This window comes from Eublepharis macularius, chromosome 7, assembly GCF_028583425.1.
Source record: "Eublepharis macularius isolate TG4126 chromosome 7, MPM_Emac_v1.0, whole genome shotgun sequence".
Lineage (NCBI taxonomy): Eukaryota > Metazoa > Chordata > Lepidosauria > Squamata > Eublepharidae > Eublepharis > Eublepharis macularius.
The window spans coordinates 111,215,539-112,299,615 of record NC_072796.1 but is presented as its reverse complement, the minus strand read 5'-3'; the positions used below and the strand labels follow the sequence as shown (position 1 = coordinate 112,299,615).

Genomic DNA, 1,084,077 nt, shown 5'->3' with positions numbered 1-1,084,077 from the left:
ATAGCCCCACCACGTATCGCTTTCAATTAAGAGAAGGCTTTCAGAATTTTGAAAAGTAGATATACTATGCAAAATTTATAATGCGATTACAGTGCAATCCTAAACTTTTCTGACATGTTCTAAACAAGATGCTTTTACAGACTCCTTTAGGGCTTCAAATCAGATGAGAATGGGAATTTATTTAACCATTTATAAACCGCGTTGTTTATCCTTAAACAGAAAAACTAATCCAGAAACAGAAAAACTAATATAGAAAAACTAATCTAAAAACCTCCCAAATCAATTAACAAAACATTATTAGCGTTAAGAAATGTTATTTAACGGGTTTTACTGTCAAGAAAGCGTCTTTAGGATTATAGCCTAATGGTGAGAATAGCACGTTTTCAGTGCAGGACCTGTCAGCTCAGGCGCTGAGTGGTTTACTCCGGTTCAGTTTTGCCATATACAAATTCCCCAATTTAGGGTTGCAGTTTTACATACATTTACTTGTGAGTTAATTGGACAAGGCAGGACTAGAAGCAAGAGTGCAATTTAAACTGAAGTTTCGACTCCATGCATTAGACTTTTAAAAAATCATGTGTAGGGTTTGATGTATCCTGTGAATTCCCTCACCAGTGAATACTGGTTATTTCGGATCACCTAAAATAGCTTGTAGTTAAAAGTTACTAGAATCTCGGATTCTGTTCCCTCCACTGACTGACTTTGGGCTATTTGCACTCTCAACCTAATCCATCTCACAGGACTTGAGATAGCTCACAGGATAAAACGAGGAACCTGAGCGCCTTATAGGAAGGGGGTGGGGTAACAATGTACTAGTTTGGTAGCGATTCTTTAGACTGTGATCCTACCCATACTTACCTGAGAATAAGGCCTTTTTTACACGAACGATTTTTGTCGCTTTCGGCTGATACCTCTTCGGGTTTTCTTCTGAATTCCGGATGCTTAACTCTCCCTTCAGATTTCAATACTGCGTTTCAAGGTTTCTCTTCCAAATGTTCCCATTAAATGGGATTCACATCCGAATAGACATACATAGATTCCCGAAGCAGAAGCCTTTAATCTGCCTTTAAACTGCCACTACTGATTAACTAACAGTGCATCCCTAATGTCCCACCTTACTTCCTCCTTGAATCCATTGAAATCGATGAGTTTAGACTGAAGTAACTCTGCATAGGATTGTACCGTTAGCGCTCCAAGCTCTTTTCTTTACCTATATCATTTGCAACAATATTATAGGCAAACCCAATTCCATCAGATCTTGCAAGCTAAGTAGAGTCAGCCTTGGTTAGTAATTGGATGAGAGACCTACAAAGCCAACCAGGTTCTCTTTGCAGAGGCAGGCAGTGGCAAACCACCTCTGTTAAGTCTCTTGCCTTGAAAAACCCACCAGCTGTCGCCATAAATCGGCTATGACTTGACGGTTCTCTTCACTATCATTTTAGGATTGATTAGTACTATTATCCCCAGATTACAGATAGAATGAAGATACGGAACAAGCTAACTCATCGACAAGGCGAAATCTGCACTAATGACTTCCAAGCTCCGACTCTTACAGCGCAATCCTAAACACTGTAATTTCAATGGGTTTAGACTGGAGTAACTCTGTTTAGGATTGCACCATTAAACAAGTTGTCTCTGCTGTGGAAGAACCTGCACTTTCTTCCATTTTACTCAGAGCTGGGTGGAGTGGGAATTTTGCTCCTCCACAATGATGGAGAGTTATGGAATCAGGGTGGGTGTCGCTCTTTTGGATTAACTACTACGGACTGTCAGGCGCGCTTTTGTATAAAAGAATAGGGGAAAGAAAGAAATGTGGTAGTTCTGTAAGGCAACTTAGAAGAAACCAGCGGAGATGATCAGAAGCAAACTAGACACAACAGGCTAAAGTGAGGTGGGGTAAGAGGAGGCTGAGAGTGATGGTAGGAAGCGTGCGTTTGGAAAGGACCGGGGGGGGAGCTTTTATTTTAGTTAAATAAAAATACCAAAGGACAACAAACACCCAGAATGCCTTGGGACTGAGCCCCTCAGGAGAGGCTCCTTGAAATAGCTCCTTGTTCAGCCCGCCTGAACGTGTTTCCCCTGTCAGCGCAGGACCGCAGCTTCTCCTCCCGCCTCCTCGGTTATGCTCTGCCGCTTGGTGTTGCGCTGGGCTCCTCTCCTAGAAAGCTGCGCCGAAGGGGGAGGAGGCGAAGCGACAGCAGTTGGGAAAGGCGGGTAGTTCAAAACCGAGCGAGGGAAACCTTCAAGCCAGGCGCACGCGGGCAGCCGCTGCTTGGTCAGGGAGAGGCGGCTCTTTCCTCCTCGCTAGGGCAACGCTTTGGCGCTGAAGCGAGAAGGGAAGCCCGGAGCTGCAGTTGCTGCTGCCCTTTCCTTTTTCTTTCGCTAGGCAAAGAGCAGGACCCATCATTCTCAGGGCTTGCCTCCAGTTCCCGTCAGCTTTTGGGATGGGCTCGAATTCATTCCCCCTTTTCACCTGGCTTTATTTGCTTCTCTGAAGCAAATTTACTTCCCATCCCACTTTGGGGGGCCTTAAGCGTTCATTCGTTCCTCTCCTCCCCGGCTCGCAGGAGGATTTGAGTGTGTGTGAAGCTGTTCCTGTAACTCAGGCAAGGTGACTGAAGCCTTCCAGGGCTGATTCAGTTCATTCTGCTAAGAATGGGATTTAGTTGATGAATTAAGAGACTGATTTATTTGAACATACTTTTGACCATGTTCTCTAAGCTTACTGAATAGTACTCTAATGTATGTTATTGGGTTTCTGAAATCTTGGAAGTCTTAAAAAAACCTGGATTTTACCCTCAGGTTAAAAGGGCATTTTGATTTTAAACTTGGAAATCTTCTGGTGAAGCTATCCTGGCCTTCAGATTAAACAGGTAAGTAGGGTTATGCCTGTCTTCCAGATGGAAGAAATTCACCCATAGTCAGTTTTCAGTGTATCATCAGTTCAGGCAACACTAATTGGATGGGAGCAATTTATTTCAGGAATATCTGCCCTGAAAGCAGTTAAGGGTGAGGGGACATTATCCATGTTTGCTCTAGGGATGACTGGCTTCCTCTTAGCTCTAAACAAATACAGGCAAATACATTGGATTCCTAACCTACAGGTAACATCTCCTAGTATTACAACTAGGGGTGTGCAAGCCAAAAATTTTCGGCTATAGCCGAAAGTAGAAAGCCGAAAGAAAATTCTCTATCGTTAAAGCTGAAAGCCGAAACAAGAATCTCTTTCGGGATTCGGGATTCGGGATTCTTTCGGCATTATTTCGGCATTCTTTCGGCTTTTTTCTATGGGAAAATGCCTCCGTCTTCCAGGACGCCTGGAGGAGGCATTTTCCCACCGAATAAGCCCAAAATTGGTGGGGACCTTCCTCTAACCCTTCTCTAACAACCACCCAAGTTTCAGACAGATTGGACTTTGGGGGGCCATGTTATGGCCCCCCAAAGCAGGTCCCCCCATCCTCCCATAAAGGAGCATCTTCTTCATTATTTCCTATGGGGAAAAAATGAAGAAGCAGGCTTCCTTTGCCAGGGGTGGCATTTTGCATGCAAAATGCCCCCTTACCCTCAGGGGCCCTTCTCCCACCCCTCCTCCCACCCCCCACCAAGGCTCAGCCTGCTCCCACTTGGGGGGGCCATTTCATGGCCTCCCCAAGTAGGTGCTCTAATCTCTACCACTGACAGCTGGGGGAGGCTTGTGTTGCCAGGGGTGGCATTTTGCATGCAAAATGCCCCCCAACCCTCTGGGGCCCTTCTCCCACCCCTCCTCCCACCCCCCACCAAGGCTCAGCCTGCTCCCACTTGGGGGGGCCATTTCATGGCCTCCCCAAGTAGGTGCTCTAATCTCTACCACTGACAGCTGGGGGAGGCTTGTGTTGCCAGGGGTGGCATTTTGCATGCAAAATGCCCCCCAACCCTCTGGGGCCCTTCTCCCACCCCTCCTCCCACCCCCCACCAAGGCTCAGCCTGCTCCCACTTGGGGGGGCCATTTCATGGCCTCCCCAAGTAGGTGCTCTAATCTCTACCACTGACAGCTGGGGGAGGCTTGTGTTGCCAGGGGTGGCATTTTGCATGCAAAATGCCCCCCAGCCCTCTGGGGCCCTTCTCCCACCCTTCCTCCCACCCCACACCAAGGCTCAGACTGCTCCCACTTGGGGGGGCCATTTCATGGCCTCCCCAAGTAGGTCCTCTCAGCCCCTAAAGTCCACCCCTTACAGCCCCACACAAACCCAATTCCCCCCCAGCTGCCGCACACAGACCCAAATCCCCACATTAGCCCCTCACAGACCCAAATCCACCCCCACCTGCCCCACACCCATAACCCCAGGAACAGGCTGGCAAAGGCCAGCCCTCTCCCTTTGTTCCCTATGCTGGGAACTTCTAAACTCTCTTTCCCTGGGCAATTCTGCACAGCCCAGGGGTGCCACAATGGTGGGCACACTTCTGAGTGCCAGCTGGTCCCTGTGAAAGAGCACCTGAACCACAGACACCCTCCCTCAAATTCCCCCACCACCTACAGAGATAGCTGGCCAGCCAGCCCCATTGTTCCCTATGATGGGAACCAACTGCACAACAAAGAATAAAACAAGAACAACACAAAATAAAGTTTTTAAAAAATTATTTTCTCCCTTCCAAAGTACAAGTAGGCAAAGCATTATGACACATTACACCAGCAGTCCCCCACACAGAAAAATAACACAACTCACTTAACATCAGAGAATCACAAAGCACGATTCCTGTCAAAAACACTTTATTTCTTGAACAGCTTTAGGTTACACAGCAGGGGGGAACACCAAAGGGCTTGGCAGCAGTATCTTACACAAAAATAACACAACTCACTTAACATCAGAGAATCACAAAAGCACAATTCCTGTCAAAAACACTTTATTTCTTGAACAGCTTTAGGCTACACAGCAGGGGGGGGACACCAAAGGGCATGGAAGCAGTATCTTACACAAAAATAACACAACTCACTTCACATTAAAGAATCACCCCAAAAAATTGCTGTCAAAAGCACTTTATTTCTGTAACTGCTTTAGGTTACACAGTAGGAAGGCACCACAGAGCAGGAAAGCAGTGTACTACACAAAAATAACACAACTCAATTCACATCAGAGAATCACACAAACACAATTGCTGTCAAAAACGGTGAAGTGGGTTGTATTATTTTTTGTAGTACATTGCTATCATGCCCTTTTGTGCCCTCCTACTGTGTAACCTAAAGCTGTTCAAGAAATAAAGTGTTTTTGCCAGGAATTGTGTTTTTGTGATTCTCTGATGTTAAGTGAGTTGTGTTATTTTTGTGTAAGATACTGCTTCCATGCCCTTTGGTGTTCCCCCCCTGCTGTGTAGCCTAAAGCTGTTCAAGAAATAAAGTGTTTTTGCCAGGAATTGTGTTTTTGTGATTCTCTGATGTTAAGTGAGTTGTGTTATTTTTGTGTAAGATACTGCTGCCATGCCCTTTGGTGTTCCCCCCCTGCTGTGTAGCCTAAAGCTGTTCAAGAAATAAAGTGTTTTTGACAGGAATCGTGCTTTGTGATTCTCTGATGTTAAGTGAGTTGTGTTATTTTTCTGTGTGGGGGACTGCTGGTGTTATGTGTCATAATGCTTTGCCTACTTGTACTTTGGAAGGGAGAAAATAATTTTTAAAAAACTTTATTTTGTGTTGTTCTTGTTTTATTCTTTGTTGTGCAGTTGGTTCCCATCATAGGGAACACTGTGGCTGGCTGGCCAGCCATCTCTGTAGGTGGTGGGGGAATTTGAGGGAGGGTGTCTGTGGTTCAGGTGCTCTTTCACAGGGACCAGCTGGCACTCAGAAGTGTGCCCACCATTGTGGCACCCCTGGGCTGTGCAGAATTGCCCAGGGAAAGAGAGTTTAGAAGTTCCCAGCATAGGGAACAAAGGGAGAGGGCTGGCCTTTGCCAGCCTGTTCCTGGGGTTATGGGTGTGGGGCAGGTGGGGGTGGATTTGGGTCTGTGAGGGGCTAATGTGGGGATTTGGGTCTGTGTGTGGCAGCTGGGGGGAATTGGGTTTGTGTGGAGCTGTAAGGGGTGGAATTTAGGGGCTGAGAGGACCTACTTGGGGAGGCCATGAAATGCCCCCCCCAAGTGGGAGCAGGCTGAGCCTTGGTGGGGGGTGGGAGGAGGGGTGGGAGAAGGGCCCCAGAGGGTTGGGGGGCATTTTGCATGCAAAATGCCACCCCTGGCAACACAAGCCTCCCCCAGCTGTCAGTGGTAGAGATTAGAGCACCTACTTGAGGAGGCCATGAAATGGCCCCCCCAAGTGGGAGCAGGCTGAGCCTTGGTGGGGGGTGGGAGGAGGGGTGGGAGAAGGGCCCCTGAGGGTAAGGGGGCATTTTGCATGCAAAATGCCACCCCTGGCAAAGGAAGCCTGCTTCTTCATTTTTTCCCCATAGGAAATAATGAAGAAGATGCTCCTTTATGGGAGGATGGGGGGACCTGCTTTGGGGGGCCATAACATGGCCCCCCAAAGTCCAATCTGTCTGAAACTTGGGTGGTTGTTAGAGAAGGGTTAGAGGAAGGTCCCCACCAATTTTGGGCTTATTCGGTGGGAAGATGCCTCCCCCAGACGTCCGGGAAGACGGAGGCATTTTCCCATTGAAAAGCCGAATGAAAGACGAAAGAATCCCGAAACGTTTCGGCTTTTTTCTTTCGGCTACCCGAAACGTTTCGGGATTCCCCGAAACGTTTCGGCATTCCCTGAAAGAAGCCGAAACACTTTTGTTTCGGCATTCTTTCGGCATTCTGAATGCCGAAACGCACATCCCTAATTACAACTGATCTCCAGACAACAGAGATCCGTTCCCCTGCAGAGAATAGCTGCTTTGGAAGGTGGACATCGTGGCATATTCTGAGGGCCTTCATGTCCCCAAACCCCACCATCCTCAGACTCCACCTCCCAAATCTCCAGGTATTTTTCAACCCTCAGTTGGCACCCTATAATTGCACTTAATTTGAAAGGGAGATGGCAGAGTTAAAACTAAGGTTTCAGAGCAAGCAGTTTTGGTAGGCGCATCCATGTACTTTGTTGGCTGTCTAAACAGTATCTCAAAGACCATCTTTAAAAGTCATGTTCCCAAACCAATTAAGTTGTTTTGCAAAATGCAGTCAGTGACCTATAGTTTTCTATTAGTGTAACAATTAAACTCTAATATACACATTTATTTAGACAATGAAGAAAAGTAGAGTATTTGTAAATTCTGTTTTCCAAGAAATTGTTGATAATGAAACTTGGTACAGTTATAGCTCATATAGAAGTGATAGTCCTTTCCTGTTGCTTATTCTTGATAGTATCATATGTTTTTTCTGTTTCAACACAGAGGTTCCATTTTTAACTCCGAGTAATAACTATTCATCTTTATTAAAAAATCCATGAAGTTTCATAGAATCATAGGGTTGGAAGGGACCTCTTAGGATCATCGAGTCCAACCCCTGTACAATGCAGGACATTCACAACTATCTCCCCTCCCCATACCCTCAGTGACCCCTGCTCCATGCCCAGAAGATGGTAAAAATCCCTAGAGATTCTCCCAGTACTTTAAAACAATTGCTAACCTGAGTATCCAGGTAGCTGTGATTCTCCCACTAACTCCTGATCCTTTTTTTCATCCACTCTGCCATGCTGTTCAGCTCAGCTGGTGTCCAGCTCAATACAGTGGGGTGGAGGGAGTCAGGCAAAAAGTTAAGAGAGGGGAAAACTGGTAAGAGAAGCCAAGGCCACCTAGTGATTTCATTCAATGATGGTTTTCAGCGTATAAGGGGACTCTCCAGGTTGCAGCCTAATGCCATAAAGTCATTTGTGAGTGTGGCCACTGCAACATAATTGTAGCAGTTACTGTATGCATTGTGCGCAGTTCTTCAGTTTTATTCCTGAATTTTCTGCTAATCTTTTTCAATTTATGATCTTGAGCTCATACCCTGAAAATCTAGTTGGTCTGTAATGTTCTACTGGACTCGAATCTTGCCACCTGCCTGAAATTGTTTTCAGAATAACTTTTCTTTTGGCACTTCAGTATAATTCACAGCTATATAATACTCCTTTCAGTCACATTTATTTTTAAATTATAAAGATTCTCTAGATTTTATTCAGAAAGAGGACTGATAATTTCAGTTTTTGCTGTACTTTAAGAAATTAGAATTTCCAGCAGAAATATGAATAGGAACTTGACAGAGATTGAGGGTAAAGGCAAATATTACCCTTCCCTTTTAACTCCCAGTACCATCTGTTAGTCATATTAATATATTTTGATAGGAATGTCTCTCCCTGTTACTTTGTTATTGGAAAAATATAGTGTACAGGTGGTTTAACAAACATGATGGACTCTTTCCTTGTAAAATAGAAAAGAGTCCAGTAGCACCTTTAAGACTAACCAACTTTACTGTAGCATAAGCTTTTGAAAACCATAGTTCTCTTCGTCAGATGCATCAGAAGAAGCGAACTGTGGTTCTCGAAAGCTTATGCTACAGTAAAGTTGGTTAGTCTTAAAGGTGCTACTGGACTTTTCTATTTTGCTACTACAGACTAACAGGGCTAACTCCTCTGGATCTTTCCTTGTAGAACATGATAGGGCAGAGGTGAGACGAAACTCCCTTACCTATGTAGTGCCAGAGATTGTGCTTTCTACCATTGATGGTACTTGGCCTTCAATGACTGTTAAATGCTTGGGAGTCTTGCTAAATTCAGATCTCCTGGTGGAGAGGTATCTATGACTGCAAAAAATACTTTTTCTCAGCTACATCTAATTAGCAAGCGGACTTCTTGTTTGCAGATGCCTCACCTGGCCATGCTGACCCATGCTTCAGTACTCTCAGGCTAGATTACTGTAACAAGTTCTGCCTGGGGCTTCTCTTGAAGACAATCCAGAAGCTGCAAATGATGTAAAATGTGACAGCTCGTTTGTTATCTAGGGCTAGTTGTATTCTGAGATTCTTTGACTAGGTGCCATAGTCCACAGATCCAATTTAAGATACTGGAGCTCACCTTTAAAGCCCTTCATGACCTGGAGCCCACATACTTGAAGTATTGTCTTTTCCATCACATTTTCATGCAGCAGCTCCATTCTACGCCCTCCCCCAGTCTATTATCAGTTCCTCCTTTGTGTAGGGCACATATTCCCATGGTCCAGACTTAGACTTTTTCAACGACTTCCCCATACTGCTGGAATAGCCTCCTGGAAAAGGTCAGGGCAGCTCCTCCCCACCTCGATTTTGCGTGAGGATACAAAACAGAGCAGTTCCAGAGGGCTTTGAGGGCAGCTTGATCCTGGGTAAGGGGGAAATACTCTACATGTTGGGGCCTACGTTGTTTTTAATCTTATTTTTAATGTCTGTTTTATTAAGATGTTTTGTGTGTATGTTTGTTTTTGTTTTTAACACTGATGTTATCCACCTGGGGTCCTTCAATGCCTGGTAGAAATATGGGTATGTAACTAGATTGACTGAATGAATTATTGCCAACTGGTCCCCATTCTGTGGTTGGCAGTATGCTTCTGCATTCTGCAGCTGTGACCAGACAAGAAGATCCCCATATAAGGTTCATCACTGAAGACTCAAGGTTTCAAAGTAACGAATATAACTTTCCTTGCTTAACTTTTAAATGTTTTAATGTAATATCAGCTGTTTCTGTCCTCAGCATCTTGGGTAATGCCTACGCAGTTGTGGAATGCTTCTTATTTAACTGCAGTCTCCTTGTAAATCCATCAGGGTAAGTATAAAACATTACTGTTTAAAAAGACCCACTGCAAAAACTGGCTAGGGTTCAAAGTAATTATGATATCATATGACCATTTTTTTCTCAAACACCTCTACTACTACTGTCGCTACCCATTCTCCAATGCTGAATGGCAAACTGCTTTTGAAATAACAACAACAACAAAATTCAACTTATATACTGCCCTTCAGGATGACTTAACACCCACTCAGAGTGATTTACAACGTATGTCATTATTATCCCTACAACAAAACACCCTGTGAGGTGGGTGGGGCTGAGAGAGCTCCTAGAAGCTATGACTGATCCAAGGTCACCCAGCTGGCTTCAAGTGGAGGAATGAGGAATCAAACCTGGTTCTCCAGATTAGAGTCCTGTGCTCTTAACCAGTACACCAAACTGGTGTGTAGAGTGGAAGTTTCAAAAACAATATGTGATATGGCACTATTCAATTTTTTTTTACGGTAAAAACTTCCTTTGGCTAGCAAGCTCAAAGGAAGATGATTTAAATGAGGATTGATTTAAAGCACCTAGGAAAAAAAAGATCAACTTTAGACAGATTTAAATCAAGTTTTCTGTTTTGAAATTCATATGAAAGATGGGGAAATGCTGAAGTAGCTGCTTTGGGTCCCCTCTGAAGAGAAACAATTGTTATAAATACCTTAAATTCATAAGCGCTCTGAACAAATATGCTTTTGCTATTAAATAGATCCTTCATCCAATCTAGGGGCATAAAGCAAAAATTTTCATTATGTGTCTTGTGTGCTATTTGTAGTACAGAATTCTGTCTGCTTAGGAATGAAATGTTGCTTATATATGGCTACTAAGCAAATATGCTTATTTGAAGGCTAAGTCTGCAATCCTATGTGTAATGGTTTGCATGAAATATATTTAATTTGGATTTTATTTCTGCTTGCTAATGTGGAGTTTTTCATTGTTAATGTGAGTTTAAATGCATGCCTCTAAAGAAAGGAGGGGGTGGGTGATGGAAGAGTGATTTGATTGGATAGTAGCTGTATCCTAGTGTCAGTCAGTCATTGTTTATTGTATTGTATTGACCATAGGTTGAAACAATGTAAAACAACACATACTATTCCACATACTAAAATTCCAAAATTAACAAAAAATTAAGAAAATTACAGTACAATATAATACAGAACAAAATGTCATAGCGTCGAGACCAAATTAAAATATATTTAGAACTGTTTTAACCATTATACTGTTTCATATAATTCAATCTAATCCTTGTAGCTGCTAATGCAAACAAAGCAACTCTGTTGGAAACAAAATGATCCTCATCGGCAAGCAGAAATATTACTTTATCCAAATCTGAAAGTCCTTCCCACAAAGATACAATATTAATAAGGAATTTATTTTGAGGATCCAATAAGAGAGGACATCTCAGAATATAATGGATCAAATCATCTACTTCTCCCACAGCACACACACAGAGTCGTAGAGGGGCAGGGACACTTAGAAAGAAGCCCATATGGACTGCAGAGGGCATAGCTTGAAATCTTAAGCTAGTAAAGGCCATCCTTAATTTCATTGTGGTTAAGGTCCTTAGATAGGATGATCTAATATGATCTTTCTTTATAAATATAAAAAAGGAGCCACTTTAGATTGAACAATTGCATGACTGTCTGCTTTCCCATCCATTTTGAAGACCTGTTGGACACAACTGGTGTCCCGAATGTCCCTTTAGCCAATCATAATAAGAGACAGATGCGGAGTCCTGCAGATGAAGCAATCTATAACCGTTTATTAAACGATGGAGAAATGAAGGTTACACAAAGAGCAAGAGGTCCCCTCGTGTCCTACGCTCATCAAAGCTACAATAGCAGTACAAAACAATTAATATCTTTTGGTTAATTATAATATTTGTTATTCTATTGGCTCAGAGAATACAGTGTCCCCCATTGGCTCAAGTGGGCGACCACCTTTTATGATACAAGTGTCTAAGGGTATTCTGATTGGAAGAAACAACTTAGGTCAACAGCATAGTTACAGCATTACCCGATTGCAATTTCTTATCTTATCGGTCCTTGGTTTTATCTCTGGAAGGAACATCTTCCTTCCTTTCTCACATATCTCTTTCATGGGCTTCTCATTCATGCCCATTTCTTTGGTCTATGTAACATTTAATAGCGGCGCCCCAGTGCAGCTTCTTGCAACCTTGAGGGCTTCAAGCGGAGAATATTCTTCTGGGTTCCGTGGGAGAGAAACGTCCTCCTCCCCTGGAATGTGCTTATAATTACATTTAGTCCCCCTTCTCTGCGTTGTGGTTTTCTTTCTCAGCCTTGAGAGATGTTGCTAATCTAGCTAGCTCTCATTGCAACATTTTGCATGGGCAGTTTCACAAAGGGGTTTCTATATTAAGTAAGAAAGGTGTCAGAAATCAAACAGGTGTTACTTAAACTTATTAAGCGCAATCTACCTGATAGCAAGCTTCACAGTACTTTGATCTTACATTTCACAGTGATTTACATGTGTAACATACATTCTGCTTTGGTCTTTTGTTTCAAGTTTCATTTTCTTGCAAGTTGCATTACAAATACTGCATTAGCTCCTGAGAATAGTAAAAGTGCATAACAGTGATAGAAGGCACATAAGGTACATAAAATCTCTTTCATTAAATCCATTTCCCACAGACCCAATCCCTAAACTCCCATCCTGATCTGTTAGGTCTAATTAGGTCATCTGGGATTACATACTTGGACTGTATATAGCCCAAATATTCCTTATAGGTCTTAACATGTGTCAAGAGAAAGCAAAAACTTTGATCGCACAGCAAGTCCTGAGGATAATCTAGGTTTTTCATCCAATCAGACAGGACTCTACAATTAGCTCTAGCTTTCAGAGAAGAGATACCAAGCTTAGCTCTCATTAGTGCCACTGAGAGCCCTTTGGCAACACAAGAAACCATGTCATAAAATTTTGAATTGTTTCCAATATGTCCAGGATCTGCTCTCCCCAGCCCCAAATTTCAATCCCATAGAGGAGACTGGAGATCACCTTACTCTCATACAGCTTGATGACAGGATTGACCATTCCACCACCCTTGGAAAAGAAAAATTTCACTATCGCCCCCACAGTCTTCATGGAGGAGGACTTTAACAGTGTTAAGTGAGGTTGCCATGAGAGAGTTTCTGAGAACGTTATTCCCAAATATTTATATGTGCTACACTGTTCAATCTGTATACATAAGATCCTCCAAACTGACTTTCTTGGTCATTTCCTGAAAACCATTACCTTGGACTTAGAATAGTTTATATGAAGACCTTCTTCGTTTCAGTATTGGCCCAATTTATACAATTGCCTTCTCAAACCAATTTTAGTTAGTGACAATAAAACCATGTCATCTGCATACAACATTATAGGTACCTTGGTTCAATCTATTGCCAGGGCCATGAATTCTATACCCTCAAATCTGTTAACTATATTGTTTATATACAGATTAAAGGTAGGAGCCAAAAAACAGCCTTGCTTTACCCCCTTCAGTACTGGTATATCATCCATTAACACACCTTCCTTTCCAACTTTGACCTTAACCATGGTGTTTCTATGCAGTTGACTTCTTAGACCAACTTGGGATCAATATTAAAGGCCGAGGCCAGATCTATAAAGGCCACATATAAAACTTTTGTTGGGCCTCTAATTGCATTGGTAGCCAAAGAATATAGTGTTTGACAGTGTTCAATTGTAGAGTGACCTTTTTTTAACCCTATCTGCAGGGGATGAATTAAATTATTCTCAATGATGCAATCCTCTAATTTATTTTTTAGATATTTACTATAGAGTTTAGAAGCGATGGACAATAGATTAATTGGCCTGTAATTATGGGGGTCCTTCCTGTTGCCCTTCTTATAATAATCGGAATCACGATGCTTGTGGTCCAACCTTTAGGGAGTCTACCCGTATCATTAATTTGGCAAAAAAGTTTTGTCAATAGGGGACCCACCAGTCAATATGTGTTTAAAAGCATTCCGCTAAGATCAAGTCCTCTTCCGGGGATTTATCATTTGGCAGAGATTCCACCAAAAGTCTCACTTCAGATTCTGACACTGGAGGCCAATTTGGCACGCTTAATAATGGTACACATGACAACATATTCTTGTGCTCACATCTAAAAATCGTAAGAAAATGATTATACCAAGAATCAGCCTGAATATGGGAGTCTAAGCCCATAGATCCAGTCTCAAAACCAACAGTAACCAGGGCTGAAAATCTGCTTTCATTTTTATTGTTCACTGCTTATTGTTCACTGCTAGCAAATTTCTGTTTCTTTTCCTTTAATAACTTTTTATATTGGCTTTTAGCACTTCTTAGAGACCTTAGGGATCTCAAATCCCATTTCCTTCTAGTAACCCTCACATATTTCAGTAAATATCTTTTCAACTGTATACACTCCCCATCAAACCAAGCATTTCCAGAAAAACATGAGGACTTAACTGGTTCCTTACAAATTAACAAAGATTTTAAATGTTGGACAAGTTTTTCATAATAATCAATTGCATCAAAATCTTTATGCCTGGAACCCATAGTTTCCAGTACATCCTCCTCATTGTTCAGGACTTCAGCAATTGAATTTTGGGTATAGGCAGACCAATTAGGTCTCTTGTGGATTAATACATCACTGTTGAATTTACCAGATAGCATAGGTGATTCCTCCCTGCAGCCAAGGGTAATTCTCAATGGATTATGGTCACTGTAAGTTGTGTCTAACACCTCAAAAATATAAGTTTTTTTTTACAAGTTCCATAGAGACTGCTATATAGTCGATCAGACTAGCCCGATCGGCAGAAATATACGTAAAAGCTCCTCCTGAAGTATCGAGACCTGAGCCTTCAGCAAGAATAAATTAAACAACGACAATAACCCCAAAAACTTCCTACCAGCTTTATTAATAACAGGATCCTGTCGCACCCTCTCTTCCATTATAAAACCTTCGTTCCTGTCCTCTCCATCGATCAATTCATTGTTTCCTAGGCCAATTCTAGCATTAAAGTCCCCTCCCAAAATAACTTGAGCTTTTGGGAATTGTACCATTAGCCTTTCCAATAATTCAGATAGTTTATCCCAACGTAAGTCATTATTTATCCTACCATTTCCTTTAGATGGAAGATATACATTAATACACAACAAAGATCCCAAGGGAGGGCCTTTCAAAAACAAAACCAGTGCAAAATGTTCACACTCATGGGATAACAACACCTCCAGGTGCAGGTTCCTCTTAATGGCAATGGAAAGACCCCCACAGCTCTTCCCTTATTATGGAACTTTATGGTGGGGGAATTATAAATGATAAAACCATCCATCACAGGGGAGGGGGGCTGACTCCAGAGCTCAGGTCTCTTGGAGAAAGAAGATCTCCGAATGGACCAGAAGCCCTGTGAATTTGGGGTCTAATTGTTTATTCCACCCCTCCCCCCGCATGTTCCATGACAGAATCCTTAGGCATCAGAACTCTCTGTTGATCATTTCTAGCACCCCCTCAGAATCAAAACATCCTAGTGGGTGGGGTGAACTGTTTTAAGTCAGAGAGCTGAGAGGAAAGGTTGTCAGTCATTTGGTGTCTCATTGAAAGGATTCTGGCTAAATCAAACTGTGTAGAAGCCTGAGATCCTAATTCTGTCTAAGTCAGGCAAACTGTGTATGTGCTTGTGGGTGTATATCTGAAAGATAAATTAATCTATTTAGGTCAGGCAAGCTGTGTGGAAAGGCCTGAGTCAATATATGTCTGTGTGGATGAGATGAAAGTTTATTCTGTTACTAAAGATCTGTGTGGAAAATTACTCTGTGTGACTAGGCCTCTGAATATACTTTAAGAAGAGATAATTATTTGTGGAACCACTAAGCTTAAGAACCAGGGGTCATTTCATAGAAAAAGAGCTGGAGGAACTCATTAGCATAACTCATCAGCATAACTCATCAGCATATGCCATGCCCCTTGCCATCACTGGAAGTGTGTCATTAGCATAACTGATTTGCATATGCCACACTCCTGACATCACCTATCCTGGCTCTTTTGGACCCAATCCTGGCCATTTAATGAAATTGGGCCCAAAATGGCAAAAGGGGGCTGAAAAGGGGCCCAAAATGGTCAGGATTGAGCTGCTGCTGAGTGGAAGAGTGATCCGCCACCCGTCAGAGGCCCGATCTGGGCCATTTGTGCCCCAATCCAGGCTTAAACGGGCCCAAAATGGCGGATAGTCAGGTGGGCAGGGCTACCTGACATGCGACCTCTTTGGGGAACTGCTGGAACTGTGTTCCAGCATGTTCCCCCTCGAAATGAGCCCTGTTAAGAACTATTCTGAAACCAATACTCTTCAAAACTCAACCATCACACTTATGTTCTTAAAAATAAATTCTACATTTGGTTAAGAAAAAAGGATCCATTTTTTATTTAACACCCACCCACCAGTGCTGACCTTTCTGCCAAACTACCATCTATAGCAAGCCTTCCTATATTACCAGTTAAACTGAGGAGGTCTAAGATGAAAGTGAAAACCTTTTGAGGGAGTCAGGGAGGCAGCAATATATAGGTCACACAAACACACAAGGGAAGATGTTCTTGACATAAAAGTTTGGGTAAAGTAGAGAACACCTGAAGCTCTATGTGAGTTGAAATAAAAAGAGTGTTTGGTTGACAGAGTTCTCCTGAGATGCAAGTTTAAGATAATGTAAGGAGGAGCTGAACTAAATGCAAAGGTTTAAAAAGAAAATAAGAAAATCATTATACTATGCACCTTTATTTCAAAGCAAATCCTAAAATAGAGTTATTTCTGGTCAAACATGTGTACTATTGATCTGTAAATACGCAGAAATGTTTAGAAGCAAAGGTTGGTAGCTACAAAGAGCTCTCCACTGCACCTGCTCTGAGGTGGAGCTAACCACAAAATGTCAGGGAGTGAGGTTATACATAACTCTAATAATAACTCCTCAACATTTCAGGCGCAAGCTCTGTTTAATAGGATGCTTTTTCAAATGAACATATAGTTTAAAAATATTTTATTATATACATGTAGCATATCTTCAGTCACACTGTGAAGGATGTTACATTGTGGTGGCAGCTGATACTACTTTTTAAAAAACCTGCACAGTCAATAAGATCTCCAGTGGCCAGTCAAAGACATGGCTGGGCAAAAGCTTCACCTGGTCCTGCCCACTTTCTAAAAACTCTCAGTGGGCACCAGGAAAGGTGTCAGTGGGCACCATAGAGCCCATGGGCACCATGTTGGGGACCCCTCTTTTGACTTGTCTGCATTCAGTTTTCATTTAAAATCAGGTTGCTAAAATTTGAAAAAAATGGAACTTTAATTATTCTAGTCCGTCCACTCCAGGTTATGTGTCAGAGAAAATGGTCTTATAGGGTGTGGTGCCTCAACATTATGTATTGCTTTTCTTTAAATATGTGGAATTAGTGCAGGAGACATATTGTACTGAACAATTGCTACAAAAGTGCGGAACATTTGCTATTAATAATGTTTACTTATATTGTGTAAGCTCATATGACTGCAGTACAAATGGAGGAGACCCCCTCGGATTTTAAGTCCCTCAACTTTCTATCTCGACATGCCTTTTCTACCAAAAATCTCACTAACAGTGCAGTCCTAAACAGAATTGCATCTTTCCAAGGCCACTAAAGTCAATCAGCTTTTAGAAGGGTATAACTGTTTAGGATTGCCCTGTAACAGTATTGTGTGACAGTGTGATATTTTTATAGGGAGGTAACTGTGGTAAAGCGTAGTCTGAGTGGCTTCTTGCAAGGAACATGTTTTAGCATTTATCTTGCAACTTTATACAATGCATATAATTTTAGTTTAAGAACTATGGTAACTGAAGGGGGCTTTATTTTGTATGTTTGAATTTTGATTTGTAAACCATCGTGAGCCATGAGGAAAGGTAGGATATAAATTTTTTTTAAAAAAGCTCTGAAAGAAAGAACCTTTCTATAAACGTAGTGTTAGTTAACAAAAGTAGCAAGCTCCTAAAGTAAATAAAATGTTAGGATTAATTTCTAACATAAAACACTATCTTTATTTTACAGAACATAACAAGCTCCACTCACAAGATGTCAGAAAGTCACTCAGTTCTATCGAATATTCTTAAAAGAGGCAGGCTGACCTTTCCTGGTAACAGTACAAGATATTGCAGCTTTAAAGATTCTTGCTCTCCTTCCATATTTCATGACAGTGGATACAATGAATCATTAAAAGACCCCAGCTTTGATTATACTGATGCAGAACGTAAGGGAGTTCAGAATGAAAGAAGTCTGCCTGAGTATTCTAAATATTCACATTCTGGTTTATGCACTTCAGTATCATCTCCTACTGAACATGAAAATGTTAGTTTTTTATCAGAAAGAAGGGATGCCAGTCTGCATTCAGACTTTTCTGAAACGCCCAAAGTTGCTAAAAAAGACTTGTCACTCCGCAGAAGACTGCTTGTGTCCAAAGCAGCTTCTGTCGGAGCTGTGGGATGCTCTGAAAGACAAGCTTGTTTGGGGAGCAGCCAGAAAAAAATATCTGCATCTCACTTCTTAAGTTTTGATGAAAGAGTTTCAAGATGTGTCGTGGATTCTCCAAGACTGACAAATTATAAGCCTTTGGCAACCAGTACTTTAAAAATGGAAGACCCTTCTCCTAATTGTCAGAAACTAAGGCATGTGTTTTCACAGCAGAGGACTTCTACAATAGATGACTCAAAACCTCAGAGCAGCCGGTTGTCAGAGACAGCTTGTTTATCTCCAATCCAGCCTAAATCTTCTTCAAACTCTTTTGTTGTGAACACACCTAATAGCTTTGTTGACAGCGCCCTTACTAGTTTTAGCACTCAAAGCACTTACTCAGAGTTAGTTAGGACTCCTCAATGTATGTTGTCTGAGACCAGTGTGGATGGATTTGTCACACCTATCAATAGGCTTATAGAAGGCTTTCACTTTAATACATCTGAGATAAACCGTTCTCCAATTAAAGCAGCAAGTGACTTGGAACTCTTAACTTCTGATAGTAGCAGCTGTAATTCATTTAGTTTAGATAAATCTGAAGATTCCTTGACAGATCAGGAGGGATCTTTCCAAGAATTACTTCAAAAACATAACGAATCATCTGTTTTTATGAATGCTAAAAAAAAGGTAAGAATAAGAAAGCTGCAGCGTTCCAGAAGACTATCCACTCTTTCAGAATGTGGCTCACAATCGGAAAAAGAGGAAGACTGTGCTATTACTTTTTCTCATTCAAAATGCCAGCAGAAAACAGTGGATGGCTCTATCAGTGAAGACAGTAAACAATTTTTTAATGAGGATGATAAACACATGGTTTTGAATTTTGGAGATCTATCAAGAACCCCTGCTTTGCAAATGATTCATGCGGTCTTTATGCAAAACAGTACAAAGCAAAATGACCTATCTAGGAACATAGATGGAACTGACATGTCTTTTCTGAAGTGTATTGTTGCTAGGCTCATTGGCAAGAAAATGGGCCTTGAAAAACTAGACATATTAACAGAATTAAGAGAGAGAGACTTAAAACATGTTCTTGGTATGATTTTAGGTATCATGACTGTGGAAAGCCTATGCAGGTAAGAGAAAAAAACTGAATAAAAGTATTCCCTAGATTCTACCATTCTCCTTACTCACCCACCTCATATTGTTGTAAACAGATTGAAATCCAATACATTGTTTGTCTGACAACTTTTTAAAACTGACACGTTTGAAACACTTATAAGGTTAGGACATTTGGCAAACAATTATAACAACAATAATAATATTCGGCTCTTCAGGACAACTTAATGCCCACTCAGCGGTTTACAATGTATGTTGTTATTATCCCCACAACAAAACACCTTGTGAGGTGGGTGGGGCTGAGAGAGCTCCAGAGAGCCACCCATGACTAGCCCAAGGTCACCCTGCTGGCTTCAAGTGGAGGAGTGGGGAATCAAACCCGGGTCTCCAGATTAGAGTCCCACGCTCTTAACCACTACACCAAACTGGCTCCCAGTATTGGCTCATTTGTCTCATAAATTGAAAAACAAAGTATGTCAAAGTTTTTATTAGAAACTGCTACTATTGGCACGTGAAAAACTTATAAATATTGGTGTCTGTCCTGGTAGTTGGTGGGCATCATTCAAAAGTGACTAGGTTAAGCATGTGTAGATTCCCATATTTTGCTGTTTAGCAGCATCAAAGCATGGGTTCAGGTATGACAGAAACATTTCCCCCCTCTGGTCCAGTATTTCAGCCATCATTGGGGTGGCCAATGTGGGCTTGCAAGTGGGGCCAAAGCAGTCCAATCCCGTGAACTTATGTTTAAATGGTGGCTGACAGTAGTTCTTTATTTCAGTATGTGGAAAGTAAGCAAAAACTGGCGAGAAATTGTTGTACAAGATAAGCATGCAAATCGGCGAAGGAAGCTATACATAAAACAGTTGAGAACAGAAGCTAAGGTAACAAACCCCTGCATGAGCATTGCTGAACGGTGTTCTGAGGAGAGAGAACAAAACTCCAGATTTACAATAGAAAATGCCCATCAGAGAATGAATGTGATGTTGCATACATGTGGTTACTGGCTAAAACATATCCTCTTGAGAGTCCAGCAACACTCAAACGTATGTTAAAATTGCTAATATGGTTGTGCAATCTAACCATCTGGCAAATCAAATTTAGAAGTAACCTTTTCCCTTCAGTTTTTTATTTGTCACATTACCACATATGTTTGTTTCATTTCTCTACTGTAGAATTCTGCAGCTTGTCTTCCTGAGAGTCCTGCTCACTGACGAATTCCTTATAATATGCTAAAGATCAGTAACAGCAGGCAAGCTTACCAGAAATGACCAGTACTGAATTTCTCCTGTAATATGCAGCCTTATAGGAGTATTAGTCTGAGCACCATTGATACAGAGCATTATGAAGCCCTCAAAGTCCTAAGTGTTCTGCTTCAGCTTCAGGCCACCTCTCCCACTATACCCCACCATGGCACCTTCACTTATCTCAACAGGGCCTTCTGCAGATACCACCCTGCAGCTGGGCAAAAGCAACAGCTGACTGACATGTGCATTCTCTGTGGTAGCCCCTACCTTATGGAATGGGTTGCCTGAGGAAATCAGGAAAGCTTCCACTTTCCTGGCTTTCCACAAACTATGCAAAACTTAATTATTCAGGAGGGCTTTTTACTCGCATAATAGGGTTGTTCTGTAAGAAGTGGTTCAGAGATGCTTTGGTAAAGGGCTGGGATCGTCAACTGTACTACTGGGTACTTTCTGTTGATGTAGATATGCTCCTATTGGGTAGTTTTCTTGTTAAAGATGTCACATTTAATTACTCATCCTTTGTTTCAGCATTGTTTCTTCTCTGTATTCAGATTTATGCTTGTTTTCAAATTTTTGCAACCCATTCCTTATTGTATTTGTTTGTTGAATGTCCTAGCTGTTAATTGTATTGACTTGCACTGTGTAATCCATCTTGAGGCTCAGTGAGAAAGGTGAACTATAAATAGCATAAATGAACAAATAAAAACAATAGGATATTCAGCCACAGATCTGCAACTCCTAAACGTTTCTGTTAATAACAGCTATGGTGGGGGAAGAATTGGATTGGGATTAAGTTTTTTGTTTTAAAAAAATCCCCTTACACCATTTTCCTGAGGTGTGTTACTCTCCTTCCCTGTGGTGCTATATGCCCCAATGGGGAAAGCACATGGATACCCTCAGTGTGCAAGGTAAAATCTCCACCCGCCTCAAAAATCTTCCATCTTTTGCTGTGGTTCCATGGTAGATGTACACATTCTTTTTGTTACTGCTTATGTGGTTTGTATTATAGTTTCTGGATGAGAGGAAGATTTGTATAGATAGCTGAAAGAACATGGCTGACATAAAATGGTAAAATGAATCTAAACCAGATTTTTGAAATAAAGTAACTTGTGATGTTGGTAATTTAACAGGGACGCATGCCTGATGCTGAAGATGCTGCCACAAGGCTTATGATGGCTAGATTTGCACTAAGACCGGTCCAGGCTCAAGCAAAACCAGCATTTTTACAGATGGCGTCCTCTTGGTTAGAAGTTTTGACGCCTGTGGGATGCAGCCCTCTTCATCAATCAGCTAGTAAGCAGGAAGCATATATAAAGGTAGGAAACCGCAACTAGCAACTTTAAAAAAGCGCTGTAGAAAATTGCAGACAAATGTTAGCAGTTTTAGTGGGATATAAATGTGGGCAGTAGCATCAAGTAGCATTCTTCATGTTAGGGGAAAGTGATGGACCTTTACCACTGACCAACAGTTGCCACTTGGTTTTATTTTTTCTGTAAATTGCTGATTTATTTGAGATTCAATCTACTGATTTTTTAATTGCAAAAATCTGTCGTCTTAATTCCAGTGTAAATCTCTAGAAAGTATAATATGGGACTGAGGAAATCAACCTATACATTACTAGCAACAAAGCCCGTTGTGGGAAAAAATACAATAGGCTCTTGAAAAGGGAGAGCAGACAGGAGGGCATTCCCTCCTCCTCCGTCCAGGGCTGGTGCCAGAGTTTCTGCTGCCTGAGGCCCAGGGCAGCTTCAGGGCTGTTGCTGCCTCCATGTGTGCATGCGCTCGTACTCAGACAGCGTGTGATGTCATCATGCAGCATGCCGCTGCGAGCCAGCCCCATTGGCACAGCAGGCAGCTGGGACGGCTCAGGTGGCCTCCCAACCCTCCCACTCAGTTGCCCCGTGCTGCCCCGCTGCCTGCTGTGCCTGGCCCGCAGCTGTGTGCAGGCAGCGGCAGGGGCAGCACGGGGCAACTGAGTGGAAGGGCTGGGAGGCTGCCTGCTCAGACTGCCCTGCGCTGCCGCCGCCAGCACACACTCCTGGCCGGGCACAGCAACTGTGGGCCAGGTGTGGCAGGTGGCCGGGGCGGTGCACGGGTGGCTTCCCAGCCCTTCCACTCAGCCGCCAGTGCTGCCACTGCCAGCTCTGCGGCGCGCACCCCCTGTGCCCCCTCCGGTGCCTCAGCGCTCGAGGCAGCTGCCAGACCCACCTCTATGGACATGCCAGCCCTGTCTCCATCACTGATCATGGGTGGATGAAGGCAGGGTGGGTGGGCATGGCCACCTCTGCACTTGATCCTGGCCGAGTGAAGGGGGGGGCAGGCATTGCCTCATGCTCTGTGACTGATCCCGGCCACACAAATGGTGGGCAGACATTGCCTCCTGCTCTGCACCTGATCCCGGCTGGGGGAAAGGGGCAGGCATTTTCTCCTGCTCTGCTCCTGATCCTGGCCATGCGAATGGAAAGGGGCAGGCATTTTCTCCTGCTCCGCTCCTGATCCCGGCCACACGAATGGTGGGCAGGCATTGCCTCCTGCTCCGTACCTGAACCCAGCTGGTGGAAAGGAGCAGGCATTTTCTTCTGCTCCACTCCTGATCCTGGCTGGGTGAAGGGGGCAGGCATTGCCACCTTCTCCTTGCCTGATCCTGGTTGGGTGAAGGGGGGTGGGCATTACCACCTGCTCCACTCCTGATCCCTGCTGGGTGAAGTTGGGGACAGGCATTACCTCCTGCTCTGCACCTGATTCAGGCTGGGAGAAGGGGGTGGGCATTATCACCTGCTCCACTCCTGATCCCAGCTGGGTGAAGGCTGGGGGTGGGCATTGCCGCCTTCTTTGCGCCTGATCCCAGCTGGGTGAAGGTCAGGCGGGCATTACCTCATATTCTGCTCCTGATCCCAGCCAGGTGAAGGGGGCGGGCATTGCCACCTTCTCGCCTCATCTCAGCTGGGTGAAGGGGGGTGGGCATTGCCACCTGCTCCACTTCTGATCCCTGCTGGGTGAAGTTGTGAACAAGCGTTACCTCCTGCTCTGCGTCTGATCCAGGCTGGGAGAAGGGGGCGGGCATTATCACCTGCTCCACTCCTGATCCCAGCTGGGTGAAGGCTGGGAGTGGGCATTGCCTCCTGCTTTGCGCCTGATCCCAGCTGGGTGAAGGTCAGGCGGGCATTACCTCATATTCTGCTCCTGATCCCAGCCAGGTGAAGGGGGCGGGCATTGCCACCTTCTCGCCTCATCTCAGCTGGGTGAAGGGGGGGTGGGCATTGCCACCTGCTCCACTTCTGATCCCTGCTGGGTGAAGTTGTGAACAAGCATTACCTCCTGCTCTGCGTCTGATCCAGGCTGGGAGAAGGGGGCGGGCATTATCACCTGCTCCACTCCTGATCCCAGCTGGGTGAAGGCTGGGAGTGGGCATTGCCACCTGCTTTGCACCTGATCCCAGCTGGGTGAAGGTCAGGCGGGCATTACCTCATGTTCTGCTCCTGATCCCAGCTGGGTGAAGGGGGCGGGCATTGCCACCTCCTCGCCTCATCTCAGCTGGGTGAAGGGGGGGGTGGGCATTGCCACCTGCTCCACTCCTGATCCTTGCTGGGTGAAGTTGTGAACAAGCATTACCTCCTGCTCTGCGTCTGATCCTGGCTGGGTGAACAACGTGGGTATTGTCACCTACTCCTCTCCTGATCTCGGTCGGGTGAAGGAGGGATTGGGCATTGCCACCTGCCTTGCTTCTGATCTGAGCTGGGTGAAGAGGGGATGGGCATTGCCAACTAATCCACTCCTGATCCCAGCTGGGTGAAGGTGGAGGGTGGGTATTCCCCCCTGCTCTGCGTCTGATCCCAGCTGGGTAAAGGGTAAGCGGGAATTGCCACCTGTTCTGTGCCTGATTCCAGCTGGGTGGGGGCAGCGGGTGGGCATTGCCTCCTGTTCTGCTTCTGATCCCATCCCTGCCGTGGCACGCTCTCTGGAGGTCTGGATTCCTCATCTGGGTTCCCCTCTGCAGCAGCGCCCTCTGGTGGCACATCAGGGTAGGAAGTGAGTTGTCTTGAATATGCTTAGCCTTTTATATAGTAGGATATGTGTGACCAGTTCCTAAATATTGTCTGTTCTCCTGCTGTAGGTTGCCAAAACTCTCTTGAGTGATGAAGCTTTAAAATCCTGCCCTAGGTGTCAGTGCCCTGCTAAATATCAGCCCTTAAAGAAACGTGGACTTTGTAGCCGAGAAGACTGTGCATTTGACTTCTGCATTTCATGCCTATGTGCTTTCCATGGATCAAAAGATTGTTACAGTTCATCTGCTAAATGGAAAAACAGAAAAAATGCTCTGCCAGGAAGTGCCAAAAGCAAAAGAAATTTAAAACGTCTTTAAACATATAGGAATCAATTGAACATATTCCCCTACCCCTTTTCCCAAAACTGTATGATAGTATTTTAATAATTATGCATTTTTGAAATTATTAAATTATTGTGACCATAAATCAAGTAGATAATTTCCCATATAGATATCTTACATAACTTTTGAATTTTTTTTGAAAAAAGTGAAAAAATTTTAAACTTTGCCTTCTGCTTGTCACTTTGCTAGATGCACTCAGTGATATTTCAATAAAGTACTTTCCATATACTTTTCTATACGTCTTATGGTCTTGTTTGGTCATTTTAAATGCAAGTCTTGTCTCACTGGTGAAGAAGCTGTGGTACCTTTTAATATTTTGAAGAATATTAAAAACTTAATATTTAAGCATATTGCATGATTCATCAAACTGCTGGAACGCTAGATCATCACAAATACTTCCCCATCACTGCCTCAATAGATCAAATACAGCAATCTGGAACATCAGGATTTGAGTCCAGTGGCTCCTTAGAGACCAACAAGATTTTTCAGGGTATGAGCTTTTGCGAGTCAAAGCTCCCTTCTTCAGATACAGGGAGGAGTGAAGATCTCTGAACCTTTATACCCCAGTCAGAAGTGGGGGGAGGGGTTGAAGCTAAGAACGGAGCCAGGATGCAAAGGTACAATGGAGCTTGATTAGGTGGGGGAGTGCAGCAAAGAAGGATGCCAGGATGTAAAGGTACAATGCAGCTTGGTTAGAGCAGAAATTAGCATCTTTAGTGAGATAAGAATCCTATGTTCATCGTCGTCATCCTGTGCAGCCCCACATTGGGACTGTGCATGCGCAGGCCGGCCGCAGAGAGATTTTTCTAGCTTAGAATCTGTTACTAGAATCTACAGGAAGTAGGCCATCTTGTTTAAGGGAAAGGGCAAAGACTTCAGTGTTTTTACCATAGAGTAACAGCGCCTGACATTTTGGATTGGACTTTTATTTAATCTATGGATTTCGGTCGAGTTTGATCGAAAATTGACGGCAGACTATCGTGAGGGTGATAAGAAAGAGCTGGAAATAACAGGTGTAACCTAATTTAAATAGAGAGGTCAAAGATGGAGCTCCGGAGAAAAGCGGACACTTGGGGGGTTTCAAAACCTAGCCCAGGATCAAGACAAAGCCCAGCCATGGCGAAGAAAGTGGATAAAGAATGGCAAACGAATATGGAAGCAGCTATGGAAACACTAGAAAAGAAAGTAATTGAAGGAAACAAAGAATTAAATGATGCGATACAAAAATCTCAGAAAGCCCTCCTTAAAGAGATAAAGGAGTCTATAGGCTCAGAAATAGCAGAAATGGCCAAGAATATTGAGACAATTAAGACAGAGCTTCAGACAACAAATAAAAAAGTAGAGGAGATGAAAAAGAAAAATGAGGATTTAGCATCGAATTTAAATCTGGAAAATCTGGATTTAAAGGCAAGAGTGACGAAGATGGAATGCAAAAGTACAGATAAACAATTAAGAATGAGAGGGATCCCGGAATCGGAAGGTCAAACACCCCAAGAGCAAGTAACAGAAATATTAGCGGAATTTCTGAATAAACAGCCAGAGGAAATTGCAAATAATTTGGATTTAGTTTATAGAGTCAATTCAAGTTATGCTCAACAGAAAGGCTTACCGAGAGATGTAATAGTGCAACTGGTAACTAAAAGGCTGAAAGAGGAGATACTCAAAAGTCACTACGAGAAACCTCTGTCAGTGAGTGGAAACAAAGTCAGAATCATGAAAGAAATCCCAAAGAGAGTACTGCAAGAGAGAAAGAAATACCAAGAGCTAGCCCAAAAACTTAGAGTGATTAATATAAGATACAGATGGGAATTACCAGAAGGGCTGAGCTTTGAATTCAAGACTAAGAGGATTGTTATTAGAATGAGACATGATATGGATGTGTTCCTGTTTGACAATGATAAGGACTTACCAAAATAAAGCAGAAAATGAACATGGAGTGCAAGCTGATTTCATGGAATGTAAATGGACTAAATTCACCACAGAATTTTATTGGCTGAAAAAAAAAATTGTAATATAATTTGTCTTCAAGAAACTCACATTAAAGGCCAAGATATTAAATATCTTCAGAATGGGAAATTGGGGCTAGAATTTATCACTGCAGCCAAACAAAAGAAGAGAGGTGTAGTGATGTATATTAAAGAACAGTTACAACCAAAACTAATTTTTAAAGATGTCAGTGGGAGATATTTGGCTGTAGAATTTATGATGAACATGAAAAAGACACTGCTCTTGGGAATATATGCACCAAATGGCGCGAAAGAAGAATTTTTTAAAGAAATTATAGCCCAATTAGATCAATGTATGTATATATGACCAAATAGTATTGGTAGGGGATTTTAATGGAGTGGCAGACTTAAAAATGGACAAGAAATCAGACTTGATTAAATCTAAAACAGGGAAGTTACCAAAATCTTTTTTTGAAATGATTAAACAAGAAGAATTAGAAGATATCTGGAGAACAAAGAATCTAAAGGTGAAAGATTATACATATTTTTCACCAAGACATCAATCATTTTCTCGAATTGACATGATTTGGGTATCTAAGGAAATAGCTGTATGGACTAAGCAAATAGAAATTATGCCACGAATAAGATCAGATCACAGCCCCATGTTATTGAAACTCTCGATGGGAAAGAAAAAATGGAAATGGAGAATAAATGAAGATCATTTGCAAAAACAAGAAAAAGAAACAAAATGTTTTATCCAGTCCAATTCAAATCAGGATGTTCAGTTTAAGAATGTTTGGGATGCTTATAAAGCAGTTGTGAGAGGCCTACTTATGGATTTAAATGCGAGAGAGAGAAGACATAAAGAGACCAAAATTAAAGAAATATCAGAGAAACTGGCAGAGAAGGAACAAGCCTTAAAGAAGAAACCTGGGGAAAAGAAATTACAACAAGAAATAAGATTGTTACAAGAACAAATAAAAGTGTTGGAGAACAAAGAATTGGAGTGGAAATTAAAGTTATTAAAACAGAAAGTGATTGAAGGAGCTAACAAGCCAGGGAAGTATTTGGCCTGGCAATTGAAGAAGAAGAGAGAAAAGAGAATTATTAATAGGATAATAGATGAAGGAAAAGAATTAATACAACAACAACAGATAGAGAGAGCCTTTTATAAGTACTTTGCAAAGTTATATCAAAAGAAGGAGCATGACTCGGCAGAAATTGATAATTATCTGCAATCCATTAACCTACCTATGGTTCCGATAGAAATTAAAAAGAAGCTTAATGCAGAGATAACGGAAGAAGAAATTATCAGAGCCATTGAAACAACGAAGTTAGGGAAAGCACCAGGTCCAGATGGGATAACGGCCAAATTTTATAAAGTGCTTAAATATGACCTGGTGAAGACCTTACAAAAATTAATGAATGGAATATTAAAGGGAGAAGAAATGCCGGACACTTGGAGAGACGCTTGTATTTCATTGATACCTAAAGATCATCAAGATTTGACAGATGTCAATATAGGACATTGCTATTTTACATGACAGCAGCGGCTAGACTTTTGTACGCGCAAAAGTGGAAAGTGCAAGAAGTGCCAACTATTGAGGACTGGATATATAAATTGCTGTACATGGCGGAAATGGACAAAATGACAAGGAAACTGAGAGACCTTGATCCAGGACAGTTCAACACGGATTGGGAGAAGCTGAAACAATATTTAGTGAAGAAGTGGGAGGTGGGAGGAGAACTGTGGCAGTTTGAAAATTACTGAAATACAATAAAAATAGAGGGAGGTGACTTTACCGGGGGGTGGAGAGGTAAATGAAAATTTCTAAGCAACTACTTTATTAGACTATTATATATAGCATTAAGTATTATAGGTGTTATTACAAGAATTATAATGATAGAAATTAACTAATTGTAAGGATAGAAACTAATTAATTTCATTTCTGGCAATAATTGTATAATGGAGATAACTTTATAATTGCAATGAAGGAATTTAAGTAAGGTGGGAAAATATATATTAATGTATTAAACTGATTGAATTGGTTTGGAGGTATATATGGGTCAAATTGGTTGATTATTTTTGGTGGATAGTTGCATAATGAAAGAATAATATAATTATATAATTAAACAGTATGAAGACAAGATATGTAGAAAAAGTAATATAGAGAGTATAAGTTAAATTGGTTGACTTATATTGAATGTACTGTTTATAGAAGTATCTAAAATTATGCTAAATGAGGGATAAATTGATGTATTGTCGAAGGCTTTCACAGCCGGAGAACGATGGTTGTTGTGGGTTTTCCGGGCTGTATTGCCGTGGTCTTGGCATTGTAGTTCCTGACGTTTCGCCAGCAGCTGTGGCTGGCATCTTCAGAGGTGTAGCACCAAAAGACAGAGATCTCTCAGTGTCACAGTGTGGAAAAGATGTAGGTCATTTGTATCTACTCAGGAGGGGTGGGGTTGAGCTGAGTCATCCTGTAAGAGTTTCCCAGGGTGTGGAATGCTAATGGTGGGAATGCTAATGGCGGGAGGCAGGATACAGTGAAGCCTCCCGCCATTAGCATTCCACACCCTGGGAAACTCTTACAGGATGACTCAGCTCAACCCCACCCCTCCTGAGTAGATACAAATGACCTACATCTTTTCCACACTGTGACACTGAGAGATCTCTGTCTTTTGGTGCTACACCTCTGAAGATGCCAGCCACAGCTGCTGGCGAAACGTCAGGAACTACAATGCCAAGACCACGGCAATACAGCCCGGAAAACCCACAACAACCATCGAGGGATAAATTGTTTGTCCCATATTGAAGATGAGATTATAAAATGGAGTATAGAGTACCAAAATTAGCTAAATGATTATTATCAAAAGAAAATATGCCAAGAATGTATTATTTAGTTATGTATTATTTAGTTGTTAAAGTAAGTAGGAAGACAGAAGGAGCACTGTGTTATATAGATAAGCTTAGAAGAAAGTGAAAGTCTACGTTTGACAGATAGAATAAATTTAAAATGAGTAAGGGAAAAGGGACAAGGGGTTGGAAAACTGTTGGAAGTCAACAAAAGGGGGGAAAGGGAGGGGGTTAGAATTGGAAAAATTAAAGGAAACTGATTGTAATGTACAATTTAATGACATCTAATCCAATAAAAAATTTTATATAAAAAAAAAAGATTTGACAGATGTAAAAAGTTACAGACCAATCTCTCTTTTAAACAATGACTATAAAATTTTTGCTAAGATTTTGGCAGAGAGACTCAAAATATGGTTGATGGAGTTTATAGACGAAGAACAAGTAGGTTTTCTACCAGAGAGACAAATTAAAGACAATTTAAGAGTAGTATTGAACGCAATAGAATACTATGACAAACATCCAGAAAAAGAAGTGGCCTTCTTCTTTGCGGATGCGGAGAAGGCCTTTGACAACTTAAATTGGCAATTTATTCTTGCAATGATGGAGAAAATGGACATGGAACAAGAATTTATACAAGCTGTAGCGGCAATATATAAAGTGCGATAATATGTATTAATGATGGAACAACGGAAAGATTCAAGATAAGGAAAGGCACAAGACAAGGATGCCCCCTTTCACCATTATTGTTTGTTATGGTCCTGGAAGTACTACTAAGGCAAGTAAGGCAAGACTAGGATATTAGAGGACTAAAAGGAAAAGGATTTTCATATAAATTAAGAGCATTTGCAGACGACGTGATGTTCATAGCAGAAGATCCGATTCAAACTATGCCAAAGTTACTGCATAAAGTTAAACAATTTGGAGACCGAGAAGGTTTTTACTTAAATAAAAAGAAATCTAAATTAATATGTAAAAATATGATAAAGAAGAAACAGCAGCAGTTATTTGAAATAACAGAGTGTGAAGTAGTTCAAAAAACAAGATATTTGGGAATAGAAATAACAGCAAAGAATATTGATCTGTTTAAGAACAACTATGAAAAACTGTGGACAGAAATAGAGAAAGATATGATAAAATGGAATAAGTTAAATTTGTCATGGTTAGGGAGGATTGCAGTAATTAAAATGAACGTGTTGGCACGAATGATATTTTTATTACAAACAATTCCAATAGTTAAGGACCAAAAGCAATTCCAGAAATGGCAGAGGAAGATATCGGAATTTGTATGGGCAGGCAAGAAGCCCAGGGTTAAGATGAAAGTGTTATATGATGCGAAAGAAAGAGGGGGCATGCAGTTACCAAATTTACAATTATACCATGATGCAGTGTGCTGTACGTGGTTAAGGGATTGGATAATATTGAAAAATCATAACTATTAATGTTAGAGGGACATAACAAACTGTTTGGATGGCATGCTTATTTATGGTACGACAAGGCTAAAGCTGATGCAATGTTTCAACATCATTTTGTGAGACAAAGCCTCTTTAAGACGTGGACAAAATACAAGAAATACCTGAGTGAAGAAACACCACCGTGGATCATACCAGCAGAAGTTGTAAATCCAGAGCTGGTATATAAAGGCGAGGAGTGGATAACCTACAAAGATATTTTAAAAATAAACCAGGCTGGAAGACATTTGATCAAACTAAAGGAAGAATTGCCCTTTCAATATGGTTGGTTTCAATATATGCAAATTAAAGATTTGTATGAGATGGACCGTAGAAAGACAGGCTTTAGAAATAAAAACTCTGAGATTGAAGAAATACTGTTAGAAGGAGAAAAGAAAATGATTGCAAGAATTTACAAACTTCTTCTAAAATGGTTCACTGAAGATGAAACAGTGACGGTTCAGATGGTCAAATGGGCAATAAATTGTAACCGAGATATTGAGATTGAGGCATGGGAACATTTGTGGAAACATAGTCTGAAAATATCAACTTGTATTACAATAAGAGAAAACGTGTTTAAAATGATGTATAGATAGTACTTGACTCCTAAGAAATTGGCGATTAACAATAGTCAAATGTCTGATAAATGCTGGAAATGTAAGCAACACGAAGGTTCCTTCTATCATATGTGGTGGACTTGTGATAAAGCTAAGGCTTTTTGGTCAAAAATAGAGTTAATGTCAGAAATTTTACAAAAGAAAATTAATTTAAATCCAGAGGTATTATTATTATGTTTGAACCTAGAAAAGTATGACTGTAAAGATAGAGTGTTGATTTTTTACATGGCGACAGCAGCAAGAATATTGTATGCACAGTACTGGAAAAAGGAAGAAATACCTGAAGTAGAAGAGTGGATTCAGAAAATTATGAGTGTGGCAGAAATGGACAAAATGACACGCAAATTGAAAGAAGAAGACCCTGAAGAATTTGTAAAGACTTGGGGGAAAGTTAAAAATTATTTAGAGGAAAAAATGGGACCTAAGGGGAAAGCTATGGTCTTTGGAGAATTATTAAAATGGGAAGTTACAAATATATTTACGTGTTGATAAGGTGGAGTATAAAGATAGTTAGCGATAGTTTTTAGATATGTAAACTAAGAAGTAAGGGATACAAGTAAACAAAGAGTAGCCGGGGGGGTTACAAAGCTGTTGGAAGTCTAATATGGAAAGGGGGGTTGGGGGGTGGGTATAGAAGATAGGCGAACGGGATAACGAGCAAATAATTATGTATTGGACAATTAATGATAACACAAAGTAGTGTGAAATTGTATAAGATGTTTTACCCACCAATAAAAATTTTATTGAAAAAAAAAGGGAACGCTCGCTTGTACTGCACCTGTGCAGCAGCATTCCCGCCAAAACGCAGTTGCTAGGGCGAGCATCCCCGACATTCCCTCAGTTCTTTTGCCGCCGTCGAGAGAGGTTCCTTTCTAGTGATTGTTCTTTTTATGCTCCACGTTCATATTGTGACTACCTACCTTGTGAAGATGTCTCAGTCATCGCTTTTTAAAAAGTGTCAGCGCTGTGCCACGAAGATGACCCAGTGGGACAGCTATGATCTTTGTCTGTTTTGCCTTGGTAAGGGCCATAATGTTCCTCATTGCTCAATCGGCCAGGGGTTTATACCAGGGGATGCCCGCTTAAAGGTGTTCTTGTGGGAGGCGAACCTTCTACCCCCCAAACAACAGGCTGGAAATCAGCCCATGGAGAAAGGCAGCTCTTCAGACGGCCAAATCTTTGGGTGTCATTGCGCCACCACAATCTTATGCTCCCAGGCCTCGTTTCCAACGGTCTCAGCTGTATTTGTCCTCCTACCAGCAATCCTACCATCAACGGCAAGGAAGTTATCCATAGGCCCGGAAGCATTCCAGTCTGCTGGTTTTTTTCTGGACAGTCTTCGTCCTTGCTTATCCCTTTGGGAGTCTATCACTAACAACTGGGTTCTTTCCATTGTTGCTAATGGTTACAAGTCCACTACTTTGTCAGACTGCACAGGGAAGCCATTGAAATTCACAAGCATAAGCAAAACTTCAACAGGAAAGAAGAAACCTTAAGAATGAACAGAGCATGGTTTCCAGTTCTGAAAAACACCAGGCAAACAAAACACTCTATACTCGACAATAGCCCTGCAGAGAAGATTAGCACATCAAGCACCAATCCATATGCAAAAGAACCTCCTCAGGATACAGTGAAGCCTCCCGCCATTAGCATTCCACACCCTGGGAAACTCTTACAGGATGACTCAGCTCAACCCCACCCCTCCTGAGTAGATACAAATGACCTGCCAACATCTTTTCCACACTGTGACACTGAGAGATCTCGGTCTTTTGGTGCTGCACCTCTGAAGATGCCAGCCACAGCTGCTGGCGAAACGTCAGGAACTACAATGCCAAGACCACGGCAATACAGCCCGGAAAACCCACAACAACCATCGTTACAAGTTGTTGTTTGTTAATGTTCCCCTGCTTTCTTTGCCTCCTTGTTCGTTTACTTGCTATTCTGATGTTCTTAAATTTAATGTTATTGACTTACTTAACGAAGGTGCTATTCGCAAAGCTGACCTGCATGCATCTCCTTATGGTTATTACTCAAGATATTTTCTGGTTGACAAGAAAGATGGGGGTACCAGACCTATTTTGGACCTGAGAGTTCTTAACAAATTCATTAAGACAGAGGTTCCGTATGCTGACCCTAGCTAAGTTTGTAGAGCTTCTGGATGTCAATATTTGGTTCGCCATCATCGATTTAAAGGATGCCTACTTCCACATTTCTGTCCATGAGGATCATAGAAGATACCTCTATTTCATGTGTGGGGACACAGCTTTTTAATATACAGTGTTACCATTTGGTCTAACTTCCGCCCCTCATGTGTTCACGAAGTGTATGTCAGTTGTGGTGGCCTTCCTATGATCTAAAGGTAGCACGATTTACCCATACTTAGATGATTGGCTCTTGGTGTGTCCCACAGTAGATTTACTTCGTGACCACATTGGCCTGGTGGTATCCACGTTGTTCCAACTTGGTCTCCTGATCAATTGGGAAAAGTCCACTCTTGTGGCCCTAATAATTCAGACCTTGCTAGGACTCATGGCCTCAACCACCGCTGTGGTGTTTTTTGCCCGGCTTCGCATGAGACCTTTGCAGAACTGGTTTGTTCGTAAATACAATCCGCTGACAATGAGTCAACAGTGGCGATTCTTTGTCCCTAGGGTGATTGCCAAGTCCCTTTTTTGGTGGACCATTTGGGATAACTTGGCTGGGGGTTCTACATTTGGCTCATTCGTGACAGAAGTGACAATCTCTACTGATGCCTCTACTTTGGGATGGGGTGGATACTGTGGTGCAATGATGGTTCAAGATAAATGGTCCCCTGCAGAAACTAACCTGCATATCAATGTCCTTGAACTTTGAGCGATCCGTTACTCCCTTGCTTCTTTTGCAGGTGTCCTTCGCAACTGACGCGTTCAGGTGCTCTCAGATAACACAACAGCCTGTTATTATGTCAGCAAGCAAGGGGGAACAGCATCGCTGAAGCTCTGTGCCAAGGCCACAACTTTATGGGAGTAGGCAACAACATCTATCCCCAGGCCAGACGCATAGCCAGGATAGTAAACACCACAGCCGATCTACTCAGCAGAGTGTTCCTAGAGCAACACGAATGGTTGTTGCAGAGAAAATACATCACCCAGGTCTTCCTACAATGGGCTTCCCGTTGGTGGACCTTTTTGCCACCAGATTCAACAAGAAAGCCCACAAGTTCTGCTCCAGGGCGGGAGTGGACCCACTTTCCCTGGGAGATGCATTTCAGATCCCCTGGTTCCCGGGCTTTTTCTACGCTTTCCCTCCCATCCCCCTCCTGCACAGGGTCCTCTGCAGGGTTCGAGCCTTCAAGACCCATTGTATTTTGGTGGCCCCTTACTGGCCTCGTCAGGACTGGTTCCCCCTCCTCCTCTCCCTATCCAAGGGTTGTTTCCTACAGTTTCTGTTGGTCCCGGACCTGTTGGTCAGGGACAATGTCTGGCACCACAATCTTGCCACCCTAAAGCTGGCAGCTTGGCTACTCCACCCCACCAATTTAACTCTGTCTACAGAGGTTACCCGCATTATTCTGAACACAAGAAAATTGCCTACCAAGGTCTCCTATTGGAGGAAATAGTCCCATTTTTCTGAGTGGTTAGGTCCTACTGGGATTTCTCCCTTTTCCTGCCCGTTGCCTTTACTGCTGGATTTCCTGTTAAGTCTACACAGCGGTGGGCTCTCTTTCAGCAGTGTTAAAGTCCATATGGCAGCTATCTCTGCTTTTCATGAGCATATTGATGGCAAGACTGTCTTTGCTCATTATCTTTCTAAACAGTTGCTTAAGGGGTTGATTAAAACCTATCCCCCTAGGAATCCACCAGTTCCCCAATGGAGTTTACCCTTGGTGCTCTCCCAGCTCATGCTCCCACCCTTCGAGTCATTAGCGTCTTCTCCCTTGTCACTACTGTCAATGAAGGTGGCTTTCTTGGTTGCCATTATGTCATCCAGGTGGGTAGGTGAACTCACTGCTCTACACACTGACCCTCGATTTTTGCAATTCCCCCCCCCCCGAAGGTAATATTGCACACTAGTATTGAGTTCCAACCCAAAGTGGTGTCAAAATTTCACTTACAACAGAAGGTGGTTCTCCCAGTTTTCTTTCCAAACCCCACTTTGCCTGCAGAAAAAGCACTACACACCTTGGCTCTCAAACAAGCTTTATTGTATTATTTACACAGAACAAAGGGCATTAGGAAATCATCTTCCCTGTTTGTCTGTTATGCTGGCTCGCGCAAGGGGTTAGCGGTGTCCCCTCAATCTCTGTCTAGATGGATTGTTTCTGCAATTAAACTGTGTTATCGACAGACTGGTACCCAGTGTCCCTTTTTGGTGAGAGCCCGTTCCACTCGAGCCCAGGCTGCTTCAACTGCTTTTCTGAGGGGGATTCCTCTTCGGGACGTCTGCCAAGCTGCAACCTGGTCTTCCGATACCTTTATCAAGCAGTACTCTGTGGATGTGAATGTGAGACGAGAATCGGTGGTTGGAACAGCTGTCCTCCAGTCTTTGTTCAATTGATCACTCACACCTGCCCCTGTTGGTGAGTAGCTCGCTATACTCCCAATGTGGGGCTGCACAGAAGGATGACGACGAAAACCAGCATTTCCTTACCTGTAACTGTTGTTCGTCGAGTATCTTCTGTGCAGACACACGTTCCCTCCCGCCTGCCCCACTGTGAGTGTTATTTAATTATCTTGGCTTGCTCTCCGGCGGCTCAGGTGAACTGAGGGAATGTCGGGGAGGCTTGCCCTAGCAACTGCGTTTTGGCGGGAACGCTGCTGCGCAGGTTCAGTATGGGCAAGCGTCCCCTTTAACAGATCCGAAGCTAGAAAAATCTGTGGCTGGCCTGCGTGTGCGTAGTCCCAATGTGTGTCTGCACAGAAGACACTCGATGAACAACAGTTACAGGTAAGGAAACACTGCTTTTTCTATTCATTCCCCGAGGGTTTCGTTGTTCTGAACTTGTAAAAGTATTCAAAAGTACTCTCACGTTGTAATCTGCCCTTGAAGCTTCTTTGAGGACAGCTACTTTAGGGCACCAATGGAATTTCGTGGAAGATTCAAATGTTCTCCCACTGGTTTGAGTATGGCAATTTTTGACATAGTTGTTAATGATATGTTGAACTGGTTTGAGCTCAGAGCTGTATGTGACCACCAGTCGTGTTCTGTGATTTCTTTTGTGCCTATCTCTAGCAGGTTATTCTTGGGTATTATTCTGGCTTTGTCGCTTGTTTCCTTACTACATCAGGTGGCTTCTGTAATTCCAAAAATGTCTGTTGTAAATCCTGCAGGTGAGAATCTTTGTCAGTGGGACTGGAACAGATGGAGCTGTAACATAGAGTTTGGCTGTAGACAATGGATTGTTTGGTGCAATGGTGACTGGAGGTGTGTAAATATGTTTGCCAATCAGTAGATATCCTGTATAAGGTGGTTCTTAAAGCTTCCATCATGTATTTGTACAGCAGTGTCTAGAAATATACTTCCTTTGTGGTTTATTCATGGTCAGGTTTATGGTTGAGTGGAAGTTGCTGAAGGCCTGGTGAAATTTCTCCAGCGCTTCTTTCTCATGTGTCCAAATGATAAAAATCTCATCACTAATTTGGAAGTCACCTTACAATAAACAATGCAGAATAAACACAATATAATTGTTCATTGCTTTTCAAGTAGCCTCACAAATCGTTTCCATAACAAAGAACTGAATTTGATTATACATACAAAACTACCTTGTGACGAGTCAGATCACCAAATCAGTTTTTTTCCCTTTGACAATGGATCTCTGACATCTTGGGCAGAGAAGCGTTTCTTCCAGACCTCCTACTAAAGATTCTTTAACTGGAAATGCTAAGGATTAAACCTGGGATGGTCTGCAGGCGCAATGTATGTGTCCTATTACTGAACCCTGGCTCCTAATCTTATAGGCTGTTAATGCACAAAGTGCAATTATTTACATGACAAGCTTTTCACATTAAAAAAGTAACAATTTATTATCAGACCTGTTTGACTCCATTGCGAAAATCGTAACAAACTTTTTTCCTGCAATATTTATACATAGGCACAGCAGTATAGTTTATAATGGATGATATCATTGACAGTCCACTGTCCCCCAAAACAAGGATTAAAGTGTATTGGTATATTTATCTACCATCTAGGTGCACTGACTAAAAACGGAAAAATATTCTTTCCTTAATGGGCAAAAAGTTAAGCATTAAAAGGAATTTTGCAAGGTGTTCAGCACCATTTTGTGTTATTTCCTTATCTAGCTGGCCTTTTATATACATTTTTTCTTTTATTAGTTCTTACATTATGGGCAGCTGATGGAGTAACTAAGATTAAAATGGTATCTGCCATAACAAACTCACAGAGTTACCCAAGCCATGTGCTGTTGCAGCAGACGTTTTATGATACAATATCATTTATATAAAAACAGAGCTTCCATGCAGATGGCAAAATCGGCTCTTATCTACAACTTGGCAGGCAGGAACCCTGGGATGAGGACTACAGTATTTGAGAATATCATCCCAATTGGATGGGAGGGGAAAAGATGCAAAAACATCATACTTTTCTTTAATTCTTTAATGAAATAATACATTTATTATGGGGGAATCTTTTACCCATTGAAATTACAAAATTGAAACACATAACATTAATATTACAGTACCTAAAATTTTTTTTACCAAACAAAAAACCTGAAATCAAATAAGATTTGATTTTCACATGCCTGGGGGTGCTAGGAAACAATATCCAATATCCCATTGTAATAGTATTCTTTCTGCTGGGTCCCTTTTTGCCTTTAAACTTTGCTTTAAAATTTACTAAAAGTTATCTCTTTGGGCTTCAGGTTCTTTCAGTGTCACTAGGATTCTTCAGAATCCTTTGCAATGTTGCTTTTCTACAGCTGTAGTTATATTGATATTTCACATTGGCTATTTTTGGCACAAAAGCTCTGTATAGAATGCTGTTCCAGCGTGCATTTCAAGAATCTACATTTTTGATTATTTCTAAAAAATACAACATGATATTTGCACAATTTACAACTTGTAAAAAATGTAACAGTAAATCAATACAACATTTTTAAAAAGCTTTTATGTTCTACCTTTCTTCTATTATGAAATTCTAGGCAGCATACATGGGACTCTCAAAAGGTTTCCCATCCAAGCATTGACCAGATCTCAAATTGCTCAGCTAGGTTGTTGTACCATATTCCTTCCACCAGGGCTCATTTTGAGGGGGAATGCACAGGAACGCAGTTCTGGCAGTTCCCCAAAGAGGTCACATGTCAGGTGGCCCCGCCCACCCGACTCTCAGCCATTTTGGGCCCGTTTCAGCCTGGATTGGGGCTGAAAAGGCCAGGATCGGGCCTCTGACGGGTGGTGGATCACTCTCCTGCTCATCAGCAGCCCGATCCTGACCATTTTGGGCCCCTTTTCAGCCATTTTCAGCCCCTTTTTGCCATTTTGGGCCCAATTTCGGCCCTGAATGGCCAGGATTGGGTCCAAAACAGCCAGAACAGGTGATGTCAGGGGTTGTGGCATATGCAAATCAGTTATACTAATGACACACTTCCGGTGATGGCAAGAGGCATGGCATATGCTAATGAGTTATGCTAATGAGTTCCTTCAGCTCTTTTTCTACGAAATGACCCCTGCCTTCCACTGAAAGTAAAATCCTGTAAAATGCATAAAGGGTTTTACCTCTCCTTTTTTACCAGAGCTTTCTTTTTGTTTTATGTGCAGCTAACGATTCTCCACAGAATTTGATTCTCAGTTCTTGCAACCTAGCTGTGTGTAGACATCCAGACTATTTCATACTTTTCGGTTTTATCAAATTTCCCTTGTCGAACAGCTGTCATCATCCTTGATTTGTTTAAGGTGCAGGAAGCTGAAGGGCTCAAGACTTTCTAATCTCTTCTTAGCTGAAAGGAACAGAAGGGCTCACAGAAAACTGTCCAAGAACTAAACTACATTGGCCTCTAGTATGAAACTCCATGGGGATGCTTGTAACTCTAAATCACAAAATAAATAACATTATTGAAAAATATTTTGTTAAGTTGTATTCACACCAGCAGTGTGCTAGTTAGGCTTCTGGGTGCTAGATGGTTCAATGAATGTATATAAGGTATTTGTGTGAGATAGGGGTGGGGAAATGAGAGGAAATTAAATGAGAAAGCGCAACCAATGATTTTTTTATTCCTTTACAGCCCATCTTTCTTTTTAATTTTTTTAAATTATTATTAAGAAACATAACTACAACTACAGAAGAAACAATAATAAGTTGAACAATAACAGTAAAATCATGGAGTAACAACAGCAAAGATAAGATACACTCAGAACAGTCTTAACTATATATATACTAACAGATGGCGTGATATCAAGAATTGTCTGGTATAAGTCATGTCCGGGGTCTGAGCCACAGCCCCCGGACTTGCTGGGAGGGAGCAGCGTGAGACAGCAGCCCTGCCGCCCCAGCCAGCAACCAGGGTCAGAACCCACCTACACCCAGGGAAAGGGGCAAAGGGCCAAGGCCTCAGAGGGCTAGAGGAGGCAGAGGGGCACCAGCTAGGCCCACCCTCTAGGGGGGCGATAGGGGGCTCAACAGAGCAGAGGGAGAAGGCAAAAGCAGGGGGAATAGGGACCCAGCAGCTGCCCAAACAGAGCTCTTACCTGACAGAGAGGAGAAGCAGCCCCAACAGCTCAGAGCCACGCCCAAGCCTATGCACCAGCTGGAAGGCAACAACCTGGCTCAGGAAAGGCCAGGAGCAAAGCAGCCCCAGGTGGAGTTGCCACAGGCATTCTGGGGGAGGAGCTGGGCAGCCAGCCAAGGGGCCACAGCTGGGCCTGCCTTCAGCAATCAGCTTAGCCAGGGAGGTTGGGCAACCAGACAACCAGGCACAGCTGTTACTGGCCAACACAGCCAGATCAGCTACCCCAGCTGCAACGGCTTAAGGCAGCCCAGGGTACTGCTGGAAGGAGGGCGGGGCGGAGAGAGGAGGCCCTATAAAGGATGGCTTGGAAGAGCATTGGGGTGGTGGGTGTCAGGTCCAGGCTGCTTTTTGTATGCTTTTGCTTAACTGACTCCATTTTAATCCTTTCAGTGTGTAAGTGCTCTCTTCCAGGTGCCAAGGTTCCCAGGCAGCTATCTCGCAGAAAAGGATTGTTTTGGCTACCGACGTTCCACCAAGAACCGGCCTTGGGAGCTTCTCGCTCTTCCGACTTCAAAGGGGTTGTTTTGAGAACTGTGGGGGGAGGTTGGGCCTGCTGTGATCTGTTACTCTGTACCTCATGCTTTGCCTGTCATTGGTAACAATGCATATGTACCATCCAGAATTTTGTATTCAGGCTCGTGGACTATAATGAACTAATTCTTCAGTAAAAGCCTTTTGCAGCGCAATGTCCTTATAGGCCTGTGCAAAGACCTCTGCTCCAACTCAGACGCCCAGCCCCCGCTGCCTACCCGGCGCCACAGTGCCCTACCCCAGCCCCCAGAACGGCAAGAGGTAGGGGAGCGCCGAGAAGAAATCCCCCTGAGAGGGGGCTAGAACTGGAAGAAGTTATGGAATATGATCCAACGGCGATGGCGGGAGGGGAAAATCCAGAAAGCCCCTCCTCGGGAAACGAAATGGATCTGTCGTAAAAGGACCCAAACGGCAGATCAAACCTCAGTCAGTTCCGGTTCCGAACCGACCGTATGGGTCCATACTCTTCATACCAGTAACTTTAGTGAATTCTGACAGAAAGATGCACATCCGGGTACAAGCCCTCATTGATTCGGGCTGCTCTAGAGACATTATTGCACCAGCCTTGGTAAACGGACTAGTACTCCCTGTCAAAGAATTAGACATACCGGTCATTTTCGAGCAAATGGATGGCACTAACATGAATCCAGTGACTACAGAAACCATGCCAATCATCACAGGCATGGGGCAACATTGGGAAAAAAGATCTTTCGTTATTAGTGCCACAGCAAAGTACCCCTTGATCCTGGGGAGCCGGTGGTTATGCGATCATAACCCCTACATCAACTGGGCAGAGGGAAGCATCACATTCACCCATGAGTCATGCAAAAGCCATCGGTGGGATCAAAATTGGGGAAAAGATCCGACCACAACCAAACCGGCTCTCCTCTCCCAGGAAGAAATCAACCTAATACCCAAACAATACAGGGCGTACACCCAAGCCTTCACAGAAGAAGAAGCCAACTCGTTACCTCCTCATAGGAGGACAGACTGTGCTGTGGAAATTTTACCTGGCGCCTCGATGCCCAAAGGCCGCCTATACCCTATGAGTCCCAACGAAAGAGAGGAGCTCCGCAAATTCATCGACCTCAACCTTCAAAGAGGATTTATTCGACCAGCTAACAGTCCCCATGCAGCGCCAGTACTTTTTGTAAAAAAGAAAGATGGGGGCTTGAGATTATGCACGGACTTTCGAGGTCTTAATGCGGTCTCTTCCAGCAATGCCTACCCTATTCCGCTCATAAGAGATCTACTCAACGTCGTGGCTCAAGGTAAGATCTTTACGAAATTAGATTTGAAAGATGCTTACTTTCACGTTCGTATTCGGGAAGGGGATGAATGGAAAACGGCCTTCAACACATCACTCGGCCAATTTGAATATTTAGTTATGCCTTTCGGCCTGGCCGGAGCCCCCTCAGTTTTCATGTCCATGATTAATGAGGTACTGCATGAATTCCTCTATAAAGGTGTAGTGGTGTATCTGGATGATGTGTTAATTTACTCAGAAACTGAAGAGGAACATGTAGAACTGGTAAAGAGAGTCTTAACCACCCTCATGAATAACCAGTTACCTATTAAACTCTCCAAATGTGAATTTCACAAAACGGAACTCACCTACTTGGGCTATTGTATTTCTAGAGAGGGTTTGAAAATGGATCCAAGTAAAATACAGGCAGTGCTAAATTGGCAAACCCCCACAACCCGCAAAGAATTACAATCCTTCTTGGGCTTTGCCAACTTCTATAGAGAGTTCATTGCAAATTTCGCCCAAATCACACTCCCCCTAACTGAACTGTTGAAAACCAAAGATAAGGGGGACCAAGCCAAAAAGCCAAGTGCAAAACTGGCTTGGACGGCGGAATGCCAAACGGCGTTCGATCACCTTAAAACGCAGTTTGTATCAGAACCCGTTCTACAACACCCCGACGAAAGTCGCCCGTTCATAGTACAGGTTGATGCCAGCGACACGGCAATTGGGGGTGTACTGCTACAATGGGGGGCGGATGAAAAGCTCAAACCCTGCGCCTTCCTTTCCAGGAAATTTTCAGAATCGGAAAGGAATTGGAATGTATGGGAGAAAGAAGCCTTTGCTGTAAAAGCGGCTCTCACCACCTGGAGACATTGGTTAGAAGGAGCCCGCCATCCGTTCGAAGTCTGGACGGATCATAAAAATTTAGAAGCCCTGCGCAGCCCTCGCAGGCTAAACGCCAAACAACTAAGATGGGCGGAATTTTTCTCTAAATTTGATTTCACATTGAACTTCCTCCCTGGGAAAACCAACTTCTTAGCGGACGCTCTATCATGCATGCCCCAGCACAAAAGCAAAAGGGAGGAGACAATAGACACAGTCTTCTCACCTACGCAATTAGGGGGCGTGGTGACAACACGCAGCCGCACCACCCGCTTTCCCCAACCTGACCAGGGATGGAGAGAAAAATTAAAAGCTGAAGTGGAAAAGGAGGGGGAAGATGTGCCCAAAGACAAACTGCAACAATCCAATCAGGGGGAATGGCTCTGGGGAGATCGCTTTTATGTACCCAAAAGCTTAAGGAAAGAAGTGTTACAACGCTGTCACGATGCTCCCACAGCGGGACATTATGGGTACTTAAAAACACTTCATTTGGTACAGCGCCAATTTTGGTGGCCGGGCATGCGCAAAGACATTTCACAATATGTAGCGTCTTGCCCCATCTGCCTCAGCGCCAAATCCCGAAAAGGAAAACCTCCGGGACTCCTACAACCCCTAGAAACGCCAAGCCGACCGTGGGAAATAATTTCCATGGACTTTATCACAGACTTGCCCCCCTCCAAGGGGCACAATTGTATCTTAGTCGTGGTCGATTTATTCTCCAAGCAAGCCCACTTTATACCCTGTACTACTATTCCTTCGGCTAGGAAGCTAGCCGACATCTTTATAAAAAACATTGTAAAAATACATTCTTTTCCATCCAAGGTGATCTCGGATCGCGGCGGACAGTTCGTTGCCAACTTCTGGCGGGAGCTTTTACAACTATTGGGTATTGAACAAGGTCTGAGTTCAAGCCACCACCCAGAAACAGACGGACAGTCAGAAAAAACAAATCAGATATTAGAACAATTCCTGCGCTGTTATATTAATTTCCAACAGGACAATTGGTTTGATTTGCTCCCCTTGGCAGAATTCTCGTATAATAACAGCGTGCACGCCTCTACGGGAGAAACTCCCTTCAAAATCGTCTATGGCTTCCACTTCAAGCCCTTCCCATTCGAGGCGCTTCTTCCCCCTACTACAGTCTCCAACGACGTCACTGAATGGTGGGGGGAAGCAGCCCAACAATGGACGCAGATTAAGAAACATCTCATCAAAGCCAAACAGGATTACAAAAAATACGCTGACCGCCACCGCGCGGCAGAATGGGAATTACAGCCGGGTGATCTGGTCTACCTTTCCACGAAGAATTTGAAAACAACCCAAACCAGCCGCAAGCTAGCGTTGAAATTTTTAGGTCCGTTTCCTGTTCGCAAAGTAATCAACAAAGTGACTGTTGCTCTAAATCTGCCAAAGAATCTTCGTCATGTACATGATACCTTCCATGTAAGTTTGTTGAAAAAAGCCCCTCCTGCTAATCAATGGCACACCCGTGCACCTCCAATCCCCACTCTCATCGATGATCAAACCCACTATGAAGTACAACAAATACTGGACTCTAAATTACAAAGAAATCAGTTATTTTATCTCATTAGGTGGAAGGACTTTGACTCTGGGTTTGATGAATGGGTGAACTCTGTACATGTTCATGCCCCTAGATTAGTTAAGGCGTTCCACTCCCGCTACCCACAGAAACCTGGAGGGGGAGCATCTTAGAGGGGGCAGAATGTTAGGTCCAGGCTGCTTTTTGTATGCTTTTGCTTAACTGACTCCATTTTAATCCTTTCAGTGTGTAAGTGCTCTCTTCCAGGTGCCAAGGTTCCCAGGCAGCTATCTCGCAGAAAAGGATTGTTTTGGCTACCGACGTTCCACCAAGAACCGGCCTTGGGAGCTTCTCGCTCTTCCGACTTCAAAGGGGTTGTTTTGAGAACTGTGGGGGGAGGTTGGGCCTGCTGTGATCTGTTACTCTGTACCTCATGCTTTGCCTGTCATTGGTAACAATGCATATGTACCATCCTGAATTTTGTATTCAGGCTCGTGGACTATAATGAACTAATTCTTCAGTAAAAGCCTTTTGGAAACAATGGACTGTTGTCTAATTGCAGGAGGTAGTCTGGAGTAAGAACGTTATCTAGCCACAAGTCTGACAGTGGGTGTGAGTAAGGAGCGATGGTGTGGAGCAATGCGAGAGTGGAGGATCGAAGGAGAATTCTTGGAGGAGAGGAGGACGGAGGTTGCAGAGGGTGAGCCGACCAGGTTGAGCAGGCCAGCGAGTGGACTGAGAGGGAGTCTGGGTGCTGTAAACCGCCTCTCCTTCCACAGAGCAGGGTCCTGCAGCATCCCTGGCACCCCTCTGACATCAGGGCTGGCCCAGCCAGCACCCCGCCTAGCTGCAGCGGCGGCAACCCCTGACAAGTCATTCAGAGGAGACATATCTTTACTAGTAATAAATTCAAAGAAGGGCCACTACTTTTCAAAGAAAGATGACTTGAGAGAGAGATTCTCGTTTTTGCATACAACATACATTAACTTCTAATATGAACTGATCCCAGACTTTAATATACCGTTGATCTACATTTGGGATACTTCTCTGATTCCATCTTGCTGCTATTAGTGTTTTAGCCACCACCAGTAAGCAATCAATTAATTCACGCCTGATTGCTGGAACATTTATATTTTGCCAGAAGTCAAGGAAGATAATTTGGGGATTAAATTGAAGGTCATAACCTGTAATCTCTTTTATTTGGGCGAGAACTTCATTCCAAAATGTCATGACTGATGGACATTGCCACCAACAATGCGCAAATGTGCCCACAGCTCTGCAACCTTTCCAACAGGAGCATGAGCAATTTGGGTGTACTTTGGATACTTTTTGAGGTGTAAGATACCAATGTGTTAAGATTTTGAAGGTTTGTGATCTGGTAGTGATTATTTGGGAATTCATATTTGGAGATGCCCATATTCGTTGCCATTGTTCCAGAGTGATAACATTACAATCTTGTTGCCAGCTCTTTTGGTACAGCCTATCTTTCTTGATGAGGCTCAAGGCAGATTACAGAATATAAAACAAAACAGCAGAGACATCCTATTAACTGTGCAGTAGGACTATGATTACAGAACTACACAATGCAAACAAACAGTTTAAGGCATGGTGTACCAAAATACAGAAACTGGGTAGCAAAGGAAGAAGACAGCGCAGTAAATGGAAAGTTACATACTAAAATATTGCAAATAGACTATAAACTTGTCCCTTGTAATACAATCTCCTGTACTGTTCATTATTCTATAGTTATAATACCATTACCTGAATACTTCAATTTTGAACATTTGGGGGGATTAGAAGCCTTGGGGGCTTTTTTGACCTTTAACAGGCTGTTACACAAAGTGGGAACCGCAGCAGAGAATATACATGTATGGGCCATTGCCATTCTTACCCATTTGCAGTTAACATAATCAGAAGGCTTCATTCACATGAGCGGGAGCGGAGAATGTGGGTTTTTAAAAAAAAATAACTTCATTTTTAGCCTGCTTTCCCCCCTCAATGGGGATCCAAAATGGTTTACATCACTCTCATCTCTATTTTTCCTCACAACAACCCTCTGAGGTAGGTTAGGCTGAGAATATGTGACTGGCCCAAGGTTACCCAGCAAGCTTCCATGGTAGAGCGGGGAATTGAACCTGGTTGCCCAGATCCTAGTCCATCACTCTAGTCACTACACCACACACTCTCCTGCAGGTATGTGGATCCATGGCCATTAAAGCCTTAATAGGTGATTACTGGAATCATGAACTTAACCTGGTAACTGATGAAGAGCCTACAGTGTATCTTTTTATATTACTTGCTGGGAAGTATGGGTGGCAGGATGCTGTTGCAGTCATCTTGCTTGTGGGCTTCCCAGTGACAGGTGAACAGCCACTGTGTGAACAGAATACTGGACTGGATGGGCCTTTGTCTCATCCAACATAGCTCTTCATATGCTCTTATGTCTGCAGAATGGGTACAGTGTGCATGTTCTGCCTGGTGACTGACAGTAACTGAGCTGCAGCATTCTGTACCCACTGAGTTTCTGAGCTACCCTTAAGGGCAAACCTGCTGTGTTGCAGTAGTCTAGCCTTAGAACCATATTATGGATCCACATGGCCAGATCAGACGAGTCAAGATCTTCTGGGCTAAATGAAGCTGAAAGAATTTCTTTCTTGCAGCTATGTTAACCTGCTTATCCAACAATAAGGTGGAGTCTAGTATAACTCCTAGGATCTTAGCCATGTCAGCGTCAGCTGGACCCCTTCAAAAGTGAGAAGCGCAATGTCCTTCAAAGCTTTGGCCTTCCCAACTAACATTACCTCTGTCTTGTCAAGATTCACTTTCAACTTGTTCACCCTGTAGCCATTTAACCACAATAGAAAAGCACTAGTTCAGGATCTCTATGGCATTACCAGGTCATTGGGGTAGATCTAAAGCTAGTCAAGAATGATGAGCATGTGTACACACATTATAAAACTGTTAAAGGATTTTAAGGCCCCATTTCATAAAATCTTGTTCTGAGCATACATTCAAAGGTGACAGCACACAAAACATGTAAACATCTAAGAGATTTTATTTATTTATTTATTTATTTATTTATTTATTTATTTATTTATTTATTTATTTATTTATTTATTTATTTATTTATTTTTATTCCGCCCTCCCCGCAAGCGGGCTCAGGGCGGATAACAACCTTAAAATAATTTAAAAACGTTTCATATAAAACATATTAAAATAGCAGCACTCTTTTGCCTGGTGGCAACAATACAGCTAATAACTAATGATACAGCAGTACAACTGGATATAGCAGCACAGTAACAGCAGCTGAAAAACAAACAGTGGTGGGCAACTTTCACAGGGAGGGGGGTAGATGTTGCCAGCGTAGGCCCAACCTCAGCCATGAGCCTGGCGGAACAACTCTGTCTTACAGGCCCGGGTGGAAAGATAGTAAATCCTGCTGGCCCTGGTCTCAGTAGACAGAGCATTCCACCAGGTAGGAGCCAGGACTGAAAAAGCCCTGGCTCTAGTCGAGGCGAGGCAGGCCTCCTTGGGGCCAGGGACTAACAGTTGTTTTCCTCCCAATCGGAGGGTCCTCCAGGGAATATACAGGGAGAGACAGTTCCTCAAGTATGCTGGCCCCAGGCCGCACAAGGCCTTATAGGTCAATACCAGAACCTTGAACCTGATCCAATACTCCACCAACAACCAATGCAGCTTGCGTAGTATTGGTGTAATATGCGCCCTATTTGGTGTTTTCATAATGATGTGCGCCGCTGCATTTTGCACCAGCTGCAATCTCCGGGTCAGGCTCAAGGGTAGGCCCGCATAGAGTGAGTTACAGTAGTCTAACCTAGCGATGACCATTGCCTGGATCACTGTAGTTAAGTCACAGGTAGAATGGTAGGGGACAAGTTGCCTGGTCTGCCACAGATGGAAAAAAGACCTGACAACCACTGTGACCTGTGCCTCCATTTTCAGGGAGGCATCCAGGATCACCCCCAGACTGACCCTCGGAACTGGCACAAACTCTGCCCCATCAAGGGCCGGGAGCCGGAGTCCCAAACCCAGTCCCCCATGGCTCAAGTACAGGACCTCCATCTTTGTTGGGTTCAGTTTCAGTCGACTCTGTTTCAACCAATCAGTCACGGCTGTAAACGCATGTTCCAGGACATCTGGGGCTGAGTCGGGCCAGCTGTCCATCATCAGATACAGCTGTGTGTCATCTGCACACTGATGACACCCAAGCCTGAAACTTTGCACCAACTGGGCAAGGGGGCGCATGTAGATGTTAAACAATAAAGGGGAGAGTATTGCCCCCTGTGGGACCCTGCAAACCAATGGGGGATGGGGTGACAATTTCTCCCCAAGCATCACCCTCTGTCCCCGACCATGGAGAAAAAAGACAAGCCACTGTAAGGCAGTCCCTCGTATCCCCACATTGGCGAGGCAGTGGGTCAGAAGATCGTAATTGACTGTGTCAAACGTTGCTGACAAATCTAATATCAGCAGCGCCGAACCGCCTCGATCCAGGTGTCTGCAAAGGTCATCCAAGAGGGCGACCAGCAGCGTATTCATCCCATGTCCTTGCTGGAACCCGGACTGAAAAGGATCTAGGGCCAAGACATCCTTCAGGAAACCCTGTATCTGTTCCACTGCTGTCTGCTCAATCACCTTTCCCAGAAATGGGAGGTTCGAAACTGGGTGATAATTGACCAGGTCAGTAGAGTCCAGTGATGGTTTCTTCAAGTGAGGTCTTACCATGGCTTACCACGGCTAACTCCTCTGCATCTATAAGCAGAGTATGAACATTTTCCTTGTTTTGGTTATTCTAATTAGATAAGTAAGACTTCAACCTTGAATTCATTCTTTCCCCAAGAGACTATCAGATATATGGCTTCAGCTTCTCAAATGTTTGAGAAGTGTCTTGAATTCTGGTGTCTTGATTCTTTGTGAAATTATTGGCTGAAAGGGGTATGAACTGAAACACAGAGTAGTTTAAAATAAATCCTCTTTCAAAAACGTGCCATTTGGTAATTTTTAAAAATAAAACTGCCCGTGAAAAGTTCTAGAAAATCAATAGGGGAAATTTGTTTTCTTTCCTGCAGAAAATATGTAATGCTAGCTCCTTTTGCTTGTAGGCACTTACTGGCCCTCCTTCTGAATAAGTCATATACTATTCAGTTGGGACCAGTCCGTCTGACCACACCAGGGCCGTTTCCAGATGCGATATTTTGCGTTTTCCCTGCAAGATGGTGCGACGTTCCGGAGGCAGATATCTGGAAACGGCCCAGATATCATATGTTTTCATGCATTTGCTTTATAGGGGAATACATGTCAGTGTAGAGAATTAGTCATAGTTTCCAGTAGATCACATACTTTGAGGTAAACCTGGGTTCTTTTATCATATAATATCTTCAAGTCCAATGACACTTTAAAGACCGACATTTATTCCAGTGTGAGTTTAGTGAGTCAGAGCTCACTTCCTGAGATTCAATGAAAACAAAATCAAGTGGCATGCCATTTGAATATTGAAGGGTTACTTTCCAGGAACTCCGTCATTCATTAGTGTAGTGGTTAGACTTATTGAACTAGGATCTGGGAGACCCAGGTTCAAATCCCCACTCTGCCATGTAAGTTTACTGGCCAGTCACACACACTCAGCCCAATGGACCTTCTTAAATGGTTGTTGTGAGGATAAAATGAAAGAACTATATAAGCTGTTCTGGATCCCCATTGGGGATAAAGGTGGGGTATAAATGAAGTGAAATAAGTCCGAAAGTGACATAAGTGGCAGCCTTGAGAACTCTGCTTGTTGAACTCTGATGCTGTCATGGAAAGAGCAACTTCCTATACTCTCCTTCTGGACTTTGAACGGCTACAGCCTGCTCTGCTTCAAAAATGACTTTAGACAGGCTGATATTTTCACTGCTTAATGAGGAAAGGCAAAGAGAGTTTAAGGCTGTACACAGGCTCTTTGCTAGGAATTGCATATATTCAGAAACGAAGCAGTGGATCCTGTTTTCCCCAAGCAGGCCAGAACAGGCATAGCAATATATGGTACACAAGTTGCCTCTGTCTCACTGCTTCTTTCCCCCACTGTGCAGCCCTCTGCTGCTGCTCAGTTTGTGACAACTTTCCCACTAGCTGGTTGGGAGGAGGGAACTGGATTGCTTAAGGAATCATATTTTGCCTGCTTCTGATTTACAGTGAAAGTTGACATGGGAGTCAGCCTAAACCCCTTCTCTCATACAAACAGAAAATTTGGAATGTCATCGATGTTTATTCAGGATGACAGTATGTGTTATGTATGAAGTCGGCTTCAAGTGTTTACAAAATGCATACAAAAGAAGACTTGTTACCTTAGTACTAGGCATGTTAAAATACATGATGATAAAATGAACTGTGGATGCCAGAGTTTGGGATGCACGAGGGACGTGCCAGAGAGAAATCCTCTCCAAAAATACTTTATCACAGCATGGAAACGTCTTGGTTTCAATTGCTTGTGCTTTTCCATGACTAGAATGAAATTAATTGCACTAGAATCTATGCCATACAGACCAAAGTGATAGAAACCAGACAACTAAACGCCCACTCTCTCCCTCCGAGTACTTTAAGCTGCTGCCAGAAGATCTGGTGAGAAACTGAGGGCATTCTTTCATTGTTGTATTTGGATCTTCAGGGAAGCTCTGCGCAGAGAGGCATGTAGGAGGGTTTGGAGCAGAGGTCCAAACATTGTCTGTTCCTGGGGTGGTTGACATCCGCGACTTTACTGTTTGCATTGTTCACTGGTGTGTCCTGGTTTCACCACTAGGGGACACTTAAGATCCATTTTCAGAAAGTATTTTGAAAAATGCATTTTATTTTTATGTGCTGCTTGCAAGCTCTGCAGGACGTTTGGAAATGAACTTAACGGTTCATGCTTCAATCTTACCTGCCAACTATAGCCAAAGTATATTTAATATTGAAAACGTGTTTCATTTGACTAACAATAGCAGTTGATGGCCTTGAGATGTTTGGGATTATTTCTTTGAGAACGATTTGGTTCTGCCACAGAACAGTAAATGACCTTTCGATCATCAATACTGTCATGGTTGGGTATATATTCCATTGTTGGGGCACTGGGAATTTTTTTGCTGCTGCTGGTAGCCAAGCCACGTGGTCAATGGGAGATTGCTCTGTTCTTGTTGAACTCTGATTCTGATGAACTAGAATCTTACCGGTACTGTGCATTCTTAAAACATCTTCAACTCTTTACAAGGGGGAAAAGGAGAGAAAGATAAACAAAGTTTGCAGATTTAAAAAATACCTTGTATTTGGCTTCTTTTTAAATCGTTGGACTGATTTAAATGGAGCCAGAGACCAAGATGTTGGGATATTTAAACATTTTGATCAATTTCTATTGATCTCATCCATAGAGAAAATGTTGATGAGCTTTTGAGTGGGGGCCTGGCTGGGGTGGTTAGCATTTTTTTTTTTGCAAAGATAGGATGCCGATAGCCTCCATTAAAAAAAAAAAATCAAACCTCCAACCACTTCTGAACATAAGTTCCCTGGAACCATTAACTAGCTATTTTAACATCCTTGCTCCGAAATAGAATGCAAAGGGACACACCCTCTCACTCTGGGCCAGTAAATCTGGAGCGATGACCACTTGCTAGTTGTGTCCTTGGAGCAGAAAAAATAAAACTGTTACCACCACACTATCCCTGTTTACACAGAATACTAGCAACTCCACGTTAAGAAAATGCCAAAAGGTTCATCTAAACTGATGGGGGGGGGGGTGTCTACATTTATGTCAGACAAGCCTTTCGCCCAACGTACTCGTCATCACGGCAGCACTATGTGTTATTACTTCTTGTGGCGCATCACAATAGGGCCAGCGTGTGTTGAAGAAATAACTGTCTCGCCCCCTGTTCAGCCATCAAGCCAGCCTCCTTGCACGTGGGAAGAACTGCAACAAGTGAACAAAGCCCCCACGGAAAGTCGGGTCACCAAAGCAGACGTCTTTGCAGCCCAAACTACAGCCGCCTAACCCAAGCTGTGAAGCTTGCAAAGACGATTCTCGCAGTTTCCACCTTTCCGCAGTAGAGACCCGAGGAAGGCTGCAGAGGGCGCCGCCGCCTTCGCAAAGGAGGAGGGCGGTCTTGCGCCCCCCGGAGGCGCAACCACCTTACATCGCCAGCCGCAACATTTCAAGGGGATTCTTCTCTGATTAACTCTCTGTTGTTTTTTTGTGTCCAGAACATAAGCCAAGCCCGGAGCACCCCCAGCAGGCAAGAAGACGACGCATGGTGGCACATGGAGTCAGGAAAGGTCGTGCTCGTGCATTGTCTGCAGCAGCTCCATAGCAACCCAGCTTCGCTGTGAGACCACACAAAACTGACCCACAGCCAAGTTCGCTGCAAGTCGTGCGCGTCAAAGCCCGTTTTTTTTACTTGCAGCCTCTGCCCGACGAAGGAAGCTGCTGGGGGAAATGCGCCTGTAAATCGCGCTCTGGGGTTGAGCGCGTGTTGTAAACCCCGGGCGACCACGGACTCCACAGAAGCAGAGCGCGCAGCCTCACCATGCGAGAGAAGAGGCTGACCACCGGTACGTACCGAGGCGGCAGGTTACTGGAGAGGCTCGGATGCCCTCAAGAGAGGGAAGGAAACTGCCCGGCTGAAAAATCTCCGGGCAAAATCCCACTTCCTCATTAAGCACGTGTCTGCTTGAAAACAGGCCCTTTCTGCTTTCACACACACCGAATAATGCGCTTTCAGTGCACTTTACAACTGATTTTACTGTGCGGAACTGTAAACGATCACTAAAAGTGCATTGGAAGTGGATTGTGTCAGGTAGGTAACTGTCTTGGTTTGTAGTCGAACTGGATTTGAGTCTAGGGCAGCGCGGAATCCAGGGTTGGCCACGCCCGGGCCAACCCTTGGCTCACTTTGGTGACGTCATCACGCAGGATGGATGGAGGCAGCGTGTGGGGCTGAGAAGCTGCCCGCCCCATTCGCCTCCCCACAGGCGTATTGCACGGGCGGCCTCGCAGCCCCCCCCCCGCGCTGCTTTTGCCTGTTCCGCAGGACGGGGCAGCCGGCTTGCCGCGCACCCCCTGCCCTTGAGGGCAGGCGAAAGCAGCGCGGGGAGCTGCGAGGCTGCCCGCGGCATTCGCCTCCCCACAGGACAGGAGGTGGCAGGCTTCCCAAATCTCCAGGAATTTCCCAACCTCAGGTAGGGTTCCTGGGTGCCTGCCAGTGGTAGGCAAACTCCCAGGGGTTTGCCCTGTTGCCCACCAATCTGCCAGCAATTGGTGGGAGGTGGCAAGCCCCCCGGAGGTTGCTCACCACCAGCAGGCATCCTGGGGACATGCATAGTGCATACCCTCCCGGGGGGGGGGCACAACAGTGTCATTTCCAGAAGTGATGTCATCACACAAGCACTGGAGCACTCGTGCTCAAGGTAAATACTATGCCCCCACCCCCCCAGGCAGGAGGGTATAGGGATCTGGCAACCTTGAGGGGAGCCACATTCAATTACCCTAAACATAGTTCATTTAATTAAACCTCAGTTTCATATACAAGCCATTATCTTTCCAACTTAGTTTTATGTTTATAATGTCAGGAGCTATGTACCTGATGTCTGTTGCAAAGGAGAGCAAAATGAACGCTGTAAATCATTTTGTACTCTTCAGTATCAGTGATAAACAGTAGCAAACATTGTGTATCATGGTCCAGCACAGAATAAAGGATGCTGATTGGACTGGACTTTGACATACGTGCCCATTGATCTATGAAGTGGGAGGGGCTGTGGCCCTGTGGCCGAACAACTGCTTTGCATGCGGAAGGTCCCAGGTTAAAACCCCAGGATTTCCAATCAGAAGTATCAAGTAGTAGGTAATGAGAAAGATCTATACCTGATACCCTGCCAGTCAAAGCAAACAATGGTCTGACTCAGTATAAAGCAGAACTTCATGTGTTTATAGCATGCTGTTTCTCTTATCAAACACCAGGCCCATTTATAAGTTATCCTCTTAATGAGATAGTATCTCCCAGTCACCTTCTGTTGCCGGTTCCAAGAAAGAAAGGCTCCACTCTTTCACCATCCAGGACGTGAAGGCACTCTTCCTAGGATTGTCTTTAAAGCAGCTGCTTGGGATTCTGACTCTATAGATTGTGCTTAATTATCAAAATGAGAGATGGTTGGCCTGAAATCTACCTGGAATTCAGGCCCAGCCCATAAACTCTTACCCTTAATCGAATAAATGTGGGAATTGCTTGTAATTATTTGATAAGCTCACTGTTCTGTCCAAATTCCCTTCATTACTCCACATGTTCCAAGCCTGGTTCCCAGTTCAAACTGGCCTAGTCTGTGAATCAGGCAAGCCAAATCTCTTTGACTTAAGATACTGCTACACATAGTAAGTACATATTTAATTGCCAAAGATGAAAACACAGCTTAAGTGCTGTAGGCAACAAGCAAATGCTGTTTTTACAAGGAATGTTTAAATCTATATTTAGCATTTCTGCATATCTGTAATGGCAAAAGGAAAAAGCACAGGCTAAAATTCATTTTCAAGTAAAGGGTGTTTTGACATGTGATATTACCCAAGTACTTTTTAGCCTCTTGCATTATTTGTGCACACATGCAAACTTTGTTAATGAGGCACAGACAGGAGGAAAGTGCCAATCTAAACTCAAACATATATTCTAACCAATGTGTGTTTTATATTCAAAAATACAGATGAGGAAAAGGCAGAAATTGGTATAATCGGAGCTTGTGGAAATGACCTTACAATGAAAGCGTTCTCTCTCTTGCTTTTTTTATTCTGCATTATCATCAGGCAAATTCATTCCAGCTTAGAAAACACTTCTTAGCATCACTTACAGATATATAAAGTAGCCTTTTACCTAGTCAAACCAGTGACATATGGCTGCTGATTGATGAGGCCTGGTTCACACATGCAGGAGAATGAGGTGGCCGTGGGAGAGAACTGAGGTGGTAGAATGAGCTGAATGAAATCAAGCTCTACATACTGAAATCTGATATTGAATAGTCCTTTAATGTATGAAATTGTTAAGAGTGTTGGACTAGGACCTGGAAGATGCGCCCCCCCCCGACTATAAGTAAGTTAGGGTACACCAAACCATAATCTAAAACCCTGATTTGAAATTGATTTATATTTTTAACTATGGTTATGTGTGATGTACAAATATGGGCATCCTGGCTTGTTGTCCAGTGCTTCCCTCAACCCAGGCCAGGATGCCATTTGGGTCTCTGAGGAGAAGAACAGAGGTAATGAAACCAGCCTTTGTCAAGGTAAACCAGGATTTGAATGTGTGAACTGAATCTTGGATTCCTAAACTAACAGTAGTGAAAATCATGGTTCTGTTGTGTGGGAACTGAACCATCAACATTACTCAAAGCTAGTCAGTGTGGCAGAAAGTGTTGCTAGTTCTGGGTTGGGAAATTCCTGGAGGGTCACAGGGAGGAGCCTGAGGAGGGCGGGCTTTGGAGAGGGGAAGGACCTCAGTAGGGTATAATACCACGAAGCCCACCCTCCAAAGCTTATTTTCTCTAAGGGAACTGATCTCTATAGTCTGGAAAGCCAGTGTAATATCATGAGATCTCCAGGCCCCATCTGGAGGTTGGCAGCCCTGCTAGAATCAGAGGAAGGCCTTGTTCCAAGTCCAACTTTTTATCTATTGGATTGCATTGACTTTCAAGAGCATTTCCGTGACAGGTTTTCCTGGGGCTGATTGTACTGGGACTAATAACTGGGACTTTTGCAGGACGAGAAATAGATTAGGAAGATAGATCCAGAGGAGTTAGCCGTGTTAGTCTGTAGTAGCAAAATCAAAAAGAGTCCAGTAGCACCTTTAAGACTAACCAATTTTATTGTAGCATAAGCTTTCGAGAATCAAGTTCTCTGACGAAGAGAACTTGTTTCTCGAAAACTTATGCTGCAATAAAATTGGTTAGTCTTAAAGGTGCTACTGGACTCTTTTAGATTAGGAAGAAAGGGCTAAAAACATATATGTGCTGTAGCCCTGACCCAAATCCCTCTGTCAGGCGTGTACGCCGTGACCAGATCCAAATCACATCCTTGTGGCTGCTTTTTAAGGTTAAAGTAAATGCCAGGAGATCCAGTCATGAATCCCCAAGACGTTGAGCTGTTTCATTTCATTTCATTTATTTAAAACATTTTAATGGTGCCTGCCACCTAACCCCTAAACTAGGGTCCATAAGGTGACAATCAAAACAGCTTTTAAAAATACATGTTATAAAACCAATTAAACAAAACACATGAACAAAAGACAGAAACAGTTATGTTTGGCCCTGATAAGTTAAGTAGGAAATTAATGTAGGGGGGGGGGGAACATCCTGAGAAGAGCTTCTTCGGTGGTGGTACTTTTACCTTTGAATATCTTCCCAATAGAATTCTGCTTATTTTACTCTCATTTAGCAAACCAATAAAATAGGCATTCTGTGGTATATATTTTTTACTGTTTTGCTGTTGCTCTATTATGCATCTGTGAATGGGCTCTTTTTAGAATGTTTGTATCGTTCTCAGCATTTATGATATACCTGTTGATCCTAGTGATTAATGTTTTAATACTCTTATTGCTATACATTACTTTGAAATGTATAATGCTACTGATAAAATAAATGGGAAATACTTAAGCTGAATAACTTTTCATGGTTTCTTTTTTGTTTTTGTTTTAGTGCCTCCCAGTATCAGAGAAAATGAGTTTGTAAGTAACTTATTGTTCCGTCATGAGAGGAAGCAGGTAGTTGTTAAAAACTTAAACAGTAAACTATGTGATTGACAGTTGTGTGCCTGCCATTTAATATCTTTTTTTAACCTTTTTGCTGTTTTTCATTTTCCACTAACAAATGTACTTTTTAAATAAAAGCTTGTTTCACAAGAAGATATAAACTAGGCAGGCATAGAAATCAAATGGGACTGTTTTTATCTACACATTGTTTACATGTTACAAGAATCTGTATCTTTGCAGGGCATAGGTCTCAAGGGACCAAGTGTGGACAATCACCACACAAAAATTGCTATATCCAACCTTTGCTCTGCTATCCAAGAACAACAGCACAGAACGCTTTACAAAAATGTTGCTTTGCTCAGATGCACTTCAAGGCTCAGAAAGAATACACTGAATGATTTATGAACCTAAGGTTCACCCACTTTGTTGATAAATTACCTCCGTTGCAAAGAGTCAAGAGGAGCTCCCTGTAGCACTGCTAAAGCTAATCCAGAATATACTACATGGTGTACCTACAAAAGGGCCAAATCACTTAATCATAAAACTTCTGGTACATATTTCCCAAGGAGAAAAAAAGAAAGATGAATAAAAAAAGCTTGAGGCAATAGGGAAGAGAAGTGATCTCAGCTGCTGCCAAGGTCACGAGGTAACATATATCCTAAACAGAGATGCCTAGAACTGCCTCCTTCGCTGCAGTTCAAGATTCCTCCTCCTCTGGCTTCAGCTTGTTGTCCCAGTAGTTTGCTTTCTAGTCTGGGGTGTTCTGGATCTTTTAAATCTCCAGAGCAGTCCAGGATCTTCAGATGTTTAAACACAAAAGAAATGAAAGCTCAGTCAGCCTCTCTCATAGAGAAATTTAGTTATTCCAGGTTGATTACTGATTAAAAAGGGCCGTTTTCACACTGTCTATAAATCACAAGAGACTCACGGAAGGCTGCCGGCTTTCTTGTGTGATTTTTGACGTCATCTGTTTACAAAACGCCACAAACAGTGATTTACGGCGTTTTGTAATCGGATGGTGTTAAAAATTGCAGGAGGAAGCCGGCAGCCTTCCGTGAGTCTCGCGCGATTTATAGACAGTGTGAAAACGGCCATTGTTTAGGCTGATTTTTTGCCTCCCTTTCACTTCATGTTTAATACTCCTGATTTTTGTTTTTTACCTCTATGTTGCTTTCACATTGTTTTATTGAACCATGCCCAATTACTTAGTCTCTATGGCTGTCCCTTCTCTTCTGCCAGGGCTTCCTCCTGCACCTTAATGGCTGCAAAACAGACAGAAGTTCAACATGTGTTCAACCAGCAGTGCACCTACAAGCTATGGAAAGACTTCTCTTGTTCTATCATACAGTTGTTTAAAACAGACCTTTCCACTTGCACAAGACCTTCTTCTATAAGAACGTTCAGGAAGCCCCCCTCCCATTGATCTTCATTCAAAAAAAGATGTTAATTTTTAGCAATATCTAGAGACTAAAGCTAAATACATTTTAAAGTAGAGTTTTCAGTAAGACTTCATTACTAAACACGTAATTACTTGGATATAAATTTTAGTGAATCATATAACTTCTGACTAAATATGTTTAGAATTAAGGGAAATATGGAGATGACATTTCTTGGTTGGTATAGCGGAATAGCTAAAAGATAATGATCTGTGATTCATGATCACAGTTTAAATGTTGCCTTTGCCACAGACTTGAACAATGGCCTTAAGCAAGCTGCTTTTTCTGAGTACCTCATATAATAATAATAATAACAACAACAACAGCAACAACAATAACAATAATAATATTGGATTTATATACCGCCCTTCAGGACAACAACATCCATTCAAAGCAGTTTACAAAGTACGTTATTCTTACCCCCATGACAATCACCCTGTGAGGCAGGTGGGACTGAGAGAGCTCTGAGAGAGCTCTGACTGCAAGGTGACATCAGGGGCAGCTATACCAAGATTCTGTACCTGCTTAAATGTAGTAAGAATAATACTTACTTCCATATCTTTGTAAGGCATAGGTAGCATTACAGAAGACGCTCTAAAGAAGGGGTTTGTAGTATAGAGCTGTAGAGGCAAGTTTGGCTCCGTATGGAACTAAATGTGGCTCTTTAAAAGTCAAATGTGTAAGTTAAGTTGGAGGAATGGTTCCAGTTCTAGAATAACCAGATATAAACTGAATGGCAGGCAAAGATCTTTATAGAGCTAACGGGATTCTTAGAGATGCTTTACAAAAAGGGAAATGATAGTATTGAACAGTTGCAACTTGCCAATAATCCAAGGGCAAACCATGCACAGACTTATTCCTATGCACTAAAACAATCATGCACAGTCTCCTTATGTATATGATTACTTATTGGGAGAGCTTGTGTATTCCACTTCCTAATAAAGCATTTTCAACAACCAGTGTTGGGGCTGCAGAAATGTTGTGGATTACTAATAAATATGTCACTTATCAGTAACAATTGAGGGACCCACAAGGACTCGTGGGGGGCATTTCCCCCACCCCTACTATTTCCTCTTTCTTTTCTCTGAAAGCCCACATAGGCATAGCCTATCATTTTCCCTGCCCCTTCTTTCCTTCCCACCAACCAGCCAACCTACAAATGTTGTTAGTCTTATAGGTGCTACTGGACTGTTGCTTTTTTCAACAGCTAGCCTACATTCTCTCTCTCTCTCTCTCTCTCTCTCTCTCTCTCCCTCTCTCTCCCCAGTTTTTCCTCCTTCCGTACCCCTGGCATCATTTTCTTGGACAGTGCTGCACTGCCAGGCTAGGCTCAGTTGCATGGTAAGGAGCCCAGTAGGTCTTGTGAGAACCACCTCAATTCCCCTTTATCCATTTCCACATACTATTTCCTCTTTCTGTCTTCCTGGCAGCCCCATATCATCACCTTTTTCTGCTTCCTGCTCTCCTTCACCCACCCATCAACCTTTTATCTGACCCCACTTCAGCTATATTTATTATTTATTTAACTATATATCCTGCCTTTCTCCCCAATGTGGACTCAAAGCAGCTTATGTCATTATCTTCCATTTTATCATCACAACAATGCTGTGAGATGGGTTAGGTTGAGAGTATGTGACTGGCCCAAGGGCACCCAGCAAGCTTCTATGGCAGATTGGGGATTTGGACTTGGGTCTCCCAGAGGCTAGTCTGAAACTCCAACCACTATACACGCCAGCTTTTATAGGATGGCGGCTGTTGAATAGTAGCAAGCAACCAGTCCTGGATGAGTCATGAAAGTTGCATGGTATCAAGTCACTGGTTGCTACCAGGTCTGGCCCTGATGAGTCTTCCTTCAAAGACCAAAACAAACCTGTAAATGGCCCTGCCCCTGCCCCTGTCTTTTACTGACTGAAACCAGGATTGGAAGCTAGCAATATTGTTCTGGTTGCCTAGCAACAGCCACTGATGGCACTTATTTCTTAAAGCTACATTTTGCTATCATTTTGGAGGGTTTTAACCCCCTCATAAGTATTTTTTTTTAAAGATTTCATATTTTTCTGTAAGCCTGGGGCTTTTCTTAGGTTTGTAGAAAGTTGTCTAATTTCCATGGTACCAGTCTCTGGATTTAGGTACCTACAGATGTGGCCATATTGAGGCTTAGGTATATTGCTGATAATTTTAAGCTGTATGTTTTTCAGTTATGCAAATTGGCTTTCTTGTATTGCCCCTTTCTTGATCTCTTGCTCTGAATTTTGTTGTAGTTAAGAACAACCAGTGGTACATCTAGTCCAGCATCTTGTCTCACACAGTGGCCAACTTTGGAGGGCCAACAACAGGGCATAGAGGCTGAGGTCTCCTGGCACTAGTATTCAGAGGTTCATTGCCTCTAAATGTGGAGGTTCCCTTTAGTCACCAAACTATTGATAAGACCTATCTTCAATGACTCTGTCTAATCCCCTTTGAAAGCTGTCTGTGCCCATGGCCTTCGCTACATCCTCTGGCAGTGGATTGCAAACTGTAAAGTCCTAGACTCTTCAGCCTTGCCTCATAGGAAAGAAGTTCCATCCCTCAGCCATTTCTGTTGATCTCTTCTGCCCTTTATCCAGGTCTGCAGTGTCCCTTTGGAGATAAAGTGACCAGAATTGCACACAGTATTCCAAATGAGGTCACACCATAGATTTATACAGGGGTATTATAATATTGTCTGTTTTATTTTCAGTTCATTCCCTAATAATCCTGAGCACAGAGTTCGCTGTTTTCACTGCTGTGGCACACTGAGTTGACATGTTCATTGAGTTAGTATCCTTAATTACAAAGGATTGCTAACCTCATCCAAAAGAATATTCTTTCTTTCTTTGAAGATTTGAGTTAGGCCATTTCTCTGAATGGGCTAAATGGGAGAATCTGCCATGCCCATTATTAGCAGCAACATTGCCTATGTTGCACAGTATGGTGGCATCTGGTTGCCAAAATGGGGAGAGCTGCAAAAGGTGCCATTTTGTGGGTCATGTTTCGAAGCTCTATTCTATTGGATGAGGGTTCAAGATACAATAGAAGATTTAAAAAATAGGTATGCAGCAAATTGGCCGCCCTTACTATGAAAAAGCAGTATTCCTATTCAACCACATGACACAGCTTTGTGTGTTTTTGACTCCCAGGAAGATTACCTAGCAACCGATGACATCCTTGTAGACTTCTTTAATGAATTCTTGAGCCTTCCAGTAAGTATTTTGGCCCAAACTTTTCAAATGCTTATTCTGCATTTTAAGAAAACAGTGATTTGCGACATTGTATAGGATAGATGTTAACAACTGTGTCCTTAAAAAGTAGAATAGGTTATTTGTGCAACCGCTCCAGCTTGCCTCCGTGTCACTGTGGATACAAAGCCACACATCTGAGGCATTTGCCCTTGAAACTCACGGAAAACAAAATCTGGTGTTAACTGTGTGAGACAAATTATCTCATACAGAAGACCCCAGAGGTTTTTTAGGCTGAGAGAATAATGCGGCACTCCATGCCAAAGCACCAAAATGAAGTGTCTGTTGAGAAATCCTGATCTCATCATAATTTGATTTTCTCAGGAGAATTTTCTCTCCTCGGCACAATTACAATGTGAACATTTTCTATTTCCACTTTGACTCTGCTGCTACTCATTCAGTATTCAGTTATTCAGTAAGAATGTGACACCCCTGTTAAAAACACTATTATGATTTTGGCCTTTTATTTTTTGTTTGTGACTGTGCTGCTGTTGCCTAGAAACGGGACCCAGGTGTATGTAGGCAAGAGGTTAAATTAAAGAGTAGCATATGACTTGGTGTTACCAACTGCAGGAAACATGGATGAAGGATTGTTTCTCTTTTGATTTATAGAACTTAATTCAGCTAATGTACATTGACACTGGAATGAGATGTCATGGAAGTCTCAAGGATGCCGCCAAAAACAACAGCCCCGCATCTCCCCCTTTTCTCTTCCCCACTGATGTTTAATAATACCAAACATCTGATATTACGTTACTGCCTTGCACATATGCTTGCCCCACAAAACAAGAGTTTGCTTTGGAACCCATCTTGAATTATTTTTTATATTTTTAACCCCTCCCCCCACTTCCTCAAAGGTATTCACACTGGTAGACATATTTTCCCTCCCTCCTTTTCTCCCTCAGAACAGTTGCGTGAGGTAGATTAAACAGAAATAGTAAGTGGTCTTTCAGTGAGCTTCATGGCTAAGGTGGTTTTTGGACAGAAGTTTCATTTAGTCCAACATGCTAACCATACTGCCTTACACATGTCTTATGATATGGGATAATTCTAGGAAATATTAAAAAGAGGGTGCCTGAGCATGTGTATAATTTCTTTCAATCACCACTAAATGCAAGCAGCCCGTACACATCTTGGGTTAGAGACAGCAGATTTTCCAAAAGTATGTGATCTCCAAACAGATTTGATCTCCAGCATCATTCTCATTTAGAAATTAATCACGGACCCCTCAGAAATGGGCTTCTGAGTGAAGGCCTCAGCACATTTGTATGTCAGGGGCAAATGTAGGATGCTGGTTGAAACTCCCCCCACCCCAGAAGTAAGACTAATGTCTACAAAACTTTATTCCAGTATATATCAGGTCATCTTTAAGGTGCTACAAGATAAATCAGATCTGTTTTCCCTGAATGTTAAATGTTCTTATAGTATTCATAATTAATGGAAATTCCATTTAGAGATTCCCATATCCAGCAATAGACTTTTACATTGTTGCCCGTAAAGATTTATCCCCTCATGAGTGACACTTTCTTCTTTGAATGCTCAATTCACCTCTTGGTGGAGAAGACAGAGACTTGAAGTGCAATTTTAAGAACCTTTTCTTGGAATTAAGTCCCCTTGAGTAAGATTCTGAGTGGACCTGCTTAGGATTGCTCTGTTGGACTCAGTCCCTGCCCCCACCTCTCAAACCTGTGATCTACTGTTACTGTTACTGTGTATTGTTGAAGGCTTTCACAGCCGGAGAACGATGGTTGTTGTGGGTTTTCCGGGCTGTATTGCCGTATTGTGGCTGTGGCTGCCATCTTCATGCCAGCCACAGCTGCTGGCGAAACGTCAGGAACTACAATGCCAAGACCACGGCAATACAGCCCGGAAAATCCACAACAACCATTGTTACTGTTACTGTTACTACAATCATTTTCAGTAGTCTGTGTGCAGTGCTGTAGGATGTGACCTTTCCCCTACTGCCCCACTATGCCCTATTTGTATGTGTGAGGCCCAATTTAGATGGGTGAGCTACACACAGAAGCCAGTTGGACTGCGGCATGTGCCTTTGATTAACGTGACTAATCACACTGGAGAAGTCATTGGTTTCCATTCCATTCCTATATATATACCTTGTAATGACTGGTGGTCAAACATTCAAAATGACAATACAATTTATATTTAAAACATTGTTATTGGCATCAGTTTTACTGCATTAAAGGGTCCAGATGTTTTCAATTTATCTAATTGGAATACCTATTGGAAAACGGGTCCTAGAGCTCCATTGCTAGGGGCTGAATTAAAAATAGATACAAGTGATTAATTAATGTTATCCTTGGTTAGTTTTCTATGTAAATATTACAGAACTGAAATTTTCTGGTGTCTGTTCAAATAGTTCCAGATTTTGGAATTTATGTGCTTCATTTGCATGCTCATATTCGCTAACAAGGGTTCAGTGATTTGGAATTAGAAGTTCATTCTATCCACATTTAAATCTGTACATATTGCGAAAGCTGCAGGGTTTTTTCAAAGTCAAGAAATGTTTGTGAACCCTTCCATAACATCTCATTCCTGTGTCAGCATATGTTACACTCAAGTATCTCACCTCAGTATGTTATGTTCGGAATGGATCAGAAACAATTTTGTATGTCTTAAATACAGAAATTTTACAAATAGTCAACAGAGTTTCAAGAAGTATGGATAATAATAACATAATAATAACATTTGATTTATATACCGCTCTTGAGGACAACTTAACACCCACTCAGAGTGGTTTACAAAGTTTGTTATTATTATCCTCACCACAATCACCCTGTGAGGTGGGTGGGGGTTGAGATAGCTCCTTTAACCAGTACACCAAACTGGGATATTGTTATTATTAAAAAAGAAGAAGATAATCAGATCTTCACTGTTCTGAGATTCTTTACATGATGAAGCTCATTGGGTGACTAGTCAATCCCTTTCAGCCTAACCCACCTCACAGGATGGTTGTGTGAGGATAAAACGGGAGAACCATAGCTTGGATCCTCTGGAGCTTTTCTGTGGAAAGAAGGATTTCTGCCGGAAGTGGGCAACTTTCCCCCCTCCCTGTCCCTGCTGCTGCTTAAAATGCCCCCTCAAATGCTGCATCTGGACATTTAGGGATATTATTTCTCAGGGAATGTTGGCTGTAGTTGGAAGCGAGAAGCAGCTCTGTGGGCAAAAATCCTACACAGAGAAAAGCTCTGGTGGATCTAAGCTGATGTAAGCCTCCCTGAGCATCTTGGTGGAAAGGTGGATAAATGCGAGACGGCTCTGATGGAAATTAATTGGGAAGAGACAAGAAGGCATGAATAGGTATAAATGTTTTGTGCATGAGTGCATAGGAGCTTAGAGGACAACTTAAACGTATGAAGTTGCCTTATACTAAATCAGACCAGAGCTTTTTTTCTGGGAAAAGAGGTGGTGGAACTCAGTGGGTTGCCAGCACAGGGAGCAACTCTTGGCGGGAGGTGGTGCCCCTGGTACCACATGTGCATGCGCAAAGTGCACGCATGTTCCCAGGGCCAATAATGTCACTTTGGGTCAGCTGGAACAAGGGGGGAGTTTTTAAAAGTTTAAATCACCCTCAGCGAAAATGGTCACATGGTTGGTGGCCCCGCCCCCTGATCTCCAGACAGAGGAGAGTTTAGATTGCCCTCTTCTCCAGCAGCGCAGAGGGTAATCTAAACTCCCCTCTGTCTGGAGATCAGGGGGTGGGGCCACCAGCCATGTGACCATTTTCAAGAGGTTCCGGAATTCCGTTCCACCGTGTTCCAGCTGAAAAAAGCCCTGAATCAGACCATCCGTCTATCAAAGTCCGTATGGTCTGCTTGGACTGGAAGTGGCTCCCCTGGGTCTCCGGCAGAGGTCTTCTACTGCTTCCTTAATCATTTTAACTAGTGCCAGAGATTGAACCTGGGACCTGAGCCAAGTCCCTTTCCCAAGTTTGTAGTTTGAGATACATACTGAAGATTTATCAAGCTCAAAAAAAAGGTGTGCAATTTTGGAAAATTAGGAAAAATAATGCAGCCTTCCGCTGAATTTGGAGAGTGAAAGTAAAATTAAGAATTATAAACCAATCCCTAAAATAGATAATTTTACTCAAACAATACAGTACTGTAACTGTTGTTGATCTTGCTCTTTTAAACTTTTTAATAGGCTTTTTCAGAACCAATAAAATTTAATCCTAATTACGGAGTTTTTGAAGTTGTTAATGATGATCCTCAGCATTTGGAAGATCAGCTGAAAAAGATGTTAAGAGAACAGAAACCACGGAATCCCATTTATGATGTTACAAGACCAAAGTCAGATGCTCCAGTTTTTAAAGACACTTGCCCTCCCCCTCAAGACTTAAATTTTGACCCAAATTATGTAGCTAAGGTAAGAATTTGTTTTGTAACTGTCTTCTTCTGTTGTTATTCCATACTTAAGTAGCATTTTTATGATGTGGAGTGTTGTATACACCAGCACTACCAGAGCTGGATCTAATTTTAAGTAGGACTGCAATGTTTATTTGATTAATTGGTTACAAACTTATGATGAAGGATAAAGATGGCTTCAGTTGTGGGTAGGCGATTTTTATCTATATCTTTTATCTATGGATAGATTAATAGATAGGTGGGTAGCTGACCTAGTCTTAAAAAAATAGCATTGCTCCAGTCTCACACTAAAAAGAATACTTTTTATCAGAATGATCATTTTATTCATATGCATATGGAAGCAAAACACTCAGGGATCAGGAGGAATCCCTTCATCCCAGGTTGAGGAGCTGCCACCATTTTTGTCTAGCTTACCCTAAACTCAGTGACTGTGAAAATAAAGTCTCAAGTCGTATTGGATGCTAACTTGGAAGTCAGCCCTGCAAGGTAAAGCACTTGTTTGCTGATTTTCAGCAAAACAGTTATATGATAGCCTGGTCAATTGGACAAGGTGCTGGTTTCACATTGAAGCCCATGCCAATGTAACACCACTGGAGTTGCCAGGTCCCCTTACCCTCCTGCTTGTGAGGGTGGGGGACCCTGCCCTTACCTTTTCAATTCCCTTGCACATGCACATAGAGTGTGCTGGCTGCTGGTGCGATGACATTAGTTTCAGGAGTGACGTTATAGCACAGAGCATGGGAACCCTCCTATGGCTTGCACAATGATGTCACTCCCATTCAGGATTAAAGAATATTTTGTTTATTACAGTTTTGCATAAAAGATTAGCTGGTCAAAAAGTGTGCAAGACATGGTTGCCGGTCCCTCAGTGGAGGCAGAGGATTCCCTGCTCCCAGCCTCCTCCTCCTGCTATCACTCACCTGGCCAGTGGAGGAAAAGGCGTGGGAATGGAACTTCTGGGGCATCACTCCTGGGAGTGACATCATTGCACGGGCCCTGGGAGTGCTCCTGGGCTTCGTGCTGGGCAGATTCAGCCCATTTGGGGGCCCAAATTGGCCCGGCACAAAATCTGGGAGCACTCCTGGGGCCTGTGCATTGATTTCACTCCTGGAAGTGACATCATCGTGCTGTGTAGGGAGCACGTCCTGGGAGGCCTGTTCCTTTGCCTTTGCCCCCCTGCAGGCCAGGTGAGTGGTGGTGGGGGGAGGGGCTGAGAGTGAAGAATTCCCTGCCCCCACTGGGGAACCCGCAACCTTAAACACCACTCAGGATTAAAGAATATTTTGTTTATTACAGTTTTGCATAAAGATTAACTAGTCAAAAAGTGTGCAAAACATAGGGTTGCTGGTCCCCTGATGGGGGTGGAGGATCGCCCACTCGCAGCCTCCTCCCTCCGCAACCACTCACCTGGCTGGCAGAGGAAAAGATGCAGGAATGGGGTTCCTGGGGTGCGCTTCTGGCGCGGTATGACGTCACTCCTGTGAGTGAATATCTTCTCAAAGACCTAGGGAGTGCTCCCAGGCTTTGTGCTGGGCTGATTTGGCTTGGGCCCGAATTGGCCTGGCACAAAGCCTGGGAGCATTCCGAGGCCCGTAGGAAGACTCCAAAGGTAAGTGCCGAGTCCCCCTTCCTCCCGCTGGGAGGGTAAGGGGATCTGGCAACCCTATCAGGACAGGATGAATAAATTAATAAAGGCTGATTAAACCCAAGTTACTAAATATACCTGGCACAGTTCTTTGCCAACTATACAAAATGTTACCTTGCAAAGTTTATGCTGTAGCAAGCAACAAAGTTCCAACCAGAATACAGTGGTCCTGGGGCCAACTCTCTGTTGGAATGATGGTCCGAGAACAAAGATCCATAATGAAACTTCATTTTTATCCCATGTTGGGCAGCTACATGGGCATACTTTAAGAACCAATTAAGGCCTTGCTAGGACACATGGTCATGGCTCTGTGCAGTTGAGTCATGCTACACATCAGAGCAATTACCCTGAGCTGAGTTCTGATAAGGTTAACAACATGAAATGCAGGGGAGAAATCTTCCTCTGACCATTGGACCTTGGTGCCTGTATGACCTCACTTGCACCTGTATTCCACAAAACATGGCTGGTTATCCCTCTCTGAGTACTGCTTTGCTTTAGTTTCACTGAGTTACCTAGAATCTTTCCTTGGGCCCAGCCAGGCAGACTTGCCTTAGCATATACTTTCACCAAGAAGTAGGCCTGGTTCTTAACATCCTGCAACCTGAAATTTGGTTCAGATGAACATACAGATATTTTTGCACATTCCCCAACATTTGACATACTAAGGAAACAGATTTTAGCCTTTCCCACTATCGTGATCCAAAAGCCATAAGAAGCCTATTGCAACAGAATGGTCCTTCGTGTCTGTGAACTGCATTATGCAATCCATGGCCAATGTAATTTTTTTTTTTTGATGCACTGAGGCCTTGTTTAGAAAGATGCTTGCCTCTTCTCCTCTGCAGAAGTTCATGGGCCCTAAAAAAAAAACATTTCCCATGCCATGCTATAGGAAAGAATGAAGATTACTGAATAAGGGTACTTTTTGGATTTCACTCAGACTTTTGGGAACAATTTCATGCCGCTTAAAGTGGACTCAGACAAATCCTGTTGTCTTTGCTGTTTTCTCTATTGTTGCTGCCTCTGCTTAGGAGCCAAAACAAATCCAGTTTGTTTCTTTGCAAGTAATCTGTAATGGCAAACAAGCTTTCTTGAGTAACAGCTTCCGCACCCCTTCCAGTTCTCTCTGATGGTATGTAGCCACCAGAGAATATTGGTTGTGCGTCAGTTGGAGTAGGTAATTCCTCTTACCTCTTTTCTCCACCAGGCCTCTTCCACACCCGTGCAACAAGGTCTGCATGCCTAATGATGATGCTGTGCTCTCAAGTCACAGCTGACTTATGGCGACCCCTCCTGGGGTTTTTAAGGCAACAAATGAGCAGAGATGGTTTGCCATTGCCTTCCTCTGCATAACCATCCTGTTCTTCCTTGGTGGTCTCTTATGCAAGTACTAACCATGGCGCTTACCCTGCTTTGTTTCCAAGCCCTAATGAGCTCAGGCTAGCCTGGGCTATTCAGGCAGCTGCATGCCCCTTCAGGCTTTCCAAAGTCTTGCAAGATTGCCAGGGCAACCAAAAAATAGCCAAACATTTGCAAGGGGAAGGAATATCACAAGAGTTTGGAAAGCCCTGTAGGGCATGAGTGGCTTGGTGTGCTGGCTTTAAGGAAGCACAGGAGAACAAGGAGGTTGCTCCTGTTCTTAGGGAGGAGAAGAGAGGTGAGGTGGAGCAGAGACGAGGATGAGGAAGAAAAAACAGTAGCCTTAAATACTGGTTTTAGGAGACAAAATGCCTTGAGCTGCCACTGGCCTCAGCCAATCTGATTAGACTAATGTTTATTATTGTTCCAAGAAAGGGGAAGCTATTTTTCTAGACTGTCTCTCTACACAAGACATTTTACACTGGGATGCTCAAGTGTAGGGAGACGCAATGTTAGCTTAGGAAGTGTAGGGGAGGTGAAATTGACAGAGCCTTCAGGGAGGCAAATATGAAATTAACAAACCGTCTGAGGAGCAATCTCCCCCAGCTCTGTCCTTTTTAAACTACACTTCCTGGCTACGTTGCATCTCCCTACACTTGAGCATCCCTGGCCGTTTCCAGACGGCTCCCCGCCTCGCGAAACGTCGCGCGTCGTCGCGCGTCGTTGCGCAGAAAACGCGAAATATCGCGTTTTCTCGCGCGAGTTTTGCGCGACGTCGCGCAAAACTCACGCGAGAAAACGCGATATTTCGCGTTTTCTGCGCAACGACGCGCGACGACGCGCGACGTTTCGCGAGGCAGGGGGCCGTCTGGAAACGGCCCCTGTGTAAGATGTCTCATGTAGAGAGACTCTAAAACTAGTGTTTTTTAAACCAGCATTTTTCAAGGAGCTGTTTTCAGAGTGGCTTATTTGAAGAACCTCATGCCTGTCTGCTATAGAATCCCAGAATGTTACAGTGGATTCTGGGGCATGTTCTAGAGCGTACCATTGGTTCGTTCAGGACATAGATCACTGTTACCCACATAAATTTATTTCATTATAAAAACTTTAGACTGTTTTATTCCAGAAAGTATGCTGAGTGGTATATGGCAGAACTGTTAAAATTCACAGTGCTAAGAATAGCACATGGGAAAATAAAAAAAGTATAAAACACTATAATTGAAACAACAGAATGAATAATTATAAAGCACAGATAATACAATCAGATGACAAAAAAAACCCCCAGCACTGGAAGTGTGACCTAGAATACCCCTTCTGCTTCCTTTCGTGAGAAAGACGATTGGGAAGGATTGAGATGGGAAACAGTAATAAATTCTGTGCCGTTTCTGATCCCTGAAAAATTTCCAGGAGTCTTGGAAACACATAGAGAAAACTTCTAGCTCAAACTTCAAGCAAATATATTTGTTAATTTATGTGATAAATAGAAGTTAAGGAGGATTAATTTTAGGTTTTCTTTTCATAGTATCTGAATCGAGAGCAGGCCATTAACTGGGTTAAAAAAGAAAGATTTCCAGCGTTTCTAGAAAGTGATTGTTACTTTGAATACAGGTAACTACAACTTTTAATCAGAAAGTAGGTTTTAAAATGGTAAATGCTAAAAAAAACTTGATTTCAGACTTTTTCTTTTTGCCTCACTCACATAATTTTAATGACTTCTGCAAGTAATCATAATGAAACTAATGCTATTTTTATAGCTTCTCACTCTGTAATTTTTAAAGGCGGTAATAATTTATTGCCTGTACATGATGTTCCATACTTAATTATTACCAAACTTTACTGGTATGTATGTGTTTAATCAAATAATCTCTCCCACAGCATTCCCATATTTTACCAAAGCTATCTGCATATCTATATGCCTTTCTTAAAACCGGGGCTGCAATGAGTTGATTTGATTACAATATTTTGATCTGTTGAAAAAGTGTCCCTAATTAATCAAGCAGTAGATTTAAAAAAAAATTACTTTAATGTTAATTGTTAGTTTAGAAGAGGTATTTCCCTTCTAAGGAATGCTTCTTGCAAGATGATGCCTGCTGTGACACATCAGTGCATCTAAAAACAAAGGAATAATTTTCTTTCCAAACTATTTTATTAGTATGCAGATTTAATCAGTGGGCTGTATCTAGCCAGCCTTTTTGCTTCCAAATAAAGAATGAAGGGTTCTCTTTCACTTTCAAACTGTGCTACTGGGGATCTCCGAACCTGCATGGACAAAAGATGTGTGGGATGGGAAATGCGGTAAGGAAGGGACTTGGGCAAGATTGAATGAAAAGGCTGGCTGGGTCTAATCCAGACCAATCTATTCAAACATCAGTTTCAAGTCTTGGTTAAGAGTAAACTCTGTGGAACAAGAGTGGGGGGGGGGGACTTTGTGGAAGAGAAGGATGGGGGAGCCCCGGTCCCTCATCAAAGGGAATATGGGCTCCCTTCTCAGTCCTCAGGGGGCAGGCTGTAGCTCAATGGAAGAGCCTCTACTTTGTGGCAGAAGCTCCCAGATACAATCCTTAGCATTTCTTGTTAAAAAGACTTGGCAATAGGTGATGCGAAAGACCTTTTTCTACCTGAGGCCCTGGAAAGCAGCTGCTAGTCTGAGTAGACAGTACGGATCTTGATGGGCCAGCGTTCTGAGTCCATATAAGGCAGCTTCATGTGTGACCATCATGCAGGGCTTTTTTTCAGCTGGAACGCGGTGGAACGGAGTTCCGGAACCTCTTGAAAATGGTCATATGGCTGGTGGCCCCGCCCCCTGATCTCCAGACAGAGGGGAGTTTAGATTGCCCTCCGTGTCAAGCGGAGCGGAGGGCAATCTAAACTCCCCTCTGTCTGGAGATCAGGGGGCGGGGCCACCAGCCATGTGACCATTTTCTCCAAGAGCAACCCACTGAGTTCCATCACCTCTTTTCCCAGAAAAAAGGCCCTGCCATCATGTATATGTGACCTTAGATAAGGGATCTGGGAGTGTTACTTCGAGACCAACTCTAGGTGTTTTTTGCACATGAAGCTTGAGTTAGCTTTGGTTTAAATCTAGCAGTAATACTATTGTAAAATCTGTATTTGCTACAATGCAGATTTAAGTTCTGTTTTGCATTCTACCCTACGTTAATCGTATTAACATGGATTTTAAAAAACCCAATTAAGGTCACTTCTTTGTCACCCATCTGTAGGTTAGCTAAACTTATATCGCAAGTGGAATGGAGCAAAACTGGCATCAATTTTATTATAGATAAAAAATATTATCCTTGGTTCAAAAAAAGCCCACCACCATCTGAGGGCCCTGAAGAAGACGAAGATGACTTAATTATGAAAAAATTCTACGTCTCTCTTGGTCAGGTAAAACAAGCTCAGCTCAGTTGTTTGAGAATAGATGTATACTCATGGAATGGGATCTCCTTCTGTTATCTTCTTGTGCTTTGAAACAGTTGCAGGATAGGCCCCAAAATGTTGGGTATAGCTTTTCCCACTATCACGATAGAGTTAGGTGAAAAGCTTCATCTGTTGAGCTTTTTCTTGACAAGCAGATATTAAAGGAAAGAGAGCAACCCCCCCCCCCCGATGGTGTCATCCTCCTTATGGATTAGGGACATGGGTGTGGAAACATTTCTCACTGTTGGTCATGGTATATGAGCAGGGCTTTTTTTCTGGGGAAAGAGGTGATGGAACTCAGTTGGTTGTCCTCAGAGAAAATGGTCACATGGCTGGTGGCCCCGCCCCCGATCTCCAGACAGAAGAGAGTTTAGATTGCCCTCGGCGGTGTGGAGGGAAATCTAAATTCCCCTCTGTCTGAAGATCAGGGGGCGGGGCCACCAGCCATGTGACCATTTTCAAGAGGTTCCAGAACTCCGTTCCACTGTGTTCCAGCTGAAAAAAAGCCCTGTATATGAGTATGCAAGAACAAAGTTGAATATGAATATTCATGACACCTACAAAATATGGAATTGCATACAGAATATTGAAGGGCCTTTTCAGATCATCTTCACTCAGTGGAACTTTGACATACTGCCAGAGGAGGAGCAAGTTACAGGTTTGCACCGCTCTTCTTTCATCCCTTTACCGTGCATAAAATATAACACCTGAATCAGAAGAAGTTTCCGTGTAGGTGTAGAACAGCCAGTGCCTGAAGACAGCTCTGCCTCCTCTGATGAAGAGCGGCTGGATTCCATGCCTGTCAGTGACCAGCCAGCTGCAGCTGATCAATCAGATGAGGAATCTCAGCCAGAAGGCCAGGAGGTTTCCTCTCCCCACCCAGAATCGACCGTTCAGGATCAGCCAGCTGCCCTATCCCCTCCCAGATCCCCGGACCCATGAGAGCGAGGGGACTTACAGGCCTGATGCAAGTCAGCACGCCTTAGAGCTCAGCACTGGCCCAGCCGTTGCAGGGGAAGGAGGGACTTCATTGGAGGAGACTTGAAGCAGCTGTGTAAGCTTGACACACGACTCGCAGTGCATAAGAGCATGAAGGAGGGGCCCTTCAGCGTGGTTTCAACTCATTCCCTGAGATATTGACTTACTGCTTGCTCTTATCAGACTGCTCCTCCGACTACTGACCTTGGCCTGCCTTCGACAACTCTTGTGTATTACGGACACTGGTTACCCATCTCTGGCACCCTGCCCTGACAGCCGGCTTCCATTATCTGCCAGCATTAACCTTGCAGATGCTGGCACCTGCCTGAAGCATAATAGTAGGATCTACCTTACCTCATGAGGTAGACCTTGTGTGAAAGCAGGTTTTTGACTGCAGGCTCAAGTACATCCTGCTTTCAAATAAACATATTGGGTTGGATCCAACCAGTTTTGCACTTATGAAAAAGGGAAAGAAGGTCCTCTTGGACCATTCAAATAGGCTATACTGAGGATCGTGAGACCAATGTGCACAGAGGCCATGTAGGGAATTGAGCACTGAGTGAAAAAAATTGGCTGGATCCAGCCTAGTATCTCCCAATTCATGCATTCCACTTTATATATGGTGACTGGGTATGGGTTGAAGTAGATAAACCAGAAACCTTATTGGTTGTTCCTATTGTCTCTGGAAGTTAGCATCACTGGAACAAGAGGTGCTGCTTTATCCTACATATTGGCTCAGCTTTTCTTTCTTGAGCATTTACGGAAGCAAGTTAGCTGGAGCAGTTGGGATAATTTCCAGTGTACCTATGCAAAAGCCAGTAGCTCCAGAATGGAAAATGTGAGAGCAGCAAATGCAAACTACAAACATAGTAAGTTCTTAGAGTGAAAGTGCCCATATTTCACAAGACATTTTTCCCTAAGTAGAGAATTTCCTAGTAGAACATAGGACGCATAGAAAGACATATTTATTTGTATTTGTTTTACATCTTTGAGGTTAAAGTTACTCTAAATGCCTGCTAGGCAGCAGTGTGGAACATGCTGTCAAGTGGCAGTCAAGTTATGGCAACACCCCGTAGGGTTTTCACAAACAAACAGAGGTGATTTGCCGTTATGTGCCTCCATGTAACAATCCTAGACGTCATTAGTGGTCTATCCAAGTACTACCCGGGGCCAACCCTGCTTAGCTTCTGAGAATGGCTAGTCTGGGCTATTCAGGTCAGTGCAGTAGCCTTATACATTCAGAGGAACCAAAGCAAACCCAGTGGTAGATGATAATGAATTGTTCAGTGTGAAAATTCTGCACAATGCTGCTGAAATGACTGGTATTAAAGCAGATTAATTAATTTATACTAATTAAGACTTAATTAGTACATCCCAGAGATTGAGACAGGCCAGAATGGAAGGCTGCTGCAGAAAACAGCAGCCCTGTGTCTCGCTCACTTACAGGTGACATCTAGTAACATAAACGATGTCATCTTGTGAGTTTCTCTTTCCCGAGAGGAAGCAGCCAATGAAGTGGAATATTGGACATGCACATTATGCCACATTATACATTTTGTTATTAGACATTTCTGTAGAGAGGAGAAGGAAGGAAGGTGGGGCTGCTGCATTTGTTGAAGACTACGCATGTTCTGTAATATTTAGTTGTAGCCACATTCTTATACAATACCAGAAATGTTTGTGTGAAATATTTACTTACTTATTTAGAAGATTTTTATGCCACCTAGTCAGAGTCCTGCTCAAGATGGCATACAATTAAAATAATAAATTATCAATATAAAAACAAACGCGCCATTAAAATGAGACAAATAGTAAAAACCAATGCATCGTACTGCTTTTTTAAAAGCACATTGATTCAGATTAATTCTGCCTGATGTAACTAGCAGCAGTAGCATTGATATTTGATTTTTGTAGAGCTTAGGAGCAATGTAGTGAATTTATACAACTTCACATACTTACACATACAAATATTGTGCTATTGGATTCTGGGCCGGCGCGTCCATGGAGGCAGGTCCGGCAGCTGCCTCGAGCGCTGAGGTGCCAGAGGGGGCGCCAGGAGTGGGGGCGCTTGCTACACTGGCAGCTGAGCAGGAGGGCTGGGAAGCCACCCATGTGCCACCCCCGCCGCCTGCCGCACCTGGCCTTCAGCTGCTGCACCCGGCTGGGAGCGTGTGCTGGTGGCGCGGCAGCGCAGGGCAGTCTGAGCGGGCAGCCTCCCAGCCCTCTCGCTCAGTTGCCCCGTGCTGTTGCCATTGCCGCTGCCATTGCCTGCACACAGCTATGGGCCAGGCACAGCAGGCGGCCGGGGCGACACGGGGCAACTGAGTGGGAGGGCTGGAAGGCCACCTGCATGCTGTCCCAAGTGCCTGCTGTGCCAATGAGGCCGGCTTGCAGTGGCATGCTGCGTGATGACATCACAGGCAGTGATGTCATCTTGCAGTCTGGGTGTGCACGCATGGGGACAGCAACAGCCCTGAAGTTGCCCCCAGCCTCAGGTGCCAGAAACTCCGGCACCGGCCCTGATTGGATTCCACGTTGTGGCCCCTCTGTTCTACAGAGTCTCCATTAAGATCTTCCACAAAGTTCCAAAGGAATGAAGTGTGAAGGCCTCTCCTCTCAAATCTAGAGCACCAACAAGAACATGACCAAAAGCTTAAAGTATAAGAAACTTAAATCACTGAATGTTTCTTTTAATAGGCTACCATCACACAAACAAAGGACTGGTTTACGCTAGCCAGGCAAAGTCAACACTTGATTACTACAGATTCCATTACTGAGCCTGTGTCATCTTCCCACGTTCATTTTGCTTCTGAGCTGCCAAAGTCTTTTTCGTATCTAGGTAATCTGAACAACATGATTTAAGTGTCAAATAACATATGCTGCCATGCTCTTAACTGTCTCTCCCATACCCCAAGAGGCTGATGTGAATACATACTGGGGTGTGGCTCTGTCCTTGTATGTCTGTGGTGAGAACCAGATGTGCCTAGCATGGGTAGTTAGAAGGGCCACCAGTTCAGTTTCATACCAGAAGTGTATTGCAAAGGAAGTTACACATGGTTGGAGCAAATTTTGCAAGATCTGAAATGTCTGCATATTAGTATGAAATTACTCTCTATAAGAGAGGTTATACGATTGTTGTTTTGTGCTCTGTGCCTTGGGATATGGATGAGCTATAAATATGTAAGCATATAATATATTGTTGAAGGCCTGCTAACATCATCTCCACACATTGACACTGAGAGATCTCTGTCTTTCGGTGCTACACCTCTGAAGATGCCAGTCACAGCTGCTGGCGAAACGTCAGGAACTACAATGACAAGACCACAGCCATACAGCCCAGAAAATCTACAACAAAAAACTAAGCATATAATGTTAGCCATGCTAGCAGGTGGATAACCTGCTGTTTGGGGCTGTTTGCATTCTTTTTGATTGTTTTAATATGTATGACATTATGTAAAGTGTGCTACTTCTGTTAAAAGACTGAACACCAAAGTAAGCATGACACTGGGTTCATGATCAGATTCCTAGATGTGTAATTTAACTTTAAAAAGTAGCTGTGGACCCCACCAGTGGAGATTGGGGTCATGGCATTGGGAAAAGGGGAATTAATTCTTTGCTCTCCTGCCATTCTCTTGATTGGAATGGCCCTCTGGGCTATTTTTAGATCTGATATGGAAAAAAAGATAGAGACGGTATGGTTGCTTGTCTTTATCTCCCTCCCCCCCATCATGGCTTAACGAAGCCAAGGGAAACCATTGCCAGCCATGGAAATGACATGCAGAAAAGCATTAACACCGTTTCTCCCATTGCTATAGCCCTGATCCCATCTCCACTTGCAGTGGTTCCATTTTGCAGTTAAATTACATGTCTAAGGAATCTAACGTGACTGATAGGAGTACTTTGGCATGGGGCGAGGGGAGGCAACCCAAGATGGTTGCTAATAGTAAGCGTACCTTTATTTCTTACATTTTTAACATTAAGTCTGATTAAATCTAGATTTCAGGTATGTTCCAAAAGAACATAGCCTTTCTTCTACAGTTCTTACTGGACGTCTTCATACCATTTATGGTGGTCATTTAGGTAAGTAGTATTTGTAGTAGAGAGCTTTTCTTTGACATTTTGTGTAGGGAGAAATGGAGAGAGAATGGAGTAAAGAAAAGGTTTCATACTCTCTACTCAAGTTGCTGGGAGTTTCAGTGGCAGCCAATTACAGTATAAGTTCCCTGTTTCTTTGTAAATATATAGGATGAGATGAAGAATAGGCACACAGAGTGATGTTACTAGTAGCATTCCAAAATAGTGTCTAGCACTGCCATATTTTAGTAAGCTGTTTCAGATTGCCAGAAACTTCTTAACAGTTTTTTAAAAACTGCTCTGAATAAAATCTCCTCCTTCTCCTCCTCCGTCTCCCTGTCTGTCTCTCCATGTAAATAGAGCAAAACCTTTTGGTTTGAACTCTGACCTGGACAGGTGGGGTGGTACCTGAATTCCAGTGTCTTGGAGCAGGCACCCGCTATATAAGGCCATTTTTAAATGCTTAGTTGTAGACATTTTGCATAACTAGACAGCACGCTCATGCCAGTATCCTGCAGGACTTTGAATCTTGTTCAGTTTTCATGCAGAACTATATTTTTCTAAGGTTAAGCCACACCGTTCTTCTACAGCACTTCTTCAAGCCAGGAACAGCATCGATGAAGGCAATTCCGTGTCACTTCCGGAGACTCCTTCGCACACTGTGCTAAGAGCATACCTGGGGCAGGATTGGAGCACTGGTTCTCAGGAGGGAGACGATGCAGAATTGCATAGTGGAGAAGAACTTGCTTTTCGGACAGTGTATGACTTTACATTAGCCTATGTTCATTATATACTGAGAAACTCTTTTGAGGTGGTCAGTGGAGAGCAGCCTGTTACCAGCTCATTTGATACAGATTTCCAGAATGTGACCAGAGTGTTTATACAGGAGATAGCAGACAGTCAACCTTGCAGGGAACCACCACTGGAGAAACCTCTGGAGAAGCCTGAGCTCGTCGGAAGTAATTTAGAAGATGAGGAAAGCAAAATGAGCATCAGTTTAAAATCTGAGAAAGATAACTCAGAAGCCAGGGCTTCCTGGTGCCTCAGTCACAAGACCTATGATATTGGCAGCAGAAATGAGTTCGAAAGGTTCAAAAGGTTCATCAAAGGATCGTTGGGAGAAAGGTATTGGTGGCTCTGGATAGACATTGAAAGGCTGAAAGTTCTGAAGGATCACAAGAGGCAGAAAAGGTATTTCTTGTTTCTAATACTTACAAACAAGCAGGTCTGTTAACAAATGAAGCTGCAGGCTCAGTTAAGCGGTGAGTTATAATTTTAATGAAGTGTTTATCAAGGACTTACTTGTAGGTTCAAGGCAGTTTACAATGATTAAAGAATAACAATTTATTTGTACATTAATATAATAATACACAGCAGAGGCAAATTTTACTATTACTTTCTGAGCATCTTTATAATACCATATTATGAGGTGATATAGGTAAGGTCAGGAAGGTTCCCACTCTCCTGGCATCACAAAAATATGCAAAGCTGAATGGTTCAGGAGGGTACTAACAGAACTGATTCACTTGAAGAAAGGGCTATACTACTGTATATAGTACATACTGTCTGTTGCTGTATGTATTATCCTATTATGTAATTGTTTAATATGGCATGTTAATACTTGCATGTTTTGTTTCAACTTTGTTCCAGGTTTTTAACTCTGTTTTAAATTTCCTCATCCTAATCCTATTACCTTGCTTATTGGATACCCCATCCTTTTGACTTATATTATGTAATCCACCTTGAGTCTTAGAAAAGGTGGACTGTAAATAACGTAATAATAAATATTTTGCTAAAGGCCCAGTAGTTTTGGCAGATAGTGGAGAGAGTGGTGTGTATGTGTGGAGATGTCCAGGATTGTATAGTTCCACTTCCCTTTTGCACCATCTACCCATCAGTGAGCTGTTGCCTCCAGTGGAGCAAATCTAGCCTTACCCCTCCTTCCCTCCAATCCAACATGGCCTCTACACTCTGAGGTAAGTTCCTGTATGGGTAAGGAAAGGAGCAGCAATTCATCAAGGAACTGACCTTTCCCCCTCAAAGAAATTCAGAGGTGGATTTAGTTAGACAGAATCACTAACCCTCATAGTAATTAAGAAGTCTACTTAACAGGACCATCCCAAGCAGAGTTTTGCTCTTCTAAGTTCACTGAAGTCAATGTGCTTAGAAATGTGTAACTCTGCTTTAAGATGGCACTCTAGAGGCCCTTGCAGAATTAACAAATATGTTAACAAGAATTGGACCTTTCTCAAAATTAGATTTTTTAAGGCATGTTTTCACCGAAGTACTATTTTTTCATGACCCACCATTTCTCAGAAGATTGCTCTGCTACTCTTTGTTGTTCAGCACCCAAGGAGCAGCAGCCGCTTTACTAGTAAGTAACCACCTTATCTGGATGCATAGTGAGGTGTGGTTTTTCTCAAATATACACCTTATGTCATGACTTCTATTTTGGGAAAAGAATACTTCTGTCTTCTGTTGTAAGGAGTTTAATTTGAAAATGTTATTTGCCCATGACCGTTTCTTGATTTGTTGGGATTAAGTATTTTGAATTATTAACATATGGGCGTATGTGCATATTGTGTGTGTGTTTTCCTTCATTCAAGACAGCTTGACCGAATGAAAAAAATCTACTTTGTGAGCAATGGAGATTATTACCTTACCTCTGAGGTTTTGTTTAAACTAAATCTGCTGGATGGAGATAACTGGCACATGCATCACTTAAGACATATCCAGTCTGATGTAGTGAAACCCTTGCTTCTCTACTGGTAAGAGGAGGAAATAGGAATTTGATCCAGTTCTGGTCCCTTCCCCGTTGTAAAAGAAACTGCAATTGGGGTGGAGGTGGGGGAGAAAAAAGAGATTTATGGTACTATCTTAAGACTTTCTTGATAACCGACTAAATATTTAAGTTAGTTTTTCAATTGATAGGCTAATGCACCATTACTAATGCACCATTTCAAATGATGTGCTAATGCACCTTATTACTACTACTACTACTACTACTACTACTACTACTACTACATGCAGGGTCATTTTCCTTTTGGGTAAATAAGGTAAATCAATCATATGTTAAACAGAAACATTGGTAGATGGGGAGGGACTGTGGCTGAGTGGAAAAGCATCTGCTTTGCAGAAAGTCCCAGGTTTTATCCCTGGCATCTTCACTTAAAAGGACTACATTGTAGGTGATATGAAAGAACTCTGCCTGAGACCCTGGGAACTGTTGCCAGTATAAGTAGGCAATATTGACCTTGATGGACTGATTCAGTATATGGCAGCATGAGCATGTGTATCATGTGTGATAGCTTCCTCAAGACAATAGCCCCAATACTGGATTGGAGCCAGTTACCGTCTTTTGTTAAGACTCCATGGAATAGCATCACTGGATTCAACCCATTGTCTCAGCTTTAAACAAGAGGAAAAAAGAATTTCACTGATGGGAGGAAATATTCCACCAGGCAAAGCCAATAGAGAGCAATTGTCTTTATGTTTTAGTGTTAGTAGTAAATTTGTGAATTGCTAAGCCAAAAGGAAGAACACACATTCAGTAACAAATAGAAATTGTGAATAATTCCCACTTGTCTTCTGTAAAAATAATTTGGGCTTTAAAATACTGGCTCGCACAAGGCTTGCATTCAATAAGCATTTTGGCTCAGTGTGGATTTGAACCTAGGTCTTCCACGTCTAAGTCTAGCACTCTGTTCCCAGCACTACATATTCTCTGCCACTCTGAAAACGAATAATGCATTTCTTGGAGACAGTAAATGCCACTACACAAGACTGACCTTGCCACAGGATCATGTGACAATCCACATTCTTGTAGAGATTCCATTTTCCTGCCTCTAAGCGCCATCTGTCTTTTTTTAAAGTTAGCAAAAAGTAAAACAAAGGCCTGGCTGTTTTTGTTTTTGGCCAGTAGTAGGACTGAAATAAAGTTGAGTGTGTGTCCCCTACCCCTACCTCAAAATTCTTCTTTTTTTAAAAAAAAGACAAATCAAAATTCTACATCTGACTCTGCTAACTTCCATGATTTACCACTGGACATGTCCAAATCTGCTGGGCTCTGTCCCTTGACCCACTAAAATCTGCCTCTGGCTCCATTACTGGGCTTACCTAGACTCTGCCTCCAAGTCCTGCCCAGGTAACAGATTCCCCCCCCCCTAAGAATTGGCAACCCTATGCAAAAGTCTCATTTGACACACCTACATTCTAAATAAAACTATTGATCTCCAGAAAGCACAAACGTTTTGAACAGATTAATCTTACAATGTTAGCTTTAAAGTCCTGCAGCAGGCAGAAAGTCTTTAATGAGTTGTTTCCTGTTACACTTCCCCCCACCCCCACTCGTACCTCTACCAATCAGAGAAATGTGTAGAAGTGCCCTAAGGTTAACACCGTCAGACACAAAATACAGGATTTTTATATTGTTAACTTGCAGACATCCATTTATGACTTCTCTTTCTTGTATATCCTCCCTCCAGGGGTCCCAGATTTTGTGTCACTCATACAGCTGCCATAGAAGCTGCCAGCACTAAGCTAAAACTCTGGCATTCTCGGCAACAGAAACCACGGCTGGATGTAGATCCTTTCCCACAGATGGTCTCACTGCTGCCCCTGCGAGCTAAATCGTGCATGCCAAGGCTATTCCATCAACAGGTATTGCTGTTGCCACCGTTGTTATGGTTTGTTGCAATGTCATTGATGTATGAGGTGATTTACGGAGTAAGACGCAGCACTGGGCTATGTAAACTGAGCCCTAAGAAACTCTGACAGCGGAAAGGCAGGTCAAGTGAGCACATGGGGAACATAAGATTTAAGAGCTGGGACGTGAACTAGAGGAGAACAGAATGAAATGTTGAGGTAAGAATAGCAAGGGCATGTTAGGATCAAATTTTGAATATAGTACAGTGGTCAGCCACAGGCATGTCCAGCAGGCCAGTGTGGGACGGATCACAGCGGTGAGGTACAAAGATCCTTTTTCTCTCTTTATAGGCCATTTTCAATGCACTTAACAGGTGGCTCTCTGGAGTCCTGCTAGATCAGACCAAAGGCCCATCTAGGACAGCATCATGTTTCCAGCAGTAGCCAGCCAGATTTTTCTGGGATGCACCCAAAGCAGAGCATGACGACCATATTTATGCCCCTTTTGTTTCCCTTTCCTCTTCCAGCAATGGGTCTTCAGAAAGAAACAAGCGTTTCTGAAATGGAAATTACGTTTATCTACTAAATCGAATAGCTCCCAGCATTTTTTTTCCAAACTTAATAATCAGCCACATGGGGCCCTGTTTCGTATCAGGACAGCCGCATAAGAGAGTAGGACTTTTAAGCCCCTGCTTGCACTGTTTTGTTAAGCTAAAACAGTTCTGGGAAGCCATTATTTGCCCACTGGAAAAACTGACCATGCTGATAGGGGGGATACACAAAAGCTTCCCTAACAGGGCAAATATCCTCTGATTTTAATTAAGATATACTCTGTTAATGAATTAAAGTTAGATCTTGTTAATCCAAAATTGACATAGCTCAGTATCATTGTTAACAATGTTTATATTAATGTCTGACAACTAATTTACAGTTATTTGGCTTTGTTCCACCCTGTTTAGCTACCTTTCCATGTACGCAGATGTTTAATAGGGTGGGGTGGAAACATTCAAACATGCAACATCCCTTAGGGTTTTGAAATCAAGCGATCCAGAGAGGACTGTAGCACATGCCTTTTTTCTGTATTTGAATTGGTCATTAGATGGAGCTCCTGTTCTTGCAAGTAATTACTTTGGCAGAACTGTGTGTTTTGGCAGGTGCCGTTGTTGTCAAATGCAACAAAGCAGTGTTGCTCAAAGTTGTTGCATAGCACAGAATTAAGCAGATGTTATGGCAATGCTAGGAGTGACTCATTTATGTACCACCTACCAGTTTGTGGTTTCCCACAAAGTTTGCTACATTGGCACAAACTACAGTCCTAGTAATTGGAAATTGCCTTTTTATAAATGGATTGCATTATAAGGCAAAAGTAATAGCAATGCGAGAGCAACATGTAATGTGTGTGTAAAGTAACGGCAACTTGCAGCTGCTTTATGGCAACCCTTCATGGGGTTTTCAAGGCAGAGGTGGTTTGCCATTGCCTGCCTCTGCGTAGCAACCATGGATTTACTTGGTAGTCTCCCATCCAAGTACTAACCAGGTCTGACCTTGCTTAGCTTCCAAGATCAGGCTAGCCTGGGCCAAAACATCAACCCATTTATACTTAGACAGACAGTTTGTTTAAAGTATGACGTGTGAATATTTGTAAAATACTCATTGGTAGTCAGATGTTTGGTAGAACATCAGATCAGTTTTCAGAGATTAAATACTTTTCAGTTGAGACAGTTCTAGATGATCAGCGAGCCTTGCAGTGATGAATCTTTGGAAGATGAGTGACTATCAGAAATGTGCTTTCTTATGAGAATTGGTTTGTAGAGTTGTTGACTGTTGTCTCAACTAAGAATAACAACAGCCGTAAGCAATGACCAAGGAGACTATGTGCTAGAACGTTTCTCAGAGTTCTCAAGAGCTATCCTTACAGCTCTTGATAGATCTTGTCCTGAATTGGAAACAATTTTTGAGTTTGGTACAAAGCTGGTCTTTAATTTTGAATAGATACGAAGGAAAAGTATTGACCGTTCAGTGTATTTTGTTGTGTTAATAAAGAGATATATATACGAAATGGCAGAACAAAAAAAAAATTCTGAGATGTTCTCTGCTCCTGTAATTTTTATTAGAGAGGGGAAACCAGCTCTCCAAAATCTCTGTCAACAGCTGTTATGCCTGATACATTTTATCATAGACCTACCAAGTTATTATCAGCAGTCTTGCCACGGAGTCAAAGTGCTGTCAGAGAGGATCCTGACACATGGGTCCGTTTCGCAGATATTAGCACAAAACGGTAAGCACTGAAATCTTTACATAGAAAATACTTTTTACTTATGAAGGGCCATTTTTACTGCTCTCCGCATCCATCTCATAGATACCGTTTAGAGAGAAAAGTGTGTGGGGAGGGTCTACACAATAAAACCAAGGTTTGGTTCTTTGGTTTTAAAATTTGAGTTGTGTTATTTAATATAGGAATCAAATATCATTGTTATATTAAGAAATTAATCTGAATTATAAGTCATTTCTGTTTTCAACGTGAAACATTTCTGAGTGTAATTGCTCTTCTACAACTGGGATGAAATTCAATACTTTCACTCATTATACATTTCCAACTCTTTTTGTTGTCTTCTAGTTTTGTAAATTGGCTGTTTTTATTACTCAGATAAATTCCTCATACCCTTATGGGTCAATTCACATGTCCAGTTTGGGGACTATCTAAATTACTGCAATGGAGTTATGTTATCCTAACCCCCCCTCCCTCTGAATCCATACTTTGGAGTCCCCCTAGATCCCCTGGCCTTGCTCAGCCAGAGGTACAGAGTCAAACGAGAATTGTGATCAGAAATTTTGGGCAATAGCAGGAGGAAGTTGCCAGTTTTCCATGGGCATGCCCTACTCAAGACCCTTTTCTGTGACTTTCCAAAGCTTCTTATCCAGGCCGTAATTAATGACCCATGTTTCCTGACTGCACCCTGGCCTTTCACATACTCAAAATTATCCCTGATCTAATAGTAGGAGAACCTTATCTCCTGCCTCACCAGCATTCCCTTGAGCCAAACATGAGCCAACCCATTAACTCACCAGAGCTTCAGCCCACTCTGTTGTTGATCATTTGCCCCACCCTATGAGACATTAGGCTTGCAGTACCCCATGCACATCCTCACAGACACACCCACCTTCTACAAGTCAGGTGTAAAAGAGCATAAAAGGGCTGTTTGCACACATCTCAGCACAGCATTAAACTCATGGAATGAGGGTGTCTTCATGGTGCGATTTCTGACGTCATCGTTCCATGAGTTTAGTGCTATGCCGAGACGTGTGAAAATGGCCAGTCTCCTCAAGCCATTTTGATCTGATCTAGTCCCCCAGACTTTCTTCTGTTGCTCCCCCACTGACACAGAAAAAATAGGCTCCCTTCTCCAGGACAAACAAATGACCTAGTTTCTCCCTTTCTGCTGTTCTTCTTTGTACCATCCCTCCATATCCATTAGCCTAAATCTTACCTGATTCTCATTCTGACGTAGTCTTCGCCAACCTTCTCGCCTCAGCTAGGGACTCCCTCCTTCTGTCTGAATCTCCTGCCTCACCTGCCATCCATATCTTTGCATCCCATTGGGACAACCCAACACTTTTCTCTGCTCCTGGGTGGTTGTTTTCTTGGACTAGCCAAGTGAGACGAACACATGGACAGGGTGGATTTGATTTAAATCAAACTGATTTAAATCACGATTTAAATCACTAGTCAGTAAGGCTTGATTTAAATCATAGTTTTCTACATAAAGACTAATTCTTGCTGGTATAACTTTAATATGCAAGTAGATGAAGATTTTTAGAATAACAACTTTTCATATTAGTTTTACAGTTGTATAAAATATTGATTTTAATACTATTAGAAACACATTATAGTTAATTTATTGTGAGATGAATTATCCCCAGTTTAGGTTTATCATTCATATTTGGACAACTTTTCTGTTGTACTTTATTGGAAGGAGAAAAATAATCATTACCTTAATAATAACAATTTAAATAGTTTTATTTATTCAACTGAAATTATAACATTACAGCATATGTTATTTGCTTAAACAAACATCCATGTTTGTTAACTAATTTGGCTAAACAAAATATATATATTTTAAGAAACTTAGAATGTCAGCCCAGCCTACACATGAAAAACTTAAAATACTGTCCTCTGTAGCTCACTCGTCATCTTCATCTTCTTCTTTGTTCATAATCTGGAAAATAAAAACAAGCTTTCCTGCTTTATCGGGTCCCAAACGATTTCTCAATTTAGAATGAATGAGTCCAAAGGAAGAGAATATTCTTTCAACGCCTGCAGAAGAAGCTACTGCTGTTAAAAGTGAAATCATTACTTGAACAGTCTCTAAATCCAAGTACTTAAGTGACATCCACCAGTTCACTGGTGTGACTTTCTTTAAAATATCTTCAGCAAACATATATTTCTTGAATGGTTCCCCCTTAGCTCTGAAGTTTATTATAGTTGGCATTACAGATGGATGATTGCTGGATACCCATGTCATAGCTAACTCCTCTTCCTCAGCACTTAAGTTTTGACCCTGGTACTGGATATTGACAATATTTGCCAAAAAATGAGCTGGAGACAGTGCTTGTCCCATTCGTTTTTTTAATGCTTGTAATTTAATTCTGTCCCTGTGTAGTTCTGTTTTTACGTGTTCACTCAGTTCCTTCCAAATTTCAACAGCATCAGCAATAAAACAGCAATTTTTCTGTATTTTGTTTAAAGCTTCAGAGATGGGTTTCAGGATGCTCAGCATATGATCAACATTTCTCTTAAGCCCAATGTTGAGGATTTTGGCCGTGACAGTGCCATCTATTTTATCTCGATTTTGTTCACAAACTGTCATCAGAATAGGCCAGTTCTTGATATACTGCTCAAAACAGTCCACCACAGAGTTCCATCTAACATCTTGTGGGAGCGTTAGCTTGGTTCCACCCATCCTTTTCAGAGCTGCTGTAGCAAAATGATTGTTACGGAAGTATTTAGCAATTTCAACATCATTAGTCTTTATTTCTGGAACACTTAAGTCTTTGGCTAAGAGGTGCAGCAAATGAGCACTGCAACCATATGTTATTAGCTTTGTATTCCCTTCCTGCTCTTCTAAATTTCTTCTCATCTTGGATACATTTGCAGCATTGTCTGTGACCAAACTGCGTACTAGACATTTGAATTTTTGTTCACATGTTATTATAGCTTTTACTGCCACTTCTTGTAAGTATTCTGCTGTGTGTGCATTTCCTGACATATCAATTGTTTGTGCAAGGAAGACTTTCCCTTCTTCTGTTTTTATACAAGCACATACAACAGGATCATTGTGGACATTACTCCACCCATTACTCCATTACTCCACCCATTAGGTTAACAATTCTACCCTCCAGAGCTGTTGCACATTGCTCCATTTCTCTGTCATACACTTTATCCAGCAGTTTCCCTGCAACATCTGCTCTGCAGGGTGGACTGTATCCTGGTCTCAGTGACTGAACCGTATTAATGAAATGTGGGTTCTCAGTCAGACGGAGTTCGTTGCATAAACAAACTGGGCAATTTTTTCATCAATTAACTCTTTTTCTAATCCGCTAATTTTTATCACAAACTTATCTATGGTGGTTCCAGGAGGGAAGGGTTTTTTCTTTCTTTTAGGTGATATACTGTGGGTGTCTGATGATGATGCAAATGAAGTACTATCCGGGATGGATAACTCTGAAACTGAAGAACAGGAGGATGGTGATCTTGAAGGTGGATAGTTTCCAGAATCCTTAATGTTGACAATGAATTGCCCTAAACAAAAAACTCAATGCTGTTATTTTATTGTTTATACAATTTCTGCTTATTGTACAGCACTGCCTCAAAAGGAATATTTGCTTTTCTTCATAACTGTACCAAATGACAGTAACATGCAGTAATAATAAGAAATATAATTTTGCTCAAACATGACAGTTCAAGGCAGTCTTTAGAAATAAGATTCAATAAAAATGTTCACCAACCTGAAGATCCTGCCTGTTCAAATGTGTTTCTTTGGTCATCTTCATCACAGCACTTCTCATGATGTTGCCTCATTCAGGCCACCAGGCCTCGCATTTCTTTGTTGCAGTGTTTGCATTTTGCACGCATGCCTGCCTTAACGACAGGTAAAGGAACTTCATTAAAGTATTCCCAAACTGGGTCTCTTTTACGGCCTGCTGCCATTATAGGTTTTTTCCTCCAAGGAAAGAATGTGATAAACCTCAGGTCATACACACAAAAGATCCAAAGACTTGTGCAGTATTGTGCTCAAAAAGTTTCACTTTCACTTTGTACTGCTTGCCCCTCCCTCCTCACACTTAGTTTCTTCTTGTGCAGATCTATTCCACTCCAAACAGTCAGAAAAATATTGTTCCTATTCACTGAACTTCTTGAAACTTAGCACTGAAGGGGTTGATTCTGTCTTCATAGGTTTGTAGAACAATAGGATTAAGGTCTTTTTCTCAACTCTGTTCATGTTATAACATTTTTGCTGTGAAGAAGAGGCATGTGATCTCTGCTGAGCTGACACAAATTCAGTTTTGAGAACTGCAAAACCAAGCATCTGTGATAATATCTTGTAGGCAGAGAAACTGCCCAATAATCTTACAAAAACCGCTGGAAGAGCATGACATTGTGAATGGATTAATGGAATTTATTTACCAAAAAAATTAAACATATACAGCCTTATTCTACATAATTAAAAACTAATCTTTTTTCATGATGGAATAACCTTTGAATGGTAATATATTTTCCTCAAAAAGCATTTTATTTAAAAAAATCCAATTTAAATTTAAAAAATCCGATTTAAATCAAAAAAATCCGATTTAAATTAAAAAAATCCAATTTAAATTTAAAAAATCTGATTTTTTAAATTTTTTTTTAAAAATCATTGATTTTTATCCACCCTGCACATGGAACACACATGAAGCTGCCTTATACTGAATGAGACTATCAGTCCATCAAGGTCAATATTGTTTTCTCTGACTGCTAGTGGCTCTCCAGGGTCTCAGGTGGAGGTCTTTCACATCACCTACTGCCCGGTCCTTTTTACTGGCGATGCTGGGGATTGAACTTGGGACCTTTTGTGTGCCAAGCAGATGCTCTTCTTCTTCCTCTCCCTTAACTTCAGGTTAAAAGTAATACTATTTTAACATTAGGATTATGTAAAGTAAATAGTTTTATTGGATGGTTGCAAATGAATTGTTAATCATTGAAGTGCTTAAAATTGCCACCTTTTTGCTAATGCTATTGTACTGCTTTTTTCACTCATTTTTTGGGTTAAAACAATAAAGTTAAATGTTTAAGTCTCTGTTTTTCTCCCCTTTCCCCCCTTTGATGGTATATCAAGCCTTGCCATGTCTGTGTATACAAATACTTAAAAGAGACCATGGAAACCAGTGTCTCAGTCTTTCCATATGGGGACAATTATCTGTTCATATGTGTATACCTTAACACAGGTCTCCTTTGTGGCAGTTTGAATATTGTGTCTTTAAGTCCAGCTCCTATTCTAGTGTATCACCACAAATGGTCAAAGCAACCATTACATAATATACAAAAAAGGGTTTCTTTCTTCTGTGTATTTATAATATATTCTGCTGCCTTTTAGTTCCATTTGTTGCCTGCTGCTTCTTCTCTTCACAACTTCTTCACATATTATTTTATGCACATCTGTCCTAAGGAAAGCTGCCAGGTTCTAATCTGGTGTTTTAAATACTGTCAGTTGGTTTCTGTCCTGTTGTTCCACCAGTTCCATTGCCTACTTTCTATCTTCTTCTCCTGCTAGTGGGACACTAATTGTGACCACAGTAGGTAAGTGGAATTTGTTGGACGTACTACAGTGGCTACACCATCTCTCAATGTTTTGGAACAGTTAAAGGTAAAGACACCAACTCTGGGTGCAGATGTAACAACACTAGTTATGAGCCCTTTTATTTTGGTTAGAGCAATAACATTATCTTCTGTGCACATTTGTAGTATGTTGCATAGTCTCTAGCTCTTCTCCAGCATCTTTTGAATATATTATCTGTGGATCCAGGCCAGCAACGGTGAGGAGCAGCATGACACGTGTGACCACAGTTCCTGACAAAACTGATTATTTGAAGCCACAGTTAGATAGAAAATTCACCTATGCAGAAATGATCCCAGTGAGTACTATTTGAAGTTTGGATGAATATTTGTCAGAGATGCTTTAGGCTGATCCTGCACTTGGCAAGGGGTTGGACTAGATGGTCTGTATGGCCCCTTCCAACTCTGTGATTCTATAATTCTATGAAGTTCCTGGATCTGCTGAAAATGGCTGAATGGCCAAGTGTCTGTGACTCTGTGCTGTGCCTCTGCATAGAGGCAGGCTTGTCTCTTTCATGGTCTTGTCTCGGATGGCCGTTTCTGAGTCCATCCTGTTTATGAAATTAAATCTGGCCATTCTAGGGGCTGAATGGCCAACTTCAGTATTCTTGGTGGCCATTCTGTTCTCCTGACAATATTTGGGGACTGGAAATATAATGCACTCTCCACTCCTTAAGCAGCAAGAAGTTTCAGGGGCAGCATTTCCTGGATTTTGTTTCTTTTAGTTGAACAAGGCTTAGTGGTGCTTTTGTAGTATTTGTTTTTTTATAAATATTCTAGTAGAGTACAGATGGAAGTAAAGAGGCAGATCAATCTCCCTCATGCTAGATTATCAGAGGAAGGGGGGATATTGTACTCCAAGGTGCTTCTGCCAAAACAGCTGTCTGGCTGCTTCTCTTTCTGTATCAAACTCACTCTTCTAGTTATATAGATGTATAATTAAAGTAAAAGGAAATTAATAATATAATTAAATATAACTAAAGTAGAATGAAGATAAGATATGCAGAAAAAGTAACATATAGAGTATAAGTTAAATTGGTTGACTTATATGAATGTATGGATTATATGGTTTATGGTTTATAGAAATATTTGAAATTATGAAAAATGGGACAAATTGTTTGCCTAATATGGAAGAAGGGACTTAAAGATAGGGTACAGAGTATTAAAAATAGTTAAAGAATTATTGCTTAGATTAAAGGGAAAGTATATGTTTGTTAGATAGATGAATTTAAAATGAGTAAGGGAAAAGGGACAAAGGGTTGGAAAACTGTATTGTCGAAGGCTTTCACGGCCGGAGAACGATGGTTGTTGGGGGTTTTCCGGGCTGTCTTGCCGTGGTCTTGGCATTGTAGTTCCTGACGTTTCGCCAGCAGCTGTGGCTGGCATCTTCAGAGGTGTAGCACCAAAAGACAGAGATCTCTCAGTGTCACAGTGTGGAAAAGATGTAGGTCATTTGTATTAAGAATGAACAGAGCATGGGCTCCAGTTCTGAAAAACACCAGGCCAACAAAACACTCCACACCCGACAATAGCCCTGCAGAGAAGATTAGCACATCAAGCACCAATCCATATGCAAAAGAACCGCCTCAGGATACAGTGAAGCCTCCCACCATTAGCATTCCACACCCTGGGAAACTCTTACAGAATGACTCAGCTCAACCCCACCCCTCCTGAGTAGATACAAATGACCTACATCTTTTCCACACTGTGACACTGAGAGATCTCTGTCTTTTGGTGCTACACCTCTGAAGATGCCAGCCACAGCTGCTGGCGAAACGTCAGGAACTACAATGCCAAGACCACGGCAAGACAGCCCGGAAAACCCCCAACAACCATGGTTGGAAAACTGTTGGAAGTCTACAAAAAGGGGGGGAAAGGGAGGGGGTTAGAAATTGGGAAATGGGGGAATTGATTGTAATGTGAAATCAAATGATTCTAATCCAATAAAAATTTTATTTAAAAAAAACTCACTCTTCCTTCACACACACCCTACCCCCAGGGCTGGGTCCAAGGATTTTTGGCAGCTTAAGCAAACTATGTCTTTGTTCGTGCATATGTGTGCACTTGCCCTGCCCACCTCCTTCCTCTCACCTGGAGGGGCTCCTTCTGTGAGCTTTTGTGGCTACTTTAGAGGACCATCTTGTAATAATGACTGCTTGTTCAGAAACATTAACATTCTTCTGTCATTCGTCCTGGCTTCCACCAAATATACGACATTTGTCCATATCATGCAGTAATCTGACATAGGGGCCCCATCTAGCCAGTAACCTGTGAGTTGGCCATCTGTGTGGTAGGCCAAAACCAGGGTTCCAGAAAGCCTCATCCTATATTTAAGGCATGTCTCAACACGAGTGATTCTCAACCTTGTTGAGCCTGTGGGTATTTTTTGAATTTGAGAAGGGATAGTGGGTGCCATCAGAAAACAGCTGTCATGAGGGAGAGTGTAACCAACCTCAAAATGGCTGCCATAGGGCCAAAGACTGTTGGAAAGGTCCAAGCCAAATGTTTTCCTGTGATGAAGATAGCTGGGCTGTTCCCACATGTTCCCCCCACCTCCCGAAAAATGGCGCAAAACTTACGGAACGGCATGCCTTCATAGCGCGATTTTCTGACATCATCGCACCACGAAGCAAAGTCATGTTGGGAAATCACGCCATGAAGGTGCATCATTCCGTAAGTTTTGCGCCATTTTTCGGGAGGGGGAGAAGACGTGGGGAAATGGCCCTGTTTATGAATGGGTGCTTCTTACAGACATAAAGTCTCTAGGGATCTTTTGAAGTACTTCCTGTTCCAATGATAAGTAAAGCTAGGATAGCTCTTTGCTTTGATAGCTCTTTGCTTTGGGAAAGAAGGAAATGGGCACCAAATGGAAACATATGGGCGGGCACCATGTTGTGGATCACTGCTCTATACTATACATGGAAATCAATTTAAGTTTACTTAAGAGGATAGACACAATTTTTTGTAAAAGCCTCAGCAGTTTTTTTTTTAAATTAAAGCAGGCTTGGGAAACTACAAGGCAGAAAGAACTGAGGGAAGGGGAGGTCAGAGATGTGTAACTCTTGTATCTCCATCTGTGTTTCAGTGCCCCTGTTCCCTGCTGCTTTTCACCTCACAGAGTTCCAGATGTATAGTTGTAATTATAAATAAACATCTGGAATGCTAAAGCAGCTGGGTGGGAGAACAATTCTAGCAAAACAGTATGCAAGACCAGCAAGTTTGGGGGCCTGTAGATACCCTTAGTAGCCTTTTTAGAGGTATAAAGCAGCAAAAATATATTTATGAATTAGCATCAAATAAGGGCAACAAATAAACGAAGACCCACCAGTTCCCTGCACCAAGGAGCATAAAATCATTTTACAGTGAGAAGAGTCCAGGGAGAGAGGATAGTAACGCAAGTGCCAACATACTAAATTGGAGATAAAAACCCCATAGATCCAAACTAATGTTTCATGGGCACGAGGACTTCCATCTGTGAACTGTGGTTTTTATACCTCCTGTAGCCAAAATGCCTCAGGAGTTTTGGGCGGCCATCAGAGAGAAAGGCAGGAAGACCACAGTCCACTGGCAGAAGTTTTTGTTTCTGCAGAAATGTTAGTCTAAATCCAACCCCACATCTAACTATCTCGCAATAAGAAATCAGATGACAGCCAGTGTTGGGAATGGTTAGAATGGCAGACTAGGATCTGGGAACCCCCAGGTTCAACCACTTGGCCATGAAGCTCCTTGGATGATAGTGGGCCAGTAGCTCTCTTTCAGACTAACCTACCTCACAGGGTTGCTGTGAGGATAATACAGGGAAGAACCATGCATGTTGCCCTGTTTGGAGGATAGGTGGGATAAAAATGTGCTAGATTGATACGGTATTTATGTATGACCTCTGTGCTGTTTATTTTATATGAGAAGTAACAGCCATTTTAAAACAGGTTAAGGTCCAATGGAATGACTGTTTCACAGAACTGTGCTTTTCATTATGCAGGGCAAAATATCTCCAGATATTTGTGAACTGGGGAGTTCTAAAATGGAAAGAATGCTACAATGTCTTAACACAGAAAATCGAGCTGGCTTTGTCTTCACTGAGTTCTGTGAAAAATCTGGGAATAAGGTATGAGGTTTTTCTTATCAATTGATGTTTTGTTTACATCGGTACTTTCCTTTTGTCATAGGAGTTTGGCACATTTTTTTAACCTCACTCTTTTAGTCATGTTAGGAAAGGCAAATTAGATAAGGGCTTTCTGAAGAGGCATCCATGGACAGTATGATGCCTGCTACTACTTCCCCTGGCACCCACCAAGTTTTTTCAGAAAGTGCAAAAGGCCATTGTTATTGGCTGCCCTCATTCAAATGAAAGAGTTTTCCATGGCTGCAGTATCAGCCATTTTAGGTTTGGCTTTGCCTGCTGTGGCAGCTGTTTTAGGGTGGTGTTCATACTCCATCTTAAAATCCCAAAGGTTGCCCACATGCTCAAAAAGGTTGGTGACCCCTGAGGTAGATTTTATCTTACCTGAGGCCATCTGGTGAATTTCACAGCTGTTTATGGATTGAACCTCAGTTCAAGTAAACACTATACAATTGTTTAAAAATCAAGTATTGTTATGAGCAGGCAGTGTTGCCAAGGCCAATTCAAACTTCTGCCACATGAGGATGACTCAAATTCCTGTGGTAATTCTGCAGGGCTCAGGCCCAAACTACATATTACATGTGATTGCCACAGGGACTTGCATCTATATGGCAGCTGTGAGTTCTCTGTGGCAACTCAATTGAGAAGCACCTCAGGGACTTGGTTCAGATTGGAGAATTATGTTTTGTGCCATGAAAATGGTTGGTAGGGGGAAAGGCAAGAACCACTTCTCTTCCCCACACCTCAGTCCCAACAGAATAGGGCCCCTGTGGTGCTGCTAAATTGAGTTGCCATGAGGAACTCACACCTGGAGTCTTGCTGTTAGCTCCATATGTTAAACATAAGATGTACGTTGATCTTCAGTTTAAACCTAGTAAGTGGCAACACAGATTCCTTTCACTTGTGCACCATCAATGGCCGTCAGAAAGTCGAGCTCCTGTGGTGCATCAACATTTTCCCAGTTGTGATTCGCTGAGCAATCACTTGGGTGGCTTGGCTGGAAAACAGGATCTGAATGTTGCTGGGAAAGAACTGATTGGAAAAGGAAGGTTTAATGAGTAGGACTTGAGTATCTTGACAAAAATAGATCTTTACAAGAAGCACCATTTACTGGCAACAAATAAGAATCAGTGGTCCCTTCCATCCATCAAATGTGTTGTTGTTGCCTCTCATTGCTTCCATATTTCATCAATGAAGTCTTTCTGCTTTCTGGTAGCGTTCAAACAACTGGCTGTTGTTAGAAAGATGCGATTCTCCCAAAAACTAGCAAAGCCCTTAGAAATGATAGTGCTATGTGAAATATGATTGCACAAGTTTCACTGGCATCTGTTGGATAGTGCCTGTGACATCTCTGATGATGTCACCACGGTTTCCAGTTCTATGTATGTGCCGTGTAATGACTTGTATCAGTGCTTTCAAAGAAATAAAAACTGATTAATTGCAAGGTGTTGTGTAGAAGCCTTTGTCAGTCTTCCCCCGCCCTCACATGGTTCAGATTTGAGCTGAACTTGCTGCCAAGAAAATTCTACCGTGTGAAGTGAGATAAGTGGGTGGGGTGCATTTTCATAGGCAATAACTACCTCTGCCCTTGTCCGAATAAAAATATGAAGAAACCACCAGCATTAAATAAGGTTCATTTTTCAAAAGGATCTCTTTGGGTTTTTGAGAAACACAACCACATTCCTTCTCTGAAATCAACCAGGATGAGTGTCACAGTGGGATGCATATGCCAAAAACAGGGTGAAGTGATTAATCACTTGGAGTCTTTGTTCAGAACTATTGCAGAAGGTTCTGTTTTGGGGATGGGCCGAGTGTGAAAAAAGATGACTTGCCTTCCTGGCTTTTCAATTATGAAGTTGGAAGTACGTCTCATGGATTTCAATGGATTTTGCATGGGGCCAGTTCACCACCTGAGCAGCCACTTGGAGTGCAGTATTGGCAGAGGGCAGCAAGTAGGAGAAAGCAACAGCCACAGCTTGCTCCTGTTCTCACCTTCCCAACCTGTGCTGCTGCCACCAGGTCCAAGATGGGTTGCGGAATGCAGCTCGCCTGGGAGCCAGTAGGAGCACCATGAGAGAAGGCACTTGGGTGGCAATATGCAGAACAGTCATGCTAAACATTACTTGGGAACTCCATGACTAGGATTTACCTCTTGTTTTTACACTTCAAAGCAGCCATGTGAGTCTTATTGTGGAATTGGCTGATTTGATTGTAAAAGCAGCATCAGGGTGTTTAACCTTTCCTCACCTCACTGTTTTCTGATATAAATCACAAACCCGCATCCTGAGACCCCCTATTAGGTCTATTACGGACAAAAGACCGATACTGTATATCTGTATTTTGTTTTGTCTCTTGTGGAGTTCAAAGCAGCTTCAGGGGGCAATCTAGGTCATTCCATTGATTTCACTGGATCACATCTAGTATGTTAGGACTGAAAAATAAGAATTCCTCCAGCTAATATGCAGAATTGTTGAAGAATCTCCCCAGAATTCCACATGCTGTACAGTCTTAATGGTAAACATTAACATTTGCCTCACCTTTGACTGGCTGAAATGTTCAGCACTGAGTGCCTAACCACAGGCCCTGGTGCTTGTTTAAAATTTCAAAATAAAATCATTTGATTTCTGTAGAAAAGCCTCTGAACTAGCAGGGGTCAGGAAGTGCTGTATCCCTCTGGAAGTATTTAGTTCTGTGCAACACCACCAAGCTGTAGTAAGGGGTGGTTGAGAGATGGATAATAAAAAAGAAACGATAGTCAGAATGAAAACATTTAATGATCTCAGCGATGGCTGAAAATAATGCTGTCCCAACACAGCATAAATTTTAAGTTGTGCATTATGAATTACTGGCTTAATTCCATCCAAACGTGGTTAATCTTCACATGTTAACAATTTTAATAGCCAATTATGTGCAAAAGGGATACCGTAAAAGATGCAGCATGTATTACAGTGGCAGCATCTTTACACATGCTGTCTTCCTGCCAGTATAGAACACCCGATTCAAGCATTTTTAAATGAAGTGTGGTTTGTGGTGACCCCCCAAGGAGCACTAAGCAATTACTCACACTGGAAATTCAAATGTTAAAAAAAATAATCTGAAAATTGGGTAGCTGTAACTTTTCTTCTCCCTCCCCATCTGCAGATCTGGAAGAACAGCACGTACTTTTGGTTTGACCTGCAAGATTATCATCAGCTTTTCTACCAAGAAACCCTTCATCCTTACAAATTATGCAAACAAGCTCAAGTAAGTCATAAATAAGTCCTATTACAAGATTCTTTAATTCCAATGAAAATTACTTGAGGGGACATGATCAACAAAAGAAACTTTAAATGGGTTCCGTGGAGTAAGAGAAATTATTTAAGTTTTTACCAGGCATGTTTTTTGCTTGGATCTTTCCCCCATTTTATGTCGTTTTATCTCCCCCCCCCCCCTCTATTTTAAATCGTTCCTACATGGTTGCTTTGTTGCCTGTGCTCCTTGTTATCTGGAAATAGTATTATCTTATTTGTCATATCAATAATGTTTTTATTTAAATAACCAGAGTGGTAGTATCATCATTTCTAGTTGTTATTTTTCTCATCCTGTAACACAAATCTTGTACAATCAATAAAAAACTACGTGGCACTGTATGCATCTAGAGGGCTATTCATATCAAAAACAGGAACTGAATAGATTCTCACTTCTAAGGTGAAATTTGCCCATGCTTATGTTCTGTAATAGAACCAAGAACTTGGCAGACGCCCAAGTAAAATATCAGTCGATAGACTGAAAAGCAGAAACAGAATTCCTTTAGTGTGAGATGCCATGAATCATTTACACAAAAATATTTAAAGATAAGAATTAAAATGCTGAATGCTTGAGATCGTCTAAGGTGTGATTTATACATTACGAAGGCCTTATATCCCCCACATGTCTGCCCTGGTCCTTTCAGTCAGATATGCACTGGGAATTCTATGCTGCAGACATAATTCCCAGTGGGGAAAGACCTGACTCATATTGAGACCACAGTGTACTATGAGGGGATCTTAAGCTTTTCCCGTCAGCAATGTTTTCCTGACCTGCAGTGACCCTGAGAGGCTGCTTTTTTGTCCATTGGAGAAATTTATATAGAGCCATATAAGTTTCCCAAACAGGGCAAATAGTGGGTCCCTGGGGTAGTTTCAGGTCAGGAAAACTGTATGGGGGGCTTAAGCCCTCTCTGCCCTGTGTAGCATAGTTCTAATTGAAATTGGGCCCATGCATGATTAGGAATTTAGTTCTGAACATGAAACTCCCAGTACTTGTCTAATAGACAGGAATTGGGTAGACATGTGGAGGCTACAAGGACTTGGTAATGTGCAAATCAGGTCTTAGCAGATCTGCATTAGCCCCTTCTGCACTCCAAATTTACTCCTCATTTTTCAAGGTCAAGCCAAAACCAATGCAATTGGCTTGGTTGTGTTCCATCTGCACTTCTTCCATGTAATGGGTGGTGTTGCTTTATTTATTCTGCTCCATACTCAAATTGGAATTGAATAGTGCTAGTGCTGTTGCCACCAGTGGCGACACAGTGCTGGCCAGTGGTGTAGCATGGGTTGCCACTGCCTGGGGCAAGGCAAGTATTGTACCCCCTGACCCGTGGACCGTTAGCACTCCCTGAATCCCTTCCACCAGTCCAGTATTGAACCCCTTCCCCCGCCAAGCACATGCATTGTATTTTAAGAAAATGCTGATGTAATTAAAGTAAAATGAATTTAATGCTAGAAATCAGAGGTGAAAGATTAACAAGAGCTACAGAATTATTATATTGGCGGAAAGAACAACCTTATGCTGAATTCGAAAAGAAAACGAACTAGTGAGGAGAGAGCTGCCAACTGGTCTGGAGAAGGACATCCTGTCCCTTCAACAGAGGTTTGGTATGAGGTAGCTTTTCATGGCAGGCAGGTAAATGATAGCTGCCCATCTGTGGACATGAGGCCTCTATTACAATGGGGCAGACCAGCTGGCAACGGCAGCAAGGAGGGCTGAGAGGCTGGGCTAGGAAGTGAGAGAGCTGGCGCGGTCTTGGTGAGCCTCTCCGGCCCCCCGAGCAGTTTCCAGCTGCTGACTCTGCAGAGAGCAGAGTGGCCCTGCTCCCACCCCCTTCCTCACCCCTCGAGGGGCTGCAAACCCCAGACAGGACTGGGGGAGGTGAGATATTTCCCCAGCGATATTTCTTCAGTGAAGCGGGGACTCCAGCCAGTCTGAGGCGGCTTTCACGGGCAGCTCCAGCACCACCGCCGCCTGCCTACCTGGGTGTGCAGCCACAGCTAGAGGTGCCTCCCTGGCCGGTTCCTTCGGGTGGCTGCTGGCACATGTTCCCCTCTGGCAGGTCCTCCTGCCACCTGCATGCTGTTCCTGCTTGCAGTGCCCCTTTTCCTCCAGGCCCTTGGCTGGGAGAGAAGGCGGGAAGGTGGCTGCCTCGTCTCTTCGTCTCCTCCCCAGCACATGCTAATTAGCACATGCTAAATTGATACATCTCTGGAACGCTGAAGGGGTCACTATTCCTGGAATTTCTCCCTCTCAGACCCCTCTTTGTTTATCTGGTTGGCTGATTTGGACTTTGTTCTTCCCCCTATAGCTCCTCCTCTCCGAAGGCAGGGTCAGTCAGCTGATTTTGATCCCGGAGGGGAGGGGCTTGTCCCTCGAATCACCAGTCTGTTCCCAAGCCCTGACTCCCCATCATGATACCAAGAGGGAAAATAATAACTCCCCTCAATTTTTTAAAAAATAAGTAGAAAGGCCCCTCCCTTGAATCCACTGGGAGGAAGACTATCGTCCTAACTCTTCATCCAATCCTAGAAGCCGCCCTGCAAGAAACTTGGGTGAGCAGGACTGCTCCACTCCTGGTCCACCGAGAAAGGAAGCTTCATGGTAAATGAATACAAATCTTCCATTCTTCGGTGGTCTTAGGAGTGGGGCAGTCCTTACTTTTGGGACATATAATTGCAGTGTGCCCCAGAGTGGGTAGTCCAGCTTCCAGGCCTAGAGGGTGGTGTTGTAGTACCCTCCTGCTGAAGGTTGTCTCTGGGGAGGACAACTTATCTATCCTATATTTCTTGATGAGAGAATATACTGATTTCCATGTGACCACCTTATCAATCATTTCTAACGACTAAAGGATTTATAGGCTGCCTGTGTGGCTGTTTCCCTTACTGAGTGCACCCTGATGTCTATGGGCATCCCCAGACCTCTGGCTTGACATGCCAGAATTATGTACCCTCTGCTTTACCTACTTAGCCAAGAAAAGGACACTCCCAAGGAGGACTTCCTGCAAACACACAACTAGCGTCCCAGACTTGTGAAAAACTGTTTAGTCCTGCCCAAGTGGAATCTCACATCTCTACTTATATCGAGGTAGTGAGGTTTTTTTTCCTTTCCACGCTTTGGATTAGGTTAGAAGGAGGGAAGTACTAGCTCTCCTGTCCTATGAAAACATGGAGTTCATGTTTGGAAGAAAGTTATTTTTGTTCATAACTTGCTGTACCATCTTGGAGGAAAGGGCATGGATCTCTATCTACTGCTAGTGCCTGCCATTCTGACACTTGTCTAGCTGATTTTATTCTCATCTGAAAGATGGCTTTAAAGGTCAGTTCCTTTAGGGGACATGAGGTCATAGGCTCAAGGCATCTTTTGTAAATAATGCTCTCAATACTTGATTAAGATTTCATGTGGGGAAAAACCAGCGAATCCTTGGAAGATTCGACAATGAGGTCCCCTTTTAGAATCCATTGCCATGAAGGTGATATATAAGGGAATGTCCATTCCTAGAACCCCTAATTGTTGGGATGGTCACTGCCTGTTGTCTAAGGGTGCTGGTATTCTTTTCTTCAACCCCTCTTGAAAGATAGTAACTAGACCCAAAAGGTTACCTGACTCTATCCATGCATTCTTCTGTGAACTTGGCAGGAATTTTTTATATACTCTGTGGAATTCTTCCTGGAGGTTAGCATAGTACCAATCATGCCTTCTGCTTAGTCCAGCCCTATTAGTTGTTTGTGTTTGACCTCCACACTGTGAGGCTTGTCAGAGCTGATCCAGGGTGTCGTATTGATCCCTGCATCAATGGGCCCTTCTTCAGTAGAGGTGCCAGGGATCCATGCTTGAAAGATTCTTCAGGTTTCTTGATAGCATCCATTTTGCTTGGTTCATTACTCTCTGGCTTAGCCAGTCGGCCTCGGAGTTGTCCTTTGTATAAACATATAGTGACCTGTGGGAAGATTCTGAGATTCCACCATACTTCATCTGATGGCTCCGAGTTCCAAAAGGTTTACCCTGTTGATCATTTGTCCTTCAGCCAGATGCCCTATGCCATTCTTCCTTGGGTGTGGGATCCCCATCCCCAAAGACGTGTCCATGGTCATCACTGTTCTCTCTGGTTCCCTGAGTGGGACACCCTCATGGGACTGAATGAGGTACAGCCACTGGTTGTTTTCCTGTTTGAGGATCTCTGGCAATTCAACTATCTTGGACTCTTGTGATCTAACACCCCATGGTATGGCAACAAGCATCTCTGAAGTGTACAGTTCAAGATGTCGTTTGGATATGGGAAAGGAGCCACTCCCTGTGGCCTACCCATGCTATCAGTGCTACTAGGATTCTGATGAACATCATAGGTGGCGTTTTCAGCTCAAGGGAAAGGGCCCAATGTTGGAAGTGCCTCTGAGAGATCGATGGAAGCCAATCTCCCTTCTGAATGGCAGTCATGACAAATTTTAGCCTTTCCATTCCGACTTTCTTGTTCCTAGGTGTCTATTTTATTTGACCAAATTCCTTTGGATCCAGAGGAAAAGGAACCAGGTGGCACAGAATTGAATTCCACTGATCATAGTGTCCAACACCCGCCTGTTTCTTATTATTGGCTGCCAAGGGTTTGCCAAGTATTGTAAGCATCCCCCAAATACCCTTGCGCCTGCTGCCTTGGTGTAGACTCATTGAGTTCCCTTCTTTGGCCATTTAGTATTCTGACTGGATTTGTTGAGGGAGAAGGTACTACCTTCCTCTCGATGTTTGGTCTGCTTTCAACCCCTACAAACACGCAAAAATGAAAGTAATTAAAGCAATTAATGCTATGAGAACTCCTGCACCTCTTGAATGCTGGCAAACCATTGGTGTATTAGTCCAACGCTGGATTTAGGAAAAAAGAGAAGGGAAGAGAGAGAAGAGGGAAAGGGGATGGATGGAAATGAGGGAAGAGGGAGAGTGACCAATCACAAAGAAATGGCCTGGCAAAGGGCGGGAGAGGGTTAGACGAGGGCTGAACACTAAAAGCCAGGGAAAAAGTGCTCCCAGAAAACCTGGGGGAAAGCTGCAAAAAACCCAGATCCACTACTAATGGCACAAAATAGTGTGTGGAGGGTTGCAAATAAATGGATGCAAAATTAACTGGTGAGGAAAGGGTTTGTTGTATTTGCCTGTCCTAGATCACCAATTGCACTGTACAAGGTGCCTCTGCAAAAAGTGCAAATAGAAAGCATTATTAAAAGCAAGAAATGAGAAAAAGCACCATGATAAAGGAACTTTCCTGAGACCAGGTGCAAAGAATTTGGCAATGTGCTTCTTCCTCTTCAGTTTACACAGAAGATTTAGGAACAAATAAAATAAAAAACTTGTGGTGAGGTTAGGGTTGCCAGCTCCAAGTTGGGAAATTCCTGGAGATCTGGAGGGTAAAACCTGGAGAAACCTGGAGAAAGTTGGGTTTGGGGAAGAAAAGGACCTTGGCATGGCATAATTCCATAGAGCGCCCCCCAAGTAGCCATTTTCTCCAGGTGAACTGATCTCTGGCCTGGAGACCAGTTGTAATTCTGGGAGATCTCCAGCCGCTACCTGGAGGCTGGCAACCCTAGGTGAGGTCTTTATTTCAATTATCTTAGCCAGTTGTAAGCTATTTCCCTTAGTAATGCTGATTCAGAAATCCTGCCAGCAGTTTTGGTTGGAAGATGGCAAGCTGTGATTTCCACCTCCACCCTAATCCACAACCATCAAGTTGTTTTCCCTGTACTGATGAACTATCTGTGTACTGATGGACTACATATACATTTCTCCAGTGAGAAAAATAGTAACTCCCTGGGACCATTTCAGGGTGCAAAATGGCATGGCTGGGGAGGCTTAAACTACCTCTTCCTACTCATTGCTTTCCTAATCTGAATCAGCTTTCATACTCCCAGCACATGTCTGCTTGATGGGACCCAGGGATAGAACCAGGAACAACAGTGTGTTGTGTCTGGTTAGGCCCTCACTGAGTGAAGATTTGAGTCTGGGCCTCTAGAGTCCTTGTTTGACACTCTAACCACTGTACTGCACTAGCACTACTTTACCTAAATGACTTACTTTTATAGTTAAACAAAAGGACATTATCAGCATTCAACCACACACATTCTTCATTATCCTTGTGCATCAAATTGATGTGAATTGAGCATGCACAGACTTGAACCAGAGAAACTTCTAGAGTTAAGCTTAAGAAGTTTTTTTCCTGCCAGCTCCACATACTGGGAGCACCCAGTGGCAACATACATGCTTGGGGCAGGTGGAGCTATGCTTCCCACTTTGTTCTTCAACCACCGCAGTGGAGACACCATGAGGAACTCTCCACACCCTCTCACACTATAGTTTGTTTCTTTTCTTTTTTCTCCCAAGTCCTTTCTTTTCCTTTGGAACTCAGGTGACCTCCAGGGTTCCCCCCTCCTCATTCCCCCTTCTCTCCTTTTTCTTTCTTACATTTTTTTCTACCCTGATTTATGGTGCAGAAGACGACATGTGCTGAATCTCTCACGGAGGCAAGCTGCCTACTACTGATGGTCACACTGAGTTTCTGTTTTGTTTGAGAGAAGAACATTGGGTCAATTATTGTCCTCCTTGTTTGAAATTAATTAAACAAACTTGTTGCAATCGACTATCCCATCTTTATCTTCTCATGAAACTTTCCCTCTTGGCCCCTACCCCACATCAATTGCCTCTTCAAAACTGAGTGATAAGTCACATTTGGTTCTGGCTTTGGAAATGACAGTCCCCTCTTCATCAGGAAATAATCTGTTTAGCTCCAAACGTCACTCTAAGTTTAAGCCTTCCTCTTCTACGATTAATGTTAAGAAGATGAAGAGGGATAAGGACCATAGAAAGCAGACTTCCTCTGATTCAGTATCCAAACCAGGCTCCCTGCCCATGCCCCCACCTCTAATCTAAGCCCTTCTACTGCTACAACCGCTATCAATCAGTCTGTGCACACCTCGACTGTGCCCATACTGGAGAGGTTTCAGACTGCTCTTCCAACACCAGCATCCATTTCAACTGTGATGGACTCCCCTGAAGTATATGTTGATTCAATTTCTGAGATCCAAACTGAAGATGTTGTCTCCTCGCCAACACACCAACATCTGCAGGGAATAGTCTATGGAGGGTTTCTATTGCAACTCTCCTCCTATATCCTGAGAACCAATCCTATTATTGCAATCCCAAGAGTCCACAACTAGAGACAGATGCAGCATTCTCTACATCTCTTGGGACTCATGCTTCTGGAGTTGTCACTGTTCACCTTGGTACTGGTCAGGGCTTTTTTTCAGTGGAAATGTGGTGGAACGGAGTTCCAGCACCTCTTAAAATGGTCACATGGCTGGTGGCCCTGCCCCCTGATCTCCAGACAGAGGGGAGTTTAGATTGCCCTCTGCGCTGCTGAATGACACAGAGGGCAATCTAAACTACCCTCTGTCTGGAGATCAGGGGGCGGGGCCACCGGCCATGTTACCATTTTCGCCGAGGGCAATTTAAACTTTTAAAAACAACCCCCTTGTTCCAGCTGACCCAGAGGGACGTCATTGTGCTGTCTTGAGTTCCTCCACTGAGTTCTACCACTGCTTTTCCAAGAAAAAAAAGCTTTTCCCAGAAAAAAAGCCCTGGTACTGGTCAAGGTCCCCTCATTCTCAAACTCCTCGAGATGAGTACTACTTGCCATCTAAAGAATGACTCCTATTGGGATTAGTTGTCAACTTGCTCAGTGTAACCTCCATCCTTGTTCTACTGCATGCCTCAGAACATATGCTTGCCCTTTGAAGAACACTTTTTTGGGGACTGACTTTGACTGACGCCCTCCAGTTTCCTCGTTTATTTTTGCAGTTTATTGCAAACAATACTGTTTTTTTTAAAGTGCTACTGCTATCTTTGAGTTCATGTGGCTGCTTTATTTAATGCATTGTTCTTAATTTGTTTTTAATTATGAGACACTGTATTTTCTTACTGAGAATCAAGGCAGATTACAAGTAGGATAGAAGTATTCAGTGAAACAGAAAGCCAGTTACAAAATACAATAACATTTGAATGATAACAACAAAGATTCCTAGTAAAACAAAGCTATTCAGTCCATCAGTAAACAGATTACAAATTACGGTAACATATGAATCTAGCAGCAAAGATTCCTAGTAAAACAACATAATGCAGCAGGGCTGGGATAGAAGAGCTGGCAGAATGGAATGCCCAGTGGGGTAAAATGGCAGCAGCAGGCTAGTTAGCTGCTCCATCTCCTGGGTGAGGGGTAGATGGTGGGGGGGGCTATCCCACAACCCAGGACGCTGGCTTGAGGTGGCACATCTTGTTTATCTGACACTGGACTGCACACAAATTTCTAAAATAATACATAAATGCAAAACAAGGCAAAGAATATACCATGGTTACAATAGGTGAGAAAACCATGTTTTCTATATTTTGTAATATGCCTTGAGTCTCTGCAAGAAAAGCTGTCTATAAATGAAGTAAATAAATAAATAGCTAGAAGCTGAACTTCTTTCTATCTCTCTAGCAATTAGTTATGCCTTAATTGTAAAGAGATCCATATGAACTTTTGCATCGTAAGTTTCGGTATACCATAGAGGTCCTAGTTTTTCTTTACTTTATTTAATAGACCGAGTCAGTGCATTCCTTCCTTCAAATAAGTAACGCCTAGTAACCAATATCTGGAGATCTCTCAGCTCTTAAATTCAGTTTTCCAGGTGTGACTTTTTTCGTATATGAAAAGATTAATTAAAAACAATCCCTTCCCATATATAGGAAATCCTGTGAGAACAGATGTATATGAGCAAGTTGATTTACATAAATAAGCTTGTTTCAAGACCAAATGTTCAATTTTATGTCTTATGATGATGAAAAATTCCCTAGAAGGACACATAAGTGACTGGAGGTCTGGGATTTCCCTCTCTACTGAAAATCTACTTTGTCTTTAGCGCAGACCTTGGGAACCTTGGCCTGTTCCCATGAAGAAAGAAACATTCAATTGATTATTTAGAGTCTGTGGAACCCCCAGTCCATTACTCAAAGGTAACACAGAATATGCTTAGGATAGTTTACTGAATGTTCCAGGCTTCAGAAAAGCAAATCAGGATTGAGGAAGCATTTGTACTACCAAGTTAAATTGATTTAATACCAGTTTAACTGCTGTGGGTTACCTAAAATAGGAACTGTGCCTTGAGAGAGATGCTGAGAATTAGAGATTTCTAGCTCTCCTGAGAGCTACAACTCCATGAATTCTGTGGAACTAGGAAATAGCTGATAATAAGTTTGTCATATAAATACTCCCTGAGTTACTAATTAAAATCCATATTTTAATACCAACTACATTGATATATGGGGTTGGATCCTATAGAGGATTTTCCATGGACAGAAGCTATTTCTGTCCATATCTCATGACTTTCTCTCCTCAAGACCCATCTAGTCTAGCATGATGTTTCCAACAACAGATAGACATTTGTCTGTGGGTACTTATAAGGAAAACATTAAGAGAAGATGGATTTTTCTTGGTGTTTTCTTTTAGCAGCTGGTATGCAGAGATATACTACGTCTGTACATGGAGGTTCCATTTAACTATAATTGCTGTCGCCCTACATTTGTTTGTGTAGACTTTTAAAAAGTCATATAAATTAGATCTGTCATAAATAGTACAAGCAGTGTTAGTACAATTTCAATATTAATTAAAATTTACCCTGCTGGGGCCTGTTCCCAAAAAACAAACCCTGCTTGCCTACAGCTTGTGTTGTGACATTCAGTGGGGACCATAGGGTGAGGGGTATTCGGCCTCAGTTACTGTGGAGTAGTCCTACCAAGATCAATGCAACTCCCTAAGTATAAGTAGGCTGTGACTTTTCTCTGGTCTTTTCTCCCTTTTAAATCTTATTTCCAGGCTAGACCTGGTGGTGACAGCAGAGCATTGCCCAAGGAGTGTAAGTAGGAAATTGCAAAAAGCGATATCCGTGCAATCATTAAAAGCAAATACATCAAAATGCAATATGTGAAATTGTTCCATTAGCATAACTTAACAGCCGAAAATGTAACATAACAAATCAACACATGTGGGATCATTCTTGAAGTTTTTTTTTTAAATAGCCACAGAGATTTTTTTAAAAAACTCATTGGAACAGAAGAGACTCAAGCTGCATCTAATAAAGGGGAAGGGGGCATTATGTCCATTGTGCTTTTCCAGATTTTACATTTACCTTTGGCATAAAAAGTAACAGGCATAGTCTGATTACAGGACAGACAAGGAGATTCTAGCAGCTTATGGTTGTTTCTACATTAAAACGTTAACTGTTTATATGCAACACTGTGAGCTTGTTGCAGTTTTCTGATTCCACCACAGAACAAGTAGTATTGGATGCAGAATTCAGTAATCTGGTATGTTCTATTTTTATTTCTTAAACAAGTTTACAGTCACTGACTATTATGAAAGCACACGTGAAAGTATATGGGACAATGTCTTGAGTGAAATCTCAGAAGCCAGAGGAGTGGATGAGTCAGTTTTCAATATATAATTGTAGATCTCTGTGCATTTGGCATGCTGCTTCATCAGGGGAGCTAATTAAAAGCGAAACACAAGAATATGATAATATAGATAATACATTTCATATGATCATATTCTTGTATTTTATTTTTAATTGGATCCCCTGACAAAGCAGCATGCGAAACACATAGGGATCTACAATTATAAATTCAATATAATTTCCCTCAGCACCTTTTCCCCCTTCTCTTCCTAAACTATATATTAATGCAACCTCATTCTTCTGTTTTACAGTTTTAAATGGTCAGACGACGGAGCCTTATAGTGTGCATAACCTCATATTCTGCTCCTGTCTTCCCCTATAACTGTAAGAACTTAAATAATGAGCATATCTGTGTAAATTTCCTGAAACAGTCTAAATCATTCAAGTCACAGAATTTAGCTAATATTGATGCAGACTTCAGGTTTCTTCAGTGCAGACTTTTTTTAGCTGAGAGAATTGGCAACCTTAACGTCGGCTGTGTTCTCTATGCAATGAATTTCAGGGGTAGCACTACTGGGTTTTTATTTCTCTTTAGTGTTTGAGAAAACACTGGTATCCTATGGTGTCTTTGTAATATTTGCTTTATTTATGAATATACGAGCAGAGTCTAATTGGAAGAAAATAAGCACTTCTTCAAGGCCCCAACTCCCTTACATCTTGGACAGATGTCCAAAGTAGAAACTCTTATCTCTCTTACTATCTCTCTTCTCCTTCTCCCCCTTTCCTGCAGCCAATCCATACCTGCAGTCAATGCTATTTCTACTCTCTCTCTGCTCCTTTCTTTCCCCTTCATGGGACAGATGTCATTTTCCATTGGGTATCGTGTAATTTTAAAAGAGAGATGTTCCCAGTTATCAGAAGACTATCCCCCTAAACCAGTCACTGTCCCTGATGAAATATCAACCAACCATCCTGGACTGTTAACCAGCTCTCTGGCTAACAAAAGAATCGTTGGGTAACAGTAACTATATGCTACTGTTTATGTTGGAAACTTTCAAATAGAAACCTTGAACCCTGGATATCTTAGAACCTGGCTCCTCCTCTTTTCTCTTTGATGTAATTACTGTAAGAGCCCTGTGCAGTCATTTTATTTTTGAGACTGAACTGCATGCAGGTGAAGATTTTGCTATGCATGGCGACCTTGACATATGTTTGCCCACTTGTGTGAATAGGGCAAAGCATATATTTTCCAGCTTTGGTATGTCAGAAACTCAAGTCTTTTAAGCGTATGTGTTTGAATGTACCAATTCTGGAAAATATGCACCGTTCCCTATTCATATAAAATGGTGACTGCACATATTGGGAAAATGATGGGTAGCACACTCACCTGTTATACAAAGTCAGAGGACCAAAATTGTAACTGCTGAATAGGACAAAAGTGACCGTAGTTGTGGGTCTTTTAAACATTACCCAAGCCACATAAACCCAACTTTTTGATGAGCAACTTACATACAGTGGGAGCAGGGCTTTTTTTTCAGCTGGAAAGCGGTGGAACGGAGTTCTGGCATCTCTTGAAAATGGTCACATAGCTGGTGGCCCTGCGCTGTGATCTCCAGATAGAGGGGAGTTTAGATTGAATGGCGCGGAGGGCAATCTAAACTCCCCTCTGGAGATCAGGGGATGGGGCCACCAGTCATGTGACCATTTTCACCGAGGGCAATTTAAACTTGAAAAAACTGCCCCCTTGTTCCAGATAACCCGAAGTGACATCATTGTGTGGTCCTGTGCTGGCAACCCACTGAGTTCCACCACCTCTTTTCCCAGCAAAAAATCCCTGAGTTGGAGTAACATCAAACTGACCTGACCATTTGGGTGGAGGCCAATCATGAATCCTGATCACGGAATCAGCACCCCGTCAAAGAGGGGTGGGTGGGTGTTGATTCTATGGGAAAGACTCCAGACCTTGGCTTGGCGAATGCAGTTGTGTTACTTAAAAGTTAATCTAGCTACGCAGAAATTGTATACCGAAAGCAGCTCCTGCATGACTTGGATAATGTTTAAAGGGTTTCTGTGTCAGTTTCACTTGGGCAGTATTTCATCTGAATGTGCTGTCAAGTGTTGAGTTCTGGTATTTACCATGCCTTTCAATGAGTTTCCCTTGTTCAGCATTTCACATGGTAAAGTTCTGATGAAATATTCAGATTGTGGTACTCTCGTGGTACGTTCCCTCATCAATGGCAATCGCATTTAAAAAAGTATATGTGTAAATCAGACCCTAAGATCTGATTAATCAACACTGTATTAATAGCTGCAACCATGTGCCAGATTCAGAAATATAATGCAGTAGACCCCTGAGTATATCTCCACAGGTACTGTTCTGGTCTGGTTAAAGCTGCCAGTGCCGGAATACAGGACACTTTGGCTGATATCATCGACTTGTCCTTGAGTTCTAGGATTTTCCCGAGATCATTGAAAGAGGCAGAGGTGCAGCCCGTATTGAAGAAGCCATCTCTGGATCCTGCTGATCCAGCCAATTACCTCCCCGTATCGAACCTTTTGTTTCTGGGCAAGGTAATTGAGAGGGTGGTGGCTGAACAGCTCCAGGTGTTTCTGGGTGGGTCCTGGACCCATTTCAGTCTCGCTTCTGCCCTGGCCATGGAATGAAGACAACGCTGGTCACCCTCAAAGATGATCTTCGGCGGCACCTGGATTGGGTCAGGTCAGTGCTGCTGTTATTACTGGATTTTACAGCGGCATTTGACACGGTCGATTAGGACCTTTTGGTCCAATGCCTCACTAATGTGGGGATACATGGGATGGCTTTGCTGTGATTAGTTTCCTTCCTTCACGGTCAGAGACAGAGGATAGCATCAAGGGAGCAGATGTCGTCACGCTACCCCTCGGTGATGTTGTTTAACATCTATATGTGCACCTTTGCCCAGGTGATCCATAGTTTGGGGCTGGATTGTCACCAGTACACTGATGACACCCAGCTATATCTATTGATGGACAACCAACTGGACACTGCATGGGACGCCCTGGCCATGAGTTTGAACGCCATGGCAATATGGCTGAGACAGAGTTGCTTGAAATTGAATCCTCTGAAGATGGAGGTTCTGTATCTGGGGCCGGGGACAACAGGTATGAGGATCCGGCTCCTGCTTTTTGATGGAGTGCAGTTGAAGCCTGCATTGATGATGAGGAGCCTGGGTGTGATCCTGGATGCCTCCTTTTCTGTGGAGGCCCAGGAAGCAGCAGTTGCCAAGCAGCTTTCCCCCTATATCTGTCCTCCAGGTTGGACTACAATAACTCGCTCTACACAAGGCTGACCTTGGGCATGACCCGGAAATTGCAGCTGGTCCAGAATGCAGTGGGAGGTCTCCTTACGGGGACACCACTTAGGGCACATATTCATCCTGTGCTGTGCCAGCTGCACTGGCTTCGAGAAGTTCTGGATCTGGTTCAAAGCCCTTTATGGACTGGGACCAGCATACCTGCAGGACCACCTCTCCCCATACGTCCCTCAGAAGGTTCTGTGTTCTGCAGACAAGTAGTTGCTGGGGGTCCCCAATCCGAGGGAGGTTTGCCTGGCCTCAACCAAGGCCAGAGCTTTCTCAGCCCTGGCGAGGACGAGTGGAACGCTCTTCTGGTTGAGATCCGGGCCCTGCGAGATCTGCTGCAGTTTCACAGGGCCTGTAAAACGGAGCTGTTCAGTCGTGTTCTGTCACCCCTTCCCTGGATATGAATTTTAATCTGCCAGCTGTTCTATGGCATACTCAACCTTAACCTGAATCTGATAGCAGATGTCTTTTTCTATTCTGTATTTGTAACTGTTGTTATTGGTGGTTTTAAATATTGGCTTAATGTAAATTGTTTTAATGTATACATATCTATATGTTTTAGTGTTGTTGTGACCCGCCCAGACCCTCCTTGCAGGGAGGGTGAGATATAAATCTAGTAAATAAAATGAAATGATTCCAAAGCCCCCAGGCACCTTGAACAGTTGCTTGAAGCCAGCTGTTACCCACATTAGTTGTTTGGTTGCTGTATGACTTTGCTCTAATCATCTGGTGCTGACCTGGAGTGGTACTGCAGACTTACCAACCAATCTCCTAGTAAAGAAAGAGGACCAATAACATAGACATTCTCTCTCTGGTCAATGCGTCTACTTTCTATGTGCCTGCTGTCTACACCGGCAGCTCTGTTTCTTCTTCTCTGATTCCTCGTTCAGACCTTTATATGGAAGGAGCACTCTTGGTATGTGTGGAGTGCTTCATAGTCCATGCATCAACAGCCCACCATATAGTGATAATTGCCACATGGAAAGATTTAAAGCAGCTTTTTGGTGGCCGCCATATTGTATCCTAAGTCAGTCCAGTGCCTGCTTCCCTTTCACTTGGAGATTAACAGCCCAGCTGTGAGTTCTTGAAAAGAGCTTTCTATCTGGAATGGTGTTTGGCAGCCAGGGTTAAGCTTTTCGTCCATTTTAGCATGTTCTTTATTTACCCAAATATAATATGGATGTGTTATATGTGTATTTATGCTGAGGGTTTCCTAGGAAAGTGCTTTGTTTGTAATCCAAATAATTGGATATTAACTACCATGAAAACAAAATTTTCTGGGAACTTTAATTTTTATTTCAATTTATGCTGTTTGTTTACATTGCTTTTCTCCCCAATGGAGATCCAAAGTAGCTAAACATAATTCAAATTAACAACAATTTAAACAAACAAGATATAATTTAAATAAACAAAGAAAATAAACAAAAAAATTCAGGCCAGGGACAATTCACACAATGGCTAAGAGTCAAGAACCCTTTGTGTGTCTAAAGTGCTATCAAGTCGCAGCTGGCTTCTGGCAACCCCTCATGGGGTTTTCAAGGGAAGAGATGAGTAGAGGTGGTTTGCCATTGCTGGCCACTGTGCAGCAATCCTAGACTTCCCATCCAAGTACTAACTAGGGCCATCCCTTCTTAGCTTCCATGGTCTGATGAGATCAGGCTAGACGGCCATTCGGGTCAGGACCGAGAGCCCTTTGGCTCTTCCAAAAGGCTCATGCCTCTGGCGCTGCCAAGTCTTTTATACCTATAGAAAGGAAGGAGACAGAAGCTTATGTAGATGTTAGGCAGTGGCACGATGTCCCCAAAACTTCCTTCCCTTTGCCCAAGTTCTCTTGCGCAAGTACCATAGACATGAATATACGTCTCCAGAGTCCTGTTGTCAAGCTCCAGTGTGGAGTTTACACAGGATAACGTCATGGTGAATTGTATCCAGCATCTTTTATGCACCCTTTTTGCTCATTGTACCACTGAAAAGAAGAACTCAGTGTGATTACTCTTAAATCTTTCTCATTTCTTAGGTATTTCTACCATAGCTTTATGAAACAACAGCACATTCCAGGGGGTGTGTCAGTGTGTGTATTGTGAAAGGAATGCATGTGGGGTTTTTTTGCTCTGAGTACATATGCGAAAGTGCAAAATGAATTGGAAAAGGAAAACGACAAACACATGTAGCAACTGGCTATAGGGGGAAAATCCTAGCTATGGGGTGGGGGTGGAAGAATGTTATGAGAAAAATACTGGTGTTATAACAGAGACAGTTTAGATAAAAGGAACGACCTTGTTTCTGCATGCATAAATTAAATTGCTCAAGAACAATACCAGCAACCTAAGTAGTGAGTTGTGAGTATAGCATATATAATTTAACTTTTTGTTGGCTAATTGTGTTTTTACTCTTTCCCACTGAATTTGGTAACATGCTCAACAATACTTTCTGCCCAACAATACTTAATGCTCAACAATACTTTCAGCTGTTTTGGAGTTAGAAAGTATAGGACCAATTCTGTTTTTACTGAGCGAGGAAAGGTCGATTTATCCAACTAGGTTCAGGATTTAATGCCAACATACTAAACTGGTTTTGGGAGAGGGGGGGAGTTGCATTTACTATCTCCAGATTTTGCCTTTATAAATTATATAAAGAAGCAGATCCTGAGCAGAGTCCACATCTGGAGTTTGCTTTAGGCCCATCTCTAACTTTAATACATTTTATATTATAGCAAAATATATAGAGGGTAATATAGGGAAGTGCATTATTTTACTGAAGGAAAGAAATTGCTGAATAAATGAAAGTCTGATACACTTGAGCTATAACATGTACCGTGACTTTTGTTTGAACTTTCCAGCAATTTATAGATACTCTGTTGAAAGTTTCTTTTTCATGTAATGGACAGTATTATATTTTAATTTTTTGGAGCACTGTCGTATACAAGGGTCGTTTGGGAGCTTTGCTTCTCCATCAGGCATCTGGAGTATACAAATAGGGCAGGAAGCAAAATTTAATACAGAAAGTGGATAACTTTCCCATGAAAAACTGCTCTGGGAAGTTCTATCATTGCATGTTTTAAACTTGTCTTTGTGACTGTGAAGGTAACAGGATTTTTTTTAGAGAGCTGGAAATGGTATGATTGTGGTTCTTCGTGTGTATGTTCATCCCATTTCCATCTCTGTTCACAAGTTTTGCAACTGTTTGTAGAGTTGTAAACCCCTTGGGTGAAAGGTGACAGTGAGAATTGGTTTCCAAATCCACAATAAAAGGAAAGTTATAAAGGGATTTTCTGGATCAAACAGTGGATTTAAACTCAACTCCTTTGGTACTTCCATGCATCTGTACTGAATGAGTGAGATAGTGGGTAGGTGTGGCTATGCATGTGCATGGTTTGTGCTACTGGGCCCTCACTGCAGCTGCATTGAAATGGAGAAGAAAGAGTTTGAATTCAGTAGCTTTTCAAGCAGCTCCCATATGGCTCCATATGGGAGCTGCTCGAAGAGAAAATGTAGTGATCTGCAAAGAGCCTTGAAGCCAGGGGCTGTTCCATAGCATGCCTAAGCTCAGTGGACATGCAGTGCTTGCTGCTTTTCCATTGTGTAAAACAAGAAGATGATATCTGAGCCACTAAAAACATAGTTTGGTGAGAGAACGTTTCCAGCAAGGAAAACTTTTTTTTCTTCCTTTCATCCTTTCCTATTCTCAGTGCTTATGTGTTGGTTTATGAGTCATTGGAGGGCAATCAGTTAAGCTTTGAAGCTGCCTTGCTCAGCCTGAATAAAATGGCTAATCCTTTTCTAAGAAAAGCAGTTGTTACAGAAGTTGTATTGATTAATGTCTGGCCTGTTCTGAGCTTCTTGCATGTGAAAAACATGGATTGTATTAAAATGTGATGTAACTGTAGCCTTATTATTATTTAGGACCACTCCATATAAATTCCAAGATTTGGTACCATTCTGTGCTTAATTAGAGCCGTATCTGCTCGATTTCAGTTCATTTTACAATCTGTTAAGGCAGCTAGGAGATGTTGTACATTCGATCCAGCATAGTTCCTTTTAGCTCTAAATTGCTTTAATTCACGATCACTTCTGTACAAAGTTTACATGCACATAGGCTCGCTGTCAACAGATCAGATGAATGTATAGAGGCTGAGACAGTGAGTGTGATCTCATTGACCCTTCCCTTCCCAAGTGTCCTTTAAAAAAGCTGTTTTGATCATCCTTTGAAACCAAGCGTGATTCCCTTTTACAGATAGAGCATTTGAAAACTGTGGTCAATACACATAGCAGAATGCTATAGCGAGTTCAGGTTGCAAAGTAGGCTGTACCACTTCAAATTGCAGGAAGGGGGAGGGCACTTTTAATTCTTCAGTATATTTTAAAAAAAGCTTGGCAAGTAAAAAAACTAGCACAGCAGGGGGATTCTAACTGTGCCTGCTCTTTGTCATGCTAGTGTTTGCCTTCTGGCAGTCTAAAGTAGTATGGTCTATTCTGTCACCATCATACTTTGCCACTTCATTCCAACTTCATTCTGCTGCATACGTTCATCAGGCTTCTTGTGTTGATAGACTCCATTAAAAATAATTGTTTTTACATGATAAGAACCTATGGCATGGTTCATTCATTCATGCACAACAACACTTGTAGCTGCATTCCTCAAGATATGTATTCATGAGTGAACCAGCCCTAAGGATTATTTGAGGAGGAAAGCAAACACTTTAATAAGTAAAATGTGAGCGAGCAAAGTATCCATGGCAGATATTGTACTTTGGAATAATTAAGAATAGAAAACTAGAGCTGATATGGCACAAAATGCATTTCCCCCCCTTTCTTCAATGTATATATATTAACTGTGGGACAGATCAATAGTTAAATAACTGTTTGCTTCTCTTCCACTTACCCAGTTCCTATATGCCACTTACATTGCTCCTTCTGCAAGTATGGATATTGGACTACATCAGATTAAGAAAGATGAGATTTACCAGAAAATTGAGCCACCTTTTGAGGATCTTTTTGATCCAGCAGAAGAATATATTCTCAGCCTTCTTTTGGTTCCATGGATGGAGATGGTAGAACAAGACAGAATTACATATGAAAAGGTAATTATAGAGTAGGTGGTGCCAGGTAAGAAGAGCATAAGCTGTACTGAATGGGCCTGGAAGATGTAGTTTTGCTTATGATTGCACTGTCAAATATTGAATCATACAAGGAAGATATCCACAGGTGCCAGTTTTTCACTTGTTACTAAATACTCAACAACATTTAATTTCTTGTTTAGCTGTTTTCCATTCAGAATTTATTGTTGAGCCTATAAATCATAATGAATTTAAAAAACCCTTCCATACTTACAGTTTCAGGTAGGTAGCTGTGTTGATCTGCAGTAGAAGAGCAAGATTCAAGTCCATTTGCACCTTAGAGACCAAATAGATATCCAGGGTATGAACTTTCGAGAGTCAGAGCTCCCGTTGTTTGATTCCCTTCATTTGATTCTCAACAGCTCATACCCCAGAAATCTAGTTGGTCTCTAAGGTGCAACGGGACTCCATACTTGTAATCATTCTATAAAATAAGAATGTCATTAATCACCATTATACCAGTCAACCACATTTCTGTTAAACTATTTGGATGCATTTGTGCAGCAACTTAGCAGTTACATCTTTGTCTCTGCCAGCAAGTAAATGCAAGACTAATTATTTGTTCTAGTAAGCAACTAGGCCGATTTTGGTCCTGAACATTATATGGAACATACAAGCAAGCAGGAGGAAATATGTTTTACTACACTGCCCCCACAAAAAGATATTTTCCAAAACAAGCCTTTTGGTAATGTCAGCTGTTTTCCGACTCCTCCGTTTTGTAAGGGTAAGACCAACTAGTTTGTATGGCCTCAGATATGAGGGTGGAATGATGTGGTTGGTGCATATGTGAACACTTGGCCTTCACCTATGCAGTGTAGCATATTATTGATTGTTGGGGGAAGAGGAGACAACAACCATCCAGTGAATGATTAAAGACATTGGTGCAGAGTATGCAGCTGCTTACAAGCCAACCTGTAGCCTCCAGTTATGTTGTCTACTGCCAAGAACTCTGGCCAGACCAGAGCCAGCAGGAGCACTATAAGTCCAGGTCTGATCCTTCCTGGATCTCCACAATCTCCAAATTATTTTTTTTAAAAAGATGATTCGGAAGGGGATCTTGTGTCAGGCTGGAGGAAAATGACTCCATTAGTGGAACAAATCAGAAGAATCAAACACTTTGTTTAACTGGCTCATATAACATGAAAGATAGACAGAGGCTGTATGTGTGTATGTTTTGGCAAAGACTAAAGAAGCCAAGGACAGGATGAGGATGTTTGGTTGCCTTTATAAAGCTAATAGGGCTTAGGTCAAGAAGAGAGGAACGGAGACAGAGGAAGGGAAAGGTGGAAAGATGCTTGCCAGAAGTCCAAGAAGAGGAAAAGTTGGAATCCAACTCCATATGTGAATACTTTATCTGAGGTATTTCTTCTTTTTAACCCAAAACAGCTGTGGAAGGTTACAGTCTAGATAGGAAGTTGATGCAGGTTTGGAGGGAGGAGCTAATCTCTTTCCCTATAGGTCTTTTTTTTTAAGCAAGTCACTACAGAAGGCTTCAGGTACTCGTATTTTTTCCTTTATGGGGCAAAGAGCTGCTGGAGGAGGAGGGTGATTTTGGTAAGAAAGAGATCTGCATGATAAAAATCTAACCCCTTCCTACCCATCTCTTGAACTTTCAATACATATTGCAGCTTCTGAAAGAGAGTGCACAGTGCAAAGTCATCAGCTTTTTATTACCTAGTGATAACCATGTTCTTTTCACTGATGTTAGAGTCAGGAGAACTCCCCATCTAATTTCTTTAATCTCAAACTTAAAACATTTCACTGGGTGAGTTTATATTAAATTAATAGAAGTTCATTGTCTGTCTTCTTGTGCAGTCCCACATGGGACTGCACATATGCAGGCCTGCTGATCAGCAAGGTTCTTTTAAGCTAAAGTTCGTTAGGGGGCGCATGTCTCTTCAGGGTGCATGTGCGGCGTTTCCCGCCGAGCATGCCACCAGGAGGCAGTGCCCCCTTACCCTCAGTTCCTTCTTCACCGCTGGCCACGAAGGTTCTTTGCGACTGCTTCACTTCTACCTGAATAAAGAAATAAAGAGAAAGAGAAATGAAATATGGCAGAGAGAGTACTTTTTAAACGTTGCCCCACGTGAGCAACAAAAATGACTAAAATGGATGGACACTCTGTTTGTCTGGAATGCTTGGGGGAAGGGCACAACATTCAGGCTTATGAACATTGCTGCAAGTTTACCTCTAAAGTATGAGCCAAGAGAGCTACAAGGCTGAAAGCGCTCCTCTGGGAGAGGGCCATGAAAGTCTCTGACATAGCTAAGATCACATTCCCCTCAGTGGGAAGTGGGGACCAAGTGACCATGCCAGCTCAGACATCGACTTCCCTGTCATTGAAGATTTCGTAGAACTTATCAACTCCATCTGTGAGAAACCGACATCAATTCATGCCACAGCCAAGAAGTCTGAGGGGCTGTACGAAAAGAGGGAGGATGTCTGTTAGTTTCTATTTAGTCACCCACCTCCATAATTTTTGGTGACTGAAGAAATGCAGAAAAGACAATGACAGGTCTCCCACTCGGCACCTACCAATAAGGAAAGTAGAAAACTGGATACCCTTGGCAGGAAGCTGTGTTCTTCATCAGCCCTCAACATTAAAATCGCAAATTATACTGCTATCATGGGGGCCTACCAGGTCTTCCTATGGAACCGTATGTCCGCCTTTGTTGAGAAGCTGCCCAAAGACCAAAAGGTGTTAGGCTAGGTGATACTGGAAGAAGCCCTAAAGCTCTCTAAACAGCAGGTTAATGCAGGGCAGAATACAGTGGGCATGTCTACCAGGGCCCTTGCATCATCTATAGTACTTGGGAGGCATGCTTGGCTACGAACTACTGTGCTACCACTCGAGATGAGGGCTGAGTTAGAAGATCTACCATTTGTGGGGCAAACATTATTCTCCTCCAAAACATTATTCTCTCACAGAACATTATTCTCCGTGAGAGGATCACTACTTCTCACAGAAGACTACCTCCCACCGAAACAACAACCTTCTCAACATTATCCTTATCACTCTCAACAACTGTACAAGGGCAAGTAGTACCGTTATCAACCATATCCTCATTGCTCTCAATACAGACAACCCCAACGTCAGCAGGAGCAATATCAGCGCAGATGAATGATTAACAGATCTCGCCAAGCGCAACATGTTTCACCAAGTAAAGAGCCTCAGGGTCAACAGAAGCAGTTCTGACTAGGCGTAGAACAGCCAGTAGTGTTTGGAAACAGGCTAGCCAAATATTAAGCATCTTGGGCAGAAATTACCTCTGATGTATGATTGAAAATTATTGAGAATGGATATAAAGTTGAGTTTTCCAGTTACCCTCTTCAGAGTCTTCCTGATTTTTCTCAAAATGCTTCCTCTGATAGATTACAAACAGAGCTGATAGAGTTATAAAGAAAAGGGGCTATACAGGTAGTTACGACTTGCGAGCCCCAGAATGTTCCTTGTGGACAAAATGGGGGAGTCAGGCCCCTATTGGATCTCAGAGGTCTAAATAAGTTCATACATACTCAAAAGTTTAGAATGGTAACACTCAATATGGTGTTACAATTACTCCCCTTTAATACCTGGTTCGCAGTCCTAGACTTAAAGAATGCGCATTTTATCCATCCAACACGCAGAAAATTTCTGAGGTTCATCTGTAATGGTAAAATTTTCCAATACCAGGTTTTACCCTTTGGCCTTTCCACAGCCCTTGGGGTCTTTACAAAATGCATGGCAGTAGTAGTGGCTTACCTGAGAAAACAGGGAAGTTCTATTTACCTCATTTAGATGATTGGCTGATCTTAGCCCTGTCTAGTGAAACTTTAGAACTACATGTAAGACTAGTGAATAACAGCTGTAAAAAGTTAGGCTTAGTTATTAATTTTTAAAAATCTGCACTTATACCCTCTTGAAGGGCACAGTTCATAGGTGCTGTTCTGGACAGCGTTGTTAATAAAAGCTTCCTACCTCATGAAAGGGCGAACAGAATTAAAAATCTGGTAAGACAGATCACCTGTTGCAGATTTCAGTCAGCAATGACCATTCAGACCCTACTGAGACTTAATGGCTGCCACCACAGCAGTGACACCTGTGCACAAATTACAGTTGTGGTTCTTATCTTTTCATGACTTTGAAACTCGAAGGATAAAAGATATATAATCCTTATGGCAGTACGTAAGTCACTGGAATGATTGGGTAATGACAACCACCTACTAGCAGGAAGAGAATTTGGATCACACAAATGGAGGTGACTCTATCCACAGATGATTCTACATCCAGTTGCGGGGACCATTGTTGTTCACTTAACACTCATGGGAAATGACTGAGACATGAACAGGAGTTACATATTAACGTTATCGAATTGAGAGCCATTCGTAATGCTTTACCGCTCTCGCAGATATCGCGAAACAGAAGAGAGTACAGGTGCTGACGGACAACTGTACCACTATGTTTTATTTAAACAAGCAGAGAGGAACCACTTCCAGAATTTTGTGCAAAGAAGCAATACTTACCTGGGAATGGGCTTTAGAATGAGAAACAACCCTTCAGGATGTACACATACCAGGCACTACAAATGTAGCAGCAGACAAATTGAGCAGGCTCAACACGGAGAACCACGAGTGGTCCCTAAAGGACACATATTTAGAACAAGTGTTCCAGGAGTGGGGACACCCGGATATAGACCTGTTTGTGAAGGAAGGAAACCAGAAAGCACTAAGGTTTTGCTCAAGGGGAGGCATAGGCCAGACTTCCCTATGGAACACATTCCAACTATGTTGGAAGGGACACCTATGTCTTTCTCCCTATTCCCCTGATTGCCAGGACAATCAGAAAAAAATGCAGAAGGACAAGTCAAACATAATCTTAGCAACACCCTACTGGCCCAGACAACCTTGATTCCAACACGTGATCTACCTCTCCGAGGGCTCATTGTTTCACTTCGAATTAGAACCAGACCTTCTCAGCGACAAAGGGGTATGGTATCACGAATTACCCAGATTGAAACAGATAGCTTGGCAAATAACAGGACAGGTGGACTCTCAGACATAGTAGCAGAGATAGTCCTTAATTTTAGAAGAGAAAATACCAGAAAATCTTATTGCTTTAAGTGGGACATGTTTAGCATATGGGCTAAACAAAAGGGGTTAGAGCCCTCTGACTGTCCATTATCACAAGTGTTAGAATTTTTACTAACTCTCAAGGACAAAGGCCTGTCTAACTCATCAATTAAGGTTTATTTAGCTGCTATATCAGCCTTTTACCCTAGCATTGATGGGGAAACAGTCTTTTCACATCACATTTCTAAGTCATTCATCAGAGGTTTACAGAGCCTGTTTCCACCAGTCAAAGAAATTGTACCACAGTGGTCCTTATAATTGGTACTGGTCAGACTTATGTTACCTCCTTTTGAGCCAATGGCTAGTTATACCTTGAAATGCTTATTGTTGAAAGTATCTTTTCTAGTGGCCATCACATCCACAAGATGGGTGAGTGAATTGGCAGCTATCAGGTCCGACTCTCCTTTTCTTAAGATAAATCAAAGTAAAGTGGTACTATGACCCTGTTCCAAATTTAGACCCAAGGTTGCAAGTCAGTTTCATTTATCTCAAGACATAGTACTTCCGGTGGTTTTTCACACACCTGCCACAAATTCATAGAGAGCCTTACACACACTCGATGTGCATAGAGGGATTTTATTCTTCTTAGATCGCACAACACCATAAAAGACAAACAACTTTTTGTTTTCTATGCTGGCCCGAGAAACGGTAAAGCTGCCACAGCACAACCCATAGCAAGATGGGTAACGCTAGCCATCAAAACATGCTACACAACAGCACACTTACCTTGTCCTTTGGAGGTGAAGGCACACTTGACGAGATCCTAGGCCTTGTCAGCAGCTTGGATGATGGGAGAGCTCATCCGTGACATCTGTAATGCAACAACTTGGTCCTCTTCAGACACGTTCACGAAGCACTACGCCCTGGATAAGATGGATAGGACAAGCTGTGTTCTATACACTCTTCCAATAAAGAGCACACCCACTTCCAAGATAAGAAGCTTGTTAGTCTCCCATATGGGACTGCACAAGAAGATGGACAATGAAAACAAAATTGCACTTACTATAACTGTTGTTCATTTGACGTCTTCTGTGCAGACACACATCTCCTCCCTCCTGACCCGCTATGCCTGTTGAATACTTTACCTTGGGCCGGTGACTCAGGAGAACTGAGAGCAAGGAGGCGCCGCCTCCTGGTAGCATGCCCGGCGGGATACATTGTGCATGCGCACTGAGGAGACATGCACCCCCAGCGGACTTTAGCTTAAAAGAACCTTGCCAATCACAGGCCTGCCCTTGCATAGTCCCATGTGTGCCTGCACAGAAGACGTCAATGAACAACAGTTACATTAAGTGCAACTCTGTTTTCCTTCTGAATACAAATGTTGCATCTGTTCTTCAGTTTGCACTAAGTGTTAGTGTCTTTGCAACATTTCCTTTTTGTATTGTGCATGACCCCCCCCCTTCCCTTGAAATGAAGAGTCTGTTCCACTCCGAGAGGAAATTTTGGTTCAGCCACTTCAGCGAATCTTCTACTTGAATCATCTACTCCAGGGATGCAACTTCCAGTGATATGCCTTCTAAACATCTGTCTTGTTATTGGCAAACGTGTTTCTTTTCTACCCACTGTCACTGGCAAGCTGCCGCTCCTACCCCCTTCATCTTTCTTTCTATAATGTGTGCTGTGTGGATGACATAAGATATTATTTTTATTAGGTGGAGCTGGTGGAAGAAACTCGACAGCTGGACTCAGTGTACTTTAGAAAGCTGCAGGCTTTGCATGAAGAGAGCATTTCCAAGAAGGATGAGGTAAGACAAGCACCTATTAACAAAAACAAACTCTTTTCTTTCTCTCCTTCCCCCCCCCCCGACCCCTGCTTAGCCCACCAGGAGGTTAACACTTTTTGCATCTTTAATGATGACCAAATTTTGAGGAACTTGGAGAACTTTACAGACCACTGCGCAGCATTGCTGGTTTTTAATAGACATTCCCTAAATGAAGACTCAGTTCAAACAAACTACAGTATATAGAGGGGGGGACATAATCTGCCCAGTATTTAAGAGATTCACTAGCTACCATTTTGTTTTCAGGCATAAAAACCCAAGAAGATCCCTGCTGGATCAGACCAGTAATCCACCTATAGTCCACCATCTTCTTTCCCTCAGTGGCCAACCAGATTTTCCTAGACAGGTTTTCAAGTAGCACATGGAGGCCAAAGCCTCCATTGTTTCCCACTGCAGTAATTGGTATTCTGAAGCACATTGCCTTTGAACATGGAGGTTCCATTTAGTCATCATAGCTAATAGCAAATTCTAGTGGCCCAGTTCTCCATGTATTTGTCTGATCCCGTTTTAAAGCCTTCTGTGCCAGTGGCCATCACAACATCATAGTGTTATGTGTGGAAGCACTTTTGTTCAGAATCTTCTGCCCTCCCATTTCATTGGATAATCCCAATATGATAGGAGAGAAAGTAAAAGGAATATTATAAATAATTTTGTCCCCTTTTGTCATCTTCTAAACTGAAAAACGCCAAACTCTTTAGCAACAGCAGCGGTGCCCTGCTGGATCAGGCCAGTGGTCCATCTAGTCTGACATCCTGTTTCACACAATGGCCAGACAGTTGCCTTGGAGGGTCAAAAAAAAAACCAGGGCAGAGAGGCTGAAGCCTGACTTTCCTCATAGTTTTTGTGCTTCAGCCATTTGATTTGTTGTTCTTATTTGGCTGTGCTTTTTTCCAGCTTTACAATTTTCCTTTTGATGGGAAGAAGAGAATTATACAAAGCTCTGTAAAGAAGCACAATTCAAAGCCTTGGTTTTGACCTATAAAACCCAAAATAAATGGTCTGAAACTAGGGTTCCTGAAGGACTGCATGCTCCCCTATGGACCTGCTTGGCCATTAAGATTTTTGCTGAGGAGCCAAATCTGTTACCTTCTGATCTTCATGGATAGCAGGTGCTCTACCAGAGAACTACTTTCTAATAGTAGTCTGAACTCCAAGCTGCAGTGTTCTTAGAAAAGGGATTGAAGCAGACCTAACACTTTTTTTGCAGTTCACCATTTAGAAATCCCTCATTTTCTCTGTGCTTGGTTATTTTATTAATTTATGATATTTACATCCTGCTTTTCAGATGGTTGTCTTCCAAAATGGCTCCCCATTATACTTTTGTTATGTCTTTGACTTGTCTTTATGTGAAGAATGTAGGTTTTGTATGATGTCACTTTTGAAGAAAACTGTAAGTGACATCATGCCATGTATGAAGCAATCCTAGCAATCCTACATGAACGGTAGGGTATCTGTGGCCTTCAGAAAGACATGTACATGCCTTAAAAATCCAGTTGATCTTTATGGTGTTGTTCCAAAGTATGAGGATACAAATAAGTACCTAATTTGATTGTCTGTCTGTCTCTGTCTGTCTATCTCTATGTTGGGAATAAATCTAAAGACCTTTTTGTAGTCATTGTCTCATCTCAGGAACCAGAATGCTTTGATTTCAACACATTTTTTTCTCTCCTGTTCATCATTCATTTGATTCCCACACAAGCCATCTTGCAACATCAGGGAGTTGTATAGCAGGAGCTCTTGTGGAATGTTCCCTGTCCCCAATCTTTGTACTTGTGATCTCTCCTTTTAAGTTTGGCCCTGGAAAACAGTTCTCTGAAAGATTAGAAGGTGCCAGCAATCTGTAGGAAGAAGAGGTATCAACAGGGATTATGAAGAGGGTTACTCACTTTATCTACATTGCCTCACACAATTCTTTCATTAGGAATTGGCTGTTGAAGGGAGGGCCCCGATGCATTTCGACTCTGCTAAAAGCACACCACTTCCAAGTGAAGCCCCTGAAGAAGTGCGGTCATACACCCTTACTGATTTGACATGCAACAGCTTGGATTTGGAACGGTTCCGGTTCTTCCTCAAACATCACTCTGCAAGGTATTTCCTCTGCGCTAGTCTGTCACATTTTGCTGAGAAGTTTGTGTTACTGATATTCCTATTTCACCATACATTATTGTTTCAGAATGAGATACATGCTGTGAAGCAGGGATTTCTTTCTTTTTCCAGTGTGCATCCACTTGCCGTGCATATCAGGTTACTTTCACGACCCCATCACATGCTGTCCTAAGGCTTGATGCAAGGGTGTGGTGAAAACCACCTGGCCTATATGACGGATGTACACTACAGCTCTCCGAGTGGTAATGGGTGTTTGTTTTGGTTAAAACCTTAATTTGTTCAAAATGGCAACACAAAATTTCTCTTTGGCTTGTTTGCAGCACTGACCTCATGTGCTGGATTGAAATTGAACAGTTCAGGCGGATGCTCCACAAGGATAAAAAACAAAGAGAAGAAAAATCTAAGGAGATTAAAAATAAATATCTCAATAAAACATATTTTTTTGGACCCAATAGTCCAGCTACGAAAGAGGAGCAAGAACAGGTCAGTGGTTACTTTTAACGTCTTCACAAATAGTAATGGCGGGTGTGTTCATTTTTGCATTGCATTAATGCTCACTGAGAGATTTAGGTTAGCCATACTCTTGCTGGAGGACAATATGTACTATGTTTTCCAAAGGAGCTCTTTTTGCTGAGTCATATTATTGGTCCATCTAGCTCAGTTCTGCTCACTCCAACCTGATGGGGGCTCTTTAGGATCCCAGGCAGAGAAAGGTGTTTCCCAACATCTGTTCTGATGTGCCATGTTACAAAGACAGGTTCTGGAGCTCTGTGCCTTCCAAGCGACCCACAGACCCAATTCAGATCAGGACTGTAGCGCACAGAGAGAAGGTACTTAACCCCCTCCCCCATTCTTAAGCCTTCCCAAAACCTGTACTTTAAATGGAAGTCATCAGAAGTCTTCGTTCAGTGTAGTTTCTCCAGAGCTGGTTAGACTGATCCTTTAGTTGGAGCAGTCTGTTCTTCCCCAGCCAAAGCAACATTTCACACTTGGTAAATGGGGAGGATTGGCTGTGTCCCCTATCCCTGGAGTTCTGGAAAATTCTTTGATATATAACTGGCCTCATCTGGTGACTCATGTTTAAAATTCCAGTGGGATGATTAATTATCAAGCTTTATCTCTGATGTGGATAATATCACCTGCCACTATATGGGGGAGACCTTGGTAAGAAATATCCACAAGGTGAAATTGCAGTGGTGAAATACTCATGCAATGACTTTACCACATCCAAAATAAATTAGGAAATTGGGCTTTATGTTTATGGCTTTGAGTTAGGGGACCTTAAGAAAATCGCTGCCAAAATATTGTGCGAAAACTGCCAAGACATTCCCTGTTGCCTAATGAGTTTACATCTCTTAGCCAAGATGTACAATCAATGTGATTATTTTTTTTAAAACCCATATAAAGTATAGCCCATAAAGAAACCAAAACTTCTTTCTATTATGTAGAACACTGTAGGGAAAAATGACCAACAAAAGTGTTTCTCCATTGTATCTTCACCACAGTGGCCATTGCTATAACTGGTATGAGATATTATTTTAAGATATTTTCAAGAACGTGAACTGTTGCAGGGTAATGTGAAACTCGCTTCATTTCTCACAGAGAGTACGCATGGGGTAGAAGCAGAGGAGCATTGAGTCTGTGCATGATATTTTTTGGCACATAATTTTCTCTTGTCCACTGATGTGTTTGAATTTAGGTAATGAAATTAGGCGGTGGCTGGGGAAACATACTTCATGAGCAAGTTCCCCCTTTGATCCTGCTAGAGATTCAAAAGTATATCCGGATGAGACTGGAGAAAAAGTGGTTGCCATTATTTCTGACAAGTGAAAAATTTGGGCCACAGAAAAAAATGAAGGTAACATTTTAACATACGGTGGGTTGGTTTGGGGACCAGAAACTCCCATGATAGAATGGACAAATAGCTCATATGTGCAAAGTGTCAGAGAGAAGTGACGACTTTGGCATTTGAGGGTCTAATTCTCCCTCAACCCCTCATCTTGCTGGTATTCCTGTTAGCCACTGAAGACTTAAGCGGCAATAGAAATCTTATTTCACATCTGGCAAGTTTCCTGGAGTGGGAGGCTGGGGTATGGAGAGCTTGATTGTAGCTGTAGAATTCCACCCCCCATACACAATCACTCCCTCTACAGCGCACACAAATGAAATCCAGCCCCACGTAGAAGTTGGAAGTTGGTGAGAAGTAGAGAAGAAAATGAGGCTAAAAGAAAACGAGCCGGCTTCCCAAACCTCTATCTCGTCTGTTTCTCACACTGCCCACTCCAATTTCTCCCATCTGGGGCTGCCTATTTTGTTAGGAACAGTTCTGAGTTCTTCTTCATCTGCACAATAGTTAAGCAGGCAAAGTTAGGGTCTGGCTATCAGCCAGGCCCTTGCCTGGCTATATGGAAGAATTATTATTTGCTATGTTGCATGATGAGTATTCTGGGTGGGAAGAGCTTTGAGACTGGTGCCACATCAGAGAGGAAAAACTGGTGAGTTTGCAGTCTTCGGTTCATTGGTTTTTATGGCAGTGGAGCTTGGAGAATGGGCTGTTCACAGGCTGCCAAAGGAAGGAACAATAAAATCCTGTTTTTGTTTTTTCAAGATTTAAGATTTTCTTTAGTGTGCCTTTTTTTTTTGCCCCTGAAGGCACCTGTATATTTTCCAAGCTTGAAACGGCATTGAAATAAAGCATCAGCACAGGAGGAAAATCAGCCCCCCCCCCAGCTCTCAGCACCATAATAACACCCCCATGACTGTTTTTATTTTTTTTAAAAAAAAACCAACGGGAATTCCTGACTCTGGATTTCCTGTATATTCTCTAGTAGGGTTATGAAAGTGACCCGTCCCAGATATTTCAGGAAGCAAGCCACGCTCCTCCTTATTTTAAAGGTCACTGGTGCTGGCAGTCTGATCATCCAGACCTTATGCTTCTTGAACTTTGGTGGAAATAGTTATATCCTTTCCTAGGGATAATGCAGTCAATACGAACTTTGTAAAATACATCCGACTAAAGAGCAGAACAATCCACTCCTGTACGTAAAAGTGCTTAGCATTCAAAAGCAGAGATTTAGGTCTCGCTTTGAACGTATTAAGAATAACCGTGCAACCTTTTCCCTCTCATTCAGCCACACTTGCAAGATGCTGCAGAAGATATTTTAATTCAGAAACATGAGAAGAAAATAGAAGCATGGAAGGCAAGCTGCATTTGTTATTTTCTGTCGTTTCCCTTCTGGGCTTGCACATTGCTAGAACAGCGGTCCACAATCTTTTTAAGCATGCAGGCACCTTTGGAGTTTTGACCCAGGGTAGTGGTCACACAACTACAAAATGGCTGCAACAGAAGGCAGAGTCAAGCAGAAAAAGGCTGCCACAAGAGGTGGATCCAACCACAAAATGTCAGGGAGTGTGATCATGCATAACTCTAATAATAATTCTTTGACAAGTCAGGCAGAAGCTGTGCTTAACAGGATGCCTTTTAAAAATAACATTTTTATTTTTTTGCACATGCACAGCTTATCTTCAGTCACACTGTGAAGATCTTTGTGCTGTGGTGGCAACTGCTGCTGAAGCAACTTTTAAAAAATCTGCATAGCCAGTCAGATCCCCAATGGCCGATCTGGTAAAAGTCCGAGCCACTTTCTAAAAACACTTGGCGACTACCAGGAAAGGTGTTGGCGGGTGCTATGGTGCCCACGGACAGCATGTGGGCTACTCTGCTCTAGCTGATACAACTATTTTGCAAACACTTAAATCTTAAGAATGCTCTTCATCAGTGCCAAGCAAGCAAAGGCAAACATTGTTATGTACACAATCCCTTAAACCAGTGAATCAGATTGTTACTGGTATTAAAACCAGTTTAAAGCCCCCACTCTGGGTTTTTCCACCCAGGTCAATTCTTTTTGGGTTTTATGCATGGAAGCTAGTGCTTTGTGGATTTTGTGTAAGTACAGAAACGAATCTCTTAAGATTAGTCCTTTTAGGTATGATGGTGGGAGGGGAGGCAGCATGGTATAGCCCAATCTCATCAGATCTTGGAAGTTAAGCAGGGTCGGTATTTGGATGCTGTCCTGAATGCAGGACAGCAAGCAGGTCAGGTTTGGACCCAGGCCTCCGTTCTATATTTCCTACACTGCCAACCAAGCTGCGGCATATGCACCTGAGAGTTCTTCCATGGGCAAGAAGTCTTCATACCCCCAAAGCTCTCACAGCTTCAGCCTCTACTTTTATAGCAGAAGTGAGCAATTACATTTCATGGAATTTAATTGCTTACTTCTATTATAAGAGTAGAGATGAATGCGGTATCCATATTGCACTTTTAGCTGTACTTTGCCTGCAGTAGACTTGTTGGGACAAGCTGTTCGCTCCAGCATCTGGAAGATAATTTATTACGGAGCACGATTAAACTCAGTCACCAAACAAGAATCTGTAGTATGCAGCAAAGTGGGCAGGCTTCATCATATCTCACAGTATCTGTTTCATGTAGAGTTGCATTTGAATGTGAAGATTGTATCAGTTGCTGAACATCTTTAAAGCACTGTAGCATGACATTGTGAAAGGGGGGGGGGGGTTTGGTCTATCTTGTTCCTTTCTCAAAGAACAACACACTCTTTATAACACACATTGTATACATTTATGCCAGGGGTGGGGAATACTGGGAGTGGTGGTGTCTGGGCTCCATATTCCTGTGTTGTCAGTGCCAGGAGCCAGCTGAGATGAGTGTTATTTATCAGATGAGGACTGGAGAGAGGTAGGCGAGGGCAGGCAAAGATACAACTACAGTAGAAGCAGAAATGGAAAAGGATGAAAGGAAGCACAGCCAGAAGAGAGGACAGGCAAGAAAGGCCAGAAGAGTGGACAGACAAGGAAGGCCTGAGGTGTAAAGCAAAGTCAGAATGGACAGCAGCTCTTTCTGTTTTCTCTTGCAGAGGCTGAGAGCCAAGCTACAAGTGACAAATTACACTTGCCAGGCAAGTGAATGGACTCAAGTGTATTCCTCCCTGTTCACTTGCCATTCACTTGTGCTCCACTTGATCAAGTGGAGAGCAAGCGAATGGCAAGTGAACAGGGAGGAATACATGTGAGCCTGTTCACTTGCCAGGGAAGTGTAATTCGTCACTTGTAGCTTGGCTCTGAGATGGCTGAATAATTCCTTGAAGTCGGTGGGCTGCACTCCATAAGATGCAGACACTCTCTCATACACATGCAGTCTGTGCGTTCCTGACACACAGTTTGGGGGGCAAATGAGACCAGATGCTGAGAGTTCCATGATTGGAGCCCCCAGGGTAGTATCTGCAAAAAGTCCTGTTTAGATGAGTGAAACTGTTGTGGAAAGAGCATAGGGGGAGAGGCGGTCCTGAAGATAAGGCGAGCCAAGCTTGGCCAGTGATCTGGTCAGCCTCCACAAAGCAGGAAGGAAGAGAAGAGGAAGAGGTGGCCTACATCACCATCGCTTGCCCACCTGGGTCTCTGTCTGGGGTGCAGTGGCTCACCCAACCTGCCTTCCTCCACCCTACCCCTATGAGGGAGGGAGGGAGGGAGAGCAGCTCGGAAGAATGCATGGACCCAGATGAGCAAGAAGCTGCCAACCCTGAGCTCCACACCCACTCGGATGACAGCAGCCAGCTGCTCTTCCTCCCTCCCTACTTCAAAGGAATGGGAGAAGGTACTCACCTGGGCTGCTGTGAGGGAGCAGTGCTAGACTGGGTTTTTTGGGAGACAGGCTACGGGTCTAGGGCACCAATAGCCCTTTGGTTAAAAGGTTTATTAAAGAACAGTGCTGTGAAGAACAGAGAGTTGAGGAATGAAATCCATTTTGTTCAAGATAGCACACCAGACTCAAATCTTTTAGCATTCTCAAGCAAGGATGCCTTAACAGAATGTGCTCTAATTTTTTTTTTCATTTTCATCTATTTCTTTCAGTTCATCTTCGTTCTTCTGTGCCTCCACACATGGGGACTGCGCAGGCGCAGGCCAGCCGCCGGAGAATTTTCTAGAGCTTCCATGGCTCCGAAGGGGCCGTTTGTCGCGCGCCTCAGCGACCGTCTTCCCGCCCAAACGGTCACGTGATCCTCCAGCGACCAACGGCCCCTTCCCTCAGTTCTCTTCTTGCCGCCGCTTGGAGAGAACGTGAGCTTCGTTGCTCTGTGCTTTTGTGCTTCGTGCTTTCTCTAACTGATTGCTTGGCTTTTGACTTCGGACTTCGTGACCTCGACTATTCTTTGGATCTCGCTTTGGACTTTGACGTGGACTCGGTAATTTGACTCGGACTGTTTTTTGACCCTCCTTTCGCGTGCCCCTGAAGATGGCCTCTACGGCTCTCTTCAAGCATTGCCTGCAATGCCACACTAAGATGGCCAAATCCGATGGCCATGATCTGTGCCTTTTTTGCTTGGGGGAGACCCACAATGTCTCGGCCTGTAGGATCTGCCAGGGTTTAACCAGCAAGGCCCGGCAGGATCGCAAGGCCCGGCTAAATTCCTCGCTGTGGCAGAAGGTCATGTCGGAGGGAACCCCGTTACGTCCGTCCAAGGCCGGCCCTAGCCCCTCTGCCGAACGGCAATCAAGAGCTGGCTCAGTGGCCTCCGTGAGGTCGGGGTCGAAACCGCGTCCCCCGAGTGCCTCGGCGTCGAGAGCGGCCTCTCCAGCGCAGGGACCGGTGCGGCCGCCCCGTAGCGCGTCATCCACCAGGTCGGATCCGAGACCGACATCGGAACCGAGGATCCTGGTACCGAGTCCCCGATCGGAACCGACGACCGGATCGATTCCGATAAAGTCTAAGAGGTCGAAGCCGAGGTCCCCTTCGAAGGCGAGGAGCGCGTCGGTTCCGAGGTCTTCTTCGGAACCGGCAAAGAAGAAAAAGAAGACCAGACATCATCGGTCGCCGCATCCCGCTCCTCAGGAGGAGGTCATCGTGCTTCCTCACACGCCTTCCCCTCATCTGGGTTCCCCCGAACCAGAGGACATCTCCGTGCCGGCGCCGGATCCGATGGCCTTCGAGACGGTGCTCGCAGAGTTCTCGTCGGGACCAGAGCCGAGCCCACACCGTCGGAGCCGACCATCACCTGCCCTTCGGTCGCCGAGGCTGGAACCGAGCCCGTCTCCTCATCGGAGCCGTCCATCTCCTGTCCGTCCGTCTCCAGTTCCTGCAGTCGGTCGTGAGCGGCGCCGTTCCGGGGACAGCATTCGATCGGCCCGATCCACTGCATCCCGGCAATCGTCAAGCCTCCTATCTCCCCTCGCCATACCATTGCCAGTGGGAAGGGGCACCTGCTGGGTTCACCGAGTCGGAACCGGGGCCATCGACGTCGAGGCGGACGTGGTTCCCCCCTCCAGTCCAGGGTGAGGACTCCCAGCTCGGATCCGAGGAGGGAGAGGTTGAGAGCCTGGCCGGCTACCAGTCGGAATCCTGGTCTGAACCATCGCCGGCGGAGGATCTGGTGCCATCTGCAGGCTCCCCGTTTGAGGACCTCCGCATCTACGCCGACCAGATGGCTAGGATGGCCCAGGCCCTCGAGATGGATATCTCTTCGGCAGTCCCCCAGACCAAGGACAAGCTCCTCAAGCGGATCTACGGGGATAATCCGGCGTCCCTTGGCTTCCCCATGCTCGAGGGTATTGAGGAGATCGTGGAGAAGGTGTGGAAGGTGCCCTGTGATCAACCTCCAACATCTAAGAGGATTGAACAGCTCTACAAGATCAAGCAGGGCACCTGGCCGGCGTTGGTGAAGCACCCTCCACCTTCCTCCTTGGTCACGGAGGAATTCAACCCCCGACGGTCGGGTCACTCCTCGGTGCCTGCCGATAAAGAGGGCAAGAAGCTGGATGCCATGGGCAGGCGCCAGTACATTGTCTCTTCGCTGGGTCTGAGGATCGCCAACTACCAGACCATCATGGCAGGGTACCAGCTGTACCTCTGGGAGAAGTTGGCGTCCTATACCCGGGACCTCCCACCTGAGCAGAAGGCTGTGGTGTCCCTGCTGCAAACAGAGGCTGTCCGGCTGTCTAAACAGCAAATGAATGCTGGGAGCCACGCTGCTGACACTGCTGCTAGAGGGATGGCTTCGGCGGTGGTCCTCAGGCGCCATTCCTGGTTGCGGTCGACCGCCCTGTCTCAGGAGGTGCGTTCCAGGGTGGAGAGCATGCCCTTTGAAGGGGACTCGCTGTTCTCCAAGTCCACCGACGAGACCCTGAAAAAGAAAAAGGAGGACAGACAGACGGCACGGTCCTTGGGTCTGGCTCCTTCGGACAAACCCGCCTCTAGGCCACGGTACGCTCCCCGGTCCGGCCCTTACCACTTCCAGGGCAGGTACCAGCAACAGCGGCCGGGTTTCCACCAGTATCCTGCCTACCAGCAACGGCCCTACCCTCCCACACAACAGCAGAGGAGGTGTAGGCCCTTCAAGCCTCGTCCGGCACAATAACCGGCCCAGCAGAGAGATCAGCAGGGCGCCGGGAGGCAGTATTGACGGGTCACGCCAGCCGTATCCCCGAACTTTTCGGACAGACTGAGTCCACTCCTCTCTGAGTGGGAGTCAATAACATCTGACTCATGGGTCTTAACAATTGTTGAACTGGGATACGGGCTGGAGTTCGTTGAGCTGCCTAGATGCAGTTCACCCCTGACGGCTGTCAATAACACTATGGCCGAGCTGGATGCGGAGATCGTGTCGCTCTTGGCCAAGGGTGCTGTGGAAGAATTGCCCTATGAGGACTCTGTAAAGGGTTTCTTCTCTAGGTTCTTCTTGGTCCCCAAGAAGGATGGGGGCTTACGTCCCATTTTAGATCTGAGGGGCCTTAATGCCTTCCTCAAGGTGACCAAATTCAAAATGGTTACGTTGGCGACTGTGATCGCCTTGCTGAAACAGGGGGATTGGTTTGTGGTTCTTGACTTAAAGGACGCATATTTTCACGTGGGGATACGGGAGGAAATACCTGAGCTTTGTGTACCGGCAAAGGGTTTTCCGGTATAAGGTGCTCCCCTTTGGCCTGTCCACTGCCCCACGAGTGTTCACTAAATGTGTGGCCCCTGTGGTTTCCTTCCTACGGGAAGAAGGCTGTACCATCTTTCCGTACCTCGATGACTGGCTCATCGTGGCTGAATCGGAGTCTAGGCTGGTGCAGGACTGGCTTGGTACTTAGCACTTGCCAACGCCTGGGGCTCCTGGTGAACTTGGAGAAATCCAAATTGGTGCCCAGCTGCAAAGTGTCCTACATTGGCGCACTGTTAGACTCTGTGGAGGGTAAGGCCCTGCTCCCCTTGGAGAGGGCCCGGTCCCTAAGGGGTCTAGTGTCCATGTTTAAAAGGAACCGGTTCCAGTCTGTGCGCACTATCCAGTGCTTACTAGGGCATATGGCAGCGGCCACCTCTGTGGTGCCCTTTGCTAGGCTGCGTATGCATCCGCTCCAGAACTGGTTTGTGCGGAGTTACGATGCTCTGCTGCACCCTCCGTCCCTCAAATTCTCTGTCCCAAGGGTCATCCTCTCCTCCTTGGACTGGTGGCTGTCTGATGACAACTTGTTTAGAGGGACCCCCTTTGGGTATCAGCACCATGACGTCACGGTTACCACTGATGCCTCTCTGTTGGGATGGGGGGCTTACTGTGGTGATGTGTCTGTGCAGGATGTCTGGTCTGAGAGGGAAAAGACCCTCCATATCAATGTGCTTGAACTAAGGGCCATTCGTTTCACACTTGTGTCTCTTACAGCACTGCTGAGAAATTGTCAGGTGTTGGTGCAGACGGACAACACGACTGCCATGTACTACGTGAATCAGCAGGGGGGCACAGTGTCCATGGCCCTGTGCCGGGAAGCCACGCTCACTTGGCAGTGGGCTATCAGGAACGGCGTGTCGCTCCGTGCTATACACGTGGCTGGGTCAGACAATGCCCGGGCAGATGCCCTCAGCAGGGTCCCTTTGCTGGACCACGAGTGGGAACTGAACGTAGAGTGCGTTGGGCCGATCTTCCAGATGTGGGGTCATCCAGTGATAGACGTGTTCGCCACTGCGGCAACCACCAAGGCCCACACGTTCTGTTCCAGGGCAGGGAGCGACCCCCTCTCTATTGGGGATGCCTTCCAGTTTACGTGGACGCAGGGCTTGCACTACATGTTTCCTCCATTCCCCTTGATTCCCAGGGTCCTGTGCAAGATAGAGGAGGACGGGACGGACTGCATCCTGGTGGCCCCCTTCTGGCCACGGCAGGTTTGGTTCCCGAAGCTCCTGCGGATGTCCCAACGGACATATGTGAGTCTGCCCCCTCGGCAAGACCTTCTCCTAAACGGGAGCCTGGTCCACCACGATCCCAGGAAGCTGCACCTAACGGCTTGGCGGATCGTTCCTCCCCGATAGGCTTTACTGACGAGGTACAGAGGGTCCTCCTGAATGCTCGTCGGCCATCCACTAGGCGCGCTTATGCGGCCAAGTGGCGCAGGTTTGAGCTCTGGGCACTTGCCAGAGGAGTAATGCCTGACAGCAGTCCCTTGGGGGTTGTGTTCGAGTATTTGTGCCACTTGCGTGGCCTGGGCTTGAAGGTGTCCTCCCTCAAGGTCCACCTGGCAGCGATATCAGCTGCTCACACCCGAGTTGAGGGTGCTACGGTGTTTTCTCACCCACAATCCCGCCAGTTCCTTAAGGGCATGTACAATCTTTACCCACCTGTGTCTGCGCCAGTGCCTCAGTGGTCACTGTCCTTGGTGCTCTCACGTCTCATGTTGCCTCCATTTGAACCAATGGCTACGTGCCTCTTGGATATGCTATCCTACAAGGTAGCGTTCTTGGTGGCCATCACATCGGCCAGAAGGGTCAGTGAGCTGTCTGCACTGCGGTCTGACCCTCCCTTTCTTGTGTTTCATCCCAACAAGGTGGTCCTGCGTCCCTGCCTCGGGTTCCTGCCCAAGGTGGTGTCCGCCTTCCACCTCTCGCAGGATATCTCACTGCCTGCATTCTTTCCTCAACCTTCCTCTAAGGGGGAAAAGGCCCTCCATTCCCTAGACTTGAAGAGGGCCCTAGCCTATTACCTGGATAGGACGAAGGGATTCCGTTCCAGTCCTCACCTGTTTGTATGTTTTGGGGCCAAGGACAAGGGTAACAGGGCTTCCTCACAGACCCTGTCTAGGTGGATTGTGACGGCCATTAGCAAGGCCTATTCCCTGGCAGGGGTGGCTTGCCCGCTTCATGTCAGAGCCCACTCCACGCGGTCCCAAGCATCCTCTTCGGCACTCCTCAGGGGGGTGCCCCTGGTCAACATTTGTAAAGCAGCCACGTGGTCCTCTGCAGACACCTTTGTCAGGCATTACGCCATTGATGTCAATGCGGAGCAGGATGTATCTGTGGCCAGGGCTGTCCTACACTCCCTTTTTTCCTAAGGGAGTCTTGGGTAGACTTTCTTGGCGTACCTGCTGGGTACCCTTGAGTGAAAGAGTGTATATATGTACCTGGGGGTGTGTATATATGTAAATATTGAGTATTTATGTGTCCTTACACAGTTTTTTTACATAGATGTATATATGCATATCTATTTATTGTTGTTCTTGTTTGTTCAATAAAATTGTGTTGGACTTCACCCCACCTTCCTTATTGTGTGAAGCTTGGTACACTCCCATGTGTGGAGGCACAGAAGAACGAAGATGAAAACAGAGTTAACATACCTGTAACTTATGTTCATCGAGTTCTTCTGTGCTGACACACAACCCTCCCTCCTACCCCGCTGTGAATTCCAATGCACAATGATGTGGTGGCTGTAACTGAATCTGATGTGTTTTAAGGTGTTACGGCTAAGTGTGTTGGTCAAGCGGCGGCAAAGGAGAACTGAGGGAAGGGGCCGTTGGTCGCTGGAGGATCACGTGACCGTTTGGGTGGGAAGATGGTCGCTGAGGCGCGCGACAAACGGCCCCTTCGGAGCCATGGAAGCTCTAGAAAATTCTCCGGCGGCTGGCCTGCGCCTGCGCAGTCCCCATGTGTGTCAGCACAGAAGAACTTGATGAACATAAGTTACAGGTATGTTAACCCTGTTTTTCCTTTTGCTCCTGCTACTCGTGTACACCTGCCTTCCCTGGTCCAATTTTCTCAGTGTAAAGATCTCCTAAATGTCTTGATGGCATTAAATCACTTTCTACTATTGGCAAAACTTTGTTCCAGAAACAACAAAACTTTTCAGCTTCTGTTGATGATCATGGCAATGGATTTCAAAGTGGCCTTTGTTAGCAAGATTGCTCTCAAAGGCAGTTCTAGATTTGTAAGCTGGACTGTTCCTTCCTATCCGTTTGCTTCTACAAAATCTCAAGCTGATCTTCTTCCCCTACTATTCCAATCACCCCCACCCCCACCCCAAGAATTCTCTTGCCATAATCAACAGAAATGGCTGTTTCCATATTCATTCTAAGAAGTCATATGTTCTAAATCATTGTTAGTCACTTCCTTTTCCCCTTTGTCCCTTCCAACGGAATGTTGCCCAAATCAAACAAGAGAGTGGGAGAGAGAAAATGGTTGCCAAGTTCTATTGTGTCCATGTAATAAACTACTGAAAGTTGGGGTCACTGCAAAGATAAGCATCAGACAGTTCAGCCTAACAAATGCTTTGTTATTGCTTTTGGAAACAGAATTTACTCAGCGTGCTTTCTTCTTCCTCCCCTCTTTTTGACAGCATGTGGACAATAAGTGGGTTTCTTCATCTAGGGAAGTAATTATTTTCCGCAAAGCCTTGTTGAATCCTATCACAGCCTTTCAGTTCAGACGCTTTGTGTCTCTGAAAGGAGATTTACTGGAGAATGGAGTGCTCTTCTGGCAGGAGGTGCAGAAATATAAGGTACCACAACAATTCGAAACTAGAAATTAAGTGACTTCTTTCATACTGTGACACTTTTATCTAGAATGACTGCAGTCCTTTGGGATCCCTGAGGAAGGAAAAGTGAGGGGATGGGGGGGGGTGTTCCCCCCTTAAGTTAGGGGCTTGTTGGTGTAACCAGATTCCCTCATTAGGATGAAGTATGAGATGTCAGAGGGCCTCTATTCTGGACCTAGCAATCAGAAAACACACTGTAAGATTGCCAGATTGGATGTTGTATTTGGGACAGGGCTACCTGCTGTATCTTTAATACCACACTGAGAAAAGACACTTAACAAGATGCAGGAATCCTGGCCCTGGGCAATACTCCTAATCTTCTAACCATGGTTAGGAGAAGGGTGTGTGGTCGCTTTTCGTCTTGCATGAATGCCTCCTCCTGTAGCATTATAATTACATTGGTGCTAGCCATGATTAAGCACTAAACAGGATTACGCTCATAGAATTTGAACACAGTTCAAACCCTGGTTTCAGACTCTAGTTATGAGGACAATCCTGGTTACCATTAACCAGAGCTAATGGTAACATGATGTGGTTGTATGATGTGCCGATGTAAATACAATAGAACATCATGGTTAAAACGAACAAGGAAGAGGAAGGGGACTGTATACCCATCCTATGCTCATAATCATGGTTAGGGTGTCAGGCACATTACATCCGCTTTCAACCACTGAAACGAATAACCTATCACATTGCTGATGTGGCATGTGATGTACATTTTAGTCAGATAACTCACTCCACGTGTCCTGAGCCTAGCCTGCAGCAGGGATGGGAGAAAAGGTTCTGTGACGGCAGTATCTATTTGTGCCATTTGAAAAAGGACAGTTAGCCAACACTGAGCCTTGTTTTGTTATCTGAACATGTATACAGCCCAGCAGGGTACAGTGGTTAGTGTGTCAACCTAGGATCTGGGAGACCCAAGTTTGAATCCCCATTGTGCTATGGAAGCTTGCTGGGTAAGTTGGGTAACTTTACACACTCTCAGCACAACCTACCTCACAGAGTTATGAGAATAAAATGAAGGAGAGTAAGAGCTTTCTTCTTTATATGTGACTATGACTTTGCATAAATTCCCTTTGTATTGTGCTTTCCCCTTTTCAGGACATGTGCCATTCCCACTGTGATGACGCCACGATCCAAAATAAGATCACAGCCATCATCAACTGCTTCATTAATTCCTCTATTCCACCAGCTCTGCAGGTTGATATTCCTAAAGAACTAGCCCAGAAGATTATTGAGCAAAGGAGCGAGTTGGGTCCCTACGTGTTCAGAGAAGCACAGGTACAAGAATGCACACACTGGGTTTGGGTAGGAGGTGTTGATCCTGAGTATTAGAACAGATCGCTGGAGTTTCAGGCTTAGATTTGTACCTATGAATTCATGCACATACAAGTTGCACCCAGAAATTAGGTTTTGGCTTGAGCAAGAACAGATTCTAAATGGTTAGTTAAAAAATGAAGAGTGGGATCCAAATGAACGATGTTCAGATTTCCCACCTGTGCATCAGAGCTTCTGCCTATACTCTGGGATTTCAGACTCTCCCCTTCTCACTCCCGTGACCCTGAAAAAGATGTTCCAGAAAGTTAGGAGACCCTTTAGAGAAAAGCTGCACTTGGAATGGGCAATCCAGCATCCTTAGGCCATTCTATGGTCCTGCAAGATTTAATAGTATTAGCAATATGATTTTGGGTTCGTCGGCTTGTCCATCTTCCAAAGTGCTATATGCTATCATGTCACCAACGCCATTCCACTCTCTACATAGGACAAAAAAGTCAGTCCCTATGCAAAAGAGTAAATGGGCACAAATCTGACATTAAATTTGTGTTATCCGGAAACTAATGAAAGAACATCTTCAAGGACTTCTGTTGCTAATCCAAGCTACATTTCTGCTCTCAAAGAACTTCAGAGGGAGAAGCTAGCATAGAAGTGCTGAAGTAGAATTCATATAGAGGTTTTATACTCTTTCCCAGACTCCAGTGTTGAATTCGGTCACTGTAGGTGACCCCTTTACACAGGTTCACTTATTTCTTAAAACAGAGAATGGAGCTGACAGCAAACAGAGCCATTTCCCCCTAGCTCCTATAGACTCTGTTGTGGTCTGTATGGTTTTTATGAGAACACTGGAGTTCACACTTTGTTATTTTTTTATAGGAAAAGCACCCAAACCCTGCCTGTTTAAACAATACTCAACAGTCCCTACTGGACCCCCTGCCTATTCAAGAGACCTCCTGTCCCCTCTCCCTCGAGAATTTACCAGCCCCTCTTCTCTCTTTTTCCTTCTTCACTTGGTTGTTGATGTTAAACTGCCTCCAGTAGTTGTCTTTATTTTTCCTCCAACATTCCATTTAGCGTTTTAAATCTGAATGGGGAAGAAAAGGAGAAAGAATCTTTTCCTGTTCATCAACGCCGTATGGAGAAGCGAATTCTGCATAGAATAAATATTTCTTTCACAGGGCCAGCATGGACAGTGGGAAGAATCTTGGCCTTGGGTCCAGGAGATTTGAATAAAAAATCTCTCCTCAATTATAAATTCACACACACCTCTGAGCATAATCACAAGCATTTCCCCTCAGTAGTCTATCTTTAAATGACCTAAATCATTATTGTGAAGATAAACTACAGACTACTTGCTTCTCCATTAGCCCATGAAATAGCTTTTCTCTCCCCCGTCCTGTTTTTCCAATTTTTTCTGAACATCCCGCTTGTATGAAGGATTCTGTGGAAATTTCACTGCCTGCTATTTTGTGACATTTGTGTCCTACAAGGTGCTATATGTTTCTGTTATTTTGGTTTTTTTTCTAATGAACCAACGCAGCTGCCTATAATCTTTTAATATAAACTAGTACATTGACCATGAAATATTTGCTACTTTACTGGAAAGGTCTAATGGACCTAAATTTGTGGCCTAACAGTTGCTGGAGATGTTCAAGAAAACATGACACTCACCCATCCATTGGATCTCCTGGTTACTCTATTTGATATGAATTGGTTATGCAATTTGAGAAGCATCCAGCTGATTCTTTGCACCAGAACTCGTGCCATTCTGCCACCTGACTCAATGGACACATGGAATTCCCATACACTGAATCAGACCATTGGTCCATCAGGGTCAGTTTTGTCTACCCACACTCTGGGTGTGCATTGGGATATAACTGAGCCAAAATTAAACCCAAAATTAGCAGTTTCAGGTCAACTCAGGGATATCCAAAACAACCCAAACACTTCTGAAATAGCAAAAGTAACAATAATTTATCTCCTGGAATTTCTGGAGTGTTTTGGGTTTGGGGAGGGCCAGGATTGCACAGAGAAAGAAAGAAAGAGAGAGAGAGAGGTGGTGCCCTGGCAAACTGGTTAACCGCAGAAACCTTGGCCTAACTCTACAAACACAGATAATGTGAATACTGATATGGCTACACTTGCCTCATAATAATTGTCAGAACTGTAAAGTGGAGATTGGCTCTAAATACGTCTTTAGAAATTTGCATCATACTGGATTTTTGGCCTAACGCAAGATCCATCACCAGCATCCTCTGAATTGCTGCCTTTGCTTGAGAAATGGTTGTTCTTCAGCCAGTTAAAAGCAGGCCGCACAAGAGATTGTCAGTGCAATCCTAAACAGATTACTTCAGTCTAACCCCATTGATTTACTGGAGTAAATCTATTCAGGGATTGTCCTGTGTATCACTTAAAAGCTATCCTCACCCAACTAATATTATTTAGAAGTTTGTTCAAAGGTAAAAATCTCGCAAATTTCAAAACAAATCCCATTGCTTTTGTAAATGGAATGCACTGGATAATGATGAGGTAGGAAGGAAAAAAACACATGGGCCGAATCCACACTTCCCAACCTTCCACATTTCATACGCAATAATCGCGCTGGATTCTATCCTGCACTGTCCCAGTCTGTGTTCACATCCCCTCTCTTACTGTGGCAGCATTGCACTCTACGTTGTCCACATCCCTTGGAAAATCACGCATTAGGGGGCAGGTTTAGATCCGCCATAGCCAATGACATCGTGTTTGTTTGTTTTTTATACTAGATTTCCGCTATAGTGATTTTTTGCTAAATTGCTATGGTGAGGCCAAATACCCCTTTCAGTGATAAACCACACAATGAAGCATTGCACACTCAGGCCAAGAGAAGCAGTGTTTTCTGATAGTCATAGAGCCCCAGGAGAGAACAATGGGTCACTGGGAAAGATTGCGGGAGGTTGGTGCTGGCCACTTAGCACAGACTACTTATTTAACGCTTAAATATTATTGTAGAATAGCGAATTTTCGCTATAACGGTAATTTCAACATTTCTTTAAAAAAAAGGCAAGTCAACTTTGGCAGCCACAGATATTACGTAAGCAGTCCTTCGGCAGTAAAAAATTACACAAATGAAAATGACGCTCCCCCCCCCCCCCAATGTCTCCACGAGCATTTTTGAGCTCCAGGGTGATATTGATGGATGGGATTGCGCAACAGCGCTAGGAATGCCCACTTTTTTAAAAAAAAGGAACGGGGGGGGGGCCATGCCGCGGACAGAGTTAGAAACCATAATAATTGCACAGCAAAGAGGGATGGTATTCCAGAAAAACTATAAACAAGGAAGTGGGGGTGGATAAAAGGGGGCGGTTTCTTTGTGAACCGTTTCTATTTGTTCACATCCATGGTGAGAACTGTGCAAGAGAAACATTAGAAAGTGCACCAAACTCATCTGAGGCACAACGCAACAGATGCGAAAGAATGGCGGGATTGAGGTAAGAGTATGTGAACAGCCCTCTGAGAAGCGCATAAATGGCGGGGGGGAAGTGGCAAACTTGAGACGTGTGGATTCAGCCATGAACATGCCTTGTGTTGAATTGGAGCACTGGTCCATCAGGGTCAGTCTTGTCTATTGAGACTGGCAGCAGCTTCCCCTGAGGTTTTCACATCGCCTCCTGCTTGGTCCTTTTAACTGGAGGGGCCATGGACTGAACCTGGCACCTTCTAAATGCCAAGTAGATGCTGTACTGCTGCTGAGCCACAGACCCTCCCCAAAATTCTGGTGCATATTTTACTTAAGAAGAAAAGGTTTTTTTAAAAGGCCAAATCTATATTTTTATTAATGCAAGCAATTACTTAGGAAAATGTTTTGGTTTTGTTATTGTTTTGCTTTTTTAAAGAGGAGGAAGGGATTTTAAAGTATGGTTTGGGCAGATTTCTCATCAGCAATAAACACGTGCTGATGAGAAGCATGTGCAGTTCTGGACTAAACTGTTAGAAGACAATGCAGGGGATGGCTGGTGCTATGCATGAGAAAGGAAACATTTGCTTCATTATGACGGCAAAATACCCTGATTGTCGCCAGTCCTGTCTTTACAGTGTGAGACTTACTTCTTCTTCCTTCTGCTCCAGATGACTATTTTCGCTCTTCTGTTTAAATTTTGGCCACAATTTTGCGAGTTCCGAAGTAATTTGACGGATGAAGACATTCTGGCTCTTCTGGAAAGCCAAAGAGGAATGAAACTAAAGCAGAAGAAAGCAAGATTAGAAGAGAAGGTGAGCAGAGGAAGGCAGCCAACAATCAACTGTAGGCAAGCTGGACAATAACAGAAATCTCTGATATAGGTTTGATCCGAATTCCTCAATGCCTGCTGAAAACAGCCATGATTAATAGCTTATTTTCATCAACCCTGTTCTGTTTCATTTGTTACATTTGATTTCAACCCCCTTAGGAGTTTGCAGCAGATAACAATGCTTTAATATAAAACAAACATGGAAATTTTGCTGAAATCTAACATGCAGGCTAAAGCCTCTGCAAGGAACCCAAAGGAGAACATCTTCCAGCTATGTCAGAATTGCTTTGATGAGTCTCCAGAGAAAAAGGAATTCTGTACTTACGGAGAGTTGCTTCCATATGTATATGGGTCCAGTTATTTATCTGTCTGCTAATGAAGAGGGTGCCCCTGTGGGCTGGGAGCTCACCTTTGGAAGGGGGGTGGGAGCAGAATAGAGCATCTATAGTGTAGTGATTGGAGGGCCGGACTAGTACTGGAGAGACCCAGGTCCTAATTCTCTTGAAGCTCCCTGAATGGCCTTGGGCCACTCACTCTTCAAGCCTAGCCCCCTTCACTGAGTTGCTTTGAGCAGATGAGGCCCTTGTATGCCACCCTGAACTCCTCCCTGGAGGATGCGAGGATAATAAAAAGGTAATGACTATGATAGCTAACTGAAGAGACCCCTTAGACTGGCAGGAGAGTATGGGGTGGGGGAGCAGAAGTGACCCCCCCATCTCACCCTCCCACTTGGAAAACTTGCTCTGGCATTGAGCAGCCAGGGAACGCACTGCCACTGGGGGATATCCCTGCTAGCAGAGAGCTGTTGCTATCCTAAGTAGAATGATGACATTAATGGTGATTGCTAATCCAATCTAATCTTTATTATAAATGGTCTTTGACAAGCATAAAATGTAACGGCATTCATATACTTGGAGCTTCTAGAACTCTAGGTTTTAGCTCCTAAAAATACAATTTTAACATTACTTCCAATAAAACTAGTATACCTTCATTAGCTGACGGATTCTATAAACTGCCACAAAAAACTTTGCACTGTAACCAGTGTGTTTTCGTTTATTCACAGCATTCTGGTAGAAACTGATTCTGAATGGCCAGGGCATCTATTAAGTAAAGGGATGACGAACTTAGTGCAAATTTCTTGATAGAAGGGGCAATGAAATAAAACGTGTTCTGTGATTTCAATCTCCCCAGTATGGCAGGGGCATAACCTATTTTCCATCTATTTTTATATCAACCCTCTAAAACTGCAGAGAAGAGGGCTTGGTTTCTTGCAAGTGAAAATGCCCTCCTATGACTGGGTATCTCTAATCGAGAAAGGTAGGCGGCCAGAGAGACTACATGTCTGGAACTGTCTGCAGCCAAAAAAGTCGGTGACTTCTCTAAATCTATCTGCCGCTCAATATGCAGCCTCCTCTGCTTCAGAGTTTGTTTTGCCTGTTGCTTCCCCAGCTCCAGGACAGAAAGAGGAGACCCCAACTCCCCGACTTATTTTTGTCTGCCTTTAACCTTACAGACTCATAACTATCCAAGAATCAAAAGAAATAAGCCCTGAGGATTTAAATTTAATTTTAACCAGAGGTTGAATGAAGCAAGGCACACCCTGGCCTCCGGTTGTGCTTGCTGAGGGATGCTGGCACAGCTCACTTTCCGCAGCCATTCCAAGTAGCAAATCCCTCTCCCCATCTTCCCACCCCCAGCTCCATAGGTGTTTCTAGGGCAAATGGAGGCTAACTCCTCTTTTCTCTTCTAAAGCAACTGCAGGCAGAGTGGGAACAGGACTGAAGATCCGCAGGTGGTCTGTGAGGCCTGTTCACCTTGTCTAGATGTAATTTTCAGTCTCTCCCCAAACATAGGCACAATCGGTCCCAATATTGTCGTGTAGCTTTTTAGAGAAATGACACAAGCCTCACGCTTAGATTTTGGCCGTTCTCTAGGCCAAGCGTTCCGTAGCTGAGGGGCAGCTGCCTCTGTAACCACCCTAGCTGCCCATCAGTGCCTCAGATGGTGTTACTGAGGCATTGTCCTTGACTGATCTTTGATGAAAGAAGGAAGTATTAAGTGACGTAATACAGATAATCAAAAACGTGTGGCATCACATTTTCTTTATCTTCAAGTCACCTTTAGCAGTACTTAATCAAAATTTTATTTTTTACTTTAGATAAAAAGGAAGAAATCTGCCTCGTCTGTGAAAACTGCTTCCACTTTTGATGGTAAAACTAAAAGTGACCTTTCATCTCTACCAAGCTTTACGGGATACGGCCGACAGGTGAATAATTGAGCGCTGACTGTATATAGATGATTGGTTCTGTAGCAAGGGAGAGACCTTCTTCCTTGATGCTGCTGTGAGACTATCCCTCAAGCCAGCACTGATACTCTTGGATGCATGCATGCTAGTTAATTCAGCGTTTTACCATAGTCCTACATAAATTAGTGAAGTGATACAGATTATGGATCAAGTCTCATGCAGTCAGTTTCATTCCTTCTGTGCAGGTAATGGAAATGAAGCCTAAAAGTGCAATCCTGAACAGTGTTACACTCTTCTAGGATAGTGTAAATGCGCGTGCACTTTTTCCTGCTTCATGGTGCATACATGCACCTCCTGGGGTTTCCTGGGGTTTCCCCAGTCTTTCTCAAACTCACTTTACTGCAAAGTTCTAGGAAAGATTTCAGTAAAGCCTGGATGGCTTCTGTGTGGGTGGGAAAGTTTGGATTTGCTGGGCAGTCATTTTCCCTGACCCTCTGCCCGCAGTAGCCATTTCTTTTCCCACTGTTTTTTTTTTCTTTTGTTTTAAATTCAGCAGTGAATATTGTTCTATTGATGCACCATTATAACAATGCATGTAACCAGTTCTTTGACTTCCAAGCTTTCATTTAAAAAAAAAAAAAGTAAGTCTCTATCCCCTTCTGTTGCAGAAGTGTAAGGGGAAAAGCTGTACCTCTGCAATGGAAGAGGCTAGAAACTTTTTGAAAAAAATAGAACCTTGAAAATCAAAGAACTTGTTACATGTAACGGTATATCGACATAATGGTTTTAATTGCCTTTTTTAAAAGAACAGTCGAAAAGTCCCAGTCAGTGGGGCTGGGCTAGAGAAACTGCAGAGGAACTTTCCATGTGGAAGCCTTTCGCTGCTGTGCTGTATCACCACAGCAGCAACGCAAAAAACCTCAAAAGCGTTTTCCCTGCCTGGAAAACACCACCATCTTCTTCTCCTTTGCAATTTCAAACTTTCAAAAGTCAAGTCCTTTATTTTCAGGAACTGCTTCCATTGTGAAAATGTTGACTGTGTTTATTAGTAAAGCTATTCCCCAGCAAACAAACTGACACAGTGACTAACCTTTTTGCTTTTTATTTTTTAGCAGCTTTCCTGGTCGTATTCAAAGTATTTGGAAGCACTCCAGCAGGAAAGAGTACTCCTGAAGATTCAAGAGGATCTGGAGAAAAAATCATTAGCATCATCAGCTTTTACAGGCAAGTTTTTTATCAGGTCCTGTGGCTGGAGAGAGATGGTTATGGCTCCAGTTACAGCCCCTTTTCTTGAAAATGCACAAAGTACTGTTAGATATTCCATATTTTTTCTTCACTTTTATCCAATCTCTGTTACATAATATGAGTACAGACAAATATTATTTCAGCAATAAGTTCACTGTGAAAGATTATTCGCTATATATCAGACACACATAAAGCCTGTCTCGGAGGATTAAGCTTAAGAGAATCTTCTGTCTTAAAGCAGAAACCAGATATGCACAGTGCCAATTGGTGTGGCCAGTCTTGTGTCAATCATAAAGAATTCCCATTCTCCCTGCTAACCCCTCCCTTTCATGTCACAGCAGATTTCAAAATTTTAAAAACTATGGTGGGGGGCTTTTAAAAATCAATACAACAATGAAAAATGGTGGAACAGTTAAACAAGCCAAGTACTTCAAAAAAACAAACAAAAACAATACGTTAGAGGGGATGCAATTCAGAGGCAACACATATATCAGGTGATGGGAAGAAGAGCTTGTACTATGCCTGAAAATGTTCCCACATGTGTCTCTCTCGTAGTATTTCTGTATGCATCCTTAGGTGCCTATGTACCATCACTTGAGTCGATTAGATCAGACGTACATGTTATGGGGTATCGGCTAGAGGAGATCTCCTAGGAAAACATGAGTGATCTTTACACACCTGATTCTACCAGTTCCATACTCATATTGGTTACATACATAGCTCTTTGCAGACCCAAGCCTTGGAGAAGACAGGACTGGAAGGGTGGGGCTGCTACAGTGATCTGCATAGGCCTCAGTCCCCGATACCCTGCCCTGGGAGCAGTGTGGTTGTCGCCAGCTGCTTCCTGGCTCCTTCTCATGTGGAGCTCTGTTCTTGCAGGAGAGGTTTTGATTGGTAATGTGACATAGTTTAAAAACGTACATGTTTAAAAAACTAGAGTGGAGGGATCCATAATAGCTTCACAAAAATCAGAGTGCTCAGAGAATTCCTTACAGTTGTTTAGTTTGTTTCTCATTTAGCCTTGGCTTCTGCCATGTTTTTTGTCCTCCAGGGTAACTGACTGGCCACTGTGTGAAACAGTATCCTGGACTAGTGGGACCACTGGTCTGATCCAGCAGCGCTCTTCTTACGTTCCCATGTTCGTAGTTCCTCCTGAGCCATGTCCCCGGCTCTGCCGCCCGCTGGTGAACCGGTCTCAAAAGGATGGCAGTTGCACCCCCTCAGGGCTTTGGACTGTATCTACTTGTCTCTTTATACTAGTAGACTGATTGGATTTTTCTCATTGCCCTTCATAAGCTGCTTACTATTCAACTCACTCAGCTGCCTGTTACCGGCCAGTCACCACCTATCCTCCGATATTGTATCTTTCACATTACAGTGCTTGCACCTTTTGCATTTATTTATTAGATTTTTATTCCATCCTCATTGCAAGGGGTTGAGGGTGATGTACCGGTTCTCTCCATCTTATCCTCTCAAGAGGCATTTTAGGCTGCAAAATATTGGACCAAGCTTCATGAAGCCAGGTGTCACTATATATGGTCAGAAGATATGTGTGCCTTAGGTATGTGTCAGTGTAAATACAGCCTACTATCCAATTTGAGCCCAAATCTACACCAAAGTAGCTTGGTGACCTGATTTACTGGCTTGATGTGTATGTGAGGCTGGTCATCATGACACTAAGATGGGGAGTCGGTGGGGTTACAAAAGCAGCTTTGTAACAAAAGGCTCCCCTTTTCCAGACTAACCCTTAGACTTACTGCCTCTTGTATATCATTATGGTGCTGCTTCCTGTCCTACAGATCTTACTACCAGTTATAGTTCATATACTTTGTTGGACCGACCTTTCAGATTAGCAGGATCTCCAAAAGTACACCCTGCAAAGCTTTGGGCTTTTCTATAGTTCTCAGATTTGTGTTTTGTTTTGAAATCCAGGTGTATCGTCCCTGTTCACTTTGAAGAGTAATCATTTAGAAAAAACAAGTGGCTCAGCAACCTTCACTTCTGCTTTCGTGAAACAGCGGGCCTTTCACTGAGACCCTGAAGGTATGTCACAAAATTTTCTGTGTGGTGTTTTTGCATTTTGTCACCCATTTCTTATTAATCTGGGTTTTCCTATTGCTGATATTTCATTGGAGTGTTGTTGATATTGTTATTCAATATTCAACTCAGAACAGAAACAGAACTGGGGCTGCTTCCACGTGGATGCAGTGCTTTGCTGTGCCTTGGATTACTTACTGCAGCATCATTTTCAGGAGAATCTATATGACATCATCCTCTATTCATTCTCTTTCCTATATTCCCCCCTCCCTTTGCAGCAATCTTTTTGGAAAGATTGCAGTCAAAGCATCTTTGGATGCTATACGCATGGGATGGTATGTATTTTTATGAGTCCGACCCACAACAGTGCCATTTTTATTATGTCAACCCATCTGAAGGGCTGAGTGGGGGCATTTTAAAAATCAGTAATTGACAGATTGCTATTGCATTATAAAATTATATCAACCTGCTAGTTCTCAGCTTTCATTTTTTACAAAAGTATGTCTCTAGCCCTTTTTGTCATGGAGTTATAAGGTGAAAGGTAAGCAGCAGGATTTGAGTCTGGTGGCATCTTAGAGACTGACAAGATTTTCAGGGTACAAACTTTCAAGAGTCAGAGCTTCTTCAAAGGTGAAAAGTGCAGGCATATTTCCTCTTATAACTTTGCAATAAAAGGGCTAGAGACTTGCTGTTTTTTAAAAAAATAAAATTTGGGAACTTGTAGATCAGGGTAATAAAATCATTATAATGCTATAGCTATCTAACAATTTCCAATTCCATAAAAAGTCTGTTGGAGGAGGGTGGGAAAGGGTGGCTGCAGGAGGCAAAGGAAACTCTTGTGTGGATGCTCCATTGTTCTTGCGAGAGCTACATGGGGAAGCAGCCTGTGTATGAAATAAATACATAATATCTTAATGTACGTTTTCCACTGGCTTGATAGCTTTTCATGCCTTTGTCACATTCTCCTTCTCTTCTTGTATGTAAATTGGCCTGATGGGTTTGCTGGCTGGCAGTGGCAAGCCCGTTCTGCTGCAGCCTGGCCTCTCTACACACTTTGTGTTCCCGTCTGCTTATCTCTGGCTTCATTTGCTTCTGCTTCTGCTTTTAGTGCTTGGTCATACAAGCTTCTTGGTTCAGTATTAATTGTGTTCACACTTTCATCCAAAGGGAAGCACTTGTAAGCCCACTGGGATTCACTTAAGCATTGTACCACTGATGCTCCTAATGTTTTCAGATTTTGGCTTTTAGTCTTGTAATATCGTGCACATTTGCCTGGAAGTATTCAGTCAAATGGAACTTATTGTACGTAAGCATATATAGGATCACACTATTTTCCATTACTGAGCGTTTGCGTCCATTCATTCTTTTGCGTAGAGGTTGGCTGGTTTGTCCAATGTACAGAGCAGATGGACATTGTTGGCACATGAGGGCATATATCACATTGGAGGATGAGCAGTTGTAAGAGCCAGAGACAGTGTAGTTGATGCCATTGGGTCCTGTAATTGTATTCCCTGGGTAGATATAAGGGCAGAGCTGGCATCTGGGTCTGTTGCAGGGCCTGGTACCTGTGCTGGTGACTCTGCTAGCCGATTCATGATTGTAAGTGAGAAGTCGTTTCAGGTTGGGGGGCTGTCTGTGGGCAAGGAGAGGTCTTCCACCCAGGGCTTCACTTGCTGACCCAGTGGTCAGCAAGTGATTCTATCACCAAGCATCAGATGTCTGTGCAAAAAAAAGTAAATGTGATAATCCTCCAGCTCCTTTCCGTTTGAATGAAACATTTATGAGAACTATCATTCAAATGAAATACCCATTTGATGGTTGTTGTGGGTTTTCCGGGCTGTATTGCCGTGGTCTTGGCATTGTAGTTCCTGACGTTTCGCCAGCAGCTGTGGCTGGCATCTTCAGAGGTGTAGCACCAAAAGACAGAGATCTCTCAGTGTGAGAGATCTCTGTCTTTTGGTGCTACACCTCTGAAGATGCCAGCCACAGCTGCTGGCGAAACGTCAGGAACTACAATGCCAAGACCACGGCAATACAGCCCGGAAAACCCACAACAACCATTGTTCTCCGGCCGTGAAAGCCTTCGACAATTACCCATTTGATATTTCATGATAGAGTGTTCTATAGTACTGTGAAACATGCATGCTTTAACATTTCAAAATTAACACACAGTATTATGGTAGGATGATGAACTTGAAAACCAAGGCCAGCAGACAAAGAAGTGCATACTCCTCCTTGAAGGACAGCCTCTTCCCATTCTGTCCAGCCTGTCCAGTCAAGCTCCTTTCCCCAAGCCCTGCTCTCTGTGCCCCCACCTGAAGAAGCGAGGTAGGGGACCACCGGATACAGGGCTTTTTTGGTGGAATGCCCTTCTCTGGAGGCTCAACGGGCACTTACTTTGCTGACCTTCGGGCACTGGCCAGACCATTTCTTTTTACCCAGGCTTTTTATGGAGGAGTTCCATCTTCTTTTAGCTGTTTTCATGCTCTGCCTGTAGCCTGAGGACTGTTTCATTCATAGTTTTAGCTTTATACTGCTTTTATGCCCATAGCTTGTTTTTATTGCTCGGTTTATTATTGATAATTTTTTATGATTGCATTGTATTTTATATTTTATGAGCCACCTTGAGCAGGGCTCTCGAGAGGCATGTAAAGTCAGAAATAGCCTTTTGAAAGTTATAAAAGCAGTAACTTTCAAAAGGCTATTTCTGACTTTACATGCCTCATTTATTTACATTATTTATAGTCCGCCTTTCTCACTGAGATTCAAGGTGGATTACTACACAGTGTAAGTCAATACGATCAACAGCTGGGACATTCAATAAACAATGCAATAGGGTATACAAATACAAATTTACAGAGATCTGAAAACAAGCAGAAGCACAAACCAGAGCATAAGCAATTAAACCTGACATGTCAAACAATGCAAAAACTACCCAGTAGGAACATACTTTCAACCACAGATAGTATGCAGTAGTATAGTCTACACTCCCTACCCCTTTACTAATGCATCTCTTTGAATCATTTCCTCCTATCGGTGAAGAAAAGTCTTCCTGAGTAATTCAGTTTTGGATAGTTTGCAGAAAGCCAGGAGAGAGTGGGAGCCATCCGGGCCCAACCTCATCAGGCAGGCCATTCCCTAAGACGGGGGGCCCATTATATGTTCCATTAATTAGGAAACATATTAGATGTTTTAAAAGGCATTACATAAGAAAGGGACAAAAATGTAAATAGTTTTATTACCTGCCTTTTTAAAAACACAGCAACAGAAAGCTTGAACTTCTTTCTCCCTTGATTGTCACACCGTATCATGTTAAACTGTATTATTTTTTCTTTGATGCTATATTCAAATGTTATCGTATCTTATAATCTTTTTACTCATGTTATCGTATCCTGTTATTATTTGTAAGCTGCTTACTGATCAACTTAAACGTTTTTATCATACTTGTAATCCACCTTCAATCCCAGTGAGGTGGAGGGTTGTAAAGGAAAATAAGAATAACTTAATTTTTTTCTCCAGGTCTTAACAACATGAAGAAACCGTGGATTTGCAGCCACTCGTAGGAGCAGTCTACAGCAGAAATAAACAAATGTAGGCATTGGGCTTGCTCTGTTTTTCACAGTGCATTGAGAGCCATCTTCTAGCAGAGACATCAGTGGAGATGCCACCTAATCCAGTTCATCGGTGGTAGTTGGGATCGTTTTGTTTAGCTGAAAAGTTTGCAAATCCAAATGGTTACCTTTCCTCTGGGAACGAGGGGCTATTCATCAACAGCATGCAGATATGTAGCCCACCCCGCACACGCACGTACACACACACATAGAGTGAAGGGGTGGTGGTAGTCCACATGGCAGATGGAGGTGTTCGCTGGTGTGATTGTGCTGCTGGGTATCTCCCATTGGTTGGGAACATTGTGGACAAAGGGTGCCTGGGCAACAGTCTGTGCTTGCTTTCCAAGACACAAAACACCTCCTCTTGCTTTCTGGCATATTGAAGGAGGATTGTCAAAGCATCATGAAGACAGATTAGAGGTAGAGGCCATCATGAGGCTAAAGTGGTAGAGGATTCCGTCATTCATTCCTTGTTTTTAAAAGATCTTGGGTACAAGGCTGGGAGAGATTTTTGCTTGAGCCCTACGGCTGTCATTCAAGCCATACTAGGACACACGAACCATCAATCTGATTCTGCTCGTGTGGACTTCATCTGTGGTTCTCATTCATTGCATCCAGTCTTCACATCTTCCCTCTGTACTTGTGAGGTGGGGATATTGCATTTTCCTTTTCTGCAATAATTGTTTTTTTAACACAGGAAAATATGATGCTTCTTGGAAAGAACCTGTTTGTTGCTGTTATGACTGCTGTGTGGAATGTGGTTGTGTGAGTGTCATAGGCTCAAGTGTCATTGAATATTCCTTAGGGCATCGATGTTTTTATCTGCCTCACTGCTTTTTAGGTCCAACTGAGAAGGGTTCAGAAGTGATTTTAAACAGTGTGGTAAAGCAGTGGTTCTCAACCTGGGGCCATATTCCCCCCCAGCGGGCCCCAGGACATTCCAAGGGGGCCACAGGTAAAAATTGCATAAATGGGGGGTCACAGCACGAGACTAGGGGGCCACAGAGGGAAGTGAGAAGTGAATAAAGCAGAGAAGTGACCAAGAAAAGAAAACAGAAAAGACAGTGTGTGGGGTGCTGTTTCTTCATGCAAGTGTAACCCTGAGTCCACTAGGGGGAGCTAAAGAGCAGGGGTATTCTGTGTAAGGAAGAAAAAGCGCAATTTCCCCAGAGTTATTGGGAGGCCTGAAGGACTCCAGATTTTGTTATAAACCTACATATTTGATATTCTAGGTATGAGAATTCCTATACTTACGTTGATTGGCTATCAGTTTGTATTTTGATTGTTGTTGTGAATGTTTATAATGGATGTTATATGGCATATAAAATAGCTACCTTTATACTGGTAGGACAGGAGGGCCACAGGAAGGAAACAAGGTCGGAAGGGAGCCACGGTCGGAAAAAGGTTGAGAAACACTGTTGTAAAGCACAACCCTGTCACTTTGTGAGCCTTTGGGGTTTCTTACCTCTTCATTTACCAGCAAAAGATTTGTCATTACGCTGTTATGTGTAGAGGTCAGGCTTGTGATGTGTAAGGACACAGGGGGTGGAGGGGATGCCGTCCTGTGCCTGATCCATATCGGTGTGGACTGAGCCACCCTCTGTCCTGTGCGGAGGGAGAAGTTTATCCTCACACAGTATTGTAGGGCTTTCCCTGTCCACCTCCAGAAGTGAATGACAACTGTATACTCTTATATGGGCAGATGTGAAAAGGATGCACTCTTAATGCTGGGGATTAAACTTGCTTTCTCTCCTGTTGACTGCATCCATTGAGAATCGAGCCTGTTCATCTCTGCATAGCTTGATTCTGGACTGTGGGAGTTTGTGATGGCCTTAGGGAACTGAACACATGAATATGCCTCCTACTGAATCAGACCATTGGTCCATCCAGGTTGGCGTCGTCTACTCAGACTGGCCGCAGATGTCCCTGGGTCTCAGCCAGAGGTCTTCCACCTCACCTGTTGTCTGCTCCTCTTAACTGGAGCGTGAACCTGGGACTTCCTGCATATCAAGCAGATGTTCTGCCACTGAGCCACAGCCCCTTTCAAACGGATTTGACATAGAGAGATGATTTTATTTATTTCTGTATGCTTTTCAGTCTGCAGCATGTATCTATCCAAGGTTTTTAAAGGAATATTTTAAGGGAAGGGTACAAACAGCAACAAAACTATTTCACCTCTTTCCCGAATTCAAAAGGAATATTGCTGTTTTGTTCATTGAGAAGAGATTGTACAAATACTAGATACAGAATAAAATACGTGCCATGTTTTCATTTATTGATTGATTATTTATAGAAAGTTCCTTAGTCGTATCCAGGATCAAGCCATGGCCAAATGCAGCTTCTGCCCTAAGGAGCTTGTTGGGCAGCAGGACCCCACCAGACCTTACCAACAGTGCAACTATGCAAGCCACTCCTTGGCAAAGGACGGGGCTGCAGGCAGGCTGCAGAGATGGCTCTTGAGTAAAGAAGCAACCTAGCTGGCATCTGTTAGTGGTGGGGTGTAAGCAACGGGCAGGCGGGCCTCTGAAGAAAGAGGCAGCCCTGCAGACAAGCGGTGGGGAAAGGCATCTGGCATAATGCCAGAAGGATGGGGACGAGACGAACTCCAATCCCCGGTACTTCCAGTTCACACGGGTAATGTAGAAATGGCCCAGAGGGAATGGGATCCCACTGTGTATTTAAAGAGGGCCTGTAGCTGATCCTGCTCAAAGGGGTGGGGGACAGAGGTCAGTGGAGAGGAGGAAGAAGCTCCCAGTGTTGCACCCCTCCCCCTTCTCACGGAGGCCTAGCGGGTCCTCTAGCACTAGAAGCCATTGTGACCAAGAGGCAAGCGGTGGACCAGGGGCAGGAGCCCCACAGAGCTTCAGGATTAAGATGCCGCTTTGCTTTTTAGTACTGACTGTTGTTGGCACGGTGGGGCTGGGGGATGCTGCAGGATTTGAGTGCATTAGATCTTCCATCCCTTTTTCACCTTCCCAATTGAGTGATGAAGTAGAGTAGTGGCAATCCGTTCCAAATTTCTTCATTGCCATACCATTTGCCGTGTGACAAACATTTGCAGTCCAAATGGTTCCCTAGTTTCTTTATTAGCAGAAATTAGCATAGTTGTGAATCAGCAACATCTATACGGGTAGCTTCCTTTTTTCTCCTGCCAAATCTAATCAGGAAGTACACTGTAAAGTCAAAGTATATCCATTTTTTACCTTTGGGTTACCCCCACTGCCATCATGTGTGTCAGCTTGTTCTTCCTTGCCCCCTACTATATTCTCAAGCAGCTAATAATTAACGTCTCTGTTTATCTTATTTGGTGGCTCTGCTTTGCTTCATCCTTGTTGTACTTGTTCTAGGAAGGATGTTGTCCAGATATCTGTCAGAGAGGATAAAACTTCACATGAATGCTCTCCAGCCTTGCAGAGTTATATCTGCCCATGCAGTAAAACTACTGTTTCCCTTGTGGCTCTGATGGAGGTGGTGTCAGTGAATGTCTTATTTGCCTGTCATAAAAGTTGCTTTGGTATATCTGCTTTGCGGTGTGGGTCAAATTTTGCATGACTGGCCATAATTCATTCATTGCTTTTTATCAGGGATGACTTCCAGAGTTCAGATTAATGTTGATGTTCCTAAGGATGTCAAGTTTGCAGGCTAAGCAGGTCTCCGTTGAGCTCAGTATGGCTTGCTCCTGGGTAAGTGTGTATAGGATTTTGGCCTAAGCTTGCATTCCTAAACACACTTGCAAGGGACTAAATCCCACTGTGAGACTTGTTTCTGAGAAAGTTTTCTTAGGACTGTGCTACAGATTTAGGAGAAAGGTACATATGATCGTGTGGCCATTTAAAAAAATATAAATTTAACACTGTCCTTTTTAAAGAAGTCTCATAGCTAGGCAATTTGCATGGGAAAATAAATAGTTATTTAATTCAACACGTTTAAGTTCATTAATTTCAATTGGACTGTTTAAGTGCTTAAGTCTTCAATTTGAAATCAGTGGGGCTATGCTGTATCATGCCCTTCTGTTTTTACCACTAAGAGTTCTTTTATGCTGATAATGTCATTTGGTTGTGCTTTAGATGTGCTTTGGCACATTGGTTTTAAGCAAGAATGCACAAATAAGAGAAACAATCAGAGGTGGATGGTTAGATGTAGCTAACCTTCAGTCTTTTGGTCACTGGTTTTTATTCCATAGCGATAGAAAGTTCTTAATGGAGGGCAGGGTACTTCACTGAGTTCCTCTAATAATACTTGATTCCAGTCTAATCTGTTAATCAAAGTGATCGGACAGGTGGTCCTCAAATTGATTTGAGCCAGTTTGGTTTAGTGGTTAAGAGCGTGGGACTCTAATCTGGAGACCCGGGTTTGATTCCCCACTCCTCCACTTGAAGCCAGCTGGGTGACCTTGGGTCAGTCATAGCTTCTAGGAGCTCTCTCAGCCCCACCCACCTCACAGGGTGTTTGTTGTTGTGGGGATAATAATAACATACTTTGTAAACTGCTCTGAATGGGTGTTAAGTTGTCCTGAAGGGCGGTATATAAATCAAATGTTGTTATTATTATTCATTTTTTTCACCTGCACTTGAAATTCAAAATTTACATTGGCTAGAATGTATAGTTGATTTAAAAATGACTCTCCTTTGCATTAAATTTAGTATTAATTGCATTTACTTTCTCAATTAAAGAGTTTCTTCAGGTAACTTATCAAAATACCTTTACATATCTTGGCGTGGGGTTAGGATTACAGATACACAATACATTTTGATAAGTAATAGAGCAATCCTAAACAGGTCGAGTGGGGCTTCTTCCCAGAAAAGCCTTCTTGGAACTGTACTATAAGCATTTTCATAATGATCTGCCCTTTTGACAGAGGTTACTTCAGCAAGTACTGAGGAAGATGCTTGCTTGCATGGCTTGTTGTTTAATATATTTTGTATATAGCCCTCCCTCTTTATTCCTGGTACATAAATTATTAAGTGTCCATTTAAAATAGAGTTTTTTACACTGTGCTTTTTTTATCTTGTAGCTAGAATCTCATAGTCATTTAAAACACTCAATTATTTAAATAAACTAAACTGTTTTTAGAAAAAACTCCAGGCATTACAGTCCTAATTTTTAAAAAATATCTAGAATCATATAAATTAAGCATTTGTTCAAAACAGAACATTCACATATACTCTGTCCCAGGTTTTTTTTCCCTGGGTGTGGGAATGGCTTGCTATGTCTGATGAATTTGGTTTTAACTAGAGAAGGGAGACAACTTTACAGTCATTCTTTGCAGATCTGGATTGTGTTTATTGTTTATTAAAATGACATTTAATGGCAATGAAAATACATAATGTTGCATTCTTAAAAATAATGCTGGTTTATAGTAAAATATAAAGTAAAAACAAAATTTCACAATTTATTCTAAGTATTTTTGTACTTACTACAAAACACAGAAGGTTTACAAAACATTGCACTTCCACTGTCAGATCTTATTCCCAGTTCTTAAAAAAAAAAAGGCAATTCAGCTTCCTATTTGACAAATGTGGAAATGTGACAGTTAAGCATGCTCAAGGTCATTGAAATCAGTAAGCTAAAGTACACTAACAGTGTTTTGGACTGTGGTCACAATTGCTTGTAAGGATATTTAGTAGCATTCTGATAGGAACTGCAGAATTCTGTTCTTTAAAATTTACTTAGAAAGGGTGAAATACCCTGGTTGCCAGCAGAAAATCAAACAAGTGATCCACTGCGAAGCAAACATATGACACAAGTACATTTTTTTTGCAAGTGCAGTCCTAAGCAGTGCTATACTCTTTGAAATCCATGGAAGCCAGTGGGCTTAGAAGTGTGTTATTCTGTTAGGAATAAACTTTAAATCCCAAGTTAAAGACAAAATCAAGATAATCTGTATTGGACTGGGTTGTGGGGATTAACTATTGCTGCACGTTCATTTGAAATATTGGGGAAGAAATAAAGAGGCAGTTTTAAAGCTCCTCCATCCTTAGTTCCTCACTCCTCTTAAACTCTATCATGATAAGACCTCTGTGCTATGCTGGCAAGATTGCAGAACACAAAGCTCCTTTTATCACGTGTGGATTTGTGAGATAATCTGTAATTCTGCTATCAGATGTATCAAGAAATCAACAAAAGAAGGGGGCCAAACCATTAACTCAGGTCCTGGGACATCTCTGCTAGTCAACTTCCCAGAAGAATTAAAAGTTCTCTCATCTGGGAACATTGCTTAGACCTGCTGTATGTATGGAAATTGCTAGGCAATGGGAAAGCAGAAGTCCTACACTTTATATGTGCATTAGGACTAGAGATGGGCACGAACAGGAAAAAAACCAAACACATTGTTCGTTGCCATCAACGAACAGGGATTCACGAACATCGACGGACATGACATGTTCACGAACATGTTCATAGTTGGAGGTTCATGGGAGTGAGAACGGCCCCCTTAGGACTTAGCTGAACTTGAGTTGAGGAAAAGAGAGTCCATGAGTCTCCCCCTTTCATGTCATTTTCTCTTCACAGTGGCAAAAACTGGACTGTCTGCTGGAAGCTAATTGAGGAGTTACAAACAGACCTTCCCAATGTCCAATACCCACCAAATTTGCAGGGGAAATAGTCCTCACTGTCCTCTGAAGATCTCCCCCAAGTTTCAGAGAGATTGGACCCTGGGAAAGCCATGATCCATAGGTCCCTCCCTTTCCTGTCATTTTCTTTTCACAGTGGAAAAACCTGGACTGTCTGCTGGAAGCTACTTTGAGGGGTTACAAGCCAGAAGGAAAGCCAGAAGGAGTTCAGACAGAGTTCAGACAGTCCATGCCTATGTTGCCAGGCGCCAGACTGTCTGGCTTTACGAATGGCTGACGAACGCCACAAATAGGGCTTGGAACGAACACATGTTCGCCGGGAACGGGGTCTCACGAACAGCTTGCTCGCAAACAGCAGATTGGGCTGTTCGTATTGCTGTTCGTGCCCATCTCTAATTAGGACACATGGGATCTTACTTTAATAGCAAAATTGACTCACCAGATACACAGGTTCTGCTTATTTATTACAAAAAATTGTATTTGTATCTGTACTTAATTGGAGGCTTGGCCAAACTAGATAGCTTATATGAAAAATGGAACCCCTTTTTTCTTTTTGGCTGTCTTTATTATTGTGCAGACAGGTATTTTTGAAGACACGCTGAAATAGTACACCATGAAGGTTATACTTGGCAGTCTTCACATTCTAATCATCAACCACTTTTTAGTTGCTGCCCTCTTTTTGTGTAATTTTGTCAAAATGAAACATTTGTTATTAAAATATTTTAATATGGAAATTACTGGGGCGGGGGCACAGCCTTCAAAGAAAAAAATTCAGTAGATGAAAAACTTCATTAGTTGGTAGGGTACTGGCTGCCCGAGTGTGGGTGTAGAATATTAACGGATCCCTGTTAATGCTTGCTTTTTAAAAATATAGCTGAGCATCCCTGTGCCACAAAGGTTAGATGCTGAATAGAGATATTGGGGAGTGCAGACATTTGTATGAATGCTCAACGTAACCTCTAGCACAAAAGTGGAAATAATGTCATTGCTTTGGGGCGATGCTCTAGAGTTTGTGGTGCATCCTAAATCATTGCCCCAGAGCAATGACATCACTTCCAGTTTTGTGCTGGTGAGCTCCCCCCCACTCTCCCCTTCCTTTGGCCTGTGAAGTGGTGGCAGGTTTTCTAATGGAAAGATTGGGAAATTCGGAGGAGAACTGGCAGAAAATCTCTTATTTTTTCCCTTTTGGAATGAATAAAATGCTTTTAAAAATAAGGTTTTACTTACTCAGAATGAGTAGCATGAATATTTTGTGTAAGGCAATCACTAGCATTAGATAATTAATTCCTATAGGGTTTAGCAGCCGTAATAGCCCAGACTAGCTTGATTTCATCAGCACTTAGAAGATAAACAAGGTAGGCACCTATATGGGAAACCACAAAAGAAGTCCAGAATTGCTATGCAGACCATCTTGCTCATCGCTTGCCTTGAAAATCCCATGAGGTGGAACTTTATGGGGTCACCATGGGTTGGTTATGACTCAACAGCATACTCTAGACATTTATTTAAATGTAAACAATTATAATAACAATATGCTATAATGTGTTTAATGATAATATATTATTAAAGAGTGCAGAGTTTCAAAGTTAAAAAGTTTAACTTGATATCCAAATATTTTGGTAGATCTACATACTGTGACTGGACTTTCTGTCCAAATAATATACTTTCTTTTGTTTCCCACAGAATTTGCTTTCTTCAGGTTTTATTTGTACCTTTCAGGTGGCAAAAGTTAAGATACATGTGCTAAGATAACATAGGATTCAGCAGTTTGCAGCTCTCTCTGAAGTACTGGGTATATTTGCAGTTTGCGTACAGAAAACTAACTTTGCAATGGGCTTACAAGGGTGTAACACTGTGTTTAGGATTGCATTGTAATCATTTATAATTCTAAATTTCAGAAATACGTCAAATAGTACAATTTTATATGCGAACTCTGTGATAAATGATGTGTTTTATATTAAAGCAGTAATAAAAGTTAAGGATTTTTAGAAAAATAATATTTTTCTCCGAATTTCTGATATATTTCTCTGACAGGACAGAAAAAAGTTTTTTCCCCATGGGTTCAGAATTCCCAGAAATTCTACATTTCTACACAAAGGTGCCTATTGTTTAACAGACAAACTACAGGTTATATTAAGGATCTATATTTGTATCCTCTAATACATAATTTGACCTTTAAAAGCAGATTTGGGTCAAAGTCATGGCTTTGGAGAAGGGGATTTAAAACTTTTTATCCCCACAATGGTTCCCTGGACAAAATTGGAACTCCTTGGGGAGCTGCTTTAAAACCACCTGCAATACCCTGGGCCAGCCATCCCACCTACCCATCCTTGCCCACACCTTCCTTGCATGGCTGAACAGCTCATTATAAGATCCAGTACTAGATCCCTCACGTTTCATGTAGCTTGGCCGTACGACGTTAATAAAACCTTTAAAAGTCACAACACTGTGCAGATATTGGTGGTAAGATTGCCAGCTCTTGAGATGAAAAATTCTGGTACCTGTGTGGAGCTGGAGGCAGACTTCTTTGCATCGGGGAATGGAGCCCACTTTCGGATGAAGACAGAGGGTGGAATCAAGCAGCGTTGGGCATCTTTATAATTAGCCAGAGATTACAAACATGCATTTTTATGTCTTAAAGTTTGCTTTTACTTTCATCCACGCTCTCAATGTTATTTCACACATGAGGTTTTTCACGAAGTTGTATGAAATCGTATTTCCCCACTCATGTCATTTAAGTACATCACCAGCCCATCCAGGCCTCTAGGTAAATTTATCTTACCAGATGTTACCCCCTCCCAGCCAGAAAATGAAACTCAGTCACCACAATTACTACACAGTTGTTTGACAACCATTCAAGGCAGATAGCAAACGGAGCAGTGGTGTCGATGGCTGCTGAACGTGCTATGTTAGCCTGTTGAATGTTTACCACAATGCCTGCATCATCCCTAGAGGCATTGTTCAAAGCCATTCAAGGCCCCACTGAATGGTCTGAGGACACCAAATACTGCTCCGCTACTAAAGTAGGTAATGGACCTGAGCAATATGAATGGAAAACCACTGGAAACCCCATATAAGGATAGGGATGTCAACTATAGGTTGGGAAATTTCTGAAGATCTCAGGGTGGAGCCTAGGGAAGGCAGGGTTTGAGGAGGGGAGGGACCTCAGCCATAGAGTCCACCCTCTGAAGCAGCCATTTTCTTGAAGAAACTGATCTCTAGTCTGGCAATCAGTAGTAATTCCAGGAGATATCCAGACCCCGCTTGGAAGTTGGAAACCCTATATAAGGATGGGTTATACACATAAATATTTTTTAACAAAGGTTATCAGAAAGTCACTCGAGTGGCCAGTCCAAGCAAATTAAAATAGCTTTTCACCTCTGCTCCTCTGTCGCTGTAATTAGTTTCTTATCCTTCCCTTTAACGCTTCCCCCTTTCTCTTTGTATGAAGAAGGCCCGCGCACCTTTGCTCTCGATGGGAAAAGTGACCCCTCCCTTCCTCCTCAGTGCACATGCTCGCTCCGTTGTTCTGGTGCAGAAGCCCTGTCACGGTAACAAAAGGATCAAGTTCTATACGATCCAAACTAGACCCATCAGGACGAAACCGCTGTGTAAACATCTGATATGAAGAAATTCAGGTTTATTATTGTTTTCCGAACTAAAACCATCTGGTTTATTTGGGATTCTATTAATCTTACTGCATAAACCCCATAAAAAAGTGTTGGCAGTGGAAACTTGTGTTCCTTCCACACTCACAAATCTTGTTCAAACTGATGATTAAAAATCTAGCTTAATAACAACTAATGCATTCAATGGCTGTGGTAATCACTGGTAACCATCAACAAGTTGATTCATCTCCAGTTGGTCCAAAAATTACAAAAGCTGTTTCTGCATTTCTTGTTTCTATCTATCGTCATATGATTACCCCCAAATTAAAGCATGCAGTGCTTGAAACAACTTCAAAGGCCAAGCTTGCACTTCTTCTAGTTCAGCCTTTTTATTGGTTCATGTTTTCCATTTGGCTTCAACATCTTGGTCTTGCTGATGCCTTTCTAAAGTTTCATTTATATATATTACAGCTCTGGTTGGTGAGACAAGCTAATTAATACCGGGATGGAGGCTATGGATTGTAGTAATGCCTCATGCTTGGGGTGGGGGAATGCTGCAATTTTTTCCATTCTGTATACATCTCATACTATTCTGAATGTGCCCAAGTGTGCCTTGCAAAAAATGTACACCAATTTTCATTTAATCAAAATACATTTTAGTGGGATTGTTTACACTGTTATCTATTGCCAGTTCTGTTAATCACAAAGCTTAAACATGTCAACACAGAGGAAACATGAGATCCACTATTTCTTAATTAGATTCTTTTCTAACAAAACAATAAAGTAGAAACAGGCCTTTTTACAATGAAAAAAATGTTGCCAAGTATAGCCTAAGCCTTAAAAAGCGTGATGCATTGGAGGTTTGTGAATGGTGTTGACTGGAACCCCTGGATTCTAGGCCCAGAGGTCACTGAGGTCTGGTTCCCATTAATTTCCAGAATACCTCCCCACCCAATCTCTCCCAGTTGTTATAGGTCAAGAATCAGACAGGATGAAGGGATAAGCAGTTTGCCACAATAAAAATGAACGGACACATCATTCAAATTATCTGAGCACAACATACAAAGAAATTTCAGGCAAAGACATTCAAGAAATAGGCTTAACCTGATGAAACACTGAACCAAAAATGGCAAGTTCAATGTATTGTAAATACAGTAAATATTGGTTGCAAAGGTTAAAATTCTGTTTTTATTAACGATGGGAATGTAACCCGTGTCAACAGGATGTTTGATTCCCATTTACTACAGAATAATAAACATTGAAATACCTGAAAGTGTTTGAAAGGACTATTAAGAATGTGAATTTCAATTTGCAGTTCCTTAATTTCCCTACCTGGTAACAAACTTGGTTTGTAACATTACTAAAGGTCTGTCCTAATGATACTATGGCAAATGTTAAAAGGTTTATGCCTATACTAAGGCTGTATGCATGGGTGAAATTTAAAGATGAGCTTAAATACATCTAAGGCTACAAACTACATTCACGTATTTGGAAATAAGCCTTGTTGGACACAGTGGAGCTTATTTCTGAGTAAACATGCATAGGATGAGGTTTTAACTGTGGTAAACAATCATACAAAAAACCAGCTTTTGCATGTTAGCTCCCTCTGAAGTATTAAGTTTCTCCATGTTCTGGCCAGATTGGGTGTTTTTTACAGGTTCTCAAAATGGCTGTATTCTAATTTGTATTCCAGTAAGGGAAACCTCCTCCCCCTCTTTTTCCATTACCGTGATGTCATGACAAAACTATGCGTTGTATTCTAACAATATGATCAGCTACCAGTGATGCCTTCTTCCAGCAGAGTCTGAAGGAATTGACTGAGTGGAATGGTAGGATACAACCAAGAGCCCTAAAAGGCACAGATGTCATCAAGATATGGCAGAGAACCTTGTGTGCAAGTTTAGTAAAGGCAATGAACTTACGATGTAATTGGAAGATGAATAATTTTACAAGAGTACATCTCACAGGTATACAGTGGCAATCCTAAGTATTGGTTTCATTTTACTTTTCTGCTTTCTTTTGTACTTTCTTCTTGGAGGCTGAGTGTGTCAATGAAGTTGGGAGCAAAATATTGTCATAAAATTTGCACTAGGATCATGAAATGAAACAAGAGAGGGAATCAGAATTTTGTGAAGCCAGCAGTTTGTTCATTAAAACACATGCATCAGGCAACTTATAGATGATTGTATACACTGATGTTACCTTATGGCTAATACAGACATCAAATAATTACATAATTCCAAGTAGAAGATGGAGAACTCTATTTTCTCAACTAAAACAAGACCAGGAGCTGATTGTGGTACAGAGCACAAATTGTTAATATCAAAAATTAGAACAAAGCCAAAGAGAAATACTAAAAGAATCATAGTGCCAAAATATAATCTAAATAACGTTCCTGAAGCATTTAAAGGCTATGTAAAGAACAGATGTGCACTACTACATTCAATTGAACAAGAACTGTGGGCTGAAACCAGAGACATGATCAAGGAAGAATGTGCAAAGACTATTCCTGTAGCCAAAAGAAATGAGAAGCCTCGTTGGATGACTGAGGAAACTCTTAAAATTGCTAATGATAGACGAGCACAAGTAAAAGGTGACCGAAGTAGAAGTAAAAGGTAACAGAAATAGAATCAGAATTCTGAATGCAGCTTTTCAGTGACTTACATGCAGAGACAAAGAGAACTACTACAGTAACCAGTGAAAAGAAACAGAACAGAAAAGGAAAAACAGAACTCTTTCACAGGTCCAGAAATTCAATGGGAAATTCAAACCTTGGCAAGGGATGCTGAAAGATCAACATGGAAATAAATAATCAGATCAGGATAAAATAAAGATGGAAACATTACTCTGAAGAACTATACAGAAGAGATGAAAGGATGACATTCCTTCAAAGAAAACTCTCTTGATGAAGAACCTACAATTTTAGAAAGTGAAGTGACAGCTGCACTCTAAGTATTTGGGAGAAACAAAGCACTGGTGTAGATGGGATATCAATAGAGCTATTTCAAGCTACAGAAACAGAGTCCATCAAAATCTTAACAAAATTTGGTTTTGTTAGACTGGAAATGTTCCATCTACATTCCAAAGAAGACATCAAAGATTGCAGCAACTATCAGACCATAGCATTAATTTGCCACATAAGCAAAGTGAGGCTCAAAATTTTACAATGAAGACTCTTACCATATATGCAACAGGAAATGTCAGACATTCAAGCTGCATTCAGTAAAGGAAGAGGCATTAGAGATCATATTGCAAATTTACAACAGTTACTGGAGCATACCAGATAATTTCAGAAAAACGTCAGTTTGTAGTTTACAGATTACTTTAAAGGCTTTGAATGTGTGGATCATGAAAAGAAATGTGTGCACTGCAACATCTGGGTTTTTTTTGATGCACAACTTTTATTCTGGACCAGAGGCTGCTGATAGGACAGACTATGGGAAAACAGAATTGTCAGACAAGGATGTATATTATTTCCCTATCTGTTTAACCTATATAGAAAGCATACAATAAGGAATGCTGTTTCTTTAAAATTTTACTTTATTTCTACTCTACCTTTCTTCCCAATGGGGTCCCAAAGCAGCTTTCATCATTCTTCTCCATTTTTTTCACTCACAACAACTTTGAGAGGTAGGTTAGTCTGAGAGTGTGTGACAGGTCCAAGGTCACCCAGCAAGCTTCTGTGGCAAAGTGGGGAATCGAACCTGGGTTGCCCAGATCCTAGTCAGCCCCTCTAGCTGCTACAGCATGCTGGAGGTGGAGTGAAAATTGGTGAAGGGAACATTAACAATTTGAGGCATGCAGATGACACCGCATGGCAGAAAATAGGGAAGACTTGAAATGACTGCTGATGAAAATTAAAGGAGAAAGTGCCAAAGCAGGATTACAGCTGATCATCAAGCAGACAAAAGTAATGACTACTGGGGAATTAAATAATTTTAAGGTTAACAATGAAGCAATTGAAATTGTTAAAGATTTTCTATTTTTTTTTGGCTCAATCATCAACCAGATAGGAGACTGCAACCAAGAAATCAGAAGGAGATTGAGACTTGGAAGAGCAGCCATGAAGAAACGAGAAAAGATCCTTAAGGATAATGATGTGACATTAGAGACCAAGATCAAGGTAAGTCATACTATGGTATTCCTCATTACTATGTATATACGTGAAAGTTAGACAATAAAGAAAACGGACTGGAAGAAAACTGACTAATTTGAAATGAGGTGATGGAAGAGAGTTTTATGGAAACCATGGACTACCAAAAAGACACATAAATGTGTCCCAGATCAAATTAAGACTGAATTCTCCCTAGAAGCTAAAATGACTAAACTGAAGTTATCATACTTTGGTCACATGATGAGAAGACAAGAGTCACTGGAAAATACAATAATGCTAGGGAAGGTGGAAGACAGTAGGAAAAGAGAAAGATCCAACGTGAGATGGATTGATTCAAAGAAAGAAGCCACAACCTTCAGTTAGCAAGACTTGAGCAAGGTTGTAAATACTAGGATATTTTGGAGGTTGTTAATTTCTAGGGTCAGCATACATTGGAACATAACATGCACACGTTATGTTATTAACTAATTTTATGCATATGTATGGCCTAAGTGAGCAAAGCACAATACTTGTGGTGTGCATAATCCATTTTACACATCTGCCTTTACAGATACCAGACCAGTGATGTAAATCTTGTACTTCCTTTCTCTACAACTAATGACCGTCATTGCTTTGCCCTGTTCCCAGAAAGCTGTAGTCACTTCAACAGGAGAAGACTGTATGCCTTTCAGGCCTCCAGAAAACACCATAGGTGGCAGTGGTGCCCTCACTGCACACCAAGGCAGTTTTTGTGTGTGTGTGTGTGTGTGTGTGTGTGTGTGGGTGGGTGGGTGGGTGGGGGGGATCTTCTCCATATGAAATAGTAAGATCTAGGCACCTATCCAAGGCAGATAGGTCAGGGCAAGGCCCATTGTAATGAATGAAACAGGCGAGTCATGGGTCATGTTTTTCTCCACTGGAACTTTAGTCATGACTAACTTTAGCTGGGACCCTAAATACAAACAGGGCTTTTTTTCTGGGAAAAGAGGTGGTGGAACTCAATGGGTTGCCCTTGAAGAAAATGGTCACATGGCTGGTGGCCCCGCCCTCTGATCTCCAGACAGAGGGGAGTTTAGATTGCCCAGGGCAATCTAAACTCCCCTCTGTCTGGAGATCAGGGGGCGGGGCCACCAGCCATGTGACCATTTTCAAGAGGTTCTGGAACTCCGTTCCCCCGCGTTCCCCCTGAAAAAAAGCCCTGAATACAAATAATGTTTAAATATATTGTCATTTTAATAAGATGCCTTATTAGCCAATTAGTCAAAATTGTAGGCACAATTAGACAATGAAGAAAACTGACTGGAAGAAAACTGACTAATTTGAGTCATGGTTGTTGTGGGTTTTCCGGGCTGTATTGCCGTGGTCTTGGCATTGTAGTTCCTGACGTTTCGCCAGCAGCTGTGGCTGGCATCTTCAGAGGTGTAGCACCAAAAGACAGAGATCTCTCAGTGTCACCTTTCACGGCCGGAGAACGATGGTTGTTGTGGGTTTTTCCGGGCTGTATTGCCGTGGTCTTGGCATTGTAGTTCCTGACTACAAGCCTTCGACAATACATTAATTTGAGTCAGTTTTCTTCTAGTCAGTTTTCGTCAGTCTGTGGGCACAATTTTGAATTACTTGACCACAAGTGTAAATAAATAAATGATCCTGCAAACAAGTAAAACTGTCTCCGCTTCCTAAGTAATTCCAATTTCATGCCTCACAGGCTAGCTCTGTGCTGGCGTAAATAAAGGTGCCACTAAGCAGGTGCAAAGTACCGCCCCTTCATCCCAGCGGAAATCATGACTTAGAAGGAAGCGCTTCCAGAGGCTTGCTCTCCCGCCTCCGTTTCTTTACGCGATTAGCAAATACACAACTATGACGGGCCGTCCACACGACCCAGATGATTATTTTGTGTGTTGAAAAAGCACGCGCCGCCTCCGATCAAGAGGACCTGCGGGTCGCTTTCCATTTTTTCGCTCAGCAGTACGCCAGAACCAGCCTGGCCTTCGCTCTTCAATAGACAACGACCCGATGCTTTGACGGCTGAGGCCGGTCTCTCTGAGCATGCGCCAACTCTCTTAAGAGGCCCGTTTCGCTTTACGCCCGATGCCGCGCTCAATCTGATATGAGCCGAGCGCCTCGCCGTAGCTGAGTGGATGCCTTGCTGAGCGATCGCGCATGCGCAGCCCTGAAAGGTGAAAAGGGAGGAAGGACAACGCCAGCTTCTGTTGAGTGTCTCGGCGTTTGCCTCTGTGAGGTGAGTTCCCGCGAACTTGTCGCGTCCTCCCGCGCATTCTCCCTTTGCTGCGTTCCAAGAAGGTCGCGCGCGGGCGCGCTGCCTTGTGACCTGCGAGTGACCGTTATTCGCCCCTGGGAGGGAGGGAGGGAAGGAAGGAAGGAGAGAGGTGAGCAGTGGTGGGTACCGAGCTGGTAGGTGCCGGAGAGAGTGGCTGGCCTAGGGGCTGAGCGAAGTCTGGGCCTCCGGATGATTGGTCCCAAGGTCACTCGAGGCGGGTGAGATAGGGCTAGAGCTTAGCCGGGTTCTCTCTGTGCCTACAGAGTGGCTGTGGACTCTCTCTCCATGGCAGCTCTATGGTGAAAGTCCTCCATGCCGCATGATGCCGGAAGTGCCCAGCGAGCGGGCGCCCGGGCCTGTTACCTGCTTGTTAGGTAGTGGGAGGAAGTCCAGCGACCCCTTAAAAACGAACGCCGTTTTCTCCCGTATGAGCTTCCGCGGGCGGCGCTTGCCTCTGAAGCCCGCTGCTTCCTGCGAAAGCCCGTACCGGAATACGTGTTACTCGTCCTTCAGGTGCCGCCGGGCTTCTGCTTTATTTTGTTGCGGGCAGACAAACGCGACTACCCCAGTCAGCCTGAAAGGGTTCTTGTCCGGCCTCCTGGCCCCCCTCTGTCAGGCCTGCCTTCCCAGGACTTTTTATTGAAGGGCTCTGTGGCATAAGTGAGCACAATTTTTTGTGGTGTTGATGTGCTTGTGAAACAGCCTGGCTCTTTTGAAGTGTACATGAAGGCTGTCCATTTGACTGGGGTGGTGGCGGCGGCATATGCCATCCAAATATTTGACTTATAATAAAAAATACTATGCTTGTACGGTAGATGTGGAAGCCTTCCTTACAGTATGTATGCCCATTGCTCTGTCTAGCTCAGCACTATCTGTTATTACTTGAAGGGACTCTCCAGGGTTTCAGGCAGAGTTCGTTTTCAAGACTTGTGGCCTGAATCCTTTCACTGATATCCTGCTTTTTGTTCATTGTGGTGCTGTTTGGAAGAACAGAAAGGGGGCAGATGTATAAATGTTGCTGTTCTATGAAGTGAGTGTAGCTTGATAGGAGCTTAGTGAATTGAATAATATCAAATTTTATGTATTGTCGAAGGCTTTCACGGCCGGAGAACGATGGTTGTTGTGGGTTTTCCAGTTTGTATTGCCGTGGTCTTGGCATTGTAGTTCCTGACGTTTCACCAGCAGCTGTGGCTGGCATCTTCAGAGGTGTAGCTACACCTCTGAAGATGCCAGCCACAGCTGCTGGTGAAACGTCAGGAACTACAATGCCAAGACCACGGCAATACAGCCCGGAAAACCCACAACAACCATCAATATCAAATTTTGTTATTGTAGCTTTTCTTAATTCATGAGGCTGCTGTTATAGTAAGGTTTGTTTGTCTTTCCTTTGCTCTTTTAGGGGAAGTCATCAACCATGTCATCTGCTTTGTTGGTCAAACCACAGATGCGAGGCCTCTTGGCCAGCCGTCTGAGAAAACACATGATTATAGCGTTTATTATTTCCTTCGGATGTGCATCTTTGTACAAGGTCAGATTTTGGTGACAGGCTTGTTTCAAACAATGCTGTATTCTGTAAGCAAAAACACAAAAAACAAAACTAAGATAGTCCTCCAGCCACTATCTAGTTTAGATTATACATATTTGTGTAATATTTCTTTGCTGAAATTAGCCTAAAGAACCTTTTTTAAAAATCTTCATTTCACCAGTGTTAACTTTTAAATTGTTTCTCCTTCAGTGCCTTCAGTCATCTCTTTTATTTCAGTTTGGTGTGACTGAACCCAGGAAGCGAGCATATGCAGAGTTCTATAAGAACTATGATGCCATGAAGCAGTTTGAGGCCATGAGAGATGCAGGTGTGTTTGAAAGTGTACCACCCAAAGGATCATAAGCCAGCATCTCCAGGTAGGTTTTGAAGCCTGACTTCACAGGGAATATAGGTTAGCTGCATAGTGTTCTTAAGGACACCATGACAGCTGTTTTTCAAATATTCTTTCTTGTCTAGCAGAATTCTAAATGACTGGTAATATTTGAGGATGCAGCAGAGTATAAAATACTGTGGTTCTGAAGCCATACTTAATGTGCTGCTGGTTCCGTACAGTACTGCACTTGCACTGGAGAACTGTGCGAAGAAATAGTTCAAGTAATAAAGGGAGTTAGTGTGCTGCACTGAAGTAAGGGGAATAGCAAGGCTGTAGCTCAGAAGTCACAATAACAACCAACTGTGAAGGCAATCATTTTTGAAACTGTGCCGCTAGTAACCAATGTGGGTTATCTGTTTGGCTATGTGCATATATCTAACAACCTTACTGTCATATTGTCCTGTGGCTTTTACACCTACGTTTTATTTTTGAATACATCTTGCCAAAGGCTTTTACTTTTGAGGGCATATTACTCTCTGGCCATCTCTCCTTTCTTCCTGACCACTTCCTTTTACCAATCTTGGCTGCTTTTCTTTGGCTGCTTTAATAGTCAGAACATGTATGCTTTGCTTGCTGTTTTCGATTCATTTCAAAGGTCCAAAGTGTGAGGTCTACTCCTTTTTTGACCTTTATGGTACTGTGTTTATTGTGCATGCAGTGGCATTCATGTTCATCTCTTCTGTTTGTTCATCTGTAGTATGTAGGCTCCTAGGAAAAGGTCTTTGTGCATTGCGTAAATTACTCGCTTATCTTGGAGAAGCATCCTCTTGCTTGGTTTAAATGCAAACATTTGTGTGTTCGGAGTATGCAAGATTTCTGGTTTTATAATTCCTATTTTTCTTTTCAGATCCTCTTCTTTAGCAACCTGAAACTGAACATTGCTGTTTCTATGAACTAAACCTTTGGGCCACTTCAGTGCTGTTCGTACTACAGTCTTGTTCATTAAATGAAGTACTTATGTCAGATGATGCTTTGACTGTTTTTATTGGTGACAGAGCAGTGTTTTAGGAGTACATGGGGAAGGAGTAGCACTTATGCTATAATGCTGTTGTGCCAGGTCTTGCAGGTACCAGAGATGGAGATCCCTCAGCTTGTCTGTCCTTTCTAAGCTTTATTTTTTTAAAAAAAACTTGGGGAATGAACTATTGGAACTTGACAAGAGAGAGAAGGAATACTCTGAGTACAATTTCTTCAAGATTTGTTTTCCTCCAGTAAGGCTAGGCAGGCAGGTTGAGAACAAAATTCTTCTCTTGAGTCAGCCTGATTTGTCTCACATCTGACCGTTATAAAAGCCAGGCAAGAAGTGAGCAAAGCTGTGCTGAGAGGTGATTGTGAGGGCTAATTTTAGAAATTCTAGGAGCTGGACAAATAGCTTCTTCACAAGATGGAGCTTCTAAAAGTGTTAACTTTGTTTTAACCATGTAAGTGGGGTCTGCAACAAAGACCAAGTTGGAGTTTGCCTCTGGGTTGGGAGAAGGATCTCATGGTAAACCTAATCCTCATCATAGCCTTGATATTCTGTAAAGTCCATAAGCAGAGGAAAGCCATACTAAAGTCCACTGATGTTGAGGCTGAAGTTAATTATGACTAGGGATGTGTGAAACCTGTCCCTTTATTTCTGCTGAAGTTATTAGTTTGCCTCCCCATGGTCTTGAATCGCCATAGAGATTCCATTGAGTATCAGATGGCCTTTCAGTACAGCTTCAATATGACGAGTCCTTAATTTTCCCTGTTGTGCAAACTGTTATGCCTATATCAGTTCCACTGCTATAATGCATGCTGATAATTTATAAAGTTCAAATGCGTACTTGCCAGGACAACCTTCACAGTTCAATAGGTCTCATTACAGATTTTAAATAAGAGCTTTAAAAAGCAACAATTGTATGCTGTATTGATGGGAAAAACACTCCTTTTCTTCCAACACATACTTGAATGGGTACCTTCAATGGCCCCTGCATAATAACTATATAGCTAAAGACTAACACAATCACCTACTAAGCAACGATGGCTTGTAATTCTCATAGTGAGGTAGCTATAAAGTCTTCACATAAAGCAGGATGCCAAAATAAGCCATCTGCATTGTATTTTCAAATCCTGATAGCCAAACATCTTCAAATGCACCATTAACAGATCACCACTTGGTATCCATATACACACACCATCTAAAACCAGAGTTGTGAAGCTTCCTAGTAACCTCTTGACTGAAAACACACAGATACAGTAAGAAGAGATCTTCAGACTTTCCAGGCAAAAAGTTCTTCCCTTAAGTTTGAGGATACGTTTTTATTAGCCTTTTTAAAACATCAGTAGTGGAAAAGCCTTTTAACAGCCAAACTCGCGCACATGCTGCTCCATTAGACACCAGCTGGAGTGCTGTGAACAGCTGGAGACAACAGGAACATCGTAAGGTAGATTCTAATGGTGGCATTCAAAGGCTGTGCATCAGTGACAAAGCACAATTGAAGAAAAGTTGGATGTTAAGGCACCAGGTAAAGCAAGAGAAAGACTATCAGGGAATATTCTAGCTATTGTAGCATGATCTCTTGGGGTTATATTTAATTACACATTCAAATACACAGGTTATATTTCTGTGGCAAATCTTAATTGTTTGACACATCTTCCTTCTGCACATATAAAATCTGGTGAATTCTCTGTAATACAAAGAACTCTGTCATGTTTTCTGGAAAAATACAGTAGTCTCCTGTAGGATTACCATCTTCTTTTTATTGTGAAATTTTTATGCTGCACCTAGAACCACCAATGGGTGAAATCAAGAGTTTAGGATTTACGGACTTCCTTTCAGTTTTGAGGCAGTATCTAAAGCAGTGTACAAAATTACTGCAGCAGTGACTGATACTAGAAGTGCCCAGCTTTAATATTTCCATGAACCAGAATCCTAACTGGTCCAAATTCAGCTCAATTTTCCATAAAGAAGACTGGGCTTTTACATCCTGTAGTGTGCTTATTTTTTCCAAGCAATTTTTAGTATGCGACAGCAGATCATATTGGAAAGATCCTTAATATTTAAATTACAAACTAAAAAACTAGTCAAAAGAAAGGAACCCAAAGCATCCAAGCTGAATTGGTTAAGAAACAGGACCTCAGAGTGTGTAGGTTCTTAGAAATATCTCCAAAATAACTAGGGGAAGGGCACATTTATCACTTGCCTCTTCTTGTGATCTCAGCTCTCCTGTGACTTCAGCTGTTGTTCTAAGCCCCCTCCCCATGGTCTTGAATCGCCATAGAGATTCCATTGAGTATCAGATGGCCTTTCAGTACAGCTTCAATATGACGAGTCCTTAATTTTCCCTGTTGTGCAAACTGTTATGCCTATATCAGTTCCACTGCTATAATGCATGCTGATAATTTATAAAGTTCAAATGCGTACTTGCCAGTTACATCACTATTTCATCCTTATATGCTGAAGAAGGAAAGAAGAGCAAGTCTGGATCTACAAGTACATGTGCTTGGACCATCCCGGAAAGCGCCTAATAAAACATTAGACATTGATTATACATATCCGTATATCCTGAACTCTGCCTGCAAATAGGTCTGCACGACTAGTTGGAAGTGTACATCCTGTTGCAACTATTGCAAGTTCTGCCTGCCATCTGGGTTTTTTTGATGAATATTCAACTTCAGCTTCTCTGCCCCCGCCCCCAAGTTTCTCCAAGAGTTTGTGGCTCTAATTGCCAATTTCACACTCAGCTGAAACTTTCAACCTAAGGAAGACTTTGGAAAATGATGTGCACTAGTAGAATAACGTTCAAATCTGCCAGATTATGTGGCATCCTTAGTCATGACTTCTACTATAAATTGCAGTGTTTGGGGGGGGGGGGCTAGGTATTGCAAATAAATGAACTTGAGCAAAATCCAGGGTTGAGCTACTTAAACTATTAAAAGGTAGTTCCCTGTGCAAGCAACGAGTTATTACTGACCCATGGGGGACATCGCATCACGATGTTTTCTTGGCAGACTTTTAATGGGCTGGTTTGCCATTGCTTTCCCCAGTCATCTACACTTTACCCAGGAAACTGGGTACTCATTTTACCGACCTTGGAAGGATGGAAGCCTGAGTCAACCTTGAGCCAGCTACCTGAACCCGGCTTCCTCCAGGATCTAACTCAGGTCGTGAGCAGAGCTTGGGCTGCAGTACTGCAGCTTACCACTCTGCGCCACGGGGCTCTTACTTAAACTATTAGTCCAGGAATAACACATGCAAATCAAAACCTGTTGTGAGCCTGGCTGCAGCAAGTGTGCAAAGTTTTCTTTAAACAGACAAAACTGTTCTAGCATTAGCAAAAGTAGGTTAAGCCTGGACACTTTGAATATACATTTTTGATAGCATCAAGGAAGACATAGTTCATCTTCGTTCTTCTGTGCCTCCACACATGGGGGACTACGCAGGCGCAGGCCAGCCGCCGGAGAATTTTCTAGAGCTTCCATGGCTCCGAAGGGGCCGTTTGTCGCGCGCCTCAGCGACCTTTTTCCCGCCCAAACGGTCACGTGATCCTCCAGCGACCAACGGCCCCTTCCCTCAGTTCTCTTCTTGCCGCCGCTTGGAGAGAACGTGAGCTTCGTTGCTCTGTGTTTTTTGTGCTTCGTGCCTTTCTCTAACTGATTGCTTGGCTTTTGACTTCGGACTTCGTGACCTCGACTATTCTTCGGATCTCGCTTTGGACTTTGACGTGGACTTGGTAATTTGACTCGGACTGTCTTTGACCCTTCTTTCGCGTGCCTCTGGAGATGGCCTCTACGGCTCTCTTCAAGCATTGCCTGCACTGCCACACTAAAATGGCCAAATCCGATGGCCATGATTTGTGCCTTTTTTGCTTGGGGGAGACCCACAATGTCTCGGCCTGTAGGATCTGCCAGGGTTTAACCAGCAAGGCCCGGCAGGATCGCAAAGCCCGGCTAAATTCTTCGCTGTGGCAGAAGGTCATGTCAGAGGGAACCCCGTTACCTCCGTCCAAGGCCAGCCCTAGCCCCTCTGCCGAACGGCAATCAAGAGCTGGCTCAGTGGCCTCCGCGAGGTCGGGGTCGAAACCGCGTCCCCCGAGTGCCTTGGCGTCGAGAGCGGCCTCTCCAGCGCAGGGACCGGTGCGGCCGCCCCGTAGCGCGTCATCCACCAGGTCGGATCTGAGACCGACGTCGGAACCGAGGATCCTGGTACCGAGTCCCCGATCGGAACCGACAACCGGCTCGATTCCGATAAAGTCTAAGAGGTCGAAGCCGAGGTCCCCTTCGAAGGCGAGGAGCGCGTCGGTTCCGAGGTCTTCTTCGGAACCGGCAAAGAAGAAGAAGAAGACCAAACATCATCGGTCGCCGCATCCCGCTCCCCAGGAGGAGGTCATCGTGCTTCCTCACACGCCTTCCCCTCATCTGGGTTCCCCCGAACCAGAGGAACTCTCCGTGCCGGTGCCGGATCCGATGGCCTTCGAGACGGTGCCCGCAGAGTTCTCGTCGGGGCTGGAGCCGAGCCCGCGCCGTCGGAGCCGACCATCTCCTGCCCTTCGGTCGCCGAGATTGGAACCGAGCCCGTCTCCTCGTCGGGTCCGTCCATCTCCTGCCCGTCCATCTCCACCTGCTGCCGGTCGTGAGCGACGTCGGTCCGGGGACAGTGTCCGGTCTGTCCGGTCCGCTGCGTCTCGACATTGTCAAGCCTCCTTCCTTCCCTCGCCATACCATTGCCAGTGGGAAGGGGCACCTGCCGGTTTCTCTGTGTCTGAACCGAGGCCTTCAACGTCGGAACCGAGGCCTTCGACGTCGAAGCAAGCGTGGTTTCCCCCTCCGACCCAGGGTGAGGAATCCCAGCTCGGTTCCGAGGAGGGCGATGTGGAGAGCCTCGGCGACTACCAATCGGAGTCCTGGTCCGAGCCATCGCCGGCTGACGATCTGGTACCATCTGCGGGCTTCCCATTCGAGGACCTCCGCATCTACTCCGACCAGATGGCAAGGATGGCTCAGGCCCTCGAGATGGACATCTCTTCGGCAGTCCCCCAGACCAAGGACAAGCTCCTCAAGCGGATCTACGGGGATAATCCGGCGTCTATTGGCTTCCCCATGCTCGAGGGTATTGAGGAGATCGTGGAGAAGGTGTGGAAGGTGCCCTGTGACCAGCCTCTAACATCTAAGAGGATTGAGCAGCTTTACAAGATCAAGCAGGGCACCTGGCCGGCACTGGTGAAGCACCCTCCACCTTCCTCCTTGGTCACGGAGGAATTCAACCCCCGACGGTCGGGTCACTCCTCGGTGCCTGCCGATAAAGAGGGCAAGAAGCTGGATGCCATGGGCAGGCGCCAGTACATCGTCGCTTCGCTGGGTCTGAGGATCGCCAACTACCAGACCATCATGGCAGGGTACCAACTGTACTTCTGGGAGAAGTTGGCATCCTACACTCGAGACCTCCCACCTGAGCAGAAGGCTGTCGTCTCCCTGTTGCAGACAGAGGCTGTCCGGCTGTCTAAACAGCAAATGAATGCTGGGAGCCACGCTGCCGACACTGCTGCTCGGGGAATGGCTTCGGCGGTGGTCCTCAGGCGCCACTCCTGGTTGCGGTCTACGGCCCTGTCCCAGGAGGTGCGTTCCAGGGTGGAGAGCATGCCCTTTGAAGGGGACTCGCTGTTCTCCAAATCGACCGACGAGACCCTGAAAAAGAAAAAAGAGGACAGGCAGACGGCGCGGTCCTTGGGGCTGGCTCCTGCGGACAAGCCCTCCTCCAGGCCACGGTACGCTCCCCGGTCCAGCCCTTACCACTACCAGGGCAGATACCAACAGCAGCGGCCGGGCTACCAACAGTATCCTGCCTACCAGCAGCGGCCTTACCCTCCCGCACAACAGCAGAGGAGGCGTCGGACCTTCAAGCCTCGTCCGGCACAGCAACCGGCCCAGCAGAGAGATCAGCAGGGCGCCGGGAGGCAGTACTGACGGGTCACGCCAGCCGTATCCCCGAACTTTTCGGACAGACTGAGTCCACTGCTCTCTGAGTGGGAGTCAATAACATCTGACTCATGGGTCTTAACAATTGTTGAACTGGGATACGGGCTGGAGTTCGTTGAGCTGCCTAGATGCAGTTCACCCCTGACGGCTGTCAATAACACTATGGCCGAGCTGGATGCGGAGATCGTGTCGCTCTTGGCCAAGGGTGCTGTGGAAGAATTGCCCTATGAGGACTCTGTAAAGGGTTTCTTCTCTAGGTTCTTCCTGGTCCCTAAGAAGGATGGGGGCTTACGTCCCATTTTAGATCTGAGGGACCTTAATGCCTTCCTCAAGGTGACCAAATTCAAAATGGTTACGTTGGCGGCTGTGATCGCCTTGCTGAAACAGGGGGATTGGTTTGCGGTTCTTGACTTAAAGGACGCATATTTTCACGTGGGGATACGGGAGGAGCACAGGAAATACCTGAGCTTCGTTTACCGGCAAAGGGTTTTCCGGTATAAGGTGCTCCCCTTTGGCCTGTCCACTGCCCCACGAGTGTTCACGAAATGTGTGGCCCCTGTGGTTTCCTTCCTGCGGGAAGAAGGCTGTACCATCTTTCCGTACCTCGATGACTGGCTCATTGTGGCTGACTCAGAGTCTAGGCTGGTGCAGGACATTGACTTGGTACTTAGCACTTGCCAACGCCTGGGGCTCCTGGTGAACTTTGAGAAATCCAAACTGGTGCCCAACTGCAAAGTGTCCTACATTGGTGCACTTTTAGACTCTGTGGAGGGTAAGGCTCTGCTCCCTTTGGAGAGGGCTCAGTCCCTAAGGGGTCTAGTGTCCATGTTTAAAAGGAACCGATTCCAGTCTGTGCGCACTATCCAGTGCTTACTAGGGCATATGGCAGCGGCCACCTCTGTGGTGCCTTTTGCTAGGCTGCGTATGCGCCCGCTCCAGAACTGGTTTGTGCGGAGGTACGATGCTCTGCTGCACCCTCCGTCCCTCAAATTCTCTGTCCCAAGGGTCATCCTCTCCTCCTTGGACTGGTGGCTGTCTGATGTCAACTTGTTTAGAGGGACCCCCTTTGGGTATCAGCACCATGACGTCACGGTTACCACTGATGCCTCTCTGTTGGGATGGGGGGCTTACTGTGGTGATGTGTCTGTGCAAGATGTCTGGTCTGAGAGGGAAAAGACCCTCCATATCAATGTGCTTGAACTAAGGGCCATTCGTTTCGCACTTGTATCTCTTACAGCACTGCTGAGAAATCGTCAGGTGTTGGTGCAGACGGACAACACGACTGCCATGTACTACGTGAATCAGCAGGGGGGTACAGTGTCCATGGCCCTGTGCCGGGAAGCCACGCTCACTTGGCAGTGGGCTATCAGGAACGGTGTGTCGCTCCGTGCTATACACGTGGCTGGGTCAGACAATGCCCGGGCAGATGCCCTCAGCAGGGTCCCTTTGCTGGACCACAAGTGGGAACTGAACGTAGAGTGCGTTGGGCCGATCTTCCAGATGTGGGGTCATCCAGTGATAGACGTGTTCGCCACTGCGGCAACCACCAAGGCCCACACGTTCTGTTCCAGGGCAGGGAGCGACCCCCTCTCTATTGGGGATGCCTTCCTGTTTATGTGGACGCAGGGCTTGCACTACATGTTTCCTCCATTCCCCTTGATTCCCAGGGTCCTGTGCAAGATAGAGGAGGACGGGACGGACTGCATCCTGGTGGCCCCCTTCTGGCCACGGCAGGTTTGGTTCCCGAAGCTCCTGCGGATGTCCCAACGGACATATGTGAGTCTGCCCCCTCGGCAAGACCTTCTCCTAAACGGGAGCCTAGTCCACCACGATCCCAGGAAGCTGCACCTAACGGCTTGGCGGATCGTTCCTCCCCGATAGGCTTTACTGACGAGGTACAGAGGGTCCTCCTGAATGCTCGTCGGCCATCCACTAGGCGCGCTTATGCGGCCAAGTGGTGCAGGTTTGAGCTCTGGGCACTGGCCAGAGGAGTGGTTCCTGACAGCAGTCCCTTGGGGGTTGTGTTCGAGTATTTGTGCCACTTGCGTGGCCTGGGCTTGAAGGTGTCCTCCCTCAAGGTCCACCTGGCAGCGATATCAGCTGCCCACACCCGAGTTGAGGGTGCTACGGTGTTTTCTCACCCACAATCCTGCCAGTTCCTTAAGGGCATGTACAATCTTTACCCACCTGTGTCGGCGCCAGTGCCTCAGTGGTCACTGTCCTTGGTGCTCTCACGTCTCATGTTGCCTCCTTTTGAACCTATGGCTACATGCCCCTTGGATATGCTATCCTACAAGGTAGCATTCTTGGTGGCCGTCACATCGGCCAGAAGGGTCAGTGAGCTGTCTGCACTGCGGTCTGACCCTCCCTTTCTTGTGTTTCATCCCAACAAGGTGGTCCTGCGTCCCTGCCTCGGGTTCCTGCCCAAGGTGGTGTCCGCCTTCCACCTCTCGCAGGATATCTCACTACCTGCATTCTTTCCTCAACCTTCCATTAAGGGGGAAAAGGCCCTTCATTCCCTAGACTTGAAGAGGGCCCTAGCCTTTTACCTGGATAGGACGAAGGAATTCCGCTCCTGTCCTCACCTGTTTGTATGTTTTGGGGCCAAGGACAAGGGTAACAGGGCTTCCTCACAGACCCTGTCTAGGTGGATTGTGACGGCCATTAGCAAGGCCTATTCCCTGGCAGGGGTGGCTTGCCCGCTTCATGTCAGAGCCCACTCCACGCGGTCCCAAGCATCCTCTTCGGCACTCCTCAGGGGGGTGCCCCTGGTTAACATTTGTAAAGCGGCCACATGGTCCTCTGCAGACACCTTTGTCAGGCATTACGCCGTTGATGTCAATGCGGAGCAAGATGTATCTGTGGCCAAGGCTGTCTTACACTCCCTTTTTTCCTGAGGGAGTTTTGGTATGACTTTCTGGGCGTACCTGCTGGGTACCCTTGAGTGGAGGAGTGTATATATGTACCTTGGGGTGTATATATGTAAATATTGAGTATTTATGTGTCCTTACACAGTTTTTTACATGGATTTATATATGCATATCTATTTGTTGTTGTTCTTGTTTGTTCAATAAAATTGTGTTGGACTTCACCCCCGCCTTCCTTATTGTGTGAAGCTTGGTACACTCCCATGTGTGGAGGCACAGAAGAACGAAGATGAAAACAGGGTTAACATACCTGTAACTTATGTTCATCGAGTTCTTCTGTGCTGACACACAACCCTCCCTCCTACCCCGCTGTGAACTCCAATGCACGATGATGTGATGGCTGTAACGGAAATTGGTGTTTTTAAGGTGTTATGGCTGAAGTGTGTTGGTCAAGCGGCGGCAAGGGAGAACTGAGGGAAGGGGCCGTTGGTCGCTGGAGGATCACGTGACCGTTTGGGCGGGAAAACGGTCGCTGAGGCGCGCGACAAACGGCCCCTTCGGAGCCATGGAAGCTCTAGAAAATTCTCCGGCGGCTGGCCTGCGCCTGCGCAGTCCCCCATGTGTGTCAGCACAGAAAAACTCGATGAACATAAGTTACAGGTATGTTAACCCTGTTTTACTATGGACTAAAACCTGGATCCTATGATGCTTTTTATGCAGTGTAGTCCTGTTCATCACGAAAGAGGGGAAAGTGGCTCGTTCTAGAGGAACACACCCTACAACAGCAGGCCTTGCAGTTAAAGGGAAAGAACAGGATCTAAGTAAGTTCACTGGTTCTTGAACAGCCTGCTTTGCACTATCTGTACTGAAATGGACCTGTAGCTGTGGAAATAATATCAGAAATGGTTAAGTGGATTCAATAGCTGGAGATTTTAAAAGCCTCCACTAAGACATCTGCACTGATTGTGGGTGAGTGTAGCTTCTACCTAAGCTGGTCAGCTCTCTGCTAGTGACATTTTAGTATGGTGGAAACTTGTCCTTCATTAACTTTAGAGACTGATAGACAACCATAATGATCACCAGCCGAGCAGGACTCCAATCTATTGATTTTAGATTCATTTTTGTAAACCATTATTCTGCTGTGTGAGAGTACTTTTTATCATGATTATGCCCAAAATGTGAGTGGGTTAGGGATGTGTTAGGCCAGCATGCCTGGAACAGCAGAGTCATGGTGTTTTCTTGGTGTGCTTGAATATGTCACAGAAACAGCAACAAGCAGAAGGCTTATGCTCAATTGTCCAAGCCATCAAACTGGTGAGCATTTTCATTTTCTGCAGCCATTAGATTACTGGCCAAAACCTTCTGTGGGGAGTAAAGCTTACCTGGCTTTTTTTCAGGGCATCTGACATGAGCACAGGGTCAGACATACCTGTGAATGTGTTTGAGCTATTGCAGCCAATTGTGATGAAATGATAGTTTCTACTACAGTTTTCTCAGCCCTGTATGAGCCACAAAGTTCTCTAGCCTACATATTTCTTCCCAGGATTCAATTTTCTTCAACTAAACTCCTTTTCTAGAGAAAGGTACATAAGGAGGGCATGCCAATCTTGTTAGCTGCTCTGGCCCTTGTATCGTGCATCTTACAACATTTTAAAGTTTCTTTTACCTCACATATAGCTGGCAAAATTCCTTAATTCTGTCCCCATGTGCCCTTGAGTGCTTGGCCCCACCTCTCTGGTAAAGTTATGTACAATATCATGTAGAAGGAAACCATTCTGACACAGAAAAGGGAGTGGCTTTCCTCAGTGGACTCCAGCTGACTCCACTACTGTGTTATCCCAGAGTAATCAATCATATTTTAACTGTTAGAAAAACAAACAAAGTTTTTTCAAAAATCCCTTGAACAAGGAACAAACAGAAAGATGGATTGGGCGTTGTGACCCTTCCAGTCTCTCTGAATAGCATGAGAACAGGTATTTTTCAAAAGTAGAAGCTGAACAGCCTTTGTCACGTTCCAAAGCAAGCTGTAAAATCACAGATCCCAAATGGCTGCATACGGGAACGGCAGAATTGCATCTGGCACAAAGGACAGTAACTACATTCTGCTGCTCAAGTTCTCAACATAAGGCTTCAGAATTGCCTTGCAGGAGCAAAGCAAAGTCTGTTTAATCCTCAAAACACTTTCTAACTGGCTGTCTGGGTAGCTGTGGAATGTAAAAAAAAGGACTCAAAGGACATAGGTATCCCTTGTAACTCTGAGCAGGTATTTAGTGGTATACTGCCTCTATCCATGGCTATTATAGCTATTCCACTGCTATATTTCTTCATAATATTCTAAGAACCACTCATGTTCCAGAAAAGAGAATTTAAAAAATGTTGGGTGGCAAACCACTTTGGAATGCCTATGCATTCTGTTTAGGGTCTCTTAAGTGTGTCTTCTAGTTACTCTTTTGACCCTACATCTAATTGCAGTTTGTGTATGTTAGGAAATACAGCTTGATGCCTGCAAGCTGACAAGCAACAACTCAAAATTGTCTGTACATGGATTGTTGCTGTAGATAGCCCAGTCCAAGTATAGGATTAATACTGGACAATCTGGTATCTTCCTCTTTGAGGTACATAGTGCTATGGCATTATATGTGAGCACATGACTTAAGAGTCATGGAAGAAGTTCCCAGCTGGGTGCCTATCTTGCCTTTCTCAAACACCTTTCTCCATTAAATTCATTTTAAAGCAATTTGGAACACACACTTCGAAGCACCATTACATTCTATGTATAGTTTAGCTGGTTAAACAGGTTCATAATTAATTCATTGTTGAAGAGGAGCAAATAAAAGTATAAGAAGTTTTGCAAAGATGTGTTGATTTAATTATATAGGTATTAAACAGTTGCTTTAAGTTGCATAAAACAATGAGCAATAAAATGGTTCCAGGAGCAGATATGCCCTTGCTTCTGCAGTTACTTGAAAATGTACATAATGAAATATAGAAATCTTATTTTCCTTGAACAGAATTATTAATAATATATGCAACCAATATGTAAAACTAGCAATATAACTCTGTATTTACCATAAAATATTTAGGAATTAATTATTTTTAAATAGTGCTTTTTCAAAATAAACAATGACCAGTAGACAGATCAATGTATGAAATGTTAACTATGGGTCATGCTTAACTCAATTTACACAAGAAACTTAGCTTCCAGAGGTAACTTTTTAAAAAAAGGAATACATAAGAAGCATACCAAAATCAATACATTCTTCATTTCTTGTACTTGACAGTGTGCCAATTAGGCATAGGAGATGTCTAAGAAAATTAGGCAGCAAAAGGTAACAGCTTGAGTAATTTCAATTCCTGACTTAGTATACTTTGAGTATAGCTTGCACAGGACTCCACAGAGCCCTATGCAAACAAAGGCTGCTTTCTGCTATTATAAGTCATGTCACACCCAGAAAAGAGCTTTTCTTGCAGATCTTCCCCCTCCTGCTGCAGCCCACTTATTTCTCTAAAATCATGCTGAATGACAGAAACTCAGGACTAATGTGGAAGGTGAAGTGAGAGTCTGCAGTGAGATAGGGGAACTGGAAAAAATTATTCCTTTACCACCCCTTTAATAACCTTTTGGTTGTCTGCCATTGATCTCTTTCCCTGGAACCTGAGCATGAAGAACTGTTTAGACCATGAGTTGTCATGCAGAAGCAGGCAATAACCAAGAACCCACAAGTGCTGTTTCCCAAACTGACACCTGCTGAGTCCATTTCCATCACAAGTAAATCTAATAGCTGTTATGGCAACAGGAATTGAGTCCAGACTGCAAAACAGAATTTGAAGTCCGTGTACTAAAATCACATTCATCTTGAAAACACCCAGTATAGTCTAAAATTTTAAGTGCACAGGCACCAATGCAGAGTACCAAAGTGTGAGAAGCCACTGGATTAGGCTGATAACTGATCCACTGCATATCTGTTTGGAAAAAAGGTAGGAGTGAGCCTCTGAGCCATTATAATTGGATTTTGTTCTGTGGCGTCTTAAATGGGTCTAGTAGGAGTTGTTGTGAAGAAGTCAAGGATTCATCCCCCCTTTTCTGTCCTCAGTAACACTTTTTTGGTGACTTTACAAAGTATGGGTTTTCATTCATTAGAGGGAGAAAAAACTTCTTTTTAAAAAAGTCTCAGTCATCTCAAAATTGGTGGTGAACAAACAGCATCAGGGCAGAACCCCAAACTTGCTGAACTTTAGTAGGTTTAGTAGGGCCTTCCTAAGTAAAAAAAAGTCCAGAGTGTACTGATGGTGGTGAACAACATGTTGAAAGGGAGTGGTGTACTGCGTTCTTCCTGGGATGCTCAGTGAAGTACAGGGCGGACCTGCTTTCAGATCAGCACGGATTTAGCAAAACTTCCTTTTATTTAGCTCTCCATTGAGTATATTCCCATAGAGGATTCACAGATAATGCAGGCTGCAGAAGTTAATGAAGACAGTTGGAAGGAGCTGCGAAACCAACACTCCTAAGCACAATAGATGGAAATCCTACTTCCATGGGGACTGGCTTCCAAGTAACACACCTCAGATCAAAGGCTGCATTTCATCTAGTTTTAGTGCACTGGAGTGAGAACACTGCTCCTAAAGCTTTTAAAAAGGAATATTATTGGTCCCCAAATAAAACTTATTACATTTCTTGCATAATTATGTATCACCAAAAAGCCCAAAACAGCATATACATTTGACAATTGTAAGAAAAATTTGACAGGGAAGCAAGATTACTATAGGCAGGAAGTTTCAAAAATAAATTAATGCTGTAGTTACCGTTCTGCTCTCCAAACTACACAAAGGCACTAGTTTATATTAAGGACTAAAGTCCTGCAAAATTTCAGTCAAATAAAGAAAGCTCTTATAAGATTCGAGCAGTGCTAAAACCCAGCTGTCACTAGTAACTTAAAACAGTCACTTCAATGCTTTCAGAGTGAGTGGGAGGAAATGTTTTGCTATAGGATGGAGCGCTTGGAGTAAAAGTTTCAGCCCTGAGCAAGTTTTTACAGCTGAGTTATAAACCTTGCTTATAACAGAAACTGGCAGACCTTAAAATAGGATACAGCAAACAGGGATATTCTTTGTGAGGCAAGAACACCTCATTGCGCACTGTTTCTCTTATCTCCGTATGTCTGATTTTCCTAGTCAAAAGGACAAAGAATTCTCACAATCATCTCACAGAGCTCTACATTTCCCTTTACTTGACAGCTTAGCTTATTAGAAGATTTGACACAACACTTTAATATTTCTTGCAGATCTGCCTGGGAAGTGGATGAGATCAGGAACCACCACATGCCAGATAGGCTATACAGAAAATCTAATCTTGAGTTACAAAAAAATTGTGCTACTCCACTATACCAGCCCACAAAATTTAAATATGTTGTTGTGTGGGATGTGGAATTAAAAATTCACATTAAGCAACTGCATAGAAGACATTACACTTTTAAAGTGGAAACAGAATTCCTGCTACAGGCTTTTTTCAGTGAAACCCCCTTCTTAAAGCTTTATTTTTTACTGTAGTAAATTTACTTAGAAATACTTGGACAAAAACAGGATCCACAAGGTACTGATAAGTCTTAACCGTAGTAGGAATGGGCTCTGCAGCGACAACATGTGTCGGGGTCTGCAGAGATACAGGGCTGGGTACAAAATGGAAGGAAGCTTTCGTGACGTAGTCCACGAGTCTGTTGTACTGCTGTTCAGACAGCCTCTCTCTGCCTCCGTCAGCCTGAAATTAAACACAGATTTACTAAAATTAACTGTCTTCACTCTGTCAACTCAAGGAGAAAAATTAAAGCTTTTCCGGTATTTGCCAAGGGCTAGAAATCAGCATTTAATTTGCTTTACCTCCAAGTCACAAGGGACTCTCTGCTGCCTGAGCTGCACCTTCAGCAAGTTGTTTTGTTGACTATCTTGTAGACACTCAATTTCGGTCACTGGAAATGCTTGCTGCTGCGTGTCTTCGCTGACACTAACCACAAACAGCACCTCTGAAGTAAGCAGCAAGCATCCTTCATGTTCCTGGCCTGATCCACTCACAATTACCACATCCAAGGCCATGTGAGCCTCTGGTCTCCCTAGAGACTGAAGCATTTTCCTGTTCAAAGAATAAATTGAGATTAGGAACTTGGAACTATAAAAAGGATATTGTCAATTTTACCACGTTTCTCAGGAAAGCTGCTGTAAAAAAAAAAAGCAAGCTGGAACGGTTTCTGCAAATCCCATTTCAGTTTTAAATAAAAAATTATGCCTCTTTTGTAATAATATCAAAACGCTTTAATCATCTGCAGCAAAGCTGACCTAATCAATGGTCACAATCACATTCTCTTTGTCCAACTCACTTATCCCAATGGAGAATCCACCCCAAGAAGCTGGAACCAAATGCAGAAAAGAAACTAGCAGTTATTTCTGGAGAGATGCAGTATGTGGGCTCAGTGCAAAAGCAACCAAGGAAGACCTTTGGTGAACCACCAAAAACTAGCACCAGAGTCCCAAAGCCAGAAGGAGCTCATCACTGCAGACTGGGCCTCAGTGCGGCAACTTTGCATTCAGCATTACTAAACAAGCTTGCAACTCAGCCTTTCTTTAGGCAACAGCCTGTGAACTTGACCTCAGGCCAAAACCTATTAATAAACAGTGTGGGTATAAAAAACGAGCAAGTGTCTCAATAACTTTACCAGATGTATTTGACGTGGCTGTTTGGAGCCTGCTCTGCATGTTGATCGCTTGGAGGATAGCGCTGTTTGGGATGCTGAGAAAGTCCAGCTCCATGCAAAATACCTGTGGTAAGAGAAGTTAGGATTTTTAATAGTTGCTCTTCTGGAAAACAATAACATGTTGCAGTGATGTCATCTTCTTAGAGCAGTCCATAAAACAGTGCAGATCCAAAGTGATGTCACATCTTTGGATAGATGGAGCAGAGATAATTCATTCAACATTACAATGCAATAATCGTGCACTTAACCCTAGAGGAGCTTAGCATTAGTCAGAAATAAACAAAAGACAGAATGTCAGTCACATACTAGCAATTAGGGGAAACATAATGCTCTCGAGAGTCATCATTCCACAATGGGATTGAAGACGTCATTTAACAATGAATGCATAAAAATTCAAGACCACTGCTTAACTTTCTTGCTTCGTATTCAAATACTTTTATGTCTGTGTCATGATTAGTAAACATTAGAAGGCAAGCGTGCCCTGGATACTGCATTTCAATATAAGTTACTTAGTCCAGCTGTTAAACATGGATCCCAAATGTTTATGAGATCTCCTGGGGCACCCAAAATATGAGGAGTGCTTCTTGGTGCCAAGCTAGAGCTCTGCTTAGCTGCTTCTTTTCCTGTTTGTTCAAAGTGGGCTTGCCAGAGCTGAAGGGTGACCTGGCATGTGTGCTTTCTGATGGCTTGTAAATTTTTATAAATGAAGGCATGGTCATTAGACTGAGAATTAGCAGGGTGTAAAAACTTCACAGATATAATAAAAAATTTACAAGACTGATCGAAACTAGGTTAAGCCTGATGCTGTGGAGTTACAGGGCACAGAGCTGGAGAACTACTATGTAAGTGGAGGGGGTGGGGAGGGAGAATGACTTTTCCAAATTGCACACTCCAATGACACGTTTCTACATCAGGGTGTCAGCAATTCAGAAGTCTTTTTTAATACAATGAATACCAAACTAAATAATGCATTGGTTTTGTGGGAAAAATACAACTTAATATTTAGCACACAGGCTGATGGTAATGCTTAAGAAAATGCATTCCAATTGTAACAATTAGCTTACTGAGGTTTTTTGACGTTATGTGAATGAAAATGTCATTTGCAGATGGAGAAAAAGAGAACATGTGTTGACTTCTGTGTGGTCTCCCACCCTCTAAATCCCACCCTTGGGCATAATCCGCAGTCTAGATGGAGTTAAATTACTCACCCATGAGCTGTCATATATTATTGACATAGCTTGTGCATCTTTTCCTAGCTCTCTCATCCAATGGACATAGAAACCAAATGTGTTTGTATGCATTTGCCAGGATCCAAAGAACCAAGCAGCCATTTGGTGAGCCCAAGGCAGCTTTGGGCAAGTTTTCTAAACTGCAGCCCCCGTGCTGCATTGCACACTCCTTCTCAAAGTCAGAGGAGTCTCAGAAGCAGTTAGAGCCATCAAAAATCTGATGGCGTCCTGTACCCTACTGGCTTGCCTAAAATAGTTCCCTTGTTCCGAGTCACTGCTTGCACTGAAGATATCCCTGAGTGATGAACTGCTTATCATCTGCTAATTAATTTTTTAAAAGTTAGTCTTAATCAAATGGAAAGCCTGCACTGTTCAGAATCTTCCTGCTTTGTGCGGCTTTCTTGTAAGTTGCAGAGGGATTGGTTCACCCCATTCTAGCCTTGAAGGCTCAGTTGTCACTACAGTGAAACTGAAAAATAATCTATATACTGGGTTTTCTAATCACCCAACAGACAGAATATTATCACGCACACACATATACACAAATGTTATTTTTCCAAATATACTCCGCGGAAATTTTTAGGGAATGCACAGACATTGTGCTGCCTCTACAGTGCTTAAAAAGGCATAGATAGTGTGGTTAGTCTTTGTACCACATTTTGGGTGCAAATGATGTCCAAAGATTTAGTTAATGGAAATCTAAAAGCTTAACTGGGACCATGCCAGTGTAAGTGGTCAGTGAGTCACGTTTTAAGGAGGGAAATCTTCTTGACCCCATTAAATGTAATGGAACTCTCACATGCAAGTAGAACTTAAAGTATCTGCAAGTCCTTGGATTCTTTGTTTTAATGATTCTCTGTTAAATCATTATTGGAACAATTATGTCTATAGGACAACAACAGGGTCAGTAGTTAGGATGGTACACTATGAATCAGCTCTCTATCATCCCCACTCATTCTTTGGAGCAAAATAAATAGTTTGCATTTTGGCACAGCTTGACAACTACGGAAACTCTGAACAATTCAGGTAAGGAGGGCCTGCTTGGCAGTCCTTATATTAGCAGCTGTCCCTCCCTAAATGAACGGTTCACAGTTTAGATGCCCAGTGCATCAATTATATTTATCATTTCCAATTCGTGTTGATATGGCAGCATTAAATGAAAAGATTTTTTTTTTTTGCTGCTTCAGAGTTACAGAACCATCTCATAACTGCTGGAGAACTGCTTATGTCTGACCACCTTCTAGGTATGTTGAATTCCCTCTTTAGATTAGCTTTAAGTGGCTAGCAGCAAGGAGGTATTAAATGGTTTATTATTAGATTTTTACGTTTTAACAATAATTCATTAGAGCTGTGAGAAATTCCCAACAAACAGCATGGTAAGGAATCTGTTCATTTTGTGATGCACTGGTTTTTGCAAAACATTTGTCTTGCCCATTAGATTCTCTTGGTTCCCTCTTATACAACAGTTGATGGTTTCGTCATACTTCTTTTATGTACTCTGACTTGTTTTGCATGTGCATGCTTTGCTCAGTCATGCAGCATCATGTGCTTTGCAGTATTTATTTACTGCATACATAAGGCAACATAAAAGAGTCTGATGAGAATACTAAATCCCCACAGTTGTGGAAACAAATTTGCCAAGATGCACACCTCATTTTGCCCATGACTCTATTTCATATAAAACCCACCAACAGCCCTAGCTTTACTGTATGTAGAACACCTTTTAGAAGTGTTTAAAGTACTGTTACTCAAACCGTCCTTGTAATAAATAAGGCTAAAACCCTTAAGTAAGTAAGTCTATGGATTGGATGGAGGGAATTTGCAAAGTGGATCTGGCCTTCCTTGTGGCAGTGGCTCCTTTCCCCCTCTTTCCGTAAAGGTGCTGCAGAGGACTAGGGAATCCTCACCAACAATATGGCACGTGGCAGGCTGCAGCAAGAAGAAATCATACAAAATTCCCCTCCCACTCTTGTGTTTGCTTTTGCTCTATTTGTTGAGCTGGCTCCACTTGTACAAGAGATGTGCACATGATTTTGAAAAACTGCTCACTTTCCCATGCTGAGTGGTATTTTGAAGAGTCCTTTGATGATCAGCAGTGATTTACAAGTGTGTGTAGGGAGACCTACTGCCCTCTCCTGTCTCTGTCCACTGCCACACAGATGGGTGGCTGGGAAGAAATGCTAGGGAAAATGGGGTGTGGCAGGGATCAGCATCATGCCAACACCATGATGTAACTCCTGGTGCAACCTAGAAATGATGTCGTTATGTTGAGCAACAATCTAGCATTTGCCCCATACTTTATGGTTAAAAATAAGAGGCTGGGTGAATGCTAGAGGGTCACGCTATGTTATTTTTCGGTCGCTCTGGAAGTGACATCATGGCATCATCCTTCCTGGCTAAATGTCCTACCCAATTCTATGTGTCGGAGACAGAATGCTATTGGGAAATGGAGAAGATAGGAAGGATGTACTTCTGAAAAATCCTTCCATTTGTGGGATCAACTCACTGATCCCACTTAAAGAGAATATGGTGACAGGAAGAAAGACATTATTTTAAACCATTTTGAAAATACAGAACAATTAATTTTTAAAGAAGTAGCAATGATTGCTGAATCCAATTAAAATGGCATTGCAGAGTCACTAAAACCTACCATAGCCAGTCTGTGATACTAGCTCAGCTGCCCCTCCAATGGGCTTCACCAGAACTCCCATGATTCCTTTTCCTACACCAGAGATGACACCTTTGGCCTTGTGTCCAGCTGAAGCCTGGGCCTCTGATGTTTTCTGGAAGTTCTGCATTGGCTGATCTACAATACCAGCAATCGCACCTGTAATGAGAATTTCCAAGTATTACAGAAGTTAAAAAACTTAGAACAAGAAGAAAACTTAGCTTTGAAACAGAGAGTTTCATTTGGAGTAAAAGCTGAATAGTATCAGCCCAGTACAGCCATAGAGAATAACTCAGAGCGAGGTCTTATCTTCTGCTTATCCTGCTTTATGTTTCTCAGTCATATAAATGTTTAAACTTCATAATGCAGTTTTTTCTCTCAGGTGCTTGCTCACTAAGAACGTTTGTTGACTTGGTAGAAATGTATATTTTAGACTCAAACGAATGTCTGCTAGCAGAGAGAGACTTTGGGCTGTTATGAAAATGAGATTTTCATGTAAGCCTAAGACTGACTTCATAAGAAAAAAAATAGTCTGCATTCCATATATCATTTTAATATCCCCTTCCATTGCCAGAAATGCTCATAAACTAATGCGACCTCTGATATATTACTAAGCTTAGTAGAATTAGACTTTGGAACTTTTTGTTACTGTCTTTGTGAACACAACCATATTTTACTTTAATACGCATGGGTCAAACTTTTACAAGTGCCTTAATGACCCCTCCGGCTTTTAGTATCAACACAGGACTGCGGTTTAAATCTTCCTGAATGTAAACAGGTATGTAAGGTGGGATCTCTCTTTGATCTTAAGTTTACTCAAGCCACTTACCACAGATGTGTCTCTAGTTGTTGTAACTTTGATGAATAAGCTATTTGGAACTCACTAAAAGGACAATGATTGAACAAAGTGACAAGGTGTTATGTGACAGCAATTGGAATCTGAACTGCCTGGGCTCAAGGCCGTCATTCAGCACAGAGGAAATCACTGGGTAAAGTCTGCAGACCTCACCAATTCGCAGGGTCTTTAACACAAACACTGAGATCAAATAACTTGTCTGGAAGGGACATTTATTTGGTCCTGACCTAAGGGGACCAGAAAATGGGCACTTTGCATGACTGTCATTCAGCACATACGCACAAAACCAAATGTGATTTTGATTTCAACTTTGGTAGGATACAACAGAGTTACTATTGAGAAATGCTGGCTGTCCCTGGATGTAATGAACAGCATTCCAGGGGATAGCCAGGTTTAAAAAACAAGCAACTCTGCTCAGCCATGACGCTCATGGGATAGTCCTTGGGCATGCTTAATAATTTCTTTCACTTATGTGTTGTGACTATGGAATAAAAATAGAGATGTATTGGATTTGTAACCCACTCCCACCCTAAGCCCTTGGGATCATGTGGGAAAAATACATTCTAGTAGCACGGTGGTGGCTACAGTAACTAAAATATTTCCTTAACTGGTCAGTTTTCAAAAGAGAAACAGCCTGTGAACTAATACAAGAACTGTATACCCGAACTCCAGTGACACGTGTGAAATGCTAACAGGGGCAGAAGGGCGCAGCTGACATTTATGCCATTCCTAACCCTACTGAGAAAACTTCTTCCCTGATGGTTACCTTTTAGAATGCCGCATTTGATGATTTTCTTATTCAGACATCAGGCCTACACAGAAAACTTTGCATACAGCACATATGTAAGCTAAGTGTTTTGTAGCATGTATGTGTCACGCAACAGACATGAATCCATCATACACATGATTGTATACATATTAGGCAAATGCACTTCATACTGGAAATGGCGAAACAGTTAGAAAATCTGGAACTAACTCCCCATAATTGCGTTTATCCTTCACTTATCCTCAGCGTGCCAGATTAATGTTTAGCTCACAAACACAGATCTGGACCCCATGAAAGATACTGGAATGGGAATTTCAGTGGCAATGCTATGGCCAAGGAATTTTTCTCCTCAGATACACTCTAGTTGCTGAGACTTCTAACTGTCCTGGGGCAGTGAATCAGGGGCACAGAGAGTTAAGGGGGCAGTTAGCACTGCTGAGAGCCACCATGGGCCCCTGGATAAAAATCCCACCCCCTTCCATGTGACCCTGATCCCCAAAAAATATAATGACAAAACAAATCACCTGCTTTCTATTACTGTGAACAGAATAAAAATTGTTCATTAGGGAAGAAACATTAAAGGGAAAGGGGCAAGATTATTAAGGAATAGATTTTTACTTAATTTATGATTTATACAGTGCACAGTGCAATGGGATACAGTCCAAAACAAAACAAAGTATGCACGATAAGAAAGACTCCCCAGCCAAGGGACCTTACCAGAACACTGACGTGCATTTCAGTTCAATACAGATGAGACTCAAATTACCTGAGAATATGCCCCACTGAATTAAATAAGAGATCAGTCTTTATCAAAAAGTACAAAACTGCAAAAATATTTAAAAATATTTCTACTAACCCGTAACAAAAAAAGAAAAAAGAAAAATGACAATGTGGAACTAGGAGAAGGAAAATTGGAGATAAGTGAAAAGTCGTTTTTATTGTCCAGGGAAAGGATGCAGGTGAGCCAAGTCTCCTGATGGTGTAGTTTTTGTTCATCTGCACTAACTTTAGAAAGTGATTCTAGTCCTCGATGTTGAAATTCAACCAGCTGCAGCTCTCTCTTTCCATCCCATCCCACTGCAACCTCTCCAGCTGCTGCTGCCTCTTTAAAGAGGGAAAAAAGCAAGCAGGGGAGGCAGTACACCGGGCAGAAATTTCCCTGGAAATAATTTCCAGAGCGGCCCAATCCAGGCTCCTGCTCAGGTTGAAGGTACAGACTCTTAGTAGATCCAAGTGTTCATAACTGACTATATCTTTTGGGAGCAATCCTAAACTGGCATCCTTAGAAGTAAGTCCCATTTTATTCAATGGGGATTACTTACACTAGTCTTCTGTTTCCCTTGCAAATGAGCTTTTAGAAATATAACAGATAATATTAATTATAAACTCATTATCAAGATAATTATCATAGCTCCACAGCATGCATTTAATGGGAATTTAAAACTGCTTTTCTTCCTTATTAACAAACATTTTTCCATGTGTGTAGCAATAGCTGCAGACTAAGGATTTACTTCATGCATCTGATGAAATAAATAAATGCAACGTCCACCCCAAACAGTTGCCCTCCCGAGTGGCATGCAAGAGCATACTGCCCTTGAACATGGAGGTTTTAGTTGGTCATCATAGCTAATGGTCACTCATGGCCCTTTCCACCTCCATGAATCTCTCAAATACTGTTTGCTTCAATATAAACTGGAACGAAGGTGTGCACCATTCCAAATAACCGTTCAAACAGATTAATACAGACGACAACCTATCACAACTATAATAGGTTCCCGAGAAATTCTAACTTAACACACACAAACCCCTTTCTGCTCACAATATGAACAAAGGTTTTCTGTTCTACAATTAAGTATGAACTCCCCAGCTAGCCAGGGTAGGGAAAATGAGACTGAAAAATGGGGGAAGGGGAGGAGAAAAACACAGAAGATTTAGAAGTGGGAGGGGGGGGGGGAAGAAGAATGAAAGCATACCAGGTTAGTCGGTGGGCTTAGGCACATCCCATGTTTGCCTCAGTCCTGTTAATGGGTGGTTGTATTGTAGCCACAGATAGCTTTCTAAAAGAAATTGCTGCTAAAAAGAGTGGCAAAACAGTATGAGGAAGTCAGAGCTTCCCTGCGCCCCTAGTGGCTGCAGGGTAGAGCAGCCAGAAAAGTCAAACTCTGAAATGCATTCTCTGAATGCAGGATGATTCTAGCTTCACTGGGCCTTCAAGCTGATGTTGGGCCCTGGGACTTTTGTGCCCATAGTCCCCCTGTCTCCGTGGCTCTGTTTCTACCAAAACAACAGAGGAGCCGAAGGGATGGGGCAACATGCATAAAGCCTCTTTAGAGGCACGCACTCAACAGAGGCCTGCACTTCTTTCCATGGCTTTTATAGGGTTCATGCCTTTCTTTGTGAGGTAAACATTACTCTGGAACACGTAAGGCAGGGATAAAAACAATGGTGGGAGTTGGTTTTAGGGGGAAATCTTCATATAAATTCCCTACATCTCTGCAGAAGGCAGTGTGCAAAGGAGATGTGGCTGCAGAGTAAGAGAGAAGAGGCTGACAGGTTTTCATTACATGGCTCCAGACATTATTTTGTCGGGGGGGGGGGGACTACTTTTCACTGAAATTCTACCTTCCATGTGCTTAATTGTTCCTACTGTCTGCTAGTTTAAATTGATAAGTAAATCACCTCCTCTTTGCAAAACAAAACATCATCTTACAGTTGGCTTTGCTACCACTGCAATCCATCTGAGGACCAAGACAGCCCATTCTGTGTTTTTCCCTATGGCAAAATTATGTTCTTCTTTCACCCTATCAGCCACAGAGACTGCACAGACTTTATTACCTTATTAAATATATTTTAAACATCTTTAATGTTGGAAAGCAACAATGTTGAATTATGTTATTGTGTACTAATAAATGCCTTCTGTTGATTTCAGGCTCTTCTATTAGTAAGCCTGGAGGGAAAAGGCTAGAGAAGGCTTGTGCGACAGACAGTGGTACAGAGTTCATTTATATTTTTATATGTTGCCTCCAGTTAGCTAGCAGTTCTACAATGTGTTGTCCCCTCCCTAATACACTGTCACCATGTGAACAGAGAATTGCTACTTGTATGTCATCTAAAGGACTTCTTTCTTCAAAGTAGTAAAGAGTCCAGTAGCACCCTTAAGACTAACCAACTTTACTGTAGCATAAGCTTTTGAGAACCACAGTTCTCTTCGTCAGATGTGGTTCTCGAAAGCTTATGCTACAGTAAAGTTGGTTAGTCTTAAAGGTGCTACCGGACTCTTTACTATATTGCTACTACAGACTAACATGGCTAATTCCTCTGGATCTTCCTTCAAAGGTGTCACACGTGCTGCTTTGATGATGCCCCTAAGAAACTGTAGTATTGGACTGTCAGTCACATAAGCTAAAACAAAATGGGACAAGGAAGAAAAACCCAATTCAAGCCGTATATGCACTATAAATTAATTTTTAAAAACTTTGGGTTGGATCCCATGGATCTATTCCAGTAGTAAAGATGATTTCCTTGGTTGCAGGGAACTTTTTCCCTAATGAAAGAAGAGCCTTCGTTATCGGAGTGGATCTGTGGGATTCAACCCAATGACATGTGATGTACGTGTTGCTCCTTTCCTTAAGTAATCCTATAGAATTTAGGTCCTGAGAAAGGCTTTGGGGGTGAATTCGATTTAGGAATCCCTAGCACTCTCACAAAACTATAATCCCCAGGGCTCTATGCTGAGAAACCCTGGCAGTTAATCCATTTAGAATCAATTTAAGGTTGCAGCAATCTACAGGGCATATTGCCCCCCCACCCCCACCTTTTGTTCCTGCAGAAAAAAATGTCTTCCTGGAGTTTGTCCAGCCTTTTGTTTGGAAGGGGCAAAGAACAGTAATAGATATTCCGTTTTCCTTCCAGGATCACAAGATGGAGCCTATTCTCAAACAAGATAAACATATTCTGTTTCCCCCATATAAAGCAACCTCGGTTCAGCACATAGATCTTGATTTCTCCCCCCATCCCCAGGTGCTCCTCTTGCTTTCTCAGCTCCATGCCATCTAACTTCATGTCAAGACTCTTTTGTTTGGGAGGGTGCTGGGGAATGGAGACACCTTGAATATTTCTGATTCTGCTATTTTGGTTGTTCTGCTATTTTTCAACAATATAGAAGTTTATTGTGACTGGTTTTATTCTGCAGCACATTTTTTTAAACGTTCTGCTCAGGGCTTTTTTTCTGGGAAAAGAGGTGGTGGAACTCAGTGGGTTGCCCTCGGAGAAAATGGTTACATGGCTGGTGGCCCCGCCCCCTGATCTCTGCACTCGGCGGCATAGAGGGCAATCTAAACTCCCCTCTGTCTGGAGATCAGGGGGTGGGGCCACCAGCCATGTGACCATTTTCAAGAGGTTCCAGAACTCCATTCCACTGCGTTCCCCCTGAAAAAAAGCCCTGGTTCTGCTAGTCACTTTGGTTCTGTTTTCTATACTAGAAGGGGCAGGATAAAAATGTTCTAAAATAAATAACAAACAAATATGGCCAGGCCGTAGGTAAAGGTAAAGGTAGTCCCCTGTGCAAGTACCAAGTAATTACTGACCCATGGGGGATGTCGCATCATGACATTTTCTTGGCAGACTTTTTACGGGGTAGGTTTGCCATTGCCTTCCCCAGTCATCTACACTTTACCCCCAGGAAACTGGGTACTCATTTTACCAACCTCGGAAGGATGGAAGGCTGAGTCAACCTTGAGCCAGCTACCTGAACTCGGCTTCTGCCAGAATTGAACTCAGGTAATGAGCAGAGCTTGGGCTGCAGTACTGCAGCTTACCACTCTACGCCATGGGGCTCTTTGGCCAGGCCGTATCTGTAGTATAATTTACCGCAGATGCCCAGACATTCTTGATTTGCACCCAAATACTCCAGAATCATCTTTAGTTCCTTGCAAAGAATCCTTGGCAGTGATCAGTGTAGGTAAGTGAATGGCAGGCTAGATGATTTGTGACAAATTTGCATGCTCAGCATCACTGTAATATTAGAATGCATTAGCTATAAGAAAGGCAGAGTCTGGGACAGATATGGCAAGAGCATATGGGGAGTTTTCAAGGCCTCTTGTGCTAATGGCCAACTATTTACTTAACTTTATAAGCATGCAGGGTTTGTGCTAGAATGAGATGCTCCAATTGTTTTTATATTATCAAGTGTTAATAAAGATTGATGTCTACAATGAACTGTGACTGCAAGTCGCTCCCTTGTAATATACAAGCTGGGCACTTGCTCATTCGCATTACATTGAAGTCGCAGATATTTATTTAGGTGGTTAATTTTTTTTCTATGACTCAGAACAGTGGGCATTATTTCAGCAAAAAAGAATTTGTAAACAGAACCAGAGAGACAGGGGATAAGTTCCTCATTCTGTTTAAGTAAAACAGTGCAGGCAACTACAGTCCAAGCCAACTTGTAAACTAATGTTCTTCTGTATCTTGAGCAAAGGCAGCAACTAAGAACAAGAAGCAATCTGGTATGTTTAAATATCATAGCAATAACTTCAGATTCCCAGTGCAACATCTGACCTTCTGAAGAATGGAGGAGGCTCCAGTGTTCTATTTCATGTCACTTTCACAAGCCAAAGTCAAGAGTGCTCAAATAATGAGAAGCTTTGAGGAAATCTCCAGAGCAAGATAAATTAAGCAGCTCTTATTTGTGCTGGTGCTAAAATGAGGAGCACTTGGGCCTTAATGTTGGCACCACTCCTACCATACAGAGGATATGGAAAAAAGTAGTTTCAGTTGGGAACTCTGGAACTGTGGTGTGCATTCTGGTGGCGCTAGGGTGTTTGCATGAATATACACATTGTTCCTCCCTTCTGCTCCCTTTTATTGTTTCTTAAACAGAAATCATTGATGTTTTAAATGCCAATGTCATTTCTTACAGTCTTCATAGTTGCATATACACCCAGGCGACCATGTAACAGGGCAAGAAAAGTGTTCTTAATTCTACTGCTTCCATTTGTTTCAGTAAGGCTTACACAGAAGAACTTCCCAGAGTACAGCACTCTTTAGACATTTCAGGTCATAATTTATGACTGTGAGCATTTTCTTTTATATACTCAGAACTTCTTCCAGGGTGTCTGCTTCCTAGTATATGGGCATTTTTCAAGTGACAGCACCCTGAGTTATGTCATGAAATATCTTCCAAAAAGAGTAACCCAGTTTCTAATGTCATCAATTCTTGCTGGATCGAACTGTGTGTTAAGACAAATTTGGGATTGCTGTTGAGGGTGCATTCCTTTGTAAGTAAGTGTAAGAAATAGATGCATTTCTCAAACACGTGGCTTCTCGGGTAGCTTAGTGTGAAATCCTACTTTTCTTTCAGGAATTCTTTCAATCTGGTTAATTCTAAACCTTGACTGATAAATATCAGTGGTTAAGTGGTTCAGCTGCGAATAAGCACTCTACTGGTTCAAATTCTACTACTGCCATGAGCTCAGTTTGGGTGGCCTTGGGTAAGCCACTCCTCTCAGCCCCAGCTCCCCAACTGTATTGTGAGGATAATAATAACACTAACTTGTTCACTGCTCTGGGTGGGGCACTAATCTGTCTAGAAGAGCAGTATATAAGCGCAGTTGTTTTAGTTGCTGTTGTTGTTACACTTCCTCTCTTAGCCAAACCTCTTGGCTGTTGTTTTAACATCATTGTACAAGATCAGCTTGCTGTGACTGTTTTAATTTTTAATTCAAATTTCCATGTCCACTTCTCTCTAAACACTAGAGACAGTACTAACTATTTCAGAGAACTGTTACCTAGAAGGCTGATGCCTAATCGAGAGAGACCCTGTCTCAGTCCTTCTCCCAGATTCTCAGGGAGCTGTCTTCTCCATTCTTCTTGCCTGTTATAGTGCTCCTCGTCCAGTGACAGCCTGTCCATATTCCGAGCAAGGCTTGTTGCCAGGTTGGTAATTGATGTCAACGTGCCTAAATACAAATAGTTGGGAAATTCAAATCAACCATTTGTTTAAGAATGTGCATGATTAAATTTATTTGAAAACTTATTTGAAACAACATTTTAGTAATTCATCTGTACAAGCTAGTCCGGTGAAACAGAAATGTATCATCATTTCAAGACACAACTGTATGTTAATGGTACATGGTGTGGCTTTTACACGGCCATCTAGCCTTTTATCTTACAGGACAGCCAGTGTGGTGTCAGACTAGGATCTTGAAGACCTAGGTTTGAATCCCCACTCTGCCATGGAAGCTTGCCGGTTGACCTCGGACTGGTCACATATTCTCAAGCCTAACCTGCTGCAGAAGGTTATTATGAGGATAAAAAGGAAGAGCGGAGAACAATGTATGCCACTTTGGATCCTCAATGGGGTGAAAGACAGGGTGTAAATGAAGTCAACAAATACATCAGTAAGGCCAACAGAACTGTGACCCAACAGTCTTTTCATCGGTAAGGTTTTATCATTTGTCTAGCATTTGACACTAGATAGACAGATAAGCCAACTGTGGAAATACAGAACAACAATGCAACTTCACAAAATGTTTCCACGCTGAGATCTCTTTCTTTGCTCTAAAATGTTGGCTAAATATCATTTTGTCCTGTTTCGACATTCAGCATCTTGTAGTAGGACTCTGATGCCACAAGATGGCACTGTGTGTGTATCTACTATCTATGTCCAAGAAAATCCAGCTGTATACTTGCTCCAAAAACATGTTCTGGTAATTCTTGCAAACAGTGCCTACTTTTTTTAAAAAAAAGACTACATATGAAGAGACAGGGTGGTGTAGGCTTGTCAAGGTACAGCACAAGGACTGAACTTCTTTAACATTTCTGTTCAGTTATTGCAGGGAAAAATGGGTATGCAGAAAAGCTTAAATCGCCAGAGTACCTATATTTCTGTTGTTAAAGAAATTACCTGTTTTTAAACAAATTTAGATTTGTTGCCTTTCTAACATTTCACTAAAATGTAACAAGTTGGGACATACTTGAGGACAACAAGTTGACATAACTTTTAGTGCCTTTTTTAAGAAGGCATGACAAGTAGGCAGCAGTACAAGTAGTGGAATGAATATCTACCTTTGGAAATATGTTTTACAAAGGATGTGGTTCCTCTGGAAACGCCACTAACAAAGGCTCCTGGACCACGAGTTAGTCCTTCGTACGGGAGCCTGAAGAAATCAGCAATCCCATTTCCTATGCTTCTTACCAAGCTTGCAGGACTTCCAAGAATTTCCAGAGATCCCACGACCCATCCTACAAGAGAGAGAGAGAGAGAGAGAGAAAAGATGTTCCCGAAAAGTAACAGAAACCACAGTTGCAGGAAAGAAGACAAAAAACCATCTATCCCCCCCCCCAACTTTTATACTAAAATTTATCACATCATGAACTTCCTTTGAGAAAAACACGGGAAATAGCTCATCTACTACAGACTGAGCAATGGCAATCTTTCATGCTTTCTAAATCAAAGAAATCCCATTGGCAAAAACACAAATAGTTTTAAAATGACTTCCTTCCATGAGCCTCCCGTATTTCTGCTAAAACTGTGTGTGGAGAGATGGATGCTTCATTGAAAAGGCTGGAAGTAATAGGAGCGGAGGCTTATTTTGCTTAGGAGGCTTTACATCTTGCAAGGCAACTTTGTTATTTCACGTCCTCATGGCGAAAGAATCATGACAGCTAGTTTACAGTGATACAGTGTACAGCCTTGGGGGAGTGTGAAGGTCAACTGCTTGATGGGGTGTTGGGAAAGGGGATGCAGGTTTTTGACAAGTGCATAAGGAATTATTTTAATCCATTCCAACAGCTCTAGGCTGATCACTTTCTTGTAGCGTCTAGTTATACTCAGATAAATGGCTTCTGCTCAGTGTGGTTGTGTAAACAGTAATGGCATCTGCATGATGATTAAGTTACTCAGAGGGAGGATCCGTTATGAGTATCCCCCTAAGAGAAGGAGGGTGGAGGATTCCTTGGATTCAGTTTTCTACATTAATTTATGGTTACTGACCGAGTGCATTGCCTGTCTGTTTGCTGTGCAGCTGATTTGGAAGCCAGCATTATAAATGGGACCGTAGGCTACCTGGACAGGATACCTGTCCCCACCATTCTGGCCCCAAAGAGCACTGAGTTATGGATTATAGCAGGTGCAACTACCACATAATGGAAGCTTCCTTCTGTGATAAATCACAATGCAGCAAGGATTGACTCCTGAGTCAAACCTGGCTATGTGGGAAATCCAGAAGCAACTTGGTATCATACTCAGTAATGTAAAAGTGGACTGGTACGAATAATTTCCACACTACTCATCCTCACAGGAGTTGCTCTTAACAGCAAAGACTATAGAAGGAAGAACAACAAAGACTGTTGTGGTACCTTGGAGGTTAAGGAATAGATGGTGGCATAAGCCATTTGATCAGTTGCAACAACTCAGGTACTGTTTGTTCCTTCCTGCAGCCCTCTTTTTTAACTTGGCCATTGTGGGCTCCTAATACACTGGTGGCAACAGCAGCAAGGATCTGAAGTGTGTGGATGCTGTTTCAGCCCACGTCCATGCTGCTTGCTGCTGTTTTTGTGCAACCTCTCTTGTGTGCAACAAAACTGGATGGTTCTTTCCTGTATGCTTAGTGCACATTAATGGGAATGGGATATGACACTACTGCAGTAGGTTCAGAGCAAAAAAAAATATTTTAAGCAAAAGTAATAGTTAATAGTGGGCAATCAAAGAACTCTCCCTCTACTGCGACATACATGTTCCTATGCAAGCAAAGTCACTTTTTGAATGCACATCTATGGAAATCAGACAAGGTATCCATTAATCTAACAGGCTGTTTGCTCACTATTGATCTTGTATGAGAAAGAATCAGTAAAACAAACACACTTCTCAGATCAAAGAACAATAAACATCTGCGTGCCAGTCTAGCATGAGGATTCCGTGAAGAAAGACAGATTGCTAATCATAAACGGCAGCCAAAAAAGAGATTGAACAAGAAAACAGTGTTCAGTGGCATAATTTGCTTCAAATGTACAGAGACATCCTGAACAATTTCACGAAAAAACTCCCTTTGTGAATTCATGTTAGGAATTAGTTGTTTTGATTCTAAGCGGTGCACGCCAGGACAGCAAACATAAAAAAACAAACCAAAAAATCCCCCGGATATGTTCCTCCGCTTTTCACAAGCTTTAGGAAGATCCTAAAAGAGCCCAACTGCTACTCTCTATTATCTATTGCTTATGTCACTTTCAGTTCCACCACTCTAGTCAACTCCTCTTGCCACATCTTGTTTCCAAAGACAATGGATTGCAGCAAGTTTGCAAAAGTGGGATTTACTGCTTTTCCCTCCCTCTAGAGTCCCTTACACCTTGGAAAAACAGCTGCTGAGGACTAGGGAAACCACTGAAAAAGGATGCCATGTGGTATGAAGGGGGCCAAAACCAAGTTCTCAAAAGAACATACAAAGAGCCCTGGTGGATTAGACTCAGTGGTTCACCTAGTCCAGCTTCCTGGTTCACACAGTAGTCAACCAGTTGCCCTGGGCGGCCAACAATGAACAAGGCTTAGAGGCCAAGCTCCCCCGCACCAACGTTGCCTCCTACCACTAGGTTTCAGTGCTATGGAGGGTCTCTTTGATCCTGATGGACCAATCCTCCATGAATCTGCCTCACCCCCTTTTAAAGCCATCTATTCTTAACTGTTGAACAATTTTTAGTGTGATTTCGGCCAATTCCTCCCTCTTGGTGCTGTTCCCTGTGCTACATACTGTTCTGGAGGGTCCCACAACTACTTATGGGCATACAGAGTTGTGGGGAGGAAAATGAGGTAAAAACGGCTTCTGTCAATGTACTCCATTCCTCAAAGCCTTGGGTCCAACGCAATACATTTCTTCAGACACAACAGCCACTGTGCAACAGCACAGCAAAAAGAGTGAGGTAATAGGCTGCCAGGGGTAATTTTGGAACTAATCAAAAGTGAACGTTCATTCAAAGTCATTACCAGCAAACTTGGTTGGTAGGGTGAGTGCACACTGAAGTTATGATGTACAAAGATGATAAACTTCCCCGTCCCAAAGCACCAGGCATCCCTGTAACAGCTGTGCAGTTGGGAGCAGGTTTGCCATTATGAAAATGTAATCTGAACTGTGAAAATAGTTCAACACTTGGTCACTTGATACCAAAACCTACAGAACAGTTATAAAACAAATTGACATACCTGCTCTGAATAATGCTCCTGCAGCATAATGCATGGCCAACGCATGAATCAGCTGCCTGGCAGTTGTGAAAATGGGTCCACGCTCAAAGACGGAGAAGGAGAGAGGGGTGTGATCTGAAGCAATATATAGCTTCAGTGAGGCATGGATGCTGACCAAGAGGCTAACTGGCTGAATTGCTAACCTCCTTAATTTCACTGGACAGAGCAAAGCGTTTGCATGCTGCCTCACCCTTTCAGGCAGTATCTGGTTTAAAGCAGAAGTTTTTGTGGAATGGCAGACTCCTCTGCAGTCTGGCAGGTATGTCTCAAATAAAGTCTTAATGTAATAAACAAACGTGTCTTCCACATACAATCTTGCTGGTTTCATTTCAAAACTGAGGTCATTCACATGAAACAGCAAATTCTGCTCTTTCAACAAAGTGAAGCAGAGTTTGAGGAAGGAGTTTTCGCTGTACTCTTCCAAGTCTTTGTTGGATACCATGAGGTTATGCACTTTAGTCCACTGCATGGGCTCGTTTTTCTCTCCCTGGCAGAGCAGGACCGGAAAATGGAAATTGGATTTGTTGTAAAGCTGATTGTCCAGCTGCAAGTCTCCACAAAAGATCTGGAGAGTATAAAACTGAAGGTCGCTAGTGGTCTCCCCGGGAAATTCATGAGACAGAGGTCTGAGGTAGCTGGCAACTGGAACCATACGAAGGTAAACATTGTCCAACATGAACCGCACAAGTTCGGATGATATTCTGGGGTTTGTGACATCATCATACACAGCAAAGCTCAGCTGGCTGATGAACATTTGAAACACGAGACTCTCCTCTTGAGTTCTGTAGGAGAGAATGCAATACAACAGCTAGGATGCTTCTATTTCAAGCAACAAAATGAGCCAAAAGGGGGGAAATGATAGAGTAATTCAGTGTGTAAATCTTATTAATATGAATTACATTCAGGCATTCAAATCCCCCAAACCAGTATATTAAGAGGCATTATTGACAGTCTATACCAAATTTAGTCCTTGCTATCCATTTTTCACATACATTTATACTTGAATTTCACTGTTTTATGCACAGTAGTTCTGTCAGACTTGCAACGTAGCATGAAGCTGAAGCAGACAACGGAAAATATCCTCACATATCGTCACATGTTATGTTTTTGGCTCTTTTTGTTGGAGACAATATGTAGTGTTTCTATTATGGATCATTAACTTCACATTATGGAAGCAATATATTCCCCTATTAAATCATCATGACTATTTTAAACCGATGATGGGTTTCTTGCTATATAACATTAACTGTTCTTGGCCAAACTTAACTAACAAGTGGGCTATTAAGCAGAATTGCCAGTTTCATGTGGATTATTACTTAATTATAGGGGATTTTTAAAAACCTGCACACACACACACACACACACATTCTACTCCCTTTGGAAGCCAAGGTAATCTTACAGTCCAAGTTCAGTGATGCTTGCAACAAAGATTTTGCAACTATAGGGTGCATGGAAAGAGCATAAGGAACTGTCATAAAGATGATCGACTACATAGTTTGTGTGGGACCGTTCCTCTGCCCTTTATCACGAGAACTCCCACAGACTTCAATGGGTGTTCTGTGTGAGGAAGGACCGCCAATCTGGCCAAATAAACTTTAAACTTGTGAGTCCTCTCTGAGTCTTGTTTATTGTACCAGACATTTTGTGTTTATCCTAGGGTGACATGACCTTAGATGTTAGATTGTCATGTTTTACTGTGATATACCAAATGTTAACATGTGGTTTAAACATACGCCACACATACGCAGCTATACTAGACAAAACAAACAGTTGTGCCAAATTTAATAAGTCACTTCACACCTAGAGGGATGAGCAGCTGTATGGGACACTTTTTGTTATGGCTTCCCATGCATTTTAACATACCTGTTCAGGTGGATCTGGTGTCCTGGCCTACCTTCGGGGGCCAAAGTTATCACTATAGTTCCACACTGATGAGCAATATCCACATAAACATAGCCAAAGCCAGTTAAGAAGATGATCTAAGGAAACAAAAAAACCCTGTTTAGAAATCTACAATGATATACCTCAGTTAAGTAAAATTAACTCTGTTTGGCTTGCAAATACTTACTCCAGAGTAACTCTACTGACATCTGTTCAACTGTGCTGTGTTTCAGTCTGAGGACTGAAACATCTGGGTTTAACTTTCCATTTCAAAGGAAATAATAAAAACAGGACTGCATCATCAACTAAAATGTCCACTAAACACCACATCCAGTCTCTCCAAACGTCACCAGAACTGGATGCCTGAGGTACAGCTCCTATGGCACATTTCACTCCTAACTCGCTCTTGCTATTTCTCTGTTCACTTACTCATACTGCCGTTTGATACCCACATTTCTGCAACGTTTCAGAGGTGGAAAATACAGACGGGCTTGTCACGTGCATGTTCCTGCACAAAGTGAGCAACATATGAGTGTGTATGTTATCTGCATTTCTCATACACAGATTTCCAGTGGCCAGGATTGAACTCTGCTCCCAAGAACAATCTTATATATTTTTTTTGGAATGTTGGCAAGGAGGAGAAGAGAAGCAGCACAACTCATACAGCCTATTCCCGATGAGCCTAAAAACAGTGCTGAGTAACAATCTGACATGGAACTCTCACCTAAAATATCCTGTTGAAATTCCCTTTGCCTGTTCTCAGGTTCTGACTGGTATCCCTATTTATTCTTTGTAGGACACTCTACAGATCAACACATGTCAGCAGTCCTCTATCTTGTTGAAAGTGTTTTATAGCCATTTCTGTGCAACAGCTCGCACAGTAAAGGATGAGGTCCTCTTTGATATGATCAAGACTCCCATTGGGCTGGAGTTAACATAAAGGTTGGCTTTACTGTGGAGACGCAGAAAGTGCTTTCTTCTGCTAGGCCCAAGCAGGCCCCAATGGGGCTGGCAAATCTTCCAGGTCGGGCTAGCTTGCCATGAAGCCCCTGCCCCGGCACTATGTTCGCTACCCCCACAGGGCCCTTGCAGATCTGATGTTGGGCCTTGCTGTACATTGCCACTACATGTGGCATTATTTTAGTCCAGTTCTTTGTGGTTGAAAATAAATCTAATTTTCATGCACTCAAATTTAGGCTAAGCAGCAATTAAAACTTGGATCATTGCTCTGCTGGCAAACGCTCCATGCTCCTCCCACCTCCCTTTGTGTGCAGAATTTTATACAAAACGGAATGCAGACGCCACAACGAACAGACACTTCTTTATACCACACAGACAGGGATTCTAAAATGGATTAATTTGAGGCTGAAAATCTGGGTTGGGGAACTAATACAATGAGGTGCCTGTATTTGGACATCATGGTGAATGGGATCTTGATCTAACTGCACAGAGCTCCTCAAACAAAAGAAGGAAATAGGAGAAAGGGCTGCGCATGAGCACAAGCTATGTTTAATTACAGTTTGTTGTGGCATCTCAATCCAGCCTTATGTGCCTGAAGGAACAGAAACTTCTAAAATAGGAGAACTTGGGACTGTCATGCCAGGACAAAGCATTTTGCTGAAACATGCTGGGCAGTGAGTTTGAACTGATAACTAGTTCTTTCAGTCATCTGTTTGGAGCTTACTGCCTTTTTTGCTTCTCTGGCTATTTTTGTTGTTGCTCTCTTTGTCATGCAATTAGGTTTAGGATTTTCATAATTCATTCCACTTATTTATTATTTAAAATCAAGGATTTCTTTATTTTTGCAGAAAGCAATTATAGCTGTGTTGGTTTTTAAAAACCACCAGAGGTGGAAGAAAAAAATCAAAGGAAAAAAGCAGAGTTTAGGTAGTAGCATATTTATGAAGAGGGCAGTAATTTTTCTGAGAGAATCTGAATTGCTGATGATGCTCCCTGGGAAAAGAAGAGCCCAGAATGATTTATTAACACATGAAGTATAGGATTTCAGGATTAGCTCTGGGGGGGGGGGGCAGGGGGGAAACTTATTTTCTCAGAAAATTACAAAGATAATGTAAAGAACAATTTCAATTTTCTCAGTGTTATTCTTGAGCAATAAAAGAAGCCAATAGCTTGGCATAGAAAAATATGTATTACAAGAGAAATGTTAGCAAGATATTGAACTGGAATAACTGTTTGCTATAAAACTCCAGTATTTATTTCAAAAAGATTCTTTCATGTGCAGAAAACCTCTATATGAGTTTCAAAGGGAACCTGGGGGGAAAAAGTAACATAAAAAGCATGCAAGAGGCACAGCAGGCATCTCTGTTGAGTCGATGGCCCAACTGTTGACAAGTCAATAGCAAGAATATGATATGAAACACAACAGTTCACAAGACAGGTGGGTGACGTTAGGGGTGGCTCTTTCATTTATGTTAACCATGGTAACAACAGCATATGTTGTTATAGCTGTAGACCAGTTTACTTTCCCCATCAACTAAGTATAAAATGTGTTTGTTATGGAATTAGATACCAAACAGGAGCAGGCAGAGCAGATGTCATCTGTAGCTACAGAACTTCAGGTGGGACACTGATGGGCTAAACCTTTTCTGTATGAGAGCTTTGCAATACTTGCACGTCTTTCTTTTTTTAAACAATAATGCAATATATCCTGAGCATCAAAATATTCTAGAGTATAAACTGTTACTTCATCAAGAACCCTGGAAGATCTCATTGGTCTTTAAGGTACTACTGGACTCAAATTTTGTTGTTGTAGGGCAGTATTTGGTCAGACACACCAGGAGCCAGCTGAATCCTGGCATTACTACCAGAGCTTCAGGGGGCTCATTTTGTACCCAGATGCCATCTGCACAGTTTCAGGAGACAATGTCAAGTATAGGGTCCGTTGCCTTCCTCCATGCTGCCAGCTCCAGAAAGCTGCCAGCCCCTAAGGGGCTCAGTAGACCGGGGTGCCAAGCATGTTGCTGTCTGACAGATTCACTGGAGTTTGCCTATCCTTGATCAAAGTGCTGCTTGCTCTTCTTACAAGAACAAAATCCTATATATATATATGCACAGCAAATGTTAATGAGTATGCAAGCTACTCCAATGCCAAACCATTTTCTTAAATAGGTGCCCAGTAGAGAATAAGTACAGATGGGGAGGCCTGGGTAAAATCAGGCTGCCTCTTCTGCAACAAGGGGAAAGAAAGTGAGGCTCCACCATTAGCTTCCCCAGGCCAACCATCCCCTGGCCCCTCCATCTCAGACTTCATCTTGCAGAAAGGGAGGGGAAAAGAATATGGTTCCTTCCAGCAAGCAGCAGCTGGAACACCAGTTGGATACTGCAGCTGTTATCATGTTAGATCTTAATAGTGCAGTTTCAATCTCTTATTGTAACCCTCTTGTGTAGGGTTGCCAACCTCCAGACAGGGCCTGGAGTTCTCCTGGAATTACAATTGATCTCCAAACCACAGAGATCAGATCCTCTGGAGAAAATGGCAGCTTCGGAGGGCAGATTCTACGGGATCACATACCGGCTCTCCCCAGGAATTTCCCAACCGAGAATCGACACTCCTTTCTCTTGTGAGTTTCTTTAAACTGAGAGTATAGGGTATATGAATTTCTCCAACAAACAAACAGCTATCTTGGTCGAAGGACACACACGATTCCTTCAAAGATATTTTAGGAACCTTTTCTGAAATTTCTGCTTTCATTTTTTCTAAAAACAGCTAGTTTTCTAAAAACTAGCTCTTTTATTTGTCAAAACATATATTTTTAAAAATCCAGCAGAATTCAACCCAACTGTTTAGTAATAAGTAACCTATTCCTACCTTCTAATGTTCTACCCAATGAGTGTAAAGATACAAATATAACCAATAGATGCTGTTATATCTGAAATCAATTGCAGAGAATCACGAGATAGCAATAGAGAACAATAATCATGACAACCTAACAAAATAAACACTTACAACAATTGCAAAAATATTCTTATTGTTATTGCATAGTTCAATTTGCCATTCAATATATATCAATACACACAGTCTTCATAAGTGTTTGGTTATAGTGGTTGGAGTGTCAGACTAGGATCTGAAAGACCCGGGTTCTAATCTCCACTCTGCCATGGAACCTCGCTGGGTGGCCTTAGGCAAATCACTCAGCCTAACCTACCCTCACAGGCGTGTTGGGAAAGTAATATGGAGGAGAGGAGAGGTAAAGGAGGGGTATATATGAAATAAAATTAAATAAATAAATTTAATCTGTCCAGAAAGGAAGGGCTATCTTCGCTTTCAATAAGAATGAAAGACTGGGATGAAGGGAGAGTAGGGCCGGCGCGTCCATAGAGGCGGTGTCGGCAACCACCTCGGGCGCTTCTTTCCGAAGGAGGCGCCGTGAGCCAGCCCCCGACGACCCCCCAGCCTGACCCAGCACCAGTGCAGCAGCACCAGGCCCACAGGCCGCGTGGCACAGAAGCAACCAGGCTGTGCCTGTTCCTTTGTGCCGCACTTGCGCCCCCCGGCCCGACACCAGTGCAGCAGCACCGCGGCCGCCAATCTCCTCCCCAGCCCTCCACATGGTGGCTGTGTACACACTGGAACCCTGCCCCACTGTGCTTTCATTGGTGCATGGGAGGCCATGCACCCTGGTGCATGCGCGGCGGAGGCTCTGGGGCGCAGCTGCAGCCCCGCTCCAAGCCGAAGTGCACGCTGGCCTGTTGTGCTGAGCAGCAGCCTGAGGCTCCAAGGTTGGGCAGGGAAAGGCTGCAGGTGAACTGGGGCTGCAAGAGATGCGACCTGCCCACATTGTGGGGCCTGGCGCGGAGATCAGGTACAGCACAGCGTATTTGGAAAGAAGGTCCTTCTGAAGTGCATAGAGGTTGCCCATAACTCTGTTGGTACAAAGGAAAATCCAGAAACAGAAGCCACATCATTTTTGTTATGGCTAAATTCAAATTTTAAAAATCACAAACGAATATAGATCAAGATGAGTAGCCCTGGTAGTCTGTCTGTAGCAGCTGAAAAGATCAAGAGTCCAGTAGCACCTATAAACCAACAACATTTGTGGTAGGGTAGGAGCTTTCGTGTCACAGCTCACTTCTTCAGATATAAACGAATAGGCAAGCCTAAAACAACAGTGCCCAGTCTAAAACAGTGGTTTAAAAACCAACCCCAGTCAAGTTTTGTGATTTTCATTTTTCCTACATTTCTTCTGTTTTTTTAAAATTGGTTGGTGGGGGAGGGGGGTGCAAGTAGGTATCTTGCCTCAGGCACTAGAAACCCTGGCACCAGCCCTGAGGATCAGAGGAGATGCTCATTAAATCTGCAGATGATACTGAATTGGAAGAGGTTGCAAATACAGTAGAAGACAGAATCAAGATTGAAGATGATCTTGACAGGCTGGAAAACTGAGCTAAAACTAACAAAATGAATTTCAACAGCAATAAATGCAAAGTTCTGCATTTAGGTATAATTGTAGGATGGGGGAGACTTGTCTTGGCAGTAGTACATGTGAAAAGGATCTAGGGGTCTTAGTAGATCATACACTGGTCAGCAGTGTGATACAGTAACTAAAGGCAAATGCAAATTTGGGCTGCATCAGCAGATGTGCAGTGTTCAGATCATGCAAAGTGATGGTATCACTGGTTAGACCTCGCTAGGAGTACTGTGTATAGTTTACAAAAGATGTTGACAAGCTGGAACATATCCAAAAGAGGGCAACAAAGATGGTGAGGAGTCTGGAGATGAAGTCCTATGAGGAAAGGTTGAAGGAGCTGGATATGTTTAGCCTGGAGAGGAGATGACTGAGAGGTGATATGAGTGCTATCTTCAAAATGGGTTGTCACATAGAGAATGGAGCAGAGTTGTTTTCTGTTGCCCCAGAGATTGGACCAGAACCAATAGGTTAAAATTAAATCAAAAGTTTTTTTCAGCTGAACATTAGGAAGAACTTCCTGACAGAGCGATTCCTCAGTGGAACAGGCTTCCTCAGGAGGTGATGGGCTCTCCTCCTTTGGAGGTTTTTAAGAAGAGGCTAGATGGCCATCTGACAGCACTGCCAATTTTATGACTGAGTATAAATTTAGGCAGATTGTGAGAGGGAGAGCGGGATGAGCTGATACTAGGTGCTTGTGGCCCCTTTCTATATCCCAGGGTAATGCCTATTGCCACTTTGGGGTCTGGAAGGAATTTTCCTCCAGACCAAATTGGCCAGGGATTTTGGAGAGGGGGTGCTTTCTTCTGGGCACAGACCAGGGGTCAGTGGGGGAGTGGGGGCAGGTAACTGTGAATTTCCTGCATTGTGCAGGGGGTTGGACTAGACAATCCTTCGGGAATCTCTTCCAGCTCTATATTTCTATTAAAAGGAACACCCTCTTCATTCCCTCCTCCTCCACATTTTCATGTGATCTTTTTTGGTTTGGGGGCACTGAGCAGTGTACTGGCTACAAAAATACAAAACTGAATTTGTGTGTATGTCTTTCAATAATCCTCATGCATATTTTGCAATTTTGGGGAGCGACAGATATCACAGCGTTTGTAAGCAATATGTAAAGCTTGCATAACAGAGAACATATGATTGGGTGGTTCAGGTGGTCTTACTGCAATTAGCCTAACAAAAGAAAACACACACAATTACCATGGTGCCTCAACTAACTATACAGTGTGCAATGCAAAGAGATTCTTTGACACGGGGGGCCGGGGGTGGTGGTGGATTTTGCTTATCCAGACAGGAAGGAATTGCCCATGCCTTGGTCAACGTACCAAGGAACCAATTTATTGGGGAGGGGGAGGATGGCCTCAGACTAGAATAAAAAGAGTTTTCAGATGCAGATTGAGAGGAAACTTGCTTGCCCAAGGCTGAAATGTAGCTATAACCTATCAAGGAACTAATTCATGTGTGTGTGTGTGTGGGGGGGGATTTATCAGCTTAACAACAAACTAATTCATTAATTAATTCATTAATCAGGAAGTAGAGGGGGGATCCTTCCCACTGCCTTTCCCAAAGCAAAAATGTTGCCCAATAATTCATTAAAAGGAGGCAAGTGTGGAGACTGTGGCAGAAATATTAAAATATTCCGTTATTCCTTAGCTGTGCTGTTCAAATGTGGCTCTAACCAAAAGTATTTCCATTTTGAGCTATTCCTGAGTAGTGGTGTGCATGCATCCCAAAGTAAAACAGAAGTAAGAATTGTGATGGTGGATTGGCTGGCCACAAAGGAAAGGCTGATCCAATGCACATCTGGTGGGAAAATGCCTTACCCTAATGCTTCTGGAATCTTCTTCACTGCAAGTGCAAATTGATAAACAATTGCATCAGCAACATGACCACCATGGACACCCCCTGTGGGGAAGCAGCCCTGGTTTGGTGGGTAAAACAAACCACAATCTGCAAGTTCAGATGTAATGGCAATCTATGGTTTATATTAAATAGGAACTAGCTAATTACATAGCAGGACATAAGGGGAGCAGCAGAGTTTGGGCAAGTAGAGAGGGGCACATGTAAGCTCAAGCCTTCACTCAAGTCACCGTTTGAGTTTAGACGGGAAACAACTCGGGGTCTCTTGGAAGATTTGAAAGGCAGATTGTGGGTTAATGTGGGTGGGAGCTTCTGCATGGAAAACTTTCAAAAAATGTAGCTGTCCATGAATACTAGGAACACAGGCTACTGGATTGTGGCCAGTGCAGTTGGCATCTAAATAAAAGCCAAAAATTAGCTGCACTCATTCTCTTTTTGATATTTCCTCTGATACAAAAGAACTTGATTATGCTGCTAAAGAACTCTCATTTGTCCTTAAACTACCATGGCTCATGTTCACATTCTAGTTTATAAAATTAATCGTTGCTGTAACTAATTGTTGCTATATTTAAATACAAAATTGCTAATATAGTAATTTACTAATAAACTGACCCACTTTAACTTCCTAATCATACCACTGGCTGGCCTAGCTCATCTCCGGTCTGCTCCTTCCAGTGTCCACTGATCATTTACTTTTGGAATCAGGTGAATAAACCTGCAATGAACTAACTTCACAAAGAGGAGAAAGGCTCCAAAGGTAACCATGTTATTAAGAGCTGGATGAATTAGTTTTAGTTTCCAGACTATCCTTATCTTAGCTCACAAATGTTATCAGTGGTCATAGAATGTGTCTGATACATTAAATAGCATCTTGTTAAATTATTTCTTTGAAGATTTCCTGATTTGTTTTACATTTACTTTTACCAATGATTCTATTAATCTAGCACTGTCAAAACAGAAAATGAATTAAAATGCCCCCTCCCTTCAACTCCTGCTTCTTTCTAAACACTCCAATCAAATAACTTTGGAATCTTAGCCAAGAGTAGGTCTGATAGTGGATGGCAGATGAGGATTTCAGTAAACACATACAGAACTTTCTTGTGAGTGGAAGTACAAGAACATTACTTTAATAGTTGGACTGAAAAGGCAAATGACCCATGATCTTTTATTCAGTGCCAAACCAACAACTAACATTTGTGCTCAAAGAGGTAAATGTCTCTCTAACACCAAAGAGAATATACAGATCCTTTTAAAGCCTGGGAGCTGTATGTTCTCTTTTAATGAATAACTTGTTTTTATATTTCAGTTGGATGCTTCCATTTCTTCTTCTTCCCCCTCCTCCAAAAGACTAAAGAGGCAACCTGACATCAGCTCTGTACAGCATCATTTTATCTACTCAGCATTCAACACAGAATGTTTACAAGAAGACTTGAGATCATGGCAGATCCATTCTACCCCACCCCCTTAACATTCAGCCCAATGGACAGTTGGGGAGAATTCGAAAGCTTGCAGACTGTTTTGTGTTCAGTAAAGAAAACACATGAAGTGACATCACAACATCTTTTATTGTCCTCCCACTGATGGTGGGGGAGGGGGAAGAAAATCATGTGCGATGGTGCCATGACACAGGTAAACACTAGAGGGACGGAAGGGAAAATTGACGGAGAACTGCTTTTTGGGCAACAATCACTCTACTACCATCATGTCTCATTCCAACGATAGGAAAAAGATACCTGTTTATTTTATTGTTCTCCTCAGACTTGAAGGCCGTATTTGCTCAGCACGTCCATCCCTCATTACCCTATTATTGCTCATGTGTCTTGCCTCCCTGTTTTTCATTCCTTGGTGTTCCTTCCCCATCTTCCATTTCCCCACTGTTAAATTTAAACTGGAAGCTCCCTGGGGAGGAGTGGGGAATCAAACCCAGTCCTCCAGATTAGAGTCCCGTCACTCTTAACCACTACATTTCTTTCTTTGATGGCATTCCTGGGGGGGGGGGACTAGTCTTGCATTTGAGTAAATACTGAAAAACAAGAATAACTTGCTTTAAAAGGAAAAAGAGGGAAAAGTAAAAAAATGATGACTCTGCCATATAGTGGAATAATTAATTCCACTAAGCGCTGCTTGAATTGCCTCTAAGAGTTTGCTTTCCTGTACCAAGCAATGCTGACAAACAGGAATTCCAAGTCCCTCTTCTCTAGTTTGGATCAAACTTCCTGCAAGCAGAGTGACAGTTATGAAAGTGGATCTTTTATGCCTTCCCCTAACAACTCCCTGTGTCATCACTGTGCCATCTGGTATTGTGCGCGTGGGTAACAAGAAGATGAAAATTGGCTGAAATCAAATTCACACACTCCTGTGAGAGCAGCAAACTTCACAAGTTCAAACTTTTTAGAGGGCTGGGGTATGTGGAAGGTGGGAAACATACACTTTGGCGAACTCACTCTGTTTGCAGGAGCTTGGATCCTATCCACTTTGTTAAGTTCTTTTTCATTTTAATGAGGCTATACCAGAGAACTTCCCAGTAGGTTTTAACAATGGATTTGGACTTAATGCTAACAGTTTATATGTGGCTTTTAAATAATACTTGCCTCTGTGTTCATGTTATTTTTTTATAACGCTGGTTCAAAAAGTTTTACCCTGTAATGTAAATAAATAAAACACTAACCTGTGTGCCTTGGTTATTAATGTCCACAAAATCACTCCACTCATTGGTTAATTCCTCGATTGGTATCACTTTCAAAAGGATGCTGGGTAGCAAGTCTTTGGTTTTGCAATCTGGATAGCTGGAAACTTGATGATAAAGTTCATGGTGCACTGAACTTTCTGCTGGGACATGTTTGCAGTAAACATCAAACCTTGGTGTGTCTGGAATTAAGAAAAGGTCCAGCAGCCTCTTTAAAGAAAAACGTTTGAACTTCCAGCACAATTCCATGTTATATCACGAAGAAGACATGAGCCAGCTTCTCATGAACTCTGTCCAATATATTATCAGTGCATACAATTGCTGCTGTTTATTTCATAGACTTCCTTTCATTTCCCCATGCAACAAACGGCTCCTTGGCTTACTATATTTTATTTTCAAATGAATTTACTTAAATTAGCATTTTAGATGCCCCACTTTATATACAAGATTAAAAGTTATGGCATAAGAGGTATACCTTTGATGTTCTCCTTTAAAAGCAATGAGGCAGCACACCTGTTGTGGATAATTATGCGAGGACTCGGATCTTCTGATAAAGTTAAATATGTCACCCCAAGATGCTCCTGATAAGTTAATGCTATAGCTCTAAAGTGAACAACATGGTAACATTAGACACAACTTAAGTAAACTTCATTTACTGTAACAAGCATCGCGCTACTCTTAAACCAAGACCTTATGAATACCTGCCCAATGCTTTTGAAAAAAGAATGCAGCTTTGGTCACTAATGGAAAGCTTAAAACCTGGGGGGGGAAGAAAGCTAGAGAAGGAAGCTATAATCAAATATGGTCAGACTTCATATGAACACACACAAAAGAGTTTGCACAGTGGAGGTCTCAGTTTTCACAGATTTTAAAACAGACATTGTTTTCCAAAAAAATTTTGAGGACACTGAAGCATGTGTAAGTATTACTGTACATGCTTTTAAAAGTATACAGCTCCTAACATACAGTTGGCACAAAAGAAATATTGGGAAATAGTGGCAATCGAACCAACTAGAAAGTCAGCACAAGGGCTGGATTCTATGCAGCGCAAGTAGAAAATATTGGCAGAAACAGATTTCCCCACTTCTTTCCTCCAGCAGTCGACTGTGTGCCTTCAAAAGGCAGTGCTGAGGACTGGGGGCCAACCTAGATGAAAAGCCACACAACGCAGGCATCCACGCTAAGAAACGGCCCTCCTGCCTGGCCTGCCAGCTGCACTTCCGAGGCAGAGAGAGAAAAGCCATTTCACGAGCCTTTCTTTCCTTGAGAACGTTGTGTGGATTTTTATCCATGTGGTCTCCCCAAACTGCGATTTGCACCTAAAAAATGTTGTCACCATGTCAAACCAGAGAATCCCATACTGAAACAAGGGGGAGGGGAGTCTTGTCGGACTAGTTGCAGAGTGGAGGCTTGAAGAGCTCTTTTGGCGTTTGGGAGGGGGTGGAGGCAGGATGGGAGGGACTCCATGGCCCTGGCCTTGGGGTGAAAAGCAGGCACAGGCAGCAGAGGCAGAGCAACAGCGAGTGAGAGGGCAGCATTGCCAAGTGGCTCAAAGTGCTGCCACGGCAAGCTTCATGGCAGCAGAGTGGCATGAGGCCAGGGGGGGACAGGGGGCAGCAGGCAGAGAGGCTGGGAGAGGAGCAAGCTGGGAGCATGGGGAGCTGTGAGGGCATGAGCTGAGGAAGATGGTCTTGACCCCTCCATGTCTGGGAAGAAGAAGAAAAAGACAGCCTGCAGCCCAGTTTAGTCTAGGATCCAGCTTCCCAGATCTGATCCGAGACTCTCTGATGTGATCTAGGATATCTAGATGCTGTCAAGTGGGCATAAATCTAGCTCTATAGCCAGATCTGGAAAGCCAGAGACGCCCCTGCCACAAACCTCAGTGTTGTCTTCCTGAGGCTCATGGGCATCTGCTGAGCAAATGGGGAGGAAGGGAAAATCTACCCCCGACACTCTCTCCTGTGGGCACTGCACAGAATCCAGCCCACAGAACTGGCCTTTCATGAAGCACACTTACTGATGGTGAGCACCAGCGAAACTGGGCTTGATCATTTAGGGCAACATCTGAATTATTAAAAAGAAAAAAATACCCTTTTTTTATAAGCATATGCTTTCCTTCGTTTCTCACACGAATTCCTGAGAATCTATCCTGATTTGAAGATTTGTAAAGTTGTCTTTTCACATTTATTCCATTCAAGCAGTTTCTTGCATGGATTTAAAATCATGTCAGTTGGGAACAGGGAACCTTTAGCTCTTTTTCTCAAAATGCTTGAGAATAATCTACCTTGTCTCCTGTTCTCTCCTAGCTGTTAGGATCCCTGTATTTTGTCAGCATCCTGTCTTCTAAGGCCTATACTGGAATCTCTTTGAGCCCAAACACACCATTCATAAATCATCAAGAGGCGTCATCGCTAAGTGACTGAAATGATATAGAGGATTCCCTCCTAGTGCTCAAGGACTGGAACACTTCTCAAAGCTTCTGCCACAGGCTCGCAACAAGGGCAACACCACATGGTGGATTCTGAGCTCAGCTTAGCTTGATAGTGCCTTATTTATATCTCTGATATAAGAGTAAGACCAAAATCTGTTTGGGGCCAGGAAATGGAAATCAAACCTGTTATGAGACAACAGGTGTTTCACTTCACAGGATTACATGTTTTCAAAGGGGAATACTCTTCTGGATACAGCCAATCTTATAAGATTTGGAAAATTTGTTCCTTTTACATTCTCAAGATCATTGCTTCCTGGACTCTGTTTTCCCCTATCTTTTCATGTGATCTTCTTTTCATTTCTGTTTCATTTTTCTCTCTTTTTTTGTTTAATGCCTTTTCCCTCCAATTTTAATGTATCTCCTTTTGTGTTTGACATGCCAATAAAGGTTGTGTGTGTGTGTGTGTGTGTGCGTGCGCACGCGCGCGCATTTGATCTTCTTTTCAATCACACTGTGTAAATCTGAATAGCTCATAGTCTTCCTAAAATGCTATATTGGGCAAAGAGTCACCAAACCTAATTATTAAAATGAAATTGTTCACAAAATCTCTGTGCAAACAGGTGTCTCAAGTTATTACTAAAACATCTGGACAAAGAATAAAAACATTTACCAAGCATAAAGAATGAAAAGCACAACTGACAAAAACCCAGTGTTTTTTCAAACACAAATGCATAGTAGTTACTTATATTTTCCTGCATTCCAACAGCAATATTTTCTCTCTGAGAAAATCAGACACTGGCAGCCCAATCCTAAGAAGGGCACGGAAAGTGAACAGGAACCGAACTAAGGCTTGCGAGGGCGCATCTAGCCCGTACGCCCGCGTAAGTGGCCTTCCGCCCGCGCTGGGACGCGGCGCTGGCCCGCCGGCGGGCCAGCACCGGTGCAAGCCACAGGCGCCCGGGCGGCGGCGCAGAAGTGGCGTAGAGCCCTACGCCGACGCAGGGGGGGCGGGGAGCAAGGCGGGGTCGGAGTTAGTCCGCTCCCTAAGCTCCTCCAGAAGCGGGAACGCCCACAGCGGCGCAAAAAAGCTACGCCACGGAAAAAGAAGGCGTAGCCCATAGGCGTCCATGGAACGGCGAAAAATCAGCCCCCTCTCTGAGCGCCTCGCCCCGCCCCTATGGCCCGAAGGAGCATAGGATGAGAACTATCCCGGGGACCAATCAGCGTGCGCGCCCGGCATGGACGAGCCCCCCTCTCTGCACCCAATCACCTGCGACCGCGCCCTACAAAACATCCGGCCAGCGCCGCCCAAACCCCCAGGTAAGTGAGCACTCGGCCGGAGGCTCTGCCCGTCTGCTGAGTGGCATTGCCCCTTTGAAAACCGAAACGGGCTGAGGGCATTCACATTGGCAGGCGCAGAATGCACTCGGGGGACTTTGCGAAAAACTGGGGGAACTTCGCATAAAGGGGAAGAGGTGCCTAACTGCCTAACTCTCTTTCTACCGTGATAGAAAGAATGACTCCACAGCTAACTGATGCATGCTAGTTGCTTCTAACTAAGCACAAACAAACTAACCCTTCCGTGGCAGAAGGGAATGACACTTTGCAAATTAACCGCATGCTCTCCCGTTTCCTTGCAGGTGCCCTGACTCTTGCGCTCCCACCTGGTGATGACCGACGGAGCGCTGACAGGTAAGGAGGAGGTGGGGGGGCATTCCGCAGATTAGTGCAAACCGCCCATTCACCTGAACCCACCCGCTCACTTGCCGCTTTGGGTGAGGCCCAGCAGGGGTGGGGGGCAACCATGGCCGCCCCTGGCTGCCTCAGAGGCAGGCGCCTCGAAAACCACATGTGGCCAGGTGTTTGTTGTGACCAGCTCATTCTCTCCCTTAAAGGTAAAGGCTTGCCAAGGCCGAGTGCATCCTCACCAGACCGTCATGCATCAGCTGCTGCCCTCGACCATGTGCAACCCCCCCCCCGGATGGCGGAGTGTGGGGCTTGCCTTGCCAGTGGAACGAGGCAAAGCCCACACGTGTCTTTTTCCCCCACAGGCACGTCCAGGGCATGGCTGCTCCCCCACGCCCCGCCCTCCCCAAACATCTCTGACGGACGGTTGGCTGCAGCCCAGGAAGCACCGTCGCGCCGCGGCCTGCATCCCAGCCCCGCCCCTCCGAGCGGGAAGGAGGGCTGTGTGGAATGCTCCGGCTCCCTCGCCAGCCTAAACGCAAGCCCGCTCTTTCCAGTGCAATAAAACGAGATGTACAACAACTGTTTTCTGTGTCTGCAAGTCTGACTTCGTCCTCCGCCCCTCCCCCAACACTCCCGTCACATCTCCCCACCTGCACATTGCCACAAATGTATCCGACACACCCCGTCTTGCCTCCCCGCCCCTCCCCCCCTCCTCCTCCCCCCCCTCCTCCTCTGTATTTGACCAGTGTCTGTACCACCCATCTGCCGAAGAGAACTTGATTCTCAGAAGCCTATGCCACAATAAAATTGGATAGTTTTAAAGGTGCTATGGGACCCTTTTTGAATTCGCTACCACAGGCTAACACGGCTAACCCCCCTGCATCTATGGCCAGGTAGAGGGTTGGGGCGGGGCATGTGAGCGGGGAGGGGGATCAATCCCCGGTGGGGAGAATAGCTGGCACCCGATAAGCAAGGGAGAGGGTGGTGCGAGCTGCCGCTGCAAGGGAGCGGGAGATGGCAGGGGAAACGGTCCACTCGCGGGAACCCTAGCCCCCACCAATGGAGAATCCAGGGTGGTGGCAGGCGGATGCCATATCCCGGGCAGAAGGTCTCGCGCGCCTGGGGAGGGTCGCCCCCATCGCAGCTGCAGCCCCAGCAACACAGTCCCATGAGCGGCCGCCTCCCAGAGTGGGTCCAGCCCCTCGGGCGTCTGCAGCAGCCCCATTGGTCATTCCAACACCTTCCACCCCAGGGCGTCCTGCCTCGCATCCAATCCCGTGGAGCAGTTGCCAGCCTCCCACGCCAACAGGCCATGGTTGTTGGGAGGGGTGGGGTGTGTCCGAGGCTGCGCGTGGCTCCGCCCTGGCTCGGCGCCGTCTCCTGCGTTCAGCAATTGTGGCCACTCGCGTTGCCCTGCCGGGGGGGGGGAACCACTCCGAGGCTGCCAGCCCCGCCAATCCTGCAGGGAAGGCCGCTGGCCCCGCCCACAGGGGCAGTGGAAGAGCGCATCAGCTGCGCAAAGTGGCTAAAATGCGGGATCCCGAGGCCTCCCGGCTGGCTGCCACAGCGTGCCCCTTCCCCGGCCGGGCCATGCAGGCTGGGTGGCCACCCCAGGCCCGGGAGGGCCCCCCGATGGCAGGTTGCGTGACTGCCCCAGCTCAGGGCGGCATGCCAGGCAGGGCAGGTGCGTTAGGGCAATATGGAAGACATGCCAGAGCGGCCCCTGGCCAGTCCTTGTGCATCCTAAGCCCCCCCCCCTTGGAAGGGATGCGCTGTCACCGCGGGCCTGGTCATGCGCTCATGGTGCCAGGGCAGGATATGGCTGGCAGTTCACCAAAGTATCGCAGGCAGACACGGGTCCATGTGTAGATGAGCTTTATTCCCAGTCCCACGGCGCAACGTACAGCCAGGCCCAAGGGTTCACGTCCCGCAAGGATGCACTTGAGCAGCACAGCATCCCCGCAAGGGAAGAGGGCCCTGGGGCCATAGGAAGCCAACCACCACGGCCCCCTCCCCTCCAACCCACAGGTCTGAGACGGGGGGGGGCCTGTGCTGAACCTATCCATGAACTATGCAGCTGCCAGACAGAAGATAGGGAATTGTTACATCTCAGACCCTCCAAGGTCATGCCGGCGGGCGGTGTAGTTCGGTGGGCAGCACAGAAACACTATACCCACAGCGGTCCCGGCTGCATGGAGGGCGACGGGTGGCGGGAGCAGTGGGCGGCCAGGCTCGGGGCCCAGCTCATTGCCAAGGCTGCCGGGAATGACCTCCTGGCAGATGAGGGTGCGATGACTGCGCGGCCAGTTTACCTGGAGGAGCTCTTCCCTGGCCGTGCGGAGGAGGCCCACCTCATACGAGCGTGGCTAGACACGGCGCTGTGCGAGGTGGAGCATGACCTCCTGGAAGAGGAGGTGGCTGCGGGCCCTGCGCGCAGTAAGTCAGGGTCCTCGGCGCCATCCAGGGAGCCTCCTCCGCTGCCACAGAGGGCAGGCCATAAGGGCACGGAGGCGTCCCAGCCACTTCCGTCGAGGCGCAGGTTGCAGGTGCTTGCAGCAGATGCCGGGCTGCCACCAACGGGTGCCCCCCCTCCCTCTCTCCCCCCTCTGCAGGGACCATCAATGACAGGTGGATGGCTGCCATGGACCGGGTTCACGGGGCATTCCAGCAGGCGCGGGCAGCGGCACCATGTGAGTCTCGCCAACAGGAGGGGCACGGGCATGTGGGGTGGGGCGGCCTGCGGCCGCGACAACAACCCCAGAGCCCACAGGGGCCCTGACGCTCCCATCCCCCACCTCTTGCCCCCACAGCGGCGCCCTCCCGGAGCCCCTCGCCAGATGAGGAGGAACTTGGGAGGGGCTTCACCGCCTGGTCTCCACCCCGCTACCCGCCACCCGCTGAAGACCCAGAGGGTGACCCAGTGGAGGGGCCTGGCAGGAAGCGGCCGAAGCTGGAGCCCGTCCCCGCAGACGGCCGGGCAGCTGCCGATATGCCATCCCAGGCACAGGCATCTTGGACCCCAGCCGGGCCCCTGCTCTGTAATGGGGATGCCGTGGCGGGGCCGCTGGCCTCCCCCTGCTCCGACGCGCTACCTAGCCCTCACCCTCCTGGCTGCTGAGGCCGGGGTTCTGGGTTGGCAAGCTGCTCTCTGGGCGCCTGATGCGGCCCTGGAATCGATTGGGAATAAAGCCAAGTTCGTTAACCGCTTTTCCCGTGCAGCCCGTCCATGGGGGGCGGTGGCTGCTGGCCGGGGCGGCTTTCCCATGCTCTCTACATGCAGGGGTTGAGGGAGCGGGGACTCGGAGGGGCCGCCTGGGACACCATAGGGGCGTAAAGGGCGAGTGTTTGGCCGGCCGAGCCCCCCATGGCCAGGCATGGCCCTCAGCGCGCAGCATGCCACAGGTGCTCCGCGACCCTGTCTCGCACAGCTCGGTCATGCTCCTGGGGCTCTGCAGGGGCGTCAGGAGAAAGGCGACCGGCGGGCGGCAGCCAGGGGTCCTCGCCTGGGCCCTCTGTGGCTGGCAAGGGGAGCTGCTGGCGCACGGCAATATTGTGCAGCATGACACAGGCAGCCACGAGCTTGGCGACGGTGAACGGCTGCATGGCCAGGCGGCCGCCCGTGTGATGGAGGCATCTGAAGCGCATTTTCAGCTGACCGAAAGCACGTTCGATCACCATCCTCGTGCGCCGGTGGGCCTGGTTGTAGTTGGCTCTGTCGGCGGGCTCATCCGCAGGGTATGGCGTCAGGAGGTAAGGCAGCAATGGATAGCCACGGTCACCTGCAAGGGGAGGCGGAGTTAGGATCTCCCTTCCCATCCCCGTCCCCTCACAGCTCCCCCACCAACTCCTGACCTAGGAGCCAGCCTCTCCCCTCAGGCCATGATGACAGGAGCCTGTTCAGGCCGGAGGTGGTGAAGATCTGTGCGTCGTGGACGCTTCCCGGGAACTTGGCAACGAGGTCCGTGAAGATCCCCTGGTGGTCACAGGCTGCCTGGACGTTGATACTGTAGAACCGGTGCCGATTCCTGTAGACCTGCGGCTCCTCTCTGGGAGCGCATATGGCCACATGCGTGCAGTCGACTGCTCCAATCACATTGGGGAAGCCTGCAAAGGAGGAGAAGCCAGCCCGGATGGGTGCCAACTCTGCCTCCGAGGTGGGAAAGTGGATGTGCTCGCGGATCCGACCAACTAGGGCGTCCAGGAAGGCATGCAGGCAGCGGCTGGCGGATGACTGGGAGACCTCCAAGGCCTCAGCCATGACTCCCTGGAAGGAGCCGGTCGCAAGGTAGCGGAGGGACAGCAGGACCCTCTGGAGGACGGGGATGCCCCGGGGAGCCGCAGCTTGCCCCTGAAGGGCGGGCGCGAGCTCCTCGCACAGAGCCTGTATGGCTGCCCTGTCCAGGCGGAAGCGGTCCAGGCAAGTCATGTCGCCCAGGAGCAGGGATGGCACCCTGGCCTGGAACCGGCGGCGGCGTCTGAGAAGGCGCCGCCTGAGGGCCGCTCGGACAAACACGGCTGGCAGGAGGTGGCTGGTCCGGATGGCTGGGAGCCGCGGCGGCAGTGGCGGGCACCAGGCGGGGATGATCAAGGTCCTGCCTGGAAGGAACGCAGGTTGAGTTTCAGCACCCTGAACCCCCCCCCACGCACAGCAGCAGGCCTACCGGTCTCAGCGGCCCGTTGCAAGTGGTGCTCAGGAGCAGGTCCTCTGTCCGCTGCATGGGCCGTCCCAGCCACCCTTCCCGGTCCTGCACCCCCTGTGCCCTCCTCCATCTTGCCGAGGGGATGGGTGAGCACATGACTAGGTGGCTGGTTCCCACCACTTATCTCGGGGACCGGACATTCCAGCGGGCACTACCCCCATGTCTGCTGAGAGCACTAGTGGCGGCGGAAGCCAGCGCCAGGCAAACTGGACAGAGGCCGAGAGAGTGCTGCTTTTTGGGCTCGTGGTGGAGAATGCGGAGGTCGCCCTGAGCACGCACAGGGGCGCCTCGTCCCGGTCTCGACGACGGGCATTCTGGCAGATGGCAGCTGACAGGGTCTCGGCTGTGGGCAACGCGCCCCGCACTGCTCACTCGGCAATGAAGCGCTGGAATGATTCTTTCGGGCCCGCGCGCAAACGAGTGCGCCTCCTCATGTCTCAGGGGGTTCCTTATGAGCGGGCCCTTGACGAGGGGCTCCCAGGCCCAGAGGCGGTCATGCGAGCGGTCATCCCGGAGGCGGTGGTGGGCGGCCTGGGCGTTGAGGTCCTGCCCGGTTAGTATTTGTGGATTCAGGGAGGCGAGGGGGGGACGTATGGATCGTGGCACATGTGTGACAGGGCCTCTCCCGTGAGTAGGCACGGCCCCTGAGGGTCCAGACCCAAGCCAGGCGGAGGCAGAGGCAGCGGAGTCTGTGCCCCCCCTGGCAGAGAGCGGGGCCCAGGAACAGGCAGCCCTTCCACCGCCACAGCAAGCCCCTGCTGCCAGCGACGAGGAGCCTCAACCGGGCCCGTCGGGGGGCATGGATCCGGAGCACGGTATGTATCTGTGGCCCTGCTGCTGGTGGGGCCAGGGACCGGCTCGGCCACCGGCCTCGGCCACACATCCAAGGCCACTCATGGCGCCGACCGGTCTCAAGACGAGGGGCTGCGGCCGCAGTTGGAATGGGTGTGCTTGGCCCGGCTCGGTGGCCTGTGGCAGCCCATGTTGGGCCGCTGCTCTTCCCTCCCTGGGGCCTCTTCCCACCCATGTCTCGCTCCAGCAGGCACCATGCGCCTGGAGATAGGCGGGGAGGTGATTGCCCAGCTGCGCGAGCTGCCACCCTCCCGGAGGACCTCTGCTGCCGGAGCGGCTCTCCTGCAGTCGCTCGGCTTCCCTGTGTCGGTGGAGGGTGAAGGTGGCCCTGGGACTCCGCCGGTTCAGGACACCTCATCGACAGAGCCGCTCGAGGAGCTGTCCCAGCCTGCAGCACCATCCCCTCCAGCCCCCCCGCCCCCGGGTGCCATGGGCCGTGTGCGGGAAGGACCTGGCTCCGCCTCTGAGGGGGAGGGGCCCATGGAGGGGATCCTTCCAGGCGCACGGGCTCGCGGCCCCCGCCCTGCCCAGCGGCTTCCCCCGACACTAGCCGCAATGTGGGCGGCGATCGAGAGGGAGCGGCTAGAGGTGCACGCTGCATGGGAGGAGGCGAACAACCGCGGCCGGGAGTTCATGGCTGCGGTACTGGAAGTGGGGGAAGGGGTCCGTGCCTCTCAAGTCCATGCCGAAGCCCTGCTCGGGCGGCTCGTCGCCATCCTCGACCCTCCGGCCCCACCCGCTGCAGCAGCTCCACCCGCCCCAGAGGCACCCCTCCCTCGGGCCCAGTTGCGTGCGAGAGGCCGGGCCCGTGGACGGCCAAGGGGGTCCGGCCGCCGGCCTCGCCGGTGACCGCCGCTGCCGCCTTGGGGGTGGGGTGGGGTGTTTTGCTGCACAGACGGCTCTCCTACACGCCTCCCCTTCCTCACGTCTGCTGGGGGAGGTGGGATGATATAATAATAAAGGCTGATTTCTGTGCAATGGGTGTCTGTGTTCTTTGCCTTGGGATGGGGACGAGGGGGCAGGCCCGCTGTGTCTGCCTCTTGGTGGCGGCCTCAGGCCAGCCCTCCCCTTCGGCGCCACTTGGGGGCTGTCCCCTGCTGCCAGAGACTGGCTGCTGCCCTGGATTCCTCATGGCAGGGCGCCTGCCAGTCCCATGCCAACCTCTCTGGACGCGGCCGCCAGGGACTTGGTGCTACATTGGGCAAACGGGGGAAAGGCTTCTCAGACTACGCCCACCCCTCTCCTTCCCGACTGCGAGCCCCGCCCGACACACGAGCCGAGGCAGTCTGCCAGCATGGGCGCGGTTTGCCTGCTGCTCTGGGGCCTGGCCGGGATCGCGTGCTGCCCATAGGCTGCGCCTTTCCTGGCCCCTCCCCCTGACGCTTGTCAGGAACAGCGCCCTTTGGCTGCGCCTGGCGGCGGCCGTGGATCAGACCCGCCCACAACACTTTCTGGTTCTCCAAAATTGCATCTCTGCGCCGCTGCGGGCGCCGCTGCGGCCACACTTTGCTGGCACAGGATCCGGCCCAGCGGCGCCGCCACACCACCAGTGCAGCCGCGTTGGCGTTGGGGCCGGCCATAGGATTGCGCAATTACTCTCTCCCATAGACAATTTTGTATGTGGTGTGGAATGTGGATTTATGAATGCCATGGCTACCTGAAGTAAAAAGCACGAACCAAACCTGTACAGCTAATCCCCTTGCAAACTAATGAATATATCTAATTCTAAACATGGCTCCATGTGTAATCTGGATACTGGAGTCAGGGACAAATGAGACAGATCCTTCCACAAGGATCCCGAGAAGAGTCCCAAAAATCTAAAAAGAAATACGTTGGGAGGTTAACACACACACCCCAAACAGAAGTGTCACCTGTAGCTTTAAGAAACAAATGCCTAGAGTGGCTGTTGCTAGGTAAGCACAACAGTATTGCCCAGCTTTCCAGGCATGGTTTCCTCAGTAAAAAGCAAGGGGAAGGAGCAGGGCTCTTTTCAGGGCTGATTTGACCTTTGAAGGAAGACTCATGGGGGCCAGGCCCAGCAGGAACCACAGAGGAGCTCACTGCCATCTTACTTGCGTGGCTCATCCAGACCAAGTGTTTGTTATTGTTTAACAGCAGTCATCTCACCAACATCAGTGTGTTGCAGTGGCCAGAGTTTCAGACTAGGATCCAGGAGACCTAGGTTCGAATCCCCATTCTGCAATGGTAGCTCACTGGGGACCTTGAGTCATTTACAAATTCTCAGCCTAACTGACCTCACAGGATTCTTGTAAGGATAAAATGGAGAAGAGGAGAATGCTGTTTGCTGCTATGGGTCTGCACTGGAGGGGAAGGCAGGGCCAGATCTAGGGTTGCCGGCGCCCAGGGCAAACCGAGTCTGACCCCTTGCACGCATGCACAGCACGTGCGCGCTCCCAGCGCTGCATGATGATGTCATTTCAGTGACGTCATCACGCAGGGCGGAGCAGCAGAGGCAGTGTGTGGGGCTGGGAAGCCACCCGCGCCATTCGCCTCCCCGCAGGCGAATGGCACGGGCGGCCTTGCAGCCCCCCACGCTGTCTTTCACCTGCCCTGCAAGACAGGGGGCGGCCGGCTTGCTGCGCGCCCCCTGTCCTGCAGGGCAGGCAAAAGGCTGCACAGGGGGCTGTGAGGCCGCCCACGCCATTCACCTGCCCTGCAGGACAGGGGGTGGCTGGCCGCCCACTGTCCTGCAGGGCAGGCAAAAGGCAGCGTGGGGGGCTGCGAGGCTGCCAGCGCTGCCGCCTGTGCGCTCCCAGCAGCTGGCAGCTGCTCACAGCACCCCCTCCCTGGCGGTGCCGGAGGCAGACTACCCCCCCTGCCCCACCTCGATCTGGCCCTGGAGAAAGGTGGGGTATAAATGAAGTCAATATAGTATATATAGTTGAAGAAGGTAGATAAATGTTGGATGGTGGCTAAGTGGGAAGGAAAAAGGGATGTGTTGAAAGGTGAGGACATGGGGGTAGCCAGGAAGAGTAAATAGTATGGGAAGGCAAAAATGAGGTGCTCCCTGCAAGTCCTTCCAGGTTCCCAATCATGCAGCTGGTCCTGGCTCAGTGACCAGTGTCAAACAACTGGGCTGGTGCCCCGCCCCATGAAGCAGCTGGAACCAGCATTTTTCCCAGGGAGAGGCTGCCAGGGGAAGGGAAAAAGAGAAAGCTGAAGACAAGGGGGCATATAAAGGTAGGTTGGCTGGTGGTAGAAAAGAGAAAGAAGCAGGGAAAAGGGACAAGACTATGGGGGCTTTCAGGGAAGGGAAAGAGGACATAGTGAGGGAGAGGAAAATGAAATCCCCTCCCCTGTGAAGTCCTCGTGGGTTCTCTGAATATAATTCTGTTCTAGCTAGGCTGTCCGATTTATTTTGGTATGAGTTTATATTAACAGTCAACAGGTAATACTACACACACACACACATTCCACATTACCTGGTGCAGAAGTCATTTCCATTTTTATCTGCAATAGGTATGGCTACACTCTGCCTTGGAAATTCCTGTCTGATAATGGCTGGTGGGCTCCAACACAAAGCATGGCCGTTTACGGCAGGTCTGAAGCTTAAAAACATGTATTTTTGAAGAGGCAGCACATCAGGAACTGACTGGTTCATATCAGGCATCAGATCCCAGAAAAGAATGGAGCTTGTTTTTGAACTGTCTGACTCTGTTGCAGAGAAGATGCTAAATGTAGTACTGTCTGGAATATGTAGGCACTGGAAGGCAAAGAAGGAAAAGTGCACAATTATTTGTCCAAACTCTTTAATATATGCTAGTTGCAAGTTCTGAGTTTCCACAAGATTTGTAAGATGTAGAATCCAGAGATTATAAATCATGGTGAAATCACACTTAACACCAGGCCCCTTTTTATTTATTTATTTAGAAAATTTGTACATCGCCTCTCTGGAGAACCTGCTTGAGGCTACTTTCCCTTATCGTGTAAGAATATGTTATAAGAGTACTTTGACATTTTCCAGTAATAGTTTTGCGATTGTTATAAACAGACTCTACTACTGCACAGAGTGGGAATGCCTCCAAGGCCTATCAAGGAGAAGAAGACATATCATAAGCAATGATTTATGGCTCTTCATGGAGGCCCACATAACTCTTCGAGATGAGACCTGTTATACTGAGCAATATGATGGGGCAAGATCTTTTGTTAGGGTATGACAAGAAAGGTAACGTGTTCAGGCCAATGGAATACATGCAGAAGATGTCTCCACTTAATACAAAAGTCAATACAACTGATATACAGCATTAAAATTTTACCCACAGACATTCAGGATGATGCTGATTAGGCTAAGAAAGGACACTACAGTGTAATTACAGATTTGTCAGGAACAGAACCTTGCTTTAAATATGCTTCAATCTTCATATAACTCGTCTTTCTCCCCTTTTTTATTAAGGAAAATGGAGTGTTTTACAAATACAAATTACACAGTTATCTGTATACCAGTGTTTATGTACATTTTCCTGGTATTAGGAAGCAACAAATGTTGAATTGATTACAGTCCCTGAAGCAGCCATGAGCTTGGGAGTGCTTAATAGAAGTTGGGTTGAATCCAAAGGTACTTTTCTGCCACTGAAAGGGAAGTGGATTTTTACCAATTCCCCTTCCTCTGCAGTCCCTCACTTTGCCTCTATACTATTCTTCAGGATCCCGTTTCCCAGAAGCAGCATTCTGGGAAGCTCAATGGACACAACAAGGGTGGGGGGAATTCCATTCTGCTGACAGAAATGCCTACTGTTGGTGGAAAAATAACCTTTGGATCCAACCCCTTCAATTTTAAGTTTAGGTGTGGTAAACAATTTTGGCCTTCAAGGTAGATGATTCACATCTTCTACACAAGAACTCTACAAATTCTCAGAACTGTTTCAACAGCTATTACAGATTATGTTTCCTCTGTTACAGCAGCAGCAGCCTTCAGCTTCTGAACAGATGGGGACCAGGCAGAACTAATTCTATAGAGTATCTGGACCTGCCACTTTACAGAGATCACAGCTAATTACTGTGATTGACTGTATTGTGGCATCCATGTTTTTAATTTAAAAAAACCTAAAATAAGTGTCTTGTATTAACTTTTTACTGGTGTTTTCCTTTCAGTGAGAAGTTTGAACTTATTAGAAATACAACTTTCTCCCCATTATAGAAGTTAAACAAACAAATCATAAATACTCCACAGTTAATATTTTACCTCCTCTTTCAACTGGGGCTTCGTGACAGAGAGCTGGGGCTTATAATATATTTGGTATGGAGTGTTATTGACAATGATGCTCTTGTCTTCGATTTGCAGGATTTGAATACCACGTTGAATAATAGAAGAAATGCAGAACTGACACAGCTACAGGACAAAGTAGGAAAAAGGGTTACCAAGAAAAGAGCATTCCTTCTCAAAAACAGAAAAATAAATGTTTCATCTTTATTCTAGGAAAAAAATGGATAATCCCCTGGGTAACACCCAAAGCATTTTAACAGAAAATAAGCATTCTATTTCTACCATCTCCATGTCCCAGCAAAATGTGTTTATTTATGACATATAAACTCCTGTTCCTCCAAACAGCTCAGAGCCCCTCGCATATAGTTCTCAGGCAGCATCAAATTTGCTTCAACAGAAGAACAGCATCATGTACCTTCACACTATTATTTGAGCCAAGAATAGGAACAAAATTAGATCTCAAATTTATAATAGTGAGCTAAGACTGCAACCCTATGCACACTTCCTTGGGAGTAAGCCCCATTGAATCTGGTGGAATTTACTTCTGAGTAAATATGTACAGAAGTGCACAAAAAGTCCTTGCATTGAACCCAGCAAGTAGTCAGTAGAAGGCACGTGGTAGTTTTTAATCTTTTCCACATTCCCCTCCTCTTCAGCAGTCCTTTCCAATCCTGGTAAAATTTATTTCCAGATTCAAAAGGACTCATAGTAGGGTTGGGGGAGGGAGATCTCTCGTGCCCAGTGGCTTTTGCCTGCCATCACTCCCACAGCTGACAGGAAAAAGAAAGAAAAAATTGCCATTGGCAACAGTATAACCACTTCCAGGAAAATCAGAAGTGATATCACACCTTTAGGAATTGCTGGAAACTCTATGGTTTTACCAAAGAGTTTCCAGCGATTCCTAGAGAGACACAACATCACTTCCAAGTTGTCCTCGAAGTGATGTCATGCTGTCACTGACAGCTGCCCCCCATGTCTTTGCCCCCCAGTCTCCTACTGGTTGCCAGGCCAGACCTGGAAACCCTAAATAATAGCCATACAAATTGGGAGGGGGTAGGGGATACAATTTCTCTCTCTGCTTCTTCTGTCAGAACAGCTCCCTGCAGACTCCTATGCAGGTGTCTTGCAGTCTTACAGTCCTGCTGTAGGTGGGGGGACATGGGAAAGACCTGCAATCCCCATGTCTGAGTATTGCTGGATACATCCCAGTGGACTAGATCATAAGGTAATGCTTCCAAGTGCTTTCTCATGTGCACTAGCACAGCTGTGTCAGTTTAGGGGCTGTATCAGTGCTTTGTATAGTTATAGTACTTAGTATTAACACTGTTGTTTCAGTGTTGAGGATTTCATATGTATCATCACAGTAATCCACACAACACCTCTGTAAAGTTAGGCCCATCTTGCAGATGTAAGACTGAGGCAATGTCCGCAAGTCTACACTGTTAATTTTTGGAGTAGATGAGAGTTGACCACTTCACAGCTTATTCTTTCAGCCACTATGCTACACTAGCCCCAATGTTTTGTATCTTCAGCAGACCATTCCAAGTGATGGTTTTCTTCTGAATAAGTCAGTTTCTAAATAAATAATTTAACTTATTTCTGAATGTCACAAATATTTTTGAGTTTGATGACATATGTGTGTGATTTAATTATTGCCTTGTAAACATTAAGAAATAATAAGCAGTTTCTAACCTTCTGATGCCCTGGAAAGGCTCCAAGTCTTATCTCAGCTTCAACAAACCCTTCTTCATCCAATGTTACCACCTCCTCAGTGTCTCCATCCTTCCATTTTGGCGATGTGACATTGTGGACAAGTTTAATTGCTACTGACTTGTGCACAGTGTTTGTGTTTGCCCAATATATTCCAATTTGGAAAGCTTCCTAAAACAAAACAAAAATGCTCAGTAATTCCTAGTACCATTTACATGTGATATGCAGATAGGTGGAGCATACAAGTTTAAAAATGTTCACTGCTAGTCGCCATGCCCATCATGAAAGCAAGCAAGAGAACAAAGCTGCCCACAGTCAAGTAGGGGGCTCCTATACATTGGTGGTGATGGGGGGCGGAGGCTCCCCAAGCATACAGAAATATTTGAATTTGTAAATTAATTGAATGAAAAAGACCCCCTTTCCCAAATGACTTGATGAGTAGTGATTATACACCAAGGGATGAAGAATGGTAAGAACAGCTGCAGGACAGTTAAAGAAGAATGACTTAACTTGCTCACCCTCTAACAGTTTCAAGAATCTTGAAGAGGGAGATTTGGGAGGTGAGGTAGGGTCAATTTCCAAATGGCAGCTCCCCACACACCTTATAGTTTCTTACAAATGTCCAACTGCTCTAAACTGTATTTCTAGTAACTCATTTTTTGTTTAGACTGAACACCACTTTATCATAAGATTTCACAGCACTGTTTTGCTGTTAAGGCATGAACCACAGAACATTCATTCAGTCTGAGTATGGCTGTGATATAACATGGTGGAGGTGCAGTGAAAGTCCCTTCTTTCCATATGCAGATATTCTCCAGTGTGGTCCTGGCCCTCTACAGGAATACTTGATTGTGACTATTTGTTCCTGTGGGAAATTGATTTAATGAAAGAGATTTTATGCAACTTTATGTGCCTTCTATTACTGTTATGCACTTTTACTATTCTCAGGAGCTAATGTAGGACACCTGAGTGGCTAATTGACATTGACAGAGAGGTTGTGGAGAGGCATCTGGCTGCACTGGATGAATACAAATCCCCTGGGCCGGATGGGGTGCACCCAAGAGTGCTGAAAGAACTTTCTAGAGAACTTGCAGAACCCCTGTCCATCATCTTCAAGGCCTCCTGGAGGACTGGGGATGTGCCACAAGATTGGAGAAGAGCGAATGTTACCCCAACCTTTAAGAAAGGGAAGAAGGATGACCCAGGAAACTACAGGCTGGTCAGTCTGACTTCTGTTGCTGGGAAGATATTAAAACAGATTTTAAAGGGATCAATCTGTAAGCATCTGAAGGACCGCTCAGTGATCTGGGGAAGTCAGCATGGTTTTGTTCCTAACAGATCTTGCCAGACCAACCTGGTTTCCTTCTTTGATTGAGTGACCAGCTTACTGGATCGGGGGAACTTTGTTGACGTGATTTATCTGGATTTCAGTAAAGCTTTTGATAAGGTCCCCCATGACATTCTGATGGGCAAACTGGAAGACTGTGGAGTGGACTATAGGACAGTTCGGTGGATAGGGAACTGGTTAGAGGACCGCACTCAAAGAGTGGTGGTCAATGGCATTTCATCAGATTGGAGGGAGGTGTCCAGTGGGTTGCCGCAGGGCTTGGTTTTGGGCCCGGTACTTTTCAGTATTTTTATCAATTATCTGGATGAAGGAGTGGAAGGGCTGCTCATTAAATTTGCTGATGATACCAAACTGGGAGCAGTAGCAAACACCCAAGAAGATAAAATTAAAATTCAACAAGACCTGAATACTCTGGAGAAGTGGGCAGCTGTGAATAGGATGCAATTCAACAAAGACAAGTGCACAGTATTACATCTGGGCCACAAAAATGAGAAGCACAAATACTGGATGGGGGATACACTTCTGGGCATAGTATATGTGAAAGGGATCTTGGGGTAAGAGTGGACTGTAAACTGAATATGAGCAGTCAGCGTGATGCGGTGGCAAAAAAGGCTAATTAAATCCTGGGTTGTATCAAAGGGGCCATAGCGTCGAAATCGCAGGAGGTCATAGCCCCTCTCTATACTGCCTTGGTCAGGCCACACCTGGAGTATTGTGTGCAGTTCTGGAGGCCTCACTTCAAAAAGGATGTGGACAAAATCGAGAGGGTGCAGAGGAGAGCGACGAGAATGATCAGGGGTCTGGAGACTGAGCCCTATGAGGTAAGGCTGAGGGCCTTGGGAATGTTTCGTTTGGAGAAGAGGAGGTTGAGGGGGGACGTGATTGCTCTCTTTAAATATTTGAAAGGTTGTCATCTGGAGGAGGGCAAGGAGCTGTTCCAGTTGGCAGCAGAGGGTAGGACCTGAAGCAATGGGCTTAAATTACATGCACAAAGGTACTGGCTGGATATTAGGAAAAACTTTTTCACGGTCAGAGTTGTTCAAAAGTGGAATCAGCTGCCTAGGGAGGTGGTGAGCTCCCCCTCACTGGCAGTTTTCAAGAAGAGGCTGGATGAATACTTGTCAGAGATGCTTTAGGCTGATCCTGCACTGGGCAGGGGGTTGGACTAGATGGTCTGTATGGCCCCTTCCAACTCTATGATTCTATGTATTGTCGAAGGCTTTCACGGCCGGAGAACGATGGTTGTTGTGGGTTTTCCGGGCTGTATTGCCGTGGTCTTGGCATTGTAGTTCCTGACGTTTCGCCAGCAGCTGTGGCTGGCATCTTCAGAGGTGTAGCACCAAAAGACCACACTGTGACACTGAGAGATCTCTGTCTTTTGGTGCTACACCTCTGAAGATGCCAGCCACAGCTGCTGGCGAAACGTCAGGAACTACAATGCCAAGACCACGGCAATACAGCCCGGAAAACCCACAACAACCATCTATGATTCTATGAAAAGTACTGTGAAGCTTGCTACCAGGTAGACTGCGCTCAATAAGCACCTGCTTGTTTCTTGACACCTGTTCCTTGCTGTATACAGAAACCCCTTTGTGAAACTGTCCATGCAAAATGTTGCAAAGAAAGCTAGCTAGATTAGCAAACCCCCTCAAGGCTGAGAGAGGAAACCACAAAGCAAAAAAGGGGTAATGAATGTAACTTTAAGCACATTCCTAGGGAAGGGAGAGCGCTTCTCTCCCACGGAACCCAGGGAAATATTCTCCGCTTGAAGCCCACATGGTTGCCAGAAGAGACAACGGGGCACCTATACTAAATGTTACATAGTCCAAAGGAATGGGCATGAATGAAAAGCCTATGAAAGAGATGTATGAGAAAGGAAGGAAGATGTTCCTTCCAGAGATAAAACCAAGGACCGATAAGATAAAGAAATAGCAATCTGGTAATGCTGTAACTATGCTGTTGACCTAAGTTGTTTCTTCCAATAAGGATACCCTTAGACACTTGTATCATGAGAGGTGGTCACCCACTTGAGCCAATGGGGGTCACTGTATTTTCTGAGCCAATAGAATAACAAATATTATAATTAACCAAAAGGTACTAATTGCTTTGTACTGCTATTGTATCTTTGATGAGCATTGGGCACAGGGGGACCTTTTACTCTTTGTGTAACCATCGTTCCTCCATCGTTTAATAAACGGTTATAGATTGCTTCTTCCGCAGGACTCCACGTCTGTCTCTTATTATGATTGGCTAAAGGAACATTCGGTACACCAGTTGTGTCCAACAAACCCATGATTTTTCCTCCCCTCTTAAAAAAGTTGGGGGAAATTAAGAACTGGGACTGTGTGTGGCATATGTGATTCCAGGGTCTTGAGACTATAAAAAGGGAGAGACTCCCACCACTCATTTTTCACATTATTGCAATTCTGCCCAAGCTATAGATTATAAACATAAAACCTGTAAACAAACAAACCAGTAATATACTTATCTGTAGGAGTGTGCAACCCCATAAGATTTGGGTTTCCTGCTTCTGGTTTACCCAGAGCAGGAAAAAAATTCGGGTAAACCTGAAACCTGAAGTGGCAAGCCACTTTGGGTTTGGATTTTTAAGCCGATTCAGGTTTATTAGGGAAGATTCGGTCATTGTTTCCAATGGCAAACACTGCTCCCGGCTATTCGGAGGCCTGGGGGGGGGTCATTTTCTCCCCAAATATCACCAAATTTGCAGGGGACCTTCTACCAACCCTCCTCTCACAGCCACCCAAGTTTCAGGAAGATTGGATTTCAGGGGGCCATGTTATGCCCCCCGCAAAAGGTCCCCTCAGCCACCGCCTATCTCCATTGTTTCCTATGGGAAAAATCAAGCAGAAGGTTCCCAGGAGGCTGGGGGTGGCAGTTTGCAAGCAAAATGCACCAAACCTGCAGGGGACCCTCTCCCTACACTCTTCCCACGACCACCCAAGTTTCAGGGAGATTGGCTTCTGGGGGGGCATGTTATGGCGCCCCAAAGAAGGTCCCCTCAGCTGCATTATTCCCTATGAGGACTATCTTCACTCCAGAGAATCACAATAAGAAAAAAATTGATTAAAATGCACAAAGCTGTATGAAGCAAGTGAGTGAGCAACTAGAAGTGAACTGATGATCAGCCTCCCTCAATACAGCCAAAACTGAGTGATCAACTTCACCCCAGAGAGGTGAAGTTATCCCACCTTCAAACAAAATATAACATCACACCAGAGAATCTCACACACACAATTTGGGGGGGGGATTTCAGTTTTTGGATTTCTGGGAACAGTATTAATAGCACATTCAAATCAGAACATACAATCCCACCTTGAAACAAAATATAACATCACACCAGAGAATCACCCCCCCCCCCCAAATTTCAGTTTTTGGATTTCTGGGAATGGCATTAATAACAGCGATTGGCTCTTTGTCTCAGCCAATCACACTCCCTTCCCTGATACTCCCCTCTCCATCTCCCTCTCCCCCTCCCTCTCCTGACAATAGGGAGGGAAGAGAAATGGAAGAGCTCTTTGAAGCCTTGCCGCAGCAAGGGAAAAACGCTTCACAAAGCAACCCGAATCGCTTCGGGTTGCTCTACTTTGGGGTTCCTGAATCGGTTCCAGCACTGCTGGGGCCGATTCGGGAAGCACAGATCAACCCGAATCGGGGCTGATCCGTGTTTGCTTCGGGTTAAAGAAACCCGAAGCGCACATCCCTACTTCTGTACTCCAATACCTGGCTAAATTAATTGCTGTGTACTTATAGACAGAGCAATTGTATCAAGGATTTTTGTACAGCATATTCAAATGCTTCTTATCATGTGATAAACATGTTCTGTTCTGTCTAAGACTATCTTAAAATTCTTCAGAGATTAGAAAATGATGGGTGCTCACATATCAGTGGTGAATACTGCCATCACATCATAGCCAACTTAAGACTATGGAGTTTAGCTGCTTTTGAATAACGACTTGCAGTTCCCTTCTACTTGGAGGATGGTCTACACACAGAAATAACAATTCATGTATTGAGGACTGTACCAGTTGGACTATTTGTGTTTGATAATTACTGTCTGGAATTTGTATGGTCCAATGATAGCAACCGACGTATCTGTATGATGTATTTATGATTGTCGTATTTATGATTGTAGCCATGCACTTTGCACCTTAAATTAATAACAATATAGATGAATTTGTTTGTTATTGAATAGTGCAATATTTATTTGTGCTATTTTCCCTTTTGGTTGTTGCTGCTCTTTGAGTGGGAGGAGACGCCCCTGGCTTAGTAGGTATGGAGTTTTCAAGGCAAGAGACTAACAGAGTTGGTTTGCCATTGCCTGCCTCTGCATAGCAACCCGTTTTCCTTGGGGGTCTCCCATCCAATTGTTAACCAAGACCAACCCTGCTTAGCTTCCAAGATCTGGTGAGATCTGGCTTGCCTGGGCTAGATCACATATTACAGAGTGCAAAAAAAAAGTTTTGACTGTACTTCTAAAAGGAATTTAGAAGATAACATTTATATTCTCCTTTCAACCCTGTAACCAGCTTTTTGGAAGAGAGTGGGTGGGAAGAAGCGTGACTCTGTGTGTTTGTGTACACACACATTTGTTTGTGACTACCAACAAAGAAAAGACATGAAGCACCCATTCATCCATTGTGCCCTTTGATTTAGCCCCTTGACCACATGCCCATATCTACATATGGACTACATGAATGAAAATGTAATATATAAAAGAAAACAACACTTGTTGATCTGAATAATACACTTACCTGAAAGTTTGGAGGTATCATCGTTTTCCCAGCAGGTATCTGCAGAACAATCTTCTCTCCTTCAAAGAGCCAAAGATCCCATTTGGAATGATTGATCAGCAGAGCCCATGGCAGGAGTTCTATCAGCAGAGTTTTCACACATGGCTTCCACATAGACAGTTTCACCCGCATGGGGCTATCCCACTGAGTGAGCTGTTCGCTGCTGTTCCAAGTAACGTATCAAAGGAAAGATAAAAGAAAATTGTTAATTCATTGTTCAGATTTGCAGTTTATCATCCTGGTCATTCATAAGGCTTTTGTTACACTGCAGTGCCTCCTGATAACAGACACAATTCTTAAATACAAAGAGATTCTGTCATGGCCAATCTGTCCATGATTTAGATTGGTTTTCTTCTTTTATCAAAATAGACTTACTAAAGGATCAAAAAGCCAGTCACTTTTTTAAATAATTGAAATGAAAGTACACCACCTGGAAGGAGAATCATTGCCAGTTTCACGTCCCAGCAAATTTAATAACGTACTCCTATTTTTTAAAAAAAACACTTCTCATTTTGCCACATTTTTAAAAAATCACAATTTGAATTGGAATTAATGTAAGTTATAAAAGAAAGACAAGGTTCTTTTGTCCAGGAGGCAGCATGGATCTGAACTACCCAGGTAAGCTCTTCAGTAAACACTGAAAAGCATCAGGGCACATCTAAATTTTAGTGACAAGAACAATTTCACAACTGGGGGAGTTTAGAAAGCCTTCCATTACAAGTTGGGCTACTGTTTTGAATGAGACTGTGCTTCCTACCATCAGTGGTGTGCAGCTTTTGCTGAAAGACTAAGTAGTCATGTCGGATCCTGACCTCCTGTTGGAGAAACTGGTATCCGTGAAAGAGAAAAATGATCCCCACCCCCCACCCCCCAGCTACATCTGATTAGGAAGCCGGCTCCCTGTTTGCAGCTGCCTAAAAGTGGCATTTCAGAAGCCACAGGAAGGTCCTCCTGAGCGAAAGGGAAACCGTTGAAAAATTGCTTCTTTGAATCTGCTACAGGGATGTGACTATGGGTCAAATCCATTATTTCAGGATCATAAATCATTTGCAAACATAATTCCTTTATTGCAGTTGAATAAGGCACAGTACCTGACACAATCCTTTTTTGAATAAGGCCACACCGACTGAGGAGGACTGCCACATCCATAGAACTCAGAAAGTATTTCATTTGCAGTGCCTCCAGTATTTGATTTGGTGGCTATTTGCTTAATAAGTGCTGTTGAGATGGGGACAGCACATTCGGATGGATCATCTTCTTCCCTGCCATAAGAAATCAACATTAACCAGATATGACACCCAGTGCATGCATTTTGGAACATGCTAAGTGCATATGCTCTACAGAATGGCATTTCAGTTAACCATTTGACACAGAGATGACTCAATCACACTGTACTCCAACATACATAGGATTATTTAAATGAAGGGGAACCAGTTATACCTAGCTTGGAAGGTCAGGTGATGGGTTAGATCAGGTTCTATGTTTTGCAGTGATTTCTCTTGCCCTTTTCCTGGAATTATTTGTATTTCATTCAATCCCAGACTCCTTTTCTCTAAATGAATGATGATGGGATCTGGAAGATGGCTTCTCATGATAAAAAGAGGACTGAAAACAATCTATAAAATCAAAAGAACAGAGCAACTTCAGTTTTAACTTTGGATACAGCATTCCAGCTGCAGTAACAAACTGTCAATAAATCTCCTACTCAGGGTCAATCTGACCTTAATTTATTTTATAAACATGAGAGGTCAGATCCATTAATAACTTGGATAATGGAGAATACACTCACAATTCGTTGCTGTACTTGCGAATTGGGCTCCAGCGTCAAAACCATGCACCATACATAAATAATAGAACTGTTTGAAGATGGCACCTGCAGAAGAGAAGACAGATAGATATTACTTAGATTACTGTACTCTTATAAAGCTAAATGTTTTTAGGTCAACAAGTGTACCAAGACACTGCAAATCAGAAAGAAAATCAACTTTCAGGAAAACACAGTATTTCTTTTTTTGCTTAGAATTTGAAGTAGGGTTGCCAGCCAGAACTACACCTGATCTCCAAGCCACAGAGATCAGTTCCCCTGGAGAAAATGATTCTTTTGGAGGGTGAACTATGCTATTATACTCTACTGAGGTCCATCCACTCACCAAATCCTGCCCTCTTCAGGATCATCCCCAATATTTCCAGGAATTTCCCATCTTGGAGTTGGCAACCCAAAGTAATGCACAGTTAGCGCACTAGATTTAGAGGCTTGCAGTTTACTGTATGCAGAGCTTCTTTTGCACACTCTTCAGAAACTTCCACTGGTTCCACAGTGACAGGTGTTTAGCTAACTAGAATAAGATGAACCAATCATATTTCTCTGAACATAAATTATGTGCAAGGCCTTCCAGTATGTTTCTGGGCCAAATTTAAAGGACTTATTATTAAAGTCCTAAACAGCTAGGAATATGGTTACCCGAAGGACTGTCTGCCTCTTTCCACATCAGTTTGCTTGGGTCACTGAGATCTATGTCAGAGCTCATACCCTGAGACATTAGATGAGCTGGTGGCAGCACTTTGTCTATGGAATACCCTTCCTGAATAGATCCATTAGCCTCCTAATTTTCCTCTTTGGGTGCCTTATTAAGACATTTTCGTTCTACAAGATTTTTGGAGGTGTGTATCTATGGTTTTTTTTAGACCCTCTTTTGATTGTATAATTAATGTACTGGCTTTCTTTCCAACTTTTAATTTTTAAAAATATTTTTTTAATTTGGCTTCATCATACACTTCTTTGGAGAATCAAAGTACAAAATGGCCCATAAGTGCTTTTAATAAATATACTGTAAACCAGCTAATAGGATAAACATAACAGGGTATTTCCAAGCGATTGGTTTTAAGAGTGTTTAGTGTCACAGCACTTGCCACCTTAATATACACATTCAGAAAGCCTCTGGACTTGGCAATATTTTCTTATTTAAATATTTATACACATTTGATTTTTTTTTACTTACATACCTGAACGACTATGCTGTATTCAGTGTGCTTGGGCTCAAGGGTGACATCTCTTGACCAGTCTTCATCTCCTTGAGCTTTCACACTCAATTCTGTTAGCTCATTGTTTTCTAGGACATATGAAGGTAGCTTCTGGTTTGGAGCAAGGCAATCAAAATGTTCCTTCACAACTGCCTGGCCATCCTGCCCTATGTAATGCTGAATGACTTTCAGTTCAATGCTTTCAGAGAGATAACTGCACACAATCTGTCTCCCACAAATAATGATCTAAATTAAAACACACACACAGACATACACAAATATAGAGGAGTATTCCATATAAGTCAATTCCTATAATAAGCATATTTTGTCCATGCAGAGACAGGGAAACACTCAGGAAATGCTCTTGAACTGCATAAATCCACAGCAGTAAATTAGTCAGAATTCAGAAGTCAAATCTTGTATAACATTAAGAGTCCTGAGTAGAGATGGGCACAAGCCGCATTACGAATGTCAAAAACCCACGAAAATGGCGATCGCGACCCGGCGGATCGTGATCGTCCACGGCCAATGATCCAGCGGTTGGGAGAGGCCTGGATTGTGATCGTCCATGGCCAACGATACAGCGGTTGGGAGAGGCCTGGAGCGTGGTGTTCGGGCTCGATTCGGGAATCCAGACACTCAGGCGCCAGCAATCTATTCCCCTGGCAATGGAGCCAGGGGAATGCCTGAGCTCTGTTTGCCCTCCTTCTGTTGCCCTGGAAACCCGAATGGAAGCCCAGCTTTCCTTGATCAGCAGGGCTTCCTTCCAACCACGGAGCAGCAAAGCAGTCACAAGTTGGGAGAAGACACCCAGGGGAGGGAGGGGGCACTCCAATCTCATCCCTGCAAACCCTGATAGGCAGCTCTGACGGCCAAACACAGATGGCCAAACACAAACACAGATGTCGCCGGCATCACCCACCGTTCCTGTATCGTGGGAACAGCGGGGCGCCCCTCCGTTTTTGCCTCCACGATCCACAATCCACGATCCGGGTTCAGGAACGTGAGATGGTCGTTGCTGTTCGGGGATTCGGGATCGTGGTCTGCACTGAACCACGATCCTCTGGTTCTGTAATTTTTTTGGGTTCGTGCCCATGTCTAGTCCTGAGAACCACAACACAACTTTGAAGGATGTGTTTTTCAGCTCTAGTACACCGGCAGTCCCCAGTTCTGTGTCTCTGTTTATCAACCTAGATTAATGGTGTCATCACCACAGATTGTTTGTTGCAGTGGCAGATCTCCACTAATAGAACTGGGGTGGTGGTCACTGATACATCTTTTCCACTACAAATACTTCTCCTCATGTTGTTCTATTATGTCCCCTGTCCCCCAGGGAAAATTTTTGGTTGCAGCAAATTGGGGGAGGTAAGAAAGTCTCATTCCACTGACAGAAATCCCCTCAGTCCGTGGAAATTTATGGTGGATTCAACCCAAAGAATTTTTAAACTTCTAGAAGTTTCTTTATCTGCACATGATTGCCAATATAATGGAAAAATGTCAAAGTGTAACCTTGGTTTGTACAGTTTGACTTCTTAAACATCAGTACAAAAAAGCCAAGGTTATGGTTGAAGTGCACATGATGATATAGCAACCCTACATCAGGCAGAGTGTCTGGATGCAAACGCTCTTGGGACTCCTATGTAATTTGAGTTCTTCGCTTGAGATAAGCAAAGTGGGGTTATAAATGTAAATCATAAAAATGAAGAAAAAGAATTTTATAATTAAAATTCTGAATCGGTTTCTACATGGTCAGGTTCAAATGGAACTCTGGCTTCTAAAATATCAGGATTTTCAAATCTGAGTCCAGACTTGTGAGAGCTTATTTCATTTCTTCTCCACTCTCTGGACCAATGTCTCTTATACTTTCCATCAGAGTTAACCTTGGTTCCATGTTACTTTTGCAACAATGGTGACAACACAACCTATTGTTCCTTCATACAGTGAGCTTGAAGTGAGCTTGCAAAATATGAATATAGGAGACTGGGGTTTGCTTTAATTATAGTTTACTATGCTAAACCATAGTAAACAGTGGGATAGGAAAGGAGAGGAGGTGTAACTCTGGAAATAGGAGTTGGAAGCATGCATTCAAAAGCTGACTTGACTACACTGGGACAAAATGTGTTAAAAGATGCTAAAATATGCTAAATGAACCAGAATTCCTGCAGTCAATCTATAGGTTTTACTTTCAGAATAATTTTTTTAGCTTCTTTGTGTGTATATAAGAGACAAAAAATTGTTCATGTCCCAACCTGATCCTAAGGTATCAATATGTTTTAGGGATGATGTTAATGGTGCCCTAGTCAACTTTATGTTTGTCAGAGAATCAATCCCTATAGAAAAAATCCCCGTGTACTTCCCATGTAAGGACACTTACTTGTTTTTGCACTCCATTCAGCTGCTGGACCTTGATGATAAGGGATGCTGTCCTTCCCTTGTACTGAATGGTTCTGATAAATGTTCCCGTGTTATCTACATTAAATGGCTCAGACCACCGCCAGTTTCCCCAACCTTCAATACAGATATGGAGCAGCTGGAAAGGATAACAAAAACCCCATTCAAACCAATAAGCAAACTAGTGATGACCTGTAAGAATAACAAAATCCAGGTTCTATAATTGGAAAAGTTCTCATTAAAAAAACATGCTGCACGATCCAGTGTACTAATTTACTGCAGAACTTGATAACCAAATGTACTGTACTTAATAAAGCAAATAAAGGCATGCACTGTATTTAATAAAGTAAATAAAGGCTTGAAAGACAAATTTCTAAGTGTACTTCTCTGTTTTAATATAGGCCAACATGCATGAAGCAGATCTACCATATTTGTGAATCAAAACAAAAACGTATAAATATTATGCCCTTTGAATAGTGGAAAAATACATCAAGGTCTATAGAAATGAGATAAAGCAGCCTCAACACATGAAGGACAAGGAATCAAGGCTAATGGACTGAATACCCTGAAATTATGCTTTTCCCAGTGAAATCTGACTTTGACCTAAGAAGAAACCATGATAATAAACTGCTAGGATGTTACAATTTAGTAGCCTGCTGGCAATTATTCGTCCTTTTAGCATATGTAAAACAAACATGTTCTGTACAGTGGGTGGCTTTGGAGTTACTAGAGTTAGACCTTGACTACTAACACAAATATACAGGGTGATAAGTGCACCTTAAGGGAAAATGTAGTCAGTGACATAAAAGCTTCTAATGGCTTTGATATTTAAATCTAAGTTACAGAACAAAGAAAAACAATGGCAGTGGCAGAAACCATGTTGTCAAAGCTGCAGGAGGGTGGGGGAAATGCCACACACCCAAAAAGAAAAGTAAATGACAAAACTGCCCATCTGCAGAAAGACATATAGCTCAAAACACAAACAAATCCAAATAAGTGATGGTATGCCAAATAAGTGATGGTATGCCAAAGTTGATTCCAGTTAACAATTTACTGAAAAACTGCCCTCTGGCACAAAAGGCTCTGTACCGACATGGAAGTGAAGGTAATGAGTCTGAGAACAGAAACTCTGCCCTGTTAACCCCTCCCACCTTGTACAGCTCATTAGATTACTATCCAAAAAGCACTAAGGAATATATTGCCAGTTTCCCCCCAGCAGTCATTAAATTTACAAAATGTTGACTTAATGATTTTATAACTTTGCACTACAAAGACTTAGCGTACATCAACAAAGATCATGAAAGGGTCAGGAAAAGAATCATGTTGGGGTAATTCTCCCTCCACCAGTTGTATGAAATTACCTTCAAAAACTTTTACAACTTAGACAGAGATGATAATAAGTGAAAGTAGTTGAGTTGCTACCAGGTAGGGGGGCTCTGCATTGGGGGGAGATTCATATTTGCCTTGGGTTTAAGAGTGACTCACTACCCACATTCTCTTACTGCTACCTCATGCCCCATCTGCTGTTCAGTGGTGCTTGCTGCTGCTCCACTTGAATCCCTGGCCTGCAGCCACTTACTTTAGCACGGCACCTATCTACTATCTCCATCCAATTAGCATTTTAGACATATGAACATCCATTCATTAAAATGCCCTCCGTATGGAATCAAACTTGGTAATAAATACCCTTTAACACCAGAATCAGGAATTTTAACAAGCACAACTACTTTGCATTCTCAGTCAATAAAATCAAACCATTCCTTTAAGGGATTCCACCTCTACCCTCCACCCCCTGGTTTTGAAGTTTTCTTTCCATTTAATATTGAAAGTGACCAAAGTTAAAGAAAACACCCGCCCCCACAATGCATTCCATCAGTTAGATCTAGACTTAGTTATTTTCTGGCTATGTATCTTTACTCATTCTACCAGATCTCTGCAGTATTCTATTCTTTCCTCTATTAATACTGATATTTATTGATATTTATGGACTACGTTAGTAGTAACACATTCCTGGCCAGAGGACAGAATAGTTTACTAACAAAACAGGAAGGGATAATGCCATTTATAGAGGAGCTATAGGAACTGTCAAATCATAGTGAAGAAATGGGAAGAGTGAGGCTAGGTTGATTCAGCAAAAGCTTTGTTAATAGGAATTGACTTGGAAATGGATTCTCCAGTGGAGTGGACAGAGGAGGTAAGGTAACCTGTCATAAAAACACAAACACAGGAATGAGAGGAAGGAATGGAAGGGCTAACAGAAGATGAGCTTGTGAATCAACAAGTTTTGTACCAAGGGGGAGATAGACAGCTAATGGCATGGAAAGGAAGAGTGGCTTCATACGTTACAGAGAAATGGGGTGGGGGAGAAAATGTGAACGCTCTCCTATGCCTCCAAAATAATATCTGGAGGGGAAAATGAACACCAGAAGCTGGTGTGATGCAAGCATCTCTCTGTGGGAAAGATTTGCAAGATTCCCTTTGGTGTATAACATCAGTAATATGCAAAGCAGATGTATATGTCATGCCTCTAACATCTGAAATTGTCCTTAGGCAGACATTCATCCTAACTGGAAATAAATGAGAGAGGGTTACGAAGTATTGCACTGGTGCACCATCAATAATATGGTATTACCCTGGCTCTGCTGGAAAATAGCCTGGTACAAATGTTTAACAGCAGTCAGAATGGTAAACAAGATAGACAACAGAGATCTTAGACTTAAACAATTCTTTTGGCCTTAGTTGCAAGGTCCATGGGGTCTATTACAGATTGTTCTAGCAGTTCCTATTTAATTTGAATATACATTTTCTATTTTAAACTACTAAATGTAGGTGTAAACCAGAGGGATTCCTCATGATCAAGTTTGTATGGACTTTCTGAGCAGTCGTGCAGCAGTGGAGTCTTACGAATCCACTGCTCTCCGATTCCACATTAATGCTGTTGCTTCGCATTGACATTCCATTTCCCCTTGCTCCAAGTCCATCATGCAGAATTTGCTCACATAAAAATCGATTTCTAACCATTTTTTGTGGGGGATGTTGACAGACGTGTCTTCTCCATTTTTTAATTTTTTTAAAAAATGTTGCAACATATAAACTTTGGTTGTTGGGGGTTTTCCGGGCTGTCTTGCCGTGGTCTTGGCATTGTAGTTCCTGACGTTTCGCCAGCAGCTTTTAAAAAAAAATTTAAGGAGGGAAACAAGAGAGGAAGGGAAAGGTGGGGTGTGGCTTAGAAAATGTGATTGACCAATCAAATTAAGTTTATTTGACGGGTGGGAGAGAAGGGCAAGGGTGGGGAGAACGTCAGCTAAAGAATTTCATATGATTAAAAACCCTAATCTGCAGCAAATGGACATATAAATCGGGGTAAACCAGGATGGGGGGGAAACGGACAAAACCTGCAGTGACTTCGAGGCTGCTGCTTGTATCACTGTCTCACATGTAGAAACACAAATTAAAATCGAGGTCATTTGGAAGCTGAACCACAGAAAACAACTAGTGCGGAATCACCCCCAAATTTGGTTTATTGATTGCTGTTGTGAATCCTGTGACCTTGAGAAGTGTTAAAGTTTATGAATCCCAGCAAGACATAGGCAGCAAAGTCCATGATGCTCTAGCATCAAAACCGAACTTCTGTCTAGAGTCTAGACTGTTGGAGGAAGAGAAAATTGACCTGGCTCGTGTTAACTGAAACCTGGTTGAAAGAAAATGATGTAGTGTGTCTGTCCCAAATAACGTCACTGGGTTATGCAGTTCTTCATCAGCCTTGTGCTGGAGGGTGGAGAGGAAGGATGTCCATCATCCTCCATGCAGATTCCCAGTGGAAAATATCACCAGCATTGATTATATGTTCATTACATTACAGTCTAAGGATTAGGCATTCTACTTGTTTACTGGCTACCTAGTTCCCCAGCAGGAACCCTGTTGGAGTTGGCAGTTCTTGGGGGTGGTACTGGAGACACGTAGACTGATTGTTCTGGGGGACTTCAACATTCATGCTGAGGGTTCCTCACCAGGCCACCCCAGGATTTTATAGCTTTTTCAGCTGCCCTATGATTCCCTCAAATCATGAGAGGCCTAACACAGGACAGAAGTTACTCCTTGGACTTAATCTTCTGCACTGAGCCTTTGAGGGAAGGTCTGGGTTTGGGATTGGACCATGGTCTGACCACTATATACTCAAAGCAAGGGTGAATGTAGCTCTGACACCCAGTAGGAGAGGAGGATAAGTTAAAATGGTCCACCGTTGGAGGTTCATAGATCCTCCTGGATTCCATAATGCTCTGGGGGATTTTAGAATTCCAAACACATGCTCTGTTGAGACTGCAATGCGAGCTTGGAATAGGAAGCTCCTAAAAGCTATTGACAAGGCTACCCCTTGTGAAACTGTCCAATCTTTGAAGCAGAACCTGGCCCCATGGCTTACCATGGAGCTTGGTGACCTAAAGAAGGCAAAGAGACATCTAGAATGACTCTAGCAGAAAAATTCATACTGAATCTGATGCAGCATGTTATAGAGCTCACTGAAAGACCTATGAAGCAATGGTGACAACAGCAAAGTGTTATTTCTCTGCTATCGCTGCAACAGCCAGTTCATGGCCATCCCAATTGTTTAAGGTATCAGCACCTACTGACTCCAAATATGAGCCTTTTTTGTCTCAGGCAAAGGAAATTAGTTGTGATACCTTTGCAAAGTTTTCTGCTGACACAATCTCTGGAAATGCTCTGACTTGGATGTTGGTTGTAATATGAATCAGACAGAAGTAATATCTAACACATAATCTGGTCTAATGAAAAGTACTATCTGGGATCAGTGGAGTGGAGATAGTGGAGAGGGGAGGTTTAAAGCTACAATTATTTGACTGCCACAGCATTTAAAAAGTCCTCAATCATATCACAGATAGCATTAACTGGTCCAAAAAAGGGTATAGAGGAAGAAAAGTTCATAAGATTCATTAACAGTTCCCTTTAAACTAGTATTATATGGTTCTTTTGCAGAGATTACAGAAATTACTGGATCTAACAAGAACACAGTCAGCAGACTGCATCTGCCTCTTCCTGATAATGGGCAGTGAGAAGACATGGTTGCAGTTCTCTGCCATGTTCTTCGACTGGCCATCAGGTCAGAGCATAAAACCTTGCAGTGATGCTCCTGCCCCTCTCCTCGTATGAGAAACTTGCTGTGCTGGCATCAAGTGAAATGTCTGTCTCTGCACTGACACCATGTGACGGAAGTGCCTTCCCTCTCAAATATTTATCACCAAGATGAAATGCAGCAGCAAGGGAAACACAGGCTTCTCTACTTTTTTGTTCCTTGGTTGTCTTCAGGCTTCAGGATATCATTATATACACTACCCTCCTCCCGCTGCATTTATGAATGCAGGGTGCAGACTGACAGTCACTTTAGGAACAACTTGTCTCATAGGAGTAATTCTAACATACTGACTGATGCTTACATGATGACTTTGAACATCCATGAGAAGAATCATTACAAGAAACAGACACTAACGATGTTGTCATAATGGAATTAGTTTTTCTCCAGTACTTCAAAAAGAAGCAGAAATGATACCTTAGCATTCAATCTGAACAACAACTATCTACCTTGCTGTCTCATGAACTTTAAGCAACCAGAGCAGGGTATAAAATGTTTTAAATACCTAAACAAAAGTAAATAAACATTTTCTATGTGCATGTACTCACAATAAAACAACATGGCTGTGTTCTTACTGATACTATAAACAAAAATCCATATATTTCTGAAAGCATATGCCATGTGCAACCAATGGACTATTAATACTTAAATTTTAAAAATGTAAGCCAGGAAATATAATCTTTATTGACTACAGTCTTCACGAATTAAATAATGTTTGTTCCCCTGACAATGGAATCCTTCTTGAGTGACAAAGATCTATATAATAGCTTCTTTGCACAATCAACAATGTTTACACAAATACAGTTGCAGAGATGGTTGAATTAGGGTTATTATTCTGACTCAACAAAACTTATTAGGTAGAGCTGCCAACTCCAGGGTTAGTAATTCATGAAGATTTGGGGGTGGGACCTAGGGAGGGAAGGGATCTCAGCAATGTATAATGCTATAAAGCCCACCCACCACAGCAGCCATTTTATCCAAGGGAAATTATCTCTGTAATCTGGAGATGCTGAAATTCCGGGAGCTGGAAGCCAGCAACCCTACATTTAGGAAAGGAGTTAATCCCAAAACATGACAACTTGATTCCTTACCTGCTACCCCAAGTCACAATGTGATAGCATTGGGCTCTTTCGCGCCCAAAAACTTTAACAGCCCTTATCATGATGGCAGGAACATTTCCTATAACTAATATCACCAACCCCAGTTATGCCACTTCTGCCAATGCACTTGTCTGAGCACCTTGAACTTGCTGGATCTCTAATAAAGTTACTTCAACCAATACACCTGTGTGTTTGCTGAGGAGAACTTGGGGATTCTACTTGCCAAGGACTGACAATAAGACTGTACAAGTTTCAATTTTAATGTCTAATCTATGATCTGTATAATCTTTTTGCTATGCACTTACTTTACTATAATTTTTCTTTTAAATAAAATTCTATAAAAAGATAATTTTTATGATTACTCTACTAAATTACTGCCTTTGTTTTCCTCCCATACCTGCCTCAGAGCATCGTCTCTTTGTTTTAAAGAGGTGTGTGTTTGTGTTATCCCCTAGACTGGATGTTAGAATCGAAACTTGCAGGTTCATTAGAACAGAAGTACCAGACAGTGACAGAAAGATTTCTCTTTTACACCTCGATTCCATAAACTCATTTTGGACCCAAGTAGGATGTGGCCCATATTAGCGTATGTCTGGTGTATGTGTGTCTTCCAGAGCCCATAAAAAGATATCGTTGGCTGTGAGGCAGCTTCTAAAAAGACTTGGTTTGCATAAAGGTGAAATTTCCTCAGGTTCCATGTGCTCCAAACTCTTGAAATACACAACCATTTGGGTTTCTGCTATAGTTTGAATGGATACAGGAATGGACTATAGCTTGGGTGACAGGCGAAATACAGTGGACATTGCCTCTTATCTTTTCAAAGCCGACCACCTTCAAAAGACTGCATACTTTCCTGAATGTTCAATGTCAGGCTCTCACAAGACTAGCAAGTCTTTGTTGTAATTTGAAGATAATCAAACATTTCAACCATTTTGGATTCTCCCAGAGGCAAAGCTGGGCAGAACCATATACTCTGAAATACTATGAACTCCAATCAGGTGAAAAAAAACCTCATGAGACAGTCAGTTAAATACAGCAAAAGTGTCAAGATATATAATGTACTTACTAATAATGTTAAATCTTAACTAAAGGTAATAAGGAGTCTGTGAATCAGTCTTTTAGGGAATAGAGAGTAAAGTAGGGAAATAATAATTTTTGAGAAATTCTATGTAAAAAACTAAATTCCTCCACGTGATGGTGGTAGAGAGTACCTTCAAGCCACTGCTGGCTTAGGATGACCCCTGGTGAGCTTTTCATGGCTAACAGAGGTGGTTTGCCATTGCCTGCCCCTGCAACCCTGGCCTTTGTTGGAGGTTTCCCATCCAATTACTAACCAAAGTTAACCCTGAGTACCTTCTGAGATATGATGAGATCAGGCTCACCTGGGCTATCCAGGTCAGGGCAAATTCCTCCACACTCAGTGAGATTTCACTAAGGTAATACAAAGTTTTTAAAATAAGTAATAAATAAAAAAGTTTTATTTTAATCCAATTATTCAATTTTTATGCAGTAACATCTGAAACAAATGTGTTTTGAGGTCTTAGCTTCATCCCACTACAGCAAAACCAAAGGAATTTAAGACTGCTTTCATTTATTTTTATTATGTATTTTTAAATGGGCAATTACAACACCTCTCCCTAAACTTTAATCAGTGAAAGAAAAATTAAGACTTTAGCTGATAGGAAAAGGAAACCCAATCTTTTGAAAACTATTTATTTTCATTTAACTGAGCTGCCTTACCAGAGTTTTTTAAAAAAACATTTTTGCAAAGGTTAAATAAAGTATTTTATGGCAACCGCTGCTGCTTAGTGCCTGTGTAACAAGAAACATGAGCTGACCTAAGTTGTGCAAGTTGGTTTTCTTTCCCAGTAAGAGAATGTGGTATCTGAGACCCTGTCCTAACTCATTCTATCCCCAAGTGTGAGTCAAGTATGAACTAATGCCTAGAGGAAAGTTCCTGACTCCAAAAGTATGGATTATTTCATATTTCACATTTATCTTACAATCTGCTCTCATAGTTCTTAAAATTCACTAACTTGGCAAGATGAGAATTATCATGAGGAATGAAATAACTTCAAAACTATGAAGTCATCTAGCATTCCATTAATCTGACACTTGCATGGCCTGTCCATGCTTGGGCACCATTCTGACCTTGGGATAACGAGTTCCTCGAGAACCACTCCAGCTCTGAAACAATTTGGAACCTGCCACACCATAACACACACAATAACCCAAAGTTCAAATTAAATTGCATTAATACCTTGGAACGTTAGGATATGTGTTAAAAACATAACTTTGCTAAACTAAGAAAATCACGTTTTTCACAGCTCTTTTCAAACACATCTATAATGACTTTTTGTTTACAATGACAGCTACCACTTGGATGTAGGTTCCTCCCCCCCTCCCCCCCTAAAGCAACAGTGCTCATGCGTAGAAAGCATTCTAAATTTCTGGTATGTAAAACTACTCAGATGTTTCATTTCCATTGCTAAACTCTAGTGTCATGGGAGAGGCAATAAAATGTCAGTAGAAAAATAATCATCCAGAGACTATTACAAGACTTGGGCATTCAAGAGTGTTACTCATTTAGCACAGTTCTTGCCAGAAAGCATTCATGGAATCTGTTGTTTCAGAAAGCCAAGCACTGCTGCCCTGCCAGTGATAAAAACTGCGCCATCGCCAGCCTGTTTCTCCTAGGCTCGCTCTTTCTCTTCTTAATACTTTATGTGCCTTCTGCCTGTTTTCTGGCACAACAGATATTCTTTAAACATCACTGCCAAGTATATTCAACTAACTGAACAAATCCCAAAGGCCCAAGAACAACACAGCAAATTTCAAATCTCACATGCCTGGTAACTAACAATAAAGAAAATTCACCTAAATCGTAAGTAGCCACCCTGTATACACTTTGAAGTACCTTGTGGTCTTTACTGAGTTTTATGTCAAAACAACCATGTGAGGAAGGCCAGTTACTCTCATTTATCAACTGAAAATGGAGGGTCAAAGTAATTTCCTAAGGGAACAAAACTGAATCTAGAGCAGCAGTGGGATTTGAACTCAGGTTTCCCATATCCTAGCCTAGAGTTCTTTATCCACTGGATCATTCTGGCTCCCAACCAGATTCTGCAACTGTACTTCACAAGTAAGAAACTGAGCAGTTTTAAACTCAACAGGACAATAAACCCAACAGGATGAGCACCATATGCTCGCAAGCGGAAATCACATGTGAAGTTCTTGCCAATATGTTCATATAGCTTAAGAACCAAAAGGTGCATCTAATCCAGGATCCTGTTTTCTACAGTGACTCTGAAAACCCCACAAATAAGGCATGAAGGCAACTGGCATTCCCAGGCACACTGCCTCCGACCCTGGAACTTCCATGTGGCCATTCTGGCTAACAGACCTTCATAGACCTCTGTTGGCCATCATCACATCTTGCAGCAGCACATTCCAGAAGTTAATTGTGCACTTCTTTCTTTCTATCTCCTAAGAAAGTCTGGAAGAAATTCTGGCCCTGACTAAGATTTTTTTTAAAATATGAAGCACCTGCTTTCCATGGATATTAACGAGTGCTGATCTTAGCAGCTCGCAGTATTATGTGCCTCTGTGAATGTGATGAAAGCACATACGGAAGACACTTCTGTGCAGCAAACAAAAGATAGCCTGTGAGCAGACTGTGCTGTTTGACAATCACACACACACACCTGTTGTATTGCAGATATATGTGCTTATTTATACTTGATATCAGGTGTGTACAGTACGGTGAATGGAAACATAATGCAATACACATGTGTGTAATAATCAGACACCAACTATCTACATGCAGGTTACCTACTGGAAATACATTCTGTGGTCTATGCATTTCATTATGGCTGAGGCCACCTATGTGGTAGAAGAAGATCCCTGCTTGCAACTACTTGACATCTCTTTTTAAAACAAGTTTTGGTAGGTGGACAATTGCAAGTGAGGCTGATTTGTAGATCATTTCTCTCACAGAAGCTGAAAAGAGAAACACACGCCAGCAAAAGCACCCTTTCAACTATCAAGAATAGGATTAGTCGCTTCCTAGAAAGGATTTCAAATTCAATCTGATTCTGATATTTCTTCAAGGGAAAAGACATGAATACACCTTTACAATGCTTTTCATGTACCTACTCTCATTACTATTTCTTGTGCAAATTCTCATTACTATTTTTCTCAGTTATAGAAAAATATCATGTTGGAATTGACCCTATGAAGGAACTAATATTAAATCCACCAATAAATTTTAAGGTGCAATAATACCACACAAAGCTTTTTTAGTGCATGTACACACTTCTCTGTGAAGCCTGACACAGATGCAACTGCAGTGTAAATCACCTGTAGATACTTTATACTAATACATGGGGCATTCATGGGAATTAAGTAGGATTTTTGAAATGGTTTAATCAAGAGACACTGCCAATGTTTGCAAATATGGAAGGAGTAGGTCATCCAAACAATACTGAAGACCTCTATTTGGTGGTTCCTCCTCCCAGTTTAACATTGCCACTTCCTATCAATGTATGGTTGCTTCCTATCAAGGTATGGTCTGATTTCAACAGGAGCTTGTGCCCACAACATTAAGAATCAACTTCCAAAAGCTGAAGACAAAAAAGGAAGTTTTTTAAAAACCTGGAAAGTTATTACTATTCTTTTTGTTAAGAAGCCTGAAGTTTTTATGAATGTTTTATTTTTTTTGAATTGGAAAGGGTGTGGGTGTTCAGCTCCAAACCTGAATTAAATCTAAACACTTCTGGGTTTCCTCATCCTTTTTGTTTATCTCTAGTGTCTGTTGTAGCTAAAGTGTGTGACTCCAGCTGGAATCTGGAAAGCTAAAGATAGCTGAACACATGAATAAAAAATCACAATCGATGATTAAAACACCACCCAACTTTAACAATCTCTGCACTTGTAAAGGTTTTTTTCCCTGACATACCTGCGGGGACTTGTGAGAGCGCCAGCTGTACTGGTGACTGTGGAGGCTAGCCAGCAAAACATTTTCGTCAGTATCCACCTGGCCAAACCGCAGTGTCTCCTGTGTGTCATTACAGATTACAAAATGGCTGAAGACCAATTCTTCTGCCTCGGGGCACTGGTTCTGAAAGGAAAAGAATATGAAAGCCAAACAAGCGTCAGATTAATTGCAAGATGTTTGGCAGCTGTCTGCCCAGTGGCGAATGTTTCTATACCAAAAAAACCTCTCCTATTGCAAGTTTTGCCTACAAAGTTTTCCGTATCGTAAATGGCAAAGAAATTTATGGATCCCAAACATGTATTTTCATTTATGCTCCTTCAACTGTAAACCACAAACAACCAAAGCTAAGGAAGACAATGAAATTTTAACTTTTAAAGATTTGTTTGAGATTAAATAACATGTGTTGGAAACAAGGCATCATTGACTGCAGACAAGTGTACTGGAGACCAGCTTCAGGAGACTTTTCATAGGTGAACAACAGTAAAATACAACAGAGATATGCTCCACCAGGACACTAAAATTACTAGCTGAGACACAGCTGAACTGAAATTTCAAAATTTAAAAGTGAAATTTTAGAAAAAATAAAACGTCATTTCTGGATTTTTTTGAGCTCAAAGCAAGCAATAATATCAACATTTGCATTTGGCCACTAGCCTTTGATTACATACAAACATATCTTTTGAAGTATGAAAGTAGCAACTCCTTCCTCAAAGACTGAGAGCTAATCTAACAAGGCCATAGAAGCAAATGTTGCCATCTATAATCCATCGGCAATATTCTGAAACACTTCGGTGTTCTGGAACGGCACTTTTGTTTCAACATGTTTACCTAGCAGGATATGTGGGGGTGAAACTTGGACAGCAGTTCGGTAAATCCACTTGGGTATTCTTAAAGTACATCATGAACTTCTGACAAGATTACACTATCCAGTTCACTTTCAAAATTCATCTTAAAATTGTGCAAATACACCCTTCCTCACTGTACTGATATTCCTCCCTCCTTTCTACTTATATTTGGCCTCTTTACTGTTCCGAGAGATTAGGATGGAGCAAAGAGCATTCTGGGCATCTTTCCACCAGTAACAATGTATGATTGATGAGCTTGACATTTGTATAAATTTCCAAAGCCTCAGGGATTCATTCATCCCTATAATAACGTGTTTTTGGAGAATGATTTGGTGCCAGTGGAAGAGCGGGTGGCTCTGTCAAGATATGGTTCCAGCAAATTGTTTTAAGATATTTCTGTCCTGTCTCTCGGTTAGTTCAAAGCTGCTAACTACCATTTCACAATCATCACTTTTCAAAAAAGTGACATAAGGCTATCTATCACATTTTTGTCTCGCCCTTCTTTGAAGAAACTCAGGGCAGTGGACATGGTTCTTCACTCCTTTTAGCGTCATAATCATCCTAGAAAGTGATGTCATATTTTGAGAGAGAATAACTAGCACAGACTTATCCAGTGAGTTTCATGGCAGAATGGAGATTTGAACTGGGTCTCCCTGCTCCTAGTCCAATATATCACACTGGCTCACTTATGAAGCTCTGTTTCTGTCCACCCCTTTCATTTGAGCAGATCCAGCAACTGAGCTCTACATTTTCTTCTTTACTCTCATACGCTACATTTCCCTTTTCCTTTGTTATCCCAGCCCAACATCTGAATATTTTCCCCATGAAAGTTTGCTTGGCAGCTTCAAGATGGCCTTCAGACTGCTTAAGAGTTGGATTTATTTCCCGGTATCATTTTCCTTCCACAGCATCTTCTCTAAGCATCAATAGTAAGACAGGTCCTTCCCTTGTTGTTTACACATATACTTCAATGTTCTGTCAGCAAAATGCCTGAGAATTCATATAAGCATGTAAAATCAAGGAAGATGGCCAGGTCTCTCTAGCCAGCCAACTCCTCCTTGGCCACCAGTTTTCCACTGAGCACAGTCTGGTAGCTGCTGCTGTCAACACTTCATTTAGGCAAACGCATAAGGCCAAATTTTCAGTTCTTAGGTGTGTAAAGTACGTAATCCATTAATTTCCAGTTATGCAAAATATGAACATCTGTAGGATGCCTGTGCATCCCTAAGCAGAACTTGGTTTCTATAGTGACTGCATACTCAAATGTGTATAATTCCTTATCCATTATGCATAATAATTTTAGTGCATTCCTGTGGTTTTGTTTTTTAACTTTTCACTTTGGCTTCATTATTTTCTTTTTAAAGGCCAGAATCAAGGATCAGCACAAAGAGCAGGGAGCCATGTGAAGATGCACCTTACAACCTTCTCACTTAGCCCACTTAATACCTTCATTTTCTGTCAAGTTTATTTATAGATACACTTATTCTCTTCTACATGCTGAATTCACTTGTACACGGTGACAACTGCAAAAGCCAATGAAAATTACCCTCCAGTTCTAAAGCTTACAAAGATGATGAGTTAATATCTGTCCTTGAGGGCTGGATGGGAGACACAGGCCTAGTAAATACAGTCAAAGTTTGTGAGTATAGAAGTGATAGAGGTAGCTGGGACAGTGTGGGATTTAAGGAGATTTTCCTTTAGGACTCTCCAAGGTCACAGGCTTTGGGCTATAGTATAGCGAATTTAATGTTTAATTTGGTCCTTTTCTCATCACCATGTCATATAAAATTTTCAGTTGTACAGACAATACTTCATACTTTATAAATAGAAAAGGTTACTACAGAGAATCTGTATATACTACTGCAAGGCAGACATTTCTGCTGTCACTTCAGAGTAGAGATGGGCACAAACAGCAATACGAACAAAAAAAAAGCCACGAACAGCCCAATCTGCTGTTCGTGCGCAAGCTGTTCGTGAGACCCCATTCCCGGCGAACATGTGTTCATCCCAAGCCCTCTTCGTGGCATTCGTCAGCCGTTTGTAAAGCTAGACAGTCTGGCGCCTTTCAATCAATTCCCCTGGTAACATATGCATGGACTGTCTGAACTCTGTCTGAACTCCTTCTGGCTTTCCTTCTGGCTTGTAACCCCTCAAAATAGCTTCCAGCAGACAGTCCAGGTTTTTCCACTGTGAAAAGAAAATGACAGGAAAGGGAGGGACACATGCATCATGGCTTTCCCAGGGTTCAATCTCTCTGAAACTTGGCGGGTCTTCAGAGGACAGTGAGGACCATGCCCCCTGCAAATTTGGTGGGTATTGGACATTGGGAAGGTCAGTTTGTAACTCCTCAAAGTAGCTTCCAGCAGACAGTCCAGTTTTTGCCACTGTGAAGAGAAAATGACACGAAAGGGGGAGACCCATGGACTCTCCTTTCCCTGGCTCAAGTTCAGCTAAGTCCCAAGGGGGCCATTCTGGCTCCTACAAACCTCCAACTATGAACATGTTCGTGAACATACCATGTCCGTCAATGTTCATGAATCTCTGTTAGTGGACGGCAACAAACAACGAACATCATGTTTGTTTGTTTTTCCTGTTCGTGCCCATCTCTACTTCAGAGCACCGAGTTTGTTTCGGCATTCTCTAATGGTGGATCTATGACCTACATTGTCCAACTGCCATACCCACATGCCCATAGATCTCCCCACAAATATGGATTTCCTTGTTCTGGATTTATCTAATGCTCTTTTTTAAAGGAAGGATTTAAAACTTAGAAGAACTTAATAAGTTACAATCAAACTTAGATAAGAACTTTCTGAATGTATAAAGTATTTTCTACCCTAAAGAAATATCAGCTGGATTTTCTTGTTAAATCTACAGCTAGTAATGTTAGTAACATAACATCTAAGGTTGACAACATCCAGGTGGGGCCTGTTCTCCCAGAATTAAAATTGATCTCCGGATTACAACGATTAGTTTCCTTGGAGAAAATGTCAGCTTTGGAGGGTGGACTCTATGATATTATACCCTGCTGAGGTCCTCCCTCTCCCAAATTCTGCCTTTGCCAGGCTCCAGACCCAAATCTCCAGGAATTTCGCAGCTTGGAGTTGGCAGCTCTAATAGCATCCCAAAATGTTTAAAATACACTGTAGTGGGATGTGTTAATTAATAGTTTCACTGATAGGATGCAGACGTAAAGAATATAGACACTATTTCTATATTTAATAAGAAAAACCAAATGATAAAATAATATGAGCAGGGTTAAGGGCTTTGACCTATGATTACAAGGCTTGCAAAGGAAGTAACTCTCTTACCCATTATATTCTTTTTTGTCAACTGCATAGATTTTTTAAAAGTCCTTGGCATGTTATTGATTATCTCGGATTCCACTGAATTCAGTAATTGAATGGATAGATGGTCTATTCTACCTAGCCCTCCTAAGTAGAATTATACCTTCCTAAGTCCACTGAAGTCAATGGGCTTAGAAAGGTATACATCTACTTAAAATGGCATTACAAAACTTTAAATAACAGAAGTAGGAATAGACCACAAGCTAGACAGGCTATTGCTCAATAGCATAGCCCCTGCTTTGCATGCAAGTCACAGGTTAAAAAAATGTGAGTGGCAGGTGTTCATAGAATCATAGAGTTGGAAGGGTCCATACAGACCATCTAGTCCAACCCCCTGCCCAGTGCCCAGTTCAACCCCCTGCCCAGTGTTGGGAAAGCCCTTTTAAAGATGGACATGAGTTCTAGTGGAGTGTGCTGTAACATGCAGTGCACTCTGTACCTGCTTCCTCATAACGTTTACAGATGGGGAAGATGACCCAGTGGGAGACTGTCTGAATGGAGATTTTACAATGTGACTTGGGGCCTGCAAAACCCACAAAGAAGTTAGCATCTTTCCTGAATTGGCTAGATCTATGCAAACAGATAAATAAGGTCATCCAGTGAATGCACAGCTTTTTCTCTAGTATCTTTTGAGATAGGAAAAAATACTCCTTGTGAAATTGTAAGAAAGAGGGGTCTGACCTGAATGTTGCTTACCCTCCTGGCTGATGTTACAGTTGTTAGAAAAGCAGCCATGGCCTACAGAAGCTGTAGGGAACAAATAGCCAAGGGCTCGAAGGGTTTAGCCAGGTGTTTGGAAATATGCTCAGCAGGGGGTGTAGGACTGAGGGGGATGGTAAATATTCGCTAACCCTCTGAGGAAGGCCTTAGATTCTGCTTGAGCAAAAACAGACTTCCCCTGCATAGGGAGTATGGAACACTGAAACAGCTGCCAAATGGACCTAGATGGAGAAATTGGCTAACCCCTTCTCCTTTAAAGTAACAAGGTAGTAAAGGACAGAATAGAGATAGCAATTTTCTGGGTTTATCTCTTACTCCCTGGACCAGGAAGCACAGCTCTGCTACTTGTAAGGTCATATGACTTCCTAGCGGATGGTTTCCTAGCTTCAGCTTTCGCATAGACAGGGAGAAGGTTATGGCTTGGGTTGAAGAAACCAAGCTGTCAGTTTCAGGACAGGAAGGTTGTGGTGGAAGAGAACGCAGAAAAGATCTGGAGTAAAAGGAAATGACTAAACCCTGCCCCTGGCCATGTGTGTCAGTGTGATGAACCAGATCTCCTTTGGTCCATAGAGTTCTATAAGGATAGCTGATGTCATGTCCAGAAGCAATCTGCTGAGGGTGTAGGTAACCTTGGGCAGGGGAGAGAATGCACAGAAAAGATCTTCCTGTCAGATAATTTAGAAAGCATCCTCAAGAGAAAGCAGTTGCTCCCTGGCCTGAGAACAAAACTCTTGCATTTGGAATAGAGGGAAGTAGCAAAGAGATCTACTGAGGGATTACCCCAAAGAGCAAAAAAGGGGGTGAAGGAACTTGGAGACTAATGACCATTTGTGTTCCTTTTGTTAGACATGGCTTAGGGCATCTGACAACCTATTGTCCCTTTTCACAATAAGGAGACGCTCACAATTTATTTGTTGCTGTCATACTGACAAGTATTGCATATTCACATGTAATGATATGTCTAACTATGTGCTGCATAATTATGAAGTGCTTACTGCTGATTGTGACTACTTTGTATGAAGTGCAACCATGAAGTGCTAGGAGGGGGCAGTTTTTAGGGCAAAATACACTTCTGTCCTTAGAACACCAAATGAAGAATAGAGTTGCTCCAGAGGATGACAAGCTTGTCATCCCTAGTTTAGGAAACAAAAGCAAGAAATTAATCATATGTTAAGCAGATATTTGCATGAAGGGCATAAACATAGCCTGGATCATCACAGTGCAAGCAAAATTTCCCATCTACTGTTGTATCTCTAAATTTTAGTTGCTAGTGAATATATGTTATCTGAGAATAATATATTTTGAGCATTTGAGCATTCAGCGTGAGGTTTAAATTTCACTTTACAGCTGATAAGGTCATCCTCTTTTTCTGCCTAATCCTGAGGGCTACAAGAAAAGGAAATTGTTCTACGCTTAGTATTATATTCACAGCTCATGAGTCGAAAGAAAGAGTTCCCTATCCTACTTCTGGAATTCCAATCCTTTTATAGATGATATAGCTTAAGGGAGATCCTACACTGGTGCTTCAGAGTAGGGGAAAGAGAGTAGAGTAGCCTGCATTTCTGTGTTCTTCAACAAAAGAGTAACAAATATATCACTGAGAGTGAATTTTCATTGTATAAGATGCTCTTTCTCTGGCTGCAGCTAATATACACTAGGAGGAGAAGTAAAACACCTTCTGAAAATGATTAAAACTCACCTCAACAACCAAGATTTCTAACGTAGTTAATCATATATGTATAATATGCAAAAGATGCTATCTAGCTTTGCTAGTGTTGGGAATGTCAAAACCATTTTACGCGTAGTTTCTTTGTTCACAGGCTGTACTCGAAAACAAAAGAAAAACTAGAAGGCTGTGGGTGTTTGCACTCCAAAATGTATCCCATTGGTGGCCACAATAATTGAAATTCCCAGCCATGAGCTCCTAATTCACCCTTCCATGATTGATGAGAGGGCAAAAGCTGATTATATGTATTGGTTTTGCAAAGGGCCCTAGAGCCATCTTAACATCATAACTTAGATCCACTGCATTCAATATACTTAAGTGGCTGGGCCCTGGAGATTACAGTTTAAGAGACAAATGGAAAAGATTCATCATTTGGCTCAAAAAGCTTCAAGACCCGTGGTATATGAAAAAATGTTAGGAAAACTGAAATTCTCTTAAAATACTTTATTTAAATGACAAAATATGAATCTTATTGGGAGACCAATAATTCAATAAGATTATGAATCAGATGACAGATTTTTGCAATGGTCTTATTACTTTTAATTTTTAAGTTCTCTAACAATGATTATGTTGAATGCTATATTTTTGGGTATTCCCTCTAATTTTTTTTTTAACGCCAGGAAAAAAACACTTTGGTTTGCCATTTGGAGACAGTTCCTAAAAATCATCTTTAAGCAACCAATAATTTTTGCTTTCATGTTTTGATGCTGTCGTTCAGAAACATCAGTGCATTCTTACAGCTTTTGAAAGAGCCAAGGGATTCTAACAGTTACTGATTTGTTATTACTTTTAGTAGGTCCCCAAATTGGAAGCTTGCCTAGTCTGCTTACCCTCAATATCAGGGCAGACAAAACTGCAACCCTACCTATATTTAAACAAAACATCCTAAACTGTACGTTGGAGATGGGGGCACTTGGCAAGTGGGAGGGGAAAGGGAATCTAAAAAGAGGTGATTGAACAAAAAAGAAAAGAAGGATTTGTGGTCAAGATGTGAAGGTGGAGGGAGTGGTGTGTCTCACACTGTTTGTGTCTTCTTGTGTCATGCATGCACTCATGGATTAAATCTTTACAAGGCTTACCACAAGACAGTTTTCAACACTCTGGTCATTAGGCAAAAACCTCACTTGAATATAGTTTCCTTTCATATATGCCATTCCTGTGGCCAAATGGGAGAATAACAGCAGCTTGAACAACCAAGGGACAGAGTAAAGAAGCCTGAAGGGTGGCCATTCCTTCCTCCCTTCCAAGTAGCCTTCCAGAATAACAAAGTTCAAGACAGGACTTCAAGCTGATTACCAATTGCAGGTCTTTGGAAAAACATTCACTTTGGCAAACTGCTCATATCCCACAAAGATATGATTGCCATATTAGTTTCAATCCACACAGATAGGTATGATGACTGGCTTCCATACTGTTCTAAAGGCAAATCTAGTCTTACAAGTGCCATCTAGCCATTAATGATACAACATTTTAGATGCTGTTTTAGGCTTAAGTTGATAAAAATTAATGCTTGAAGCAGCCTTAGGTTGGGACAGGAAAAACCAAATGATTGTGGACACAGAAAGACATGTTCTAAGAGTCTTGCTTTATTCCTTTTATTTTTTTCCATGCTATCATAACCTCACTGGAAGATAATGATTGGGTCATCAACCTTCACTTTATCTGACATCATGTGGTTCATTTCAGTTTCCTGAACTGAACTGAGATCAACGAGCTAATAACAAAAAAGTTAAACCACAACATGAACCTTGGCAGGAACAAATGTATGGATTCCCTCATCTTTAAAAGGTGAAACCTTCTATGGCATTTTAGAAAACATTTAAGACAGCCTGTAGTGGGATGATTTACATTTTTAAAAATATTATCAAGAGAGAACAGTATCTGAAGTTCTTTCACTCTACTCACTCATTTCCCACAACTTTCAGTCTCGTAATTTGAAATACAGTGAAAAATTCTGTATAATGTAGAAACACGGCATTCTTACAAATGTTCATTTTGCTTATTTGATCTTACAGAATTAAAAATCTCCAATATATTACACTGGATTAAAAAAAACTTACTACAGCTCAAAGTACACGGATCTGTCGACTGGGCACTTTTTATTAGACCAACATTTTGTTGGCAAAGAGTTGCAAAACTTTTAATCATTCAATAACAACTTTCAATGGTAAATGACAACTTAGCCTTTAGCGTTGTGTGTGTGTTATGTGCCGTCAAGCTGCCTCCAACCTATGGCGACCCTACAAATGACAACCTCCAAAGACATCCAATAAATAACAGATTATCACTACTTGGGCAAGATTTTGCTAAAGGTACTCTGATACTCATTTATTTCTGTGTGTAAATTAAGCATACACTTATCTTTTCCATTGATGTTCGTTGGACATAAAGCTTAGATTTGGCTGGATTATGTCATTTGCATTTTAAGCAGTGTTTTTTTGTTATGATGTATTAGACTTTGAACTATTTACCTACATAAAAGAAATAAGTAGCTTTAAAAAAAACTATTCTTGAGTTTTGAACATGTGACCCAGAATTACAAAACAAACAGCCCTATGGTATCTTTTAAAGCCTAATCTACTTTTAAAATTGCCATCATTACTTAAGAAAAAAAATTAGCCCACATATTGGGAGAAACAAATACTGACAGAGACTTCTGTTAATCTTGAACTCTTGACCTGAAGGTGCAAGGCCAAATTGCTTTATGCTTCCCATGTCAGCTCCTATCTACACTGTGTACAAAATTATTTGTCCCAGATATTCAGTCAAAAATTTTAAGAATTCAAGTAACAGCAGCGCTCCTAATTTGGTCAGGCAGAGAGCTGTGCTGACAGTCAGCCCTACTCACCAAACTAGCTCATTTTCTGTATGCAGCAGAGAGGAAGCCACATAAGGAACATGTTGTTAACAATTAATGATAATGAGCAGTTCTGAGCCCACTTCTATGTCTGATGCCTCCTAATTTAAAAGTAGGGCAAGTTTTTAATCTAGTGCACTCTGAGCTACAGACCCACCCACCACATCAGAAGATGGTGGCAAGAACTCCTGACCTGAGAGGAAATGAGAAAATTACAGCAACAATTACAGAAGCATATCCTCCTGTGGGTCATTTGAACATTGCCACCTACATGTATAAATCAGGCCAAACTATTCATAGAATGTACCTGTCAGGACCATGTAACTATGAAACATGTGGCTCTACTTAATCAAATATACAATTCTGCTGTTTGCAAAGCGGAGTGTTCCTTTAAGGCACCCTGTAGTCCAAGTTAGTCATTCATGTTCTGAAGTGGGCAAGAACATTTAAATATTTATACAGCGTATTTTATTTATGTGCATATGTTGTCTGAGAGACTTTTTAACTGCACAAAGCAAGTAACCTTTCTGAAGGCCATTTTGCAGTAGTTGCTACTCCACCAGCCCATGCGGAACGGGGCTCATCCAAAGCTCTTTGCTGTTTGCTTGTTTTCTGTTAAGCACATTGCTCAAAAATATGACAAAAAGCAGAAATTGGAGCTACAAAGACTCTTTTTTCACAGTGATATTTGAACCAGCTGTAAAGATTTAAATCACACTAGCTCTTGTTTTATGAACGGCCTTTTACAATAAGAAAGCTATGGAATGCCTTGAAAAAAGAAACGCTGATATGAAACAGATGTTTTATCTTTTCTAACTTTAGCATTGTAGTTTTGTGATGGGTAATTAATGCACAGACTTCATTTAGGCATTAGACTGATAAGGAGAAATTTTTTTTGCAGGACAGGATAGCTTGAGATAGCTTAAGAGATTCCAAGGAGTTATTACAGAAAGGGAATCTGCACATGTTCAGACTCCTTTGAACTATCTATTTTCTATGTACTGAATGTAATGCAAAATGTAGTGAACACCTTCAGTGAGATAAAAAGGAGAAAGTAGGTAGGCATACCACAAATGGAATAAACAAATTTAAATCACCAATCACATACTACTGATATTTTATAATATATTAAAGTTAAGTGCTGCATATTAGAACAATTCACCAGGTCAGATCCTGATCTTACTTATGCAGGCTTAAGTTAACCAAAAATGACTTATTAAACCCAGATTATCTTCAAAATCATGTTCCACACGATAGCAGGGCAGTTTCTAGTAGACTTTCCTGCCAAAATTTATTATTCTCATCATCAAAAAACAATAATAAAATGATTTAGACTAGATTTCCCAAAGCTACTGCCAAGCCTCTCTCAGAAGTTCAGCTCCAGACAGGATGTCTGCTCTCTGCTACCTTGGAAGAGAAAAGCCCACCACCATAAACCCTGCCCATTCTGCCATCAATTTCCGTGTGTCCTATTTGCATCTGACCATTCTTTTTTATTTTCAGCCATACTTGTCGTGCTGCAGAGAGGACAGGCAGCCACTTTGCCACATTCCCCTTACCCCTGTTCCTTCACCCAGTGCAGCTTTTGGTTCCTTCCTGACTTTTAAAAACTTGAATTAAATCAGGCTTGATTTTTCTTTCGTGTCCTGCAACATTACCCTACCTGTTGCCAAGCTTGAATTGCTTTATGGAGAGAGTGAACTGCATGTTGCCCAAAGCTGACAAATACGGGGTCCACAGTAACTTTGCAGTCCAGTAGCTTTTCCTCTAAATTGCCAGAAACAGCAATCTGCCCAAACATCCCGAAGGGCTTCACAATAGTCTGCATTGTTACGTTTCGATATTCCAAAAGTTTGCAGTCAATCCTGGTAGAGAATTGGATCTCTTTGAAGACTGAGCTGTCACTCCACTGCCGTAGATAGATATGTGGTTCTTTGAATGAGATTATTAAGTGTTCCAGCTCATTTGGCACATTTTTATCAGAGATAAATGGATGAAGGAACTTTGGAGTCACTGAAACAAAAAAATGAAATTCAGTAGTTTATCTCAAGATGTACTTTCAGTACTGAAAAAGTGTGTTTCTTACTCAAGAAATCAATGATTTTTTCTAAATTGTATATATATATGCTTACATATATAATAAAATAGCACGTTGAGATTAATTACTATCAACTGTTTAATTGATTATTAATTAATAGAGATTAATTACTATTACTAATTAATTATGGGAAAAGCTAATGCATTTGTAAACACTATAACCTTCACTGGAACTTGAAACCAAACTAGAGATTATTAAATACATTAACATCGTTAATCAAGTATAGCTATCAAGATTTAGCTGAGTAGCTCTTTCTATATATTAAAGACAAAAAAAGATGCTAAAATGTGAAAATCAGAAGCTACATTAGGGCTGAGGGGGAAGTAACCACTGTTGATGGACATTCTTCAGAAAATTCATTTTTAATAGGGACAGGGTGATCACCACGAGGTGAATACATGAGGAAAATTAAATAGCAAAATTGTTTAAAATATAAGCAAAATGCATAAGGAGTCCAACCTACCCCAGCATAGTTAACAATAAGAGGAATTATGTATAAAAAATTTATTTTAATTAACAAGTACTTAAATAATTTTCAATGTGCAAAAACCCATTTCCCTAGAAAGACCGGGTACTATCTGAGTATACTCAGTCTGTGAGAGTCACAGCTTTAGATACTTAATTGCCCCACTGCGACTAAACCAGCAAAGAAAACAATGATAATGAATAGCAGCCTAAGCAAAATTCTTTCATAAAAAGAAAATTATATATGCTACCACAGCTGTGTTTGCTTCAAGCTGCTTTTGCTTTTATCATAATGTGTCATTTGAAATCCTAAAACATGGAAGTAGATGAATCAACTAACTGGTATAGGAAGAGCAAAAGAAGGCATGACATTTTTCAAGACTGTATGTATTAAACATTAGACAAATTCGTTATTAATCATATTTAATTGTTAATACAAATTATTTAATGACTTCAGTGAAATAGTTCTGTCTTTGAAAAGTGCTTAGATATTTGCTCATCCTTCCTGGAAAGCATTATTTGAAATGAGACAATCTAACTTTTTTGGGGATAAATTTGACATTCATGCAATGGCACAGACTGCTGAACAAAAACAGATGGATTTTTTTTCTCTTTGGAATAACAACTAAGGTCACTGTGCTTAAAGTTTTCTTTAGAATCTTTTGCTGAAGAAAATGCAAAAACCATTAGGAAGCAAGAAAGTGTATTAGAAATTGTACAGAAGAAAATTTGTTCTGATAGTTCTGAATACAGCGAAGAGGCTTTTGTGGCCACCAGTCAGAAAATGCAACACTTTCGGCAGTTACCGAGTCTTCCCAGAAAGAAACAGTGGAACTGATTAGCTGAGTATACAACTTTTCCTATGCATTCTTGCTACCGATAAGTAGGTGTAAGTTATCTGAGCATATGGTTCCAGGAACGAAGAAACTGCAAATGTAAAGCAGGTGGCGTGATGAACAGCAAATGTAAAAACTGCATTTACAGTTGTCTTCTCATGAAGTGTAAGATACATACCTGTGCCTAGCTGATCAAGATGGTGGCAAAGATGAAGTTCTAAATCAGCAAGCTGGACGGAAACCCCAAGGGCAGGCACAAACCAAGGTGTAAAGCATGAGTCCACCCTGGTACAGGCTGCTAATGCAGTAGGAGTTACAAGCTGATCACACACACTTTGAGAGCCTGATTCACTTTCAGAGCTGCAGGGGGAAAATGCAATGGCAGTGTTACTTCAATGTCTCCAGGTGTTTATCATAGGATTTGACCACTTGCTATTATGCAACTCTTTGCTACGGGCATAAGCACTGAGCAGAAGATGATTCTTTGATTAACTACAACAAATGGTGTATGTATGTATTCTAGGCAGAGTTTGCAAAACAGTTACTACAACTTGTTCAGCCTTTTATATTTTAGGATAGTGAATTCAATTGTTTCCAAAAACTCTGCATGCTTCAACCAGGATAAATGCCTAGAGAAAGATCAACTGGGCATATTAAAAACTTTGTATAGGCTGCACTGTAAGACATTTCTGAACAAACATTTGAAAATGACAATACAATGTTTTTAAAGACTGTGAATCATAAGTCCATAATTTAAGTGAAATAAAATACATGCTTTTCTCAGCAGTAATTCCCAGTTTCTTATTTGCATCTTTATTGTACTGTAAAGCATAGTCATTAATTTAGAAAAAAATCTCTTATCTAACTTTGAAAAAACAGAAATTATAAGAAATCTAAAGCTGCACCGTTACCTTATTATTTTACATGATCTCTCAGCAAAAAGCCTTGTGCTATGAAATATTTACAAGAATTATGTGGCAATTGTGTTTGTAGATCTCTCAATTTTATATAGACTACTACCATGTTCTGTGTTTATATATATTTTTCATTTTTAATTTAAGATAATTATTTCTGTCTCTTCTTGCTGGAATTTATAATTCTGACTATAAAATGAGGTTCTCCTCACCCAGGCAATATTATTCTTATGGCTTGATTGTCAAGAATAAGCACATCACCAGTGAGTATGGCAATGGAGCCCTCTGCCCCGCCCCCAGCCGTGCAGTGTCATACAAGGGGTCATACAATAATGAAATAATGGCAAGGAGGTCGTTGACAACTTTGCTCCATAGAATCTCAGCTGTCTTTTATCCCCAGGGGCAATTACAAGCAGGTACAAACCTTCCTCACAACAAGGTTAGAGGTTTTACATTCAGGGCGCAGAGTTAAGTATGTCGAGTACAGGATACTTGTTTATCTTTGGCCACCAAAAGCCACAAGAAGAACAGCAACTGCTGACAACCAGCAAAAGATGGTTGCCACTGTGTTTTTCAACTTCTGGGGTAAAGATTGGAATGAGCAAATCAGGTAAGCCCCTCCGCACAAGATTAAGCCATTTGTTCTTTGCAAGGGCATCAGTTTTAAATAAAACCAGAAATCATAATCTCCTCTAGTTTAAATAGACAGACAGATAGTGATACAGAAACATTTCATGAAAAAAAGAAGATAAGGAAAGGGAGCAGCAAAATAAACAAGATAAACAAGAAAAATACAGGACCTCTTGAATCTCATAATAGATCATTAGCTGAAGTGACAGTACGCAAAGACACAAAAAAGGATACTTATGGCTAAGTTTGTGACTTTCTAGGTTTGAGAATCTGTCTGGCCATACAGCTAAGATAATAAACAGAAATCTAGAGCAATTTCTTAATGCATGCAAGCAACCTTCAAATCATATTATTCTTTGGTCAATGGAAAGAAATGTTGAAACTTTTAAAAAACATTTTATATAACACTGAACATTTTTCATATCATAGGATCCCACATAAAAAAGAAGTAAGTTCATCAGGATTGTCACTGAGGAGACTTTTTCAGAAAATATTTTAATGAAATATTAGATACTGTTAAAAGCCCCAAATGAGCATATAACAAAAATTCTGACTCTAGTTCTAAATGCTTTGATGGAAAAAATTCTACTGAATTCCATAAGCTTTATACCTAATTCCCAGAGAGTTCACATTTCTGTGGTACTAAGCTGACCATTGAGGTAATTTTGTGACGGTCCCACAGTCAAAGGAATTAACCTTGTCTAAAACACTTAACTTCTGAATGATGAAAATGCATTCCTTCACAATTAACATCAAGAAATAATTTCAAACTGATATGATTAATGGAAACCAGATGTTCAATTGTTTTGTATTGATTTGTTATCCATTTTCCGTTTCCAGACTCTCCCTGAATTATATAACTTTTGAGGCATGTAAGTGGGTATTAAAACATACAAACACACACTGACAAATAATGCACAAAGTCCATTTTCCTGTTACATCAGCTGTTTTTGAGAAGTGTGTGTTTCTGTATGCATTTTAAGGGCATGGCATTCCCAGCATGCATGCACACTCTCTCTGTCTTTCAAGTATCTAGAGAGAGTTGCATGTACACGTTAGAGCTCCAATGTCTTCAAAAACTATGTCAAATAATTTAGTATAACTACACAACACCTTCTAGTTGTTATTGTGCTTTTGGAAGAAAAGGATACTGTATTTCTTGCCTGTGCTCACAGCCCACAGTTGCTTCACTGGACAGGTGCTGATCAGGCATGATAAAAGCATAGTGTATTTTCCTGCAATGCCCTGATCAGGATGGCCCCGACTAGTCCCCCCATCTCATCATATCTCAGAAGCTAAGTAAGGTTGGTGCTAATTAGTACTTGGATGGGAAATCACCAAGAAAGTCCAGAGTCACAGGGCAGGCAATAGCAAATCATCTTTATTAATTTCTTGCCTTGAAAACCCTAAGGGGTCACCTTAAGTGGGCTGTGACTTCACAGCACTTTACAAACAAACATTTTCCCTGCGACGCAGGTGATTGGACTAGATTTTATGTCTACATACTCAAGGAGCAAACTGGAACACTTTGTTGTGGTAGATTATTGTCCAGAAAAAAATATGAGCTAAATATAGGTTTCTTCCTGAAATGCTTTGGTGATCTGGGAATTAACACCTGGATAATCTGTTCTTCTGAAACAATGGCAGCATTGATTACCTTTGGTCATCTCCTGAATTCTGATTGCTGTTCAGGACAATCCTCCAAAGATCCGAAGCTACAAGCTCTTTCTGGTCAGTCATTAAGTCAATACTAGGCAGTGGCAGTTCACAAACCTTGCTTTCTGATAGGCTGAATTCTCTGAATGCTACAAATGATTTCTGGAGCTCATCCCAGTACTCCAAGCTGCAAGGAATCTGTAATATTTGCAAACAAATTTTAGTTGCCTGGCATTTCTAAACAAACATAAAATCATATGCGCAATGCACTTTAGAACTGCTATAGTTCTGGATCTTTTAAAAAATGACAAATAGTTGAGATTTTTACTTTTTGCCATCTTTTAAGTCTTTACAAATTTCTTTTAAAAGTTAAACGTTAAGCAAGTTGACATTACTATGATTTTCTATTCATCTTCAGTTATTACTATAAATGTCAACTCATTATACAAAAGTATAATGAGTATGTATGGTAGTATAATGAGTATGTATGGTATACATGGATCATATCATTTTTATGCTGCTTTATATGATCTGAAAGATCTCCAATGACTGCCCATCTGTTTCAGGGCACCATTCAAGGTGCTGCTTATTACCGTCAAGGTCTTACATGGCTTGGGGCCAGGGCACTAGAAGGACCGCCTTCTCCCACACCCCACCAGCTAAGAGCCTCCTCACAAGCCCTGCTCAGTGCGCCCGTGCCTTCAGAGGTGATGCAGGCGGCAACTAGACACAGAGCTTTTCATTTGTGGCCCTCCTCTGAGGAATGTCCTTCCCACTGAAGCTTGCCTGGGCCTACAGTACTTTCTTTTAGGTGCCAGGTCAAAACATTTCTGTTTACCCAGGCTTTAATTACCCAGTCTGTTTACCCAAGCTTTAATTAAGGAGCTTATTTATCTATAGTTTCACAGTCTGTTTTTAGCCTGTTTTAACAGTCTTTTAAAGCTGTTCCACGTTTTGTGTTCTTGTATACTCTGGTTGAGTTTGTGAATGCTGGGTTTTAATAACTTTCTTTTTTAAAATTATGTTTAGGGTTACCAGCCCCTGGGATCCCCCACTCCCAATCTCTGTCCCTTGCCCCCTCTCACCTGGTCGGTGAGGGTGTGCGGGGATGCACCCGAGAACCCCACAGTGCACTCCCACATGCTCAGGAGCACTTTCATGTCATTAGATTTGGGTTGATTTTTACTGAATCGGCCCTGTGCATGACCTGTCGCTTCCACATTGTGCTGGGACTTATGTCCTTTCCAGAGTGACATAAAGTGTCCCATAGCATGCACACACATGAAGTAAGCCTTCCCACTGGCACCCACCCCCACCCCCTGCTTTCACGCCCAGGGGACTTGGCAACCCTAACTATGTTTTATATTGTAAGCTGCCTTGGGCAGGTTCCCTAATGAGGCAACATAGAAATTTTCCAAATAAATAAAGTTGTATCCCCAGAATGCATCTCTTAGAGATCAGAAACTATTAAAGTGAATGGATAAACAAGCTCCTTAGCCATCTTTCAGGCAGATTGTCTGGAACCCTTCAGAGACTTTGAGGAGTAAGGCATGGAGAGAAAAGACATCACTGACATGTTGATCTCACCTCAGGCTAAACCCTAGAAGTGACATCACTGACCCTCTATGGTAAAATGCTGGTCTCTATGGTAAAACACATTGATGCCCCCCCTCCAAATTTCCCCTTGCCACTCATTCAAGCAGTAGTGGAGCTAGGGAGGTGGTGGCAGGAGATCACCTCATATCAGTCCCCTCATATCAGCAAACACAGAAGCTACATCGCACATTCATCATGACCACCTTCAGTAGTTATATTTTGGGAGCTGCCTACATATCAGACTTTGTGGAGTGAAATATATTCAAAATGGCTAGAAACAGAAAGTGAAGACCAAGCCAGGAGAAAGCCCTACTGCAGTTCGTGGGGCATACAGTGGCAGAGAGGCTTCGTGAATCAGATTGCCCTCTGATTAATATTTCTGTTTTGAAACATGTGGCTTTATTTATTCTTGGGGTGGGTGGGGGTTATTACTAATCTCTGTACATTTAAGGAAGACCACCACTTTGTGCAGTAGGAGCTGCCAAAAACAATAGTTCAAAACTTAGATGTCAAGTGTATACCACAAAATGACTCATGGGCAGGGGAAGTGAGGATATTAGACATGCTACAAAAAGTCCCAAGAGTAAAATCAGTATGTAGTCTTAGAGAAAAGATGATTAATAAATTTCAAATAATCCTAACTGCCGGTGATACTGCTCCTACCATTGCCTCTAATCACAAGCCACAATAAAGCACCTCTCCAGCACATTTGCATTGACTGAGACATAAGCTTAGGCTCAAGATGACTAGAGCCAGCCAAGGTGGAGCAAGGATGATGGGAGCTTGGACTCTCACTGCCCAAGAGGGACCAAGCAGCAGCTGCCGCAGCCCATGAAGAGCCACAAGCGAGAGAGAGATGCAGCAAGGCTAGGTGCCCTGAGCATACTGACTGGATCCTGCTCACTGGGATGACAGTTCAAAGGATCACTTGATCTTTCTATGCCTGGTTTGCTGGCTTCACTGTCAGGCCAACTAACAAGGCTTTCTAGCTAGTACAATTCATAGCCTAATGATTCACAAGTTAGATTCTAGTCTCATTCATTTATAGAGATGACACCTTAGGACTTCAGACCTGGACTCTCCTATTCAAACTATAGTATGGGTGGAAAAGAGATTACTATTTCACCACACATCAGCACCCAGTACTGGAAAAATTATCACAAGATAATCTATTTCTTGGTACTTTACTGTTGTAAAAATATGGGGCAAAATAAAAAATTGTGTTCTTATAGAATGTAATATATGTTGCAATGGTAAGTTTGAGAGGCCTCTTAACTGGTATCTGATCAGGACAAATGAGGGAAAGCAGGATTTAAGTCACCCCCCTCCCCACCATTTTCCTAAATTGAAACAGAACAAGAGGAGCTACTGGTCCTGAATATGAATGTATACATTTGTCCCAACAGACAGATAGTGGCTCCGTGGAGTCATTTCATGGAGTCCTACTGATAGCCATTATGGTGCAGTAGTAAGAGGGTCAGACCAGGAGGCTCACTGGGTGACCTTGGGCCTGTCATAGACTCTCAGCCTAATCTACTCACAGGGTTGTTGTAAGGATAAAATGAAGGAAAGGGGAGTGATGTAAGCTGCTCTGGATTCCAACTGGGGAGAAAAATGGAACGTAAATTTCAGGTTAAGAAAGCAGTATGGAGGGCAGGAATCAACTCTCCCCTTGTACTGTGGTCCAAAATGGTGCTCCTGCAAAATGATTTTTACAGAAAAAGCAACACCACAGGGGTTCTCTTCATAGTACCCCCAGGATCTTGTGTAATTAAATCTGCATCTGAAGGACTGTCTTCTCCCATATGTTCCACCCCAGGAATTAAAATCACAGGGAGAGGCCTTCCTGTCTCATCAGCTACAGAAGCTCCCCGGTAGGTAAGTAAGAGAGGGCCTTTGTGGTGGCAGTCCCACAATCATGGGACAGCATCCCAAGGGAAGTGTGCCTTACTCCTTCACTATTGACCTACAGGAGGCAGCTGAAGACACTTTTATTTAGGACTGCTTTTAATTAACTTTGTTTTTATGTTACAGACCAAAAACTGTGTTGTTTTTAAACTTTGTTTTTATCTGTGATTATTTTTATTCATATTGTACGCTACACGGAGTTCTTGCATGGTAGAAAGGTAGCTAACTAATGTTTTAAATAATTAAGTAAAGGTTCCTCATAAAAATATAACACTTAAAAACAACTTGTTAGCAAACGCCTCATATAGCAGATTACACATCATCATCTGCTGAAAACTAAATTAATTTTGTTCTGAATAAAACATAGACACCAGTGAACATTACTTGCGGTAAATCAAGGAGGGGCAGTTCAAAAGGACAGTAAGGATAAACACAAAAGGCAAATCTTAACATATCTCACTGTCAGTGATTAATCTGTAAAATGAAGTGCCCAGGCCCATGACTGCATGGAAGTAGGGACTCTAATCTGAAAGCTGCACTCTCTAATCCTTAATGTGCATGGTAGAAGTTTCGAAGGGAAAAGAGAGTCATGCCTAAAGCATTACAAACACACTTTCCTGATCCTGCTGTTAAATTTCTGAAACAAGTTCTATATCTGAACAGAGTTGTTCAGCCAGCCACTGACAACAGTTATTCTATTCTAGTTATAAAAATGAACAGGGCAAACAGAGAACATTTTGTTGCTGCAGTTTGGTATATGATAAACTAGATTTATATGGGCCAGCTAGACATAACTAGCAATTTTGCATAATTCCCGCTGGAGCCACCCTGCTGCATTATATTTTGTCTAGGAAGATCCCCTGCTTGCTTTTAACAGGTCACAAGGGGTTGCTAGAGAAGGAGAAATTTCTGCCTCTGCAAACTCCTTCCATAAGGATGCAGGCTATGTAACCAGACTTCTAAGTTCCTTGTTACCTTTTATGTTTTGAATTCCAAGTGTTTGATTTCCTAATAAGAATATTTTATCCATTACATTTATGTGCTATGGATTTGAACCTCTGTGCCAGTCTACATGTTTAAGTGCTTTCTTGTGTTACACACTAGTAGTCAATGGATACCTTGGTTTGATATGAGAACATGGGATAACACCACATGCTTAGTGGGCGGAATAAAAAATGTCAAGGCTCTTTTCAAAGTTTTTGAGATTTTTGAACATTTTAAACAGAGAGAGACTGAAGGTACAAGGTTAAGAGGTTGGATGCTGGACCCCAAGCCTCCACAAGGAAAAAATCTGTATGAGTTTCCATTTCTTATTGAACAGAAGCAGCAGAGTCTGCAGAAGGTCCTAATAGGTAGTCCCTCTTCTGTTAGAAGATACCTCCGCAAACGCTTTAGTAAAACCACATGTCACCTACAGGTAAGCTCAAGTAAACCTTTGCAGACAGCTTGGATGACTAGTACAACAAACAATGCTCTCATCTCCCTTTTTCTTCCCCAATCAGGTTCACTATAGGCTGTGAACAGAATGAAATCAGACAGTCCCCTGATGTTTTGGTATCTTACTGTAGTCTATGAAAATTACTGCATATATCCATATATCCAAAGGCTGTTGTTTTGTGTTATCTAAGGAAGGAAGTATAAAATAATGATTGATATAAAAACATACCAGTACTGAAATGAACAATAATTTCCAATGCCCATTTGCCTCTGCTAGTGTATAATTTCTTTTTAAAGTTCTCTGTGAGGGGTGAGGATGTCTGTTAGATTTTAATTTATGTCACAAAAAGTACAGTTCACAGGGTTGGGAACCATGCATGTTAAAAAGATTTGAAATCAATTTAAAATGTGTTTTAAGACATAAAAGTAAACTGGGCATTTGTGAATATATATTGTTACAAGTCACAGATACAATGTTTTTGGATACAATGTTTTTGGATACAATGTTGTCAAAAAAGTTAGACTAAGATATCGGACATTCTGGAGGAATCCCTAATCTGACATGAAAACTTGCTAGGTGACCTTGGGACAGTCACTGTCTCTCAACCCAACTTACCTCACAGAGTTGTTGTTGTGAGGTTAAAATGGAGGAGAATTATAAATCACTTTGGGTTCCCATTGGGAAAAAATGCAGGGTATAAATATCTAAATAAATAAGGTTCATCTCACTGACTTCAATAGGAATTATTTACAATTAGTTAGATACCATTAGATAGATACAATTAGATACAAAACTGCAGCTTTGGTCTAATTTTTTTTAAACACTTGAATTGTCCTGCTTCACTGCTAGTAAAAAATAAAGTTGAAAAAGTGAGCTGCAATTTTATTGCACAAGAAATTAGTTTATTTTGCATCCATTCTAATACCAAACACATATTCTGTTCTACAAAAGAAACAATAGATCTGAATTGTCTACCTAAAATGGCTGAAAAAGGTAACATTTCCTTGTTAAAAAAATTAAGTTCTCTTTTTACATATCTCTCGGCCTTTTAAATGACTTTAGAAAGAGGCTTCTATACATTTCCAACTAATAGAAGCCATAAAACCTCCTTTGTAATATTGGAACCAGTTGAGAAACCACAAGTATTCAAATGCAGGAAATCATGATTTTATAACATTTTAATGTGATCTACTCTTGGGAAACAAAAGTTAACCAAGCCCTATTTCTGTTTAGGAAATATCCCACTGTACAGTTGTAATACATTGTGGTATGGGGTACAGCTGCGTGTTTTTCACCTGTAATGCCCCACTGGTATTGTGGCTTGCTGCATTGCATCAAGATTGCCTTCCTGTCCGGAAAGCCCTCTAAGTACAAACAAGACTCTAAGCCGAGGTTTTATTTTCCCTTGGTATCAGAATATGGTAATTCAAGAGCCCTGAGAAATACTTTTTAACCTTTAGGAAGAAATATGTAGCATTCCTTTATTTTAGAAAAGCATGTGGTAGGCTTATCTTATCAATTCATCAAGCTACTAGGTTTAGAGCAATTGCAGGTGTGCTGAGTGGAACTGTGGATTTGTAATATGCCATAGAGGCTGGTTTTATACTCATTAGAAAGGCGGTGGGGGGAGAACAGAAATGCCAATTTCATAAACACAGAGAGGCAACCAGGGTAAGTCAGTGGTGAAGACTGCATGATATATTTACATGCTTCAGTCCATATACATATAAATAAATAAAAACCAAAAAAGGTAACATGTTGCTAAGAACCAATTTCATAAGAAAGCCCATTTTCGTCCTTTACTGATACACCTCCTTAGAAACTGCTTGAAAATCTGAATGCAAAGACAAAAAAGACACTCAACAATAGCCCCCCTCTTAGTATTATCTGACTTTGCAACATACAGATCTGTAAGTGCTATAATATATTTTCTATTGAATGGCTTGCATTAATACTCTGGATTTCATCTTGAATGGTTCAAGTTGACTGGTATGCTATTTTGGCTCACAACAACCACTTCTGAAGGCAACTGCACTGTGCTCAAAAAGAGAGGAGAACAGTACTTTAGGAATGATAAATTGATATGTAATGGAAAAAAGGCCATGCAGCAACAGTGCTTTGTAGATGGTACTTAGGAAACACATGAAGTTGCTTTGCACTGAGCTGCGCCGTTGGATCATCTAGTCCACAGCTGCCCACTCTAACTGGCAGAGGCTCTCCAGCAGCAGAGGACTTCCCCAACAGTCCTATCTGAGGTCCTTAATAGCTGAAATTCCAGGAACTAAAAATGAAATCATAAACATATAAAACATCTGGCCTACCGCTATTTGGTTTTGTTTTACCATTGCTTCTTGGGCTCAGGAAATTTAGGCTCAAACAAGTATGTAGATCAGTATTCAGGAAGATTTAACTTCATACAGAAGAGAAACTATTTTTAATTGAATGTAAACGTATCAGAGAGTTAAACTAATGGCTGGACTAACATGACAGTGAACTCACGGCTGCCATGAGTTCGCCTCCACCATTTTAATGTGCTTTTGAAATGCCAAGAGGGCCCAAGATCAGACACCCCAACCAGCCTTTTAAAGAGCTGAAACAATTGTGGGCATGTGGGGGGGGGGGCTCAGCTGTTTCAGCACTTTAAAAAGCACAGAGTGGGGGTGGAAAGAGCTCCCTCATGGCAATGGCATATTAGTGGCAGCCATGAGTTAGCCAACATGTTTAGTCTCACTGTTACCTTCGTGCTGAGCACATTTTGCAAACAGCAAATTCAATAAACCAAATGTGCACTAACAAAGATGAAATAAATATTAAGATTGGTCCCCTCTGATCCCCAGTTAACAAATCAAGAACCTCAAGAAGGAACACACCCTCCCTCTATATTGACCCTTCACATTTAACCATGGCAACCAGCTGGCTACTAGCCATGCAGGACTAGAGGGACCACTAGTCTGAGCCAACAAACTCTACTTATGTTTTTAACCATGGTTAAGGCTAAGCACCAATGTTAATTGTACAGTTAAGCCTATTCAGACTTCCCCTCAATCCAGGATCTAAAGCTTCCTTCCAACTGGAATCAGTTAACCTTGACCATAGCTAACACTGGTGCCAGTGAAATGTTTAAAGTGGGGAGAGGTAATATCATCCAAGGAGGGGAGGGCTGCGGGGGGAGGGGGAAGGATGCACTTTTGAAACGGATTCCTGATTTGTTAACAGTAGCTAATGTGAGTGTGACATCCACAGTGGCCCAATCACTATTAGTACTGTCTCTATAGAGACTTTTCTTCCTCCCCCGAAAAGTAGCAATGACAATTATATGTTTTTCTTCTATGATTTCTAAATAGGGTGTGCAAGACTAGGACATTAATGCTACAATGGCAAACATACAGATTTCAGAATAATTTCAATCAGACAATTGTAGCAGTCTATCACTAATTTATTAGCAACAGCAAAATTAATGGCAAATGAAGCAAAATCCTGACTTTACTGGAAACAAAATCCTGACTTTACTCGGAATATTACAGCATATACATTTCCTTTAAATACCAGTCCTGCTACATCAGTTTTTGAAATTAAATTATAGAAATTCAAAAAAAGTGAGAACATCATTATATATAAGCAAGTACATAAGCTTGGATCCAGGTGAACATTTCTACTGTCAATGGAATGTGACTTTATCACCTCTCCCTTCTGCTGTAGCCCAAGATTCCTCATGAAATGCTGTTCATGGTTACTCCCCTTAGAATAGCAAGGAGGAGGAGATTTGACTTGGTGGGAAGAATGAGCAAAAAATTACTGCTCTTTCATCAGTGGAAATCCTTCTTGTTATCCAACTCATATCTTTGTGTTTTTCAAATAGAAACTTAGTCCAGTAATCCTTGCCGGCAAATTTGCACCCAGTGTGCTTTCCCATTCATTCCAATAAAGGGGACAGCTGCTCCATTCATGGAAAACCACAACTTTGCAAGCCGATTATGTGAACATTTGAGATTCAAAATTTGCACATTTAAGGTCTAAAAGAAATGACTGCATTAATTTTATTTAGCAATTCCAGATTCAAAAACATATGCTCAATTAAATTATAAGCAATTTGATTGCAGATTTTTAAAACAGGCTAACATTACCCCTTGCTGTTGATCACTGTGGCAGATATTTTATAGCTTCCTTTGCTGATGCTATGAACTTAAATCACTACCTTGTCATACACAAATTATTTGGACTTCCAAAATACTTGCTTCTGAAATGTGAGAAATGAGTCAAACATCAGTGAAATTTGTGGTTTTCCAAAAAGCCCTTTTCCCAGACTCTCAAATGCCAGCTCAACATTGTAGGCTCAATGGGGAATGCAAAACAAAAAGGAAATGGAGTCAGCCAAAAATGAGGTATGCTCTGTTAAAAGAAAAAAATGAATGCCTCTGACGTTGATCATAATTAGTTTCCTATTGACTGTCATGTCAAATATTTCCTAAAGTTACGACTTGGAGTAAATCTCAAGACAATTGCTCTAAAGCCCACACTTCCCTTAGCCACTGTTTTAGGCACTGTTAAAAACTGATCTACTTAAAGGTTAACAGTGTGTTGAAAATAGCAAGCCTGCACAGTCATACCCCAATGATACTTTATTTAAAGTGTGTACACAATTAATGCAACCAAATAGACAGTTCATCTGCAACTACAAATTTCTGAGATACGTGCTTTATAAATGTTATTTTTTATAGTCTTTACATAGTTTCTGTTCATTGATCCAGGGATCTTCTACCTCCCTGAAAACAAGCAGGGTCGTTTACAATGGATAGACTGATTAACACAGTTTTGTTTGCTGAGAGCCCAGCAAGAAGTGAGGGTAGGAAATCCATGATTGGATCTTTTAGCATTTATAAATGCAAACAGAAGCCATGCTGGGTCTTGATTTAGATCAGGGCTGAGGGACAGCAGGCAGAAGGGGTTCAACTCTCACAACCTTGCATGGCTTTACTTTACCTGTTAAAAACACCACCACTCTTTGGTGTTTCTAGCCTAGAGACTACCCTCCCCCAAACCCCAGGCCCTTCCTCTTTATCTTTTCCTCTTCCAAGTCTAACAGCAGCACAGGGGGAAGGGTAGTTGATTGTGATTTGTGAACCTGTGTGGGTGTGGTAACTCCCTCCCTCCCCTTGCCATGGCCCCTATTTGCCTTTTTAAGATCAAGTTACGTATCTCCCACTGTCTTACGTAGTTAGGCCTGCATTCTCAGAATGTTTGCTCTGCTTTCCCATAGGATTGCCAGCACTGGGGTGGGAAATTCCTGGATATTTTGGTGAGGGAGTGGTTTAGGGAGGGACCTCAGTGGGATACAATGCCACACCTTCCAGAGCAGTCTCTTCCCAAGGGGAACTGATCTCTGTCACCTGGATATCAGTTGTAATTCTGGGAGATCTTGATCTACCACCTGGAGGTTCAGTAGGATTTGATTCCAGTGGCACCTTAGAGACCAATGAGATTTTCAGGGTATGAGCTTTCCGAGTCAAAGCTCCCTTCTTTAGATACTTCTTCAGAGCTTTGACTGAGCTTACATTATGAAAATGCTGTTGATCTCTACGGTGCCACTGGACTAGGATTGTCAGGTCCCTGGAGGATGAAAGTGGGGTGGTGGGGATGGAGGGTTGCTCCGGAGCACGCTATGTTGCATCATTGCTGGTGCAACAGGGAAGTAATAGGTTGTGCCAGGAGCTGACTGAGTAAAAATCAGGCCCAAATACTATATTGGGGGCTGGTTTTTGTTCAATTGGCCTCTGGTGCAGCATTGGGGTGCTCTGAAGCAAATGGCAGTGCACTTTACCGCACCACCATATTCCCACGCTCCCCCCCCCGGTGACCAGATGAGAGGTGGCAGGGGGCAGAGGCTTGGTGCAGGGGATCCCCTGCTCCCCCCCCCCCGGGGAGTGGCAACACTGGATTCAAGACCCACAGCAGACCAACCTGGCTATCTACTCAAAACCAACTGGAGGTTGGGAATCTTCTTATGAAATTTATGAATTTTTTAAATCAATAAAATTTGAAAAAAATGGGAGTGCTTAAGATTTTTTACAACAATTTTTCCCTCCCCGCATTTGTTGGTAACCTAAAAGCTTTTTTTTTAAAGAACCAACTTTGGAAAGCTTCTCTCTCTGAAGGCAACTGCTACAAGCCAGGAACAATTAGAATGGAAACTGGCTGTCAAAGTTCATTTACCTTTCCACCCGCTTTCCAAACTAACCCTATCCTACTAGGCAAAGGTTCTGGATTCAACATTAGTTCACATAATCTGATCCACAAGTAATAAGACTTGAGTGCTGAGTCAGAAATTAACTTATATGGTGCCAGTCTGGCAACCAATAACCTTAAAGACAGAAGTGTAATATAACACAAATCTATGCAAGTGGCCTGAAGGAGGAGCCCTACACAGCTAAACTGGTTATGGAAGATACTCCCTAATCATTCCAGGCATTTCAAAGGAAAATTCCAATTTTTTGTTTTACTTGGTTGCAAAAAATATAGAAAGGCATTCAAGAAGCCTGGGGTTAAACAATTACTATTCTACATCATGTTTACCATCAAAAGAAAAAGTAATAGACATTTATAATAATTTTGTGCACAGTTATTAGGCAGTAAATTTACACTACATTCTGATTCAAAGCAAAAAGGGTTCTCACTTAATATACTAGATCCTAATGATTGATCACTACAGCTTAGATAAAACACACACACACACACAATTTCCTACTCTAGAGGACAGATTTAAAGGTTATTCCTTGCTATAAAAGAACATACAGTTTAGGTTTAGCATTAAAGTTGAGAAGGGTACTTCATAGGATGCAACATTTCCCTGTAACACTGAACAGAATATTATATCCATTCTCTTAAGCTTTTCTTTTCCAAGATAATTCTGTCTGCAACTGGAATTTTAATCACCTAAGAATTTTTAAAATGTTGACCTATCACATAAACAAAACACAATATTAGGCCTATTTAATGAAAAAGAAGAGTAGAAGCGCCATATGTCTTGTTCAACATGTACAAGAGATCATACAAAAACCTGCATCCCTTTATTAATTAATTTCATTCAGAAAAGTATGCAAACGGGGAAAAGAGTTTATCACACATATATACACAAAAAATAAGAACCGAAAAAAGAGACATAAAATGGTAGGGAGAAAATGTATTTATTTATTTATAATCCACCTTTCTCACTGAGACTTAAGGCAGATTTCTACATTTGTAGAAAGTGTGTGTGTATAAATACCAACACACACATTCATACTTGAATACATTTTGAATTACTGAATTTCTTGAGTCTCTTGGCACTTGAATCTTATTTTTTCAAAATTAATTCTTAAGCACTGAACACAATGAACTAGAAATACACAGTTCCGATATCTTTATCTACCAAATACGTCTTTGAAATACAGCAGTTATTAAAACTGAAACATGAATAAATAGGCTTCCTCACCAATGGTGGGGAACCTCCCAGCTGTTTGTCCTGCCTCCCCATCTCTGGGAGGAGGCAGGCCACCCAGCAATTGCCCACCACCAGCAGGCAGCCCAGGCAAATGGCAGTGCGCACACCCCTGTGCCCCTTTAAGAATTGCCTCCAAGTGCTATGTCTAGAAGTGACATCATCGTGCAGGGTGTGGGAGCAATTATGCACTTTGTGTGGTCATGAAGTCTCCACATAGTAAGTGCCTGCACCCCCATTGCATGCCACACACTCTGTCCTGACCTCTTGGCAGTTCCTGGGGGACCTGGTAACCCTATGAGTAAAGTAGTGCATTGGTAGTTTCTAGACCTCACTGATCCAGATTATATCAAAGTAGGACAATTTGCTACAATTGCCACTCCCAAGTGGAATAAAGCTTGATTACAAACCTGCAATAATTAGGAAATTAGAATATGGGGCTGGTTTAGTTTGTACATATCAAAGTTACAGCTGAGGGAGTTAGTCTTTAGTGATTCTTTGAGAAATCCTATGAAAAATGGACAAAGTGTACAACGAATCCATTTTATTAGCAGCAACAGTCCGAGTAGTGATTGCAGTCTCATCTCTGACAAGCACTTAGATCGAGCAAGGCTTCCTGTTATTGCTTTGAATCGGCTTTGTAGCGTCACATCATCACAAAGCCAGTTCAGAATGAGGACTTCAGGACATGAGGTTCTCAATGTGGGCTAAGGGTTTTGGTTGGATGCTATGCCTTTCAGGCAAATATCAATTAAGTCATGCTAATCCCTCAGCTCCCCCTTGCTGCCCCAGGAAATGGAAACTGAAAGCAGAGAACAGCCACAGCCCAACACATGCCACCCTAAACTAAGTCATGCCCGATCTTGTTTCTTACCAATAGTAGCAATTTAAACAGGAGGTCGTTTAATTTGGATTAGTTACTATTCTGAGCTTAATGAGACATGTTTGCATTAGATTTTGATTAGTTGTGTTCCAAATGTACATCCTTATCACACAGTCCAGCCTTGATCCCTTAACCTTGGGCAGCATTATGTCTGCATAGGTTTAGCCAAGTGATTGTGACGCTTTATTCATTATATGGCTTTTGCTAACCCTTTATAAACCAGAGATGCATTAAGTAATTTCTGTGCTTTTTAAAAAAATTGTTTCACTTTCTTTTTTAATTTCTCAACGACATTTTTAAGAGGTACCTTTTTCAAATTAAACAAACTGCTACCTACCTGTAGAACATCACCGAGGTCTGCAGTGCTAATATCTGGGTCTTCTGTGGTGTTAAAAGGAACTGGAGTAATTCTCACAAGGGTCAGCACCCTGGGCTCTGGATACCTCCATAACATCATTCCTGGATTATCCTCCGTTTCATTGTAAAACACAACTTCATAGGCACTGGGTAGTTTCTGCGCCTCTATCAAATTAGGGGGGAGGGGGGGGAAGCTGTAATTGGTTATATAATTTCTAAAAGGGAGCATGCTGGTTTACGAGACCAAAGCAGTTAAAAACAAATCCCTTGTGATCAAAAGGGTGGAAAATAAAAAAGCAATTTCCCTGAGTTTTAAAAGGTCACAGTAAAATGGAAAGAAATCAAAATTGTATTTTTCTAACAGATGCTTTCTTAATTAATGGTGAAAAAACTCAAATGGAAGCAATATTTAATAGGCTACTACTGAATTTATTTTGTAACTGAAGTGCATTTTAATAATATTCTCTCTACCTGTGTCTTGTATGTACTGGAACAAGCCTGTTCTTAGATCATCTGACGTATGCTCTGTTTTAGAGCCCTGGTTTCTGTCTGAAGGAAGGGGCATTGGATATATATGATCAGAGCTCTGTTTCTCCATCCTCTCTTCTCGCTGAAGGTAACACTGCAGAAGTTCATGTATAAGAACTAAGCAATTCAAATGTTCTTGACCCCAGAAAACCTGACAAAAAAAGCAAATTTAGAAAATTAAAAATCAAATATTTCATGTTCAGACATATGTTGCCAACAAATTTATTCTAGGAATTTAGATAAACAGGTTGATGCTTCTTGATGCTTTACTTCTAGTAAAGAGTGCTGAAATACTTAAAATGGTCATAAAGAACCTCATTAAATCAAGAAAAAAAAGATGTATTATCTACAGTAGTAAGAAACAGAAAAACAAATTTATTCTAGGAATTTAGATAAACAGGTTGATGCTTCTTGAAGGGCTTAGAAGTAAAGAGTGCTGAAATACTTAAATGGTCATAAAGAACCTTATTAAATCAAGAAAAAAAAGATGTATTATCTACAGTAGTAAGAAACAGAAAAAAACAAAATATTTTGACTTTTCTCCCTTCTCTACATGATGGAAGTTAAATGAAAGGAGATGAAGATGGGGTTGTAGTACTCATTAAAATTCATTAGAGTCATTGCAGACGGGGGCGGGGGGGGAGAGACATAGTTTACAGCATTTGTCAACCAGCAAAATGGGATGTAGATTTGCAGGGCAGACAGGCATCCTCCAGATTATACTAGAGTAGGAACAAGTTGGTACCCTGCTATTTGCCCAAACAGCCAGTATTTTGCTCTTCTGCCTTAAGGAGACTTGCATTGCTCCATTCTTTAAGAATCATGGGTTACTGCTATAGTGGTTCTTGTTAAAGAAGTATTACAACCCCCCTCCCTGTAAATGGTAATGATAAAGAATTAAAATAATAACAACAAACAACAACAACATCTGATTTATATACCACCCTTCAGGACGACTTAATACCCACTCAGAGCAGTTTACAAAGTATATCATTATTATTCCCACAACTAGCACCCTGTGAGGTGAGTGGGGCTGAAAGAGCTCCTAGAAGTACCCAAGGTCACCCAGCTGGCTTCAAGTGGAGGAGGACTAGGGAATCAAACTTGGTTCTCCAGATTACTGTCCCGCGTTCTTAACTACTACTCCAAACCGGCTCTCTATAAACTGGCTCTCTCTTTTTATATAGAGCACCAATCTGGCTCTATATAAAAAGCTGATAGGAAAAAAACATTTTTAACCCTTACTAGACGGAAGTCTATCTGATTCCAAGACTGAATGCTTGAATATTAGTGGGGACTGGACTGTCTAGATAATAACAACAACAACATTTGATTTATATACCGCCCTTCAAGAGAACGTAATGACCACTCAGAGTGGTTTAGAAAGTATGTTATTATTATCCCCACAACAAAACACCCTGTGAGGTGGGTGGGGCTGAGAGAGCTCCAGAGACACTAGCCCAAGGTCACCCATACATGTTTTCACACAGCATTATGGCAGGGGTACTTTATTCCCTTCTTCTCACATAAAAATATGGCTTTTAACAGTTGTAGAACTATAAAAATAACAAACCCCCAGCCCCCACACTAGTAGTAGAAGTAAAAGTACAAATTCTTCCATGATGCATGTGACTTTTATGATCTGACCTTGATCCTCCCTGGCAAGTAAGTTTAATTTCCCCCACTGTGCAGACACAGAAGCTACAGTAAGACAGGTTAGAGTAAATTAGATATGATGGGAATGTATGTATTAAACATGGAATATAAACTCACCAATAATTTTTTTTTTAAAAAGAAGCTACAGTAAGGCAGTGAGAAAAGGAGCCACAAAGCTGCTCTGCTTATTGTTTGGGTCAAGCAACAAATGATGACATGAGGTTGCGTCTATCTGAGGCTTGGCTTGTGGGGGTCGTACTCGTGACATTTGAATGAGGGTAAATTAGCTTGGTGAGCAAGCTCACCATAAGCTGTCAGCTCGCCTACTACCTTTAGTCCTTTCTCAACCTTCGAAGTTTGCTACCTTCCCTTTTTTAGCTTGCTTGCATGAATCACATGGCATGATTTGCTTAGTAATCACTTTTCAACACTACACCTACTCTGTTTCACATACTGCACGGTGCCCTGACTTGCACAAGTCGCTTCTATAGGAGTACAGACCTGGCTTTGTGGCAGAGGATTAAACTTTATGGAATCTAGCCCATTTCTTATAATACATTTTTATTTATTTATTTAAAATATTTATATACCTGCCTTTCTATTGAGCATCTCATTTAAAATGGCAGGTCCTTATCTAATGGCAATAGATTGAAGAGCTTTTAAGTGCTTACCAGAGGTGGACACGAACTGTGAAAATACTGAACTGTGTGGTTCATGGTTTGTCGCATTCCATGAACCATGAACTTTCACAAACCTGCCCTGGTTGGCGAACCTGTTTGTTTGGTTTGTGAAAACATCACTTCTGGGGCAGCAGAAGGTCACTTCTGGGGCTGCAGAAAGCCCATCCCCCCGCTGTTGCCTAGGAAACTGATTGATCGGCGCCAGGCTGTCCACAGTGACAAACCAAAAAATGAACCAGACGAACCAGCCTAAAGTTCGTGGCAGTTAATCAAAAAAGGTCTCTGATGAACCGCCGGTTTGCAAACCACAACCCAGCTGGTTGATGAATTTTGATGCGCATTTCGGTTCGTGCTCACCTCTAGTGCTTACTAGAATATGTGGAAAGCATAAGAAAGAGCAAGCTGGGCTAATATAAAAGAAAAAGGAAAGCCTGGAAGTTAATAAAACAAGAATATTTGCTTAATAAGAATGCATGTTAAGTTCAACTGCTTGACCTCTTTTTAGACCTACTGGAACGCTGCTCCTGTGCATTCTGGCTCCAAATGAGCCCTGCCTTAACATGCAAAGCTTTATGCCATTTAACCATTTTGAAACAGAAATTCATATTGTTTTTTTTAAAAAAATCTTCTAATCAGGTGAATTTCCTAATGCTGCAGAAATTTATGCTGCCCAGACAGAGAACAAGAATTAATCAAAGCGATTTCATTTAGATAGTACCAAGTACAGACCTGCAACAGTCCACCTCTCACGTCAACATGGACTTTTGGAACTGACAGCTCTGGACCAGGGTTACCACTGTGCTTACACCATTTAGCTTCCACAATGACAGAACCGCAGACAGGTCCAACCAGTGTTCGGCTTTTTTCCTTGAGACTTGTCTTAATGAGGAAATCATTGATATCAAGCATAAAAGATGAGCCATTAATTATACCTAACATACAAATGAGAAAAAAGTCATTCAGTAGAGTTGAATATATAAGTGCTTTCTCAAAATATGTTTCTAGCATTTTCCTTCACGTAAGTAAAGCACTCATTCTTTGTTACTTCATATCCTCTTTGGTGGCTAGGCTAACCCTTAAAACTTACCATAGTCTGTGGAGACTCTGTTGATTCACAGGAAAGTCAATTAAAGAGCAACAAGAAAGGGGTGTGTGATTTGTGTGCTCAGCTCTCCTGACAATGTACAGAATCCTGGAGGGAACTTCTGAATAACTGTTGTATATGTTTGGGGAAGGGATTATTCCCCGACCCAAGACTCCTCATGAGTTTTTGACATTATAGTAAAGTGGCTGGTCCCCATGCTGTTCACTAAGGCACCAAAACCACATCAGCCACAACCACAAAAGAGAATATTTCACCTTCACCTCCAAAACAGGGGTTAAAGACTTAACGAGCCAGTAAGGCCCTGTCCTCCCTTTCTGATGTCATGAAATCTTGGCAGTAAGGAGGATATCCAAATCCCACCCTTTCCCCCCCTGTGCCCACTTACCTGGATGGCGGGGGGGGTCACTCCCTGGGGCACCCCCCTCCCCAGGCGGTGAGGCACACCCCTGGCCAGGGGACACGCTCCTGCGCTGCGAGAGCAGGTGGCGGCATCGGCAAGAGCAGGCTGCTCTCACCGCCACCGTTGCCATCAGCTCTTGCCACCGCCGCAGCTGCCTCTTGCCCACTGCTGCCTCTCACTGCCACAGCCCTTGTGCACCAAATGAGAGCGGGTCACAGTAAGAGCGGGTGGTGGCGGCAACAAGAGCAGGTGGCCACGGTCGTAGTAAGAGCAGGTGGTGGTGGCAACAAGGGCCCCCTTTGACCCAGGGGCGCCCTTTGACCCTGCATGATAATGTCACTCACGGAAGTGATGTCATCATGCAAGCTGGGAGCACACGTGAAGCGTGCACGCAGAGAAAAGAAGCCAGGGTAAGTACCGGCTCCCAATTCCCCGCCGGGAGACTACAGGGACCTGGGGATCCCCTGTCGAGGGACTCCAGGTCCCTGGCAACCCTAGATATCACAGCTGTAAGCCCTTATTCTGTTCACTGACAGGAGAACTGCAAGAAGTGGGGTAAGTTTTGAAAGAGTAGAAAGTAGAAGACGCTACTTCTAAACCCCAGAAGCAAGCAGTTCGTTCAAGTCCCAAGGCTGAGTAGTGCAGGGGAAAAATGCCTTCTGAAATTAGGGGTGGAGAGTAATTGAGGAGTGAATAAAATAACTTCTTATTTTCAACCCTCATCTGCCCATTCATTCCAGGGCCATTTCCATATATAGCTGCCCTTATAAGCACTGGCTCTTGAAGAAAAAGATCACTGATTCTAAAAACAGTCCACGTTTTGTATCCTCATTTCAAATTATTAGGACACAGCCATTGTGAATTAATATCTTGGACACAATTTACATTCCAACATAAGCCCTGTTCACTTTAACATGGTTTATGAAGGAGAATTTCCTGGTGGATTATGCGATTTGAGTTTATCTGGATTCTTTATTACCTTACATTGCCCATGGTAGTACCTAGAATTCTTAACAGGTTTATATTTATAATCTGCAATTCCAAACCAGTACAATAATTCAAAAATATGTAATGTTTTCATTAAAAACACACTTCAATCTCTTAGCTATTTTTAGTTAATAATGCTAGAAATACTTTTAGGCTGAATGAATTGATGGGTTTGATGGCAAGTATTTATTTACTTGAAAAGAATTTTTTCTAAAAATGTATGTTGTTTGATATCCTTAAAAGTCCTTCAAAGTATGCCTATTTTTTATAGAATTCAATATTTTAAAATGCAAAAGGTGTTCTATTTGAAATCCAGGGGAGCTCTCTGACTCTTGAAAGCTTACACTCTGAAAATCTTGTTGGTCTCTGGTGCCACTGGACTCAAATCCTGCTGTTCCAAACTTTGCTACCCACGCCTGGAGATGCCATCTTCTGCATGTAATGTATGTGCTCTGTCACTAAATGACGTGCTCCTTCCCAGGCTCTCTTTACTCAAAAGTAAAGCACTGTTAACCAGGTTAAGTTTAAACAGGGATAACAACAACAACGACTGTGCTTATATACTGCTCTTCTAGACAGATTAGTGCCTCACCTAGAGAGGTGAACAAGTTAGTGTTATTATTATCCCCATAATAAAACTGGGGAGCTGGGGCTGAGAGGAACGGCTTACCCAAGGCCACCTACTGACCTCATGGCAAGATTCAAACCAGTAGAGTGCTGATTCGCATCTGAACCACTTAACCACTGTGCTACAGCAGTGCTTGCTTAAGTAGGTTAGGAAAACAGTTTCAAGTCTACTTCTAGGCAAACATTAATTTGGATAGACTATAACAGATATAAAAACAGATACAGTGATTTCATTGGGCCTCTGTGTAAAAATGTACAACCACATTAGGCCATGTTCATCATTAGTAATCACATGCTTCTATGGACATGTACATGTATCAATATGTGCATACTATACTTTCAGTTCTGCTTATGTTGTAGATTGGGCAGAAGACACCCCTTGGTGCACAATACTGTAATACAGTAACAATACAGTAATACTGTTGATTCTGTAAACGTTCGGAGCGCTGAAAATCAAATGTGTCCCGCTGCTCTGTCACAGCCTCCAGGGATTCTTTGTTGACAGAAATGTTGCTAATTTACAGAATAGGAGTGGAAAGCAAAACCTGGAGTACATTTATTTTTCCTTTCAAAAATGCAAAGAAGATGGGGCTGGAATGACACAAATTTCACAGAAATATGGAACACTACAAGAATGCCTTCAAGAGTCCCAAACCTTTCAGTTTGGAAGAAGGAAAAACTCCACCCCAGGTTTTCCTTCTCAGTATTCTTTTTCTTCTGTAAAGTGGCTATCCTTGCTCACTTGCACACACAGCATTTTTACTTGTCTTTATTTTCACAAGACAATGGCTTCTGACTGGTCCATTTCTAGCCAAGCACCCCCCACCCCATCCTTGCTGCCTGCCTCTAACAAATAAAAACCCACAACAGCACCAGCCATTCCAGGTTTCCTTATATAGGCAGCACTATGCTCACCACTATCTAACACTTCCTATGAATAACCAATCCTGAATGTGGCTTTGAAACCATAAGCATGCCAATGGTCCTCTAAAGGCTTATAGAAAAACCACCCACATTACAAATACAGCCTAGACTAATATTTCCCCACATCCTGATGTGGTTATGTACCTTTGCCATTCTATTGTTTTAAGTTACTAATGATCAATGAAAACAAACCAAGACATTTAGGGTGCTTTCAATCAAGGGTCAGCAACCTTTTATAATTAGACAAACTTCATCAAATGGTGCAGTATAAAAGAAGTAAATAAATATTGGTCTATACAATCTATTAATTTTCTGCAGCTGAAACACTGGTTGTTGTGAGTGCTTTATTAAGAAATGGCAGACATTAGGTCTCACAATAAGTCATACACTGGAGCACCCTGCACAATCATTTCAATGCACAGGCAAAAATCTGCATGTGGTTCACAATTAGATAAGTAGCAACTCTGCACCTCTATCATTTCCCTTTCAATATAGGATCTCCAAGGAACCCTTTAGTTCCATAAAAATCTCCCTACTATTTCCTTCACATACTGGTTATTCTATCAACCCACTCGCCTCTCCAATACACCTTAAAGATCTGATTTTCTTTTTTAAACAGCTCTATTTGTTTCCCTACTGAGCAACATTTGGCTCTAAGCCATAGGCTGCAGACCCTCACCCTAAATAGCTGCTCTGCATGACAAATGTGTCCCAGGACCAGCAAACATTCCAGAGGATCTCAGGCTTTGCATTAAGCACCTTCTATAGTACCTGCAAGGGATCTTGCGCCACACTTCTAAGGCCATGTGTTGCTTTATCAGTGCAACTAAGACACTGCTGCTTGAGAAGCTTGGTACAAAAAAATGTTTGTAAACCAAAGATTAAACATTGCTGGGTATTTTTTACCTCTGACATTTGAGTCATATTTAGAAGCCTGCAATAGCTCAAATGTTGAGGAATACTATGTTCAATTCTATATGGAGGAATATGGGATAGTGATGAAGAGACAGGACATTCTTTCCAAGCAGTACAAATTTCATTCAAGCCCTGATGATCCATAAAAGACAAAGCCTCCGTGAATTTCAAATGAAGATGATTTACATTGCGGAAAGCAAAAGTACTGGGATGCAAGGCAATTTTAGAATATGCTATTTTCTTTTCTAAAATCTTACTAAGAGCCAGCTTTTTCCTCAAGGACATTATAACTCTTTTTTTCAGCTGTTCTGTTCCTTCTTTGGGATGAAATAAATCTTCCTGTATAAATCATAGTGCACCTAATGAAGGGAGGGGGGCTTTAAAGCAATGTGTAGTCAGAAGTCACACAAAGTGCAATCATGAGGGAACTAAACAAATCAGTACTTTAAAAGGAGCTGAAGACAGACAGCTATGAACATACTACAAGAGTAATGACGAGTGAAATAAGACATGGGCTTTAAGGCAAAGCTTCTTTTCAGTGGAGCACCACATACAGAGCAAATCCTAGGAGGCTGACACTTGTGGATCCTGGGAATCTGCATGTAAAGGAAAAGAGTGCTGAAACATCACTGGAACATAGCATGCCCAGAGTCTTATTTTATGCACCTGGTTAGATTACAAGGCTACTTTCCTATGATGGGATGGTTCCACTTGGAATGATGAAGCAGAGTTAATTCCTGCTCTCTTCTTCCCCCATCCACACACAGGACTTCACTCACCACCCGTAGGCCTCTTAAATAATAATAATAATAAAACTACAGTAAAGTTCTGTTTGTCTTAAACAAATTAAATCACAGTAACTATTTAAACTCAGATTGATATTAGCAACTTCCAGAATCAATGTATCTTCCTAAACGATCGTTGGGATACACAGACTGTAATATACTCTGCTGGGAGTGCTGCTTGCTGAGCGCTTGCATACTTTTCTTGGGGGCGGCAGTAATTTAGCACTGGAAGCAAACAGTTTCACGACTTTTAAAAATAGCCCTTCAGGAGACTAATAAAAACAAACCACTTCTTTGGATGATGCTTACAAAATGCTGCCAGCCTTACTTTGTCAAGCTTTGCTTTGATCTATAATAGTGTTCGGATGCACCACCACGCTGATGGAGCAAAGGCAATCAGAATCCTGTGCAACTAGGCTTCTGTATGTCATTACAAAGATTAGGCTGGGATGACTTATGCAAGCAAGGAATATACAGGTATTCCCTATGCAGCTGGAAATGATCTATGACTACTTGGGGGGAAATATCTACTGCAAACATGTGGAGAAACTGTCCAGAAGCTTGTTTGCATAACAAGGCTGTTTCTAAACTTTTATAAAAACCAAAGACAGCCTCCTGCTTGTTTTTTATTTCGTCTGTATTTTTAAGATGAGATTTATCTTTAAGCAGATAGCTCAAAGGTAATTGAAAAGGTCATATAAGTAAAGGCTAATACAGCAGTGTCTCCTATTAGTGAATCAATATCAATCTGAGCAGAAACTTGCACTGATCCATACTCCTAGTTTTCTATTTCCCCAAAGCAATTTACAGGGCCATTCCGCTTTTCATTTAGCGCCCATGCAACTACACAAACGACATCAAATTTAGCAATATTCTGCATTTCGGCACAATGGTTACTGCTAAGAATTTGGTATTTTGAGGGACACAAAAGATAAACTTGCTTCATTCTAAAGCCAATAGCAACTAGTTCCCCAGACAGGCTCTGTGCAATTTCCAATAAAACTAGTATAGATGGGAAGGGGAGTGTGTTTATATCAGTAACAGACAATGTACATTTGCATTACCTTCTGAGTTTGTTAGGAATACATAATGTGAAAACTACTGAGAGAGACAGAGGTGAAGCAGTGTTCAAAGATGCTCTTGGACAGAGACCAGCTCATTCCTCCTTCCATTGCACTTCCCTGTGATATTCCCCAGTGTGACTGTGAACTGTGCATGAATATCACAAGTAAACGGGAACCACCAAGAAGGAGGGCAACAATTGGATAGGAAAGAATGCATGAGATTGGCCCATGTGATAATCAGGGCTTTTTTTCTGGGAAAAGAGGTGGTGGAACTCAGTGGGTTGCCCTCGGAAAAAATGGCAACATAGTTTAGATTGCCCTCCGCGCCTCTGTCTGGAGATCAGGGGGCAGGGCCACCAGCCATGTGACCATTTTCAAGAGGTTCTGGAACTCCGTTCCACCTCATTCCCACTGAAAAAAAAGCCCTGATGATAATGATATTATATGACTGGTTGACATGGCAAGGGTAGTGATCACTACCAAGTGTGAAAGTATCACAGATAAACAACTCCCACACTTGTATTTGTGTGCATGTATGTATAATTCTCACCTCTGTGGGCTCTCATCTGGCCTCTTGTTCCTCACCCACCTGTACTATCGGTCACTATCTCCATCTCCTACAACTGAAGTCTGAGCTTGAATTTTTTCAGGTACAATGAGAGAGGAATCAGTGATTGTGATTTGGGAAAAGGCAGCAGCACTCAAAAGTAAGAAAAGGAAGATTCGGTTTCGTTTTCTCGGCCATGTCGGACGCTCCTCCTCGCAGGTCCGAGAGAAAGCGTCCGAGCAGCCTGACCGGGCAGCTGATCTGCAAAGATTAGCCCCCAGGACTCCCAGGAAGGGAGTCAGGGTCTGGGACGCCGCAGGAAGAACCCTCTGGCAAATCCATGCAGGGGGTAAATTGCCCATTTGTCCCCATGGAGGCCGGCAGACGTGCGCGGCACCTTGCGTGCTGCCGGGCCAAGGAAAACGGCAAAGAACAGGACTAGGCGGAAGCCTGTAAGTAAGTGAATCCCTTCTGTTATTACAAGCGTATGTGAAGGAGTGGTGGGATCTGAAGTTAAGAAGACTCGGATTTCTTCTCCCTCGCTGAGTTTCAGAAGGTTGGCACCCCCCCCCCAAATGGCAGCGAGAAAGCAGAGTCCCGCTTCGGGCAAGTCAATTTCGGCTGCCCTGCAGGGAAAAGTGGAGTCGCTCGAGGAATTGGTGAAAAGGTCGGTCATCGAAGCCATAAAACCCTTTGTTGACAAGCTGAATGAAACAGATCAAAGGGTGGGCTTAATTGAGAGCGATGTGAAAGCCATTAAGGAAGTAGTGGGGGGGGCAGAGAAGTCTGCTCGGGAAAATGCGTCACTCATGAGAGCAACAAACAAGGAGCTAAAGCTGGTGGAAAACCAGCTGATCGGGCTGCAAGTGGAACGAACACAGACTGTTTTGCGTCTCCAGAATGTTAAAGAGGAGGAAAACGAGGATCTAAGGGAGCTTGCCTCGGAATTATTGGCGTCACCCGCGAGGGCAACTAAGGAAGAGGTAAAAAGCGCCATTTTGGAAGTCCGTCGGGCTTCTTCAAAATATGCAATGAAGCGGCAGCTGCCTTGCGAGATTTTTATTGAGTTTTCATCTAGGAAGGTCCGAGACACTATCCTGTTTAACTCATATAATGCGGACTTGGACTTTCTGGGAAATAAAGTCAAGATACTGAAGGACGTTCCATTTCTAGTTTGGAAAGGACGTTCCATTTCTAGTTCGGAAAAGAAGATTTAAGTACAAAAAGCTCGCAGCTCTCCTGAGGGAATGAGGGATAAAGTATAAATGGCTATTTCCGGAAGGAATTTGGTTTAATTATAAAGATCAAGCTTACAAGATAAACTCAGAGGATCAGCTAAGGGATTTTGTGGACAAAAATCAAGAATTCGGGCAAGATACCATGCAAAATGAAGAAGACTCGAAGCCTGAAGGGAGGGGGGAGGCAGCGAGCGCAGTGGCTGTAGCTGCTCAGAGAGAACTGCATCCGAGGCCTAGGGGGGGGGGGGGAAGAAGAAGATTTAATATGGGTTGTATTTTGTATTTTGCAAGGTCAACCACTCCATCATTACTTTATGAAGGTTTAAATTTTTAACTATGGCAGTATGAAGGGAAAACATTGTAGTGTAGTGTTTATTGTTTGTATGTTACCTCCCCCCCCTTTTCCAGCCCTCCTTCCCCTTTTCTTTCTTCTTTCCCTTTTCCCTTTTCCTAGTACTTTGTAGGTTTTTTTGTAGATTTTTGTCGTAGATATTAAAAATAAAAAATTTTCAAAAAAAAAAAAGTAAGAAAAGGAAGAGACTATAGAGGTGGCTTAAAGATTCACTTGCCCATGCAAGTTTCTGAAGGAAAAGGTAGCCCAACACAATGTGTTCCTTCCTGGAGTTTCCCCTTATTCCCCAGTGCCTAATTAAAATTGGCAGTGTGGTCCTAAACAGAAGAAAGATGCAAAGACCCACACACGGTAATATTAAAAGATGAAGGAATACAGCTATTGGGTAGGTACTTAAGTTAATAAAAAAAAATGTTGTGCTAGATGGAATGAACAGACCCACACCATCAGCAAAGAAACAGAAGACATCAAGTTAAGTGCAAAATCCAAGCAATGAATGGGACTACTGGATTTCTCATTAGTATGGAACAGAGACTTGTGATGGTTCATTCTCCCCAGGAGTACTATATTTCTACATTACCAATTAACCATTCTTCACTGAGAGTTTTTCAGCAGTGTATATGGCCACATGTGGGCTCTGTAAAAATACAAGATGTGTTACCAATGGTAAACAGAAATTAATGACCTTGAACAGACCAGTGTTTGGATTCATCACTAATGCAGGCCCCCACCTGCATTACAGCAGCTCTGACAGTCTGAGTGTGTGTCTTGCTTGAGTACTTCAAACACTAATCTATTACTTTGATTCATTGAAGGCAATGCTTGGTTTTACTTTATTTGCTATGCTGGTGGTAAGGGATATATATATATATATATGGCGGGGGGGGAGCAATGCTCTCTTACGCATCTTTTCAAAAGTGCTTAATTATATTTTATAGCCTGGGCCAAGAGTCCTGCTTGTTTTGTGTCTAACTGGGTTCAAATGGAGTTCAGGCCAGTGATGAATCAGAAGGGAAGTCAAAGATGGTTATCTCTAAGAGATGAGCTCATCTCCATTTAAGAAAGTCAAAGCAGGTACACCATGTTCAATTCCAAATGCTCCACGAGCCTAGAAATCACAAGCTGTGGTCAGTGATTTTATAATTTCTGAATTTGTTAACGCACTGTTTCACAGCAAACCCCCATCGTTATTTGATTCTTTCTCACTTTTGGTTAAGGTTTGCTAAATGTATAAAATCGCTGTTCTGGATCACACTGCACTATATTTTATTTGTTCAAATCTAACACTCGTTTATTACCCAACTAGACAGCAAAGAAACTAAAACAGGAAATTCACTCTTAAAATAATAAGTATGTATATAAAATAATTAAATATTATAATGAGCACTTTCTATTTTTTTTACAGAAACCTAGTGCAGAAGTTTGCAGAAAACCATTTCCTTTGTCTCCTAATCTCTCCCCACATCTTCTATTTACTAGATTCCAGCTGCTCCAGAAAATGCTAACAGCTAATAGTGTTTCTATAGTAGTATTACTATAGCAAAATATAAAGTGTGAGATTCAGAACTCCAACATACTGCTGTCATGCTCTGCACATACATCAATTTAATAAACAAAATGTTCTTTTCTCAGAGGATATGTGATTACATCCATTATGAATGTAGCAGTAGGGGGAAAAGAGTTTAGAAAGAAACAAAATAGCTTGGGTCAGTTCCATCTGAATGTCATCCCTGTTTAGCACTTTCCTAAGTGACCTGGCAGGTGGAAATACATTGTTAATGGACTATATACTCTGAAGGTTTTCTTGCTCAAAATCAGCATGCTATAGTTAATTTGTAATTTTTAAAAAAGGACATGCCAGTTCCTCAGTAGCAACTCTGAACTCTATTATAAAGTAACAGTAGGGGGAACCCAACCAGGATTAATAGTGGTACTCAGTCCTGGGATTAGGGGTGTCTTATTTCATGGATTTTTAGGCCATCTGTTCTTCCCTCCTACACTTAGTCCTGCAGAACTATAAACGCACCTCTACCTCAGGGACCATAGAAAGGAATTAGAATTGTTCTGCTTTTCATTATCACAAGATTCAGTAACTCATTTCATTGTCAGGATAATCCCCTTTTACTCTTTCTTTTGCGCTTGTAGGGTATGCCAAAATGACAAATAAAATCCCAGATGTTAGAGACCTGATGAGGTCTCCACCTTTCCTTGAGTGTTGTGTTTAAGCTACTTGGGACACAGTGTCAAAACTGACAGGACCCCGATGCCCACACCCAATATTCATTACGGTTCGTTAGTGATTTGTATAGCTGTCTACAGGCTAAACTTCCACTTCAATCCTCAGTGGCCATTAAAATGTTTAGTTTGTCCTCTGGCTTTTACTGACAAAGAATTCATTTCCTATTGTTCAAGTGTTGGAAAGAGTTTACGGTTCTTTCTAAAAGTAACAAAGGTCTTCTGGGTGCTGTAAATGGATTGTTACTCTAGCATATTATTTTAGGTAGTCAAAACTAATTTGAGGTTTTATTTCTCAGGCTAACTTGCAGATCTTTTGCATCCCAGGACCATGGCGACACCTTAGCAGTGTTTTCTCAAGAGACCCAGTTAATTCTGAATGAGGAAAAAGTGGTTTCTGCTTAACAACCATCATTATCTGTATTTTTAGTATTTGATTGAAATCTCTCCCTTTTGAAGAATTTGTGACTAGTTGAAATGTGTGCTGTTTACAGGCAATTATTGTCACTGCTGCATATTTAAAGGAGACATAATCATATCACATGAAACAAAACCAGCAATAGGGTTTTTATGAACTGCAACTGCACAGTTTGTTGCATTTCTCTTTCCAGCCCTAGGCATTGTGCACTACGTTCTCTTCTAAGCGAAACACAGAATTTTAAAAAATTCATCTCCTTTTATTTTGGAGACTGCTTATATTCTTACATTTTTCTCCCCCCCCCCCCCCCAATCTCAGGTACATAGCACATTGGAACTATTGTACAATTAGCTTAAGGGATAGATGAAATGTTGCAAAAAGTGTTTCTAAACTTGCTCACACCATGCTGGGATGCAACTTCAGTATTCTTTTTTTTAAAAAAACAGCAAACTGGTTAACAGCAATGCTATGATTTAATTGCGAAATTCTAACTATTGCCCTAGATTACTCTGTTCAATCACAAATTTGGCCTTCAATAAAACAAGAACCCAAAATTATGAGAGCTCATGTATCAGAACATCATTAGAATGAAGTGCAATGACTTGTACCTTTACAGTCTTTGGTTTAGGGCTTCTGATCCCCTGCCCTGAGCTCCTGTTGCCCACTCTCCTCCAATCAGCAGTGTGTGTGGGGGGAGGTGGAGGTGGCATTTACCATAGAGTTTCTAGAAAGGTACCTGCTCTCACTTCCAGCTTTCCCCCAGAAGTGATATTATCATGCCTATGGCAACATGCCCCCCACCATGTCCTCACCTCAACTGTCCCATTGATTATCAGGCTTGGCCTGGCAACCCTACTTTGGATATATCCTAAAACTTCCTTCTGCTAAGTGAGCAACCTTCCTCCACTGATGCAAGACTCCCTGCTTAGCAGACGGGAACTATAGGAGCCAACCTTTTGGTTGTTATGGCAATACAGCAGCTTGTTACCAGAACTACTATTTTATGGGGAAATTAGCAAGCAGTTCAGCTTGAACTAGCACGCATCTTGAGCCAATGTATACCAGAGTCCGAACTTCCGGATTGCTCACGTAATAAAGAGGCGGCAACTAATCAATATAAAACATGTTTCCTGAGATGTTGCATAAGCCTACAATACATACAAGAAACATACAAGGACTAAGAAATAAAGGTTGGAAAAATAGAGTCGTTTGCATTAGCAGGAACCCACTTGAGGTCAATGGAATATAGGCAATACATTACCTGAGCATGGCGAGAAGCAGAGATTCCCGCACTGAGGTTGGGGGTGGGGTGCAGCACCCGGCTAAGCCCGGCGCCGGGCACAGCACCAAGCACCAAGCACCTAGTGTCAGGCAGAGCCTGCTTAAATAGCTGAAATGTGTCCTGAGGCGGGGGCCCTTCGGTCTGCCCTGGACTGGTTCCCAGGATGTTTTTAACGAAAGATATGATGGGCCAGTATTATGACTTTGATGGGCCACTTTAGAGTCTAATTGTGTGATAGTGACACCTTGGGAAGAGGGGACAAAGGAGGGGAGGGAGTGCCGGGCGGATCAGATCTGCCAGGAAGCTGGAGCTGTCTTGATGGGATCCACCCCTGGAATGTGATGGCTGTACTGATATGCGTCCATTAGGTGCTCTGGACAGTTCGCTCCCTCCCTGGGCTGTTGCAAACCATCTGCATATCAGGGCGAGGCTGGGCTTCATGAACGTGACAGGAGCCTGGTCTTGGAATGGCAGCCTCAGAGCAAACTGTCCATGGTGATTGTCTGCTGCCTGAGAACATGGCTTCTCCCTTGGCACATCCCATGGGCTGGCTAGCAGGCTGCCCAGTGGCAAGGGCAGACCCAGTGACCGTCCTGCGAGGAGCTCCCCATGGGAACTGACCAGGGGGTGCCTGGCCAGGCTCGTGGAGGGTTCTCCCAGATGGCACTGTGCTGCTAGTGGCATGGTTCTGGGCCCAGGTGGGGTCCAAGGAGGCAAGAAACAGGTGTTGGTAACACAGGTGTTGGTAACACAGTCCATAACAGCAGAGAGGCAGGGGGCAAGCATGGGCAACACTGCCCCTAACAGAGTTCTTGGTAGAGTCGTAGAACAGCAAAGCAGGAAGCTGACATAGTCCATAGCAGACTCCATAATGGGGGGGGGGGGGCGGTCACTGGCAACAAGCTGGTGTTGCTACAATGGCATTCACCACTATCACAAAATGATTATGATATTATTTAAAACTGATGAATGGCACAGATTTGATATCATGATTTAAGCACGGGGCAGGTAGTGAGGGAACAGGGCTGAGGTCTAGAACAGTACAGCAGAATATGCTGGGAAAGAAGTTCTGAGAGACAGCTGAAGAACTGAAATATGTAGAATGTTTAGGAGCTGCTGTGATGCTTTAAAGCTAATACTTAAAAGAGAATTTAAAGACAATAAGGCACCATTTTTAAAGACTGCTGAAAAAGGCCTTTGTAGGGAATGTCAGCTTCTTAAAGGTGCTGCTGACCCCAAATCACTCTAAAGGCACTATTCTAACTCTGAACTGCCTTGGAGTTAGCTAATTGATGCTGGTGTTCTGAGAAGGTATGTGACCTTTGGGTAGCGTTGCCAACCTCCAGGGGGGCCTGGGGATCTTCCAGAATTACAACTGATCTCCAGACTACAGTGATAAGTTCCTCTGGAGAAAAATGGCTGCTGAGACTTCTCCTCTCCCCAAACCCTGTCCTCTCCAGGTTCCATCCCCAAGTCTCCAGGAATTTCTGAAACTCGAGTTGGTATCCCTACATTTGGGAGCTAACCATGTGTACTACAAGGGGGAGACCTCAATAGTATCTTATCTGCTGCAAAATAGTAAAGAGTCCAGTAGCACCTTTAAGACTAACCAACTTTACTGTGGTTCTTGAAAGCTTATGCTACAGTAAAGTTGGTTAGTCTTAAAGATGCTACTGGACTCTTTACTATTTTTGCTACTACAGACTAACATGGCTAACTCCTCCTTATCTGTTGCAGCGCTAAAGCCTGTTTCAGATCTTCATCGTCAAGTCCTTCATCTAGATTCATGATTAGTTCCTTAAAATGCTGCCTTCACCACCCTCTAAGATATTGAAGGTAGCATCTGTTCTGCTCACATAGAATGTTTAAGTTTCTTGATCATTCAACAGAGTCAGGCCAAAACCTGTGACAACATTGTCCATAGAACAATTTGACAATAGGAGCATCCTGAATGTATTTTAGTAGGATCCTATATATGTGACAGGCAGGTTGACACATAAAATAATGCTACTGGCCACTCAGTCCTTCAACACATATACACTTATTTCCAGTAGAGGCATGCAAGGCTGAATACAGTTACAGAAAAGTATTGACATTTCTGAAACTCAATTAAATGAGTTTCTATAACTAGTAGATTTTGTCATGAATATAACTAGAAATATAGGGACACTATTGCTAGATTTGACCAAGAAGATCAAAGAAGATGTCTCTGCACTAGGGTTGCCAGGTCCCTTACCCTTCTGGCAGGAGGTGGGGGACCTGGCCCTCACCTTATTCTTTTTCTTCGCATGCATGTGCACCCAGGCCTGCACAATGATGTCACTTCCAGGACAAGCCCTGACCTCAGGTGAGTTTGATATCATCAGATCTCAGAAGCTTAGCAGTGACAGCCTTGGTTAAGAATTGGATGGGAGACCTCCAACAAAGATCGTGGTTGCAGAGGCAGGCAATGGCAAACCACCTCTGTTAGTCTCTTACAGTTATTGAGGTATATCTCTAGCCAGTAGTTGATATCAGAAAGCTAACTAGATGCTTAGTACTTTTTAACTGCACACCTATATCTGAATCAGGGGCTGACTAGAGTCATCCAGAAATGTTTCTTACTGAAGGCTCTACCATAAACTGAAAAGGCAATATGGGTATTGAAACTAAAGCAGCAACTCTATATCTCACTATCGAAATCACCATAGGATGTAGAAGAAATCATGGATCGCTGCCTGACAGATGTGGTCAAATGGCTAAAAATGAACAAATTGAAATTGAACTCAGACAAGATGGAAGTGATGCTCATTGGGAAGGCAGAGATCCTAAAGGACATTGTACTCCCCACTTTTTCCCCAACAGGAGTGGTTTTTATTAAAGAAGCAGTAAAAGAACAATTGCACAAAATACACACAGCACACACACAGATCTGACTAGAAAATAGTAAGGAAAGTGGTAAAGTAGTGCAGAGAGAAAGCTTATTGTTACTAATCCTGGAGGCAACAGGAGTCCATAGAGGAGCAGCTTTGACATGTCCAACAAATTGCAGCAAGGAGACGAATAGGGGTTCAGACAAGTCCGAGGATGTACGGAGGAACACTCACCGACCCACAGAGGCTGGAAGCAGCCCTTTTTATAGGAAAAAAATCCATCCTTTGGGGGCAGGATTGAGCCTTTTGCACATCACAATAATTTAACAGGTTGTCTCTGGCATTGTAAGGCAATAAATCCAGAGGAGGTTTGATCAGGCACATCTATTGATACCAAAAGTCTGATTTATGGCTTGCTGAGTGTGGGACAGGAAGAGCCCTCAGATTCTTTTTTTTAGGAATACATGTTATTGTATTAATAAGATTGAAAACCCAATAAATGGGGCAGAGGGATAGAAGAAAAAAGTAAAGAAAAAAGAATACAAAGAGAAAAAAAGAACAAAGATTAAAAATAACAAAGAATAACAAAAAAAAAAGTTTTAATATCTCCAAAATCTACCTTTTCAATACTGCCCCCCTTCTATTTATTTGTCCCAAATTTATCTTCTTAGAAATCAAAACCACAAATTATATGTGCAAAAACTACAGTTTGCGCATATAAAAGCCTAACCACTGTGGTCGTATATAGAAAATAAGCTACCATGTCTATTTCAACTGTTTATCTATTAGTTCCAACAAAAAGGCTTCTGGTTAAATTGTACATTGATCTTCAACATTTTTTGTATTGTCATATGAATTTGTGACCAAAATTTGTTTGCTTTAGGGCAAGTCCACCAAAGACGATAAAATTTTCCTTCATGTTGCTCACATTTCCAACATTTGTTTGACATACTTTTACTCATTTTTGCTAATTTATCAGGAGACCACCTGATACACCTGATATACTACCGATACATCATTTCATAGAAATGTTCTTTAAGTGTGGAACTCAAAGTGAATTTGAGCCCTTTTACCCACATATTTTCCCACTGGTCCATGTGTATATTATACCCAATTTTTAAAGCCCATTTTACCATACAATCTTTCACACATTCTTCTTGTTTCAAATTTCAACAAAAGTTTGTACATTTTGGAAATAACATGTTCATCAGTACAAAGCTCTTTTTCAAACTCTGTCTTTTCATAACCAAAGCACCATAATTTTTATCTGATTTAAACCTTTCTAGAAGTTGGGCATAGAAAAACCATTGACATTTATAACTTTTAGCTATTAAATCTTCCCTTGCCTTCAATTTACAACCTCCTTGTGAGAATTCTAGTCAGTCTCCGTAAGTCAAACATCTCTGTTTAGAAGGCATTTCACCTCTATAAAACACCTCCTGTGTTGAAATCCAAAGTGGTATCTTCTGTGATAATCTCAGTTTGTATTTATTCCAAATTCTCAAGATGGCAGTCCTAATATAATGATTTTAAAGACCTTTATCATACCACAAATAAGCATGGTCACCCAAATCTCAGGTCATAACCTTCCAATGTCAAGAGCCTCTCATTTCTCAGAAGCATCCATTCCTTCATCCACATTAGACATGTGGCAGTAGGGTGTGTCAAATTTTTCAGCTTTCAGAATCCAAATATGAGGGGTGCTAAAAAGTTGCAGCTTCACTAAAGATATTTTTTATCAATTTAATCTAATTCAGTTTTGCTTGGTAAATAAATACGTGAAAATTATGACTTTTTTTACATTTTTGTGGAATTTCCAATCATTTTGAATGTGCTTTATTACAAATATTACAAATATTTTGTGGAATTTCCAATCATTTAAAATGTGCTTTATTACAAATATTACATTCTCCTTATGAAAAAATGTGTGTACAAGTGTCTGAACATCATGAAAAAAATATTGTGAATGCTAACAATTATATTATATATTAATATTAGATATTACATAGGTCTGTGTGTATGTGTGTGTCTTAGTCTGGTTTCGCTTATCTCAAATGCTGAAACTTCTTTATCAGTGTGTTAAAAATTGCTTGTCCGCCAGTGCTAACAGCCTAACCAGTGGGAATTGACTTGCAATGGCTTCTAAAAGAAGAACAAGACGAGGGGCATTCATGCATATGAGCAACCTAATGGGAATTGGCTGAGAGTTGTTGGCCTCTGAATGCCCCACTGTGGGTGACGTTCTAAGGTATGGACTAATGCTAAGACAACAAAGTGGTGAAGATGTAAGAAACTACAGCCAGTCTTGCAAAGGACATTTGCCCTAAAGTGCTTGAAAAGTGGGACCTAGCAAACAGTTATTTTGTAGCCCCCGTTGTAAATTTATGAATTACAATCTTAAACAAGATCCCAAATTGCTGGGAGCAGGTCAAATATCTCTTGGTAGAGGTAAGCTAGATGTCAAAGAGGCTTTCACTGCAAAACTTGACAAGCTTTTTAGCATCCTAAATTGCAAGTGTAAAATTGTTCTCTGCTGTGAATTTGGCTGCCCTGCAGATGCTGGTTGCAAAAAATGGAGTTCACATTAACTGTACATGCCCTAAGGAGATGAAGATCCCTGTGAATGAACTTGCTTTCATTAAAGGTCAGAGAGACCAGACTGGTTCTACTGGACCACATCATATTGGCTTTCCAGATCTCCTTGAGCACATCAGACAAGTCAAAAAGCAGAACCAGCAAGATGATGAGAGGAGAAGGCTTTCTGAATATAAGCAGAGAAGTAAGCAGGATGTTTCAATACCATCAAATGAAATAATTTTCACAGATGATGAAAATGAAGAACAAGTAGCTGATAGTCAAGATGGAAAGAAAGTTATGAAGCGACATTACACATACCAAGTACGCCTTCCACTTCAAATAAAAAGGCAGAACACAACACATTAGAAATACGGAATGTTGCTATGCAGAGCATCAGATATGGTGTAGGCCTTCATGTCACAGCTGCCATCACAATTGCTACCTTTATAGATGCTTGCTTGATCACTGAAGAAGACAAGAGACTTGTTGTTGATCACAATAAAGTCAAGAGGGCCCAAGAGAAAGTTATGATGGAACAGCAGTTTAATGATCTTTTTAAGAAGGGTGAAATTGACTGCATCTTCTTTGATGGCCATCGAGATACAACTAAAGTTATGCTGAAAGAAGACAATTCAGATCAGCATTCCCCCAGCATCATCAAAAAGGAGCATTATTATATGTGCAGTGAGCCAGGTGGAAGATAGCTCTACCACTTCACTCTGGAGAAAGGTTCAAAGAGAAAAAAACCTACTGAAGTTTTTACTGATAATCCTGTAAATTTCATGAAGAAGAAGGGCATTGATAAAAGCCTGCAGGCCATTGGAGGTGATTCTACAAATGTTAGCACTGGCTGGGAGGGTGGTATCATGTATTGGGTAGAGGTCATATTTTGCTGTAAGCTGATCTGGTTGGTTTGTGCCCTCCACACCAACGAGATCCCCTTGCGACACTTGATCACACAACACTAGTTGGGGAAGACCTTGTATAACAACAAGTGGACAAGTAAAATTGGCAAGATGCTAGACATTGCTACAGAACTTGAAATCGATCCTTCATTCACCAAGCTCTCAATTGGAGAGCCTTTTATTTCACTAAGAGCCTCGCTACAAGTGACATTTTACACGTGAAGGGCACTTGATCATTTTCGCAAGTCTTTCTGGGAACTGAAGTCCCTCTCCCCCACCCCTTTTCCATCTGTTCCTTCCCCTCTCTGTTAGAATGGCTGCCTGAAGAGACAGAGAAAGCCTATGGCAACAGCAGCTTTTGCAAATCGTCTTGCTCAGGGAGGGGGAATGCTCTGGAGAAAGCTGGGAGAGTTGCAGCTGCCCACCCCCAAAGATCGTTGAGAGCAGGCTTGTGACTGGAGGAACTATTTGCAAAAGATGCTGTTGCCGCAGGCTTTCTCTGACTTTTCAGGCAGTGATTCTAACAGTTCTAACAGAGAGGAGAAGGACACTAGGACTTCACCGACATGTCAGCTTTCTTCAGAGCATCCCCCACCCCCCAGCAAGACGATTTGCAAAAGCTGCTGTTGCCATAAGCTTTCTCTGTCTCTTCAGGCAGCCATTCTAACAGAGAGGGGAAGGAACAGAAGGAAAAGGGGTGGGGGAGAGGGACTTCAGTTTCCAGAAAGACTTGCGAAAATGATCAAGTGCCCTTCACGTGTAAAATGTCAATTGTAGCGAGGCTCTATGTGACAGTGTGGTAAAGGATCTCTCAACTGATCAAGCGTATGGGTATCGAATTACACAGGTCATAAGCACAGGAGAACTTCCCCTAGCCCTTCTTGAAATTGGACAGCCATTCAAGGTGGCTGACAACAGCAAACAGGGTTTGCCACATATGGGTTTCAAAACACGGCCTTTCGGGCAAAACTCTCAGCATCTTAAGACATCATTGGCGTATTTCCCTGCTGGTTCAAGATCAAAGTAAAACACTCTTGGGTGGAAGGCCCATGCCACACCTGGTTTCAGCTGTGGCTACTTAGGCTGCAAAAGAAGGCTGTAGTGGATGTTGTTTTGCCAACCATCCAATGCTCAGCATGCTATGCATTCAGCGAAATGATAATCCAGACACTCTTGTGCTCCAATGACAGTGAGGAGAGCAGGTGCGCAAAAGGTTGTTGACTTGAGGAGTGGAGATGATGACACGCTGAGAGATCTTTCTGTACATCTCAGGGAGACATCTTCCATTAATCCCACTGCTTCTTCCCCGTTGGGGACGATAGACTGGCCTGATGGGTATATGAACCTCCTTTGAAATGCAAACTGACGACAGTGGAAGTAAAGAAGTTCATCAATGAGCCCATGCAAGCTCCACAGTGGTCCTGTCATGGTCAGTCTATAGAGAGGTGTGTGAAACAAATCACAGAGGCAGCAGGCAGGGTGTATATACATGAGAAACGTGAGGCCTATATTAGAGTCCAAGAAGCAAATCAGCAGCTGATGTCCAGGAACAAATCAAAGCAAGACTTGATGAAACTGGTTGTTTGAATATTTTTTACCTGATGTCATTACTTTCTCATGTTGTTTTATGATTGCAAGGATATGTTTTATGTGTAATAGGATAGGTTTTATGGTTAGTAATTGGATGGGACGCCTCCAATGAAGACCAGAGTTGCAAAGCCAGGTAATGGCAAACCACCTCCGTTAGTCTCTTGCCTTGAAAACCCCACCAGGGGTTGCCATAAGTCAGCTATGACTTGAGGGCATGATTTCATTTCATTTTTCTGAGAGCAGTGCATGTGCATTTTAATCAAATGTAGATTTACCAAACCAAATGTTGTCCAATCAAAAAAATAATTGCAAATTTGAATTCTTGACATCAAAAACATATTTTAAAATCCCCTCATTAAGACATTTGTGAAAATTAATTTTCAACCCCCAAAATGACACACCCTATTGTGGCAGCATAATAAACCTTAAAGTTCAGTAAACCTAGGCCTCCTCTCTCCTTTACCTCTTGTAAAATTTTGTTTAACTCTTGGTTTTTCCCTTGCCATATAAATGTTGAAATATCCTTTTGCCACTGTTTAAATGGTAGTACATCTGAAGTTAACACAGATATTGTCTGGAAGATGTTACCAGAACTGCTCTATTTGAATGGGGAATTAGCTTTAGCAGTCTGTAACTAAAAATTAGCGCGGATCTAACCTATGTTTACGGAGGTCCCGATTCCAGACACTCTAGTGACAAAGAGGCAGACTACAAATAGGTTCAAACACGTGTATTTACTAATAGTGTGGCGCAAGCCTGAACTTGCACATACATACAAGAAAACATACAAGACCTAGGAAATACAGAGTAGGAAATATAGAGACTTTCGCATTAGCAGGTTCCCAACGTTGGTGGGGAATACTCACAATCCTGAAGCGAAGCAGAGACACAACAGCGAGGTGGCCCAATGCCAGCACTGGGACCACAAACGGACAGCAAGGGGTTCTGGATAGGGGGGCACGCGCACCATGCGGTCTGGGAGACCGGCTTAAATACCCCAAAACGTACCCTGGGGCTGGTGCTGTACTTGGTGGTTCTCACAGTTTAAAACAAAGGTTCTAATGGGTTACTGAATGGCTTGGATGGGCCACTTTGGTAATCTGATTGTGATAAGTGACACCTCAGGAAGAGGGGACAAAAGAGGGAGGGGGAAATCCGAGTGGGCTGAAAGGATGTTCCAGCGGACAGGGCTTGTCCTGATGTCATCAGCTCTGGAATGCGGAGGTTTCTTTGAGATGCATTCTCTAAGTGCCTGGGATGGTCGGCACTTAGTTCCTTCTCCGGGGCGGCTCCTAAGATATGCAGAGCGGGGCGAGGTGCTCTCGCTGCGGACGTGGTGTGCCCGCTTCGCCGAAATGGCTTCCCAAAGCAGTCTTCTTCCCTGGGTCTTCTGGCTGCCTAAGAACATGGATGCCGGCTGGGCATGGCTGGGGCTGGATAGCAGGCTGCCCGGTAGCGGGGGCAAGCTCAGGGACCGACCCGCGGGAGTCTCCAGGCGGGAACTGACCAGGGAGCGCCTAGCCAGGCTCGCTGGAGGTTTCCCCGGCAGGCGCCCGGCTGCTAGCAGCGGCTTGGGCCCATATGAGGCAGGCTTCCATGGAGGCAGGGGGAACAGCACGTAAAACACAGTCCAAAGCAGGGAACAGGCACGGTCCGTGGCAGATGGCAGTGCAGGCACGGGGCACACTTGTAATAAAGTCCAAACACACACTGGGAAGTCCAGATACAGGTCAGGGCAGGGTTGCCCAGGAAAAGAGTCCTTTGTGTAGTTATCCAAACATGGAGTCGGGGAACTACACAGTCTATTGCAGCAGCAAGGTAATTAACACGCAGGCAGGAAACTGACACGTGTACCAGAACACACACGTGCAGGGCAGTCTTTAGTGCAACAGTAAAACAGCAACGCAGGAAACTTTAACACAGTTCATGGCAGGCCTTAAAGCAGGAGAGGGGGCCTACTTGGCAACAAAGAAGAATAACATCCTAGGTAAAACATTCATCTTGATAACTGATATTCTCCCCAACAAGGGCAATTGTATTGTGTCGCATTTTAACATGCCATTTTTAATTTCTTTCCATGTCTTAACATAATTATTTTGAAATAGCATCCCCATTAATGTGATACCTAAATATTTTACCTTTTTCTCAACTTTAAAACCTGTTATTTTCATCAATTCTTCCTTTTTTATTATCCTTGTTTTTGTTAACATTTTTGTTTTCTGTTCATTTATTTTGAAACCTGCCCTCTAATGGGTCTTCCAGAATTACAACTAAATCATCTGCAAAGACTCTTAATTTGTAAGACTCTTTTTTAATTTTTACGCCTCCAATCCTTTCTTCCTCTCTAATGTCTCTATTCAAAACCTCCAACACCCAAATGAAAAGGAGAGGTGACAACGGACATCCTTGACGTGTTCCTATTTGAACGTCCCATGATTGCGTTAATTCTCTATTAACAATAATTTTAGCATTCTGTGAAGTGTAGATTGGTTTCACCTATTTTATAACATTCTCCCTCAAATTCATCTTTTCTAAAACTTCAAACAGGATTTTTTTTATTTTTTATTTTTCAGTGTTTGAACCAAAGAAAAACAAATAACATCCCTCAGTCAAAATGTGAGACATTCAAATGCTAGGAAGTGCAAGAAGAAAAGTGCCAGAAGTTAACTGTTATTGGTACTTCGCGTGAACCACAAAAGAGTGGGTGAGGTGAGAGGTAGTTGCTTTCGATTGTCTACTGGTCAATCAGTCTTAAGATCAGTCCTATACCCTAACGTAATAAATACTGTTTAATCCTAGAAGATCGCATCTACATTTTAATAGCAATATTTGGGCTTTCAGTTGAGGCCATGAGCAAAAGAGCAGACTTTGATGGGCTACATATTCACTCTGTGCTAAGATATGGATAAACTAGAACAGATTTGCAATCCTCACCACAGTGCCTGTTTTTGATGTGGGAAAATTTATCAAGTCTGCCAGCTCAAATGAGATTCCCGCGTTGCCTACAGGATCTGGGTTTCTCTACACACAGAATGCGGAGGAGAAGATCAGCTCCTCTTTCTTTTCTAAGGATCTCATAGGGTGCATTCTGTACATGCAGCTTGCCCATCAATACTGCAAAAGGATCAGAGCAAATATCTTTTTCAAGATATATGCTGCTATTATGAAAAGAAAACCACTTTTTCCAGAATTCCTAAAGAGGAAAGTAGTAGAAAAAAGACTATTAAAAATGCTGATTACAAGGTCCTAATTAATAATATCTGGAGCTCCAAGGGGAAAAAACAAGTTAATGCAAGGTTATCAGTTAATTAAAACTCTTTAAAAGGCATTAAGCAAGGTCATGAGCTCTTGTTTTGCCTCCATAAGGGAGGAAACATGCCTACAACACATTCCCAAGTGAGATTTTTTTTAAGCAACAACTATTCTCAGCACATAAGATTTCTCTTACATTATAAACCAACTTCTATCTCTTACAAAAAGGTTCATCTGGAAAAGAGGCCGTTTACACTGTTTATAAAATACTGTCACATAAAATTTGTAAAAAAACATATTTCACTAAAAATAGCTTGCGTAAGTAAGGGATTAGAGTAGTTTCTGCTGCTATAATTGTTCCTTTGTAGTTTTTTCCATGATGTTTTTTGAAAGTGCCTTTTGACTGTGTTTATTAAAGTCAGCACATCAAAAAGGATCAAAGCCCCTGCTAGTGAGAACTAAAAAAAAAACACCCAAGCGTGTTGTGTTGTCTCATGGGGGAATTATGCAGATTCAAGTAAACAAGTGCAAATTGTTGAGGTTTTAATGAAAATTTTCTACAATTATTGAATCTGAAGTCATTTGGTACTATAACATCTGTACAGCAGATGGCCATTCTGTATAAAAGGCAAGCAATGCTACTTTGTCTGTTTTAACAGTACATCTGAGATGACTACTTTTTGTCATTGTATGCCGTTTTGCTTCAGCAAATAATTCGTTAAACACAGCTGCTGCAGATGGTCACCATAGTTATGTGATTGTAAAATTCCGAAGCACACAGTGAAGTATTTGCGTATTAGTTTCATTTGCCAACATCAACTCAGTTTGGCTTGAAAGGTATATCCATAAAATTTTGAAAATAAAAAGAGACCGATTCAGATATTTGAAAAAAAAAACACATTTGTTACACAGCTACTGCAATTTTATGTTTAAACTATACTTACCTGTGGCGGTTCAGTGAAGAAAAATGAATTCAATCTCCTTTATAAAGATGTATATATTTTAATTAACGTTTTAACAAAATTATGTTTTACTATAACCTGCTCGTATTTTTCTTCAATTGACAAAATCATGTGTGAAAATAAGAAATTAATGCAGTTGTACTACATTTTACCTATACTTTAGAAATAAAGCACAAATACTTCCTTAATTATTTTACTCAGGTTTAAAAAACTTTGTGTGCCTAGAATTTTTTTGGTACTAGGTACTAGGAAGAATGTGAAACAGGTTTGTCTCTCTTACTTTGCAGTCTGCTTAGGAAAGTTTTTCCTGTTTGACAGATAACTCCCACTTTGATAAACTATGATGCTGCTATCACTTTATTAAGAATGTTTACCAAAGTAAAAAACAACAACAACAACTACAGAGATTTGCCTGCTATGGTCTTTGAAATTCACAATCTTGTTTTCCTTCTTAGGACTATTTAGAGGTAGAACTGTAGCTGAGTGAAGTAGAATGAGACTATAATCTAATTGTCTCCAAAGCACTAATCCTGTATTTGGATTATTTAGACTAGGTCTTACATAATGAAAACAAAACCATTTCCTTTATATAGAAAACTAGGATATAAATTGGAAAACTAGGCCTTCTCTTTGACAGCTAGCTTTCTGTGAGGTTTTTTTTTAATTATTGAGGAGTACTTAGCTATGTGAACCCTACCTAGAGTTGCCAACCTCCAGGAGGAGCATGGGGCTCTCTCAGATTTACTACTGATCTCCAGACTACAGAGATCTGTCTCCCTGGAAAAAACAGTTGCTTTGGAGGGTGAAATATATGGAATTATACCCTCCGAATCCTGCCCTCCCTAGGCTCTACCCACAAACCTCCAGGAAATTCCCAACTCAGCCCTACCTGCTGTCTGAAGTTGTATTTAGACGTAGGTTTACACTCTGTATGCATAGGTTTACACTGTGAAGCAGGTTTATGCTCTAGGGTTGTCATCTCTGGGTTGGGAAATTCCTGGAGATTAGGAGGTGGAGCCTGGGGTGGGCAGGGCTTGGGGAGGAATGTCAGCAAGTATAATACCATAGAGTCCTCTCTTCAAAAGCTGTCATTTTCCTGAGGGGAACTGATTTTTGTAGTCTCGCAATGAGTTGTAATTTCAGATCTCCCAACCTCAGCTGGAGGTGGCAACCTCACAAGGTACAATTAGACAATAGGGTAGATGATACATGACTGAATCCCTCCTCTAATTTTAATGTTAACTGCAGTTAGAGGGGATAGAAATTTGGATTGGGATAAACTTCCTACGTCTAGCCCTCTTCCCCCTTTTCCTCCAATAAAAAATGCTATCCCAATCTGCTTTTTGCCCTGTGGGGCAAAACATACAGGTCCTGATCATGGACCTCCAACTATCTTATATCCTAATAACCAAGTGGCCCTGATCTGAGAGTCTCTCTACATGAGACTTCTTACATGGGATGCTCAAGTGTAGGGAGATGTAATTAGGGGTGTGTACTTCTTGTTTCTGATTCAGGAAAAATGCCCAAAGTGAATCCAATCTGTAAAGATTCAGGATCTCAAAGCAATTTGGGTCACTTCAGCAAGCTTTGGGGCCCTTCCCGGGCTTCAACTGGCCCATGGGGGGGATTCTCCCCCCTCAGGACAGCTTAAGCTCCAACCACCCCACTTACCCCACCAAGTTCCTACCACTCCACCAAGTTTCACTCCACTTACCTAGGCCTTCCTGTTGGATGCTGCTGTGGTGGAGGCACCGGCATGGCAGTGGAGGTGGTGGCTGTGCAGGTGGCAGCGCGGTGGTGGAAGTGGCTGATCAGGCCTTCCCTGCTTCCCTGCTGGCCGCTGCAGCAGCAGAGGTGGCAGCTCCAGGCCTTTCTGTCTCCCCATTGGCTGCAGCGCCAGTGGTGGCTCCAGGCCTTTCTGCCTATCCATTGGCTGCAGCACCAGTGAAGGCAGCAGCTCCGGACCTATCCTCCCCATTGGCTGCTATGCTGGGAGAGACGGTGGCTCCGGGCCTTTCTGCCTCCCAGCTGGCTGCCGTGGCAGCAGAGGCAGCAGCAGCGCACCCTCCCACCTCCCAGCTGGTTGTCCTGCCACCCAGCTGGTCGTCCCGGCTGCCTCCCGGACTGGTAAGTGGGGGGTGGGGGGGCTAAGTTGGGGTGGGGGTGGTGGGCTTGAGCAAAGCTTCCCTCCTCGTTTCGGTATGTTCTAAACCTTTACAGAGCATATCGAAGTGATTTAAATACCTGAATCTGAAATGGCTTGCCACTTCATGTTTTGGGTAATACCGGAGCATTTTCCCACTTTGGGTAAACCCGAAATGGGAAACCCAAATTGTTTTCAGGTGCACACCCCTAGATGTAATGTTAGTCAGGAAGTGTAGTTTAAAAAGACAGAGCCAAAGGCCCTGTCAATTTCACCTAGGGTAGTTTAAACAGAGCGCCCGTGCCTCCCTGAAGGCTCTGTCAATTTCATCTCCCCTTCGGGGACGCAAAGATGAAATTAACAAACCCTCTGAGGAACGATCTGCACGGCTCTGTCATTTTAAACTACCCTCCTGTAGAGAGGTGAAATTGACAGCGCCTTCAGCTCTTTCTTTTTAAACTATGCTTCTCGGCTAACATTGCTTCTCCCTACACTTGAGCATCCCCATGTAAGATGTCTCATGTAGAGAAACTCTGAGGATACTTAAATTGGGAGTCTGGAGCCATGAACAGACAAGACAGCTCTTTTTACACACCTCAAAAATGCCACAGGTTTGCAGTAAAATCTGAAATCTAAAAAAAAAAAAATACATTGGTTTTTTTTTTTAAAAAGCCAAAATGATAAAAGGAGTGCCTGCAGTTTTAACCAAATGCCATCAGTGGCTGCTGCTATGCAACCATGACTGGTCGGCCAGTATTCCAGGCTTGGTTTCTTGCACCTTACCCCATCCATGTTGCTGAAATACATGAATTAAACCAGGAACAGTATGTGGCATCTACTGCTGAGCCTTCAAACTGTTGTTTTCAGTCTCATACATCAGAGGAAAGACACTGGGATTTGAGATATAGGAACATGTTGTAATATATCAGAGAAGGGATACTGTAAGAGTAGCTAAGAGGAAATGATGGAAAAGAATAAAACATTCAGGAAGACAAAATAGGCTTATAACTATGTGAATAGAGTTAGAAATGTCTTGTATTCATTTCTATTGCTGGTCTTTCCGTGCTACGACTGAAGTACAACTTAAAAAGCGTGGGAATGCCTTTGCTGTAATTGTACATACAGCAGTTTATTTATGGATAAAAATGATTTTGGCTCCAGCATTTCCATGGTCTTTCATGTTCTATGAACCTTAAAATTTTCATTTTTAACTTTTAAAACAATAAAAAAGCACTAAGATTTATTGGCCCAAGTAGGAATATTTCTGATGAAAAAGTAATAAATCACCTAGGTTGGCTTGGAACTTATACTTCTCAGCTACAAATCGCTATCTTTATCTCTTAAGCTACTTATGCCAGCTCACTAAAACCAGTGGGGAAAAATGCACAGTTTAAATGACTTTTACTGAGAGACTTCCTAATTCAGAAATACACATACAAATGCAGACCTCAGAAGTTGAACAGAAGATTATTTCTAATGGATATTTTTCAGTTAAGCTTTAGGTTTGAAGCGGTAAGAAATAGTTGCCATACACTAAGACATTTATTTTCTCTTTTTTTGTATGCTTCTGATGATTAATTTAGGGGAGAAATTAGAACTTGATCATCTTAACTTATGGACCAAATTCTTCCAACCAAAGTTGAACTCGAAGTTTCCATCCTAAATCTATAGATGGTTCATTTATCACGCAAACTTTGTGCTATGTTTTTATGTGGTAAATCCTATGAGGTTACCTCAGCCTAAATTATGCTGTTCAAACATGCCTCTATAAACCCAATTACAGAATCTATATGTATATTATAAAAGTAACTCAGATTGTGGGATGACACTGACAACCACACATTACTCACAACAGCTTGGAGAATGAAGGAATTGTGAACAGACCACAGAAACACACACTCCTCCGCCCTTTCCTTATTGCTTGAAACTTGCTCCCATCTTTCAGTATTAACTTTGTTGATCACTGAATGAAACTCTGATGTCCTCTTAAATTTACACTTAGAGAAGGAAGCTTCATTTTAAGCTTTCACATGTAATGCCAAAATTGGGTAGAGGGGAGTAAAGGCAGTATGCACAACAAAGGAAATCCTGGGAGGACAGTGCAAGATATCTTAAATTCAATTCTAACTTTTAAAGCTTGAATACCTTGTTCAGCTAAACTTATCTAGTGAAAAAGTTTTATAAAATTATTGTGTACTTCTGTGAACACATAGGATGCAACAAAGGGGTTTTTTAGACTACTGATGTAGATGTTGTTGATACAAATGTAATGCAGAAGCATATTTTATGAAATAGAATTCACTGTTTGGCACTTCTACATGTGTTATAGAACCAATACTTCTCTCAGCTGGGTAGCTTGCCAGTTAATCAATATAAGCATTTACATGCTTATAATAAATATAAACTTATAGTAAATATAAGCATTTACATGCTTATATCGATTACAATACAAACATTTTATAATCTCTATTTCAAGCACAGAAATTGAAGACATTTTTCTTCATTTCGCTATCCCAAACGAGTCACAACTGTGTTTTGATATGCAAGTTCAAACATAAGCATGACACTGAAGTCCCTCTTTCAGTCCTCAGTTACACACAACACAGATTATAATGCATGTGAATGTCTGAATAAAACTGGAGATCTCTGGCTTGATTACAGTTAAGTACTGGCAATGTGGGTATTTGGTGACTTCCAGTCAGGTAATAGATGTGACTAATTGTGCATTGGCTAGATATAGTTGGTAGGTAATTTTCTTCCTTCATCCCAATACGTTAACCATTAAAAAATATATCACATGGCTGACATATTGTTAGGGTCAGCCTTAGCCCACTTGCTGCCAGAGGCAAAGACATTATTTTCTTGTTTCTTTTCCCTTTGCCAGAGGCAAAAAGGCTGAGTATGCCCCCTCCCAGCAGATCACATGATCAACCTTCATCTAAGATGAGGGGGAACCACATGCCAAGTAGTACCGCGCCGGGCATGCAACGTCTTGCTAATGCACTACATGAGACACGATACCATTCCTCTTTCACCAGCTACTCTAAGAGGCTTGCACACGTGGTTGTATTAAGTCTTATCTTCTCCCCTTTTCGTCTACAAGATGAACTGAAAATCTAAAACTCTATGTCCACCCTCTGGTTCTGCTATTATTTTCATCTTAATACCACTGCCATAAAAAGGACATAAAATTCCTTACCTTTACTCTTAGAGTTAGCTTTCACATTCAAATGTCCACTGAGACTTGCTAAAGATGCTAGTAAGCAGGGTTTACTAGGATTTGGGTGAGTTTCCACAGAGACCACCATCTGAGTGGTGTGGACAGAAATCTTCTGACAACAGGAAATGTCCCTCCACAGATTTTCTTGAGTTGAAATCTTCTGCCCTCCATCACCATGATCTTCTGAGTAAGAAATCCTGCTTTTGTAACACGGGGATGTCAAGGTGTCATCCTTCTTTGGAAGACTATCAGCAGCTAAAGCATTTTCTTCTTGGGTCTCATAATCACTTTTGCTTCTGATCTTCTTCATAAATTGTTTTATTTGATCTAGCTTGACAAAGCTGAAATTTGCTTTCAAGGGCTTTGATATATCCACATTTATGTCAGCTGTGTGAAAGATATAAATAAAAAAGAAAGAAAAATATATCCTCCAGATAATCGTTTTATTCATTGTTAGATGAAATTATAGTTCAATTGCATACTGTTTCTCACTATTTTAGTGAAGCACAAAAAAGTCTCACAATTTCATACATTTAAAAATGAAGCACTGTGATGCTAATAACATAACTCATTTTTAATGACTAAAAACAATTATCACTTTAACTTTTGCAGATATGGTATTCCAACCATAGCTAGGAGATCAGGAATGTATAGCAAGCTCCCTCACTCCACTCTCTACAGTTATTCTCCCATTTATGGTGAAATCTTATTGTTGTTCAGTGTCAGGGAATTCCAACTAAGTGTGCATGGAAAGGAATACAGTCCTTATCTGGCTATTAATGGTCTGGATCCAATGGATTTTATCCTGATGAAAGAAATGTTCTTCCAACAAAGATTCCTCAAAGAAGAAGATCCAGAGGATCATGCATCTGATGAAGAGAGCTGTGGTTCTTGAAAGTTTATGCTACAATAAAGTTGGTTAGTCTTAAAGGTGCTACGGGACTCTTTACTATTTTACTGAAGGAAGAAGGGAGCCATTAAATATATCTCTATGTCTGTGTCTTCCAGGGATTGATACACTAATTGGCTACATACCCAGCTTGGTTATTTTAAGGATTGTCTTGATGGTTCAAGATGGATGCCTAATATTACAAACATAGATTTCTACCTTTCTTTTCCTTTTCTCGCCTATATTACTGGAATGATCTGATGGGGGGCATTATAAATATGGAGGTTTTCTTTAAAATTTGGGAAGAGAAGCTGATTACAGAAACCTCCACATCACCCATCCCATGTTATTAGAAATATATGCATTTGTCTATTAGTTTTCAGTTCTAGTAACAATAACAACAATGCTCGCTGCTTATCCAACCTCTCTAGTATTCCACCTGCTGACAATGGGGCTGCTCCCACCCACCCCCTGCTATACTAATCCTATGCAATACAAGATCTGTTAGGAACAAGGTTGCACACATTGCTGGGATATTGCAGGAAGAGAACATCGATGTGGCTTGCCTAACAAAGACATCGCTGCAGGAAAATGACACGGTGTGTCTGTCCCAACTAACTCCCCCTGGCTACGTGGTCCTACACCAATCTTGCTATAGTAGCTGAGAAGGAGGGGTTGCTATTATTCTCCATGAGTCCTTCAACTTCCGTAGATCTCCAGTACAAGCTATAGTTGGTATTGATTGCTTGTACCTGTCTCTGGGAATAAAAGACAGATTGGGTATCCTTCTTGTGTGTAGACCTCCTAGTTCCCCCATAAGCATCCTTTCTGAGTTGGCAGAGTTGCTAGCAGACATGGTGTTGGAGACACCTGGACTTATTGTTCTGGGGCACTTCAACATCTATGCTGAGTGTTCAAAGTCAGGTCCAGATCAGGAATTTATAGCTTCCCTAGCAACCCTGGGCCTCTCGCAAATTGTGACAGGCCCTAAATATGAAAGAGGCCACACCTTAGACTTAATATTTTGCACTGAGTCTTTAAGAGGAAACCTTGTTTCAGCATTGGAGGTTTGGCCTGAACCATGGTCAGACCATCATCTGCTGAAGGCAAAAGTGAATTTAGCCCCAACTCCCCACAAAATTGGGGGTCCAGTTTTGCCCATTTTGATTTGCCCATTTTGATTTGCCCACAAAGGCTCATGGATTCATCTAGATTCCAAAATGCCTTGGGGGATTTTAGAATCCCAGAAGCATGCCCCATGGTAGCTGCTGTAGGAGTGTGGAACGCAAAGCTCCCTTAAGCTATTGCCTGCATTGCTCCTTGTCGACCGCTCCAGCCCTTGGGACGGATGCCGGCCCCGGGGTTTACCATGGAGCTCGCTGACTTAAAAAGGGTTGCAAGATGTCTAGAAAGGTGCTGGAGAAAAACCCGCACGAAAGCAGATAGAACATGCTACAGAACCCGCTGGAGGACCTATGAAGCGGAAATGAAACTGGCAAAGAAATGTTATTTTTCGGCAACTATTGCATTGGCTAGTTCACGAACATCCCAATTGTTTAAGATATCCAGATGCCTCCTAACCCCTAGATCTGAACCTTTACAGTCACAAGAACTGACAATTAGCTGCGAAGCCTTTGCTAAGTGTTTTGCTGATAAAATAGCACAAATACGCTCTGATATAGATGCTAGCTGCAATGCGAGCAAGATAGAAGAAATGATAAATGCACCATCCAGCTTACATTTGGATTGCTTTGGACCAATCACAATGACAGATCTTAACAGGATCTTGATGTCTATGAAAACCACTACTTGTGCACTTGATCCTTGCCCATCCTGGCTGTTAAAATCAAGTAAGGACCATATAAGTGAAGCACTAAGGTCTATTGTAAATCAATCACTAACTCAGGGCTGCTTTCCCCAGCAGCTCAAACAGGCGGTTATCCATCCGCTACTTAAAAAAATCATCCCTAGACAAAAATGATGTGGCCAATTATTTCCCAGTCTCTAATCTGCCCTTTCTGGGCAAAGTGATTGAGAGAACAGTAGCTGACCAACTCCAGACCTTTTTAGATAACTCTAGCGCTCTGGACCCTATCCAGTCAGGTTTCAGACCAGGGCATGGGACAGAAACAGCACTAGTAGCATTAGTGGATGATCTCCATCTGAATATAGACAAAGGCCATGCCTCCTTATTGCTTCTATTGGATCTATCTGCAGCCTTTGACACAGTAGGCCATGCCATCCTGTTGAGGCATTTAGAAACAGAAGTGAGCTTCAAAGGATGTGCTCTGGGCTGGTTTAAATTGTTTCTCTTGGAGTGGACTCAAAGGGTGGCCGTTGGAGATCTGCCTTGAGTCTTAGTGAGAAAGGCAGACTATAAATGACATAAATAAAATAAATAAAATAGAAGCCGAACAAGTTAGACAAATAGATAATTCCTTGTTTTCTACAATAAAACTTTCCACCACAAAAATGTCATCATGCTTTATAAACAAGTTCTTGGCTATTTATATGCACAAAAAATGTTTTAACAATCACATAATGATAGAAGGATTATTTTTACACATGAGAAAAATTAGGTAAATAAGGTAATAAATTTGTTCGATATTTTTAAAGAAAACATATAAAGCAGAAATAACATTGTGCAACTTTGCTTTTAGGGTGCAACATTACTCCTATGGAAGTCAAAAGCAAAATTTTAACTGATTTTAATAGAGCAGGATGGAAGCTTTACACTATCTCAACCTTTTATTCAGTGTCATTTGCTTTGAGAAAAAAAAACAGCAGGCGGCTTGCTGAATAGAGGATTTGCAGACAACAATGCCCCAAGATGCATCATCATCATCATCATCATCATCATCATCATCATCATCATCATCATCATCATCATCATCTATCCATCCCAGTCATGATTACACATTTATGTACTGCAGTGATTAATATTCTCTGCAAAGTGGCAACCAGCTTACTGACCCTGATTACATTATGTGGAAGTACCACCATCATTTTCTGTGGAACTTAATTCAATATTATGGACACAATCCTAAAACACCATGGTATGGAGTGGGGAGGCATATTTAACGTTACTATTGTAGTCCCTGCCCACAAAGGAGGTTTTCAGTTTGGAACAGGAGGAAGCCACTGCTTTTACCAAAAGGAAGGAAGGAAAGGAAAAAAGAAAAGAGAAACTGCAGGAATATGTATGCAATTTTTGTTCTGCATTTTTATGTGGCCTTTGCACTAGAATGCAAGTCTATAGTAATATATTTTAACAAAATCTCTCACAATCAGTTTTTCTTTTTAGTGTTAATTATTTTGATTGCTTTGTTGTACTTTATTTTTTTCAGTCTTTTCTTTCTGCTACCAAAAGATTCATGAATGTAAATTATGTTTGTTTATTTAATGTTTTAAATCCACTTCTTCAACAGCTAGAAACAGCTAACAGGTTAAAATCACAATATCTACAATAATGATCTACATGAGACTGTACTACACGTTTCTTTTTTTAAAAAATCAGCAAAATAACACCCTTCCTTTTTCAAACATACTCTGAAAAATGATAAAAGCAACCTGAAGAAGGGGGATGCATTCAACAATATCTCATACAGAATCAACTTTTATTCTGGCTTTAAATCAGAATATACGAGACAGATTTGATCAGTAAGAATCTAGCCACAGTGTCAAAGCAAGCAAGAGAAGTAACCTTCTTGAAAGAGCTGGAGTCAGGGCCTAAAACTACCATTCTTAAAAAGCTCAGTTGGACAGGATTCAGCTGATGCACTCACAGTGGAGAAGAAAGCCACCTGCATCACTGTCACTACCACCTTACAGGACTGCAAATGGGCTGTAGGGTCTGCGCTAATTCTTCATGATGCTCCAGGTTACTGTCCTGTATGATTCAAATCTGCCAAATCCTCAGCATGGCAGTGAGGGCACTGGAGTAAGGGGTGAGTAAGGGGCGAGGTTATTGGAGAATAACCCCTGTCTATCATCCCAGATCAAGACACTATTAGGACTCCTGAAATCCCCCAGAATACTCAAGAAATCATCAGTATACACAGGTTTCCTAGGGTAGCCCATTCTAATCAATCTACCACCCTTGCAAAGCAGGTAACCATGACACAAACGAGTGGCTTTTAATTACTACTCACAATTTCTCAACACATATTAGAGCATAAAATAGTCAAAGAGATCACACAAATATCCTGTCGTTTATTGTATGCTCCAACTACACCAGATAATAATCCAATAGCGAAAAGTCAGAGAGTCATATGGCAATCAGGAAATCAAAAAAGGATTTTGTATCCCAGAGGCAATTCTGTAATTTTTAAAAAATATACCTCCTGTGGGAAACCAAAAATCAAATAGTAGTTTCCAGAAAAAAACTTTCCAATGATTTAGCTCCATTTTAAAAGTTCCAATTTCATTTGACTCATCAGTTATCAAATTACTTACATTTATGTTATATTTTGAAATCTGTTACAAATATCCATAGATTCAATATGTCTAGTTTTAAGAAAATCATAACATCAATAAAGAAAATTGTATTCTTCACTCTTGAGAATTTTGTCTCAAATGTCTTATTCTGCCTTTTTAATATAATGAAATAATATACATCAGATAACTCACTGCACTGTGAATATTCTTAGCCAAGAAATATTCGATTGTTGGATTCTTTGATTCTCTTAGTACAATTGAAGAAACTGTGAGAAAAATGTCAAACATGTTTATGGGGACAAATTCTTAGGGCAGTTATCCCTCTATCCTTTAATATTATTTTTTCAGATATTCAAACTGGGATCAAGCGTTCTATACACAATATGTGCATGATCCAAAGCCATACTAAACGTTTCCTTTTTGGTAGTTCTCCTCACCAAATCCTAACACTGTTCTGTTTGTTTTTAACTCTCCTGAGGGACTGCTGAAACAGTCTTTAAAAATCCAGTTTCCTGAATTCTCCCTGCTGGATTGAAAAAGTTGTTCACTTTTATCCAACAACTTAAAAATATCAAGTTTTTGTTGTTATCTCCTAAACATATTTCTTTGGAAGTGCTTGCTTACAATGAAATGCCCTTAAGGTCTTAATAGTTCAGCCAAGGTTGTCTGATAAGTTCGTTCCTTAAAAACACTGAAAAACTGTGCAATGGGAAAGCTTGTGCTTTATTTTCTCCTTATCTTTGAGATGTAAAGGTTGAAGGAGAAATTGCTTGACCACTTTTCCTTTTGATTCCTTATACGTCTCATAGATAACACTGGGATAACGATATGCCAGATCCTATACTTTCACCTCTGCTTCTGGCCATGAGTCTTCTCATCAAGCCCCTCATTTCTTATTTCATTGCTCAGTTTCATATACTCTCTTTGGCTGCTCTTGTTGACTTTAACAACAAACATTCTCTATTGTTTTATCTAAGGTCTTTTCCACATGGGCTTTTTCATCAGTTCCAGCCCCATACTTCATTGATTACTCTCCAGACTTCTGCATGCACAGTCAAAATACCCCAATTCAGTCTCCAAACTGCTTTCCAGCAGCACAGAGAAAGACTGCAACTGCCACAGAACCAATCTTCCCCAGCTTTTCTGCAGCTTGTAAGTTTCCTCAGAAATCAACTGAGGAAACTGATGAGTCCTCAAAGCCTGCAGCACAATTGTGGCATTTTTCTAGTGCAGAAATAAAAAACAGACATCACTTCAGTTCAACTCCCTCAAAGTGTAGAATTAAAGAACCAAAGCAGTATGGAGCCAGAACCGATGAATAAAGTGGATCCAATTCTCAGGGGTTTAACACGTAGAAGAAGAAGCCCAAGTCTTGAGAACTCATATTTTCTATCAATTATTAGCCCCTTAAATCCCATTCAGTCCCATTCTTCTTTCCTACTGCGTTTTTAATTACATTTCTGGACATAAGAGCCCTGTGGCACAGAGTGGTAAGCTAAAGCCCAAGCCCTGCTCACGACCTGCGTTCGATCCTGGTGAAAGCTGGGTTCAGGTAGCCAGCTCAAGGTTGACTCAGCCTTCCGTCCTTCCGAAGGCAGTAAAATGAGTACCCAGTTTCCTGGTGGTAAAGTGTAGATGACTGGGGAAGGCAATGGCAAACCACCCCGTAACAAAAAATCTGCCAAGAAAGCGTTGTGATGTGATGTCCCCCCATGGGTCAGTAATTTGGTGCTTGCACAGGGAACTACCTTTACCTTTTACCTACACCTCTGGACATGAGTTGTATGTCATTTTTCAAAAATAGTACCCAGCTTTTGTGTTTAATTATATTATAAAAAATGAATCTTAAACCATCACAAATGGAGCAAGTCTGTAGAAGAGACTTCTCCCCCACATCCCCTGCCCCCAGTGCTGTTCGCTGCACTCCCAACAGTTTTCCAAGGCTAGGGGAACAATGTGAGATGCAATGGAAGGACGGCTATAGACAGAAAGGAGGATCGGGAAAAATCATGTGGGGGCGATTTCTGCCAATACCTCCACACAAGTGGGGACTGGGCTTGGCATGACACCAGCATAGACTTTCCCTCCTGCAACATCTCCATCACTATGTGGGCACATGGAAGGTTACATCGTTCTGATGATGACAGAGGCAAAATCGATTCCTGTGAATCCAGATGCAGAGGCCTCCATTGCTGTCAGCTCCTGCCTGGGAATGGGAAAGAAAGTGAGCTGATAAAACTTTTGCTCTGAACTGTGGCATCTTGGCCCAGGAAGGGGAGGCTGTTTGGGCCTGAAGCCGCTTGATGCAAATTTGGTAGCCTTGCCTTGGTTCTGGGGAATGGACAAGCTTCTATGTCACTTTCCTTTCCCTGATTCTAGTGCCAATTGGGACAAATGGAAGAGAAAGGGGAAAGAACAAAAATAAAATTAAGATAATTTTAAAAACCCACAGGAAAGGTGGAAAAACTCTGTAAAATGCACCTGGTCTGGGAAACAAAGTCTTACTTTTCATCAGGTCTGACGCTGACTCTGTCTTCCACCAGGAGAAGGTGCTTTCCTTGATGAAGAAGACTGCCCTCTCTGGCAACTGAACTGCAGGGATGCTGAGAGCCACTATGGACCCCTGACAAAAATTCAATCTGGCACCCCCATATGAAGAAGAAGAATGTACTGTCAATTCACGGCCAACTCACAGTGACCACAACTATGGGGTGTTCAAGGCACCAGATGAGCAGAAGTGGTTTGACCACGACTTATTATATGTAGCAACCCCCATGTCTGAAACAAATATCATAACAAAAAAAATCACTTGGCTTTCTGTTACTGAGAACGGAATAATAATTGCAATATGTTATGGCGTAATCCCCCACCCCAAACAATAACAAACTAGGAGCAAGCAGAATCTGGAAGACTCTCCAGCCAAGAGCCTAGCCAGAACACTCAAGCACACCATCAATTCAATATAGGTGTGTGTTTGTTTATTGTTTATAGTCAACGACCATTAAGAACAACAGTTACAACAGTCCTAAATTCTAGTATATAAAATATGAGATATAAAATACATCATAGCATTTAAAATACATATTTAAAAGCATTAATATCATTAATACCCTACATTAAATATAGGTGAGATTCATCTGGGAATAAGCCCCATTGAATAAACTGAGGCATTAGTCTCTCGAAAAGTACTATATTAAAAAAAATACCTTTAAAAACTAACCCCAAACAAAAAAGAAAAACAGCAACATGAAGATTTTTAAGGAGGGAAGGAAAATTGGGAAGATGTGAAAAGATGTTTTTTATTCTGCAGGGAGAGGTGGCAGTTGAGCTGCGTCTCCATATGCTGTTGACTTCATGCACCTGCCCTAGAAAGAGCGTTTAGTCCCCAGATGCTGGAATCCAACTTGCTCCAACTCCAGCTCCCTTCTCCTCCTCACCCCTCCTGCTACTGCTACATAAAGAGAAAACAAGAACGCAGGGGCAGATTGGGCAATTGAAATTACCCCAGAACTAGTTTCTAGAATGGCCCAATCCGTGCTCCTGGTCAGGTTGAAGGTACAGTTCAAAGGTTACACAACTGAAGAGATCTTTTGGGAGCAATTCTAAGCAAGTCTCCTTGGAAGTAAGTCTCATTTTATACAATGGGACTTACTTCTGTTTTGCTTTCATATGTGTTTTTTTAAAAATTAATATATAATGTGTACTGTCTGTTGTCATAACTATTGCATAGCTGGTTCCACATTTGTTATATATGTCATGTCAATTTGCTTATGTTTTGTCTCAGCATTGTGTTCAGCTCTGTCTCAGATTTCTGCTTGTTTTCCAATTTCTGCAATCCTTACCCTCTTGTTTTTATTGAATGTCCCATCCGTTGATCGTATTGACTGATACTGTGAAATCTTTCTTGAGTCTCAGTGAGAAAGGCAGACTATAAATAATGTTAATAAAAATAAAATGAATAACAACCAAATAAGAGGCTTGCTGGATTATACCACAGGTGTCTCTAGTACAATGGTGTGTTTCCCATGCTGGCCAACCAGATGCTTCTAGGAATCCCACCAGCAAAGAATAAAGGCACCGACACCCCCACGAAATTGGCATGCTTGAGTATCCTGCCTCCAAACACGAATGTTCTATTTGGCCATCACAGCTAATGGCCTCTTATGGACCTGTCCGCCTCCGTGAATCCGCTTACTTGCCTTTTAAAGTCTTCTAAACCAGTGGATGTCACCTCTAATAGTAGTTTATTCAATTATGCAGCATGTGATACAGTACTTCCTTTTAGCTGTCTTGTGCCTCAAATTAACTATGGTTGAACTCTGACAGTGAGGCAGAAAAAAATACTCTTCCCATCATTCAGTAGTTTATAAGCCTCTATTTCCATGGTTTATCTATCTATATAAGCCTTTATAATTGAGTAAAAGAGGCATGGGGAGCTTTCCACAACTCTTTTCAGCCAAACCTTTCCTGCCTAAAATACTCTCTTCTATTTATTAAAGAGTCTCAAAATTCCCGTTCTCTTGTAACAGCCCCTGAGGATTTCCTAAATCAACTACCCAATTTGCACAGCCTGTACCTCTTAGTATTTCTCTATATAGCAATGTGCCTAATTTTTTAATTTTGCGTTTATGTACACACACGTTAACAGTACAGGATATATTTCTTATATCTGATGAAGTGGGCTCCAGTTGAAGAATAATCCCTATTGTATCTTACTTACATTTACAAAAGGCCAAGCATCATATCTCCCACCAATACAACCACCACCACCACCACCACCACCACCACCACCACCACCACCTATTGCTTAGACAATGCTTAATATGCAACTAAAATCACTTTGGATTAGTTGGAGTAGGAGCAGTTAGGCCTTCACCATTCCACATTTACAACCATTAAAACAGATCACAATGCATGTAAAAGATGTGTGTGTGGAGGATCACCCTTCTGCTAATTTGACAAGATTCTTGGAATCTTGGACACACACTCTTTCTGAACATAATATGAACAAAGGTTTTCTGTTCCACAATTAAATCTGTTTTAACTCCCCAGATAGGATAGGGATAATGGGAAAGACAAACACAGGGAGAATTTAGGCTTGCCATTCCCTGCCATAGGTGAACCTCCGCCTCCACCTGCCATTCCCCAGTCCCACTCACCTGGCTAGTGAAGGGAAGACACAGGGGAGAAGAAGAGCATGTGTGCACTTCCCAATCGTTCCAGCAATGGAGGAGCCACAAGCTGTGCTGATGCCAAGCTCAGCAGAAATTACCCATTTGAAGGTGAGCTCAGCTTCAGCATGTGTCATGGCTCCTCTATCGTGTTCATTTTCCAGAGTGATGGGGGAGACGTGGGGCATGCTGAAGCCAAATTCAGCTTCAGTGTGCCCAGCAGCTCCTCTGTCACACTGGAAAAAAGACATCATTTTCTGACATGACAGGGGAGCATGGGAGCGCACAGTGCACATGCTTTGCATGCACCAGGAATGTAAGTACCCCACTGCCCCACCAGCCGCTTGCACTCCCACTTAGGCCTCACCCCTGGGGCCCATGGCACCCCTAGGAGAATTAAAAGGGGAGAGAGGAATTAAGGTATACCAGGTTTGTTGATGGACCCATGCTTGTCTCAGCCTCATTGCAGCCATGGAGAGATTTTAAAAAAAAATAATGCTGCCATAAAAAGCGGGAGGGGGGGGGACAAAGACAGCTCCAGGGAGCCAGTCTCTGAGTGGACACTGTGCCCCCAGTGGCTGCAGAACTGCACTATTTTTAATGCATTTGCTGGATGCATGATTCTTCCAGCTTTTGGGCTCCTCAAGAGCTGATCAAGACCCAGGAATTTTGATCCCCTAATCCCCCTCTCTTGGCGGCTTCGCAGAACACCAGGGAAGACAAAAAGGCAGGGCACCTTACAACTACACAGTGTGAGTCAATATGATCAGTGGCTTGAATATATAGTAATAATAAAATAGGGTATGGTCACCGGAATTTGAATATACCCAGAATCTGATATACATCTGAAACAATGCTGATAAAAAGAATAAGCAATTAGCAAAGTATAAGCAAATAAACATGATATGATGCAGAAGCTTCTCAGTAGGGACATAGCAGCAGAGTCAACAGCCACTATACTTTAACCAAAATCTCTCTCTGAACCTGTTAAAATAATACCTCATATTGAGAAAGTGAGGGAACTTTCCAGGAGAATATTTTGCAGACTGGGGGAAACTGAAACAATATTTAGAAAAAAAATGGGATGTGAAAGGAGGACTGTGGCAGTTTGAGAATTATTAATTTGTGATTTTATAAAGGGGAGAGAGAAGTAACTTTACCATTAATGGGGAAATTTAGTCATTAATTAATCTAAGCTAATACTATTATTAAGAAGATTGTATTAAAAATAGATAGGTTAAACAGGAATAGAATGGATATATTAGAGAATCTGAGATACAGAATAATTTGAATATGCTTAGAATAAGGGATACAATATATATAAGATTTAGAAGAATATAGTTAAAAATAATTTAAACGATAAAATGGGTTAAGGGTTGGAAAGCTGTTGGAAGTCAATAAGGAGGGGGGGAAAGGGGGGTTGTTATAATTTAGGTAATATGGGGAATTTATGTAAATTTATGTACTCACCAATAATTTTTTTTTTTTTAAAAAGAGAAAGTGAGAGAACTCATTTATTGACTTGTCTAATATGATCCGGAATTTTTGATGAAAGGAGAATGCAATCAGTATCTTTATTCCAAATCTTTGGAATATGTAATCAATCCTAAAACATAAAAACTTATTGGTTGAGGGGAATAACAGCAGAAAACAAAATCAGAAAAGAGTTCAAACGAATAGATCCTTTCAACTGGAATAATTCCCTACAATTGTGCAGGCATTAGATGAAGCCATACCTGTCTTAAACACTTTATCTCTTTGCAACCTACTATAGATACCTGGTACATTTCTCTTCCTTCTATTAAGAAACACAGTTATACAGCTATGTCACTAGTTCAAAAACCTATTTGTAAAAAAAACAATGAAAAAATAACCCTACCAGAGCGTTCAAGTGTTTCTGCAAATGACCTTAAGTTAATTAGAAAAGTCTGCACCCTGGTCAGTTCCCCTTCTCACATGTCAGCTCTCATTAAATCAAAAAATTCTCATTTCAAAGTTAACCAACACCATGGTTAAAAAACTGTTAAACTGGGATCAAATGGGCACATTCCTAGGTTTATATATGATGTCATGCTAAGCAGCCCACAGCTGAACTCGCAAAAAGTATGAATGATTTTCCAATATAATAAGTATCTGATCTAATGCTAATTCTCTTTCTATAGGCTAACTGTGCTGGGAACAGGTGGCCCTGCTTTCAATTATGGAGGGCTAACATGCCAGTGTGAGGCCTGGATTAGTTCACCTTCTCACAGGGAATTTGCCTCGGTTGGGAATGGATTTATTATGGCTTCACACATGGAATGGAGCTCATGTCAACTGAGGGCAGTGACACATCATATGATTCAAATTAACCTGCTGTGGACTGTTCCACAGGGCTGAGATTGTGTATTAAAATGACGACATTTTAAAACAGCTTGAAAGAAACCAGGATCGTCGAAGTGCAATGGTTCCAATTTGTTCCAACTAATCTATCACCTGCTGGAGATATTATTGTAGTGGGTTTCTGGTAGCTGCTATTTTCCAGGTTTCTCCAAACCACTGACCTTGCTAATGGGTACAATTGTTGCCTTTGGATATAAAGCGATACTCCTCCCCCCCCACACACAAAGTGCTTTTTATGTATGACTGGATGTGTGTTATTTGTCATAAAAGCAGAGAAAGTGAAAAAAGTAGACAAACAAAAATTTTGTAGCTCTGTTTGCTGAATGATAAAACAGAGTTCATCACATCTCTGAATCTAATTGTGTAAGAAGTTCTACAGAAAATCATTCCAAATGGCAAAAATTCAACAACTTAATAATTTCATTCACAAAGCTCTTTTTAAAATATGACAAAGAATGAGGATTGTGGCACAGAAAGCATGCATTCTTCTTAGACGTGTAACTAGGAATTATTATTATGTCTATCATACTTTATGAATCACTGGCAGTTTTTGTAATAAATTATGACAAAGACTTTGATAAGTATTGAAAAATACTCTAAAAACTCTTACATTTGATATTTTAATCTTTGAAAAGTTATGCACTAGAATTAATACCAAAATAATAAAATAACAAGATCATCTTTAGGATGGCCAGCAGCACTTAAAAATCCTATATGTGATCAAATACATATTATTATTAGCTTTAATATGGAAAAAATGATGGTGAGTCTTCAACTAACCAGAATTTTAAAACCTGTCAATTAACACAATTCAAACAAAAATAGGTCCTGTGGAGTGGATGGATTTCTGCTGATTGTAGTTGATATAACTTTAGTTTCAGGTGGGTAGGTGCATTTAAGTCCAGTAGCACCATAGAGGCCAACAAGATTTCCAGGGTATAAGCTTTCAAGAGTTAAACTCCCTGACAAAGGGAGCTTGACTCTCAAAAGTGTATACACCAGAAAACCTGTTGGTTTTTAAGGTGCTACTGGACTTGAATCATACATGTATGTTTAGTATGAAATGACTTCCTAACCAAAGGAAGAAACTTCCTCAGATTTACTGGCGACTTCACTCTCCCTCTTCCTACATGCACACATACAGAAACAGGCCTACTTCCCTTGCTTGATTCCACATTGTTGGGGGAAAGCATACTCACTATGTAAGCAGGTCTTTCTTTAACACCAGCCTTGAGGAAGGATGTCAATCAGATGGAAAAAGCCACATAAATGGCCCCTCCCATGTAGTTAGAATATTCACATGTACATTCCAGTGTCATGGGCTCGTGCTATGGGGAAGAAACTACCTTATACAGTTGGTATCTGAAGGGAGCTTTGGCTCTCGAAAGCTCATACCATGAAAATATTGTTGTTCTCTATGGTGCCACTGGACTCAAATCCTGCTACCATTATGTATGAATGTATGTGTTGAGAAGGGACTTCAGGGAGCTTCATGGATGTGTTTACCTACCCATTACCAACAGATAATATGAATTTAAGAAGGAAAATACTGAAAAGCTCTTACTGACACTAGCATAAAACTTAATGTGTTTTGCAGGATTGTATCACTTCAGGCTGCAGGTGATAGATGGTTGCATATTTGAATTACATTGAAGCAATACGCAAGTTTAGCTTATCAAAACTGAAATCTGAAACTAATTTCTCCTTAACATTTCACATATAAATGGAAAAATGTTTAAACACACAGCATAGCTGACATTTATTTACTCAGGATATTTTGAAGAAATTGGAATAGTTCTATTTTGCTAGCTTTTGCAGAGTTTAAATAAATGTCCTGTAAAACAAATTTAGTTCTGTTGCCTCTATAGTCATCAGTAATGAACACACATGCTTTGGAATATTTACTGTTGCAATATAATCTGTAATGATTGTTTAATGTGAGCCATCAGCCCACATATTTATAGCATAACACATTATAATCATGAGCATTTGTTATCACCATATTTATTTATTCTCTTTTTGGTTTATATTTCTAATGGCTCCTGCCATCTAAGTGCTCTGCATTAATTTTGGTGGAGCCATTTGAAACGGCAACATTCAAGTGGCTTTGTTCAGATAGCTCAAATAAAGCACAGAAGGTTGCATTCTTGTTTACTGTGAGTTGTTACTGATACCACATCATCTGAAACTACCCTAAGTGTCCAGCTAAAGAAGTGCATGTGCAGTCTCTCCCAATATGAATCCATCTGCCAGCATAGGTCCTCTTCTAGTCAAGCTCTCTTTAAGAGCTACTCATTTGACCAGTCAGTCACCTAGGCTCACTATTTTACAGTACCAACATCAGCCCTCTAGAACAGTCTGCTGGAAGAAGCTCAGTTCTACAGCCAAGATAAGGGCTGTCGTCACACGGGCATCTCTTCCGTTAAATTTACAGCATATAGCGTCCTACCTGTTATCGGCACAGTAACGTTTCTTTGGGTCACCTAATGGCTCTTCGCGCCACCAGCTGTCCACACCGAAGCACTCTGTTCTGTTCTCTCTAACCGCGCAGAAGCAGCTCCTCCCCCCCCCTTTTTTTATTCTGGCGTTTAATTCTGCTATAACGGAATAACAGCATATAAACATTCCGTTAGAGCAAAACATTACGACCCTTTTGTTTTTCCAACTTTGAAATTATATAAATAGCCCTTTGCCCACAGAAAACTCCCTGTCTGACATGATCCCCATCGCTGAAGACTCTGCCATGGCGATTGAGTCATTTTTACTTCAGCAGAAAGTTTGCATTGTGTTATGTCGTTATGGCGTTATAAGGACATAATAAAATTTTAAAAAGGGGAGTCGCAGGAAGAAATGGATTCTGGGATTGAAGGGAGGGCATAGGACGTTGTGAGGCGAAATACATCGATGTGAGGCATTCACACTGAGGCACAAAATAGCGCGATTATCAAGCACAAAGCAGAAGAGAGAAAATCACTACAGTGCGACCCCCGAGCATGCTACAATAAAATTGGTTAGTCTTAAAGGTGCTACTGGACTCTTTTTGATTTTGCTACCACAGACTAACACGGCTAACTCCTCTGCATCTATGTTGGAATAAGGTGGGTGTTTGCCGGGAAATAGCGCCATTTTAGCGCTAAATAAAAGCCCATGTGACGATGGCCAAGATGTTTTAGATGGGTTTTTGCGGGCTGTATTATGCCTATATAAGATACAAAGTTGCTTGCTGGAGTTGATGCTATGTTTGTTCTGCTTCTGTTCTTAAAATTCTGATTGCAGTTTTGCTAAATAGCTTGGCCAGTACTGTGTAAGCTGCCTTAAGTCACAGTTATGTATACAGTGACAAAGGCAGGATACAAAGATCTTAGGCAGGCCTAACATATGACTTGCTACCATGTGACTTGCACAACTCACCCAGAATTAACTGCTCTCTACTGTTCAACAGCAGCTGCCCCCATGAAAGCCAATGTGGTGTAGCAGTTAAGAGTTTCAGACTAGGATCTGGGTGATCCAGGTTCAGATCACCACACTGCCATGAGAGCTCACTGATTGACCCTGGACCAGTTACACACTCTCAGACTAATCTACTTCACAGGGTTGTTGTGAGGATAAAACGCAGGAGAGGAAAATGATGGAAGGTGCTTTCGATCCCCATTGTGAAGAAATGTGGGGGATAAATAAAAGGCAAAATAATGATGTAAGCTGCTTTGAGTCCCCATTGTTGAGAAAGGCAGTATATATAGTAAATAAATAATAAGTACAGCTGAAGATGGAGAGCACATAAAAGGTACACTGGTTGATGGATGAGAAGGAGAGGAAGAAGCAAGAAAATGGAAGTGGTTATGGGGGCTTTCAGGGGATTCAATGAGGAAATAATGGGGGAGGGGAAAATGAGATGCCCCCCTGCAAGTCTTTGGAGGTGTGTGTCCCATGTTCATTTACATTTAATGATTAATGTCTTCTTTAGAACGTAACTATTACAAAATAAGTAGTTGCTATGGTTTACATTTTGTATTTTGAAGTTTTAAATAGTATCTTTGGGGATTACATTACTTTAAACATTTTCAGTCTTTGGAGAGGAGGGATATCAACAATTCTTTTCACCACCATTCTTTTTTGCAGATTTTCATAAGTAATGTCTTACCTACTATATTCAGCAAGATGCTCTTATAAAGAGAATAGAGTTATAGTCTATACCACTATTATATGTGTTATCTTGCTCTTATTGCACTGTTTTCTACTTTTGTAGTTCCATTTTTCTGCATTTTTGTCATATTTTGTCTGATACCTTTTTTGCACTGCTTCTGTCCTAGTCCTATTGCAATTTATTGGCTGTCTCATGCTACTTGACTGCATTTTTGTAATTTGCCTTGTGTCTCAGTGAGAAAGGCAGGCTATAAAGTAAATAAATATTTTTTCAACAAATAAATATATTGTGACGCAGTATTTTAGAGAGGGCAGTAAAACAGCTCAACTTTGGCTTAAGAAAGGAAATGTCAGATATAGGTTTCTATTCTCCACACCACTTTAGATTTTAAAAATGAGACAAAACTCAGTTTCACATATTATTTTCCCCCTGTGGAATAGGAATCCCCCAACACATGGCACTCACTGGGCACACAAAGAGAAATGCCTAGCCAATTTGGGCTTGATAGGCACTGTGCTGTATTGGCTTTCATCTTTTTGGAGGATAGGCTCCAGAAGATGGTTCCTGAGGCGGGGGGGAGGAGCTTCTCTTTTGCTCACAGCCATTCGCTTAAGGGGAAGGGAAATTTCCATAAGGTTTCACCTTTCTGCTGTGCTACCTAACATCTACCTGTACACGCTGGGAGATATGAACCAGAAATTTGGGACACAGTGACATGAACTGTATTGGCAAAAAGTTCTCTCTCCCTTTCACCTAAACCTACTAAGGTGACAAAAGGGAAAACGTGGATGACAGGATCAGGGTGAAAAATATAAAACTTCATCTTGACAAAATGGAAGCCAGGAGTAAAGCTAATCCAAGTGTTTGACAGGTCCTGGACAGGATTAAACTCTCCTTGAAGACCAGATAGCACTCTGGGGTTTCTTCTGAATGCTTCAACGAATAAACACCTGAGTTTGCCAGGAGTGCCCTCTATCAGCCTACAGTGCTAATTAACCTAGCCTAACTCATACATGGCATACTTTGCTAACATGCATGTGGGGCTGCTATCAAAGGCAGTTTGGAAACTACAGTTAGTTCTGAAAGCAATAGCAAATGATTGAGACTTGCTGTTGTTATTGTTACCAAACTGATAATGATGTTAACTATCTTAATTCAAAAAGCTGTTACTGAGGTGCTGTGGGGTCCATGAGGGCAGAAAATTTAATCATAAATATACTGCAAAAGGAAGGGGGGATGTCAAACACAAGGCAGGTCATAATGCATTAGATGCGGGCCGCATATGCTGGGTCACAAGCTGAACAGGCTTTGACTAGTTAGAAAAGTCAAACTTTCAACTTTTAGTCTACTATTACTTAAGCTATAGTTTTCTTGGAGAGATGTAATTCACTTATCAGTATTAAATTCCCCAGTTTGGAGCTACCATTAATTAGTTTTGCAGAGTTTCAAGTATGAGAGATGCCAGGTATTCTCAAAACATGTCACTCAGTCACTGAAATTTAAGGAAAATATTTTGGGTTTTCCCCAACATCACAAAGACTTCTCTATAATATTGCTGTTTTGTACATGAAAACAAGAAGGGAGAGCTGATAACTGGGTTTCTGACACTTCCTTGTCCAAAGGATAAGACCTCTAGTAGCTAAAAGAAAAATGGCAGCAGCTTTTCCCAATGAACAGTGATTTTCCTATTATAAGGACAAAAGGTGTGTGCCTTCCCTAATAAATGCTAGCACCTCTTGCTTTGAGAACCATGGGAATGTCATCAACTAAATGTAAGATTACAGCGAATGATGGTATTCATAGCTAATGATGGTATTTTTTACCTGGCCCATTGAGAAAGTCTTTAATCTGGAACGTGATGAGAGGAGGTGGGATGCCACTTTTAGGATCTATTTCTCCTGCCACTGTCTGTAACCATGTCTTGCAGTAGTCAAGAGTTTCTGGGAGAGTTTTTCCAGCATCTACAGGTGATAAAGTCCAGTTATGACATGTAATTAATGCAACAGCTAGCAGTGTACTGGAGAAAAAAATATGATGCATACATGTAAGCCTTTTAAATGTTTATGACTGATATTCACATACCATTTACTTTGTATAAATACAGAGAGACAGAGTACATTTACACTGTAAATTTTGCATTATGGTAATTACACATACTTTGTAATGGCTACAAGTCACTAAATACTATCACTACCAAATGTATAAAGGCACCATATATGGACAATTAATCTTAGCTTACATGATCTGATAATTGCATACACCCTTTCTAAAACAGGTCTATGATCTAAATTCGAAACTAATAGTGCTGCAATTAAAATTTTCATAGACCTCTTTTAAAGAGATTTGCACAAAAGTAAAAGCAAGCTAACAAGAGAATGCAAGAAAAAGAATAAACTATAAACAAGTCTTAAAGATCAGAAAACCACATGCTTGGAGATGCAATAGAGTGGTTCTACTTATGGGTTATTTGATACAGTTTGCATTTTCACTGACATCGCAATCACTTTTTACTGCTAGGCTTTTGAAGTTAACTTCAGTAGCTTTTCCTCTTGGCCCTCTTTAATGAAACCCCTTTGCTCAATCCTTGATATTCCCAATCGTGACTAAAAGTTCACATTTGGTACTTCTCAGTTCTGTGTCTTTCTTTATGTCCTGGACAATGTATATGAGACATCATCACTGCATAAAACTTTTTTTAATGTTTGGAAGTCCACAGCCTTTGTTATAATCTCTCTCTCTCTCTCTCTCTCTCTCTCTCTCTCTCTCATAGCTGTAGTCCTTAAGCATTCAAAATATGTATTTTTTAAATTAAACAGCCTCATTTTCAGCTATATGATTATTTTCTTCTGGGTTGATGATCATCAAATGCATTACCACCATGACCCTTAATCCTATAGTGATGTTTACAAACAATATCCTTCCCAACATTCAGATAATTTCACTGTGTTACCAACTGCATTATTCACCTTAAACCTGACTGGCTGTTTTCTTTTCAAAAACGGCAGGTTCATACTTTAGCTTACAGTCAGCATATGGTGGTGTGGTGTGAAATGGGCACATAAAGTCTGCCTTGGAATGTCTTTCTTAACCTAATCACATGATTCATATAAAACCTGGCATATACGGACCCTTATGCAGTTTCAAAGAACTTATTGAAACCAATTGATTGTGACTTTAGTTCTTTATGGAAAAAGATTAAAAGTTAGCAAATTCTTCTGAGATTTTTTTTTATTTGATCAATTTTCAAGAACCGATCTCACAGTAACATGTGGGCTGTGTGCTATATACATTACAATATTTTCTCTCTTCAATTTTTTCTTACTTAGATTACTGCATCTCTATGGTAATTACAAAACAATACAGTATGGGAAAGTATAAAGCAATTTTCTACATTCTTAATCTATAATAGCAAGTTCTTCAGTACCATGATTGGAAATTATCATGATCTGTAAAGGTAATACTTCAAGTTGCCTCTTCAACAATATTTTCCAATATCAGAATTTATTTTGAAATGCTGGGAATAGCACTAGAGAAGGTTGTAAGAGCCATATACAATTACAAATCTGCCATTCTGTCTGTCTCAGATAAATTGGCAGAAAGCATGATTAAAACAAGAATTATTACACATGCTGAAGAAAAAGCTTTACTGATAAAAGTATCAGCATGGATTCTGCATAGGGAAGACATTCCTCACCAAGGTTTCAAAACATCAACACACAAACAAATTGTGCAAATTGGTAGCTATTTTATATAATGTCTCTGACAAAACCATTCAATGAAGATTCGCAGGAAAATTTAGCAATCTTAGAGTGAAGGGCAGGTTCTTTCTAGGTTGTTAACCGATTAAGAAATGGAACCAACAGTTTTCACAACAGAGGAAGGTAGTACCAGTCACAGAGCACAGAGACTGAAACAGAAATGCCATCCTCTAACATCCCAACATTTCCATAGATCAGGACGGAACTCACTAGAATAAAACAATTGAGTTACACCTCCATATGAGGAGCTTCCTTACTGGCTTCTACATTAGACAGCTCAGCACACATAAGAGGGAAGGGTTTTTTTTTCTTTTAGAACCCTGCATTTTATTTGGAAGATTGAGCTCTTTTCCACAAAGTATTAGCAGATGGTCCATCAAATTGCACTGCAGAAATTGGCTTGAATATGAATGTTACAAATAGAATTAAATAATTCAATCAATGTTGTGCATGGTTCCCACTGTTGTATTTTCTGGTAATAAATAATCTTAATATGAGGCAAATGGCCTTGAACTGTGAGTGGCAAATCTCAAAAATAAAAATAATTTGCCAAACTACCATGCTACCATAATGGGATGACCACATTACTCACATTACTCATGATGACTGTTGGAACAAGAGTTTTACCTTGAGTACATGTTCTCCTAACCAAAAGGCAATAAAAACACATTGTAGCCACATCATTGTTTATTTGCTTAAACCCGCATATTTGTTTTATTTTCTTAGCATTCTTTGTTTTATGAGATGAAGTTTTAAAAAGAATTGAAAAATATTTGCTACTTAAAACACCAATTATGTCTTTTTAACATGAACATTTATTTGATCAAACATCCTAAACTTGCTTAAATCTGGGATTTGTTTACACATTTATAGAGTTAAGAAACCAAAAAACACTGAAAAAAGTAAGAGTAAGATACTCTAGTTAATTGTGGGCTATTGACCAGGTTCTGCTTCATCTCAAGAGAAGCATACAAACAAGAGCACAGTCCCAAGCACATAGAGGAGTGAGACTGTCAGGGCTCTCTAGAGGCAAAGCAGGCACTCTGTGGGCAAGCAGCCAAGTCAGTAAACAGACAGTCAATCTGGTTAGAAGGTAAGCAGTCAAACCAAGAAGCAGGTAAGACGGGACAGGCACTAACTACAGCTTTGTAAGAGTGTGGTGAGTTCTTTTGACTGAGCAGCTAGCCAGATATAGAGGTTCAAAGGACAAGATGGAATCCCCACTGGCTCCTTATGTCACTTGTCCCCAATGAAGTGGCAGCTGTAGTATAGCTGCAGTACCAATCTCTAGCCACTTGTGGCACCAAAGCACAGAAGACGTAATCCGGTAGCACCCATTTTCTAAGACTAGAGAATGACCCAAGAACAGAACGTTAGTTAAAAGAAACCATGGTTTTAGCATGAGATATGAACTGAGCCAACGAGACAAATGTTCAATATCCAAATACAAACAGTATAAAACATTTGGAAGTATTATAAAGTATAAAGTAAATAAGAAACCAGACTGCTATGGTGTTAAACAATATAAGCTTCAACTAAGAGCAGGAATATTGCTAATTGAATCCTGCATGAATAAACCATATCTGTAACAATTTTGGGCATCTCTAGGTAAGTCCTTAGTGTTACTTACTAGTAAACATACATTCACTCCCATGGCTCATTGAAAATACCAGTAATAAAGGCAGTCCACAAATCACTTAGATTACAGTAGTTAAAGCCATCCCCTGTACTTGAATCAGCTTCTAGGATACTTCAAGAGTAAAGTACAGCCAAGGGCTAATTGCTTCTCTCAAAGAACCAGGTCCAACTTTCCTTGAAGTCAAAACATACATTAGCATCAGGAAAAAAACAACATAAAACTAAGCCATGTACTGATAGAATTTTATAAGGAAAAATTAATAGCCATGTCAGTTTATATTTGTTTTTTTATCACTGCTTTATCCCACTTAGGCAGCCTTTCTTCTGGAAGATCAGTTATTAACTTAATGCAGGCTGTGGCTAGAATCCAAAGAAACCAACTGGATTCACCAATGATGGCCTCACATGTCACCTGGCAAAACTAAATCTGAGACTGAAAGGAATTTCCAAAGCAGTTTGTGAATTGCAGTAGGAGGTTTGCTGCTCAAAGGGCACTGGCAGAAGGGAGAATGATTTCTTTTTTAAATTCCTGGATGTTTCCAAGACCTTGAGTACATTAAATCAGTTCTTGTCAGTATTTCTCCTATTATAGGTGGAATTTGTTCTCACAACAGCTTCAAATATTGTTTTATCATTCTTTTTGCTAAAAATGTTTATATAATTAACCATGTGAGGTTTTTTTTAAAGTTATCAATGGGGGGGGGGAGAAGATCAGGCAAATTATATATAAATCAGATAGTTCAATGTTCAATCTCCAAGATATTTAGTTGAAGTGTTGCAAAAGACTTTTCTTTGTCTAAAACTCTGGAGAGCTATTGACACATAAAGCACTAAGTTAGGACTAGAGATGGGCATGAACCACAAAAAAAAAACGAACCATGAGGTTCGTGGGTTTTCACAAACCAGGAACCATGAACTGGCACGAACTGGGGTAAGTTTATGAACCAGTTCATGGTTCGTAGGGTTTAAATGCCCCTTTCCAGCCGCTTAACAGTGGCAGGGAAAGGGGCATTTGACAGTTAAAAGGGCCCTTTCCTGCCTTGCAAGCGGCAGGTCCCTTTAAACTATCAGCTGGCAGGCGGCAGGGGGGGATCCCCCCTCACCGCCTGCCAGCTGATAGTTTAAAGGGACCTGCCGCTTGCAAGCCTCAGGAAAAGTTTATATGGCCATTTCCCTGGGAAAATGGCCATTTAAACTGCCCCTTTATGACCCAAACGAACCAGTAGACCAGTTCGTGGAAGTTCATGGAAACAAACTTCCATGAACCACTGGTTCGTGAACCACGAACTGGTTTGGTTTGTGCGTTTTTTTGGGGTTGTAATTCGATTCGTGCCCATCTCTAGTTAGGACCGCCAATGGTCTGACCAGGTATATGGCAGTTTCATATGACGCCGACATTGATGAAGCACCTGTGAAATTGCAATGCATGAGAAAATGGTGGGAACCAGCAGATAAATTGTGTGCCCCTGAGGAAGCACAGTGTGAAGACAGCGCGTGTGAAACGGAAATGGCTGATTGTCCGTAGGGCAAGGACGTCTGGGAGCAGACGCTGGCTGAAGGACACAACACCACCTGCCGTCGATTTTGCACTTTCTGTACTTTATTGACTGTTCATTGACTGTATATATTTTCAGACAAGAGTGGTTGGTTACTGTATCTGTCAGAGGCTGTATGAATATTGCACACTTATTTATGAATCGTATATTTATGAATTATATAAACTAGATGTGATTTATGAATTTCATGCACCTTGAATTTGAATAACTTCTAGTTGACTGGTTAATTTTGTAGAGGGGACTCTATTATCCTCAGCTGATTGTACATCCCCTAGATTTGGTCTTTTTGCTTCTTCTTAGGGATGCCAGCAAGAGAAAAAATTGAAATATTTATATTTGATTTGAGTAGGCAACTCAAAAGCTATCATGTGTGTCAAATTTTTTTAATGTAGTTGTTGTGAGCGCCTCTAAACAACATTATCCCTGTCCGGGGTCAGAGGCTCAGCCCTCGGACTTGCCAAGAGGAATAGGCGGGGGACAGCTGGGAGGCAGCTACTCTGCTGCCCCGACAGACCAGCTCCCAAACTTGCCAGCAACAGAGGAAGTTAAAGAAGCACCCAAGCCTCAGAGGGCTTGATGGGCCAGGTGGAAGCCAGCTAGCCCCACCGTCCGCTGGGAACCCAGGCAGGGAGAGTGAGGACAACCAGGAGGGGATCAAACCAAAGGGAGAAAGCCCAGGAAGCAGGGACAGCCAGCCAGCAGCATGACAGTCTGCAGCCTTACCTGCAGTAGAGGAAGGGCAGCACAGGGCCACGCCCCAGCCTGCAGGCAGGCTAGAAGGAATCAGCCAGAACAAGGTGGAGCTGAAAGCAAAGCAGCCACAGGTGGGGCTGCCTGAGGCATCTTAGCAGGGAAAGCCAAGGCAGCCAGCAAAGCAACCACAGGTGTGGCTGTCTAGGACACCCAAGGCCGTGGCTAGGGTGCTGGGGGAGTGGCTGGCAAGTGGAGCAAGGAATGGGTGAAGGGAAATAAGGGAAGTCCACCCACAGGGCGGGGTGGGTTGTGAAGGACTGAGGAAGAGGTTAGGAGAGTGAGAGGATGGAAGAAGGAAGAGCTAGAGAGATGGAGAGAAGGAAGAGCAAGCAAGGAGGAGGCAAGGAGGGAGGAAGCCATGGAAGGCTAGAAGTAGGAAGATGCCGCAGGGACCCTGACAGGTTGAGCAGGTGCACGAGTGGTAGAGAGGGAGCAAGGGTGATGTATACCTCCCCTCCTTCCACAGAGTGGAGACCTGGGCAGTCCCTGTCCACAGCCAAGGACCGCAGTTCAGGCACACAGATGCCCTGTGCAGCTATGCTCCGGTCAAAGCATGACAATCCCTTAATAGATATATGCCTTGGGAATAACAGCAGCATATCACTGCATTTCACTGTACAAAGCAGAACAGTCTAGATCTTTAAAATGTAAAAAAGTCCTAATGCATGTGTTAGTTTCGGTGGAGAGAGTAGAGAGAAATCAATAAAAAGGAAAATTCTACATGTTCATTATATTGAAATCGTGTTTTTTCTTTCTGAAATGAGAAAGTAAGGATTAATAATTTGGGTCATCTTTGATTGGAAGAATGATTGTATCATATCAAGGATGTTAAACAACCTTACCTGTACATTTGTAGTCTGATGCTACACCTTTGAGGACAGCATCAAATACAGATACTTCCACTCTTTGTTTTCTATGATGACAGCTTAAGATCAAAGAAGGTTGGGATACAACAAGGTGCAAAAATGGCTCTAGTTGCAGGTCACTGGTTCCTCTGCGACCAGGCTGCCGAACGATAGTTATACCCAGGGCTTGCCTAGCAGATGATCTTGTAGAAGCATGGAGACTTTCCAGTGACAGAACTCCTGCCTTTTTAGCAGAGGTTAATGAACTATTACTGTTCAGGAGATCATCTGCTGTTACTGATGAAATGCCTACTCCAATGGGATTTTTGCAATTATTATCCATGCCTGAGTCTGTTTCTGAAAGTTTTAATGAACTTTTGCTTATTTTTTCACCATCCTTCTGATCCTCCAGTGATTTTGATTTAGCTAACGCGGTACATGAGTATGTCATAAAAGAGATTCGGCTGGCTGTAATAAAAATGTCAAAGGGAATAAAGTTCAGGTTCTTCACAATTGAAGACTGCCGGGAAGGACGGGCAATGCGGTGGTGGCTGGTACCACTGTGTTGTTCTATTTGAACTATTCGGATTTTAACACTGTCACTGCCAATACCACTGTCCTGGGCACCACTGTAACGTGAAGATGTTTCAGCTATACCTCCCTCAGATGTATCCATTTTTTTCTGTTCCTGTTTGGTAACCTGCAAAGGAAAATGAAAATATATTTATGTTTATATTTATAAATTAAAATAGCTTCATCCCCAATATTTGTAATACTGTGATGCAAGCCGCTTATATAAAAAACAGGCCAAAACAGAGAAAAATATGTTTCCTAGCCAAGTTAACTTTTCAAGTAGGAATCACTCATGAAAGCTCAGCAGGTTTCTCTTCCATAGAAATAATGACCCACATTTAATGACATGTTAGAGAATGATGTGGCTGGGATTCCAAATTCAGGGAATGTCTCCTGCATTCACAATATTTTTTCTACTACAACAACAGATGATACAGACTATTTAGAAAATAATAAAGCTAAAATTAACATATTAAGGCTAGAAACAAATTTAAAAAGTTTAATTGATGAATTACATTTAAATAAATGTCCATATGAATACATGTACAAATCAACAAAATCTCAACATAGATGCTTTTTTGAGATGTGTGAGGTAGCTTGCAGTTTTAAAAAGCTGCCACTTACTGTTTGAAGGGCAGGGGGTGGGAAACCACCTTTGATAATTTTCTTATTTAATCTCTAGTTTGAATTACAGGAACTATAAATAGTCTCAAATGATAAACAAATGTGTCCTTAGCTATTGGTTCTACTGATTAACATTGCACTTATTGATTAAAACTGTTCGTTACCAGTAGTTAAATAAGCAAGACCATTTAAGGCACCCTGAAACAAATTTGTTTAAATGGGCTTATACACTTAATTTGTCTTCATTTACCAGTTACAGCACATGAAGTTTGTATCTTTAATGTATGATTGATTGTCCACAAAGCCAAATGCTAGAGACTGGATTCTAAACTGTAACAGTTAATAACCTAACAGTGCAATCCTAAACCAAGCTACATCCTTCTAAGCACTTTGACTTCAAAGGAGTTAGAAAGGTATAACTGTTTAGGAATGTGCTGTAATATTCCTGGGTTCTTTAAAAAATTCCAAATAGCAGCACCACACAGATTTAGGGATCCACAGTCTATTTAAATTAAAGGCAAAACTCACATAGATTTTAATAATTTCAGATTACATTTTCAACCATCCATTCCATGAAATCTAACAGAGATGCTGCAATAGATGTCTGAGCCAATGTGTGTGTGTGTGTTAAGCTCAGATTTTCTGTAATGAAGAGGAAACTTTCAAAATAAACATCTGGTAACATTATAGTTTTATTCGAATAACTGTAAATGTTTACAGGAGGAAAAAATCTATTTAGACACCACCAGCAAAATGTAAACATTTTTATTTAATTAAAATATTTATCCCCATACTGTCTGCACACAGGGTTCTGGAGCAGCATCTAATCTTATTTAATTAAAACAATAAAACAGCAACAAAAAGACCAGAAGAAAAGATATTATTTTAATAGTATCTTAAAACAGCATGAAAAAGCCTAGGAAAATAAAAAAATATTTTCATATGGCTCCAACAGCCCATGAAGATTGAGGATTAAGGAAATAACTGTGGGATGGGTATTGCAAAGTTGAGGCACCACAGTTAAAAGTGTTATTTAGAGGTCCTGAACTGTAGGTGGAAGCATACAGACCAGGATCTCTGAAGATGATCTAAAACGGCAGGGAGATGCATATGGGAGTCCTTTCAATACTCTGGTACCAGGCAATTTAAGATTTTAAAAGAACCCATAAACATTGTATATTACTGGATTTGAAACACACGTTCTCCACATTTTTTAACTATCAAAACAAATATTTAAATATACTGTGGTCACTGCCGGCGCCAGGGTTTCTGGCGCCTGTGGCAACCCCCCCCCCGCGCGTGCGCCCACGGACTGCACGATGACATCATCACGTGATGACGTCATCGCGCAGCGCAAGCCGGGGGCATTCGCCAGCGGATGGCTGGGGTGGTGGGCGGAGGCTGTTCCGCACTCCGCACGCCGCCCCGGCAGCAGCTTGTGGTTGCTGCACCTGGCTGAATTGTGCGGCGGCGGCAGCAGTGGCACGGGGCTGGCTGGCTACAGCAGCTGTGGGCCAGCCATGCCAGCTCCGCGGCGTGTGCCTCCGCCCCCAACACCTCCTCCGGCACCTCTCCAGTGCCCTCGCGCATGAGGCCACCGCCCACCTGGCCTCTATGGGCACGCTGGCCCTGACTGTGTTCTCAGGTTTGGAGTGAAAATAAAATAGCCCGATTGAGATTTTTGAGAGGAACCTTGTTTGTACTATTCATATAACATTGTCAACCTTTGGAAGTGGTCTTAGAAAGAGACAAATGTACAATCTTCTTAGGAATTTTATTCCACAAATCTGAAACTTGTAGCGCAATTTTGAGCAGTTGCACCTTTCTAAATCCTATGAAGTAAATGGGCTTAGACGAGTGTATCTTTGATCAGGATTACATTGTTAAAATTAAAAAAAAAAAAGACTGGACAGAATTAATTAATTACCCAGTTATTCAAGTATTCTGTCATGCTATTTATCTATATCCTGACACATTCTGATAACCAATTAAAGGGTACAAAGAAGGCCAACCCTCCCATAATATCCCCCCACATACACAATTTTTGTGTGCATGCACACGTGCATGGTCAGTTTCAGTTACTGACTATTCCCTTGTTTTTCTTCCCTGACAATGCAAGGCAAGGCGAAATTGTATCACATCCTCCTACAATGTACAAATGTACATGCTCAATGGGTGTGTAAAAGCAGAACTTCAGAGAAGCTAGCCATGGGGCAGAACCAATGCCATCCTCTTCCAACAGGACAAGAGTTATGGAAGGGACTATACACTTAGTAATTGTTGGGCATCAAGTATGTATTTTAAGAAAAATATCTTTTTACCCTTGGAATCTACCCATAATGTGGTTTTCCATGAGTCAAAGGGAATAATACAATATTTTCTTAGAAGAATAAATTTACTGAAGCATAGCCATTACTAAGGAACTCCCAAACACAAACATTGTAAGGATGACTTCTGTTTTTCTGGTTTTGACATTTTCCAATTGGAATGTTTCACATATTTTTGCAACTACCCCTATGCTGTGTCAATAAAAAGATTTCAATATGGCATGAATTTTGAAGGAGACTGTGAAGTTACCCAGTCCTCCCCCCTCTTCTTCCTTTCCTTACCCAAACATACCTAAAAGGCAAATGGGAAAGGTTGTGTATGTGTGAGAGCTTGCCCCACTTGCCTCTCCCTTCCTGCTGTATGGGATAGTGCCACCACTCAGCCGCTGCCCTTTCTCTTGCTATCCACAGCTGTAGAGCAAGGCAGTATATAAATGAAGTAAATTAAGAAATATAAATGAAGATGGGGGCCAGATAAAAGATAAGTTATTTGGTGGTTTGATGGAGAGAAGGACATAGGGAAAGGTGAGCACATGGAGGTTGCCAGGAGGAGGGAATAGTGAGGGGAAGGGGATATAGAGAAAAGTAAAGTATCTCCTGCAAGTACTTGCAGGTTCTCCAGTAGTTGGAAGGGGTCATACAGACCTTCTAGTCCAACCCCCTGCCCAATGCAGGATCAGCCTAAAGCATCCCTGACAAATATTCATCCAGCCTCTTCTTGAAAACTGCCAGTGAAGGGGAGCTCACCACCTCCCTAGGCAGCTGATTCCACCTTTGAACTACTCTGACTGTGAAAAAGTTTTTCCTAATACCCACTTGGTACCTTTCTGTGTGTAATTTAAGCCCGTTGCTTCGAGTTCTATCCTCTGCTGCCAACTGGAACAGCTCCTTGCCCTCCTCCAAATGACAACCTTTCAAATATTTAAAGAGAGCAATCATGTCCCCCCTCAATCTCCTTTTCTCCAAACTGAACATTCCCAAGGCCCTCAGCCTTTCCTCGTAGGGCTCAGTCTCCAGACCCCTGATAATTCTCGTCGCTCTCTTCTGCACCCTCTCAATTTTGTCCACATGCTTTTTGAAGTGAGGCCTCCAGAACTGCACAGTGTACCCCAGGTGTGGCCTGACCAAGGCAGTATAGAGAGGGACTACGACCTCCTGTGATTTGTATGCAATGGCCCTTTTGATACAACCCAAGACTGAGTTTGCCTTTTTTGCCACCACATCACACTGACTGCTCATATTTAGTTTACAGTCCACTCTTACTCCAAGATCTCTTTTGCATACACTACTCCCCAAAGTGTATCCCCCATCCTGTATTTGTGCTTCACATTTTTGTGACCCAGATGTAATACTGTGCACTTATCTATGTTGAATTGCATCCTGTTCACAACCGCCCGTTTCTCTAGAGTATTCAGGTCTTGTTGAATTTTAACTCTATCTTCTTGGGTGTTTGCCACTCCTCCCAGTTTGGTATCATCCGCAAATTTAATGAGTAGCCTGTTTACCCCTTCATCCAGATCATTGATAAAAATATTGAAAAGTACCGGGCCCAAAACCAAGCCCTGTGGCACCCCACTCGACACCTCCCCCCAATCTGATGAAACGCCATTGACCACTACTGTTTGGGTGCAGTCTTCTAATCAGTTCCTTATCCACTAAACTGTCCTATAGGCCAGTCCACAGTCTTCCAGATTACCCATTAGAATGACATGGGGAATGTCATGGGGAACCCATTAGAATGTCATGGGGAACCTTATCAAAAGCTTTACTGAAATCATGTCGACAGAGTTCTCACAATTCAGTAAGCTCATCACTCAATCAAAGAAGGAAACCAGGTTGGTCTGACAAGATCTGTTGGGGACAAAACCATGTTGATTTCCCCGGATCAGTAAGTGGTCCTTCAGATGCTTACAGATTGATCCCTTTAAAATCTGCTCTAATATCTTCCCAGCAACAGAAGTCAGATTGACCAGCCTGTAGTTTTCCAGGTCATCCTTCTTCCCTTTCTTAAAGATTGGGATAACATTCGCTCTTCTCCAATCCTGCGGCACATCCCCAGTATCCAGAAGGCCTTGAGGATGATAGACAGAGGCTCTGCAAGTTCTCTAGAAAGTTCTTTGAGCACTCTTGGGTGCACACTATCCGGCTCAGGGGATTTGTATTCATCCAGTGCAGCCAGGTGCCTCTCTACAACCTCTCTGTCAATGTCAACTAGCCCCCCAGGTGTCCTGTCATGTCTACTACCATCTCTAGATGGGCTCAAGTTCTTCAGGGAGAAAACAGAGGCAAAAAAGTCATTAAGCCTGTCTGCTTTTTCTCTGTCCTCCATCAGAGTTTCCCCTTCCACTTCCAACAGCGGTCCAATTGTCTCTTTTACCTTGCATTTGCTTCTCACATACTTGTAGAAGTTTTTCTTATTGTAGCGAGCCCCTCTGGCCAGACCCAGCTCATACTGAGCTTTGGCTTCTCTGATGGCTGATCTGCAGTACCTAGTAACCCTCATATATTCCTCTTTAGAGGTCTTTCCTTCTCTCCATTTCCTGAACATTTCCTTTTTCTCCCTTAGTTTATTCTGGAGCTCTCTGTTCATCTACATTGGCTTCTTGGAGCCCTTACCATGTTTCCATCTTGCTGGAATAGTGAGGGCTTGAGCTTGCAAATCTCATGTTTGAGAAGAGCCCACCGTTCACTCGCTCCTTTCCCTTCCAGCACATTCCCTGATGGAATGACTCTCATCAAGCCTCTGAGTTCATTGAAGTCTGCCCTACAAAAATCTAACCTATGACTCTGGCTATGAACTTCCTTGGCCCCCCACAGCAGCTGGAATTCAAAGAGGACATGGTCACTTCCGCCTAAGGTCCCCACCACCTTCACCCCATCTACCAATTCTTCCCTGTTGGTTAATATCAAGTCTAGTATGGCTGAGCCCCTTGTAGCTTCCTCCACCATTTGGAAAAGTAAGTTATCGGCCAGGCAGATCAGGAAGCTGCATGATTCTTGTCGCTTTGCTGAGCTTGTCTTCCAACACACATCTGGGAAGTTGAAGTCATCCATAATTATAAGGTTCTGATGTCTGGATACTCTACCAATCTGTTCAAGGAGGGCAGCATCAATTTCCTCTCCCTGGTCAGGTGGTCTGTAGCAGACTCCAACAACAATACCCTTTATCCTTCCTCCCCTTATTTCCAGCCATATACTTTCCACTGGGCTGTCAACTACATTCTCCAGAACTTGCTGACAATCAAGCCCTCTCCTCACATACAATACCACTCTGCCTTTTCTACCCTTCCAGTTTTTCTTGAACAACTTGTACCCATGCACTACCACATTCCAGTCATGGGAATCATCCCACCAAGTCTCAGTAATTCCTACTATATCGTAGCCCTCTGTTTGCAAGAGAAGCTCAAGCTTGTTCTTCTTATTGTCCATACTTCGGGCATTGGTATATAGGCACTTGTAGCCTTGTACTTTTGTTTGATCTGTCCTACTCAAGTGGACCCCCACTGTTATCACTTCTTCATTGAAATCCTCTTGTTGATCATCCCCTTCCCCTTGCGGCATCAGTTTAAAGCTCTCCTGATGAAGCTCTCCAGGTTCTTTCCAAACATTTTCTTCCCTGACCTTGAGAGGTGAAGCCCATCATGTGCTAGAAGGCCTTCTCTAAGGAAACTTATCCTGTGGTCCCAGAACCCAAAGCGCTCCTGCTGGCACCACAACCTCAGCCAACGATTCACCTCGAGTATGGTCTGCTCCCTTTGCATTCCTCTTCGACAGGAAGAATACCACCTGTGCACCCACTGTCTTCAACTGACTTCCAAGAGCTTCACAATTCTTGTGATGGTATTTGCAGCCGTGTCATTCGTTCCCACGTGAACTAGCACAAACAGGTACTGATCAGTCAGTCTGATCAATTCCGGCAGTCGGTCTGTAATATCCTGAATTCTGGCTCCCAGCAAGCAACGCATCTCTCCAAGTAAGAGGTCTGGCCTGGACACATGATGTTCCATATCTCTGAGCAGAGAGTCCCTGATGACCACCACCCATTTTCTTCCACTTCTGTGGCCCCATGCCCTCTTCACTCTTTCCTCCAGGTTTTTGTGGTTCTCCTTCCACACTTGTCTCTGTCACCATCTCAAGCACCTCAAACCAAAGAGAGATCGACTCTTCCTTCTTCTCTTGGACTTATTTCTTCATGCTTGTGCTCTTCTCAACAAAATCCTCTCCCTTCCTTGATTTCCTGAAGGGTGGTGATCCTCTCCTCTAGGCTCTGAATCTTCTCCTCCAAAAGTCTGACCAGCTTACACTTCTGACAAGTGAAGCCTGTCTTCTCTTCCGGGAGGAAAACAAACATGGCACACTCCATGCAGGTGACTGGAAAGGGGCCTTCTGTCGACATCATCGCCTTCCAAGTATATTCCAAAAGATGGGGGCGGGGCGTCAGCGTGTATGCTAGACGCGTGAGTTTCAGGCTCCTGGATCTTCCCTTCCCCCGACTGAATTATTAGCTCCTTAAAGTGATCCTAACAAGCTACAACTATGGGCAAGACAGGAGGAAATAAAAATAAATCTTCAGAGCCGATTTCACAATCAGTAAAAACCTTTTTTTCGGCGGGAGAGCACAGAAACAGCGCTGCAGCTGAACCCCACTCTACAGCCAAAATGGCCTCCGTCATTGCTGAGGAAATAACTGACACAGAAACCCAGGTACAAGAAACAAACCTAAATATTAAAATAGATCAACTGGAAGATAAAATTGCCAATAGAATGGAGAGACTTCTGAAACCTATGAAGGATCAATTGACTGCAATATCTGAGTCTCTCCAGCAAGTAACTCGCACTGCAGACTCTGCTTTAGAGCTTAGCTTGTCCTTGCAAAAAGAAACACGCACTCTGCAGGCTAGCGAGAGCTGGATGAGAAATAAAATCATGGACCTGGAAAATAAATGGAAATCAAATAATTTAAAATTTCGCGGATTCTCAGAATCAGAAGAAGGCTCAACTGAGTTAATAGTCTTCCTTTCAGGATGGCTGGCTCAGGAACTACAATTGGAAGACGGTGTGGCACCAAATATTGTAGCTGCGTATAGGATGGGCTCCCTCCGCAACTTAAGAAAAAACACTAACAGAGATATTATTGTTACGTTTATGGACTCACGTACTAAAGAGAAAATCCTTCAAGAGGCTAGAAAAAGAGGCTTTTTCCTTTTTCAAGGGCAGAGAATTCAAGTTTTCCAGGACTTGTCAAGCGAAACCCTTTTGCAGAGAAGAGAGCTTAAACCCATAACCACTCAACTAAACAGCGCAAACATCAGATACAAATGGGTGGCCTCCTCTAAACTCCAAGTAGTACATCAGGGAAGAACTCTTCAAGCAACGGATCTGTTATCTGGCACATCTCTTCTTAAGGAACTGAACTTATCCTCACCGGATCTGAACAAAAGCTCTACTGTCGCACAGAAATCTTCCACTATGACGGGATGGGCCACGATACCGATGAAAACAACTGCCTGAGGGAGAAAATGCATGCAAGCAACCATCATTTCTTAGAGTTTTTCTCTAGCGTTTCTGTCTGTCAATATTGTTCTTGCCCCTAACATTTCTTCTTCTTCTCTATCTGTAGCTTCAGACCTTTCTGTAACTGTAGTCCTCATCTCTTTTCTACTTCTACAGTCGGGGGGGGGGGAGGGGGGCTAAACCTGGTACTCATTTTAGTTCCCAGTTGTATAGGATCCTCCAGAAAAGGGGAGAACCTAACCATTCTCCTTATTTGTGTTAACACAGGCAGTTTAGACCTGTGCCTCTGGAGAGATTGCTCCTTCACACGAAGGAGCAGTATTATGTTAACTGGTATTTTGTTTTTGTTCAAGGGGGTGGGAGGGGGTTATTGTATTAATGTTACAGTTCTGTTTGACAACATATATTATGCAATATTGGAGGAACCATACAGAGTAGCTGAAAATAGGTTATCAAAGACTCAGAGGATGCCTTATTTCCTCATGCTCACAGAGTTTTATCTGTCCGTTATATCATTCTATTTAACACATAACTAATGACAGATAGAATCAAAATTATTACTCTAAATTGCAGAGGATTAAACAATCCTATAAAACTTAAACGTGTTACTACAGCTTTAGTGAAGCAAGGGGTAGACATACTGTTTTTGCAAGAAACCCATTATAGGAAAGAAATGCCTCAGGTATTAAAGTCTAATCATTTCAATGTGCACTTTCAAGCCCCAGGCTCATCCAGTGCCAGGGGTGTGGCAATCTTAATCTCAAAGAATGTTAGATTCCAATGTGAAGACTCAAAAATAGATCCTAAGGGACGCTTTATTTTTGTCAAAGGGGTTCTGGAAGAAACAAAAATAACCTTGGCATCTATTTACGCTCCAAATGACAAGCAAATTGAATTTCTTCATGAAACTCTATCTAATTTAAGGTTGTATGCGGATGGTGAAATTTTGGCAGGGGGGGGATTTTAACTGCATAGCAGATTCAAACCTGGATCGATCCCAAAACAACAGGGTACGTCAGAGAAACAAAGTAAATCGATCAAACCTCAATTTACTATTTGACAAATTTGAGTTTAAGGATGTGTGGCGCTCACAGCACGGCCTAGAGAAAGACTTTACCTATTTTTCTGCCCGTCATCAAATCCATACTAGAATAGATTACATATTGGCTTCCCCCAAAATTTATCATAATATAATCTCTTCCACCATAGGCAGTAAAATCTGGACGGACCATGCCTGGGTAGACTGTTCTTTGACCTCTCCGGAAAAAATAAAACAAGACACTCACTGGATACTGAACAAATCTCTTTTATTACACCCAACAATTAAAAAAGAAATTGAATTAGAACTAGAAAATTATTTCAAAGAGAATACAGAAGGTGAAGTCTCTCAAGCAATAATTTGGGAAGCCATGAAGGCTGTAGTCAGAGGTAAAATCATATCATTAGCCTCATTCTATAAAAAAGAGAGAGAGAAGACTAGATCAGAAATTATATCCAAAATCCATGCTCTTGAAAATAAACACAAAAAATACTGCAATAAGAAAGACTATAATCAATTGACTTTAGAAAGGAAAAAGCTGGAGGCACTTGAGACATCTTCCATACAAAAGAATCTACTGTTTTTAAAACAGAGGTACTGGCACAAAACCCCTAAAACGTTACGCCTCCTAGCTTGGAAAGTTAAAAAGAAATCCTCTTCCAACCAAATTTCTTTAATTAAAAGAAATGGTAAGTCTCACACTTCCAATAACAAGGAAATTCTAGATATATTTCGAGACTTCTACTTTAATTTATATAAATCAAAGAATCCAACACCATCTGGTATTGAGGACTTCCTAAGCTCTCTCACAACCTTGAAACAAATTACTCCAGAGCATAAAGCTTTCCTAGATCTACTGATCTCCTCTCAGGAAATCACTGAAGTCATCAAAAATCTCAAACTAAATAAAACTCCCGGCAGAGATGGCTTCCCTGCCGAATTTTATAAAAAGTTTATACACATTCTGACAGAACCCCTTCGCCAAACTTGCAATGCAATCCTTTTAAAAGGCAACTTCCCAAAAACATGGTATGAAGCTACAATTATTGTAATCCCTAAGCCAGGGAAGGATGCCACCCTCCCATCTTCTTACCGTCCCATATCATTACTAAATCAGGACGCAAAGATATTTACAGCAGTACTGGCTAATCGTCTGAATAAAATCATAAGTCATTACATACAATCTGATCAAACTGGCTTCATACCAAACAGGAGTATTACTGATAATGTAAGAAAAACTCTAAACATTATCAATCACTGTAAAACCAATCAAATAGAGTCGATCCTGCTCTCATTAGATGCTGAAAAAGCCTTTGACAGCTTAGAAACAAATTATTTAATAAGATTGCTCTCTAGGATGGGATTTGGCCATTCTTTTATTCAGATTATCAAACTATTATATGCTTCTCCTAAGGCCCAAATAAAACTCAATGGATTGAAATCAAAAGACTTTGAGCTCACAAGAGGAACCAGACAGGGATGCCCGCTTTCCCCATTATTATTTGCCTTATCCATAGAACCTCTGGCTGAGGCTATACGGCAAAACAACGCCATTAGTGGCATCACTATTGGAAAACGCGTTTATAAAATTTCCCTGTTTGCGGACGACATGGTCCTTTACCTTGCACATCCATGCACCTCATTACCAGCCCTGGAAAAAACCCTGCATGATTTTGGTTACATTTCAGGTCTTAAAATTAATAAAACCAAATCAGAAATTTACCCTATTCACCTAACTCCAATCATTAGGTCAGAGATGGCTTCTAATTTTACATATCAATGGACCCATAAGCAATGGACTTATTTAGGCATTAAGATACCAGTTGATTTACTGGATATAAAAGAAGCTAACTTTAAACCGTTACAAAAAAAGATAAAAGACAAAATTAAAGAGTGGGCGGAAATGAAGTTGTCGTGGGCAGAAAAGATTAATCTGGTAAAATCTATGATTCTCCCACAATTTTTATTTAATTTCCGCATGCTACCAATTAAACTTACAGATCAAGATTTCCAACATTGGCAAAAAATTATAAACAGTTTTATATGGGATGGCAAACGCCCTAGGATAAACTATTTAACCATGAAACGGTCTGCTAAGAAAGGTGGATTATCAGTCCCAGACTTAAAACAATACTACATAGCTGCCCAACTAGCAAACATCGTAATACTATTAAATACTGTAGAAGGTTCAGGTTGGCCACAAATTGAATCATCACACATCTACCCACACGACTTACAGGATGTGATATGGGCTGAACCTAAGAATAGACCACCTCAAATTCATACTAACCCCTTTCTAAGAACCACCTTAGACATATGGGACAAGTTAAGGCAACATCTTGCTCCAACCATCTCGCCATTATCATCTTTTATAGATCAGAATTGGTTCCCACCTGGCATGGACTTAAATTCTTTTAAATTATGGAAAGTAATTAAACAAAACAGGATTATTGATATAACCAAACATGGGATTATCCTGAACAAGGCTCAAATAGAAAAGGATACAAATGCTACGATCCCATGGTTTCAATACCTCCAAATCAGACACCTACTAGAAAGTCAGCCACTTGTAACCTCATTAAAGCGTGAACTAACTGACTTTGAATATTTACTTAAATTAACACAATCTCATAGGAAAGGTTTAATAGCTAAAATATATGCTATTTTAAACTCAAGGAATGATCAGCTCACATTGAAATACCAAGCAAACTGGAGCAGAGACTGTAATACAATCTTATCTGATGCTCAGTGGTCTTCCATCTGGTCAGGAAACTGCTTGCAATCTAAAGCAGTGAGCATCAGAATGACATCCTTTAAAATAATGGCGAGGTGGTACCTGTCTCCCACTCTTCTCCACCACATTAATCATGAAACGAATCCACTATGCTGGAAACAGTGTGGACAAAATGGAGACTATATTCATCTATGGTGGTCTTGTCCTAAAATTCAGTTGTTCTGGGATCGAATCATACAAAAAATTAAAACAATAACAAACTATGCAATTCCCAAGTGCCCTGAAGTAATCCTGCTAGGACTCTGGGAGGATCAGACGGTCCCATCTACTAGGAAAAATCTGATATTTTTATTGATCGCTGCGGCAAAATTGCTTTTAGCCTCAACCTGGAGACAGGAAAAAACTCCAAGTGTATCACAATGGCTCAGAAAACTATGGGACATTTTCATAATGGAAAAAATAGCGGATCACCTTAAAGGCTTAGATAATCCACAATATCAATCGTGCTTTCTTGTACAATGGCTACCATTTTTAACCTATTGTCATAATACCAATCAGTTACCTAACGTAGATTTACATACACTTAGCTTCTTTGCTATAATGTGACTTCTTATACTCAGTGTATTGTTTTCAATGTTAATATTGGCTGTTTGTTAAAACATCAAGGTTTTCATCTCTTCCATGTATTGCCCATTATGCTGTTGTTTAATTTGGTTATTTGTAGTTTTGGAAAAAGTTATATAAAAATGCAAAATAAAAAGTTTAAAAAAAAAGTATATTCCAAAAGTACTCTTCTAGCTGCAGGTCCTTTTCCTTCTCCTTCTCAGAGCCCAGATGGCTGTAATGTGCCTCTGGTGAGGAGGAGCCTAATTCAATCAAGGCCCATTCAGTAGAGGGTGGGGCCAGCAGTTAGCCCCAGGCAAAACAGACACTCTCCAGTTATTAACAACCCCCCTCTGCAATCAGCTCCAACTCAGGCAAAACAGACAAACAGAAACACTTACTCCAACTGGCACCACTTTACAGCAGGCTCTAAACACTCACACTGCCCCAAACACTGTCCTCCCACACAGTAACCTCAGCAAATTCCCCCAGCAGTTAAGGAAGGCAACTGAAAAAGACTCATCACTCTAGCAGCTCCCTTTCCTGCTCCTTCTCAGAGGCCAGATGGCTTCTGGGCTCAAAGAAAGGTGAGTGGGAAGGAGGGAAAGAAGCAGGAATATGAGGAGAGGCTATGAGGGAAGGGAAGGGAAAGATGACATAGTGGGGGAGGGAGAAATGAGATGCTCTCCGTGAGTCCTTGTGGGTCTCCACTTGTCCCTTTCTACTCTACACAGAGAAGATATGAGTCTCTCCTTGAAATCAACTGCTCAAATCCAAATTATTCAGGAGGACAGTTTTCTTACACGGGTAACATGGTTGTGGTTCAGAGAGACGTGTTGCTGAAGGGATAAGAATACTATTGTGTACTGCCTGTTGCAGCAAGTATGCAGCTACTGAATAGCTCAGCATTGTTTAAATATGTCATATCAATCTGATTATGCTCTGTTTCGGCATCCCCCCCCCATCAGATTTCAAGAGAGCTTTTTAGACCACTTACTAAATTTGAAGAAATTATTCATTTGGAGGGGAAGAAACATAAAGGTGTATGTTCCTTATTGTATAAATTATGTGATCTAGACCATCCTGCTGCCCTGTCCTATCAACAGAGGTGGGAAAAAGAATTGGGGAAAGACATTTCTCCAGAGGAATGGACCAGAATTTGGAACTCACCTTCTAATAGATCAAAAATATATAATATCTGCTTTCAGTTTTTCAAACTGTTTACATTCTGGTATTATACTCCATTACAATTGAATAAGATAAACCTATAATCCATTTTGTTGGAAAAACTGTAATCAAAAAGATTCTTATTTACACACTTTATTTATTTACACACTTTGGTGATCTTGTTCTATTATCAAACAACAAAAGGAAAGTGGTCTCTAACACAGCAAGTATACACGGAGGACCCCATTCAAAGACACAGTCCTAAGAGACCACTGTATATAAAGTATAAATTTAATATGTCAGTGAAAGTGCAAAGTGCAAAAAATCCCAATAAATATTATAGCTCTTAATAATATTCCAAGCTCTCTGACAATTATTTAACCAATGCCTAATATCAGTATTCACAATCAGACAATGTCCCAATTATTATCAATAAATTGTCACTGGAGAAACAACGCTGGTGAGTTCCACAGTTTTTGTAACATAACCATATGATGATTCGGTTTCTTCTTTTCCTTTTCTCTGCAGGCAAACTCCCGTTAGTATTTGACAGCGGGAGGACACGCCCCTAGGAGAGATGAAGATAGAAAAACACTCTCCTGGGCTGTTGGCGACGGGTGCGGCAGCCTTATCACAGCCCATTTCGCATTGCTTTTTCAAGCCTCATCATGACTGCATCATCAATGACAAAATCCTCTTAACAGGCAAAGGTATTCATTCACAGGTTGATTTCCCAATGTCAGCCAATGGGGAGGCCGCGATCCCCACTGCCGCCAATAGCCCCCCCCCTCAGAGAGCAGGCATCCCTGCCAAGGAGGGGGGCAGAGGTGACAGTGAAGGTCCAGATTGAACACCCACCCTCTCACCCATCCAGCCAACATTTCCGATGAGGGCCAGGCTGGTGGCTGCAGCTTGGTGCGCCTGCAAATCTCCACCGCTGCCGCTACTGCGAGAAACAGGTTCCCCCTCCCTGAAAAGTGGGACCAGAAAGCCTGAAGCACTTGGGAGCAGCCCCTAGGATACAGAGAGGCAGGTGGGGGCAGCAGGTTCTACAATGAGTGACAGGAATGCCTATTGGAAACCACGCAAGCGGCCAGAAGAGAATGCAAAGTGCCCAGAGATTGCGGCGGCACCATTTGAAAAATCACTGCATCACAACGATGCGAAAACACGGGTTGGACCTTGAGAGCCATGCCCCCATCCAGTCCAGTCCAGCCCCCTTCAATGGACTGACAGCCCACGCGAGCAGAGAAACTTCTCCAGGGGCCACCATTCATCCCCATACAAGATTTCCCAAGTCTATCCCTGCTTCTGCAAACAGCAAAACAGAGATCTGAAGTTGTCTCTCTACATCCCCCACCTCCATGCAGTAACTTCTGCCTTCCCCTCTGCCTGGCTTATCAGATGCCAGCAGCTCAGTCTGTCAGAGAATCAACGTCCTCAGTGGAGCATCCCCCCTCACCTTGCCAGACATTCATGGGCCACACTTCAATTCCCACCCCAATGGCTGAACTTAAATTGAGGGGAGGGAAGGGGGCAGGGAAGCTGGACAGGGTGCCACTTGACACCTGCTCCTCCTGGCAGCAGAGCCCACCTCATTGATCCCAGCCCCAAGCCAGGAAAAAATTTTATGGATATGTGAGAAGATGTACCACAATGTTTTAAACAAAAAAAATGTTAACAATTCAATTGCAGCTCAAGTTTTTTTATACTGCTGAGGTGATGCAAAAGAAATGGAATTCAACAATATAAAAATAAATGTTAAATTATACCAACAAAACATTAAAAACTGGTATGAGGTAAGTACTCTTTCCAGATACAGCCAGGCTTGGGCTCATACAGACTTTTAAAGGGAGGGAATGCTGTAACTTGGAAGCTCCCAGCTGAGGATCCCTCATCTCATGTTCTAAACTTAGTGCAGAAGAACTTTCTCAGCAGATCTCAAGAGTTATGGCGAGATACACAGCCTTTCAGATCTGCCAGGAATACTCTCCTGGAGGATATATATCTTCGTATGTCACATAGCTGGTTACCAAGTTAGGATTTGCAGTTATTAACTTTAAAAAGCTAGCTTGGTAATAAATCTGGGCATCAAATGAATATCCTTTACACTAGTGAACAATTCCAAATGCAAGAACTCTAAAAAAAATGTTCCTTGCTTTGGCATGGAAGAAACGGGCCAATACTTTAAAAATGTCAAAAACTCCAATATCAGCTTCCTGATAGCAAATATAATGGTAACATTTATCATTGAGCTGCATTTATATCAGTTCACTTACTCTTTACATAACCCATTTAAAACGAACAATAAAAGTTTTCTTTAATTAGCTACTGGTGTGCATTAACATGATCATGATTAAACCATAAAAACCAACTGTACATTACTCAGGTCCCCTATCACATGTGTTTTACATTATTTTAGTTGAAAATGTACTTTGAGTCCCTTTTAAAAGTTCGACCTTCTGCTTTCAGAGAATTAAATGCATATTACTCCAGTGGAGAAGATAATGTTTCAGACCTCCAGGCATATATTAAACACACTGGCAGCACATTAGACAAAATGCTTTACTTATTAGATACTTCCTATTCTAAACAGTGTCATCAAAGGCTAAAAACAAAATCCATATAAAAGCTGCACAATGCTTCCACACAGAACCTGTGCCAAAATCCCTGTACTTTCCAACTAATGAGGAAAGGATGTGCACTCTTAACATATGAATGTAAGATTTTCCAAGCATTTACTTTAGGAAACAGCACTATTGATTCCATATGGCTCATGTTAAATGAAACTGTATTGGTAAAATAACCTTTAAGATATCTGGCATGATAACCATAATTAAACAGTATTCAAAGGAATAAAACAAAGGGGAATTTGATTTCACAATGGCTAATTAAAATAAAATGAAAAAACACAGCATGTCATCTAGCAAGATAAATTGGTAGTTTTTTTAAAAAAACTACTTAAAATACTGTTAAAATATACTTTTTAGATAAAATCAAAAAAGCAGTGGAAAAATATTTGTGGCTTAAAAATTGATAGTTTGGCGAAGAAAAGTAGTACAGGATTCTGAAATTTTTTTTATGCTGTGAGAGTACTTTTAAAGCTTTGAACATAACCAGATGGGTCTTAAATCAGAAGAATTTCTACAGTTTCTGTCTGAAGGAATTGCACTGTGAAAAACATTTTCAATGACTAAAAAATGTCAAGCCGATACTTTACTTATTAGATCACTTCAATGCATTTCTCCATCTTTTCACACTGCAGTAACCACTATAGAGAAGGTGATGAAAGCTATGCTGGTAGCTGGGGGACTGCGGCAAATTCTTCCCTGTCATGTGTTGAGATAAGTGACTTTATAGCTTAACCTCTCAAATTCAAAAGCATTTAGGGAAGATAAAGAGATAAGAGCTATAGTATATGTCCACCCTGGTGAATACACACTGTTGCTGGGTATCCTAAACCATCAATGTAAATATGCTCAGGTGCCTTTTACTACTCGAACCAAGATATGGCATGATTCAACCTGTTTGCTTAGGCAGCTATATGATCCCAATCATTTAAAGAACTCTCATTCCAAAAGAAGTTATGGGGGTGGGGGGCTCACTAGAGAGATTTTATTTCAAAGACTCAACCAAAACAGAGAGTGGTAAGGCAAGACAGCAAATTATTTGTATGCCAGCCTAGATTTTTTAAGCTACTTCACAAGCATATGTGGTAACTGTTTTTTAAAAAATGACAGTTATATTTCGTCTCTTCACCATGAATTTACAAACAGGGAACAGAGCAAACAATCTGTTTTGTGAAAAGCAGAGCAGGGGAGCCAAGAGAAAACAAACTGAACATGCAATTTAACAATTCTTCTGTTCCTTCTCGGGGGAAAAGCACTAAACACAAACCATAAAAAAACATAAACCATAGCAGGCAATAAATCTAAGGCATATTGCTATACAAACAATATTTGTAAACTTTCAGCTTTTAACCGTACCCAATTATGTTGGTGGAGTCAACATAAGTTAATGTTTTTCAATTAATATCTCCTTCCATCAAGATATGCTTTTTCTCCATAGGAACAGAACAGACAATTGCTCTTTCAATAAGATACTCTCATTGGACTACCAGGCCTAACCATTATATTCTATTCAAGTACTAGCCATTTCAGCAAGTGATACTTAACTGTGAAATCCTATGCAGAGTTACTCAGTCTAAGCCTATTGAATTCAACTTGGTCAACTGAGAGGAACCCCCCCCCCAAAACACACACCTTTCTAGAGACAATTTTTAAAGAAAAAACATCATCTGTGGTAACAACTTACAAACAGTATACCTTTTTCAAAGCGGCCCTACAGAAAACCTAGCAGCTGATTGTGGGTACTAGAATTCAGCAACTAGGTTTTCTACAGGGCCACTTCCTTCAGTTAAACACGCTCAGTTTGGGTGCAGAGGTGCAGAAAAGACTAGCCCACCTGCACTCCCATGCTCTGCAGCGGCCCGTTCCAGGCTGATTCAGGCTTGATTCAGCCCCCCTGCAGAGTGTGGGTGCGCTCCCGGGGTGGCTGCGGTGTGCATGATGACATCACTTCCCGGAAGTGATGTCATCACACGGGGCCAGGAGCATGCACACAAGCAAGCAGGTCCCAGGGCCCCCACCTCCCCTGGGAGGACAGGGGGACCTGACAACCCTACTTTAACCCCCCCTTATTATTTATTTCAGAACCTTAGTCTTCCATTCCTGAATTAATTAATTTGAATAATAATTTTTGTGATCTGTGGGGTTATTCATTTAATTGGACAAAATCAGAATTGATGCCATTGGAAGATACTATATCACAGAGTGTAATTACTGAGGAACATTTTCGATGATGCCCAGACGGAAATCTGTGTTGCACAGGGGGTGCTAGTTGCATCATCCTCTTTATGTAACGTTTGATTTGTTTACCAGAGGCTAAGTTACCTAATACCCAGTTGCTAAGCACAGCAGCAATGGCTGCTACTTGTCTTTTCAATGTATTGGGCTTTAGACATTTTTTCCAACCTGTACATAGACCAGGAATAGAATGTTGCTCATGTATAGTTGTATATTTTCTTGGTGGCTGGCGATCTGGCCTGGAACATAATGTCAGTGATTTCTCTAGGTAGATCTTCTAGCTTAGTCTCCATGCCATCAATTTTATCCAGGATAAACTGGTCCGCGGGAAAGCAGGCTGTGCCTGACCAGAAGTCTCCATGGTCTCCTGAGGAACATCTGAATCAGTTCGGAAAACCACGTTCTCCTCAGCCAATATGGGGCCAGTAGAATGATGTCTGCTTTTTCCTGCCTTTTTTTTGCTAGAGATTGACAGTGGTGGAAAGGCATAAAGTAGGCCTTTCAACCAAGTTCAATACAGGGCATCTATCCCTTCAGCCTCTATCTCATTGAACCTGGACAGGAATCTTAGTACTTTCCTGTTTATGGTAGTTGTAAACAGGTTTATCACTGGTGTTACATAGCGTTTTGTGATGTCATGATTAATGAATAGGGATGTGAGCTTCAGGTTTCCGATTCAGATAAAAACCTGAATCAGACCCTACTCGTAAAGATTCGGGATTCCTGAATCGGGGCCAGCATGGTGGCACCGATTTGGAAATCCCAAACCAAAGCTTCTCCAAATCATTCGGGGTGCTTCGGGAAGTTTCAGGGCAACTTTAAAGGGCCTCTTTCCAGCTGCTTGCAAGCAGCAGGTCCCTTTAAACTATCAGCTGGCAGGTGGTGGGAAGGATCCCCCCTGCGGCCTGACAGCTAATAGTTTAAAGGGCCCCTTTCCTGCCAGTTGTGGCCTCCTCCTCTGCCCTGTGGGCCTGATGCCTGGGGGGGATCCTCCCCTGCCGCCTGCCAGCTGATAGTTTAAAGGGACCTGCTTAAACTGGCCCTTTAAAAGACCAGGTAAGTGGGTTGGAGGGGATGGGGGCTAAGTGGGAGGGTGAGGGGTGGGGGGTGAGGTGCTGTGAGAAAAGCCAGCCCCCTGAATCACTTTGGAATGCTCCGAATCTTTACGGAGCATTCTGAAGCGATTCAAATACCCAAACCCGTATCAGCTTGCCGCTTCGGATTTTGGGTATTTCCGAATGTTTTTCCTGCTTCGGGTAAACCCAAAGGAGAAAACCCGAATATTTTCGGGGTGCACACCCCTAGTCCTGAAACACTTGGTCATTCAGAGACCACTCTGCCTGGTCTTGCTGACTCAACCAGTTGGCCTGTGTGTTTAATGTTGGCATGGATGAACGGGCACAGTCAGACATGACATTAGCTCTCCAGTTCCCCGATTTCTTGGGGATTAAAAAGGGAATAGAATATGCCCCTTGGAAACGTTGTTGAAAGGGGATAGGCTCTATGGCTCCAATTTCCAGCAGGTGCTGTATTGCCTCCGGTATAAGGTTTGCTTTGGCTGTATCCAGGGGTACTGGTGACTGTATGAAGTGATGTGGGGGTAGGGTCACAAAGTGGATCTTGTAACTGACCTTCACCATGGATAAGACCCATCGATCTGTGGTGGGCTTTTCCCAATTGTTGGTGAAAAGCGGAAGTTGTCCCCCAATCTTGGAGACATGCTGAAGGTTTTTTTTTTGGAGTACTCAAGTCCTGGTGTTTTGTGTTCGGGAAGTGCTTCCCTTGGAATCTGGACTGGTAAGTAAATTGCCTTCCAGGTCTTGATTCCCTGTTGTCTCGGAGTCTGATTGGTGTCCTGTAGGAACGAAAGGACTGAAAATATTTTGATTTGTAGTCTTTCTCTTTATTAGAGGAGGTAGATGGCATAGCCTTCCTCTTTTCCTTGGTTTCAACCAGAACTTCGTCAAGTGCTCTTTCTCCGAAGAGCAAACAGAATATTTTTCAGTGGATAAGTTAGACTTAGATAGGGTGTCTACCTTCCAGTGTTTCAGCCAGATGTTCCTTCTTACAACAAAGTTTGCTGCTTGGGCTCTGGCACAAAATTGGATGCTGTCCTGTGATGCATCTGAAGCAAACTGGGCAGCTCTCTTTATTTTTAGCAGAGATCTTATTAGAACCAGTGGATCTGGTTCAGGCTGTTGTAGTAAGTCATCCATCCATATTACAGTTGCACGGATGAAATTGGCCAGGATAGCTGAAGCTCTTATTGCTAACAAAGCTGCCTCGTGTGATTTTTTGAGGACAAATTCATTCTTTTTATCCACTGGGTCCTTCAATACATTATCCCCATCTTTTGACAGAACTGCGCCCGACTGCAGTCCAACCACAGAAGCATCCACTAGGGGGACTTTGAGATTCTCCATGGCTTCATCAGGCAAGGAATAAAACCTCTTTGCAACTGAATGCAGAGTAGACCTATATCCAGAAATAGACCATTCCAAACGTATGACTTCATCAAAGTTCTCAAGAAAAGTACAGTTAGACATATTTTTGGTGGTTTTTTAAAACCTCTCGTGTCCAGGGTGGGTGGGGCAGTATCTGAAGAGTTTCCTTGACTGGGAAAATTTAAAGTGGTAATCATCTTTTTAAGCAGCCTCTGAAAGTGCTCTGGCTAGAACAGCCTGGCTGAATTGTCCTTCGTATCTCACTCCTCCCTCAACCACTCTCCCTCCTCTCTGTCTGATGTCATGGTAGCTGAAGGATTAACTGACACAGAATCCTCCATGCTGGACTCCTGTCTTGGGGAGAGAGAGAGATCCCTGTCTGAGCACGTCCGCGATGCTTTGCAGGCTGAGGAGGGGACTGGCTCTGTCTGATCTGCTCCTCTTAGCACTTTTATTTGACTCTTTAAAACATTTACGTCTGGGCTGCACTCTCTCCGGAGTCAATAAAATGGAAGAGTCTGAGGACTCGAGGGCTGTGGAGAGAGAAGGGCTGTGAACTCAGAGCCTTTTCCTAGACTCAGTGCTTTTGACTGCTGACAATCTCAACCCCTGCTCCTTCTTTCCTTCCCATTTCAGAGGAAAGGGGGTTAATGTTGCGGCCTGCAACTTGTGGGGGGTTCATCCAGGCTGACTTGCAAGCCTGCATAATCCACTCCATAGGGAGCGGTCCAAAGAGAGAGGCGGGAAATGGCACGCTCACCATATTCATAGCTCCTGACGCAGCCAGCATCCCCGGAATGGCCGTCTGAGCTTGCCAGAAGGGGAGGAAACTTGCCAAGGAAGTTCCAATTCTGTGGTCTTGGCCCACCAAGAGGGAACTGAGGGGGCTTGAGCCATCATCTGAGGCATCGACTCACCATCTCCAGGGCTGTTAACAGTCAGTTGGAAGGAATTACGGCTCAGCCCGGTGACCTCCATGTCGCAGAGCTGACCCTCCTCACCTTTTCCATGATGTTGTGCTGCCAGCAAGGGTAAGGTAGATTTGATCAAGGAGAGATCAGCGGACTCTGAAACTTCTGATCAGTCAGCTTGTATGGCTGTGGAGCCAGCGTCCCTCATTTGCCCATCCCCTTTGCCCGATGCCTCGGACAGGGAGGGCTTTTCCTTCACACGATCTCTCTTCCTCATGTACTCAGGGCCCTGGGTCTTTTGGGGAGATTATTTTCCATCATTGTCCCTCTATATAATCAAGTTTTCCTGCGCTTTAACACAAGACAGTCAGAGCTAAGCTCTAGCATCCTCCTGGAGCGGCAGGGCTATTCAAACTGGAGGAAGCACGCATCCAGTCCCAGAAGGCATACCCAAAAATTTGCATAGTCCTGCCTGGAGCAAGAGGAGGTGTGACCTAACCAGTCTGGATGCCTTCCCCCAATGAAGGAGAAAGATGTCTTGTCTCTCAATCACCCTAGTCTCTGAATTTAAGTATCCCGGATGGGGGCCATGCTGAGATTCAGATATATGGATGATTTTTAGCATATCATTTGTTTTATCTATCTATCTATCTATCTATCTATCTATCTATCTATCTATCTATCTATCTATCTATCTATCTATCTATCTATCTATCTATCTATCTATCTATCTATCTATCTATCTATCTATCTATCTATCTATCTATCTATCTAAGACTTTTATTCCACCCTCCCTGCAAGCAGGCTCAGGGTAGATTACATCAGGTTAAGACACATCATAATTAATACATCATAAAAAAATATAAAACATTTTTAAAACGTCCAGCATTTCAAAAACAGCACATACCATACAAGACAGTATACTAGCTAGATGGCAGCAGTCAGCATGTGCTAATTAAAAGAGCCAGATGGTTGACAACTGTAATAGGGAGGGGTCAGATCTTCACTTCTCCTCTGTCCAGGCTGGTGGAGGCCTAGCCTAGCCTCAACCATATGCCTGGCGGAACATCTCTGTCTTACAGGCCCAGTAGAAAGACAGTAAATCCTGCCGGGCCCTGGTCTCAATTTCAGGACCGTACTTTGCAACTCCTTACAATTTACTGACTTTTCCTCACTTTATATCTCTGCATTTTATATATTCAATACAGATTAAAAAACAGTCACTATCCCCCTCTGTCTCCTTCCACAATGCTGTCCAAGATATCATTCTTGAGTTTGCATCCATGTAAACCCAGACTTAAAGATTCCTAAACCAGGGACATGGAGGTACAGAAGTGAAGGTCACATGTGTGTCACCCCTTCACTATCCAGGTAACAGCAGAATCCTCTGCGAGAGGGGCTCAAAAATGAAATTGCTCCTGCCTTCAGCCAGCTGGCTCTAGCAGTCAGCCACTCCCTGCCCTCAGCACCAAGCCTTTCTAGCAACAGACTTCTCCAACACTTTATCTGCTCTCTTAAAACAACAACAACATGGCATGCTCCTTCCATGCAATTATAAGGGGAAACCACAACATCAATGGACCCTTAGCTATTTTGATAGTCTATACTCAATCCACAAAGTGGGCTGTAAAAGCACCCTACTAACATTTAGCAGACTCACTAACACAATTACATATTGGGAGGCTGGACTGCATTTCCACATGCACTCTACCAAAAGTCTCCCTGCTGTCTTGTCTTTGGAGATGTTTTATCTGTGTCACCACATGGTCAATCACCCTCATGGCACCCTCCTCATCAACTCACTTATGACTTTTCCTGGAACATTCCAATAAAGTGTGCATGAGCTACAAACCATATGCCTTGCCTACTGAGCCACCTCCTTGAAAACTATATTCCTATCTATGAAATTGTCAGCTTGAACCTTATGGCTTCTATATATGGTTTGAAATGGCACTGTCCACACAAACAGCACAGCAGGAACACATGGCCAAAGCAGTGTACAAGAAGACAGAACTGCAACTAAATACCCCCCTCCCTTATATACAGCAATGACCTGTTGCACAGATGTTCCTGCCAACTGTTACCATAAATCCCCCAACTGAGACATACTCCCACTTCTGATGGAAAAGACTATGCAAGCCCTTTTAATTATGTCCAAGGCTGCCCTACAAACTGGGTTTTATGTTTTAATTATTTTCCTTACAGATAACTCTCTGAAAACAAATACACTGCAAAAAGCAGAATAAGAGAAGTTGCGGACCACTGAGGGAACTGGACACAACATATGTGGAGAGCTGGAGATGGACATAGTATATGTGGAGAAACTGAATGATATTGCCAGATCAGAAGAAGTCGTGATGTGCTGCAGTAATTGTTATTAGTTTGTTATTAACATATAGATTACTTCTGATTTTCAGGGTATGAATCGCAAACTTTATTTCTCAATAATCATAATGTTCTATGCACCCATTTATCCTGCTTTGTTTTCTGTTTAAAGAGTTGTGTTACAAAATATGTGCTAAAAGCAGGAACTTAGTCTAGTTCACTTGCATCCCACTGTTTGCATTACAAATACATTCACAATTGCACTATGTTTATTTATTGCAGATTTTGGAAACCTTATACAGCATTTTAAAAGAAAACAAACATTACCTCCAAACTGAATATTATTCGATTTACTATCAGTTTACTATTTGAGTTACTATTTAAATAGACAGACATCTCACATATAAGCTCTGTTTAAATTTTCTAAATTCTTCATAGTTTGTGTGAACATACATCTATAGTGATGGTTGTTCAAAAGTATCTTCCAGTTTCAAAATCTACTGTCTCTCATAGAATTATTTTTTAAATACAGATACCAACTCCTTAGGCCACACAATCTATGCAGAAGGTGCTTCTGAAATGGATCTACAACATCTGTCTAAAACATTTCCATTTTATTTTAATGACGGTTATGTAATAGTACTATTGAAGTAATGTTTACATTCTGTACCATAGCCATTTCTAAAACTCTCATCTAAATATCTCTAGCCAATCATGAGCTCATTTTTCACATCACAAATTATGGAACAAGTCACATACATGAAACTACTAAGTCAGTTTTAGCACTCCTGTTAGAAATTAAGTTTTTCCCTGGACACAAACTTCTCGCAGCATGATTCTTGGTTCTACTCTCTTATAAGACAACTTCAGTGAGAGGGTTGGATTCTTTGAGAAGTGTACTTCTCAAAGCAAAGATTAAAAGAACCCCTGTCGGATGTCATCAATATGTAGATGACACCCAACTCTATATCTCGCTATCCAGGTCCCCACAGGATGCAGTGGAAATCTTAGATTGCTGCCTGACAGCCGTGGTGAAATGGTTGAAAAACAACAAATTGAAATTGAACCCAGACAATGTCAGGTCTGACTATGTTCCTTATGTGATCTAACCAAAGAGACTCCATTTTAATCCTGTCAGTGTTTTAAGCTCTTCTTTTGCAGGTGACAAGCAGTCCAGTAACAGTTATCTCAAAGAAGGGGAATGTTATGACTACAACCTTTCCAGCCTTGGGAAAGTTTCACTCTCTCAGCTTCAAGCCGTTTGTTTTGAGAACTATGGGGGGAGGATGGGACTTTCTGGGCTATGCTATTCTGTACCTTAACCTTTGCCTGTCATTCGTAACAATACTCGTGTACCAGCCAAGATATTGCATCTTGGTTAGTGGACTATAATGGTTGTTTATATTCAGTAAAATCTTTTGGAACCAATGGACTCATGTCTAATTGCAAGAGATAGGCTGGATTGCAACTTTTAGTAAGCCACAGTCTGACAGACAAGACCGAAGTGATGCTTGTTGGGAAAGCAGAGATCTTAAAGAACATTGTACTCCCCTCGATAGAGTTCGTCTGACCCTTGCAGACTCAGTTAAGAATCTAGGTGTTATACTGGATCTAGAATTATTATTAGAAAAACCAGTTAAGGCAGCGGCAAAAAATGCTTACTACAATCTCACTCTAGCCTGGAAGATGGCTTCTTATCTCGACATGGCTGACCTGGCCACTTGGATCCATGCTATGGTAACGTCAAGGCTTGACTATTGTAATGCTCTATACATAGGTCTCCCATCTAAGTTAACTAGGAGGCTCCAATTAGTGTAAATTGCTGCAGCTCGAATGTTATCAGAAGCAAGCAGGAACATGAACATCACTCCCATCCTACAGTCGCTCCATTGGCTACCTATCAGTTACCGTGCTCAATTCAAGGTATTAGTTATTACATACAAAATTCTTCATGGCTTTGGTCCAGCATAACTACAGGACCACCTCCCTCCCTATGTTCCTCTATGACAGCTTCACTCATCTGAACAGGGTCTCCTGCAGGTGCCAGGCTGCACACGGGTGAAGTCAGCAGCAGCCCGTACATGGGCTTTCTCTGTAGTGACCCCTACCCTGTGGAATGACCTGCCTGAGGAAGTCAGAAGAGCCCTCACTCTCCTGGCAAAACCGATGCAAAACCGAACTATCCAAAAAGGCTTTTTACTCAAATGGGAGGGCTGTATTGTAGGGATGGGGTCTCAAATGCTTCGTTAATGAGTTAGGGACCATAGACTTCATCACTATATTGTCTTACATATTATCTGCTGCTTTAAATATGTACTCCTATGTACCACCAGTGCTCCATGTTGTCTAATGTTAGTCCTAGAATTGATTATGTTCTGCTTCAGTATTTTTTCTACTCTGTATTGGATTCCTGCTAATACTATGTCTTTTAAACTTGTATCTATTTCCCCTATGGTATTATTAATGAAATGTCCTTGATACTGTATTGAAATGTACTTGATACTTATTATACTAATTTCATACTGTGTAATCCACCTTGAGTCTCAGTGAGAAAGGCGGACTATAAATGGCAGAAAGAAAGAAAGAAACACTCTGCACTCAACCTAAGTTCATTTACTCCCATTAAACTTCAGCGCAATTGACTTACAAAATGTGACTTAAGAACCCAACATAAAGACCAGTCCAAGGCTGGTTATACAAATAGTTATTCCAAGATAATTATCCCCAAACTCACTTTCTTTCTTTCTTTCTTTCTTTCTTTCTTTCTTTCTTTCTTTCTTTCTTTCTTTCTTTCTTTCTTTCTTTCTTTCTTTCTCTCTCTCTCTCTCTCTCTCTCTCTTCTTTCTTTCTTTCTTTCTGTCATTTATAGTCCGCCTTTCTCACTGAGACTCAAGGTGAATTACACAGTATGAAATTAGTGCAATCAGTATCAAGTACATTTCAATACAGTATCAAGGACATTTCATTAATAATACCAGAAGCAGCCAATATTAATGATGTCAGGATAATTTCAAATGGCAGCAGATCTCAAATCTAATTCACTCCATCCTGTTAATATTGCATGTAAACTGTTAACATGATAAGCAGTATAGCACTTTAAGATGTACAAATGGCTGTATTTCTCATTTCATGCACCTATCTATTTCCGCTTTAAAAGACGCAACGTCCACATTTCAGAGAAAATTATATTGACATTCCTTGCCTGTAGGAAGAACAAAATATTATTTATTCACAAATCTCTATTATTTCATAAGTATGATCATTATTCTAGGGCAAAATATAACACAGAACCTACTCACTTTCCAGACTTAGAGAACTGGGATGTAGCCTATAAGAAGGCATATTTATTTACTTAAAACATTTCCATCCAAACAGAGTACTTGAGATGGAGAACATCAAAGCATGAAAACATTTCAGTATTAAAACAGCAGTTACAATAAAGGATATATAAAATAATTAAACAATTCAATAAAACATATATGTGCAAACACATGTAGCATAACCAGAGAAGAGGGCCAATAGGAATTATAATGGACCAGGCACTACTGTTAGAGAAGCAAGTAAATGCAGCTGCAAAAAAGGGTTTCTCCTAACTCATGGTAGCCTGGAAAATAGTCTCCCACATTGACACAGCTGATCAATGCTTTCTGCAAGTGAAAGCATGAAAGTATCTTTTGGAAAACAATGTCTCATTAAGGAAGACAGAGAAATAATAGCTGTAGCTAAGAAGAGGAACAGTCTGTATGACCTGGAAACGTTCTGGCAAGGAGCTGACTTTGCAAATGCAAAGGAGACCTGTAAACATAAGAATTGCTCATTAATCTGGCACAGGCGGTTTGAGCATCCAGATGTAAATGCAATCAGCCAACTTCAAAGCAAATAATCTGATGAAAGGTATGCAATTTACAGAGTGTGTTTTTGAAGAAAAATGTATATGCTGCATTAAAAGCAAAGCAATTAGACTCAGCTTTAAAGGGAAAGGAGCTGAGGAAAATGAGGCAAAGCAGCCATTAGATTTAATACACAATGACCTATGCGGTCCAATGAGAATAGTAAGACCAAGTGGCAACAAATATATTTTCACCTTCATTGATGCATTCTCCAAGTATACTGTAACATAAATGATCAGGGAGATAAATCAAGTGTTGGAAAAATTTAAAGCTTATGTAGCAATGGTCAGTAACAGATTCAAGAGAGGACCATTGGCACACCACACTGACAATGGAGGTGAATATGTAGGACATGAAATGAAAAATTACATGAGCAGGGGATTCAGCATCAAGTCACAGTGCCATACACGCCAGAGCAGAATGGAGTAGCAGAGAGAAAGAATTGCTCTCTCACTGAAATAAGTAGATGCATGGTCCTTGAAGCAAGGCTACCTGAGATTCTGGGGAGAAGCAATTAACACTGCTACCTACCTGCAAAATAGACTGCCCACTAAAGTTGCAAGCAGTACCCCATATGAACTATGGTATGGGTACAAACCAAGTGTGAATCACCTAAAGGTTTTTGGATCAAAAGCCTACAGTTATGTTCCTACAGAAAAAAGGTCTAAGATGGATCTTCAAGCAGAAGTAGAAATTGTTGCGGGGTTTGCACAAGGATGTAGGATACCGAATCCTTAACCCAAAGACAAACTATAAAAATCTGCCACATTGTCTATGTTAATGAAAGGAAGATAGCAGACATTGGTGAAAGGGCACTAACAACAGAAAATGAAGAACAGCTACAAAGAGCAGTACAACTACCCATCATGGACTGCACACATGACACAGCAGCAGAACCCACAGAGCCAGAAGGGGCCACAAAGCCAGAAGGGGTTGCAGAGCCAGAAGGGGCTGAAGAGCCAAGAATCAGGTGATCAGAGAGAGTAAATAAAAACATACCATAGAAAAGACTTTCCTATCTGGCAAAGACAGAAGTTGTGCCTGAACCCTGCACATGGGAAAACATAACAAAAATGCCTGCCAGAGAAGCAGAGAAGGGCTGCAGAGGAAGAGATTGAATCTCTCATCAAATATCAGACATGGACACTTGAAGAACTCCCTCCAGGGAAGAGAATAGTTGGGTGCAAGTGGATTTTCAAGACCAAACGCGATGCAGAAAACAAAGTGCAAAGATACAAGGTGAGATTGGTTGCCAAAGGCTACACGCAGAAATACAGTGAAGACTATGATGAGACCTTTGTACCACTGGTGAGGCGCACTTCAATAAGAGTGCTCCTGAGTATAGGTGCAGCACAAAAGATGCACATGAAGCATCTAGACATAAAAACAACTTTTCTGCATGGTGAAATAAAAGGAAGTTTGCCAGGATTCGAACAATCCTAGGACAGGCGTCTCATGTGTAAACTACAAAGGAGCTTATACAAGCTCAAACAAGCTGCAACGTATTGGAATGAAAAACTACACTAAATGTTGACCAAAGAAGATTTTAAGCAAGGCAAAGCTGAACAATGCCTTTACTCAAGGTACCAAGACAATAGATGGACTTACATTCTGGTTTATGTTGACAATTTGATTTTGTGTTATGAAGAGGAGAAGGACTACAATGAAATAGTCCAACATCTGAGTCAAGAGGTCGAAGTGAAAGAGAAGTTATCACCAACTACCTGGAAGTCCAAGTAGAAAGAGAAGAAGATGGGAGCTATGAACCCAGAACAGAAAGTCCTAAAGTTTCTGGAATATATGCAAATGAAAAATTGTAAGCCAGCAGATACTCCTATGGAAGTAAATTGCTTAAAGCAACAAGGAAATGATAAACTCCTGCCCAACAATAAACAATATAGGGAAGCAACTGGAAAATTGCTGTACGTAAGTACACGAACGCGCCCAGATACAGCAGCAGCAGCTGGCATGTTGTGCAGGAAGGTTGAATCACCAAGCAAAAGAGATTGGAATGCAGTCAAGAGACTGGCCAAATACCTGAATGGGATTATGAATCTGAAACTGAAGTTGCCAACAAGGGATAATCCCAAATTGGTGGGATATATGGGTGCAGATAGGGCAGGAGATACCAAGGACAGAAAGTTTACCAGTGGACATTTATTCTTCTATGGTAATGGAGCAGTGAGCTAGACTAGCAGAAAACAAGAAACTGGCTCTGTCCTCGATTGAAGCTGAATATGTATCAGCAGCAGAGGCATGCAGACAACTGAAGTGGATGCTGAAACTGATGAATGACTTTGGGACAGAAAAACCCAAACTGATAAAACTCTTCAAGGACAATCAAGGATGCATAAAATTTGCACAAACTGAAAAGACGAACTCCAGAACCAAAAATATTGATGTGAAAAATATCTAGAGAGAAATATGCAAGAGGATGGGCTTATTGAGCTGGAGTATTGCCGCACAGAAGAGATGATTGCTGATATACTCACTAAGCCACTCCCTAAAGATAAGTTTGAAAGTCTATGCAAGAAGTTAAACCTTGTGGACTTTGTACACTAGACCTTGAAAGGGGTGTTGGAAATACAATGGCTTGTGTACAAAGAAGGCAGAAGACACAGAATACCTGCAAGGGACAGCGTGTCTGACAGTTAGATGGCAGAGTGGGATCCTTCTTTCCTCCTCTCTTCTGTCCTTCTTGCATGTCTCCAGATTGGTATTCTTAGGCTGCTTCCTGTTTCTTCCCAGAAATTCCTCCTCCCTGTTTACTGAGGTCATCAGTATCTATTCTGTTTCTCTCCTTTCTGTCAATGTTGTAGTTCCTGAATAAACTCTCTTCATTCACTCCTTAATCAGAATCAAGATCATTCCAAAGATATACCAGAGTCTACAGCTATTACATACAAAGCCCTTCTTGGTCTTGGCCCTTCATATCTGCAGGTCCGCCTTTCTCCCTATGTTCTGCTACGGCTGCTTTGCTTATCTGAACAGGGCCTTCTGCAGGTTTCACCATGCAAATGGGTAACAGCAGCCCATTTCTGTGGTGGCCCCCATCTTATGGAATGGCCTGCCTGAAGAGGTCAGGAAAGTTCCCACTTTCTTGGCTTTCTGCAAATTATGCAAAACAGAATTATTCAAAAAAGAGTTTGCACAAATGTAATAGGGCTGTGCTGAGGGGAAATGGCTCAGAGAGATGCTTGTGATAAAGGGACTGTTGACTACTACTGGATATTGTCTGTTGATGTAGATATGCTCCTACTGCTTAGTTTCTGCTTCATTTTATATGTCATGTCAAATTGCTTATATTCTGTTACAGCACTGTTTTGGCTCTGTATTTTGATTTACGCTTGTACTTGGATTTCTGCTCTCCATATCCTAATGCATTGTTTACTGAGTGTCCCAGACACTGATCATATTAACCTGCACTGTGTAATCCACTTTAAGTTTTAGTGAGAAAGGTAGACTATGAATAACATAAACAAACAAGTAGATGCCAAACAAAACAAAAAACTCTTCTCCTGCTGTCAGAAAATATGCTTAGAAGTTAGAACATCCAAGTTTTTAACAAGCCATGCTATATCATGGAATCTTTGCCACCGTTTTTTTTCCCTATTGGTTATTTGTGGGACCCCTTAATTGTAGTGATGTTTTTAGTTTTAACATATAATATTTACTGTTGTTTTTAATTGTTTTTTAATATTGTAAACTGCTTTGGGGCTCATTTGAGGGAGAGAGTTTAAAAATCAATCAAACAAACAAAAGTCTTACATGTTGATTTCTGGGCTCAGAACTACGTTTTTTGAAAGGTCAATTTGGGACACCTGTCAAGAATTCAATTGCCACTTGGCATGGCAGCTGCTTAGCGTGGTTATACTGCTCTGTCACATGTATCGGCCCCTCTCTTCAAGGTGAATCTCAGTGCCATCAATAGGAAAGTTGCTGGAACTGTGGAGATAGCCCATGTGGGAAGGGTAAGAAAACTCATGTAACAGCTACTTTGCAGTGACTTCTGGTAGACTGTTTAGTCAATCACGGTATTAATTCTTATCATATCCAGTCATTCTGAATTATTTTGTATTATGAACAGTGCAGTTTAAAGTATATGCCTATGATCTTCAAAAAAGTGAGTTTCTGAAGGCATACACATTCTGTTTAGGTAATAAGCTTAAATATTTTTAAAGAAGGTGTTGGTATAATTTTTTGTGCTTTACTATATAATATAGAAAGCTATCAGCTGTTCAGTATAAAAGTAGTTATTCAAAATGTAAACAGTTTAAAAAAGCATACACTCCACTTTTAGCAACCATGTTAGGCTTCTGATATTGTAGTAAAATTTATCCAACCCACAGATGAAGCATAAAGCAAAGATCCACCATGTTTTATTCAACATTTTGATAGACTTTAAAAGAAAATGACTAGAACATTAATCTCTTTTAGACCATTATACCAGGGTTAGAAAGAAATGAAAGAAATACAGGTCCAACAACAAAGAGGTCTGTTTCAGATAACCAAATAACACAGACATTAAAATCTGGACTGAGCCCAATCTTGCACTTAACACTCAGGTTAAAACTGCTGTGATCCTTAAGATTTAGTTCTCAAACACACTGAAAAATAAATACAAACAATTTACATTCAATTTTTGAAAAAAAACCTTGAACAATCTACTTTGCTCAACCACATTATTTATCTTCTAGATTTTTGATTGCACAATTCTTCATAAAGGGAAGTCATCCCATAATTTTATAGGCAGTCATCTCCTTGGGGCGATTATCTTCTTGGTTATGAGCCAACATGAAAGATTTTATTGGGAGGAAAGAAAATATCAAGTCTTTATCAACAGAGGATTACTAATCTAGTGCAACTAATATTTATTCTTTGGAATAATGTAAAAAAATTAAGGTCATATGAGTGGGGCACACTTTTGGAACCCTTATGTTAAGGATTTAGAGTCATATCTGGCTTTAACAAGAAGCAAAACATAAAAAGAAGAGAGGCCATCTTAAATTCCTATGATTTGCTCTACCAGAGCTCACTGAAAGACCTATAAGGCAGCAGTGACAGCTGCAAAGAAATCCTGCATCAGTTAATTTGCACCCAGCTCAGTTGTTTAAAGCATTTCAACGCTTGATGACTCTAAAGTCTGATCCTTTAAATTCTCAGGAACTGATGATTAATTGTGACTCTTGAAAAAAATTATGCCGAAAAAATTTCTCAAATATGTTTCAATTTGGATGCTGGATGTAATATAGCTGAGACACAAGAAATGTCTAGTACACTGCCTGGTTTGTTTATGGATCCTATGCACTGCTGATCTCCATTATTCTTTATGGCCAATGGGAGGGAGAGGAGGGAGTTGAGTAAAGTGAGTCAGAAGAGGGAGGAGGGAGGGGGATCTGTGAAGGGAGGGGTGAATCTGAAGAGTGGCCAATCCTGCAGCAGCTCTCCTTCTAGCCAATGGAGATTCGCTGGAAGTAGAGTGCCGTTTTTAAAATGCTGCAAGGATTTAAATTGGAGGACAGGGGCACTTAAATTGGAGGATAGGGGGGTTATAATATGGTCCCCAAAGTCCAATCTCTCTGAAACTTTGGTAGTCGTGAGAGGACAGGTAGGTGTATGTCCCCTGCAAATTTGATGCACTTTACTTGCAAAATGCCACCCTCAGCCACCTAGAAATCCCTACCCCATTTTTCCCATAGGGAATAATGGAGATCAGTGGTGGATGGGGCACCTTCTTTGGGGAGCCATAACATGGCCACCTGAAGTCCAATCTCCCTGAAACTTGGGTGGTCGTGAGAGGAGGGTTAGCAGAGTTTGATAAATTTTGCTTACAAAATTCCACCCCCAGCTAACTAGGAACACCTCCCATTTTCCCCATAGGGAATAATGGAGATTGGCAGTGGATAGGGGCACCTTTGGAGGGGGGTATAACATGGCCTCCCGAAGTCCAATCTCCCTGAAACGTGGGTGGGTGTTAGAGGAAGATTAGTAGAAGATCCTCTAAAAATTTGGAATTATTTGGTAAGAAAATGCCCCCCAGGCCCCCAGATACCCAGGAATGGCATTTCCTATTGGAAACACTGGCCAAATCTTACCTAATAATCCCGAAGCAGTTAAAATACCTGAAGCCCGAAGCAGCTTGCTGCTGGTTTACCTGATTTTTTTTTCCTCTTCAGTAAACCCGAAGCAGGAAACCCAAATCTTTTTTTGGTGCACACCCCTAGTTACAATGATAAGATGACAGGATCATAGGATCTATGAAGATTACCACGTTGACAGGATCTTGGGATATGTGAAGACTAACACTTGTACTCTGGATTCTTTTCTATTATTGTTACTGAAATCGTTTATGTTCACATCACTGCATCCCTGATGTCCATCATAAATCAATCATTTACTCAGGGTACCTTATGGAATCGCCCACTTGAGATCAGGAAGGTTCCCATCCTTCCAAAAAATGTGCAAAGCAGAAATGTTCAGGACATTTTTATAAATAAATTAGAACTATAGTAGTGTGGAACAGGCCAGGAAGGCACCTTTATATTGGAATAAGATTGTAGTTTACTGCTATGACAATTGTAGGTATCACCCTGCTTTTATTGCGTTGTCTTATAGCTTGTAATTCTACTTTTTGCATTCTTTATAGTATATTTTGCCTTAGGCAGTTTGTTGCTTGCATTGTTTTCTAGTTCTATAATCCTATTTATGTTGCATTGTTCATTTGTTGTCTTGTGCTGTTTGAGTACACAGTTTTAACTATAAAACTGTGGTTTATATTTTGTAATCAGTTTTGAGACTCAGTGACAAAGGTAGTAAATAAATAAGTGGAGTTCCAGATATTTCAGATAATATTAAAGGAATGATTAATGGCTTGAGCCTAAATTCCTCAGGGACTTGTTTCTTCTTCCCTTAATACCAGTATGATGGTTAAAGTCATCCTGGCTGGAGACAGTGAAAAGGCCAACTCATACCTTGGCTGGAATTTCACACCCAGAAAGTAGCAGAGATTTAGAATGTAGGAGGCTAGAGTGGATGTTCCTGGTCACCCCAAGGAAAAGGAATGTTGACCCACAGAAGAGATAACTTCCCAGGACATGAAGGGTACAATGCCCATTTTGCAAGGTCTTTTTTAACTGGAGAAAAGAGGTCTCTCACACTTGGGCTCCATCTTGATCACTGCCATCGCCAGGTGGAGCAGACAGACAGCTAGCTGTCCATACAGAGACTCTGAGGTAATGGGATCATTGCAACTTTTAAGCATAAAGACCCTACCTCGGACTAATGCCAGTTATGGCATGTACAGAGTGGAGGTACAGGTGATTGTGTGCTTGCACCTTTCTTTCCCCGCTCTTGCGCAATCCATCACTGCGTAAAGCATGTTGTGGACTTTTTCCTTTTAATAAATTCTCTACTATTTTAAATACTGGTAGCTGTTTTCCATATTACTTAGACCTCCACACTTTGAACCTGCTATTCAAAACAGGCACCAGGGGAAGTGGTTGGTTGCTAGATCGTTAATTCTTCAGGAGTGCACAAGTGTGGTAAGTCACCCCCATGATAACCATGGTAAGTTCTGAGAAATATTAATGCTATTTTACCATATAGAAAGCTAGAAAGTTTGCTGGTTTCTTTATTTCCCTCCTTTAACTTATAGTTTGAAGTAGAAGAGTAGCTATAGTTAAAACTCTAAAGATCATTGATCAAATCTAAGCAGTAGACAGTTTTGATTGCAGTTCTATAAGTATGCAGGCACTTACAGATTTGGTAGCTAGATACTCTTAAGGGTTATATTAATCACTACCACAAGAAGTACACAGTAAAATACAAGCATTTATAGTGGATGATGTAAAAGAAAGTTATTGTTCTGATTTCTGTGTTTTCTTTTTTACTAGTTTTACCAATGTAAGTATGTGGTAAATTTACTATTTTTACTAATGCAAGTATGTGGTTACCATAAAATCTTTGGCTACTGAGCGTCTTGTGTTGTGTTCCTACACCTGGGACAAAAAATGCATTTTATAACTCTAAGTGGTCTACCCAAACGTAATTCCAGATGTTGTTGAGTAACATGTGTTTACCCCAACAACACAGGCAGAGATTGCCTGTTATCATTTGCTTATCACAAAACAGTAAGTATTTAAAGTGCAACAGGACTTCACAGCTACCTTATGAGGTATCTAAAAGCAAAGGCTGTATTAAAACTTTCCTATAAATCCAAGGAAAATCATGCCAAAGTAATATAAAGGGGATAGAAAAGGAAATTCTATTAGAGCACAGCCACAGCTGCTTCCTTTATTTTATCATCAAAACACTCAGCAGAAAAGTTTGGCAACTAGGCTGATTATGATTAAAGTTCGTCCCCAAAGCAGAGCTACAGCATATCTGCTTCTCACAGCAGCTTGCTCTGTATGATTTTTTTAAATAGAAATGAATGGATGCAAATTCTTCTTATAATTTTATTCACCTTTTCAGCCAAAAAAAATCATTCATGAAACAGCTTACAGGAATGAAGACTACCCAAAGGACAATTAAAATTCAGTACAAATGTCCCTGAGGAATGGGATGCCAGCTGCCTCAATGATAGTTGAAAGAGACAGTTGACAGTTGATCATAATGACAGTTTATCATAAGGGGGAGACTTACACATGTAGGGGGCTATGATGTTGCCGGCAACAGGGTGATGCCACTTCTGGCAACACTCAGAGGTGACATCACAATATGGGGGCAACACTCTAGCATTCTCCCAAAAGAGTTGGGGTAAATGCTAGAGCAATGATGTCACTTTCTGGTCACACAAGAAGTGAGTGACCATATTGCTGGTGATTTCCTCATTTCCTCCCCATCAAGAAATGGAGGAGAAGAGGGCTGCCCGCAGGAGCTCTCATGCCAATCTGGGAGACCTATAAGAGGCCTGGGAGCCAATGGAACTGTTCCAAGGTTGATATGACCAAATGCCGTTGTTCAGCAGATTGTCAATAAGTTTTCCCACTATATGCAATTTTGTCTGATCCAAACATGATATTGGCATGTTACTTAGCGCAGGGTGCAGAGCAGTTATACATGCTTAATTAGCATGTCACTGTAACATCTGCTTGTGGGTCCATGGAGTCTGACAAGTAATGTAATCTTTTTCATATGATGTTTGGGATGAATCTGGATGGTGTGAGATGGTGGCCTGTGGGACCTCCAGGCAGACCTGCCTGCCTGACCTATGGATCTCTGACATACTAACTGACTATTTATAGCTGCTTTTCCAAGGCAGTAGCCCAGTTCAAATCAAACACTGAATTTATGCAGTATCACATGGGCAAGTTATTCTGCCTTGCTAATCACATGTTTAAATCAGGTCATATTAACAAGAAATGAAGAGCAGCTAACCACTGAAAGAGAATGTAACAAATGTGTATGAGTCAAACTGGTTTTTATATTTTCAAAGGGAAAAATACATCCATCTGCCACTAAAACCTTTTTATCCCAGCCTAACCTACCTATATGAATTACATCTCCTCCATTCCACTTTAAAAACTATTAACAAACTGCAGACGTGGACTGACCATAGAGGCAAAAATAGGTTTGTTTCCTTGGAGAAGGGGGGAGAGAGTATCTTAATATCCAGTGTGATGAAGATATCACACTGAAAACTTGCTCTCTGTAACTACATACATAGAAGGTCTGATACAATGAAGATAACTGAAAGAATATCCATTTATTGCACATTAAAGTATTGATAAATATAAAACAATCCTAGTACAGAAATTGTGTGTTGTCTACAAATATTTCTTCCATGAAGTTATATATAAAGTCTGGTTATTTAGATTGGTTCTGTATTACTTAAGTAAGCAAAGTTAACTTTGTGGAACATGTGTTAACTCAACAGAACTCTGATCTTTGATATGTTAATTGAAACTAAAAAATCCACAGACACTTCTTTATTCTCCCCTCCAAAATGTAAAATGAAAGCTCTGAAGAGAATGGAAATGTTAGGGAAATGAATCATAAAACCATCCTGGATATGAGAACTGTAGCATGAGGTAGCACACAATCGATGTTATATTTGCATAAAATAATGTCTGTTCTTTAGCACCTAGCTAGATCAAAGAGCAACCAACTTTGGCAGTAATTATGTGGTTTTCCCTAGCCCTTACACAATATGTTTTTTATTTTGTTAAAATATAAACATTTAATTTGCTCTGTCACTCTGGTTTTAAAAGTATACATGTGTTATTCTTTACATCTGGTACTTGGGGATGATGGCTTAATATGGATTACTTGATATTTATGAACAAAGTAATTGCTGCTTTCAAATTTAACACAGCTTATCCTCTCAAATTTTAAAATAAGCTTATTAATTATTGTAATGTATCAGTAGGTTTTTTAAACTGGTTTTTTTACTGTTTTATCCTTTTATAAGGAAAGTTTACTCCTTTTTGGGTCATACATAGAGGACCTGACAGCAAGAAAGCCAGATAGACTCCCCTTAATTTACTGAAAACAAGCTGTTTGTTTCTAAATTACGATGAGAGTGACCTGAGCGTGACCGTTTCCTTCATTCCAAATGTTGAAATTCAGGCAAAAGCATATATATTATAGATATACTGGCTGGGATCCAAACTAGATGTTTCTGCGAGCACAAGGATTTCTGCCCAAAGACTGCAATTTCCCCACCTCCCTGCTCCCACAGCAGCTTGAAATATCCCCCAAATCCTGTTCTTGGGAGAGAGAAAACTCCCATTACTGGATTGAGGGGGATTTCACGCTGCTATGGGAGAAGGAAGCTGGGAAAACTGCACTTCATTTCTGGAAGTCCTTTTACCCACAGTATTAGTCTGGATCCAACCAACTGAATACAGAGTTGTATAGAGTAGGAAGGACAATGAAGATACTCTGAAGTATTTGATTTCCAGCATGTGATTCAGTGGAGCTTGAACAACCTGATATGATATTTGCTAAAAAGTTTCTTGTGGAACAAATTGTAGTATAATAAAGGGTTCCTGATCTTTTCACTAAACCATTTCAAAAGTCAGCATCTGAGATCTAGTAATAATTTTGCCCTTCCCCTTTTTTTCTTGGTGTTTACATCCTGCTCATATTTTGCAGATTTATAGCTCCCCCCCCCCATTTGTCATTTCTTAGACAAACTATATAACACACACACACACACACACACACACACGGTTTTTGAAGGTGTTTGTGTGTATGTATACACATACACACACACACCTTCAAAAACCTTGATCATAAATCAGACAAAAGCCCTGAGTATTTTTGTTGTTTTCCTTTGAACTGAGTTTGTGGATGCTTCAAAGGGCTGCCTGCTGGAGGAGGTGTTTGGAATTCATATAACAGAAGATGGTCTTTGCTGGTGAAAGATATGTGATGGAAATTCTAATAGGAGTTGGAAAACCTATAGCCTGTATTTCTTACTCTTCTGGCTGCTCATTCCTCAGGGAAGAGAACCATGGCTGTGAGGGGGAGTAACAGGAAAACAAAATCCTCCTGCCAACAAATAATGTATACAACTCCCAGGAAAAAAGGATAAAAGAAAGTAACAATGCTGCTAAAGACCAAAACAATTACACAAATAGTCTCTATGCAAAAATGATTTTTTAAAAAGTACTTATGATGTCATTTTGATTGCAGTTTGATTGTTGGGCACAAGACCTGTTTAAAGGTGAATCACTTGAAAGCCTCCATCTCATTATTTTGACCTGTTACGTCTCTCCTTTGCTGGATTGTGGTTTCTGTCAACTTGTTTGGCAAGTCAATAATTGTAATAGGTTTTGTTACAAGTCATACGTTAGCCACGCTAGATATGAATGGACAGGTATAATGCTGTCTCTGATCCCAAAGGGACGTTTGATTCTTCAAGAGTTAATCATGGTGTCAAACAAATCAATATTTTTGGCAGAGGTTCATTAATAACCTGAGACATCAGCCTCTCCCATGTACACAGTAAGTCCATGTTGCTTTCTAAACAATGGTGGGCTTTGGAATGCAAGTTACTATTGTTATTACCATTGCCTACTGTCAGACATTTTACTGATTTCCAGGTTCCTTCTACTTAGCCTATCCTTTGTATTATTTATTCCTCATTAGTTATCCCAAAAGAATAATGTTTAGTCTTACATACTCACCCTCCCACCTTAGCTGAACAGAAGATTTCAGCCTTATTGTATGCCGATGACACAGAACTATTAACTGGAACCCCCGTGGGCCTCAGAAGGGCCTTGAAGGCCTTTAGCCAATTTTGCAATGAAAAGCAGTTAGAGATCAACTAAAAAAAAACCAAAGTCATGTCATTTGGTATGAGGGCTTGGACTATAAATATAAAGCAAGGGCATAGGGTGGGACAGGTGATGAGTTAAGTATCTAGGGGTGATGTTACAATCGTCTGGGGCCCATCATGAGCAGGCTGTTGTCACTGGCCAAAAATCTGCACAGGTTATATTAAGATTTTTTCATACTAAAGGAGGGGATTATATACCAGTGGCTCTTACATTATATCAGTTCAAAATTGTATCTCAGCTACTGTATGGGACGATATTAGGCTCTCCATCTTATTTCTTTGCCCCGTTAGAAAGAGTATAACCGAAATTTTTAAGATTAGCATTTGGCTTCCCCCGATGTATTCCAAATATGAGCCTGTGCTTTGAGTCTGGTATGATTAAAATGAAGGCCACGGTAAGTCTTGCCACCATTAATATCTGGGTGGCACAGAGTGGTAAGCTGCAGTACTGCAGCCCAAGCTCTGCTCATGACCTGAGTTCGATCCTGGCGGAAGCTGGGTTCAGGTAGCCAGCTCAAGGTTGACTCAGCCTTCTGTCCTTCTGAGGTCAGTAAAATGAGTAGCCAGTTTCCTAGGGGTAAAGTATAGATGACTGGGTAAGGAAATGGCAAACCACCCCCTAAAAAGTCTGCCAAGAATACGTCGCGATGCAACATCCCCCATGGGTCAGTAGTGACTCGGTGCTTGCACAGGGGACTACCTTTACCTTTACCTATGTTGAATTATTTGCCCCAAGGTTTAAACATCATTAATTCTTCGAGATTGCTTTTGATCTTCCTGGCTAAAGGCAGTCCTTTATAAATTAACCATCCTAGGCCTCTGCCTAGAAACTGTTAACAATGGGATCAGACCAAGTAAAGGCCTCCATCAAGCAGTGGGTGTTAGACATCGAATGGTTGGAAGATATTAATAGGGTTTCAAATTTTCTGGCTTCTGAGAATACCAGATATGTTGTAGCCCCAGGTGCCTACCTTTTGTTACTAGAGACCTCCACCCATCGTGGGGCGTTCTCATTAGCCAGGTGGAATATACTCCCCTTGCCAGTGATGGAGGGGCATTATAGAAAGATTCCTATATGTGAGAGGGTCTGCCCTTGTGGTGAGGGCATGGTGGAGACAAATGAGTGTGTTTTGCTCTATTTTTGATTCTATGTGGATATTCGAGCAAAGTTTATTTTTCCTTTGCTAGGTAGGTTTCTGGGTTGTTCTGACTCGGAACTTACCAGGAAACTGCTTTTAGGTGCCAATCGATTACTGCTCCTTGTGCTAGATTCCCTGCCGCAGTGTGTGAAATTCATAAGGAAACAGCATGAAGTATAATTGATTTTTAACACATACTCATTTCCAAATAATTTTATGTGTGAATTATGTATAAATTATGCTTTATGTGTTGCAATTTTATGTGTTTTATTCAAAGGAACAATTTTGGACGTTCTGTGCTGGTCCTTGACTGTATTGATTGATCCTTATACATGATACTCGTGCTTTTGCTATGGTATTTAACTACTTTAAATCCAGTTACTGCCTTTCTTCAACTGTCTGCAGTTTTCTTGACCTGATTTTTACCTTAGAACACAGAATTCCACAGCTGACCAATCAGAGAGAGGGGATCGCAAGCCGTCAGGAACCTGCCAGCCACACAGGAAAGCCAGGCCCCACAGGGAGATTGGCAACCTGAGTGAACATTTAGGGGAAGACTGGGAGGTGCATTTTTTCCCAGGACACATTCAATGACTCACAACAGCAACTGCATACTGTTTAGAATGTGGGAGGTGAGGACCAATCAGCCCACATATGCAAATGATCTTGAAAGGCTGGCCCAATCATGGAAGAGTGGCTGAGCTGGCAGTGGACGGGGGTGCAAGCAGGCAGTAGCCTGCCAGCCACACAGGGAAGTTGTATCCCTTTGGGAAAACACATTTTACCCCTTTTTACCCCCTTAGAGGGCGAATTTCTTAAAGTCCCTTCTTAATGGGTATTTACATCATGAAAGGAATGTTCTCCCCAAATTTCATGTTTCTAGGTCCAGGGGTTTGGGCTGGGTGTTGATGAGTCAGTTAGGACACTTGTCTTTATATATAGAGAGAACATTATGCTACATTTGTTTCACAAGAAAAATATTCGCAAATGTCATGCTGGGTTGTTTAAACTCAACTAAATTAAGAACTGGAAACGAGTACTTCCTATGGCCCATGCAACATATCTTGGTACTTAAACCCATCTTACCATATGACTATATTCTCCATACAAAGCATGCAATCTATCAAGTTCTACTCTGCAAGCTCCATGCAAGGATTTGTGCAGGAGAACTTCCTAGTACTCAGCTTTTCTACAGCACAATTTCAACCTATCCTTTTTTTACTTGAATATATCTATAATAATCAACAAAGGAATTAAAAGAGTTTAGGACATTGATATATTGTCGAAGGCTTTCACAGCCGGAGAATGATGGTTGTTGTGGATTTTCCGGGCATTATAGCCGTGGCTATACAGCCCGGAAAATCCACAACAACCATAGTTTAGGACATTATCTGGATATAATAAAGTGCTATGCAAATAATTTTTAAAATTATTTTCATTGTCAACTTTGCCTGCTCTACAGCCAAAGTGCAGAATTTTTGAACAACACATCCCTAAATTAAAATTCTGGGCATATGTTCAACTTTATGATTCTATCCATTCCACTAAGAGATGGGAAACAGTGCCTTGTTATTTATTGCAAATATTCCCATAGTATACTTAATCTCAAAACTGACTTCCAAAAGAGGCCCTTCTGCTTGCACAGGATCCAAGAAAAAACTGTACTGTGTGTCTTCTGTTTAGCCTTTTGGCAATAATGAAACAACTGGTCTTCTGTGTTAAAGGAGTATATGCTTCCCATAGCTACTTCCTGCTATTGACATCTAGACTGTAATTGTTCAGCTTAATCAACTTCACTTGGTAGGATTAGGTTCATAATCTTAAATCTATTTCAAATTGTTATGAATACTATAGTACTGAAACTAAGCAAGCATGAGCCTGATCAGTGCTTAAATTGGCAGCTACTCTGGAGTATCAGTGGTAGTTCTGAGCTTTCCAAGGGAGAACGAGACAGATGTATAACAACTAAAGAGAACTTGAGAAAAGTTGTTAAGACCTGAATGTAAATTAATTACTTCAGGGTAGGTACACTCATACCTATGTGGCTCTCAAAGGTTTTAATTGATCCTATAGACTTATTGTCGAAGGCTTTCACAGCCGGAGAATGTTAGTTGTTGTAGATTTTCCGGGCTGTATGGCTGTAGTCTTGGCATTGTAGTTCCTGATGTTTCGCCAGCAGCTGTGACTGGCATCTTCAGAGGTGCAGCACTGAAAGGCAGAGATCTCTCAGTGTCAATGTGTCACATTGACCTAGTGTCACATTGACACTGAGAGATCTCTGTCTTTCGGTGCTACACCTCTGAAGATGTCAGTCACAGCTGCTGGTGAAACGTCAAGAACTACAATGCCAAGACCACGGCCATACAGCCTGGAAAATCTACAACAACTAAAGATCCTATAGACTGCATCTTATCCAAAGGGATTTTGTCTTTGAACACCGGAAGATTTTTCAAGACAATTTTACTGTGATTAGCAACTTGTGAATAAAATGCTGGGGGGGGGGGAACCCTTCAGAAATATGCTTACCCGTAACTGTTCTTCTTCAGGTAATCACGTAAGTGTTCATGTTTTGCAGCTGCAATGAGGTACAATTTGGAAACTTCTAGAGCTATCTTTTAGGCACAAAAAACCCCTCACTCCTCAGAGACCCAGATCTGACTGTGCATGCCTAAAGGAAAGGAATCACACCTTCCCACTCAGTTCCTACCAGAATGTATTCTGCAAGATGCTAAAGGCACCTTTTGCAGGGAAAGTGGGCAGATCATATGAATACAGAGATGACCACCTAGGGTTGCCAGGCTTCCTGTCTTCCTGGCGGCAGGTGGGGTACCCGACATCTACCTGCTCTGTTGTCTTTCATGTGTGCACAATGTGCGCCCATACAATGACATCACTTCTGGGAAGTGACTCATCATGTGGGCTGCGGCCACCCTGGGAGCTCTCTTATGCTCTGTGGGGGGAGGGCTGAATTGGGCTCGATTCGGAGCACGGGATTGCTCCTGCGCTTTGCAGCAGCCTAATCCAGCCAGTTCCAGGCCAATCCGGGCTGATTTGGGTCCAAATCTGCCTGGAATGAGCCGTTGTGGAGTGTGGGAGCACTCCTGTCCTCCACAGCGGCCCGATCTAGCCCGAACCTGGCCTGAATTGGCCTGGATTCGGCTGCTGCAGAGCACAGGAGTGCTTCCCCACTCCGCAGTGGCCCGATCCGGTCCGATCTGCCACCCGGGAGTGCACCCCCGGGAGGTCCGTGCCTCCCCCACCAGCCAGGTAAGTGGGGGCGGAGGGTGGGAGCGGGGGATTCTGCACCCCCAGCAGGGGACTGGCAACCCTATGACCACCTGAAGACTAACAGTTGCAAATAAACAATCTGTTTCTTCTTCATAGTCTCTGTGTCTCACACTGCTAGTGTAAACTTGTAAAGTAGAACTAAATTGAGGTGGGTATAGGTGCTTTCAGGAGAAAAGAGAGTTGATCGCTGCTCCACCAAAGGAGGTATCTACTCTGGCCTTCAGAGCATCAGTGCCTCCCAAAACTGGAAAGCTGAGCCCAGGTCTGAGGAATTCAGGAAGAGGAATTCTTCTGCAGGAGGAGAGGACCATTGCATCAGCTCTGATGAAATGAATGCTGTCTCAGGAAAATGCCCATTGGCTACTTCATAGCAGAGTTCAATGGTATCTGTGAATCAGTTGCTGAAACACTGTGAGGCCACAGTGTGATCCTTCCTTAGGACCGAGCAGCACCAAAAGAGGTAACAACTTTTTTTGAAGGAGGCAGTTCTGTTCAGGAATAATGACAGTGCTTTTACATCCAAAGAATGTGGCCCTCTCTGTCTATGAGGCTGTGGAGTTGGGAAGATGTGGGCCTGAGGACTTCTGTAACACTGCTGCAGCAGATGAAAAAGAACTGAACAGGAAGGTACAAATCCTCCCTCCTTCAGCATGCACAACTGGAGCTGCATCTCTCAGTTCTTCTCTTTCTAAAAGCTAGCTCTACGAATTTATGTACTGTGGCTCTGCTGAGGTGCAGAACCCCATTAGTGTAAAGCAGAGAGACTACAAAGAATACTATAAATGCTACAAGGATTCCACTGCAAATGTTTAGTCACGTCCCTTATAATGTATAGATACACAGATGCTGTGACAGCCTGTCATCACAGTGAGATTTTCCCCCCTACTGTAATCAGTGGCAGATGATAATGTGGAGAAGAGAGGGCTAAAGTCACAATGTAAGGACATTATATCACAGGGACAGTGTAAGGCAAGCCTACACTTCATGGGGAAGAACTGGCACAGGGATTCTATTTTTAGTGACATCCTTTAAAATGTGCATAATATATCTTTATCACCAAAGTATGCTGATACAAACACAATTTTCTAAAGAAAAATAGCAATATACATTGCAATAGCTCTGAAAGAAAGCTTAGTATATGTTACCTCTGCAGCTTTACTGGACGGTTCCAAAGCAACCATATTCGCTTGTATTAATTGCTGTAGAAGTTGTACTTGAGCCACACTGAGGAAGAAGTCCAAGCTTGTTGTCATATTCACTTCCAAAGAATGGCCACAAACTAAAATCTCCTGTGAAAAACAAGTTTATAAAGCATAGTGAATGGATACCAGCTGTTTCTAGGAAATTATGTAATTTTCTTTTTTAACCAAGCACCACTGTACACTATTTATACTTTCTAAATTGGGACTATTAATGTTTTCTTATCTCTTCAGGCAAAAAAAAAGTACTATACGCCATCTGTAAAAGGAAATCAGGTGGGGGAGTGATGGGATAAAATACCACGATGCTTCCAACAGGATATTTGATGATTAAGATACATTTTGTTTGTTTCATGTGTGAGGTCCTGTTTCTTTGTTGCATCAAATTCTGAGCTGTCAGAGCCTTTTTCATTTTCTTGGCTGGGACTCCACTTACCCTTTTCTCCAATCTTACAGACAGACACACATTTTGGAAAATCTTGTTTTATAAAGAAATTGTGTGTTGCAACTCAAGCTTACTTGATATGTAACTGATTGTAAACCACAGCTGACATCTTGGCAGTTCAATAGTTAGAGTCTGAGGACCATTAGTCTATGGCTGCTATTATACATTAAAGAGAATTGTTGGCAATTTCAGAGACGGAAAGCAGGAGAAAAACAGGTTTGCTTACTAAGCAAGAACTCATCCCCCTTTGACATGAAGAACATGTGTATAAGCATTCAAGTTCTTGGTAATCTAAAGTAGACTTCTCCCTTCTTCATGGAATGTCACCTAGGGAATAGATTCATGGAGAATTTGCCTAGCTAAGACATTTACGTTCTTTAATAAGAGCAACAATAAAATTCATGTTACTTTCTACTGAATGCTTTCTCTACAGCTCAGCAGCTGTGCAACTTATCTAATATGTTCCTTCTTATTTCTGGATATTTGCAATAGAAGTCAACATTATAGAGAAGGACACCAGTTTTGCATGTTTATGTCCCAGGTTTAATTCTGGCTTCTTTAGTCAAAGGATTTAAGATATTAAAATTAGATTCCTATCCTAGTGAGGTTAAGAGACTGGAACCAATCTAGAGTAAGTATTGCTTGTAGTAAGGCTGTAACAAGAAGCAGAATCAAGGCACATGTGGCACTGCTGGGTAGCCTCAAATTCTGCCTCTCTCATCTTCTCCCATGGGCACCAGCAAATAGTACTGAGTCTTTGCTGGGCTGCTCCAGACACTTCATCAAACAGATCTGAGATTTCATTTCCAAGTTTGGCTTATGGCAACTACTGCTCAGAGGGATAAATATGAAGTTCTGTTTTAAAACTGGACTTTTAAAATATTATGCTGGACATGCAAAATAAGCTTATCTATGAGACATTCCACAGTGTAGCTTGGAATCTGGGGTAACTACATAAGTCTACCAAATTTAGAGGCCATGAGACATTATACCAAGGTTTTATTAGATAAATGGTACTCACTCCATGGACAGCCACATTTGCAATTATCATCATCCAAAACAGTTACTTCCATCCCTGGCATGAAGCCTGCACCTCAGGGAAGCTCGCAGCTTACCCATTCCTCTGGGGGTGGCTGTTTCAAGGTGGGAACCAACTGCCAACCACAAGCCTTACTTGGCAAGAGCCTTATCCCCTTTCCTGAAACATGGGGCTGGTGCCACACTGGGGAATGGTGCTCAGAAGAGCCACAGGTGACAAGGCCTGAGCCACTGAGTATCACTTGTACTGGAACAGATGACCAACAGGCTGTCTGAAAAGCCTTCTATCATGGATAAATTCATATTATGGAACCAGTTGCCTGATGTATATATAGCAGTGTTTTATTTGCTGGCTTCAGTAGACAAAGTTAAGTGCTGACACATCCACATTCAGTCTCTATCAGTCCTTTTTATCACATGTTGTCAAACCTATTAACTGCCAAACCTATCAGCTCTTCCTTCTAAATTCTTATATAGCTCCTCGTACAGGCAAGGCCTCCATTAGCCTATCTTTTATTCAAGCAAAATACCTGACTACTTCCTCAATGTTTTATGAGGGATTTGAATGAGTCACTATGTTGCTTTTTCTCTGGTGGAGGTGGCTTAGGGGAAACAAGAGCAACACTATACTTGGAATGGTTCTCTCTCCACACTGGGGAGGGGAGAGGAAAGCAGCATGCAAAGGGGAAAAAAGGTCTTGAGGGAATAGCTCTCAACTGGACCTTGCTTAGGAACTGCAAAAAAAAGTAAAATCAAAACCCTATTCAAGACAGAATACCTTGAAATATTTGGGAAACTGCAGATAACTGAACTACTGTGAATTTGATAAAGTAATGGTAGCAACAAGAGCCAATAAACCATAGTTTGGTCCAGAGAACTGGTCAATAGGAAGTGACTACACAGCCAGCCTGTTACAGAAGAGGCTGCAGTCTCTCCTGAAAAGAACGTGTTCATAGTTAGGGGATGCTGCTGGATCCTCACATTCATTTGGAATCACAGATCTGCTCTGTGATATGTAGTGCCTTTTATTGGCTTTGACTGACATGACAGGCTGGAACAGTTCCTTGAATGGTGTGATTTGGCTATGGTGAAATATGCTCTGATCAGATCAACAGTTGATTACAGTAATTTGGTTTACATGGTGTTGCCTTTGAAAACTGTCTGGAAACATTAACCGGTCCAAAATATGGTGGCCAGGATGCTGTCAGGGAAATGGATACAGGTCTTGTATCACCCTTGTGTTGAAAGACTGCACTAACGGACTGCTTGTTACTAGACACAAGTAAAAGTGCTGGTGCTGACTTTAAAGCTTGGGACTGGAGAACCTGAAGGATTTTGTTCTCCCATATTGTCCAGCTCACCAGTTAAGGTCACGATCCCAAGGCTTTGTAGCTGCCTTGTAGCTCAGCTGGTGCCTACAGTAGCATGTAGGGACCACGTTAATAATCTCCTATTTAACAATACTTTAAACTGGAGTTTTATCCAACTCTTTTTGGAGTTTTATCCCACCCTTTCTCATTTTATTGATCCTGACTTGTTTTATCCACTTGTTGATGTTTTTAACCAGCCACTTTCATGGCTGGTTTTGCTGACTGCTGATTTTAAACGCTGTTTTACTTCAGGACAATTAGTCCTGTTGAATTTTTTTTAAAAATCATTCATTCATTGTTTTAAATTTGTATTATTTATTGTTTTATTACTTCCGTTCCTTACAAAAGGAAATCCACACAGAGATCCTCCTTGCTACTCTGTGCAGATTCAAATTGCATTACAATGGGAAGAAGATAATGTGCATTTCTATTCCATCAAGTGTATGGGAATATGCACCCCCAGCAAATGAGTACGCAAGACTCTGGAGACAGAAAACACTGCTTTCTGTCTCTGGGACTTGAGTACACGGCCTTTCCCAGGCAGGTTCAGGCTCCTGTGGCAATTTTTAAAAAAGGAAAAACCAGGCTATAGCATGGTGTTGCATCCCCTGGGCAGATCTGGGGTCACGATATAATCTAGTTTGACTCTAAGTTTGATTTAAAGCATTAAAGTAACAAAGCAAAATAATAATATGCACACATTCAGCAGGTATCATTGTTATTATATTATAGAGTAACCAGCATCATATCAGCTCTATATACAAGAATCATAAAAGACAGATGCCTTTGAAAAACCAGGTATTTGATAGCAGGAATACTATTTATAATACCATTTAATGTTGCATTTTAACTATAGAAAAGAGTTGCTATCAGAAAATAAATGTACTATAAAAGACGTATAAGGAAATTTTTCTAAAATCAAATACTAACCTCTGTATGCAAATTCTCTGGTGAAATTACTTTCGTGAAAATGATGGCAGGAGCTGCGGTTATTCGTACTGTAAAGTCTGTTAAGATTGGAGTTAAAATAGCTCTCCGCTCTTGTTGTCGCCTTATGCTGAAAGAAAAAAAATATAGCTTATATACCAGAGAACTCTTCCTCAGTGTTTTCAGAAGGTGAAGAATGATCCTGAACTAGAGCTTTGAGCTCAATATACACTAGGAACACCTCTTTTGAGTGCTTCATTACTACTACTACTACTACTACTACTACTACTACTACTACTACTACTACTACTACTACTACTTTTATTATTATTATTATTATTTTTATTCAACTTCTATCCCACCCTCCCCACAAGCAGGCTCAGGGTGGGTTACATCAAACATCAAATACAATTTAAAATCACAATAACAAACACTCCTCAAGATGGTGGTCCTTATCATTTACACTCCCCCGCCTAAGACACAGAGGGAAAGAGAGGGGAGAGGAAAGAAGAAGGCAACATTATGCTCAGTTACACTCAAATGGGAACATTATAGACATTAATAAGAATACGCTTCTATTTGGGTTTTGGATCAAGACAAGTGCATACTGTTCTCCCAACTGCAGAGCTAATGAACTACTGAAAAGATTCTTCTTCAAAATAGGTCAGCAACTATGCTTTATATTAGGGACAGAAAAACACCAACTTGAAAACAGCAATTATTATCAACTCGTTATTATATTTTCATCACACTATTCCTCAAAAAGGTCAAGGTGGCATACATACAATAAGTATATCCCTCCTTTTTAACTTTCAAGCATCATTTGAGGTAGATTACACAGAGACATGTAAGAACTGGTCCATGGTCGCCCACAGAGGTTTATGGCTGAGCCAAGGTCTTGCCAGTCGTATCAAATACTCTGTTCATGGAAGCATCTGAATGGAAGATAGATCCACCCCTCAAACACAGAAGAGTCAGGAGCACTCTTTCACATACAACATGGGAACCTGGTGATCACTCAAGGGGCAACTTAGCAGTGAACAACTTCAGGCCAGTTAACACAGAGAAATCCACCTTTATAATTTTCCATATTATCAATTCCAACCAGACTTGGGGGCTCATGGAAACAACAGTGAGAACTAGACTTGAATACACAGCTATAATCAACAGAAGCTAACAAAAAATTCTCTTATTTCCAGCAGCACATTTTCCTAAGGCAGTGACCGCAGATCGCTGTTGACTGTATATAGCACAATTCATAGTGATTCCCTGCTGTCCTCCAGACTACATCCCAAAATCTCTCTTGACTGAACAACCAATGAAGCTGTCTAGTGCAGAGGGGATGGGGGGAAATGTGGAAAGACATAACCTAGTGTCTTTCCTAGCTCATTGCTCATTGCCTGGCTGAATATACAGTACTAATTGTTAGTAATTATACTATCATTTGTTAGTAATTATATTGTCATCAGTAAATCAGTCTCATCCCTATGGCTCCCTAACTTGCTCCCTACGCTTCTGAAATAAAAATTGCATCTCTTCACTGGGAAAAGTTTCCTCATTTGGAATATACTTAAATAGTTGCCTATAAGCTATTATCATCAAATTAATGAATTTGAGAATCTTTGACAATCAGGACTGAGTAAGAAGGGTTTTTTTCCCCTAGGATTATAATTCTCACACTAGGTACAGTCCTGGTTCAAATTCTGTACAAGATATAATGGCAAAGCAGATAAATCTCAGAGGCAATTGGTTTTAAAATAATTCTTTTATTCAAAGGAACTTACTTCTTTTACAGTAGCTGCTGTATTTATACAATGGTAATAAAAATACTGTGCTATCTGTGGATAAAGTTCGTGGTTTAACACTCCCCCACTCCTGGGAAAAGTTTAGTTGTCTTTCATAGTGTGCACAGCAAGGCAAAAGGAGTAACACAACTATAGCTGCAATCCTGTGCACACTTCCTTAGGATAAAACCATACTAAGTAAGTATAAAACCTAATGACAGTCTGTTAATAACAGGACATTTTGGAGGTCTTTCCTTCACAGGGTAGCAATAGGTCAGAGGCATCTTGACAGCACATAACACACACAAGTAAAGTGGGAGTTCCTTTGGAATAAGCATATGAAGGACTGTACTGGACAGGCATATTCTATTGAGCACAGAAGTGAAACAATCATTTTAAAATTGCTGTCAGTCTAGCAAGAGAAAGCAATCTTGGAAATGCCCAGCTCTGGAAATCTGATGCAAACAAGTGCTTCATCTGAGAAACTGCTGTCAGATTTTTTTTTTACTTCTATCAATACCTCTTCCTGCCAGTCAGCATCACCCTAGTCTCAGCCAGATTTTCTTTAAACCAAATGTTTTTCATTCATTCTCTACTATCAGTCATCTTACATATGAAATATAAGAAAGTGTGATTAAAGCAGCCTCTGGGCATTTCATTTTCAAATAAACTGTATTTGTATAGTTTTCACTGCTTAGTATTTTGGTTATTCCAATTATCACTTATTGACAAACAACGAAACAACAGTGCCCAACTGCTGAGCTACAGAATGTCTAGCAACACCAACCCAGACATATTCAAGAGCTTTCTATACAAACACATCTCAGATTAGATCTGTACAATAGATTTGCGATAGTGGCTTAAACTAACACAAATAAAACGTCTGATGCTGTAATAAACAAAAAGCTACACTGATTCCAATCTTTATTTTTATTTACACTCTTATGGTATTGTTACTAATAAAATTTTACACATTAAATGGTGTATGGAGAGATGCAGGGATGTTCAATGTTTGAGTGACACATTTCTACAGCATATCAGTACCAATTTCCTTACTGGTAACATTCGCTTCATTTCAGAATTCTTTAGGAAATAAACTAAAGCAGGTATTGGGAAAAACGCAGGTGTAAAGAGAACTGAAGACAACTGTCTTCAAAAGCAAGGTATTCCTCTTGGTGATTCCAAGGAGAGAATAAGAAATAAACCTGCACTTTCTTTATTAAGTTTTCCACACTGTACTACTTTTAGGTATTCTGCTAAATTGCCACAGGTGTGTACCATATGAACATCCTCAATGAGGAATGGTGTAATGATGGTACTATGACCACACTGTATCAGGTCCCACTTAGGCATCTGTTACATATTTATTGCTTTAAAAGAAAGACAGGACTTTCAAAAATATTAAAGTAGATGACTGTTCATAGTATTCTTTTAAGAACATCTGTTTAAAGTAAGACATTGAGAAAACAAGAAGGCAGGTGGTATACAGTATGTCTGCACATAGCAATTATATGCACTTAAGTAAAGGAGTTTATGATTTTGTTCAACAAAAGGAGTGTTGGTTGGAAGTTTTATTTCCATGTACCGTATATAGTGTGCTGCATATTACTGCCCTGCACTGCAAAGGAAAAAGGCCAAGTAGCCAGGTAGCCATTTTAGAAAAATAATGTAGGAAACAGATCTCTTACTATATCCTTCCAGTATTTTTAGACTCTGAAAAGTACCAGTGAAGGAAATGTTCTTTTTTGTGACAGAATTTTGATGCAATATCGCCACAATCAGTGAAATGTGCATCATCGACCGATTAGCTCAAAGTACATTCACTGTATTAATACAGTGTCAGCTGCATGTCTGCTAGATGTTGTGAATGGAAGATTTGTATTCACTTACTGTGAAGCTTCCTTTCTCAGTGGTCCAGAAGTGGGGCAGTCCTTACTTTTGGGATATAGCTCCTCCTCTCCGAAGGCAGGGTCAGTCAGCTGATTTTGATCCTGGAGGGGAGGGGCTTGTCCCTGGAATCATCAGTCTGTTCCCAAGCCCTGACTCCCCATCATGATACCAAGATGGAAAATAATAACTCCCCACATTTTTTTTAAATAAGTAGAAAGGTCCCTTCCTTGAATACACTGGGAGGAAGACTATCGCCCTAGCTCTTCATCCAATCCTAGAAGCTGCCCTGCAAGAAACTTGGGTAGGCAGGACTGCTCCACTCCTGGACCACCGTGAAAGGAAGCTTCATGGTAAGCGAATACAAATCTTCCATTCTCCGGTGGTCCTAGGAGTGGGTCAGTCCTTACTTTTGGGACATACAAGAGCAGTGTGCCCCAGGGGGGTAGTCCGGCTTCCAGGCCTAGAGGGTATGTTGTAGTACCTTCCTGCTTAAGGTTGTCTCTGGGGAGGGCAACTTATCTATCCTATATTTCTTGATGAGAGAATATACCAATTTCCATGTAAACACCTTATCAACCGTTTCTAAAAACTAAGGGATTTATAGGCTGCCTGTGTAACTGTTTCCCATAGTGAGTGCGCCCTGACATCTATGAGCATCCCCAGACCTCTGGCTTGACATGCCAGAATTATGTACCCTCTGCTTTACCTACTTAGCCAAGAAAAGGACACTCTATGTCGCAAGGAGGACTTTCTTCAAGCACATAACTAGCATCCCAGACTTGTGAAAAACTGTTTAGTCCTGCCCAAGTGGAATCTCACATCTCTATGTATATCAAGGTAGTGAGTTTTTTTTCCCCTTTCCGTGCTTTGGATTAGGTTAGAAGGAGGGAAGTACTATCTCTTCTGTCCTATGAAAACATGGAGTTCATGTTTGGAAGAAAGTTGTTTTTGTTCATAACTTGCTGTACCATCTTGGAGGAAAGGGCATGGATCTCTGTCTACTGCTAGTGCCTGCCATTCTGACACTTGTCTAGCTGATTTTATTCTCATCTGAAAGATGGCTTTAAAGGTCAGTTCCTTTAGGGGACATGAGGTCATAGGCTCAAGGAATCTTTTGTATTATGCTCTCAACACCAGATTAAGATTTCATGTGGGGAAAAACCAGCAAATCCTTTGAAGATTTGACAATGAGGTCCCCTTTTAGAATCCATTGCCATGAAGGTGATATATAAGGGAACGTCACTTCCTAGAACCCCTAATTGTTGGGATGGTGACTACCTGTTGTCTAAGGGTGCTGATATTAAGACTTTTCTTCAACCCTCTTGAAAGATAGTAACTCCCTAATTAGCCCCAAAAGGTTACATGACTCTATCTATGCACTCTTCTAGGAACTGAACATTTTTAATATGCTCTGTGGAACTCTTCCTGGAGGTTAGCATAGTACCAATCATGCCTTCTGCTTAGTCCAACTCTATTAGTTGTTTGTGTTCGACCTCCACACTGTGAGGATTGTCAGAGCTGGTCTGGGGTGTCATATTGATCCCTGCATCAATGGGCCCTCTTCAGTGGAGGTGCAAGGGATCCATGGTTGAAAGATTTTTCAGGTTTTGAGACCATGTCTTTCTGGAATTGAAAGTTGATATTAGCATCACTTCTGCACTTTACAGTGTGATTTTCTGAACAGCTCTGTGCAATAGCTGTACTGTGGAAGACATACAGGACGTGTGAAGGCAGCCTGCTGCTCACATCATCTATCCCTCCAGTTTGAGAGTTTCTTGTTCTTGTGCCTTGTCAAAAACTGTGGTAGACCAGTTGGGGAATCTCCCTGGATAGCATCCATTCTGCTTGGTTCATTCCTTTCTGGCTTAGCCAGTCCGCCTCAGAGTTGTCCTCTGTATAAACATATAGTGACCTGTGGGAAGATTCTGAGATTTCACCATACCGTGTCTGATGGCTCCAAGTTCCAAAAGGTTTACCCTGTTGATCACTTGTCCTTCAGCCAGATACCCTATGCCATTCTTCCTTGGGTGTGGGATCCCCATCCCCAAAGACATGTCCATGGTCATCACTGTTCTCTCTGGTTCCCTGAGTGGGACACCATCGTGGGACTGAATGAGGTACAGCCACTGGTTGTTTTCCTGTTTGAGGATCTCTGGCAATTCAACTATCTTGGACTCTTGTGATCTAACGCCCATGGTATGGCAAAAGGCATCTTTGAAGTGCATAGGTCAAGATGTCGTTTGGATATGGGAAAGGAGCCACTCTCCATGGCCTAGCCATGCTATCAGTGCTACTAGGATTCTGATGAACATCATAGGTGGCATTTTCATCTTAAAGGAAAGGGCCCAATGTTGGAAGTGCCTCTGAGATCAACGGAAGCCAGATAATCTCCCTTCTGAACGGCAGTCATGACAAATTTTAGCCTTTTCATTCCGACCTTCTTGTTCCTAGGCTTCTATTTCATTTGACCAAATTCCTTTGGATTTAGAGGAAAAGGGACCAGGCGGCACAGAACTGAATTCCACTGGTCACAGTATCCAACACCCGCCTGTTTTTTATTAACAGCTGCGAAGGGTTTGCCAAGCATTGTAAGCATCCCACAAACACCCTTGCGCCTTCCTTGGCCCTTTAGTATTCTGACCGGATTTGTTGAGGGAGAAGGTACTACCCTCCTCTCGATGTTTGGTCTGCTTTCCTTTATTCAGGGTTTCTCCAGACAGGTTGTTATCTTTGAAAGGAACCGCGGTTATTTTGGCTTTCGGGCAAACGGTCCATGTTCCATTTTCTAAGCTAAGTGTTGTGCCTGGTTGCCTGAAAACCATGGTTCTTGTTGACCACAGCATAGTATATTGCCGGGGCCATTTTCTTAGTTTTGCTCTTTGGCTCTTTAAAGGAGTTTACTGCTCACTGCAGCCAGGTCTGAGACCCAAAAGAATGTGACTCTAGGAAGGAGTGGAGCTGTCACCAATACTATGAAGGATGTAGTGGAAACTTCCATTTTTTGGTGCATGGCCAGTTCAAACCACTTGATGCTGGAATCCTAGGTAGTCCATCCTTGTCAAAGGGCAGCACAGGATTATATGGCAGGCTGGTTACCAGATCCTCTCAGTAACCCCCAGAACTAATGTATAAGACTTGCGTGGAAAAGGAAATAAGAGTAGTTAGTTTTGCCAGCGTTTCCCTCTTAGACCTCTACAAGTATGAGAGACTACTGGAAGGGAATCCCTGATGGGGTTATTCCTCATTCTAGGGAGGATTCTCTGCAACCCCTTAGACCTTAAGGGAGAAGACTCCAGGATCCTCATCACCTTAAGAGTCTTTTGGGTTCGGCTCCTGAGGAAGATCTTCTAAAGAATTTTCCTTTCTTTTAACAGCTCCCCTTTCTTCTTGGCTGAGGGAGAAAACTGATAGCTCAGGGTCATTAGATTGAAGGCTTAACTGAGATACGTGCTCTTACTGGCCCTTGCCTCCTCTTTAATCTGGGGGGGGCACTCCTTTACCTATCTGGAGTCAGACCTCCACACTGGAATGCCTTTCTTGCCCATCTGAGAGTCTAGCCACTATACTATTTATTGGTGTGCCTTCAGGAACTCTTTGAATTCCTTATTTCCATCCTGGACCATGCCAGTTTGTTTGTTAAATAGTAACTATGGCTGCGACTAAGTAACTAGGGGGCATGTAATTTCTTTCCTGTTAGTGGTGGAAAATATCATCCAGTCATAGTTGCCTCTGCAACACTGGTCTGTTTTTTGGAGGTCTCCCATCCAATTGCTAACCAAGGCCAACCCTGCTGAGGAACTGAGATCTGATGAGATCTGGCTTGCATGGACTAATGAAGTCAGGGGCTGTTATAAGGTCAGAATTATCATTATTCCCCCAGAACTGCTAGGTAATTGAGACTGGTTTACCTAAGGTCAGCCACCGAGTTCAAGCAATTATGGGACTCGAACCAGCAGGGTAATAATTCATGGCCCAGCACTTAACCACAACATTACAGCAACAGGCTTCCTTGCCCAGTGGATGAAAACCTCAGACCTTCTCCCTTTCACTAGTCTCTTGAGAGGCCTGGGAGAAGACCGAGGCCTGGGAGCTGGGCAAGCTTAGGCCGCACGCTTGCACTCTCTGAGGCCTGGAAGGAGGCTAGGCCTGCCTTTGTTGACATACCAGCAGCAGAAAATTTTCCAAGCATTCTTGCCTGACTGGTCCAGGCCCTTGGGCCTTTTCTCTTCCACTGGCCTGTTGAGAGGCCTAGAAGGGGCTGAGGCCTGGGAATTTGGAAAGTCTAGGACGCAGGCCTGCACTTTTAGAGGCCTGGGAGCAGGGCCGGCACCACCACTGAGGTGGTGATGCGGGCGCTACGAGCACTGAGGCACCGCAGGGGGTGCCAGAAGGGGTGCCAGGGGCGGAGGTGCATGCCACATAGCTGGCGTGCCTGGCCCGCAGCTGCTGCAGCCTGCCAGCCCCGCACTGCCGCCACCGCCACCACCAACACACGCTCCCAGCTGGGTGTAGCAGCCGCGGGCCAGGCACATCAGGTGTCTGGGGCAGCGTGCAGAACCTCCCCAGCCACCCTCCATGCCCATCTGTAAGCGCGGGCAGCCTCCATGCCATCTCAGTCACCCGCCGGCCAATGGGGCCGGCTTGCTGCGTGATGATGTCATCACACAGTGATGCATCATGCAGTCTGGGGGGCACACACGTAGAGGCAGCCACGGGCTCCAGAAACCCTGGCGCCACCCCTGCCTGGGAAGTGGCTAGTCCTGCTTTTGCTGACATTCTGCCATCCAAACTCCTGGGCATTTCTCTTTCACTGGCCTGTGGAGAGGCCCAGGAGGGGGCCAAGGCCTGGGAGTTTGGAAAGTCCAGGCCGCAGGCTTATGCTCTTTGAGGCCTGGGAGGTAGCTAGGCCTGCGTTTGCTGACATTCTGCCATCCAAGGCCTTGAGTCTTTTCTCTTTCCCTGGCCTGTTGAGAGGCCCAAAAGAGGGCCAGGGCCTGTGAGTCTGGCACAACTAGGATGCAGCTTTGAGCCCTCTGAGGCCCGGGTTGCAGCTGTGGTTTGCCATTACAGACATTCCTGCCAATAGAAATTTTCCCGCCAGAAGGAGAAACGAAAGTGAAAGTGTACCTCACAAGTCCCAGCTGAAAGGAAAAAGAAACAAAGGAGGGCTCCCTTTTATTTAGGGCGAGCTGGCTCTGAGGCTTCTGCTACTCTTTTCTCCTCCCTCCTTCCTTTTGCGGCCTCCGTTTCCCGCAGGATCAGTCTTACTGCGGTTCAGTTGGGGCTGCCAGGGTTGGAGCAGGTCCTCTGCTGCTGCTGGAGGCTGAGGGAGTTCCCGATAATATCGGTCTCTACAACAGGCTACCGCGGACTGAAACACTGCACCCTCTGGCCATCTGAGGGAGGGTTCGTCCTAACCCAAAGATGGGGAACCTTGGTGGAGTTTTGCGGTTGTCACCGTGGAACCTAGGAGTAACCTAGGGCCATCGGCTCTAATGCTTGCCATCGCTCTGAGCGAAACGGGAATAGGGTAGGCAGTAGGGCCTTTCCTTTCCTTTGGCTCATCTCTGGCAGTTTCTTCTTCACCAGGATCGCTGCGCTCTGCAGAGCATTGCTGAAGACGTCCTGCTCGGATGGCAGGGCCAGAAAGACTGGTGATTCCAGGGACAAGCCCCTCCCCTCTGGGATCAAAATCAGCTGACTGACCCTGCCTCTGGAGAGGAGGAACTATATCCCAAAAGTAAGGACTGTCCCACTCCTAGGACTACCAGAGAATTGCAAGGACTTCCGGAAAAGAGAGATTAGATGAAAAAGAAAAAGAATTGTATGAAAGGTTAGCCTTAATAGCATTTCAAAAACCTAACAATGTTAATGTTCGAAGACCTTTCATTTTCACACACAGAGACACATCTATATATGTGTGTGTGTGCGTGTGTGCAATAGTAATTAAAAGTAGTAATACTGATAGTATTTAGCTCAATGTATTTATGTAATAATGTTTTATGATTTTCCAATTAAAAAATTAATTATCTGTTATGGATTCACAAAGGCCTGTGCAAGGAAGTTTTACAAAAAAGATTAGAGCAGAGAAACCAACAGTATTTGCTTTGCTAGAAAAAAAAACCACTTGGATTTTCCATCCATTCTTATACTTTAAACATGTTATATATTTCTACTGGGGCGAAATAATATTGGAACCAAGCGTTTGCCTAAGTCCTTTAGCAATATCTAGAAAGTTCCAAAGGATACTAGGCACCTATTAACATAAGACATATAGGTAACTTGGTGATACTTGCATTTTTACTTCTGTTTTTTAAAAAAACAATTTTGGGAAACACCTTTCCATAAAGAAACAAATCTCTACATTAAAACACTTGCAAGCAGGAACATACCATGGTCTAATTTTCCTATATTTTAACCATTATCTAGCCTTTCTGATAAAAGCAGAAGTATGTCTTGATCATTTAAACTATTGTCATTGATCCACTCATAAAGTGCTTGAACTGAAGACACCAAAGGAGGTTTTGATGTTCTACATCAAGAGATTCAGAGACAGAAAAAATAAAACGAGCAGATAATTCTAATAGAAAAGAACAGTGATGCATTTACAAAGCTTTTAAAAGCTCTTTAATTTTTCTGGGGATCAGATGGGGACCTCACCTGTGGCTTGTTTTTACAAACACACGTGATACAGAGTTATCATGATCACTGCTAGAGTTAATGGAGTATTAGCATTTCCATTGCAAACTGCACTTTCCTAAAGTTTATAGCACTGCTATTAAAAGTCACTCCAGACTGAAACTGGGCAATCAAGTTCTCAAAAACATTGTTAAAAATATCTTTAAAAGGCTATTGTTTGATTTAAAAAATAGTTCTCAAGAATTACATATAGGCACAATAGTTGCATTTGATGTATTATGTTTTAAGAAACCTCCTTTCCCAAAATACTTACATTTAAAATCTTTCCCCAAAAATCAAGGACTAGACTTTAAATTATAAAGTCAGATGGGAGGAAAATCCTCTCAGCATGACTGTTACTTGCTTCCTATAGATAATTTTGGACTTACAATATTGAAGCATCTTGTAAAATCAATTTGGGGCTTAATGAAAAAAGAGCCTTCATGCTGAGTCTCCGATGACTGCTTATATTCCCAGTGTCTCCTCTAGTACGTTTCAGACATAAGAATCCTGTGCAGATGCTATGACAATTAGAATTAATATGTGAGAAGAGGAAGGAAACTGGGACCACTGGTTCGGCTTCCTACGGCCACATGTTCTCTGTTAGGATCTACTCTGAAGGTCATGATGGTCAGTGGTGGGGCAAGTGGGCAAAAGCTCAATTCCCCCCTGCCCAAATTGTTCTGCAGATCATCTGCACAAGGCTTCTATAACATGTAACTGAAAAAGCATCAAAGCCCACTGCGGCAGAATAATAAAATGGAAGATGTCAAAGTAACATTTCTAAGTATATTTGAGCTGGAAGTCCTTCTTTGCATATTGACAAATCAGCGGAAATTTGTCATTTTAAAAAGTGCAGCTGTTTTCATTTACAGAAGCACAAAACCTGGTTTTGTGCCAATAAGAAAAATATCTTTGTCCTTTACTGGCTTAAAAATGTCTAAAATGGTTTTGTTCAAGCTCTGTAAAACTACAAAGGGGATAAAAACTCTCTTGTTTCTAGGCTGGAAATGTGAATGCCAGGTTCCAGCCTGGAGTCAAATTTTATGGCCATATAATAAGCTATTATGGAAATATAGACATAACTCTATCTGCATGGCAATTATAGTGTAACAATACTACAAACAACAATTTGAAATGTACTATTTAGTCACTAGCTCATGGAAAATACGTTTGCTGTGGAATGCAAACAGACTTGAATGTACACATACCAAAATGTTTAGCTCAGATATACAGGATGCTATTTCTATCACTTGGCTTTTATTTTTACTCACATCTAGGAGCAACAATATAAAACTTGTTCCTTACCTACTGGCCATATTCCATTCAAGTGCTGGATTCTGAGAATTTCTTTCATTTTCTGGCAGTGTCCTTCCTTTGCCATTCTCTTTCTCTGGCTTCAACTGATCCCACTGAGCTGTACCAATGTTGATGGAATGGAGATCTATTTGATATTGCCTGTCTTCAACCTCTGATCCAGGATCTCGAATAATTCCTAGATTTGAAGCTCTCCTATGAAGGCAGAAAGAAAAGAGTTCAGTTGTTTTCAGCTTTATATTATCAACTGAAGAAAATTTCAGGGCCATACTGCTGGGGGCAGGGGGGGAAAGCCCAATTAATGAAGTTAATTAAGTCTATTCAGTGAAAGAGCTTTGGACCCCATAATGATGGCTATCACGGATATTAAATGCATATGTTGCCATCCACTGCCTTATACATTCTCTGTGCAGTTGTGAAAGAAACCTGTAATAATGACATGAAAGGTTGGAATATTAATGACAGATGGTACAGAACAGCAATTTTAGAATACATTCATTATTATGGTCATTAAGATGTCAGGTTTTTTTTCTCTTATCTTCATAATAATATCTCACTACATGCTTTATGCCTTCTCAAAACATTAAAAGTTTCTGTGCTTTCAAGAACATCACTAATCATTTGTAGCAAAGGCAACTCCTCACTGATGGGAAAATATGCACCTCAAATAATATACATCTCCTAAAAATACACACTCCCAAATTACTCAAAACAAATTGGGATTTACTTATTCAAATTACCAATGGGCTGTTCCTATGTTATAGACTCTACAGATCAGAAGTGGAGGGAGGAGATAAGAAATAATAATTAAAACATTTTTCTCATTGTTAATTTGTGAAAGAAGCCTTGAAAATTTAAGGCTTTATCTTTCAAAGGACCTATTTATTATTTATTTATTTATTTCAAATTTCTATTCTGCCCTCCCCGTGAGCAGGCTCAGGGCGGATAACAACATATTAAAATACAAAACACAATAAAAACAACATAATAAAATACAATAAAATCCATACACATTTAAAACAGGATGGTGGACAGCGTTCACAGGGAGGGTTAAAATTTTATACACCCCTCTTTTCAGGCCGGTGGAGGCCCAGCCTCAGCCATATGCCTCATGGAACAACTCTGTCCTGCAGGCCCGGCAGAAGGATAGTAAGTCCTGCCGGGCCCTGATTCCAGCAGACAGAGTGTTCCACCAGGTGGGAGCCAGGAACGAAAAGGCCCTGGCTCTAGTCGAGGCTCGGCGGGCCTCCTTGGGGCCACGGATCACCAACAGCTGTTTGTCCCCTGATCGGAGTGTCCTCTGGGGAATATATGGGGAGAGACGGTCCCGTAGATATGCTGGTCCCAGTCCGCACAGGGCCTTATAGGTCAATACCAGAACCTTGAATCTAATCTGGTACTCCACTGGCAACCAATGCAGCTCGTGTAAGAACAGTGTTATATGTGCCTTATTTGGCACTCTTGTAATAACATGCGCCGCTGCATTTTGTACCAGCTGTAATCTCTGGGTCAGGTTCAAGGGCAGCCCTGCTTATAGCGAGTTACAGTAATCTAGCCCAGAGATGACTGATGCTTAGATCACTGTAGTTAAGTCATAGGTTGACAGGTAAGGGACACGTTGCCTGGTCTGCCACAGATGGAAAAAAGAGGACCTGACAACCGCTGTGACCTGTGCCTCCATTTTCAGGGAGGCATCCAAGATCACCCCCAGGCACTTAACCATCAGAAATGGCACTAACAGTGCCACATTGAGGGCCGGGAGCCGGAGTCCTGAACCTAATCCCCCATGACTCAAGTACAGGACCTCTGTCTTTGTCGGGTTCAGTTTCAGCTGACTCTGCTTCACCCAACCAGTCACGGCTGCAAAAGCATGTTCCAGGACATCTGGGGCTGAGCCGGGCCGTCCGTCCATCATCAGATACAACTGGGTATCATCTGCATATTAATGACACCCAAGTCCAAAACTTCATACCAACTGGGCAAGGGGGCGAATATAGATGTTAAACAATAATGGGGAGAGTATTGCTTCCTGTGGGACCCCACACACCAAAGGGTGGTGGGATGACAATTTCTTCGCAAGTGCCACCCTCTGTCCCCGACCATGGAGAAAAGAGACAAGCCACTGTCGGTGAGGCAGTGAGTTAGAAGATCGTAATCGACTGTATCGAATGCTGCTGACAGATCCAATAATATCAGCAGCGCCGAGCCACCTCGATCCAGATGTCTACGAAGATCGTCTGTGAGGGCAACCAGCAACGTCTCTGTCCCATGTCCCGGATGGAACCTGGACTGGAAGGGGTCTAGGGCCGAGACATCCTTCAGGAAGCCCTGCAACTGTTCCACCCACCGCCTGTTCAATCACCTTTCCCAGAAACAGGAGGTTCGAAACTGGGCGGTAATTGACCAGGTTAGTGGGGTCCAGCTACGGTTTCTTTAAAAGAGGCCTCACCACAGCTTCCTTTAATGGCCCAGGAAAAACCCTGGAGCCTAAGGATAGGTTAACCTAAGGTCAAAGTTCACAAAATATGATATTGGGCCTCCTGGATAAAGAAATGCTATTTGAGCCTTCTTACTTCCTTCTCAGTGGCCACAGGATATTCTTGGTTGCAACCTTTTGATCATTTTCTCTCCATCATCAGTGGGACAGTTTCCTGCCTGTGGGAAAATGCAAGCGGCATAGACTATCCTTCTTAAGATGCTTCTGTTGGAGGATTTTTCAGGTTTCAGGTTAAGTAAAGTAAGATAGACAGGGGCTATGACAATCCTATGGCAGTCCTAATATTGACTACTAGTCCAAAGCTGTAAATGGAGAAGAAACATCATCGTGCTGAAATCACAGTCTATATGAATGACAGTAGAGGAGAAATGCTCTGTTCTTTAGTATCTGTCCCTCCACTCTTAGTTTCACAGTGTATCTCAATTAGCTAAAAACAGCCTCCAGTCTTGCTTCTGGCTTGGATAAGCTACCCCTTTGGTGTTCAGTCTGGCAATCACTAATATTTAGAGACCAGAGAGGAAAATATTTGATTGTTGCCACAGTAGAAGAAGGTACCTATGCAGTGAAGAAGAGGCTCACATCCAGTCATCAAATACCTCTTTCTCCACTGAAAATTCAGCTTCCTAAACACATTATCTTGGAAGTAGCTGCAAATGGATTAAAACCAATCCACCTCTCCCCCACATATGTGGAAGATGTTCCCAGTTGTGGAAGGGGGGAAACACAATTTCTGCAAATAATGTCACCCATCACATAGAAATAGCTTTGCAGGGGGTATAGAGGGTTACAGGAAGGAAGGCTAGAGATAATCAGTCCCATGAATAAATTCTACTCAGTTTTTAGCTTTCAGTGCAATGAGATTTACTTCCATATGAGTGTGTGAAGAACTGGAGTGAAAAAAATCATTCACAGTTACTAAAGGATGCAATCGCCCAATGTTCCTTTATATTAGGAATATACTAAGTATATTGTATATTAGGAAAATGATTCACAAGAATCATTTGTTCAACACCACCACAAAATGCTCATAGAAGAATGTACGAGCAGTAAAGAATAGACATGGGCATGAACGGCAAAAAAAATACGAACACGATGTTCGTTGTCATCCACGAACAACGAACAACCAACATTGACGAATATGACCTGTTTAACAAACATGTTCATTGAGCGTAGTTCATGGGGGCCAGAACGCCTCCCTTGGCACCTGGAGAGCCCATATTCACAGGGAGTGTTCAGCAGGCTCTCCTACAGCCATCACCCAAGTTTGGTCAAGATTGCAATAGGGATCTTGGAGTTATACATTCCGAAATCTGACGCCCCCAGGAAACTCCCATTCGATACAATTGGAGCCAGTTGACTTTGGCCCCGTTTACAAGTGGAGGACCCCCATGGCGTGCCGCCTCCCGCTGACATCACCCATCTTCCTGTCCTGCGCCAGGAAGTACTGAGGCCTGGCATGCCCCCAAGAACAGGAGGTGCCCCATGGGGGCCAGAACACCTCCCTTGGCAACTGGAGAGCCCATATTCACAGGGAGTGTTCAGCAGGCTCTCCTACAGCCATCACCCAAGTTTGGTCAAGATTGCAATAGGGATCTTGGAGTTATAAATTCCTAAATCTGACGCCCCCAGGAAACTCCCATTCGATACAATTGGAGCCAGTTGACTTTGGCCCCGTTTACAAGTGGAGGACCCCCATGGCGTGCCGCCTCCCGCTGACATCACCCATCTTCCTGTCCTGCGCCAGGAAGTACTGAGGCCTGGCACGCCCCCAAGAACAGGAGGCGCCCCCTCTCTAGGGGGCGGGGGGGTAAGGGTTAGGGTCAGAGAAACCAAAATACGTCACCAGATGGGGACATCATGGCATCGGAGCCGATGCTGTTTTCCACACCTCGTTTGGTGCAGAGGCTGTTGCCGCCCAACACACAGGCTGGACATGGAGCGCTGGACCGTTAGGTACATGGGATAGATAGGTTTCTTGACAGACAGGTGCATAGATGTATGGGATAGGTGTATAGGATAGAGGGATGCATGGATACACTGAATACCTGTACTGGATTGACAGGAGAGACAGATACCATGTGCAGGGATAGCGGATAGACAGGTGTATTGCCCAGATATCTTGGTTGTCCCATCAATAGACAGTTGGAAGGAAAGAACCAAGGGTGGGAGGTGGGGCCCACCCCCAACGTGTTGAAGCAGAGGCTCACATGCTAGCCGTCGAGGCAGTGGAGGATGCCTCCCCCCCACGGTTGTGGGGGAGGCATCAGTTCCCCTGGGAAAGGGTATTGTGGGCAGACAGATAGGTGCCCACGTGGCCTGTGGGCTGCCCCTCGCATCACCCACTGTCCTGCCATCACAGATGTGGCAGCCAATTCAGCAACCTAGTGCAAAACTATGAAAATATCTCACAATAAATACAGCAAGGATTACATGTAGTTGACTGTATTTGACCATATCCCTTTAAGAGTCTCTCAATAGCAGCATTGAAAGTCTTCTAAAGTAGATATTCTTTGTAGTTATTTTGCATTGGAGACTCCCAAACAACTGGCAAGTTGGAGAAATGGATGTCCACAGCCTGAAAAGTCTATTGTAAGGGTGAAGTTTTCATAATTTTGCACTGAGCACTTCAATATAGAAGAAAAATTTGTATTTAACATTTTTTGTATGTCTATAATTTCACTGTATGGTTTAATTTGCTTTCCCAAGTGTTGTCTAGTATATGGTCCATTCTACTTTGGGAAACGCCTCTCAGTTTGTTCTGATTCAGCAACCTACACAAGACGGCATTACAGCAAACGCTGATGCCGTTGAGGGTCCCTCCAGCCAGACAGCTGCTGAGCTGTCCCTCACGCCCAGAAGTGGCAGGGGCTGAGGCCTGGGGATTTGGAAAGTCTAGGATGGGCCCTTCTGCTCCACCAGATGACTTATGTCGTAGGTGGAGTTCCAGCGGGTGGGCAGGTCCTGGAAGAGTTGGTGCTCGGGGTCCCCCCTCCCCCTGCCTCCGGAGCAGCTCGCGGGAGAAGTGGGAAGTGATGCGCTGGCAGCTGTCCAGCAGATTGCACATCCACAATGTTCCCTCATCCCAGCTGTCCCTTGGCTTGCTCCCCAGCCTGAGCACATCCTTCATTACTATGTGCAGCTTGTGTACCATGCACACCAGACCTGGGACGGATGCCTCTTTCAGGGCTGCCAACATGTTGCTTCCCACGTCCGTCACCATGAAGCCACTGACAAACCCTTCTACCCCCGCCGTCCACTCCCTCAGAGCCACCTTTATCATCATGGCGATCTTCTTCCCAGTATGGACATCGTTGATCCCCCGGGCCTAGAGAAGAACTACCCTGTAGCCCAGTGTCAAGCATGGCACCTGTTTTCGAGTGCCTGTTCTTGGCCTGGGGCAGCGGAGGTCCTTTGGTTGCCACCAGTGGGTGGTGATGCCAAGGTAGCCGTGATTAGACAACAGTGAAATATACTGGATATCCAGCCTGTTTTGCTATGGTAGCCATGGTGGCAGCCGCTCCAGATGTCTGCTGTGAAGTGTACAGTATGGCCTTTGGCAACCGACAACTCCCTGAGAACCAAGTCTCGCACAGACTGGTAGAGGACAGGCAGGACTCGACGCCCAACAGTGCGCTGTGACGGCATGGAGAATCATGGGGCGAAATCCTGAAGCAGCCTTTGGAAGACCATGCTCTTCATGACGGATAGGGGAAATCCTTGTAGGGTGATCGTCTTTGCCATGACGCGAATGCCCGCCTCCTGAGCCCTCAACCTCACCCTTTTCAGCGGCACTGTCCCCGACCCTGAGGGAACAACCTCCCCAAGGGCGGTCTGCTTGACTGTTCTGCTCCCAACAGCAGCAGCCTTGGGGCAAGGCTTCTTGCTTGGGGCAGATTTTGGTGACCCTCCCACTGATCTGAGGTCAGAAGAGCTGGTAGCCCTCTGTCTCCCCCCCGGATGTTTCGCTGGCCGAGGATGGAGACCACAGGCTCGGGTGGTGCGTCTTCAGGTGCCTACTCAGGATCGTCGAAGATAGGTGCTTCGGGTCATTGTCTCTGCGCACCAAGCCATCACAGACATAGCACCGTACCACATGGGGGTCATTCAGAAGGGCCTGAAAGTACCTCCATACCGACAGGTTGAAATGTGGCCCACTAACTGTTCCAGGGGAAGGAGGATGAAGGGTTACTGGCCACGCTGCAGGACTGGCACCAGAAGACGGAGTGAGGGGTGGACTGCAGGCAGGGACAGCACTGAGAGTTTGGGATGGAGACGGGATGGATGTTTCATTGAACCCCAACTATTCCTCTGCAGACCCCTGGCCCCCCTCCTCCTCCTCAAAAAGTTAAAGGAGATCTTCTTCCCCCAGCGGAAAGAGGTCTTTGGCCTCCTCCACAGCCCCCACAGCTGAATCTTGGGAGCAGGAGGTTCTGCTGCCTCCGAGCCCCGCCCAGTACTGCTTCCCGCATGAAAACCGGGACAATTTTTGCACTTCCCCCCACGACCACGCTTGGCCCCTGCCTGAAGCCTCATTGTGCCAGCAAACAAGAATTAAGGAGGAATGAGAAGAAGAGAACACTGTGAGCCCTCAGCCAAGGTGCCCACTGAGCTTGGCCCCAGGGCCTGGCAGCAGCCCTGGAACCAAATGGAGGGGGTAGAGCCCTAGCTCAGCACTCCCAGATACTTGACCAGAATCAGATCAGGCAGTAATACTACTAATCACAGTGTGAGCCCTCAGCCGAGGTGCCACTGAGCTTGGCCCCAGGGTCTAGCAGCAGCCCTGGAACCAGAGGGAGGGGCTAGTGCCCTAGCCCAGCTCCTCCAGATACCTGATCAGATCAGGCAGTAATAATAATAATCAGTGTGAGCCCTCAGCCGAGGTGCCCACTGAGCTTGGCCCCAAGGGCTGGCAGCAGCCTTGGAACCAGAGGGGATAGATCCCTATACCACCACACACAAAAAAAATCCCAGCTCCAATGCATTCTCCTTGTCTTTAGATGCTAGCAACACAACAGCTCTTTCCCACTCCACTGCCTGCTGAAACTGAAAGCCAGAACTGGGAGCACAGTGCCCTTTTATAACCAGAGGTCCCATTGAGCAAAACAGGAGGTCTGTGGCTGGCAGTCAGAACTGCCTAACAGGGTTTGCAGGGATGAGATTGGAGTTCCCATGGCTACAGAACACCCCTCCCCCTCCCCACCCTGGTCTCTGCTCCCATGTAACCAATTGTAACCAATTTGGAGCTCCACATTGGAAGGAAGACGTGCCCATCAAGCTAAGTTGGGCTTAGATTGGGGTTTCCAGGGCAACAGAAGGAGTGCAGACAGAGTTCAGACAGTCCCTGCCTCCATTGCCAAGGGAATTGATTGAAGGTGCCTGACTTCAACTATTCTATGAGGGCCTTCAGTCACTGGGCCAGATTTTCAGCCCCACAACAAAACACCCTGTGAGGTAGGTGGGGCTGAGAGAGCTCGAGAGCCGTGACTAGCCCAAGCCGTGATTTTCTGGCTTCACGAACAGCGGATGAATGCACAAACCAGGCTTGCAATGACCACTTGTTCGTCTAAAAAGGCGCCTCATGAACAGCTGGCTCGCAAACAGCCGATTGGGCTGTTCATGGCTTTTTTTCATTCGTAACGCTGTTCATGCCCATCTCTAGTAAAGAATACTGAATTTTCAGCATAGGGAGAGGGATCACCTCCTAAAAGCACATAAAACCATTATTCTACTATGGCTTGCATTGGCTCCATGTTGCATTCTGGATCCTAGAAATCCTAATGTTAATATCATAAATAAACTTTACCATTTGAAAGGTTGTATTTTTTTCAACCTCTATATAACTTTTCATCATTCTTCCAGTAATAGTTATTTTAAATAGAAACAATCCCAACAAATGTTTTTGTTTTAGATCTATCTGTACCATTCCAGATTATCTAGACAACTTAATTATTTAAAATATTTATATGCACTTTTTCTCCTGGATTACAGTAACAACAACAACAACATTCGATTTATATACCGCCCTTCAGGATGACTTAACACCCACTCAGAGCGATTTACAAAGCATGCCATTATTATCCTCACAACAAAACACCCTGTGAGGTGGGTGGGGCTGAGAAAGCTCCAGAGAGCCGTGACTAACCCAAGGTCACCCAGCTGGCTCAAAGTGACTTACATACTTTGTAATCACAAACAATTTAAATCTTGGTATAATTATATAGAATTCAAGCATATCAAGACATCAACAACTCATGCCCCTATTGTTCAAAAATTCCAACTATCATGCAGGTCCCTCCTAACATGACTCAGACCTGAAAAGCGTGCTTGAACAAGTGGGGGAGGGGATCCAGAGCCAGCAATTTATCCTGGGGGAGGGAATACCCCACCACAAGCCTAAAACAATAGTTTTGGGAGGAGGACATCATCAGCCCCAGCAATACGATAGTTTGGGGGGCAGTGGCAGTACAAAGCACTGGGGAAGCTCATGACAGGAACCACAAGTAGCAGGTCTTGGCTATAAGGGCCAAGACTCTACTGGGATCAAGAAGATCTAGGACTAGCATCAAGTCTTGGCAGCAATACACCCTGCACTTCAATTCAGCCAACTAGAATTATGCAGATGGAATTATAGTAGCTGAAGCTTTGCAGACGAATATAGGAAGCATTGCAGCCTTTCTTTTCTGAGTTCCAGGTAGCAGGTGTTTCATCTCTAGGGAGAGGGCGGGAGTTGGAGCAGCCTGATCTCTGCAGGCAGCATTAGAGGAAATGCAAAACAGCACACCAAGTTGGGAAGCAGCCTCTCAGTAGGATGTGTAGAAAGACAATAACGTCCTATCCCATCAATATTGCCACAAGCCAAGTAACACAAAACAGAGTATGACTATTTAGTTACATGGAAAGATGCCTCTGTAAACAGATGAGAATTTTATTCTTTTCTGCACTGTTTCACAGTTTATCTCCCAATTCATCCTTCTTTATCACAACCTGTCTTTTTGCATTCTCTATGAGTTGTGTACAAGATCTAGTATTTAGACAATCTACTTTTTTGTCAGAAATCCAATAAAAACACAACTTTGGCTGGTTTTACTCTATCAGGAAAACAATATTTTGCTTAAGACTAAATGTTTTTGATATTTCAGAAGAAGACTGGAGTTTCACTCTCAAAAACTGAATAACCACAAAAATTATTAATTTGAATTTATAGATCAAAAAGTAGAAATCAGACAGCTTAATAGGCCTGGCAATTTTTAAAACAGGTTTTAGCTGCCCTTTTAAAAGGTCAAGAGTACACATGTAGCTCACCTTCAAGGGCAGAACAGGAGAGGATACCCTTTAAATTTCTCCAAGGTCAGGCCTTTTGGAACCTTACAAGTCAAAAACTACCTTGACCCAGAAGCTATATATGCCACTTCTCTAGAGACCTATACAGGGAAGCACATAAAATCTTAAAAATAGTATAAAAACGAATCATAAATCAACTAAAAACTAGAGGAATGCAATCCAGGTTTGTGAACTCGCAAAATTTATGCCAATCTGGCATAATCCGGCTATGCTGATTCACACAGAAGAACCCTGGATCCAATTTGGGTAGCCAGACTTTATTGAGCTGAATTATTTTGACGCAGAAGGCAGCTGTAGGCAGCTGTCACAGGCAACCACAGACAAGAAGCAAGAGGGCAGCAGTGTGAATGGAGCCAAGCCAAGATCCATACTGTGGCAGCAGAGCACGCAAGGATGGTGCGATGGGGAAGGAGGCAGCAGGCAGAGTAGATTTGCATCCCATTCTGCCCCTCCATCCCCACCCAATCTCCACAAGAGTCCTTCAAGCTGCTGCCACCAACTGCCTTTTAAACTCTGTGGCTTGTCCTCCCGTGCTTGGGATTCTCTGGTTCAACACTGGTTCCCATGCTGCAGTTTGGCTCTGCACATTATAAGGATTGAAAAGTTCCTGGATATGCAAAACAGTAGTGAGGAACTTATCAAGAAAGGGGCCCTTCTGATATGCCAGCATTTCCAGCACTTTTGGCCACAGATCTCTCTTGAAAATCCAAAAAGAAAGCCAGGTAGAGGCACACCCTGAAGGTGCAAACTTTGAATTTCAGGAGTTACTGACACAGACTAAGAAAATTGCATAAGCTCTTGGGTTGCTTGCCCTTTCCCCAATAAGCAAATCCTTATCTGTGCTCAGTTTCACATTATTAATCCAGTTCATTACGGACTCCATAGAGTCCTTGGGAATCCTGGTATACCCGGAACTGATGTAAAGGAGAAGCAGAGCTGAAGGGTTGCAATATATTTTTATTTATTGCATTTATTAACCACCTATAGAGTGGAACATGCACAAAAGCACCTCTTACGTCTAAAGAAGATACATAAAAACTGGTGGCAATGAAAAAAGTGAAGAAATGAAAGCGCTACAAACTAGGATAATACAGTCAACGGATGAGAAGATTTTGACCCAGTTTTGGAAACTGATTATGAACCACTTGCACAAGAATTTTTCTCTAATTGATTCTTTTATTTCTCCTGAGATCTAGGAGGCATTTTTCCAAAAATTGTACTCAGATACCAATTCTCCATCACTCCCCCTGAAACAAGAGCCCATAAGGGGCTTGCCATCTTGGCCTGCAGTGACAGCCCAGGAGGTTGAGACTTTGATTAATAAGCTTAAGAAAGGTAATGCCTTGGGGCCGAACTTGAGACCCCCAGAGCTACTATGAGATAATGTAGACTGCTGGGCTCCTCTTTTGGCCTCATTATTTACTTATATTGAATCAACTGGGGCTATTTCTGAGATTTGGGGGAAAAGCTATTATAATTCCTATATAAAGTGGGGTGAAGAGAGGAACCAGCCAATTATAGACCGATCAGCCTCCTGAGTATCCTGGGTAAATTATTTACAAATTATCTCTTGGAGAATGTACAAAGCTGGCTGGTGCAGGAAAATTTATTAATAGATGAGCAGGCTGGTTTCAGAGAAGGGTGATCAGCCATTGGACATAACTTGATATTGTCCCATTTGGTGGATAAATACGCGACCAACAATACAGAATATATGCAGCCTTTATAGATTTAAAATCTACCTTTGACTCCATATCCAGAGATATTCTCTGGAAGAAGTTAAGCACTACTACAATTGATAGGAGACTTTTATTTCTTATTCAGACGCTATGTACCAACACCACTGTTAGGGTAAAATGAAATAAACAAGGTCTCCTGACTAATTTTTTTTTAACAACAAAAGGAGTCAAACAAGGTTGCATTTTGGTCCCTACCCACTTTGCTATTTATGTCAACGATTTGATTAATACTTAGTTGACACTCATCCCCCCTCATTGGTGGACCGACACATAGTAGCCCTACTTTTTGCAGACGACAGTGTCCTGCTATCCAGAACATCAGTAGGCTTGAGAACGGCATTATAGCAATTTGGTACTTACTGTGACCTAAATCACCTAGAGATTAACTACCAAAAAACAAAAGTAATGGCTTTTGGCCCCAAACTCAAAATAAGGGAGTGGAATAGGTTAAAACAGGTGGCAACCTATAAGTATCTAGGGGTCATGATTCAATCTACTAGGGCAAAAAAGGCCCATTACAAATATGCTGCAAATTCTGGCTCGAAAACTGTACAAGGTGTCAAGTATGCCTGCCTGCAGTACATACCATGAGTAGAGATGGGCATGAACTGCATTACGAACTTCAAAACCCCACAAAAATGGTGATCGCGATCCAGCGGTTCGTTATAGGCCACGGCCAACGAACCAGCGGTCGGTAAAAGCCTGGTTCGGTGCGTTTGGCCGCGGTTCAGGAAGGCAGACACTCAGGTGCCAGCAATCAATTCCCCTGGCAACGGAGCCAGAGGAATGCCTGAACTCTGTCTGTGCTCCTTCTGTCGCCCTGGAAACCCAAATGGAAGCCCATGATCAGCAGGTCTTCCTTCCAACCAAGGAGCTGCAAAGCGGTTACAAGTTGGGAGAAGACACCCAGGGGAGGGAGGGGGAAGGGTGTGTCCTGTAGGAATGGTATGTGTGTTATGAAAGATCCCTCCCATCCCCACCCCAAACTCTCAGTGGTGTCCCCTCCTGCAGTCCACCCCTCACCCCATCATCCATGTCCAGCCCTGCAACGCAGCCTGTAACCGTTCGTCCTCCTTCCCCCGGGAGAGTTAGTGGTCGATGTTACAATGCCTCCATATGGAGGCACTTTCGGGCCCTTCCTGATGACCCTCGTGTGGTGCGGTGTGGTGCCTGTGATGTCCTGGTGCACAGGGGCAAAAACCCAAAGCACTTGTCTTCGATGGCCCTGACTCGCCACCTGAAGAGGCATCTCCCGAGCCTGTCTCCGTCCTCACCCAATAAAACATCCATTGGGGGGAGAAAGGGGGTCACCCGCTCTTCTGAGCGGAGGTCAGTGGGAGGATCACTTTGCCCTGAGGGTGATGGTGGTGAGAGCAGAACGCTCCGGCAGGCCGCGCTGGTGGAGGTTGTCCCCGCCGGGTCTGGGACAGCGCTGCTTACAACCTCGAGGCTGATGGATCAGGAGGCGGCTGCGGTGGCTGGGGGATCAGGCCCCCGGTCCGAATGACACATCCTCTCCCTCCCACGCCGGGAATACCAGCATGCTCCTCTTTGGCCTGGCAGTTGGGGGGGATCTTCCCACTTACCCCCCACACGACAGGTCCTCTCCCTCCCATCCTTTCCGGCAAGGCAGGAAGGTGTGTACTGTTGGCTGACACCACCACACTGTTCCTCAGTGGGACCCTCGGGTGAGGACCCGCGGATACTGAGGGATATTCCCCCTCCTCATGATGTCAGGTCTTCTCCCTCCCATCGTTTCCGGCAAGGCAGGAAGGTAGGTACTGTTGGCTGCTGTTGAAATTTTCTTAGTGGGACCCCGAGGTGAAGACCCATAGTTGCTGGGAGATCAGGCCCCCGTCTGAATGTCATGTCATCTCCCACCCATGTTGGGAATACCATCTCGTTCCTGTTCGGCCTGGTGGGTGGGCACATGGGGGTGCTGCCGGCGAGCAACCAGACCCCCTGCCCCCTAAGGGGAGGCGGCTCGCTGTCACCTCCCCATGCCCACCAGGCCCGGCGGCTGCCATTATCACCCACATTCCTGCCGTCGCAGGGAATACCAGCGCACTCTTCTTTGGCCTGGCGGACGGGCACATGGGGGGTGCTGCTGGCGAGTGGCTGGTATTCCCTGCGATGGCAGGAATGTGGGTGATAATGGCGGCTGCCGGGCCTGGTGGGCATGGGGAGGTGGCAGTGAGCCGCCTCCCCTCAGGGGGCAGGGGGTCTGGTTGCTTGCTGGCAGCACCCTCCATGTGCCCGCCCACTAGGCAAAAAAGGAGCGTGCTGGTATTCCCAGCAAGGGCTGGAAGGTGTGTACTGGGGCAGCCGCCAGGCCTGGCGGGCACGGGGAGGCAGCGGCAAGCCACCTCCCCTCCAGGGGCGGGGGGTCTGGCCACTCGCTGGCAGCACCCCCATGTGCCCGCCCGCCAGGACGAACAGGAGCAAGCTGGTATTCCCAGCATGGGTGGGAGATGACATGACATTCAGACGGGGGCCTGATCCTCCAGCAACTACGGGTCCTCACCTCTCCCCCAGCAACTTGCTGGAAGAGATGGGAGGGAGAGGACCTGTCATCATGAGGAGGGGGAATATCCCTCAGCATTCGCGGGTCCTCAACCGAGGGTCCCACTGAGGAACAGTGTGGCCGCCATTATCACCCACATTCCTGCCATCACAGGGAATACCAGCGCGCTCTTCTTTGGCCTGGCGGGTGGGGACATGGGGGGTGCTGCCGGCGAGTGGCCAGACCTCCCACCCCGACGCCTCCCCGTGCCCACCAGGCCCAGCCGCCGCCACCAGTACACACCTTCCGGCCTGCGCTAGGAATATCAGCGCACTCCTCTTTGGCCTGGCGGGCGGGCACATGGGGGGCGGCCACCGTCAACACCCACCTTCTGTACACTGGGCCAACGTCAACCGGAGGCTCTAATTGTATCGAGTGTGAATTTCCTGGGGGGCTTGGATTGGAGAGGGTATAACTCCAAGATCCCTTTTGCAATCTTGTCCAAACTTGGGTGGTGGCTGTAGGAGAGCCTGCAAAAGACTCCCCGGGAATATGGGCTCTGTAAGTGCCACGGGGGCCTTTCCATGCCCAACAAACCGCGAACTGGTTCGGTAATGGGAAATGTTCGTTGCGGTTCACGATCTTGGGATCGTCGTTGGCACTGAACCGTGAACCGTTGGTTCATTAAATTTTTTTGGTTCGCACCCATGTCTAGCCATGAGTATGTTCTCTGCAACCTATTGGTCCTCTGACACTATGCAGAGTTCTGAGTACCATTCAGTGCCTGTTATTTGGAAGTTCAGTGTGTTATCTCTGCTTTGAAGTTAAACATTTTCATTTCGGCAGCTTACGGCCTTGCGACCAAATGCAGCCAGTCTGAAATGTATCTTCCCTGAGAACGAAGATGATTTCATTCCCAATTTGCTATTGTTGCTTATCATAGTCTAAACTCTGATACTTTTTGTCTCTGGCGTTCGTGCCAGAATTCCAATTGGCTACTAACCTGGGGGTGGGACCTTAACCTATAACTAACCATGCTTTCCCTCAATACGTCACTTCTACCAATTTTCCACTGTCTGAGCACCTTGAACCTGATAGATCTCTAATAAAAGTTACTTCAACTAATTCTCCTGTGTGATTGCTGTGGAGAACTTGGGGATTTACTTGGCAAGGACTGACACAAGGTATCATCAGATTCTTCTACACTAAAGCGAGGCAATATATTTCAGTGGCTCTTAAATTATATCTTTCTAAGACAGTGCTGCAGCTTATATAAGGGACAACATTGGGCCCAGTCCCTTCAAGTTTATCTCCTTTGTAGAAAATTCAATCTAAACTTTTAAGAGCCATATTTAGATTTCCAAGTAGCGCTTCAAATGCGATTTTACATTTGGAAACTGGATTGCTGAGAATAGAGGCCAGGATAACCCTGGCTTCAATTAATACTTGGCTTAAGCTCAGTCATTGCCCATTGGATATCACCTCTCTGATTCTTAAGTGTGGGTACTGTTCTGTCTGACTTGGGGCCATCTACCAGAAATTACCTATGCTCAGGGTTTTTTCCCTAGGAAAAGAGGTGGTGGAACTCAGTGGGTTGCCCTCGGAGAAAATGGTCACATGGCTGGTGGCCCCGCCCCCTGATCTCCAGTCAGAGGGGAGTTGAGATTGCCCTCCACGCCGCTTGGCAGCACAGAGGGCGATCTAAACGCCCCTCTGTCTGGAGATCTGGGGGCGGGGCCACCAGCCATGTGACCATTTTCAAGAGGTTCTGGAACTCTGTTCCACCGTGTTCCCCCTGAAAAAAAGCCCTGCCTATGCTAGGTTTTTCATTTGAATCTCTCCAGATGATGGCCCCGGACCAGGCAAGGGCTGTGGTTAAACACTGAATGTTAGTTATTGAGAGACAGAAGAAAATCTCTAGGGTCTCGAATTTTCTAACCCCCTCCCACAAATGAGTTATGTAGTCTCTCGAGCTTCCTGTTTATCAAGTCTGGAAATTCCGTCCCTCTGAAGGGCATTTTCTTTGGCCCAATGCAATATATTTCCATCTGCAGTACTTGAAGGATGCTATAAAAAGGTCCCAATGACTGAGTGTGTCTGCCCCGTGAGACCAGCAAAGTAGAAACAATCGAGCATATTATGCTTGGCTGTACGTTCTATCAAGAAATTCATATAAAATATATCCAGCCTATATTGAAATTTTTGAGCCTTCTGGATACAGAGCTAACTAATAAGCTCCTATTGCGTTCTAATCCTCAGATCATTCTTGCTAGATTTCTGGCTGCAGCTTATAGAATCCACAGAGAATATGTAAAGGAGTGACATTTGTTTTTATTTTTAACCTTGAAAGATTAAATCCCTGTATTTATATTTTTAAGTTTTTATACAATTACTTTTATACCAAATCTGTACACTTCGAGTATGGTATTTATCTATGTTCGTAAATGGATGCAATGGTTACCGTAATAATAATAATAAATTGAGAAATCATGTCAGTTTTTTTTTAATCAGCTTGGCTATGGTTGCTTTGCACCAAACCATTTTATGGAGGTGTGGTGACAGTTTACTTCTTCCGCATTTACTGAGCAGTGGTGCTGCTGTCACCGATGGCATCATCAGTGGTGTTATAGTGCTGCCCCATTTTAATTTTTTTTCTTTTTGTGCATGAGCTTATTGAAGTGTTACTGAAATGCTGGAAGAACCTCAGATTCCTCATTATTATTCTATGCAGGAATCTCCTATTGGCCAATACAAAAAAGAAAGCCAGAGAAACCCAATAAAGGATAAGAACACATGCTAGATAGTTTTTAAAAAGTAAATAAATGAGAAATGTAGAGAGTAAATTAACCACACATCAGTTCATTAACACTGTGACTTTGACAACTATAGAAAACACATGCTTGTAATGTATATAGTAATACAACACTGTAGAAATTTTAAAAATATACACACTTAAAATACTGCACTCAAGCTCATATTTCATAAACAGAAATGGAAAAACATACGTGGATGGAGAAGAGAAGCATTATTTCTGTTGTCAACAATAATGCTCTATGGCTGGCTTTTTTTAAAAGTAAGATTGATGATTCACTTGTTTTATCACTCAGAACACAGTGGGGGAAAAATTGTCTCAACTATCCAGAAAGAAGAGAGGGGGTTCAAGGGGTGGAGAGGGAATGGCAGATCAGCAAAACTGTCCCATCATAAAAAAGTAAGATGTAAAGGGGTAAGAAATGGGGCCAGAAAGGGCAGATTGGTAAGTCAATGCAAGGATTTTGTATATGGATAACGCCAACTGGCAACTAGGCTAAAGAAGGTATTCAGGTATAACTCAGGAAAAAAACTTTAGAAACACCATCATCACAGGTGTGAAAGACTCCAGTTAAACAGAAGACTCCTGTTAAATAGAAGAAGTATGGGCAAAATTAACCTGAGCAAAAAAAATCCCCAATGTTCTCTGAGGCATAGAGGGTACACATTTTAGGTCCATTCTAGGTATGGTCCCAGAGCAATTGCCAGCTCTTTTTGGAATTGATCTTTGTTATTTTCTTTAGTATAAGAACTCATCTAACAGCTGAAATCTGGACTAAAAGTTATGCCAAGGACTTCCTGAGCCATGGTATGAGAGCTGCTGTAATTGCCATGATGAATAAAATAAGATGTACCTTTTATTGTATCCTGCAGGTCTCAACCATCCTTTTTCAGGTGGCATCAAACTAAAAGCCTACCTTGGATGGTAAATAACACAATAACATACTGCATCCAAAGAAGATCTTAAGCATGTAACGGGAAACATAACGTTATTGTTTTCCTTTTAAAATTGATTTAGTCTGGGTCAGGCATTTTGTATGTTTATACAAGAAACAGCTCATGTTGAATCAGTTACTACTCATTGCTGAATAGGCATAATTCAGGGGTTCATTGTAAGTAAGTCAAAGGTATTCCCTTACAGGTCAGTTGAGATCTATGAAAAGCCAAAGAAACCAAAAAGAAAATCTAAATAATTATATTGCATATTTAAGCACATTTATTACAAGAAACTTTACTTCCACACATTTACATTCTTCCTAAAGTAAGAAGAATATCTACACTATATAGATGGGATGTCTAGTTTGGAAGCCTATAGCTCCCTCATTGATAATGGAAAAGACACTTTGCCTTAGTCTAGCTTACTGCTTACATGGTACACAAAATATGGAATGGAGAAGTACAGTAAACCGCTCTGAGTACCTGAAATTGAGAAGGAAAGCATCTAGGAAGATTGAGCAGGAAAGTTATTTCAGTTGTATCAATAACTTTCCCTGCCGTATAGTTTTTCCAGGTTCAAAAACGCAATTTGGTGATCAAGAGTGAGAGTTTTTTAGAGCAGAAAAAACTGCTGGCACTGTACATGCACTCACGCACACACATTTCCCTTTAAAGCTCTAACATACTTAAGGTTCAAAATAGTTCACAAGCAAAGAGCAGCCTGGGGACTGTGAAAAAGTGAACTCCAAAAAATAAGATTTGTGTGTGGACCATTTGCATTCTGGAATTAGAATAGAAAGATCTTATTTACTAAGTAGAAGTGTGTTTACTGAAAAATTATGTATCTTTATAATGCTCTATATCAGCTACTTTTTCAACATAAACTTCCCATTTTACCTTTAATAAATGCTTACTGTAGGTAAAAGAACTCTACCCCTCATCTTTAGAAACATACCCTTGTCAAGCTTTGTACTTTCCTTGCTTTCTGCCATACAACATCAAATGGAGTAAGAGCTCCACATAAGAAATGAACAAACTGTATCTTACGAAAGTAATTTCTCATTTTTTTGTTTTTAACCATTGGCTCACTTGTGCCAGTTAAGGAAAAACTGAGACATCTAGATTTATTTTGAATTTCTGCTTGTTAGATTCTATTCAAAAGCAAACTTCAATCATGAAAAGAGTCGCTATGAGATTTACACTACTTCTTATTACATAGCTCTGGCACTCTGGAATATTGCTCCTTCCTACACTGCTAGGACAACATGAGAAGTTAGGGGTTATACAGAAAGAATGTGCACACGAAGGTTACCTGGAAGACAGACACTAATATAGGAAGGAACCCCAGCTGGTCTCCTTCTATGTGGTTTGGGACTTTTCACTTGATGCAGAAGCACCAGAAAGACCAACACCATAGTAGCTGCCATTGCCAGGGTAAGAAGACATGGGCTTAAGAAAATGAAATTTTAAAAAACTGGTTTTAAAAGTTTTCATTAGCTTTTGTAGATACATCAGTAGAACATATGCCATGGGTATTACCTGGAGAGAGACTAGACAAGCTATGTAATTAAAGGATATTTATTAAGTCATAACTGATTTGTGATGTTTATAACTCTCCTGAGCAACCAATCTAAACTGTCTTTGAGATTAATTCCATTTGCAATTAGTTTGTTGAAAATAAATGACAAAGAATGATGGAAACATATACTAAAGATTAAAGAAACAAATTCAAATACTAATTTGTCTCTTTCAAATGGTCGATGTAGAAAAATGCTGAAAATAAAAAAAATTACATTTATAATTAAATACTTTTCTAAACAACAGAGACCTTCCCCTTCTCTTTCTCTCCTTTCCATGCAGGTTCTAATGCTCCCATTACCTGACAGCTTATACTTGAGTCCAAAGAGAGATTTTACATATCAGCAAAAAATACAGTGTCACCATCATTTATTTCTTTTATTTCTTTTAAAATTCCGACAAAATAGTGCAATTTGCTAACTAATCGGGCACAACTTCAGCTCAGTTTCTTTGCTGCAAGTACACACACTGAGAGAGAGAGAGAGAGAGAGAGAGAGAGAGTTTATCAGTATGTAAGAGACTGAAATGAATACTGTGTTCTGGTTTGTCTTTTTTGTTATGGTACTCACCAGTAAGTACTGGAACATTTTTTCCAGTGGCCCCCCCCCCCCCCAGTTCTAATTCTTGTGTGCTGGCCTGCCTCACATAGAGAAAGAATGGAATCTCAGGAACAACCCAAGAAGATCTGTAAAGGGAGGGGACATTGGATGAAATCAGGGCAACTTTATATATGACTACTGGCATTTTTTTAAAACAGAAAGATCTCTAGTTGTATATATTCTATAATGAGGAGTTATTAGATTAAAATATGCTGGGAAAGTGGGAAGAGGCGGGCAAATTTACGTACACTGCAGTGCTTGGTAAAAGATGGCAGAGTGCTGTCTAATGAAGAAACTGCTACTGTATAGAAGGGAGTTATTTCAACTTTCAATCTTTATAGATTAGTCACGTTATTGAAGAAAAAATATTGAGGATATCATGACAGTCTTTCTAAAAATTAAAAGTGGACAGGTGCTAGGAAATATTTCTAATATTTATGAGTTATTATTAAATCAAGTATCTGGGAATGAAACACGCTTAATAAAATGGGAAAGGGTCTTGGTGGATAAGTAGCAATGGATTTGGGGGAAAGTACCCCCAAAACTGATCTCAATGGATAATAAAAATTATACTTGGATAGTAGTTAACACTGCATAAAGTATCATGTTTATATAAAATTCTAATTGATATATGTTGGCAAGGTGGTGCAATAAGAAATGACTAATTTCATATTTCGGGGAGCGTGTAAAAGTCCAAAAATTTTAGACTTCAGTATTAAAACTGATACATGAAAATACAGGATATAAAATCCTCCAAGACCCACAGGCAACTTCATTGTGTTATTTAAAGGATTTGGCTCAGGATATAGATCTTGAAATGGCTTTGAATTTATTAATTGTGGCATGTATATGTAAAGCTGCTTAGTGGAAATGTATAAATTTTCCTCTAATTTTAGAATGGCTAAAGTATAGAATATAGCATGTAGGAGTGTGCAATCCCAAAAGATTTGGGTTTCCTGCTTCTGGTTTACCCAGAGCAGGAAAAAAATTCGGGTAAAATTCAGTATTTAAACCGAATCGGATTAGGGAAGATTCGGCCATTGTTTCCAAAGGGAAACGCTGCTCTCGGCTATCTGGGGGCCTGGGGGGGTCATTTTCTTCCCTAATAACACCAAATTTGCAGGGGACCCTCTTCCAACCCTCCTCTCATGGCCACCCAAGTTTCAGGGAGATTGGACTTTGGGAGGGCCATGTTATGGCCCTCCCAAAGAAGGTCCCAAGAAGGTCTCCCCAGCTACCTCCTATCTCCAGTTTCCTATGGGAAAAAAGGGGGAAGGTTCCCAGGAGGCTGGGGGTGGCATTTTGCAAGCAAAATGCACCAAACCTGCTGGGGACCCTCTCCCAACTCTCCTCCCATGGCCACCCAAGTTTCAGGGAGATTGGAATTCAGGGGGCCATGTTGTGTGGTGGAGGCAATCTCTTTACTGATAAGTTTCTTAACAGCAGACTTTTAATATAATGTTTTATACCAAGTATAAAGATGGGAATTGACCATATGTATTTTTCCAACCTTTTTGAGACTGGTTCCTTTTACTGGATTTTACTGGATTTAGATTTGTATTCTTGTTTCTTCTAACAAACAAATAAATACAATTACATAAGGATATATATCAAATAAGAGATAGTTTCCTCCATCACTGAGCTAGAATTTAAACAAGCTAAAATAGCTACAAAAAAATTATGAGTAGGTTTGGAATATAGAGGGCAGAGAGAACGTGTGTAATATCATCAACACTGCTATGTCACTTTTGGTTTGCTCTAGGAATTGCTGGAAAAATCAGTAATAAAACCCAGAAGTTACATAGCAATGTCACTGTTTTTTATTTTATTTTTGTCCTACCACAGCATGAGGGAGTTAATCCATCCTGTCCGAGTCAAGAGAATTCTCTTATTTCTACAAATTGAGTCAGAAATAAGTAACTCAAATTCTAAAAATCCCTACGGTTCTAAAATAAGTAACTCAAATTCTAAAAATCCCTAAGGATCCCTAAAAATCCCAAATTCTAAAAATCTTCTTATATAAGAATGGACTACGAAGTATCTATGGATTAAACATAATGAACTAGAAAAGCCATAAGCACTAATTAATTGTATAACATAGGTACAATTATATCTACACAAATGGAAACCATTCCACATTTGTAAGAACCATTTGTGTAGAACACAAAGTGGTGCATACTGGTTTTTACATATAACTGTTTCGTCTCAAAAATATGGATTTCTGAACAATAATTCCATACTGCTCCAAATCCTTAAATATCTGGTTTTAGATGGATCAGATACTCCCCTTGCTTTTAGTATCCAAAATTATTCTTATGAACCAAAGGAAACCTTTCTTTAAAGCTTTTAAAAAATCAATTTAAATGTAAAATGATAACCCTTTCATTATCATGGTGGTGCCAGGTGAATGCCACAATAATAGGAATTTGTTTTCCATTTAGGATGATCTGCTATAATGAAATGGACCACAGAATGGTCAGAATTGATTGTAGTATATGGATCTTATAAAAGCCACTGAACACATGAAAGGAATTACAGCAGACCACACATCAAACATTTTGGCCTTGCATTTCCTTCCTCTTATCCTCGTGGCAGGAAATACATTACATATCCTGTGAGGTGACCAGATATTTAAAAGTAGTCCCTTGTTCCAAAAGCTCTGTGTACAGAAATTTACCACAAATAAGCAGAAGAACATTTTCCACTGCAGTTGTCTTCTTGTCCTATATCTGGAGCACAACAATGCAAAAGGTAAAGTATGCAACTATACAATATATTTTCAGGCTAACTGAGAAGGAAGGTTTCAACCTTAGAAAGCATTCCACTTTTTGCTGTGTAAGTATAAACTGCCATGTAAAGAACTGTCTCTTTTTTAACTTCTTTAACAATAATTAAAATGAGTGTGAGCAACTAGGAGGTTGATTTTACATTTTAATACTTATTTGATGTTTAAATGGAATAACATTGCCTTACTTTTAGCCATTCACCAAATTCACAAGATGTATATTCTAAATGATGGTTGGATGGCTGAATAAATTATATATATTTGTAACTGTAATGGAAGTTTGGTGATATTTGTAGATGATAAAACACTTCCACAATTCACACAAGGAATATCATTCTTCTAAACAAAAAGGAGAATATAGAATAAAGGAGTGAGCGCAACATAATATGAAATAGGCTGTGTTAAAGCCAGATGTAGGAATGCAACACATTCTTTACTGATTTGTTTTATGGGTTAAATAATTTTAGCTCGGAATTTAACATTGCTTGTCTGAAACAGGACACTAAGTTTGAGCTTTGCCAAACATTACATAAATATTTGGCTTTCCGCTAAACTGAGGCAAACAACTTCCTTCTGATGCTGCAGCTCTTTTCCTCGGGTTGTTCTTGATACTCATTGGTTGCTTCAGATTCTGTTTGTTTAGTGGTACAATACCTCAGCCTTATCAGGTGCTCTCTATATATTCACCTGGAAATACTGAGGTTGAGTTTCACTGAACCCATGCATCATGTTCTCTTTGTGGTACTTACTTCAATGCAGCATGACACAGCGTCCACTGTGTATTTGATAAGCTGACATGGGACAGGAGTCCTTTTTCACTGTTGTGTCAGTTTATCAAACCTGTACATGGGCATCAATCAAATTCTCTAAGAGGCACAGGGAAATTATTTAAGAAGCAACTTCACATGATATCTATTAAGCTTTCTACATACTTCAAATATAATATAACTGTATATCCTTTATTTACTTTGAAACTGCTTACTTACAATGCAAATATAATTTATGGACAGCACTATTCATTAATTACACTCATAAGGTACATAGGTTCATCTGTCTCTGATGCTGAAGATTTTATTTGGAAGAAAAAAAACCTAACCAAATTATATTTAAAAAATCCTCAGCCCAAATGATTTTACATTTTTGTTCTACCTCTCAAAGATTCAACAGAATGCAAATGATATAGCTGAAAAATTCTTATACATCCAATGAAACAATGCTGATAAACATTGTTTAGAATCTCAGTCAATTCATGGAACTAACTTCTGTGAACCATCCAGGACACCTCCAGATAATGTATAACTAGAAGTAAACAAACTAGGATGGATACTGCAGATCCGTTCTGCTAGTGGTAGTGCTGCTTTATTGGCATATGAAGCCTTGTAAGGATACTTACACTAGCAGACTAGACTCACAGGATGCACCCCACCATTCTTTCAGGATTTCAAGTAAAGCTTTCCTATAGAAAAAAAGCTTTTACTGAAATTTAAAAATTAAGCCCTCAGAATAGATTGTGAAGGTTTGGGGTTGGGGATATAGAAAGCATTCTGCAACAGAACATTAGCAATGGAGTTGATCCAGAAGAGAAGGAAGGAGAAAAGAAGTGAAAACAAAGTTTATAAAGAATGAATGAATTGATAAAAGGTGAAAGCAAGAAGTCAGTAGGCAATGATAATACTTTATCAGTGAAATCCTAAACAGAGTTACTCCAGTCTAAACTTATTGAAATCATTTTGGTAATCCAGACTAGCCAATCTGTAGAGTAGGCCATAATGATAATCCAAATATTGAAAATGTGAATGAAGCCTGAGAATCAATGGTTTTCCTAAGGTCAATTAGGATGTCCTTGGAAGTGGTCAAAATCTTATGTAGAATTTTTAGAAGTCATAGGATGTTTCTCTCATTTTATTTATCACTTTTGCATGTGGAAGTATCAGGTAATAGTAATATCTGACACATTGTGCAAAAGGTTGTGGCCAATCCTTTTGCCATCTATTCTATTACAATTCTTTTATTACCATCTGCTGTTTTCAGGCAACTTGCTCATGAATAAAGCAACCAGAAACTGACTGAAGGAAAAATGAAAAACCCTTACAGGTCTTCCGTGACTAGTACTTACAGCTTTTCCAGTGCTTCTTATTGCAATTTGTGTACTCAATAAAGCCTTCCTGTGTATTCTATAACAACCAGACACAACTGAATAGGAAAATGGACTTTGAAGTATACAATCATTATACAATCATCTCAGTATATTTGCTGTCATCACTCAGTTTACCTGCTATAACTCAATTGCATACAGTGCTGCAGCATTTAGTTGATTTATTGACTAAACTGATTAAAATATTTTGAACAAGGTAGCTCCTACCAATCAGGCAGCAGACTTTAAAAGCAGTTATATAACAGAGGTATATAAAATAACCAGGAGGCTGGCATTTTCTTTAAAAAATGCATTATTCCATTACACAGAAGGGGCTTCTTTTAAGTGTGTGGCATAAGGCTGCCAACTCTAGGTCCAGAAATTGCTGGATATTTGGGGGCAATTCCTAGGGAAGGCAGGGTTTAAGCAGGAGAGGGACCTCAGCAGGATATAATGCCATTATCATCCACCCTCCAAAGCAACTAGAGCCAGTTTGGTGTTGTGGTTAACACCATGGGACTCTAATCAGGAGAGCCGGGTTTGATTCCCACTCCTTCACTTAAAGCCAGCTGGGTGACCTTGGGCTATTCACAGCTCTCTGGAGCTCTCTCAGCCCCACCCACCTCACAGGGTGTTTTGTTGTGTGGATAATAATGACATACTTTGTAAACCGCTCTGAGTGGGCATTAAGTTGTCCTGAAGGGCGGTATATAAATCGAATGTTGTTGTTGTTTCCTGGGGAACTGATCTCTGTTGTGCAGTTCTTTTGTATTTGTATATCTATCTGTACATCCTGATCTGACACGGTAGACATGGAAGAGAGTGAATTGTGACCCAGCTGCCACCCTCCCAATTGCTACATGCATTTACCTTTGCTGCCAAGAAAAGTTCTTGCTAGCAGAGAGCAGCATGCAGCAGGGCCTCTCAACTGATTGGGCACAAAATTCCAATGCCTGAAGAAAAGTTTGCCTACCCCCACACATCCGTGTGACCTACCATGCACTTTGAAAATGCACATGATTTGCGGTGTTCATTCATTGAAAACCTCCACTTGATACTAAAGTGCCTTTTTAGTAAAGGATTAAGTACAGTGTCTAATTGCTGGCACTGTAGTTTACAGGATGTCTCTCTTAAGCACATGCTCTGGCTATGTTATTATTTGACCTTTAGGAGAAGAAGTTATTACTCATATTAATTTTGTATTATAACATCCATTGATCTTTGAAAATGTTTATTTGCTTTTAAATTACCAACCTGTATTTTGGAATCTAACTGATAGTCAATGGAAATGGACCCTCCGTGTCCTTACTGTAGCTGAAAGACTTACTTTACAACACTGGACAGACAAATGGCCACCTCCTATAATTCAATGAATGGAAGACATTACAACTTTATCTACATTTGAACACGTTTGAACTACGTTTGGCATATAGTCAACAACTGCAGATGGATTTATTTTTAGATATTTGGAAACCTTTTATAGACGCTTATGTGTAGATTTCTCACTATAGTTGCCAGTGTTTATTTCTATTATGTATTAAAATAAAAAAATAATAAAAAACCCAAATGGCACTGGAGCGAAACAGGAAGGGAATCGAGCTCCCTATTCATCCTTCAACCCTGGATAGGGTTGCCAACCTACAAGGGGGACTTGGAGAGCTCCTGGAATTACAACTGATTTCCAGGCCATAGAGATTAGTTGCCCTGGAGAAATGCTTTGGAGGGTGGACTTTATGGCATTATACCCCCCCAGGGTCCCACCCCTCCCCAAACCAACCCTCTCCAGACTCCATCCCCTAATCTCCAGGAAATTCCTAACCCAGAGTTGGCAATCCTAGTCCTGGAAAAAAAGAGAAAGAAATACATACAGCACAAATTTATACACATGGCTAGAGATACAGGTCCGGATATGTACAGAGACGCCTGTTTTATTATAACTCTAGGTAGTTATAAGACACATAAATGAAATCTAATGCACAGCAAGGCATGCTGGAGAGGCAAGGAGAACCAGTTTGGTATAGTGGTTAACAGCAGCAGAACTGTAATCTGGAGAACCGAGTTTGATTCCCAACTCCTCCACTTGAAGCCAGCTGGGTGACCTTGGGCCAGTCACAGCTTCTTAGGGCTTTTTCAGTGCCACCCACCTCACAGGGTGATTGTCGTGAGGCTAATAATAACACACTTTGTAAACCACTCGGAGTGGGTGATAACTTGTCCTGAAGGGCAGTATATAAATCGAATGTTGTTGTTGCTATTATTAAAAACTCATGATCTGAATGAGATCCACCTATGCATCCCTGATCCTATGTATATTTATGCAGAGTTTAATGGGACAAACTTCTTGCCAAGTTTTTTTTTAACACTGCACCCTGAGTTGCAAAACTACCACTATGCAAAATGTACTATCTGAACACAAAAGCGTAAAAAAGTACATTACCCATGGCTTGCCAGGCAACTCCACTAAATGGGTACATTAAAAATAATAATTTTTAAAAACTGGTCAAACCGAGGAATATCATACACACAACCTAATACACAAATGATCAAGAAAAACTGAAACATGTACAGAAAATTAAACTTTTCATACTCAAACTTAAAACTGGGTAAAAATTCAAGAAGTACATTATTCAGTCATTTCCAACTGTATTGTTGAGGTAGATTTTGGCAGCAAGAAGCTACACATAGTCCTAGAAACCTATATCCTGCCACAGGAAGCCACAGAGTACACCATTGCTTTTATGATTGCCAAACACAAAGCCTCCACATTAGATCAGCCAAACATCAATGTACACGGAGAAGAAAAGCATGCCAACATTTCTGAGTGGGATTTTTTTAAATGCCAGCTGTAATTTTTACACATGCCAAGTGAGACCAGTCCTTACGTGAGAAAATTTTATCAATGTCTAGGCAGTCACCATTCAGTTACAGATTCAGTTCTATCAGTAGGTCCAATGTTACTTTTCATCAACACGAGTCTTGACAGCCATGTCAGCTGAGGTTTGTGAATATGGCTTCTTAGAGACATACTCAACTGTGACAACAGAAATCATCCTTAGTAAAAATCTCAAAATGAAAAAATGCAGTTTTGCTAGAAATAGTTCTGAGACCTCCTTTGAAAAACTCCTAACATCCAAATACAGTAATGCATAAAAAAGTAGAGAAATGGGGAATTAATTTTGTTAAGACAAGGCATGTTTTCCAAAGACTGCCTCTGGAAAACATGTGCAATTAATTTATGAATGCAACTTTTGTACAAGAGTATTCATAATGTTTGAAGCATTCCAAAACAGGCTAATTCAAATGCAGTTTTAACCAGTGATACATCATGACCCACAATGAGTCAGTTATGACCCAGTGATTTGTGTATATCTCTGACCGAAGCCAAAGCAGCAGCAGGTGGCTTCAGACTGAACAGGAGACCAGCAAGGGTGGGGGGCACTATTTATCCCTTTCCCTGCAAGATACTTGTACACTTAAAAGGATTCCTTCACCAGACGAGATACAGGCATCTAAATCTTTTAACCCTCATAGAGCAAAACAGTTAAGGAAATACGGTTTTGAACAGAGAAATGGACAGGAAGGACATACCTGGGTCACTTGCAACAATTTTACTTGATACAAGAAAGCTCTGGTATAAAAAATATGCCTACAGTAACTAAGCACAGGGAGAAAGAGAGAGAGACTTTAAAAAGTGCAGATTTTAGGGAACAATTTTGCAAAAAAAAATCTAACTAAAACCCCACACCCATTCTCACAAAGCACTTCAAGAGCTGTGGTAAAAATTTGTCATAGATAAAACCCTGTGAAGGACATCAGAGAACCCACAAATATTTAAGGAATGAACCGCAGGCTGTATACAGAAGTTAACAAATGTCTCATTACAACTAGGATACGGTTCTCTTAGTAACAGAAGCATGGCCTTCACATTACATTCAACTTAAAATTCCACCATAATTAAAAGAAAATAATCTGTTTTAAATATTACTGGAAAATACCTTCCAAACAAAACAGTTTTTGAAAACAAATATAATTTAAATTATATTTACTCACAAACCATTAATAAGATAAAGGGTAACAGTAAGCTTTGAGAAGCATTTTTGAATCATTTAAAAGTAAAACGGTTTACCACAACCAAGACTTTTAGATGTCAGTTTTAAACATATATGGCAACAAAGTATCCTTGAAGTGACTGTTTTAAAAAAACACGTTTTTGAAATCAGCAGGAAGAACCCAGGGGAAAATGATTTGTGTGTGTGTGTGTGGAAAGTCATCTATTTGCCTAACTGGAATGTATCTAAATGCAAATACTGTGGCTATCCTACCCCAAATCCCAAGTACTATAAAAAACAACATTCACACACCAGGTCAACCTTCATCCTGGATGTCAGGAGTCATATAGCAGAAACAGAAGTAAGACTAGCCATCGTGGTAAACTGAATGTTGACTGAAATACCGCCCTTCTTACATCCTCCTGGCTAGACCCTAGGCACAAACCAAGCTGTCTAGAGAATTTGTGGGCCATTCTATGGATTCTCATGGGATTGTAAATAGAGTGTAGTTGAGATCTAAGGTTCCAGCAATATTTTATTAAGCCATCCTGACTATATGACTGAGAATCAATGCAGTGGTGATGAAAATGGGGTTTATGTCCTACACAATTGGCGTTTTAGCAATTTCATAGAGTAAAAACAGTTTAACTAGCAAATGTCAAATTCTACTGGTTAATCATTTAAATCCTTTTCAGATGTTCTTAGTGGGGCAAAAGAAGCATGTGGAGGTGAGGGGGCAGCAACACTGCAGAGGCAAGCTAGATCCCTGACCTGTACACATTCACTGGAATGCATACACAGAGCCTTCACACACAGAAAAGGCAGTGTTTGTTCTCAACTGCATGTACAATTCTCTGTGCAGCTGGAAACACTGCCTTTTCCAAAGTTCCCAACTGTGGGGAATCCAATGTCCATATGCTCTAGTAGGCGCTTGTATATACAAACATTCCAAAGAACATGCATAGGACAGGGTGGAGCCTGCCAGCACACTGCCTTCCTCATCAAGCACATTCATTCTCCCAACCTAGAATGTCTAAAAATGGCAACAGGCAACAGAAAATCTGAAGTACATTAACTGCCATATTTACTTGAAATGTAGATACCGTTGAACGCTCTTTTTAACACTGATGTATATTAATAATTCTGACTAACAGGGTAAAATGATATTACCTAACTATTTGACAGATAGAAAGTTTACTAAGCGTTCTTCTAGAATGTATGGCTAGAAGAACAGCATCTCTCACAAGCCAAATTTCGGGCAAAGAACTTGATGCCATAGGATTGAGGATCATTGAACTATTGAATGATCTTCCATTTGAGAATGTACACATGCTGAGACAAACAGGATATAGTAGGGTTGCCAACTCTAAATTGAGAAATTCCTGGAGGTGTTGGGGTGGATCCTGGAGGTGACATGGTTTGGGGAGGCGAGGGGACCCCCCCAGGACAATGACATTAGAGTCCACCCTCCAAAGCAGCCATTTTCTCCATAAGAACTGATCTCTGTCATCTGGAGATCAATTGTAATTCTGGGACATCTTCAGGCACCACCTGGAGGTTGACAACCACAGGAAGTAGCAATGTCTTAGATAATAGCTCAAAGACATAGCATGTGCCAAAATGGGAAAGACAACTGGAGGCATGAGAACGAAATTCAGTGCCCGAAGATTTCCATTTGTTGATTATATTTGGTCTGGATATATTCTGAAATATTTTTTTTTGTTTTTATGAGGGTTTTTTTGGCAGTTTCATGTGAACTGCCTGTGGGCACTTTGGGTAACGTGGTCTATAAATATTTTAATTAATAAATATATTTTTCACTAGCTTTGACTCTGGTCCCCCAAACCCTTTATGTTAACCATATAATGCACCTTAGTCCCTTGCTCTCACACTGAGACCCATCAAAGGGCTTAGGGCTGCCAGGTTCCCTCTGGTGGCTGAGGATTTCCTGCTGCAGGCAGGGGCTTCTCACTACCACTCAGCTAGGTGGTGGGAGGAAAACGGCAGGAAAATGAGCAGGGTCCCGACATGCTGACATCTCTCCTTGTGTACCTGGAAGTGACATCAGTGTGTCGCTGGGGATACTCTAGCATTTGGGAAAAATCTAGCACTGACAAAAACTGGTGATGCACTGATGACACTTCTGGGCACACAGGGAGTAATATGAGCATGTTGCTGGCTATGTCATTATGTCACCAGCAAGCCCCCCTCCCAAGTAAGTCTCCTGCCAGTTGCCAACCTTGTTCTAGCAACTCTAAAATAGCAGTTTGCCCCCCTCCCTGCAGTGTAAACAGGAAGCGGGACTTTAGCAGAACCCTTCCTTCATATTCTTATTTTTGAGCACAAAGAAAGATGAAGGGAAATGATAGTAGAACCCCCCCCCCTCGAAGACTGTAAGATCAAGTATATAGAAAGAGCCAATGATGCTTCCTCTTGACCCCTATCCTAACATGAAAATATGCCTTTCTGAAAACTTAGTTGCTGATCCCAGCTATAAGTATTAGCTGCATCAAAAGATACCATAACAGTTTCCAGATCATGAAGACTACTGCATGAATCCATCTATCCTGACTTAATCTGCTGGAAAGTTTCAAGATTTCACCTAATAATTCAGAAGTACAATTGTAAGCTCAGCACTGCTTCAGTTCACACACGACTATTTCCTTAATAAGGCAGAAGTGAGGTCATCTCTACATAGGAAAATATATATTTATTTTAACGTGTGATGCATAGAATGAACTCAAAAGACTGCACAGTATGTACTCGTAATGCTAAATACACTTATACTATATATGAAATGTTAATAAACCCAGTTTTACCTACAATTAGTTTACTCTTGTACAGAAAACTGTAATGAGCAAAAATTCACAGTAGCAACACAAAAACAAAATTGCACTGAATAAACAGGGCTCCATCCTTCTATAATGAATAAATCTTGTCTAAGCTCTGTTCAATGCAAAACGGAATACACTGGCAGAATACCTTAGTGTTCAAAACACGGCTCAATAGTATGAAAGAACCACCAGAGTATGAAAGAACTACCATGCCAACAGTATGTAGGTGAGGGCTGCAGAGCAAATTCTGCTGACCTGATATTTCATAAATGAGGTTCAAATGGATTAAGAAAAGAACTTCTAGCTTATCATCTTCAAAATCTGTAATATGCTTCCCCACAGCCAATGTGTAAATTCTTCAACTCTTTCTAATGTTTCGCTTACACAGGAACACAAGGTCCTCATCTGATTTCAATGCTTTCTTAGTCAATGTAATACAAGAAACTGCAGATTCCAAAGTTTATGCAAATTGTGAAAATGAAACCCTCTTCTTTTTTTCTTCTTTTTTGGCAACCTTTTATTTTCCTAAAGTCCAACTCTTAGGTAAATGCCAATGTAGAACTCTACCATTTACTCTTATGACCGTACATGTCTTTAGTACCCTCTTAACTTTATCTTTGCACGTGAATCCTAAATTTCCTTGGGAAGATTGAACAGTTGTTTTGTGGACTTATTTGTATGCTCAAGTAAGCATTCCCAATTTCATGGGTCTTTTGACAAGTCAGACACATGATACCAGTTCACATGTTATAATTTACGCATTACACATTTGCCTGCCTGTGTAGCTATAAGACTGACAAGTAAAAAGGCCCCTGGAGCAAACCCATCATTAAATGCATTATGACAAAGCCTCCCTCCACAAGCAGAAGCTGGAAATCTTCAAGCAGCCTATGCCATTCTAATTTCTATGCTTGACTGAAAGGAAAATATGTCAGTTTTGGAGCTGTACGTTTTTTTACTGCTGGGAAAAGATTTTGATGTTTGAAACTTACTTCTATTGAAGTGTACTCTGAAATATTTTTCAAACAAAAGTATCACCACATCTGAGAAACAGGCCAACAGGAAGTATAAGACACTTGTTCATCTGTATTTCTGTGACTTTTCTCACTTGGTATTATTTGCAACAATACTTTCATGTTTCTTAGCAGTGCCAACTCCAGTAAGGATCATATATTATTATCATCATGTTGATTACATATGTTCTCCAGTTTTGCTGCCTACATATGATTAGTGTGGTTTGCACAGACCCAGTGACACAATCCAGAGCACGACATTCACACACAAAAATGTGTTTACTGTGAAACTTTGCCTTAGAAGTTTGCTTTCTTTCACAGCTTTGATCCACATGACATCAACAGTCCAGCATTTTGAAAGTCTGCTAACCATTTAGCATTACGAAAATCACTTTCACACTACATAGCTACTGAGAGATAGAGTATTTGCACAAAAAAAAACCCTCATTGAATTTTAGCAAAAGGGAAAAAAGCTTTTCAAACAATGTCCTTAGTATATTTATTATTTAAATTGTTGCTCTCCCACACAGACTTTTGAAGTGTCTGGATGAATGTGAAAACTTGCAGCAAAAAGATGTTGCCAATATGTTCTTTAAAGGGAAAACACTGAATTAAAATACTTTTAACAAAACTCAGGTTTTATAGATCAACATTACACTAGCTATAGGAAGACAGTCATCCTTTGTCTATCTTCCAGAGTGGCAATGATGCTGAGAGATTGCATTTAACCGCTCGATCACACATAGTGCTCCTACCCTTTGTGTGTGTGTTCAAATTAATTTTTGCACAGGGACCAATATGAAGAGTTCCCAATATGCAGAGCCTTTGCTTATGTGATCTTGAGTTTTGATGTATGTCTATCCTGATAAGGCCTACGTGCAAATGTAGACATTTAAACTGAGCTTGTAAACTGCAGGTAGGGCGAACTGATGCAACGCAATTCTAATCCTCAACCACATAGGCAGTATGAATGATCCTATGAAACTTTCTTCTGAAATAAAATTTCCTATTGTGAAAGATTTTTTTAAAAAGTACTTACTGATAAATATCTTTTCTCAGCACAACTCTACTAAGAGGATTGTCAGCCTGCGGAGCCATAGACACAGAACCAATTCTAAGGACCAAAGTATCTTCTTTGTTAGCTGAAATTACAATAAGAAACAGTGATGGAGGTATATATCTGTGCAAAAAGAAATGCTGATTAAGGTATCACATGATGAAGTGTTGTCACTTTTTAACACAGCAACTTTATTTGTGCAAAGGATATCAGTAAGAGAATGCAAAAGAAAATAATACTACTTACTGGTTCCAATCCATATGGAAAACTGCCCCCTTCCTATTTTCTTTCACTCAACCACACCAAGTGTGGCCATTGCCACTTAGCAAATTAGAAGGGCATGTACTTTAGGAAAAAGAAGTCAAGTATCCTGCTTGTAGGAAGAATGAGGCAGATGAGTATTGTTGCTTTTAATGCCAGGATAAAAATACTGTTTCTTATTGAAAAAGTGGCTTTTAAAAGGTTGAAAAGATCCTTCCATAACTATGTAGGTATTTAAACGTTTGAATACATCAAACTACAAGGCAAGTAAGAATGTTAAGCAATGGCTAGCAAAATGTCTGAAACTGTGATAATAATATTCGATTTATATACCACCCTTCAGGACAACTTAATGCCCACTCAGAGCGGTTTACAAAGTATGTTATATTATCCTCATGACAATCACCCTGTAAGGTGGGTGGGGCTGAGAGAGCTCTGAGAGAGCTGTGACTGACTCAATGTCACCCAGCTAGCTTCAAGCAGAGGAATGGGGAATAAACCCTGGTTCTCCAGATTAAAGTCTTCTTGCTCTTAACCGCTACACTGAACTGGCATGCAGTGCATACAAAGGACCCTATTTACTGCAGGAACTGAGAGGCAAATGAATATATCTGTGTTCCTTGTTCATGCCAGAGAGTGACAGAATATTGTGACAATGGGACAAGTTTATTAGAATTGTTTCTAAAGATTGAAAACTTTTAGCTCCCATCAACTAGAGTGGAAGAACTGGTGCTTCAGTCATCTGCAGTAACAGCTCATATGACGTCATTGCAATAAAAAGCTAATAAATAATGCAGCATGCATTCAGAACAGGTTCTGCATTCTATGTTGTGTAACTTTTTTTTAGCTTGTGAAGGATTGTATGACATCTCAGAAGCTAACAATGTCATTTGATATATACATGCAGTCTGGCCTAGTATTCCTCACAAGCATATAACTTTGAGGATGTACGTAAGCTTTCAATCCCTTTTCCCCATCTGTGGCCACCCAGTGAGATATCCCAGACATCTTGTTTTGAAAACTAAGCTTTCAGCTACAGATGCTGAGAGTGTGGTGAGTGCTAAGTACTTTACTAAACAACATGCTCCTTGATGTGGAAAGAACAAGCAAACTTCACATGCAGCTTAGAAGAATCATGTAAATAAATATATATGTAAACTGGCTTCTGCACACCATAGAGATACAACAAGAGAAAACCATACTGAGAGTACACCAGCAATCTGGACGCACAGCTTTAATGAGCAAACCATGGTTAGTGTCAGATAATTCTATCCAATACTTATGGAGCACACAGAAAATAATTACAGAAAGAACTGCACTAAATGTTTTGTGTGGTAAACTATTTGGGAAAATAAGAATGGTTTGCTTGAAGGAGGTCTTGACTATGTGGAAAATAAAGCGAACAAAGCTTTTGTACCTTAATCAGGCCATAAAGATCATCAGTTGCAAATGCTGCGGTAGATGTTTAAGCCAACCTCAAAAAATTTTTAAAACCACAAAACTTTTATATTTATACTATGAACTTTACACAACTTGAGCTAACTTCTAGCTGGTGCTTATTGAAGTCCTGGGACTTTTGTTTATGTGCATTACAATGGGAAGGATATTAACTTTGCTTCAAAATTTTCTCAAAGGGCTCTTGATAGCAAATCCACCAAGCTAGAAATCTGATGCTACCTCTAATTCATCTCTAGGCTTTTAAAGGAAGTCTGCTAACTAAATGGAGCTCTGATCATTGTGTTTCAAGCATGCTTTCACCTATGATTAAAACAATATAATTCAGCGGTGCCCTAAAGTTACCAGTATTGTGCTGTGCATCACAGACTTTGGGAAGCAGCATTTGCAAGAATGGTAGTCCCAGGGACAGTTCTCCTATTTCAGAATTTTATGAAAATCTGAAAGGCGAATATTAGATAGCTCCTGCTACGTACAAGTCAACAGTGGAAAGAATAACCAATGAGTCCAGAAAAAAACTGTTCCCAACAGGATAGGGGCCACCACAGCTTTCTCTGTGGTGGCCCTTATCCTGTGGAATGACCTACCTGGAGAAGTCAGAAGAGCCTGAGGAAGTCAGAAGAGCCCCCACTCTCCTGGCTTTTCGTAACTGATGCAAAACTGAACTATTCAAGAAGGTTTTACTCAAATGGGAGGGCTGTATTGTAGGGAAGATGCTTCGCTAATGAGTGAGGGACCATAGACTTCATCACTATATTGCCTTACATATTATCTGCTGCTTTAAATATGTACTCCTATGAACCACCAGTACTCCATGTTGTCTAATGTTAGTCCTAGAATTGATTATGTTCTGCTTCAGTATTTTTTCTACTCTGTCTGTATTGGATTCTTGCTAATACTATGTCTTTTAAACTTGTATCTATTTCCCCTATGGTACTGTTTATGAAATGTCATTGATACTGATTGTAGTAATCTCATACTGTAATCCGCCTTCAGCCTCAGTGAGAAAGGCGGACTATAAATGACATAAGTAAGTAAATAAATAAATAAATAAATAAAATTGGTACATTAATTATCCATTAAAACATTGGATCTCAAGTAGAACTACCAGAATAGAGCTCTCTGTCTTCCCTCCTCCCACTGCAGCCCACTGCAGAGGATGGACAGGGAACAGTGTTGGACATTATATGTAGAGTCTGTAATGGAGAGGAAAAGAACTGAAAATCACTTCCTCCTTCTCTGCTAGCAGGTGTCCTTCCTGCTAGCAGAAAATGAGGTTTGGATTCAACTCATTGGCTTTAGATATTTAGCCAAGAAAACAATTTCCTTTCTGAAGATAACATCAGATGAATATATTGTATGAAAGCACACCATACCTTCTATATTATGCTGCGTTTCTTCCATGTGGGGAAAGAATATTCTGATTACCCCAGTGTTGATATAAATTAGTGGCAAGTTGCGAGATGTGAGTATATGAGTCCTTGTAGGCTGGCCTGGTGATTTTCTTTTCTCTTTTGGACTCCGTGGCAATTTTGCTTGAAATATACTTGCAATTGCATTGAGAAAAGGAAAGCAGAGGACAACATCAAATGCCTGAGCTGAAAGAAGGATCTCATGGAGGAAATGAGGAGAACCGTCAGTGAAACTCTCAGATAATTTATGCAAGATTCTCCGTTCATTTCTTGAAATCAATTTGTGACGGACGTTTTTGGTGACTGCCTTTGTATAAGTCAGGGAGAGAAATCCGTGCTGTTGATGAGAACCATCCAAAAGTTTTGCAGTTGTCTATGCCAAGAAATGGACATAAATCAGAAAAAAGATTTTATTTTATAAGAACCTTTGTCAATTAACCATTATTATTATTTCTTTTTATATTTTTACTTCTTTTCAGCCCTCTGTTTTTCCAAAGAAATAATGTCTATGACTATGTGGGAACTGATTAGGTTTCCTTACAAACTGAATCAAATTTGATTTTTCATAGTACTGATTTGCTTCAGATCTCTGACATATAACTAAAACAGTCTGTGCTTCCATAAGGAATTGTTCTAATATACAGTAAGTACATCAATAATAATAATAAAGATTAAAAAGGAGCATTGAGAGGGCTGTTTTTGAAGAGGATAGGCAGGCAAGTATTAAGACTTGGCCCTTAATACCTGACCCTTGTACTTTAACTATTTAGTTTTAAAAGACAATTTAAAAAACTCTGTATTTATTTTGGCAGAATAATGTAAAGTATGTTAAAATCAACTTGGGAATGAGACTCAGTTGGTCTCCACTAGATTCACACTGAATCCAAATGCAACTCAAATCCTGTAGAAATCAACAGAGTGCAACCATGAAGGGCAACTTAGATTAAAGTGTTGGAGCACCTCTCCAACAGGCTGAAGAGTCAGGTACTTTTCAGTTTAGAGAAGAAACAACCAGACCGGGGAAATGGGGATGGGGGACAGGGACTAATAGAAGTTTATAAAGTTGTGCATGGGGAGAAGAAAGTGGATAGCAAGAGCTTTTTCTCCCTTTCCCATAATATTATAATATGGGTGCATCCAATGAAATTGATGGGCAATACAACAGTCAACATGTTTAGGACAGTCAAAAGAAAATATTTCTTTATTCAACAAGTAATTAAATTGTGGAATTCACTGTCCAGCAATGGCCATGAGCATGGATGGCTTTAAAAGGGTGGTAGGTTCATGGAGGCTAAGTTCATCAATAACTACTAGTCATGGCGAGTAAAAGGAGCCTCCCTATACAGCTGCAGTGAACATCTGTATACCAGTGCTAGGAGGCACCATCAGGGAAGCCCTTGGCTATTGTGCCCTTTTTATTGGCCCTCCAGGACAACTGGATGCCCACTGTGTGAGACAGGACTAGATGCACCACTGGTCCAACCCAGCAGGGCTCTTTTGTTCTTATGTTCAGCAGCAGAACTCACACTGAATTGTACTTTCTAAGTGCAACTGAAAGCTCCACAGGAGCTTTGGCTCATGTATGAGGCTTCTGTCCATATGAATTTTCCCATCCACTTCCATGACAGCTGCAGCACAACTCACATAAAAGAGATGAGTAAGCAGAACTTCCCCTGACTGAAATTAATGGAGAAGACAGTTTCAGATGTTTTTTGCAAAAGCAACACAGCTCCCACATGTCCAAGGGGCCACTGCTTCATGGCACATTTAACTTTTCCAATTAAAACATATGTATCATTTGAATTTAACTAACTGCATAATTGCTTTTTCAACATTTCCAAATTGTGATGTTCAGAAACACTTCTTTATTATTTAGCTACATTTTAAACTTATTTTATGAAAATGGAAATATGTAGGACTTAGCAACTTGCAATATATAGCAACTTATTAGTAAATTAGCTTCATTTGAGTTAGAATAAAATAACTGACATATGTAGCAGCAATAACTTTACATGTATATATTCCTGATGTAAAAATAAAATCAATCAATAACAGAACTTCCAGTAACATTAAAATAAAACAAGCCATCAGAACTGGTTCTTTAGCTGATAGTGTCCATTTGTTACTTGCCAGGGAGAAATCTCAGCACTATATGAACTTTTAGCTTCTTTCATCCCTGTGTAGAGATAGGGAAAGAAAGTAACTTTTTCTTAACTTACTCCAATGGGAAAAAATGGAGAGCACTAGGAAAAAATAAAATAAATAACATAGTAAAGCTGGATTTACTTAGATTTCCCCTGTACAGAAATTGGATGGACTGTCTTCCACCCTAGGATTGACACGGAGTGATTTCTCCTTGAAAAATACCAAGTGAACAACCACAGATTTAAAAATATCAAGGAGCGTAACACCTGTAAATCCTTTGTTGGGGGTTGTCTGAGATATATGTTCCTTTAGCAACATGCTTACTATAATAATTACGAATAGGACACAGATTATTTTAACTGTTATTTAGTAGCAATGCCAACATTTGTGCTAGTGAAACAACAATAACACAGGAACATCTGATATTGTCCTGGTACAGTTAGCATGGGCAGTCCTCAATTTTTTTTTGTATATGATTAGCTTCAAGCACGCAAATGCACACCTTCATTCTGAAGGGCCATGTATATTTTCAACACATGTTCTCAGTGTTCTTCCAGTGCTACGCCAACCAACCTTGTGAATTCAGAATATAATTATTATCAGTACACTTGGAAAATAAAAAGGAGGAGGGGGAAAAGCTTTTAGACAAGCAGTTCCTACCATCACCACCCTCATAAATATTGAATGCTAATGGAAGTTCTGCAGTTAACATATTATATTGATTTCTTACAGAGGGAAAGAAGCCCGAGAAGGTACTGAAAGGGTCCTGCTTGCTGACGGGTCGAACCAACAATGTACGTCTGTTCAGCTTGTCAGTACAGGAAAGGAAGACACCTCCACATTTCCCAAGAGACCAAGAGTCTTCCCCAAAGCTTGAGATGATACAGGCAAAAAAAAAAAAAAAAGCAAAACACAAACACAAAGCCATAAGGAAGGGAAAAAAATCAAGTATTTTGAATTAAACTGAATTGCGCCAGGATCATCAGAGTGTAATGTAGATTTTGACAATCCTCAGGTATCACAAACCAGTAAGACTGAAAAGGAAAAATCATGATCTAAAAAATACTTGCAAATATTTAATTGGAAGCAGCAATGCAGCAGGACATCAAAAAGTATTAAGTATCAAGAATTAAAATAAAACAATTAACTATAGTTCAATTTGCTTTTTCATTAAAAACAAGAAGCTATATTAGAATAGAAGGAGACAGACTGCAAGAACCAAGGAACGAAAAACAAAATCACTATTTAAAAATCTTTTCCACGAAAACAAATTGTTATCAAAAGTTCCCATGGTAGTTTGAACTATAATTCTTGCAGTCATTCTCTCTTCTATATGATAACAAAGTAATATTTAGGTTTTAGAATAGTTATTTGGTTAAATGGCTTATTCTACAACAGAAATCTCACCACAAGCTTTTCTTTGCATTGTAGAAATATGCCTTCAAAAACTCCACATTGCCAGCCTTCTCCTGGTCTGGAAAACACAATGTTTACCTTATCTATTCTCTGCAATTGATCAGAGTCCACACATTTCAACCATGTGAATATTAAAAAAAATGGGTAACATAAATACAGACTGAGCCAGCTGGCAGATGAACTCATCAGAAGTGACAAAGAAGAAGAAAGAAGCCAATAATGAAGTAAAGAGGACTAGGTCTATATAGGATTTCTCAAATCAGGCCTTTAAATATGGATATGGAGTCCCAAGCAGAGTAATACTCTTTAAAAACCATTGAATTCCATGGACTTAGAACGGTGTAACACTGCTTAGGATTGCGCAAAAGATCTAAACGCGCAGAACACATGGAGGCAGGGGGAGTGTTTTGCTGATTAAAATAAAGTCATCAGAACTCATGGGAGTGTTCCAAGATGTTTGCTGCTTGCTGTTACTGAAGTTCGTGGACAGACACTTCAGAAGCATTTCCACACACAAGCCTGCATTGGCTTCTGAAAAGAAAGGCATGTCCTAGCTATCTACCTAGCCACAACAATGATAAAACCATATTGGCACATTAAGAGTTCTGTTCTTTGGGGTCCAAAACAGATGAAACTTCATTTAATGACTTTTCTAGTCTAAACAACATTGAAAGTTTAACCACCTTCATGTTCCTGTCCAGCAATAACCTGGTTTGATTCCTTTTATATAACGTACATCTTGCATGCAATACTATTCAATACTTTAATTTGTAATTAGGTGTAGACCTACAATTTAACCTGGAACAGTGACACAGAGGAACAGAGTTAAACACTCTCTCCCCTGTGTGGTGGCCCTTTTTGGAATAACACCTCCTGCCCTGGCAGTTAATTTAAGGTTAAAAAAAAAACTGTAAGTGCTTAATCGATGTTAAAATGGTAGATCAGCTGAATCCAAGAAAGAAAGAGTTGGCAAGCCAGGTGCAGATGAGAATACAAGGAAGCATCCTATATTACTGGGTTTTTGGAATCTCTGGAAAGATGAGCTTTTAAGATATTTTTAGGGAGTGAATTTTGATTTACTGATGCTCTAGTTTGTTGTACTGGTCTGACCTTCTGCTGTAGATAAAAGGTAATACCATTATGATGGCTAGGATTGTCTTATATTGGTTTTATTATAGTTTGTATTAACATTATAATCTATCTTGATCAGAAGAAAATGGTTTAAAAATGCTGAAACAAAAAATAAAAATAATGACTTTTTAGTAAACCATGGCTCGGGTCAGATGTGAAATAAATTCATGGTTTAACTAAGTAACAATGGTTAGTTGATCATCCAAATGCAGGCCAAACCACTAGCTACTTCAAAACCAGTATGTAAAACCAGAATCTGAAGTTCATTTATTAACTACTATTTGTCTTGGTATTTTGTAGGTCACTTGCTAAGACTTTTCTTGAGACAATGCACCTGACATGTAGTTGGTAGGTAATGTTTTCAGGGAGAAAAAAAATCAACTGTGGAATATAAGAAGATCCAGGAAAAGGAGTGGGCAGTTTACACAGGCAGTTGTTGCTTCAAGAGTCTACTCTAGTACAGAGCAGAACTTGCATTTTCGGGTAGGTGCATTTTGATGGAATAAGGAATCTGGTCTATGCAAGAAAGGTGAGGGAAAAGGTCAAATACACTGAAACCAATTTCTGTTAAGGCAAACCAGAATTGACTAATTATCCACACACACACGTCACAGTTTAAACAAGAGATGGCTTTCTATGACATGTGACAGTTGGAATAAGAGATGATGTCATGCAACAGCTGAAATAAGAGATGACTTTGTGTGACAGCATGCTAGTGGTCTGATTAAAACAACATCTTTTTGTTTTAACTTACGATATGTATTTATCTTGTGTATTTATCTCTTCAAAATATGAATGTTACCTAGAAAATGAATAAATAAGATCTTTTAATTACCTGTTTCTGTAGTGGTCAATATTGAAGCTTTCTATTTTACATTTCACTTTAGTGTAGACATCTTGTACATCTACTGAGGCGCTGAGATCTTCTAATTCACTAACAACGCAAATCTCTGCAATTCCAATGAACATTTGCTATGAGATCCAACCCTTAAGAAAGTTCCACAAACAATGCATAGTTCTGAGGAAGCTTAAGTACAACATTTTGACCTGAATCTCAAGTTGCTCTATCATAAAGGAAAAACTTCTAAAATAGCTACTGCAGTAAAAGGGACCCCACAAAAGAATGGGATACGGACTGAACATTTATATGCCCCAACTGCATTAAGCATATAATTTTTCCTCCAGTTCAGCATGGGCAATAGGTACATACACTAGCTAAATGAAAAACTTTACACACTCCTCACCCCAACCATCAATGGGCTACTATCTATGTACAGCAGGAAAAGTCTTTGGAAATTCTCTTTGATCAAGTGTTTTGGAGCAGAACACAGGGAACTGGATCCTGTCTCCCCCTGCCATTATCAAGGGCTACAGCAGGACCACAGCATCTTGTTGCTATGCAAATCAAAATGACTGCATCATCAACAGTCTCTGATGCATAACTCCACTCCATGGTTTTTGTTTGTTTTATTAGTATATGCGTAATTTTTTAGCTTTGTTTTTAAGTATATAAAACTTTTAATTAAAAAAATGAGTGCATCATAATCAGTCTCTGAGGCATAACTCCACTCCATTTAAAACAGAGACATATACAAACCAACTATACATATTCAGTCATCAAACATCCAGATGTTGAGCAGCACACTGACAAACAGCCATGTTTTGCAGAGCAAGGCAAGGACTTAGACATGGGTACTCTGGAGACGAAGGAGAGTTCACTGGTGTTTTAGGCTTTTTAGGACTATCCATTTTATTGGATAAATCCAGATGATTTAAAATCTTAAATTGTAAGCAGCCAGGCAAAATTCAAAACAATTTTTTTTTAAAAGTAATATATGTAATACCTGTGCCTTTACTTTCTGGGTCTGGAGCAAACAACTTTACTGTGAGCTTTGGCAACATCCATTGCATCCATAAGCTAACACGTCCACTTGCTATGCCAATATTGCTTGTTGTTTGCTCTAAGGTAACAGAGTCTGAAAATGGAGAATCATCGCCACCTTGAAGAGATTCACCCTGTAAAGAAAAAAAAGCATAAAGTAACATGCACAAAAACTAGTTGCAATCTTTGCTATTATTCAGAAAGATTAATACACTAAACATGTAACACAGTAAGTGTGCACATATAAAATGAAAAATATTCAGGGATTTGATCCTGATAAAGTTTTTCTAAGACGCTCATCAGCTGAAAGTCCTGAGTACAACATTGTGGGTAATTTCCTTTCCTAGTACTTATCACTATGCCCTACCCACAAGACAAATTCATTTTGGTAGGAGTAGACAGGACATCAAATTCTCTCTTTTTGCCTAAAACTGGTACAACAAGGCCTCTAACTTGAGAAGATGGTGATCATAATGATCTTATATGACATATGAGACAGAAAGACCATTATAAAAGCAAACTTGTTTCATGGTAAAATATCGAACCCAACAATATTCATAGGGTTGCCAGCTCCAGGTTGGAAATTATGTTCATGATCATATTTCATAGAAAATACATATCGAGGTCATAGAAAGATTTCATATTTATTAACTGGTTTTCTTAAAATATTTTGTATGCCACTTTTCACCATTTCAAACTTCAGTTCTAGCTGCATAACTCATTTCCAGCTGAAATATTTTTTGCATAATTTTCAGAAGTTGTAGGTCTCTTTGCAATATACGAATGTTAAAATGATTCCCAAAACCTGTGTGAAAATAAAGGAAGAAGCATGGTTCAATGGCGGATCATCTGCTTTGTATGTAAAAGATTGCAGAGTCAATCCCTAGCATCTCTTGTGAAAAGTATTGGGTAGTAGGTGATGTAAAATACTTCTACCTGGGACTTGAAAGAGATATTATTAGAGTAGACAATAATGGTCTGACTGAGTATAAAACAACTTCATATGCAATGTTGAAATGTTTCAAACTGATGGAGCTGGATTGTACCAGTTTGTGGTGCCTGCCAATAAAAGAAGCTCTTCTGACATGCAGATGTTGGTGGAACACTAGTTGCATCAGAGGAATGCACTGGCATTTTAATTTATCTCACATGGTTTAGTCAGTTCTCTGTTAATTAGTTCTGCCATTTGAGAGGTATAAATCAATTTTACCCATTTTATAAAATTTTCACCAAAATCCGTATCCTCCAAGACTTTAAACAAAAAAGGTCCAGTTCAAAAGCCCGCTCTGCATCTAAGAAGATCAAATCAGCTTGTTTTTCATTATGTTTTTCCAAATATTCCAAAATATCTAACACAGTTCTAACATTATCCATCAATTGCCTTTTAGGTAAAAATCCACTTTGGTCTTCTTGAATCAATTCTTGAAGAATTATTTTAAGTCTTTCAGCTAATATCATTGTGAACAACCTGCAATCATTATTCAATAATGATATTGGTCTACAATTTCTTGTCAATGTCAGGTCTTGTCCATCTTTGGGTATTAATGTTATATTAGCCTCCTTCCATGTCTCAGGCATATTTCTTCCCTGCATTGTATTTTGTAAAGGTTGTAAAAGTTCACCTTCAAAGCACTTATAGTAAGGCCATCTGATCCAGGGGCCTTTCTTGATTTAATATTTTTGATGGTTTCCACCACTTCTCTTATTGTTATAGGTCCATTCATAACTTGTATTTGTTGTTCCGTGAGCCTGGATAAATTTTGTTTACTAATATATTAGTCTATTTTTTCAATGGTATACCGTAACTCTTATATAAATTGGAATAATACTGATAAAAAGGTTTTTGTATAGTCACACTATCCGTTAATACAATATCTCCCTCTTGTATTTTCAATATCATTTTCTTTTCTCTTTTTTTTGCAATTTATAGGCCAACCATTTCCCTTATTTATTTGAGAATTCAAAGTTTCATTGTTTTACATTGTTCAATTTTATTTTCATTTTTAGGGATGTGTTTTGGGCTTCCAATTCGAGTTTTTTTACCCAAATTGGGCCCGGTTTTTTTACCCAAATTGGGCCCGGGAGGAGGGGGTTATGGTAAGTGCCCTTATTTAAATTAATTTTAAAAAAAATTAATTTCTTTTTACAGTGTTCAACAATTGTTTCATTTTGTAATAATACTTTGTTTAATCTCCATCTAAAAATGCTGGATTTTCTTTTATAAACCACAGTCACAGGATTATTATCTGAGATAGTCTTTAATAAAATCTTTGATAAAATCTTTATTTTAGATACCTTGGTAGCTAAGTCTCTTGATGTCCGCCCTGAGCCTGCGAAAGCGGGGAGGGCGGAATATAAATATAATAAATTAAATTAAATTAAATTAAATGTCAAAATCATGTCTATTCTTGAAAAGATCTTTGTCTTTCTGAAAAATGTATATATTCTCTTGAATTACCATTTTTCTGTCTCTATAAATTCAACCAACCCCAAATTGTCTATTAAATCAAAGAAAAAATTTGATAGTTTACCTTGAAGCATTTTAATGCTCTTCTCTGAACTCCTATACATTTATGGGAAGATCTCTTGTCATTTATTTGCTTTACTTCTCTAGATATTTGCTTTATAAGATTTCCCAATTTTTTTTATTTCCTGTCATTTCCTCTTTTACTTTAACACGCCTTTCATTCATTCTTTTTTCAAAAGCTTCTATCTTCTATCTTGTTTCCAAAATCTTCCATCTTATTTCCTATTTGTTCAAACAATTTCTGAATCAAGTCCAGTGAAGCTATTTTTCTATAGGTAGGTCTATCAAGCCCCTCCTGGATTTTAATGGTATTTGCCATTGTGGGATGGAGACCAAGAAGAAATCATACAAACTTATGAGTCTTTACAAATCAGATACTTTCACTTTTCATTGTCCACAACTTGAACCATGTCACCATTGCAACAGAAGTCACAGTCTGAATCATTATCTCATCTTTTGTTGTGCAAAATCCTCCAATTAAGTAGAGTCATTTAGGATAAACAAAAAATAATCCCAATGGTGGTCTGTTCTTTTTAGCTAGTAACTTTGCCACATATGCACTTTCATCGAAAATAAGATCTAAAAAAATTAGAAGATAATTGTCCCCTTTTCCGTTTCAGAAGTGTCTTATATTTTCTCTTAATTAAACTTTTTGCCAAATGTTCTTAAGTCCATAAATCCTTCAGATACCTTTTTATTTTTATAATCCCAAAAAAGGCTTATCTCTCTGTAAGGAATCGTGTCTTTGTCTTGGAGAAAATCTCTCTCTCTCTCTATAAAGTAATATTTCCATACATCTTTAAGAAATGAGAGTGATCAGACTTAGTGTCCATATAAAGGCTACATCACAGCGGTGAGGGACTCTGGGTTGCTCAACTCAGTAGCTGGTTGCAGAAACCTCCATTTCTGCAGTTAACTCATGAGGAGCAGCCATCAGGAGTGCAAATGGTTTATCTCATGATCTCCCTTTGATCCAGGAAGATTTCACCAGCTGGAATCTCCTTCTCTACTGGTGTTTCTGACTGAAATGTTTCTCCACTTCTCAGGGATGTCAGCCTGCCACAATTCCTCACTGAAAGCCCCTAGGCAATGTGCTTTAGAAAAGAAATGCCTGTACTGCCAAGGGCTGACCTGTACAAGTCTGGATTGCAGGGAGAGATGCCTGATTCTCCAAGAGGCTGGTGACAGCAAGAGGCCTTTCAAGGAGCACTGCCCCCACAGGTGCCTCATGTAGGAGCTGGCACTGGGAAGGGGCCTGCTGCTGAGGCTCCCCCTCCTCCAGTTGTTGAGACCCAGAAGCAGGAGGAGGATCAGCATAAGGTGTCCTTTGGGGTGCACTTGGGGGATGTGAGTCTTCTGATCCTTGAGCTCACCCCAGGAACCTGAAGGATGCTGGAGGAACTGGAGGAGAGGCTCACCACTGGTGAGCTTTCCCTAGTTTCCTCTGAGGCCACCACCTGGCCTTTGATGGAGAGGCAGGAGAAGAGCAGGGAGGCAGAAGAGGAAGAGATGGAAGAAGTGCCCCAAAGGGCGCTGTCCTCTCACAACCATCTCTGGTGCCTTCACCCCCTCCCAGGTCTCCTGTAGGGAAGGGATGCCAAGCGTTTCTGGTGATGTTTGGTGGGGGTGGCACTAATGTGCCAGGAGGAGGGAACATGAGGGCAGGGAAGGGGATCATTCACCTCATTGGTGAGATGATAGCTCTAGATGGACATTCCTTTTCCATGGTTGAGGGTGACGGCTTCCACAGGCTGCTCCAAGAAGTCTGCCTTTCATACACACACCCTGCTTACACCACACTGAGCAGGATCATAGTGCCCTCCCTTTAAGGGTCTGCCAAGGATTGTGAAGAAACATTCTCCCACGATGCTGGGAAAGAGCACACTTCACATTGGACATCTGGACCTGCCCTCTGTCACAGCATATGTAACTCTAACTGACTGAGCACTAGTGACAACTCTATGGACCTCCTGGAAGGGGGTGGGTGGGAAAACCAGGGTCAGATGGAGGAATGCCAGCTACCATAAAGCTGTGCTCCATACTGGGGTTCTCGATGAGGAATACATGGCAGACAATATCTCTGCTGCCATTGAGAAACACTTAGTGCAGTGTATAGGCAGGGATGTCACCATGGGATACCTGATCTATTGCGCCCAAAACATCTGGGCAGCACATGTGGGCCTCACTGACATTTACTGCATGGGCCACAAACTTCACCTTGTAGTGAGGGATGGGTTAGGTCTGGCTTCTTCAGAGTCCCAGACACTGTGACTCCTGAGTTCCAGTTTCATCATGAGATGCCAGCACATCACAGGCCACTTCTCGCACAGTGTGAAAGCTACTTGCCAACTGCACCAGAAGCAGGTCCTAGCAGTTGTGCTGGAACATCGCCTGATCAGGGATGTTTGCACTCACTGAAACTCCACCTATGCCATGCTTGAGCATTTGCTGGAGCGGCAGGTCACCCTCATTATGTGGCTCTCGGAGAGTGACACGGGGAGGGGAGAGAGTCAGTTCAGCCAAGAGAATTGGCTGACCAGTTCCCAAATGGTGGGTGTCCATAGGCTCGTTAAAGCTTCACCGTCACAGACTTTCTTGCTCAGCTTGCATTGGGACTGGTTTTGGCCAGATGCTGCCCCTTGTGTTTGATTAAGGATATCTTTGCCCTGGAAAGTCTTGGAATCTCCCCTCCCCAAAGGAAACAACAGAGAATGGCTGGGGGCCCCTTGTTTGGGAACCCATAGAATTGGACTCTTGGGTCCAATTTTCTTGAAATTTGGAGGGGCAGATCTTTAGTGGACAGGAAATACTAGGTTCTCTGCAATTTTGGTGGTGTTTGCTTGAAAAATGTGCCCCCTCAGCCTCCCAGATAGGTTATTCTATAGTGAATAATGTGCTGAATATATTCAGATTCCCATATAAAAATGAATCTGAATACTAAATTGATATTTTTGGACTGAATATCAGGAATACCAAATATTTATGGTATTTCTGTTCCTGGATCCAAATAATGTAATTTTTTTTTGTGGCACACCTCTAATGTAGATGTTTCTAGAAGCAGTGCTTTAAACTCTTTTAGGAGATGGGGCTTTTTTAGTACTTGAACAGAGTTGGCTTGGCTGGGTCAAGAATAAATATAAAGTAAGAGAAATTCTCAATTTTTAAGTGCTCAAAAGAACACCAAGGTAAAAACAACATGGGACAACTTGGCTTATTTAGGGAGAAAACTCTGAGCACACTATAGCCAGAATTGCTGCTGTTTTTAAACCTATAAAACAACATAACAATATCAGTGACTCCTCATGTCCTCCCATGTCTCTGTCCCAATCATCTCACCAGTTGCCAGGCTCAGTTTGGCAACACTAGCACCACAATGTATACTAAAAAAAAATCTTTTCCAATCACCAAAATTAGACCTGTCTGAAACATAATAGTAGCAACAACCAAGTATTTAAAGTCTAATATTCCCACCCCACCCCGCCAGTTTAGACGTTTAAAAATGTATAGTTCCCACCAAAACTTTAGGAACTGTGACAAGAAACATTTTATTTCTCATGCTGTTTTATTTTGGATTTCTAAACTCTAGCATGTACAGTTAAGTAAGTTTATGCATTAATTTGCTACTCTCCATCCAGATCCATAGAAATAATGCCAAAATCTGGAAAGACTGAACTATTTTCCCACCCCTCCTCATGCCAAGCCCTTAAATATACAATTTAATTCTTTTGCCAGTTCTTGCAAATTGACCAAAACATGGAGTTTATTTTCCTTAAGAGAATTTATCTTTATTCATCATGAAGAACCAAACACATAAGGCCTTCATCCTTGGCCTGCATTAAAGCTCAGAGAAGATCAGAGTTTGGGGCAAATTACTGCTCTGCCTTATCAAAATAACTTCTGCATTTCTGTTCAATCACACGGCTTCCCCAGGGACTAAACACTTCCTCTACTGTTTGTACTTAAGTAAACAGTAACAAGTGGCCTGTTGTAGTCTGTACTACCTTTGCTCTCCCTGGACCAATGCAGGGGCGGTAAAAATGATTAACTGTTTCTAAGCCCTGGTGCTTAAGCCTCTCACTCATGTTTCAACCACCACCCAGTTTGCAATTCAAGAATCCTGATCGCTTTCTCCACACAGGAGTGCAATGCTCCCTATCAAAGTGTCAGCATGAAAAGAATTATTCACAGCTTAAAAATATAAATCATCTACAGATAGTATAAATAAATACTTCATATGCTATTTAATACAAACAATTGTTGGAGTGGGTCTTACCAACCCACCCTACCCCAAGTTCCTTAGAGCAATCTTGGTACACTTAAAAGAACTGGAAAAACCTTTCAAAAATAATCATTCTGGCCCAGTAGAATAGAAGTATTTTAACTGTGAAATGTCTAAAGTCAAAAATTCATATAAAATGTACTAGCATATTTTTATTTCACAATGATCAAGGCTTAATACAAAAATGGTAAGAGTCATATAAATACAATGGAAACAGATTTCACAGTGGTCCCCTGGTATGACAGTAATCAAAATACATCAAGGAAATGTTGCCTCAGAACACATTCCAGTAATGGTAACTTAACTAAAATATTATAAGCCCTGAGGAAATAAATTCAATTTAAGAGTAACCTACAATATTACTGAGTTTTTTAAATGTTAATCTTCTTTAAAGAACTATATTCAGATCTCGTGATTTATATAGTCTAATTTATGTTGTTCTTCCTTTCTCTAAAGATTTCTAGCGTCATCAGACTTTGAACCGCATCTGTCATCCTCTGTGTTCCCCTTCCCCTGCTGAGCTACGCTCTAACTTCCTCCACTAGTAGTGGGGCGACTCACACAGTGGGTTGCAAGGAATATCCCAGCTCCCACAGTGAATGCTGCTGAAATGGGAGGGGGATATGGCAACCCCACCAGAGGAAGTCAACAGGGGGTGATGAATGTGCCAGGACCGTGGCTGCAGCACCAAGCTGGTGGATATCGAAACCCAAAGCAGTAACATGGGATAAAGCCACTTTTTTTCATATCCTGCCTTTCCTTTAAGGATTTTAGAACAGCTTACATGGTTCTCCCTTTTGTATATCCTTACAACAAGCCTATGAGGTAGAACAGGCTGAGAGAGTGAGAGTAGCCCAAGGATACCTGGTAGGGTTGCCAGCCCCGCAGCGGAGATGGGAAATCTCACACCTCCAGCCGGCATTTTCTGCTGCTGCTCAGAGCAGAGCAGGAGAAAAATTTAAAAAATGGCTGTTGCCTGACAGTATGCATGATATCACTTCCAGGTAACCTCTCTGGGAATTGGCCAAAATTATAAGGTAAACCCACAGAGAGGTTAATAATAAACCCCCAGACTGGCATCACTTCCAAGTATATCTGGAAGTGACATCACATCATTGTCTAACCCCCATGTTCCCACCCCCCATTCATTCACTGGTTGTGAGGGCAGGCCTGGCAATCCTACTAATTGGTAAGTTTCTTGGTAAAGTGGTGATTTGAAGCTGAGTCATTACACTTAGTAGTTAGTGTCTCTAAGCGAAATCAAAAAGAGTCCAGTAGCACCTTTAAGACTAACCAATTTTATTTTAGCATAAGCTTTCGAGAATCAAGTTCTCTTCGTCAGATGCCTGATACAGAGACTGGACAAACACAGAAGAGCAGAGGGAAGAGGCAATTAGGGGGGGAGGGGGAGGGAGCAATCAAAACATTCCTTTGCTAGTATATGTAAACATCTCCTTTTGGTGTGTGTATCAGTTGGTTTCAAAGGAGTTTGCCCTGTTAGTTTGTAGAAGCCAAACAGCTAGACCATCCAATTCCAATGCAGTATGGGCCTTCGATAACCACAGCTCTCCCTGCCAGATGCATCTGACAAAGAGATCTGTGGTTCCCGAAAGCCCACGCCAGGTACCACTGAGCTCCCCCAGACCCCACCTCTGTAAAGGAAATCTGTTACCTGTGGTAATGTGATAACCATTCATAGTCCCTATTCAGTCCCAGCTTGACAGAGTCAAATTTGCATATGAATTCCAGTTCAGCAGCCTCCCGTTGGATTTTGTTTTTGAAAGGTTTCTGTTGAACTACAGTGACCTTTAAGTCTTTGATGGAATGTCCTGGTAGGTTGAAGTGTTCTCCCACTGGTTTCTGGACGTTTCCATTTCTAATGTCAGATTAATGATGATCCAACGTATCATCAGTGAGCTACAACCCATCCTGGAAAATGATACCTCTCTCTCAGAAGCCCTGGGTGGAAGACCTTTCCTTGCCTACAGACAGCCCCCCAACCTTAAACGACTTCTCACTCACAACCATGAATCAGCCAGCAGAGTCACCAGCACAGGTACCAGGCCCTGCAACAGACCCAGATGCCAGCTCTTCCCCTATATCTACCCAGGGAATACAATTACAGGACCCAATGGCATCAACTACACTGTCTCTGGCTCTTACAGCTGCTCATCCTCCAATCTGATATATGCCCTCATGTGCCAACAATGTCCTTCTGCTCTGTACATTGGACAAACCAGCCAACCTCTACGCAAAAGAATAAATGGACACAAATCTGACATTAGAAATGGAAACGTCCAGAAACCAGTGGGAGAACACTTCAACCTACCAGGACATTCCATCAAAGACTTAAAGGTCACTGTAGTTCAACAGAAACCTTTCAAAAACAAAATCCAACGGGAGGCTGCTGAACTGGAATTCATATGCAAATTTGACTCTGTCAAGCTGGGACTGAATAGGGACTATGAATGGTTATCACATTACCACAGGTAACAGATTTCCTTTACAGAGGTGGGGTCTGGGGGAGCTCAGTGGTACCTGGCGTGGGCTTTCGGGAACCACAGATCTCTTTGTCAGATGCATCTGGCAGGGAGAGCTGTGGTTATCGAAGGCCCATACTGCATTGGAATTGGATGGTCTAGCTGTTTGGCTTCTACAAACTAACAGGGCAAACTCCTTTGAAACCAACTGATACACACACCAAAAGGAGATGTTTACATATACTAGCAAAGGAATGTTTTGATTGCTCCCTCCCCCTCCCCCCCTAATTGCCACCTCTCTTCTCTCTCCTGCTCTTCTGTATTTGGCCAGTATCTGTATCAGGCATCTGACGAAGAGAACTTGATTCTCGAAAGCTTATGCTAAAATAAAATTGGTTAGTCTTAAAGGTGCTACTGGACTCTTTTTGATTTTGCTACCACAGACTAACACGGCTAACTTCTCTGTCTCTAAGCGATTACTTGAATGGTGTCCAGTTCTACTAGCCATTCAGTTGTTGTGGCCTTAGCACTTTCACAGCTGCCTCTTGATGTACTACAGTAAAGGCACCTCTCTCTCCTTCCCCTTTAGCAGTGCTCACCATGTAAGCTGCTACAGAATTGCAGGTAAGTGGCAAAATCCAAATCAGGCATGATTACAGCCTCTTAAAGGAGGCAGTATCAATTAGCCTGTTGCTGCTCTGCCGCTAATGTGAACTGGCACAGAGTTCAGGTCTCAGAGACTGAGCTATGAATTAGGAAAATCCTCATTCAGATTTCACCTCTGCAATGAATTCATTAGGTTACCTTCAGTAAGCCATTCAATCAATACCAGCAATATGGGGACATAATACTGACCTGCCTCAAAGGGATGCTGCACACCAAGATACGAAGTCCTTTGATCACTCAAAAGTGCTGAATAAAAACTAAGCAGTATTAATATTACTCCTCACTGGAGCCCTCACTACAAATAAATGTTGGTGAAGACCAAAAAAAATGGTGTTTTTAGAATCATGAAACCCTTTATCTGAAACTTTCTTTCATAATGGGTAGGGTACTTTTTATCTGGTAAACAAATAGTATTGTTAGGTTAGAAGTAAATGGTTTGTGGGAAAGTACACGCCATTATATAAGGGATATATCTGATAAGAAAGAGGAAAGGGTTAACACAGAAATAAGGTTCACTTGCAGTACGGACTAAGGATTATGAAGAGATGTTTGTTCCACTTCCCAATACATATCCAGTAGTGACTTCTGAAGTAATGATAATCTGCTTGGCTCTAAATTAGAGGGGAGAAATCTTTACTGACTTGCTTTGTGGAGCAAGAGGACAACTGACCACACTCTGAACCTGGGACCTGGGAGCTGAGGCATTGGATCAACTCACTGAAACCACCCTAACAGTCCCCTGTGGAGAAGGTATCTCTTGCAGAACTATCCTGACTCCATGTAAAATATTTGCAAGAAATTGTGGGTTCTCATAGGGCCTTTTAAAACAAAACCTTTCCCCTCAATGTGAGCCTGCTAGAGCCTGTCAAGTGTGAGAGGTCTGGGAGAGCTGGGTGCAAAACAGTTTTTCCCTCCCTTTCCAATCCCTCCCTTACCCAGCCTCAGGAACTGCAAGATGTCACATTGCCTAATGTAGCTCTAGGTTGATAAAGAGAAGATGGAAGTTTCTGGGGTGAAGGAGAGGTGTTAAGAAGAAAAGGAGTGGAGAAACAGAGCTTTCCCTCCCACATTCATATATCCACATTTGTTAAACAGAGTACTGACAAGCCATTAGTTATCTTGCAATAGTGGTAAAGCTGGACATAATGTTGGTACCTAGTATTTTCTCCTCCTTAGACCTTTACCAAGGTCTGACTCTAAACATACTTAATTAAACATTTACTGGACTCCATACTTATGAACATAGATACAGTATTACTGAATCTTTTCCCATGTTCATTTATACACATCTTTTATCCTTTTACATTTCAATTTGGCCACTGGCCCAGCCTCCATCTGCCAAAACACTATTAGGTGCTATATAATGTGTAATCACCTCTGTAGTTGTCCCAATGTCAGCAGATGGGCTACACGTGCTGGTATCTGGTGGAGCTGTCCCAACGCTGCTTTTAACGGGGGAACTAGGAGGTACAGGCCCTGAAATGGATTCTGTGCAGGTCACAGATTGATGCAAAGTCCCTTTCTTTTGAATTTTATTCCACACTTTGTTCACGATATCTGTTAGTTCATACAGCAACTGCACCTTATAAAGGAAAAAAGTCCTAGATAAATGAACTCAGCAAACCATTAGACAAATGACCAAATTAGAAAGTATTTTGACTTGGGCACTCAAAAACATAAAATGTAGTAAGTAGGTCTATAGAAAGAAAACATATATGTCATCTTGCAAAGTTTTAGTTTAGCTTTACTCAATAAAGACTTTTTTAAATTTGAGAAGTATTTCTCAGCACTCACAGAGACTGCTTCCATTTTAGCGCCAATGCAAGAATTTCAAATGCTAATTTTAATGTGCTGGAGATTACTCTTGCAACACTATTTTTTAATGCTGAATATAAAAATGTTCTCTGTATGCAAGAAGAATAATGAACAAACTATTGTACAGACTCTTGGGATACGTCATTTCAATATTCAAAAAACATTCTGTTTAACTTGCACATTGTTTGACTCAGTTCTAAGGTATTTATATAAAGCTTCACAAATAAGCATTAATCATGCAATTTTGTATGAAAACAGATCACAGTATACTGTATAAAACAAGCACAAGGAAACTGCAAACACAACACACAAGCACAGCCACAGCTGGATACCATACTCAACTTGCCATTATGCGAAATATATATATATATATATTTCCTCTCGTATTTTAAAAAGAAGTTGCAGCCCTAGGACAAATCAAGAAAATGATGCTGGCTTCTAATGTGGGTAGAACAGACTATTATCCATCTAGATTTGATTCAAAATATGGATTGATTTTGTGCATATGAGAACATATCCTCCAGCTATGCCTCTGCTACATCCATATAGGTCAAATACTGAAAACTGTTGTAGAAAGCATCAAAATGTATCTTAAAGTATATATCAAGATGTCTATACAGTTCTTTAACAGATCCATTTTTCAAACAGGACTTTTGTTATTATTTTTGTTATGTAGAGAATAAATCAATCACTAAGGGCAGCAATGTGGTGGTAGAAAGTGCCGTCAAGTCGTAGCCTACTTATGACGACCTCTACTGGGGTTTTCAAGGCAAGAGACTAACAGAGGTGGTTAGCCATTGCCTGCCTCTACATAGAGAACCTGGTTGTCTTTGGAGGTCTCCCATCCAATTACTAACAAAGGCTGTCCCTGCTTGACTTCCAAGATCTGACAAGAAGCAATACTGCTATAAAAAAGAAATTATTGTATATAGTGGTAGCAGTACAGCATAAATCTCAATACAGCTAAAAATGATGAATTTTTAATCTCTACTACACTTTGATAATTTGATTAAGTGATAACAGTCCAAAAGAATACTCTCTGCTATTCCATTATTTTGTAAACTATTTTATTAAAAGGAAAACACTCATGTGTAGATTCAATATAGTTATTAGACTACAGCTCAAGTACTTCAGATCAGAAAGACTCAGATTAATATTATTCTTTGCTATTGCTGGCGGCCATCTTGCTGATGGCTGCTGATTTGCCCAAATACAGATTAGTTCACGCACATGGATTCTTGCAGAGCCTCATGGGAGTAATGACTCCTTCTATGGTCAGTAAAAAAAGTAGCTTTTAACCCTTTTTAAACTGTAAAAATAATAAAAGGAATGTTCTGCACGCAGAGGCCACACTGGTGATTCAAGCAAAAGCACCTTATCTGTCCCACTTAAGGATAAATTCACATAAACAAAGAAAGGGCAAATGGACTGATCTGTGCACTTTAACATCCTGACCCAACCATGATCCTGGAGGGCAATTCGTTTCCCTACTGCACAGGCCAACTGCATACAAAGGAACCATGCATATGTAGAAGCAGCAAAGCCAAAACTTATGCACCAGTCACCTGGTTCAAAGCTGCTGACCTATCACTCAGCTGTGATTAAACTGAATGGGGAAAATTTATGCCAGGAAGGAAAGACAGTATGGGGTGGGAGAATACATTCCCAATGATGGTTCTCCCTTGGCTAACCAAAAGTCAGCATTACATGTACAATGGTTCAAACACAAGTACACTTTCTAAAAACTAACAAAGTGATGGTGAAACTTATGACACAAGAGCAACAGAAAAGCTGAAATAGTGCATATAAAACAGTTAATTTTGTAACGTAGCTAATTTTCTAATAAAATATTTTTCTACATGCATATCAGAACAAATCAAGCCCCCTTGATACAACATATCAAGCATATACCTTATATATACAACAGGTAATTGAGTGAAGGCCCATTTCAAATGTCACCCCCTCATCAAGTACTGTTGATCATATCATTTTATTCCTGCTTTCAGATCACCATAAACAAGTATTAGTACTTGTGCAACAACATTAATGAACTTTTTTGATTTTTAAAAATTATTGCAATGGCATCAAATCTGTGACACAAATCACAAGTGTATTTTAGTCTGCAAACATGAGCAGATCCTCAGCTTAGAGGATAAACCCATCAAGTGCTTTAAGAGTTGCAATATATTTCAAATCAAATATCACACTGCATTATTAGAGATCTCTATAATGGTTGTTTACACACCAATGGTTGCACACACACAAACACATAGACAATCAATACAGAAGATGCATACTTGGGGTAGGAGAATAGTCAGATTATTCCCTGAGACAATCATCTGCAAGGTGCTTCTACAAAGTTTTTAGACTACGTATCAAACACAAATCTGACAATGCAGACAGTTTTTGGATGTGCATCTTCAAGCCACATCTTTACACAAAACAATGCATAAAAGAAAAATTATTGCAAGACGTGAAAGCATAGTATCTAATGCTGGTACACAAAATATAAACATAGAGATTTTCTTTAATATATAAAAAATGGTAAATAACATTGCCATAGGTAAAGTGTGAGCAGATCTAAACTCTTACTTGTTGGTCTGAAATGTATTTGATTATATTATACACTGGATGTATTCGATTATAAAAGGGTGGTGTTTCTATTTAGAATGTTGGTGGCAATGTCTCTTAGTGAACTGTTTGATCATTCCCATATACAATCTAATAATTAAGAAAGAGCCAGTACTGGTGTGAGGTCTCTTTTATTCCCAACTTTGGCAATGTTTCTTAAATGTTGTGGTAGTTTTGGCTACTTATCTTCAAAATTAGAAGCACAATATAATTAAAAGCAAGCCTACCAATGCTTTTTTTTAAAAAAAATTATGCATCACACTCAAATTTCTTATGCCATAATAGTGAGTTCAGCTCTGTGTATGCATAATCAAGGTAACTATTTTGACAGACTGGGCATCTAGAATTCCTATTATTACAAAAATACTGAAGGTTGGTCTAAAAGTTATATGGAGTCCAAAGGATTACCGATCATGACAAAAATCCTGTAACTTCCACATGCCTGTTAAGCTGAGCTCATAACTAGACACAGGCACAATCTGTATTACGATTTCAAAAAAACCCCAATTTTGGCGTTTGTGCCATCATGACTCAGCTAATCGGTTCCGTCCACGGCAACCGATGCAGCAGTCGGGGGGTTGCTTGTTCGGGACTTGATCAGATATATCGGTTTCTGTTCAGAATTGCAGACACTCTGGCGCCAGTAATTTATTCCCAGGGCAACGGAGCCAGGGGAATGAGCTGCGTTTGCCCTCCTTCTGTCGCCCTCGAAACACGAATGGAAGCCCAGCTTTCCTTGATTAGCAGGCTTCCTTTCAACCATGGAGCAGCAACCCAGGGGAGAGGGGGGAAGGGGGTGTTCTGAAGCCATGGGCACAAAGGAAACGCAAAAGGCAGCGCAGGAGGCTGGGAGGCCGCCCGTGCCATTCGTCTTTCCCCAGGACAAGAGGCGCGTGGGCAGGCCAGCCGCCCCTTGTCCTGGGGAAAGGCAAAAGGCAGCGCGGGAGGCTGGGAGGCCGCCTGCGCCGTTCGCCTTTCCCCAGAACAAGGGGTGCGTGGGCAAGCTGGCCGCCCCTTGTCTTGCGGGGCAGGTGAACAGCGTGGGCAGCCGCCGAGCCACTCGCGCTGCCGTCAGCTCCGCAGCACACCGGGACAGCCGGCTTGCTGCGTGGGCGGGGGGGGCAGCCCAGGAGCGCGCGCAAGAGCCTGACTATGGTTGCCCTGGGCGCTGGCAACCGTAGATCCGGCCCTGGGAATGTCCCCTCCCTGAGGGGAGGCAGCTCATTGCCGGGTTAAAAACTTTCCCCCCCTCTACTCTAAGTGTGTGTGTGTGTGCGCGCGTGTGTGTGAATGTCCCCTCCCTCCCTGAAGGGAGGCGGCTCCCCGGCCCCCTGCCCGCCGGGCCTGGCGGCCGCTGCCACCAACCAACATTCCTATATTGCTGGAAACTGCGGGGCGCCCTCCCACTTTGGCCTTCCCGATTCCGGATCGGAAATGGGACTTGATCGGTTAGAATCAGTGGCCTGGGTTCACCAGCGGCCCGGATCCACGAACAGCTTAATTGGTATTTTTTGGGGGGGATCGTGCCCATCTCTACTCATAACTGTCCAAATTGCTAAGTGTACATGAGCTAGACATAAAGCTGTCTTGAAAGATAGGGGCATTGGAGTATATTACACTGGAAAAGGGCAAGTTTCCACTATTCCAGCATAACAGAAGGCTGTTGCTTTCTATGCTTACCCATCTCATTGGAAGAAGAAAACACAAAATGAGAAACTAATGCTGGTATTCCCGCAAACTTTCTCCTATAAAACCAGGGAACTGCTGGGTAGAGCAGGCCTGCAGTTGAGACACTCACTGGATTCCTTTTTAGAGATGGCCTGCCGAGTGACCCGCTATGCCTCTGGCATTAACAGTGGGCTCTCTGGATTGTTCTGGATTGTGGAAATGGCACCAACACCCTTTGGGTTGGATTCAGACTAAATTGGCAGTTTCCACCAATTCCTCATTCCCCCTGCAGACCCATCTCCTGTTGCTCCTCAGGGTTCCCTGTCTTCCAGAAGCAGACTTTTGTGGAGATCAGTGGGCTGCAATGGGAAGGAAGAGGCAGGAAAGTGCTGTTTCACTGATGGAAAATTTAATCTGGATCCAACCCTTTCTCTTCCAGAAGGTCCCTTCAAGGTGATCAACAGTGGCAGCAGAGGCAGAGCTGGGGAGGGTAAAGGCAGCAACGGCAAGTCTTCTTCCTCCTTCTGCCCCACCTCTTTAATTGCCATGATTTGTCATGACTTCTTTCTTATTAAGCATTAAGTTAATGTCAATAACATATGATTCATATATTTTATATGAATCATATAAATCATTATATATATATATTAGATGCAATATATGTGTGTGTGTATATATAAATTTAAAGTGTCATATAAAAAAACTTTCAAATATTGAAACAACCACTGATATCTCCATATGAGATTCACAGCCATAAATCCAAACAGCTTTTATAGAGGTTTAATTACATTTCTGCTCTTTTGGTGGCACGTGGAAGCTCATATACTATTTTACATAAAGAGAACTGCTATCTTGAATAGACAGACAAGAAGAAAACCGAGAATGAGAAAACTGCATGGATTACACTACAAAGGAAGAGAAAATGTCATCTGTTAATTTTAGAAACCAGAATCTGAATCAGAGAAGCTCAAGAATTTGTTGTCACAGTTGGGTTTATCACAGATCTACTGGTTATCTCCTGTAGTAAACAGGAAAGGGAGATTCAGTTTGCCACCACTTGGTGACATGCAGTGAACATGTATCAGGGAACTGCAGTTGTCTGTGGTTTGTCATGTGTCGAATGAATCTACAAAAAATTTTTGCATTTTAGTGAAGACGTCTTTGAATTTTTTTTAAAAAAATCTGCTTTTGCATGGTATGCTACCACAAGGGGTGCAGTTTCATCAATATTACAACTGATGCGTCAAGGGGAAACATTTGCGAATACAAGAAGATGCACAGAAAACTGGTGTCTAGCAATGGCACTCACGCAAGTAGAATTATCCTTTGAATCCAACAGAGGCAACTCAAAAATTGCATCTGGGGAAGGAAGTTGTAGAACTTGCTTGCCTCTCAAGACACATCACTTGCATTTTTAAGCCCTAAATGTTTTCCAGTTAATGGAACTTAACTGAAAGACCATATAAAAGCTCTGTTTCCAAGCAACCTGAGGCATGCAAATTCTGTTTGTAGCGTTATTGATTGTCCTTTTGTATTATTTACAATAGCCCAATCTAGGGTAATCCTGCTTTTTCCTGGTCCATTTCTGTTAGCAGTCAGACCCCTACAATGCTAAAAAGACAGTTTATAAATGCAATATCATCAACCCCTTTCTCTTATGCCATCAGCACATGGCACTTACTAGCCCAGGGTGGATGCCAGCCCAGCTGGAGGATGGAAGATTACCAGAAGCTGAGTCAGGCAGCTGGCTGACACCTACTCCACACCCCAGAGAGTGACACATATTAAAGAACAATAAGGTCTCCCAAGAACTCCTGGCTAATCTGTCAATGTCCTGCTTCTCTTCCTTGACCCCACCTACCCTAATTAGAGCTGTTCAGCGAACCTGGGATCTCTCCCCATCCAGCAATTACTGGGTGACACCTTTTGTCTATCTCAGGTAGCACCATTAAGCCTCTCCTAACATTGTCCAAACCTCCAGAAAAGCCATTGAGCCATTGTTTTTGGAAGCAAGATGTCAGTTTTGCTCTGGGGTACGTTTCGCTCTGTAACTGGGCTTTCTAGCTGCATGTCTAGTGTGTGTGGTCTGGACCCATGCATGCACCCTCAATATGTCTGAGTCCTTTTTCCTTCTCCCTGTGAAATGGTGTTCGTTTTGCTATTGCTCCCACGGATCCCTCCTTCTTCAGGACTGGCAAATATCAGCCTTCCCTCAAAACTGCTTTCCCATTTCCTCACTGTTTTCCTAGTTAGGTCTGTGTATATGCTGTATGTGATTTTCTGGGCATTTGCCTTTTACTGCTCTGTTAATAAAGAAACCTTTTCTGTAGAACATCTGCCTGTTTATTTGAGAGTTCTCTAAGAGAAGAATCCTGGTTTACATAAGTGAAGATTTCCCAGTTACTCCGTTTCACTGTGTCTCCTTGAATGTTAATTCCCCCAACTCACAAGGAGATCCCCCATTAGGGTAACATTTCAACCTGTTTTCCTGCCCCAATCTATGTTCTGCTGCTTCAGATACTAGTTCCTGGAACTGTGACAAGATACCTTCTTCCTTGATGGCTGAGCTCTAGCGAGACTGTATTTTACATACCTTTTTTCTAGATGCTCAAATAGAATTTGGATCAAATTCAATTAAAGTAAGGCCAATACTGAGCCACAAAAAATTCAAATATTGCACACTAAACAAGACAATCTGAGTATCTCAGTAACCCCTTCTTCCATTTACTGTCTTCTTAAAAAGGGTTCCATTATTTTTCTTGAAAAGTTTCCATGCTCAGCAACAGTAAGTATGTGTTAATTTGAACAAAAAATTACATTAGATCATTTCACTAGATGCACCCATAATGACAGCAAAGCAGGGCCCCAGCATTTAACAGTACATCTGCAAGTGATTTCATTCCATCAGCCAAAAGATGCATTTATGTACCATAGCTATTACACTTTGAAACGAATTTAAATTACAAAACTTGAAAGAGCTTCAAAGTACATTTTAATCTAAGTACCCTGATTTTGATGGTTCAGTTTGGTGGGGTTGGTGGGGGGATGCTTAAAAGAAGTGTACTTTCCCTCAAAATAAAATCATCTTTAAATCAAGCAATTTTTAATGTACCCTAATAAATCAAATAAGTGCACCAACCTGAGGATTTGAGCATTTTACTTCTAGTGACTCAAGGTCGACATGAAGACATACAACAAATGAGTGCCTATATTCAGACCCTGCAGCAGGCAATTTTTGTGAAGTCACTGCCAAAGTAGAAGTGCAACCCATGGGCTCTATTAAATTAAGGGTCATTTGCTTCCCAAGAAGAGTGTAGATACTGAAATGATTCAAACTGATTGTCCAAGGGAAAGCATCACCTAGTGATTAAAGAATAAAGAAAACACAGCATTAAACAGGTACACAAATACCTTCAAACGTACTGAACTAAAAAAATCTCAAGGCTGGATTATTACCATGCAAAATTCAGTAAAAGTATTTGTCCAAGAGCTTACCCACCCCTACTCATACTATAACCGGCAGGATTTTCTGTGAAAATAGAACACCGAAGTAACAAAACTCTGACATTATTCATTTTTTTACAATGTCCACATACATTGTACATTTCAAGACTTTTAAAGATAGGTTTCTCACTTTAAACAGGATGTTGAAATGCTTGGCTCTACCTAGATCATTCCCTTCATTTTAAATTTTTTTCCATAAGAGAAAATATTAATTGATGGAATTCATAAACAAATAACTAAAAGTATACTGTATTTGTACTATGTTATATTAATGACTGAAAAATTACAAAATCAGAAAACAAAAAAAAAGCATATAATATTTCCTGAGAGGTGTTTTTACTTTAAGATTTCATCACATTAAACTTTTCACTAAGAAGACTGATTATATGGTGAAAATTTGTCTGTTAGAATTCATTATACTCTACCTTCTTCGACAATTGGTCTTTGCATGACAAAGGGAATCTCTTGCAGGGGCTCCATGTACTTGTGGCCAGCACTCATAATCTTTACCTGGGGTAAGCAAAGAACAAGAGTTCCAGGCATACTGGCCTGCCCATGATACCAACTTCGGACGGTCCCAGGAATATCACCAGACACAATTGTACTAGGAGATGGCAGACTGTCATTTGGAATGAACACACAGCAGGACTGCACTTCAAGCTGGAAAACAAACACACATAACCCATAAAAGAAATCTCACATGCAGACTTTAAGAAAACATGTATATTGTATCTGTAGATATAAATATCACACAACAGCAAGCACCAGAGCCAGTGGCACATTTACCCACAAATGATAGCTTGAATTTAAAAAGTCAGTGGCATACAACAGGTGTTCTGCATTTCTGCAATTTACGTTTAGAAAAAGTAACACTTGAAGGGGTGTCATTTCAGTCTATAAGTTTGTTCAAGAAAAGAAAAAACATTGGCATGAAAAGCTGAACATATATTCTACCTTCCCACACTTCTTTCCAGGAAACGAGACTGAGTCAGAAACCGAGGTCTCCACCTCCTTTTCCAGTTTATTAGCAGTTGCTAAAGATTCAGATTTGACTAGTAATTCACATATTGTTACTTTCAGTGAGGATTCCTAAGTAAAGATGAATTCCTTAACTAAATTAACAATATGTCACTTTCAAGTCAGGTCTGAATGCCTTCAAAATGCAAAATGAAAGTACATTTTGAAGGTAGCATCATTCTCAGCAAATGTATCGGAGGTACAATTCCTAGCCAAATGCTGATTATTAGCAAAGCCACATATTGTCAGTACTGCTAGTCTTTCTGAAATGTCCATGTGACAGACTGCACATCAAAAAATCCTGTGCAACTATTAAGGGTTAATCCCTCATAGAACAGAGAGCTTGGAGTGACAGACATCTGATTGGATAGCAGAAGCTGAAAAGAGGAGGGTCTTTTTTCAGTGCTGGCAGAGAGTTAGGTCACCTGTGAAGAGTTGAGAGATGAGAGTCCTTACAGACAGAGCAGTTTTAAAGCTGACAGGAGAACTGAGGGAAATTGGCAAAGAAGTTTGGGAAGTAGGTACAGACTCCCAAATGGGCCAAAGGAAAAGGAGATTTTCCCTACTTAACTCTGGAGAGTGAAGAAATTCCTGGTTGGGTGTGGTTGGAAACTGCCTGTGGAGACCTTCAGGGTCAATTAACAACTGAAGGAAAGCAGTGGTGTGTGAAGAGGACTGGGGTACTAGAAAGTGGGTACCAGCATTCCTACTGCCAAGAGTGACAGAATACTGAAAGAAAGTATACCAGAGTGGTGAAAAACAAGGGAACAGACGCCTCAAACATGAGCATTTAAGTATCTGTGGAAAGCATAAGAACTTAAGACTGTGTATGTTCTGATGTGTGTGTGTGTGTGTTTGTGTGTGTGTGTGTTGAATTACCTCATACATTTTCAACCCCTGATTTTACCTGACTTTTCCCTTCTAAAATAAATAAAATGGTTAGCGATTTCTGAATTTTAAAAACGCCTCTGGTGCCACTTCTTCTGTCTAAGGATGAGGGAACATCATAATGCACAACTGATAAATGCCTCAGAACCCTGGGAAATTTAGCTTTCTTTTTTATTTATTTCACTCTTCTCACTGAGACTCATGGCAGATTATTCAGTATGAGTTAATAGGTTCACTGACTGGAACATGAAATAAAACATTACAAGAAGGTAAGGATATCATAAATTTGGAAACTAGCAGAAATCCAATATAGAGCTGGAAAAAATGCTGAAACATAAAATGTCTAGCCACTGGGCTATCTCTTAAACTGTTCTCCAAGTATTGGCTCACAAAGGTACTAAAGATATGTAGAATGAGATACGTAAATAATGTGCCTGCTTGGTAAACGCTATCTAGATGTATCTAGATATTCATCTCTATTCCAGTTTTGCTTAGACAAGCTGACAAAGATTTACTGTAGATAAATAATTTGGATTTGCGAAAATAAATACATAGCCACATGTAGTCTGTGTTTGTTTCTAATTTTAGGGCTATCTGGAGTTGAAAGACACAGTTAATTACATCTTTGATAAGTATTTATTGATCCAAGTGTAGAGAATGTACTTTAAGCTGGAAAAAGAAGAAATTGTGTATTTTACAGGTTTCACAGGTTTATGTATTCAAAACCCTGCTGCAATGATGTTTGCAGTGATGTGAATATATTTTTGGTTTATAAGAAATTGGTGGCATGATTGTGACATATAACCAACAGGGCTTGTCTTTCAACATTATACTAACAAGTAACCATTTACAGAACTCCCTTTTATCTGTTAGAATGTACATCTCTTTCATCTTATGAAGTTAAGATGCATATAAAATAGCTCACAAAGTCAATCTTTCAATGAGATATGGCTATACTCCAAAAGGGCCCTGGGATAAGGAATATGAGAGAGATTGGAGGAAAGCAACAAACTTTACTTCTTCTCCCTGTCCCATATCCTTTTCTCCTTTGGGAAGGGGAAGGGAAAGCATACAACTCCCCTTCCCCCAACACAAGTTCATTACAAATCATCACTTGTTTATACCTACAACATAAAAGTTTGTAGAACACTAATAGCTTGGATTTCTTTTTCTGTAATTGTATTGCATCAGAAAGATTGAAGGTAATGTATTATAATTAAAAGGTAAGTGGCATGTTCAAAAACTGAGGTTCAACTTAAACCACAGTAATTTTAATATTTTAGTTGGACACAACTTTTATCAATGTGTCTGATGGCAAACTACAGTTGATGGACATGTACTTACTCTAATTTTTACTGTCAAACATGAAATGCATGAAAAATCTCAGGAAAATCTGGATGTATTGTTACCCAATGGGAAGGTCTCCTTGCAAGTTAGGGGGAATTAGCCTGCAATGAAGGCAGTGAGAGGGGGTAACTTAAGGATCTCTACCATTGTATATGAGGATTGTCCCAGTTAGAGAACTCTTTCAATGGCCAGACAGATCTTTCAACCAAAAGGGGATTTTATTGAAAATAACTAATAGCACACAAAACACACACAGTACACACTCAGAGCTAGCTAGAAAGCAGTGGCGAAAGCTGGACAGAGTTTAAGGGATTAGGAGATATTTAACATCCAGAAGAAAGCGTCTGGGAGAGAGAGTGTTGAGTGACTTTTGTGTCAAAGCAAAACAGCTCGTTCGGAGGTTTGAGGGTGGATTCTGGATCCAAGAGCATGCACACAGCTATGACAGAGGGGCAGTCCAATTATACTGTGAATCCTACCCAGGGGCAAGATGGCATCTTCTGCCCCCAAAACAAAGACTTCATGGTTGTTCCTTGGGTGGGACAAAGGATTGAGAAGTTGTCTCTGAGGTGAGACAAAGAGATGGCGAACTGCCTCCAAAGTGGGACAGTGAATGGGCAAACTGACTCTGGGGTGTGACAATGAACTAAGAAGGTTTGATTAGGTCTTCCTGGGTGAAACTAAAGTTATCAATAATGACTGACGATCCACAAAGTATAGATGGGTGAGGCTACCAGCTCCCTGATTTGCCTAAGAATAGAAAAGTGGTTAAGGGGAGATGGATAGGGTGTGTTGTGGTGATTAATTCAGGAACTCAGGGAAGACCTTTTTGTATCAGGATCCTTAGGTCATCTCTGGGGTGTGGGAGGGGGTGAGCTGGCCTGTCATTCCTCATGCTTGCATGTTTCATCTCCCAGCTGGGATCTGGCTTCAACATTCCTGCCTGCTTTGGCAGTAGTTTTAATGCTTCAGAGAAGAGGCTTATGGCATAACCATATTCATAAGCCTTCTAATATTGTGGGGGCAAGTCTGACCGCTAACAGTATGGACTTGATTTACTCTGCACCTTCTTTGTCACCATAAACTTTTGGGCAACGATATCACCATAGAGAAGGAAGTGGAGACATACTGTGATTTCCCTTTTGCTAGCCACATTACCAGATGGCTGAAATCCTGATAACTGCACAATCTAGACTTTATTCACCAAGCACAGGAGAACCAAGCACCGGAGCACTTTATTCACCAAGCAAAGGAAGCTTTCAGCCCAGCCTTCCTGATCTTGCAGCTGTACATACCCTGCTATTTACTTTTATCCCACAGCACACATGGTTCTGTCTTCATTTCACCCTCACCACAACTCTACATGGTGGGTGAGGCTGAGAGAGTGGGATTGGCCCTAGGTTGCCCCACAAAACTCATAGCAGAAAGAGCATTGAACCTGGGTCTCCCAGACCCTAGTCCACCATGGTATTCGCTGCACCCACTGGCTTCTGTTATATTTTGATACAGAGAGGCAAGCACGGGGGAGATTGCTAGCTGTAGTGTATTTTATTCTCCCTGCCCGGCTACCTTCATTTGCATGCTGTCATGTACACATCTGTGTGTTTGTGTATGTATTCACATACACAAAGTAGAATATGCCCTCTGGAAAATCTATCAAAGCAGATTACAGTTAAAGAAAAGAATAGTACTTCTAAAAAAAATTATTAGTTGTTGGATTAAATAATAAGAATGTTTCACCAATCACTTTATTGATAAGAATACTGCTTTAAAATATATGTAAGACAAATATCTTTACATTCCTGTACCATTAAAGCTACATTATTGTATATATTAAAGCTATCAAATAAATCTTTTTACACTTTAAAAATAACTATTAAACTGTATGTCTAAAATTGTGAATTTAATGTGAAATGTGACTGATTTATATAACTGAATATAAATCTGCAGCAGTAAATCTTACATTAATGTAAGGATCTGACAATCCAAGGGAAAGAAAATGAAGTAATCTGCCAGTAAGAAGTCCTCAAGCTGGGGGTCAGATCCTGTTCATAGAAACCATCTGGTTGGGACCCTCTAAGCCACACCAAACACAAATGATCTTTTAAAAAAATATCCTATTCATTAATGCATCACAGCTGCACTGAGTGTTACTTCATTTTTCCATGGCAACATCCTTTCTGTTTCAAGGATCATATTTCAGTTTTGGTAGCAACGCGTTCTTTTGCCAATACTGAACATACTTGTGCATTAAAGAGAAGGAATTATTACAAATTCTTGAAATAGAATCACCTCCTATTTTGATTATGTTAAGGGCTGTGCTTGCTATGCAACGCTCACTAATAACATACCAATGAAGCACAGCCAATTCTGTCTGAAAAAAATCAGAAAATGTAAGAAAAACATGACATTATATAATTTTATATAGCATTTTTAAAGTGCTTGACTTACATCATCTCAGTGATCTTTACAACAAACCTGTAATGCAAGCTTGAATTTCGATCTCTGTGTTATAAATAAAGAAATAGGTCTGAATCATATTTCAGCCAGTATTTGAACTAAAACTTCATAGCATATTTCATACTTTGAAATATGTTATGCCAGCTTCTTTTGTATGACATATGCTTGGTAAATGTACTCAATGAGAATTATATATTGTCAGAAGGAAACAATCTCAAAAAACCTCCACAAAAAGTTTAATATATTTCATATTATATTACATAATATTTATTACTTATTACAGTTCCTATACTAAATAGAAGCCAGGCAGCAGGGATGAGACTGGGATCCTTGGGACGAAGATGCCCTCCGGACTAACTGAGAGTATCAGCCTCTCCACATTTGACAAGGCCCTGAAAGCTAACAAATGTTTCCTAAGGGTGGTCCTCTGTGCTGATCAGTTTGTTTTTGCTTAGCCATGCTTCAAGAAGATATGCCATTATCACTGGGCAAGGACCCCACAAAGCCCAGCAATTAGCAGACACTAGCAGCTATAAGGCTGAGGTGAGAATGGTGGACAAGCCTTTAATATGATCCCACCCACCTACCCACCCACACACATGCTCAGCTCCGGCTTCATAGTGTTCCCACCAGGGCCTAACAGATGCTGCGGTATTTGATGAAACATCTTTCATCACGTAGAAAAAACAAGATTATAATCATTGGAATACTGACTGTGTTTCTACTTTTGAAGGTCCAGCAATCAGTGTGTAAAAGGAATAAACTAATCAAGCAGGCTATCAGACGCAGAAACGTGCCCTCTTTTTCACAAATACTTTTTAGCATCTTATATTGTGAAGGATGTAACTGTTGCTTTGGAAGCCAATCTTAGAAGAACAGTAAAGCATAAATAGCCTAAACAATTAAAATTCTGATGGGATATAGTGTACAATCAGATGGCATTTCAAAGACCAGATTAAGAGTAATAAGGCTGGTTTAGAATGGAATGCTAGCGATATATTGCAGAGAGAGGAATCAAGACACCAAACTGCCAAGCACATCAAAGGGATGAATCCTTAATATGGGCAAATCAGACAAGACGGTCAAAAGCTAGGAGATAAAACAATGCAAATAAGGGTTAATAGGAGCAGAGGAGGATGCAAGTAAGAACCAAGAAAAGGGATCAAAAGGTGAAATAATGAGTAACCTTTTGTGCACACAGGTCTGATGTCATGGGCCCTACATGCCTGCTAGTTCACGTACTCTAACATTCTTATTTTATTTATTTATTTCAAATTTGTATTCCGCCCTCCCCACAAGTGGGCTCAGGGCGGATAACAACATATCAAAATACAATTAAAATACAGTTAAAAATTCAAATTCATTAAAAACAACACATTTAAAACAAGATGGTGGACAGCCTTCACAGGGAGGGTTTTATACATCTCTTTTTTCCAGGCCGGCGGAGGCCCAGCCTCAGCCATATGCCTGGTGGAACAACTCTATCTTGCTGGCCTGGCGAAAAGATAGTATGTCCTGCCGGGCCCTGATTTCAGCAGACAGAGCATTCCATCAGGTGGGAGCCAGGACTGAAAAGGCCCTGGCTCTAGTCGAGGCTAGGCGGGCCTCCTTGGGGCCAGGCACCACCAACAGATGTTTGTCCCCTGATCGGAGTGTCATCTGGGGAATATATGGGGAGAGGCGGTCCCATAGATACGCTGGTCCCAGTCCGCACAGGGCCTTATATGTCAATACCTGAACCTTGAATCTGATCCGGTACTCCACTGGCAACCAATGCAGCTCGCGTAAGAATGGTGTTATATGCGCCTTATTTGGCACTCTCGTAATAACATGCACCACTGCATTTTGTACCAGCTGTAATCTCCGGGTCAGGCTCAAAGGCAGCCCTGTGTAGAGCGAGTTACAGTAATCTAGCCTAGAGATGACCGTTGCTTGGATCACTGTAGTTAAGTCATGGGTTGACAGGTAAGGGACACGTTGCCTGGTCTGCCGCAGATGGAAAAAAGAGGACCTGACAACTGCTGTGACCTGTGCCTCCATTTTCAGGGAGGCATCCAAGATCACCCCCAGGCTCTACTGGAAAAGTCAGAAACAGGAAGAAAATACGAATCTAAAACCTATGAAAAACAGGAAGCAAGAAGACCAACAAAAGCAAGATTCAAGTAAGAGAAGAAATCTTGCTGAAGGGTACCAGGATAGTTATTTGGTTGGCACTCAATGTATTATTACTCATGATTTACTCATTTGGTTGAAATGTGGATGCCTTGTTATTCTCGTTGAAACTGAGCATTAACAACCAATTAAAAATAATTGTGTTTATGTTTCTTCATGATTTTAGCAACTATTAATATCAAGAACACATGAAAAGTGAATTCTTTCCTCCCCCACCTTATAGTTGCCAAAAGACACTGTGCAAAGCTTACACTGAACCCTTCAATGACTACAGAGGAAAAAAAGAAAAGAAAAAACATATTACAGTTCTGTATGGAAGTGTTTTTCATTGACATCATAACAGCTTAGAGGAAACACAGTTAAATGAGCTGTTATGTACAATACTATCATGAGCAAAAGGGGTCAAAGCTAAGTAAATACCAGCTTTGGTTCCAAAAATAAACTTTCCAGGTGTTTTTGTTCTAAACACTAACTTCAAATAAAAGGAATTAATCATTTCATGGTTTTGAATCATGAAGAAGATCTGATTTATCTGTTGACAACTGAGGATTATTATTTTTTTACTATATTTGTCCTCTTAAGATATCTATGTCATGTCAATCTGTACCCAAATATTGGTGCCAAAGCAGATTCTAAAGACTTTAGATCGCAGTTATAGAGCTTTCTCTGAGACCCTCAGAAGTCTCACTGACTACAATGGACAGACAAAGCTTTTTAAGTAGTTTCAGGTTTGCATTTCTATATTTAGGAACTGACAATGGAACTCAGAGATTGCTATGCCATTTTTGAAACAGAACGCACATTACATAAAAGGATGGCAGAGATGTGACACTGGTTCCCCAATAATGACAGCAAATTGGAAGATAGCTTTGGGAATACCCATATCCTCCCTACGACTGCCCCCTCCCCACTTTAGCCCCAGCAAAATCCCTGCTCAACAGCAGTTTTGCAGCACAGTAGTATCAGCGGGAACTATAGATAAAGCTTATCAGCGTTCAAAATCATAATTTAAAGTGGGTTTCAGAAATCCTATTATACTTAATCATGGTTAACACCTCTATTGATTAACTGCTTGGCTGTAGTTAAAATAGGAAGGGAGATTTTGTCCAAGGATGCAAGAAACAGCAAGGAGGCAGTATGAGATTCTTAATCTGGCTACCGAAATGCTAACCATAGGAAGCCAAGTGTTGCATCCTTTTACACTGCACAAATTTTGTTAACCTGAATGGGCCAGAGATGTAACCTAAGCCATAGCTTGATCTTGAAGGCACAGTTGAGTGTGACACTCTTACCTCGCAGGGGTGGGTCCAGTTACTAGACCTGGTGGCAAATGCATTCTTCCATCTTCATTTGTACCACAAACTTTCCTCTTACCTAAAGATTGCCAATGCAGTTATACTGATCCAAACAACAGTAACCCCAAAACTTTATTATTGGGACACATTTTAATTCAGGTTGCCCTTGAAATCAATTCAAAACATCATATGGTGAAGAACACAGCTGCCCATTTATTATCAGAAGCCAGCCTAAGGGAACATATTACTCCCATGTGACGATCACTGTAGTGGTTACTCATGTTTACAGATTCAACTCAGGATGTTGGTGCTTACTTTTAAAGCGCTTCACAACTCGGGACCCACATACTGGAGGACTGCCACTCTCAATATGAGCCTGTACAGCAACTGCACTTTGTACAGCAACTCCACTTTGCACCAGCATTTAAGTAGCTGTTAAGTAGTTGTTCTCTGGCATATTTTGACTCCACAAATGCTCCTTAATAGGTTTTTTGAGTGGCCACCCCAGGCCTAAGGATCCCTTTCCTGGATGAATGAAGGCAGACTAACAGTGCAGTCCTGAGGGTGGTGGAGGAAAGTGCACAGGGAGAGAACTGAGGCTTATACAGCGTAAATGGCACTTATGTGGGCCATTTGATGGGCTGCTGCCCAAGGCACGCTACTCCTGACAGGTTGCCACCAGCAGGCACGCTTGGCAGCTGGAGGCATAAGTACAGTGCAAGTCCCTGTGCTGGTGCCAGAGAGAGGGGGGGCAGCTGCAAGTTATTCAGCTTCCAAAGCTGCCCCAGGCTTAGGAACAGCCCCTGCAGCGGCAGAAAGTTACGCCATGAAAAAAGACAATGTAGCCCAAAGGCGCCCATTAACCAGAAAAATGCAAGCCCCCTTCTCAGCACCCAGCCCCACCTACGTGGCCTGACAGGACATAGGATGGCAACTACCCAAGGGACCAATCAGCATGTGCCCCCATGGTGTATGAGCCTTCCTCCCCATGCCCAATCACCTCCCTAAGCACCCTACATAACCTTCGGCTGCACAGCCCATGAACCCAGGTAAGTAGTGAGGCAGCCAGAAGCTCAGCCCAACAGCCCCCTGCCGTGGGGACTTAGAGCACAAGGCGGGAGAGTGGGCACTCACGGTGGCAGGCCACAAGTGAATTGGGGGGACTTAGTGGAAAATAGGGCGTACTTTGCACTCGCTCAAGGGAAGAAGAGCAAAGTCCAGAATGTCTGACTAACAACAACCATCAAAATCCTCTCACAGGCTATCTGACTCCGGAATCCTGGCTTGGGAAGGGATGAGGAAGCACTGACAGGTAAGAAGGAGCTAGGTCAGCGACTACTCTGGATCATTGATTTGTGCCAACTGCCCTCCTCACCTGAACCCTCCTGAACACCAGCCTTTGCAGGTGAGGCTCGCCAGTGGAGGGTCAGTGGCAGTGCCTGCATGCCATGGAGGCAGTTGCCCAGAAAACTGCTCATTACTCAGCTATTAAGGGGGCACCAGCTACCCATCTGGGAGCTCTGTTCAGACCCTCAGCCGGGTCCTCTCCCAACAGAGAAGGAAGTGCTGCAGGAGGTTGGGTAGACTGGGTGTTTGTAACTCCCTGTTGATGGAAAGTGCTCAGCCCCTTGACTTTCTTCCTCACAGGATAAGACCATCCCAAAGCAGAGCGCTTTCTCAGCAGAGGGTCAAGCACTATCTGGTTGCAGGCTGCACCTGTGACATTGGAGCTGCTACCTGCCACCACTGCCCCCAACCATGGACACCCTCCTAGAACGTTGCAGACTGGGCTTGACCTTGGATCGGGCTGGGTCCCTTGCCATACATGTGTCTGTTTCCCTTGCAGGTAGGTTGCAACTTGTTCGGGGGGCCAAGAAACATGGCTGTTCCAGCCCCCGGTGATCTTCCACGAGTGGCATTCATGCCCAGCCCAGGGAGCAGTTCCCCAAGGCAGCCTGCATGTGAGGGCAGGACAAGGGATGGATTTTGAGGCTCTGACTGCTACGTAAACTGCCTTTGCTCCCTTTCCAGCCAAGGGACATTGGCAAGATACATGCCCAGAGAACCTCTTCACCTTTTCCAGTTTAATAAAATATGTTTTGAAAAACAACAAATTGCCTGTCTGTTTGCTTGCTTGCCTGACAATGACAACCGTCTCCCCACCAACTTCCCGTAGGAATGTCCACTTTAGTTCAAAGGACTACTTTTTCAGCGTGAACCTTCAGAAAAGAGGGCTCGCAGGACAAGGCAGCCAACTCCCCCACCCTCCTGGCTGAAGTGATGGCCACCAAAAAAACCACCTTCATAGAAAGTAAACGTAAAGGGCATGTAGCTAATGGTTCGAAAGGCTTGGACATGAGCCTGGTCAATACTAAAGGCAACAACCATTGAGGGACAATTGCCTTAACAGGAGGGAACAAATTGTTTAAACCCTTCAAAAATAGTTTCACAGTGTGATGATAAAATACCATTTTGCGATCTATTGGAGGATGAAAAGCAGAAACAGCTGCCAGATACACTTTTACTGACGAGTTGGATAAACCATGTTGTTTTAAGCCCCAAAGAAAATCTAACACTTTGGGAAGGGTGGAGGTGAAGGGGTCTAAACTCCATTCCCTATACCAACTAGTAAACCTCTGCCATTTGAAAGCATAAGATTGGCGAGTGGACAACCTCCTCGCATTTTGCAACACATGAGTCACATCAGAAGAAAAACTTAACCCTGAGAGATCAGCCAGGCTGTCAGTTTGAGTTTCTCTATCCTGTGGTGGAAAATTCCTCTCCACAGTAAAAGGTCTGGTTCCCCCGGAAATTTGTGCATCTGTGTAATCTCAGCAAAGCATGGAACCACGGTTGGCACAGCCAAGGGATATGAACCACTTGCAACCACATCGAATGATCCATTGCCCAATTCCAGATTCTCACTGCCTCCTTGCATAGAGTCACAGATGCTGTGCCTCCCTGCTTGTTTAAGTAAAACATAGTTGTTGTATTGTCCGTGAGAATCTGGATGGTTCTGTTCTTCACAATATCTGAAAAGGAAATTAATACATAGAACACAGCCCTCAGTTCCAGCAAGTTAATATGTTCTCTACGTTCAGATTCACCCCACACGCCATGAGTGTAAGAACCCTCACAATGGGCTCCTCAACCTAAATTGGAAGCATCCGTCATGACTAATATCTGCAGGTGTTTACAGCCAAATTGAGTCCCTTTGAAAAGATTTGCATCAACCAACCACCAGTCTAAAGAACAGACAACTTCTCTGGGGGCATTAAATCTCTTATGTTGAGGACCCCTCTCAGGGGAAAAAACTGAGATGAACCAGAGCTGAAAAGAGCGCATATGAAGCCTAGTCAACGGTACTACAGCCGTGGTAGAGGCCAAACAACTTAACAAGGTTTAGAAGAAATGAGCCAACTGGGGAACCGGCATCTCTTAAGCTTCCTAAGCTTAAGCTTCCTAACAAGAGTCTTGATCTTCACGGCCCTGTCCTGGGGAAGAAAACCTGCATTCTTTGTACCATCTAAAGTGGTACCTATAAACTTTAGAAGGGGTAAGTTTGGACTTCTTTTGATTAACAAACAACCCTAGATGGAGACAAGTGGACAAGATAATCGACACTTGTCTCGTTACATCGTGTCATGGTCAGGGCTAGGGTTCCCACTTGGGCGGGTGCTGGGCTGAGCAGAAGGCAGAGAGCAAGAGTCCGAAACACACTGAGGTCAAGAGCTGGAGAGTCTGTCCATCAGGGGGGCAAGCAGAGGAGAGTCAGAAAGCCGAACAGAGGTCTGAAAGCCAAGTCGTCAGTTTCAAACGGAGACAGGAAAGAGGTGGTCGGGGAGGGAGCCGAGGTCAGGACACAGGAAATCTATCCGAGCAAAGGCAGGATACAAGGTGAGCTGCTGAGCGCAAGGAGTGGTGAACAAAGTTGCTCCCACTCTGGGCTCTGCCCAGCATTTCCATTATAAAGTCAGGGCAGCATAAGAGGGCCAGGTGTTTCTCCTTCGCTTGATTGCCCCGCCTCATCTTCGGCAGTCAGTTCCGCCCGTCCCTGTGCTTGCAGGTGTGCGCTCCTCCTCCGTTCCCACACCGCCTCTCTTGCTCAAGCCTTCTGCCTTGCTGCTGGCTCGCAAGGCTTGGTTCTCCGAGGCGCCGGTTCCCTCTCCTCTCTGCGCTCCCCCTCACCTCCACTATTCTGCGCTGAGGGGCCGGGTTGCTGGTCGCCATCTGGTGCTTCAGGGGCTGTGGGTGAGTCTCCTGCTGGCTCTTCCAGCCCCTCGGAGGAGGAGAAGGAATCATCTGCAGGTAGAGAGCCCAGCTGGCGCGGGTCTCTGACACATCCTCAGCTGAATGCCCGACGAGTAACCAATCATCTAGGTAAGGAAAAATACAACATCCCTGGACTACTACCACTGCCATACACTTAGTGAAGACCTGAGGGGCCGAAGATAATCCAAAAGGGAGAACCCTATATTGAAAAACACGTTTCCCATACGAGAAATGAAGGAACTTCTTATGGTCCTGAAAGACAGAGATGTGAAAATAGGCATCTTTCAGGTCCAACACCGCAAACCAGGCATCAGAGGGCAATAGGGTGAGGACCGCCTGCAGAGTAATCATCTTAAATTTAAGAACCCTAATGAATTTATTGAGAGTACAAAGGTCTAGTATGGGTCTAAGACCCCCATCCTTCTTTTCCACCAGAAAAGGGTTAGAATAAAAGCCTAAGAACTTATCCTGGTCAGTAACTTCCTCAATAGCCCCTTTATTTAAAAGGGCAGACAGCTCTGTCAATATCCCTGTTTGAGACATCTCAGAAGAAAACACAGGGAGTCGTAAGGTAACTGCAAAAACTTAACTTTATAACCAAACTGAACTATTTTTTGAACCCAAACATCAGAGGTGATAGAACACCATTCTGCAAAGAAAGCACTCAACCTGACCCCAAAAACTAGGTCAGAGTTCTGTAATTGTCAAAATTGCTTATGGGGCTGAAGCTGGTCCTTGGTATGCTGATGTTGCACGCCATTCTTGGCCTTCTAATTTGGTCCTAAAGGAGGACTGTGGGCTCTGATAAACTTGCTGGTTCCAGTAAGCGTACCCATGAATCGCTGCTGTCAACCTCTCTGAAACTATCTATAGTGCGAGCGTGATGCACTCTGATGTTGGTGTTGTGGAAGCACCCCATAGGAACGAGCAGTTAGCTTGTCCGTCCGTTTCTTCAAGAGGTACTCATCCGTTTTGTTGGAGAACAGGGTGGTACTCTCAAATGGGAGATGCTCCACTTTCTTCTTTGTGTCAGCCGGAAGGGCTGTGGTTCTCAACCAGGTGTACCGGTGAAGGACCACCACTGATAGCAAAGATCTGGTGGAGGGGAGTTGATATGTAGCCATCATTGCAGAGTAATTAGTGATTTTTACTTCAAACGCCACAGAGGTATAGAATTTACGCCCCATCACATCTAGCCTTTTACTTTCCTTATCCAAGGGGACAGATAGAGATCCCTGTTTTGGCTTTGATTGCATCTCCTCTGTCACCAAGGATGATAATGGAGGATGAATCGACAAAAAGGGGCAGAGGTCATCTGTCACTCGATAGAGATTTTCAACCTTCCGATTCGTGGCAGGAGTCAATGCCAGTTTTAACTTCAGATCCGTCAGTAGCTTCACAAAACCTTCAATGACAAGGAAGGAAATAGCAGGAGTAGATCCAGAGTAGATATACTGTAGGATCTTATCGGTGAACTTCGGTTCCGCAGAAGACACTTCGATTTCAAAAGCCTTAGCCATGCATTGGAGCAGTTCATTATAAGCCCAGAAGTCATCTGTAGGAGATGCATCCTCCATAGGGTCAATCTCTCCATCCAGAGAATCCGACAGGGGAGAATCACCAGACCTGAAACGCTCGACATCAGGTTCTGAAGGGTGCGGGGTTCATCCTGAATCCACATAGGAATGGGCCCTTACGGAGGGAGATATAGACTCTCTTCTATAATGGAGATCCGAGTAATAAGAATCCTCTCTGTAGAAGCGACTGGGAACCGGTTTCTCAGGCATATCGTATTCCCTCGAGTAACTTCTCCCAGAATAAGGGCTCATCTGGTGTCCAGAATGCTCTCTCCGACTATGGGACGAGCGAGAGGACCAAGAGTCTTGACACAATGATCGAGGTTGTCTCGATGGAGTGGGGGGCTTGTCTACAAGGATCACATCCTCCTTATAACTACTTCTGGAACGAGGGGCACTATGCAATGACAGATGGTCCCCTGAACCGTTGCGCCTCTCTCCGAGGAGTTCAAAACCGTTCCCCTCTGATGTTTCAGGAGGGTTCTGGGCAGAGAGAACACCTTCTAGTATAGCTTTATCCTGCTTAGAAGACTGGTGTTTCCTCTTCTTTCCCCCATCTGTATGGGCCGGTCCCGAACTTGATATCGGATCCGACGATGTCAGAACCCGGGCAGAATCTCCCTGTTGGAGTGGTGAAGGTCAGTCCGAGATGGCAATTGGATCCGACGGTGTTCCACTTCAGGGATTCTTCGAAACGGAGGCTCTCACAGGAACGTCTTCTCTACGGCTCCGAGGGGACGCAGTGACCACTGTCGACATCAAAGGCATCTGAGGAATCTTCGAACCCGATGGAGTTGGAGCCAATGCGGTCAGAGTCGGTTCTGAGGCAGGACGGACCGAGGTCGGTGTCAAATCTGGAGGTGGTCTAGACTCCAAGCGGGCTGGAGAAGAGTGGGAATGTGGTGTTTTCGAGCCCGTAGAGGTGGGAACAGATCGGGTAACGGAACCGGGCGAGGCAGTAAATTGTGCCTTAGCCACTGGATCAGTTGCCTCCATGGCACACTTCCAAAGGGACGCTTGTAATCTACCCACCTGCTCAGTCCTGGCCTTCGAGGTGAAGGTGCAGCAATGCTTACAAGCTTACACATTATGAATCTCGCCTAGACAGTAAAGGCAACTAGAATGCCCATCCGAGCTTGTCATTTCCCTGTCGCAAGCCACACATCGCTTGCAAAGAGCGGGTTCCAACATTGCTGATGAAGTTCAGATGGACAGATAGAGCTATGAACCTCTTTCATCGGTGGCAAAAGAGGACCCGAGGGTATGTCAGGGGTGCCCCGCCTCTTAGGGAGCTGTTTTCGGTGGGAAAGATGGATGCGCATGCGCACTGAGAGGCGAGGGCACCCCCTGGAGGTATTGAGCTATAAAAATCTCTGGAATCAGCAGGCCTGCGCATGCGCAGTCCCATGTGGGACTGCACAGGAAGACCGTCGATGAACCAAAATTAAGTATTTTAATCTGAATACTGAACCAAACTGCACACCCCTACTGCCCATAATGTAACACTGAAAACAGGAAGGAAAAAAGAAAGGGAACCAAGTCACATACTCATATTGGATATCTTACCTGAAGTGTAAGGCGCTTGACTGCATTCCACACAACTCCAATAAATTCTTTCATTCTTTCCTCAGGACTTTTGTTGCAGCTTTCAGAAGAGCTCAGCATGGCTTTCACTGGAACTGATAAAGGCCGAGATTCTTTATAAAAAAAAAAATGGTAAACCAATCTTCTTGAATGCATTATACTTTCTTTAAGCGCACCAATCAAGCTAAAATCAGTTGTGAGTGACTAAATTCAGTGAAAACAAGTGATAACTAACAAATGAACACAACAGAAAATACAGAATTATGATATTCCGATACTGCTTTTCATTTACAAAGTTGTTTTACTCCAACAAATTCTTACAAAATATTCAAGAAGTAAAAATGAGACATCATCTTAAATTAGCCAGAGAAATTGCATCAGCAGTGGTATCTCATTCAATATTTTCAGCAATCAAATTATGGGGATCCCACAGATTTTGCTTATGCCAAATTTCCAACCTAAATATTCTTAAATTTATACAACGGTATCCTTTTTCAGGACCATAATAAACTGATGGCTCCTGCCCAATATAAATGAAAACCCTTACAGCTGTGAAGTGCCTTCAACAAATAATGGCAATTTCATTGTGAAAATGTCAATCCTTTTCCTGTTGTTCTGGATTACTCTGGTAAAGCCTGATTCAGATATAGGTATGCACGTAAGAAGCCCTAGGTATCTATTTAGCTTTCCCTGTATCAGATCATTTAATTCCCGGCAAAAGATACACCTCAACAATATTTGTTATGGGTATAGTATACAATAATACTATTAGATAATCCTTGCTTCCATTTTATCCTTTTATTACAACATAAATATTTGAATATTAACATTGATCAACTCAAAAGAAAATTATACCATTACACCAAAATTATATTATCCACTCCTACTACACAGAGAAGTAAATAAAGAAATTACATGAGTCCATTAAAATATCTCACACAAGGTTAAGAACATAAGAACATAAGCAAAGCCATGTTGGATCAGGCCAGTGGCCCATCCAGTCCAACATTCTGTCACACACAGTGGCTAGAAATCCAGTGCCATCTAAAGGACTGTCAGTGAGGCCAGGACACCAGAAGCCCTCCCACTGCCTTCCTTCCAGCACCAAGACAACAGAGCACCACCTCCCCACAAAGAGAATACCATCTATCTCCTGTGGCTAATAGCCACTGATGGACCTCTGCTCCATATATTTGTCCAGTCCCCTCTTGAAGCTGGCAATGCTTGTAGCTGCCACCACCTCCTGTGGCAACGAATTCCATGTGTTTATCACCCTTTGTGTAAAGTAGTATTTTCTTCTATCTGTTCTAACCCGACTGCTCAATAATTTCATAGAGTGCCCACGAGTTCTTGTATTGTGAGAAAGGGAGAAAAACACATCTTTCTCGACCTTCTCTAACCCGTGCATTATCTTGTAAACCTCTATCATGTCTCCCCTCAGTCGTCTTTTCTCCAGGCTAAAGAGCCCCAAGCGCCTCAATCTTTCCTCATAGGGAAAGTGTTCCAACCCTTTAATCATTTTAGTTGCCCTTCTCTGTACTTTTTCCAGTGCTATGATATCTTTTTTAAGGTGTGGCGACCAGAACTGTACACAGTACTCCAAATGAGGCCTCACCATCGATTTATACAGAGGCATTATGATACCGGCTGATTTGTTTTCAATCCCTTTCCTAATAACCCCTAGCATAGCATTAGCTTTTTTTATGGCAGTCGCACACTGTGCTGACGTTTTTAGTGAGTTATCTATCATGACTCCAAGATCTCTCTCTTGGTCAGTCTCCGCCAGTTCAGACCCCATCAACTTGTATTTATATTTTGGATTTTTGGTTCCAATGTGCATTACTTTGCACTTGGCTACATTGAACCTCATTTGCCACATGGATGCCCACTCTTCTAGCCTCGACAGATCCCTTTGGAGTGCCTCACAATCCTCTCTGGCTTTCACCACCCTGAACAATTTCGTGTCATCTGCAAATTTAGCCACTTCACTGCTTAATCCCAATTCCAAATCATTAATAAACAAGTTAAAAAGCATTGGACCCAATACCGACCCCTGTGGCACCCCACTGCTCACCACCCTCCACTGTGAGAAGTGCCCGTTTATACTCACTCTCTGTTTCCTATTAATTAGCCAGTTTTCGATCCACAAGAGGACTTGGCCCTTTATCCCATAGCTACTGAGCTTACTTAGGAGCCTTTGATGAGGAACTTTGTCAAAAGCTTTCTGGAAGTTACACAGGGAACAAGCAAGAAACCTCTTCTAAGACAAAGCTCCTAATCAATTCAGACTCCCATATTTATAGGTTTTTAAAATCATCTTTCAACAACAGCTAGCTGTCCCACTTGATAAAGTCACACATTCTTGGCTAACTAATTATCTTATAACTTCCTAAGGTGTGATAAGGTCACACCATACAAAGTTATTTCTACTTTAATATCTTCTTAAAACATAAAAAACTGTTCATTTTTGCAACTTTTAATTACAACAAATAATATTTTAAAATAGCTTACAAGTTTCTCATGCATGTGAATATCTGTTGGCCATCATCCGTTACACCCCATCTTTGAACTGTATCTCCGCTTTTTTCAAGTTGGACACTATTGCCATTCTCAGATATTTCTTCTATGTGAGGCCCAATGTATATTATCCCTTGATAACAGTTAGATTGTTTCTAATCTTCAAAAGGCCATGTTATTGTGTTACTCCTTTGTTTCTTACCCCTCTTCAAGGTTATTTAGCATGTTTAGCTGAGAGACTAAGCCAACTCTGTTCCTAACTTGGAGAAACATCCTCCATGAGCTTTTTGGTCAAGACCAGCATACATTTATTTGTATTCCTAACCATATCCATGACATGTGGTAGTTAGATCAGTTAGAAGCTGCTTTATACAAAAGCTGTATTATTTGGCCAATATAACCTTTTCTTTCTTACAAAGTAATTTATTTCTGAGTTACCTATTAGTTTTTAAAATTATTCTTGACCATGCTCTATTCTTATTGAAATAATTTAGTCATTTAAACTATTTATCATGTTGGTTAAGGGCTGACTATCAATTAGGTGCCTGAATTGGTAATGCTTGGCTACATTCAAAAGATTTGGCCATTCTGGAACAATATCCCTACTAAGATCCATCCAAGGTTTCCTTTGTAGTACAGGTGATGATACTATGAGAAGGAGAACTTAGATAAAACTTTAAAATTAGGGGTGGGGGGAAATAGGGTGTTCATTATCTTCTACTGCTAAAATTCCTCTACCCATTGGGAACTCTTTTAGAGCCAACATTAACTCTCAAGTTAATAGATATTCATCCTTGGATATTCAGTTGAACCCTGTATGTACCTTAGAACTCATATTTTCATCATAAGTCACCCAATCAGAGTAGTAAATTTATTACTTATTTATTAACAACATTTCTACCCAGCTTTAGTCTACTTGAGTCAGTGTTTCCAGTCAGCTGTGAAGTTTTAATTTGAGAGGGCTATGGTTGAACACACCTGTTGCCTGCAGAAGGTCCTAGGTTTAATCGTCATCTGCAGATAAAAGGATCAGTTCGTTGGTGGTAGGAAAGCTCTCTCCTGAAACATGGGAGAGTGACTACTAGTCAGAGTAGACCAATAATAGCCCAATGGTATGTTCAGGTGTTTTATGATTGCTAGTATGCAGGCTTGTGAGTTTGGGATTATTTTCAGGAGTACTATCAGAATGCAAAAATGTGCAAGGAAGAAGTCTCTTCTCTCTCCAAAACTTTGGAAAACATCAGATTTAAACAAATATATTATATCTTTGATAACCTACTCAATCAATATTATTAGCTTTTATAGAGTTCTATATATCAGACATACACAAGCAACACTTTCATTTAAGTAAAAAAAAATCATTTATTAATTTAAATACAGATGTCAATTATTCATTTCTCAGCCTGCCAAAGTCTTGTGTTCCAAAACTAATTTTAGTAATTTTCTAAATTTAGATTCTAGCACTGTCTGCTTGCTGGATTAAAAACAAACAAAAAGGATAATTGCCTAACAGAATTGGTTGGAGTTCCTGGAGAGTTTTCAGACAATTATTAATGTTTGCTCCTTAATAGCTTTCTCAATGCCTCTCCCATCCCCCCTTCTCCTACCTGTCAATTTACAATTTTATATAGTTCTATCCATCTATGATATAATTACCCTCCCCTTGCAGCTGTATGCCACTTTCCCATTGCTTCAAGTTCTTAACTAACAAGAAAGGCTTCTGACCTCTCCAACCACATCTCATTTTCTTGCTCCTCTTTTCAGTCACTCTTTTTCAAGTAAGGAAAAGAGAAGAAGCAAGGAGGACCCTGCTAGCTGGCCTACAACAGCTGAGCAAAATATGACTGAGTTTATTCTCCTCTGCTCACAGATATTCAAGGTCAGGGAAAGGGCCCAGAAAGTGTCCAGAAAATATGAGCCAAATGGTTCTTGCCCTTTAGCCCTTATAGCCTGACCACTGTAACCTAGATCAGGCCTCCCTCCTTGGATCCCTGTTAGGGAGAAATGCAAGATATATATAATCAAATAAATTAAATACTATTGGCATTATCATTCCAGTGTTTCACAATTCTGTTTGTAAAGGCACCTTCTCCTCCTCTTCTAAATCACTACATCTAAATCTACTTCTGCAAAGTAGGCCTTCCTGGCCCACAAGATATAGTGCAAACACAACCAGTTTCTTAACCACAAGAAGACCGCAAGTGTGGATGTCTTGTTCCTTCTCCTCGCCTCTTCGGTTAAGCACTACCATTAGTATCAGTGTTAAATCATAGTTAAACACTAACTAGGGTTCCCTTCAATCATGAACAGAGGTGTTTGGGGTTTTTGTTGTTGTTTTGCTGATTTCAGGTTACCACAGATCAATTTTTGTGTTTGCAAATAAATCACAACGAAACTTAACTGCACAACACAATTCAGTATACATCAAAATATACACTAGACCACCACATATGTTGGTAAACATACACATGATTGTATCTTGTGGTGTATGTCTCCATAATGTTCAATAACCCACAACAATAGCATTTCTTTCAATGAATGAATGAACATAACTGTTCTTGAAACAGAACACATTTAGTGGTGTTCCTTTAAAAAAAAAATTTTTTTTTTCACCAAAAAAAGACATATCAACAAGACTCGTAGTTAGTGGCGTTCCTAATGAAATTTAGCTGGATAACTTTGCACCCGCAATAATGTACACAGACTGGAGTACAAATTATCCCAAGGAAATGATAAATGGTAAGTAATTTTCCTTTGAAAATATCATGCAGAGGATTGGTATTATCAATGTATTATAAAGGTAAAGTGAAAGAGGCATTAATGGTTTTTTTTGTAAGGACAGTTACCTGGGATAGGTACTTGCCCCTGATGTCTAGGACATTAATCTGGATTTGAAACCAACATTAAATTGTTATGGCTACCAATTTATGGTCACTAAATAGAGGATGAGTCACAAAGCAGCATGTTGACACTCCTTCTCCCCTCTTGAAAATGTTTCTGTTCCTCTTATGTTAAAATCATTATCACTGGATTCTCAGATTAGTAGGGTTATGATTTCTTTATGAACAAAAACAAACTTTAATATACTCTCTCTTGAATGTAATAGTTCCTCAGTGACAGTTCCTCTGCCATATGTAGGCAGCAGAGTACACATGCTAACAACAACAACAACAACTGCACTTATAAACCGCTCTTCTAGACAAATTAGTGCCCCACTCAGGGCAGTGAACAAAGTCAGTGTTATTTCCCTACAATACAGCTGGGGCTGAGAGGAGTGTCTTACCCAAGGTCACCTACTGAGCTCATGGCAGCAGTGGGATTCGAACAGCAGAGAACTATTTGATAGTATGGGGCATACAAAGGTACTGAAGGTGTTTACCTCTCATATCTCTTGCATGGGAGACAAGTACTATCCTGTCTTCCTCATAGATGGCCTAAAACAATGTACATAAACCAGTAAGCGAATAAACGGGCAACTGAGGGTTGCAGCATTAGAACTAGGATGATTACTATACCTCTTCTTTGTAGATTTCTGTTATTTCATTTTAAGAATGAACAATGAAATCGTCAACAGAAAAGAAAACAGCATTTTCAAAAATCTCCTACAACATTCCAAAGCTCTGCTTAGCATTCAGTAATGGAAACATAGGACTGAGGAACATTTTGGAAGGGGTAAGTCTTGACCCAAGATGACATAACCTTTTGGCTATTTCCAAACAGAAAAGGGATAAAGAAATGTCAACTGCGAAAAAAACTGAGAATACTGAAGAAGCAAGGCCATTTATTTTGAGTGCAAGGGCAAGAGCTGTTTGTGTTTGTAAAACACTGGGCATTCATCATTTCCCAAATAAACATACTTTTTCCCATCCTTTATTTCTATCAAACATCCAGCTGCCATTAGCTCCTAAAATGTTCTAACTAGAGAGCAATTTTAGCTTCCAGTTCAAAAAGTTGCTTCCACAGATCACATGTACAGACCTGTTTCTAGAAGTACTGATAAGGAGCAACAGAAGTTTCATTAACCAAGGCAAAGAACCCAAAGCTTATAATAATATACAACAGCTGACAAACCAAACCATGAGTGAATCAGACTTACTTATTTATGCTATTCATTAACTACAAGTTCCACTCTATGGAATTATTTTATAGTACAACTAAATTTTACAGCACAACAAGGTTAAGCTGGAAAGAGAAATTATACTATTACAAAGGGAAAGATTTTTTTATATATCTGTGCTTAGAAAAAAATCCTTCATTACATAGTTTCACTAAATAACTAGAAATTAGGCCATCCATATCTATGGTTAATTTAAGAGAGAGAGTTTTGTTTCAGAAGATGACAGCAAATTCACGTGACTTGCTACAATATTTTGTCTTCATTCAATCAAAAAAGTTGAGTGTTAAGTTCTAGCAACAGTGCATTGAATATAGAGCTGGGCCAAAATTCTGTTGCTCAAACTTCTCCATCCATCTGCATATCGGTGCACAAGGGTCTTTCCTGGGACATAAAGGAGATGAAGCTGCTATCTGCCATCTGAGTACTACTACAACAGTTATGTTTCCTCAGTGACAGGACAGGGTGCACTGGAAAGTTCTCCCATAAGTAAGAAAAATTACAGGAATCTCACTAATCTAAATGCAGGTACATAACTTGTGTTTCTGGACCATTTGAGTTACAGGAGATCTCAATTTAGCAACAATGGTACTAGATGTATTGTCGAAGGCTTTCACGGCCGGAGAACGATGGTTGTTGGGGGTTTTCCGGGCTGTATTGCCGTGGTCTTGGCATTGTAGTTCCTGATGTTTCACCAGCAGCTGTGGCTGGCATCTTCAGAGGTGTAGCACCAAAAGACAGAGATCTCTCAGTGTCATAGTGTGGAAAAGATGTAGGTCATTTGTATCTACTCAGGAGGGGTGGGGTTGAGCTGAGTCATTCTGTAAGAGTTTCCCAGGGTGTGGAATGCTAATGGCGGGAGGCTTCACTGTATCCTGAGGAGGTTCTTTTGCATATGGATTGGTGCTTGATGTGCTAATCTTCTCTGCAGGGCTATTGTCGGGTGTGGAGTGTTTTGTTGGCCTGGTGTTTTTCAGAACTGGAGCCCATGCTCTGTTCATTCTTAAGGTTTCTTCTTTCCTGTTGAAGTTTTGCTTATGCTTGTGAATTTCAATGGCTTCCCTGTGCAGTCTGACAAAGTAGTTGGAAGTGTTGTCCAGTATTTTGGTGTCCTGGAATAAGATACTGTGCCCTGTTTGAGTTAGGCTATGTTCAGCCACTGCTGATTTTTCAGGCTGTCCAAGTCTGCAGTGTCTTTCATGTTCTTTTATTCTTGTCTGGATGCTACGCTTTGTAGTCCCGATGTAAACTTGTCCACAGCTGCAGGGTATACGGTATACTCCTGCAGAGGTGAGGGGGTCTCTGCTGTCTTTTGCTGATCGTAGCATCTGTTGTATTTTTCGGGTGGGTCTGAATACTGCTTGAAGGTTATGCTTTTTCATAAGCTTTCCCATCTGATCAGTAATTCCTTTGATATATGGCAAAAACACTTTTCCTGTGGGAGACTGTTTTTCTTTGGTTGTTTGATTCATCCTGGGTTTGATTGCTCTTCGGATTTCATTTCTGGAGTAGCCATTTGCCTGAAGTGCGTGGTTTAGATGATTAATTTCCTCATTGAGAAAGCGCGGCTCACATATCCGTCTTGCACGATCCACTAATGTTTTCATTATGCCTCTTTTCTGTCGGGGGTGGTGATTGGAGTTTTTGTGTAAGTACCGATCAGTGTGAGTTGGTTTCCTGTAGACCTTGTGACCTAACTGAAAGTTTGCTTTGCGGATGACCAAGGTATCCAGGAATGAGAGTTTTCCCTCACTTTCTTTCTCCATTGTGAATTGTATGTTCAGGTGGATGTTGTTGAGATGATTCAAAAACTCCATCAATTCTTCCTCCCCATGGCTCCAAATGATGAATGTATCATCCACAAACCGGAACCATACACTGGGTTTGTGGGGTGCTGATTCTAGAGCTGTTTTTTCAAAATGTTCCATGTAGAAGTTTGCTATAACTGGGCTGAGTGGGCTCCCCATGGCCACCCCATCCATCTGTTCATAGAATTCGTTGTCCCATTGGAAGTAACTGGTTGTCAGACAATGATGGAATAAGGCTGTTACATCCTCTGGGAAAATCTGATTAATCAGTGCAATAGTGTCTTTTACTGGAACCTTGGTAAACAGGGATACAACATCAAAACTGACAAGTATGTCTTGTGGATTGAGTTTCAGAGAACTGATTTTGTTGATGAAATCTGCTGAATCTTTGATGAAAGATGAGGTTTTCCCGATGTGGTCCTGCAGGAGATCTGCCAGATGTCTAGCTAATTCATATGTCGGTGAACCAATGGCACTCACAATGGGTCGGAGTGGGACTGAATCTTTATGTATTTTGGGGAGTCCATATAGTCTAGGTGGCTGTGCTTCTGTCTTGCATAGTTTGCTGTGCGTGTCGGGATGTAGTGAGGAATTCTTGATCAGCGCATTTGTTAGCCTGGTGATTTTGCAAGTGGGATCTCGTTTTAGTTTTTTGTAGGTGGAGGGGTCCAGGAGTTCCTTAATCTTCTTTTTGTATTCCTCCGTTTTCATGATCACTGTAGCATTGCCTTTATCAGCTGGTAGAATAATGATGTCTGGATCTGCATTGAGGGTCTTGATGGCATTTCTTTCCTTGCGTGTTATATTGCTGGTGGGAAGCTTTGCCTTTCGTAGAATCCTGGCTGTCTCTCCTCTTATTTCCTCAGCTTCCTCTTCAGGTAGATGACGGATGGCAGCTTCTACATTTGCAATGATGTCTTCCACAGGAATTCTGGTGGGGGTGACTGCAAAGTTTCCTCCCTTTGCCAAGATGGAGGTTTCTTCTGGTGAGAGTTGACGGTCTGTCAGATTGATGACAATGCGTGCATTGTCGAGCATTGGGCTTGTCTGTCTTTTTTCCTGTAGTTTGTCCCAATCCTGACTTCTCATTTTATGGCTGGTGTTGATATGCAAGCAAAATAGCTCCTTGTCTGTGGCAGCAAGTTCTCTGCGGGTAGTGTGGATTCTCTCACGTAAGAGGGCCTGTTCTAGACGGTCATAAATGCGGTTCGCCTGTGTGGTTTTGAAGATTCTTTTAGTTGTGAGAAAAGATGGAATGGTTCTTGTGTCCCTGCAGCGTAGAAGAAAGGTCAAAGAACAGAGTAGATGTGCTTTCTTGTTCCGAAGTGTTTCCAATCTTCGGGTCTGTTGGAATGTTTCCTCCCCGTAGAGGTGTTCGATGTATTGTCGAAGGCTTTCACGGCCGGAGAACGATGGTTGTTGGGGGTTTTCCGGGCTGTATTGCCGTGGTCTTGGCATTGTAGTTCCTGACGTTTCACCAGCAGCTGTGGCTGGCATCTTCAGAGGTGTAGCACCAAAAGACAGAGATCTCTCAGTGTCATAGTGTGGAAAAGATGTAGGTCATTTGTATCTACTCAGGAGGGGTGGGGTTGAGCTGAGTCATTCTGTAAGAGTTTCCCAGGGTGTGGAATGCTAATGGCGGGAGGCTTCACTGTATCCTGAGGAGGTTCTTTTGCATATGGATTGGTGCTTGATGTGCTAATCTTCTCTGCAGGGCTATTGTCGGGTGTGGAGTGTTTTGTTGGCCTGGTGTTTTTCAGAACTGGAGCCCATGCTCTGTTCATTCTTAAGGTTTCTTCTTTCCTGTTGAAGTTTTGCTTATGCTTGTGAATTTCAATGGCTTCCCTGTGCAGTCTGACAAAGTAGTTGGAAGTGTTGTCCAGTATTTTGGTGTCCTGGAATAAGATACTGTGCCCTGTTTGAGTTAGGCTATGTTCAGCCACTGCTGATTTTTCAGGCTGTCCAAGTCTGCAGTGTCTTTCATGTTCTTTTATTCTTGTCTGGATGCTACGCTTTGTGGTCCCGATGTAAACTTGTCCACAGCTGCAGGGTATACGGTATACTCCTGCAGAGGTGAGGGGGTCTCTGCTGTCTTTTGCTGATCGTAGCATCTGTTGTATTTTTCGGGTGGGTCTGAATACTGCTTGAAGGTTATGCTTTTTCATAAGCTTTCCCATCTGATCAGTAATTCCTTTGATATATGGCAAAAACACTTTTCCTGTGGGAGACTGTTTTTCTTTGGTTGTTTGATTCATCCTGGGTTTGATTGCTCTTCGGATTTCATTTCTGGAGTAGCCATTTGCCTGAAGTGCGTGGTTTAGATGATTAATTTCCTCATTGAGAAAGCGCGGCTCACATATCCGTCTTGCACGATCCACTAATGTTTTCATTATGCCTCTTTTCTGTCGGGGGTGGTGATTGGAGTTTTTGTGTAAGTACCGATCAGTGTGAGTTGGTTTCCTGTAGACCTTGTGACCTAACTGAAAGTTTGCTTTGCGGATGACCAAGGTATCCAGGAATGAGAGTTTTCCCTCACTTTCTTTCGATAATCTCGAAAGAAAGAAGGTCGATAATCTCACCTACAGGAAGATGGAACAAGTGTTTACCAACCACACATCCAGACAGAAGCAGAAGTTTAACAAACTACAGGAAAAAAGACAGACAAGCCCAATGCTCGACAATGCACGCATTGTCATCAATCTGACAGACCGTCAACTCTCACCCGAAGAAACCTCCATCTTGGCAAAGGGAGGAAACTTTGCAGTCACCCCCACCAGAATTCCTGTGGAAGACATCATTGCAAATGTAGAAGCTGCCATCCGTCATCTACCTGAAGAGGAAGCTGAGGAAATAAGAGGAGAGACAGCCAGGATTCTACGAAAGGCAAAGCTTCCCACCAGCAATATAACACGCAAGGAAAGAAATGCCATCAAGACCCTCAATGCAGATCCAGACATCATCATTCTACCAGCTGATAAAGGCAATGCTACAGTGATCATGAAAACGGAGGAATACAAAAAGAAGATTAAGGAACTCCTGGACCCCTCCACCTACAAAAAACTAAAACGAGATCCCACTTGCAAAATCACCAGGCTAACAAATGCGCTGATCAAGAATTCCTCACTACATCCCGACACGCACAGCAAACTATGCAAGACAGAAGCACAGCCACCTAGACTATATGGACTCCCCAAAATACATAAAGATTCAGTCCCACTCCGACCCATTGTGAGTGCCATTGGTTCACCGACATATGAATTAGCTAGACATCTGGCAGATCTCCTGCAGGACCACATCGGGAAAACCTCATCTTTCATCAAAGATTCAGCAGATTTCATCAACAAAATCAGTTCTCTGAAACTCAATCCACAAGACATACTTGTCAGTTTTGATGTTGTATCCCTGTTTACCAAGGTTCCAGTAAAAGACACTATTGCACTGATTAATCAGATTTTCCCAGAGGATGTAACAGCCTTATTCCATCATTGTCTGACAACCAGTTACTTCCAATGGGACAACGAATTCTATGAACAGATGGATGGGGTGGCCATGGGGAGCCCACTCAGCCCAGTTATAGCAAACTTCTACATGGAACATTTTGAAAAAACAGCTCTAGAATCAGCACCCCACAAACCCAGTGTATGGTTCCGGTTTGTGGATGATACATTCATCATTTGGAGCCATGGGGAGGAAGAATTGATGGAGTTTTTGAATCATCTCAACAACATCCACCTGAACATACAATTCACAATGGAGAAAGAAAGTGAGGGAAAACTCTCATTCCTGGATACCTTGGTCATCCGCAAAGCAAACTTTCAGTTAGGTCACAAGGTCTACAGGAAACCAACTCACACTGATCGGTACTTACACAAAAACTCCAATCACCACCCCCGACAGAAAAGAGGCATAATGAAAACATTAGTGGATCGTGCAAGACGGATATGTGAGCCGCGCTTTCTCAATGAGGAAATTAATCATCTAAACCACGCACTTCAGGCAAATGGCTACTCCAGAAATGAAATCCGAAGAGCAATCAAACCCAGGATGAATCAAACAACCAAAGAAAAACAGTCTCCCACAGGAAAAGTGTTTTTGCCATATATCAAAGGAATTACTGATCAGATGGGAAAGCTTATGAAAAAGCATAACCTTCAAGCAGTATTCAGACCCACCCGAAAAATACAACAGATGCTACGATCAGCAAAAGACAGCAGAGACCCCCTCACCTCTGCAGGAGTATACCGTATACCCTGCAGCTGTGGACAAGTTTACATCGGGACCACAAAGCGTAGCATCCAGACAAGAATAAAAGAACATGAAAGACACTGCAGACTTGGACAGCCTGAAAAATCAGCAGTGGCTGAACATAGCCTAACTCAAACAGGGCACAGTATCTTATTCCAGGACACCAAAATACTGGACAACACTTCCAACTACTTTGTCAGACTGCACAGGGAAGCCATTGAAATTCACAAGCATAAGCAAAACTTCAACAGGAAAGAAGAAACCTTAAGAATGAACAGAGCATGGGCTCCAGTTCTGAAAAACACCAGGCCAACAAAACACTCCACACCCGACAATAGCCCTGCAGAGAAGATTAGCACATCAAGCACCAATCCATATGCAAAAGAACCTCCTCAGGATACAGTGAAGCCTCCCGCCATTAGCATTCCACACCCTGGGAAACTCTTACAGAATGACTCAGCTCAACCCCACCCCTCCTGAGTAGATACAAATGACCTACATCTTTTCCACACTATGACACTGAGAGATCTCTGTCTTTTGGTGCTACACCTCTGAAGATGCCAGCCACAGCTGCTGGTGAAACGTCAGGAACTACAATGCCAAGACCACGGCAATACAGCCCGGAAAACCCCCAACAACCATCAATGGTACTAGACTTCACTTACTATGCTGTTCATTGTACACCTATCTTTCCCTCCCTCTAAAATGATCAAAGTAATTGCTGGTGCTGACATTTAAAGTCTTATATGGTTTGGGACCAACATACCGATGGATGCCGATGGGTTGGGGGCCCAATTGGAGGTCATTATTAATACATCATTGAGCTCCAGGGTTTTTCCCGGGGCACTAAAGGAAGCCGTAGTGAGTAGAGATGGGCACAAACAGCAATACGAACTAAAAAATATCACGAACGGCCCAATCTGCTGTTCGCGAACAAGCTGTTTGTGAGGCCCCATTCTAAACGAACAGGTGGTCATTGCAAGCCTCATTCATTGCTGTTTGTCAAGCCAGACAGTCTGGCACCTGCAATCAATTCCCTTGGCAACTTAGGCAGGGATTGTCTGAACTCTGTCTGAACTCCTGCTGTTGCCCTGGAAACCCCAATCTAAGCCCAATTTAGCTTGATAAGCAGGTCTTCCTTCCAAGTGTGGACTGGAGCTCCAAATTTGTTACAAGAGGAACAGACCAGGGGGGAGGGGGGCTCCCAGCTCTGGCTTTCAGGGAGAGACAGCTGCTGTTAAGAGAGACAGGGTGAGTGCATTGGAGTTTGAATTTTCTTTGTGTGTGATGGGATAGGGATCTACCCCTTCAGGTTCCAGGGCTGCTCCCAGGCTCTGGGGCTAAGCTATTATTTAGTATTAGTACCTTTCCTGCTGCCTGCTCAGGTAGGGTTTCTGGGAGTGATGCGGTAGGGATATACCCCTTCAAGTTCCAGGGCTGCTGCCAAGCTCTGGAGCCAAGCTATTATTTATTATTGGTACATTTCCTGCTGCCTGCTCAGGTAGGGTTTCTGGGAGTGGAGCGGTAGGGTTCTTGATGGCTGGAGGAGAGCCTGCTGGCCCCCATGAACAATGAATAATGGACATGTTTGTGAACTGGATCATGTTTGTCAATGTTCATTCTTCGTTGTTTGTGAATGGCAACGAACAATGAACACCATGTTCAGGTTTTTTTCTGTTCGTGCCCATGTCTAGTAGTAAGGCCCGTTTTGAAAAAACCATCTTTGGACCCCACTGACCCATCCAGTTACTGCCCAGTATCAAACCTCCCGTTACTGGGAAAGGTGATTGAGCGGGCGGTGGTGTATCAGCTACAGGTGTTTCTGGAAGAGACCTCTGTCCTGGACCCATAACAGTCTGGGTTCCATTTGGGCCAGTGTTGGTCACAGTGTTGGTCACAGTGTTGGTCACCCTCGCGGACAATCTCCGTAGGCACCTGGATTGGGGCAAGTCAGCGCTGCTCATCATTAGATCTTTCAGCAGCATTTGACATGGTTGACCATGAGTTGTTGGCCCACCACCTCGCCAATGTGGGGATTTGTGGGACGGCCTTGCAGTGGCTTGTCTCTTTTTTCCCTGGTCGGGGACAGAGAGTGGTGCTGGGGGAGAGACTGTCTGCACGCCATCCTTTGGAGTGCGGCATCCTACAGGGGGCAATACTCTCTCCCCTGTTGTTCAATCTTTATATGCACCCTCTCGCCCAGCTGATGCGGAGTTTCGGACTGGGTTGTTATCAGTTGTAACTGTACACCCATGTTGTATCTGTTGATGGGCAGCTGACCTGACTCTGCCCCTGACACCCTGTTGAGAGCTCTGGAGGCCATGTCTGGGTGGGTAGAACAGACAGAGGTACTGTACTTGGGCCATGGGCTATCAGAGGCGGGGATCCTTCTATCAACCTTGGGGAGGGCATCACTTGTGCCCATAACATCGGTTAGGAGTTTGGGCGTGATTCTGGACTACTCCTTGGCTATGGAGGGCCAGATCGCAGCTGTGGCTCAGGCGGCCTTTTTTCACCTTCGGCAGGCCCAGCAACTGGCATCCTACCTCTCAGCCCAGGAACTAACAGCAGTGATCCATGCAAGGGTCTCCTCCAGGTTGGACTACTGTAACTCACTCTACACAGAGCTGCCCTTGGGCTTTATCCAGAGACTTCAACGGGTCCAGAATGCTGCTGCGCATGTCCTAACTGGAGCTTTGTGTAGGACACACATTATGCCTATCTTGCAGCAGCTTCACTGGCTCCCAGTGGAATTCCAGATTGGGTTCAAGGTGTTGGTTCTGACCTATAAAGTCCTAAATGGACTGGGACCAGCATACCTAAGGGACCGTCTCTCCCTGTATGTTCCCCAGAGAGCACTTGGTTCAATTGGAAAACAGCTACTGGTGGTCCCTGGCCCTAGGGAGGCCTCGGCTGGCCTCTACCAGGGCCAGGGCCTTTTCGGTCCTGGCCCCAACCTGGTGGAACTCTCTGTCTGACACTCAGGCCCACCAGGATCTTGTATCATTTAGGCGGGCCTGTAAGACAGAGATGTTCCACCAGGTATATGGTGGAGGCTAATTTTAGCCCATCATTGCCGAGCCTTCCACCAGTCTCCCTCTATGAGGGGTTATGGAGAGTCCACTGCTGGCTGCCCCGAAAAGGTGTACAGTATTCTATCTGTCTGCTACTACCTCCCCTTTTTGTATGCTGATGGGCAGGAGTGCAAGATTGCCCCGTCTTGGAATGGTTTTATTGATTGCTGTTTTTATGCTGTGATTATTGTTTTTATGTTATATTTTAATCAATGTTGTACCTCTCCCTGAGCCCGCTTGTGGGGAGGGTGGGTTAAAAATATAGTTCATAAATAATAAATAATTAATAAATACCTGAAGGACTGCCTACTCCCTTATGAACCTATCTGACCTACTTTGGTCATCTTCAGAGGTCTTCTTTTGGGTGCCTCCACCTCCTAAGATTAGGTGAGTGGGATCCAGGAGAGGGACTTCTCAGTTGTGCCATTAAAACTCTGGAACTCTCTCACCAGGGAGATTTACCTGTCCCCTTCTGTTGCTGTCTTCTGCTAGTAGGTAACGATTTTTTTTCTATTTTGCTTGGCATTCCATTAGTGATTCCTTTTCCCTCCCCAGTGTTTTAACTGTTGTATTTTTATTTATTTTAAGCTCTGTTTTAATTTATTTTAATGATGTATTTGAGAGCTGGTTTTAATGTTTTTTAAGATGAGATTTTAATCTGTATGTTCTAATTTGTTAGTTACCTTGGTGACTCTATTGGAGCAGAAAGCGGAAGGGATAAAAATCTTGTAAATAAATACATAATAATGAATCATTTCCATTAATTTACTTCCATTTATCATCACAATAAGACCAGAATGGTAGGCTAGGCTGAGTGACTTGCTCAGTGAGCCTCTGATTAAGAATTTGAAACCAGGTCTTCCACATACTAACAAACTATACCACAGTGCTTTTGGCTTACACCACATCTCACAGTATCAGGCAGCAAGAAAATGGTCTATTATGTTCATTAGATCATACCCTCAATTTGTTGTTGTTGTTTTACTAGCAAAATGTGGCAAGACAAATCAAAACATTAATGCATTAAAACAAACAAACAAAATTAAATAGTTTGATTAACAAAACTAGAGATCTGTTTAGAAAAGACATCCTAGCCTGCTAGAGGACTGAACCTAGAATTGAAATTAAATTCTAGAAACGATAAATTTAACCTCTCTCTCCACCTTTTCTTCTAAATCTAATCCATCTTTCCTTATTATATGCTCTGCACAGAGGTTGAACAGGTAGGGAGATAATATGCATCCTTGTCTGACACCTTTGCCAATTGGAAACCATTCTGTTTCCCCATATTCTGTCCTGACAGTAGCCTCTTGTCCAGAGTACAGGTTGCACATCAAAAGAATCAGATGTTGTGGCAGCCCCATTCCTTTTAACAATCTTCATAGCTTTTCATGATCCACACGGTCAAAAGCTTTGCTGTAATCTATAAAACATAGACAGATTTTCTTCTAAAATTCCCTAGTATTTTTCATTAGCCATTGTAAATGGAAAACTGGAAGGCAGTAAGAAAAGAGGAAGGCCTAAAACAGGATGGCTTGACTCAATAAAAGAAGCCACGTCTTCCAGTTTGCAAGATCTGAGCAAGTCTGTTAACGAAAGGACACTTTGGAGGTCTTTCATTCATAGGGTCACCAAAGGATGGCAGTGACTTGATGGCACATAACGTACACACACTCTATTGACATCAGAAATGTGCACCAATATATTTGCACAGCTGAACCTGCTAGAATGTTGTATGCATTTCAGAAGTAGAAGCAGAAGCAGGAGAATAGCTAGATAAAACTTTAAGGAGGACATACCTGTTACTGTTTTTGTTTTGACAGGACTGCTGGCATATTCTGAGGCCTGATTTGATTGCTGCTTAGCCAAAGGCGCGCTTCCAACTGACACCTCATCCTCTTTTTTCCTAGTTACTGGCGTCCCAAGAGAAACTGATCCAGACTGCCAGAAGAATTAAAAAAAAAAAGATTATGATGATGACTAATTCAGAAGCTATGAATAGCATATAGGAAAGGATACTTCATACCACAAAAACTGCATTACAAGCAGTTACCTCATCACTCTAAGTTTCTAGGAAAAAGCTGTGACCATATCTAATGCACACAGTGGCATGCCAAAGAAAATTAAGTATCAGTATTATTTTATGCTTTTACATTCAGATTTATTGCATGCAATTCTCTTGTACTAATTCTTATTTACCGGAAGTATTGTGACACATCACTTCTTTAAAAACTGTTTCAATAATTTAAAGTAATTACAATGATTGACAAAAAGCAAAATGACGGTGGCCAGATCCAGCTGTGTACTTGCACCATACCTAGGGCTCTGTCCACAGAGCCCTGCTTGAAAGTAGCAATTGTAGAGAGGGTGGGGGAGAGGACAGGGAGTTTGAATCCAGTCCTGCCCCAAACAGCTAGTTGACATTTCTGGAAAAAATTTCATGGGATTCTGTGCATGATGCCTTGGAAGGTGGATCAAGGATGAAAGAAATTTCATACTCCGCATCTGTTTGTGTGTGAAGTGTTGTTATGTATGTAGGGATGTGTGCACTGAATGGCTCTAGTTGGACTGGGATACAGATCAAAGAAAACAAAGTCAAGCAGCAGAAACCTTTTCCCTCTCAGAAAAACAACGGGCATTTTCAGCGTGTGTGAAGGATGTTTCCTAAATTATTTCTGTCCAAAGGACACCTCTGGATATATGGACAATCTGAATGTACTACAGACAGCTGAATATGCACTGGGTCATGGCAAAGGAGTCTTTAGATAATTGCATCTCGCATTAAATAACAAAGGGTGCTGATTGCTCTATTTAATACATTAGTCACTTTTAAAGTATTCTCAACGGCCCTTGACTGTAACACAGTCATGTTTAAAGGACTGTCCCAATATTTCAGTATGGATTATTACTTAAATATGAAGACAAAAAGAAGCAGAGTCAGGGAATTTTGATAGTCCTTGTAAGTACAGTTGTATTAGATCTACAGTGTCACCCGAAAAACGGGAAAGAAGCTTGCTGGAAAACAAGTTTGTGTGGAGCACGGTACAGTGCTTATAAATTGTTCCCAATCAAAAACAGAACACAGTTAAATAGAGTGCAATGGTAAGAAAACATATCAAACAGAACAAAGACCAGATGCTAAATGCTTTCCTTATCTTAATATGGTTTTAATAAAATACATTTGAACACACCTTTTCCCTGTCAGAAAACTCAAAATCTGCTGGGGATATAGCATTAAAAAAACCCCTTAAATATCTTGAGGGAAAGGGAAAAAAAGACTTAAAGATGCCTCAAAATATAGAGAGGCTATGCAGACTGGCAGCACATCACCCAAATGTCCAGTTGCTAGCTCACCATTCCTTAGTTACACTAGGGTTGCAAGCTGTGGGCTGGCAATCCGCCTGGAGGATTTGGGGGACAGCAGAAGCATGCCAACATTTGGGGGTTGGGTGTGTGATGCCTAGAGTTTCCCTTCGTGACATCACCTCTGGTTTTCACCAGAAGTGACATCATGTGACATTTCCCCCTATTTTTTCCCATTAACCATTGAGGTGCTGGGAAGGAAGAGATCACCAGGAAGTCCACTGTAATGGAAGACTTGCCTCCCCCCAATTTACATGCTTAGTTTGTACTACTTTTCTTAGAGAGTATTTAAGATTTAGAGCTGGGGTGACATAATGCATACAAAATTGATAGATAATGCCATAAAAGCCAGTTTGGTGTAGTGGTTAAGAGCACGGGACTCTAATCTGGAGAGCCGGGTTTGATTCCCCACTCCTCCACAAAGCCAGCTGGGTGACCTTGGGCGAGTCACAGTTCTCTTGAGCTCTCTTAGCCCCACCCACCTCACAGGGTGATTGTTGTGGGGTAATAATAACACTTTGTAAACCGCTCTGAGTGGGCATTAAGTTGTCCTGAAGGGCGGTATATAAATCGAATGTTATTATGATTAAAATGTAATTATGTACATAATTCTTGACAGGCAGTTTGGCTGGGAATGGAAGTATACATGTGTGAAGTGGAGTGACTTTGAACAACAGAATTAGAGACAGGAAGAACTGATGAGAGATAGAGCTGAGAGTGAAGTGTTCTGATTGGATGAGAGGATGCGATTGGGGGGACATCAGGGCATGCTGGCCCCAATTTGGAAGCCCCGAATTTTTATGGATCAAGTCCAATTTGGGCATTTATCCCGAACTGGATACCCGAAGGGCACACCCCTAGAGGCTACTCAAAATGGTTGAGTAATTGAAAGTCTGCAAAAACCCAAATTCCTTACACCAGGATGGTCTTAGGTAGCTTTGGAAATATTGAGTACACATTACTCAGTCCAATTACATATTTTTAATTCCACTGAAACATACTGTCTGCTGCTACAACATACAACTGAATGCCAATGGCTGACTCCCAGTACCACAACTGGAGGATTAGATTAGGGATAGAGTGGATCAGGTGAAGTTTGGCAGCTGAAGTTTGGCTCCTGCTCCTGATGCCTGTGTGCAACAGAGCACTGGACTAGGATGCTAATTTTTTGAAATGTCATTTTAATTCTAAAGTAAAATTGGGTGCTTGAATATCATTATTGGCGCTGGGGGAGAAATGTCAAAATTTCTTGTTACAAAAACAAGGCACATTCTTTTCCCAACTATTAAGTATACTACAGAGAATTATGGGTGTCATATTGACAAGCGTATTTCTAGGGAAAAAATACATAGAAAGGATGAAAACCTGAAAAAAATGCTTAAGATATTGAAAATGAGTTCAGTTCAAAATACGGTTCAAAAACATAATGTCTACATTGGTATCACTGCAGAGAAGGATCAATGTTGCATGCTATTCTATTTGAAATGATGGTGAAACAAAGATCATCACAGCCAAAGAAAGCTGGAAAAAATTACAGCTATATATTGAGTGCTGATCTGGACAATGAAACAGCTGTTTCATCTTTGCTCACTGAACTCAGGCTTGAAGTTGATGCTGATGACACCCAATACAATTTTGCAAGCTTCTTGGCATTGTGGGCTGTTACTATAAAGTAAATGAAAGATCAATCTTAAACTGGATGGAAAATGATCAAGATGTTGGGTTTTAGCCACAAACCAACAAGGAAATTGCAGCTGGAGAAAATAACAAGTGACAACTGTTCCACAGCTGGAGAAGATGAGAACAATTCTGGAGGAAGCAATACATTGATTGGTTATTATTGCTATCATTTAGGCACAACCATTTTAATGTTATTGATAAACCATATCACAAATAAAAAACTGACCAATAGATGTTTATCATAGTTCCTTCTAACCAAGGCTGTTTCCAGACAGCTTACCTGCCTCCGGAACATTGCGCCATGTTGCGGGGAAAACGCGAAATATCGCGTTTTCTCGCGCGAGTTTTGTGCGACGTCGCGTGACTTCACGTGACGTCACGCAAGAAAACGCGATATTTCGTGTTTTCCCCGCAACATGGCGCGACGTTCCGGAGGCAGGTAAACTGTCTGGAAACGGCCCAATACATTTGGGGAATTACTGGCACTATGTTTTTTTTTAAAGTGTAAGGGACACCCTTATCAGACTATAAAAATTATTAAACAAAAACAGCTATTGAAATCTATGTAGCTACATTCATTGATCTCAAAAGGAAAGACTGGATCTTAATTTATTTCTTTGTTGATGTTGCTATAAAAAATTAAAAACATTCCTGAGAATTGGAACAAAGCAAGAGCTTGCCTGTACCCATAAGTTAAGAACTCTATAAACAGAATCTGAGCAGCCCACCCCCAAATTGATTTATTTACTTCATTTATACCTAACCTTTCTCTCCCATGGGGACTCAAGTGAGTTACATCATTCTTCTCTTCATTTTACCCTCACAACAACCCCCCAAGGAAGGTTAACCTGAGAGAGCATGACTGGCCCAAGGTCACCAGCAAGATTCCATGGCAGAGTGGGGATTTAGCCCTGGGTCTCCCAGATCCTAGTCCAACACTCTAACCCATATACCACACACTGGCTCTCATTATTCAAAATTCCTACCACCTGAAGATATAACACACAACCATCCCAATGCAATAAACAGCATTTCATTCTATGTTGTAGATTTAGTACCAGTTTTGGAGTAAGTGGCACAAAACCTCCAAGGACACAGAAAACAGTACATCCAATACCACAAACAACAACCAGACATAGGTTACTATTCTGAAACATGTAGCAGAATTTCTCTTTCATTCTAAACATCCCTCACAAAACCGATATTTTAAAACATCCTCAAGTTTAGAAAAACAGTTTCTTAGTTCAGTATGAGAAGCTATGAAGCTACAATGCACCGGAAGATCTGGCACCTGTACCTGGGGACTGAATCAATTGCAAAATGCTGCTTTCACACCTTCTATCTAGTCCAATAAATCATTTGTGCTTTCTGAAAAAAGAACGTACCTTGAAAGAGTGGTCAATTATTTTGTGGGCCCTGAAAACATCTGGGACATGGTTAATTGTAGCCGCATGAAGCAATAAAATGTTCAGAAAGCTAGGGATGTATGACCCAAATGAATAAACTCATTTCATAGTTCACAAAGCACTGCAATGACAGATTTATGCCTTTTTCTGCCAGAACAGCGAGAACTGAACTGGGCTCCTGAATAACGCACACTGTTTTGCAATGCATTATTTTTGAAGTCTAAAATGGGCTGATCGGTAATTATCGAAAAGTGATGTTTCAGCTTTCTGCTTTACATAGTACTGGAAACACTTTTCTGCCAGAGGTTAAAATGCAACCCAAAACAATGGATGTTCAATTCCAGATTGCAAAAACAGTTTCACTTACATGTATTATAATGGTTTATATATATATATATATATATATATATATATATATATATATATATATATATATATATATATATATATATATATATATATATATGTATGTATATGTATGTATATATGTATATATGTGTATATGTATATGTATATGTATATGTATATGTATATGTATATGTATATGTATATGTATATGTGTGTGTGTGTGTGTGTGTGTGTGTGTGTGTGTGTGTGTATATAAAAAGAAAGGTGCACCAAAAATAAAAGTGGAGTTTGATTCACACCTCATTTTCTGCTTACAATAAAGCCCTTCAAACTGTGGAAAGGGAGTAGGGATTTTCAAAAACTCTCTACTGCAGACTCACACTACATTCTACCCCCTGCTATGCCTGAGGGATTCTTGTTCCCCAGGATACTGACAGCAGTCTACATTTTAAAAAGTTTTTCACAGACAAATGATAGCCCCCCAAAATATGGAAACAGTCAGGAAAAATAGGTTTAATCTTCTGATGACCCCCTTCATTTTTTCCAAAGGAAAAATTGTGTGTGTGTGTGTGGGGGGGGGGTTGGGAAAAAAGTCTATGAAATATTTTCTCTTTTGGAATGCTTTTTGAATCTGAGCAAATGCAGTTACACACATGACAACTGAGGGAGTTTCACAACCAAAGGTGAATTTTGAGAAAAGACTAAAAGAAAAGGGAGGTGGCACCAAGGTGCTCTGCAAGAGAGAGCAAACAAAGAGAATGAACGTGGTCGTTTAAACACTTTGGTGTTCCAACTGGAGGAACAACAGACACAAGCAGACAGATGGGTACTAGGGATGGAAAAGTCATATGGGGCAAGAACTTAAATGCAAAGTGCACACTTGTGTTCCCTCTCTCTTCCCTGGTAAAATACAACTATGATTTACCATGATTTTTCAGTTTGAGGGACCATAGTTCTCACTAACCATATTTCACTGTGGCAGCGTCAACCCCAACCCTGACATCATCTCAAGCAACAGAGCCAGTTTGGTGTAGTAGTTGAGAGCGCGGGACTCTAATCTGGAGAGCCGGGTTTGATTCCCCACTCCTCCGCTTGAAGCCAGCTGGGTGACCTTGGGATAGTCAGGGCTCTCTGGAGCTCTCTCAGCCCCACCCATCTCACAGGGAGTTTTGTTGTGGGAATAAGAATGGCATACTTTGTAAACCGCTCTGAGTGGGCATTCAGTTGTCCTGAAGGGCAGTATATAAATTGAAGTTGTTGTTGTTGTTATAATAACATGGGATCTAATAGTAGATTGGTAATTCTGAGCCATGGCATCAGAACTGGGTGGGCCACTGACTGCTTTTCAACATAATTTAACACCAGAAATATGTAGACTACCTTGGTGACTGTTCCTACCTGAAGATCTACAGACTAGGCAAGACAGACAAAGTGAGAATATAAGACAAAGATTAATAAAGATTGGGTAGAACATTGTTTCTTTGCAAATTACAGGAACTGTCATAAGTGACAGGGTTGATTTACAACTGGACCTCACATAAACAGAAACCTATCTGCTTACATGCATAAAAGCATAAATTCTCACTGGTCTTATTTACGCATGCAAACACACTGTAAATGCTATGATGGTCTGCATCTATAAAGCCATCTGGAGCCTTGATGCAGATACTTGATTCTGTCTAATTGACCTCCCCTAGAAAACTGTATTTCAAGCAAACCTAACCAATATAGAACACTACAGTTATTTTTAATGCAGATATTTGTCTTGATATAGAACAGATGGTTAGAGTACAATGTATATGGACATATGCTATGTTTTTTTCCTTTTGAACCGTTCTAAGATTGTATAGAATGAACCATAATTACATGGTTTTTATCTAACTTTTTAAATATATTACCATGGAAAACATAGTAAGCCACATAGTAAGCTGTGGAAGAGCATTTATATTTGTTGAAGCCAATGGGATTTATGTGTCTAAACGATATTGGAAAATTAAATGAAATGTATCAAATGCTAGACTGGCCCTTAGAAGAGTGGATTTTATCAACGGTTTTGCCACTGACATACTAATTATTTTTAAAGTCTAAGTTATTTAAAACTAAATGTAAAAGATCTTAAGACTCAAATTTAGAGAGAGGAAAGCATAATTTAAACTATTTATGGTCAGGTAGAATAAAGTGAAACTTGTTTGCTGGACAAAGAGACTGGATGTACTCTGAAAGTTCTCAAATGGAAATAAGGGGTGGGGGAGCTTGCCCAATAGGTGAATAAGCTAAGTAACTCCACTCCAGCTTTCTTTGAGTTGGGGGTCTGATACAAATTAAATAAATCCTTTTTTTCCCCAGGGTTCACTATGTGGACTAACCAAATGAGATAAAATCTAGCTCCTCCATTATTTCCAAGAGTTTCTGAATGTTCTCATGTAAAGAAGACAAAAAAGCAAAATTGTTTCAAGTGTTTTCTCTTTGTGCCTCAGCAATGACATAAAAGGACATTTTATACCCTACTCCATTAACAGTTCAATCTTAAGAAGAGTTACTCCAGTCTAAACTCACTGAAAACAATGAGCTTAGATTATGGTTGTTGTTTCCCTAGTGGGGGCAGGGGATCTCCTGCTTTCACCATTTCCCCCCCCCCACCACTCACCTGGCCAGTGGGGAGGAAAGGCAGGGGAAGCTTGCATGCTTCACAGCGGGCTGATTTGGGACCCAAATGAGCTGAATAGGGCCCATTTGGATCCCAGAGTGGCCCTGTTCAAAGTGTGCATGTGCTCCCACACTTGCACATTGAAGTCACTTCCTGCTGGGAAGGTAACTAGGATTGCTTCTATTGTAAAATTAGAGAAAGAGTTACTAAAAATATAAAATCTTTCATGGGATTTTAAGAACCTAAAAAGGTGAGGCAATGAAGGTGCTGGACTATGGTAAAATTGTCTTCTGAACGAGTAAGGAAGACTAGTTCCTTCATAAAGAGCCAGGGCCTATTTTCAGATTACTAGTTTCTTTTGAGACTTAAAAGGCTGTATCCAAGTCTCCTTAAGAACCTGTTTTTTCTTGCATTTATAAAAAGCGGTATCAGGAGTAGACATGGGCACGAACCAAAAAAAAATAACAAACCAGCGGATCGTGGTTCGGTGCTGGCGACGATCCCAAATTAACAAACCCCAACGAACGTCTCCCGTTCCCGAACCAACCCGGATCATGAATTGTGGAGGCCAAAGCGGGGCATGCTGGTATTCCCAGCTATGTGGGAAGGTGGGTGCTGGCGGCGGCCACCGGGCCTGGCGGGCACGGGGAGGTGGCAACGAGCTGCCTCCCCTCAGGGGGCAGGGGGTCTGGCTGCTCACCGGTGGCACCCCCCATGTGCCCGCCCACCAGGCCAAACTGGAGCGCGCTGGTATCACCAGCAAGAAAGCAATGATGGGTACTGGCGGCGGCGGCCGGGCCTGGTGAGCACGGAGAGGTGGCGGAGAACTGCCTCCCCTCAGGGGTCGGGGGGTCTAGCCGCTCGCCGGCGGCACCCCCCATGTGCCCGCCCACCAGGCCAAACTGGAGTACGCTGGTATTCTCAGCAAGAAAACAATGGTGGGTATTGGCGGCAGCCGCCAGGCACCCCCCATGTGCCCACTTGCCAGGCTGAAAAGGAGTGTGCTGGTATTCCCAGCGATACATGAATGGTGGGTGCTGGCAGCGGCCACCGGGCCTGGCAGACACGGGGAGACGGCGACGAGCCACCTTCCCTCAGGGGGCAGGGGGGCTGGCCCTTCACCGGCAGCACCCCCCATGTGCCCTCCCACCAGGCCAAACTGGAGCACGCTGGTATTCTCAGCAAGAAAGTAATGGTTGGCAGTGGCGGCGGCCGCCAGGCCTGGCGAGCACGGGGAGGCAGCGGAGAGCCGCCTCCCCTCAGGGGGCGGAGGGTCTGGCCGCCGGTCCGCCAAGCCGAAAAGGAGCGCGCTGGTATTTCCAGCAATACATGAATGGTGGGTGCTGGCAGCGGCCGCCAGGCCTGGTGGGCACAGGGAGACGGCGGAGAGCCACCTCCCCTCAGGCGGCGGGGGGTCTGGCTGCTCTCCGGCGGCACCCCCCATGTGCTCGCCCGCCAGGCCAAAGAAGAGCATGCTGGTATTCCCTGCGATGGCAGGAAGGTGGTTGATGACAGCAGCCGCCAGGCCTGGCAGGCATGGAGAGGCGGTGTTGAGCCACATCCCCTCAGGGGGCGGGGGGTCTGGCCGCTTGCCAGCAGCAGCCCCCATGTGACCGGCCGCCAGGCCAAAAAGGAGTGCGCTGGTATTTCTGGCGCAGGCCGGAAGGTGGGAGCTGGCGGTGGGCGCCGGGCCTGGCGGGCACGGGGAGATGGTGGAGAGCCACCTCCCCTCAGGGGGTGGGGGGGTCTGGCTGCTCGCTGGTGGCACCCATGTGCCCGCCCGCCAGGCTAAAAAGGAGCGCGCTGGTATTCCTGGAGTGGGTGAGAGACTACCTGTCATCATGAGGAGGGGGAGGGGGAATATCCCCCAGCATCCACGGGTCCTCACTCAAGGGTCCCACCGAGGAACAGTGTGGCGGAGGCAGCCAACAGTACACACCTTCCTGCCATGCCGGAAAGGATGGGAGGGGGAGTACCTGTCATGTGGGGGGTAAGTGGGAAGATCCCACCCTCAACCACCCCCAACTCTACATTGAGTTCTCCAACCATATACCATTCTCTAACTAACATACATTCTCTAATGTTTGTGCATACATTCTAGTGTCTTTTGCATTACACTGATACATTCTGTAATGTTTGTCTCTTTCTCTGTTTTTGATTTTCAGTCGTTTTCTCCATGGACTGTTCGATTCTATATCTCCTTGATGCATTCGCATTCTATTTCTACTTCTAGAACGGTTGATATCTGTGTGCCCCATTCTATCTGTTTCTCCCTCTCACCGTCTGTTTGCAACTTTCGATCTCTCTCTGTCTCTTCCTATGTGATTCCACCACTATTTATCTGAATCTCTCTCTTTCTATGTATATATCTGTCCTTTATTATTTCTTTCCATCTCTGTCTTTTTTCTGTTTCAATAACTATGTTCTTTTCTATTTTCCTTTCTCTATCATCATCCGTAGGCTTGCGTGTCCATCTTTTTCCAATGGTTTTGTTGTTGTTTTTCAATATATCTTTTTATCTGTCTCTCTATCTTGTTATGTCCGACATGAGGAGGGGGAGGGGGAAGATCCCCCAGCAGCTACGAGTCCTCACTCGAGGGTCCCGCTGAGGAACAGTGCAGCGGCAGCCGCCTCCTGAGCCATCAGCTTCGAGGTTGTAAGCAGCGCTGTCCTGGATCCCGAGGGGACAACCTCCGCCAGCACAGCCTGCCAGAGTGCTCTGCTCTCACCAGCATCACCTTCAGGGCAAAGTGATCCTCCCACTGACCCCCGCTCAGAAGAGCGGGTGGCCCCCTTTCTCCCCCCAATGGATGTTTCACTGGGTGAGGAGGGAGACAGGCTCAGGTGGTGCCTCTTCAGGTGGCAAGTCAGGGCCGTCGAAGACAGGTGCTTTAGGTTTTTGCCCCTGCGCACCAGTACATCACAGGCACCGCACCGCACCACACGGGGGTCATCAGGAAGGGCCCGAATGTGCCTCCATACGGAGGCCTTGTAATGCCGACTGCTAACTGTTCCAGGGGAAGGAGGACAAACGGTTACAGGCTGCGCTGCGGGGCGGGACACGGATGACGGGGTGAGGGGTGGACTGCGGGAGGGGACACCACCGAGAGTTTGGGATGGGGACAGGAGACATCGTTCATAATACACATAACATTCTTCCAGGGATCCATCACCCACCCACCCCTCCTCAAAATGTTGCGAGAGATTCTCTCCCCCCTGCGCAAAGACCTCTTGGGCCTTCACAGCCCACATAGGTGAATTGGGGGGAGTGGCAGGACTCCCTGCGGCACCAGAGCCACACCCACTACTGCTTTCCACAAGTGAACCTGGAGGACTGCCATCGCACTTCCTGTCACAACCACCCTTGGCAGCCAACACAGGAAGACTCATTGTGCCACCAAACTAGAATTAAGGAGGATAGGAAAGGAGATAACTCTGTGTGCCCTGCGCCATGGTGCCCACTGAGCTCGGCCCCAGGGCCTGGCAGCAGCCCTGGCACCAGAGGGAAGGAAGGACTAGAGCCCTAGCCCACCACTCCCACAGACCTGAACAGATCAGGCACTAATGTGAGCCCTCAGCCGAGGTACCCACCAAGCTTGGCCCCAGGGCCTGGCAGCAGCCCTGGCACCAGAGGGAAGGAGGGACTAGAGCCCTAGCCCACCACACCCACAGATCTGAACAGATCAGGCACTGATTAATAATAATGTGAGCCCTCAGCCGAGGTACCCACCAAGCTTGGCCCAAGGGCCTGGCAGCAGCCTTGGCACCAGAGGGAAGGAGGGACTAGAACCCTAGCCCACCACTCCCACAGACCTGAACAGATCAGACACTAATGTGAGCCCTCAGCCGAGGTACCCACTGAGCTTGTCCCCAGAGCCAGGCAGCAACCCTGGCACCAGAGGGAGGGAGGGACTAGAGCCCTAGCCCACCACTCCCACAGACCTGAACAGATCAGGCACTAATGTGAGTCCTCAGCCGAGGTGCCCACTGAGCTTGGCCCCAGAGCCAGGCAGCAACCCTGGCACCAGAGGGAGGGAGGGACTAGAGCCCTAGCCCACCACTCCCACAGACCTGAACAGATCAGGCACTAATGTGAGTCCTCAGCCGAGGTGCCCACTGAGCTTGGCCCCAGAGCCAGGCAGCAACCCTGGTACCAAAGAGAGGGAGGGACTAGAGCCCTAGCCCACCACTCCCACAGACCTGAACAGATCAGGCACTAATGTGAGCCCTCAGCCGAGGTGCCCACTGAGCTTGGACCCAGAGCCAGGCAGCAACCCTGGCACCAGAGGGAGGGAGGGACTAGAGCCCTAGCCCACCACTCCCACAGACCTGAACAGATCAGGCACTAATGTGAGTCCTCAGCCGAGGTGCCCACTGAGCTTGGCCCCAGAGCCAGGCAGCAACCCTGGCACCAGAGGGAGGGAGGGACTAGAGCCCTAGCCCAACACTCCCACAGACCTGAACAGATCAGGCACTAATGTGAGCCCTCAGCCAAGGTGCCCACTGAGCTTGGCCCCAGAGCCAGGCAGCAACCCTGGCACCAGAGGGAGGGAGGGACTAGAGCCCTACTCCACCACTCCCACAGACCTGAACAGATCAGGCACTAATGTGAGTCCTCAGCCGAGGTGCCCACTGAGCTTGGCCCCAGAGCCAGGCAGCAACCCTGGCACCAGAGGGAGGGAGGGACTAGAGCCCTACTCCACCACTCCCACAGACCTGAACAGATCAGGCACTAATGTGAGCCCTCAGCCAAGGTGCCCACTGAGCTTGGCCCCAGAGCCAGGCAGCAGCCCTGGAACCAGAGGAGACAGATCCCTATCCACCAAGCCAAGCACAATTGTACTCTCTCTCTCTCTCTCTCTTTCTCTCTCTCTCTCTCTCTCTCTCTCTCTCCAAAAGCTAGCAAGTGGCAAGCAAGAGCTCTGTCCCACTCCACTGCTAGCAGAAAGTGAAACCCAGCCTGGGAGCCCATGGCTATTTATAAGCATGGGTCCCATTCAGCAACACAGGAGGTCTGTGTTTGGCCGTTAGAGCTGCCTATCAGGGTTTGCAGGGATGAGATTGGAGTGCCCATGGCTACAGAACACCCCCTTCCCCCTCCCTCCCCTGGGTGTCTTCTCCCAACTTGTAACTGCTTTGCTGCTCCGTGGTTGGAGGGAAGCCCTCCTGATCAAGGAAAGCTGGGCTTCCATTCGGGTTTCCAGGGCGACAGAAGGAGGGCAAACAGAGCTCAGGCATTCCCCTGGCTCCATTGCCAGGGGAATAGATTGCTGGTGCTTGAGTGTCTGGATCCCCAAACTGAGCCCGAACGCCACGATCCAAGCCTCTCCCAACCGCTGGATTGTTGGCCGTAGACGATCACGATCCGCCGGGTCACAATCGTGCGATCGCCATTTTTGTGGGGTTTTGACGTTCATAATGTGGATCATGCCCATCTCTAATCAGGAGTACAGCACTGTTAATTAAGGTGCAGTCCTGTCTTCAAGCATATGGCATTTGACCACAGTAAAGGTTAAATGGACAATATTCTTGGGAAATTGAAGCCTGGTTTTTCCACCACTAAAGCTGTTTTTAAAAGTAAAAAATAAGCAAATACCACATTTAACTTGTGACCAATGGAAGTCAGAATGCATTATGCAGATTTATTCAGGCATTCGTAAACTTTGTCATGGCTTTTTTATATTTTTAACTGAATGTCCACATTGTTCATTATTCAACTGAAAAAAAATTGTTCAAATTCATGCAGAAGCCAAATGCGGATATAGGAAAACATCCTCTTTTACCCCTAAAGCACTAACCACATAGTTGCAACAGGAACTACATAGATCCTTCCTCAAATACAGAACAGCCACCACGTTTTGGCATGTATTTTCACATGCAATGGGAAACACACAGATGTAATACTCAGTTATGTTTTGAAAGCATGAAGCCCCTAACTTATATTCTTCTGCCAAAAATTATACTAAAAGCTTACAACTAGAACCAACCTAGGTCCATCCTCTGCTCTTCATGTTCCTGTCAAGAAGGTGAAGGAAAGAACAATGTTCATGTGAAAAACAATGTCATTTTCAACGTTCGGCAGTTGTACAGTACCCCAAAAGTAGCTTATCCATATCAATGTTAAATAATCCACATGCAGCCCCAAACTTTTCAATTTGATAATATATTTTCCCTCAGTAGCTTACTGCCTGAGCAAATCTGCTGGTTCCCAAATTTGCTCTCCTGTCATGATCTATCCTTGAAATGGACCGTGTTGACTCAAAACTATGAACAATATAGTAACAAACATCAGTAATAATATTTTCACAAATCTGGTCATCTTACACAGATCACTGAGGAGAAACCAGGCTAGTTTCCAATTGCAAGTCAGCACTGAGCAGGGCAATGGAGAAATCTAGCTTCTTCCCAGTGACAGCTAGAATTGCACAATGGTTGGAGCTGTGGTCTAGGATCTGGGAGACCCCACTCTGCCATGGAAACTCACTAGGTGACCTCGGGTAGTCACTCCCTCTCAGCCGTCCTACCTCCAAGTGTTACCGTAAGAATAAAACGAAGGGGGGGATGATGTAAACCACGTTGGGTCCCTGTTGAGAAGAAAAGTAGGGTATAAATTGCCAAATAAACATCTCCTACCTGTTGCATGGGTCTACTGCTCCGTTTCTGAGGTTGGTATGTAAGCCAAGTATATAAGACTGGGTCAATGTTGACTGTTAATCCCTGCATGTTTGCTAAAAGCACAGCACCTGTATAATGACAGCAGCAACAAAATTACAAGATGTATAGATTATATAATGGCTGAAAATATATTCAAATGTCTTTATGAACTGGTGTAGGTTCTACAATGGTGGCATCTCTAAAACCACAAACAGCACCTCCAAAGGAGTGAAGCCTGGCAGCAAGCCTTGAACCTGCAGCACTGAATTCCCTGAAGCTATGAGATGCTATGGTCAGGACCTCCAAGATGTCTGAAACTGCCCTTTATGCTGCCAAATATACACGAATGTGATAATTTAAATATTAACATTTAAGTATATGACTGAGAAGAACATGTGATGCTAGATTCTACTTTAATGGGAGGGGAGGAGCCTGAGGTAAGTTGGTCTTTAAAGGAATGCGGCTGTCCAGGAGTTAGACAGTTTTGTGGTCATGCCAACTAAAGGGAATGTCCAAATTCAGAGGCAGCACACCTCTAAATACCAGTACCAGGAGGCAACATCAGAGGAAGGCCTCAACATTTATGTCCTGCTTCTGATCTTCCATAGTAGGGCACTATGTGAGACAAGGTGCTGGACTAGATGAACCACTGGACTGGACTTCTTACGTTCTTAACAATCTTACAAAAGCAGGAGGTTTACTTTGGTGGTGTTGACATTCTTATATCCTCAAAGATTACCATATATTTCTTCCTCCTCCCAACCTATCTTTCCAGCAATTCCTTTCTTCTCCGGATATCACTGAGGGAGATGCTGTTGGTGCTTTTTACCCAAATTCACACCCTTCTCCTTCAGTGGCTGCAACAAGTTTTCTCTCCCTTGAATTATTACAGAAGAAAATATATGGGACAGGAGATGAGGCTATTTTTATGGAGAACTTGATTTACTGTATCTGGCATGGGATGCATTATTCTGGACATTTCCTGAATAGAGGGGAATGGTAAATTATTGTCCCACAAGCACATTTTATTCAAACTGAATTTGCTATAAATCAAATTGCCTATATGGCTCCAAAAAACGAAAAATCCAAAACCCAGCCCCAAAACTGAGGATGAATACTAGCACAGTTCTTCCCTACAACGAGTAATAGGACTGTGTCCAGAACTCCCAGTGACCAGTTTGGATCAGAACTGCCAACAAGGGGAGGCAAGGTTTAAGTCTCCTCACTATATTGTTTTCCCTACATGAAACAATCCCAGGGAGCCACTATTTGCCCTGAATGTGTATCCTTGTGGGGAAAATATTAACTCTCCAAAGCCATTTCAGGTCAGAAAAGTGGCATGGTTTGGAAGGCTTACTTAGACCCTCCCTCTCCTTGCATCACCATCCTGATATGAATTGGGCCTCCATGCACCTGATAGCTGAGATTTTAAAAATCACTGGGAGCTCTGAACCCTAAACTTCTAGTGCACATATGGTAGGCCCTGAAATTCTTCATAATGAAGAAATAGTAAGGGAAAGGAGAAAGCCAGAAAGTTGATAGCAAATGTATGTAATTCCAGATTTTTTACAAGAGCCTCACAAGATATGTGTTTATAGCATTTCCGTTTCAGCTGGAATCAATGTTTTAGAAGTTCATACAGCTACGAATATTTACACAGAGCTCCCTACTGAGACCAAAAAACTTTAGTTTCTGTTAAGTCTAAGTATTTTTGATAAATGTTTCCTGTAAATAGAAAATTAGCAACAATTATACCAATTATAACAGTCACAAAGTCTAACACTTAGCTGGCATATGCGTTAGATATAAGGACTATACATGGGCATGAATGGTGAAAAAATTACGAACGTCCTGTTCGTTGTTCGTTGCCATCCATGAACAACAAACAACGAACAGAAGCGAACATGTCCCCTTAACGAACATGTTCGGTGTTCGTGGCCCTTTAAAGATCCCTTTAAACTATCAGCTGGCAGGTGGCAGGGGGGATTCCCGCTTGCCGCCTGCCAGCTGATAGTTTAAAGGGCCCTTTCCTGCTACGTGCAAGGGGCAGGGCCCTTTAAACACCCCACAACCCCCAGCCCTCAACCACCTGCCCCACCCCAGTGCCTCCAGGCTGCTGCTGCCAGGTGTCTGCTGACAGTGGGCAGAGCGGTGCTGTGGGGCCACTTCTGCCCACTGTCAGAGGGACGAGGAGGCTCACCTCATTCCTCTGACAGCGGGCAGAGCTGGTGCTGCCGTGGGGCCGCTTCTGCCCACTGTCAGAGGGACTAGAGACTCCCCTCGTCCCTCTGACAGCAGGCAGAGCCAGCACCGCCGCAGGGCCGCTTCTGCCCGCTGTCAGAGGGAAGAGGAGAGACTCCCCTCATCCCTCTGACAGCAGGCAGAGCCAGCCCGGTGGGGCTTCTCCTTCCCAGTGCCAGTCTCTCTGTCCCTCTCACACTAGGAGAGCTGGCGCCCCCCCTTTGCTGTCATTTTCTTTTCACAGTGGCAAAAACTGTACTTCCTGTTGGATGCTACTTTGAGAGGTTACAAAACTGACCTTCCCAATGTCCAATACCCACCAAATTTGCAGCGGACATAGTCTTTAGTGTCCTCTGAAGACCCCCCAAGTTTCAGAGAGATTGCGCCCCAGGAAAGGTATGATCCATGGGTCCCCCCCTTTGCTGTCTATTTCTCTTCTGAGTGGCAAAAACTGGAATGTCTGCTGGAAGCTGAAGGGTTAAAGCCAGAAGGAAAGCCAGGAGTTCATACAGAGTTCAGTCCCTGCCGTTGCCAGGGGAATTGATTGAAAGGCACCAGACTGTCTGGCTTGACAAACAGCTGCCAAACGCAACCAACGAGGCTTTGCAACGACCACTTGTTCATTTGGAATGGGGACTCACAAACAGCTTGTTCGCGAATAGATGAACGGGCTGTTCGTGGGGTTTTTTCGTTTGTATTGCTGTTCGTGCCTATGTCTAAGAAGGATACTGCAATAGGAATAAAGACGCTTCTGTTGCATACTGCATTAAGAGAACTGTTACAGGAATTGTATTCAAAGGTATTCAAATTGGAAGTAATGCAATGAAATCACCAAACTGAAAAACAGCATATTTGTTGTGATAAGGATATGCATTTGTACTCTTATGGTAGAGTTTCCAGACTCAGGAAAGCAGTGTTAAAAATGGAAGTACAGAGATGAAACCATTCAAAATATTACTGTAAACACATAAAAACAGGTCACTGTGATATAGAAGTATACAGACTCAAGCCAAGACAAGAAAAATCTAACTATGGATCCTATCAGATTTATGGAAGCAAGGGATAATGAGTTAATTTTTTTTAATACCTAATGAATTCATGTTGACTTTCAGCTTAGAAGCCAGTTTGAATCTTCCCCTAAATCTAATTTACTTTAAACTTAGAACAAGGCTGCGAAAATAAAACTAAAAACCCTTCACCAACACGATTAAAAGAATCTTGCAAATCCATCCTAATACAAATCTCAGAAAGAACAGAGATGAAACTATGCTGTCTACTTGACTGCCTGCTGAAATTCAGTACCAACATATCAGGATTAAGCGAACAAAGGCATAAATACCAGAGAGTACAAGGCAAAGAAATGCAAAGAAATAAATCATCAATACAGCAAATAGTTCAAGTAGAAAGACCACTGAGAGGAACACCTGTAGAAGGTTGTGATCAGATAATTTTAAATGACAGTAATAATTCAATATATTGTCGAAGGCTTTCACGGCCAGAGAACGATGGTTGTTGTGGATTTTCCGGGCTGTATAGCCGTGGTCTTGGCATTGTAGTTCCTGACGTTTCGCCAGCAACTGTGGCTGGCATCTTCAGAGGTGTAGCACCAAAAGACAGAGATCTCGCAGTGATAATTCAGTTTGAACAGAAGCCATATTTGGCCCTGAGGTTTGAACTCTATCCAGTCAAACTGCTTCACCTGTCCAAGGTTGTTAACTTGATTCAATTCACATCCCCAAGTTTCATCCTTGGTCTGAAAATACTATTTGCTTTGATGGCTAAATTAAATCACCACAGTATCCTTCCAATAGAGGCTGTTGCCTCACATTATGTTTTGGGGTTTCTGTGTGGACAATGTGAGAACCAGCATGTAAGCCTAGATAGATCTTTGGTCCAATCCATCACAGCAGGGATTTCCTAATGTTTTCAGACATGTGCTTGAGAACTCCAATTCTAGGAAAAGAGTAATGCCCAAGGACTAAAAATGGATTTTCCCTCTCCTAGTAGCTTTCCAGTACAGCAGTACAGTTATCTGTATTATCATTATTCTTGTTTTCCTTTTTGAAGTCAAGAATAGGCAGGATACAAATTCCTCAGAATAGTTCAACTTGTTCTACATGATTTCTAAACCAATAAGTTCATTAAAGCCAATTTGGTGTAGTGTTTAAGAGCACAGGACTCTAATCTGGAGAGAGGAGTTTGATTTCCCCACTCCTCCACTTGAAGCCAGCTGGGTGACCTTGGCCTAGTCACAGCTCTCTGGAGCTCTCTCAGCCCCACCCACCTCACAGGGTGTTTTGTTGTGGGGATAATAATGATATACTTTGTAAACCGCTCTGAGAGGGCATTAAGTTGTCCTGAAGGGCGGTATATAAATCAAATGTTGTTGTTGTTGTTGTTGTTGTTATTAAGTATCAGCACTGGCTACCAAAATACATGTATTGGTGAGAGCAATGCAAAGCCTTCATTTTCATAGGAAGGCCACATCAAAAAAATTAAAACAAAAGAGTTCTAGGTCATGGGGATATAATATCTAATTCAGTTAAAACCTGCCTGGCATTTAGTAAAAAGATTCTATTGGCTCTACTGGTTTCAGGGTTGCATCATAAATCTGCAGAAGAGTTTTGCAGGCTGCTGTTTGATTGAACAGTTTTAAAAACAAAAGCTGTATATTTTTTAGAAATAATTATAATCACTGAAATGTTCTGAGAGACATTCTAAAATGTCTTAAGAATAGTAGTTTTTAATAAATCTTACTAATCTCATTGGAAATTATTTTCAAGTATTTGTGCTCAAGATCGTGTGCAGTGGTTCTTCCCATTCTCAAGTGAATACTGATGATCAATCTTTTTTGCCAGTTGTGGGTTTGCAAGGGTTGCCCACAAAAGGCTGGGAAATTCCTGGAGATTTCGGGATGAAGTCAGGCTGGATAGAGTTTGGGGAGGGGAGGGAGTTCAGTAGGGATGTGATACCATAGATGCATCGTCCAAAATGGCCATTTCCTCCAGGGAAACTGATCTCTCTAGCCTGGAGATTAGTTTTGATTCTGGGCGAACTCCAACAACCTGGAGGCAACTCTCCTCTTAGCCATTGATTAAAAAAATGGTAAATAGTAATACAAAAACAAATCAGCAGAAAGACTCCTGCACATGCCTGTTACCCTCATACTACCATGGAACTATGGCAGCATAAGGGCCTGATGGCAAGCTACTCGCTTCCGTTCAGTTTAACAGCCACCTGCTTTCCTTCTGCTATTAAATATAAATACCCTGTCCTCAACATCCATTTCTATTTCATTTAACCCGTTAGGTATCTGCTCACATTATGGATTGCCCAGGATTTTGGGATGGATTAAAGGCAGAGATTAGTTGTGCTTGGAAACTCTAATCATAATGAATATCCCCAAGGAGTGTTTATTCAGTAAAAATGGCAGTGCCTTAAGCTGCAAAGATCCCAGAAAGGGTTGAAATGGGGGGGTGGGGGCACAGACTCCCAAATTTCCTACTTCAGTTAGGCTGCAGTGGCAAACTGCCTGCTTAATAATTTAGAGGGAAGTGGGGAAGTTATCCCTCTCCTGCAACTCCCTGAGTGTACATGTCTTATTTAATATATTTTCAAATCTTGAAATTTCTTTCATGTACAAGGAGAGAAAGCATACAATAAGATATCGATTACTACATCTCATAAAAAGCTAAACTGACACTGCTGGCCTTGCTCAAATGAGCTGCTATGAGAGAAAGATTAGTTATGTTGAGTGAGAAAAACAAAACCAATGACTGCCTAAATATTTAAGATGATATTTTAAATGAAATTCAATTTTCCTATCATTATCTGCATAAACTAGGAACTCATTATAAAACTCACTTTTTCCTATACTGAATAGCATATGTTGTAGTTCTAGTAAGGGATAGTTCATACTAAGGAAGGAATTTTAAAAAATCTGTGTAAAATGTAATAAACAAAATCAAATATTCTTAATCTAGGAATTATTGTTACCCATGTATCAAAATAAACATAATTAGTTTCTAAGAGATTAAACAGGGAAATTTATTTATTTATTTATTTTTATTTATTTACTTAAATTTATAGTCCGCCCTCCCCAACCAAGTGGGCTCAGGGCGAATCACAACAATTTAAAACACACTACACAATTCACCAGCAGCAGCCATTAAAAATATAAATAATACATATCATTCATTTAAAACATATATTAGCACCATGTAAATACAGCTATCAAAAATAAAAACATTTATTTGTTTGTTTGTTTGTTTGTTTATGTATGTATGTATGTATGTATGTATGTATGTATGTATGTATGTATGTATGTACGTACGTATGTATGCATGTCATTTATATTCTGCCTTTCTCGCTGAGGCAAGGTGGATTACATAGTGTGAGATTAGTACAATCAGTGGCAAGGACAAGGGTGGGCATTTCCATATAGTGTCAAGAACATTTCCATAAACAATGCCATGAGGTAAATGAATATAAGTTTACAAAGACGTAGTATTAGTAAGGATACAGTATGGGGTTGAGGAATTGCTGAAACAGAACATAATCAATTCTAGGACTTACATTAAACAACATAAAGCACAGGTAGTATATAGGAGTACATATTTAAAGCAACAGATAATATGTAAGGCAACATAATGGTAAAATCTATGGTTTCTAACTCATTAGCAAAACATCTGGGACCCCTTTTCTACAATACCGCCCTCTTAACTGAGAAAAGGGCCTTTTTGAATAATTCAGTTTTGCATTGTTTGTGGAAAGCCAGGACAGTGGGGGCTCTCCTGACCTCCTCAGGCAGGCCATTCCATAGGGCAGGGGCCACCACAGAGAAAGCCCGTGTTGATTTCGCCCATGTACAGGCACCAGCATACATGGTGCCCATACATACATGGTGCCCATGTACAGGCACCATGTAAACACCAGCATATGTTTGCGTATGTAGATTTTTCATACCAATACAACAACACAGTCCAATACTATGAACAGCATAATTTATTAAACATGCAAACAAAATACTTCTGGTTTACAGGAAATCTGATTCATAAAAGATATACCACAAATCACTACATGGAGAAACACGCAGTTCCCTCAGTCAGGAAGATGGGGGTAGGGACCATTGTGATGCTCTTGCTTATAGCCGGAATACTAACATCCACATTCCAAACATGCTTTACCATCAACTGGGTAATACCACGTACTGTGATAATTTTCAATTATGACCTGAGCTAAAACAAGGGTTAGTCACGCAGCATGAAAATCAAAACACTCTCTTCTAAGTTTTATCGGTCATGAAAACATTTAAACATTTTTACCCTGCTTTTCTCCTGGCTCTGGGCACACACTCAAAAATGCAATATAAAGACATACAACCCAACAGCGCCCCTCTCCCCCCGTATAACCTTGAAACAGATAAAAAGCTACAAGTTCATCCAGGGCTGTGGCTGGTTTTGTTAGCATGGATCCCCTAGGACCATGGCTGTAAGCCACAGGCAAAGAACCAAGATTTCTTGCTCTTGCTCTTGAGGCTTGTGCTGCTGGCCAAACTCCAAATACCTGGAAGAAGGGGGTGGCTGATATTGAGCCCAGGTCTTATTCAGCTGGCTCAGATGTTTCCAATTCCCTCTCTTCCTTAGTTTGGTTGCCTGGTAAATGTCAACTTATCTAAAATGCAATACCATTAAAATTCAATGGTGGTGCTACTGAATTCAATGGGATGTGGACTGAGCTCTGTATTTCACGTGTTTCATTCTTGAACTGTGAAGCTACCGCCAAAAATGTACATTCGGCGCAATATTCCTCACATTTTAAACCAATGTGAAAACTGTATTATTGCAACTGTAGAACCAAAATATGCTTTCATTTGTTCTACAAAGAAGGCTTTCTTTGGGAGAAAAAAGTCATTACTCTCTCCATAGTATATCCTGTTCTCCTTTTTCACTTGACTACAGCATGTGTGAAAAACCTCCCTGTCCCGACTTCTGAAGGGAAGTTTCCTTATTGTGTGTGTGTGTGTGTGGGTGGGTGTGTGGGTGGGTGTGGGGGTGTGTGTGTCAAGAGTCAAAACACTGAAAACTTGAAAGTGAGTCCTCACTTCCAGAGTATCATACCACCAGCAGCCTCTCTGACTAATGCTCAACAGGTTGTGTTAAGCAAAATCTTTTCCATTTCACTACTGCTACTGGCAATACGGGTATGAAAGTTCCACCCCCTCCAGGAAATCACAAATTCTGCAAATCTCTTCAATTCAGGATCAAATACTATAGTAAATCTTCTGGTAAATGTTTATTTTATTTCAAACTGTAGGTATCCATTGACTATTAAAAAAGGGAATGAGTCAACAGTAAAAACAACATATAGGAGAAGTGTTCAATAATATCTAAGATACTGTGTAAAATAAACATATTAGATGACATAAAATATTTAAAGACTATTAGAAAGTTGAAAAAATGCCTTCTGACTTTCCATGTTCCATTTTCCTTCTGTAGAAAATGCCCTTCAGTAATGTTGACACTGGCTACCAAAAAAAAAAAGGGAAAGGAAAGGAAGGAAAGGAAAGGAAAGGAAAGGAAAGAAGAGTGAATGAACAGGCAGTTGTGATGTATATTTTTATAGAAACAGGTGGTGGTCACTATTTTGCTGTGAAGACATCTGTGAATTCAAAGGTTGACTACAATTATGATCTTTTCTCAGTTTAACATTTTTAAACAAACTATCAAAAATGCTTCTTTTTTGTAGACTCTAAATTACTGAATTGTGGCCTTACTTGCCTTAGCAAAAGCTAGGCAAAGGAGTCATAAGAAGAGCTGCTGATCTTGGGTACACTAGGTGTTTGAAAAAGACAGTATATAAGTATTTTAATTAAACGATTGATATATGTCTCCCTAATCATTACTGATATAATGAAACTTTTTGAAATAGTCAAGTTGAATTAAAGTATTGTGCATTAACATCGTCATTTTTGTTAATTTATTTAACTATGCCACACTCTCACATTTAAAACAGTGAGATGTAGTGATGCACTGCGGGATTAGGAAGGGAAAGACTGGTATTCAGTTTGCCACCCTGCCATAAACCTAAAGCCAGTCTCACGTGATTCTAATGTACACTCACTCTATAGCTCCTCAACAAGGTTGTGGTTCAACATAAATGAAGAATCATGAAATCTCTACCCTGAGCTACCTGGAAAATGTACAATAAAAATGTCACACAAAGAAAGAGAAAAGCAGCTTTTGCCAGGGCTTTTTTTCAGCAGGAACGTGGTGGAATGGAGTTCCGGCACCTCTTAAAAATGGTTACATGGCCAGTGGCCCCACCCCCTGATCTCCAGACAGAGGAGCTGAGCGGCATGGAGGGCAATCTAAACTCCCCTCTGTCTGGAGATCATGGGATGGGGTCACCGGCCATGTGACCATTTTTGCTAAGGGCAATTTAAACTTTAAAAAACTCCTCCCTTGTTCCAGCTGACCCAAAGTGACATTATTGTGCAGTCTTGAGTTCCACCACTGAGTTCCAACACCTTTTCCCCCAGAAAAAAAGCCCTGGATTTAGCTATAGATAATTTGGAGCCAAAAAAAAGGAAAATATGCTTCTCCCCACCAAACTGCCCCACCCCCATGGTATTCCAAGCATAATTGTGCCAATATACATGTATCTGGAGCCCTTTGGATGAGAGAAACATGGAGCTGCAGCAGAAAAACTATGTGGCTAAAGAGGGTATAGTTACTTAATTAAAGCAAGCAAAAAGTTTCATAGAATGGTAAAAGAAACACAACAGAACTACCACCAACTATGTAAGAAAAGACAGTATCCTTTATTTCTCCCAAACTATCATAAATGAATGGGCAAGCTTTTGAGTCCCCAGATCCCCTCATCAGGTTAGATGTTAAGCAAAAAAGGGGGAGAGGGAAGGGGTAAGTTTTTGGAAATGATGAGACAGCCTACTTCTCTGCAGTCTGCTATGGTCTAGAACAGTTTAGCTTAATGACATCTGTCTAATTGAAGGTTACTACTAAACCAACCAACATTACAGAAGAGACAGGAGATTGACGCTGCAGATGCCAGGAAGAAGGTTTAAATGTAAGGACCATGAATTTGAAGTAGATGCAGAGAAATACTTCACAGATTTACGGGTGGATTTTTTTTAAAAAAAATTATTTATTTATTTGCGTCATTTATAGTCCGCCTTTCTCACTGAGACCCAAGGCGGATTATACAGTATGAGGTTAATTCAATCAGTATCAAGTAAGTACATTTCAATACAATAACATAAGGCAGGGGTGGGCAATTGTTTTGGCTCGGGGGCCACTTTGTGGGAGTGGAGGTTAGTGGAGGGCCGCATCTTTTAAAATGATTGCATTCATTAGTTAACTTTGCATTTCAGAAAAGGTATAAAATTGTATCATAAAAATCAATAAATATAAATTAAATAAAATAGTGGTAGTTTTATTCAATTTATTTATTGTGCTAATTTCGTATCTTCTATAGCTGCAAGCACATTTAATTTTAGAATCAGTTTAATGAGACAAATGTACCCATTCACACTTTTCTACAATTTTTTTGAAATCAGGAGTGAGATTGCTTGTTGAGATTCTCATCACAGCCTGCAAGTTAATGTCTGTCAAAGAGCATCTATATTTACTCTTGTTGATCTTCATGCAAGAAAAACTTTGCTCACAAATATATGTAGACCCAAATATAGAGAACATTTTCCCAGCAAATTTCTTCATACATGAAAACTTTTCAGCAGACAAAGGTTTTAGGCTACCATGAAACCTGCTTCTGTAGCACTATTTTAAGTGTTGATTGCTTTGTAAATAATGTTTGTTGCAGACCTTGCTTAGCTTCTGATATCTGACGAGATCGTGCTTGCTTGGGCTATCCAGGACAGGGCTTAACGCCTATTAGTGACCAAGAAAGGCGCAGTTGAATGTAAGCCCGTTTACCCGCTGGGGCGATTCCAGTCCCACAGTTGCCCACCAGAGCTTTCCTTGGCAGTTCCCTCGTTCAAGTTTGAAGACTCGCAGACTGGCAACTCAAGGCCTAGCCGGCGGGCCGAGCAAACGCCAGAGCAGGCTGGGGAGGGGAGCCCAAGGCCAGGGCAGGCGAGCAGAAAGGGGAGGAGGAACAACAAGCAGACTCGAGCCCACCCGAGCCCAGCATACTACACCTCCCAGGCTGCTTTCGGTGAGGGGTGGAGAGAAGGCGAGGTTCCACCCCCGCAGCGCTGCAGAGGGGCGCGCAAGGGAAGAGGCGAAGGGACTGTAGCAGCCAGCCAGCCAGCCAGAGGGCCCGCGAGCTGAGCTGGGCTGCGCGCCACGTGCGTCTTGGTGAGCGAGGCGCCCGGTGTGCTCTTGGCGCGGGGAGGTCGGGGGCAGTCCGTGCGTTTCGCCGCGCTCCAGCTCAGGCCATGCCGTCTCCGGGCAGGAGGAGAAGGGGCTGAACCCGCGCCTTGGCGGGCCACAAAAACCTCTGTAGCGGGCTGCATGCGGCCCGCGGGCCGCAATTTGCCCACCCCTGCCATAAGGTAAACATATACAAGTTTAACGACATAGCATTAGCAAGGATCCAAGACATAGTAGAGAAGATACTGAAGCAAAACATAATCAATTCTACGACTAACATTAGACAGCATAGAGCAATGGTTGTACATAGGAGTACATATTTAAAGCAGCAGATAATATATGAGGCAAAAATGGTGATGAAGTCTATGATCCCTGTTATGACTTATGACCCCTTCTTTCTCTTGAGTAGATTTTGCCTCTAATCTTCCCCTTAACAACCTCTGGGTAGTTTGCTGCCACCAGGAATATTATATTCCAAGATATTTTATTTAAGTTTTCCCTTTGGTAACGTTCCTAAGCGTCAGGCTCCTTCGTGGTTCTATGTGGCCCTGAGAATATGAACGGAATACAGAAATGACAGCTACTCTGGGATATAACAGAACAAAATAAACTTTTATTTAGTCAAGAAGCATATCGGTTTCATAAAAGTAGTTCTCGGTTCTTAAGGTTACTTCATTTAAACTCATTCATACAGATCTCTTCTAAGGCTTCACACACAGTTAGCCTCTTTCTCTAACTCAATATTTCTCTCACGGAAATGCTTAAAACTCCTCAGGCAGCACACAGCCGGCCTCTCTTTCTCTAACTCCTATTCACAGAAATATTAAACCTGCTCAGGCAGCACACAGCTGGCCTCTCTTTCCCTGACTGAGTGTTCTTTCACAACCATGCTCAGTTCAGGTTCCACACAGGTCATATCTCTCTCATAAATACTTCAATATACTCAGGCAGCAGCACACAGCTGGCCTGCTTTCTTCTGACTGAAACTTTTCTCTCCACTCCCCCACTCCGCCCACACTCTCAGTCATCAACCAATCATATTACTCACTCATCCCCCTCTTTCACCCCCACTCTTCACCTCACACCATTTAAAGATACATGCACACATTTACTTGAAATCATTACAATCCCCAACTTATTTGAAGCACCTGAGATCCCATCCCTACAATACAGCCCTCCCATTTGAGTAAAAAGCCTTTTTGAATAGACATGATGTACCATGAGTTAATGCTTTTACACAGGGCTTTTTTTCTGGGAAAAGAGGTGGTGGAACTCAGTGGGTTGCCAGCACAGGGGGCAACTCTTGGTGGGAGGTAGTGTCCCTGGTACCACATGTGTGTGTGCAAAGTGCGCGCATGCTCCCAGGATCACACAATGACGTCACTTTGGGTCAGCTGGAACAAGGGAGGAGTTTTTTAAAGTTTAAATTGCCATCAGCGAAAATGGTCACATGGCTGGTGGCCCCACTCCCTGATCTCCAGGCAGAGAGGAGTTTAGATTGCCCTCCGCACCGCTCCAGCAGTGCAGAGGGCAACCTAAACTCCCCTCTGCCTGGAGATCAGGGGGCGGGGCCACCAGCCATGTGACCATTTTCACGAGGTGCCAGAACTCTGTTCCACTGCGTTCCAGCTGGGAAAAAAGCCCTGCTTTTACAAATCCTGAAGCGATTACTGCTATTAAATTTAATCCAAGATGGAATTTGCCTTTTGTACCACAATGCCACCTTCCTGGTTCGATATTTACCTGATATAAACTATTACTAGCCTTTCTTATTTTTCTTCCCTTCTCTCTGCCTTTATGAAAATAATTATTACAAAAGAGCAAGAGTCCAATAGCACTTATAAGACTAACAAATTTTTTGGTAGGGTATGAGCCTTCATGAGCTACAGCTCACTTCTTCAGATTCTTCAGCTGTGGCTCACAAAAGCACATAACCTACCACAAATTTTATTAGTCTTATAGGCACTACTGGACTCTTGTTCTTTTCTACTATTACAGACACACTAACTTGGTTACCCATCTTGATCTAATTATTAAAAAGTTATACTAGTTTCTCCAAACTAGTTCAGCAGGGATTTTCTTCTGATCTTATCCTGGGATATAGATTTATTTCAGTTCCTTAGATGCTGAAAATGAATTTTAATTTAATTTAGTAAGTTTTATGTTTGTAAAACTTACTAAACTACACTGCTAAACTACACCAAGGTTCCACTCATCCTTTCTGATAGTGGATGGCCACTTGCCTCTGGGCAGTCCATAAGCAGGGGATACAGACAACAGCTGCTCCCCACTGCTCATTCCCTAGCAGTTTATTCCCTGTTCAGAAGTATGCTGCCTTGGAATGTTGAAGGTTCCAGTTAGTTATAATAGTTAATCACTATAGATGGACTTATACTATTTACATTCATCCAAGGGGCAGACTGGGAGGCAAAAAAAAAAAGAGCCCCCACATGGAAGGGGGGGGGAAGACTGAAGATGGCTCAGCCCCACTGATGGAAGGCAAAAGGGAACTAACAGGCTTGACACGGCTCCCACTTGGCTCTCACCACCCACCTTATGCAGGAAGGAGTGATGGCCCACATCTCACAAGGGCCAATGGCATGTGTCTACCTTGAGGGGGCAGTGGTAGCTCCTACATGCTTTAAGCATGGAAGTAGCTGCTGGCTGCAGGGAGGTGGAGGCCAGCAGCAGTGGACACTCCGGTTTGCCTGACATGAAGCTGGGACCACCAGTTCACAGAGTTTTGGCTCCCACCCAGCACATGCTGGGCTGCTCTGGGGTCAGGGTAACACCCTCAGTTCGCTGGCAATGCACTTTAGGCAGTGGCCAATCCATTCCTGGATTTATTCCCTTTAAGGCCATCTATGCTAGAGGCATTCAGTACATTCTATGACAATGAGATCCACAAGCCAATTGTCTGTTGAACAAAGAAATATTTTACTTTTATTTGCTGCTGAGTTTCAGTATTTTGGAAAAGGGAGAAGAACTTTTCTTTCTGCACACAAGCCTACCTACCCTATTTAATTTCCCCACTAGGTGTTTTTATAACCCATACATTCTTTTTCCAGAAAATACTGATCCAGGAAGCATTTAGAGCCCACCTGCAAGGAAAGGCAAATTAAGACTTTCCCCTTATATTTCAACTAGAAAAAAAGGGTTAGAGACTTTGTTTTTTAAAAAAAATAATGAAAGCAGAGAATTCAGAGGAACTAGTAGATTGTGGTAACAGATTTCTATAGCAATCTGCCTTTTGGTGGTGGAGTGGGCAAAATAGCAGCCCCAAACAGCTGACAGAAGTAAAATGTCACCATTGTGAGCAGGAGCTCTGAAAATATCCACTCTCCTGCCCAGATGGCTTGCTAAGGCACTTAAGACTGCATTCTTTTTGGAAAGACTCTACCAAATCAGGTTTGAGAAAGAGTGTACTGAAGATGAGGAAAGCCTTAAAAGTGGACAATTAGAGAACAGCAGCATGTAGTCACTGCCCACTATCCCCCTTAAAAAGCTTTGGTTCAGAAGATGGGGCGGGGGCCTCTGGTAGGACACAGCCATAGAAAGCAATAGCTAAACTTTCTCCAATACTACAGTACAGAAAGAGTTGCTAACTTGATATTTTTAATAGGGGTCATGAATGATACCTCATGATAAGCCACCCTCATTCATTATCATGTATTAAAATAAGCATTTAAAACAGACATGCCTGTCGTGTTTACACACTGTTAATAGACTCTCCTCTTCTTGTTTTCTCTCTCTTCCCCCCCCCCCCGTCCTACTATTTTAAAATTCTCACTAGATACTAGAAACAGAGGCCAAAAAATATAGTTGGTTTCAAGTTAATATGTGAAGCCCAGCCTCCAAGCCATGTAGCCCTGTTTGCTCTGCCTGTTCGGTCCCCCTGTTTTCCATTCCCTCTCTGACAACTCCTTCCACTGTTCTCTTCACTTTATTCCATTAGAACCTTCTTCCAACCTTCCTTTTCTAGCCACTCCACACAGTAGGAATGTGTGTCTATATATGCATACACTTACATGCATCCAGAGGAGTTAGCCGTGTTAGTCTGTAGTAGCAAAATCAAAAAGAGTCCAGTAGCACCTTTAAGACTAACCAATTTTATTGTAGCATAAGCTTTCGAGAATCAAGTTCTCGAGAACTTGATTCTCGAAAGCTTATGCTACAATAAAATTGGTTAGTCTTAAAGGTGCTACTGGACTCTTTTTGATTTTACTTACATGCATGTGCACAATATCTAAAGAATACTACATATTTTAACACAAAAAATGCATTGTCACTACTAATGATGGCTGCAGAGGCTGGTTACACATTATTACTCTCTCTTATGCTTCAAAAAGGGTATTTAAAAATAAGATTTAGCCGTATTACAAGCAAAGCCAGAGACAAAAAAAAATTCTGCCAAGAGCCATTTTAATTTGTTAATACACGCCCCCCCCCCCCCAGTTCTAACTGAGCCAAAGTTGAAAGAAGAATGATGGATTTTGTTGCTATTTACAGCCGCTGAAAAAATTTGTGCTTGAGCCTTTTGAGAATACAGCTACAAAGTTGCAAAAAGCAACCTACTCCAAAGCACATGAAACAAAACCTGGAGTTAAGGAGGCACAGTGTATATAGCTCTGACTTTGTACTTGTAAACATCCTTTCCACACTGAGCCCACTGGGACAGTCAAAGAATTCAGTGAATGAGCTACTTGGAATAAATAAAGCACACTTGACTTGGCATGTAGCACTCCTAACTGATTGAAAATAAGTAAGAATTGTTCCTCAGCTCTCCACAGACACACACTCACACGATAATAGTAGTAGTAAAGTTTAACATTATTAAATCTTTGTAATTCCTTCATGCGCACATAGCTTGTTAAAAAATCTTTAAACCCCAAGAGTTCAAGCTTGGAAATTTTATAGCAATCCAGCGAATCCCAAAAACAATAGGAAGTGCCAAGCTGTAGAGACCTCCGATAATTCAGGAACAGTCAGCTATTTAGTTCTATCAACATAGTTATAAACGTTTCTGAAAAATAAGTATGGGTGGCTTTGGCAATTTCAGAGTTTTATGAAGTTACCTCTAATCTGGTTTTATGTATCATCAAAGGAAACAATAAGCTATGTTACCAAAACTATCATGAAGATTATGCTTCAAACTCTTGAAAAAGGTATCCAAGACATGGCTAGGTTTCTTTTCAGAAAAAGATATATAACTGCATAAAGAATTTGAAAGCTTTATAGAACAAAAAACTACATTATTGATTGCAGGTGCCAATGAGACCAGATTAAAATTAAGAGCAAAAGGCGTATTTTCATATGCAAGAAAATAAGTACTTTGAACAGTCATCAACAATAGAAACTTTAGGGAAATTATAAACGTCTTAACTAGCAATTCTGACTTTGTTGATTTTATTTGCTGATATTAAATCAGAGTTTGTATTAAAGCTATATAAAATACAATACGCTTTACCTACATTGTAACTGTATGTTCCTTACTGTGTCCATATGGGGGCAGTAATGTTTCAGAAAATAAAAAACTATACTATAGTTACCTTAATTAATTTGTTCAGAGGACTTTCTTGTACTTTCCCAATGTAAAAAACATACAGAAAGGAGAAAACATGTAACATTTAAGGTTATGGCCTGTAAAACTGTTCTTTTTCAAAAATACCACTGAAGAATCATACTTAAGACCACCCAGTGTCTGCTTATGCTTCCAGAGTATGTAGGGTTTTCCCCTCAGCAAAATATATTAGTAGTTTTACATCTTTATTTCTATATCTGAGAAGCTCTCTTAGCCATTATGTTATTCTGATCCAGTATGTTCCCAGCCACTGTTCTGCCTTTACATCACAGCTTTCGAAAAGGATCTAAAAAGCCACTAAACTGCTTTTCTTAAAAGACTGAAAACCAATAGAATTGTTACTTAATCTCTATGCCACCTAATATCTGTAAAGCTTTGGGTCCTGATAATATATGGGATAATTCATATGTAACTATGAAAAGCTAAATATCTAATTTCCCAAAGCACATGTAGAGACTTCAGTGCAAAGATAGGTGTTCGCTTATCCAGTTCAATTGGATTGTGTAAATAATCAAGTTGCACTGCGATAGATGGTTAAAAGAGCAATCCTAAACAGGTCTATTCAATATCTTGCTCACGTTTAGTCAATAGGGATTATCCCCAAGAAAGTGTTTTTAGGATTGCACAGTAAAAAAATTTATACTGTTACTGGACACTTGACATGTTTCTGTGCTCTGGCAAATATTGCTGCTTTGTTAGCTACCTTTAGTCAGAACAGTTAAGATGGGTATGATGGACCCCCCACTTCACTCCCCCACGTTGAATTTTCCCACCAAAATCCAAGTTTGCCTGCTTTGGCTTTGGCTGAGCAGCACAAGTAGAGTATCTCTTTGTGGTTTTAAAGTTCTTTTGTGTCCCAAAACAGTTATACGTTTGGCTTCTTAGCTCAGCTCAGAAATATGATGGGGGGGGGAGTAGAAGTCCTCTTCTTCTGTGTTTGAAATGGCACTGGAAACTGTATTACACTCAAAAGGAACAACAGCTTTATTGAACAGGCAGGAATGCAATAGGGACAGTCAAGGTGTCAGAGTGTCAGTTTGCTTGTCAGTTCTCAAGCCAAAGCTACGCCATGTTCTCATGTTACAATCTGTAGTTGTTTAGTTCTCTCCCTCCAGGCCCAGGTGCTGCCCAGGCCGCATATATCCATGGAAGCGAAGAATTCTAATCCTTGTCCCACGCTAGTCCGGGGCCTGGCGCCTTCCCTGCTCGCTCGCGCCTGATCGGTCCCACTGCCAGGCTGTGAAAACAGCCCCTCACCCTCCGTGCCTGGATCAGGTGGGTCTGTCGGATGTAATCCGGTATCCATCTCTCCCAGTTGAGGGGTCGGGGAGTTTAAAGTGATTCTCAACAAAATGTCAGACTATGGAATCCCAGTTATCTAGAGTTCGTCTCCCCCCTTCTGCAAGAAGCACAAAGTTTCTTGATTCCAAAAGGTTTATTGAAAGACATTGCTCAGGATACAAGTGTCCATATTCCAAGGACTAGGAAAGCCTTGGCTGAACTAAAGCTTTGTTGAGAATGACACACAAAATGAAAGTAACAACACTTCAAACACCCATTCCCAGCCTCCCCCCTTAGTCCTGTCTAGAAGGCCTGGGCAGGAATTTCTTCACCCAAGAAAAATTAACCTTTCTTCACTTGGCCTGAATGGGAGTCTCCACTTATTATCCAATCACTCTCCCAAAAACAGGGTTTCCGCTTGCTCTGGCTTTTATACTTGAAATTCTTAACTAGAATTCTCCCTCAAGACAATATTACAGTTAGGGCAAAATATTTTTTTCTTTCATTCCAGAGGGGAACCTATCCGGCCTTTTCTGTCAGACTCTCACACTTACACTATTCAAAATCCTGTCAGCAACCAACTCTCTCATCCTGAAGGCTGGTTCTGATTGACCAATCGGAGAGAAAGGGAGCAGCCTGTCAATCAAGCTCTCATTCCAGACAATTGTTAACTCCTTCCCTCCCAGCTCTCTGAGTGTTGCACTTAGGAAATGTTCTTTAAACTACATTCCATCACACTGGATTATAATTGTTTTAAATAGTCATTTTTTCTAGTTCTTTCTCTACTCATTAAGGGTCAAAATGTATGGCCCATACAGATAAGTCATGGTAAACTGTGGACTTACGAACAAGACTGAATTTTAAAAAAATTCAACTGAGCCTCAAAATATCAAGCCTGCATATGGTGTCCTAAGAAAGCATTATAGTCAATGGATTGTATGCTATTGACTTTTCTAACCCAAACTAACAAGCAGCTCATAGTTTAATGTATAGAGTGGAGGTAGGATTTAGTCCAACATGAGATTCACATGTTGAAACAATTCAGGTTCTTTCCACAAAGAAAGCTGTAATCCGCTTTTGCTTTTCTCAGATCCGCAAATCAAGTGTATACATTTTATTTTCATTAGACATCTTTCCCTTTTTATACAGCATCAGTAGGGAAAACTGTTATTCTGGATGAAAAGGCTTTTTAGTGTTACTTTGAAAACGCCCCTAGACACTGATACCTTTTGATCAACTAGTTAGTAACATAAATCCTTTTTAATTTTTTTCTTATTTCATTATCTTTCAGATTACAGTAACGGTTGCCATTTCCCTAAGAGATCCCCCGCTCCCAGCAGGCCCTTCCCACTCCAACTTAGCTGAGAATGGGGATAGTTTCCCATTCCCCAACACATCGACTTTAGTATGTTGCAAGCAATGCTCTGGCATTCATCTGAATACTATAGCATCACCCTGATGGTTCCAACCTTATGCTAGCAACCCTAGACTACATTCAGTTCCCATAACTATTTACCTATTCATTCATTTAGATTTTGTTTTCCATTATGTTTGGGGGGGGGAGGACAGGGGCATGTGGAATGAAGTTCCTTAACTTTTAAGAGATCTAGACAAGTTAGCCGTGTTAGTCTGTAGTAGCAAAATAGTAGAGTCCAGTAGTGCCTTTAAGACTAACCAACTTTATTGTAGCATAAGCTTACGAGAACCCCAGCTCTCTGCATCTGATGAAGAGAGCAGTGGTTCTCGAAAGCTTATGCTACAATAAAGTTGGTTAGTCTTAAAGGTGCTACTTAACTTTTAAGGAGATTTTCCTTGATGAGTAATATAGGGATCCCAGGTGCCTGCCAGTGACGGGCAATCTCCTGGTAGTTTACCTCCTTGCCTGCCAGTCACTGGAGACTAGCTGGAGATTTTCAACCACCCAGAGATCGCCCGCTACTGGTAGGCACCCCAGGAACATGCACGGCAAGCCTGCTCCCAGCGGATGTGACGAGGTCACTTCTGGAAGTGACACTGTTGCACCAGCCACAGGAGTGTTCCAGCAAAGAGCATGGGAGCACTCCTGCAGCCTGCGTGACGTCACTTCTGGAAGTGATGTTGTCATGCAAGCACAGAGAGCACGCATGCACATTTCGTGTGCATGAGAAAAAAGATACACAGAAGACATAAACTAAGTGCCATGTCCCTCCCCCAACCCCCACCGGGAGTGTATAGGGACCTAGCAACCCTAGTAATGGAAGAAAACTGAAACTGAAAGAAAGACCACAGACCACTCATGGACCGGTTCGTCGGTCCATGGTCCATCACTTCCGGGAACCCTGGGACCACCCCCTTCACACTAACAGATGCCAAACTTGCAGCGTGTCTTCAGCACACTCTCCTCCAGCCATCCTCCAAGTTTGGCCAAGATTGTATTTCGGATGTCTGAGCTAAAGACTCCTAAAGCAGCCACCCCCAGGAAACTTCCAGTAGATAGAATAGGAGCTGCAAACGCCAATTGACTTGCATTGGCTTGCGGCACCAAAAAGTTGCAATGAAAACATGGGATGGAGTTGGAGAATCTTCCTTTGAGAACGTAATGACAGCCCACAGAATGGAAGTTCCTGGGAGCAGAAAACCTGCTCTGGGGCTGGAATGGGAGGGAGAAAAGTATTCTATGCAGTGCTCTTTGAGGGGACAGTCAGAGATGTTTTTGGGGAGACAGTAGGAGAAATATTCTTTTAAAGGACCAAGGACAGAGACAATCTATGAGAAGAGGTTAAATTTTGGGGGAGGGAGTGGATGTTCTTTGGGGAGACAAGAACAGGAAAGAACAGAGGTGATCCATGAGGAGAGTTTAATCCTGGGGGGAGGAGAGTCTCCTTAGGGGAAGAGAAATCTCCCCATTGGGTTGGCCGAGGGGAATCTGGAAAGGCCGACTCTGGGAGGGAGAACAATTATCATGAGGAGGCAGACCTGGGCATGGGGAGACTGCAGCCCTGAGACTGGGTTGGGGCAGAGCCAAAACCTACCACCCCACAAGCAAATAAGAATAGAAAGGAAAAAAATGAAACAGAAGAGTGAGCCCTCAGCCGAGGAAACACAGTAACTTGTAATAAGCTTGCTCCCAGAGCGTTGCTGCAGCACAAGCTAACTGGCCAGCTTGCCCGAGGAAGATGCAGGAGGAAGACAGCAACCTGATCTAGCTGCCTCTCTCCATGCCGTTCTGATCATAAGGTGGACAAGCACTGCTTGCCTGCTTCCCCTTGCTGAGCATAGCATTAAATCTACATTCAGAGAGGGGAAGGCTTGGACTCAGCTTCAGTGGCGCTTCTTTGCAAAGGGGACAGGAAGAGGGAGGACAAGACAGGCATGCTTGGCTTCTGTGGCTTAGTCCTCCCCCCTCCCATCCTCGCTCCTTCTAGTTTGGAAAGTTCCCTGAATCCAACACCGTCAGCATTTACAGGACCCCATGGAAGGTCTGTAAAATGGACATAATCTGTGCTTTCATTTAGGTGCTTTCACAATACAACCCCCCTGCCCCGCTGCTCCTTTCCAAGATAGTAACATGCTCATGAATCACTTTGATCCTGCTTTGCAAAAGAAGCAAATACAAGTCAGCTCATAGTACAAAATCTATTCCATTTTTGAACACAATAATGATTGCAAAGTGATACTCCTTGAACACATTTTTTTTTTTTTATAAATTTTTTTATTTTTCATAACTACAAAACACTACACAAGACTATCACAAGGAAAGGGGAGAGGGAAGGGACAAAGGGGGGTGGAAAAAGAAAAGGGGGGGGGAATGAACTACAAACACTAAACACTACACTTCAATGTTTCCCTTCATACTGTCATAATACAAAAATAGCTCCATAGGATAATGATGGAGTGGTTAATCATACAGAGAATAAACATTTCAAATTCTGATTAAACTTTCCTCCCCCTTCTAGGTCCCGGACGCAATTCTCTCTGTGCAACTGCTGTTGCGGTGCTCTCCTCCTCCTCCCCCCCCTCCGGCTCCTCCTTTTCTTCGTTCTCGGTGCAGCAGAGTTCTGGGTTTTTATTCTCAAAATCCTTTAGTTGATCTTCTGATAATATCTTATAGGCCTGATCTTTATATCTGAACCATATTCCTTCCGGGAATAACCATTTGTACTTTATTCCATGGTCCCTCAGAAGAGCTGCAAACTTTTTATATTTAAAACGCCGTTTCCGGACTAGAAATGGAACGTCCTTCAAAATCTTGACTTTCAAACCCATAAAGTCCAAATCCGCATTGTATGAGTTATATAGGATGGTGTCCCGAATCTTTTTAGATGAAAAGTCAATAATGATCTCACGAGGCAACTGTCGCTTTGTTGCATATTTTGAAGAAGCCCGACGGACCTCCAAAATGGCGCTTTTAACCTCTTCTTTAGTCGTCCTCGCGGGTATCGCCAATAGTTCCGAGACCACCTCCCACAGATCCTCTTTTTCCTCCTCTTTCACGTTTTGGAGACGCAAAATTGTCTGCGTTCGTTCCACCTGTAGCCCGATCAGCTGGTTCTCCACCAACTTCAGCTCCTTTTTTGTAGCCTTCACAAGTGACGCACTTTCCAGAGCAGACTTTTCTGCCCCCCCCCGCTGCTGCCTTAATGGTTTTCACCTCGCTTTCAATTGAGCCCACCCTTTGATCAGTTTCGTTCAGCTTGTCAACAAAGGGTTTTATAGCTTCCACCACCGCCCTGCGCACCAACTCTTCGAGCGACTCCCCCTTCTGCAAGGTAGCCGAGATTGACTTACCGAGAGCGGGACTTTGCTTCTTTGCTGCCATTTTGGGGGGGGGGAGCGCCAACAAAATTCTGGAACTCAACGAAGGGGAAGAGCGAGTCTTCTTCAGATCAACCTCTCCTTCACACGCTTGTAGAACAGAAGGGATTCGCTTGTTTACAGGCTTCCGCCTGTTTCTTTTACTTGCCGTTTCTCGTTGCCCGGCGGCACTCGAGGCGCCGCGCACGTCTGCCGGCCTCCATAGGGACAAATGGGCAATTCCCCCCCCGCATTGATTTCGGGGAGTTCTTCCCGCCGCGTCCCGGACCCTGGCTCCCTCCCTGGGAGTCCTGGGGGCTAATCCTTGCGGATCAGCCGCCCGGTCAGGGTGCCCGGTCGTTTCCTCCCGGACCAGCCGAGAGGAGCATCCGGCATGGCTGAGAAAACGAAACCGAATCTCACTCCTTGAACACATTTGATGGGTGCAATTAAGAGCAGGGAGACAGCAGCAAAGTTGACCAGCCAGATCACCCATCTTCCTCTTGTGAAAGGAGGAGAGAGCAGGAGAAAAGCAAGTCTGCAAGACTAGGGCTTCCCCACAAAGGGGAAATCCGAGCCTTCCCCTCTCTGCATGTTGCCCTGCCTAGCAAACACGCAGAGAGGGGAAGGCTCGGACTTCCCCTCAGTGGGTCAGCCCTAGTCTTGCAGGCTGGAAAGGCAGTGGTGGGGTGAAGGGCAGCTGGATCGAGTTGCTGTTTTCCTCCTGCATCTTCCTTGGGCAAGCTGGCATGGGGTCCTGTAAATGCTGATAGCGATGGATTCAGGGAATAGAAGGAGCTGGAATGGGGGGGCAGACGACCATAGAAGCCCAGCATGCCTATCGTGTCCTCCCTCTCCCTGGCCCCTTTGCAAAGAAGAGCCACTGAAGCTGAGTCCAAGCCTTCCCCTCTCTGAATGCAGATTTAATGCTAGGCTCAGCAAGGGGGAGCAGGCAAGCAGTGATCAGAATGGCATGGAGAAAGGCAGCTAGATCAGGTTGCTGTCTTCCTCCTGTATCTTCCTCAGGCGAACTAGCCAGTTAGCAAGCACACTCATTGTGCACCTGTTCTGGAGGGGGCCTCGCAGTTAAAAAACTATAGATCAATTAAAAATGAAGTCAGTCAACATGGGTTTAACTCCAGAAACTCAGAGCCCTAGCCTACCACCCCACAAGCAAATAAGAATAGAAAGGGGAGGAAATGGAAGAGAAGAGTGAGCCCTCAGCTGAGGAAACCCAGTAACTTATAATAAACTTACAAGCTTCCCTCTTGCAACGTGCAATGCAAAAAAACTCCCACAACAAGCAGTTCTTCACTCAGTAACTGTGGGCTGGAAAGTGAAACTGTGGCTCCACCCTAAATGCTCACATAGAGAATAATGGGAGCTCTCTGGTTGGCAGTCAGAGCTGCCTATCAAGGTTTTCAGGGCTAAGATTGGTGTGTTCCAAAGGCAGCAAAAGGTCTGCAGGCAGCTCCTATGTTGTTTAGGGAATTGATTGCTCGGCGCTGGGATGCCTGCATTCACGGAGCAACAGACCAACAGACCTGCCCAAAAGTCATGGCATCCGTGAAAAATGTGCGTTCCACAAGCTGCCTGTTCACGAACACTGACTTTAGGTCCATTTTTCAGTCCATGTCCACCTCTACGCTGGACATATGACTGCATATAAATAGTGAAATATTTCCCTACTTTTTTCATAATCCTAATTTTTTACTCATGAAAAGGCTGGTATGGTATGAAAAGGCATGGATTAAGCAGTGTGTCTTGGGCTCAATTTTTTTGGTGATTTCTTTGCATGGAACTTGTTTCTAGCCCTGTAAACTGTCTTGGATGCCACCGCTGACCATGGATATAAGAAAATGCTCTAAATAATTTCAAAAATACATTCTTCAAGTGGAAACCCATGAGAAAGCCAGTGTGATATAGTGGTCAGAGTGTTGGAGTACGATGTGGGTGACCCAGATTCTAATCCCCACTCTGCCATGGAAGCTAACCTACCTCACAGAGTTGTTGTCAGGATAAAATAGAGGGAAGAAGAATGATATAAGCCACTATGGAGCCACATCAGGGAGAAAGGGAGGATACAAATGAAGTAAGTAAAACCCTACGCAAAGCCTCTATAGAATAGTGGCTATTTTGCCTGTATTTGCCTCAATGTCACATGTTAGTAATGAGAAAACACACAAAAAAGAGTACTGTTGAATGAGAATAAAAGTATCTTGAGTGCAGCTACTGTTGCAAAGAACCACTGATCCTATTCATTCTGATGGAGAAAACACTACAACCACCACTTCATTTTAAAGGAGAGCCCTATAATCAGGTGACAACCTTACAAACTACGGTAGCTGGTGGTACCAAAAGTTTGGCTTGCACATACAAAATGGAGTGTGTGTGATTTGCTTGCTTTGAATCTCAGAAGAGAACTGCGACTGAATCACAGTTTCACTAGGCCAAGGCTGTTGTGGATTTCCAGAGCAGAGAAAAGAAAGGCTTATCTATGTCAGGTCATTAGCTCAAAGAACAGACACTGCCCTATCCATGGTTGAAGAGGGTCAAAGTTATGAAGCATATCTGGTGATTAAGCTGATAGCTATCACTCCAGCTGACTGCCAGAGGGAACTGGAGGGTTCATTACAGATGGAAGTAGCTTAAAGACTGAAAAGGGATCAGTTTTCTTTATAATTTGGAACTAATAAGGAGTTTCCTCTATGGCAGATGGATTTTCTCTGCCTACTGGAATAGGACCTTAGCAGTTGCAGCTAAATGCCTGCTATGGTCATAAAAAGAGAAAGCGGACAACTTGGTCTGAATTGCAATTCAGGCTATATGAAATTGAGATCCAGCAGTAACCTGGATCAAAATTACAGATAAAACCAACTCGGACATTACATCCCCTTGACATATGCAATTAGAAACCAACAGCCTTTGGAAGCTTTGATCCTGCTTTGTTATATAGGCTAAACTGAGGACAGATGTCAACTCTTTTTTCTCAACACCATCTCTACCCCGACTGTCTCCGCCCCTGCTATCTTCCCCATGGGGAAAACATGTAGAGGATCATAAAGTAATGGTTTTTTCCCCCACTGGCACAAATAGCATCCCAGAGATCAACTGAGACCAAGAAAACTATGTGTGATAGTCAACCTGTCCCCCAAACATGTCACAAACCCAATTTGAGTTATGGCCTGTATGTCAAGGGTATTTGGTTTATGTAAAGCTGAAACTGTTTTATTGTTATTTACTTCATTTATAAGCCACTTTTCTTCTCAATAGGGAACCAAAATGGCTTACAACATTCTCTTTCTCCATTATATCCTCACAATAACCCTGTGAGGTAGGCTAGGCTGAGAGAGAGAATAACTGGCCCAAGGACACCCAGCAAGCTTCTTAAATTACACAATTATACTTCCATGTGTTTAAGTAGTACATTCATTTACTTTGCCATTTCTTTACTCATCATTTCTAATATTTTATGTGAAAAGTTTGGGAGTAGATTTTCTGAACCTGATGTTGTGGTTCTACCTCATAAAATTAGCAGAGGACTTTCTGCATGGATTGTTAATGGGTTGATATAGGGCCGGTGGGGACCAAGCGGCATAAAGAGGAGGAGGTATACTTGTACACAGTAGCTTTATTAACAGATAAAAGCACTGGGAAGTTGGTCACATTCTTTTGCTATAATCCAGGCTCAGAAACCAAGCACTGCTGTGAACATCAGAAAATAGTTAAATCAAGATGTAGACATTGCTCTCAGCAACTTTACTGAAAGCGGAATCATTGAAATAAACAGTTTTAACAGTATCTAACCTCTCTTTCCTTAATTTTGTAAGGTTATTTTCAATGAACATTTATACATTGCATTGGTAATCATTTTCTTCATTTTTCAGCTATATATTTCAAAGGAGAGCACCAGTAGTCCTTTTTTTGCTTTTAATGACTTTTAATGATTTATTTTCTCAAAACATAAAACATAAAAGCCATTAATTATCATCTGCTCTTAAAGCTAAATTGTACTGTAATAAATCTCAAGATTATAACATGTCAGAACCTGTATTATATGACAATTCAGAAATCAAGATAGCTCTGTATCCTGCAAAAGACACAACCCTGTAATTAGTAATAAAAGCTAGTGAGTATTTCCATTATAGTAAAAACATTCTTAAACATTTAGGCAAAAATTAAGACCACTATCTACAAATATTCAACATAGATTAAACATCGTATACAACTGCACACAATACCTCTGTAACATGCAAGAGACACATTTAATTACTCTGATCCCATACCCTTCACCAGGACCTGAACTTCTAGTTGATGTTAAAGTTATGGGTTTCTTCAGTGGTGATTCCCTAACCAAAAACTTCCCCTTTCCAGAATTCTCTTTTTGGAAAAGGGAAGTAAAAAGTGCTTTTAAAAAACATATCCAGGTACAAATTCTTCTGGGTTTTGAACTGATATGGCAAGCCAGTGTATCAGGATGAGGCATGCCAGCAACATGCTTCTAATACCATAGAGAGTGCCATGATATAATGGGAGGTTGTAGAAAAAGCTAAGATTAGAATGTGAACAGTCTACAGAAGAGAGGTAAGCAGCCCCTTTATCCTCTTCAGAAGTCACACCCAGAAGAACTTGCACTGTAGAAATCTTCCCTGGGGCTCCAGGAATATTGAGAATGTCTTTCAAAGGATCCATATGATTATAAAAGCTTATACATGAGTCTTGGAGCAAGGCAGTAAGAATGTACAAGGTCTCTGCAATGTCTTTTTACTACTGAGATATGTCATGTTCACCTTTATGCAATTTGTTTCCATAGTAATATGGTTTTTGCATTATGTCATGACATGTTCTGTTATATTGGTGTTGGCGAACAATCCTTGCTGCAAAACTGGCCTCATTCTACCACAGAAGATGCAGAAGTTAACATCACTTATCCAGGCCCTAAACCCCTAAACCTTAACAAGGAGCTCCCTCTACAACTCCATTCCACTGCACCTCCAATATGAGTAAGATTCATTTCTCTTAGGAAAAACGCACACTAAAAGGCAACGGTGCACATGAACCACAGCATGAAGCACCCACATCTTATACAATTTCAGGTACGTAGACAACAACAGAGTGGCATCCATGCTGCTCCTTCAGCACGCAAAGCCTTTCACTGACTAGCAAATGTGTAAATCAGATCACTATCTTCCATCTGATGAAGTAGCAAATGTGTAAATCAGATCACTATCTTCCATCTGATGAAGTAAGCTTTTACCTGCTACAGTTTAAGCTCCAGTGGAGTGCATTGCACATTTGGTATTTTTTGCTGCTATTGACTCTTTTACAATTTGCAAACATAAACAGTATATTCAGCAGTATTAACAGTATTATTGACCACTCTGAATACTTATCATGCAGTTTAAGGCAATTAGTCAAATGCTGTCAGAGAGAGATTCACTTGAGCAAGTCCCAAATTTCTCAGAAGATCAAAGGCAGCCAATGTAATACTCAGTTTTAACCAAATCCAGATTCACACTTTCGATTAGGTATTTATGTTGATTTCGTGACTACTGCTTTTCCAAATCTGTAAGAATAAGAGTGCTTTTGTTTTTTCATTAATATTTGTTTAATTAAGTTAATTAATTACAGCTTAACTAAAGTATTTTAACTAAAGACCTCACACAGCTTTCAAAGTAGTCTCTGTAAGTTAATCCTCTAAAAAAAACTGGCACTGAGGATGAAGTCAATAAATTGTCAATTAATAACATGCTTACTTTGATGGCTCTTCAAGTAATTTACTTTCATATCACTTCATAAATTTCCTAGCACAACTTCTGGAATTTTGAGTATAGTACCTCTGCCATGGGAAAGTTTGGTTTAAATCTGCTCTGCTGCCAATAAACCAATAAGACTAACTGGCTGATAATCCTCCCACACTGCACTGTTTAGGTATATGCAGTCAACCAGTGAAAGTTTAATTTGTTCCGCTAATGGCACAGAAAACTACTTGGAGTTATTCACTGCAAGTCTGAACTTCATCTTACTCCTATCATATGGTCAAAAACCTAAATCATTCAGTGCTTGGTAACTTGAGCTGTTTTATCTTTCTCTTGATCCAAAGCATAACAAGTATAATGAGTACTACAGATAACCCAGATTGAATTGCACTATCAGTAAAAACAATTATGATACACAAAATTCCTAAAAAGTAACTATCTGCTTCATCTGTTAAAAAATAATGCAAATGTTTTTACCTAATAGATTTTTACTATTGTATCTTTAAATATGCGTTTTGGATTTTTAAAAAATAGTACATATAAATACTGCATATATCAGAATTAGCTACGTTTCGAGCAAAATCTAGATAGCAAAAGTAAATTAAAATATATTGAAGTGAACGTTTGATAATTTATCATCAATTACAAACATTAACTTTTGTTGTCTGGTCAACTCATCTTACATTGGATCATTTTTTTAAATAGACCAACTGTTTATCAGCTTTATATACATTAGTAGAAAGGATGAAGTTTAGCAATCCAGCTTCCTGCCACATGCTTATGCCTTGGGAAGGGGAAGGAACAGCAGGTGACCATGTGGTGGTTGCACCCCGCCCTGGCCCTTGCCCACAGGGTTCCATGCTACTAGCCAAAGCTTCACCATTTTGGGACAGGCATTTCGTGGCAGAGCCAAAGGATAGGATAGGAGACTGCTTCTCTTAGGTGTGTGGTGGACCTTGAAATAGAGGCTACTGGAGACAGGCTGGGCATTTTGTGCCCTTTCCCAGCAAAAGCCACCCTCTTTTATCTTTGGTATGCCCTCAGGGTACATTCTAGTCAATAGGTCTGGGAAGGAATGTTACCCAGGGTCCTGACAGGCTAAAGCACACTGGAGTTCCCACCTTTGTCCTTGAAATAGCCATACATATATCTGATAGTGCGTATGCACTACCTACATGTGCATGCCTACCATTACAACTGGCTGATGGGCATTTAGACACTGGGCTAGGGAACATAGTACAGGGTTATATAAGGCAAGGTTCCCTATGTGATACTAAAAGGTGGGTAAGCTGCATCACTGTCATCTCTGAGGATGGCATATTGACCACACCCCTAACAGGCTGGTAAAGGGCAAGAATAGAGAGTTCTACTCGGTGCTTTTTTCTTTTTTTAAAAAAAAAAAGAGAGAGGCCAGTGCTCATGATGTTCACCACCATGGGGGCCCAAGCCTGCTGGGCAAAAGAGTTGCCGAGACTGTGGAAAGATGAGCCAGTACTGCATATTGGTAAGTAAGGTAGGGGTAAATGTAGTCCCCTGTGCAAGCACAAAGTCATTACTGACCCATGGGGGACGTCACATCACGACGTTTTCTTGGCAGACTTTTTACGGGGTGGTTTGCCATTGCATTCCCCAGCCATCTACACTTTACCCCCAGGAACCTGGGTACTCATTTTACCAACCTCGGAAGGATGGAAGGCCGAGTCAACCTTGAGCTAGCTAGCTGAACCCGGCTTCCGCCAGGATCGAACTCAGGTCATGAGTAGAGCTTGAGCTGCAGTACTGCAGCTTACCACTCTGCACCACGGGGCTCTATATATTGGTATGTACCACCATGTAAGAAAGCCCTGATTCTACTGCTTTCTGCTCTAAAGCTGGTTATTTTTCCGTGGTTATCTCCAACTACAGCCAGTAGTTAGGCTGTCGGCAACAATCTCTGCTCTGTACACATGCCATAACAGGATCTGAGAAATCTATAATCGATAAAATTGTACCCTGATTTCTTCCCCATGCTGATGTCCTCCTCTCCATCTCCTTCTAGTTGAGCCCTGTTCTTGGCACAGCACAGAGGAACAGGACCCATTAAAAATTAGCCACATCTTATTCAAAAGAAAAAATATATATAGTGAACGTATACTAAGAGAACATGGAACATGATCTTAATCTCTGTGGCCACCATATCCACTTCTTTCTGCATCAGTACCTCTTTTTGTACCCAGGGAGCATCCAAAATCAGCAAAAGTGCATCACCAGGATCTCTTTCAGGGAGGGGTCAGGCCCCACCTGGAGTATTGTGTGCAGTTCTAGGTGCTACTGGACTCCTGGACTTGGGAATGTTCAGTTTGCAGAAAAGGAGGTTGAGGGGAGACATGATTGCTCTCTTTAAGTATTTAAAAGGCTGTCACTTAGAGGAGGGAAGGGTGCTGTTCCTGTTGACAACAGAGAATAGGACTTGAAACAATGGTTTAAACTACAGAAGGGAAAGTACTGGCTGGACATTAGGGAAAACTTCTTTACATTAAGAGTAATTCAGCAGTAAAATCAGCTGCCTAGAGATGTGGTGGATTCCTCCCAGGGCTGGCGCAACCATTGAGGTGGTGAGGTGGGCGCCGTGGGTGCTGGGGCGACAGAGGGGGTACCAGGGGCAAGCGCCACGGAGCTGGCATGCCTGGCCCGCAGCTGCTGCAGCCGGCCAGCCCCACACCACCGCTGGCCCACGCCCCCGGCAGCGTGCAGCAGACGTGGGCCAGGCACAGCAGATGTCCAGGGTGGCGTGTGGAGCGCAGGCAGCCTCTGCCCACCGGCCAATGGGACCGGCTTGCTGCATGATGACATCATCACACAGTACGGGGGCGCACATGTAGGGCAGCCATGGGCACCAGAAACCCTGGCGCCGCCCCTGGTTCCCCCTCACTGGCAGTCTTTAAGGAGCAGTTGGACGAATACTTGTCAGAGATACTTTAGGCTGTTCCTGCATTGGGCAGGGGGTTGGACTACATGGTCTGAAGGCCCCTTCCAACTCTGTGATTTTATGACCAGAATGTTGTAATCCTAAGGGGCATGAAATGTTCATGTCCAACAATTTTGGGAGGTAGGAAGAACAGACAACTGGACAGCTGTGCCAGTTTACCTCATATACTCTGCCTCAAATTTTATCAGGTAATCCATACTTCATGGGCAATGTAACAGATATGTAATGAGGCAGATGTGTACATGTGCTAATTAAACTAATTTAGAGTTCATGGAATCTAGCTGGTAGCATAAGATTTTCATTCCTTCTGCAGTCAGTTTGGTGTAGTGGTTAAGAACACAGGACTCTAATCTGGAGAACCGGGTTTGATTCCCCACTCCTCCTCTTCAAGCCAGCAGGGTGGCCTTGGGTCAGTCACAGTTCTCTGGAGCTCTCTCAGCCCCACCCACCTCACAGGGTGTGTTTTGTTGTGGGGATAATAATGACATATTTTGTAAACCGCTCTGAGTGGGCATTAAATTGTCCTGAAGGGTGGTATATAAATCGAATGTTGTTGTTGTTGCTGTTGTTGTTATTATTATTCTCTAAAATTTAGGCCCAAAAGGAATAAATGTAAGTAGACCCTGCTGGATCAGTTCAGGGGTCCATCTACCAGTATTCTCTTTCACATAGTTGACTTGGAGGGCCAGACAGGGCATAGAGGCTGAGGCCTCCCAGCCCTAGTACTCAGAGGCTTGTTGCATCTGTGTATGGAGGCTTCCATAACTCACCATAGTAGTAGACACTGATGAATCCCCTTCTCCATGAAACTGCTTAACCCCTTTTTAAAGCTATCTATGCTTGTAGCCATCACTACCTCACCTGGCAGTGAATTCCAGAATTTAATTACTTGTTGAATAAAGAAGTATTCAACATGTAGTTAAAATTTTGAAATTGTCAGCCAATGGAAGCAGTTACGGCCATAAAACTATGCTGATTACTTTTATTACCTTTCAGGGCAGCAAGAGAAAAAGTTTTGTATGCAAAATTAAAAGTCTAGGTGGACAAGAACAGATCTTCAAAATCCCATTATCATGAAGGGAATAGGCAGCTAGAGAGGCAAATTGTCTTGACAGAAGATGGAAAGCAAAGACATCTCGAGAGCCAGGGATGGTCCTCCAGTTATGCTGAACATAGTTCCTCTCAGGGAACTCATAATTTCCTATGACCACCAAAACATTTGTTGGCCATGAATTACAAACCCAGTTCTTTGATAAACTCAATTGTAAGCCCAGGTTGGCTATGCAATCTAGGCAATAAAATCTGAGAATCATTGTTTAGGGCCACTCTGTGTGATTGGGCCAAGACTAATGATCAGCTAACAATGAAGATTTTATCCAGAAAATGGCTGGTATTATATTAAAGACATGAAACAGCAGGGACACGTAGTTAGCATAAAATGTTCCATCTTGGACAGCATGAGGTAATAGCATAACGGTTCTCTGATTGTGAGAACCATCCTAACAGACTGATGTACCAGGTACCCACAACGGTACTTGAAGTCCATGTTTCTTCTTGCATCTGTCCTATTTCCCCCTTACCAATGGCTTACTACCTTATCCTCCAACCTTGTTTTGCTGTAATTGGATTCAACGTGTTTTCGGGCAGTGAAGTAAGATAATAATTAATTGTTATTTAATTTTCTCCCGCCCTTCATTCATGGTTGTATAGACAGTTCTCCCATTTCATCCCTACAATAGCCCTGTGTAGTAAGTTAGGTTGAGAGAATGAGTCACTTAAAGTCAGTCAGTGATTTTCACAGAGAATGGGGATCTGAACCAGGGTTTCCTCAGTCTCCAGCCACTTCACCACACTGGCTTCTCACCTCTATCCTCCAGACTTAAGAAGAATTTTCTAATTCTTCTTGAGCAACAAAGAAGGCCCTTTTAGGAAGGTTGTATAGTATTCTTTAGAGACTAACAAGAAGCCCTTTTGCATCTTAGCTATCAGAGTACTGACATACAAAAAAAGAGTGTAGAGAAAAGTATGGCCCAATCAAAACTGAGTCTCATCTTCAGGAGGAATAATAGGTTTTTTACCTCATCACTTTCTCCACTGACATGCAACAGCAGATCTCCAGGTTTTCAGACAGAGTTCCCAGCTACATAACGTCCCAGCTATATTTACTAGAGATTCCAAGCTTTGAAGCCAGAAAAGGATGACTGCACTGAATAACCCCTCCTTGAACAGACAACAATACAAAACAGATGTGGTTTCAAAAATGCTTATTACTATTCCCAAACATCAGTTTATGGGACACTGTTCACTTTCTCTCTCTGCATCCAGTATACATTATTATGAGCTCCATAGCAGCTTTAAAAAAAGGTTGAAATCCCATAACACAATATAAATATAGTTAATACAGAGTTGCAAGATATATCACATCCACTCCATAGCCTTGTCCTGGCCTCTTCCAGTGGGAAAATGGATGAAGTAGCATTAAATAGGCCAAAAATGGACTGCACCACTTCAGATTCAGAAAAGTTCTCCCTCTGATGAGCTAATTTCTTTTAATCTGCAAGTTTTTACATGGTAGAGCATTACCATGTGACCCCCCTCCCCTGTACTCTGAAGTCGTACAGTCCATTCAGAATTCTACCACCTTGTTCTCCTACATGTACACATCAAACTAGCAACTTCAAACTTTCATCTTGTGGCATCTTTCACTTCTGTGATTATTACAAAAGAGTAAGGAAATTGTCTTGGGAAATCATGAATTTCCAAATTAAACTTCATAATGCTGTCTTTGGACATGCAGAAAGACAGAAAGGACCTGCTTCTAAAGCAAGAATACTCAGCCAGCCACTATTTTGGAAACCATTTACAATAGTTTTTCCTTCTTCTGCTTTCTCACTCCGTACTAATATTCCACTACCAGGAACTGGGCCATGGTTCAGTGACAGACCATCTGCTTTCTTGCAGAAAGTTCTGGATTCAATTTCCCAGCATCTTTAGATAAACGGATCAAATGGTGAAGAGACCCAGGTGTGGCACTGCCAGGCAGAGTAGACAATGCCAACCTTGACAAATCAATGATTTGACTCAGTATAAGGTGGCTTCATGCACTTATGGGCCTATTAATTTTTTAATCTGTTTAGGGCAGGTATAGGTTTGGATACAACCAGTTTTTCCATGGGTGAAAAAGGAAGGAGGGGCATCCATTTGACCACCAAAAAGGCTATGCTGGGGACCACCATGGGAGCCTATATGGACAATGAAAATGGAGGCCCAGGTCATGGTGGTTGCCAGGTCATCATTCTTCCATCTCCGACAGACCAGACAATTTGCCCCCTATCTTTCGACCTGCGATTTAACTACAGTGGTCCAGGCAATGGTCACCTCTAGGTTAGACTACTGTAACACACTCTACGCAGGGCTTCCCTTGAACTTGATGCGGCGGTTACAACTGGTCCAAAATGTGGCAGCGCGTGTCATCACTGGAGTGCCTTCTAATGCACACGTTACATCGGTATTGCACCAGCTGCATTGGTTACCAGTAGAGTACTGGATCAGATTCAAGCTTTTGTATTAACTTATAAAGCCCTATGTGGATTGGGACCGGCATATCTGCTGGACTGCCTCTCCCTATATGAGCCCCAGAGGACGCTTCAATCCAGTGACAAACAGCTGTTAATGGTCTCTGGCCCCAGGGAGGCCCACCTAGCGTCGACCAGGGCCAGGACCTTTTCAGTCATGGCTCCAACCTGGTAGAATGCTCTGTCTAAAGAGACTAGGGGCCGGCCAGATTTGTTATCCTTCTGCTGGGCCTGTAAGACGGAGCTGTTCTGCCAGGCGTATGGTTGATGCTGGTTGGGCCTCCCCATCAGCCGACTAGAGGAGAATATACCCTCCCACCCACCCAGCCTGTTAAATACTTTGGTGATGGTTGGGTGGTCGTTACTGGAGAAATCTGCTGTTGTGTGTTTTAAATATTTATGTAGTTTTATTGGTTTTAAAGTTATATGTATTTTAAATTACCATACCGATTGTAATCCGCTCTGAGCCTGCTGATGCAGGAAGGGTGGAATATAAATTGAAACAAACAAACAAATAAATAAAATGTATTGTCGAAGGCTTTCACGGCCGGAGAACGATGGTTGTTGTGGATTTTCCAGGCTGTATAGCCGTGGAACTACAATGCCAAGGAACTACAATGCCAAGATCACGGCTATACAGCCCGTAAAATCCACAACAACCAAATAAATAAAAGGCCATAGAGTTGAACTAAGAAAGGGGGAAACTGAATATAAAAGTTGACTGAATCCAACCAACAGTATTTTTAAACACATCAAACACACTGCTTATAGAAAAGTAGAAATTTCCTGTGAACTGTATCTTTTACTTTAATAACATGCCGTAATACTTATCAAAAGGAAAAACACTTTCTTACTCTTATACCTAACATACCTTATACAACTCCACTGACCTGTTAAACTCAAGAGTAGTTATGTTTGTTACTAAAGGAGTTACATGACTTTGGACACTCAGACATCAAAATAAAAGAGAAGAAAAATAATATATAATGTGGTCAACTAGATCTTGAAGCTATAAACCAAGCGAGTTCACAAATTCATAATTTGAGTTTGGAATAACAAAGCTGGGTAAGTAATTAAACCAGTCACAGCTCCCTGAAGACTAAAATGTAGATAAAAGCTACTAGCTGACCAGTCACTGGAACATTTTGCAGCTGTTTAGAGCAAAAAACTTTCAGAATGTATGCATGCATCTTATTTTCCCAGGACTGCAAAGTCCACATGCAGGCTGTTGCTCAGCTATTATAAATGAGTAATTCAAGCAGGGCATGAATGCTTCTTGTATTAACTTGATAAAGTAGTTTCACTTACAAATGTATTAACATTCTGGATAAAGTCACCCAATTCTTGTTGCATTTTCCTCACACCATATTTAACTAACAATAGAAAAATCTAAGGAGAAATATGTGCCACTTTATTCATGTGGATTTTAAACACACAAGAGTTCTAAAATCATTGCAGAGAGTTCAATTAGTACTTTCCAGAATCTGCCTGAAGTAGTTACTCTGAAACAAAGCTACTTTTTGAATGATATAACTAATTAAATAACTCATCAAACTAAATAAACTAAAATAGCAGCAATAAAACCAATTAGTATTTTGAAACAGCAAGCAGTAAACCCAGCAATATAAAATTAGGATAAAGCAGACAGAAATGCAAACTGCGCAAAAGCGGGAAGAGAGCAAGACAAAGAGATAATTCAGTTAATTCGGTGGCCCGGATGGGGTCAGGGATCCCAGTCCTCTGGGGACAAGGGAGGTATGGCGGTGGGACGTGGGCTAAGACAAGAAGGACACAGAGATTTGGTAGGGCTCAGTGTCCTTCCAACCTCTGTCCCATCCTCAGAAATGCTGGATGTGGAGTTAGGAAAATTAGCCCCCCTTCGACACTGATGTTGTGCAACAATGTTGTGCAACACCAGATCCATAAACAACAAAACCAGAACGCTGCATGACAATTTTGCAGTGAATGATATGGATCTGGTGTGCATGGCCTGCATCTCCATCTTACAGGTCCTCCTGAAGGACCTGATTGTGATTTTATCTTGTATATTTTATTTTCTGTTGTGACCCGCCCTGAGCCCACTTGCAGGGAGGGCGGGATATAAATATAATAAATAATAATAATAAAATAATAATAAAATAGACAGAAGCAGAGAGATGAACTGCAGGCAAGGAGGCGAAATGCACGCCTCCTGGCCAGATGCCAGATGCTTGTTGAGAGTGAGGAGGAGTGAGCACAGGATAGCTCACAAGCAGCTGGCTGCAAGCCCAGCCTGTCTATAAAACCCTGCCAAAGACAACCAAGAAGTGTGGAAGCAACATGTCAGCATTCTGCTCTGGCTGCGATCACTCTACTGAGCCTTGCCTTGCCTTGTCTCGCCCCCACCTTGCCTTGCTGTGCTGTGTGACCTCCAGACCGTGCCTTGACTCAGCTTTTGGATTCTGGACGTTGGATTTGGAACTCCCATCTGGCCTTGGACCCATGCTCTGACTTCGGACCAGACTCTATCGTGCCTGCATTGGCCCAGCCCACAACAGGTGGTGTTTGGAGACTTCAGTGTCCATGCTGATGATGCTATCTCTACTCAGGCTGTGGACCTGGTGTCCTCCATGGCCACACTGGGACTCTCCCAGATTGTTTCGACCCCCACACATCATGCAGGACATGTGTTAGATTTGATCTTTGGGATGGCGATAAATGTGGATCTGGAAGCAGCTGAACAGATACCATGGTCAGACCACTTGGTTCTGAAGGCTCAGCTGGATATCCCACCCACCCCCTGCAAGAGTGGCGAGCTTATTTATGCTCGCCCATGGAGACTCATGGATCCAACTGGTTTCCAGAATGCTCTGCAGGATCCGATACTCCCTGGCGGTTCATTGGATGAGCTGGTGGAAGACTGGCAAATCCATATCTCCAAAGCCATCGCCCCCATCACCCTCTCCGCCCCCGCACCAGACTGGTTCCCTGGTATATAGAGGACCTACGACAGCTGAAGTGGAAGCTAAGACGGCACGAGTGAGTGTGGCGACAATCTCGCGATAAAGAAGCAAGAACATCATATAGGATGTTTATGAAAGCCTATGGCAGTGAAAGCTGCAAAGAAGGATTTCTATACAGCTTCCATTGCATCAGCTAGCTCACGGCCAGCAAAATTGTTTAATGTGGTTCGGTCTTTGGTCTCCCTGTCGGGGGGGAGACCGTCAAATTTTGAATACAGATATTAGCTGTGAGGCTTTTGCGAGCTTTTTTGCTGACAAAATCTTCTCTCTCTGCCGTGACTTGCCAGCCACAATTGACACAGTACACGAACTAGAGGCCCCTTGGCCGTCTACTGGGTCAATATTACATCATTTCAACCCACTCTCCAGAAATGAGATTGACATGACCCTGCGAGCGGTGAAACCTACCACATGCTCCTTGGACCCATGCCCGTCGTGGCTGGTAAAGGCCAGCGTAGATGGGCTACGGACCACCTTGGAGGCTATTGTCAACATGTCCTTGAGCTTCAGGGTTTTTCCTGTAGTGTTGAAGGAAGCTGTGGTTAGGCCTCTTTTGAAGAAACCATCTTTGGACCCCACCGACCCGGTCAATTACCACCCAGTTTTGAACCTCCCGTTTCTAGGTAAGGTGATTGAGCAGGCTCTGGTAGAGCAGCTACAGGGTTTCCTGAATGATACCTCATCCCTACATCCCTTCCATTCCAGCTTCCGCCTGGGACACGGGACAGAGACACTGCTGGTCGCCCTCACTGACGATCTCTGCAGGCAGCTGGATCGTGGTGGATCAGTGCTGCTGATATTATTGGATTTGTCAGTAGCATTCAACACGGTCAATTATGGTCTACTGACCCACCGCCTTACCGATGTGGGGATATGAGGGACTGCCTTACAGTGGCTTGTCTCTTTTCTCCACGGTTGGGGACAGAAGGTGGCACTTGGGGAGAAATTTTCATCCCACCACCCATTGGTGTGCGGTGTCCCTCAGGGGGAAATACTCTCCCCATTACTGTTTAATGTTTATATGTGCCCCCTCGCCCAGTTGGTGCGGAGTTTCGGACTTGGGTGTCATCAATATGCTGATAACACCCAATTATATCTGATGCTGCCAGCCCGACTCTGCCCCAGATGTCTTGGAGTGCGCCTTTGAAGCTGTGACTGAGTGGTTGAAGTAGAGTCAGTTGAAACTAAATCCCACAAAGACAGAGGTCCTGCATGTGGGTGGGGGTCCATGGGCACAGGACTCCAGCTCCCTGCTCTTGATGGAGAGCTGCTTGCGCCAGTTTCGAGAGTTAAGAGCCTGGGGTGATCCTGGATGCCTCCCTGACCATGGAGGCACAGGTCACAGCAGTTGCCCAGTCTTCATTTTCTATCTAAGACAGCAGTGATCCAAGCAACGGTCACCTCTAGATTAGACTACTGCAACTTGCTCTATGCAGGGCTTCCCCTGGTCCTGATCCAGAGGCTACAGCTGGTTCAAAATGCAGCTGCACGAGTGATTGCAAGAATCCTGACTGGGGAACATATAACACCTATATTACGCCAGCTGCATTGGTTACCAGTTGAGTACCAGGTCCAGTTCAAGGTTTTGGTGTTGACCTATAAAGCCCTACGCGGACTGGGCCCAACATATCTGCAGGACCGTCTCTCCCTATATGTACCCCAGAGGTTCTACAAATAAACAACTTTTGGTGGTCCCTGGCCCAAGGAAGGATCGCCTGGCCTTGACCAGAGCCAGGGCCTTTTCGGTCCTGGCACCAGCCTGGTGGAACTCTCTGTCTGATGAAACCAGGACCCGGCGGGATTTATTATCTTTCTGTCGGACCTGTAAGACAGAGATGTTCTGTCAGGCATATGGCTAGGCTGGGCCCCTATAAGCTAGTAACATAGGTGCCAGCTTCAAGGGGGAGGGAATGACACCATCTCTGTAAAGCAGGGCACCATGACCAGTGCTACAGATGACCTAAACAGCCAAGTTGCACAATACTAGGGGGAGGGGAGAGATCCTTCAGGCATTATGGTACTAAACCATTTGGCACCTTAAAATGTGAGAACCAGCACTCTGAATTATGCCCGGTAACAGATGAGAAGCCAGTGTAGATTTTTCAGCACAGAAGTGATACAAACTTGTACCCTACCCCAACTTAACTGCCATATTTGAACTAATTGAAGTTTCTGGACAATCTTCAAAGGTAGCCCTGTGTTAACACACAACAAAATAATCTAACACAGATTTGCACAGAATCATCCAGCTATTCAATAACACATTACATTACAATTAAACTATGAGAGCATTATCCAATTTGTGAGCCAAATTTTTTAAAATTTGTATTTTATTTTTGTTTACGTTATTTATAGCGTGCCCTTCACACTGAGACATAGTGTAAAGTCAATACAATCTACAGCAGGGACATGCAATAAACAATGCAATAGGGCTACAAATGCAAATTTGCAGAGGTTTGAAAACAAGCAGAGATCTTATAACTGATCTGAAACAATGCTGTGAGAGTCCCTCGACAGGGGTGGTCTCCTCGCTTATAGACGATAGCCCAGAATTTTTGGCGGTATGTCTCCGGGGTGACCTCATACCAATTCAAGATCGCCTCCTTCAGCTTTTGGTAGTCAGCTCCTTCTTCCTTATGGAGGGCCCTCAAGGAGGCCTAGGCTTCTCCGGTCAGGTAGGGGCCCAACAGGAAGGCCCACTGTCCAGGTGGCCACTGCACAGCCTCTGCCGTCCGCTCAAAAGCCTCCAGGTAGGCGTTAATTTCGTCATTGGGGCCCAGCTACGTCAGCTAAAATGGGGTCTTCACCACGGTTCCCCTGGCGCCTCAGCCGCCGGCGTCGCCCTGGGAAGGTCGTGGATCAAGATGCTCTGGGCTTCATGTTGCTGAGTGGTGAGGTCCCGGAGCAGCCGGCCCTGCTGCTCGGCCAGCCACTGGCCAAACTGGGCCATGTCCCTGACGAGGTTGGTGGGGCCCAAAGGGCTGGCGGCGGCCCTGGTGCATGGGGCCACGGGGTCCATTGCATCTGTCCATGAAGGGTCGCCCCTGGAAGGTCTCCCTGGTTCTGAGGTGTGGAGAATCGTGGGCTGCAGCAGTGGGCGCCCCCTAGACCACCCCGGCAGGGTCGGGAGATGAGGGAGAGGTCTCACAGTAGCAGGCCGGTTGTCTGCATTCTCCACCACGTTGTGAGAGTCTCCCTCGACAGGTACTCCCTCGTCGCCATGCTGTGGTGCCCTCACAGGTCTGGCGGATCTGTTGCCCTGGGCCGCCTCGGTTCGGCCAGCTTGGGGCCGCTGGCTGGCCATGCCTGGGGGGGGGGATTGCCTCTCTTGGCCTCAGAGGGGGTTGGCAGGCAGAGGGCAGGCTCCTGACATTTCCAATTCCTTGGGAGCACCAGCCCTTACTGCAGGACAGGCCTTCCCTTTCTCTCCTCCCCGGCCAGAGGTCTTCCACCCCCTTTTATCCCTCTTGGCTCTCTTCTACTGCCCTCCCTCCACCCTAGGTCCCTCCCCCCCAGGCCAATCTCATCACCCGGGCCACTCCGGGCCGCCCCAGGCCCTGGTAGGGCTATGTGCGTCCCTCCCCTCTTCCCTGTTGGCTCAGTAAGAGCATACTTACAGCAACAAACAGTACATAGAACATAGCTGTATAGTCTATGCTGGCATAATCATTGCCATATATTTTTGTTGCCTAAACCAAAATGCTATTAAATAGCCAAAATGCTATTAAATCTTAAATCTATTTTAAGAAAACTCACTTATTAGAAAAAAATACTTACAGGCTAACTTCACATGTTCTGTAAAGATATCAATCATTCGCAAGAAACCTGCACTAAAAATGCTTATTCATTTTATTCAAGTAATAAGGCTGTGCTGTAAGAAATGGCTCAGAGAGATGCCTTGGTAATGGAATTGAGACTATATGCTATTCTACTGGGTACTTCTCATTAATGTAGATATGCTCCTATTGGGTAATTTCCAAATCATGAGAGATATCATATTTAATTACTTATGATTTGTTTCAGTAATGTTTCATCTCTGTGCAGATTTATGCTACTTTTCAAATTTCTACAACCCATACACTATTGTATTTGTTCAGTGAATGTGCTAGTTGTTGATCTGTCTGACTTGCACTGCATAATCTGCCTTGGGTCTCAGTTAAAAAGGCGGACTATAAATAAACTTTTAAAAAAATGTCAACCTCTCCCTCTTCAGCTACCAGCAAATGTTTGGGGTTACAAGGGTATAAAATGTTCATACTCTCAGCAGTTAGCCTTGAGCACTTCCTTTCTTTCTCAATGGAAATAATCAGCTATCTATTACAGAATACATTCACAGCTGGAAACTAAATTATAGCACACACAATGCATACACAGCTGCTTGGATACAAGCATATGTACAAGTATGTACCAAACCAGCAGCGGTTTCCTAATTTAGTGGTAATTTTTAACAACTAGAAAGAGGGCAGGGAATTTCTTAGTAGTCTCATCCCTAAATCCCTCCTCAAATGCTTCTCTTTCAAAGATACTTTATTTTGCCTTTTAAAAGAAACTTAAAAGACAGAGGGACTAAATGGCTGGACAGCCACACCACAATTAGCTGTGACAACATCTCCTGCTGCTGGTACAGCCTCGGAAACAGCTGAAGAAGGGCAGTACAACCACTGGCCAGGGATCTGAAAGGGAGAGAAGTGGGAGGAGGACCTAGACACCAGGGAGCTGGGCAAGTCACTGCTGGTATAACCTCTACATTGAGGGGGAAGAACATGGAAATATGGCTTAGGACACTCATCCTCTCTCAATACCTCACTGTAACACAATTCATAGGGTTGTTCAGACAATAAAATGGGGTGGGAATATATATTTCCTGAACTCTTTAGAAGAACAGTAGGATTAAAATGTGAGGAATGGACTGAGAGGAGGAAATGTTGCACATCCGGAGAACCAATTACCCTTTTGTTTTAATCAGGGCTTTTTTTCTTGGAAAAGAGGTGGTGGAATTCAGTGGGTTGCCCTCGGAGAAAATAGTCACACGGTTGGTGGCCCCGCCCCCCGATCTCCAGACAGAGGGGAGTTTAGATTGCCTGAGATCGGGGGCGGGGCCACCAGCCATGTGACCATTTTTAAGAGGTGCCGGAACTCCATTCCACTGCGTTCCAGCTGAAAAAAAGCCCTGGTTTTAATATTATGCTTTGGTTTGGATCTGTGACCCAGAAGAAATCATTGTTTGAGGGTCCATAGTGGCTTTCACAGGCCCCACCAATGGCAACATGATTATCCATCAAAGACTCAGCCATAAAGCCATAATCTTGAATACTGCCAAAGCATGTTTTTAAATGAGTTTCTTGCCTTGGGTGAAAGGTCACTACTTCCAAAGCATAAGACATTAAACAACTGGTTGCTGTGTCAGCCTCAAAGTGGTTCACAAAATAGTATTCGTTGGTTCAACTATCTCACAAAGGAAGGGCAGTAGTCTTCTGAGATGCAAATATTTTCTTTAAGAAGCAAAAAAAAAAAAAGCTGAGAAGTCTTACATCTTGCTGTAGAATTAAAATGGGAGCAATCTCTACTTTGGTCTTACTTGCTATGTGCTGCCACTTATTATTTAGTATATTTTTATCCTACATCAGGGATCAGATGGGATGCTCCTCCCCAGCCCTCATTCTGACCCCCACACACTTTGCTGAAGTCCCCGACTGGAGTCTTGCTGGGGGACAGGCAGTCAGGCAGAGAACTCATCCTGATGAGGACTTCATAGTCATTAAAATATTGAAAAATAAACTGTAAAGGTCATCTTTCAAGAGATGTTCAGTATGGGGGGGGGAACGGATGTTCTGGAGACATTTATATAACAAGGGTATAATTATATTTCTCTTTTCCCCCCTATCCTTTTCAGAAATGCAAGTTTTAAAATATTTATGCAAGCCCCTCCAAGACTTTAGTATGGGGTGGAATGTAAATATAAAATAAGCAAACAATGCTGCATTTGTCATTATGTTCAATACAGTAACTTGGGGCAGTAATACAACGTTCTATTTACTTGCCAAGGCAGAACGCTTCAAAACCATGGCTGCAATACGGTGCCATTGAGGTGCAATTAAGTCCCAGGGGCTTAAACAATATTTACACAGGTATAACTGAGCAGGAATTGCAGCTTAAGTGTTCTACAAACACACACATCACGAGTTTGTCAAATGCAGCCATATTTGTTATGAATGTTTTGGCATTTGCTTTCATGTTTTCTTCCTTGCTAATGGTCAGCTTCCATCACCATATGAAGCACTTAAATCACAGGGATTAAATGTAGTTAGAGACACTGAAGCCAGTTTAAACATTAACAGAAAGTAAACAAGCTACAGTCTCTTCTACCCATCTTTGGCGTGAAAGCATATGGATTGGACATTTTTTTTCCAAACTAAGTAGGAGCTACTCCAATATCCTAGCCAATACATGCTTAATTAAAAACAGGTTTTCATATTCAAACCTGCGCTTCAATAAATGCAGACTACATAATGATTGTCAGACACAGCAATATTGATACATACTTACCTTGTTTCATGGTTTTCTGACAGTTGTTTGATTAACCATGCTACACCATAAAACTCAGAAGTTTGATCTTTCTGGTGGCCATAGCATATTTCTTGCATGTGTATGGTGGAATGCATATTGTTTACTCTGATATTTAACAAACACTTTCCCTTAATAACAGAGAAACAAATGCCAGTGTGCCTATGGGCTACTAACTTGAACGTACTTGATCTCATCTGATCTCAAAAATTAAGCAGGGTCTGGTCTGGTTAGTCTTTGGATGGGAAACCAATGACTAGATATGCAGGATGCTTCTGCTCTTTAATAGTTACATGCCAATGCAACACTAGCAGAAGTTGCACATCTGTTCTGCAAGGCTTCTTAAAGATGGTCTCATCGTAACTCTCACTGAATCAAATAGAAGGCACATTCAGTTGTGCGGCATTCCATCACTGAGCTTATTTTTTTTTTACTTTTTATTTATAAAAGTGGTTTTTAAGTTTTATAACAGAATAAACTACAACAATCAACAAATAACAGTTCAACAAACAACAGTAAGTACAATGCAAATAACACAGGTTGGATACAACTACTTTCAACTATAGATATACATTTAATAGAAATTAAAGCGATATCCTAAATACAGAAAGGATCAATTGGATACGGTTTGCTCGGATTTATCTCACAAGTGATCAGGTAGTCCAGGACTGGCAGCCAATCTTCCCCAAAATTAAGTTTAATTTTTTGTTCAAATCAGCTTACTTTAGTTGATAAGTTATTTTTTCCATGTAGACATGATCCCAAATTTTATTGTACCATACTGTAATAAGAAGGTGGTTTGGGGTCTTTCCACATGGAGGCTATGGCAGCTTTGGCTGCAGCTAACAACGCTGCTATTAGATCTCTAGGACCTGCTAATGCAGCTTGATCTGGCCAAAGATTTAATAAAATCAACTCAGGTTGGAGTGGGATTTCATATCCCATGATAAGTTTAATACATTCAAGTATTTCTAGCCAAAATTTCTTTACATTTTTGCAAGACCACCAGCAATGGAAAAAAGAACCAACTTCCCCACAAGATTTCCAGCACATTGGGGAGACAGAATTATTTATATGGTTAAGTTTGGGGGGGGGGGTAAGATACCACCTTGTTAATAGCTTAACAGATTGAGAGTTCTGATATTAATTGATCTAGACTTGAAAATTGGTGAGTTCCAAATTTTAGACCATTGAGAGTCTGAAAGACTGACATTACAGTTTGTTTCCCAAGCACATCATTGAACTTATTCACCGAATATATACTTTTTCTTCCATCCATCTTATATTTTCCTGACCTGAGGAGTGATGTTTAGGCAACACTTGATGTGAAAGAGGTTTACCTGTATCTTTGTCTGATATTTATAGGAACTTAATGTGTCTGTTTCTTGTTGCCACTATCTCAATGCTGGAACAATGTTTTCTTCAACAAAAGATCAACAGCAGCAGGCAAAACCAAAGCGCTCCTGCCAGCACCACCGACTCAGCCAACGATTCACCTTGAGTATGATCTGCTCCCTTTGCATTCCTCTTCCTTTGACAGGAAGGACAGAAGAGAATACCACCTGTGCCCCCACTGTCTTCAACTGCCTTCCAAGAGCTACACAGTCCTCTTTAATTCTTGCAATGGTATAAAATAAGCTAACATGGAAAGATTATCATTATCCTGGAAAGACTATGGATGTTTCATTGGGCGAAATCAACAGCAGCCCGTATACGGGTTTTCTCTGTGGTGGCCCCTACCCTATGGAACGGCCTGCCTGAGGAGGTCAGGAGAGCCCCCATACTCCTGGCTTTCTGCAAACAATGAAAAACTGAATTATTCAGTTTTTCTCAGCTAAGAGGGCGGTATTGTAGGAAAGCGGTCCCAGATGTTTCACTAATGAGTTAGAAACCATAGATTTCACCATTACGTTGCCTTATATATTATCTGTTGCTTTAAATATGTACTCCTATATACTACCTGTGCTTTACGTTGTTCAGTGTAAGTCCTAGAACGGATTATGTTCTGTTTCAGCAATTACTCAATCCCATACTGGATCCTTGCTAATACTATATCTTTGTAAACTTATATTCTTTTACCTCGTGACATTGTTTATGGAAATGTTCTTGACACTGTATTCATTTACCCTATGACATTGTTTATGAAAATGTTCTTGATACTGTTATGAAATGCCTGCTCTTGTCCTTGCCACTGATTGTACTAATCTCACACTATGTGATCCACCTGGAGTCTCAGTGAGAGAGGCGGAATAAAATGACATAAATAAAATAATAAAATATCTTTTAGAGTGAAGAGGGGGGAAAGGCTATAGTTTTGATCGGTGAGTTGCTCCATTTCACTACTGTTTTTATAGTTAAGAATCATTTCATTTATACAAATGGCTTTGCCACCAATTGAATCCATTGTTCTTATCCTTTTTGGGGAGGGGAGCATTGTCCCATGAAACAGCACATCTTCTCCCACTTTAATACTTAACTGCCCCTCTGAGATTATCATTGTATATTGTGTTAAAGCCATACTGAAACAGAAATCCAATGTAGTCACTGCATTATCTACCAAACCAATTTACTTGTCAGAGGAATTCTATTTTAAAGCTATTTACTGCAAATATATAGCATTTTTATTGCAAAATTCAGACACTGTGTACCCTTCAGAGAACAAATTCTTCAACGATCTGATGAATGAGCAATGACATTTTGTTGTGCAAATCTATAAATATACATATATTCAACATGCATCATTTCAAACATTTATAAAAAGAAAAAATGAACTTATCTCATGAAAATACACAGATTTTGCTAGAAGCATGCATGGTGGGTGATATCTAGGAAATTCATAAAAATCATGAGAAGCTTTAGTTTACAATGACATTTTTATACACTTGAGGAAATACCCCTTGCATATACCCATACTTTAATTAGTTCATACTTTAATTAGGACTATTAGGTCCAGCTAGTCAGTAAGAACCAGGGACATGTGTTAAGACAGGGATTTCCTGGTCTGGTCCACTAGAAGTCAATCACCAAGACAGGGAAAAATGGTACATCTTTTTTCTCTTAGGTAGCTCACGACTACTGCCATGACTTTTTAAAATTAAGAGGAGCAGAAGAGAGACCGAAAGGAAGAACCTTGTACTGGTATTTTCTGGAGCTATATTGGAAGTGAAGGAACTTTCTGTAGTGGATACTTATAGGAACACGAAAATATGCATCTTTTATATCGACTGTAAAGAACCAAATATGATTTCCCAACAGGGGTAAAATGGCTCTTAACTATAATATTCAAAAACTTTGGAAAATTATAAACTCATTTAAGGAACAGAGGTCTAGAATGGGGTGGGAGCCCCCTGACTTTTTGTCCACAATAAAATACTGAGAAAATATCCCATCAGAATAGATGGATGGAACTGGCTCTATGGCCTGTTTGTTTGTTTGTTTAACTTCTATCCCACCTCCCCGCAAGTGGGCTCAGGGAAGGTTACAACAGTAAAACATAATTTATATTAAAAACTTCAATAAACCTACAGAATTAACACCATCCCCAGACAGCGACCTTAAACCTCATCCCTGCCAATAATACACAAAAGGGTGGACAAAAGGGAGGAAGAGCAGGCCTTTCAGTCAACTGTGCAGTCATTTCTTCAGGGTAAAGGGGTGTGATACCCAACGACACTACTGTCACCTTATCATCTTTAATCTTTATTAGCACATTGTCCATCATGGACAACAATAGGTATGTCTTCTCAAAGGGAAGGTCTTTCACCCTCATCCAATGGTGAGGGGCTAAGGCTGAGGTTCTGAACCATGGGTGCCTATGTATCACAATTACAGAGGTCATAGCTGTTGAAGGGCAATCTCCAATATGTCTGGCTGTATTGATTTGTTGTTTGGAGAGCCTTAGAGCTTCTCCCCACAAAATTTTTGCAAGCCTTTGTTTCTCATCAGGTATGTGGTTCAAGTATGGGTCTATTTTTCCCATAAGAAAAGCTGATAGCAGGCCATGATAGCCTCATAATTACCAATTCTAAAGGTTAAGGCTGAGGAAGCATAAATCTCTGCGCCTAGTATATCTAGTTTCCTGCCCTTATTGATCGGAGCTGAGTGGTCCATGTTTTTCTGGAGGCTCTTGCCCTAGAGGGTCTCGATATCAATAGAATTGGCAGGAGGGTGAGTAAACAGAAAACGTGCTGCTTCCTGTTTCGTCTTATACATATTGTCCAGCTTCTTAGACGTCGCCGGAGTCGGCCTGGACTATCCACCCTGAGCCCACTGATGTGGGGAGGGCGGAGTATAAATCTAATAAATTAAATTATATATGTCTTTAATCACACCTAACATGTCTTGCTCGACTGGAAAAGCCACCAGTCCAGTCATTTCTGAGTAAAGGACCTTGACGACTGGATCCAAAGAGGTTGGAGCAGGGCAGGTCACCTCATTGTCCAGGGATCTCATAATCCAGACTAACTGCTCAGTGTATAAGCAGAGATTCTCACTGGGGGATTCAGTAGAGTCCTCTGTAAGAAATTCTAGTGGAGCAGGATCCGATGCAAGATCAGATCTGATAACAGAATCATCATCTAAGTGCACCGTTAGGTTCAACGCTGGTTCCAGGGCAGAGTTATCCTCTGGAATTGTGATGGTTTGCAGGTCTTAAAGTAAGCCTGGAAGGGCAGTATGCACACATCTGCAGGACTGTTAAAGGTTAATCTCTCTCAGGATCAGAGAGCTTTGAGTCCAAAGCCTCAGGATCAGAGGCTTTGGACTGGGTAGCCTGGGCTAAAAAGAGGAGGGTCCTAGAAGAGAGAGATCTAGTGTGAAGGAATTGAAAGATGAGTCCTCACGGAGAGCAGTTTCAACATCAGCAGGAGAACTGGGAAAGTTGGCAAGGAGGTTTGGGAAGTAGGTGCAGACTGCCAGATGAGCCAAAGAAAGGGGTAGATCTTCTAAGGAGAGGAGATCTTCCCTACTCAGTCAAACAGGGAGGTAGCTCTAGCAAGTGGAGAGATTCCTGGTTGGGTGTGATTGAAAACTGCCTGTGGAGACTTTCAGATTCAGTTAATAACTGAAGGAAAGCAGTGGTGTGGGAAGAGAAGGGGCTTGAGGTACTAGAAAGTGGGTACCAGCCTTCCTAACCCCAGAAGACAAAGAGAGTACTGAAAGAAAGTATGCTAGAATGCTTGGGAGAAAACAAGGGAACCAAAATATAAGCCTTAAGTAATAGTGAAGCATAAGAATGGAAGTCTGAGCATGTTCTGAATTTTACTTCAAACATTTTCAGCCCCTGACTTCACTGACATTTCTTGTCTAATGTAAATAAACTATTTAGTTATTTTTGGAATTTTTAAAATGCCTCTGATGCCATTTCTGCTGTTTAAGGATGAGAGAACGAACCGTGGCTGAAACCAATGCAGGTTTTGATTTTTGTCTTGGTTCTGCACAAATGGAAAGATAAGTGTTCTTCATCATAGAAAAATAATGAGGGGGACATGCCTGGAGAAGCTTCAAATCCGTAAGCATAGTAACAGTACAGGAAGCCATACTGAGAATACTGGAATCAATGGTGTCTATAGTGAGGAGCCAGTTCTAATCTGTTGTCATTCTCAGAGGGATCTGAGGAACCCTTTTGTGCTTCCATAGACCATATTGGCAATCGTGGTAGTAGAGAGATACTGGTCGATGTTTCTATCACTTCAGAAATCTCACCCTCAGAAATGGATGGAAATAAAGCATAGCGCCATTTAGGGATCGGAGATGGAGTTCTCAGAACCCTGAGCAGACTTGATGCAACTGATGTGGTTAGAGCTGAAGAGGAGGACTTCTTCCTCTTACATGACTTCAAAGTCAGCACTTTATCAGCATGTTTCAACTTGAGCTTAACCTTATTCGTAGGCAGCTCTGATTGGCACTGAGGTGGAACCATCAAAGGTGCAGCTGGAACTGACTGGTTCTGAGCAGCAATAGGTGCCAAACATGCTGGAGGCCCATTCTGGGTGCTGCAGTTCAATATCTGTGGTGTTTTGATCAGAGTCAGTAGAGCCCTTCAAGGCTGATTCCCACAGAGCAGCTTTAAGCCTCAATGCCTTTCATAGCTTGCTCTGGGTGTAAATTGTTTGCAGACCACACACCACAAAGTGTCATGGCCCTTGCCCAGACAAAGCAGGCATTTGTCAAGCCCATCAGATTGGGGTATCTTGATTCTACATTGTGAACACTTCTTGAATAGTGCCTTCAAAGACATGGAGCCGAAGGCCCAAACTTGCATCTATCATTGGAATTGAGAAGCGGAGCAAAGCACATGTCCATCTTCAGTAGTGGCTAAGGAAGAACTGGGGGAGGGAGCTGCTCGCCCCACTTTTTATAGCTGCACCAAGGGGAAAAGCATGCAAAAAAGGCTAGGCAAGCATCTTGTGCCTTTAGGAGCTTTAGAACGTCCATGGCTGGCCTGAGCATGCGCAGTTCCCATATGTGCCTGAACAGAAGACACAATGATGAATCATAGTTCATGGGAATAACTTCCTTCTCCTATAAAACCACCATCATTTCCTGATCAAATTCAGATTACCTGATTTACCGGAAGTTGTGCTTACAAAAGAAGCATAAATATAACATCCCCCTCTGTGAGCTAGAATCACAACGAGAGAGTAGGGTAACAGATGAAACACAGAAAAGGAATTGCTTCCCACTTGGCTTTTGGTAGTTAGATCACAAAATTTCATAACCCTAAAACTGTCACAGAATTTTATAAGCCAGCAGATGCAGAAGTGATTTGGGGCTGAACAGGGTTCTCTGAAGTATCAAAAGCTCTTTTACAGAGTACAAAAGAAATCACTTACACTTGTAGAAACAACTTAAGGGAGATTAGACTTCTTTACATTAGCTAAATCTTTTGAATAGCTATAATTTAAATCTTATGTCTGTTATTGTTTCTAAATCAGCAAGATTGTTTTTTTAAAGTACTGTATTTGCCCACACCCCACATGTTCCTCCTATTTAATCTTTATAAATCTAAAATGCTGTATTTGCTATATCACAATTTCCATAGGAACAGAACATTACATCATAAATACAGAACTATGACTTCACCACAGGATCTGGCAGGAGAAGAACCTGTATAGTATCAGGAAAAAAATTCTTCTCTCCATAAAAGTATCTAATAGCATCTCTCAAACACAGACCCCAATTCAGAAATGTACGATGGCAAATTGCAGTTTTAAGTGAAAAGTCCAAGAATTCCTCTTTAAACAATGTTCCCTTTAAAAAATTATGCATTAGAATGCTTTAAAGAGATGGATGCTAAGGTTATAAATCTTTAAATGTGCTAAACACAGAGTATCACAGATATTGCATTTCTCACATGCTCACTGACAACTTAGATAATCAGATGGAGCTCATTTCCAAAATCTACCCATAGATTTGTTCTGTGTTAGTCCACAAAAGAGCTTTTTTTTCTGCTACTCTCCACCAAAAAACTTCATTACCAAGTTTTAGGGGGCAGGTTAAGACAAACTTGTTCCATGAGATCCCAAGAGATGGCTAGCTCTGCTGCTGTTTTGATTAATTTAGCATTCTCTCTCCACAATAATTTGTCTTATTGTGTTTTACACATGATGGGATTCTTTCTCCAAATAGGCAACTTTTCATGCTGATATTTTATTGTAATGTTATCTAGACATGTAAATAGATATTTACAATATAGATGTTTATATGGGTCCCTGTAGACTGATATGGCAGGAAAGTCATTTAGAAATGTTATAAATTAAAAAAATCTTGTATCATAGACAAAGAATTAATCAATATGCCTCTGGACATGATTCTGACTCAACAAGTGCAATAATTTAAATTATTTTCAATAATATTTTTATTGTTTTGGACTTAGGCACCTGCTCTCTCCCACTGAATTTGTAGTGATAGAAAGTACTGTCAGGTCATAGCTAACTTATTGCAATCCCTGCTGGGGTTTTCAAGGCAAGAGACAACACCTGCCTCTGCATAGTTACCCTGGTCTTCCTTGGAGGTCTCTCATCCAATTACTAATCAAGGCCACTCCTGCTTAGTTTCTGAGATCTGACAGGATCGGATTTCCCTGAGCTCTCCAGGCCAGGGTTCCCACTGAATTTAGTGGGACTTAAAAGTGCCTGATTTTCACTGGAGTATTTACCCCTCTCCCAAACAACCAAATTAAATATATTACTAAATGGAAATATATAAACCTAGCACATAGCATAATAGCTATTGAGCATTTAAAGATAAATTAAATTTGCTGATGATTTGCTCATTAAATTTGCTGATGATACCAAATTGGGAGGAGTGGCAAACACCCAAGAAGATAGAGTTAAAATTCAACAAGACCTGAATACTCTGGAGAAGCGGGCGGTTGTAAAAAGGATGCAATTCAACATAGATACAAAAATGTGAAGCACAAATACAGGATGGGAGATACACTTCTGGGTAGTAGTATATGCGAAAGAGATCTTGGGGTAAGAGTGGACTGTAAACTAAATATGAGCAGTCAGTGTGATGCAGTTGCAAAAAAGGCCAATTCAATCCTGGGTTGTACCAAAAGGGCCATTGCATCAAAATCGCAGGAGGTCATAGCCCCTCTCTATACTGCCTTGGTCAGGCCGCACCTGGAGTACTGTGTGCAGTTCTGGAGGCCTCACTTCAAAAAGGATGTGGACAAAATCGAGAAGAGAGTGATGAGGATGATCAGGGGTCTGGAGACTGAGCCCTATGAGGAAAGACTGAGGGCCTTGGGAATGTTTAGTTTGGAGAAGAGGAGACTGAGGGGGGACATGATAGCTCTCTTTAAATATTTGAAAGGCTGTCATTTGGAGGAGGGCAAGGAGCTGTTCCAGTTGGCAGCAGAGGATAGAACTCGAAGCAATGGGCTTAAATTACATGCAGAAAGGTACCGGCTGGATATTAGGAAAAACTTTTTGACGGTCAGAGTAGTTTAAAGGTGGAATCAGCTGCCTAGGGAGGTGGTGAGCTCCCCTTCACTGGCAGTTTTCAAGAAGAGGCTGGATGAATATTGGTTAGGGATGCTTTAGGCTCATCTTGCATTGGGCAGGGTGTTGGACTAGAAAGTCTGTATGGCCCCTTCCAACTCTGTGATTCTGTGATAAAGGGTTTTTTTCTACATTATGAAAAGGATAAAAATATTCTGTTCCATAAAAAAAATTACTTGAAAAATTGAGTCTTGGCAAACATCATAATCTTTTTTGAAATTATTCATATTAAGATTAAAGACCACTTTGTTCCTCTACTCCCACAACTGGCTGGTATGGTAAAGAGATCAATCCCCTACTTTTATATGTAACATCTTTAACATTTGCTCTCTTTTCTGTGCCTGTGATTAAATGTAACATTTTGAAATCCCAAAGTTCTGAGAAAAGCATAAATCCTTGTCTCACAGCTGCTGTTTGACTCTGGAAACACATGCATTTTCTTTTCAAGCTTCAGCCATCAAAAAATCCCAACAGACTTGAGCTGGAGAACACCTGTATCTCTTCATTTAGCTCCAATAACAGAGTATAAACTTCAAAATTACAAAAATAGATGCTAAGTTCAGCTGTAGTTACATTTTGCTGCTAATTCCCGTGAACAAAAATGCTAAGAGCATGAAATCATTCAAGCAAGCTCTGTCATCAGTAGGATAAGATTTTTTTTTTTTGCACAAGAAACCCAGTGGGAACATGATAGAAAACTGGCAACAATTACAGATAAAATACGAAGTTCAGTCCTCAGGGAGAGAAAAGGAAATGTAATAAGATAGATGGGTATCGTTTTTACACTTTTATACCCAAATCATAAATGTGAATTGGCTTTAATTACTATGATATTTGTGCTCATTTTTAATATATTTTTAAAAAAGAAACACATCAGGCCACAGCAGTACATTGTTGATCATGTGTGCCTGTGTGTGTTTCATTTCTAAAACAAAAGCCAATTAAAGAACTCCTTGCTGTTTACACTTTAGACCGTTAGCGGGGATGGTAGCCTTGACTTGAATTGTGAATGAGGAAAAATGGCAACTTTATTTTACCCTCTTTTGAACTTTAAAAAAAGCAAAGCTGCAACCCTGGCTTTTTTTACCCATCCCTTCCTTTCCAATTAACCCCACTGAACAAAATTAACCTTTACAAAGTATGGAAGTATCAAATAACATTGTTGTTTCTGCACGTTGCAGTGCAGGACTTGCTTTTCATACTTTGTGGTATGAGGAAAAAAACACACACACATCAAATATACCAGCATATTTTTTAGAAAAGTTACGAAGTTATACACTTATTTAATAAAGGAATACAAGTTCTCACTCTGTAACTGAGCAGAGAAATGTTTTTCAGCCCTCCATAATTTTCAGCAATGCTACCCTTTTTCAGTTCAATTTTTTTCTTATCCTGTTTAAAGCCTGTACATAAAGTCAAATCATGACATTTCTAACCAAATATGACATCAGTATTAATGCACAGTCAAGTAGATTATTAGTACTATAATACCAGCTATGGAAGATTCCCACTAGACAGACTTGAGGGACAACAAAAAGGTTCATAGATTAAATCAGAGAGCATGACGTTCTCCAAGACTGAGTGATATTTTATACATGTTTTTTCTCTCCACTGATGATGCCTCTAAAGGAAAAAAGATCAGTATTGTAAAGCTGAGGCATTTTCTACCTCAGGTACGTGAAGTGCAATAGTGCATAGTATAATACAATAAGGTTACATTCTGTTTATTTCATACATGTACTGAACCTTCCAGCATGTAACCTATTCCCCAGTAATGCTATACATATGTTTATAATTAATTAAAAGGAATAAAACAATATATACATGTGTATAGTGTTAAGTGACCATTAAATTATTTTATGCTTTTCCTCACCACCACCACCCCAGAAAATGACTCAGCAGATAAAGCAAACTTCCAAATCTGAAATGAAGCCTGAATATGAATATTACTTTATCACTTTAGATGCCAAAAGGAAGTGGCCCATGCCTCTTGGTTCATTTTGTAGAGGGGCTTCAGATACCCTCAGGGTATCTGAAGATGGGAGCTGTGGCTCACAAAAACTCATACCTTACCACAAATTTTGTTAGTCTAGTCTCTTGCTCTTTTCTATTGCTACAGACAGACTAACACAGCTACCCAACTTGAAAAAAATTAATGAAAGTAGATTAAACTAATATACCTCACTCAACAGAAGTCTACACAGAGAATATGTAGAAAACTTAAGTAGAATAAAACCATTCCCTGTCAAATATGTTTTCAAAGTAAGGTGGAACAATACATTTGAAAACTACAGAGGGTCAAATTAATAAGCCATACTTAGTAGAACAGTACTTTGCAATAGTTTGTTCCAATTTCAGCTTTTCAAATGAACTGACAATGGTTTGGACGCTATGAAACGTAAACACAAAGATACTTCCCCACCCACCATCCAGTAGCCTTGACATCTCCTAAACACTGAAGCAAGGCCCATAGGTACATCCAGCATCAGTTTTTTGAAGTTTCACTGTAGCTGGGGAAAGGGGGGCAAATGAGAACAAATGGCATCCTGGAATATGGTTGTCTTTGCACTTCATTAGATCTAAGCCATTGTAAACACATGGATTACATGAGATGAGATTACATGAGTTAGTCTTCTACTGACTGAATGTAATATTAGGTACAAAAAACCAAAAGGAAGTATTTAAAAAAATCTGCTCTCACCTGAGTTATAACTGTAGTCCTTATGCTGAGGGACTTGAATCGTGAAGGCCAATAAATCTGGAGCAAGGAGAGACTCTGGTTTTCGGCTTTCATTGAGCCACTTGCTGCTGTGCAAGTCTCTAGTATCAGATGGTCCTTGAATTAAAGGGATTAGCTTCTCCTTTCCACCATCACCTAAGTGCATTGTTAAAATATATTGTGATTCAATGAATACGTGTCCAGTAGGTTCCACAAAGCTGTTATACTATCACAACAAGATTCATTGTACTAAAGCAATAAGATAGTGCTTTCTATTATGTATTAGGTAAAAAGGTAAAGGTAGTCAGTCCCCTTTGCAAGCACCGAGTCATACTGACCCATGGGGGGATGGCACATCACAACGTTTTCTTGGCAGACTTTTTACGGGGTGGTTTGCCATTGCCCTCCCCAGTCATCTACACTTTACCCCCAGGAAACTGGGTACTCGTTTTACTGGCCTTGGAAGGATGGAAGGCTGAGTCAACCTTGAGCTGGCTACTTGAACCCAGCTTCTGCCAGGATCGAACTCAGGTCATGAGCAGAGCTTGGGCTGCAGTACTGCTACTTACCACTCTGTGCCACAGGGCTCTTATTATGTATTAAACCATCAAATAATTCCCAAAATAATTTGATGGTCTATTATGTATTAGACCATCAAATAATTCCCAAGTCATATTTCCCAGAAAATTAGTCAGATTCAATTTTCATTAAGGACTTCTTGATTTCTAGGCATAGGCTAAAAACCAACACTAGAACTTCACCTTGCTTTAACCTTGTGCAATTCTTCAATGCCATAACTTGACAGAAAGTTAAAAATCAGGAGGGCAATGCACCAGACAACAAGTCTAATCACACCAACCTTTCTTCATTACAGACATATCTTTCAATGCAACTTCTTTTGCACCAATTGACTTTATCTCTGTGTTGCCTTTCTGCCATGTGGCGCAACCTACCTTCTGGTTGCAATTACAGTACTGGCCTCATAGATTGGGGCCTTAGAGGGAAATCAAGAGCAGGGGCAGCAAATATACCTAAGGAGTAAGTTTAACACGTGGCTTATTTTAAACTAGCCACCATGATGATGTTCTTTCTACTTTATCCAAAAAGAAGTTTTATCTACCAATAGCTTTATAAATTTTTCTCTATGATTCGATCATAGGGCCTCTATAGTCCAATTCAATCTGCATTATGAGATAAGGGCTTCAACTTGATTTTAATGAATTGTAATACAGGAGTTTTCTATCTAATACAGGAGTTTTCTATAACTCAAATATTGTATTGTGGTAATACAATAATCACACTTGAAGTGTGATTAAATCACTTCACTTCAAAGTGTATTTAATTATAAGTATATTTTAAGGACAATTAAAGAAACTGGATCACTCTTTTAAATTAAAGATTAGCCTTTATTATGACATTGCATTCAGTTGGTATATCCACTTTCAGAGTAATCTGGTTATTATAACTATGAAGCTCTTGATTTTCAGCTGCACTGGTTTCAAACCTTAAGCCTTGTAATAACCAAAATACCTTAACATGGTTTCTTATTTTCACTATTGATGATGCCATGCTACATCATCCTGGCTCATTTCTAAAAACAAAAACATAAAAAGTAAAATAAAATACACCTCTTATTCATAGGAACAATGAGTAAATTCTTGTTTCAGTAACTTTCCTTGTAAAAAGCAAGGCCAATTCTCCTACACAGGCCATAAACTTTTACATGGTCCAGCTGCACATACCTGGGGCTTTGGCACAAATTTTTATTGATCCCATGGTCCCAGAGGCACATTTGACCAATGATGTGCTGCAGTACTTCAATTCAACATTCTGGATTGAGCCCTCAAGAGTTGGCAGGGGATTCTTAGATTTCACACCTAATAAAAGAAAACTGCAAATGTACTAGCCTGCTGAATTTAAATATTTTTTATTTTCTTTCACCAGAGCATTTAAATTTAATTATACTTTAATTATCTGCCACAGATAGTCTTATAATATTTGTGTTGCAATGCAGACCTTTTATACTCCAGAATGAATCTCTATATAGGAATATATGCAGACAGGTATACAGTATCTACACAAATCTCTTTTCCACAAATGAAGATAAACATGAAAACAAAAAGCAAAACAATAAATTAAGCAGGTAATTATATGTATATCCAACTTTGTTTTTATTTTACATTCCAGACTGTTTATGCTTCTCTTACAGGTTACCTTGTAATTTTAGAATGTTAAAACTAGTAAATATGTTTTTAGCAGCAAAATAAAAATCAAATAACTACAGCTCAGCTGCACAGCAGGTAAGTGTGCTTGCCATCTTTTTTTATGGAAACCAAAGTTCAAATTTTGCTTTAGGTCAAAAGTGTAAATAGGTTTGGTGGTCTCTTCCCTGCCTCCATTTGTACACTTTAAAAGGAAGCTACTCTGCAGTTTGGCATAGCTCTGCACTTGTTGGCAGCATTTTCTGAAAAGGGACCTAGAACTGTAACAGTGGGGGATGTAACAGGTCAGGAACGCAGAACTTTGGCACAGTCGCACAGGAAAGCGCACTGAACACCCACCCACATTTCACTTGGCTGTACAGCCATTGCTATTATTTCATAAAGTGCAATTTGCAGGAGAATGTAACATTTACTTATAGTATTTGTAAAAATTAGTTGGTGCACCTGTTAGAAAAAGCAGATACAGGAAAGACGGACGTTTCTCAACTTTCAACGCCCCCCCAACCCCCACAGACAGAGAGAATTTCAAACACAAATTAGTCAAGCTTGAAACTGAGCTTTCTCTATTGCATTCGTGCTAAGAGATGCTTCAGTGATCTTTAGGATGAAAGCTTCTTCTGCAAAAGAAAGCAAAACCATACCCTCTTCTAGTAAACTTCAGAGCCAAGTGCCTATCATGAAGGCAGAGTACAGAGCCTGTATGCAAACAGAGACAAGGTTTCTGCAAATTTGGCAGGCAGCAAAATATTAACTAGTAAATTGAGAAGATTCCCGCACACCCAACCAAAAATAACTAAATAAAATATATTCATTATCCTTAGAATGTTGAAATAGCTGACAGATGCTTAACTGGGGGGAGGGGGCAGGGATGGAGAATGCTCAGGCCTTTAAGAGCTTACAGAATCCTGGAAAGGGAGCTTTGGCTCATGGGAAGAATTTCCCATTTTATTCCACAGACACCTTACTTGTAAGTCCCCGACTTGTAACTCAAATAAATCATTTATTTACTTTATTTACACCTCGCCTTTCTTCCCAGTGAAGGCCTAAATGGTCTTACAGAGTTCTCTTCTACTCCATTTTATCTTCACAACAACCCAGTGAGTTATTTATTTATTTAATCACATTTCTAGACCGCCCTCCCCGTCAGACGGGCTCAGGGAGGTTTAACAACAGCTTAAAACAGTAAAAACATTATAAAAACATTAAAATATCATATCAAAACAATTAAAATTGGCGGGTATAAAATATTAAAATACAGCATTGTCCTGCATGGGTGGTGGAAGGTCTTCAGTGGTAAGGCCAGCGAGAGGACAGCCTAGCCCCTACCAAATGCCTGGTGGAACATCTCCGTCTTGCAGGCCCAGCGGAAAGATAACAAATCCTGCCGGGCCCTAGTTTCCTCAGACAGAGAGTTCCACCAGGTCGGAGCCAGAACTGAGAAGGCCCTGGCTCTGGTAGAGGCCAGGCGGACCTCCCTGGGGCGAGGGACCACCAGCAAGTTCTTAGTGGCTGATCGAAGCGACCTCCGGGGAACATATGGGGAGAGTCGGTCCCGAAGGTACGCTGGGCCCAGTCCGCAGAGGGCTTTATAGGTCAACACCAAAACCTTGAACCGGACCCAGTACTCAACCGGTAACCAGAGTTAGGTTAGGCTGAGCATGTGTGACTGGTCCAAATTTGCCCAACAAGCTTCCATAGCAGAGTGAGAATTCAAACCTTAGTTTCTCAGATCCTAGTCTAATACTCTACCCACTACAGCTTGCTGGCTAGAACATAACACCACATATGTGGACTGTGTCCCTTATTTCAGATAACATGCAGATTTTCTGTATATAGTTAATTAATACATTTCTGTGCTGCCCTTATGCCCCAGGGAGGAGTATCGAGGTAGCTCACGTAAAATTACTATACAGTACAATTAAAACTGATACTATTAAACTGAACATAATGGCTCTTTTTCTGTAAGGGTCATCTGTTTCCTCAGACATCATTTTGAAAGGCTAAGTTCAAATCCCCACTCTGCCATGGCAGCTTGCTGGGTGACCTTCGGTCAGCCTTACTCATAGGGTTGTTGTGAGGATAAAATGAAGGAGAATAATGTAGACCGCTTTGGGTCCCCACTAGGCAGAAAAGTGGGGTATGAACAAAGTAAATCAATAAATCAAATCAATTCTAGAAACAAGAGAAGCCTGTCAAATATTCAAATAGGGGAAATTCAGCAGTCTCCATGAAGCTCAAGCTGCCCACTCCATTCGAGTTATACATATGATCAACTTGCAGACACAAAAAATAATTTTTCTGAATAAGCATACTGGGGGAAAAGATTTTCTAATGACAGTGTTTTTTTAACTTTTAGAAATGAAATTTCCATTTGCATACTAGAGATGCCACAAAGATAACCATGATACCTACTAGAAACTTACATATTTCATACACACTGAAGTAGATTAGGGTTCTTGGCAAAGCATGCAGAGCTCATTATACAAATACATGTAAGAATGCTACCTGGTCAACAGTTCTAATAGCAATTTTAAAAATCAGTATTTCATGTGGCATCCATATATTTTTTAAATAGCAGCAGCATTTATACACTGCTCTTCTAGACAGATTAGTGCCTCACTCAGAATGGTGAACGAAGTCAATGTTATCATCACCCCACAATACAGCTGGGGAGCTGGGACTGAGAGGAGTGGCTGACCCAAGGCCACCTGTTGAGCTCATTGCAGTAGTGAGATTTGAACCAGCAGAGTGCTGATTTGCAGCACAATCGCTTAACCACTATGCTACAAGTATGAGTGCTGTAGAAGGTTCATGCAACACAAAGTTAGTGGACAGGCACTGATCATTGTGTAATAAATGGGTGAATGGGCTTCTTTCCACTATAAAGTCTTGTAGCCATGTGCTATTAAAAATCTATGGGGCAACATATGGAAAGATGAGAGCAGCTCCTTTTTCAACAGAACCATACCCGCTGCAGAAAGCAATCATGAAGCCATGTAATTAAACACGGCTACTGTGCCTAAAGAATCTAATTACTCATTTCCATTTTTTTTATCAAATTCCATTTTTTGTGGCTAACCTCACAAGAGGAAGATGATCTGAACAATTTTCATTACTGCGTCAATATTTTTAGGATAGATGATAGGGAAGAATCCTATAAAATTAGGGGCAATCCTCCTTAGGATCCAAAAGTACATTTTCTCATAAGCTCAGAAGTACAACAAAATGCTTATTTATTTATTGCTTTTAAATTTTAAAAGTTCTCAAAGCAACTTTTAAAAAAGGAACAATTTATATTAGCCACTAATGGATCAGCTGTGAAATTGTCAAGTGGATAGATGCTAAGGAGAGGTAGTCTGTACTGGGAAGTAGTTAAGGAAATTGTTCCAAATTGAGGATTAACTCCTCCAAGTTATCACCCTTATATACAAAGCAGGTGAAAAGGCAGAGCATCCTTGAGAAAACTTTATTCACACATACATACTTTTTGAAGGGACAGTTTATTTTATTTATTTTTTCAATTTATCCTACAAGTTTGACTTTCCCGCAGTGGTAGCACTGGAAATATGAGGCAAATGGTGGAATTAGGATAGAATCATAGGGTTTGAAGTTACCTCCAGGGTCATCTAGTCCAACCTCCTGCACAATGCAGGAAATTCACAACTACCCCCCCCCAACTGCCCAAGTGACCCCCCCCTCCATGTCCAGAAGTAGAAAGAGAACTTTCCTCTTCAAGGTAGGCTTAGAACCAGACTTGGGTGGCTTAGAACCAGACTGAACAGGGGTACAGGGGAAACCTACAGAATTTAAAGAAGGCATTGAAATTACAGTTGGAAATTAATATAAAAATAGTTTAAAATGATTCTATTTACCCCTATCAGAACCCAGACCATCACACCTGGTGTGCAAGGTAGAACTTTACAACAGTAGCATGTGGGGTAATTTTTCCTTTACTGTCCAAAATGGCAAATTCTTCTCCCCAAAAGATGTTAACCTTTAATCCCCCCAAAGCTTTAAATAGGTGTTTGTGGAGTATTTTTAGCCCCTTTATCTGGTCAGAGCACTGGAAGTTAAGTCGTGCCTATACAAACCAATCATTTCACCAGCAGTTTTATATTTCTTTAAAGCCTCATATAAAAAGCACCTGCTTAAAGTGAGTAATGGAGTTTTATATTCATTGCACTTAGGAACAGCGTATGTAAACTATTCCGTTTTCCTCCCTTGTGGAATATATTTCAGCTTATGTTGCACAGCACATTACCAATGTGTATAAAGACTCTCTGATCAGCAACTTGGACTGCAGACAGCAACCTGCATGAATGCATTTTTTTCTCTAAATACGGTATTCACTTGATTCACCAAGACAAATTGAAACCATTCTTTACTAGATGGTGATCTCACCTTCTCTGTGAATTCATGCAATGCAAGTATTTGGGCACGGGTCACACACAGCATCTTATCATACCCAGGGGTATACAATATTCATCTGGCAATGTTAGCTACCAGAAGAAATGCTACTTGAATGATAAAGTTCAAAAGTTAAGTAAATCTCTCGCTCTCTCTTTTTTCAACCGAGGAAATTATTGCCTTCCCAATTTGCTTTCAGCTGAAAAGGTTACAACTGGCATTCATATAAGTGTTTTTCTTGCTGTCTTAAGTAGTGACTTCTCAATTCCCCTATGATACCTATAATATACCTAACCCTATACCCTTAATAAAGTGTCCTGTGTAAAGATCCAGTAACTCATTTATTAATAATTTGTTCTAACAATTTGAAGCTTTTGTCACAGTAGAACATATGCATGTAAGTGGCTTTGTAAGTTACGAAGATCCGCTTCTTGTCTTGGCAAGAAAAAAGTCTATATGAATGCCAGTTGTATCTTTTCAACAGAAGGATGTAAACTTATTTAGTGATCTCCTTTTTCTTTCATCTTATCTCCAGTTTCTGTGTAGATTTATTATGTTCATTGTTTCCAATTTTAACAAATCACCTAATGGCAGAAAGGAAAATATGTCAACCTTGGAATTATTTGCAGTTGTAGAAATCCCTTTTGTCTGGCTCATAGAAGGCCTGCAATCTGTTTAAAACACAGATTGTCTGTCTTTTGTCTGACAGCCACCAAGCTGCACAAATTACTTTCTGCCTGTTCACCTGTTTGCAGCTGCGCCTGTAAGCTAAGAATTCTGAGGCTTGACTTGAGCAAGCACTCTAGGATTGATGACATGTGCTGCTGATAAACCAAGCAATTTGAAGAAATTACTGGCCAGCCTTATTGAAAGACATCTGTGCATAAGCCAAGAACTACACATTTCCAACTGTATACATGTAACCTTCAGTGGCGGCTATACTGTTTGAAGTTAAACCTTTTAAGAGTATTGAAATTGTCACTAACTAAACTGGCCGTCTTTGCAGCATAACCTCTCACAGGTCCAGATATTCTGTTTAAATAACATAAAGGGGGGAGGGCTTAAGTAAACAGGGACCAAATTTAGATAAAATCTTGTTATTTTCTATTGAGGAAAAATATACCAAACAATATCAATGCGTTCCAAAAAGAATTGACTTCACAATTCTCATCTACATTCACTCTCTAATCATTTATAGTGTCCTATCATATAGTGTCCTATCATATATATTTCCTTCCAATTCCATATGTTAATATGCATATAAGAAAACAGGAATATACTGCCTTCTTTGCTTCTAGAAGTATGGATTTCCCCTCCACAGATAACAGAGTGAGCATCAGTTCTCAGGCGTTAATCCTAGAAGTTTCAAAGTTAGCTCTGCATAGACTCTCTCTTTCCATTTCACAGTACCATCTAAAGTAGTTATGATGACACACAGTTTGGAATTATATTGGTGTTTTTGCCCACAGTGTAAGAATACAACTGCCTTTTCCATTTAACTGCAGCCTAGATCTTCAGCTGGGGCAACTGCAACAAGTGCTCACCTAAGCCTGGTGTCTGGCACCTGCTCATGTAACGACAACAGCTTCTGTGAGCATAGCCCCCGTCTCTCTATCTAATACAGTCACTCTGATTATGGCTCTCTCTCTCATTTTACAGTCACAAACCCTCAGGAGCATAATATTGCCCTTACCATGTGCAGAATACAAATAATTGTATTGTATTGTAAGTCATTCATAAGACAAAGTTCAAGTCCCCAGCTCTTATGGACTGAGCTGCTGTCTGAAGACAGTGACTTATCTGGACTCCAGTACACAACACCTTATTTCATTTTGTTTTCTCTTAGAATGGAACTGGGCTTTCAGTAGCAAACACAGAATTTCCAACTTCAGGGCTGCATCAGATACGTGAAGAGAAGGGGAAGGGGAAAAATCCCTGGACATTTCCCCATCTGACCTTCCTCCTTTTCAGCCTGACTCTCCAAATAGAATCGAAAGATGAAGTGATCAGAGTATTGGAAAAGGATCTGGGAGACCCAGGTTTGAATCCCCAGTCTGCCAAGGAAACTCACTGGGTGACCTTAGACACACTCTCTGCCTATCCTACTTTATAGGGTTGTTGTGAGGCTAAAATGGAGGATAGGAGAATTATGTACGCCACCTTGAGTTCTCACTAGCTAGAAATGCATCTTATAAATAAAGTTAAATAAATAGGGAGTAGAGCAGCGTGGGGGGGGGGGGAGATGTTCAACGGAAAAAGCAATGAAGGGATTAAGCACCCCTTCTGCACTTTATATATCAGAAGAGAAGTAGAACTAGGAATCCCATGTTTGCTGTCAAATATCTGATTCTGGCCTTGGTGTCTGAGAAACTTATCTAATACATTAAATCCTTTTCTCCTGCTTTCCAGCCTTTCTCGTCCAAAGCTTTGAACTAATCCTTCAGTCCTTACAGCCTATTCTGCCCCTTCTGGATGGGCTCTTGATTGCAGGAAAAAATGAGGCAACACTAGAAAGGACCAGTGAGGAGAAAAGAGGAACAAGGAACAAATAGAGAGATGTTTATCCTTTTTCATCTGATCAAGGTGGGAGTGGAGAAGTTTCCAGCTAAGATCCCCTGATGAAGCTAATTGATAAACACATTAGGATCTAAAAAAATAAACAAACAACTCTCCATTTTCACTTTGCTCCTCTTTTCCCCTTATTTCTCCTGACTGCAGCCATGACTCTGCCTGGCTTTGGTTTTTCCTTTATGACTTCTCACCTTCTTTCCTGGTCCCTGATCCATCTTTTCTGCAGTCATGATCATCTTTCATTACTGGCTCTCCTTTCACAATTCACCAGAACTGGATTCTGGACCTTGCTTTTTTGCTCGTGCCCTTGGCCACATACCTCATCCTGCCCCACTCCCCCATCTCTTAACTTTTACAGTGAATCAGCAGGAGTTTGTACTCAGCTACAATTCAGTACAAAAACAATTACATTTGAAAAGGTAAGGGTTTTTTTTCCTATTCAACAAGTAATTCCATATATTTTATCTTACTTAACACAATGGGAACCCTTTGTATGTCTAAAAAGAATCTGGTTGTTAACATTTACAGAAGCTAGACTTCATTTATACACATTTGTTTTATGCACTTATTCAAAAAGAAAAAAAAGGATCCGGATCTTGTTCTCTGAAAAACAAAGCATATTTAATAAGTTTGATTTTCTAAAATAATGCCAAACATTTGCAGTGTCTGTCTGGTTATATATTTCAGTCTGTTACAAATTATATTCCTGAAAACAGGAAGGCAAAGCTTTCAAGTTAAGTAGCAATACACATTTGGCTTTCACATTTCAGAGCTCATAAAATGGATTCAACACAGAGATGAAGTGACCTATAGGTAAAAAGCGTTCATAATATCCAGAATATGCATACAATAAATCAAATCCTTATCATTATTTGCACCTAATAACTATACATCATTAATAATGAGCCATTTAAGACACTTTATTATAATAGCTATGAAAACAACTACAATATATTTTTATCCTTATTTTTCTTCTCACATATTCTTAAAGTATTTTTAAATGACAGCTTTTTATTTTAAAACACACTTAAGTCGTGAGAAAATTCTTACATACCACTTCATAACTCTGACACCAAGTATGTATAAAAAGATTAGCCTTTATTTGGTATAAAAATCAGTTGGCAGTTTTACATCTGTGCAATGCAACATAAATACCCCAGCTGGCATCTCAAGCTCTCACACATATGGACTTCAAAAACAGAAATTTCCTTATTTGCAGCATTGCCAGGGTAATTTTGTATACCGTGCATACTACAGCTATTTGTCAGGCCTCTGCAGGTGTGCAATGCACATAAACACACAGCTGTAGCCTAGCAAGCCAAGTGTTCCATCAAACGCATAAAGGGAGACCTCAGCAGCTGGATTAATCATCCCTGCAACAGGTCCAGAGAGAACAATATGGGTTAGTATTTTTGGAAAAGCATGGATGGCAAATTTATGATTATACTGGCCTTACAAAATAACTGCTGGATTGTGTCATTTTTTTATGCAATGTCTACCTTATTAAAGTTTTTTTGTTAGAATACTGGAAAAAGACTGAATATTTTTTAGTTTGTAATATAAACAATAAGGTAGTTTATATATAAAATAGTTTATTATGTGCAAAATGTTAAAAGGGTTTCATGCTAGCGGTTGGTTTTTGACAGATGTTACCATTATTTGTATTGGCTTTCAGAGGCACCAATCACTGGAATCAGTTAAACTAAGTATATTGTGAAACCTCTTATTAGTTATACTATATTTTGCAACATTTGCCATTATTATGTAACATTTTCTCTTTTATACTCTGTATGATCAACTGTCTTATTCAAGAGGCTCTTGCATTTTTATTTAAGCTGCATGAAGCAAATATTTAGAGGTATGTATGATCCTGATCAAATTAAGAGAGATTTCTCATGTAAGTTTCAAAATAGTATAATGTGATTATGCAAATTTTCACAGCTTTGAATTTATACTTGAATCTAGCAATTACAAACTTGCCTAAAAATTTCCAGCCTCCAAGGCCAAAAATTAAGGGTACATTTTAAAGAAGGCAGCTGAGTCAATATGTACTTCCCCAACCTGTGAAATATTACCTGCCTATTCTCTTAAGAGAAGTTAAGTGAAGGAAACTCCTGGATCCAACATCCCTGCTCCAAGGACATGATGACTATACCACTCTATAAAACAACATAAGGAGATAGTGGACTGTTTGTGGGGTTTTTTTAGTTCATATTGCTGTTCGTGCCCATCTCTAGTTGTGATACTCCCCAGACAAGTTTAAGTAGAGGGAAAAAACAGGGATTTACCTTTCCCTTAGAAATGAAACTATGAAACTGGCAGACAAGGCTTATTGAAGTTTAAAAGATAACAGGTAGGTTGGATAGATAGAAGTGTAGGCAGGGACTTAAATCTTCAGTAAGTAGGCTTCTTTTGCACAGATTACTTCACTTGCCTGAAGCACAGAAACTTGGTATGGTTGAGTTTCTTATGGTTGCTGTTGCTGACTTAGGTGAGAGAGGCTGGTGCTATCAGACCTGATCTCTTTAAAGTGCAGTTCCTCCTTTGTCACCCCTTTTCAGATCAAGTGCTCCAATTTATGCACACACAGCACTCCTCTTTTACTGCAGACCTCAGGATATTCCACTGAGTTAAAACCCTCTCCAGAAACTGAGCAGGAGTTATACTTATATCAAAGCTATAACCCTGTTCCTTTGGCCAAAAGGGAGTCTCTTTTATACTCACTTCCTAGGACAACTACAAGTTCCCAGATCTCTTGAATCTCAGTAAAATTTAGGACTGGCTGTCTCACTCTAATATTTAGACTAAAAGTGCTTCATTATCTTTGTGTTTTCACAGGAAGGGTACAACTTTCCCTTTCCTCCTCAGACAGAGGATTTCCAGTTTGACCCTTTCTGGTCAGATGCTAGGCTCCAACTCCTCACTCTTCAGTTTTCTCTGTCAACCTCCCTTTCTGTTAGCACTAACCATTAGCTCATCATTCTATTGCCAACTGCCATTCTCTCTCTGGCTAGCCACAGAAGGGGGAAGGGACATGTCAATCATCCTCCCTTCCTGCTTCTGTTTCAAGCCTTTTACCTGCCTCTTGCTGGATGCAGCATTTGACAATCCTGACATTTTTATGCCAGTTCCATCACAAATGGCAACACAGCAACAATTTTTAAAAAAATTATTTATATTATTTATAATCCGCATTTCTCGCTGAAACTCAATGGAATGTAAGCCAATATGATCAATTGCTAGAACATATAAGATATCATAATGTAGCTCATTACACAAAGCGACTGCCATGTCAGCAATGATCATTCCTGGCAGGACCTGGCTGTATTGTGGAGTTTCTCAGGTACATAGTAGGGGATATCCTTCTAGATGAAATATATCCAGCCAGATGGATATTCTTCAGATGAAACAGCAGTTGGGTTTGTGGAAGAAGGAAAGGCGATTTTCACCAATTTCCTTCTCTTACTGCACACCTCATTTCGCCTTTATATTGGCATTGAGCGTCTGTTGCCCCCAGGAACAGAATTTCAGGGTGCTCAGTTGGCTGTGGCAGGAAGAGAAAGAAAGGAAGTCCTGCTCTTCAAAGTCTGAAGCTGGCTGGATACAGCTGGAAAAATGTATCTTCCCAGATATACTGGAATGTATTTTTCACATATTATGACCCCATGTGGAGATGTGCACAAGATTTTACCATGTGAGTCTCCTCTGTCTCTGGAGCCCCTGCTCACCCTTCTACTGTCCTGCTGGCTGCCACTGAAGGGCCTCAGACTGGACAGGTGTTGCACCCTTATTCCATCTCCTGCCCGGACATGACATCCTGCCACAAACTGTCTCCCAATCATCCTTCTCAGCCCACAAGAGCTTGCAGAGACAGATGATCCCCCACCTTTTCCCAGCAGCACCTTGTGACCTCTGAAAAACTGAAGGTCGAGAGGCTGTTATGAATAAGATGCCACATAGCATGGAGGGCGCAATGAAGAGGAGAAAGATGGATGAAATTGTTCCCTCCCTTCTTGTGCTAGCAAAAAACCCTCACTCTGCTGAACCTCTTCCACTAGTGGGAGGGTCATGATTTTGCCCAATTCCTCTCCTCCACCAGCAGTTTATTTTGGCTGAATCCTCTAACCTTCACTTCAGCACCAGCTTTTCAGGGGTTAAAGGGTGCCTGCTGGGGGAAGGAAAGTGAAAGGAAATCTGCTTCCATGAATTCCACCCACTTGTTCTATAAGTTCCATCCAAACTAAGACGATTCCTTAACATGATATTCCATAGTCTCTTTTCTGAAGTTCCATTAATGCTAAATAATTGTGTTTCCAGATTCCACCAATAAAATCTTTCCCACAGTTTTCTGAATACCTATATTCAGTTTTCACAATACATTTTAAATTTCCTAATAAAATAATAAAAGGGTTCACGTATACCTAATAATATATTGAACAACGTCAGTACAGCTATAGAATTCCACATTACAGTTTTTATAATCAGCTTACTGGAGAACCATGTGCAGTATGGTCTTGTGAACAGGACAGATATGCTAAGGCTAACCCACTAATACTTTCCTACCACACTCAATAGGCTTGATTTTTGGGTGAAAATATTTTTCAAGTTAAGATTGGTTTGGTTTGGTTTGCCACACAGGACGATAACAAACTCCTTGTGACCTTACCACTCAACCTTCCACCCACCCTCTTCCCCAACAGAGCCCATCAACAAACACAAACAGCTACAAGTAGAGATTTTAAAAGGAGGAGGAGAATGGGGGCAGAGGAGGTGAGTGGCAGTAATATGGAGCATGTGGACCAGAGAACAGGGACCAGATTGGCTGTAGGTGTTTAGCACTGCCAAAAGGCATTACTCTCAGCAAGATCTAGGTGGCTAAAGCTCGTGGGATACTCTGAGAATGCACAACCATTTCCACCTGCTCTCCTCCTTCTCCCGAAAACATGGTGATGGATATTGCAGGATGTGCATGGACAAATTGCCATACAGCCCATGGGGCTATAAGTGAGGAGGATCTCCTCACTTCCCCTCCTCACTTTGCTTGCTCATGCCATGGTGGTACACCAGGTAGAAGATATAAGATATTTCACCCAGTCCCCTATCATTAATGCAGCCACTGAGCCACATGGCTTTTTTTTTGTCCATGTAGATCCCACTTCTCTGAGGTTTGGCTTTTCAGAAGTCTTAGGGAGTTGCTCAAAGGAGGTGAAAGGCAAGAAACATTTGAAGCCATGGAAGTCTCAGGAAGCTGGTAAAGAAAGGGGGCAGGCAGGGTAGGAAAAATCCACATCCACAAGCACTCCTGAGTTCCCACTTTGTTGTATCCAACCCATAGTGTTGGTCTCCACCACCTACTGAGCAAGCAAAAAACCTGAAGGTAAATAATAGATCCTTAATAAAGGAGATAAGACCAATAGGGTTGCCAGCCTCCAGGTGATAGCTGGAGATCTCCCGGAATTACAACTGATCTCCAGGCAACAGAAATCAGTTACCCTGGAGAAAATAGCTACTCTGAATGGTGAACTCTATGGCATCATGCTCTACTGAGGCCCCTCCCCTCCCCAAATCCCACCCTCTCCAGGCTCCACTCCCAAAATCTCCAGGAATTTTCCAACCTGGACCTGGTAACCCTTAGGACCAGGCCCTCTCAGATATTCAGAGAGACCTGAGCCTGCTTCTGAGGCCCCTTGACATAATTAACATAAAAATGGCCACACACATCAAAACAGTTGTGAAACTTATCAAATGCCAAAAAAGTCTCTAAATATGAGGCCCTCTCTGAGCTTGAAACCAAGGCCATATGGACTTCCTGCCCTCCCCAGCTGGCTCTCATGACATGACTGCACAGAGATTGGTGAACAGATGTGGTGAGTGTGGCCAGAGTAATGGAAAGAGAGCTCCTGCTTAAGAATACAGCTAGCAAGTAAGCTTACTAGACAGCCAGTATGGTAATGACCGGATTTTGGGTACTCCAGTCAAATTTTTGGTATTCAATTTTTCACACAGGAAGTCATTTTGAGAATGTACTCAGCATGAGTGATCCTCTTTAACGGAGTACAGTTGAAATGGTGTGTACTGTGATCGCATCTTGGACTTTAAATTTCTTTATGGGAATTTTACCCTCCCACTTAGTTTTATTATTCATCCATAAGAATAACAGCCATTATGTTATGAAAATCTCCTTTTATTCATCCTTCTTATAATTTTTCAAAGCCTACATTTATTTTTCTTTGCACTGCCTGTTAATCTAAGCTTGATTTTAACACAATTACAATCATGAGGGAGACTTCTTCCACATAATGTCCAGCTTTACTATTATTTGTATATTCAGTTTCCTAATCAAAATTGGTACTGGAAACAAGGTTTCAGATTTTTAAGAATTTTTTTTACGTAGTTTGATATAGCTTAATTGGAAGAATTGTCCAGCATAACTAACAAATGAACAAATACGTTGGGAAGAAGTTTCCCCAATGTACTTAGGATTAAGCCTGCAATGGTGCCATAATACGCTCGTTCTCATCTGTGTTGTCTGCACAGCTGAACAGAGATCATATTTCATTACTACAAGATATATGCAGGCCAATTATGCATCAAACATGATGGCAGAGTTTAGAAAGGGCCCAATGAAGATCAAAACATGATATCATTAGCTAGGCAACAGCAAAAACTGTTCAACAGATGAGGAAGGAGAAATGAATATAACAACCTAACAATAAAAGGTGGAAATCACCACTGAAACCCCAACTTAGTAGGCATTCATTTCTGGTTCACTAAATAAGAAAGAAGAATATTAAATCCTTAAAAAGAACGAAATAATGCATGTTCTTAAACAGAAAGAATGAAACCAGAATATATACACACTAAATTTTACATAAGTTTAGGGCCAAACTATATAGGCTACATATATATATAGGATTCATGATTCCCCTTCTCCCACGACTTCTCTTTTCCTTCTCCTTTTTTTAAAAAAAGAGGCTATTTTATAGGATGAGTGTAAAGCAGCCATTGTGAGGGTTTCAGCACCAGGGCTCAGTGAGTTCCCATGACATTTATCTTTAATATCCACTGCCAAATTCTGAAGGAAGCAGCTGGGGAGGGGAAGGTTAGACTTTTCATGCATAGAGCTCCATCACTGATCTAAAACTGTCCATCTTCATAGCTGCTTTTTAAAAAGTACAGATCACAAGATCTGATCATAGATTTCCTGAACAATGTGTAGTTTAGTGGTAGTGGTGTAAGAAAGTGCCATCAAGTTACAGCCAATTTATGGTGACCCTGTAGGGGATTAAAGGCAAGAGACATTCAGACGTGGTTTGCCATTGCCTGCCTCTGCATGGCTACCATGGACTTCTTTGGTGGTCTCTCATCCAAGAACTAATCAGGACCGACATTGTTTAGCTTCCAAGATCTTACAAGATTGAGCTAACCTGGGCCATCCAGGTCAGAACAATTTAGTCCTTAGTTCATTAGAAAGAATACACAAAATGAAGAAGTGACAGAGATGATAAAGTCCCCGACCTTACCTGCTAAACAAGCCACACAAGTTAGCAAGGACATAAAAGTGCTAATAGATGACAGGCAGGACAGAAGTAGCTGACATGGAAAAAGTGGGCCTGCCTGTATTACCCTCTCAAAAAATAGTAGAGAGAAGTGGAAGCATTTCATAAATTGTTTAGTTCTTGAATGTATGCTTTTAGAACAGGAGTCTGGGAAACATCATAATTAAATCTCTGTCTAGTCACCATAGCCATAATTACTTTAAACAATGTTGAAATGAAAGCTAAGTCAAAGCTACAGAAGTCTCCAGACCGAAAACGAATGTTCATCAAGACAGCTGGAGAAACAATCTCAGGACATAAGAGGCTCCAGATCTCTTACAGGCATAACATACATTGATGCTTCCCCTTCTACCACAACCCCTCTTTTCCATTGTTTTTAATATAGGCTATTTTATAGGGTGATTGTAATAGTATATCATGATAGCTGCTGATTGCTGTAACAAACAGACCCTTCTAATCCTTCTGTGCTCTACTTTAATGAATGTTTTTTAAAAGTTACTTCATAAAACATTATTGCTTCATACTCAAAAAACATTAAATAAAGATTTTTGAAAATTCCACTGACTTGATTATATCAGCAAGTGCATTACATGTTAAAGTTTTCATTAAAACAAAAGCCTTGAGAACTATTTTCCAGACTTCAGTTAATGCTGCTATGACACATTTGGTCAATGAAAATGGATGAAAAACAGTAGTGCTTTGAAGCAATAGCCAGTAAATGCCGCTGTGGTTTACCGAGAGTGGGATGCACAACATATTAGACCACAGTTAATGAAATTAAGCCATGTCTTATGTTAGCGAAATGTGTGCTCTGTTACTTATTTGGAACCTACACAACTGCTTAATCTTTGAGAATTCCTTTGCCTCCAGTAAATACTATCTCCTGCATCTCTTAGTAATTAAATCAGTGTACTACCACTGGTTTGAGTTTGCATAATTTTAATGCAAACGAATAATAAAAATGTGATCTTTTTTGTTTCTACACACTTTAGTTGTACATTCATGGATTTGCCCTTGAATACATTCATGGATGTGGAGAAATAATCAGTGGGATAAAAACTGAATAAAACAATGTTATTAAAATCTGCTAGACACAAGGAAAACTGGAATACAGTCTCACTTCACAGTAGGTTCCTTTCAGCAAACACTGTGTTTAATTTGCTTTAAATGACTTACTGAAAAACTGTAACAGTATGATGTTACCATACAGTAATTGTAAATATTAATATAATATTATAGGAATTCTCATTAAAACAAACTCTGGTTACCCACAATGTATGAACACAGGTTCCAGGTTCACCAGAGTTAGCACGCGCACACATGCGCGTGCGTGCACACACAGCAATCAGGATCCTGATTTAAACTAGAGGCAGGACAGCATAGATGGTAGTGTCTCAGGGATGTTCTGATAGATCTTAACACTAGAATAAATGCAAAGAGGAATCACAAATTTTGGCTTCTGAGCCATATGACCATTACAGACATTGTGCACTCTTAATACTATGTTTGATTCAACTTGGGCTTCATGCAGCAATATTTTCCCTTATTCTTTCAATTCTGTTCTTTTGAAGGCTGGGAGTGCCACAAGAACCGTGAGTTTATTGCTATATAAGTGTTGAATAAGAGTGTGACTACATGTTTCAGTTACTGACATAAAATGCCCATGGGAAGAAATGGATGCAACAGAAAAGCCAAAATCTAAAAGAGCAAAAGAAATCGTAGCTGGATGGAACTAAGTTGTAAGGGAAGCCCATCTGCACAGCTCACATGACATGCAAATTAAAATGACAGTCTTACATTACAATTTCCATATTTTGGGACCCTGAATGACATTTGTAAGTGCCTAGATTCTTTTCTTCTTGTTTTTTTAACTTTTCAATAGTATTTAAACCATCTTGCGTCATAAGAAAAACAAATACCAATATTCCTTTAAAAAAGAAGGCCTGACCAGCCATTTTTCAAAACAGAAGTTAAAACAGAAACTGCTTTGACAAACGCAGTGATAAGGATTTGAAAGTAATATGTCAAAATCAATTGACAAAGGAACTGTCCATGCAATTTATCTATGGCTAAGAACGGGATTCTCTTGCTCATGAAAAATAACAGACATTTAAAGATGGAAGAGATCATTACCCTTGAGAAGAAAATTAATATATCTATTAGCAGAGGTGTTAAATTACATAGGTCTTTAACAGAAGCCGTACTACATTCCACACTCAAAATGTACTTCAGATCCCGTACCCTTATTTCCATAATCATTTTCATATGCCACACATACATTAAATACAGTACTATCTTCAAAACAAGAAGCAGACATTCCTTTAGAAATTAATTCAATATTGAAATGCATCACACTAAGATTGTTACCCACATTTCTCTCAGGAACACTTGCAATGCAACCACACTACATACAAAACTTGTAATATCACTTGCAAGGTCTCCATTCTGTCTGATAGAAAAAGGCCTGTAATTTGAGTGGTGCACTGCTAGTCTATCGGTTCACCACTCTAGAGGCAGCCATTTATGTGAATTCAGCCACATATAAGTTCTTTAAAAAGATAGATTAAAAATACTAAGCAAGAAGATACATGGCTAAACACACTTTGAAAACCCAGAATCTATAGTATTTATGTTTGTACTCGGGTTCATTTTAATCCAAGTTTACAATGGTCATGTGTAACAAAGACACATCCAGATGGGTGGAAGAAATTCATACACAAGAGTGATGGGGACGGTGTCTATCTCACAGGTTCACCCCTGAACCCTAAACTGGATAAACAGGCTTCTGAAAACATGTTATCGCTAGGGAAGTATGTGATTGTACTTAATAAACTAGTTTTGATTCAAAAGTCTAACCAGAAGGGTACATGGGTTGCCCTGCTCTCATTTGAGTATTGAAAAGAACTGGAGTGCTTTGAACAGCTCTGTAGAGTAAAGCATAGCATAGCATCATCTAGGATAGTCATGTATGAAACCTACCATTTCAGAGTTCTATCATAAATATCTTACTAAAATTAAAGGTAGATGGGGCCATGAAGTTTGCAGTCTACTCTTATGCATTTTTGCACAGAAATACGGTTCACTGGAGTTGGATCCCACAATATCTGTTCCAGCACAAGGAACTTTCTTTTGACTCTGGAGACTTGCTTGTGTCAATGTGGCCCTTTGTATCAGGACAGACACAACCGTTATCAGAACAGATCTATAGAATCCAATCCACTGATTGGAATAAGACTCTCTCCCAACTAAGTTTGCATTAGATTATTGGCACATGCATATTTATTCCAGTACTCGATCTTTAGGCTACATATTTATCAATAAGTAACATAAAGATTATTGATGTACAACTTTTTGAACTTTTCAATGGCACTGAAGCTGACAGTTTCCCGTTAAATGGGACCAGAATCTTTATCTCTAATACATAAAAGGACTCAGAAAAAAATGTGCTTGAAATACAACACAGACATTGTTTCAAGTTCGGCAACCTAAATGAATCACATTGTTATGCCATTGCCTTGCAATTTTAAAATAAGCATACCAGATCCATACATTAAGGAACACAGTGTAGAAAGAAAAATGAGAGGGAGATGATAGAAACAATGGAAAACAGTTGCTGCTGTTCCACCCAGTGACCACACAATATGTGGACAACCTAAATATCCAAGCATTTGAAATAAAGGTTAACCCTTTCATTAAAAAAAAAAACTTGGGGGAATGAAAAAAGGAAATGAAACAAAGGAGGAAAATATGTTTGGCTCAACACCCCAAGAACTGCCTACAGCATATATTACAAAACGGAATCTCCAGAGCTCAACAGCGGCTGTATGAAAGGCTTCCGCATTGGGGAGGTTCTCCAATAATAGTTGTAGGTTAATTAAGAGCTCAGAGAATCTGACTTACTTGTTCTTAAGTAGCCATACTTTATTTACTTTACTGGAGGAACTGTACCCCTTATTTCATATTACAAAGGTATTCTTAGATAAGTTTTGAACACACAAGCCAACCATAAGAATTTTTACATTGAAAAGGAAATATAGAATGGACAGCATAAGATAACTAGTCCCATACCATTTCAAAGACTCAGAATAGGTAGCAACATTTTGTTTTTACGAAAATTTGTTAAAACAAAATTTAATAAGGATAATAAGGGTACTTGCTTAAACCACAAAATGACATTCCAATAAATATAGGCCTTGCATCATCTGTGAACTGTAGAAAAGCCATGCAACATATTAAATGCAAATAATCCAGCCTTTCAGAATAGCAGCATAAAACAAAAAAATCCCAAAACACTAGCAACAAGTAAGAACCTTCTCCACCAGATATTATGATACTTATATGATACTTATGTAAAACAATATGCAAGTTTAGGTGTAATAATTACACACATGCAAACTGAGCAACATCTAGAAAGCAATATAACAGAAGATGGAATCCTTAAAACAGAAATCAAAAACAGAACAGATGTAGTGGAAAAGGCATTTTATAATATAATATTTTCGAATATAAATTTAATATTTAGAATATAACATTTTAGAATATAAGTTTGCCGACAGCAGAAATGTATTCAGTTCAAGTATACTAATGGAATAACTCTGTTTGATGTGAAGTAATATTGAAGAAAGTCAACTGGAGTAGGATAGAAAGAAAACCTAAAAAGAAAATACTGGACTGGATTGGAGACAAAAGATTAATACAATGGCTTTTTTTCCTATTTTTTTTCTATTGTGTGCATCTTTATTTAGAACTGTTCTTAAGTCAGTGTACAAATACAATGGCTTTGATCCCACCTAAAATTTCTCCTGATGGAAGGGTTTCCAGCCCTTGGAAGCATGACTTCCATTTGTCTGCAGCCCAACAGCTCCTGAAATTCTGCTCCTAGGGTACTGGAGATACCCAAGAGCAGCTTGGAAGGAGAGAAGGGCTAACTCAGGAGGAGGGAATCAGCAAAAATCATTCTTAAGCATGCAGAAGTTTTAGGTAGGATCCAATTAAAGAGTGTAGAGAGGTAATCGTTGTGTGCCCTTAGACATGGTTTATGGTCCACTTAAAACAAAATTAGAAAGAAGAATAAAAAGAAGATTTAGACAGATATCTAAACACAGAAAAAACTAAGAGGTACATACAGACCTGAGAAGGCTTTCACAAAAGAAAGAAAATAATAAAAGACAAACTTACAAGTTCTGTCTTTAAGTTACCTAGTACACTAATCATTTAGGATGGTATAGATCAGAACTAGCACGTTTAGTGATAATGAGAAAGGCAGGTTCTATTTTAGGGATTAGGAATGGAACAATAGCTAGTGTCATAACACTTTCATATAAATCTATAATTCTGCCATATTTGAAGTACTGCACAGAGTTCTGATTTTCCCAAATCAAAAAGAGTATTAGAATTGGAAGAGGAGCATAAAATGCCAAACAAAATAATCAAGAGTTTGACAAATCTTCTTTATAAGAAAAGTGCAAAGCATCAAAGGAATTTTAGTTCAGGGGTAAAAAGACTAAGGGTTTGAATGTAGCATTTGCTGGCGTGGAGAAAACAGGAAATTTTCTCACAATGCTACATCTGGAGAAAGGGTCACCAGATGAAATTGACTGTTAGTTGATTTAGGCAACAAAGGAAAGCACCTCTTTGAGCGTAATTAAGAAGTTGCAATGTAGCCAATTAGCTTAGATCCTTTTAAAGAAGGGGATGAGGTTATACAGAGAAACCTACTTGACATGCTAGCTAAATGAATGTTTACATTCAGAGAAGGTATACCTCTAAATAGCACTGCCAGCGAGTAAGACAAAATGAAAGTGAACTTGAAACTATGGGAAACAAGATACTGGGCTACATGGAATTGGTCCAATCTAGTACAGCTCTCCCTATATTCTGGTGGGGTACAGAATATCCACTAGAATGTAAGAAACACCATCAAAGGCATAATATAATCCTTAAAATATAAGCTGATACATTTTTCACCAGCTGTATTGTCTAACACTTTCAAAAGCTAGCCCCATTCAAAGTGCATTACAACAGTCAAGGCTCTGTTACAAAGACACAGATAATTGTTGCCAGATCTGAATCCAACAGAACAGAATTTTGTCTTCTTACTAGCAGCAGCTGATGCAAAACATCCTAACCTACTTACAGGGCCGGTGCCAGGGTTTCTGGAGCCTGAGGCAGCTTAGGGCTGTTGTTCCCCTGCGCAGGCATGCAGTCGCGCAGGCGCACGCACCCAGACTGCGTGATGACGTCACTGCGTGTGACGTCACACACAGGGCATGCCACTGGGACAGCGCACGTGCATCCTCCCAGCCTTCCAGCTCAGTTGCTCTGCGTACTGCCCCAGCCGTCTGCCGTGCCTGGCTTGCAGCTATGTGCTGGCAGCTGCGGCAGCAGCACAAGGCAATTGAACTCCATGGCACGCGCCCCTGCCCCCGCCGCCCCCTATAGTGCCTTAGTGCTTGAGGCGGCTGCTGGCCCTGCCTACTTACACAATCAGATGACCCAACAATAACAAAGAATCCTATTTTTCTTATCCATCATGCAAGAAAACACAGCAGATATATTTCTATTTTGAGAGAAAAAGCAGGGGGACAGGGGCTGCCAAGAAAGTGGGCACTGTTTGACCACTCACCTGGCTATGAGTATGGTCAATTTATTTCCCATGGTTCACACACACTCACATACCCAAACAATGCAATCCTATGTGTAGAGTTACTCCAATCTAAGCCCAGTGGGTTTACATTAAAATAAATCTGTATCAGATTGCACTGACTTTCTATTCTATCTCATTTAAGTCTAAAATCACTTTACCTCAGTGCTGAAAATAATGTCTATTTCACAGGAAAATACTGTAAGGCAGTTAATAGATATGAATGTCTTATAGAATGTCATACTTTTCTACCCAAAATTCTTATTTAGAATTCTACAATATCTGACCCAAGAAATTTTGAACACCCAGGACAGCTCTCCAGCTGGATAATGGTAGAAAATGCCATCAAGTTACCTATGGTGACCCATAGAGTTTTCAAGGTAAGAGATGTTCAGAGGTTATTTGTCATTGCCTGCTTCTGTGTAACAACCCTAGACTTCCAATACTAATCAGGGCTAACCCTGCTTAACTCCCAAAATCTGATGAAATCAGGCTGGCCTGGGTCGTTCAGGTGAGGGTGAATCTGATCATAAGCCTTCGCAAGCATTCCTATATAAAGGAATCTGATCTAGCTTGAAGGTTCCTCCACTAAACAGGATAGACTTGGAAAATGGATAGCAATTAAGCATATGATAATAAGAAGTAGAATGAGAAATGCAAACATTATGGACATTTTATATATTTCCATTGCAAAAAAGGTTAATTTAATAGTCAAGCATCGATGAAGTTGTGCTTTTTAAAAAACAATCTCTCTTCTAGTATAATAAAAGACACTCCTCTGATCTATATAAGCAATATTAGAAAACATTTTGTTTGTTCATTCTATAAGCAATTACAGTACAATAGGTAACATTAGCACTTGAAGGACAACAGAAATTATTGTCGAAACACTTTGTGAACACCACAAACTATTTCCCGATGCATAGGATTCAGACACTCCAGACTCAGGTAACTGGCATTAACATCATCACAAAACCCACCTAAAGACTAAAAGGCCCATTTAATAAAATAAAAAAGCACATAAAAATGTTTCCACATGTTTCATGAAGTATTCCTTACCCTCCAAACAAACACATTCAGATTTAGTTCTGGCTTTGTTTCAGAGAAACCCCATCTGCATACTACATTGCTTACAGGCACATCTCAGTCATGCAAAAGCTATGTCACAGCTCATATATCAAATAAAAATTGTATTCAAGGCCACACAACCTTGCATGTCCAACAGTCTTCCATTCTGTATAAAGTAATCCTCAGAGAGCTCTTATGGCACCTCAGTGCTGATGTCACATGACTCTGGTTGGAAAACAGAGTTGTACAACTTAAATATCAAACAGTCCCTAACACAGATGAAAACAATCTAGAAGACAACTCTATTGTGCACAGAAATCCTAGAAAGAAGACTCCTTTCTGTGAAACAGGTGCCGAAGGATACAAAATAACAGTATCAAACAACTCTTAGCAATAATGAGCAAGCTTGAGTTGAAGAATAACTTGTGACATTTTGGTACTAAGACCCTGGAAATTCTAATGACTAACAGATCCTGCATTTTTATTCCTACAGCCTAGTTGTAAAAGTCAGCTTCAGTTACAACAGCACTTCTGCCACTGAAAACTCTCATGCATGGCAATGGGGCCCCACAGAAAATCCAGAAGAAAAGGCCACAGACAACCGTGCTCCCTTATACTGACATGCCCTGGGACCCCTGGGAGGTAGCCTCTATGCTGTATTTTAACCTGGATTACTGGCATAGCCTTCTAACCTCCTGATTTTACAGAAAGACTGTAAAACAGAGTTATTCCAGAAAACTTTGACAGCAGTATGAGGATGGGTAAAGGGGGGAATATCTTGCTGGTGCCCCTACCAGCAGGATAAAATATTTTTAGTTTGGTTTTTAATGTCTTTTTATATTTGTTTTAAAGTTTATTGTTTTATCAAATTATTTTTATATTGTTTGCTCCTGCCTTAGGTCCTTGGATACTTGGGATACAGATTGGCTCAATAAATATTTTAAATAAATGTATCAAAAATGAAAAGTCTTGTAAATTTGCCCTTTTTTTCCAATCAGGACCTTTAATGGCATAATAGAATACAAGATAGGCTAATACAAATTACAGGATTGTTACAATAAAAGGATAAAAACATGTACAGTTAAAATTCAAGTTTAACATCAGATCATCACTGTGTCTTATCTTGACGGATCTTGATAGCATATTGGAGAAACAAAGCAACCTTCTTGGTTGTACCAGGAGAAGTGTCCTTCAAGATATATTGGGCTTTAATATGATCAGACAGACCCATCTCTTTTCCAAGAATAGGATCAAGATACTTAAAACGAATATTTGCATAAAAGGGACGATAAAAGAGGATATGTGGGTCTGTTTCGATATATTTCAATTTACACTGACAGAGTAGGCTATTTTTTGGAATCTGCCATGTAAGAGTGCTGAAGGCATGACGTTGAATCTAGCCAGAGAGAAGGCTCTATACTGTTTGGGGGGGGGGGTTGTAAATTATACAAGTAAGGAGCCATGTGTTCTATTTTAAATGAAATTTCTAACCTCAAGGGAGAGCAAGTTTTGTTAGCAACACTATGAAGGTTTTGTAGTCTAATATCCAGAACTCTGCATTTGATCATTCTAAAAGCCTCTGCTTACAAAAACATAGATAGTGGTTTTGGATAGGCCAGTGATAAGGATAGGCCAATGGTACTGAGCTTTTTATCAATGCAGGCTAACCAATTAGAAGATCTGGATTCCAAAAGCATAGGGAAAATAAGACTATGAGGGTCAGGATTATAGTGTATTTGCAGCCAGTACTGATGGTTAAGAGATGATAAAGGCCTATATGTATATGAGACCCTGCTTCCAAATAAAAGGAATGAAGGAGGAAATAATCAGAGCTTGGTGAGCTGTTTACAAGATGCAGTCCCAAGGCTGTGTTATTGGGCCTGTTCAGAAAACACATGACTATCCCAGGGAACACGTTTCCCTAAATAACACCCCCAGGGCTGTTGCAAAGTGCCAAAGTGTGTGAAGAGCCTTCTATTTGCAAAGATGAACTAATATATAATTCGTTAAGAAAGATTGATGTAATATACTTCTAGCGTCACATTAAAAGTATGAGGGAAGGATCATACTTTGTTATCATTTTGTACTATCATTATCTTAACTGTCACACCTTACCACAGCTTCAGACTGGGTCTCTTTACTCACAGCTTAGGAATGGTTCCCCTCAGTTCCTCCTTGTTTCCTTGACAGCTCTTGGTTCTCCACGTACTCCTCATACCACCATGCCTTCTACCATTGTGGTGCAGGCTGCCTCCCTGGTAAGTGTCTCTTCCTTGAGGCGGCTTCGATCTTAGGCTAGCCCCTCAGCCACCTCTCTTGCCTGGGAGCCCCCAAATCTTGCCAGTGTGTCCCAGGCCTCTATGAGCTCTCCAGGCTTGGCTGCCTCTCTGGGACTTTTGGAAGCTACACTGGGTCCCCCTCCTGCCTGTGGGCCCTTCCTGTGGGCCCTTCTTCCACCCTTGTCTCTGATGGCTCCTGCCACTCTGCCTCCTTCCAGAGCTTCTCTTTGCAGCACAGAGCCTCACAGGCCTGTTGCCTCTAGGCTCCCCCTCTGCTTGGGCCTTTGATGGTTCTGGTAGTGCCAACTCCCCTCCATGCCATTCCGATCTGGCCGTTTCCATGCTCCTGTCTGCTCTGCCACCTCGAGCCTTCTCTAGTCTCTGTGGCTCCTGTTCTTGCCCCCATCACTAACCTTTGAGGGCCCCTCAATTTGTAGAGCACTCTGCCACAGGTTGGGCGTCGAAGGGCTGCCCAGGCAGCCACATTAATTTATGTATGGCAAAAGAAAAAACTACAGATGCAGAATTAGGAGGCTATAGCTCTTTAATTAGTGAAACAGCAAGGAAAAAATGGCATACATTCATCATGTACAATTTGAAATGTTCTCTTTTACTAACTGACAGTGCCTGTACCCATTGACAAAGGCTCTCTCTTTCATCAGGCATTCCTGGGAAAATTGTAGGATGACATGACCTTTTTATCAATGGAACATGTTTTGATGGAAGTTGAAATGCTAGAACACATAAACATTGATACTATATGTATACAAATATAACTGAAAATGACTGTTCAGATGAATTATTGGTTCCATTTGTGAATATCTGGAGGAAGATACACCTATTCATAAGTAGAGCAGAATATTTAATAGTTCTTCATATATCATGAAAGCTAAACTAACAATAACTTCATTTAAACAGAAAACCACAACTGCAAATGTCAGGTTGCCATTGGTTGTATTCCATTCATCATTTCAGGGTGATTTTTTTTTTCTGGATCCCCTTGCTGTTCCATGCTCTCCTCATGCTGTACCTGGGGGTCCCTCATCCCAAAGGAGCAACATGTCAGCAGGCATTTGGGGCTGCAACCAGAGGGGGATGGAGAAAATTCAGGCTCCACTGATAGAAATCTCTGTTTTCAATGGCATTCAAGCCACTGTTTTCCTTTCCTTTCTCTCCATTCTCTACACAATTCATGTAACACAGTGGTCAATTTAAGAAACAATATAAAGAAACTACTCAACTTTGTATGATAAAAAGTAACTGGTAAAGAAAGCACAGGTTTAAGAGTATGAGAAGAAAAAATTGGGGGGCATGGCTTCGACAGTGGAAAAGATAGATGCCTGAGGAAAAAGCTCCAACCCTCCTTAATCCCTGAATCTCAATAATTAATGACCTAACGACTTTTCACTTGCCAATAATATGGGTAAACAAGCATCTGACAAACCTAAATAGAATCCTAAACCTTCTAAACAAATACAGAACTTCTTTTTGCTGTCACAGACATCCAAAAATTAAGGAGGGAAAGAGGAAGAAGCATACAAAATGGTGACTGAGAAAAATGAGGTAGGTCTGAAGACAACTCCTCATCTGACATAGTGGTAGCCTCATTATTAACAAATATGGAGCAAAGAATTGTAGAAAACATGTCTGCCCTTATTAAACCTTTAACTGATCAATTCGCTGACGTTAAAATCTCCCTGAATACTGTCACTCAGAAAGCAGAATGTGTGTTAGAATCAGAAATGACCTTACAAGAGCTATGCACACTTCAAAAAGAAAATGACTGTCTTCAAGACAAAGTAATGAATTTAGTCATCAGTGCGGCAGATCAATTTAAAATTTAGGGGTTTTGATGAACAACTGACTGCCAGTGTGGACTTAACAACCTTTTTAACAAATTGGCTGGAACAAGAGCTACACTTAGAAGATAGAGTGGCCCCCTTAATAATTAAAAGCTTTTGGGGACTTCCGGGATGGAGTAGCGAAGGCACGGCAGCTGAGTTATGAACTCTCTGCCATGAGCTTCCTGGTTCCTTGGGACTCGAGAATTTGGGCCCCCAAGCCCCCCTCCACAGAGAGGGGGGCAGGCTGGAACAAGGTGAAGGAGATCAAGGGGACTGGCAACCCCCAGAAAGCCCCCACACTGGTTTGAAAAGCAAGGACCAAGGGAGTAGCCAATATGGCTACGAAGCTACAAAAGCCAAAAGTCCAACAAGCGAAAATGAATTGAAGTGAAAACAAAGCAAATTCCTGATAAAACAAATAAAGACAACTGGAAGACGGAGCATTGCGACCCTACAAGACTTCCCATCAAGTAAGAAGATTGTTTTATGACTTTACGAGGGCTAACCAGCTTGATTGCAAGGCGGTTGCCCGAGCGAAGGCTGGGAGGAGGGAGGAAGGCACGGAAGATTGATTGCAAAGAAAGGAAGATTTGTATTCACTTACCATGAAGCTTACTTCTTGGTGGTTTGGAAGTGGGTCAGTCTTGACTGACGGGAAGTAGCTCCTCCTCTGTTTCAGGGTCGGTCGAATCAGACGATCCTCTAGGGGGAGGGCTCTTCCCTGGCGAGCCAGTTCTTTACCAAGCCCTCTAGACTCTGCTGCGTATGCTCAGTCTGTCCGTACCAGTTACTCTGTCGATAAACTGAACACTAAAAACAACATTTAACCACAACCCAACATTCTAAACTTAAACCTGGGTGGGTTAGACTGACCCACTTCCAAACCACCGAGAAGTAAGCTTCACGGTAAGTGAATACAAATCTTCCTTTCTCCGGTGGTTTCAAAGTGGGTCAGTCTTGACTGACGGGATATACGTCTAGCAGTACTTTTCTAGGTGGGTACACTTGTTCATAAAGCGTGCTGTAGCACCCTTCTTCCGAACACTGCCTCAGCCGAGGCTGCTTTGTCTACCTTGTAATGTCTCGTAAAGGTATGTACTGATTTCCAAGTGGCTGCCTTACAAATCCTATCCAGAGAAGGAAAAGTTTTATACACTGCCGATGTGGCTGCCCCTCTCAGGGAGTGGGCAGTGATGCCCTCTGGAGGTGCCATTTGTCTAGTCCTATACGCTAGTATAATGCAGTCCCTGATCCATCTACTCAAAGTGGACATAGCCACCTTTTGGCCTAAAGAGATCTTCCTAAAGGAGATTAACATGTTTTCCACCTTTCTAATATCCTTTGTTGTGTCTATGTAAAAACTGAGCGCCCGCCTCACATCTAATTTGTGCCATTCCTTCTCCTTTTCATGCTTAGGATTGGTACAAAAGGATGGCAGTACGATATCCTCCCCCCTGTGGAATGCTGAGTTGACCTTGGGCATGAAGGTTGGATCAGGCCTTGTCATTATGAAAAATACATAATTCTGTGTTCACCGACAAGGCTCCAATCTCAGATACCCTCCTAGCTGAGGTAATTCCCACTAAGAATAAGGTCTTAAAAGTCAACTCCTTGACAGTATCTATAGTCACTCCCAGATGTGTAATCCTTTGAACAGGAGATAGGTTGGTCTTGTCCCTGTTGACTACAAACCCATGACTCTCCAGGCAAGTAATGGTCGTTTGAACGGCTTCCACCCCCGTCAGAAGCGAAGGGGTTTTTATTAGGATGTCGTCCAGATATGGAAACAGATAAATGCCCCGCAGTCTGAGAAAGGCCACCAAGGTCACTAGTATCTTTGTGAAGACTCTGGGGGAGGACTTGAGCCCAAAAGGAAGGGCCTTGTACTGGAAGTGTTCTCCATTGTATGCAAAGCGAAGGTATCGTCTGTGTCTCTCCCTGATAGGGATATGTAAGTAGGCCTCTCTGAGAGGTGGATGGAGGCTAGAAAGTCCTCCTTCTGGATGGCTCCCGTGATTGACCTCAACATCTCCATCTTGAATCTGGGTGACACAATGAATTGATTTAACCAACGTAGATCCAGAATCACTCTGATATCCCCGTTCTTGTTTGGTACAATGAAGAATACTGAGTACACTCCCCTGTTCCAGTGAGGAGTCGGTATTGGTTCTATGGCGTTGATTGATAATAGATGTTGAATTGCTCCTGTTATATGTAGGTGTTTTGATTTCAAAGGATTTTTCTGTATATGGACTACACGGTTTGGGGGTAGAGACTGGAATTCCAGGGAGTAGCACCTGGATACTGTTTCCAATACCCATTTGTCTGTAATCGTCCTTTCCCACTGTGTTGAGAATTCCTGTAGTCGACCCCCAATCGGTATGGCTGCTGGTTGACCATAGTCATGCCTGTTGAGCCTTTTTCTGTCCTTTGACTTGTTGACCAGATTTTCGAAAGGAGAAGGATCTGTTATCGCTTCTGGGTCTCAGTTGCCATCTGTTCCTGTAGGACCTTGAGGCATTTTGTCTGATGGGGCGCTTGGAGTCACGAAAGGAGTGCCTGTCTTCAGCTTTCACTTCCTTTTTCTTAGATCGCAGGACCTTCTTTTTCTCTGTGTCTTCCACCAAATATTTGTCCAGGGCTTCTCCAAATAATTTGCTCCCCATGAACAGAATTGCTGCTACTTTGCTCCTAGCAAGGGGATCCACGTCCCAGTTCCTCAGCCAGGTATTCCTTCGAGCCACGACATTAAATCCCATCGCTCTTGATGACATTTGAAACGAGTCCAGAGTAGCGTCAGCTGCAAAGGCTATAGCCAAGGCTATTTTCTTGACCTCATTCTTAACCTCTTTAGGCACCTCTCTGCCCGCTGCGGCTAGGTTAGATGTCCAGTTGAATGCTGCCCTGGCGAATAAGGATCCAGTCGCCGAAGCTCTGAGTGAAGCGGCCGAGGCCTCAAAGTCCCTCCACAATGCTTGTTCAATTTTCTTGTCCGAGGGATCCTTGGGCATTCCTTCCGCATCCATGGGCAGTACTGACTTAGTGGCCAAGCTGGTTACTGGATCATCCACCACCGGCAGCTTAAGTTTTCTAGTAGCCTCAGGGGCCAGAGAGTAAAACTTATTAAATACAAATTGGTACGTCTTGGGTCTGGCTGGGTTTTCCCATTCTGCTTTTAAGACACTATGGAAAACTGCTGGTAGAGGCACTCCCGTGTTAGAAGAGGCCACTTTAGGGAGAACTTTCTCTAAACCTTGAGGGAAAGCTGGGTCGAATTTCTCCTTCCCCAAGTGTGTCTGAGTGATTTCCAAGGTTCTCAGAACCTTAGGGAGTAGCTTGGGGAAGACCTCCTGGGGGAAGAGTCTGGTTTGAATAACATCACCATTGTCTTCCTGTTCGTCAGAGAGTTCCCCTTCCTCACTGTCAGAGTGATGATCTGAGGCCTCAGATTCTGACTGGAGTTCCTCTGAAAGACTAGAGTCTTCTACTAGATGTTTAACCTGGCCTCTACTGTTCTTGGCTTTGGGGGGAGGAGTGTTTGTACCCAGTCCCCTTGCAGGACACTGGGATTGGTTCACTTTTCTGTGATGGCCCTTGCTCCTTGACTGTGTCCATCACTTCTTTAAACCCCTTCTTAAGCTCTGTCCTTATCCATGCCAGTAGGTTCTCTTTAGCCTCTGGCCCCGAAAGGTCTAACTGGCTACCCTCCTGGCTTAGTCCAATGGGGCCTTGTGAAGATTGAGTGGAGGCAGGGGAGTTAGACAATTCTAGGCCCTCGACTCTGCCTGAAGCCATGCTAGGCCCCACCGTGCCTGCTTTGGCTGTCATTCCCACCAAAAGCTCTTTCCTGCCTAAAGGGAAAGGGTGGGGGGAAGAGGAGAGACAGAGAAAAAAATGAACAAAGAGCCTATCAGTACCAAGTAAACCCCTGGAAAGACAGGCTTCCCTGCTATCAATGGGGCCTTGTGGCTCCTACACGGGCGTAACTACCCTCCATTCCCAGTGCCCCCAAGGGGTCACTTACCAGGCTTCTGAAGGGTACAGGGACTCTCCCAGCCGCTGCCACCATTGACGTGCTTCTGCAGGGCTTACCTGTTGCGGGGCGCGGTGCTGCACCTTGTAGACGCTTGCCACCTGCCCTTTCAGCCTTCTTGTCCTCGGCGGGCTTGTGCCTCGTTCCCCGAGGTTCTGCTGCGAGGTGCACACGGGCTCCGCACAGCCACAGCGTCATCCTCGCCTCCTCCACCCCGTCCTGCTGCGTCGTGCAGCCCTCAGCTTTTGGCGCCGAAATTGCTCCGCGCCACCATGGCTGCCGCTAGCGTGCAGCCCTCTTGAAGCCGTCTGCCAGAGTAGGGGGGGGCAAGAATAGAAGGATTGGGGTGGAGAGACAAGCTCTTCCTTTTTCCTGAATCAATCGCTTTCTTATTTTCTCTTCTTCTTCCTTTTAGGATCGGTGCTCAGAAGAGCACAGCGATTCGACTCCCTGCAAGAGCAGGGTCGGCAAAAAACTGGCTCGCCAGGGAAGAGCCCTCCCCCTAGAGGATCGTCTGATTCGACTGACCCTGAAACAGAGGAGGAGCTACTTCCCGTCAGTCAAGACTGACCCACTTTCAAACCACTGGAGAAAACTCTCTCAGCAGAGGGCTGGAAAGCAATAAATTATTTGAAAATATAAATAAAAGCGAAGCTTTCTACCACTTTGACGAGAGTTTGGACATAACACTTATAAGTAACTTTGAAATGGCTTTCCCAGAAGAAGTATTTTCCAACTTGCAAGAAATTACTAAATTGATGACTGAATTAATAACTAAAGCAGATATGATATTTGGAGTGGAAATGGATAAAAACACTATAAAAGATGATAAGGCAGAAGAAATTTTTAAAGGGGCAGACCTAGCTGAAAGAAAACTAGAACGGAATGAGGAAAAGTTTAGCCTGCAAAATGGAGGAACACATCAGTACGTCTCTGTAAAAAGACAAGGCATAAACAAGAAAGGGGAGGGGCAATGAAGCAAACCCATGAAGAAGAAGCCCAGCGTACCTTTTCTGAATGAGGAGAAAAGAATGCAACGTATCTTAAAGAAGAAGAATAAACAGAGAGCTAACACTATTCTTACTAACCCCTCCCAGAACTGGTTAGAAGATAAGAAGAGTCGTCTTTGGGGGTGCAGATGGGAAAAAGACTTGATGTACCATTTTACAGGGAGGAAGAAGAAAAAACGAGAATGAAATTCAGATTGTGATCCAATAATTTAGGCTTAACCTTTTATATCTATCTGTCTCTCTAACCTGTTATACTGTTAAGGGATAAGAGAGAGGGGGACCAATGGAGCTTTTTGTCTTCTCTTTTTATTTCTTGTTTGAAAGGGAGAAAGAAGGAGAAACATAGATTATGATTTAGGCTCCCTCTCTATGCTTAATGATATGTAATACAGACTTATTGAAAGTTTAGATGTTTTGTAACATGTTAGATTTTGTATATTTACTGTTAATGGATTAGTGATAATGTGATAATTGGGTCTTTGGAATTCTTTAATCCTTCCTAGACTTCAACTGGGGTTCATTACTAGTTTACTGTTTTAGTAGTTCTTTTATAATAAGCAATACTTAATTGTATACACAGTTGTATACTTAATTGTATACACAGTTGTCTGCTGATAAAGTTTATTAGAGTATCTAATTGATCTAGGTTGTGAAGTGATATTTATAATTGTGCAATTAAGATTTATTTGCAGTATAAGCTCAATATTGAATTAGTGTTAAAAACTTCATTTAGAATAAGAGAAACTTAATGGTATGTACTGTTGTCCATAGATAACGTTTATAAATAAATTGTTTTAGGTGGTAAAGTGTTATTTATAATTGCTTGGATAATAGCTTGGATAATTATAGAGCTTATTAAAATAGACGTTTAAGGGTGGGAAATTGGATCAACGTAGTAGTTTAAAGCGGGGGAGCTTCAAAGAAGGGGGGAGGTAAGCCCAAATCTTATTCACAGTTCTATTTTATACTCTTTTAAGAGAAGTGGAAAGGATCACTTAGAAGCTAGCATTGTCAACTCAGACACTTAAGTCAGTTTAATTTTTACTAATAGTTTATGTAATTATTTATGTAATTCTTTCTTAAACAAATTATGTGCTATAAATTCAAAATCACATCTTTTAATGTTCGGGGACTGGGAAATCCTATTAACAGAAAACGTGTACTTACTTATTTGGCAAAAAACTCACATCATTCTGTTACACGAAACACATTTTCATCCTGGTGGTATTAACCTACTGAGAGCTCATTGGATTGGTTCACAGTTTCATGCCACAGGAATGTCTAAATCCAGAGGAGTAGCCATCTTGATATCAAAAACATTACCTTTTAAGTGTAACAAAACAATTCGGAATCCCAAAGGTAGATTTATCTTTATCAAAGGTACAACAGAAGGTCAATTATATGCGTTCACTTCAATCTATGCACCAAATAATCAGCAATTGAATTTTATTGAAGAGATATTAGACACGCTATCTAGTTTTCAGGAGGGTCATTTAATAATTGGAGGTGACCTAAATTATATAATTAATCATTCACTAGATAAATCACATTTTAGTAAAAGTAATGTATAAAAGACAAAAAACGTAACAAAACTAGCGACTATCTTACACGATAACCAACTTACAGATGTTTGGAGATATTTCCATATTGGAGAAAAAGATTTCACTTATTTTTCAACGAGGCATAACTTATATACCTGAACTGATTATATTTTAGTTTCAAACTCTGCTTGAAAAATTAGACAGCTCAGAAATTGGTAATATTTTGATCTCAGATCACTCATGGGTTAATTTAACTTTCTTTAACAACCAGGTGTCTCTAAAGAATAAGCAATGGTGTCTGCCTAAAAACTTACTTTATAATCACCACATGTCAGCAGAAATAGGAAATTTTTTAGAAACAGCTATTGCTGAAAATCAGTCAAGAGAAACGGAACCGCATATCCTTTGGGCCACTATTAAAACTGTAGCTAGAGGTCATATAATTGCACTCACTTCCAAAATAAAAAAAGAAAAGAAAGCCCCCAAACAGGTGTTAATTGACAATATTAAATATCTAGATCTTCATAAAAAATCAGGTAATAAAAAAGTTTACCAAGATCTTTTAAATAAACTAACAGTGCAATCCTAATGGGGGCGGGGAAAGTGAATAGGAACCGAACTAAGGCTTGCAACAGTGGAACTGGCTCCTACGTGCGCGTAAATGCCCTTCCATCAGCGGTGGCACGAGGCGCAGCACCGCTGGCGAGCTGGCGCCCCCGCAAGCGAGAGGCGGCCAGGCGGAGGCGGAGGAGCGGCGTAGAGCCCTGCGTCGGCGCAGGAGGGGGCGGGGAGGAGGGCGGGGCTGGAGTTAGTTTGCTCCCTAAGCCCTTCCAGAAGCGGGAACGCCCACAGCGGCGCAAAAGAGCTACGCCACGAAAGAACAAGGCATAGCCCATAGGCGCCCATTGGCGAAAACTCAGCCCCCTCTCCGAGCACCCCGCCCCGCCCCCATGGCCCGAAGGAGCATAGGATGGGAACTATCATGGGGACCAATCAGTGTGCGTTCCCAGCGTGGACGAAACCTCTTCCCCGCACCCAATCACCCACAAATGCACCCTATAAAACATCCGGCCAGCGCTGCCCACGCCCCAGGTAAGTGAGCACATGGCGGGAAGCTCTGCCCCTTTACTGTGTGCCATGAGCACTTTGAACATGAGGCGGGAAAGAGGGTGCCCACGGTGGCAGACACTGGGTGCACTTTGGAGACTTTGCGAGGAAAGTGGGAGAACTGTGCACTCGCTGAAGGAAAGAAGGGCAAAGTCCAGAATGTCTGGCTAACTAACAACAGCCACTCCTGTTTCCTTGCAGGTGTCCTGACTCTGAAGTTCCAGCTCAGTAAGCAGCGAGGGAGCGCTGATAGGTAAGGAGGAGATGGGGCGACAGCCAACCCGTCCTGCTGATTAGTGCTAACTGCCCCATCACCTGAACCTACCAGACCACTAGCCTCTTCAGGTGAGGCTCAGCAGGGGAGGGGGCGATGGTGGCAGCCCCTGCCTGCCCCAGAGGCAGTTGCCCAGAAAACTACTCTTGACCAGGTGTTTGTAACTACCAGCTCATTTCCTCCCTTAAAGGTAAAAGCACCCCAAGGCAGAGTGCATCCTTGCCAGACGGTCTTGCATCAGCTGGTCACTGCTGCTGCCGTTGGTGCTCTCTACTATGCGCATCTCCTCAGATGTTGGAGTGTGGGCTTTGTCTCGGCCATGGACCGAGGCAAAGCCCATATGTGTGTCTTTCTCTTGCAGACACATCCTGAGCATGTCTTCTCCCCCCGCCCCCGGAATCCTCTCTGAGTGACATCCGGATCCAGCCCAGGAAGCAATATCTCACAGCAGTCCGCATCTCAGCTGCACCCCTGGGAGCTAGAAGGAGGGCTGCGTGAAATGCCTTGGCCCCCTTTCCAGCTAGAAACAATGGCACTGTTTCCAGTTTAATAAAATGAGTTGAACAACAACAAACTTGTGTTTTTGCATGCCTGACTTTGTTCTTAGCTCCTTCCCCAACACCCTGTCACACATTTCCGATGGCACATCCCCACAAATTTATCCTCCCCACAATGTAACGTCAAGGAGAGGGGTGGGAATTGAACTGTGGCCCATGAATGTCTGCGGGGAGGGGGGAGACACTGAGGACTTTCATTCTCTGATAGGCTGAGGGGCTGGCATCTGATAATCCAGGAAGACGGGGTGCAGGTGGAAAGCTGCTGCCAGGGGGTGGGGGTTGTGTTTGCAGAAGCAGGGATGGGCTTGGCATGGGGGGGGTCTGTCAGTTGGCTCTGGGGCGGCATCTCCCCAGTACTGGGACGTGGCTATCAAGGTCCGGCCCCCGCTCTCACTTTGTAGAGATGCAGTGATGTGTTCCCGTTGCGCAGCAGCAAGTCTGAGTGCGCTTTTCATTCCCCTCGTTTCCAAACAACCTCCCGGCCTCCCACATGTTTCCCAATGGGCATTCCTGTCACTCATTGCCGGCCCCACCTCCCCCCCCACCTGCTTCTCTGGAACCTGGGGACTAATTAGGGTTGCCGTTCTCCAGGTGGTAGCTGGAGAGCTCCCGAAATTACAACTGCTCCCCAGGCAACAGAGATCAGCTCCCTACTGTCTGGCCCTACTTTTGGGGGGGGACCTTTTCCTTTGGGGGGTGGCAGTGGAAGCAGGTATGTGCAGGTACACCGAGCGCCTCATCAGAAATGGGGGCTGGACGGGCGAGGGGGGTGTTCAATCTGGACCTTCACTGTTACCTCTGCCCCCCTCCCTGGCAGGGATGCCTGCCCTCTGACAGGGGCCTATTGGCGGCAGTGGGGATCGCGGCCTCCCCATTGGCTGCGCCGCTGCTTTCCCCTCGCCTGGATGTGAGGGGAGGGGTGTGGCCATTGGCTGGAGTGAGCGGGGTTGTCAGGGGAATGGTGGGCGGGACCTCCCAGGGGCTGCTGCATTTCACCTTGCCACGCTCAGGCGCTGGCGGAACTATCCTGCAAAAGTCAATAGGGTGCCGTCCAGCGCCGTCCCATTTACACTAACGCACGAGCAATGGCGCTGCCTGGGGGGTTAGGATTGCACTGTAAGTTATTAAACTCTATAGAGGTTAATGATATCCATAAGAATCTTTTATATATTAAATAAAAAATATCAGTTTAATTCTCCTAAAGCTTTACGTTTACTGTCAAACAAAATTTTAAAAAAGAGCAGCAAATATTATTAACTGTCTTCAAGATGGAAATAATAAGATACAAACTCAAAAACAATTGTTAAGATATTTAAAGAATTCTATTCTCACCTGTATTCTTCAAAAAACCCAAATCAAGCTAAGATCTGTTTTCCTTCAATCGCTCAAGAGTCATAAAAAATTATAAGATAATCACCGGGAATTTTTAGATAGACCCATATCTCAGCAAGAAGTTTTAGATGCTATAAAGAATGCCAAAAATAATAAAACTAATCACTGTGAAAGAATATTAAACACGTTTTGTGCAAAAATATGAAATTTACTCACACTGTAGATATGTCACAAAGTTGTTCTAGCCACTACTATTAGAACAACTGGAGCAATATATATATTTACACTTCAATAAGAAACCTCAAAGGGGCAGTAGAACATTCAAAAAGAACCCCTATTGTTTGCAGAAGCATACAAACTTATCAAAGCTACAAAGAGCCTCTATGCAATTTCATCCAATTTCATTCACTTTCATACAAAAAGTCAAAGCACCCTTGGGTTGCCCAATTCAATTTTGACAGAAAATCAACTAGTAATTTCAAACAGCCATTTTCCAGAATTGTAACTGAACGGGTCAGCCAGCAAGAGGTCCCGTTTCCGGTATCCCCTTCTTCAGAGCAGTTACAACTGTAAGAAATGCATAAAAGATACAAATCAATATAAATTAAACAAATCTCCATTCTGCCTTCATTCCATAGCTCTGCAAACGCATACTTACATACAGCGCATCAAACAGCATTTCTATCATGATTCCAAATCGCTCACCGGCGTGTATGAAGGAGAGGGAGTAACCTTCTCCTTAAAAATTGCTGTGTGATTCTCCTCTATTATCATTGATTAATTTTTAAAGGAACAGAGTCCCCAGACAGTCCTCACAAATAAGATGTCAACTCGCAACTAACGTTCATTCCTTGTGGTTCCTCCGTGTGCAGTTTGTAGATCCACCACGCTTCTTTTCTTAACAAGTCCCGTTGTATAAAGACTTCTTCCTTATATTGGCTCACATGTAGGACTGTGTAAACAAAGTCATTTTCACGATGTTTCAGAGCCATGAAGTGTGAGACCATAGGCGCGTCTTCCACTCCCCGACGTATTCTAGAGCGATGTTCCTGTATGCGTGTTTTAATAGCTCTAGTTGTACAGCCTACATACATCTTATTACAAATACATACAATATGGTAAACCACATTTCTTGTGTTACAGTTTGAAAAATCCCTCCAATACAGTCCCATAGCTTTAAACCTCTGGACAGGCATAACCAAGTCACAACTGTTACAACCTCCACACCTATAATGCCCTTCAGGAAAATTCCTATGTGATTTATGATTTATCAAGTCTGTCTGAATGAGCTGGTCTCTGAGGTTCCTAGTTCTTCGGTGGGCTACCAGAGGTTTATCTTTGCAACCCGGAAGATCTTTTATTAAATGCCAATGTTTGTATACTATTTGTTTGATTTGCTTCGCTAATGGAGTGTAATCCAGTGCGAAGCAAATCCTAGTCTCTCTTTCCACCCTTCTTTCCTTTAGAAGATCTTTTCTATTTCTTTCTAATGCTCGTTCCCTGCCTCTCACAACAACACCTTCTGGGTAACCTTTGGATATAAACTGATCCCCCATCTTCCTTGCATTTATTGAAAAATCTACCATCTTAGTTGAATTCCGACGGAGGCGTAGGAACTGGCTGAAAGGTAAGTTACACCGTAAGTGGGGTGGATGAAAAGATTGATAATGCAGCAAGGCATTCCTATCCGTGGGTTTCCTGTAGGGGCGCACATGAACTACATTCCCCTCTGCCCTATACACCGACACGTCCAGGTAATTGATTTCATTACCATCAGCTGACCATGTAAGTTTGATATTATTGTGCACCGTATTCATCCAATTACAAAGCTCTATTGTGTATGAATTATTAGACAAAATTAGAAATAAATCATCAATAAAACGGCAGTAAAACAAAATGTTTGCGAAAAAAAGGTTTTGATCCGGGTTCTGAAAAAAATTTTCCTCTAATCGTGACATGAATAAGTTTGCTATACTTGGTGCTGCGGAGCAGCCCATGGCTACCCCGCATGTCTGTAAATAAAAAGTCTCCTGAAACCGAAAATAATTCTTGGTAAGTACTATGTCCAAAAGATCCAGCAAAAAATGTGTAGGAGGTTCTTGGATATCTCGTTCATTTTACGATCAAAATCCAGGACCTGATTTTCCAACTCGGCTAACTTCGTATCAAACGAAGTCTGTGCTGTGTTCTGTTTTAAGGTGGACTCTAAGTTCTTAATCTCCTTATCCAGAGTCTCCAATTACTTAATAGACACTTGCAATTTGGTCTTAGAAACAGGAAAACTATCCACCCACTTGGAAACTAGCAACTATAATCGTAATACCCAAACAAGGTAAGGACCTACTAAATCCGGCCTCCTAGTGGTAAGCTGTAGTACTGCAGCCCAAGCTCTGCTCATGACCTGAGTTCGATCCCGGTGGAAGCTGGGTTCAGGTAGCTGGCGCAAGGTTGACTCAGCCTTCAGGGGGGAAATTTCTCAACATAATTAAATCCATTTATTGCCAGCCTCTAGCAAACATTAAGCTAAATGGACAAGTCTCTGATTCTATACATATTAAAAGAGGCACCCGACAAGGATGCCCTCTTTTCCCTATTCTTTTTGCAATTGCTCTGGAGCCATTAGCTATCGTAATCAGAGAAAATGATTATATAAAAGGTATTGATATCGAGCTATTTTCTTTTAAATTCAGTTTATTTGCAGATGATATGTTAATATACCTGACAAAGCCACTTTCTTCATTGCAACATCTTCCGCCCTTACTAAAAAACTTTGGCATGCTATCCGGTTTAATAGTAAATCAAGCAAAATCGCAGATTCACCCTATTAATCTAAAGCATATTAATAAAGATCAGATTAATAAATTATATAAATATCAATGGGTCCTAAAACAATTAGCCTATTTGGGAATAAATGTCTCAAATCTTATAAATTTAAATCATTCAAAAATCATTTCACAAATCAAATGTGATATTAGTAGCTGGAATAATCTAAATCTCTCATGGTATGACAGATTTCATTTAATTAAATCATTTTTCCTGCCAAAAATCTTGTTTGTCTTTAGAGCCGTTCCAATTAAAATAATGAATTCACAAATACATGATTGGCAATCATTATTAAATAAAAATTTCTGTGGCATAACAAGCACCCAAGGATCGCATATACCACTTTAACATTGAAACGCTTAAATGGGAGCCTTAATTATCCAGACCTAACAATTTATCAAACCGCATCCAGATTAGTGAATATACTACAGCTTCTCTCATCTTCTGACCCTCCTGATTGGTTGTTGATCCTACATCCCCTCTTGAATCAACTCTCATTCAGTAACATAATATGGAATGGACAATATAATCGCCCAATAGCAATCAATAACTTTTTTTTGACAGCTATCTTGAAGGAATGGGATCAAATCAGAGTGAAAATTTTACCTAAATTTTCTAGATTTTCATCATTTCTTTATCAAAAATGATTTACATCAGGTCACAATCGAGCCTACAGTTAATCTTTAAAACAAGCAAATATTAACAGATTAATAGACATAGCCTCTTACAAAGATATTTTAGCAAAATCTGAGTTGGAAAACAAACTACAACAGAGATTGCACTGATTCAAATATCTACAATTTAAAAATGTGGCAGAACAAATACACGTTAAAAAAATAATGAATACTCCCCCAACAGATTTTGAACAAATATTAAGCTCTCCAATATTGTTGAAGAAAGGTTTGATCTCTAAACTTTATAATATTTTGTTATCTACATTAAAAGATAAAACCTTACAGTGCCACTCTAAATGGTTTCAAGACTGTAAGTTTGACAAATCTTTAGATAACTGGGAAAAGATTTGGTCATCTAGTATTTTCAATTCAAACATCATACTCACCAAACTACAAACTTTTAAAATAATTCATAGATGTTAGTTGACCCCTAAAAGATTGTCTTTAATTTCATCTTCCTTTCCTCCTTTTTGTTGGAAAGGATGTGGTAAAGAAGGCACCTTTTCCCACTGTTGGTGGAGATGTCAATATATTAGTAAGTTTTGGACAGAAGTTTTGGAGATAATAAAGGACATGACTGGCTACGGTATTCCCTTCTCTCCAGAAATAATTTTTTTAGATTAATGGGATAATTTTTTTAGATCAATGGGACAATACCCAGATCCCTAAATTAAGAAGACAGCTCACTGCATCGCTTTTCATTGCTGCAAAATCTGCTATTGCATCTGTTTGGAAATTGAAGAAAACACTGACAAGAGAAAATTGGTTTTCCAAAATACGGGATCATTTTATATTAGAAAAAATAAATGACAATTTTCAATGCAGAACATTTCCCGGATAGTACAAACTTTTATGAGAAATAGTTTTCACTTTTTTGAATATATTAGAGAGAAATAACTTACAACCTAAGATTCAGATTTTCCAAGTCATAATAAAGCTTAGAAACTTTTTGTAATATAGTTCTTTGGCCATGTTGTATTGTTATGATACAGTTCACAAGTGTGTGTGTTTAACTCTCTATTGTGCTTTGTTACTTCTGTGATTTTTCTCTTTAACTTTGTAAAAAGCAAGTTTTAATTAAAAAAGAAAAGAAAAAGAAATGGCTCCCATTTCTTGAGCACATTACCAAAGAGGATATCCTACCCCAAACCCAATCTAAAACTCTTATATCCATAAAATTTAACTACCTTAACAAGTGCAATGTTCAGCCATGACGTACATACTGATATCATTAGTAGAATGTTACTGCTCATCTCTCTCTCATTTGCAGCTTGTTATGTTAGCTTAAACTTAATATGTTTAATTGGCTCCAATAATATGACCTGATATCTGTAACTCATTTTCAGTTATATTGTAACTCATATGAAACGTCAATACGATGTGTTGTAAATCTCAGAATCAAAAATAAAATGGGGGGGGGGGAGAAAAAATCAGCTGACCCAGTTTTCCTTGATGCTCTTTCTGTCATTATTTAGAACCACAACTCTTTGATGCTAACTCAGCTATCTGAATCCATCTTGACTCAATATTTCTTGCAAAGACTTGCAACTAAAACAAAATTTGTGCTTGGCTGCCATTTTACTGTTGCAATCATTTTAAAATCAGCCACAGGATTTTTCAGTTGTTAATTGGAATATCTGCATCAGCCTTTTCTGTGACATTAATATCCTAGATATCTAATGAGACACTTGGACATCCAAGAGCAAAAATGTAGTTGGCTAACTGCAGTTGCAATAGCACAACTAGACAGAAAGCAAGGCAAACTGTCACTGCAGAACATAGGCAGCAACCACAAGACTCCCTGACAAAGCTGTGCTCCATACACAGAGGCTTTTTATAAAACTAAACAATGATGAACAGTACACAGGATATGGCCCAAGCCAACAACACAACTGAGGAACATCAATAGCCTCTGAAAAACAGCATCTTCCCCCTCCCCTTGTTGTTGTAATGTTGTAGCTTTGTGCTCTATCTGCTGCCTTTCGCCTGCCCCGCAGTGCAGGGGGCGGCCAGCTTGCTGCGTGCCCCGTCCTGCGGTTTCCCAAGCAACCGTGCTGCCTTTCGCCTGCCACGCAGGACAGAGGGCGCACAGCAAGCGTGCCCCCTGTCCTGCTGCTCGCACGCTCCCAGGGCTGGCAGCTCTGCCCGGTGCCCCCTCTTTGGCGGCGCCAGGGGCAGACTACCCCCCCTGCACCCCCGTTGATCCGGCCCTGAACTATAGATTTAAAGCTGTTCTGTACTGTACACTGCCTTGTAGTTTTTGCCAGGTGCAAGAAAGCTGCTGAGTGCCTGAGAAACACAAAACGCTCATGTAGTTACTGACAGATATCCTGTAGCAATTTCCAGCAATCCACGAACTGAAATATGACAGCTTCTTTGGCATGGCATGTTGCACTCATGGGGACACAACAGTGTTAAAACAATACATTAGATTAAGCACAGAAGGCTAAATGGAAATCAAAACTCCCGTGAATACAATGATCCATAGAAGACAATTTTTTTTTTACATCCTTGCAGGTTGTTCTCTGCCCAACCAAGCAACTTCTCAGGAGAAACCGATTTTGCACCCAGACTGCATATTGTTTAAAATCAAAACTTGCAATGTACAAAATAAGTGCCAGCCTTGGCTGTATTACGTGGAACACACATTCCAAGCCAGTACATTGGAAGGAAATGATTAAAGCTCAACAACCTGCATTACAACTGAACTCAGAAATGTTTTCAAAAAAAGGAGGGGGGGTAGATTTCAAACAGGAGTATTAGACCAGCAAATCACTATATTTCAATCTTTTTTTCCTAAGTGGTTAAAGAACTATGCAGCAACTCCAAAACCCTTTTTATATGCACACCTGGGAAGAATTCTGAATCCTGTTACTTTCCTCAGTATTACCCTGATGTGGTTTTAACCAGATGTTTAAATGTTACAGCATGTACATTTTCTTCTCTTCTTCCAAGGCAAAAGGAAAATAAGAGGAATATTTGACTTCACTCCACAAGAGACCTATTTAATAGTTTGGTGGTTATGTAAGTAAAGGTAGCTTGGCTAAGTCAATGTTGACGACATACAGAACGACATGATCCTAATGAGTTGGAAAATATTGGCTCTCCTGAGATTTAACCAGATGCTACTGCGCTGAGAAAGCTACTGTATTATTGAATTTCATTTTTATGAGGTAAAATTTATTATTCAACCATTAAGGTATCCCACATGAAGTCTTGCATAAAATAGTTTTGCAGTTACTTTCTGGAAAGTAGATTTTATTTAACTTTAATACATCATTTACATGAGGGACTCAAATGCTTATTTGATCACCTTAAATAGAGAAATTTAAAGTCTGCAAGCAATCTTCCAAAAATACCAGATTAATGAAACTGGACTGTCAACAAAATTATGAACTACCTGAAAAAGACAAGGAAAATGCAGTAACAAATTCCAGCTTCTAGAGGAACTAAAGTCTATGTGCACTTGGGTCTAGATTTTCCTGCCATACTGACACATGGCTACAGCCAAACACTATATATGCAATAATAATCTTATGAAAACACCAAAGCAGCAAACAATGAGCTTTATTAATGCAGTTTTTTATAAGAACACTGACCCTGTAAAACCCAGAAGTTTCAATAATTCTCTTCATATCTATCTTCCTATTCATCAAGCAACCTACTTTATCTGCCCATCTTCAGTTATACACATTATTTAATTCAGTTATACTCCACCTTTCTTCACAATGGTGGAAGACTGCTGTCAGATTATGGATGATAAGATACGGCGGACAGATCCCTGGATCATTACAGCAAAACACAGGTCCTTGGTTAAATGACTTTTATTCAGAAATCAGATCTATCCATATGCACAGGTCCATAAATTTACTTAGAGCCAAAGAAGCATCCAAGCAGTACAGCTTCTTTGAAAGGAATAAAGGCTTGGTGAAAGTGCAGGTCTAAATACTCATAACATTCCCCTCCCTTCTAAACCACAAGTTTGAGTGGGAATAAATCTGGGAAACTTTTCTGGAGTTTATACAGTAGTTAGACAAGATATGGAGAACTGTAACATTTCAGACATTACAGACATTGCAAGGTCACTCTACTGAGCTTCAAAGAGATAGATTAGCCACAGCTCCCCCACAGCTGTGTTCTCAGGCCGTAAGAGGGAAAAAACGAAAGTGATGCATACAGTCTATGAAATCAAACAATGATGTACATAGCAGTTGCAATATGAAATCAGGCAATAACACAATATTAGCATTTAGTACTCCTGGAACTTATGACATGGGTGTAGGGGCTACAAACATGACAACTGCAGTTGAACAGCAGCAAGCACTCAGATCTAGGTGAGTCATGGAAGTAGCATGGTATCAAGTTGCCCAGTGGTTGCTCAGGGGCCTGACCCCATGAGTCTTCCCTCAAAGGCCAAAACAGCCCACAAAACGGCCATGCCCTCCCTCATCTTTTACTGACTGAAACCAGGGTTTTAACTGGCAACTCTGTTGTAGCTGCCTAGCTTCTTAAAGCTACAGGCAGTGCTTCTAGTATTTCAGTAGCTTTTAACCCACCTCACCCCACCCGAGCTTTTTTTTTTTTTAAGATTTCAGATTCTTCTGCAAACCTGAGGATTTTCTCAGTCTTGTAGAAAAATCTTTCTCGTCTGTTCATGGCTTCAGTCTCTGGGTTTAAGTATCAACAGATTTGGCCACAATGAGAATTAGATATATTGATTTGTTTAGAAGAATCGTTTTAACAGCTGTTATCCTGATACCCAGTGAGTCCTCCCACTGGAAAACCCCATAAACACCAAAAACAAATGGACAAAAGATATTTCTATATTATCTATCCATGAAGGCACAAGAATTGTGATAGTATAGAACAATATTATGCCATATGAGGGAGCTTTAATAGAAACAACCTGCAAAGAAATAGAAAATGTATCCTCAAAGAAGCTGTATGTGCCATGACATAATTATTTTGAGAATCGGACAAACTGATGCTGCAAAAAAAAAAATCCTTCCAAGACTTTCTGTTCCTTGGTTCAATCATCAACCAAAAGGGAGATTGCAACCGAAAAATCAGAAGGAGATCGGTAAAGCAGCCATGAGGAAACTAAAAAAGATCCTTAAGGATAAAGACGTCTCTTTGGGGACCAAAATCAAGATAGTCCACACTATGGTATTCCCCATTACTATGTATGGATGTGAGAGTTGGAAAGTGAAGAAAGCTGACAGGAAGAAAACTGATTCTTTCATTCATAGGGTCGCCATAAATCAGCAGAGATTTGATGGCACATAACACATTGTCCATCATTATGATGTCATCAGAAGTGTCATGCAATTTTATGCATTATGAGTAACTGGAATTGGGCTTGGGACAGCCTAAAGCAAATAGCCCAGATTCAATCCAATAGGGTCCATGTCTATTGTCACTATTTGTTTTAGCGTAGTCTTCAATTTCATTTTTAGTATTAGCAAAAACTGCTTGTTTTTGCAATTATTCATTTCCCATATACTGTCATGTCTGTAGCCCCTACATCCATGTCATTATTCTAGGGGATGCTATATGCTAATACTGTGTTACTGTTACTGTGTTTCATATTGCAAATGGTACATCATTGTTTGATTTCATAGTGCAAAGACTATGTGCATCACTTTAGTTTCTCCTCACAGCCTGAGAACACAGCTGGGAGAGCTGTGGGTAATCTCTTTCTATGAAGCTCACTGAAATGACCTTGTAGTGTCTGAAATGTTACAGTTCTCTATATCTTGTCTAGCTAATGTATAAACTCCAGAAAAGTTTCCCAGGCTTCTTCCCGCTCAAACTTGTGGGTTAGAAGGGAGGGGAATGTTTGAGTATTTAGACCTGTACTTTTCTCAAGCCTTTATTCCTTTCAAGGAAGTTGTACTGCTCAGATGCATCCTTGCTTCTAAGTAAACTTATGGACCTGTGCATATGGATAAGATCTGATTCCTGAATAAAAGTCATTTAACCAAGGACCTGTGTCTTGCTGTAAAGATCCAGGAATCTCTCTGCCATATCCTGTCATCCATAGTTTGACATATACAGAGTCCTTTATGGCTCTAGCCCCACATACCTGCAGGTCCATCCAGCTATGCTCTTTTACCATTTGCAAAGTGGCACCTTCAGATGGCTTTGAGGTAGAGGTGGTCCTGCAGATGTGTAGAGCTAAGGCCATAAAGGACTCTGTGGCCAACACCCAATTTTTCTCTGTTGTAGCCCTCACCTTGTTGAATGGCCTGTCTGAGGAGGTCAGGAAGGACCCCACACTATAATTTTGCAGAATGTGTAAAACAGAAGTGTTTATGTGGGCATTTTAATGAAGAAAATGGGGTTATAGTATAATGGAATGGTTTAGGAGGGCGTTTTTATAAAGGGAGGTTGAATGTAGTCATTGCAATGTTTATTGCATGTACTACCTTGAGTTTGTTGCCTTGTCTACTTCGGTGATACATTTTGCATTGTTTATTATAGTATGATACAGGTTTTAAAAATTTCTCTACATTATCTTCTAATGCTGTAATCCTAGTCTTGTTGTATTATTCACTGGATGTCTTATGTGTGCTTTCTGGATGCATTACTTTTATATTCTATAAACCACTTTGAGTCTCAGCAAGAAAGGCAGACTATATATGAAGTAAGTAAGTAAGGTTAGCTGAAGTTCAAACTGTTGAAAAAAGGCAACGAGCAAAAGTTCAGAAACAGTCTGGGTGCATAAATATCGATCCCTCCAGATTGTCTACCACCACCAATTTTTTTTTCTTAAGTTGCACAATAAAGTAAAACAGGACTGCAATATTTCCAAATGTCAAGAAGATTGGACTAAACAAGTAAATAAACCAAAATTTGTCTTTTTAGGCCCAGTGGCCTGTGAAGAACCCCTCCTCCCAACAGATTCTTTTATCTCAGTTTTTATTTTTTTAAATTGGCAGCAGTATAATTACTTATCTTTATTATGATTGTGCCATATTCCAACCAAAATGTTTATTGTGGTACACAATAACAACCTAAATGAATCTACAAAGTACATAAAAGAACGGTGTCAGTATCAAAGAGCTTAAAATAAACATAAAAGACATAGGCTGTACAAATCTTTGGTTTCGTGCTGCGATGAGTCAACTCAGGTGGATTTACTGGTGTAAATATAAAAATATAAATATAAAAACAATATAAAATTTAAAGTTAAAATTTTAAAAATTAAAAGCCAAGCTCAGAGAAACAAATAAAACATGGAGGACTAGTATAATGTGCCCAATGCCCTCTGTAATTGATCCCTTCCGTGTTCTAAGTGCTATAGCAAGGAATCTAGCACAAGCCCATGTGAACTGTGGAGTTGCATCAGATTAATAGCTTTTTAGTGATTTCCGAATCTGAGCAGGCGGGAAACATCCTAAACAAGGGATGTAAAATTTTCTCACGTGCTTCCTGGAAGAAACTGCAGGGAAGCAGTGTGCGTTCTATAGTCTCAATCAAGCCTGCTCAACAGGGCAGACACTCTCTGCCATTGCGATCTTTTTGTAACGTTCCTTGACAACCGCAGAGAGGAAAACATTACATCTGGCTATGGAGAAGGCCCTGCAGTAGGATGGAATCTCCAATGAGGATAGGTAGGCTGCTGGAGTGACAACATAGAGCAATTTCATTAGGGCCAAAAAGTGTGGGACTCTGTTGATATCTCTCTGCCATTCGGTGTCCTAGACCCCTTAACATGATTATGGCCCTGGCTTGCTCCAGGGGCATTATTTGGAAGGACTCGGGGGTAAAATCTAACAGGTTCAATTTCTGATGGACTGCCTTGAGCCTGGAAGAGCAACCTTAAGCATTAATGATGTTATATCAGAAGAAAAATGACTTTGCCTATTCCATAAACTTAGGGAGGCCAAATCAACCTTGGCCTCAACTCTTATCAGGCCAGATTCCAAACATAAACTAACGCTGGAAACAGAGCTGGGGAATCGAACTAAAGCTCTCAGAAATTTCTACTGTGTTTTCTCTAAAGGAGCAAAACACAAAGAAGATAAACCAACCATGGTACTGTACAAAAGTTTGGGATATTGTGCTGTATTGTATTATTGTTTCCTACCTTGTGAATTCTTTAATGAAGGGAAGTCTATAAACTGGCTAAATAATATTAGATAAAGGAATCTATTCGTCTACTAGTTAATAGGGATGTGTGCTTCGGGTTTCCAATTCAGGTTTTTACTTAATCAGAATCGGGCCCAATTTGAAAAGATTCAGGATTCCCAAATCAGCCTCAGCATTGCTGAGCCAATTCGGGAATCTCGAAGCAAAGCTTTCTGAAGCGATTCATATCGCTTCAGGAAGCTTTGGGTAAAGCAGCACCAGCTACGCCCGCAGCACTTTTCTTGTTTATATTGCAAACAGCAAGAAAAATACTGCTTGCTTTCAAACTTACCGCCCTGCTGCTTTTTCACCCGATGTGAGGCGGTGGAGCAAGAAGTTTGAAAGCCACTTTTTTCGTGCCGCTTGCAAGTGACATGACAAGGGTGGCTTTCAAGTGCCCTGCCACTTCCTTCAGCTGATGGAAGTGGGAGGAAGCTCCCCCTCCCACTGAGTGAAGGAAGCAGTGGGCATTTGAAACTGACAGCCAACCTTTTCACTCCACTTGCACGTGGCATGAAAAGGGTGGCTTTCAAATGCCCCTTCCTTTACCCAATGGGAGAGGAAGTTCCCTCTCCCATGGGGTGAAGGAAGCGACAGGGCGTTTGAAACGGAAAGCCACCGTTTTCGTGCCACTTGCAAGCAGCAAGAAAAGGGTTGCTTTGAGCTTCAGTGTGCTCTGCACCGAAGCAATTGAAACACCCAAATGTTTCAGGATTTGGGTTATTCTGAATTGTTTTCACGAATCTTTTTTCAGGTGCACACCCCTACTAGTTAATAGCAAAATTTAACTCACTGCTTTGTAGGCCTTTGCTTTCCTTAAAAACAAAGAATTTGCTCAAGCCAGTTTGAGGAATGGGCTTTGAGCCCAGAATTTTGGGCTTTAAATATATCTTTGCATGATAACATTACTAAAGATAGGTTTAGCATAAATATAGACCTATAGAGCTGTAGAGACATAAGCAAGATTGGAAGTGAAATAAAATAACACGGCGATTTATGAGATTAACTTCTAGACAAAGCTCTAAACTAGACAACATCTCTCCCCACAGCAACACATCAATATAAAATGTTAAGTAGTGTAAAACTGTGGCAAATTTCCAATATTTGCTTGGCAGAAAAAAATCTTAAGCAAAAGATTAGATATGGAATTGTAATGATCAGTCACACTTCCTCTTAGCAGAGATCTTTGTGAAGTGGTTCTAGCATCCTCCAAAGTGTCATCACAGCAGGTATCCAATTGTCTTTAAAATGGTATGTTCAGCTGTTTCAAATTCTCCAGTTCCTTTCCTTCTCAATTTTTTGACCCAGCTGTATTGTTTACTTGCAAGGGTGGAATTATTCTTGCCAAATACTAAGTTGCTGCCCAGCTGGTGCCTCTAGATCCAACTGAGTATAGCAGCCTCTTTTTCTTTATGGTTCAAAACTAACCTCTTTTTGAGGGTAGTGTACAATGATTTTATAAGAAATGTCAGTTTACCATTTTTTTTAACTTATACATGTAAAAGCTCAATCCTAAATCCTTATTTTCCTCAGCTATTAATACATCTTTCTCAATGGTGATGTTGTACTTGCCGAACTTGGTTTCTGTTTGTTAGATACTGATGTCCGTATCCTGCAGCTTTTGCTGTTTCGTTAACTGCCATGAATATGCAGTCATAAATAAATAAGCAAACTCACTCCCTGCCATCACAGATTCACCAGATTAGGAGCAGATCTTGTTCAGGAAAAATTAAATGCATTTTGAATTATCTTGTGTATCTCTTTTTTCTGCTGCTTCATGTATTGTATTCTTGTATTCTGCATTTAAAGCTGTTTTATTGTTTCTTTTAATTGATTTTTTTTACTTTTGCTATTAGTTGCTTCAGAAAATCATGCTGAAATGTGGTAACAGGACTGGTTCCAAGTTTTAGGGGGCCCTGGGCAGAGACTGCTCAGCCTGGTACCAGGATCATCCTCTGGAAGTGTCTTAACAACTGAACTATGATAAAGGTTAATATGTCTGTGGCCCTTTTTTCTCTTCAGGTATCCTGTAGATCCACAGGTTAGAATATCATGAGTGATGTCCAGCACACCAACCAAAATAGATTTAGAGATCTGCTTCATTTGCCAAAAGCTGTCCTTGCTTTATTTGTCACTAATATGGTTAAAATCTTGTTCGGAATTACACTTAGAAGTTCTGTAGCCATAGTGAACTTCTTACACAGATGTCATCATTAGCACCTTGCAAAGAGTCTTCTCACTATGTTTCTGTGTCTTAAGAACACAATCTACACAGTCTAAGATGAGATACTGAACATTTTTGGAAACATCCAAGACTGGGTGAGAGCTGGTCAATTTGTAACTTCAAATAAAGCAGCCTGCATGTTTTGAAATTATAAAATAAACAGCTTATAAACAAAGTCCGACACATAAACAGCATGAGGATTTTCAAAGAAAAGCAGCCACAGTACATTTGATTACTCTCTCTGCTATTTTGTTCAGATCTCTTGAAGGAGAAGCATCTGAAGAAGCATTTTTAAGCACTCTGTTCCTTTTCCTTAAGTTCCAATAGGCTGTATCTATTAGCAATAAATTGTCTCTGTTTGTGGCTCTAGACTTTGTGGCTCAAAACAATAACAGTGTCGTAGGATAAAGATTTTCTCCACTGCAAGACAACTTTGGACCCAAAGCGGTCTTTGGATCCAACACTATGTATACAAGACAAATTTTCCACACAGAACTTCATCTACTACATCTTTTCCTCTCCAGCATGTATGAGAGCTGGTTTTAAAGAGTTGTTTGTGTCCAGAGTCTGAGGTTCAGCCCCCAGACTTACCAGGAAGGGGGGGTGGGATCAGTTGGGGGACAACTACCCAGCCACCCCAACGGACACCCTGGGCCATCACAGACCAATAACAGAAGGGGAAAAAGAGGCACCCCAACCAAAGGAAGGTGGAGCAGCTCCCAAGCCCCAGAGGGTCAGAAGGAGCAGGTGGAAGCCAGCTAGCCCCACCCTCCAGTGGAAGGCTAAGAGCCCTGATGGGGGAGTAAGGACAGCCAGGAGGGGACCAGGGCAGAGGGAGAAGGCACAAGAGATAGGGAGAGCCAGCCATCAGCAACCTTACCGGCAGGGCAGCAGAAGCAGCACAGGGCCACGCCCCAACCTGCAAACAGGGAGGAAGGGAATAATAGAGACCAGCTGAAGCTGCTGAAAGCACCGAAGAGAGGAGGCTTGGCAGCCAGCCAAGAGAGCACAGCTGTAGCTGCCCAGGGGCCTGAAGCTCGGCGCAGAGGAGGCTTGGCAGCCAGCTAAGAGAGCACAGCTGTAGCTGCCCAAAGCAGCCAAACTAGCTACCCCAAGTGCAGCTGCTTGAGGCAGCGAAGGCCAATGCTAGAAGGCAAAAGAGGGGTGTGGCTGGCAGGTGGGGCCAGGAATGAGGGAAAGGATATAAGGGAAGTCCAGCCACGGGGGGGGGGGGTTTGTTGTGTAAGAGTGTGGTGGAGTGGAGAATGAGAATGAGACAGCAGCAGGGAGGAGGAGGAGGAGGAGGAGGAGGAGGAGTAAAACCGACAGCTGGATGGGGACAACTGTCATGGAAGGCAGCCGGGACAATGTCAGGTTGAAGGGACCTGCGAGTGGACTGAGAGGGTGCGAGGGTGAGGTATACCCCCCCCCGTCCACAGAGTGGGATCCCACATATTCCCTGAAGGTCCTTTAAGGCGGAAGTCAGGCAGGCCGGTGTCTCACAGGGCGGCGCCTATGGTAGAACCTGACAGTTTGATTTGACAAAGAATGACGTTCCACCTGCACACAAAATTTTATTCATCCTGATTCATCCTCAAGAAGAAGCTTAAAGGAATTAAACACAAGTTGACGTTCTATTTAAATATGCTTTAAAAGTAGGATTTAAAAGTATGCCCGTTTGATTTGTATCTGCTTACTAAAAACAGCTGTACACAGGGGTACAAATTACAATCTACTACCTAGGCTGGAAAAAGTTGGTCTTTACCTGATAGTTGGAAGACCTCATTCAGCAAAGCTTCATTTACAACAGGTGAATTAACACTTCCAATATAAACCCAACTCTGCCAAATAGTTTGCAGTAAAAATGTCTGGGCTCTCGTTGCTTGGATTGTCAGATTTGGAAGCTCAAATATACATTCTTTCACAGCAACATGAGACCGCTTTGACCTAGAAAATAAAGAAGTGATAAATAAAATACGCTTAAATTTATTTGCAGAATTTGGGGCATAAACCACCAAAACTGCATGGGAGAGATAAAACTGAATGCAGCTTACAGAAAACTAGTCAAATGCAATAATTTTGTTTACAGCAACATTGTGAACTACTTATCTACCCCCCACCCTCGTGGCTTTAATATTGCAGCTATTCTTATTATTCATATCATTTAATTTCTTAATATTTCCCCCTGTGATTACATTAGGTTGGATCTAAACAACTGCAAAATAAATGAATTTATGAAAGCAGATTTTTTCTACATTAAGCCAAAATATTATTTTTTAGGGCTGGGGGAAGCTCTACATCAACATACTATATGGCGAGAAAAGGACTGCAGTAAAAAAGGAAAATTGAGCAAAATTGCCCTCTCTCTTGCACCAGCACAGAACTGTATTTCCTTTTCATTTATAGTCTGCCATGCTCAGTAGGACTCAAGACAGATTACAAATACAATTGAAATATTTAGCCACTCAATAAGCCAATTCAAAATAAAACAAAATTCGAACTATAACATTTGAATTTAACAGCAAAGATTTCTAGTAAAAACAAAGCTATTTAGTCAATCAGCATGGAGCTTACAAAATATGGTAACTACGTTTGAGCCTAATATCAAAGATTCCTAGTATAATAACATAATGCAGTGGGGCTGGTACTGAAGAGCTGGAAGGAAAAAAATCACATTGTCCCTAACGGAGGTCACTCCCAAGCTACCACAGTTCTACTACTTCTATCAGAACGCCCTTCAGAACAGTTCTGTTTTGCACATTTTGTGAAACAATAGAAGTGTGGGGGCCTTCCTAAAACAGGCAGCTGCCAATTTTACCTGTTGGTAGGGTGGCACCTTTGGAAGTGACTCCTGTAAGAGGACAAGGAAGGAGGAGGACACAGCTCCAGTTCTGAGAAGAGCTGCTATCCTGTGGTAGAGAAGGAAACAGGTGAAACAACCCCTTTCTCTTCCTTTACTAAGGCCTTGGGAGACCTGTTGGCGGGAACCAGCAGGACAGCCAACGGCTGGCTAATAGAACTAATAAGGGAAGCACCTCATAGCAGAGCTGAATATCATCAGTATATTGATGACCCTCCATTCCAAAACCGTGAGTGATTTCTGCCAAGTGTTTCACATAGAGATTGAATAGCATCAGTGACAAGATTGAACCTCACAGAACCAATCCAAAGCACATCCTTTAGTGCATATTTCTACCTCCAAATATTTCAACAGGATGGCAAGATCCAATGAGTCAAAGGCTGGCAATAAGTCTAGTAAAAGCAACAGGGAGGCATAGCCTTATCTAGAGGTAGACGGAGATCATATAATAGGGCCACTAGCACCATTTCCAACCCAAGTTCTGCCTAAAACCATACTGAAAGGGATCTAAAGCAGAATATTTATCCAGGAAGGCCTGGAGTTCTCTGCAATTGCTTTTTCTATCAATTTGCCCAGGAAGGGCAAGTTAGAGACCAAGCAATAATTGGCCACATCATTTTTTCTCTAAGAATGTTTTTTAAGTAACAGATTAATGATAACTTGTTTTAGGGAAGATGGGAAAATGTTCTGGGTCAGTGAATGATTTTATAATGGACACTAGGGCTTCACTGATGTGATCTTTATATGCATTACAATAGTCAAGCCTTGACATTATCATAGCATGGATCCAGATGACTAGGTCGGCCATGTCAAGATAAGAGGCCATCTTCCGGGCAAGAGTGAGGTTGTAAAAAGCATTTTTTCCCGCTGCCTTAACTTGTTTTTCTAGTAGTAGCACTGGATCCAGTATAATTCCTAGGCTCTTAACCGAGTCAGCGAGGGTCAAACAAACTCCATTGAAAGTGGGGAGTACAACATCCTTCAAGATCTCTGCCTTCCCAACAAGCATCACTTCAGTCTTGTCTGGGTTCAATTTCAGCTTGTTGTTTTTCAACCATTCCAACCCCACCTCCTTCAAATCACCCAGTTCTGTAGTAAACCAGCATGCAGGATTCTATCTCCAGAGTCAGAGAGGTCAACAGGGGTCTACTATGTCAATAGCTTAAAGGAACTTCTCATTCCAGGCTTCTACCGCAGTCTCAACAGGGTTATCATCTGGGATCTTAAAATCACTCAAAGCAATCTGGAGGTAAGCTGGATCCATTAGTCTCCATGGTCAGACCATTTAAACTGATCCTTTGCTCCTTCGGACCTTTGCTACCACATTCACCCATGCCTTAAGAAGTCAGTTGTCAGATCATGGCATAACGTTTATCAGCAGTTCCCCACTGATCCAAAGCAAAAAAATTAGGTCTAAAGCAAGTTCTTTGTTATAACACAGGGCCTGTCAATTCTTGAGACAGGCTCATGGTGACTCGTGAGGCTACAAAATCTTCTGCAGGACCTGCCAAGGTGTCATCAGAATGAAGTAGAAGTCACCCAGAACAATCATTTTGGGCATCTTCAGCACTAACCCCGAGATTATCTCAGTCACATCAAACATAGGTGCCCACGCAGAGTGCACAGTGAGGAACTAGGAGGCAGTAAGCTATCAGAACACCTAATTCATCCTTGAGACCTAACCCAAAGGAAAGACCATGTCAACTATAATTTCCTCAATAAGTCTGTGAAAGTAGAAAGACTTATGGAGGATGATAGCCACCATCCCCTCTTATCTCCCTCCCAGGCTAGACTGAAGGACTGCATAACCAGGTGGTATAAACTTGGATAAACATACCTCTTTACCTTTTTTCGGCAGTTCCCCTTGTGACATTGTTCACATGCCTAAGAACATCTAGTGGGATGGTCACAGTTAGAAGGAGAAGAGTGGCAAAAATCCACTTATATGAATTCCATTTGTCTGTGTCCAACACTTCGTTGAGTGGAGAAGGCAGCCCCCTCCTCCAAATCATCTGCCGGCCCACGTAACAGGCATGCCATCACCCATACCATGTATTAGATCAGATTTCAGCATATGGGTCACTGTTAAAAGTTGCTGCCTCTTGCACTGATTTGTATGATTTTAATGGAATGGAATGTATGTTTTTAATGTAACTAATATATTTAATGGATTTTAATGTGATTTTTATTGTTGTTACCTGCTCTGAGCTTGCTTGTGGGGACAGCGGGTTATAAATGTAATGAAATAAATAAATAGCATATTTAAATAAATCATAAAACTTGTCATGAAACTTTTCTCAAAACCTCTGGTTGATACACCATATTTAATATTGCTACTGAGTCAGAAACATTCTCATAATGCTCTTAATAGTGCTGACATTTATTATTTTAAAGCTATTGCTCTAATTTAGGTTTTTATTTCTCCTTTTGTAATGGATTCTCATTTCACCTCCATATGACCATATTATAAAAGATTTCTAGATACAAAATATATAAAGCCGATGTAAGCACTGAAGAACTTCTAGCTCCTGCCACAGCAATCTGAACAGTAACTGAACAATTCACAAGAGCAACACTAACTGCTCTTACACAAACTGTCTAAGCCATAATTATTTTATGGTCTCAGGAGGACACAACTACACATTATAATAAAATTAGTCTATTGAAAATGAGTCTATTGTTGAAAATGGCAATCCCACATCAAGCTGTCCCCTCAATGTGCAGTAAGCTTTACCTAGGCCCTGATGCCAGCCCCGCTGCCACTTACTGAGCTGGAGAAATGTAAAGACTATCTTGTTGAAGCAAGTTTTATTACAACTTATGGAAGGAAAGGTAGAACTTCATGCAGGACTGTTATTTTGGGTAGTATGCTTGTTTTTATCACAATTTGTATTTTTACCCCCAGCAGATCAAAGCCACCACTTGAATTGATTCTGACATGCCAATCGACACACATTAAAATTTGACAAAACAAGCTGACCTGTAAAACGATCTTAATCAATAGGGGGCATCTACTGCCACAGTTCATAATAAAAACATTGAAATCTTAAGTTTTAATGAACCCCTTTCTCAATATGAAACAACACACTTACTTTATGTATGTGTGAATGAGAAGTGCCATGAACTACACACTATGATCACAGAAAGTCTTGAATTTCAAGATATACTGCAAAAAAGTCAGGGTTCCCATCCACTGAAATCTTCTCTTAAGGTCTGTTCAGTTTTATTAGTTCATCCTTCACACTTTAGCTTCATCAGATATTTCCCCCTTTTTCCTACTCTGATCATATGTTATTTACCTCTACAATACCTTTAAGACCAGACAGGATGACAGTTTATCAACATGTGGCCAAATTTACCAAAATCTTACTCAAATACAAAAAAGCGATTACCAAATTATATGTTCCTTTTCTCAGACTTTATTCTCTTCTTATGATAATGTTTAAGTGACTTATGGGTTTTAAAAGTAGGAGGAGTAACAATGATCTGTATTGCAGAATCTCTGAATAACTTCATTTTGAAACAAGATGTCTGATGTTACGCGCAGCTACTGTACTGAACTACAGTGACTTTTAAACTTACAACTTTCACATAAAAAGTTCCCCGATGACTAGTAACACTATATTAAATGAAAACTTTTTAACAATATGCAAATTTTAAACTTACTGTAGTTTTTAATACTACCCTTGGGACAAAGATCAATTTTCAGCAAAAAGAAAATATTACACACACAGCAGCAGGACACATATGAAAGTACATTTTACAGTACCATATGCACAGCAAATGTTTCTTACAGAAATTTTTAACTAGAACTGGCTGAAGATGAGAAACTTTTATAATTGCATTTTTATTATAGTCATTCTGAAATATAAACAAATGCTTTTAAACAAACGGTCCAATGATTAGCAGCTATGTAAGATTGAAAAGAATATGGGCTGGATCTAAGAGTTCCTTCAGTTAGATGAGAACTTCTGGTGGAAGAAAAAAAAATCCCCACTAGCTCAAGGGAACCAACCCATTGTCATGATACATAACAATTACCACTACCATCATGCCAAGCAGATTCTGAATATATTATTTTGGCTTCTCAACATAAGATTACTACGTGAATTAAATTTTAAAAGGTATTTTTAAAAGCTCTAACCTACAAAACAGCTATTTTTTTAGCTCCTGCCTTTAAAAACAGATGTCTTAACATATGCCCATTTAGGTAAACAGATTAAAAAGCTATCAATCTAATTATTATTCTCCAGGGCTAAATAAAACCTAGTGTTGCCAGGGGAATCTGCCATACACTAAAGCCCAACTTGGAAAAAATCCAGTATAAATTTAGGAAGAAGCAACATTTGCTGTGCAGTGGCACGATGTAAAAAAGATTCTGCCCTCACGGAATTATGTTAAAATATATTCTTGTTTTAACTAGTTCGCTTACCTTGATTCAGCATGGATCAAAGTGTTTAGATAAATCTGACATATTTTTAAACTAATTCTAATCACTGTTTTGGATGAAAGCATGTATTGATCCTCCAAATCAAGGTACAACATAACCAAGCCAAGCATGTCCACAGGCTTGCTATGAAATACTAGCAGCATATACCTTTAGGAACAGCAACCCATGCCTTTACAATCAACACCTCCTATTGATTGAAAGAACATAGCAATGAGCAGCTGGCTCCACAGGTTTATACAGAGTCCCAAAATGTAAAGCGGAAACCTGCCAAGTATTTCCAAAAATTAATTTTTTTATTACTCATATCCTGTACAATAAAATAAGATTAGTTCATTTTTTCCAAAACAAGACCAGTAATCTGCCACTAGAACTAAGTGACTACTTTTAAGAATTAAATAAAAGCCTGGATACATTTAAATCAGCAAGTTTTTCTTACTTCAATATGCTGACTTATTTGACAAAGATACTCTTGAATTATACCTATACTATTACTTGTCATTTAGTTCCATCACACATTTGTCAGAAGTCAAATCAGCTGCATGACCTTCAGAACAATTTTAAGGCATTATTTATTTTTTATTACCTCTAAAAACAGCATTAGTTCAGTTTCGGAATATTTTTATTTATGGTTCATGGAATAAAAGAAAAGAAAGAAATAGTCCCCCAAAAGATACTTCCTCCTGAAATATTTTGCTATATAAGGGGGCTTTATCAGTACTAGAAAAGTACAATAAATATCATGATCACACCGCTGAATTGTGTCAACAAGCATTCTCAGAATGAGGCACAGCACAGAATAAACACCTTGCCTTAATTTCTTCCCATTTCCAAATAAAGGAATTACAACAAGCAAAGTTTGGGCTACAGAAACGTTATGAATTATTAATCAATTATCAAATAATAACAAGCTGTATATTGTTAGTTATGCAGATGAGTTCTCTTACACTGGCTTTTTGCTCTGAGTTTTTAAATACTTTGGATCTTTAACTACAGAAGGTTGCAGATCGTTGTCCTAGTGATAAAAAGGTCACACAAATATTTTACTTCTTAGGAAAACTTAGGAGAGAGATTTTATTTAAGAGAACAAGCCCTTACAGTTAACAACGATTCAAGGAATAATAAAAACAAACATTTGTCCTGTGGTACATATGATGATAATACAATCAGAAGGAACCATATACTCCGCTGCTCGTAAGCTGCTACTAATTAGAAAAGCTTCAACTAGCTCAGAATGCTTCTGTATTCCAAGGCAGAATGAAGAACAGAACATCATTCTCACTCAATTGCATTTTGTTTCCAGAACAAAATTAATGGTGCAATTGGTCCCCTAAAACACAATTTAAAAGATTAAAAACTGTCATTGTACTAGTTACCTTCCAACCCTCTGGTAAGGAAGCCGATTTCAGAGACCACTTGTGACCTGGATCTCCACCCTCAAATGAGAACATGTCTTTTGCACCCCGAGATTCTCTGCCCTAAAGTCAGAGGTGTCAGACAAGGAGGATTAATGCTGTCCCTTTACTCAGGTGACAAATCAGAAAGTTAGAAAGAGAGAGAGAGAGAGATCAGGGCATCTGTTTACTCTTCGCTGCCCTCAACTATCATTTGATGCGTAGATTGTTAATCTCAGCAATTCCTCCTAGGGACATCTTTTTCTTCCTGTCTTTGTCCCACAACTATCTCTTCTCTCCATCTTCCACCATGGATGCAGGACTTGTACTGCAATCCATTCCCATCCCTAAACTAGGTAGGTAGACAGGAATTTATCGCTCCTCTTTCCTGTCATATGGAGTTCCTATAACAAAGAACTCATTTCTTTTCTAAACCTAAGCTAAAAGTAAATTTATTTTCTCTCACACGCACAACCAGCAAGTAAGCTCCAACACCTATCACATTCTTCCCTACAATTGCTGATACTCTGCTATCCTCCTGCTATTTTAGGGAGGCCCAAGGTTTATACACTCTTTAATATGCCATGATAAAATTAATCAAGTAATGACACAAGTGAGCAGGAAAATAACCACAGCTCAAAGAACGCCCTTCACAAATACAAGCTACCCTGATGATTCTGTCATAAGCCAACAATGGGCTTCAACCCATCCCTGATCACTGTCAGCAGGTCTGAGTCACACCTGCCACCCAAGCTAAATCAATCATATGTAACTGGACCCATCTCTTGGTCTCCATTAAATCACTTTGATGCACGTCTCTTGTACCCTATAATAACAGAATGTTTAAAGATCCAGAGGAGTTAGCCGTGTTAGTCTGTAGTAGCAAAATAGAAAAGAGTCCAGTAGCACCTTGAAGACTAACCAACTTTACTGTAGCATAAGCTTTCGAGAACCACAGTTCACTTCTTCAGATGCATCTGATGAAGAGAACTGTGGTTTTCAAAAGCTTATGCTACAGTAAAGTTGGTTAGTCTTCAAGGTGCTACTGGACTCTTTTCTAGAATGTTTAAACTATCCTATGACAGCCTGATCCTTCCACCAGTGGAGACCTGGATTCTAAAACTGCATCAATCAAGGAGCAACCCAAATTCCACCAATAAGCAGCCAATTCTTGTGCTTTTGTCCTAATGCCATCACAGATCTTAATTCTGCATCAAATTCTGCCCTTACCCCGTGGCTTCCCCTATGTGCAGCCAGGTAAATCCAGATGCACAAGAAAAGTGTCCCAAGCCCTCCATTTTGGAGGTTGGTTCCTCTCTAGAATCTTCTTCAAGCACAAATCACTGGACTGTCCTCATCAAGACACGCACAGTATACGTTTCTTCTTTTCTGTTTCACATCCTTAATCCTCCACGTCTTTTTATCTGCTCTTTCCTTCTCTATACCATTCTCAGTAGGTATGCCCTACCATCTCCACCTGTATGTCCTACCTGCCAAAAATCTTCTCCTCATTTATCCTTCTGGTCCCTTCTAGAGCAACTCTGCAACTATCTCTTGCCTCTGGGTTGGTTTACTCTGCATTAGCCACATGGAATGAACACAGTTTGGAATAAGTTTTAGTTGAGTAATTGAGTTAAAGCAACACAAACACACACTAGGATTGTGCAAATGTGAACAGTTTATATTGGATTGGATTGTACATTGCTGTTGTATTATTGTAAATTAATAGTTCGATCTCGTCATCTTGATCTCTGTCTTTCTGTTCTGTACTTGGACAGGCTAAAGTTAACTGGTGATCATTACCTGTCTCCCTGCCATCTTTTTCTCTTTCAAGATGTATGGTGCCAAATTGAAAGCAGTGTATACAACAGACTTAAATGGTCCCTTTTTGCCCCAGGACTCATGTTAGTTCTTGTGTTGGGAGCTCTACACATGACAGGCCTGATACGGGGAAGTTATTAAATTTGAATTGGTCAATTAGTTGTAAAACTTGATCATGTAACTGAGTCAAAAATATGATCACATGGCTGTAACTGATTAACTCAATGACTTGCATCCCTGCCACTGTGAAAAATATTTAAAATGTTTTGTTACATTTGCACATTGAGAATCCTTATTACAAAGAATAATACTACATAATCACAATGCAAACAAAGGCCAAAAGCTGTAGCCTCCGAGGAAAAATTATTGTAACTCTATCTGCTATGTGAGAACAAGAAAAAAATTCAGGGTTACAAGGGGGAAAAAACCCTGGAATCAGAGGACAGGCGAGTAGTCTTTTTTCTGGGCTTGAGTCCAGCAACAGCAAGCAAAAGATGACTCTACTAGCTGAGCTAAGAATTTCTGAATGAGTATAGGAACACACCCTATTAGCCCTCTAACCTTTGGCCGAAAGCACTGAAGATCAGCATAAATAGAGAATCTTACATATTCTCAATATCATTATTTCACATGCATTTACATGTAGTTCGCCACTTTGGCATTTTGATGGAAATTAGAACAAAACCATTAAAACAATTAGAACAAAACCATTAAAACAATTAAAGCCAGAGCTAAAATACATACAAAAACATAAAAGCAATTAAAACACCTGGGTGGAAAGGAGGGATCATTGAGGGAATGCGGAAATAAAACAAGAAGTCTTCACTCATTGGTGGAAAATGGTAACAGAAGGTGCAGACAACTCTCCTAGGGGAAGAGTTCCAGTTTAGGCCCTCACCCAGGTTGCAATCGCCTTATCTCAGGCACCAGGGCACCCAAAGCTGGGCCTCAGAAAATGACCAGTTTTCAAGTAGGCTTGTAAGAGAGTAGATGGTCCTTCAGATATGTTGTCCCACACCACATAGGGCTTTAAAGGTCAACACTGGCATCTTGAATTGTTCCAGAAACAATTGGACTGGAAGCCAATGTAGATAGGTGAAGACTGGAGTGATATGGTTCCTCTCTACAACCTACTCCAGTCAACATCCTAGCTGCACCATTATGTACCAACTGAAATTCCCAAACTCTTCTCAAGGGCAGCCCCACAGAGAGCACACTGCATAGGCAGATTAACCAAAGTGGCCAGATTTTTTATGCCCAAGAAAGGCAGCAGTTGGCTTGCCAGTCAAAGCTTGTAGAAGGCACACCTGGACAGAGCTGTCAGCTGCTTATCCAACAGTAGGCCTTGATCTAAGGGCACCTCCCAGACTATGGAACTGTTCCTTCCTAGGAAGTGCAACCAAATTCAGAACTGGTGACACCTTAAATCCTGGGTCAGATCTGCTGCTCACCAGTAAGTAGCATTTCCATCTTGTCAGGATTAAGCTTCAGTTTATTAGCCCACAACAACACTATCTCCTTGCCTATGCTGACCTATGTAAATATACCACCAAGAACCCCAGAAGCACAGTTGGGAGAGGTCAATCCTTCCCTCTCCCCCAGCCAAGTCTCAGAGATACATGCTAGGTTAGTCCTCTCAGGATTAAATTCTGGATGGCTGCTTATTTGGCATTTAGCCACAGAATTTTACAGCCTGGAGTTTTGTCGATATGGTCACCAACATCATTTTGGCTAGAAGAAGAGTCAGAAAGGGCAACAGCATACAGATGTGTGTTATCCCTTCCCCTTACCTAGTCCGCTCTTCTACCACTATCTTAACTCCCCCTAACCCAGACACTGTGAGTTGTGGTATTATTAATTACATTTAAACTAAAGATCTTGATCAAATAATCCCATCTACCCAATGCCTTTGAGTAGATTTAAAGAAAATGGATTGCATCCAACTACCCATCAGTATAAGATGCTGATGAATGCAGCTATCCTCACCTCAATCATTTTCTGAACCTGGATAGATTTCTGAGTTTGCAACACCTGTATGAATGAACAGCTGAGGGAGTGCACTAAGGAAGTAGGTGAAATGATCCTCCTTCTGTCTTTCTCCTCCTCAATGCAGTCCCACAACCCACACTAACATTTGTCACTGTCAGTCCCTCAACCCCAAGAAATCAACTTTTCTGCAGAGAAAGGAATACCTGGAGAGTCAGGAGAAGAAAAACAGAAAGGTCTTTAATCCTTTAGCCCATGGATTAATAGATCCAACCAATTATTAGCAAAACAATCACTCAAATCAGTAAGAAAAGCCTGGATGGAGTGAATACATACTTTGATTTTTTTCCTGATACTATAAGTAATCATTCAACATTGAAGGAGAAATATATAGCAGCATTTTCAAGAAGAAGTAAGACCATACATCTGCTTTCTCATGCTGAATCTAGCATCCTTCAGAGAATATCTCTTCCTTCTTTCCCTCTACCTTCTCTCCAAATTCCAAGAGCGCTTACTTCATCATCCTCTGTCTACAACCAAGCACTACATTATAGCTACATGTGTTCCAGTTCCTTGTACACTGATTCACATCTGATGGATCAGGCATTCTTAGAATTACAATATGTGCCAAGTTAAGAATTAAGCCAGACTGGTACCCTAAAATAGCCTACTTTAAGAGGGGCCCAAAATAGATAACAAAAAACTACTAAGTTTCATCTGTGGCTAAACCAGCTTCTTTCCAAAAACACCTGATACAAGCCCAGAGACCAGACCCTGCCAACCCCAGTTATCAATTCTGTCCGTATCTGCATAGGCAACAGTATTACAAGACCTATTTACATCAGCTATATCCTCTTGGACCCATCCACTTGCTCATCCTCCAATGTGATACATGCAGGTCAGTCCCTACACAAAAGAATGGACACACATCTGACATAATTTATTTAGAATATAATTTATTTAGAACATTTGTGTGCCACCTCTCCAGATTTCCTTGAGATGGCTCACAATTAAAACAGTTAAAACAATGTAAAATCATATGAATGAGAATGAAAACAAAATCAGTATCAATAAAAACTATTAATAAGGACAGCCAATAAAAGCAAGCACATGAAAGTTTTAAAAAGATGGAACGCCTTAGTTAAAAGGCTGGGTAAAGAGAAATTTTTTGGCCTGGCACCTAAAAGACAGTAAGGTAGGCAGGCTCTAGGCAAGCTTCAAGGGGAGGGCATTCCAAAAGCTAAGTGCCACCAATGAAAAAGCCTTAAAACGGATTATATTCAGAAACAGTGGAAGAACATGCTGATCTCCCAGGACATGGTGCTGCCGATTAAAAAAGCACAGTTCATCAGCAAAAGTCCTTTAAAACAAGACTCCAGCATGAAATTGCTGAACTAGCATTCATTAAGGACATCATTGCTCAGTCAACAGGTACTAATTTCCTTAGTTTTGACAAGCCGCTCATGGGAAGTTAAAATGACTAGACTGAGTCTTTTGTATTTTGGTCACATCACAAGAAGACAAGACTCACTGGAAAAGTCAATAATGCTAGGGAAAGGACAGAAGCAAAAGTGGAAGATCCAACATGAGATGGATTGACTTAATAAAGGAAGCCATGCCCTTCAGTTTGCAAGACCTAAGCAATGCTGTTAATGATAGGATATTTTGGAGAGTGTTCATTCATTGGACAGCACATAACACACACACACACACACACACACACACACACACAATTTTTTGTTTGATTGACTGATTCAATTTCTAGCCTGTCCTCCCCGCGGACGGGCTCAGGGCAGGGTACAATAAAATGCTCAGCACACAATAAAACAGATACATTTAAAATCCACCCCCCCCAAATGCATATTGAGCAACATCTCAGATGGCAGCCCCCTCCAATTTCCCCCATCAAATATAAACAAAAGAAGGGGGGTGGGAGCCACAGTTAATATTATTTCTGTGACTGCGCTTGTAGGGGGGGGAAGATGATTTTGTTCCCCGCCCCCGGTGGGAGACCGGTAGGGAGGCTCCTAATACAATCAAAGACTGGCCTCAACCGTATGCCTGGCAGAACATCTCTGTCTTACAGGCCCGCCGAAAAGATGTAAGGGCTCGGCAGGCCTGGGTGTCCTCCAACACCAGGTTGGGGCCAGGACTGAAAAAGCCCTGGCCCTGGTTGAGGCCAGCTGAACCTCCCTGGGGCCAGGGACCACCACTAGGTTCTTATTTGCTGATCTTAGCGCTCTCTGAGGTACATACAGGGAGAGGCGGTCCTGCAGGAATGCTGGCCCCAGTCCATTTAGGGCTTTAAAGGTTACAATCAAAACCTTGAACTTGATCCAGAACTCCACGGGGAGCCAGTGCAGTTGCTGCAGAATTGGAGTGATATGTGTCCTCTATGGTATACCCATCAGGACACGTGCAGCAGTGTTCTGGACCCACTGTACCAAGAGAAGCCCTGTGTAGAGCATGTTACAGTAGTCTATTCTGGAGGTGACCACTGCATGGATCACTGTAGTTAGGTCATGGGTCAACAGATAGGGTGCAAGCTGCCTGGCCTGTCGAAGATGGAAGAACGCAGATTGGGCAACTGCCATGACCTGGCCCTCCATCGATAGGGAGGAATCCAGTATTACTCCAAGACTGTGGATCAATGAGACAGGCACTAATGGCGCCCCATCAAAGTTTGGGAGTGGGATTCCTGAATCTGGCAACCCCCGGCCCAAGTACAGGACCTCCATCTTTATCAGGTTCACCCAGCTACAGCCTCCAAAGCTCTCACTAGGGCATCAGGGGCAGTCAGGCCAGCCAGCCATCAAAAGATACAACTGGGTGTCATCCACATATTGGTGACAGCCCAGTCCAAAACTTTGCACCAACTAGGCAAGGGGGCACATACACAGACTAAATAACAAAGGGGAGAGTATCATCCCTTGTGGGACACTACACCAATAGCCAGCGTGCGGATAAACTCCCCCCAAGTTCCACCCTCTGTCCCCAACCATGGAGAAAGGAGATGAGCCACTACAAGGCAGTCCCTCGGATCCCCACATTGGCGAGGCTGTGGGTCAACAGTTCATAGTTGACCATGCTGAATGCTGCTGAATAATCCAACAAAATCAGCAGCGCTGACCCGCCTCGATCCAGATGTCTGCAAAGCTCGTTCATGAGGGTGACCAGTACCATCCCCATCCCGTGTCCCAGGCAGAAGCCGGACTGGAATGGGTCCAGGATGGAATGGGCCTTTGGACACTTACCGTGAAGGGTCCTTCTCCTCTGAGGACAGGAGGACATCTGTGGGTGTTTCCCACCGTCCTATCAGGGAGGCAGGAAGTTGAAACTTCTTCCTCTTGTAGGTGGGACCACCCCCTGGTCTTCAGTTCGGGTGACTCCCCTCAGCAGTGTTGACTCCTTCATATAAACTGTAATCTATAACTATATCAACTTGTTAATAACTGAAAACAGAGAAGATAAAACACAACGTGCCAAAGAGTGGCAACTAGGAACAGATGAAAAATCACACATACAGAGAATCACAGTGGAATCAGAAAATACTGGTATGAGGTCGGTGGTCTTGATAGTAGACGAAGATCCTGGGAGGGCCAGATGTCCTCCTGTCCTCAGAGGAGAAGGACCCTTCACGGTAAGTGTCCAAAGGCCCATTCTCCCTCTGAGGCAGGAGGACATCTGTGGGTGCTCCCAAAGCAGTCCTTCATCGACCGGGCGGGATCGTATCTTCGTCTTCGACCACATGTTGTAGAACTCTCCGACCGAAGGCCGCGTCTGCCGACGCGTACGTGTGCAGTTGATAGTGTTTAATGAACGTGGATATAGTTGTCCAGGTGGCAGCTTTGCAGATGTCGTCAATCGATGCGTTACGTCTGAGCGCTGCGTTGGTGGCTGCACTCCTCGCTGAATGTGCTGTAATTCCCGGAGGGATGTCCAGCTTGAGGGCTTTGTAGGCTTCCCGAATGCACAACTTGATGTTATAGGCGATGGCCGAGGACGACATGCGCTGACCTAGTTTTGGCGGTGACACATTTATGAACAAGGAATCTGTCTGGCGAATCTTTTCAGTCTGTATTATGTAAGACTTAATGGCCCGACGGACATCCAAATTGTGCCACTCTCTTTCCCTGGGATGACTAGGGTTGGGGCAAAAGGACGGCAGGTTGATCTCCTGTGCCCGATGGAAGGTGGAGTAAGCCTTTGGTAAGAAGGACGGATCAGTCCGTAACACCACCTTCTCCTTGTGGAAGATGCACAGATCTGGCCTAATAGACAGAGCGCCAAGCTCCGATATCCTGCGCGCCGAAGTTATTGCCACCAGGAAAATGGTTTTAAGTCTCAGCCATTTCAGAGCAATGTCCTTGATAGGCTCAAATGGCGGCTTGGTGAGTGCTGATAACACGACGTTCAGACGCCAGGTCGGGAAACGATGCACCACTGGAGGGTTGAGCAGGGTGGCCCCTCTGAGAAATCTCTTGATGTGTTGATGAGACGCGAGGGGAATGCCGTCAATCTCCTGAACAACAGTACCAATTGCCGCTATTTGTTTTCTCAGTGTCGCTGGTCGTAGTCCCCTGTCTAGCCCCTCCTGCAGAAAACCCAGGACGGAATTTAGAGAGGGACCTAGGGAATCCACCCCCTTACGTCGGCACCATCTGTGGAAAGCTTTCCATGCACAATTGTAGACCCTGATTGTGGAGCCTTTTCTGGAAGCCAGGATGGTATCTATGATCTTTGGCGCGTAGCCCTGTCGCTGGAGACGTCGCCTCTCAATTTCCACCCTGTCAGTGACCACCATTCTGGGTGGGGATGACAGATAGGGCCCTGGTGCAACAGATCCGCGGATATTGGCAGACGTACCGGGGATGCCACTGACATCAATCGTAGATCGGAAAACCAGGGACGCCTGGGCCACCACGGTGCCACTAGAATCACAGTTGCCCCTTGCTCCCGGATCCGTTGAAGTAGCTTGGGTATCGTCGGTAACGGCGGGAAGGCGTATAGAAGGGTCCTTGGCCATGGGCATGTGAGAGCGTCTACTCCCTCTGCTCTGGGATGGAAGAACCTTGAGTAAAATCTCGGTAACTGAGCGTTCTGATGAGAGGCGAACAAGTCTACCTTCGGAGTTCCGAAGTAGTCCGTCAGTAGGAGAAAGACGTCCCTCTTGAGGGTCCACTCTCCCGGGTGCAGGGTCTCCCTGCTCAGCCAGTCTGCCCGGGTGTTGAGAGTTCCCCGGATGTGCTCTGCTCGAATGGAAGAGAGGTTTCTCTCCGCCCATATCAGGATCTGGTTGGCTTCTCTTTGGAGACCTGATGACCTGGTCCCTCCCTGTTTGTTGATGTATGCTTTGGTAGCTATATTGTCCGTGCGGATCAAGACGTGGCAGCGAAAGATCCGTCCGCCGAAGTGATGCAATGCCCTCAGGACAGCCTTCATCTCTAGGGCATTTATAGGGAGTTTCCTCTCCTTCTCTGACCAGCGTCCTTGGACTGGGATCCCGTCTAGGATCGCGCCCCATCCCAACAGGCTGGCGTCCGTGAAAATCTGCGTCGGATGATGCAATAGAAAACTCTTGCCCTGGCCGAGGTTTGAGTCCTTGGTCCACCAGAGAAGACTTTCTTTTACCGTCCGTGGAACCTGGAGTTTGGTATTTGCTTTCTGTGCAATGTGGAATTGAAACGGTCGTAGCAGGGATTGCAGAGGTCTGGTGTGGAACCATCCCCAGTACATAGCCTCCGAGTTTGCCACTAGGAGACCCAGCAGTTTGGACAATTCCATTATCGGGGAAGAAGGAGATTTGACTACATCCATTACTAGTGCCTTGGTCTTGGTTCTCTTTTTCTCTGGAAGAAAGAGACAGCCCTTCCCCGTGTCTATCGTCAGACCTAAGTGTTCTAGCCGTTGCGAGGGCGTCAGAGAGCATTTTGCCCGGTTGACAAGGAACCCGTGCCTTTCCAGGAACTGGATGGTGAATGCTGTCTCTTCCCGCGAGGCTTCTGCCGAAGTCGATCTCAGGAGAATGTCGTCCAGATACGGGTGTACATGGATGCCCCTCTCTCTGAGCTTCATTACCGGAACAACTAGCAGCTTGGTAAAGACTCTCGGAGCTGTCGCGAGGCCAAAGGGCATTGCCCTGAACTGCAGGTGAGTGTCCCCCACGCAGAATCTGAGGAACCTGCGATGGGTGGGAGCAATGGGTACATGCAAATAGGCTTCTGTTAAGTCTATTGAAGTCAAGAACTCTCCCTGCTGTAGGGCTTCCGCGATGGACCGGAGAGTTTCCATCCTGAAGTGTCTCAACTTGATGAACCCGTTTACATACTTCAGGTCCAGGATGGAGCGCCAATCCCCATTCTTCTTGGGAACAGTAAAGAAGATCGAGTAGACGCCCCGCCCCTTCTCGTCTGAGGGAACCGGCTCGACGGCTCTTATGTCTGTCAGGTGTTGTATAGCCTGGGAAGTTATAGCGCGCCTGAGAGGGTCTTTCTTGAGAGGTGAGCGGAGGAACCGTTCCGGTGGGAGGGAGAAGAACTCTATTAAGTAACCGCTTGAGACAATTTCTGAAACCCAGGCATCCGCCTTGGAGTCCATCCACGCCTGCTGGAATAGAAGCAGACGTCCCCCCACCGGAACGTTCAAGGAGTCAGGGCCGGGGTCCCTTGTCATCAGCATCCTGTCTGTTGCCGCGAAGACCCTGAGATTTCCCAAATTTTGCGTGGAAGTTTCCTCGTCTCGGTTGTCCTCTGGATGAGCCCCAACCGCGCTTGTGTTCTTGTCTGTTCCTAGGTAAAGTGTGTTGGGTTCTGAATGGCTGGTAAGAATACGAACGTCTCGGAGTGTATTTCAGTGAACGTGGGAGGGACTTCTTCTTGTCCTTGGTCTCCACCAGGACCTTCTCGAGGGGCTCCCCAAAGAGTTTTCCCCCTTGAAATGGGTAGGCTAAGAGAATCAACTTTGCTTGTAGATCTGCAGGCCAGGTTCTAATCCAGAGGAGACGTCTGACTGCGGTGGTAGAGGCCATGGCCCTGGAGGTAAGGGACAGAGAGTCCAGAGTGGCGTCCGCCGTGAAGGTACAGGCCTTGAGAATCCTGTTGGCACCCTCCAGCAGTCGTCTATTGTTGTTGGGGAGCAATTGGATGAGTCTCCTTGTCCATACCACTGCAGCCCGTGACACCGTGGAGGCGATGGCTGACGCTTTGATGGAGGTGGCTAAGGCCTCGTGAGCTCTCTTGAGTATGGCTTCACCTTTCTTGTCCAGTCCATCCTTAATGTTGCCATGTCCATCTTCGGAAAGCAGACCTTGAGACTGCAACGCTGCCACTGGGGCGTCTACGATGGGTACCTGTAACAGCTCATCAGCAAAGTTAGAAACCACGTAGATCTTTTTTAAGGCATGCGGGACCTGCTTACATGCTGCCGGCATGGACCATTCAGCCTTTAGCTGACGTTCAAAAAATTCAGGGAATGGGAACACTCTAGCTTTGCTTTCTGACCTGGGGAAGAATTCCCTGTTCCCTTTGGGTCTAGCCTTGTGTCCTTTAGCCTTTGCCTCCTCCTCCCCCTTCTCGGCTTCATTTAAGTCCAGAGCTGAGAGGGTTTTTGATAGCAGATATTGGAAATCTTCCATCTGAAAAAGTCTATTGGGCTGGTCAGGAATATCACTATCAGCCTCCTGATCATCTTCTGATAAAAATTCCCCACCCTCAGATTCCTCACTGAGGGACTGCTCTTCCTCCCTCCACCTGGGGGATGGGTCTGGCACTTTACTCTGGAGCTGTTTTCTGGCCGCCTTGGTGGGCCACGAGCCCCCCTGGGGAGTTCTACTAGGAGCCTGGGGCACCACAGTGGCTCTGGAGGAGGATGGGCCAGGCTGGTCTGAATTGCAGAGGTCCAATATTGCAGCTCTGACGGAGTCCCTAATAGCCACCAGCATCTCTGGGGATAAGGGAGAGGAAGAGGCAGCAGCACTTACTTGGTCTTCAGGAGTGTCAGCGCTGAGACTCTGTGCAGGAGTTGCTGTTCCGTGTTGCCTATCTCCCGCCGGGAGGTTGGCAAGCACGTCTTTGCGTTTTGGCGGGAAAGCACTGTCTGCGGCTTTTCCCGCCGATTCTGAGTCCTGCGCCGCCGTGCCGCTGTCCTCTCTCTTCCTCCTGCGTCTCGCGGCTTTCTCCGGCTCCCGGTCAGTTGTTCGGGGCCGTTTTCTGGCGGGCTGATCTGTAGGTGACACTCCTCCACCGGGGGTCCGATCATGCCTGCGCGGCAAGTCGGAGCCGGTCGGGTCTGCTCCCGCCGCCGGCAGGACGGCTCCAGGGAGGCAGCCCTCAGCCCTCTCCATGAAGGAATCTTCGGAGTCCGATGACTCCCTTGTCTCCATAGAAGCTTTCTCTCTCCAAGATATGGACAGAAGTAAGGTAAAGGATAGAAAAAGAAAGTGAAAGTATAGGTAGCAGAGCTAACCTAAACTAGAACTGCTCTCCCCTGAGGCAGGAAAAGAACTGAAGACCAGGGGGTGGTCCCACCTACAAGAGGAAGAAGTTTCAACTTCCTGCCTCCCTGATAGGACGGTGGGAAACACCCACAGATGTCCTCCTGCCTCAGAGGGAGAAGAATCCTTCAGGAAAACTTGCAGCTGTTCTGCCAACACCCGCTTAATCACCTTCCCCAGAAATGGGAGGTTTGAGACTGGTCAGTAACTGGACAGATTGGTAGGATTCAAAGATGATTTTTTCAGGAGGGGCCTCACCACGGCTTCTTTCAACGTGCCAGGTAAAACCCCAGAGCTCAATGATTGATTAATAAAAACCTCCAACTGGGCCCCCAACCTATTCGCGCTGGCCTTCACCAGCTATGAAGGGCAGGGTCTAGGGAGCACGTGGTGGCTGTCACCAGCTGCAGGATCCTGTCAACTTCCTCCTGGGAGACCAGACTGATCTAAATAAGCGATTTATTTAGATAAATAAATCTAAATAAAGTGATCTAAATAAAAGTGATCTAAATAAAAGCCAGAAGATAGACGAGGGGCCTCCAGTTCCCTTACTGTATCAACTGTGGTCAGCAGATCGTGGTGGAGAGACAAAATTTTATCTGCAAAGAAGCTCTCAAAAGCCTTGCAGCTAATATCCAAATTTTTAATTTGGCGGTCTCCTTGAGAAAGGGAGACCAAGGATCGAACCACTTGAAACAATTTTGCCGGGCGTGAGCTTGCAGACACTATGGAGGCAGCACAGAAATCCTTCTTCGCCACCTACATAGCCACCTCATAGACGATCATAAACACTTTATAAGATGATCTTGTCTCTTTGTCTCGATTCTGCTGCCACACTTGCTCAAGCTGTCTCAGTTCGTGCCTCATGTGATGTAGCTCCTCCATATACCAAGGGGCCAGTCTAGCACTGGAACGGAGAGGGCGGCAGGGAGTAATTTCATCGATGGCTTCAGAGAGACAGCCATACCAGTTCTCCAGCAGCTCATCCAATGAACTGCCAGGGGTCATCGGGTCCCGCAGGGCATCCTGAAAACAACTGGATCCATTAGTCTCCACGGGCCAGCATAAATTAGCTCACCACCTATGTAGGAGAGGGCTGGTGATAACAACATTATCACTATATTATTATTATTTATTATTTATTCAATTTATATACCGCCCATCCCAGGGGCTCTGGGCGGTGAACAGTTAAAATTGATAAAAACAAAAACTAAAATCAATATACAAATAATAAAACAAATTAACAAAGTGCAGTGGTGGGGAGAACCTTCCCCACCCCAAAGGTGGGAGGCCGACATGGCACCGCCCCCTTCAATCACCAAACGCCTGGCGGAACAGCTCTGTCTTACAGGCCCGGCGGAACGATAATATGTCCCGCTGGGCCCGGGTTTCCATTGACAGAGCGTTCCACCAGGCTGGGGCCAGGACTGAAAAAGCCCTGGCCCTGGTTGAAGCGAGGCGGGCTTCCTTAGGGCCGGGGACCACAAGTAAATATTTATTCGCTGATCGGAGCGATCTCCGGGGAACGTACAGGGAGAGGCGGTCCCGAAGATATGCCGGTCCCAACCCACTCAGGGCTTTAAAGGTAAGAACCAACACTTTGAACCTGATTCGGAATTCAACCGGAAGCCAGTGCAGCTGGCGCAGGACAGGTGTGATGTGTGACTGGTAAGGTATACCAGTCAGGACCCGTGCCGCCGCATTCTGGACCAGTTGTAGTTTCCGGATCAGGCCCAGGGGTAGCCCAGCGTAGAGTGAGTTACAGTAATCTAGCCTGGAGGTGACCGTTGCATGGATCACTGTAGCCAGGTCCTGGGGCGTCAGGTAGGGGGCAAGTTGCCTGATCTGACGAAGATGGAAAAATGCAGACTTGGCAACCGCCGTGACCTGGGCCTCCATCGATAGGGAGGCATCCAGGAACACACCCAGACTCTTTACCACTGGCAAAGTTGCCAGTGGTGTCCCATCCAGGGCAGGGCGTCTGTATTTTTCTTCACTACATTTTAATTTTAAATAACTACATCTCACTTTGTACTTCATACATTTTATGGCTCTTTAACCCAGCTGCTTTTTTTAAAAGTTCGTATATAATGATTTCCCATGCAAATCACAGGAACAAAGTGAGCCATCAAGACCTACCACTTCTGCTGGTACAACATTGCCTCAATACTGCTCTAATTCTGGAATTACTGCAGCACTGGCTATATATATTCAAAGGTAATAACAAACTACAGTATGTCATTAAAAGAATGAGTCTTAGAAGTCCGAGGACTACTACTCTCCTCCTCTCAGGTATCTAAGGCCTTTTGGTTCAAATAAATCACAGCAACAAACCAAGACTTTATCATCTTGACTACAAACCAGAATAACACTGATTTGGAATATTAGTTTGTAGACAACAGACAAGCCAAATTGTGTTCTTTTGTCTGACTGAACATCAAGGTTGGGAATAAGGAAGTCCTTAATATCCAAGTGACATGTGAGAGCAGAGGGAGAAAGGAGGAAATGTGCAAGCCTGGTGACTTCTAAAGCTTGTTCTTAGATGAGAAACCACGGTTTTCATTGCATCCAAAATACAGCCATAGAAGGAAAAGTGATAGTTCTCTTTCCGAATTAATTGCACAATATGGGAAGGGGCTGTGGGTCAGTGGAAGAGCCTCTGCTTTGCATGCAGAAGGTCTCAGGTTCAATGACATCTCCAGTTAAAAGGACACAGTAGCAGGCAATGTGAAAGATCTCTCCCTGAGACCCTGGAGGACTGCTGCCAGTATGAGTAGCAAGACTGCCCTTGATGGACCCATAGTTTGAGTCAGTTCAAGCAGCTTCTTGTATAGCCTATATATCTAGATTTCTCTGTGCTGATGACTATTTTAAACATATATTCATGCAGAAATAAGCCTGATTTACAAACAGATTAATATAACTATGTAACTGGGAGCACTTGCTTACAGTGTCTGCTCTATGAGCACTTTGGTGACCTTTCCACTTTTTAATCCTATTCTCTGATGGCCAACAGCAGCTACATATGACATTGGATCTCCAGACATACTATTTTGCCCTAAAAACAAACTGCGGGTACTTATTATTTATGTATTTGAGGCATTTGTATACTGCCTTGCCTTTACAGCTCAAAGCGGTTTCCAATAACATAACCCAAAACACTATAAAACAATTCTCAAAAAAGTCTCCCATAGCTACATTAAAGCTTGTATGAAAATAAAAGGTGCCCGTTTTGTGCTTGTCTTCTTTCCCCCTAATAACAATTAAACTACTCTAGAAGAGCCAGTTTTAACTGGGGAAATAATGCAGGCCCTTTTCCATCTTAGCCCCTACCCCCAACTGCACTTTAGGGATAAATATGTCTGGAGTTCCAATCACAGAACTCCAGAGTCACATGTAGTTAAAGTAGCCAATTTTATAGCGATATTTCCTACTACTGATTTCAATCCTTTGGTTGATATTGCCAGCTCTAATGATGTTATTTCATCTAAGCAATGAAGTATGTTACCCAAAGTTCTGCAAATACAGTTTGAAAAGTGCAAATATTATAGTAATATCATATATTGGATGTATATAATTTGGAATTATTTTTAAACTAGAAAAATGAAAGCTACTTTGCAGATTTACGTCAGAAATAAAGTTGAGATTTTCACTGCTAACTCAAAACATACTACCTAGGGGATTCCATAACAGTTCATAAAATGCCTTTGTTTTTAAAAACGATGGCCTGTTGTGTATATAGAACATATGTATCATGAGATGTGTGTACTTTAAGCACCTCTGGAATGTGAAATCTCAAAATCCAAATAAAGCAGGTGGTATAATTTAAAAGAGAGAGAGAGAAAGGGAGAGAGAGAACTGAAGCTTAATGACATTACCAGGTTATTCTACCAGACTAGTTCCCACTCACTGCATGACTTCAATGCAGCTCTCAGTCCTCACGCTGATTTCGATTTAGTTCAAGTGCTGTTTGATGTATTTCATCTGGAGTTTTATTCACTTCATACTACACTTCATTTAACAATGTGGCTGCTGTATTCATTTATTTCTACTTCATTACCCTCAAATTATTTTTTTATTTAGATTCTTAGCATAAAGTAATGTTTTTTGTAATAAAATCATAAATAAAACAAAGTTAAAAGGCAACAATTTAATCCAGTTCAATCATTATGACATGTTGCCAACAAAAGTTAATGTTAACAAAGCTTAATCTTATTTATATTAACATTTTCCCCTTCTGAACTAATGTATCTGTTCTACCTCAAATATATATCACCTTATTGTAACATATGCTACTTACAAATTATAATTGTCAGTAAAGATATCATATTCTCAAAAAGTATTGTAAAATACAGATTAAGGATCGTAGTTGGGTACATCTGAATTACAATGACACTTTGGCTTGGATTCTAACTATGGAAGTGGAATGAGGCTTCCAAAGCTTTCCAGGACAGTCCCCCATGCTCCCCAAAGCTGCTATAGCATAGTGGTTAAGTGGTTGGGTTGCAACTCAGCATTCTGCTGATTCAAATCCCATGAGTTCAGCAGGTGGCCTTGGGTAAGCCATTCCTCTCAGCCCCAGCTCCCCAGCTACATTGTGGGGATAATAATACTGACCTTTTTCACTGCATTGCTTTTTCATATTTGTCTAGAAGAGCAGTTTATAAGTGCACTGTTGTTATTATTATTAAAGAGCTACTTCTGAGAACTGGAGGACATTCTAAAGGGATATCACATAGGAGTAAAGGCAAAATAAGCAAAAGACTTTCCCCTTCCCCATGCATTTGAGCATTTGTACAAGGGCATGTATGAATCCAGTCTTTCAATTTTATTATACACATATATAACTAAATACTGCTCTTCTATTATTAAATGAGGCCTCCAACACCAGAGACAACTGGACGGAGATATGTGACTGCAGTAGGATATTATTTGAATACAAGTACCAAGTTGTAAAGGTGCTCCCCAGACAGGGCCCCACAACAGCAAACTGAAGTTCTTCAGAAAGTAGTTTCTCTGTCAAAAACCTTCTAAAAAATAATCAACTTGATTATCAGTTTAAATTCTTGTCCGTTTCTTGTACAGAAACATGTCCTTTACACAGCAAAAGGGTAGGTGTTTGACTAGAAAGCAAACTATTTAAATTGTTTTGTGACATGTCAATGAAATATATGCCCAAGAAAAAATAAATTACCAACACCTGTTGGTTTACCAGTTACAATAATGAGTTTGTTAAGATGTATAGCTATTAGTCACAAAGCAGCATATCCTCCCACTCTCTCAAACAGTATATACAAATAGACCATTGTAGATATGCTGTTTTAGCAGAACCTATGTGAATACAGCATTCATTTCAAGAGCTATTTAAAGACAGAAAATAGGTGGGGAAAGAATTACATTGCACCTCTTTAGAAGTAATTATGAAAATAATGGCAATGGACTACTCGTCTCTGGATTAGAATAGCGTTGTAAAGCCTATGAATAAGGAACACACTCTTCCCTAGATAATTTACTGATTGTGATTTCACTTGTGACTTGAATAAAAGAGATTTTATAACAAATTTGTCTTCATATAGATATTTAAGCTATGATAGTTATCTAAGAAAATATAAGACAAGTTATAAGAAGAAAGGGCCACTAAATACTAAGGAGAGCCTCAGCAACATGCCCAATAGACCAATACCTGCTACTGCAGAAAATAAATACATATTTTGGAAACTATGAGCTTTATTTTAGCTACTGCAAACAAAGTTCCACTTATGCATCAGGGTTTCCTGCCTTCCTGCTCTCATATCCTAAAAAAACCATTCTTGAAGGTCGGGAAACCCTCTAATCTAAAATAGCATGGGAAGTGGACAGAAAGCTGCAAAAAGTTAGAGCTCCGCTTACCCCACTGCTTTATCTTCCACTCATCCAAAGGCATCTTTGGATTCAACTCCATATAAATTAAGAATACAGAATGTGTGAAAGGTCATAATAGCCATAGTAAGTTTTATGTCTTGTTTACATGTTACTGCCTCTTTAAGACATAACCTAAGGGCCCTCTAGGAAAAGAGAGGGAGAAAGTAGACTCCAATACTAAAATGAGTTTAGGTCTGGAGGTTTTGTAGTTCATATTTGGTGTGTCCTTATGAAATAAAAGTTGGGTTTTTTTAACTACATTTCATGCTTTTCTCCAATTGGAATGCAACAAGCTCATGCGCTTCTACTTCATATTAAGTTTCTAATACTTACCAACACTTTGGAAGCTGCAGCATTTTACCATAAATAGCAGTACTGAAAGGGGGAATGACTGAGACTGGTGAGCTGTATGACCCATTAATATCCAATAAGGACAGCCCTGCCTGAAAACCAAATATCTGAAACAAATAAAAAGATCAAGCTGTAAAAGTAGTGAGAGTAGAGCATTTCCATTTTTTTAAAAAAAATTGACATTATAAATTAATTATCAGTAGTAGAACAGCATGCTTCTATAAAAATTAAAATACATTAAGTTAGAGAAATAGCAAATTTTAACTGGCTAAAGTATCAAACGAACCCAGGCTCAGTACATGTACTGCTTGTTTTCGGAATCACACATATCATAATTTTTGACGATAAACAAATGTCTATATAAAGTTCTAGGAAAATAGTCTAGGAACTATTGTCAGTGCCCTAAAATAGTAACATCTTTTTTTTACCTTCAGATAGCAGTGTGCATAACAATAGTGAAGTAAGTTATCAGATGGTTGGCTAAGGCTGCTGACAGCTTGTACAAGGTATTCAGCATACATTGGTACAGAGTGTTCCAAGACAATTTTGTCCACCAATATTTGGATACAAGGTAGAGGACGTAGAGGCTGAAGACTGGTAGTATTTAAGAGGCTGCTTGAATTCTTCCAAAACACAGGGGAAGAAGAATAGACACCCATTTAACATAACAGTATCAAATTTTTAAAAAAGAAACATTTCCTAATTTTTAAAACATTTCAGTACATATATTTGTGTGGTCTATTTTGCCATCAGTTTGTAATGTGCACATATGTATACACATGCACAGATAAATTTTAAGCTAATGGAAAAGAACCTCCTCTCTTGTCCTTTCCTCTCCTTTCCCTGAGGCATTTCAGAGCTTCATACTGAATGTCACATATAAATCAATTTTTGAAAATTGATATAAAGTAAATTAACGAGAAAAAGTTAAGCTATATGAAATACGCATATATTTATATCCTGCCTTTCTCTGCAATGGGGATCCACAGTAGCTTACATCATTCTCCTATCCTCTATTTTATACTCACAACAACCCTGTGACTGAAGGTTAGCCTGGGAGTGTGTGATTTGCCCAAGGTCACCCAGGGAGCTCCCATGGCAAAGTAGGAATTCAAACCTGAATTAAACACTGTAACTACTGCACCACAACTGGCTCTCTATATCCCAAGTTACTGTCTACACAGACACACTATATCTAGTTCATGGCAAACATTCTTTTACCTTTTGACCCATGATTACAGGCAGCAAGTGGCACAGCAAGTTAAATTCAGCCATGGGAACTGTAACAGTGCATTTCAGAATCGTGAAGTTGGTAATTCGGGTTGGAATACATTCCTCCAAAACTGCTATTTCTTCTGAGCTTGGCACAGCTTTAGTTGCATCTATAAAATCTATAATTAATTAGAATTAACGAAATGTAATATATGACCCAAGTGAATGTCCATTGTCGTCTTTAGTGTACTATTCGCTAAGCAACTTCCAACAATAAATATTAAAACGTTAAATGAAAGCAGTACACATAGACACAAACACATAGTAGAATCAAGCAATAAACTAACAGTAAAGTCAACAGGAAAATTAAAAAACTGATATAGGAGAATGTTTTTCTTTGCCAGCTCTCTTTACCTTGACAGCCAGTGACCAGTGGTCACTATGCTGGTGGGTGGCCCCAATCCAGCCTCCTCGTGAGCACTACAGAGGACCCAATGATGCACTTCTGGTTGAAAACCATAAGGTGCAGGATCTCAGCAAGGCTAAAATCAGCCCCAGATATAACATTTCCAAACAGAAGTGTGTCATCAGGGCCTCCAGAGCCCAAGTGTGCATCATTTCGCCATGTTCTCCAGTGGTTCCCAGGCTGCCTCCCCCCTGGCTACGTAAGCAGGGCTGGAGGCGAAAGGTGGGGCCAGGAGATCCTTCACCCCAACCAGGGGGCTGTCATCCCGACCAAGAGCAGCAGAAAACCCCAATGGTAAGGATTTTTTAAATATCATTCTGCCATCCTTCTACATTCAGGTACACAACCAGAGAAAAATAATGGCTCAACGAAAACAATTATGTTAAGCTCCACGCAACAAAAATAATAAACATAATGGTTCTCAACATCTTATCAATTACATTGCTTTTTAAATTTTTACCATAGAGAGACAACTATGTTGGGGCTTCCTTCACTAGCACCTTAAAACATGCCTATTATCATATGGTTGGCTGGATGCAGCTAGCTTTTTCACTCAATCTATCATTCCCTTTCAAAAGGTACTTCCAGGGCCAGCACTTCCATTGAGGCGGAGCCGGCCCCCACCTCAGGCACTGAACTCTGAAGGAGGCGCCATGCTGGCCGCCCAACAACCGGCGTTCCCTGAAGTATGCGTGCTCCCATGTGCTCGCGCAGGAATTCTTCTCTCTTGGTGCAAGGCATTTCTTCTGGAGTACAGAAGGGCAGCCCTGTCTTCCTGCTCAGCCAGCGCCTGAGGAGCTTCAAGTTCAGCCCCATCAGCGGGGACATTTCTCTCTCTGCCTTTCTCCCCCCTCCTCCTCTTCCTCTCTCTCTCTCTCTCTCTCTCTCTCAATTTAAGCCTTGGGCAAAGCTTCCACGAGCAAGAGACACTCTAGCTGGCTGGGGAGCAGCAAGCTCCTGTCTGACCTTTTGTCCCCCTTTATTGTTCCCTCCTTTATTGCTTGCTTCCCCCCCCCCCCATGTACTAAAGGGAATGACAGGAGGATTGCCCATTGGAAATAATAGGAGAGGCTTGAAAGCCCATTGGAGTAATGGGAGCCAGGGATGCCAATTTACTTGCCTGGGCTCCTCTGAAATGCATCACAACACAAAAAAAGTTGCAAAGAAAATGTGGAATGGATTTTCTATAAAGGTCTCTGGGACCAAATGGAATACTCTGGGAGTGGAACGACAGCCCTCAGAGTGCAATGACAGTCCCTAGCTATAAAGTTTGTGCTTCAGGACCAGAAGGACAGGTTTCAGAGTGGAATGACAGTCCTTGGAATAGGCTCAGTGCTCTGGGACTGGAAGGACAGCCCCTGGGAGTGGAAGAAGCATTCTGGGACTGGAATGACAGGCACCAGACTGGAATGATAGACCCTGGGAGGAGGAGAAGTGTTCTGGGACTGGAATGACAACTCCCAGAGTGCAATGACAGCCCCTCAGAGCAGAATCTGTGCTCTGGGAAGGAATGACAGATTGCACAGTGGAATGACATCCCCTGGTAGTAGAGAAGCATTCTTGGAGTGGAATTACAGGCACCACAATGGAATGACAGCCCCTGGGAGTAGCAGAAGTGTTCTTGGACTGGAATGACAGCCCCAGAGTGGAATGACAGCCCCTAGGAATAGAACCTGTGCTCAGGGACTGGAAAGACAGGTCAAAGAGTGGAACGACTGCTCCTGGGAATCAGATCAGGGCTCTGGGACTGGAATAACACCCCCTGTCATTCCACACCCACTGCCATTTCAGTCACAGACCACTGATTCTTCTCCCAGGGACTGTCATTCCACTCTGGAGCCTGTGTTGATAGATCAAGATGGTTAGCCATGTTTGTCTGTAGCAGTAGAAAAAAGCAAGAGTCCAGTAGCACCTATAAGACTAACAAAATTTGTGGTAGGGTATGAGCTTTCATGAGCCACAGCTCACTTCTTCTCTACTGGACTCTTGCTCTTTTTTGTGTTGTAATGCATTTCAATGGAGCCCATGCAAGTAAATTGACATTCCTGGCTCCCATTTTCTCCAATGAGCCTTCAAGTCTTTCCCATTATATCCAATGTGCAATCCTGTCATTCCTTTTATTACATCCCTTTCCCCCTCCCCGGCTGACATCAATTCTACTTCTCACCTTTCCTCAGGCTTTGGGTGGGGGGATGCTTTTGGTGGAAAGAGTGGCTGGTTGTGTGTGCACCACCACAGAGGAAGGAGGAAGTGAGGTGAGACACACACAATTCCCTGTGCGACAGGTAGGAGCAAATCACTGTTGTTGGGTTTAAATCTGTTGTTTTAAATTCTATTACTTTCCTCCCCCACGTTCTCCCTCCCTCTTGCTATTCTCCGATCTCAATGCTGCTCCCCCTTCACTCCAGCAGAGCAGCGCCCCACACTGCGCCCCCCTCTTTATCACCTTCCTTCTCTCATTCCCTAGTTTACATATATCACCTCACCTTCCCCCTCTCCAATAGTTTATTTCAATATTCATACACCACATGCTTAGCTGTCAGCTGCCGTTCACTTCAAACCTAAGGGGGGGGCAGAAGGATGAGCATGGAGGGTAGTTCCCGAAAGGGATCTCTGACAAAGGTGATCAATATTTTAAGGCTTGGAGAGGGTCGGAGAGAAAGAGAAGGCTTCAGCTCAGTCTCCCTCTTCCAACCATCTCTCTCCTCCAAGCAGGCCCTGTAAGAGCCCTCCTTTTACTGCCAAGAGTCTCTGGGTTCAGAGAGAGGTGGGAAGAAAGAGAGAGGGAAACTTTTTTACATACACAAACAAAAGGAGGTGTGCTCAAAACTTCAATGCAAGTCACTGTTGCTGCTCACAAAATAGATTTTTGGCTCACAATAAGAAAAACAAAGATTGTTGTTATTCTCACACTTACTTAAAAAAATTAAAATTTAAAATAAGAAATAAAAATCAAATTAAAAATGTAAAAAGTTTCAAGTTTTGTGCTTTTCATTTTCCCAACATTTCTTCTGTTTTTTAAAATTGGTTAGCGGGGGAGGGGGCACAAGTAGGTATCTCGCCTCAGGTGCCAGAAACCCTGGCACCGGCCCTGGGCACTTCACTAATCAAATAGAGGCAAGGCAAAACAGGCAGATCCCCTTTGAGCTCTTATGAGTGGCTATGCTGAAGGAGTTCAAATTAATTTCCACACAAGCTTTCATCATGTAAATGTATTTGTAATTAACACCTTTCCTCATCTACTTAACTTGCAAAATACCAAGAATTAACACACTATATACCTTCGTTAGGCTTGCTGTATGGCTCATATTCATGTTCTAAAGCACAAGTAACCATTTTCATAATCCTGTGCACTACACTGCTGTCAAGTCGAAGACTGAGAGGGCCTACAATCAGACTTTTTGTAGACATCTCATGAACACTGCCCAAGTCTTCAATCTTCACTAAAGATGCCTCTGCTTGATTTCCAGAACCTACAAATACAAAATGTTTTTCAGACAATGAAAACGTTGAAATGAGTTCTGAAAACAAAATTGCTGCAACAATTAGCTACACACATTTGCCCAATCGACTGAAAATAATCTACATAAAATAATCTCTTCTCTGCTATTTTCTTCAATATCTTTTTTCCAACAATTGTTTTTCTTCTTTGTATTTTGGATCTGTTCCTGCCAACTTGAAATTCTGCAGTAGATATTTAGAGGGATTACTAAATTTCTCCCATTGCATGCAGAAAGATACAATTGACAGTGAACAGCAACAGTGACATTTGAAGAAGGGACTTCAGGTTTGGTCCTCATGCTCTTGTCTCACTATGCGATACCAACAATGCCATCGTTAACGGAATTACACCTTTTAACACCCATTGATTTAAATGGACTTGGAAGGGTGTAACTCTGCTTAAGATTATACCGCAAGTTCCTTAAAATTAGAGACTGGGCTTTATAGCCTCCCAGAAAAGTTATATGGCATGTGTAGTGGAAGTGCAAATCACTCCCCTCTCCATTTCAGTCTCATTCTTAACTCCTTCAAAAATGAAAGAGTTGCTCCAATTTTAAATTCAAATGGAATTTGATCTCTGGTCTATAAATCTGTCAGCAGAGCAGAAAGTAAAGCTCAACTGTACTGGTAGGTGAGGATACATGTTCAAATTCTGCTTTCATTTTATCCAGGACACTGCTCTTCCGAAAAATGTTTGTTTATTTTACTTCATTTATACCCCACTGTTCTCCCCAGCGGGAACCCAAAGCAGTTTTTATCATTCTCCTCTTCTCCATTTTCTCTTCACAATAACCCTGCGAGGTAGGATAGGCTGAGACTATGTGACTTGTCCAATGTCACCCAGCAAGCTTCCATGACAGAGTAGGGAATCAAACCTGGGTCACCCAGATCCTAGTCCATTACTCTAGCTACTACACCAAATATGTTTTACCACTTATGTGTTTATAATAATATATTTGCTATTTTACATCCCATGAGGTATACTGAAAACATCTTATACATTTCCAATACATAAGATAGATGGGAACCACCTATGGAAATGGTTCAGTCCAAAATTCAGGTGCCTAACTCTTTTCAAATTACACCTGTCTTAAGAACTGCATCTAGCTACTTTCCAGATTAAATTCTAAGTGTTGGTATTTATCCTGAAAGCTCAAAGTCATCAAGTTGCAACTATAGCCATAAGTACATAGACACTCAAAATGGCCTGTTGGTGTAGTTATGGAGCAATATACTTTTTGAAGATGAGCCTGTCCCCTATGCACAGCTTTTCAGAATATCATGCAGAATAGTGCTACAAAATGTACCTAATTTCTATTTGTTGTGTTCAGGAACATATTGTGCAAAGAACAACCAATGTCCAGATCCAAAAAAGTTACATGTAAACGTCTTGAAAACATGTTATAGATCTACATTTAGCTTAGTTACGGAATTACATTCTACAGTCATATACGCCCAACATGCAATACAAAGATTAAAACCTGATAATGAGAGATGGTAAAAATTCTAACTATAGTGTTCCACTCATTTTTTAAAAGGACAAATTAATCTTGAAAAGTTAATACTATCCAGGAGGCATATAATCAGCATGTGCATAACTCACAGAGAAGTTAAAGAGGTAATGGAAGTGTAATGATTTTAAGTGTGCATGTGTCTTTAAATGCCTGGTGTGGTATGGATGAAGAGTGGGGGTGAAAGAGAGGGATGAGTGAGTGAGATGACTGGTTAATGACTGAGAGTGTGGGCGGAGTGAATGCAGTTTTCAGTTACTGAGTGGAGAGAAAAGAGTCGGTTTTTTCTTCAATCAGGCAACCCGTGTGGACGCCTGAGGGGATTCGTATTCTAGTTCATTTAGGCAACCTGTGTGGAAGCCTGAACTGTGTGTGTCTGTGAGAGAACTTTCATTCTGTCTAAAGCAGGCAAACTATGTGTGCACCTGAGAGGGAAAGTTTATGTATATCTGTGTAACTTAGCCTATGTGAGGAAATTTTAAGTACCGAGAACTGTCTCTGAAATAGGCTTGCCATCCTCCAGGGCTGTTTCTACATGGCTTACCTGCATGCGGCATGTCCTGGTAAATTGCGCAAAAAACACGGAAGATTGCGTTTCCTCGTGCGAGATTTGCACGATGTCACGCGACGTCGGGCAAATCTCGTGCGAGGAAACGCGATCTTCCGCGTTTTTTGCGCGATTCACCGGGACATGCCGCATACAGGTAAGCCATGTGGAAACAGCCCAGGTGATCAAACCAAAATAGGAGGCTTTCCCGAGCTGACAAACAAACTACCAAAACACTATCGGGAAAGAATGGCAATGAATGAAAGTCAAAAACTTTTCAGTGTTTCCATAGGTATGAAAATAGTCAAACCTCTAATTCAGAGTCAAACTTAAACATACAATTCTAATGGAGTCAAGCATATATGTACAATTTAATACAACCAAATTCCCAAAAGACCATATGTGTGGACAAACAATCCCAGCATCAAAGGGACAGAGTCTCTAATGTCCCGTGAATTAGCTGAGAAGCGGACCAGGGTAAATGTAAATCCCTCCTACAAGAAGTCTCTGTTGTAGCAGGTCAAACCAGCCCGTGTCCCAAGTTTATGTAAATATCTCTTTTTGTTGTGTGTAGAAAGGTTGCTGGTGATGAAAAGGATCCTCCAAGGGGGTCCCTCCGCCCTACAAGTCAGCTTGTTTTGTGTATAGTCCACTTCTTCAGGGGCCGATTGGAAGACCACCACTTAGTCCCATATCACAGTTTTCACAACAGTCAATGGAATGTCTCACGTGCATACACTTCAGCGCACTTCCAATACGGAAGGTGTATTACCCCCACTCAATGCTGCCTCAAACACTGGATCAAAACACTGAAAAGTTTTTGACTTTCATTCATTGCCATTCTTTCCCGATAGTGTTTTGGTAGTTTGATCCTCCAGGTGATAGCTGGAGATCTCCCGGTATTACAACTGATCTCCAGGCAACAGAGATTAGTTCCCCTGGAGAAAATGGCTGCTTTGAAGGGTGAACTCTATAGAATTATACCCTACTGAGGCCCCTCCCCAAACCCTATCCTCTTCAGGTACCGCCCCCAAAATCTCCAGGAATTTCCCAACCTGGGCCTAGCAACCCTACTCTGAAACCATAAAGCTTAAGTACTAGAGTGAAACAGATACGTTTCTTGTAAAAATAAAAAAAAAATGTTATTTTTTTTTAAATCCCAGGGTATCTGTTATGCCTATATATCTCATTCCTATTCTCAGGGCCACATAGTCCCACAAAGGCGCCTGGCACTTGGACACATCATTAAGACGAGAATTTAAATTAACTATTTTGGAATATAATTCCTGGTGGCAGCAATCTACCCAGAGGGTGTAAGAAGAAGGTTAAGGGCAAAATCTAACCAGAAGTGACAAAGCAAAATTGCCTTGACAGTTATCCTTCAATCACACCTAGCATTTTAAACCAATTGCCAAAATTAAATTTTATACAATAGTACATAATGTTTTAACAAAAGGTAGAATATCAACATTAAAAAATGTAAATGTGCTTTTCCATATATTAAATGAACAATTCAGATCAAAAAGAAAAGTCAGTACTATTTGCAGACAATTTTCTGAAGCATTTAATTTAACAGTATAGCATGGAAAAGGCAGTACAGAATTGTCTTCACCTGACCTCAGAATGCCTGTAAAATAATAAATCAAAATACAAATATGCCACTAATTATACTTCCCATATGCAGACGAAAACAGCAATTGTAGAGTGGTAATAGATCATACATAGTGGCTCTAAATCTTGCAAACTGTGTCATCGTAATGCATTAATCATAATGTGCTATCTTGATAATTCATTTCTTTTTTTTATCACCTAAAGGTGTTACATTAGCTACAAACAGGTCACACATTCCTACAAAAATGTAAAGTAACCTAACATGGGGAAATTATCCAGTTGTTGCACTGGATTGACAACTTATGTGTACCACAATTGCTTTGAACTCTATAGACAGATAACCAGTTAAAAAGCTTTTAAGTCCTAAGGCAGGAAACTTCAGCTTCAGCTAATATTAAACTCTTGACACCATTCCAGCAGTGGAGAGATATTACAACTGCAAAATCAGATATCATAAACTTTGAGCTCAATCTAGAGGAAGGAAATAAACAATTAAAGAATCTCTCTTTCTCACTCACCCACCCACCATGACACTGCTGGTGCCAAATCTTGCTGCTCAGCATAGCCCTGAACCCCAGCAATCTAGCTTTATGTTGCAAGTGAACCCAGTCTGAAATGTGGGACTGAGCGAGAAGTGTCCTGCATATGAGTGGTACTCATGTAGGATAGGAATATTTTTACTTCCCCTCAGTGCCCATGCGCTAGGGGAGAGTTTGGGTAGGAAAAACTGAGGTTTACCTCACAGCAGACATTTCAAGTCCTAATTCATATATAATTTCAAGTCCTATTTATATATAAACTGATAGGAATTGTGTGTGCGTGTCCCCACCCAGTTTAAAAGAATCCTTTGAGAAGGATGACTAATTAGAATCAGCAGAAGTATTTTTCTGCCAGCTCTAATTAATGCTCTCAACAGGACACTTTCAGATCCAAAAATATAAAAGCCCTTAAAAGCTTGTACATCCTGGACAAGGAGGGGCATGCAAGCCTCAGGATGCGTATCACTAGATCCTAATCTCCCCTTCCAGAATACTAAAAGCCTGCAGTTTTTGAAGTTTAAGCAATCTGAGAAAACCCTTTCTGAATGCAATTTTTGTGGACCCCCAAGCCTACCGATATTTACATTTTAAGAAAAAAACCCTAGGCCTGCAAATTCTCGTTTAGGAACCACCTGAACAGAGTTCTATTTAAGGCTTGTTTCCAAATCACAAAAACTAATTATATGTAGACGCACAGGCATGTTTCCCCAACATTTTCTCTTTATCATGCTTGGAATACAGCAAAGGATCAGGAGGCTTGTTCTCAGTGTCAGAGGCTATAAGAGGGCAGAGGCTGGAAATGGACAGCACACTCTCATTATCCAGAAGGAGGGTCATTATGACTGAAGAAAGAAGCTTTCCTAGAGAATCAAAAGTAAAACACTCTTTCCTCACTACCTACTCCACTGATCTAACAGACACTAGCTGTAGCCATTTGCATAAGCTATATGGGGCTGAAACATGTCAGTATTCTCTGAGTTTGCTTGCTGAGCTGTTTATTTGGAAAAGAAGGGTTTTCTTTTCATTTGTCTAACTGGGTAGTCCCCCAGCATGGTAAAACCCCAGTTTTGCCATTTCATTGCCCTACTTTTAGGCATGGATCTACAAGGGCCATCAGACTAACTGACTTAGTTTAGAGGATATCAACGTTGTTGAGTATGGAATCCATGTATTGTTTTGCAGATAGTTCGGTGGTTGCTATTACAGAGAGTGAGACTTGGAAAATTCTTTAAGTAATTCCAAACAAAGCCCAAAGGAAATCCTAAGATAAGTAAATGCTTCAGAATGGGTAGGGGGAGCAGAGGCACATCTATAGTGTCAGGGGTCAGTGGTTTCGTTTCCAGCGCCCAGAAGGAACTTATTATGGAAAAGAAGATGCTGAACAACCCTGTCCAGTTTCAGAATGCCCACACAGGAACACAACCTGGTGGACTTCAGAACTATACAAAGAAGCAGCTTGTAACACACAGTGGAGGTAACAAGCAGATGGAGAGCATGCTCCACAAGCAAGTTAATCTGTTTTCTCAGTCCAGCTCAAAGCCGCTGTCACCGAATTATTTACTCAACCACATATCCAACTTACTGGGGGGGAAAATACAATTATCTCCACCACCACCACCCTCGGGCAATAAAATCCACCATCCTTGGGGGTAGAGACCCTTAGACAGGCATTTAGTATGTATGGTACAGCAGATGCTTCGACTGCATAAACCCAAGGCCCTGAGTTAAGTTACTGATCCCATAAAGAAATCTATCCCTAGATTTACAGCGTTAAGTGAAAAATAAGGGAATTCCTATAGTGACAAAGAATTTCTTCAAATATAAGGCATTAAAATACTGTTACTTCTCACTGAAGAGTGATGTCTGATACTTCGTTGCCTCTGCAAATTATGTAGTTCAAAGTATATGCCATATTGGAGACTTATTTATTCAATTTTCCACCTTATGCATCATGAAATCAGTGGGACTTACTTCCAAGTAAACAAGTCCAGAATCAAACTGTTAATATTATTATGACATAGAGGACTAAATTAAGAGGAGTGTATCCTTAAGAGGAAAAGTTAAGTACTTTTTATCAGTACATGAACATCTGCCTTCATCCAAGGAGCTCAAGGTCCCCCCCCCCTTTATTCTCTGAGGCAAGTTACGCTGAGACAGAAGGAGCAGTCCCAAATCATTAGTGTGCTTTAGTGATTTTAACTGGATCTCTTAAAGTCCAGCACCCAAGCTTCTTGTGATATCAACATGCATGTCACGTGGAGAAAGTTCTCATGAAGCCTCACATTTTATTTCAGTCATGCACATGGTCAAAATAAAAACTGGGGAAGGGTGGCTGGAGTGGGTTTTACAGGATTATCGTCTCTCTAATTCAGTATTTCCAACAAGTAATTCCAAAGATTCTAAGTCAGGCCTTAAAGGTAAATCTAAGGACAGTCGGTCAAGGACTGGGTGCCTCTGAAGAAGTCTTTGTTTCTGTTATTCAAGGAGAAAGCAAACAAAGAAAAGAAGTACCTTTGCCACTGGTGCTTTCCATTGTGTACAGATAATCCATGTAGAAAGCCCCAAACCTCTGCATTCCAGATATCTCTGTGTACATCTCCTACCAACAAAGCAAAGTAAATACAACTAATGTTCTGTTAGGAAAGAATCTTGAGATTACAACCTGATGGTATCAGAGCTATATCCAAGTACCAGAGATATAAGCTTGTTGGGTTTGCTCATGACTACATGGTAAAGCTTATCAATACAAAAGGACAGAGGTTAGACAAAGAATTCATCCTTCAGACAGCTAATGCAACATCTATACCTGGCCACACAAAAGGACACCTATAACTCCTCTGGATGTTTTGTCCACTTCAGCAGCAACTACTGGTTAATTAGTATCTTTACCAGAGTAAATAATCTCAATTTGACTTCTTACTTCCTAGTAAACCAGACGACTAAAGGAAACTTAAAATGTAAAGCTGTTAAATTAGAAAAGATTTCAGGAAATGTATCGAGAAACAAATCATCTTGTGTGTGTGGGGTGTGTGTGTTTTGTTAGAAAAACTTTGCTAATTTCTTTTAAAGTAACAATCAAACCATGAGACTCAGACAAAAAAACACTGATTGGAGGTGGAGGCCTGCCTCAAGGAAGAACAAATGGGTGAAATTATCTCTCATTCTTCTTTCGCCCATGTGATTTGTGAGCAGAAAAGGAACAGTTATAACTGATTCCCTGTCCTTGATGCAGAACCCCAACCCACGTGACTTTTTATCCTTGTCATTCCCATAATTCCCAGCATCAACTCTTCAGGGGTCAAAAAGGGGTAGCACCCTTAACCTTATTCCATATCTGCCAGCAATTGCTAGGATACAACCTATATAAAATAACCTCAGTTTCTTACTGAGTGTGAAGGGAACAGAATCGTAATTTTCGGAATACCCTTCTTCAAAGAACTTGAAAGCAGCAAACAGGAAGAGAGCACCCTCCTGCTTTTGAGTGTTTTAAAGGGAAATGTACTTAATTTTATGTGGGCATGCACCTTCATCCTTGAGCAAAGAGATATATATTTTGTACTGTGGAATCCACATCCAAGAACAAAGGCATACAGTACGAAGAGTAAACTCAATATGGGCACACCTGCTTCGGTTTATCACATTTCTAAGCTCAGAACAGCTTAATGAAATTTTATCATTTTTATCCTCACGGCTAAGCTTACGCTGGAAAAAACAGCCACTTATCCAGTGAGTTTCAGTTCGCTTTGGAGCAGGAGGAGGATCTGAACACACCATCCCAGCCCAGGTCTAGCATTCTATCCATTACTACACATTCTCTCTCATGCATTTGTGTTCTATCTTACTTCTTGGCTATAGCCCCGAAAAGTGCTTAGCCATGAATAAACGCCACTTAGCTCATTACATCCTACATTAGTCATGGCCTCTGTGTAATCAAGTAAAATGGAGATAAATTCAAATAACCCATTTGAATTTGCAGCCATTTTGAGACAAAATATTTTAGAAAATAATGAACAGTGTTGAGAACATAATGAGATCTCCTGAGTATACAAGAGGACAAAATAAATAATAGTATATTAACATTAAATTACCATAACCTAAGATAAGAAAAATTAAATTTAAGACCTTGTGAGCAGCTGCATCCAAAATGAAATCTGCACGAACTCCATTGTTTTCTGGACTTCTGTAATCAAACAGTGAATTGGTGAGATATGTCATTCCTTTTGTGCTTAAATTTTCTCCACAACTGAAAAAGTAGGCCTCCTTATGCAAAAAGAAAAGACAAAAATGAGTGGGAACATAAACAACACAAGCTAAAATTGTTCTTGTTCTTCTTTATAAAGAAGCAACACAAATGATATTAAGAGGAATTTTAAGCAGTGAATAGTTATCCTATACCCTTTGCCTAATTGTCAGAGTTATTAAAACAAATCAGTTTAAAATGATTCCAATCTGTCACCATTTACTCAACAACTAAAAACAGCATACCAATGAGAAAAAGGAGTAATTGCAAGCATTTGCTTGGCAATGGTGTTACAAAGATGGTACAATGGCTTGGTGTTTTATACATCTTAAGCCTTTTGTTTGATTCAACTGTAGTAGTGCTCCATGAAATTTTCATACAAAACCATCTTCAGGTAAAAATTAAGCTTCTGAGAAGTGCAACCATTCTCCTTTAAGCCTTTCATTCTTTTTTACGGTTGGTTGCAGGCCCAATATGCTCCCAGTATGCCATTAGGAAAGTTTCTTTCTTCTTCAGCCAATAAAGAACTATGGAGTGAATATACTACATAGCAAGTCATATTTTACTACAAAGTGATGCAACTGGGGGCAAATATAGTCAAATGTTTGCCCTCAGTTTAAATCAGTGCTGGGAGGAAAGTCCTCATTGTCAAGACATGTGCTACCCTGGTAACAGAGGCATTCCTCATCTTGCCACAGTGTGCTATGGACATACAGACTTGTGAATACTTTGAGATTACTTGAGATATGCGGTTGTACCCTGTGGGATGCTTTTGTTCTTTCTTTTAATCGTAGGCTCTCATGAAATAACAGAGATTACTTTTTGAACTCATTTCTGCTTCAAAAGTCATTTGCCATATAGCACAATAGGCTCCAGAGCAAAACTCAAAGTTTCTTGGGTGTATGAAACTAGCCCTTATGGTTCTCTGGCTCCCAACTGCAACCTTTAACATCTAAAAATATATTCTACCTGATTGCACTGCATCAGTGATATAAATTGTACTTACTGCATCACTTCTATTATTATTTTCTTCAAAATCTTTAATTCCCATAATTCCTTTAAGACAAAGAGCTTGACAACCAACGAAGCCTATTTGGCAGTCAAAGAAGGGCCCTCCCCTCATGAGGACCTATTTAGGGGGAAATGAAACATGTTGAGAGATGCTATGAATTGAAAACAGAAAAGTGTCAGCTTTAAAACTTTATGGTTGTGATCCAGTACACAGTTGGTCATGTCTACCTAATTGAAATTACCAAGGGTTGTTTTACTTCCATTGTATATGCAGTTACTGCCACCAATTATTCTATTACTTAACTCACTTAATTAGGTATAACAATCATAATCCACACCAGATTTGAACATTCAGCATTTAGTGTTTAGAGTAGCATAGCTGCACTTTTATAAGTGATCACAGCCATCCAATAACTGAAAAATGTATAATTAATATTACAACTGCCATTTCAGTAATTATACTAATGAAAAAATATTCTAACATAATGATGCCAAAGCATTTAATATAAATTAACATACAAAAAAATTAATGGAAAATTACCTCAACTGTAGTTCCTTCTTGTTCCCAGCGTATTATTTCTTTAGATTTTACTTTCTGTGGACTGTAATAACTACTTTCAGCTTGCATTTCAGTAAGCTGTGTAACAATTACAAATGTTTACCATTAGTCAACACTAGTATTAAATATATACAGGCCATCACTACTGTGTAGAACTGATTAATTTACTATTTCTAAATATCATTACACAGGAAACAGGTGCATTAAAGACACTGCAACACTATTCATTTTGGAATCTTAAGAACTTACATACGTGTGGCACAATTTTAAAAACTTACTAACAGTTTAATAACTTAGTATTTTTAGTTGCATGAATTATACACAAAAAAGCAAGCTAACAGATACACATATGAAACCTCATTAATTTAATATATGTACGTTTGTTACAGCAGTACAGGAAATAATTCACAAAATGAACAAGTGAAAATGCTAATTTTTCGCATATGTTCTTGTCAACATGCATAAAGTAGCAAGAAAAGGTCGACAGTGCACTTGCTTATTAAAGAAAGGCAAAATAAAATATTTAAATAAACAGCACTAACAGTTCTAGCACTGAACATTCAGACATCTTAAACAGCTGAAATAAAAACCTCCCAATTTTCATGTAACATAAAATTTCAAGAAACTCTCATTACTTAGTTATTTCCAACTGTGAGTACACATGGTTGCTGTTCTGAGGCAAAAGGCAAACGCTCAAGTAAAAATGAGAGAAGGGAGGGACACCATTCAGCTGTATGCAATTATTGTAGAGGAAAAGCAATTAATTGATTAAAAGAACTCAAACATTGCAAGAACAATTTTCGACATTATTAGGAAAATGCTACATTTAATTTGGCATGATTTTTTTAGCTGGAACAGTATCAGCTATTCAGAATGCTAATGCAGAAACTTGACCTTATTTTTGACCAAAATATGAACCACAAATTAATTCCATACATTCTTAGCATTCAAGCGGAACAATGAATTCTAATGTTTTCCTCCTAAGTGCCACCATAATTTCTTATACATTCCACTTTATAGTGCAAATATATAAAATGCAAGACATTAGGATGTGGTAAAATTATTTTAATGTATATACTAAATGCACAAAAATTAATACAAGGTCAAGCATAAAGAGTTCTACTTACTTTAACGGAAGGGACATTTACACTAGCAATTTATTACAAGATCTTGTGGGTTTGCTTGCTACCTGAATTGTAGTAGATTTCAAAATGTGTCACGTTAAAGTCTCATAATATCAGCATTTAAAAATCTGCAGTGTCCTTTCACATTCAAATTCATGTAGGCTCATCCTACAGCCTCACTGCAAAGAATGACTGTAAGATCAGCTAGCTACAGCATAATGAAGAAATTAAAATAACCCATAGGTTCTTGGAGGGGAAAATGAATGGTTTGGGACTGTGGGAAAAAGGAACTTCCTTCTACACGTACTTGTACCTTGGTCAGTGGTGACTAATAACAGAGCTATCCATTCCCGTATCCCAATGGTTGGGGACATTACTATTTTGGCCAAATGAGTAGAGTGACTTTTTACAAATAGTCTCCCCCTTGCCAAGGCAAAAGTTCACTCAGCACTACGTAAATACTTTCCATCTATATGAAATCTTTCTACACGGTAATTAGCTGCGGTAGCATTCATAAATCCTAGGAAGAACTATTGAAAGTGAGATTTGGGATGGGATGCAACAGAAGCTTTTTGATGAGATGCCCAGTTAGTGAAAGGAGAATGAAGTAAGCCACTTTGGGTCCCCATTGGGGAGAAAAGGTAAGGTATAAACAAAGTAAGTAAACAAACAAATAAATGAAGTAAATAAAATGCAGTGAGAAACTTATTGTCCAGAAAGATGCCAAAGTTACTATCCAACTCAAACATTTGCTATACCGTTACTTTTATATAGGTTAGATTTTTAATAGAGAGCCAGTTTGGTGTAGTGGTTAAGAGTGTGGGACTCTAATCTGGAGAGCCGGGTTTGATTCCCCACTCCTCCACTTGAAGCCAGCTGGGTGACCTTGGGTCTGTCACAGCTTTCTCAGAGCTCTCTCAGCCCCACCCACCTCACAGGATGTTTTGTTGTGGGGATAATAATAACATACTTTGTAAATCGCTCTGAGTGGGCATTAAGTTGTCCTGAAGGGTGGTATATAAATCGAATGTTATTATGATAATATATTGCATTGATGAATTATGTGAATATATTGCATTGAATTAATTATGTAAATCAAAGATTCATTCACTAACAAGATCATTTTAATTACCATTCAAATATTATATGAATATTCTAACCTGTTCTATTTTAATTCAACTTACTTTTTTTCTATTTTAAAGCAAGTCAGGTACTTACAAACATTCATCGAAATTTGTACCTAACATGCATTTTCAAGAGAACATGTGACCACAGGCAAAGGTCCGAAGTTGATATTTTACTGAGGTTGAAACAACAATATACTTACATTAAAATGCTTACCTTGAACGTGACAGTGGCCTTTGTGCAGTAAAATCCAATAGATACCACAGGATCTTTAACAGTTGGTGATTTCTGCTGATTCATTGCTGATTCATCATCTGTTCCAGCGGAGTCTCCCTCTTCAGCATCATTACCCACAATAGCAGGTACAAAAGACCAGGCCCATGATACCCATCCCTGCTGCTGGTCATCATCTTGTTGAACATAAGACTCTGGAGGAACATACTGCATATCATGCCCTATTTCATCTTCCAAACCTTTAAATTTAAAAAAGAAGCAAGTATTAAAATGTATTAGACCCAAACTTAGGAATACAAGTCAATTTATTTTCATACAGACTCACATCTTTGCTGTATTACCTTTCAGATTGAACGTGCTAGATATAATTGTCATTTTAAAAAGACAGTGTACTTTTGTAATCCTTATCTCATACTGCTTCCCAGTAATCCTCTGAAGTATGTCACTATCTTTCCTACTTAACTGCAGGTGGGGCTAGAAGTAGGAGTTTTTCCCAAGGCCATGCCATAACTTTCAAGTCCAAACCTGTTGCTACACACCAGCTCTCATATATGCAAGATAACACCATGCTTTATGGTGAAATTTACTAGGAAAAAATGTTGCCCATCCAGCATGTAGTAAAAATAGAAAGTCAAAAGTTCTTCTAGCCAATGCTGTTATTATGTTATTCAGTATGCTTCTATCCTGCCTTTCAGTAGAAACCTTCCAAGGTAGCTGGAGACAGTACAGTACAGCACAATACAGCAGAAAGAGACAGCTGTACTCCAATGTGAGACAAACTCCAATTTATGATAACTACTGATACCAGATAAATTTTTTACTTTTAAAAATTACCTACAGGGAAAATGAAACATGGTTTGCTTCCCTCACCCATTCGCACTTAACAGGGAAATATACTACAGCAAAATCTGAGACTCTTGTTTTGCATTGAGCTCTCTTGTACTTTGCCTTACTGTACTCTTCTGACCTTTGGACAGGTAAGATAACTGCATGAGGAACTGACTATGAGATGACGCTGAGAAGCTGGTTCCTTTTCTTTTACCTGTGATGCATACTAAAGAAAGAGGAGTCAACTTCTCAGCATCCTCTCACAACTAGGTCCTCATGCATCTTATCTGTCCAGTAGTCAGAAGATCACAGTAAGGCAAAGTATGAAAACAGAGAGCTCAATGCAAAACAGGGGTCTTAATTTTTGATGTAGTGAATTTCCACATTAAGCTGGAAGGGGTAATTAACTTTTCTTAATTACCTACAAGGAAAATGAAAGAATGTATCTGATACTGAATATTTATCAGCTCCCTTTAATCTGCTTTGTGTGCCAGCATTACTTGAATTGAGACTGAGGAGCAACCAATGCAAAGATTTTTTTAGGTGGTGGTCCCAAAGCTTCAGACTTCCTTGCTTTATGAAACCCATTTGACGCACTTGTTCTCAGCCTTCTGGAGACTGGTGAAGACTCCATGGTTGCAAAGGGTCTTTGATGGAAGTTCAGTTCAAGTGCTTCCTGTTGATTTTCAGCGCCAACATTTAGGTTTAATTTTCTGTTCTTAACATTTCAAGTGATTACTTTTATTGCCACCAATTTGGTTATTTATTGTTCCTTTCATTTTTGTTATTAGTTGCCTGGCTTTTTATTGCCATAGCAGCTTTTTGTTACTGCTGTGCTTTTATAAACCAAGCTGGGCTTGGTTTGTTTTTAGCTTTGTAAGCTTCCATAAATAACATTTTGTAGAAGGCTGGGTTGAAACATCTAAAATAAATGAATTCCTAAAATAAACGTGGAGGAAAAAGCCCCACGATGTCTGTTGCATTTTATTATCCTCTCTCCTCTTCCCAAGTTACTCCAAACAACAAAAGCAGGATGGTATTGTGCTTCTTAACCTAACGAAGATGTTGAAGCTTGTATTTTGCAATGAATGGTCTGTTGAAACACTGGAGGAATTCAGATGAAAAAAAGAAATAGTGTGAGATCAAGTGACTAATAACTCCTGTAAAATTAGCTTAATATTCATAACACATTACCATAGTATCAAAACCAGTATAGTGAACTGGGCCTGGAAACTAGGAATCCCCAGCATGGGTGGGGGATCTCCCACTCCCAGTCTCTCCTACCCCACCTCTCACCTAGTTGGCAGAGGGAAAGGCATGGAAACAGGTTGAGGAACCCCCTGGAGTGTGTTCCTGATCTTTCTGAATTACTTCCACATTGCACTAGGAATGATGTCATTCCCAGAGTGACATGGAAGCACAAGGTTGCACCAAGGACCTATTGAGAAAAAATTGACACCCCCCCCACACTAGACTGGGGGCCAATTTTTACTTGACACAACCCATTGCTTCAGTGTTGCACCAGGAATAATGTTATTCCCAGCACAACACAGAAGCGATCCAGAGTTCACAAGGTAAATACCCCAGGTACAGCCCCCATCACCAACCCTCCTTGTCCCCCAGTTTGAGACCTGCGGGGGACCTGGCAACTCTACTAGAAATAGATCCACAGATAGCAAAGCTGACATAGAATAAAAGTAACAATGACTTTGGTAGACTCCAGGAAAAAAAATTGCCCTTTTTACGACCAAGTAAGACCCCTAATCTTCAAAACCAGCTCTGAAGAGAACAGATTACAGTAATCCATTCGGCATTATTCAGAAATCAAATCATTTCCATAGATATGTCCATAGGGTTACTCAGAAGCAAGGTAGGCATCTAAGCAGTAAGAGCAAGATTGACAGCAATAGTAACGTGTGGGAAAATCTTTCCTCTTAACACACACATTTGCAAGACATAGCAATGCACGGGAGTGAGTAGTATACAAGGTCATGAGCACTGGAAGTTCCTACAGTCCGTTAGAAAAGCACCTGCAATAAGCCTGTGAAAGAAACAGTTATGGCATTGACAATATGATATCAAGTTACAGCATGAAGCATTTGTTCAGAACGGTCTGCATTAGCCTTAGCATTAGCTAATGACAACAGCATCAGCACTGACATGGATGGGGCTCAGACATTACAGTTCCAAGACTGCACACAGGTAGTAAGGCAGTTAAAGCTGGTAAAAAGCACCCCTCAAAACTTTAGAGCTACTGGCTTTTTAGTAAATAGCGCTAGGTAGGAGCACTTAAACTACTTTTGAAAAAGAGCAACCCCATTGAGAACAGGATGCAAAACTAATCCTGGATCAGCCTTACATCCAACCAATAAAATTTCCATTTTATCTAAATTAAGTTCCATTTGTTTGCCAATTTATACCCAGCCTTTCAAAAATGTCAAAGTCTGATTAAGGTTTTCTACCACCTCCCTAGTTTGACAGATATTATAAAGTGTGTGTCATCAACATATTAATGGCACTACATTCCAGATCTTCAGATGATCTCTCCTAGAAGTTTCATACATAAGTTAAGAAGCACAGGAGGCAAGATGGAACCCTGCAGAACTTCACAGACCAAAGGTTAAGCATCCTTCCTAGCTCTGTATGCTAGGAAGGAATACATCACTACAAAATAATAGTCCCCAATCCCATTTCATCTAGGTGGAGCAGAGGATATCATGGTTAATGGCATCAAAAGCCTACCTAGGAGTATAATAGTCATGCAGTCCTTATACTTTTTGCTCTAGGCATTTGCTCATGAAAACTTATGCTACAGTAAATTTTAAGTCTTTAAAGGTGCCACAGGAGTTGTTCTTATTATATCTGTTTAGGAAGCAATTATGAAAAGAGAATTTTGTGGCTGTCTTGATGTAATCTACCTCAAATGATGCATGAAAGTTAAAAAGGAGGGATATACTTATTGTATGTATGCCACCTTGACCTTTTCGAGGAATAGTGTGATGAAAATATGAGTCGATAATAATTGCTGTTTTCAAGTTGGTGTTTTTCTGTCCCTAATATAAAGCATGGTTGCTGACCTATTTTGAAGAATCTTTTCAGCAGTTCATTGGCTCTGCAGTTGGGAGAACAGTATGCACTTGCAGCTTGTCTTGATCCAAAACCCAAATAGAAGCGTATTCTTATTAGTGTCTATAATGGTCCCATTTGAGTGTAACTGAGCATAATGTTGCCTCCTTCTTTCCTCTCCCCTCTCTTTCCCTCTGTGTCTTAGGTGGGGGAGTATAAATGATAAGGACCACCATCTTGAGGAGTGTTTGTTATTGTGATTTTAAATTGTATTTGATGTTTGATGTAACCCACCCTGAGCCTGCTTGTGGGCAGGGCGGGACAGAAGTCGAATAAATAATAATAAATAAAGACATTAAGCAAGACCTTTTATAAAGAACGGCTGCCCAGAATTTTCCAAGGGCTGATGTTTAAAGTTCAGGCAAGAAGTATCTATACTATTTGTCTGACAAAAATCTAAATGGTTCAAAGTTGTACAATAACAAATATATCACCTATTGCTATACTAAACCTCAAAGGGCAAATTTTGGCCCTGATTTGTTATTTTACATAGAAAGACAGGCTATAACGGTCTCCAGCAGGTAGCTCGTAAGCTACCAGCAGCTCACTGGATGCTGCAGATTAGCTGGGAGACCCAGGAAAAGATTGCAAAAACATCTGCACTAGGCTTTTAAAAAAAATATCTTCCGTGGGATTTTTCACTTTGCTGCTTTGCTGACACCTCCATTTCTGGTATTCTGCCCAGTCCATGTTCTGTTTCTATGAGAGAACAAAACTTGGTAACATACAGGGGTGGAGTGGGGGAGTAGCTTGGGATATTTTTCATTATTCAGAAGTAGCTCTCATTAAGGAAAAGATTAGCAACCCCTAGGATATAACAATCTGTTTAATAAAAGATCATGAATTTTGTTTTAGGAGACTGTGAGCGTAGATGTTAATATATTTATATTAGATTCAAAAATCTGAAAACACTGTTATTTTAAAGCAATATTTAATGTACCTCATTCTTTAAAAATTGTTTAAATCAAATCTAAATGTTAACATCCAATATGTATTAGCTGCTCTGTAAATCCTCCACCCCTCCATGGTTTTACAGCTCCTTGGATTCTAAAAATCAATTTGGGAATTTGGCAGGACAGCAAAATTTCTGAAAAAGTCCTAGAGAAAGATTAGGGGAAAGGAGCATTGCCCTCTGGCTCCCAGTCACTGACCTAGTACATCAAGGTTTCAAAGATGCAGTCGCAAATACCTTTTTCAACATCTTCAGTTGTTAAATAAAAGATGAGCTCTGACAGCTGAATATTTTACAGCGAGATTTAGACTATGAACAACAACAAAAACCCTCCACTACTGAACACAGCTGCCAGCATGGTGAAAGACTGCAGAGTTAAAATCGGCAGCATATTACAATACTTGTTACTTAAAGAATTTATATAGGAGAGGAAACTATACTCATCAAGAAGTTATGAAATACACTACTGTCAGAATTCACATAATGCACTCTCTGAACTATGCATCTTGGAACAATAGAAACTTCTTAGGGACTGCGTTTTACATCCATTTAAAATATACGCTTAAAAATATTCCTTCCTGTTTTAGCTGAAAAACAATATGAATGCAAAAGTAAGTGAAAAAGAAGGGAAATCAAGGACAAAACAAATGAGATACTAGTATTACAGTATACCTAACTCTGGACATCCATTTGTAATAATGCCATCACCACACACTTAACAATTTCTGTGATATAAAACATTAGGACAAAATCTCTTCACTTATATGATCAGCTTTTCACGTGGCTTGCTAACATAGGCTGGACCTAAGCTTTGGCAGTCTTACAGGCACAGTCTTAACATAAGGATTATCTGTTCTTGAACTGTTTCAAGTATATTATGTCCAAATAAGACCACTTCAACAGTAGAAATGTCTTTTTGTTCCCATTTTTTCTCCTTTAAGATGGTGTGTGTGCATGTGTAACAGTGTGAGTGAGAGAAGGATGGAACAAAAGATTTAAATCCACAGATTATAGGTGACATTGAATGGTGTGGAGAATTCTCAACTAAAGTTTACCAAAGTTGTAATGCCTTTTTCAGTCTAATGGAAGATGGCTGCAAACAGGCTGGTTCCGCACACGTTGGATAATGCACTTTCAATGCACTTTATCAATCTTTTGAGGTGGATTTTTTGTTCCGCACACAAAAAAAATCCATTCCAAATGATCTATAAAGAGGATTGGAAGTGCATTATCCAATGTGTGCGGAATCACTCACAGAAAATAAATTCACAACACACACACACACACATACACACACACCTGAAAAACCAAATATAAATTTTGTGACTAGGGTAATTAGTATGATGTTTTAATATCCTTGCCAGAGAATGATGCTTTCTCTTTCGAGCCATTTAGGCAAAAAGGCACAGTTTGATCCAAGCACAGTAGAATGGATAAGAGCGAGCTTTGGCAGTGATTCTGCTTGCATTGAAATATGAACCAGCAGGCACACCAATCACAGAGCAATGCACAAGGGAGTAAAAGCAATATTATAAGGCAGAGCTGGCTCCTTACCATTCATGAAACTTTGTAACATTCATATCTACATGAGTAAATAATGATAAGTAAGTAAAAAGTGAAAAATAAGGGAAAGTTTCAACGAACTCAAATTGTTAAATGCTGATTGTAGTATAAGTAAATATCATAACTGATAAAAAGTGTTAGAACCACTGTTATAGAGCCAGAGAGTCAGACTAGGCTCTGCGAGACCCACAGTGCAATCCTATGCAGTGTTACTATAGTCTAAGCCCACTGACTTCGATGGGTTTAGATTGGAATAACTGCACAGAATTGCATGGCCAGATTCAAATCCCCACTCAGACAAGAAGTTCACTGTATGACCTTAGGCCAATAAGTCTCTCTCTCTCTCTCTCTCTCTCTCTCTCTCTCTGATTAAGCTATCTTATTGGTTTTCTGTGAAAACAAAATAGAGGAGTGGAAAATAAAGTACACTGCCTTGGACTACTTGAAGTAAGGGCAGGTAGACAGATAATTAAGTAGTCCCAGAAATTAATATTTGGAACAGATCATTTTAATGAAAATGCTCAAACCTTGCTATGATTTAAAGAATTATGATCTTGGGTACGGAGTCTCAACAAGTAGATGGAAATCACACACAGTGCACCCAACCTAAAGCTTTACCGATTACACCCATCACCATTTTAATTTGTTTACTGCTTTGAAAATAGAAAAATAAGAGAAGAGAAACACAGAAGAAGAGTTATATTCACAAAGAAGAAGAGAGTCCTTTTATGTTTAAACTTCATCTTTAACCCTTCTATCCTTACCCTAACTGAACATTCCAGCCAACGTTCTTTTGACTTGTATTTTTGTAATTTACCTAGAGTGTCAGTGAGAAAGGCATATGAATAATGTAAATAAAGAGAGGAAGAAATAGCTTTGTAGAAGTGGTTCCATAGTCTTATTTTCTTGCTCCTTGTCAAACTCAACATGCCAAAATCTGTACTGGAGTGTTGTCCTCCTTTACTTCTGATCACTCTTGAGAAGAGACAGATGGTTAAAAAAACTGAAGTGTCATTTCTATATAGTGGGTAGACATTAAAGATGAGTTCTAGGCCTGAAGATTTTGGACTTCTTGCCTATGGCCAAGTAGATTCCTTTTATATACAGTAACCTTTAGAAGAAAATGGGAGTATAGCTGGCTGAGCTAAGTCCTGAAAATCTTGGAATCAATCACTGTAAATTCAAAAGTCATTTATAGCTAACATATTACAGCAATTCTAGTTTCTAGACATTAATCATTTTGTGCAATACAGCAAGGCTTGCTAGGTGCCTGCCAGTAGCGAGCAAACTCCCAATGGTCTGCCCCTTAACTGCCAGCAGGTGGCAAGTCTCCTGGTGCTCATCCCTCACTAGCAGACAACCCAGGCAAACAGGTGGTGTGCACACTCCCAAATGGGTCTAATGATGTCACTTCCAGAAGTGATGCCATCACGTGCCAGCCACGAGTGTGCATATAACAACAACAACAACAACAACAACAACAACAACCTTTGATTTATATACCGCCCTTTCAGGACAACTTAATGCCCACTCAGAGAGGTTTACAAAGTACACTAGTGGCCAAAATTGTGGGAACCTTTTGGAAAAAGTACATTTTTGAGGTTTGATGGCTCATAACACCACTTTCTTTTGGAGTAATACCATAAAATTATATATCAATGGAAAGATAATTTAGTCAAGAATGTAATGCAACCAAGTTTGTTCAATTATCTGTATTCTATCAAATGTTATAGCCAAATAACCAGGAAAAGGAAGCACAACTTGCTTAGGTTGATATGAAGTAGCCTTCCTTCATTTGAATGTAGCCATTCAACGTAATACAATTAAAGAAAGAGTTGACTGGTCACCCAGAAAGCGATGTAAAATAGTACTATTAAGTGAACAAAGCTACAGTTATGAAGAAGTTAGAAGAAAAATTGGTGGAAACTTAACCAAAGGTGGCATTTCTAAATTTTTGAAGAGGTATAAGGCAACTCAGTCACTACAAAACCAGACTGGTAAAGTCAGGAAAAGGTGCACACAAGCAAGGGATGATAGAAGAATTGAGAGACTGAGCCTAGGTGATAGAAGAAAATCATCGGGGTGTATACAGAATGAAATGGCGCAATTCAATGTGAAGTTGAGTGCAAGGACTGTCTGGCGCAGACTGGAGAAATTTGGTCTTAATGCTAGAATTCCACGAAAAAAAAACATTGTTATCTCTCAAACAAAGGTTGAAAAGATTAAACTGGGCTAAAACCCATGTTAACTGGACAGTGGAACAATGGGACAGTGTTATTTGGAGTGATGAGACCAAAATCTCCCTGTTTGGTAGTGATGGCATAAAATACGTGAGAAGAAGAATCGGAGAAGATTTGCATCCTGATTGCATTACACCTACCGTGAAACACCCAGTTAGTGTTATGGTATGGGGTTGTTTGACATCAAAAGATGTGAGCAGAATTTGCGTGATAAATGGCAATATAAATGCCCAAAATGAAATGAAATATTTGAGCCCAAACTGAAGCCTTCCACACGTGATCTTTTCCAAGATAATGAAGCATTTATATTTCAACAAGATTCAACTCCATGTCATGTTGCTGCTGTGTGCAAAAAGTAGTTTCAAGATAATCATATTCCACTGTTGGAATGGCCTGGGAATAGCCCAGATCTTAACCCCATTGAAAATCTATGGAACCGACTAAAGAAACTGGTTAGTGAGAAGCAACCCAGCAATAAAACGCAATTAATAGAAGCAATAACTCAATCGTGGTTTCACATTATAACAGCTGCAGAACTAAAAAACTTGGTTCACTCCATGTGAAGGCGTTGTAAGGCTGTATTAATCAATCAATCAATCAATCAATCAATCAATCAATCAATCAATCAATCAATCAATCAATCAATCAATCCTTTATTGCTTCAGCACAGCCATAGCAAATAACAAGAAAAGTAAGGCTGTAATTAAAGTAAAATGTTACCCAACTAAGCATTAACTGACATGGTGAGAATTGTTGTATAACTCATTTTTTGTGTGTTTCAATTTTCTTCTTTATAACTACTGTTCTAAAAAAATTTCCTTCATAAAAGTTATTGCGTTACATTCTTGATTAAATTATCTTTCCATTGGTATATAATTTTATGGTATTACTCCAAAAAAAAGTGGTGTTATGAACCATCAAACCTCAAAAATACCCTTTTCCCAAAAGGTTTCCACAATTTTGGCCACTAGTGTATGTTGTTATTATCCCCACAACAATCACCCTGTAAGGTTGGTGGGGCTGAGAGAGCGCCAGAGAGCTGTGAATGACCCAAGGTCACTCAGCTGGCTTCAGTGGAGGAGTGGGGAATCAAACCCAGCTCTCCAGATTAGAGTCCCACCACTTTTAACCACTACACCAAACTGGCTCTCATATGCTGCATGCACACAAATATGGACACCATGTTAAGTATTTCTCCCCCACACTAGTTGCCAGGAAAACCTGACAACCCTAATATTTTGATTGGAGAGGCTATAATTCCCAATTTTTGAAACTATAACTTCCATGGAATATTATAAAAAATACAGCAAGGGTTGGCAACCACACTCCTCTATTAGAAGCCATTGAATAATGCAGATTAGAGACGGGCACAAACTGGAAAAAAAAGAACCGTGTGGTTCGTGGTTTGTCGCATTTCACGAACCACAAACCACAAACTTTCACGAACTTGCCCCAGTTCGCGAACCAGTTTGTTTGGTTCATGAAAACGTCACATCCAGGTCAGCAAATTGTCACTTCCAGGTCAGCAGAAGGCCACTTCTAGGTCAGCAGAAGGTCTGCAGGAAGTCCATCCCCTGTTACCTAGGAAACTGATTGATCGGCGCCAGGCTGTCTGAAGTGACGAACCAAAAAACGAACCAAACAAACCAGCTTAAAGTTCGTGGCGGTTTGTCAGAAATGGGCTCTGTTGAACCACTGGTTCATGAACCACGAACTGACCCAGTTTGGCACGAACTTTCGTTCATATTTGGGTTTGTGCCCATCTCTAATGCAGATGTTTTCCTGTCTTACCCAAAGTTATGGCCTAGATACACAATCATAAAGAATGTGCTGCTCCTTTAGCAAAAGTTAAGAGGAGAAAAGTTCACATTATTATAAAATGCCTGCATGAATTATCTCTCTCCCCCCCCCTCCCCGGCCCCAATAAAAGACCATTCACTAAATTAATAAAAATTAACTGGTTGTCTCACAGCGGAACATTATATGAACTGTAAGGATTATTTTTAACTCCTAAATCAAGACATGGCAATTAATCTGCATTAGCTTTCAAGATTTCAGCAAGTGAAACAAGCTGATGCCTTAGGCCATCATCTTTCAGAGGACAGGGAAGACAACTGAAGCAGTATTTCTCAAGAAGCTTATGCGTCTTTCTAAGGATGGCATACAACTGACCACAGATAAGAGCAACGGCATTTTCAAAAGCCCACCCCCTATCCCACATCCATAGGGTCTAATTTACTGCACAATGGAACTTGAACATATGAAGTATCTTCTACCAAGTCAGGACTCTGGTCCATCTACACCACTAGCATCTATTCTAGAAAAGCAAAGACCTAGAAAAAATATATATAACTTCCATGACACATTATAAATATTCAGGAAAAAAGATGTTTCCCATCCCTGATGACTTTTCTGCACTTTTTTCAGATGGAAAAACTGAGCTATTTGGAGGAGCAATAAACATTCTATGAAATAATTTGGGATAGGAATGAGTTAAATGCTTATTAAGACAAGGTATTGCTCACTCAAAATGTATAGTATGAAAACATTTGAGGAGGTTTTTTTATATTCTTCCATTTTTGGAAATTGGAAGGAGCATGGAAAAATAATATGAAAAAGATTTTCTCTTTTGGAATTAATAAAGTGTAAGTAAAGAGCATAACAGTGTAAGACTTAGCAGTTCGCAACTCTCTTCTGCTTAGTATTGGGTTGATTCTAGGGGCAAAAAGGGATTCGACTGATCTGCACAAATATTCAAAAAAGATTTGAAAGAGTGTGCATTATGTAGTTAGACTGAGTTGCCAACTTCTGAATGGAATGAGATATGAAACAACACTATTTTAACAAAAGTGAATAAATAAATACACAAGCAAATAAATTCTCTCTCTCTCTCTCTCTCTCTCAAAAGAATACTATGACCGAGGCTGGTCCCAGGGAAGCTTTCCCTGGGATGAGAGAGACCCCACAGTGAACAGAGCCCATATCCTGGTGCAAGGCTGACCCATCTGAGCATATTCTGAGGTGAAAATGGCCATGGAAAGGCTAGTTGGGCAGGTGCTTCCCAGGAACCCAGCATCACGTTGGGGCTGGCTGGTGTTCACAGGCATAGCTATAGAAGTGAGGCGCACCCCTCGGCTGGAGACATCACAAAAGAAGCAGAAGGGTTAGGGAGTGACCTGTGGTTGGGGTGGGCTTTAAAGGCTGTGAAGCTGGGAACAGAGAAGGAGGAGTTGGCAACTGAACAGGGCAATGAAGTAAACTTACCCTGCTTCTGTACTTAATAAAGGAGGTAATTTGGCAATTATCAGTAGTCAGCGTGTTTGTCAGGCTCAAGAGGAATGGACAGGAAACCCCTCCCTAGCCTGCTGTGAAAGCTGACCATGCTAACACCCAGGAACCCTATGGCAACAGTGGTGGTCCTACCCTCAAGTCTGATAAATACCTCGAATAGAACTTTGAATTAGTCAGTTCATGATTTGCTGAAACTTTGAAAACAACTGGAGTGATGGTAGCTGTGAAGGATTCGGCCCTGCACTCGCAAGGCACCAGGCATCTTCATCATTGGAAGTTTCCAGGTTCCCCAAGTCACCATTTGGCAACTACCCTCTTCTCCCAGAACAACCAGTTCTTTGGTCACTGCCTCCACCCACTCACAGTTGGTAAAGTATAACCAGCTGTGGAAGTGGGAATCCAGTCCTCTTAAGCCTCTGGAGACTTGTGCTTTTCTGTGCCTCCATACTGTGTTCACTACTTTACTTTGCTGTGACAACCAGTTTGGTGTAGTGGTTAAGAGTGGCAGGACTCTATTAGGGAGAACTGGGTTTGATTGCCCACTCCTTTGCTTGAAGCCAGCTGGGTGTCCTTGGGTCAGTCACAGCTGTCTCAGAGCTCTGTCAGCCTCACTCACCTCACAGGGTGATTGTTGTGAGGATAATAACAACACACTTTGTAAACCACTCTGCATGGGCGTTAAGTTGTTCGGAAGGGCGGTATATAAATTGAATGTTATTACTATTCTTATTATCCAGTGGAAACAAACAGACACACCATTTCATAACATAGGGGATGAAAGAGTCAAGTTGCCCCTCCCCTTATTTCACATTTGTTAACATGGTTGACAATAGGCTGAGGTAGTGGCAGAGCACAGAAATCTGACTTCCTGAATTCAAGCTATAAAGGTTTGATAAAAGAATCGTGCACACATTCCAGATTACTTATAGACAGCAGGCCTGAGCATAAGATGGAAAATAAAATGGCAAACCACAATCCATCTCACTCTAACGAGATTGGTCCCTAACCAATGTAATTAAAGGAACAGGCACTTAATTCTTGGAGATACAGGGCCACAGAGAAGTTCCATTACCTTATGTTCAAAGTTTGGGCTTGTTCCTATTGTGCGGTCCATATGGAACCCATGGAAGTCCTTCATGCCAGCCAGTATGAGTCCAGAGGTATGAGCAATGCAAGACAGATAGCGTTTCCTTTTTGTGTCCAGGTAATTTGTAATCTGTCCTCCCCTGCCCATTAGTTAGGACAACCTCTTCCTGTTTGACAGGAGATCCTTTGGTCCCCTTCCCTCTGGTAGAGGTGTGATTTCTCCCTACTTTGATATTTACATGCGTATTGGCTTCATCATCCTTAGACAGGAGTCAGTTTAGAGACTGCTATTTTGTTCCTAGCATCTTACTAGCCCTGACAGATGAACTATTTTCTTACAATAACATTGCAAGGTAGGTCAAGTACAATGAACTTTAAGAGAACATTATGGAGTGAAACGTCATTCTCCATAGCAGCATTTACACAGAGGTTCCCAAATTCTTACAGTGCCTCTATAATCAACCCCAAGGAAAACAACTAGGCAAATATTAAAGATAATACAGACACCATATTTACATGAAAGGAAGATAACCATGAATATAAAACTATCACCACAAAAAAGGGTTATTCACAAAAAGTTTTATTAGTGTACATAATTGTAACTTATATGCAAATTTAAGATGTTACCCTTTTTTTCTTGGTGGCACAAGGGGAGAAAAACAGTTTTCCCCATGGAAAAACTGCTCCAGTAACTGTCCATAAGCCAAAATAAGAAAAAAATGGAAGTTGATCTACCTTCTCCATAAGGCTTCTCAAGGAACCAAGTGTGAATCATCACTGGCTATTTAAACTTTAATGTTACATTATAAAGACATGCCATTAAGTTGTATTTATTTATTTAAGCAGTTAAAATCCCACCTACAAATAGAGAGTACAATTTAAATTTACCTGAGATATTTCCCAAAACATCCTTAGTGTGACAAACGAAGTCTTCATTTTCTCCATCTTTAAAGTTGCCTATTTCTCCATAGTACAGTGCAATCCCAAGTTGCATTATACGAATAAACATAGGAAGTTGCTGGTCAGTAATAGACAGTTTCAAGCTTTCAACTAAAGTATGGATCTGAAAGTACAGAGAATAACACAAGCAAGATTGTTATAACTTTTTATTCACAATAGCACATGCTTATTCAGAATTCTGTACACATCACCTTACAGCTGAACTTTATAAATTGTCATATTCGGTGAGCATTGTTGCCATCAAGTCTCCAAATCCATTGGCCTCTCTTTCCCCTTCCATCTTCATTTCAAAACCAGCTTTTTCTCTGCCAGGCATGCAGGGCCCTGAAATGCCACTTAATGCCACTAAAAGCCTGAAGAGAAGTGATAGGATTCAACACCACTCTGTAAGATCTCATTATACTCACTGGAACACGGTGACAACCTCAGAGACAACCAGATTCACCTGGAACATACCATCAAAATAACTCTACAGTTACTAAAAATTATTATTCCTATTGCATTAACATTTCTTCCAACAGAAGGTATCAGGCTTAAATAAGCATCTTCAGACAACAGTGTTTTTCTCTCACACATAATTCTGGATTGGGCAGCTGAGAGCTAGTTCTGCCACCCTCAATTCCAATTTGGAATTGCTTCAGGATTTGGGAATTCCCTCCTCATCTTCTGCCAATCAGGGAGCATTCTCAATAGCTTCCCAAGTTTCCCTTCCTTTTTTCCAAACTCAGGAAAATGGAATGTTTGTACCATTCAAGTCCAAGTCCTAATCTGGACCCAGAATCTGTTCCTAAAGAGGGCTTCTGTTCTACTCAAAATGCAAACTAGGACAACCATGTCTTGCTTCAAAAAAGCTGGCACATCTGTAAGTCCTAATGATTCCAATGGGAGAATTAAGCACATACTACTCTCATAATGACATGCAAGTGTCTTAAAAGTACTTGACTTTGGCTCATTCTACAGTTATTTTACTGAAGAAAAGTGGTCACAATTAGAAAATCTGCCAAACAGTAATGCTTTGGATGTCAAGAAAAATAAGTAGATTTCGGTTTTATAACAGTAAGTATCACACACCAAGTATGGTAAAGGAAAATAAAATGATTAAAAAAGCATAATTCAACTTTGCACTAAGGAGAAATTTTCTTCATGAAAATCCAGAGCAAAAAGCTTATCCTCTTCAAGAATGTGTTGTGCTCTTCCCAATACAGCCAATTTTAAGTCAGTTGGTTTTAAGATTGGTTGTCTACATATTTGGCAACATTAATAAAAGTCTCAGGAGGATGGTGAATTCGGAAGCTGAAACAAAAAATATTATCTCAACCAGAAAGCCCATGTTGTTCCAGAACTTAAATCAGGGGACAAAGGTGACATGAGAATTCAATCCTCTAGCATGTGGAATTTTTAAAAAGGGAACGTTACAAAACAGACATTTCCAAAGTCTTATATGATTCTGACTGCTCATGGTAACTTGTTTCGTTGTAACTGTCGTGACAAAACAGCTACCCCAGGGCTTTCCCAAGAGTTCTCAGAAGTCCCTGGTTTCAGTCAAGTGAAATCATGGAATCAAGAGAAAAGTGATCATCAACAAGATATGATAAACCAATACTGAGGCATCCAGCTAACAGATATTATGAAGAACATAGTGTCATTTATATTAATTGCTAAATATCTTTTTTATAGATAGCATTTTTATTATGTAATTTTAAAATGTATGACTTATTTTTATTATTTTACTTTGTAAGTTAAGGAGGAATGTGTACTGATAGAATTTACAGTTTAGAGACACTGCCTCATAATTTATAGTGTTAAGGAAGTGGTAATTTGTGGATTTGCCCTAAAATCACATGGCCATAGTTTGTTCTAGAACAAGGCTTAAGAGACTGGTAAACAAAAAATTTAAGCTGTTCTTCAAACTAAAAGTTTTTAAAGTAATTCCTCATTTAGTGGACCAGAAATATTACAGGAGCTTCATATGTTTAAGGCTGCAATCCTGAGAATTAGGCCCATTAAATCCAGTCAGGCCTATATTAAATGCACATGATTAGACAAACTCCCTGGATCTGGAAAAGCTTTTTCAAAGGAATCAGTAGAAAATCCCATTTCAGTTTTTAAAAAGAACTCTCTACCTGCTAAATTGCAGCAAAGCACAGATATTTTATACTGATACTCCGCTTTCCTCTCCCCCTTTCTGTCTGACAGAAAAGGAAACTGAGAAAAGCCCAAAGAAAGTAGAAGTTGCTTTGAGGCACAGCAGCAGCGTAGAGCTGCAAAAAAAATAAAATCAGCTGCAGGCCTAGAGATATAACACTTTTAAAGGAGCAGTGTAAGAAATTCCACTGCTGTAAAAGACAATTAGCAACCTCCTTGCTACTGAAAATTTGGTGAGTACATTCATGGAATCCTGATAAGGATCCAATGCAAACTGAAAATTTATTTTAATTTTACTTCATCTACACCCCACTTTTCTCTGCTATAGGGACCTAAAGTGGCCTACAACATTCTCCTCTTCTCCACTTTATCCTCAAAACAACACTTTATCCTCAAAACAACCCTGTGAGGTAGATCAGGCCAAGACTGAGTTAGGATGAAACTGAATCCAAAAGCAAGAGAGGCACCTTCGATTAGAGCACAAGGCTAGCAAGAGTGGAAAACCACGAACGAAGAGGCTCAGCCGCCACTATGGACCTTTTGAGTCTCTGGTGCTGCGTAAATTTGTAGAGCAAATTTGTGGTTTATGTTCCACTGCCCCGGAGGAGGTTTCCACGAAACATCAGGAACCTGGCTGGCCCTGAATGTCGGACAGGAGGACTTCGTACGCTGGGCATTTCCTTCTTCAGCACACCACTTGCAAGGACTTACAAAGGCTGAGGAATAGATATTGATTTATGGCACTGCGAATTATTTTTTGATTAATTTACCTTCTGATGGGGTTTTTCCTCCTGTTGTCCTTTGCTGTACTTAGTGCACCTACTTTTCAATGACTGGTGGGTCCAGGAATTTACATGTATTATTTGATTAGTTTATTTTGAATGTTGACTGTTTGTTCATTGTGACTATTATTGTTATTTACTTATATAGGAGACATCATATATCACATTTGACTTTATTGTTTGCCTTTGTTTGTGGCTTTCCACTCTTGCTAGCCTTAGGATGAAACTCAACCAATGTTACCCATCAAGCTGTCACAGCAAAGTGTGAATTCAAAGCAAATTCTTCTAGATCCTAGTCTGACAATGTAACCACTACACACAACTGTTAAAATCAACAATGATGTCCATATTTTGTTTTAAAAGAAAGAATTTTCCAGAGTTTTACCAACAGGAATATGTGATCACCTACAAATCAAGCAAGCTTAGATTTTAATTATATTAACTCTAACCAGGTTCTCTGACATACATTTTATGGTAACCCAAAATTCATTAAAACCATCTCTATAAATAATAAAGTAAAAGAAAGCAAAGAGGCCATGATTATAACCACAATGCCAATTGACACTATTGAACAGTGTGTCAATGTTTCCATTATATGCTGTCAGAAGTTTGCAATTCTGCCATAAAAAATTTTGCTCTCTTGGCATAAACCTTGATGATTAAGTCTATGGCTGTACTTCAGTCCTAAATTAAAAACAACAACTTGGCTACTTTTAAAAGGGTCCTCCCCTTTTTAGCACTCAGCCTGCACTCATCAAACAGATATAATTCAAGAATGTTTTAAATATACCAGAGCTTATCTCAACTGTGGTTCTATCCAAGGACTGATTTATACAGTAAAAATTAATGAACGCTATTATCTGAAAATAACTGTTGATTCTTTCCAATAATTCTAGAATTATTACAGAGATATTGATATTTACAATAAATATAGGAATGTTTGCAGAAAAGTTGAGCAATGCAAGGCAATTCCAGGATCTGCCAATGTAAAGGATCTGACCAGACGTGCACACCATAATATTGCGGAATTCAAATATCGAACTACATAGCCCAAACCAGGAAGTTTAAGAGAACACACTACAGCATGAATATATGTGCAAACAATGCTCTGAACAGCATCTGGCATTACTGGCCTCAATAAAGTTAGCTACACAGTGCCACATCAGCATCCACACATCAGGAAACATTCTGGAAACAGATTACAAAGCTACTCAGCTTTTTCCATCTAAGTTCAGAAATAGGTTAAATATACATAGTACATGTCTGCTTTGAAAAGCTTTTATGGAATTGTGGGTTGATCCTCTGGCACTATTTTGATCTATATTTGGTATATCCTGTTTGGTGTTGTAATATACCACCATAGACTAGGATATGAAGTGAAAATTTCACTTCCTTTTAATATTGATTCTAACAACTTGTCAGCTTCATGGAAACACCTGAACTCATTAAACTGAACAATATCAAACAAACAAGGAACATCATTTGGGCAGTCATTTTGGGTTGCAGCAGGAGCCAAGAAAGCCACATGCTGCAAGCAGCAATCCTTCCATCTGTGGAAATGCTCTGCTGGATCCAAGCCAAGGTCCTGGTTACCAGCCACAGTAAAACAGTTTTCAGAAATGAATGTTCTTCTGAAAGACAGAACAGAAATATACCCCTTATCCAAGCCCCCCCCCCCCAAGCTGGGTGAGTCTTAAGTTATTCACACCGGAAATTAGAAATAGATCTGGAAATGTACTTACTTTAATAACAGATGGCATCTTAGAATTAAGATTATCATAAGTGAAGTGCAGACGGGTCCTGAATGAACACTTGTAAAGTAGGGGATCTTGATAAAATTCAATTTTCCCACTAGCATTCCTCTTGTCTAAGCACACCGTACAGTCAGAAAAATTGATCACCTTCCTTAATACCATATCTGTTGCTTGAAAAAGAAAAATATTAGACAGTTATTTCATTCATATTTATTTATTAACATTTCTGTCCCTGGGATAAAACAAAACAAACAAGTAAAACTAAGAAAGCAAAAACAGCAAAATGGTAACTAAAGTAGCCACAAACCGAAAGCTTTTCTTGAGGGGGAACACTCTGGAATATGCTCATGTGATTCCTTCCTCCTTTGGCCCCGCGGGCTCTGCAGAGGAGGCTGAGGTGTTTTGAGTTCATTCTGCTTTCTTTTCACTCCTCTCTCTCTGTCTGTGTCTGTGTGTGTTTGTGAGAGAGAGAGAGAGAGAGAGAGAGAGAGAGATTGAGAGAGAGAGCAGACGTTGCTCAGACCTGGCGCCGGCTGTGCAGAGGAGGCTGAGCTGCTTTGAGTTCATTCTGCTTTCATTTCATTCAGGGGTTTCTGTGTATGTGTGTGCTCCTTTGAGTTCATTCCATTTTATTTTCATTGGGGGAGTGGGTGGGTGGGGCTGTGTGTGTGTGTGCTGCTTTGAGTTCATTCTGCTTTCTTTTCGGGGGGACTGTGCATGTGCGTTGCTTTCATTCTTTTGTTGACTGAAGTTGGCATTGTTATGGTTCCCACAACTTTTGAATGAAGATTGGGTCTGTGTTAGTTAAATATATCAGTTATGGTTATTTGTATTAGTTAAAATACCAATTATGGTTATTCTAGTTTTATGCTAGGAATGGATAGCTAAGTCCAAGTCACAGAAGGCTTTCATCAATATATTCATCAGCATAGAGGTGTTCTTATGTCTTAATAGCTGTAATTCAAATGGTTCTTCCCCACCCTCAGCTGATTTAATATCACTGAAATTGCAGTGGATATATGGGTGTTAAGGAAGTTTTTATGAATACTGTTTGTCTGGAATATTGGAATATTTATGAGCATTTCACAATGTCACAACCGCTTAGCCATTGGTCAGGTAAAGTTGGCAGGCAACAAAAAAAAAGCCATTTTAAACTAAGTATAAATCTAATGCAGCTAAAGTTGAGTATCTTCTTTTGAATTGCTCCAGTAAAGCAAAACTCTCCCTAAAAATTTGAAAATTCAATATTCATTAGATTAGGAATTTCATACTCTGTAAAATTTTGAGAAAGAATTTTGCATTTTTTTTTCTACGCTGGCAGAGGGAATCTGTTAGAATTTAGATTTGTGAGATGGGTTTTGGATTTTTAGAGGCCCCCTCCTTGTGTATTTTAAAATATGATTCCAAAGAAATGAAATGTTTGGGAAAGAGAATGGAAGATTCCACTTTTTGTAGAGGATACAGAAAGGGGGAAAAAACGTTTCTCATAATAGTATAATTTTCCAAGCTCACTAACATTTATCTCATCGTAATGCATCATGCTGGGTTCTGGGAAGCAACATCACTTCCGGGAGCAGCGTCAGCACGCATTTCCAGGAGCACACCCGTGCTTTGCGCGTGCACATGTGGTAATAGAGAGTTCCACCACTTCTTTTCCCAGTAAAAGAACCCTGGCCAGAAGTGCAATAATGACATAGTGCACCTTCTGGAATAAAAACACCTTTGCTTGCCATCTAATGGAGCAATAAAGATGTGGCAAAGCAGAATGCCCTGGAGCAGGAGTTTCACTACTTTAGGTTGAGAATGTTCTGGCCTGGATAATGACCGATCACACCTCACACAGTAGAGAGAACATAGCAGGGTTACCACGAAGATCTTAAAGAACAGAGAAGTTTATACAGAAGAAGGCAGTTCTTAATGTATCTTGAGCCCAGAATAAACAGGGCTTCAACTGTCAATATCAGTACTCTGAACTAGGCCCAGAAACCAACTGGGAACCAATTATGATGTTTGTTTCAAGAGGCCCACTGTAGTCAACCTTCTGAAGTTTGCATTTTGAGCCAGCTGTAACTTATGAACACTTATGAAAGCCAGCCTGACATAAACCAATTTATTGTAACCTAATCTAGATGTCATTTAGCGCATGTCTTTATGCTCCAGAGAAGAATATGACTGGTAACACATTTTAAACTCTTAAAAAGCATAGTCAGCTATCATTACCACATGGCTATCCAGGAGTAGCACCAGATCCAAGAGAAACAAACCACCCCTCAAGGCTCAAACTGCATTTTACAGGACATATAAAATCTAGCTCCTACCCCAGGGTCAGACAGGTTCCCAACCATCAATACTTTTACCTTGCCAGGAAGAAATTTCAGTTTGCACACCCTCATCCAATCTACCACTGAATTCAACATCAAGTCAAACCACAGAATTCAAACTTCTATCAGTTCTACCAACTGCCTCCCTAAAATTTTATCAGGGAAGGGAGAAGCTGAAGGCCATCCTCATTTTAGCAACACCACAACCCAGATTTCTATATGACCTCATCCAATGGTTTCATGTAGATGCTGAACAGCATGGGAGTTAAGATGGAGCCTTGTAGAACCCACAAATCAAAAAGTGTAGCATAGAAACAATTTCCATCACTATAATTCTGTGTCCCTCTGTCCCACTTTAGCCAGACAAACCTGAACAATACTATGGCTGATGCTACAAAGAGCCAGTGAAAGGTCCAAAAGAACCTACAGTGGAGTTCTTAGACAACGTAATAGAAGCAATTAAGATTTCTGTGCCAATTTTTAATATGTTATCACCACAAACATTAAAAATACCATAAATTTGTATTTCATATATTTGCCATGATCTTCATCCACGGAGCTGAAGGGATCATAAACAGTTTTCCTTGCCTCCATTTTATCCTCACAACAACCCTGGGAAGTAGGTTTGGCTGAGAGAAAATAGCTGGCTCAACGCCACCCAGGGAACATCATCATAGCCGAACAGAGATTTAAATCTAGCTCTATTCTGTCCAGTACTCTAATCGCTGTATTATATTGGTTCTCTTCAAAGTCAGTTGTAATAGAACAACATATTACAAAGTGATATGTGTGATCAGCAGCAGTTACAGTTATCCTACCACTAGATATTTACTTCAACAGAAACTGTAAAACTCCTAGCTTCCATATGTACCATCTTCCATTCTAAGTACAAACTAACCCGCCCTAAGCCTGCTTGTAGGGACGGCAGGCTAAAAATCTAATCAATCAATAACAGGAACTCAAAACTAAGCTCTTTTCAGAATGTGAGTAATAGGCCAGTTTCTCCTTGGTCTACCTACTTTCTCTGCTCTCTTTCATTTCACCAATTCCTCTAGGGCAATCTTCTAGAAATTTGTCTATCATTTAAAATTCAACAGACTGCTTACCTGATATATCCATAAATGCTCGATCCCAAAATTCATCCACTGTGTAACATTCTGCTGAAGTAATATTGACTGAAAGAACAATATCATCTTCGACATATTTGAGTATGAGATTATTGATGACAATATTGACATTGTTTACAACACGCCAAATTAAACTCTGTACATAGCCTAAAAAGGAAAAATGGAATTATTCAGTCTTTTGTTTGAAAACCCCACTGTAAAATACAGAACTGGATTAACTAAATTTGGCAAAATAAAAAGAATCATACTTTACTGAAAACTCGACTCTCCTATTAGACAGAAGCACATAGACACTGCATCGCACTACTTGTATGTTTCTATTAAATAATGCACAGATGGGCAAAGCACTAATTTTTTTTTACTTCCATTTTTTCATTTAATAAAAACAAAAAGCAGTACAAATCAATCCACAGAAAGAAGCACACAAACACATCTAGAAGCAGAGAGCACAGCTTTCCAACTTGTATGAAGGTAGCCCAATCACTAGTGTACATTAACTGGTGTGCCCAAATATCATCAAAAAGGAGACAAAGCTGCATGCATCACACAGCAGCAACCAGATAATTCCCAATGCTGGAAAATATCAGTGTAAAAGCAGTCCATGTGCCCATCTTTCCTCTCTTCCAGCAGAAACATACAGCAAGCAGGGAATTTAATATGCATAAATTTGAGCAAGGTTCGAGTCCAACATCCCCTTAAAGACCAACAAGAGTTTCCAGGATGTAAGCTTTTGAGAGTCAAGTTCTGATGATGGGAACTTGCCTTTCAAAAGCTTATACCCTGGAAACTTTTGCTGGTCTTTAAGGTGCTACTGGTCTCTAATCATACTCATCTATTGCAGACCAACAAAACTACCCACCTGAAACTATGCATAAATTTGGTAACTCAAGCTTGTTGTAAAAGATCCTTAATAACCATTTTCAAGTGCTGGTTTCCCAAGCTTGGAATGATGCTCCAGTAAGGATTATACTGAAGCAATACTTTCCAGACTACTTTTATTCAAGGAGCTTAACTGACTCCTGATTCTGAAAATGAGACATATTAAGGGGAAATGTTTGGTATTAAAATGGCAATAAGAGTTTAAGAAAGGTCTACAGTTATGCTCTTTATTATTACATTTACTATGAAGTGACTAGGCCCAACTTATATAACTACCTGGTGGCAAATCAGAATCAGGAGTGGTCTGTTGAATTCTTCGTGGTCTCACTGATGTCTTTGCACTTTCTGTGGTGCTACGATTAGTTGAACTGGAGCCACAGCTTTCATGATCATCCTGTAAAATGTAACAAATAGTCATCATGAAATCCATCTGGATTAGGGTTTCCAGGTGCCCGTTGGTAGCGGGCAAACTCCTGGGGATTTGCCCCCTTGTCCACCGATCACCCAATGATTAGCAGAAGGGATGAAGCTCCCGGAGGTTGCCTACCACCAGCAGGCACCTCAGGAACACAGGCTGTACGCACACGCGCTCCCAACCAGTGTGGTGACGTATCTTCCAGAAGTGCCGTCATCTCACTGCCTGCAGGAGCAGTCCCGCACTTCATTTGGGGCTGACTTGGGCGTGAGTGGCACAAGGTAAGTGCCAGCTCTCCCCACCTCCCAGTGACCCTAATCTGGGTGGGTTGGTGGCAGGAAGGGCAAGCCATTTGACAACTAGGCCAATAGCCATTTTGACTGCAGTGTGAGTAAACAAACGTAGATCAAGATCCAGAAAACCAGAGAGCTTTGGACTTATGTTTCTCAAACCACAGAACCTTCCCACTGTGTATTTTTACCTACTAGCAGTTACAATAAGGACTACTACATCAACAAAATCTTGCCTGACCTATAGATTTACATTTTTCCCCTTTATTAAAATAATGAAGTTAAGAAGGGGTAATATTGCACATAGATACATTCTTTATTTGTAGAATGTTAATGATAAAACAATGATAAAAATAATATGGAATTTATGGAACTTCTAAGGTAATACACTCATTCCAGGGAAGATAAACATTATAAAAATTAATTCCTTACAAGAAAGAATATTTTTAAAAACCCTAAAAATTTATCCAAACGTTCTCAAAATATGTATTTTTAAATTAAACATCCATAGATATTATTGTAAAACAAAATTCAGAGTTTAATTACTGGAAGACAACTATATGGCCATGACCTTACAAGAACTATGTTGCTATTTAGACCTTTTTATGTTAAAGAAATCTTCAGTCACACATATTTCTGTTCAATTTTAACTTTGAAAACACACAATTAGTTTTTGAAACATATGTGGCTGCCTCATAAGACCAGAAATAAAACATGTTCGTTAAAGAGATGTGAAAAAGTTCCAAGTTAACTGCCAAAACTAGCATAATTATGAAAATATTTAACACTGGAACCAACTGAAATCACATACTGCACAGAGATTACACTGATGTCATGACAAGCTTCCCAGCCAAAATGCACTAAAACTACTACAGCCTAATAAATCTAGGTCGCACCATATGACAAACATTTTCAAGCTTAAAAAATGCAAATGATAACTTTCCATTTCAAAAATCATTTTATTAGATTCAATTCTAATAAATTTTACAACAAAAATATATTTTCAATAGCTCAACAAATTATTCCAAAAGACTCAATTATGATAGTAGATGCCTAAAAGAATTATGTTTTTCTATAATTGTTTCAAGATCAATTTTTCTTAAGCAAACTTACCCAGTTTCTCTGTAATCACAACAGTATGTGTGAGTTGCAGCTGTTCGAAAGCAATTGCTTTTTTAAAAATCATTGCTATACAGTCAAAGATACTCTTAAACTGAGAAAAAACTTTCCCTTTCACCAACAATCAATTTTCACCAGGTAGCTTCAAAAATGGCACCACATTACTGAAAGGAAAACAGTGACAACTTGAAACCACAACTGATGAAAGTTAAGGGAGAAAGTGCCAAAGCAGGATTACAGCAGAACATGAAGACAAAAGTGATGACTACTAAAGGAATTACACAATTTTCAGGGTGATAATGAAGAAATTGCAATTCTTAAAAATTTTCTGTGCTTTGGTTCAATCATTAACCAAAAGGGAGACTAACCAAGAAATTAGACAGAGATTACGACTTGGAAGGGCAACCATGAAGGAACTAGAAAAGATCTATAAAGATTAAGGATGCGTCACTGGGACCAAACTCAAGATAATTCCCCATTGATATCTATGTTATCTATGGATGTAAAAGTTGGACAAAGAAGAAAACCAACAAAAAAACAGTTGATTCATTTGAAATGTGATGCTTGATGCCATGGATGGCCAAAAATACTAGTAAGCAGGTTCCAGATCAAATCAAGCCTCAATTCACCCTAGAGGCTAAAATGACTAAACGGAGGCTATCGGTACTGTGGTCGCATCCTGAGAAAGCAAAACTTACTGGAAAAGACAATGCTAATGAAGGTAGAAAGCAATAGGAAAAAACAGAAGACCTAAAATGAGATGGCTTGACTAAATGAAGCCACAGCCTCCAGTTTGCAAAAACTGAGCAAGACTGTTAATCATAGGACCATCTGGCGGTCATAAATTCATAGGGTTGCCATAAATTGGCTTGGAAGAGACTTGATGGCACATACCACACACAACTTCAAAAAGCCAAATAAATACATGGAAAAAGCAACTATTTAAGTACACCAATAAACTGTAATTTATGGAGAATCTGTAGCCATTGTGTGTAATTCCTCAATACTCTTTCAGGGACCATATACAAATGTCTGTTTTTATTCTCCTTTCTCAAGGAGCAACACATTTAGCTAGCCTTGAAAGTGTTTGCTTCCGGTCCCACACCTTTTCTAGCTTCTCTGGTTCATGTAAAGGACTTTGGTGAAGAGAGGGGTCAGCCTCTGACTTTATACTGAGCTACAGAAACATTGGGGTGCAGTAAGAACTTCACTGCTTCCTAGTGTCTTCTCAAATCCTGATACAGAACTAAAACACTAAGTGTCTTCTCTTCTTCCAAGCCTGCACATGGGACAGAATAAGTAGTATCATATGGTATCAGACCTTCTAGTCTGCCATTCTATGAAAGAATTTCAGAAAACAGCAGATGTTAGGAGGACTTACATAAATTAACTAGCATATGATCCACAGATATGGTCACCTTGTACCTACTTCAGGCTAGTTCTTGAATCAATGAATAAGCATACTGTGTAGAAGACAGTGTATCCTGTTTACCCCAATTAGTGCATTCTGTTCATCACAATGCATATCATGCATCCCAAATAAACTAGCCAAGCTGGACACAGAGAAGGAACTGAGGACAGGCAGATATGAACAGCAGCGACTGCAACTTGTAAGGAGACAGCCGCCTTAAATATGGATACATGAGTGACTAATATGTTGTACACTGCGTCTTGTAGTACAAAATAGTTGCCTTCCTAAAATAATTCTGAAGACTGATTAAAGATTTCATCAGTGAAAGAAACACTTGAGCAAAAAGAAGGAAAAAACATCACTCATGTTTCCCCTTCTCTTCTCCTAATCCATCCATCATGTAATTTACCAAACTCCCCATCATTCCTGAAAGAGGAAAAGCTGGCAATACAGCAGAGTGAAGAGTAGGCAAAACCCTTCAGTGGATCGATTGGGCCTGGAGCCAATCAAATCCCAATGCCTAGGTGACAATATCAGCCCTTCATACTTCCTTCATGTGCCAAGAGCAGAGGAAAGTTGCATTTTAAAGTGCTTAACATGTACTAGATTACATTTCAATCAAATAACTGAAAACAACATTATTTCTGCTAAACTGCAGCCAAAAATAATACCAGAAACTACAAGGCAATACAGGCATTTGGAAAAATAATCATCCGTATTTTAAAAGCTTAAATAGTTTGCTGGTTTGCTAAAAATTTATATCACAAGGTTTCATGTTATATGAAGAGACTTCGAATTAGGAATGAGAAAATGTTGCCTATTTCATTTTAATGCATTAGTGTAAATGTCTGTCATTGACTTTGGTTCTCCACTTCATTACTGATTTGGTAGATTCATTGGTATTGTATACACATTCTATATGCAATTTATGCAGTATTTATATAAAGATCTATTGATGCACATAAGAATTCACTGACTGATTGATGTAAAAATTGTAACTTTTCTGCAGCAAACAAAATGGTTCAAGTGAAGCAAAAAATACACAGTCAAGGGTTTGATTTGCACAATGGAGAAATGCCGTTAAAGTAAGGATGGGTTGAATCCATAGGGATGACAAGTTCAGAATTACCCCTAGGGATTACACTAGGAATAACATAATAAAGGATCATGAGCAGGCCACAGAAGTTTCAACTTCTTCCCCCAATCCTTATCCACTCCTTTCTGCCCTTAACCCTAGTTGTTCATGACTAGCACCAACATTAGCCAGTATTGTTAATAATAAAGGGACACTTCCAATTTTAAGCTATAATTCGAAAGCTGTTACAAATAGAGATGGGCACGATCCAAAAAAAATTGCTGATCCAGCTGATCGTGGATCGGTGCTGGTGACGATCCCGACTAAATGATCCACACCGATCATCTCCCGTTCCTGATCCGTGGATTGTGGAGGCCAAAGCGGGGCGCGCTGCTATTCCCAACTATGTGGGAAGGTGAGTGTTGGCAGCGGCCACCGGGCACGGGGAGACAGCGACGAGCCGCCTCCCCTCAGGGGGCAGGGGGTCTGGCCGCTCACCGGCAGCACCCCCCATGTGGCTGGCCGCCAGGCCAAAAGGGAGCGCACTGGTGAGAAAAGAATGGTGGGTGATGCCGGCGGCATCTGTTTGTGAGTTTGGCCTTCTGTGTTTGGCCGTCAGAGCTGCCTATCAGGGTTTGCAGGGATGAGATTGGAGTGCCCATGGCTACAGAACACCCCCTTCCCCCTCCCTCCCCTGGGTGTCTTCTCCCAACTGGTGACTGCTTTGCTGCTCCATGGCTGGAAAGAAGCACTGCTGATCAAGGAAAGCTGGGCTTCCATTCGGGTTTCCAGGGCGACAGAAGGAGGGGAAACACAGCTCAGGCATTCCCCTGGCTCCGTTGCCCCGGGAATAGATTACTGGCGCCTGAGTGTCTGGCTTCCCAATCCGAGCACGATCCAGCCCCCCTCCCAATCGCTGGATCATTAGCCGTGGCCGATCACGATCCGCTGAGTCACAATCGTGTGATCGCCATTATCGTGGGGTTTTTTGGATCGTAATTTGGATCGTGCTCATCTCTAGTTACAAATCCTCCTTTGTACTAAGCCTGGTTAGCACTAGATGTAACAAAAGGGTTTCCAGTCTGCAAGTAGGACCTTCAGATATCCAAGCATAATAACTGATCTTCAGCTCATAAAGATCAGTTCCCCTGGAGAAAATGACTTCTTTGGTGGGTGGACTATATAGCATTATACCATACTGAGATCTTTCCCTGCCCCAAAACCCACCCTTCCTAAGTTCCACTTGGCAACTGGCAACCTTATGTAACAATGAACCATGGTGAAGGGTAGGAAGAACACTTGTGAAAACTCACATGCAAGAGGGGGAAATCTATTCCAAAGAGTTGTCTATAGCCATAGGCCGTCACAATTCACCAAACATCGACTAATAAACAGTTAAATCCATTATCACCGTTTGTAAAGGTTAATTAAAATTAATTAACACAGTACAGTGTGCCAAACTATCCCAGGAATCACGAAACAGCCTCATTCAGTACCACCTTAGATCTTATCTTTTTGGCTGCGAGTGCAAACTGAGAGACTCTGTAGAACACATGATTATCAGTGTCAGATAACAAAAACACAATCTTCTCGATTTCAGAATGTGTGTTTGTGACTGATAGTGTGATAATTCCATCAGCATACCATGTTTAAAGGTTTGAAAGTTTTATTTGAACAAAAGCAGGGCCTTCCCTGGCCTCTGCTAGTAGAGAACAAACAGCTCACAACATGAAGGGAAAATGAAACCAAACTACTACACAGGCTTTTCAGACTTAAGGGATCGGGGAAAAATACTAAACAGTGCAATAAGGGAACGTCACCAAATTCACAACTTGCCACGATATAACACTCCTCTTCCTTTAAGACTCAATCTAAAATGTTAATCTATCTGGTTTTCTTCATAATCTCCAAGATCTCCTGGAGCCAGTCATCTCAGAGTGCGTCTGTGGCAGTTCTTGACCTCTATCACCTAGGGGGGGCTGATCCTCAGTCACTCCTGATGTTTGAGGCTCTTCTGCAACTGCTGGTGATTGTTGATAATTCCTTGTGGTGGATTTGTCCCCTTCCTCTGCTACGTCTGAGACCTCCCCACCGCCCCTCAATGTTGGCCCATCCTGCATTGCTACTGCCATCCCCTGGTGTTCCTGATGCTATGATGACATCCTGCAGATCTGATCCAGGTGTCTTTTAATGATACTGGCCCTGTTAGCCCCCCTATCACCCCTGACTCCCATCGGCTCCCTTTCCCAAAAGCCAATACCCAGACATGGTCCCCCAGCTGAAAAGCATGGGGAAGAGGTCGAGGGGGCCGTCCATGATGCATAGTCACTTGGCCCTGACGCACTTTAGTGCCTACTGCTGGTCACAAAAAATCTAAATGTGAGCAGAGGGACCAACCAAACAGGTGTGGGGAGTTACTTGGTACCGCAAGAGGAATCTGGCTAGCTGAGTTTCTAAAGGTACCTGCCCCATGCGTTGCAATCCCAGTTTCACTGATTGCACTGCCCGTTCTGCCAACCCATTAGAAGAGGGATGATAGGGGGCAGTGCGGATGTGCCAAATACCATTGCGTTCCATCAACTACCTGAATGTGGCCCCTGTGAAAGTCAGGGCATTGTCAGTGACTAAGATTTCCGGTAAGCTAAAAGTGGCAAATATTTGTCTCAGCTGTACCGCTGTGGCCTCAGCCGTGATGGAAGACATTACTCGTACCTCCAACCATTTAGTATGGGTGTCCACCACCACCATCAGCATCAGCATTTTGCCCCTAATCGGGCCCACAAAGTCAACATGCAGCCTAGCCCCGGATTGAGCTGGCCATTCCCAAGGACGGATCAGTACAGCTGGTGAGGCCGGATGACTGTCCTGACAACGAGCACAGAATCCCACCAAATGCTCAATGTCCCAATCCAGGCCGGGCCACCAATCCAATCCATGGGCCACTCCTTTCATCCTGTAAATACCAGGGTGTGTGCCATGAAGTAGGTTCAAAACTTGCCCTCTCAGTTTACGGGGAACTACCACCCTGCTCCCCCACATGAGGCATCCAGCATGAAATCCTAGTTCCAATCGTCTTTGAAAAAATGGCTGCAAGGTCTCCTCCCGGACGCGGGTAGGCCATCCATGCTGCACCCAATCCACAATAGGTGCTAACTGCACATCTCTATGGGTTTCACAGTTGATGCGGTCTGCCATCACAGGTGTGCCACTGAGCTAATCTACAAACAGTATCATATCTCCTGGGTCTGGTACCTGTGCTGGGAAATCAGGGAAGGGAAGCCTACTGCATGCATCAACATTAGAATATAGTCTACCTTGCTGAAATCAAATCTCATACTGGTAGCCCAATAATGTTAGAGCCCACTGCTGCATCCTGCTGGAGGTCATTGCAGGGATTGGTTTGTGTTCACCCAAAAGTGTGAGCAATGATTTATGGTCTGTAAGGATGGTGAACGCCTGGCCATACAAATAGTGGTGGAACTTTTTTACTTCAAAAACAACTCCTAAAGCCTCTTTGTCAAGCTGAGAATAATTTTTTTCCACCGGAGACATGGTGCGGGATGCAAACCCAATTGGTCTCTCTGTGCCATCTGGGTATACATGTGACAAAACTGCCCCTACGCCATTCTGGGAGGCATCACAAGCCAACACGATGGGTAATCTAGGATCAAAATGTGTTAGAATTCTGGACGATTGTAGCAAAGTCTTTGAAGTTTGAAACACTATGTCTTGAACCCTCGCCCACTTTCATGGAACATTCTTCTTTAACAACTCACGCAAAGGGGCCAATACTGTGGACAAGTTGGGCAAAAATCTATGATAATAGTTTAAAAGGCCCAAAAATGCTTCCAACTCTGAAACAGATGTCTGTTTGGGGGCCTCTGCAATGGCCCGCACTTTATCACTGACTGGGTAGAGGCCTTCTGCATCAATAATATGTCCCAAGTACTGTACAGAGGAGACCATAAAAGAACACTTACTTCTATGAAGTTTAAGTCCCAGTTTCCTGAGTCTTTGCAATACCACGTGCAGCGTATCTAAATGGGCTTCCTGATCTACCCCAGAGATCAGAATATCATCCAAATAAACCAAAATACTGGGAATTCCTTGTAACACTCCTTCCATGGCCCTTTGAAAAATCCCAGGAGCGGAGGACACGGCGAAGGGGAGGCAAGTGCACCTAAATAACCCTCAATGAGTGTTGATTGTTAGCAGTTCTTTGGACTCATCATCAAGAAGTAGCTGCTGATAAGCATGACTGAGAACAAGCTTGGAAAACATAGCCCCCCCAGCCAAGGATGCAAATAAATCTTCAATCCGAGGTAGCGGATAGGGATCCAGCCTAGCAACCTTGTTGACAGTGACTTTATAATCCCCACAAATTCTCACAGATCCATCTGCCTTAACCACTGGCACAATTGGGGAGGCCCAGTAAGAAAACTGGACAGGTTCCAGGATACCTTCCTTCTGAAGACGCTGGAGTTCCACGTCCACCTTACTACACAAAGCATAAAGCACAGAGCAGGGCCTGAAAAAACGAGGCTGTGCGTTTGGGTCCACATGAATCTTTGCTGTCATCCCAGTCAGGGTTCCCAGTTCTGGAGTAAAAATCTCTTTAGCCTGCTCCAACATGTCCTCCAATAAATGTGACAGAAGCGAAAAAAATATTCTGCAAATCCAGTTTCAGTTCCCAAAGCCAATTCCATCCCATCAAAGTTGGGCCTCTACCTTGCACTACCCACAAAAACAAATTCTTACGCTGCCCCCTGTATGTCACTGGCAGAAGTACCTTGGCAGCCAGTGGAATAGCCTCTCCTGTATATGTTTGGAGCCTCACTCCAGCTGGTTGTAAAGGTGGTGGGGTGGCTGGTGCCTATAAGCTAGCAAAGGCATCCTGCCCGAATATGGAGAGTGCTGCCCCAGTGTCCACTTCCATGTCCAGAGTATGACCTGCAATGGTTATTTGGACCCGTATTGGTGGTGAGTGACCAGCCCTCAAAGTATACACAGCATAAATTCCATCGTTGTCTTGCTCACCTTCCTCCTGGCATAGTTCCACAAGCTTGGCAGTCCTCTGTTGAAACTTCTGCTGCCTTGGTAGGCTATGGGGCCGCAGCTGAGTTGTGCAGCAATATGCTAAATGCCCTCTGTGATGGCAGTGCCAGCAAATTGTGTCACAAACTAACAATAGTCAGGGTTATGTAGGGCACCACAATGAAAACAGCGCTCTGTAGTGTTTGGGGTAGAGACTTCCTGTAATGATTTCAAGTAAATGGGTGCATGTGTCTTTAAATGCTTGGTTTGAGCTAGGTGAAGAGTGGGGGTGAGAGAGGGATGAGTGAGTGATATGATTGGTTGATGACTGAGAGTGTGGGCGGAGTGAAGGCAGTTTGAGAGGGGGAGTGGAGAGAAAAGTTTCAGTCAGAAGAAAGCAGGCCAGCTGTGTGCTGCTGCCTGAGTATATTGAAGTATTTATGAGAGAGATATGACCTGTGTGGAACCTGAACTGAGCATGTTTGTGAAAGGACACTCAGTCAGGGAAAGAGAGGCCAGCTGTGTGCTGCCTGAGCAGGTTTAATATTTCTGTGAATGAGAGTCAGAGAAAGAGAGGCTAGCTGTGTGCTGCCTATATTTGAAGTATTTGTGAGAGAACTATTGAGTCTAGTGAAGGAGGCTGTGTGTGAAGCCTTAGAAGAGATCTGTGTGAATGAGTTTATAGGAAGTAACTTTAAGAACTAAGAACTACTTTTATGAAACCAATACGCTTCTTAAAAAATAAACATTTATTTTGTTTTGTTATATCCCAGTGTAGCTGTCATTGCTATATCCCATTCATATCCTCAGGGCCACATAGAACCACGAAGGAGCCTGACGCTTAAACACGTTACCAAAGGGGAAATTTGAATAAAGTATTTTGGAATAATATATTCCTGGTGGCAGCAAACTACCCAGAGGGTGTAAGGGGAAGATTAAAAGAAAAATCTACCCCAAAGAAAGTACAGGTCATAACACTTCCTGTTCCCAGCCCCTAGCTGGGAAGCGAAGCCGTGATTTTGGTGAAATCCTGGAGCCACATGCAGCCACTTGATGCAGGCCAGCTGTATCCTCTTTCCCATTCTTCTGTAACTCCTGAGCTCGGTGGGCTGCCATTTCCATGGCCAAAGCAATGTCCACTGCTGCCTTAAAATCAAGGTCTTTTTTCTCTAAGAGGCGCAGTTGTATTGCCTGATCACGTACTCCTGACACAAGACGATCACATAGTATTCGATCAAGGGTATCTCCAAACTCACAGAATCCTGCCAGAAGTCACAATTCTGCCACAAAGTCAGCAATTGTTTCTCCAGGATTCTGTTGGCGGCTATGGAACCTAAGGGACTGTACCACTGGTGAAGGCTGTGGGCTTACATGCTGCTGTACCAAACTGCATAATTCTTTTAAAGTTTTCTCACCTGGCTTTTGTGGTGCCAGCAACTTCCGCAGCAGGGAATAGGTCTTCTGGCCACAAACAGTCAAAAAGATAGATCGCTGCTGGTCTGCATCTGCAATCTTATTTACCAGAAAATAGTGTTCCAGCCTCTCCACATACTCAGACCAGTCACTGACTCCATCAAACTCCGGCATCACACCTTACATTGCCAGGGTCACAGTAGCTTTATCCTCGTCACCAGTGTGATAATTCCATCAGCGTACCATGTTTAAAGGTTTGAAAGTTTTATTTGAACAAAAGCAGGGCAGTCCCTGGCCTCTGCTAGTAGAGATCAAACAGCCCACAACATGAAGGGAAAATGAAACCAAACTACTACACAGGCTTTTCGGACTTAAGGGATCGGGGAAAAATACTAAACAGTTCAATAAGGGAACATCACCAAATTCACAACTTGCCACAATATAACAGATAGGATTCTGGCCAAGAATTTAGCTCTGGGTACACTATATAATGGACAATAAAGTAGGTAGTGGAAAAGGTTCTCCACTGTAGGTAATCCACAAATGCAGGTGCGATAAGGGGGAAATCTATTGGAAGGCAGCTAACTCTTGGTCTCTTAACAAGAAAGACGGTCTGCATCAACCTAGAAACTTCTTTTCCTTAATGCATTGCTTTCTTTGTTTAATTCAGTGTTCATTGCTCCTTGGGCAATCTTTGCTCAATCTTGTGAGCTTAGCCTTGTATCTCTATTTCATAATCCACTAAAACATTTTAAAAATGTGATGCTTCTCAATCTTTTCATCTAGGCTAAAACAGCTTTTGGCCGTCTCAAAACTCTTTCCTGAATGTGCTTTAATGTATTGCTGTTTTGTAATCACGTCACTGACAGCTACATATATTCTTAATTACTTCAATTTAAAATAGTTAAAATTACAATATTTATTTCTGTATTCAACATAATTTGAATAAATTAAATGTAAATCAAAGTCATATAAAAAATTACTAGGTGCATCCAATATATTAATGAAAGCAACTGTCACATTTCTTCCTTTGCTACTGTATGATTCATGTAATTATGGCGTTAAAAATCTCCTTTTACTAGGTACTGGCAGCAGCTCTGTATGGAGAACTAATTTCTCCAGTCATCTCTTAATATCTAGAAAAAGGGAAATGTAGTAAGAAGGTGAGCACTTGCAATAAACAGAGATTTCAGCTGCCCCAGAGAACTAAACTATAACCTTCTTGCAAAATAAATAAATAATAGTTACCCTGTGGTATTCAACTAGGCTCACTCAACATATAGAAAACCAGGTCAACAGGATGGAGAAAATAAGATTTATAAGTAACATGGGAAAAGAGGGGAGTGTGGGAAACTGAAAATTTTGGAACCAACTTCTAATTTTGTTATATAATGCCAAAGAGAGAAGAACTCAGGGAGTATTCAATGTCTAAAGAAAGAAGAATGCAACTTGTTTCAAATTAAAGTAAACCTTTGCAAATTATTATAATGTAAGCTATTTCAGCAATAGTTCACAGTAAAAGTACATTCAAACTTGATTACAGATTATTTTATACTCATATCTATTAAATTGTTTTAGCTCAAGTTCATATTATATAGCCGAAAATCTGCTTTTCTGCAAACAAAATCCTTATATCCTTATTCTTGTTTGGACACCAGGAATTTTTCTGTGGTCCAGATGAAGAATTTGGAAGTTCAGATTTCTCACACTATATAAAAACACGAGTTTGGAACGGCTGCCTGATGTGTTAGTTTCCACAGAAAAAATAATGGTTTTACTATTTGCATGACACGATACATACAAATGAAAGGATACATTGACAACAAGCTCAAACAGGTCACATGCCAACTACAAACCCCAAAGGTGGCTGATTAAACCTTATTAGTGACTTTTTTTTGTATATATCATAATGCAAGATGAGAGATGCTACAGAGTTCATATTTATAGAAGACTGTATAGTAACATTTTTTTTTAAAAAAAGTACCTTCTAAATGTTTCATTTTTTTAATCAGCAGCTTCCAGTGCCTCATGGCAAACTAATTTTGAAACTGAGGAGACTTTGTGATATGACATGGGTGCCAGATGTTGGAAGCCGGAAAAAATCTACTGGTTGATCACAAGCCCTTGGCTGAGCCTAAAGTAGGTTTTTTGGATCTTAGCCTATATATTTTCACACCACTTAAGAGAAATATGTCTACATACAAATATGAATTATACATTTATCTATTTAGTACATTTTTATACTGTCTTTTCTTCATAAGTTCAGAAAAGCATATATAATTATCCCTTCCTCATTTTAAGCCTGGTACAGACAACAGCCCCATGCATTCACTGAACACGTGGGGAAGGGAGAGTGGGTGCGAATGCAATTGGCACCTGTGCTATAACCTGATTATCTGCAGGCACAACCACACAGAGGGAGTGGCTGTGTGACCTCCCTCCCCATGATTGGCCACATTCAAAAATAAGCATCACTGATAATGCAGAAGGGGCGTATGCATGGCCACTTCCTCCACACAGTTCAGAGGCTGGGCACTTATAAAGCTGCCCAAGCATTCATTCATTCATTCATTCATTCATTCATTCATTCATTCATTCATTCATTCATTCATTCATTCATTCATTCATTCATTCATTCATTCATTCATTCATTCATTCACATTATTTCTAGGCCATGTCTCAGTGAGATGTCTGTCGTGTCCAACCATGTCATGTTTAAATCAGGCTAGTGTCGTTCTGCTGGAAGAAAATAATGTCAAAGGGAGGACTAGAGGCAGTCTAATAGACAGATGGTGTATACAAAATTCAAGCATGCCAATTGATAGGAAAAATATACCACACTATTGAACTTCATTGGACCACCGGACTGAACATACAGAAAAGTAATAATTTAGGTGTTTAGAAGGAAGTCATAGCAAAAAAAGTTCAAAATTAGTTTTGGACAAGATTAATGAGAAACAAGTTAGATGCCTTTATGTCTAAATAGAAATGTATGCAAAGCATTTTTTGCAGTGACTCAGTTTCTTTCAGGATGGGAAGGCCTCTGAAGATTAGTCCACCATTTGACTAATGACCTATGGGGTGTCTACACAGTTCTATCTTGTCTCCCATACTATCTAATTTTAACATGAAACCATGGGGTGAGGCTATCAGAAAAAATTGCATTTGCTGTCATCAATATGCACCCAAATCTCTCCTTTCAATCTAATTCCAGGTTGTAGGAACCCTGAAGCAGTGCCTGAAGCCTGAAGTCAGTAAAGACCTGAATGTGGGCAAGCTAACTAAAACTTAAACTAGTCACGGCATCTCTGGGTTAGATGGTAAAAGTGGCTCAAGAACAAGTTTACAAAGCTCTTCTGAATTTATTTTTATTTTATTTTATTTCATTTTTACCCTGCCTTTCTCCCCGATGGGTACCCAAAACAACTTACATCATTCACCCTTCTCCATTTTTTCCTCATAACAACCCTGTGAGGTAGCTTAGGCTAAGAGCGAGTGACTGGCCCAAGGTCACCCAACAAGCTTCCATGGCAGAGTGGGAAATCAAACCTGTGTCACCCAGATCCCAGTCCTAGTCTAGCCATTTTGCTTTTCTAAACAGGGCCTTCTGCAAGTGCCACCTTGCCCAAGGGCAAAATCAACAATTGCCCTGCAAATGTGCATTATCTGTGGTGGCCCTCACCCTACAGAACAGCCTACCCCTGAAGAGGTCAGGAAAGCTCCCACTCTCCCAGCTTTCCACAAATGATGCAAAACTGAATTATTCACAACTTTCTGCTCAGATAGGAGGGCTGCACTGTAAGGAAGTGGTCTCTAGGAGATGCATCAGTAAAAAGGTAGGGACCACAGACTTTAATAGTGACCAATGTGCTTCTATGTACTATCTGTTGCTTGAAGTACGATTTTACTGGGTAGGTCTATATTGTTTAATATGTCAGTCTTAGAATTGTTCATGTTGCTTCAGCATTTACTCAACTCTGTATTGGATTTCTGCTGTTTTTAAATTTTTCAAATTTGCATTTATACATTCTATTACATAATTTATTGAAATGTCCTTGAAATTGACTGTCCTAACTCACACTTTGTAATCCACCTTGAATCTCAGTGAGAAAGGATGGCTATATATATTGTAAACAAATAAATAATAAATAAATTTAATAAACATCTAGTAATCACCTCTTTTACCTAGATAGCCCAGAAAAGCCTGCCCTTGTCAGATCTCAGAAGCTAAGCAGGGTAGGCCTTGGTTAGTAATTGGATTGGATACCTCAGAGGTGGCTTTCACATTCTCCCGAAGGTTGTCAACATCTCAGATATTTAAACAAGCCATAGTTTATTGTGACAACAGTTTATTTTCAAACCTCAATTAGGCTACCAGTTGTAGGTGAGACCACAGTTTGTTCGTAAATCTCAATCTAATGCTTGCCTCCATTTCTCACTCCAAACAGAATCACTTGTTGCATTCATTCCAAACACTCATTCATTGCCAGGCTGCCTGAAGGACAGGCCACTAACCACTGGTTAGTGTAACAAATGGGAAGGGAATGGGTGGGGGGAACGACCTTATGACACCCCAGCCTTCTCCTCTCTGCTCTTGGCAAAGGATGATCAGACACCTTCATCCTTCCTGTCCAGCCACTTCACTGCATTCCTAGATATACCCTGAAACAAAACGGAGCTTCTATAGCCTTCACCCTCCCTTTTCTTTCTTCCCATTTCACCACAATGCCTAACTTTGCTTTCTCTCAAAAAGAAATAAAAACTTTGGAAGAAACATGTGATCATGACAAAGTCACTCACTCATTCATAGGATATAAAGAGGAGTGATGAAAGATTTTTTTTTATACACCAGGGAGTTGAGAACTGATATGGATTGTAACCATGTTTTGTGCAAGGCAATTTCCACTGTGTAAACTGACAAACCGAATAATAGAATGTGTTCCCCTGCCTTTTAAATTTCCCCACAGGACAGCCTGGAACTACAAAAATACTGTTTGATCATTAAATACTAGCAAGGACATGGCCAGGGAAAGAAGGAGCAGGGAGAGAGTGTCCTGAGAAAGCACCAGCTGGTGAAGCTAGATTTTTCCTGTTACTTTGTGCAGCTGTTTTTATAGGCAAAAAGCAATGAAGGACAGTGCAAACCAGCCAGGTACAAACTGTGGTTTAGAACTCCCAGTTTAAAAACCAACAACAAATCATAGTTCATTAGGCAGCCTGCATTCACATACCAAACTAGAGTTTAATTAAACTGCAGGTTACGATAACATATGAATGCAGCCATGCAGTCAGATATATAAATAACCCAAGAAAGTTAGAACAGTTTAAGCAAAAACAAGCGTTTTCCAGTTTAAAAAAAAACAAACCTTCCAGCAAAACATTTTTTAACAAAATATTCACTTTTGCAGACTCTATAAGATGTACCCAAATACAAACAGCTATTTGTTTGAAGTTTCAGCAAACTCATTTTAACAACATGAGTCCTTTTTCATATGATCTGAAAGTATACCAAAATAGCTTTGAAACACTTTTTGAACAACTCTCTGAGTGACAGCCAAACCAACTAGCATGAAACAAACTCCCACAGGGATCTCATGGCAGCATTTCAGTCAAATATATATGCAGCACTATAAAGTTCAACCATATTGTTGATAGTTGCCAGAAATCAAATAGTGTCACTGGCAGATCTCAGTTCAAAGGCGTGAACAAAATTAATACATTATTTTGCATAATTAACTACTGCCATCACCAGCAATAGTTACCTGTAACTGTTAAACAGTTAAACAGTTCAATTCTTTAATTGACCAGGGAGTTTAACCAGGGAGTAAAGGATAGAGGCTGGCAGAAACATCTGTCTGAAGAGCAGCAAGGCTCATCTGGACACAGGGTGCTGAAGGAACTGTGTACCAGTTAATCTTTTAAAATACAAGACTCAAACGAGTCCTTTTATCCTCAAAAACAGCAGGAGTTATTAAGCCTAATTTAATTTAAAAATATTTTTAAAAAAAAACAGCAGGAGGAATGCCAGAGTCTTGCCCTTCACCAGAAGTTGCAGAGCAGAGGGCACAATCTTGCATGTGCATGGGCAGATGCTTCTCCAAAAGATTTAATTTCTTTCTTTTAGCTTTAGAATGTAAAAATTTATCTTGCCTGTCCTCAGAGAAGGCTTCATTGCATTTTCCTAGAACTCTAGTTTTGCTGAATTCCAAGGCTAGTAAATCTCCTGGGACAAAGATCCTGGCCATTAATGCTGGACATTTTTTGGAACAAGATTACTACACAATCTGTGATCCTTTTATTATGCAACATACTGCGAAGCAAGACTTGAGCCTGCAAACTATTCGAAAACCATGCAAAAATAGCTTTTGTTCTTTAAGTAAGTTATCTAAACAGCATGCTTTATAATGTACCATGAACTTGTCCTGGAATCAGAGGGCTCTCGTCAGTCATCGCAAGGATTTTCTGTGGTTCTATAGGACAGTCTACCAAGTTTCATCCTCACACTCCTGGGAACATGGATGTATACCATGCCTAACTACTATACATAGTTGGAAAAGTAGAAGTGTTATATTGTACGCCCATGGCACAATGTTCCAACAATAAAGAATCATCAAATGAGGAGCCAGAAGCATTGCTTTGCCTGGCAACACACATACCCACCTGGTACAGAATCAGAATCCAGCATGACACTCCGCTCCCCCCCACCTCAGTTTATCCAAGTGCTGTAGTAGTTTAAGGGTGCTCATATGCATAGTGACTATGAAGCCTTGTTCCCTCAGTCACTTGATAGCTAACCTGACACTAATTCTGGCTAGCTGCAAGAATGGGAACTACTTAGAGTAAATAAAGGGAAAGCTTGGACTTGCAAATGTCATTGTCATAAGAAAGTCAAAGAACTTCTTGTAGTACATCTGGATGGGAATAAGGGCATAGAGAGAAGAAAGAATTCCCCTACTGGAACACTGATTAAATGCCAAACAGTCTCTTCTTAGTAAACTTGTTAAACTTAGTAAACTTGTTAAATTCACAGCCCTATTCTCTCTCCTTCACCACCCACTTTTTGGCATTGCAAAAAGAACAACAGAGGTACCCACAGAAAAGAAATTGGTTCTGTTCCTTTAATGTTTAATAGGTATTGCAAATTTTACCCTGAGCTGATGACACCATCAATGGGGATCTTGACAAAAAGTATTCCCTCTCCATCCATGGATGACTGTGCTGCTGGAATGGACTACATGATCTCTCCTGTTTTCTCCCTTCCAACTGAATGGTTATTCAAGGAGCAATGGGCTGAGCACATCCACCACTTGAAGGCCTAAGTCCCATCTAAATTTCAAACTCTTTTGATTTGCAGGACTGCTTCTTTCCCTTTGCTTCAATGACAGTCTTCCAAGAACAGTCTTCTTGCCAGCAAAGAAGAAATGATTTGGTATAACCAAGGGGCCTGTGTCCATAATATCCTTACTCCCACATAGGGCTTTTTTTTCTGGGAAAAGAGGTGGTGGAACAGTGGTGGAACTTAGGACCGCACAATGATGTCACTTTGGGTCAGCTGGAACAAGGGAGGAGTTTTTTTAAGTTAAATCACCCTTGGCGAAGATGGTCACATGGCCGGTGGCCCCACCCCCTGATCTCCAGACAGAGGAGTTTAGATTGCCTTCTGCGCCACGGCACAGAGGGCGATCTAAACTCTCCTCTGTCTGGAGATCAGGGGGCAGGGCCACCAGCCATGTGACCATTTTCAAGAGGTGCCGGAACTCTGTTCCACCGTGTTCCAGCTGAAAAAAAGCCCTGCTCCCACATGTACTCCTGTCAGAGTGTCAGTTTGCTAGTCAGTTCTCAAGCCAAAGCTACGCCATGTTCTTATGTTATAATCTGTAGTTGTTTAGTTCTCTCCCTCCAGGCCCAGGTGTTGCCCAAGCCGCATATATCCATGGGAGCGAAGAAACCTTATCACTCCGTCCGGCCATGATGTCCTCGCCTTCCCAGGCCTTCTAGACAGGACTAAGGGGGGAGGCTGGGAAGGGATGTTTGAAGTGTTGTTACTTTCACTTTGTGTGTCATTCTTAACAAAGCTTTGGTTCAGCCAAGGGCCTCAAGTCCTTGGATCATGGACCCCTGTATCCTGAGCATAATCTTCCAATAAACCTTTTGAAACCAAGAGACCTTGTGCTTCTTGCAGAAGGGAGGAGACGAACTCTAGATAACTGGGATTCCATAGTCTGACAACTCCCATCTAGACTATATTCACCTTAGAATCATCAGAGAGGCTGATATTAAAAAAAGTGAGTGAGAGAGAGAGAGAGAGAGAGAGAGAGAGAGAGAGAGAGCGAGGCTGATATGAGGAAAGTTGTCCTCAAGCTGTTTTTGGTGCTTTTGGAACAGTAGTCTCTTAACTATAAAGAGATCTGTCCAAAAGGTACATGGAAATGATAAGCAGCACACTAGAGATCAAAGCTCTTACAAGTCACAGCTGAATCCTCAAAGCTCCAGTTAAGTGTTGTCCAAATTCTTAGCCACTCAACTCCATACTCTGGAATAACGACAAAGCTATTAAAAGTTTCTCCTGGACTCCCCCCTCCCCACAACAGTATAACATCAAAATGAGAGATCACAAATATCAGAATTTATCTTCTGTGTTCCATGCATCCGTACTAGAAATATCCATACTTAATTCTGTGGAAATCACATGATTCTACAGTGGGCCTACTGTTGCAATACATTAATTGAATCCTGACACTACTGGTGGGAAAAATTCATTTTCTAAGGCAATAAATCATAAAGTCGCTTCATGTATTATCCTCAAAATAGTTCACAATATACATGCCTCTCTCTGTTTCTCTCTCAAAAGTTGGTTTCAATTATACCATTAGAACATTACACACATCGATGTGGATCTTTGTTAGTTATCATGGCCACAAAAAGAATGCAGTTTTTAGCTTTTGATTTATTGAAGATCAAGCAGTGGTTACAATAATTTCTGTGTGGCAAATAAAACTAGAGTTTATTACCATATGAAAAATAACGAATTCCACAATGTTTAAACAATACAAAAAACATAGCTTACAGAAACTTTTTTTAAAGTAGGACATAAAGTTTGATTTAATCCCAAAACACATTTCAATTTTTCTTTCTTTTGTGCAACTACATACGCATGTATCGGCAGTCATTCTTAAATTTCTTGGCTGTCCAGTCTGTTTGTAAACAGGATGTTCAAACTAGTATTTTGCTACTGGTTTTAATTTGGAATTAATGTTCTGGTGTTAGCATCAATATAGCTCTCAGAATATAGGATAATACAATTCTTTTTCATTGGAGACTACGCATTGGGACCAAGAATTGTTCACACATACCAATTTATTTTCTACACCCCCTCCTCATCTCAAATTCAGGTGGGATCGTAGTGTTTACTCAGCAATATGAGAAAGGCATCTTGAATACACTCAAGCCACAATTTTTATTATTACAAATATTCTAAAACCAGAACAAAAAACAAGTTTCTGATCCAAAGTCTAATCAATCCTATCACAGGCATATCCTAGAGAGCTTTGTGTATATGTATATGTGATACTCTTATGAAGTATCTGTACAGACGTTACCACAGAAATAAAATCAGTTACCAGGCAAATAACACACTATTAAATATATAAAATATCTATTTAAAAGTCAACTAACAATGCAACCCTCGACAGATTTATTCCAGTAAATGAGTTAGACTGGAGAAACTCTACACAGGCCTAAAATTTTGTTAAATAAAAATTCCTATGATGTTTCTTGGTAAATCTTAAATATGATGTGTATGCAGAGGCATAACAGGGTTAATGTCAAAGAATTATCATGCTAATATTAAACAGCTCCTTTCAATTTAGTTTTTTTTTTCTTTGCTGATTCTCCTACCATGACAAATGTTCCTCTTTGTCTATATTACCCAGTCCCTGATACCAGTCAGTTCTGTGTTCTGCTATATTTTTCACTTTGCACTTTTCCTTTGATATTCTAATTCTCCTCACTATCACTAATAGGCGTACAATTCCCAAAACTGAATTTGCACCACTGAGTTCCCATTTTGTTTCCATTCTAGTACCTCCAGCTGAAATGTTACCATTTTGTCTCTAAATTCAAGGGGGAAAGTTATTTTTCCACATTATTCTAAAAATCAGAGAGGAGCCCTCTTCCTCTTGTTTTTCTAATCCCTGAAATGGAAATATTGAAGGAAATTGGGAGGGGGGAATGAAATATTTTCTCTTTCAGAATGAAACTAGGATTTTATAATCAGATTGTTACAGTCAAAACTGCTGCAAATCTCTTAGACCTGAAATTCAAAAGGCAGTAATATTTTATTAAGTGTTACTACTATATTTGATTGAATTACTGACCAAGCGATGCTCTTAAAACTAGATGTGGAGAAAGGGTACTTTCAAATGTAGCACAATAAAAAGCATGTTCAGGTATTTGGTCCAAGAGTCAACCTGAGAGTCTGCCAAATATATATACAGTGGCAGGTCTCTTAGTGAAGAGTTTAAAGTCTTTTAGTTTTTGCAAAAACTTTTAGGTTTTGCAAATGTCAATTTTCCTCTGGCTTTCTGCCAGAGGAAAACACCCCATGTAGATGAGTGGAGTGTTATTATTCTCTAGGATGGTGTAAGGTATTTTAATAATTAAATAAGGGCAGCTAATTTTATCTATTATTTGACAGATCCTTGAAGTCTAATCCTATGCGTGTTTACCATGTTCACAGGGACTTACTCTAAGGTATGTATGTCTAGGATAACAGCCCTATTGTGTATGATAAAGAAATAATTCTGAACAATTAGGGATATGCGCTTCAAATTTCTTATATATATATATAAATTTTATTTAAAAAGAAAAAATATAACAGTTGAAGGTGCATAAAAACTTATACAAGCACTACATTTAGAATTAGATTAAACTGATAGAAAAAATCAGAATATATAACACGACTTAATTGTATAATAACTCTCCTTCCCTCTCCTTGGTTACTTATACCCAGATGTTGATTTCAACTATTTTAATTAGACATTTCTCTGTGTTTTATCTTCTTATTGTTGCATCAAGTTACCTTAAATTAATCTTAATTTTAACCTAAGTAGACAAAGAAACCATTTCCCCCAAAATTCAGCTATTGGTCTATTATGTCCATAAATAGTTAATTTGGCCTTTGATACATATTCACAGATCTTATCTATTCACTCTGATACATCAGGGCACGTATCTGTTTTCCATTTCACTGCATATAACACTCTTGTTGCTGTCACCATGTAATGAAAGAGGTCTCCCTGTTCTTTTGTAACATTATTTGGTAAAATGTTTAATAGAATATTTTTTGGATTTAGCTCAAACCTGAGCTTGAACTTATTCTGCATCTCTTTATGTATCTTTACCCAATATTTTCGTGCCCTCTTACATGTCTTATCACATATGCTAAAATGCTGCATCCGTGCACTGACATTTCCAACATTGTCCACTCGCAATGTCTTTGGGAATAGTAGCACAGCTAGAAAACAGCCACTGCAAAAGCAAAGCCTCCTGGAAGTGCAGGAGCCTGCCAGCCCACCTAGCATTTTCCATCTGAGGGGGCAGGCTATGATGCTTCCAATGCTGACAGCAGGGAGAAGCCTCCAGCAGAGACAATAACGACATGGTAAGTGCAGAGACAGTTTTTTCCCCTTTTAAAATGTAAAGGGTGATGGTGGGCAGCCAGGTTGACCTATCAATTGTTAGTTCGCATCCTTATTCCCAAGGGAAGAGAAATACCGACAAATGCCGACTAAGAGCTGTTTCCCAGACCAGTTTCCTCTCTTTCCCTACCCACTTCTGCACCACGCTGAAACCTCAAAGCACTCCTGAAATTCAAGAAGATAATTTTCATTACTCCCAGAATTTCAGGAATGTTTTACATCATTTCAAGTGTTCCCAAAACAACTCAGGTATATCCGATTGCACACTTCAATAATATCATAAAGTCTAACTAAATATCTACATTATGGGTAGCTGAGCGGCAGTTTGGTGTAGTGGATAAGAGTAGCAGGACTCTAATCTGGATAACTGGGTTTGATTCCCCACTCTTCCGCTTGAAGCCAGCTGGGTGACCTTGGGTCAGTCACAGCTCTTCCAGAGCTCTCTCAGACCCACCCACCTCACGGGGTGATTGTTGTGGTGGGGATAATAATAGCATACTTTGTAAACTGATCTGAGTGTGTGTTACGTTTCCTGAAGGGCAGTATATAAATCAAATGTTGTTGTTGTTACTACTCCTAAATTACAGTATGTGACATTTATTTTCTGAGCTTTTTTGGAATGAGATGTAATGTTTCTTAGCCTTTTGTTAACTATGATGTTGACTGTTTCCATCTCTCTCCACCCCACCTATTTACCAGATGGCAGAAAGTCACTTAACCTGCATTTCTATCTGTAGTTCCACTGAATGAAACAGTGTGTACAGAGAGAGGGAGGGAGAAAGAGAGAGACTAATTCAAGCTGAACACCACCAAACACAACTAAGACTGTATTTTAGGGTCTACTCTCTGACAAGGAAAGAAACCTATTTCATCATCATTGCATCATGCAAAGCTGACCAGTGATGTTATTCTGAAGTATAAGCTTGTTGCATGTAGGTCCTTGTGTGCAGATAGCAAATAATTAAGAAATTCACTGTGATCAATTTGTTAAACACTTCACAAAGTTACTCACATCCAGTCCAACTCTCATGCCACATTATTTATGAAAGTCAGTTAGGTTTCTATGAATTCTCTTCAGTTGACAGAATTAAGAGAGATGGATAGAAGGTACTTCCCCCTCATCCTTTTAAAGAACACTTTCAGGAAGAGAGCATTTCAAATCTTCTTTTATTCTATGTTTACCAATAGCAAAACATACTTTTACTCTGTGCGTCATGACAGATTGGAAGAAACTGTATCATTATGTTCTGAACATTAAAATTGTTAATAGTAAGCCTGGTTACTAGACCTATGATTTCTCAATACAGTAATGCAAGGACAACAGAACAAACACCCCAAACTGAAATTTGAAATGAGTCTACTAGAAAGTTGCAACAACAACAAAAAAGATAACCATGGTTCACACATAAGGAATATTTAAAATATTACTATTCTGATTTCTTTTGAGATTTGTTATGTACTGAGCCCCTACAAATACAATGAGTCATGACTCCCTCTATTATAATTCATACAGAAATCCATAATTGGAACTGTTAAAGGATCATATCAAAATAATAAAGACCCTTTTTACATCAAGAAGTGTTACAGATTTTTCCACCAGAAAATCTATAATTGCGCCCAATGTGTAACAATAATTTCTGCTTTACCAAAGTGTTAAAATGCATTCCAAGAAATTTAACTGTTTCAATCTATTATCGAATGAGGGAAAAATCACTTCCTCTCCAAGGTATAACTTTAAATGCATTACCTCACCTTTTCCTGTTAAACTGTACTAATCCAGAGCCTTCATGAAACATTATGGGACACTAAAGGCCAGAATTTGATCTGTTTTAAAACAGTGTAAATCTGGAATAATTCCAGTATAAATCACTGAAGATATTCAAGATATACACAATCATAATAGGAATCAACCCGGGTATGAAATTCTTGGAAGCCTGCCCCCTAAAATAGTAAGTTAATTCCTTCTTTGGAAACAGACACTGACTTCTTTTATTGCCACCATCATAGGACTCATCATCATTCAAAAGCACAGAACAACTACAGTAAATTTCAAAGTTATATAATGCTCTTCAGAACTCTTGCGTATAAGAAGCAACGAAGAGTTTGACAACTAACAAAACACAAAAGTGGACCCTTCTTGTTACACTTAGGGGAGGTGTGTTCTGCTTTCCTGATCTGGCTATATAGCTAGATTTATGCCAATTCAGAATAAACCAGCTGCACTGGTTTACATTAGACAATCTTGGATTGGATCCTAGAAACTGGACCAGGATGGGCTGGATTAACCAAGTTAACACAGTTAAATCTGGCAAACATTGGCTGCTTCTCCAGTTTCTGTCCCCTTCTTTCCTGGGCTTTTCCCAGCAAGAGACGGGGAGATTGAGGCAGGAGGAAGGAAGGGAGCCAGTGGCGAGACAGAACCTGATTGTCTGGCCAACTGGGATGCTCTGATGGGAGAGTAGTTGTGGGTGAGGACAAATGGCTAAGTTTGCTAGCATGGCCAAATGTGGTGTTGTCAAAGATGGTTGTCCTATTAATTTGTAATCCATGTTTGTGTGGGATGTCGGTGTACAGATTCAATATCCATGGCAGCCAAAAAAAAAGTATTATGTGGAAGATTTGTCAATAGATTGTATTTTTCTTAGAAAGTCGCAAATATAACTTGGCATAGGGTCTGAGAATTAGTTCCTACAGTCATGGTACCTATGCCAGACACAATAATGCCCATTGGGTGAAAAAGCCAGCCTGAAAACTTTCAAAGCTCAAAGCAGTGCTGAAAATCCCTGCTCTGAGCTTTGAAAAACTCCAAGCCGGCAATTCACCCAAAGGGAGGGAGCTCCCTCTGCCTCCCTCCCATTGGATGAAATAGCCAGCCTGGATACTTTCAAAGCTCAGAGAAGCACTGAAAAGCCCTGCTCTGAGCTTTGAAAAAGTTCAAGCCGGCTATTTCACCCAATAGGAGGGAGCTCCCTCTGCAAGGAAAGGGACATTTTAAGCCCTTGACCCGAAGCTTCCCAAAGCAATACCAAATGCTTCGGGAAGCTTTGATTCAGGGTTTCCAAATTGGGGCCAGTGTGCTGGGCCCAATTCAGAAGTCCCGAATCTTTGCAAATTGGGTCTGATTTGGGTATTTTACCCGAATTGGAAACCCGAATTGCACACCGCTGATTATCACTGCGCAGCATATAAAAGGATCAGAATTTCGCATGTAGCTATGTACTGGAGATGGCAGGTGTTCCTCAGGAGACAGGGTCTAACATCATTTATATATAAATTAAACCTCGGGGATGCAAGAATACACCACCGCTTTACACCTTTATCTAGGGTAAATGGCCCAGATAGCTGTCCCAATTCTCCACATCTAACCTGGGCGGTGGGGTAACTGTATATCTGTTGTATTAGATAAAAGAGACATGGTTCAATGCCATATTTCTTCAGCTTTCCCCATGTGGGGCCTGGAGATTGTATCAAATGCTGACTTAAGATCCAATCCAAAGCAAATTTTAATAATGGTGGACATTTTTTTACCCATCAGGTAAAAAAGCAGAGAACTCCCGCTGTGATCTTCTGTATGCTCTGAATTTTTACGGAGCATACCAAAGCGGCTGAACTGCCCTAATCCTGAAGCAGCTTGCCACTTAGGGTTTAGGGGTATTCTGGATTGTTTTCCTGCTTCGGGTAAACCCAAAGCAGGAAACCCAAACCTTTTCCCTGTGCACACCCCTAGTGATAATGTCCAGATCAGTTATGGGACTCCGCAAACTGATGCAAAACTTCAAATATTATTGTAGTCATGAAGGCTTGTCTATTAATGTAGCGAAATCTAAGGTCATAATATTTAGCCAAAAAAAGGGGAAAGTAGATACAAGAAAGTACCATATACTAACAGAACATGCAGGTGCCCATATGATAAAGTTGAAACCACTGAATACATGATTATAGAGTGTCCCATATTTACTGAGTTGAGGGCTAGCTTAATTACTCCTCTACTTAAGAATATGGAACTACCTAATATGCGAACCCAGCTGACGTGGTTATCATCAGATACAAATTATGCCATTACCTGTTCCATGGCAAAATACATAGAGGCAATAATTAATATTATTTCTCTGATATTTAAGTAAATGTTTCCCATTTTAATCTCTGATTAAGGCAATACCTATATGAGCAGAGACAGATAGATAAACAGATATTTGCATTGGAATACAGACTTGAGTTTTCCTTACGTTATTCTGGAGAGCACAAACAGTGAAATCCTAAGCAGAGTTACGCCAATCTAAGATAACTGAAATCAGTGGGCTTAGACTGGAGTAACTCTCCTTAGGATTTCACTGTAATAAGCGAAGTTCCTTATTGTGCCACTTACAAAATAGAAGGGATTTTGCACTTCAAGAGGATCATAAGTTGAATTATACCTTTTCCGGTATGTAGACTCTTTCCCTTTATTTCTGCAGAGAACTTTCTAAATCATATCTGTGAATTTAAAAAGTATAAGAACTGGCCATACAACTTCACTTTCAAGCTGATTTTGTTTCATCACAAAACCAGCTCTGATAGTACAACATTAAAATCTGATTATATATTTTATAATCATGAGTTACAGGTGCAAATGAAAAACATCATTTTAAAAAAAAAACCTGCAGATTCAGCACAAATCAAATAGCGCATTAGGTGTTTAAATCCTTTTGAAAATGAAACTTCAGATGTATTTTATTTTAATTACAATTGAAGAACATGAAACATTCAAGCGAGATGATACATTCATATCTTTTAAAAATTCACCTAATGTCGTTCATCATAAATCACATATTATTAAAATATTACTCTAAAGTAAAAACACGTTAAAACCAGTACTCCTATTAAATACCCCCTTTTGTTTACTAAAAACTTTCATGCTATTGATCATTTCATTATGAACTAGTTTCATTGTACAATTTCAGTTTGCTACACAAAGTAACACATACTAATTAGGGCTCCAGTACATCTGCAACGACATCCCTATGACCCACCAAGACAGCTGCACTCTTCTGGGACAATGACATTTATGAATTCCTGACAAATGCATGAGATCCGGAGCTAAAGCATTATCAGTTGAGGGAATCTAGCTACAGAATGCACTCCCATAGGAACTCAAAAACTTGGAATTCATGCAACAACTAGGACGTATGGCAATACCCTATACTTTGATAAAATTTTCTTCTACAAGAGATATTATTTTAAGTTTTTAAAAAGATTCTAGGCATTCTTTCCCAAGAGTAGCTTCCTAAAAAATCAACAGGCACATTTTAAAAATTTATAAAGTGCAAGTAAAATATATAAAAATTGCACAAGCTCTGTTGTCCAGTTTCTTCTGGACAAAACAACTGCACAAAAATTATGGCTTAGACTTGACAAGAAAGTTAAGCCATCAATTTGATGACTTATTTGGCTTCAGTTTTTTTGTCAGGGTGCTGTACTTCTTGACTGCATATTATCAAATATTCAGAAAAGAAATCACTTCCTAATTTGAAAAACAAAAAATGTCATTGTGTATCATTTACAGTGAAATCCCAAGCACAGTTACTCCAGTCTAAGCCCACTGATTTCAGTTATCTTAGATTGGAGTAACTCCGCTTAGGATTTCACTGTTTGTGTCTTATATTCTTTACCATGATGAGAATATAACAGAAATCAGCAATTGACAAACATACCAATTAATTTTTGGCATTTTATACCATTATGACTTGTGACAAATTTATTGGTATGTTTAAGCAGATTGACTCAAGAGTCCTACTATGGTCTATTCAAGATTCCCAGGAAAATGTTTCTAGGATTACACCACTAGTCTGGATCCAAAACTGAGAATGAAGTGCAGCCCAGTGCACCCTTAATATGTTGAGAGCTCTACACTCCACCTCCCAGTTCACAATGTACTTTTTTAAAATGACAAGCACAGTTCTACGGATCCTCCTTTAACGGTGTTTTGTTCTTTTTCAAATAAAAAATCCCCTCACTTTTTCAAACAAAGTCATATTTTACCAAATACATTGCTTACATGTGTTTTGGATTATGTTTGTTTGTAAAGACTTAAGTATATAATTATAATTGAATTGTTCCTGCCTTCTTCCTTAATTTTGTACACTTGCAGTTGCTGATTTTGTTTGTTTTTCTTTTATTAGACAGTCTTGTGCTGCTTTTAAAGCTACTCATTACAAATGTAAGGCTATTTTAATAGAGCAATCTTCATCCTTTTGTTAGAGAAGAAAACCAAAAGCTTTCCATTGTATAATTTTTAAATTCTAATGGAACAACTCACTATCTGGAAACATCTTCTTACTTTTTTGTCTGACAACATGCTAGAGAACAGTTTTCCTAGTGAATTCCTCAAATGTCTTCAAGCACAAGATTAAATAAAGTTCTGAAAAGAAATTATTTTATGGAGAAGTATTGCATTCTTTCCACATTAAAGTAAGGGGGACAGTGTCCTGAACTCTCATTTTGAGACAATATAGGTAGCAGAAACAAAAGCAGCGTGCTTTTCTCCTCGTTATTAATGTCAGGGAACAAGTGACTTCTGAATTTTGCATTCCTAACACTTCTAATGTCTGCTGAGTAACAATCTTCCTGCTATTTGTATAATCATGTTAGCAATGTAAAGATCAAACCAGGGTGTGCCCATAGGAATGGAAGGAACAAACATAAAACTGTTTTTTCTGCATTTCCTGTACCTTTAAATCCAAACATAAGATACTTTTGCTTCTGGTAGCAGTGTCCACTCAACTAAGGCTTAAGTCAGTGATGGCATGCATCCTTTGCATATAAGAGATTACCAATTTAATTTATAGTATGCTATACTGTAACACACTCAAGAGTTTTGTGACAGAAGCAGCAGTCATGATGAAGCTTCTGGCACCTGTTCTCTACACTGATACAATGGTTTGGAATGCTCATGGAATTTAAAGTGCTGGAAGAATCAAAACAAGGACACAGAATGTTCACAGACAATCTGTAAAAGACTAAGGGAATAGAAAAGTCCTTTAGGCTGGTATTTACAAACTACACTGGCTCTATGGACAGAGGTATGTGGGTTACCACAAGTTATGGAAATTTAGGCGGTGGTCAAAGCAAGGAGACAGAATCAGCTACGGACTGAGATATAGAAATCCTGGAAAGAAGAAGTGAGCCAAGACAGGAAATGGTGGGGGGTGGGAATAAGAGGGATACGTAAAAAAAGAGAGAGAGAGCTCAACCTGGGTTTAAGAACAGCTGCATATTAGTGTCAAGAAAGGAGGGAGGGGGGTAATGTCAAGAGTATTGGGCAGCTAAAGATAATGCTGAAAGCAGGATGGCCAAATAGGCAGTGGGAGAAAAAGTAAGGACTTCAAACAGGCTTTCTTTAAAAACCAATACAGTGGATGGCATAGGGATTCATTTTTCCTCTCTCACTGGGGGTATGTCATTACAATCAACAGAAGTCAAAGAATAACATTTAGTTTATGCAGAAGCAAGTTTGCATAAATGCTTATTTTCTTTACCTAAACAGAATGTAAATTAAGGTTTGTTTTATGTATTTATGTTATATGTTTGTATGTTTGTTGTAAGCCATCTTGAGTGCCCTAAGGTAGAAAGGCAGCTAAATGTTTTAAATAAATGGGGGTGGACAGAAAGTAGAGTGATGAGGCTTTAAATCATGACTCTTTCTCCCTCCAGCTCTTTGGCAACCAGCAGGTTCTTGGAAGATCTATTTTGCAACTCAGTTTGTGCTGGTCCAGCTGATGGTTTTATTAACCCTAAATTCAAGTGTCATCTTCTGGGCCATTGCTTATTTGCAGGGCTTTTATAGGAGGAATACTTAAGAAGTCAGTGGAAAACACCTTTTATCATAAAGCATGCACATTCACTTAAACAAGCCTGTGTGGCCCTGATAAGTGTCCTGTCATAACTACGTATCTTGTTGATTTCTGAAACAGGATTCAGATTCTTACACTTCGTTCCTCTAAGTCCTTGAGAATAGGATGTGGGGTACAGCAGCAAGTGTTCAACCTCCCAATGTTTATTTCACTATGTGCCTGCTGCTCTTTTCTATATTCTCCACCCACATCACCCCCCCTGTCTTTTAGAACACACCATGATCAGGGATGCAAGATGGCACTGTCATGGGCAATCATTAGACAGGCAGGAAGGTAAGGAGGCAACTGAAGATTAAAAGAAGCTACAGCCATAAATGCAGAGCATATACGCTTTGATACTTTTTACTGTTTAAAGATTACTGTACTAGAGATGAAAAATATTTTTCAGTAAAACACCAGCTTTTATAAAAGAGAGGCATCAAACAGTAATTTTCAATGGCAGCACATATTTTCACTTGTCCACATGTCCTTAACTATTAGTACATAGCCTTACTATGCAAAATCCATGGAGTTCACAGAAGGGATTTGAACCACATTCCCATTTCCACTGCAGTTTCCTGTGCTCCTCAAAAAGCTATTGCTAAGGATTTAGAGGCCTTTCACAGCAATATGAAACAGGTCACAGAACTGGCAGAAATCCCCTTTCCTCACCTTTGCACAAGCTTTTGCCACATTTATGCAATATGTTCTATTTTGCCAAAATTTTGGGGAGTAATTTCAGGGAATTCCCTGTCTTTTTGCTGTCCCCCACCCATGCTACTACCTACTGCTCTGAAGGGCCAGAAGATGCAGTTGGGGTGTGTGCACAAAGGAAGCTGCAAGGAGAAGGGGTGAAACAGCAAAACTTCCTTATACATACTCATGATGTTTATGAAAGACTTTGATCCAAACCAGTCTCTACAGTTACTATACCAGCAGTAATAAATTGTTTTAAACTGGGCTAACATCAGTTAACTATTGAATATTATTTTATACAAAGGTTCTTGGAACAATCCACTAGCTTGACTATGAGCAAAATAAGCAAATATTGCTTGACGATCAAACACAGATATTAAGAAATTTTAGTACAATAGTTTAAACCGACGAAATCAGATTTATTAGCTATCTTGGAAAGACGATGCAGTTTTATGAAATCAGATTCGGCAATGTTACATCCCCTAACAGCGTAATGAGTTCTGTGTAAGCCATATGTACAAATAAGCTTTTATAAAAAATGTAAAATAAATTAAAACTACAAAATATGAAGAAGAGGCTTAAACTGGTACCTGACGTTCTTGAGGGCAGCTGCAGAAGAAAAGCTTGGGAACTAGTATTCTAGGAGGAGTTATTTGTCATGAAATGAACTGAATTTATAACTTCCTAAATACATACTCAGAAAAGGAAAGAGATTGCTTTCATTTACATTCTTATTATTACAAAGATAAATCCTATTATTGGCACAAATCCAAATGTTACTCTCCAAGGGTGTACATACCATGGAATAATTTGTCCAAATGTCAGTTGCAATTTTCAAAACTCCTTTCTTTCTATAGATTCTTAAACATCTGTAACAAATACTTGTTTTGAGAGTGCTTTACATTTGTGACATTTGACCTTTTGCTGTATGCACCACAAAATTCAAGTTTCAAATACCATGCAAGCAGGAAATCTGATCATTCCAGCAGTAGCCATCTGCATGGTCCAATATCAAATATTAGTTCTGGGTTGCACAAAGTCATGTGTTACAAATCTGTTTCTGCAGCTTCTATAATTAGTTGTAATTTGCTGCTTCTAAAATGTGTTTCTTATGGGACATCTGGCCTTGAAACCTCCACCTTAACATTGGGAAAAAAATACTTAGTGTTCTGGATATTTTTTTAAATACAAAAGCACTGCATGGGTGGCATAACTAGGACCAGACTTCTTAAAAGATAGATCGATTTTCATTACAACAGACAGAAATATTAAAAAACAGAAATAGATTCAAAAAACATTCTGAGGATAGTTATTTCTCAAGGTTAATCACTAAATACAAGCCTATTAATGAGAATGTATTATACAGCAGGTGGGGTCTTCTGGATTTCACAAGAGAATACAAACAACATAAATTATTACAGAAAAGGAACTATAAACAAAGCACCAAGTTTCACAATGCAAGTTCTCTCACCAAAAAGTGAGAAATAATTAACGGTCACAAATATATGTATGGGCAGTGTTAGCAATTTTGAAAATGCACTCACATCTATCTAATGGTGCAAAAGACAATCCTCATGTAACTTAATCAAGACAGGTAGCTAATTATCTGATTTCTGATACTATCACATAAGAACTTAGAGTATATTAAGGTGTACATCACCACAATATCTGATCAGGACAAAATAAAGGAAAGATGGAAACAGTACACTGAAGAACTATATAAAAGAGATGGATGGATGACAGATACTTTTGACGAAGAATCTTTTCATGAAGAACCAGAAGTCCTAGAAAGCGAAGTAAAAGCTGCACTCAAAGCAATTGAGAGAAACAAAGCACCTGGAGTAGATGTAATACCAATAGAGCTATTTCAAGCCACAGAAATGGAGTCCATCAGAATCTTAACAAGAATATGTCAACAAATATGGAAAACAAACAATGGCCCACAGACTGGAAACGCTCAATCTACAGTCCAAGCCCCAAAAAGGGGTATGCCAAGGAGTGCAGCAACTATCAGACAATTGCATTAATTTCCCATGCAAGCAAAGTGATGCTCAAAATTATACAGCAAAGACTCTTACCATATATGGAATGATAAATGCCAGATGTTCAAGCTAGATTCATAAAAGGAAGAGGCACCAGAGATCACATTGCAAATTTATGACGGCTAATGGAAAATTCCAGGGAATTTCAGAAGAAAATCAGCCTGTGTTTCATAAATTACAGCAAAGCTTTTGACTGTGTAGATCAGGAAAAGCTACGGAGAGTCTTAAAAGAAATGGGGGTTCCACAACATCTGACTGTTTTGATGTGCAACCTGTACTCTGGACAAGAGGCTCCTGTCAGGACAGAATATGGGGAAACAGAATGGTTTCCAATTGGCAAGGGTGTCAGACAAGGATGCATATTATCTCCCTACCTGTTCAACCTCTATGCAGAGTATATCATAAGGAAAGCTGGATTAGATCTAGAAGAAGGTGGAGTGAAAATTGGTGGGAGGAACATTAACAATTTGAGATATGCAGATGACACCACATTACTAGCAGAAAATAGTGAAGACTTGAAACGACTACTGATGAAGTTTAAAGGAGAAAGCGCCAAAGCAGGATTAGAACTGAACATCAAGAAGACAAAAGTAATGACTACCAAGGAATTCCACAATTTTAAAGTTGACAATGAGGAAATTGAAGTTGTTCAAGATTTTCTATTCCTTGGCTCAATCATCAACCAACAAGGAGACTGCAATGAAGAAATCAGAAGATTGAGACTTGGAAGAGCAGCTTTGAGGGAGCTAGACAAGATCCTTAAAAATAAAGATTTCTCCCTGGGAACCAAGATCAAGATAATCCAAACTATGGTATTCCACACTGCCATGTATGGATGTGAAAGTTGGACGGTAAAGAAAGCTGACAGGAAGAAAATGTGGTGCTGGAAGAGAGTTTTGCAGATACCATGGACAGCCAAAAAGACAAATAAGTGGGTACTAGATCAAGCCTGAATTCTCCTTAGAAGCTAAAATGACAAGACTAAAGCTATCATACTTTGGTCACATCATGAGAAGACAAGATGCTCTGGAAAAGTCAATAATGCTAGGAAAAGTGGAAGGCAGAAGAAAAAGAGGAAGACCTAAAGCAAGATGGCTGGACTCAATAAAAAAAGCCACGTCCTCCATTTTGCAGGATCTGAGCAAGTCTGTTAAAGATAGAACATTTTGGAGGTCTTTCATTCATAGGGTCGCCATAGGTCGGAGATGACTTGATGGCACATAACACACACACACACACACACCGCAAATTACAATGGCATTTGAGTGCAAGATAAATAGATGCTCTATGTGGGGCTGCCCTTGAAGACAACATAGAAAAATATGTTCCAAACATAGTAACCCAACTATGGTCAGGGGCTAGCCAACAGAAACACATTCACCTATTTCAAAACACCTACACTGGCTGTCACTTTCTCTCTGAGTCCAATTCAAAGCTTTGGTTACAACCAGCCTAGGACTCATGTATTGGAATTCCCTCATCTCCCCATATGTTCCATAAACCAAGTGGAGTCTTCTGGTTGCCACCTTCGAGTTGTTCCTCTGCTTAAGGTGGCCCATGTGGCATCCACTAGAGCCAATTCCTTTTCTATCATGGCTTTCACTTAGTGGAATAAGCTTGCTGAGGAGGCAAACGGGACACCATCTTTAGGAGGTGCTGTAAGGCAACATTACTTGTAAGAGGTTTAAGTTGCAGACATTTCTTTGCCAAGGAGGACTGTGACAGGCTCCAATAAATCAACTGAGAGGACCCAGAGCCTCATAAGATTTTGAGGAACTGGGGTCTTTCAAAATAAAACTTTCTGCTCATTTGTTCCCTTCAGTTATAAGATACAGTTAGGGTAGCAGAGGAAAAGGCTTTGGGTTCACTTCTATGAAGAAAGTTTATGGTGAGTGAGAACATGGAGATTACTAAGATAAGAGTTGTATAAAAATAACAAAGAAGATTTATTTGTGTAAAGGTTGTTTTTAAAAAACAGTATCTAAGTATTCACAGGACAAGTCCAGCTGAGGCACTTAAGCTAGTTAGGGCTAGGTGTGATTTTAATTCTCATTAACACTTGGGGGTTACAAACATGCTTTTGCTGCTTAGGCACCAAGTTGGATCTTTTCACACACATGCAGGATTCCTTCCATGCTAGCCTGTCATTTCCAAGATTCAGACTAAATGGTATCAGATCTGCTCATCAGCAGACATGCCTCACAACTGGGTCCTCTACCCTCTTCCAGAGGTAGCATTAAACCACTCTGCCACACTACCAGATACTACCTTGATGCTGTCTGTTCTTTTGATGAACTGAATTGCTGCAGCCTTTCCCTCCAACATTCCATCCCCCCTCTAAAAGGTGCTTGGATGCTGGAGGAGCACTCCCATAGGCTCAGGTATGAAACCGCTTGGTATTTTACTCTTTAGAAACAGGATAATTTCCTGTCCATCACAGTGGTTAATGGGGTTTCATTGAATTTTGTGGTTTTTAATTTCAGAAATGTAAGCTGCCCTGAACCACAAGAAAAAGGAGGGCACAAACATTTCAGTCAATAAATACTCTACAGGATCAGGTCAATATGTTCATATTCACTATGTCCTACATGGAGCTACAGAAGCTCCCTCACGTAAAATAACCATTTTGCTGCTCTAAGTAGGGGTGTGCAATCCAGATCTAGGAATAAAGCTTTCCTGAAACAGAATCCAGAATCTGATCCAGGAACCTGGATCCAGACTCCCGTATAAATTCAGGTAAATCTGGATAAATTCAGGAAATGTGGTTTCGGCCTCTAGCTGACTCCTTCCTGGGCTTCACCAACTGTTTTTCCAACAGGAGAGGGGAAGAAGGTAAGGGGAGAGAGGCACTGGCAGGAGGGAGGGGGGGCAGGGAGGGGGGAGTGATTGGGCAATCCATGCTCTTTGTCTGCCTGGCTTCTGTGAATGATACTGGTTCAGTTGCAACACAGTGCTCCCTGCTTCAGTTTGGTTTGGGTGGAATTCTCTGTTTTGACATGATTCTGTGGTTTGATGTTGGTCCCCTTGATTCACTTGGTTCTGTAGGGCTTCCTCTTGCCTTTGGCCACTGGCACCCTTACCCCATGTGTTCCTTCCTGAAAGCCTGCTTGGAAATGTCTTCCCCATAGGAAACAATGGAGAGTGGATGGGTAGCTTGTCCAGGGGGTGCTTGAGTTGGGGGGGGGGGGCTTCAGTCTGGTTCTGTTGCGCTTTTGGGCTTTCTGTGTTGAGGATATATTTGTGAGTGCGCCTTTGGCCACTGGAAGTCTTGCCTCTGTGCATTTCTGCCTGAGCATGCTTGGAAATGTTTCTCCCATAGGAAACAATGGAGAGTGGCTGGGGCACCTTCTACAGGGGCCCATAGAATTGGACCCCAGTCTAATCTTCCTGAAACTTGAGGGCTCTTTAGATGACAGTCATGAGTAGATTCCCTGAAAATTTGGTGGAGTTTGCTTGAAAAATGCCATCCCCATATCCCTGGACAGCCCCTAGACATGTTTCCCCATAGGGAATAATGTCTGAATAAATATGGGATTCTCTGTTCTGCCTTAACCAGATTAGAGAATCCTTCTCAGATTTCAGGAATCCCAGATTTTGGGGGATCCCTGAAACCCATATCCACGATTTCCTGAATTTTAGGAGGTGTGCACACCCCTAGTTATATGCTTTCACCAAAGTGAAATTGTTATTGAAAGTCACTCAACACTTACACTCCAACAAAGGAGAAGCCTGCAATTTGCAGATTTCACATTTCAACTATAGCCCTTCATGCTTCAGCCCAGTCTGAGAAGCAGCTTCCATGCCGGAGCTAAGAACTGAAGACGATGGGGTCAGTTCACAGTTCAGTAGATCCTGATTGCAATCAGGACAATTACTATGATCATACAAAGTAATTTGGCAATTCTAGCACAAACCTCATATGACCATGAAAGCACACAAGTTCTACCATGCCCAAAACTTTTAAAAACACTTAAATTGTACATATGAAAGAGCTTTCAACAGATTTTAGACAATGTATAGATTGCAGGAATCGAATAAAGAATTCAGACCAGCAGTTTTTCACATCATCTAGAACCAAAGTTACATGAAGAGTGGAATGGGTAAATATCACATTCAATGATGTATAATATTCCATTTTGATCCTCTTATGCCAGCCAGCCTTACATGAGTGCACACAGCATGCCCAACCTTCAACTGGAGAGCAAAACAACGTAGTAAAAACCTAACGTGCATTGCTTATTATTGAGGGATTGTGTTACTGTTGCCTTTAAGATGCCCATCAGGTAACCTGAGATTTAATCAAGCATCTGATTCCAGCTAGCACTGCTGTGCTGGCACTCAGGTGGCTGGAGCACTGTACAGACACCTGAACTTCTTTCCTAAGGGAAGAAGGATAGAAACAGGCTAGCTCAATTATATGGGTAACTACTGACAAGGTAGCAATGACCTTTAATACTTTCTAAATGGTGTGCCTTGCTCTGTCCATGGCCCTTCTTTTCTGAACGGCAGAGACATAGACTGAGCTGGTTTTCTCAGCAAATAGAGACTTCACAGTAGTAGAAACCAAGCATTTCACAACTTTAGCTCAACATTTCCCACACCTTTGATGAGGGCAATATTGCCTCAGATTTATTCTAAAGTGCATTAATACTGTTATGCTCATCATTAAGAATGAATAAAAAAATCTAGTGCATGAAATTCAAGCACAAAGCATAAAGGGTTGGGGGTTATTGCTCAGAACTTAAGTGAAATGAAATTAAATGAAAATACGGGTACTTTGTACAGCCAAAATTACGATACTATAATATTAGAAACTAAGATTTCTTCCTCTACAACATTCTTTTATCTGGCAAAAATGCAACTATTGTTAAAAACTGCACTCCATACAGATGGTTAGCTGGCTACCATATTGTTCCCAACATTAATTTTTGCCTAGTCAAAGGAAAACTGCAGATGGCCACTTAACCACCTTTTAAGAAAAACACCATAGTGAAAGAAAAATATAAAATGGAACTGCCAATCATAATAATTTGATTATAGGAAAGGATTTTCAGAGAAGCATGGCAAGCATAATAGATGCCTACAACAGGAGCTTTTTGATAAAGCAGCTAGCAACTAATCAAAAATCTACTAAGTTCATACTGTGACAGTTTTATCCAGGGTTGTCTTAGGTTTCTTACCTGGGCCCCATCCTTTAGCTTCAAGATGCATTCCATTGTATTGATTGTAATCACAACTGGCTCGGAACCAAGCTTTGTCCATGGCACGTGGATACGCAACTCATGAATGTGACCACTTAAAAATGTAAACGGCAGTTTCAACTCCTTAAAAGCAAAATATGTATGAAATGATAGAGTCTGCTATTAAAACTTTTTAAATCATAAGCATTTAAAGGAAATTGGTTCTTACAGCATTTATCTACAATTAACAAAGCATTGAATTTTTCTGTTGAAAGCTACATGATATTATTATATTTGAGTTTCAAATAGTTCTGCATATAATTAATATTTACCTGTTTAAATAAAACATTTGGACTGTGGCCATAGGCAGTTACATTAGTCCACAAAAAATCCACATACAAAAGTTCTACAATACTTTTATTAAGGACCAACCAAAATATTACAGAACAGTGTGCCGGTTTTTGAATTTGTCAGAACTCTTCATTAGACTAGATTTACTTTTAAATCTCATTTCCTCCCCTTCTTCCCCTCTCTCAAATTTTGGGGTTTTTTTTTAACAGTAAGCCTGATGAACAGCACAGGGGAACTCAAAAGTTTACACAGCGTTTTGTGATATTTTGGTTGTTCCCAACATTATACAATTTTTGCTTTTAAATGAAACACTTTCATTTCACATATTTCACATATGAGGTACTTGTCTTGTTTATTAGTTAGCACTTACATTATTGCTTCTGGTAAATATCTGCCACCAGGCAATATGGTAACATCCCTATTGCTATGTTCCCTGCCTTTCAAAAAAATAAAACCACAAATGGTTGGATCTTAGGCTATAAGGAAAAATGTGGGAGTCGCATATGTAGCCTCCATAATGAAGCTGCATTAAAAAGCATGGGAATATCTTGGCTGTGTACTTAGCCTCTGGAAACTGGAGGGCAAAGATGGAGGAAGTAAATGGATGGGGCAACAAGGCAGGGGGAGTGGAAATGAGAAGGTGTCGATCAATTGAGCTTGGCTCTCATGGCCCTTTCTTATATGCTCAAAGTAATGCTAATAATCACTTTGGGGCCAGGAAGGTTGTTTGTGACTTCCTGCACTGGCTCTATGCATCCTGAATGCTGTGTATGAATGGATCTGTCCTCTGTGGAAACAAAATGGGGGAAATTGCAAAGTACATTGGAGATACATGCCTGAAAGTTTCACTTTTTTATTTGAATTAAAAAAAGTATGTGGATTTTTTTCTTATACAGAACTTGCAGGCTTTAAATACATTCCATCTGACAAGATTTTTTTAATTCTATGTAGAAACAAAGGGCTTAATTGCTGATAATTATCTGCCAGTTCCATTTTGTTGCCCAGAATATTCCACAGTCTGCCATGAAAGTTTGCTAGGTGACCTTGGGCCAGTCATGTACTCTCAGCCTAACCTATACCACAGGGTTGTTGTGAAAGGGGAAAAATGGAGAGGAGAACGAGGTAAGCCACTCAGCATCCCCATTGGGGAGAAAGGGGATATAAATGTAGTAAAATAAATAAAATAATAAAGATAAATAACTATGCTAAATGCTACTCTGCAATAAACAACTTACTGCTTACACAAATGGTTAAATACCAGAACAGAAATCTGGCCATGTTAGGATTGCCATCTCTTGACATTAGGTTATGTGGGAAGGACTAATTCATGGCTTCTACAGTTCCTGGAGTATCTTCAGTGTGCATATAGGAAGATGTACCAGATGCTTAAAAAAGAAAGAACTTTCCACTGAAAGGTTAGACAACCTTAGTGGTCCTCCTGACAGACCTGGGGAAAACCTGAAGCCAGCAACAGATGATAAACTTCTCTGATTTTTATGTGAAACATCAAGTAGCTTAAAGAAAAATGTAAATAATCAAAAGCTACCTGTTAAGGCACACTTTGCATCCTGAATTCATAACATTTCCCCCTAAATTATGTACTTCTAAAAAACATAGAATCCCAGTGTATCAGCCTGTATCAATCTCAACTATATTCAACAAAAAATAATATAAACTTACAGAGCAATCCTAAGAACACTTGCCTGGGAGTAAGCCTAATTGAATAGACAATATTCTGAGTAGACCTGCTTGGGATTGCTCTGTTCAGTGCTGAATCATGCTACATATATAATATATGCTACATATAAAATAATATCTGATTTAAACAGAAAATACAGTAACATACCTGTTCCAGTACATCAAGTTTTAGTTCAAGTTTGCTAAGAACTACATCTCCTCCCCAGAGTGACAGCTGTAGATCGGAGGGCTTCAAGTTCTTAATATAGCGATTGACATAACTCATCAGAATAGGAGTCACATATGATTCCAACATTGTGATTTAAGTGAGCCTGTAAAAAAATACAAACTATATAAAGTCTTTGCATGTAACATAACATAAAACAGTTTTGAAATAGTCTTGCTAGCAAGCAAAATATTAGAGAAAACATCTATTACTGCTGCCAATAAGGCCAATCAAGTATGAGTCTTTAAACTGATACAGTCTCATTTCAGTTAGTCTAATAGCCTGGTCCTGTTCATGTTTACATAGATGTATATACTATATGTAAGAGGACAAATTCCATAGTAGAATTAACTTCATGTAAACATACAAACTCAGACTGCAAGCACACAGGGCTCATTCCATCTCTGAATACAGCTCAGCAAGACTGAACTGTGATCATCAATTTAAATGATAGTACTCTCACGTAAATATTTCATAAATCAGATTGTTAGGCAAGAATTCTAGAACTCCAAACAGCATGCCTTCATATGACTCAAATACATTTTGCTGTGCACAAAAATTTGGCCCTACTGTATTAATTAAACATTGTTTTCTTTGACGGCTTCCACCAGAAAGGAACTGCTTATACAACAAAGTGCCTGGTTTGGCGCATTAAGGCCTGCAGCAGAACTACAGGATTTGAGTCCACGGGTACCTTAGAGACCAGTAAGATATTCAGAGTACGAGCTTTCAAGAGTCGGAGGGACCAAATCTTGTTGATCTCTAAGGTGCCCCTGGACTCAACCTCTCCAATCCAAGAGGTAACTTTCAGCACCTTCTGCCACGTAGACTCTCAGGCGCAGAAATTCACCATTCGTCCATTCTGCCCAGATATTCCCTGGCCAGAATAACCCCAAAAGCCGACCCTCCCCACCACCTAACACATTTAACCCCTTCACCACACACCTGCACCCACCTGCCAGTGTTAACCCCTCAGAGGCTATTCTCTCCACACAGGCTCACCCATCTGCTCCTCACGCTAACGCCGGCTTCTTCCCTTTCCCTGCTGAGACGCGCTCTCGCCTCTCCCCCTCCTCATGGGGCTCGCCCAAGCTGCGACGCCGAAGGCTCCTGCAGTCGCCTCATTCCCCAGCTCTTTACGGGCGAGGAGGAGGCTCCTCGGAGGGCCCAAGCAGCTGCGACTGGACGGCCGCGGAGGCGGTTCCGGGTTTCCACGGCAGCCTGTGCCTCAGCCTAAATGCTCCTCCTTCGGTTTTTCGGACATGTTTAGCGGTGACACCATACGGGAGGAGCGGCCTGGCTTGAGAAGGGGCGGTGGTGGGGGTTCGTGGGGCGGGGTCGCGGCGGGTTCCCCTGCAGACGGTGCGCGTGGAGACGGTGCGCGTTGGAAGCGCTGGCAGGCGCCCCGCGTGGGTTACTTAAAGCAAGGAAGCGCTTCTGTGCCGTTGGAAGCCGGTAGCCTGAGTCGTCCTTAGCAGCAAAATAAGCAGGAGTTCGGCGGCCCTTTCGAGATGCCTAACGAAAGCTTGAGTTAGGAGGACAGAAGTCCGAGGTTGCGGCCTCAGGAAGTGAGCAGTGACCCGCCAGACCTAGGGCTTGAATGCTTAGTAAGGTGCCGCCGCCGGTCTCCTGTTTTATTTGGGGTTTTTTTGGATTCTGCGCCCCCCCCCCGGTACCCCTTTCCAACCCACTTTTTGATCATGAGACAGTTTTCTAAAGTGCTGTTGGACTGGCTGCTGCTAATAATAACACAGCTACACCTCTAAAAGATAGTTTTAGATGGGTAGTTGTGTTGGTCTGCAGCAGAACAGCAGGATTTGAATCCAGTGGTACCTTAGAGACCAACAAGATTTTTAGAGTATAAGTTCACCAAAGGAGCTTTGACACTCGAAAGCGTATGCTCTTGGTCTCTAAGGTGCCACTCGACTCAAATCCCTCTAAAAGAGAAAGCAGGGGAGCAGTTTAATTGTGCCGCTTTCAAGACAGCAGATTCCGGAGACTCCAGGAGCAATCTTAAAACGGATCTAGGTGGAAGTCCCGTTCTATTAGATGGGTCTTACTCCCAGGAAAGTATTAGGACTGAAGCCTCAGTAAAGTATTAAGATTTGCATTCTCCATATGAAGCCTTTTCACACACTGATGCTTGTTTGTTTTTGCTTTTTCTGCCCTTTGCTGCTGTTTGGCTCTGTAATACCTACAGTAGTCCACAGTGTATCTTAAAATAAACAGTCTTCTGTGACACTTCTAAGAGATTAACCCATTTTTTATCCTAGCATAAACTTTGTGGATTAGAGCACACTTTGTCAGATGCATGTCTGGAGCCTCCCTAGGTAGATATATTCATGGACTTTAAAATGGTGGACAGCTGGGTCAAAGAGCAATGAAATACAAGGTGAGAGGTAATTAGGTAATGTTAAAATGTAATGAAGAGGAGTGCAGAGACTACTTACAATAGCAGTCATTGACAATCACCCTGGTTTTATGAAGCTAGTTAACACCTGTGATGAGTGAAGAATCCTATAAATCCTCTCCAGGTTGTGTCAAAACTTGTTGGGTTCTAATTTAAGAGTTTAATGCGCCAAGCTCCCTTTGAAGTTCTTTTGCAAGAAAATGGTAACTTTTAGTTTGGGAACGGTGAGCTGTGGTATACTGCGTTGGTTCTACCACTGGTTTCTGAATATTGCCATTTTAAATGTCTGGATTTGGTCGATTTTTTATCTTGGGGTAAGAACAGAAGGGAACAGATCATTTATTTATTTATTGTCCACCTTTCTCTCTAAGCAAAATCAAGTGGATGAGTCCAAGATAGTGTGTGAGTAATGTACTGTCAAGTCACTTCTGACTTACGAAGACACTATGAATGAAAGATGTCCAAAACGTGCTATCATTAATATAGATCCAGAGAAGTTAGCCGTGTTAGTCTGTAGTAGCAAAACAGTAAAGGCTATAATTAAGAGCCTTGCTTAGATCTTGCAAACTGGTGGACTTGACTTCCTTTATTGAGTCTCATTTTGGGTCTTCTTTTCCTACTGCCTTCCACTTTTCCTAGCATTATTGACTTTTCCAGAGAGTCTTATCTTCTCATGATGTGACCAAAGTGCAATAGTCTCAGTTTTGTCATTTTAACTTCTAGACTTGATTTTAGCTTCAGGCTTGATTTGGTCTAGAACCCACTTATTTGTCTTTTTGGCCATCCATGATATCCGTAAAACTCTCCTCCAGCAGCACATTTCAAAATAATCAACTATCTTCTTGTCCATTTTCTTCTTTGTCCAGCTTTCACATCCATAGATATTTTCTCATCAGGAGCCAAGCAGGCCAACAGACAGTTCAGAGAGAATTATTTTAAAGTCAATTATCAGTCATGGTTAACAGAGAGCCACCTTAAAATCAGCTATTAATACAAGCTCTCAAATGCTCATTTAAACAGCTTTGTTTTGCACTGCCTCCAAAAAAAAAAGAGCATACAGGTTGGTGCCTTGATATAGTTATTCCACAGTGTGAGGGCAACCACAGTTAAAACCCATGATCAAGTGAAAACTGTTCTTGCCATCTTACACATGGAAATACATAATAAACATTGTGGAGATGAGCATAGTGGCCACAGGGGCTTATATGGGGACAGATGGTCCCCAAAGTGTGAGGGACCCAGGTAATGAAGGGCTTTAAAGGTCAAGACCTGCACCAGAAAATGTCTAATACTTTGCATTACATTATGTCACAAACTGAAGGGGTTCTTAGTGTCACCCCTGAAAATTTCTCAACTGGTTTGTTGTATCATGAGCTTTTGTAGGTAGCAGTCTCCTTTGTTAGAAGAGTAAAACGGAACAAGGTGATGGCTACATGTATATTAGTGCCTTGGAGGAAGGAAAGGTGAGTTGCCGTGAGCTTGCAGAAATAATAGAAAGGGTGCTCTGTAACTGGCTAGAGGAATAAGAGCCACAGTATACTGTTGTACAATTTCCATTCAAGTAAGGCAAGATCAGCTTGGCTCAGATCTAAATTCTGTCACATTGATTTCCTTTTTCATTTGCCTTGTCTGTCTGTTTGAGTTTATAAACCTGTAGACAGAAGCTGTCAGTTTACTGATGTGAGCTTCTTTTCTGGGGGGAAATGGGATATTTTTCTGGAAAAAATGGGATAATTTCATCATTCCCCAGCACTATGCGAACTCCCTATTAGGACAGGTAGGACTTCCAACGTAAGCTCTAAAGAAAGATGAATCAGGGTTCATCTTGATGTTTTCCAGAAAAGTCTGAGCAGGAAGCTTCATATCAGTAACAAAATAGATATGCAGGCTTTCCAACATTGTTTCAGATCTTTATTAAATCTCCATACTACAATGTTAGTACGACACTGTTGTTGAATCTATCCGTTTGATTTCAATGTTTGACATTCTACTGTTAGCGGTAAATCATTATTGCAGATGCTTTTGAATGGGGGGAAAAAGTATTATTGAGGTATTTTGGTGCTGTTGGGAAAATACCTCTGAACATATACTAACTAGGTAGTTGGGCTGAAGAATATGCACAGTAGATACCAATTTTTCTACCAGTTTTGTGACCAAATAGTCAAATTATCCCTCTTTTTAAAAAAAACTTACTGTGAAGATATTTGGCAATTTTCCATCATATTCATTGAATGAATTCAATTCATGTTTTCATTCCTTTAGATGAGAGCTTTCATTTAAACATTTCTGAATAAATGCCTCTGAAACTGAGATACATAATGCCAAATATTTCTGGTTATATTTCTGGTTGTTTTACATGATATACAAGTAGGATAAAGGCTCCATGATTTACTGTAACTTCCAGGTCTTGTCAGATCTCTGTCTTTGCTTTTTCATACTGGGGTGTAATAAAGAGAAACTGTGACCTTACAAAACCCTGGGGATTCAGACATTAAGGACAATATGGGAGCTGAATACCATTACAGCCCAGTAAAAATTGAAATGTTGAAGATAGCTTTTGTACTAGTATTACAAAATCTGTCTGTTTTAAAAGGACACCTAACATTCTTGGCACAGCGAAGCATGAATGACAGCTTCTTTTTTTCTGGTGAGTTGTCATGTTGGTCTGCAGTAGAAGAACAAGATTTGAGTCCAGCAGCACCGTAAAAATCAACAATATTTCAAGGGTATAAGCTTTTAAGAGTCAAAGCTCCCTTTGTCAGATTCTCTTAACAGGTTATGCCCTGGAAATCTTGTTGCTCTTTAAGGTGCTACTGGACTCTAACCATTTATTTCTACAGAGCATAAAATGGATGTAGGAAACAGTAGTTTCTTGTTGAAGTAATGGATTTAATTGGTGTTTGTTCACAATTGCTGCTTTTGCATGATCATTTCTTCATAGGATGCTGATCACATGCAAGCATATCCAACAAGAGGAGAGGAGAGAAAATCCTTCCAACACATAGGGTTAATGTCCAAATTCCTTCCACAAACAAAACAATTTCCACCATCTTTAGAAAAAGAGGGAAAGGTTACCCTACTAACCTAGCAAACAGTTAAAATCCCCATGTGAGTAACGCAGGCTTTCCAGCAGCAAACACTAAGGAAGTGCTGACTTTTCCAAATCTCCAGTCTTTAAAGTTAGACTAAAGTCCATTTCCTCTCTTGAGCCAAAAATGCTAAGAACAGACTGACAGCATCATAAATTGATATCCAGAAAGAATTTAAATCTGTATTCCCACCATATGTCTACCAGCTCTTATTTCTTCACCCTAAAGACAAACAATTAGAAAAGATTGCTTAAATTAGATGATTCCACCCATTAATACATTTTCTTTTCACTAGTTCCTACCCAGCTGAATTATTTGATAGATTATGTTGTTATTATAAGTGAACTAAGAGGCATCGGCTAGATCAAATTCCATGTCATTAAAATCTCCAAGAAGAAGAAATTCCACTTAGTTGTCCCAGAAAAATATATTTCAGTTTTTGATCCATGTGTCACACTTGAAGATAAATGCTCTTTGCTGTTGTTTTTAAGGATCACTTTCATTTCAATATGTAATTCTGCTTTTTAAATTCCATAGTCTCCAAAGTAGGCATCCCTACTAAATAAGCAAATTAATGTCTCCAGCCCTGTAGAGAAGCCCTGCTTGATGCTAGCATAATCATTTCTGCAGTCTTGGCCTCTGTACAGACTGTGAAAATGTAGTCCATGTACAGTCCTTGTACCAGTGAAGCTGGTATGCAGGTTGTTTGTGAATGGTAACTCAGAAGGCAATAGATTCTGATCAGTGGTTTCATATCTATCATGGCTTTCTTCCATGCTCTAGGAATTTAAGCATATGAACTTACTGCAGGAAGTAATCAGTCTCAGGCTGCTGCTGTGTCTCTCCTTCAACAGATAGTAAGTCTATATCATCCTATTTGCTGTCTTGCTGGGAGTGAAATCATTGCTGGCATTGCAGGATGGTGAACTGGCATCTTCAGCTTCATCGGCCACTGTTCGTTCCAGCACTGCACAACATGACCCCAGAAAGCCAAATGCAATACAACAGTCATATATAAACACCCTATCAGATGCTAAATAAACTTTTTATTGCTTCTGTCTGCTTGAGATTACAAAAGGGGGGGGGTGTCACACAATACATGCGTGGGGTGCAGCGGTTGCATGTTATCCAGACCTAATTCAGTCACGTGTTGTCCAGACCTTATTCAGTTGAGTAAGTCACCAGATGAAGCAGTGAAATTGTACCTGCATGCGTGGTTAGAAGGCACATGGGCTCTAGATCTGTTTTATTTGTTTGAATTATTTATATCCCACCTTACGTCCTTGGACTCAAGCTAGCTAACAATGTGTAAAAAAGTTGCAAGGACAAAACGCATGGTAATTCCACTAACAAAATCAACACAGATTAAAAACAAAGCCAAATCTGCTGCTATCTGAAAACTAGAAAATACAAACAGAGAGAGGCACGGAACAAATCCACAACCAACTATATACCACCATGCCCGACTAACTATATACAATATTGCAGTAATTATTTAGAGTCTTCAAAATCAATTTTCAAAGAGCTTTTAAATACCGTTCAAAAATACAAATGGCAATATCACACTATACATATGTTGATTTCATTCAATTATTCAACTGTGTCATTCATATGTAGTCAACAATATTTCCTATATCCAAGCATTATTTCCTATTGCACAAGCCACTAAGAAATTTCAATATACTAAACTCAAGAAGTGTAACTGCTGATGGGATCGCCAGCAAGAGGTGCCCGTTCCGGATTCCCCTTTCTCAAAGCAGTTACTCAAATACCAATTTGATAGATGATAATTCTCAAAAATTAAATACACCAAGTCAAAAAGCTTCTTACGTGCAAAGTGCAAAGCAATAGTCCGCTTAGTGGCGTCAGCAGTCACACTTCTTGAGTTTAGTATATTGAAATTTCTTAGTGGCTTGTGCAATAGGAAATAATGCTTGGATATAGGAAATATTGTTGACTACATATGAATGACACAGTTGAATAACTGAATGAAATCAACATATGTATGTATAGAAGAGTGTGATATTGCCATCTGTATTTTTGAACGGTATTTAAAAGCTCTTTGAAAATTGATTTTGAAGACTCTAAATAATTACTGCAAGATTGTATATAGTTAGTCGGGCACGGTGGTATATAGTTGGTTGTGCTATCTGAAAACTATCTTCCTAAATGCTGGACGCTGCACCCACTCTGGTAGGCCATTCCAGAGGACTGGAATTACTCTCAAGAAAGCCCATAAGCTGCCTATTGCTTAGAGAATACTAATAGTGGGCACTATAAGGAGAGGCTATCTGAAGAGCATAGCTGACGTGTTGGAGTATAATGGGAGATGAGACCCATATCAGTGTGAATGAGAACCACTTTCCAATCCAAGCCCAATCTACACTATGTTACCTCCCTTCTGTCACCCCCTCATTCCTAAATTCTAAAGAGGCTGGCTTAGGTTCTACACCTAGATTAAAAGGGCTGGTTTAGGTACTGCACCTGAGCAGAGGCCCACACAACAATGGCAAGGAATCTTTGAGAGGGTGGCAAGTTTTTGAAAGATCATTAATCTGGATAGAGTAAAATGAGAAATGCAATGTATTAAGGGGAATGCAGTCAAAATAATTTCAAGCATGCAGATATCAAAACCAGGAAGTCCATTCTAAAAGCCCATCATTCCAAGCATCCAAAAACTATGCAAGTTATTCTACTCAAGAAGAGGGAGGGTAAGAAGACAAAAAGAGAAAAGGTAGTTGTCAGGCTCAAGCATGCCCCACCCCTTACGTGTCTCTGCCATGGTGACGCTCACTCGCCGCCTGCCTGACTTCTGCTTCTTGGCCTTTGGGTCTACACCACTGTTGGCCCACTAGCCCCTCCTAGCTGCAGGGATATTGTCTCCTGAAGGCCTCAGAAACAGGGTGATTGGGCCCTGGGTACTTCCCAGGGGCCTCTCTATAACCCTGAGTAGACACCACTCCTCCGCCCTCCCTTGCAGGTGGACCTCCCTTTTATCCCTTCACCATTCCCAGGCACCACCTCCTAGTCCTACCCCCAACAGCTTAGCTGCTGCCCTGGCTGCCTGGGGTAGCCACAGCTGTGCCTGTTTTGCCTCCAGCCTCTCCTGGCCCTTTTCCATCCCCTCTAGCCTGTTTGCTGGGTTGCTGGGCTGTAGTTCTTCCCATGCCCGCCACTGGGTTGGGGTGCGGCCCTGTGCCATCGGTGCTGCCCATGATCTGCTGCCTGTGGTGGCATGGGCTGGCTGTCTCTGCCCCCTGTGCCCTCTTCCTCCAGCTAGGCTGGGCTGCTCTAAGGGCCTGGCTTGGAAGCGGGCAGTGGCTAGGACCCAGGATCTGCCATCTAGCCTGCCTCCTGCCAACGAGAGCTTGTCAGAACCTGGGCCATCTAGCCTGCCTCCTGCTGATGAGGGTTTGTCAACACCTGGGCCCTCTTTGGTGGTCCAGTTCTCTGTTGGTGCCTTTGCTGCCTGTCTCCTCCTTGCTGCTGCCTGTTTCCTCCTTGTTGGGTGAGTGCCAAGGGTGGCAAGGCTGGATGGTGGGGCTGCCAGTCTGGGTTCTGGGTGTGGCTCTGGGAGGGTTCCCAAGTCCGGCCTGGTCGCCAGACAGCAATAATGGACATAGCTGTGCAGGTCCAAATCTCAGTGAGAGATCTGGGCAGCAAATAACCCAACAAAGGAAGAAAAGAGAAAGAAGAACCTATAACAACAAATGCTCAGCAGCTCAAATGAGAAGGGTAATTCTGTACAGGCAAAAGCAGGCGCGTGAGTGTACTGGCAAGAAGAAAGAGGTCAGTTGAGGATTCAGGTGGGCAACAAGGAGGAGGTAGTTCCAGGTCCTGGGAATGGTTTCAAGCAAGGTGAAAGAGGAGGGGTTCTCAGGTGTGGAGGGTATATGTTCAGAGGCAGTCTTGGCCTGATTTGTAATGTAAAGATCTGATGGGAAATTCAGATAGCCATAATTGGCTCCTAGTCAATCCAAAGTGGAAAAAACTTCCTTGGGAAATGCCAAGGCTAGATGTTCTTTATTTGGCTAAAGTTGCACTGATGAATTCCCTGATGACCAGATACTGGGTGAGGCAAGTCTCCCGTGGACAGCTTAGTTTCGTCTGCCTGCTCCTGCCTGCTCCTGTGACATGCACAGAAGATCTGAACTTCACATCAAGAGGGAAGGGTGGGGGATGGGAGAGAAGTCACATTAAAATGAAGTCTGCCTTGCAATAAGGGCATGTTAGAAAGAAGTAGCCGGAAAAAAATCTTTTCTGAGTTGCTGTGTGGAGATGTCTGTCCAGGGAGTGGCTACTTTTTTTTTAATTAGTCGTGGCTGTACAGCTAAGGATTTTGGTCACGGGGGTTAGATGCAGCCTCTGGTTCTGGTTCCCCAGGCATTGCTCCACTGTCGGCTCTCCTGTCACTTGCTGGAATTGTGTAAGAGTTCATCAGTCCTACAAGGCTTTTGGTAAACAGAGACGTTTCAGCATCTCAAAACAGAGCTTTCGGAGAGTGCAGATCGAAGCCAAGCTTTCCCTATGAATCTTTCTGAGGGATTTCTGAAGATCATTGGGCTGACTGTAATTGGGCCTATAAGTCTCTGGCCAGCCCCCAAGGAAAGGTTTATTAGGATTGGTTCTGAAATTTCTAGATCAAGTTGGCCAATGGAGAATTGGCAGTTCAAGGTGGCCAGTTAGGAATGGACAGATAAAATGCCTTAGGTGGTTTGGGATAATTTCGGCCTAGTTGTCTGCAGCAACTGTTGTAATCTGAGCAGCAGTGAATAATTATGGATGGTCTTTGAAGCAACTCTGAATTGTCCTTGACAGATGGGTTAATCCTGCACCCCCTGTAAAGGGAGACAGGTAATGTCAGACTACCTTCATTGGAAGTCAGTCATTTCTTTCAGCAAATGGGCAAAATACAGTATATCAAGAATGGATTCTGTAGGACAAAGAGGTGTCCTTTCACTGGGACTTTCCCGTTGAGTTACTTTGGGAATACAGGCAGCTGGATTTGCAGCTCTAAAAAGAACAAATGTGTTTTCAGAATTGTAACACATACCATCAATAAAATCTTCTTCCATGCCACCCTTCCAAGCTTTCTTTAATTTTTATCAGGTGTTCAGGTTTGAATCCCCACTCTGCCATGGACGTTTGTTGGGTGACCTTAGGCCAGTCATACACTCTCAGCCTAACCTACTTCACAGTGCTTTTGTGAGGATAAAATGGAGGAGAGGAGAATGAGGTAAGCCACTTTGGGTCCCCCTCATTGGTGGGAAAGGTGGGGTATAAATAAAGCAGGTCAATAAATAAATAAAATCTGATCTCAAAAAGCCTAAATAGGATCTGTAAAGATACATACACACTGAAGTGATCTGCAATGCATTCCTGTGCAGATTCACTCCAGTATAAGCCGACTGAAATCAGTGGGCTCAGACTGGGGTAACTCTGCATGGGACTGCATTGTTGGTTCCCCATCCTACTTTGATGTAGAGGTTGTACCACTATCTCATTTAACCATCCATCACGACACCCAGAGCATATGTTCTTTGGACACGAGTTTGTTCTGTCTCTCTCAGAAACATGAAGTCAATATCAGAAATCAAAGTCAGTATCTACCAAAATATCCTACCAATAATCTTGAAGAGTTTTCTTTTCAGGAGCACAGATGAGCCCTTATAAGTAACATTCCAAGACAAATGATTAAAATTGAAACGTGAAGCAGAGGAAGTTAAGAGCAAGTGGGCAATGACTCATGAGGAGTCACATGGGATTGGAGTTTAAAAGGCAACGCTTACATGGAGCAACAATTACATGTGGGCTGACAAAGGGCACTGAACCCCTCTCTGTGGAGCTCAAGAGTCAATCATGCACAAATTGCAGCAAAATTACATTCAAGCAAAATGTGTTCTGTGAACCAGTCTGAAAGCAGAAGGCAGTAAGAGATTGGGATTGAAACCAAAACATTCTAGAAATAATCTTCAGAGAATAGGAATACACTCACACTGACCTCCCTGTGGCCAGCTGCAATGAGAAATTAGATCTCTCTGTTTCCAGACACTGAGAGAGAGGAGAATAGAGAACAGATGTGTCCTTTTTTCAATGGACTTGACATCCTGATGGTCTGCTCTCCTCCTCCTCCTCCTCCTCCTTTCTAATCAAGGCAGGCACCTCCTCCTATCCTACTATAATACAAATAAGTGGAAAGAGTGCTTTTAACTCATTGCTCCGAGGCACAAAATGGATAATTCTGTTGCTTTCTAGGAAGACAGATGAAGTTCATGTCTTGCAGCAGAAGAACCAATGCCAGCCACAGTTTTTTGCAAATCCTGTTTCCATGTGGCCGTGGAAGAAATCGAACAGATCTATTTCATATAAAACAATAGCCATCGTTTTCTTATTTTGTATTTCCATATGTTCAGTTATACACTCCTCGGGAAAATACTTTGTTTTACACTTGGAACAATCATTTCAGAACAGAGAAGACTCAACCGTGTGTTATTTTATGAAAAACAAATTATGGAGCCAGAAACAAAGGAAGAATTTGGGCTAGACAAAAACATGGGGCTGAATTGATCCTTGTAATATGCATATTTATACATTGCACATGTATAATAGCCATAGAAAATTAAAGTTGCCAGCTGTGAGCATTTTTCCATTGCTTTGCATGAAAGTATCTGTGAAAATATGCTCATATCTGCATATGTGTTACTGTAATGTTTTCTTCTTTGAGTTAAGCAGATTGAGTGTGTCATAGAAGGGATGCAGGTATCTATTTCAGGACCTGGAGTTTGTCCTAAGTCCCTGTTACACTGAGTTCCAGCTATACCATTCAGCTCCAAATCAACAACAGATATCCTATGTGTTCAGCCACAGTAAGCACATGTTGTTCGAAAAGTATTCAGTATCTGGTTGTGTATTTCAATCATTAGCCCATAGTAAACTCTTAAGTGCTGTGTAGGGTAACCCTTTAGTGGTTCAAGAACCCTGGGCATACCATCATTCCATCAGCTTCGTCTGCTTGGAAATTTGAAGCATTGCTTTATTTGAATATTGGTTTATTTAGCTTTTGTGACCTGTAGGCCGCTTTATTTCAAAGTTCAAGGTAGATAACAGGGATGAGATGTTAAATAACCGGGCCCCTGTCCTTATGAGGTATGTGGGCCTGTATGACACCCTTTTCTAAAGAGTAACATACAGACTCATAATAGGACAACAACACAAAAGAATCGAGAAACAGGAAATAAAAGGGGAATATAGATTTATAAGTATATATAAGTACCAAATATGAAAGCGACTGACAACACAGTCCTATGTAAGAAGTCCCAGTATGTTCAGTCTCAGGCCAATGTGCATAGGACTCAGAGGTGTCATCAGGGCTGGTCTTGGAGGTAGAAGTCCAGGACCCTGGCTCATGGGCTCAGGTCAGCAGGGGCCCCAAAAGCAGATCATAATTACACATTTGACATATACATTATCACCTAAAAGCCACCACCCTTCCACATAAGGCCATTAAGTCCAGAGTCTAAAATTATCTACTGCACCACTTAAAGGAGTGCAGCCTGAGAAGATAACTCCCCAGACCTGGCCTACTAATCTCTCCACCCCACACTTACTCTCTGAGCGCTGACTTGAGCCTCATCTATAGTCTTTGCTTACGCCATCCTCTGCTCTTATCAGAAACCCAGATATGGAGAAGTTTCCTTTTTCATTGGGGCCTACATTTGTCTCCAAAACTCAGGGTTCTTGTTCACCCCCACTTACTCTGATCTAGTAACATGATTTTAACCTTAAATCACACTTTTGAAGGAGGAGATGATTATATGGGCTGAAGTGAGGCAGGTTGCCTTGAGATGACTGGTTAAGACTGGCACAATCATCTGAGCTACGCAGGCTGGGGAAGTATACCATCCAAAGTCTTAATAAAGGACAATGGTGATTTCAGCCCTTCTTAGAGGGCAGGGCAGGTCACCAGAGGCCCTGCTAGCAGCCTGCCACTAAGCCCCATGGTTTGTCCTAGATTGCACCCAACAGAAGTTAAGGAGGCAACGCACTTACTAAATCACTACTTGGAGTCAATGTTATGCTGGATGAACGTGAACAAAATGAAACACAACACAAAGGTACACAACACTTCTGGTTGAGGTTGGCGATGATCCTGGAAGAGGTTTACAACCTGCAGTGCGTGGGCTTCTCCACTCTTCCCTGAAGACCTAACTGGCATAGCATGGATGCCCTCTTGGACCCCACCGTGCTTCTGGATTTTGGACATGGACTGTAGCCAAGACTGAGTGCTTTTATGGGGCCAGCATATCTGCGGGACCGCCTCTCCCCGTATGTGCCCCAGAGGATGCTCCGATCGGGAGAGAAACACCTATTGGTGGTCCCTGGGCCCAGGGAGGCCCGCCTGGCCTCAACCAGAGCCAAGATGTTCTCGGTCATGGCTCCAACCTGGTGGAACACTCTGTCCACTGAGACCAGGGCCCGACAGGATTTGTTATCATTCTGCCGGCCTGTAAGACAGAGATGTTCCTCCAGGCTTATGGTTGAGTTCGGGCTTGGCCTCTCCAGCCAAAAAAGTGGAGAAGAATGTAAGATCTGAACCATCCCTACTAGGGTTGTCCACCACCTTGTGTTTTTGTTTTGCTGAGTTGCACCTGCTGTTTTATTGCTTGCCGCCATCTGGTTAATATATCATTGTATATGAGTGTATATTTATATTTTATGATTGAATGTTTCTAAAACCTTTTATGGTTTTATATTGTGTAAATTAATTTTAATGTGTTTTTAACTTGTAATCCGCCCTGAGCCCTTTGTGGGGAGGGCGGAATAAAAAAAAAATCCAAAGTAAATAAATAATCACCTTAGGCTGGTCTGTCCACTGCAACCATTCTTAGAGAAATTTCATCTGGCCACCTAAATTGTTATGTTCCATACTAGACTCTTACAATGCACTTGATCTGGGCTGACTTTGAAAAGTACTGGGGACCTGGTCACATGTCCTCTAAACTCATATGTGATTGGAGGAAACCTCAATTCTACTTGAGTTTAATGTGTGACCGCACTCACCTTCAAAATCGTTTTGGGGGAGGATAAAGCGACCCCTTGTGTGCACACAGAGGCAGGAGTTGTCTGACCCTGTGTTCCGCCCAGCGCACTTCTGCAGACAGAAAAGAGCCATGGGGGCTGGGCTTTTTCTCCTGTTCAATGTGTCTCCTGGGCAAACACAAGGAAAAGGGAAAGAGGCGCTCTGACTGACTGGAGGGCTACATGGCAGCCAGGAGGCAAGGCTGGAGCCAAGGGCAGGCTGCTCACCAGCAAAAAAAAATGCAGGGGAGGAGCATAGGAGGGGCTTGACATTGTGCCAGTTGCCCTGGGTGGTCCTCACTGCTATTCTTGGATGGCAGCAGAGGAGGACAGATCTTTCCACCACCACCCCTCTCCACAGGTGTCAGCTGCTGCTGGGATGCATGTCACCTTTTGGGTGGCTTCAGGGCACAGGGCTGGATCTGCTGGAGTGAGTCGTGCTTGCTGGGTGACTCATCCCCCTTTTCTCCCTTAAGGGGTCTGGGGGAAGCTAAAAGGTACGCACCTATGTTCACCATTGCAGGCTTCACCTCAGGTGACAGGAACCACCAGTCACTCCTGGACAGGTGCTACACCACCTCCCATCCCACAGTGCCCAGCAGCTGGTCTGGGCAACGTGTGCCATTGAGCAGTGAGGGGCTGTTAGATGCAGCGGATCTGTTGTCCTTATGCCATGCCAATGCTCTGATGGCTGTAATCAAAGGAGTTGTGGCCTTTTTCATCCAAGAATGGTATGTTGTATATTCTTTGTCTAGGCATCAAAGAGCTTGCCCCCCCGCCACCTCCCAGCTCTTTTCTATCTGTAAAAGTGCCCTGAGTGGAAAGCAGGAACAAATGAAGCCAATCCTGCCTCTGTATGCACACACAGGAGCGCTTTTTCCTTTCCCCAAACCATTTTAGGGGTGCAGTCACACATTAAACTCAGGTAGATCTGGAGTTTCCCCCAATCACACATGAGTTTAGAGCACATGTGAACAGGCCTTATTCCAAAAGGTTCGATATGTCAGGTTTTTAATAGGAGCTGGCTGCTTTGCGTATAGCACGCCTCTCTTACCACCTCTTCATTAGCTCCCTGTTGGTTTGGGAGTCCATTTGAAAATACTGGTATTATCCTTTAACAACAACAACAATCAATCAATTTATATACCGCCCTTCAGGACAACTTAATGCCACACTCAGAGTAGTTTCCAAAGTGTGTTGTTATCCTCACGACAATCACCCTGTGAGGTAGGTGGGGCTGAGAAAGCTCTGAGAGAGCTGTGATTGACCCAGGGTCACCAAGCTGGCTTCAAGCCGAGGATTGGGGAATCAAGCCTGGTTCTCCAGATTACAGTCCTACCACTCTTAAACACCACACTAAACTGGTATGACATGTTTAGAAATGCTTTCTCCAGCATGAACCTACCAAAGAACCAGTGGCCTGCAACCAATCACAGAGTTCTTCTGATGGAATAGCATTTTCATTTATGGAAGGAAAGGCAATTTCCACTGATTCCCCCTCCTCCTTCAGGCCCCCACTTTGCCCCCTCTGCTATTCTAGAGGGTCCACTGACCCTCCAGGAACATAATTTCAAGGGGTTCAATGAGTTATAGCAGGAGGGGGAAGCAGGAAAGTTCCACACTGCAAAGTCTGTGGATGGTTGGATTCACACCAATATGATTTAATGATTTATTGAACCAGAGCTGGGAAGGTTTGTTTCAAATTCTCCTTTAGTCATGAAACTCAGTGGGAAGATAGGAGGGTGTGTGTGTCAATATTAAGATCAAGAGTGCACAGCCTCCACTTGGTTCCCCCCCCCATCTTAGAAGTGTCTAAATGGGACAGGGCTTTCTCAGCAGCAACCAAGACATTATGGAACCCCATCCTCTCAGAGGGCCATTTGGCGTCATCTTATCTTCTGTAGATTAGTTCTGACAGGTTTATTAAGAGGGCTATAAATTTGAGGTGCTTGATTTTCTGTTACCAACTGGATAGCAGTTAGTTTTTAATATTAGGAATGGTGTTAGGGAGAGAGCGTGATTGTGTAGTGTGGTGTAGAGATTAGTGTCACACTAGATCTGGGAGACCCAGGTTCAAATCCCCACTCTCTCATGGAAGCTCACTTGGTGATCTGGGGCCAGTCATTCTCGCTATCTCTTACCTAACCCGGGGGGGGGGGGGGGCGTTGTTTGGATAAAATGCAGGAAGAGAGAACAGTGTTGTAAACTGCTTTGAGAAAAGTAGGGTATACATATTTAAAGAAATACATATATACTCGTTTTATTGTGCTGATTGTATTATTTTTGTTGTTGTTTATGCTAATATGAATCTGATATGCTATATTTTAAAACCAATTTAACCTGTAGCTGCCTTCAAGTGGGAATCTAATCTAGAGACATGCCTGGCTACGGGTTTACAGTGGCTGTGTCTTGTCATCTTGTATGTCAGTCCTCCAGTGCTACCATACACTGGAGAAATGGGTGAAATAAGCACTGGAACCCCTTATTTTAAATAAATACCTGTGTGAAGTTCCAGAAAACGTTTCAGTGCTTGCTGTTTATTTTTACTGTGCTGCTGCACAACTAAATGCCAACCAGAAGAGGGAGCCCATGTCAACCAAAAATTCTACTGAGAGTTTGCTGCTTGCAAATGCAGCCATTTTGGCAAAATAAAGAAGTGCAGGGGGAAGCCCAAACTCCATTGTTACTTAAATTGAAAGTAAGAAAAGATGGAAAACGGGAAGCATTTCCATGCTGTTGACATATTCTGTGTTATTGGAATTGCAAATACAAGACTGCAAAGCCAAGCCACAGTTTTAGTATGTTGAGAACAAGTCAAATCTATTTCCATATTGTTGTATCGCTCAATCTCAACAAATTTGTCTCTTTACTCCAGACCCCTCCACACATGCCTTTTGTCCATGCAGGTTACGTGATCTCCAGGCCCCAGCACAAATGTTTTGGTAGTTAAGAATTTCTAGCCCTCCCCTTTTCACTAGCAGAAAATCTGGCTTAATCCAGCCCACTACTATGAACTTTTTGAAATGTTGGAGTTTGGTTATAAACCTCAGGGGAAAGTATTTTTGTTCTTGCAATTTCAGTTTGTTCATTATAGAGAAAGGTATTGCTGCGATCTTTCTATGGTAGTTTCCCAGGCCTATTCAGCAACAGAGTTGATTAAGAAGATTGCCGCTGTCGTCCTCTTCTTCTTGGTTCCCAATTAAATCTCATATTTAGGCAATTTTTGTCTGGGTTTCTTTCATAGGTTCTTTAACAGTTGCCATTAGATCTCCTTTTTTTAAAGAAGATGCATGTGCAGGGAACCCAACCCTGGAAATGTACATTTTCTGACTTGTTTTGTAAGCTGAGTTTAAAAAATGACGAATGATAATTCTGTTGAGTTGCAGGGGACGTTGTTAATTGTACCTGTTCGGTACAACATTTGCCGAATGTCAACATTGCTTGCAGTTCAAAATTGTTTCCATCTTATTTTCTAATATTTACAGAAGCCAGTAGGCAGTATATAAATCAAATGTTATGTTATTATAGTGCAGGTTTACACTGGTGTGGCACTACATTGCTGTATCTCACAGGGCCAAGTTGGTATCCTAAGCAGTTCAGCAACTAGCCTTAAGATTGTGCTGAAGTCATAACCTAGATCATACAATCTGCATTTTTCTCAAAACATCTTGTCACTGATCATTTTATTTTATCAAAGGTGATTAAAAATATTGAGTGGTACTATTCTTTTCTTTTCAACAATTAAGCCTGCAATCAATTTACTCAAAATCTACACCAAATTAACTATCCAGAAAGCAGTTTATCAAGACAATGATGTCTCTTATTCTTCCAATATACTTTGTACCTTAGTGTCAGCCCTACTGGCTGGGGGGGGGGGGGAAGGATCTGCTATCAGCAGCTACCGTAATTCAAATTTATATAGCTGCATTTACATCAAAAACACATTGTGATCTCAGTTATTACTTGCTGATAAAACAGGAGGTCACACACAAAGATGTGGAACAGGGAGTGTTTTTGAAACTCGTGCCTTTGTGGAGAAGAAAGGCTTGTCTGGATGAAATATAGTTTCTTTTAAAAAAATACAAAATCTTACAGTACTGCTGTCTCTCAAAATTTGTGATTCTTATGACACTCTCTTCTAGCCATCCAAAATTTGTTGAAACACCCAAATTCTTGAACTTAATTTTGGTTCTAATTACAAACTTGTTTAAGTTTGTCCACCTATCGATGTTGGTATTTGTCAAATTAAATTAGAGGTCAAATCCCTCCCAGTTCTGTACCACACACATGGTAAGCAACTTGACAAAAGCATTCTCCCAAGTGAGAAGGATACAAAAAAATGTATTCATTAGTGTGAGATATAAAAATGTACACTCACACTTCTGAAATGTATGGCTGCTCCTTTCACACTTGTGCCAAAGCCAAACAAACATAATTCTAACTGGCAGCTGGACGACATTCCAAACAGCCACCACATTAATTCACTCACCTCAGTCTGATTCCACCTGCAACTTGCACAGCATGCTGCCAGGAAATCTGGCTATAAATCCTGGGTCCCCATACAAAACAACAAATCCCCCCTTATACAATGCAAGGAGGCAGCCAGTAGTTTGCTCTTATTCAACACTAGTAGCAAGCAAGGAGACGTCTGCTCTTTTTTGTTCTAGAGGAGTTAGCCGTGTTAGTCTGTAGTAGCAAAATAGGAAAGAGTCCAGTAGCACCTTTAAGACTAACCAACTTTACTGTAGCATAAGCTTTTGAGAACCACAGTTCTCTTCATCAGATGCATCTGATGAAAAGAACTGTGGTTCTCGAAAGCTTATGCTACAGTACAGTTGGTTAGTCTTAAAGGTGCTACTGGACTCTTGTTTTTGTTGCTTCTGTTTTGGATTTGAACTAAGTTCTTGATCATAAAAGGTTTTTTTTTTACAATAGTGGTTCGAATTAGTTTTGATTCTTTGCAAGGAAATAAGAAATCTCTCTAGAGGTCACAGATTACAAAGCTGGGAATAATTATGTTAATTATTTGCTGACTTCTGCCTACCTGAAGATGAGATTACATCAGACCTATAGTAGAATGGGAAGGGAATGCTGTGTGCAACATGCAAGCATCAGCAGATATGTATCGGAAGTCAAACACGAACCTTATTATCAGCTCTCTTCCAGTGAAAGAGTGTGTTACTAAATCCAGCAGAAACTCTATTGTCTCATTGTAGGCTCAGTCATGACAGGCATTTCTACTATATAAAAACAAGTCTTGTCCATTTTGTGGTAGACAGGATGCATTCCATCTAATTCTGCAACTGAAAAGAAATTACTGACATCATTTTTAAAACAATTGCTGGTTGTAGCTATATTCTTCAGGCATCACAGTTACATATCTACATGTAACCACATGCATGTGCGGTATGGTGATTAGCCAGTGTGCGTAGTTAGTGTGTCAGACTAAGATCTGAGAGAGCCAGGCCCAAATCCCAACTCTGCTATGGATGCTCGCTGGATGACTTTGGAGCAGTCCAGTTGTACAGCCTCAGCCAAACCTACCTCACAAGGTTGTTGTGAAGATAACATGCAGAAGGAGAGAATGATGTTAAGCCACTTTGGGTCCCCATAGCAGAGAAAAGTGAGGTATGAATGAATGAATGAATATGAAAACAAGATTGTATGAATTGCAAGATTAGAGTCCAGTAGCACCTTAAAAGCCAACAAGATTTAAATTTTTCACTGCAGACTACCATAAAAGTTCATCTTAACCACATGGCATTGTTTTAAGGGTTTTCTACATGCAGAGATTAACTAATGGAATGAAGAATAATAAAGATTTCTATGAATTCAGTGTTTGTGTACATCTTCATGAACCAATCATAGTCTTACAGGGTCTGGGGCCAAGTTACAGGCAGGAACATCTTTTCCTATTTAGGCTTTGGTAGATGTTAAGGTTTCCAGTTTCCAGTGACATTATCCTCTGAGGCACTGTGCATGATGACATTCCAGGCCTTTTCAGTTGTGGAAACTTCTTTGTGAAACTCCTTTTCTAAAAAGTCCCTCCTTGCCACTTCTTTAGGGCAAACATTAAAAAGAGTTCATTCCTTCTTTCCTTCCATCCTTCCTTCCTCTCATGTGTTGTTGACTGACTGCTTACTGATTTTAAATATTTACTTTTTAAACATTGTCTGGCGATACAGTCCTCCTGTCCACTCCTTCCACCAGCCTGGTGGCAGCAGGCACCATCCTCAGGCCCTGCAGTGCCGTCTCTGGCGGTACCTCAGCTTCAGGTGCCTCTACAGATTTCCAGACCTCCCTTACCCTTAGGCCAGCAGCAGCTGATGCCCAGGCACAACCCTGGGGAACAGCCTGCAGCCGCCCAGCAGACTCACCCTTCTCCTGCAGTTGCCCAGGCAGCTCCAACTCATCCAGGCCCACTGAAGATTGCCAGCAGCACAAGCCAGGCAGGCACATGCCCCAAGCTGCCAAGGGAGCCATTGGAGATGCTCCAGAAGCAGCAGGGGTGAGCCAGGCAGAGAACAGAGAAAATGCCCCACCCTGGCCTGGGATGGCGTAGGTGAGGCCAGGAGACTGCAGAGACTAACCAGTCCTCTCATCAGATAGGCTGGGAGAAGGGCCTCAGGGAGGCTGGGTAGCAATTGGGAGAAGATCGGGGGTGGTTGAGACAAGGGGTGGCCTTTAGAGTCAGGTTCTTGTGAAGGCCCAGGAGGAATTGCAGGGAGAGGCAGTTGGAGCGTGCTGCTACTTCCAGGGCAGGAGAAGGAACAAGGTGGCACAACCCCCTTCTCTGTGCATCTGAGCCCAGGGGACACCTCCTGGGAGAGCTGGCAGGATGGCAGTGAGGGAGGAGCCTCACATAGTGGCGCAGAATGCGAGCATCGATCCTGTTATGAGGTGTCCACTACACTGCATGCCTGTGCTGGTGCCTACTCTTGCCTCAACAACTGTGACTCATGAGGAGACGATGACTCATGAGGAGACTGCAACTTATATGACGCATGAGGAGACTGTAGAGACAACTTGTGAGGAGATGACGACTGGCTGTCTTTCAGCAGCGACATTTTTGCAGTTTGGCCAGTGGCTAGTGAAACACCAGGATTGTTTCCTCTGGGATGTCATCCAGCAGCTTAAGGGGACCCAAGCAGCTCTGGTCAGAGATCTTTGTCTTCAAGATGGGCCAGCCTACCGGACCAGTTGGGCTAGCTGCAATGGAGGCTGCAGCTAGGGCAGCTGGGACCCCCTGCTTCTCCTTGACAAAGCTAGGACCAGATAATGACATTGCAATGTTCCTCGAAATATTTGAGAGGACAACATAAGCAGCCCAATTGCCCCAAGAGCAGTGTGCCTTTATCATAGGATCCTACTTGATGAGGAAGGCTCAGACAGCCCTCAAGGCACTCCCCAAACCAATTATGGGGAATGCCTCAAAGCACTCCCCAATTATGATACCTTGAAAGCTGCCATTTTGGGCCGATATGAGGTCTCACTAGAAGCATAACAGCAAAAATTCAGGTCCAAAGCTTACTAGAACGGGAACCAGCCACAAGCCTTAGTTACTGCCGCACAAGATGCTGTGACTCGGTGACTGCGTCTGGCCACAGAAGGCGAGAAGAGGATTGTGGACCAGGTTGTGTCGGAGCAACTGATGCAGACCATTCCACCCCAGACCTGGCATTGGGTGGCCTGTAACAAGCCAGGAGGTCTGCTAGTGGCCACAACACTACTAGAAAATTTCCTGGCAGCTGAGCTGCACAATGCCCCTGGGAGGAAAAATGGCTCAAGAGGAGCCATTGGAAGGTCCCCAAATGTCCAGGAACATCCATGGGTCCAAAGATCTGTTTGGGCCAGTCCTGCAGGGGACACCTCCACAGATGAAAATGGGCCCGTGAACAAAATCTTCCCCTTCCCCTTCCATCTTGTAGCATAGGGTACATCTTGGCAAGTTTTTAATCCACATCACTCTGAATTTCAGGTGTTGGGTTGTTGTTTTTACTGTGAATAAGAATACTGTCAGATAGTGTGTGGAAGGTAGGGCGGGCAATCTAGCCAATCACCATCTTTATATCAATAGACGAAAACTCGCAACTCTGATTACTGCCATCTTGGTTAACAAACCTGGGACTAAAACCAAGGTTGGGCACTTAAGGAAAAAAGCACATCTACCACTAACTAGTAAGAATCTATGGCTTTGGCGATATTAGTGGGGGATCAGAAATGTTAAGGAAAGAATGAACCTGTGTAAATACTTTTCAAGTGTCTCCCTCAAGAAGATGATGGAACTGTTGAGAGACTTTCAACAAGCTCCATACCAAGGAGACAACCAAACAAAAACCTTAACCCTGGAGTGAAATGATAGACTCTGTATCTCATGAGTCATCACTTAGAAATGTAGATATTCCTAAATGCCTTATATCCAACAAGCCCAGAGGTTATTCTTTTGGCCATGAAGTGGATGTGTGGTTTTGCTTTCTGTCTTGGAAATGGCTAGCAGACATTAGACCAACAGGTAGGAATTGTTGCTTATGGTCTAGATATAGGTAGCTGATGGAATCTTTGTATTCAATATCAAAACCATCCAGGGTTAGGCAGGTTCATATCTCATATACATGGGAACTGGAGTCTATTTTATGAGGAAGAATTTCAGTAGTAAACTCTGGAGTGAAGACAAGACTGAAGACTGGACAGTAAGTTGATAGGGAAGGTCCAGCCAGATGTGTTTCTAACATTTGAATGTTATTCCACATACACAGAACTTCCTGCACTTTCAAATCTTGGATGTAAGGAAGAGGGCTAGGCTGGGCAACTGGTTAGGTCATTCATTAGTATATTAAATTATCAAACCCCAAAACACAAAAAAAAATCTGTATTCGTTACTATTTTTTTGTTACAACTATAAATGGTTGGTAATGTTGTGAAATCTCCTGATCTGTCCATTATTCCTCTGCTTTGCTGTCTGGTATAGTTCATAGAGTTCAGTTAGGATAACACGAGTCAGTGGATATGTTAAGTGACATTTTCCAACCAGCAGATTTACCAAATCTTGCTGCAAAAGACAACTGCGCTGAAACCAAACAACGTTGCCAGCTCACTGGCTTGTGGAGGGATTTGAATCTATGTAAGCAGTGGCTCCTGTTCTGCTCTGTCCTCTGAGCACCCTAGCATACAGACAGCATTGCAGACTAGGGTGGGGGAGAAAAACAGGCAAACATTCTGGGAAACGCATAGTTGGAGAACGCTGCAATCAAACCCGATCTATGGGCTTGGTTGGAACAAGCAATTGTCTATAAGCAGTCCACAAATGACTGCCCAAGCCACTCCCACAGTCTTCATGTTGCGGAGGGAACAGCTCCTGGGTAGCAGGTGGAGTAGTCTATGAGGACCAGGAAGTATTGGCAACCCCTTGGCGTCCATAGCAAGGGCCCCGCAAAGTCCACAGCTGCACGCTGAAAGGGCATTTGGATTACTGGTAAAGGAGCCAAGGGTGCTCGAGGAGGAAGTCCAGGAAAAGTTGCCAGTGCAGTAAGCTTCTGCTGACCAACTCAGGATATTATACATGGTTATCCCTTCCCTTGCTGTAGCCCTTTAAGGACCGCATCCTTCACATATGACAGTTTCTTCTCTGGACAGCCTACGTTCATAAATAAAATAGTCCCAGTTAAGGCAAGGTCTTGCAGGCTCCAGTTCCAGTGTCCAGCTCCTTGGTTCTTAACAGGTCTTAACCACAAAATGGACCCACTGAAGTTAGTTTTGAAAATTATTTGATTAGTGGATATGCTACATTCCCATGGTAAGACCCAACCTATCTTCTATATTTTAATGGTTTTTAAAAACTTATCAGTAGGTGGTATCCTATCACTGTTCTGCTGGTGAAAGTGAATTCTCCTCCACCTTTCCCTTCTCTCTGCAATCTCCTGTGACCCCTCAAATCCACATTTTTTTTTTTAAGTCATGTGGTTCAGAAGGCTGGAGCAAAAAGGAGAAATGGGCCATGATCACCCTTTCGCCTTTCGTCACCATAACAGAAGTAGGATGCAATCCAAAATGTGGATGTTTTGACATAAAAGAGTATGGGATTTAAGACATCGTGCATTGATGTAATATTACTAAATAGCAACTTTATGCAGTCTAATATTGCACTTGGAAAGAATCAGAAAGCTCTTAAGGAACATTCACGGCAGGCGTAGTGGGGGACCCTGGCTTGCAAACTGCTCCTCTGTGGGGGCAAAATCTATCTCCGTAGTCGTATAACTCTGTTTATGACTCTGTGCTTCACAGAAATAAAGGCTGAAAGTTCCTGGCCCTCAGTAAAACCATCACTTTGCCATACGTAGCTGTAAGTTGCCATTTGTTTAAAAGCGTCTCATCAGTAAAGTGGAAACAGATTTTTTTTTCTTTACTAAGTGCTTTCCGTTAAATCTAAAAATGCTGCCTTTGTCAAAGGTTAAACAGTTGCCTGACTTGCTCTTGTAAGCATTTTAAGCGACCTACTTTTATATGCCATAAATATGATCTACAGGAAGAAAGGCACAATGTAAGCAAAGGGGGATGAAGCAAAAAGAGAGACGTTTTGTTGTCCATGTTAAACTAGATGTAGAATAACTATACAGCCGTTTATATTAAGACCTTGACTATTAGGCTTGCATATGCACACAAAAAGCAACTTTATGAACTGAATAGGTTGAAAGAGTCTTGTTGGTCATTGTTTAGGAGTTTTGCCAGCACTAAAGAAGACAAATCAGTGGCTAAATGTTCACCAATGTATAAAAAGCTGAACAGCCATATGATGTATTCCGGTACTTAGATATGATGAGAGGCTTTACCTGGAGATAGATTGATAATCCATCTGACAATATGTATGTGCACCTTGAGTCTTATTCACATGATAATTTCAAAGCATGCTACCGTAGGAAATTTGTTAGCATTTTATGCAATTCTTCCGCAAGTGCTGCAGAAGGACTGGATATATACTGGAGAATTGGTTTGTTACCTTAGTGTCAAGGATATTCAGTGTTGTGTAATGGTAAAAGTATTTGGTTGTATCCCAGTTGCTTTATGAGTGACTAGTGAATGTGATACTGAAGATCTCATTGAAATTAATATTTTTTTCAGGGGGGAGAGATGACTGGACCTTGACTACTAAGGCGATTCTACGTAATATTTATTTGTACTTGTTAACTTATCAAGCTTGAATGCTGCTTATCTGTAACTTTCTGTAGTAGAAAATATTACCTATCAGCTTTTGCCCATGAACTGGATTGTTTAAATCTTTTTTTCAAAACAGTCTAAAAGTATTTCTTTAATCTCTACTAAGCCTGAAATAAGCATTTTGTGCAAAGAATATAATAGAGATAATAAAAATTTATTTGGGTAGACGTTAACTTGTGTAGGATCCCAGGCTCTGGATGTCATGCAATAGGGCCCAGCTTGGCTAAGTGCCTTCCCTTGGCTTCAGACAGAGGTGAGAACTGAACATCACCCTATTCCACCTCCCCTCTCCTCCCCTCTAAGCTGGAAGCCAGGACTGGTTTGTCCTCACCAGCTTCCTCTCTCAAGTCTTTTGAAGCCCTAGCCAGGCATGGGGCATGCCTAGTGGTCTCCTTCTACCCAAAAGCCCTATAGGGGCATGGCCAAACCTATGAGAGACCAATAATGCCCTCTGACCATTTTCTGCCTTGTTACTTCCCTTCCCTGCCCCAAGGTGGAGCTTCTCAACAACTGATTGTCAGACAGCCTGCTGTCAAAAGATCAGCTGTCAGTGGCCATCTGATGCTTAAAGGGCCAGCTGCCATTAATTAGCTGGCTGGTGTGAGGATTTTTCCAAGGTTTATCTGTGAGACCCCAACTGGGCCTGTTGGATGCTGGGCTTGATCATGTGGGGGGGGGCTGAGAAGGACGGGGCCTGGTGTTGTCTCAACAACCCCCTGATGGTCTGTTGAAGCAAAAAGAAAGGAAAGGGAGATCCTGTAGCACCTTAAAGTTTGATAGATTTATAAAAGCATGCACTTTCATAGACTAAGGCCCAATTTCTCAGGTAAATAAATTGGATTTTCAGTCAAGAGAAATGTATATGCAGCAGAGCGTATGAAAAAAATTGTGACATTGTGAACAATAAGTTAGAAGGCTATGAAATGTAAGGATGTAGTCTGTGACAATTTTGTGGAAAACTCAAAAATACACAAAGTAAGTTAGTTCACAAGAGATGGAATTGGCAATAACAAGGTAACCTAGCAATGTTAAGTAATTTAATTCCCTTTAGAGACTAAGGAAGGTGTTGGCTCTATTTCCCTTAGAAGTATGTGGATTAACTTGCAGGCAACAGTGTCCTATAGTTACTTAGCATTTTCTTCCTGTTTACAAACAACAAACGTAGCATGAACTACTCTGATATTTTGTAAAGAGAAAATTAGTTTTTTAAAGTAAAACTATCTTTGATTACTCAAGGTATGTACAGTGACAATTATCTTTTATTTCTTAGGATTTTGATATCACAACACTCGTGAGTGACTATGTGACAAAGTGTGTTATGAATCAACCAGGAAAAGTCACTTAAATGGTTGTAAACCTTCGCACTTGGTAGTTTTGCTTCGGTTATTTTGGCTTTAAAGATGTTTTAAAGTTATTACTTACTTACATAATTTATACCCTGTCTTTCTCCCCAATGGGGGTCCAAAGCAGCTTACATGACAGATCTGAATAAAATTTCTATGCAAACTAGCCGTTGTATAAATATTAATTAAGCCAGTCATAGGAAACCCTACACCAAAGTGTCTCAAAAAGTTGTCAGGGAAGGGCTACTGTGAACTGCCTTAAACTTCTCTTCCCTGAAACCAGGTTTTTGCATGTCTTGACTGGCTCAGGAGCCTGAGAATGGGTCTATCCTTTCTTTAACTCAGTTAAAGACTATGTATCTCTTCTTCCGTGTTGGTACCTGAGACCATAGGAGCAAATCTTAACCTTTGTCTGGGATGGATTGCCCGCAATGTCTAGCTTAAGGACATTAAAGCACAACTCCCCAGAAAAATCCATACAGCTGATTTTAGCTCACTTCTACCTACACTGTACACATTCAGGCTAAGCCCAGTTTCACTTTACCTTGGCCAGTTTATGGTGTTTCACTGATACCTGGCACAATGAAAACACCATATTAGAGGGCCACCAATGATTAGTCCACCTTAAGCCTAAAAAGTAAATATTTCTTTACTTTTCATGTACTTTTCAAGACTGCAACCACTTTTTTTTGTAAAGCATTTTTGGCTGCAATGCTAAGTGCACTTTCCTGGGAGTAAGCCCCAGGGAATAAAATGGGACAATTCTGGGTAGACCTGCTGAATGTTCACATTTTTAAAGAGTTGGGTCTAGGTTTCCTGGACCCAACTCAGGTTCCCCACAGGTATGGAAAATGGCTTTTTAAAAACAAGAAAAGCCCAAACAGGCTCAGAACAAAGCCAGGGGTACACAGGAATTCCTGGAAAAATGGAGAGATTTCTTTGAATACATAGCTGGAAATTAATAAAAATTTATAATAGTCAATATGAGGGCAGAAAGGACTCCTGCTTTCTCCCATAAGTTGTTTCCCCATGCCAAAATAGCACTGAGGTAGGGAGCTATTTTTCCACTTTTGCTACTACAAATGCACAAAATACTCCATGTGGAGCAGTAAGAAAAAGGAAATAACTCCCCCCAGTGCTGTTTCAGCATGGAAAAATGGCTCGAGGGGACAGCTGGATCTCTTCCTGCACCTGCGATGGCATTCCATGCCCATCTGAGCTCTCCTTTATTTTTTAAAACAATTCCCCACAGCTGCTGTGTGGCTACAGTAAACCCAGACCCAACCCAATAATGTGGTTTGGCCCTCAGAATGCTCCATTCCAGTGTTTTACTCTTATGCACCCACCATTTGCACACCCTTTCTTTTACTTCTCCTGTTAACCAGCTAAAGAGAGCAATATGTTTGTCACTGTTGCAGTGGGATTTTTCTGATACCAGATCCATGGGAGCTGTTTGTAATAATCTGAAAATATTTCTGCAAAAGGAATGTGCTTTGAGTGAGGCAGCTGTCCTTTCTTATATGGCAGGGGTGTACCAATTGCCCAGTTCTGTCTGCAAGAATTTCAGATATTGATTGTACAATATAAGATGCGAAATAACCAAGCCAAGCCTTACATGGTGCCAGAATATGGAGCAGAAGAGAGAAAGGGAAGTAGATGCATTCTGGGGCATTCTGTAACTGCTAAGCTGATGATGCATTGTGACGTAATGGGTCACAGGGTCACATGGCAGCTGAAGTCTATTCCAAGGCAGATCAAACTCTAAGCCTGGTTTCTACAATATAATTACAGTGGGATAGCCAAGTTAGCCCATTGTAGCAAAAGGAAACAGGAGTCCAGTGACAACATTTATTCCCGTCGGAGGTTTTGGGAGAGCTCTGCCACTGGACTTCTCTTTCCTTTTGCTACAATAGGATTTGTGGGTTTAAAAAAAAACTTTTCCTCTACAATATACACAGCAGGATGGGCAACATTCCTTGTTTATGTCCAGTTTGTAACTGTAGTTCAGTCAAAGCCTGCTCAGAGTAAATATGTGGAATTATTAGCACAGTATCCTCAGAGCATTAACCACAGATTAATGGTGTTGATATGGGTGTTTTGTCTTGCAACACAAGAAGTGTTTTTTTAAAAATTATTACATCTGATTGACAGTTGTGTGGGGGAGGATTGGGCTGTGTTCACAGCTGTCAAGAGTACTGTTGTATGACATAAATGGGAGAAATAGATTTAATTAACTCTGCAGGGAAGAATAAAGAGAGCCTCTTTATCTTTTGGAGGCAGGAGGAAGCACTCAAGCAACACACCCACCAAAGGGAAGGGGAGCCAGGGGAGGCTGAAAGGAAAGGTTTCGGCCACAGTTTATGATGGATAGCTGCTTCATAATTATGACCGTAACACTTGAGGATGATGTACTTCCCTAATAAGAAAATAAAGTTCTCTCTGCTGCATCTGAAACAAAGTTGTCAAGTGATGAAAAGCTCAGAGTAAAGGATACTTAAGAAGTGTAAATACAGGTATGGAATGACTGCTCTTGAATCGAGAGGCCAGCTCAATGAATGATGGAAGAGGAGTGGTGGAAATGACAGGTTGTTCCTAAGAGCTTCTCTGGTTTCGAAGAAGAAAATGATCACACTGTCATCACTCCACTTGCCTTCTTTTTTAGTTCATTCCCCACTCCCCCGCTAATGTTATTTGCCTTTGCAAAAATTAAATATATTTTTAAAAGGTCTATTGGCATCCAGTCGACATGCCGTGCTTTATAATCCATTTTGTGAGAGCTGTGCAAACCTCACAAATCTATTCCGGGACCCGGTCTACTGAGTAGGTGTGTTTAACAGACCAGGAAACAGGAACATGGACTAGTGGAACTGCTTGTCAAAGCACAACTCCACACAGGAGGTGAGAAACTGGAAAGTTTTCCAGATGAACTGGAAGCTTCCGCCTTTGTTTCTGGGTTCATCCAGAAACAACTTTATTCAAGCTCCCCCCCCCCCCCGCCCTCACTCACACATTAATTTGACTATCTTGCCATCTGGTAATCCATGCATAGGACAGGTAGATTTTGCAGGCCATGCCCAATGAGATTGCAACAGTAGCATGAAAGGTGGAAGTAGGCTCAATCTACTAGTTAATTGTGCTAGATCCAGAGATGAAAAGTGTTGTGCAGGGGCAGGCTGGTTAGTGTTTGTGTCCTGAGATGAAGAACTTGTAACTGGATGTGAGACCATCAAGGAAGTCCAGGGGTGCTGCACAGAGGCAGGCAATGACAAACCACCTCTGAACATCTCTTGCCTTGAAAAACCTATGGGGGTTGACATAATAACAGTAACTACAACAACAGTGTGCTTATATACTGTCCTCTTGAAAAGATTAGTGTCCACTCAGAGAGGTGAACAACGCCAGTGTTGTTGTTATCCCCACAATACAGCTGTGAAACTGGGGCTGAGAGGAGTGGCTCACCCAGGGCCACCTGCAGAGCTCATGGCAGTAGTGGGAGTCGAACCAGGAGAGTGCTGATTTGCAGCCCAGCCACTTAAACCCTGTGCTACAACAGCAACTATAATTGTAAAGTGCTATCAAGTTGGTTGCAACCTGACAACACTTTACACACACAAACACATCTTTGGTTGTTGTGGATTTTCCAGGCTGTATCGCTGTGGTCTTGGCATTGTAGTTCCTGACATTTCGCCAGCAGCTGTGAATGGCATCTTCAGAGGTGTAGCACCGATGCCAACTGTGACTGGCATCTTTAGAGGTGTAGTCACAGGTCTTTCGGCGCTACACCTCTGAAGATGCCAGTCACAGCTGCTGGCAAAACATCAGGAACTACAATGCCAAGACCACAGCGATACAGCCCGGAAAATCCACAACAACCATCATTCTCTGGCCGTGAAAGCCTTCGACAATATTTCAAACACATCTTTGTTTTCATTCATGGCTGTCTGTGCAAAGGACACCTTTCCCCCTCAAACTCCATTTTTTCTAGAGTTCCCATCACCAAAGCTTCCCTTCCCCATGTGTGTGTTAGAGAAAGAGGAGGGAGGGAGAAGAGATGAAGCTTGCTGCCTTTTGCCCTGTGATCCAAGATATGGGGACCCTCTTTGGTTTTTATAGTGCTTGGGAAAGTTGTGATTGGGTACAGACTTAGCTGATATTCTAAACTGTACTGTGGCTGGGTAGACATATTAGGAGGCAGACAGGGGAACTTTATTTTTCACTCACATTGAGTTTATACTTCTGCCAGCATTTTCATTGGCATAAAGAGATACCACTGCTGGGGATGAAATGGGGGCTTAAGCCTCAGTCCCCCCCCCCCCCCCCGCAGCATGCCCACAAGGCTGGCCATTTTGAGTCCCTATGCCTGTGAAACCCTCATGCTGTGTCTAGGCCTATGTTTGGATCTTCTTTGGATCCAGGCCTATGTTTACAGTATATTGGGAAAACTCCAGAATCCTTTCCAGATCTGGTCATATAAGTCCAAAGTTTCACACCTGTTATATGAAATCTCCTCTTCCAGTTCTAGCAAGTCTTCAGTCCAACCCATCTACTAATGTAGAGAATAAGACACCACAAAGATTTATTGTTATAAAAAGACCTGTTTGAAGTGATTGTATCCTACTGATCTTCCATGTATAATTAACAATGGATTTGTATCCAGAGCTGCACAGACTCTTCAAATTTTGCCAAGATGTATGTAATGTATGGTTTATTTTCTCCCCTCCCTAGAGAAAAGTAATGTCAGTAGCAGCTCTCAGCTGCTGTTTTTCCTAAATAAATTCAAGGCCATTTCCTAATAATTTATTGGCTGTCAAGGGAGTCATCAATCGCCAAAGGTGTTGACAAACAAGACACTTGTAACCCAGTTCCTGTAACCCAGCCTTTAAACATCTCAATGTACCTGTATAACTATCTGGCTTATGCTTCATAATAAATTCTAAAACTATCCCATAAACAGAGAAAAGCTAGTTTCTAGGAAGTGGAATTGAAAATTCCAGGTATCATCCAAAACGAAAAATAAAAACCAAAAATTGCTCTAGATCGAATGCTCATCAACTCTACAACTTGCTGCTTAGGAAAAAGGGCAGATTTTGCTGAAGCTTTCATCAACAGAAGGATCTGGGCCCAGAGCAGCAAGTAGTCATTTTTCATTCGGGAGAGCTTATTTTGGAATGTTGTTGGCAGTTCTTTCTTCCTCTTTTATACCCTGAAGGGGGCATCCCCTTTTCTTCAAAATAAAGAATCCTAGATCCTGGACTTTTCAGAGCAGGATATGTCAGAAGGCAGAGTGTGCAACTGCAATTATGATGATTGAATTGCCCGAGGACAATCCCTGTATGAAGTCGATACATTCCACTGTTTCTTAATGCAGCACAGTCTGTTCATGTTTTAAAGTGTTTATTTTGCCTTGGGAATCAATAGTTTCTTAAGTTTGGGACAAATGCTTCCAAGATGCAAAGTGTGTATCTGATAAAGTTGTTCTTCAGAATACGGAGCATCGTCTCTCTGTAACACAACCAGGATTTATTAGCCCTGAGCTCTATTAGCAAGGAGTCTTGTGGCATGTCCGCTTATGGATGTGGACGGATTGTTCTCTATTGGATACATGCATTGAACATAGGCCATGCAGAGAAAGGAGCAATGCTGGCACATGAACCTGACATTATATCTTCTTTTATCAGGCACTGATTCTCATGCTTTATTGCTTTAAAGTACCAACCAACTCCCGTACAGATAGGCCTTATGAATTGGTACATCACAGAACATCTAGTCTTCCTGCAAAAGTTAGGAAATCTCAGATTTCTTTTGTTTCTTTAAAATCTAGTGTAGATTCTTTTGAAGGGGGAAAATCCTTTTGAGTATATATGAGCTGTTTTCCTTTAAAGTACAGAAAGCATAGAGTGGGATTCAGTGAAATGGGTATTCCTGCCCTCAATGTATCTCTGTGGTTCTTACTATATAGTAGTTGCAACTACATAAAAATTTCCCATAGCTATCAAAGAACATACATCTCTGTGTAGGAATAAACTTTCCCCCCTACATTGGTGAATATCAGTGGCTTATAAGTATGAACTAGTTGTGCAGTAGCAAAAAGAGGGGAGGCCCTTTTAGGATGAAGTTCACATGAGACTTGTTGCTTTAAGGAAGAAATGGATATTCTATATTATTAAAGAAATCCATACTCTGATAGGAAAGGAGAGAAAAGGCATTCTAGCCATCTATCTAATACAAGGGTGGACAGTGAGCACATGGAAGAATGAGAGACAGGCAAAAAGAGACGTGGCTAGAAGGAAGTCCCTAAGCATAGCAATCTGAGATCAAAGAGATAGCAGCAGAACTGACAAGAGGAAAGGATACAGGTGGATCTGACCTGCCATGCCCACCCCACCAGCTCTACTGCACCCTCTACAGTACTGGTGTATTTGCTGCAAAGCTACATTACACTGTCCTTCACTTCCAGCACCCCTTCTCTATATCACATGCACAAGTCCACACCCACAAGTGGCTTGGTGAGCCCATCCACTACCATTTCTTCTATGGAGCAATAACTCATCTTGATGAACATTTCTTCTCGCATGTATCTCACCAAGTGATGCTTTATATCATTGTGTTTGGTGCTTACATTCACTTTCTCTATCAGAGGGAATTCAGCTTCTTTGATTTCCGGAATCTGTATGGGCTGTGTCCCTGCTGTTCCTAGATCTTCCAGCAGCTGATGTAGCCATAGTACTTCCTGATAGGTCTGGGCAGCTGAGACAGACTCTGCTTTAGTAGAGACTGCAACTGTAGCTTGCTTCGTACTTGACCAGCGTATAGCTCCTTCTCCATAGAAGAACACATCTCCACTGATGGACTTTCTGTCTGTACTGTCTCCCTCCTAGACAGAGCAATAAAAATTACTCTAATAAGAAGCAGGAAACTTCTCTTTACCCTGCTAGCTTAAAGGAGATGGGGTCCTGCAGATGTTTGACTACTACTAGCTATTCAGGTAGTGAAGTAAAGAGCCCATGTATAATTTCAGGACTTCTGACTTGAACTCTCCACAGTCCACACCCGACATAGAGGAAATTATCCCACTTCCTGGGATTCATTCCAGCCAAGATGTGAAGCCCTGCACTTAGAGAAGGCTGCCCTTTGAGTTATCCAGCACTTGGGCAGGGTTAGTCCTTCAGGACCTGGGAGAGCTCTCAAGGAAGGCAGATGTTACTTCAACAAGGGTCAGAGCCCAAGGGAAGTCTTTATTTGTAGTGCTGACCTGTGACATGTCCAGGCCCTTCTCCTTAGCTGAAATGTAGCCAAAATTTAAGAGCATTCCATTGCCTGTGACTGGCCTTCAGGTCTGTTTTCTCAGCTAGGAATTTATAGAAATGGGAGAAGACTTGGGTAACAGATGAGATGACAGAGTTGCAGATCCCAGCACCTCACCTAAGCAGTCTGAGCCCTCAGTCTCAAGATCAGATTGGGAAACAAATCAACATGTGGTGCTTTTCTGTGGACTGCTCCTTCAGCAGGCTTGGGGGATGCAGCCACACTCCTCCTAATGATCTGTATCAGTATGGGCCTCCTTTGCCTTGGAGATACTACTGTCTCCCCCCCCCAAAATGTCACCCAAGAAAAATGTAAACAATAGTTTCCAAAATTCACCTCAGCGGAATATATCTTTGCCTACACTTGAATTAGTCCAGTAGCTGACTTCCTGTAAGCATCAGTGCAATAACAGATCTGCATGTACATGCCTGTTTTTCTGAATTATGGGATTCTTTCTTTCCCCTCTCACAATGATAGAAAAATAATGATCTTAGAGGTATTATCTCTGTTTTGACATTACACCCTGTAGCATCCTATCAGGATGTGATTAGTGGATCTAAAGAATGGCTTGTCAAGAGACATGAAAATTAGCACTTCTTTGAAACACGAGAACTCTAATACCGTAACAGCATTCATGAAAGATACTTAACTGTCAGATACTTAACTCCTCCCTCATTTATCTTCTTTGGCATAACTTTCTGCTGAGCACTGATAACATTTGATGTAGTTTCAAGGGGGGAGGGTTAAAATCTTGCTCAAAATAAGAAAGGTGAGAATTGCAATCTTTTGACACACCACAAAACATAAATGAGAAAAAAACTGGCTGTGTTACAGATTTTCTGTCAGTTCTGAATGTTAAGTTTTATATTTGCTAAAGGTAACATCAGACTGAGTGCATTCACAGCATAAATGTCATGCCATTAAAATGAAAAGCCATTTTGCTCATTACACAGAATGACATGGTAGACTAAACGGGTAGAATTCTGGATTGTATCACTTGAAAATTCATGTGAGAAGTCATATTTTTCACAACCCCCCACATAAAAAGCTCCCTGAGTATAAAAAATTAGTAAATCAGGTAGGCAGCTACATTCAATCTTCTGTTTTTTTTACTTTATGTAAAAAGATTTTTTTTAAAAAACCACCAAGCAGTAGCATTAAAAATGTATGCTTCCACTGGTAGTCTGAAGAACTACACTACACAAAAGTTCCCCAAAGTTTTAATACTCAGCCCTTCACTTTCTAAATTTTTAAACATTCTGTAGATTAAGAATGTGGAGATTTCCTTGCATGCAGTAGCATGTTTTTGACCAGGGACTTGAAAATTATGGTGTTATCTTGAACACTGGTGTTAGAAGAAAACTAAAATAAGATCTCTCTCTGTCATATCCTGAATGAGATGGATCTGAGCCTCTGTTAAGTCATTCTCCATCTGCTCATACTGGAAGGTAGCAAAGCATTACTTCCCAGTGGCAAAGGCATTCTCCTAATCAGCAAGAACTACAAGAAAGGGGAGAAAAACAATCACCCTACAGAAGAAAAGTAATGAAAGAGGTTGGAACAAAAAAAGAAAAGAATTGAGTATAACTAGTATTTTCTCCCCTTTCTTGATGCCCTATTCATCATATCAGCATTAATGTCCTCAGCAACTGTCTGTACAGCAGATATTCAAGATACCCTGGGTCTCAAGGAATGGGTTCACCTCATTCCTTGAGACCCACGAGGCTCACTGATGCTGGTAATAACCCTTTTGCAGGCCTGCATGATGAGACTCCCTTTTGCTGTCTTGCATCATACCTCTCAAGTGACGAATGACACTTGAACGGCAAGTGAACAAACTACACATGTATTCCTCCCTGTTCACTTGCGTTCCACTTGCGCTCCACTTGATCACTATGTGTCTTCACTACTAGATCACTCTAGTGATCGAGTGGAGCACAAATGAACAGGGAGGAATACATGTGAGTCTGTTCAATTGCCGTTCAAGTGTCATTCATTACTTGTAGCTTGGCCCTCAGTTGTCCTAGGAAAGCACTCAGATATTCTGTTGCCTTCTTCCTTCACCAAGTCTGAGGCAGAAATGTCTTGTGCCCCTTGGAGTCTCTGTCATTGTTTAGCACAGTTTGATAGTGTGTGATCAGTGGAGATATGCCCAAAGGACTTGCTGCCAAAGATATGAATGGACAAGCTTGAATGTTTCATGGACAACAAGATGCTCTTCTGCAAGACTGGTCATTTGCACAGAGCATGCTGGCAGATATTGCATGATTCATTTTATCATGAGATCAAAGATCTAATGGCAGGAGCTGCAATTTTCCATTCCTGGAGTGAGAAAAATGCAAAAGGGCAAGTAAGATATTTCCCACCATGTTAATGTACAACATCCAAAATGCTGACAGCTCTCCATTCCCTTATCAAAGGTGTTGTAAGAATTCTTTCCACAGGTTACCCAACTCTGAAAGCTCTTGGCTGTCCCCCAGGCTTCCACAGTTTTCTTGCATAAATCCTCAGCCATGCAACTATCTTCTTTCAAAACTCCTGCAGGACTTCCATGAATCCATGCAATGAACTCCATTCCTGGCACTCTCGTAAATGCTTTGGCAGGAACTGCTTCCATAGCCCAAGGATATTCTGAAGGTAAGCTGTAGCAGCCATTTTGTGGCTGGCTCCATTTCCTGCAGCAGCCATTTTATAGCAGCCATATTGTTGCTGTGCCCACCACACTGTCAGAGTTCCAAATGTGCCCGCAGGCTCAAAAGGTTGGGAAACCCTGCCTTATAGTCTACCTTCCAAAACAGTCATTTCCCCCAAGGGAACTGATCTTGTAGCCTGGAGAACAGTTGTAATTCTGTCAGATCTCCGGATCGTGGAGTTTGGCACTGCTATTATGACAGCCATTTGGCATCTTTGCCTCAAATCACTAGCCACATTATTTATTGCATGAAATGAAGATTTGGGATCTGTCGACGATGGAGGATGGTCCAGAAGGCTTTCCAGCATACTGGCAGGAAAGCACCCAGTCCTGCTCGTCACTTCCTGCAGAAGAAGAGTGAAGGCTCAGCTCAAAGAGTTAACATTCTTTTTTACTAGAGACAGGATTCCCTACTGTGAGAGGAGAAAGAGGATACCTCGTATGTGTCCCAGCTCTTGTTTCTCAGAGTAATCATCTGAGATGTTGGGAGAAAGGAGTGGCCGTCTGTTCCAACTTAACAGTTGACTGCTGCTTTCTGAAGATTTCACAATTGCTTATACATATGCTTGTGAAGATTACACAACTGCCTCTCCCCCACCCCACCACCACCCTGGGGCTTAGTAATTGTGTTAGTCTGGCTGAAAGGAATTTTGGTTGAGTATCGCTAAAGAGGTCTGCATCCTAGCTTTCACTGTCCCACCAACACCTGGCAACACCTGACTAAAGGATCGTATGCTGTCAGTTTAACTGTTGAGCAATTACAATACTCCTGAACATTTCATGACACTATTACAGCTCAATCAAAGGTCCAGAGGGAGGAGATTCTGCTAGGTATGATCTCCAGGATTGTGCAGCAACAAATCAACTGTCCTGTGTTCCCCATTCAGGCCCAGAGCAGAACCACAAGTGACAAAAGGCACAGATTGGACACTTGTCAGCTTCCCTCAAGTTTTGATGGGAAATGTAGGCAGCTTGGCGGAATGTTGGACAAGTGACAGTTGAAAAGTCCATTGGACAGCAGTCAGAGAGCGAAGCTGCGAGACCAGGATGCCTACATTTCCCATCAAAACTTGAGGGAAGCAGACAAGTGTCCAATCTGTGCCTTTTGTCACTTGTGGTTCTGCTCCCATTCATGTTTCCTCTGAAGTAGGGTCACTTGCACGGAAGCTTGGAGCTGCAGCTTAGAACACAAAGCGGCACCTAGAGAACCAGTTGGTTCAGCAAGGCTGGCCTTCCCAGACCTTAGCCTAAAATAACCTGAGATGTAATTTACCTCAGGTGTACCTCAGGAATGTGCTCCAGCTCCTAAGGCTCTGTTGTGCCCTGGTCAGGAGGATCCTGTGAGGATGACAATCAGTGCAGAGTTCTAGTTCAACAGTCAGATCCCTTGCAGCCAATCTGGCACTTTACCTCCTCTGTGCCCCCCTCAGCCTGTGCCGCCTGCCTCTGTCCATTCTTGTGAAGTAGGAGACTGGGGGAGGGGGAGCTGCAGAACCAGGATTGAGTCCTACCCAGTGGAGGCTTGACAGCTGTCTCCAGGGCTGGCAGCAAGGTTTCCTTTGCAGGCTCTGGCAGTTTGGCATCTGGTGCTGATGGTACACTGTCTGTAGCATTTCTGCAGCGCTAGGATCTCCATGGTTTCTCTGCTCTTTCTCAGCCACTGATCTTGACTCCTTGGGCTCTTCCCTTGAGGAGTCAGAATCACTGACTTGATTGGAGGGGGCCATGAGTCATCATGACACCAACTCTGTTTATGGTTCTGGAGGCATCAAAGACTATAATCTGATTTTAACAAAGGTTTTGCCTTTTAAACAAAAATACCTACGATTTTTATTGGGAAAAGCAAGGTGTTTTTTTTTTCAACAGATCCATGTATTGTGTTCTTTCACTGGTACTCTGAGGCCATAAAACATCATTCACACACTAAAAAAAATATTATAGTAGATCCGGTTTCTACCAGGTGTGGAGACAAGAGCCATGGATTCAGTCAGGTGCGGGCAGAGCAGAGACAAAGCAAGTTGAGGCATATTCAAAATAAGGTGTGGTATGGCAGAGGTAAAATCAAGACTGAGACAAAGTCAAAGAATTAGGATCACATATATCCTTATTGTCCGTTCAGACCAGAGGGTTATACTAACTGGAAGCTTTTATATTAGGCATTATCACATGACTTGCTCTGACCTATTACTATCCAAGAGGCTCTACACTGGCCTGGCTTGTTTTCCTGCAGTTCTCTGCTTTGATTAGAATTTGGGAATAGTGCAATTCACAGCTTAGATAGTATTCTCAATCTTCAGGCTCAAGACTTGCTGCAGATTTATGTATTAACAAGTAATACATGAAACTAAATAGTAAATACATTATTTAAAATAAGTGCTCTATATAACTATAATACCACTCCTATCAATTCAGTCTAAAAAGAAACAGAAGCCTTATTTAAAGTGAAATACAACTCTTCCTTTCTGTGCTCATCCAAGTAGTCTTTCAAATTATATTTCAAAGTTTTGTTCATTGGTTATTGATTACTAACACTCAGCTGACTTTTTAAAACTTCAAGGAAAAGTCCATGTGGCTTCATGATGTTACACAGCTGCAAGAGCATCTGAGTAAATGGCACCCCCACCACCAATATTCTACAGTTATAGTGCCTGAAAACTCTAATCATCATAGAATTTGTTCTACCAATCTGAAATTATGCATGGAGAGAGTCTGGCCAAAATTTTGGAAAGGAATTTTAAATGGTTAAATGGAACTTTTTAAAAAATTCCCTTCATTTTCACAGGTTTGTGAAAAAAGACAATTAGAATTAAAATATAATAGATCCTATAGCATAAATGGGGAGAGAAAACCAAACCAAACATCTCATGTAAAAGCCTGAGAAAATAAATAAGTCTTTATACAGTGCCAGAAAAAGAACATCCAGCATCAGGTCAGCATCCGATAAGACGGTGATCCAAAACGGTAGTGCCACACCTGAAAATCCCTGCTTCTAGCTGTTATCTACCTCAGCTCTAAAACCCAAAGGGGCTGCTCCAGAAACGCTAGAAACAGACAAAACACCCCCCTTCGTGGAGTACACAGTCAATATCAGTACATTTCAATAAATTTATCTATGTGTAAAGTGCAAAAAGTGCACAATTACAATAAATATATCCAATTTCATCAGAAAGCACAACAAATATAACAATAAATAAGCATATTTGTGTAATATCCAACTGGTGGGAAATTATAGTATACCACATTAATGCAAATTCAATACAAAAATACATCATTCATCTAAAATGCACACCGGCATTCAAGTTAAATCCAAATGGTAACTGTCAAATCAATCTTCTGCTGTTATGCAATTGCCTGCTGGTGTTTGCGAAGCCACAAAGCTTCAAAGTGCCACGTCTACGGGTTTTGCCGACATATATTATCCAATCCCGTTTTGTACATTTCAGACCGTCTTGGGAATACCAACATGGTGGTGTACTACTGATTGAAGCATTCGCTATATTGAAGAAATGCCTATGAAGAACTGAACATACGAAACGGGGTTGGATAATATATGCCGACAAAGATTGATTTGACAGTTACCATTTGGATTTAACTTGAATGCCAGTGTGCATTTTAGATGAATGATCTATTTTTGCAATTGAATTTGTATTAATGTGGTATACTGTAATTTCCCACTAGGTGGATATTGTACAAATATGCTTTTTATTGTTATATTTATTATGCTTTCTGATGAAATTGAATATTTTTATTGTAATTTATTACAATAAACAAAGGACATTGTGCACTTTTTGCACTTTACACATAGATAAATTTATTGAAATGTATTCATATTGACTGTGTACCCCGGGAAGGGGAGTGTTTTGTCTGTATCTACTTCAACTCTGACTGGTAGGTAGAGCAGAGTCTTCTATGATGATCTCAAAGGACAATGATAATCTGAAAGGACATAGCAGAGAAATTGGTGGCGGTGGGGCAATCTTTAACACACAATTTTGTTGTTTTTTGAAGCATAAGAAATATTGTGAGTTCCTTAGCTCTTTTCTTAAACTGACCTTTTAAACATGTTAGAATTTTTCTATGCATTCTATGACTGTCACATGACCAACATGAAAACAAGATCCACCAATTTGATCCCTGCCGTAAGTGCATCTTTCAGTTCATATGAAGCAATGAAACAAGTCTTTACTAGTAAATAACACAAAGTAGAATATAGGGTTAGCGAGGCATCTTGCTTCCTCTTTCAACGGGATGCTCTAAATAATCTACAGGTGCCCAGATGAAGACTGAGTGGAAGAGTCTCTCCATTCAAAACACTTTTCAATTCTCAGTCCAATCACTGCTGGGAATGGCACTTGAGATCTAGTATCATTAAGCCAGATTCAAAGAAAGCCAAACACTCAGCAGAGAAAAAACAGAAAGAACTGAGGAACAGGAAAAATAAACCCTGCATGTTGAAGCATATGCACGTCACAATCCATTTGTCTTTCATATTTAAGAATAAAGCAGCCTGTCCTGCAGCCATTATTATCCTGCATATACTTTACTTTAAAAATGCAAGAACTTTGGCACAGAGAACAAAAAAATATCAAACTGATGAAAAGTATTTATGTCAGGGTTTAAACAAGAGCTTTGTAATGCAAGGATGACATCAGCAGGAAGCTTAGCTTAATGAAAGTAAGACAGTTTTTTTATAAAAAAATCTGTGCATGAACATATCTCTGTGCACCAAACAACATGGGTAGGGGCAAAAGGACAAGTGCTGATGAAACAGAACCAGCTTAGGATGCTATGAGATATTAATAGAAGGTTGTGAAGGTGGGCATGGAGTCGGGGAGAGTTAGGAGTCCATAATGAAGAGTAATAGTGTTTATCATGATTCACAACTAACAGTGCAATCCTTTGCAGAGTTACACCAGTCTAAGCCTATTGTAACTCTGCACAGGATTGCGTTGCAAGTGGATTTACAGCTACCGTTGACTGTGAAGAGAATGTTCTGCATTTTCAGCTTTTACTCCTGCCCTCGTACAACCAACCATGTGGAAAGGGAGATCACAGTCTTCTCAGTGTATACTGCCGCCATATTTTCCAGCTTTGATATGCATAAACTGGTACCCTCAGGAAGTTATAATGCATTCAGAAACAGGAAAATGGCACATTGTCCTGTTCACTCAATATGGTGACTGTGTATATCAAGAGGATTGCACTGTGCGTGATCTCCTTCGTATGTGATTTCCCCCTGAGAGCCAATGTGGTGTAGTGGTAAGAGTATCAGACTAGGCTCTGTGAGATCCAGGTTTAAGTCCCTGCTGTGCCATAGAAGCTTGTGGGGTGACCTTGGCCCACTCCCTCAGGGTTGTTGTGAGGATGAAATGTTGTGAGGATGAAATGAAAGAGAATGATGGAAGCTGCTCTGAGTCCCCATTGGGGAGAAAAGTGGAATGCAAAGGAAGTAAATAAATAAATAATGGCAGAAAAGTGCTGTCAAAATGTTTCATTAGCACAGTGGATATATGGACATCTTCAGGGCTCTTTTGCAATAATCTCTGAAAGAAGTTTTTTAAAAAGAATAATGGCATAAGCTAGAAGGAAATCTTCAGGTATTGCTATGAATAGGATAATAATAATAATAATAATATATAATAACATTCGATTTCTATACTGCCCTTCAGGAAATGTAACACACACTCAGATCACTTTACAAAGTATGCTATTATTATCCCCACCACAACAATCACCCTGTGAGGTGGGTGGGGCTGAGAGAGCTCCGGAAGAGCTGTGACTGACCCAAGGTCACCCAGCTGGCTTCAAGTGGAGGAGTAGGGAATAAAACGCAGTTCTCCAGATTAGAGTCCCACGTTTTTAACCACTACACCAAACTGGCTCTCAGCAGCACATTTCCATCAAAAGGCTTGAGCTGTAGGACTTTTCACTCAGTTCTGCCTATTAGACGTTTGTCTTGTCCTTCCGCCACTGAGTTCAGGGATCCATATATGGTTTTCTCTTGTCCATCTTATCACCACAAATCCGTGAAGCAGGTTAGGCTGAAAGCTAGTGACAGGCTTAAAGTCATCTCATGCGGATTTGAACATATGTTTCCCCAGCCCTAGTTTAACTCTTTCATCTTATACCACATTCGCTCTGGTGTATTCCAATTTGTTCATATGGGATATTGCTCTTACAGAAGTATATGTAATCCTAAAAGTGTGAGTATGTGTGTGTGTGTGTTCATTCACGCACATACTCATAACCAGTTCTAAAACACTTGTCCTGGGATTTACACAAAACATCACAAAAGTACCCACCATGAGAATTTTAATCAATTTTATCAATGCAATATTGACGTGGATATCCACATAGCTGCAGATTTTTCTGATATTATTTTAAAAGCATTGAAAACTTCCTTGAAGTTATGAAAGAGGTGGAAAATAAACAAATGAATATAACGATAGAAATATCCTGTCTGTAGCAGGAGGGAAGGCAAACAGCAAGTGGGCAAGGCCTGGAGAAGCCAGAGTCTGAGAGCCAAGCTACAAGTAACGCCTGACACAGGTTGGACACTTGTCAGCTTCCCTCAAGTTTTGATGGGAAATGTAGGCATCCTAGTCTTGCAGCTGTAATGGAGAGCCAAGCTGTAAAACCAGGACGCCTACATTTCCCATCAAAACTTGAGGTAAACTGACAAGTGTCCAACCTGTGTAAGGCATCACTTGTAGCTTGGCTCTCAGTGGCCCAGGCTTTCCTTAGCAGGAGGAAGAGAAACTTACAGCCAGGCTGCTCCAGCAGGGACAGTGGAAGCATCACTCAGGGACTAACTCTTTAACAAAAGTGCAGTAGCCAGAGTCTTTAAGGAAAAGACTCTAGATCTGCAGGAACAGATCTGAAGATCAGCTTGAGGTCTTCTCATTTGCATTGAAGGATCCTATCTTATATTATACAGCAAGGCACCAGAGAAGATTAGGAGTGGCTTTTTTAATGGAATAAGTGCCCTTTAACAAAGCTCTTGGGACTAGTAGCCTCCCTAAGGCAAGGAGGCCTGCTTATACTAGCAGTAGGTGTCCTTAGGCCCATCTCCAGATTTGCTCCTGGGAGAGGGATCTCTTCCCAAAGTGCTTTAGCTGCAACTTTTAGGGTGCGAGCTTCACCAGTTTGAATCTTGTAAGAAATTCTACAGAAAAAAATCTTTTGTGAAATCCCTGATGATTATCTGCAGCAGTTTACACAATTGTTTTTGTTCAGATGTGTTATCAACACAGGAGCAGAACTGAAAAGTTTATTGTAAGTGAGTAGGACAGCATACACATTGCAAGCTTTTGCTCAATGGGCTTGGATGCTTCTCAGGAACAACCTCATTGTGATATGTTAATCCAACGGCATAATTATTTACTCAAGAAGGGCCTGAGTCAGTTGTGTAAAGGATTGCAATGGATGTGTGAACATTCTTATTTATAGATGCTTCCAAACAGGGATGATACCCTGTTCAAGTCTTATCGCTTCTGTGAATACAAAGGTATTTAGAGTGACAATGAAGTATCCACATGGTGTTTTCCCCCAGACTTTTCTTAACTCAACACCTCCCCCTGCCATGTCACTGGAGGATTTTTAAATGCAATCAAGTAAAGAGTCCAGTAGCAACTTTAAGACTAACCAACTTTAAAGTAGCATAAGCTTTCGTGAACCACAGCTCTCTTTGTCAGATGCAGCTGACAGTGAGAACTGTGGTTCTCAAAAGTTTATGTTACTATAAAGTTGGTTAGTCTTAAAGGTGCTTCCGGACTCTTTACAATTTTGCGGCTACAGACTAACACGGCTAACTCCTCTGGATCTAAATACAATCAGGAACTGCTATATATTTCTATAGTATTGTTATAGTAATAGGTCAATTATTGCTTCTAAGCCATTTTAATGTGTTGGTAATGTTAAGTAGTTGACAGATGGAAATAGGTTAAAATCAGTAACTGACATTACTGTAGGGCTTAACTTTACCCTTAAAAAAACCCTCCACTGTGAGAATGGTAGTCTCAGGGAGCTGAGGAAAGGAAAATGGTACTAATCCAGAACTTGAAAAAATGTGCTTTTCCCCAAGCACATGGGGTATGAGCATGTTTTGTTTACAGTTTCCAAAAAGATCATATTAAACCAGATTTTTGAAAGATCTGACCAAAGCAGGGGAAAATTTGTGAAATGGACTATTAGAAGGCATTGTCATGTAGATGCTCAAAAAAAACCCCTCCAGTTTGAACACCAAAACAAAGCAAAACCTCAGTGTGGAAGCAAATGCAAGGGAACAGAAAGTTAAACTTTCAGCTCTTTGGGATACAGATGATCTTCTGAGCAGAAAACAAGGAGAGCAGCTGTGACAGCTCCAACCGGAGCAGACAAAGCTGGCTAAAGTAGACCTTATGATAAATGACTTCATCAAGAAGGTCATGCTTGTGTTTTTGTAGACTAAAGACCTGTCTGCTATGTAATATGGGACAAGCAAGGCTCACTCATATTGCTTTTCCACCTAGAACCAAACAAATCTCTTTGGAGACAGAAATGTTATAGTGAATTTGTTCTCCCAGAGAGCACCAATTTGAAGAAATACATTCAGCATAGAAAAATTCTATCAACGTGTACACCAAAATACCTGTCTTGTAATGATATTTCTTCTGATTTTAATTTATGTAATAAAGACCTGGGCTGTTCCCACACAGCTTACCTGAACCCGGAACACTGCGCAGCATGCCGAAAAAAACGCGGAAGATCGCGTTTTCTCTCGCAAGTTTTGCGCGATGTTGCGCAACATCGCACAAAACTTTCGAGAGAAAACGCAATCTTCCGTGTTTTTTTCATCATGCTGTGCAGCATTCCGGGTTCAGGTAAGCCGTGTGGGAATGGCCCTGCTTTTCTTGACAGTTTTAGCTGCTCATATTGGATCTGAGGCTTTGGTCCTCCATTTTGTGGATCCAGGGTATACAGTAAAAGGCTATCAGGGCATTTTCTAGATGTGGTCCCATCCATGGCTGTTTTCACACGTCTTACTGGCCACGCAAAATCGCACAAAACTCCCAGAATGGCAGCATTTTCCTGGCATGATTTCCCGTCATGACTCCAGTTTGTGGCGCAAATCCACAGACGGGAGTCATGACGGGAAATTGTGCCAGGAAGATGCTGTCGTTCCGGGGATTTTGCACGATTTTGCGTGGCTCGTAAGACTTGTGAAAATGGCTCATGTTGTAGGCTTAGTCCAGTGCCACCACCAGCCTGCCCCCCCCAGACTTTTGAAAGGTCTGCATTCCTGCTTTTAAGCTGAGGCTAATAAAAAGTGGCAGGGTATTAGAAAGCCTATGCATATTTCTGGTAAATAAAACAAAATACCTCTGTAGTAAGAATAACTATGCAATTAAATTGCTAGAAAAGTATTGGTTTTGATTGGATATGATTAATGAATGGCTACATTCTTCACCTGCCTGGGAAATTCATGTGGAAGTATAAACAACTGCATTCCAAGGATGCACAGTCCCTGCCTTGAGGAGCTGGTTGGCCAAGGTGTTTATCATTTTATGTATAAAACATTCAAAAAATGCACTTCTTTCTAATGGAAACAGGGAAAAAACAACAATTTTATAAGTTGCAGGATATAACAAAGAGTTAAAAATATAAATGCATTCATTTACTTCATTGTATAAATTCATCACATTCTCAGAATTAATACTAAATAAGTTTCAGGTATTTTTTGTTTTTAATGTAAATAATGTAATTAAATAATGAAAACTATGGAAAACTGATGTTGGGTTTGTTCAATCTATTCTTGTAACAGCATCATTTTTCTCTAGCACAAGGAACATCCTGCCATCCGCAAGAGCCTCTTAAATGAATCCATCGTTACCAAATCAGGCCCTCAGTCCATCAATACTGTCTGCTCAGACTGACAGTGGCTGTCCAGGATCTCAGGAAAAGGTATTTCACTTCACTAACTCTTTGAGCCTTTTAAATGATCTGCCAGGGATTGAACCTGGGACTTTCAGCATGCCAAGCAGATGCTTTACCACTGAGCACCTCTTGCGTCAGCAAAAGCTCCTTGAACTGCAGGAATGAATCCATTGGATCCAACCCATTATTTGATGAGCTGTCGAAAACCAGGAAGTTTGAAAATCCACATGAATGAAATCAGAGCTCTGCATTCTTATCTATTATTTATTATATATGGTTTATCTATTATTTAAGGTAAAGGTAGTCCCCTGTGCAAGCACCAAGTCATTACTGATCCATGGGGGGATGGCGCATTCACGACATTTTCTTGGCAGACTTTTGTTATGGGGTGGTTTGCCATTGCCTTCCCCAGTCATCTACACTTTACCCCCAGGAAACTGGGTACTCATTTTATCGACCTCAGAAGAATGGAAGGCTGAGTCAACCTTTAGCCGGTTACCTGAACCTGGCTTCCACCAGGATTGAACTCAGGTCATGAGCAAAGCTTGGGCTGCAGTACTGCAGCTTACTACTCTATTAAATTATTTATTCAATAATTATATCTTATTTATTATTTCTCATTGTCACCATGGGCAGTTTAAGATCAGGGCTTTATGTATACCTGAGCTCCTATGCCTCTAAGTTTTGTTCCAGGTTAGAACCTACAAGCACCTGACTTTTCAAATACACTGTATGCTTGGCTCTTCAAACCATGAACTCAAGTCTGATTCTGCAAATACACGCCAGGTCATTGTTATTCATCTAAATGGTTCCTTCAGATTTAATTGCTGTCATCAGCAAAGTGGATCGTCTCTGTAGGTGTTCACAAGATGGAGCCAGTGTGAAACTGCACAGTCTTAGAAGTAATCTCTTGAGACAATGATGATTGAGAAATGGCAACCTAACTGCTTTTTCTGGAATAGCAAAAGAAGGGGCCAAACCTCAGAAGTGTAAAAGTAGCTGATGATTTCTGTGATAGTCTATTACACATAAAAAACCAACAACCAGGAACTCTGGGCCTGTTGTATATCAACACAACTTTAGACAGACAGCCTTGAATCTCTGTTGACTCATTTTCCGCATCCAGTGAGGAAATGTTTTATTTCTGTTATGATTGTCTGGAATGGTTCCACACATACATACACACACAAAACAGCCCAATGAAAACTAAAAGAGAGGCAGTAATTATAAATGATAGGCTGATCTCAGGAGCAGAGGACTGGAAGTAGAGGCGAGCTACTTAACCTTTTCCCTGCCAGCTGTTTGTCAGTGAAAACTTGTCCCCTTCAAGCTGCATTCCTTCTGTGGATGAAAACATACAGACCCCTAGTATTTTTTTTCACTTGAGGAAGAAGAAAAATAGCAGGGGAAAAACTGGTAGGAGGGGAAGAAGCCGTCTCACTCCATGCATATTAGCCCTCCATTGCCAATATCCGCTTCCCACAACCAGAGGTCCAGAGAGGCCCCAGCCATTTCGTGCTTTTGAGGCTGCGAGTCATTTTTTTTTTTAATAGTGTGCATAAAAATGAGTCATGAAATGTATGAATTGCCAACAAATTAAGAAGTGTCTAAATCTGAGACCCTCTTTGAGCTTGAGGCCTAGGCTCTCCTGCCTGCCTCCTCTCAATTGGTCCTGTCCACAATGCTTTGTGTTAGAAATAGGGTTTCCCCTGGTGGGAGGGGGGACCTGGCACTTACCTATCAAACATCTTTGCCTGTGCACAAAGCATGTGCGTGCTCCCAGGGCGAAACGATGATGTCATTTCCAGGAGTGACATCATCGTACATGCCCCAGGAGTGCTCCCGGGCTTCACAGCAGGCCAATTTGGGCCACAAAATGGTTGAATCAGCTGGCATGAAGCCCAGAAGCACTCCCAGGGTTTGTGGAATGAGCTGCTCTGCTGCGGGGGAGCACTCCCTTGCCCAGCAGTGGATGGATCTGTGCCATTTTGGGCCCAAATTGGGCCAAAACAGGCCCAAAATGACCCAGATCAGCCAGGAACAGGCTGTTGCCACATGGGAGATCACTCCCCCGCAGGGCAGCAGCCCGAACCTGACCATTTAGGGCCTGATCCCAGGCATTCTGGGCCCAAATGAAGCCAGAAATGGCCTGGATCACCTGGAATGGGCTGTTGCCACACAGGAGAGCACTCCCTTGCCGGGCACCGGCCTAATTCTGGCCCTATCCTGACCATTTTGGGCCTGAATTGGGCCTAAAATGGCCAAAAGAGGCCCAAAATGGCCAGGATCAGGCAGCTGCTGGGTGGGGGAGTGTTCCCTCGCCTGGCACTGGCCCAATCACGGCCATTTCAGCCCCGATATGGGTTGTTTGGGGCCCTAAATGGGCCCAAAAGCCCCAAAAATGGCCAGGATCATGGCCAAACCAGCCTGTAACAGGCCACTTCCAGGATAGGAAACACTCCCCCGCCCAGTACCAACCCGATCCTGGCTGTTTCGGCCCCAAACTGGGCTGTTTTGGGCCCTAAGTGGGCCCAAAATGGTCGAGATCCTCCCCCACCCAGCACGGGCTTGATCTGGGCCATTTCTGCCCCAACCCAGGCCATTTCAGCCCTGATCCTGGCCTTTTTGGGCCCTAAATGGCACCAAACTGGCCAGGATCGGGGCAAATTCACCCCCGCCTGGCACCAGCCCACTCCTGGCCATTTCAGCCATGATCTGGGCCATTTCTGCCCCAATCCGGGCCATTTTAGGACCTAAATGGGCCCCAAACGGTCTGGATCGGGACCGAACAGGCCTGGAACAGGCCGGTGCTAGGTGGGGGAACCCTCCCGCATCCAGCAGCAGCCTGACCGACGCTGTTTTGGACCCAATCTGGACCCAAAATGGACAAAATACACCATTTTAAAAATACTCACCTGACACAGATCACATGGGTATTTTAAAGAGGTGCCGTTCTGGGGCATTCCGGCTCAAAAAAAGCCAGGACTTGGATTGTACTTACCTATACTTACATATGCATGAGATATTGTGGGAACTTACCTGTTTGATGTTTCCTTGAACTGTATTGGTTTGCACCAACCAGAGTGTTGACTTGCATGTTGGTCACCTTTCTATTTGAAACTATTCCTATGTATTATTGGTTATATGATTAATTTATTTGATTGATGTAATGTGACATCTGAAAATCCTTTGTGCTTCTTGTATAGTGAATATATTTTGTATTGATTTTGTATCTTTGACTCATTTTTTGTATTTCCCTACTCTTGTACTTTTGCACCCAGGTTTTTACTTGTATGGCAAAATTTCTGGCTACTGCATATTCGAGGCAAAAGTGGAATTAGAGGGAATGATTACTGTGGTTTATGTTGTCCAAGACTGTTGGGTCATGGGGATTATTTGAAATTAAACAATATTTATACTTCCATTGTTCCCGGGGTGTTGTTTCATTAGGCAAGAAACTGTCATATGGAGAAGTTTGGAGTCAAGGAGCAAGGACAGGAGGTCAGCTGATAAGAGCTAAGGAACAATATTTTAAATAGAGATGAGTGCAAAATGGGAAAAACACAAAATGAGCGTTTCATGTTTCATCACATTCCACAAATTACGAATCACAAACTTTCACAAAAGTGTTCTGTTTTGCAAATGATTCGTTAGTTTCATGATTCGTCAAAACCCAAAGCACTACAATCGCCCCCTTCATGCCCAGAGATGCCAAACTCGCAGGGAGACTTCAGCAGGCTCTCCTCCACCTGCCCTCACCCAACAAATGAGCAAGAACAAATGCTCTAAATAAGAATATAAGCAAAACAAATTAAAGAAAAAAAGGTAGTCCTCAGTCAAGCTAGGCCCCAGAGCCAGGCAATGCCCTAAGACTGGGGTTGGGTGGGGTGGAAGAAGGCACCCTCACCCAATGTCCTTCCCAGAAAGGCCAAGAGCTGAGAATAAGAAAGAGGCTTTTCAGTCTCTTTTAAAGCAACAGCAAATCCAGCCAATAGCTCCCAATTCCACTCTCTCACTCCAAATCTCAGCAACAGGTTCTCCTTCTCCCTCTGTCTACTGGAACTGAAAAGCACAAGGCAGAGAGTTGTGCCTTATATAAGAAACATTCACATAGAGCAGAACAGGAGGTCTCTGGTTGGCGGACAGACATGCCTAACAGGGATTGGAGGGATGAGATTGGTGAACCCATGGCTACAGAAGGCCCATATCCTCAGTTGCCTAGAGGATTAAACTCACTGCTCCTAGCTGTATAAGGCAGAATGGAAGCTCTCCAGTTCTCAGGGAGAGCTGCCTATCAAGGTTATGTGGGCTAAGACTGGGGTTTCCAATGGCAACGAAAGGTCTGCAGACATTCCGGGCCTATGTTGCCTAGGGAATCAATGGATCTATGACAGCCTGTCTGGCATCACAAATCATTCACATATAGAACGAGTCTGCCCAAAAAGTCGTGAATTTCATGAAAACCGCAGCCCCATAAAATGTGTTTCGTGAAACCCAAATCGGCCCGATTTGTCACGAAATTTGATTTGTATTTTGATTCGTGCCCATGTCTAATTTTAAATATTCTAAGGCCATTGCCTAGTTTTAAAAATCCAGTTTTTTCTTCATATGAGCTTTAGTTCATTAATTACATTTGCATATATTTATGATTGCATAAAAAACTGAGAGCCAGTTTGGTGTAGTGGTTAAGGACGGCAGGACTCTAATCTGGAGGAACCAGGTTTGAATCCCCTCTCCTCCACTTGAAGCTGGCTGGGTGACCTTAGGTCAGTCCCAGCTCTCTCAGCCCCACGCACCTCACAGGGTGATTGTTGTGGGGATAATAATAACATACTTTGTAACCTGCTTTGAGCAGGCATTAAGTTGTCCTGAAGAGCAGTATATAAATTGAATGTTTTTATTGTTGTTGTTGTTATTTCTGAAGACAAATACATGTGCAGCTGATGGCATTGGAACTGACAACACGTTACATTGGACTATACCTGCACTATTTTTCCAGGCAATGTGATTCCATGTATACTTGGAAATTAATCCCATGGAGTGCAATGCCGCTTACCTTGAGAACAGCACACAGGCCCCGAACCCTAACTGCACTGCACATAGACCAGCAAAACATGTAAGCAGAGGATGTATGAAGAGGGAAAAGTGAATCAGGGACAGAAATTATAATAATCCTGTTGTGTGAACGTTAGGATATTCAATCAAAGGCGACATATGTGCACATAGGCACAATAGACAAAAGGATGAGAATGGAAGTACAGGACAAGATTTCATTCACCTGAAGCAACTGCTTGACAGGTGAGGCTTACCAGGTTTCACCGCATAGCCCACAGCAGCCTCACCTTTTGAACAATATGCAGTGCAGGTCTCAACATATTTCAAATCCCCCTCCTAATCTGAGCAAAAACTGTCATGTAGAGGTTAGGGAACAAATATGAGAAGGCTTTTCACTTTTATATTTTTATATATAGTTTGGTGTAGTGTAGTTTTATATGTAGTTTGGTGTAGTAGTTAAATTCATGGGACTCTAATCTGGAGAACTGGGTTTGATTCCCCACTCCTCCGCTTGAAGCCAGCTGGGTGACCTTGGGCCAGTCACAGCTCTCTGGAGCTCTCTCAGCCCCACCCACCTCACAGGGTGTTTTGTTGTGGGGATAATAATAACATACTTTGTAAACTGCTCTGAGTGGGTGTTAAGTCATCCTGAAGGGCGCTATATAAATCGAATGTGTATACACACACACACATGTGTGTGTGTATTTATATAAGTGTGTGTATATATGTATATGTATGTATATCTGGGGACACACACATATATACACATATATACATACTTATATACTATATATATTTGCTTCTATATTGTTTATACACTGATGGTGTGCTTAGATTACGAGGTAAAATAGGGGACCCTTTAATCCATAAGCCCCTCTGTTCTCGTTGGATACTATCCACATACAAACATCCCATTTCGTTCTCACTGTGCACATGAGAGGTCCATAAAGGCAAATTCTTAGCAGTGCTGGGCTTTCTTGACAAGAAAGGTGTCGGCTGAGATATGTGGTGGATGACAAGGCTGCACAGCGAATGAATTTTTTTCACTAATCAAACCCCTTCACCAGTGACGTCTCTGCTAGTCTGCAGCCATACCATAAGGGAGACAATACTCACGGGGATGGGTATACCCCGGGGGTGAGGCAGCGGGGCTTTTGTATCCAACAAGATTCTCCAGTGCAGGTGGAAGGCCCTTGACAGAACCACCACTTCCAAGTAGAATAATATGCAGCAGCAAACGACTGCAACAGAGCCCTGTGCTATACCAACGCCTCCTTCCCTTTTCCAAGGTCACAACAAGAACAGAAGAGTAATACATTATTTTATTTTAACTACATTGTAAATGTTCCTTATAAGACTTACTACCTAGATGCGAGCATATGGATCTGGGATCCTGGGTTGTTGTTTTTTAATTTGATTTATATCCCACCTACCTATTAGTATGCTCAAGGTGATTAATGAAATTTTATAAACAAATAACAACAGAAAGCTCATATTTTAGCAACCACATACTTTTATGTATGAATATTTCATGCCTAATAGTTTGTGCTATTTTGTAATCAATAGAATTTGATTGCGCACATTTTTTATGATCACTCACAATTTAGATGTTTGTCCTTGGTTTCTACTAATCATTAAACAGCAAACTCCTCCCCCTGTATGTAAACTGTTGGAAAGGTATGTGGCTTCCCCAAACCTAGTTTGTTTCATTCGGACTGTACAATTCACTGCCCCTCCCAAGCAAATCTAATCTAGCTCCAGTTCATTCTCCTTTACATCTATATCCTTTCCCATTAAAATAGTGCATATGAGTAAATCATGACACTCGAGTTTCACCAGCTAAGCCGGTCTTCTTCATTCCTCTCCCATTTATTTATTTGATCTATACCCCACCTATCCACCTATCCATTAGTATGCTCAAGGTAACTGATAAAATTTTACAGACACATGACATTGAGTCCATGCAACAGATTCCCTCCTCTGATGGGAATTGATGATCTGACCGGCAAACAAATGCAGATACAGACCAAGCCCCTTTGCCCACTTCTGGCACTTGATCATCTTAAGCCAAGAGCAGGATAGCAAATAAAGTGAATGAAATTCTTGACCTTGTAACTTCAGCAAGATGGCCTAAGGGTGGAGAAGGGAGAGCAAACTCTATGATTCTATGTAGCCCCAGAGTGGAGCATCTGCTTTGCATGTGGAAGGAAGCAGGTCCAATCCTTGATATCACCTGCTACAAAGATCCAGTGGTAGATGATATGAAAGATTGTTACCCTGAAACCTTACAGAGGCTTTGCAAGTCAGAGCAGCCAATACGGACCTTGATACTGACTCAGTAGCCCTGTTCACAAGATACAGTAAACTCGGGCTTGGACACAACAAGCACAGCTCTTCACAAAAGTAACTTACAGTTACATTAAGCAGAACTTCTTTTTGCTTTTGCCAAGGAGAGTATAAGGTAACTATCAAAGACCACAATGGCAGCAAAAAAATTAGGTTACTAGACGCAAAAAAGCCTTCAGAGAACGTCAGTGTTGGGTATGAGCCTCACTAGTCTAAATCTTCTAAGCAACACTATAGGAAAAACTTTTATGAAATCTTTGATAATATCAGCCACAGTTTACACAATTGCTTTTCTTCATATGTGTGCCAACACACGAACATAAGTTTATATTAGATAAGGGTAACAGCACATTGCAAGCTTTTACACAACTGACTTGGATCATCCTCAAGTATAGCTTTTTCTGATCCAAAAGCATAACTTGATAATGCTGTACTGAAGAATGCTGTTGGGTATCTCAAGGGAACAGAAAATTAAACTTCCAGCTCATCACCCTTAGGTTGCTCACCCAAATGAGAAAGCAGACCTCTTCAAGAGCTCCCCCTAGAATCGGCAAAGCTGATTAAAATAGGCATGACTATAGAGGTTTCATCCTATATGTCAGAAACGTCATTCTTGTGCTGTCATAAAATAAAGCCCTTTCTATAGTCACACATAGGGCAAGCTGCAAATTCAATCATGGCTGTTCTGTGGCTATTCTGGAAAATGGATCTTAATATTATAGGAAATGAGTTTATTATAGGAAATGAGTTTAACCAATTAGAAGAAACAAATGGGAGATCCACAAGGACTAGAGGAGGGCTTCTCATCTTCCCCTGTATCCTCCTTCTCCACTGTTTCTTTTTTCCCCTCACCTGGCAGCCCCATAGCCTTTCCCTTTTCCCTTTCCTTTCTCACCATCCCACGCACCAGTCAACTTACCTTTAGCTGCCACCCTAGTCTTCAGCTTTCTCTCTTTGCCTCTCTTTGGCAGCCTCTTTCCAGAAAAAGTGTGGCTAAGTTTTAACAGTCATGCAGTAATCTCTAGGCCAAAGTTGCAAAGACTTTTGGCTTTCCAGTCCACCCCTCCTTTCCCCCATAGCTTTGCTTTACAGAAACCAATACTTGGAAGGTTTGGTTAACATGTTTGTAGTAGCCTAGCAACCCCACAAATGGCCACTGAGAGCTCAGTGAGCATTCTTGGGGAGTTTTAATCCTCCAGTGTTTTTTTTTTAATTTCAGATTTTTCTGAAAGCATAGGACTTCAAGTTTGTAAAGAAATCTCCCCCTTCCATCTGTTCCATCATCTGGAACATCATCTGGAATGATATATAACAAGTGGGGAATGCCCAAGGACTTGAGGGGGTCATTTTATTTTCCCCTGTATCCTCTTCCTTGCACTAGGTCCTCTTTGTCTACTTCTGGCAGCTCTTTTCCCCATGTTCTTCTTTCTCCCACTCACCCAACCAAGCTTTCTTTTATCTGTCCCCCCAGGCTTCAGCTTTATTATTGTCTTCGTTTATACCCTACTATTCATCCTGGGAAAAGTATGGCCAAGGTGCAAAAATTGTCAGATAGCAAATCACTCAGGTGAATTGTGTGGTGGCTACTACCAGACCTAGTGAAGTCATGCCAGTTGTCTGGAAGCTGCTGCTGGGCCCAGGTGAATTGTATGACATCAAGTCATCTGGTAGTTATCCCCGCACCTGAGTGAGTTGCACATTTGAGTGGTAGCAAACTGCCCGGTTGTTGTTGTTAAACATGGCCCTATGAGTTCTCCCTCCAGAGCAAGAGGGAGAGGAACAATGGTGGACTGGGAGGCCAAAACAGTCCTGTAATGGGCCCTCGCCCTGCCTTTTATTGACAGAAATTAAGGTTCAGAGGCTGGAAGTATTTTTGAGGTGCATAGTAACTTTTAAAATGGCCACTGATATTGCAGGCACAGACACTGCTTCTATTATTTTGGGTTTTTAAACCTCCCCTGTCTTTTAGATTTCTGATTTTCCTGCATACCTGGAGTTTTGCTCATGTTGTAGAAAGACCTGTCTTGTCTGTTCCGTTTTCTATATTTAAGTATCCACAAAAATGTTGCGAATGAGATATATTGATCATACATTGAATGTGGAAGAATTCTGTCAATGTGTGCATTGAATATATTTATCTAAATTTGTATTTCTGCTAATTTTGTTTTAATTTATGAATTAAAGATCTTTTTCCTGATTATTTTTAGCTGGGTATGGGGGAGCGGGGTAGATCTTAGTCTTTTGTCCTATTCCATGGATTCAAGTTATGCAGTATATAAGTATTGTCCCAGGTTTGGGTCCTCTCCTTTGAAAAGTTTGGCTTACTCCCCACCTCCTGGAAGTTGGAGTTGGTAATCATGTTCACAGGGGTCTGCTATTGCTGTGGCCTAGGACCTCTTCTCATGCCCCTTCTTTAATTCTCGATGGGAATGTTTCAGGAATTTGTCCTTAACTTTCATGTCCCCCACCTTCAGAAAGAAGAGGCTATATTGCTAGGTGTATGAATTGCATCATCTTGTGCAACAGAAGTTCTGCCCTTCTTCTTACACAGTTTCCATACCAAGGAGACAATACCTAACTCCCCTCTTTGTTCTGAATGTGAGAAGCATCCAAGTTAGTTGTGTAAAAGCCTGCAATATATGTATTATCATCTTTACCTATGGCAAATGTTTGTTCATATGTTGGCACATATCTGAAGAAAAGCAGTTGGGTAAACTACTACTGATATTATCAGAAATCCCAGCAGATAGCAACATTGGTCCATAGACTGCAACACTAGTCTAAAACAAAATCCAAAAATAAAATCTGTTTGATCAAAATAGGTTTCATTAAGGCTAACCAAAACACAGAACCAATCTAAACATTATGGTGGTCGTGGATCCAATCTATTGCTGCTAACAACACTTTAAAGTCAATTTTTAAAAAAATTGAGTTATATTTCAAAACATATCTAGGCTGCCTTTCCACCCAGTTAGGGTCCCCAAGATAGCAGACACCAAATGTTCCAAAATTTAAAACGTTTTAAATAAATTGTATATATAATAGTTCAATAAAAAACATAAACATCAAATCTAGACTACTGTAGTGCACTCTTCATAGGTCTCCCCTTGAAATAAACTCAGAGACTCCAGTTGGTGCAGAACACCACAGCTCAGCTCCCATTCTGCAATCCCTCCGTTCACTACCTATCAGTTACTGGGCTCAGTTCAAGGTATTGGGTATCACATACAAAGCCCTTCATGGCCTTGATCCCTCATATCTACAGGACCATCTTTCTCCTTATGCTCAGCCAGGGCAGCTTCTCTTATCTGAACAGGGCCTTTTACAGGTGCCACCCTGCAAATAGGCAAAATCAACAACTACCTGTACACGCACATTTTTTGTTATGGCCCCTACCTTATGGAATGGTGTGCCTGATGATGTTAGGAGGACCCCTACTCTCCTGACTTCCTGAAAACTATGCAGAACTGAATTATTCAAGAGGGATTTCTCACACAGGTAGAAGGCTGTACTGTAAGGGAATGGTTCAGAGAGATGCTTGGTAAAGGTATTACCAAGTAATATCTCTACTGCAGGGGAAGCATTACTTTTAAAAACTACACACAGGGAAAGCTCCAACCACTAAACCACAGAGCTGTATTTAAGATAACTGTTATTTCCCACATCTATCTCTTACAGGTAAACAGGCTTCTGACTGAAAGTGTCTGAAAGTTTATTTTTATTCCAGGTATAAAGGCCATGTTTCCAGCCAATAATCACTAAGTATTGTCTTTAAGACTTTTTATTTAAAATCAGTCTAATCAATCTTGAAACAGTTGAATATGCACAGATCACAAATATACATATGCATATACTACCGTATGTAAAAGATAACAGAATAGCGCATGCATATATTTTAGATCTAAAAGATAACATGCAGAGTTAAAAATCTCATCCAAGTATTTTCTGAAAGATTAGATAGGCTGCTTCCACACATGTTGGATAATGCACTTTCAATGCTCTTTAGTGATCATTTGGAACTGGGTTTTCGTGTATGGAACACAAAATCCACTTCTAAAGGATAACTAAAGTGCATTGAAAGTGCATTATTCAACATGTGTGGAAACAGCCATAGTCTCATGCAACTCAAGTTCGAGAGTTTCAAGAGTATTTGGGATATGGCTATCTAAAATAGACTCGGTGAGGTGAAACCCATATGATTATACAAATATCCTGTGATTTGTTACTTCTGATGGCCAGACATGGGTTTCTTTCTGAGCAAACCTTTCTCATGGGATACAAATTTTGTACTTATTCAGAACAAACTGACGAAATTAGTCTGGGAATTCTTTCAACCGTTGTACCTTAACCTATTGAAAGATGTTCAGCTAATACTAAGTAGAAAAAATGGCCTTACAAAAATGAAAATATAACAATTGTTAGGCCTGCTTCCTCCTTGGTCAATCAATCCCTCATTGTCATATAAAACAAAGGGACAAGGACTATACCACTGTGTACCTATAAGGAGTTCTTTGTAGTTTTTTATGTTATGCTAAATTGCTTATTCTTTGTGGCTTTCGGTGTCATTTAGTATGTCATGTTAAATTGTTTATTGTCATGATATAATTAGAAATATAGGGGAACTGTTGCTGGATTTGACCAAGAAGATTATAGAAGATGTCTCTGCATGCAGAAACAGGACAAGTCTAGACCCAAAGCTAAACACGCCACGAAGGGAGCCTAGAGGGCCAGAACAGCCTTGGAGAGGGACATGAAACAAAGAGTAGATTAGAAGTCATCTAACCCCATATCAATAAATATTATGCATTGAGGCTCAGATGCAGAAAGCATCTAAGAATGGTAGGAATGTCCACACAAGAATAGGAGTATTGATTGAGGGACAAAAACATATTCATCCCTTGTAATCACTAATTTCACATAAACTTTGGTAAGATTAAAAAGTAGCAATAATGAAATGGTTTTCATATATTTTAAGATGATGTTTCAAGAACAGATAACCTTGTACAGCATTTGAAGTTTTAAGATAGTTAGCCAAGAATGTGACCCTTATCAAGAGGAAAGCAGCGAGCAGCCAAACAAGGTGTTTGAGAATCAAAGATCAAAAAGGCTAGGTGATATAACAAATCCTCACGGCAGCGGGCTTAAGGATGGAGATCCACCAAAGAAGGTTATCAAAAACCAACACAAGACTGAAGGAATGCCCATGGTCAATCTCACTATAGAAGCTTAGTAAGGGTACAATAAGAGTTAATTCAAGGGAAACTGTTTAAAGAAAACTGTGATAGCTGATTGACAGATATAAAACTCATCCATTTAATAACTAGGTGTTATATGGAAGGTAGAATTGAGGCACACAACCAGCTCCAGCACACTCCACATGAGGCTTGGAATTATACTGATCATTTGACGGCTGATCACATACATCCAAAGAGATTGGCATAGATATTGGTTGTTTTTCCCCTCATGTTGGGATGGGGATTTTGCAGAAATCAAATCTGGGATAAAGATCTGCACATTCATATATGTGTGGCAGTTTTGGCACATGGGATTGGGCACATGCCACAATCACCAGTACAGAGATGATGTTATGATTTGGCCCCAATTTCCTCTGAATTAAAATAAATTGGACAGACTTCCAAGCGAATAAGCACATGATGATCCAATGGACAGAGAATTTAACTTGGATTGACCAGGATTCAGGTCCAGTAGCACCTTAAAGACTAACTAGGTTTCCAGGGTGTGGGCCTCATTGTGTCTGACAAAGGGAGCTCTGACTTTTGAAAGCTCATACCCTGGAAACGTAGTTGGTCTTTAAGGTGCTACTGGACCCGAATCTTGCTCTTCTACTACTGACAAACATGGCTCCCACCTGAAACTATCTTGGATGGAGGAAATTTGGATTTGTATCCACCCTTACCCTCAGCCAAAAATCTCATTGAGCCATCTTGGGTAAGTTGCTATTGCCTAGTGTAAACTATCTCATAAAGTTGTTGCAAGCATAAGATAGGGCAATGCCATGGAAAGGAGAAAACATAAATTTGATAATATGTTTAGGGGCATAATTACTCAACTGCTAGTCTTGAACATTGATTGTACAATGCACCTGAAAATGAATGCACCTTCTGTCAACATATCATAAACATTTCCACCATGGCTTTCATGTTGCGAAGCGCAGTAAGGTTTTTGATTTGATTGAAATGATTTAAAATATTTACACCCTGCCTTTCTAAATAAGATATACAAAGTGGCTCATGTGAGTATAACAATATGGATTGCACAGAGGCAAACTTGTAATAATGTGATAGACAGAAGAAACTGCATTATCTCTTCAGTGATCCATAGATAATGGGTCACTGAGAAGTTGAGTAACAGTACCTTTCAGTCCATGCCAAAAAGATACAGCATTGACAGATACTGTGGCTGACACACTTTGAAGCATCTCCCAAACACCTCAGGCAGTGTGAGCCAGCCCCTTTTACCTGGGTGGTAATGAAGCCGAAGGGTGTCATTTGACAGTCCAAGTAGTTGTGCTTTGTAAATCGTCTGAAGGGTTTAATTTTTAAAAAACTCTCTCTTCTCAATTAGCTCCTTTAATTTGATTCACAACATACTAAAAAGGAAAGTTTTCCTACAAAAACTGCAATTATTAGATGGCCTTTTCACCTTGTCATGAAGAGCTGTCGAAGCCTGACAGAATTTATCCCCACTGCAAAATGAGTTCATGAAGCACATTGTCATATTTGCTACCACCCACAGTTAGAATCAAAAAGCTTGATTTAAATGGTTCAACTTAATTAATGTCAAGGTGTCAAGAACAAAGGTATTATGATCCTACTCTAAAGTATCATTGGATTAAAACTAAGCTCTGCTTTTGTTTCAGTTTTGTAATTGTGAGCTTTCTAAGTCTGACTTAATTGGCTTTGTCTCGGCTGTAGAACCTCCTACACATCCACTGAAAAAACTCTATGTATTGTAGAGGATTTTGGAGCGCATTCTAGAGCAGGGGTGGCCAAACTGCAGGTCAGGAGCCACATGTGGCTCTTCTAGACATATTGTGCAGGTCCCCGAGATCTCTGAGTATCGCCGTGGCCATACATTTTATTTTAGTCTAGTTTATTTCCCTCCCTCCCTTTCCTCCCTTCTTTCCATGTCTTTCCCTTTCCTTCTTTCTTTCTATGTCTTTCCTCCCTTTTTCTTCTTTCCTTCCTTCCTTCTTTCTTTCCATGTCTTTCATAGTTTCAATAAAAATGTTGGGGTTGCCAGGTCTGACTCAGAAATTATCTGGGGACTTCGGGGGCGAAGCCTAGCAAGGATGTGATGTCACTTTTGTGATGTCACTTCCAAGTCAAAGGTCAGGTGATAGCTGTTCCCAAGCTCCACTTCTTCTGATGATGTCACTTCCAGCATACTGCACCAAAACCCCACCTCTTTCTGTGATGTCACTTTCAGGACACTCCCCCAAACTCACCTCCTCATCTGAAGTCACTTCAATACGTCATGTCTTGTGGCTCTCAAACATCTGACATTTATTCTATGTGGCTCTTACATTAAGCAAGTTTGGCCACCCCTGTTCTAGAGCATCAATGTTTTTTATTACAGTAGGTACCCCCTGGACCTGTTCAGCTTTGCTGTTGTTTCACACAAACTGAGAATAAACCTCAAATTTCCCAAACACAATCCTTCAAGTGTACATTTCTGAGGAAGATGGATGACGGAGACTGGTTGAGCCATCATTCAGAAAGAAGCTTGTCTGGTATAACCTCTCCCCCCTTCCCATAAGATTTCCAAAGTGTAAGCTTTCTTCAGACACTCTTCGTGTCTGAAGAAGGGAGCTCTGACTCTTGGAAGCTTACACTCTGAAAATCTTGCTGGTCTCTAAAGTGCGACTGGACTAAAATCCTGCCCTTCCTGTAAATTTCTGATCAACAGACATTTGTAAGAGTGCAGTTTGGAAGGGAAAAAAAACCTATAACATTTCTGTCACATTCTAATGGATTTATCTTATGAATTCCTGTACCCAGAACAAAAATTGATGAATACAGTAGCATATAACCAATGCCACGTTATGGCAAGATTTAATGGCACTGATTTTATATTTATGCTGCCAAGTTTTATTATTGTATATTTTATTATTGTCTATTATACACTGTTGTGATCTAGTCTCAACCTGCTTGTGGGGAGAGAGGAATACAAATTTAATTGAATAAATAAAAATAAATAAATAATGAACCAGAAGAATAAAGTCCTCTCACTACATAAACCTCAGCTTTTTTGGGTTCCTTTTGACACTAAAGGCTGTAAGCAGATGACTTGGATGTACGATGGAAGGACCACCTAGGCAGATCAAAATGTGCCTTGACTCCGGAGCCAACCTGAAACCAGGCTAGGTATAGAAGGTGAAATGCGGAAGACCCACACTTAGCAGTACAGAGAAAAGATCCCTTCCAGTTCTGAACTCTGCTTAGCCAGGTCTGTCAATGAGCGTGTTGCTCTTAGATATCACACCCACACAACAGTGAGAACTTAGCTCCCTGTGCTTCTGAATGAGATTTGTCATTCCAGCCTGTTACAACCACAGTACAGACTTCTTAAGAGATTCCTTGTGCTCGGGGCAGTGAGCACTTGAACTCCAGCACTGGAAAAATAAAGAGAGGGAACGGAGCCTGCCATCTGGCAGCAGGAGGCTGTGAATCCTCCCCTGCCAGCAACACTCTGCGGGCTGGCCCTGATCCCTTGCCCAGAGACTGGAAACCACTGATCTAGCAAATTCATGTCATTTATATTTGCCCACAGAGTGAGAAGGGAGTGACACAGGGACCGTGCTGCGTAAGCTACCATGCTAATTTCAAGTGCATGTTTTAATCCACTGTTGTGTAATAAAAGAGATTAGTCAGTACAGAGGAGAATTTCTAGAAAAACTGCCACTTCACAAGACGGCATTCTGCTGCTTAAGAATGCCGTAGTGTGTTCACATTGTGCTGCCTGTCAGTGGAGACAGGATCTCATTGAGGAGGGATAATTCCTTGGCTTTTTTGGACTTAAATCAGATACCTAACATTTTTTTACCTAATCACTTTTTGTTTCATGTTTAACTGAGCTGACATTTCTCAGAGAAACAATTCCCACCCACCCCCAAGATGAATGGTTATGTCTGAATCCGAAGTACTGAAACAATATACAATTCAACCTCCAAAAAAAAAGAAATCCTTTTTAAAAATAGGAAACCTAACCATTAATAATACACTGATATTTCAATAAAGCAAAAATGCCTTAACTTGCTATATAGTTACAGCAGGGCAAACCAGAACATAACACTGTAAGAAAAGCAACAATGGATCCAATCACTGGTCCATCCTTTTCACACAGCAGCCAACCAGTTGCTATGGAAGACAGTGCCCAAGGCCTTCTCTGATGTTGCCTCCTTAGCACTGGTGCTCCACCACGGGATGTGGTCATCCCCTTTAGTTATCACAGCTAGTAGCCATTGATCACCTGCTCCTCCAGGAATCTGCCTAATAGGCACAGACCAGATTATGTAAAGGATGTTTAGAAAATCATACCTATATTAATACACCCTCTTGAAAGCTCATACCCTAAAACTCTTGCTGGTCTCCAAGGTGTCACTGGACTTTAACCTTTAATCCTGCTGTTCTACCGCAGACTAATACGGCTACCCACCTAAAACTATTGTTTATTGACATGTTCTTGAAATTGACTGTGCTAGATCACACTGTGAATTCTGCCTCAAGTCTCAGTGAGAAAAGTGGACTATAAAAATGTAAAACAAACAAACAAACAGAGTTACATACTCTTCCAAGTCCATTGAAGTCAGTGGGCTTATAAGGACAGAATTCCACTTACGATTGCACTGTTAGAGATTAGTGAACTAAGATCCAATCTTTTTGAAAGATCATTGGTGCCAATATCTTTATGTAAAAATATGAAATTGAGTTTTGAGGTATTTACTGTTTTGAGGATGAAGAAGCTGTTTTACTTTCTTTTTTAAAAAATTAACAGCAGCTTGCCATAGTATACAGAAACAATGGAAAAATGCTGAACACCAGAATTTAGCTGGATCCCAAATATATGGGATCCACCAGTTATTGATAGCGCTACAAATTTGAATCCAGCAGTGAAGGGAATAGTGGATGCCATCATATTAAAGAAGACGAAGACGTCAAACTGGACAAAAACAAATATACCCAGGACTTATAATAAGCACATCTGTTTTTGAGTGAGGAACATGTTAGGAATGTGGTTTGTTAATTTTTGATTGTTTGTATTGTCACTCTATTTTGAAAAATTCTAATAAAACAAAAAATGTTTGTGTAATATATAGACTACAACATTAGTAGCCAAGAATTTTTAATTTACAGTGCAATCCTATGCAGAGTTTTCCAGTCTAAGCCCTTTAGTATCAGTGGGCTTACAAGTAATTCTGTATTAGGTCGCAGTGTTTATTTGTACTCTGCCTTTCAAACCTATCTGAAGTCCCCAATGCAGCTCACAACAATGGTAGAAACAACTAAAATGTTTAATAACAACCTTTTAAATAAATAAATAAATAAATAAATAAATAAATAAATAAATAAATAAATAAATAAATAAATAAATAAAGAAAGAAAGAAAGAAAGAAAGAAAGAAAGAAAGAAAGAAAGAAAGAAAGAAAGAAAGAAAGAAAGAAAGAAAGAAAGAAAGAAAGAACTTACACATAGGAAAAGAGGCACATGGCATTATGATCTGTCAATCAGTCCAAAAAGCTTTCTGGAGCTCAAGAGTTTTCAATTTTCTTCTGAAGGCCTCAAGAGATGGTACTAATCTCAGTCCCCTGGGGAGGGAGTTCTATAACCTGGGGGCAGCAGCTGAAAAGTCCCTGCCAATCTTATTTCAAGCACAACAGGTTCCCACAAGACAGTCCCGTTCACTGAGCTCAGGCCTCTGGCAAGTGAATGTGGGTGGAAATAATCTTTTAGGTATTGTAGACAGAAAGAAATTAGGGTTTTAAAGGTCAAAGCCAACATCCTGAACTGGGCCTGGAAGCCAATGTAACCATAACAAAATAAACATGGAACCCAGAAGTATGTGTAGGGGGGTGGGTCACCATTTTTCTCTGTGTCTCCTTCCTAGCAGAACTTCCTGTTTCTGTCCTCCTGGAACCCCCCATATCCTATCCCCTTTCCCTGCTTCTTTTTCTCCTTCCCACTCACTAAGCTAACTTTCTTTTACTTCTCCCCGGCTCCAGCTTTATTTATTTACTTCATTTATAACCCACCATTTATTTATTTGTTTATTTATACCCCAATTTTCCCCACAATGGGGACCCAATGCAGGTTACATCATTCTCCACTCCCTCATTTTATCCTCACAACAATCCTGTGAGGTAAAATCTGCTGAGAGAATGACTAGCCCAGGGTCATACAGCAAGCTTTTGTGGCAGTGTGAGGATCTGAACCTGGGTCTCCCAGGTACTCACTTAACCACTACACTTCACTGGCCCTCAGCTTTCTCTCCTTCCCTCCTCCAGCAGCCTCCCTCTAGCAAAACTGTAGCCAACTTACAAAAGTCATGCATTATTAAGTTGTTCAAGTGAGTTATGTGTAGGGAGTCTGGGGAGGGGTGAGGATATGGGCAGTGCAGTCTGCACAATGGCATTACAGAATTTCCTCTCTAGGAATCATTAGAACCTCTATAGCAACATTACAGAGCTTCCAGTTATTCCTAGAGCAGAGTGATGTCACATCTGGGTTTCCCCAGAAGTGACATGAAGCGATTGCACTGATTACAATTTTAATTAATTTTTCTCCTGTGATTTGGCAGAGGGGGTAAAAAAAACAAACCCATTTTAAAGATTTCAGATTTTTATGCAAACTGGGAGCCACTTTCAGGTTTGCTGAAAGATCTACATTGTCTACTCATGGCTCCATTCTCTGGGTTTAAGTATCCTGAGATGGGGCCAAGTTGGGAGACAATTCTCCTTCATTTTGGATAAAATTAAACCCTCATTCCATTTTTCAAAAGTTTTCAGATTTTTCTGCAAACCTGGGGGGATCCCCCCAAGTTCACAGGAAAATCTGTTTTTTGTCTCCATGGCCCTGATTTAGGTATCTGCAGATATATCTGCAATATATTACATATATTGATGTTATAGGCATGTAATTCTCACCGGCATGTAATTCTCCAGTGAGAATTTGTATTTTGGACAATTGGAAAATTCTAAACCATTTCCAAGGGCATTCCACATAGAATGTGTTGCAACAGTCCAATCTACATGTTGCTAGGACTGTAGCCAGATCAGACATTAGCCAAACTGGAGGGGGGAAATCTCTTTTCTGCCACCTCTCTTTTTCATGGTCTGTATGTAAGGCATCCAGGACGGAGCATCCCAAAACCGCTCCTTCAGAAGCAGTATAACCTTGTTGAGAGTATAACTTACATGATTTCCACATTAGCCTTATTAACAGCTCCCAGCATCTCCATCCTATCTGGATTAAGTTTCGGCATATTCACCAACATCCAGTTCTTTACCGCCTCCAGGCATGGGATCAGTACTTCTGCACCCATCTGGATTTAGATGGAAAGGAAAGACAGGGCTGTGTGATAGTTGCATATTGCTAGCACTGGGTTAGTTCTAGATGATCTCTCCTAATGGTTTCATGCAGATCAAAAGTAGGCAATTTACAGTGCAATCCTAAACAGAGTTACTCAAGTCTAAGCCCATTGAAATCATTGGGCTTAGACTGAAGTAACTCTTCTTAGGATTGCATTGTTAATCTTGGCCAGGACCCAGCTCCAAAATCTATGTGCAATGCCAGAGACCAGCATTAGACTATGTGAAACAATGTTAGAAAAAAGGAATGTCTCTTGACTACTGTGTCTCCCCTTCACTGAGAGCCAAGCTACAAGTGACGCCTGACACAGGTTGGACACTTGTCAGCTTCCCTCAAGTTTTGATGGGAAATGTAGGCGTCCTGGTCTTGCAGCTGTAATGGAGAGCCAAGCTGTAAAACCAGGATGCCTACATTTCCCATCAAAACTTGAGGGAAGCTGACAAGTGTCCAACCTGTGTAAGGCGTCACTTGTAGCTTGGCTGTTAGTATGCATGGCTCATCTCAACGCACTTGGGAAAAAGTTTCCAGGCCAGGTGCTTTCATGCAAGGCTAAATAAACTTATTTTGAAACCAGAGATCAAAAATACAAATGCTGCCCTAATAACACAGTAAAAGTATAGGGAAAGATCCCATGAACTATGAGTGGGCTTCTGTTCATATGACTTTCCTACTTCCTTATTTACTTAATTTATATCCCACATGTCTCCTTAATGGTAACCCAAAGCAACTGACAACCTTCTTCTCTTCTCCATTTTATCCTCACAACAACCCTGTCTGGTAGGTTGGGCTGAGAATGTGTGATTGGCCCAATGTCACTCAGCAAGCTTCTGTGGCAGAGTGAAGGTCTGAACTTGGATCTCCTCAGATCCTCATTCAACACTCTAACCACCATACCACACTGGCTTATTTTTTCATACCAATGTGCTCCTCCAAAAACACATTCCCTGGGAGGCTGGGGAAGTTCTAGCATGGCATCAGATTTGGAATGAGGCCTGCAACTAAAAGGGGCAGTTGGCTGAAGTTCTTGGCTCCCTCCTTGTGCAAGCTGAAGAAGGAGCTCTCTGAATTCCACCCATAATATTGAAGAACTGACAATTTGCTGTCCTCAAATGACACCTCAGATCTACTGCTGCCTAAGGAGGCCTGCCTCAGTTGCATAAGGGCAGGGCTAACTCTGCTTCCAGGCAAGCCAGAGTTCCAGTAACTCTCTGTATTAAATGCTGCTACAAAATTGCTACTTCCTGATTAAATAAGAAGCTCCCTTCTGCCAATCTTGTGGGATGTGAAAGTACTTGATTCTTGCAGCGGAGTGGATGCATGATTTGCCTTGGCTGAGAGTTCCGTATTTTCTTGAGTGACAGTTCTGGGGCACAGTTTCTCTGTACAAATCAGTTTAGAGTAGTCTCATGCTTAAGCCTAGTCACAGGCAGCAACCAGACAAGATATATCAGATCTGTGATCAACGCCTTCAGATTTATTTAAGAACAGCCACGGGGAGTGCCCAGTTTGGCTCTAGGGCAGGAGGTTTTATCACACACACTGTTCCAGTTGGGAAAAACTGCCTTACTAGGACTAATAAAAACTCTATATTTAGAAAAAGCATAGAAAGAAAGGGTTAAATCCTGCTGCTCCAGAGCTAAGGAAAGGGGTATGGCTCAGTGGCAAAGCATGTGCTTTGCACATAGAAGGTTACAGAATTGCTCCAGTTGAAGGATCTTAGAGCCAATCTACAAGTGACGAATGACACTTGCCTGGCAAGTGAACAGACTCATGTGTATTCCTCCCTGTTCACTTGTCATTCACTTGTGCTCCACTTGATTAAGTGGAGCGCAAGTGAATAGCAAGTGAACACAGAGGAATACCTGTGAGTTTGTTCACTTGCCAGGCAAGTGTCATTCGTCACTTGTAGCTTGGCTTTATGTTAACAGGCACTGGACAAGGTCTTTCTCTACCAATGACCTTGGAAAGTTACTTTCAGTCGAGACAGAGCTGGGCCGTCGTCACACGGGCATCTCTTCCGTTAAATTTACAGGATATAGCGTCCTACCTGTTATCGGCACCATAACGTTTCTTTGGGTCACCTAACGGCTCTTCGCGCTACCAGCTGTCCACACCGAAGCACTCTGTTCTGTTATCTCTAACCGCGCAGAAGCAGCTCCTCCCCATTTTTTTTTATTATTCTGGCGTTTAATTCCGCTATAACGGAATAACAGCATATAAACATTCCGTTAGAGCAAAACATTACGACCTTTTTGTTTTTCCAACTTTGAAATTATATAAATAGTCCTTTGCCCGCAGAAAACTCCCTGTCTGACATGATCCCCATCGCTGAAGACTCTGCCATGGCGATTGAGTCATTTTTACTTCAGCAGAAAGTTTGCATTGTGTTATGTCGTTATGGCATTATAAGGACATAATAAAATAAAAAAAGGGGAGTCGCAGGAAGAAATGGATTCTGGGATTGAAGGGAGGGCATAGGACGTTGCGAGGCGAAATACATCGATGTGAGGCATTCACACTGAGGCACAAAATAGCGTGACTATCAAGCACAAAGCAGAAGAGAGAAAATCGCTACAGTGTTGGAATAAGGTGGGTGTTTGCCGGGAAATAGCTCCATTTTAGCGCTAAATAAAAGCTCGTGTGACGACGGCCCTGCTGAGAGTCACCATAGTTCTCTAGACAAAATTCTCTGGGAGCCCCTTCATTCCACTTAGACAGGATTCAAACATCATATGAAAGCCAGCCAGGGGCCTCCAATGGGATAAAAGCTGGGCCCAGAATGTTGTCCCCCCTCAGCATCTGAGATCAGAGAGGACAATACTGAGCTAGATAGACCAATGGTCTGACAGGATGTAATTCAGCATAAAACAGGCCTCCCACAACTGCTTTTAAATAAAATCAAGGATGCTGTGGGGTTTGGTCTCTCATGCCTCATCTGGTTTACCCTTACTGAAATGTTAAATATGTACTGGGGCTAATGACCTGCTCATGGGAGGAGGGTCCCAATCAAAACAAAAAAAAATCTCTCCACACAGAAAGGGTTGCCAGCTCTCCTTTGGGCAATTTCTGGAAATTTGGGGGGCTATGCCCTGGGGAGAGCGGATATTGAGGAAGGGAAGGAGCTCAGTGGAGATATGATGCCATAGTTTTTTTCCCTTGCAGCTGTCATTTCCTCCAGGGAAACTGATCTCTGTAGTATGGAGACGAGTTGCAATTCTGTTCCACCTGAGAGTTAGTAGCCCTAGTTACAGAAAGGGGTTGTGGCCTATCCTTTCCCATTGACGTAATGCAAGGGGGGTTGTAGGTAGGAGTATGAGAGCATTACATCTTGTGGGACCCCTCTTGTAGTCTTATTTGGTTCCACCCAGATGCAAGTTTTCCACCCCATAATAATTTGGCTAGCTACCTGAACTTATTTTAGTTCTATCTAAAAGTACTGGATACCTTTAATTATTCACATAATAAACCAAAATGAATATGAAGTGAATATGAAGATATTGTGTGTGTGTGTAGAATTGGTTCTCTCCCCAGCCAGACAAAATCTGTACAACATTCCCCACCACATCTGATTTTCCAAGGGGATTTTCTTGTCAACCTGCACATGCAGAGCAGATTAACTTGTTCACTTCACCATGTGCTGTAGTGATCTCAGCCAGGGGAAGACTGGGGCATTCAAACAGCCTTGGAGCAAACTGAGCCAAGGGTTCCCTCACCACTGTCAGCACCATGGGTTCACTTGGCTCAGATCCCAGCCACAAGGCCAATAACAATGAGTGTAAGTTCATGAGGGTCCAAGCCGAGCACCCCTGTGATGTTGCAGCACCACAAGGGGGCCCTTGGCCCATCTGGCTCCTGGCCACCCTCCAGGACTGACACCCACTTTAAGTTAAAGGACCAATCTGCCCCTTCCCCAAGAAGAGACTGAGAAGCCCAGCAGCACTAGATGGTATAGCAACACATTTCTGGCTTCAGGAACTGGCAGTGCTGGGTGCAGTTTTGGAGCAGCCATTGAGTGAGATTCCCTCAGTGACCTTCCCTTGCTATGTGGAACCATTTTCTTGCACAGCCTGCTCATTTGCCCTCTCCCTCTGGGCTCAACCTACACTTCTGCCCAAGAAGAGGGGAGAACTGAACAGAGGAAGGAGCTCATTGTCACTCTTGTCACTCTTCCCTCACTCGAAGCAAGCAGACAAGCTGGCAGCAACTTCAAAGAGGAGACCTGGCAGGGCCAGATTGCTCCAGGGGCTGGCAGCAGGTCCCCTGCTAGGGAGGGAGCCTTGGCAGGTACCCTACAATGCTGACCCTCGGGACTGGGAGGGTGGGGGGAATTTCCTGTGGTGCACCAAACATGCAGGGTCTGAATCTGGAAAAAATCCCACACGTGGCAATCCCACACCCGCTTATATCCATTTGTTACCTCTTGTTTATGGAATATCAACAGCATTCTCATGTATAAAAGCCACCTTGGGCAGATCCCACATGTGTCAGTTTAATTGAACATCTGGAGAAACTAGGGAAGTAAAATATTTTGAAGATTTTGCAATCTTATTTGTGTATTTAAAATTTTCATACGCCCGCCTTTCTCCCAAACACTTGGGGCCCAAAGCAGGTAACAACAAATTCTAAAACAACGAAGTACGTATTTAAATGCCAGTTTAGACAAAACAACTTTAGGATCTCATGCTGTTAAGAACTCACAAATGCCCTCTGAAATAACTCTAGAATATCTCTGTTATAACTCCGTTGTAGAGTCTTGCTTGAAAGCCATCAAAGCAGGGACTTTCCTCATGCCTGCAGGAGATGAAAAATCTATACAAATACTCTATTCTGAAATCTACCTATCCTTTTAGTAACATGTCTGTAGTTGGAAACTGCAACAAGTATGTTAATGTATTCTCTGGCATGTCACACTGCAAGTAGAAAGAAATAGAACAATGTGCTATGAAATCGCAACCAACTCATAGCGACCCTATCCATGGGGCATTCTGGTCAAGAGAGGAGCAGAGGTGGTTTAGCAATGCCAGTCTTCCTTAGTGGTCTCCAATCCAGTTCTTGACCGTGGCCAACCCTGTTTAGCTCTCAAGCTCTGGCAAGTCCAGGCTAAGCTGGGCTACATGAGCTGCTGTAACTGGAAAATCTGGGTTCAGATCTCCATCCTGCAACAAAGCATACTGAGTGACTTTGAGCCAGTCATTCTCTCTCAGCCTAGCGTACTTCACAGGTTGTTGCGAAGATAAAATAGTTGAGTTGAACTGTGTCCACTGCCCTGAGGTCCTTGGTTAGAAAGGTGGTATAAAAATATACATAAATGAATGAATGAAGTTCAGTACTTTGGAGAAAATCCAAATTGCAGATGTAAAATTCATGGAAATATGGCCTGTAGTCTACACCTCATAGAACATTTGTTTCCAGATCTCTGAATGTTTTTTGGAAGGGTGTCTGTCCTTGTGAAGGAATCATACAGTTCCCCTCAGTTTTTGTATGGTTCCTGGCTCTTGTGAGCACATGGGGGGGGAGGGTGTACTTGCCCTGTGACAGATGCACTCCTTCCTCTGCTGTGGCTGGCACATGTCAACAGCAAAGCAGGAGGCAGGCTGTCCTGGGAGCTCTGCAGGGCAAACAGTAACACCTGGATATTGAAGTGGTCATTTCTGGCATGGGACATCTCCACATTGTGCCATCCAAAGATGGCAGCTGCTTGCAAGACACCCAGAGGGTTGGTGAGTCCCAAGCTCCATGTATAAGGAGTGGAGGTAATGGGGGCAGAGGCCTGACAAGGCAGGGGAGGGGAGGCTTACAAGAGAGAGTGTGCTGCACATAACTTCCTCAAACCTGTGTCATTTATGTTATCATTAATCAATTGTCACTCAATTCTCAAACAGGAGAAAAAGAGCAAGAGTCCAATAGTACCTGTAAGACTAACAAAATTGGTGGTAGGGTATGAGCTTTTGTGAGTCTCGGATCACTGTCTGAATAAGTGAGTTGTAACTCATAAAAGCTCATACTCTACCACCAATTTTGTTAGACTTATAGGCGCTACTGGACTCTTGTTCTTTTTTCACTGCTACAAACAGACTAACATGGCTACCCATCTTGATCAATTCTCAATGTTAAGTGGCATGTTTTTGATGATGCAAATGGACTTTCTTATACTGACTTTTGTTAATCTCTTGTTCTGAATTCTGATGTCATTTGGGTCTTGCATTTTTAAAGGGTGCCCGTCCCTGGAGAAATAAAACCTTCAAAGGCACTCAATGATTGGCCAAGATTTGGATGGGAGTACCAGATCTGAGCTGCACAAACAGGAAGAACCGGAGCTCCAGTTGTGAGGAGAAGGAGTTGAAAAAAAGGACAAGTCAGAGCACCAAAGTGGAGAACTGAGGAGAAATCTATGTGGGAGAACAAGAAGCTCACCTGGCTAAAGAGCTAAAAGAAATCTGCACCCATCAGGAAAGGGAACATATTTACTAGGTGCTACGCTGTAGTGGGTCCAGTGACACTTCCCTTGTTATCTTCTTTGCTCTTATGACTCCTGTGTAAGCTGCTTAAAATCTTTTTAATTGATGCTTTAAAAAAAACCTTCAATAAAAATATGATTGTGTTGGCCTTGGTCTCTGATGCTTTGTTTTCTACTTCACGTCTAAAGCCGTTCCATCCCATTCTATCTGATTATTGTGGGTTGGTTGGGTCCTATCAGGTTATAAAGAAAAGGCTGTTGGGTGGAAGGAGCTGTGGGGAAAATATTTTTTTCACCTGGTGGCAGCAGTAATAGCCCCGGGAGGGAAGATGTCAAGAGGTGCCTAGGGGAACTGTTTGGGCTTTCCTTCTCTTCCTATCACAGTGTAGGCAAGTTCCTGGACCACCAAAACATTGTCTTGATTTCAGGGTCTTTTCAGCCTCCTCTGCCAATGTAAGCCTTGCAGATAGGCTGTCTGAAATGAAACAGCAAGTAACATGCCTGCTCCATTTTGCCCATGTCATAGTAAGTTGTCAAGTATGCAAGTGTGCTCTCCGCATGATGATATCCATGTGGCTTAAAAATCACAGCTTTGGATGGATCGTATCAGTTCTCAGCTTTCATTGGAACTTTGTTTCTCAGTTCTCAGCTGTGGTGAGTGTAATAATGCCAGATGCTCTCGCCACTTAAAACAGAATTGTGAGAAGGGCATATGAAACAGGCTGTCATATTGGAGGCTGTATCATAAAATGCGGGAAGACTATTTGTTATCTGGCACGGATAGTTAACATACTTTAAGGTAATACTTCACAGATTTCTCTCCAAATATGCCGTCTCCCTTAGTGCACATGGGTGAGTAAACATAAAAGTGGTGTAAAGAACTCTATAAATATTGAGGGGACAGTATGGTGTAATGACTAAAAGACATGCCGCCATGAAGCTTACTGGGCAATACTGGGCCAGTAGTGCACTCTCCGTCTAACCTGCCTCACAAATTCAGATAGGCAGCTGTGTTGGTCTGCAGTAGAACAGCAAGATTTGAGTCCAGTAGCACCTTAAAGACCAGCAATTTTTTCAAGGTACAAGCTTTGACTCTTTCAAGAGATTTGACACTTCTGATAAGTATCTGATGAAGGGAGCTTTGACTCTTGAAAGTTTACACCCTGACAATCTTGTTGATCTTTAAGGTACTACTGGACTCAAATCTTGTTTTATCTCACAGGGCAGTTGTGAAGATAAAACAGAGAAAGTAAGCTGCCCTGAGCTCCTTGAGGGATGGGTGATATAAAAATACATGAGATAGATTTAGAAGTGGTATTGAATTTAGTGCAGCTTATTACTTGGTCCATGTGCATAGGCTCACACCCTCAGATTCTAGTTTGCAAGGTCACTTAAACATCTGGTTCTGGTTCAGAAACTGCAGAAGAGATTCTTGATATCCAGAGGAAGGTGCAGGGCCCAAACATGGAGGAGGAACAGATACATTTTACTAGGCTCCAAAGGGCTGGTGAATATATATCATTTCAAAGTGAAACAGAAATGTTTTTCTTTCATGTCTCAGGAGATTGTACATATTGTTGTATTAGAGAAAATTATGCTTGTGTCCTGCTAGGGTGTAGAGAATAAGCATAAAGGGCAAGAGGGAAAGCAAATAGAGAGAAGTCAGACAGCATATAGGAGGAGGAAAAGATTGGATAAAGAGGAAACATCTGAAAGACCATAATGGAGTGGAAGGGGGGCAGGTCTCTGTGACTCCTCAGTGGCAAAGGTGAAGAGGAAGAAACAGGACAGGGAATATCAGAACAAAGACAGGGTGCTGAGTTTGGGGAAAGAGAATGAGGGCTTTAGACACAGAACCACTTACAGGAATTTCTCTCACGGGAGTTGGCCGGGCTCACCAAGGACTGGAAAGCTGTATCTCGAGTTCCAGACAAAAAGTGGTTCTTATTTAAGGAGTGTCGGATCATTTGCTGGTGCTCAAAGGTGGTTATTCTACTGGCTGTGGTTATTCTACTGACTGAATGACTGTGGCCTGGCTTCAGGAACATATTCTAAGACTGAAACGTTGGCTACAACTGAATGCTGTTGTTGCTTTATTGGTCTGCTCCTTTGTTTGAAACATTTGCATCCTGCAAGATGGCTTACAGCAGCTACAATCATAAAACTAATTTTTTTTAAAAGATCCATGTCGAAAGTTAAAACATAGCAAAGTCAAAATTATAGAACACCTGATCAGGAACTTCTTCAAAACTCCTGAATAACCTGAGAATACAGGAGATCCCAAAGCTCAAAAGCAGATGCTGGATCAAGTGTTGTGGCAGTGTATGCGACATGCAGGTTCCAGGAGATAGCCTCTGCAGATTGCCGCTTCCTTCATTAGGACTTCCAGTGTAAGGTGGCTGACCCATCTGACTGGTCCAAGTCACCCAGTGGAAATGTGACAAGCAGCCAGGTTGGTAGGCATAAAGCACGCTGCATGATTTTGGACCAGTCACTCTTTCTTTCAGCCTAACCTACTCCACAGGGTTATCGTTATGAGGACAGAATGGAAGAGGGGAGAATCCTGTACCCTGTCCCTGAAGGAAAGCTGGGATAACAACATGCCTGATAGTCAGAAAATGAACTTCTGCACGTGTACTTCCAAAGCTGCCACAGCAAACGTCAGCTGGCCTAACAAAGGTACTATTTCATTGACTCAGCACTTATTCTGAGCTGAGGAACTGCCACAGCTCCTCCTGGAAGAGACTGCACATCTCAGCATATGCAGACAGCCTCCCCTTATCCTCAAGCAACCCCCATTTTTTCTGCACCCGCTGATATGGTGTTGGAGGCAGAAATTCAAATTCCCACTCTGCCATGAAGTTTGCTGGGTGACTTTGACCAGTCGCTCTCTCAGCACAATCTACCTCATAGGGTTGTCATGGGAATAAAATGGAGGAGGCGGCAGCAAACAGTGTATGCCACCCTTGGAGGAATGATTAGCTAATAGGAAAGGACGCCATTCCTGGAGGAGGAAAGGCTGTCCTGTATAAATGCACTTCAGACCTAGACTAACTTTCCCAAGGCATTGGTTCTGCTGGAGTGTCACACGCAATTAAATGGGTCAATGTATGTGTACAAATCCCTTTGATTGTAAAAGAAAAGGAGGGGGGCTTTCATTGCTTTGTCTTCATTGCTTTGTCATAGGGTTGTCAGCCTCCAGGTGGGGCATGGAGATCTCCTGTAATTGTAACTGGCTTTCAAGTGACAAAGATCCTAGTAGCATAGCGATTAAATGATTGGGTGGCAAATCAGCACTCTGCCGGGTTGAAGCCCGCTCCTTTCAGCCCCAGCTCCCTAGCTGTACTGTGGGGATGATGATAACACCCTTCACTGTTCTGAGAGGGTCGCTAAGCTGTCTAGAAGAACTGCACAGAAACACACTGTTACTATGAAATGGCGGCTTAGGAGGGGGAACTCGATGGTATCACACCCCACTGCTGAAGTCCCTGCCCGCCTCAGCCTGCACCCCCCCCCGCGCCCCCCCATCTCCAAGAACTTCCCAACGGGGAGTTCCAACCCTAATTTGTTATGAGCCATTTCCGAGTCGCCTCAGCAAAAATCACCGAGGTGCGGCCCGGGGAGGGGGCGTTTGCACTAGGCAGCCCGAGGCCAGAACTCGATCCGAGCCTGTCCGCCCCTCCGCCGGCTTCTGAATCTTGCCTAGGGTTCGCCCACCACCCCCGGCCTCAGCTTTGGCGCTCCTGCCCGCCGGCGCCGGGCCTCCCTCAGGCCTGCCTCTCTCGGGCCGGGCAGCCCGGGGCTTCCGCGCCTCTCGCTTCGCGCGTTTCCCCGCCAAGCCGGGCGGGCGGCCTGCCAGAAGCGCTCTTGGCCGCTTCCCGCCTCCAGGCGCTCGTCCGGCGCTGCCCGTTTCGCGCTTTGCCTCGGGGTCCTGCCCTCCTTCCCCCGCCGCAGTCCCGGCGGCTTTGCCTGACAAGCCGGCCTCCAGCGGAGCCCGGGGTGGCGTTTATGGCCTTGGCGCTGTTCACAAGCCGGCGGCCCTGACAGCGGCTTGGGATAAACGCTGACAGAGGCCTCCAGGCGGATGAGCCGCCTCTGTCCATCCGCCCAATCGGAGCGTTGGTTCCTCGGCCGCTGTTTGTTTTCCCCGGCTATCAGCCTGGTCTTCGGCAGTATAAAGTCCCTGTCTAGAGCCCTGAATTGCCGCCTCGCGTTCAAAGTCTAAGCAGGAGGCTATCTGCAGAGAAGAGCTGATTATTGCTTGTGATTGCCAATAGGTTACTAATAAATTACTCGAGGGTGGAGTTTTTGAGGCATTTCCCAGGACCCCCCCTCTTTTCCTTACTTGAAATCTGTGTACAGTCCAGAGGTGGGGAGAAGACACATAGATCCATTTAAAAGAATGCAAATGCTCAAAGGGAAACATGTAGACTTGGTGGCGCTCCATGCACTGCATGGAATTCATTTCCACTGTGTTTGATTGGTGTTACTCCCCAGTAAATATAACAAGATTGTAGACTTACATGCTCATAGAAGAACACCCCCTCCTTTATATAGACATGCAAAATAAAACAAAAATATATTTTTTTCCTGAGGAGGGAAAAAACACTTCAAAACCTGGAAATGTAACTGTCCTTTAAAGAGTCATGCAGCCCGCAAAGGAAGAATTGGAAAACAAATATTTACACTAACCAAGCACCAGATATTTTTGAGGAGAAAAGGGTTTTTTTATTTTGAAATACACTTTTAAAAAGATATTTTCACTCCCAGATTTTTTCTTGTTGTTGCTGTTGTTACCAACATGCATTTGGCAAAGAAGTAGGAAACAAACACCATACACACACCACGTTCTGTACAGAGCTCTAAAATGAGCCATAATGTTATCTACAAGAGATCCGCCTGCGATCGCTCCAAGTGTAGGCTGGGGAGAAAGGTGGGAACAATGTCCTCCCCCTCCTCATCTTCCCCAGAGAGTCTGGCTGGAGGTTTGGGCCCCTACCCGATCTGTGTGCCTGTTGCACAGGCTTTAAAGGTTTATCTACAGTCAAGTCCTGTAGTCAGAATTAAGCTCCCTGCGGAGATTCTCGGCTGCTCTAGAAGTCCTGCCGCGGGGTGTGAGTTAGACTGTGCCTCCGGAGATCACAGTTTCGCCTGAATACTTTGCCGCACTGCTCACAGTTGTAGGGCTTGATGTCTGTATGGGTGAGAAGGTGAGTTTTCAGGTTACTTCTTTGATTAAAGGTTCTTCCACATGTGGGGCATTTGTGTGGAGATTCCTGTTCAGATTTGAAGCAAGCAAAGGATTAAACCTTTACAAAACTACTTGGATTATCGAGCTTTTAAAATATATTTTAAAAATCTCTCATTACACTATACCATCACCACCACCCCACCATGATTTTGGCCTCTGGCTACATTGCACAACCAACATGTCAGTGAAAGCCTATGATGGCAACCCCTAAGTATTCTTACTCAAAAGCAACTGACTTCTAACTAAGGTTGCACGGCACACTTACTTGGTACTAAAACGCATAAAGCTTACTTCCAATTATACATAAATAGGCTTAGGCTACCCACAGCATTCAAGATTGCTTTCTACTCATAAGCATATTTACTCAAAAGCAAATTATGTTGCACTGGGGAGACCTGGATTCAAATAATCCCTCAACCACAAAGCTCGCTAGGTGACCTTTCATCAGATAATCATTACAGGTGTTCCACTCTGTTACAGCAAAATTAAATGGACATCCAGTTAGAGATCAGCTAAATTTATTCCCACATGAGCTTTCTTGAGTCAGAACTCACGTCATCAGATGCATGAAGCGTACATATCCATAACAGATATTTTAGCAGAACAAAATTTGAGTCCAGTAACACCTTAAAGACCAACAAAATTTTCCAGGGTATACACTTTCATGAGTCAAAGCTCACTTCGTATCTCTCACCTTGTATCTGACAAGAGCAAGATCTGGGTCCAATAGTACCTTAAAGACCAAATAAGTTTGATTCACAAAAGCTTATACCCTGGAAATTTTTGTGGTCTTTAAGATACTACTGGACTCAAATTTTGCTCTGCTGCTACAGACTAATATGGTTCCCTCCTAAAGATATTTTACCCGGTACATTTATACTTTGGTTACAGGCAACAAAAAGGTGCACAATGTTACAAAGACAGGTCACTGTGAAGCAATAACCAATCAAATTAATCCATTTAGAATGGGTGAGGATGCATTCATTCCATAGATTTCTCTGCCTTATCTGTTCAATGGGGGAGGGAGAGGAACAGCAGTATTGCCCCAAACTTCTGGGGGGGGAGGGGAGGCATTAAAGAATGCTAATAGGGCATTCTTGCCAAAGTTTGTTTAGGATTGCTGCTTTGGTTGGAAATAAGGAGTACTGGGATTGAAAAGAGTTTGCTTCCAAGTCAACGTGTTTGGGTTCCAGGGACAAGTAACCTAGATCATGACATTTTATAGCCTGATCCTCTAGAAGTTTAGTCGGAAGTTAAGTCCTGCTGCAGTCCACAGGACACGCTCCCTTCCTACCTGTGTTTTAAGCTTACGGCCTTATCTGCGGGGCCAAATATTCCCGTCAAGGTCAGTTCCTCTCACCCTATCACATATCAGGATCTCTGGGATCTACAGAAAAATGTCTCTCACTAATCCTTTGGCTTCCAAGGGATACTGGTCTCATCTCTATCGGGGAGAGGCTTTCGGCAAAACAAGTCCTTGCCATCAGAGACTTTCAACCAGAATGCACTTCTAATCAGGCTGTTTTATGGGCTGCCAGAATGCTGAATGAACCTTCCCAATGATTCCAGAGCCTGTGCATGTTTACTCAGTAGTAAGTCTCCACTAAGTTCAACAGGGCTTTCTCTCAAGTAAGCATACACAGTTAGGTGAAACTAATAAAATCCCCATGTTTTGCCTAAGGAATTAATCAAATCCTTTTATATACTCCTACCAAAATGCATTAAATTTATCTAAACTAGAAATTAAAAGTTCAGGGTTGGTAGTGTCATCTATAGACTGTAGTCAGGGCAGGGGGAGAGGTATTCCAATTCAGAATCAAAAAACCAAACTCTTGATACACTGAGGGTTTAATTTCCCACTGAGTAACTTTACACCCATATCAACAGCAGGAACCGAACTGCTCTTTTTATGCTGCTCACGTCCAATGAGTTGTGGTTTTTAACTATAAACCACCTTCAGCAGGACTCTGAGGAGCCAGTATTCTAAATAAATAAAAATAAATAATAAACTTTAAGACTGAAGTAAACTGGCTAAAAGCGATCAGTTCTAACCTTACCTGCATGTGTAATGTTTTATGAACTGCTAGGGTCCTGGACTGGCAAAATCCTTTCCCACATTCCTGACATTTGAACGGTTTTTCTTTGGAATGGATATACCTGGAAGCCAATACAGGTGTTCGGAATCAATACCAGTAGACCCTTCAAGAACTCCCAACAACCATAGCCTCTCCTGGCTCAAATCCCTGAGAAAATTAGCCTTCTGTGTACAGCTGAATTGTGCCGCAATTCCCCCACCCCTCTTGCCCACCCCTTCTTTCCAGACACAGACATAAATTTCTCTCTGGTGCTCTGCTGTTGTCCTTTTCTTTACTAATACAAGTGGAAGGAAAACTGGGTCCTATCTCAGTCGATGTCAGCAGAAATGCTGCCATTAACCTGGCAGACCCAACAGGATGCAGCCCACCATTTGTGTGTGTTTGTGGGGGGAGATATTCTTGGATCTGCCAAGGTGAGCAATAGCAGAAAGGTATTTGTATTTTTACAAACACGTGTTCCTTTGTATGTAAGAGAAAAATTATGTATTTCTCTGAATCTGTGGTAAATATTTGTTCAAGGAAGAATACTCCTCCCTTTGATCTACACTTGCTAAAGTATGTTTGCAGATTTTTTTCTGCCACTTCCTTACCGGATTTCTAAAAAGTGCTACTGCTGAAAATAAGCAGAAGGATGCAGGGTCCCTGTTACAAAGCTACACTGGTGGGTTTTTTTAAAGCAACATCCAAAAATGTTTGAGAGGCCGAAAAAGGAAGATGGGGCTGTTTGATTGGTGGCAGAAAATGTTTCTTTTGGAAAGAGATCCAGGCTGCTATTCCCAGCTCTGTCAGAAAACGAGTTCCAGCTGAAATCCATGGGGCTTGATTCCAAGCAAGTCAACCCCACCTAAGCCAATGGGATTTCCTGCCAAGGCAATGGTCCTTTTCAGATCAATGGGACATAGTTCCAAGTCAATCAACTGGACAACATCCCCCTCCTAATTTAATTTCCTTGGAAATAAATCTTACCCATCACCAAAAGCAACCATCATTCAACTAGTGGCACCCTAGGATTTATACTGTGATTTCAGTTTCAACACCTTTCCCCATATATCATCATTTGACCTTTGTAGGTAGGGTTGCCAACTCTGGTATAGGAAATTCCAGAAGATTTTGGGGGTGGAGTCTGGGGAGGGTGGTGGTCTGGGGTGGGGGAAGGAGCTCAGCAAAGTATAATGAGTTCAAAGTAGTTGGGTTTTTTCCCCAGGGAAAGTGATCTCTTTATTGTGTGGTTCCCTTGTAATTCTGGGAGATTTCTGGAGGTTGGCAGCCCTAGGACGGGCCAGTCTTATTCTCTGCACACTACAAATTACAGACCGGAGCCTGAAGCTGAGAGCTTCCCCAGCTACACATCTGCCTGGAGCAAGTCCCAAGGAGTTCAGGCTGACTGACTTACTAGGGTTGCCAGCTCTGGGCTGGGAAATGCTTGGAGAATTTGGGGATGGAACTTAGGGAGGGGAGGGGCAACAGCGAGCTATACCGCCAGAGCCCCCCTTCCATTACGGCCCTTTTCTCCAGAAGAAGGGGCCAGCGGGATTCCGAAAGCCTCCCCCTGGAGTTGGGCAACCCACGAGTCCCGCGTGGATCTGCGGCGACTTCCCCGGGGCCTGCCCCGGCTGGGGCGCGCCGCCTTTGGCCTGACCTGTGGTCGCGCAGGTGGTCCTGCCTCCGGAAGGCCTTGTGGCAGATGTCGCACGTGTAGGGCCGCTCGTCCGTGTGGGTCCTCTCGTGGATGAGCAGGTTGTAGGACTTGGTGAAGTGGCGGCCGCAGAACTTGCAGATGAACTCCTTCTTGGTCTTGGAGGGCAGCCTGCCGCGCGCCGGCTTGCGCTCCGGGGAGAGCTTGCCCAGCGCCGCCGAGAGGGGCCCGCCCAGCTTGGCCAGCTCACCCTGCGCCTGGGCCGCCGCCTGGTGCGCCTTGGGCGGGTCCTCCTGCGTGGCGGCCGCGGCCAGGTTGGCGAAGTCGAAGCGCGGCCGCTCCTTGCGCAGGGCCGGCAGCACGTGGGCGATGGCGGCCGCCTGCTTGGGGTGGAAGAGGTGCGTGGCGAAGGGCAGCGCCGGGAAGGGGAAGCGCTCCACCAGGCCCTGCGCCGCCGCCATCTCGCTCAGCGCCGAGCAGCGGCTGATCTCGGCCGGGCCGGTCCCGCCGGCCGTGGCGGCCGCGGCCGCGGCGTAGCAGCCCAGCGTCCAGTGGTTCATGTGCATGGTGTGGACGGCGCTCAGGCCGTAGAGGCCCTGCAGGTGGTCCACGGCGGCCGGGAAGGTGTTGACGGCCTGCAGGAAGGAGTAGTTGGTCAGCTGCAGCGACGGGTGCAGCGGGATGGGCGCCGGCAGGGCCTTGCTCCCCATCGTGCCGGCCGGGCCTGGCGGGGCCTAGCGGTCGGGCGCCTCGCTCCGGGAATGCGGCTCCTGAAACACACAGGGGAGGGGGGAGAGACGCGGGTCAGTCGGCGCCCAGGCAGACGAGGCGCGCGTGCAGTTCCGGGCCACCGACCGGCTGGGCCTGCAGAAAACAGACGGTGCACAGTTGGGAGCACCGCAACGGCAGGGGGAGGCCGGCGCACGTTAAAGAGGATGAACGAAGAAAAGCATTAATAACCCTCATTATTGTTAATATTACAGATCAATAAGCTTGAAAGGCAGGGGAACTAGGGCAGGAGGGAGGCGACCAAACTTGCTTCCGAGTAAGCCTGCATTTTGCCGGCCTTAGCCCCAGAGAGGCGGGCAGGTGGAAACCACAGACACAGAGTTTGTGTGGGCAGGAATGCGAAGGCCAAATGTTTGATCATCGTAACGCAGAGTGAGCTCCTCCAGGCCTGCGGTGGGGGCGGCAGTCGGGGCAGAGCTGCATCCAGGCAGGAGGTGCGGACCGCGCAGCGTGCCCCCCGCCCGAGTTTCCAAAGGAGCGTTCTGCGCAGTGGCGAGCGCGCAGGAAGGCGCTTCGAAAGCGGGACTGGCTTGTGGGCCCTGCCCGTTGATGTCCTTGGCGTCGCTCAGGAAGCCCGAGAGACCTTAAAGCGGCTTTTCCCCTCAGTCCCAGTCGAGGGGTTCAAGGGCTGCCCCGGCTGGGCCAGCGCCTGCTGCATGCGCCGAAGTGGGAACTTGGAGGCTCTCGGGGTTAAATCCCTGACCTTCAAGAAACGCTGCAGGCCCGCCCTTGATGTTCTGCAGCGTTTCTTTCAGGGAGAGAATTCAAACAAAAGGGAAGGGAAACACAGATTCCTTTTCTGCGGAGGGATGGAAATCAAAGCGGGGACGAAATTTGGACGCAATCTCCCCCCCCCCGCCCGCTTTTTAAAACGCCCGATCGGCTAAAAGTTAAAACGAAGCTTCGGTTTGTTGGGTTCCCACTAGGTAGAAAACATGTGCAGGTGCTCTGATGAACCGCTTCGAGGCTATGCAGTCCGGCCTCCGTGGACAAGGGTTGAGCGACGTTAAAACGATATCCCGGTTCCAAGGACTTTTGTACAGCCCGAATTTGTGTGTGTTTATTCGGAAGGACTATTGACTGCTGAGGTCTTACTCCCGCGTGAGTGCGTCTAGGAAATCAGCGTGTTTGGGTGTGTGTGTGTGTGTGTGTGTGTAGCTATGCTCTCCCGGGTACTTCCCCAATGACTGGCTTTCACTTCAATGCCCCTGGGATCGTGGCCGGATCCTTTCCTTCAGTGGTTTTTCAGCAGCAGCCACCCCCGGCTGGCTGTGCGCTCCTCGAATCGGGAGCGAGAAACGCAGGCGCCTTCCTCCCACATCTCTCTTATGTCCGGCATTTTTCGATCGCTCGGCTGGGCCCAGGGGTCTTTGCGCCCCGATCCCGTCAAGTCCTGCTGTGAGTAACTGCCTCTGGAGGCCGGGCTGTCAGCGCTTCGGTCCTCTTCGCACGTCGAGTTTTATTCCCAGGAAGGGCTTCTAAGCGTTGGGTCTGGCTCGGAGGGCTCCGGGTGCGAATGGCTTTTGAAGTCGGCTGCCCTCTCGTTAATTGTCGGGCCGGCCTCCCGGGGAGAGAAGCCAGGCCAGGCAGCCGGCGGGGGGGGGGGGGGGGAGCGGGAGCGCTTGCCCTTCGGGAGGCGTCTGGGCTCTACAGCGCTGCCCGCTTTATTCGATCCGGAAAGCTTATTTTTCTTCCGTCACCAACAACTCATTTATCAAGATAATTGAAAGAGAGCAAAGCAACACTCCCCCCGCTTCCCGCCGCCTCGGCCCCGCCAGCGCTGCAGGTTCTAAATAAATCCAGAGCCCTTCCAGCTGGCCCAGGCCAGAGCGCCACCCAGGAGGGCTGCCGAGCTAGCGCTCCCATCCGCCCCGGGGACAGCGCGGCCGGGTGGGGGGCGAGGGGCCCCCGGACTAACCCCGCGCCCCGCCACACAGCCCAATGACTCGGATGCACTCCTGCTCCGCCGCAACTCCAGTTAGGGTCGCTGGACGGGGAAAAGCCCCAGGCACAGGCCTCGGCTCTTGATGGGCTCCCCGCGGGCTGCGCAGAGTTCACACGTGCGCATCAGCCCCCGGCTGGGCCCCGATTCAGGCCGCCGGGCCAGGGAGGGGCAAGAGGGGTCCCAACACCTCCCTCCCTGCGAGTCTAACTTGGCAGGCGCCCTCCGGCCCCGCCGAGCGGGTGAGACTGACACTCCCCCCCCCCCCCCGCCGCCGCCGCCGCTTTGCGGCCATTTCTGCGCCAGCGACTCGCCTCTTGCTCTGCTCGGCTGTCTCGCTGCATTGGGAACCTCAGGGCAGCGTTTGGAAAGAAGTGCGGGAAACGTGATACTGCGGGGGGGGGGGGTGAGATGAAAGAGGCAGGAAAAGCCAATCGGAGCTGCAACTGAAAGGCTGCTGGGACGGCCCGAGTCGGCCACATCTGGTGGGTTCTCCCTCTCGCTCGCGCTTTCCCTCACACACGCAGAAAAAACCCAAAACGCCTTCGGATGCTCTCTCCTAGAGCTGCGCTGCGGCTGAAAGGCGCCCCCCCCCCGCCAAGATCAAGTCTCTATAGGAACCAGCACCGGGGCCGCTGGAAATCTCCATGGCCCAGAAAACCGCGCGAATATTTGTACCTGTTCTAACCAGATAATATTGGGGGGAGGGGGTGTAGGTAAACCCCGTTGGCTCATCCATATGAACTAATCCGGGTTAAGGGCTCTGGCTGCAGAAAGGGAGGGGGTGACCCAGGCCTCCGAAGAAAGCGGGGGTGAGGGCTCTCTCCAAGGTCTCCTAAGGCGCTGGGTCGAGATGTGGCTGAAAGGGGCTGGAGCGCGGGGGATCTCCTTGGAAAGCACCTCCTGCTATTGGCGCGCCGGCTGGGCCTTGGCAATCCAGGCAGGATGCTTGGGGGGAGGCGCTGGAATGCGCTCCGGGAGGGCACCCGGGGAGTTAATGAGCGGTGTGTGACAGTCAGAGGGTTTCACTCAGCCCGTTCAAGCGAAACTATATGCTCCAGCCCGAATCAACTTTCCCACCACTCATCACTCCTCCCCTCGACAGCTCCATAATCTTGGCGTGCCCTTTTCACGCATACAAGAGAGAGCCGCATTCGGTTAGAGGGAGGCAACACCAGGCCAGGGTAAGAATGGGCTTGAAATCGACGGTCAAGTCGTAGATGAATGTGGCTTGGATCATCATCATCATCACCGTTAAATTATGATTTTATTGGCGTTATATTTATATGGATCTTAGGAGATTGCAGACTTCCAGGGGATTTTCCTCAACGAACAATAATATAACTACGACCTAAAGCGGGGGAAAGGCCCTCTCTGCTTCAGTAGTTCAGAAGAAGAAAAACTGTACATGCGCTTCAGCACCAATGGGAAACCTTTCCCAGAGATAAAATCCTTTTTTCAGGATCAGATGGTCATAGAAGCTTCCGTTCACTATTTAAATCGTCCTAACGCATAACAGCAGACTGGGGATTTTACGGTCTGCGTGCGAAGCGAATTCCCCCTTTGCTTCCCCCCCAACCCAACCCCCCCCCTGCATGTACACATTTACTAGGAAGCCAGTCCCACTGATTCCTATGGGGCTTGCTTCCAAGCAAGCATGTGCGGGATGGATGCGCTTCCAGCTCAGTTTTCCCTCCTGCTGCTTTCAAAATGTCTCTCGCCTCCTAGACAGATGTAAAAACGGAGATCAGGAAGTCAGTTTCGTTTATTTCGGCAGGAACCGATTTCCCACCCGCGCGTTTCGGATTCTGCTGCTGGAAGCGAATCCCATGGGAACCAACTGAAGTTACTTTCAAAGTAAACTCATTAAGGATTGATTGGTCGATAAAACTGAGATATTAGGCCCTTTACATGAACTTGGCCGTACTTATTCAGATTTTTTTAAAAAAAACGCATTCTCTCTTGAGCTTCCCTCTCCGACCATTATTTCGTTTCTAATTAGATTTAGAGTGAAATATAATAGAAAATTGTCTGCCTTTTGTTTGGCAGAATCTTTGATTATTTTTTAAATAGAAACGGATTCCACTGCAAGAAGATTCCACACAAGCTGTTTATGGCCGCCTCCTAAAACTGAACCCCTACGACTCGACGCTGAACTCGTTTGTTCAGAAGTATATCCCACTAGCCAATAGGATCTACAAACCCACCTTTACGGGTTTTTTTAAAAAACCTGTGTGTGTCCAGACTTTCCAAAAAACACGTGTTCACGTTCTTTTCCTAAGCTAATTTCAGTTTGCTGGAAAACTGACAAGCATAAAAACACATGCTTTTAAAAAACATAACATATTTTAAAAGATTTATAATTCTACTTAATCCTTACCAGAGTCTTTAATTTCCATTAGGCAGGGTGCTCAACCATCAAGAACGGAAATAGGTCAAATATTATTATGTATTCTCTACAAATAGTATCAGTCTTATACAAAACAACTACAACTTTCTATTGCCCTCCCACAGAAAGTGAAAATAAACTCATAATTCCTATTTAATCGGTCTTTTAGGTTGCGATTCTGAACCCTCGTTCTTTTCCCTTGAAGTCAATAGGACCACACCACAAAATACTTTCACGAGCCAAACTTGGGAACTAGAAAGGGGAAAGGGAGAAATTAGGCCCCCCTCCTCAAAAGTAGTCATTTCCTTGGACCGGCAATCTGGGTGCGAATCAAACACGGATGTTCTTTAGACACCCGACCACTGCCCTTCCCTCTCCGAACCCTTAACCGAATTAAGGCCGGGGTCTACATAACAAGCTTCTTGCCGAAGCGATTTTTGGCTGGAGTTTCAAGTGTAAGGGAAAGCGGCGTTTGCTTTGATACGAGAGTGAAACCAACGGCAACTGCCGAGTGGTGTCGGGGGGGTTAGTAATATGCTTTCCTGGGCCGCCGCCGCCCCCCGTTAGAAGCGTTGTTTGGAGAGGGCACCCCTTCCAGACCGCACCGCTTTTCTCCTTGGCCCGCCCCGAGCCTTCAGCCTGCTTCGGCGCCGCCAAATGCTTATCTTGCGCGGAGAAGGGAGCACGCAAGGAGAAGGCAAGGCAAGGCAAGGGGGCTGCTGCCCTCGAGGCGCGCGGCGCGGCCAACGCGGCTCCCTGCTCAAGACACCGGAACGGCGCATTTCAAGGAGGCCGAGCCCGAAAGACACCCGAGGCGCGACGGGGCGCCAGAACGCAGCGGGTTTGGGGCGGAAAACCGACCTGCCCCAGTTCTCATGCGAACGGCAGAGGTTCAAATCGAAAGTAAACCGGGGGCTCTCTCTGCTGGCGGGGCAGCCGAGAGGCAAAGCCCAGAGCAGCCTCGGAGGTAAGCCCCTCTGCGTTTCAAGGCGCTTACTCCCAAGTAAGAGTGCCTAGGACTGCAGCCTTAACCATCCTCAACCTTAAACCGCCCCCCCCCCATCCTCCGGTGGATGGACCGCGTTTCGTTTTGCTCTGGTGTGCTGGAAGAGCCTATTTCGGGATCTTGTAAACAGAGAACTTTGTGGGGGGGGGGGGCGGGGAGGGGAGGAGAGATTCCTCGGGAGCGATTCTGTATTTGGAGGTATTTTCTACGGCTGTGCTCAGAGCTTCGTCATGGCTGTTCCGGCGGCTCCCTCCTTCCTGCCTCGATTCCTCAACAGAGATGCCTCCCTCGCCAGGGCACATTTCGGGAGCCTTCGCGGGCGTGGGAAAGCGACTTACCTCCCACTCGCGACCTTCTTCCGACCAAGCTCGCCCAGCGATCCTAGAGCTTTTGCGGTGCCATTAGATCCACGCGGAACTGGCGGAAAACCCCTCCAGGGTTCAGCGAAGGCGCTTCTCGCATGTTACGGAAGGAGGACTCGGAGAGGTCAGTTCGGCAGCGAGCGGCTGCTCCGGCCTTCAGGAGTTTTTCTCTCGCCGCGCGGAAGTGAGTAAAGTCCCCTTAGCTGGCTGGCTCGGATGAGCCTGTGCGGACCTTCTCCCCAGCCGTGCTTCCTTTCGAGCCGCTCGGCTCCGGCGAAGTTTGATACGAGTCTGAGCCTCCCCCTCCGAGGTCCATCACATTTCAGCAGTTAAAGTGGCGTGGAGCTCTGTCCCCGCCCGTGGTCCCTCCCCAAGCCGCACCGATTCGAATGTTCACGGCTCCAGCGTTCTAACCACGCCCAGCGCCGAACGTTCAGGAGGTTGTAAAGTTCTGAGACCGCCCCCGAAGCCCCGCCTCCACTCGCTTTTTCGCCACTCTGTTTACTTGTGTTTAGATAGCAACTTGGTTTTTAAAGGGGCAGAGCTCTACCCCCCTTCTCCCTCCCTACACGTTACCTAAGGTGACTTTTTCCTTTGAGAAAACACGATCAGTTCATAAATCAGACCTTCCTTCCTTTACACTTCTGTCCCTGGCTACTTCAGCTGCAGAATCTTCGGTGGTTATCCCAAACCAAGCTCCCGAAATTAAACGTGCCCAGAACTGAATTTTCAGAAGACTTTAAGCATACTAACATTGCGATCTATAAAGTTTTTGGCGTATTCTGCGAAGCACTGATGTTTTCCCTATCTACGAAAAACAGATCAATGGAAATTCGATACTTTACAAGTCTTTAAAAATTATCCATTATGTTTCATTTCTCCCTGACACTCTCATTAACTGAGTTATTTATTAGTTTGTTAGCTTTCTGGGGGATTTTATTTTTAAGTACAATGTCCAGCGGTTTTAGGCACCGGAAATAATAACAAACAACAACAACAACATAGGAAAGAAACCGCTATTTAAACCTGACTTTCGAGAAGAAACAATCTATTTACTGCCATCTGAAATAGCAAATATTCCTTGGTAAAATATATTTCTCTGTAGAAAAAAGGCTTCAAAACTAATTTTATTCTTCCTGAGCCCACATATTTCCACATGGACCATCTCTGCCCTATTCGCTATGCAAGCCCTCCCCCCATATTGTATGTACGTAAACTTTCCTGGGACCTCTTGCTTTATCGCCATTTGGATTTGCTAAGTTTTAAAAAGCCTATCCCAAGTGACCAATCACGCGTTGTTTAACTCGAGTCCCTGTATGAATTGAGACATATTACTGTTCTTAGTTAAGTTGCGGTAGGGTTGCTTTTTTCCTGGATGCAAATGGTATTCTAGACGAATACTTGCTAACTACTCATTAATGGAACGGAGTCTGGCAGGCAGACCTGCTCCTGCCCCCAGACTGACTGCTGCGGGACTGGGTCCCGAACCCCGAAACGATCCACGGTTACATCAGAAGGCGTGTTGCCCACCCCAGCCCGATACCCCGAGCGAGCTGGTGCTGACCCGCTGAGAAGGGGGAAAACCAACAAATTGGCTAGATTCGACCGCTTGTTTCATTTAAATGACGGCCGTGGAACAAATAAGATCAATAAACACGTCAGATAGAAATGGAATAAAGCAACCAAAAGAAGCCAGAAATCTTTCATTTATGAACGTCTTCACTGGTTCCTTCCTATGCAGAGCCCTTCTCAGAAAATTAACATGGTAGGATCTGGGAATAAAATCTCAAAACGTTTAAAAAGGAGCATGCCAAAGCAGAGCGAGACAACAATTAATGATTTGAAGCGCTGCGGATTCAGACGTGGGGTTAGATCGACGGATTCCTGTTCAATTTTTCCTGTAAACGGCTGTGGGTGAACACCGCACACCGCAACGTAATGCCCTGGAAAATCAACCCTGTGACATTAGAGGGAACGGCTTGCCAGTTAAGCTTGTGCTCCTAAGGATACAGACTTGGAAGCCAGTGCTATTGAAAACACTGAGACTTACTTCCGAGTAAACATGGCAGGGACCTTGCAGCTTTTATCTGAATTTTTCCTTCAAGAGCTGACCTCGAAACTGATCTCTAGAACTGGAGCAAGGACACCTCGGAGTGACTGCGCATTAAGTCTGTCCTTCACGGCCGTTCTTCTTTGTCTGTCGGAGCTACCGCAGCGAGTCAAATCCGTACTCCTTGGCACAGTTAAGGAGCAATCCTAAGCAGGTCTACTCGAATCCCAATGGGTTTATTCAGTGGGCTTACTCCTAGGAAAGCGTTGCCCTGTAAGGCCACTCTGTTTACTTGGAACGGAGCAGCTGGTGCTTGCGCTGGGGAGAGGGGCAAGTTCGAAACAGGCCGATTCCCGCCCCCCCCCGCCAGGGTTTCTCTCTCTTTCGCGGTCCCTTTCGCTGTTCTTGGGGGGGGGGGGGTCAGATGGCAACGTAAGGTCGACAGCTGGGACTGTCAAGCCAACGGGGCTGCAGCGCCCGGCCTTTCCCAAACTCTCCCCGCCACTTTGTGGGACCCAACCCAGCCCGCCTTCGCTCGCTCCTTCTCCTCGGGGGCGCCTTTCCCAGAGGTGCACTAGTCCCCCTCCTTTCCAAAGCCACTGCCGCGACGGGCGTTGTTTTGCCCGCACCAGGACTGCGCTCTGCGTCCCAAGGAACGCCAAGGCGAGAAGCAATAAATGCGATTTCAGCTTTCCTCCCGGTCCTCGGAAAAGGTAAGAAATATTCCCCTTAAAGGTTTGTCAAGGGAGGCAAAGCAGGTGCTGGATTTGGGGGGGGGGACAAAAACGCCACTTTTGGGTTTCCCGCAGGAAGGCGGGAGGGGGCCTTCCCCCACCACTTCCTCCTTGTTTCGGACCGAGAGCCGGTCCCAGCGCCTGGAGCAGAGGGCTGATGGGATGCTGAAGGGAGCCCCTTGACGGGCAGCCCAAGCGCAGCCAAGACGCCCGCCTCTCCCGGCTCAGCACCGGGCGGCGGCGGCGGCGGCGCTGGTGGCCACGGGCTCTTCAAAGGGGTCGCTCTGCCTGCCTGGAGCGACAATCCTGACTTGGAAGTCGGCCGAGTTCCACTCAGTGGGGCTTGCGGAGAGAACCTGGATGGGACCAGAGAGCGCAGGCCGCCCCGAAACGATCCCGAGATCCCCGCCTGGCCCTTGACTGCCTTGCTGTCGAATTCGGGATCTCGGGGCGGCCCCTACCACGACCCGCGCAGGAGCTGAGGCGGAAAGCGAACGGCTCGAGGTTTCCCAGTGGGGACGGGCATGGCTTCCTTTGCTCCGTTTATTCCCGACTGAGCTGAGGTCTAACACGACCCCACTCCCGCGTCCCACAGAACGAGAGTCGCAGGCTGGCTCCGTCTGTTCTGCTTTGCATTTCAGTACATTTTGGACCTCTGAGTAAAGCCCCAGCGGAACCCGCCCTCCGCGGCCCCTGCCCGGGTGCTGAGAAAGCGCTCTCGACAGACGGCCTGCTCGGGGCAGAGGCCTGCTGTCTTTCGCAGCGGGAGGACGAGGCAGCAGTTGTCCCACGGAAGGTCAGGAGTCAGGACTTCGCTTCCGAGTTCCCTTCTCATTTTGTGCGGTGCGAGAAGGGGACGCGGCCCAGCACTCGACCCTCCCTCCCTCCCGGGGCCTTTCGCTTCCAGATACGGGCCTTGATCTTGTCCCCCGCCCCAGAGCGGCCCTGCGGAAGAAGTGGAGCCATTCTCGTCCTCCCCTCGCCCGCCCAAAGAGTCGCCAACGAAGAGAGCGGCCCTCGAGGTTGGCAGGAGATGGCAGGTGCCCGTTGAAGCCCTTTCGGGTTCCCGGGACCCAATCCGCGGAAAGGAGGAAGGGGCAGCGCTGAAGTCGGCCTCAAGCGGCCGGTCCCAAAAGGGAGGGCTGGGAGGGGCTGCCTAGGAGGGAGGGGAAGGCACTCTGCACATGCCCGGAGGCCAAAGGGCCAAGAAGGCCTCGTTATGGGCCCAGAATCTCAGACAGTGGCGGGCGGGTGGAGCGCGGAGACCGGCTCTGGGGCAGGAGGGTGGCACGAGCGGCCGCGGGCCCTTGCGGAAGCTGCCTGGCGGCCTCTGATCTCGCAAGGCGGACTGGCGGCCGAGCCGGGGCCAAGGAAGCCCAGAACGGGGCAGCCTCCGGGGCGCCTTTCGCCTAGCGACGGCACTGCAGACGCCCGGCCCGCGGCTGTTCTCCCTCCGACCCGGCGGCGAGCTGGTCCTGGGCGGCCAGCCGCTGAAGCGAGGAGCCGGGCCTGCTTGGCCGGGAGGAGGAGGAGGACGAGCAGGCGGGGGCTGGGCAAGAGGGTGCCGGTGGAGCCGCCGGGGAGAGCGCAGAGCCGCAGGGCAGGCGCAGGCACCGGCGGGCGGGCGGGCGGGCGCGGGGAAGCGCGGGGCTCCAGCGCCCTCTGGAGGCGGCGGCCGGCCTGGCCTGGCCTGGCCTGGCCTGGCCTGGCGCGCGGCGGGAGGAGGCCGGGCCGGGAGCCGGGAGCCTTGGCCGGGCAGGTGCCGGCAGGACAGGGCCAGCCAGGCAGGCGCATTCCGGGGGCGGGTGTGTGCGTGGGTCTGCGCACCGAAGCGGGCCAGAACGCCCAGGATCGGGACCAGGTCACCAGCCGGCGCTCGGGGCAGCGCTGAACTGCGGGGCTGAAGTAAGAGCCGAGAGGCGCGGAGTCCAGCCAGGTGCCCCGGAAGGGTCCTAAGCCCGCGCTGCGGAGGGAATGCGGGGGACTGGCGCAGCCCGCAGACCAGAGAAGGCGGCGCCACGCAGGACTCCGGGCTCCTCAGCCTAGCCGAGCAGCGCGGCAGCGGGCCAGGCAAGGACCGCCCGAGGGGAGCTGCTTCGCCTACAATCCCGGCTTGCCTTGGACAATATCGCGCTCGGTCAAGATCCACTGCCAGAAACACGCGGCTCGCTGGGAGGATGCGGGTAATTCTCAGCCCGCAGCGCGTCCCCACGACTCCTGCACCTCTCCCGCACCGCATTCCAGGAACACGTTTTTGCATTCCAGGAACACGTGAAGTTCTGGGAAAGCCAGAGAGTATCGGAAGGTGTGAAAAGGGTCTTCTGCTGTCCGCTGGGAAAACACAGTCGCGAGTGGGTGGGGAGGACAAGGCTTACTAAATCAGCGGATGTTGCTTCTGGCAAGGCTGAATTCTGCCGCCTCTCACTGTATTTATTTTCCCCTCCCTTCTTCCAGTGAACTCCCAACTGGCGTATAGGGAGACCCTCAGTTGTATCCTCGCAGTGATCCTGTGAGGTCTTCTGGGCTGAGTGTGGGAGACGCGGGCCCAGTGGCGGTTTCAACCCACGTTTCCCCAAGCCTGCCTTGACACAGTGAGCATTAAACAGCCCGGCCAGGTATGATTAGCTCAGCTCCCTGATTTCCAAAAATGGTCGTAGGGAAGGCGGCGTAACAACCTACCTTTTGCAAAAGAAATTTACACGTATTTTTACAGCACTTTGTGCATTAGGTTAAATAGGCACCCAAAAGATTGTCTCAATTTTTGCGTAGGCAAAATGAACAAAGCTGTTCTGTATCTGGCAACAAAGGATGTATTCTGTGCACTCTTGCTTAGAGAGCAAACCAGTGTGACTTATTTCCAGGTAAGCAAGATCAAAATAGAAGGGTTTTCTTTTTTTCTGAACGAACGATCGTATGCCATATATAAGAAATAAACGGAAAGAAAAGCTATCCCAGGGTTCCAGCTAGAGCTGTAATTAATACCACAATATCAGTGTGCTGGCGTCAGCTCTTTTTTTTTTAAAAAAAAGAGCTCTCTTGCTTGCTACCAATTTCCTACTACAATAACACGACTTAGGGTCAACTTATGAAGAAAGACGCTTACGTGGGTGAGAATGCGTGTCAAAGGGGGAGAAAACGCAGTGACGGAAGGGGGAAAACCGCTTTAGCTCCTCTGCCCAGGGGGACACACGTGGGCTGCAACTCCATTCATCCCACACTGCAGATTTATTACGGATTCTCCTGAAGCTTTGCAGATTCCCAGATGTGCTTCTGCTTGGGAGGTTGGATCCTGGTCTCATCGCTGGAACTTTGGGGAAGCCTCACCTGTTCCGACTTCAAGCTCGTGCTTCCTGCAATACTCCCAGCGCGACGCCCTGGGAATCCGCAGTCTAACCGGCTTCTGGTCAATTTCATCCAGATTCCCAACTCCTGCTAAAAGAGAGGCGGGCGACTCAAGCAGGAAACAGAATCGCCCTTTTAAAATCGTATCCTTATTGCTAAGCGACCATCCAAATGCTCTCCAATTATCTAGAAATGCAACAGGAGTGGGTAATTCCTGCACGTCGCTTTAAAGTAGACAGAGAAGATTCAGATGTCGCTCAAGCACCAGAAGCCCTTAGGTTAAGGGGGGCAGTGGCTTTGATGGTAAGATCACTTATTTCTCCTACATAATGAACGGTTTTTTAAAGTGGAGATAGATCAAGATAGGTAGCCCTGTTTGTCTGTAGCAGTAGAAAAGAGCAAGAGTCCAGTAGCACCTGTAAGACTAACAAAATTTGTGGTAGGGTATGAGCGTTTCGTGCATCACAGCTCACTTCAGATATCTGAAGAAAAATGTCTTTAAAAACTAACAAAATTTATTGTAGGGTATGGGATTCCTGAGCCACAAATTTTGTTAGTTTTTTAAGTGCTTTGATTTTTACCTCTTTATCATTTATTTATTCACTTCATTTATACACCGCCTTTATCACCAACGGGGACCCAAAGCAGCTTACATCATTCTCCTCTTCTCCATTTCATCCTCACAACAACCTTAAGAGGTAGGTTAGACTGAGTGTGTGACTGGCCAAACGTCACCAGCGAGCTTCCAAGGCAGAGGGGGGTTCGAACCTGGGCCTCTCTGATCCACTCTAACCACTATACCACTCTGGCTCTCCAGCTGATTATCGTTATCTTGTTTTTACATTGCATTGTGAACCGTTTCGGAGCGATAGGGATAAAAGGCAGAGTGAAAATTAAATATTAATCATAACCCCCCCCCCCCCATTCAAACCAAACCCCCACAGAGTAAAGCGCTTGCCCTCATTGGCTGAATTGTAGCCAGGCTGCTTGCAAATGGACGCATTCTCTTCATCAGCCTATTGGCCTGCCAGTGAAGTGCAGACTATTGCCTTAGACAGTTCGTGCCACACACAACGAGCCAACGGGTTTAGGCGTAGTCCCTGGCCGCTCTCCCTACTCATTAAAGAGCATCCTTAATAATCGCTATGCCCACTCCGGCAAGCCCAGAAGCGGAAAAACACTAAATGGAGCTGCAGGCCGTATATCCTTCTATTAGGCTCGCCAGGGCGCAGCCTCTGGCGCTCATTGGCGGAACTGCGGCAGCCAAACCGTCCGCAGCTCGGGATCCGTGAGGGAAGCAGAAGTTGTCAGTTTGGCTGAGGCAAAAACTTTGCACAGGTTGAGGCTGTTTCCGGGAAGGGCGAGTCCAGGGGCGAAATGGCTAACAAAGGGCACTTTCCTGAAGGGAGCCAAGTAGACATGCAGTCAAAGGGAAGAGCTAATCTCGGACGGAGCACTGAGGACATTTCCCAGCGCGTATGGTCCGGAGAGGGTGTAAGACGTGGATGGAGAGGGAAGGAAACAGGGACGCCAGGAAGGCAAAGGGCCGGGCCTGGCTTCTGGCAGGGCGATTGTGCCAGATGGGGCTACTGCAGCCTTGCAGAACTTGGTCAAATAGAAAAAGGCAAGCAGGCTGGGGTTCCCCGGGTTGATCTGAACGAAGCAGCTCTGATGCTTCTGGCGTCCCCGCGAACGGTGTCTCAGAGCAGAGATTCCGGGGCTCCGGGCTTCTCGGGAGCGGGGCTGTTTGCCCTGGAAGCTCCGGAGAGTCTGGCAGGTAGACGCTTCCTCCTGCCCGTGATCGGAGGCACTCCAGGATTCGGCTTCCGTGTCCGAATCCCGGCACAACCCCTGACACTCAATTCCCAAACGTTTTCGCTTGCCCTTAAAGGACTGCTCTGGGACAGGAGTCTGAAGGGGTCGAAAATATGTTCGGTGGGTGTCTGTTCGACAGGAGGTGAAAAGGCGGATCGCCCGTCAATTTTAAACGATTGAGGCAAATGTCGTTGTGAAAGAGGCACAGTTTCTTCTTGCCTGCCTGGATGACCGTTTACTCACACCTGCCTGCCCATCTCAGGCCACGCGATTCATTCCACGTGTGAAGCGGTCATCGCAGATCAAACACGGCCGGAACACAAGGAAATATCAGCCTTGTTCGAAAAGCACAGCCCACACACAGTTGCCGAGAGACAGGAGGGGTTTGCAACCTTAATGGCAGCTTTACTTGAGAGTATGCAGTGCTGACCTAGCAAGGGCTTTCTTGCGAGTAAACATCTACAGGTTCCAATTACAGGGCAGGAGCGGCAATTATTACAGAGGAGCTCCAACGTAGTAAGCTGATCTTATTCGGAAATCAGTTATCTTTATGCCTTCGCCACTCTCACTCGATTCACACACCCACGAGGCAGATCTTCGGTAGTAAAAAAAAAAAGTGACTTCCCCTATCATTGGAGAATATCACTTGACACGTTTTTTAAACACAAGTTTGGCGGAGCAGCTTTTCAAAGGAAGGCGAACATGCTTAAAGCAGGTACCTTTACAGGCTCTGGGATGAATGTCTCTAGCTGTGATTATAAATAAATGCAATTAAAAGTGCGTTCCGTGACAGTCTGTTTTTTGGCAAGGCGGAAATCCACTTTCCAGGTGGAGGGCTGGAAACCCGCGGTTTAACTGACCCAGTGGGGCAGAAGGCCCAAAGGCCGGAAGGGGCGACTCCCGGTTCTCCCCAGCAAAGCTTCCGCGCCGCGCCTCTTTCAATGCCACCTTCGGACAACCCCGTGTGGAAAACGCAGATGCCGCCCGACAGCCCCAAACCAGCCCAAGCGGAGTGCGCGACTCGCGCAGATTTGAGGCTTTTCGGTCCGACTCAGTAACTCCGTCTAATTACTTACCTCGCTACGCACCTGCTGTCTAATCCGGTGTAACCGAACCGCGGGGCTGAGTTGCTCCCACCTCCTTCGCCCGAAGTTCAAGAAATGTATCTAGCCTTTAAAAGGGAACAGGATCGGGCTGCATGGGGAGCCCTGCTGCTTTAATTTAATTTATTGAGTTTTCAAAACAAAACGTTTCTATAATCTTTGGACCTTGTCCCGGAACATGGAAATATCTTAGGCTTATTTATTCCTATTGGGAAAGGAAGAAATTAAAGAAGTCGGTTTATTTTACCGTGAACCGTGAACCTGAAGCGAATCTCTATCCCAACTCCCGCGCCCTGCGTTTGGTTGCAAAGAGATCCCTGGATCTGATTAACAAAGGGGCCTCTCCTCGGCCCGCCGCAGTCCTGCGCTAAGAATCTGGGCGTCCGTGCCCGTGTGGATGGACTTTTCGGGCACAAATTACCCGCTGCAAAGTTTTATGTGGGACTCCTATTCGGCTGAGTAGAGTAGGATTCATTTCCTCATCATGTGGCTGCCCCAAACCTTGCCTGGGAAGCGAGTCCCGCACTGAAATGGGTGTGGGGGGGCGAATATTCGAGTAGATCTAAGATCAGGAAAATTCGCGTCTCAGTTCCAGGGGGCAGCGGTCCGGTCCCGCAGTTTGGCCCAGGGCTCGGGAAGACATGTGCGGGGGAGAGGCGCTGGATGTAAGGGCCTGTTCAGAAGCATCGTTCATGAGACGTGCAAAGGGGCCCTTCTGTCTCCTCGGTGCCTTCACAAAAGCGCCTCCCTCCGCATTGACTGCCTCCGTGTTTCAAAGGAATTCGTTTGTGTCCCACCTACCCGTGTCCTACCTTCAAAACGGCCCGGTCTGCCTTTGAAAGACGACACAGGATTTGGGCTGTCTGGACCAGGCGGACTGATCGGCGATGCTCAGATGTCAGATGGAGGATTCGCTAATGGGGGATCCCCTCAGTCACTTTAATGGCGTGATCCGCCTTGGGAAAGGCGGACTATAAGACTGACTGACTGACTGACTGACTGACTGACTGACTAAATAACCGTTGTCCCCAGTCTTTGAGGACAACCTAGTTAGTCCGGAGTCGTCGGATTTCAGAGTTTAAACCCAACCAGCCGCCCGAGTGAACTCGTTTGCGCCTTAGGATCCCGCACAAAAGACCTTTGCGGACGAGTCCCGGCTTCCCGCCCCCCGCGTTGCAGTTATTTCATTTACATCTAAGGCGGCCTGCAACTGCTGCCGCTCCCGTCGCGCGCTGCCCGACTCGCTGCCCGGCGGGTCGCAGCAAACTGCAAGGCGCAGCAGCCCCGCGGGAGACGCGCTCGCCTGACCGGCACAAAGCGACGCCGACGCCCCTCTCCCGAGCTGCCCAGAGCGAGGAACTCTTGCCCCGGGGCAACTCCGTCCCGACCCAACGCACTTGCTGAGCGGGGGCCAAGGCGGGACCGCCACCCTGCAGAGGTTTGTGCTTTCATCCCGGGATGCTCCCGAAAGCACCTGGCAACCCACGATCGCCATATTTAAATGCCGCTTGCTTGACTGTGCATGTGTGTGGCTGTACACGTGTCTCGGTGCGGGCTTTTGCAGAGAAACCGCCTCCCGCTGCGCTCCTGCGGCGCTCTCCAGCGGGAGCGCGGCTGCTCCCGGGCGCGGGCGCGGGCGGGGGCGGGCGGGGGAGGCGGCGGCTCTCTGCAGCCAGCCCCGGAGCGGCGCGCGGCCAGTCGCGAGAGAGCCCGCGGCGAGTGCTGCTCCTGGCCGGCGAGCCGAGGGCAAGGCCGCACCCCGGGCGGACTCTGCGCCGGCCGGCCGCCTTGGGCTCTGCGCCCGGAAGGAAGCCCGCCTCCCAGGGGCATGTGGCCGGCCCGGCCCCCTCCCGCGCCCAGGTCTCTCCCGAGAAGCGGAGGCAGGCCCGGCCGCAGCAGGATCCCGCCCGGCGTGGCTCGGAAAGAAGCGCGGCGTGCCCGGTGCGCAACAGCCCCGCGGCGGCGCCGCCTGATCGCACTTTCCTCTCCCGCTTGGCGCTTCGCGTGGGCGAAGTGCAGTTTCTCCTCCCAGCGAGGCCAAGACTGCTCTGGAGCTGCGCGTCCACAGGGAAACCGGCGCTCCCCGGGAGGGCCCTGGATTGTGCTTCTGCGGAGCGAAATGTAATTCAGCCTACAAACAGTTCAATGCAAAAGGAGAAGTTCCGTTTTTGGGGAGGTTGGGAAGGGAACGCAGCATCTTGGCATACTCTTGATGCTTTCCAATTCTGTTTCAGTGCGTGGAATAAATTCAGTAGAGCAACCAGAAACTTTTCGGCTGTCTTCTTCACCACACTGATTATAAATGTTACACATTTCCAGAATACTTACCAGAATTTCATTTTCACAACCTGTGTTGCTGAATCTGGGCATCTCTAAGAAGCCACCCCTGGCTGCTGTTTCCCAGCCTCAGTGCTCTTCAAGAACATGCAGATAAAAAGCCAGAAGAAGCCCAGCTAGGGTTGCCAACAGGCCTGGAGAAAAAATGTCCTACCCCTTTAATAGAGGCTTCTGATAGGAGCACCTGAAGAGTTTCATGACAGGGCAGCAAATAACATCATATGGCAAATAACATCTTATTAAGTCTCTATAAAAAGGACAGAACAATTTTTCCTCAAGTCACTTGGCAACCCTACCTCCGTGTAGGCAGAAAGCCGGGAGGGAAAGCAGTAGAGGGGACGAAGGCCATATCAGGAAGTAGCAGGTGCCACCAGATCCCGATATGAGTCACTCATTTCTGCTGTTTCTTTTCATATTAGAAAGGCACTATCTAAGTTCTAACGAAAAACCAACCCCATACAATAACGTATGCAAGAGGGGGGGGCCCCTGCTGTTTCTGCCATTCAAGCATTCTCTCGACAGCAAGTTTTATACGGAGCAAAGCAGACAACCCTTTCAGATGTCGTGGGGAAAGCAAGAGGAGGACAACATGTAAACTTTTTGTATTTCTGGTGTAAAGTCTGAACAGGAATTTGTTTTTCCTGCCGGGAGCACCTATTTATTTATTTATTTATGGGAACCATTTCTATGTCACATTCCCACCCAAGAGAGTTCCCAAGGCAACAAACATTTCAAGCATTTCAGATATTAAAAGCGTATGTATACGGGCATAATATTGAAATGCTACAAAATTCTAAACATTTTACCCCACGCTCGTTCCAGCATTGCAGTTTAGAATGTGACTTCTCCCCTAAGCAAGTAAAAATGTAAAAGACATCATCACTGCTAACTACTAACCCCTCTTCACTTGCATCCTACTAAATCTACAAGGACTTCTGGAAGTAGATAAAAAGGAACTACAAATGTGATCCAGGAATAAACAACAGCAGGAGACATCAGTCCCATTCAAGTTTCCTCTCCTTTCTGCTCCCTTATCAGCAGTCTTTTCCCCCACCCCTAATCAGCAACATGTTTCCAAGGACGCTCCTGCTTTATAAGGCTGCCCTCGAAGTTTCTGCTTCATAATGGGGTAGTGTGCACTGCCAGTGTAATTATTAATTTTATTTATTGTCATCTCCCACTTTCCTTTTAGGCCTCTGGGAAACATCTGGTGCCTCTATGCAAGTAAGCAAGATGACCACTACTGATAGGGGGGGGCACATTGCAAGTAACTTGTAGAGGAAAACTGAGCCAAGGTTATAGGCTGATTTATGTGGCATGGTCTGCTCAGCAGGGCAAAGCTCTCTAACACCACACCTTTAAATCCTTATAGCCTTCAGCCCGGCCTGTGTTATATTTCCATGCTGCAGCTGTGGTTTCTAACACAGAGACAATGTCTTAAAGTCACTCCACTTTCTTAAAAATATCTATTCAATGCACAAGGAAAACAGACCAACCCTTGTAGCAATATGAAGGGAACCCTTTTAGCTGTTTATTTCAGATTGCTTGTACAGAGATAAGTAATAAAGGCAAAGTTAGAACCATAATGTATGGAAGAAAGGCAAATATTAAAATTGTGACTAAAGATTGCTTAAATATATTAATGAAAGAAACATGCCTTCAAGCAACTAATCTGTATCCATAAATGGAAAAAACCCAACAGTGGAAAGAACAGAAACCAAAACTCGTATTGCATAATCACCTGTTTCAACTTTGGGGTCAAAAGTAGTGATTTTAGCAAAGCAGATCCCTCCCCCCAACACAAAATCCATTATACTGATTGTACAAATATGCTGTCTTTTCGATTTTTATCCTGTCCTTCCTCTAAAGAGTGAACAGCAAGCAATACACTCCTTTTAATTATACGGTGGTGGAAATTGCCTTTGAGTCACAGCTGACTTACAGAGAACTCTGCTGAGGTTTTCAAGGAAAGAAACTAACAGAGGTAGTTCAGCATAATCTCCCTTCATTTGCAGGTTCTTCAGCATGTTGGGTTGGATCCTGCAGATTCATTTGAGCCTTATGTGTCAGGCAACAGCTCCCTGCATCAGAGGAAAGTGCTGCTTTTAGAAGAACAGATCTACAGGATCCAACTCTATATTTATACCTGGTAGCGTTCTCTTTCAGAGTTAGTCACACAGATCCCATATCAGGGATTACACAAAGATGGATTCAGCCATCCTGTCAGCATTGGGCTTGATGAGTCCTCCACTAAAGACAAGGGAGTCGTGATGGCTAGCCCTGCAGAGATCAAGATCCTGGAAGAGCCCGCAGTCTCTGGGCCCTCAAACAGATAGGCCCATCCACCAACCCCATGGGAACAGAAAACCAAAGGGCACAGGAACAGAAGCCAAACATGGGAGTCACAAAAGAGTCCATCAGCGAAAGTCTCCCTTGGCCAGGGATCCCGCAGGTACTCCCAGAGTCCCTGGAGTGGAGGAGATGGAGAACCCAAGTAGAGGGTCAGCTCTGGTGGTGGAGTGCCTGGTTGGCTGCTCAGGACCTCTCCTTTGCTTACAAGGCTTGCGCCTATTGAGATCCATCATGAGATTTTTCAGGATGCTGGACTAAGTCCATCTGCAGGATTCTGGCCCTGGAAACAGTTGTATGCACTTGTCCTCATAAGCATCCCCAGTCCTGCCTCGGTGGTTGTTGATGTAACAGTTTCACTACCATTTGTTACTGGTTGTCTTGGCTCCATGCCTGTTTCTGCTCTAAGACTCCTGACCTGCCTGAAGAGCATCCTGGACACAGCTTGTCTGCTGGCGAGAAATGAAGAACAGCCTCCTCTTTGACCGCCAAAGTCTATGTTGGGGACTGTGTAGACAAATGTTGTCTGTGTAGACAAAAGGCATGTGTGATGGAAGTTTATAGTAAGGAGTGAGGAATTAGGTAGGGGAGTGAAAAAGCTCACTGGATCGAAACCATAGCAAACTGGATGGTGTCACCCAATATGATGATGTCACCAGCGATCAGTAAATAAAGTAAAATGGATAGATATGACCCAACATAGTTACATCACAGTGGGCAACTGAAGGCAGTTTAAATTAATAAGCAAACTTTTTTTTTTGCAAGAATATGGACTATTCTAAAAAAAAAGGCTCTTTAATCACTGCTCATTATCCTTATGAGAAACAGTGAGCAGTTGTCTAGCAGCAGCAGCAGCATGCTTATATTCTGCCCTTCTGGACAGATTAGTGCCACACTCAGAGCAGTGAACAAAGTCAGTGTTATTATTGTCCCCACAATACAGCTGGGGAGCTGGGGCTGAGAGGAGTGGCTTACCCGAGGCTACCTGCTGAATTCATGGCAGTAGTGGGAGTCAAACTAGCAGAGTGCTGATTCACAGCCCAGCCACTTAACCACTATGCACAGGTCCATGTGCTGCTTAATATCTAGGGCAGAATGACACAGCAGGCAGTTTCTCCGATCGCACAAGAGGATAGCCTGGTCAATTCCCTCAGCAACAAGTTTCACAGTGGAAGGAGTATAGCAGATCTTGGTGGTTAATCACAAGTTACAGGCTTGGGATTGGCTGTCTGGTAGCACTTGATTCCCTAGCCCAGGAGGCTTTTGATGCCCCTACTAAAAGTTCCCGCAGTTCCCTCTTCCAACCAGTGGTTACAATGGGTACAGGCGACAGCAACCAGTGACTGAATCAATGGGATTCTATTTGGACAGTAGCTTTGGCTACACAAAACAATGAAGAAAAAATGAAAAGCTATGGAGAATTATAGGAAAATGGATCTACATAAAATATGTATGGAAATAAATAGTTTTAACCCAGCTCTCATGGTTGAACCCAAGTCTAGGGCAGAATTATACAACTTATCTAGAAGTGGTCCTTATTCTGGCTTTCCTACTGGATTTTCCTGTGGTCCTTGTGGCCATCAGAGCTTTAAGTTAACTTTGCCTGATGTTCTGCCTGTACTTCTGCTTAAGGAGGGTCTGGCCATAGTCATTCCTGCTTGGGAAACCTTGTTCAGTGGTTACTGTAATCCCATCACTGTCTTCCACATTCTATGCAAAGTAGTTACCTGCCAAGTCTGAAATTCCTTAGGCAAACAGTTTCTGACACGGTCTTCTTCCATTTGACCCTACTCATCATTAATATCTTCTAGGTAAGAGGAGTGGAAACCCAGAACAGATTCTTGTCAGTGGTGGCATTTGTGCCTATGAGTTTCTCTCTCTCCAGAGTATGCCAGGCAACATCTTTGCTGAATTTTCATCTCCAAGTAATGATTTACATGCTTGTAATATTAGCTGCTCAGTTTCTAAATTCTAACCGGTTTTGTTGAAAACGTTTGACATTTTACATCTTTTTTGCAGAGATTTTTAAATAGTTGATTGTTCACTGCTTTGAACGTTGGGAAAAGCTGCTTATAAATTTGATAAATAAGTGATAACTCTGTTTTTGGATCCAGGGTTCTACTCAGGAGACAACCTTGGGAAAGATGATCAGCAGGCAAACCAGATCTTGCTATATGGGGACCTCTGAGATTCATTGTGAAACAAGAAGCTCCTATTTTTGGAGCTACCAGTATAGAAATATTTCCTTTCATAAATGACAAAAACTACATACACACTTTAAAGTAAACCCCCTATCCTTTACATTTCATTAAATAAAATGCTTCGAGTCTAGAATGTGGGGTACTTTACATATTGCCAATCATGCATAGTGTGGCTTGGAAAAATTTGGCCATTATTACTTTTGAATTGGGCAACTTCTAAGATAGTGGACAGTAGATCAGTGATCATGTTGGCATGCCTGCTGTTCAACATGTAACCATGTTATGACAGAATCCATTTTAGTCTAGGCTTCTTTCATAGTTTGCCTCTACCCAATCTAAATTTGGTACCTAATATTAAAGGATGGTATCTATAACATCTGGTTTAGTATTATTTAAGCTCAGCATGGATGAAGAAATAAATTTCCTTGCAAGGTTATTTTGATTTGGACAGGACTGTTGGATTCTCCCCCTTCCGGATAAACAATGCAAACTACAGAGGAAGAAGTAAGATTTCTTTATCTGCTAGATAAACTGTTGGCATTTTATTCAAGGTTTTCCCTGTATGTCTATGGATGAAGACAACATGAAATATTAATACAACATCACACCATCTACAACAGTTAATATGCATATATGACATATTTAAAGTCAGTTATATTCTATTATGCATTATTTTTTCTTTTTCTCAGCTTATGGTAGGAATTGGTAGTCAAGTCTATTTTATCTATAGTGCACATAGTTGCTTGGAAACCTCCTGGCTATATGATAATTCTATACAATTACACTTCTGGCATTACATTTAATATTAATGATTGTAAATGAATTATAGTCTGCTTTTCTCAATGAGACTCAAGGTGGATTACATAACGTAAGTCAATATGAACTATGGCTGGAAAATCTTATAAACACTGCAGTAGGTTATATGCTTTCCATATCCCTTTTCCAAAGTCTTTGAACCATTCAGATACCAGTACAGGCAGGAGCCTGCTCTTCTTCTCCCCCCTTCCTTTGGGGTATGGGGCATTGAGTTGTTGGGGCACTCAGCATGGAGTCCAGGGCAACTGCCCCGTTGTCCATTGGCTGTCTGACAGTCTGCCCTTGCTAATGTCACTTTACTATGATGATATCATGTTTAGGGTTGCCAGCCTCCAGGTACTGGCTGGAGATCTCCTGAAATTACAACTGGTTTCCAGGCCACAGAGATCAGTTCACCTGGAGAAAATGGCTACTTTGGGGGGTGGAGTCTATGGAATTATGCCATGCCAAGGTTTTTTCCCTCCCTAAACCCCATTTTCTCCAGGTTTCACCCCCCAGATCTCCAGGAATTTCCCAACTTGGAGCTGGCAACCCTAATTTCATGTTACTTCCTGTCATGTGTGTGCAACTCAGTGGGTTGCATCCTGCCTCATGGGGTTAAATGTGAGTCCTAAATCTGGAAGGAACAGATATAGTAGTGCAAGATATTACCCCTCACCAAAGAGTGGATAATAAGCGATAAAACTAGGAGAAGCTGCTGAAGTCTTCTCTGTCTCCTTGCTGCCGGGTTTCCGGAGAAACAAATATTCTTTAGGTTGGGTTGCGGTTTCAGTGGTGATTTCAGTGGACACCCAGGTTCAAATCCCCATTTTGCCATGGAAGCTTGCTGGATGGCCTTGGGCCAGTCACATAGTTTCAGCCTAATGTGATGACCTCACAGAGTTTTTGGGATGATAAGTGGAGGAGAGCCATGTAAGCTGATTGGGTCCTCAAAGGTGGGTATAAGAAAATTAATATATAAATCAGAATGTCACGGAGCGTTATGAATTTTTTTAGACAACCACAAAATAATGATGGGGGGGCTGGTGGATGGGAATTGAGCAGTTTGCTTAATTAACACCCACACTCCTGAGATGGAGAAAAGTTCCTTTTACACTGGAAAGTTTAGCTGTCTAGGCTTGCCAGCCTCCAGGTGATAGCTGGAGATCTTCCGGAATTACAACTGATCTCCAAGCAACAGAGATCCCCTACAGAAAATGGCTGCTTTGAAGGGTGTACTCTATGGAATTGTACCCCACTGAGTCCCCTCCCCAAACCCCACCCTCTTCAAGCTCCGCCCCCCAAATCTCCAGGAATTTCCCAAGCTGGACCTGGCAACCCTAGGTATGGCAGCCTAGGTAACACCACCAGCAGCATTAAGCAGAACTTTGCCTGTAGTGCTACTGTTAGGAGGATGGGGGAATTAACAGCTTGCTCATAGTTAGAAAACTACATAACCCAACATACAATCCTTCCACAGAACAAGCCCTTAATGCCGCGAAGCATGTCGGGCGACAAAGATCTTTCAAGCATCTAAGCGCTCCGCCCATTATGTCACATGATGTGTCGTGACGCAAGGAGCTACAGATACCTGACGCAGCCGGTCTGTGGCAACTTTCTCTTCCGGCTTCGAGGGGGAGGAGGATCCGATTGGCTTTTGGGAAGACCAATAGCAGCTTCGTATTGTCCATTGAGAACCAATGGAATTATAGAGAGGGCTGTCCCTGTAGAGTAGCAAGTTAGTTTTAGTGTGGAAGTCCGCGAGCGGACAGGGGGAGAAGTCAGTCTCTTTTAAAGGGCCAGCAGAAGTGGGGAGAAAGTTGAACAGAGTTTCTAGCGGCGGGGTTTGGCTAGGTCCTGTCAGGGTGATAAAACACGCCGCGTCCTGGTGGGGGGTAAAGTATCTCGGGAGCCGCCGGCCGCAGAATGGAGCATGCAGCGCCTAAAAGGTAAAGACTGACCGCCTCCCCGCCTCGCGAGAATGAGAGACCGGGGCGCGAGGGAAGGTTTGTTTGGGGCATGAGGAGAGGGGGAGGCTTGCCTAGGCCGCACCTCAGAGCTTTTGCCTCCCCCGCCCTCCTCCTGGGGTCTGGGGAGGGTCCTCTGCGCCAACTGTTGTCGCTCTCGCCTCCCTTTCGCTGCCTTGAGAAGAGCCTTTTCTGTCACTGCATAATGAAGTGAGAATGGCCCTTCGGGTTTTAAACGCAGCCTGTTCAGATGCCCCGGAAGGTTTCTTTATGTAGACATTCACACTCCCCAAGGGGGACACAAAACGGCTCACCAAATTTGTCCTCTCTCCATTCTAACCTCCCAGCCCCTCTTGAGGTAGGTTAGGCTGAGAGAGAGTGACGGTTCCAAGGTCACCTAGCAAGCCTCATGATAAAGTTGGGGATTTGAACCTGGGCCTCCCAGGCCCAGATCCTAATTCTGACCCCCATGCCATTCTGGCAGTCCCCTCTTATGTAAAAAATATTGCACAGGTGCATCCCCCTCTTCCTAAAGCTGTATTCCTGAGAGAGTAGAGCCAGTGCTTGGATATGAAGTTCCTTGTGTGAACTCTCTCTCAGCCTAACCTACCTCATAGGTGGTTGTGAGAATAAAATGAAGCAGGGATGACTATGGATGCTTCCCCGAGCTCCTTGAAGTGGTGGACTAGGAGCCCAAATTGCTCTGGAAAAGGACACAGCCGCTCTCACCACTACACTCCCCTGAAGGAGCATCACAGAGCCACCTGAAGAGAAGTGAGGCAGTGCCCTGCTCCTCCTTGCTGGCCACACTGTGCTCGAGCTCAGAGGTTGAAGCCAGGGGATGTTGTGCCCATGTCCTTCCTTGCAGGTGGAAGTTAATAATTTGAACCTCCCAGATCCTGTTCTGACAAGTGCTGTGCTTGTGTTCCTTCTTGTCAGCTAAGCAGAGCACCACCATGCCTGCAGGGTGAAGCTGGCTTCTGGGCCAGTAGAGCAAAGCCAGGTGCTGTTGTGCTTCTCCTTACTGCCCCCTTACTGTGCTTACTGTGCTACTCCTTACTGGGGCTTAGGGCAGAGATCCTGGGGGATTTTTCTTGGTGAAGTAAATGATCAAGCTATCCCGGCTCCTTGGATGAAGGAAGATTTAACAAGCACCCAGTGGCATTTTAAAGGCTGACAAAATTTATTGTACCATAAGCTTTCATGAGTTAGAGCTTACTGTATCTATTGCTGCTAGACTCTAATCTAATTTTGCTGCAGTGGACTACCATGGCTGTGCCTCTGGAATTATCTTGGAGGAGGGAGTGATGCATAATAATAATGATAAAAAGATGTCCTTGTTCTCTAGGATCCATCCTGACACTTGTGTGTCTGTATAGCAGAGGCTAAAATCCACCCACAATAAAGTTTGACTTTGTCACACATGTAGATGTTAAAAGGATTATAGGTTTGTGTAGGAATAATGTTTTCAGAAACTCTTTCATGGCGGCCTTATTTAACACCATTACTGTGAAGACTGTGGGAGCGATAGTGAAATTTTTCTTTTCAATGGGAGGTGGTATGGTTGATCCTGTTATCAAGCTGTTTGGGAGTAAGGTGATCCCCAGTTTGTTTTATGGGATTGAAATATGGGGTTGGGAAGAGAAGATTCTGGATCAATGGGAAACAATTCAAAATTACTTTATGAGACAGATCCTTGTGTTGCCAAAGGGTTCTCCAGTTGCATTAATGAGGGCTGAACTTGGTATTCCATCTCTGAAAGCTAGGGCAAATTTTAGAGTTATATCTTATTGGAAGAAAAATCTAGAGTGCCCTCAGGATTCATTGGGAGGCCAAGTTTCTGTTCTCTTTTGAATCATGTTAAAACCTATAAGGAATATTTGGGATTTATACAGTCCAAGTACGTAATACTGAATGACCTGATCAGAACTAATAGATCAGGTCATGAGTTGAGGGATTGGGTCTTTAAAATGGACAGGAATATTGATAGATATGCAGTTGTTCAATCTAAAGTGGCCCCTTAATTTTTTTTAAAAAAAGATCATATTAGGTCACCATTCCTTAGGACCTTAACAACAGTGAAATTAAGGATGGCCTTTACCAGCTTAAGATTTCAAGCTATGCCTTCCGCTGTTCATACGGGCCGCTTCTTAAGTGTTCCCACTCCTCTACGACTTTGTGTGGTAAGCGAGAAGTAGATGGATTTGATTCATTATGTCCTGAGATGTCCTCTCCTTTTGGATCCCAGAAACAAATTTATTTCTAATATTTTGTCCTTACGGGAAGGGGTTTCAGATGTGGAAAAAGTAATATTGTTGTTAGCTGATGAGGACCTTTATGTTTCTGATAGAGTTACTTTGTATGCATTAGCGACAAGAAAGATCAGACTGAAATGTATGGAATAATAGTACAATTATGTTTTGAATATGTTTTAATCTGAATCTGACCCTGTGTGGCTGTGTTCTGTACTATGCTGTATTATGTTATGACCTATGGTCGATACAATAAATTACTACTACCAATAGATTTGTGGCTTAGGAACAATTACCCCCCCTCCCCCCAGTATTTGGTGATTTTGAGAATGTGCCCTTGGTGTGATTTCCCTCTTGGAATGCCCCACGCATAGTCCCATCAGTGGTTCAGTGGCAAGGGTGAAGAAGAGTCTTTCTCTCTCTCACGCATATACATACAACCACCCACTTAAGACCTCCCTGTTAGTCCCTCCCATGTGGCAGAGGGAATGTTTTCCTGACACCCCTTCACCCGCGTTGATGCTCTTGAGGGAGACCTCCTAAGGCATCTGACCCCTGCTTCCTTGAAGGGGTGTGGGAATGGGGGCGTGGGTAATATGCCATTGCTTGTCTTGTCTGAATTACCATGTGCTTTCTGGAAGTAGAATGAAAAAAATGGTCTGTGTCAGGGGATGATGCTGGAATTCAGTTAATCAAGCATTTGATGTAGGAGGGGGGAGTTTACTTGCTGGATACTAACAATGCAATCCAAAGAATACTTTCCTGAGAGTAAGGCCCATTGAATTAGACGTCAGTAGGATTCTGGCCAGATCTGTTTAGGATTGTTCTCTGAATGGGGACTTAATAAAAATAAAAGAAAGAGGGAAGTGTAGTATTTTACAACACACCCACACACACCTCTGGTCTACATATGTCCAAATGATTGTAGGGAAGAGAGAAAACGAACTCTAATCACTAACTATATTAGTATGAGGAAAACAGGCTGCGCAGTCTCTGAGTTCATTCCTTAGGCTGAGAAGGTAATGTTCAGCAAACCAATTGGAAGCATGATTGTGACTTGTGCTGCTGCTGGACACCTTTGCCCTGGCTTAAAAGATTGTCTTGGACACTCTTACTGATTAGGGTAGTTACACACACTAAGCCCCTTTTGCTATTGATAGGTGTCAGAGTATTGGTTTATATTGGGGGGGGGCTAGAAGAAACTTACTGGTTTTTCAGTCCTGAATGTTATAAGCTGTGGCTGTGTATGTTCCAGGGATCTGTCCTTGGAACCAGTCTATATTTGACCACTTCATATTCTTTTCAGATATTGCAATTGTGTCTAAACTTGCCGGGAAATTAGGCCACCGTGCCTTTCGATGTGGAACTTGTTTTTTCCAGATAGTCAACAAGTCCATCCCCTTGCATTTCAGCTCTGAAAAGAAATCTCATTTGGAGATACTTTTAGTGGCATGGTGTTGATTTCTCCCTTAAATGCCCTACCTTCTTCCAACAATATTTTTGTGTTTCTTAAAAAACATCCCATTAGATTAAAATGTAAGCTCCAGAAACATCAATTGCATTTACTCTGTTGTTTAAAAATGTACAATGTGTGAACTGTTCGTTATGTGTGTTTATGCTGTTTACTGCCCTGCACCCCTCATTCCATTAAAACAGATAGAAAAATGAGAATATTTTGACAGAACCTCCCTCATAGGTTCAGTCACTGTGGTAGGATTACTTGAGGGACTCGATAAAGCTACATCATGCTATGAGTTTGTTCCCCTCCTCCAATCTGCATTTTATAGCAAAAAGGGAGACTAGTAAATACACATACAGAGGCAGCAAACCTCTGACTAGTAGTGCAAGGAGGGCAGCATCAGCATCTAGCATCCTGGATTAGATAGACCATTGGTAAGGTTGCCAACTCCAGGTAGGGAAATTCCTGGAGAATTGGGGGTAGACCCTGGGGAGGGACCTCAGTGGGGTATAATGCCATACAGTCCACCCTTCAAAGCATCCATTTTCTCCAAGGGAACCGATCTCTGTAATCTGGAGATCAGTGGTAATTCCAGGAGATTTCCAGGACCCACTTGGAAGTTGGCAACCTTTATCATTGGTCTGGTCCTCAGGTGGTTCTTCGGTTCTTACGTGAATAGAGCGTTATGAGGCTTTCTTTGCTGTGTCATAACTAACTTTTTAAAGTGCTGATCTGCAGTACAAGAATTTAGAAGCTCTCATACAGGAAGACTATAGTCTCTTGCTTTTAAAAATGACTCTATAGGGGTGCAGCAGTAATGTGTTTCTTAGAATGTTTAACTCAGATCAAGTTCCGTCTGCCTTTAACAGAATGCTCAAATAATTTGGCAGCTTCTGCCATTTCTTTTTATTTGATCAGGTTTCTGAAGGATTGAGTTGTCTTTGATACCATGTTAAGGGATACAGTAGTGTAAGGAAAATATAGTGCAGGTTGGATTATAACTTTCATTTTTTGATCTCGAGTTCAGTTTGCATTGTATAGAAATGTAGTGAAACAGAAAACAAGTGTGGCAAAACAAACAGGTTCTAGTTAACCAATTTGAGGATGCTGCATATGAGTCAATTTTGTTTCTGTTTGAGCACATCACTTAGAAGGAGCCCAATCAATGCAGGTAAAGTAAGTCTGTATGTGCAGTTTCAAAAGTTATATCTGGCAATATTTAGAAATCTGTAACAAATTCATGTAATGGCCTAACAGTATCATTCCAAGTAGAATTACACCCTTCTAAGCCTGCTAACTTCAATGGATTTTGAAGGGTGTAAATGTGCTGAAGATGGCGCAGTAAGAATCACTGGGCAAGCTTATATTACAGAATTACAATAAAATAAGCTTAGTTAACTGAGGCCTTCCAGCTGAGCTCCACAAATAGAAATTCATATAATGGAAGTGCAAACAAAAATCCTTTTTTGTTAAAAAAAAAAAGTAGATGGTGAAGAATAGGATTCCAGCTTTGTCCTGTGTCTTGACATGGTTTTTAAAGTGAAGAGGCATTCCATCATGTGTGCAATGTAGATAAAAATTTATTGCTGCAATGTGAACTAGAAGGCTCTCGTGTAATGTAAGGTAGAACACATGTCTGTGATCTCTGTACATTTGCTGCACGTAATCACTGTTCCTAAAAGGAAAACCAATGGGCTGGGATTATCATATAGTATTGAGGTTGGATCCAGGCAGAATTTCCATTGATTCCCTTTTTCTGCTGCAGAGCCCCTCATCTTGTTCCTCAGAGTCCCCCATCTTCCATGAGTGGCATTTTATGGAGATCAGAGGGCAGGGGGAGGCAGCCAAAGTTCCATTGCATTGATGGAAAATTTAGTCTGTATCCAGCCCTTTGGTTCTCACTAAAGTAGCAGACCTATGTCTGGCCTACAGGTGAGTCTTATATGACTGAGAAAACAATTCTGAAGCAAGTATACTCAGAAGTAAGTCTCATTGCATTTGATGGGGCTTACCCCCAAGAAATTGTTCTTAGGATTGAGGCCTGAATGTTCCTTTCTGCACGCTCTCCCAATTCTAAGGGTGTAGCAAACTGCATGCCAGGAAGGAGGAGGATTTTGGAAATTTCTGCATACAGTAGAAAAATGATGTAATTTGCAGGGAGACAGAGCACCATCTGCGTGCCTAAAAGTAAGCTGTTATGGGTACAATATACAGTGACGGCTGTTGCTGCTATTCATGTACAAGAGTCTCTGTGACATCTCCTTTGCCGTCTAGGGTTGGGTCTGCCATCCTTGGTACCTCTGTTGCAGGAGGGAACCACCAGGGCAGAAAGCTGAATTTTAAGGTATCTGGAATCAGAGAGGCTCCCTAGAAACTGTAGTTTGGGGTGCACCATAGGCTTCAGCAGGATGGGTGAAGTGGGAAAGATCCCTTCTGGGAGTGGGTTTCCATTTGTGATCCTATGTTGTTTCTTAATGTCTGTGTAAATAAATTAACTATACTAGTTGTGGCGGAACGGGGCCTGTCCTCCCATTGGTAGACCCTGCTCTGCCTACCCCTCCCTTTTCGCCTCTGGCCAGCCACCTGAAGGAGCTGTCTCCCTTTCCTGTCTCCGGGTAGTTGCTGCCACCACTGTCCCTATATGGGGTTCTGGTTAGGCGGGACAGCCTCCTAACCTCCCTCCTCTGCTTGTGGGCTCAAGCGGTTGGGGGACTATGTGGAAGAGAAGAGCTTTCTTCTTTTGTAAATTCCAAAAATCATTTATTTAACTTCCAGTTATACACAGGCAAATATACAGTGAATAATAAAACAGAAACCCCTACTCTATCTCCCTCATGCCCTAATTCGATGTTGTGTAGGGCAGGCCCAGTCCTTTGATACCTGGGGTTACATTAGATCTACATCTCCCCTCAGAGCCATCTCTCCCTCAACTCCTCAGCCACCAACTGTCAACTTCCAACTCCCCTCCACCAACTGACTCGCTCTCCCTCCAATCACATTCTACTCCAGAACTGGCTCCTCCCCTCTGCAGCCCATAGGAAGTTAACTCCACAAATAGAATGGCGTTTCTCCACACTAGTTTTTTTTAGTATAGCTGCATAGTCTGCTTATTTTTTTATAAGCCTATTCTTTAGATCAGCATATTCGTTTTCAAGGTTGTTTTCAAAATATCGAGATTGGGAGCAAGCTAGGATTAGAGTGACAAAGTAATAGCGAGAGAGAAAAGTATGGAGATGGCTGTCAGGATGTATGAATGTTGTTAATGCAGGGGAAAAAAAGATGTATGAATTTTGTTAATGCAGGAAGGAAGTGGAGGAGAGATCTTTACAATACAATGTGTATTCCAGTCCATGAAGTCTTACTGTTTATATTACAGAAGAAAGTACAAGTGCTGCTTTAGACGTATAGTATCCAGTAAAAATAGCCTTAGGAGAGGGGATTTGTTGTACAGGCTAGCCTTGTCCTCTGGTTGTTCAGTCTGGTGATTTCAGCTTACTGAAGTGTTTCAGCAGTTGATGTTTATGTGGATAGAAACCTTTCTTTGCCCCTTTGAGAGCTAAAAACTTGCTTCTTCAAAAAAATAAAGTGAAAGCAGAAATTCCTAATAAACCTACGCTCTGTCCCAGAGATGAGGATTTATGTTTGTGCAGCAGGCTTGGGTAGAATACAAATATGGAGTATGCTTTCTGAAATTTTATTATGCTGATATCACAGGAAACGTCATCGGTGCAGATATTCACTGTCAAAAAATCAGATACTTTAAAATTCTATTTCTACTGTTGTAATTCTTGTCTGGTGTGTCTTGTTTTAAATATTTTTTAATAGGAATTAAACTATCAGCCCTGACAAAATGCAGGCTGCAAATGGAGTTCTCCAGATTAGAGTCCTGCGGCTCTTAACTATTACACCAAACTGGCTCTGTTGTGATATTCAAATTGGGGAAAGTTAAACTGTGGATTGTTTCCTACACAGAGATTAGGGTTCATAATCCCCTTTAGAAATCCTGCTTGCAGATAGGAAACAAAGCAAAACCTGACAAAGCACCCTAAATTTAGACATCACGAGAAGTTCTGTGGTGACAATGAGGAGTCGGACCTCCTGAATTAGGAAGTCTTCAGTCTTAGTTCCACTTGCTTGGGGGTGGGGGAGGGGGAAGATGACGGCTACAGACAAGCCTAAGAACAAACCACGTTCATTCTCATTATGAACAAGCTGGAGTTTGAGACACCGAAATATCATCTTTATTCTTCACAGGGGCTTAAGTGGTAGAAAACATCCTTAGACATGCTGTTAATTATCTTGAGATGTAATCATATCCTGAAACTCTTGGAATGTCGCAGTGCCATACTCTTATCCAATCATGGTTAAGTTTTATCTCTAGACTGCTAAAACTCATCTGACTGTTGATTTTGGAGCATCACAAAGCATTTAAAAGCAGTGGAAAAAGAAATGCTCCACCACAGCAGGTTCGCTCATCTGAACAGGGTCTTCTGCAGATGCCACACTATAAATGGGCAAAATTAATAGCTGTGGGCACACACTCTTTAGTAGCCCTTACTTTATGGAATGGCCTGCCTGAAGAAGCTCCCACTCTCTTGCCTTTCCTCAAACTATGCAAAACTGAATTATTCAGGAGGGCTTTTTTACGCAGATAATAGAACTGTGCTGTAAGGAAATGGTTCAGAGAGATGCCTTGGCAAAGAGACAAGGACTGTAGACTATGCTACTGTGTGTACTGTCTATTGCTGTAAGGTTGCCTCTTCTAGATAGATTTTGTGTTGTTTAATACATCTTGTCAAGTGGCTTTTGTTTCAGCTCTGTATCGAATTTCTGATTGTTTTCAAATTTCTCCAACCCATTCTCTATTTGCATTATTTACTGAATGTCCCAGCCATTTATTGTAATGACTTACAATGTGTAATCTGCTTTTGAATCTCAGTGAGAATGGCAGACTATAAATAACATAAATTAAAAAATAAATAAATAGGAACGGAAATGATCTTGGAAACTTTAAAAATTTTCCACTTTCAATAGCTTTTGAGTGTTCATAAGAATAGCAGTGGGTGGGAGGGTGGGTTTTTTTTGTCATTCATCTCCCCCACCCCTCCCAGTACCAGTCTACATAAACTTGGATTTGGGGGGAAAGCCCCGCTCATTCCCAACTTCTTTAAACATGAGAACTGCCTACGATTTCCATATATATTCTTTTATTTTCCTAAGTTTTTAAATTAAGGAAGCTGTTTGTTTTTACATGTGGCTATAAATATTCAAGTGTTCATAAGCAATGTGTTCTCTTACAGTCTAGTTTTCTTAACTTAGTTTTTAGGGTCAGATGCCACTTTTAATTTGAAATGAACTGGGCCTGATATATCTCTGCAACAAATCACAGTAACAAGCAAAGAGACAACATGGCAATTAATGAAAATCCCCTGGCTTTGTTTAAAAACTGAATATAGTTGTATTCAATACTGACTTTGGCACAAAGGACATGCTAAGAACTTGTGTCCCAGTTTACATACTTTCAGGCTAGTTATAATACATAAGTATGGCCAAAGCACATTCAGAGGATCAGATGTGCAAAGAAAATTTAAAAAACTCTCCATCAACTGTGAACTGTGTGGGATTGAGTTGTAAGAAGTATAGCATAAAATTGATTTCTTGGCCACCAGACTTTGAGCAAGTCATATTTTTTTTTGTAAGTTTAACAGAAAAGTGGTGTGTCAATACTGTGGTGAACTGTTTCATACAAACCATTTCTGTACATGCTGTACTACAGGCGTAATAGACCATCTGCATCCTTTCTTTCAAGCCGCTTTGATCCAATGATCTCTAGCAGTGGATAAGGAGTCTTTATTTCTTTAAGGAAAATATGGTAAAGAGATACTTGGCCTCAGCCAGTGTAATCATTGGTTTTCTACCCACTAACAGATAGGGACTATATTGTCTTTTAGTACAGTACAGTAGAAGGTAATCTAGTTAAAATAAGGGCAGGCCATAACTCATTATAAGAATTTTAATGAGGGCATTCCAGTATCATATGGGACAAGGAGTCATCCTTTTTCAATCGGCAGAGTTTGAGTAAGTCAACTTGCAATATTTCCCATATAGGACTGCTGAGGGTGCAGCATTCAGATATGCGAGCACGAATGCTCTACAGTAATGAGGAACTGTTAGTATCCTTTTATATGACAGCTGCAGCAAGATTATTGTATGCGCAGAAATGGAAAGTGCAAGAAGTACCTGCTGTTGGGGACTGGATTTACAAATTGCTGTACATGGCAGAGATGGACAAAATGACAAGAAAACTTAAAAACCAAGATCCAGAACAATTTATGGTAGATTGGGCGAAACTGAAACAATATTTGGAGAAAAAATGGGATGTGAAAGGAGAACTGTGGCAGTTTGAGAACTTTTAAATTATGATACTACGAATAGAAGAGAGAAGTGACTTTACCAATAGAATAAATGTGTGTTTATATTAATCTAAGCTAGGATTATAGTTAAGTATAGGAGGGGTAGAATTTACTTATTTCTGATACTTAGAAGTGGGATTGATATATTAGAAATAGTGTTATAGCATACATATAGTTATGTAAGAGAAGATGAAAATATTTAGAGTAATAAATGTTACTAAGTTAGAATATTAACTCAATTATTATTAAATTTGGATTATGGTTAAATATATGATATGATAAGTATGTTGTTAATAACGGGAAGAAGTATTAGTAAAATTAATTTGAAAAGTATGCTATTAATTTTGGGAAGGAATATCAGTAAAACTAATATAGTATGTATAGAGTAAATTTGGGCTTAGAGTAAGGAATGTTATGTAGGGATGTTTGATTGTTTAATATAGAATTTGTTAAGTAATAAAGGGGGTAAAGGGTTGGAAAGCTGTTGGAAGTCAACAAGGAGGGGGGGAAAGGGTGGGGATTAGGTTAGATTAAATTAGATAGGGTTGAACTGAAATAATATTTGAAATTATGCTCACCAATAAAACATTTTTTTAAAAAAAGGAACTGTTAGTATCCTGTTAAGTGGTAAGAACAGTGGAGTTCTGAAGCTTTATTGCTAGTTTCTAGGAGACATGGGCTCTAGAACTGCTGCTGCTATTCAGGCACTCATGTAGGCAGTTAAATTGGCCAAGTGTGATACGTTTTTGTTGACTGTTGCCCTTGTAGCCAGCCATTTTAAGTTTGCTAACTATTTCTCTTAAAACAAATGGAGACTTGTTAGGGACTTTCCCAGGTTAAAGTAATGAGTCTTTGGGAGATACAAGATTTCCGGCAAGATGATCTACACTGTATGGGGCCATTTATATGTTACGTTTTTTTAAAGAACATGTAAAAACTGGTAATGTATGTAGACTTGAAGAAGCATGATATATGGCTACATTAAGGTATCCAGTAGAGTAGCTGTCCCCAACATGGTGCCCATGAATGTCATAGCACCTGCTGATACATTTCCTGGCGCTCAGCAAGTGTTTTTAGAAAGCTCTTGCACACCAGTACTTCTGATTAGCCACTGGAAATCTGATTGGCTGTGCGGATTAAAATGTTTCAGCAGTAGCTAGGGTTGCCATTCCCCCGCTGGGGGCGGGGGATCCCCTGCTCCCATCCTCCACCCCCCCGCCCCCACTTACCTGGCTGGCGGGGGGAGGCATGGGCCTCACAGGTGTGCTCCCAGGAGGCCTAGATAGGGCCTGGATTGGCGTGGATTGGGCCGCTGCAGTGCGGGTGAGTGCTCCTCCACTCTGTAGTGGCCTGTTCCAGGCCGATTCGGGCCTGATCCTGGCAGTTTTGGGCCTGATTCATCCCAATTTGGGCTTAAAATGCCCAGATTGGCCCGCTGCTGGGTTGGAGTGTGTGCCCTCGTACAGTAGTGGCCTGTTTCAGGCCCAATCTGGGCCAAATTTGGCTTGATTCAGGCCGAATTGGGGCCCCTGGGAGCACAGGAGCATTCCTGGGGCAGCCATGGCCCACGTGATGACGTCACTCCCAGGAAGTGACATCATTGCGCAGGCCCAGAGACACCCACCCAGAGTACAGGGGGACCTGGCAACCCTAGCAGCAGCTGACAGCCACAGTGTTGGTTTTATTTTCTCTGTATTTATTACATTACCCTTCTTTACCCCTGCACTTGCCCTTTGTCTGTGTGGCTGGCTGCACCTCCTGCAGCAAAGGTTGGGGATTCCTGCAGTAATCCTAAACATGGTTACATACTTGTTTGGAAGCAAATATTTATACAGAGAATTGGCGTCCACTTCTGCAGCTCCCCTGACGAATGTAAACTTGGTGGCACCTGTGCTTCACTGCTGTTACATGGCCATCAGTATCTGTTCACTGGAACACAGTGTCTGCCACAGTTGTCCATTTTTTTTTATAAGCTCATTTATTGCACGTAGACAACACAAATTAAATAACTCCTTCTTTACTACTTCAACACTCTTGTGGAGGAAGAATGCTTGAGGGTAGAAGGGCTTGCTCTATTTCCTCCATCTGTTGCTAGGATTTTGCTGAGGAAGGAAAACCACACCCTGCACCTTATCTAACCCTGGACAATATCAATGGAGAGAGAAGGGTACATCTGTTTGTTTTGCCACACCTAAGGAAACGGTCCTGCGTTTTTTGAGGTGGTGGTTTGCTTTTGTTGTTGGGAAAACAAACTGCTCTTCCCTCCTTCCCTTCAGCAAAATGCAATTTGCAGCTGCAGTTCAAATCCTTCTACTTGAAGAAGTGTGATACTTGGTTACATTAAGGTATCCAATACAGCAATCCTAAACAGTTGCATCCTTCTAATTCCATTGAACTTTGCAGATCTCTGGGTTTGAATATCTGCACGGATGGGACAGAGCCTTAAGAGTTGGGTCCAGTGCAAAATTTCCACCTGCACTGGAACCCTTGTGCAAGTGGAAACATAAGAAAATGGTAGTAGCTTATGCTGAGTCAAACATTGCATCCTCACTTGTGTTTTCATGTGTACAACATGTTGTGCCACCATTTTTTGAGCATTGTGAGATATAGGGAGGAAAGCACTGGGTATTGCACAAGATCTTGCATAAGCAGAACTGTGCTAAATTTGTTTCCACTTGTGCCTTGCTGGATCCAAGCCATAACCCCCCCTTAAGCAATTAAGAATTGGAGCAGAGTTGCCCATATTATTAATAAACGTATTGGTATTGTTTGCGTAGACACCTTTGCTCCAAAGATGCAGTATGGCATTTTAGCCTCCTAACGACTCTCTGACGGAGTTTATATTGTTATTCACTAGATAGACTTTAGTTAGTGTCATACAGCTATGTGGGAATTGAACCTGGGTTACCTGCATCCAAGCCCAAGTCTCTAGCCAGAATCCAGAATAAGCTGTTAGTAGGAAGATAATGGAAGCACAACTTAAATTCAGGACAGAAACAGAAGTACAGGCCTTAAAAACTGCAAGCCAACTTAAATACCTTTACTTTGGGGAGAATTGCCTATTTTGATTGTTCTAAGAGGAATGGTGCACATCTTCCAGCTTGTTGATTGCAGCCTTGGAAAGCAAACAGTACTGTATAGTGTGTGAGGAGGAATGCTCAAGTTGCATGGGAAAACTGCAGCATGCTTATCACCTAGTGAGATTTCGCTTGAACTGATACCATACCTTCTACCACAACATGCTCTGATAATATCACATTCTACCTTGGGCAGGACTTCTTGTCAAAACTGAGTTATACTCAATCAATTTCAGTTCAGCCCTGTGTATTTTGTGCAAACCGCATATATGTCTTGCAAGAAGATTTCAGGACAATTTTGCTTTGGTTAATTCTGAGAACAATTTGACTTCCTGATTTCATGGGAGAGCCTCTCACGTAGCAAGCAAATATATGGCCAGAGCCTTGGTGGTATACATATATGAAAGGGAAGTAATATCAATGGTATGATTTGTGCTGTGTTTACTTGAACAGACATTTCCCCTCGTCCATTGAAATGTCTTTTGATTTGTAGGCAGTACTGTTCTGCTTGAATATACTATGTAAAAGTTTATACAGGTTCACTGTGGATACTCCATGAAAGCCCTGTGTGTTAGTACTTTTTAAACCAATGTGCAATTATATATTACACCAGCTTGCAAGTTTCTGGAGTCTAGTCCTTGTTCTAAAAAGTATGTGATGTGTACCAAAGCATGGATTGGCTTACTACATTGTAGAGTTCTACATGTAGATTCTTGGCATCTAAAGGGGAGGGGCGGAATATTGGCCCCTTGTATTCTAGAAATCAGCAAAAACACATCAGGATTTAAACTTATAGGTTTGGATCCTGTAACTCCCTTCTGCTAAGTCTTCTTTCAATTGAGAATGATTTTATTGTTCAAGATGAAATTTTTTTTCTATCTAGAGAGCTTTTCTGTTTTGAAAGAAGTCTTTATTGGAGGGGGAGTCATAGGGTTGGATCTAGCCTGCTTTTTCACCCAACCTCATCTTTTTCTCCACTTTATTCCTGTCCCTCTGTCCCTGGCGCATGCACCTTTTGTCCTTGCATAGGCTTTTTGGTGGTCAGAGGGGACCCTCTCCATCCTTTTTGCACCAGCAGATAAGCTGGTAGGATTCAACACCTAGCCCCCCCCCCCAGCATTAAAATGGATTTACTTCCCTAGTGGCAATTAAGCCCCAGCTTCTAACACTGACCTGTTGGCCAATCATTTTGCACAACAGGCTGCATTCTCTGTTATGATTGGAAGTGAAGGGGGGCAGGATGATTTTAGAGCAAGATTTTCTTTCTTCCAGCCTTGAACATTTTATAAGGTTTGAACTGGGTTTTTAAAACTTTCTGGATGGAGACCTCTCTATCAATAGAGGGCTAATTAGTCTCTCTTTAAAAAACCACAGTCCTTATTTTCCAGGACTGTAAGTCATAACTGTCTAGTTTGTCAGTGGGACAAACAAGAAGGTGTCATAAAATTGGCATGTACGGGTCTGCTGATGGGAATGCAGCACAAAGCAACAGGAATATAATTTTTAGGCAGGCTTGCAATCAGATCCACCAAATTTATTGTTAATAGTGTTATCAACTTGGATTACTGTTTTGATTGGATCCTCTCTCTGTAACACTTGTCTGACCCCCTTCTGTTTGCAGCCCTTAACGTGCATCAACCTAATGAATGTTTGCTTCATACATCTGATGAAGGGAGATTATGCTGGAATAAATTTTGTTAGTGTCTAAGGTGCCCCCGAACTCCTGTTTTATTTCACAAAAGCCACTAAACCAGAAACATTTTTACTACCCTACCTGCCTCTGCACTTACTTTAGTCATTCATGGCACATGGATGCGGGAGCCCCCCCCCCCCTCCATTTTGCTTCAGTTTTCTTATCATTGCATGCTTGGTTGCCTGAGTGGCTATTTTCTTGGCAATCAGGTGACTTAATAGGTTTGTTTAGGATAAGAAATGGAAATGGATTACAACTCGCTGTGTATGGGGTGGGGGTTCATTTTTGTGCAACACTTTTACTTACATACATCGTACCCAACACTTTATGCCTTCCTCTGTTAATTTTTTGCTTAATCAAATGAAAATTCTGTTTGAACCATTGGTGGTTTTTAAAAAAACAACCTTGTTTTGCAAGTTCCAGATTATCTCTGTTCCATTCCTTAACTATTTTAAATGCCATAGTCTCACTGATCTCAGAGGACCTAAAAAATCAGAGGTTGTTCTGATGCCCCTCCCTTTATTATATCCCTTTATGCCCAATAAAACCCAAGAGTTTAAATAAAAATTAGCATTAAAAGTTTTTATCGTTGTTAACTAAATTGCAGATCACTAACGTTCAGATATTTTTTTATTAGCAAGCTAAAAAAGCTGAGTGAAGACAGCTTGACTAAGCAGCCTGAAGAAGTCTTTGATGTCTTGGAGAAGCTTGGTGAAGGGTATGTACAATCTGTGTGGGGCAGGGGGGTGAGGCTGCTGGGAAGACTCCAAACAAATATCAGACAAATGCAGACCATAGTGTGACTGATCTTAAACATAGGTAGTGTTCTTATTTGAGCCAATGCCTGTAGCCAAATAATTCAGACACATTTTACAGAGCCAAGTAAGCTAGGCATATTTACAGAAGTAAGCTAGAAGTAAACTAAAATATGAAAACAGCTCTGAGAAGGTACAATTTTGGGTAGTGGTGAAGGGAAAGCTTAATTCTTTTTCTGCCAGCCATTTTTAATGCTCCAAATTGCATTTTTCCACTGGGTTTTAGATACATGTTTTTGTCTCTGAGGTCAACTTTGCTGCTGTTGGGTTAAAGTTATCCCACTTGCCCCAGTCTTTCTTCTTCGGAGCTCCTGCTTGGCTAACATGTGTACAGCAAGTGGTGATACTTCCCACATGCTACTGAGGCCCATGTCACTGGCAATGATTTCCTACATGGCTGTTGCTTCTGCACAAGAAAACCACATGTAGTAATTCGTGTGTGAAAGTGCACATACGCCTGCTGAGAACCAATATTCATCAGAAAGAGGCAAAACCAGAAATATTTTCTTCTGTAAGCATGCATTTCTTGAATAGTATGTGTAAATGCTTATTGAATCTAGCAAAGTAGTGTTGCTTTTTCTGTATGGAACTTATATTTTGTTAGATGTTTATACAGTGATTAAAAATAACCCTACAATTTTAATTTGATTAGTTTCTTAAACGTAGTAAATATTCTTGAAAATCAGCCTGCTGCATGTAGATACATAAAATCTTGATAACTGCTTCAGTTAAGAGGTCAGAATGTGCAGAAATGGCATTCCAACTTTGTAACAGGTTACTAGATTCTTGTTGCTACATTTTTGGTATAAGCAAGGTTAGCAAAAAGGTGCATCTGCCCTTTGTCCCCAACTTAACTGTAAATCTTCAAATTGCATACTTCAGGCATATCAAGCCTGTTTGATAAAATAGGATGCTTTGCTAAAACTAGTGATTGGTAGCAATTTTCTTTGAACAAATAAATCTGCATCATATTACCCAGCCAGATGTTACATATGGAATTGTTAAAAAAAAGAAAGTAGTAGTAGCTTTTATGATATTTAGGAATACAAGTGAAACTCTTCAGAAGTCATGAAATAAAGAACGAGGACATTCCGTAACAGCCGAGAAGAACATGATTTCTCCTGCTTTGATAACTCTTGATTATATTTAACTTAAATAGGTATAGCCCATTTACTCATTTCATTTGGAATGGCATGGAAACCGATGGCATGTAGTTCTCACAGTGCAATCCTAAGCAGAGTTACTCCAGTCTAAGCCCATTGATTTCAGTGAGTTTGGCCTGGAGTAACTGTGCATAGGATTGCATATAAGTGTGCTTAGGAAGGAGATGTAACACAACTGAGGTAGGAAGAAAAGGCCAACAAAGTTTGCCTAACAGTAAGCAAAAAAATAACTGCTTATTCCTGCGCCATTTACTTACGTATCCCATGAGAAATCAAAGGAATTTTCCAAATCAAGAAACTGATTAAATATAGATAGGATTACTATCCAAATCCTGTGAATTTGCAAAAACATTAAGCCGTGATTTTGTGTTCTGAAGGCATGTGTAAATCAACTGTGTACAAATGGAAAATGCAAGTTATCAATAGAAGAATTGGAAATCTCAATCGGTGTCTGTGAATTAAATTATATATGTGCATATACTCTCTGGTGACACCTATTGGTGCCTGGGCAAAAGTGTAATTGCTAGGTCCTAGGAAAGTGTGTGTGTAATTTAGGAATGAAAAAAAAATCTGACTATTTTCTCCATGCTGAGGACAGAGCGGTCTCTTGGTGAGATTTTGGAAAAGGGTATTTAAGCCCCTCTCATTAATGAAAACAATCTCGAAAAAACCAAAGTACAATAGGTGAGAGGAACAGGTTTTCCTAAGCTTTGAAGCTGTAGAGCAAGTGGGTCACTTTGATAATTTTTTGGAGGAATATGGGTGTCCCAAGTTTTCCTTAAGAATATCTTTTTGAAAGATTTTCCTCAAGAGATAAATATTTTGTGATACTGGTAAATCTGTAGATGGAAGAGCTACAATGAAATTAATGTGTTGAAAGCGAAATAATTCCTTATAATTCATAAAACACATGAGGAAACATTTTTTTCACTCTTATCGTATTGTACCCAAACATTATAAAATGTACCTGACTCTCAATAAAATTATCTGAATATTGAAAATTATTTGGCTGGGCCTTTTGATAATATGTTAATTTAATTAATAAAGCATATTCCACATAGGACTTGAAGGGATACTTTATGGTAATAATTGCAATAAGTGCTGCTGTCCATGCAGCAAATGCAGATAATTAGCCATTGCTGATACTGGATTTTATGGACATGGCGCTATCTTCTTCTTGTTAGCAGGAGCTTTAGACTGTACTGCGTTTCCCCCCTTCTAGGTCTTATGGAAGTGTTTTTAAAGCAATACACAAAGAATCTGGGCAGGTTGTGGCAATTAAGCAAGTCCCTGTTGAATCGGACCTACAGGAAATAATTAAAGAAATTTCTATAATGCAACAATGTGACAGGTATGCATGACACTTATTTTGGGTACTCTGCCACTTTTTCAAAATTTCTAAAAGCCTTTCATTGATGGTATAATGTTAAGAAATGTAAGCTGAAATTGAAAGAGGCTTTGAAAAGTGTTTACGGTTTAAAGTGTGAAAATATTCATGTGTTCTTCTATCTCCCCCTCCCCTGGCCTGCTAGCAATAACATCTATATACTGTGGTCCACTGCACTTTATTTGTAGCTTTTGTTACATAGGCATTGGCACTTGAGTCACTATCATGCTTCTGGACGTAGCCTGTGTGACATTGCCATAGATACTGGGGGTGGGAGGAGAGGCTTTTGGTGCTTTGGGGCTAGAGACCGAATATTGGTTGCAGATGAGTTTCCCCTTCCTGAGAATCTGGGAATATGGCAGCACTAATTTTGAGCTGTTAGGATATAAATGTTTGTTAAGTTTCTAATCTATTCTTTCTTATGGTTCTGGGCAAATAGCATATATTGGGGAAGCTCCCAGTGCTTTTCTCTTTCATCCTTCTTCCCCCTCCCCGATTTCTTGTCGTTTTTACAAGGAAGGGGAGGGGAGGGCTTGAGGTGCAGGAGCATGTTTGAATTGTAGCATAGTCTCAGCTTTGTGTGTGGGATCCAAACTGTAAATTGGATTTGCACACGTGAGCCTCAGGGTTGCACATTCCTTCTTCTTCCTTTTATATGCTGTGTATCTCTCTCATTTCCTATTTGTCTGCAAACCATTACATGTCAACATGGCAAACTACAGTTTCTGAAAAACACAAGTTTACAGGCAAACCAGGCATTTTCAAACTTCTGCTGCTTCCAGGAGGAGCAGGAAGAGATTTGAGAACATAATAGGGAAGCAGGAGCACAATGCATGTTTCTAAGGCTTGTTCACATACCACCAAACCATAGTTTGGCATTTATTTCTAAATTTACTTCTAATCTTACTTCTAAAGAAACACAAAAGTGTGCCCTTTGTAAAATGTTTGTGTGTATGTGTGTGGTTGGGTGGGAATTCCCCATTTTTAAGACTTCTTCTATATCCTGAACACCTTTATGGACACATTACAAATGTCTAGAAATATGCACACATGCGCTCACACGTTCACAAACACACAGTAGTTAAAGTAGGACTAAAAGAACTTGAATTAGGTTTTGCAAGAATGGACCTGAGCTCTAAAGATTCAGATAGCGTATGTTCTTTGGCAGGCTTTTAATCATTCCTTTTTTATAGTAGCTTGTTAATCTTTACAGTAAGTTCTTCATGATTTGTTGTGGTGATTGTCCTAAAATATTGTATCATAGGAATAGGAAGGATTAAAGTCCATTTTATATCTCTGATAAGGATAAAACATTTTATGATAGTCACCCTCCTCCCACCCAAAAAATTGGTCTGCGTACAGTGGGAGTTTGATGTTTGTTGAACAGTACTTGAGATGTGCTCTTGATGCTAATATGCCAAAAGTAATACTTGTGCTTAACTCATTAGTGGGGGCTAATGTTAGCACTAAAACTTGAAAAAGGAGATCCTTGAACTGGAGAGAAAGGAGGCTTAAGTTCTCTTGTTTCTTAGTGAAGAAACAGCCTGTATATGTGATGATGGCACCAGGGGTTAGGCATACCAAACAGAAGACCATAAGGAACTAATTGTATTGCTGGTGTAAAAACAAACAATACAGCATGCATGGAAAGTTACTGATATTAACAAATAATGGCTAACTGTGCATTCTATCATCAGATCTGTGAGAAATTTTCAGGTGAGAAACACTTCAACATAGCACAGGATGGGAAGCAGTTGTGTCTCCATACAAATCCATCATGCAAAGTATTAAATACTGCTTCTTGTTGTAATCTCATTCCTAATGTGCTTGCAAAGAGAAATCTGATCTCCAATTTTCATGGATCTGAGTATACAAAAGTCATCCAGAGTGTTGCTATTTGACAATATACTTTTTAATGCATGCTGCAGCGTTAGTTCTGTGTGATCCTTTGTTTTGTTCTATATCTTTTGTTAAACCAACATAAGCAACGCAAAGCAATGATCAAGCTTGAGTCCTCTTATTCAGACTGGATTTTCAGTGGGAGAAAAATGGACTGGGTGGAAGAAGAGTTATAAAAAACAGGATTTACCAACTGTTGATTAGATGTGCCGATTCTGGAGTGCTGCCAAGGACACTCCAGCTTTTTAAATACTTGTTTAGAACCTTGTGCTGCTTGAAATTTTCTTCAAGTTGAGGTCTTCAAGTTAACGGGCGCAGGGCCAGTTTTTGGGACTTTCTCTGGTTTGTCTCCATCCACTTTGAGTACATAGCGTGAAAGAGAGTGGATTTTTTTGAACAGAGTGAATGATAATTTGATTTTTTAATGATTGGATTATAGTACAACAGTTTTATTTGCCCACATTCCCTGCATCTGAAGATCTGATTAGAACTGATCATTTATCTAAAAAATCTGCCATCCTCTAGTTCTAGTAAGGCTGCCTCTGGATTCCTTGTCATAATACTCGTGGCAGTTTGTTTCTGAATGCTGACAGCCATGTTTGTTTGTTTGTTTTTTGTGTGTGTGTGTTTTAGCCCATATGTTGTCAAGTACTATGGCAGCTATTTTAAGAACACAGACCTGTGGATTGTTATGGAGTACTGTGGAGCTGGTTCAGTCTCAGACATAATTAGATTACGGAATAAAACGGTAAGCTTACTTCTTTTATGGAATATGGCCATTGATCAACACAATGTTGGGATATTTCATTACATCTGAAATTGTTCACAGATAGGTATGATATTCCTATTGAAGACTTCTCTGCAAAGGCTGACTACTGAATGGTCTTAAATAAGATTTATTGACATAAGTATATTGTCTTAAGTAATGGGCATCATCCTAATTAATAACTGTAAACCAAGTTCCCAGAGACTTCTTTTTGGCAGTGTGCTTTGTTCTGTTTCTAAAGGGGTTTGAAGAAGACAGACGGCGTTTTGAGTTGGAGTCTGAAGCAACCTGGCAGGGAATTGATGTTTGTGTGGTTAGGTCAATTATATTTCTGGAGCAGTTTATATCCATTAACTGCCAAATTGTTAGAGCATCAAGATCAGCACGTTGCAATAACTGGCATGTAGAGTTGCACATGCATGTGTGACAGTTACGAGATTCTTACTATCCAGGAGAGGGCACAGCTGGCATATCAGCTGTAATGGATGCAACTCATTCCTGGCTACCCCCTATACCTATTTATTGGGAAGCGGAGTATGATTTAGACTATCTCCATGATTGTGACCCCAATTCTTCAGAGTAAAAGAACCCCCAGGTTGGAGGCACCCATACAGACTAGCTGCATGAAGGTAGGAGCTGGTAGGATGTTCCTTAGACAAAGGCCTGGGCCTGCTAGAGGATCACATGGGACCACAAGCACTTTGCTGAAGAGGACCCACGGGATGTTGTTGCTCAATTGGGTGAGCAGTTAGATGCAAGACTGAGGTTCAAGGTCAGGCCCCTTGCTGCTGTCTATGTTGCTAAATGTTGAATATGTTCTGTTACACAGAAAAGAACTGTGATTAAATAAGTACTTCTAAGGAGTAAAAAAGAACTAAACATGGATGCTTCTTGAGCACTCGTGTATGGAAATGCTGTTTTGAAGGAAAGGAGAAGCACAACTTTTAAATTCTGTTTGTTTGTTTGTTTGTTTACTTATGTCATTTATATCCTGCCTTTCTCACTGAGACTCAAGGCGGATTACATAGTGTGAGATTAATACAATCATTGGCAAGGACAAGGGCAGGCATTTCCATATAGTGTCAAGAACATTTCCATAAACAATGTCATAAGGTAAATGAATACAAATTTACAAAGACATAGTATTAGCAATGATCCAATATGGGGTTGAAGAATTGCTGAAACAGAACATAATCATAAGAGAATGAAATGTATATGTAATACCTTAATGTTTGTAGTTAATATCAGTGCATGGTTTTTATTTTAAATCTGAAGAAAGCGGGAAGAAAATTTGCATGCTTTCTATTAGTAGGCTTCTGAAATTATACCCAATGATACCAAGTATACCATAGGAAGAGACGTTAATACTGTGGACAGAAATTTGTTAAACTTGATGTATCAAAAATTATGTTGTGTTATCACATGATTCGCTACGAGGGCCAGTTGAATGCAAACTGCTGTAGAATTACCACCTTCAGAGTTTATATTATAACAGCAACAGTGCACTTATATTGTGCTCTTCTAGACAGATTAGTGCCCCACTCAGAGGAGTGAACAAAGTCAGTGTTATTATTATTCCCACAATACAGCTGGGGGGCTGGGGCTGAGAGGAGTGGCTTATCCAGGGCCACCTGTTGAGCTCATGGCTGTAGTGGGATTTGAACCAGCAGAGTACTCGTTTGTTGCCCCACCACTTAACCACTATATTGCTATGGAACTATGTTAAGAGTATAAAATTAAGTTTGGAGCGGAATGGATTCCTGATTCTCTCCGTCCCTGTGCTCTTTGGATGCCATAGGAAGCAAAGACCGCCTGGGGAGAAGCAAGTTTTTATAATGCCTATTTCTAGGCTTTCAATTAATACACCCAATAAAAGGGATAAGGATGAGATGGAGTCTCTTTAAAAAATCCACACACAGTGGTGTTGCCTGAGTACAATCGCTAGCATCCTGATGTAGTCATGTGTTCCTAGATCTTAGAGCCCATGAGCTGTTCACCAACTCAATAATATATCACTGGGCTGAAATAGACACTATTTTTTTTTTAATGAGTGAATTCCCCTGGCCTGACTCACGTTCCCTGCAGCCAGCTGGCAGCTGTGGGGAACTAATTGCCTGCAGGAGCCAAATTTGGGTCAGAAAGAGTGGAAGATTCTCTTGAATTAGCATAAGGATCTTCTGGAGGCATTTATGGTCTCTGTATGGCGTTACTAAGGATAGTATAAAAAACAGTTTTCTACTATCTGACACCTGTATAATTCTTTTTCACCGGGGTGGAGTGATTGCTATCGTTTCAGCCATTTTTTCCCTCCTTGTTACTGGAATTGGTCTTGCGAGTAAAAGGATTTGTGGGGATAATTAGCAAGCAAGGAAGACAGCTACGCGAGAGGCTGGTAACCGCAGGGATCTATCACCAGTTTTTACAGGGTCCCTTCCGTTATAACAAACGAGGCTGGTGCTGAAGGTCAAACAACAACTTTTATTAAAGAACAAGACTTCATACACATACACACACAGAATTATGGGGTAAAATGGTTACACACACACACACACACACACACACACACACAGAGTGAGTGAGTGAGTGAGTGAGTGAGCGAGTGAGCGAGCGCCTCCTAGGAAGCTTAGCCAGAAGTTGGGAATAGAGAGAGGGAATAAGTATAATACTATCCGAAGAGTAATCCAGTCCATGGGAGAAGAGAGTAGCTTCAAACAGCCAGCGTTCTCGGCCAAGAGAGCGAGAGGCTTAGGGCAAACCTCAAGGGAACAGTACTTTGGATCCGGTAAGCGTGTACGAAGAGAGAGAGGCTTAGAGAAGCGGCCCTAACAGAGCAGCCAGGAAGTGTGCACAATTTGAATGGACCAAGGCACTTAATCTTATAGGGTAAAATGTGCCATGAGGTGGGATGGCCTACCTAGCTGCTAGAACAAAGACTCCAATGGTCAGTTCCTGGGTTTGACAAAGGGGTTGATTGCCTTAATTGGTAGCTGCTGGGGTGTGTGAAAGCAAATGCAAAACTTGTTCTAGTGTTGTACAAAAGGGATAGTTTGTTAATGAAGTCCACTGGAGCTAAGTTGATGAGCTTGGGTGAGGACTGTACTTTCCCAGGAACAACTGTACAAATTTATGAATGTCATTTGATTAGCTCCTCAATCAAGGACAGGAGATCTCATCACGGAAGGAGAGAAAGGAATGTGTTAAGTGGGGATGACTCTGCAAGACCTTTGTTGCACTGGATTCCTTAGGGGCTGGAGGGACTGCAAATCCAATCACCTCTAATCACTCCGCATTCCTCTGTGGCATTCCATACATGCTGGGGTCTCCTGGGCGGGACTCAGCAAATGTTGGAGGTCCTCTGGTTGCAATACAAGCTGCCATTTTAAATCCAGAGGCCTGGTGATTTTTAAGATCACTGGCAGCCATGTTAAAATGGCTATTAAAGATGGTGGAGGCCGGGCCTACTGCTTACACCCTTGGCAACCTGAGTTGATCAGTCTTGTGTTTGGAAGGAAGATTGTATAGCCTGTCTTCCTAACTTGGGTAGGTTCTGCATAGAATGTTAGAAATTGAGGGCCCGTAAGAAATTGTGTGTCAGGAAATTCTTCCCCAGAGTGCAAAATAGCCTTTATAAACTTTGCTGTCTTGGAAAAAGAGATGTTTCCCCCTTTCCCTTACATGGCCCATTTCAGTTCTTCCCACCCAGAACTGTCTCTTGTTGCGGCCATGGCAGCTTGTGGATGTTTAACCCGTATGTAAATTATCTAAGAGTTTGCTGCTCTTCCACTTCCCTTCATGTCCTTTTCCTTTTAAAAAGTCATGTCGCCTGACTTACAATTAAAATAATTGCCTACACTATATCTTGAAGGCAGTGTTATATATACGGATAATGCAGAGATGAGCAGCTTCTTGCTCACCTAGCAATACGCTTCACTAGTCTAGCACTATAGTGCACTTGCTCTGTGTGCTGAGGTCTGGGGCTAGGGAAGCAGGAGGCTGCTTATTGGGCCTTGAACAGGACTGGGAAGTCACAGGATATGGGGGTATTTACATGGTTTGTAGCCTGTGGGAGAAGGCTGCCTCTTGGCAGACTAGAAACTGCCAAGGTCTCTGGCTCATTGACTGGATTCCTAACTGCAGTAGCCGTTACTGGAGCAATATAAGTATCGGGCGGTTCTTTACTTGAATGATTTCCAGAGAATACTGGCTTCACAGTCTAAAATCAAAGAAAGAGGAGTCCAGCAATCTAAAGTTCTGTTGAAGGTGGTACTGATTGTTTTTGTAATGGCACCCAAGGATTGTGGGTTAGTATGGGGGCACTGTCCTACTGTGTGCTATATCTGCACAATCAAAAACAGTGCATGATCTGAAGAGGTCATCATCTAACCCTTTTTTTGCGGGGCTTAGGCTGAGTATATTCAGAAAAAGGTGGGATATAAATATTGTAATAAATACAACTTCCTCTGTCTTTCCAGTTTATTAATTTGTATTAAGATGGCTTTAATCTCTTACTCTTCATGTTGGATTTGTACAGGAAGGCCCTTAGTCTGCAATTTGTTTTCTTTTGGTGGGACCTTTTATGCCTGTTTAGTGCTTGTTGACTTTTTTGAGATCTCACTTGAGCTCAAGAAGGTCACGCCCTGTGGATTGGATTGCAGGATTGGATCACCTTGATGGGTCCTTCCTTTCTGTACTTGTAAAGCATTTTGTATAGCCTCTGCGTGCTATATATAAATAATACTTATGAGGTAGTCTGCATAACTTTGTGTTATAGTTTCTTAGGCTTTCAAATTGTTTATGTAAGTGTGCAATCAGTATGTGTGTACATACAGAAGAAAAAAATGGCTGGTTATTTATGTTTCCTGATAGCTCACAGAAGACGAAATTGCAACCATTCTTAAATCCACGCTTAAAGGACTTGAATATTTGCACTTCATGAGAAAAATACATAGAGATATAAAGGCTGGAAACATCCTCTTAAACACTGAAGGGCATGCCAAGTTAGCTGACTTCGGAGTGGCCGGACAGTTAACTGTAAGTGTAAAAGTCTGTGGGTGAAGTCATTTTCTGTAAGCATTATAGTGCATCCATCATAAAGACAGTTCCATTGCACTTCCTACTTACAAGATGGAATGAGAATCTGCTGTAATAAGAGAAAAAGCTTTCCTTTCCGGCAGTGAGCTGCTTTGAACATTCACATTCTGCATACTGAGCCTCACCCTAATCCTAACTGAGGTGGATTTGTATGTGTGTTAGGGATCTCAGTCAAACTGTGAAGCATATCTTGCTAAACCCTGGATTAGGATAGTTGAATTTAAGCATATTGTCATGATCTGAATGTGTGTTTGCTACATTGGCAAGTCTACTGGAACAGTTAACTCACGTATAACTTCTAAAAAATAAGGTGGTAGCTTTTACTTTAGAGCTAGACAACTTTTGAGTAATTCACTTGGACTCCATTGGTAAATGGAGATATTGGCTGTTCACAGTTGCAGCTGATTGTGGGAAGATGAACTCCGAGGCCTAGAGCTGTTAGGGCTGCTTTGCACATTATGATGTATTCTGTTTACCTGTGCATGTACATGTAGCAGGGAGCCAACCCCAGTTTTCTTGTGCAGATGTCTCTGTATGTTACATGTTCTTACAAACGTATTTAGGAGCCTGGTTCCTTGAACTGGAGGAAGGCCCCACTGTTAATGAAATGGAAACTGGATCCAACTGAGTGTATATACCTACATAATTATAATACGTGGTATATGCATATGCGTACTGAAATTGAGAGGCAGAGACTTTGCTCCAAAAACAATTAAATAATGTTTTTCTTTGCCTGTTTTAAGTAGGCAGCGTCACAGCAGCTGTTCCAGGGTTGATTTTCATGTTTTAAAAGAGTTTATTGCTGAGCTTTAATAATAATAACATTCGATTTATATAATAACTTTTGATTTATATACCGCCCTTCAGGACAACTTAACGGCCATTCAGAGCGGTTTACAAAGTATGTTATTATCATCCCCACAACAATAATCACCCTGTGAGGTGGGGCTGAGAGAGCTCCTAGAAGCTGTGACTGACCCAAAGTCACCCAGCTGGCTTTAAGTGAAGGATTGAGGAATCAAACCCAGTTCTCCAGATTAGAGTCCCGCACTCTTAACCACTACACCAAACTGGCTCTGCTGGTTTAAATGGGGTTTGTGTAACAGTAACTAATTCAATTGTGGTATTAATAGAATCAAAAAGAAAATCTCATGTGTTAAACTTGTTAATCATGTACTTACAGGATACAATGGCAAAACGTAATACTGTTATAGGTACTCCATTTTGGATGGCTCCAGAGGTAATACAAGAAATTGGCTATAATTGTGTAGCAGACATTTGGTCGCTGGGTATTACTTCAATAGAGATGGCTGAAGGAAAACCACCATATGCTGATATTCATCCAATGCGGGTAAGAATCCTGTATTATAATTTTAATGACACTTGCTCTGTAAACTCTGTCCAGCTGATATCTTTGGAATAATGAAAGCAGGCAGATCCTTGTCCTAATATGACTAGAAGTGTTCTGGGTATTCAACAGTGAGTTAGACCTGAGACTTAACACCAGTGCACTATTGTGAGGTATGAATTGTACAGCAATAGGGGACACTGCCATCAACTGGTTCAGCAAAAATAAAGTAGTGCTAGTCTGATAAGATTTCCACTGTTCAATGAAAGAACGGAGGCATGCTAAGCTGTTGTTTGAAGCCAGTGGTTAGAATCTTCTATCTAATGAAACGGTAATCATTTTTCAAAAAACGATCCTTAATATTGCAAAATATATTTTGATATTTACTTATTTAACTGGTTTGCTGTTTTTGGTGTTTAAGCAGTCCCCATTTCCATAGAAATACTGTATAGCTAAGCCGCTTCTAGAGAAACAAGGGTTTAAGTGTTCATGTCAAGTTAATACTTGGATCTGCTTTAGTGGATATGCATTTTTAATAATACAACTAAAGATGGGGACGAAATGGGGAAAAAAAACAAACCCTGAGTTTCGTGGTTTATTGCATTCCACAAACCTCGAACATGCATGAAATTGTCCCGTTTCATGAAACGATTCGTTCAGTTCCTGAATCATCAGATCCTGGGGCCCTATAATGGCCCTGTTCATACTCAGAGATGCCAGACTTGCAGGGAGACTTCAAAGGCACCCCACCCAACAACCTTCCCAGCAAGGACAAGAGCAGAAAATAAGAAAAGTCTTTTCAGTCTGTTTTGAAGCAGCAGCAGAAAACTCCCAAATCCACTCTCTCACTCCAAATCCCAGCAACAGCTCCTCCCTCTCCCTCTGTCAACTCGAACTGAAAGCAGGAGGCACAGAATTGTGCCTTATATAAGAATCGCTCACATAGAGCAGAACAGGAGCTCTCTGGTTGGCAGACAGACCTGCCTAACAGGGTTTGGGGGGATGAGATTGGTGTTCCTATGGCTGCAGAGGGCCCATCTCCGCCCTGCTCGTTGCTCTCATAAAATAGAATGGGATATCTCAGGTTGGCAGGAAGAGCTGCCTATCAAGATTATGTGGGTTAAGATTGGGGTTTCTACCAGCCTATCTGGCATTACAAAGCATTTACAAATCGAACAAATCGGCCCCAAAAGTCATGGATTTTGTGAAAAACACGGTCCCACAAAATGCATTTTCGTGATACACAAATTGGCCCAATTCGTCATGAAATTTGATTTTTATTTCGATTTGTGCCTATGTCTATATACAACATTGCATAACTCAGCCTTGTGTTCCTTCAAAAGGTCATTTAAAAACCCACTTACCTTTGGGTCACAGAGGGAGTCTCACTGTATGGCTTATTTCACACACACACACACTCCGATCTGTGTGGAGAGAGGAACTTCCCTTGGACTTTCAAAACAAAACATCTCCTTTATCTGGAGACTAGTCTTGGACTTTTGAAGAGGATCTTCATTGTTTTGTGTCTCTTTGTCTCAAAGGCATGAGTGCCTGAGACATCTCCCTTGTGTGTGTTTTACTGTCTTTCGGTCTGTGAGCACTGGTTCCCATTCCTTATGGGCCTTGAAGACCTTGATTTTCAACCAGTGCAGATGCTCCTTATGCAATTAAAAAACATTCCCAGGCCTGCTTTCCTTGCATTTTGGTGACATCTTCACATTGTGTTGACTTGTCAAGGGGCCAGCAAGGACTCCTGCTGTCCATAACAGTGAAAACTCAAGAATGTGGTATTCTCCATGGGTCATGTTAAATGGGTCTTTTTAATCCTTGACAATTAGTGTTAGGTTACTGAATTGATGTTTTAAACTGTTGTTATACATATACATAATAGTAATACACAAACATGTAAACTTCATTTTTGGTATGCAAGCTATTTTAATTTTCAGGTTGAGAAACAGATGATTATTTTTTAAAAAAGTGGTCTAGTGCGTGTGTACATGGTTGCTCTTGGGAACGGTAATGATTAGAGATTACTTATATTTAATGATGATGGCGTTGCTTTTTTAATTTGATGATATCATTTATTACATCTGGGATAACTTTGACATAATTGCCTGTAGTTGCTCAATGTAATGAAAGGTAAGAGCTAAATTAGCAGCGAAGGTTTTATAAGCATGAAAATAGCTGCATATAAACTGAGGGTCATTGTTTTAAGTTGAGGGGTTGTGAACTTCTTTAATTCTTGTAATCAAATGTATGATATCAAAGGGCAAAATCATTTATAAAATAACAATTCTGGCTTATACAGAACACATGTTCTTGTTAATAATTTGTGTTCTGGTTTTAAGGGTTTGAATGCAGTGAATATTCTTTTGTATATTTGATACTCTGCAGTTTTTCTTAATTTTTATTAGTGAGTTGTTACAGTGGTTAAGAAGAAATACACAGATTTTGGTTGTGATAGTTTTCCCAGCGTTATATGATCCAACTTCACAAGACTCCTGGACATATGTAGATGCTTTTATATTTTGTTTTAGTTGAGACATTCAATTGATATAGGCAAGCATGAAAGCTTGGGCAAATTTTCATTGCTTTTTCTGGATCTTGCTTAGATTCTGTGGTATTTACGTAAAACACTGTTTTGTTACTTGGGAATGCATGCTGAAGTTATTCTGTATGCTATTTTGCTGCAGGCCGGTTGGCATTGCCACAAAGGTAATGCATTGCCAGTAGGCCATTTCCTTGTCAATTGCATTTACAATCTAATAGAGATATTACATGACTTTTTAAACAAGTGTTTTGGCAGGGAGGAAATGGCAGATTCCATGCAAACAAGCATAGCTTCCTCTCTCTAACCGCACACTAGCTACTCAGGGAGTTTTACGAAGGTTTGTGATGGTGAGGAGTTAAAGAAAGGATTTCAGGTTGAAAGACTGCAATAAAAGTACTTCAGGGCTAAGTATTTGGGAATATATAATATCTATCAGATCTTTGTAAAAAGCAGCCCGTTCTTGTTGTGGTTGGAAAGGTGGTGACAGTCAGTCAATGCAGCAGGCTAGTTTAGTGTATATTAAATCTGTGCAAGGTGCCGTGGGGTTCTTTCTGCACTTGATCTAAAGGCCACCTGCATTGCTGGCGAGCCTCAAATGAATGCTTCTTTTAGACATTAAAGCTTAACTTAACTCTCAATCTTTTGTGGCAGGAAGTCTCTGAGGGAAAAGATTTGGTTGGCACTGTTGATAATAGATTGCCATCTTTACAGGAATTGCCACAAAGCTCCTAGTTTGCATACCAGGGGGCTGCAGTAAAACATGGTGAAGCTGTATTTGGAAATAATAATAAAAAAGGGCATTGATGGTAAAATTTGGTAGAACTGTTTCTCTTCCTGTACTGTGTGTAGCGCTGGGTGTGACAGAAACTGTTTGGCTACTGTCCGAACCAGTGACACTGGTTGCTGCAAGTTTGAGTCTCACTGATTGTGGGAGATAAATGTACATCAGTTTGGTGTAGTGGTTAAGAGTGGCAGGACTCTAATCTAGAGAACCAGGTTTGATTCCCCACTCCTCCGCTTGAAGTCAGCTGGGTGACCTTGGGTCAGTCACACCTTCTTAGAGCTCTCTCAGCCCCACCCCACAGGGTGATTGTTGTGGAGATGATAATAACATACTTTGTAAACTGCTCTGAGTGGGTGTTAAGTTGTCCTAAAGGGCGGTATATAAATCAAATGTTGTTATTATTATTATTTTAGCAACATAGCTCTCCAAGTATTATAATGCACAATGTCTAACACTACAAAATGGTATCATCCCGCTGCAAGTTTATCTGGCCCTCAAAGATTCCATAGTATGGTACTGTGAGAGATATTTCTGTGAGAGAGGAGGAGACATGTTTTAAAATGTTTCACAAATTCAAGAGATAAGTGTAATGTACGTTCCAAGACAAGGCCATTTCAGTGCCTCATGAGTTCTGTGAATTTAATGATAGAATTGCCCGAAGGAATGAGGACTTATTTTTAGCAATCAAAGAACAGGGAGATTAGGAATATAGTATCTTCCCCCTGCCTACAGCTTCCAAAGCACATTTCTCTTCAGCAGAGATAAAAGAAAGAGCGGTTGACAAAAGATGTTTTGGTCCTACCTGTGTGCTTCATTTCTTGTTAGAGAATGGGACCTCCCCTCTTTTTTCTATGGTGTTAAGGCAGTCTTGCTGTAAAAAGCTTTGCATTTTAGTGAGGGCCAGAAACCTCAATATACTTCTGTAGACAATGATGTTGTGGTATGAGTCCATATTTTTTCATGCTCTGGACAAGGTTGGACAAATTTGAGATAAGTGCAGTTTCAAAGGTCATGGAAATGCAGTGCTAGAAGAAGAAGGCCTTGATATACATGAAGCTGCCTTAGATTGAATTTATGGCTATCTTCCAAAGTTTAATATGTGTACTTTGTTTACATTTTGTCTGAATAGGGAATTTTGTGCCCGTTCTGCACATGGGCATGTAAGGAATCCTTTACTTGACTTTATCTACCAAGTCTTTAAGAAAGCGAGGGGCATAATGAAGGCCTCTGAAGCCCAGCTGAACCGATCTCTGGAATGACTTCCCTTTTCCTTCCTTTATTCTTTAGATTACACCCACGTATGCTTTCCAAGAAGGCTTCAGCCCTGGTGGCACTCCAAGAAAAAATTGCCAACATTTTGAATATGCAAGCTAGCTTTACATACACTTTCTCCTCTTTCCCCCTTCCCCCTCTCTAATTTATGCTGCTTTGTCTTGGGAGAGGCTAGTAATGCAAGATCTTGAAAACATATACAACATTTGTCTTTATTGTTTTCTGTGCTCAAGTTGTTGGTAATGGACATGTGGACATCATATGTTCCACAAAATACCGTAGGAAGCCAATTTGAACTGTTTCCATTTGCCTTAAGTCCAATCATGATATTTATTTTTCCATGGCACTTACCCAGATTATCCATACCTCCTGCTTAGCTTGTGTCATTGCCACCACAGACTAATCTGCTTGTGATCACCAGTTTCTTTCCAGTGTTCTTACAACCAGCTGCCTTTCTCCGCAGAACTCTTGATACTGTTTATGTTGCCTTGTAGCCTTGGTCAAGATCTGGTTGTTCTGCTGGGAATCAGTATCCATATGAACTCAAGAAAGAGAGAGAGAGAACCTGGCTTTGAGCTGTTGAATGTTGCCTTTCCTTTTTCTTTTCTCAACCTCCGAGGGGGGCACAGTTGGCAGTTGTATATTCACTAACATTCCTATGATAATGGACAGCATGACTGCCTAAGAGAAAGATGAAAGAACCTATACAATCTTACTTTTTCCTCCAAGACCATCATAGATGAAATGTAGACATCTGCATGGTCCCCTTTTATGGTATTTTGTTAATATCTGCACTGATTCTTCCACCAGGAGTCTGTTGCTTGGAACAAGATGAATTGAAGCTCACGGGAGAATCTATTTTAAGTATTTATTTACATTTCAATGTATAGCCTGCTTTTCTGTAAACAAAAGCCCTCAAAGCTGTTTGTTGTAACTGAACCCTCAGAATTTTCTATTTGTAACTAAACTATTCAGGATACAAAGAACCTGGATGGACACCAGTGGGAAAAGTGCTTAAAGTAATCTATACATTTACCAATCTCTTCTAAGCTCCAAGAAGTTTCCTATTTTTATAATCGGCTTTTAGAAGTGTCACTGTTTGTACAGGTAGAAAACCCTGCAGAGTATTTCCCCTCCTTTAATAAGCATTCTGTGTGGCATTTGGGAATACTGCACTTTTGGTAATGGGCTGAAGCTCAGGGCACATCACCTTGGACTTAGTACTTTTTTTGTGTTAAGATTTATTTCAGCAGTAGGCTAAAAAGAAACAAGATTTAAGTACTAATGGGCTGCTGCTGTGAATAAGCAAACAGCTGATTCAATTGAGAGATCGTATCAAAACTTAAATAAATATCTATCCCAAAGTACATATATATTTTCTATATAGCAAATAATAAATGTACTGTAAAATACCTCCTTCTAGCAATATACTAGTTTGGAAAACAAAACACGGCGAATGCTTTCTCATTGAAAATGTATTTTCTTGCCAACATACATAAACATAATTTTATTAATCTTGAATAGCAAAAGGTGTGTTATATTGTGCACTTAAGATGGCCACTCTGTGTAAACGGAGGACTGCTTAGTTACTGCTGACAGCTATATTACTTTGGATTAGGAGATGTGATATTAGCATGTATTAAATTTAACAGCTGTCAAACTAATTACATTACTGCTTTCCTGAAATCTGCCAAGTATTGGGACTAGAGTGAAGAGGTTAGGGGCAAATATTTCCATGACAAGACGCACAGTTATATGCATTGCAACCTTCCTTCCATGTCAATTTTTTTGTAGTTTCATACAGTTGACCAGGTGAAAGAGCCCTTGCCAGATGGCAGCTATATAGCTAGATGACCAGAACAAGAGCAGAAAACTTTTATCTACACTAATACATCATTAATTTCTCTGGTATGTTACAAACTGTACCCTGTAATTTTAAAACTTAATTTTTTGGATGAATCCTTGTTTCTGTTTATGATTATTTTTTAAAGTGTGTACAGTTAAATCCAAAGGTTTCATACCAGTTGGAGAGTTGTGCTGACACCCCCCCCCCATCCTACTGTAGACCTCACTCTGCCCATCATGCAGGTATTAAGGCTTCTCTGGAAGCAGCATTTCTGGGAGCTAAAGGGGGCTGCAGTGGGAAGTGGGAGAATTCTGTTCTGCTGGCAGAATTGCCTTCTGTTGGCAGAAGACAGACCTTGGACCCAACCCATATGCCTTTCATGTACATGGTGCTTTATAGGAGAATGTAAGCAAGAGATAGTCCAAGCGGCTAAGAGTTCTTTCTCACTCTCTAAATTTAGCCAGGATGCCCATGAGTAAATGCAGTTATATATTCTTAGGCTTCACTTCAGTTGGGGATAATGTCTGTTATAAAATGTGACTGAGCAAGACACACTTCCATGTTCAGTACAGCATATTGCTGGTGAGAAGCTAGCTGTTCATTAGCATTATGATTTGGTGCCTGTCTTTTGTTCTGGATGTTTAACAATGGTCCATGTTCCTTAACTGTTTACTGCCCAGAAGGATGATGTATAATGCTGTTAACTTAAACATGTTTGTTATAAATTTGCTTTTTTGGAGTACAAATTAAAATAATGCCCCCTTCTCTTGTTCCTTGTAGGCTTCCTGCTTGTATGAGTTGGACATTCTTCATCTCCTCCCCTAGGATTGAGTAAAATCTCTGGGGCTTGAGCAGGCTGACCTTTTTCTCTCACTCCCCCTTCTTCTCTTCAACTGACACTCAGAAGTTCTTAACAATTTGTTCCTTCTGGAGGATTTTTAGTCTTCTTCGGGGTGCTTTTGGAGGTTGTGTGTACATTAACATACACAGTTATATTTTTATGCATTTTTGGGGGAGGACCCTGAGGTGGTAGAGGCCCTACCTTGTCTGTGTGTGGTCTGTTGTTTTCTATATCATTGTAGGAAGTTTAGTGAGATACCACTGTTGCTTACTCCTAGTAGCATAATTAGGATTTGGCTTCCCTGTGGGTTCTATTTGTGTAACTTCGAGTGTAACATAGGAATGCCCACCAGAGCATATGTATGTGTGTATTCACACAGGTTATAATTAGGGTTGCTATACCCCCGCTGGGGGTGGGGGATCCCCAGATCCCATCCTTTCCGTCCCCACACCCACTTACCTGGCTGGCGGGGGGGTGTGCTCCCTGGGGTACCCCCTCCCTGGGTGGTGGGGCCGTGCTCTTGCACCACAAGAGACGGTGGCGGCAGCAGCAAGAGCAGGCCACTCTCACTGCCAGCGTTGCTGCCGGCTCTGGCCATTGCCGCCGCTGCCACTTCCACCTCTCGTTGCCGTGGCCCCTGTGCACAAAATGAGAGTGGGCCATGGTCGTGGTGAGAGCGAGCGGCTGCAGTCGCAGCAAGAGCCTCCAGCGGCGGCAACGAGGAGCCCCCTTTGATCCGGGGTCACCCTTTGACCCCGCATGATGATGTCACTCACGGAAGTGATGTCATCATGTGAGCCGGGAGCATGTGGGCTGTGCGTGCGTGGAGAAAGGAAGCCAGGTTAAATACTGGCTCCCAATCCCCTGCCGGGAGACTACAGGGACCTGAGGATCCCCTGTTGAGGGACGCCAAGTCTCTGGCAACCCTAGTTATAGTTATTGTACAGTCTCGTGGCTTGGACGTATACTTTTTACTCATAGTCATTTATCCAAATTTCAGGCAGAAGGGATCTGATTTTGGCTTCCTTTGCAGATTTCATTAGGGCAGAAGGGAAAGGTCCTCCTTTGCCTAATACGTGGAAGAAACTTTGAACTTTGTCTCATGGCTTTTGCTTACGTTTTGTTCTTTTGCTTACAGCATTATAGACTAGGTGGAAGGGAATGGGGGGAACACATAGTTTTTCCTTCGCTGATACTGGTTTTTCTGCTTGCGGCCCTTTTTTTGTTTGGAGCACAGGAAGAGGATTGTTCTGAGCTAAACCAGGTGGTCTAATCCCAGATGGGCCTGCACAAGTAATTTTTGTGCCCCTTGAGATACCCTCGGACTTCTCCTCCACCCTCCTTTCTCGCCTTGGTAGTCCAGGTACTCATTAGGAATTCCCCACTGAATATCAGGAGAAACTCCTTATAGGTGGACTTCCAAAAGTAGTGGGGAGAGTTGGGAGGCTATATGACTGCAAAATGTGTTTTTTGTATTACAAAGTCAAGGGAAGAATATTTTGAGTATCTTATGCAGTTGAGTATATAAGTAGGAAACATTAATTGAGAGTGTGTAATAAAGTAGCAGAAGGAAAGAATATATGAAATTTGGACAACAACTTGAGTCTAATTGAAATTTAAATAGAAAACATTTATTTCAGACATCTAAATGAGGATTTAATTAAAGTAAAATTAACTCATCTTTTTAGTCTTATCCTTGAATAGGAAATTTGAAACATACTTGACTTGATGGTTGGCTTTCTCTGACTTTGATTAATCACTTTCAAAGTAAGCAGAGGATCAGAACAATAATTTCATAATTACACGCCAGTGAGTTAACTTGAAACCTTAACTAAAATAACTGTAAAGGAAGTATGATGATGGTTAGTTTCATGTGATGCTGTATATTTTTGTTATATAATTCACATACTTACAAGTGCTAATCTGAAAAAAGAACAGTTCCATGGTTCCATTCATTTATTTTCAGGATGTTTTAATAAGAAAATGTTTGAGCTGGGAATATTAATTTCAAAGGAATCCTAGCAATAGTTAGGGGCCTTATTCAGCCTCCATTGATGTTGTTACAAGTCTCTCCTTAGTGTTTTGCACACATTGGATCAAGACTTACTACTTTTAAGCTCTGTTGAAGATATATTTGATGGAACAGTCATTATGGTTAAATTATTCAACAAATGTAACTTGGCATGAATTATTATTGCATGGTAATGTGCTGGCTTGGTTTTCCCCAGAGAAAAGTTAAAAATAAAACTCTGAACTAGCTGAAAGAATTTTAAACTGCTACAGAACATGATTGCTTGTGATGTGAGAGAGTAAAATATTTGTGTGCAAGGCAAAACTATGCTCTGACATAAAGATCTGTGAAAGGCCCCAAACTGGTCAAAGCATCTGCTGATCAGCATTTCTTTCTACAGATGTGTTTTTGGCCGTTTCTGCGGCATGGTTTGTGGCTGCTTTGCAGATTGGGAAGGCTAGAACAGATGTTCCTTTGCTCTACCTGCAGTCCTGATGAAGAGATGTTTTGCTTGCATTTTGGGTTTCTCTTTCTCTCGTTTTGTATTTGCTGAAGACGTTAACCTGGTTTTGTTCCTTGAACTCTGGAATGTAGATGTATGTTACTTCTCTTCTGCTGTCTCCCCCACTACCAAGTGATGACTTGCATGTGTGAAACAACCCTCACAAATCAGTCATCACCACAAAAGTTTTCATATTGGCCCACGTTGGCAGATATTTTTCAGTGGGACTCCTTCATCTGTGAGTCATTAAGTGATATATATGCATGTGTGAATCAGTCACTCTGCTGTTACAGCAGTGGGCGCTGCTGGCTTCTTTCCTGAGGAAGGGTACAGGGCTAGAATCTAAGCTAGTACCTAAGTATATTTAGTATATGTAACCTTCTATCTGTGACCTCTTAATTAACTTCCATTAATTCCAAATTGTCCAGGTGCAGTTGCTGTATGAGCTCTACTGAACAATATGGTATTTGATGGTTAGCAGATACATGATAGTGATTTATATAATTAGTATCTTAAACACACACAAAAAGCTAAAAGGTGAGGTGACTCTTCACTGTTTCATAAAACATTCCTATTAAGTATAAGCATATCTTCCCTAGTTTATTTTCTGTCAGTAAAACTGATTTACTTGGGAAAGCACTGTGGAGCAACTTGGACACTACATCTATATTTGTAATGCATCATGTTTTAAAAATGCGGTAGTACATTTACGTCTATTTTTGTCAGAAGACAGTTATCAAATGTTCTTTTTCAAGGGACAGATCTGCAGTCAGGGGGATATTTAGCTTCCATTCCAGTGCTCCCTTTACAAATTGAATATAATGATTGACTTTGTAGAAACCTGAGATTATTTAGATTAGAAGTTAGGTAAAATACAAGGTTGGAATAAAGTCTTTCCCAGTTTGTACACAAATACTCTCTGTATTTAGTGCTTGCTCAAAAGCAGCCTAATACCAAGATATGTTTCAATGGGTAGGATACATATTTAATGTAAGACTTTTTCTTAAAAAGAAGAGGTGCCAATCAATCTAAATTTGTTTGCAGCTAAAATTTGATGGTCTAAGGATAACTTATAATTCCTTTCTTGTTATAAAATAGTCAATCTTGTAGTAGTATCAGTTAAGGAGTTTATGGAAACTTGGTTGAAGATTGTTTAAAAGAACACAAAATCTTTAATTTGAATTTGATGGCACCTGGTTTCATTTTTGTTCCCCCAGCAACACCACTGGTACCAAAAGTTACCAGTAGACCACCCTGGTTCAAGCAAAGAATGAAATCACTCTGGCCTTTTCTTTTTTGCCCTTTAGTTTGCTGACTAAATATTTAAACAGAGCTATAACACATCTGTTATAGTTTGTGACATAGCTGTAGAGCAAGACTTTGTGGTCCATAATTTGTAATTGTATTTTAAATTTAATCTAGATTTTTAAAAGAAGTCTGTTTAGCCTATTGAAAAAAATAGTTGATATGTGATTTACATTTTACAAGGAATGAAATAAGAATGTGTATTTTAAAGCAATAAGCAATTCTCTTCCTGAGAAGTGGACCTAAAAGTCCATATTTTTAGCTTGCATGGTCTATTTTTAACATTCTATGACTCCAAGGTTGTTTCCAGATGTGAGCTAGTTTTCATTATTGAGGTTCCCATGGGAAAGAGAGAGAGCCAACACAAATGTTACCTCCAGATTTTTGCTCTTGTGCCTTTTTGACAGTGTCAGTAAGTTTACATTGACTATGAGCATTGGTTAAAATGTTTAAAGATGTGTATGGAATTCTAAGCATTAAGAGCCCTTAGTTTTGTTTTTTGGGTGGTATGTTTTCTAAATCAGAAGCAGGAAAGGACAATGAGACCTGGAAAGTATTGGATGCCATTCCATGAACCAGAAAAGTTATCCTTTAAAAAAATCTTTTGCCACTGTGATCATAGGTTTTGTGAAATTGTGAATGCTGTACTGTTTTAAAGGCCACAGAGATTTTATATCACATTTGCTTCCTCTCCTTATAAAAAATATCGACATGAACAACAATTGTCCTTACAGGCAGCCAGAGGGAAATTAGATAGGATATTGTGTGTGTGTGTTTTTAATTGGTCTCTTCTACAGTATCGAATGCCTCTTTCAACATGGTGCTAGAACATATTGTTTCTTTCCTTTGGGAACAAATCCCAGAGGACTAGCTGTTGCATAAACAAGTGTCTTGTGGGACCTTTAAAAGCTAGCCAATCTGTATTAAAGTATAAACCTTCCTGCATCTGAGGAAGAGCGCTTTTATCCATGAAAGTTCATACTTGAATTAAAAAACACATTTTTTTATCAAAATAATTTGCTTTATCCCTCACTTCATGCCAAAAGTTGTAACTACTAGAACTATTATAATATATACTACTAGCCTTCTGCCCTTGAAAGCTCATTGGTTGGAGATACTCCCAGCAAGGCAGGCTCTTCCTGCTTCTTTCTTATATTTAACATGCATGAGCCAAAGCATGGGACTTTTTCCATGGCTGCAAATAACTCCAATTTCAGAAAAATAAAATTTATCTTAAAGTATAAAAGCAATCAGTGAATACCAGGAATGAAAATATACAGTTGAACAGCATCTGAGCTCAGAGAAAATGAAATGGGTTAAAATCAATCCTCTTTCCCGAGGCCTAAAACTGTGATGTTAAAGAGATAGGCAGAAATATCTTAATGGTCCCAGGCTTGCTGTTCATCTCTGTTCCTTCTCCATTTGGCCCTTCTCCAGACACTCTTCCTATGTCTGTCTCCTTTAGAGTGTCCACGATACGAATGACAGGTCCCAGCGGGAGAGGGGGGACCCGGCGCTCACCATGTCAGCATTCTTTGCTGTTTCTCATGTGTACAAAGTGTACATGTGCTCCCACGCCTACATGATGACATCACTTCAGGGAAGTGATACCACAGGAGCATGTGTGCATTTCTCAGCAGGCTGATTTGGGGCCAAAATCAGCCCTCTGAGAAGCGCAGGAGTACTCTCAGGGGTGGTGTGATGATGTCACTCCCTAACGTGATGTTGTTGCGCTGCCCCGAGAGCATGCCCGGGTGGCCCGTTCTCCCACCTTTCCTCCACTGCAAGCCAGGTAAGTAGAGGCGGGGTGTGGAAGCGGGGGAGTAGACATCCCTTCCCCATGAAATCTTGAGCATGTCTCTTGCATGTCTCCCCATCTCACATTACAGCTACCTCTCTTTCTTTCACGGGAGCATTTCCTGTACCCATCAGCCCTCAAGACCACTCCCACAGTAAGTGCGCCTGGGCAGGAAGAAAAGAGACTGGAGCCATTTGGTTACTTTGAGGCTGGAAGGTCCCTACTGCATACATGCATAAAGCCCACTCATGTTGACTTCATTATCCCACTAATGGCTTTCTTTCCCGAAACTGGACAGCTTGGAATTCAGAAAGAATTGACCAGACTGCCTGTAAAGACAATTTGAACTTAAGCTCTGAGCATACACAGAGTATAAATAAAACAGTCACAGAACAAAGTGGAATATTCTTACACAGACATTTGAGTGGAGTGTCATATCACCACAGTCCTGTGCTGTGGATTGCATTCTTCTGGTTCTAGGCATTTTCTACCCATGCAAGGTACAGAGCTTATAGAAGAATAGTAGATCTCTTACCCAGGCTATAGCCCCAACACCTCTGTCTTTAGAAATTAAGCATGACTTCTAGGGTGTCAGAACCAGACTTCCTTCTTGTGTGCCTTTGCTTAACCGACTCCATTTTTAATCCTTTCAGTGTTTAAGTGTTCTCTTCCAGGTGCCAAGGTTCCCAGGCAGCTATCTCACAGAAAAGGATTGTTTTGGCTACCAACGTTCCACCAAGAACCGGCCTTGGGAAGTTTCCGCGCTTTTGGCTTCAAAGGGGATGTTTTGAGAACTGTGGGGGGAGGTTGGGCCTGCTGTGATCTGTTACTCTGTTCCTCATGCTTTGCCTTTCATTGGTAACAATGCACATGTACCATCCTGGACCTTGTGTTCAGGCTAGTGGACTATAATGAACTAATTCTTCAGTAAAAACCTTTTGGAAACAATGGACTGTTGTCTAATTGCAGAAGGTAGTCTGGAGTAAGAACGTTATCTTGCCACAAGTCTGACATTTTGTTACCAGTCTCATTTTCCAATGCCTAAGCCGGATCAGACGGACTCCAAAGCTGTCCCTGTCAGGGATCCTTTGTTTGACCCGTATGCCTCTCCCGGCTCTCAAGGCTCGGACACTCAAGTACCTGCACCGAGGGAGGATAACTCCTCGGTTACAACGATCTATACCCTTGCTCCAAGCAGGGCGGATACGCAGCCTCGGGCCACGGCTCTCCCACTGCTATCGCTGCCTACCCCGACACAGTGGGGTGCGCGACCAAGGGAAACCAGGGATAGGAGGGCCAGCACGATGTTCACGCACTTACAGCTGGATAGTCGGCGTAGCCTGGAATCCATCCCTGAACAAGCCGGTGATCAATCTTGGATTTACTGGAATAGAACGACCGAACAATCGGAGTGGGATGCGTCCCGCCGTGGCACCTTGAGTTGGGATTATGCGGAAGTCACCCCGTGGTCGGGGCAACAAGACGTAAGTGAGCACCAGTGGGTGCAACTGCAGAGCAGAACGTTAGCCATTGACTCAGGTATATCGGCAATCACCGGCCTGACAAAAGGAGTTTTAGCCGCGAGGTCCCAAGAGGAGCGAGGAGACGAGGCACCCTTGCCTTGGCAGCAAACGCTCACCACGGGGCCACGGACTGAAACTGGGCAAACCTCGCAGACGGCCGAAGCTGCTGAGGGTGAGGAAACCATGGGGAGAGTACAGCTCTTGGAAAACAGACTCATAAATATGGAAGAAAGTTTAGCCAGTGCCGTCCACTTGCTGTCGGTGCTAGTCGCGGGGGACGGCGGTCGTGAACGGCCCGCTGGATGGCCAGACATCAGCCAGAGTCTGGCCAATCTCCAAACGCTCCTGCCTCGGCCGCAACCCTGGCCGCAACAGCCACCAGAGACGGGGGATGAGGAAGAGGTCCCCGGAGAAGGACCCGTTCCCGATGATTCATGCCCAGATGATTCCCAGCCTGACCAGCCGGCCGGACCAGTTGACGACGGAACCAGTGGAGGGGGTGACGGACCGCAACCGGGGGAGCCCCGTCCCACCAACGGCGGAGGGGAACCGATACAACCGGGGGGTCCAATCCTCCCTCCAACCACGACGCAAGCTGATCAGCCGGTAGCCCCTCCACCTACAACGCAAGCGGGACCAACCCCGGGGCCGCGAGGTGATACGCCTCCGCTTCGTCCGCTACCACTCCATCCCCAACCATTACGACCGGCCCCTCATCAGCCGCGGCCGAGAGGGGCAGCGGACCCAGCACCAACGCGGCCGACGCAACCTATACCGAGAGGACTTTTTCCCCAGCCGCGCCCGGGAGTACCTCCACTGCGCCAGCCGCGACCGCACCCGCAACAACCTCTACCACAGAGACCACAGATGCCGCCAGCTCCGAGACCCCTCGGCCCGCTAGACATCTATCCAATGCCGGCCCCGGCCCCGCGACAACCCCTCGAACCACTCGATGTCTATCCAATGCCGGCGCCGGCCCCTCGACAAGACCTTCCAATGGGTTGGGTCAAGTTGGATGCTACGTTCGATGGGGACCCTTCCAAATTGGGATTTTTCCTAGTACAAGTAGTGCAATTTTTTAATCGTTGGGGGCATCTTTTCGGAAGTGAAGCTAGTCAAATCGAACATCTGGGGTCACGTCTTCAAGGCAAAGCAGCTGACTGGTATGTAGGACTGTATAACGTGGGGGGCCCTGAGTTAGATACCCTCCAAGGGCTGGTAGACGCAATCCGAGCTCAATATGAGGATCCCCTAGAAGAAACCAGAGCCCGAACAGAATTGCAGGCTATCAGGCAAGGCAGCATGTCGGCTAGAGACTATGCCGCAAAATTCCGACAACTCGCTGCCAAATGCCCAAGGTGTGAGGAATCCACCAAGATTATCATGTTTAAACAGGGTTTAAACCCTAGATTGCTGGACAGAGCTTTAATGCAAGATAATCCTCCTACGTTGTTGGGGTGGATACAATTGACCTGTGAAGTAGAAAACCGTCTGATGGAAGTTCGTTTGGTGGAGCAACACCAACAACCTCCGGGCCAGAGACGCTCCTCCACTCCTGCTCGAGGGAGCCGGGGGGCTGGCTACGCTATCCGTGGAGCGAGAGATGCTAGATGGCAACAAGGATTGTGTTTGCAGTGTGGACAAAGTGGTCATTTTGCAGCGCAATGTCCTTATCGGCCTGTGCAAAGACCTCTGCTCCAACTCAGACGCCCAGCCCCCGCTGCCTACCCGGCAGCGGCCGAGAGGGGCAGCGGACCCAGCACCAACGCGGCCGACGCAACCTATACGCCTCCGCTTCGTCCGCTACCACTCCATCCCCAACCATTACGACCGGCCCCTCATCAGCCGCGGCCGAGAGGGGCAGCGGACCCAGCACCAACGCGGCCGACGCAACCTATACCGAGAGGACTTTTTCCCCAGCCGCGCCCGGGAGTACCTCCACTGCACCAGCCGCGACCGCACCACCAACAACCTCCGGGCGATGGCGGGAGGGGAGAATCCAGAAAGCCCCTCCTCGGGAAACGAAATGGATCTGTCGTGAAAGGACCCAAACGGCAGATCAAACCTCAGTCAGTTCCGGTTCCGAACCGACCGTATGGGTCCATACTCTTCATACCAGTGACTTTAGTGAATGCTGACAGAAAGATGCACATCCGGGTACAAGCCCTCATTGATTCGGGCTGCTCTAGAGACATTATTGCACCAGCCTTGGTACACGGACTAGTACTCCCTGTCAAAGACTTAGACATACCGGTCATTTTCGAGCAAATGGATGGCACTAACATGAATCCAGTGACTACAGAAACCATGCCAATCATCACAGGCATGGGACAACATTGGGAAAAAAGATCTTTCGTTATTAGTGCCACAGCAAAGTACCCCTTGATTCTGGGGAGCCGGTGGTTATACGACCATAACCCCTACATTAACTGGGCAGAGGGAAGCATCACATTTACCCATGAGTCATGCAAAAGTCATCGGTGGGATCAAAATTGGGGAAAAGATCCGACCACAACCGAACCGGCTCTCCTCTCCCAGGAAGAAATCAACCTAATACCCAAACAATACAGGGCGTACACCCAAGCCTTCACAGAAGAAGAAGCCAACCTCGTTACCTCCTCACAGGAGGACAGACTGTGCTGTGCTGTGCCGCGGCTGATGAGGGGCCGGTCGTAATGGTTGGGGATGGAGTGGTAGCGGACGAAGCGGAGGCGTATCACCTCGCGGCCCCGTATGGGTCCATACTCTTCATACCAGTGACTTTAGTGAATGCTGACAGAAAGATGCACATCCGGGTACAAGCCCTCATTGATTCGGGCTGCTCTAGAGACATTATTGCACCAGCCTTGGTACACGGACTAGTACTCCCTGTCAAAGACTTAGACATACCGGTCATTTTCGAGCAAATGGATGGCACTAACATGAATCCAGTGACTACAGAAACCATGCCAATCATCACAGGCATGGGACAACATTGGGAAAAAAGATCTTTCGTTATTAGTGCCACAGCAAAGTACCCCTTGATTCTGGGGAGCCGGTGGTTATACGACCATAACCCCTACATTAACTGGGCAGAGGGAAGCATCACATTTACCCATGAGTCATGCAAAAGTCATCGGTGGGATCAAAATTGGGGAAAAGATCCGACCACAACCGAACCGGCTCTCCTCTCCCAGGAAGAAATCAACCTAATACCCAAACAATACAGGGCGTACACCCAAGCCTTCACAGAAGAAGAAGCCAACTCGTTACCTCCTCACAGGAGGACAGACTGTGCTGTGGAAATTTTACCTGGCGCCTCGCTGCCCAAAGGCCGCCTATATCCTATGAGTCCCAACGAAAGAGAGGAGCTCCGCAAATTCATCGACCTCAACCTTCAAAGAGGATTTATTCGGCCAGCTAACAGTCCCCATGCAGCGCCAGTACTTTTTGTAAAAAAGAAAGATGGGGGCTTGAGATTATGCACGGACTTTCGAGGTCTTAATGCGGTCTCTTCCAGCAATGCCTACCCTATTCCGCTCATAAGAGATCTACTCAACGTCGTGGCTCAAGGTAAGATCTTTACGAAATTAGATTTGAAAGATGCTTACTTTCACGTTCGTATTCGAGAGGGGGATGAATGGAAAACAGCCTTCAACACATCACTCGGCCAATATGAATACTTAGTTATGCCTTTTGGCCTGGCCGGAGCCCCCTCAGTTTTCATGTCCATGATTAATGAGGTTCTGCATGAATTCCTCTATAAAGGTGTAGTGGTGTATCTGGATGATGTGTTAATTTATTCAGAAACTGAAGAGGAACACGTAAATCTGGTAAAGAGAGTCTTAACCACCCTCATGAATAACCAGTTACCTATTAAACTCTCCAAATGTGAATTTCACAAAACGGAACTCACTTACTTGGGCTATTGTATTTCTAAGGAGGGTTTGAAAATGGATCCAAGTAAAATACAAGCAGTACTAAATTGGCAAACCCCCACAACCCGCAAAGAATTACAATCCTTCTTGGGCTTTGCCAACTTCTATAGAGAGTTCATTGCAAATTTCGCCCAAATCACACTCCCCCTAACTGAACTGTTGAAAACCAAAGATAAGGGGGACCAAGCCAAAAAACCAAGTGCAAAACTGGCTTGGACGGCGGAATGCCAAACGGCGTTCGATCACCTTAAAACGCAGTTTGTATCAGAACCCGTTCTACAACACCCCGACGACAGTCGCCCGTTCATAGTACAGGTCGATGCCAGCGACACGGCAATTGGGGGTGTACTGCTACAGCGGGGGGCGGATGAAAAGCTCAAACCCTGCGCCTTCCTTTCCAGAAAATTTTCAGAATCGGAAAGGAATTGGAATGTATGGGAAAAAGAAGCCTTTGCTGTAAAAGCGGCTCTCACTACCTGGAGACATTGGTTAGAAGGAGCCCGCCATCCGTTCGAAGTCTGGATGGATCATAAAAATTTAGAAGCCCTGCGCAGCCCTCGCAGGCTAAACGCCAAACAACTGAGATGGGCGGAGTTTTTCTCTAAATTTGATTTCACATTGAACTTCCTCCCTGGGAAAACCAACTTCTTGGCGGACGCTCTATCACGCATGCCCCAGCACAAAAGCAAAAGGGAGGAGACAATAGACACAGTCTTCTCACCTACGCAATTAGGGAGCGTGGTGACAACACGCAGCAGCACCACCCGCTTTCCCCAACCCGACCAGGGATGGAGAGAAAAATTAAAAGCTGAAGTGGAAAAGGAGGGGGACGATGTGCCCAAAGACAAACTGCAACAATCCAATCAGGGGGAATGGCTCTGGGGAGATCGCTTCTATGTACCCAAAAGCTTAAGAAAAGAAGTGTTACAACGCTGTCACGATGCTCCCACAGCGGGACATTATGGGTACTTAAAAACACTTCACTTGGTACAACGCCAGTTTTGGTGGCCGGGCATGCGCAAGGACATTTCACAATATGTAGCGTCTTGCCCCATCTGTCTCAGCGCCAAATCCCGAAAAGGAAAACCTCCGGGACTCCTGCAACCCCTAGAAACGCCAAGCCGACCGTGGGAAATAATTTCCATGGATTTTATCACAGACTTGCCCCCCTCCAAGGGACACAATTGTATCTTAGTCGTAGTCGATTTATTCTCCAAGCAAGCCCATTTTATACCCTGTACTACAATTCCTTCGGCTAGAAAGCTAGCTGACATCTTTATAAAAAACATTGTAAAAATACATTCTTTTCCATCCAAGGTGATCTCGGATCGCGGCGGACAGTTCGTTGCCAACTTCTGGCGGGAGCTTTTACAACTTCTGGGTATTGAACAAGGTCTGAGTTCAAGCCATCACCCAGAAACAGACGGACAGTCGGAAAAAACAAATCAGATATTAGAACAATTTCTACGCTGTTATATTAATTTTCAACAGGACAATTGGTTTGATTTGCTCCCCTTGGCAGAATTCTCGTATAATAACAGCGTGCACGCTTCTACGGGAGAAACTCCCTTCAAAATCGTCTATGGCTTCCACTTCAAGCCCTTCCCGTTCGAGGCGCTTCCTCCCCCTACTACAGCCTCCAAAGACGTCACCGAATGGTGGGGGGAAGCAGCTCAACAGTGGACGCAGATTAAGAAACATCTCATCAAAGCCAAACAGGATTACAAAAAATACGCTGACCGCCACCGCGCGGCAGAATGGGAATTACAGCCGGGCGATCTGGTCTACCTTTCCACCAAGAATTTGAAAACAACCCAAACCAGCCGCAAGCTAGCATTGAAATTTTTAGGACCGTTTCCTATTCGCAAAGTCATCAACAAAGTGACTGTTGCTCTAAATCTGCCAAAGAATCTTCGTCATGTACATGATACCTTCCATGTAAGTTTGTTGAAGAAAGCCCCTCCTGCTGATCAATGGCACACCCGTGCACCTCCAATCCCCACTCTGATCGATGATCAAACCCACTATGAAGTTCAACAAATACTGGACTCTAAAATACAAAGAAATCAGCTGTTTTATCTCATTAGGTGGAAGGACTTTGACTCTGGGTTTGATGAATGGGTGAACTCTGTACATGTTCATGCCCCTAGATTAATTAAGGCATTCCACTCCCGCTACCCACAGAAACCTGGGGGGGGAGCATCTTAGGGGGGGCAGAATGTCAGAACCAGACTTCCTTCTTGTGTGCCTTTGCTTAACCGACTCCATTTTTAATCCTTTCAGTGTTTAAGTGTTCTCTTCCAGGTGCCAAGGTTCCCAGGCAGCTATCTCACAGAAAAGGATTGTTTTGGCTACCAACGTTCCACCAAGAACCGGCCTTGGGAAGTTTCCGCGCTTTTGGCTTCAAAGGGGATGTTTTGAGAACTGTGGGGGGAGGTTGGGCCTGCTGTGATCTGTTACTCTGTTCCTCATGCTTTGCCTTTCATTGGTAACAATGCACATGTACCATCCTGGACCTTGTGTTCAGGCTAGTGGACTATAATGAACTAATTCTTCAGTAAAAACCTTTTGGAAACAATGGACTGTTGTCTAATTGCAGAAGGTAGTCTGGAGTAAGAACGTTATCTTGCCACAAGTCTGACATAGGGAACACATACATAGTGTTTTCCACCAACAATGATCCATTACTTATTTTCCCTCTTCTTCCCAGCATTTCCCCCCAGAACCTATTATGGTTCTTTTCCACAATGTTCTTCTCTCCTTTCTTGTTATAGGTATGTTTGTCTGATCTCTCCCTTATCCTCAGTTAAGTGATGTGTGATATCACCAGGGATGAGCCAGGAGCCTATTTTCAGAACCTGGGCTTGTTATTCAAATTGGTCCCTGTACAGGTATCCCATGCCCAAGTGTCATCTATGTATGTACAGCACACACACAAGACCATGGTCAAAATTGGATTTGTTGCTGTACAGGACTGTCCTAACATAGCACTTCCCCAAGAGGCGGAAAACAGGTGGAAATCAAAACACTTAGCAGTCGGAGTAACTTCAGTTGACAAGGGAACATGCTAGAAATGGAGAATTAGCATCGACTCTTCACTGGAAATAGTTGCATTTTAAAGAACAAACATTTCATCTGTTCTCGTGTATAACAATATTGTTATTCCCAGTTCCGTTACTGACTACACGACAGTGTGTTTCCCATGTGGCTAGTTCAGAGAAAACCAACTTTTAGGTGAGGGATTGCCCAATAATGGGACTAGAAGGTGCAGTGAGGTAAACAAGATGGATGGCAGAATAATGGGAAGGGGAAGACCCTGTCTGAGATGCTGTGGGAAGGGTTGGCTGTGTTAGGAAGGACCAGTCCAGGATGTAAAAGGAGGATGCTGAAGACAGTTTGGTCAACTTCAGAGGCCCTGCTTTGAGTGCCTCTATCATTTGAGGCTATGTGGGTGACTTACAGAGCTACCCTGTTTGACCGGGTAGGGGAAATCTCTTTAGAAGATCTGTCCCCTTTCTCTAGCCCTACTTCCCAAACCTCCTTGTCAACTTTCCCCAGTTCTTCTGTCAGTGTTAAAACTACTCTCCATTAGGACTCCCTCTTCCAACTCTTCACACTCGATTCCTCTCAGCTAGGACTGAAAACAGACCTTCCTCTTTCCAGCTCATGCTACCCAGTCAGATGCCTTGGAGTAGCCTGTCACTCAAAGATCTCAGTTTCTGTGAAGGATTAAACCTTAACAGTCCTGCAGCTGTGTACAGCACTTCCAGACTTTTTAAAACATGTAGTCCGCCACAGCCCTCTTCTGTGTTTGTCTGTTTTATTTTTTTATAAACAATTCAGACATTTGTATTTTAAGACCCTTTTAAACATTTGAGATGGTTTTAATGTTCTGATGTTTGCCACTTTGGGGACCCTGTGTTGGGTGGAAAGGCTGGCATAGAATTTTTTAAAATAAATAAGACGGGGAAACTGAAAGGAGGCCATCAAGGCAGAAGTGGGGAAGGGAAGCAAAATGAGGAGAACAAAATCATACTTAGCTTGTCTTGATAATGGGATAAGAATCAGTAGTGAAACATTGACGGTGATTGGCAGTTGGATAGGAGTCCTCTACAAAACTCAGAGGGCTTGGAGGGGGTCACTCCTACTGATTTATTTCCCCTTGGGGTACATGGGGGAAGAATCATTATTGGCTAAATTTGAAGTTTTCTCTTGGCATTGATCCAGACTTTTAGATCTTGCCACTCATCAAACTATAAAATGGATCTTGATTGGTGTAGCAAGATTGGTGCACTCCAGCTGGCTTACCCAAGTAATGTTACTTGTTCACCGCTCTGGGTGAGGCACTAATCTGTCTAGAAGAGTGGTATTTAAGTGCTGCTGCTGTTTTTCGAATTATCCAAAACACAATTTATTGTTGTTGTTGTTATACCTGTAAGACCAGAGGCACTAGAATATGCATGAAAAGTGCACCTTGGTAGGTGTTAGGATTGACACAGATATGCTGATGGCATCAGAGGAAGAGCCAAATGGACCTCTCTGAGTTAATGATAGTGTTTCAAGAAGAACAGATCTCTGTTGCCTTTTGATTATTTATCCTGCAAAAACAGTTGGTTATTACAGCCCAAAGGTGTGAGGGGATGCTAAAGCTTCAAAGGGACTTTTCATCCTGGCAGGACAAAGGTTCTAATTGGGGTGTACCCATTGCTGGTGTAAGTGGGGGCCATGTGGGCCCTGTAACAGACTGAATTGTGGAATGTGGGAAGAAAGGCATCTCTCATAATGCCCAAGGTACTTTTACCTTAACTGCAGTCTTCTCCCTCCCCATACAGTTAGGATACAGGAGCAGGTCGCTTCTGAGCACAGACTTAGGCAGAGGTTTCTAGTATAACGAATGAAGCTACAGTCCTTTCCCTCCACAAAAAAAGCATCTACTTTTGGTTTCCTCTGTCTTTCCCCTTCTTTCTTCCCTCATTCCAGCACTAAAGATCCCCATCTCCAAAAGCACAGCTATGTTGAAGAATGCTAGTTTCCTTTTAAAAATGTCTGCCATGATGCTTTTATTAGTAACCAAAGATGCATATTTTAAGACGCTTCTGTTCCATTTGTGTAACAAAAAAAATTGTGCCAGATTGGGAAGATGATTTTTGCCAAATTCCCTTAACCACAGCTGCCTCCCCTCCCCTGTCACATTCCACATTGTTCTTGATGGTCCCCTGGCCCTCGGAAGAAACTTCAGGGAAAGGTGCAAGGTGTGTAGAAAGAAGAGGGAGGAAGAGAGGAGTTCTTTCCAGACGTTCTTCTCTGTTGTGGTAGCCTGGATTCAATCGGTTGATAGAGATAGTGAAGCCTTTCTGTTTTCAGTATTAAGTGGAAAGCCGCAATGAAACAGTTCAGAGAAAGATCTTGCAAGGCTGACCATATTAGTAATCTGTTAGACATTTTTGGATTACTTTTTTGTCCAGATCTCATTGGATGCAACCCAGATGAAATCTATTTTAATGTACCATTTATCTCAGTGAGAAAGAGTTATGAGAACTCCCCTTTTATCAGTGGGACCTCAAATGCTTTGCAGTAAATAATTCCTGTCATTTGTAGCCCTTCAGTTTTTGCAGAAGACACATCAAATGCTTAGAATTGTCACACTGAACACACATACAACCTTAGGTGCATGGGCAAAATTAGACCACATCCTTAAATGATCAAATATGTGTTTTTAAAACTATTTTTAAATGACAAGTGTATATAGTAAAGGATTTTTTTTGTATATCATGTTCTAATTAAGGAAGGACCCTATGGTTTCAAACCAGTTAGCATATCACTTCAACTTGTGGTATCTTCCTTGTTTTTTCAGATTAACAATGAATTAGATCAAGATGGGTAGCCATGTTAATCTGTCTGAAGCAGTAGAAAAGAGCAAGAGACCAGTAGCACCTATAAGACTATCTGAAGAAGTGAGCTGTGACTCACAAAATCTCATATCCCACCACAAATTTTATTAATCTAATAGGTGCTACTGGACTCCTGCAGTGAATTGTTAGTGTGCTACAGATATACTTCCTCAACAGGTTGCATTATAATGAATTACAAAATTCTGTCGCTGAGGTGTTTCTTGGGCACCTTAATCAAGTTTGTATGCATCTTGTTTGGGACTACTCAGACTATGTATTTATTTTAAATTGATTTTAAGTTTATAGAAGACAGGCTTTGACAAATCTTCCTTGACTCTAGAAGCCAGCCCAAAAATAGAAGCTGTCCTGATTTTTCTGCCTTCAGGGTTTTGTATGTTAATGTCCATATTTTCTAATTGTTCTTTTCTAATTATTCTTCTTTTACTTGTATTAAAGGTATGGCAAAAGTGTTGTAAAACAAACAGATGTAAAACATTTGCAATGGAGGGAAATCTCTTCTGTTGCTGCCACCCAATTCCCTCCTCACTCTTCAACCAGCTCCTCCTGCAGGGTAGACTCCCAAGCGGCTAGATTTCAAGATGGAATGGAAAGGAAGGTTGAATCAGAAAGTGTCCCTTTTTGTGCTTAAGGCCTCTAGCTGCCTCCCACCTGCTGATGGGGGCGGTCATTGGGATCTCTCCCCCAGTCAGGAGGCAGGTGGCGGTAAGGGGAGGTATGAAGCGTTAAGCAAGAAAGTGCAGAGGCTGTTTTCTGCTTCAACCTTTCCTGTCTTCCATTGCCCAGCTGATTGGAGGTTGACAGTTCCAGACGTTGCTGTTGCTGCCACCTTGTCTGTCTCTCCCACTCCTGGTTCCTCATCATCACCCAACCCTCCTGCTGTTGCCTTCTCCTTATCATCCTACTGCTTTCTCTCCTCAGGTTTTTTTTTTAAATCTCTTTGCAAGGTCACAGCATTACATCTCAGTCAGTATTTTTTCATTAGAATTATGAGATCAGATCTCACTTCCCTGGGTTATTGAGGAGGCTTTAAAAAAAAATTCAGAGTTTTCTGCAAACCTAGGGGTTCTCCTGGGTTTGCAGAAATATTCTTCCTGACTGTACATGGGCCCAGAATTTTTGATTTTTAAATCCATGGTCTGGGGCCATTGTTCAGAATTAGATGTATAATATGGGGTTGTCATTATATTACCACAAGAAAAGCTAACCTCAAGCCTTAACCCAATTTTTTCTAAATTCCTCATAGTTCCATTATTGCTTTAAAAAGCTCCATTTAATTAAACATTGGAACTAGCACAAAAAGCAACTGGTTAAACTAGGGGTGTGCGCTTTGGGTTTCCGATTCGGGTAAATTACCTGAATCGGACCCAATCCGTAAAGATTAGGGATATCCTAATTGGGGCAAGCATGCTGGCCCTGATTTGGAAATCCCTAATCAAAGCTTTCCGAAGCATTCGGAATGCTTCAGAAAGCTTCGGGACTGAGTTTAAAGGGCCCCGCCGCTGCTTGCAAGCAGCGGCAGGGCCTTTTAAACATCATCCCACCCCCAGCCCTCCACCACCAGCCCCAGCCCTCCACCCCCACCTCACCTACCTTGTAAGTGGCAGCGGTGGCTCCGGCTCCTCTGCCACTGTGCCGCCACCTGAGCCTGCGGAGCGGTGGGGAAGGCTGGAGTCCCTGCCACCGCCTCTGGCCCTTCCTGCCTGTCAATTGGCCACGGTGCACTGGTGGCCATTTGAGGGGCAGGAAGGGCTGGAGGAGGAGGCGACTCCATCCTTCCCTGCCGCCCCGCAGGCTCAGGTGGCGGTGTGGCGGCAGAGGAGCTGAACCGGCTGGCTCCAGGCCGTCGCAGCCTTGTGCCACCACTGCGGCAGTGGCGGCGGCGGCAGCCGCTCGCTGCCCAGCTGTCAAAGACCCTCCCACCAGGTAAGTGGGTGGGGGGTAGAGGGGTTTCCCCGGGTGGGAGGAGTTGCCCCAGAGGGGTGAGGGGTGGAGGGGTTGCCCCAGAGGGGGTGGGAGGTGGGGGTGGGGGAGTTCCCGAAGCGAAGCGGGAAACCTGAAGCGACCTGGCCCTATACAGCCCTAGTTAAAACCACTGCCGAAAATACAAGGCGCCATAATGAAATTTCTAGGAACTGTGATGACCTGGTGCCTTGGCTATGTTGAGGTCTGACAGGTGTCAAACAATTTGGATTTCTTTGGTCTGTTTGCAACCATTTTTGTATTGTATAGCTTGTGGGATGTCTGTTAACATACTAGGTGGAATCCCTCCATCTTTGTTTATGAATATTATTGAGTCTTGCATTAGAATTTTAGGATACTTTAAAGCTTTTAATGTTCAAATGGCAGTCTATAGTTTACTATTGGGGATTAACAAATAATGATGGTCATCAATAAAAGTAATTTGGTGCTCAAAATAATACACTAGCTTCCTTTGCCTTTGAATTTCATCCAGTGATGGTTTAGATTATGACACCCAGTCCTTTGCCTTAAGGCTTGTGATTTCTGTAACTTTTTTCAGATGCATCAACTATGCATGGCCTAATTTGTTATGAAAGTGAAAGAAAAGTTGTTCAATAATTCTAGCTAAATTGTGCTGCTAACATGTGTTTCTGATGAAATTTCGGTAATATGATAAGAATTTGAAAGAACTGTGTGATTGCTTAGGTTTAAATAACCATTCCAATGACAGTCAACCAAAGATGGCTTTTCCTTCCTCTTTGAGGATCATTTATGAGATGTTATTAAGTCCAAATGGCAGAGATCTAATTCTGTGAGACGTATTGAAATTTAACCAGCAGGGTTGTAAAACGAGTGCTTCTTGAATTTAGCATTAAGAAATATAATTGTACTTCAATTCATAATTCTATTAAGACAGTCCAACTAAACAGGAAGCTAGAACTTGAAAAGCATATTTCAAAAAGTGCTTATTTTTAATATAACACTTGTAGAGTATGGATTTTGGGCTTGTATCCTTTTTGTTATATATTATATTTCATATTAAAAGGTATGTGAGTTCCTAGCTTTGATGGTCTCCGTTTAAGTCAAAAATTGGTGCAAACTTATCATGCTCAAAAGCCTGAAGCTTTGAGTGTTTTGCTCAAGATACTGAAACTTTGAGCATTTTAATCACGAATAAGAGATTCTTTTGACCGAATAATGAAAGTTTACCTTAGATGTGGATATTGTTTGTGAAAGAGTGATAATTTTACTGTTCTTATAGAAGCTAATGGTGGGGAAAATTGAGATGCAGTGTGGTGTCCTGATAATAATAATGACATTTGATAATAATATTAGATTTATATACTGCCCTTCAGGACAACTTAACACCCATTTAGAGTGGTTTACAAAGTGTGTTATTATTATCCTCACAACAGTCACCCTGTGAGGTAGGTGGGGCAGAGAGAGCTCTGGAAAAGCTGCAATTGAATCAAGGTCACCCAGCTGGTTTCAAGTGGAGGAGTGGGAAATCAAATCCGGTTCTCCAGATTAGAGTCCTGCCACTCTTACCCACTACATGAAACTGGTTCTCAGAGCAAGGTCCCCAGTGTGGTGCCCATGGGCACCGTGTTGCCCACTGACACCTTTCCTGGCACCCACAAAGTGTTTTTAGGAGGAGCCTAGTGAGGCTTTTGCCCGGAAGTACAACTGGAGATCTCATTGGCTGTTCAGAGATTTTAAAAGTTTCTACAGCAATACTGCCATCACAGCACAGTGAACTTCACTATATTACTGTGTATGTATACAAGAAAACATTTTTTAAAATGTTCATTTAATAACCTCACTCTGACATTTTATGGTTGGTTCCACTTCCCGTGGCAGCCATTTTGCAATTGTGCCCAGCACCATGTCAAACCTCCAAAGATACTCTCAGGCTTGGAAAGGTTGGCGACCTCTAGATTAGAGTGTTGGAATAGGTTTTGCAAGTAGGGTTGCCAGGTCCAGATTGGGAAATTCCTGACGATTTTGGGGGTAAGGCCTGGAGAGGGTAGGGTTTGAGGGGAGAGGGGCCTCAGTGGGGTGTAATGCCATAGAGGTCACCCTTCAGAGCAGCCATTTTCTCCAGGGGAACTGGTCTCTGTTGCCTGGAGATCAGGTGTAATTCCAGAAGATCTCCAGCTACCACCTGGAGGCTGGCAACTCCATTTGCAAGACCTGGGTTCAAATCCCCACTTTGAAATGAGGTTTGCTGGATAACTGTGGACCAGTCATAGTCCCTCAGCCCAACATATACCTCACATGGTTGTAGAGAGGATACAGTGGGAAAAAAAAGAACCATGTACACTGCCCTGACAGCAGCAGGAAGAATAAAGCCCCATTGTGTGAGTAGCACTCTTCCTATGATTGTTAGGATCCAAGCCCATGTCTTCTGTAGGAATAGGAAAATCTCTGGCCATTGAGTGACTCATGGCCTTCCTCCACAATCAAATGCTTTCAATAATGGTAGCCAGTCTTCATCTGAACTACAGCGTATTACTAGAAACTGCCATTCAAATTAATGTCAGTTTCCTGTGTTGAATTCCGTATTAACTGTATTTTAGAAAGTTTAGTTTTTTAAAAAGACAAAGGTTGTCTCTATATGTAAGTGATATGAATCTAGCACTTTTTTTACAATATCAGTGAGACTCCTGTACTAATATTTTTGAACATTCAGTTTGAACTCCTAAAACTAATTTGGGATGGCTTAAAAACCAAATTCCAAGTGTGTTCTTTTACTTTAGTACAGACCTTTCCTTGCTGAATTGTGAGCAAGTTCAAGGAACCTACAGGAAAGTTGTTAACTGTTGGCTGTAACCCCATGTCAGGCTTTTGCATGGGCACAGGTATGCTGGGTGCCAGTGCACCTGAGGTTCGGCTCCTGGGCATGGTCAGGAATGGCGCAGGTTCCTGCTCTGTGGGAGGAGGGGGGTATACATCACCCTCGCTCCCTCTCAACCACTCGCGGGACCGCTCTGCCTTCCAAATCCTATGCAGCCTCAGCTCCGTGCCTCTAAGCCTTGTCCTTCTCTCCTCCTCTCCGCTCACACTCTCTCCTAAACTCTCCACTCCTTCAGCGCTCTCCTCTTCTCCACCACCACTCCTACACAACCCACCATGACCTCTCTATTGAGCTTGCCTTTATAGGGCTTCTCTCAATTTCCCTCTCCCTTCCTCCCAGGCTCTGTCCTTTCCCTGACGCCCTCCAACTGGGTATGCCCTCAGGTGTTCACTCTCTTGTCCCAGTCCCTCCCTGCTCTCCTATTCTTTCTTGGATGCAGAGGAGTTTGCCGTGTTAGTCTGTAGTAGCAAAATCAAAAAGAGTCCAGTAGCACCTTTAAGACTAACCAACTTTATTGTAGCATAAGCTGTTGAGAATCATCTGACGAAGAGAACTGTGATTCTCGAAAGCTTATGCTACAATAAAGTTGGTTAGTCTTAAAGGTGCTACTGGACTCTTTTTGATTATTCTTTCTTGCAGGGTGAGGCTAGATGTAGCCCAGCTGGGGATACCCTCAGGTGTTCCTCCTCTCATTCCTCCTTGCTCTCTTACCCGTTCCTGTAGGATGGGGCTGGCAGGGCTTTTCCAGGTGATGGGGCTTGGCTGCTTCTGCCTCTGCTCACAAGGTGCTGCCCTGGCCTTCGGGGTTCTGGCCAGTTCCCCTAGGGCTTGGGCAGGGGCTTCTAGCCCGTCTATCCTGGTATCAGTGTCCCAGGTAGGCGTGCATGCTTCTTACCCTTTGAGGCTTGGTTGGGCAGCGCGCACCTGGCCGGCTCCTTTTCCCCCTCACTTTCTCTGCTGGCTAGAGCTGAGTCGCCTCCTCTGGGCTCTCTGTGCCCGCAGCCAGGGTGCCATCGGTCTTTAGGTAAGGGGTCTGTGGCAAGTCTGGGACACTTGGGGTGCTCATTCCCGGACACCATGGTGTCATTTCTAACATTGGATTGGCTAATAATATCTTGAATTGACTTCGTCTCACTGAGTTCACAACTTTGGCAGTTTTTAAGATGAAAGATGCTGAGAAAGATGGATTAATAATGGACCACAATAATAGTTACTTTTCTGTCAATTCTGAAGGCTGGTAGAAGAGAGCTATTTTCCTTTCTCCAGAATTCCAAAGCCAAAGAGTAGGTCCCATCCATATGTTTCATCGCTGTGTTACCTGAACATTGAGGTTTTGATTGAGACCACACAGTTTGCTTTTCCTTGCTGAGCAAGTGTAAGTTATATGGGGAAATGGAACTGATTAGAACTTTTCAGTATTTCAGCTCTTCAGCTTAATACCTAAAAGCACAGGCTGTAATGAGAACTATGCAAAATCTTGACTTTGCATTTATTTCATTATTGTCCTAGAAAGCAGTGAACCACTCAAATTATATATTCTAGTTGTATGCTGCTCCCTGTCTATTTTTTAGAAGTCTGACTTCAGTTTCATAAATTATTATCATATGTGGTGATTGTAGTTTCATGGACCACAAAAATTGAATCAAAAACAACATAAGGGGACATAGTTTTTGCACTAAACCATACAGTACTGGAAAATTGGCCTTGTTCTGTGTATATAATGAGAAGGTACTATTTGGTCAATTGGTCAGTTGAGGCACACTAATAAATGATGAAGTTTGACAATATAACTATTACCTCATCCATTGAAGTAAAATATTTTAAGGTTCTTGTACTGATTGATCCCTCTGCTTTCATAGTATGGGTCAGTTTCCACTCCACCAGAACAGTTCATCTGAGACCACCTTCACAATTAATCTTAAATGTGTTTGGCAGGATTCAATGGCATGGTGGTTGTATGAGGTCTGTAGTATTAGAATACTGTTACAGAATAATGAGCAAATCCAACTTCTGAGCATACTTGAACCTCTACCTCATTTTTACAGATACTTTTAAAAAGATAGCAATAAAATTTTGATTAATTCCTGTTTCTCATGGAAACTATAACAAAGTCGTGGTTTTCCAGTGGGTAGAGTTGGTGGATCCAGGAAGAAAAATAATGACCATTGAATTATCTAATATTTCACAGAAGAGAGGTACAGTTGAAACACTCTAGAGTGCCTTGTTCATAAAGGGGTGGGTGGGATGTTAATCCCTGGTTTGGATTGTATAAACTCACCCTGGATGTGAAAAGTGCAAGAAACTCATTTGTTTGTTTTTTTAAAAAAAATAGGTGAATAAGTGGCATTTTGCAATAACTTGTTGAAAAGAAAATACAATATTTAAAAAGTATAATCCAATTGAAGGGTGTAACTTACAAAAGCAAGCAAAGAAAAATGTGACGAAAAATATTGAAAACTTGCAATAAAACTATTGGGAAAGATATGTGATGGGCCTTTTCTTTGCCCTAGAATTTAGAAGCCAGGTTCATGTCAGGGTTTTGTATTTTAATGAACATTTTCTAATTATTGCCACAGCAGAACCTGATCTTAAGCTTTCCTGCCACAATTTCTCATGATTTTATTAAGAACTATGCCAAAAGTAAATGACATAAATTACTGCATTAAGTGGCTGTGTTTCATTCGGAATTAAAAACGAACCTCCCTTTGGAATAAATTTGCCTTCGTAAAACTGAAGCAATTCCCAACTAATATAGTGGTTGAAGTTGACTTGAAAGTGAAAATGTTACAGAAGCAGGACAGGTTTAGATAATGCCTTTTTAAAATGGTAACTGAATCACCACTTTTGTGTGTTTCTCTTGTATTACAGTTGCTTCAAATCAACAGGCCTGTAAGTTGGGTAGTAACTTGACATTTACAAAAGAAGTGTAAATTGCATTGTTATTGTCCCAGAGGGACCAACAGTGCATTTTAAAGCCAAGTTGTAGGAAAGAAAATATTTTATAAAGCTGCTGTCCTTGTCTGTCAGCTGACATTGAAACGTGAAAAACAAAACAAAAGCTCTGAGTACAGAAATATTAGTTACTTTCAACTCTCTTGTTTGGTGTTAATGAAGACAATAGTATTATATGGCCACTGTATGACCTACCCAACGGCGATCACAATCCTTACTTTTTCAAAGCTAATTGTTCCATGTTTAGTTTAGTAAATGTCATCTGGACTCAGTAAAAAGCAAATGACCTGCATTGAATTAGCGTAATTGTAACACAAACAAAATATCACATAGTTTGTGTCTTGTACAGGAAAGGAGAAAGTTGGAAATTTTTCTCTGTTTGATAAACCTGAAGATACGAAACAGGTTTAGGCCTCTATTTTACCTGTTAGTTACCCTGTAAAACTTGTATTTTTGAATGTGTACTATTTCTTCTTCACCATCAGGAAATAACTCTTCTTAAATGTTTGTGCTGAGCTATAAAATTCTGTTGGCCACTTTCTGTCATGAGAACATTTAATTTTGTGTGTCTCATCAAGTCTTGTATGTTCTCATATTTGATGTATGAATAAAAGTGTATATTTGTGGAGCGTAGGGGCTAACATACTGAGATACGAATCAGGCCTGTTTCTGTTTCACTTCCCTCTTGGCTTTGCTAGGGAGGTACTAATCCTAGCCCACAGGATTATTGGAAGGATTAGTGTGCATGTAGCTCTCTGAACATTCTAAAGTGCTATATAAATTTTAAGTAGTGGTTGTATTAAGTATTTAGTGGCAGCTTTCCAGCTTTTCCATCAAAGCTGAAACATCTTGCAGAGCAGATGCTTAAAGTATTTGGCTGCTTTGGATGATTTTAGAGCTTTATTTAATGATGCCTTTTAATTTAAGCAGATTTATAGTGCTGGCCTAGGTAGAGTTACAAGTCTTTTGACTTCAGTGGATTTCTAAGGATATAACTCTGCATAGGATAGCTTTGTTAATATTTCTGCTTAAAAAAATAATTCTTAAGTTTGCCAGCCACAATTGTTGTGAGGATTGAATCAGTAGCTGAGGCGTGAAGCTGTGTCCTAGATACAGATCATAAAAAAATAATTGGCACATGCTTTGATCCTTGGACCGATGGTCTGAGAAGAAAGGAGATGATCAAAGCCAGGTAGACAGTGTAGGTAAACCACAATCTTGGTAGAGTGGAGAGATTTGACTGGTGTCTGGGAGATGAGGTGAGTGTAGCAAGAGATTCTAGAGTTCAGCAGTGGCTCCAAGTCAAGTAACCACAACTAGGTTCTTGAACTGGAGAACTAAGGAGAGCCAAATGCTGTATTGGGAAGTGACATGCCTCCACTGTTGTCAGTTTGAACTGGCTTGGAACAGAAGGAGCAAGATAGAAAAAAATCCTTTCCGTTTCTGGATTCTGCTTATGTGAAGCCTTGCCACAGCTGGTTTTAGTGAATCTATATCAGGAGTAATATTGTAGGTGAAGATAAAATGCTTATGTACTAACTTATCTTTGCTGTTAATCATGTGGTTGTTGTTCTGTTATCTTTTCCATCTTCTGTGTCATTGCTACACTGTCTTAAGTACATCAGCATTTGTGTTAAATATCCAAAGGTCATCATCATGTGAAAGAATATTTATTACAGTCGGAGTATAAGTTATGGAAAGCTGTACTATTGGTGCTGGCTGTAACTTTGTTTAGAAAAAACTAACTCAGTTTTTGTGAGAACCTTTTTAAGGTTTGCAATGCCTTGCAAAAGAAGCATTGGAGCTTTTACTTCAGTTCTTAAGCTGTTGTCTCCATTCAAAGAGTAAAGTAAAAATTTGTTATCTAATCCAATTGATAGAGCTAGTTTTCAGATTCGGGGTAGGAGCAGGTATTCACAGAGGTCACTGAAAAAATTAATTGTGTTTTAAAGGTTCCTTGATCTACTCTCAAGTTAGCATTGATAATAGTTCTGTCTATTAAGTGAGGGTTACTAAATCAAATGTGGCATACTTCTGAAAGATCATGCATGTCCATTTCTGTCCTTAATGTATAATAAAGGCCTACTCTTGAGCTGTATTCATTTGTATTTTTAAAATTGTTATGTATCAATTTGCTGAAATTTAGTGTAACTTCTTGTTATGCTAAAGTATCCTTAATTTCAATATTTTTTCATTAATCTATTAAACAGCTACAGTTCCATAAAAATATATAGTTTAAATGCAGAAAACTCTAAAAAAAATGTTTGTCATGTTTTTTAGAATAACTTTTAGGTTGCCCTCAGTATGATTTGTTTTCTCTACCTCATTAGTTGAAGTTGTCCAGGAAAACACTGCAGATGGTTAGAATAATCAATCTATTGAGCACATGCCTTTCCTAACCTTGTTGTTGCCTGAAGTTTGCTATATGATTATTTGCTAAGATGTGACTGGATGAAACTAGAAATTGATGCAAAACTTTTTTTATCAAGCTATATTTGCCATACTGCCTTAAGATTATAATATGTATCATATAAAATTAAACATATTTATGAACTCTAAAAGTAGAAATACCTTAATTTTCTGCAAGCAAAATTTCAAATATAGCCAGTAGTTAAGAGTCAGTTACAAATTTCTGCAGCCTTTGCAATGTTAGCACATGTATTTTAGTTTTTGCCATCTGAGAGGTATGAAAAATAAAAATACATACATTTTATAAGATTCAGGTCCAGAATTATAGCATTTGGACAGAAACAACCTCGTGCAGTTATAAAAGGACATGCTAAACTCTTCAACATTAAACTTCAGTATTTTAGCAGGTTAATTGTGGATGAAATTAAACCAGCAATATTCCATGTGGATAATACAAACATATATTTCCTGTGGATATTACAAATATATACTTGAAAAGTTGTAGATGTTTGTAGTATCCACAGGAAATATTGTTATCAAATGCTGTAGTTTATTTCACATACAAGTCTTACGTTGTACTTTTTGAGCAAGTAAATTGCTTGTCTTAAAATGTTTGCTTATCCCAATAGAGAAAACATTGCAGAGGAGCTTTCCTCAATACTCCGCCCAAATTTTCTATTTGTCCATAGAAAACTGGGAGGGGGGGGAGACCCCAAGTGCCGACTACCCCATTTGGTTTGTTTTTGCTAGACCTCTTCAACATTTTAGTAAAGAGTCCAGTAGCATCTTTAAGACTAACCAACTTTATTGTGGCATAAGCTTCCAAGAACCACAGTTCTCTTCATCAGATACATGGAGGGTATGAAGAAACTGGCCAGAGATATGTAGGTGGTGAGGGGAGGGGGGAGTTGGTTAGCCTTAAAGGTGCTACTGGACTCTTTACGATTTTGCGACTACAGACTAACAGGACTAACTCCTCTGGATCTTCAACATTATGCAGCCGTTGCTGAGCCCAGCCATTTTTGAAGGCATGTAGCTGAAGCTGGGAATTGAGGCATTCTGTTACAACATTTTTTATTTTTCAACAATTTTTTGATTTAACAAATTTATCAACAGTAAACAAAAGTAAACAAGTTTTAACAGTACAGGTAAATTGGTAAAACAAAAACAGAGAGAGAGAGAGAGAGAGAGATTTGAAGTGCCTACATGTAGCCTACAATAAAACGTACATATTTGGAGAGCCAAAAGTTTCACACTATTAAGGTTACAATAAGAAAGGGTCTATTGGATATTTTTTGCTGGGACCAATGTCTTCTGTAATCAAATGATCTAGTACTGGAAGCCAGTCTTCCCAAAAGTCTGATTGTATCATTGGCGATTCAGAACAACAGATTTGATATGTTACCTTCTCCATGTAATACTGGTCCCAAACTTTGTTAAACCACAGGGGTAGTGTAGGGGGTCTAGGGTCCTTCCACCTCAAAGCGATGGCTGTTTTAGCTGCAGCTAAAAGCATAGCCACCCTTTTCCTTATAATAGTGGGTATATCATAGCTTGACCATAAGTTAAGTAAAATTGTTTCAGGTTTAAAAGGAACTATAATACCCAACATTTGTTTGATAACAGTTGTTACATCGGACCAAAATTTGCTTATCAAAGGACATGTCCACCAACAGTGAATAAAGGACCCCACCTCACCACATCCTTTCCAACATTTGGGCGATATTATTTTATTGGCATAGTTAAGCTTCTGAGGAGTGATATACCAACGTGTCAAAAGTTTTTGAGATTGTGACTTTACAGAAATTAAATTAGTCTTAAATATTGGGGAGTTCCAAATGCTTGACCACTGTGCCTCAGAAAATTTAATACCGCAGTATGTTTCCCAAGCCAGTTGGTATGAATAAGGCTTGCTTTTTTGGGCTTTCAACATTATTTTGTAAATCTTTGATAGAAGACCCTTACTTCCACTGCCACCTGATTTCAGTATTTCTTCAAATTCAGTTATCTCACGCTTTAGGGAGCTTTGTATCTCAGGAGCAGCTATAAGGTGTTGAACCTGCAGGTATTGGAGCCAAGAAATCTTGGCTTGCAACCGTGCTTCAATCAGTTGTTTAGATAAGAGCTGCCCTCTTGAGGTTATATCGACAAACGTTGTAAGCTGTTTAGATTTCCATTCTGCAAAGGAGTCTTTACTGAGGGCAGGTATAAACCACTTTTGTCCTGTAAAACATGAAAAAGGAGAAAAGGACGGTGCTACTGAAGCCCTATTTTTGTCCCAAATCCCTAGTGCCGGAGCTAAAAGTAAGTGGTTTTTAATTGCCTTGGGACGTTCAGGTGCTGAGTTCCAAATAGTTTCCTGCATTGTTTTGGGTAGTGTGTAGTGCTGTTCAATAGCTTTCCAGTCAGCCTTAAAGTCAGACTGCAACATAAGGACCAGGTAAGTAAGTTGGGTAGCCTCATAATACAGTCTAATATCAGGCATTCCTAACCCACCCTGTTTGGTGTGACTTCTCAGGGTAACAAAACTAATCCTAGGCTTTTTTCCTGCCCAAATAAATTTATTCAGCAGTTTCTGCCATCTTTCTAAGGTGTGTGGTTTAATAAAGATGGGTAGTGCTCGAAAATAAAATAGTATCTGTGGGAGTATTAAAGTTTTTATTAAGTTGATTTTTTCTAGCCAAGTTAGTTGTAGCCTTTTCCAGCTACTTAATGTTCTAGATAAAGAAATATAGAGCTCATTGAAATTCAAGTCCCATATTTCATTCAAATTTAATGGTATTTTTACACCAAGATAGGACCAATTGGATTTAATCCACTTATATTTGTAGTTTGTTTTAATGAACTGGGTAGTGTCTTGCTGTAAATTCATGGGGTATAGTTCAGACTTTAGGTGATTAATGGCCAAACCGGAGACCAATTTGAAGTCTGTTAAGCATTTTTCCACAGCTGGTAATGAGCTACTAGGGTCTGTTAAATACAACACTAGATCGTCTGCAAAGAGGCTAGTCTTATAGGTTTGTTTTCCAATCGTGATTCCTTTTATGTTGGGGTGTAATCTTATTGATGTTGCTAAGGGTTCTATGGCTAAGGCAAATAAAATAGGGGAAAGGGGGCAACCTTGTCTGGTACCTCTTCTAATTTGAAATTCTGGTGAATAAGTACCATTGGCTCTTACTATGGCTTTAGGAGAGTCGTAAAGTGCTCTGATAGCTTGTAAAAAATATCTGCCAAATCCCATGTGCTCAAGTAAGCCTAATAAGTAAGGGACCTCCACCCTATCAAACGCTTTCTCCACGTCCAACGATAGTAGAAAAGCTGGTAGCTTTTTTAGGGTGCAATGGTTAATTAAATCTATGGTTTTTCTTATATTGTCAAAGAGATTTCTCGTGGGCATAAAGCCGGCCTGATCCAGATGTATATAATTAGTGATAAAGGAGGTTAGTCTTTTTGCTAGTATAGAAGTGAAAATTTTTTGGTCTTGGTTTAAAAGGGAAATTGGCCTATATGATTTGGGGTCAGTAGTGTCCTTGCCTTTTTTAGGTATCACAGTAATTTCTGCCTCCTTCCAGGATGGGGGGATCTTGCCTGACTTCAGTACAAAGTTGCAAGTATCTGTCAATGGGGTTAGAATCAGATCTATATATTTTTTGTAGAATTCTGGAGGGTAACCGTCCCTTCCAGGGGCTTTGTTATTTTTGAGCGATTTAATTGCCAATTTAACTTCTGATTCTGATATTGGTTGTTCCATGATTGATTTGTGTTCATCTGAAATGCTACTAACTAGGTTTCTATTAGATATATAATCTATTAACCTAGCAGGCTCTGGCGAGTCTGAGGTATATAAAGTCTGATAAAAATCTGCAAAAATATTTACTATTTCTTCAGATTTTGAATGCATTTGTCCTGCTTTATCTTTGATAGCCTTTATGGCGTATGTCATGGTTTTCTCTTTAACTTTTTTAATAAGGAGTTTAGTGGATTTAGGTGACCTGACCCAATATTTTTGCTTAACATAAAGTAATTTTTTCCGAATCTGAGCAGTTTCTAAGCTTTCTAGGGCTTTCCTTTCTAAGGTTAACTGTTTATAAATCAGTTTGCTACAAGATTTCTTATGTTCCTGCTCCAAGCTTTTAATTTTGGCAACTATCTCGTTTCTAGTTTTCTCTCTTTGTTTTTTGTGATAGGAGGCTGCTGATATAATTTGCCCCCGAAGAACAGCTTTCATAGCGTCCCACACCAGTTCTTGGGAGACACCGCAAGCTGCATTTAGTTCAAAATATTGCTTTATATCTGAGGATATTTTTGAATAGATTTGTTTGTTGAATAAAAGTGAAGTATTTAATTTCCAATTTGTTTTCCTTTGCATTTTACACCCTAAACTGAAAACACATTCCGTCCAAGCATGATCAGACCATAGTTTCTCACCTATATCAGTTGAACAAACTAGATCACAGAGTTTAGGTGTCAAAAAAATATAATCTATTCGTGTATATACGTTATGAACAGATGAGTAGTAAGTATAATCCCTTGTGCTTGGGTGTTGGATACGCCAAATGTCTTGTAAGCCTGCCTTATTTATTATACCTGATAGTTCAGAGATACCTGTCCTCCTAACTTGATGGCAGTGGTGTTTTCGGGTTTTGTCCAAATCATAATTCATAATAAAGTTGAAGTCCCCAGCAAGAACTATTTCTCCTTCTGCAAAAGAGTTTAAAAGTGTTAGGGTGTTGTCTATAAAGCTTATTTGGTCTTGATTTGGTGCATAAATTACAGCCAATGTTAGCAGCATATGATCTAAACTGCCCTTTAAAAATAAAAATCTGCCTTGTGGATCTATTTTTGATTCCTTTAAAGAAAAATTAGTTTCTTTTGAGAATAGTATAGCCACCCCTCTGGATTTTGATGACCCAGGGGATTGAAACTGCTGGTTAAACCAGCAAGTCTTAAAAACTGGCAGGTTAGAGGTTTTCAGATGTGTTTCTTGAAGAAATAATATTGAAGGTTTCTGTCTTGTAAGGGCAGTTGATATTCTTTTAAGTTTGATTTTATTGTTTAGACCCCTACAATTTACCGAAATAATTTTATATTTCTGGTCACCCATTATCTATGTAAGAAGTCTAGCGATAGATCAATATTATTTTGGCTAGGGTGAAAATATAACAAAGTTCTTTTAGACCCTCTTAATTTTGGCCCCATCATCTTATAGTGCATAGCAAAAAATGTAGCTAAATCTGCCATCAGATCTCCCTGTGCTTTTGTTAGTCTAAACAAAGAGAACACCACTTGTATGTTCAGTGGCCAGTTTTGAACTATGATTTCATAAATCAAATCCATTAACACACCAATACATCCCAACCAAGTCAAAACCTCAAATCCCCAGGACAATTTTCCAATTCCTTCCACCCCCTCCCTAATTCCATTCCCTCCCTCTGTTAATTCCCCCCCTCTCTCCCCTTTTCTATCCTTTACAGCAACAATTTTTACTAGATTGAAAATGAAAAAGATAAGACAAAAGAAAAAAGAAAAGTCAGCAACGGCTGACTGAAATAACATATGCCACCCTGATTTCCACCTTACAACAAGGTGAAAACAAAAGAGCTTTACAGCCCTAAACCAGGAGACAAAAAAGGAAAATAGGGGGGAGACTGCCTAGACTCTGAATCCCGGCCTCCACTCCAACCTCTTTGTGATCATAAAGTTTGTCTTGTAACAAAGGCACCCTGGGTCTGCTGACTGCATGCGATTAGTTTTCAACGTTTGTCTTGCAAAGCAGAGCTGACTCTCTTCCAACTCTCAGTCTTTCTTGGTATCTTGGATTCTTCCTGTAGATCTTTCAAAGGTGGGTTATGCTCAGCAGTGAGGTTCAAAGTATTTAATAGAGCATGTCCTTCTTCCAAATCCTTAGCAACAATCAGATTTCCATCATGAAGCACTGAGAGCTTGGAAGTCGATCCAATCCACCTGTATTTCAAGTTAGCTTTTGCAAGTGCATTGGTAATTGGCTTTAGGTCTCTGCGCATTTTTAATATTTCTGATGGCAGATCAGGGAACACTTGAATTTCTTTGTTCTTGTAGAGCAAATATCCACGTCTGCGCGCCTCTCTTAGAATCTTTTCTTTTGATCGTAGGTCTCCAAAGATTACCAAAATATCTCTTGGCAGGCGTGATTTATTTGCTGCCCTAGATCCCAATCTAAAAGCAGCTTCAATGTTGGGAGCAACCCCTTCTTCCAGTTGGAGTACTTCTGCAAGCCAGGACATTATAAAAATGGGAAGCTCTGTATGTTCTTCCTCATTTTCAGGGAGACCCCTCATCTTCAGATTTCTAGCTTTAATTTTCATCTCCAAGTCGATTATTTTCACTGATAGTGCTTCTTCTATTTGCTGGGTTTGATTTAAATCTTTTTGCAGATTAATCCCTAGTTCAAGGGCTTTTTCAGCTGTTTGAGTAACAGCAGCTATAGTTTCACTAATGTCCTTGAGTTGCTTTGTAATGGGCTCTAGGCTGCTGTTTATCTTTTCATCTATTTTTTCAGAAATGGTGGCAATAATATTGCTTTCCAATATTTGGATAGCTTTTGAGAACTCTTGTTTTGTTAACCCCACCACACTGCTTTCCCCGTCGGCCATTTTAGCTCCGTTTTCTGCTGAAGATTTATTGCAGTTTTTGGCTTCTTCAGGGGCAAAAAAAGCTTTAACTGTGGCTGACTGCGCGTGGGGAGGCTTTGGCTTACCTGCCCCTGTCTTTCCCATCATATCAGGATGCTTTTATGGCTTTGTTTTGAGGCTGGAAGCAGGCCGGGCCCAGAGCTCTAGAAAGGAGCAGCCACCATTTCCAAGCGTTGCTCCGCCCCCTCCGGAATTGAGGCATTCTGTTGATCTATTGAGTGTCCTGCTGCTGTGGGAATTGGTGTTGGGTGTAGTATTGAGGCCACCCAAACTTATTTACCAGGGAACTTCAGTTTACTTTCTGAAGGCAGGTTTTCAGGTGTAGGTCAAGACTGTATGACTATCATGACAGCCATGATACATTCCAAGAGCTTTTTTTTTTGACCCAACGCATGCAGTCAGCCATAGGTCAGGTCTGTTCTGCATCAGTGAATGATGTGATTTGGGATTAAGGGATGTTGTAATATCATAATAGATGGATTAAGTCTCACATTTCTGTTATTCATACCCTCTGTGGACGTGAATATGGAGGGCACTGAAGATGATGTAACATTTTTAAAAATACTATGGATCCCATTGGCTTCTAGAATTTTCTTGGGCAGTCCGTCTTAGACACGGATCGCTTTCCTGTTGATAACCTTGGCTGACCATTTGAAATATGAAAATAATTTGATCCATTACGCTCTTTGTTGTTGCTTTAATATCAAGCAGCCCCATCAGAAACTAATTCAGTCATAATTAAAAGCATCAATGGGAATCCATGGTGACTTGTGGCAGTGGAAGAAAGAGAGGAAGGAGAGAAAGGAGTCTTTCGTCTTTCCCTCTTCCTTCTTCCCTCTGCCTCATTCAGTCAAAAATTTGCTCTATGAAAGGAATGAGCAGAATAACTCACTGGCTGTTGCTGTGTTATTGTGCGTAGAGTGTTGGACTAGGACTAGGAAGATCCAGGTCCAAATCCTTACACTCATTTAGTAATCAGTTGCTCTCTTTCAGCCTAAGCAACCTTACAGGGTGGTTGTGAAAGAATAAACTGGAGAATGAGGTAATGATGATGTAAGTTGCTTTGTGTGCCCGTTAGGGAGAAAAGAGAGGTATTAAATATGGTTGTTGTCTTGAGTGTTTATTTAATCACTTATCACTCCCTGCTCCTCTAAAGTTTGCTCCCAGGGTGACTTACACAGAATGTACACCACAACCCACTTCTCCTCCTGTCCCTGCTGCTTTTCTGAGGCCACGTAAGAAATAGCCCACCCCTCCAGAACTAGGCCGTTGATCTGGCATACAGAAGCCTCCCCCTGTTATTTCAGAGGGTAGGCTCTCCTCACATAACCAGATGATAGCTGGCACCTGTGTGTGACGTTGTGGTAGGGTTCCTACTGTTGATTTTCATCTACTTCAGTGCAGACTTAGCAACTCAGCTAATCTTCTGTATAGTGTATGCTGAGTACTTAACTAAGAAATGTTTGTTTGCTTCATATGGCCAATTCTTTGGCCATAAAAAGCAACTCAGAATTGTACTTGGAAAAAAAATGGCTATGACATTGATTCCAAACAACCTTGTAAAGTGAAATAAAAATCTTTGAAGGGCTTGGAACCCACTTTAATGATCTGGTGTATGGTGGCTTATATAGTGAGGTTTATACTGAGTCAGTGTGTCATAGGTCAGTGTTAATTACTATATAGAACTTCAGCTCATTCTGTGATGAGAATGATGGTACTATATAAACAGTAGTTAAACCAATCCCCCCCCCCCTGGTTTTTCTGATAGCTACTATATTAAGCTGACTTATGTGATTGTGTATGAAATCAAAGTTCAAAAGTTGATTATTGTCAAGGTCGGGAGTAAATGTTTTTCCTGCAGTATGTTTTAAAATTTAAGTTTACAATTAATTTGGATTTATGGAGTCTTTGAGGCTATAGGAGGAATCTGTTGCTTAGATCTTTGCTTACCTTTATATGAAGTGGTAGTCTGAAACATTTCATATTTACATGAGTATTTTTATTTACAGAGTATTTTTTAGAAATAGTTGAAGAAAACCAAGGATAACTTTTGTTGCATCAAATGTGCAGCTTGGTTTGTTGCCCCTTTTGCCTGTAACTTAATAATTGTTTATCTGAACTATTCTTGAAGCAGGAATACTTGAACTAATCTAGTGTGGCTCTTGCTCATAAAATGGTGGCTGCTTTTTTCCACTTGCAAAACTCTAGTTACTTTTTTACTATTTTTATCTTTCCTCTCATACTGGTCACAATCAAATGTCACACTAAGGCACAACTAAACCTCCCGTTTGTTGCTCTGGATGCAGACACTATTGTTTGCCATGCTTGTTCACTTCTTTTTTCCTGTAGAGTGTGAAAACAATTTCAAACTGAAAACAAACCACTTTCCCACAATGTGTGAATGCAGTTGTCTGAACAAATTGTATTTTGTTTGTGCATCCCTCCCCTGCTCGCCCGCCATCAGCAGGGATTTTAAAGTAGACTTGAATTCCAGTTTACAGGAGCAGACATGACAAGCATGTACAAACTGGAATTCAAGTCTGATTTACCGTGCTGTTTGTGCTTTATATCACTCAGAAATTCTGGATTGTATCACTTGAGATTACAGGTGGAGATTTTATATATGTACCAATGGCAACCGACCCCAAACCATGCATGTTGTAAACTAGCATATTGTCAAAAAGCTTATGCTAACTGATCCTCTCGTGTGTGCTAATGTATTGCATGTAGGGAAGTTCTTTACATTGTGTGCGTGGGGTGAGGGGAGTCATTTTAAAAAGTATTCCGTCCCAGCAGTGCAGGCTGAAGTAAGGTAATACCACCACATACACCTCACCCCCGTTATGCTGCTAACGAAGGAACTGCTTTAACATGGCCTTTTCCCATGACTTTGGATTAATGTAAGTGCTGTGGGCCACCTGAGAGGAGCATCAGCATCATCTTGGTTTCCAGGAGGGGTAACGCCTGCTTTCTTATTTTCCTCTGGTGTGGGCAGGGGCTGGATTGCAACAGCTTCCACGCTGCCAGCCTAAAATAAGGCATGGCTCTGTAATGTATTGATTGTCTCTGAGACTGTTGTTCTGGATGACTCTGATCAGGCTTGATTCAGATATAGCCATGCATTTAAGAAGCCCTGTGTCTAGTTAGCTTTCCTATATCAAATAATTTAACACATCACAAGAGGTACACCACAAATGACATTTTAGGTTCGTTAGCAGGTGCACAAGTAACAGAATCTCTGCTTCCGTTCTAAACCTCTGTTATTACAACATAATTACTCAACGATCTTAATATCAGTCAACAGAAAATCATACCATCCATTATAACTACATAGATCCTTCAAGGAGAACAATTACATGAGTTATAAAAGTATCTTACTCAAAGTTACAAATGTCACAGGCTTGGAACCCCTTCTAAGAGGAAGCTCCCGATCAGTTAATCTTGCCGTATTTATAGGGTTTCAAAACCTTCTCTTAACAATCATTGTGTTTGTCCTGCTTTAAAGGGGTGCACATTCTTGGTTTATATACTGTTTTATAATTTCAAACACCAGACAAGGTTATCTATATTTGAAACATCATCTTAAAATATATAAGAAATAGTTCAGTTTTGCTACCTCTTATCTTAACCAAGGCGATATAAAATTAGTGATTATAAGTTTCTCATACTTATTAGTATCTTTTGGCTCTTAGCCAGTACATCTGTCTTTGCATATCGCCAGCTTCTTTGAAGTTAGACATTTTTGCCATTCTCAAACACTCTCAGCACCTTGTCCTTAGTACATTGCATATAATACTGTATTAATTTTATTGTAAATTGGGTAAAATTTGAAATGCCTTAATGGATTCCTAAAGTGTAATGGATTAGATTATTTTAGAGTACCTGAGCACTCAGCTGTTTACCCAGTTCATTGTCTTGTATAATATTGGACTTTGATTTTCATCCACAACAATTTTGTTGTATATGCTTAACCAGGAATCACATTCACTTTTTAGCAGAGGAGTGATGAAATGCAAAATCATTTCATGAGGTGCAGTTTAATTAAAGGAAATAGCTATATTGAGAAATAACTACATTGGTGGCAGATGAATTTGCTTTAGTTACCCCAGGGGTACTGGAGTGAACTCCCTCTCCTTCCAGTTTTCAGCCTGATAAAAAGTATTGTTTTAATTTGCTGAAATAACAGATGACTTCTTCTTCCCTTTAAAACAACAGGCAATTTTTATGATTCCTACAAACCCCCCTCCAACATTCCGGAAGCCAGAGTTGTGGTCTGATGAATTCACTGATTTTGTGAAAAAGTGTTTAGTGAAGAACCCTGAGCAGAGAGCTACTGCAACACAACTCCTACAGGTCAGTATGTTGCTGGTTCAGATTGGGAAACAGTGAGCCTGCCTGAAATTCATAACTCTTCCTGAATGTTAGTCTTTCTGCCCTACTACTTTGGACTCTTCAGGGCAAAGAGGAGCCGACTCTGATGGGCAAGCTCCAGGAAGTGGAAACTATTCCTTCTCCTCATTCTGTTGTTCAGTTGCCCCTGAGAGGAAGGAGAGAAATCTGCTAGGCATTCCAGAGATGGTGATCCAATCAATCCTCTCCGTTTGCCCAGGGCTCTCACCAGCTGTTCTGAGAGCCTGACTAGAAGTTACAAACTGCATGAGAGTTCTCCATGAACGCATGAATAAACATGCATCAGAGCACGATTTGGATTGGACTACTGCACAGGAGAAGGAGGAATACCTGCCTGCTCTCCTGTGCTGTTTTGGGGGGTTGTGGGTGGTAACGTTATTTTCTCTTAGGGGAGCCAGCAAATGCAAGCATTCAGTGCATGTGCTGGCTCCCAACAGAGTAAACAGAGGTGTAGTCTTAGGAGAGAGACTGCATTTTCCTAGGAAAGAAAGTCAGACCCCAGAAGCATAAGCCCATCCTTGGTGGAAGAGATCCTCATTGTGTGCAACAAATGACCTGCACTGAAACATAATTATATAGTAAGTTCCTGAGCTGAAGTTACAAAAAGTCTTCTTACGGCCCTCACAAGAAGAGAAAAAAGAAACTGTATTATTAGTACCCTTTACAGCATCTTTTGGGGATACGCCATGTTTGTTCCTTAATCCCAAGAGTAATGAAAGACCATAAAAATAGCAGAGGCAAGCTTACCATCCCTCTCCCCGATCTTGAAAAGTGTAATGCTGGTTAGCTTTATATAAAGCTCATGTATCCAATCTGGAAATATGTGAAAAAACTTACAAGAAAGGGACAAGATTTCTGACAGCAGGTGTTGTAACTACCACCAAATTCACATTATGGACAGAAGGTACACATTGGCTCTTAAACAAGAATGTAAGGAGTAGTTAAATGGATTTTATTTTTAGTCTAAAGCAAGTTTGCCCATCCTGAGGGTTTTATTTTTGCCTCTTTCCTATTTCATCATTGCCGCTGGTTGAGTGATTCATTTCATGTTAAAAATGCAGGTTTGCTAAAGCCATAGTTGTTGGTAATTTGCATTGTCAGATTGTTAAGATGAATTAAATGCTGTAACTGAATGCATTAAAAAGTTTGTTTTTCTATGTCAGGCTATCATCGCTTTGTTTATTTACCACTTAATTCACATTTCCTTCGGACAATTATATCCTTAACTGTAAAGCAGTTGTGTTTTGTAGTAACGTTCTTCTCATGGTTGCTATTTACCTAAACAAACAAAAAAGGAAAATCCTATTTAGCTGCAAAGCAGTTAAACAAATTATATGATCTCTTATTCCAGATTTTAATTGGTGTCCAAAGGGAAATGCTCTTTCATGCGCTGCTCTGTGCAGTTGATTGGCATGTTGTTTTTAACATGTTGCTTTGTATTTATACTGTATATTCAGATCGTCTGTAGGCTTCATTTTTATATAACTGCTGGTTTTATTTTCTAGCATCCTTTTATTAAGAATGCCAAACCTGTTTCAATTCTAAGAGACTTGATTACTGAAGCTATGGAAATCAAGGCAAAGAGGCATGAAGAGCAGCAGAGGGAACTGGAAGAAGAGGATGAAAACTCGGTGTGTTAGAATTTAATTGTGTGTTCTATATTTATATGTCTTTTTTGGGCTGTTTACACAATCATCTGCATATGCTGAGTGTTTCAGCCGCGACTGAGAAGGTTGCATACAGTTGGATTTCTCTGTCGGTTTCCTTCTTGACAAATGCCTATGCATAACTACTAAGGGTTTGTAGGGCTTGTCACAAGAGCCCTTTTAAAGGAGAAATCAGTGGTGGTGTGGAGGAAGTATGAACTCCCTGACCTCCTGTTTGTCTTCTGAAAAGGGTTTCTTGTGCCAGATCTCTCAGATACTGTTTGAACTCGAGGGAATTTAAAGAATGGTTTCTGTAGGAGCACCTTCTGAGAGGGGAGCGCTCCAAAAACAACTTGAACACATGCCAGGATGTTGCATATCCTCCCCCTGGATCACAGCCACTGTTGTTATAGAATAATGCAGGCCATGCTCGACATGTCAAATAATACTTGTGCAATTATCATTCCATTCCCAGAGTAAATTTGGAGGGAAAAAGGTTCCTGAGAAACATGAACATTGAATTTGGTTGCATTTATTTCCTCCTCCCCTTGTCAGTTAGACTGAAGTCTTACATTTTCATATGTGGCAACATTGATGACCTGCGTGTAACATGAACCTGATAACTTTGAGTGGTTGAAAAGGCATTTTATGGTGTCACATGAAATGGGATTACCAGTAGGAATACGCTACAGTTTAAGAGGATAATTAATTTTCAGGGTCTGTTCTGTGTGACAAGGTTTCTGCTGGTGAACCTGTGGATGGGCTATGAAATGAGGATATGTCCCACACGAGAATAAATCTTTGTTTTGGATCCAGCATGATATATCCTTGCTGCTGGTTAAATGAATATTAGTTTCCATTCATCTACCAGATAAATATTAATTTCTATTCTGATTCAGCACGTTTCCATAATTGGTGTCTCTGTTGTTTTACTTAGTAATGGCAGAAAGCTAACCGTCTAACTTACTGCTATGGAATTATATACAATACTGCTCCTAGTTAATGGATAGGCATTGAATTTTTTGTTAAAGTTGAGGGCTGTTTGAAAGTTCAGATTCCTGTCACCCACATTTGGCTGAATGAAGAAAATAAAGTTAAAAGATCAAGTTTTAATTAACTGGTAAGGTTCCCATATCCTACACGGCATATTAGAATTCATTGTATTTATGTTAAAAGCAGCTGCTGTCTCTCAGCTATAGAATTGGAGTGGGAAACAGTTTGTGATGCAAAATTCAGTCTTCTGTTGAGAAGGGTGTATCAAATATTGGCATGATAAGTACCGCTGGTATTAATCAAACTAGGGCTCTTCCCAAAAACTATTCTTCTGAAAGAAAGTGGAATTTTCTGTATACTAAATAAAGTCAGATATGCATTCTGTTTTAAGTAACAGCGTCACCACTTAGTCAATTAAAGGAATTGCCTGCTCCTGATCAGAGTAGCTTATCAAGAAAGCAACTATTTTTGTAGCCCGTGTGAAACAAATATTGCTTGAGATTTCCAATGTAATCTCAAAGAAAAGCTAGCCTTGGATATCCTTGATAATGTGTGGTCAGTAATTTTAGTATGACTACATTTGTGTGTTGTCTCTTGGCCCTTGGTTTAGGAAAATTGTTGTGCAACATCTTTAAATTCCTTAAGATATTATTTAAAGTTAGGATTTGCCAAAAAAACAATGTTGCATGTATATATACCTTGGCTGATATACTATAGTAACCGTGTGTTACTGTCTGTAAATGCTTTGTGCTGTGTATTTAGTGGCCCAGTCAGAAAACAATGTGATGTTACTCAAAAGGATGGGTCCAGCAAACCATCAGCAGAACACATGGGCTCTTCCTCTCTCCCAGCAGTCCTTTCTGACCCCAGGAAAGTCTGTTCCTGGAGTTGCAGGATACATGTGGACAAACAAACACACTGGTCAGGAAGCTGAAGTAGGGAGGGGGGAGGAATAAAATTCCCCTTCCTGTCAAAATTTCTCTTCTGTCAGTGTAGCTCCACTGAGGGAAGAAGGGAGCAATTTGGCCTCCTTACCCCTCCTAACTGTAGGTGACTGATCTTTCCTGAGGTTGGAAAGGGCAGTGCTGAGGGAAGGGTAAAATGGGGAAGATGCACAGTCCATACTCTAGATCCAGCCTGTTCTGTTTTCATAGGTAAGTTATCTTACTCTTGAAGTTTGTATATTGAGTGCTTTTTCATTCTGTTATCTGACACAAACTTCTGAATAATTCAAAGGTTGGCATACTTATTTCACACGTAGTAATGAAATAAAAGGTGTGATTTTACCTCTGCAAGTTTTTACGTAGGAAAAGACAAGTGTGTTGATTGTGATCCATATTATTCTAATCTGTTATGCTTGTTCTAGGGAAGAAAAAAAAAAGATAAGTGCAAACAGTATGTTTAGCGACTGTTCTTTTCTTGTCTGAATGTTGTATGGAACAGGCCATCATTGAGAATAACATCAGTGGTGCTAAATTCTTGCTGTTGTTAGAACATCCATATAACACTGAATGAAATTAATGCCAATATATTCAGACTTATGAAAAGTTATCCTTACAGTGCCTTTCTTGGATGCTTCATGGGGCTTGCTTGTCATAAAGGAATCAGGGCGTTCTAAGAACCATTTCTTCTTTAAATGAAATAAATCAAATAAAAAAATAAGTGGTTGAAATTTAAAGAAAAGGCCTATAACCTTGAGTTTCTTGATGTCATTAAAGAGAGAGTGTCAGGTTTATATAATAAAACTAGCTTTCCTAGAGGAAAATAGCCTGTGGTAATCATTTCAATAAATAATGTCTTCTTCAAAAGTTTGAGCTGAACACCTGTAGCCTGGGCCGCTCTCATAAACAAGTAGCAATAAGTGTGCTTCATGGAAAGCTCTGCTGAATATAACCAGAAATAATACTCTTGAAATAGAGTTTGGGCATGTTACAGGACTAGCTTGTCTGATGAGAATATATTCTGACAAACTGACATGTTTTGATAGGTGTTGAGGTAATTGTACAGATTTTTTTAATTAAGTAAAAAGTGCAAGCCGAGTACTCTACAGAAGGTTAATCCCAATATCAAAGTTTAAATGTTAGTTTAAGCATTACTAAACATGACCAATCTCTTCTTTTATGCATTTTTGAAGTGTGATGCAAATTTGATTCTGAGGTCAGGCAGCTGTATTATGGAAAAGTAAGGCAACTCGTTGCCTGGCAGCCCCCAAGAAACATGTCTAAATATTTTTTTTTTATGGATCTTTAAAGAAATGAACTAATAATCAACCTCTTACTGTATGTTTTGCTTCACATTTAAGTATCTTCATTATCAGGTGATTATTTAAAAATGCTTCCTGTGAATCAGTTCAAATAACAAATAATAATAATTTTTTGTAAAATTTGAGGAAGAAATAAGAAAGTACTACTCTTTGTACCAGCATAATATGCTACTATTTACAGTTCAGCACCTCTCATGCTCTTTAATAACTGTTGATAACAACTCCAGAGTTCTTTTTAAAAATCAAGACAGAGTTAGAAATTAGTAGAGTTTAACATCAGGGGAGTTTTTTAAAAAGTGTTTGTCCTTCTGTCCATCTGTCTTCTTTTTCCAGCGCTTTTCTATTTTTTCCCATCACCTTTTTCAAATGCATTTCTGAAAATATACGTGCTTTAAATATTAGGATAGGATTCTCAGAACTGAGTGGGTCACACAAAAGACACAGGCAACATATATGTATATCACAGATATCACAGAAGGGATCTTTGTCATCTCTCCCTGAACTTTCCAGGAAGACATGCTTAAAGGCCAGGGGATTCTCATGAATGGTATGGGATATGGGGGGGAGGGGGGGCCGCAGCACAAGGATGGTAATTTCCCCCACCTCTTTGCAAGCTCCTCCTCTTTTTGCACAAAGCCTTATGCAAGAAAGTGGGAATAATTTCTGCTGAATCTCATTCCAGCTGCAGTTCCAGTCCCTCAGGATGGGTTTTGGGGTGGGAGTGGGGTGTTTAAGTGGAAGGGTAAAAAATAAAAGTTCCCTTCCATGAACTCGCTTCCATGCATAGGATCCAAGTTTTTTTAATGAAACAAAATGCTTTAATAATAGTTGGTGCTAGGTGCTCCTAGGGAGTCATTGGTTTGAATTTCTGAAAATAAGTTCATCAAGTAACAGATCCTTTACACCTTCTTGGATGAGAAGGAAGAAGGAAATATAATTTTAGATGGCACTGAAGTGTATCTGTTTCTAAGGTAACTCAACATATAAGGCAACATGCTGTTTTAAAATAGTCAATAGAGATTAGAGCATAAAAGAATCAAATCTGATATGCAGATTCCCTTTCTTGGTATTTGTGTAGGTAATCATTGTTAATATCTATAATCATTTTAATGTCTGTCATCTTTTACTGTGCCAGATATTATTAATATGGATAAAAATGTAATGAAACTGATTCATGAACTTTTGAAGCAAGTAGCTTTATCAGAGTCAATAGTTCTTTAGTGCTTGCTGAAAATACGTTTGTGCTCAGATACATTGATAATTGAATCTCCATGCATTTTCCCCATTTCTTAATGCTTTTCTCTTGTATCTTACTTTCTTGGAAAGATGGCCATAACTGTGTCCACATTTTTTTCTTTCAAAGGTGGTGATGAGGTGTTAATAGTACATGAAATTACTGCATAAGACACTGAATTCTCTTAGCATGTAAATCTTCAAGTTATGTGTTCTACCACTAAATTGTCTTTGCTGCCCTCTAGTGCTGTATTCTGTATAGATCGAGATGAGTTGAAATTGATCTTCCATTCTAAGACAGATCTTGGATTCTTTGCTAGCTTTAAAAGGGAAGACTTGTTTTGCTACTCAATGGTGATATAATGTATATACCATCTACAGTATGCAAAACAAAGTTGTATTTACTTGAAAGGTCTTCTGATATTTGTGAAGCAAGAGTCTAGTTGTCAGACTGATAGGTGGCAGAAATGCTTGTTATACATCACATGCTGTGTGGAAAGTTAGACTGACCATGATCACTAGTCAGTTTGACTTGCAGGAAAATATTTTCCTGCCCCTCTCCCCAAGTGTATCAGCTGGACACTAAATATGAATACTGTGTATATCTGAGACTTTTCCAAGAAGAAATGGGTGACTTAAGAACATATCACATAGAGGACCCTGTTTTTTCCAGAATAAAACACACAATACCAAGTAATGTTATATGCTGCCAGAACTAGAAACAACTGTGCTAAGTGTAGTAACTGTTCAATAACTGACTATTTCTTTCTAGGCCTCCAAAGAACTAATTTTACTTTCAATATGAATATTCTTCAGTTCATAACTATTACTTATTTAACAAGATTTCTACTTTGTCTCAGGCACTCTTTTATGTTGCTGTTCTTGTAGAACAGCCAGAAACTAATCATCATTATCAATTCCTTGGTGGATTCCATCATCACTTACAGCAAATGTTTGAATTTTTTTAAATCATACATAAAGTGGAGAGATGAACTGGAACAAATTTACACATCCAGGGACTTTCCTCAGTCATATTATGTAAATTGACTTCTAGAAGAAAATATTGTAACAAGTTGACGTTTTCAAAATGGTATTGTAGAGAGAGGTTAATGGTTACCACTGTAGGTATGATGGACAGACTACTTCTAAAAAGCCAGGTAATTACATAAATGAGAGAGCAGATAATTAGGCTTTTATTTTTCCCCACCAGGAGGAGCACCAATTCATTCCTTTTATTAGCAGTACACTGTCATTATCCACTATAGTATTTAGACACTGAATATGTTTTCAGGAAATTCCCCAACTCATTCAAACAAAGACAATTTGAAGTATTCTCCTGTGGGATTGTGTTTAATGAAGATCCCAGGCTAGTTATATATGGAACACTATATAAATAGCGTGCCATTAAAGATAAGTACTGGGATTCTTTGTAGTCCATTTAATGTTTAAAATTGAACAGACTAGAATATCAGGAGATTGATCATATTGGGACTGTATCATGGATGCATGTGATTATACATGTTAAATCCAAGTGACTTCCACGTGGAATATTGTTGTCTTTCTCTAGCCAAAAGGCCGCAGAGCAGTGAGAAAAGTAGACTGGACAAAGTTGCCCCACCTCCCTCTCCTGTCAAGAGGGCCTCTTCTGTTAGCAAAAGCACTGCTGGCACTAGAGGAAGGTGATTGTGTCCATTTCACCTCCCTTCCTTCCTTCCTTCCTTCCTTCCTTCCTTCCTTCCTTCCTTCCTTCCTTCCTTCCTTCCTTCCACTGTTTGAGCACCAGTGCATCAGCTTTTAGGGGAGTCACATGGGTCTACTGAGAGAAGGGGAAGGCTGGAAGGATCTGTTTCCAAAACCACCATTATGCTTGTGGTTCATAAGGTCTTATTGCTTGTAAGGTCTTTCTTTTACTACTTCAAGGGGAAAACCCCACTTTTTTAAAAGAACAGTTGTGCTCCTTTAATCTGAAAAAGTGAAGAAAGAGAAATTATATGGAAACACTTGAGGGGTCGTCATGAGTTGGTTGTTGTGACTCAATGGTACGTTTTTCTTCTTCTTGTTCAGGCAACAAAGCGATGTCATTGACTGCACACTGCCTATTTCGGCCTTTGCATGGCATACCCTGTTTTGTTGTGTACAAGGAATATAATTCTCTGAATGCACTGGAGGAAAAACTCTTGAAATATAGTCATATAAAGAGCTGCATCCATGACATTTAAAGTAGGAATTTGAAATGTCATTGTAGAGTTTAAAAAACCCAACAACTCTCAAACTTACACCTGATGTTATCGTTTTATGCAGTGTCTTGGGCATTGTTGGACAGTTTCAGTGCTTTGTAAGATTGCTGCTTTTGGAGCAGTAGGAGCAGTTCTCCCTCCCCCTTATTTTTTGCCTGGCACTCGTTAGAGGCATTTGGCCTTCTTTTAAGGCTGTGTTTGAATTTGGATGATGTTAGAATGAGATGTTGAGGCACACTTTTGGCTGATTCTATTTGGCTCTTGAAAAAGGACTAAAATCAAAGTGTTTGCTTTTTACTGAGTCACCTAAAATTATACACTTTTTAATTGGCAATTTTAATGCCACCAGCAAGTCCTTCTTTTTGCATTCTGCTGTTCTTGATGGGTTGTTAAATGTGCCCTTGTAAAAGGCGTAGAACAGCATGTTAGTCCTTAAATAGTTTGGATATTGTGCACATACTCTAAATCTGACTTCAGAAAGAGAGTAGGATTTCCTAATAATGTTTTCAAATACTTCTATTCCATATGGATTTTATGATTCATGAACTGGATTATCATCAGTTCTCTGTTTTACATTCCTGGCACATTACTGCCACTGATTGGAAATGCTTTTGTATCCTTTGCTGGAATTAACTCTGTTCCACAGTCCTGAAGCATCTGCTCAGCAGATATTTTTCTACAAAGTATCAACAGGTTTTCTTCTTGCCCCTTTTATCATAGCTGGAAAAAATCCTTTGACTATATACAAAAGAAAAGAATTGGCCTTGCCAGTTGAGATGGGGTTTCAGTGCCCTTTTGCTTTGATGGACTTAGTCTACTGGAGTTTTTTTATCTTTGCCCTTAGGGAGGGACTTAGCTTAGTGGCAGAATTTGTGTTTTTTACGTGGAAGGTCCCAGATCTATGGCAACTTAAAGAACACATGACGCTATCTTGCAGTGAATCAGACCATTGGTTCTCTAAGGCCAGTATTGTATTCCCAGAGTGCAGCGGCATGCCAGGGTCTCAGGAAAAGATTTTCTTTTCCCCCATTACTTGCTTCTTTTAACTGGAGATGCAGGGGATTAAATCTGGGACCTTCTGCATCCCAAATAGATTCTCAACCTTCGAATCCTGGTTCCTTCCCTGGACTTTTGGTAGCAGTGCTGGGAAATACTATTGACTGAAGCCTCAGAGAACAATTGCTGGTCTGACTACACAGTAGCAGACTAGAAGCACAAAGGCAAGCTTCGTTTCTGTGTTGGGAGTTCTTGTTTTGTTATGTTATTTTCATCTGCTGGAGCTGTGCTTAAAATCTGATTTGATATTGGTCAAGGAATTCTTAACCTTTTACATTTATCCTCTCATATAATTATCGGTATACCTTTCAGTTAAAAGGCCTTAGAGATGATAACAACAGACAGTATTTGATTTATATACTGCCCTTTAGGACAACTTAACGCCCACTCAGAACAGTTTACAAAGTCTGTTTTTATTATCCTCACAACAATCACCCTGTGAGATGGGTGAGTTACGTACTAGGAAAAATGCAAACTTTTCTTTCCCTTCTGTTACTGTCTTCCCACCTTCTATATCAACTCTTTATGTGTAAGATACAACTTATCTAGAAGCCGTGGACAAGTGTGAGAAATGCTACAAAGCGTGGCTCATCAAGCTACAAATGTACAGTTTTATTTGGAATAGGGCTGGAAGAAAAGGAAGAGTGAGAACAAGGAAAAATAATTATGACTTCCAGTGTGCTGGTTAATGCCCACTAAAAATACTAAAATCTGCAGAAACCCATTGAGTTTCCCTTAAAAGTGTCCCTTAAAAGACAGTATGTCAGAAATGTATTTTAGATCATGTTTTGTATTTTTTTAATTTAAAGGGGCAAAACTCTAAGAAGAGTTAATTTGTGGGTGAATGTTCTTGTGTTCTCAAGACGGGCATTCTCGGGAACTTATTCCTGATTCTGGTTTGTTTGTTCTTGTTTTTGTCAGGATGAAGATGAGCTGGACTCCCATACCATGGTAAAGAGTAGTTCAGAGACTGCAGGCACAATGCGGGCCACAAGTACGATGAGTGAAAGTGCCCAAACCATGATTGAACATAACAGCACCATGCTAGAATCAGACTTGGGGACCATGGTGATAAACAGTGACGATGATGATGACGACGACGAAGATGGCACCATGAAAAGTACGCTTTACTTCTTTCTGTTAAGGAATTTCATTTTAACTTATATACAGTTGCTAAATGGTGTTATCAATAAATGCCCACGCCAAGAGCCATCATGTTGTGACTTTAAAAAACATGCTAGGATTAACATTACATCTAGCGAAAGAACGAGTTCCGGGTAGGCGAGGGCTTCAAAGCTATCACTTGTGTAGATCAGATTCAGATGAGCATTTTGACTTGGTTCTTGATTTTTCCCTGGCAGCAGCAGCAGCATTTTTCTGCTGGGCTGGTGTATGTATGCTACTAAAACAAATGACCAACCAGAAAATGCTGCAAATGTTTTGTAGCAAGGCTCCAAACTTCTGGATTCTGTATATTTGTGTCTTTGGCATATTAGTTCTGTGTCCTTTGCTTACCTCCTGCCATATTATGGCAAAGTATACATTTTCAATATAATTAAATTTTTATTTAAATTATTCACACAACATTTTAATGTAGGTCAACTGGAAAAAATATATTGTATACTAAAATGACAGAATGTTTTGCATTAAGGACATTTTACATGCTATGTAAGTGGGCTACGCCATTCAAAAAGGGGGCCATCTGGGGCCAGTTTTATGATAGGCATATAAATTTATAGCCAGGAGTTCTGGTTGAACAACGTTAAATATTTTTATGATATACATATCATAAAAATAATCTCTCTTGGGTAGGCAACCCATCATTTTTTGGGTTGATCTACATTCTTGTTACAGGCCCTTTTTTGCCTTCTGGTATTCAGTCTGCTTTGCTTTCCTACCAGTTTCATCTCTGGTTCCTTTCGGGATTTGTTGAAATTTCCTAAATACATTTTGTTGTAAAACCAAGTAGCTTTGCAACAGCTGAAATGCTGGATCATGACAGAGCTGTTGCAAAAATCTCGGCTCTTCTGGTTAATTAAGAGAAACAATATAAACTCTGTAAATGCCTGTTTGGAAATCAGTTAAAATCGGCAGATGAACTGGTGTGTCTATGTGTGCATGCGCGTGTATAAAAATCATAGTTAAGCTCTAATAAAGAATGAAAAGGCTCTTCAACCATAACTCCGGGCAGCATAAAATGTCTGATGTTTGCTCTCCAAAAATGCACAGTGAACTACAGTTGCCCATCGGATGGTTGTCTTGATGCTTATCTAATGAATATACATGCGACAAAACTGGCCGTGTAGCATCCACTCTTAGGATGAACTGAGGCAGCTTTATGTGCTGTATTAAAGGAGGATAACGTTTAAAGCTGCTTTGTATGTTACAAAACACCCTTGTTGTGACTTGTAGAAGTGGAGCTGGCAATTCAAGTCATGGTTTTATTTATTATGAACAGTAGACCAGAGATCTTTATCTTCGTCTGGAAGATAATAAACAGTTCTGTTGATGAGTGATGACTTGGTCTAGAATGATTCAATCCATAAAACACTTAATACTTGTTTTAATTTGCTTTTGATACTGAAGAAGGTACTTTCGTGTTAGATGCTGTGAGTAATAGGGATGTTTATTAACTGAAATCTTGAACTAATCAAATCTAACATGTGATGGAAGAGTACTGTAAAGCATCACTACGATAGTAGTATTATGAAAAGCAAATGCAATAGTTCCAAGAGGAATGGAGAAACCATTGTGGGTGGGAAATGCACAAAATATGTGCAGATTTTTCAGGCTGTTGGAATAGAGCTTTCTAAGAAAAGAGATGTAGGCACAGAATCTGCTGTTGGGAATTGCAGAATAGGGTGCTCTCTCATCCTCATTGTACATTCCCTGTACATTCCTTGTTTCATCCTTTTACTTCTGGAAATGTAGCGCTTCTAAGATCTGTGGAACGCTGTGACTTCAACCTATTCTGCACTGTGTGTCTCCTGATTAGTCTTCCTCTACATTGCGCTTAACCTTCTCCTGAGCAGTAATCCTCTTTTCTTCTTCTTTACTTTGTCCACATCATTTAAATGGCAATTTCTTGACCCAGGGCTATTGATCAAATATGTTGGCTTGGATCCAATGAAAGAGGTCCATGCATGCTGGATAGTCTGTGCCATGGAGCATATATCTTCTTACAAAGCTTCCGTTTGTAGAAGATCAGTGGTTTTCAGTGGGGCCCTGAGCGTATGGAAGTTTTAGCAAAATTGGAACTGCACACTGCAGCAGAAATTATCTAGCATGAACAGAAGTTGCTTGCTAATAGGATCTAAGTCATTATGTCCTGCAATATTTATTTATTTATTTAATTCAATTTGTATTCTGCCTTCCCTGCACCTGCAGGCTCAGGGTGGATTCCTATTAATAGAATAATATAAAATACAATATCTTTAAAACCAATAAAACATCTTAAATATTTTAAAAAAATATTTATTTAAAAAAATAGCTTAGCAGAACAGAATATGTAATACATCCCATGATTAAATTGAATCTCACTATTATAGCATGGGACTTCTTTAGCATTCCTGTTAGTTACATTGTGTGCACTTTTAATATTATATATACACATTATCTCCCCCTTCTTCTATGGAGTAGTGTACTTAAGGTTCCTAGACAGCCCGATACCCTTTGCCTCCTTGGTTGAAGTTTTCAAGGATTTACGTAAGAAATGCCCTGTTATGTGAGGCTAAGGATTGGCAGTATATTTGCAAACTTGGCCAGCTGGATGCCTCTAGAAAACTGGCATGCAGGGCAAGGAGGCATCAGCCTTCTGCTGCTATTGTGAGGATTCAGTACTGAGGGCTATGTTGAATCCAGATATGAAGAAACCATTTAGTAGCATACAGGCTGCAACCTGGCAATTCCACAGCCCCTGCATTTTGTAGATAATTTCCAAGAGTGGTTTAAAACTGGCATGTAAATCTGTAGAGCTGTTTACTGTGGTGGATTCTTAAAAATCATCCATTCCAGGTAGATTTTCCTCTCAACTCAGTAATGTGTGTTTGGTACAGTTGCATTTTAGTCGAGTAAAATACTGTGAAGGCAGCTTATGGAGGTGGCATTTGAAAGTATTCATAGTCTGATGGTGGTTGTAATATTTTGTTGCTGGGTGGCACATTTTAAATAGATTTATAGCAAGCCATGCAACCACAGAAATAAATTTAGACAGAGGAGCTTTGCTAAGGTTAGAGTTTGTATATATGTTCTCCTCATCTCTTTATTTTCCTGCTCAAGGACAAAATAAGTAAGTGTAATAAGTTTTTATTTAAAGGCACCCATGCCTGGAGGCCCCTGGGCATTTTGACAAAAAATAAGTAAAAACATATCTCCCCCCCCCAAGGGTTTCGTCTGCCCAAATAAAGCTGAGATCTGGAAGAAAACAAACTGTCATTTTACCCTAACATATAATATACATTCCAACAATAAATAACATGCATGGAGGTTTGTGTGGACAAGCAGGGATAGAAGAAATTAGACAATGGCGAGAGAAATCTGTATTGTATCAATAGGAGGAAATAGAACATGGAAGTCAAATGGGAACAACTAAAGTCCTTCTGTGGTGGTAGAGTCTGCCTTGATTGCCCTTGCGACTTCACAATTTCATCTGGTTTCTTTTTTACAGAGATGTCTTTTACGCCATTTTCTATTTCCAGTGTCATCGTCAATAATCTTTCCATAATTTTCACACAGACACCCCTCCCCCATTCACATTTTTCTACTGTTCTTGTAAAAGTCTGCATTTGTCCTTCTTCTTGCCCCTCATTATTCTATAATATCACAATATACATATGCTGATGTTACCTACAAATTGATAAGAGGGGATTCCCCTCCCTTGGAAAAGAGCAAGAATCCAGTAGCACCTATAAGACTAACAAAATTTGTGGTAGAGTATGGGCTTTCGTGAGTCACAGCTAATTTCTTCAGATACAGCTAGAATGTGAGTCTTTATATCTTGGAGAGTAGAGTGATTACAGAAACTGAATGATAATAGCTGGTGAATGACAATAGCAAGCGTGATTGGATAGGGTGGGGTAAGCAGAGGGGTAGTGGGTGTGGAGAAATCAGCATTGATAATAAGACAGGAAGCCTAGATCTTGATTCAGTCCAGGTGGATGCATTGTCTTGAGCTTCATTATCCATTGCAATTCAGCAGTCTTTCTTTCTAATGTCCCTTTGAAATTCCTCTGCAGGATAACTTCTACTTTTAGATCAGCAACTGAATGCCCTGGAAGGTTAAAATAGTATGGCTGATATTGTTGGGTACATTGATGCTGTTGCTAGGATCTTGGTTTGTTGCAGGCCTTGGTACCAGAGTCCATGTTAGTGTTAAGTAGTTTATCATTGCAGGTGAGTAGTTTTTTTAGGTTAGACAGCCTACTTTGGTTTCATATAGATCCTAGCAACAACATCAGCCATACCCAGATTCATACTTCTGCTCATCCTCTAATGTGATTTATGCCATAATGTGTCAGCAATGCCCCTCCTCCCTCTTCATTGGACAAACTAGCCAGTCCCTTTGAGAAAGAATTAATGGACATAAGTCTGACATCAGAAACCAAAACGTTCAAAAACCAGTGGGGGGACGTTTTAACCTTCCAGGACATCCAATCGCGCCTGCTATTGTCATTCACTGTCTATTATCATTCAGCATCTGTAATTGCTTCATTCTTCAAGATATAAGGACAGATGAACTCACATTCTAGCTGTATCTGAAGAAGTGAGCTGTGATTCACCCTACCGCAAAATTTGTTAGTTTTATAGGTGCTACTGGTCTCTTGCTCTTTTCTATTGCAGACTAACAGACTAACATGGCTGCCCATCTTGATCTATCTCCTGGAAAAGAAGGTACCATTCAGTAACATACAACCTATTTGTGTTATATTGTGCAGTCTGCTAATATCCACAGTGGCTTTTTCTGTGTAGGGGGAATAGGTGATGGCAGGGATGGGCCTGGCAGGTCAGTAGTGAGTTTCTTTAGGACCAGGTTAAGAAAGCAAACCTTCACCATTGGGCTGGCAAGTTCATTGTTTAAAATCAAAGCAGTGTTCAACAGTTGAAAAGGCAGTTTGGGGCAGTGGTAGCAGATGGACAGAAAATGGCATTGGAAATGCTGGAAGGCTTGAGGGATCAAAGTAGGAAGTAAGAGGAAGGTAGTAAAGCAGATCAGACTGGCCAAGAAAGCAACCTAAAGGTAAAGTTAGTAGAAGTAGCAGGTTGTACGGGCTAGTCCATGTAGAGCTCATCTATTTATGAGAGAGGTCCAAAAGGAGGACTTCTTGTTCCTCAGCAAGGACTCCAAAATAAGGAGGTCAAATCTCCCAAGGACTTTCGGAAGATACTTCCAATCACAATAATTAAAGTTAAGATGGCAGCGCGGATACCAGCAGAGTTCAGGAAGTGAGAAAAGACAAGAAAGTGGCCTTTAAAGAATGGCAGTCTTGTACAAATGAGACCAATAACAGATAATCTGATGTAGCCAGTATTGTTTATGGAGCCAGTCTTGTACTTTGTATTGTACTGAGCTTTTAAATACTGTTTTAAGATAATTGTTTATGATTTTAATGCATAATGTTTTCGTTGTTAGGTGCCCTGAGCCTGTTTGTGGTGAGGGCAGGGTATAAATCTGATAAATAAATAAGTGGGAAAGCTAGCACATTGACATTTCCAGGAAAGGTTGAGACTAAAGGCCACTGAGTGTTGTTCCAAGGCATTTGTGGGGGTCTCATTTCTAAGATTCTTTACTTTTAGGCAAGCACTTGACTTGGAAAGTTTCTGGCAACTCTAGTGCTTCTCTTTATTTATGAGAGCTGTCTTTTCCTTGGCTGGAGATGGTAGTGTGCAAACCCTCCCCCACCCAAGCAAACCATCAGTTTCTTTCTTTTAATTGAACACATGGAGCAGATTTATACTGAGTTGCACCCTTGACCCATGCATGTCTGATCTGATGGGACTGAGAAGTCTTTCTGAATAGCACTCTTCTAAGGTCCTTTTGGTCAGAAATGCCAAGATATTATGAACCTGAGATATATTGCATGTGTGGCATGTTCTGTACGTCTTAACGTGGCTTCATCCCTTTTGGCAAAGTTTAAAACAGTTTTGCATCACTTAGTGCAAAGCAGCTGCTCCATAATTTCCATTTAACAGACGGGATTATTAAATCATAACTATCTTGTAGCTAGTAATTGTAGTGTAAGCACTATAAGAATTGATCAATCATTCTGGGCCTGACGTTCAAAAAATTGCCTAGAAGCAGCTTTTGAATTGGAAATGCTTTCCATGAATATACGTTTCTCCTCTACTAGATGTAAGGTAGTAATGAGACAACTCATCAAAAGATTGTGAACTCAGCAAGTTAGAGATTATCCTTTAATGTGGATCTTCTGCATTTTCTCAGCATCTAATCAAGCGATGGCAATGGAATTCACTTGTATATTATTGTAATAATAAGTTAGTGAGGCATGACTTTCCGTTCCTGCAACAATGTTAGCCATTTTCAGAGCTGTGTTTTTTTCCAAATGATTGCTTAAATAGTTTGTAAGATTACTCAATAACATGTGTCAGACCAATTCATCTACAATTTCCTCATGAGTCCCTCCCCCCTAAAATTGTCCTTAGTGTACTTCAGAACTTTGCCGCACAGTTTAAAATGCCCATTGTAGATACTTAATTTGGTTCTTAGTTGTTTTGGTAAGATTGGCATCCGTTTTGTTCTAAAATTACTTTAATTCTTGTAAAAACATAAATGTAACACCACAAATATGAAAGTTACTTATGTGAAGGGAAGGTTTAACTGCAGTTACTCAGCATAATTGTGATGTGCTTTTAACCACATCCATAAACCACGTGAAGTGTTCTCATGGGGTTCTTCCATTGGTAAGATATGAACGGTTGACTGTCAGATGCTTCGAGAGGTTCAGATCCTGATTCCGTATGCTTCTCAGGCAATGCCAAAGCTGGAAAACGGCTGGCTGCTTTAAAGTATGTTGGTGCTTAAGAATTTGAAATATTTTTCTAGCCTTGTAGAAGGCTGATTTCCACCTTTCCTTCCTTATCTCATCTTTCACTTTTAGGACATTTTCCATAAGCAGTGGAAGATAGACAGGATATGAGTGTGGTTTAGTATGTCTTAAATATCATTGTTTTTTCCATAGTAATAGCTGAAAGATGTACAGTGTTTGTGTGAAATATATTGACGTAGAAGAGCACTAATACAGATGATACTAAGAGCGTTTTATAATCTCCCATTATCGAATTCTTGAATGCAGTAGAAAAGAAACTGAAAGCACATCCTGATCAATGTAGTTCTTTTTATATACTGTACAAAATGCACATAGTCCAAACACTGTACTTAATTAGGGGTGTGCGCCCCCCAAAGATTCAGGTGAAAAAATTGGGAAATCTTGAAGCAGCTTCCGATTCAGGTATTTATACAGCTTCAGGATTATTAGGGAAGACTTGGCCATTGTTTCCAATGGGAAACTCTGCTCCTGACTCTCCGTGGGCCTGGGGGGCCCATTTTCTTCTCTAACAACCCCAAATTTGCTGGGGACCCTCTCCTTACTCTCCTCTCCTGACCAGCCATGTTATGGCCCCCCAAAGAAGATGCCGCTATCTACCGCCAATCTCCATTATTCCCTATGGGGAAAATTGGGGGGGGGTCCTAGGTGGCTGGGGGTGGCATTTTGTGAGGAAAATGCACCAAACCTGCAGAGGACCTTCTACGAACCCTCCTTTCCTGATCACCCAAGTTTAAGAAAGATTGGACTTTGGGGGACCATGTTATGCCCCCTCAAAGAAGGTGCCCCTAGCCACTGCTGATCTCTATTGTTCCCTATGAGGACCAACCTTCATATCAGACAATCACACTAAGAAAATTTTAATTTAAAATACACAAAACCATATGAAGCAGGGACACTCTTGCAACTAGAAGTAAACTGAAAGCCCCCCCCCCCGCTGTATAACCAAACTGATGCAAGAGGAACAACTTCACACCAGAGAATCCCACTAAGAAGAATCCCCCCCCAAAAGAAAAAAAAATGTATCAAACCAGTTTCCTCCAGGTGCAGTCATCAGGCCCAGTCAAGTCCAGGTCCATTTTGCTTGCAAAATACCACCCCCAGCTACCTAGAAAGCCCCCCTAGTTTTTCCCCATAGGGAACAATGAACAAACAGTGCTTTGAGAATGATTTATTTTCTCTTTGGGGGGAGGGGGAATTTTTCTTAGTGTGATTCTCTAGCAATTCTCTGCTTTGAGTTCATTCTGCTTTATTTTCATTCCTCTGTGAGTGAGAGAGAGCAGCTAAGCCTCCTCTGCAGAGCCTGCACCAGGCCCAAGCAGTGTCTGCTTGCTCTTGCTCTCTCTCCCCCCCCCTCTCCCTCTCATTCACTCAAGAAAGCAGAATGCACTCAAAGCAGCTTAGCCTCCTCTGCACAGCCCTCAGGGCCAAAGGAGAAAGGAATCATGTGGGCAGATTCTAGAGCTGCCAGAACACCGTTCTGGAGCATTCCCCCTTAAAAAAAAGCCCTGGTTCTATTGGTCCAGTATGTTGTATAGCATGGTATTCTCTAGAACGCTGTGTGCCATAAAATATAACCTACGTACTTCAGTGCAATGCTTTCTTATTGGACATAAATGCAATAAGCTTACTTGAATACTTCATGTAAATGGCACTTAGTTCCAGAAACCATCATTTCCATAGCAGTGTGGCAGAGGATGAGGTCTCAAAACTAACTTTGGGAAAATATTTCACAGAATCCTATGGAAACTGCATAGGTGCTCTCAAAGTATCCTTGCAAGAGCTCTGCGTGCTGTGGTGTGGATCTTGAATAAAATGTTTTTTTGAAATGGTAAAGACAGCACATCCATCTCTCCATCCATTTCTCTCTTTCATAGTTCACCTCAAGACAGATCATAAAAGATAGAAGACAGTTCAAACATCATAAGATATCCAATAAACACTGCAATAGGACAAGGATTACAATGCAAACAAAACAACCTATTTAAGGTTGTTAGCCGTAATGCAGAAAGTGGGTTACGAAGGTAGAGGATAGTGCAGTAAAAGTAGGGTGATACATATAATAAGCAATGCAGTAGACTTAGTCCCATTCCCTTAAAAAAATGACTTCCCAAGTTATTCCATTATACATCAGTTCTAATCTCTTTTGGTTCTGCCTGCCTTGTGCTTGTTTGTCACCCTATCCTGCAAGTTTGTTGTTAATGTAAGTTCAGCATAATTACATGCATCATTTATTCTAAGGGTATGCTCTTCTTTTTTTAAAAAAAAAGCTTTATAACATCTTTTAATTTTCAAATTAGGAAATGCTACATCACCACAAGCACAGAGACCTTCTTTTATGGACTATTTTGATAAACAAGATTCCAAGAACAAAAGCCATGAAAACTGCAATCAAAATATGCACGAATCTTACCATATATCGAAAAACGTTTTCCCTGATAACTGGAAGGTCCCCCAAGATGGTGATTTTGATTTTGTAAGTAGTTCTCTGCAGTCGATTTCCTATTTTTTTACATGTAATTGATAAAAAAATATTATATGACTAATTTGTATTATCTTTAAGTAAATCTACTCAGAATTCTACTTAAGCCTATTACTCCCAGGGCATTGTTAGTCTTTATTTTTCTACATAAGGCTAGAAGTCTGCAGTTCTTCTGTGACTGATATTTCCACTGCCTCAGGTTCAACCAGGGATTTATTCTGGATCTCTTTCTTTCAGCGAGTAAGTTTTTATGTATTTCAACTTTTTGGTTAGAAATCACACTGATTAACGAATATGCAACCTAGCACTTCCTAAATTACTTTTCTTATGGCTTCATTTGTGACTTTGTTCCCTCTGTTCTCTTGTTGCAATGTAATTCAAAAAGAGGCTGACAAACAGGGGCATGATAGAAGATTCTTAGCAATATCAATTTACTAAAAGTATGGAGTATTTCAAAGGGGCCTAATCCCAGTATGCAGTTCCTTTGCAAGAAATGTCTGTATGTTGCAGTGATTACCATGTACTATAATCCTTCAGTCTTTTTCTTCCATTCCTTTCTTGACAGTTGAGATTTGTGTCTAACAGTTTGTATATCCCTCAACTGCACAACAGCAAGATATGAGTGTGCATATACTACTTAGTATTATATTTATGTAGTAGAAGTTGAGCCTGACTAACTAGGAGGTAATTCTATGTAGGGGAAAGTATGATGTTCTTAAAAATCCTTCATGTGAGTATTGAGAACCGCATTTAGCTTTTCCATGTTATATGTCTCTGCATATTGGAAGCTTTGTTACTAGGGAACACCTCCTACTTTAATGGAGAAACTTGGCCTTTCACCATCTAATGAGAGACTATCAACTTTCCTGAGATAGAACATAATAGGAAGGAGTCTGTGCAATGGCATTAAAGCATATAAATCCTTAAAACCAATCAGATAGGTTTCAGACCCAGTTTGGGCACTGAAAATGCCCTGGTCACTCTGTTTGGCCTATATTGGGGGAGAGAGGGACCTGTCGTTTCAACGGATTTGTTGGAATCTCTAAATTCCGTTGATTGTGGTGTCCTTCTGGAAAACCTCGCTGAGTTGGAACTGGGGCACATTCCAAAAGTTCTGCTCATATCTGGAGGGTAGATTTCAGAAATTTAGAGGGTGGTGCTGTATCATTGCCTTTTGGTATTTGCTGTTGGGGGGGGGGCGTCTAATATGTCCTATTCTAATATATCCCTGTGCTGCTTGACATCTATATGAAACTGCTGTCAGAGGCTATCCAGAGCTTTGGTGAGAGGTGTCATCAATATGCAGTGGAAGTGCTGAACTGTTGTACAGACACGGTAATGTGTTGAATGAGGGTGTTTATTAATACTGAAACTAAATCCAGACAGACAGAGATGCTGCTGGTTGAAGGCTCTTCAAACCTGGATGTTCAAGCATTGCTTGTTTTCCATGGGCTAACAACATTCTGAACTACCTTGAACAAGTTTTACAAAAAAGCAGGATACAGTAAGTAAAAACCATTCCTCTGAACTGGGGAATGGAAGGCATTGATGGAATGAGTCTCTTCTGTTCATCCTGTAACCCTCTCCAAGTTGCTCCAGAAGGTATGGGACCCTTGAACAGTGTGGGATGATGTACCTGGGTCAGTTGATAAAGGAAAAATTGACTGAAACTGCCCCTCCCACCTCTTGCATGAGCATGTGTTCTGTTTGTGGGATAGCTCATGCAACTCAAACTGCAATATTCCTACACCGCATCTCGCTGTGTTCCAAAGTTTTCCTGATCTTCAGGCATAGCTTTTCAGAGGGTGCAGGATGCTGCAGAGGGAGAAAAAAGGAGAAAATTGTTCTACTCAATGTTTGTAGTATTCAGCCTATTATTCTCAAATTGCAAGAATGTAGAACTTCATGATGTGTGTTAATTTTGTGCTTTTTGGAGTAGCAAACTTTGTCCAGCAATATTTTCTGTTTGTTTGTAAAAGATCTATTTCTGCTATTGAAATAATGACTCTTATTTTTCAGTATTTTACGATATTTGGGAACTTTCTATGCAGAGATGAAGAAAATTTCAAGGGATAATTAAACCATTTTAAAATGTCTTTCTATTTATTCCCAGAGGGGAATAGACTGCTTTAAAACCCTGAAATATATTTAGTACATTGTTTTATCGTATGTAAATTTACTTTACTGTTTTGATTTAAGAACATAAGGTGCATTCTGTTCATGCACTTGTACCATTTAGTATACTTGAGACATTTAAAAGTATGAATGTCTCCACTGTAGATGGAGAAACTCTCAATTCTATCTTAAGGTGCCATAGCTCATCTTAGTCTTTGCCATTTGAGAAAATAACAGAACTTCTGTTTTTTTCTTATCTGAACATGAAGACAGGGAGATATATACCATAAGCAGACTTTTCAGACTGCTTCTCTTTTTCTAGGAAATAAATTGTGGTTTCCCTCCAGGACACAATATTAAGGAAAGAATATCAATAAATCTGATAGCGAGTTAAATTATCACTGAATTTTGCTGCACTGGTTCTCCACCACATAAAGCAAATGCCAAAATAACTGACTTGATATATATATCAGTTACTTTTAAATCAGTTACTTTTAAATTCTATAGAAGACAGAGAAAACTGAAACAGGCAAGAAGGTCTAACAGTTCTCTAGAGTAATTGTAAATAATTACTCATCACTGTAGATCGTATTACACTGCTATTAGAGAGCATTTTAAGGGTGTAAAGAACAACAGTGGGTAAAACAAGTTGAATCCAACCATCTTTTCTGCTGGTAAAAAAGGGAGAAGCAGATCATTTGACTACTCAAAAAGGCTCTGCTGGAAATCATGGGACATGCATGAAGAATAGCTACACAGAACTGGGAATGTACCATGAAGGTGAACTGGGTAAGATGGAGTAATAAAGATGGCTGGATCCAATCCAGTATTTTAAACCCTTGCCTTAAAAAACTACAGATATCATTCTAAAAGATAAAATAGTTAATATTGTTAGTTATTATTTATATCCCACCATTTCGTTCAAAATTACAAAGCAGTCCAATGCAATGGAAAACAATAGTCAATCAGTTACTAGGAGTTACCCATAAGAGCTAAAATAGCTCCCATCCACCTCTTTTCCACTTTTCCCACTAGAAATAGTGGAAGGGAGGAATCTTCTTCCTCAGTTTTGTTTTACTACCCAATCATTTAAATCTTTGTTATACATCATTACAACAGAACAGCCAATGATTTAGAACGAATTATGAACTGTTAAGTTATAAATAATGGATTATTATTGTATTGTATACTTTCTTAACTGTGTGAAAGTGTTTATCAGGCCATTAATGAAAAATAAAGGGAATTTTTAAAAGAAATGTAGGAAGCAGGCCTCTGAATAAAATAATCTATGGAGAAGTTCTACACATATAAAAAGTAAATCAATCAAGGTGTATTTCACCGATGAAAATGCTTTGGAAAAAGTTATTGGAATCTATTATCTGTAGGACTGACACTTGCTAGAAAATAAATCACCATGGAGCATGCATTTCATACTTTTGTAAGATTGACATTAATTTTTCAGGTTGCTGACATGCAGTCTTTAAATAATTCATGAAAATGATAAATAATGGAGAACTTTTAGGCCTGAAGAACTGTATTGTATCTCAATTGGATTTTGTTTAATGGGATCTAGTTAAGGATTTTAACAGTGAGTGGAAGCATGAGTGATCTGGTATGCTCTGAAAGAAGGTGGCTAGCAATTAAAATTCTAAAAGGTAGGAATGAATCAATATCCGCTTTAAAACTAGGATGCTGCAACAATGCTCAGCAAGATATAAGTTTAGTTGAAGTTGGTCTGATTTGGAAGTTGGTTCATTTAAAGAGCAAAGGGCTGAGTTTTACTGTAAATCACATAGATGCCACTACGAAGGTTCATCAAGTAAAAGTGTGATAGCCAGCATCCAAAGGTGTTTGGAAGGGGCTTTGTGGATTTTTTTCTTTGAACAACAACCCCAGCTCCCAAGTACTGTGTTCCATATTTTTGCTTTTGAAAATCTCCTTGGTATTAAAGTAGTTTACCACATAGCATTGGAGGAAGAGGAGTAGTCCACTGCTGTTCAAGAAGCAGATTTCCATACAAAGAACTAGCTGGCTGCTTCGATGGATACCAGCCTCTTGCCTTTATGGCATAGTATGAATAATACATTTCGCTCCCAGTCGTGCCACCTTTGCTTATATTTTGTTGTGAATAGGCTTATTAATGTTGATGCAGATGAGGAAAGTGGTGTGGCAGTGTGTACTTTATTCAGTGTTTCATATGTTAAGCGCTGTTGCTTTTATTAATTGTCAGCCATGCAACTATCCCATTAAAAGGTTGCACAGCTTTCCTTGTCTTTTTCACATGAGAAAAGAGAGAGTGGTGTGTGTTTTACTGTTTCACTGATGAGAGTGTTTCTGGAAAAAGAATAGTAGCTCAGTCCTAAACAGAGTTTACAATGTTCTGAGTCCTTTGACGTCAATGACCATAGAAGGGGGTAACTCTGCTTAGGATGGCACTGTAATTTTGTTATCTTTCACACTTTTGGAAGTTCAGAAACGTCTTGTAGACTTGAGTATACAGAATTAAAAATCAGACATTGGAATACTAGAAACCATTGGGTTACTAATTTTACTTATTTTTATTTCTTTTACTTCATTTATACCTCGCCTTTCTCCCCAACGGGGCTCCCAAATGGCTTTATGTTGTTCTCCTCTCCTCCATTCTCACAACAACCCTGTGAGGAAAGTTATGCTGAGAGAGTTGCTAGCCCAAGTTCACCCAGCAAACTTCCATGGTAGACTTGAATATGAGTCTCCCAGAACCTAGTGCAACACTAACCACTACGCTACACTGGCTCACAAATGAAAGGGATGTGGTATATTTTGAGTTATTCCCCCGGTTAATGTGTTTCTGGGACTCTTCTATACATTAATTTACATCCAGTATTTTTATTAATGTGTATTTGCCTTTTATTAGTCTTTGTAGCTTTAAAGAAAAGTAAAGGAGTAAATACTTTGTTAGTATCCTGTTCGATCTACCCTGGTGCTTTGATACAACAGAGTGCATATGGAACAGCCTTGATTCTGTGCATGGGGTGCTTTTGTAAAAGCTAAGATCCCGCCAATCAGCATATCCAGGCCTTGCTCTCCCTACCAAACAGCTGTGTGCTTGGATTTGAGCTTCTAAAAAAGGAATTGGTGCTTACAGGCCTTGGTGCTGCATTAGAATAGGGAAACGATACATGCAATGCTGCATGCATAGTTCATCATCTTGCTAGAAAAATATGTACAAAGCGTCTACATTGTCGCTGTTGGATCAGGATGTGAGAATTTCCGCTTCAATTCATAGGCTTCGATTATTGCCAGAATGTGGGTTTTTCTCTTTCAGAACTATTGACTTCTATATATCATTCCAAACTACATTTTACACATGTCCTGAGTTATGTTGTCTTCAAAAAAAGCCACCAGTCTTTGCTTTGTACCTTTAGCAAACAATTCTAGAGTCTATTGTTTTTAAAATTAAGCTTCTCTAATATCTAATAATGCAGACATTAGTACTGGAAATTAAATTACGTTTAGAAAGATAACTGTTAAACCCTCATCAATGTTGATTGAATCAATTATCTTAACAGCATCTACAAATTAAATGAAGTGCTCCTTTTTCTGGATAGGATAACTAAGAGGAAAAAATCCCAGAAAAGGCAAATCTGTTTTAATTTAGTGCCAAGGGAAAGATTGCTGCCGTTTGCTAAACGTACTTCTAAACAAGCCTGGTATCCAGATTGTTTAGCATTAAACACAGAACATGTACATCATTACACTGTCGTTTAAATAGATACATTACTGGTGGCTTGAAATAAATTTGTTAAAACGCCATCTGTTGCTGCAGTCATAATTCTTTAATGTGTTCCTAAGAACAACAAATGCATCAAAACATAGCTATGATAAAATGATGACCATACATGTCCCAAATATTTAATAAGTACAACAAACGTTATATCTGATAGTTGATTAATAGAAGAGCATTGTAAAATAATTAAAGTATATTTAGATAGATTTGGGAAACTTGTGTGTGAACTGTTGATCTGGATTAGCTTTTTTGGAGAACCTCTTATAGTAGTGTGCCTTTTGATTAATATAATGTGAAACATTATCTAAAGGTAAATAATCATTTTGCCTGGTTTCTTGGTGGCTGATGGATGAACTGAGCTTTCATGCCTGGTCTAAGAAGTAAAACTTAATCATATTCCTTTTATGTGGCATGAGTACTGTTCACATGTGTTGATCATTGCAAGCAATAACATGCATTGCATGGAGTAAAGGATTATTTTTTAAAAAACCTTTCCCTTTGCAGTAGGTCCTCCCCCGCTTCCCCTGTCTCAGAGCTTCAGAGTTTTCTGTAGCCCATGAGACTTTGCCTACTTCCTACAGGGAGCTGTAGAAGTGATATCTGTCAGGAGGACTTTGCAGGAGAAACATAGACACATAGACTGTTAGTTTCTTTCAAACAGATTGGAATCAGAATTCAGTGGCCAATACTAAGATGAACCTCTGCGCAAAAGAATAAATGGACACAAATTTGACATTAAAAATGGCAACATCCAGAAACCAGTGGGAGAACACTTCAATCTACCAGGACATTCCATCAAGGACTTAAAGGTCACTGTAGTTCAACAGAAACCTTTCAAAAAAAAAAAATCCAACGGGAAGCTGCTGAATTGGAATTCATATGTAAATTTGACTCAGTCAAGCTGGGATTGAATAGAGACTATGAATGGTTATCCCGTTATCAGAAGTAACTGACTTCCTTAACAGAAGCAAACTGATCTCCATATCAGAAGCTACTGTTCGCATCTAGTCCGCCCTCCCCTCTCCACCTATATATCTGACCAGTTTCTTCTTGCCCTCCATGCATCTGACGAAGAGAACTGTGATTCTCGAAAGCTTATGCTACAATAAAGTTGGTTAGTCTTAAAGGTGCTACTGGACTCTTTTTGATTTTGCAGTTGAGAAAGGCATTGTATATTCTGTGGGTTAGATCCAACTAGCTTTTTCACTCCAGTCTTAGCTAACAGGCCTCCTAATTCCATTCCTTACCACATTCCCGGCCCTACATTGCTTTTGTCCATGCAGTTCCTATGACCCCCCCCCACATCCTTTTGGTGTTCAGAGGAGATCCCCTTCCTTCTCTTTTCAGTAGTGGAAAAGCTGGTTTGATCCAGCCCTAATGTTCCTGTATTACCAACATTGTCAAGATTTAAGCATGTTGTCTGACACTCTAATATAATTTTATAGAAAATTTCATAGAAGGCCACACAGTTCTGTAGTCCTACTTAATCCTTGGCACCTCTTACAACACTCCATTAAATTTGTGTTCAGATTTTTTTTGCCTTTTAAAAGGATGTTCAGAAATGCTTATCTTTCCCACAGCAGGAAGATGCAATCAGAGCAGTGCCTCTGGTGTAAGACAAACTAGAATGATTTTTTCACAGCCATTTCCTTCTTTGTCTACTAGAAGAATCAGTGAGGTTTGGGAGGCTGGAGGCCAACTCTCTTGCATCTGTTTAGTTGCATAATGGGTGTATAATTCATGAATAGTCTGAGGACTAATGAATAAAAGAAATGGTGAGAATAGTGAGATGAAGCAGCACAGTTATATTTGTCCTTGTTGCCTTGGTAACTAATTGTTCATATTAATACCTCTCATGTGCATAGATCAGTAGCCTTCAAAGTTCAGGGACAGCTTTGAAATGTTTGTAACCAAAGGTTTAAGAGAGTTTTTCTACAGATCAGGTTAATTGATTTTCAGCCTTCAGAGTGCTTTTTATCTAGTATAAGCCTACTTCTGAGGTGAAAGGTTTTCATTTTATGTGCATCTGTGTTTGTATCAAACCAGTTGTCTGTGCTATTGTATGTCCTCTAGCTAAGCTTTTGGTCGGTGCTTTTGTGTATTGCACTGTATTGTCTTCAACTCAGAGAATGTTCTTCTGTACTACTTAAAAAAAACTATTTTAAGTTCATACATGTATAGACAGTAGTATTTATACTGTCAATATACCTTGGTGGTAGCAAAACATAGTCCTAAACATGAAACCCCCTGTTATAACACCAGTAGCTTAGTGATTATAGTCATATTAGAAGTCTTTGGGGTGGTTTGGAAACTGTTGTTCTCAATTTATTGGTTGGTTTTTAGTATTATATTTTCTGTGCTTCTTTTTATGTTTTTGGCTGTTATGTGTAGGAAGCACATAAGAATATAGCATCTGGCTTTAAATATTAAAACTGGAAAGAAATGTAAGAGATGCTTACAAGAGAGTGAACAGGTTTACATTTGAAAAGTGTTTTGTGTGTGTGGGGGGGAGGGGAGCGCACACACTGATAAGGGAGCAAGCAGCAGATATTTAGGCAGCTGCTTCTCTCTGCAGCGCCTGTGAAATGAAATGGGACTCTTCTTGTTCCTGTGTTTTCAAGCAGCTGCTATGGCAACAGTCCTCTGATGATCTTAAACAGGTTGGTTAATTTAAAACTAGTGGGGGAAACTGTGGATAGTTGTCTTTTTTTTTTTTAACCTGACCTGTTTTCTATGATTTAGAGAGCTGTTGCCATGGGAACAGCAGCCAGCAGAGAACAGAATTTTAGTTTAAGTTTCCACAGGCTCTGCGGAATCATGGGGGAGTTGCCACGTTAATTGGTGCTATGAGTAGATAATGAATTTTTGTGCGTCCATCGGTCCTAATCACATACATCAGGAAAAACACATCAGCTACAAATACATACATATATATACACACCCCATTTAAATTGAACTCAGCTGGCTGCTCCTCATATTACAATAATCCGGCATTTCCCATTGACCCTTTAATTTGTCTCTGCATAACATGCATGTACTCAGCCACATGTTCTTGTCAAGGCTGCAAAAGCCAGACTCCAGATAACACCTTTACTTGAAGTGCCATGTGGCCAAGAAAGGTTTGGATGTTGTGGTTTGTTTCTGTTGAGTGCCATAATGCTGAGTATATCTCTCAGGTGTGAGTTAGACCTGAGATATCCATTTTATACTTGACATTCACAGACCAGCTGTTCTTTGCGAAGTTTGCAGTGGAAGCCTGGGACGTTTCTTATAAGGAGCAGCACATCAGAGGTCTAGCAATGGAAGAAATTGCATTGACAAAACTTTTTTCCTGCTGTGCTGTTCTGGAAGCCACAGAAGTTCCCTTCCATGTTGGAAATCAACAAATTTATATCCTGAAAGTGAACAACCCATCAGTGAACATCCTGTGCTGTTCTTTTTTTGTTTCTACAGCTTCCACTGTAACAAGAGTCATATCTTAGTTTTATCAGTGTTACTTTTAGAAAACCAAGAACAAAATAGTAGCAAAGAAGTTAGCCGTGTTAGTCTGTGGTAGCAAAATCAAAAAGAGTCCAGTAGCACCTTTAAGACTAACCAATTTTATTGTAGCATAAGCTTTCGAGAATCAAGTTCTCTTCGAAGAGAACTTGATTCTCGAAAGCTTATGCTACAATAAAATTGGTTAGTCTTAAAGGTGCTACTGGACTCTTTTTGAAAATAGTAGCAACAATTCTACATTTAGGGACATCTTCCATTGAACCTGATGCTAACAATTTCTATGCTTTCTTATCCCACCGTTATGTTTATCTGATATATCTACGTTTAAAGCTGTACTTGAGGAGAAGAGACAACAGTTTGAAATTTAAAGCAATAATGGGGAAAAGTATGGAGAGAGGTCTTTTTTTCCATCTCCTGCCCAGCATTTCCACGACTTTTGCTTTTGAAGTCATCTGTGATGACTCTGAAGACACTTCTGCTTAGTCAACAAATGCTCGTAGTCATAGTTATGTATTGACCAGTTGGTGATATTAACCGATCTTGAGATGATAATGCAGCCAAGAAGAATGTACACTTGCCAGGCTTTAGAATTCAAGGAAAAATCTTTATCGCAATTTTAATTAGGGAAATTTGAGCTGATCAAAATTCTCCCCCCATCCTTGTCAAATGCTTAGCAAAGTCAATAGGCATGTTTCCATAATGACAAATTATTTCCCTTCCTTTTTGCTTCTTTCAGTACTTCAGTCTCCCTTGGTAAATTCTCTTGTAACTTTAGCACAATTTTCACTTTTATTTTCAGTCACACGTTAATCACTAGAAAGCTATTTTCCATCCCAGTAATTTTTCCTTTTCAAATGTGCTGTTAGCATCAGAACAAAAATTAACCATCTTGGCTGTCATTTTTTTGGCACTTTCTGAATATGCATTAGAACCCTGGAGCCATTTCAAGAGTTCTCATCTTTAAGAATCAGGTCAAAAGAAGGATTGGATTCAGAAATTTTAATTCATACTTCTGCTCTTGCTAAATATATACTGTGAGACTGTAGTTGAGCATTTATGTAAACCCCACTCTGTCCCCCACTGTGAGGCAGATTTTCCCTCCTAAACTTTCACGATTGCTTGCTGTGGCTGGGCAGCCTCTGGTAGCGTGTCTCTGGGTGTAATTTAAAGGTCTTCTTGTCCCACACTTAAAGCTTATGTATTTATGTCATATAGCCCATGTCTTCTTCAGGTGAAATGGCACTAGAGGCTGAGTAAAATTCAAAAAGAAACAGCAGGTTTATTAAACAGGCAGAGTTGGTATATAGGTAGGCAGGGAAAGTAAAGCTGAGGTAAACTTTGATTGTAGAACAGAATACTTCACAAACATTAGGCGCAATAATCTTCTTAAAACTTCGTTTCAGTAGTCACAGATCTTAAAATGAGAGGTTGGTCATTTCAGACTTTTACAAGGTTTCTTCATAGATTTCACTTTACAAGTTATGTGTTCTGACTTGAACACAGCACTCTTTACTAGGGGTGTGTGCTTCAGTTTTCCCATTCAGGCTTTTAACCCTAATCAGGCCAGATTTGGGATTCCCAGATTGGCCTCAGCCAATCTGAGGCCAATCGTCTTGAAGCGATTCATATCACTTTAGGAAACTTTGGGCAAAGCGGCAGCAGCTGCAGCACTTTTCTAGCTGTTTGCATTTGCAAACAGCAAGAAAAGTTTCAAATGTCCTGCCCTGCCGCTTTTTTCATTTAATGGGAGGGTGAGGAGGGGACCTCCTCCTCCCCTCTCATCAAGTGAAAAAAGCAGGCGGGAAGTTTGAAAGCAACACCTTAAAAATGGACAAGAAATCTGTAGGGTTATGCTGGAAATGTAAGGACACACATGGTTCTTTCATATGCGGTAAAAAAAGGTAAAAATTTTTGGAAAGATATACATGCTGAGATTCAGAAGATTCTAAAAATTAACTTTGCTATGAAACCCCAGACCATGCTGTTGGGAATTATACCAGACGATGTGGACAGAACATTACACGAACTATTTCGGTACTTGCTGACAGTGGCAAGAGTAGTAATGACAAGCAAATGGAAAGAAGGAGAATGCCCAACCAGGGAAATTTGGAAGGGCAAAATGTCAGAATATGTGTTGATGGCAAAACTGACAAATTACATAAATAGAAGGCCGGTTAAAGAATTTGAAGAGAAATGGGGAAAATACTTTGCCTATAATGGATAAAATTTATACGATGCTTTAATTTGCAGATTTGAAAACAATTGCATTGTGATATATTTGATAACTCAATTGTAAGATAATTAGTTAAATATGGAGCAGAAATAGGTTAGAATTCTTAATAGTACTTTATTTTAAGGCTCTCAAAGGTTGTGATAATCAGAATTAAGTAATAAGCAGTGTTAGTGTTAACAATTGTTTTTTTCCTCTTTATTATTACTAGAATAACAAGTAGAAATAAGTTTGAACTTTGCATGTGTTGCTTATTCTGGAAAAATATTCAACAGCTATTTTAATATCCATAAAGGACATGACTCTGGTATTTTGTATTTTAATAATCCTTGTAGCACACAGTTTCACATCTGCCTGTCCCCTTTCCCCCCTTTTTTCTTTCTGCTTTAATAATAATAAAAAAGTGAAAAAAAGAAAGCAACACCTTGCTGCTTGCAAGCAGCAAGAAAAGTATTGCTTTTAAACACCACCACTTTTTTCAGCCAATGGGAGGGTGAGGAGGGACCCCCCCTCCCATCAGCTGAGCAGTGGGCGTTTGAAAGCATCAACATGTTTCTTGCTGCACAAGAAAAGTGTTCCTGCTTTCAAACGCCTGCAGCTTTTTTCAGCTGATGGGAGGGGGAAGAGGAACCTCCTCTTTCTCCTCCCATCAAGGAGGGACCCCCCTCCTATCAGCTGAAAAAAACTGTGGGCATTTGAAAGCAGCTTTTTCAGCAGATGGGAGGGGGATCCCCCTCCTATCAGCTGAAAAAAGCTGCCGGTGGCTTGAAAGCAGCAACACTTTTCTTGCATGGCAAGAAAAATATTGCTGCTTTCAAATGCCTGCCGCTCAGATGATGGGAGAGGAGGAAAGGGTCCCTTCTCCCCCCCCCCCGCCAATTGGGTGAAAAATGTGATGAGGTGCGAAGTTTGAAAGCAACACTTTTCTTGCCGTTTGCAAATGGCAAGAAAAGCACTGCTTTGAGCTTCAGTGTGCTCTGTAAAGATTCCTGTCGGGGTTCACGTTCACCCTGGTGCCATCAAGTCCCTCTGTCATGGCATCAGTGGGTTGTTGGCCTCCCCCCAGATGGCCTGGTCGGTCCGCTGCCTGTCCCCCTGGTCCCTTGGTGGACGCTCCCTTAAGGCCTCAGATGTGGCAACATAGTGGGCCGTGCTGGGGTTAATTCCCTTTTAGCCTTCCTCCAGCCTGGAGGGCTGACCCTTACATCAGGGACAGCACCTCCATCCTCCTCCCCGGCCAGGAGCTACTGCTCGCCTTATATCCCTCCCTCCTAAATTTTAGCCCTCCCCTTCATCTCCCGAGCCTGCCCCCAAGGCCAATCCCAGGGCTCAGGCGAGAAGAGCCCAGACAGTTCATTCCCAGGGCCAATCCCGGGGGCTTGCAGGGGCTTTCCCTGCCTCCCGCTCCTTAGCCCACCCTCTTCCACAACCTCCCTGGAGCCCAGTGCCCCTCTGGGGATGCTGCCTGCTGCAGTGGGGATTCTCTCAGTGGTGGTGAGGCTCTTGCCGACTTCCAGGTTGTTGGCTCCTTCTGCCCCATCGTTCAGCTGTGCTGCACGACTCCGCTCCTGCCACAGTGGCTTCTGTGGAGCCTGCTGGGCCTTTGTGCTGGCCTCTGCGCCATTCTTGGGGGCCTTCCAGGTGGCTGCTGCTGTCAGGGGTTTGGGATGCTGCGCCTGATCCGAGCCGTGGGGCCGGCTCTGGACAATTCCTGAATCTTTACAGAGTATACCAAAGCGTTTAAGCACCTGAATCTTGCAGCAGCTTGCCACTTCGGGATTTGGGTTATCCTGAATATTTTTGGGGTGTACACCCTTACTCTTTACATCAGACCAAGGTCCTCCTAAGAGCTAGAAACCCCTTTTTAAACACTGGGCAGGAATTATTCTTTTCCAAAAGACATAACCCTAATCACTTGGCTGAAGGGGAGTCTCCTTTCACTAACCACTTCTTTTGCCCACAAAACCCCACCCAGTTCCATCGTCTGTGTAAATCGGTGCTGGCCTCCACACTTACATACTTTAACTAAAAGTTTTCATAAACCTAAAGCTTTCCCATTTAGGGCAAACTTTTTCATTTTTTCTCATACAGAAGGTTTCAATCATTCTCCCTTCAAGCAGTCTTTTTAACCTTTTCCCTTTCACTCTCTGGGTGCTGTTCTTAGTATCTTATATTTAAAAGCCCATTCCGTCACAGCATTGCTCCCTTCTAACCCCTTATGCCAATATATCATGCCTGGCTCAATTTAATTCTTTTTTTAGTTAGATAGCTGGAAGACATTGTTCAGTAACTGCTCCAGTGTGCTTTGTTGCATTGGGGATCTTCTAAACTGTAAGTTTATTTTAAAAAATATATGAGTGGTATAATAGTGTTTACCCCAGCACTACAGAGGTGTTTCAGTGAAGCATTTCTCCTGGGCTGGTTGTATCAACTTATCAGACACCCCTAGGAATGCAGCTGTTGCAGTGGCTTGGAACCATATGGCAGATTGCCTTTTTCCTTTTCTTTTTTTGTTCTCCTGCTATCTGCACTGCAGACGACTGCAGTTTGACCCTCCTATGCAGCATCCACCCCGCCCCTGATAGGTTACTTGTTGCTGTTTTGTAATGGTAGCAGTGTGATTTGTAGATAACCATACAGTGAATTTGTATTTAGTTACTACCAATAAGATGCTGACATCAACAAAAATTATAACTCTTACAATCCAGGATTGAATATGGCAGCTCCTCACATTGCATTGTCTACCTTTTGTGCTCGACAAAAGGAGTTTGCACTATTGTGGCTGAAATAAGAGGAAGGCAGTGGCTTCCTCTTGGACACTGTATAATCCATTGATATGCCAAATTCATCTGTCCTCACCCATTATTGCCTCTCCCTCTCCAGAGAGTCTTGTCTTCACATGATGTAACCAAAGTATGATAGCCACAGTTTCATCATTTTATCTTCTAGTGAGAATTCAGGCTTGATTTGACCTAGAACACAGTTATTTGTCTTTTTGGTTGTCCAATGGGCATCCACAAAACTCTCCTCAAGCACCGCATTTCAAATGAATCCATTTTCTTCTTGTCAGCTTTCTTCATTGTCCAGCTTTCACATCCATACATAGTAATGGGAAATACCATAGTTTGGATTATCTTGATCCCCAGAGAGACATCCTCCTCTTTAAGGATATTTTCTAGTTCCCTCACAGCTGCTCTTCCAAGTCTCAATCTTCTTCTGATTTCTTGATTGTGGTCTCCCTCTGCATAGGATTGCACTGCTAATCGAGGTTCAGGTACCTTCCTAATAAGCCATTAACTAAAATATGTTTTCAACATTCTTAATTAAAAGACATCTCTTAGGATTGTAAATCTTTTAATGCAAATTCAATTTTGATAGCATAATCCTTTTTGTCACTTAATGTTAAAACCATCAGTGGCTAACAATCTGAAGCATTCAGATGTCTGCAGGTACTTTTCCATTGCACCACAGTACTCTGTTGTGTGACAGGTAATTGCCTGCTATTACTGTTGTATAACCACTTGCCAGAAATATCACTTTCAAACCTGCCAGGCTGATTACTATTTGAAAAGGAAGCTAATCAAATGGTATTCACAACATTAATTAAAATATCAATGACCTTTCCTTTTTCTGTCACATTACATTTATTATGTAAGCATTCAGTTACATTTTATTAATTCCTTTAAATTTAAAGATACTTCATAATAGTGGCTGAGGCAGTGTTTCAAACTGAAGGCAGGTTTTATAACATGATCTTTAACATTCTAGTCGCATGTTGAATATCAATACAAAATGCATTTGACAAAACCAGTTTTTTGTACACATTTGTCATGACCTTAGAATTGTTTGATGTAAAGAGAATTATTATTTTTTTTAAAAGAGTCTTAGCACTTGTTCATATGCTATGTTAATTCCTAGGTAATGCACAAGGTAAATTGATAGCGTTTCCAGAGATAATGGACTGAAGCAAATCCATAGGTGATTATCCTGTTTCAAGCCTGTTAATGTCTTTCTGTGTTCATCATGGCATTTGTGGATTCTCATACATTTGAGGTCTCATGCTTGCAGCAGATTCGCGGAACTGCGTTACTTTAATTTTAAATTCAGTTATGTAGCTTGAGTTCCTTTGCTTACTTCAGGCCACACTTCATATTAAAGTATTAACAACATGCTTCATAAATAGATATGAAAGGATATATGATAACAACAACAACAACAACATTCAATTTATATACCACCCTTCAGGATGACTTAACACCCACTCAGAGTGGTCTACAAAGTATGCTATTATTATCCCCACAACAGCAAACACCCTGTGAGGTGGGTGGGGCTGAGAGAGCTCTGAGAGAGCTGTGACTGACCCAAGGTCATCCAGCTGGCTTCAAGCGGAGGAGTGGAGAATCAAACCCGGTTCTTCAGATTAGAGTCCTGCACTCTTAACCACTACACCAGACTGGTATATTGGCCACTTTAGATCTCACCAAAGTGTTGCATGTTGCTCAGTAGGAACTTAAAAAAAAATCTTGTATAACAGGTGCAATGTCATATAAAAATTGTTTTCAGTGGGTTGCCATGTTGGTCAGCCGTAGAACAGCAAGAGACCAACAAGGTTTTCAGGGTGCTCATCTGAAGAATGGAGCTCTGACTCTCGAAAGCTCATTCCCTATACATCTTAATCTCTAAGGTGCCACTGGACTCAAGTCCTGCTGATGTAAAAATTGTGATTGAAATCCTGAAGTATGGCATTGGGTGACGGAAGAGGGAACCGTTTGAAAGAGCCCCCATTTGGTACTCAAATTTAGTTGTCCCATTCTTTAACCTCTATGTACATCCACTCATTTTAAAATAAAATCAAGACTTGTTGCTGCATAATACTATGAAGCCCTCCTCCCCAAGTAAATACTGATGGAGTGGCACAGGCTCATTTTATTTTGGGGCACATCTCTGTGGGAAAGGCCAGTTTTTCCAGGATGGCACTTCAATATTGAACAGGAGATGGAGACATCCAATTTAAAACTCCCAGATATAAAATAAGAATGCATAGCATTTATATAACATTTCTGTATAACACTTTTTGATGTACTGAGGACAGGATATTGGGGAGGAGAAACCTGCGATATTTTTTTTTTTTTGGCTAGAGCATATTGGCTCTGCATTCACCTGTCGTTGTGGCAGGTGGTCAGGGCCTAGAGGGCAGAGTGTGTCTTTTGAGAATGAGGTGTTCACCTAATTCCTGCAAGCCACAAGCATCTGGGAAGGTTGCCTTATGGAGACTACCTACCTTTAGTGGTTCAGAAGCTAATTGGTTAATGTCTCAAACTGATATTTTATCAAACTAAAAATTCTGGGAGCACAATACTAAGCGAACACTAATAGAATTTCTGTCAACAGGACGGGAGTCCTGCTGACAGCTCCTCTTCCTCCACTTGTTCTTATGGATTGTAAGCTGGTAGCAGTGCCAAAAATAGCAAAATTAATAATTTGCCATAAAAGTATTTGTAATAATTTAGCTTGAGGGTTTTTTGGAGACTTGGATACAAACATGTACATGCAGGATAAATGGACCACTGACTGCCAATGTCAGTGAGTTCCAAACAGCAATATTAAAAGCGCATATCACTAAGGTGCTGTGAACACTTGTATTTGGTTATTAAAAATCAGGATAGGCCCTCTTTTAATTTAAGTGCAGAAATTTAATAATAATAAAAACAAGTAGAAATAACCTCATTAGGTTATCCTTCTATCTTCTACTGTAGACATACGAAGGTGGGTAGGATAGAATAGTATAGGTGTGTATTTGTGTTCTTAAAGGATTATATAAATTCATAGAGGAAGATGGTAACTGCCAGCCATGATAGAGACCTCTGTATTCAGAGGCAGTTAACCTGTGACCACAAGATATTAGGGACAAATGTCAAAGGGTGCTACCATGATACTCTGCCAGGAAGCATCCCATCTGCCTGGTGTTTTCTGGATACAGTTGTTCCATCTGTTCCATTTTGATAGTTCTTACCTTCTTAGGTAGTTGTTTTCTGAAGTTGTTTTTTTCTTCATTTGTCAAGCCGATATGTAGTGGTACAGATAGTACGCTCTGTTCTTTCTTTGGGAAAGCTCCCCCAGTTGAAGGCTCTCTTAAAAACCTTTCCAATATTTTCTTCTTGTTTCACAATGTCTACTTACAGTTCCTTACTGATGCTAGATAATTTCTGTTCCTCTTTAGGACTTGTAAATGTTTAATTCATCCACATCACTAAGTGAAACAAGGCATGGGTTCAAGTGATTAGCGGTGCAACCCTAAGAAGAGTTACACCCTTCTAAAGGTGCACACACCCCAAAGTGTTGATCCTGAAGAGCTTCAGGACCTGCAGCTGAGATCTGTCACAATGTTAAAACTGAAAAGCACAGTGAGTCCACTTGATTGTTAGTATCGGGCTTTACCAGCAGAAATAGCGTGCTTTATGTCAAAATTGAGAACCACAAATACTGCAGCTTCTGAATCCTAAATGCAGCAGTTAGACAATCATTTAGTCCCTCAACCATGGAACACTAGGCTTATGTGGCTGGAATGTGCCTGTGGCCAGCTAGACAGCCCCCTGGGTCCTGTGCGATAATGATGGCCCAGCTAGGAACGCTGCTGGGCCATGGCCAGGAGTGCAGAGCCTGCTGTGACTACTTGGGCTGTTAAAAGGCAGCTGCAGGCCAACAAAAAAGGATATAGAGGTGCCGGGGGGGGGCTGGGCAGGTTGATGACTGCAGCAGGCTGGAGGCAGTTGAGGTGACACGGCCTGGCTCAGCACTGGAGCAGTGGAGAGAAGGGGCAGAGGAGACACAGGAGGGCCCAAGGCAGCAACAGGGCGGGGCAGAGGGACTGCAGTGGGCTGGAAGGGCTGGAGGACCAGGAGGAAAGAGGCAGGACTGAGGGCTGAGGCCTCAAAGGGTGCCACACCCAAGAGAAGCACTTATCTGGGTGGTGGGTCAGCCACAGGAGGAAGGCACACCAGTGTAAGAGATGCAGAGGAGTTAGCCGTGTTAGTCTGTGGTAGCAAAATCAAAAAGAGTCCAGTAGCACCTTTAAGACTAACCAATTTTATTGTAGCATAAGCTTTCGAGAATCAATGTTTTGGTTACATCCTCCCCCTCCCCCCCTAATTGCATCTTCTCTCTCCTCCCCTCCTCCCCCCTCCTCTTCTATATTTGACCAGTTTCTGTACCATGCATCTGACGAAGAGAACTTGATTCTCGAAAGCTTATGCTACAATAAAATTGGTTAGTCTTAAAGGTGCTACTGGACTCTTTTTGACAGTGTAAGAGAGCACCTCAAGTGGTGAAAGGGAAGCCCCACGCCATGGGCAAGAAACCTCGCACACAGGTCAAGGAGGAACCCTGGGGAAGCTGGCCGTGGTTGAGAAGCCAGGAACCCAGACGCTCACTCCTGCCTGCACTGATAACACAGCTCCTCAGAGACAACAGCAGAATCCAAGCAAAGGAAACAGTGAAGCAGCTATTCTACTCCCCATCGCTTTCCTGTACGGCAGGCAGGCTGGCTTACTAGCCTGTCTGACATCTCCTGGTGCTCGGCAGTGAGGTTTGGTTGATCTCTGAGAAGGGAGTATGGGGATATTTGCACCAATTTTCAAAATGAAATTTATTTGGGTAAATTATAAAAGTTGTGATGTTTGGGATGTGGTTTCAGAGATCTGGTTCCTTCTGGACATTGGTAAGTCTCCTGCCCCTCTCATTTTATGAAATTACCAAGGTTGGAAAACTGCCCTTCTACAGTAAGTTTAGTATAAGCAACATCTGCATAGAGTTGTAAATGAGTAGGATTCTACAGTTGTGCTTCTTTGGATGTCACATAGTAAGAAACGGAAACGTTAACTGGAATTCAGGACCTTTTCTTATGATAATATAGTGAGTGGTAGCTGTCGAAAGAGCCTGGCCCATATTGACTTTTGTTTTATATGAACAAGAAGACTCATCTGTGGCAGCCTGTTCTGCATTAGTCAGCACAGGCAGAATTAAACTTTTTGACACACCATGAAAAATGTCATTTTCAGGCATCTGATGTGGTGTACCAAAATGTAATGCTGTGCATGCTGATAGATGCACATGGACAGTTTATGAGGGGTTACCCCAGTATAAAGCCGTGGAATTTTCTAACGTTTGAACAGTATTATCGTGAAAGTATCACAGAAGTGGTTGTTGCTGTTCACCTTGGTTCATGGAAGCACATCCTTAAGTGGTACAGCTCTGTTGTCATAAGCCTTTGCTTCTGAACTTTTTTGCGTTATCCCTCCCCCTCTCCCCCCGCCAATGTCTTGGTTCTAGATACAAAATTTTGTCATAAGGTCTCTTTTATTTGCTTTTGCAAATTGCTGTATACATCACTGACATTACTGTTTGATGGCGTATTCAGCCAAAAGAGCTACATTTCCAGAATAATTTTGGTTACTATTTTAGGTTTTTTAATATCTCCTAGGAGAAGTGGGTTTCCCAGAGAAGGGTTATCATATGTTGGAGAGGAGTGGCTGGGTTTATGTGATGATTGTCTGTTTCCCGCCCCCACCGCTAAAGCTATTTTAAGGAGTTATCAAGCTATCATTCTACAAACAGTTTAGTGTAATATTTACACATAAGGTAAGTTTATAAGAAATATAAGAATTTGCATTAATAATGAAGAAACTATCATAGTTTCAAAAACATATGCAGATGTTTCTTAAGTGTAGTAAATTTGCTGCTTTTAAAATGCATGATTGTATTTGGAAAATTATTCTTGCATGTCTTGGCAGTTGGTTAAAACTGCAAACTTTAAAAACTAACTGGTGTTTTGATAGATTATGTTCAAGGTCACCTTTTGTTTAAATTATGTTTTGTTTGCTGTAATTAAACCATTCCAGGTGTATTGGAAACAGAAGGTTTGGCTAACTCATAGTAAATGAGAACAATATACAAGGTCATTATTCGTCTCTAGTGAGCTTCCAAATGAATGTTGCACATGGAACTATTTATAATACATTTTGCATGGTCAAGGATTGCTTGAAGTTGCTATCCATGGCTTTTAAATTAAACAACCAACAGATTTTTATAAATGTACCTGTGCTCTATTTGTAAAACCTGTGTTCTTATATCTGTTGGCTGAACTTTAAATTGCAGGGCATGAAATGTCCAGTTGTGTAGCTGGGTAAGTAATAATAGCAGCATCAATTATGAAAAGGGGCCCTTGCAACGCCTATGAACATGCTTTCAGCTAGGGTCCTTACCATCTGCCTTAAACTGGTAACTTCCCAGGCTTTGTAAGAAAGGCTTTGAAATTTTATTTAAGTTACCTGAATTTTAAGTTAAAGATATAATTTAGTGAATAACTTTTGACATGTAAAAGATATAGTAAGATCAAATGTTATCTCTTAGGTAAAAAGGAACACTGGATTGAATCCAGACTATTGTGAGCAAAGCAGAGTTCACAGAAGGGACTTTTGGCACCTTCTATCTGCCGCTCTCTCTCTCTCTCTCTCTCTCTCTCTCTCTCTCTCTCTCTCTCTCTCTCTCCTCTCAAGTCCTCCTTGCTACTTCCCACATTGGTCCACATTGACACCTTGGAACTGCAGGAAAGAAGGTGAAGATCTGGATTCAACCCAGTAATGTACATGGATATCTATATATTCAGTCAAAGGGCCTGGTGGGATTTGACTGATTTCTGGGATTTGACTGATTTCTGATTTTTTAAAACCTTTTTATTTTTCAATATTTTCAATAGCAACAAAAGGAATGATATTCTTTTAACAAAAGTATGATAGCTACAGAAGATCTTAACTTTGATGTTACATATTACAAGATTCATACATTATAAAGAGTGGTTTCAAATAAAGATATATGAAACACTGATTATTAATTTTAACGTTATGTCTTATCAATTGTATAAACATTCAACTATCTTCCCTCTTATTGAAATTACCCACCTCCTCCCCGTAACTTAGTGATTTATAGTAAACTTTCCCTTAATAAGATTTTGTAATCCCTTCCCAATCCCACCCCACTTTCCCTGTGAACAAAGATATAGTTTGATAGAGTCAGTAGTCAAGTGTTATATACTATTGCTAAGCGTGAGCAAAGAAAACAGAATTATGGGATTAAGGCACGTGACCACACAGTTTAAGCAGCTCTCTATACCTTGTGGGTTAATACCCCACTCAGGTACTTGGCATACTTACCAAGGTAGAGGAGCTGTAATACCTCAGGGAGCTAAACCAAGATTACAATTATACTTTTCTTTTCCCTCCCCGAACCTATTTCAATATATTATTAAATGTTATGCTTGTTAGATTACATTCAGTTGTTTCTGTGCAGACAAGTAAGAAATAAAAGTGAGGAAAATGGCTATTGAATGTGTCTGATTGGAATTTTACTACTCTTTTGGGGAGTAGGTGGTTGCGATCTTTTCCTCTTGTAGGATGTGTTCTCAAAATCCATAGATATCTCCAGATCGATATTCCGTAACAGGTTCAAACCTGATTCTTGATCCTCTGCCAGATAGATTTTTCCTTTGTGCTTAACTTGAAGCTTTGTGAAGTTTGACCATTTGTAGTCTATTCTTGCTTTTCTAAGAGTTTCTCTGATTGGTTTGAGTTCTTTTCTCTTGTTGAGAATTTCTTTTGGCAGATCAGTAAGGACGGCAGTGGGGGTTTCGTGATATGTAAATGAGTTCTGTAGTTTAGCCGTTTCTAGGATATTTTCCCTTAACCAGTCTGAAAACGATGTCTCTAGGTCCTTTCCTTTGAGGGTTAGAAAGCCAAGCCAGTATGCTTTCATGATTAATGGGGTGGTACTTGACTTTAGCTTTAGGTTTTTTGTTAACCATTTTGTTAGAAATGCCATTGGATCTTGATTTATTGCTTCTTCCTCATCAATCCCTCTAAATTTAAGATTATGTTGACGGTTTGAAAGTTCTAGGGATTGTATTCTATTTTACATTAAATCGTTCTTTTTGTAAGACTTGGATTTCATTTTGCACAGAGATACTCAGATCCATTGTGCAGTCAGCTTTTTGAATACCTTTAGTAATGTCAAGTTTTATATCAGTAATCTGATCAGTTAGGTTTGTAATTTTGTCCATGATTCTTTGCTCCAAACTTTGCAATAATAAAAGGGAGGAGTTTTACCTGCCAAGTTTGCCTCCAATGCCATTTTAGCTGCGTCTTCTCCAGTGCTGTTCTGGGTTTTGGTTAGTTGGGGCATGGGGAAATAGTCTTGGAGTCTTCTAGATGTTTTGTTGTTTGCATTCTTCTTTTCTGCACTATGCTTGCCCATATTTTGGATATTCATATTGATGTGAAATTTTTAGATATTAAAATTGGTTCGGGGGTGGGGAACAGAGCTCAGGTTTCTGTGACCGTCTTCCTCCAAAGTGATGCCATGCCCCCCTGATTTCTGATTTCTGACTTGGACTCAGCAGTGACAGGGTCGAATTGTGCCCGGGTGCTGACGTCCACCTGTTTGGGATACCTTTAAGTTTATTCAATCTGAGGATATGGACAGAATCCTTGGAAGTTTGAGGCTTACTGCCTCCTTGTATGAACCTTGCCCTTCATGGCTACTTCCATGTTCCATTCTGGAACAAGGTGATTCAGCAGGTTGTGGCTGTACAACTTCAAGCTTTCTTGGATGAATTGAATTGTTTAGATCCGTTTCAGTTCAGTTTTAGGCCTGGTTATGGGACTGAACCAGCCTTGGTTACCCTCACGGATGGCCTGCTCTGGGAGATGTACAGAGGAAGTATAATTCTGTTAATTCTCTTGGGCCTCTCAGTGGCTATTAATACCATTGACTGTGGTATCCTTCTGGGATTGCCTTTCCTTGTTGGGACTTTGTGGTGGTTCCAGTCCTAATTGGAGTTTAGGTTTCTGAAGGTGGTGCTGGGGAACTCCTGCTTGGCCTTTGGCCTGTATAGTCTTTCAAGGTTTTGTGTTGTTCTACATGAAACTAGTAGGTGAAGTTATCTGGAGATTTGAGCTGGGTTGTCACCAATATGCAGGTGACTCTCATCTCTATTCACACTTCAGGTAGATCCCAGGGAGGCTGTAGAAACCCTGAACCAGTGCCTGGAGGTAGTTTTGGGGTGGATGCAGGCTAAAAAACTGAAGCTTAATCCTGACAAGATGGAAGTGCTAAGGGAGAGTGGAAGGGTGTTGCCCATTCTGGTACATAGTCTGGGAGTGCACTTGGTCCATAGTCTGGGAGTGCACTTGGACACAGGCCTACTGCTGGAAAAGTGGGTGGCAGTTGTGGTCAGGAATACCTTTCATCAGCTTCAGATGGTTAGCTAACTGTGGCCTTTCCTGGGCAGAAAAGTTCTGGCTACTGTGCTGTATGCCATGATTGCATCTGGATTAGATTACTGCAGTGTGCTTTACATGGGGCTGCCAATCAGAAGTGTTTGAAAACTTCCGTTGGTGCAGAATGCTACAGCATAGATGTTGACTGGAGTGAGTCATAGGGGTCATATCATTCCAGTGTTGGCCTCTCTGTGTTGGTTCCCAATCTATTTCTTAGCACAATTCAAGGTGCTGGTGATGACCCTGTATGGTTTGGGACCAACATACCTGAAAGACCACCGAACTAAACTACTTTGAGCCCACCCAGCTTCTAAAGCCCTACTTCAGGTGCTCCTGACTTCTGAGATTAGATGGGTGGCAGCTCAGGAGAGACCTTCTTGGTCGTGGCACCAAAACTCTTGAACTCTGCCCCAAGGGAGATTGGTCTACCCTACTGTCATTTTCTGGCAACAGCGGAAGAAGGTTTTTTCTTAAATTTGGCATTCCCTTAGTTGTGCTTCATGTGGTCTAATGTCAGCCCTAGAATTACTTAAGTTCTGTTTTGGCATTTCTTCAACTGTATTGGATTCTTACTAATGCTGTATCTTCGTAAAATTGTGTTTATTTACCCTATGGTATTGTGGAAATGTCCTTGATATTGACTGTACTAATCTCACACTTGATTCTCAGTAAGAAAGGCAAACTATAAATGACATAAATAAATAAAATGAAAATCTCTCCTTCAGACCAATGTTTTAATTGTTGTTTTTATATTTTTGTGTGTTTTGTTGATGTTAATGTTTTTAATTTGTTAGCCATCTTGGTGGCCCCTATGAGAGCAGGAAGGTGGGATATAAATTTTGTAAAATTAAAAATAATTATAAATGAGGAGTTTAGGGTTTAGGTTTAGTCTTTCCAATCATTATACAAATATGAATCCTAATTATTTAGAAATTAAACATCCTAATAGGACAGGAGTAGAGCTTTGATGGTTTTGCACTTTTGTTAAACCGCCATTCTTATAATATGACTTCTGTTACTGTATGTTGAGCTTAAAATTATTCAGCCTGAGCTTTTCCCTTAACACTAAGTAGTTTGGGCCCACCTTGCCTTGAAACTAGTAAGAGTGCCACCTGACATTTGTTATACCTTTTTGCTCTGTTTTGAGCTGCTGTTTCCTGTAAAGGTGTTTGGATAACCTAATAGTATTTTCAGCATTTCATGGTAATCAGTTAAGGCTGTAGGAAACTTAACACGTAAGGCCTTCAGGTTTAAAATAATACAGCAAGCTATACTATTTTAAAATAGTCTTGTAATTGTTGTTTTTCAATGGATAACTTACTATTATAATAGTAGTATGCGGATGTGGAACAGTGGCTTGAGCTGTGTAAACTGGGAGTCTCACTCATCTACTGGCATAGGTAGTCAAGGGGTATAACTAATGTTACAGGAGTCCATGGCTTTCTGTACCAAACCGCCCAGGTTCAATCCCTAAAGAATTACAGGCAACCAGTCAGAGTAGGCAATACTGAGCTAAATGAGCGAGTAATTTCATGAGCTGTAATCATTGTCTGAATTTTTTAAAAAACTTAGAAAGAAGACTTGCTGGGTTAAGAAAAACAAGTCTTAAATAAGCAGAAGAGTTTTAAAGAAGTAATATACCACATGGGATCTGAACACTCAAATAAACAAGGAAGTGGTCTCAAAGAGATGCCTCAGTAAAGTTATAGAGAGTGACTATAGACTTTACTATTATTGCTGTAAGTATGGTAGATTATAGATTTTGCTAATATTGCTGTAAGTATGATCCTGCTGGGTAGTTCCTATATCGTTTAATATGTCAGTCTTAGATTTGTTTATGCTCTGTTTCAGCATTTCTTCAGTTCTGTATTGGTTTTCTGCTGGTTTTAAATCTTTGCAAATTTACATCTTTATACCCTATTATATGTTTATTGAAATGACTTTTAAATTGACCATACCATCTCACACTGTGTAATCTTCCTTGAGTCTCAGTAAGAAAGGCGGACTATAAATCATAGAATCATAGAATCATAGAGTTGGAAGGGGCCATACAGACCATCTAGTCAAACCCCCTGCCCAGTGCAGGATCAGCCTAAAGCATCTCTGACAATTATTCATCCAGCCTCTTCTTGAAAACTGCTAGTGAGGGGGAGCTTACCACCTCCCTAGGCAGCTGATTCCACTTTTGAACTACTCTGACTGTGAAAAAGTTTTTCCTAATATCCAGCCGGTACCTTTGTGCATGTAATTTAAGCCCATTGCTTTGGGTCCTACCCTCTGCTGCCAACTGGAACAGCTCCCTGCCCTCCTCCAAATGACAGCCTTTCAAATATTTAAAGAGAGCAATCATGTCCCCCCTCAACCTCCTCTTCTCCAAATGAAACATTCCCAAGGCCCTCAGCCTTTCCTCGTAGGGCTCAGTCTCCAGACCCCTGATCATCCTTGTCGCTCTCCTCTGCACCCTCTCAATTTTGTCCACATCCTTTTTGAAGTGAGGCCTCCAGAACTGCACACAATACTCCGGGTGCGGCCTGACCAAGGCAGTATAGAGAGGGGCTATGACCTCCTGCGATTTCGATGCTATGGCCCCTTTGATACAACCCAAGATTGAATTAGCCTTTTTTGCCACCGCATCACACTGCTCATATTTAGTTTACAGTCCACTCTTACCCCAAGATCCCTTTCACATATACTACTGCCCAGAAGTGTATCCCCCATCCAGTATTTGTGCTCCCCATTTTTGTGGCCCAGATGTAATACTGTGCACTTGTCTTTGTTGAATTGCATCCTATTCACAGCTGCCCACTTCTCCAGAGTATTCAGGTCTTGTTGAATTTTAATTCTATCTTCTTGGGTGTTTGCTACTCCTCCCAATTTGGTATCATCAGCAAATTTAATGAGCAGCCCTTCCACTCCTTCATCCAGATCATTGATAAAAATATTGAAAAGTACCGGGCCCAAAACCGAGCCCTGCGGCACCCCACGGGACACCTCCCTCCAATCTGATGAAACGCCATTGACCACCACTCTTTGAGTGCGGCCCTCCAACCAGTTTCGTATCCACCAAACTGTCCTATAGTCCAGTCCACAGTCTTCCAGTTTGCCCATCAGAATGTCATGGGGGACCTTATCAAAAGGTTTACTGAAATCCAGATAAATCACGTCAACAGAGTTCCCCCGATTCAGTAAGCTGGTCACTCAATCAAAGAAGGAAATCAGGTTGGTCTGGCAAGATCTGTTAGGAACAAAACCATGCTGACTTCCCCGGATCACTGAGCGGTCCTTCAGATGCTTACAGATTGATCCCTTTAAAATCTGTTCTAATAATTTCCCAGCAACAGACGTCAGACTGACTGGCCTGTAGTTTTCCGGGTCATCCTTCTTCCCTTTCTTAAAGATTGGGATAACATTCGCTCTTCTCCAATCTTGTTGCACATCCCCAGTCCTCCAGGAGGCCTTGAAGATGATGGACAGGGGTTCTGCAAGTGCTCTAGAAAGTTCCTTCAGCACTCTTGGGTGCACCCCATCCGGCCCAGGAGATTTGTATTCATCCAGTGCAGCCAGATGCCTCTCCACAACCTCTCTGTCAATGTCAATTAGCCACTCAGGTGTCCTGCCATATTTTCTACTATCTCTAGATGTGCCTGAGTTCTTCAAGGAGAAAACAGGCAAAAAAGTCATTAAGCCTGTCTGCTTTTTCTCTGTCCTGCATCAGAGTTTCTCCATCTACTCCCAACAGCGGTCCAATTGCCTTTTTTACCTTGAGTTTGCTTCTCACATATCTGTAGAAGTTTTTCTTATTGTAGCGAGCCCTCCTGGCCAGACCCAGCTCATACTGAGCTTTGGCCTCTCTGATGGCTGATCTGCAGTACCTAGTAACCCTCATATACTCCTCTTTAGAGGTCTGTCCTTCTCTCCATTTCCTGAACATTTCCTTTTTCTCCCTTAGCTTATTCTGGAGCTCTCTGCACATCCACATCGGTTTCTTGGAGCCCTTACCATGTTTCCGTCTTGCTGGGATAGTGAGGGCTTGAGCTTGCAAAAGCTCGTGTTTGAGAAGGGCCCACCCTTCACTCGCTCCTTTCCCTTCCAGCACACTCCCCCATGGAATGACTCTCATCAAGCCTCTGAGTTCATCGAAGTTGGCCCTACAAAAATCTAACCTATGACTCTGGCTACGAACTTCCTTGGCCCCCCACAGCAACTGGAATTCAAGGAGGACATGGTCACTTCCCCCTAAGGTTCCCACCATCTTAATCTCATCTACCAATTCTTCCCTGTTGGTTAATATCAAGTCTAGTATGGCCGAGCCCCTTGTAGCTTCCCCCACCTTTTGAGAAAGGAAGTTATCGGCCAGGCAGGTCAGGAAATTGCGTGATTCATGACGCTTTGCTGAGCCTGTCTCCTAGCACACATCAGGGAAGTTGAAGTCACCCATAATTACAAGGTTCTGATATCTGGATACTCTACCAATCTGTTCAAAGAGGGCAGCATCCGTTTCTTCTCGCTGGTCAAGTGGTCTGTAGCAGACTCCAACAATAATACCCGTTGTCCTTCCTCCCCTTATTTCTACCCATATGCTTTTCACCGGGCTGTCCGCTCCATTCTCCATAACTTCTTGACAATCAAGCCCTCTCCTCACATACAACGCCAGTCCACCTCCTCTTCTACCCTTCCGTTTTTTCTTGAACAACTCATACCCATCCACTAGCACATTCCAGTCATGGGAATCATCCCACCAAGTCTCAGTAATTCCTACTATACCGTAGCCCTCTGTTTGCAATAGAAGCTCAAGCTCTTCTTTCTTATTACCCATACTTTGGGCATTGATATATAAACACTTGTAGCCTTGTACCTTTGTTTGACCTGTCCTACCCAGGTGGGTCTCCACTGTTTTCACTTTGTCATTGAAATCCCCATGTCGATCGTCCCCTTCCCCTTGCGGCATCAGTTTAAAGCTCTCCTGATGAAGTTCTCCAGGTTCGATGTATTGTCGAAGGCTTTCACGGCCGGAGAACGATGGTTGTTGTGGGTTTTCCGGGCTGTATTGCTGTGGTCTTGGCATTGTAGTTCCTGACGTTTCGCCAGCAGCTGTGGCTGGCATCTTCAGAGGTGTAGCACCAAAAGACAGAGATCTCTCAGTGTGAGAGACCTTTTGAGAGATCTTTGAGAGATCTCCCGGAAAACCCACAACAACCATCATTCTCCAGGTTCGTTCCAAACATTTTCTTCCCTGCCCTTGAGAGGTGAAGCCCATCATGTGGTAGAAGGCCTTCTCTAAGAAAACGTATCCCATGGTCCCAGAACCCAAAGCGCTCCTGCCGGCACCACCATCTCAGCCAACGATTCACCTCAAGTATGGTCCGCTCCCTGCACGTTCCTCTTCCTATAACTGGAAGGATAGAAGAGAATACCACCTGAACCCACAATGTCTTCCACTGCCTTTCAAGAGTTTCATAATCCTCTTTAATTCTTGCGACAGTATTTGCAGCTGTGTCATTCGTTCCCACATGAATCAGCACAAACGGGTACTTATCAGCGGGCTTGATGAGTTTCGGCAGCCAATAGGTAATATCCTGAATTCTGGCCCCCGGCAAGCAACACATCTCTCAGAATAGGGGATCTGGCCTAGAGACATGGCGTTCCATACCCCTGAGCAAAGAGTCCCCGACGACTACCACCTTGTTTTTTTCCACTTCCGTGTGGCCCCATGTCCTCTGCACACCCTCTTCCAGATCTTTGCGGTTCTCTTTCCAGATCTTTGTGGTTCTCTGCACACCCTCTTCCAGATCTTTGCGGTTCTCCTTCCACTCTCATCTCTGTCACCATCTCTAGCACTTCAAAATGATTCTTGAGCTCAAGTGGACCAGAGTGTCTTCGTTGACGTCTTCGGGTTTGTACCGTAGATCAAACCTGAGCGGAGCGCAGGAACGCTCCCATGCTCCACAGGGGCCTTAAATGGGCCCGATCCGCGCCAAAGTGGACCCAATCTGTGCCAAAATGGGCACGGACTGGGCCTGTTTTGGTGTGGATTGGGCCCGTTGTGGGCCCCTGCAGAGCGCAGGAACGCTCCTGCACTCCGCAGGAGCCCACAACGGGCCCGATCCGCACCCAAACGGGCTGCGTGGTGACGTCACTAAGTGACACCATCGCGCTTGCAGGAGCGCGCGTGCACCCCCCCCAGGTAAGAGCCAGGCCCCAATCTCCCGCTGGGAGATTGAGGGGGCCTGGCAACCCTAGGCACACTCCATGCAGGTGACTGCGAAGGGGGCTTCAGTAGACATGATTGCCTTCCAAATATATACCTAGAGTACCAGCAGTACCAGTATACCAGCAGAATTTTGTGTCCCCCAGGCAGATCCCCAGGCTAAGAGCCACAGGCCAAAAGCCCTTTGGCTCGCGTCTCTGGCGAGGAGGAGCCTTTTGTTTCAAAAGGTCACTTCCTGCCTAGCCCAGCAGGGTGCCGGGACACTAGGGGGTGGGGCTTGTAACCAAGAGCAACAGCAACCAGCAGCAAACAACAGCAATTCACACAGTCCCCAACAGTCCCACACAGAACTTAACCAGAACCACTCTCTAGCAAGCTACACAGAACCCACTCATCCTCAGCTTCTCACACAGTAGCTAGGAAAGGCAAAGGGCAAAAGGCAGAAAGACAACAACCCCTTACCTTCTAGCAGCAGCTCTCCACCATGTGCTCTTGTTATCTTTCTGCCTTTTGCCCTCTGCTTTTCCTAGCTACTGTGTGAGAAGCTGAGGGTAAGTTTTTATTTACAAATAATTTACATTATTTGTAAATAAATAATTTTATCATGTATTTATTTACAAATAATGTAAATAAATACATGCTAAATAATTGAACTGTCCCCTGACCTGGATAGCCTAGGAAAGCCCAATCTTATCAGATCTTGGAAGCTAAGCAGGGTCGGCCTTGATTATTAATGGGATGGAAGACCAGGATTGCAGAGGCAGGCAATGGCAAACCATCCCTGTTTGTCTCTTGCCATGAAAACCTTACCAGGGGTCACTGTAAGTCAGCTATGACTTGAGGGCACTGTCCACCACCAAGATAAAAGGCAGGCACCATATTTGGTATGCTATACCATAAGGTTCTGAAAATATTTGGTATGCTATACCATAAAACCTCTGAACCTGGTGGGGGGGGCGGTTTGGGATATTTAAACTTCAGCTCCCCCTGCCTGCCAGCTGAAGTTTAAAGGGACCTGCCACTTTCAAGAGGCAGGGAAGGGGCCCTTTAAACTTGGCCCTGAAGCTTCCTGAAGCAACCCAAATGCTTCGGGAAGCTTTGATTCAGGATTTCCGAATCAGGGCCAGCATGCTGGCTCCGATTCGGGAATCCTGAATCTTTACAGATTGGGTCTGAATTGGAAACCCAAAGTGCACACCCCTAATGAGTCATGTCATGTGAACACCTGATTTAAACCTATTTGGGACCTTAAGAGTGACATTGGAAGTTTGCTTTAAACAGGTGCATGGTCAGTGACACTTCAATTTCCTCCAATAACAGAAGCGTTTCTGCTAATCCCTCTATCTTACAGCAGTGTCCTGATATATCAGATACTAGAACAAATTTACTTCCCCTAGTACCTGAGTTCCGTACTGAAGTTCTGGATGTTAAGATTTACACTGCATATTTCCAAATGATGTCTTTCTCAGGCTTTACCAACCATCAGAAAACAACAGCCAGTTCTCTGTTTTTTGGGTATCTGGATTAGTTGCCCAAATCCTTTATATAAAAGCCAGAGTTTGGGAGTGAGAAAAGGCACCGTCATTATTCATCAAACATAGTTGTACCTAGTAGTCCATATCTGAGGAGCCAGATTGTTGAGTTCTCCCTGTGCGCTGTTCCCATACTGTCACAAAGTTAACATAAAATTAGGTTTGCGGGATCGGACCAGCAGTCCATCTAGTCCAGTATCCTGTCTCACACAGAGGCCAACACTGGAGAACCAACAACAGGACATAGAGTCTGAGGCCTTCCCCTGATGTTACCTCCTGGTACTGGTATTCAGAGACTTACTGCCTTGCTTTAGTGGCAGTATTAGTTAGCCACTAATAGACCTATCCTCCATGAATCTGTTGAATCGACTTGGAAATTCATCTATGGCTGTAACCATCTTCTGGTGGCAAATTTCATATTTTAATTACTTGTTATGTAAATAAGTATTTCCTTTGGTATGTCCTGAATCTACTGTCCAACAACTTCATTGGATGCCCTTGAGTTCTAGTATTGTGGGAGTAGGAGAAAAAATATCTCTGTTGACTCTCTCTATCCTGTGCATAATTGTATTACCTCTATCATGTTCCCCCTTAGTTGTCTTTTTTCTAAACTGTTTTCAGCCTTTCCACGTAAGGAGGTGCTCCAATCATTTTTGTTGCCCTGTTCTATACATTTTTCATTTTAGTAATGCCTTTTTGAGATAAGGTGACCAGAACTGCACACAATATTCCAGGTGAAGCTGCACCATTAATCTATACAGGGGCATTTATAATGACTGTTTTATTTTCAACCCCTTTCCTAATAATCCCTGGCATAGTTTGCATTTTTCAGTACTTTAGCACACTGGGTTGACACTTCCATTGAGCTATCCACTACAACCCCAAGATCTCTTTCCCTCCATTTTAAGCCCTGTTAGCTCATACTTGAAGTTGGGCTTTTTTTTGTTCCAGTGCGCATTAGACTTCATTTACCCACTCACCCAGTTTGTGGAGATCGTCCTGGAGCTCTTCAAAATTTGTCTTGGTTTTCACCATCCTGACTAATTTTTGTGTCATCTGCAAAGTTCCATCTTTGAAATGGAATGTTACTGTTTCGGATTTTAGGGGTAACATTCCATTGACAAGAATGCTGAACTTAAATAGTATTGTGTTCACTGTTCCCAATTGGTGCAAGTATATCTATATCTCTCACCAGGGGTCTTGAGCCTTGTTTAGAATCCAGTCCAAGATCACAACCCCTCTCATTGGCTCTATGTCCAACAGTTCCAGTGCAGAGTCATTTATGTTCTCTAGGAATCTCATTTCTACAGCATATTGTTTATATAGGAATTTATAGCCATTCCAGCCCATATTATGTTAAGCTGAAGAAGTTGTTGTAGAAGGTAACGAAGTGTTGTGACTTGGTTGTGGAAACTGTTCAGTCTCCAAGTTCTCTTGTGCAGCTTCTTCAGAACCCAAGCAGAGCTCTCCCATATTTGCCAACACTAGCTTCAGAAGCAACCAGAGAAAATTTATTTATTTTACTTCGTTTATACTCTACCTTTCTCCTGAACAGTGACCTAAAGTGATGCTTACAGCATTATTCTCTCCTTCATTTTATCCTCACAGCATCCCTGTGAGGTAGGCTAGTCTGGGTGTGTGTGACTGCCCCCAGGTCACCCAGCAAGTTTCCATGGCGGAGTGGGGATCTGAACGTGGGTCTCTCAGATCCTAATCCAACACTAACCACTATACACAATTGCTTTCTGTTATTTTGCCATTATTTAGTTCTTTAGTAGGCTTCTATACATTTTTCTCTTAAAATATTTAAAGGAGCTTACATACAATTAAAATTAACAATAAAAAAAATCATATTAAATCAATGAAATAGTTGATACAGAAGCAAATCAGATTTTACCTGAACAACACAATGAGACAGGAGGCTCAAATTCTATTAATCCTGTTAGAAGAGGAAAGCCAATGTGAATCTCCAAAAGAAAGGAATTCTTCAGTGTTGGGGTGTCTACTGAAAACCCCTATTTATAATGGACACCAATTGACATTCACTTATGATGGTTTCAGGTGGGTAGCCATGTTGGTCTGCAGTCGAAGAGCAAGATCCAGGTCCAGTAGCACTTTAAAGAACAGCTAGATTTCCAGGCTGTGTACTTCTGAGAGTCAGAGCTCCCTGTCCTTGGCTAGAATCTCACTGGTAGATTAAAAACAAACTGCGAGGTCTATATGTTAGTATATGTTCCCTCAGATTCCTTATTGGTTCCATTCCTGCCAAAGTACCCCAAATATTCTGACCTGTCTCAAGCTTTTCCTGTTGGTTCCAGTTTGGTACCTGAAATTTTAAAATCAAATGTTGGCAACCAAAAAAGCCGTCAAAAATGTGTATAATTCTACTACTGAAGAGTTGCCTGTACAGTATGCTACTGTACTGTATCCTAAAGGCTATTGTATCTTTCACGAAATAAAGCTTGATGCCTGTCATTGGTTCACTCCTCCTGTCTTGGATTTTCTGCATTATTTTTATCATGTTAGAATTTTCTCTTGAAATGATTATGGATACGTGTATGCACAGAAGTAGACAGAGCGACTTCAGTTTTAAAAGTTAGTTTAATCAGAGGGCTTCTCACTGGAGAAGGACAGATGGATGCTTTGAGACTTTTCACACAGAGGGACAATAACCCCTTGTATGGTTCAAAGATATTAATTCAGATCTTCATATTGCTCTCATCACATCGCTGTCTTGATTGCTTGGCTGTAGAAACTGGCACACTTCAGATATGCCAGCCTGTGGGCTCGACATGGAAGACTAGTATTCCAATGCTAAATGGATTGCTTCAAGTAAATTCTACTGATTGGAGTAAGACTTGGGGCCAAACTTGATGTTATATGTAAACATACGCTTTTAAACCCCAATGGCCTCCAATGTTTATGGAAGAGCAACTTCTGGAATGAGTAACTTACAGTGGGGAGAGCTGTGTGCATGTTGCATATGGGTATTTAACCCTTTCCCTGGCTTGTGACTGGAACTGACAGATGCTGGGCAACTCCTGCTCAAAGTGCATAGCAGACCAAACGTGTCCCATGGAGGCTACTTCCTCTAGCATCCTCAAAACAACACTGCTGCATTTTCAAAAGTAAGTTTAACAAAAATGTAAGTAAAGTCTCTATATGGCCTAGATAGTGAGTGCAGCTGCTTCTTCCCCTAAGACTTTTCTAGTCATTCACCCCTTGATTGGGAAGAGAGACTTAGTGCTGGAGACAAGAAGCTTCCTAACTGGTTAATAATTTCTAGCCCAGAGGCCATCTGAGCAGGGGCTGATGAGGTCTGGAAGCTGCTCACAGAAACAGACTGGCACGTTGGAAAATCTGAACTTTTTGTTGGAGTACAGTATTCAGTTGAAAATCTTTGCTACTCTTACTGTCAGTGAACACAGAATAACATCTCTCTCACTCAGACAAAGAGAATGCCAATTTAATTGAAATAAAAAGTTAACTTTTATGACTGTAGTAGGACTATACATCCTTAGTGATGCTCAACTAATTTGAGGCCCCTCTAGGGTTCAGCTCTTAGTTCCTAGTGGTCAGTCAGCACACTTCAGCCTACCTTTGCTGTTCTCAAGCAAAATTGAGACTCGGTGTACTATAGTAGTGGAAGTGTTGATCAAGGACTGCAGAGACCTGGTTTTAAAAATCCTTTGTATGTATGAAATTTACTGGGTGACCTTGGGTCATTCACAGCTGGGGTTGGCATTCTCTGTGGTATGCCACAGGCTGTAAGTGAAATCCCTTCCCAGAATCTCTCCTCTCCAGTCACTGCCCACAGATCTCCAGGAGTTTCCCCACCTGGACTTGATAACCCTAGTCACAGCTCTTAGCCTGCCTGATCTCCTTGGAGGAAACTTCCTAGAAATAGAAAGTTACCAAAATTAGAGATTAATAAGTAATTATATAATATCCATTTCCTTCATTCATACCCTGCATTTATCCCCGGTGTTTTACCTCGGCCTCCCCTCTTCCAATTTATCCTCACAACAACCCTGTGAGTTAGGTTAGGCTGGGCATGGGTGTAGGTGTGGGGCCCAAGATCACCCAGGAAGCTTCCATGGGAGACGGGATTTGAACCAGGTCATCACTCCCATTCTGCAATCACGCTGTTGGCTACCCATCATCTACCTGGCTCAATTCAAGTTACTGGCTATCACATACAAAGTTGTTCATGGCTTTGATTTATCTTATCTACGGGACTGCTTTGCTCTCTCTGTTCTACCACCGCAGCTTTGCTCCACTGAACAGGTGCCACCTTGCCCATGGGCAAAATCACCAGTTGCCCCGCACACGTGCATTCTCTGTAGTGGCCTCCACCTTCTAGAACAGCCTACCTGAAGAGGTCAGGAAAGCTCCCACTCTCTGACTTTGAGCAAACAATGAGAAACTGAAGTATTCAAGAGGGCTTTTTACTCAGACAGGAAGGCTGTACTATAAGGAAGTGGTCTCAAAGAGATTCCGTAGTAAAGAGATAAGACTTTAAAGAGAGACTTTACTACTTTACTACCATGTACTATCTGTTGCTGTAAGTATGATTCCATTGGATAGTTTATATATTGTTTAATATGTCAGTCAAAGAATTTCTTATGCTTTGTTTTAGCATTTCTTCAACTCTGTGTTAGATTCTTGCTATATCCCCTATTACATGGAAATGACTTTGAAATTGTACTGACTCTCACTGTGTAATCCACCTTGAGTCTCAGAGAGAAAGGCGGACTATAAATAGTGTAAATAAATAAATAATTTAAATAGCTTATTGTATATTAGTCTTTAATTAACATTAATTAGTATTTAATTAACGTTAACCTTCAAGAACCAGATTTTTAATACCTTTAACCAGGCACAATTGTTTAATTTTACGAAACAGGTCTTGACATAACAGATACGTCAACAGTCATGAAAATTTCTGTTTTACTACAAGATAGCCATAATATTGTTTAATATTGTTTTATTTTGAAAACATTTACTTCTGGTACAAATGTGTCCAGATGCATTTACTGTTGCCCTTTTAAAGCTGAGAGTAACATTTTTCATCATGTCAGCTTTTCAAGCTTGTGATGTGATGATCTGTGCAGCCATTGAAATGTCATAAAAATTGTTATCAGAGTAGAAGATTGGTTGCAAATCATTGCCTAGAAACCTGTCCAGAGTTGGGAGGTTTTTCCAGTAATGGTATTCATTTTGTTGCTACAGCTGTGTGAACTAAGAATATACTTTTTTCCAGATGAAGCAAGAATTATGAATTTTTTTGGCATTTACTTGTTTAAAATGAATTTTTCATCTGGTTTTTGTTCTGAAAATTTATGCATTAGTGAAAAGGTTCCCCCCCCCCTAATCTGAGAGAGCCTGTGGTCTGTGTGTGCATTTGATAATCTGTGACCAAAGAAAATAATAAAACAATAGAAAAGATGAGAAATGTAAATCCATTCTCTTTAGAATCTCATCCCAATTAGATTTTTGCTGTTTTTTGATACCTCCTGATTTTTAAAAAAAAATCATTATAGAAGTTGATCATACATGTCAAAAGGGCAGAGGTTTCTGTCTCCTCAAGGGTTTCTAATCTTTATTAGAGTTGAAGAGGGTATGTGTTTTGTTTTAAAGTGGTATGGATGCTAAAAGCATGTACCCTTTGTTCATTTTTGCCTACAAACTGGTTGGGTTATGTTTATCAACTTCTGATTACTTGTTTATAGTTGGGCTTGTAGCTGAAATTTAGGGAGGAGAAATTCCTGTCAATCTTTTTGCCAGACTTTTGAGGAAATATTTGATATGATTAATGTTCTGATGATTATACCGCATGAAATCAATTTTGTTCATTCAGCATTGTGCAAGCGTGACCGCTTGTTATGGCCTGTTTTGAAAAGGCTGTGCTCTCTTTCTAATCCAAGATGATATACTCAGTGCTGCGATAAATTTTCCTGGCAATGTTAATCATATTGATGTTTGTAATTTCGAAAACAAAAATTAGCATGTTTTGGTAAGAAAAATTTCATGCTGTTCAGAGGTCATAGCTATGTTTTTATAGGATCTGGATAGGGAGCTTTCCATCTAGCTTTTTACTGTTGTCAAGTTTATTATGTCAAAAAATTTCCTTAAACTGACATGTGAATTAATGTCACAATTATTTCCAGCGTTGAACTGTCTCCCGTTCTAGTCTTCCTTAGTTGTGCCAAGTTTCGTTTGGGGCTGTATAAAATCTTGTCTGCCTTATTGACTGTAGTTTAATGAGCTTTCATTTTTAACTTTTGAAGATTCAGTAATTGCCTTCCTTTTAGCTTTGTGGTGGAGAGTGCCTTCAAGTCATAGCTGACTTATGGCGACCCCTGATGGGGTTTTCATGGCAAGAATCTAACAGAGGTAGTTTGCCATTGCCTTCCTGTGTAATCCTGGCCTTTGTTGGAGGTCTCCCATCCAATTATTAACCAAGGACAACCCTGTTTGGCTTCTGAGATCTAACGAGATCAAGCTTACCTGGGCTATCCAGGTCAGGGCACCTTTTATCTTAATCTCCATATATTTCTATTTTTATATTAGTTTTTTAATGTTAAAAAGTATTATATATCAAATAAGACAAGCCAAAAAGAAAAAGAACACACAAGAAGTGTTCCATCAAGTATGTCAAGGCAGTTTTTCTATTCCATCTCATAGATATGGAATTATATTTTATTTCATTTGCCACAAAAAATGCCAATCCATTTTTGAATTAATTAAATTCATCGTCATGTCTTCTGTGCAGGCACACATGAGAACTGCACATGTTCAGCTGTGGACATATCAAAGCTCCAAAAGGTGTAAGATGGTCACCCGTCCTTTTTGAGTGGGCGTGACTATAAAAGGCAGGTGAGCGGATCCCTCCCTCAGTTCTTCTTTAGCCACTGCTGAAGAAGAATCTGCTTCGAGCTCCTCCTCGAATCTGAGCAAGAAGAAAGAAAGCGAGAAGATAACTTCTAAGGGGCTTTTCAAGAAATGCCTCAGGTGTGAATCCAAGATGACCCAATCCAGTGGGCATGAGAAATGCCTCAATTGCATAGGAGAGGCACATGATACAGTGTGCTGTGGCATATACAAACAATTCACACCGAAGGCCCGACATGAACAGGCATCGCACCTAAAATTGGCACTATGAAAGTCAGCCCTCCATGGTGTATCCGACTTCAATGTTTTAAAGGCCGCTAATAAATGACCACAGCGCCCAGAACGGGCCTCGGTAACTTCAAATTCAGCTCCAACTGCTGACAATATGAACCAGTCAGTTCCTAAAGACTCTGGCCCATCTCGGTCTTCACCTGAGTCGCCATCAAAGAAAGCCAAGTTGAATTAGAAGCATACTGAAAAATGCCCGACTCTGAAGCTGCAAAAGAAAAAACAGCCCTCCACCTGCGGTTCTGAGAACTCTCGCTAACTCATAGCCAATCTGCTTCAGTTCCTCCAGATTTAGAGAGTGAGATTCCAGACCTCATGGGTCTAGGAGTAGCTTCCCTTTGGCCTTTCCTCTTCTACTCGGGTGTTCACCAAGGCCATGTCAGTAGTGGTTGGCTACCTCAGGGAGAAGGGTTGCACTGTATTTCCCTATCTGGATGACTGACTTATCATGGGCCAGTCCAGAGAGACTGTCTCTCACCACATCTCATTAGTACTTCAACCCTCCAGCAATTGAGTCTAAGGGTCAGTTTGGAAAAGTCTTCCTTGGTTCCACAACAGAGGGTAACATTTGTGGGAGCATTGTTGAACTCCACAATGACTTGGGTTTTTCCCACCAAGGAACGGAAAACTCAGTTCCAAGTCGCTCGGAACAAGTTGCACTCTTTCAGGCACCAAAGCACAAGGGAAATCCAAAAACGGTTAGGTTTTATGGCCTCTTTGACACTGATAGATCCGTTTGCCAGGCTTCGGCTCCAGCTGTTGCAAAATTGGTTTGTCAGTGTATTTCATCCGCACTACAAGTGGTTCTTGGTTCTGAGGATTATTCATAGATCCCTGTCATGGTGGAACAACGAATGGAACATAATGGTAGGGACCCTATTCGGTTTCAGCCCCATTCACCTCTCCATCTTTACAGATGCCTCTCTGTTGGGTTGGGGAGCTTTCTCTGGAGACTCTGGCAAGTGAAAACGTTTCTCCCTTTGGGCAGTTGAACAAGGCTTATCCTCTTCTTTGGCTTCCTTACCAGCTGTCCTTGACTATCTGGTCCTGTTAAAAAACCAAGGTCTCTCTAACTCCTATGTGAAGGTCCATCTGGTGGCCATTTCGTCCTATCATAAGAGGGTGAAGGGCAGATCCCTCTTCTCCCAACCAGAATGCAAGTCTTTCCCTAAGGGGTTGGCTAAGGTTTATCCTCCAGTGTCCAAAGCCACTCCTCAGTGGAGCCTATCTTTGGTTTTGTCAACCCTCATGCATAAGCCTTTCAAGCCTCTAGCTACCTGCCCTCTCAGATTTCTGACATCTAAGATAGCCTTCTTAGTGGTCATAACATCAGCTAGGAGGGTGAGTGAACTGCAAGCCCTGAGGTTTGATCCACCTTTCCTCAGAATGTTTGCAGATAAAGTGGTTCTCCATCCCAGTCTCCAGTTCCTTCCTAAGGTAGTCTCTGCTTTTCACCTCAACCAGGACATTACCCTGCCTGTATTTTTTCCTTCGCTTTCTATAGAGCTTGACAGACTCCTACACACTTTGGATGTCAAACATGCACTGTTTTTACCTGGACAGGACTATTCCTTTCAGAAGGATCCTAACCTATTTGTCTCCTTCAGGGGAGCTAAAAAAGGACAGAAGGTCACTGCTCAAACCATCTCCAACTAGTTGGTGTGGCTCATTAGAGTGTGTTATAAGCAAGCCAAACAACCTTGCCCTTTTAACATCAGGGCACATTCTACAAGGGCCAAAGCTACCTCCTCAGCATTTAGATTGGGCATTCCACTCGTGGATTTATGCAAGGCAGCCACCTGGTTGACACTATCCACTTTTATTAGACATTATGCAATTGACACAGAGTCCAGAAGGGATGCTGCAGTCAGCACAGCAGTTTTAAAGAGTCTTTTTCGATGAAGAGCAACACACCCATCTTCTGGGTAGGTTAGCTCACTACTCTCCCAGGTGGGACTGCACAGAAAACATGATGATGAAAATAGGGTTGTAGCTACCTGTAACCGTTATTCATCGAGTGTTCTTCTGTGCAGGCACACATCCTCCTTTCCCTACCGTGTGCTCTTTAAATAAGCTAATTTCTCCTTCACCAGTGGCTTAGTGAACTGAGGGAGGGATCCACTCATCCTGCCTTTCATTGCTGCACCCACACAGAAAGCATGCAAAAAGGCTGGGCGAGTATCTCGCACCTTTTGGAGCTTTGATATGTCTGCGGCTGGCTTGCTCATGCGTAGTTCCCTTGTGTGCCTGCACAGAAGAATACTCAATGAACAACAGTTACAGGTAGGTACAACCCTGTTTTAAGTCTACATTTATCAACAACCAATGTCTAAAAACATTTCAAATTTCTTGAGCTTTAATGCTGTTCTACTTAATTTATAATTCCCCCTGGCTCCTTCATTAAGCCTAATTACTACTGTTAATTTCTACCATAACATTGCCTACCAGATTTATTAATCCATTCTTCCCTGATAGAGATTTTATGCCTTTTCTGTATTCTTGTTGATAGCATTTTAAAAGCAGTTAATATATTTCGTTGTCAGCCAACCTTCTGTTTCTTCTTTTTTAATGTGTTTAAAGTCTTTACAACACCAGAGATCAGTTTTATTTCTTCTTCTGTATGTGCAAGTTATCTTCTATAGAAGATGGCTTTCTTGTAGCATTCTGCTTGCATGTCTTTCTTCCTGTGGTGTTCCTGTGTTCAGTTCTTTTATATTTTTGGCCTTTCTGTGTTCACTTAAATATGTCAAAATATTTATTTATTTACTTTATTTGTATCTCCCCATTGGGGGACCCAAAGCAGCATTCTCCTCTCCTCAGTTTTATCTTTACAACAACCCTGTGAGGAAGGTTAGATTGAGAGTGTATGACTGGCCCAAGGTCACCCAGGAAGCTTCCATGGCAGAGTGGGGATTCGAACCTGGTTCCCCACTGGCTCTCTCTTACTAATATTACTCTTACTAATATTATTAATGTAATTTTTCCTAGTAAACATATAGTGAACTTTAAACATACAGAGATACTGACTTGACCATATAAGCTGTTGCACTAACATACTGTTCTCTTGAGCATGTACATCTCTTGCACCAGAACTGAAAATAACAGCATAATCAGATCTTTACCAAAGACCATTGTTGCCACTAGCCTGAAAACCCATTGAAGATGCAATCTGAACTAAGTTTTTAAATACACTACGAAGTTAATAAAATTTTGATACTATATTAAGAGCTGATACGCAGGATTGAATAATAGTAGTATAAAGTCACAGTGTCCATATTTAAAACAAAACAAATCCTGGTTCATTTGATTCCAGAAAATAACATATCTGTTCATGTCCATCTCAGTCCTTTAGGAGTCCTTTGTTGACTCCTAGGTTTCAGTTTTTAAATTCTCAAGAATTTGCAATTAGTTGTGATAGTATTGGGGAGGTGTTTTTTTTTTTTGCTTTTTCCAATTACATTACAAGTGGCACAGACAAATGATCTTTCTACAATTGAACGTTTACAAACTGTAAATCATGAGAAATAGAACAATGATGAGATCTCAGGGATATTGTCATGTTTGTATTCTCTCAATATCTTCTTATATATAGACCATATTCATACATTCCTAAGTTGGAAAATATCTCTATGGTAATTCATAAAGGTAGAGACAGTAACAGCAAAAGTCATACTGTTGCTGGTTAGGAAAGGACTGTAACTTCAATAACAATCTGAAATCAATTGTGATGATATTACAAAAATAATTTATAATAAACTATAAATAGATTCATTTCCTTTTCCTCGCAAGTATAGAAGTAGAGTTGTTGAACCTCTCTGAAGGGATTCTTCCTGCCAAATCGCAGATGATAGGAAGAAAGTCATCCAGTTTTATGGGCCATTAAATTCTCCTTTGCACATGGAGGCATGTTGATGTGTTTTTCCTCTGTCCTTTCCCACTGCTGGAATCTTGAGGTAGGTGAATACTTAGAGAGGAAGGGCAACAAACCCTACAAAAATACAGATGAACCTTGAGCTAGGTTTATTTCAGCATTTTTCTTAAAGTCTACACCTGTCTTAAGTTCTTGGTATCCATCAAGGAACTGGTGTGCTTGCCTGGAAAAAATTAAATGCTTCAAATAGTGGAGTACAATGAAATAATGCATAGTAAAACCCTTGCATTCCTTCCCTTTGTACGTTCAGTTTCTTGAAGGCCCCCCCTCCCCCGAATCCATGCTTTAGAGGTGAACAAGCAGACTTAATCTGGTCAGCCTTCTCACATAGAGAAAGATAATCCTTCTCTTGTCTGTGTGCATTTTCTTTAGAGAGGGTAGAAGCCTTAAAACCATGCAAAACACTCTGCAAAACAGATGAGTTGCTTACTGTGTGGCGTGGGGGAGAACAGGGCACAGATAAACCATCCCAGCCTTGGTTCCCCTCCTCAAGAATGATGGCAGTCTTTCTGTCTTACAGAGGATGCAAACCTTTTGTCTCTGCCTGAACATGCCAGTCTTTGTGGGGAGGATACAGTTAGATGAGGTGGAAATGAGCATTTGCCTGGTCTTGCTATCAGCCTAATGTCTGATACCTGGAAAGGCCCCCAACAAGAGCTCCTCAGCCTATATAGAGAACTTTCTCAAAACCAGTGAGTCAAAATTTGGACACTCAGAATTGCCAATCAACAATGACACTGTCTGGTGTAAATGTGGGCTACGTGCTCAGGATGAATAGCATGTCTATCTAGCACATACCATCTGAATCACTTCCCTTTCTGCCCTGCCTTTGGGAGTTGAGAACTTAAAAATAGTATGGAACATTGCAAACTGCAAAGTAGAATGCAGCTGCACATATTATGACACTACTAGTAAAATGGTTGGATTTGGCATAGATGGCTCAGATCCAAAAGTCAGAGGAAATTTCATTATGATAAATTATTTCATTGAGCTGTCCACCAGAACCCCAAGGTCTTTTTTCCTCTCAAAAAGTTCAAGTTCCGTTTCCGTACAGAAGTTGGAATTTTTTTTGTTCCAGTGTGCATCACGTTAAACTTACCTACATTAAACTTCTTTTGCCACGCTGTTGCCCACTTGCCAATTTGTGGAGATTCCCCTGAAGATCTTCACAGTTGGCCTTGGGTTTAAGCATCCAGAATAATTTTGTGTCAACTGCAGACTTGCCACTACACTATTCACCCCCAGTTTGAGGTCATTTATGAACAAAATAAATAGTGCTGGCCCCAGTACTGATCCTTTGGGACATCACTACTTATTTCTGTCAATTGCAAGAATTTTCTATTCATTTCTATGCTTTGCTTCCTGTTATTTAACCAATTTTGAATCCATAAGAGGACCCATCCTCTTATCCCATGACTGCTACCTTATTCTGGAGTCTTTGGTGAGGTACCGTGTCATAAGTCTAAGTATATAATGTCCACCAGATTGCCATTATCTGTGTGTTTGTTACCTTTCTCAAAGGACTTTAAAAGGTTGGTGAGGCAGGACTTCTCTTTGAAGAAGCCATACTGATTTTCCCAGAGTAGGCTTTGTTCCTTTATGTGCATTATGTACTAATAATTTGCTCGAGACAGACATTAGGCTAACTAACTGTCCGGTAATTTCCTGGTTCCCCTTTGGACCCTCTTTTAAAACTCAATGTAACATTTGCTGTTCTCCTGTCTTCTGATTCAGTGGTTGATTTTAGTGACAAATTACGTAGCTAGGTTAGTTATTCAACAATTTCACATTTAAGTTCCCTAAGAAGTGTTGAGTTCTCTAAGAAGGATATAGGAGCTTAATGGTTTTTAATTTTCCCAGTAGTTCTAAAATTTCATCTCTTGTCCCCTCAGTTTGACTCAGTTCTTCAGACTCTCTTCCTGAAAATAATGGCCATTGTGAGGGTCCTACACTTTTCACAGTGAACACAGATGCAAATCATTCATTTTCTACCATCTACCTTTAGTAATCCTTTTATTCTTTTGTCGTCCAAAGCCCCAACTGCTGGCTGGATTCCTACTGGGGATATATTTTTAAAAATGCTTATTGTTTTTCTTGATGCTTTTAGCAATCTGCTTCTCAAATTATCTTTTCACACACCTAAATTTATTAACTTACACATCTTTTGCCAGACCCTGTGCTCCCTTCTGTTCCCTTCATTGGGCTATACCTTCTAGTCTTTAAAATAAGCCCTTTTTGTTTTTTATGACTTCCTTGCCTTGGGTTGTTAACCATGCAGGCATTCTTTTAGACTTGACTGTACCTTTTCTAACAAGGAGAATGCGTTCTATCTAGGCTACATTTAGTGTAGTTTTAAATATCTTCCAAGTATCCTCTAGGGATTTCACTCTTTTCAGCTTCCTTTTAATTACTACCTTCATTTTTGTAAAGTTCTGTGACCAGATGTGGTCATGGTTACCATATCCTCTCAACAGCTGATAACAGAAGGCGTCAAGGGCTCAAGTTATGACCAGACAGCTGCTTACCTGGGCATGCTTCCATAGCTGGGGGAAGATACGAGCTAATCAGAAGTGTCTCCTGGGATGGGTCTTCTTCGGCACCCTAATGTCATGCTGCGGTTGTCCTGCATTTATGGGGGTGGCACTCACAGGAGAAGGAATACCCCTGGGTTGGCAGAACCAGGTCGAGGGCAAGCCTCAGTGCCATTTGGCAGCTTGGTTGGGGAGGGATGGGATTGGAGGAGGAGGTTTGAGCCATCCTACATCAGGACAGTGAAGTGTGATTTGTCCTGCTACTGTCTGCTATAAAGCTCAGGTGTTCTCAGAACTTTTGACTCCTTGAGGGAAAACTGCATGGAGGTACGCCCAAAGCTCTGCCTGTTCTGAAATCCCAAGGATTACCAGCAGTGCTAACCCCCCTTCCTAAGTCTACAGTTTCCATCTTTTGAAATCAAATGTCACTGTTTTGAACTTCTAATGGTCCAAGTATTGATCCTTAAATAAACATAATTCAAAATGCTATGTGTTTTTATTGATATGGTTATATGTTAATTCTGTCTGTCTTATTTCTGTCTGCCTTGTATTTATTTTTATTTCAGGAGAGATTAACGCATTAAAGGTGTTTTGCTGTTAGGCAGGGATGTAATATTATCTTGGTTGCATGACTTACGTGTGTGTGTGTGTTCGTGCACGTATAAATATTTTTTAAAAAATCCGGCTGCAGGGTGTTTGCTTAAAGGTCAGTAGAAAGGTGAACAACGGAGATGAAATGATATCACTCTATGTTTACATTGATTATACAAAGCAATAGTGGGATAACCTGGAAAAATCACTTCATTTGGATTTCCTCAGAATTTCCGAAGTCACTTGTTGGTTCATTCTGCTGGAGGGAATTGTAGAGAACCATGCAGAACTAGCAGCAGTTTAACAATTCCTCTACTGTGTTTGAGTACCTTCAAGTATATGTATCGTGCTACAACAAAAGCAATATTATTGAAGGCAAAATAACACTGTTCAGTATCATAGGAAATGGCAAGCATTCATACAGAGAGTCTGATTCTAACCTTGGCTTTTAGTTGTTTTTTCTAGCATAATTATGCTCTCTTCAGGAATGGTTGACTGGGTCCTGATTTATGCTGGTACAAGTAAGCTTTAGGATCATACCAAATGATTTCTTGTTAGTGACCTTTTAGAATGTTGTTTTTCCAGAAAATTTCCCTTTCTCTGTACAGTTGTGTCAAATACCAATGAAGCTGTTGTGCGTTACTGTTAATAGCCATGGCTGGTGGCTATGTTGTAGCTATGTTACTAGTACTTTCTGAGGGATATGTGTGGGCACACAATTGGCCTCTGATGTTACCCTAATGAATGGGACTTACAGAGGATAAGCAGAAGTTAGTTTGTGGCAGTGAAGGTGCTATAGCAGTTAAGCGGCTAACTGGGATTTCATGGGGTGAGTCCAAGTGGTGGCTGCTTGTAATTATATTCTCACTTCCTCTTCAGTTCAGACCCTAGTAATATTTTTCTTCTTACAACTACAAGCCACTTGTAGGAATGTTTTGTGTCAGCATGGGGACAGCTTAGATACAAATAGTTGCCACAAGGAGGAGTTTATTTTTATTTATTTTATTTGTAGTCTGCCTTACTCTCTTGAGAATAAAGGCAGATGACATAATGTGAGTCAGTATGATCAATGGCTTGGATTTTCAATAACAATGCAACAGGGTATCAATTGCAGAAATTTGAATACAAACAGAAATCCAAATGCAAAGCTGAAACGATGCTGAAACAAAGCATTAGCAATTAGACATGGCATATTAAATGACACAGAAGCTCCCCAGTAGGTACACAGTAGTATAGTTCACAGTCTCTGCCTCTTAAGCAAAGGATCCCTCTGAACCATTTCCTTACAGTACAGCCTTCTTACCTGTGTAAAAAAAGCCCTCCTGAATAATTCAGTTTTGCATGGTTTATGGAAAGCTGAGAGCCCTCGTAATCTCAGCAGGCAGGCCATTCCATAAGGTGGGTTCCACAACAGTGAATCCATGTATATGGGCAGCTGTTGATTTTGCCCTATTTTAGGGTGGCACCTGTGGAAGGCCCTGTTCAGATGATCGAAGCTGCCGTGACAGCATAGGAAGAGAGGTGGCCCTACAGATATGAAGGACCAAAGCCATGAAGGGTTTTGTATGTGATAACCGAAATCTTGAATTGTGCCCAGTAACTGATACGTTGCCAGTGGAGTCTTGTAGTATGGGAATAATATGCATGCTCCACCTAGTTCCTGATAATAACCAAATTGCAGCATTCTGCACCAACTGGAGCCTCCAAGTTGACTTTGAGGGAAGACCTACGTAGAGTGTATTACAGTAGTCTAATGTCAACATTATCAAAGCATGGAACCAGGGGGTCAGATTAACTGTGTCAAGGCAGGGGCCCATCTTTCGAGCTAGACTAAGTTGGGGGAAGTTCTTTTTTGCAGCTGCTTTAACTTGCTTCTCTGGCAGCAGTGCTGGATCCATTATAATCCCTAGGCTCTTAATTGAGTCTGCAAGGGTCAATTGAACCCCATCGAAAGTGGGGAACACTGTGTCCTTCAAGATCTCTGCCTTCCCACCTAGCATCATTCTGTCTTGTCTGGGTTCAGTTTCAGTTTGCTCACTTTCTACCATTTGACCACAGCTGCCAGTCAGTGACCCAAGATCTCTACTTCATCACCAAATGATTTGGACAGTGAGATATAGAATAGTTACCGTGCAGATGTTATTTCAAGCAGCCTTTGTGCTTGTCGTTTGTGTGAACTGAGGACTTGCGCATCCAGCTTTGAGAGTTTAAGAGTTGTTTTATTTTCAGCATGAAACACTATTGTGCTATATAGGACTCCATCTATTAGAGAGTATTCAGAGAAATACTCTCTAATAAATGGAGTGTATGAGGATTATGTATGAGCTGGGAAATCTTGGAGGCTAGTTTCTAGGCACCTCAGAGTTTAGGGCAATAGGTTCTACTTTTTACATAAATCTTTCTTGTGCAAATAATAAATTTCTGTGCCTGTTTGATCCATACCATCTGCACCTGGCCTACTCCATGGTTGTGATTCTAGGGCAGTCATATAAAAATGGCCTTCAAACTTTAAAACACTTTTCAGACAATTCCTCTCTACCACCATCTCTACAAGCATAGAGATTTGGGGTTGGATCCTGTAACTCCCTCTCAGTATGATAACTTTCAATCCAGTTGCCCTCCAACAGAGAGAGACTTCCTTTAAGAAAGCAGACTTTTTCCTCCATTGGAGGAAGACTTAACAGAATGGAATCATAGGATCCAACCCTTAGAGTGGATCTCAACTTCATCCCCCCCCCCACTCACTAATACTATATGTAGAAATTGACTCCTAAACCAAGGACTGAAACAGTGTTTATATTCAATTGCTGTTTCTATTAGTATCAGACAATTAGTAATAGGATGTTCCCAGGTAAGTAATGGCTTTTAAAACTCTAAGCCAATCATAAGAAGATCCTTTCATGTCTTACCTAAATGTGCATTCACAGTCTTTAAAAATAGCATTAAGTAAGTATGTTGGAGAAGAAAGAGATGGTCTCTTGTGAGTTTATAGGAAATAGGGCTTAACCAAGATAGATTGTGAACTAGGGTGAGTAAACTGTTCTGTTTACAATAGCATTCAAGAGAAGAAGACAGTACATAGTATTCTGCCAAAGACCCTGTTCTCATAGCAGTCTTTGTTTGTATTCTTCAATTTGTGCATTTTAGTTTTGATTTGTTTGCTTTTTTCCTCATCTCCAATAACACCCGTTACATGCTTATGTTCTTCTGCCATCTCCCATACTGGGGATGACTGGTGAGGAAGGAATTTGCTTGTCTGTTGGTGTGCATGGGATTTAATAGATCTAGTCGTGCAGTTGCAGAAGTCTCACAGTGAAGTCATTCTCTGCTGTACCATTCCATTTCTGACTGCTTGGATGGTGCCAGCATTTTACCCTTGGAACTGAATAAGGACTAGAACTGAGAAACAAGTACGCGTGTCTAGAAGCTGTTCCTTGCTGTGCTTTGCCACATGTTACAAGCACTGGTATCTTCTGTCACGCACACATACATACACTGAATGTTATAGGTCTGATGGATGTATTTAATAGAAACTCTCCAATCCATTACTTGTTCCTGTACAAAGTTCTTCTGCAGAAATAAAAAGCGTCCCTTCTATTCTTGCTGTTGTATTACTGTGGATCACATATTATTGTGATCCCAGGTACAGATACCTTTTGTTTCTATAGCAACCATAAATATCAGGCTATATCAATATTCAGGTCCTACTATTATTTTCAGGCTGGTGAATGATGTTAAGTTGATGAGTAAGCTATGCAAACAATGGAATTTAACCATAATGCCTGCACTCCAGAAGAGAGTCTTCATCTCTAATGTGCCCATTGCCCTGGCTTGCCCTTGAGAGTTCCTCACCCTCATTTTGTTGAAACAGTGTGAACATTTGGCACAAACACCTTTTAAAAGGAGAAGTGATGCTGGTGTATGGCTATTTTTGCTCTAGGGCAGGTTTTGTCCTTTTGAAATGCCCAGTCTCAGGGCCCTACTAGATGATCAGATCATTACAGCATTTTAAACAGACTAAGCATTGCAGTGTGTTTGGGGTGGGGTGGGGGTGGGTATCACAGTTCAGATCAGGTTAGTGATATGAAGAGAAGAGATTTAATCCTTTCAATACCACAGTTTTGCCAGTCAAAATGGGCTTCCTTCCTGTGGTACAGCTGATGTTTGGAAAGGCAAGGGTAGGCAAGGAGCTTATTTGCTAAATGGGAGAGATGCAGCGGTTTCTCTGGATGAAAAGGTGGAAGGGACTTGAATTTTTTGTCTCTGGGTTTTGAGGATTTTCCATTGCAGTTCTGTGGGAATTAAGGAGCTCTTCATATTAGTCATCTTTTTTCAGGTGCTTGAAAACTAAATATAGCAGCAAAGGTAATTCTTAATTTAGAACCAGAATTCTTTTCTGTTTTAAATCCAAATGATACAATCCTAGTTGTATAAAATATAGAACAAGATTTGAACCCTTCCCCCCTTCCCCCCATGGAAGAAGAAATATGAGCTGGTTTCAGAGAGTGCCTGTGAGGGATAGAATGGCAATTTTTGTTATTTTTTTATTCTGGGAAGGAGGGCAAATTGGGGTTTATCATCTGTGATGTAGCAGAAAGAGTGCTGGGCAAGGTTTGAATCCCCACTCTGCCTTAATCACTCTTTCTTCTTTTTCCGTCCTATTTACACATACCAGTTTGGTAATATTTTAATTTTATGTTGGGATGGACACAGAGCACGTAGGATAGCTTCATAGAGTGGCAGGTGGTCGATCCATCTAGCTCAGTACAGTCAACTCTGACTGGCTTCAGTTCTTGGGCAGAGGAAAGATCTTTCCAGGCAGTTTCGTCCAACATCCTTGTAAATGGAGCTGCCACAGGAATTGAAACCTGGGTCTTTGGCCTGTCATGCGTGTGTTCTCTGGCAGAACCATCTAAGCAGCTACTGAGAATGGCACAGTGAGGAGGGCACAGGTAGTCTGCCACTCTCAGACCCACGCTGCAGCTGGGTGGGGCTCTGCTTGAACCTGGACATTGGCGGTGCCGGAGTAAGCAATGTATTTTCCTTGCTTTGGGCAACAAAATGCCTAGAGTCAGTCTGCCACTGGACAATTATTACATCAAATGCACAGAACGGCAAGTGACTGCAGCTAAGTGATATTAATGTTGCTATTGTTTTTGTCAACACATAACTTAGATCCACTTCAGGTGTAGGGGCATTCGATGAGGAGATGCAGGGCTTTTTTTCAGGGGGAACGCGGTGGAACGGAGTTCCGGCACCTCTTGAAAATACTTGGCAACAGTGCTTGAAAATAATTTTATTTCAAAGAATCCCATGTGTTTCTTCCTCATTTCCCTCTTGAGAGTTCTGCCACCTCTTTTCCCAGAAAAAAAACCCTGAGGAGATGTAAAATTCTTCAAGCATGAGACAGAAGAGATTTAATTTAATTTTTTTAAATTTATTACATTTATATTCCGCCCTCTCCGCATCAGCGGACTCAGGGCGGATAGGAGAGGAAGTACAATACATGCTGGTTCTCTAATTGTGCTGAAAACTTGTTTCCTGTGTGTTTATATTCTTCTAATTGTATGTTTTTGTTTACGAAACAAACTATGGACAATAACTTCACTTCTGCTAGGCTCATTTCAGTTGAGTAGTACTGTTGCTCCACCTTTGTAAGTTTAGTCTAAAGAAACTGCTTAGGGTTAACACCCTTTAAAAAAAATTGCATCATTTATACTCCACCTTTCTCCCCAATGGGGATCCAAAGCAGCTTACATCGTTCTCCTCTCCTCCATTTTTTCCTCACAACAAACCCTGTGAGGTAGGTTAGGTTGAGAATTTGTGACTGGCCCAATGTGAACCAGTGAGCTTCCAAAGTCAGTGGGGAATCAAACCTGGGTTGCCCAGAACCCAGTCAGTCACCATACCCACTACACCACTCTGACTCTCTGAGTTCTTCTAAGTACATTGAAGCCAATAGGTGTAGAAGGGTGTGTCAGGGCTCGCCACAGACACTGCTGGGCAGGGCGCCGGCGTGCCTGGCTCGGACTTCAGAGGGGTGTCAGGGATACTGTAGGACCCTGCTCTGTGAAAGGAGGGGCGGTATACCTCACCCTGGCTCCCTCTCAGTCCACTCACTGGCATGCTCAACCTGACCCCGTCACCACTTTTATTCTCCTCCATCGCCTCCTTTGTCAACTTGCCTCCTCACACTCTCGCTTCTCTTCACTCCTACACAACCCACCACACCCTGGGGGGGGGACTTCCCTTATATCCTGCCCCTCATCCCAGGCTCCACCTGCCAGGCCACACCCCTCTTTTGCTTTCCAGCATTGGCCTGGGCTGCCTCAAGCAGTTGCACTTGGGATAGCTAGTTTGGCTGCATTGGACAGCTACAGCTGTGCTTTCTTGGCTGGCTGCCAAGCTTCCTGAGCTTCCAGCAGCCTCAGCAGGTCTCCATGGGGCGTGGCTCCGTGCTGCTTCTGCTGTCCTGCCGGTAAGGTAGCTGGCTGAGGGCTGGCTGCCCCTGTTTCTTGTACTTTCTCCCTCTGCCCTGGCCTCCTCCTGGCTGTCCTTACTTCCCCTGTCAGAGCCCTTAGTCTCCCACTGGAGGGTGGGGCTGGCTGACTTCCACCTGCTCCTTCTGATCTTCTGGGGCTTGGGAGCTGCTCCTCCTTCCTGTGGCTGGGTTGCCTCTTTCTCCCCTAAGTCTTGGGCAGGGGCTTCCAGTACCTATACCCCCTTGTTGGCACTCTGGACAGGTGTGGGTGCCTGTTGCCCTTTGGACTGGGGTTGGGCGGCGTGCCCCTGGCTGGTCTCTCCCTCTGGCTCCCTTTTCCCTTCCCTTTCTGCTGGCTGGAGCTACACCCCCTCCCAGGGGCTTCCTGCACCTGCTGCTGGCCAACAGCTTTCAGGTAAGGGGGCAGGGGCAAATCCGGGGTGCCTGAGGTGCTCAACCCCGGACAGGGTGAGCCTGTGCATTGCCTGTGCATTACTTACAGTGTCACAGTGTGGAAAAGATGTTGGCAGGTCATTTATATCTACTCAGGAGGGGTGGGGTTGAGCGGAGTCATCCTGTAAGAGTTGGCATTATAAGTAAGCAAAGCGGTAGTATTATACTGTATTATAATCGGGGGGAATTGAAGAATGTAATTCTATTTTTGATTTTACTGTTATTATTTCACCCATACTCCACCTGTTTCATAAAAATTAAACAGAAGGCCAGTGGCACTTTATAAAAGGACTTCTGTTTAAGCAAAATCATCCTTAGTCCATGGCCTCTGCTTAGGATGACTTTGTAGGAGACTTTGGGCCAATCTACAAGTGATGGATGACACAGGTTGGACACTTGTCAGCTTCCCTCAAGTTTTGATGGGAAATGTTGGCATCCTGGTCTTTCAGCTTGGCTCTCCGACTGCTGTCCAATGGACTTTTCAACTGTCACTTGTCCAACATTCCGCCAAGCTGCCTACATTTCCCATCAAAACTTGAGGGAAGCTGACAAGTGTCCAATCTGTGTCATTCGTCACTTGTAGTTTGGCCCTTGGCTACAAATCAGGAGGTCCCTAATTCAGATTTCCTCTTTGCCTTGAACTCGCACAGTAGCATTTGGCTTGACGTGCACCTGTAGTATGAGGGATAATAATACTGACAGGATTAAAAGGCAACATTCGTGAAGTGCTTTGAATATTCTAAGGAGCTATATAAATGCCAACTTATTTAAATGTGGAGCATTACTTCTGTAGATTACTTGGATTCTAGAATGGAAACAACAGGTAATTTATATTTCAGTGGAACCCAAAATGGATATTTTTCACTGCTCAGTATTCATGCTGAGTATCAGAAGGCTGTGGAAAGACACAAATGTACTACATTGAAATGTGATTCTGGGCATGATGGCCTTTGTAATAATGTCACCACAGAAACTCGTGTTGATTTAGCTTCTAGATTAATGTAAGTTTACTAGTAAAAAGAATTTTTTTTGAATTTTTTTTTATTTTTAATATCTAACATAAAAAAACTATTTGATTGTACCTACTTGTTCTACTAATTCATCTTAGTCCTTGATGGCAAAGTGTGTCCCCCCACCCCCAATTAACTGGAGTAATCCAGGATTGCAGTGCTATAATTGCAACTGTTGTTTGTAGCAATTTAAAATCATTGTACAGTTTACCTGTTTAGTGAGGATGAATCATACGCAGAGTTCCCATAAATAGCTCTGCAATGCAGACAAAAACACACATCTGCAAGGATGCCTATATACAGAGTTCCCAACACTAGACCTGCTGGGCCTGCATGCACAATATTGTGTCATTAGACTGGGGAACTATTCATGCAATACAATAAAGAGATTATCAGTACTGGAAGCACCAATCACCTGTTGAGGGAGAAAGATTAAATTTAGTCCTTGCACTTCCTGCATCAGTGGGAGAGGTCACCTCCTCATTCCTTCATAAAAAGGAAGGAAGTAGATGTCTAAGCCGATGCCCACGCAGAATGTGTGCAGTTTATTGTCTCAGGACTGGAGTTTCTAACCATTTCTCTATTTCCCTACTCTTGGCAGCTAGAATGCTTTGCTTCAAAAAAGCTAATAGATCCAGATGTTTTGTCATTGGCATTCCTGTCATCTCAGCCCCAGTTGACTGGTGTCGTGCAGAAAGTCCTTGGCTAGATAAAGCTAACGGAGCTTTAAATGAAGACTTGCCACCTCGGATAAAGAACCAGCTGGCTGCCATTGAACTTGGTTCTTGATTCAAACCCGGCGCTGAATAAAACAAACTTCTTGATGGACTAAACTCCATAAAATAAAACCATATTCTTCTTATAAGCAGCAAAGGAATGACCTAGAATCTAGAAATGGAGTAAAAGAAAAGGGTGTCTGTTACTTGAATCTATTAACAACTCAAAACAATCTGAGGCATGCACTAGTTAAATCTTAGAAAGTGCTACAGGCAACCCACCATTACAATTGCCATAGAAAATTATTGTTAGTCGTTATGTTGATAGTTCACATTGTAGGAATTACTAGCAGATGGGAAAATAGATGACTCAGAAATACAGTATTAGCAATCCATATTTTTTAAATCAAAGGGCTTTAATAAGGCCTTGTACCATCTGTGAGATTCATTTAAGCAGTTGCTAGGGAGAACGTGTTTTTGAGGCAAACAAAACACTGTCTATACAGATTTGTTCCTGAGTCGATGTCTGTTTGGTTTAACAATTTGAACATTGCTATTCTGAAAATGTTATTGATGGCTTCCTTTTCTCCCAGTTAGTAACAATATTGACTCTGACATCAGAATATGTATTGTTCATGAATATTACTGATATGGACTGGAGCTTTTCTTCATGCCTACAAGCTGTTTTAACTGGATTGTGGGCATCAATGAGCAAATGACTTCAAGGTCTTGAAATGACTGCATGTGGTGACTTGAGTAACTTCTAGCTCTTGCTTCCTAGTATCTTGGTCGTTTCTGGGATATGTAGACCAAAGACCTGACTCGGCTTTCTCTCCTCCAGTTGCGTCTGTTACTACAGACCAATTAGAGTGGGTTGCAAACTGGCAAAACTTTCAGAGCTTGGCTTAAAGTATTCCTAGATGTTTTGTCCCTGTTTACAAATTCTGGAGGTGCTTTTTGTTATTGTTTATTTCAGTTAAGAGATCAAAATTGCCAGACTAATAGCTACAATTCTCCTTTTGCTGACTGTTTCAGCTAAACAATTCCTTAGTTTGGGGCTACTGTGTTGATTTCCCCAATGGAGGTGGGGGTTGTTTTTTGTATATCTTGCTTTGATTGATGCACACCTGCCTGCATCAAAATTGCTTTAACTTCCTATATGACAACTAGCCACATCTAATCAAGTGGTCTATTATTTCTTTGGCAATAGCTTTCTTCCTTTGCTTGAAGTAAATGTATAATACAGCCAGATGTTTGAAGGGAGGGAGGAAGTTACTTTGGGAAATTTCCATGAGTTTTGAAATAAGAGCAGACACATGGAGCTCTTTAGGTATGGATTTATTGTTGAGAGGTAGGATCCCGAATATCTCAAAAAAGTGGGTGCTTTGGAGAGCAGTTGTAAGCAGGTCTGTTCAAAATTAAGACCTATTATATTTGGTGAGTCTTACTTCCAGGAAATTGTTTTAAGGATTGCAATCTTTGTTAGCAATGACTGATACTCATTTTTAAATATCAAAAATATCTCCTCTCAATTTCCATTTCATTTCTGTAGAACCCATTGAGAAGTGATAGAGCACGTGCCTAGTAGTGTAGCACATGTTTTGCATGCAGAAAGCCCCTTGTTCAATCCCTGACATTTGAAACTCAGTGTTAGACTTAACAAACAGATCCTGGTTTATTCACAATTAGTGCAAACTTAGGTAATTGTCAGACTTGCATTTTCTCCTTCTGTCCAGAATGTGTAAAGATTCATTTCGGAGCAGATTTTATTTTATGGTTGAAGACCAACAAAATAAAACATACATAATCAGAATAGATATAGAAATGTATATACAGTGATTACATTGGGAATATAAAAAAAAACATAAAGTAGCAAATAGGTATCATTAAATCAGCTCTGTACCTCAGTAGACTCTGGCCGCTGCACAGAATCCGGCCACTCTGTCCGAGGTTCCAGGCTCCAGATCGGCTAACAGGAAGGAGATAGACCGTCCTTTTGATCTTTTCAGGAGATTTTGAAGGCAAGATGAGATACATTTGAGTTTAAGATCCGCATAGAAGGAGCAGTGCAACAGCACACGACTAACCCGTTTCAGTTTCCCCAGTAGTGCAAGGAATGTGTAGAGATTAAAAACAGAAGTCTTTAACAAACACCAATTAATTGTGACATGTATGTAATAATGGGAGAGCTTCCTTCTGTAGTATTTGTTACCAGAATTCAACTGTAGTTATAAACTCTGTTTACAGGGAAGAAAAGTAAACTCCAGTTAGTCCAAGTGTCACAAGTCATTAAAGTTGCTTTAAGGCTTCTATGTTCGATCTCTGCAATCTTCACAAGTGTGTGTGTGTTTGAGGCGGGGGGATATGGGCCAATATCAGATGCAAGGCAGTTTCATATGTTCATACCCTTCAAACCTCTACCAATAACATTTTACTTCCTTTATTTTAAATGTTGCTGCATGATGATGTATGATTTAAATAAGTTCATCACCTATCAACATTATTTTGGAGTGCCTTGACTCTATGAAGTCAGTTCAAAACATGGATTGTAAGGTTCTGGAGCTCAGCTTTCTTGTTTATTGTTTAACCCAAAGAAATGAAGGCAGAGTTGGCGTTAAGGTAAGATGTTGCTTAGAGGTGCCGATGCACGTGTTCTGACGCCTAGACAAGCACATGTAACACTTGCTCTTGCTGATTTAGGAACAACAGAAACATAGTGGATTGGATTCAAGCTAAATCTGCCATCAGTGGAATGGCACTCTCTTGTCTCTCCCATCCCACTACAGTCCATTGATCTACATGAAATGCTGCTCCTGGTGGGACAGGGAACCCTGACCACAGGGAGGGGGGAATAATTGGAAATGGCCAGTTTAGTCTGAATCCAGCTCACTGTGTATACCACGCTGCAATACTAGCTGTAAGTTTTTGCAAACAGCGAAGAAGTTCTACAACTCTATTTTCTCCTTTCATGACTAGGAAAGACCAGCCAAGGCAAGCCCCTCTATTTGTAGCCTGTGCTGCAGAGTTAGGTCCCTGCGCTGATACGTTCTTTGCCCAACTTCCGGTCTAAAGAAGTGGTATTCTTGAGAGTCTAAAAGTCACTGGCCTTTGCCTATTCAAAAATGGTTCTAAAGAATATAAGTAAAACTATTAGCAATAATGGATATTTTGCTTAACATGATTCGTGAACTCTACTAAGAGGAGGTCTCCAAGAGGCAATAAAAATTGAAGTTTTACCAAGTGCTGTTAGGTGGATATTATCTAATCTTTGTTTTTATTATACTTTTGAAGCCTTCATTTTTCATTCTTTGAAAATTTGTTTAATGTGAGTAGGCAAATCATATAAAAATCCAGTCAGATTCTACCATGTGCTGGTCATACCTGGCCTTCCCCCACTTTTTATATAAAAGAATGCTGTCACTTCAATATAAAAGCTTAAATTTAGCTGAATTTCAGATCCCTTCCGTTTTGTCTAGCTAAAATTTTGAGGGTAATCAGATTAAAATGCTGCCGAGATTGACTTGAGATTATCTGTAACTATCAGGTTTCTACAAACACCTGGCAAGCTAATGTTCCAAATATGTGTAGGGACCATGGCTCAGAGCTTTGCATGCTGAAAATCCCCTGTTCCATCTTGGGTATCTCTAGTTAAATGGTTCAGATATTAGGTGATGTGAAAGACCCCTTCTTGAGGAGACCCTGGAAAGCTGCTTCCAGTCACTGTAGACAATACTGGTCAAAGATCTGTCTTAGTATCAATGATTCAAGTTCTGAGAATGTGTCAATGATTCAAGTTCTGAGAAGGAGAGATGGTTTGCAATTGCCTGCCTCTGCATAGTCACCATTGAACTTCCTTCGTGGTCTCCCATCTAAGTACTAACCAGGGCCAATCCTGCATAGTTTCTGAGATCTGATGAGATCGGACTAGCCTGGACCACGCATGTCAGGGTAAGATAATAGACTTTGAAGGGTATCATTCTGCTTTGAATTATAGTGCAGGAGTGATATTGTTAGGTGGAAAAGGAGCTGCACTATTTAGCTAAGACTGCTTCACCATTGATCATTCTGTTTCAACCTGTTTTCTATTAATTGTAAAAATGTACGCTCAGTAAAAGAAGAAGGAAAAAGGAATTATTGTGGGGTAAGTAAACTTTTCCTGAGATTGGGTTACTAGTCCCCTGCTCCCAGCCTCTGCCCCGCTCCACTCATCTGGCTGGTGGGGAAAAAGCACAGAGAATGGGCCCAGGAGCTCTGGAGCATGCACGAGCGCACTTCAGAGCTCTTCCTTGTCATTCTCAGTGCAACAAGTAAGCGCTCCAGAAGTAAGTCCCCCCCCCCATCCCCCAGGTTGGGCTCCAGGGGATCTGGCAATCCTATCCTGAGACGTATTTTGGGAAATCTTTAACTATCTGAAGATGAATTTCTTCATAGTGCTGCTCTTTGAATTTTACATTTTAAATGACATTTTAACAATCTGCTCTTGGCAGTGGTACTCCATGTTTAATTTCAGAATTGATTGCTGTTTTTAACAAACAGACTCCCTGTGTGCGCCACATTGTGCCACTTTGCACCCAAATGTTGGCTTCTGTTGTGTTATGGTTCTGCCCACCTATCTGGAAACTTGCATGCTACATGATGCTTCAAAGGGTTGTGAAAAGGCCCCCCCCCCCATCCCTAGTTGTTCCAAACAGGAAAATGACTCATTTCTACGATCCTATGCCTTCCCAGCTAGCAGTTCCATTGAAAACTTGGGCTGTTAACATTGCTTTAGTCATCTTCCAACAACAGCTGACAAATACAATGAATGTGATCTTGTTGCAGTAAATACTGGATGAAATGTTTTTCCTTGTGCAGAAGAGGCAACGGTTGTGGTGGCCCTTGTGGTGTGTACTGCTAATGCTTCTGCTGTCACTGACTGTGAAAAGCAAAGACAAGCACCTCTTTGCAAAGGCAGTGGAAGAAAGGAGCCATATGGCCAAGTTGTTGAGTTAAACTGGGAAGAGTTTGTAGGTTTAATTCACAGGATGGGTTTGCTCAGAGAAACAGTAATATGTGTCATGGAGGTTTTGAAAAAGGGCACTAGATAAACATGTGTTGGAATGATCTTATAGGAACTGCCTTTAAAAGTGGGACTTTTGTGAACATTGTGTTTTGACCTTCGTTTACATATTTATTGACACTTGGCACCTTACACAGAGACCCTTTATTATCCTGCATGGGATTATGAATATATGAACATTGTTTGTATTTCAGCAGGATGGTCATTTTAGTGAAGACTGAAAAACAATTCCAACATACTCTTTCATGGTTTAGAGCACAGTTCTTCAGAAGGAACTTTGACAAGGTTGACTCTTCTATGTAAGGCAGAGATTCTGGTTTTATATGTGAAACAATTACTGTGTGCAAATTCAGCATGCTACATGCACAAAAGTCCTGGCAAAGTCAGTGAGAAGGGAGACAGCTGACTTCCGCCAGCCTGCTAAATGTTTCCGCAGAATATCGCCTTGGAAAACACAACCCTGTACTGTGCCTAGAAGTTCTTGCACATTGGGAGAACATAAATATATATAGCACATTCTTGATAAAGCTTCTGTTGAAATGAGGGAGCAAGCCGGCTCCTCCTCAAGCGGAGCTATGGGAGCAGTTTCTCATTCCTTATCTTGAAAAAGAAATAAAGAACAGGAATCGTCAACACTGGAAGGCAGTTTGCTTAGAACTTCTATGGACTTACCTGAAAATTGTACTATCTAGGATGACTACTATGTGAATGTTTTTTTTACTCAAAGGCATATTTTATATGAACTGTATTTAATATTTGAATATTTATATGTGGATTTTGACCTTCGTTTACATATTTATTGACACTTGGCACCTTACACTGAGACACTTTATTATACTGCATGGGATTATGAATATGTAAATCTGTGGTTTATTTTGGATATCTTGAACGTTGGTTAGAACAATATATTAAAAATTATTTTGATGTGGACTTGATTCTGGGACTAATTAGTAGGTTGCAGTGGGTTTTCTTGTTTGCCTGGTCAGTGATTCTTAATAGCAAAAGAATCTGACCACTTGATATATAAAAATAAAATAGAAGACCAGTGGCACCTAAAAGGCTAACAACCTTTATACTGGCAGATATTTTCATGAGCCAGAGCTTGAGCTGCTATGAAAAAGAAATCATATTACACATTTTTATAGGGAAAATTACAGAAGAGAGGCTTGGTGAGAATCCCTTCATAAACTTTTCAGGTATGTTTTTCTGTGTAAGGAATTGGAATAGATTATATTGTTACACATAATGAATTATGTGAGATGTCAGAGGTTCCAGTCTCTCTCATGGGGTTCAGTGAAACAAAAGTAGGCTAAACAACAATTAATTAAAAAAAAGTTTGAAGTGTTAAGAAAAATTAACTGATATTGGCAAAGGGTTATAGTAAGTTACGTGTTAAGAAGAGCCAAGTGAGAGCCTTGCTACAAGTGACATTTTACACGTGAAGGATAAAGGATCATTTTCGCAAGTCTCTCTGGGAACTGAAGTTCCTCTCCTCCACCCCTTTTCCTTCTGTTCCTTCCCCTCACTGCCTGAAGAGACAGAGAGAGCCTACGGCAACATCAGCTTTTGCAAGTCGTCTTGCTGGGGGAGGGGGGAATGCTCCGGAGAAAGCTGAGAAAGTTGCAGCTGCCTGCCCCAAAGATCATTGAGAGCAGGCTTGTGAATGGAGGAACGATTTGCAAAAGTTGCTGTTGCCGCAGGCTTTCTCTGTCTCTTCAGGCAGCGAGGGGAAGGAACAAAAGGAAAAGGGGTGGGGAAGAGGAACTTCAGTTCCCAGAGAGACTTGCGAAAATGATCCTTTATCCTTCATGTGTAAAATGTCACTTGTAGCAAGGCTCTGAGTCCTGTTGAGCTATTAGAAACTATAGCAAGTAAGGAAATTCAAGTCTTTGTTTAAACCAGGTTAAGAAAAAGCATTGTCCTGACCTGGATTGCTCTGGTGAGCCTGATCTCATCAGATCTTGTAAGCTAAGCAGGGTTGGCCTTGGTTAGTAATTGGAGGGGAGACCTTTGGCAAAGACCAGAGTTGCAAAGGCAAACCACCTCTGTTACTGTCTTGCCATGAAAACCCCATCAGAGGTTGCCATAAGTCAACTGATGGCTCTTTCCACCACCAAGCAGTAGTGTTTAGTTTCGGGATGAATTCTGATTGAGCACTTTCACGTTGTATATTCCATTTGAAGTTTTTGTAAAGCAGTAATTTCCAGAACTGCAACACTATGTCCAGGAAGATTAAAATCTTCTTGCATTGGTTTCTGCATTTTGTGTTTCTTATGGTCATTGATTTTTCTCATGTAGGGACCAGCATATTTGTCCAGTGTAGAAGGGCATTGGTGGCAAATGATGGCATATTTTATATTGGATAATACGCAGGTGGAGGAGCCCAAGATGGAATCACTGATATTGATTGAATAGTCATGGGAAATGTCACAAGGAAAGATATTTCCTTAGTTGAGATCAATAGGAATGACACCTATCAATGACTGATGACTGATTTAGAACTGTACCTTTATAAATTGCTGTATTGTCATTTTGTTTTTAAAATGTCACTTAATTTTTTGTTGTTTCCCCACAGCCTTCACACCCGAAAGCTTTAGTTCTCTCCCCCATTACAAGAGCTTGGTTGCCCTAGGAGATTTCAACAACAAATTTCATTGTTTCAGTTGATACTTTACAAAAACAATACTTTTTTCCATTCCAGAATTGTTTTCTAGTATAGCAGCATAATTAAAAGTACAATATATGTTTTCAATTTTGTAGACAAAGGATGTTTTTGGACTACAGGGTAGTTTCACCAGGAAATTATTTTTATCTGATGAAGCAATGGAGTATTCAGTGCCAGCAAGTTTTTCTTCAACAGGAAACAGGGTTTCTTTCTATTTAATTCTTCCTGAGTAGTGATGATGATAGAAATAATCAAATCAATAGCCTTTGCCTGCCCTTTCCTACTTGAACTGTGGGGTTTATGGATACTTATATTTTAACTTAATTAATAAGAAAAGGGAACTGAAACGAAAGTGCCAAAATATTTCAGTGAAATGCTGGTATTTTTTTGCATATGAAAGCCTTGTTCACAGAGAGGGTTTGTTCAGGTCATTTGCTCATAGGTTACTGTATGTGGGTTCCTGGGTGGTTGTCATTTATGGAGGGCTTATTCTAGCACATTATTTCAGGCACATCCATGCAGGAATGCAGCATTCTAGCAATGTTTCATTGAAGCAAACATGTGTTTGGGTGACCTTTTTCAGTGCTGTTTCTGCTGTGCAAAGTGGATAAAACGTTTAAACAAGGGTAATTTTCTTCTAAAATTCTAACTCAGAGAGGGTGACAACCATTTTAAAAATGCAAAAGTGAAAGATTGCTTTCAAATGCATTTAAAACCATGCTTTTGACAGTAGTTTGGCATTTTGCTCCCAGAAGGTACTCAATTTTAGAATATAGAAGGCCACCTGAAGGATGGGAGTTCAGCACTGAGCTTTATTTTCCCGTTTTGTAATTCTCTTTAGTGGACAGAGCCCAGTCACTAAACAGAATTGTAGAAAGTCAATAAATCAAAGTTCCTGAACTACCTGAAAGCAGGAGTTTATAGTTATGGCTTACTTTGTTTTAAACTAGCGTGATCTGTTTTGTGCAGCTCAGGAGTGCTCTTGCGCTCCGCAGCGCCTCAAAACGGGCCCGATGCACACCAAAACTGGCCCTTTTTTAGCGCTATGGCGCACAGGAGTGCTCCCGCGCTCTGCAGCACCCAAAACAGGCCCTTTGGGCACGGATCGGGCCCATTTTGAGCCGCTGGGGAGCGGAACAGCCACGTGGTGATGTCACAAGTGACGTGATCTTGCTTGCGGAAGTGCGTGCATGCACCCCGCATCCTCACAGGTTAGTGCCAAGTCCCAGTCCCCCGCCGGGAGGTTGAGAGGACCTGGCAACCCTGCCTGCAGCTAGGTTTTCTTTTTTTTTAAGCCTCTTCCACAAGAATAGTCAATTAACTGCTTTAGTTATGTTTAGTACAAGTTGAGGTAGAAACATATTCAAACTGTTTTGCTGCAATAATTGTGGGTGTCCATTAGCTTGGAAGTTCTTCATGGCCTGGAGCCCCCTTACTTTAGAAATTGCTGTTCATCGTTTTGTGTCCTGCAGATTAAAGTATCTTGTGCACACCAGTGCTGTATATAGTGAGGTCACATCACTTGCATTTGCCTCAATGACCTCCCTGAAGAGGTTGTTCCTCACTTCTGGCCTTCTGGAGTGGGTGGGTGCAACATGTTTAAAGGGTTTTTTTGTTTTTTTGTGAATGAATCTTCTGAAGGTCTTGCTGCTGCTGTTAATGTCATGCTTCTTACCATATTTGGGGGAGGGCATTCGTGTTCATTGGGACTGTGTTAACTTTATTAATAATTTATTAATAAAGTTAATAGAGCCAGTTTGGTGTAGTGGTTAAGAGCGATGGGAGTCTAATCTGAAGAACCGGTTTAATTCCCCGCTCTTCCACTTGAAGCCAGCTGGGTGACCTTGGGTCAGTCACAGCTCTTCCAGAGCTCTGTCAGCTCCACCCACCTCACAGGGTGATTATTGTGGGGATAATAACAACATACTTTGTAAACAGCTTTGAGTGGGTGTTAAGTTGCCCTGAAGGGAGGTATATAAATCAAATGTTATTATTTATTTACAAAATGCCTGTCTGCCCTTATCGGGTGCCACCAAGGCAAAGAACGGATTAAAAACATACATAATAAAGACACATCTTTAAAAGCTTTAAAACCAAACAAAAGCACACCATTATAACAATTAAAATCAATGCTAAAATATACAAAAACATAAGATCAACAATTAAAACAGTCAGGGAGGAGGAACCCCTGAGGGAACTCCAGAAAAAACAAAAAAAGTCTTGACCTTCTGGTGGAAAATGGCAGTAGAAGAGGTGTTCCAGAGTTTTAGTGCCACGTTCAAGGAGGCCCTCTCCAGAGTTGCCGCCCACCTAATCTGAGGGGGCACCTGAAGCAGGACCTTGGAAGATGATTGTAGTGGTTGTGTAGGTTCGTAAGGGATTAGATGGTTAATCTTAGTTTTGTGAGCTGCCTTAAAACATTTCTAGCTAATTACTGTAGAGCTTAACTAAATACATTAGTAAAGAACTATTCGTTCCTCCTCTGGGATCCTGGCAGCTTTACTACAGCAACAATTTGTCTTGTTTATGGATTTTTTCAAGTATAGGTGTCATCTATTTTTTTAAACCCAAGATTATTTCAGCACACCTGGACCACAGAAGAAGCACTGACTGATTGGGGTTTTTTTTCTTTCCTATTTTCTTCATTTTTAAATGTTCATTTTATCACCCTCCAAGATTCCAGACCAAATTTCAATGATACATGCAAGCATTCTCATAAAGACTTTATTCCTTGAGAGATAACACTCCAAGTATCCTGGAAATCTTTCAAGGTTTGGGTTTGGCCATTATTTTAGACAAAATCTGTGGCAATTGTATTGATTCTCACTTGTCACAGATGTATTTATTACATGCTATATAGCTGTGGTTCTTGAATGAAGTATCAGTTTTGAAAAGAAGTTCAGTCTTATTCTTGTCTGTGTGTATGTTTAATGCTTTTTGAATAACAAAACTAAAACTAACAAGACCATTTTGGGAGCTACATAGCCTACTGGCATATTTAAATCTGAAAAGAAAAAATAGTGCAAAGCACCAAAGGTTATAAATATTTATAAAGTGATGATCAATTATTGCACATGTACATAGAAGCAGAGTGTGATCCAGAACACCAAAAATATTGCACAGAAAAACAGTGAACAATGTACAAGGACATTGACAGTATTGTACAGGAACCACATTAGTTCATGCACAGAACTCAGCAATAACTTTACAATAAAACACCAATATCAAAACAGTATATGCAAAAACATGGCAGTGGCAAAATGCCAGCTACTATCTGTTTCGAGATCTTCCTCAAATTAAGATCTTGTAGTTCATGGCTTGCAGTTAAAATAAACAAATCTTCTTCTTACAGCTTACAGCCAAGTTAAGCAAAAATGTCCTATGTACACTGCAAGTGTACATTAACATTAACAACCAAATTAAAAATTAAAAAAAAACATGCTATGTATATGACTGCAATAAATTACACAATATATAAATGACCTACTCAACTACAAATAATAATTATAAGTACAACGAACATCTCACAAACCTGATTGACTTGCCAGAGATCCAAACATTTACAGCATGGTAAGTGATAAGGCTGAAGTAAAAAGTTAGTGCCTCATCCAGGTATTATTGCCTGAGCTTCGTTATTGGTTGCAATTCAGCAGTCTGTTTTTCTAATCTCCCTTTGTAATTCCTGTGTAGGATATCTGGCTACTTTTAGTTCAGCAACTGAATGTCCTGGAAGGTTAAAACGTTCCCCCGCTGGTTTCTGAATGTTGTAGTTTCTGATGTTAGATTTATGTCTGTTGATTCTTTGTCCCTTCAACAAAAAGAAGCGGGGGAACATTTTAACCTTCCAGGACATTCAGTTGAAGGATATGCATGCCAATACACCGTTAGATAATAAACGATTAAAGGCGTTGAACACAATGATTTTTTTTTAAACAAAGTATGAGTAAAGATTCTATATACACAAATGAGGAATCCTTACTGAGAGGGGCCTGAGAAGTATTGTACGTTGTCTTAGGTGCTTCCAGGCCCTTTTCTGCTGCTACAGACAGACTAACACAGCTACCCAGCTCGGTGATGTAAGAGGCCTTGCACTTGTTGAGTGGCTCCTGCCTTACCTATTAGACATCAGACTACCCACCTCTACCTTTAGAATTACTCTTGTTTATTTTAAATGGAGAGCATTTTAATTTCTTGACAAGATCTCTTCCTCCCTTTTTACATTTGATATCAATATTAGCTGCTAATTAATATGATTAAGAGTCCAAGTTACATGTACAGTATGCACTTTTCTTGCTAGTTTGTATGAACGAGATGACAAAGAAAATGTTCATGGGAAAATGTACTGCCTTCATGAACTCAATATTGCCTCACAAGCAAGTTGAATCAGATATTATAGTGTTTTTGGAGGGTTTTTTGGCTGTGTTAGAATGTCTAGGAATTTTACTGCAAAATCAAACATGCTGTGTTTTCCTCATAAGGGTATGATTTTGTTTTTAAATACTTTAAATGCTTTATTTTGTCTGAAATAGGTTAATTTTTACCACCAGTGGAACCTGACTGGCATGCCATATATACACACACAATAGCTGCTCTGACAAGGCTGTGAAGGCGTACTGCCTGGGGACGGTGTAATAAATATGAACCTCACTGTTTTGTTTTCAGTTTTGAAACAGGATTATTTCCTGCATGTACAGGTGGAGGAGCCATTGCCTGCAGCACATCCACTTGCTGGCAGGAATCCAACCTGATTCGTTCACAGCAGCCAACTGGCATGCAAATAAGCCATTCTGTAAATAGCCTTCATTGTTATTAATGTTTGGATAGCTCCTGATCAATTAATCAAGAACTTTTATTTTTGCAAAAAAATGCTAATGTACTGCTTAGAGCAGAGGAAACTTGGCTTTAACCTTCTTTCCTTTTCCTGAATTCAGGCCGTTGTTTCAGGTGGTGTTGAGCATCCAAGACAATTTGTCTTGAATAGGTGCGGCCAGTGACCCAGCGAGTGGGCTAGACTTCTCTCAAGGAGAGCCCTTCTGAGGCCTTGTTAGCATATTTCAAAACTTGTTTGTTACCCTTTGTGTGGCTGGGCCAGTGATTGGGCTAGACATAGCAAGATGGGGTAAGAGGTAGCCAATCAGAGAGAAACTGGTAGCACCAGCTCCGGACAGCATCACAGGAAGATAGGCGGTCCTTGTTTTTTCACACGTGAAACTGCTTTACATCTACTGTAGTAAGAACATTAACCTACACACACCTAGAATTGTCTGCTCAGACTGGGTTTACCTCTCCAAATCCTGCTTTCCTTTTTACTAGAAAGCCACAGGATCATCTGCACATGAAGCATATATCCCATCACTGAACTGTGGCTCTTTTATTCTAAGATATGTTTTGCCTTGTAACATGGTTAAGTTGGAAGATGGTAGACATCTTCCATTTGCACCTGATAATGCAGCTGTGTGATATTAAAGCCCTTTCATTGACACTGGATAGTGCCACTAGATTAAAAACAAGCTGTCATACCCTTTCTTGCTGAGTTGGTGCATCCTAAGTGGCCCAAAAAACAAGTAGGCATAGCCTGGTGCCTATTCCCAGTGAAGATTCCCTTTGGCACCACCCCTTTGGCACTGACCTGCTATTGGCATGGTCTTTACAGCCTAACCCAAAGCATACTTACTAGACCCCAGTTATATGTTCAAGGACGTGGGGTGGGCATGAATCCTCCGATACTCATGGAGCTCAGTGCTCCAGGTTAGCTTCTGTAAGTTTTTAACAAAATTTTGGTTCGTTATTCAGACTTATCCCATCGAGATTGTGTCATGCTTCCTTGTTAACTAGGTATATGTGAGAAGTATTACTGCTTTTTGTGATTTCCTGTGTTAAGCTTGGAGTCTCAGTATGTGATGGAGAAAGCCCTTCAGGTGTATTGCTTGTGCCTTTTATCTGTTTTGTATACAATTCATGATGACATATATTCAGTTAACAGTGCTGTACTTCTGGTGGAATTGCTTTATATTAATGGACTCTTCTGTTTTTTCCCTGTCTGGACAGCTGAAAAATCTAAGTTTGGAAGAGCTGCAGATGAGGTTAAAAGCTTTGGATCCTATGATGGAACGAGAAATTGAAGAACTTCGACAAAGATACACAGCTAAGAGGCAGCCGATTCTGGATGCTATGGATGCAAAAAAACGAAGACAGCAGAACTTCTGATCTTATCACTTCTGAAGAAAAAGTTATGAGTTGATAAGGATGCTGGTAAAACTGTACGTAGATCTGAGTTTTGAAATACAGCAACCTCGAGCTTCGTAACAGCTAAAGCACTAAAAGAGAGCACATTGTATATTCTGCAGTCTGAATGGAAAACTTGTCCTGTTGTTCATGTTTAATACAATAGAAGCTTCACATTCCACTTCCAGATCCCTTTTCAGCTAAGATACAGAAATGCTGGCTGTTGAATGAGGCGTATTTGGTTCCCGGTAATACTTAAAGCTATCTCCAAATTGCTCGATACTACAGGGCCTTAAGTTGCAATATATGTTTGTTTCCATTTAAAAACCTATTTATTGAATATGCTTAGGTGATCTTATTTATTTCTGTGCTTCTGCCTTTTAATTATAAATCGGGGGTGAAGAAACTAGTGAGTGGCGGGATCAGTGATAGATTAATTAAAATGTTTGTGTGTGATCACACCCCAAACAAAAACTGCTACTTTATTAAGTCCTAACTCTAAAGATTTGGGGTTCTAGCTTGACTGGGGACTGTATTGGCTACAATGCAGAAATGCTCACCTATGGACAGAGGAAAATTCTGGAAGTGGATGAAAGCGATGCAGTCTTAAAATACCTTGTATTTATACCTGGAGGCTGGCACAGGAGAATTTCAGTGGGGCTTTTATACCGTCCTCTTCCTTGTCTGTCAAGCATTACCTTATGAAATAAGAGAAAAGTGCCTCTCCAGCAATCTTTCTTCCTCTCTCCGCCAACATCGTGCCAGAGAAACAGTCCCCAGGATCCTTTTTGGTTTCCATTTTCTATCTGCTGCTGCCTTTACTTAGTTTCAGTATCCCACTTGGCTCTGACTTGCTGGTTGATTCTGCCCCATATTAGGATATAAGTTCACTTTGAGAGACTGATTTAAAAACCAGAGATGATGGTTCTGATCTGTGGGCACAGGCATTCACAGCAAATTCCTCTTCAGTAACTCTTCCTGCCGAAGGCCAAACTCTTCTGAGTTTAAGGAATAATTTTACAGGTTTGTGCTGCCGAAAATGAAAACAGCTGGGGAGATACTCCTGTGCGAGTGTCTTAATTACTTAATTGTGACTAGTAAATGGAAACGCTTGATTGATAATATCCTGAAAATATGAACCACAATACGTTACTCTTCAAGTCTAATCTGGCATACCTTCCAAAATAGTTATTTTTGGTAGCAAAATACAGCTGCGGAAGAAATCTTAAAGGTGTATCAGGGGTGTGTGCTGGCAAAGTAGCCTTCCACAACAGTGTGCAGGTGACATTGGGGAGTGCAGCAGGGGAGTACAGCAGAATTCCTGAGATCATTAGGCAGCCAGTCCTTTCCATGGTAACAGATTTGCTACTCCCAGAGGTCTTAGTGCTGTTGTTCAAGGCTCTCTTGTGAACCACACGGCCACTTTCCTATCATTTGGTAGGTGAAAAGTATTGTATTCCAGTCAATATACCAAGCTCTCTTTGTTTAGTAGTGTGATCCAGCTCCTGATAAGTTTTAATAACTTCAGAGGTGGTCACTGTTAGCTCCTGTTACCTCTTCCACTGACTACCAGTTAATATGGTGGTTGTATATTTTCTAGAATGCTTGAGATCAATGACAGTGACTTCTAAACAGTAAGGATTTTAATGGGTAGATATTTTTGCATGGGCTTCTATATTTCATTAAACATTCCATCCCTCTTAATACCTACTGCAGATGTTTTATGCCAAGCACTCCAGCCTGGAAAACCCTACAGCATTTTCTGAAATGCCTTAAACAATTGAGAGTCATTGTCAGCATCAAAGGACCTTTGATTTTTGCCTGAATATGAGCTTGTCTGTGTAGCTGTGTAGTTGTGCCACACAGTGGCATGCTGAACATTATCTGTTCTTTAATAGCTTGCTAAAGGCTGTTACAGGCCCTTTGTGTTAATTTTCTGAAAGGAGTGGGAGAAGTTGCTTTTTTAAAAAACAATCCAGTACTGTTTATTCCAGGTATGCCACTATCTTTCTTCACATCAGAGTTCTGTGATGTACTGTGAAACTGTAGTTGGTCATGAGTTATAAATCAGCCTTTTAAGATTTTGCATTACACAAAGAACAAATAAATTGTCAGTTAGGACATGACTTATGGAACCTTCCTAATGATAAGTTTGTAACAATCTATAGTGTAAAAAGAATCATGCCGATAGTATTGCTTCCACCTCATTCTGTTGAAACACAAGCTGAGATGGCCGCCGCAGTAGCCACTACAGGCAGAGTTGCCTGTTTAGCTCTACAGCAAGACAGCTCCAAGCTTTGTGCGCAGGCTGTGCTACTATTAGGAGCTGTGGACCTTGGGAATGGGATGCAGGGTGGCTAGTTATGGTCTTGCTTGAGAATGCCCTTCTCTATACTAAAGCAGCACTAATTATAATTGTTGCTGTAATTTATCATTGCTACTTTAGTTCAGGAGGCATGGATGTGAAGAGAATGGAAATTCCCTAAACTCAGTCCTGTACTATGCTATGTAGAGCCTTAATCTCCCAATGTCAAGAGTGGCTCCCTCAGTTTTTCAGAACAACACTGAAGTCTTAATAATGTGACTTAATAAAAAGAACCCACTGATTTCTAAGCCACACATTTTCCTGTTCCTCAAAAATTAAACAAAACCAAAATGTCTAGTGTGGATATCTGCCTTGCTATCCCCCTGGTGGTGTGCCTTATGTGTGAATAACTTAGTCAATCATGAGTTCTCTGACTTGTTTTTTGTTTTTTTTGGTGTTGCTTTGTGACACATTGCAAGCCAGAAGGGTTGTGTTAAACGGCCATCGGTCAACCTGGAACATTTCTGTAATATCTGGAAGCATCATCCCTGTTTAGATACTGAGTGTCACAAGGATCTTTTCATCCAGAAAAGGTTCTACTCCAACTGAGTTTCTCATTTGGATTTTAAATGTTTATTAAGTATAGTAATACAGAGGAAGAATTAGTAACAGAAGTGTTGCACAAAACTAATGATGCAATAGTCATGAGGACTATAGAATGTTATATTTCCAACACTTTCTCCAGCCAATACACAATGATATATTTGAGAACCAAATGCAGTCATCTTAAAATACTTCTGATGATTTTTAAATCAGGCAACGTTGTGTGTTAGAAATGAAAATTAGAGATGAAATTTATAGGCAGTCTTTGTATTATTCTTTGATATTTATTTATATTTACTGAAACATATACTATTTGTGTCCATAACCACTTTTATCTCCACTGAAAGATGTGCATCTTTTGTAAAGTATTTATTTTACTAAAAATTTGCAATAAAGCCAGTGGAGCTGATAGTTAACTATAGTGAGATTTTAACCCAACTTGGTTTATTGTTGTTTCCTGTCCTGTATATAAAAGTTTTAAGTATTATTTCCAAAAACTCTGAAAACAATTGTTTGTTACCAAACATTTTGAATAAAAGTTATTTTCCATCTATGCTCATGGCTTACTTCTTAATGAATACACTAACTTGCTATTAACTTAAAATATTAAACACATATTCTTGGAAGAGGAGCCCTGTGGCGCAGAGTGGTAAGCTGCCTTCCATCCTTCCGAGGTCGGTAAAATGAATACCCAGTTTCCTGGGGGTAAAGTGTAGCTGACTGGGGAAGGCAATGGCAAACCACCCCGTAAAAAGTCTGCCAAGAAACGTCGTGATGCGACGTCCCCCCATGGGTCAGTAATGACTTGGTGCTTGCACGGGTCTACCTTAACCTTTACCTATATTCTTGGAAGAACAACATCCATTGAAATTAACAAGGTTGAATTCCACAAATATGTTAGAGTGTTGTCAATAGAATTTAGTGTAAGACTTGGTGATTCTGTTGTTGTGCTGATTTCCAAGAGATAGCCATGCTAGACAGTATTAAGACGTTTTGAATTAACTCTAATTTATTCATGATGGGAACAAATCTGGTGTACCTTCCAATTCTCAAAAATATGCCTGGTTTGTTCCTGGGCTCTTACTGTCCTAGTATTCTTCCCTTATACATAACACATGGAGTGCAGATTAAAGAATTCCTTGTTAGAAAATCCTCAGTTTAACCAAAATTTGTTGTGACATCTGAATTCAGCCACATAGAGACTGAAGTTTTTTTCTTGTCCATAAACCAAGATTCCAAATCTCTGTTTAACTCTGCTTTAAAATTCTGATTTGTGGACAAGGAAAAAATTCTGATCTATTGAACATCTTGGAAGAAGGAAACATACAACCCTGAGAGTAAACCTGGTTAGTTTATTTGTGATGTCGGAGTACAACTGTAATTGGTTGCAGACAAAATAGGGTCTTTTGATGCATAAATACAAATAAAGCTATTATGATCTGAGATTTTATCATCATCATTTGCCAGACATATATCTTGATGCTTGTACATCTTTTATAATAATGTAGATTTATTAAACAAATGAAAATCTGTCCCAGAACAAAGCTAACGTGTTAATGAAAGTAAATATAATGATATGCTACTAATACAATGTGGAATGTTTCGTCATCTAACAAAATTTGTTCTAACTATTAAATTACCCTTGAAGGAGTTTTAATCTAATTATCTGTTAAATATTCTAAAGATCTGTTAAACAAAAAATATTGGATTCCAAGCAGAGACTTTGGGCCTGTGTCTTTTTAAAAAGCTGCTTAAGCTCATTAGAATATATCATAAATTCTGATTTTGAAACAAAATACACTAAGGAAACTGTTCCAAGAAAGCTACTGTGCAAATCGCCCAGAACAGATTCTCAAGACAGTTGCAGGGAAATGTGTTTATGATGACTAGTACAATTAAAGTACAAAAGGCTGTAAACAGACAGACATTTTAAATTTTATTTTGGCTGTCGGTTTCCTTCCAATAAGTGAAGTGAATCCTCAACAAAGTTACACCCTTCTAAACTGGTCTATCTCAATGCTTAGGACTGCACCTCAAGATGCAGAAAGTGTTCCAGTGGGATGATGCCACGCCCTATCAAGAAATGTTTTCAAAGTATTAACTTAGAAGACATACTTCCCAAGGGAGCCTGTGTGGTGTAGTGGTTAGAGTGTCAGCCTAGGGTCTGACAGACCTGGGTACGAATCTTCATTCTGCTATGGAAACTCACTGGGTGACCTTGGGCCTAAGTCACTTCACAGAGTTGTGAGGTAATTAAATTTTAAAAAGGTGGCATCCAGCTTCTATTTTATTGACACTAAAAATAGCAGCTGGATTTTACCCTTTTTTTTAATTTGGTGCATATAAAAGTTTACATTTGTATTGTGTCCCCAATAAAATCTCAACTATTTCTGGGCACAGTTGCACTGTTAACAAATTTTGGCTCATGTGGATGAAATGTGGAGCCCGCCAACTTCATTATTAGGCATAGATTCCGTACACTCTAGAAACCCATCTGCATGCACCCTTTACTCCCACATAGCACTTCTAATTTTTAATTGGCAATGTACTTTACCATCATTATTGCATATGCATAATGAAAATAGGAACCGGCCTAAATTAAAACACTACTATTGCAGGCATAAGCCTCACAGCTATGTCTGTGGCATCCTGTCAAACATCAGCTGGCAGATGGGAGAAGAAGACAGCAGTACCTCAGCTGGTTTCAGGCCCTTAGCCAGGATTCTACAGTGCAAGGAAAGAGAGTCAGGCAAAAATGGGACTTGTCAAAAAAGCCAGTGGGGCTGTCTGAAAAGCTGAGTGATGAACTGAAAATAAAAAAGGACATGATGAGCAGGTTGGATTTGTAGGAATGGTGTCAGGAAAGCTAAAGCTAAAAACGAGTGGAGGCCAGTGGAGACAACAAACGGCTTTTTGAGGTACGTAGGAAGGGAATGCTAGGGCCACTGTTTGGTGATGATGGTGAAATATTGGTGGGTGATAAAAGGAAGGCAGAACTGTTCAAGTATTTTGCCTTGATCTTCACCCAAAAGGAGTATTGTGTGCAACCTTGTAATGATGTGAATGATGAGGAGACAGGCTTGATTTGGTTACCTAGCTATTTGTTTGCTTTATTTATAGTCCACCTTTCTCCCTGAAGCGCAAGACTTAGAGCTTTTAGTTCTCCTGCTTCAGTGGGACTCCTCCTGGTTCCTGCTTGCTTTTCCTACTACTGCTCAGCTGGGAAATGGGAGAAAAATTATCTGGGGAATGGAGCAGTGGTGATCGGCATTGACATCATGATGTCATTTCTGGTGCAACCCAGAAGTGACGTCATTGCATCAAGCGATGCACTAGCATTTGCCTAAAAATCTAAGGTTAAAACAGAATTTTGGAGGAATGCTAGAGCGTCACCCCTAGTGCAATGACATCACTTTTGGGTTGCACCAGAAGTGCCAGTGAGAGCATTGCATTGTTAGTGAGGCACCCCCTCCCTTAGGTAAGCTCCTGGCCATTACCAGCCTTGGGCTGACAACCCTACTCAAGACTAAAACAGCTGATTAGGGAATACTTAGCAACCTTAAATGAGTTCAAGTCTCCTGAGCTACATGAATTTCATCCTGAAGTACTAAAGAAGCTTTCTGATGTTCTCTTGGAACCTCTCATGTCTGAAGAAGAGAGCTCTGACTCTAAAAGCTTACACTCTGAAAATCTTGTTGGACTGTAAGGTGCCATTGGATTCAAGTCCTGGAACCTCTGGAACCCTTGAATCTTTTTGAGAAATCCTGGGTGGCCAGAGGGCCAGTGTTGTCCCCATGGAGATGCAGCAATAGACGCATAGTATCCAGGTCATGAGAAGTGAGAATTCTATTGTGTTCTGTGTTAGTCAGAACTCCACCTGGAATACAATGTCCAGTTCTGGGTGCTTCAGTTTTAAAAAGATGTAGACAATTTGGAATGGATTCAGAGGAAGGCAACAAAGATGACAAAAGGTGGGAGGTTAGGAGGAAAGACTGAAGGAACTGATTCCAGGAGAGAAAACTAGAGGGAGACATGTTTGTGCTCTCCAACTGCCTTAGGGACTAAGACTCTCTGCTGCTCAAGAGGGCAACACTGCAGGAAGTTAAATTTTAGTTGAACGTTAGGAGAAACTTCTTAATGATAAGAGGAGCTCGACAATGGAATGAATGAATTACTTCAGAGGGTAAGAGCTCCCTCATCAGAGTCTTTAGGCAGAGGCAGGAGTCAGACAGCCACTGTTGGAGATACTCTAGCACTTCCTGCATTGAGTAGAGGGCTGCATTAAGTGGCCTAGGGCTTTTCCAACTCTAGTCAGGAAAGAAAGGCCACACCAATAAGGTCCAGGAAAAGACTTCATTGATCATTTGATCAAGGCGAGAGCCTGGAGAAGTTTCTGCTTAACAGATCCCCAGACAAAGCCGTTGGTGAAATGTGTTGGGAACTATAGTACGTATCAATAAATAACCCTCCTGTTGTACCTTGCTTCTTCCTTTTCCAGCTCTAGAAATCTCTGACTTACTTCAAGATAAAACTGTGGAAAATTAAGATACCTTGCTGTAGTCAGTCTCCCAATTTTGTTAGGGATAAAAGTTGAAGTTAGAGCCCTTTCTTAAACCCACCTGTTCGGAACTGGCATAACTGCTTAACAATAACCTGACCATGGCCTTTGAACAAAAAATCTATTCCCTGGCTGCTTCTGATGGATATTCTGGCAGCTGCTTCTGTTGCTTTTCTGCTATTCTGTACTTCAAGACCGGTTAAAAAGGACTTGCTGATCTGAAGACTAACTTGGGACCAAAAAGGAAAGGTTGCAGAAACGCCTTTGATAACAAGGCTCTCTTCTGAAGCTTATCTTGTTTTTATTTCATTCTAATAGTGTAATCCGAGGATTACCTGAAAAAAGATTAGATTATCATTTCCTAGGGTGACATCAGCAGCTGTATGAGTCTTGGCTTCAGTTCTTGTGTATTTACAGCCTTGTATTTTAAAAACGTAAAATATAAATGACAACAGCTGAAGGGTTGTGGTAATCCTTTTCGGGTGACTTTTGTAGATCCACTGCACCCACTTGGCTGTGCATCATGGACCTTTTCCTATGAACAGATCTTTCTGAAAATTACAATAAAGGCATCGGGCACACTGCCTTGATTCATCTTTATCAGTGTATTCATGCCACAGGGTATGTGCTCTATTAGTGAGTCTGAATCTGAAATATCTATACAGTCAAGATTGTCTATAGCTTTGAGCAAATTTGCTCACAACAGCATGATGATACATTGCTCAGAATATGAAGTCATCTGAACTGACTCCACTGAAGTGGCAGACCAGGGGTGGTGGTGGCAGCAGTCAGCGACAGGGTGATGCTGCTTCCAGGAAAAACCTCAAAGTAACGCCACACCTCTCTAGGAACTGCCAGAATTGACAATTCCTAGAAGATCAATATCACTTCTGGAATTCTACCATAGAGTTTTTGGCAATTCTGAGAGAGGACTGTCATCAATTTTGGGTTTCCACTAGAAGTGATGTTACACTATCACCAATACTCCCTGTGGCCTGACTCCCTGGTCTTCCACTGGTCTTCCACTCTATCTCACACACAACATTCTTCAGTGGAATCAGCTCTCATGTTCTGAGCAGTGCGTTGTTGTGCCTTGGTGAGCAAATATGTCCAGAGCAGTAGGCAAACTTGGCTGCATAGATATTTCAATTGAGAGAAAAGGGATCGGGCCGGATCCTGGCAACCCTGGTGTGAGATGAAGCAAGTGTTTTGAGCTGTGATAAGCCATCATATCATACATGGTGATTATTTGAACAAGGGTTTTGCCTTCATGACTTTGTGTTCAGCAAATCATTTAGTGAATTTATGTGTGAGTTTTGATCCATTTTATGATTGTGCAAGTTTCATGGAAATGGAGAAAGATAAGGTTGCCAGGTCCAGGTTGGGAAATTCCTAGAGATTTGGGGGGTGGAGCCTGGAAAGGGTGGGGTTTGGGGAGGGGAGGGGCCTCAGAATGGTATAATGCCACAGAGTCTACCCCTCTAAAGCAGCCATTTTCTCCAGTTGAAGTGATCTCTGTCACCTGGAGATCACTTGTAATTCCAGGACATCTCCAGCCACCACCTGGATGCTGGCAACCCTAGAAAGATGTTCCTTGAATCAGGGGGCTGCGGTAGACCCTGTTACTGTTCTCAGAGCTAGGCTTGTCTAATACATTTGGAGGAAAGGAGACAGAGAGTGGACAACTGCCTGGAAAAAAAATCTGTCTCTTTAACCTTCAAACAATTTTGAAGAAATACTTGCACATACCCGAAGGTAAAGTCCATATTATCTTGGGGTAGAAAATGTCCCACAAACCCAATAATTTTTGTGGTGGAAGCTGTCATTGAGTGTGACAATAACAAAACAGCCAGAGCTAGAAAACACACTTTCACATGAGGTAGATTTTTTCCTTTGTTAAATTTATTTATTTACATTATTTATAATTAGCCTTTCTAACTGAGACTCAAGGTGGATTCTATAGTATAAATATGAACACTGACTGGGACAATCATTAGGATATCATAAATTTGAAAACCAGCAAAAATTCAGTACAGAGCTGGGGGAAAATGCTGAAATAAATCATAAAATATTTTGGGACTATTCAGTAGGAGCAGACTTACAGCAACTGGCACTACACAGTGGTATAGTCTACATTCCCCATCCCTCTACCAGTTCTTCTCTCTGAACCATTTCCTTACAGCACAGCCCTATTGCCGGAGTAAAAAAAGCCCTCCTGAATAATTTGGTTTTGCAGTTTGTGGAAGGCCAAGAGAGTAGGAGCTTTCCTGACCTCTTCATGCTCCTCTCTCTTTTTGCATATTAAGTAACTCGCACCATTTTTGCTCCTTTATAAAGCTGCAATGTTTTAAACCTAAGATATTAGACAAATAATACAAACTGCCATAAATCTCAACACAAATATCTAACATTAGTAAACTCTAACATTGTTTATCTCTGCATATCCCAATAGCATAGCTTTCTCTGGTGAGAGTTATGCAGGCTCTTTGGTTTGTGCCAACCTACAGGCAACCCTTCCTGACACTTCATTGCTGCTTTGAGCCTTGCAAGCAAATCTCCCACAGCTGGCACTCTTTCTGCTGCCCTAGCACAAGTAAAATAGTGCCCACTTGTTGATGTTCCACTTGCTAATGTCAAAGCTTCTCCAAGTATTTGCATAACAGTGTATCCAAGACAACCTAGAGATAACTTGATGCTCTGGTTGAACTTGGGCATGTGCTCCATCCTTCAGTACATCTGGGAGTCTCTCAGCTATTTCCCTACATTTACAAGGAATATACACCTTGTCTGACCTGAACCCTTCTTCCAGTCGGGATGGTCTTCAAGTCCAAGTGGCAGTGGCAGCGACATCTAACATACTAAGAACAGCACCATTGGCCACCTGTTTATTTTCCACTTGCATATATAATTTGCAATGAAGTGGTCATAATTATCCACAACACTTTTTTTTTTGCTTTGTAATGTGCAGTTGTGTCTGTTTCCCTTTTTGCCCCTATGCAACCAGTTCTTGATGCATGGTAACAAGGAGTACAGCTTTGCCTTTCTTGGGATATATGAAACCAAATACTGTCAAAATCAAATACCGATGACAGTGATTCTCTGGATGGATGTGGTTGCATTTCGGGGGGATGAATGACTTGTTTCACCTAATGGTGCCAAGGTAGCTCAGGTGTTTAGTTAGCAAAGCTTCTGCCACCTCTAGATTTTTGGGGAAAAAATTGCCCCCCACCCAGTATACTTTGCCCACTGTGGTTTGAAGCTTTGGCCACATGCTACAACAGCTGGGATTCACACTGTGTTCTAGCTTGCCTGCCCAGGTAAACTTCTCCTTTATGAAGATACAATGTCTCAGCATCACACTGCCACCATAATTTTTGTGAGATTCACTTGGCAGATTTTGCTTGAGTGGAGAACAGTCTCTGAACCCGATCAGCAGCTGCTCATTTATGGCAAGATCCATTCCTGGTGTGTACCCCTTTGGAAGCCGCTCAATATACATAACCTCAGATGTCATGGAAGGCAACTAGTTTATCTACATTTCTATGTTCTTCTCTGGTATATTTGTTGTAAGATCTCGTGTACTTTGTAATCGTGTGAAATCCTCCTCTGGTTCTGAAATAGGGGCATTTCTTCCAGGCGTTCATGATATGCATCCCTGCCAAAAGTGATACTCCAAGATATGCCTTCAACTCTCTTATGTCAAGGGATTTCCACATTGTTAGGGTTCCTTCCATTGTCTGAATACATTCTCTGCCTCTCCGTTCCACAGGGGATGAAGTAAAGAATGTTTTCTGTAATCAGTAGCTCAAAAACTTCCAACATTGTGTCTTTCTAGGCACCCATTTTTGGCCCTGAACGTTCGTGTCCAATATCTCCAGCTGTGCTACAGTGAACCAGTTGTGGACTGTTGGACCAGCTCCTTCCATTCCTGCCTCATATGGCATCAGTATTGTTACCTCCTGCAGGTTAACTTCGGAAAGGATCTGCTGGCTATGCAGTAGCCACCCTCCCACCTCCTGCGGAGGGCATGAAACCTGCCTCTTCCACTTTTCTCTAGCATTTATCTTTTGGGAGGTTGCTCTTCATATGTAGATGAAGTTGAGCTTGAGAAATGATCTGAAGGAGCATAGACAACTGGTTCTGAACAGCATTCTGTTGGTGCCACGTTTTCCAATCCAGTGTGATCGCTTTCAGAGTCTCTACTCAAGACTGTTCTGAGAGTTTCTTCGGGACTCAGTCATGCTTGTTTCATGGCGCCTCCACTCTGCAATGCGAATTAGACAGCTACAGACTGGAATACTGAGTGTTACTCAGTCCTCGCTTGAGCCACTGCCACCTGTCTCAAAATAATTGCCCATTTCAAAAGTATGCTACTCAGAACAAAAGCTGTCCACACACACAGGCAGAGGAAGTGGTGGGTTGCTGGGCAACTCCCACAAAGTGCCCTGTACATTTCTGAAAGAAGCCAAGCAGCAGAGCAGTCAGACATAAAACTTTACCCTTCTTGATGAAGCCATCACCATCTTCTCCTGCAAAATCTTTGTTTCTAGGAGATTTCAAACAGCCAGATGAGAGGCTGTAGACTAAAACCAATATGTAGCTGGCCTCTCCCTAACAACATTTGCATTCACCAGGACCTTATTTGTGGATGCTAGCAGGAATATTAGCTCTCAAGGCACCATAAAAGGTTTTCCTGGGTTTTAGATTTAGGCAATCAAGACACACATTCTCTCTCCAAAAGACACCTTAAAAATGACTTTTCTGGAGCAGTATGTTATGAAAAAAACACCAGAAGTGTTTGGGTTTTTTTTTTACCCCAATAGTTTACATCAGCAGGGTAAGAAAGCTACTGCAATGGCAAAATGCATAGATTTCTGAGATTGTTTTGCCCAGGGGGCTCTTTTTGTTTACAGAAAAGCAAACTGTAAATGATAACTGGCTATACTTTGGAGACACTGTTTGCTACAGTACAGGTAACAAGAAAAGGTCTAGAGCTACTTTGTTCTGCATTCTGCCCAAACAAACAAACAAACAAACAAACCCCCCCAACCCCGACAACCAGTGTGTGAAAATGTCTCAAGATATAGAGCTTTAATGGGGTGTTATTAACCAAGTGACCCTGACCTGGATAGCCCAGGTGAGCCTGATCTCATCAGTTCTCAGAAGCTAAGCAGGGTTGGCCTTGGTTAGTAATTGGATGGGAGACAGGGTTGCAGAGGCTAGAGGTTAGTCTCTTGCCATGAAAACTCCACTAGGGGAGTGCAGGTATATACAAAACTTTTGGCAATCAACAATCAAGGCTATAAGAAGCATTACAGGATATGAGGTATCAGTGACTCCTGAAATAGTGCTTTTGAACTATTGGAATGACCCATCAATTCCAAAGATTAGGAAAAATCTCATTACGATACTGCTATCCATAGCTAAATCTGTTACAGCTTCCAAATGGAAATCTAACAACCTGCCATCAATTACAACATGGCACAGCCCATTATGGGAGTATTTTATACTGGAAAAGTTAGCAAACCATATCACACAATTAGAAACATCAAAATATAATGAAAACTTTTTCAATCAATGGCTACCTGTCCTTGAATTTCTTACCAACAATGAATGGACCAATGAACACAACCAAACATGGATTATTGCAAAGCATTAACATCTTTTTGAAGTCACTATATAACAAATGCTGTTAACTGAATAATGTTAGGTTATATCAAGATGTTTATTAAGTTTGCCTACTCTACATATTTATTGTTTAATGTTGAATGTTGAAATTGTCAGTTGTTACAGAAAAAGTTTGTCTGTTTGATTGTTTGTATTATAAAATACTTTGGAAAAATAAAAAGTACATTTAAAAAAAATTCACCAAGGATCACTATAAGTCAGATATGACTTGAGGGCACTCTGCACCACCACCACTTACCAGGTGATGTTACTCAGCTCCTTGCCATGAAAAGTTTCAGCTCCACATTTCCATGTGTTAATTTGCTATTAAAAACATAGGACATTTTTTTCCAGATCAGTTGGCATCCCTAACAAAATGTTAAAACAACAGCTTATCGTACAGTGCACCTATTAGAATATTCTTCCCCCTTTAATTGAGTAAAGCAGAATTGCTGTGAGCCAAAATGAGCATAGGGTGAATTGTCAAGCTGTGCATGTGCTGTTGAAGAATTCTGTGGCTGTGCAACAATAGACGAGGGTTGCCTACGTGTGTGCCAAGGAAATGGAGGATAGGGTTACACTTCCATTTTGCTCAGTCTCACATGAAACTAGACACAGGAAGTATAATGTAAAGTCTTTACAGACTTTAAAAAAATCTAAAGAGAACAGAAAATACGGAGCATAGATGTTCACATTTCTGAACGTGTAAATGAAATGGCTGTATTGCTAACTTAGAAGGGTAATACAAGGATATGCACAGAAAGGAAAATGGTGGCAGGGCAGATTGGGCAAATATTAGCAGATGGGGCAAGTTACCATGGGTTGGACAGTAATGTTAATTTGAAAAACTGCGCTAAATGTTTGCAACTTAGTGGGCATTGTGAGAGAGGATAGTTACAGACAGAACCTGGGATTAATTTCTGAGGCTGATGTTTGATTCAGGTGTCACAAACAAAATTCAGTCTGTGTTGGGTACAGTCGCATATTGCTCTTCCAAAGAGGCACCACTGCAGGATGTAACAGCTTGAGAAGGGGCCAATTATGAGATGTGGCTTTCTCATTTAAGACTGATAGTCAAGATGGTTTGGAAAACTTAATACTAACTGTGTGGCAGTGGTTCTTTTCTCTGTCAACTATTAGCCCTGGAGGATATATAAGAGGCAATGCATTGTATTGCCTTTCTCATATTATGTTGACCCAGAGCCCAGGGGCTGAGGAGAATAGCTGGCTCTGGCGAAAACTTTCCATTTTGTCTTTGGGCGTAGGAAACCTCTGCCATGTTGGTAGAGGGAAGGCTTCTGAACAGCAGAAACCCTTTAAGTGTGACCATTGTGGCTGTGTACATATGATACAAATTGTTGATGGAATGTAACCATCGGTTGTTTTCTTAGTGGTCTCTTGTATTAGTCAAGGATATTGAAGACTGATTGCGCTACTTAAAGGGAAATCCAATTGCATCCAGGTTTGTTTATCTTCCATAATGCAATATTCCTTAAATTACTGGTAGTTACCCAATAGCAATGTGTAGGAGTTAGTAAACCTAAACCTTGCTCGTTGGTAACTAAATGTTCTGTTTATACACCCAAAGCTGTCAGGTGCTCTTTGGTCGAAAGTGGGAAAGAAAATCAGGAATGTTAGCAGGCAGGATGTGCTTGGGAATGTTTGTGTAACAGATACCGAGTGAGCTAGTCTCCTGTTAGAATTCATAACCAAACTGTTCAAGAATTGATGCATATTTGGATTATTTCATACATCCAATGCGATAGCACTATATCCTGGATCACAAGGATTTAAATACAAGATAAGCTCTAAGGCAATGCTCTTTTTTTGTAAATACCTAAATAAAACTTTTCTGAAAAATCTTGAAATCCAGTGACAGTGAACCAAAATACCCATAGTTATCTAATTTTGCAGCGGACAGTGTAAGTAAATCTAGAAGTGGAATTTTTTTCCTGTAATTGAAAACCGAGTTAAAATGTTATATGTGAACTAATTGCTGTAACATGTATTCAGGAAGAAAACTCTCTGAGGACTGCTCTCCGGCGCCTATGGAGGAGTTTGGGGCATTCTTTTTTAGTGCGGTGCTTCAACATTCTTGCCTTTGGACCCTGATTTCTTCATGTAGGCCATTCCCTGTCAAAGCACATACAAGCTTTAACATTTAAACCTGCATGATTTGGGTTGTCTCAGGTCAACACAGTCTTCAGAATGTGAATTGGTGTTCATGGATGTACCCACAATGATGATAATCATAAAGGCTACTGGTAGATTTGCTCCTGCTCAAGTCTCAATACTGGAGGTGATTCTCTACCAGAACTGGAATGTACGTTGTGCCTTTCTGTCCCCTAGGATGCCAGTAGTTAATAGCTACTGCTAATGCCTGCTTTAGTGTTTGGTCATTTACAAGAGTTATTAACACCACTAATGGTATAGCGCAAGCATTAACAAGTGCAGTAAAACTAGTGATGTATATGAAGTGTTGCTTGTATGTATGTTCCTAACAGGAATTGACAACTCCAGCTGTATTGTTTTAGAAGGCGGTTGAGTATAAGAGGCCTTTGAGAGGAGGGATTTTTTTTGCCTAGTATCAATGAAGGGAATCCATTTACTGTTTATTTGCCACAATAGCCTCCTATTTTTTCTCCAGTCAGCTCAGAGCAGTGTGCATGGGTGTATTCCAATTCTACCAAAATCCTGTGAGGCAGGTTAAACTGAAACACAATGATTTGCCTAAGACGACAAGCAAGCTTCCCAGCTGTCATTTGATCCCGATATCCACAACATCATTAGTCGTCAAAGTTTCTGACTTGGGACTAGACATGGGCATGAACAGCATTACGAATAGAAAAAAACCACGAACAGCCCATTTGTCTGTTCACAAACAAGCCGTTCTTGAGGCTCCATTCTAAACGAGCAAGTGGTCATTGCAAGCTTCATTCGTTGTCTTCGTCAGCCTTTTGTCAAGCCAGACAGTCTGGTGCCTTTCAATCAATTCCCCTGGCAACAGCAGGGACTGAACTATGTCTGAACTCCTTCTGGCTTTCCTTCTGGCTTTAACCCTTCAAAGTACTTCCAGCAGAGAGTCCCGTTTCTGCCACTGTGAAGAGAAAATGACAACAAAGGGGGAGGCCCATGCATCATGCCTTTCCCAGGGTGTAATCTCTCTGAAACTTGGAGGGTCTTTGGAGAACAGTGAGGACTATGTCCCCTGCAAATTCGGTGGGTAATGGACATTGGGAAGGTCAGTTTGTAACCCCTCAAAGTAGCTGCCTTCCAACAGGCAGTTCCGTTTTTGCCACTGTGAAGAGAAAATGACAGCAAAGATGGGGGGGGACATGGATCGTGCCTTTCCCAGGGTGCAATCTCTCTGAAACTTGGGGGGTCTTTGGAGCACAGTGAGGACTATGTCCCCTGCAAATTTGGTGGGTATTGGACATTGGGAAGGTTAGTTTGTGGGGTGTTTAAAGGGCCCTACCTCTTGCATGGCAGGGAAGGGCCCTTTAAACTATCAGCTGGCAGGCGGCAAGGGGGAATTCCCCCTGCCACCTGCCAGCTGATAGTTTAAAGAGATCTTTAAGGGGCCACGAACAACGAACATGTTTGTGAACAGGGTCATATTCGTTACTGTTCATTGTTCATTGCTCATTGTTCATGGATGGCAACGAACAACAAACAGCTTGTTTCCCTTCATGACCATGTCTACTTGGGACACACCTTCAGCCCTAAACTTTATCATATAAAATGGTTTACTACCTATGCTTGCTTTTTCCTAACCTTTCACTGTTAAGCCCTTTTCCTTCTCTCCTTCCACCCTCCTGTTTTTTCCCCTCCATCTCCATTGTTGTCCTTCTCTTTAAAGCATTGTGGGGAAAAAAGAAAATGGTGTTAGTAACTACTGGTGCAGTCCACCTCATCTGAAGAAGTGAGCAGTGACTCACAAAAGCTCATCCCCTACCAAAATTTTTGTTAGTCTTATAGGTGCTACTGGACTCTTGCTCTTTTCTACTGCTACAGACAGACTAACACAGCTACCCATCTTGATCCCAGTCCTCCTGAGTGTGGGTTATATTCCAGTTGTGAGTCATACCCCATCATTTGAAGATCAATACTCTATACCATATTGGTGCTCGAGTCTGTTGATTAGCAGATCTCTTTTCATTCTTTGCATAATATTTCACAGACTGTTTAAAAAATAGACTGAGAGTATGAAGAACTCTTAAGTAGCTAAGAAGCTAGCAATTTGTTCTATATAATTCTGCATGGGCTTCCTCTGCTATTAATATACTACATTATTATTCTCCAATGGAAAGTACTTGTTCTCTGCTTAGAACGTGTTTAGTTTAAGATACTTCTAAAAGCCCAGGGGGGGTGTCATTATATCCCTGCCTCCTTGCACACAGCTGGAAAATAGAAACACTGGACCAAATTCACCCCAGGGGAAAGCTAAGCAGTCTAAAATGAAAGAGGGGAGAAAGGGCTGACCGCTGGTGTAACAGCTTTCCAAGGAACCCAAATGGTGACAGCAAGATGAATGTTATTCCAGAGGGCCATTAGAGATAGTTGAGAAGCTTTTTGCAAAAAGCAACAAAAAGCCCACTGTTGCAAGTGAAAGTTAATAACCAATACAGTAAAGGACAGTGAGTTTGAGAGGCACTTCCCTGTGCACAATTGCACAGCTGGGGCCTCAGGGGAAAGGGCTCATTGTGGAAGAGCTGAAAGGTCATGTCATATTGATTTAGCACCTCGGAGTGTTATTGAGGCTTTGCCGAGTCCCTGATCTCCCCAAAAGAAAGCAGGAATTTTGTGCCATCTGTTGAGAAGCAAGGAGAGGGAAAGCCAGGGAGACAGCTTTTCATTTATACGCATTTTAGTCAAATGTTAATAAAATGAAATGCAATAAAATGAAATTCCCCAACAAGTTTTAAGTTCACAGTTAAAGTATGCTGGAGTGTGAGTTTTGTTCTTCATTTTTGTTCTAAATGTAATGTGCCTTCTCTTCAGCGGTATGTGAGGATGTTTTTTCTTGAAGGGGACAGGGCGCGCATCCTGTGAATTTTTGAAGAAATGAGGATTTTTAAGCATTTTAAAACAATGTTGCTTTCATTAGCAACATTAGCATTTTAAAACAATGTTGCTTTCATTAGCAACATTAGCAACAATGATTGGTAAAAGTGACAAAGCCCAAGTTACAGGGAGCTGTTGCTTGTTTTTCTCTAGTTTCTAATTTCATAGAGAGAGAGACAGTGTGGTGTAGTGGCGAGCATGATGGACCAGGATCTGGGAGACCCCCCAGGTTCAAAACCCAACTCTGCCATGGAAGCCTCCTGAGGGATCTTGGGCCAGTCACAAGCTCTCAGCCTAGCCTACCTTACAGGGTTGGTGGTGAGAAAGATAAGCCGCTTTAGATCTCCACTGGGCAGAAAAGTGAGGTACAAATGAAGTAAAATAAATAAATATATTGGCATGTATATTGAACACTTGAACACATTAAATTTGCAGTGCAATACTAAACAGAGTCATGCTCTTCTACAGTTATTTATTTCAGCAGACATAGAAGGCTGTAACTCTGTTCAGAATTGCATTGATAATCTTTTTATTATTACTTGGAGCTGTTATGTGCTGTTTACTCTTTAATTTCATGGCAGCCCAATGGTTACTTACTTCCTGCACCACCACTATCCAATGAATGATCTAGTTGAAGCCCTGCAGATTTCAAGTTTGGGATTTGTTGGATAGGGAAGGGCAACTGCTGCACTGACTGTCCTTTGTGACTGTCTCTTAGTTCTAGTTCTGAGTGCCAGGAGAGGCCCACGGGTGGCACAGGACTGTGGAGCTCATCTCTACCACGACTAGTAACAGAGAGCAATTGCCTAGTGTCAGGCCTATGGCAGGAACTTCCTGAAGTTATAAAGCAAGGTATTGCAACGGTACAGTGACAACTCTTGTAATATTATGGAAAACATTTCCAGGTCTGGAAAAAGAAGGAAAAAGCAAAAAAGTCAGAATGTGGTGCATTTAAAGAAAAAAATGGAAGTTTCATGAAACTCAAACTCCCATACAGATTGATCAACTAAATATTACGGACATCAGTTTTAAGATGTATGAATTCAGTAACCATGGAGCAAAATTGGGTAACAAGTGGGTGATTAAATCCTGGTAACTACATAATAGAAACCAGGAACCCTCATTTCTGAGGCTAGTCCATGGTCAGTTTCTGGACAGGCTAAAGTATAAGAACTCCCTGGAGTTGCATTACAGCTATGAAGAATCATTCTTGAATTGCTGGATCATTTAATCAGTGAAAACTACATTGTTAAGCATTTTAAAAAAAACACCTTCAGATAGCCTAAATTAACTGCTATTTAATTAAAGCTGTCTCTAATGGAACTTGAGCAAATATTCATTACTTCTTAGCAAACTACAAAATCATTCAGAGGCTGTCAATGGATTGTACGGTGTGCAATTTTGCAGTGGCCCGAGCCAGTGGTATATATATTATATACTTCAGCTCCGGAACTGTAATTCTTTTAGTTGCTCAGTTGTAAATAATAACTTAATCCTAACTGTGATGTCACTTAAATGATATTGGCAGTACACCAGCAATTGACAGACTAAGAGAAGGCATCCGATTTGCACACCTGTTGGTCTGACCCTGTGAGGTGCTATATTACGGCTCATTGGATGGGCCAAAAGGATCAGAGTGCTCAAAGAGCAGCTTTGTAACCAGTTGGATCTCTGCTGCCTGTGGCTGCTTCCTGTAACCCCTGCTGTGCTTAAAACAGGACTCTATAACATACAGCTCTACATCTGCCCCCAAATAGAGCTCTTACAAAAAGAAAAGGAAATCTTTCTGTTCAGGTATATCGAAGGGGTAGGTAGGATACTAGAATAACTGGTGTGTAAAGGGAATGGCAGGCAAAGATTTTTGGGGGACTAAAGGGCTCCGTGGCGATGCTTTACAGAAAAGCAATGATAGAGGTGAACAATTGCCAGTAATCCCAGTATGAACTGTGCACAGATTTATGCCAGAGCATTAAAGCAATTGTGCAGCATGCTCTTGTGTATATTTATAACTTGTTGTGTGACCTAGGTATCCTTGGTGAGGGCAGGGAATTTCCCCCATGCCCACCCTCTGCCCCCCCCCCGGCTGGCAGAGGGGGGAAGGCAGGAGAACAGGCCTTCTGGGCATGCTCTTGGGGGGATGTGACGATATAACTCCACGAGTGATGCAATTGCACCACCTAGGGAGCATGCCTATGCTTCACAGTGGGCCAATTTGGGCCCCAAATGGGCCGAATCAGGTCCATCTGGGGCTCAAATTGGCCCAGTGCAAAACGTGCATGTACAAAGAACAAAAAGGTGAGCGCTGGGTCCCCCCTTCCTGCCGGGAGGGTAAGGGGATCTGGCAACCTTATGTATGCCTCTTCCTTGTAAGGGACTCACAAAGGCCCATGTTTGGGCTGCAGAAACTTTATGGATTATTAATCAACATGTCAGCCAGTATATTTTAGTTATGCAAACAGGCTTTCTGATTCAGGGTGTTTGTTGATCTCTTGCTCTGAATTTTAGCTTGGCTCTTTAAGTATAAAAGGTTGCAGACCCCTGCCTTTGAGCGCTTTCATGCATGAAGCTTAAATTGCCCTTGAATGTCTCCCAAAGTTTCAGTAGCTGTTCTTCCACTATTTCTGCAATAGGCATGCTGTAGTAGAGAGGAGCTGTGCTACAAATAACCATTACGGCCCATCTAAGTTGCACATTTACACTGAAAGTGAATGGTAGCAAGAACTGCTGTAAGTCTCACGCATGAAAATGCCCAGTCTTTGCTGTAGAGCTGGCTGGGTTTGGCAGGTGTCTCAGGTGTCTCAGGTGAGGCTTGGTGGAGCAAATGTGTATACCTCAGCAGGTAGGTATAGACTAGTTCCATGAAAACGACTGCTTGGGATGTGCTGCTGAGAATGTTCTAGGATTTGGCTGCCTGTTTTTCATTGAGATCTTTTCACATGTCATGTTTGCCTCTTCTTGATGCAGCCTAGGAAGCCCAGATTCAAAACTCTCTTTGGCTATGGGTGGACTTGGCCATGTCTCTCTCTCATAAGTGAACATAGCAAGCTGCTGTTGGTCCATCTGGCTCAGAACTCTCTTCTTCGATAGGCACCAACTCTCCAAGGATTCGGCCGGGGATGATTTCCAGCTGTTGCCAAGCTGTGCCTCCCCTCAGTTTAACCTCATTGCGCGACTGTCAGGATGAAATGCCACTGAGATCCTGGCAGAAGAAGTGAAAGTCACAATAACATCCTCTAGTATTTATAGAAAAAAGTCACTAGGCAGCCACAGGAACACCAGGCTTCATGGGAAATTTGTAAACAGAATGCTAGCTTGGGTGGATCTTTGATCTATTGGGAAGCTGATGAGATGTTTAAGCAAGTCTCTAGGCTCCTTGCCTTTTTTTCCTTCTATTTTTTCAGTATTCATGGAGAATATCACAAAGGACAGTTTTCATGGTGGAGTCCCTTTGAAGTTCTAAGAAAAGAATGGGAACTAGCTCAGACCTTGGTTGCACTTTGCTTTATCATCTCTGGTCATTCTCCTGGGGATAGGAATTTGGCATGCCGAGCATTTTGTGGGCCCTATTTTTGATAATATTTCTAAATCATACCCATATTTCACTCCAATTGTTTCTGCTCAGGTAAAGGAACACTTTAGTTGGTACATACCCTATGGTTTTTAAAAGCATTTTGGGAGAACTGGGGAGTGACAAAGTTCCTCGTAGTGTTGCTGCCTTCTTGAAGCAGGGCAGGCAGGGCATGCTAAAGTGCAGTAGTTTTCATTTGTCAACCATGTACCAACCAAAGCATTTGTACATTACCAAAAAAAAAACCAGAGCTTTCATGAAAATCTCTTCCAAACAAAGCACTAAAAATAGTGTCTCCTTGGACCGATTTATTTTCGGAAATGAAATGCAATTTTGGGAATATTCCAATTCCTTTCTGCAGAATTGGCTAAGCTTGCCTTCAATGAATAATCAATCTTCAGCATGAGATAATCTACCTACCAATCATTTATTTAACCCAAATGCAGCAGCACTAGACAAAATAAAGCTGCTTGTGGAATTTGAAGCTTGAGGGAGTTTTGCAACTCCTTTGAGCTGGAAAATAACTGCCTTTGACATTACATTCAAAAACCTCTGCATTCATTGATTTGTAAACCAAAGTAATGTAACTCTTCCTGAAACTCAGTATTACCAGAGACCACAATGAAGGAGCAAATGAGAGAGATCAACAGGGGGTTTCTGCCACTTTTTGAATCCAGCACCAGCGTTGTGTAGTTCTAAGAGTGTAGGACTTGGACTGGTTCAAAGGCCCAGGTTCAAATGCCCATGTGCCATGAAACTCACTGGGGCAATCATTCTCTCTCAGGCTAGCCTACCTCACACGGCTATTGTGAGGATAACATGGAAGAATGGAAAGGAGGCTGCAACCCTGAGCTTGAAGGAAGGGCAGGGTAAAATCCACTGATTAAATAAATTCAACTTCTCTATCTCTGACTGAAAAACTTGACCATAAACCAACCGTATTCTGCTCCTCTTATAGTGCCATCTTAAGCACGTTCTAAATCCATTGAATAACAACAACAACAACAACATTCAATTTATATACCACCCTTCAGGACAACTTATCACCCACTCAGAGCGGTTTACAATGTGTGTTATTATTATCCTCACGACAATCACCCTGTGAGGTGGGTGAGGCTGAGAGAGCTCTAAGAGAGCTGTGACTGACCCAAGGTCACCCAGCTGGCTTTAACTGGAGGAGTGGGGAATCAAATCTGGTTCTCCAGGTTAGAGTCCTGCTGCTCTTAACCACTACACCAAACTGGCTCTCCATGAGCTTAGAAAGATGTCAGTTTAGAATTGCACTATTAGCCTTGTCAGAAACATCTTCATGCACTTCTGTGAGACCCCATTGAGACTATAAAAGTATATGCCAAAGCACAGAGTAGCACCCCGGAGGAAATACTTTGAATTCAGCAGTAAAAGGAAAGCAAATTTCCTGTATCTGGATAAACAACACGTCATCTTCAGAGACTTAACTATAATTCCTGGAGTGTTGCATATTCAGATCTCTCCTTGGTATTTTATCTTTGATGACATAAATTAAGAGAAATTTAACGCCCCCCCCCGATTAAGTGACTTTGGCTTGCTGCGTATGGACTTCTAAATCATAAATGGGGGCTCATATGGGCTGATCCTTTTGTATGAATACAGAGACACACGTTTAACAGTGGTAGCAACTTAACATCACACACACACCGCTTACCACAGCGTCCTTATAACCTCCTTGTAAAGCTCAATATTTCCCTGACAAAAGGTGAGGAGAATACAGCCACATTTCCATGCCAGATCAGAAGTTTAGGGAAGCAGTGGTAAAATTGTTCTTCATACTTAACAGGACATTCCAGGAAGTCAGTCTTGATGTGCACAGTGAGGCTCATTACCAGTGGTAAACGTTTATCTGAGTATGTCCTTGTTTTCTGTGTGGTGTGTGTGTGTAGATGGAATAACTTGAAGCAGTGAATAATTATGGAAAGGACTTCTTATCTATTCAAGGTGTAAAACTTTATTCCATGAGCTATAGCTCTGCAGAGATGCTGTGGCCTGCCCTTCAAAGTTGGGTGATGCTCAGTATGCACACTGAGTGCAGCTAGTGTTCCCTAGGAGCCACTCCAAGCAAACTGAGCCCACCAGACTGCGGCCATTGTGAAGCAATGAGCTGTGAAGCTATTTGCTTCTCTGGGAGGTGGGGGAGACAGATGAGAAGGACCCTTTTGACCACCAATAAGACAGTGCCAGGGAGTTGTGGGACCCAAATGGACAAAAAAAAAACACCCAGATAGGACAATTTGTTGTGATGAGGAGAATTATAAGAGATTGAATGGAAAAGCTGGTAGGATCTAAACTAATAAGGCTTGTAGAAACAAATATGCCTTAATTCCAAGAAAGACATTAGTATGGAATTTTCCTAGCCCATGTAGTGAATTCAGTGTCAGCAACTTTGAATCTGGCTGGCTGCCAGACTAGAGTGACTCGAACTGTGGAACTGGTGTGGGGTAGGGGTTAGAGGGCTAAACTACAATTGGGGAGACCCCAGTTTAAACCGCTACTTGCCATGAAACACTCTGGGAGAACTTGGAGCGCTCTCCCTCAGCTTAACCTCCTTTATAGGGTTGTGTGTGCGCATAAAATGGAAGAGGAGAGAGTTACGCAGAATGCCCTGAGCTTAGGGTGGCCCACGAGTCTGGAGAAAAAAAGTCCTGTCCCTTTAATATAGACTTAATGGGCTGAAATGGGGAGCTGAAGCTTTTCTTCAGCCTGAAAATAATTAACAGTTAGTAAATAATATCTAGTTAATGAAGAGGCAGGAATCTCTATCATGAAGAGGCAGGAATTATTTCCTGAGTAATTTCTATATCTTCAGTCTCAATCATCTTACATGCTTATTGGTGAAAAGGACACAATCCAAGCAAAGTTGAAAGTCTTACCTCTTTACCATTGCAAACGTGTACGTATTTTGTTTTTTGAGAGGCTGGATTCCTCCCCAAAGGACATTAAAATCATTGGTACTGAGGACAAATTCTCCCTTCAGTGTAGTTCCGAGGCTTCTAGGAGCAGCCTTTTTAATCATCTTGTTCTTCCCTCTTTGCAAACTCAAGAGTCATCCACCCACCTCCCCCGCCCCCTGCTTTTCTGCCCAAGGAGCAAAATGGATCCTTGTCTTTTATACCATTTTTGAGTAGACAGATGTTTGGAATAGGGAAGGATCCTGATTCAATGGGAGAGCCTCTGGTCTGCGTACAGAAGGTCCCAGGCTCAGCCGACAGCACTTCCAGTTAAATGGGTTAGGCAGTAATGGAGGTCCTGGAGCGCTGCTGCCAAAATAGTCAAGAAGGTGGACCTTGATAGAGAAGTGGTCTGATGCACTCCAAGGCAGTTTTGCTTGTATATGAAGGGGTTAAATGTCCCTCCCTTTGTCCAGTCCTCCCCCACCCACCCCCCAATCTATACCTGTTTTACGTGACAAAAGGATGGAAGAGAGAAAAAGGAATCATCTTCCCTTATTTCCAAGGAAGTATGTTTGGGATCAGAATGTGAGTGTCTCATGAAGATTTTGGTAGAACTGTCTGCATCGGCACCTGCTTTCATCCATGGACACACCTGAAAATGAGCCTGGTCAGCATTCTGGAAGTACATGGTGACATCAGTCTTAAAACATTTTTGTCCATCTGTCAATTGTCGGTTCCTGTAGCACTGCTCTGACTGTTTTCTTTTGCTATTTTGCCTTTCAATAGCCCAGTCAATGTGTACATTTGGCTCATCTTCCTTTAAAAAAAAATTCTGAATACCACAGGTTGTAACTGAAGCTCATAGGAGACATGTTTCTGGCACCCAGGAGAAGGTTACATACGCGTGCGTGTGTGCGGGGCATGCCCAAAATGTGAAGGCACTTTAGTGGCTGGCTGGCTGCATCTCACTATCTGGAACTGATGGACATACATTTCAAAATATGTTTTTGCATACTTTGTTCTGTTCCTGTGCCTCAAAGGAGTTTTTACCAATGGTCCCAGAAGAGAGAGAAAAATGACAATTGTGGCTGATCTTGAAAATATCCCCTTAAATACTTTGTGAGCATGCAACATTGTCTCACGCTTTGACATGATCAGGAGACTGAAGCGAGATCCTGGAGCTGTTTTGATCACCAGAGCTTGGGTGCAATGGGCAGTTGGGTTGGGGACAAGGGCTGGTTTGGATAACCTGGCCCTGCACCTGGCCAGGCAGTGTGGTGCAGGGGATAAAGGGCTGGATCTGGGATACTTGGGTTCAACCCGGCCTCCCCACCACCATAAAGCCCATTGGGTGGCCTTGGGTCAGTCACTCACTCTCAGCCTCATCTATCTCATGGGGTTGTCATGAGGAGGAAACAGAGGAGGCAAGAATAATGTACTCTGCCCTAAGACGGTTGGATGGATAAATAAATAAATAAAAATACATTGTTTCATCTTTCTCTCCCATCAGGTCTGATGGAACTTTTTGCTGATTTATAATATTACACACCCCAGAATTGATAATTTCTGGCAAAGTAACTCAATCATCGTTACACAAACATACTTATCATAAGAGGGCAATGAAGTCCCTAAGTAACGTTTCAATCAGCCACTGATGCATGGTCATGGCAAGTGGGTTTGGAAATGCAGGTTGGTTATTGGGGCTGCCTTGTGAGGATGATCTTAAACAAAGGAATATTTGTGCAGACTTTCACATCCATTTACGGTAAACTGGGGTAATGGGATTTCTCATTTTGCAAGTGGTTTGTCTTCCTGGAAATATTCTTTTCTCTGCTTACACAGGGACTTCCCAAGCAAAACGCATATATGATAAAGAAGCAAGACACCAACAGCATGAATGTCATGGAGACAGCAACAGCTGTATGCATAAAACCAAGAGGCTTGTTTTTTATGCAGGGGAGCAAAAATGCGGCATGTCTGTGCTAACCTGAAACTAAGGGAGCAATCCTAAAAAGGTTTACTTAGAAATAAGTCTATGCAATCGACTCTACTCCCAGGAAAGTACCTTTAGGATTGCAGCCTAAATTGCAGTTCAGAAGTGCCAAGGAAAGTAGATTTGCATAAACTCTTTTTGCCATCAGGTGACTTCGGTTTGGTGGTAGTTCATGTGTATCATGGTTTTTATAAAAGTTTCAACATACATTTTGATTCCAAACTAGTACCTTGCAAACGCACTGCAAGTTAAGTAGTCCTCCAGTCTGGATGTATGTTGAACCTTTTAAAACCTTGATAAACATGCAAAATGCTACTGAAAGACTGCTTCAAAAAAAGATACCTCTTATGCTGGAAAAGGTGATCTTTGGATGCTATCCTCGGCACAGCATTGACAACAGCAGATGCGGAGAGAAACAACAAAATATGAAATGCAGCTCAGTTTTCCATCATGCAAACTGGTTTTAGAACCAGAGACTAATGCAGTGAATCATTGAGGCTTAATTCACTGGGAGTGCTTCTGCTCATGTTTGTGAGACTGGCCATAAGAGATTTCACTTTATAGGCATAGTAATCCCTTAGATTGACAGAAGGGACCACTTTCATCCCGTCGCCAAAATCGCAGCTCCGCATTGCACTTTCTAGCTGCTTTTGGCGCCTATAAAAATGAGAGAATTTGTTGAAGATGAGTGTGATTGGAAGTACGACAACCAGGATGCCGGCTAGGATGCAGGCGGAAGCTGTCAGCCTGCCTGCAGTTGTCACGGGGACAACGTCTCCATAGCCAACTGTGGTCATGCTAACTGTAGCCCACCACCAGCAAGCAGGGATAGTTTCTAGGCCCCTGTTTTCTTCCTTCTCAATTGTGTAAGCCACTACAGAGAATATAGAGATCCCAACTGAGAGGTACAGCAAAAGAAGCCCTACCTCCCTGTAGCTATACTTGAGAGTGGCTCCGAGGGATCGAAGGCCTGTTGAATGCCTAGCAAGTTTTAAGATGCGGAATATCCTCATGAGCCTCAGGACTTGGGCTACTCTACCTAAATTAGCTAAAGCAGGGCTACTTTCCACCACCAAGTTAACAATTAAAGTGATGTAAAATGGAAGGATGGACATGAGATCAATCAGATTTAGTGCATGCTTAAAAAACTTCACGAAGTCTGGTGCCACTGCAAATCTTGCCACCAGCTCAAAGGTGAACCATGCAATACCAAAATGTTCCACAATTTCAAATCGGGGGTCTTCTTCAGAATTCCCATTGCTGTGAACAATCTGAAAGTCTGAGAGGCTGTTCAAGCACATGGTGATGATGGACCCCAGAACCACCATGATGGAAAGGACACTAAAGATTCGGCTCAAGACGGAATAGCCAGGGTTGTCTAGAGCTAGCCATAGCTGCCGCCTGACTTTCCCCAAAGGTTGTGTGTCAAATTTAGCAGCGTCATTGTAGAAGGCCAAGATCTCATCAAAGGAGGAGGCGGTGCTTTCCTGGTCACTGTGGTCTTCCCATTTCTCTTGATCGGGTTCCATTTTCCTTCCATGGTAGCTGTAACTGCAGCAAGAGTCAATGAAGAATTCATTGATCCCCCAATATTCAATCTCCTGGCTGAAGGAAAACACACAGAGCTCACCCATCACATGAAGCTTTCCAGTGTTATAAAAATGCAGCACATATGGGAAAAGTTCGGGGTTCCTGTCAAAGTAGAACTCATTTTTGGTGTCGTCGTAATCATCGCAAAGCTCTAAAATGGACTCCTTGGAACGGCAGCTCAGCAACCTGCCCAGCCTGGTTTCTGGGAACCTCAACAGTGTGTTGGATCTCATCTTTTTCTTAAAGCCTCCAACGTTGATGCTGATCTCATTGTCTTCAAAATCGACATCTGATAAATCTCTCAGACTCAGCCCTGTCATGGTGAGCGTCTTCCAAAGCTATATGGGGCGGGGGAAGAAGACCTAGGGAATATTTAAAGGAGGCACTCGGAGTTAATCAGTGTATAGGGGAAATATATATAAATGTTAATAGGTGGCTGATCAGGATCTAAGGCAATGACACCTAGCATCCCACGCCCCTTTGGAGTGTCACGCACCGTCTCCTTCCCTCGAGAGGGAGCTTTTGTTATTGAACTGGAGATGCTAGGCTCACTAAATCCCAAATTAGTCACTTGCCTTTTCTCACACCTTCTCTTTTCTCTTCCCCCTGTACATCCTTTGGCAATGTTGAATGAGACAATGCCAGGCATGGCTTCGGAGTGTCACAGCCCCTCCTTAGACAAGAGTGGAGCTACTGGAAATGGGGCAGCGCTGGGTTCTAATGGCTGGTTTTAATGGGCAATCAAAACGCCCCCCCCCACAGTCCCAGGTGAGATTCTCGCAGTGTCCCCCCACACCCGATCTGTGGCGCGGCGTGCCGACCCAGGGCGACTCCCTCCGCCCCTCTCCCTTTGCCTCCCAGGTGCAAGGTAGACACGTCTCCGTCATAACAAAGAACTCCGGTTCTGGGGACCGAACCTCCCCCAGGCTCGACAATAAGAGTTACCCCCCCCCCCCGCCGCCGCCGCCACATTTCGACACTCGCCCCTTCCCCCTTTACCTCAAGGGCTGGCGCGGCGGCGACCCCGCTCGGGAGCGTCGAACTTGCCCGGAATCCTGGCCAGCATCGCCGGGGCGGGTCCCTTCCCTGCACGCCGAAGCTCCGCGGCTGCCAGAACGGCTCGTCTTCTTCTCACCTTGGCGCGGCGGGGGCAGCGGGAGGCGTCACCGGGAAGGCTAAGGGGACGGCGACGGGGGCAGCCGCGACCTGCCCGCTCCCATCGCGGGGCGCCCGGCCGCCCTGGAGTTGCGAGGCGCCGCGGCGCCTGGTGCTGAACGGACAGCTCCTCTCCGGCCGCGCCTCCTCGCTCAGCGCCAGGCAGGCGCCGCTGCCGCAGCAGTCATGGCGACCACCGGCAGCCCCCCGCGCTTGCCAGCCAGCCTGGCGGGCGGATTGCGGCGGGAGCGACCCCCTGCGCGGCGCCGCCGGTCCCCCCCGCCGGAGCTGGGATCGGACTGGCTGTGAGCCTAGGCAAGGCTCTCCGGGGGGCGCTTGGCACCGAATGGTCCCCAGGGAATTTCCTCCACGCGCCCCCGCCCCTCCCCCGCCCCTCCCCCCCTCCCAGTGCAGCAGGCGAAGAATCGCTCCACTCGCCCCCTCGCAGACGGAGCCCCCCTCCCCACGACCTCACGATTTCCCCGCACCTGGTCTTCAAAGTCCAAGTTCGCAGGGCGCCCCTTGTTGCAACTGGGAAGAGGCGGCTGGGACTGGCAGGGGCAGTTTGGAGCGGCAAGCGCCGTCTGCCTGCGGCGGGCTCGCTGGCTTATCGATTAGCGCACAGACAGAAAATGGGTGTGTTGCGTGGAGCCGGCGGGAAGCAGCGCCCTCGCCGTCAGGCGCCGACGGTCGCGAGAAATGGGGCGCTCCGCACGGCTCCGAGAATGCCCGCCTGAGCCCTGCCACGCGTCTTTCCCAACCGGCGCCACTTTGCTCCCGTATAGATAACGGAGCTGCAGTGAACAAGCTGCCTCCCGGGCATTCTAAATGGAAGGCCCTCGCCCTGGTTGGGCTGGCGCTTGCCCCCAAGTCAATCCTGAGTCGGGCAGGCAGACTCCCAAAGCCCAGGTGCCGACCGGCTCCCGTTTTGGCAGCGGTGGCCTTCGACCGTCTCTGAAAAGGCCAAGCAGTTTGCTTTCCTAAATTCACCCAATGAAACTGATCCTTAGTAGTCTCAGAGTGGGACCAAAGGAAACCCTACTTTGAACCCTACTTCATGGAAAGCATAGTCAAGGAAGGCTTTGCTCCTGGATACTTATAGGGGCCATTGGCTTAGTTGGATTTCCCAAAGGCCTAGATGAATTCAGAACAGGCAAGTCTATCAGCATCTATGAATCACGATAGCTAAATAGAACCTCAATATACAGAGGTAGTGCCCTGACCTGGATCGCCCAGGTGAGCCTGATCTCGTTCTCATCAGATCTCAGAAGCTAAACAGGGTCAGCTTTGGTTAGTAATTGGATGGGGACCCTCCAACGAAGACCAGGGCTGCTGAGGCAGGCAATGGCAAACCACCTGTGTTAGTTTCTTGCCATGTAAACCCCCACCAGGGGTCACCATAAGTCAACTTTGACTTGAGGGCACTCTCCACCATCCTACAGAGGTAGTATGCTTTTAAACAGCAGGTATGGAAGCAATGTTAGAGAAATGGGGGGAGGGGGGCATTTATCTGGTCACGGTTGGAGGCAGAATGCTGGACCTTCTCTTGGGGCTCTTTCCTGGGTTACTTCTTGTTTCTTTGGAGAAGCAAGACACACAGACCTTTTGAGGGGGTAGCTGTGAGAACTGCTTGGAGCAGGCTGCTTTCTACAGTGTCAGAATAAAAGTTAATTTTAACACACGGACTCTACATAGATTAATAGGGGGAACTGAAAGCCTGCATAGCAGAGATCATGGATTTCCTTTCTCATCTCTGTTCTCTCCCTTGTTAACAATATTAACATGCAGCATAAAAAGTGTGCCATTTCAGATGGTCTTCCCACTGGCTTATTTGTGTTCATGCAAAGATACTTCTCTTCACATAAACAGCGCAACAGTCAGTGTTGCCAAAAGGTGCAGGCACTTGTTTTTCCTGCTTCATTGTGGTCTATGCTTAAATGGGTTTAACAAAACTTGCTTTTCTGGAGACCATAGTGGGGCATGCAAGGGGGAAAAAATGTATGTTCCTATAAGAAACATCAGTTCCAGTCCGTGTGGCCCTCCAGTCTCTGAAAACTATGAATTGGATAGGATCCAATGGATTTGTTTCACTGGCTTTCCTCCAGCAGAAGGAACCACCTCCTGATACCGGTGGAGCCACCATATGTAGATCCTGGCTGATGGCAATCTAGAATGACACACGCTGGTTCGTGTGATTACCTGTTCAAGGCACTTTTCCTGTGTTGGAGGAGCAGGCGTGTGACCATAATATGCAACAGAGCTGCTCTCTATGGAGGATCCTGCTCGATTCCTCCCTGTCGAGGAGAAAGTCTCCTGTAGATCTGGGCTCTGCATGGAGTATTCATATTAACTGTTATGCTTTGGGTGTGGTAGAGAGGGGACACACAACCACTCCTCCACCTTGGGCTGAGGGTTGTTGGCTAGGTAGGCATGTAAATTCTCCTTATTTATTTCTATGTTGAGATAGAGCAGGGAGGACGAGTTAGTGTATATCCCTACTTGTTCCTTCTTTGTAAATTATCTAGCCACACTGTGACCTTCCTCTATGCATCTCATGCCATGACTCATAGCTCTTTTGTATCCTTCACTAGTGGAGTACGTTGTAAGAAGATGATACTGATAGAACAACTGTGTGTTGGGGGTGGCAAAACCAACCTAACTAAGCTTAACAGAAATTCCCCCAACTAGAAACTGCCCTTTTCTTTTTCTTCCTTTTTCTTGCTCTCCTTATATTGCTTGATCATGCTGTGACTCTCTGAGGTAGTCCCTGGTAATAATAATTTTGCCATTTGTGAAGATTCTTAAAGCATTCTGACAATCCATAAGATGGGCATGGTTTATAAAACCAGCTTGACCTGTCTGTAGAGTCCACTGTGCTTTAGAACTCTTCAGCCAACTCATTTTAAAGGGAATGGCAACTGAAAGTCAACACATGTTCACACACGCAACACACACACACACACACACTTCTTAAGACCTTTTGCCTGTGCTCTGAACATTTTGCATTCTACAAGTGTCAAACTTTCTAAATTCTGCAATCCTAAAAATCATTCACTTATCTGGAAATGTTCTCTGGAAATCAGTAGAATTTCTTCTCAAGTAAGTACTTATTCAGCACATTTTTAACCTGACCTTAACACACAGAAGCATACATTGTTCTTCATTTTATTTATTGTCATAACAGCCCTGTGAGGTCAGTTAGGCTGAGAGAGGTGGTGGACCCAGGGTAACCCGAGGTCTTCCAGGTCCTAGTCTAACGTTCTAACCATTACCCTACACATGATTGCAGTTTTCAAATATTTTCATTAATTGTTTTTAATAAGCTTGAATTGTTCTTGTTTCAAGGGCTTTAAAACTTCTGGGTGGATATACCTATTAATCTTTCTCATGCATACAACCTTGAGCCTTTCCCCTGTACTTTCTTTCTTAATCTGATCAGATGTAGCAAATGGAGTTTCACCAGAGTAGGCCTTGCACTCAACTTGTTTTGAAAGGAGGCATGCTCAAGACCTCATCCCTGGCATTAGAATCCAGAGTTGCTGAGACAAAGCTGTGTGGTTTGGATTTGAGCTGCAAAGTATCTCTTGAAACTGCACATATCAGCAGATGAGATCGTAGATCGCGCAGGTTCCTTTACAAGGACTATCCAGTTGGTTAGATGCCAGTCATTTATACCAGATCAACAAGTGATATCGCTGAACTGAAAAAAGGACAAAACAATTGCAGAATCCTTTAAAGAAACAGAGATGGAGGAGTTTAGCTTACTGGCTATGGAAATAAACAAAAAAGCGATGACATTGCACAGACGTACTTCTGCCTGTTGATCTGCCTGGATTTAAACACGCTCCTTCTGTGCAGGACTACAGCCCATGTGCAGTCAAGTCACGCACCCTTCTATTAGCCATCATGCTGAGCTGGAATTCATTTTATATTTGACAAGAATTATTCTGTTTCCAACAGAGAACTGACTTGATTAAGACATCACAAATAATGCTTTGTTTGCATGACATTTTATGCTGATTGAACAGCAGCCTGGAACTAGATTCCTCTCTTATGGGCCTGTTGATCTCTATTGTGACTGCATGATATTTACTTTGATTGGTTCATGTTTGGCTATTGAGACCTCAAGATTAATGTGGAATGAAACAACAGCTATTACTGCTACTGCTGCTGCTGCTGCTACATCTATATAACTTCAAACATTTACTTACTTCTTCCCAGTTGGAACTCAAAAGGGGTTTGCAATATAATTCTCCTCTTTTCTTTTTTATTCATACAATGACCTCGGAAGGTAGATTAAGCCAAGAGGAGTTGTTACCCAAATAGAAGGTCTCCTAATTAGTTGGGGGAATTAGCTTTAAAGGAGACAAGCAAGAGGGGGTAACAGGGATTCTCCACCTATGTTTCCGGGGATTATTCTCTTAGAGAACTCTTAAATAAATCAGGCAGATGTTCAACCAGAAAGGTGTTTTTAATTAAATAGAAATAAAAGGGCAAACATATAGAAAACCACACACAGCACACATACAAGGCCATGTAAGAAAATCAGGGAGGAAAGGGGGAGAAAGCAGTTTTGAGGAAGGCGATATCAGTCTTGAAGATAGAGGTCCACAGAGGCAGCAAAATGATCAGTGTTTCACAAAGAGAAGAGGCCCAAACAAATTTGAAGGTGTATGAACAAGTCACACACACACCCATGCGCAAGCACACACGTGCACACACAAGTGGCTAGAAAGCCCAGATATAGGGTGATATGCTCCTTGGGGCAGCCATCAACCCAAAACAATGGTTTGATGGCTGTCTGTGGAGGTGGACAATGCCGTTGTGAGAGGCTTAATGGCTGCACCTGAGCTCTCTCTCTCTCTCTCTCTCTCTCTCTCTCTCTCTTTCTTCCCTTCCCTTCCCTTCCCTTCCCTTCCCTTCCCTTCCCTTCCCTTCCCTTCCCTTCCCTTCCCTTCCCTTTATTTAACAGGGGCTTTTATCACAGAAGATGGAATGGCAGAGTCACAGGTAGAACTAGGACATACAAGTTGCTCTGGACAACACTGGAAAAAAAATACCCCAGATATTCATACCCTTCACTCCAGTAATAACAGCAGAGCTGACTTCTCATTTCTCCTCCGTCTTGGGACATGAGCAAATTCAGAGGAGTGTTAAACAGCAGAGAAAATGTTTGTCTTTCCTTAGATTTGTCTTAATTGCGCGTATACAAGTTTGATTTGTCATTCCAATCTATTTCTGTCCAGGGTGAGAGAATTCTGTCTGGTGATGGAAAATGATGAAAAAGCACTAGCTTAATTTTTCCTGTGGCAGAAAATCATGCAATGGAGAGTTAGAGCACATTTGAAATTAAGGATCAGGGCAGCACCATTTCATGTCTGGATTCAGGCACTGTGGAACAAATGAAATTTAAGTTAGTGTAGGAACACTGAAGTCAAGTAGCTTAAACCCAAATGTTCAGCTTAACTGGTTTATGAACTGTAAAGATTCACGGTCATCCTGTAAATAAGGCCACGGGGGGCGGGGGGAGTCACCCCTCACTGTGTTTATTCCATTTCTGACCAGCTCACTATTAGCCAAACTAGGCATAGCAGCAGAAGATCCCTGTGTCCAATGGTGGCCTGCCACCACATCCCCATGAAGCAGTGGAGTAGGTAATTAACACAATGTGAACAGATGTGTGTGTGGGGGGTGGGGCGCGGGAATCTGCAGTCTCCCTCACCTGTACTTTCCTTCACCAAATACTTTTTTAAAAACTGTTTTCATTTTATAGGGCTCCAGGGCTGGCTCTAACCAGCTCCCACAACAGAAAAAAATGTAGTTTAAGGATCAAAAATGTTGGGTGGGGGCAACAGGGGGCTACAGTTCATGATTCTGGAGCCCTGAGCAAAAGTCTGGGATGGGATGGTGCTGCCCAAGCCCTAGGGGGCAGGTGTGGGGCCACTTTCAGCTCTCTCTCTCCTTTTCCCCTCCATTGGGAAGGGGCAGGGCTGTAGGTAGTCTTGAGTCCTTTCCCCAGCCCAGAGCCTGGGGCAGCTGCCCCAGATGTCCCATGGCTAAGACTATCCCTGAGGAGAAGTGCTCAGATCATTCCCTCCTGCCCGCATGTTACGTTTTTTCAATTACCTTCCTCTTCTCCCTCCTTTTATAGGGAATCGGCATGACTGAGGCTTTTGATAAAGTTCCACATGATTTTCTGGTGGACAAGTTGGTAAACTGTGGTTTGGATCCTACTGCTGTTAGGTATATTTGTAAATGGTTGACAAATTGCACCCAAAGAGTGCTTGTAAATGGTTCCTTATTCTCTTGGAGAGGAATAACAAGCTGAGGGTCTCAGGGATCTATCCTGGGGCCTGTGTTGTTCAACATCTTTATAATGACTGGGATGAAGGAATAGAGGAGACACATATTAAATCTGCAAATGATACTAAATTGGGGAGGGGGCAGCAAATACAATAAAAAGTAGCATCAAAATTCAGGAAGATCTTGATAGGCTGGAAAACTGGGCTAAAACAAACACAATGAATTTCAAAAATGATAAATGTAAAGTTCTGCATTTAGGTAGGAAAAATCAAAGGTGTCTTGGCAGTAGCAGTACATGTGAAAAGGATCTGGGGGTCTTAGTAGATCATACACTGAACATGAGTCAGCAGTGTGATGCGGTAGTTAAAAAGACATAGCATCACTTTGCTGTGCTCTGGTTAGACCTCACTTGGAGTACTGTGTTCAGTTTTAGGCACCACAGTTTAAGAAGGATGGTGACAAACCGCAGTGTATCCAAAGGAGGGCAACAAAGATGGGGAGGGGCCTGGAGACCAAGTCCTCTGAGGAAAGGTTGAAGGTAGCCTGGAGAGGAGGTGACTGAGATGTGATATGATAGTCCTCTTCAAGAATTTGAAGGGCTGTTACATAGAGGATGGAGCGGAGCTGTTATGTGTCGTCCCAGAGGGCTAGACCAGAAACAAAGCAAGAGTTTTTGGCTAAACATTAGGAAAAACTTCTTGACAGAGCGGCTCCTCAGAGGAACAGGCTTCCTCAGGAGGTGATGGGCTCTCCTCCCTTGTAGGCATTTAAGAAGCAGGTAGTTGGGCACCTGACAGCACTGCCAATTCTAAGATTCAATATTAATGTACGCAGCTTGGGAAAAGGAAGGCACGAAGGGATGAGCCAGTGCTAGGCTCTCGTGGCCCTTTCTTATATGCTCAGGGTAATGCTGGTCATCACGTTAGGGCCAGTAAGGAATTTTCCTCCAGGCCAGATTGGCTGGGGATCCTGGAGGTTTTTTGCTTTCCTCTGGGCACAGAATAGGGGTCACTGGAGAATGAGAGGGGGAGGTAGCTGTGAATTTCCTGCACTGTGGAGGTGATGGGACTAGATGATCCTTGGGATCCCTTCCTGTTCTGTTTCTGTTTTACATACACTAGGTAATAATTGTAATAAACAGTTAAGGATGTGATTTAATTTTAGGCAGCTTTACCTGAGTAAAAGCTCTGTTGACATAGTGAGGCCTAGGAAGGTGGTGAACGGTCTTATCTATACACATCAAAGACACAAATCCTTCTGCTTGAAAAAACAGGGAGCAGAGAGTCCTTTTACTCATGTTGGAGTGCCGTATACATTGATGGTACCATATAAAAGTGCTCTAAAAATACTCTATGCTGTGCAGTTTAACCTTGCATATGTGTAAGAATGGATCTTCGTGCATTGTTGAATCTTAACCTTCATTACTCCTCCTCTCCATATTTTGCACAGGGTGCATGGGGCTCTACAACTTTTGTTTTATTTTACAAAATGTATACCTCACCTTCCTACCCTCATAAGCCACCAAGGCAGCTATCAAATTAAAACATACATAATAAAATCACATCTTAAAAACAATTAAAACAAACAAAATACATCATTAAAACAATTAAAACTGGAGCTAAAATTTTACAAAAACATAAAAACAACAATAAAAAATAGGAGTGGCAGATTTGTTGTGCAATTAAGTATGGCAGATAAACATATCAGAGGAGTCCTCCTGGATCATACCAAAGGCCCAGAATTCTGTTTCCCTCAGCCAGATGCCTTCAGAAATCCACAAGCCACATATTAAGGTAGATGCCCTCTGAACGGGAAGGTTTTTGTTTCACCAAGTGTTTCTGTCCCTGACCTGGATGGCTGAGGCTAGCCCAAGGTTATCAGATCTTGGAAGCTAAACACAGTCAGCCCTAGTTAGTACCTGAATGGGAGATCACCAAAGAAGTCATGGGTTGCTATTCAGAGGCAAGTAATGGCAAACCACCTCTGCTTGTCTCTCGCCTTGAAAACCCAATGGGGTCACCATAAGTTGACTGTGACTTGACAGCACTTTACACCCACAAGTGTTTATTTTTATTGATTTTCTCATCAGAAAATCCACTGGATCCATTTCTTCAATGGGTCATACTTTCTGCATAACCCATGTGAAAACCATTTCTTGGAGTCAGACAGCACAACCGTGTTGAATTGAACGTGTTCTTAAGATAAACTATTGTCCTTGCTGCTGAATCACCTTATGTTTTCTTTGGGGGGAAGAGACAGAATCAGGCAGATGCAAGCGTGCAGTTGCTATAGAAATGAAACTTAGTGGGAACACAATAAAGACAACTTTAAACAGCTATTCTTCATGGAAGTCTGAGACAAAATAACCTCGGAGGTTATGCTGTGGGATTCTTTGTACATGCAAAGGCACAGGGGCAGAGAATGAGGGCATCTGATCATGACATTCCTGAAGGCCGCCTATTTGAGACATTCTTGGTCTTATACTCTATGTGCCTTTCCCCCTGAAATTGTTTGAGCCAAAAATTATCATGAAACTTCCACATGCATTTCCCCAAGGCTTGTGCCTGAGCATCGTTCAGAAGAAGCATATGAGGTTGTTGTCATCTGTGGTTCATCATCTTTGCTTGGTGGTTCTATCTGTGGCCTGGTCACCAGAATAAATAACTAGTGAAGGGAAGAACAGCCTCTTTCCCACTGATTTTTGAAGAAGCTTTGAGACAGTTTTAGTTCAGAGGCCTTTTTGTGCCATGGATAAGTGGCATGAAGGGATATTTTGAAGGGAGTATCTTGATGTTTCTCTTCTTCTGTAGTTAGTTGCTGGTTTATGCCTGTTGTTTTATATATTTGTATACTTTTGCATGCATTTTGTAACCATGTGGGGCCCTGTTTCTAGGAGGAAAGACAGAATCTAAATATTTCAAGTAAATAAATATATATCTATGGTTGTTTCCACACGTCTTACCTGCCTGCGGAACATTGTGCGAAAGACCCGGAAGACAGCATCTTCTCGCACGAAATCATGCCAGGAAGATGCAGGAAGACGTGCAAAACTCCCAGATAACAGCGTCTTCCTGGTGCAATTTCGCGCGAGAAGATGCTGTCTTCCGGGTCTTTCAAGTGATGTTCCACAGGCAGGGGCCATGTGTGGAAATGGCCCCTATATATCGTCGAAGGCTTTCACGGCCGGAGAACGATGGTTGTTGTGGGTTTTCCGGGCTGTATAGCCGTGGTCTTGGCATTGTAGTTCCTGACGTTTCGCCAGCAGCTGTGGCTGGCATCTTCAGAGGTGTAGCACCAAAAGACAGAGATCTCTCAGTGTCACAGTGTGGAAAAGATGTAGGTCATTTGTATCTAGCTCAACCCCACCCCTCCTGAGTAGATACAAATGACCTACATCTTTTCCACACTGTGACACTGAGAGATCTCTGTCTTTTGGTGCTACGCCACTGAAGATGCCAGCCACAGCTGCTGGCGAAACGTCAGGAACTACAATGCCAAGACCATGGCAATACAGCCCGGAAAACCCACAACAACCATCGGCCCCTATATATTTAATTTTTATTGGAGCATCTGGGATGCAACATAGTTTTAAGTGGGCAGCCATGCTGGTCTGCAGTAGAACAGCAGGACTCGAGTCCAGTGACACCTTGGAGACCAACAAGATTTTCAGAGTGTAAGCTTTTGAGAGTCAGAAGTCGCTTCTCCAGACACAAATAGGAATGGCAATCCTTTAGCCTTCATATCCCAGCCAGAAGGTGGGAGGGGTGTTGCAAGGAAGGGCTTGGAATACGAAGTTACTGTGCAGTTTGATTCAAGCAGAAATTATCATCTGTAGTGAGATAAGAATCTTATGCCTCTATTCAACTCCTGGGGTGGGCGGTGTGGGGTGGGGGTAAGTCCATTGTTTTGAATTTGTGAATGAACTCAGTTTCAGCAATCTTGTGTTGTAATCTCCCCTTGAAGTTTTTCTGTTTAATGATAGCCACTTTTAGTCAGCAATGGAATGTCCTGGAAGATTAGATCTTTCCTTACTCCACTCTCAGTATGTTAGATAGAAAACAGCAAAGTAATGCATTCCTTCTTCCTAACTCTTGGATCACATTCGTGGACAGATAAGGCGTCCATATCTCTTTCCATTATGTACATTCAACTGTGTGCATGTTTAACATATCTCAGACATCTGTCACAGAATGAAACACAGTGTATACTCAGTTGTTCATTTTGTAAAACCAAGGAAGCTTCTAAACCTAATTAAAGCAGACGTCCAGTGGCACCTTAGACTAACCCAATTCATCCTTACATAAGCTTTCATGAGTCAGAGCTTACATCTGATGAAGTGGACTGTGATTCACCAAGGTGTATGCTGGAATAAATTCTGTTAGTTTTTAAAATGGCTCTGGACTCCTGTTTCATTTTTTGCTACAAACACGGCTACTCCTCTGGAATCCTGAAAGCAGACGATTCAGGGACAATATCATGTGGATGCTCCAAAACAAATAAACAAGCAAACAAACAAACTGTAGTTTAAATGCCAAAATGAGCACTATTCATCTGCCTATCACATTTCCATTCCACCTGTATTTATTTATTTATTGAGAAATCGTCTATGCATGCAGCTCTCCAGGGAACCTGCCCCCTTTCCAGCTACATAATACTGCTGTTCAATTCACATTCTAAAGCCAGGTTAAAACACCATACTGATGAGGCAAAAGTAGTCTCCCAAGGGACTTTGCCCCCAGCCAGCATTTCCCTAAACTGGGCTGCTACTAGAGATGGGCACGAACAGCAATACAAACAAAAAAAGCCACAAACAGCCCAATCTGCTGTTTGCGAACAAGCTGTTCATGAGGCCCCATTCTAAACAGACAGGTGGTCGTTGCAAGCCTTGTTCCTTGCTGTTTGTTGCTGTTCGTCAAGCTAGACAGTCTGGCACCTGCAATCAATTCCCTTGGCAACTTAGGCAGGGATTGTCTGAACTCTGACTGAACTCCTGCTGTTGCCCTGGAAACCCCAATCTAAGCCCAATTTAGCATGATAGGCAGGTCTTTCTTTCAAGTGTGGAGCTCCAAATTTGTTACAAGGGAGCAAAGAGCAGGGGGGAGGGGGGCTCCCAGCTCTGGCTTAGTTTGCAGACTGTGGAGAGGGAGAGAGTTGCTGTTGGCATTTTGATAGAGAGAGTGCATTGGAGCTTGAATTTTCTTTGTCTATGGTGGGATGGGGATCTACCCCTTCAAGTTCCACAGCTACTGCTAGGCTCTGGGCCAAGCTATTATTTATTGGTACCTTTTCCTGCTGCCTGCTCAGGTAAGGTTTCTGGGAGTGGTGTGGTAGGGCTCTACCCCTTCAAGTTCCAGGGCTGCTGCCAGGCTCTGGGGCCAAGCTATTATTTATTATTGGTACCTTTCCTGGTGCCTGCTCAGGTCAGGTTTCTTGGAGTGGTGCAGTAGGGATCTTGACTTGCATGATGGCTGGAGGAGAGCCTGCTGGCCCCTATGAACAGCCAACCACGAACATGTTCGTGAACAGGCCCATGTTCGTGGTTGTTCGTGAGTCCCTGTTCATGGATGGCAACGAACAACGAACATCATGTTGGTTTTTTTTTTCTGTTCGTGCCAATCTGTAGCTGCTACCCACGCAAAGCAGTTATGGAAGCAGCATGGCTACTTTGCACAGGTTAAACAAGCTGCGAAGGGAGTGAGAAGTCCCACGGGAGGGTGCTTTTGTCTCTCCAGCTTAATTTTAAAATCAAGCCAGTGGAGGAGGAGGAGGAGGAGGCGGAGGAGGTGGTGTGGAGGCTGAATCCAGGTCTTTCTTGTCCTGGAGGGGGAATTAGTCAGTAGAGCAAATCTCTATTGCCACACACAGGATACCTTCACAAGCTTCAGGAGTAAAATAACAGGCTTTCCTGTTGCTCTTTCTTTTAGGGCACTTCATTTTTTTTGCTCCATATCAAGGAGTTCCTTGTCCTCTGCATTTGTCAAGAGCTAGAAATTGAATGTGACAGCCACATCTGTTCTGTGGATTTCTCAGAGAGATATCAGATTGGCGGTTGCATCAGGGCAGGCAGCGTTCAAATGAATGCATCCTTTCTCTATGCAGGTGGTCCCAGGGAGTTCAAAACATCAGTGGCTCTCATCCGTAGACCTCGAGAGAGCTTGATCAGTATCAGCCTAGTCTCAGAGCATGTCTTCGAGGAAATGGTGAATGCTTTATAACAGTGTTTCCCAATCCCAACCTGTGGGTCAAGATCCGAAAGTGGGTTGCAAAGCCTCTGAAAGTGGGTGGCAGGCCAGCCATTCCTAATGGCAGCTCCTGCCCTTTGCACCCTTCTCTTTCTCTCCTCTCCTTCCATTCTAGCTTCTCACATCCTTGTGTTGCCCTCTTCCTTTGCAACAATCATGGTGGGGGGAAGCTGTCTGGTCACTAGTAACTTTATGATAGTAGGTGGAAGAAGGGGGGGGGGAAGTCCGGAGAGTAGGTGAGAGCTGTTCAGCGCATGGAAAAGCAAAAAGAGGAGAGAAAGAGGTGTGTGTGAGTGTAGTCTTTGTCTTGGTGCTGCTCCTTCAGCAGCCCAACCTCTTGCCCAGTGCCTGCAGTGCCTTACTGTCCTCTGCCTGCTGTGGGAGATGAACTGCATCGAGCCCCTTGCCGCTCACTTCTTTGATGATATCTGCCATCTTCTACATCTCCTCAGCACAGTGCCATCACCCCAGCCCCTTCTCAGGCCATCCTTAGATGGGAGTAAACTTGGACTTGTGGGACACCATACCTAAAAGTTTGGGAACCACTGCTTTATAATGCAAATAAGACCATGAGAAGGCTAGCACAATGGGCAGGTTGCTACCTGCATATCCATAACTCTTAGCAACTGGCCGGGTACAGAAACTGCCTCCCATTCTAGCAAAAACGCTTCCTGTGCAATTTCTGGCTAGCTCCCCTGCTGAAGCCCAAGCTGATCTTTAGAACCTGGGGCTGGCTTGGGCACTTTGTATACTCCTGTGTGCCTTCTTCTGCTTATTCCCCAAGGCTCGTGTGCTGGGAAGCTGAGGGCCATTGACCAGCAGGAATGATGGCTGAGTGGAGCAAAATGTAAAACAGGTATCACTGATCTAATGATGCTCAGGTAACCCGTTAGTTTGGCTCATATCCTGTCTATTTAAATAATTGCTTGCCATGTGATCAGTGGGGCACAAGGGCAGGTGGGAGTAGAACAGGCTGTGGGCCAAAATACACATTATACTGGTTGGACCTGTAGCCACCAATGTCATTTTAGTGGAAGATTTAAAGGAGAACTTGTGTGTGTGCTGTCAAGTCAGCAGAATTTGTGTCTGTGCTGTCAAGTCAGCTGACTTATGACAACCCTAATGAGGTTTTCAAGGCAAGAGGCATTCAGAGGTGGTTTTCCATTGCCCTCCTCTGTGTAGCAACCGTGGCCTTCCTTGGTGGTCTCCCATCCAAATACTGACCAGGGCCAACCCTGCTTAACTTCCAAGATTTGATGAGCTTGGACCACCTGAACCATTCAGGTTAGGGCAATTTAGCCATTTAAAATTCACCACGGCAGCACCACGCCATGCAATCTGCTGCACCATGCAATTGGGTCTTTGTAGGAATTTTTAAACAGCTAAATTCTCCTCTAAAACAGCATAACTTGTAGTTTGGCCCAGTGTGAACATGAGCATGTATGAAAAGGAAGAAATTTTCCTGATAGCCAAGCACAACCGAGCAGTCCATTTGGAAACTGGCCCCCTCTTCAAGACCAGCAAACACAATGTGTTTCACATCAGCAATTCCTTGACCCTTTTAACTAGAGAAGCTGGGGCTTGAACTTGGAACCATCTGCATGCCAAGCTGATACTCAACAGCACAGCCATGATCTTCTCTTGGTTTTCTCCCACCAGAATGATGCAGTAATGGAAGAAACTGTCGATGCTGAATCTCACTTCTGTGCAAACTTAAAAGTAACTCTATATGCATGACCTTTATTTGGAAGCCGATTGAATTGAAATTCACATGTTAAGACTTCAGGGAGGAAATCACGTTTAACAAAGATTTATTGCAGCTGAACCTGCTGTTCAAGTTGCCTACAGTGTTTAAAGAGTGAGGTTATGTATGTGGAAACTAGCGTATTTCCTTCTGCTTTTGGAAAAAGTGTCCCTTCTCCTTTGAACTGGAGAGCTACAGGTTGTGGGGGCAGTGCTATGTGGAGCCATGTTGACTGTTCCAAGGTCTTGGAGAAAGAGGACTTGTGCACTGAAGCACAAAAGGGAAGCAGAAAAGTGGAGCCAAGGTACACTGCTGGTGCAAGTCCTCAGCGGCCACTTTTAAAGCTGCTTTCTTGTTACTGAGTCTCGAACAGATGTCTTTTTCTAGCTGGGTCTGTTACAGTGCCCTCATAAACAGAGTTACACCCATCTAAGCCCACTAACTTCAATGGACTTAGAAAGGTGTATAACTCTGCTTAGGAGGGCACCGTCAGTCATCGTGCAATTAACAATTAGTCATATTGGTGGCCACTCGTATCTGCCTAAACAACTTGCAGCAGGCTGTCCAAAGGAAACACATTTTAGAAGTTGACTGACTCTTTCAAAATAACTTACGGCTACAAAGAACCAACAGAGGATAGAATGTCAGGTGCGGCCCAGAAGAACAAGATGCAAATCCCTGACAGCCACGTCCTTCCCTGATTGGTACTGGCTGCTCACCATCTGCTAGCTTCTCTCCTATGGTGGATGTACAAATAAAATCGGACCATCCAACGTGCACTGCTCTGAGGCCACCAAAATCTGATGAACAATTCTGGTTTCAGATGAATACACAGGTCCATTGTGAAATCATCTAGTGAAGTCTCTGGATAACATATGGAGACATGAATCTGCCTTTTGCTCAATCAGACCCCTGCTCCATCAAGGTCAGTATTGTCTACTTAGACTTTCCAGGGTCTCGGGCAGAGATCTTTCATGTCCACAACTTCCTGATTTTTTAAAAACTTGAGACACTATGGATTGAACCTAGAACCACGATCTTGCCACAGAGATGCTCTGCCACAGAACCATGGCAGTACCAACATTTTATTTAGATGATTATATCCTGCTTACAACTTTACTCTCCCCGCCCCTCCATTTTATCCTCTCAGTAACCACCCTTTTATTTCTTGTGTTTTCACCGCTACACAATCTATGGTTGTTGTGGATTTTCCGGGCTGTATAGCCGTGGTCTTGGCATTGTAGTTCCTGACGTTTTGCCAGCAACTGTGACTGGCATCTTCAGAGGTGTAGCACCAAAAGACAGAGATCTTTCAGTATTTCAGTGTCCTGGAATAGGATACTGTGTCCTGTTTGAGTTAGGCTATGTTCAGCCACTGCTGATTTTTCTGGATGGCCAAGTCTGCAGTGTCTTTCATGTTCTTTTATTCTTGTCTGGGTGCTACATTGTATGGTCCCAATTTAAACTTGTCCACAGCTGCAGAGTATGCGGTATACTCCTGCTGTACAGGACAATACTTCCAACTAGTTCCAACCAATACTTCCAACTACTTCCAACCAAGTATTGTCCAAATACTGGACAATACTTCCAACTACTTCGTCAGATTGCACAGGGAAGCCATTGAAATTCATAAGCATAAGCACAATTTCAACAGGAAAGAAGAGACTTTAAGAATGAATAGAGCATGGTTTCCAGTCCTGAAAAACACCAGGCTAGCAAAATACTCTATACCTTACAATAGCCCTGCAGAGAAGTTCAGCATATCAAGCACCAATCCATATGCAAAAGAACCTCCTCAGGATACAGTGAAGCCTCCCTCCATTAGCATTCCACACTCTGGGAAACTCTTACAGGATGACTCAGCCCAACCCCACCTTCCTGAGTAGATATAAATTACCGACCAAAACCTTTTCCACACTGTGACACTGAAAGATCTCTGTCTTTTGGTGCTACACCTCTGAAGGTGCCAGTCACAGTTGCTGGCGAAATGTCAGGAACTACAAAGCCAAGACCATGGCTATACAGCCCGGAAAATCCACAACAACCATCTTTCTCTGTCCGTGAAAGCCTTTGACGCTGCACAATTTGTTTACAAGTCTTCTCATTTCAAGATCTTGTGGCTTAAAAGCTATGGGAAGAAATAGAGAAAGACGGGGAGTTTAGAACAAGGAAGTAGTTGAGCATGGTTGTGAAGGTTAGGTCTTGCTTTTCGCCTTCAGAGAGCTTGTGAACTTAAGCAAAGCACACATGCTTTTAAAAGCTTAAAGTACGTAACAACTGAGCAACCTCTGTAAACTCTGCATATCTCATTCTTAACACAGCAAACACTAATCTGGAAACATATGCAGTGAGCAATAACAGTCATAAATCTTATGAGATTATGTGTTCCTAATGTGAGATTTCAGTCTGAACCGTTTGGTGAATGGTGCCAAGCTTCAACAGGGTTCAATCAAGTTTGGCTTAATCTGGATTTATTTACTCTGGGCGAAGATGATGATTCATCGAATATGTCTGTAGTCCAGACGGTTGAACTAATTTATCAGGCATTTTGATGGACCGGTGATTTGTTTTCTTTGAATATTACTTTGTTTATTTATATCATCATCATTGGAGGAGGAGGAGATCTGGGTTGCTGAGAGCTGCAAGTTCTGCTATGAATTAAACATTCGGAGCAACAAGCCCATCTGCTAGGAATGGTAAACACCTTGCAGATCACCGTTCAGCTGTAGCTGGACTGGAATACGCTCAAGGAAGAGGCATGGCTTGCCTTAGATTATGATCAGTGTTTTCACCCCTGGAGCAATGTTATGTCAGTGCAAAGCGAGAAGATGATTCCTTCCCTCTTGGGTTTTGTACAGTCAACAATTAAAGACGGTTCATAGGGTGCATTGGTGCTTGCCTTAATGAGCATTGATGTCAGGTGGCTATTACCTATAGGCCACTCCCTACTGACTTGGTTGGGGCTGGAGAGAAACTGTTTGCCATCTGGAATGTGGCCTATAAGGAGACACAAGTTTCTGAGTTTTGCAACTGGGTGACAAGAAGGGATCCACAGGAATCTGCTTGTAGGGCATGCTGTTGTGTTTAGAAAGGACCTGGAGCTGCTTGACTAAGTAGTTATCAAGGTAGTTGTCTGCTTCCTCATACTTACCATGCGTATTTATAAACAAATGCACATTACTAAAATCTCATTTGTATTCAGTAATGACTAAAATCCCATTCACTTCCAGTACAAATAGCTGGGGAGAATGGTTTCTCCTGAGTTCAGATTTCCATCACTGGTTTCTCCTGAGGAGAGTTCAGATTTCCATCACTGGTCTTCTAAGTCTCACCTAGTTAGGCTCCTGCTGTGCAGTCCTATGCAGAAGTATTCCGTCCAAGTCTGTTGAAATAAATGGGCTCAGACTGGGGTAAATCTGCATAGGACCGCACTGTAAGTCAGTTTGTTTCTCCCTGTGTTACTGATCAGAGTGCACATTGAGATGAGATGGCATAGCAGACTCTGCCTATCGCTAGTGGGCAGGACGGGTGGTACTCAAGTAAGATTTGTTTGTCAGCCTCAGGTTACAGTCTGCAATGCTGCCTTCTTGCCTGCCAGCTTAGACAAGCAAAATGTTGCCCCTGTGCCCAGTAGAACGCAACAGCAAGTAAACACGTGCCGCCCAAATCAAAACACTCCCCACACCTGTGTGACAGCTGTGAACACCACTTTGGAAAGATAAATACATCCATGCAATTGCCTTTATTGGCTAGAGCTGTGTGTAACTCTGCTGACTGGTAAACATCTTTCACAGATACATAACTGGTGATTCACGCTCTCCCCTCTCTTCCCCTTGACCTTTTTGAATTCTAAACTAAACAGCTGGCAGCCAAAATAACAGACAGGTCTGAATATTTCCATATATTATTAAATATAGTAATTTTTTTCTAATTCTGATTATAACAACTGTATGAATGAAAGGGACATTTTTGGTTTGAGTTTTAATTTTTATTCCAGTGCACATCCCTAAAAAATGGAGAACAGGCAGCAGATGGGGAAAGGTATTTGAGTTAGGAGTAGTTAGCGTAATGGAATAGTAGAAATTGTTTTAGCATTTTGAAGAGACTCCACCCATGTGTTTTGAGCTTTTAATGGCCCCAGCTGAAAGCAGCTGCAGGCATTCTCAAAAGTAAGTATGGTCCCCCCCCCTCCAATGTATACCTTTCTTCATGGTAGAAAGTACCCATACAGAGAGAAAATAATTCCAAACGGCATGTGTGGAGCTGCCTTCAGTCACACAAAGTTCCGTGAGTGCATAGAATATGCATATGATGAGGGTGATAATGCATGATGTATGATGCAGTTGAAGTTATGTATCTGTATCCAGTTGTCTTCATGCACAGCTGCCAGGACCGTACACACACAGCTGGCAAGAAAATCACCATCACTCTGATCATCAGTTTGGTGAGGATGGGCACCATCACTCACTTTCTAAATGGGGTTTCATGCTCATGATGAACAGCTGGATGAGAGCAAAAGAAATCTCGCCTCGGTCCCTTGCTTGTACATACTGTTTCTGATCCAGCTACAAGGTGTGTCTGTGGGAGTCTTTTCAAATATATACATGCCCTCTAGCTGGATTGGAGGGGAATTTAAGGATAATTTTGATAATTGTTTTAGATTGGAGCGCTGCCTTATTTTGGCAAATAGTCTCAGCCCCGCTCCCTTTATGACAAAAAAAGATTAAATGATGGGATCAGGGATCTGGAGATGTGCTTTGTTGTTTTTTTTCCTGATGGCTATTTTTTGGTTCTTTAACACTCCTACTCAAAGTAGGGCCACGTACCTTAAGCTGCAGCTTGCCTATTATATTATTATTGGTACGGTGGCTACTGTTATCAGAATAAGTGTCTGATGTCATTACAAATCTGCATGACTTGCTATCCAATATTGCTTCTAGCGCTCTCATCTGAACCCCTTCCTGTTCATCTTGCCTACTTCGTTTTTTCTATTTATCCCCCCCCCCCCCCGCCACCATAAATCTGCATCCCCTTGGGTACCTTGGTTTTCTGCAGAGGCTTCCCCCCATCAGTTCTGGACCCATACTGCTTTAATGTATTCCCTGAATTGTGCATGGTTTTTTTGGGGGGGGGTAGGGTTGCCTTTAATTTTCACTTCACTTCCAATTCAACAAAGACAAGTGCACAGTATTACATCTGGGCCACAAAAATGGGAAGCACAAATACTGGATGGGGAATACACTTCTGGGCAGTAGTGTATGTGAAAGAGATCTTAGGGTAAGAGTGGACTGTAAATTAAATATGAGCAGTCAGTGTGATGTAGTGGCAAAAAAGGCCAGTTCAATCCTGGGTTGTATCAATGGGGCCATAGTGTCAAATCGCAGGAGGTCATAGCCCCTCTCTATACTGCCTTGGTCCGACCGCACCTGGAGTATTGTGTGCAGTTCTGGAGGCCTCACTTCAAAAAGGATTTTGACAAAATCGAGAGGGTGCAGAGGAGAGCAACAAGGATGATCAGGGGTCTGGAGACTGAGCCCTACGAGGAAAGGCTGAGGGCCTTGGGAATGTTTAGTTTGGAGAAGAGGAGATTGAGGGGGGGACATGATTGCTCTCTTTAAGTATTTGAAAAGCTGTCATTTGGAGGAGGGCAGGGAGCTGTTCCAGTTGGCAGCAGAGGATAGGACCCAAAACAATGGGCTTAAATTACATGCACAAAGGTACCGGCTGGATATTAGGAAGAACTTTTTCACGGTCAGAGTAGTTCAAAGGTGGAATTAGCTGCCTAGGGAGGTGGTGAGCTCCCCTTCACTGACAGTTTTCAAGAAGAGGCTGGATGAATATTTGTCAGAGATGCTTTAGGCTGATCCTGCACTGGGCAGGGGGTTGGACTAGATGGTCTGTATGGCCCCTTCCAACTCTATGATTCATTTTTTGGTTTCCCCTCATTCTTTGGAGACAACTTTTACCCCAATCTTTTTCTGGAAGCTGATCTTGAGTCGATTCTTTTCATCTTGCATGTTTCAGTTTTATTTATCCCACCCTCCTCCAACCCACTTTTTGATTACGGAACCACTCCTCTCCCCACCTTCCTTACCCCTCTACTTCCTGGTTTTGTTTCGATCATTTTAAATAATCAATTTCATATTGATAGCTCACCCTATCATTGTAATAAAAGGTGCAGCAAGCTTTCTGAATTCCTTTCATTTTATTTCTTTTTCATTTTTTTTAAAAAAATAACTCTTTAGCCCTTTCTCTTGTGGAGATAAAAGGGGAAAGACATATCACTGCAAGGGAAGGGGCTAGAGACTTACTTTTTTCTGAATGAAAGCTGGGAATTCAGAGAACCTGCTAATCTTTTATTACAATGTTAAGCCTATTGATATGAAATTATTTTTTTTTTTAAATTGCAAAAGCCTTGGTGACCCAGTGGAGGAGGGTGTGTGCACTTCTGGCACCAGAAAAAGCAGCATGATATTTAAATCACATAACTGCTGCTGCTTTGGGCTCCATCCTGCCTCTGGGTCAGCCAGGGCAGGACTCTCTGGTTTGGACAGGGGGGAACTTAGGTATCAGTAGTAGAGCTGCTTGCCTTTTATACTTCCCCATGCAAAGCCTTCCCCATGTGTTCATTCTTTTTTAAAAAAAATTCAGCCCTTATATTGAACTATTGATATAAACACGTACAAAAAAAGGAGGGGGGGGAATGCTGTGACATTACTGATGATGCCACCAATGATGGCAGCGCCCTCACTTGAAAATCTTAATTATTTAAGGCACATTCAGAACAAAATAAACTCCCTCCACAACTGTAAAAATGCAAAGAGAGTGCAGACAGGCAGAAGAACCATAACCAAACTTATTCTGGTGCATAGGGATCACCTGCTAAGAAAATCAGGAATAAATCGGGTGTGCAGAAAAGCCCAAGGTCAGAACATACTTTATATCACCCAACTGTCAAGACACATTTTTGCTGGAATTTATTCCTAGCTGTTTCTTTGTCTCTGGATATTGCGGATCCATTTGGGGCTCTAATATGTTCCATCCTTTTTTAAAAAGCCATCTATGCTAGCGACCATTGTATAGCAACTCTGAAAGTAGTCCTTGGAAGTTTCTAAGCATAGCCATCACCCCTGTTTGCAGTTAGGGATACCATAAACTGTATAGTGGGCAAGTTCTGTAGGTGAGTGTACTATGGTTAATTAACAGCATCAGCTCCCAGGCCAGTCCTCAGAGCTCCCCATCCTTGGCCAAGAGGCTCCAAGGCTGCCCAGATGGTTGCATTGGTCCCGGTTTGTCTCCTTCTGCTTTACAACCCCCACCCCCTACCCCCGTGTCTGTATTGGTGGGTCCATGGAGTCGGCTGCTAAGCACCAGTAGCATATCTGGGGTAAAGGGAGGACAGTGAGGGTTCCATCGGGTGCTGTTGCACATGCTCATGCCAGGCCTTTCACAGGCAGCAGAACAGCTCTTTGATGAGTGGGATCCCTGCTTGCGATCAGCAGGCAGGATCCGGGAGAAGATGGCGGGTGTCTGACAGTTCCTCATTCCAAGCAATGTGCTTAGATATGCCTTACTCTGCCCAGGACGAGTCTGCTTATGTGGAAATGGGGCTACAGAGTGTCTGGTTCAATTGGTGCCCAGTTTAATCCAGGACAGAGTGCCTGTTCCTTTCTTAAGGGCACAGTTTTTCCTCCACCCATCTGCCACTTTCCTCATAACGTTGTTGTAATTGGGAGAGATGCAGCAGCTGCTGAACACAAGGGAACATGATGCCAATTTGTATCTGATCTCCTTTTATAATGAGGTTTTGTCCATCTCTTTATATGGAAATGCAATGCAATGCAATGGTTCCTGCGCTAGAGACTTCTTCCAAATTGAATATGGCAACCCCATCTTGGATGGAAGAGGGGAAAAAGGCCACAGTCTGGTGATTATATTTTACTCAGTGTTCTCTGGGCACCCAACTACTTGGCAAGATAATCAGCCCTGTCTGCAAAATAATCTGCCAAGTTGTATCTGAGGACAGGAGAGCACGAGGCATTGCAAACATACCTGACATGTTAAAACACATCCTTTCAGCTTCTCTGCCTCCTTCAAATCGCTTACGAGTGATACAAATAATAATGCCATTTATCTTGGGTGATTTGTTTTTCTTTCTCATCATTAAAGAATGAAATGATTGTTTTCAACTCTGCTACAGATTCCATCTGAAGGTTCCAGCGAGGTCTGTCTTAGTAAACAACACTCCTTCCTTTTAAAAAAAAAATCAATATTGCACCTCCCATATTTATATTCACCAGGGTTAGGTGAATCACACTTTCTGTGATAAATTAACCTGCTCAGATCATAAGAACATGAAAACGTCCTTGTTGAATCGGATCAAAGGCCCATGCAGAGTAGCAATCGGAGTTAAGTAGAGGACACCAAGACATCCTGGGAAACTCACTCACCAAGGGCCCGGTGGAGACAACCACTTTGCATTGATTAAGCCTGGCATCCGTTAGTCACAAGAACTTTACTGTATCTTAATATGGAGATTCCATTTTTAGCTGCTATGGCTACTCGCCACTGTCATTGTCCATTCATTCGTTTAATCTTCTTTGAAAGCCCTTTGGATGCTCTTAAGGGAGGGGAGAATGAAGTTGTAGTTTGTTTTGGGATCCCATTGGGAAGAAAAATGGAGTAGAAGTATCTAAATAAATGAAAGTGACAAATATTTTAAATTAAAAAATATAAAATAAAACTAAGCTAGTGGACATCACTGTACATATGCAAATTATATGCTGTAAAGTAGTCATTTATTTATTTTTTGTACTGAACCTGTTGCTCACTGTTTTTGTTGGATGATCTTAGTTTCTACACAGACAGAATCTCTTTGTCCGCTCACTCCGCTCGCATTCCTAATTTTGAAAACTACTATCATGCCTTTCTCGCCCAATGTTCATTTTTCTTATCTAAGGACAGAACTGCATACTTAGGTGTAATAAAAATACAATAGCCACTTCTAGGTGAAAATGTTACTTTATTTTTATTTAACTTCATTTATACTCTGCCTTTCTCCACAACAGAGACCCAAAGCGGCTTACAGAATTCTTTCATTTTATCCACACAACAGCCCTCTGAAGTGGGTTAGGCTGAGAGTGTGTGACTGGCCCAAGGTCTTCCAACAAGCGTCCCTGGCAGAGAGGGGATTTGAACCTGAGCCTCCCAGATCCCAGTCCCAGTACACCAGCTTGGCTTTGCACTGGGGAAAATGCTTTGGGGGGGGGCATGAGGTAACCCTTCCCCACTGGGACTCCTCTGAAGTTGCTTTTCCATTAACAGAATTCCAAAATGCATGTTTACCGTAACTGAGGGAGACATCACAGATCTCTGTGCAGTGGTGTACACAAAGATGATGTCAGAAGCTGTGAGACACTGGAAGTATGTACAGCATAAGCCACCCCCCACCCAGTTCACCATGAATGTCTCCTGTAGAAAGGCTATTGAAAATGAATTGCAGTACAGCGCACCTCAATGAGTCCCACTAATTTCATGATGCTTTCACAGGAGTGGTTGGTATCCAGTAATGTCCTTTCCACATCGGGGACACCTGAAAGGCCAATTCATAAACTCAAGAACCATTCGGGCATGCAAAACATCTTCAAGGATGCTGCCAAAGGAAGGAAAGAAATTAAGAGCAGACATAATTCAACTGTGTTGGCAGGCAGGCATCCAAGTACAGCAGGCAAAAATAGGGCATGGTGGGATGTAGTGGTGGGATGTCAGACAAGGATTTGGGGGACCCGCTTTCCAATCCCTGCTCAGCTCTGACTGATCTTGGTCAGTCACTCCACTCTCAGCTTAGCCTCTCTTAACAGGTTTAGTGTGAGGAAGGATGTCACCTCCCCAAGCTCCTTGGAAGAAAGGCATACTAAAAAGGTACTAGATAGATGAAAAATGAACCATGCCACCAGGAAACAGCAATTATTTATGTGGTTGTACCTGGTCATGTGTGATTTCCTGCATGGATAGGCCCAACTGCCCATGATACCTGAAGACTACTTGCAGAAGGTTTGAAATCTCCTGTGCTGGCCAATAAAGACAGCTACTGTCCTGGGGGGCAGAGGGTGTCCACTTAGAATACAAGAAACGTGCAGCTACTGAGAAGATAATGGAAACCCATCCAATTTTTGTGTCCCACAGGGCTTGCCAAACATCTTTTGTTTTATTGTTTTACCCACATGGGCATATGGAAGCAGAGCATGTTAATTAACATTGTTTCTTTAAACTGTTAAGAGATCTTTGCATCTTGTTTCAATTAGCTGACTGTTGCCACTTTAAGGAAAAGATCAACCGTTACCGAAGTACAGCATTTCCATAAAAAGGAACAAGCTTACAATGATCCTCTCTCATCCCGTATTTCCTTATCTCCTCCATGCAGCCATACAGTCTGTCCCAGGGCTCCATCTCTAAAAACATGTATCTGAACAAATCTCCTTATACTTTTCTTTCAGTTCAACACATACAATTTCATTTTTTTAGCATGTGCGTGCTGGAGCCACTTGCTTTAGATGGGAAGTTATATAATTAGTCTAAAATAGTACATTTTGTAAGTAATGGAATAGGCATGGATGAATTTAGATGCTTTCTGTGAAAAAAAGAATCCAAAAAGACTAGAGGGCTGGGTGCACATTTGAAAAACAACTCATTGAAACCTGACCCAAACCAAAGCTCATTGCTAATATAGATTACTACACTTGATCATAGCCAAAAGGCCTATATTCATAAACAATGAGGAAAGGTCACAAATCCTCTGGATATATTTTTCTGGCGCTGCCGTGCTCATGTTTTCTGCAGTTCCATGAAATATGTGTGTGGGAGTTTTCCATTTCCAGTGACAGACCAGCATCTTTACCAATCAGCACCGATCTTGTGAGCAAAGAGAACTCAGCTGTCATGTTTCCTTTCCCACAGAAATGAACAAAAACAAATACAGAATACCTAAGAATAAATCAAGACGACCTCTGGAGAGGCGGCATATTAATTCTCTGAATTCCCCTAAAGACGTCAAAAAATATCAAAGAACAACATTTCCCCCAGACAACTGAATAACATTTTTGGGCATATGCTAGCGAGCACATATCTACCTGTTGCAGTCTCTGAAAACCCAGATGCTCATGCTGATCTTTATCTATACTTCACTTTAAGTCTGTTACCTTTTGGTGGGTATTTGTGCTTGGGGCTTTGTGTATATTTGATTTTGTATTATTAGATTATTCATCATTTGCATGACCAAACAGCTTTTGGTGGTGCTGATGGCGGGGAGCAAGGAAGGCAAATTTCTGGTGACTCTAGGGGACTATAGGAGCCAAACCAGTCATGGGATTTACTTTCATATTTATTTTACTTTATTACATTTATATTCCACTCTCCCTGAAAACCAGGCTCAAAGTGGATCACAATAGAAATATAAAACAGGCAGCAATAATAATTAAAAAGTTTCAGTAAAAACATTGTGGCATTCTTATTGCACAATTCCTCTATGTACAAAGACCCACGGGGTGGGTGGAAAGCTGTTTAATGTTCAGTAGGCCCGGGGGGGGGGGGAGGAACATATCCCTCTCTGGTGGGAGGCTGTTTGGGGGAGGGAGACACTTGCCTCAACCACCATATGCCTGACGGAGCATCTCCGTCTTGCAGGCTCGGCAGAAATCCTGCCAGGTCCAAGTCTCTATAGACAGAGAGTTCCACCAGGTTGGGAACAGGGCCAAAAAGCCCCTGGCCCTGGTTGAGGTGAGACAAACCTCCCTGGGACCAGGGACCACCAGTAGATATTTGTCTGATGAGCAAAGGGCTGCCAGGGGAATCACAGAATCACACAGTTGGAAGGGGCCATACAGAACTCCTAGTCCAACTCCCTGCCCAATGTAGGAGCATTGGAACATATGGCAAGAGGCGGTCCCGCAGGTAAGTTGGTCCCAGTTCACTAAGGACTTTAAAGGTCAATACCAAGACCTTGAACCTAATCCGAAATTCCACTGGGAGCCAGTGCAGCTGGCACAAAACTGGTGTTATATGTGACCGGAACAGAGTCCCAGTCAAAATGCGCACCGCTGTGTTCTGGACCAGTTGCAACTTCCAGAGCAGGGACAAGGGCAGCCCAGTGTAAACGAGTTGCAGTAGTCCAATCTGGAGGTGACCGTTGCATGGATCACTGCAGCAAAATTGGGGGTTGAAAGGTAAGGAACAAGCTGGCTGATCCAGTGAAGATGGAAAAATGCAGATCAGATAACTGCCGTGGCTTGGATCTCCATTGACAAAGAGTCATCCAAGGCCACACCTAGACTCCTCACCACTCCCACTGGTGTGAGCAGTGCCCCATCACAGGCTGGGATCTGGATCTCAGAATCCAAGAGCCTATGGCCCAGGTGCAGAACCTCTGTATTCGTAGGATTCTACTTCAGCCTGCTCTGTTTCAACCATCCAGTCACAGCCTCCAAAGCACTGGCCAGATAATCTGGAGCAGAGTCTGGCCGTTAACAGAAAGCTGGGTGTCATCAGCATACTAGTGACCCGAAATTCTGCACCAACTGGGCGAGGGGGTGCATGTAGATGTTAAACAACATCAGGGAGAGTATTGAGGCATGCCACATACTAATGGGTGGCAGGGCAAAAAATGCTTCCCTAGCACCACCCCAACTGTGGAGGAAGGAGACCAGCCACTGCAAGGTGGTCCCACAGATCCCCACAAGGTGGCAGGTCAACAAATCATGGTCGACTGTGTCGAACACTGTTGTAAGATCTAACAGTGCTAGCAGCACCAGCCTGCCCTGATTCAGATGCCTGCAGAGATCAACTGTGAGGGCAACCAATGCTGTCTCCATTGGTTGAGTTGGGCCTGAGCAGTGTGAGAGGGGCCTAGAGTGTGAATCTTGATCTTGAAAGGTGGTTCTCAGTGGCTTTGGAGGGAGATGACACAAAAGTTTAACTATGATGTCCAATCTGGGATGGCTCATTTATGCAGGCGTGCTGTGGTTTAGTATTTCAGTCATCCAGGCATGAACACAAATACATGAATGATCAAGAAGGGAACCATTCAAGCCTCTTGGCTGTCTGGACAAGACAAACACCCAGTTCACTACTACAGTTCTTGATATGGAGCATGCCATGGGGCTGTACGTGCACGGAAGGACAACTTATGAGCCAACAGGACTGTACAGCATGAGGCTGTTGCTGGGCTTTTTTTTTTTTGGTACAAATCAGCGCTTGGAAGCTGTATGCCCCCATTGGTTAATACATTATTTCCTCCATGTGGCTGCAGCCAAGGGACAGCTCGTTTTGGGAGATTTTAGCATGAATAAGCTGGGCCAAGGACAACTCTCTTGGCAGTGTCACCAGGAGAGGAAAAGGAGGACAGTGACCACATGGGCTGCCTCCACTGCTGCTATATTGCCAAGCATGTCATTCCCCGTCACACAATTCGCTTCATTCCTCATCAATCAATTCATCTGGCTTATCGCTGCGAGATGTGTCTTGCTCCGAAAATTCCAGGCAAAGATTACTGCCCATCACAGCAGGAGTGGGATTCGTTTCATTTCTACATTCCAACCCTTTCTCTCTCCCCCACAATGGGTGTCACTCCTCTAGATCCCCCTACTTTCAATGTATTAACTCAAATTAGTCCAATTTAATCCACATTTTATCATTATTATTTCAAATATGCAACCTTCCACAGTTGTTTGATATTATCTGTCCGCACTGGGTTGGGTTTTTTCTTTTCTTTTTTGCAACACCTCCAATTTGTTATCATCTGCTACAGTGAGTATAAACCGACTGAACATGCTGTTTATTCATCTCTTCCAGATCATTAATATAGATGCTAAATAAAAGCAGATCTAAGCCAGATCCCACAGTTATCCCACTGGATACTTCCTGACAAACTCTATGCATGGCTGTTTATCATTCATTCATTACTCTTTGTTTATGGGGCCCAGCCTGTTTTCAATCTATATGACAGCACTTGTACTTAAGCCAATTTGCATTAATTTTTTCTAGTAATATTTCTATACCAGAAGCTTCATTCATTCAGCCCTGCCTGCATTAGATTTGCTTAACTACTATTTCCCACCAGTTCTGTGCCTGGATTCCAGTTGTTTGAGGATCCTAGAAGTTTGTTCAGAAATTCTTGTTCTTTTCTGACCTCAATGTACCCTTTCCTTCACAGAGCAAGAGCAAAACTGTATGGGCAGGGGACACCAATCAATCACCACAAGCTCTTTCCCCCTAGCCTTGCTCACTACTGAAACTGTGCAGAAATATAAGCAGAAATATAGACAGATTCAGCGCAGTTTCACATGGAAGATTTTGTGCAACACTTAGTGCTCCCCCATATATTTTAGTGCACTGGTTGCACAATGTTTTGTGCAAGTGGAAATGTAAGTGGGATACAATAAGTCTGACTTAAAGCAAACGGCCTTTTTCTTGCATTTCCACTGTGCAAGAGCTCCAGAGCAAGTGGAAAAAATTCTGCTGGATCCAGCCTAATGAATTTGGGAAAGAGCAGGTTTTGTAGCTTGATGCAAGCAAGGAGGCAGCACAAAGTAGGATACAAAGATACAGGATTTTATTCTTCTTTCTGACAGCCCCTGCTCTAGATTCTCCTTCATCTTCCTTTGTCCCACTCCTACTTTCTGTTTCAGTGTAAAGAGGTCTAGTCTGTCCAGCAACAGACTGAATAGGACAAATGTCTAAACACCCAAAATGAGATATTTTATAGCTATCAAAATAAAACAGCAGGGAAGTGGTGCCTTTGTCAAAATGAGAAACACCCACACAGGCACCTGGATTTAGGCTTTTCTTTAATTAGAAGTGCTGAGAACTAAGAAGTAAAGTGAAAGCCTTCCCCAAAGAGGCAGATGCTAAGGAGGCATTTAAAGGAAAAGAGGGAAGTGGCACTACATAGGATTCTAGGCAGAGTAACTCCTGCCCTGGAACCCTCATTTCCCACTGCCACTCAGCAGGGCATGGGTGGGGGGAAGAAGGGACAATTCAGCACCATGCCAATGCAACAACATCATTTCTGGCACAAACTGGGAGTGTGACACTCTAGGATTCACCCAAAACTCTGTGGTTAAGCCATTGAGTTCTTGGTAAGTTCTAGAACAGTGCACTGATGTGATGACATCCCTTCTGGTTTGCTCTGTTGCATCTCAATACGGGCAAAGTTCACCTCTCCCAATCTTCTGCATGGTGAAGTTAGAATTCCACAGCAAGTGGAATGGGGTAATACACACTAGACTTTTTGTGTTAGTTAACAAATAGAAGCTTGGATAGGAAACTGTAAATGTACCATTCTAATTCTAGCTACCTATGTAGACTAGGACGGGGAGAGATCGCAGGGAGCACATTTTGGCCTCACGGTGGTTTGACAAAGAAAGGGGGAAGAAGAGAGAAGGATCAGCTGAAAGGAAGGAATTTCCCCCAAGAACAGCAATCTAGATAAATGAAAGGGCAGCAGCAGGACAGACAACAGGAAGGATGCAGAGTCCAGACCTTTCTCTCTTTCTAGCTCCCTCTGAAGTCCTGGTGCGTGTGCTGGTACTAAGAGACAATGCACAATGAATTCCTTCCAACGAAACTCTCCCCCTCCACAGGCATTCCCCTCAAACCTCCAGGAATTTCCCAGGCTGGACTTGGCAAGCCTAAACACCACTCTTGATATTGCGTGGACTATATTGATCTCAACTGCAGAAGGGCAGTTGCCGAAAAAATAAACAGGAGTCTTGTGGCCTAAACAAAGTGCTGTGAGAGTTTCTTTGAGCTGATCTCAGAATCCTCGCTGAAGAAATGTGGATTTGATGGCAATTTCAGCAAGCATGCTTGGACTACTTCAGCCTCCCGTGGACATTGTGGGAGTTATTCTCCCATGTAATAACACAGCCCCCGTGGTCCAGCAAACACTTGGTATGTCTGACATTTTGACAACATGGAAAAGGTGCATCAAGTCAGTGCGGTGAGGAGGCTGGGGCTTTGAGAATTCATGGACTAACTCAGATTCCTGTATTTTTTTATAGACAGCAGATGGTTTACATTGGCCTCTTCCTGGAGATGCAAACATTTCAGAATGTTCAGCGAGAGATACCCACTTAGTATGAGAGTCGTCCTCCTACAGTAAACAAGAAGGATGATCTTGGCTATTGCTACAGAAGTAGGCAAGTTGATACAAGTGGCCTCTCCTACCAGTGAGGGCCATTTCTCACTTTCCTTTTTTCCCTTAGTTGTGTATACTTGAGTGCAAAGTACACATCTGTTCTAACAAGTGTGAAAGGTGTAGATATGTAAAGTCAGGAGACTGTATCTTTTTAAAAAAAACCTCAGAAGTGCTGATCTAATTCATAAGATTCCGTAATGTCTGGATCATCTTTTCACATAGCAAATACTGAAACTAATACTGCACCTTTTTGGGAGATGGAACACTATTTGCCACACGATCTAGGTGACCCCCATGGAAAGCCGGTCCAAGCATTACTGCAGCCTTACAGAGCCCAAACACGTGCAAGTGATTTTCTCTAGCAATACTATTGTACTGTTGGAAGGAGGGAAGGAAACTTCAGCATCTCCCATAGAAGTTAAAGAATGTTGGGTTTGGCTTAGTATGCATTTAAATGGATATGGTATCTAGTCCAAAATGTAGCCCTGATAAGCATGAAATTCTCCAACTCTGAATCAAGAAAGCAGTATGTAGTATCATTATGGTTTTGGGGGAAGCACAGCTTCACTTTGGTAATGAGATAAACCAAAGTCCAAATGCAAACTGGCAGATGCAAGGTCTTTGAGATACTCAGTCTACACAAGAATTACATAGTAGTCATATGCTAGAGAATGCGTCAAGGCTAAGTGGTCTGAGAAGTGTAAAAAATCAAGTTTTGAGAGCAGTGGTGGGTGATATGAACTGTCATGGTACAAATCAAGATGGAAAGAATCGAAACAAGGAACAAGAACCAGGACCCAAAACATGATGAGGAAAAGACTGGAAAGAGAAAAAATATATAAAGGGTTCACTGGATATCTTGCCAGTCAGAATTAGTCTTTCAGGAAGATGGGATAGCATATACAGTCCTTTGGACCAATCAAGATGCAGCATGGCTAATCATGCCCTTTCTTGGAGAGGCTATCAGCTGTCTCCGGGGTCCTCAAGAAAACTATGTGGTCCTCAAGAAAACTATGTGGTCAGACTTTTCACCCACGGCAGCAGGTAGTTCTGAGTCAACTTTACTATTTCTGCACGTCCATCAACGTAAGCCAGGAGTGTTCTGTGTCAGTTGCTTCAGCTTCCAACAGGGGCTGATTTGACCCACAGCTGCCTCCTGGACAAGGTAAGGAATGGTGACTCTCATGGGATCAGCTTTTGGCCTGGAGTACATAGCTAAATTCCAGCCAAGCATATTACATTTTATCCCATTGTGACAGTAAACCTAGCTAATAACAGGTACGCCTGTGCCAGATTTTCACTTGGAAAGCAGCGCAAAGCAAAAGGCCACCGCTCCCATGCCGTTGTACTTCTGTACTTGACTGTGTTTACGTTACATTGTTATTCCAGGAGTTCAGCCGTATCTCTGTTGGGAATAGATTCAGCTATATCAGGTTTAATGCCATTTCTTCTATGGCCATGTGGAGGAAGACAAACAAGAATATAACTAGCTGACAGATCTCCTTTCAAGCTGCTGCTTGACTCGGGAGAATGTTAATTGTGGAATGTTAAACCTTCACGTGAGCAAGCCTTCATTGTACAGCGGAGCAGTTGTTCTACACTGCAGCAATGAGATGGCGGAAGAGCTCATAGATACCTTTCCTTGCCTTTTCATTGTGCCTGTTGGATGTATGCTTTTATATGTTTCTCTGAATCACCTCTGTTGGGCAGCACACATAAAAATGACATCTTCTCGGTGTTGTGTTAACAGCTATAGGAGCTACAGGAGCACAAATGCACTTTGGTAAGAGGAGAAAAAGCAGAAACAAGGCTACCCTCCAAAATGGCATTCTTGTATCAAGTTTTCCACTACCCTTTCCTGCTCCAAATCATTAGCTATTATACTTCCAGGAGATAACATCACATGACATGATGTCATAGTGGCATTCAGTAAATGTTACTACCGAGAAGAGGGCGAGAACCAGACATCGGGATCTCATTTTAGATGGTAGCCCATGTCTTCTGTAGCTAGACCACTCTCATTCAGTAGAAATATGATGGAATCTGGAAAATTAAAGTATCAAAGGACATTTCACAATATAGTTAAACAAACTTGGGTTTGTGATTGAGTATATGCTCAACAGGGAACTGCAGCCAATCTCAGCCCTCTCATGCAAGTATCCAAATGGTAAACTTTTCAAATAAACATTCGCTATATTTACACTTTATATTTTTAGGTGGTGTGTGTGAGAGTTTACAGTATCGTTTAGATGGTGTGTGGAACTTTGTTATCCAATCATCCCTGGCAGATGGATGCCTTATCGGGTAGGAAATATGGAATTGGCACACTGTGTGGATCTATTCATGAGCAAACTCCATCTCCACTATCGATAGTGATAGCTGTCTCTCTGTGTGTGTATAAGTAAGGGTACCTTGCTTGAATCAAACCTATGAGGCCATGAAGAATAAGAAGGACTTCTCTGTCTACCCCTGTGGTGCAAACCAAAGAAAGGACTACACCTGTTTGGTTATAGGTGGAGGCAGACTGGGTTGGGTGAATCATCAGATGAGTGTTGATTGGTCAGCTGCTTTAAATATTGAGCCTTATTTGTTCTTTGAGTCCTGCTTCTTGAAGCCACAAGATGGGAAACAGAAGATTAGGGGATAATGAAGGAAATCTCTGGCAGCCACGTGACAGAAAAAATGAGATGGTTTGTTTGTTTGCTTTGGAGAGGCAGAGGGAAAAATTAGTGTTTGGAAATGAGTAGGGGGGTTATTGTGAAGGAAAAAAATTAGGGTAAATTTGTTGTAGGGATGTTTGAAGGAAGATTTATTGGTGGGGGGACTGGATGGGGAATGAGTGACTGGACTAAATTAGTTGAATAGGAAATCAGTGTGACGTTTCATGTTTGGAGCTCATATCACCTCTCTCTTCTATTCTCTTTGAGTCATTTGCTCCTCAGCTTTGCGAATATTTTGTGATCTCCTTAGCTAATTCACTTATCTCCACTTAGTCCCATTTTCTAACAATGTCCAGGAAAACATCTCTAGAGAGGTTACAAGAAGTGCATTGGTGTGTGTGTGTGTGTGTGTGTGTGAGAGAGAGAGAGAGAGAAAGAGAGAGAGAAAGAGAGAGGTGACAGCCCTCTCCTGGTTGTTTACCCCCCCTTACATCCCCTTACATTTACTATGATAATTGGTATGGGGAGCTTGCACGAGGTGAGCTAGGACAGTGTGGGAGAAAGAGTTTGTGGTGGGTGGACCTAAAGGGAGGCATGGTGGGATTTGGCAGAATGGGGGGGGGAACATGCAGATTTGGAGGCACCGACTGCACTGGTAGAGCTTGGCTTTCCTCCAGGGGCTTGTGTATGTTTAGGCAGTATGATATCAGGCTCTGGGAACGAGATTCTTGTTCTTCCCATTAAAAATGGGGGAGGGGGAGAACTTTATCTTAATAATATGAGCTGAACCAGGTAGATGGCTCAAGTGCTCTGTTGTTGTTCAAGATAATGGATTCTCAGGGTTGGCAGATGGTCCCTTGAGCTCTGCTGCCCCTCTGGTCAAGGCTTTTATTGACGCTGGGGCTAAACCTGGCCGAACAATCAGGGAGCTGTAGCCAGATCATTGACAGACCCCCACTCTGCCGCTCTGAATGGGAAATCAGCTGCAGGGGAGAAACCGTCCTCTTCTGCTTATAAATGAGAATATTACCTCCAACTGAATTTATGAAGGGTCCAAGGGTCAGCTCACAGAGGATCGAATTGTTGAAGTTTTCATCTTAAAAAATGTAAAATTACCCGACTGTTAAAAAGCTGTTTGAACAAGCCTGACCTGCAAATGCTATTAAAAGACTCGCTCTCCGTCCAGCTTCGGTGACTCTATCCTCCAAGGGGCTTCTGAGGAGAGGCTGCTGCCTTTAAAAGAGGCCTGCGTTGCTCCCAGAAACCTACAGTTGTGTTGTAACCACAGCTGCAGTCATGACAGCTGGCTGGAAAGTGCTACCCCCACCACCACCAGGGAGAGGGAAAGAGGGGCTTTCAGGCAACTTTGCACCTGTGGAGCGATCCTTTGACAGAACGATGCCCTGGATTGGCAAGGCTCTGCTCCAAGGGAGCCTGCAGAGTTTAAGAAACCTTTCTGCACCAACACGGTGTCACCATAAACACAAACAGAGGAGGCATCTATTAAAAGATCTGAACAGGCTCTCTGCAGGTTTCTGTGCAGTTTGGCAGCCTTTACAAAGGTTAAGGATGTAGCAAATGCCAAATGATAAGCATTAGACTCCCGAGACAGTGAAGAAATCTGTGAGTAATTGTTTTAAGCTAATTATTCCCTGCAGGTTGATTGATGCTTATGTGCCGTGGGGTTAGGGACTGTTAGTTAAAGAGGTTAGCAAAACAAATCACCTCCTTGGTAAGGTATGCCAAGTTGCCTGTTCAGTTTTAACTTCCTTCCATTGGCTTCATTCAGGGTTTGTTTGTGGACTGCATTTTTGTTCGGAGGAGGTAATGCCTCTTCCCTGATTCAAGAAGGGTATTAAAGAAACGTTTAGCAGAGGTAAAGCAGGGGTGAATGCAGAAGGGTGTATTGACTCAAGAGAATCCTCCTGGCGTTTAATGCAAAGGAGTATAAATGGGTGAGAGAGACCAGAATGAGGGGCAGTCAATCAATTCAAGAAGACCTCACTGGCCTGTTCCCTGCGTAACACAACAACCCATCCCAACTCCCTGTCAAAGGTTCCTAAACGTTGCATGCAGGGTTTTTTTGTGGCAGTACTCACCAATGCTGAGTGCTGGCACCTGTTGGGGTGGGCTCTCCCAAGTCCTGGAGGGAAAATGGGTGGAAATCAGGGCAACCTTATATATGAGTACCACCACTTTTTAAAAACCAAAAAGCACTTGTTGCATGTGTTTGCAAGCATAAGTGGGTTGCACTTGCATTTTACATGTACCCTTCAGGAAAAGGTAATGTGTGAAAGTGTCCCCTGGCATAGCTATGTTACTTCTGGAGATTCACTTACAGAGCAGTTCTAAGCAGAGTTATAATTCTGGGCCCATTCAAATCAAGGTATAACTCTTGTTAGAAATGCATTGTTAGTGAAGTAAAGCAGGTGCTGACCCTCATGGCCTGCATATTATTCAGCCCATTTTCATTTCCTATCTGTTCAGGCAGTAGATTGGGGATAATTACAGACCAGTACAAGCTAGAGTTACCAATACCCTGATGAGGGCAGGGGGTGCCCCACCCCCAGCTGGTGTTTCCTGCCACTGCTCTGACCAGTACCAGGAGAAAAATAAAATTAAAAAATGGTTGTCAGCTGATGGCATGATATCATTTCCTGAAAAACTCAGAAGGGATATCATGCCCCTTTACGAATTTGCCAAGTCTAAGTTCTATTGTAAAACCATAGTTTTCAGTAATTCCTACATAGGACTGACATAGCTTCTGGGTTTCCTTTGGTTTTACCAAGGTTTTACCATATGGCTCTACCATAGGGTTTTGGTGAATTCCTAGAGAGGACTGATGTTATGCCTCAGCCAAAGGCAACCCCTATAACCCCACTCCTGTGGCCTGGCAACCCTAGTTCAAGCTATCCGTTCTGCATGATCAGATTCTTGCTATCATCTCAGGTAGGGATGTGCATTCATTTATTAACTCATCAAGTAACTCAGTGAAAAACCCATTTTTGCTCATGTCAATGTTGTACCGAAAACAAAATTTAAAAATGATAATACTATATGATATTTGGATCTGTTTGTTATGTGGTCCCTGGGCATTCTGGTTAGGAGTGATCAGAGGAAGGGGGAGAGAGTAGGGGAAATGAAATACTTCAGCTGATGGGTCATAGGCTCTCAAAACCCTTCTACCTCAGTGTACCTGGGGAAATGTAATGCGAACTAACCTTAGCTACATTTCCCAGAATATGCCAAGCAGGGCTTTTTTTCAGCGGGAACGCAGTGGAACGGAGTTCCAGAACCTCTTGAAAATGGTCACATGGCTGGTGGTCCCGCCCCCTGATCTCCAGACAGAGGGGGTTTTTGACTGCCCTCCGTGCCGGCAATCTAAACTCCCCTCTGTCTGGAGATCAGGGGGCGGGGCCACCAGCCATGTGACCATTTTCTCCGAGGGCAACCCACTGAGTTCCACCACCTCTTTTCCCAGAAAAAAGCCCTGATGCCAAGGTACATCACCTTAGATGTGTCAGAAAGAGCATCCAAGGCATAAGGGCAGGTGTGTGTGGTGGAGAGACATTCTCGGCTCAGGTCCACATTGGTTCATTGCAGGCCTGGCCAGGTCTGCAATAGTGGGCCCAGGCTCTAGCCCTTGGATCAGTAAGGGAGGAAGAAACGAGTAGAATAACAAGACCAAATAGGATTAATAATTAATATCATGAAAACGATTTTAACAAATTAAAACCAAAAAAGGTGAGATGCAGGCACACCTCAGGGACGCCCCAAGACTTGAGATACCAAGCCAGTTCCTATCCCTTCAGCTATGCATTATGGTAATGAACCAAAAAGGTGGGGCTCTGCCTTGCAGGCATTGGTAGTGTGCCTATGAAAGACTCTTGAGATTTGGGTTCCAGTCCTATTAATAATCAGCACTGGGCTCAGTCAGTTAGTGGTATGACAAGGAGAAGATGTGTCATTATATTTTGAAGTAACAGAAAGACAGAAAGAGCTGATAAAAGCCCATGTTAACTAAAAAAAAGATAGAGAGAGACATGCATATTGTGTGACTCCCTATTGAGTTACCAAAATGTTTCCTATTCATTATGTCAGTAATGTTTACAATCCTGTACAATGGTACAATAGTATTCCTTAAACACAGAGCCTTGCTTAAGGCCAGCCAGAGAACTGTGGTAACCTCTAGTGTTATCCACCAAGTTCCACTAGTACTTTGAAGCTCTAACTGGGCAGAAATGAGCTCCAAAATCCTCTGCAAGCAAGACGGCCTTGTCACATCTGCCCATGATTTTAACTTCCATACGCTCATAGCAGTAGACGCCCCTTGCCCTGTAGAATTCAGCTCTGCAAATGATGGGGTAAATTAGGAAAGAGAGCAAGCTATTCTGTTTCCAGAGATATACACAAAGACACCCGATAAATGTGACCTTTGGTTCCCAGATTTTCTTTCATATATTTAATACAATATACTTCTTGGACTATGCCTGCTAGACAATGCTGCATCAATATCTTAAGTCTAGTATGTGCAATGGATACTAGGTGGTCCAGTGTTGTTTCTCTGAAAATGCAGATTCCATGGAATGGCAGGATATGTTATCAATAAAACATGATGCTTCCATATACCAAACAGCTGAGAGAGTAACAACATTAGAACCTCCTTATTTGGCACCAGAATGACTGAGAGTCAATTCATGAGGTCATAATGAGACACAAAACCTGCCTGGATTTTAGCATGGTGACTTCGTTGAGTTCTCTGATACATGTCCTTCTTGGCCCCCGCCCATACTTTTCAACATATATGTAAAGCTGCTGGGAGAGGTCATATGGAGGTTTGGGCTAAGTTGTCATCAATATGCATATGACATTCATCTCTGTCTCGCACTGCCAGCAGATCCCAGGGTGGGTGTTTAGAAACTGTGAACAGGTGCTTGGAGGCATTCCAAAATAAAAGATACACTCTAGAAGGTATGAAGAGATGGAGTCAATTTTTCCTCCTGTGGGAGAGAGGTCCATATTCCAGGTGTGGTAGGAGAGAAGACTCTCCCACAAGTCCGAGTTATGCTAGCTTTAGACCGTCTTAATGCTCAAGCAGACTGATATGGCTAGAGAGAGACTTAAAGCAAAATAGTACAATCCAAAGGGCATAAAACCATACCTGGCTTAGCTATCCTTTTTACTACTTAATATCATAGTGCAGTGTGGAAGTTACTGTGCTGATCACTGAAGGCAGGAATGTTTCCACTTTTGCATTCCCTCCATTTGGGTCTTTTCATTTTCCATCTGCGCTTTAGGAGGGGGGTATGTATATTTTGCCACTTAATATTTTAGGCAGAGAACCACACTGCAATCTCTGGGTTTACATAGCTAGCAGGCTTTCAAGCATTTCTAGCATCCATGGTTATTGTTTCTATGGCCCTATCATGTTACTGGCAGCAAGGGAAAATATGTATTGGCATGGCCAATGAAAAACACAAATAGAAAACCCTATCCACAATATCAGCCTATTGCTATTCATAGAGAAAAGTGTCACGCAAAAACACAGTGGGGAAGCAATCGAGCTACGATGAGTTACTTACTCTTAATAAATATGAACTAATGCAGAAAAGAAAACAGGCCAATGGGTTTTCTATTATTGACCCTGTTTTACACGAAACCTACTGCCCTTTTTGAAGCAATGGGCCCCCGAAGAAAGTCTTGTAAGAGATGGTTATTGCTTATAGCGATGTAATGTGGAACAGCTAGGCCGTTGAAGGCAAGTACGATAAATTGCCTATTCATGCATGTTTCTCTTTAAATATTTTAAATTGATTGCACTCTTTGAGCAGCTTTTCTTCTACCAATTATAACGCTCAGGGCAGCCATACCTAACAGTGAGCTTCCAAGTCAAATAAGCCAGTAAGTGCATACACATTTATGTTTCTTCGGGTAATCACGGTCCTTCCATACCATTGTGCAGTAAATGCTGTAGCTGTCAGTGATATAATACAGACACCAGCCCTTCCAATCAAAGAAAGCTGTGCTGTGAATATGCAATCACACTGGTCTTGGAAATAAAGTCAACACAGAAATATTATATATATAATTTTACAGTAACTTAAAAATAACATGAAAATGGCAGCTGACCATAATCTCCAAGCAAGTAAATGGTATGCATTTTGGAATCAAAGTTACCTTCTACCATCAATATGGTTTCCATCAGCTACACAAAGAAGAAAGAGAGAGAGAGAAAGAAAGAATTTTTTTCTTCTCTTTCCTCCGTGGAATGTGGCACGCAGTTGTTGTCAAGGATTATTCCAGCGTGTAAGTTGTTACTGAAAATATAAGTAACAAATTTAGCAGCTCTATCTATAGATACTTTCTGACAACAGTTTTTGAATTGCTCATTTTAGAAAATTAATTAATTAGCCAAATATGCAGCTGTTAGGCTTAGCTATGGCTGAGGAGGTAGACCTCTGTTTTGGCTGTAGCACTTCGAGCTATAGGTGGGGCGCCTGTGATAGAATGCTCCTCCATGCAAACAACCCCCTGCATATAAAATACTCCCACGTTAGCAGGAGAGCTGCGACATTAAAATAGGCCTGCAGCAAGCAGAGCCAAATAGTCCTTGCAATGCTGACAGTGCCGTAGGGTCCACTTGACTTGGACCTTGGTTTAGGGTTGCCAGCAATCCCTGGGAGCCATTGGGGATGGATCTGGACACTGGAGTCAGGCTGGCACACCATCACTCTTGAATTTCATAAAACTCCATGGGTTTATCATAGAGTTTGGGAGGAATGCTAGCACAGTCTGTATCACTTCTGGTTTAAACAGGAAGTGACCCTGGTGTGCCAGGCGTTTCCTCCCCTCTCCATACAGGAAGTAGTATTAGCACATCTCTAGCAACATGATGACATTGCCGGCAAAGGTCAGCACTACCTAGTAAGTTCTTCCTGTTTGCTGCCATTGCCCCTGCCATCCAGCTGGGTGCCAACAGGAAGTGCTGGCTGGGAGCATTGGATCTCCCATCCCAAGTGGGGGGCTGTCAAATCTAACCAACACCACCCACATCTCCTAGCATTAGATGAGGCAGTGTTGAAAGCCTAATTGGAGCCCAGACACTGGTTTGGGGGAATAAGAACATTTTACTGGGCCCTAGAAAATCCAAGAGGCCCACCCCATGTTATGAACCTACTACTATGATATGGTATATTTATGTAATTTTAAAAATAAAACAGAAACATTTCTTTCAGAGCTTCTAAGATCATATGTATAGAATGTGATTGTGTGTGTGTGTGTGTGTGTGTGTGTGTGTGTGTGGTTGTCATGTTGCATGTTTGTATTGGGCCCTTTACCTGCAGTTTCTGTTGGTACAGTCCATTCATAGGTTTACTACCTCAGATGTAACGTTAGCAAGTCCAACCTGGGTCCTACCGAATATGTATAAAGTAGAGATGGGCACAAACTGGAAAAAAAATGAACCATGTCGTTTGTGGTTCATCAGATTTCACGAACCACAATCCACAAACTTTTACGAACTGGCCCCCCGGTTTGTGAACCGGTTCGTTTGGTTCGTGAAAATTTCACTTCCAGTTCAGAAAACTGTTACTTCTGGGTCAGCAGAGGGTCACTTCCGGGCCAGCAGGTCTGCAGGAAGTCCATCCTCTTTTGCCTAGGAAACTGATTGATCGGCGCCAGGCTGTTTGCAGTGATGAACCAAAAAATGAACCAAACGAACTAGCCTAAAGTTCGTGGCGGTTCATCAGAAATAGGATCTGATGAACCGCTGATTCGCAAACTACAAACTGGCCTGGTTCGTCATAAATTTTGGTTTGTATTTTGGTTCGTGCCTGTCTCTAGTATAAAGTAGGGGAAAGGAGAAATTTAATGGACAAGAGGAAGGGGTTGAAACCTGCCATAACCATGACTTTTGTCCCCAAACTGCTGCTCCCTGGATTTTTTTTCCTTGCAGGGTTACTTCCAGTTTCAGAGCAGAAGAAGAAGCTGCTGGGAAGCAGCAATTACAGAGCAAAAAACCCTTCCTCTTTCCTACCACGCTTGGCACATATTAAATTGTCTCCCAACTTCCCCAGCCTCTTCTGTGGCTTTGTCCATAAGGATGTTTAACCAAACTTCTCTCTCTCTCTCTTATCCAAGCAAAAGAGTCTGCTAATCTTTAATAAAAGAAGGATGGAAGGAGAAATAATGAGACATTTCAGTTATCCAGAGACCATTTTACCAGCTGAGGATTTTTTTTTCTAAGCTACCTTGTTTTGCTCCATTTTATTGCTCTAGCTCATGTAACAGTTTGGGCTAACAGTACAATCCTAAGCAGACTTACTCCAGTCTAAGCCCATTGATTTCAGTGGGCATAGACTGGAGTAACTCTTCATAGGATTGCACTGTAAATGTGATGTTGAGCTGTAGCGATGATTCCTCCAACTTCTCCCACAAACCCCTGCTAGAATGGAAATTCACTCAGGTGTCCTAGACAGCTGAGTTATTCTCGAAATGTAGACAACTCTTTTGCATTTTCCCAAAATCAGTTAATGGGTAGCTTGATGCCCATTCCATGAGATTTGGTGAGCGATCTTGCCAGTAAGATCCATGCTGTATTTCTTCTTCTTTTTTTTAAAGTGGAGAAAAAAGACTTGTAAGTTTGAAAGAAATTTCACTCTTTTATTGCTTGCGTGCTATAGTGATATTAAAGGAAAACCAGCCTGTTGTTGCACTGGAGGAAAATGTATATAAATGAAAAGCAGACAAGTGAACAATAACTCAAAGAATCCACATCATGAAAAGCTTAAAGGGACACTGTCAAGTTGATTTAGGTCAAAATTTCTAGGTTTTGTAAAACAGGAACAATGCAAAAAGCTTTGTTAAGTAGTTTCTCCCATTTAAAATTTCAGTGAAATAGACTTCTTTTTTTCCATTCAGTTTCCAGACTTGCAAACTTACCTCTGGATATACATCTTTATATAAGACCATCAAAAAGTGAAGTTGGGGGCAAAGTAGCTCATTAAACTATGTCTGCACAGTAAATGCAACATGTTAACTGCTGTAAGAGACATAGAGTTTGATCCAATCAGCATTTCAATGGGAGAAAAAGGAAGGAGAAGATTCCCTATGGCCACCTAAAAGACTATGCTGAGTATGGTTACCAGCCCCCCCCCCCGCCCCGACTGAGAGCATGGGCTCTCCTCCACCTTTTCTAAGTGGTGGTGGGAGAAAAAAATAGTCCAACAGTGTGCTGTCACTTTTGGAGGACTCCCAGAAATGATGTCACATCTCTCTAAGAGCCAAACTACATGAGACAAATTACACGTGTATGACACGTGAACACACTTACACGTGTTTCCCCATTGCTTTCCTGTTCACTCACACACTACAGTCACACTGCACTCAATTTGCACTCGATCATGTGCTTCTGCACGTGTTTCTGCCCCATACCTCCCAGATGAGAGATGGTATCCTTTTTTTTTTTAATAAAATTTTTATTAGTGAGTGGTAAAACAAAGAAAATTTTGCAAATTTGACACAAATAATCCCATTTTACCCCTTGCTCTATCCCCCACCCTTTCCCTCCCCCCTCCCTATTGACTTCCAACAGCTTTCCAACCCCTAACCCTTCTTATTACTTAAATCTATTTCATTTATATTTCCCTACCAACTTTAATTCAATATCTCTTATTCTAAGCACATTCTTATTTTTTACATAACCTCTATCAAACCTACTATCAATATAGTATATCTCAACTCAATATAACATACTAATATAATATAATATATAGCAAAGATCACCCTATCTCTTACTTTAAACTTATTCTATTTCTTTTCTTTTAAGCAATGCACCATAATGCACCTTCGCTTCACGCATGCTCAAATCTTCCTCTGTAGCTTTTCTGAGAGGTAGATTTGTTTACTCAATTGGACATATCGGGGGGGGGGATCCACCAGGTTTCTTGGGGGGGGGCTAAAATGGGGGTTCCACACATCAGCTGAGATTTTGCAACTTGGCCTGCTAGGAAGGGGAGGAATCTATGCAAAGGGGGGTGGGCAATCCCCACTTCAGGAGCTGCAGCAGTATTTCTTGCTGTCAGCCAGAATCAACTCTTTCCTGCCTGTTTTCCCTCAGCCACCTCCAATCTCCACTATTCCCTATGGGGAAAACTATGGGGGCTATCCAGGAGGATGGGGATGGCATTTTGCAAAATAAATCTACAAAATTTTCAGAGGACTACTGCTAATTGTCCTCTAAAGACTCGCCAAGTTTCAAGGAGATTGGACCTTCGGGAGCCATCTTATGGCCCACCAAAGAAAGTGCCCTCAGCCACCTCATTTTTTCCTATTGCAGGGAAAAAACTGACAGCAACTGGAGAAATGCATAGATCATGCCTTCTCCAGACTCCAATCTCCCTGAAATGTGGGGGGTCTTTAGAGGACACTCGCCTGCAAAACGCCTCCCCAGGCCCCTAGAGAGCTCCCCTAGTTTTCCCCACAGAGCATAATGGAGATTGGAGGTGGCTGGGGACACCTTCTTTGGGGGCCATAAAATGCCCCCCGAAGTCCAATCTTCATGAAACTGAGGGGGTCTTTAGAGAACAGCTAGTAGTAGGTACCCCACAAATTTGGTAAAATTTGGTTCTAAAATGCTCCCCCAGACCTGCAGAAAGCCTCGAATTGCATTTCCTATTGAAAACAATGGCCAAATTTTACCCAATTTGCTCTGTATTGCCGAGCTGAACTGGAGAATGAGTACCCCCCACCGTGTCCTTTTTCAGGTTCATGTATCAGGCATATTTCTAAAGTTTTGCCCAGATGCTTAATTGTGTTGCCACGATCTTTCTTCCCACCTCCTCCTTATCCTGACCAAAGATGCTGCATGAAGAGGAGGAGGAGGAGGAAGTTAAGAGGGAAGGAGGGTGCAGGAAGGAGGAGTAGGGAGGCGGTGGCATCAACTAGAAAATAGAAGAATTTAAAACAAGCCAGATTAAAAGCAAAACACTTTGGGTGTAAGCCGGATCTAAGGGCAAAAGGAGGGGAGAGGGAAGTGGAAGCCGCCCAAAATCGATGCTCTGCCATGGTGACTCGCTGATTATGACCATGGACACTTGCAACCACGACTACACCAGTTACCCAACACATGCCTGGACTAGGGCTACTGGACATGCGTTCGCTCAGGGTAAAATGGACATGGGCAGGTAGGAACAGACATGACGCTAGACACTTGCATAGCCTTGTGTAATACATCTCGTCTAGTTCAGCTCTAAGAACCAGGAACTCAATTTTAAGTGATGTCACTCCATTTGTCAACAGGTGCCCCCATGTTCCTGCCCTCCTGGCCACCTGGGATAATTGCACCTGGAAGGACAAAAGTCATGTGTGACAGGAACAGTTCTAAGGAGGGGAATTGGGCAGGACTGAGCAAAACAACTGGCTGGATCTAATCCATGGCTTTTCTTTACATTGCAATCAGTTCTCTCTCTTTAGAGTCAGGATATATTTTATAAAGATGCCCTATATTGATTCATTGTACTGTAATTCTCTCAATATCTTATCATTTGAACAGTTTGCGAGAGTTTGCTGAATGTGCCACAATCCTTTCATTGAAGGACATTTTCATTATGCTTATACCTTATCTGCAATTTTGTGCTCAATGTCTGAGATCTTGGAAGTTCCCTGAATAGAGTTCCCAGCATTATTATTATTTTTTTTTGCTTTGGAATCAGGCCCCCACATGTCTGATTTTAAATCAGTAGTGTAGCATGAAAGGGGGAGCAATGCAAGGATATAAATAAATAACCACCATCCCCCTTTCTCCCCACACCATTTTCTCAACATGGAATGACCCTGGAAGGGCTGTTATGTGCCTAACTGGGGCAAAGATAGGTACCCATGACAGTTTTAAAATGGATATTACAGGCCAGTTAGTTTAGTATCTGGTCTGGCTTTTTTTTTAATAAACTTTTATTGGGAAAGTATTCAGGAGGTCCAGTTATATGGTCTGGCTTTTATTAACAAAGATTATTTTGTTAATAATTTTGTTAATTATAAATTTTGTTAATAATAGCAAAACAATTATTAAGTATGTAAATGAACAAGCCCTACTGAGGAAGAATCACCATGGCTTCTGTGAAGCCAAGCCCTGTCTCACCACCAACCTTTTGGAGTTCTTTGACAAGCTTAATAAACTGTAGACATTATATATTTAGACTTTCTCAGTGTTCCTTATCAAAGTTTTCTGAGTGCCTAGATGAGAGGCCAGGCCCTTGTGACTAAAAAATCAGTTAACAGGAAACAGAGAATATAAGTAAATGGACAATTCTTGCAATAGAGGGAAATGTAGGGATTGGTATAGGTATTTGTGCTATTTAATTTATTCTCAAGTGATCTGGAATTGGGGTGGTGGTGAGCCATGAAACAGCCAGGTTTCCACCAAATTATTTGGAATGGTGAAAACCAAAGCAGACAGTGAAGCACTCTGAAAAGATCTCTTCAGACTGAGTGAGCTGTATTGGAGATATTAGTTTGTTGATGCTGTTATACAGTCAGGAAAGCGTGGACTTGTGTGCTGAACACTCTCCAAGCCAGTATATTACAACAAATAAAACTTACTTTTATTGTAGCTAATTCACATTCACTTTTATTTTTGTAGTGGCAAAAGAAATAAATAGAAACCTAATCTAAGTAATACTCTTCCCTATTACAAGTGGCTAGCTAATCCTGCTGCATATGAGTGGGAGCATTAGCGTACCTCTTGCAAGCTTGCACAGGAGAGCTCTGCATATGCATCTTGCTTCTTGCAAGACCACGAGGAGAAAGAAAGAACAAAGGAAAAGAGGGAAAGGAATCAGAGAGAAGCTTCCAGACCAAACAAAGTTAGGCTACATGCATATAGAGTCTGGTTCTAGAAAAAGGGGAAAAAATAGTGCCCCTCCCCAATTTCTTCTGGTGATAACATGGCAAGTGAGGTTCAATATAGCTGTAAAGTGATGTACTGGAATCTGTGATAAATGACCACGAAAGAGATCATGGCTGATGGCTTGATGAAACTGTGTGCAGCTGTGGTGAAAAAGACAAATTCTTTGCTAGGGATTATTAGGAGAGGGACTGAAATACAGTATAACAACAACAACAACAACAACAACAACAACAACAACAACAACAACAACAACAACAACAACAACATTCAATTTATATACCACCCTTCAGGACAACTTAATGCCCGTTCAGAGTGGTTTACAAAGTATGCCATTATTATCTCCACAACAAAACACCCTGTGAGGTAGGTGGGGCTGAGAGAGCTCCAGAGAGCTGTGACTAGCCCAAGGTCACCCAGCTGGCTTCAAGTGGAGGAGTGGGAATCAAACCCAGCTCTCCAGATTAGAGTCCCACGCTCTTAACCACTACACCAAACTGGCTCTCAATCTATGTTGGTATAGGTATTTGTGCTATTTAATTTATTCTCAAATAATCTGGAATGGCAATCTATATTTAATGTGTTTATATAAGCCTATGATGTGATGTAATCACATTTGAAATACTGTGTATAGTATAGTCGTTGTATCTCAAAAAGGATTTTGTACTGTTCAGAAACTTCAATGGGTGCAGAATGCTGGAGCCAGGATGTTTACTGGAGTAGGTCATAGGGACCCTATCACTGCAGTCTTGACCTATCTACACTGCCTCTCAAGCTGTCTCCAGGCACAATTCAAAGTGCCGGTGTTGACCTTTAAAATCCCATATGGTTTGTGTCCAGCATACCTGAAGGACAGCCTACTCCCTTATGAGCCTACTCAACCACTGCAGTCATCTTCCAAGGCCTTGCTTCAGGTGCCTCCATCTTCTGAAATTAGACAGGTGGCAACTAGGAGAAAGCCATTTCAGTCACGACACCGAAACTTTGGAACTCTCTCCTTAAGAAGACTTATCTGTCCACTTCTGTTGCCATCTTCTACTAGCAGATGAGAGTTTTTTGTTCGGTTTGGTGTTCCGGCAATGATCCCCCCTTCCTGCCCAATGTTTTAATTGTTGTTTTTATGTTTTTGTATTTCTGTTTTAGCTCTGGCTTTAATTGTTTTAATGGCATGTTTTTGTCTGTTAAAATGGTTCTTAACATGTAATTTTATTTATGTATGCTTTTAGTTTTGTTAGTCGCCTTGATGGCCCTTATGAGGGTGGAAAGTTGGGGTATAAATATTGTTAAACAAAATAAAGTTTATATTTTTAAAGAAAATAACGAAAGATAGGAAGAGATGAAGCTGTTTTATATTAAATCAAGCCACTGGTTCATCTAGCCCTGGCCTGTGTAATCCCACTGGCAAATGCTGTCCAAAATCTCAGGACTGCTACCTGTGTTTCTTTTTAACTCAAGATCCCCGATTGATCCTGGGACCTACATGAACTGAACATGCTGTTGCTGAGCATGGTTTGTATTGCCGAGTCAGACCAGCGTGGTCTGTATTATCTGCTTTCCAGGAACCCATGTACAAGTCCTTGACATCACCTATTACCTGACTCCTTTTTAACTAGAGATGCTTGGAACTGAACCTTTCTACCAATGTAGAAATGTACAGAATGTACAGAGTGGTTGGCTACCTCTGCTCCCAAGAGCTTGTTTGGGAAAGAAGATAAAAAGTTAACCCTTCTTACAGGCTTTGTCTGTTCAACCTTTCTCAGCATTAAGGCTGTGTCAGTAGGCGGCAAAGGAGAGTAGGAACAATCATAGGATCTGAGGAGCATGTGGAATCCAGCAAAGCAGTAGAATAATTCCACGGTGTCAAGCTTCCTCCAGGCTGCTCTGTGCCACTTCAGGATGATGGTACTCACAGCTCCAACTTCACGCCTCTGCCCTCTGCTAAGATTCTCTCACTGGTCTTATCCCAACTTCAATATTTTGTAAGTAGAACTCGGAGTAAAATACTTCTTTTCTCTTGCTATACTCAATAGTTGTCAACCTTTTGACAAAACATGTAATTCAAAGGAAATCTTAGTTATTATATACCTGGATTAATTCACAAACAGTCATAACTCTACCAATTTCCATGGTGTCTGCAAAATGCTAGTCAAAAACTGAACCTTACTATAAATTGAAAAATCCAAATGGTAGCATTTATAATAACAATAATAATAACATTTGATTTATATACCGCCCTTCATGATGACTTAACACCCACTCAGAGTGGTTTACAAAGTATGCTATTATTATCCCCACAACAAAACACTGTGAGGTGGGTGGGGCTGAGAGAGCTCTGAGGGAGCTGTGACTGACCCAAGGTCACCCAGGTGGCTTCAAGTTGTCCCTGACATGTTTGCCTAGCAGCTCCCTGGGTGTATTTTTATGGAAACCCAAATTCCTTTAGTGCAGTTTTTGGGGATGGTCTCCTTCAGACTAAGGAAATGCAGAGCTTTTTTCAGCTGGAACATGGTGGAACGGAAATCCGGCACCTCTTGCCCTGGGTGCAAAATTCGGAGGCACTGTTGGGCACTGCGTGGAGATCCAGCACAAGTGGCTGCTTGGGGAGGGGAGGCTGGATCGTTGTGAGGAACAGGCAGCCCTGGGGAGGGTATAGGGAAGGGCTGGAGAAATTTTGCACCCCTCAGAATTTTGCGCCCGGGGCAAGAGTTCACGACTATTGTGATAAGTATGATCCTACTGGGTAGTTCCTATGTCATTTAATACACCCCACCCCACAAGGTCGGGGGTTCTGTCTCACAGTTGATGTAAGTCCACAGTGCATGAAAATAATATGATTTCAAAGAATCCCGTGTGCTTCTCCCTCATTTCCCTCTTGAGAGTTCCACCACCTCTTTTCCCAGAAAAAAAGCCTGAAATGGCATTTCAGCAATCCAGCAAGCCTCATCTTCCTAGAGGCCTTTTGAAGGA

The 1,084,077-nt window shown here is 42.2% G+C and overlaps 7 protein-coding genes across 8 annotated transcripts; 4 read left to right on the top strand and 3 right to left on the bottom strand.

Annotated features, from left to right (window-relative positions):
* Positions 1 to 17,785: 17,785 nt before the first annotated feature.
* On the top strand, positions 17,786 to 24,969 carry FBXO43 (F-box protein 43). The gene is made up of 4 exons (XM_054985772.1): positions 17,786 to 19,305; positions 20,067 to 20,169; positions 21,663 to 21,848; positions 24,647 to 24,969. The coding sequence occupies exons 1-4, from the start codon at positions 17,798 to 17,800 to the stop codon at positions 24,893 to 24,895; spliced, it is 2,046 nt and encodes a 681-aa protein (XP_054841747.1). The 5' UTR covers positions 17,786 to 17,797; the 3' UTR covers positions 24,896 to 24,969.
* A 28,261-nt stretch (positions 24,970 to 53,230) lies between these two features.
* On the top strand, positions 53,231 to 155,643 carry RGS22 (regulator of G protein signaling 22). The gene is made up of 29 exons (XM_054985761.1): positions 53,231 to 53,279; positions 57,399 to 57,427; positions 62,046 to 62,108; positions 66,306 to 66,527; positions 71,050 to 71,135; positions 72,749 to 72,914; positions 76,623 to 76,764; positions 77,922 to 78,005; positions 78,590 to 79,190; positions 80,606 to 80,767; positions 82,484 to 82,658; positions 84,758 to 84,921; positions 90,704 to 90,812; positions 94,493 to 94,618; positions 97,775 to 97,876; positions 116,617 to 116,811; positions 123,612 to 123,704; positions 124,005 to 124,024; positions 125,682 to 125,828; positions 126,167 to 126,329; positions 127,546 to 127,704; positions 128,978 to 129,046; positions 138,494 to 138,655; positions 139,793 to 139,972; positions 144,074 to 144,217; positions 146,393 to 146,500; positions 147,595 to 147,703; positions 149,657 to 149,767; positions 153,281 to 155,643. Exons 1-28 carry the CDS (start codon positions 53,255 to 53,257, stop codon positions 149,755 to 149,757), a joined length of 3,906 nt encoding a protein of 1,301 aa, XP_054841736.1. The 5' UTR covers positions 53,231 to 53,254; the 3' UTR covers positions 149,758 to 149,767; positions 153,281 to 155,643.
* Positions 155,644 to 169,758: 14,115 nt separating this feature from the next.
* LOC129333557 (cytochrome c oxidase subunit 6C) lies at positions 169,759 to 172,805 on the top strand. The gene is made up of 4 exons (XM_054985302.1): positions 169,759 to 169,884; positions 171,323 to 171,451; positions 171,686 to 171,825; positions 172,690 to 172,805. Exons 2-3 carry the CDS (start codon positions 171,338 to 171,340, stop codon positions 171,809 to 171,811), a joined length of 240 nt encoding a protein of 79 aa, XP_054841277.1. The 5' UTR covers positions 169,759 to 169,884; positions 171,323 to 171,337; the 3' UTR covers positions 171,812 to 171,825; positions 172,690 to 172,805.
* Positions 172,806 to 184,513: 11,708 nt separating this feature from the next.
* VPS13B (vacuolar protein sorting 13 homolog B) lies at positions 184,514 to 737,732 on the bottom strand. The gene is made up of 62 exons (XM_054984385.1): positions 737,590 to 737,732; positions 736,531 to 736,693; positions 734,334 to 734,477; positions 696,368 to 696,485; positions 695,192 to 695,359; positions 691,753 to 691,934; positions 687,012 to 687,186; positions 673,020 to 673,276; positions 670,537 to 670,632; positions 669,991 to 670,113; positions 668,867 to 669,004; positions 667,256 to 667,343; positions 660,317 to 660,508; positions 656,579 to 656,748; positions 655,786 to 655,980; positions 655,340 to 655,464; positions 629,872 to 630,053; positions 577,548 to 577,682; positions 575,788 to 575,961; positions 518,961 to 519,070; positions 504,683 to 504,824; positions 487,108 to 487,238; positions 470,939 to 471,173; positions 470,149 to 470,369; positions 462,271 to 462,477; positions 450,906 to 451,077; positions 449,897 to 450,011; positions 447,922 to 447,988; positions 444,334 to 444,742; positions 441,224 to 441,326; positions 407,357 to 407,560; positions 395,700 to 395,826; positions 391,863 to 392,006; positions 344,986 to 345,688; positions 338,262 to 338,399; positions 319,395 to 319,802; positions 289,765 to 289,967; positions 286,643 to 286,850; positions 286,152 to 286,336; positions 272,517 to 272,713; positions 269,494 to 269,675; positions 267,580 to 267,929; positions 256,383 to 256,544; positions 245,160 to 245,315; positions 242,768 to 243,031; positions 241,554 to 241,637; positions 241,205 to 241,380; positions 240,856 to 241,026; positions 239,726 to 239,927; positions 233,588 to 233,776; positions 231,875 to 232,021; positions 230,115 to 230,395; positions 217,475 to 217,602; positions 216,982 to 217,181; positions 207,007 to 207,122; positions 205,105 to 205,925; positions 201,978 to 202,154; positions 200,699 to 200,869; positions 192,271 to 192,447; positions 188,353 to 188,455; positions 187,523 to 187,772; positions 184,514 to 187,403 (listed from the first exon to the last, which is right to left on the bottom strand). Exons 2-62 carry the CDS (start codon positions 736,675 to 736,677, stop codon positions 187,155 to 187,157), a joined length of 11,994 nt encoding a protein of 3,997 aa, XP_054840360.1. The 5' UTR covers positions 736,678 to 736,693; positions 737,590 to 737,732; the 3' UTR covers positions 184,514 to 187,154.
* Positions 737,733 to 814,799: 77,067 nt separating this feature from the next.
* On the bottom strand, positions 814,800 to 825,876 carry OSR2 (odd-skipped related transciption factor 2). Of its 2 annotated transcripts, none has more exons than XM_054986045.1 (4): positions 825,544 to 825,876; positions 819,083 to 819,849; positions 817,405 to 817,504; positions 814,800 to 815,372 (listed from the first exon to the last, which is right to left on the bottom strand). In XM_054986045.1, exons 2-4 carry the CDS (start codon positions 819,787 to 819,789, stop codon positions 815,190 to 815,192), a joined length of 990 nt encoding a protein of 329 aa, XP_054842020.1. In that variant the 5' UTR covers positions 819,790 to 819,849; positions 825,544 to 825,876; the 3' UTR covers positions 814,800 to 815,189. The 2 variants fall into 2 exon arrangements, with proteins under 2 accessions (XP_054842020.1, XP_054842021.1); XM_054986046.1 differs by having other exon boundaries at positions 814,800 to 815,290.
* Positions 825,877 to 844,072: 18,196 nt separating this feature from the next.
* STK3 (serine/threonine kinase 3) lies at positions 844,073 to 1,009,099 on the top strand. The gene is made up of 11 exons (XM_054984799.1): positions 844,073 to 844,242; positions 859,792 to 859,872; positions 862,355 to 862,483; positions 865,052 to 865,166; positions 870,051 to 870,215; positions 871,459 to 871,626; positions 916,949 to 917,086; positions 918,649 to 918,774; positions 927,493 to 927,691; positions 936,932 to 937,107; positions 1,005,462 to 1,009,099. Exons 1-11 carry the CDS (start codon positions 844,220 to 844,222, stop codon positions 1,005,618 to 1,005,620), a joined length of 1,479 nt encoding a protein of 492 aa, XP_054840774.1. The 5' UTR covers positions 844,073 to 844,219; the 3' UTR covers positions 1,005,621 to 1,009,099.
* Positions 1,009,100 to 1,032,799: 23,700 nt separating this feature from the next.
* KCNS2 (potassium voltage-gated channel modifier subfamily S member 2) lies at positions 1,032,800 to 1,034,233 on the bottom strand. Its single transcript, XM_054985696.1, has one exon. The coding sequence runs from the start codon at positions 1,034,231 to 1,034,233 to the stop codon at positions 1,032,800 to 1,032,802; it is 1,434 nt and encodes a 477-aa protein (XP_054841671.1).
* Positions 1,034,234 to 1,084,077: the final 49,844 nt, after the last annotated feature.

What these genes read in the sequence shown, in the direction of transcription:
- FBXO43 (XM_054985772.1), top strand. Translation starts at nt 17,798, where the DNA reads ATGTCAGAAAGTCACTCAGTTCTATCGAATATTCTTAAAAGAGGCAGG. An exon ending in ACTGTGGAAAGCCTATGCAG is followed by an intron (nt 19,306 to 20,066) that starts GTAAGAGAAAAA and finishes TCTTTATTTCAG; the next exon opens with TATGTGGAAAGTAAGCAAAA. An exon ending in AGCAGGAAGCATATATAAAG is followed by an intron (nt 21,849 to 24,646) that starts GTAGGAAACCGC and finishes CTCCTGCTGTAG; the next exon opens with GTTGCCAAAACTCTCTTGAG.
- RGS22 (XM_054985761.1), top strand. Translation starts at nt 53,255, where the DNA reads ATGCGAGAGAAGAGGCTGACCACCG. An exon ending in CATTTATGGTGGTCATTTAG is followed by an intron (nt 78,006 to 78,589) that starts GTAAGTAGTATT and finishes GTTCTTCTACAG; the next exon opens with CACTTCTTCAAGCCAGGAAC. An exon ending in ATCCCTGCTGGATCAGACCA is followed by an intron (nt 124,025 to 125,681) that starts GTAATCCACCTA and finishes TGTTGAAGGGAG; the next exon opens with GGCCCCGATGCATTTCGACT.
- LOC129333557 (XM_054985302.1), top strand. Translation starts at nt 171,338, where the DNA reads ATGTCATCTGCTTTGTTGGTCAAACCACAGATGCGAGGCCTCTTGGCC. An exon ending in GATGTGCATCTTTGTACAAG is followed by an intron (nt 171,452 to 171,685) that starts GTCAGATTTTGG and finishes CTTTTATTTCAG; the next exon opens with TTTGGTGTGACTGAACCCAG.
- KCNS2 (XM_054985696.1), bottom strand. Translation starts at nt 1,034,233, where the DNA reads ATGACAGGGCTGAGTCTGAGAGATTTATCAGATGTCGATTTTGAAGAC.
- VPS13B (XM_054984385.1), bottom strand. Translation starts at nt 736,677, where the DNA reads ATGTTGGAATCATATGTGACTCCTATTCTGATGAGTTATGTCAATCGC. An exon ending in TGAGAGGTGGACTGTTGCAG is followed by an intron (nt 286,851 to 289,764) that starts GTCTGTACTTGG and finishes TTTTTTTGTCAG; the next exon opens with GTTTTCTGGGGTCAAGAACA. An exon ending in CGCAAGTACAGCAACGAATT is followed by an intron (nt 241,381 to 241,553) that starts GTGAGTGTATTC and finishes TTGATTTTATAG; the next exon opens with ATTGTTTTCAGTCCTCTTTT.
- STK3 (XM_054984799.1), top strand. Translation starts at nt 844,220, where the DNA reads ATGGAGCATGCAGCGCCTAAAAG. An exon ending in GAGCATGCAGCGCCTAAAAG is followed by an intron (nt 844,243 to 859,791) that starts GTAAAGACTGAC and finishes TTTTTTTATTAG; the next exon opens with CAAGCTAAAAAAGCTGAGTG. An exon ending in CTGCAACACAACTCCTACAG is followed by an intron (nt 917,087 to 918,648) that starts GTCAGTATGTTG and finishes TTTATTTTCTAG; the next exon opens with CATCCTTTTATTAAGAATGC.
- OSR2 (XM_054986045.1), bottom strand. Translation starts at nt 819,789, where the DNA reads ATGGGGAGCAAGGCCCTGCCGGCGCCCATCCCGCTGCACCCGTCGCTG. An exon ending in GACCACCTGCGCGACCACAG is followed by an intron (nt 817,505 to 819,082) that starts GTCAGGCCAAAG and finishes ATTGGCTTCCAG; the next exon opens with GTATATCCATTCCAAAGAAA. An exon ending in ATAAAACATTACACATGCAG is followed by an intron (nt 815,373 to 817,404) that starts GTAAGGTTAGAA and finishes AAATCTGAACAG; the next exon opens with GAATCTCCACACAAATGCCC.